Source organism: Triturus cristatus, chromosome 2_2 (genome assembly GCF_964204655.1).
Source record: "Triturus cristatus chromosome 2_2, aTriCri1.1, whole genome shotgun sequence".
Lineage (NCBI taxonomy): Eukaryota > Metazoa > Chordata > Amphibia > Caudata > Salamandridae > Triturus > Triturus cristatus.
Genome location: NC_140582.1, coordinates 669,788,426 through 670,941,858, shown reverse-complemented (window position 1 = coordinate 670,941,858; position 1,153,433 = coordinate 669,788,426). Strand labels below are relative to the sequence as shown.

At 45.2% G+C, this 1,153,433-nt stretch overlaps 3 protein-coding genes and 1 long non-coding RNA gene across 7 annotated transcripts; 2 read left to right on the top strand and 2 right to left on the bottom strand.

The window, feature by feature from the left end:
• Positions 1–181,414: 181,414 nt before the first annotated feature.
• On the bottom strand, positions 181,415–252,960 carry SPCS3 (signal peptidase complex subunit 3). The gene is made up of 5 exons (XM_085641865.1): positions 252,559–252,960; positions 227,214–227,287; positions 216,349–216,425; positions 195,185–195,300; positions 181,415–181,719 (listed from the first exon to the last, which is right to left on the bottom strand). Exons 1-5 carry the CDS (start codon positions 252,699–252,701, stop codon positions 181,587–181,589), a joined length of 543 nt encoding a protein of 180 aa, XP_085497991.1. The 5' UTR covers positions 252,702–252,960; the 3' UTR covers positions 181,415–181,586.
• A 27,184-nt stretch (positions 252,961–280,144) lies between these two features.
• Positions 280,145–301,907, bottom strand: LOC146862638 (uncharacterized). The gene is made up of 3 exons (XR_014978162.1): positions 301,801–301,907; positions 281,056–281,135; positions 280,145–280,241 (listed from the first exon to the last, which is right to left on the bottom strand). It is a non-coding gene; the product is annotated as an uncharacterized LOC146862638 (long non-coding RNA).
• Positions 301,908–302,512: 605 nt separating this feature from the next.
• ASB5 (ankyrin repeat and SOCS box containing 5) lies at positions 302,513–879,199 on the top strand. Of its 4 annotated transcripts, none has more exons than XM_085641860.1 (7): positions 302,513–302,784; positions 706,398–706,477; positions 747,610–747,717; positions 844,524–844,674; positions 844,795–844,929; positions 864,089–864,280; positions 878,924–879,199. In XM_085641860.1, the coding sequence occupies exons 1-7, from the start codon at positions 302,589–302,591 to the stop codon at positions 879,067–879,069; spliced, it is 1,008 nt and encodes a 335-aa protein (XP_085497986.1). In that variant the 5' UTR covers positions 302,513–302,588; the 3' UTR covers positions 879,070–879,199. The 4 variants fall into 4 exon arrangements, with proteins under 4 accessions (XP_085497986.1, XP_085497988.1, XP_085497989.1 ...); XM_085641862.1 differs by lacking the exon at positions 302,513–302,784 and adding an exon at positions 592,618–592,928; XM_085641863.1 differs by lacking the exon at positions 302,513–302,784 and adding an exon at positions 689,515–689,629.
• A 45,561-nt stretch (positions 879,200–924,760) lies between these two features.
• Positions 924,761–1,151,063, top strand: SPATA4 (spermatogenesis associated 4). The gene is made up of 6 exons (XM_085641866.1): positions 924,761–925,187; positions 968,280–968,409; positions 999,296–999,414; positions 1,096,651–1,096,871; positions 1,131,313–1,131,435; positions 1,148,934–1,151,063. The coding sequence occupies exons 1-6, from the start codon at positions 925,075–925,077 to the stop codon at positions 1,149,059–1,149,061; spliced, it is 834 nt and encodes a 277-aa protein (XP_085497992.1). The 5' UTR covers positions 924,761–925,074; the 3' UTR covers positions 1,149,062–1,151,063.
• Positions 1,151,064–1,153,433: the final 2,370 nt, after the last annotated feature.

The following is a 1,153,433-nucleotide window of genomic DNA, read 5'->3' as shown; positions in this document are numbered from 1 at the left end:
TTATTTTCAATGGGAGAGTGTTGCAGTACCAGTGGTTAGCCACTTGTAGTGCTGTGGTTACTACACAAGTTTAAGTTACTACAAAAGTGCAGATCCTGAATACCGAAATGCAGTAAACTTACTCAAAAACGTAAACTCACTCAATGGTGTAAGTTACCTTTATGAATCAGGTTCAAAGCCTCTCAGATTGTTTTCTGAGGATTTACGAAGAGAAAAATTGGCTGGACTAATAAATTCCTTTCCTTAATTTATAGTTGTCTGGGGGTTAGGTTAGTTTTACATTTCTTGCAAGTGGTATGGTGAACATATTAAATGTGGCTGAAGAAGGAATGTTGACTGCCAAATGTATAAAAGTGTAATCCAGGTGAGAAGGTACCACAGTGGGGTTTATGTCAAAGAGCCTTGGAGATCAGGTTATGTTTAAGAACGTTAGGGACTAATTTACGAGCCCCTAGTGGCACTGTTGCACTGCTGGGGGTGTCACTTTTTTGACACTCTGGTGGCACAATGTGCAGCAGCATGTTTACAATGCCAATCAAAGCCACTTTATGTGGCTTTGCATGGCCTTGTCAATATGTGCCTCTTTCAAGCAGAACACTGCATGAAGGGGGCGTTCTATGGGTCTCACTGTGGGTGTTGTGACGCAACACCCATGGAATCTGAAACATTCCCAGATTTACGAGGAATTGTAAACCTGGGAATGCATCAGAATCCTACGCCTCCCCAGGGGTGGCGTTAGGGATGCGCAACAAAGAGAAATATTTCTCCATGTTTTTTCCTCTTTCTATATGTGCTGCATTTTGCAGCACACATTGAAGAAGGAAATCGCCTCCATTGATTGATTTTGTGCAGAAAGGTGACCCTTCCTGCACAAAATCATCCTTGCAACATGGCGCAAGGGTGCCTGCGTTGGCGCCAGGCTGCTTTTTAAGTGCCAGCGCAGGGGTCATAGAGGAATGCACCGTATTCTTGTAAAGACAGTGCATTCCTGCACTGTTAGAATGACACAACACAGCGCTGCAAAATTGCTTGCGGCACCGCGCTGCACCATTCTATTGCAAATGGGGCCCTTAGTGTGTGTGAGAGTTAGGAAAACTGTGTTTTGTTGAGTGAGGGTTTGGAAAAGACACGTTTAAATAGTGAGAGTTCTTTGTTTCCTATGTTCAGAGGGAGGTCATCAAGTATATTGATTGGAAAAGTAGGTGCAAGAGTCAGAGGTAGCATCAAGATCATTGAATAAATAACCAGGGTATCTGTATTTGACTACAATTAGTGCACAAGAGGGGGCAGGGATAGCACGTTCGAAGAGTTCAATGGACTGCTCATCTAGCAGGAGGGCGGAGGAGTTGGGAGGGTTTCATTGAGGTGTGCTTCACAAGTTGCAGGTAGAGGCACTGTGATGTCAGTAACCATGTCTTATTAGGTTCATCCTTGTTTCTGTGATGGCAATGAAATAGAGGGCATGGTTGGAGGGCAAAGTGGTCAATGATGAATATGCTGTTGTGGCAGGGAGACTTTGCCTTCTAAAAACGGAACGATGCAATAAATAGGGTCGGTGAAGCCTCCTTGTGGGCGAGTGTTGGTTGGTAATTCAGAATTTGTGGGCAACGAGATTGTACGTATGAGCCATGTCAGTACAGCAGGGGCCGATGTACATCAAAAAAGCTCAATTCTCCACCTTCTCTGCGTAAACAAGTAAGATATATTAACGGGTTAACCACATATTACGATTAATTAAAAAATATAACTGGACATTCACTTTTCAATCCATGTGTCTCCCACCAGCCTATGAACAGAGTCACCCCCAGGTGCTCGATTCCTTTGTAGATCACTGACAGCTAAATTGCAGAGAGGATGTCTGAGAGGTTACAGGTTGCTAGGACACCAGCATTCCATAAGCAAATACATCATAGGACATGCTTAAAGAAACATTACATCAATTAATAAAGAGATACAACACAACAGTTACCCTGTCTTCTATTTTACCAACAGGTCTAGGAGCAGACTCATGGCAAGGAGGAATGCTATAGTGGCACCCTACCCTACTCTGCAACGCTGGGCTCCAGCTACAAAGTAACATTAAATGTATGAGCTTGGGGTGAGCATGTACAATGTTCTAGGCCATCATAAGCCTTTCACAATTTTAATATGGTAGGCAATAGTTTCTTATATTGTTTAAGCTAACTTTATATGCTAATTCAAAACGTTCATGCATTAAACACCCCGCCATTATTAAGCTCTGCATTCCTCAACTAGGTCTTTTCATTACTATGTTTTTCTCGTTTTGTTTTCACAGATAATCGGGGGACACCTCATGTGAATCCCTTATATCAGATGGTCTGGATTATTTCGCTCATGTTCACACTGTCAGCCTTTGCTGATCCTATCGACTTAAATATATTACTTTCTGTTATGCGCGCTTCACCTCTGCTGCACTGCTTTTCACTTTCATATTTACTTTGGGGAACAGCCCTGTGTTTTCCAAGAGCTACGTATTCTTTTGAGTGCATGTTGTCCCACCTCACTTATGTTTGTAATTTTGGCAGTGCCTACATGTCACATTCCCTGGCACTACAAGTAATGTAATTCTACATACTCATCTAATTCCGATGACATTTATGGACTTAAAACCACGTTTTTGTTGACTTGTGAATAGTTATATAACAGTCCAAAAATTATTTACGCTTTATTATGAAAATAAACATGGAGTTTTTAGCATTTTTCTACAATGTGTCTATTTTTCTTACTAAGTGGGCTGCATTTAGAATTAATGGCAGGTCAGCTTGCTCCTAAATAGACTGAGTGGCTTGACATTTACCATTCATTTTGCAATATTTAAGGTAAAGCTATTTCTGTATCGCAGCTCGCTAATGTCTGAGCCACACTGATAGTATCTGCAGCCTATATTCAGATTGAAAGTAGCAAGTTTTTATCATCACATGTTGGATATTGCTTTTAATGGCCTCTGCTTAAACCATTGGTCTTTTAATGGAGCCAGCCTTGCCTTTCTTCTGATTCGCTTTACACAGTATAGGGCGTCTCACCAGATCCGCTTGGCCACAGTATTTCTGCTCAAGGTCACCATAGTCAGGGCCGGACCGGCCGAGCAGGCACCGGGCGTTTCCCCGGTGGGTCGCCAGCATGAGGGGCCGATTTTGAGCCCCTGGGGGACCATTTTTGTTACCGGGGGCCGGCATATCGGCCCACGGTAACAAAATCGTCCAAACCCGGCCCTGGCAAACAACTTGGCTGCACCCCCTCCCAGGAGGGCCTGCCAAGCAGTTTGCCAGGGCCGGCTTCGGTTCCCAGTCCGACCCTGCCATAGTAGAGTGGGCTCAACATGGAGGGAGTGCCTTTTCTTTCAAACCTCCAAATTTTGGAATACCCTTTCCCTTACACTCTGTGGTCAAGCCAATCTTTACTTATTCGGGAAATAGCTAAATACCTGGTTTCCCCTCGCTACCTTATAATTATATTTAGCACGGTCTCATGACTCGCAGTTTGCACTTTAATGTCGGTCACTCTCTCCACTCTGTATATCTTTCTTCCATTCATGATTCTAGCCAGGAATTATTAGGGAGATGATGGGTAAATCTAAACCAATCAGCTCCCACACCATGATCAATAACCTTTAATTCATACTACCGATTGTGGTAGGGAATATCAAAGGCAGAATATTGAAGAGTCACAACACTGTGACCAGAATGTCGAGGGACAAAATATCGAAGTTGCATGTGCACAGAGAGAGGTCTGGGTTTAAAATTCTTAATTTCACATCTACATACTTCTAAGATGTGTATTTATACATATATTCACTGAAAAAACCATAGGTTATAGGGAAAGTTATAGTTAGTTGGACATTGCACTCGTACAAAACCTGTGAAATTCCCCCGTTATAGTTAGTTCAGCTAACTATAACTCGCGCCCCTGCAATGCAATTCTGATGACATCACATATTACATCACTCATGACATGGTCAGTGACATCACTGATCAAATTACATCACTGATGACATCATCCAGTGACTGTGTGTTTCTGTAAAGTTTAAATATGTTTAATATATATAGGGAAAGGCATATTGAAGAATGAGTGGGTGTATAAGTGTCTGAATGGATGATTTACTAGGTGCGTGACTGACTCTATAAGTGAGTGATTAAACGTATCTTACTGAATGCATGGGTTAGTGACTAAACTGTGTCAATCTCTGTATCCGTCTGTCTGTTGGTGTGTAAGTGGCTGCATGGGTTTGTGAATAACTACATAAGTGTCTATATGAATTATTGATTGGTTGTCTGAGTATCTGTATGGGTGCCTGAGTGTTTGTGTGGGTGGGGTGTGTGTGACTCTGTGCATAGATGTGTGAATGGGTGATTCACTGGATGCATACTTTGAATTTTGCATCTGTGATGGACTGTATGGGTGGGTGAGTGTGTGTATGGGTGTGTTAGTGAGTGAATGTATATCTCAGTGGTACATGTGTGAGTAACTACATATATGAAAGGCAGTATATATATGTGTTAGAGTATATCAATGGCTATAAGTGAGAGTGTGTGATTGTGAGAGTAGCTGCATGGATGAGTGTTTGCTTGTATCAGTGATTGTATAAGAACGTAAGAATGTGCTATTACTTGACTGAGTAAGTGAGCTGGTGTGTGTATAACTATGTAGGTGAGTAAATAGGAGTGTGATTAATTATTTGCATGACTGATTAGGCATTTGAGTACCTCTATGGATGAGTGGTGGTGTGTAAGTGTCTATATAGGTGTATGAGTGCATATGATAGTACTGTACTGAGTGGCCATAAGTATGAGTGACTGTACGGGTGAGTGAGTGGATGTGTGTGTAGACCTAAGAATCAGTGAGTGGGTATGTAGTTATTGGTGTTGGAGTGTCCATGGTTTTGAGAATGGCAGTCTGTAATTTAGAGTGGGTGTATCTAAAGTTATATTAAGGTGTGAGAAGATGCATGAAATTATCACATGGATGATGTCATCAGTGATGTCATCAGTGATGTCATTTGAGATGTCATCAGTGATGTCACTGACCATGTCATGAGTGATGTAGTATGTGACGTCATCAGCAGTGCATTGCAAGGGCGCGAGTTATAGTTAGCTGAACTAACTATAATGGGGGAATTTCACGGGTTTTGTACGAGTGCAATGTCCAACTAACTATAACTTTCCCTAAAACCTATGATTTTTTCAGTGAATTTCTAAGGTTTTTTTAAATGCTAATTTCTAACTATAACGTGCCTGAAACCTATGGTTTTTTCAGTGAATTTCAAAGGTTTTTTAAATGCTAATTTCTAACTATGCCTACAGAAGTAGGACATGTGAAGAAAGAAGAAAAAACGCACAGAAAGAAGCAAAAGAAATGCAGAAAGAAGCAACAGAAGTCCACAAAGACGAAGAAAAGTGCAGGAAGAAGCAAGACATGTGCAGAAAGAACCAACAGAGGAGCAGAAAGAGGCCTTGTTACAAACTCATCCTGAGCCCACAACTTTTTCAGATGGGTACTGGTGGTAACTGACTCTGACTAACCAGGCCTAGAGCCAGTGCTATGCTAAAAGACCCTTAGAATACAGTGAAAACATCTACATACACTAGGGAACACTATGCGTTGGGGTACCCCTGTGATTAGCATGACCTCCTCTGTAAGGCCCTAGTACATAATAGGGCAGGGGGATTAAAACTACCTCTTAAAACGCACTACGGGCGTGTTTGCACAGTGGTGAAGGGAGGAGGGGCCTGAGGTGACGTGTGCAAACACGCCCTGCGGCCGTTTTAAGTTGGGAGATTAAGTCCCCTTGAATCCTGACGGTCCATGGGGTCCAACTAGCCAACCAGGTACCTCCAGTAAGCGCCACAGAACTGCATTGCAGAGAGGTGTAAATAGGGGCATGGTCTGGACCACATCTATGCAACGCAGGCCTCTGGAACTTACTGGAGGTACCTGGTGGGCTAGTTGGCCCCCAGGGGCCCTCAGGATTGAAGAGGAATTAATTCCCCAACTTAAAACGCGCCACAGGGCGTGTTTGCACACATGTCACCTCAGGCCCCGCCCCCTCCCTTCACCAATGTGCAAACGTGCCCCGTGGCACGTTTTAAGTTGGGGGCTTAACTCCCTTTGAATACTGAGGGTCCCTGGGCCCAACTAGCCAACTAGGTGCCTCCAGTAAGCGCCACAGAGCTGCGTTGCAGAGAGGTGTAAAAAGGGGCGTGGCCTCTGAACACCTCTTTGCAACGCAGCTCCCTGGCGCATACTGGAGGTTCCTGCAGGGCTAGTTGGCCCGCAGGGACCCTCAGTATTCAAGGGGAATTAATTCGTGTTAGACCTGGCACCTTGGCGTGAGTTTCCCTTCCACTTTTTGATGGTGTGCCTCGATTGTTTTGCTGGTGTTGTCCGCTCAGGGCACTGCGCCACGGCTAATCCATGCCGCAGTGCAAGTGCTCCCTCGGTAAAGTGTACCTGTAATTGATGTCCATGATTGGTTTATTGGATTCACTGTCAGTCCCCAGTAGAGTGCACCAGGGGTGCCAGGGCTTGTGAATGCCAATGCTGCTGGTGGGCTTGCAGCGCTGGTTGCGCCACCCACAGAAAGCGGCCTTGTAAAGTGTGTCTAGGGTCTGCCACCGCAGACCCTGTGCGCGGTCCGGGACCGTCGCGCTGACTGCGCAAGTGCCCCCACTTGCCAGTCCCTAAACCTTCCCTTACCTACATATTAGCCACCCCTCTGGTAGGCCCAAGGGCAGGGTGCATTGTAGGCATAAGGTAGGACATGCCCTGATGTGTGTGGCATGTCTTAGTAGTGAATTACAGCCATTTCCGTTCTTCACTATTGAAGGCTACCTGCTCTCCATAGGCCAGAATGGGCTGCTGGGATCACGCCAACGCTGTGACCCCAGTGGACTCAGAGAGCATGGTAGAGTGTCAAGTTTGGTATGCCTGAACTCAGAATAATAAAATACTTCTTGTAGTCAAGTTTATTTTAATATCCTGGGTTTGTAAATACTACTTTTAGAAAGTTAGTATTTACTGACCTGACCATCTCAGTCCGCCTCTGCTGTGTGTATGTGTTCTGCCTGGCAACAGTAAGGAGCAGGGTTGGGGAATCCCCAGAGACAGGTTGGCTGCCAGGTGGTGGGTAGAGAGGTGACACCTGGATGGGTGGGAGGAGTACACCTTGACTCTTGAATAGACCTGTGCTCTGCCACCACAAAGCCGGCGCCACCCCCTGTGGGGCGGCTGATGTCTCTGCCCTGCTGCTGAAAGGAAAGAGCAGAGTCACCATAACAAAGTGCTCCAGAACTGGACTGAGCCAGGCCTAGGCCCCCTGGCGCTAAAGAACAAAAGAATCATGGTATAAAAGTAGGAGCCTGGCTCCTAAGAAATCAGAATCCTGTTTACCACAAAGAACCTCTGCCCGACTAGAAGGAGAAGGAGACGCTGGAGGAGCTGGCCTGCTGCCTGCCTTGCTGAGAAAGGAGAGGAAGAGACTATTGAAAAGACTTTGCTACTTTGTGCTTGAACATTCTCCAAGGGCTTGATCTGAGCTTGCCCCCTGAACTGAACCCCAGGACCAGTGGGTTCTCTGTGCTTCTTGCTCGTCCTCCAATTCGAGCCGTGTGTGCATCCCGCCGGAAAAGAGACTGCGCCCCTCATCGCCCCTCCTAGGGCCGTGACACTCAGGAGCTCGCCGGCCGCAATCCCGTGAGAGCCCCGCTCCGTCCGGAGCCGCTCTCTGTCCCCGGGCCAGGCCGCCTGCACCCCTGTCACCGCCTGCCATTGGAGTGCGCTGAACGCACTATCACCCCTCCCGCCGGAAGCCGTCCGACGACTGTGATCTACGCCGGGTCATCCAGCTGCACTGACCGTGCCCTGTGACCCCGCTTCGCTATCCCCGGACATCTCAGGCCGCGCCGCCCCCGCTGTGGAGACCCTCCTGCACCGCCGTGCTAAAGGGTCGCTGGCCGCGCCTGCCTACGTGCCCACACCTGCTGATTGAGGACCCAAGAACACTTCCCAAGCTGAGAGTCGCACCGACCTGTGCCGACTCTCCACATCACGAAAGAAGTTCCAGTATCGGGCTCGGGGCCTGCAACGCCTTATTTCCCCGTTCGCAGGAACCGATCTCTGTGAGTACTGGAACTACAAGTAAAGAGACTACGAACTATCCATTTGAAGCTACGAACAACGAACATTTGCCCGCTGTACAACCTGGTGGCATAGCGAAAACGTTATTGGTCTTGTGATAAGTCTGCTGAGATATATATACCTTATTTTTACATAAAGAATCGTATTTTTATATATATCCAAGTCTGGTGTCCGTTTCTGGGGGGATTGATGTATTTACTGTGTGTACGATTGTAAGTGCTTAACCAACAACGCCTGAGGAATCGCCTTGGCTGCTCACGCCACGCACCTAGAGGGTGAGCAAGGGTCATTCGCGAGGGGTTATCCTGCGCCCTGACGTGGAGGAGAGGGTTCCTGCTTGACACAAGGGCAACCTTGCGGCAACCAGAGATCCCCGACTCTAACATTGGTGGCAGCGGTGGGATTTCGGATTTGCACTTGTAATTTGCATACAGTGAATTATTAATCACCAGATAGTGAGAGCAGACCAAATAACGCAGCCACAGGTTTTTAATTGTTGAACTTTGTTGAGACATCGGCCATTACTGCAACCATGCCTGGCTCGCTCTCTGCTGGAAGAGCGCTCTCCGTGATTTCTGGAATAGATGAGGTGGATTGAGAGAGACTGGAAGGCTACACGATGGAGCAATTGAAAGGCTACAGTGTAAAATTCAGAGTCCCCCATGCTGGATGCAAGAGGAAGCCCCAGTACACCAAGGCGTTGAGAGCCTGGAAGGAGTCACGAGACCTACGGAATGCGGGGGACATCGTTCCACCCGACAACCTTGAGGAGCCCAGCAGAGTCCGGTCGCCAGAGGAGCTGGCAGACAGGGCAGCAGACAGGGCACATGCAATGGAGATGGCAAAGTTGGCAGGACAAATGGAAATGGAAAAGCAGAAGTTGGCCCTGGAGGCACAACAACGCCAAATGGATCATGATATCAGATTGAAGGAGTTGGAGCTGAAGGCGAAAAGTTTGGACACCGCTCCTTCTGGTGGCAGCACTCCACCAGCGCAGGTAGAGTCCAAGGTGTACATCCCCAAAGATGTAGTAAAGGAGTATTTTAGAAAGGATGACATAGGGCAGTGGTTTAGAGCCTACGAGGTGGCCATGTCCTCACACCGGGTCCCTGAGAAAGACTGGGGAGCGGGGTTGTGGGGAAGGTTCCTTGCGGAAGGGCGGGACACACTGTTAGATTTGCCCTTAGAAGTCCAGACCTCATACCCCCATATGAAGGAAGCTTTAATGACCAGGTATGGGTTAACTCCTGAGCTATATAGACAGAGGTTCAGGGAGACCAAGAAGATCCCTGAGAGTACGTATGTGGAATATGTGACCTTTTTCTGCAGAGCGCTGGATGGTTGGGTGAAGGGTAGCAAAGTGAATGATTATCAAGGGCTGCTTGATTTAATTGCATGGGAGCACTTGTCCAGTCAATGTTTTCCTGAGCTACGCCAGCACCTGATAGATAGCAAGCTGTCCAACCCGAGGAAGCTTGCTGAGGAGGCGGACCGCTGGCTCAGCACCAGGGTCCACAAGGGTCAAGTGGGAGACTCCGCCAAAGGTGGGCAGGGTCCCCAGCAGAAGAGTGGGGGGGACAGGGGTAAACAGAAAGGGTTCCAAAAAGGCCCCCAAAGTAATCCCCAAGGGAACCAGCAGAAGGGTTCTCAGCCTCCCCCACCCCCGCAGCAGAACGGGGCCCCGACAGGTAGACCTGTTCCAAAGGGGCCCTTCAATTGTTATAGGTGTGGTGACCCGGGTCACATTGCCTCTGATCCTAAGTGTCGCCTGTTTGGTAAGACCGCACCCACTGGTGCTCCCCCCCGGCAAGTAGCTAGTATTAACTTTGGGGAGGAGGTAGCAGTCCAGGAGGGTGGGGGTCCCGGGCAGATGACCCTAGTCTCGCTAGGAGACAGTGAGATGGTCCCTGTAACCTACTTGCCCTCTAACACTAAGAAATATGGGCAAGTAGTGACCATCAATGGAAAGAAGGTTGAGGCTCTTAGAGATACAGGAGCCAGCGTGACCTCGGTGAGGCAACACCTGGTGTCTCAAGAGCAGATTGTACCCCATGCCTACTGTAGGGTTGTCAATGCTGACAACGTAGAGAGTCGTTGTCCAATGGCTCAAGTTCCCTTTGAGTGGGGGGAGGTCTCTGGTACTCTACAAGTCGCTGTGAGAACTGACATGCCTGTAGACTGTCTGCTAGGGAACGACCTGGAGAGTTCCCCTTGGGAAAAGGTGGAGAAGACCACGCATCTGAGGATGGTGGGTCTACCCGACTGGGCGTGCGTGACCACCCGGTCCATGGCAGCCAGTAGGGGTGTTGAGAGGGTCCTGGAGCCTGAGGGAGAGGTCCAGGAACCGGCCTTAGGGAGAAGGCGCAGGAGGCGCGGGAAACCGGCCCCCGAAGTTCCCACGGCCCAGGAGGAAGTAGACCCTGAGGGGGATGCTCTGGAGCCTACCGGGGAACAGATTGCCGAACTGGGAGATCTGCCTGAGCTGACCCATTGGCAGCAAGAAGGAGGTCCCTCCAGGGAGGAATTCTGCAGGGAGCAGAAAGAATGCCCTTCTCTCGTGGGTATGCGGCAACAGGCTGCAGACCAGGCCAACGGTGTTCAGGCCAAAACACACTACGTGTACTGGGAGAGTGACCTCCTGTATTCCGAGCCTAAGGCTGCTGAACCTGGGTCAGCCCGTGTGCTGGTGGTACCCCAGAAGTTCAGAACCTTCCTACTGGGGCTGGCTCATGATGTGCCGTTAGCAGGACATTTGGGGATGGACAAGACCTATGACAGGCTTGTCACCCACTTTTACTGGCCCCAAATGCACAAGAATTCCGATTCCTACTGCAGAACCTGTCAGACTTGCCAGGCAAGTGGTAAGAGCGGAGGGAAGCACAAGGCTCCTCTGCAACCTTTCCCTGTGGTCGGTACGCCATTCCAACGAGTGGGTATTGATATTGTGGGGCCTCTGGACCCCAAGACAGCCCTGGGCAACAGGTTCATCCTGGTCTTGGTGGACCATGCCACCCGGTACCCTGAAGCCATCCCTCTGAGGACAGTGACGGCCCCCGTGGTGGGACGGGCACTGATGGGAATTTTCTCCCGAGTGGGATTCCCTCTAGAGGTGGTGAGCGACAGGGGGACCAATTTCATATCCACATATATGAAATCCCTGTGGAAGGAGTGTGGGGTAACTTACAAGTTCACCACTCCTTACCACCCCCAAGGAAATGGGTTGGTTGAGAGATTCAACCGAACCCTCAAAGGCATGATCATGGGCCTGGACGGTCCAATGAGGCGTAAGTGGGACGTCCTCTTGCCATGCCTGCTCTTCGCTTACCGAGAGGTGCCACAGAAGTCTCTAGGGTTCAGCCCCTTTGAGCTTCTGTATGGTCACCCGGTAAGAGGACCTCTGAGTTTGGTGAAGGAAGGCTGGGAGCAATCTCCCAGGAAACCTCCCCAGAATGTATATAGTTACATGCTGGCCTTCCGAAACCAGACTCGGCGTTTCAGGCAACTTGCTGAGGCAAATCTGGAAGCCAGCCAGGAGGAGATGAAGCGGTGGTACGACCGGAATGCCACTCTGGTAGAGCTTCAACCTGGACAAAAGGTGTGGGTCTTGGCCCCAGTGGAGCCGTGTGCACTTCAGGATAAGTGGACAGGTCCATTTGAGGTTGTGGAGCGCAAAAGTCCTATCACCTACTTGGTGGACATGCAGACTCCCAGGAACCCTTTGAGGGTCCTACATGTTAACCGCCTTAAGCCCCACTTAGAGAGGACCGAAGTGGGCATGCTGCTGGCCACTGATGATGGAATGGAAGAGGAGACCGAGCCTCTTCCTGACCTCTTAGTGGCCTCTGAGAAAGATGGGTCAGTGGATGGAGTTAACCTCTCACCCACCCTGACGCCCGAACAACAGGAAGACTGCCGCCACTTGCTGGGACAATTTTCCGACCGATTCTCCCTGGTTCCTGGTGTCACAGATTGGTGCGTCCATGATGTGGACACAGGAGACAGCTTACCTGTGAAGCACAAGGCTTACAGGGTAACTGACAGGGTCAGAGCTTGCATCAAGGAGGAGGTCTCCAAAATGCTTGCGCTAGGGGTGGTTGAGTCCTCCAGCAGTCCTTGGTCCAGCCCCGTGGTCTTGGTCCCAAAGGCTGCTGCGCCGGGAGCCACACCTGAACTCCGGTTCTGTGTGGACTACAGAGGACTCAATTCAGTCACGAAGACTGACGCGCACCCCATCCCCAGAGCTGATGAGCTCATTGATCGGCTGGGGGCTGCCCGGTTCCTCAGTACGTTTGATTTAACGTCTGGGTACTGGCAGATCGCCTTGACCGATGGGGCCAAAGAGAGGTCAGCATTCTCTACCCCAGATGGGCACTTCCAGTTCCGAGTCATGCCATTTGGGATGAAGAATGCCCCTGCCACCTTTCAGAGGTTGGTCAACCAGGTACTGGTTGGGCTGGATGCGTTCAGTGCCGCCTACCTGGATGACATCGCAGTGTTCAGTGCCACCTGGCCCGAACGACTGCGCCACCTCTGGGAAGTGTTGATGGCTCTGCGCCGAGCAGGCCTCACGATCAAGGCAAGCAAGTGCCAGATCGGGCAGGGTTCCGTGGTGTACTTGGGACACCACGTGGGGAGTGGCAAGGTGGCACCCTTGCAACCCAAAATTGAAACCATCCTGGCTTGGGAACCCCCCAAGACGCAGACCGCAGTGAGGGCCTTCCTGGGGCTCACTGGGTACTACAGGAGGTTTGTCAAGGGCTATGGAACGATCGTTGCCCCCTTGACAGAGCTGACTTCCAAGAAGCAGCCCAGGAACGTGATTTGGACTGACACCTGTCAGAAAGCTTTCGACACCCTGAAGACTGCCATGTGCACGGCGCCCGTGCTCTTGGCCCCTGACTTCTCCAAGGAATTCCTAGTACAGACAGACGCTTCAGAGCATGGTGTAGGGGCTGTTCTCTCACAGATGACTGAGGAGGGCTGGGACCAACCCGTAGCCTTCATCAGTAGGAGGTTACTTCCACGGGAAAGTAGGTGGAGTGCAATTGAGCGAGAAGCATTTGCTGTGGTCTGGGCGCTGAAGAAGCTAAGACCCTACTTGTTTGGGTCTCACTTCCGGGTTCAGACGGACCACAGGCCCCTCAGATGGTTGATGCAAATGAGGGGTGAAAACCCGAAGCTGTTGAGGTGGTCCATCTCCCTACAGGGTATGGACTTTACGGTGGAACACCGTCCTGGTACAGATCACGCCAACGCTGACGGTCTGTCCAGGTATTTCCGCCTTAGTGACGAGGAACCCCCTGGGCAAGGGTAGTTCTCCCCACATTTCAGCTGGAGGGGACACGTGTTAGACCTGGCACCTTGGCGTGAGTTTCCCTTCCACTTTTTGATGGTGTGCCTCGATTGTTTTGCTGGTGTTGTCCGCTCAGGGCACTGCGCCACGGCTAATCCGTGCCGCAGTGCAAGTGCTCCCTCGGTAAAGTGTACCTGTAATTGATGTCCTTGATTGGTTTATTGGATTCACTGTCAGTCCCCAGTAGAGTGCACCAGGGGTGCCAGGGCTTGTGAATGCCAATGCTGCTGGTGGGCTTGCAGCGCTGGTTGCGCCACCCACAGAAAGCGGCCTTGTAAAGTGTGTCTAGGGTCTGCCACCGCAGACCCTGTGCGCGGTCCGGGACCGTCGCGCTGACTGCGCAAGTGCCCCCACTTGCCAGTCCCTAAACCTTCCCTTACCTACATATTAGCCACCCCTCTGGTAGGCCCAAGGGCAGGGTGCATTGTAGGCATAAGGTAGGACATGCCCTGATGTGTGTGGCATGTCTTAGTAGTGAATTACAGCCCTTTCCGTTCTTCACTATTGAAGGCTACCTGCTCTCCATAGGCCAGAATGGGCTGCTGGGATCACGCCAACGCTGTGACCCCAGTGGACTCAGAGAGCATGGTAGAGTGTCAAGTTTGGTATGCCTGAACTCAGAATAATAAAATACTTCTTGTAGTCAAGTTTATTTTAATATCCTGGGTTTGTAAATACTACTTTTAGAAAGTTAGTATTTACTGACCTGACCATCTCAGTCCGCCTCTGCTGTGTGTATGTGTTCTGCCTGGCAACAGTAAGGAGCAGGGTTGGGGAATCCCCAGAGACAGGTTGGCTGCCAGGTGGTGGGTAGAGAGGTGACACCTGGATGGGTGGGAGGAGTACACCTTGACTCTTGAATAGACCTGTGCTCTGCCACCACAAAGCCGGCGCCACCCCCTGTGGGGCGGCTGATGTCTCTGCCCTGCTGCTGAAAGGAAAGAGCAGAGTCACCATAACAAAGTGCTCCAGAACTGGACTGAGCCAGGCCTAGGCCCCCTGGCGCTAAAGAACAAAAGAATCATGGTATAAAAGTAGGAGCCTGGCTCCTAAGAAATCAGAATCCTGTTTACCACAAAGAACCTCTGCCCGACTAGAAGGAGAAGGAGACGCTGGAGGAGCTGGCCTGCTGCCTGCCTTGCTGAGAAAGGAGAGGAAGAGACTATTGAAAAGACTTTGCTACTTTGTGCTTGAACATTCTCCAAGGGCTTGATCTGAGCTTGCCCCCTGAACTGAACCCCAGGACCAGTGGGTTCTCTGTGCTTCTTGCTCGTCCTCCAATTCGAGCCATGTGTGCATCCTGCCGGAAAAGAGACTGCGCCCCTCATCGCCCCTCCTAGGGCCGTGACACTCAGGAGCTCGCCGGCCGCAATCCCGTGAGAGCCCCGCTCCGTCCGGAGCCGCTCTCTGTCCCCGGGCCAGGCCGCCTGCACCCCTGTCACTGCCTGCCATTGGAGTGCGCTGAACGCACTATCACCCCTCCCGCCGGAAGCCGTCCGACGACTGTGATCTACGCCGGGTCATCCAGCTGCACTGACCGTGCCCTGTGACCCCGCTTCGCTATCCCCGGACATCTCAGGCCGCGCCGCCCCCGCTGTGGAGACCCTCCTGCACCGCCGTGCTAAAGGGTCGCTGGCCGCGCCTGCCTACGTGCCCACACCTGCTGATTGAGGACCCAAGAACACTTCCCAAGCTGAGAGTCGCACCGACCTGTGCCGACTCTCCACATCACGAAAGAAGTTCCAGTATCGGGCTCGGGGCCTGCAACGCCTTATTTCCCCGTTCGCAGGAACCGATCTCTGTGAGTACTGGAACTACAAGTAAAGAGACTACGAACTATCCATTTGAAGCTACGAACAACGAACATTTGCCCGCTGTACAACCTGGTGGCATAGCGAAAGCGTTATTGGTCTTGTGATAAGTCTGCTGAGATATATATACCTTATTTTTACATAAAGAATCGTATTTTTATATATATCCAAGTGTGGTGTCCGTTTCTGGGGGGATTGATGTATTTACTGTGTGTACGATTGTAAGTGCTTAACCAACAACGCCTGAGGAATCGCCTTGGCTGCTCACGCCACGCACCTAGAGGGTGAGCAAGGGTCATTCGCGAGGGGTTATCCTGCGCCCTGACGTGGAGGAGAGGGTTCCTGCTTGACACAAGGGCAACCTTGCGGCAACCAGAGATCCCCGACTCTAACAATTCCCCAACTTTAAACGGGCCAGGGGGCGCATTTGCTGGGTGTTGCAGGGAGGGGGCGGAGCCTAGCCGCGATGCCGGCTTTTTAAAATGTTTGCTTTTTTAAGAAGGGGGGCTGTGTGGCTCCCCTTCTCTTGCCTTTTTTTGTGCCCTGTGGACCCCATCCCCCAGGGCCTGGCCCACTTTTTTTTTATTTAAATGGAGGGGGCCGCGTGGGCCCCCCTCCTGTGGCCAATTCCGGCCCCGGGGACCCCATCCCTCAGGGCATGGACACACATATTGTTTTTTTATAGGAAGAGGGGGCCCCCTCCTAGGGCCTCTATTGGCCCAGGGGACCCCATTCCCCGGGCCCTGCCTTTATTTATTAATTATTTTTGTAGAAGGGAGGCCGCGTGGCCCCCCTCACGGGCCACTTTTGGCCCCGGGGACGCTATCGTCCGGGGCCTGGCCATCCTTTTTTTTATGTGAGGGGGACCACGTGGCCCCCCTCCTCAGGCCAAATATGGCCCCGGGGACCCGATCTGCTTTGCTTCATTAAAGCGAGAGCAGGCTTCCTGCTCTCGCTTCAATGAAGCAAAGCAGTTTGCAATGACAGCAGCTCCCGCCCTGTCATTGCAAACAGCAGTGTCCTGGGGGTGGGCACCCCGGGACACTGCAGGACCCGGCCCTGGTGGGTGATAGTCCCCAGGGCCATCACTGGCTCCAGGACGGGGACCGCGCGGCCCCCCTCCCACTTAATGCAAATCCCAGGGGGTGGTGGCCCTCGGGGCTCGGGGGTCCGTAACGGACCCCCAAATTTGAATATTAGTTCCCCGGGTGGTGGTGGTCCCCATGGCAGCGGGGGGGGCATATGCCCCCGCTAATTAATTAATAAAAGCCCTGGGGGTGGCAGTCCCCGGGGTTTGGGGGGCCTCCAAGGCCCCCCCACACATGTAAACAGAAGCCCCGGGGTTGCGGGGGGGCTGCGTGCCCCCCTGCAAATATTTCTGAAAAGCCCTGGGGTGGCGGTTCTACCGAGGCACAAGATTGCAGCCAACACTTCCTGGTTTGAAGTGTTGACAGCCAATTAGAATGCAGCTCGTGGTCGGCAGGGTCCGCGGATCCACCGCGGCCATAGATATATCAACTTTTATTTTTTTATTTTCTCAGCAACTACTGAACGGATTTACACCATTTAAGAAAAAGAGTGCTTTCTGAACCAAGCACTATCTTATGCCAAATTTGGTGTAATTACGTTCAGCATTTCAAGCTGCAGCCGTGTCTAAAGTTTTCAATGGGAAATTGATTTTTTCACCTCTTTTTCTTGAATTTCCCCCTAGGTCTGGCGGTGGGGTCCTCCAGGAACCCCGCCAGGGCCTAAAATTATTTTTTTTATAGTTTTGTCGTGAAAATTGAGACAGATACAAGAATTTGCAATGAAAATAACATTAAAAAAGCGCAGTCTCCTTTTCCTGTTTAAATATGGGCCTCAAGGGGGGTCCAGGTCCCAGGACTTATATATTTTATAAATAAGGGAGGGGTGTGTATGAGGCCCCCCTCGCCATGGCCACTCTTGGCCCCAGGGGCTGCCACCTCCCTGGGGCAATCCGATTAAAAAAAGAACCAGAGGGGGTCTGTGCGGCCCTCCTCGTGGGGCTCTTATAAGCCCAGGGGACCACCACCTTCTTGAGGCTTTCTAAATATTTTAAAAGAAGGCAGGCACACAGCCCCCCTCACAGGCCACTCTCAGCCTGGGGACCACCACCTCCCCGGGTTAGGCCTTTGGAAACAAAAGCAGGGGGCAGTGCCCCCTTCTGCAGCCATTAATGGCCCTGGGGACCACCACCCCCACTGGGCCACCCCAGGACATAGCTGTTTGTTGTCACTTGGCGGGAGCTTTGACAGTTCCCATCAAGCGAGAACAAACAGTAAGTCTGCTCACAGCAGGCCGGAGCAGGAAAACTGCATCCGCTCAATGGGAGCAGACTTTTCATCTGTTTTCCTGGCAATAAACAGATGAAAGAATTGCTCTCACAAGCAGAGAACAGCATTTTTTGCTGGCCCCTATATGTGGGAGCAATGCCAGCTCCAACTGGAGGAGGGGAGCCAGCAGGGACTGTGGGGACATTCAGTCTCCCCCGTGGTCCCTCACATAGCACACTGGGTGCCTTAGGTGGGCTTCAGGGCACTCAGGAGCAAGAGGCCGGGATGGGGTCCCCAGGGCCAAAATCATCCCAGGTAAGTGGGCCGCGAGTTGCAACAAAAAATTGCAGTTCGCAAGTCGCAAAACCTGTACATGTGGCCCCACATATGGTAGGAAGCTGAGTGCCTGCTCTGTCAGGCCATGAGATACCGCAGGACACAGTGGGGCAAGCGTTTTGCCGGAAAATAACAACAGAAAGATGCATCCATCAGGATCCACATGAGGCCACTGTCTGTGCCAGTGCAGCAGGTCCAGATAAATGTTTATTCATAGCTACCAAGGGTTCATCTTGCTTATGTGTGACATTTGTGTGTCTTCAGTGTGATTTTGTGTGACATTTCAGTGCCACAGGTGTGACACTTTAAGTGACACTTTATCATGAGTGGAGCAAAGCAGTCATGTAACTAGTTACATTTCATAAATTACTTTTTGTTTGCACTGTTATGATCTAGGAGCAGTCTTACAAACGCTGCAACACTCCCGAAATGTTTATCACGCAGAACATTTTTGTTTGACCTCATAAGCAAAGGAATAAAAATTACTTTATGATGAAAAAATTGAGGTGTCGGGTGACAGTTTGAGAAGAAATATACAGCGCTTAGAAATGGAAAGCGTGCACTAGAAATCACACTATAAAAACTAAGTTCTAAAGTGTGGATAATTTTCCACATTGCATAGTACGTCAGATTATGGCCTAATACACCCATCAATTGAAAGTTTACATGGCACAGCCCAGTGTGACACACCTACTTGCTACAGCGGGGGCTGTGGAAGAGGGACAGTCGGTAGTATTATTCTATCTTCTCAGATAGTTTATGTTTCACAATTGTGAGTGAAATTCATGGGCTAAATTGTATGTATTTAAATCTCAGCCAATCGTGTCATATTCATCAAAGACTAAGCAGTGTGATTGAAAAAATAAGTGTAATAACATTAGGAGGACCTTTTATGTCATTGGAACATATGAACTGTTAGACAAATCTTGGATTTTTAAAGAAGTTAATAACAGGAAATGCAAATTTAGTTCTCCGGCTGCTTAGCAGGTCACAGGCTTCTTCAGCAGCATTGAAAACAAGTTAATTACTGGTCCAGTCTGTCTTTAATTACCTGGTGCACTTTACCTTCTTCATAGTAGCATACTCTGAATTCAGCCAAGGGACGTGTCCCATGCACACTGTGTACTGCTCTTCACTCTGACCCTAGGAAACCTGGGGAGGAGCCAGCAGCATACGTGGGCACATACCATCCAATTACTGGCTATGGACGTCAGAGCTTGGTCTGCTCCACCTCCATCAAAAATAACTACAGGCACAGATAACATTAGAGAGCGTTATCAGCTCAGCATATGGCATTATTGATGACAGATCATACAAATGATAATTCATTATCCATTCCTCGCCACCAGGATTAAGAGGCTTGCTGACAATAAATGAAAGCATTTTGGAAGCGCCTCAGTTTGTGCTGCTCCCATATTTTCTGAACCCACCTGCTGGCCTCTGTGAGCGAAACATAACAACAGAGGACATCCCAGATTGGCCCTTAAATGTCACATTTTTTCCATAATTAGCATTGAGAGAGCAGGACTGAGATGAGAGATTGCAACGCAGTTTATCATGCCACTTCTGGGGTTTACATTCTGCCATATCTCTCAGCACATCACCTTCACTGACAGAGTTAATACACAGGTTAACCTGTGCGGAGGCTCCAGGGGTCGAATCCAGGGCTACTCACACTCATGGTTCTGTAAGAGCAGCTTACCCCAGGAGCCTGTCATGCAGCCCCGACAAGTGCCCCCAGCTGTGGCCCTCATTGAGCACTTGGAGACAGCGTTACTGTAAATGCAGCCAGCTCTTCTCGGTTGTGGTCACTCTACCTGCTTGTAGCTTGACCCTCACAGCGCGCAGGTGGTCAAGGTGCTATAAATGCATTTTAATGTGGTGATGCAGACCACCACATTAAAATGTGTTAGTCTAACGCCTGATGTGTGGTAATTGGCAGGGCTACCTCCCCTTGGAAAAAACTGAGACCATGGGCCTCACTTTTAATTACCATGAGTATGCAAATTCACAAAATCATCTGCAAGCTCCGCCCGTATGCCCACCCACCCACCCATTTCTCAACGACTTTGGTGACGCATTCTTGATGAGGAGGAATACAAGGACATCTCCACCAAACAAAGAAGCACTTTCTCCATATAGTTAAGAGGAAGTACCTCTGTTTGGTGGAGATGCTCCTCTCTGTAGACTTGCCATTTTCTCTTGGCAAGGATTATCACAGATTTGTGGATAAAGATGCAGCAGGAACAATCACATTGCCGAAATTACATTCACACAAGGTCAATGGAGACATTATCTAGTTGTCCTTTATGCAGCTGCATTGTAGAATATGCACTGAGCATTTACTCAACAAGGTAGCATTCAGTACTCCGTTGGTTAGACATTTTTGACAAAACTGTGAATTCTTCTTAAAAAAAAATAGATTCCATTATGGCCCTGTTGCTCATTTCACAGAAATTAAACCTTAACCGGAAGCACTTACAAATATGAACACAGCAGACGCCCCAGTTGAAGCTCCATTTCAGTAAAGCACAAATGATCCTAACTTCCTGAGCTTCGCAAAGGCAAAGCAAGTGTGTTTCCTCTTGTATTCTACATTGAAAAATAATATGAAAGCCGTATTGCAGGTGAATTCATCTTTGATCTATTGGAGCACAATCTGATGTGTAGTGACTGTGATCAGTCGTTTCTTTCTTGTTGTCTCCTGGTGGGAACAGAGTCCATGGCTCTCCCTTTTAAATACCCTAGGTATACAAATGCCCACATTCCATAGCACCACTCACACACCCATTCACAGATATGCAGAGGCACTTAAACACCCACTCACAGACCCACAAGTCACTCACAGAGCCACTCACAGACCCACACAGGCACTTGCACACCCACTCACACAGACACTCACAGTCTGACTCAGAGACCCACACACGCACTCACAGGCCCACTCACAGACAGTCACAGGCCCTCACACAGGTACTTGCACACTCGCACTGGCAGAAACACACAGGCACTCACACACCCACTCAAACAGGTACACACAGACCCACCCACAGAGGCATTCACAGACCCACTTACAGTGATGTCACAGCTTAGCTTGCTGTTTCTACCCTCCTTCCCCCACCCTTAAATGTCTGTGTGCATGCCCCTGCTCCCTCCTTTTTTCTCACCATGTTCCATGGACATGACACTGCCCCTCCTATCTACTCCAAGTGTTCTGTTGAGCTGCCACTGCCCCTCCCACCTGTCTAGCACGTCAGATGACTGCACCCTGCCACTACCACCTTTACCCTGCCTGTCCAAATGTCATGCCCTTAGCCTCCCTCCTGTCCTCCATGGTTCATTTTGCTGCCACTCCCTTCTGACCTCCATTCTCTGTTGTGCTGCAACTGCTCCTCCTGTCTACCCCATGTGGTCTGTTGTGAAGCCCCTTCCCCTGCCCTCCCTTGCCTGTGTCCAGCTCCTACTCATCCATTCTGTCCTCCATGGCCCTTTGTACAATGCCGCTGATCCCTCCCTCCTGCCCTCAGTGGCCATTGTGCTGCTATTAACCCTCCCACTTTCTCTGCATGGCCTTCTGTGCTGCCACAGCCCCTCTCACCTGCCCTATTTGGTCAGCTTGCTGACCCAGACCCTCTCCCACCCTCCCACATTACCTCCATTGTCTGTGTATATGCAATTATAGTCTTACTGTTGCCCTCCATGGTGTGTTGGGCCTCCAGTGCCCATCCTGCCTGCCCTTGATGGTCAGCTTGCTGCTCCAGCCCTGGCCTTGTTTACCATGTGCAGGCCCCTATACTCTCCCTCCTGCCTTTTCTGGTCAGTTGTCATGCCTCTGCACCCTCCTTCCTGCCCTTCATGGCTCGTTATGCTGCAACTGCCCCTCCCATCTGTCTGGTATGGTCAGCTTGCTGCCCTTTCATCTTTCTCCTAGCTCTCTTTTCTCCATGTGTATGGCATGTCCCCTCCCTATTGCTTTCCATGGTCTGTTGTGCTGCACTGCCGTCCCGTTTGCCCTGTTTGGTGTATTGTGCTGCTGCATGCCCCGACATGCCTACCCTGCAAGGTCAGTTTGGTGCCCCTGCTCATCTCCCTCCTGCCCTCTGTTATCCAAGTCCATGTCACTACCCCATTCCTCCTGCCCGCTGTGATCCAATGAACCATACTTGCCAACAATGAGAACTTGGTAAGAGGAAGATTTAAAAAATAAAAGCTGAAGAATCGTTTTTCCCATTGAGTTACATCTCAAAAGTGGAGATTTTAGGGAGGAGATAGATAAAATAAATCCCTTTTGTGCATAAAAACATCCGGAGTCTCGTGCCTGAATCGGGTTCTGTGTGCATGTTTGGTTGTACTGACACTGCCTCTTTCTTCTGCCCTCAATGGTCTGTTTTATTGCCACAGTCTCGATTGTCTGTTCTGCATGGTTTGTTTGTTGTCCCTACACCTCACTTCCCTGCCCTCCATGGTCCTTTGTGCTGCCACTGCCCCTCCCGCCTGCCCAGCGTGATCAAGTTGTTCCCTCTGCACTTTCCTCCTGTCCTAAATTATTTGTGATGTTACTAGTAATGTCACTGACCATGTCATGAGTGATGTAATATGTAAAGTCATAAGAAGTGCATTGCGGGCGTAAGTTATTGTCACTTGTTTTGTACGAGTGAAATCTGAGACGAACTATAGCATCCCTGTAACTTTTGTTTTTTTGGTGAATTTCTAAGTTTTTTAAACTCTATTTCCTAACTATAATGTCCCTGTAATCTTTGTTTTTTAAAGTGAATTGTAAGTTTTTTTATTTTATTTCCTAACTGTAAACACTAACCTTTGACACTGAGTGTATGAGTGAGTGCATGAGTATTTCAGTGGGTGTAAAAGTGTCTGAGTAGGTTTTTAAGTGGGTGTGAGAGAGTATGAGTGGGGCTGTAAGTGTGTATATGAGTGTCTGAGTGGGTCTGTGAGTGGGTGTGTGAGTCTCTGATAGGGGTAGGTGGTAAATTCCACACTGACGGCAGGGTTTGTGGAGCTCTGCCATTCCGCTCTCTACTTGGAATGTGGAGTTCAGCAAAAACTCAGGCAATAGCCAGCAAAGAAGAGTTTACTGGCATGCTCACTCCCAGACTTCATCCCCCAAAAGTAGTGTGCCAGGAGGCAACTTTGCACAGTGGTTGAGAAAGGGGGAATGGCCTCAGATGAGGCCTTAGCAATCCGGTTTTGGGGGACTTACTTGTGGCAACAATAGGGGTTTTTGCCCCCCAATGACCCTCGGCAACCAATGGACTTCATCCACCTACCAGTGGTGCACCAGGAGGCACATTTGCAGAATGACTGAGAAAGGGGGCAGAGTTTTCAACTAAGTCTGAGAAATCCTGCTGTGGGGGACTTACTTGTGACAACAATAAGGGGTTCTTGGCCCCCATTGACTGTCAGGAGCCAAGGGGACTTCATCCCCCAACCAGTAGTGTGTCAGAAGATGCATGTACAGAGTGATTGAGAAAGTTGGCAGGGCCTCCGACGAGGTCTGAGCAATCCCACTGTATGGGACTAACTGGTGTCAACAATAGGGGTTCTTGGCCCCTAATAACCCTCAGCAGCCAAGGGGAGTTCATCCCCCAACCAGTAGTGCACCAGGAGACGCATTTGCAGAGTGGTTGAGAAAGTGGGTGAGGCCTCTGCCGAGGTCTGAGCAATCCCACTGTGGGGGACTTACTTGTGAGTGGTATTTAGCCCTGGGGAGGTGGTGGTCCCCAGAGGTTATGGAGCCTATGAAGGGGGGCCCAGTCCGCCCTTTTATCAATAAAGCCCCAGCCAGGTGGTGGTCTCCGCAGCTCAATGAGTCTTAGGAGTGGGGCCCTGCACCCCCTCCTTTTTTGGGACCTGTATTCAGCCTGCACTTGTTTTTAAAAAATATTTACCACAGATTCGCAGCTTTGTTGCATTTCCCAGCAAACATTTTTTTAAAGTGATTTTTTGGTCCTGTAGAGGTAACAGGGGGACATTGCCACCACACCTAGGGGGTGAGGATATTCCTACCCTGCCTCCTTTTCTTTTATTTAAATATATTTTGTGGGACTCGACCAAGGCTAAGTCTAAAGATGGCTGCAGAACACTTCTTGGTTGAAGGGTTAGCAGCCAATCAGATCTCTCCATGAGATCTGTGCTTAGGCTTCACCCAGATATCCTTATTTGCTTTCCCTTACATTTCTAAACACCTACTGAACAGATTTACTCCAGATGAATGAAACCATGACCTGTGAAACAAAATATTCCTTCCTGTCAAATTTGGTGTAATTCTGTCCAGCGCTTCGGGCTGTAGTCAAAGCTCCTATTGGAATTAACATTAGAAATTGTATTTTTTCTGACCTCCCTTTATCTCGGACCCTGTTTGATGGATCACCCCCAAATTTTCCGTGCACAGCAAGACACTCTATGACACTTTTTTTGGAACATTTTGCGAAGATTCGTCAAACAGCGTCAAAGATATAGGCTAGACAAAACACTTTTTCGATACAAACATGGTCCTAACTATAACTACCTACTAAAAAATAAACAAAGGTTACAGGGATGTTATAGTTAGGAAATCGAATTGAAAACCCTTAGATATTTACTGAAAAAAACAAAGTTTATAGGGACGTTATAGTTAGGAAATAGAATTTAAATTGTTTTTAGAAATCCTCTAAAAAAACTGAGATTACAGGGGCGTTATAGTTAGTTTCAGATTTTACAGGCACAAAACCATAGAAATTCAGCTGTTATAGTTACAGTTATTTCAAGTAACTATAACTCATGCCCTAAGGTAACTATATCTCACACCCTCACCATACACTGCTATTTACCCCAGATATTACATCACACATGAAATCTTTGATAATATCACTATAACATTTGCAGTAAAATTATTGATGAGAAAACTATTTAGTTACCTTAGGGCATGAGTTATAGTTACTTGAAATAACTCCAACAGCTAAAATTCTATGGTTTTGTGCATGTAAAATCTGAACCTAATTAAAACGTCCCTGTAGCCTTTGTTTTCTTAGTCAATGTATACACACACATATATATATATATATATATATATAGCTTCTCGATCCCGATAAAAATGAAGGCTGTCAAATAGGGCGGTCCATGCAGGGGTAATCGGCAGCCCCTAAATATAACACAGCAAACGATTTCGGATAAGAAATCACACGGACACCCAGGAGATTTGCAGTTCAGATTGGTTTAATGACTGCAAACACAACGCGTTTCGGCTTTCGCCTTGTTCACGCTCATGGCGACATTTTTTGCATAAAGTTAAATACATTTCAAACGTGTAAACATAGAAAACAGACTGTTGAATCCAGCCATAGTGAAAATAATAATAACCAGAGTGGCGGCCATCTTGGCACTGTCAAATTCATACACAGACCAACTGAAAATAAAGTAATAATATTTACACTATTTACAATGTGTTTGTAATGTTTGTCCGCTGCCCAAGTGGGCAGTTTTACCCCAATATTTAGACACCGTAAAAATCAAAAATGGCCCAGCTGGGTGAGTAAAAAATATATCACCATTTTTCGAAAAGTTTGCCTCTTGCTAGACTCTAGCCCAAGTGGGCAGATAAGCACACATAGATTGCCAAAACTCGAAAGGACTCATAATATATTATAAATATATATGGACCAGTGTAAATCAATTAGAACAAATGTAAGTGATAATTGATCAATGAATATCCATGCAAACAAATTATATCCTATAAAGAGTTCCGGCACATATCTAAATGGGCTCAATAATTGGCAACTTATAAAACAGATAGGCCACACATAATAACAAAATACTTAATGACATCAGTGGTCTGTTCAGGCCCGCAATGCCACTCCCTGAAAGATAATAAAATCAGTGTAAACATTAAAATTGCCCAAGCCAACAGATAACACTCAATGTTGCACATTACAACAGTTACTCACATATCAAGTATGTAAATGTACTGATAGCTCTTCACTTGCGTTAAGACCCTTAGGAGACATAGTCTCGAAATCAACTATATATTTTGATTCCAGTTGTCTTAACTGTAGTAGCTTATTACCTCCTCGCACATTGTCGTATATTGCATCAACAACAACCATCTTCAATAACCTTTCATTTTGTTGATGTTTATTGAAAAAATGTCTTGCAACAGGGTATTGCCTATTGTTGTGACGTATAGCTCTGATATGCTCAAGCACTCTCTTCTTAGCACGATGGATAGTGCTGCCAATATATGCCAAGTTGCATGGGCATATCAGAGCATATACACAGTAGGTGGTGTTGCAAGTAAGGGATTTTTTGATTTTGATTTCCTTACTCATACTAGAAAATTGCACCACCGTGCAATCAGAGCTGTATTTGCATGCCTTGCAGCCTCTGCAGCATCTAAACCCTGGGCGGCCGCCCACTGTGGGTTTTACCGAATCAGTAACCATGTTGGGGCTTAGTTCATCCCTCAGTGTTTTGCTCTTTTTAAATGTGACCTGTGGATGACTAGTCAAATGTTTTTGCAGATGATTATCTGTGAGCAGTACGTGCCAATATTTATCCAAAATCGCTCTCAGCTTGTACGCTTGTCCTGAATAAGTGGTAATGAACCGCAAATTCTCTGAGTCTGGTGTACGTTGCGTAGGAAGTAATAGATCTTTCCGTGACATCCCTTCTACTCTTTTGCAAGCCTCACTGATAGTTGATTGTTGATAGCCCCTATTTTTGAAGCGTTGGATCATTATTGCCTTTTCCTTATGGTAGCTTCCTTCGGTACTGCAATTGCGTTTAGCACGCAATAGTTCCCCGTAAGGAATGCTGTAAACTAGTTTACGAGGATGTGCACTAGAGGCATTGAGAATGCTGTTACCGGCAGTCTTTTTACGATACAGTTGTGTTTGTATTGAGTGTCCTTCAATTTGTACAACAATGTCAAGGAATTCCACTGATGTTTTGCTTATATTCTCCGTAAAAGTCAAGTTAAGAGTATTGTCATTCAGTTTTTTTACAAACGAAATAGCTGAATCAGTATCACCATTCCAGATACAGAAGATGTCATCAATATATCGGAGCCACAGGACACAGTTGGAAAATTCGGCCAATTGAAAGGCCACCTGCTCCTCCCACCAGCCCATGAATAGATTGGCATAGCTGGGGGCGAAGCAGGTGCCCATGGCCGTGCCCTGTGACTGCCGATAGATGACATCATCAAAAAGGAAAAAATTGTTCTTTAGACAGAACTCGATCATGTCTGAGATCATTTGTGAATGATTCAACAGAGAGATCGATCGTGCCTTCAGGAAATGTTTTATGGCACCTAAACCTAGCTGATGTTCTATGCTGGTGTATAGACTACCTACATCAAGGGTAACCAAGGTGTATTGTGGCTCCCAGTAAATCCCATCAATGCTGGTTAAGAAGTGGGTTGTGTCACGTAGGTATGATGGTAAACTGACCACAAATGGACGTAGGTAGTGATCAATAAAATGGGATGTATTTTCCAACAGGGAGCCAATAGATGAAACTATAGGTCTCCCTGGAGGATTAACAGGATCCTTGTGTACTTTTGGGAGTAGGTACAGGACTGGGATTCTTGGATGAGGACACTTAAGGTAATTGTATTCCTCCCATTCCAATAATCCTTTTTCCCTCCACTCCACCAAAAGTTTTCCATACTGGTGATTAGATTGCAAAATTGAATTTTTGTCAGAAATGGAGTAACATGATCGATCTTCTAACTGCCTATAACCTTCCTGCAGATAGGCCTTTTTCTCGAGGATAACGACATTCCCACCCTTGTCTGAGTGTCGGATAACGATGGTATTGTCCGTTTTGAGGTTATTTAATGCCGCAATCCGTTCCTTAGTTAAGTTCTTATTCACAGCTGGGGTTTTGGTGTACCTAAGTTTTTTCAAATCATTAAGAACACCCCTCTCAAATACCTCAATCGCATCACATTCGATATTCGGTAAGAAGACCGATTTTGGTTTAAAATGACTCCCTGGATTGACATTGGAATCAATAGCAAACTCCTCCAAATTTAAGTTAGTATCACCACTATCTTCTTCATTCATAGATGATAAGGCATGCAAAATTTCTATATCATCGGTATCAAGATTACACAAAGATGTACCAGTTTTAGTCAAATCACTTTTGTTATGTTTTGTATCAAACCATTTCTTAAGTTTTAATTTACGAGAAAAATAAAACAGGTCTATCCTAGTTTGTACAAAATTAAAATTAGAGGTTGGACAAAAAGACAAACCTAGGCCAAGAAGTTCCTCCTCATCCCGTGATAGATGTCGATTGGACAAGTTCATGACAGTCATGGTTGTACTTTCTTGCCCCTTGTTATCATTCCCATCGGGCTTCCTGTTTCGTTTCTTGCTCCTTTGTTTGGCCTGTTTGTTCCTCTTGTTCCTCTTGTTCTTCCTCTGTTGCCGCGTCCTCGGCCCCTCTGCCCCAATTGCTCCTGATATTGTTCTGTCCTTCCTTGATTCATAGCCTGAAATTGTGCTAAAAAATTACTTGACTTTTTTTGAGTAATTGAGCTGATACTGCTCAAAGCTACTGATGTAGGTACATCTGACAAACTTCCATCAGAGACATCACTTTCAATTATATCCACAGCCGGTGTTGCAGTAACCAATGGTAGGGATACACTTCCATCCTTTGTAAATAAATGGTCATATTTTTTGTGGAAGGTAAGGGTGCGGCCTGCTAGGTAATCCTTGTAGTCCCGTAGGAACTTACGTTGCTTTTTAGCCGTAATTTCTTCTTCCAGCTTCTCCATCCGTACTAGTAGGGATTTCATAAAGCTTTCCAAGACATCTTTGGCCACCAGGTTCTCAAGTTCAGCGTAAACCTGGTCAATCTCGGATAAAAGTTTGCTCCGATCTTTCAATGCAAACTTTACAAGGATCCTCATCATCGTAATCGAGCAGGCAGCTGAGTTGCTAGACCATTCCTCTAGCATCTCCGGATCTGGGTCCTCATAAGTAGGTATTGTAAATATTCGCAACCCTCGTGGTACTCGCGCCACATCGATGTATCTTTGTAGAGACTCTGCTTCCCACCATTTGGAAAGTTCCTTTTTATACAGCTTTTCCAGATGGGCATATAATTGCTGTATCTTGATTTCCTCATTGATGTCCGTCCCTGAATTGGTTGTCTCGTCATTGACCATGCCTTGTGCAAAAAAGAGCTTGTTCGCTGTCAGCTTGCGTTTCGCCTCCAAAGCCGCAGCCATAATTTTCCAAGTGTCTCTCCAAATCTCCAGTGCCGTTCGCCTGCAACTCATCCGTCACAGACAGATACGGCTCCCTTCTCGTCTATTTACTTACTCAGCCAGTGCAACGGTAAACGTAAAACCCGGACCGGACTCACAGACAGCCGCTGGAGTGGGTTGAGTCAGCAGACACCAAAGCACATCCCGCAGCGTAGAGAGTCGGGGTCCCAGTGACAGCACAGCAGACGTTTCCCAATCAGAAAACAAAGATTCGCTGCTAAGCCGGAATTCGTAACCGCTTGCACTTTGTTGATCCGGTCAGGCGCTGAAATCAACGTTGCGAACAACGGACGCCTGATGATCGTAGTGAGTTTCTTCTGATTCCTTAAGGCATGTGCACTGCTTGATTATCCGGGATGGTTGAGGGTAAAAATGCCGAGGTCAGCCTTCGTTCCGTAATCCACAGCTTCTCGATCCCGATAAAAATGAAGGCTGTCAAATAGGGCGGTCCATGCAGGGGTAATCGGCAGCCCCTAAATATAACACAGCAAACGATTTCGGATAAGAAATCACACGGACACCCAGGAGATTTGCAGTTCAGATTGGTTTAATGACTGCAAACACAACGCGTTTCGGCTTTCGCCTTGTTCACGCTCATGGCGACATTTTTTGCATAAAGTTAAATACATTTCAAACGTGTAAACATAGAAAACAGACTGTTGAATCCAGCCATAGTGAAAATAATAATAACCAGAGTGGCGGCCATCTTGGCACTGTCAAATTCATACACAGACCAACTGAAAATAAAGTAATAATATTTACACTATTTACAATGTGTTTGTAATGTTTGTCCGCTGCCCAAGTGGGCAGTTTTACCCCAATATTTAGACACCGTAAAAATCAAAAATGGCCCAGCTGGGTGAGTAAAAAATATATCACCATTTTTCGAAAAGTTTGCCTCTTGCTAGACTCTAGCCCAAGTGGGCAGATAAGCACACATAGATTGCCAAAACTCGAAAGGACTCATAATATATTATGAATATATATGGACCAGTGTAAATCAATTAGAACAAATGTAAGTGATAATTGATCAATGAATATCCATGCAAACAAATTATATCCTATAAAGAGTTCAAACTTTATGCAAAAAATGTCGCCATGAGCGTGAACAAGGCGAAAGCCGAAACGCGTTGTGTTTGCAGTCATTAAACCAATCTGAACTGCAAATCTCCTGGGTGTCCGTGTGATTTCTTATCCGAAATCGTTTGCTGTGTTATATATATATATATATATATATATATAAATTCACCGAAAAAACCATAGGTTTCAGGGGTGTTATAGTTAGCTGGACTTTTCACTTGTACAAAACCATTGAAATTCCCCCGTTATAGTTAGTTCAGCTAACTATAACTCGCGCGCCCGCAATGCACTGCTGATGACGTCACATATTACATCACTCATGACATGGTCAGTGACATCACTCATGACATCACTGATGACATCTCAAATGACATCACTGATGACATCAATGATGACATCATCCAGTGAATGTGTGTTTTTCTGAAAATTAAATATGTTTTATATATGTATATCTCAAGGTCGATGGAAGAATAAATGGGTATATAAGTGTCTAAATGGATGATTTGTTTTTGAAAAATTGATTGTGTAACTGACTGATTAAGTGTATCATAGTGAATACATGGCTTAGTGAGTAATGTTTAAATATGTAAATATCTGTATCAGTCTCTCACTTTGTGTATAAGTGGCTGCATGGGTTGGTGAGTAGCTATATTGGTATCTATATAGGTTATTAGTTGGTTTTTTGAGTATCAGTCTGAGTGTCTGCATGGTTCGGTGGGGGGTTTTACGTAGTGCATAGGTGCATGAATGAGTGACTCACTGTTTGTAAGTGTTGAAGACAGCATGTGTGCAGGACTGTATGGGTGGATGAGTGTGTGTATGGGTGTGTTAGTGAGTGTCTTTATGAGTAACTACATATGTTTTAAATAAGTATATGTGACTATTGGTGTATATAAGTGAGTATATGTGAGAGTGAGAGATTGAAAGAGTTCCTGTATGAATAAGTATGTGTTTCTATAAGTGATTGTTTAAAAGACTAAGTATGTGTAAGTTTCCGTAGAAGTAAGTGTGGTGGTGTGTGTATAACTGTATATGCAAGTAAATGTATGTTTAATTCTTTATTAGCATGAGTGACTATATGTGTGAGTAACTCTATGGATGAGTGGCATTGTGCAACAGGATGTATAGGTGTATGAGTACATATGATGAGTGAGTACATGTATGAGTGACTGTATAGGACTGTTGGTGAATGAGTGGATGTGTATGTGGATCTTAGAATTACTGAAGAGGTTGTTGTAACTGGTATTAGTATGTCCATTGTTTTGAAAATTTTAGTCTCTATTTTTGAATGTGTGTATCAAAGGTTATATTAGGGTGAGAGGAGGTCTGCCACTCTATCACAAGGATGATGTCATCAGTGATGTCATCAGTGATGTCATCAGTGATGTCATTTGAGATGTCATCAGTGATGTCATGAGTGATGTCACTGACCATGTCATGAGTGATGTAATATGTGACGTCATCAGCAGTGCATTGCGGGCGTGCGAGTTATAGTTAGCTGAACTAACTATAACGGGGGAATTTCAATGGTTTTGTACAAGTGAAAAGTCCAGCTAACTATAACACCCCTGAAACCTATGGTTTTTTCGGTGAATTTCTGAGATTTTTTAAATGCTAATTCCTAACTATAACGTGCCTCAACTTTTTCAGACGGATACTGGTGGTAACTGAGTCTGACTAACCAGTCCTAGAGCCAGTGCTATGTAAAAAGACACTTAGAATACAGTGAAAACGCCTACATACACTAGGGAACATTATGCGTTGGGGTCCCCCTGTGATTAGCATGACCTCCTCTGTAAGCCCCTAGTATATAATAGGACAGGGGGATTAAAACTACCTCTTAAAACAGGCCACAGGGCGTTTTTGCACACGTTAACTCAGGCCCCGTCCCCTCCCTTCACCGCTGTGTAAACACGCCCTGTGTCCGTTTTTAGTTGGGAGATTAAGTTCATTTGAATCCTGAGGGTCCCTAGGGTCCAACTAGCCCACTAGGTACCTCCAGTAAGTGCCACAAAGCTGCGTTGCAGAGAGGTGTAAAAAGTGGCACGGCCTGGACCACCTCTCTCCAATGCAGCTCAGTGGCGCTTACTGGAAGCACTTGGTGGGCTAGTTAGCCCCCAAGGGCCCTCAGTATTGAAGGGAAATTATATCCCCAATTTAAAACGTGCCATAGTGCGTGTTTGCACACGTCACCTCAGGCCCCGTCCCCTCCCTTCACCACTGTGTAAACGCGCCCTGTGGCTGTTCTAAGTTGAGAGATTAAGTCCCCTTGAATCCTAAGGGTCCCTAGGGTCAAACTAGACCACTAGGTACCTCCAGTAAGCGCCACAGAGCTGCGTTGCAGAGAGGTGTAAAAAGGGGCTTGGCCTCAGAACACCTGTCTGCAGCGCAGCTCCCTGGCGCATACCGGAGATGCCTGTTGGGCTAGTTGGCCCTCAGGGACCCTCAGTATTGAAGAGGAATTAATTCCCCAACTTACAACTCGCCAGGGGGCGCATTTGAAGAGTGCTGCAAGGAGGGGGCGTGGCCTCCGGCACGATGCCAGTCTTTTATTTATTTTAATTTTTTAAGCAGGGGGGCTGTGTGGTTCCCCTTCTTATTCTAATTTATTGGCCCTGATGACCCCATCCCCCAGGGCCTGTCTCCTAATTATATTTTTTTGACCCCAATCTCCAGGGCCGGCCACTGTTTTTTATTATTTTAAAAAAATATATATTTATAGACACACCTAGGAGATGCTGGACAAACCGTACGTACCTATCACCATGACGATTTGCGTGATATTCATTAAAAGGCGACTATGCATACAATGAATCCACGTGGAATGTATTGACACCACTAGTGAAGCTCTGACATGTCTGATGCCCTACCGTGCCTAATCCCGGTAGACACCCTTGTCGTTTATTTATACAAACATGGGTAGCTATTGATGGGCACATTTAATACACATGCACACCAAGCCATTCAAAGGGGATTCGACAAAAATTCGACCAAAACTATGCAAGAAATCCCCCTCACGGTTAATAAAACACACATCCACTGCCGGATGTGTAATACTTTTTATTTTACTCTCTGGAAAGGGGACGAACATCACTTGAGAGTCACAGCGCGCTCCTGGCAGAGCCCAATGCTGTGTTACACCCACCATTGCCTGCTGAGTGCCACACACCTCTGTGTTGTATTCCACTAGCTAGTGCATATGCTATGACACTCTCTAGCCCATGTGCACTGTAACACCACCCCGTGAATATGTCATGCCACACTTGTCTTCGCACGGGTTATATGCCCCATCTAACGTGCCTTCCTCGATGCCTATGTTATAACGCACAGTGCTATGCCATACATATTACAATCTGGGATCCATATCTTTGTCACAGTGCATATGCAACGTTACACTCCCCAGCACATTATTTATATTACAACTTTAGAGACTAGTTAGGTTACACAGCACTGCCCTGTGCATATTACACTCCAAGGCGCATATCGCATAGCACGCGCTAGTGCCTGTGCTATCTCGCGCTCTCCAATGAATCTGTCATTGCGCACAATGTATTGCATATTATATTTCACGCCCGGTTCATCTTATATCACACTTTTTGGTGCATAGTTTATACCATACACTATATCTAGTTTTCATTTTCAATCGTGCTCTCAGGACTATGTTCTATATAACACTGTGTTCACCTACACTTTTCACGGGCATTACATTTTGCGATAGGGGGTGGAGGGTCAGGGGGTGTTTCTGCCAAGTGAGCACGGAGTCACAGTCACAAACGTCCTCTTCTTCCTGAATAAAAGTGAGATTATGCTGCATACTTGTTCATATTTTAAGTAGTTCGCACAGACACACGTTTTAAAAACAATAAAGTTCCTAATACCGGCCTTCTCTGAACAGTTAGCTTGCTGCCACATCCCCCTCCTCCCTATCCTCTGTTGTGTGAATCCATGGACTAGCCTCCTCCCTCCTGCCATGCATGGTCTGATGTGCTGCCACTGGCCTCAATTTAGTATGATGTACCAGTCCACTCCTCCTGCCCTCCATTGCCCAGTTCTATGCCCCATCATTGACCTCCTGCTTAAACTCTGTGCTTAGCTTGCTGCCCCTATTCTCCTTCCCCCTGCCCTCCGATGTCTTTGTGCATGCCCCTGCTCCATCCTTTTTGCCCACCATGTTCCATGGACCTGCCACTCCTATCTACTCTGAGTGTTCTGTTGAGCTGCCACTCCCCTCCCACCTGCCTAGCATTGTCAGATGACTGTAACCTGTCCCTGCCACCTCCACCCTGCCTGTCCACATGCCATGCCCCTATCCTCTTACTCCTGTCCTACATGGTCCATTGTACTGCCACACCCTTCTGCCCTCCCTGGTCTGTTGTGCTGCAACTGCTCCTCCTGCCTGCCCCGTGCAGTCTGTTGTGAGGCCCCTTCCCCTGAACTTTCTTGTCTGTGCACAGGTCCTGACCCTCCCTTCTATCCTCCATTGTCCTTTGTGCATGCCGCTGCACCCTCCTTCTTGCCCATCATAGCCATTGTGCTGCCACTAACCCTCCCACTTGCCATGCATAGTTTTCTGTGCTGCCATGCCCCCTCCCACCTTCCCTGTGTGGTCAGTTAGCTGCCCCTGACCCCCTCCGACCTTCCCTCCATGGTCTGTGTGTATGCCATCACAGTCTCACTGTTGCTCTTCATGGTGTGTCTTGCTTCTAGTGCCCATCCTGCCTGACCTCCATGGCTATCTTGCTGCTCCTGCCCTGCCCCCTTGCTCCCAGCCCTCTGTTTACATGTGCAGACCCCTACTCCCTCCCTCCTGGCTTGTCTGTTCCATTGTAATGCCCCTGATCTGTCCCTCCTGCCCTTTATGGTCTGTTATGCTGCAGCTTTCTCTCCTGTCTGTCCATTATGGTCAGCTAGCTACCATTGCCTCTTGCACCCCTGTTCTCTGTTGTCCATGTGCATGGTCCTGTCCCCTCCCTCTTGCTTTCTATGGATTGTTGTGCTGCACTCCCGTCCCGCATGCCCTGTGTGGTGTATTGTGCTGCTGCAGACCCTGATGCCTGCCCTGCAGGGTCAGTTTGGTGCACCTCTCCATGTCACTCCTGTCCTCTGTTATCCAAGTCCATGTCCCTACCCCATTTCCTTCCATGATCCAATGTACCATACTTGCGAACATTTTGAACTTGGTAAGAGGGAGATTTTGAAAAAAAACTGGGGTATTGATTTTCCCCTTTGAGTTACATTGAAAAAGAGGAGATTGTAGACAGGAGACAGATCAAATAAAGCCCATTTGAGCTTAAAAACATTGGACGTTTCCTGGCTGAATCGGGTCTGTTGGCATGTATGGCTGTACTACCATTGCCTCTTCCTTCTGCCCACAATGGTCTATTACATTGCCACAGCCTCTCTTGCAAGTCCTGTATTGTTGGTTTGTTGCCCCTGCCCCCCTTTCCACTGCCCTCCATAGTCTGTTGTGCTGCCACGGCCCTTCATGCCTGCTCAGTGTGGTTAAATTGTTGCCTTTGCACCCTCCTACCTGCCTTCAATTTTCAGAGTCCGTGCCCCTGGCCTCTGCCTCTCAACAGTATCCTAATGAACAACTAGATTGCTAACATTCTATATTTATTACAAAAGTGTGGAACGCCTGACGTCATCTTGATGTAATCAAAACTGTAATACCTAGAGCATTTCCGTTAGAAATTACATATATGAGAGGGTCTTATTGGCATCAAAATTATGGTTAGTGCTCTAAAAGACTAAAATAAGGACATATTTTCTGAGTTTTCAAATAGTGACAAAGCATTTTTATATTATTTGTTATCTTTATGTTTTTTTATCCAGTTGACCCCTTGATTAAATGTTGCACTTAGGGAAGAGAATGTGGTGTTACTTCCAGAACTGCAGACTTTGCAACTGGGGAACCAGGTTGGAGTTTCTGCTTCAGCTCGACATTCTGTGATTCTGGTCAAATCACTTAGTCTCCCCATGTCTACAACCAAAATGAATTTGTTCTTGTGTATTGTAACCAATGCTCATGTAAAGCACTCCAATACCTGACAAGTCTGCACTATATAACACTGCAAAAACACAAAATAATAAGTGTTTTGCACACTTCTGTCATTGGGCTATATTTGGGCTACATCTGGGTGATTTTGGGCTACATTTGGACTCTTTTGTCTCCGGTGGCCATCTTGGGAGATTTATTTGTTATGAAGTTTCCTAATTTCCTCATGTACTGCAGTCTCCTCAGTAGGAAATGCTTTCCGTTTTTTACTTTGATTCCATCATGAAGGTATTCCGATATGTCACACATTTGCCATAAATTCTGAATGTTAGCACTCTAGTTGCTCATTAGATCACTGTAGTAAAACTACTGTTCACCATGGAAGTCTGCTCCTGGTATTAAAAGTGCATGTTTCAGTCTGCATGTCAGAATTTTTTAATGAAATGGAAGAGGATTTGAGAAGTCACTCAAAATGTGCCCTCATTTTCTTTCTTCAGCATTAATCATAATTTCTATGGCAAAATGAACCCCCTCATTGTGTTCCTTTTTAAATTAAATGTTTTAAGTGTTACCAGTTTATTCCAATCAAGATGGCTTCAGGTGTGCCATACTTTTGTCATAATGAAGACAGTAAGCGCACTAGTTGTTTTTAAGAACCCTCTGGGACATTCTGTCATTGGGCTATACTTGGGCTACATCTGGGTGATATTTGGGCTACATTTGGGCTCTTTTGTCTCTGGTGGCCATCTTGGGAGACTTATTTGTTATGAAGTTTCCTAATTTCCTCATTTACTGCAGTCTCCTCAGTAGGAAATACTTTCAGTTTTTTACTTTGATTCCATCAAGAAGGCATTCTCAGATGTGTCACACATTTGCCATAAATTCAGAATGTTAGCACTCTTTTTGCTCATTAGATCACTGTAGTAAAGCTACTGCTCACCAGGGAAAACTGCTACTGGTATTGAAAGTGCATGTTTCAGTCTGCATGTCAGAAGTTTTTTAATGAAATAGAAGAGGATTTGAGAAGTCACTCAAAATGTGCCCTCATTTTTCTTTCTGCAGCACTAATCATACTTTTTATGGAAAAATGAACCCCCTCATTTTGTTCCTTTTTAAATTAAATGTTTTTTAAGAGTTACCACTTTAATCCAAGCAAGAAGGCTTCAGGTGTGCCATACGTTTATCATAAGTAGGACTGTTAGCACTCTAGTTGTTCTTTGGAACACTCTGGGAAGCTGCAGTAGAACACAAAGGAATCAACTGACAGTTTCTGCCCTTGTTGGATGTACATGTTTTACTGAGAATGTCAGACTTCATTCTCACATGACTGAGAAAGATAATGTGAATTTACAGAAAATAAGCTCTCAGTTTAGCTTATAGATCACCTTCCAAACCTCTGTGGGAAAAGCATGAGAAAATATTTTTCTCTCAATCATGATATCCCAGCAGAAGGCTTTTTCACATGGTAAAATCACCTTAGAACATACCACAATTCCTAAAATGAGTATGGTACCATCAACAAATGATTTAGAATGTAACTAAAGTCTTAAAACCTTCTATTAACTGCAATGCTTTTTAATGAGGTGCTATCATGTATATTGGTCCCAAGATGGCTGCCAACACTTCTTGGATGAAGTGCTGACAGCCAATCAGATCTCAGGATGAGATGTGTGGTTACGCTCCGCCCACATATATATATGATTTTACTTTTGATTTTCTCAGGAACTACTGAACAGATTGACACCAGACCTGCAAAAAGCACTTCCCTGACCTGAGGACTACCTCTCTGCCAAATTTCAAGTAATTCTGTTCAGCCGTTCTGGCTGTACCTTGGACTAAAGGTCCCTATGGACAATTGCATGGGGAAAACGCGTTTTGGGACCCCCCTTTTTTCTCAGCCCCCGCTTGATGAATCCCCCCGAGACTTTCAGGGTAGGAGCTGAGCGGAGTGCCCCACCTATTTTGAAAATTTCGCGAGGATTCGTCAACCGGCGCCAAAGTTATTCCAAATAGAATGTTGCGGATTTCCTATGGAAACACGGTCCTAACTATAACTATCTACTGGTGACCACCAGTAGATAATATATATATATATATATATATATATATTTATATATATATATATTTATATATACGGAGACGAAACAGAGAAGATTGGCAGCATCAGCTTACCGTGGCAAGGAGGAGATCTCCAACGCCTCTGACTGAGATGAAATGGAGGCGTAATTCCGCAAATGGAATAATAGTGGAAAGTCTATGGTAAGCATGGAAAGTGACTGTAAGGTATGGCTGGGAGAAGCGAGACTATGGTGGAGTGGCTCTTATGCTTCGGAGGTGGGTGTGGGGGAGGAAACGCTGTCTCGGTCTCCGGGCCCGGCATATACCTGAACAGACACCAGTACCTGCACACCCGCAGTCAGGGGAGCCAGCTTGTAATGATCTGGCGACAGGAGACAACGGTTAAAATATACTAGAAAGGCTCTTATAAATGAAATTATAGGAGCATTCAAAGAGGACCACGTCTTCTGGGCAACTGTACTAACTCCGTTATACAAGTTCTGTATGATTAACTCAACAATCCCCTAAGCCTGGAAAGGCTCCCTACTACAACCAATCCATAAAAAAGGTTACACTAGAGATCCAACCAACTGCAGGATGATAGCCTTTCTCGACATCGAGGCAAAGACATACGCAAGTCTTCTTTCACAATATCTACAAAACTGGGCTAATGAGGACGGAATACTACCAGTCTACCAATCTGGCTTCAGGGCAGGAGCATCAACATTGGATAACATTCAGGCCCTAGCCTACCTGGTTGAACAGTCCACCCTGGAAAAACGGCGCCCCGTTTTTGCATGCTTCATAGACTACTTTGCAGCGTTCGACTGTGTCAATAGGAATTTACTCTGGCAAAAATATAAAAACTGGAGGATCCCAAATACACTGCTGAAGGCCATCATTGCCCTCTACACCAGAACCTGGGTATGCGTCACACTAACCCGGAACACAGCAACAAAGAAGGTATACACGGACTCAAAGTTGAAACAAGGTTGCATATTTGCACCTTTACTTTTTAACTTATATACTGCAGACCTTGGCAACTCAGTATCAAAAGATAACCTGTTAGCACCCAAAATTGGGCTGGCCAGACTGTTCTTCATGCAATACGCTGATGACATGGTCCTAATGGACGACACAAAGATGGGCCTGCAAAGAGCATTGGACGCTTTAAGTACCTACAATGATGAAAATTAATTGACAGAAAACGCAACTAAAACAAAGGTAGTTATTTTTGGAAAATATGCTAACAAACTCAAATATCAATGGAAAATGGGTAACATGAAAATAACTACAACAACTAGGTATAACTACCTAGGGATTTGGATCACGAGCAATGGCAAGCCGACAGCACATATCGCATCTAAAGAATCAAAAGCCAAGGCGGTGACGTATGCCTTATGCAAACTCAAATCCAAACTGTGCATCCCGACAACCGAGCCAGTCCGAAAGGTTATAAAAAGCCAAATTACTTCCCTCAATTTTTTACAGGCAATTAGTCTTTCCTGGGGCACTAATTAACATCATGGAGTCTGCCAATTGCCGAGCATTTAAACAGATTTTCCAGATACCTGCCCATGCCTGGAATGCTTTAGTACGGCTGGAATTTGGTCTTAGCAACCAATACTATGAACACTGGGTATCAATCATCTGTTATTACCAAGGAACATGTGCAGCTCATCCCAAAAACAATGAGAGCAACCCTGAAAGAAATTTTCACGAAAGGCAAAAATCCTTCGGCAGACACCCTATCTACTGCCCTCACTGAACTGCACCTTGATTTGGCCAACTGGGGTTATTTTATTCATCAACCAGGATCTCTAAAAACCATTTTAAAGTAACAAGTAAGACTAAGCAAGACAACTTGGGGGTCATAGAGTCCTCTGGCAGCAACATCGGGATTTTAACCAGCTCCTTCAAGTACAAATTGAGGCAGCCATATCTTGAATCGTCTCTGAACAAATCAATACTCAAGCAATCCTGTTAGTCAGACTAATGGTCATGCCAATACAACATAAACATTCAATAGAAATCCCTAGAGGGGGTCACCTCTTGCAGATTGTGTCATCAGTATGAGGAGTCTGTGGCCCACCTAGTTTGTATCTGCCCTTAACTGAGTCACACACGTTGCACTTTATTAAAACCTTTGTTTTTAAAATATGGCATCCGTACCTGCCTAGTTGCAATGAAACTTCTTTTTAACCTAGAGAGCCCCATGAAACTGGCCAGATTAGCGTAATTTGGACATCAATTTAAAGAATTTATAAGCAAAGGTCGGCCTTGGTCTAAAGGCAGACCACAGGCCCAAATCAGCGAGCATATATAAATACCTATTTTTTGCCCTGTGTAACCATTTGAAATGTACTAAATGAAATGATACAATGTTGTTTTTATTAATTTCCAAAGAAGGTGCGTGGAAGGACTCTTGTTTTGCCCAGATACAGAAATGGATTTAGAAAATCTAAGAATAGATCTGTAAAATGAAATTAAAAAAACATTTTCTAATTAATCCCCGTGAAGAAATTGAAACAGCACGACAAGGTGAAAATGTCTCCAACATAACTAAAGGAAATACCATGCCTAAGAAACTAGACATCTTTGGAGGAAGAATCAAACGTCTCAGCCTGCATAATTTCAATGGAACAAGTAACAGATGTACAATTTTGTGCTGAAATGGGCATTGAAACTGGAAAAAAGGGGGAGAAAGTGGATTGAAACCATCTTCCACATTTTGCCCTCAACTACCACCAGGGAACAAGATAGACCTATTTCATGAGATGCTAATTGAAGATTTGAATAAACTTTCTCAAAGAAACCTTTTGTCATGAACCCCAGGTAGCATCAGATGTCTCCCTGAACCAACAGCTATGGTATCCTAGTATCCTCCAGACCAAAGAAGTAAAAGACAGAGAGTAATAAAAGACAATGACAACGCTGCACTAGACAGGCAAGTTAAACTATGTGGAAAGTATATGTGTTATCTTTTTTTTTGGAGCTCTTTTAACCTTTTTATTTTATTTGCACAATCTAAGCCCTTTTCGCGTAACAAATGTCAGTTGTGAAACATGTGCTTCCAGGGCCATCGTAGGGTTGTCTCGCGGCCATAAAAGAAGGCACACCCATCCGCCGTACGCGGATTATTCAGAGTCCCGTGTCCCAGAGAGTTGTTCTGGTGGCTTCTTCCTGTTTCGGCCGCGTCTGGAAGTCAAAGAGGCGTGTTCCCGCAGACATGCAGAGGCCTAAGGTTGGAACGTGGAACAGGTAGGCAGACTCCGGCATTCCTTATGAGCGAATCCTACATTGGTTGAAAGTTGTAAGCAAGTTGTAAGCAACGTGATATTATCCCTGAAATCTAACAGGGCAGTATTTCATGCATCGCATTTGAACGTTTAACTTATTTCTGGCAATTGAACGTTGAGCTCATTATTGGCAAGTGAACTTTAACTCATTATGGGCAATTGAACGTTTAACTTATTACTGGCAAGTGAACATTTGGCCTATTCTTGGCAACTGACCTTTTGGCTCTATTGCAAACACAAGTGACTAGTAAAGAGACATCAAAGAAACTAATACAAAAAACGAAGGGGCATATTATCAAACCAGGCGATAAAATTATCGCCGCTTTAGCGGCAGAAAACTGCAGCTAAAACTGCGATAATGGGCTTGATAATATGCTCTATGGAATTCCAATTGAAGCTCAGGTTAGATGTCTTTCACATTTAACACGGGCTTCAATTGGAATTCCATAGAGCATATTATCAAGCCCATTATCGCCGTTTTAGCGGCAGTTTTCTGCCGTTAAAGCGGCGATAATTTTATCGCCTGGCTTGATAATATGCCCCGAAGTGTGTTCAGAGAGTGATAAGGATTAAATAAAAGGGACTAATATTGGTATTTAATCAACCAGTGTGAATTGATTGAAATGCTGTTAATTTGAGTCAACAACACAGGTGATTAGAGACATTCCAAACCTTTTGATGCTTACTAAACCAATTGATAAAAGACACTCCATTACAAGAGACATCAAACAAGAGTTATTTATTTTCATTTACATGTAAACCAGAGTATACATGTTCACTATTGAATTGTCCTTTAAATGTGTTGGGTTCTATTTTACAGGTCTCTCTCCCTGCAGCACCCTCCCTAATTCCCTTCCCTTCCCCACATCTGGACATTCTGAACCTCTGTTATTCTAACATCAGAGTCGGAGCTACCAGAAGGTGGGCTTCTTGAGGGTACTGTTCCCGAGGAACCCAAGAGATCTCTTGACACCTTCTGGAACAGAAAAGCAAAAGAAGCATCACTATTGGAGAAAGAATGGCAATAAAAGAATTAAGGGAAGCCTCAACGATTATCATTAAAGCATCTGATAAAGGTAGAAACATTGTTATACAGGACTGTGACAAATATCTAATGGAAGCTGATAAACAACTTAGAAACAGACAACACTATGAAAAACTGAAGGTAAATCCATCTTTAAAAATCACTTTGGAATATCATGAAAAAATACAGAAATGGTACTAGCAAGAACGTATTGATTAAGAGGAATATAAATATTTAAAAACTCCCCAAAATTCATAAAAGCTTAGTAAACCCACTGGGACGTCCATTAGTCAGCTCAATTAATTTGGTTTTGGAGAACACTTTGAGGTACATCGACATCTTTTTAGTACAGCTCTACCTTCTTACTTGAAGGATTCTATTAATTGTTAAAATAAAATGCAGGATATACCTTGGAAGGAATCATACATAAAGGCTACAATTGATGTAACATCACTCTATAAATCTATCAGACATATTGATGGTATAAGAGCAGTAAAGCACTTTCTGCAGTATAGACCAATTAACAACTTGGAGCACTCAAACATGCTCATTGAAATGTTCGACTTGCCTAAAACATAATGGGCCATATGTAGGTGGCCTAACATTTACCACTTCATAAATACCGAATACCGAAGTGGTAAATGCTATGTAGGTAATCCATCGGTAATATTTACCGATTCGGAATGGGTCGGTAATTTAGAATCGGTATTTACCGATTCGGTAATGGTAACTGGCTTCCCATTGATTCCTATGGGCCAGGAGGCCCATAGGAATCAATGGGAAGCCAGTTACCATTACCGAATCAGTAAATACCGATTCGGTAATGGGGGGAGCACAATCAAGGATGGCAGGGTGTCACAGTGACACCCTGTTGCACCCCTGATTCCTGCATGTGTGCACATGTGGCACACATACATGCCCTAAGGGCATGTATGTCTGCCACATTGCACACTTCTAAGTGCAAAAAAATGCTTTTTCACAGCCATTCGTCATTTACCACCAACTTTTAGTTGGTGGTAAATAACGAATCCCCACAACACCCACACACTCCCCCTACATATCATTTCAGGATTCGGTATTTACCGAATCGGTAAAATTACCGATTCGGTAAATTACCGAATCCTGAAATGTGCCCCCTACATACCAAAAGCCTGAATACCGGTCGGTAACGGGATTTTTACCGAAAATCAGCCGTTACCGACCGGTATTGGGCTTCCTACATATGGCCCAATATCTTTATTTTTAATGGAATCCATTATGTGCAAAGGCCGGGCACTGCCATGGGAATGTCCTTTTTCTACAACATACGCTAATATTGGGAATCTGAAATAATCTGGACAGAAAGAAATTAAACAACCCTGGAAATGTTGAACATATGGACTAGATTAATTGAGAACATTTTCATAATTTGGGGAGGTGAAAGTAAGGAACTGAAAGAACTTATTATATCCCTTGTTAATGATGATTTATATCTTGAATTCACTGACATCATCAGTTCTGAACAAATTACATTCTTAGATAATGAAGTTTACATCAGGTATGGTACCTTTGCACCAAAATCCATATGAAAAAAACATAATGAAACAGTATTTTGCATTGAAATAGTGGTTACCCAAAAAACCTCAGATGGAGTATCCCCTATGGAGAAATGTTAGGAGCAAGGAGGAATTGCTCAGAAGATCAGGACTATAAAGTGGAAATTAATAAAATGAAATATAGATTTTTAGCAAGGGGATATCCTCTGGATGTGGTACAAGATGCTATGGAGAGAATACAGAAAAAACGAAGAAGTGAATTGTTAATCCCGAAAAAGAAGAATTAGGAAGAAAAAGATGAGAAGACACATCTTGTTACTGATTATAATATGCAACACAAGGAAACTAAACAAATAATCCAATGGAACTGGAAAATACTTTGTTCTGATGACACCTTGAATACAGTTTTCTCGAACCATCACACTCAGAAAAGTTGCCTCATTAGGTGACTGGCTAACTAAAAGCCACTATTTGTCTGAAAATGAAAGAGGGAAAAGAAAAAGAACTGACTAATTCATCCAGGCTTTTGGAAATTACTGAAATGCAAAACCTGAGAACATGGAATTAATCAAAGTGAATACAGCATGTACAATGGCAGAATTAAAAAAAATCACAGAACATATCACCTGCAACACAGACTTTGTAGTATATGTTTTAGTATGTCCATGCAAAAAATACTATGTCGGAAGCACCATAAATAAAGAACGAATAAGAATCTTGCAACACCTTCAAACTGTGAAAAATAGAGATTATTCTTATCCTATCTCAAAACATTTCTGGGAGGAACACCAAGGTAATGTCAAAGAACTACAGTACTTTGGGATCAGACATATAAAGAAGAATGAAAGAAGAGGGGATCAACAGTTGCTACTGAGCAGAATGGAGTCGAGGCTCATCATCCAGATGGTAACTGAGACACCTATGGGACACAACTTGGATGCTGAGTTACATGTACATTTTATAACATTTTGGCAGCTGTTCATATTTGTGCACTTCATGCACTTTGCATCTTAATATGCTGCTGAGTAAGTTGCTCCATACTTTTCCGCATAAAATTGAACAATATGGCTACTCAACAGACAAAAGCATCAACAGATACTTACACATCAGCACTTTATATAATTGATGCGGTTAAAAAATCAAATTGCACTTTATATTTGATATGCAAGTATTTAGGCATGTTATGAATTCTGGTTAAGCTCTCCATGGAAAATAAACCAGCTGTTTTCATCTATGCACGACATGCGCCTTACTTTTTAACATGTTCGTTGAGGGTTGTTTTTTAGAATTGTACTTAGCACCTAAAAAAGCTGCTACACTTGTCATATATACATTTATACAACATGGATATTAGATAATTGTAGGTACTAATAGCTAAGTAAGCACTTGCACTTTATACCATTATCATGTTTTTGGTATATGGTTGCATGGTATATAAAAATGTTTTTTGAAATATGTGTACTTTACAATTTGAAAATTAAAATATATATGGGAGGTTCTGAAGGTGCCATAATTATATTCAGTACCAGCCTTTGTGTGGGAAACAATCCATGGCTCACTCCCAACCTGGGTCAGGTTAGTTCCTCCCATGGGTTTGGTTCCAAAGTGGGCACACAAAGGCAACAGCAAGCCTGGTTCCAGGTTCCTTAGTTGTGTGCTGCAGGCAAGTTCCTTTGAAGTGTAATCAGGGCATGGCACAACTCCTCCCCAGCCATCCTATCAGGAAGACTCACTCATTCTACACCCAGGCCCCTTTTGTCCCCATGTCTGGACAGAATACACAGAATACACAACACACCTCAGGAAATCTATTCACAGTCATGTGACCCTGGACACTGACAGAAAGTCACATTTGGTTTAAGCAGAAAAATGCTGACATTCTGAAAGTGGCATTTTCAGGATATTAACTTAAAATCTGACTTCACAATTAAAGAGGATTTAAAAATACAATTCAAATGAGTGGGAGAAGCATTACTTTGTTACCAAAATGAACTTATCATGTATTAAGTGTGAGAAGGTCACCCAGTGTTATTATATGGGAAATATATTATTAAAAGAGTGAAGAACAACTGTTAGGAGTTTTCCACTGCCAAATCATTTAAAACGTAAGTACACATGTCCTACTTTTTAAATACCATGTGCCCTGCTCCATGAGCCTTTAAGGCCTATCTTAGGAGTGACTTATGAGTATTGAAAAGCAAGGTGTAGGCTTGGCAAACAACTTATTTTGTCAGGTCAAAATGGCAGTTTAAAACTGCACAACTGGCGGAAGTGGCAGGCCTGAGACAAGTCTTACAGAGCTACTTGAGTGGGTGGCACAATGACTGCTGTAGCCCACTAGTAGCATTTAATTTACAGACCCTGGGTACATGTATTACCATTTACTAGGGACTTATTAGTAATATAAATGTGCCAATTAGGTGTATTCCAATTGTAGTGTGTTTAAGGGAAACAGCAAAAGCTTGTTACCATTAGTCAGCCAGGAAAACGTGCCCAGAGTGGTAATGCCAAAAAAGTGAGTTCAGCAAAAAAATGGAGGTGAAGGCAAAAAGTCTGGTGGAATACCAAGCCTAGGATGTCAGGTCTAATATATTTAAAAGGTTTTCAATAAAGACAATCTATCATGATATTTATCAAAATGGTCCAGTGTTCCAGAGAATGAAGTCAGTTAGTAGAAGTAAAATATTATTGTGATGATAACTGTAGGAAACTGGCTCTATATATACTACGCCAAAATGAGGTATAGTGGGTATAGAGTCCAGGTGACCCCAGAGGTAGGCAGAGGTTAAAGTTAGATAGAACCTTACTCTCTATTTGTGGTAGAGTGGTCGAGCAGTAAGGCAGTATCAGAGGACAGTGTTAAGCATTTGATGTACACACTCAGTCAGCAAATGAATTCATTCACTCAAGGACTGAACTCTAGACCAATTGTTTTTGTATAAAAAAATATACTGTTGTTTTATGTTTAGAACCAAGCAAGCCTGGCACAGGTAAGCGTTAAATACTTTACAGTATTAAGTTTCTTATTGTAGAACGATTCAAAAATTCAATAGGAATTGTACTTTGTTTGATTTACAGGGGCTGCAGTAGGATACAGAACCTTACGATTAGTATGCGCTCCTAGTTTAAGAGGTATTAGTCCTTCATGTACATTTCTTTTTCCGTTCCAATCTTAACTACATCTCAAAAATGTTTGTAGTACATTTATTGTTATTTTATACGATTGATCTGAAGTGAGAGATCGCTGATTCTGTACTGACTTCCTGAAACCGGAAGGTTTGCACCCTCAATAAATGTTTAAAAAAAAAAAGTTATCTACTGTGGGAGTTAAGGTTCTGGGGTTAGACTTAGGGGTTCCCCAGGGTCAGTGATACACTCTTGTTACACCCTCAGCGCCACTAGGGCGGCCGGGTGCAGAGTGTTGAGGCCCAATGTTATCCAATGGGAGATAGGGGGCCTCCAGTTGGTGGCTGCTGGCAAGCAGGCCACTGGGTTGTGGGAGCAAAGCTCCTAGGGTTTAGGTCAGGGCAAATGGGAAAACAAGGTAGCACAAAAGGTGCCCCCTCTGCGGCACTGAGGCAGCCGGGTGCAGAATGCTGTTTCGACGTCGGGCGCCCCGTGGTTTCCAATAGAGAACCTCCGGTTTGCAAAAGCACTGCAGGCAGGGAAACGAGGGACTTCTGGGTGCGACCACCACTTTGAGAGGTAAGTTGGGAAGTTAGGGGTTGGTTAGACACCATTGGTTTGGGCACACAAGGCCGTGGGGCGTCGGGTGCAGGGGTGCCTTTTTCGGTCTGATCTTCTTACCAGCTCCTGGTCGCGTTAGGGGGGCATTCTGGATTTAGACTGCAGGCGTCGGCTGGAGGCTTGAGGAAGGTCAGGGGTCACCGGATCTCAGTCCAGGATCGCCGGGGTGACCTCCTCGTGGTGTTTTTCCACTCAAGCTCGGGTCGGGTTCGGCGGGTGCAGAGTGGGCTGGATTCGAGGTCTCCAGCTGCTGCCGGAGGTTGCTGTTGAACAAATCAGGTGTTCACGGGAGAAGCAGTCTTTGAAAGCAAAGGCGGCAGGTCCTCTGGGGTTTTGAGGTTGCTGGCTGCAGGAAAAATCGGGATTTCACAGGAGCAGGTTTGAAAGGGAGACAGGCTGGTTGGGCTGGGGCCAAGTCAGTGGGCGTCTTCCTGTTGTTAGCTGCTGCACAGCTGTTCGGTCCTTCTTCTTCTTCTCTTCTTGTTTCTTGTCTGGATCTGAGGAAGCAAAGTTCAGGGTGCCATCTAAATACTAGATTTAGGGATGTTACAGGTAGGTAGAGGTTGGGACCAATGGATCCCTGCCCTGGGGTGGATACACCCCCTATTGTGCCACCCCCCAGTGGGAGGTGGGCAGGACCCTGTCCCTGGTTGGTTGGATCCCCCCATCCTCAAGATGGTGGGGACTCGGAGTTGTGCTTCACCTCGCCTCCCCCACCTGAGGGGTGGAGTTGGCAGAGGTGGGCACCCCTCTCTTCCTCACTTGTTTTTCCCGCCAGTTCTCCAGCCCAAAGTGGGGGATAGAACCAGTGGGGACCAGTTGCTGAAAGCAGCAAGTGGCCTGGGGAAGCTCACAAAGGTGGCATGCCTTTGAAGCTTTCCCTTTGTGAACCCTGCCCATCCTGGGGGAGGAGGCTCGGAACCTCTTACCAGGATGGTCATTGTTTCAGGCCTCCAGGAGCAGCAGGCTCACGACCCAAGGGTCCAGAAACATTTCTGTTGATGGCAGCCAAAGCAGCCACTCAGTCGGGACACTAGAAGTTGGTCGAGTTTCAGGGAGCATCTCTAAGATGCCCTCTGTCATGAATTTTACATTAAATCCCACACTGGCATCAGTGTAGGTTTAATGTGCTGAGAAGTTTGATACCAAATTTCTCAGGTTTCAGTGTAGCCATTATGGTGCTGTGGAGTTCGTAATGACAAACTCCCAGCACCATATACTCTTAATGGCAGCACTGCACCTACAATGTCTAAGAATGGACTTAGACACTGTTCGGGGTACAGGGCTCATGCACCTGTATCTTCACCACTGGTATAGTGCACCCAGCTAAAGGGGTGGCTGATCTATGGCGGGCAGTGGATTGTAGGTATGGCACACAGGGATGTGTGCCATGTCTACTCTTCACTTTGCTCTGCACCAAGACACGCAACCTGCAAAGGCAGTGTGTGAGTGTCAGGGTACAGGGCCTCTAAGGGTGGCACAATAAGTGCTGCAGCCCTTAGAGGTCTTCTCTGGTCACAGTGCCTTGGGTACCTGAGGTACCATTTACCAGGGGCTGGCCTGTGACCAGAGATGCCAATTGGGTTTAGGTTTCAATGCAATCTTAGGCAAGGAACATGGGCAACTGATTAGCAGGACCACAGGGCACACTCAGTCAAAGAGCATCAACAATTCAGCAACAAGTGGGGGCATATCATGCAGAAAGAAGGCACTTTCTCACAATAACCTAAATCCAGATTATGGGGCAACAATTTAAATGCTGAAATTGTGCTTGACATATGTTTATGACAATGTGTATGCAGAAGTTCCCAAAACATAATTTCAAAAGAATCCAGAAGAACCTAAAGCAGGCATAGTCTTGTATACATCTACCCCACAATGCTCTAAATATACAGGTTTACATTTTCTCAGTAAAAGCGTATTGTTGGAGCTATTCCTGCTGGAAGTCCAGATGATCACAAGTGTATGTGTACACATAATTTGAGTAGTTATAAGAGTCCATGCCAAATTGTATACCTAGATCAAGTGTACTGCTTTTTAAAAAACGTATGCCTTTCAGCCACTTATCACAGGAATGTTTTAAAATGCAGCAGTGGCCGCACGATTGAATGAGATAAATTAGTCTGACAAATATATTACAAAGGCAATAAAGGACGGGGTTCTCAAAGAATAATTTAAGATTAAAATGTACACAAGGCTTACACATATGCATAGTTGAATTATGCGTGCATATATTTCTGTTGTGAGAAATTACCATGATTCTCAAAATGTACACATGTGAAATGACTTACTGGGAACAGAAAAAAAGTCTCTGATAAACTGTTGTGGGCAGAAATTCTGCCAGGGGCACACCAATCTGCAATCAACCACATACATGCATACACAAACATGTGTACACAGAAACTGCACTCTCAGGCATCCTCCTTTTTAGGTCTCGCCTAACGTTGCAGCGCGAATGCACTGCCATCGATTTGCGAGGCATGCAGTATATACTGCAGTGTGGAAGCTTCGTGGAAGCTCCGCCCACTCTCTGCCCATTGGCTTTTGTCTTAAATGCTGCCTTCCGATTGGTTTGAGGCTTGTTATTCCCTCCTCATTCATCATTTGTATCCTTCCACGGCTATTGGCCCCTTTACTCCTAACACTATTTTCTTCCCTGTCTCCCCACCCCACCGCCCCCTCCCTCAGTCTGTGACTTCTCACCCTGCCCCGCCCCCCACTCCCGTTCGTGTTTTCTTGCCTGCCGGCACTTCCGTTTTCATCTTTATTATGGCCACCTTGAAATATGCGAGTTCAAGATGCGTGCTGTAAGGGGGCGTGGCTAGCGCCGAGGAGATGGCTGCCGGCACCTGACTCTCCCGAGGTGACGGAGGGGTTTATGGCTTTGGCAGATGGAGAATTTCCCGTGTGGCTCTTTAAATCCTCGTAACTGTTGTCGGAAACGAGGTAGAGCTGCCAGGAATGCCCAGAAGTCCTTGAACCAAATTGTAAGCAGAGATATTTGCTTTATTGTTAGCGGAGTGCTCCTCACACGAACTCGACCGCCATTTTGTCGGTCCCTATGCGAGACGCCTTTAATCCACATTTGGTTATTCCTGTAGCGTGAACATCACAAATATCGCCGAGGCACCTGAAATGAGGAGGAAACGCTGTGGAGGAGGGACGGCCATTTATGCCTTCCTCCTTGGTTTGTTTTTCTTTGGAGTTGATGTGCCTCCCTCATAAAATTGGCCACTATTTTGCACCCTAGTATTTGTAAAGCTTTCATTACAGATGCCTATCTCATATTGGATCACAATTCTGACTGCTAGGATGCCTCTCATTCTTTAAAGAAATAATATACATTATTTTTTCCTTTTCCTTTATACCTGCACCTTCACGGCTCCTCCTCAGGCTCCTTTATGAAGTGAATTGTTGATGGATCTTTGTTTTCACCTCATTTTTCTCACTCATAGGAAATGAACAACTGCATTTAACTATTGCTGGGTTCCTAATCATTTCTTCATTTATTTGTCATTGAGGCTCTTGGAGGAATTTATTTGCAGATTGTTGCCTTGATTCTTTGCCTCAGCAAACCTCTTTCCTCAGTAATGATAATGCTATAACTATTTATAATATCTTTAAGTCTGAGGATCTATTGGTGCTAATTTTTTCTCTGCACATAGCCGCTAGAGCAAACAACTCAAAGGTATTTTTGCCATATCTAGTACGAATTTCTTCAATTTGCTATACAACGCATCTGTATTACGCTGAAATGGATAACTCATCAAACTCTTCACCTAAGAGCACCACAGCTCCTAGTATTGCTGCGTCATCTGGCACAAACAAAACACCAAGCAAACGACTAAAGAAAGATCCTCCTTCCCCTCCCAAACAAACTTCCTCGGTTTCTTTAGACTTACTACTTGAAGAAATAAGAGCTCTTCGTCCATTTGTTGAGGAGACTAACTCTCAAATACATACCCTAACTGAACGATGGTCAAGTTTGGAGGACAGAGTCACTACTATGGAACAGAATCTTGTATCCTTGACCTCGGTCAGCAGCAAGACTGATATTCTTCATTCTCAAGTGCTATCTCTCCAAAAACAAGTTGAACATTTGGAAAATAGAAACAGACGGAACAACCTCCGTATTTATGGATTATCGGAAGGATCGGAAGGCTCTGATCCTATACATTTTTTCAAGTCATTTCTACCCAAAGTTCTCAACTTGCCGCATGACACTCAATTAAATATCCAACGAGCTCATCGTTTGAGTTCTGCCTCAGCATCATCCTCTACCAGTATAAGGAAACCGAGAGGGATCATCATATATTTCCTAGAATATACTGATTTACTCAAGATTTTATCATCAGCCAGATCAGCAAAACATATTACTTTGGCTGGCACTACTTTGTTTTTCTCTCAAGATTACTCTAAACCCACCGCCGACAGACAAAGAGACTTCTTAGCACAGAGACCTCAACTTAGATCTATTGGAGCTCATTATGGCCTTTTCCACCCATGCCTCTTCAAAGTTACTTTTAATAACAAAACCACTACTTATGAGGATCCTTTAAAATTGAAGAGCTTTGTGAACTGTTGCCATACGGATTCCATGGACACTTCTGCATCATCCTCATTGATTAGCAAATAGTTACCGCAGATATGTTTTTGCTCAGTTGCTGTTAATGTTTTTATCTGTTCCTCTTTGTTTTTGTTTTAATGGTAATTAATGTTCCTTCTCATTGGTTTATATTGATTTGTTATCATTTTTCTTTTCTTCTTCTCTGCAGGTTCCACTTTTATGATGTAGTTCCGCATATGTTGTATCGTCTGCCATCTCCCTCTCCCTCCCGCCCTCGCTTGTGGTCTGGAATCGTCACTCTTCCATGTGGCTCCACCTACTCCCACCTTATATGTGTTTGGGATTTTTTGTAAGTATTTTTATTTTATTTATTTTATTTTATTTTGAGAGTTTTATACAGCGCGAACCAGACCCTTGCGGGTATCAGAGCTCTTTACAAGGTAATTGTCTTAGTTACATAAAAACAAGGTAAATAGCATAAAGTTCGCTGATAGACAATGTGACATCATGCTGATAGACATCATGTTTTCTTTATTCTATTATGTATTTTTTCTCTCCCTTTATCTTCCTTTCTCTCTCCTTTTCATTTCTCCTTATCTTCGTCACACTCACTATTTTGACTCGATGTTTTCTTTGCTATTATGTTCGCAATTCATATGTTGGATGTCTACACACAGCCTATTTCTGTCGTTCCTTCCTTTCTTCTCCCTCCTTCATCTTTTTTCTTTCTCATCTTTTTTCAATTTTTCAAGTTTCAAATATTACATGCACTCTTATGCTTTTGATATGTCTTTAATTGGCAGTTGTATTAAGATGGATTCAATGTATTATATATCACTGTTCTTGAGCTATGGTTTTAAAGATATGTACATGGAATGTTAAAGGTTTAAACTCCCCTATTAAGAGACAAAGGGTCTTATCGTATCTATCTAAATTGGATGTTAAAATTGCTCTATTGCAACAAACTCATCTTAATGATTCTGAATCTTTAAAGCTCAAGAGAAACTGGGTTGGTGAACTTTTTTACTCACCTGGTGATGGTAAACGTAATGGTGTTGTCACTCTAATTCATAAATCTTTGAGGGCCTCCCTTGTTTCGCAATTGAAAGACGAAGAAGGTAGATGGATATATACCAAGTTAGAGATTGATGGTATTCCTCTTTCTCTTTTTAATGTTTATGCCCCTACATCTGGAGATGCTCCTTTCTGGTCTCATATGAATCAATTGATATCTCAGCATTTTGACACTAATGTGATCTTAGCTGGAGATTGTAATCAGGTTTTTGACCCTTTTTTAGATAGGAAATCCACATCTCCTTTCATTCCTTCAAAGCCATATAAAACTTTTACGCAAACCATCAAACACTTACACTTATCTGACGCATGGAGAGTCTGTAATCCGACCCTACAAGTATACACTTTTTTTCTCCACCACATCAGACCGAATCCAGAATAGACTATTTTTTTACATCACATAATGTTTCCCAATCTCTCATCTCTGCAGATATTGGTCCCATACTTATTTCTGATCATGCCCCAGTTTCCATTTTGTTGGATCTTTTAACTCATACAGATCATCCTTGTAGATGGAGATTCAATAACTCTCTCCTTCTTGACTCTATTTTTAACACCTCCTTTACCTCTTTTTTTACTGAATATTTTCTTCTAAATGATGTAGACAACATACCCCTTCATATAATATGGGACGCCTTTAAAGCTTGTGCTAGTGATTTTATTATTAGATAATACCTCTGATAAACGCAAATCATTTCGGACTATAAATAAACAACTCCTTCCAAAAATAAAATCTTTAGAACACACTTACTACACTTCCAAATCTAAAGATTGCTTAACTGATCTTATCAATGCTAAGGTTCAATATAACAAAGATACAACAGATGTGGCCTCCTTGTTCCTTTTAAAAACTAGTGCTAAATTCTATGCCGGCCAAAATAAATCTGGTAAATTGTTAGCCAATTATTTGACAACTAAACAAAATAAGCTTCATATTGATTCTATTTTAGCAGACACCAACAATTCTAAATACAAAGATGCTGACATCTTACAAGAATTCGTTCAGTTCTACAAGAAACTGTATACTCCTGAGTCATATCCTACTGAGAATGATATTTCCCTTTATCTCTCTTCGATCCATAAACCCCCACCTCCTTCTTCACATCTTGAACCTCTTGAACTTGATTTGACTCAGACCGATTTATTTAATGCTCTTAAATCCCTTAAAAAAGACAAAGCTCCCGGACATGATGGTTTTACCGTTGAATTCTTTTTACATTTTGCCCAACTTATTCTTCCTAAATGACATACTTTAATAACCTCTTTTCTTTCTTCTGAGTACTCCTCTGGCACCTTTATGGATGCCTTAATCTGTCTCATTCCAAAAGAAGGGAAAGATCTACGTTTTTGCAAAAATTATCGACCCATCTCCCTAGTTAATATAGACTATAAAATCTTTTCGAAGTCATTAGCTCTTAGGCTCGAGTCTCTTTTGCCACATCTTTTAGGGAAAGAACAGGCTTTGTTAAAGGTAGATCTATAAACGATATCACTCGCTTATTCTTTAATATCATTTCCAAATCTCTATCCTTTCTGGTGCCCTTGCAGCCATCGCCCTGGATGCAGAGAAGGCGTTTGATAGGGTGTACTGGCTTTTTATTTTTCAGACGCTCAAATGGTTTGGTTTTGGCCCAAAAATCATTTCCCTGATCTCTTTACTTTATTCAAACCCTAAAGCCGCTACTTTCGCTAACGCTCTTACTTCCTCCTACTTTTCTCTTCATAGAGGTGTAAGACAGGGTGTCCCTTATCTCCTTTCCTCTTTAATTTAGCATTAGAACCCTTTTTGTCTCAGATAAGACAAAATCCATCCATCATGGGATACACGTCTAAATCTTTACAAATCAAATAGGCTGCGTATGCTGATGATGTTCTTTTATTCCTCTCTATTCACCAAGATTCCTTACCGGCCTTCTTGAAGGCCGTTGACTTATTCTCTTCAGTCTCGGGTTACAAATTAAATAACCATAAATGCGAAATTTTGCCTTTGTCGAAATACACTTTCAAAGCTGACTTTTCCATCTCCAATTTCACATGGAATCCTACTCACATAAAATATCTAGGTATATGGTTTGCCACTTCCATCAAATCATCAATTGAGCTAAACTTCAATAAATGTATTGAGAAACTCAGCTCCCTCACGACCAAATGGCACCCTTTATATCTTTCTTGCTGGGGCCGGCTTGACACCATTAAAATTATGCTAACACCCATTATCTTTTATCTAACATTCCAATTTCCATTCCCATGAAATGGTTTCACAAAACCAATTCTATTCTCACTTCTTTTCTTTGGTTAAACAAAAAACCTAGAATGTCCTTAGTGAAGCTATAATGACCGAAATCCAAAAGAGGGGTTCGTTTGCCTGATTTCCCTAAATATCACAAGGCTTTCTTATTAAAACATATATCCAAATGGCTTTCAACTCCCTCTCCAGGTCTCCCTTTATGGATTGACCTAGAAAATTCCTTCCTTTGCCCATTCTCTTTACAAGAATATTTATCCTTTACGAGGAAACCGCATACCTTGCACACCCAATTATCAAATATTCATGCAATAGCTTAAATAAACTTTTTTTATCCAAATAGAGGTGCACTAAATGTGAGACACAAAAGTCCAAAGTATTTCTTTTCTTTTTTTCACTTTTATTTCATATTTGTAAACAACGACAGCCAACGCGTTTCGTTCCTGTATAAATAATTAACGGAACTTCTTCAGGGCTTCACTTTTTGTAGAGCAATTTCAAATTTCTAATTCATATTTCTTAGATGTATTATGGATGTCATCTGGTACCAATATGTAGATTAATCTGACTCGAATAATAAATAGATAGACCGCAATGCTATTCAAAGAAGATCTTTTCATGAAAAGGAGGTATCTATTCTCACCATATAATACAAAAAGCAGATTATTGATGATAAAATTCTATATATATGAAATAGTATGGACCTCAATTTGTTCTTTTGAAATTATATTCACAGCTTTTGCAGGTCATCACCCCAGATTGTGGGCACTTTTTGTATCACTTGGCCGCCTTAATAAGCGGTTTCCGTCTGCCTCGGTAAGTGGTTCCATCTGCCTCGATAAATTGGCAACCAATGGCAATTTATCGAGGCAGACGGAACCGTTTACCGAGGTAGACGGAATCCGCTTATTAAGGCGGCCAAGTGATACAAAAAGTGCCCACAATCTAGGGTGATGACCCATTTGAAACCACTCTATCCTGATACATTAGTGCAACAAAACCGATGCAGTGAATAGGATTGTTATGACCTGCAAAAGCTGTGAATATAATTTCAAAAGAACAAATTGAGGTCCATCCTATTTCATAGTAGGCTCGCGCACCTCTAACAAAGAGAGATGAATGGATACATGACAGTGAGCCCGGTAGATGGTAGAGAAATAGACTGGTGCAGACAAACAGACAAAGTCAGTCTCCGTTGCCTCACATTAGAATTATCACTTTCAATAACCTGGAAATCTGCCAGCAAATTCCGCATGCCCCAACCTCATCTCCCTCACCTATTCTTAGCAGAAGCGGCAGATTCTGAGCTGTACCCTGCTGGTGCAGAGAAGCACGGCAGAGTCTGTAGAAGCGCTGGGATTCCTAGCCTCTCCGGGCGGGCACCTAACCCTGCCGGGTGCCTTCACACTCAGGATAAATGAATACACTTTGTTCTGTGCTTTAGTCGCCCCTCTGTGAGCACTGTCTGGTAGATGAAGCTCTGTGTTAATAAACACATTCAGAGAGGTGGTTGTGTACAAACAAACAACAGCCACAATACCGTACATTTTGAACATGTAGTTAAATACCTGCTCATCGAGTACCTCATTGGCTGATCATTCCATGGCACTACCAAAATTACATTTAGACACATTTGCTCAACTGTAAAACACTCCCTTCTATGGGTCATTTAACAACTCGGGGCTCTGGGGTTAGATAACCTACTTTGGATCCTATATAAAAGAGTAAATAGAAAAATTAATGCAATGAAACTAAGCAACCAGTACTGTCTAAAACACTGTGAAAAGTGATACACATTCTGGCATTTTGTTTAGTTAATGTCGATTTTCTCATAGATGCGAGTAAAGTACTCTTAATACCTTAATGAAATCTGCACACTTTTAACTAATAGCACCGGGCGACCTTTGACAATTAGGCAATGAATACATTTTCATGTACCCCTGAAGCCCCCCTGCCCCGCCCCCTTGGCAAACTTCATTGCCTTCCAGTGTTTGGGGGGTAACCAAGACGCAGGAGAGTGAGTCAAATAGTCTAGAAAATGAAAGAGAAGCCAGGATTCAGATTCACATGCTCCGATCCCGATCGCGTTGGTTAGTCTGTAAGCACTACTTTAATTAATGAGTTTCACATTAGTAAAGCACCACGGTGTGCATATGTGGTGACACTTCACCCATGAGGTACATAGGGATTTTGCACACTACATACATTCACTCCAAAAATAAAACGTGTAGGTAAAAAACATTGCCATTTACAATGTCAATAGCTCTAACTCACAAGTGCGAGACCTATTTGCATTGCAAATGCTTGTTAAATACAGTTGACAGAGTGCTGAGACCCGCACTATTGTTGGATGATGGATATAAAGTAATGGAATAGAAAGAAAAGTTTTACTGATGAGGACGCCAAAGCCATTTCAAAACTTCTGATGTTGCATATTGCCACAGCGAGTTACCCACTTAACTTGAGCGCAGTTGCAAAAGCAGGCCATATGGATCAGTATCTCAAGTTTAGTATATGTGCTGAAAATGCAGATGCACACCACGGGAACATAAAAATGTGTCAGGACAAGAAGTTGCAGGTTAAATAGAAGGTTACCGGAATGCATGTAACACCTGTTTTGCATGGGAGTGGCTTTAGGACCCATCTCAGACTCCCTTCTTTTGAGCAACAAACACAGATTATCTTTCTTCTCTTTAACATATTTATGAGTCTATGTGTGCCTCTATTACTCTATGGCCCATTGCCCTTACAGCACTTCACATCCTGTTCTTCTTTGGCCCTGTTGGTTAGTCACTGGAGGTGGTAATAGATATTTTAAGATCTATCAAATCAGGGTCAGCTACCGATCCCTGTCCCCCGCCAACTATGCATCTGGCGGCGGAAAGGATCGGTTCCACCCTCACGTCCTTGATCAATCAAGTTCTGGCTGCTGGGACCTACCCGGCTGCCTGGAAGATGGCCAGCGTCAGGCCTATTCTCAAGAAAGCCTCATTGGAGCCGGCAGAATTCAAAAACTACCGACCCATCTCGGTCCTACCATTGGTAGCCAAAGTAATGGAAAGAGCTATAAATTCAATCCTAACTGACTACCTAAATATACACGGCCTGCTCGACCGGTCCCAGCATGGCTTTCGGCCAAGACACTCTACTGAGTCGGCCCTTATTTCTGCAGCTGAGAGAATTCGGGCTGCGGTTGATGGAGGAGGGAGGGCAATTCTTGTCCTCCTTGATTTGTCTGCCGCTTTCGATACCGTTAACCATACAGTATTGGTGCAGCGACTAAAGGAGGTAGGGATCACCGAGCAGGCTCTGGCCCTCCTTTCCTCGTTTTTGGACGACAGAAAGCAGAGCCTGAACTGGGCAGGCTTACAATCGGGTAATTTTATCCTGCCCTGCGGCGTCCCACAAGGCTCAGCTCTCTCCCCTACCCTTTTCAATGTGTATGTCAGGTCACTGGCCAGAGTAGTCAGGAAACATGGCTTTACCCTTGTGTCCTATGCTGATGATTCGCAATTGGTGATATCAGTATCTGACAGACCAGAGCTAGCAGCGGCAATATTTCATGCCTGTCTAAAGGATGTTATGTAGTGGATGTGCCAGAGCTCCTTAAAGATCAAAACACCGAGAAGACAGAAGTCATGGAATTTAGCAAGGGCTCCCCATTGTGGAGTACTGTGTGGTGGCCACCAGAGGCCGGGGAGTGTCCTCTACCGGTCACTAAGGTGAGGAACCTGGGGGTGATTTTCGACGATAAGCTGAATATGTCAGCCCAGGTTAATAGTTTAACCTCTTCCTGTTTTCTTTTGCTCAAAACGCTGCAAACATTTTTTCCTTTCATTCCCCAGGCATTGCAGAAGACGGTAATGGCTGCTCTCTTTATGTCCAGATTGGACTATTGCAATGCTATGTTCCTGGGTATTGATAAGCACCAGGTCAGCAAGATCCAGGCACTGCAAAATGCTGCTGTCCGTGTTATTTTAAATCTACCCAGGGGCCACCATACTTCCAAGGGAAGAAGGTCACTACACTGGCTTCCGGTCCAGCAGAGAATTGAGTTTAAGGTGCTCTGTCTGGTGCACAAGGCACGGTTTGGTGGGGGTACAATGGATTGTAAGGATAGGTTTAGGCCCTACACTCCTTCTCGTGACTTACGCTCGGCCAACCTTGGCCTTATATGCACCCCCAGCTACAGACTGGCAAGATGGGGCAGTCGCTCATTTGCCAGCTGTGCAATTAAACTATGGAATAAGTTACCAGTGGCCATCCGACTTCAACAGAATCTTTCCTCTTTTAGGAAGGCCCTGAAGTTTCAGTTGTTCAACATTCATTAGCGATTAGCTCCCCCTTCCATTGACTTCACACACTCAAGCGCCAAGACGCCTTATGGCATTCGAGCGCTTAATAAGCTTCTTTATACTTATACTTATACTGCGGTAAATACTTATTAATCCATTACTGCTATTTGAGAAGATTATTATTTCATTTCATATGTTGAGGTGTCCCTGAATATTTTTGCAACTTAACATCTTTCAATGATAAACACAGATTTTTCCCAATTTTGACAGCATTAAGGAAATTAATACTGATGAGTCTTATATGTGAAGGTATCTTCTGGTAATCACATAGGTGCCGATTAGGATCCTGGAAAAAATTTCCCCAACCGAATTGAATCTGGACTTTTTTCCTTACAAATGGTAAAAGCGCCGTACAAACTGCCAATTACGATTCGTATGGGAAAAAGTCCCTACAAATCGCATTGGGAAAATTCCCCCACACGTCCTCGGGTCGGGAAAAGTCTCCGACACGTCCCCGGACATTTTTACGTACAAATGGGAAAACTGAAGTCCCAATGCGCAATTACGATCCGTCCCATCCGTCCGATTGTACAACTGTATGGAAAAAAGACCGTCCGGAGCGAACTCCCATAGCAACCATGGAGATGTCCAAACAAGTGCCTGGTACGCGCCGTACTCCCCCCCCGTCCCCCGTATGTTCGCGCCGTACCCCCAGCCCCCCCCGCGGATGGGCGCGCCGTACCCCCAGCCCCCCGTATGTACGGAGCGTACCCCCACCCCCATATGTACGGAGCGTACCCCCCAGCCCCCCGTATGTACGGAGCGTACCCCCACCCCCACCCCATATGTACGGAGCGTACCCCCCAGCCCCCCGTATGTACGGAGCGTACCCCCACCCCCATATGTACGGAGCGTACCCCCCAGCCCCCCGTATGTATGGAGCGTACCCCCACCCCCACCCCCATATGTACGGTGCGGACCCCCAGCACGTAGCGCTGGGGGTCCACACCGTACATACGGGGGTGGGGGTACGCTCCGTACATACGGGGGGCTGGGGGGTACGGGGGTACGCTCCGTACATACGGGGGGGTACGGGGGTACGCTCCGTACATACGGGGGGCTGGGGGGTACGGGGGTACGCTCCATACATATGGGGGGCTGGGGGGTATGCTCCGTACATACGGGGGGCTGGGGGGTACGGGGGTACGTTCCATACATATGGGGGGCTGGGGGGTACGCTCCGTACATACGGGGGGTACGGGGGTACGCTCCATACATATGGGGGGCTGGGGGGTACGCTCCATACATACGGGGGGCTGGGGGGTACGCTCCATACATATGGGGGTGGGGGTACGCTCCGTACATATGGGGGTGGGAGTACGCTCCGTACATACGGGGGGCGGGGGGGTACGGGGGTATGCTCCATACATATGGGGGGCTGGGGGGTTTGCTCCGTACATACGGGGGGCTGGGGGGTACGGGGGTACGCTCCATACATATGGGGGGCTGGGGGGTACGCTCCGTACATACGGGGGGTACGGGGGTACGCTCCGTACATATGGGGGGCTGGGGGGTACGCTCCATACATACGGGGGGCTGGGGGGTACGCTCCGTACATATGGGGGTGGGGGTACGCTCCGTACATATGGGGGTGGGAGTACGCTCCGTACATACGGGGGGCGGGGGGGGGGTACGGCGCGTACCGGGCCCCCTAATCAGCTCGCATCGCTGCGTACTTAGCTTTTCCGGCACTTTTTAGGTGCCGTAAAAATTTTCCCATCCGGACTGCAGTCGGTGCGAATCGTAATTGCTGGTACGTAAAAACATGCCTAACTCCGTCCGGACGTCACGTCCGCGGTGCCCCAGATCACATTTGTATGTATTTTTCTGTCGGTTGGTCTTTTTTACGAATCGTACGGGAATGGTGTTTCCGAACGAATCGTAATTGCATGTTTGTAAAGTTTTACAACCCGGTACGAGTCGGACGGAGAAAAAGCTCCGACCCACGGTTTGTACCGGGTTTTTCCAGGATCGTAATCGGCCCCCTAATATGTTTATGGCCAGATTTCATTGTTAACGTGAAATTGACCTCTTTATGTGTTAAGATATCTGGGAATTCCATAGAGCTGTGGGGATTTCACTGGCATATGTTTGAACTCCGTTAATTTCAAGGGAAGGTACCAAGGTCAGAGAGTTCCTAGTGAAAGAATTACTGTTCATGCTGATTGGATCCTTTTCAGCTGATTCACCTTTGTTAAATACATTTATCTCTTCTAGAAGGTTTTTCAATGATTGACTTTACATTGGTACAAAATATGTTATGAACGGAAGATTTTAAAGATCACAGATCATCTCCATCTAATTGTGATGGCATAGGATTGAGAATTCTCCGAACAGTGGTATTAAGTTTAGGTATATTGGCGCCACGTGGAATATTCGCACACAATATCTTGATGTAACCAAATATTTGACAGTGCTAAAAGGTGGGGAGAACCACCTAACTCCCCAGGACAAACCTCAGCCTTTAAGAACAAATAACACTCCTTAGCACACGTATATCAATTTTTGGGGTAACTTAGGTACGTAATGTTTTCAGTCAGTACAAACATAAATAATGGACAGGAAATAGTTCTTCTTTCTTCTATATCGCTTGATTTAATACATGCAAGTCTTCACAAGTTGTCCTCTACAGCCAACACGTGTTTCGTCGGAACCGGGAGGTCATCCCGCAACTTTCTCAAGGCTGTATGATTATAAAAACACAGAAAAGCCAATGTCTGTTTAGGGAAACTAACTCATTCAAAATTCAAAAGATTATGCTACACGAGACGGTCATCGGTGCCTCATGCAAATGGTGGGAAAGAAGTGAACCACTTCCATTACGGATCAAATCATACAGAAAGTACCACTGTGTGAAAACAGTGAGTCTATGACTCAAAACCAGATGGAGAGACCTAGTTTAAGTGTGTGATGGTTCAGAATAGATTTCCGGTGTGCGTAGTCTTAGATGCTATTGTTGTGTGTGTGATTGCAGTAAGAGCAAAATAAAATTACGGATTGAGGGTATAGATAGCAATGTGTTGGGCGTGCAAAGAAATAAATAAATAATAAGAGTGATACAGGGTGTATATGGTTGGATGGTAGTTATAAGTCTTAATAAACTTCATAAATACCTAATTGGTATGAAGGATATATTCTGTAAGAAATAGGGGAAAATGAAGACAAATGAGTACCCAGCGTATTAGCAAATTAGATGCTAGTGATGTACAAGCACCGGTAGCTATATTTGATTGAATACCTACTATTTATGTGGTGATAATTCCGACCCACAATGGGTTTCTGGGGCGGTGGCGTCACTGTTCTATATGTTAAATAGGTATCTAAGTCCTCGTGTTAAAATCTTCTCAGAGCTGAAAGAAAAGTGAAGTGACCACAAATACCAGTTGAGGGTAAAGGAGTGGAGTTTATTACCGCTCATCTAAACAGCTTCCAGGGAATGACAGCAAATAACATTCCACAGTTTGAACCTATACATTCCATCCCCAAGCCGATATCAGAACCCTCAGTCTGTGATGACATAACAACCCAAGATATTACAATATCTCCCTTTCTCACAGAATTATTAAGGAAAGAAGCAGTCCTTGAATAAAGAAAATTGCATAAAGAATTAACTGCACAATACACAAGAAAACTCAATATAATGATCAGCAAATAAAACATAAAACATGAAGACCTTAAAAATTAAATGAAAACTGAAAATTCTGCAAATGCACTTCATACATCCATAGATTAAGAACAAGTCTCGACTCCCCTGTTCCACTTCATAAATCCATGCGTTTGGGAACAACTCTTTTGCGATTACTCTTCCTCACTGCTGGAGTGGAGATGTTAAAAGCAGTTTCCGCACTCAAATTAATTACCCCACCATCCAAACCCATTTGATGTACCAAATGATCCGGCATTCTATAAATCCTGGAAACATTCCACCAATTCTTCCCATTGACTCTCACAGCATAACGTGACACCGAATCAACACACATCGGTTGACCATATTTTGAGAGACCTTTGGGTACATTATGTGGGTTTTTAATTTTGACCCAATCTCCTACCCTAATTTTGTGAGACCAATCTTCTTTGTGACCCTTTTTGTCCTTTTCTTTCACAACCGTCAACCCATATGTAGAAGGGTGTGTCTTACTTTCTACCCCTTTTAAAGAAAACGTCTCACTCTCAACACTTTCTTGTACATCAGAAAACGACGACTTAGACAATAGTCCCCACTGTCTCATCCAAGCTGGACACATGTTGAATGTAGCAACTCTCCCTCTCAATAGCTCAAAAGGACTTTTCCTACCCTCAGCACCCGGTGTGGTGCGATGAGCCCACAACATACTCTGGACCGCTCCCTTAATATCAATCTTACTGGAAATGGCCCATTGCACACAATCCACCAAAATACGGTTCATGCGCTCAATGAAACCATTACCTTGTGGGTGGTAAAGAGCTACACGCAGATGGTTAATACCAGACTGATTCAGAAAACTTGACATTTCTTTGGAGACAAACTGTACTCCATTGTCTGACACCAACTCCTTAGGAAAACCTTCCCTGGCGAAAAGACTCCCTAGAAACTTTGTAACTTCATTCGTGTTGGGATCAGACATGAAACAAACCTCCCACCATTTACTATAGTAATCTGCAACTACCAATGCAAACCTATATTTGTTGGGCAAAGCATTAAACGGCCCAATAAAATCCAATGCCAATTTCATCCATGGACCAGTAGGTAAGTCAACTCTCATTTTGGGAGGAATAATAGTCTTGATAACTTTGTCACTTGTACAACAAGTTAAGCAACTCTCAACCATTTTCTCAATATGACGATCCATTGAAGGCCACCAGTAAATTGACCGAATTCTACGTTTGGTACAAGTTTGACCCAGATGCCCTTCATGTCCAGCCATAATTATACGGTCTCTCAGACTTGTAGGCGGTATAAATCTATCACCACGTAGAATCATCTCCCCACCCTCTAAAGACAACTCATCAGCCACTTTCGAAAACGGTTGTATTTCACAATCCAAATGCTTTTCCTTTGGCCAACCATTTATGATGTACTTTCGCACTTCTTTCAGAACCAAATCGGAATGTAGAGCATCAAACCACTCTTGCTCCTTGAAGCATCCATCTTTGCACGCATCAATACATGCAATCAAACATTCCTCATCCTCATCTCCAGTGATTTCCTTTCTATCATCCGGTATCGGTAATCTAGAAAGGAAATCCGGTCTTATGTTTTTTCCTCCAGGAATGTGTTCAACAACAAAATTATATTGCAAAAGTTTAGAACTTAATCTAGTAATCCTGGGAGTGTGGTCCTTCACCACCACGCCATTGAGAATGGGAATAAGGGGTTTGTGATCAGTTAATAACCTGAACGATCTACCCCAAAGAAAACTTTTGAACCTTTCAATCGCCCAACAACCAGCAAGAAGCTCTCTTTCAATGACCGAATAGTTCTTCTCACTAGGACATAGTGAACGAGAAATAAAACCAACTGTATGTTCAATATTGCCCTTCATTTGAGTCAACATACCACCGAGACCATCTAAACTTGCATCCACCGATACAATAGATTCAAGAGAAGGGTCAAATGGAGTCAAAATTTTGCAAGCACCAAGTTCACTTTTGATATTATCAAAATCTGTTTGGCATCTTTGATCCCATACAAACATTGATCCTCTCTTCAAAAGTTCTCGTAAATGAGATGTTCTAGCAGCAAAATTAGAAATGAATTTTGAATAAAACTCACACATCCCCAAGAAAGAGGAAACCTGCTCTTTAGTCTTGGGAGATGGAACCTTGACAATTGACTCAATCAGGCCTACTCTAGGAAGAATGCCCTTGCCTGATATACAATGTCCTAAATAGTCAATAGAATCCACACAAAAAACACACTTACTCAGGTTACCTACAATACCCTTTTCTTGTAGTCTATTCAAAACCTCTTCCAAACTCTTGTCATGTGATGATTTACACAATCCTGCCACTAAAATGTCATCTTGAAAGACAACTGTGTTTTTCACACCCTTCAACACTTTTTCCATGATGCGTTGAAACACAGAAGCAGCCGAAGCTAGCCCAAACGGCATTCTTCTGAATTGGAAAGTCCCAGAAGGGGAAACAAAGGCTGTTAAATGTTTAGATGAAGGATCCAATTCAACTTGGTGGTAAGCCGAAGATAAGTCTATCTTCGAAAACCATTTAAACCCTTGGAACTTGGCTACGATGTCATCAATGCGGGGTAGAGGGTGTGAATCCACCCATATATTTTTGTTGAGACAGCGTAAATCGATGCAGACCCTGAGATTCCCATTTTTTTTCCTTGTGACCACTAAAGGACTCAACCAGAGTGAGGACTCAATGGGCTCAATCACGCCTGTTTCACACATCTTCTCCAACTCTTTCGATAGATCCTCCCTGACACTCAAAGGTACATTCCGCAATTTATGTTTAGTTGGAATAGATCCCTCTTTTACTTTAATAAGGTGTTTAAAACCCTTGATTAAACCCAGTGTATCACTGAAAACCTTTTTAAAAGTAATTCCCCAGTTTGAAAATTCTTCATGACCTGTAACTTCATTAACAATTGAAACAGGTTCCTTTGTGCCAGGTCTAAGGGTAATTCCAAATAAACCTTGGTGGTACCACCCTAATATGTTTAACCCCTTTATGGCAACATATATCTTCCCAGTGATAACTCTCTCTTTGAAAGCCAACGTGGTTTCAAAAAAACCCTTAAGTTGGATCTTCCTTCCTTCGTATGACACAGGACTTCTGTCCGGAGGTTCCAGGTGCCTATCACCCCACACCGACTCAAACAACTCTTCAGTGATCATTGTCATACGTGCCCCTGAATCGGCCAGTAATTTCAAGCATTTACCATCAACTATAATGTCAGCCATGGGATCCACGCACTCCTCACCTTCATCTTTGACCACTAACATTAGATCACTCATAGAACTTACAACTTCTGTATCACATTGCTCTCTGTCATTTTCTTCCCATACAACGTTTATGTTCCTCTTAGCAGTGCACATTTTTGCAAAATGACCCAATTTCCCACAATTTCTGCAGGTAGCATTTCTGGCAGGGCATATTCGTGAATTTGGAAAATGTACAGGAAAACCACATTTGGGACATACATTTTTCTTTTGACTAAAAGACTGTCTTTTATCTTGTCTAACTACAGACGGTTTCCCTTTCATGTCATTGCCATTTTTCCCAGTGCCAACATTTCTCTCTAACCCATTTTTCTCTTCATTTACAACACCAACAGTTGACTTATCTGACCTAAGCTCATTAGACGATGTCTGAGATAATTCAATACTTTTGACAACAGAGACTGTTTCCTCTAGAGACGGATTTTTTAGGGTTAATAATTTCTGTTGAACTTTTTTATCTCTGCAACGTACAACAATCTGATCCCTGATAAGTTGAGATGTAAAATTCTCGAATTCACATTCAGAAGCTAAAATACGCAATGAAGCTACATATGACACTATACTTTCTGAAGTTTGTTGTTCTCTTGTAAAGAATTTGTGTCTAGCAACAACCAGACTCTTCTCAACATCAAATTGTTTTTCTAACATAAAAATAGCTTGGTCGAAGTCATTCAAAGGTTCATCACCCTCAGCTACTACCGGTAAAGGTAGATGCTCCAACACCGCCTGACCCTCGAAACCTAGGTTGTGTTCAAGGATGAACCTCTTGCGTTCAGCGCTAAATCTAAGACCACCAATGGCCCCTAGATATTTAGTGAATGCCCTGTACCACACTTTCCACTCCACTGGCGGATCCCCTGGAAGCTGAAGAAAAGGAGCAGGTGCTTGTACACTCTGCATGGTAAGTATAAACAATTACCAATACTTGGAGTAAATAACTACCCTTAACTCTTCCCCACCTAATGTTATACTGAAAAACTTTCCCTTCTTTCTGATTAACCAAAATTTGTAGAAATTTCCCTATATGTACTAGATCTGAAAAAGCATATGGACACTTTATGCACAATCCTCACAATAGAATAAAAGAAAAGGAAATCTGATTGATTAACCAAAATTTGTAGAAATTTCCCTATATGTACTAAATCTGAAGAAGCATATGGACACTTTATGCACAATCCTCACAATAGAATAAAAGAAAAGGAAAACTTTATGCACAATCCTCACAATGGAATTAAAAGAAAAGAAAAAAAACTAATATCTTATTCCACTAGATGGCGCTCTAACATTACTATTATGTCAGCTGGACTGAAAACACTCGTTGTTATAACTTTACAGAGACGAAGAAAATAAGTAACTGACACGTAAAAAAAATACTTGGACAAACTCTCGATGTCACATGAGCAACAATAGGACATAAGTCAAGAAGGACTGTCCTCAGCCTCAAAAATCGGATACGATCACCAAAACAGGAACAGAATCAGCGTGACAGACTTCACCACATAGACTTCGCTGAAACTGACGCTTGACACCGTGATCGCCGATAAAACTCCAACGTTGACAGTCACACACCCGACTTGGCCAGCTGCCTGACGTAGAGACGAACACCACCGGAGTGACGTTGACGCTCACGCTTCTAGAGTCACCAATACCCCTTGGACATTCCACTGCGTCATCAAAGACAGAAATGCCTCACTGGGGAAAGAGCTCCGTCCGCCAACGATCACCACAGGCTTCTCAACCGAAATTCTGCTGCGGAGAAACACCCAATCATTGACAGAAGCCCATCGCCACCAATTTCACAGCAGGCATCATCAGAACAGCAAGATACTCCGAATCAGGCGCCTCGGCATCCAGAGTAGAGCAGGTAGGACGTCGTTCCTTTGGTTTTTTTTCCTTTTAACATCGATGTTCGTTTTGCCAGAAGGTGCTGATGGCAATTCTTCTTCGGCTTTTTTTTTTTTTAACGTAAGCTTGTCCCAGAGTATTTGATTGTCGTTTAGCTCCGCCAAAGAATGTCTCTTGTAGCCATAAAAAGGGTGACGTTCCTCTTTTGAGAGAAAAAAAAAAAATAACTTTACTCCATCCAGTCTTAACTCCTACACGCATGGGTTTTTAGATGAGCGAAGAATCCCATACCGTCGCCAATTGAAGTGACCACAAATACCAGTTGAGGGTAAAGGAGTGGAGTTTATTACCGCTCATCTAAACAGCTTCCAGGGAATGACAGCAAATAACATTCCACAGTTTGAACCTATACATTCCATCCCCAAGCCGATATCAGAACCCTCAGTCTGTGATGACATAACAACCCAAGATATTACAAAAAGGTAATTGATTTGTCGACTAGGTTTATTAGGGATACCTCTGAATGAGTGCACTTGTTTTGTATCCAAAATGACGAATTGATAGACCATTTCATAATGCTGTAAAGTGGTTATGCCCATGGCAAAAGACTCAAAGTAAGAATCAGCCAAGATATCATAATTTGTTTCATGCCGTAGAGAATAAAAATAATACGTAGTCTCTACTATACGGTTGTAATATGTGCAGTATCCATTGAGCGTCCGATTTCTTACACGGAATCTATTTATGTAATTGCTTCCCTTGATAACTATTACAATAAAGTTAAGTAGCGTGCAATATCCGTGATAACATTTGCTCTCTGAAACAGATAATTATTAAGGCGGGAGCGAAGCAAATACAGTGCTTTGAATATCCCCCTACAATGCTCTACTTAATTCAAAGTGTATTAAGCTGATTCAAAACCGGCTGTAAACTTTAGAGTAATAATATAATTAAAAGTATGCTGAATGAAAGCTAAATGATCCTGTAAAAATCAACACAGCACAGCAAAGTCAACTGTTTCGATTTAAGTAACTAAGTTCTGGTCTTCCTATTCAAAGTATCCCTACGTTAGCGAGGACTACATCTCCGTTCTTACCTCGTCGTGTTGTAAATATTCACTTCCCCGATGCCACCGCTTAGTCTGGATGCAGAGTACGCTTCCAAATCTCCGGTTGTGGTGTTTGTTTAAATACCGGAAGTGAGAGGATAATTCTCACGTGTTTGGGAACATGGCCATAGTCAGTGAGAAAGGACGAATTATTCTCGTTGTCTATGGCGGCCATCTTAAGATGTGTTGAAATTGATGTAAATCAATACGGTAAAGGCTAAATTAATGTGCAAGGACAGTTCAGTCTATAATTCATTGTCCAAAATTATTTGATCTTTGTATGAAGTCATTATGAGTATTAATGTGCTCGTTTGTACGTTTTTCATAATTTTAAAGAAATGGAAATATAGAAATTTTTCCCTCCATTTCATTCAGTACAAAATATTTTTTTTTAAATGTTAAAGTGTTAGAACGTTAAAGCAACATTAAACTTATTTTAATATACATAAGGTTTTGTATAAAGCCATTGTGAGTATTATAGTGCCTTTTGGTACGTTCTATGTGATTGGAAAATGGAAATATAGAAACTTTTGTCTCCATCCATTTAAGTCAGTACAATAGGATTTTTAGAAATGTTAACGTTTCAAAGTAAAATAAACTCATTTTAGTATACATAAGGTTTAGAAGATGAGTAGAATTACACATTTAGGAAGGTTGACACAAACTAGATGTGATATAAAGTCAATCATTAGTGGAAAACAATATATTACTTACAAGGTGTGAATGCTTTTCATTGTGGTGCACCATACATGCATCATATTTCTTTTATAGCACTATTCATTCCAATGCAGAGTTTCAGGGATCTTACATCACACATACACATTATACACTGACAATAAGTCATAGAAATGTGTAAATCAATGTACAGGATGTGTTACATAAGACAGTGAGGGTTACAAGATGTAGGAGTCTCATATCTTCCTTCATAGCTCACTCTGCTATGTTACAATTTATGAACTGCAAGTAGCAAAACGATCTCTGTGTAAAAAACAATAACCACATACCTATCTACATAAAATAAAAATCTGTCATCTGCATGCTGCATGATGTGCTTAGCAGGAGACACATTAACCCTTTACGCTACATTGAGTCAAAACTGTGACTCAACAAAACACAGGTCTCTCCAGCAAATGTGTTACCCACCAGAGTTATTTAGCATTATAATTATTCCCTGAGATTTAATCTTTTTTGGGATTTACAGTGCCACACAAATCACGTTTGCATAACTTTGTAAAGAAATAAATAACATAAGGTAGAATGTTGCACTTCCTTGTGTTACCTTGCGTCAGGTAGGAGTTACGTAGGTGGTCCAGGGGCGTTTCCGTGCACCCATCCATGTATTGTGATGCAAACCCATATTTACAAAGGCTTGTAAACATATGTTTGCTCCAAACTGGAATGCTTTCCAGTGGCTGGTGTCACAAGGAGAAATATTTTTATTTGTCCTCGTTATTGCCCATTTGCATGTATGGTACATTCAGCAGCACACAAACAAAGAGGAAATAGCTTCATATGATAGTTTTTGCATGGTTTTGTAAAAAAAAGAAAAAAGACTAACAGAGCAGCACATTGCACTGCCTTATGTTACTGTGCATCAGGTAGGCATTACATGGGTGGTGCATTGGTGTTCCCATGCATCCGACTACGTATTTTGTGTAGAAATAATAAACACAGTCTTCCTAAGGCAGGTGCACTAGCGTTCCCTGGGCCAGCTCTCAAGTTCAATTTCCCTGTCTAAGAATCGTGGTTATTCTCCATTTACATGAGGCAAAATTCAGCTTGCCCTTCAAATAAATTCAAGTCTTAGAAGATCCACAATGGCTTTTAGAAAACCAAACTGTCTCTGTGCCATAGTGTGTCAGTCAGAGCAAGTTTCCCACGAGGCCTGGCAGCCCAGTATTCAACCTCAATTGCTCGTGCTGGACTGGCAGTTCGGAGTGCCTTGGCCTGCATTTGAGGCACCTTGGTGAGCAGAACTGTGGATGCTACATTAGAAGTAGTGGGTAACCACGCACTCAACTGGCTATGGGATAAGCCTACCTGAATTAAGCGACAGGTCTTGGGTACTCCTGGACTGTTGGGTAGTTGAGTCCTTGCTTTTCCTCTGCCTGCTTCTTCTTCATGGCTGTATTTTTCTTTAGAGCGAAGGACCTCTCATTTCACTATGGCCCCTTCCTGGCATACAGGTGTCTTAACAGTGCACATTGGAACACGGTCCATTCATGTCACAGCAGTGCACACGGCGAAGGCCCTCTTCTCAATACAGCTTCACACCAGGAAGACAGATTTCAATCTTCACCTGGCGATGGTGATGGGCAGCACAAAGGTTTTCTTTTTTCGCTTCGTGCAATTCAGCCACTAGATGATGATCTCTTTATTTCTCCTATTTCACATCAAAAGTGAAAGGTTTGTCTTTAATTCTTGGTGCGTGAGGTTAGAGTGTGTCTGTTGGGCAGAAGCCACATGAAAGTCAAGTGAATACTATATATGGCCTAGAATCTTATTTAACATGGTGCAACATTACGGCCAATTAAATCAAACACAAGAAACAGATTTGCCTTGGATAATACAATTTGTTCAAACTGGGAAGCCGGGATAAACCCCAGGTATTCTGCTTTCACATTGTTAATTGCAGGCACTAGATGGACATCTCTTGATTTCGCCTGTTTTAGATCAAAGGTTAATACTTTGTGTTTAGTTTTTGGCACATGAGGTTGGAGCATGGGTGGCAGGCAGAAGTCAAATGTAAGTCAATTGTCATATGCACCCAGTAAGTGGCCTAGATTCCTATAACATACGGAACAACATTACAGTTGATTAAATCGCTCAAAAGTGTTAAATGCTTACCACTCATAACTAAGCCCCAGTTCGGCTTCCAATTATTGCTGTATGTGAAAGTGCAATGATCGATGTATGTATGTTACGCTTATCAATTTGAACCAATTATTTCATGTTTGGTCAGCACCACAGATTGATGAGCACTTATTTGTCAACTTTTAGAAATCGTGTGCCTGCTTCTTTTGTCATTCATTATGCAAAGGTGTATTTTTCACTTCAATAAGGGCTATCTCGTACAATACTGCCTGCTCCACCATGACCTAAATATTTCACTTTTGTGCAGCGGTATCTAAATTTGTCACACCACAATAACAAATGTTTTCCGCACATTTGAAACTAATAACTTCGGATTCATTCATGGAAAAAAATCTAGGCAAACAAGAAAAAAAATGTCTTTCCACACATTACATAATAATTATAGTTCTTGTCAGATTTAATTTCTACATTTATATTGCAATCAAAAACATATTTTGTTTTCAATAACCATTCAGCACACAAAAACGTATAAGTTAAGCATTTTGTGCTCAGTGGACCACTGACTTCCCAGGTGTCCACACGCTTTGGAGCACACATCAAAAAAAAGAGACACATTCCATTGGAACACTGCCACCTACACATCAAGTAAATAAAAAGAGTCACATCAAACACACATATGCATAATAAAACTAAAACCCAGAATATTTTCAAATAATAATTAATGTATTAATCACAAAAGTAAGTGTATCTTAAATAAATCACCTGGCATTTTAAAAAAATTTGGTTGGACAAGAAAATACCTACTTTCGAAAAGTGGCATTTTCAAACACACAATTCAAAAACCATCTTTACTAAAAGATGTGTTATTAAATTCTGAGTTCAGAGATCCTAAACTTTATTCCTCTATTTTGTTCCAATGGGAAGTAATACTTGTAAGATGTTACAAAATATCTCCCATGTTAGCCTATGGGGCAGATAGCCTCTATATAGTGAAAAACAAATTTGACAGTATTTCACCACCAAGACATGTCACACACACCAGTACATGTCCTACCTTTCACATACACTGCACCCTACCCATGGGGATACCTTGGCCTACCTGAGGGTGCCGTACCTGTAAGAAAAGGGAAGGTTAGAGCCTGGCAAGTGGGTGCACTTGCCAGGTCGACATGGCAGGCCAAAACTGCACACAGGCACTGCAGTGGCAAGTCTGAGTTACATTTGCAGGGCTACTTAGGTTAGCTGCGCAACCAGTGCTGCAGGCCCACTAGAGGCATTCGATTTACAGGCCTTGGCACACTCAGTGCACTTTACTAGGGACTTACCAGTAAATCAGATATGCCAATCATGGAAAACCAATTGTAATAACAATTTGTACAGGGAGCACTTGCAGTTTGACACTGATTAGCAGTGGTAAAGTGCCCAAAGCATGTAAGCAAAAAAAAACTAAATCCAGTACAGTATCAAAAATATAGGAGGTAGAGGCAAAAAGAAAAGTCAGGGGAAACCAAGCCAAAGATGCTAAGTCTAATGGTTGTTGTCTTGCCAACCTCCAAGAGCTGGTTGCCCTCAGCCCATAACTTCAAAATTGATACACTACGGAGAAGGAACAACTAATAGTCTCAAAGTCTACACAGTCCATAAAGTTTCAATAAAATGCTTTTGATGGAGTAGTCCATATTTGCTTTATCTTTGTTTACACAATAAGTTCTTAATCAAACAACAAACTACTCCATCATGTTTTACTCTTACAGAAAAGAGATTCTTCAGTGCTGTCATTCACAAAAAGAGACTTAAATAAAACATTAGGTTTTTCAAATAAATCCACATATAAATTTTGTAAAAGCAAACATTGAAAAAAGGTGACTTAACTAGAATGTCCATCATATACAAACAAACATGCACATATGAATGGGTATCTCAGGAAAGTCATACCACAATGATGTCAGCGAAAGATGATTCTCAAGTCTTAACATTAAGTTTTGAGTTCAAAATTTGCACACTGATAGGCTTTCATTCCCAGTGGGGTCGACATTAGGGAAGAAAAAACATCAAATGTAGCATTTATTTACAAGTGGGAATAAGGGATAAATTGCACCATCTCTTGTTCCATTCTAGCCCCATCTCTCTTGTAAACATATTTTATCACCTTGATTGTGTCAATCAGTCATTTCTAATAAGCCTATGTGCCTTACAGGATGGTGAAAACAGATGTGTATTAGGTCTATGGCTTCATCCAGCTCTGTGATTGTAATTAAACCTAATATGATGTCCTTACTCTTTCAATGCATATGGTCTTTGCATTTCTTTTTGTGTATGTCTCTATGATCTTGACCTCACCAGGTTTCTATGAATGGAATGACCTGTGAAGTCAAGTGGTGGCAGTTAAAACTGAGAGGCAGCTGAGACAGAATAAAAGATCGTCTCTACTTCTGGGAATGTGCTGTACCTTGAATCATCACAATGGCAATGAGTTATCTTTGATGATATTTGGATACTCCTACCTCAATGTGCTCAGCTGGTAGTTTGTGGAGATGCAGGGACAACGTCTCAAAAGGAGCTGAAGCGACGGAGTTGTAACCCTGTCAGACCACTGAAATCTTTCAATAAGGTGTGTTTTGGGCTGTTAAAGGCGACTCGAAAGGAAAGTGTTCTTGTGACGAAGTATAGCTGGGGCAAATGTTGATGAAGCACGTTTGATGTCAATAGGAAGGTCGGAGGACAAGTAGAATCTCTACCGCCTTCTTAAAAATGACAGCGCATATTTCTAATATTGTTGCCCCATGTTGGGCACCATTTTGACTAGTTGGGAGAGAAGCTCAAAAACAAGCCTAATCGGCCCAAAAAACTCACGCACTGCACACTGTCACCCATCTTTATTAGCTGAGCAAAAATGAAGCTGATTTAAGAATTAGGAAAAAACAGTACAAGTAAATCATGGAGAGCTGTTTCTAATCACATTTGGAAAGAGCACATGTTTGTTGCCAGTGATAAAGTCATTTGACTGGAACAGTGCTGCACAAATTATTCAGGTAACTCTTCTTTGTTTTATGATGTTGTTCGCCCTGCTTAAAAGATTAACGCATCCTAGGTATTTTTCTGTTTTCTTAAAGTTTCTTTCATTTATAAGTAGACATTTTGAGGCTTTTTGGTGAATTTTTGTGTTATACATCATTATTCAGAATGTTATGCCTCTACGTTTTTATCTGAACAGCCCAGGAGAACTACCAATAAATAAGTAAAATGGAAGAATAGTATTTGATAATTATGCCAGAATTTGCAGGATCAGTTTGAGTGTTGAGCCTGTATTGACACTATAAATGCATACTCTGGGTGCAGAGGGGCAAGCCTTAGTGGAGAATCTTCCAGAGGTTGGGCAGGATGATGCCCGTGAGCTTAACGAGTTCCAGGTTGTGATGAAAAAACTAGATTCGCATTACCTGCCACATGCAAGTACTATTTTGGAACGTTACCATTTTGGCAGACGTGTGCAAAAAGACAATGAGACCATTGTAAAGTACATGACAGAGCTACAGAAATTGCCAGCATCTTGAAAACTTGGAGCACTACCGTAGGAACGTTTTAGGGATACATTTTTGTTACACTGTAAGTGTGACAGAAGAAGAGAGGAGTTGTGTATGAAGGACAAGCTGTTATTAGAGGATGTCCTTGCCATTGTTAAAATAATACAGCACAGGCTAAATTGTGTTGAGGAACTGCACAAGGAAAATACTGTAAAAGAAGTGGTAAAGGCGGTTGAAGTCAAAACTCTGAATAAGGATTTGGGAAAGCTCAAAGGAAAGAGTTTCTGGTGTTGACAATTTGGCCATATGGCTAACAATACTAGTTATCCTGCTTTAAATGTTATATGTAAACTGTGTGGAGTCAAGGGTCCCTTTTCCAATTGTTGTCTCACTTCTGAGAAAGTAGTTCAATCTAATGACAAGTCTAGTAAAAGGAGAAAGAGGTTTTGGTGGAGGTGGTATTACAAGTCAATGATTCTGTGGAGAATGAAGATGGAAAATTAGTCTTACAGGTGGAGAGGAAGAGTGCGAGCTAACCCGAAGACAGAGTATTAGTGAATGATGTGGAAGTGCAAATGTTATTTGATCCTTGTTCTAAACTCACTATTACTTCTTGTTTGACATATGGGAAGTTCTTCCTGGAAAATAATCCATTACATCATATGTAAATTGAGGAATACTTTGAATGAGAAGGTATGCCCATTTTGGACGATAAAATATGAATTATCATTTCATGATGAGCTTGTTTTTAGAGAGAACTGTTTGGTGGTTCCCAAGTACAACAGAGGAAGAAGCATAAATATGGCCCATGAAGGACAATTGGGTACTGTCAAAACCAATGAGAGAGTGAGGACTGATGTTTGGTGGCCAGGCTTGGATTTGGATATAGAAATGAAAGAAATACATGCAAGTGCTATGAGTGAAAGACAGTGATAAGATCCTTAAGGTGAGGTATGTTCCAATGGTGTGTAGAGGGTTACCTAATGGTCCTTGTCAGAAATTTGCCATGGATTTGGTTGGCCCATTGAGAGAGGAAAAGGTTACTCCTTATCTGTTAGTGCCAAATGTTTTGTTTTCCTTTGACCTGAGGTGGTGTGTGTTGGTGAAATAACAACAGGTGCTGTTGTCAGATTTCTTGAAGGCTTTTTCAGGAGAGAAGGTTCTCCCAGATGTATATTAACAGACAATGCAATTTTAGTTTGAAATAGTTTGAAGATTTTCTCAATAAATTAGGAATAAAACACAAAAAATGTGCACTTCATCATCCTCAATCAAATGGTATGGTGGCGAGATTTAACAGGACTCTCATGGAAGGATTTCAAATGGCAAAACGTTGTGGGGTGGATTGGAAGAAAGAATTGCAAACACGTTTAGTGTCTTATCGTCACTCTACACATATGACTAATGGAAAATCTCCCTTTTTATTAAAAAGAAGGAAACCCAATTCCATGCTAGTTCCAGGGTGGATGGATTGGTATAAGGGCTGAAATGTTTGTATTGAGGATGATTGGGGAAACAGAGAGCACAATGAAATGGCAGAGAGAAAAAGAGACTTTGATGTCAGACACTTGATGAGAGAAATTAGTTCTGGAATTGGGGAATGGATAAATATTCAAGCTCCAGTTGGTGCATGACCTGATTTTAAGTTCACAGATGATGGCAGAATTTAGAATTTGAGCAGGGAGGTTCTATTAAACAAAATGACTTGTGAACCTATTAATATGAGCCATAATAAAAAAGAATTGAAAGTTCCTAATAGTAATGATGCAAATAAAGGCAATGGTCCTGTTCATAGAGATGTAGCCAGGCTAAAGAGAATTTGCAAAAACTCCAGAGTAGTTCAAGAACTTTGTAAAATCATAAACTATGGTGGTTTGTTCTTTTATGTTTTCATATCGATATTTTGTTTTTTTTTTACTTTACCCTGACAGGTTGATTTTCTTTTATATGCTTTAAGGTGGAAGGTGTGTGATGTCCACCTTCTTTAAATGCTTGTGGTATTTGCCTTTCTTTCGCTGTATGTCTCTATGATCTTGGCTTCATTGGATTCTGTTAATGGAATGCTTTGTGAAGTCAAGTGGTGCCAGCTGGATCTGACAGGAAGGTGAGGCAGAATTTAAGATCATCTCTACTTCTGTGTCTGAACTGTACTTTGGATCGTCACACCTACATTGGTAATTATTTAAAAAGAAATTTAATTAAAATAGATACAATATTATCATGGACATTATCTTATCTAAACTTATTAATTGAAAGCTTAGTTGTGTTACAAACAGTTCTGCAAAACTCATTAGGTTTATGAAAAGTGTCGCTGGTCACGAATAGTCCAAGAGTCCAATTAAGAGTTAGCGAAGCCTGAGTATCCGTGGTGAAAAGTTGAATAATCAACAGTAGCCATTTGGGGAAAGCTGTGACAAAAAGGATATCCACATATCAGCAATAAACTTCACACACTTCCATACAAAGATGTCTGTCTGTAGGAAAGTAGGATCTACTTCTATGGTTACCCTACTTTTTGCTTGATGTAAAACTGTTTCTGACTAGTCTGACTGGGATCCTGCTAATCAGGACCCCAATAACTCTGCTTTCTCCCATAAATTGTCAGGGATTGGATACTGGGGTACCCTTATCTGTCCCTAGTATATGGTACGAAGGTACCCAGGGCATAGGTACCCCAGAGGTCCCCCATAGGCTGAAGCATGTATTGTGCCACCTATGGGAGACCATTAAAACTACCTCTACTGGACTGCCATTGCAGCCTGTGTAAGCTGATGCTATTACCACTTACAAAAGATATAGGTTTCCCTATATCTAAGGTCGCTGCACTCAAAACCTATAAGTCACACCAACAGCAGGCCTTTTCAATCCTGAAGGCAGGGTGCTTGGTTCTAAGTGTGGGGGTGTCCCTGCATGAGCTGGGCACACCTACAGCCTGTGAAGTCCATTCTTCTGGGTTGTACGTAAGACAGCCATATAACATATATTGCAATGACCATCTCAAAACTGACTGTAACGAACCCTGTTGTGTTTGGTATTAAACATGTTGGAATCATAACCCAACACCGTAAAAGGTGTGGGAGCTATGATTCCAAGCCCTGTAAAGGCCCTATGTTAGGCCCTCGGTGCTCCTGGTACCAGTCTTCTAGACCCAGACAGCACAACATGGCTGCTGCCGACCAGAGACCCAATTCTGCCCTCCTGCTGCTGAGCCAAGCTTAAGCAGGGGAAGGCAGAGCAATAGGCATCCTGTCACAAGTAGTGCGACCACCTCCCAGACAGAGTCTAGTGTATTGGGGCAGGGTGGTGTGCTTGCCAGCGCCACTTAGTCTGCGTGCAGGTCACATTTGGTGCCCTACATGCATAGTCCAGCTCAAACCGGTTCAGGGAGCCACTGGCTCCTGCTCTGGCATGAAACTGGACAAAGGACAGGGGAGTATCCTCCTCCTTGTCCAGCCCCTCCTTAGGGAGGGACCCCTGTATCGTCCCAACCCTTTTTTTAGGATATTCAAGGGCTTACCTGAGGATGGGCCCCTAGATTTGTTGTGAAAAACGATACAATTCAGACACCACTTCAACTTCAACCGTCTGGGTACTCTGGACTTACCTGGACTTTGATCTGTGAATCAAGGCTGCAACCGGGAGGACTCCTGCTGCTTCTGATCTCCTCGCCCTGTTCATGTGCTGCAACATCCGTGCCTGTGCTCCAATGAGGAATCCGTCTAGGGCATGTGGACATCCAAGACACCTGAAGGAAACACCCTTGAAGGGAAGGAGTCACTTCCCTGCATCTGCAGGCACCGCAACCGAGCTGACCGGTCTGCTGATCCTGGGCTCCATCAGACCCTGAAAGGCTCAACAACACAGGTGGTGGTTCCTTATATCCCTCGAGGTCTGCCCTGTCCTCTCACCAAGCTTGAGGCCAGTATCCCTCATCGGAGCCACAGAAACGGAACCCTATGCACTGCGTTGACTTGCAGTTGCTAAAGCTTGTTGGTTTCCTCCCACCAAGATCTTTGGGCTCCAAGTAGCCCCAACCACAAGCATCTCGAGTGACCATAATCTTCTACCACACTGCATTGTTTGCACCATGGGCCAGCTTCTTTGGTAGCTGCTCAAGGTCCTCTTGTGACTCAGGCCTGTGGGTCCTGTCGAGACTCACATTTGAATTCTTTTGGGCTCCCCTGATTGCTTGTGGTGAGTCTCCTGGACCTTGCTGGTCCCAACTTTGCACCTTCGTGGGTTGCAGTTGCCAAGGCTTGTTGGTGCTCCCGCTGGACACCGTCAACTCAACTCTCGACATCCGATGTGGGACAGCTCGTGTGTGGCTCCTGGTCTTCCACAGCGTCATCTGGTCCACACAGCTGCAGTTTAGTTTTAAACTTGTTTTTATTAGCATTTAATATAATCTCACAATGCAGTTTTCAATATCACTATTAACCATTTTTTTACAGTGTTATACCATATCAGTCCAGCCAGTGATCAGTGACCATTATACAGTGCCCATGATTATCATCTGCATAGTTCAACAACATTAATGTCAGGAGCATTGCATGTGGCACCGGGTAGTGATTGCAAGGAGGGGCATTACATCAAGGACGGACCTCTCACGCGTACAGCCGTGAGTTGCAGTGGTCATGAGACGGCTACCAAGCCACCAGTGCACGAAACTGGACTTCAAACCCAGCAGGGCTCGGACCTGGAGACACACATTTCGGATCTGCTCGTGGGTATCACAATTGCAACTGAGAACAGTATAGCTATCATAAAAAATAATTAAATAAAGAAAGTGCGGTGAAGAAGGGGCAGATAAGAGGGGACAGAGAGCGAGATGTATGGCGGGGGAGGTTGGGGGGAGTCTAACTCTGCCTGGAATGTGGTGCACAAGGGTACAGGCGCCATGGCAGCTAGAGCCACTAGTGGTCTCTGATGGCATGTGAGTAAGGATCAGGGTCAACTATGGCGAAAGGTAAGGTGGAGATCTCGGGCTCTGAAGGGGAGGGGCCTTCCGGGGTACAGTTCGAGTTGGTCCATCTGTGGGCTCCCAGAGGCTATCCGCTTCAGGAGGGTATACTGCATCCTCGAAGAGGCGTAGGGCCCGCAACCTCGGTCATTGAAGTCGAGCATGCTCCAGTCAGAATAGATAGTCCACCAGTGGTTTCCATAATTTAGTAAACTTGGTGTCCTAAAATTGCAAGTGCGCTGTGAGTAGCTCCATTGCCACTGTATGCCACAGGCGGGTGAACCATATGTTAATCGGAGGTGTTTCAGCACCAAGTATGTGGAGGCTGAGGTGCCGATCGCGGCGGGTTATGGCACGCAGGTTCACCGGCCGGAGGCCCAGGGCAATCATAAGTGGGTTTTCAGGTAGCTGGTAGCCTAATACCAGTCGAATATGACGGAGAACTTCCTTCCAATAGATGGTCAAGAGTGGGCACGTCCAACAAATGTGTAGGAAATCCCCCAGGTGCTGATACAACGCCAGCATTAAGGCGAAGTGGTGGGGAATATTTTATGCAACCTGTGAGTGGTATAGTACCATTGTGTCATGACTTTATAGGCGGGTTCCTGTTGGGGTACGCTACGGAAGATCTTCGGGATGTCGTGACATAGATGTTTCCATTGGGTGGGAGCGATATCAGTGTTGGAGATCGACTGTTGGAGAACTTGATATGTGCAAAATATTAGTCCCCTAGAGTTATCAAATGCACGTACAAGCCGCTCGAATGAAGCGAGAGGTCGAGTGGCCGCCTGTGTCAAAGAGGATGCCTGGACCCAGTGTCGAAGTTGAATATACTGAAACCTTGCCCCCTCCAATAGCTGGAAGTACCGTTTACATTGTTCAAAAGTTTTGAAAGCATCCCCCATTAAAAGATCACGAATTATCCTACATCCCCCTTCCGTCCAGTCTGAAAAATAGGGCGGCTGGAGGGCCGGCGGGAAGTGAGAGTTGCGAGCGATGTGAGTGTGGGGTGACAGGAAGGATGTGAGGCCTTTGCGTGTTGCTAATTTGTCCCATATCGCGAGTACAGTCTTAGTAGGGACCGCGAGGTAAGCGCTGCGGGAGCGTGCATCCCGAGAGAGCCACACAAGATCCCAGATGGAGCGACAGGTCACCGCCCTGTCCATATGAAACCAAACTTTCTCGCTCTCCCACGCCATCCACTCCGAGATAAAGCAGAGGTGCGATGCCCAATAATATTCCAACAGGTTGGGGCAGGCCAGCCCTCCCCTGTCACACGGGAGCATGAGTATTTTACTAGAGAAACGCGGCCTTCTCCCTCTCCATATAAACGCGGTGAGCTCCCGCTGAAGGCCCTGGATTTGATGTTCCATGATGGGCATGGGTAGCGTCTGGAATAGGTAGAGTATCTTTGGAAGGACAGTCATTTTGACCGTGTTTAAGCACCCTAGCCAGGAAAGTGGTAGGGACTTCCACACTCATAAGTCAGCTATAACGGCAGTTTTACACTCCTGCCAATTCGCATGGGACCATGTGGCGAGGTTAGAGGTCAAACTAAGCCCCAGGTATCAAATGGAGTGAGACGCCCATTGGTAAGGAACAAGAGATTGAAGCACGGTAACCTCTTCCGCAGGGATCGTGAGATTAAGAGCCGATGATTTTGCATGGTTAATTTTAAGCCCCGAAACCCGTTCCAACGATTGGAGCAACTTGTGCAAGGCAGGCAAAGAGGAACGTGGGTTTGACAGTGTGAGAAGAAGGTTGTCCACGAACAGAGCTATTTTGTGGTCCGGGCCCCCAAGTTTGATGCCGTGAATGTCAGGGGATTGGCGGATCATGATGGCTAAAGGCTCCACTATGAGAGCAAATAGGAGAGGGGACAAGGGGCACCCCTGTCTGTTGCCTCTGTGGATGGAGATGGGTTGTGTGAGCTGGCCGTTGGCACGCACCAGAGCAAGCGGGGAGATATAAGGAGCCATAATTCGAGCGATCATCTGCGGGCCTAACCCTATTTTCTGCAAGACAGCTCAGAGAAATACCCAATCCACTCGGTCGAATGCTTTCTCAGCATCGAGCGATAACAAGCAGGCGGGTATCTTCCAATGGTGCACTTTCCCAATTAAGTGTGCAACTCGTCGTACATTATCTGTCGCTTGGCGTTGATGGATAAAGCCCACCTGGTCTGGCTCTATTAGGCCTGGGAGGTGTGTGGTGAAGCGTTTCGCTAGTATTTTAGTGTAAAGTTTGAGATCCATGTTTAGGAGTGCGATAGGGCGAAAGGAGGAACAGAGCGTATGGTCTTTCCCCGGCTTGGGAATTAGAGCGATTTCAGCCATATCCGTGGAAGGTCCTACCGCATCTGAGAAAGATTTGAAGAGGCAGAGTATATGAAATTGAAGTTGCGGTAAAAAGGCGTGGTAGAATAAGACAGGTAGGCCGTCCTGGCCCGGGGTTTTACTGAGAGGGAGATCCTTTAGAGCTCCAGCGAGCTCCTCCGGTGTGATAGGCTTCTCTAGTAGTTGAGAATGATACTTGCTAATCGGGGACCACTCACAGGCCTCCAGGGTGGCCAATACCTGCTCTGTGTCAGGCGACTCCTGGGCATAGAGAGACAAGTAATAGTTCTGGAATGCTTGGAGCTTGGCAGCCCCAGTAGTGGCCCAAGTACCGTCTCCCAGTTTAAGTTTAGCGATGTGCGCCTTGGCTGCCCGCGTTCGAAGGCGGCGTGCCCGGACTGTGCCCACCTTGTCCCCCCATCATAATATCGCTGTCGCAGGGCTAAGAGAGCATGTTCAGCCTTGTTGGCTCTATGCGCCTGGAGCTGGCCTCGGAGCATGGCTAGGCGCATCTTATGTATCATCAAGGGATGCTCCTGGTCTAATCTCTCCAGCGCATTTATATCGGGAGAAAGTTTGTCTTCAAACAGGCGAGCTTCTTGAGCCCGAGCAATAGCGATGGATGTGATGTTACCGCAAATCGTGGCCTTAAACGCGTCCCAGATTACAGGGAGTGGAGTCTCTGGGAGGTCGTTGGTCTCAAAGTAGGACATGATAGCGTCTCGAAGATCCGCCAGGTCTACGGGATATGGGGGGAAACGCCACCGGGAGGGACGTTTGGGGCGGGAGAAGCAGTCATGAATAAGGAGTGCCACATGAGCGTGATCCGAGACTCAGATATCAGACATAGACGCCGAGAGGGTGTCCTTAACAAGGGAGTGTGAGACGAAAAGTTAATCTATGCGCGAATAGAAGCGATGGACATGAGAGTAATAGGAGTAATCGCGTACGTCCGGAGAATGGAATCGCCAAATATCTATAAGGCCTAGTGCAGTCAGTTGCCTCTTTAAGGCTGCTGACATGGCCCCCATCCCGTGGAATGAGCCCTCGCTGCGGTCAAGACCCGCCTCCCATACCAAATTGAAGTCTCCCCCCATGAGATCAGAGTCATCATGTGTTATGTGCTCTCGCAACAACCCCCGCAAGAATGAGTCTTGAGCCTGAATCGGTGTGTAAGTGTTGCATAAGGTGAGGATGCGTTGCTCAATCTTGACCATTACTTTGAGAAATCTGCCATCTTTGCTTTAAACTACTCTGGAGTCCCCCTGGTGGATACCCGCCCAACAGAGAATCGCTACTCCTGCTGACTTGGTGGTCGCAGAGTCCCAAAATTGAAGAGGGTATCTAGGATGAGCCATGCAAGGTATATCGTCCCTCAGGAGATGGGTTTCTTGCAAAAATATTATGTCTGGATTTTGCAATAGAAGATATCGCCATATCTGGCGACGCTTGTTGGGGAGTTGAGACCCTTCACATTAAGGGAGAGGAGTTTCAGACAGGGTATTGGGTCAGGATAGCAGCGAGTCGGGAGCAAGCGCCATCACAAGCAGAAGGGTGTGAATGGGATGCAGGGCCGCTGTCCCCCCCCCAATGAAGGTCCAAAGAGCACAAAGGCCATAGTGTTCGCTGTAGAGTGCTGGATGAGAGAAGGACAACCTGCCCAGAGAGAGTCCCCAGTATTCTCAGGGCTGCCCCCCACCAGGGATGGGAGTAGATGAATGGAAGAGAAAGTGAGAAGAAAAAAAAGGGCATAATAGCTCGAACATAAGAACGGCCAACATGGCCAACAAGTCTATTCCAGTCCGGGGATAGGCCAGGCGCAGGGGCACAAGCCATCCCAGAGATGTCACTCTCCAAGGAATAGCGGTGGGGGTAGGTTATAGGAGATCAATATCGCCCTCTAGGAGTGAAGTCCGGAGCCGCCGTCAGGACGCGGTTCAGGCACAGGACAGCCATATCCACAGGATGACGATAACGGAGTGGAGCGCAAGTCCCATTTCCACAAAGGACCGGCTCAGGGGGCAGAAAAATACACAACAGGCAACTGGCAGGTGTATTGTCCAACTAGTTGTCCGGTAGCTGAGAGCATGGGGGCGAATGGCCACCCTCCAAGGAGTAGATATGCTGTATAATGTCTTGCTTCTCTTGAGATGAGGTGTAAGCTCCCCGGGAGGAAGGGCGTCTGGAGCGATGAACCGTAGTCCATTGGGGTTTTGCTGGCTCGCGAGCCCCAGGAGGTAGGCGTGAGGGGCTCGTGGGTGGCGTGTCAGGGATCTGGAGCAATTGGACAGCTTCTCGGAAGGAACTCATCACCCGGCGCTTGGACTCCCACTGGAAGATAAGTGCAAATGGGTGTCCCCATTGGTAGCGAATATCCATTTCCTGTAGCTTATCGGTTATCGGCCGGAAATCTCTGCGACGGCGGAGTGTTGTGGGTGCAAGGTCCTGAAACAGCTGGATGGGAGTACCCTTGAAGGAGAGATCCGGTTTGTCTCGAGCTGCCTTGAGTATGGCTTCCTTCTCTGTAAAAAAATGGACTCTGGCCAAGATGTTGGGGATAAGGCATGGTCGTCCAGGTGGGCCAGACACTCGATGGGCGCATTCCAAGGCCGGGGGGGATGCATCCTCATCACCCCTGATGTCCTGAAACAGGTCCACCACAAAAGTCATAATGTCTGAACCATCCGCCCCAACCAGAACCCCTCGCAAGCGTAGGTTGTTTTTGGCGTCCCCTGCTTGATCTGCAACTCATTGTGCTGTTCCTCCAGGGTGGCCAAGCGCTGCCATAAATGTTCTTGATCCTCCGAACGGGAATCAAGTGCCTTTTTTAGGGTCATCTACCCTCCCTCCTAGCTACACCACGTCTCTCTGGAGCTCATTGACGCAGGCCTGAACCTCTGTTCTAAGAGATATGATTTCAGATTTGAGTTTGTGCATGAAGGTGGCCATAAAGGACTGTGTGACAGGGTCAGAGGATCCCCCGGCTGCTGATGTCATGTCTGCTGCTGAGGTTGATCCTGGTTTGTTCCACAGAGCTGTGACTGGATTATCTTTAGGGACCACAGGAGGATCCTTCCCGGTCTGCGAGCGAGTCATGTCCCCCCAGGAGTGATGCCACGAGCAGGAGATCCCAGGTAAGTAGGCACCACATAGACACCGGCTACTGTCTGGTCCGGCTAAGAAGGGTGAACCTGGCCACCGAGACAGGAGGCCGTTGAAGTTCGGTCCGGCGCAGGTGGTGTGACACGAAGGCCGCTGTAGGTCAGATCTTCAGAGTCCCTCTAAGTGTTCTACTAGCCAATTGGGAGGGAGCAAAGCACGGACAGAGTTGGACCAGAGAAAGGGTGGAGGCCAGGCCAGGTCGGTGTTGATATCTCCCCCCCTCTCCCAGGGCACATAAGCAGGGCCGTCCACTCTGACCAGGCATAGTTTACACTGTTGGAATGGCACTCGGTGGTATGCCGGGGGGTCGACCAGATTCTACAGGGGTGCTGATGGCGTTGAATGGCGAGGCGTCCACTTCCCCCAAGGTGTAGCCATGCAACCATACGCAGCACGCACTCACCAGGAAATTCCAACGGGATCACTTTGCCACAGCGGAGAAGCAGGGTAGAGCATCAGGCTCCACAACCTGATGACTAGAAGCCAAGGCTGCGGCAAGAGTGGCGCGGGCATATGACTCCGGTGAGGCTGCCTACAGGTGCCTCGATCCTCGGGACGTCTATCCAGGTTTTCAATATGACAAGGAGCACCCCAGTGTAGTGTGTGAGATGTGTGGGGGGAGCCAAATCCACCCAGCACCCCACAGGGCCCAGGGAGACCCAAGGCGGCCGGTGCTTCACCTCCGGTCCGGTCGCAATCTGGTGCTGTTTCGCGCTCTGCCATGAGCAGTCCAGGGCCCTCAGCAGTGTCAGCAGGATGTCTCAGGGATTCAATCATGTTCAAGGGGCCCCACCAGGGTGGCAGAGGCATCGACTAGGCCCCAGAGGGCTGCAGGATCCCGGGATGCCCAGCGTCGCGCCTCAGCCAAGGTGCAGTCCAGTAATAGCCACCTCCCCGCTGTGCAGTGCTCGGTGCCCCCGATATCGTCAGCAGGGGTGCCCCAGAGTCCAACAGCAGTCCGATAGGCCCTGCCGGGGTGGAGAGACTGTGGGTCCAGGGTCACACGGATTCAGGGTGGGAGAGCGGTGCGAGTCAAGAGAGTGATGGCGGGCCGAGCCCAGGCAGAGGGGGCCACTGGTGGAGACCCCCCCAACCTCCAGATTCGCACTTCCAGCCGGGGTAGCGTGCAAAGTCTGAGGGTTCAGCTGAGTGAGAGGCATTGCCGCCGGCGAGCCAGGAGTGCTAGCCAGGCCCCGTGGGAGATCCGGACTATGGAGGCCCAGGATGGCGACTAGGCGGGTTGCTGTTTGGTAGAGCACCCCCCAAGTAGTGAAGCCCCTGTACCTCTGCTGGTTGATCGGTACCCTTGTCACTGGCAATCCCCAATCAGAGGCCGCCGGTCACAGCCGAGAGTCCCTCAGGGGTGCTCCAGGGCAGAGTCCACAAAAAACACGTTCTCCCCAGCTGGTGCAATCCGGCTCCCTCCACAGCGCTGTCAGCCGGGGCAAAGGGGTAGTAGCGCCGGCACATCCAAACCCCCTTACCACTCTTAGGGGCTTGGACGTCTCTCCGCTGATGGTCCCCAGCCAGTGCTCGCAGGCCCACGACGAGGATCACCTTCTCAGGAGCACGCAGAACCGGGCTGCGCAAGATGGCGGGTGCACTCCCGAGGGCCGGAGCGCTCTCTCTTTGTCTCTGCTCACACCACTATTAGCCAAACTGGGCGGTCGCCAGGCCTCTGGACAGCAGTCTGGACTCTTCCGCCGTCGCCCCCAGCCAGGGCACCCCTGGGACTGTTGTTCCGCTTACAAATGCTGATTTCACCGCCAGCGGCATGGTGCTCAAACGGCGTGCGTCTCACTCCATCAGCAGCGAGACTGCGCCCCCCTTCAGTCCACAGCTGCAGTTTCAATGTCACCGTCAGCTCTCCTGCCACACCCGACATCGGAGGGCGTTCATCTTCCGTGCCTCCTGGTCACTCCAGAGTGGCATAGACTTGGTCCCCTCTGCTTGCAGGTTCTTCACATCTCGAATCCACCTTTGGGTTCCACCGGACACTTTCACCGTCTTCAGCAGCGGCATCTTTCTGAAGTCTCCCATTGAGTTTGATGCCGGTTTCTGACGCCACTTCACAACTATGCACCCGGCTTCCCTGGTGCAGGCACCCTGGTTCCTAAGGTATCCATGGGCGGGGTGGCCCTCCAACCTCTTGACTTCCACTGGGTTTCTTCAGGGTCCACTAGGAAGAGTACTCTTTCTTAAAAAATTTGCAACTGCAACTTACCCATTGATTTGTACAGAGAACGCAGTTGTTTTCCTACACTGCACAGGACTTCCGGGGTGCTCCTAGATACTCACCTTGGGTGGTTCCTTGGATCCCCAGCACTTCTACGTCCTCTGACTATTGTCTTGACTCAAGTCGTGGTTCACATACCACTATTTTAGTATATGGTTTGGTCTCCCCCTGGGGACCACTGTGTATTCTGTGCTACTTACCTGTTTCTATTGCAAAGTATTGTGTTCATTGTGTATATCTTCAGCTAGGAGATATCTGTATGTGTTAGTGAGTGTCTTATAATAAAAACCTATTTGTATAAATACACTGTGTGGTTCTTTTTCACTTAATCTATACCTATAAGATTGTGTTCTGGTAAAACAAGCTGCCTTACACTTCTTCTGGACTAAGCTGAAGGCTACTCTCCACAGCTACCACTTAGAGAGCTTTATAAGGTTGTCTAAGACCAATACAATCACCATAAGGGTTGTCTGGATCCGTACAAGGTGTCCACTTACATAAGTGTACATCATATACTGAGCCAGCCTCTCACAAAATCTATACGAGAAAGTGTGTATATCCAAAATAGTGGAAATTAAGAGTAAAAACTCTGCTGTTAGATATCATTACGAGGTAACTAACTGAATGATCAACAATCGCCATTTTAGAAAAGGCAGACTCAATGTATATAACTAACATCATCATGGCACAGATCGACTCCATATATATAGTATGGCAAAAGCAATTATTTGCCTAAACAGCACAATATAGCACAGTTTGTCATAATACAGTAGCCAAAGGACTAATAAACAGCTAACAATGTGGCAATTGCCATACTAGACAAGACAAACTTCAAGCATGTAACAGTCTTCTCATAGATAACAGCATCAAGATGCAACAATATGCTGATGATATACAACTCTACCTGAAAGTCTTCTCTGCTTCAGACATTCAGCACCTCAAACACTGCCTGTACATCCATCTTGCAGACCTTAATGTTCAGCGTCTCTGGTGGTTCTTGGCACACTTGCAGCCATCAGACTGCAGAGTAAAAAGTGGAAAAAATAAATAAACTTGGTTGCAGGCCTTTTCCATCTATGCCCCCAGTATCTGTAACACCATCCCCATTACTAATGCCTCAACATTCTTCAATTCAGGGAAGAGTTGAAGATTCACCTCTTTAAAGAACACTACATCACAAAGCATTAATAGTGATCGAGTAAGCTACCTCTCCTATACCTCATTGACTTTATGCTGGACTTTGACGATGTACAGTATTCCACTACCTTTTGGTTATGCTATAGAATTAACACATAGAGACATACAAGTCTCTTCTACAAGCCTCCTGATTCCTGATTCTTTGCTTCTTAGACCTTCTGATTCCGTCTTTGCATCAGCTCGTGATCTGTTTCTCTAAACGCCTTGCTCCATTTTCACCTGGAGGTTTTTTCCTTCTGGGTTTTTCATGTGTTGCAAACTTTTCTTTCAGCTTATCAGTTTACCAAACATTGGTGCTCTGCCTATGTGGAATCATAGATACAGTCAGAAGCCTCTGTCCAGTCCAGAACCTGACAGTTTGTGGCATCAGCTTGGCTTCCAGTTCTGTATCAATCATGAAATCCAATCAAAGCACTGCTTTGCACTCAACAAAAGGGTAGCTTCATACCATTCTACAACAACTGAAAGAGCTACACTAATTTGGAATAAGAGCTATGCCATACAGTAGACATTATCTACTTGAGCATTGGATCTTCCTGTAGCCACATCTTGTGCCCCTCCCTTTTCAGGTGGCCAGTTGAAATTAAAGGAATGTTTGGTTTCTTTAACACTATTTTTAATTTTGTTCAGCTCAATTTGCACAAGACAACTTAAAAGTGGGTTATATAATAAATTCCTTATCTGATGCTGCACTTGTCTAGGCTACTCCTCTTGTAACTTCTTTTGACCTTTGTTTTTCAGACTATTCTGCCTTTGGGAAGGCTTTCAAAAAGGTGTTTGAATGACCAGACTTAGGGTTCTCTGCCACAAAAGGTTTGGATGATATCCAACTACGTAATTCTGATGTTCTTACCTACATTTTTCATTTTCGCCAGCTGGGCAGAAAAACTACATCAAAAGAAAGAGCTCAAACAACCATATTACAGAGGGGTTTGAAGAAAGAAATCACAGATAAACAAATGCATTCTTCCACACCTACTAGTCTCTCTGACTTAATCGATAGGGCGCTCTTAATTGAACATCATCCGAAATAAATAGGAGTTCAGAAGAGAAGGACTTGAGATATTGTACCAGGAAAAGCTCCTCAAACTTTCTCTTCTCCAAAGATTAAGAACATTCTTGCTGGGGTTCCAATTTCTCAAGAAGACCGTATGTACACTGAAGCAACCAGACGCCCTTTATCCCAGTACAAGAGACAGTGCTCCCAAAGATTTGGTCTCTGAATGCATTTTGGTGAGGCTGGATATCTAGTTCATGCTTGTACTGTAAGCTCCCAAACACTTTAGGTAAATGCCAAGACCACCCTTTTTAAGGGAAGAGAGAAAAGTGTACAAAAACTTCCATTTGCAGCCCTTTTTCAAGTACTTCTAAATCTCATCTTTTTGTCCTGTGAGTAATAATCTACAATGAAGATGGGTTTGTTTACCATGTTCAGGCTCCATTTGATTCAGGAATCCCCAAGACAGTTCCTGAGCATATTCAGACAGTTGATGGGTTTTCTGGACCAATCATTCAATGACAACTCTCCTCTCTATGATCTTCAGTGAGCAGAATGAAACTTTGCCTTTTGATATCATTGCTACACCTAACTATGTGGCTTTTTTGGGATTACCTTGGTTTAGAAGGTATTATCTGCATACCAATTGGAGAACCATATCATTTTTCTGTCAGTTTTATCATGACTACTGTTTTAGCTGGTGGTTATTGGTCTCTAAGGGGCATATGCATCAACATTGGCATTTGCGATTCCTTATTAGCGAAAAATAAGGAATCGCTAATAAGGAATAGCAAAAGGCTATGCATGTAGTTATCGCTATTCAAATAGCGATTCCTTAACTTTCCTTAATTGCTACTAGCAAATTGCGAGTAGCAATTAAGGAATGCCATCCCAATCATTCCTATGGGCCTCCAGGCCCATAGGAATGAATTGGAGATTGCATGAGCAAATAGCGAGTACCAGTAGGTTCTCGCAAATTGCTCATGCAATTTCAAGGGTGCAAGGGTGTCAAAATGACACCCTATTGCACCCCTGAAATTGATATGTGCACATATGTTGCACACACACATGCTCTAAGGGCATGTGTGTGCGCAACATGAAACTTTGAAAAATGCACAAAAGTGCATTTTTCAAACTTTTAGCAAATTACCATGCAGTTCATCTTCATGGTAATTTGCTCCCCCTATTAGCGAATTCGCTAATTTTTTTACTTTCATGCATTGCATTTAAGGAATCCCAAATAGAGATTCCTTAAATTAAGGAATCTCAATTTGGGATTCCTTAAATGCTATCGCTATTTAAGGAATCGCTATTTAAGGATTCCTTAAATAGCGATTTTTGCTTTTGGGTTGATGCATTGGGATGGGTATTTTTAACTCAATACCGGGAGCTATTAGCGAATCGGTATTTTACCGACTGGATTTTGGCTTTCTGCATGAGGCTGTAAAAGATTAGATTTTTTCTTTTAAAAAGCCTCAGTCAAAATAGTCAGAAGTCTTCCACTGCAAGCCATTATCAGTGCTTCCTAGATGCCATTGAAAAGCATAATTTTTAATGTTAAAGGGAGTACGACTGTGCAATTGCATCAAGGATCACTACCCTCTAAGCTCATTAAAGTTATCCTTGAGTTTGTGAGAGTTGCCACAATACTCACTAAATTAGATCTTCAAGGGGTTTTTCATCTTTTACACATCAAGCCTGGTGATGATTGGAAGACAGCCTTTAATGCTTCTTTTGACACTAGGAATATGGTATTATGCCCTTTGGGCTTTGTAATTGTGGGAAATTGGGTTGTTGGTTAAGGGGAGTGGGAGCCCTTCTTAAGGAACAGTCACAATCAGGGTCAGGGTGAACCACAAACAGACACCTGTGCTTAACCCTCTGTGCTTGGCTTAGAGGCAATGTAGAAAGTATTTATGCAGCACACAAACAGTTATACTTTGGAAATACAAAACAAGAAACATCACACACCAATTTAGAAAAATTGAGTAAAATGTATTACATTATTCAGTAGAACTGGAGATTTGCAATTTCAGAAAATTTTAAGTAAGTATAGCGCCCAAAAGCACAGCACAAAACACTACACGTGGAAATCTGGTTGTGCGAGACCAATTGAAAGTAACACGTTCTGACTGACTGCGATGGAGCAGGTTAGTCCAGATGACAAAGTTAACTTCTAAAGTGCAGCGCGAAAAACTCAGTTTTCAGTGGAGTAGGCTGTGAGGAGTATGGAGAGTGTCACCGATGGTCGCCGCTATAGTGTGAAAAGCAAGCCAGGCATGGTGCCCGGTCATTGCTGTAGCACAAACATCCTGTCAGGCATCACAGAATGTTGTTGTTGGTGATTCGTGTTGGTGGTCACAGCTGGTTGTCGAAGCGGTAATGCGAAGTGCAGATCTTGCACTTCTGGTTGTCTGTGGTGGTCACTGCAGCATGAAGAGGCGGGTTCACTGGCGCCACATGTTGGCGGTCATCGTGGGTGGCAAGATCTTGGTGCGAACGGACCTGTTCACGGTCACAAGAAGCCCAACATACAGTATTTTTCCTTTCCTTTTACGAGGAGCTCAACTGATGCCATACCAACATTCCAGGCCCTAGGAGGCTCCTCTTGGAGATCAGAAACTCACTTGAGTAGAGGCGAACAGGATCCAGGCAGGTCCAGCTGTAGGACCAGGCAGGTACAGTACAGCAGGTCAGTAGGGTAGTTGCAGGGAGACCTCTGGAGCTTGTTGTGTCCCTGTAGCTCAGAACAAGAGGTCAGTCAACTGACCCTTGAAGTCACTTCAACCTGAGATGAAGGGTGCAGGTCCAGACTTCCATCGTAGACTGCAGGGCAGGCCTCAAACAGCAGGCGGTCCATCTTCTGTAGTATCTACCGTTCCAGAAGTGTATTGAAGAGTGGGCCTAAGGGTCCCCTTTTTATATCTAGTGCCCCCTTTCAAAAGAGAGAAGTTTCTGGAGTTTCTCCTTACAGAACAAATTTAACAACAAAGAGGGTTTTAAATTACGATTCCTCAGACACCAAACATGATATTCTTACCTGCTACCAGACAAAAGTTATCACTTACTAAATGGAATACAGTAACCCAAAGTTATCCTATGAGGGAGATGGGTTTGCAATAGTGAAAAACAAATTTGAGAGTTTTTCACAACCAGGACATGTAAAATGTTAAACTACAGTTCCACTTTTTTCAATACAAGGCACCCTGCCTTGTGGACTGTGTAGGCCCTCACCTAGGGGTCACTCATATGTGTTAAAAAAGGACGGTTTAGGCCTGGCATAAAGTTTAGCTTGCCAGGTTGAAATGGTAGTTTAAAAAAGCAGTCCTGATACATACATACAAAGTTTACTTAAGTGCTTGCCACAATAAGTGCTGTAGGTCCACCAGCAGCATTTAATTTATAGACCCTGGGTACATGTGGTATCAGTTTACTAGGGACTTACAAGTAACTTAAATGTGCCAATCAGGTGGAAGCCAATTTCACCATGTTTAAATGAAAGACCAAAAGCACTGTATTATTTATTTATTGCATGCTTAATAATTCCTTTACAAATCAAGCAAAAATAAAAAACAATGCAAGGACGGAAAAAGCTAAAAGGGTCTCATTCAAAGTCCAAATCTACTCTAAAATGCAAGATAATATATAAAGTGCAATGTGCCTATATAAGAAAACAAAATGTCAACGAAAATAAGTCCACTTATAAGAATCGATTATGCGCATAATGGCAATTTGAGTTGCTATATATTTGAAGTAACAAGACCTAAAACATGGAGCAATATTTGCATAGAAAAATCGAACGCACCTCATAAAAAACTTGTTTAACATAAAAATTTGATTTGCAATGATGCTACAAGTGCTGATTAGCAGTGGTGAAGTGCACAGAGTCCTAAAAACTAACAAAATGGGTTCAGAAAACAGAACGGATGAAGGTGATAAAGTTTAGGGGTGAGCCTGCAGATAAGGCCAGGTCGAACAATAATGAAACAGCAACCCTTTAGAGGTTTACAGATCACATCTTCGCCGACCTACCTCAGAAAACAAGGAACAGTGTACTATCCAGATTTGCCAACACCAGTTGTTCTGGAAACTAGAGAAACTGAAAGTGGAATATCTTGGTTATTGAATAAGTTCTCAGATTGAATCAATGGATTGAAGACGATGTCTGTGATGTGGGATTGGCCAATCAGATCACATGGACTTTAAAGAAAAAACATTTACAGAAAGCTTTCATTGGGACAAGCAAGCAGAACAGGCCTTCTGTACACTCAAAGAAGCTTTTACTCAAGGAGCAATTTTCTGCAATACATATCCAACCAAGATGTTCAGTGGTGCGATTGACACCTTGACAGAGCTGGGAAAGCAGTTCTGTTTAATTTTCAGGATGATTATTGGTTAGAACATCCCATATTCTACCTTTCTCACATTCAGAATGGCTGAGAGCAGAACTATTCGTCTTGGAAAGGGAACGCCAGGTAATGAAACTCGTTTGCACTGAATCGAGGCATCATTTAGTTTGAACATATGAACCTTTTGAGATTCAGATTGGCTACAGAAATCTACAGTGTCGTCACAGCCTACTGTGCAGGAACAATCACCAGGCTTGATGGGCTTATTTTTTCACTCAGTATGACTTTATTGTTACCTATATTCCTGGAACCAAGAACATTCTTGCAGATGCCCGCGGACGCCTGCGCATGCGCATTTCTTGCGAGAAATGCGCATGTGCGGGCGTCCGCGCATGCGCATTTGTGTAAGAAGTTACCGGCAAGCAGGAAGAAGGAGCCCCGGGACGCCACACTACAGGTAAGGACATTTTATTTACTTTTTATATTCTTTCAAGTAGTTTAAAACGAGGGCGGGCGGGTGGCGGGCAGCTCCGCTTCGCAGCGGCGTGGGCGTAGCGCTGCCTGCTATGCCTACTTCGTAAACGGCGAAGCAGGCAGCGCTACGTGCACTCCGTGGGCGAAGCGGAGCACGACGCCCACCCTTAATCTGGACCCTGTCTGCTGAGTCCTACCCCACAAGTGGTGCAACCCAAGTCCTGGACCCTTGGAAGTGGACCTTAAGGTGCTCTGCCAGCTCAGCTGTGGTCCTGTGAGCAGAACCAAAACCGTGTGATACATCTCCTCGTAGCTGCATTGTAATCATTGCATCCCTGGCGCAGGACCTCGCATCACATCCCACAGCTTTCCCGGAACTGCTGCTGCGCAATGCATCCTCAATGCAGGCCCTTTCATCACAAGTCCCTCATCTACGGCATCCTTGAGGACTCCACATCATAGCCCTGCAGCATCCTAGGAACTGCCACTGAGGTGATGCATCTTTAACATGAACCTCACAACCCTCCGCAAACCAGGATTTGAGGTACTTTTTTCAGTGGGCCTATCTTGGTCCCTGTATCTGGACCACGCTCCATCATAGTTGGCCTGAACTTGTGACTTTTGCCCTAGTCCGGCACGACCAGATACCACCACCTCTAAGCACTGTTTCCACTTAAATCTTTCAAATTTGCATATTTCCGGTTCGAATAATTGGAATTTGTCATTTTGGTCTCAAATAATGTATCAAGTTTTACTCACTGTCAACCTCCGGCCCATTTGGACTACAGTGAAATCGCACCATCCTGACAAGCGCCAGGCAGCGTTATCCTCACAGGAAACTAAACTGGAAATTAATTATCACCTCCATAACCTGGGAGAAGGTGCCTCCCCGCTTGCTCCTCTACGGGCTCCCTATGAGTGTAGACACCTCGCTTCACTCTCATATACCAGTTATCCTATTGTTTTTTCTTGTTCTAACTTGTTTTCCTTTTCAGGTCATTTCCCATTAGTGGCAGGGTCAGCCACCTCTTGCTGTCAAGCATTCAATTGCTCCGGGGCTGTGGGTGGAGCTTCTATATCTGTCCCACATTCTACAGTTGTCCTTGTGTACTTCAGCATTACAGGCCCAACTCAACCTTTCTTTTGGTTGCTACTCCCTCGAAATGGGCTGGGCAATAGTCGATTCTCCTCCCACCAGCGAGGTGCATTCTGTTGCAGCACCGGCTATCCACATGTGAAGTAGTCAGCTCACACCTTCCTCCTCAATGTCAATACTGGGAGACACTAAACTAATATCTCTGAATGTGCAGGGTCTTCATTCCCCAAACAAATGTAAGCAAATATGGCGATACATGCTGCTGCATGATCCTAGTGTCGTCCTCCTGCAGGAAACTTATCTGCTGGGAGCGAACCGGAACCGCATGGCTCTCCCGAAATACCCAATGCGCTACTGGGCATACACAGATACTAAAACGCTTGAACTTGGTATTCTCTGCAAGGCAGGTTTTAACCCCTTCAGTGCCCGCCCCTTTCCCCGCCCTGTGCCGCGCTTTGTATTAGCGGGCGGGGTTCATGACGAGCTGGTCTCGTCATGGGCACAGCGCAACCGCGGCCCATGACGAGACCAGCTCGTCATGGGCACTGAAGGGGTTAACACATCTGTAAACAAGGTGGTACAGAATGGGGAGGCCAGTTCCTAACCTTACATCTCTGTTGGGGACAACGGATATTTACATTACTCAACATTTATGCCCCAAATACCTCCCATGGATATTTCTTGTGTTATGTTTTCAATTTATTATTGTTTGAAGTGTGTTGTAATGTGGCTCGATCATGCTCTGTGTGCTTTGTAAGAGAATAAAGCCGTGTTTTGAATATCTCCTGTGTCGGTGTCATTACCACGAAGGGCTTCATAAATACTTTGCACATTACCTCTGAGTTTTGCCTGCCTGCTTTTGTGCCAAGTTACCAGAGGGTTAAGCACAGGTTAATATGGGGTTTGCTTATGTTTCACCCTGATGAAGGTTGTAGTTGCTGCTTGAGTAGGGTTTCACCCCCTCAACCAGTAACCTAATTTCCTACATAGGCCAGCTCACGTACAAAAGAAGCCATATTTCATCTGCTTCCTCCACCCTCTAGGACTCTGACCTCGGCCTTGACTCCCCAGTTGGGAACATGCTTAAATCTTCATTCGACCAATTACAGGAGTGATGCAGAGGATAATAAACATTCTCGTTATCCAGCCTTGCAGCAATCAAACTTCTAGAATTATTTTTTGTTTTATTATGTCTTCTTGGGGTTTGGGGCGTATTGTAACATCATTAACTGGCTGGCCCCTTTAAAACTGCTCAAGAAAACTGCCATTCTGGCAGAACACCACTCCTCAGTGGTTAGAACACTTGTCAAGTCCTGCCTCAGCTCTAGCGCTACAGGGTTGCATGCATCCTATGAGATAAAAAGATTTTAAAGCGTGGAAAAGGCAGAAGTGCCCTTAGTCGATGGGCTCAACTAAAACAAGAACATCACTCAACAGCGGGGAAACATCCACTGATCTTCAATTAAAGTTGGAACAAACTTTTTCATTTTCCGCTTCACCTTTAGATGCTTGAAGGCTTAGCACGAGCATACATACACACGGAAAAACACCAAGAGATTCGCTGTCCCAGAACCCTCGGCCCATACAACCTGCCGCCCTAATGGTTACACAGGAAGACCGAAGGAGACAGGTGCTTCTGTGAGGCTGAGGCTCGCTCAAGGAACAACTTCCTACCTCATCTGCTACCTGAATGACTCTAAGCAGCGTCTCTTTCCTTCTCTCACCTAAACACATCCTCGCAGGAGCCTAGAAGGAATGAAGCTATGCACGGGATCTTACACAAATCAAACAAAGGAATATCATTCCAGCCCCTTCCTCGCCCGAACCAGCAGCAAGTCCTGCAGAGAAGTGACCAGGAAGCCGAATCGTAAGCCTGTATATTTGCGTCACGGAAACGTCATGGCCGTCTCGATTACGCAGAAACCAATCTGTTTCAACCACTTTTTGCGAGCGGAGTTTGGAAAGCAGGAGCTGGCGTGTAGTTGTATCAGTCCAAAGCGTAAGGAGTTAATTTTATACTTGCATTTTAAAGAGTCCTGTTAAATCCTCTGTCTCGCGAGTGATCTGTGCTGACAACTGTCTGGATTGGCACTGTCGCACTTGCCAGCTTTAAACGGGCCAGGGAAGATGAGCAGCAGGTGGCGCAAAACCCTTCCGACAAACGGAAAGACTTCCAGCTATGCTCCCGTCCCTTCCAAGTGGAAAGAGGGCGGTGTTCACTTGATGCCCGAGCCCTCTGGGAACCAGCACGACCGACTGCCTGGAAGCGTTACCATACGGAGCCACTAAAATTAGGGTTCTCCTCATCGGCTCTATTCGCAGCCAGACCCCACCGCATGTTTATCAAATTGTACTGCGCATTGGCTTCCCGCAGTCCCGCTCATGAGGCCGGTCTCCTATCTCCTCTTCCATCACAGGTGGCAGAAGTGAGCGGGGTGTGCTGCAGCACCAACCTAGGGTACCGAGAGGGAATGAGCAGTAAAGATGACTTTCATTTGAGATTTTAGCTTGTCACAGCACTCCACGCTGAATATTGTTCCAGGACCACTGCATTCCGTAGGGCACTGTAAAACAAAACAAACTAAAACAAAACAGCTCTGTACACGAGGCAGAATACGTGCATGATGCTTTGGGGCCTACAAGATACAATGCACTATTTGTGAGAAACAGGGTAGGGAAAGGCATCAAACCAATGGGTTCGACAGGAAAGCAGGTGAATGCACGGCAAGCTTCTAGCAATGCCGCTAGGAGGCTCCACATTCTTTCTTAGGGTATGGTTGTCATGGCAATACGCAGTTTTGCTTCAGCTACCTATTTCCCTTCTTTGTGTCTTTTTGCTGCATTTTAGTGTATTATTCTGTTGTCTCTGTGTGAAGATTTTGCAAATAAGTACTGAACTCTGAGTTGAAGCACATATCCCACTAAATACATGTCCTGTATGTCATTGAAACGTTGCTTGAGTTTGTGCCCACTTCAAATGGTCTACAGTTTCTATCAAACTAAAGTAATTTGCAAATATTACCCCAAAAAAATTCTCTCCCGCCAGAAGCTACTTAGAAAAATCCTTGCATTCGCTCCAGATAAAGGGCCTTTGGGATTACCCAGTTATGCATGCAACATTAAAAAAAAAAGCTGAACAAACAAGGTATTCCCAGCCAAACGGTCTCATGCACGAACGCTTCTGCACACTTATAACAATTTGAAAATGTTACTATAACTCGACAGGATACTCAATCTTCCTAAAGCAAACAATTAATGCTCCTCCGGTTTGAATGTCACCCTTTGCTTGACCATACACATGATAGGTCAAAGTTCGCCAAGATAGGAACTGTAGACTGGGTGGTGCTACAAAGGAAAAAATGGTCAATCTGCTCTACATCTGCCCCTCCCTCATGGAAGAAAGGAGAGACCTATTATGTCACACATTTAACAACAGAACATCACTTGTTAGTGCAGGCGAGCTACCGTGGCCTGTTTTGATCCGACAGATACACTATCGAACTGTCGATTCACAAAGTTCCTGATTAGGATAGATACATTTTTTAGCTGATATAATAAATTCAAACTTTTGTGGTGAATGGGTCAAACTCCTCCCTCCCCTTGGAAGCAGAAATAATAAAAAAGAAATAGTTTTTTCGCCTGGGGGCGCAATCATGCCCCCAGGGAAAGTAAAACCATTCTAAGAAAAGTTCAATTGTCAGGGGGTCAGCCTTCCTGGCATACGGGCTGACCACCTGTTGGGCCCATATTTGATTTGGAAGTGTGTGTTTTTTTTGGGAGTGGGGGCTTGGGGGGGTAATTGGGGCCCACCAGGAGATAAAGCCCATTTCGATTTTTTAAAAAAAATAAACGTAGAAGAGGGTCAGCCCTGAGGCCATGGGTCGACCCCCTTTGGGCTCATCTTTTTATTTTTTTTATCAAATGTGTATTTTCCCTTGGTACGACCATGGTGCCCCCATGGGAAAATACACATTTACAAAACAAATTGTCACACCCTACACATGTGGCAAAAAGGTGCCGCCTTATGCTGCATAATTTGCCTTTTCTTGCCTGATAATTTAGTCATATAATTGGGCGCTGTCCACCCTGGTGATAGCAGTGTGTGTTTTCACAAGGAGCACACCTGCGCACAAAGTTGAAGGGGCTTTTATGCGAATGTGCGCACTTTGAGAGCAAAGTTAGATTTTTGGTCTTTAGGAAATTAGTTTTATAGTGGGAATGGCCCAGCAGCTCCACCAATAATAAAGTTTACATAAACCATGACAAACGTATGCTGTGTTATTAGGTATGTCACAAGGTGAAGTAATAACGTGTCTTTTTTTAGTCTGTTTTTTAGTGACTTTGGAGAACCTGCAGATTAAGGAAATCAGATAAGTAATTTTGTGTTTATTTACTGTTGCCCATATCTCACACACACATACACCCACCGATTGATTTAGAACAATAGTTCTGCCTTCTACGTAAGACAGTGTTTTAGAAGGAAGGTTTTAGCCAGTCAGCAGAGATAGCATCTTAGTAGATGACTACTGCCCAGGCCCTAACTCGGGTTATAAAGGACAGCTCTCAAGCAGGATCAGAGACTGATACAGCAGATACTGCAAGAGGATCTGAGGGTGAAGAAAATGGAGAAGAATCTGGGAGTGATTTTTCAGTCAGCAAAGTTCCATCTGACGACTCGCCTTCCAGTAATTCCGAGGGACACGATAATGGCAGTCGTTTTGTCTCTTTGCAAGCACAGTCTGTACAGCGGAGCAACCGTAGGAGTGTAAACCAACCCATAAATTAGTCACCTGCGGAGGCAAGCACAGATGGAGTGCTCCCTTTGCAGCCACCAATTTAGTTCAGCCCCAAATTCTGCCGTTCACTGGCGACGCTGGATGTAAAGTCTATACGACCAATATTTTGCCTATTGACTGCGTCTGTCTCTTTTTGGATGTTGACTTCTTTGAGGAAATTGTGCAGCAAACAAATTTGCGTGCCAAACAATTTCTGATGGATCATGGAGGCACTCTGGGGCCTCATTCTAGAGCACACCAGTGGACTCCCACTTCACCTGAGAAGTTGAAGATATTTTTGGGCCTTATGCTGAAAATGGGATTAGTGCACATATCACGCTTGCAGTCCTTGTGGTCTACTCGCATGGTTTGGGTAACACCCATCCGTGCACCATACATCAGCATAGATAGTTTGTTGTTCTTGCAGTGTATGCTGCATTTCAATGATAATTCTGCTGCATTGCCCCAGGAAGAACCAGATCATGAAAGGTTGTTCAAAGTTTGGCTTGTCTTGAAAATTTGTCCCCAGGTTTCCGGTGGTTTATACTTCTGAAAAGAATATAGCCATGAAATCCATGATCCTGTACAAAGGAGGGCTGCTATTCAGGAAGTACATTGTGAGCAGAAGAGCTTGCTATGGCATTACGTTGTACATGCGGTATGAGAGCTCTACCGGCTGTGTCCAGCTTGAGAGTGTATACAGGGAAGGACTCCACTCTAAACCTTGTAGGTTGCCCTCCCACACTAGGAATCAAGGGAAAGTTTGAATGGGAGCTTATCCAGCCACTCCTTTACAAAGGTTATAACCTTTATCTAGACAGCTTCTATAAGGGAGTAGTGCTGTTCAGTGAGTTGTACAAAGCTGGCACTGTGGCGTGCGATACAGTTTATTGTCGCCACAAAGGATTTCCCTTCTGGGTCTTGTTTGTAAGAAGCTACAAAAACCTAGAGCACTGGTTTGCATTCCAATGAACTGCTTGAAGTCAAGTTCTCTGATAGTCATGATGTGTACGTGCTCGCTACAATTCGTGATGAGAGCACTTACCCAGTCGCTGTTTGGAGTCAGATGGCTGAATTTCACAAGCCCACCTACATATTTGTTTACAACAAGTACTTGGGGAGAGTGGATAAGAATGACCAGGGTCGTCAGCCATACAATGTGAGTCATAAAACTTACACTTGGTATAAGAAACTCTTTACCCACCTGATCCAGATGGAAACATACAATGCCTATGTTGTTTATCATCAGACCACCACGGGAAGACTATTTTCTTTCTTTGACTTTTAGTTGACTGTCATTGAAAGTGTTACTGCTTCAGAAGCAGCAGCTTCCACTCTATATGCTAGGACGCGGAAGACTACAGAATCAACATTTTTCCAACCCCATTCCTAAAATAGCAAAAAAGATTCAACCATGTTGTCATTGTAGAGTCTGCTCTATGCAAGAAAAATGGCAGGAGAGTCGCATGTACTGTCCCCAGTGCCCATCTCATCCAGCCCTGTGTTTTCCTACTTGTTTCATGCTGTGCTATACAAATGTGACATATTGGGAAATTGAGTGAGATGGAGCTGCTGTAAGCTAAACCTTTCAATGACTGTGCATGGATATCTACCTCCCATGGCCCACTACTTCCCTAGGCAAGCAGTCGTAGAATTATTTTCCTCTATTCTTCCTCTATGTCCTGCTCAAAACCTTTATCTGCTGTCAGAACATTGTAGGTTTTCTGTTTGACGATCAACAAAAGCATTATCGTCCCTATTAGTACTAGTAAAATGTGTGCAACAACAACTGAGCCGACACATTACTAAATGTAATCTACTAGATGACTGCCATTCTGGGTTAAGGCAAGGTCATAGTACGGAAACAGTAATACTTCATATAGTGGATGATGCCCTACTCGTGCTAGACAAAAACGAAACTTGTCTTTTAGCTCTTCTTGACCTATTGTCTGCTTTCAACTCAGTAAACCATGACAAACTGCTAAAGCGACTTAAAATAGGATTGGATTACCGGGAACCATACTGGAAAGGATTAAATCCTTCTTGCAGAACAGAACGCAAAGATTTTTGGTGAATCAAAATCTTTCATCGCCATCCTCAATCCGGTAGGAGTACGCAAGGCTCAACACTATCCCAATCACTACTTAACTTATATGTGTAACCTGAAATATTACAGCACGCTAACATCTCCTTCTACATGTATGCAGATGATATATTCAAACACAACAACAATCCGTGGTCCACCTACCTAACAACGGCAGCAGCCTCCCTTCACATTGACTTCACCATCTTGAACACCCCACCACTCACGCACACTGCAGTAAAAAACATATTGAAAAAACAGATCAAATTCGTCTCTAAGTCTGCGGACTTGGAAAACATTAAGTCCACCCCGCCATTATGGGCCCTGGCTCGATCATATAACGACGACAGCCAAGTCGGTCTTCAGGCTCAATCTTGCCTCAATTGCACAATCGGGAAAGCTTGCCTGACCCAAATTCTGGCTGCAAGGATGCTGGCATTACACATTAAAGACTTCAACCCCAACTGGCCAATGTTTTCCAAGATAGTCAAGTGCAGACTTTGTGGCTACAAATCTGAAACTTTTTACATCTCCTTTGTAGATGTCCGATGAGCTTCGGCGAACACTATTAAAGCACTTTTTTTAATTCACGGCATAAGAACAGGCAACTCCGCAATGAACTGGATTTTTAGCACCATGGTTCCGCTTGAACTGGCAAGAATAGGCAAATTTCTCAAAGTTGTGCAGGACCTTCTTGAAAACACACAACCAAGCATAGAAATGTTTGTGGATTGACAATCCCCAGCTTCTGCACCTTGGACATTAGGCATAGTAGCGTTTGACCTCTTTGCACTTGAGTTTTAACATCTGTCATGTATTCACTCTATTTTGCGGTTGATTTAAAAACTTTTTTTCTTTTTTTAATTTTTGTATAAAAACATTTAAACCGGCTTTTTCATAACAGATTTTAAATAGTCAAACACCCTAAATGTAATTATACTGCTTGTATGCCTAGAATGTTATCTTGGGCACCAAGTGCCAGCTATTGCACAAACCCATCGTTTTCCTTTTTTCTCAGCCTAATATGCCATTTTATTTTAATGTTTTATATTATCTTGGTTTTAAGTAACCTACACAATAAACTTTGTATTGCATGCAGATGACACACAGATTTATATCAAGATTTAGTCGCAGGAGGAGATCAAGACAATGAATGATGTATCAAAGGTGATCGTTCAATGGTTAACAAGCAATCATCATAAACGAAACACCCAAAAACAGAATTCCCCCCGCAAAAGTTAATCTGATATAAAAGAAATGACCAAGATGATCACTGCACTAAATTGCACCCCAATCTTAGTGGACTCAAACAAATCACTAGGAATTACGCTTGACAAGAACCTAAACATGCGAGCCCACAATCAACTCGATAGCAAAAAGTGCCCTCTTTCACCTGAGCTAGCATAGAAAACTGAAACCATTCCTTGGAAAATCAGACCTCAAAATGGCAGTCCAGGCATTAGTCATCTCGAGGATTGAATACAGCTGCATAACACCATCAGGACTACCCAAGATCTCAACAGTTCCACTAAAAGCTTGTATTAATGAGGCTGCAAAACACATACCGGCTCTAGAAAATTCAACCACATCTCTCCACACCTGAAGGCTCTGAATTGGCTGCCATGTGAAGCTAGAATTCAACTCAAACTGGCATTATCACACACAAAGCGATACACTATAAAACACTGATGTACATAGCTCAGAGAATTGAGATATGTGGAGGGGGCAGATCTTCTCGGAGTGCCAGAGATCTAGTACTGAATACTCTGATCTTCCAGGAGAAGAAAACATACAATAGAGCGTTCTCCACAGCTGCACCTAGAATCTGGAATTTGTTTCCTCCAAACAGTAGAAGAATCCAGATCACTTCAGCATTCAAGAAGGAAGCAAATATCTTTCTAATGAGCAAATTCCTACAATAACCAAACGCAGACCAAACACATCAATGTCTGCATAGATATTGTCACATAATCCTTCTGGGTATGTAACCTGCTCTCTCCAGAATAGTCCCAAGATGAAGCATAATAGACCTATCCAACGTATCAAGGAGAGACTAATTAAGTACCCAGAGAGAGGCATATGCCCCATAGTAACAGAAAAATGTATAATTAGACTAGTTGCTATTTACATTGAGTGTACTAATTTTTATATTATTTAGTGTTTAGGTCCACATGTTAATTTAATTGGAAATGTTTTCACTTACAATATCATATTTTTTCTCTCTAGTTATGTTTAAATACCTCCTCTATCGAACTGCCAGAATGGCAAATACTAAATACCTGTGAAGCACTCTGACACCCAGTTGGGTAATGTTCACTCTATATAAATCTTTAAATAAAATAAAATAAAAATGAATGATGGTTGGAACATAAGCCACATTGTCATTGAGTAACCTGTATGGCAAAAATGTAAAGTCTAGACTAGCTTTTTAAGTGCTTTTTAGGGAACTTATGTATATAACAGACGGACCACCGTCATTTCCCATGAGAACCAGAATAAGTTTAATAAGTCAAACAAATGTCGTGTGAGACTCATTCACCAACACTTCTACGTTTAAACTCAATTATTAACTTCACACTTCCAAAGCAAAAGTAGAAGTGTCGGAGAATGGCTTATTACTTTAGAGAACTTAGGTAGTATTTCCCAGCATGTTTGCCTTAGTTTCAATGGTAGATATGTCACTCAGTTCAAGGAATGTAGGCCTCGGAAGGTATTCTCAGGCACCCCCAACTTGCATCCACAAACTTGAAGGAGTTGTAATTAGCACAGTGTGTGCACGAAATACACGTTTTCTTTAGCTTCAAGTAGCTAGCGATGGAAGGCATTATTATAGGTTAACTTGGCAAGTATACATGATAAGTCAGGACTTTGATGAGGACAGAAACATGAACGGGTATGTGAACCTTAGGTTGGGTGTGCTTTCACAGGGATATCGCACAGCTAGAAGGCCGGTAGTCAAGGTAGTGCAGCTACACATGCCATCACTTCATCTTCACATACAAACTTAAAACCATTGGTGCTGCACTCACCCTGATACTGAACTACTCCCTCACTCAACTAAGCAGATGACACCACACCATACAGAACACAGCAGGCAGCATCCTACCCTCAACACCCTTACACACACACAATCTGCTCCTTCAAGAGTTTCACAGACTCTTTTCAAAACTCATGACACATACATTCAAAGCCTTACACTGCAGTGGCCCGGCATACAAATTTCAGAAACCTTCCAAACACCTTTGCTCAGCTGGACTCGTACTCGCACACATTCCAAGCTTATGCAGCTCCAGAACAAGGAGAACTGATTTCCCCTAAATGGCTCCAAAAGGGCAGAATGACCTGCCCTTACACATATGCGTCATATTTAAAATTATTGCATTCCACAAGAAGTTGAACACTTGCCTCTTTGAGTAGGTTAATCCATGGATTGGCCCTGACTGCTCCTATGTCAGTGACAGGATATGCTCCCAGGTGACAGTGTGCTTTACAAAACAATCATCCACAACTTGCATCTACAAACTAGAAGGAGCTGAATTTGACACTATGAGTGCGATAAAGGTGCATGTAAGACATGTCTTCCTGAGATTCATGTGGCTGTCATCAGTAAAGGTTCACTAGGCATGTGTTTGGTAATGTTCAGAATGGAGGCAGGTATTTGACACGTGGTAAAAATGTAGTCAAACTGATTATTTAATTTTTAAGGCTGTGGATGCACCAACTGTCAACATGCCTTGACAGAGGTTTGTCTGTGGTGTGTTTGTGTGCAATTTGGTGATTGATGTGCTTAGAGGTTGTATTGAATTGATGTGGGTGCTCTGATCTGTTGCATTGGGCCTATAGACAGCTGTATGAAAGTCTTGTGTGTTGTGCGTGAATGGCGTGCGAATGGACAATAAACTGGTTGATGCCTTGACGTAACTTTATGACTCACCTTCAGTAGTCTTGGTTTCAATATTCAGACACTGTAAAAAGTATATGTGCTTTGAAGCTAGCATTTCTGTATGTGCTAAGACTAACCAGTATACGTGTTGGATTAGCTTAAATAAATTAGTACCAGATTAATATCTGTGGAGGTAAGAATACTCAATCGCAATGGTGATAGAATTAGGGATGGATGGAAAACTACACTGCCGACGGAATTCACTGAGTTTTGCAACTCCGGGATCTGCTGAGTGCGTGGAATTCAGCAAAAACTCCAGCTATGGCCGCGTAGTGGAGTTTACCGGCACCACCCTACTATACATCAAGGCAGGTCTGGCTTGGAGCGGCACATTTATGTTGCCCTTTTCACTTTTTTATGCTTCGTGTGGAACGCATGCGTCCCAAGCCTCATTCTGGCCCAGTCAGTTGAGGAATCATGCTCCCTCATCTATCTGCACTGCAGCTGAGAGGAAGAAAGGAATAGGAAGTTGTCTGCCCGTCGCTCCTGTGACTGACTGAACGATGAACGTACTCGCAGCATTAGCATTGCTGCATTACTCAGTCTGATTTCTTTGCTCTTGGATGGGGCGATGTAATGTCTGCCACATGCTGTTGCTGGGCCTGGGGCATGGCGTGGCCCTGGAGGGCATGCACTAGAGGGTGGCATTCCCACAGCTGTTGAGGCAGCAGAACCTTGACTTTGTCTTCAGCCTCAACCAGGTATTGCAATTTGAAACTCTCTCAGCGCTCCTCCTCTTGCTAGTGTTTATTTATTTATGTGACTGAAGCAGCTGTCAGTTCGTTAGAGCTTTTTTTAAATACGAATTCATTCTGGCAGGATCACCCATGCCTCACAAAATAATGACTCGAGGAGTTGTTCCACTGACTCCAGTTGAGAGTGAGATTCAGAGGCAGTAAGACGCATGAGGCTCAGCGAAACCACATTTACCAGAAAGGGAGTAGTGCTCCGTGGGGGGCAAGAAATAATTCATAAACAGCTTGGAAACTGAGCATGCGGTATGCTAGATGCAGGGCAAGGCAGGTATAACAGTGCACCACGTGCATCTGCTGCATGCAATACTGTTTTAGCAACTCAGCGTACAACATTTACTCCGAGCAGGCAACGCACCCTACAGCCACAGTAGGGTCTGTGTGGTAGTGTATCACAGTGCCAAAAACCCAAAGTTATGACTAGCTATGTGTATGTACTTCAGAGCGCAATATGATTGCCGAGAAAGCCTCAGCAATGAATGTGTTATTCAGTAAATAATTCACTGTTAGGAATGGGGGTCTCTAGTTGGCAGAGGTACCTTTGTCCATTGTGTTGCAGTTGGAGTGAAAATTGAGGTCAATGATGTGTTGTTTATAGTGGAATTGCTTAGTCTCAACTTTCATCTTGCACGCTTTGCATTTGGTGCATTTAAAATGTCCCACTATTTCCTGGTAAGCTCCACAATGTTTGTATAGTGAGTTGTAGGGGTGTATCCAACAGGGAACGGACGACATGGTCTCTGACGCTCTTGGCTTTTTTGAAGGAATGTAGAGGGAGATCATGAATCTCAAGATCGTCCGATATGAGATTCCAATGTCCATTAATGACGTTTTTTATTTTGTTGCTCTTAGTGCAAAAAGTTGTCACGCATATTATTTGTGAAATATCTGCAGGACGTTGTTTGGGTGTGAGGAGTGCTTCACGGTCATAGTACCAAACTTGCTTCCTTGCCCTTTTAACTAGCCTTTACGGATATCCACGTTCAATGAGACGGTTAATTAAGTCTTCGGATTCTTTGAAGAAATCGTCTTTGAGAAAACAATTTCTACGGATTCAGAGAAATTGTCCAAAAGGCAGATTATCGCAGAAGCCTCTAGTGTGATGACTGGAGTATCTTAGCAGAGTGTTCCTCTCAGCCGGTTTTCTGTAGAGTGTTGTGTATAAATGGTCATTATCTAGTTTGATTGTGATATCTAAGACATCCATGGTGTTCTTATGCCAATTAATGGTGAATTTTATATCCAAGGATCTCGTGTTAAGCCATTCAAGAAAGGCTTGGAGGTCTGTTTTATTTCCCGTCCAGATGAGTAAGACATCATCTATGTAGCGGCGCCACTCTGTCACCTCGTCTTTAAAGGGGTTTGTGTGGTGGGAAACGAATTGTTCTTCAAACTCATCCATAAATATAATAGCTAGGTCTGGTGCAAAGGCTGCCCCCATGGCTACTCCCTTTGTCTGGACATAAAACTCATTCTGGAATAGAAAGAAGTTCCTCATCATGGCTATTTCCAGAAGTCCAACAATGAAATCAGTGGGGACATAGGCCGGTTGTGGTCTTCTGTCTAGAGCTTTCACCATGGATTCTAGTGCAGGTTTTTGGGGGATACTCGTGTAAAGTGACACTATATCCATTGTCACGAGTAGTTGGGTTTCTTCGTCAAAAGGCATACCGTCGATCAGGTTAATCACTTGCATAGTGTCTCGTAAATATGCCGTGGTTATTTCAGCCATTGGGTTTAGAAAGAAGTCGATATATTTGCAAACAGGTTCCAGAAGGGAGCCACACCCGGAAATGATCGGTCTGCCGGGGCGTTTATTTAAGTTCTAATGCACTTTGGGTAAAGTGTAGATCGTCGGGAGACGAGGTTGTTTAGTGTTAAGGTGTTCAAACTCCTGAGCTGATACGTATCCAGCTTGTTTGTCCCTTTCAGTGATAATCAATATCTGTTTTCTGATGTCTTTGGTGGGGTCCGCTGTTAAATTGGTATAGCTTACTCCATCGTGGAGTTGGGAGTAAATTTCTGCTTTGTAATCCGATGAGTTTTGGACAACAATAGCTCAACCCGTATTTTAGCTGGTTTAATCACTATTGCCTTGTTATGTTTCAAGTTTTCAAGGACCTCTCGTCCACCTTTGGTCACATTATGTTTGGTGTATTGTTTCTTTGAGCAAACTTTCATTACATCCCGGAGCACCACGCTTTCAAATGCAAGTATTCTGTGTGGCATCATGTGTGCCGGAGGTATGAATGTGGCTGGCGATCATAGTCCTGTTTGTGACATTGACTGGTAGGGAATGTTTGAAGTAGTGTCTCAGCCTTATTTTGCAGAAAAAGCGGTGTAGTTCTGTTTTGATATTGAAGTAATTGGGGTTAGTGGTAGGTACAAATGATAAGCCCTTGCTCAGGACACTGGTTTCATTATCGGATAGTGTGTATGTGGATCAGTTAATGATGGGGCTCTTAACCTCTGTCACCATCTGTATGTTCTCCAGCGGATCTGGATCTCTCTGTGTTGTTACTGTGGGAATCTCACCTGCTTCTGGACCTGACCCTGTTGCCGACCTGTGACCCAGTTCTGCTGATTCTGTCCTCGGCGAGTAGTTCTGTTCCAGTTGTAAACTCTGCCTCAGGGAGGTCTCCATTGGCCTTCTAAAAACGAAGAAAAAGAAGGTTGTCCCTGTGGTGGTTGATACCAAGCGTCTTGGTGTTGGTATCCAATGCTAGTCCCTGCTTGCTCTCTGTCACTTCCAGCGCTGTTGGACCCTTAGGACTCAGAGAAGGTGGTATACAGTTTGTTTTCTCTATATCCTCCTCTGCCCTTGTTGTAGAAGCGCCCTTGATTATCCTGTTTGAAGTAGTCTTCCTTGAGGCAAGGGTATGTGGTCTTCTTATCATACCTGAAGTCTTTGGCGAATGTATCCAATTTTTTAGCTTGGGTGTTCGTATAAAAGTCCTTGATGGTCTTTTCAAGTCTCTCTAAAGCTTCTATCGCATTTACGAGTGCTGAGTCTCTGCTGAGTTCAAGCTTAAGGTCGTTGATCTCCTTTATAAGCTTTTCCACTTGGACGATAGCAGTCTCTATGCCCCGCACCATCCAGTGGCGTGAGTAGTTGTTCGCCACAAAACTGAAACCCTCCTTGAATTTCAGCAAATCCCCAAAAATAGCTGGCTCGTTGCGGACTTGTAGGCCCGTTGGGATAATGTTAGCCTGGAGGTACTTGGTCAGAAGGTGGCCATGCAACAGTGTGTGAATCAATTTCTTCTCTAGGTGTTTCAATTATTGATTTTTTCATTGAGCGCGAAATCTATGTTGGGGGTATATGATGATAGGAATCTTGACCCAGACTGTTCATGCACTCTTCTGTGTAGGATAGTGTTTCTTTCTCTGACATGTTTGGACTCTCAGGTTCCAAGAACCATAAACCCTCGCAGGTGGGTACCTGTGCATAGAGTGTTGTGTATCAATGGGGATACCCGAAAGGCTAAAAGACCCGGGTCAGTAATACAGTACAAATATAATGGTCAAGTAGCACAGAACAGTTATTTAAGAAAACACACAATAAGTTGTATGCACAGTACCAACTTTAAAGTCAATTATGCAATTAGAGCAATTTATTTTCAATGAGGTTATGACTTTTGGTTCTGGCAACACAGTTGCTCAATTCTCTTAAGGTAATGAGAGTATATACAATATTGGGTGTTCAGAGCGGGGAAGCGGGAAATGAGGAGTGATTGTGATTAAAGTGGAGCTATGAGGGTATCCGTAGAAATTGTTCTCTCAAAGACGATTTCTTCAAAGAATCTGAAGACTTAATCAACCTTCTCATCGAACGTGGATATCCGAAAAGGCTAGTTAAAAGGGCAAGAAAGCGAGCCTGGTAATACGACCGTGAAGCACCCCTCACGCCCAAACAACGTCCTGCAGATATTTCACGAATGATATGCGTGACAACTATTTGCACTAAGAGCAATGAAATAAAAAAGGTCATTAATGGACATTGGAATCTCATATTGGGTGATCTTGAGATTCATGATCCCCCTCTACATTCCTTCAAAAAAGCCAAGAGCGTCAGAGACCATGTTGTCCGTTCCCTGTTGGATACACCCCTACAACCCACTATCCAAACATTGTGGAACTTACCAGAAATAGTGGGATATTTTAAATTTAACAAATGCAAAGTGTGCAAGCTGACAGTTGAGACTAAGCAATTCCACTATAAAGAACACATCATTGACCTCATTTTTCACTCCAAATGCAACAGAATGGATGTAATATATGGCATCCTGTGCCCTTGTAATGAACTATATATTGGACAAACAAGCAAAAGATCAAAACAAGGATACTACAACACAGTAGTGGGATTAGATGTGTCACAGCAGGTGCACCCCTAGTTGAACATTTCACCACAAAACTGCAGAAACCAGAATCACCAAGATGGTTGGTCCTGGAGAAAGTAACTATGGGAAACAGTGGAGGCGACATCAACTCCATCTTAGACATAAGGGAATGTAAATGGATGCATAAATTGGATACTGTGAACAATGGGCTCAACTAACTTGAAGGCACAAATGCTCAATTGTCTATTCTTGGCACTGAGTAATGTTCCCTTTGTCCACATTGAGATATACTGTATAACCTAATTCATGATGTTTATTATTTAGAGTTCGCGCTAATTCTCCCTTTATTGATTGCAGCGGGTCAGCGCCTCGTAGAAGGTTACTATTAAGTAACAACGAAAGTTAAAAGATTCCGCTTTCCCTGTCAAAAGGCGAGACAAGTAAGTTATGCCTCAGGTATAAATAGAGTCATATGCCTTGAATAACTATGAACCACAGAGAACAGCTGTTCGCTAAATACTCTCCAATATTTAATATGTTCCAGGTTTCAAATTTTTTTGTCAGTTTCCTTCTTTATAAGAAGATTATATCCTAAACTGATACAATTGGACTAAGACAAGCGCTAGTAAGTGTGACCTGCAAATACACCTGGGTGATTACAAAAAAAAATTTTTTGATCTCAGTTAAAGAATATAGTTAAAGAATTGACACATTATACTCCCTAATTTCAGGTTTGATCAGATTTATTCATCTACCACATCATACTGGATCCTACATGGACATTTGTATGACGTAAACTGGTAAGCCACCATTCTTGCCCCTCAAGCCCTTTCTCCCTCCATCAAAATTACCTTATTTAATTCATTACTCATAGTTACACTTCTTTTTTCAGTCCCCAGAAAACACAGTCCTGAAGAGACCCAGTATCTAGAACGGGTCGAAACGCTGTCGACAATACATATAGAGACAGCTTGGATTGAATTATTGTACAAATTGTATAAAGTCTGTCCGTATAATTTTCCAATAACCTTTTAAGTCTTTCACCTTGTTACAAAATAAGTGGTTATGGTTTTTCACTTGGGGTCACAAATCACTGTCAATATTTATAAAAAATTTCTTTTTGTTGTGTATGGTTAATATATTTGTGATATAAAAATAATAAATACCACCTCGGCTGAGGTTTGGTAGATTCCAAAAGGAAAGAGGTTACTTGTGTGGGCTTATTGATTAATTCGAAAGCAACGACTGATGTTGCATATAAGAGACCAATGTTTGAAAATGAGTTCCTTGTGAATATTGTTGTTTGTACTGAAATGTTTATTTTTATCCCCCACGGTTTTGTACCAATGTTTAACATGCTACATTCTTCCATAATCTGCGAATTGTGGAATGTAATTTGCAACATGTGGCCTCTTATTCATATTCTCAATTTCATGGAGTGACTGCTACTCCTACTGTGCCGTTTCAACACTGTAACCTAGATCTCTGGATTGTGCACCGATCGCTGTAAGGTCTATCCTTTCTGTTTCATGCATATACAAATAACCCATGGTACATGTTTGCCTTATCTGAGGAATGTCCATTGTATTAACGATACAGCGTTAGCACTTGTATACCTCAACCATGTTTCTTAAGGACAGTTTACACTTGAGTAATTAGTCTGCTCTTCTGCGATCCACCTGTCACCCTAATTGCATTTTCCGTGGCCTCGCATCCCCCTGTCCTGCGTCACCCGACGTGCAGTCATTTAGCTGCTGCACTCTTCGTGCACGCTCGCAACCACGTATAACTATGGGGTTTGCGACCGTGGGTTCATTCTAGTAGCAGAATTGGAGCCGGATGGACGTTTCACGGTAAGAGTACTGCTAATTCACTCTCTCTCTTTACACCAGCATATGAGATAGACGATCCTAACGCTTGTTGTGAGATTAGACTCAACTCGTAGAATCATCAATCAGGGTGATCTTTTATCACTTTTATCACTCTACCTCTTCACACCAGCTTAAGAGTTAGACGAACCGAACGCTTGTTGTGTAACTCGTAGAAACAACAATTAGTGAGATATTTCATCAAAGGTTACTTGGGTATGTACACGGACCTTCGGCGGCTGCCGAAGTGCCACCCATGTTGCCCTTATTGCTCTCCCTACTGGAAGTTTGTGGCCACTTCTGAGCCCCCCCTTTTTAACCAGACCACAAATATATGTATTTCCATCTAGATGCGACCTGTAAATTGCCAGCAGCACTTTCTAGCACAATCACTTGGCTTCCATGCGGACCTTCGGCGGTTGCCGTAGTGTCCATTTCCAAGCTGGTTTTCCTCAACATGGAGATTGTGGCTACACCGGAGCTTTTGACCCTCCATTAGCTGTTTTTTATGCCTTTTTAGGATGTGTTCAGCACCATTCTCTCCCGACCTGACGCTTCCCTCTCTGTTCTGACTTTTCCCAGATTCATCGGATATCTGACAGTGATCTTTTGACCTGCAGTTTCACCCCTGTGTACGTGCACGCAAGGCCGTATCTCCCTTCTGAGTAAGTGCTCTTTGAGCAAAGTTTTTATTCAGTTGTCTACAATTGACAATAATTTGTCCTTCTTCTCATACATAGTTTGGTGTTTTTCTCTGAATCTAGGAGCGCTGGTGAGCGTTAATTCCACAAGATTTCCCAGCCAAGTATAAATGTGCTGGTTGCTCATTTAGGTAATCATTATCCTCTTTTTACACATTTTCACAATCCAAATAGACTTGCTTTCCTAATTCTTAGTATTTAATTACCTTTAGATGCTCCTTTCCAGTCCTGATGAAGACCACAACCTAAGGCCGGACTCACCTAGCTAACATTATAGGGGGCGAAACGTTAACCATAATCAGATCACAAGCCAGGACAACTGTAATTCATTGATGGTGTTTATGTATTGCTATGTGACATTTTTGGAACTACTGACCTTTGTTAAGGCCGGAACAGTATCACCATGTGAAAGTGATGGATATATGTCACACCACCCTGTCCTTGTCCACTACCCTCACATCTCCACTTTAATCACAATCACTCCTCATTTCCTGCTTCCCAACTCTGAGCACCCAATATTGTATATACTCTCATTACCTTAAGAGAATTGAGCAACTGTATTGCCAGAACCAAAAGTCGTAACCTCATTGTAAATAAATTGCACTAATTGCATATTTGACTTTAAAGTTGGTACTGTGCATGCAACTTATTGTGTGTTTTCTTAAATAACTGTTCTGTGCTACTTGACCATTATATTTGTACTGGAAAATCCACAGTACATCATAAAAAATATGACTTTCAAATGGTAGAAATAGTTCAGTTCAAAGCAAATTGCAGATGCAACACTTTTCACACAAAGTACCTTGGATGAGTCACGCACACAAACAAAAAGGGCCGCAGGGAAGGTGATGCGCCGGTTCCTTACACTCAGGGAAGGTAATGCATCAGTTCCTTGCTTCGGGGGAGGTGATGCGTCGGTTCCTTTCTGCTGCACAGGGGAGGTGATGCGTCGGTTCCTTACCAAAGAGGAGGTGATGTGTCAGTTTCTTACTGCGTTGGGAGGTGATGTGTCAGTTTCTTACTCCATCCCCCGATGATGCAACAGACATGGCGCCTCGATGCGATGCGACGAGCTGGGACGTTGCGTGGGTTCTTGCAGCCACACAGCAGGGCTTGCATCGGAGTCGGTGCGGTGATCTCAGACTTCGGAGATTGGTGCACTCGATGCATCGTGCTGTGATTTCTCGAGCCGCGGGCAGGTGCTGAGACAATTTCTCTGGTGATGCATCGGAAACTGGTGCGGATGCATCACGCTTCTTGTTGTTGTGTTGCTTTTACTGCTCCCAACAGCCAGAACAACCACCAGAGACCCAGAACAGCTACAGGCACATCTTGGCAGGTCAGAACTCCCAGCAAAGAAGTTCAGGGGATTTGGGGGTAAAGTCTTTGTGTCCCTGAGACTTCAGAACAGGAAGCAAGCTCTTCTTCAATCCCTTGGAGATCTTTCTCAAGCAGGGGACACAGCAAAGGCTGTTTTCCCTTTCCTTGGCAGAAAGTAGCCATTGCAGGCCAACCACAGACAGCAAACAGCACGGGGGCAGTGTTCCTCTTCAGTTTCTCCAGCTCTTCTCCTTGGCAAAGTTTCCTCTTGATTTCCCAGAAGTGATCTAAAACTCTGGGGTCTGGGCCCCTCTTTTTATACAGTAAATCTATTTGTTCTCTCCTGGCCCAGGGCTCTGAGCCCAGTCTAAACCAGTTCTGGGGGGCACATTACAAGTGCACAACAACTTCCATTGTCAGTGTGAGTCCTGGCTCCAGACACACCACAGGGTGGTGGAGCCATCATTGTGGAAGACAGGTACAGCCTATTCAGGTGCTACTCCTCCCACCACTCCAAATGCAGACCAGGCCTATACAGTCTAGCGCTGACTCATCCAGGCTCTATGAAGCCACTGCTCATCCCCAGCCCCTATCACTCCAAAGCCAGACAGTCAATACACATCCTAGCAGAGGCACACTGGATGGCTAAGCAAGAAAATACATACTTTCTAAAAGTGGTATTTTCAAACGCAGAATTAAAAAATCACCCTCACTAAAAGATGCATTTTAACATTCTGAATTCAGGCATACTAAACATTATTTTCCTATCTGGTTCCCAGGGGCAGTTATGCTTAGAAGATGTTATAAGAAAGCTCCCCATTGTAACCTATGGGAACAGATAGCCTTACAATAGTGAAAAACGAAATTGGCAGTATTTGACTATCATGACATGCCACACATATCAGGTCATGTCCTACCTTTCATTTACAATGCACCCTGCCCACAGGGGTACCTTAGGGGTGACTAACATGTAAGAATTGGGAAGGTTAGGGCCTGGCAAGAGGGTGCACTTGCTAGGTCGACATGGCAGTACTAGACTGCGCATAGGCTCTGCAATGCCAGGCCTGAGCTGCATTTACAGGCTGCTTATGTGGGTGGTACAATCAGTGCTGCAGGCCCGCTAGCAGCATTTGGTTTACGGGCCTTGGGCACACACAGTGCACTGTACTAGGGACTGACTAGTAAATCAAATATGCCAATCATTGAATCACCAATCCATAACAATAATTTACAAGGGGAGCACTCGCACTTTGGCACTGAACAACAGTAGCAAAGTGCCCAAAGCACCTACACCAGCAAAACAAAGTCCAACACACTCCAAGCACTGTTGAAAAAGAAAAATCACAAAAACATAAGTTAGTATTACACTTACAAAATTCCAGAATAAAAACAGTATACATATTGCTTATGATATAATAATATATCACATTATAGTAAGACATTTAATTTTCCCTTTTTTCTGTTCTCAGCTTTTTATTTGTACAGCATAAACATTGTCTTACCTCTTAAGCACATAGCACACTGCCTTTTGACCTACTTACACCCTAACTTAGGAGTGACTTATATGTAGTGCAAGGGAAGTTTCAAGCTTGGAAGGAATTTTAAATGTCAATTCAAACTAGCAGGAAAACTGCACACACAGGGTCTGCATTAGCAGGCCCAACACATATTTTAGGGCTACTTGTCTGCATGGGTGATTAGAAGTATTACTAGTTCAGTACATAGCTAAATAACTTAGGGGTGGGCCGAGATCGCGGAGTTCTACTATGCAGAATTCCGCTGAGTTATCTAAAATCTCTGTGAGATTCCACGGAGTTTGGCGTGTGGTGGAGTGCCGCCAGGTCCTAGTGAAGAAAACACACAACAGGTAACTTACACCACCACCAAACTGTTGTAATCATACGATAGCTAATCAGCGAAAGTGTGCAATAGGAAATTATCAGGTACAAATGAAAAGCTTAGCATATTTCTGCTAAAAGCAACCTTTACCCCACGTCCTCTAATGACACCCCGTGTTGTTAATATCCGTGACTGGTGAAGCTCTGTCGACCTGCTTCTGAGCACACTGCACGCTTTGTTGCATGCATGACAACATTAAATTCTGACCTTTGTTTTCAGGTTTTTATAGCACAAACCTATTCAAGGTTAGAGGTCCTTATTAACACAGAGAATACATATTTTCTTAACTGGGCTAAGAGCACCGCTCCGGGTCACTGCCAACCAGCTCAGCGCACTGCTCTTCTTCTATGGCATCGTGCTCTTCTAGCACGTCCTCTAAGGAAAGCACGTCATCCTCCAGCTCGAGCCTGTAGTGCCCGCTTCTGCCGAAGCCTGCTCTGCTGCATAGTTCCCAAGGCACTGACTGTGCACGCAGGTCTGATAGGAGCAGGACCATAGAGAGGTAGAGTAAGCCCAATGAAAGTGCAGAGGAGGGGGTGTAGAGATTCAGGAGAAGTAGCACCAGTCAAAGAAAGTAACTCGTGTCACCTCAACACAAACTGGAAGTCAGCTAAATGATCTGATTATTTATTTGCAGCACAAGAAACTTTTGATGGTTTCGTCTTAAAGTACTTAATTTATTAGTCAATAATAACATCCCCTAAACGCAATGGTATGCACCACATTCGGAATTGCTGAGCATAGTTAAGGTGAGGACTTAAAATAGACAGCAATTACATGAGGAGCAGGGTGGCTAAAGCATAGACACAGTAAACATACATAAACATAAATGTGTGCTTCATGAAGGCTAAAACTGTGAGAACCACTGGGTCAACTCATGGGGCAGTGTCGACCGAATGTTGGATTGTCCTACCTTCAGGTTCACACGCTAAGAGCATGATTTAGGATTTAGGAAGACAGTGATATATATTACATCATGGTGAGTGTACGCTGATGCTCACTGTTTGGGGGTTTTACTTTTAACAAACTCTTCCAATGGATCAATTAATCATTGTCGTAGTCTGCAGGTTTCACTCCATCCCCCATTTGGTGGTGCCAGCTAGAATCCGTTAAGTTGGTTTTATGTTTTATATATAATTATAATTGAATAATTGATCAACAGAGTCATCCATTCAAAGACGGGATATTTATGCGAACTTCCCAAGTCTTAGATGTGTGCAGCGAGTGGCTTTCATTTCCTTCGGGCATGCACTTCTAGAGCTGAATTTCACATTTGCAAATAATTATATATTCACTTTCATTTCCCCAAAAGTAAAATTTGGTATTTCTCACAAAGCTGCAATATTTCTGTTCGTGGACAAACAAAAACTAGATTTTTTTTTTTATTCATACCACTTCATGCTGCTAATTTTGTAGCACATTGGGCCCGTGAACAACAATTTCACTAGTATCAAGAATGCATTGCATTTATGGATCTAATGCATTCACTTTTCTCATATGTTGATCTCAGAAATAAAAACGCCCGAGTCATTCCATTCCCACCTGAGAGGATCAGAGTGACATGACTCTTATTAGTTATTCCTTTTCCTAATTGCATGACTGATCCTTCCTTAGCTACTGTGCAAAGCTGCTGTTGGCCTCAGACAACCTCTGATAACGTGCCGTATCTACAGGCCTCCAGGGTTGTTTCTCCATCAATGGCATTTATTTCTTTAATAAATCATTGACTTTGAAAATGTTTTTTGTGCGCGGCATAAAACTCTTTGCCCCATCTTTTCACAACAATTTTTAACGATTGGCATCAGAGAAGTTAAAGGTTAAACAGAACGGCGCTGGACAGGCCAAGCAGCTCTTTATTTATAAAGAGACCATGTGACACTGGTCAGACGAAGTTTCTCAGCAGTGACCAACATCTTGAATACAGACGAGGGGGCTGTCCTCCAATGGCTGAGAGTAGAGCCTTGTTTGTTGCACTTTATATGATACTTTTTAGCTCAGTTGAAGACAATTAGCTTATAACTAACAGCGAGGAAGAACTGGGTCAAGCATGCTGATAAACTCCTCTCCACCGGCAGTTGAGGAGTTATTCTTTAAACTCCACACTCAAGTGTGGAGTAGGAAAACTCCACAAATTCCACCGGCGGAGCAGAGTTTACTATCCAGGCCTATAAATAAGTACATCAGGCCCTCTGTGGGTATGTCACTGGATGTGTAAGTGACTATGTCGCTATATGACTAGCTGTCTTAGCATCTCTATATGTCTCTATATGTGTATGTTACTGGCTGTATGGATTGCTTACTGGCTGTTTTAGTGAGTGTTGGGGTATATAACTGTTTGTGTAACGTGGTCCGTTACTGCTGCATACATATGTGCTGTATGGGCATGTGACTGAATGTATAAGTGCCTCTGTTTCTGTCTAACCGGGTGGATGATTGCCTCTATGCTTTTGAAAATAGGTATGTGAGTCACAGTATGGGTGTTAAACAGTTTAAAATAACAACTGAACATGGCAGTCAAACTGCATAGACAGACTCTGCAGATGCAAGAAGGCCACCTATTTAAAAGTAATCTAATCTGGATGAGTAACTATATGTATTTATACTGGGACGACAATAATGACAAACAGGTCAACACACTTAAAGACTTTTTAACAGACCTAAACCTTACTCAAGCCTGCACACAGCCAACACACTCGAAAGGGGCAACCTTAGACTGGGTAATCTCGAGAGTCAAGGACATTACAATCCACTCAATTGTTCCTTGCGATTGGTCGGATCACCATGCCATAACCTTCCTGATACCCACCATAAAAAAGAACAAGACCACGCAACCTGTCAAACTTAAAAAGTGGACATGGGACACCAAAGACCCTAGTATTGAGCAACTAGTAGCAAGATGTGAGAAGTATCTAAATCCGCCTAACAACTTGCTGAACGTTAACTAACTCACTGATCACTACACTACATCAATGACAAGAGTCTCAGAGAAAGATAAAAAACTATGGTTTAATGGGACACTGAATGAAGACAGGCGGAAGCTGAGACTTGCAGAAAGAAAATGGAGACAGCACCCATCATCCCCCCAGCTAAAAACTCTCAGAAAAATCAGAAACGAGTACAACAAAAGTGTTCTCAATTCCAAAAAGTAATTTTTTAGATCAGATTTGGATAATGCCAAAAACAGAGCACGGAAACTCTTCGAGATGTTAAAGCAACAATCCAATACGTTGGCCAAATCTGCCCAAGAAGCAACTAAAACTCAACTGATCTGCGAGGAATTCTCAACATTCTTCACAGACAAGGCCAACACGCTTGAAAGAGAGCTCAGGATGGCAGCTGACAACCTCTCTAGCCAACTAACACCACAGAACGATGCTACCACGAAAAACGATCATGATAGGTCGAAAAATAATGCACAATGGTCGACCTTCAAGTTATATGACCAGAATACTATTGCCAAAACTCTCTCAGATATCAGACCAAAATAACCACTACAACGACCCCCTCCCCTCTAAATACCTAAAAAGAATCAACCATATCGTCGTCCCAATATGAACAAAAATAATCAATGCCTCACTATCTCAAGGGGTCCTACCAGAGTGCCTAAAACAGGTCAAGTCCTCCCCATCATCAAAAAACCTACAGCGGACCCGGCAGACCCAAATAACTTTCGCCCAGTAACCAATATTCCATTACTTGCCAAACTAATTGAAAAATATGTGCAAAATCAACTGAGCAACCACATCACTAATTTCAATCTGCTGGACGACTGCCAATATGGATTCAGACCATGCCACAGTATGGAAACAGCAATCTTACATATAGTCGATGATGCGCTACAGGCTCTAGATCACAATCAAACATGTCTACTAGTCCTTCTTGACCTGTCGTGTGCATTTGACACAGTAAATCATGAAAATTGCTAGCCCAGCTTCAAGACAGGATGGGACTATCTGGAAATGTTCTTAAATGGTTTGAATCCTTCCTTCAGAACAGAACACAAAGATTCCTGGTCAACCAGATGCTTTCCCCATCATGCCCGAATTCAATGGGAGTCCCTCAAGAATGAACATTATCTCCATTACTATTCAACCTATATGTCGAACCCCTTACAGAAATTCTCCGAGACGCAAACATATCCTATCACATGTACGCAGATGACACTCAGATCTAAATCAAGATCGCATCGCTGGAAGATATCAAGACAATGAATAAGGCCTTTAAAGTGTCACTACAATGGTTAACTAGCAATCATCTGAAGCTAAATGCACAAAATACGGAATTCCTATTAATATCACCGCCAAAGAAGCCCACAAATGTGAAGGAGTGGACCAAACTGATCACAGCGCTAAACTGCACCCCTACCCTAGTTGACTCGACTAAATCACTGGGAATCACGCTTGATAAGAACTTAGACATGAAAGCCCACATCAAATTAATGCCAAAAAGTGCCCTGTTTCACCTGAACTATATGAGAAAAGTGAAACCGCTCATTACTACGGCAGACCTCAAATTGGCAGTTCAGTCCTTAGTTATTTCAAGGATTGAATATGGATGTACAACACTAACAGGTCTATCAAACATTTTCACAGCACCACTATAAGCCTGTCTCAATGCGGCCGCAAGACTCATTACAGGTTCTAGAAAATATGACCATATCTCCCCACACCTGAAAGCATTAAACTGGCTGCCATACGAAGCCAGAATTCAACTCAAGCTGGCATGTATTACCCACAAAGCGGTCCACTACAAAACACCAGAGACCTAGTCAAGAAGATTGAGCTATCAGGGGGAAGCAGACCAGCCAGGAGTGCCACAGAGCTATTGTTGAAACCACCCATCTTGCAGAAGAACAAAACGTATGACAGAGCATTCTCCGGAGCGGCCCCCAGAATCTGGAATTCACTCCCTCTAAACATTAGAAAAATTCCAAACACGGCAACATTCAAGAGGGAAGCAAAGATCTTCCTATTGAGCAAGTTCCTTCCCTAGGCAAGACTGTTCTTCACTGGTATCGTGATTAATAGCCGGACATCGCACAGTCCGGTCAGATATGGATACATCGTGCACAAAATAACCACAAAAACACCAAAACTAACCAAAGACTGGTGCCAACTAAAGCTGATGTAGGTGATACCTCTGCAGATCAACAACAAATGAAAGATAAAATCACCAGTTAAGCTGCGAAAATGTCTTTAACTGTACAGCACTACTCTGGAGTATTGATGTAAAACATACGGAAAGTACACATCGGAACCATTTGGATAGTAATACTGTTACACCTTTGTTCACTAAACATATCCTAAAATTGTTATTGTTGAAACTGTTTAGAAAGACATGCACCGGAATCATATATATATTAATGCTGCTATACCCATTGTACTCTAAATTGTACCTCATGTAACTGTGAAGCACTCTGATACCCTTGGGTCATGTTTGCGCTATGTAAAACTCTATCAATAAATAAATACCTAAAAATGTATCATTACTTCAGTACACATCTAAATAGGTATATCAATCCCTCTCTGGCTGTGTCACTAGATGGGAAAGTAACTAAGTCACAATGTGTTTATATCTATCTTATATATATCTTATATCTGCATAAGTGGCTGTATATATTAATTAGTTGCCTCAATTATTGACTGTTGGTTTTATAAATGTGTATGCAACTGCCTGTTACTGCTGCATACATAAGTATCTCGTTATATAAAATGATGGCTGCAACTTTCTACACAGGTTGCAGTCAGCCAATCACAGTATGTTTGTTGGAGCGCGTATCCGTGAAGTGTTGTGAACTATTTGCAATCCTAGATATACAAATTTGAATTTCCTTTAATAACTCTAAAACAACTGAACAGATTTACACCAATAACAAGAAGCGTGCTTTGTAGTCCAAGAAATACTTTTCTGCCAAACTTGGTGTAATTCCATCCAGCGGTTCGTGCTGAAGTTTTGTTCAAAATCCCTATGAGAAATTCACTTCTTTAACCCCCGACGAATCACCCCAGAAATCACCTTGCACAACTAGAATCACCGGCACACTTCTTTGAAACATTTTGTAAAGATTTGTCACTTTTTCTATGGAAACTAGGTCCTACCTATAACCACCTACTGGGGTCAGATATCCATATATATACCCACATGAAACAAGAGAATATCCATCCTTGAGACTAGATTCATACATTGTGGTGCGATAAAGTTTTTTGGGAATACAAAAAATGCAGATGACAGACATTCTGACGTAAGCAAAAGAAAAAGAAAAAATAGAAAAAGACAAGACGAAATAAATATATGTTGATATAAGATGTATGGTAAAACCGAAAACGGTTTTGAAATTGGAAGATTGTAAAAAAAGAAATTAAGGAGAAAACAGAGAGAGAAAATAGACACCCAGCGAGTATGTTGTTTGTGTCTATTTGCATGTGATGTCAGAAAGAGAGTTTAAAAATGAAGCTAAGATTTGCTGCTCGTTGTGTGAACAAGGCAGGGGACCCTGCCGAAACGCGTAATAGCCCTTTGAAAATAAATAATTGATGGAAACTGACCTTCGGTTTGCAGGGTCGTCTTTCTGGCAGTAAAACTGTGGAGACCGGAAGTGGTAAAGCGGAGATATATATATATATATATATATATATATATATATAAATATATATCCAGGAACTCCGCTACTGTCGCTTCTTGACAACGGATACGGACCACAGTTTGGTGCAGCAAATATATTTATTTCAAAATCACCTTGCCGCCATGACGCGTTTCAGCCCGACCATGGGCCTTAATCACATGACACGGTAACGTAACATATCATTGGTTTATATAATACGAGTAACAAGCAAGCTGATTGGCATGTGTTGAGACAAATGACATAAATAACAGACTACAAACAGCTAGTTCCTTAATCTTTTCGGGTTAAAACTACGAGTAAAATACAAGTAAATTTAAATCCTTAAAACCACTTAAAATGTATTTTAAAAAGTTGTGGTTTAAATAACATTGCTTTTTACAGCCATTAAAACTTTATTCAGCAGGTGTGGGTGTCCGAGCACTTTCTGTGTATTAGCGGAGAATCTTTGGAAGAATATTTGGGGTTTCTGGTAACCCGAACTCAGACCGCCCTTGAGTCGGACTTGCAGATCCTTTTACTGGAATTGGTGGAGCAAATGTTGTAGAGGAGCAGGACTGGCTCCCCCGCATTGGCAGTAAAGTCGCAGATTGTGGGTAACCAACTAATTTTACCCGTGGTTTCACCGAAAATGCGCATGAAAACTTGGAGCGCAGAACTACAATGCAACGCAGCGCGAGAGAACACAGTTGGAGTAGCGCACGGCTCGTTGGGACCTGACAGACTCCACTCTGGTTGCATACCGAAGCTGTGCGCCGTGTCGGCTGACACAGAGCAGGTCTTGAGGAGCACGGGTGAGTGAAAGTCCAGTTCGGGTCTTGATAGTCCCGGGTGATATTCCACAAATGCCTGAAGGGGTTTGGGAGCTGGTATAACAGAATAGGCGGGTATCTTCAAACCGGCACGCATATGCTAACAAAATATCTTTGACAATGGCTGCAGCTTTAGATGCAAAACGAAAGGAAACTGCAGATAAACTATTTTTTACCCAAACGGTGACAAGTGGAAGCTCCCTAAACCAGCAGCCCAACATCAATAATGATATAAAATACAAACCTTATACAATCAATTAGAGAAATTGCACAAGAAATAACTGTCCAAATGGTGGGAGGCAGAGTCGCTTCAGAGATATATTGATGTGGGGCGGGTACCTCGGGGTCTGCGGATATTCACCATCCCCACGTATGAGGACCCAGACCCCGAGATGTTGGAGGAATGGTGCAATAACTCTGCGGCATGCTCAACCACTATGATGCGTATCTTGGTTAAATATGCTCTGAAGGACAGGAATAAATTGTTGGCTCAAATTGGTAACATTTTGACCGAACTAGGCCAATTAGTGTCCAAAGAAGCATTGGAGGAGCACATGAAAAATCTAACTAGTCGTATGGCAAAACTTGAGGAGGAAATAACGTCGAAAAAACAGTGCACGTTTTTGCGGGACTTCAAAGATTACCAGGCGGGCCGTACTCTCACTTTCCACAGGAAATAGGATCCTCTGTTTGAGAACAAAACAGGCAATGTTTTAGCAAACATGACACCATTGAATGTGGAGGAAATAAGTGAAAGTGACATATCTGATGAAAGTCTCTCCGATGTATCAACGAGTGGTCTCAACCAAGAAATCAAACAAGACCCCCAGAAAAGAAAAAGCAATTTTTTATTACAATTCATAATGATGAATCAAGGCAGGACAGAATCTTTTCAAGATCAGGGAGCGCAAAAGGGAAGGGGGCGAAGAGGAAGAGGAATAAAAAAGCCAAAGAGAGGAGGAAAAAACGACGACAAAATGCCCGTGGGAATGGAGACAAGGGGCAGGAAGATGAAAACATGACTGTCATCAATCTATCCCAGCGGCCTCTTTCCCCCCAGGAAATGGAGGTCCTCTCATTAGGTTTGTCTTTTTGCCCCTCTGGGAATCTAAACTATACACAAACTAGAATTGAGCTTTTTTACTTTGCTAGGAAACTAAAGTTAAAAACATGGTTTGTAACACAACCGACCAACTCTATGGCTAAGAGAGGTTCAAGGTCATTGAGCGACTTAAATATTGATGATATTGAAATTCTTCATACTTTGTCTGCTTTGGGAGGAAATGAGTTGTCTAGTATTGATGCACTACAGAGTTGTGCAATTGTACTGGGGATAAATCCTGGGAGTGGTTACAAACCCAAGTGTAGATTTTTGCCCAATGTACAGTGCGAGGCAATTGATGAGTTCGAAAAGGGAGTCCTAAAAGATCTAAAGAAAATGTGATACAAGAAGATTTCCAATCAAAAACAAAAATCTCAATTCGGTACAATTAAGCGCATTAGAAAATCTGAAAGATGACAAAAAGATCGTAATCCGCCAATCAGATAAAGGCGGAAATGTTGTGGTCCTAGACAAAGATAAATATCTAACAGAGGGGGCAAGACAACTAAGTGACACTACGTGCTACTGTACCGCTGATGTGGCTGAGATTGGCAGATCTAACAAGAGATTTGGAGGTATGTTGGTGAAGTGGAGAGAGAGGGGATTGTTGGAATGGGAGGAGTTTAATTATCTCAAATGTGCCCACCCTAGAGTCCCTGTTCTCTACCTACTCCCTAAATTACACAAAGATGCGACGAACCCTCCAGGGAGGCCCATTGTTTCTTCAATGGGTTCTCTGCTGGAAAACACATCTCAGTTCATCGATCATTATTTGAGACCCTTTGTAGTAGCACTTCAAGCTTACTTAAGGGCTACCACATATTTTCTAACGATAATTGATGGTATACACTGGAATGAGGAGTACACTCTGGTTACTCTTGATTTGAGCAGCTTATACACCAGTATTCAGCATGAACTGGGCATACAGGCTATCAGGCACTTCCTCAAAACACGTTCAATCTCCTTGTTTCACCAATCAGAAATGCTAATAGAGATGATTCAATTGTGTCTCACTAATACATTTTTTATCTTTGATGACTCTTTTTACAGGCAGGCACAGGGCACTGCAATGGGCACCTGCTTCGCCCCCAGCTATGCCAATCTTTTCATGGGCTGGTGGGAGGAGCAGGTGTCCACGAAAATGATAGAATTTGAAAACAACGTGGTCCTGTGGCTGTGTTTTATTGATGACATCTTTTTCATTTGGTGTGGTGAGGAAGACTCAGCAAAGAAGTTTGTGAGCAAATTGAATGTGAATACACTGAATCTCACTTTCACTGAACATATTAGCAAGGAGTCCATTGAATTTCCGGATGTTATTGTTAATGTTAAAGGAGGAACTGTAGAGACCAGCTGGTTCTGCAAGAAAACAGCAGGGAACAGTATTTTAAGTGCCAAGAGTTCGCACCCCCACAATTTAATCTACAGTATACCCTATGGGGAAATATTGCGTGCTAAACGCAATTGCAGCACAGAGGCGGGGTTTGAAACTGAAAAGGGTATCATGTGTAAACAGTTTAAAGAACGTGGTTAGAGTCTAAAGACCATTGGAGAAGCCTGTGACAGAGTAGAAAAAGTTACAAGGATCGAGTTGCTGCATCCCAATAAACAGGAGGATGCGAACGAAACCATTAGATTTATAACAACATTTTCAGGGCAGGCACAGGATATCCGTTGGATATTTAACAAACATTGGCATGTGCTTTTGACTGATGATCACCTGAAAACTAACCTCACGAGTAACCCACGGATTACTTTTAGAAAAAGCCGCTCATTGCGGAATGATCTCAGTACAACCACCTTACAGATCGGGAGAAATGTAGTGACAGGAGTCGACCTGGCTTTAGGACCTGCAAAAAATGCAAAGCCTGCAGTAAAAGTAATGACTGTACTGAACTTGTTGTACCCAACTCCAAGAGAGAATTTGTGATTAGGAAATCACTGACATGCAACACCACATACTGCGTATATGTTTTAATATGTCCCAGCAAAAAATGGTATGTCGGAAGCACCACACACCGTGTCAATAAGAGAGTGCTAGAGCACATTCGTGCCATCAGGCACAACAATAGGCAGTACCCAGTAGCACGCCACTTTCACGAACACCACTACCAAAACGAAAAACTATTGAAGATGGTTGTGATTGATTCTGTTACGATGGGGGTCAGAGGTGATAATCGCAAACTATCACTGCGGAAATTGGAATCACTGTATATTTTTGATTTTGACAGTACGACACCTATTGGTCTAAATTCTAGTGAGGAATTAGCGATCCACTTGATAGATTGATCAGAAACAAGCTTGTGTGTATATTGGTGCAGTTCCCAAACTTGTAAGTAATTTTAAATATTTTACATTTTAGGTTGGGGCACTTCTTCTTTCAATTTTGGCGACGAAATAGTAAAATCATGAAACATCAAGGAGCACAGGTTGAGTAGTTCAAGTAGCAGCAATGTTTCAGATTATTTATTTGTCTGGAGGTTCACAGTGGTAGTAATGCTTTAAATCAACAATCTATGTCCAGAAAGACATTAGATAACATAATTATAGATGGGGTTGCTTGTATGCCCACTGGGGCATAAGAACAGTTGTATGGATGCATTAATGTAAGTGGAGTACTCATACAGAGTAATTTCTTCTATGGGATACACTGTAAACATTGCTGGTATGCCCACTGGGCCGGGATTGAAATGGCTGAATAATATGCTGTATTCATACATGTGCGATAAAATAGAGGTTGGAACGCTATATAGGACAATCAATTTGAAATGCACAAATGTAGTAACATCAATTTGCCATGTCGACAGCGATCTTACATCTGTATTTGATACTTTATCATTCAGTGTTTGATGAAATATTATGAATTAATGATAACTATACATTGATGAACCAGTCTATTATGATTGAATTTTGTATATAGTATATTATTACTATGCTACAGATGACATTACAAAATGGCCGCCCAAAAAATTTATTCTTTGTATATACACTTTGGGTGTTCAGTCCTTTTTCTTACAATTTGGATAAAATCACGCGTGAAATTCAAATGTAAATGATAGCGTGAGCAAGGCGGAAGCCGAACCGTGTTGCTTTTTTCAGCCATTAAAACTTTATTCAGCAGATGTGGGTGTCAGAGCACTTTCTGTGTATTAGCGGAGAATCTTTGGAAGAATATTTGTGGCTTCCGGTAGCCCGAACTCAGACCGTCTTTGAGTCGGACTTGCAGATCCTTTTACCGGAATTGGTGAAGTAAATATATATATATATATATCTATATATATCAAAGCTCAAAGTACCCTAACGTACAAGGAGCACTCGGGCCTCAGCTGCACACAAGGAGCCTTGATAGGTAAGCACGCCTCCAACACAACAATTCCTTTCACTGTTCAAAACTGCCCTGGATGCCTGACGCGTTTCGAACTGTCCCCACTTCTCTTCAGAGGCTTTGGCAGTTTGGAAAAAGCGCTTAGGGCACCACCCCCTTAATTGCATAGATGCACGCCCTGGATGGGCTTGTGGGATTTGTAGTGCCTCACGTTGCGCAAATGTTCAGCTGGCAACCTTTCCAGCCCACAGATGGGCCTCGCTGTGCGTGATTCGTGCAAGATCCATACGCTGCTGCCCCACGATATCGGCCCATAATTAAAGACCGCATGGCCCCCGGTTCTCTCAGGGTGGTGCTCCTCCCGCGGCAGTGTCACCGCGTAAATATCAAAGCTCAAAGTACCCTAACGTACAAGGAGCACTCGGGCCTCAGCTGCACACAAGGAGCCTTGATAGGTAAGCACGCCTCCAACACAACAATTCCTTTCACTGTTCAAAACTGCCCTGGATGCCTGACGCGTTTCGAAGTGTCCCCACTTCTCTTCAGAGGCTTTGGCAGTTTGGAAAAAGCGCTTAGGGCACCACCCCCTTAATTGCATAGATGCATGCCCTGGATGGGCTTGTGGGATTTGTAGTGCCTCACGTTGCGCAAATGTTCAGCTGGCAACCTTTCAAGCCCACAGATGGGCCTCGTTGTGCGTGATTCGTGCAAGATCCATACGCTGCTGCCCCACGATATCGGCCCATAATTAAAGACCGCATGGCCCCCGGTTCTCTCAGGGTGGTGCTCCTCCCGCGGCAGGGTCACCGCGTACGTTTGGGTACTTTGAGATCTATATATATATATATATATATATATATATATATATATATATATATTATGAATTAATGATAACTATACATTGATAAACCAGTCTATTATGATTGAATTTTGTATATAGTATATTATTACTATGCTACAGATGACATTACAAAATGGCCGCCCAAAAAATGTATTCTTTATATATACACTTTGGGTGTTCAGTCCTTTTTCTTACAATTTGGATAAAATCACGCGTGAAATTCAAATGTAAATGATAGCGTGAGCAAGGCGGAAGCCGAACCGTGTTGCTTTTTTCAGCCATTAAAACTTTATTCAGCAGATGTGGGTGTCAGAGCACTTTCTGCGTATTAGCGGAGAATCTTTGGAAGAATATTTGGGGCTTCCGGTAGCCCGAACTCAGACCGCCTTTGAGTCGGACTTGCAGATCCTTTTACCGGAATTAGTGAAGTAAATGTATATATATATATATATATATATATATATATTTATAACTTACTTGAAAAACAAAGGTTAAAGAAGGGACATTTTAGTTAGATGAAAATATCAGATAAAGCATACTATTTCAAACAAACAAGACCAATGAAAATTCACCAGCTATAGTTATCTCATGTAACTATAAATCATGCCTTAAAGTAACTATAATTCATGCCCCTGCCATGCACTGTGTTGTCATCGATGAAGTCATCTCAGATGTTGCAGGTATGTTATCAATTATGTCATGGAGCATGTCATGAGTGGTGTAATATGTGAGGTAATCAGCAGTGCATTTGAGGGCCCACATTACGGACCTGAGTGGACACCCACTTCACCACGCATGATCCTTGGCCATGCGTCCCATGGGTTTGGGCCCAGGATCTGGCGTGCTGCTATGCCTTGCTCCCAACGCTCACCGGCACCTATACAGCACCCTGTGTTTATGCATGCTGACAACGCCTTGTAACAATATGAAAGGTGTCATTATAATTAAGGCAGACCTCCTAGCTTTGTCAAAGGGACAGAACACCAAAATATAACAAGCATTTGCAATGCATTAGGTCTCGCATTTACGCGAGTTTGAGCTATTGACATTGCAAATAACAATGCCTATTGGCATTGTCATTTACAATGCCAATAGCTTTAACTCGTGTAACTGCGAGACCTATTGCATTGCAAATGCTTGGTTTTTTTGGGGGGATGGCGCTGGGGTCCGAGGGGAATGGGAGAGTTGGTTTGGGCACTCTCTCCTTTCAACTTCCTCAGCTCACAGAGCAGCGGCAAGTGAACTCATTCATGCACTGAGGGCACCGCACTGCACAGTGCCGAGTGCACATGAAGCGCCTCACATCTGAGTGAGAGCACGATCGACACTGAGCTGGATAATAATAACTGATGGGTAAGATGTTAAGTCATAATTTAGTTTGTGAGGGTGCTTATACACATTGTGCGGGTCTCATAGTTAAACCAGGTGACTTTCATACTTGTGCACACTCACCGCAGGTCCAGACACATAGGGCGTGCAGTGCATGCCGTGCACAAAAAAAGATGTGAGGGCAGAGTGCGCTTGCACAGCACCATCCTGGGTGAAGCGCTTTTTACCTGCCCTCCAAGCAGTTTGGTCCGGTTGATTGCACAGCTTTTGTGCACATCCTTGTTGCACTTTTAGAGCTGTTGCAGTACTGTACTGCTGGCCGTTCACTAGCAGTGTATTCCGAGCCACAGTTGCGTAGATTTATTGATAAGGGATACAAGTATAACATACCAAATCTGGGGCGTGTCCTAGTGAACCGCAGCGCCGAGCCCAGCTCGGGCGCTCTGTGAGATGCGCGCTCCACTGGCACGTGCTCCCCTTAGACAAGAAAGTTAAGTTGTCAGTGGCACGAAGCACTGCACATGTCATCTGCAGCACTTATATAAATAAAATGTATTATACAAAAACACGACGTGCTGTGCATACGCAGGCACATAAAATGCTGTCTGATGCGCTGTGGGGCGGGGGAGGGGCAAGGTGATGGTTCTTTGCACAACACCAAGAGCACAGGCTGGTCTGCACTGGCCGTATGAAGTGAACCGTGTACACACCAACACGCGCACTGCAGCGGCACCAGAGCACGGATGAAGCGCTTTAAGCTATCAGCGGAGAAGCGTTTCACCCGGAAGTGAGAGGTCTGGGGTAAATAATGGCAGTTGCGAGCATTCCTCCGGCAAAAGTGGCAGGCAGTTTTAATAATTTCCCAGTAGTTTCTTGGCGCTATGTAAAAAATAAATCAACTGCAGCCGAGTACAAGGGAAAATATAACATCTAACAAGAACAAGCGGCCGCGAAAGTGATCGCAATCGCGATCAAACATCAAAGCGGCCGCGAAAGTGAAAGAAAACGAATGCTTTCAGGCTGCCAAATGGTGCGCGCGCCTGGAGCACATGCACTGTAGTTGGCGGCCTGAAATGCACTCGTTTCCACTTCCATTTGTCGCTTACTATAAGTCTCGCCAGAGCAGCGCTAAAGCGCTGTCTCAGGCGAGACCTAAAAAGCAATGGCGTATTGGCATTATCAAGGGGTCCTCAAGTCAACATATATATATCAAACCTATTAGTTTTGTCACAAGTCATCAATAACTACGATCAAAAATATATTTTATAAATTCACACACTGCAATGTTTAATAATAGTGGTTGTCACAAAACATTTCAATAAATCATTTAAAAAAACATTAAACATGCCTTTTAGTCTTTTTTAAAAAGTTCATGGCACAAAGTGCAACCATAGAACCATCTACAATGGGTCCCTGCACTCCAGCTGATGGGCATAAAGCTCCAGCTCGGAGTGCTTTCAAAAGATATGGTAATCTCTCCTGGGGTCATGGATTTAATGACCCAATAAATTTACGTATGTTTTTTTTATGCTGTTGGGGTCCTGCAAAAAGCCCTCTCACGGAATTATGGGACGCATATTGCTTCGAGCATTGAACAATCAATGAGCAGCTACTGACACTCATTTATTTATGGGCATCCCAGTCCCATCCGGTACACCCACACTTTGCAATAACTTTGGGGCCCCACTGCACCCATGGCCCCTGCCGGCTCCCCAGCCAGCACCAATCCTGGGTGTGGCAGGAGCCATCTTCATTCCGTTGCTCACACCCTGACGAGAACAGCTTCTCTCTGAACTCTCACTAGGAGGGAGCAAAGATGTGTTTCCTGCCAAGGAGAATGTGGGCAGGGAATTAAAGTTGCACTCCTTGCCTGCACCCTCCCAAAGAAGTAACACCAGTGTCCTGTGGGATGGGGTCACCGGGACACTGCTCTTGGGCTTGGGAGGTGTCTGCATTACCCCTTCCTCAAAATGTATTATTCGACCTTAGAGAATAGGGCCCCTGGGGCATCCCAACGGTTCAGGGAGGGGAGACATACCTCCTTCCCCATAAATTAAACTATCGACCCCACGGAATGGGATCCCCATGGCCTCCAGAAGGCTCAGGGTGGTGGGCCACACACCCACTTCCCCAAAACACAAGATTGTGCCAACTCCCCGTGCCTTCCCCCACACCAGGGTGCTTCTATTATAAAAAATAAGTATTTGGTCCCACTGGGGAGGTTCTTAGACTCCCTACCCAAGCCCAGGGGCCAGAGTATCCCTTCCCTGACCCTCTTTATCTATTTTAAATCTTTTTACATGACAGGGGACTAAGTCCCCGAGTCCAAAAATGGCTGCTGCCATATCTTTGTTGATGTGGTGGCAGCCAATGAGATCTTATCTTTTTATATCTTCTAGGTCCACAGATCCTCCGTGGCATGATCTGTGCATAATTTAGAACCTTAATTTCTCAAAAAATAATGAACAGATTTACACCGAATTACCAAAAGCATGCTTTCACTGTGAAGATCCAGCTTCCTACCAAATTTGGTGTAGTTCCATTAGCTGTTTATGTCTGTGGCTATGTCTAATTTTCCTATAGAAAATTGCATGGGGAAAACGAGTTTTAGGGCCCGCTCCTTTTTCTCTTCCCACCCTCCTACCCCTTTTGAAGGTTCACTTTTCTTCAAATATCACCAAAGTTATTAGCAAACCCACAAAAATTAATTACCTATGTAAATGTGGACCTAACTTTAACTACCCAGTGATGACTGCCACTGGGTAATATTTGATATATTTACACGTTATTTGTCCTCTATATATACATGTACATATAGACACCATGGCAGTGCAGTAATTTTTGCCAGAGCAATTCTGCCCATTAGGGACAATGGTACAATCATCCAAATGTGCACCAGTTTCTGCAGATTATGGACTTTTTTAACCCAGTCTCAATGAGCTTCTGTGAGCCTCCGAACTAAAAATCATTAATCTCAGGAAATTGATGGGCTCCATTTGCCAGTGTATCTGAATGGCTGGGAGTGTGCCACTGATCACAGAGGTCAGGGAGCTCATTGGAAACAGCTAATTTGTCTCTATTTAATGAAAGGTATCCCCGTGGAGTGGGCAGGGTCTATCATACATTGCAACATATCATCTGCATATAGCACAACTATACGCTATCTTTCTCCAACCCAAATGCTCACTCCATTTATATTGATACTCAACAAGAAAGCCAGGGGCCCAACTCGCAGTGTAAATATCCGAGGTGACAGGGTCAGCCCTGATTTTGTGGAGTGTGTTGTTAAATCTGGCCAATTGCATATATTCTGTAACAGCTTCAGTCAGCCATTGACTCAAGTTAATTGTGTTAAGTATCCTAAAGAGAGAATTGCTACAGGGGGCTCGATAATGATGTTGGTCAATGTTGCCCCCGACTGACACCGTCGCAGTCTCAGGACTGACCGACCTCCGGTCGCAGGTCCTGACACTACAATCATGATATACTCCCATTTCTCAATGGGAGTTTATGCTGCAGCCGTAAACCGGAAATGGGAGATTCTCTAAATCCCTCATGGTGCCTGCCACACTGTGCAGGGATTAACAAGGGGCACCTTAGGTGGCCCCTCAAACTCACTTTCCCTTGAGACTTTCCATGTTGGAAAGCCAGGCATGGAAAGCCTGTGGGAACAGAGCTTCGTAATCCCAACTGCAGAAATGCCATCCATTGGGATTATGTGCCAGTCTCCGACTGGCTGACGGGCTCCTTGAGCCTGCCTGAATCCAGCCGGAATGACCGGCCTGTTTCACTTTCAAATGCCTAGATTGAAATTAGGCAGTCGGAAATTAAACCGAGAGGTCGGAGGCTTTCCGAATCACATCGTGATAGGGCTCAGAGTGTCAAATACCTTTTGGTGTCTAAAAAGGCCAAGGAATATTCTTCATTCCTGATGATGGCCTCCCTCGTAACATGAACCACTCTCCACAAGCTGTGTTCTGTGTCCCTGTAGTGTAGTGCATAAAGCCAAACTGATCCAGATGAGACATGGCAACACCTTTAGCAATCAGTTAAATATTGTGCCCAATACTTTGAGGTCGGTAATCTGTACTGATAGATGGCTGTAGTTTTAGGGACAGTTTCTCTGGTCTTTCCATACAAATACAGTCAATATTTGTTTTTTTAGTGCTTCCTTTAAGTCCATAAGCTACCTGTCTTCGTTCATATTTACAAAAGCTGTGTAGAACTCCATAGGCACCCTGTTCCCATCCACCATTTACCCTACATTAGTTATCAGAATAATTGTTAAAATGTCCTTGGTCTGCTGTATTTTTAAGTAATTTATTTGTTCAGTCATCTCAATAGTCTGGGGAATGAGAAACCATGCAGCATATCATCTATATCACCTAGACAAAGGAGAGCATGATTTCTTGAAGTAAGTCACAAATATCTGATTAATACATTGCTCTGTGTAAAGCAGTGCATCCCTAATGTCCTCTGTGACCCTAATATGTGTTTAGTGGTTCTCCCTGTTCAGAAGCCAGGTCAGCACTCTGCCTGATTTGTCACCCTCTATGTGAAATCACTGCCAATAAGTCATTTGAAACTTATCCATACTTGATGTTACCCTGGAAGTTTCACTTTTCTGTAGGTATATTCTCACCAGGAGGAACAATAACTCTCAATTGCCTTTTTGAGTTAGACTACAATATTTTTACTCTACATAACTTCTCTGTGGAAATTCTTTCTAATATTTACTGTTTTAGCAACTATACAGCCTCTAACTAACTACTACTTCTATCAGCTCCCATTCAATACCACATGAGGAACCTGTGCCTTCATTTGTTTTGAGTAAATTAACAGTCTCAATTTGAAGTCCTGCCTGGAATGTGTTATCCTGAAATGAACCCTGTCCTAATGCACAAGGCTGAGATGAAGAAATCATAGTGACCCCTCCCGCCAGAGTTTGATAATTTGAATCTGTCAACATGTATGCTAGAGAGAAACAGGTCACCCAACATTGCATACCCCCTCTTTGACAGACAAATAGAAGTTCACCTTCTCCTCTTCATGGTGCCCCTCGAGACATCATTCATCTCAAAATCATGTAGGGCTCTCTTCAGTATCTGGGTTCTAGTCCCCGGCATACGTCTGTCTAATGCACCATTCAGGTTCCAATTGAAGTCCACTTTCCAAGATATAATTGATCCCACATAGAGTGCAAACATTGCCTTCAGTTCTGCATTAAATTTGTCATTATCTGTGTTAGAGACATAGACATTCAACACAACAATGTCCATCTCGTCAACATTCCCCACCAGCATTTTGTATGATGAAACGCTGAATGTAGAACCGAGAATGGAGTCAATGAGGCCAGCCATATACCCAGCCATCTGGAATATGTTGTGAAGGATGAGTGGTAAAATGCACCTCTCCATTTACTTTCATTCAGCCTAACCTGGATTCCTTTAGGAATGTTGCACTGAGCAGGTAACACCTGAGGATTGATCACAACTTTCACTTGTTTGAATAATCATGTAGATCCTAGATATTCTAGGTCAAACATTTACTAAAGTCATGTGTAGCCATTTACCATTTGTGTGGGCAGGGCATGATGATAATGATCATTCTCAGTCCTTCAGTGCCTCCTGCCCACACTCCACATTTCCAGTGGAAGTGCATCACTGCAGCGCTTATCTCCAGTGACAGTAGTTTGGATCCCACGTCTTGGGCATCATACATAAAGCCTTGTTTAGAAGTCAGCCTATGTGTTGCTTTAGAAAATATTATCTTGCCAAGCATACTAACCCTTTCAAGCTCAAAGTCAGTCAGAGACAATAGAACATGCTCAGATCTACCACAAGAACTAACATTTCCCAGAAAATCTTTCCTGCTCCCCCATCGGAAAACCCAGAAGGTAACATATCGGACCGCTCAAACATGTCTAAATATTACAGTCACTCCATATCCAACTGAAGAACATTCTCAACTGAGACAAGGGGGTGTCTCATGATTCGATATTCAAGAATGGGACGCTGTTTACCCTCTCATATCTAGCTGGGCCGTTTCCTCGTTCCTCAGGCACTATAAAGGTATTCAGGTTGCCACAGATAGCTATTCACCCTCTGTGACCAAGACGTCCAACCGCTGCAGGAGAGATCCTTCTTTCCGAACCCAGATACGGGCCGTAGAGATTGAGTCCATGCCAGCTCAGGGTACCCTGGGATGTCTCTGTCCTAAAGGTCGACCTTTTGTTTTGAAAGTTATATCCATAGTGTCTCCTTGGGCTTTAACTTCTGTACTCTACCGAAAAGCGTGTTCCTAAGACATGAAGAAGAATGAACGATCCCCATCAACCGCTGACAGTTTGCCCCAAAACAACATGCATTTGAGATCGATGCTTGGTAGTCATTTCTTGACTGCTTCAAGACATTTTTGCTGTTTTTGTACAAACTTGTGCAGTCGAGAATTAGAAGGACTGATGTGTTCTAAATTTGACTGGGCCCCAAGGAACTAACATCTCAAAGGATAAAGCTCAGTTAGGTAGTCGCCATCCTGCTTGGTGTACCAAGTGGAGGAGTAAGGATGGGTACTACATGAGCTCAACACCAACAACAACCAGGCAAACGTCTATAATTCAAAATCGGTTGTATGACAGAGGCACGCACTGCTAAACCCTCTAGATGCCTCTACTGCCAAAACCACAAATGCGTCCGAACAATGCATTCCTGGTAATTTTGCAATTTCGTGGTATAGGCATGACTGGTATAGGGATGTGTGGTAAAGATCACAACCTATGCCACCTGCTAAAAACTACCCTAACCCCCCTGAGCCCTAAAAACTACCCCAACCCCGAAAAACTGCCCTGAGCCCCCAGCTCTAAAAACTACCTCGACCCCCACCCATCAACAGCCCTAAAGGCAACCCCGACCCCCCAGCCCTGAAAACCCCATCCCCCCAGCCCCAAAAACTACCTCAACCCTTAAAAACTACCACCAACCCCCCAAAACCGGGCCCCAGTCCCACTTACTCACCGCGGCCTCTCCCAATCCTTCCTGTTCCTGGGCCCGCCCATCTCAGCAACTAGACTGCGCATTGCCTTAACCACGCATATGCACCCACCTTACCCCCATCCCCATTTTACCCTTCACAAACTGCTGGTATCGGTGCGGCCCTCGGTTACAATACTGACCAAACTCTTTGGCCCCTGGGAAAATATTTGCGAGTACCCATGCTCCAGAACCTCGTTGGATTTCTGGATGAAATTTCCACATGTGACTCTTTCTAAGGCTTATAAATTTCAGCACGGAGCAGGTTGAGATCTACCACTGAAGAATCTATTTGAGATTCCAAAGTTTTCCTTGCCTAATTGTATTTGTGCTAGGATACCCCATATTGACAGTTCTATTATTTTCAGTCGTCTGCCACAGGGGCAGCTCTCTGCTGCCTAAAGAAGGTCAAGTCTAACTGCGGATCCTGGGAACATACTCAATAATAAAACAAGAAGATAACCGCTGACCCCAAGGCAAACTACAACAAGCTCAGTGGTCCACTATCATGTGTTTAACGACACGAAACATACAATACAAAGCACTTCATCTATTTCAAATCAAAATGTATGTTTTATTTATTGAACCATGCATTTGTTTTTTCATACATTCCATTATATATATTTCATCATAAATCTCACCCCCTAAACCCTCACCAAGAGAACCCTACAAAAAGATAAAAACCCATCCATTATTCATACATATGCACACTCTTACTCATATTAAAATAAATTTATCTGAAAACCTAGCAAACCAAAAAATACCCTAATTATGCGGCTTCTACTAACAATACAATGTATATTATGTGTTCGCAGTCTATTTTGTAAAACATGTTTTTCTCTCTTAATGTCAACACAGTCACATATTTTGATCGGGTTTCCCTTATTGTGTCAATATCATAAACTTGTCAGATATCCCTCGGTGTGAATCTCAGGCCGAACACTTTCCTCAGGGCACCAATGTCCGACAAGTAAAAATAGCAACTTTCTGGATCTGGAATAGGGAAGGGAGCACTGCAAAGCAAATAGGGGCAGGAGGGCTCCAGTCAACAAAATTAAGTACAAATAGATAAACTAACCCAGGGGCACCACTCTCAAACACCCTCAGTGTTACGGGTGAAGCAGAGTCCAGGAGCACTAAAAGACATGTCACAAAAAGTGGTTGCAAATTCTGCATCGACTTTTAGCAAGCACTGATCTACTAATAGGTCGTATCGCAAAATGTCCAGCCAGAGAAGGTTCTTAAACAACCTTTCTAATGAATATTAATTAGGCAAGTCGCTACTTGTGAACCCATGAGTTTGGCTACAAATAGTGTTGTCACCTTTCCAAGAGAAAAATACCGGCTGTTTGTTGAGTCTGCAAAGGCCTGGGTTTGATACTAAATAAGACTTTAAATAAAATTGCATGTATTCATTTGAAACATAACTTTTCTGTCTTTGTTTACTTTAATTATTAGTCAGGGATAATTGAAGCAGCTCGAGCACACATTTAAAAAGTGCTTTCTATTTATATTTGCTGTTAGACGTACAGATAAGGGCTAAAAATACAGGGGCTGATTTACAAGCCCCTTGCGCCTCTTTCACGCCGCCGTTGCGTCACTTTTGTGATGCAGCGGCGGCATAAAGCCAGCGCCATGCTGCGGGGTATTTACAACGTGACGCATCTGGGAGATGCGTCACGTTGTAAAGCCCTGCGCCACATGTAGGCGTTCCGGCGCAGTGAGGGGCGTTCCGGCGCAGGAACGCCTCCTAAAAGTGGCTGAGTGCAATCTACAAGATTTCACTCAGGCACTTTTAGGCCATACTGCGTCAAAACCCTGCGCCTGCTTGAAGCAGGCGTAAGGATTGACGCAGCATGTTAGGGATACGCAACTCCAGCAATGCGCCGCCTTTCCGACGGGGGATGCGTCACGCATCTGTCCATCCGAGCGCCACGGTGCGCCTCATTGTGCATCAGTGGTGGCGCACAGGTGGGCAGATGCGTCGCAACTCTTCTGGCGCATCTCTGCTGATTAGCAGAGATGCGCCAGAAGTCGTAAATCTGCCCCACAGGGTTTAGGTAGAAAAACAGTCAGGTGGCAACCCTAGCTACAAACACAGGCATGCTGGTTTGCAAGAAATAGGTGACCACTGACGTTTTTGCATTCCCAAAAGGGAAACTTTTTTTTTTTTAAGCAGTCGTTATTCCTTAAAGGAGCTAGTGTGTCTTAAAAATATATTTCAGTGCAGGAAAACATCGGGGAACAACCAACAACGTTCACAAAGGGGATGATGTCCCAAACTGGGACACTGTCCCCTTTTGGGACACCTTATGTAAATCATTTACCAATGATAACTGATGGTAACTGATCAATGGTTTGCACCCGCAGTTGTGGTCTCAAGCCATTGATTCATGTCGTACTGATTTCCAATTAGGAGGGGACGCCCCTACTTAACTGCAGTTTGGTATTGGTCAGTAAACCCAATTTGTGAATTGGAAAGGCTTTTCTGGCCCTCAATATAGTTTTATTGCATACCTAAAAGCCATTTTGCAGATTCTGAATATAATAGCGTTTGCGAAAGCATACATCGTGCCCAAGAATGTTTAATGTTCCATGTTGTGGTGTTTTACATTCTCACCTCGAGTCCCAGCTCGATTTTAAAGAATAACGTTAGGACATCAGAAAAGTCAAATGAAAGCTGTCTTTCTCAATGACATTTCAGCCCAACCATTAATAATATATTATGTATTTCACTAAAAATAAAGCTAATGCGCTTTTTTCCTGTACTGAATGGTGGCGAAATATAATATATCTGACGTTTCCTTGCCCTTCCAAATTTTAAAAGTTATGTATCTTTAACAGTTACGATTAGAGAAGCGACACAAGGAGAGCTCCTGGCGACAAACTTGCTATTGATATTTATTAATTTATGTTCACTTTACAGTCAACAACAAAAGAAAGAAAAAAACAAGAAAGGTGTATCGAACGATGCGTGTTGGTTTTCTTTGTATTCTCAGGATCACTCTTCTGACTAAAGCCAGACATTCCTTTACGTCGCCACTGGATGGCAGAATGACCCCAGCCATCATATGCACAGAGCGAGAAATAGCGGTTCTCTCTATGCATGCCCCCAAAGAATATTTGATTTGTGTAGACGACATGCAGCTGCTTACAAAAACGTTTCAAGGTCTTTTCTAAACAGCGACGAAACGTTTGCTATTACTTGTCAGTAAACACACTAAAGGGTCCTATAATGAAAAATGAGCTGGAGGGCAATGATGCGTTTGTCCCTATCTGTGCTTTCAACACACACTGGTTATTACCAAATGGGGCGCAAATGCACGCGCGGCTCCTGCTGCCGTTCATTCTGTGCACGCGCAACGTTAGAACCCAGGTATGGTAAAGGTAATGTTTCCAAACTTTCACATGGTCCTTCCCATGGAAATAACGGCACTCCTCTGCCTGTGCCACGTCACTGAAACAGTCACACGAGTAACACGTCTGTACAGCGCTGACAGTTTTGACTTTTCTATAGTACATCCACACACTAACAACGTATTTCAACAGGAATCCATCACTGTTATACTGTGGTATATCACACAAGTCATAACTGATGGCTATACAGGGACAGCGAAGTGTGCAATTTAAAAATGGAAAAAAAATAATAAAATAATTAGAGACATGATAGAAGAAACAGCCCTTTCAATGGCAAAAGTAAGAGCTTGCTCAAATGTAATGAAAACACAGCCATGGTCCATATGCCTTGAAACAGCAGTGTTGGGGGATGGCAGCAGGGATTGGTCGATTTCAAACTTGCGTCACCTCCCTGTACCCGCTAAAAGGTCAGTCAGTCTAGATCCAGATGTTCAGACAGGGTGTTTTTTTCAGTAGAGGTTTTACTGACATTTTATTTTAGCTTGTAATGCCAGAGACAGGACACATGACCCCATACGGTATTACCCACTAAACTTCTATCCAGTGGGGTTCCCTAGTCCCTAAAGGTAGGATCCTGATCTGTGAGAATGATGGGGGGGTGGGAGTGGTAGTTTGCTCTTTCAATAACGTTTCATTGCCAACCCGTTGCCCTACTTTTAAGATTAGTCATTGATATAGTTTTACTTTCACTTTTTCCCTCCTGGTGCTGTGATATTCACATTCACAACTAACATAAGTGAAAGACTAGGCAATTGAATGGGCAGCATCTTGCAGTTCTGGTGACAAAAGGGGAGATATGTGGCCTCGTGGTAGCTGGTGCTTTTTGTTCTATATTGGCAGGGCCGTTCATAGCTCAAGAAACCATCGATTTCGCCACACAGTCGTCGGGGGTGCACGCATCGCATCCACGTTGTTGCATCGCATCAAAGACGGCATTTTGTCACATCACACCAGATCGTCGTATCGAGGCGCCATCTTGACGCATCACACCGGATCACAGTAACAAGCAGATGCTTTGCCTCTTCTCCGGTAAGGAACAGACGCTGCCTCCCCCGAAGCAAGGAACTGACGCATCGCCTTCCTTGCGACCCTTTGTTTGTTTTGCGAGACGCATCCAAGGTACTTTGAGAGTACAGTGTCATATTTACCATCAACATTGAACCTAGCTATTTCTACTATTTTAAAGTCATATTCTTGATATTGTATTGTGGATTTTTGTCATTTGGTCTTGTGTTAAGACTAGTAAAGATTACTTATTTTTCTAAACTGGTGTGGTGTCCATTTGTAGTGTTTTCACTGTATTACTGTATGTGTTCACAAAAGCTTTACACACTGCCTCTGAGATAAGCCTGTCTGCTCGTGCCAAGCTACCAAGGGGGTGAGCAGGGGTTATTTTAGGAGTGTATCTCCCTTTCCCGGACTAGAAGCAAAGGTCCCTATTTGGACAAAGGTGCGAGCCATTGCCAACTAGAGACCCCCATTTCTAACATTGGTGGTCAGCGGTGGGAATCTGGACTTGCATTTGTAAATCATATACAGTGATTAGTGTACACTACTAGTGAGTGCAGACCATAATGCAACCACATACTGTTTATTTCTGTTTCTGGTGTCCTCCTGGAAGTATTTTTTGATACTAAGACACTGGTGAGTTGTTGCAAAATGGAACTTAACTTCTGGCACATGTCCATCTACACAATGGAGGAGCTACGTGTGTTCTGCAAGGAACGGGGGCTGCCTGTGAGGAGAAAATCCAGGGAGGATCTAGAGGCATCCCTATTTCATTATGAGTTACCCCGCTGTGGGCCAACACTACCAGTTGAGTCTGAGGAGGAGGAGTTCTCTGAAAGGAAGGGAGAAACAGAAAAAGATGGCTGGCTTCTGGCTTATGAGCAGAGGCTAAGAGAGATTGATGAGGAGCTCGAGAGGGCTGAGGCTAAGAGGGCCTTAACCCAAGAAGAAATGTGTGTAGCTAAGGAAGTGAGCTTGGCTGGGTTGGAGGTGGAGTCCAGCTCAGTTGGTGGCAGCAAAATTGTGTTATCTAGTGCTGAGAGGGCAGTACACACACCCAGAGATGTGGCGCCTGACTTGAAGAAGGGGGTTAACAAACACCAGGGGGTGCAAGGATATGAGATAGCTCCAGTGGTGCGCAGCGTCCCTGAGGTGGATTGGGGAACTGGCACAGGGGTTTATGGTCTTAGTGGTGGGGGGACCACTCTACTGACTCTAGATGAGAGGTGCAGGGAGAGGGGTTCCCCCATGGTTGAAGTTTTGGTGTGTGAGGGTGAAGACCGCCTAGAAGAGTGTGTGTTGAGTGACGGAGACAGTCAGATACTGACTTGCCAATCTCAGGAGAGTGGTGTGTGGTACATGTGCGAGGCACTGGATGGTGAGGTGATGGATAGTTTGGTTAACATCGGGGGAGGGCTGTGTGACTCAATTGTGGGAGAGCATATTGTAAGTCCCTGTTGTCCAGAGCTATGCCAACACCGGTTGGTGGGTGAGTTCTCTGACCCGCAGGGAGCTCACCCAGGAGGCAGACCTTTTGGTGGATTCCAAGGGGTCTGAAGAGGCATTGGGGAGTGACCATAAAAGGAGTGGCTCAGGTATCTTCCAGCCCAGAGTGGTGGGAGAGGTTCAGAGTAGCCCAGCTAGGTCCCTTGTAGTGGGGAGGTTGTAGGGCCTCACGTCCTGTCTCCTAGGAGAAGGAGTGAGACTGGGATGTGTCCCGATAGTGCCCAACCTCAGTCTCAGGGCCTGGATAGTTCCTTAAGGGAACACCAGGTAGGGAGCCTAAGTTGTACTAGCAATACATTTGAGGGGGATCTCCTAGTGTCAGGAGAACGTGGAGTATCTGTAAGCAGGACTCCATCAGTTCTGGTGTCTGTCTGGTAGTGCCACTCCTAAGTGGAGGGTGCAGAAGTCCAGATTGAGGGGTTAGAGGGGGAGAGAGTCCCTAGTGGAAGAACCAGTGGGTCAGGGGCCAGCCAGAAGGGCTGAGTCTCCTAGGAGTGACCATGGTGACACCACTTCTGTCCTGGGGAATCTTCACGCACTGTCATATGGACAGGGGTCGAGAGACCTGCGCCAGGCAGACTGTCACACAACACATGAGTTATGTGTTAGCCTCGGGGGGGGCATGAGTGCTCTCCAGGAAGTCCTGGTGCGCCAGGCAGATGCTCAGCCACAGGGGTTGGTCCCTGGATTTGGAAGACAGGTTCAGGTGTTGCCTGACCTGGAGGGAAGGACAGCTGTAATCAGTGTCCCTACAGGTTTGTCTTCTAGAGGTACCACTCCAGGTGGGAGGGTGCAGAACTCTGGAAGGGGGTGCAGAGGGAGGGATTCCTCGCCTCTGACCCGGGTGCAACCTAAGGGTTTAGACCCTAGGCTGGGATCCCAGTTGCAAGATAGAACCCCTGAACTGGTTGGCGAATTGTGCAGGACAACTGCCACAGGTTCCCTGACAATTCTGGAAGGGGGTACCTCTCCAGGTGGGAAGGTGCAGAGTCCCAAGGAGGAGGACCGGGTGTGGGAAAGCACACCCCAGTCTCCTGTACAGCCACCGGGTACAGGCCCGGGGTTGGTGGGTCAGTGTCAGGATGTCATACCTGACCTGACAGGAGGGAGATTGGACCAAGGGTGCCAGGCACCTGGGGCGACTGCCCGCCACTCTCTGATGCAACAGAGGTTGGAGAACCATGAAAGGTCTGGGGCCTGGTTCTTATCACTGACAGCTGTCAGTGGCCACTGTGGCTTGCTGTCCTGGTGGACAGGGTTGCCCTTGGGAGGGAGACAGGAGTAACACCCTGGGGGTAGACTAGGCCACACCACTGTGTTGGCCATGTGGGTACTGTCTGTCTGTTGGGACACCCCTGTGAGCAAGCTTAGGTTAGAGGCTGCACCGGTGGTGTCCACAGGTGAGGAGAAGGGTTCCCCATGGGTTAGCTTAGTGGGCCCTGAGAGTATGGACAGAGGGATCCAAATAGGTTCATATTGGCTTAGAACTGGAGTGTGCCCCTGCAGTTGCGGGCCAAGGTCCATGTTCCAGCGCCCCAAGCAGGGAAGCCTATCAAGGTATTGATTAGTCTACCCTGGCTTTAGGCTGGAAGGGGGTTGTGTTTGCCTGGGCCCTTTTTGCAGGGTCATCCCAGGACTTTTTGCCTTCCTCCTATATTTTTTCTGACCTGTTGGTGGTTTTATGACTCTGGGCACTTTACCACAGCTGATCAGTGCTAAAGTGCATATGCTCTCTTTTGTAAATTGTGTGATGGATTAGTGACTTCATGATTGGCTATTACATTTACTTCTCAGATCCTAGTACAGTGCACCATGTGTGCCCAGGGCCTGTACATCAAATGCTGCTGGTGGGCCTGTAAATAACATGCTGCTGGTGGGCTTGCGGCACTGGTTGTGCCACCCACAGAAGCAGCTTGTAAAATGTGGCTCAGGCCTGCCATTGCAGAGCCTGTGTGCAGTCTGGGACTGCCATGTCGACTTGGCAAGTGTACACACTTGCCAGTCCCTAAACCTTCCCTTTTCTACATGTTAGTCACCCCTAAGGTAGGCCCAAGGTAGGGGGCAGGGTGCATTGAATGTGAAAGGTAGGACATGCCCTCATGTGTGTGGCATGTCCTGATAGTGAATTACAGCTAAGTTTGTTTTTCCCTATTGCAAGCCTATCTGTTTCCATAGGCCAGAATGGGCAGTATGATTATAACATCCTATAATCCTAACTGACCCTAGGAACAAGATAGGAAAATAAAGTTTAGTATGCCTGAACTCAGAAGGTTAAAATACATCTTTTAGTGTAGGTGATTTTTACACTCTGTGTTTGAAAATACCAATTTTAGAAAGTAGGTATTTTCTTGCCTAACCATCCAGTATGTCTCTGCTAGGTTTGTGTATTCCATGTCTGGTTTGTGAGTGACAGGGGGCTGGAGAGGGTCTTGGCTCCAGCAGTCTGATGGCCCAGGGATGGGCTGAATAGGACCTGCAGCGAGAGTCGGGGGAGGAGATTTCCTTTCAGCTACCTGGGTTAGGTTGGCTTTCAACAATGCTGTCTCCACCTCCTGCCAGGAAGCTGCACCAGGGAGGACAGAACTGTTTTTGGCTGGGCACAGACACTCTCTGCCTTTAGAGAACAAAGGATTTTGCAGTATAAATATTGGGGCCCAGAACTTTAGATCACTTCTGGGAATCAAGACAAACCTTTGCTAAGGAGAGAAACCAAGGAAGCTGAAGGAGGAGACTGCCCCTGTGCTGTTTGGGGTTGGCCTGCAGTGGTTACTTATTGCCAAGGAAAGGAGAAAAGGAACTTGTGTGTACTTTAACTATCTTGTGGAAGATCTCGAAGGGGCTTCAAGTTGAGCTTGCCTCCTGTTCTGAAGTCTCAGGGACACAAAGACTTCACCACCAGCTCCCCCTGAATTTGCTTGCTAGGAATTCTACCTGCAGAGAGGTGCCTGCTGTTGTTTTGGACCCTCTGGAGACTGCGTGTCGCTGGAAGAGCGACGCAACGAGGAAGAAGCATGTCGCCGCCGCAGCAGTTGCCATTGCATCGTCGAGGAAGCGTGTCATCGCCGCCGCAGCTGTGCGCTGTCTCACTACCGAAGAAGGGTGTCGCATCACCGGAGAAGCATGCCGCCACCGCAGAGGTTGCCCTCGTATCACCAGAGAAGCGTGTCGCAGGGCCTGTCGCGGCTCAAGAAACCACTGATTTCACCGCACGGCTGTCGGGCGTGCACGCATCGCATCCGCGCTGTCGCATCCTATCAAAGATAGCATTTTGTCACATCGCACCGGATCGTCGCGTTCCCATCGAGGCGCCATCTTGACGCATCGCATCGGATCACAGTAAGAAACAGAGGCTTCGCCTCCTCTCCGGTAAGAAACAGACGCATCTCCTCCCCTGCGACCCTTTTGTTTGTTTTGCGAGATGCATCCAAGGTACTTTGAGAGCAAAGTGTTGCATTTACCATCTACATTGAAGTAAGCTATTTCTACCATTTTAAAGTCATATTCTTGATATTGTATTGTGGATTATTGTCGTTTGGTCTTATGTTATGTCTAGTAAAGATTTCTTATTTCTCTAAACTGGCGTGGTGTGAATTTGTAGTGTTTTCACTGTATTACTGTATGTATTGACTAATGCTTTACACACTGTCTCTGAGATAAGCCTGCCTGCTCGTGCCAAGCTACCAAGGGGGTGAGATGGGCTTATTTTAGGAGTGTATCCCACTTTCCCTGACTAGAAGCAAGGGTCCCTATTTGGACAAAGGTGCAAGCCATTGCCAACGAGTGACCACCATTTCTAACACTATTCCAACGTCAGAGAATGTAGTCCACTATCAGTAATGAGGGTACTCTTGGTGTGCCCCTCCAAGTCACTGAACAGGTCCAGGAACTGACATGATCAAGGATAGACATAGGTCTCTGTGCATGGTTAGATTATCATAATGCCACAGCCAAAATAATAGCCAGCATACCAGATATACAAGCAGTTGGGCACCCTGGGCAGGTCACCATGCCTGTACGTCATGCAGGGGACATTACAGTTCCAACAATCTATCAGCAACATGCTTCAGTCTGTGGTAAGGGGTTCATAGACTGGATATTCTCAAACACCCACAGTAGTTGAGCTCAAATCTTCCCCAGCCAGCCTCCACCTCTTAGTGAGAGGGATAGCAGGTTCAGCCTCTTCTTCGCAATGGAGAACTCCTTGGGCTGGCTGGGGTGCTCTGAGCATGCAAGATTAGCAGTAGGATAAGACGGCAGAGCTATAGCAGCCACAGGACTGTTCTAAGTGAGAAAGAAATGAGCAGCAAGTCAGCTTCACTCTCTGGATTGCATCTTCAACAACGGGGTCCACACAGGTTCTCTGTTCAAATGCTGTTCAGTGAGCTGCAGCACAGCTTAGATTTATATTTATAAAGGGTGACAGTTGGGCAGATGCACTCTGGCAATCACTCCCCAGTGCATTCTCACCATTTCAAAGATCAAGCCAGCCAAGTATGGGTTTGAGTTTCTCTATTCAATGAGGAGTCTGGAATATCAGGAGCCTCACCCTATGTGTGTGGCCTAACATGAAGCATCTACAGGCTCTATGCGTATTCCCTCCAGGCTAGCCCTAAACAAAGAATAGGGAGAGAAGAAGTTGGAGACGGTGTTGTCCTCTTTTGGAAACACTCATTCTCCATCTTCCAAACACCATTCTCACTTTATCGGAAATGTTTGAAAATGTTTATGAATAACCCTAAAATCAGGTGCACAACAATGCTCACTAAGTCCTTTACCAGAATTCTACACATTAATACTCGCAGGCAGGTAGTGAAAGCATGTTTCGAATGAAGGGATATCCAGCTAGCCTGTAGCCTGGTTCAATTAATGGGCGCAGTGGGAATAAATCTAAACACCAGCACTTAGCTGACTCATCGGAAAAAAATTCATTGGTCACTGCTCCCGTCAAAATGAACTATAAGTGCTGGCACAGGATTAAAGGTTAAAAAACAAAATGATACAGTGAACCACAACTTCTGGAACATGATCAAAGGGTTTACCATAAACATTTTGCACATTGCTGTTTTTTGCACATAACGGCCCTCACTTAGAGTTAATGTATGGTTTTATGAATTTAACGACAATTTAAAATGGCTGTTTCACTGATTTGTCTTAGGGGCACTTTTAGACCCGGCACCATTGGCGTGCGTCTCCCTTCCATTTTTTTGCTGTTGCCTCCTGTGTTTTTGCTATGTTTTTGCTGGTCTAAATGCTTTGGGCACTTTGCCACTGCTATTCAGTGCCAAAGTGCAATTGCTCCCTATAGTAAATTGTTGTATGGATTAGTGATTCCATGATTGGTTCTTTGATTTACTTGTCAGACCCTAGTACAGTGCACCATGAGTGCCCAGGGCCTGTAAATCAAATGCTGCTGGTGGGCTGGCAGCACTGATTGTGCGACCCACAGAAGCAGCTTGTAAAATAAGGCTCAGGCCTGCCATTGCAGAGTCTGTGTGCAGAGTGGGACTGCCATGTGGACTTGGCTAGTGCACCCACTTGCCAGTCCGTAAACCTTCCCTTTTCTACATGTTAGTCACCCCTAAGGTAGGCCCAAGGTACCCCTGTGGGCAGGGTTCATTGTATGTGAAAGGTAGGACATACCCTGATGTGTGTGGCATGCCCCGATAGTGAATTATAGCCAATTTCGTTTTCACTATTGCAAGGCTACCTGTTCCCATAGGCCAGAATGGGCAGTTTAATTATAACATCTTATAATCCTAACTGACCCAGGAAACTAGGTAGAAAAACAAGCTTAGTATGCCTGAACTCAGAATGCTAAAATACATCTTTTAGTGGGGGTGATTTTTACATTCTGTGTTTGAAAATACCACTTTTAGAAAGTAGGTATTTTCTTGCCTAACCATCCAGTATGCCTCTGCTAGGTTTGTGTATTGCATGTCTGGTTGTGAGTGACAGGGGGCTGGAGAGGGCTTTAGCTCCGGCAGTCTGATGAGTCAGGGCTGGACTGAATGGGACCTGGGTTGAATAGAGAGTAGGGGGAGGAGATTTCCTTTCATCTACCTGGGCCAGGTCTGCTTTCAACAATGCTGTCTCCACCTTCTGCCAGGAAGCTGCACCAAGGAGGACAGAACTGGTTTTGACTAGGTACAGACACTCGCTGCCTTCAGAGAACAAAGGATTTAGTAGTATAAAAATTGGGGCCCAGACCCTAGAACATTAGATCACTTCTGGGAATCAAGACAAACCTTTGCCAAGGAGAGAAACCAAGGAAGCTGAAGGAGGAGACTGCCCCTGTGCTGTATGCTGTTTTGGGGTTGGCCTGCAGTGGTTACTTATTGCCCAGGAAAGGAGAAAAGGAACTTTGTGTGTACTTTGTCATCTTGAGGAAGATCTCCAAGGGCTTGAAGCTGAACTTGCCTCCTGTTCTGAAGTCTCAGGGACACAAAGACTTCACCACCAGCTCCCCAGAATTTCCTCGCTGGGAATTCTGCCTGCAGAGAGGTGCCTGCTGCTGTTTTTGGGACCTCTAGAGACTGCGTGTTGCTGGGGGCTAGAAGCGCGACGCAACGAGGAAGAAGAGTGTCGCCGCAGCAGCAGTTGCCATCGCATCGCCAAGGAAGCATGTTGCTGCTACAGCTGTTCGCCGTCGCATCGCCGAAGAAAAAATTTGCATCACCAGAGAAGCGTGCCGCCGCCGCAGAGGTTGTTGTCGCATTACTGGAGAAGCATGTAGCAGGGCCTCCAGGCGTGCACGCATCACATCAAAGACACCATTTTGTCACATCGCACCGGAAAGCGGCACCATCTTGTCGCATCGTAATCGGAACGCAGTGCGAAACAGACGCATCACCTCCTCTCCGGTAAGGAACAGACGTCTCAACTCCCTGCGCTGCAGTAAGGAACCGACACATCACCTCCCCGAAGCAAGGGACCGACGCATCACCTTCCCTGCGACCCTTTTGTGTGTTTTGCGTGACGCATCCAAGGTACTTTGAGAGTAAAGTGTTGCATTTACCATCTACATTGAACTAAGCTATTTCTAACCTTTTAAGTCATATTCTTGATATTGTATTGTGGATTTTTGTCGTTTGGTCTTGTGTTAAGTCTAGTAAAGATTACCCATTTTTCTAAACTGGAGTGGTGTCCATTTGTAGTGTTTTCACTATATTACTGTATGTGTTCACAAATGCTTTACACAAGGCCTCTGAGATAAGCCTGTCTGCTAGTGCCAAGCTAACAAGGGGGTGAGAAGGTGTTATTTTAGGAGTGCATACCCCTTTACCTGACTAGAAGCAAGGGTCTCTATTTGGACAAATGTGAAAACCATTGCCAACTAGAGACCACCATTTCTAACAGGCACCGTAGGAATAAAGCCAAATATCACTTACTGGACATAAATCCTTGACCTCAGCTCCTGTCAAAACGAACTACACCTGCGGACTTATAACCTAAGGTTTTGGCATGGAAAAGAGGGATATTGCTGGTTCACACACCAAAATTATACAGCGAACTGCAATCTCTGGCACATGACTACATTTTTTTAAATGGACAACTTCTATATTGCTGTTTTTTATATATATTACGATTTCATATAGAGTTAAGTTATGGTTCTATAAATGTGAAGAGATTTTAACACGCCTGTTTTAACTGTGCAATGGTTTTAATTAATCATGCAAATAAAGATTTACTTGCTTACACATTCATACTCGAGAACAGCCTGCCGACAATGTCAGTTTGCAAGTACTACATTTATTAAAAAAATAAAACAACAAGAAAGTCCCCCTGTTGGCAACCTAGATACACATATTAACCCCAAAAAACGAGTACAACAGATACCTTTGGTGACAGCTCAGTCTTAAATGGTTAGGGAGGCTACCACATTAGACTAAAGATCCAACCCCTCTCATACATTACGAAGCAATTCTACATACTAGTCTCTCCTTCTAGGTTATTTGTAATAATTTGCCATTAAAGCACAAGCACCTTAAGACAGTCCTAAAAATGGCATGGATGAAGACCCTGTGTGCTCTGGGATGTCATTTTGGAGGTGGCCTCCTGCAACAAAACACAAAGTGATGTTAGGAATGCATGAATTCATCTCAGCCACTAGTGATTGCTCACCCCAGTATTCCAGGCCATGGTTTTCGCCCCTGTGCCATTCTAAATAGAGACCAATCATATGCACATAAGCCCGGCTTCTACTCCAGTACTACAGCCCATTCCAGACTGTTTGGAATGGGCAACAAACAACATTAATCTGGTTTCGTCCCACTTAAGTCACATCAGCAAGGGATAGCTTGATTTCTTTTACCACAAAGATAACAGAACCCATGTCTGAGTGTATGCGTCACACTTAAGACTGAAGAAAATAAAAAGGCAATCATTGGAATGCTTGAATTAATCTCAGACACTCTTAGTTACTTGGAGCCGCATCTCAGCCCACTGTTTTTCGACCACTATCCCCCTCTAAACAGAGGCTAGTCACATGCTAATCAGCATTGGTCTTGCTCCAATAGAAATGGTCCACCTCGACTGCCAGGACATCTTAGCCCTGGAGATGGGCTCATCCTCTTGGCAATGTTAGCATAAGCAGAAAAACATGGCTGCTGTGAATTATAGTTTTGATGTGCTAAATCAAATGGATGCCGTTTAATTTCACAATCCCTCACTTGTGTTATTTTAATTTATCTTTGCAACATCACACATCATTAAGACAGTTGACTTTAAATTAAATATTTTCCCTTCAAAATCTTCTCTACTTTCTATGTTTCCATCATCATCAAACGTATTAGAAAATCATAATCATCATGAGTTAATCAATCGATAAGCTGGGGAAGATCCTTTGCCTCTAAAATCACTTCACCCAGAAGTAACACAGGCTCAAACAAGAATGCAATTAGCAGGAGAACCAAAACAATGATGAAGATGAATTTCAACATCTTCATTCCCTGACTTCCAAAAATGAATTCTAACTCAAGACCATTGGTTTTACCATCAGCATCAATTTTATGCAAGTCTTTGGCAGTGTCATGTATACAATTACCCAGTTTGTGAATCCCTCCATTTTTATTAGGGATAAAAGTACAACATTCCTTTATGATTTTGGCTGTCAATACTAATTGGAGAGAATATCTATTCTTTAGAATCACGGTTCTCTGTGCCACTAATGGGAAAGTTATGAGCTTTAGGGCACTCACAGTCAAATTTGACACTTACTCCAGTACCCTAGGTATACGACAAAGCTCTATGATGGACAGGACCATGTATAACTTAGTATCAGGATAGAAAAGAATCAAGCAGTCGCTGAAATGCCCCTTCTTTGTGTGCCTGCAGATTAGGAGGTGGTATGGTGAACTGTCTAACACCAGGTACAACATATCCAGGGTAGTAGGTTTAGGACCAGCCTTTCTGTAGCCACACATGGGCAGGGTTGTCACAAACAGTGAGATTATATTTGCTCTGAGACACTGCTGTGGGAAACAGCACGCAAGAAGGAAAAACAGTGTTCTGGATCTCAACCTGGGTTAGATACTTTGCACTCACTGAGTCCCATACAAATGTTGTTTCCTCCTTACAGACCCCACTCCGCAGGCACCTGATGCAAGATGAATGGAAGTGGGCTTGTGCCACTGGTCAAGTGTGGGCACAGTCAAGACTGCAAGTGTAACAGTGTCACGTAGTTGGGTTAGGCCCGGGAAAAAGCACTGCTTTTTTACATGTACACATTTCTTTAGTTGCCTTCTTTTCTACACGATGACTTTTGACACACACTTTCTTGCATGATTAGGTTCTCTGAAACCACATTGCTTACAAATCCACTTTGTAAGTACACTATCACGACAACTTGAAATTTTCCTACAAGGCCTAGATACACATTGTGCAAATGTTGTTGTTTGTTATTCGTTCCTGAGGTGACATGACTATCACAAGACAATAAATAAGTGTCAGCCTGGATGAAGCCTCGACACGGAAGCATGGATGATGGTATTATAAATACACATGCATTTCCGTGCTCAAATTAGAGGAGCACTCTGCTGTCATTGCGAGGTCGTCGCTGTGCCAGAGACTCAATCCTGCTGATTCCTGTTTACCCTCTGCGATGAGGGATGTCCAACTTGTGACCAAGACAGAGACTTACATTCCTTGCCTTCAATTAATGGGGAGTTAGAACATCTAGTAGGAGATTATTGGCAGGAGATTATTGGCAACTAGGTTAGGGAACGCATAGTAGGAGTACCTATATGCCAGCATATATGCACTGTTTTAGCACAGTTGTGGAATCGTTCATTCTTTTCACTGTCCTTTTATTGCTATTACATTTTTATCTGCTTCTATCTATTAATCTTTGCAGCGCACGTATTTTATACAAGAATCACAATGGTTCAACATATATTGAAAACACCCCCTTGTGAATTTCTTGTATAGCTTTCTGAGTGAGCACGAGTGACTGAGCAAAAAGGTTCTAGATCTGTTACCACGATTCCTTGGGGAGTCAGGGTTGTCATGTTCTGAGGTTACCAAAACCATATGTTACCTTACTAGGTTTAGTTATGGTGGTACTGTGAAATAGCCGGCCTATAGGCCAACATATCCTGAGGTGGTGCATAGAATCAGTGTGGCACCATACCAACGTATATGTTGTCCAACAAATGAAGCGTTCCTACTGAGAAAGTACAAACCATAGATATGTCACCATCAACGTTGGTAGAATGGGTTCTTATTTAATGGATCACCCGAGTAGTTCGCTTGTACATTACCCAGAAACCGCTCCTAACGGGAGACGTCCGTGGTGGTAGGGACAATCCTCCTCAGCTGAGTAGGTACCTCCTATGTATTGGCTGTAGGTTGTTCAAGCTTGAACACTTCAAAGGATTTTTCCCCATTGTGTTACCCTCTCTGAATCTCTTTTCAGAATTATGTCAGATAACAAAAATATAGTAGCACTTAATATTGCAGTTACTCAGAAGCAGCTACAACAAGGTCTCATAAATACAGGTGGGGATGTAACCATCATGGTTGAGGCTCACGAAGCATATAGTACAGAGGTATTCTTTCATGGGTTACATTCCCAGCAGCAGACAACATGACAAGGCTATTTTACAACTATACGCAAGTTGTAGTTCCGAATAACAATACACAATATGAGAAAATAGAAATACCTTTAACATACCAAGAAAACAGAAATTGGTTTGATGACGCCCTACCACACACAACAGAAAATGTTAGACTAGGTCACCTTTAGCAATGAGGGAGCAATATGTACAAACTTTGCCGGTTGCATACCACATGCTGATGTTGATAATTTATCAGCAGTAGCAGAATTGTGTCGACTATACTGACATTTAGTGACAATATACAGATGTTTGACACAGTTCGTTATGCGAACATTAATACTAAATCCTGAGTGGACTGCTCAAGCTGCACAACCATAATTGGCTACACTGGGCATCAGCCCACAAACACTAAATGCAGTTGTGGGTAAGTTTCCTATCAGACGGGAGGAGATTCCATTCTGGGTTGCAGAAAAAGCAAAAAGCTTGAAGCGGTGTTTCCCCTTATGGGACCACGGGAAAAACACAGGATTTTAACAATTTGCTTACCAATGGTGTTGGCTCCCCTTGTGGAAGACTGCACCACATCGGATATAGTTTTTGCTGCAGTACATAACAGAACACAAGTTACCCCTTCGTTACCTGTTGTGTCAGAGGTGCTTAAACAGATTCACAATGAGTATGGGACAGCACCGGCCCAAGATTTGGGGATGAAACTGATTGGCAATTTTTCTGCAGTATACGCCATGAGGTTAAGTAACATTAAAGAGGAAACAGCGGTGTTGGCCATACACCAGAGAGGATTGGAGTACCTGGATTAGTGTTACGTGTTTTAAAGAGGCTTTTAATTTCGCCTAAGCATGATTTTATTCCTGGCTAAATTTTTATGTTGTAGTACCTTGGTAGAAGCAAACAGGCATATTTGTTTTTAGCCAGATGGTAGGAGTACCTGCATTAGTGTTACGTGTTTTAAACATGCTTTTAATTTCACCTAGGTTTGATTTTTATTTCTGGCTAACTCCTTTTTATGTTGTAGTACTTTGGTAGAAGCAAATGGGCATATTTGCTTTTTAGCACTTCCGTTCCTGGCACATGTTGGTTTTTGTCGCCGAGCGGTGCAGCTTCTCGATGGTCAGCTGCTGCACAGGAGGGCTGATTGGTGGGTGGAGGGTGGTGTAGCGATTTTATGAGGCTGGACCGAACGCACACAGTGGGCACGCCAATGGCGTACCTAAGGCAAATCTGTCTGCGCCCGTCCGCACCTGAGCAGGACCAGGGGCTGGTACCCCTGGTCAAATATAGGTCTATTCAATGGGAGAGCTGGGGGACCTGAGAGGAAAGGGCATCACACCGAAGCTGCCATCATAGGTGAGGGAGAGGTTAAGGGCTGATGGCCTTTTAACTGGCGAAGGGGAGGCAGAGCCAAGATAGGATCAGTGCTCGAGAGCAGAGGGCGCAGGGCCTGGCATATTAAACTCGACAAGGATGCATGTAGGCCCAGGGAAAGGGTTAAGCTCTATGGTACTGAATACTCTTTCCCATCAGACACACAACCTGGAAATCTTCTCACTACTGCAAGAGGAAGGACCAGACATACTGGCTGTAACTGAAACCTGGTTGGAGGCCAGCTCAGGGCCTGATAGTCGTAGTCTTGCCCCAGTACTATTTTATTCTGGCATATAACCGGCAGGGCGGGAAGAGAGGAGAAGGGGTGACAGAGCTGGAAGCACCTGGCCTCAGAGGTTGTAGTAGCAGAAAGTATGAATGGGGCGGTGGTCCGGGGGTGAACTTAGGTCTAAAGACGACCTTTGTGGTGATGGTGGTAGTCTACCATCCACCTAGGACAACTTCCCTTTTCAATGATCTGTGCATTGAATTAGTTAGTGACTTGTGCTCAATGTACCAGAAGACAGTAGTGGTGGGGGACGTTAACTTCTGAGGGGACCAGGTACCAAGAGAGCCCCAGGTGAGTGAGTTCAGCAAAGGGATAGCTATGCTAGGGCTATGACAACTAGTGGAGGCTCCGACCCATGTTAAGGGCCATACGTTCAATTTAATATGGTCTACTCAGCCGCCAGTTAGGATAAGAGAGAGTAAACCTTGTAGCTGGTCACATCAATATCAGATTAAGTTTATAATCCCTCTCCCAGTCAGACTGTGCAACAGCCACCAGAGTGGCAGATGGTATGTAGTTAGAGAAAAATACACAACACCCGTTTTGAGGAGGCATTAAAGGATGCAATACATCCGTTGAGCAACACTGATGATATCGACCAGGATAGTGAGAGGTTTCGAGGTGGGATGCAAGAGGCCATAGACAAGGTGGTTCCTGCTCGGGAGGAAAGAGTAAGAAATAAAGGCAAGTGGCCCCCCTGCTATACCCAAGCGCTAAAGGAAAGGAAGTAAAATCTACGTCAATATGAAAGTGTTAGAAATGGGGGTCCCTAGTTGGCAGAGATAGGTACCTTTGTCCAAATAGGGACCCTTGCTTCTAGTCAGGGTAAGGGGTATACACACTTCTGTTCACCCCCTTGTAGCATGGCACGAGCAGACAGGTTTAGCCCAAAGGCAATGTGTAAAGTATTTGTACCAACACTCACAGTAACACAGTGATAACACCACAAATGGACACCACACCAGTTTAGAAAATAAAGTATCTTTATTTAAACTTAAAAAGACCAAAACGACAAAAATCCAAAATACAAGTATTAAGAAAAATGACTTTCAAAAGGTTTTTAGCAACTATGGATGAGTGATTTCTTGAAAAGAACCTGTAGTTGTGACACAATTCACCAAGCCAAACAGCCGCAGCGATGGGAAGCATCGAAAAACAAAGAGATGCATCGATTCCTGAGAACTTCGTGGATACGCGGAAATCCGGAATGCGCTGGCACACGGTGCGGCGCAATCATGCGGCGCTGCGTCTATTTCTTCAGCGGCGATCCCACAATGCATCGATTCTTACAGCAGCGACAGGTGCTGTGACGGTTTCAGCAGCAGCGGTGTGGGGAGACTCTTCTCGCACCATGGTGTTGCTTCGAAAAAAATGTCGCAAGAAAAGCGATGCGTCAATTTTGTTGTTGCGTTGTTTTCTGGCTCCCAGCAGCAGAAACATTCCGGCTCCCAGCAGTAGAAACAACCTCCAGAGGCCCCACACAGTCACAGGCACTCCTAGCAGGTCAGAACTCCAAGCAAGGAAGTTCAGGGGAGCTGGGAGTGAAGTTTTTGTGTTCCTGAGACTTCAAAACAGGAGGCAAACCCTAATCAAGAGAATTTCCTCAAGCAGGGGACACAGCAAAGTCATTCTCCTTTCCTTGACAGAAACAGCAACTGCAGACCAACCCCAGCCACACAGCAATGGCAGTACTTCTCCTCAGTTTCTCCAGCTCTTCTCCTTGGCAAAGGTTCTTCTTGATTCCAGAAGTAATCTAAAGTTCAGGAGTTTTAGGTCTAATACTTATACCTCAAAATGTCTTTGTTCTCTTTGTGCAAGGGTCTCTGAGCCCAGTCCAAACCAGTTCTGTCCTCTCTGGTGCTGCTGCCCGGCGGGAGGTGGAGACAGCATTGTGTAAGGCAGACAGTTCCTATTCAGGTGCAAGGGAAATCTCCTCCCACCACGCTAAATGCAAACCGGGCCTATTCAGGTGCTAGTGAGAACACCTCCCCCTACTTTGAATGCAGCCCAGGTCTATTCAGCCCAGCCCCAACTCATTCAGGAAAGGCAGAACACACATCAACCTCCCGGTGGCTGTCTGAGAGAATGCACCTCCCTAGCCCCTGTCACTCCAAAACCAGACAGTCAATACACAAATAGGCAGAGGCACACAGAATGGTTAAACAAGAAAATACCTACTTTCTAAAAGTGGCATTTTCAAACACACAATGTATAAACCATCTTTAGTAAAAGATGTGTTATTAAATTCTTAGATCAGAGAGCCTAAACTTTATTTTTCAGCCTTATTCCTATGGGAAGATATGCTTCCAAAATGTTACAGAGCATTCCCCATTCTGTCCTATGGGGTAAGATTCCCTTTCAATAGTGAAAAACGAAATTGGTAGTATTTCAATATCAGGACATGTTACACATATCAGTACATTTTCTACCTTTCACATACACTGCACCCTGCCCAGGGGAGGTACCCTGGGCCTACCATAGGGGTGTCCTATATGTAGGAAAAGGGAAGGTTAGGGCCTGGCAAGTGGGTGCACTTGCCAAGTCGACATGGCAATTAGTAAACTGCGCACAGGCACTGCAGTGGCAGGCCTGAGACCTATTTCCAGGGCTACTCATGTGGGTGGCACAATCAGTGCTGCAGGCCCACTAGTAGTATTTGATTTACCAGCCCCGGCACACCCAGTGCACTTTACTAGGGACTGTCCAGTAAATCAAAATATGCCTATCTGGGAGAACCAATCATAATAATTTACACAGAGCGCATATGCACTTTAGCACTGATTCGCAGTGGTAAAGAGCTCAGATTCCTAAAACCAACAACAACAGGTCAGGAACAAATAGGAGGAAGAAGCAAAATGTTTGGAGATAACCCAGCAAAAAGGGCCAAGTCCAAAAGAAAGAAAATGGCGGAAGCGGTATGAGCCAGAGGCCTTGAGGGAGTATAAAGTGATGCTGGATGTATATAAAGGAGCAATCATAACATAATTTGTATTTGTATAGCACATGTTCACCTGTAGGCATCTTGGCACTGAATAACAGATGTTTATTCTTGCCCAACTCAATCTATTAATTTTATCGACTTCAGATGGATGAAAGGCCGAGTGGCCCAAGAGATTGAACACAGGCCCCTGCAGTGGACGTATTAGTCCACTGAGCCACCCGACTATTACAGCAACTAAAGCTGGGTTTTATCAGTTAAGGTTTACAGAAGCCAGTGACACTCAAAGGGAGACTTTTAAAGTGTTGAGGAAGTTAAGCCATAGGAAAGAGCTGAAGGTAATCTTAGATCCAGAGGAATGTAATAAGATACAGAATTTCTTCCTAAAGAAACTTAGTGATATTCTAACTGAAGTAAGAAACACCCAGCTCTGTCACTGTCCACTGATAGTGGAGGCTGTGCCTGGTTTCCAGGGTGAGAAGCTTTCAGTTTTTCCACCACTGGACTTCGAGGCTTTAGCAAGGTTAATACACGGTTAAATCTGGCTCACCGGAAGATGCTTGCTCTCCGAAGTGTTCAGAATGGCCTTTCCCGTGGTGGAGGGTTAACTGCTCTCTCTTCTAAACTCTTCCCTTGTGGCAGGGAAGGTACCACTCAGTTTTAAGAAAGCCATGGTAACCCCATTACTGAAGAAGGTGGGGACAGACCCTAAAAACCCAATGAACTACTGCCCGGTATCTAGATTACCTTTCCTAGCTAAAATTGTGGAACAACATATAAACAGAATCCTGTCAGAATTTATGGAAAAGCACCAACAGCTCTATGCTCGCCAGGCAGGTTTGAGGGCGCATCGCAGTACAGAATTGGTGATGCTTTCGGTACTAGAGGAGCTCAGGCTGGCGGCTGATAAGAACAAGCCCTTCATGCTGATCCTATTGGATCTTATAGCCACTTTCGATACGGTTAACCATCAAGTGTTGATGGATCAACTACGGGTGTGGGGAATCACAGACTCCGCCTTTTGTTGGATCTCTTCCTTTCTGAAGGATCAGTCACCGAAGGTACAGCTGGGTGGCTATGTATTGAGAGAAAGGTTACTCCCATGTGGGGTTCCCCAGGTATCTGCTCTGTCCCCACTAATATTTATCTTCAGACTTCGGTGGTGGCAGTAGCACAGCTGGACTGCCACCTTTTTAATTTGTGCAGGTGACACGCAGTTGATTCTGCGGATTGATAACGCTAAGCAAGAGGAGTTGAATGCCCAGAACATCCTTAGGCTTACGATGAACTGGATGATGGCTAACTTGCTCAAAGTGAACCAAGATAAGACAGGGGTCCTAGCAATCAACACCTATGGTAATCCTAGGATAGCTAGTTTTTGGCCCCAGGAGGTAGGTGCTACCCTGACATCTGTACCTCTTGTGAAGAGTCTGGGTATTAAGTTGGATAAGACGTTGGCAATGACCAGGCAGGCAACCACAGTGGTAGGAAGCTGCATGGGCCTACTTAGGTAACTTCGGAAATTGGTACCTCTCCTATCTTTCTCAATGATGCAAACTGTGGTGGCAGCACGGATTGTGTAGCGACTGGAGTATGGAAATGCATTATACATTGGGCTCCCGGACAAACTGCTGGGTAAGCTAAGCTCAAAGTAGTTAAGAATGACGCTGCAAGATTAATATTCAATTTACCAAGACGGGTGCATGCCGTGCCATTGCTGCAACAATTGCACTGGCTTCCAGTAAAGCTGAGGGCCTGGTTTAAGGGCTTATGGATTGCACATAAGACCCTGTAGGGGATGGTACCAGTCTATATTATGGGCCATCTAAGGCAATATGGTTCGGGACGCTGTCTTCGTTCCTCTGAGGCAACTTTGTTGACCTGCCCACATTTTTTTAACAAATCGACTGTGGGCGGTTGGGCTTTTTCAGTCCCCCTGATACCTCAGCTGTGGAACAGACTGCAGGAAAGTTTGCGAAGAGAAAACATTCTCCTTCCAATTTGAAAGAGATTGAAAACTTTTTTGTACAAACAGGCCTTTGTACATAATAGAGTTTGATCGAATGCTTCTGGCAAGTATTAGCTGGTGCCAGGCTGCTAACCCTTAGACAAGCGCTAAGAGATCGATGGTAATTAGGCGCTATATAAGTGGTACCAACATAACGTAACAAGCGACTCACAAATGTGGCTCTTGGACAACAGGAGCGCAAATTACCTAAAATTATAGAAGAAACCTATTTTATGCTAGGTATACATAGTTTGGGAGCCAGAATTGGTAAACCACAACTAAAGAGTAATTCTGAAAAGGATAACTCTAAGCAAGCACCAGAGTCTTCTATGAAGAAGTGGGATAATAAGAAAAACAAAGACAAAACTAAATTGCGTGTAAATCTCCTCAACAGGAAGCCACCGAGAAGCGCTATAACCTGTGCAACAGTGATAATATTAGAATACCTGACAGATATCAGGCTACTGATACCTGTTCATCTTGTTCCTTTCAGGAGTCGTCTGAAAACATTCAGAGAGAGGTGGGCAGTCAGACCGCAGATTGGAGGAATACGTGAAACTGAGGAAGTACTCACAACACTCATCAGGTTACATCATTAAACAGGAAGACAAACCTAAAACATTAAAATCTCAATTTAAAAAGAAGGTGGTAGCTGGACTTAACGTCGTGCATGCAGCAGACACTACTTGTGAACGGGGAGTTGGCTCTGACCATGCTGGAGAGTGCTGCAGAGGTCACAATAGTTCGCCAGAACCTGATCGATGGTGGCAGTAGTACTGAGTGACTATATCAAGGTGGAAACACCCAATACATGGGTGAGTGTCCCAAATTGTCTATAGGAGATGCAACTTCAGATAGAGGGGGACAAACAGAGCCCCATTAAAGTTCTCTTTTGAGAGAAGCTGTCATTTGGCTGACATTCTTCTGCCCGAACAAGATTGGTCACCAGAATTCGTCATGGGCTGCCCAAATGGAGAAATGGTAATATATCCTGCCTTCTCCGACCTTGTTCTGGAACATGTGAAACATTCATATGCCAAGGAGTGGGCGTTAGCACAAGCTCTGGCATTACACCACAACAATGTGAGGTGGGATGATGGCTCCCCTTATCATGAAATATCTCAAAGGTCGACCCCACAACCGGAAAGACATTACCCCATTAAAATCGAGGCTAAAAAACAAGTTATGGAAATTCTCCAACAACTTGAATAACAAGGTGTGATTGAGAGTTGCACCTCTTCTATGAATAATTAGTTGTTTCCAGTGATGAAACTAGACCATTATTATCATCTGGTATTAGACTATAGACACTTAAACACAGCTACTTGCACGCTTGCAGTTCAAAACACACAGTGCAGCACCAACGAAAAATATAGTGAGGAATAAATACAAAACCACACTAGATATCTTGAATGGACTTTTCTGCCAAAATATAGCACCTGTAAGCAGGTATTTGACTGCATTCAGTGAGCTGGGTTCTCAAAAACAGTTCTATTGATCACCACAGGTGTATAAGAAGAGCCCCTGGCTGATTTCAGCCAGGGTAACAGAACTTCTAGAAAATGTTAATTCCCAGGCATTTTTCTATGTCGATGACATATATTTGATGGATGATGACCGTTCAATACACTTCAAAAGAGTAGATTGCATAGTTGTGGGATTTGCTCATATGGGCTACAAATTTAACTTTGAAATAATCAGAGAATGCCCACCTCAATATCCTCTTTCTGGGATATGAGCTGTCAAGTGAAAGCAAAAGCCTTGCGACACATTTCTTAGAGAAGTGTGCACTCCAACTATATTAAAAAGATTACAATCCATATTTGAATTCTTACATTTTGGCAGAACATACATCCCATATTACACAGAGTGGGTTAAACTGTTCTATGACCTGATTCGCCCAGACTTTTCAAGCTCACACTGGACCACTGAACACACAAACATGCTAAGTTCAGTGCAAGCAGACATGCTAGGTTCAAAACATTTACACACGTGTAAATACAACAAACCTGGTGATAAATGACATTCAATGAAGGGGACACTTTACCAATTGCATTTATACAAAAATGTTGAAACGTGTTTTGCACCGACAGAAAAAAGACTGACAGCGGTACAGACTTCTCCGTTTAGGGAGTGAGCACCGGCTCAGAAAAAACAACTTATTGTCGTGACCCTGGTGCTGACCTTAGAGGCTGTCACAAGAGCAAGTGTTCCAAATGTGAAAGCATTACATCCACGTTGGGTACAATGGGCTAACTTACTTCCCACAACAGATGTAGACTACAGATTTGACTCTACACTACAAACATAAGCCTTTCTGCAATATGAACACAAATATATTTTGCTTAATGAAGTCATGCCTCTTTATCAGTATGATTACTTCATCTATACTGATGGCTCTGCCCAGCCTGCCATAGGGATAAAGCACCAATACTCAACAGCATGCACAGTCATAAAGGAGCGCATGCAGGATGGAGAATTCCATCCTGAGAAACCTACATGCAGTCACTTGGTGAATGCACTGCACAGTTGGCTGAACTTAGGGCTCTAATACTGGCACTGGAGAATAAGGATCCTGGATTCCCCACACTGACTGTGTGTGTAATTCATATTACTCTGTCCAATCTTATTATGAATGTCTACACTATTGAAGCCAGAATGGATTCAGAGATACAAAAGGATGTACAATCAAGTAAAAGAGGCTTTGGGAGTAAGTGGCAAAGTTGGAAGATTTCTTTCTACGGACTCATGTAATACACACATTGAGTCGTCAACATGTTACACGTTGCAGGAAATTCCATGGCTGATGAAGCTGAAAAAGCAACAGTGCAAACGTCTGCAGTCCGTGCGATAACTCATTCTAGTACGAGAATAGACAGAGACATCATGGTGGCTATCAACACTGCACACAACAACACCCACTTGCCCAAAGATTTTCCACTTAGGTACTCCTACAAGTTACATGCACAAAATATACCATTTGCTCACATTTCTGAAGTGGAGGATAGAGTAATACCAAATTCATACTGCAGGCTAGGCTTAATTCTATTTGCACATGATGGTCTTTCATCCTCACAAGCAGGGGTGCCTTCTACAAGCTCAGGTCTTTACAAACAGACCAAGGACTTTGTCCTCAAATACAGCATCTGCCAGCAGATGAAGGGTTCCACCATGGCACTTCCACCACAGACACCTCTACTGATTTCAAACAAGCCCCTGGTTTATGTTTCCTTAGACCACTGCAGCCCTTTATAATCAGATGGGGCTTACAAGTATATCTTGGTTGCAGTGGATTCTTGCTATCAATTCCTGTGGGTATGGCCACAGGGGTCGGCTGATGCCTGAACTGTTATAAAAGATCTGCGAGTCTTTATCAGGACATACGCAGTAGACACACTACATTCCAACCAAGGTCCAGCGTTCGCCTCCAGAGCATACAAAGATGCCAAGGGAAGTTTGGGTGTAACTGCGATATTGCTCCCTGTACCATCTCGAGGGAAATGGGGCTGTGGAGAGAGAAAAAAACAGGACTCAAAGCAGTCTTTAAAAGCCAGGGTGCATTGAACAATCTGCCTAGAAAATCCCAGGGTGGTCAGACTTGCTATGAAATCCTGTTTGGAGTTAAAATGTGGGTCCCTGACCTTGACAGTGCCAGCACACAGGCGGCGGAAACACCATTTAATCTAAACGAACGTCTGACTGTTTTACAGAAAATTAACAGTTTCTGGGATGAACAAAGCGACAACCAAGTAAAACGCACCACCACTAGTGAAGAGAAGGATGTACCGGCAGCTCCTGGTTGAATCCCGAAGATTGGAGATCTGGTCAGACTGAAAATTGTGGATCAGAAAGAATTCAGGCCATTTTACAGAGCACCTGTGCTGGTCTTGTCCGGTGAAGGTATCAGAAATGCACTTTCCCCACCTCTTGCCGAATGCGGAAATAAGAGAACCTTTAATTACTGAAGATGCCTCCTCTCCCTGGCTGGGATAGCAGAAAACAACAATGAAGTATTCCTTCTACCTGTTATTGTAACAACTACTATACAATCCCCTTGTACAGAAACACAGATTTCAATTTGGAATCCTGACACTAATACGGACTACGTTAATGTACCACAGATCGAGTCAATTCCCAGTTCTACAAAACGTGTAGAGCTGTCAAAAACAGATGGGACCACCTCTGGCTACTTCATAGACTCTGATGGCTTCTCTTCAGATTCATTTGATCGGCCACGACCACCACTTCTACCATTTCAGATGAAACTGCGGGTATTCTATCTTTGGCTTAAAAAGACATACTTTGTTCCTGCAGTGACAGACTTTTTCCTGCTTCTAAACGGACACTATCTATCAGAACTCTCTGCTGTGCAACTGGTGAATTTGGTTCTAAATCCACATTCATCATCACACATTTCAGCTGTTCCAGTTCCTGATGGCATTGTTTGGGATAGGGTATTGTATGATGTGTGTGGCCACACCAAACTTTTACAGATTCCATATTTGTTTAAATTATCATTGAACAACATTATTACCCTTAGTACTATCTCTGATGATTGTGATATTGACAAAAAGAACAAATGACGGCTGGAATGCTAAACAAATCATACATTCACCCCTAGTCACAGATCTGGGTTTAATCCAACGTTTTTTGCTCGCCACGCCACCCCAGTTTGGACCCAGCCATATGCAAATCAGTCTTGACCCTGCGCCCCATGGGAACAGTCCAGCCTGAACTGCTAGGTCAGGTCCTCCCTTGACCGGAAACAAGTATCCTGGGACCGGTTTTGGGGTATCACCCCATATCAGCCAGGCTAGCTTGACTCCAATGGCATAGTGAGCACGGGACCCACGTCTTGGTGTACCCTTCCCACTTAGGGTGACAAAAGCAAAATGAATGAGCTTCATTACACAGAGACCGAATACATACTGAAGCACTACTGGGAACGCAGGAGATTTCAGCAAGATCGGCTCCCAGAAATTGGCCACATTGAGGGATACCATGCACATCTAATAGAACAACTACGCTGTACATTTAAGGCATATCAGGGCAAGATGCACATGGAGGGAGATAAATCAGGCCACCTTTTGGCCGGTCGCCTTCGCAGCGCAGCATCAACACAACCCATTATTAGAGATCGCTTGGATCACATACACACCAGCCAGACAGACATACATGAGGCCTTCACAGAGTATTATCGGAGATAATATATGATCCCCCACATGTTGAGCGCCAGGCAGAATTACAAACTTGCTTGTCAGCTTAGAACTAACAATCCGTGACACACTAGTGAGAGGAGATGAATAACCCTGTAATGGTGCAGTAGATCCACATGGTGATAAAGGGAACTGCCACGTTCAAATCTCTGTGATTGGACGGAATTCCTGCTGAGATTTATAATGCTTCTGTGCCATACTTGGCCCCTAGATTGCTGGAAGTATATCAGGCCGCCCTAAACAAAGGGAGCCTACCATAGTCTATGCGCGATTCCCTAAAGATATCTCTAGTTAAGCCTGACAGAGACCCGATGGAACGGACATCCTACCGCCCATTGTCATTGTTGGGAATAGACTATAAAATCCTGAGGAAGGTGGTGGTGCTCAGGCTGATTAAACATACGGCTCATCTGGTCCATGCTGACCAAAATGGTTTCATTCCAGATAGATCCACCACACCTATCAGGAGGCTGCACAAGGTATTGGAGTTGGCCCCAGACCGGTGGCCATATGTGGCCTGCCTGAGGTTAGACTGGGGCTACCTTTTTGCCACCTTATCTCTAGCGACTAAAGCCTGGAATCTCCTTGCTAGCCATCTCGGTTTCATTCAGATTGAATTAATTCTCAGGAATGCCTTGAAAACCTGGATTTTTGGAGCCTCAGAAGCCTTAAGTCTCCCACTTATCTGATTTCTGCAGTTAACACTGAACGTTACGCACGGCCTGCTTAGCGCCATGATGCTCCTAGGAGTGACAGTTGGACGCTATAAATACTAAATACATAAATAAAATGGGTATTGCAGGGAGTTTGCTGAGATTCATATGACTTCTATACAATGCCAACTGCTGGGTAAAAATAGGTCAATATGGGTCACCCTCTTTCTTGGTGAACAGGGGCACTCAGCAGGGTTGTCCGCTCTCCCCTCTGCTCTTTGCCCTGACAATGGAGCCACTGGCCCAGTGGCTCTGTCAGGAGGGTGGCGTCTGGGGTATCCCATTGGACAACAGAGTCCATATAGTCTCAATGTACGCAGATGATGAGCTTCTTTATATACGGGACAGTCGCATGAGGGTCCCCGTGATTGCAGGGATACTGGAGGGATTTCGGTAGGTGTCAGGGATGGGAGTCAACTGGATAAAATCTTGTGTAACTCCTCTATGTGCGAATTGGCTCCCCACAGGAAGTTATGGAGGGAGACCAGGAGGTGAGGTGGGAACCTCGCACTTTCCGTTATCAGAGTATCGTATCTACCACACTACACAGGATCTCATTGGTGGGAATTTGACTAGGACCATATCCTCCCTGTGCCCACAGATGGCCTTCTAGAGTGCTCTCCCGCTTCCGGTACAAGGGTGAATATCTCTTGCTAAAATGGTAATGCTCCCCAGCCTCCTAAACTTTTTTCATAATTTACCATTGCTGGTACCCCAATCCACCTCACAGCACTACATTCCATGGGGGGGGGGGGGGGGGGGGGGGGGGGTTAGGGGTGGCGGGGGTTCATTTGGAACAGGGTCAGGAGACTAGTGGCACTCCGTAGACTGCAGTTGCCACTGGAGAGGGAAGCCCTAGGAGCACCAAATGGTAAACATTATTGAGCTGCGCAGCTGCAGTGGCCTACAAGATGGTTAGCCGGGGAAGCAGCTGGATGAGGTAGGTGGGTTGCAGACACTCCGGGTGCAAGAAAGGGGGGTGAATGGTCTGGTGAGCAGAGCCTACCAATGCTATAAGAGAGACTTATGTATTATGCCAGACATAACTCCATATTCTCCGGCTATTGGACTGAACCTCATGGTGCCCTTTCACACACACATAGGTAGGGGAAAGTTTGACGGTATGGAGAGAGGCTAGGTTGCCCTCTGTAGAAGACCTGTTTAGAGACAGGGCACTATTACCCTTTGGGCAATTACAGGAGAAATAGGAGTTGCCGGTGGGGCATTTTCTAGCATATGGAATGCTAGTGGTAAAGTTGGGTTGTCTGTGGAATCGAACAGACACTGAACCAGAACAGCACCAAATGACTCTCTCCATACACATTATGGGGAATGGCCACAAACTCATAACCTGGTTCATCAGAGCCTTGGCTCACCCGACTACCAAGCCCTTGTTACCAACACTCAGACTTTTGGAGACGGATATAGGCCATGACCGGACACTTAAGGAATGGGAACGAGCCATTCACTATCCACATAAGGTGTTCAGAAATGCCAACTTCCGGTACTTACAATAGAATATACTGCATAGGGCATAACTCATCTCCACTGCCTTACATAAAATATTTGGCTCCCCTCCTCTCTGTCCTAGGTGCCATGCACACAACACGGATATGGTACACATCTTCTGGTCGTGCCCAGCCGCTGCATCTCTGTGGACTGAAGTTAAAAATACACTAACCACACTGACCGATCGTGAAGACCTTTACACTCTGGAAGGTGCATTACTGGTGTTATACAGGCGTAAAGGACCCAAAAAGTGACAAGCAGATTTATAGATTTGGCGATGCTCATCACTCGTTGTGCCATAGCGATGCACTGGAAAGCAACCACACTTCTGACTATACAGCACTGGTGCGCAGCGACACAAAGATGGGTTAGAGCGGTTGTGTTGCGGAGGGAAGAGGCTAGGGGCCTTCGCAGGGTCCCTATTGCTGAGCTTGGGGAGAATATATTCCAAGAGCTGCAAGAAATACAAGAATTTTCCTTAGGCGGGTAATGGTTATTAGAACTTGGGGTGTCCTGAACCCCACCTGGTGACCCTAGTAGAGTCTGGTGAAGCAAGAGACGTTATTATTCGGTTATGCCTGATGTGTTATTGGACTACTGTTCCCACTTCTCGTGTGTGGGGGGGGGGGGGTGAAGGGGGCTATGAGATGGTGTAAGTTGGATTGTTTATACACTTGATACTGCAGGATGCACCCCACAGATGGACTGCAAGCTATAATGTATGTGAACATTATCAATATACATACTGTTATTGTGATCTGCTACTTGGTTTAGTTTGACAACAATATTATTTCATAATGAACCATGTACTCCTGCCAAAGTTTGATATCTAATGCATCGGGCGTCATGTACTAACGTCATTACTCAATTATATTGCATAATGTGCTTATTATGACCTAAGAATCGATAACAAAAAAAAAACACTTGATACAATCAAGCTATATTTGGAAATAACACTATAGATACAATCAGAATACCATTTTGTTATGCCACAATCCACGTTATGTGTGATTCACGTTTGGTCCAGGGTATCTGTCAGGAAATTACTATTGAATGGTTGCAGTCCTGCAAAGTGTACATAGTAGAGCTCAATACCTTGAGACAGGGTTATATCAGAATTAGAGAACCATTATTTGTAAAATAACTCTCCCTAGATCTCTCATATCTTGGGATGAGTGGTCAGTAGCATAATTAAAGACTTCACCTTTCCTTGGAAGCTGGAGACCATCAACGAACCTCCACATGACTCTATTCTTAATGATGTAACCAGTAGAAGAAAGAAGCACCAGTTGCAGCCCTAAGACACTGATATAATGTATGATGTCAAATGCATATCTTGAATTAGTAAAGATAGTCAGTCAATTTGTATTGAAAGTTGAAGTCTAAACACCTTAACAATTGACAGATCATTTTCATATCTGCACCCTCAAGGCAACCGAGGCTTCCACCCAGCCCTGATCTTCACAATGGGAAGAAGATGGACGTAAAAGGCACTTTATGAAGTTTGACTAAACGTTTAATTTGATGTAATTTTGGAGTTAAGGCTGGGGAGTAATACTTTTGAAAGAGACAACCAATACCCGGCCTCTTTTCAGACTGGTTTACTTTATTATCTCCTACATATAAGAGTTTACACTCATCTCCAGCTCATAGTTTGCAACCTTGATATCCTGGGGAATTGTTCTAGTCTTCAGACAAATCAAATTTGGATCGCATTCTCGAGATAGGTGAGCAATTATGACATCTGTGAAGGCTTCTGTTGGTTCATTTCAAACCAGGTTATAGATTTCAAAGGTCCTTCCTGTGCAGAAAGTAGGCAATAAATGTATAATGTCTAAGTCATATCTAGTAGGCCAAACGCTAATCTCAACGGCGTGACAGGATTTGGAAGTATGGCGATTGAAAATAAACCTTTTTACGTTGCTCATAAGTTTTTCCAGTCTGTCAGACAGCTTAGCACCAGATACCTCACTAGCTTAGGTAAGGGATAAACATGGCCGAATAGATGATTAAAACTGAATTGTTAATTGGGCTATGTAGATTGAGTTCCTACCTCTTAAGAATACTTCGTAAATCTAATGCTTTATGATTTAATTCTTTATGATGACAGCAAGGTTTTGGCTTTGCAATGTTGCCATATTCTCAAGAACTTACATGTGTTAGACTGCCTTCAATACAATAGGGTATATTTAACGTAAGTGTTTCTGTAGATACGTATTTCTGTTTATTAATAGTTATCATCTAATTGTTGCTGTTGTTGTAAAGGTGTAGGGCATTGAGGGAGCACTACAGACCTGTCTAAGTTGTCTAAAACGATTGTGTCATCAACATACTAGAGGGCAGGCATATGAAGATTAGCCAGCTTCAGAGGAAAGTTTCTTGGAGCTCTTAGATGCTTGGATATATCAGCTCTATCCAAGATAAATAGGAGCAGTGTCAAAATAGACCTTTGCTGAAGTACTTGGTTTGCTGGAATTTTTCTGCGCATCTTCTTGCCAATTCCTAGTTTAATCCTTACTTATGTATCACAATGAAGCTGCAGGATGGCTTTTAGAAAGTACTGAGAAATGCCCGACAGGGCTTCGAGCCAAAGTGATAAGGGAAGCAAAGAGCAACAATATTGCATAATTATACAAATGAGGATGTTGTGTTTTAGTATTAACAATGATGTTACAACATGGAGCACAGCAAATGTGAGCTAAGACGCAAGTACAATATTATGAAACTCTTAAACACTGTGGAAGCCCAGCAACTAAACTGTGGAAATATGGATTTTTCTGGTCAGTTATGTCCCCTATCTTGGACCCCAACAGTTCTATGTGCATGTCACAAGTACCTGTGTGTTCCCTCCAGTTCCAGTTATAAAGACGCAAACACATGCGCGTCCACCGTCAACATGTCCTCTGTCAGATCCGCCATGAATAGGCCGGATATTCCATTCCTAAGTATGAAAAGCCACCGGCTTTATATGGTTCACTTATGCCATTTTACAGTCCAGGCAAGTAGGCCCTGATTCTGTCATCAAACTCTTCTTGCCTTCTGCCTCTGAAAGCTCCAGTCTGAGCCTGCATCTGTGACCATGAACTTTGTCTCATTCTCTGCGCGGCTCACGAAGCCTGACATCAGCCTATTCTCTGCCAAGAACTGTATTTCACCTTCGAATTATCTGCCTCCCCCTCAGCCGATGCATTCCTGCCTAGTAGTTTAAGTAAACATTCTTCCAGTTACCAAGCAAAAAGGCCCATCTTCTCTGTCCTCATGCAAGTAATTCATAGCCCTGTTACCATGGAATATTCCTACCCCCTCGCATTTAGTGTAGACACTTAGACGCTTGTACATGCACGCACAGTCAGTATAGAATAGATTCTGTCCGAGAGTCCTTCTTTTATGGATAACATAGTTCTTTAAACATAGGATGTTAGATATGATTTGGGATTAGGTTGACTTGACCCCCCAGACTTCTTGTCTCCACACGTAGAGCTAAATGTCAAGTCCCCTTCACCCCCTAGTTACACGTCAATTACACGTCAGACTGCTGCGCGCGCATCCATGCCAAGTATTATCTTATAGATCCACCTATACATGACATCACAACCAATTATGTTCCTTTTTTCGCCTTATTACACCCATTTCTGGTTACGCAGAACAACTCGTCATTTTCCTTATCAATTGTTACGCCTACTGCATTTACTTCATTGTCATGTATGTACTATAAAAGTCATTTCTTGTCAATAAGGTGTGTGCTTCACTTCCTGAACCTTCGTGGTGACGGAACATTGGGAGCAACCGATTATAATCGAATTAATGGAATAAAGCCCATTCCGAACCTCTAATACCACGGATTCTGCCTCTCATTTTATTGAGCTATTTTACTATGTTCCTGTATCAAATTCAGTCCCGGTAAAGGAGAAATATTTACCACAAAACGATTAAGGAAAATAAGAAACAGGTTTCTTTTTGTCCTAGTGGTCTTACATTAAGACACCAAGGTCTAAGCCCCCTCTTGTGGCAGTACAAAGTGATAGTTTTTAGTGGAGTTGAGCAGACCTAAAAAAGATGGAGGTAGACAATCCATTTTAAGAGATAGAAAGGTCGGTTTGGTTTCCATAGCAAATATTCAGGAGTATCTTCCATTATAAGGTCTTGTATCCTAGCATATTCTAAAGTCCACTGAAAACAACATCCTGTCATTCCTAAAATTGTTTATCTCTGAGAAACGACGAAGGGTAACGGCAAACTACTGATACTGATCGCTTTAAAGTGAATTAGCAAGCAGATAGATTTCTCCAATAGGTCAGATTTTACCTTGTTTTAGAATACGGAGTCAAATTGTAATTTTTCCCTAATGTCTTTGTGCTCATATTTTGATAATTTGGTAGCCATATTGAGATATTTATATTCATCCAAAGAATCAAAAGGAATTTTTTATTCTTATGGTAAATTATGATCTAAATTGCTTTTCCTTCCTTATTATTATTTCTTTTTGTCTTCATGGGGATTTTAATGTATATGTGCTAACATTTTCTTTTTTATATTATTTCTGCTCTTTTTGCAATTTATCTTTGTTTGTACTCTTTGGCCAAATAAAAAAAGAAAAGCTAGACGATGACTGTATACCCTTTCGCAAGCCTTGTCCACAAAATCTGGGAACTGAAGAAAGACGAAAAAAGATAGACAGAAGGAAGGGTAGCATAAATCAACAGCAGTAAACACACGGCTGTGGACAGACAAGACAACAGAACAGTAACGGTGTTTGGTACTCCTGGAAATCTGGGTAACATAACAGTATTGATGATAGGCATGTCCTGCGCCAAACAAGGTTTCTTTATCTGGATACCTGATTGCCAAAATGGGAGTATTGCAGATGCTAACTGTGGATATTGAATCCTTCGTTTAAAAACCGACCCATAATTTTGCGAGCTCCTCTTTCCACCTCAGGATCGAAGGAGTACTGTGGTATACCAGAAAGTTTCTTCGTAGAGTTCAGCGTGACCCGGACATGATCTGCAGTCATTGTGCAATCTACATCACTAGCATTTTAAGACCACATAGAGGAAAATACCAGCTACAACTTAGAGATTTACCATGGGGCATGGGCCTTCGGGGAAAAAAACATGTTGGTCTATAAATGGACCCAGAGAAATAGATACCGGATTGCCATGAGGAACCTGTATATCTGTAATGCCAAGTGCATCAACTGTTTTGTTTTAAAGAGGAAGAGTAGGGAATTCCTTGGTTTTCAGGACAGATCAGGTAGTTGCAGTGTCTATGAGAAGCCACGAAGCATGCTTTCCGTTGATAACAGATCGTGCATACACAGCCCTTTTTGGGCTACAGGAATCTAAGACTGTCCTAAAAAGTCAGGCACCTATTTGAGGTGCAGGAGGAAAATTGCTTTGATCATTCGGGCAGTTTCTTTTCCAGTGCATCATCTGATTGAAACTGCAACAGAGTAAGTTACCATGAGTCACAAAGCCTCACCTCCCCGTCTTAGGCTGCTCCTGGCACTTCACTGTATACAGCCTGTTTCTGCACATTTTCAGGGGTTAAAAGCCACCTGCACAGAATCATTGAGCAGCATATGTACTGCTACTCCATCATATATGATCAAGGCAGTGCATACAGTAACCCACAGTCCAGTGGCATGCATTACAGAAAGTGCATTTTCTTTGGTGATTAAACTCAGCCTAGTCTCTGTCAGAAAAATTCAATATAAGAGTGCAACAGCACAAAACAGGGCCTTGCTACTGTTCCATGGTACAAACACACAAGACCGAATGCACTGAACTTTGTGTTCAGAAGACACTGAGAACAAAGATATGCCAATGTGCGCAATTTAAACAGTCCTATAGAGCAGAATGCCCATCATAGGTATACTAGTGTATGGCCCCGTTGAAAAATAGATTCTCTATACTTTTATGTTCAATAATTATTTACTAAACGCATCTAATATGGAGGAACGTTGCAAATGATTTTGACTACTACAATTCAACTGTTAAAGTGCCATAAATGGGAACCAACACCACTACTCTTAGTCCTGTCTTAGTGGTCTGGTTATTCCTGCTCCGAGCAATGTGTATTGTTGAACCTGGCCTTCTCTGCAGGGTCACCCCCATCCCCAAACCTTTTGCCTTCACAGGTATGTACTATTAAGTTTTACATGTGTGGTGGCGAAAAACTGACATTTGTTTTTCGCTACTGTGAGGCCTAACTCTCCAACAGGAAAATATTGGGTTTCTGTATTGCATTTAATATGGGAGCAAGTAGTAATCTAATGTTTGGTATCTAAGGAATTGTAATGTAAAATTCTCTAATGGTAAAGTCAGATTTTAAGTGACAACTCTGAAAATGTCACTGTTAGAAAGAGGTCTATCATAACGGGGAGTGATCCAGTTGAGGTAATAAGGGACAGGATCAATATGCTAATATTCAAAAACAGAGATACCCGCTACACCATAGATTTATCACTATTCTGCGCCTGACACCACATAGCTATTGTACATCTGCTCGGTCAATCAAGGAAACTGTTTCCTTGTCAGTTTCTCCCTGCTACTCCTCACTTGCAAATATCCTAGATACAGGTATAATCAGTGTGCTATTTAGACGATGGTCAGCTTCCTCTATAAGGCTCAAGTTAAAAGTGAATGGTATTCTTTCTCGAGAGTTCCTGATAGGCTGGAGAACTGGAAAAGGGATGCCCCGTGTTGCTTATGCTAATTGCCTTGGCAACAGAGGCGTTCAATAAGTGGCTCTGAACAGACAAAGGAGACGCATCCTGTTATTAGCATCACGGTCATGCGTAGGGGAAATTTTCAACATCTACGGAAGGTACTTAGGATGGAATATCAAATGGGAGAAATCACTCCTGTTTGCCTTGGGCCCACGGCTAGCCAGAGGAACTCTTCCCATGCCTCTCAGAGTGAAGCAAGAGCAGTCCCAATACTTGGACCTTTGGATTGCCAGGGACGGGCCGGCCCATTAGTGAGAACAAAGTGACCCCGCTTTTGCATAGACTAGAGGCCTATGCTACGCATTGGAGGACATTTCCGTTCCTCCTACTCGGTAGAGTGGCTTTGTTCAAAATGATCTCCCTACCGAAATTAATCTATATCCTACAAGATAACCCAGATATCAGAGGCCTTCTTCAGTAAGATTAATGGCTCTTTGAGGAAACTGCTGTGGGTGGATGGACTGCCATGTGTAGCCCTTCGCACCCTAAAACGCTCTATGTATAATGGTGGATTAGCGCTGTCAGAAGTCCGCAAATACTATGAAGCGGCTTGGTTCATGCAATAAACAACTGGGCGTCCGCGGCATTGGACAGCCGGCGTATGGGGGTGAAGGGTTACCTTCATGTTCTCTATGGTGGTAAACTTGATCCTAGTGCCCCGACCAAGACAGTTAGTAGGATTTGGGAGACCCTATTGAAGGAAATGGTTTTGGGAAGGAGGCTGACCCCCAGAACCCCATTATGGGAAGATATGAGACTTATGGCAGTATCAAACCAACAGGGTTTCAGAGGGTGGGGCCCGATTGCCCTCTCCACACTTGGTGAGGTCTGGGATGCAAATGGCATGGTGCCGTTTGCACACCTCAGAGAGGAATAGGATATGGGTCCCTCCCAATTTCTTAAGTATTAACAATTGAGACACACCCTAGGAAAACATATAGCACTAGATGATGACACGATGGATGAATCCCCATTAGAAAGACGGCTTCTAGATGATCACATGCTATTTAAATGTGATTTCTCTAAATTAAAAGACTCTCAAACATTATGCAGAGGGAAAAGCTCACATTTAGAACTGAAATGGCAGGCAGATGGGGGTTATTTGGAGGACGATGAATGACAGGAGGCACTACAATTCCAGAGAGAGGTAGCTATTCAGGTGCGATTCCGCCTAAATTTAAAATCCTTCATAGAATTTACTACAGTAGGACACTTCTGCACAATATTGGAATGGCAGTGACTGATAAATGTCTACATGCCTGTGGTCAGAAGGGGTGTTTCATACATACGCTGTGTGAGCACCCCAAGATCCACCTTTTTTTGCAGGGCATAAAGTCTCGGTTGGAGATGGCGATTGGGGAAACACTTATACTACAGGCTGATACTGTTGGGAATGTGGGGTTCCGAGAACCTTAACTGTACTCAGAGAACCTTAGGGAACTTAAGGTTTACCCTAGGTAAGACATCACGCGGAGATTTATTTATGCTATTTATTTTAATAATATTTATAAAGTTTTATATAGCGCGAACAAGATCCCGAAGGATATCGGAGCGCTTTACAAAAAGGATGTAAGGAAGGACATAAAAGCAATGTCAACATCAAGTAAGACTACAAAAACAGGAATAATCGCATAATTACAAGGCAAATTAGACCGGGAGAGTAATACAGTAGACTGGTATATAGCAGGTTACGCAGGGAGACACTATGCGGTAAGGAAGAGCATGGGTAGTATGGTTAGTTTAAGAGAATAGGATTAGTCATGAGAAGGATGTGTGCTGCAACTGAGAAAGACTGGTCTACAAGGATACCCGAGAAAGTGTGGGAGAGATGGCCTATAAATGAATAAGAGGGTAATTGGGAGACAGCTGGAAAGGGAGGACACGACAACGAGGGTTGGCAGGGGAGAGAACGGCTAGAGAATGAATATCCGGATAGACCAATGGAAGTACTGTTTTGAGTTTCCACGAATTCAGGCAACTGCCCTTCTCCTGGTCGTTTGATAAGTTACTTTTACTGTTATAGTGGGCGGGAGAACAGGGGTGGGGGTTGACGTCACTGTACTGTTTTGGTTGTGTTAACGTTACACTAAATATTTCTATGTTCTGGAAAATTAATAAAAATTACTCCAATAAAAAAGGGGTGCTATTTTTGGTTTTATAACTAGAAGCCATGTGTTTCAGACAGAAAGATAGTTCAACTGAATGTGCCAACTTTTTACTTCATTCAGAGACACAGACTAGCTATACTAACACATACATTCAGTTGCTTGTTACCATGCTTAGTTCAACTGGCTAAGCTCTCTATTAAATAATGTCCACACGATGACAACCTCAAATAATGCTGAATGAACTCAAAAGCAAACAAATCTGCATTTTTGTTTTATAAGTCATACGATAGTCATTGTGAAGGATTTGTTCTCAGAAAAGGAATGCCGGGGGTACTCCGAGGGCCATCCTTTCACAAGCTTGACACTTTATGTTCTGATTAAAATGCAGTTATCACTACCTCCAATGTTATCAATCGATCAATCAATCAGTGAACTTGTAAAGCGCACTACTTACCCGTGAGGGTCTCAAGGCGCTGAGGGAGGCGGGGGGGGGTCCTGCTACTGCTCGAAGAGCCAAGTCTTGAGGAGTCTTCTGAAGGTGAGCAGGTCTTGGGTCTGTCGTAGATGGGTGGGGAGGGTGTTCCAGGTCTTGGCGGCGAGGAAAGAAAAAGATCTGCCGCCAGAGGTTGTTCGTTGGATGCGTGGTATGGTGGCAAGGGCGAGGTTGGCAGAGCGGTGTTGTGGAGAGCTTTCTGTGCGTGGGTGAGGAGTTTGAATGTGATCCTCTTGTTGACGGGGAGCCAGTGCAGGTCTCTGAGGTGGGAGGTGATGTGGCTGTGGCGGGGAACGTTGAGGATCAGTCGGGCTGAGGCGTTCTGGATGCGTTGTAGTTGTCGCTGGTGTTTGGCCGGGATTCCTGCGTAGAGTGCGTTGCCGTAGTCCAGCCTGCTGCGGACGAGGGCTGGGGTCACTGTTTTTCTTTTTTCGATTGGGATCCACTTGTATATCCTGCGAAGCATGCGGAGGGTGTTGTAGCAGGAGGAGGAGATGGCGTTGACCTGTTTCGACATGGAGAGGGAGGAGTCGAGGACGAACCCTAGGTTGCGTGCGTGGTCTGTGGGAGTTGGAGCTGCTCCTAGTGTGGTCGGCCACGATGAGTTGTCCCACGCAGAGGGGGTGGGACCTAGGATGAGGACCTCTGTCACTAATCCAACGATCGACACAGGTTGTAGTTGATGCTCAGTGCATTTAGCCCTGCATTTTTTTTCCTGTAGCTCATGATTGTCAGTCAAGTGATCAGACCTAGACCTACTTATCCCATAAAACGCACTATAGCAGACCAGTCAACATTTTGCATGTCCACTGCCTGATCCCCATCATGCTCAGACCAACCCACGTATTTACTCAGTTCTAAAGAGAGACACTCTTGCTTGCAACATCAAATGTCTTCGTCTGTAACTCTCATATTGTCAGGCAGGTGATCCACCAGAAACTCATCTCAGAAAAAGCACTCTGCGCTGGACATTCCAGTTACCTTAGGAAAATTAATAAAACACTTCTAGATATTTAAAAAGGTTTCTTTTAATTTAAAAGATTGATTTCAGGACCAACAAATATTTATTCCTTTTTATTTCTGTTTTTATTTTAAAAAGGAATTATACAAGTCAACAGCTTTTGAATGAAGCAAAGAGTGAGTTTGTAACGTACTGTTCGGAGAGTTGTTAAATACAACGATCAACTTATATGCACGTATAAAAATATTTCGAGTCAAGTACATGAGAAGAACTTAGTAGGTTTTTGTCGTTTCATAGGCCTCTGGGAAGGGAACAGACATATGTCCTGATCCAGTGACAAGGGGTAGGATGCCGGCATTCGGTACAACGTTCCAAGAAAGCGTCAGTGTAATATTCGGATTCCCTCTGTGAATACAAGACAGAAATAGATAAGAAATTAAAAAAAGATTTTGAACACAGCGGTTCTGTACCTCAATCCAGAAGTAATAAAAACAGATGAATAAGCCATAAAGCGAATCATGGTCATAGTACTAACAAAAAAGAAGCAGGCTTCAAAGTCTGGTAAATTTTACATATAGGCTTTCCAAAATCGTGTCTGGGCACATTCTTACAAGTTCTTTCAAGAGCTGTGCAACGTCATGAAAAGTGACAGTGCAGACTACAACGGCAGCTGAAGAGAAGACTAATGGCAACTAGAAATGCAGGTAATCCACCAGAATGTCAATGGTAGCTGCAACAATAAATATCACTACGATCACTTTCTCATACAAAGGCCTAACTGAATGATGTTTTAGGTGTTCTCAAATGTTAGCAATATTAAACATATCAAGACTAGTCACTTATAATTCGGGTTTTTATCTGGGGCTATATTGGTGTGAGAAGGACAAAGTGGGTAGAGCTGGAGTCGGATTTATAAACAAGGAATGATCTAAATCAGTTAATTCTGCTTATGGATATTACAAAAATCAGTATATTTGTCTTCATTTATGGATCGACTGACCGGTGCGCGAAACTGAAGACTATATGTTGCATGATGTCAATAGTCCTTCTGCCAGTAATACTTATTTATGATGTCTCCAGTTCTGTGGTGCACAATGCCTTATGAAGGTGCGGTTAGTTGGATAAGCCAGCACAATTATTTTCACAGAGATCCTTACTACAGGAAAGGCAGCAGGACTCTGGAAACCTGTTTCTCCTAGTAGTGTTTCAGTACTGAAACAATATAGGACTCACATGTTTCAACCACAAATTCTTTTTTTTTTCTACGAGGAAGACCTTGTGGTCAAAACAAAGAGTAGGAACTGATCTGACATTTCAAATTCCATCTGGGCACTAATGGAGGAAGGACTAATAGACGTCTGAATAGGTTGCACTGTGCTAGGTGTAACTATTAGACTCATTTTCATATTTAAAAATAGATAGCTTCAAATATGGGTTACGAGAGACTTAACTTTTTGCCAACTACGCCACAGCAAACGTCAGCTGGGCTGCTTTGTGCTCCTTGTTAGTTAACCTCCTCATTTGTACTTGTATGAGGTGGCCCTGGATCCATTAAAAAGAAAAAGAAAAAAAAAAAATCAAAAAACCCAGGTGACCAGTTCTGTTAGTAGTCAAACATGACTTGTGGTTCATGGTAATCGATTTTGCATACAGTATGGCTCCAAACCAAGTAAAAGGTGCAGTAACCATACGCCCATCTTGTCCAGCAAGACTGAATCGTTGTCATGCCGTAACATTGGGAGTATGATCTATCGTTTTGAAGAGCCTCTCCCATATCAGCAATATTAAATTTAGAAAGCAAGGATGCAAGCTGAGAGCCCTGCTCAAGTTCTCCATTTGTAAAGATTTGTTTTACTGGTATAACTGTTGTCTCCTTATGTGATGCACAACCAGGAGTTGTTGTTGAACTGCAGTGTTGCCCTCAGCAAAGTGAGAGGAATACACCTATTCTCAAGTTTTGTCCATAGCAGGCCCTTGTACATGTAATAAATACCAATTCTAAAATCCACAACAACAAAAAAGATTTTAGGATCATGTTCGCTTATTATCTCCAGCACTAAGATAGTCTTCATTGTACTGCCTTCTTCCATGAACCCAGTTTGGTATCTGGGGAGAAGCTGATTAATCACCCAACTCTGCAGGTTTTTCCAATGAGAGCATGGCATAATGACTATCAGAGCAATAGACTTTAATTGCCCAGGTCTTCATGGCTACTTTTTAGGTTTCGCCTGCACAGCTATTACGCTGTGCTTGTGAAATCTATTGTAATCAATATAAATATTAAAAAGGGGCTTACATCCCACCTTTGCTTTTCAATGGTTCTAGTGCTTGCCACTTACTTTTCCTCCGTTTCTTTGGCTGTAGCATACGGTTTCCTGATGTTCCTGTGTATGCTTCTCATATCAGTTTCCCATGACCCAGGTAACAGTTTAATCCGCTTTTTTCGTGTGCAATTTTACATAGCGGAATACACAAGCACCAGTCTATTATTTAGGTTTCCCTGCATAGCGCTTGTTATTTGGGGCAATTTTACTTACAGACGGACACATTACAGACATGAGAGATTAAGTGGCACGGAGAGATTAAGTGAAAGCAACTTGCCCGGAATCTCAGAATTTAGAGCTTCCTGCCAAGACTCGAACTCTGTTCCCCAGCTTTAATGTCATCCTCTCTAGCCCTTACTCTAAATTCTCTGCTCTTTTAAGATTCAAGTAGATCAGCATACAAGATGGCTGGCACTCCTTTGGAATGCACGATTAAAATTCATCCCAATATGCGTTCCCAAGCGGCGCTGGACATCTTGTTTGATTAGTTGTTCTTGCGCATTTTTAACCATGTTTTCTTAGCGTTCTATAAATATCTCCTGGCAGGGAGGAACAGCCTTGATTGCATGGGGGGGGGGGGGGGAAGAGGAGTAGAAGCTCTAGCAGGCACTGCTGCTGAATAAATAGTACAGAGCCGGAAGCTTCACCAAACGAATAAGGGCAGCAGCCTGACAATCAGTAAAGTGCCTCTTCCTCTGTGGATTTGGTATTTTATGGTGATTAGAGAGGATGGGCCCCTAAAAATTCCACGAGGGGAAAAATGACGTCCTATTAATTTCTTTTACTTGAAATACATAATTTTAAAGCCATTTTACAGCTGCAAACCCAAGGCAATGGCATAAAGGAACGACTATCATTGTAATTGAGGTAGAAAGTACTAAATTTGCCAACGATTAGCATGCTGTAGAAATTAGGTTAATGCAAGCAGTATTTCAGTAGTTTCTTTAAGCTAACGCCTTGAACTGCTAACTAGCTCAGTCCTGGTAAAGCGCTTGGGTAAGATGGTGTGGGATAACAGAAGGGAGATTATTTTAAAATGAATGAAACAAAATGACTGAGCTCTTGACTAATAAATGGACTCTTGTTTCTACAAATACTTCATCTTCAAAATTCTGCAAGCTTACAAACAAATGCCACTCCTTCCTCGCTTAGTTTGACACCAGTTTAAAGGGCTACAGCGATCGGTGATCATGAATAATAATAAGCAATCAATCACCACTTACAGAACGGCCCATTTGTCAGCAGTTTGGATCTCGGGTATACAGAGAAAAAAAAAGCATGTGCTCCCAAGGTGTAACTCAATAACCACTGACCATCAATTAATGCAGGAGTTAAATGGGCTATACTTTGGGAAAAGTGATGAACCGACATAAGTAAACTCCTTTTACACCTCTGGAAATGCAGACATTTGGCAGGAAGGATAATTAACACAGGATCGAAAAACAAGCACATAGATTGTAAGAGCTACCTGAACAGCATTAGAACTATAGCAACATTATGTAGATAGTATTATTTGTTTTACATACATCTATCCAGGAGTATGTATTTTACACTGATGGAACAGCAAACCGGTGTTGCATAACATTGCCCTAGAAAACTCAGTGTCAGAGTACACAACGAGAAAGACAACTACACAATAACAACAATATCCTTTGACCATGTATTGCTTATTCTCTCATAATAAGTAGGCAATACATGGGGAAAAGATAGTGTTGTAATATGTAAGGAAAGGAAAGTTTTGCATAAAATACCATTTTTACCTACCCATGGTTTCAGAGTTTGCTGCTTTTCCTATGTTTATGCCATGCATCTGATCTTCGAACGGGCAATAAATCTCGGCGAGTGGTCGTTGGCATTTAGAATCAATGTCCAGTTTTATTGGAGTTCATTCTAAGCCGTTCTCACTGCAACTCTGAAACTGGATGCTGGTGATTACTGCATAGCTCAGAGCAACGTACGAGGGGCATCAATGTCCCAATTTTACCATGAAACCCCCATGCAGAAAACACTGTAAACTATGGAGTGCAATCGTAGAATTGGTGAGAATCACTAGAAGCTATTAAGAGTTTTTGTTATTGCAAATTCTTGTAAACACCTGTAATCATCACATAATAAATCACGTGCAGAGCTCGAGATCAATTTAATAGTTGTACCTTGTAGCATATTTTACCATTTCTTATTACATCTAAAAAAAAAATCCAACTAGAGTTCCCAGTTGTAAAAGCTTTACTCTCCTCTAATCTAAGCAATAGGATCAATTTGTACTGGTGTCACCTATTCGATATCCTCTGCTCTAGCTAGGCCTTTTGTGAAGGTTTCCGATTTCGATGTACACTTTGGATGTAGGGGTAGTAGGCTGGTTGAGTATGCCAATTTAAAATGTTTTTATTGCTCATTATCTTCGCTGTTAATGAACTCTTTCTTGAACTTTCTCTCTTGTGTTTAGATCTTTTCTGCCTGGTCTTTCCCTACTCTTTTTCCGCTTCTTTATAAATCTTCTACTATAGGTGAATGGTCTTCTATAAAATATTGGATCGCCTCTCTTTTTAGTTACCATAGGCTATCTAGATACAACGTGATGGACTGATGTATTCTCTAGAGCAGTCAACAGTCCTACTTCACTTCTGCCTCCCTCCTTTGTGCATGAATCAACATGCCTAACAAGTGAGGGCATACAAGCATTGATTTGTTTTAGTTTGTAGGTTATTACATTAAGATGACCTGTGTGACTTTTTAATGTAGTGTTATTCAAAACCAATGCTTTCAAAATCCAATGTAGAGTTTGCTGCATTAATGGCGGACATTTCAAAGTTTAATAAACCTTGGGCTCCCATACCAATAGTTTCTCGGAATGGTGCGTCATTTCTAGGCTCCAACACACTACTTCCTTAGATTTCAAACCCACTTCTTTGAGGTGATAATGTTCTCCTGGGAGATATTGCAATATCACTTGAAAAGCTATTCCTCTCTCTTAAGTATGGAGAATAAGATAGTCGTGGCTTAGGACGTAAGTGTAGAGTGTTCACAGAAGGATGCAGTTCTGTGGGGTCTGCGCCTTTGATGTTTCCACTAATGCGCTTTCTTCTGTAGACAGCCTATCAAATGAAGTCCCTCTTCCCTACTTTAAAACGTTTCTACAAATGTACTCATTGAATGCATTAAGGCAAGGGAATTTTGGGAAGCCTGAAAATCTGTTATACGAGTTTCAATGGCAACTTTATAGATGTTTAGGGGCCACATTCACTTTTGGTGCCGTCTTCTGTATTTTGACCGGTGCCTGCTGAAGGTGCATTTTCTCCTCTTGTTTTAGGCTCAGGTGTTCCACCTAGAGACCTTTACCGGCTCTCCCATTTGTTGGTTCTCGGCTGCTCTGACATTTACCCTTAGCACTGGTTTCAGTCTTGTACATGGCATGCTATTTTGTGCTCTGCTCCTTCCTCCTTATTGAAGCATACATCAGGATGCACACAAAACACAATTATATTCAGGTGCTGCTTCCCTACTAGACAGATTGGGCATGATCGGACATTGTGTGTACATTCTGCACCACGGGCCGTATTAATGTTGCTTCAGGACTGAAAAAAGTGATTTCCCTATGAGGTGACAAATCGCGGGTGGATGACCTTTAAACAATTTTTATTTATTTTGTGAACTTGGCCTAAAGGCATTAGAGCACTCTACATGAGTGCCAGATTACATTACAGCAGGTCAAAGTATGTTTTTAGGCAGGGAGAGATTCAGTGATTTTCCCAGATTTACAGGCTGTGGAGTCGATGTAAGGACTCTCTCCAGTTATAAAGTTTGCAGCTCTGGCTTCGGTTATTCCGAAGAAATGTAGGCTAAAAAAAAAACAGGGACATCCATAAAAATATGCTCTTTAGGAATATGATGAAAAAAGCTACAAGAAATCGGACCATACGGATCTTACAGATTCGTTCCTCAGAATTTCAACTAACTTGAGTGTGTCTAGGCTGGCAACTACCACCTGTTCATGCTTCTTCTGACCAATCCAAAACAATCTGCCCCGCACCAATCCAAAACAATCCGCCCCGCACCAATCCAAAACAATCCGCCCGCACCAATCCGCCCAGCATCATTACAATCCACCTCACCTCACTCCAATCCACCCTAATCCAATCCACAGTAGTCCAATCCACCCTACTCCATTTGAATTCACCCCACTCAATCCAATCCACCTCGCTCCAATACAATCCACCCCACACCAGTCCACCCCACTAAACACCACACCCACCCCACTCTAGTCCACCCCAACGCAATCCAATCCACCCCACTTCACTCTAATCCAATCCACCCAACTCTAATCCACCCCATTCCACTGCAGTCCAATCCACCCCACTTTTTATTTTCTTTGTCCTCCGCCCTTTACCTAATCTCCCCGCTTTATTGTACCACCAGTAACAGCACAATATATTGCCTTTCTCAATAAACACATTATAGTACGGAGTTTCAGTAACATATTGCACAACTGCTCACCAAGCTACAACTTGCAACAAAAAACAACTTATTATTAATCACATGGGTGAAACCTATTGCTTTTAGCAATGCTTCCTTTACGCAAGGGTTGAAAGACAGGGCTTGCCAAGATGCTGGAATAGTCCTAGTTAGATAACGTCTATTATAAAGCAGGCACAACTAAGGTTCCCAACTTGATGGCAGGCTATTTGGATGTGGCACACCATCTAGTCTCCCCGGTTTTTACAGTTACCTCCACGTGAACGCTGTGACCCAGTGCTGACTTGACTCCTCAGCTTTAATGGTTTTCTGTGGTGGCTTTGTACTGAAAGTAAGGACAACAGCCCTGAGAGCGAATGTCACTTCAAAGTGAAGGTCAAAACCTTTGGTGCTTGGAGAATATTTTCTCTTGTAAGGATAGGTCAATCGGGGCAGTCAGCAGTCCCTAGCTAGAACAGACTTTCTTGCCTTGGCCTCAAACAGTGGACACAATACCACCCTTGAACACTCACCAAGGAATAATATCCTCGAATACCTTGCCCTCTCAAGGAATCATACCCTTGATTACTTGCAATGCCCTGACCCAGCCTTGCGGGAGAATCTGTCAATAGCTAGCATCTTTTACAAGCTTTCACATTGGCAAGACCAAGATTACAAGATCAAGATTACAATTTGCCATCCATGCTTGGTCCATCTGCCTCTTAGGTATTCTCCTTAACCCCCACCCCACTATACACATGTCAGATACTTGATGAAGCCCAATGCTTGACTAAGTGGCAATGAACACTAACACTCCTCTAAATAGCTGTCCTTCTAGCATGTGGTAGATTGCATGTAGTATTGTGGGGAAGGCCCCCTGTACAAGGCTTACCTAAACTTCCATGGGGCCAAAGTTCCTGTCTGACCTTCCAGTCATGACCCACAAGGGCATAGACCGCTCTTAGAAACCTTGTCAGCACATGCTCCTTGATACTGGACCCTTATTCTGGATGAGGCCACCTAGTTAGATTTAGCCAGTGGTCAATGCTGTTGGGGGGGGGGGGGGGGGGGGGGGGGGGGGGGGGGGGGGGAGAGGAGGGGAGACACTGTACCATTGTTCAGATGAGAACAAACTCAACTGTGAAAAAGACTTGATGCCTTACAAAACTCTACACGATTTTAATTTGTTCATGCTAGAACAGGTGAGCGCTTAATTCATCTGGTGCACAGGTGCTTTAGGGAAGCTAACATTTGACAATGGATCTAACAAGTTGGATAGACCTTGTTGTCCAAGGAGAAGCCAGATGACCTACCTCTGGAGAAAGTTCTGGGTGTTAGAGGACAAGGCAAACACAAGGAGATGATGGACGGAGCACTGAAACTTTTCATACACTCTCCCCCCATTCACAGATCGGGGTTGAATCCATCACCATTCTTTAGCTCACTTTGCCACCACAGTTCAGACCCAGCCAGAAACAAAGCAGTCTTGACCCTATTCCTCAATGGAACAGTCCAGCCTGGCTGATGAGGAGTGTTACACCAAAACCGGTCCCACAATGTTTGTTTCCGGTCCAGGGAAGACCTGGCTTGAAGGTTCGGGCTGGACTGTTCTCATGAGTCACAGGGTCAAGCCTGATTTGCATATAGCTGGGTCTGGTGTGTGTGTGTGTGTGGGGGGGAGGGGGGGGGGGGGGGGAGTAAACTAAAGAACAATTATGGATTCAACCCAGATCTGTGACTGGGGGTGAGTGTCTGAAAAGTTTCAGTGGTCTGTCCAGCATCTCCTTGTGTTTGCTTTGTGAGGGAACAAGTCCTGTAATGACTATATCGCAGCACCCTGCATGACAGAATTCCCCGATGTGCTAAGCCTTTCTGGAGAGCGGAGAACAAAGGGTACTGTGAGAAAATGCATACATTAACTTTTCAGACAGGTTTAGAACAATACAGTACCGTAGGGGCCCGAGACCCTTCCCCATCCTGGATGCAAAGTTGTAGTATGTACTCCGATACATCGTACATGTGCTTATAGCAGGATGCACCACGCTTCGAAACATTGTGGAGCTCCCATCTGAGGGTTGATTGCAGACTCCTGCAAAGACTTCTCAGAGTTAGCACTTCAGAAACAAGGGACACCAAGGGGAACAGGTCATGGGAAATGGCCCACTCCCTCAGTTAACCATTATATGTGGGCACCTTTCTTTTTTGAGATACAAGCCATGGGCGCCCCATTACTGAAAGGGAGGAATAGCTGCCTGAAATTGAAGATAATATCCAAGATAGGAGCCAGCCTTCAGTGGTAGTGGAAAAGAGTTTCACTTGTAAGGAAGGACTATCAAGGGAAATTGCCAGGGGGGGCGACCTTTAAACCCAGGAAAATCACATTAAATTCCAGCAGGTTTATGTGGAGACATGTTTTGGATCAGCTGCATAAAATGTTACTGGCAGGTTCCTACACCGTGTACAATGCGTCCTCCCCTATCCTGGGTCCTCTTAACAGAAGAGGGTCATAAACAAGAAACACAGCTGAAGCAGACTGAAGTTTCGCATCTATCAGATTTGGAACACGCGATTATCTTTCACAAAACGTACTCACTACTTTCTAAATTGGCTATGCCTACTTCTGGCAATCTCACCCTACTAAGTGGCCGTGGTTCAATCTCACATTGGTGGTATGCTTAATTAAAGGGCACTCCTTGCCAGAAATAAGTGTTGCACTCTCTACTTGCCATGAGCTCTTTTGATCTCATGTCTATTTTGTGTATCTGGTTTTGAATTCTCATAGTGCTTGTATGAGGTCTAATCTGGTAACATTTCAATGCCAGGGACAAATGTTGAGCTTACTTCTATTCCCCAATGTCACAAATATAAATATCACTCTCAATAGGCTTTGATAATTACGTTTGCCTTGCCTATCTATATACATCAACCTGTCAAATTATTTTTGCATCTAACTCTATGCCCATCTAGTTATTGGCATTCTTCAGGGCAGAGTAGATCTCCTATTGGTTCTTTACCATATGCTAGAAGTTGAAAACTAAACACATTTGCAGATCAGTATAGCACCTGTTGATCAGACATATTTACAAGGAATATTAGTTCAGAGTACCAGTGTATTTTGTAAACAATTGTTTGTCACTTTAAGAACAGTTGTTTTAATGCTCCATGCAGTTTTCACCTTAGGTTAGCCACCAACACTCATTAAACTCGTGAAAAGCACCCTTTTGTGAGCATGCTGTGACATGGTTTCTGTCACTCACCTATATTAGATTACACAGCATTTTTTTCTGACGGTCAGAGGGATTTGACAAAGCTATTCCCATTGTTAACATGTTCTCCATTTGGGCACTGTATCAGAAATCATGCATTTGGTATCAATGACCTACACCCACTTAAAGCACTCAAGTCCGTTCCCATCGCTTTCATGTATTCTTCTTATCGAATACCCAAGTGAGCTTTCTTCTCTGATCATATCTGGTCTGGAGTGGGCCTGCGTCTTTTTGTGTAGGTCATGGGTAAGTCATAAGACGTTAGTGGCACAAGTATGTGATTAAGTGATCATTCATCAGACACAATCACCCCGCTGATAAAGATGTAAAATCACCCCTCTGATAAAGATGTAAACTGTTGTCCAATTCTCTAACCGTGTATCTCAGAATAAGATCTGGATATTTTTAGGAATAGTGTAAATGCTTTTTGCACTCTTGGCGGGAGGACTCCTAAAGATGGTCTCGTTCATATAGATTCTTAGTACAAGTCATCTATTAGGGTATCTATTAGGAAGGGCTAACTTACATGCCATGTGATGAGCTGCACTTCTCTATCAACTAATGGTATATTTATTTCAAAAGCTTCAATAAAATTAACTTGCAAAAAAAAAAAGGAAATCTTGATTCAAGAGCTTTGCTACTGTCACAAAGCTTTTGCTTTAAAAAAAAAAAAAAAAAAGGGCCGGTCTAAATTCAGTCGCTGGTAAAACCATATGTTCCCTCATGGAATCTAAGATCAGCAGGGAAGTTGCTGGCGACTGTGCCAAAAGTAAAGAAAGTGTGCTCAGGCCGGAGTTCTTTCAGCTACTTGGTGTCAAAGCTGTGGAACGCCATGCCCTTATCGGTTCGTCAGGTGCAATCAGAAGATCTTTGTAGGAAGCAACTTAAACTTTTTTATCTTAGATCAGGATGCTCAAGAATTTGAAAGGTATGCATGCTGTGGAAATCTGCGTCCGGCGCTGGGACACCTCGCATTGAGGTAGCCATGAGTTTTATAAATCTGATTATTATTATTATTGTCTTTGTCCGACTATTACTACTCGATTGCCCCTTCTATTCAGTATTTTTTCTTGGTCTAAAGTGTAGAAGATGAATTTGTCCAAAATTAATGTTCCTAATCAGAGATTTTAGTACATTCTAGTTCCATTTAAAATGGAACACATATGCTGCATTATTATAGTTTTCAAAATTCTTGCCTGGGTATTCTGATGTATGTGCTGCTTACTGCAAACCGCATGTAAATTGTGGGATGAATGTGTGTTTTGAACATTTGCGCATGTTTGGGTGCTGCATATGGAGTCAGTATTGTCATACTGTCTAAATCCTTCATCCATCTGTATCTTGACAGTTGTTTGATTTCTTGTTTCATTATGACGGTGCATAGATTGGTTCTTGATCAATTTTGAGTTGTGGAATGTAACTTCTGGATGTGTTCCTGGTTTTTGTTTAGATCTTCGTCGATTGTTAGTACTTGCCAGAGCTTCATCAGAATTTACTTCAAGTCTTTTCTTTTAAACTGGCAGACATGTCATTTTTACAATGGTTGTATATATTTGTGGTTCTTTTGTGATTTGGTTTTTGGTAACTTATTTTCAAGTATTAGATCTGCTTATTTTTATTTATTTTTTTAAATCAGTTTAAACCTACACTGTGCACTTTAGCTGTCAATTGTTCATCAGTTTTCTCAGCTTCTCTGATACTCAAATTCCTCACTGTCGAAATATTTAGATTTGATAAAACTGGTATATGGAATATTCAATTTTAAATTCTACAGATGACAATTAGTAGAATGTAGTACTAGGTTTGCTTACAGTGGGTTAGAGTATAGAAGGTTTTTAATCATCAGTTGTAGATAAAAGAATACAACTGATCTCTTGCCTGATTTTATGAAAACACAATGTTGTCATTTAGATTGTTGATAAACTAAACTGCTTGCTGTTCCATGCTATTTGAGATGAAAAACAAGGAGTCAACTTAAGAGTCCGGAGGACAGTTTTTGCAACATCAAATGTCAAAGCAATCATTTGATCCCACCATCCTAAAAAAGAGATTTGCTATGGCAGGGGAAATCTGTGTACGCCTCGTGTGTTGGTAATTTTTCTGGTCAGGAAGATATTATTTACCAAGATAAATGTCATCAGTACCATTGTTATATGGTCACTGAACACACAAAGAAAGCAAAGGCTTATTTTCCATTTGTGTGCTTAATGAAGCATTTATCATATTACATTTTTTTCCTACATGAGGTTTAATTTCTGTAGGTTGTCATTTGGGTCCTGCACATGAAAGGAGAATTTACACAAATGAACATTGGAAAGGGTCTACAAATTTTCAGGTGTTCATGAGTAAAGTTGCAATGGATGATACAATGGGTCTATCATTGGGCCGCCGCAGATTTCTATGAATCGTTGGGGTGAACTTTATAGTTTGTATGTTTGGGTAATCCTCTTAAGAGTTCAAGTTTATACCAAATCAAAAGTCCTTTTTCAAGCCATGTCTGTTCTTCATGTAGTACTCTTCTTGCATGTATTTTATCAGGTGTTCGGTTATTGGTGATAGCAAGTCAGCTTCCTTGAAATACATATAGATTAATTAATAATTATGATGGTCTAGCTTTGTCCAAAGACTGATTAGTAGGTTGTGCGATTAACTGGAGTTCAAGTAGTGCTTTTTTTTCCTGGGTTAAGTCATTTTGTCCTTTAGTTGGAGCCAGTTTCCATGTCCAGTTTTTTCCCCAATATTTTGTCACAAGGTTGTGAAACGTGTCAATACTGATTTAAGGTGGCAACATAGGATGAAAGTAAAGTGAAGTTTTCTTTTCAGGCCACTCTCCCCAGCTTGATATGTGTTAATGTCAATCTATTGTGATTAATACTTTTCGATTTGCAAAGTTACCTGTAGTGGATCTATAATAATTTTTTTTAGGTAAAATACATGTTGTAGAGAGTCAATGTCTGCGGTCTATAGAACCTTAGTTACTGTGGCATCCTTTGTTAGCAGTTGTTCATTCCGTGGACTTATGAAAACTATGTATTGGTGGTAGTATTGGTGTAGTTCCTTCATCAGTCATGTTGAAGAAATGTTGATCACTGTTGTATCTGTTTTTTTATTTCCTGCTTGTGGTTTATTGGCTCTTGGTATTCAGAGGCTTTTCCTCCTATACTGCTCCATGTTCGTCTACCGCCTTCATTGCTCGTTGTCTTTTTGGTTGCACATTTTTGCCCCCAAAAATGCATATTTGCTCTACAAATTGCTGCACTTTTTACATAGTTCACCATCTATTGAAGAGATGGCTTCTGAGCAGTGATGAAAAGTTGTGTTTTCAAATCAGGTTGCTTGATTCTACAAGTGCCATTTTGGTTACTGAATCAAACCTCTTCACAAGTGTACAGACTGGGCCACATTTGTATTTTACGTTTTTATTTAAATCTCCATTAACTTGCAAAATTTATTTTAACGCCCATTTTGAAAATATCCTTTTATTTCAGGATTCCATACTGCTCATGTATTTTTTCCAAAGATATTTTAATTCTTCTAGTCTTACTCTGTATGTAACTTGAATAGTACAAACCTATCTGCAAGACAATGAAGTGCTGTACCAAGTCAACAGTTCACAATAGGACTAGACACAAAAGAAACAAAGTTGCATTTGAATCACTGATTAAAATGTAGTTTAATTTAGTTTTACATTTGGACATTTATTCAGTCAAGAGAAACAGAAGCAAGGCAAATCAAACTCGAGCAAACTTTTAAAAGAAGTGCAAAGAAAATTGTGATATTGTAAACCAACACACACTGGTTAAAATTATACAAACTGTAGTTACTTACTTCAGACCATTTCCATCATCAAAGAAGAAGTACTTTGACTTTATGTCTCTCATTGTCAATAATGGATTATCTCCTCTGAGGATGATTTTGTCCCATAGAACTACCTGATTTAAAGCCTAAAAGGTAAATAAGCACATATCAAAACAACATATAACAACATTTAATAAATATAAGTATAGTGTATTCTTGGTAAATATGTAGTACACAATGAATGTTCATGGTATCAATTAAGCAGAGCTCTACCTATGCAGGTTGGTATATATTTCACAGGCATCAATGATCAGAACAAACAGAAAACCATTAGAACAAAAACAATTTAAGAGTAATTCATTAACAAGTATTTGTTACGTACATTTGCAGATATTACATTATTTACAAGTTAGAAGGAAGTAAACTTAATCACACTTAGGACCTCATTCCATGTGCCCTCTTAATTGCCAAGGAGGCTGTAACAGCAGTTACGTGTCCCATTGAAGTTCACTTTCACAGTGAGATTTCTGCCTGCTTAAAACTGCAATAATCTATGTGGAAAGTCTGGAGGAAATGTGAATTCGCCTGGGGAAATTCGGACGTAGAATTAACTTTTCCCTCAGTAATTCCTCATTTTTTAGTGGACCGTCAAGTTCCACTCTTAATGGGAAAGATTTTCTCCACTGCTAGTGTTATCGTTATCCCTGGTGTCAGTAACTCCAGGGGTAGGCAAAATCTGGCCTCTCGTAATGAGGACCTTAGTCAGTAGTAGTCTTCTATCCTTAGAGATGAAATATCACCTAGGCAAGAGTCCCAGCTTGTTGCTACAAGGTCTTCCTGGTCCCAATTTGGTAAAGACATGCATGCAGCAGTATTCCACATCTTAGGCAAAGGTTCTGGTCCTGTGCCAGTGCTCGAGCTGGAAAGAGAGTAAAGCAGAGAGAGGCTAGAGATGCAGCAAAGAGACGCAACAGTTTGATGACACAGAGGGCTGCATCGACTGTTGGCTGATCGTCACAGTTGCATCCAGGCCATCACCATGCAGCCCCTCATTTGATGAGCTCAAAAGGATGCCCGCTAGGCTTAGCCAATAAGAGGGAGGGGTCACCAAGCATGGCTTCACTACTGCTAAGGCTGTATACGTCGAACACACTCAGTACCACTAGCAATTTGTTCAAGATCCATTGACATGCATATTGTGCATGTGTATAGTGGCACAAGACCAACTCACAACAACCAACACAAGCAAAATGTCCTCTTAAGTTCTTCTAAATAAAATGAAAGTTTGAATTTGCCATCCATGACTGCTGAAAACATTGGTTCCTCCTGTACAAAGTGCATAAACAAGTAAGAGGACATTGATATAAATTCATTTCAATTACAAAATGACAAGTTACCAATCTGCAAAGAAACTCCAATCATTGGCAGAACAGAGTACACCATTCATGAAAATTTCCTCAGGGATCACCCAGTGACAAACGGCCATTTTATTGTTAGTCTCTCCAAGGTTTCCATATATGACCAATTCAAAGATTCTGCCCTGCCAATGCACTCCTGTTAGAAATGGGGGGTCTCCGGTTTGCACCCTGTCCAAGTAAGGACCCTTCCTTCGTGTCTGGATAAGGGGATTACTCTTCTAAAATAACCCCCATTCATCCGCTAGGCAGCTTGGCATGAGCAGTCAGGCTTGTCCCAGAGGCAATGTGTAAAGTATTTGCACTTAACAGTAATACAGTAAAAACACAATAGGATACCACACCAGTTCTAGAACAAAAGCCATATTTATCTGTGTAAATAAAGATAAAAATGCAAAAAATCCAACATACGGTCATAAAAATATGAATTTTGCAAGAATTAACTTAAAAGACAGTTCCTTAAAGTAGATAGCTCCGTCCAGGGGTATCACGGCGTCGTGAACAAGCAAATCCAACAGTTCAGGCCGACTGAGGTCGCGGGCCAGCTACGGCATCTGGAAGACCCGCAAACACTACCTAGGAAATGCAGGGCTTTGTGGACTTTGCGATGAGCTCTGAAGGGGCTTCAGCGTCGGCAGTGCACAAGTAGTCAGGCCCTTGAAGTCGCATGCGCTGCAGATTGAACTCCGTGAGGTAGAAATCAGGAGCGCTGGCATCGGCAGGCGTCGGGCTGCAGTGAGAAGTGTAGCGCCGCCGCCAGGTCGCCGTGCAGGCAGCAGCTCGGTGAAGACATTCAGAAGCGTTGGCGAGAACAGCTGCGGTGCGAAGTGGGGCGGGGCCGATAGACCATGGTCTAAGCAGCGTTGTTGTTGCTGTTGAAGCGCGGTCGTCGGTAGACTATCTGGAGTCAATGATGCTGGTGTTGGTGTGGGATGGTGCAGTGGGTCGTGTCATTTACGAGTGGTGCGCCCAGGCCCCAGTGGAGGTAGCAGCCGCGAGGTCAGCTTGGAGCATCGTCAATGAGACCAGGGCGGTAATGTGAAGTGAGACGGTGCGGTGTGCGGAGCCCACAGGTCACGGTGCAAGCAGCGGCTCAGTGACTGAGTGGATGAGACCAGGGTTGAGGTGCGTAATGCGGCGGTGCTCGTTGAAGGGCCAACAGGTCACGGAGTCAGCAGTAGAGCCATTGACACCACCAGGTTACTTTTTCTTTGTTGCAGCAAAAAACACACAGTTCCCAGTTCTGTTGGCAGATGAAGTCTTTGATGTTCCCGAGACCTCTAACAGGAGGCAAGCTCTACTTCAAGTGCTAGGAGATACTCAGGAAAAAAGTTTGCAGAAAGTTCAGTCCAGTCTTTTTACTGCTCAAGACAGAAGCAGCAACTGCAGGCTAACACAACAAAGAAACACGCAGCAAAGGGGCAGTACTCCTCCTGGCAGCTCTTCCAGCATTTCTTCTTGGCAGGTTCCTCATTTCAAAAGAGTTCTGGGGTTTTATGTCTAATACTTATACTCCTTTTTCCCTTTGAAATCCTGGTTCACAATGTTTCTCTGGAGGGGCGTGGCTTGGACGGCAGAGCTGATGGCTGCCTGATCCTGCCACTGCGCCGTAATGGAGAGAACAACGCTGAAATACTCCGGTAACGAGCGAGACCACAGCCATACAAAAAAAATAAAAGAGTTCCAGACCTCAGAAATACAGCGCTTTAAGATGACGCACTAGCCGAGTAAAGAGATGCCAACAGAAGGGAGGAAAAACAAATAACGGGACGAAGCAGTGCGAGCACAAAGGGAAGCAAGATGGCGTCGGCGAAACCGAAACTAATAGAGTTCGCAACCAGCACAAAGAACTCGCACTGAAGCCACAACGGACTCCTCGGTGCACAAAGAGACCACACGCTCACCAAACCAACACTATCCGACACCCGGGCTAACGGGAAAAAGGTGAGCGCGATAGCTGCTGGGAAGCACACACAGGGACGGGCGAGCGAGCGTCTCCCCCCTGAGCCGCGAGATAGGACAAAACGGCGTAACAGGAGCGGGAGGAGTGGATGGGTGACCAGCCCGTATACCTACCCAGAGTAACCAAGAGAGAGAAACGCTCCGGCCAGATCCGCGGATCACCCCGCACCCGGTTTCCAGAGAAAACTAAACTGAATCGGTTCCCGCAAGACACAATAACGACGGAAAGGGTGGAAATCCAGTGCTAATGAGCCTCAGGGAAGCGGTAATGAACTTAACAGATGCACGCTAAACGCAAGAGGTGAGGGGGACGTGCCGAAGAGTAAAAGAAGTAAAAATAATATATATGAGTGTTGCTGTGCGAAAGCAAGATAGCGCCAACAAAAACACACACTCTCAGGGCTAATTGCAACCAACACCTGGGCAGAGAGCGAGGGAGATTAACTTTGGAGGAGAGAGGAACTCGGCGACAGTGAGTATCAACACAGCTGAGAGCACTGGGACTGGGGGCATGTTCCCCCCCCCCCCCGCCCCCACCAATGCCAAAAGACAGAGCTGGAAGGCACAACAGGAGTGGGCGCAGCGAGAGACAGAGCAGACCGCCTACTTAGGCCAAAGCAGGTGACCACAACAGACTCTTCTTAGGACATGCGCACCAAGGCACCGACAATCAACAACCAACAACACCCGGGCAGTGAGCGCGAAGTCTATACTTCGGAGGTGAGTGGTAGAGCGAGCCGATGGCGAGGCCTGCCAGCACTGCGGTGCACACACGCCCCTAACGCAGCAGGGGAGAAGACGTGGACCGCGGCCCAGCCTCACAACCACAACCCAAAACATGAAAATTGAGACGGGAACGACCCCCCTGTAAGGCACACCAGCAAAGACGGCAAATCAAAAAGCCGACACAAGAAACAGGGCCCAACGACCCACAAGAGACCCCTCAGGCCAAGACAGGTCTGAGCGACGCAGAGTGTGTTACCCAAACCTGCCTACTATAAGACAGGAACGATGCGAAGGCGCTAGTAGTAGGCAGGGGGCGCCAGAAGTTTGAGAATCCTCGGGTCAAACAGGAGAGACCACAGCGGCAGAGATCATAAGGCCCCCGACCTAATGTCTACTGACCACTGACAAATCTGCCGCAAGAGCGATGTGTACAAAATGGGGGGGGGGGGCCTAGACTACAACAGTGAGGCAGCTCTCCGCAGAGTAGGTCCCAACTTTAACCTGAGGAGAAACAGAAACTCAATTAAAAAGATAGCTGATGCTCACATAAAGGGCTAAACAATAAAGAGAGAAACGAGGAAAGCAACAAACCTACGGAGGAAAAAACAGATAAAAGCACAGAAAAGGGGAGCACACAAGGACTCACAAAGAGAAACTCCAAGAGGCCAAGGGAGCACAGAAGATAAAGAAGGCAAGCACAGTAGAACAGCAACATGGCAGACAGAGAAATGAGACTGCAGCATCAACAGCTAAAGAAGAGGAAGGGGGAACCAGCAACATCATATTCACCGATCAAACAAAAACCAGACATAAACAGCACCCTGGAAATGATACTAAAAAAATTAGCGGAGGTGCACGACCTGGCGAAAACCACAAAACTTACCACAGACACAATCCAACTGGAGATCTTGGCAGCCAGAGCCGACCTGAACTCAGCGGCGGAACAAAGGATCAGCGACGTAGAAGACTCTACCCACAACGCGAGCAAAGAGGTGAAGTCAATATCAGAGTTAACAGTGGCTCTCCAAAAGCAGACAGCAGAGATGGAATACAGGAACCACAGAGGGAACATCCGCATACTCGGGATTCCGGAAAGGGCGGAGGACGCGGACGGGTCCTGCTTAGCATTCCTCGATGACCTGATCCCCAAGCTCACCAACCTAAAATTCACCTGCCAATACAAGCTAGATAAAGCCTACAGAATCCCTGCTTTCAAATCCTCAACGTACCAAACCGCACGGCCTATCGTATGCAAACCCTTGAGATCACAACACACGGAAGACATTTTTAACTATGCCCGCAAAAACCACCAGATCAACTGGAAAGGTCACAAGATCATCCTCACACAGGATTATTCTAAACCCATGGTCGACACCGGGAAAGGCTTTTTAGCCCTACGCCACAGGCTTAGGAATAAAAACATTAAATTCTCGTTTGTAGCACCTGGAAAATTCAAGATAATAGATAAGGGGGAAAATCACTTCTTTACCAACCCAAAAGACCTGGTATGCTTCATAGACGGCCCAGCAGCTCTATCCATGGACACATCACAACACGGCTCTGCAAAGAGAGGACCGTAGCCGGAACTGAACACCAGTGTAGCAGGCACTTAAACTGAACGGCCTCAATAAAGAATCAGCAATGACTCTGCAAACATATCTACCTTATAGATGCCAGGATCAACCTCAATACAGCATATACCTTTTAAAGACACAATCAACTACCTCAAACTAGCGGACGACAACAACCTCCAACTAACCCGCCTCGACAAGAACGCACTGTGAAGAAGTAAGCAGATAAAAAGAAGACTCAGAACGGCATCGTATCCTTTCCATTTCCTTGTGGCTCTTTTATTACAACAACAATTATGTACTCATCGGCGCAGTTGAACAATGCTGACATTCGAGTTTGCAAGATTACTAACCAGACAACATATCTCCGGGAGGCGGAATGGCGATCCTGCTGTCACACCTCCGACAATCGAGTAAAGTGTGAGGGGGGGGGGCGGGGGGGGGGGGGGGCTCAGGTGCTAGCCGCACTTGGGTCTCTTAGTTTTCTGTCCTTCTTATTTTCCACGCTTTTCTTCTTTTCACACCTTTTTCACCTGCAAATCAATACATAATGGAAGGGGTCCACATAGGGCTACAGAAATACAGACGACGCCGGAGAATCTGGAGGGCTGTGCACACAAAACGGCTCCGCCACACTACACCTGATGGCTATTGACAAAACTCACCCTGACGTCTGACCTCAATATAATATCCCTCAATGTCAAGGGGCTAAACCACCCCATTAAACGCAGGAAAATAATCGACTATCTAGCAAAAACAAAAGGCGATCTAATCCTGCTACAGGAAACCAAATTAGCCAAGGAAGATGCCAAGCTGGTCAGAGCCAATTGGATAGCGCATACTGCTTGCTCACCAGCCGGCAAAACAAAAAAAAAAAAAAAAAAAAGATGGAAAATGTCAATAGACTCCCATTACCATGACAAGGAGGGCAGTCTCTTAATAACACACCTGACGAGAGGGGAGGAACGGTTCCACGTAGCGAACATATATGGCCCTAATACAGACGACCCTAAGTTCTGAGCTGAAGTATCAGACACGCTTGACAAACTTCCTCATGACGAACTCACGATTAGATCACATAATAGACAGTCCTCCTGCCAAGATCACCCCACTAACTCCCACGCCGCACTCCGAAACATCTGCACCAAATTCAACCTCAAAGATGCATGGAGACTACAACACCCTGATACAAGAGACTACACCTTTTACTCCAACCCACATAACTCCTACACCAGGATAGACTACATTTTAATGTCGGGGGGGGGGGAAACACACACATATGATAGAACACTGCGAAATAGCACCAAGACTAGTCTCAGACCACTCAGCCATTAGTCTAAAATTAAGCCGCTGCCACAACAATGTGGTCCCTAGAAGATGGAGTTTTAACAGTGAAATTATTTCAGACCCAGGTAACAAAAAAGAAAATCGAGGAAACCATAACAGACTAGCTAACCCACACCGATTCTTCAGAGACGAGTGTTTGCACACTTTGGGAAGCCCTAAATCAACGATCAGGGGTAAATTAATTGGAAGGCAAGAATAAACAAAAAAACAAACCTGAGAATAAACCAACTAGAGGAAGAGATAAAAAGGTTAGAACGAGACCACGTAAAAGCCAAAAACGACAATGCACTCCAAGCAACACTAACACAGCACAAATACGAGTATAACAAAATCCTGGGTGAAAGGGCACGGCTGTGGTTCAACAAGTGCGAAGCTCTTACCTTTGCGAAGCCAATAGAGTGGGGAAACTGCTGGCATCATACCTGAAACACAGACGCAACCAGGTCGCGATCTCAACAATCACAGACTCAAACAACAAAACACACACAAGACACAAGGAGATCCTCAATACATTCCAGGAGTTCTACTCAGAGCTGTACAAGTCAGAGCAGACACTTAACCAAGAGAATGCACAACATACCTCGGCAGGTTAGGGCTCCCAAAGCTAGACACCGCAGACACTAAGGCTAGGCCAGGAAATCAACTGCACGGAAATCGAAATGGCAGTCAAATCACTAAAAAGAAATAAGGCCCCCGGGCCAGACGGATACACTGGCGATTTCTACAAGAGCTTTCTACCCCAATTAGTGCCAACCATGAGAAGGGTCTTTAACCATGATGCAACTACGGGAAATGTACCCCAATCCATGACAGAGGCTAATATAATAGTCATCCCAAAGGAGGGCGAAGACCATCAACTACCAAAAAATTATAGACCCATATCCCTCATCAATGTGGACTGTAAAATCTACACCAAAATCCTGGCGGTCAGACTAAACACGGTCCTCCCCAAATTAATAAGTAACTCCCAAGTTGGATTCATGTGCAACCATATATCTTGCGACAATACATGGCTTTTCTGCCATATACTAGAACAAGTCTCCAATAAACCAGAGCCGGCAGTAGTTATAACACTGGATGCAGAAAAGGCCTTCGATAAGGTCTCATGGGCCTTCTTAGAGAAGTGTATGTAGGCCTTCAACCTAGGAGAAGCATACATACGGATGATCATGGCCCTCTATCAGACCCAGTCAGCCCGCATAGCGGTTAACGGCATACTCCGACCCCTTCAAACTACGGCAAGGAACCAGACAAGGATGCCCAATCTCTCCGGAACGCTTCCTTCTGGCCCTTGAACCCCTCATCCAGGACAAAGCGAAACACTAGCATAAAAGGGGTCGAGATCAATGGCACCGTAGTAAAACTAGCAGCTTACGCAGATGATATTCTGATAATAACATAGCAACCAAAGCCCTCGATAAAAGCGCTGATGACCACAATAGCAGAATGCTCCAAGCTATCTGGGTACAAGCTGAATAATTAAAAATCCGAACGTAAACCGCTAAACATCCACTGCACGAGAGACACTCTAGGGGACTCGGGATTGACATGGCAGATGGGACACATCAAATACTTAGGAATATACTTTGGTACCGAACTTATCAACACTCTACACCATAATGAAAAATCACTACTAGGGAAAGTTAAGAACCTTCTGGAGGCATGGTCCCCGAAATTCATAACATGGTGGGGGCGAATAGAAATGATAAAGATGATGATCACGCCGATGATTAACTACCTGATAAGCATGCTACCACTCCTACTCACAGACTATTTCCATCGGAAAAATCGATAACATGATCACCAAATTCCTCTGGCGGGGCAAGAAGGCAAGGATTAGTATTAAGAAACTGAGACTAGCGAAAGCCCAGGGCGGGTTAACCTAGCAGACTTCAGGGTTTTCCAACTAGCCTTCCTAGCAAAACAGGGAGCGTACTGGGTGGCCCCGGCGCCGGACTACATACCAGTATGGTTACAGGTAGAGAAGGCCATCCTGAACAACCTGAGCCCCCTAGCCCTACTTACGGCAAATTCATACCCCCACACATCTAAACCCATCTTTAAAAATACAAAAATAGCACTCCTAAAATTAGACAAGAAAATGGAGGTTAGCATTAAAGGGTCCAAGTCAGAATCTCTGTGGACGAATAGAGGGATTAAATACAAGGGGAAAACCCTTACCTACAAGTCATGGATTGAAAAAGGCATTCTACCCGCACCAACGCGAGGAGCGTGGACTCCCCATTACCTTCTCCGACTTAAAAGCAAGCCACCAACTGAAAGACCTAGACCTATACAGATTCCTGAAGATAAAAACAGCCCTATCAAAGAAACCTAACTAACGCCCAACCCTCGATCTTCCGATATGTAGCAAACATTAATAAACTAGGTCACCAAGTCTCGCAAATATACAAGCTTCTACGCCCAAAAACGCCCAAACGCAACGCCAAAACAATTGCATACTGGGACAAACACACACACACCCCGCTAAACGACCGGGAGTGGGATACTCTGTGGTCCTCGGCCACGCAAAATAAGATCACCCCAGTCTTAGCACAAACAAAATTCTGGCTACTTCACAAATCTTTCTAGACCCCAGCCCAACTACACACACTAGGTCTCAGGGAGGACTCCCTCTGCTGGAACTGCAACATAGAGAAGGGGGACCTAGCGCACCTTATCTTCCAGTGCCCAACACTCAAGAGTTTCTGGGGAAGGGTATTTAACTTCATGGACAATGTATTTAAATGTAAACTACCGAGGGAGTTCGCCTCCCTCACCACGGCGGTTATGCGAACCTCTGAGAGAGATAAGGAACTAATGGACCTACTACTGACAGCTGCGATTAAACTGGTGCTCACCAACTGGAAGGACACAAGCAAAACAAGCTACAAAGGATGGATCAACTGGGTCACACACCTCAGGGGAGCGGACCAGATGGCGCTGCAGTACTCGCCCTGGAAAGCGTCCTCAAGGGGACTGTGCGAAGCTCTAGACAAGTTCCTAGACCCCTACGACCCTCCATTATCAACTGGCCCGCACTTCTATTTAACCGAACCAAGGCCAAAGACTCAGCACAAGGCAGAGCCAGGGTGGGCTCAAAGGCGGACGCAATAACACTGATTTGCCGTAAAACGAAATGCAACTGATATAACCGATGCCAATGTAAAGTCAAGGATGTGTACCTCTAAGGCCTGTCCTATCCCCCTTTTTCTTTCAATCCTAACTTCTGTCCTTTCCTCCTTACAGCTCCTTCGCTGTCAAAAGTAACCAGCAAAGGGTAACCACAAATACAACAATGTAAGAGCGTTATATGCCAGTGGTGGCTAACCCAGCAACAGTATTTGTGATTGTATACAGTATATGAAAATAATTTTTTTTTAAATAATTAAAAAAACAATGTTTCTCTGGTTCAGCAAACCCTCCAACAGCCTATTCAGATGTCAGTGACAACTCCTTCCACCACTCTAGCCTAGGTAGGCCCATCAGCATCATATGCAGGGAACACCTTAGCTCCCTTTATGTGAGTGTCTGGAGAGAATGCACAACCCAGCTCCTGACAAACTAAAAACACACTGATTCCTCAGGCAGGCAGAGGCACACTGGATAGTTAAGTAAGAAAATGTCAATTTTCTAAAAGTGCCATTTTTAAACACACAATTTAAAAACCACCTTTACTAAAAGATGCATTTTTGAAATCGGAGCTCAGGGAACCTAAACTCCGTTTCTCTAGTAAGTAAAGTCAAGTAAAATGTCATAACCGTACGATTACTTAAAATCTTCACAGTATAAAAAACACTTGAGCAGCACCCCTCCACCCATCCGCCCTCTTCCCTGAAGGTTACCGGCGGTCGAGGTAAAAATGTGCCGTCTACATGTCCCTGATTACTACTTTGTGTCCTTCTATGGCTACAAACTGGATTTTAAAAATAATTTCAAATAAGAAATCGGCTCATTAAACTAATAGTTTGCTCCAAAATCGCTAAGTCCTATTGAAAGTTCAATTGTATTATGAGATCTGTTGCGGTCGTTGCCTTAGTGCGGTCAGTTGGCTTTGATGAGAATTCTTGATATGCTCAAATAAGAAAGCAGCTCATTAAAATATTAGTTCGCTCCAACTTCGCCAAGTCCTATTAAAAGTTTAATGGTATTATGAGATCCGTCGCGGTGGTTGCATTAGTACGGTCGATTGGCTTTGATGAGAATTCTTGATATGCTCCATTCTCTGCCCTGCGTCTGCCTTTCTGTGTATGTTAGGATGCCTCTGGATTGAGTAACATCCAACGGGGCTAGGGCGCTGGCTGGTTCAGTTGCTGAATGATGTTGGCCCTAGTTCCTACCACCTTTTGCTGGATGTCAAGTGCGATTCTAATTTGATGGATGAACTTGCCTATTCTGGCAAGTAAGCTGGTAGCAGTTTCCGAGAAGCACCAATCCGAAGTGGCCCTGCAGGTTCTAAAGCCCTTGTCCCTCAGGATGGGACGTAGCAAACGATTGCGATCACTGACCAGAGTGGGGCCGCAGCATAAGCAATGTAACCAGGATTCTCTATGGTAGTTACATATCCGGCAGGAAACAGTGTTGTCTTTTCGTGCCCATGTTGGGTTGAAGTCCAGGATCTTAAATGCGATAAAACGTAGAAACAGGATTTTCCTTCTGGCTTGGACTGAGTGGATCTCGCAAGTAAGGTTGTGCTTTCCCAGAAATATATGAACTTCAAGTGCTAGTGTATGGGAGTTGTACTGGAGTGAAGCGCGATCCAGTTCAAACGAGATGGACTGGACCGGACGCTTCACTACATCTGCCCATGCAGTTTGTGGGATTTCATGTAGTGACATACTTTCTTCCTCAATTTTCAGTGTACCTATGGCCTGGTCCAGCTTAGAGTGCGATAGAGATCCAGCTGTCATGAAAATCGTTTTCAGGAATTGTTTGAGGGTAGAGTTTGGAGCTTTTTAGCACTCTGATATAATATTCAATTTAGTCCCCCTGTAGAGCCTGATTCAGTCTATTTAAACCTAATTCCAGCCTTAGCCTGGTATTCCTAGCTTGTCTGGATGCCTGCAGAGTGATCTTATAGGGATTTGTCTGGGCTGCTGTGATAGATTTCTATAATGTGCCTGGGATGGCAAGGTAGCCATAATTGATTGCAGGGATAAGTTTTGCCCTGAGGACTGCAAACATGGGCTCTACTGATGGACTTGCTAGGCGATAGCTTAGGCATCTAAGTGAAAGAATTATTCTGTTGATTTTTGGGATTAACTATGTGTTTGGCTGCCTTGGCCCTCTCTGTTAGCCATACCCCCAGATAAATGTAGCTGTCCTAATTCGGTGGTCGCCCAAAGTCCAGGACACTTGGTGTTTTTAAGGATACTTGCCAAAGATTATTATCTTGGTCATGCTCTTGTTTACTTGCAGGCTATTTTCCTTGCTATACGCTGCTAGACTCTTTAAAGCTCTTTGGAGCCCCACCCTGGTGTGATCCACAACTACTGTGTCGTCCGCATACTGAACAGTAGCGAGGGTCATCTTGACTAATCTCGGAGGTACTAGGCTGGCGTCTTTCAGAGCTTTTCCCAGGTCTGCCGTGTACAGGTTAAAAAATAATGGAGCCAGAACACAGCCCGGCTTTAGCCCAGTGTTAGTTTCAACTCTCGAGGTTGCAGTAGTCAGGCTTAGTTTAACCCGGACCCATGTCCCCTAATAGAGGCCCTTTTTTGCTATTTAAAAGGGTCACTTGGATCCCCCAGGATTAGAGATTTGCCCATAGTCTTCCTTGATGGACTATCAAAGGCCGTGGTGTAGTCTACAAAACAGCAAAACCGGGGCAGGTTATTTCGCTGTACCGCTTGCTTGGAGAGATAGGGCAGTAACTCCCTCCCGACCTCCAATAAGCTTGCCGGATTGGGCAGCAGGTTGTTATTCTGCAACCTTACGCGCTTTACTAGAAAACAAAGACTAAAGAAAAAGTATAACCACAGGGGACGACATCTTTAATATTGTTACTCCACTTACAGACAAACTTTTCAGGTTGGAAGTATCACCAAAAATAAGAGTTCAAGACACGGACAATAGCCCTGAAGAAGTCGTGGGGTAATCCCATGTAACAGCGACGAAACACGTGTTGGCTAAGAAACGAACCGAGTGACGTACAGATACTAAAACAGAAGTTCATTCCCTGACCAACAGTAAAACATTATCAGTATTAATTTCACATCAGTGTCAGAAGTTTAGAAATAGTGGAAAAGTCCAATATCCGTTCAAAATCTTTATTTTTCCATTCTCGTAGTTGTTCACGGAGGACTTGTTAAACCACAAGTTCCATTCTTGAATCATGCAGCCAACACGTGTTTCGTCTATGGTTACAATATTCCATAAAGACTTCTTCAGGGTTGTAACGGATAATTATACAAAATCATTACCATCTACCTCATACCTTATCATACTATAAACCTCCACCGAAAAGAAAAAGAATCATACAGCGGAAACCGAGAAAATAGTCATCAAACAATGACAATGTATGCATTGTGAGAAGGGCACCACACTAATGAGATCACAACCAAAACCGCCCATATTTGAAGCGCAATATATTAAGGACTACCAACCTTAAATATAGTAGATTATATCCTCGAGTCTTCAATGTCTAAAAAACAACAATCTTTTCTTATATATAAAATTCTGGGAGGGAAGAACAAACAAAACCTATGATCGGCAAAATAAACCATATCATAGACACTAACTACCTGAGGGTAAAGAAAAGAGTCACTCACCATATGCAAACAACTTCATCCCACTTTCCAAAGGTATTATTCACCTAGAGAAATAATTCCACGGGCAGCGTATCCCCAACATCCTCCTATATAGTATCATAATACAAGAAGAAACATTCCCTGAGTTAGGAGCCCCCTCTTGAATACTGTTGTTAATATCACCTAAAATCAATGTGTAATGAACGGTTAAGGTTACGCAATTCAAAATAAGTTCATACTTTTTCCTATTGGATCCGCATGACGCAACAGTTCCCATAAGTACATATTTAACGAATCTCCCGCATTCTATATCATATCAGCCCTACGATATGATATTTATCTCATCATATTAAAATTAGGTCCTCCCTCTCAATTCCTTAAGAAAACACGACAAGCAACAGGATAAAAACCTCAGAACTCTCACCTCCCGTATCGAGGCAGGATCCTCTCCGTATTCTCCCGCACCGCAAATGTGGCATGTAACTTAAGCGCCATGTTCCTTGTTCTGTTTATTAGAGCCGCATGTGGGAAACATAAACGGCGGACTAACAAAATTCAAAGCCTACTTCAGGCGCCATATTTGAAGGTGCAATAATTACGAACGTTCCCATTATGGCAATGACAGTTACAATCATAGCTCTACACAAAACCGAGCTACCCCAATAAAACCTTCATATTAAACCATTAGGATAAAGTAACCACAAAGTACAGAAACTACTTCGCTTACAGACGAACCTGAATAAAGGACCACGATAAATACAAAACATGCCATATTGTGATATATAGATGCTATTTCATGCTTATATTTTGAAACGTGTGCAGAGGATTTGTTTCTTGTAGTAAAAGTGGTCTGGTGACCACGCACTTGGGGATGTGGTGGGTTTTCCCTACCTGATGCACCGTGGCAGATTTTGCTATAATTACTTGATATAGGTGGCATAATCTGAGATCGCCACTCACCTATTGTATACCACCAATTGTTTGTATCAACTTTATTTTGTTTGGAAATTTTACTATTCACCATTCCAAAAATCACAAAACTGGAATGAAGACATCTGTACTGGATGTAAAGCAGCAGTTATTGAGAATGTGCCGAACTATTCAGAATTATTTAAGATCTGCTTATAGATCTTGAAGGAACAAATTGAATAGCCTTTCACAATTTCAGGGTTAGGATTTAAGCTGTCAGCTTTGTTTGATCAAGAATGGAGAGCTACATTAAAAGTGTGACCTGGCCAGGACTGAGATTCATTTCACTTTGGTGCTAAAGCATGTCACACAAAAAACGATACAGGGGATGTACATAGTTTCTGGGTGTCCTGGGTACAGGCAAATGTTTGCATTCATTGGTGACGAGGGTTGCAGATTCACGACAGATAATGTATACCTTTTTATATAAGTGAAACATTTTAATTATAGGTATTACACAAGGAAAAAACATTTGTTTCCTGAAAACAGGGTAATTGCTAAGGGGCTGATAACGACTTTGGCGCAGTTGCTGCACCTCTCTGCCGGCATGGCTGCACCAAAGCTGTGCAAGGACCGCCTGCCTTATTACTAGTTGAACTCATGTAAGGTGGATGGTTCTCCACCTTTTCCATGGTAGTACATGGAAAACAGGCACCCCAATGGGAATGGCAAAAAGATTCCAGCACGGCATGGACGGTGATGTCCACGCCGTGCTGGAACTTTGGGGGTATACAGACAGGGGGCACATGTGGTGCCCCCTTGAATGCATCCCCATGGCGGGGGGGGGGGGGGGCTTGGGGGCCCTGTAGGGCACACTTTGTACTAGCACTTTCAGCCTTTTCAAGGTGGGGCTCCTGCCATGAAATGGCCCGGTGGTAGGAGAACTTATAATATGCTCCAGTCCCGCAGAGAATGTCACATTGTGGCACAGCCGTTGGTCCTCCGCCGCTACAACTTAAAGTTTAAAACTTGTAATCAGGCCCAAAGTATCTTCCAGATTAACTCTAAACACTACTAGAAAAGGATTTATATCTTATTGTTTACTGGTGCGACAATGGCCAATCTGTGGAATTTGGGGTATCAGTAACAATATTTGTGTTTTATTGAAACAGACTTTAAAAACATAAAATTAAAAGAGCCAACACTAAAATTTGCACTTGTAAGTTCAAAAGTTTTATAGCACACACAAAAAAAGTTCCCATTGTAAATACCACATCTAGACGTTCCATTCTACTCAGCGATTATAAAGAACACAATATTAGAATATTTTTCAAAAATATGATGCAAATATAGGTTCGATGAAATGAGTCATAACTTAAAAAATCAAAGTCCAAATGAACCTTCCTTCATTAGCTCTGAAGGCTATCATAGACTGTAATGCTCTAGCTGGGATTAACCCCAAAATGACACGAGGCAATGTCCTGCAATCCAGGATTCAGAAATTAGGACAAATAACGGTCATCATCTCTGGATCCTAGAAACGTTCTTGTCAGGTTGGCTTTCTTCTGAAGAAATGCACACTCCACATACTTTGTCAAAGGAGCAGATTCATCTTTACATCTGAAACACCAGGAGGAATGGAACACCCATACAACAATACAGTTATTACTTTCCAGGAAATGAATGTCTTATGAAGAAGGTGAATAGACAACCCACTATAAAATGTGTTAAAATGAACTAAAGCTGATGTAATGCTTAAGGCCTTGGTTCTTATCTTGGGCAAGTGGGATGTCAAGTATTTAGCATCAACCACCAAGAGAAAGGACCTATCTTCCACAACACAATGTTGGTTTATCAATTTATCATCGGGCAATAAAGAACTCTGACATCATCTTTCTTTGTGAACCAATGGGCTTCTTGCCTAACAAGCTGAATTGATGCAAACAGACTGCCAAAGTGTACACCGCTTAACTTGGGAGAAAAGGATTGCAACTGACTTATTTCACTAGGAAGATATGCCAGAAAAAGACAGAATTCCACAGGAGTTATTTTCTACCTTCTTTTACAACAGCATACCCCAGTCCTACCAATCTTTTCCCCCAGATAATCACTGCATAAGTACCATTATCAGCCCTCTACAAACAATCTTTACAAAGTCATGTTTGTGCTGCTCCATCCCAGAAAACAGAAAGAAGACCAACCACAAATATGCAGCAACAAAACCAAAAACAAGTTAGTCTGAATAATCCATAAAATATCCAGATCGATAATTATGCCTTTCTACTTTCAATTCAAGAACATGAAACTCAAAACGTGCACGTCATTCACAGGCTTAGCTAACCTATCAGAATACTGAAGAACTGTCATGCTCCTTGTTTCATCCTCTTATTTGGGTTAAACATTTGCTTTTTGCCAACTGACCAAAAGAAATACTGGTCATGGTGTTAATTCGCCAAGTGTGTCTATTAAACCATATGAATCTATATAGCCAGTGAACGTAACAGGCAGAACAAAAGGTCCCTTCTTCCCCACAAAAAAGGAAAATCTTCAAGCAAGAGCATGTCTTTTCATTTACATTGTGCTGCTTCTTGTATGCATGGTTTGTTCCCATTGCCGATAATCAGGCCCACAAAATGTATGTTTCCCTGTGCACCAGCCACAGATTGGTTTAAACCTATTTCATCCAGTTGACACCAATATGTACCTTCTTGTTCTCTCCCGACTCTCGAGCAAGTAATCACTGTAGGAAGCTGGCTCTGTATATACACTATACCAAAATGAGGTATAGTGTGCACAGAGTCCAGTGGAACCCCAAAGGTAAGCAGAGGTAAAAGTAAATAGCACCTTACTCTCTCTTTGTGGTAGTGTGGGCGAGCAGTAAGGCTTTATCAGAGGGTAGTGTTAAGCACTTGTTGTACACACTCAGGCAGCAAATTATGTCACACACTCAAAGACTGAACTCAGACCAATATATTTGTATGATAATTATTATTTAGTTATTTTATTTCTAGAACCAAGCCAAGCCTGGTGCAGGTAAGTGGAATAAATGCTTTGCAAAATCGTATGCACTGATTTACAGTTGCATGCAGGTTCAAATGCAGTTGGTTGAAATACAGGCAAGTCAATATTTCAAAATTACTTTTCAGTTACCATGTACGTTACTTTTTGGATTACTTTTCAGATTACTTTTGCTAATCCGTGTGAAACGCCTAGTTATCACACAGACATCTCCTAGACAAAAAGTAAGTAATTCACTTTTTGTACATATGCAGTTTTTCAATGTTCCATACATACAAACCAACTCCACACTTTAAGGAAAATCAGTCAATGCATTCCTATGGAGAAAATTGAAGGTAACGGTTTGCAGGCAAGTACGGGAGTTGGTATTCTGGGGTTAGAACCAGGGTTCCCCCAGGATCAAGAATGCACACTTGAAACACCCTCAGCGGCACTAGGCCGGCCGGTTGTAGAGTGCTGAGGCCCAATGTTATCCAGTGGGGTATACGGAGCCTCCGGTTGGTGGCTGCTCATGAGCAGGCCACGATGTTGTGGGAGCGATGCTCCTGGTGTTATGCTCAGGGCCAAGGGGGATCCGAGTTAGCACCCAAAGTACACCCGCAGGGACAGCTAGGTGTAGGATGCCGTTTTGGCGTCAGGTGCCCTGTTTACAATGGGGTTTATCGGGTTGCAACAAAGACTGCAGGCTCGGGGACAAAGATCTTCTGGAGGTGACCACCGGTTGGAGTAGTTAGGATGCCTGGGGATGCTGGGGCACCGTCGGTTGGGCCACCCCAGGCCACGGGACGTCGAGTGCAGGGATGTCTTTAGGCGTCTGGTTTTCTTACCAGCTCCGGTCTTGGGGGTCCTCCAGAAAGAGACTGCAGGCTTGGAGAGTCGAGGCAGGTCAGCGATCACCAGATCTCAGTTCAGGATCGCCGGGGAGACCACCTCCTGGTATTGGGCCACTCGATCTCGGCCCGTAGGCATCGGGTGCAGACTCAGTTTTGGCTGGGGCCAGAGTCTGTTGGTGAGCAATTTCGGTGCTCACGGGAGACAAAGTCTTGGGTTTGGAAGGCAGGGCAGGTCCTTCGGGTTCTTGAAGCTGCTGGCTGCAGTGCACACCAGGATTAAGCTATTGCGGGTTCGAGGTGGGAACAGGCCAGTAGTGCTAGGGCCAAGTTAGTAGGCGTCGTCCTCTTCTTAGTTTCAGCACGGCGTCTTCGGTCCTTCTTCTTGGTCGGTACCTTCCTTGGGGTGGGCACACTCACTACTATGCCACCCTGCAGTGGGAGGTTGGCATATGCCTCTCACTGGTTGGCTGGGTCCACCCATCTGCAACATGGTGGGGACTGAGAATTGTGCTTCACCTCGCCTCCCCCACCCGAGAAGTGGGTTTAGCAAATGTGGGCACACCTCCCTTCCTCACTTGGTTTTCCCGCCGATTCTCCCGCCCAAAGTGGGGGTCAGAACCAGTGGGGACCAGTTTCTGGAAGCAGCAAATGGCTGAGGTATCTCACAAAGGTGGCAAGCCTTTGAAGCTTCCCCTTTGTGGACCCTGCTCATTCTGGGGGAGGAGGCTTGGCACCTCGTCCCAGGATGTACATTGTTTCAGACTGAGTGCAGGCTCTCGACCCAGGAGTACAGAAACATGTCTGGTGGTGGAAGCTGACGAGCAGCCACTCAGCCTGGACACTAGTGTTAGGTTGTTTTTCAGGGGGCATCTCTAAGATGCCCTCAGAGTGCATTTTTCAGTAAATCCCTCACTGGCATCAGCGTGGGTTTAATGTGCTGAGAAGTTTGATACTAAACTTCTCCATTTTCAGTAAAACCATTATGGTGCTGAGGAGTTTGTAATGACAAATTCCCAGCACCATATTACTGCTCTTACAATGTCTAAGAATTGACTTGGAAACTGTAGGGGGGACACAGCTCATGCACCGGTACCCTCACCACTGGTATAGTGCACCGAGCTAGAGGGGTGGCTGACCTTTGCCAGGGCAGTGGGTTGCAGGCATGGCACACAGGGGTGTGTGCCATGTCGACTCTTCACTTTGTTCTGCACCAAAACACGCAGCCAGCAATGGTAGTGTGGGTGTGTGCGTGTGTATAAAGGTACAGGGCCTCCAAGGGTGGCACAATAAGTGCTGCAGCCCTTACAAGCCTTCCCCACAGTGCCCTTGGTACCTATGGTACCATTTACAAGGGACTGACCTGTGGCCAAAGAGCGCCAATTGGGGTTTTGTTTTAAATGTAGTTTAGGGAAAGAACATAGGCCCTGGGTATCTATTTGACAGGAACCCCGGGCACACTCAGTCAAAGTACATCAGCAGTTTGGCAAAAAATGGGGGAAACCATGCAGAAATATGGCACTTTTACAGTCACCTACTTGTTTTCAGTAGGTCACCCGTAGGCCTCAAGCAAAGCCAGCAAGCAGATTCATCGCCACTCATAATAACCATGTACCACACAAATACAGACTGCCGGTTGGAGGGGGAGGGGGGGGGGAGAGAGAAAGAAAGCACATCTACTATCTCAAAACAAATTTAAGTAGCTACTCTTTGTCAAGGTACACATTATTTTAACCTTGCTGTTTCATTGGCTCTTGGTCCAAATCCAATACAATGCTTACCAGTTATTTTTTTTGATTGGTAAAGCATTGAGCTGTACTCTCAAGAATGCGTAGAGCATTAAGTTACAGCATTTTGCTTACCACGTTCCTTTTCATTTTTAAATTGTTTCCTCCTTTTCATGACTTTCAGAGTTCGCACATTAAAACAAAATATAATAACAATTATGTATGTTTTCTTTTAAGTTCAATTTCCTAATTCTCCTAATTTCTGGATTATCAATTCTTTTGCTGGGGTCCAAAAATGTTTTCACTATGAACTGGCCAATACGAGGATTATCCTACAGCTTTTGGATCTCTCGCAATCTCCAGTCTTTTTTGTTTCACTTTCATACGATCTACTTGATATCCTTTTTCCCCGATAGTCTAGAAATCTGACACACACACTTCATTCTTAGTGAAGAAAGGTTTCTGTACTGAGATTTGTGCGGACGCTTTCCTTTCTTTAGGATGGGTAGACCAACTGAAGCTCCAAATACATTTTGAATTCATCCAATCTAGCACAACGGTTTGAAGAGAGTTAGACTTCCTCCATTTTTCTGTTACTTTAGGGCTATAAGAGCAGATGCACATTCAACATTAGTCCCAAGTTTAACCTCCTAATTACTTTTTAGAAAGGACGACGACAAGAGCAGTAAACTAACATAACCCATGACTATTTTTCTGAATAGAAGGTAAATAACTAATACTACCAACACTTGACGGGAAATCTTTTTTTTAAAACATATCAAAAAAGCTAAAAGATCCAAGAAAGAAAGTTAAAAACAAATCATTTTAAATACTAGAAAAAGAACATTCCTTTAAATGACAAACTAATAACAAATGTACAGACTAATGTCAAGATCACAATTAACGTATCTGGAAAACAGGATGGGGGATATATACTTACATTACTTCTTGTTGAATATTCAGCAGACAAGTATAAGAATAACTGCTTAACATTCCAGTCAAATATTGGCTGCAGATGTGAGTTGTTAAAGTTAAAGAAAACAAAAAAGTCTGTAACGGTTATTCACCAATTTATGAATCATTATAGATTTAGGATAGACAACAAGTCACAATTCGTGTAATTTCAGAGTTAGAATTGGATTTATTTAACCTCTTTAATCGGAACATGCGAGTACTAAATTGTGCAGAAAAATTTGAAATAACGAATTAAAATAACGGCATGTTATAGTTAACTAAGACCCTGCAAGCGGAGACAGATAAATAAAACTTATAAAATGGCATCAAGTCAAAACAATGCCTGCCAACTAAGATCTAAATTGAAGAATAAAAAATAAAAAATAAACATTACTGCCAAGGAGAGTACAAACCAGGTCCATGACTAGGCATCCATAGCACCTAAAAGAATGACCGCTAGTAAGTCAATGTAACATGTTATCCTCACTTGCCCTGGATCAGTCCTCTTCAGCTGTTGGCTATTTTGGGTCAGCCCCCTTCAGACATTGTTTGTTTGATGTCTCTTACTTTTAAATCAGCTTATAAGAGTATTGTGGCGATTACGGTTTTGCAGTTTACATTCTGTGTAAGCAATTGTTAACAACAGATTCCTTCTATTGGGTCAGACCACCTCTAGCCACTAGCAATCAGCATCACACACTGGCTGTCCATATGATGTGTGTGCGCAGGAGGAGAGGCTGGAGACCGCAAGGCAACTCCTAAAAGAGGGACTGTGTTTTCATTCATAAAGTTCAGCGGGGCAACAGTGTGTGTCATGCTCCCCTAGACCAATCACGAACATGGACTGAACAGAGTTACTGTAGGAAACCTTCAATCAATCAGGGGTTGTAATAGCGCAGCTACTTACCCGTGAGGGTCTGGAGGCACGGGGGCAGCTCCGTAGGGTGCTGTGGTCATCTGAAAAAGCCAGGTCTTGAAGTCCTTCCTGAACTGGAGCAGTGTAGGGCTTTGCCGGAGGTGAAAGGAGGGGGGGGGGGGGGGGGGTTGTTCCAGGTCTTGGCTGTGCGGTAGGAGAAGGACTTTCCACCCGTTCTGGTCTAGTGGATGCATGGAATGGTGTTCAGAGAGAGGTTGGCTGAACGGAGGTTTCTCTTGGGTGCATGGAAGGCGAGGCGGTTGTTTAGGTATGCTGGTCTGATGTTGTGGAGGGGCTTATATGCATGCGCGAGGAGCTTGGAGGTTATTCTTCTTTCGATAGGGAGTCAGTGGCGGTCACAGAGGTGTTTGGTGATGTGGTTGCAGCAGGGGATGTCCAGGATCAGTCTGGCTGCAGCGTTTGATGGTCTGGAGCTTGCGAAGGAGTTTTTTGTTGATTATGGCGTAGAGGGCACTGCCGTAGTCCAATCTGCTAGTGATGAGGGGGTGTGTGACCGTTTTTCTGGATTCGGAGGGGATCCATCTTAACTTTTTCTGGAGTATGCGGAGGGTGTTGAAGCAGGCAGAGGATACAGCGTTAATCTGGCGGTTCATGGGGAGGGAAGAGTCCAGTATGATGCAGAAGTTTTGTGCATGGTCTGTCGGGTTGGGGGGGGGGGGGTGTTCTGAGGGCAGGAGGCCAGCAGGTGTAGTCTTATGCTGAGGGGGTGGAGACAAGGATGAGGACTTCTGTTTTCTCTGATCTGAGTTTCAGGCAGCTGTCCTTCATCCAGCTGGCGATGGCTTTCATCTCTTCTTGAAAGTTGTGACTGGTGATGTTGGGTTCCTTGGTGAGGGAGAGGATGATCTGGGTGTCGTCGGCATAGGAGACAATGTTGAGTCAGTGATTTCTGATGATGGTTGCAAGGGGGGCTATGTAGATGTTGAAGAGGGTCGGGCTGAGTGAGGATCCTTGGGGTACTCCACATCTTGTCTTTGTTGGTTCTGAGAGGAAGGGCTGGAACCTACAGCCCACACAAAGAAATGACATAGAATAAAATTAAGATGAGATGCTGTGCTGCTCATGTCTTTTGTCCTAGGCACATGGATCCTTGAAATACTTAATTTGTACAATTACGACTATTGCGACATATTCAACCAGAGCAATGGACCTGAGGAAACCAGATACTTGTTTGCTGGGATGGATATAAAGTCAAACTTGCAAGCAAGTTAACAGATCTAGCCTTATTAGTCAAGCATTTAATTGCAGGACTTGGAGGACCCCCAGGGCAACAGCAATTACATCCAGATTGTCTGAACTGGTAAATTGAAATGAAACTGAGAACAACATTTTAGACTACAAAAGCAGGAGACATGACTAAGAAGAAATGGAATGATAAAATCACTCGCGTATGTGGAGACACACCATGAATGGGTATGTAAATCTATAACAGTATTTTAATCCAGAGTGCACACGTATAAACAATGTGGAGTAACCAAATGACTACTGGCTGTCAGGAATACAGCACAACAAGAGCTTAGTATAATTTACGAACTGGAGCAGACCCAGAGCAGCTGTTGGAAATATTCATCCTGAAAGTAGATCCAAAACAACTGTTGCATAGCTCAGGGAGGTAACTAGCCCTCAGATAGCTACATGATACAGACACAGACAGACATACACTGTATAAATATTTGTATACACAAACGTTTTGTGTATATGATGTATGAGACACTGCATATGATGCTTTGTAGCATAATGCAAACAAAATATGAAATCAGCAGAATGCAAATTTCAGACTGTTTTATGTATTATTCAATAAAGATATGAAAACAGACACTTACATTAGCACACTGAAAACATACAATCAGTGAAAATGTAATTTAAGGATGTATGTGCAAAATTAAGGACACCAATATAATAGCCTCCTTATAATGTGAAGCTACGGACAATATTTGCTTTGCCAGCAATGTATTCTGGTTTCCGATACCAAAAACGTTTTACTTCAGCTGGAATGGGGTAAAATTGCCACCAGGAGCACTACACCCTCCAGTTATCAAACAATAGAATTTTTTCTCTCCGGTAAAGACCAACAGGGTTTTATGATGGCCGGTCTAATCCTCCTTGAATTTGTGCAGAACGGTGTTTAGGCAACAAACTAAAATATTTTTGCCCTGATGATCCCACAAACCTAACATATTTTGCATATTCCCAACAGGTAGCACATTCAATGAGTTCAGGAACCGCCTAGCCCCACTTTGGTGGGGACAGAAAAATCAGACCTGCAGGTGTTTGCTAAAGAAGTCCCATATCTAGCTAGACCTTTAATTTACTGTACACATTATAGCCAGGTTCCTTGACAAAATTGTGGGAGGAAGGAAAGGTGATTTTAATGGTGGTTACTTGCCTCCACTGGGGAAAGTTCCACAGTGACTCTGGAATTCTCATTTTGCCTCGTCAGATATATGAAGCTCCTGCCATGAAATTGATAGGGTGGAACCATCAGTTAGAAGGGATGGCCAATAAAGAAAATAATAATACAGTCTACTGATGTCTAGAATTAAATTAAAGCATAGAAAACTTGGTGTTGATTCAAAGGGCTTGCAGTTTGCACCAATCAGCTGGCTAAATTTATCAGCAGTAGAAAACACCCTCTGAATGCCAATTAGTGTACTTGTTTGTCCCCTAGCCAAGCTGACTGGTTGCTAGAGAAGTTTGATTCAAACATTTTGACCACATTGAAGCTTCATTAGATCAAACGTGCTTCTGTCTCACGAATGTACAAAGAACCAGGTTTTTAGAAGATATGGCATGTCTTTCGTGACCCAATCACACGGTTGATAAAGGACAAGAGAAGGAGCCTCAGCACTGTGTATCTGGGTTGGTGAAAGTAGCAATGTAAAGAAAATAGGATGAGGAAAGACTAAGCTTTCACAATTTTTCACGAACTGTTCAAGTTCAAAAGTAATTCTTACTTAAATATCCAGGACAAAACCGCTCTACACAAATGTGAGCTTAGGGCATGTGGTCTTCTTCAGAGAGCCTCAGAACCTCTCTCTAGTCTTGCTGCACTACAAGGACTAACAGCACTCACAGTATTTATCAGAGGACCTACATACAGGAATTGGTCTCTGGCAACAAATATTCCTACACAGTGTACTTTCTTAACCCCGAGCCATGTTAAGTTCATCCAAAAATGTCAAGATGTCATCAAGTAAAGCCAGAAAACCACTTACATGAGAGAAATGTTAGTTTATCCAAAAATAAAAGTGTGAAAAGAGTTTTGTCTGGCAGACACAATCCCCTTTATGCTGGGCACCAACCATGAAACTCTCCCCACTTAATACTTCCATTGGGCATTTTCTTGAATATTTACCGAATGACAAATGTTTCAATAAGCGTATCAGATGAAGATTCATTTAAGGCCATAAAGCCCCACACAACAGTTACTACACCTTTTGTTCACATTGTATTGCAATTGCATTTATATAGCACATACTACCCCCAACAAGGCGTCGAAGCACTTTTTTGGGAAGTAGCATGCTACTCCAAAACCCACAAAGGATTAGTGGTGAATTCGTATAGACAAAATATGAAAGTAATTTGAGTGGTGGATATATTAGTCCGTTATTTGGATTGCAAAGGATGGTGGTGGGATAGAGAAGGGAAAAAAGGTTTGCATATATATAGCGCTTGCAACCCGTGATGAGGTGTTGAAGTGCTTTTTCGGTGAGTAGCGCGCTACTCCGCAACCCATAAAGGATTAAAGGTGCATTAGTATAATGAAATATGAAATCCATTGAGTGGTGGACAGGTTAGTCTTATTTGGATTGAAAAGGATAGTGGAGGGATAGAAGGGAAGGATTTAGAATTTGGTTTGCTTGTTTTGGAGCTCATAGCGCAGTAGGTGGCGACTTGGGATGAGTAAATGGGTGGTGGAGGGGAATGAGTAAATGGGAGCTGGAGGGGGAAGAGTCAGAGGGAAGGTTTAGAGAGGCTAGTTTTGGGAGATCGGAATAGTAAAAAGACGTATGAGATGATGCAAAGAGGGGTGGATTAGGGAAGTGTCTTGAAAAGGTTATTTTGGGGATCGGGATGAATGAGAGAGTGGGGGTAATGAATATATTGATAGAGTTAAAGGGCGAAAAACGGTCTAGTGCATTGGTAAAAGTAATAGAAAGAAGCTTGAGATGAGTCAGAGTTGACCTAGAGAATATATTGAAAGCGGTATAGGGTGAAAAATAGGGTATTGCATTGGATATGCTGAATTAGAAGAAAATTAATAAATAAACAGCCCCAAAATTAATAAAGATATAGATCCACAAGTACAGGGAAGGCATATAGATCCATAAAGGATGGTAGTATATGTAGATCAAAGATGCATTAAATAAACTCTGGCTTTCAAGTGTTGTACTTTAAATTAGTTTTATATATATATATCACACTACCAAGGCTCACTAAGAAATAGAAGCAAGTCGAACACAGCTCCGGAATGAAACATCAGCATTTAATAGAGCTTAGCAGCGCTTGCATGCAGTCCGTGAAACGCTATGGCAGACGCGTTTCTAGCCGAAATGGCCGTCTTCAGTGCCGGTCTCAACGGCTGACAGCTTTACCATTGAGTGAGAGTCCACTCCTTAAAAACAGTCTCTCAACTCCTCCCTCATGTCCAGGTGGAAATCATTAGTGCTGCTGGGTTCAGGTGAGCTGCATGCTGGAACTCGTAGTGCAGCGTGGTGCCTAAAACAGTGGTATAGGCTCCCAAACAATCAAGTGATGCCCAAAATTCATGGCGCTGTGATACATGTTACCGCAGCCTTCCTGATAAAGTTGATACTGCTCTTGCTGATGTCGTAGTCCTTATCAGGCAGCTCTCGCCGCCTCCTCTCTCCCCTCGCGCTCATCAACGCCTTGGTGGCAGTAGTTTCTGCTTGGGGGGGCGCCGCGTTTACACTCCTCGTGTTGCACCAAATTTTTGCTGAAGACGCGGTGCTCCTGACCGAGAGGGCGTGTCCTTGTGCCGGACTCAGCAAGCCGGCTATACTCCACTACCAAGGCTCACTAAGAAATAGAAGCAAGTCGGACACAGCTCCGGAATGAAACATCAGCATTTAATAGAGCTTAGCAGCGCTTGCATGCAGTCCGTGAAACGCTATGGCAGACGCGTTTCTGGACGAAATGGCCGTCTTCAGTGCCGGTCTCAACGGCTGACAGCTTTACCATTGAGTGAGAGTCCACTCCTTAAAAACAGTCTCTCAACTCCTCCCTCATGTCCAGGTGGAAATCATTAGTGCTGCTGGGTTCAGGTGAGCTGCATGCTGGAACTCGTAGTGCAGCGTGGTGCCTAAAACAGTGGTATAGGCTCCCAAACAATCAAGTGATGCCCAAAATTCATGGCGCTGTGATACATGTTACCGCAGCCTTCCTGATAAAGTTGATACTGCTCTTGCTGATGTCGTAGTCCTTATCAGGCAGCTCTCGCCGCCTCCTCTCTCCCCTCGCGCTCATCAACGCCTATATATATATTTTTTTTTGCAGATCAATAGTGAAGCAATTGTAGATAGTTATGATAAAAAGATTTACTTACTTATGCAGTCATATACATGTTAAAAACATAGAATAATGTAACTATCAGTAATATGTACATTTGGTAAGCATAACTAATGAATATATATAATAATTTGTTTTTTTAAACAAAAGTATTCTATGAGTTTATACAAAGCAATACACATATATAGGTACATATCTATAGTACAAATAAATGTTTATATACAGAGATATGCTGTATATTTCTATCTATTTGCGTATGGTAGTCGTGCTTACTTTTGGAACTACCGCAGTTTCTGCATAATGCATTTTTAGTTTTTGAAATTTTCATTACATCTTATGTTATACATCTGTGGGTATTTTTTATTTTTAACATGCAGTTTTTAGGGCTCGCCCCTAGCGATGCAGTGCGCAGCACTGCTAGCGCAGGCGAGAGCCCTTTTGTGGAGGCTTCCAAAACGGACCCTGGAAATCGCACACGCTCGTGCGATTCCTTTTGGTCCACGGTATTGGCGTTTGCGGTCGTCTTTTTTAGACAGACAGCACGCAATAGGCCAAAGGCGGTCGCGTTGCTCCGCCCATGGCCTATTGGTGTCTGTTACCCGCGCGCCGACATCTGTTTTCAATTATCGTGCCCAGACACGGGCGCGATAATTGAAAACAGATCGCTCGCTGTGGCATGCGTGCACCACTCGCGGGAGGCAGCCAGAGAGGTCGCTTGTGACGTGGGGGGAGGGGTCACAGAACTTGGGAAAGGGGATAATTCACTGGGCTGACCGTCCCGCATTGCTCCTTTTCGTTTAAAACTACGTTAAACAATTGCAGTGGAAGCTTACAGATTTTCGTGTGCTGGGGTGTTGCTTGTGGAACAATTTAGCACGGTTCTGGGCGCTGGATGGAAAGTGCTTTACAACAAGGTATTTCCCTCACCAATAATGGCGGTTGCTGTACCAGCAGAGCAAACAGCATAAACCATGTTCCATTAACAAACTATCCTCTATTCGCTAACCATGGGGGGAGAAAATCAGTGGTTAGTGCAGGAAAATAAAAGGGCTATAGGCCTCGCAAAGAATACGGGAAGGTGCTCTATAAATACTACACCAAAACCACTATGCACAAGATCACGCGCGGCTTAGTGATCTAAGTTGAACCCTTGAATGCCCTCCTGCAAAATAGTTCAACCCAGTTAGTGCATCGATGGTGAAAGAGAAGGTATCCTGGGATCGAAGTTTGAATCTACCTCAATGGCAAAATCGGAAAGGGAGGGTTGCACAGTGGTGGAGTGCAGGCAGATGAGAGGCCAGAGATGGAAAGAATGGGCGGGCAGGCTGGCAATAACGAAGTGGGTAAGGGATAAATGCAGGCCACTTTTCTGCCGCAGTGGGGGTCTGAGGGTTTTGGAAAATGCAGCACAACAAGAAGTCGAGGGTGTGGCCTAACGGCAGCAAGAGCAGGCGACTTCGAAGCTGAGGAACCTATCGAGTCTGGGCAGGAACGCTAAACATCCTGTGATGCTGGGCAAATCACTCAATCTACCCCTGCCCAACAAAATGAATGTGTCAGTCTGTAATGCAACTGGTGCTCATGTAAAGCGCTCGGATGGCTTCGGGTCAAGTTAGCCCTATTTAAAACTCAAAAAAGGAGTGTTTTTTCTACGATTTGAATGGAGGCCCCGCACATTTCACAGCAGAGAGGTTGTGGGCAGGGGCCTGCCCTCTTTCTGTGCCTCTACTTTTTGCATCTCGTTCGCCTGCCTCTCCCTCCTCTTTCTCCGCTCTGTCATCCATAGAGCTGATGTTTTATGTTTTCTTGATAAAGGCACTTCATTGCCGGCTCTGTGGAGGACAATCCAATAAAAGCTGCATTTAACAGCGCGCCTGTTGTTGAACCCGGAGCCTTGCCAACATTAAGGCTGGGGATTGCAGATACTTCAATGGAGCTGAGGCTAATTGGGCATTTCAGAAACAGCTGATGTCACCATTTGTCCCTGACATGGTCCAGAAGGAAGGGAAAGTGGCCCTTGTGGGCGATACCATCATTTTCTTGGCTTCCAGGAAAGGAAATGCGAGTATTTAATTACTAGACAGCTTTGGAGAGATCATTTTACAAGAAGACTTCCTGGTCAAGGTTCATTCAATGTTGTCAGTCCAATGTCCCCTGGTGTTGCTTAAGCTAGAGGAGTGATTGATGAGGGCCTGTTTTTGGGGGGCATTGACAGCCCCCTACGAACACCAACACCCTAAATCCCACAGAAAGTCCCTGGAAATGCACACTCGAGGCAACCCAAACTGTGTGATTCCCATCTAAACAAGCATTCGCAATGCAATAGGTCTCGCATTTGCCAGATTTTGAGCGATTGCCATTGTAATTGACAATGCCTTTTATTTATGTTTAAAAAACCTGCAATAATAAAAGATAGTCATTTTACAATACCAATAGGTAAACGTTTTGAAAATGCGAGACCTATTGCATTGTAAATGCTTGTTTCTACTTACTACTTGCATAGGTAAGCCTTCACTTCAACTAAGCTAACAAACCACAAATAAAGAGTAATCTAGAAATACAATGGTCCATTAGGAAGCTTCATGAAACACTTGTGGGGTAGCTGTTGCGTTGCATCCAAGTGGCAAATACAGCCTATAACCACATGGCCTAAGGAATAACAGCATGCAAACTTTGCAAATTACATTTAAATTGCATTAAAGCAAACCATACCAGGATTGCTCACCCAAGACATCAAAGCCTTCTAAACAGCACAGAAACGCTCACCAACAGACACCTCAAGTGCCTCCCACTCATATGCTACGCTTCTGCGATTTCATGTTCTGCTGCGGAGATAATAGGTTTAATGTTGCAATGTCCTGCAGAAACTGCAATAGATTTTGTGATGTAATATCCTGGGACAAATGTGATAGGCTGAGCGATATGAGTTTGCCACTACAATTCAGTTCTGGGCTTACAGTTAACATGGGAATTCATTCCGAGAGCTGGACTCTCATCTAACCTCAATTGAACCAAATGGACTAAAGTTGCTGATAAAAATGTTTTTAGATGGGAGACAGGAATTAGAATATGATCAGCCTGTTGAAAATGAATAATTAAGTAGATTAGGTAGATTTATGCTCCCTTTTTCAGCTGCATATTCCTCACGTTTAGTAACATCATACCCTGCTACTGAGGTCATATCCAAGTGCAGCTGTGATAGGATCCCAGTGAACATGCAACAGCAAAGGTGGTAAGAACATAGACTTTTACTGTGTATTCTTGATACTTTAAAACTGCTGTGTTTTTCTATCCATGATTGCTTAAATTGAAATCTTGGTTTCTGTGCAATCTGTACTTTTAGACCTTTTCAACCCAACTAACAAACATGTTCACCGCTCGAATTATTTTCATATTTCCCTATACTAATTATCCACTAATCAAGTTTCAGTTCCGGAGCACTTGCTACCGGCCGAAAAGCGGATCGACACCCCATCAGGGGTTGAAAGTGTTATATAAATGCGAAACCTTCTCTCTTCTACCCGTTCACTATCCTTTTTCAATCCCAAAAAACTCACCTACCGCTCAAACTAATTTCATATCTCCCTATACTAATTCACTACTAAAACTTTACGGGTTCCGGAGTAGCGTACTACTCGCAAAACAAGCGCTTTGACGCCTCATCAGGGGTGTGTTAAGCACTATATAAGCATGCAATTACAAACAGCATATGCTCTGTGCAAATAAAGTCAATATCGCACTACAAACGATTTCATTCATGCTGACCAGAAGATTATTAGCCATCTCTCTAATAATTCACATTATGTCCCCCATTTCACAGACTTCAGCACACATACTTAAACAAAAAAATGCTTTAAGGTTGAGGCAGGAACCCAGAATGAATTCTCAGAATAAGCATGTATTCTGCCTATAATACACATCACAAGATATTTCCTTCCAAAGGTCCGAGGACAAAGAATAAAAAAAACTTTAAACATTAAGTTGACAATGGTCATACATACAGAAAATTGTTGTACCTTTGGCAAGAGAACAGATATCAATTAAACTAATGAAATCTGCTGATGGTTTTGGTTGAAGAAGGAGATCAGTCATGGAAGAAGCATCAGATGGTGGTAATTATAAAATGTCTTGGAAGTAAAATGTATAATGTGGGGGGAGTAAAAGAATCATGCACGCTGTGTTTTTGAAGTAAAACGTAGGAATGGAAGAGAGAGGAAAATGCTCTAAAAGTCATCAGAATAGAAAAACATTAATGAGAAATATCCACACAATAACCATCCAAAACTTTCAAAAGAAGAAATACTGTAGACAATCCTTGGCAAATATTGAATTTTTGTTGCATATCTTGCATGATTCGAAATGAAGATTTGTTACTTAAAGGATATTTGCATTGATATCAAACGTGATGAATCCCAAGTCACTTTGTTCTCGTGGTCCAGTAAAATCTTCAACATTTTTCCTGAAAAAGATATGTGAAATTTAAAATCTACAAGTGTGCTTTCCTATAATGGCCACTAAGACAGTTGCACATAAGGAATAAGAGCTGATCAGATACAATCTGTCCTCATGCAATGAAAATGGCACAGCGCATTAACTTTCCAAAGTCAAAACTACACTTTATAAGGCTGTCCCACCTAAAAGACTTCCTAAATTATCGATATACTTCGTCTTTCATTAAATGACAGCGCGAGATATTAAAAATAAATATGTCAGACATCACCATCTTCCACTAGGTCCAACAGATATATATTTTTTTAAATTATAATTCAGTCCACCAACGAAAGCCAACATTATAGATTGGACCAAACTGTAAATTAAACTATCTGCTAATCTATTTCAACACTGCAAGGAATTTCAAGTGACTGGCTCACAAAACTAAGACTAAAGATTAGCACCAGGAACCAGACACGACCATCTTCAAACACCACCTTGTAGACCCCACTGCAAGGAAATATGGGACAAGAGATATTAGTTGAGTAAACCCAACAACTGACAGCAAAAGGGCCTCTGAAAAGTTTACACAGAACGGACTGCACTAGGAGGGTTTTCTCTAGCCCATCTAACACTTCAAACCTCATCCACTAGTAAACATTCACCACAGAACGCTTCACCATAAGGATATTCAAAAGCAAAAAGTGTGCATTCGCTCTTCTTATAACGAATGCAACACACACTGCAACTATGATAGTTCTGTAATGAGCTGGCTAATTCCTTCACCAAAATCTATTGCCAAGCTGAAAGACTGGGAAAGCTAGCAGCGAGATTGGGAATCCTGGAGAGTCACTGATCTGTCCAACTCCAGCAAAGGACATTAGCAATTCGAGACAACCAATGCTTGCAAAGTCAAAATGCCGATCAATCCGGTGAGCAGCGGGATTGCTGAAATTTCCAAATACAGATAGTTGAATTTAGGCCTGTAACTGCTTCAAACGTCATCCTTCTCTCATGTTTTTTCATCATGCTGTATTTGCTCCACAATAAAACAAGCACTTTTTTAAATGTCAACTGCGCTATTACCAATGATGCCACAAATCTGTTATTGGCCCATACAAGGTATTGCCTCCTCAGGTAGCGCATTAGGACTACACTATCCATATTCAACGACATACATATTCAAAGTTCTGTTATATCTGGAAATTCGAGTGATACATTAATAACTCATAAGCAAAAATAGAGCCCTTTCAATCACTGCGATCTAGAGTTTACTGTAAACGTTCTGATCACTGAATCACTTCAATTAACTGCGACCCTTTAGTTAAATTGGTACGTAAATCTGTATTAAAAGATTTTCAAGGGTATTAAATAAGGTTGTATAAAAAGTTAAGTATTTATTACGCAGTTATGTGCCTGCCTTCAATGACGTTACTGGAAGTGTTGGCCAAAACAATGTCTGGGGAAAAAATCATGGCTTTAATTTAGTACATTCAGAGCAGTTATGGCAGCCATTTAGTCAAGGTAGACAGGCATTTCAGAAACAGATATAAAGTCTACAACTACACAAGGGCCAATACAAATCTGTGAAATGCAGTCAGATTAAATGAAAACCAGAATAAACACGCATGGTAGGAAGCTGGCTCCTTATTTAGTATATCAAAACAAGATATACTGTTGATGGAGCAAGGTTTCGTATCTAAAGAAACTTGCTTGTATGCAATCCTCTCAAATAACATGTAACCACGTAACCAACGCGTTTTGTAAATACTAACATTGCATTAAACAGGACATACAGTATCAAGGGGAAGCTTTCCTATGTGTATTACTAACAAGTAACCAGAGTGTCTTAATATGGCCGCCAAAAACACAGGAATATCATTGCGCATGCGTCTACTGCATCTACTTAGTATGACGTATTCCGTCGCTTGGTGGGAAAACTTTGCAGCTGCACAATAGCTTTAAAAATAGCCGCTTGAAACTCACATATTAACACATATGCTACTGCTTGAACTAAAACTCGTAAGTTCTACTAAACCCTAATACAAAAGATTTAAATATGTAAATGGGGATAGAGTAGAGATAAGTGGTATACAGTGAAATCATTTATTGTCACATTCTAACGTGTCTTTTTCTAACTTTATTATTAGTTTACATTTGGGTCTCGGAGGGTGACTGAAAATTCCTACCCACTTGATGTTCACGCAGGCGCACAAGAACCTACTGAAAACCCTGTGACAGCACCACTTAAAACCCAGCCAAGGCCACATTGAACTGAGACGCCTGGGAAAAGGAACTGTTGACCTGAACACAGGAAGAAAAGAAAACATGGTTGCAAAAATGTATTGATCATAGTGTGAAATGCGGGTGGGAATAAAGCTATGGGAAAGTAAATTAAGGGGCGGAAACATAGAACAATGGTTCACAGTAAAAGCATAACTTTTAATATGGTGTGATGAACTCACCTCCACGCCCTGATCGATCGTAATAGGGGAAAACACAAAAATTGCAATATTGGGGGGAGGTACATGAATACAGAATAGTATAATTGAGGTAAGTTAGCTATAGACTTTGTCAGACTTGTCAGATCCACCAATTTGACTCGTCACCGACCCAACGTGTACGCTGCTACTTTGTCTGAGACGCTGTCTCAGACCCTGCTGCTGCCAGAAACTCTGCTCGAGAATTTGAGATACTGATCGCTTATCTGATCATCTAGAAGGGGATTTCGGAAGAGGGACACCCAAGGAGAGTAGTATCAGAGAGGGGTGCGACGCTGGCGTTGCACTTAGAAGAGGTCACCTTCTCAGATCCAAATCTGTCCAATTCCCTGTCTGCATCCTGTCCTGGCAGATTCTATCTGGCTTATCTTCAAAGAGTTGGGTTCATCTATCACCTTAGGTAAATATAAAATCTGCGAAGATTGTCATTGTACCTGCTCTCGCTCTCTTCCTTTTCAGGTACCATCTTCATTGATCATTATTATGACTAATGTTTTGTTTGACTTAATTTTGTCTCTTGTAGTAATGTGTTTATGCTGTGATTGATTTTGACTCACAAAATTATTAATTTAGATAAAGGTTTTCCAAACTCTGAGGTTGTGGTTATTTCAAATATAAGATAAATGTCATTTTCTATCTTAAACTATCTCAGAAACCGGATTCATCGAGAATGGAATCATTAAGGAAATAGAATTGGTAAAGGTGAAATTTAAATTTCAGGAACAACTCAAAAATTGATATCCGCGGGGTTTGCTAGCTGATTTGTGTGAATGGTTTGGGCTCAGGTGAGTATGTAGGTAAGTGTGCGTTTCACCCGAGCTGGTGATCCGCGCTCTATCACTGTGCAAAGCTTCCAGGGGGTTACCTTACGAGTGAATAGGGTTTGCTCTAGCTATCTCAAGGTGCTCGTTTAGGCGGTAGTGTGGTCGAGCAGCCTTAGGCTTATCAGAAAGGAGTGTTAAACATCTGCAAATACACACACTAGTCAATAAATGATGCACGCGACTCAATAAGGAGATCCACACCAATTTATAAAAATAACACATCTTAAATATGTTTAGGCACCAGAATCAATACAATCAGGTAAGTACGTTTTTCAAGAGAAATACTTTTGCATTTAAACAGTCAGCACTTCGTTCATTTTTCACAGGCTCCAATGTTATCCTATGAAAGGAAAAACAAATACGGGATACGAGTTCTTTGCAGCAACTTACGAGACCAATCTCCGGCACCTGAGGTGCTTGGGGAAGGTCCAAGGCAGCACCAGCATTTCACATCCAGCAGCTGGTTGCAGTGGTGACAGTGTCAGGTGCCCAATGCAAGTCAATAGGGGTCAGTCTTCGCCAACATATGCTGCAGTATTTGGCTGGAAGGCTGAACTACCACGACGGTTCAGGTCTTGGTATGCTAGGGGACATCAATGGTGCTCTTCTCCTGGGGCCGGGGCCACCAGGTGCAGTGGGTCTTTGAGGTGTTGGTTTTTCTCATCCGGAAGCACTTACTGTTGAGGGGGGCCTGCACGCTGAGGCGACTTCGGAGAGTTCACGAGGGGTGTACCACCGTGACACTGTTGGCTCACTTCGACTCGGGGGCTCGGGTGCAGTGGTGGTTTGTGGTGCCGGGATTGTGCAGTCTCACAGCTTGGTCTTTGGTACCTGCAAGACGCAGGGAAATAGCTCTACTGTTCCACAAGAGTTCCTCAGTCTTTGGAGAACTGCTGGCAGTCCTACCAGGCTTTTGGAGGATCATCAGCTTGCAGGGCAAGCTGACTTTGGCACAATTGACGAGAATAGGCGAACAGGCAAGAGCTGGTGCCAAGTTAGTTGCTTCTTCTGCAATTCCTGCTTTCGCTGCTCTTCGGCCTATCTTCTTTTGGTCGGCAAGATCCGATTATCTGGTGCCGGGGGATTCCTGTAAATACTGCATTTTTGAGGGGGGGGTGGGTTAGGAGAATGTAGGATAGTAGCCAATGGGCTATATACCCTTGGGATCACTACAACCCCTATATGACCACTTCCTCGGGGAGATGATCATAACCCCGTCCCGTACTCCTGATGTTGCTATCACCAAGATGGCTACCTTTAAAAAGTCACATCCACTTCAAGTAGCCCACCTTAGGGGTGGCACAAGCCTGAGGGTGGATGTTCGACTATCTAATCTCCCCACCCGTCATGGTGCCAAGTGGTCAGCTTTTCTCAAGGGAGTGAAACCAGATTCGCATACCAAAGGTGGTAGGCCCTTTGAAGCTCCTCTGCCTTAGAATGCTAATCTGCAGGTCATCATTTTTGAGGAAGTGTACCATACCCCCTGCCTGAACAGGCTTGGTTTATGGCCCCCCAGAGAGCAAAGGCCCTCACCCTTGGGGGTCAGAAACTCATCTCTGGTGGCAAGCTGGGTAGAACCGGTAAGTCAAAAGATGCCCTTCGTGTTAATGTATTACTAAACACGACACTGGCATTGGTGCGGGCTTATTAATACAAGATGTTTGATGCCAGAAATCCCTATTTTCAGTGAAGCCATTGTGTAGCTGGAAAACTTGTTTTCTCCAGTGTCCAGTACATTCTTTCAAAATGGCTTCCCTGATCACTTGTTCTGGCAGCAACGATACTGACAAGCATAGGAACAGATCTACTCCCAGTTATCATCTCACATGTAGTTTAGTACACCCTGCCTTAGGCCGGTAAGGCCTATTGTAGGGGTGACTTACTTACACCACATGCAGTGTCGGCGGGCAGGGCACACAGGCTGTGTGCCATGTGTTTTCACTTTTGTCTGCACCAAGACACGCAGCCTGAAGTGGCAGTTTGCATGGGCTCAGTGTGGGGGCCCTTAGGCGGCACAATTTGTGCTGCCGCCCTTAGGGACACTCTTTAGTACCTCAGGCCTTTGGTACTAGGGGTACAATTTACTAGGGACTTTCAGAGGGTACTAAATGTATTGCCAGTTGGGGGAAATAACTATACAGTTTTGGAAAAGAGCTCTAGCACTGGGGGCTTGGTTAGCAGGAACCCAGTGCACTTTCAGTAGAAATCACATCCAACCAGGCGAAAAGTAGGGGTGACCATGTCGAAAACGGAGCTTTCCTACATGAATTGACAACACAAATCACATTTGCTTAAGTATAGTGAAAATGTTTTACCAAGCTTCACTAACACAGGTAAGAAGCCAAGATGGCCGCCGAGTAGTAGCTCCTCCCGGGAGCTCACGGGTAAGGGACTACCAAATCGGTAAAAATCCCTTTGTTTACCCGTCCATCCACCACCAATCTACTTACTTCTAACTCCCTTTTGCATCGAACTTGGTATAACAACGTGGCTTACCTTCAGAGATGAACACCAGGGACTCTACGTTACTCTTCATCCTGCCCGCCTCGCCGCTTTTCCCCAGGATCAAGCCCTCTGAGCTGGTGTTACATTAAATCAGGGCTGTTCTACCATCGGACAAGCCGCTCCATTGCTGGACGAATTTTCCTCTGGATTAGGTGTGTTCCTGCTTTGTCGCCTGCTCCTCATTGGCGCCGACACTGAGGAAGCCCAAAGTGTTGTTTTCACCCTGGCCCCCCACCACTGGGACTGCTTGCTGGCTCGCCATGTGGGAAACCTTTCGGCTCGAGCCGCCACCGGAGCTCGGGGGCCGGATCTGTGCCCCACCCCCTCCCCCCACCCCTCAGCCCTCGCCCTCTGGTGATACCGCTGTTGATCGATTGATGAGCCTCCCGAAATCCGCTTTATTTACCACCGGTGCACCTGGACAAGATTTGCGGGCTGCCCCCTGCCTCGCTGGCTTGCTAGCTGCCTACTCTGCTTGTTCGGCGAGTCCTCCGAAGGCTTTTGGCTCCACAAGATGGCGATGACCCTGCTTCCTAGTGAGGCCACAGCGCTGTTTTTGGTCACATCCGAGGCCATCCTTGTTTTCCACCCGAGCGGTCTCTCGTGGTCTAGGGCCGGTGCCGCTCCCTGCCGCCATGCAGCCCTCATCCTCGATGGCCATGGCGAGTGGATTCTCTAACTCCGCTCCCGATTCCCCAGTGAAGCTATAGTCGAACTATGTTTAGGCCGCGTTTGTGGCCCTTTCATGTTTTCCACCCAGCTTCCTGGGATCGTGGTCTGCTCTGCCGTCAAATCTCTTAATGAGTGCGCCTCTTAATGAGTGCGCCTCTCAATAGCGCTGCCCAGAGGTTGAGTTGCTGTCTCCCGCCGGTTTGGCAGAGTTGGACCCTTTGTTTGATCTTGTTTTCCTGACTGGGCCGATGCTGAGACACGGACGCTGGACCGTCCTGGAGACCTGCCATGACAGGAAGACTCGCTGGCAAAAATTGACTACCTCGAGGCGCCCTGCTTTGGCAGCCAGAAGCACACAGGGAAATCCCAAAGCAATAATCCCAAGTAATATTGGTGCGCCCATAGGGTTTGCTAATTTAACATGAATCTCCTCGGCGCAAAGTGAGTTGCAAAACCACAGATAAAAAGAAAGCCTACAATACTAACACTTACTCATGTATGTATGAGACCGAGCAACATGGCCGATGCCCGGTGGAGCTGCCTTGACAGCTATAGAGATCGGCTCTGGTTTACCCCCTCGGCTGTCACCTATCCAGCTGGGCATTGGACACATTTCTCCTCGTCTCTCCACCGTCCTCCCTTCCTCCCCCACCTCTGACGAAATTACCTATGATCTGAAAACAATGGAGCTCATCTCAGCCCTGAATCTTTGCTCATAAGCGACTATGATCTGCGATCTCCTGTTCTCCTTCCGCCTTCATCCTTTTGCTGCCTTCCTTTACGATGGCTCTCCCCTTGCTGTTCTGCCTGGCCTGAGTTGCGTTCCTTATTCCCTCTCTTTCCCCCCCATTATCTTCTCTAACCCAAAGGACTTGTGTTTCTTTTATGCTATGCTCTATTTATGCATAGGACCATGTTACATTGTGTTTCTGACTAATTGTTGTTTTTTCCATGCTCTTGCAAGCTTCCCTCACATAAACACAACAGACAAAGCACAGGGCACGCAACAGTTCCAGATTGCCTCCTAAACTCAGAGAGAGAGATGGGAATATGTGGCCACGTGGGCTGGGTGCATGGATTTTTAGGAGTCGCCTACGCAGCGCGCATGCGCTGCATAGGAGGGCCTTTAGCAGTCGCTCTGCTCATTTTCAAGAACACACTCGTGCTTGTGGCAGCATCCACCTTGCGGGAGCGAGCAGGCGCGCTTCTTGTTTAAATAGTTAGCCACAAAGTGACCTTCAAAAGTGTTTTTGTTGCAATGAAAACTATGCCAGATAACTCACTTGACAGGTTCGCTCAGCAGGTGATGCAAACGTGCAAGTCTAATTTGTGCCTAACCTAATAAACCTTTTCCCATTAGTAACTCTGATCTAGCATTCCTAAATCACAGGTATCTTGCTTGTAGTACATTTTTATCAGATTTCATCCAATTAAAATACTTTTTTTTTTGTTAGTTTTTTTTTTTAACTGATGCTATTGTAATCTCAGAGTTCTGATTTGTTGCGTTTCCTTAATGGGAGAATATGACAAACCACCAGACGAACCTCACCATTGTAGAGAAATGCACACATTGAAATATGCTCCGAGGAAATGCGAAGTGTAAACTTCTGTTTCGTCTTGTTTGAGTGATTCAGTTCCAAGCGAATGGTATGGATGTTCGGTTGAGTGAGGGATGAATTTTATCGACACCGGAACCACTTGCAGTGCCCCTCCCCCCCAAATCATGATGTTCATCAAAAACGGTGCAAACTACTCTAACGCCCCAAGATTACAGATTGATGCAGAGCCACAAAGGGGATTCCGCTCGAAGAAATCAACATTTGGCCCCGAGACACGATCTGCAATGTAGATCCAATTATTATGCACTCTATAATGAGCGTCCAGTCCTTCCCAGGAAACAAATCCTATGGTTCGCCCCCGCAGGGCCACGCTCGGTCATGTCTACTTTTCCCATCACGAGGTGGACGGGCATTTGCCTTAAAAAGCGTCAGGCAACCAGCGGCCGGTGGAGCCGGCTGATCTAGGGTAAGGCTGGTTGAAATGTGTCTAGGACTACTATATACACGAAGATTGCGCTTGGTTGGAAGGAGGTTGACTTGTAGTTTGGTCTGTGTAGGATGCATTAAAGGGGCAGTGAAATAGAAGAGGACCGAGGCATAGAACGATTCAGCGTTATATTCTTGTCCCTTGCATTGTTTTGGGATGAGAGTGTGGCCTGTGCGGGAAGCAAAGGACCGATTTTGGAATTGGGGGAACCGGGTTCGATCCTCGGCGTCGGCTCAGCATCCTGCGATTCTGGCACATCACTTAATCTCCCCGTGCCTCCCAAACAATTAATGTGTTCTTGTAACTGGTGCTCATGTAAAGCCCTCCAATACCTTAAAGCCCTCCAATACCTTCAGGACGAGTTCGCGCTATATAAATCTGCAACAAAAAACCCAAAAATAATAAAAGAGAAGCAAAGTCGTTTATAGTGTTTATGGAAGCACGGATTTATTCTTGCCCTCCTAGACCAGAGTAGACCTAAGTTTGTGTGACTCAAGTCTAAAAACCGGATACGTTGTGGTGGTTAAACCACACAAGGATATTTAGGAAGTGGGACTTTTTGTTTTCTCCGAGGTGCTGTCTTTGTCTTCTACGTTTTTTCTTATTATTCATTTACTTCGAGGATTGTTTGATAAGGAAGGCCCTTCCTTTCCATTCCAGCCTTTGTGCGGCTTCCAGTGATAGGCCGGCCTGCCTGCTGGAGCTGGGTTTGCTCCCCTGACTAGAGCCTCATACAATATTGCACAGTGCGTGGGGCTCCCTCCAGGTGACAGTGCCTGTCGCCTTTCTACGACCCGCATTCTACACGACTCAGGGGCCTAGCGGCTGAGTGCTTGGACAGTGGAGGAGGCCCCCCAACTGTGAACCGGCCCGGGAGGGCGTTGCTGGTCTGCGGAGCCGCCTGCCCTTCTCTCACCACCTCCTGGTCCCTCCTGTGGGGCCTACCCCAAGATTTGGCCTCCGCCTGTGCTCCCATCTCTCCTGGCGGTGTAACTGCAAGGCCAGCTATCGCACTGGGCGGCGAGGACTGCAAGATTGCGGCTCCCGCCCCCAGGGGGGCTAGCTGTGGCCCCGGGACTGAGGAGTGCCTGCAGGTGGGTGAGCCCCGGTGACAGAGGAGGTTCGGGGACATATGTTGGGGGGCCCCCCTGAGCGCGTGGGAGGTCGGCTGGGGTGTGGACCAGCTTCATGTGGCCCCGTCTGCCTCTAGTCCAATCTGAGTACTTTCCCTCCCACTTCATCTGGACCGCGCAGGAGTGGACTCGGTCCCCCCAGGCCCTGCGGCCAATTTGTGGGACGCTATATAGCAGGCAGTGGTCCCGGGCCGGGGGTGGCTCCAGGAACATCAGCCGCATAAATCGAGCGCCGGGGGGCTCGTGGCTGGGCCTGTTTGTTTGATGAACCTCCGGCTCACCATCACTCTGAGCGCTGGATCTGGTGCGAGGAGGGGGGGGGGGGGGGGGGGTCTCCTGGCCCTGCCCATTGCTTCGCCGCTGTTTCACCATTGCCTGAGCCCCAAATTTCGATTTATCTCTGCCTGGCTGTTGGCCTCTCTGCTCCTTCCCCATCCTGTACTGGAGCCAATCTGAGCGGCAATGGATCTGGTTGTGCCTCTCCTTCGTTTTGGCCATTTCTGTTATATGACTTTGTTCTATTTGAAGGGGACTGCCGCCCTCTGCTGAGGGGACCACCGGCGAGGAGGCTGGGAACCGGCGGCCCCAGGGGTTGTCACCATCGGGAGAACCAATGGGTCGGCGAAGGGCTCAGCCACTCAAACTAAGATGGACCGCTTCATCACATCGGAGCGACTAGGGGCCCCGCTGAGCAAGAGCCTCCGCGGATTTGTGTACTATATTACAGGCAATCCACGCCTCACAAACCTCAGTGGAGGGCAAGATCCCTGAAGTACGTGTAAACATGACCCTCATCCAGCAGGACCTTCGAAATGCCACTGACCGGATCAAGGAGACTGAAACCCAAATCTCTACTGTAGAGAATGACATCGTGCAACTCAAGGGACAATTGGCCCGTCTCCAGTCGCACACCCAAGAATTGCACCGCCGAGCGGAGGATGCGGAAAACGGGTCCTGGCGCCACAACCTCCGCCTGGTGGGATTTCCGGAGGGAGCGGAGCAGGGCCTCACAATGGACTTCCTGGACAAGTGGCTACGGTCATGGGTCCCCAAGGGCTCTCTCTCCCCACGGTTCGCGATCGAGCGAGCCCACAGATCCCTTCCCTCTAAACCACCACCGGGTGCACCTCCTCGACCAGTCATAATGCGGAGTCTCAATTTCAAAGATCGTGATGTCATCCTGGCTGGAGCCCGCAAACAGCAGCGGCTCCATTACGTAATCATGATCTTCCCGGACTATACCCATGAGGTCCAGGGTCAGCGTCGATCCTTTGGTGAGGTGAAGCAAAAACTGGAGGGCGCTCAACATCCAATATCGGCTCCTTTTCCCGCCACGTCAGAGTGGTGTTCGCTAATAAAACCTTGTTTTTTGTCTCTCCTACTGAGGCAGACCTGTCCATCCCACACCTTTTGCCCCCCCAGCCGCAGCGCAACCACCCCCGAAGGCGCCGAGGGCCGAGACGGGCCCGATCAGACTCCCCGCTGGGCCACTCCCAACAACCAACGCTGCTCTCCGGGAGTCTTCGGCCGGGAGGTGCTCTGGCCGCCTGGAGTGTGGAGGTGCTTCGCCTCTGCCTTCTCGATCTTTCAGATACTGACCTCTCATGTAGCCTGATGCTCCTGAGGGACCCTGCCTGATCTCGTCCCTGCCTGCCGGGCCTGGCTCTGCAGCCGGGGACTGTGTTGTGACTTCTGCTTCTTTTTCCTCTGATGATCTAGTTTATGTACATCCGGTCATGAAGAGGGGTCCTCCACGCTTTCCCCAAGCGTTTTAGTTTGGTCTTGTTTCACTTGTTCATTGTTGGGGCAACAGATGCTTCTGTTCCCGAAGTGTGGGGTGGGGAGGGGTGGGTGGGGACCGTTGTCCCATGTGGTATTTCGTTTTTTTTCCCATTATTCCTTAATTTTGTTACACCTACACTTGCATTGCACCCAGATTTGCACCCGACACAGTACACAAACTTCCCTCTGGCCACTACACTACGCCCTCAAGCGCCCCTTCTTGATGTAGGCCCCCCTCTCGGTCTCTAGTGCCACCATCCCACCATGCCTGATACACCTCTATTAAGCACTTCTCTATGCATCATGTCCTGGAATGTTAATGGCCTCCTGGACCGTTTCAAGCAGATGGCTGTCTTGCGCTACGCGAAACGCCTTGGGGTGGACATATTATTGCTACAAGAGACACACTTACTGGGTAACCAGTGCCCCTTTCTGGCGCGCTATGGATACGACTGGGCGTGGCACTCAGAGTTCACTCGGGGATCCCGAGGGGTGGCGATTCTGGTGAAGCTCTCTCTTCCCCTTATCATTGTACAGACAACCCTCGATGTCCAGGGTACATTTGTGGCCCTCAGAGGTACATTACACGGGAGCCCCATCAACCTTGTATCGCTCTATTCTCCTCCCTCCATGCTAACGGTGACACTAGCCAAATCCCTACCATTGGGTCCCACTTATCTTGGGGGTGATTTCAATGCGGTCTCCTCACCTGACCTTGATACAACTGGACCCCCTTCCCGCAGGCGAAGCAGCCGAGTCCCTGGGTCTGTGCGATGCTTGGCATATATGACACCCACATTCTAAGCAGTTTACACACACTTCAGCAGCACATCACAAGCAGGCGCGTATTGACGCCATTTTCGTTCCGTCAACAGATTGCCTTACGGTTCAGGATGTCGCCATCCTCCCACATGGTATCTCAGATCACTCCCCCGTAACGATTTACGCGGGTCCTCTTCCAGCCTTCATGCGGCAGACATGGAGACTTAATGCCTGGTTCCTCCAAGACAGGGAGTTCCGGAAGGTGGTGGGTCAGGAACTCAAACAATACTTTCTTTCGAATGACGGATCCGTTTCCTCTCCGGGCATTCTGTGGGAGGCGGGCAAGGCCACGATTTGGGGGGGGAGGGGGGGGGGGGGGAGGGGGGATTGCTAAGGGCCAGCTTAACGTCAGCGGCAAGCCCAAGTAGAACAAATTACCAGTCGGGAGGCGCAGGTTTTGCGCCTCGAGCGGGTCTCTACACAGTCGCCAGACGCCCTTGAAGCCAGACATCTTGCCCGGCTCTGGTCAGAAATCAAGCAGTTGTCGCTGGATGCGGCCAAACTCCTTTGGCGTTCATCTGTGGCCAGGGTGTATGGTTGGGGCGACAAGAATGGTTCGCTCCTCCATCTCCTTGCCACATACCTCCGGACAAACCGCATCATTCCCGAGGTAATGGCGCAGGACGGCTCGTTGTGCCGTTCCCCAGAGGGGATGGCCCGTGCCTTTGCCTCCTATTACCATCGACTTTACGAGGCCAGACCCCCATCCCTTTCTCTCGCAGACATGTTGGGAGGTCGGGGGTGACCTCCTCCCCAGCTTGGACCCTGTTAGTCAGAAAGATCTCGATCACCCCATCTCGCGTGAGGAGATGGGGGAGCGATTGCTCTTGTCTCCTCCCGGCAAGACACCGGGCCCAGACGGACTCCCTCAAGAGTATTACATGCAGTATCAGGATATTCTCACTCCGCATCTGGCGGGGCTGTTTCAGGAGGCTGATGAAAAGGGCTCCTTCCCGCGGGAGACAAATATGGCCACCATTGTGGTTCTCCTCAAGTCCCAGCCACCCTCCACACGGTGTGCGGACTACCGCCCTATCTCCTTCATTAATACAGAAGTTAAATTGTTCGCCACGATCCTTGCCCAGTGACTCAAACCCCATTTGGCAACGCTGGTCCATCCCGACCAATGCAGGTTCATGCCCTCACGTGGCACCAGGCACTGTCTCCGTAGACTGCAAGTCACCTTGGCACATTGTCATCTTCGCACTCCGTACCTCGCGATTCTTCTGGTGGATTTTGAAAAGGCCTTTGATTTGGTGGATTGGGGTTTTTTAGAAGATCCCCATTTTCGTGCCATGGTTAAGGTTCTTTACGCCCCTCCCCGCGCCAGTGTCCTGGTGAACGGGGTTCTGTCAGAGCCCTTCTCGGTTCGCAGGGGAACAAGACAGGGTTGTCCCCTGTCTCCCCTGCTTTTCTCCCTGGTGATGGAGCCCTTGGCATACATGATGCGATCGTGTGAACATATGCAGGGATGGGAGTGGCCCAACACCGACCCAGACAAAATTGCACTCTATGTGGATGACGTCCTCATCTACTTGGCAGATCCCGCCCAGTCAGGCCCCCATTGCCTCCGCATTCATCACCTCTTTGAACGGGCCTTGTTCCTCTGGCTGAACCCTGATAAGTCGGCCCTGGTTCCCCTCCACCGGTCCGGCGAATGTTTTGACTGGCAATCCAACATTCATCTTCGCTATCAATCCTTCAAATATTTGGGGATATGGATGACCTTGCTCCCTGAGCTCAGCTGGGCCCTTAACGTTGCTCCCCTGGTGAAACGGGTTAAGGCGGACTACCAGAGGTGGCAACTATTGCCCCTGAATCCCATGGGGAGGGTCCCCCTATTTAAAATGGTGCTCCCCCGCTTCCTCTATGTATTACAAAACACCCCCATGGGCTTTCCTAGGGCCTGGTTCCATGAACTCGATAGCATAGCCAAAAAGATTTTATGGAGGAGGGGGGGGGGGGTGGGGGGGGGGGGGGGAAGAGGTAGGGCCCAATTGGCACTCAACGTCTGTAGGATCCCCTCGTTCGATAGGGGCTTAGGAATGACCCATCTCTATTTGTACTATGGCCACGCGGCTTCCCTCTTTACAGGATTGGTTCAACGGGGGTTGGTCAGACCCGGCTTACAGGCTTGAGGTTGGGGTATTGGGCTTTGTCAGGATTCAGGCTATGTTGTATGGGGCCCCTATTCCCTCAAGCTTACCGGAGGTAACTCACTCGGTGTTGCTGACCTGCATTGCAGCATACCAAATGGACGCACACACTGACCCAATGTACACCTTTGTGGCAGGGGACCTGGCTCAAGGAAGTTAACACACTGCAAGGTTTCAGGGCCTGGGATCTCATAGGCATTTTGCAGCTAGGTGATGTGGGGGGGGATCACATGCGGTCCTTCGGGGACATTTAAAACAGATATTCCTTGCATCAGTCACAATTCTATAGGTACCTGCAGTTGCGCCACACCCTCCACATCCACCTCTCGACAGGTACACGTCTTCCCGACCACAGCCTGCCTGAGGTCCCGATAATGCCAGGTGACCTGGGGGAAGGGTGGCATCTCCCGTATTTATCGCACACTGATCAACAATGCCCCCACTTCCTTAAACCAGCTGCGGGCTCAATGAGAGTGTTGAGTGGGCACCTTGGATGAGGAGGACTGGCGTGACGCCCTTATGGCTCCTAGGATGGTCACTGCCTCTGCTAGATTGTGCTTGGTGCAACTATATTACTTGCATGCTGCATATCTCACCCTGATGAGCCTTAACAGAGTCGGATTCAGCCCAACTTCCACATGTGGTCACGATCCCGCAGACTTTTTCTACATGGTGTGGGTATGCCCCCGCTTGGAGCGGTTCTGGGGGATGATTGAGGAGGAACTCACCGAGGTTTGGGCTGGGAGATCCCCCCATGACCCAAAACACATGATCTTGGGCATCACTGATGGGCTGGATGGGTCTCGGAACGAAAAGTTGTTTTATACTACAACAATGGTGGTTGCAAAAAGAGACATTGCAGCCTCCTGGAAGCTCCCCAAACCTCCGTGCGTGGACGACTGGTGTGCCACGCAGGAGAAGGTTATGTATGAGACTTGTGGATGTCCTAAGAAATACCGTAGGGTTCGGGGGATGTAGTTTAGTCATAAAGGGAATGTCCAACCTTATATGCTTTTACCAATGTTTGTAAACCAAGTGGTGCTAACTTCCTTTCTTAGTCCTAGAATTTCATGGCGCGAGGCTGTATGGCTGGTGTATCTCTTATTTTGTCAAATCAATAAAACAAAAATGTGTTTATTAAAAAGAAAAAATGCCTTATAGTGAGACCCTTTCAGTATTGTTTTTAATCAGTTTCAAGAATCTCTACAATTAGTGCTGTGATCACGGTTGATGCTAGCTGCCTCCGTCGTATATCCAAACGGAAATGCCAGTGTTTCTGCATTGAAGTGGCAGAACTGAACTAGACTTTTGAGAAAAGCAAGTTATCCATTATATGAAAATTACTTTGTTCAAGTTAACTGCAAAAGATGATCGAGACTGCACTTTTTTTTTTTGTAAATTCTTTTTATTGGCATTTATTATTACAGTTGTATTTTGTACGCATTAAAATTGTAAATGTGCATCCAAATCAGCTATTATCGTTATAGGCATTTACAGTTGCATCAATTTCACGTAGATGCTGTATGCGCTATAGCAGGTGTTTGCCAAGAAGAAAAACGGGGGGGGGGGGGGGGGAAATCAAACTAGGGGTCGTCATGGAGTTCTAGGTGGTACGGCCAGACGAATGTATGCATGGTCCTTCAGGTATTTAATTGGCGGCACAGTCGCATCTCACTAAGGAGAAAATGGGTGTGCAGGCGGTTGCAGAAGATAGGTTAGTGTGTCGGGTTAGTGGGAGCGGGAGACGAGCTGGCCCTAGGGAGGCGTGGGTAATCAGGAGGGGTCCCCAGGTGTGTGGGCATACACAGTAAATAGCTGTGTGGTGTCGTAGGTTGTCGCGCCAATGATCGAGTCATCGTGGGACCGGGACTGTTTGAATTGGTGTAGCAGGAGCGCCCATTCCAGGGAGATTGGGGTTTTTCGTACGCCTTTAGCTTCCTCCTCTCGCACTGCATCCTCCTCAGCTGCAGCCCATTTGAGTACCGCCCCCACCCATGTTGCGATCGGGGGGCCCGAAGGGGAGCGCCAGTGCATAGCTATGCAGCATTTAGCCAGTAGGTGGGCCAAGGAGACAAAACGTATGGGTAATTTATGACGTTTCCTCCGTCCGATTATGCATAATGCGCAACATTCCCATGTGGTTAGGTGGGTAAGTCCGGTAAGATCGCGAAGCGTCGTGTGGATAGACAACCAGTAGGCCTGGATACCCGGGCAGGCCCAAAACATATGGTAAAAATCTGCATCTTGCGCCTGACAACGGGGGCAGAGGAAAGTTTTATCAGGGTAGAAACGCTGAAGACTTGCTGGTGTCAAATAGGCCCTATGTAGAATGTGAAATTGTATATTCTTAAAACGGGCGTTCCTAAATACTTTTGGGGGGGGGGGGGGATTCAAGCGCCCTTTCCCATTCATTGTCATGAAATGACAATCCCGCTTCCTCCTCCCAGAGAGTTTGTAGGGGTTCTAGTAGTGGAGGTGCCAATTCCCTGATCGATTTGTACAGCCATGTGGTAAGATGGCGGCCCGCTCCCATTCGTAATATAGTGTGGAGGACTGGGTGTGTGGGGGGCTCCCCTAGTGTGAGGTCGTAGTACGGTCGTAGTGGCTGAGGAGTTGGCGGTGCAGTAAGAACTGACCCGGGGGAAGGTCGTAGTCATCAACAAGTTGTTGGTATGGTCTAAGTTGTCCCTCTTCAAATAGTATTTCTGCTTCGGTGATGTCTCTGGATGTCCATTCCTGGAGCATGACAGGAGTAAAGAACTGGGTGTTTTTAGGCCAGCCTACTAATGGCAGTAACGGTGTATATGGGGGGGGGGGGGGTGTGGGGGGGGGAAAAAAAAAAATCGGTCTGATGTCATGCGGTGTATGCGTTGGATACATTTCCGGGCCATTTCCACTTGGAGGGGGTAGGTCCTTGTGGGACGGGATCCCGGTATGAGCAGGCGACTCAGCTCCGGCACCGCCACCCGGCCTGCGGCAGTGTATGTTTCGGATGTGTACCTATCAGCCGTCCAGTAGGAAAGCCACTGAAGCTGCGCTGCCAGAAAATAGGCTTCGAATGATGGTGCGCCGAGACCCCCCTGTGTCGTGGGTAGTTTTAATTTTGCCAGCACGATCCTGTGTCGTCCTTTACCCCATATTAGGGAGCTAAGAAGTGAGTCCAAGTCTTTAAAAAAGGATCGGGCGGGATTACTGGAAGGTTGGTAAAATAATAGAGCAGTCATGGAACCAGAGCTACACGACCGATCGGGGCCAGTGGGAGACTCCGCCAGAACCCAATGCTGGATCGTATACTGGCGAGCACCCTACGATGGTTGCCCTCAAAGATGTCAGTGGGGGAATGGTATAAGCGAATCCCAAGATAGCGAGGGGCTTCCGCGGTCCAACTTATTTTCTGGTCACCAATCCAAACCTCCTGGGGGATCGCGCTCTGGTGCAGGGGGTACACCGTAGATTTCTCCCAGTTCACTTTCAGGCCCGAGGCGTTGGCAAATTCGGTCAAGGCGGTCTCAAGCAAGGTGAGATCCCGTATATAAATAAGAAGGTCGTCAGCATACATAGATACACAATGTGTGGTATCTGCGAGCGGGATGCCCCAACCTTGTCCCTCCCAGCGAAGACGGATAGCTAAAGGTTCAACAGCGAGCGCGAATAATAGGGGTGAGAGGGGGCAACCCTGTTGTGTGCCCCTATGTATCTCAAATTCCGGGGAGATGTAGCGTCCAAGGCGGACCCGGGAGGTAAGTTTAGTATATAGAAGGTGGGTGTAAGCTATGAGCGGGGGGCCAAGTCCAGCACTTCTGAGGACTGGGAAAAGGGACTGCCATGTTAGGGTATCGAAAGCCTTTGAGGTCCAAGACCAGGCACGCCGCCCGGAGAAAGCGATCGCCGATCTGATCCTGGATGTGAAAAAGACGGCGTATGTTCTGAGAGGTATTCCTGCCCGGGACAAATCCGCACTGGTCTGGGTGCACCACTGGGCGTACAATTTGGAAGTATCTATCCGCCAAGATTTTCTCTAGGATTTTACAATCGGCTGTGAGAAGCGTTATAGGCCGATAAGAGGTTAGAAGTTGGGGGTCACGGTTGGGTTTCGGGAACGTTATGATCACCGATTCTCTCATGGATCTGGGCAGTTCACCGGATTGTAGTGCTGTGTCCAGCACTGTCAATAAACGGGGGTCAGTTGGGAGGCAAAGGTGGCGTAGTACTCGAGTGGAAACCCGTCTAAGCACGGCGCTTTGTTACGGGCCAGGGCTCGTATGGCGTGTGTAATCTCAGAGGTTTGTATCTTCGCATCCAAATCCGACTTATCTGCATCAGATACCTGGGGGAGGGGGGGTCCAGGAGGTGGTCAACTGCCTCCTGGTCCATTGATAGGGGGCCACTGTAGACCGCTAAATAGTGCTGATGGAATGCCTAAAGGATCTCGTCCTGGGATTGTACCAGGGTGCCATGAAGATTTACTATTGCCGTGATGAGCTGCACCTCCGTGTCTTGTTTAGCTAGCCACGCTAACAGTGTGCCTGTTTTGTCGCGGTCTTTATGCATTCGGGTCGCATGGGCCCGAAAGATGTGACGCCGAAGGTCCGCACATGCTGCCTGGTACTCTGATTTAGTATGAGCCACTTGTGTCGCCGCTGCCACTGACTGGTCGGCGGCCTTAGTGGCAGTAGCGAGCCGCTTTTCCGCTTTGTCGAGGGCCTGCTCCAGGGTACGCTTCGCCCCGGCCCTCTGTTTAACACTTTCCCCTCGGGCCACCACCTTAAAGCTGTCCCACTCGATTAGGATTGAGGATGCGGTCCCCGCATTGTGAGTAAAGTATTCTTGAATGCTACGTCTTTGCTTGAGCGTGAAGACGTGGTCCGTCAGAGTCTCGTGATAGGCGCCATGTGGGGACAGGGGGGATGTGGGGTCTCCATTGCAGGCTTAAGAGATGTGCATCATGATCTGAGACGATCCTTCCTAGGTAATCTCAGTGGCATATTTGCGGAAGAAGTGTTGCTGTACATAGGAAACGGTCCAGTCGGACTCGCAAGTTGTGGAGGACGGAGTGGAAGAGTAGATGCGTGTTTGAGGGTGGTGCAGTCTCCATGCATCCATGAGTGACCAATGTGCGACCCATGCCTTGAATCTCTCAATTTGCCTGTGAGTGGGGGGGGAGTGTGGGAGGGGGGGGGGTTGGGAACGGTCCAGTCCTGGGTCCAGAATACAATTGTAGTCCTCCCGAGTATCCAGGGTACGTGTGTGAATTGGGCTAGGGTTTTCGTGAGTCGGTCCCAAAATTTGTCCTGGTCAACGTTCGGGGCATACACGCTTCCAAGGAGGACAGCCCGACCATCCAAGAGTCCCTCCAGTAGGGCAAATCTGCCCTCCCCGTCCACCACCCGACTGAGTTCCCGGAACGGATTTCCTGGCCGAACCCAAATCAGCGCCCCGCGGGCAAATGATGAGTAGGTTGTAGCACATATGAGGCCGCGCCACTTTGCGTGTAACTTGCCTGCTTCCGCTGCGTCGAGGTGGGTTTCCTGTAAGAAAACGAATGAACGCTTTCTGTCGCTTCGCGTAGACATAGATTGTGTAACGTTTACGTGGGGTGTGGAGGCCGCGTGTATTTAGTGTGAGTATGTTAATGTCTGCGTTTTTCGTTAACGTCGCCATGGGCAGTTTATATTGTGTGCGAGTCGGATGAGATACCCGCCAGATAGGTCGTTAAGTGGTCTCCTAGGGCTACGCTGCGCGTGGGGAGAACAGAGGAAAGGTGAGCCTGGCCGCTCAGGTGTTCTACGGTGTGGAGTTCCATGACGGAATGGGACTTGTATGAACTGGGATGTAAACAACGTGCGAGGGCTCGGGAAACAGTCCCAATGCAAAGGACTCATCGTTCGGGAAACGGTGTATCCAAACTTCCTCCCGTAACACTGGGGGGGAAAACTGCTCTATATGATGGGGGGTGGCGATATGCAAGTGCGAGGCCGCGCGCTGAACGGCATGCAGAAGATCATTGCGCGTCACTTGCAGGGTATCAAACCCTTCTCTCTCTCACCAGTGGGCACGTGATGGACATTGCTCATAAGAATACAGTTAGGTAGTCTGTGTGACTGGGCTGGTTCAAAGTAAGGGGGGGGGAGAGGCTTGTCCATCCAGTAGCCCTTCTGCCGTTTGTGGATTGACGTAGGGGGGTGCCACTGAGTCAACCCCTGAGGTGGTGTAATCGCTGTCGTTTTCGCCTTCCGATGAGAAGAGATGCGGGGGCCAGTCTACGGGCTCCAAGCGCTGAGTGGAGCGTAAATCAATTACTGCTTGTAATGCTTCGCTTCTCTCCTTCATGGTCTGTTCTAGATCAGGCGAGTCGTGGGTGCCGATTGCCGTTTTTGTCTCGGTGCTACGGAGTTCCATGGGGCGCTTTCTAGCACTGAAAGTTTTGAGAGGTGAGCCACGTTTGGGGCGAGTGTCGGGTGCCCGCGTACAGTATTGGTCTGCCCAGTCATGTGCGGCTTCTGCTGTCGTGAAGAAAGTGGAGGATCTTGAGGCGGGCCGGGAAGAGCAGAGCATATTGAATGTTGTTTTCACGCAGTCTCCGTTTCACGTCTAGGAAGGATGATCTTTGTTGCTGCACTGCTCGGGCATAGTCCGGGAAGATCATTATCGGTTTGTTCTCTACCCGCAGCGGCGCCGCCTGTCGCGCCGCCCGGAGTACTGCATCGCGGTCCCGGAAGTGCAGGAATTTAGCTAATAGTGGCCTGGGGGCCGCGCCAAGCATGGGTTTTCGGGCAGGCACCCTGTTGGCTCGTTCAATTGAGAAGAACGCGGTTCGGTCTGATGCTGGGGTGAAGGATTTAAGCCATGTGTCCATATAGTCTACGGGGTTTGCTCCCTCGATGCCCTCCGGTAGTCCCAGCACTCGGATGTTACAGCATCTCGAGCGGCCTTCCAAGTCCTGTGCTCGCTCCTCCACCGCGGATAAGCAAGTGAGAATTCCTTGAAGTGTCGTCTGGTGTTCTTTTAGTGTAGGCTGCATTTCCTCCAGCGCCCGTTCCTCCGCTCTCACCAAGTTTGCGGTGATCGTCTCGAAGGAGGTTGACGTCTGTCGCCAACATACCGAGTCTTTCTTCCATAGATAACCGGGACAGTTCGATGGCGGCAAGGACTTTGTCTAATTTGTCCGAGATTGATAGGTACGGTGAAGGTGCGGTATTAGGGGAACAATTTGAGGTTTTCGGCATATTTTCCGGGGCAGTTTCCGGTACTGCAATGTGTTGTGGTGTCGGCGAACAACGGGAACGCACCACCGCAGGGAGAGAGTCCTCGATAGTATTCCGGTTCCCACACTCCGTCAGGTAGTCCAAGCAGGGGGTGGTGTAGGACGATCCGGGCATAGAGATAGCCTGTGCCGGGTATGGGGAGTTGCGGGCGATTTGCTCCGATCGTTAGGCCACCCTCATGAAGGCAGCGCGTGCTCTTGGTGGTACAAGTGGATCAAATGAGTGTTGGAGGGGCACAGGTGTCGCCCCAGTGGGTGGAGGGCTCGCCTCTTGCAGGTTGAGGAGCGATTGCTGCAGCCGCCGTGCAATCGGGGCCTTCGTGGGGGGTTCGCTGTGGAGCCAGGTGTCATGTAGGCGGCCATATTAAGGTCAGGCAGAATGCGTTTTCGGGCAGTTGAGGCCCCGGGATCGTGGCGCCCCCGCTGAGAGTCGAGCTCCCTCTTGGACCCCACTATGCAACGGCCACGCTGGGTACCTGGAATATCCTGTGGGGTGTTCAGAGCCCGCCGGGTGCCGACTCCCTCCAGTATTGCGGGCCGTCACGCAGGTCCGTCCCGGTCTCCGGCGCCGCCTGGGCCCCAGGAAGGCTCACGGGTGGTCCGCTGTGTCGCTTTCTGTGGGCCTACCGCTGCGGTGGCCGCGGGGTCAGGGCCCCCGCCGTGGGTATTCGGTGAAGTCGGGCGGCCATGTGGAGGTCAGACAGGGTCCGATGCGGGTGTGTAGGAGGCCCAGGATCACGCCACCCCCGCCGACACCCGTTGCTGCCCCGCGGTCCCTCCAGACGCCAGCCGCGCCGGGCACCTGGGATGTCCAGTGGGGGGGGGGGGGGAGGGCGAGCCCACTTCAGGCTCGCGCCGGATACACGATGTACAAAATGGCGAGTGTATCGGGGACGCCGGTACTCGCCTGTACCTTGGCTTGCGGTGCAGCCCTCCGCCGGCTCGCTGTAAGCCCACGGCGTCTGGATGTCGCGGCGGGCCGGGCGCGATACGGTAGCACCCCTGGGTCCTTCCCCGCGCTGCCGCTGGGTCCGCTCAGAGGGCTCCCGGCGCCATTTTGGGAGCTGGCTTGCGGCGCGGGTGGCTCCGTATAATGTAGCCCTGCGCAGGAGTTGCGGGTGTCCTCAGGTCTCCGCACGTACCGCACCTCCATATGATCGGTTCCGATGGGTCTGAGGCCGTTTGTCAGCCGCAGTGACGCTCTAGATTAGACGTTAGAGGCGCCCGAGCACGGAGCCTCAGAAGTGCACGTCCGCCATCGTAGCTTGCGTTGCCACGCCCCCCTCGAGACTGCACCTTAGGACAAAATAGTTGACACCATCATAAGGTTAAAAAAAAAAAAAAAAAAAATGGAGGACAGACAGGTTTACAGGTGTTCACTCTTAGAGGGTCATAGCAGCCTCTAGAGTTCTCCAAGTTGGTTAACCCAACTGAAACAGACGTCCTACTAATCTCACCGAAGAATTCTATCCTGCCTGTACGAGAGTGAATGGAAGCCTTTCCCCCACAAGATTGCAAATCATCTATTGTGAAGAATGCCAAATCCCTGGATTTTATCCTCCACAACCGTCCGAGAAATATTTGTGCTACGGCCAAAAATGCAGGCCTTCAACTAAGACTACTCTGAGGAACCAGGCAGTTCATTCCAGAGCAGGACTTATGTAGTCCAGGCACTAATCTACTCAAGACTTGACTACAGGAGCGTGCTCCTTTAAGTTCATCTGGCACTCCAGAGGGCATTTCTATACATGACAGCTCACTTTGTTACTAGACAGAAGAAATTCTGTCATATCACTCGTCCTGCTAACTCTTCAGTAGTGCCCCACTGCATCATTAGTATTGTTTAATTCTGCCACCATCACTCACAAAGCCCTTCATAAACTCTTCTCCTTCCTATCTAGTTGAAATACTATCTCTGGCAGTAAAAGTCAAGAAAGTCTGAAACCCTTCTCCTGGGGCCTCCAATATTTTAGCTCCTTTGCACTATGGCACATGACATGCTGGCTACGCTACTAGGTATAGACGGGTCTAAATTAATCAACATCCTCCCCCCCTTACCCCCCTCAGAGGGAATAGGACATCTGGCACAATGTGCTTAATTTGAGCCAGTTGTTTCCGGTGCTCAGCGCCGGCACTTCAGAGTGCATCTTTTCGCTCCCCCACCTCAGAAATCCGCAAGCACTTTTCCTTTCCTTCCTTTTTATTTTTTGCATTATATAGCGCAAATTAAGGTATCAAAGCACTTTACATAAGTACTAGTTCCATTACAGAAATCTGCCCAGTGGGTGATTATGTGCTGCATGGCTAAACACTTATAAGGTCCCAAAGGCGAGACCTATTGGCTATGCCAATGCTTGTTTCATATTAGTAAGCAGAGATGTATAGATAAGAAGTGAACTATCTACTTTTGTTCACCAGCTAGGAGATACTCATGCTTCAAAGCGTAGGTTAAATAATGGTAAAATGGAGGAAGAGGTGACGGAAGTTAATGTTTTGGCTGCATTATCTAGAACAACTTGAGATCGTGATTCAGGCATCAAATCAGGACCCACACTGGCAATGCCCAATTTTATGTAACTGCACAAAAAAGAGGAACATGCAAAGAGGTTTATTGCGAGCCACCATGGAAGACACGCTAGCAAAAGTATAATTAAAAGGCAAGGAGTGAGTCACACAGCATTTAGTTTGAGAAATTAAGACACGTATGGACTGCTTTTGGAAAGACCAGGGAATTAACAAGAGGCTAGCCAAAAAGGGTCTCCTGGTGGTCTTTTTATCGTATTCATCCAGCGTCAAGTGTTTCTTTATTAGGAGTGTTATATGACAACAAACAGTTTGTAAGATACTGCGCTCACTAAACATCAGGAGTACAGCTGAAAGCAAGAAATTGTAGTTTGCGGATGGTACAGATTCTGACTGGTGTGCGCAGCACAGTGAAATGAACAAATCTGTGATCAATGTGGTGTAATTGGCTATCAACGATCTAAATGAATACACATTTAATTCCATATGTTAAAGATGGGAATTGAAGAGCTGAATGGTCGCGACTCGCAAAGAATAAAAACAGACTACCCTACTAAGTCCTGCAAAAAAGGTCACCGAGTACAGGCAAAAAAAGCTACTCAAACAAAATTAAACGAAATGTACGATCTGGTAATACAAAAAAAATCCATGTTAGATACAGGTTGGATAGATACACGCTCGAATAGCACATCGATAGGGCCTAAACAGAGCTTGGAGGAGGGAGGAGCTGGGGTGTCGTGCCTCTAGCCGATTGGCTGTATTGCAGGAAATCAATTTCTTAAAAGAGGACAAGCATTTTCGAAACAAAACACAGTGATGTAAAAGACCGCAGTACGAGGTCGAAAGAAAGACAGGCGGTAGAAATACAGGGTAGTGGTCGCCTCTTATAGCTGTCAATGCTTTCAGTTTATGCCAATGAGCTTGTGTGAGAAGTTTAATGTGACTGTCACGAATGTAAGCAAGGGGAGAGTGGTGATGCTTGTGTATGTGGTGATGCTTGTGCATGAGGTGAAAAGGGCTTAATAGCTAGCTACCCTTTATTCCAGGATGCGCCTAGGAAATGGTACTCACAGCATGACCCGGGATACGTGGATGTCCACCGGTACGACCCTCTCCTTAAAAGCAGTAGTGATGAAGCAGCCGAAGGTGAGGGCGGCCATGACGCTCAGGGAGAAAGCGAAGAGAGAGTTGGCTCGGGATAGGGCAGTATTCATGGTGGCAGTGGGAAGAGAGGCTGACACCACGATCCAAAAGCTTAAAACACGGCGCGACTCGTCAGCGTCCCCGATCCACCGCACGCATGCGCGCCACAAACAGCAACTTGTCTTTAGGGACTGAGAAACACTAGACCGTGCATGTTGTATAAATGGTGTATCTGGTAGGCGATCATCTTAGGTGGTAGGCCAATTGATCAGCTTCCGGGGCAAGGCGTTACATGCTATCTCTCGCACGCTGATTGTCGGCATTGTGTTTCCGAGTACAACTCGATCTGCGTGTGTGCCGTGCTACCGTGACATGGTGTGTTTATTATTATTTTTTTGCATCTTTTATATAGCGCGAACTCGACTCGAAGGTATTGGAGCGCTGTACATGAGCACCGTATTTACATTACATATTCAGGCACGGGGAGATTAGGTGATTTGCCCATAATTACAGGATGTGAACGCGACCTCGAGGCTCGAACCCTCGTTTCCTACACCAAAGTCAAAGTAATTTCGCTGGAGGTGTCAGTGACGGGAAGAAAGGATAAACAAACAACTGATTTCGTCTACTGTACTTTTTTTCAAATCCTTTTGTTTCAGATGTTCACCTCCCTGAGTGTTACACGTCTATGGTAGCTGTTAACTTTCATTCCGGACTGGCCATGTCGGTGCGCAAACCAGTAGAAAATTTCTCTCCCAATGTCCTCCAGCAACCGGATCGGGAGCGGTGTATTCCTTAACAAACTGGCGGTGATTTTTAGGATTGTCTGTGTTCTCTTACGCTTAATAAACGTTGACCAGGGTTTGATTCATCCTGTTTTAACATAATAAATGTTTTCTGGTAGTTTAGTGAACCGAAGAAATTAACTGTGATAATAAGACAGAATGGACTCCTTTGCTAATTTTGTACATTGGGTTGTTTGTAGTTAATACATACATTTGTCGTATGCTTCTTTTTAACCTGTCTCTTTTATGGCTATATGTTTATGCCGAATAAAGTTCATTATTATTAATTATTAACTTTGGCGCTCTCTGCTTGACTCTTTGCTCTTTTAGATAAATTCTTAAATGGCTTACCATTTCTGAATTAAGAACAACAGACAAGGTCTAACGTTTAAAGATTTACTTAAAGTAATTCAGTTACCGAAATGGATGGACCATAAATCAAGAGCACTAAATGACAAGATCAGTATTTTGAGAAAAGAGAGCTCAAAGCTCCGACAAACCGGCAGAGACTCGCCTACAAAAATGGAGGCAAAGATAGGGTTTTCTTCGGCATGGAGAAATCACACCTTTTATAGGAATTTAGACAAAGTTTCTATACATTCTTTACATAGAACGCGGTTCTTAGGCTTTTCTTCAATGAAAAATACGCAGAAAGAAACATTTACTAATCGAACCCATTCGCAATTCTCTCAATATGCTACTACATTGATTTCAGGTGTTCCCTTAGAATGTGAGTGTGTTACATCGTATGTTATCCAGTCTGAGACTGTTGAGTTGTCCTTGGAAAGGCACATTCTCTTCCTGTGCGACTGGGAAAACCTCAGTCGTTTCATAACATGTCTGATAAATTATTTATTATTAAAATTACAGACAGTAGAAAAGGTCTCGTGGTGCACTGCGGTGTCACATCCAAAACGCACTCAGAAGCAGACGTGCCCTAAGTTAAGCCACCTGCAGCCTTGTTGTTTATTTTGCACACATTTTTTAAAATGACATTCACAACCCATATTTATTTTTATATAGCGCGGACGTTAGTCCAATGTGCTAGAGCGCTTTATAATAAAACATACTTGCTACATTACATTAAAAATTTCAAAAAAGCAGGTGATTACAAACAGCACATAATTACTATTCGTTATAGAAGTTTCTAGATTACAGAACAGCAGATCGTTGCGTAAGGTGTAGATTTACAGTTGTTTGAGGATATAGATAGTATAAGTAGAAGCAGTGAGCAGGTTATTAAATGGTGAGGTCAAATGAAACCGTGCAGTTAACCAAAGCATTAGATGTGAGAGCATATTTGTACTGGAGTGTTTAACTAAGGGGACATTAGATGAGCGAGCACATTAACATTGGAGACATTTAGCAAAATACGTTTGAAGGAGAAGGGTTTTCAGCTCCATTTTGAAGATCGCCAATGAGGTGGTGGTTCGAAGGAAGAGATTACTATATTCTCGTCACTTTTCATGAGAGGGATTGTGCCAGGAGTCATTCCTTTTTAAAAGTTGGAGGTTCAAGCAACAGAGCTTTCGCATTTCGCAATTGTCCGATGTCTCCAAATTGCTTAAGTTTATCTCCTAGGTTGGGAGGTGTGGACATGTATAGGGCTTTGTGGGTGATACAAGTCATCTTTTATGTGCTCGTGGCTTTCATGAGCAGCCAGCGAGGAGTGACTAACAGGTGAGATATGTGCATTATTTTTGGCACCATGTACAAAACCTGCCGCTAAATGTAGGATTTGTTTCAGAGGGGGAGAGATGGGTCTTGGGGAGACCAGTCAAGAGAGAGTGACAGTAGTCGGCTCTGGAGTACACCAGTGATTGAACAAGAGATTTCAGATCTTGCTCTTGAATTTAGCGACAGATTCCCCAGAGAAGATGCAGTTGATAATGCGCATCCCTGACTACAGTAGTGATTTGAGATTGTAGATTGAGCTTTTTATCTAGGTTGACTCCTAGGGATTTGGCACTGTTAAAAAGGGTAGGTTTGCTGTGAAGGATGTTGAGTGTGTCCATCCAGGAATGTACAAGAGGTGGTGATTTCGATGAGAAGGAATTCAGTTTTAAATTATGAGAAGTCCTCCAGTCTTGAATGGAGTGGTGGCAAGATGTAATTTGGAGAGGAGACCTTTAAATAAAGTTGTGTGTCATCTACATATTGATGAAAGAAGGTCTCAGCCTTTCTTAGTAGGACTCCAAGTGGCTCAGTACACAGGCTCAACAAAGTCGTAGCAATGAAATAACCCTGAAGGACCCCTTGATCAGCAGCTGTCGAATTTAGACATCAATTTTGATCCTCTTCGACATACCAGCGAGGAATGAATTACACCATTTAAGGACTACACCATTCCGTGTTTTAGAGTGTCAAAGAGCTTATGGTGATTTTCTGTATTGAGAGCTGCTGCTAAACCAAGAAGGATTGGAGGGAGAAACTGTCGGAGTCCAGGACATGAACATCACCAACCACCTGTAGCAGTGCTGCTTAGGTGCTGCAGCCTTGATTGGAGCCAGATTGGAAGTCGTCCATGAGGTTGTTTGATGTGTTTGGTGAGCTGCTCCGCTACACATCTGATTATTTTAGCAAGGAAAAGCAGGTTGGCGATTGGGTGATAATTGTTAAGGTGATTCCCATCTGCAGAGGGTTTATTGAGGAGTGGGGTTGTCTGACCAGTTCTTGAGGCAGTCAAGGTATGTTCCTTGGCTGAGAGAGAGATTCATCAATTTTGTCCAGTAAGGCAACGTGCGTGTAAAGTCTTTGGCAATGTTACCTGGGATAGGAGCCACAAAGTAGTTTGAAGGTTTGGCTTTCATAATGATTTTAAGTATGTCTTCCTTCCCAATGATATCAAAGGTTTGCTGCGTGTTCTTGGATTTGCATACTTTTGCTTTTATGGATGGATATTCACTTTTGATGGAAGTAAAAACGGATGAGCCTTTGGCGGTTTTGATTAGAACAAAGAGTTGTTTATGTTGGTTCTTGACTAAGTCAAGGAGGGATCTAAATTTATTTGATTTCTCATAGAATAAACTTTTTTCGTATACGGATCTTGCATTTTGGAGGCAGGATAGATTAGTAGTAGTTGAGTGCGACTGTCGCCACTTTTTCTCCAATGTTCTCAGAGCTTTTTGTTCATAATATAAGGCATTATTGAACAATGGAGCAGATGGTTTTGGTCTTTTCTTCGTGCTTTGGAGTGGAGCTACCTTATCAAGCGAAACAGAGCGACTGTCAAAACAGTGAGCAGTCAAGTCAGTGACATCTTTGACAAGGCTAATGGGCAGTAGTATCGTCCGTGCATTGCAGAGTATGCTGATGTTCTTCGTGTCACAAAACCAGGTAGGCGCTCCTTTTGGTTGCCCCACGGTCATAAAATGAGACTTGTAACAAGAAGGGGGAATAAGAAAATGGTCAGACCAGTCTACCGGCAAGAACAGGTCATCTTTGGAGATTATTAGCTCAAGTATAGAACCTTTTGTGTGTGTTGGTGTTAGGTTGTGTTGGATCAGATCTTTTCCAGAAAGGAAGACCGCACACAGGTTGGCTGTAGAGTCTTCTGTGACGCCGCAGTGAAAGTTAAAGTCTCCCAGAAAAATCACTTTACGTTGATTGGTCACTTGTGAGATCCATGTATTACTCGATTAAAGGCTTTCTTATCACCTGGTGGGTGGCAGATGCCTTTACATTTGAAAGGGGAATTGTGTTGCACTCATATGTCTAGAATTAGGCATTGGAATGTGAAAAAGAGCCGTTGGGTTTCTCCCTGCATTGTTAGGAGTCTATGAAGACGACATCAGTGCCTCCACCGACTGTACCTACGCAATTGTTTCTGAGGAGTAGTTTGCAGGCAGTAAAAGATTTAATATGTTGTGTGATGGTCATCAAACCAGGTCTCTGTGAGGATTAGTAGGTGAAGGTTGTAGTTTGTGACAGTGTCCAACATTTCTAGCTTGTGTTTCATTGCTGATCTGCAGTTATGGATTATGCAACCTAAAGCTGAGATGACTGATTTGGTGTAAGGTTTGTCTGGAGTTTTATGAATCATAAGAATAATGTTTCTGTTGGGCATTGCCTGCTTTAGGTGGGTCTGATGTTTGGGGCTAGTCAAGGGAATGCTTGGTATTTGGTGTTGGTTTGAGTTGTCTGGAGTAGTGATGGTAGTGAATGTCTGGGTGTTGTAGTGTGCAAATAAGTTCACAATATAAGCTTGAAAGAGAATCACTTGGGGGCAAGGATGAGGACTGTTCCTTGTTATTGAGTTTATGGGGTGATATGCCCTCAGCTGAGGGAATACAAATTCTAAGACAGCAGACAGATTTGAGCTTAGGTCAGATGCAGTAATATCCAGTTGGGTGAGTGTTGATTTGAGATGTCTAGTTGGTGGTCTAGGTTAAGCAAAACAATGGTGTGTGACTCTTTGTGGTACTCATTTGAAGCTTTTGACATTGAAGGATGATTGTCATAGATAATATTTGAGCGTTGAAGGCAATTGTAGACCAGGATCATGATGGGATGTGCTAGTCCGGGGTTAGCAGTTGGAGGTTGGTACAAGGTTTTCATTGGCGAGGTGATGTGTTGTGTGCTATAGGGGCTGTCTGATGTTGGGTGGGAGCAGTCGAAGTGTGAGGGTATAAGCAAGGTATAAGGGACTGAATTGCTTTGGGTGGGCTTTTGATGTGTGGAAAGAGATGTGCTTGTGGGGTTGAACAACGTGGCGAGTAGTTAGAGGTAGTGTGTGAGTGAATCATAGAGAAGGGAGTTGTGTGTAGAGTGCCGTCAGTGAGTTTGTAGAAGATGTCTGTCATGGTGGAGGGGTGCAAGTAGTGGTGCAACAATATCATGTTTGAAGAAGCAGTACAAATGGTGGCAGGAGAGGGACTGTAGTCAGTAGTTAGTGGGGATGTGGGTAAGACAGCGCATTCTTTCAATGTAATCTGGAAAGGTGCGGCAGTGCAGGTGCGATCAACATTGTGAGGTCCCCTAGTCTACAAGGTGTCTGGTATTTGGGACCGATCTGCTTCCTTTGCTGAATCAAACATTCTGCTTTGTGTTGGCGTTCTGACTTCTAACACTGTCCTCTATGGTATGTCCTCTTGAAAAACCACAACTGTTTTCTTGGGGCCATCATCAAAAAGTTGGTCATCCAGTATCTTCCTTACCAACTTTCCTGGCTCTAGGAAGATGACACATGCCCACAAAACATCATTATGGTCGATTGCTATCAGAAAGCCATAGTTTGGCGTTATGTCCAAGGCTTCTATCTGCAATATTAACTCGGCATTCAATAGCTCAGATCCTTGACCTTGTAGTCGCAAAAGTTACTCTTTGGGCAATGTAACCTCTTTTCCCAGTAACTCTGCTGTTTCTGCTATGATCCAACATACCCTACCCAATGACGATCTCATTGAAGTAAGTGGGAAAAGACTTAGAAATAATAAGAATATTGATCAAACTACCCCCAAGAGCACTATGGAAAGTCCCAGCACCTCAACCTTTATGGGAGGTCACCGCACCTCAAATACACTGGGTGTCCTTGGCGGCACAACTCTTAATGGTGTCCTCAGCGGCACAAAATATCAAAGTGCTCATAATATTGATCTCCAGTTGGGAGACGACGATTTTCAGGATGATGATGCCTTTGACCTTCCAGACGAATATATCCTGGATCTAGACGAAGATGACCAGGAGTTTTATTATCAACCTTTTGAAGACGACCTCCCTTCTTCATCTAAAGACAATATTGTAGACCCTCTAGGTGAGGAAATATTTTCACCCCTCAATATAAAACACCCAAGAAGTTCAGAGTGGTTTTCCCACGAACACGTGAGCAAATTCATTAAAAAATGGATAAGGTACCCTCTGGAGAGAGACACTCGTAACCTACTAAGAGCTGTATGCTCCATGCCTTCTATAGACGACCAAATCTGCCAAACCTGGATCCAGAACTAATCAAATATCTCTTTAAACTCGGGAGGGACCCGAGAAACGGGATAGAGAGATCCCTTAAGGGCTGTCAAGACCGGGTCCTTGATATCCTGGGCCCTCTGGCCAGGATCATTGATATAGCCGAAGATAGCCACATCAACGGCACGCCCCTGAACACTGAAGAAATTAGAGGTCTCAGCCAGAGAGCCTTAATTTTACTGGGCAACACCAATGCCAGCCTCAATTCAGAAAGGAGAAGAGTAGTCCTTACTAAAATCTCTCTGAAATTGAGTGATTTGACTGACAAAGAGCCCTCCCTCAACCCCAAGGGACTTCTTTTTGGTGAGGATCTTATCAAGACACTACGTCAATATGTGTCTACCTTTACAACGTTAGACAAAGCCCATCAAAATATGAAAAGGGTTTTCAACACCAATAACCTTTTTGGAAGGGCTGGAAGAAGGGGCCTCTCTTCCGGCCGCTTCAACCACAGGCCCTACCCTAGATCCGGAGGATATGGCGGAAGGGGTTACCAACCCTCAAATACCCCTCAGTTTTATCCACAAAGAGGAAGAGGCTTTCGCTCCACAAGCTTCAGATCACGAGGGGCATCCAGCGACAACAACCCTCAAAGTGAGTACGATATCACCTTTTCCTTCTCTTTCCCCAAAGGTGGGAGGCAGACTCATATTCTTTGATCACAATTGGAAATGAATCACTCAAGACCCATGGGTTCTGAATACGGTGAAAGGGTTTATGATAGACTTTAGAGAAATTCCTTCTCAAACTTCTTGCCCCAGAGACATCCCTCTCACCTTAGATCAGGAAAAAATAATAGAGGAGGAGATATTCTCCATGCTTCAGAAGGGTGCAATTATAGAAGTTCCCCTGGAGATGTTAAGGATTATAAGCACACTCTTCCTGGTTGAGAAAAAAGACAAGGGTTGGAGACCCGTCATAAACTTAAGGGAACTCAACAAATATCTTGTTTACATGCACTTCAAGATGAAGGGCATTCATCTTCTGAGAGATTTATTACTAGAAGGAGACTGGCTAGTCAAACTAGACCTAAAAGACGCTTATTTTACCATCCCTATGGCCAAGGCTCATCAACCCTTTCTTCAATTTTTGTGGAAAAAACATCTCTTCCAATTCCAAGCTCTCCCATTCGGCCTCTCCTCAGCACCATGGTGTTTCACCAAAGTGATGAGATCAATAGCCTCTTCCCTAAGAGAAAAGGGTATTCGTATCATCATATATCTAGACAACATCTATATTCTATCCCAGGACCATTCCCAAATCATTCAAGACCTGAAGACAGTAATAGACCTATTAGAAAACCTGGGGTTCATCATAAACTGAGAGTAGTCGATACTATCCCCCTCCAGAACCCTGGAATTCTTGAGATTTACCGTAGATACCATGAAATGTCTTCTACTCCCATCAAAGAAAATATCCAAAATCAGGAAAGAGATAAGACACGTTCTGAAACAACAGAATTTATCCTTGAGGGAACTACTTAGGTTACTCGGTCACCTTTCTTCTTCTATCCAAGCTATTTTTCCGGGTCCCCTAAATTATCGTGCTCATCAGAGAGTAAAAGCGAGGGCCCTTCGATCTGGCCTTTGGTACGGGGATTGCATTTCCCTGGACCAGGAAGCAAGACTAGAGCTGAACTGGTGGTTAGAGAATTTGGATGCTTGGAACGGAAAAGCAATTTTTGGTTCAGCACCAGAGTTTGTCTTAGAATCCGATGCGAGCCTTCATGACTGGGGAGCCTGTTTCCTAGATCAGAACACCGGCGGTGTTTGGTCTGAAGAAGAATCTTCTCACCACATAAACTTCTTAGAACTGACCGCCGGTCTCTATGCTCTGATGAGTTTCAAACACTCCCTTCAGGGCAGATCTGTCATTCTAAAAATGAACAATATGTCCGCGGTTGCCTATTAAATCGCCTAGGTGGAACAAAGTCTACAGACCTCTCGAATCTTGCCAGAAAACTTTGGATGTTCTGTCTGGAACACAAGATCTCCCTAAGAGCCGAATATCTTCCAGCGAAAACAAACATATCGGCGGATTGGAACTCGAGGTTCCTCTTGGGCCACAGCAATTGGAAGCTCAACGTCTCTGTCTTCAATTCTCTCAACAATATTTTGAGTCCTCTGGAAATAGATCTCTTTGCGAGCAGGTTGACATTCCAACTCGAGAATTATTACAGCTGGATGCCAGACCCGGGTGGTCTAGCAGTGAACGCCTTTCTTCAGTGCTGGAAGGGGACCAACGCATACACTTTTCCTCCTTTTGCAATGATCTAGAGAGTGCTTCAGAAAGTGAGACATAAACGCTGCTCAATTGTCCTAGTCACTCCCTTCTGGCCATCCCAGGCTTGGTTTCCCACTGCCCTGGAGCTGACTTTCGATCTTCCCTTCCTAATTCCCTCCCCAGTGGACGTCCTTACAGACGTAGACGGATGAAGTCACCCTCTAGTTCAAACAGGGAATTTGAACCTTCTTGCTTGGAGAGTGTCAGGAGATCCAATGATCTCTCAGAACTTTCGTCAACAGCTTCAACTCTCCTCGGAGAGTCTTGGGCCCCTGGTACACACTACCGGTATAAGAACATATGGAAATTGTGGCTACGTTGGTGCTTGGAAAGGAATCTGGATTCCGTGGAAGCACCTATCGTTGACATAGTTAACTTCCTTGTGGAACAATTTGAAAGGGGCCCTAGTTATAGATCTATTAATTGTTATAGGTCTGCTATTTCTGCAGGACATGCTCTTGTCAATGTTAAAATGGTAGGTAAAAATGCCATTATTTGTAGAGTCCTCAAAAGTATTAGACTCAGGAGACCTCCTAAACCTAGATATCAATCTCTCTGGGATGTTAAGCTAATTCTTGATCTTTTCTCTAGCTGGACTGATAATATTCATTTGAATAGGAAAAATCTGTCCATCAAACTTGCTACTCTGCTATGCCTAGTAACTTGTCGTAGGGTCTCTGATGTTAAAGCTCTTGAAATCTCAAATAGATCCTACAACATGTTTGGAGTCAATTTTGTATTGTTTAGAAGAACCAAGCCTATGTCTGATTCAATCTTTTATCCACGTTTTGATCTATGCAAAAAACTTTGTGTGGTTGACTGTATGAAAGAGTACGACTGTAGAATGAATGCCCTTCATCCTTTAGGTGTGAATCAATTATCACCTTCGATAAACCTCACAAAGCCATTACTTTTGCTTCTGTTGCTAGATGGGTTAAAATTTTTATGAATTTAGCAGGTATTGATTTGAAAATCTTCAAAGCTCATTCGATCAGAGGTGCTATGGCCAGTAAATCCTTCTGGTCCGGTGGTAAGTTGGATGATATTCTTAAAGCTGCTTATTGGTCTAATGCTAGGACTTTCGCACAGCATTATTGTAAACCAATTGCTCATATGTCTGATGTAGTCTTACAAAGCAACCATAATGCATAATGGTAGTCTCCGGTCTTGTAATGAAATTACGATTCTCCTATTACCATGACTAGAGAATCTGGATTTCATTAAAGACACGGAGGCTAACATTATCCCTCCCTCCCTTTCCCTTGGATATTTAAAGCCTACAGTATATATATATTTACTATATATTTACTCTAACATATCTGATGTACTTGTGGTTATTGTATCCTTCTTGTTTTACTTGGTCTTTTCAATTTATAAATGCTTGCTTACTTTTTATTATACCTTTGTTTAATTACATTGTTTGCCTCCTCATGTTAGCATTTTTTATTCTGGAGTTACTTGTATCTTTCTCTTCTTTTTTCAGATAATCTCTCATAACTTCAGGATTTTGACCTTTGGTTCATCCATTGTTCTTCCTTTCCTTCGTTTGGTGATGGTTTAAAGAAATTGTTTGGACTCTAAATTCTTTGGGACTTATCCTGTTCTACACCACATTTTAAAAGAGGCAGATTGTTATGGGCTCATGCCTTTTATTTACTGTTAATGTTTTATTCTGGAACCTTTTTGCTTTATGATGTATGCGGCTGCTTGGGACTGCATTAAAAGAAATATGCATAATGTTAGCCTCCGTGTCTTTAATGAAATCCAGATTCTCTAGTCATGGTAATAGGAGAATCGCAATTGTATATACTGCTGTAGTGAATGCCTTCAAATCACTGGTCATACTCTTATTTGCTAATCTACAGTTAGGGCATGATTCTGGAAGGTGGGAACCCAGGGGTGGAACAAATCATGGTACCATCTGGTTCCAAATGAATGGTCATATTTAATTTGGCCATCAAATTTCTTCCTATTAAATTAGCTGTGACAGCTGGAGTGATCACTAAACAGCCATCAATGTCTCTCCCCTCTACTTCCTTCTCCACTGGTTTGGTAAAAGGAACCTTTATAACTTCCCCAGAGAATCCCTGTGTGTCCATTTATCTATTGGAAATCCGAAAGCCTCCCTAATACTCAATTTGGTTGCTTCTGTATCTATGAGGAATGCATACCTCTTGTTATTGATTGCTACCGTCACAATGGGTTCTTCATCTGGTCTGTGCGTTACTAACAAGACGACTAGACACATAGAAATGCTATGTTGCCTTCCTCATTGTGTGTATCCTCCCACAGGATTCACCTGGAAAGGATTTCCTTCATTACAACTGCTCCTTCTTTTCCTCTTTAAAGTGGAGTCCTTGCAGGGATGCTTGGTTGTTCTGCTGAGGCAATCCCTGCTGTGCTTAGGGCATTGCTGGTGGTTGCACATTTTGTCAGGGTGTCTGGGACACATATATTACTTGTGGACTTTGCTATGATATTACCTGGTTGACTATAAATTCCCATTCTTTCATTTTGCTCATCCGATTTCTTCATGTTACTGTCTTTAATCAAATGCCCAAACTTCTGACAGTAATAATATGCCTGATCCCTTCTTGGATGACCCATCCTACCTCTTCCTACTCCTCCTCCTGGTCTACTACTTCCCTGTGTCCTTACATTGTGCTGCTGCTGTGCGTACTGCCCTTGGGTGGCCCCCGGGACTGTTCCCACAGACATTGCAGTCATCCTAGTGGCCACTGCCACTACAGCACCTTCCATTGCTCCTTTCTTCACTAATGTCTGCTGCTCCAACTTGGCTGCTGCTTTCTCTGCTTTTTCCCATTTACTTTTTTGCTTTTTCTTGCAAAACTGGATTATGTGTGCTTGAGTTTTGGTTCAGGGCTTGGCTTCCAGTGCAACCATGTTGTCTAAGCTGCCCTACACACCAGGAGGCAACCCTTTCTTAATTACATTATAAAACAATATGTCATTACCTTCTGTCACTTCCCAGCCCTAACCCACTTCCTGGGTCCATTTTTCCTTGTGCATTTGTGGCCAAGGAACGAATATGTAGTGCTCCAGGTCCCTTAAGTATCTGGGGCATCTGATGCAAAGAGGTTTTAGCATACAGGGGATGGTGCTGTCTGGTGTACCTCTGCCATACACGCAGACATTTATCACTTGTCCTCTAACCTCCCTGGATCCCATTCTGGGGTCTGGCTGGTCATAGATGCTTTAAAATCGCTCAAGCTCTGTTGCTTGAGGCTTCCTAATTCTAGGGAGCACATCTTGCTCTCTTTCCCTTGCGTCACTCACTTTAGACAGTCTCCATGTGCCCATGTGTGGTCTAAGTCAATGAGTGCCTCTCTTGGATATCATAGGTGGAGTGGCTTGCTTCTGGGGTTTGAATCAGTTCACCCATGCTCTCCACACACTGGTGTAAGGATTCTATTCTGTCTGTTAGCTTTAAAAAAAGATCTAAATTTTGCCCTGAAAAGTCCTCATCATACCTGCCTGTTTTCCATGCCCCCTGCTTGTTGTTTGACCATGTGGCTGGTGTCCATTTTGTGTAGGCCGCCAGTGTGCTTTTGCCAAAGACCTGCATGTGTTCTAAGTTTTCCATGCCTCCTGCTTGTTGTTTGACCATGTGGCTTGTGGCCATTTTGAGTAGCCAGCCAGTGTGCTTTTGCAATAGGCCTGCATGTCTCCTTTGTTGTGGCCATGCCTCCTTGCTGGCTGTTGTTAGACTATTTGGCTGATGGCCATTTTGTGTAGTCAGACAGTGTGCTTTTGCCATAGGCCTGCATGTGTTCTTTGTTGTGGGCATGCCTCCTTGCTTTTTGTTGTTGTTTGACCATGTGGCTGGTGGTGGTTTTGTGTAGGCAGCCAGTGTTTCCTTTGCCATAGGCCTGCATATGTTCTTTGTTGTGGCCATGCCTCCTTGCTTGTTGTTTGACCATTTGGCCATTTTGTGCAACCATCAGTTTTCAAAGCCGTTTTGTATGTAGAGGCTTAAGCCTTTTTGTTTGTGCTAATTTTTTTAACTTTTCCCCGTTATCAGTATAATAAATTAATATACTTAAGGTCTGGTAGGTCAATGCTCATACTAAATTTACTGTATGAACAGTGTTTTATATTATTATGTATCTTTTTTTGCATTTTTCACCTGCATGCACCACTCCTTTCTTCCCAAACCCCAATGTGTTTTTCATGGTAGTCCCCTAGTACATCAGCAATTATATTTATATAATTTTATTTTTTTGATAATTTTTTCACAAACTGTTACAGTTGTGTTACATTTTTTTCATAATTGTTTCAAAAAAATACTTTTGTGAACTTTTTTAAAAGAAAGTTTTAAATTTTTTATTCATTTTTTTCCATTTAAATTTTTTTATTTAATTTTCTTTTTTTACATTTCCCTAACATCCATCAACCTCATGTCTGCCATAGGCTCGCAGCCGCACAATAGCATTCATTTTCTAAGGATTATTCTATTGTCACCTGCACCTCCCTGAGTGCCACATCCCAACTTGATGCACATAAAGCAAACAGTTACATCTGTATGATGTTGCTCTTTCTTATCCTTCCTGAGTGTACATGAAAGTTTATTTTGGTGTGGTTTTACGAATGGATAAACTGTATTGTTAATTTAACTTAAGTAACCACACTAAATGATATTGTTTATACTACTAATTCAACTGCAACAATGCCACATTTCCCTGATGTTTTTCTTGCTTGTTTGCTTTTAGGTGCACAAGAGAACTGACATCACCCACAGTACTGCCAGACAGAAGGCATGAGCACCACGTGACACGTGACCTCACAACACTGACATCTTTTCAACTTGTGGAGCTAAGTGCCCAACTGACAGCTTCAAGATGGCCCCAAAGAATGGTGCTACCAAGAAGGTGGCCAGTGATAAGAAGGAGCTTACCACCACTGGTATGTCGCCCCCAGACCTTTTTCGGGCAAAAGTGTGTGCCTGCCTGTTAGACCTGGCATCTTTGGCGTGGTTACCCCTGACTTTTTGCCTCTACCTCCTGTATTTTTGATGCTATGCTGGATTTCGTTTTTGCTGGTTTAGATGCTTTGGGCACTTTGCCACTGCTGATCAGTGTCAAAGTGCAAGTGCTCCCTTGGTAAATTGTTGTATTGATTGGTTATCCATGATTGGTATATTTGTTTCACCTGTTAGCCCCTAGTAAAGTGCACTGCGTGTGCCAGGGCTGGTGATTCAAATGCTACTAGTGGGCTGCAGCACTGATTGTGCCACCCACAGGAGTAGCGCTAAAAATGATGTCTTAGGCCTGCTTGCAGTGCCTATGTGCAGTCCAGGACTGCCATGTCGACCTGGCCAGTGCACCCACTGACCAGGCCTTATCCTTCCCTTTCTGTACATGTCAGGCATCCCTATGGTGGCCCTAGGTACCCCCCTGGGCTGGGTGCAGTGTATCTGAAAGGTAGGGCATGTACTGAGGTGTGTAACATGCCCTGGTAGTGAATTACAGGCATTTTCGTTTTTCACTGCTGAGAGGCTATCTTGCCCATAGGATAGAATGGGGAAGGCTGTTTACATGCCTATCTTCCCATAAGGGCAAGATAGAAAATCCAAGTTTGGTATCTCTGTGTTCAGAATTTAATTATACATCTTTTTAGCAAGATGGTTTTTAAATTCACTGTGTGAGAATAGCACTTTTTAAAAAGTAGCTATTCTCCTGTTTAACCTTCCTGTGTGCCTGTGTGCTGGTTGGCTGACTGGTGTCATGTGATGGGCTAGGTGGCTCCAGGAGCCTGGATGAGTCAGCAGCAGGGTGAATAGGGAGATCTGCTTTAGATGGGTGGGAGGAGTAGTCCCTGGGTTTGAATAGGGCTGCCCCTGACAAACACAATGCTGGCTCCACCCCCTGCTGGCCAGGCTGAGGACTCTGCCTCTGCTGGCACAAAGAAGGCTCCACCTCCTGCTGAGCGTTTAACGACCCTGCCCCTCACTCTGAAAGGAACCAGGTGCTCCAGAGCAGAGCACACCCAGGAACCGGTTTGAGCAGGGGAATCCCCCCACTGGAACAAAGAGAGACAAAGACTTGGAGGGGTATAAGAAGAGGACCCCAGACACCTAAAACTTTAGATCAATTTGGAACTAAGAAGAAACCTCTGCCAAGGAGAAAGCTGAAAAGGACTGAAGAGGAGAAGACTGCCTGCTTGCTGTTTTGCTTTGCTGCCAAGGAGAGGGGAAGGACTTTGCTGCGTCCCCTTCTTTTGATTCTGATCTCCAAGGGCCTGAGAAGAGCTGGCTCCCTGTTAAGAAGTCCCAGGAACAAAAGGACTTCACCACCAGCTCCCCTGGAACTCTGCTGAGAGAGTTCTGACCTGCCTTGGAGTGCTTGCCCAGTCTTGGGGCCTCAGGAGGTCGTTTTGCTGTGTTTGGGAGCTGAGAAGCAGAAGCGTGAACAAGAGTGACTGGTACCCAACGCATCATCCGATTGCGTGTCGCAAGATGAGAGTGCGAGGAAAATTTCATCGCGGCACCATCGCAACACGCAGGGTCCCCGCATCGCCGAGTGCGTTGAGCATCGTCCCGAAGCGTGAAGATTCCGGCCATTGCGAGGGTTGTCGTAGAACCGGTTTGCGAGCCGGTGCGTGAAAAGTCTCCAGTCATCGGGTGCGTCGACGCAGAGTCCCGATCCGTGGCGCATCGAGAGTTGCGGCGCCGGAAGGCAACGTTGCGCCACGCATCGCACCACATCGAAGAGTGTCGCATCGAACCTGTGCGTGAAGCTTCCCCCCAAGAAACCTACGCAATGAAGGCCAAAGTCATCGCATCCTCCCCCCTACAGATCGGAGCCGGCGCATCCACCTCTGCTGCGTGAAGCAGGGCTGCTGCAAAGCCTCCCCAGGATCTCAGGAGTATCGCATCGCCTTTGCCATCTTCCTTGTTATAGCTTTTGGGAACCTTATCGCAACTACAGGTACTGTTGGGCACGAAAGTGTCGCATTTTGTGCATTGAGAGTCGCATTGTGCAGGACACTGATTTTGACATCCTGGAGTACTTTCTGCAAACTCTTGAACTATTTTTAAAGTAACCTTTTTAATTGTATGTTGGTTTTTCTGTAATATTTGGTCTTGTGAAGTTTTTAGTAAAGATACCTTATTTTTCTAAAACTGGTGTGGAGTAAATCTGTGGTGTTTTCACTGTGTTACTGTGAGTGTTGGTACAAATACTTTACACATTGCCTTTGATAGCCTAGACTGCTCAGGCCAAGCTACCTAGAGGGTGAGCAGGGGTTATCTTAACAGTGTATCCCCCTTTCCCTGACTAGAAGCAAGGGTTCCTACTTGGACAGTGGTACCTACCCTGCCAACTAGAGACCCCCAGATCTAACACTGCCGCACCGGCCTCCGGGAAGCAAGCTGGTGGCAGCACTCCTGCATCAGCAGCCGCACCCCAACCTAGGCCTAAGCCCATGTCTGGCACATAGGCAGACACTAATCATGGCAACTGTGAGAAGGTGGCCTGATATATGCTGTCCACTAGTTCTAGTGGGCACCTTGTATCAGTCCGAACAACCCCTTATGGTGAATGGTTAAAGACAACCTTATGTGATAGCTATCCTAGTGATAGCTATGGAGAGCAGCCTTCAGGCTAAGTCTTGAAGGAATGTAAAGCAGCTTGTTTTACCAGTCTATAATCTCTTGAATGATCAAATGAAAGGACAACCACACTAGGTATATATTTAAAATATATGTATTTAGGTTAACACACACCCCTCTAGTCTCTTTATGAGACTGGAGTTCGAAGTACTTAAGTTACAAGTGATCAAGCATCAGTAAAAGCACAAATACACGTTTGGGCCATAGGGGCGTACCAAACCATATACCAAAAAAGTGGTATATGAACCACGACTGGAATAGGCACTAGGCCTATGGCCTGTAGAATCGCTGGGACCCCAATGAACCACCCAAGGTAGTGACACAGGGGACCCACGGGAGCTGTATGCAGTGTGAAAACACAACCGCAGGTTCCTATTATCTTCTACGGGCAATGTCGCGGTTGGAATTTTAAAGATTAGGGACACTTCTAATCGAGTCTGGACCAAACCTTTTTGGACTTAAGAAGTTCTAGGGCGAGCACCGGAGTACTCGAGTTACTTCACCCAGGGAAGCCGGGTGCATAGGTGTCTTTTGGTGTCGGGTCGCGTCGTCGATTTCAATGGAAGCCTGCAAAGAACTGCTGCTGCCGTGAAGAGGAGAAGTGTCCGAAGAGATCCAAGCCTGGATCTGGGATGTAAGGAACCTGAAAGCAGAGGGGACAAAGTCTGGATCACTAGCCAGTAATCGAGGGCAGGATGAGGGAAGGGTCAAAGGGTGTGGGGTATAAAACAGGAAAAATAGAGCAAGTGCAAAGTGGTAATTTTCATTACAATCAGATGTTTGAGATGAATGCAGAAATACAGAATTTCAGTGGCAATTAATAATTGCAAAATCTTATCAGTCAATATCAATGGGATGTTAAATAAACAAAAGTATGGGGCCCCGATGAAGTGGTTGATATCCTGCAATCCTCAAGTAATATTTTTTCAGGAAACTCATTTAAAATCAAACTCTCCCAAAATATATATACCCAGATATTTCTCATATACATTTTTTGCATCGGCTGGCATGGCCCAGAGAGGTGTAGCTATCTATTTTTCAAGAAAACTATCCTGGGAAATAATAGAAGTCCAAAGAGATATACTGGGGAGATGGACAGAGGTCTCAGTTAAGATACAAGGGCAGATTATCAATTTTGTAAATTATTATGGACCAGTGTCAGACGATACGATCAGTCTGGTCAAAATAAATAGGCTTCTAAGAGGAGTTTCGGGGCAGCTTATATTGGGAGGGGATTTTAATTTTATACAAGATTTAAAGAGAGATACATCAAACAAAAATAAAAAACAACTAAAACCAAAAACTTTGAAAATCATCGAAGCCTTGAAACAAGAATATCAGCTAATAGATCCCTGGCGCGCTAAAAATCCGGAAAAGACAAAATTTACTTGTCATTCATATCGTTTTCAAACCGCTTCTCGGATCGATTTCTTTTTGATATCGAGATCCCTCCAAATAGTTAAAGTAGATAATAGCTGCAATTCCTTTTCAGACCATGCAAAGGTCGAGCTTGAGATTCTGTTGGAGACCGGGAGCAGAGAGCGACCCAGGTGGCAACTGGATCGCACTCTGCTCCAGGATCAAAAATGGGTCGAAAGTTTGAGGAAATGGATTGTAGATTATTTTAAAATCAACGAAGGAACTGCGGAACCTTTCTCTATATGGGGTGGATTTAAGGCGGCTGTACGTGGACAGATTATCGCCTATACAGCTGCTCAGGCAAGGAATCGGAGATTAAGGATAGATATATTAGAAAAAGCGGTTGAACAGGAATATGCTCTACATTTACAACAGCTTCCTAATAAATGTGAGCAGGTGAGAGCTGCTCTTAGAGATTTTTTTTTATTAGAGGAAATCAACAGCTCAAATATGTATCAGCAAAGGGTATACGAAGAGAGTCAGCTGGTAGGAAAACTTCTGGCTAACGCTACAAGGAATAAGCAGGAGGCAGCAAAAATAGTGAAGATTTGGAATCCCCACAACGGCAGAGTAGAAGAGGATAGAGATGAGATTGCACAGATTTTTCTACAACACTTTAAAAAAATCTATTCCACAGAGTATTTAGTGGGGGAGGAGATAATCCGCGAATATTTTGCAAACATAGATCTTTGTAAACTTACAGAAAATCGGATAGAGCAACTCAGAATGGATATAAAGCTAGAGGAGATCTCAATATCGGTAAAAAAACAGCGGGCGCAAAAGCATGTGGGAATGATGGATTCCCTATCGAATTCTATAAAAGTTTTTCAACGGAACTATTGAAACCCCTGCAAAGGCTATTTAATTTTATTAAACAGGGAGGGTCAATACCCACAAGTTTTAAAGAATCAATAATTGTGTCTTTTGTAAAAAAAGATAAAAATCCCGAAGATGTAAACTCCTATCGGCCAATAAGTCTTTTAAACTCGGACTATAAGATTTTTATGAAAATATGGGCCGAGCGTCTTTCCTTCGCTGCTCAGGAAACAATACACGTAGACCAGACAGGATTTATAACAGGACGATTTATGGCAGCCAATACGGAATTCCTAATTCAAGCCCTGGATTATTTTAGTACTACCCTAACTCCAGCATGTATCATAATGGTAGATGCTGAAAAAGCATTTGATTTAGTTAACTGGTCCACTTTATTTTTAGCCCTTCGATATTTTGGCTTTCCAGCCCAGATAGTAAATATGCTACGAAATATTTATAAGGGGGCGACGGCCCAGATTTTAATAAATGCAAAACAAGCTGGAACAATATCAATAAATCGTGGGACAAGACAAGGCTGTCCCGTTTCGCCATTACTTTTTACGTTTTTTATTGAGCCTCTTGCATTCAAAATAAGAAATAACACTGCAATTTTACCCCCCATTCCCCAAATGACTAAATTGAAGTTATTTGCAGACGATATAGTTTTATATCTGAAGCCCCATAAGGAAAATGTAGAGAAGGTTTTAAGAGAATTTAATAAATATGAGCAAATCGGGGGGTATAAAATAAACTCAAATAAGACCGAAGTTTTGGCTGTGAATATAGATATTGATTCCCTTCCTCCAGGCTTGAGGCTACAAGCAGCCAAACTAGATCCAATTAGATATCTTGGGATCTTTGTAACTACTCAATATCATCAATTATTCCATCTAAATTATATTAAAATGAAAAATATAATCAAGAAGCTATTAGATCAGTGGCTGCTAATCCCCCTCTCGATTATAGGCAGGGTTTCATTAATCAAAATGTCTATTGTTCCGCTATTAGTGTTTCTATTCAGCAATCTTCCTATTAGAATTAATATATTTTTTTTAAAGAAATAGAGATGATGTTTAGGAGTTTTATCTGGGGAAATAAGGTATCTAGGGTTAAACGAGCAGTGGTTCAACTCCCAATCGCCCAGGGGGGGCTTGCCCTACCGGACATAAAAACATATTATGAGGCAGCCTTCCTAGATATAGTGGCAGGACTGATAAGACCAAAATCCAATAGAGATACTTTTTTTTTGGATAAAATGATGTTGGAAGCCGGCTCACAACTTCATGTATTTTTAAAAACCTCTAAATGTCCAAAGAAAGTCAGATACAAGACAATCGGAACTTATTTATTCAGACTTCAGTCCTTTTTTAAAAAAGAGGGCTCCTCGGGGCTGCAATATTTGAGTATAAGGGAAAGCGCAAGCTTAGGTCTTCGAATTAAATGCAATCATTTAATAAATTGGGCAAATTATGGATTTAAGGAGCTAAGACACTTTATTACCCAAAATAGATTAGTTTCATGGCAGGAAGTTACAGCAAGAGCTAAAAGTCCCAATCCACCTATTTTCTTCGAATATTTGCAGATTGTTCATTTTTTGAGTAGTATGGAAGGCTTTATTAACCCAGTAAGCAATCGGGTGATAGCCCTGTATGGGGCAGGAACGAAGGGTATGGGAAAATGGTATAAACTAATGCACAATCAAGGCCATACACAATTAATCGATAATCATTTAGCCAAAATAGCTAATGAAACACAATGTGTTTTGTCGATTAGAGAGTGGGAAAAAATCTGCCATCTTGGAAATAAAACTCTGCGTGCAGCTAATTTTAAAAAGATGGCCTTTTTATCTCGATGGCTGGCCTATCTGACTCCAGAAGCTTTGGGGAAACGGTATGCGGAAGTTGAAAATCGCTGTTTTAGGTGTCATATTAATGGTCAGGGAGGTTGGCATCATATATTTTATACATGTTCCCAAATCCAACCCTTCTGGGAGGCAGTCTTTTTAGATATAAATTTGGCAATTGGAAAGAGACTACAGCCCGAAAGAGAATCAGCCTTGTTTGGTATATCCAAGGAAAATATGTTATCGACCAAGGCTGAAGAAGTATTTTTATATATCTCTTGTACTGTAGCTCGATCATTAATATTGCAGAACTGGAAGTCCAGAGATATACCCTCCCCATTGAAATGGTATAATAAAATGAAAAGGATTTACAAATTCGAAAAAGCATACGCAAGCAGAGTAGGAGCTCTCAAAAAATTTGAAGTGAATTGTAGATATTTTGAAAATTTAGAAAAGGATAAAGGGGATTAAAATGAAAATTGTTTATATAACTATTTAAATAGTATTCATTAGATATGAGGAGTTAATAAGCACTCTGCACTCTATATGGCTATTGCACTTTAGTTGAAATTTCTGTACACTTTTGTCAAAAAGGAAAATTGAATATGGCAGTGTGGAGGTTACTGAATACAATTGAGAGTCCCTCTTCTTCGTTGTTTTTTCTGTATTATTAATTGTATTTTAAACATCTAATTATATTTTAACATCTGATTGTAAAAAGAAATATATATTTTATTGTATGCCATGCTCAATAAAAACATAAAAAAAAAAAAAAGAGTCTGGACCAAACCTTTTTGGACTTAAGAAGTTCTAGGGCTAGCACCCACGAGAGCACCGGAGTACTCGAGTTACTTCACCCAGGGAAGCCGGGTGCATAGGTGTCTTTTGGTGTCGGGTCGCGTCGTTGATTTCAATGGAAGCCTGCAAAGAACTGCTGCTGCCGTGAAGAGGAGAAGTGTCCGAAGAGATCCAAGCCTGGATCTGGGATGTAAGGAACCTGAAAGCAGAGGGGACAGAGTCTGGGTCACTAGCCAGTAATCGAGGGCAGGATGGACCAATGCCCACAGATGTCGGGTGCTTCAGGTGAGTTGATGGGTGTCTTAACTCTTCAGCCACGAGGTCCAGGAGGCGTCGACGAAGTCCACGAGCCGGATTCGAGCTGTCCCACAAAGTCTGTCGAGTGCTGCGGTGTCGGCGACCAGAATGGACCCAACAAGCCTTGGCAACGGCAAGTCACTGGAAATCAGAGAAAGGACTGCGGTGCAGACCAGCAAGTTCTGAGGGACTCACCCAGCGAGGGTATGTCGGGGCACGTCTGGAGCAACCAGACCCAATCAGAAAAGGAGTCACCTTCGGGGGGACCTGCTAGCCAATGGGCTAGTGATCGCGAAGGAGCCTCGAGCGGTCGCACTTGAAGCTGGCCAACGGGTCACTCGTGGAGTGGAGGCCAACAATCTTCGGTGCAGGAGGTGTTCAAGGCTGGGGGTACTCGGAGCCCAGAGCACAACTTTGAGGAGGACCAGGAAGATAGTATTGCTGCAAAAGTTCACGGTGTCCAGGGGTCACCATTCTATGTCACCCACGATAGCCACGGACCTCAGCTTTGCTGTGGACCCAGGGTAGCCTCGGGGAAGTCTGGAAATCCACCTCTGGCGATGCAGAGACTTCGGCGTCCGGCGGGAGCATCGGAATTGCAAACCGGTCAGTTGCTTCTTTGGTGCCTGCCAAGCAGGGGAGTCACTCCTTGACCCCAAGGGAGATCTCTTCAGTCTTCTAGTCAGGATAGAACGTCGAAGGTCCAGGATGTACGTTGCAGAGTTTCGTCCAGGGTAATCTAAAGTCCTAGGGACGGGATTCCTGTACTTATACTAAGTTTAGGGGATGGACTAACTCTAAGGCCTCACCTATGGGTGGGCCAGGAAAGAGGGGTGGTTACACATATTTCCTTTGTCCAGTTTCGTGCCAGAGCAGGGGCAGGTAGCCCCTGCAACCGGTTTGAACTGGAGTATGCACAGGGACACCAAGTGTGCCCCCAGTGCAGGACTTCGAAGCACCAGAGAGTGCTCCCGCCCAGCCCCAATACACATCAGCCTGTCTGGAGAGGTGGTTACACCTCCCCTCGACAGGAAACCTATTGTCCAGGCCTCCCCTGACGGAGTTTTGGTCAGCAGCAGGAGGCCAGACCCGTGTCTGTGGCAGAGGCATCCATTTTGTGAGTTCTTCCGGGTTTAGCCAGTGTGAACATGTCTCCCTCTAGAAGGGTGGAATGCTACCCCCGCCGCCAGGACTGGCGAGGGGGGGGGGGGGTAGTATTCCAAACCGTTTGACACCAAACACAACATGTTTTGATGCAGCCATCCCAAAGTTAGCATTTACTGCGAGGTTATAATGCACTTAAGGGTATATGGTATGGCTGTATCACAGAACAGCCATAAGGAAGCATTTCCGAAAGTTGCAGAGGGGCTCAGCTCATGCTTGGGCACTCTCTCACATAAAACCAAGCACTCTGCCTTCAGGATTGTCAAGGCCTGCCATAGGAGTGGCTTATAGGTTTATATGTGTCTGTATAGGGTAGTGATATAGGTAGCCTATACCACAGTAAGGGGTGCAAGCACACCCTTACCCAGGCTGCAGTAGCAGACCTGTGGTGTCATTTTGGAGTGCTTCCCAGGGGTGGCATAATATATGCTGCAGCCCCTGGTAGGCCTCTGAGGTACCTATGCCCTAGGTACATAGTATACCATATACTAGGGGCTTATAAGGCACTCCAGAATCCAATTAGAAATGTACCTAATGTACATGCAAACCATTTTACAGAGAAAGCAGATAGACTGGGGCCCTGAATAGCAGGATCCCAGTCCAACTAAGTCATAAACCAGCAAAACACCAGGCAAAAAGTGGGGGCAACCATATAGTCAGATTCCACCTTCCTACAGCAACACTGACAAGCAATGATGTTGAATTGTAGTTATCTCTTTCACAAAGTAGTTCCCAGTCAATGCCGTAAACTCAGCTAAGTGACAACAACAGCCGCAGCCAGGATATCGAGCTTCAAGCTGAAGAAGTAGAAGAAGCCTCTCTTTCAGAACATCCATTGCCTTCCAGATCTCCAGCAAGTAAAAGGAAGGGTACTCCACCATCTTCTTCTTCAAGCCCCTCTTCAGATGATCAGGACTCCACTTGGATGCCGCCTTAGTCTGAGACATGCCAGGAGAGGCTACTGTGTGGCATGTCCTGGTAGTGACAAAGAGTCATTTTGGTTTCTCACTACTGTGAGGCTGCCCTCTCATAGGAATGCATTGGGGATTCCCTGATAAATGTTTCAGTAGTAATTCCTGATCTGAGAGGAGTAGCGTGGTCAAGTTTGGAATGTTTGGAATAGTGGTAATAAATGCTGCGCATTGTCGTTCGCAGATTTATTATCACTATTTTATAAATGCCACTTTTAGAAGTGGGCGTTTCTGTGTGCTATGTGTCTCTGTGCCTGCCTGATGTGTATTGCATGTCTGGCTCTGGTGTGACAGGGGCTGGGTGAGTCAGCACTAGGCTGAATAGGCAAATCTGCATTTAGAGTGGTGGGAGGAGTAGCAGCTGGGACTGAATGGGACAGTGCCTACCTTCCACAATGCTGGCTCCGCCCACTGTGGTGTGTCTGGGGCCAGGGCCTACACTGACAAAGGGGGTGGTGGTGCACCTTTAGAGAAAGGTGTGAGTGTCTCCCGAATTGGTTTGATCCGGGCGGCTGCCTTGACGACGGAGGCACGCGTCGGGAAAGAAGAATCCCTGCTGGGATCGGAGGAGAAGTTGCACCAAGGGGAGCTGCCAGAGGCAAGAGGAGAGGCCCCCCCCCAAGCCACGAGGAGACCGGAGAGGCTGTCGAAGGAGGAGAGGGAGTGGTCCCTGCATCCCCCCCCCCCTCTTGGCCGGTGGGTGCAGGTATTTTTTGCAAACCCAGGCCGCGGTGGTGAAGGTCTCCCGTTAGAGGTCAGAAGAGGTCCCGTGAACGGGCCCTGCAAGGCACACTGTTGGTGCCAATTTTTGTACACAGCTGCACCGTGGGGGCATCCGTTGAAGGAGACAAGGGTGAGTTGCACCCCTGCCCCTTTCCATTGCTCACGTTGTCTTGGTTGCATCGGCGGCTGGGGCGGCAGTTTGCGAGCCTTGGTGGAGACTTGCCACGCGGTCCAAGAAAAGAAAACGCAGAAGCGCTGGGGCTGCCATTTGGGGGCCAGTGGGCTATCCGGACATGGGGCTTACGGTACGTAATGATGCTGCCTAAGAGTGGCAGGGTGTGTGGTGATGTTGCCCCGCATTTCTGCTAGGTATATTTTTGCATTATATGCCAAGTATTGTTATGATGTCTAGGCATTATGTGTTTATGCAGTGGTGGAAGTTGTGCACCTAATAATTGATTACTGTGCATGGCTGATTAGGTACAGACCTAAGAGGGGCCTGATGTGATTATAATGTTTACCCTATATGTTGTACTAGGTGATGTTAGGTTATTATGCCTAATGTGTGCACTCCGCCAGTGTAATGTGATGCATAATAATGTTGATGCCTCATGGGATGATGCATATGATGGTTATACCTAAAATGTTCTGCATATGCTAAGTGTTGTGATATGATGGTTATGTCTAAGCGCTAATGCCAGTGGTTACTGGCTGTTTTAAATTCACTACTTGCATTATGTTGGTAATGACAGTGGCCCGGTTGGCCCTGTAATGTGTATAATCCCCTGTAAAGTACTACCTAGTGCCAGTTGGAACAGTGTATATTTCTGATTGTGATCTAATGTGTTTATGAGTAATACAAAGGCTATTTTTTATATAACCTTGTGTGGAGTTTCTTTTGTGGTGTGCCTAGTGTGTCGCTGCTGGGTGAGTGTGTTGCGCAAACGCTTTACACATTGCCTCTGGGATAAGTCTGACTGATCATGCCAAGCTTCCAAGGGGGTGAGCAGGGGTTATCTTCGGTGTGTAACTCCCTTGCCCTGTCATGGTTTCTGCCTGGCTTAGGCGCAAGCCCTAGTCAACCAGAAATCCCATTTCTAACAGCAGCCATGATAAAATATATAACTTGGCTAGAAAAATGTGGCGCATGCAAAGAATGGATTTTTCAAACTTTTGGGATGGCTGAGACAGAATTTAGGAAAGATTAAAGGAGTGAAGTACTAGAAAGTGATTGAGTAGGCACTGGCAGGGAAAGGAAACACACATTGTTTTCGCATTGCAACTTTGTAAATGCCACCTTAACTCAAGCAGACGCACATTGCACACCCAACACTGCAGTCCCAAATTTAACCATGCAGTAGTTAGGTCATCATGATTGCAAAGACGAAATGGCATGGGTAGGGAGTGAGTTGATGATGGATGGGATACATAATATCTGTCTCACTTAAAAAATACTATGAGGTCTATTAGCATGGCGGTCGGAAAATCACTCCGACCGCCATGGTAGCGGGAAAACACCGCCCGCAAGGACCGCGGGAAAACCGCCGGTCCATTTATCATGCTCCGCAGTGGAAATCTGACTGCGACGGTTGGATAGTGGCGGCTTACATTGTGGCGGGCGGTGCTGTTGGATGCCACGATGTCCAAACAAGCATGTCCCTGCACTGTGTTGCAGGCACTGCACAGTGCCTGCCACCTGGTACAGGGACATGTAGGGGGGTACCATGGGTACCCCCCAGTGCACCCACACACCCCTCCAACACATTGGGGGTCCGCAATGGACCCCTGGAGGCATTCTCTGCATGCCTTTCCATGGCGGTTCCATCGCTGTGGAAAGCTGGCTACCGCCGGCATCATAATCGTGCCGGCGGTGCTTGGCCCTGATCCACCACAATTGTAGCGGTCCAGCTCCGCACACCAGGCAAGCGGGCGGACTGCAACCGGCGGAAAAGTGGCAGGCGGAAAATCACACCGCTGGGTTCACGACTGCAATGCTAATCGGACCGGCGGTGTTCAGGGCTTCGATGGCGGGCGGATGTCCGCCGCCGGTCCGGTGGTTGCTACCGCCCGCCCGGCTGAGGACATCCGCCCTCCATCCTAATGGACCCCTGTGAGTCAAGGGAGTAGACAGAAATGCCACCCCAACCCTTTGAATCAAAGCTTTGATAAAACCATTAAAAGCACGTGAAGTAGGTGAGCACACCCCTATCCAGAAGAGCTCCCTTGTTTCTTTATCCAAGCAATTATCCATTCATCATTGCATCTTCTAGTATTCTTAATCTTCATACCATTTAAGCTTTACATTCTCTCATCCAGTCTTTCACCATTGAAAATCACCCATCCATATATATCCATCCATTCAAACATGGCTTTCAACTAACCTTTCACCAACATCCAATTACCCACCCACACATCCTTTCACTCATTCATCCATCCTGATTTAACCCACCCAAGCATTCCTTTCACCTACCCAGGCTGGCATCCTTTCACCCATACCTTTTTATCCACCCAGGCTGGCATCCTTTCACCCGTATACCTTTTCATCCATCCTTCATCCACCATACATGCTATCACCCACCAAATGCATCCTTTCACTCATATTACATTTAACCCATCCTTTTCCTTCCATCCTTTTTATCCTTTTCCATCAACCCATTGTTGGTAAAGTTCATTATGAACCTTAGCTGCTGAGTTACAGATAGAAGAGGTCATTAACTACTGAGCTCCAGTTGTTTTTGCTAAAGTGACGTGTTCAAGAGTTAAGGCCCTTGCAGTGAGTATATTACTAATTGTCAATAAGCAAGCAATGTGAGTTACCACCGACCGTCCCTGCCGCCTCTGGGACCCCCCTTCGAATGCCGCTGCCGTGTCTGCTCTGCTGGCACTCTCGCTTCTGGCTCCGGCACTGGTGGTCCGTGAGGCTAGACAAAATGTTACATATTTTAGAAGCCAGATACATCTCCCCCATTATTATTATTTTATTTTGCAAAATACAAACACAATGCATCACTACAGTTTGATTACAGCATCTTCTATCAAAATATCACGTTGGGCATTTTGTTGGTTGACAATGTTTGAAAAGCCAGGGAGTCAAGCCAACCAAAATGTTTTGTAATGGAGGGGTAAAGCTATGATGAATCTGAGTTATTGAAGGGCAATGAAGGGGTGCAATAATTGGTCAATTAAGGACATATGGTCTTGGATGGCAAATGCAGTAGGGCCATCCTACTCATACCTCCAGCCATACTGCACTGTCATCAACTGCTGGTATACTATGATAATAATACTAACAGAACATTGGGGGGCCCACCATGACCATGTCCACTCTTTCATTTTACTGTTTGAGCATGAGCAAGCAAAAGAAAGCCTTCTCAACTAACATGCATAGATTACCTTACTTGGGCATGCATCTTCACAGTAGAGTACCTGACCTAAAATGGGTTCTCGGAGTCTTACAGTACCACCAATCCACAAGATATACAAGGGGAGAGGGAAAGCTTACTGACAAAGCAGAAGGAAGAAAGCTACAGACAGACGAGTACAGACAGTTTGAAGTCAAGTACAGAAACTTGAAACATAGAAAATAAGTGAATAGAATAATGCAGGGATAAGAAGAATTGAGGAAAAAGTTGGAAAAAATTAGGAGAAAGGCACAGTAAAAAGAAAAAATAATTCTAGATGTGGAGCGGAAAATGTTCGGAAAATAATAATAATATGAACAACAGGAGGACTTACTGGTGCAAGCAGATCAGGCACCACCGTCTCCCTCACCGACTCGGTGGATCCAGGACCAGCCTTCTTTTTGCACCTGGATGCTGATGTAAGAAATAAAGAAAAGAAAAGAAAAAACAGATTAGCGGTACAGTAAATATTCTCCCCAAAAATATTTTGACAGGTAAAAGCAAATGCAGTATCATTGAACTTTTCTAAATCAGATTGCCTACAGTACCAGTATCGCAGACCTATTCCAAATTCCCTAAACCTAACCCTTTTCCAAATTTCATAAACTACATTTTGAAACTACTAATAAATTGTAACAAAATGATCTTTGTTTTTCATCTCATTCTCAACCCCTTTTGACGGACCAACTCAGTCGGCATTGTTTTCAATGCATAGATGCATGCATACTACACATCACTGGGAAATTGCTTGGGGTTGGGACTGAATGAGCTACAAAAAAGTAAGGCACTAAAGCACAGAGAAGTGAGAGAATGGTAACTCACTAATACCAATACAGAGTAGTCTCTGTATGACTTCTTAAATAATCAGCCCAAGCGAACGCCAATGAGCAGGGTTAGGTAGCACCGAGCACCTGGCTAGATGATGATCACATAATATTTGTAACATAAACTTAACTTACCTCTGAGTGTGAGCAGCATGCTTGCTATTTGGGAAAAAAACATTAGAACACAACAAATACATAATTATTGCTCACCAAGCTCCCCAACCTCAATGCCCAGCAGGTCAAGCAGGTCCTGTTCCCTGTCCAGGATGTCAGCCCACCAGTGCATAAGCTGTTGTTGAGTGCGCCGGACCCCTGAGCTGTGGCATACAGCCCGGCACACCTTCTCCAAGCACTGCCAATGCTCCTTGGGGCTGTACCCACAGCTAGGCCTACTGCCTGCTGCTAGGGTGTAGGGGAGGTGGCGCTGCACATAAAAAACTAGCATAGCCAACTCCACCTCTGAAACATGGCGCAGGGCTGCACCCCTTACGGCGCCACTGACCACAAGGTAGGCGGCAGGTGCTATGGGTGGTTCAGGGGGGACTGGTGTTGCCGCTCCCCTGCTCTGCCATGTAACTGAGTGGGGGTAAGAGAAGATAAGAATAGAAACAGGATAAGGAAAGAAGGAAAAAAATGAGAAATGAAAGCAAAAAAGTCACACAGAAAAAAATTACAAAAAAGTAATAAAATACACAAACACAAAGACACACTAATATAATAAACAAGCATTTGCAGTGCAACAGGTCTTTCATTTACGAGAGTTTAAGCTATTGGCGTTATAAATGACAATGTCTTTTATTTATGTGTTGGTTTCTAAACAGATAAATAAAAGGCATAGTCATTTACAATGCCATTAGCTCAAACTCTCGCAAATGCGAGACCTACTGCATTTGTAATGCAATTAATCTCACATTTGTTGAAAGTTAGAGCTCTTGGTGTTAAAAATGACAAAAAAATGTACTTTCGTTTTTTTTTTGTATTCAGTGGAGTGGTGATATTTGGATAGTGCTATTGCCATTTGTATGAACTTGTGGTGCTTGCAAACCAAAAAATGGCAAAGAGGTTATGAGGGAGGGGAGACAAAAGTAATATGCTGGCAACAATTTTTTTTTAAAGTAACAACAACCTGGAAAAAACAAACACTTATAAGAACTGCAGGATTAAATAAAGCATGTGAAATGTATCAGGAACAACATGGTTATCTTAATGCTTTTACACTTAGCGTTTTTGCTTGAAAAGTTAAGGGCATAACTACAGGAACCCGTTTTAATGTCCATTGCTTATATCCTTATGAAACTTGAGTAGAATGGTTTAAAGAAGAACACATTCCTGAACACATAGCTGCAGTACACATTTTATAAACTAAAATAAGGAAAACAGATGATACAATGTTGTTCAAAGAAATATGAGAACACAAACCTAGCACTTCACTGGCAAACTCTGTAAAGTCCCTAAAATGTGTCATTAGTTTTAAATATATAATGTTCCTCATACATGCAGAGATAGATAGATTTTTCACTGCTCCATGTATGGAGTGAGTAAACAGCGCAGCTGTTGCCACACAATGATGTGGAGAGGGGCTTTGGCTTCGTCCACATGTCGGGAGTCAGGACTGCATGTTTTGATAAGGCAGAAGTTGTGTACTTTCAAAAAGGAGTGTGTTGTGCTCATCCCACTGGCATCGTGAAAATAAGGCACAGATCGTGCAAATCCTTGTGCAATGTCTCACCATAGAATTAAGTAGACTCTCGCACACTTCAAGCGTGTGCACAGCAGGTCCCACTGGCATCGTGAAAATAAGGCACAGATCGTGCAACTCCTTGTGCAATGTCTCACCATAGAATTAAGTAGACTCTCGCACACTTCAAGCGTGTGCACAGCAGGTGCACGGTTGATGAAAACTGCCACAGCTTGCCACAAAGAAAAGACCAATGCATCCTTTGTACATCACCAAGAAAGGACACAATTCCTCACGCTCTAAACACAAAGATGTAGAAATGGCAAAGCTACAGCTAACACCAGACGTGTTTATCGATTTGGATTTGGAATTGAACAGGGTCTGTAGAATTTCACAGAAGTGTATGAATCTCCAGGCACATTACTTCTACAGCACTCAATGTGTATACTTGTACTTTCTATGTGCCAACAAAACGCCAATCTTTGCAAAACCACACCGCTCCTGTGTGGTACCTGTGAATTAGTTTCACTGAGTTAGTCCAACACTCACATCTGAAAAGCCACCGTTCCTTTAGCAGTAGATACATTCATACGGCAGATCCAAAAGGAAGTGGTAGGGTGAAAGTCAGACCATTCATACCCTAACATACAGACCATACCTGTGGTCAAGTTCATGGAGTAAGATCAGGCAGGACACAGGTTGGGGCAGACCAATGACATGGACACTGGTGGGGCTGGCTTGCCTTTTACTCCATTCTGCTTCAAGTACTTTTCTTTTTTTTCTGTGTGTAGTTGCGCTGGTTACAATAGTTTCTTAGTAGTCTCTGGGTTTCTGTACAATCCATAAGTACGCTTGGGTCCAGGTCCGCTCATCGCCAAAATGGTGTGGTGCTCTGTACATGAAGACACTGGTAGCCATGTTGTAAGTTTCTAAGTCTTCTTTATTGGTTCCAGTTCCAAACAGTATCAGTCTTAGTTCAGCCATGTACCAGCTCCTACATCAGCCCCACCAGGAGCAGCCTGCCTAGCTGCTCAGCCCATCTCCAACTGTCAGCACTCATCCACACAGGCACCCAGGCATTCCACGCATCACAGTCACACCAACATTCCGTCACCATCTGTCACTCTGGCTGAGCAGCTAGGAGGACCTAGGCTGATTACAATTAAATGTAATACTCAGGATATAACAGAGTGCTTGCCATTCACACAGCTGGATCATTTCGTTTATCCGTTTGCCTAAGCTTGAACTTTCAAGGGCACACACAAAACATTGGAATACTATTAAAGTGTCTTAGATAAATATCTAATATATGTTGTTTTTCTCAGGCAGCAACACAGATGGAAGGAAGGCAGTCACTAACCTACATGTATTTTTAGGCCTGGCTGAACAGTGCAACTGTCACCTGTGCTTTTAACCTAAACCAATATTATTCTATAGTTATTTCTGCCAAATAATAATATATCTATTCCCATACTATTTACTTATAATGCTTCACGTCTCAATACAAAATTCCTTTAAAGCCAGACCTATTGCATTGCCAATGCTTGTTTTATTTTACATTCTGTTTTTGTAGTCTAATATTTTTAACTGATAAATAAACTACAACTATAAGCACTCCATGAAAAAAAAGAAAAATAAATTAATGATAGGATACTTGCTTGCCGTGGGCTAACTTGAGAGCTTGTATTTGTTTTTTCTGGTGTTCTAAATGTAAATGTACCCGCCCTGTCCTTCTAATGTTAGCTGCTCCCACATGACTGAATACTTCAGCGTGCTGAAAGTATAAGGCTGGCCTGGCTCACCTTGGCTCAAGTCTTCCTTGCACACACCAAGTTAACATATGAATACCCCAGTTTGAGCTTTCCTTGCGCACACACAGAACAGTTACCACTTGAGTATCGTCAGTGGCAGCTTCCCATGTGTGGCAGATGCACCAGTCAACGTTGAGTGGTGTCCCCCATGTGCACACATAACAAGGACTACCTTTGCGCATTTGTTTAAAGTTCACTCATGCACACAGATCAGGTGCCATGTTTACATACCAGCTCATGCTTCCCTTGCAAACTCAAAGAAGACCCAACAGGAATATCAGCAGTGCAAGCTTCCCTTTTACCAGGTAGTACAGGTGGAATGGGGTGGTGCAAGGCTGTGCTCTCCAGTGCCAGGAAAGCATGAACCTGCCTCGAAGTAGTGCACGATTCACAGAGAGATGGAGAGGAAAGATGCATAACATGGGCCACAGGAGTACACAAACAGATGTTGGCAACAAGCCATTTTGAGACTAAGCCAACATGCAAAGCATACAAAGAGGCACACAATAGTTATTTTAATAAACAATACTGATACTTTCGGCCATCCGCATCACTCACTGACTTGCTTCTGTCTCGGTTCTCAAGAAAGCAAAGACAGCCAATGCTTAATTTGTGGAGGTGGCTATAATAGTGGGTGCAGGAAGTGAACCTCGATTTTGATTGGCTGGTCTGCTTTCAGCTCTTACAATAAACAGCTCCTTACAACCAGAGGTGAACTGACCTATAGGAAACTCGTCAAATTTTCCAACAGGCTTGTGAGGGTTTGTTATAAGATAGAGCTAGTAACATGTTAGACACTCTCAGTATATTCCTGAGTGCTAATGGTCTCCCCGAGGCACCAGCCTGTAAAGCGTGGTTTAAGAAGATCTGCTACAGGCCAGTTCACCTCTGGCACCAACAGAAGGTTTTTGACAAGAGGATACAGACCACATCTTTTAGATAAACATAGACTTCCTTCTTTACAGAGTGTTGAAATAACTTTCAAAAGTAACATACAATTTGCAGGTGCACACTATTTGGAACTGCCCTGTCTCAATGGCAATGTGCTTATAAGAAGGGTTCTGTTAAAATATTGTTGATAACCTGGGCTAAAATAGGCTTTGTAAGTTACCTGTAATAAACATATGTCACCATGATATGTATTTACATCAATACAGAGCAGCACTCTCCCATTGCAGGAGGTATTCGGACCTCCAAGGGACGCAGCAACTTCAAACATAATATTTAATTTGTTGCTGCAGTAAATATGACAGACGACAGAGTGTAGAAAAACAGGTCTCCCGTTAAGCTCAAAGCTCTTCGTGGTTTGATCTTTCAGCCAAGCTGTTTTTGGTTTTGAGTTTTTGCACAGGGCTTGTGGTCTGGCGTCTGTTGACGTAGAGATGATTTTTAGGTCGAGCCTGTAACAGCGCGCATGCGCTGTTCTGGCGAAGACTTTATGTAAGAGCTTCAGAAAGCTGACCACATGCTCGTGAATGTGCTTTGTTATTGTTTCAGGCTATTGGCTTTTGCGTGCGTCTTTTTAACAAGGACAGCATGCAATTGGTCAAAGGTGGGTGAATGTCCCACCTTTCTCAACAAATGTAACCACCCATGGCCTATTGGTGTCAGTTACCCACAGCAGCGGCATCTGTTTCTTATCAACACCATGTATTTATAATTATCGCGCGTTCACTTTCCTGCCACACGCGCTCGCCTCGTCGCTTGTGTGTCGCCTTGTTATAGCCAGCTTTGTGAATTATCTCTTCTCTTTTCACTGTTTAAAACTCCTCTGCAGTGTCTCTATTTCATTCTGAATAGGAATGTTTGTTGCTGGCTTATCTGCTTCCGTTTGATTTTACACTTGTTCTAGAATCCAGTATAATTTAAAATACATTGGGCACCCCTGTCTTTGGCATTGCTCTTCCATCTCCAGGAGAGAGCGGCTCGAGCCCGGTCTCTGTTCCATTTCGAGTCCGCGTCGCTCTCCCTTGTTACCTGGATGGACGAGGGGCGTGCGAGGAATGGTGCGTGGCTCGCCCGGGCTTAAGCAAAAGTATTGTCTAGACTTCTTGCCTGGGGAGGGGAACTGGTTCCGCCCCACGTATATTTAAAGACCGTGATATTGATACGGGGCTTGTGAGACAGGATTAGCTGTTTTTTTAAATTGTTTTTTAATGCATTTTTTTTAGGTTTAGGACAGGAGATTTGTTGGGGGCGGGGGGGTTTGTAGATCACATAGAGGCGCTTACACTGCTGTCTAGTGAAATAGAAGGCTTGCACGCCATGTAAAATCTTCCATTCAGCTCTGAGGTCCCTTTATAAATGTACGTTTCCGATACGTGGCGGTTTCATTCTGTATGCATTGCACTTTAGGTCTGTTTGAGGGGCGCTACTGCTATAGTAAGAGACTTGCTTGAGGGGTAGGAAAGTGGCGGGACTGGGTGATGCGGGTTTTACTCCTGCATTTTGGGGTTCAACAACAATCTTTACATTTTTGGCAGATCGTGTAATTTGCCCGTGCCTGTAAACGTGAACATAACATGCATGTTTGTAAAGTGCACGTTCACCTCTGGGGCTTCTTGGCGCTGAATAACAGAGGTTTATTGTTACCCACCGCAGTGGTACTCAATTTATGCTTCCTGCAAATATGTAATTTAAAAGTACTTTTAACTGTCCCAATCACACGTACATCCCTCCGTTTTGTGTAATCTAAGCTCAGTTGCATTCACAGCACCGCGCTGTGCCTGATATACAAGAAAATGTCTGTAAAGCTCTCTGTTTATCACTGCAACAAGATCTATGTTGTGTGGGTCAGTGGTGTAGTAGGGCCCTGACTTCACCTCCTGGTGCAGGGCGGGCTGTGCTTTATGGCAGGCATGGACAGAGGGAGGGATGGTCTTGGCTGCAGCTGTGGCCTCTGACAGTGCTCCTGCTATTATTAGTGAGCGAGAGGCCCTGAGTTGGTGGTATTGGTATTGTTGGCGGTGGTGGTATTGGTATTGGTGGTATTGATGGCGGTGGTGGTATTGGTATTGATATTGGTGGTCTTGATATTGGTGGTGGTGGTATTGTGATGGTGGTATTCATATTGGTGGTGGTATTGGTATTGGTAGTGGTGGTATTGGTGGTGGGGGTAATATTGGTGGTGGTGGTATTGGTGATGGTGGTATTGGTGGTGGTGGTATCGGTGGTGGTGGTGGTATTGGTGATGATATTGGTATTGATGGTGATGGTATTGGTGGTATTGGTATTGGTGGTGGTATTGGTGGTGGTGGTGGGGTATTATTGGTGGTGGTGGTATCGGTGGTGGTATTGGTAGTGGTGGTGTTGGTATTGGTGGTGATGGTGGTATTGGTGGTGGTGGTATTGGTGGTGCTGGTGGTAGTGGTGTTGGTATTGTTGGTGGTGATACTGGTGGTGGTATTGGTGGTGGTTGTGGTATTGGTGGTGGCGGTGGGATTGATGGTGGTGGTATTTTGGTGGTATTGGTGGTGGTGGCATTGGTGGTGGTATTGTTGGTGGTGGAATTGGTGGTGGTAGTATTGGCGGGGGTAGTATTGGTGGTGGTGGTATTGGTGATGGTGGTATTGGTGGTGGTGTTGGTATTGGTAATGATATTGGTATTGATGGTGTTGGTATTGGTGGTGGTATTGGTATTGGTGGTGGTGGTATTGGTGGTGGTATTGGTGGTGGGGTATTATTGTGTGGTGGTGGTATCGGTGTTGGTATTGGTGGTGATGGTGGTATTGGTGGTGGTGGTATTGGTGGTGGTATTGGTAGTGGTGTTGGTATTGATGGTGATACTGGTGGTGGTATTGTTGGTGGTGGTATTGTTGGTGGTGGTGGTATTGGTGGTGGGATTGATGGTGGTGGTATTGGTGGTGGTGGCATTGGTGGTGGTATTGTTGGTGTTGGTGGTAATGGCATTGGTGGTGGTATTGGTGGTGGTATTGGTGATGGTGGTGGGATTGGTGGTGGTGGTTGTATTGGTGGTGGTGGTATTGTTATTGGTGGTGGTATTGGTGTAATTGGTATTGGTGGTATTGGTGGTGGTGGTGGTATTGATGGTGGTGGTGTTATTGGTATTAGTTTGGTGGTGGTATTGGTGGTGGTGGTAGTATTGGTGGTGGTATTGGTGGTGGTGGTATTGGTGGTGCTATTGATGGTGGTGGTATTGGTGGAATTGGTGATGGTATTGGTGGTGATTTTGGTGGTGGCATTGGTGGTGGTGGTAGTAGTGGTGGTATTGGTGGTATTGGTAGTGGTGGTATTAGTGGGGATATTGGTGGTGGTATTGTGGTGGTATTTGTGGTATTGGTATTGGTTAGTGGTGGTATTGGTGGTAATGGTGGTGATGGTATCAGTATTGGCGGTGATATTGGTGATGGTGGTATTGGGGGTATTGGTGGTGGTATGGGTGATGGTTGTATTGGTGGTGGTATTGGAGGTGGTAGTATTGGTGTTGGGGGGGTATTGGTGGTGGTGGTATTGGTGGTGGTTTTGGTGGTATTGATGGTGGTGGTATTGATGGTGGTGGTATTGGTGGTATTGGTGGTGGTGGTGGTATTGGTGGTAGTGGTGGTATTGGTGGTGGTATTGGTGGTGGTGTCATTGGTGGCGGTATAGGTGGTGGTGGTATAGGTGGTGGTGATATTGGTGGTGGTGTTGTTAATAAAACAAGTTTTTGAAAACAACCCGTCGGGTAGCTTTAGTACAGAGGACATGTAACACCACACTAGAAAGATTTTTCCGCAATAAAATGACTTAGACAATGTGAAGGAAATAAACCCAATTATTTGTGGACCCTCGTTTCTGCCCTCTGCTCTCGTAATTGGTTGTATTTTCAAATATTCAAAACTGTGTAACCGGAAACCAGGTTCCCTCCGGGGCGGCTCTTTTTAAGGCGCTACTCGCGGTGACAGTTTCATCCGCAAATGGAAGAGAGCTTTGGTTCAACGAGGGGTTTTCAAGCCTACTTCAGACTCTGACTTTTGGGGTTCATGGGGATGCAGAGCCACACTCACCCCTGTTCTGTTCGGTTTAGTTTTAGGCATCAGCAGCTTCATGTTTTGTTTGAAAAAAAACCCTGTATTTTCCGAGTTCGTATTTCTACATTTCATACCCCTTGTTCCAGTACACCCAAAATATACATTTATAAAGTAACTGTTCTGGCATGAGGAGAGACAGACGCCTCACCCTGCTGCGCCATGATGTTCGTGAGACCCCGAGGGGATCCAAAAGCACCATCTCCCTTATCTATTGAATAAAGAACTTTAGTGACCAGCAAACATCGTTTACTGACCGTGAAGGGAATAAAACCATGGGAATACTTAAAGTGAAAGTGCCGACGGGATACTTAAAGTCAAAGTATGCCGTGCCACACAATAGCATGAAATTAAATAAACAAGTAGTCCTTAAAGAACACAGAACACTTATGAGTGTAGGAAAATTGTAATTTACCGATGCTCCTTGCATAAAACTGGAAATGACGTAGCGGAGCTCTAACAAATAAGGAGCCAGGAAATAAAAGTGAAGCAGGAGTAAACCAATTGCAACAGCAGGAGGGATTACACGCAGTACAAGTGATCACAGCAGGTCTTGCAGACAACGCATGCATGCTGAATCACAATCTAAAAATGGTCTTTCCAGTGGCAATAACATCAGCATGCCATGTGAGTGAGCTTAAGGGCCTCTCAGTCCAGCAGCCATGTACCACCTTTTTTCCAGACAAACTAATGTAAAGAACTAAAGCTGTGTTCCTGCCAAAGGTAGTGAAGCTTTTTCATGTTGGACAAACCATTACTCTTCCAACCTTCTTTGCTCTGCTTACTTGAAAGAGAAGGAGAGGCCGTATCTTTTGAACCCCAAGAGAGTGCTGAGCTAGTACATCAGTCACACCAAACATCGGGTGGACAATCAGCTCTTTGTGTTGGCTCCATAGGGCAGAGAAGGGCAAACAAGGTGGTGTAAAAGCTGGCCATCTCATTAAGGATATTCCTCTGTATTAAGATGTACTATGCATTGGAGCAGCCTCCAGAAGATTTGAGGGCTCACTCCACCAGAGCTAAGTCTGCTTCCACTGTGTTAGCACGTGGAATTCCTGTCCTGGATATCTGTCAGGTTGCTGTATGGGCATCAGTGCATACAGTTCACATAGCCTTGTTACCTTGGCAGTCAAGTCTGTCAGTCATTTAACCTGTTGGGTTCTGCAGGATGTTTTGATCTGTGCCATTTTACAAACCCATCACCTTGGAGTTACTGCTTTGGTATCTATTCACAAGGTTAGGAATCTGCAGTTACAAGTATCTATGCGAAGAACAAGTTGCTTACTTTTGGTAATGGCACTTTCTGGTGGATACTCTATCTATCCGCAGATTCCTCACATCCCTGCCATCACCCCATTCTGTTGAATGGTCTTCTTTTCTAACTAAAACTACCCAGTTTAGAACTCTGAACATTTGTCCTTCCTATCCTCTAGTGTGCTCCGTGTCTGAGGGTGTGGACAAGCTTCAAGAAAGAAACTGCTGTTGGTGCCCATCTGTGGCGTTTATATGCAATTCCACTTGTCACTTCCAGAGTGGAACAAAGTCAGAGCGGGGTCACACAGAACCCCATATTCCGATCAAACCCCCAATCAGATCAAGTGGGTAAATGAAAACAGTTAGACAATCCTGTCTTTAGGCACCATGGCTCAAACAACTTTCACATTTAAACATGGCTCTAATGTCTGGAATCTTCTGGCACAAAGTAAACCTCAAAGGCCCTCAGTCAATCTGCAAAACTATAGCATTTACTCACAGCCAAGGGTCATTTTCTGAGTGACAAGTGCAATGTTTGACTTCCAGTTCACCAAACTGGCTACAGCAGTGGTCCTAGATAAAGCTATGATCTGGGAGATTAGGCAATAAACACACTATGAATTAATTTTTTTTATGTATATTACCTGACCATGCGAGATAAAGCTCGACCTTTACGATTATTAATTTAAGGGTTCGGGCACATTGAGCACAAGCAGACCAATAAACCTGCCAACAACTTGTTTGCTCCATTTCTTTCAGAAGTGTCACTAACCTGATTATATGAGATTGTTGTGTAAAATCTCTTTGTTCCTCTGAATAATTCTGTCTATCTACTTCGAAAGGAATATATGTTTTCTCTTAAAACACCATGAGTATCTAGCTGGTGCTTCAACAGTATTGTGAGGATTTTGAACATAATATCCATGGCATATTATCATTACCTTAGTGATATCACCCCATCACATACCAGAACCTGGGGTTTGTGATAGCATACATTTCACACCTTCCTCTTCAGAGATACCGCCTACAGCATTTCTGCACTCCGCCTTCATTAGCAAGTATACGCACACTAGAATATTGTCTCTAGCAGTCTCGAGAATGCACATGTCCTCATTACATGACTATTTACATATTTACACACATCGCCCACATGCTTCAAAAGTGACCAGTACAGAAGGCGAACCTGCAACAGTAATAGTGACCTATAACTCACTATAGCTAGGAGTGCGGATGGATAACACTCTGGCCTTTGAGGTCCAAGCTAAATCTGTTGTTAGCACCTGTTTTGGACTCTTGAGAAGTCTTAAACCTATTGTGGGCCTCTTTGACTCTCATATCCATAAAATTATCATTCAGGTGGCTATTCTGTCTCGGCTGGAGTATTGTAACATTTATATTTAGGAGGCAATAAATCGGACATGAATAGACTCCAGCTATCCCAGAATACAGCTGCTAGGCTGCTCGTCTCTCTTCCTAAGTTCTGCTTTGCTACAAGCCTTTTGCGCAGATTACATTGGCTCCCTGTGGAAAAGCGTATTCATTTTAAGACTCTTTGCACCGCCCATGAGATTCTTTACTCCAAGGGGCCCCCTAATCTGAGCCAGCTTATTTCATTTTACCAGCCCATACGCTCCATGCTTTCTGCCAACCGTAACTTGGCTATAGTTCCTCAAACCAGGAGAGTAAGAAAGGGGGGGGGGGGGTTCTTTTTGTGCCATGACCTTCTCCCTTTGGAACGTTCTTTCTCTCTTTATTAAAAACATTCTTAATCACCTTCCCTCAAGACTTGGCTTTTCTCAATCTAGCCTCTCTCCCTTATTCTTCGGGTGCCGACAGCTGCAGTTATGTGTTCTTGAGGCCTAGCGCTGGGAAGCCCCATTGCAGGGGCAGCCATGCGTGCTTTACAAATCCTGTACAAATCCTGTAACATAACATAACTAAAGATGTATGAGAGGGGAAAGTAATTTGTTTTAACACCATGATATTTGACAAAACACATATATTCTACAGGAGAAAAATGATGCAGTAGTCTAAGTGACAGGACATACTGGCTGATGAATGAGATACTGTGACTTACAGTGATGGTCACTGGCATTTTATAGCAATACCTCACAATTAGTCCCGATGATGTTGGCCAGGGTGGCGTAAGCAAACTTTTTCCATTACTTGTGATCTTTTAAATGGTGGAGAGTCACCATGAAAAAATAAAGCTGATTATTGGAAGACTGCTCTCACGATTTTAAGTTAAATGGTATTTTGCCAGTAACTACCTCAATCGTTCAAATATATTCCCTTTCATGGAGGGACAACAAAGCCATGGACATAGTATAAGATGGCAACAGAAGTGGTATTTTGACAGGTAGGGACAGAGGTTACAGGAGTTAACATTGGGGAAAGAAAACATAATGATCATCTGTTTGTTGTAAACAGTTTGTCAGCCAATCCCTGCGGAAATATTGTCAATGATGAACATTGTAAATCCAGCACAGGACTGTGTTTGCTAAAGACTTGTTACATTATATGCATGGTGTATTGGTAACAGTTTCTTATATGCTATGTTCCATGGTTTGAGTCGTTTAACTACTTCTATACACAGTATGGTCTCTTTCGTTCCTAGGAATTCTAGACATGTTTCGTACCAGGTACATAATGGACACCTGCCCCCCTCTATAACTATGAAAATGCCTTCTTTTGTTCATTAAAAAATAAATTGGCAATAACCCCACCACCACTTGGCTAGTGGTCTACCATTTACAGGGGTAGGCATGCCCATGCAAGAGAGTGGCAGGACTGTAGTGGAGAGTGGAATAACACTACAGTTGATCCAGCGTTTCAGGAACTAACATATTTATCATCTGGACTCAATTCATTAGCCTACAGTCCCTTCCACGCTGGGTGAGTTTAAATCAAACTTACCTAAGGTTCTTCATTGTTTATCCTTTTCATTGGCGATTAAATCTTTTTTCAGTCAATCAGGGTTTTGCAAAATAATATCTGAATATCTAAAATATCACCATAGAATAATCACTTTGTATTATTAAATCAATAACACTAAAATATCACCATAGAATAAGCACTTCGTATTATTAAATCAATAACACTAAACTCGTTTGTGAATTAAAAATGCTTTATCTAAATAAATGTGATTGCTCATCAAGTACAATACAGCTCGAATCATAAGTCATCATACAAGAGTAACATAAGCAAATAAACACCAACTGTACATCTCAAATATCAGCGCAATGAGTGTGTGGATAGGCGTAGAGACAAAAGAATAATGACATTTGCAAAAGATTTATGTAAATTCACAACATCGTCCTAACCAATCATATGTGGTTCTAGAAATCTGAACGCTACCCTCTGGCCATGAGAGTAAGCTAAGCCCCTCAAGAAGAGTTGAGGCACAAAGTCAAAGAGTCAGGATCAGCAGAACAACAGCCAGCCCATAGAATTTAGAAAATAGCACATACAGCTCTCTCCTCTCACAAAGTAAGAAATGCGCCTTCCAAAACCCACCCCTTCGTATTGTTAGTTATACTCCAAATTCACTAAAAGTCCAACCCTCATTGTGTCATCTCACATAAATCCGTACTTCTTGATTGGTCAAAAACAAGGTATGTTCAATCACACCACTCTCGATGTGCCTAACTTCATAATGTCCTATTGTTCTATCTTCACACACTATAATCTCTTCCAGCATAGGAAACTCTAGTATTGGGCTTCCGTGTCTGTACGTCTCTCCATCTCACTCATGTAACTTTTTTTTATAACAAATGTCCTCATGCTCCGCTCAGCAAAGAAGGTCCACTTCTTTTTTTTATCGCTTCCTTCTCTGCACAACCTTGGCCATCATTAGGAACTTGCGAAGAACAGATCACAGTGTTTATTTTCTCCCCTCCTACATTTCTAATATCCCATGTTAACTCTAAAATGTCTCTCGGCCTTTTCTGCAGGGCAGCACACTATACTTCGAGGAAAGACAAATACATGTAATAATTATCACCTTAGAAAACTCCACTATTAAACAAACTTTGAATGCTTTCACTTGCTTTCTTTTCTTTTGCGCTGCTTATTTATTTTCTAACTGTTTGTGAAAAATAAACTCTCAACTTTTGACTTGTTTTCTACATTAGTCATGTGCATTTGTGGCCTACTCTAACACTCCCAGCACACGCTTGCGCAGTTTTCATCTTTCCCCTTTAGTCTTGCCTTATTAATTTTACACGTCTTTTGATTTGTATTTAACACACTGAGATTCAATCCGAGCAGGTTTCATTTCATGAAAACCTGGCTCCATCACAGTCAATGCCTTTTTAGGGGGGGTGAGGGGAGGGGAGGGTTATATAGTGCGAACTCGACTTGAAGGTATCAGAGCACTTTACATGAGCACCGGTTGCGTTACAGTCAGACACATTAATTTTGATAGTCACAGGGAGATTAAGTGGTTTGCCCAGAATCACAAGATGTTGAGTGTGGAACACCACTGGTATTCCGAAGGCCCTGAGGGGTCCCTAGACACCACAGTCATCGTTTGGTTTAGCTTCTGTGGGGTGCATTACTAGTTCTCCCTTGGTGCCATGGGTGGCCAAATAACATTTAACCTTACCGGGCAAAGGCCCTGTCAGCTATCTTCATTAAAGGCTTTAGTACCAGTCACTTAATGGCCTAGAGCTACTTCAGTGAAACATGAACACATTCCTATTGAAGTGACGTCTTCACCACCCTAATACTGCGAGGGTGCAAATGGATTGATAAAGTGAAATCACTTGACCAGGGATTGGACAAATATAAAGAATAGAGTTGCTTGGCCTCTTGATATAACTAATGGTCTATTTTCATATATAACTAATGGACTTTTGTTGATTGTACACTCACACCACTGTGGTATACATATAGCATGTTTCACTTAAGGGCTGAAGGACTAATACTTTTTATCTGCAAATAGCTTATTCCATTTTATATCTTATTGGTTTCTAATTTGTCTATTTGGTTTTTGCTGGCATTTTTATGAGCAAGTTCTGAACATTGTAGTTGTTTGCTACTTGCCCATGTAATATGCTTCTAAACATGATATATATGGATTAGATTAGTCTCATTCCATTTCATTTTTGAATTTCTAATATGGATACATTTTTCACTAGTTTCATTTTTCATTTCCTCTAGAACAATTTAACTCCCTCAGTGGGTCTATTTCTCATGCAACAACACACCTTTTTAATTCCTGTTACATGATTACAGTTTCTGTTGGTGTGCAAGCAATGGAGCAGCTGTAGTGCTATATTAAATATGCTTGTACATGCTCCCTTGGCCCTTTAGTCCTATTCGATGTAGACGTAGTGCAAAGTAGGTATATTGCTTTCTGTTGCTCCATATTTGATCAATTTGATGGCAGCAAATCCTGTTTCTTTTAGCATTTTGGGTCGCTATTGGGAGAGCATATTTAAAATGCATTTGTATCACGTTGATGTACAATCATGTAATCAATCAATCAATCAATAACAAGCTTTAATCGGATCATACAAAATGTCCAAAAAAGCATACTATAAAATACAATAAAAATTCATTTATAACCAGAAAGAAGCAGCATTATTACATATTTAAAATACACATAATCATTATACAATTATACATATCATAACGAAAATACACTTTATATTGTTTCATAGTTCAAAATTTCTAAGTGAACGAGTTCATTCCTTTGTTTAATTGCCGACATTATATAGCAGTTTACTGCATTACAGGCAAATACATTTTCCAAATTTCGTAAACAGTTAAAAGCGGCTTTATAGGAATACAGGGAATTTTCTTTAAAAATTGGATGTAAAAATTGTTTTCTAATTTCTATATAAAATTTACAAAAAATTAAAAAGTGAAGGGTACTTTGTTTGGACCTACCATCACGTGGACAATTTGGGAGATTGGCACCCCACTTAGCCCTTTTTGGAAAGGCCAAAACATAATGTAATGTGTTCATCCGTAGTCTGGTTAGGTAGAATCTATGCTGAACATTTGTTATAAAAACGAGGTATGGCTGTATACCCTTTACAATTGGTCCCTCAAGATAAGAGACAATGGTTATCTTAGTACTTGAAACCACATCTCTTGATGCAATCCTAGCGTTCAAGAGGCTCCTTTTTAATTCGACCCTACTAATTTTTTGAATGTCTTCGGGTCGATTCCAATTCAATGACAAGTTGCATTCTTCTAGAAGGCTACTAATATAACTTAACCAGGGTATTTTCTTACATCGATCTTGGGATAGACAGTCTAGTATAATATCCCTCGTAAAGTGAGTTTCTTCCCTACACCAGACACGGTGCCACAACTTTAGGGTAGCCAAACTAATCAGATCATAAATATATGATTTCCCCGTTTCTGTATGCAAAATGATCGAAGGGGTGAAGGCAGGTACGGCTAACAAACTTCTTAGAAATTTGTTTTCAAGGGTGTGTATCGGCGTCGTATCTGCCTGACCCCATAAGGCTCCCCCATAGCAACTCCATTTTGCTTCATATAACTTCAGGACCTCACGTACAGGTTTATTGCCAATTTTATGGGAGAATCTGAAGATAGCCTCATCTAATTTCACAAATTTCATCTTGCATAAAGTTATATGTGTGTCCCAAGTGCCCTTACTGTTAAAAAGGATACCTAAATAAGAGAAGGTAGATGTTCTCTCAAACCGTATCCCGTTAATATAGTGAGTTTTAGTTTTAAATCATGTAATCACAAATGTATCTACTGTTAATCAGTTATCAATGCTGTTTTCCATTCCTTGAGGCTTCCAATGGCATTGTATTAACTGCAAAACATTTATTGCCTTAACAGGCACAGAAGCCGTATTACTCCATGTTGTGCATTACATGTTTTACAGCAGCATAACCTCATTTTCAAAACTGACAGGGGAAGCGTAATTTAGTGACAAAAATTGAGCTAGTATTCTGTATATGAATGATTTCTTCCCTATAAGGCTGTCCCGCTCTTCCTTGAGTGGAAGAGGCTGACACCTGAAAATTATTAGATAAGTTGTTGTTGAGAGCAACAAGTTCTGTCAGGTGGTCATGTTACGTTGACTTGTATTGAGATAAATTGTATACGTACTAGGTCAATTTTACATGATTTTTTTCTCTCTTAGCTCTAGCTGTCTTGAGATCTTTTGCTTTGGTGCCTGCTTTTTTGCATTAAACGTTAGTTAGTCTTTAGGTTTCCGACATGTTGTGTTTCATTTTTAGCACTATATAATTTTCCTGACATTGTTCTTTTTTATTTACATTGAGCCCATGTGTCCCAACATTTGAAGGTGCATGATTTATTCTCAACCAAAGAATGGTGAGTTTCTGAAGCTCCCATCTCTTTTTTCAATTCTAACCAAGTACAATGTTCCTACAGGTGTTTTCCGTATGCAGTGTGCAGGGGTAAATATGTTTACTATACTCCAATATTAGTGTACAGCACCGCAGTCTCTGTTACCTAGATATATTTTCTCTGTATTTTCAGAAATATGACTATTCTTTTACATCCATATTTAGGAAAGAAGGTTTTTGGTCGACTTTGGCGGCATGGGTGTAGGGCGGTGGTGTGGAGGCCAGGTCCCACAAAGCCAAAGTCGTAATTAAGCCCTTGGTCTTGCTCCAGTAGTACTAGATCAGTACCCTCTAGATGTGAACACGAGCAACCCCAGACCAGTTTCTGCCTTTTTGGGTGCAGTAGCTCAGTGAACAAGGGACCTACATCTAGGCACATCAGCCGCATTTGGGGTGTCTCATGTATATAAACAAAGAAAAACAAATGTGTAAAATGCTTGAATCATTCTCACCAGTTGACAGTGATGGAGCAGGGTTTTTGAAAATTGAAACCTGCTCGGATTGACACCCCATAATAGGTACTAAACAGTGTGCAGTGAAATTAATATACATACCACATGAACACGAGGGAAACTGCTTTGCGCATACGTGCACTAATATGAACTAATGCATGAAAGAATTAAGTCGCATTTACATTGCGCTTTGAAAGAAACAAGAAATAATGCATGTTTAGGCTGCATTTTACATTTCGCATCTTGCATCTTGCTTTAAAATAATAAATAAGGATGCTTTTGCCTTAAGCTTCTGCTAGGAAAACATGTAAAAGGGGATAGTGCAAAGTGGGTGGTAAACAATGAAAGGTGCATTATCATGTAATTAATGAATGTTTATATTTAATTTGCCATAGTGGGCCGATTGGGCCAGAAAGTACTCTTAAGTTGACTGAATAGATGAGGGGGTTGGAGATGTGAGATGTGAACAAGAGTGGCCTGACAGAAACAGACAGAAGCACTGAGTGCTGCAAAGAAAGGGCAGAAGTTCAAGGATGCTCAGCACAGAGTGTATTGTTCGCCTGCCAAAAGAAGAGACAGGCTGTGGGATTCAAAACTTCTTCCGCGGACGAAACTGAGAACTATATAAGAAAATTAGTAAAATGGATGCATGTATTAAACGAATGAACGAGTCAAAGCTTAGGTCATGAGAAGGGAAGTGGAGCAATAGTCTATAGTAATTTAGAATGAAATCATGATGGTGTGACAGACCACCTCCCGAATCCACCAATGAGCTGTCGTATTCCATGAATTGTTTCAACTAATGTGGGACGGACATGTAGGTTTTAGGGTATAACTGGGGTGCCTTTGGGGGTGTGGTTTTTAGAGTTAGGTTGGATGAAGAGAGAGGGGTGATGCGTCGCTGACCATCGGTTTGCAGAGAGGCCTAGCTGATCCTGTCCCTGTCCCGCTCCTGGATTCTGAAGACTTTTTTCCCTGACTCTATTTCAGGGGACCCCCACCGTCTCCTTGGCCAGGGAGGTGGTATTTCACAGATGCTTTGGGTTTGTATTATCCTTCTGACTCGTACTTTGCAAAATTACTTGCAAATGTATTTTTGGCTCTGAAGCTAATGTCTCTTGATCTATCCACTCCGTCATATGCATATTGTTTAGCATTGTTTTTTTTGCTGGAACTTTTGTATCTTCATCTATCCACTCCTTCATTTGCATATCGTTTTGATGAGTATGACACTGTTTGCATTAGCTGATTGTTTTTCTCTACCTCTTGTGAATTTTCATTGTTTGCATTTGTAACCGTATGCAATGAGCATTAATATTTTACACCAATTTAAGATAAACTTTATTAATCTTACCGAGAGTCTGTGATTATTTAGCTAACTAGATAGTTAGTTAGATAGTGCTATCATTACCATCAACTTCTCAACTAATTGGTCTGTCGACCGAGAGGAAAGAGAGTTGATATAAGGTTTAGTTATGTATTTAGAGATGTTAAACATGAACCTGTAAAGAAACAAATCTTTACGTCATAAAAAAACTTGACCCCCAGCACATCAGGGATTTGGTTGAATGTGTATGGGCCATTTGTATATTATCGAGTATTGATCCCTGATTAGGTGTCGCGCTGGATCAATAGTTACACAACATTGCAATCCAGTCCATACTTTTGTTGCCCATTACTCCACATAGACACCAACCATATGTAAACCAGACTTGGGGCCTAATTACGAATTTGACGATGTGGGAGCGGTCCGCCACATCACCGCTCTACTCCCACACTGCCAAAGTTGACCGCCGCCCACCCGCCTATTACGAGTTTCCTCATGGTCTGGTGGGTGGTGCTTTGGCGCTCCTGCGGTGGTGCAGTGCTAAGGCACAAATGTGAGCCTTAGAACTGCAGCGCTGAGGGAGCACCTTAGCCCGTTCCGCACGTCATGGACTGTACAGTCCATGACGTGCAAGAACAGGGATGCATGCACACAGGGGCACACAACATGTACTCCCCTATATGCACCCCCATGCACACGGGCACCATGGGGCCCTGTAGGCCCCCTTACTTTTCTGACTGCCACACTTTTCATGGTGGGCTCACCTCCATGAAAAGTGTGGCTGTGTGGAAAGTCATAATATGTTTTTTTCCCCAGAATGTTATAGAGAGCAAACTTGACCCGGAAGTGTCAGTGCACTTTATATAAGCACCAACTGCGTTATGGACTGACACATTAATTTTTTAGGAGGCACCAGGAGATTAAGTGATTTGCCCAGAATCACAGGATGTTGAGCATTCCTGCCGAGACTTGAACCTGGTTCCCTAGCGTCTAGGTCAACCGCTCTAGCTGTAAGACCACATGGTGGTGCCGCAGCAGCACCGCCAGCATATTGCTGCCCAAGACTGCCGAACCACCGCTGAGGGATCGCGGATCCCCGGCGGTTGTGGTGGTTCCATGGTTTTCAGACCAGCAAAGATGGAATATGGCTGCGCCACCCTGAGTTTGGCAATTCACGGATCACCAAACTCCTAATCATGCCCTTAGTCCTTCTCTAAGCATGAATTTTCCTGCCCAGCCAGGTCCCATTTAGGCGGAAGTACATGCATCCCCAGACCGGTCTCAGCCTTTTGGGCCTCACATACACTTCACAGAATCATATTCATGCGTGCAGGGTACTTACTTGCTAGAGACATCATGGCCATGAAGCTTGAGGCATCCTAATCAGCTCCTGTCTGGTGCACATCACACGGTTCTCCCAGGTTACATCACCCTCTCACTCTATGATGTACAACCCTCAGTGCCTCCTATGTTTTATAGCTTCTATAATTGTGCCTGAATGCAGTATTCAAAAGCCACTTCTATTGGCTTTGTCAGTCCTTACTTCACAGTTCATGTATTAATGTGTGAAAGAACTGGTACAGTAAAGAAACATATTTAGTTGTCAACATTATTTGAACACAACCCAGATCCAAATGTTGAACTTGGGCGTCGACTTCAAAGCTCCTAGGACAAAATAGCCATTGTGATCCTTGTGCTCCAAAATGTAGGGATGCTGATCATGCCTGGGCGTTAGGAAACCCATGAATGTAATGCCATACAGAGGCTTAGCTAAGACAATGTTTTTAGAGAACAGAAATACAAGTCAGTAAGGCCGTTCAGGGGCATGCCAGCCGTGATGTCCCGTCTCAGAATATAATATGTTGTAATGAAAAATGCCATTCAGAATGTCTGGAGGTGGTGCATGGGGCTCCAGCAATGCGCCCTCGGGCCTTAGGGAGAGTGCAGTGGGAACGAGAGTTATGTACAGTGTAAATAATCCCCATATTTTGGGCAGCGGGCATCATGACCACCTGATATCATCTTTCCGTGGGGCCAGCTGTTCTGGAGAGCTTCTGGCGCGAGCCATGTGACACCGTCAACACATTCGAGATTCGTTCGTAAACGCTGACTAAAAACTCGAGTGCAGCGATGACGGAGCTTGAGGAAAATCGCGCCTTTACCGAGAGGCTATGCAGTGTCTACTTCACTGTCCTGGCTCTTTTCTGTTTTAAGCTGTTTGTGAAAATTAGCCTCGCCTTGCTGAGTCACTTCTACATTGTGAAGGGGAACCGCAAGGAGGCAGCAAGGATAGCGGCCGAGTTTTATTCTGTCGCTCAAGGGCAAGGTATGTGTTTGCTCTTTCTCCCCCCTCCCTTCCTCCATACGTTTGCGTTTACCCTTTCGCTGCCGCCATTAAAACTGATATTTGGGGGGCGGATGCGCTCTCTAAGTGTCCGCTGGGAAGCAGAGAGTGGATTGAACTTTCTGTATCTTGAGTAGTACTGTTTATTTTGACCTGCCGTGCAGACTCATTCCAACTAAGTACACGGAAGGATTTGTTAGCACCAACACTTGCTTACGGCAATCAGAATAATGGTAGAAGTCAATTTAAGATTGTGGATAATTTTTAAAGTATAAACAATAATAGTCCCCAGGAACATTGTGATGCTCACATATCATGGAGGTTGTTGTATGAAACATCAAAAACCAAAAAGGTGAATGTGATACTCCCTAGCGTATTTATTGGAGCTTGTGTCAGTGTTAATATATTTTTCTTAGCTGAAAATTCCTAAACAATACACGTTTGCTTAGATAACGTGATAATCACACAGGTGATGAAGCTGTATTAGAGGTCCAATGTCAACAAACGAGGAATGATACTAAAAGTTTTACCCATGATCTGTGAACTTGAGGGCGAAAGTGCACATGGCAAGGGGAAGCAACACATTTTGTATGAATGAGCCTCACGAGCGCCTCTGCGGTCAGCTGTTATGCAATAGTGGACGGTGTCGCGAGGAGGCCGGAACTATCTTTTACAAACCGGAAATGATCAGTCAGAGAACATGATGTGCAATGCTTTGGTTCCATTTCTCTACAGCATCTTGTAAGAGATCACTTTTCATTTATTTTCTGAGTGTTTTCAAACTTTCTATCGCGTGCGAAAGTTAGTTCATTGAGGACAACAAAAAGAAGGTGTGTCGTCTCAAGGTATAAAAGTAGCTCTGGTAACTAACTGCTAACGGAAGGAGGCATTTCAGACAGATTCTAATTAAAGCGCCTAAGATTCGGCTAAAATACTTTTTCCTTTAGAGATGGTTTGGGGAAATGTCATTTTAACTGTATTCCCTCTGTTATTTTAACCCAAGGATTAATCCATGTGTTTGTTATTTGACCCTTGGTGTTGCAGCAGTTATCTAGTGGGTGGCATGCTCCTCGCTCTCTATAGCAATGTGGCTGTATTTATCAGTATGGAAAGGATCACGGCTTAGCAGTGGGAACACATGACTAAGCTACCCTGGCAGTGCAGTCAGATGTTTCGAAAGGTTAATGCAGTTCTGTTTTGTCTAGCTTTTGGTTTCCAGAGATCCACTAATTCTGCTTACTACCTGTATGTGGGGTTCTGAAGCACTTGCCTACATGCAGGGCACAAGTCCTATAAAAAGAAGTGGGTAAACTGACCACGTTAGACACTATGCAAGTGACATCATGACGCGTGCCATCACAGCACATGACGTCAGGACGTAGCGCTATAAAAGAAATAAAATAGCGCTATTTAAATTATTAGTGTCTGCACTTATATACAGGGACAGAACAAAGGCAAAAGCATGCCTTTCCTAAGTACCTGTGAAGAGATAGCAAGCTGTGTGCCTTTGTTTTCCCTCTGTAGCATTTACATTTGTGTGAGGTTCCAGGACGCCTCCAGTCACGATATTAAAAAAAAAGAAGGCCTGATGGCCCCTTAACTTCGCCCCAGCTGGAGGTGAAAAAATCCCCCCTCGCTACCTGCAAGTTGCTGCTGGGAATGGAAAGCAGACAACATGCAGGCGCTGCTGAACCTGCCCCGGTGTCCTACACAAGGACAAGTTCAGCATATTTGTGTGGGGCCCAACTTCTTGGCAGGGGGGCGGCGTCCACCTGGTGAAAATAGTGGGTGGACGCCGTGTACCTGCGTGTACCCCTGACTCGTGCCCTGCCTACATCGGTAGCACGCTACACCTTGTAGGGTGTGTGGTTGGAAGGATGTTGTCTTTGTTTTGTTCCTATGTGGGAACAGTTTTCATATTGTGCGTGATGACCACTGAGGTTATTTATGAGATGCAGCATGTAGCATTGTGGTGGATGAGGAACTGTGTGAGAGACAGATGCACTTTTTTACGGTTTTCAGTATGCTGTTATCCTTAAACAGCTTTGCTGGTCCCTTTATAGTATTTCTTATGACATAGTCTGCTTAGCTGGTTTTTGCACTGGGTTGTCCAAACGTAGATTTTGTGTATAGTTGTGGCCCTGAGCTGGCATGGTTGGAGGGAGAGAGAAGTGGAGAGCTCTGTTGGGCTGGGCATTTTTATTATTATTCCATATCTAGTTAAATATTTTTTAATTGAATATAAGAAAACACAGGATTACAAATATAAACTAGTCAATAATGTTCAAAATATAAGCATACAAATGTATGAAAAATAGTAACTGCATAAGAGGATAATTATACATAAAAGGTTACAGAGTATATAAACTTTTATAATAACAAGCCTAAAATGGAGATAAATAAGAAAGGAAAAAGAAAGCATACCTAAGGAAAAAGATATAAAACTAGGATACTACAGTGGTATACAGAGAGCCTGTGTGAATGATAGAATGAATACAATATTTAAAGAGGAAAGTAATTTTTTAAAGAGGAAAGAAACAAGAGAAAAGAAAAAAATAAATAAAAGAGAAAGAGAGAAAACTAGAAAAAGATAAAAGGAAAACGAGTAAGGAAGAGAGAAGAAAGAAAGGAAGGGAAGGAGAACTCAATAATAAGGATAGAAATGGATTATAATGATAATGACAGAAAAGTCGTAAAAGGTAGCCATAGTAAATCAGATTTAATTTGGAGGTGGATAGAAGAATGAGGAATAGAGGCAATTCTATGTTCATCACATATATAGTTCCACCAATGTAAAAAGGATAATTTAGAATTGTCTTTCCAGCAGGTTAATATGACTTTAAAAGCCACAGCAAGAAATAAATCAAATAAAGGAGATGTGGGGTTAGCTTGATCCAAATCAGGCGACATAGTGCCTAAACATATATTATGAATACTAAGTTGTATTTTATAAGAGAAAATCAGAGTACACTTTGACCATATAGCAGTCCAAAATGCATAAACCTTAGGACAATAGAACAATAAGTGCAATAAAGAACCTTCAGCATTAAGACAAGACCAACAAAATGGTGAAGCAGAGTGGTTAAACTTATGTAACAAAATGGGAGTAATGACAACTCTATTATAAACAAAGTATAAGGACTGTGTGATATTAGCAGCTTTGGAAGTCTTGAATATTTTCTGCCAAAACGTATCTCATTGCGATATCGATAGTGTCAGAGAAAAGTCTTGTTCCCACTCTAGCTCAACCTTAGATTTATTCCTTGTGCCAACAGGAGTAGATAAAGATTTATAGATAAAAGAGGCACAAGGAACAATATCAGCAGAAATTTGATATAATGGAGTATCAGTAAGAAATGAAGCGGGAGTTGGTATAGAGAGGAATTTCTGTACACAACCCTGAAGTGTTAAAGCTAAAGTATTATACTGCTGAATACAGGAATCAGGTAATTGAAAAGATTCCTGCAACTGATGGAAAGAAAGAATCACATTATTCACAAACATTTGATGTACATAAATAAGACCCTTTTCTTTCCATTGTTTGTAGTAAAATGATTTGTGACGAAACTTAATGTATTTGTTAAACCAAAGTGATGACGCTAGAAAAGATTGATATTCACCCAAATTCGTAAAGAAAAGTGTATGTAACAAAAATTGAGAGTGTTTCAAAATAGGATATTTGGAAAGAAAGGTACAATTAGTCATGTGAACAACATCTCAAATTGAAAAATCATTTAACAATGAACATTCAACATTGACCCATGAAGGTTTAGGTGAATCCTGATAATCTTTAGACAAAGCATAAAATTGACGAATCAAAAAGGCATTATGATATAAAGCAAAATCTGGGAATCTTACCCCCCCCCCTCATTTTTAGGACGAATCAATTTAGACAGAGCAATACGTGCATGTTTATTATTCCAGAGAAATCTAGTGCATAATGAATTAATCTGAGAAATAATATTTAGGAATTTTAAAAGGTAGCATAGCCAATATGAACAAAATCTGGGAGACAATCATCATTTTAATTGTATCAAGTCTACCCCACCAAGAGAGGAACAGAGGAGACCAAAGGTTTAACAAATTGGTAGTTTTAAGGCAGTAAAATTATGGGATAATGTGTCACGAATGTTGGGGGAGAACCATATGCCAAGATATTAAATTTTTTGGGGACACCAAGTGAAATTAGATGAGTCAAACATATACCTATAGCATGAAGGATTTAAGGGTAAGATCTCAGTTTTAGAAAAATTTAATTTATAGCCAGAAACCTTAGCGAATGATGACATTTCCTGCAAAAAGGGGGGTAAGGAAGACACAGGATTGGACATATAAATAAGAACATCATCAGCATATGCAGACAGTTTAATTTGTTGGGTCTTGAAACTAAAACCATTAATAAGAGGATTATTTCTAATACGTTCCAGAAAAGGCTCTAAGCATAACAAGAAAAGTAATGGTGAAAGGGGGCAGCCCTGACGAGTACCTCTTTGAAGGGAGAAGTAATGGGAAACGAGACCATTAACAAAAATACATGCTTTTGGATTGGTATATAACAATTTAACATATGAAATAAACTTCGGACCAAAACCAAACCATTGTAATGCATGAAATAAAAACGGCCAGTTAACACGGTCGAAGGCTTTTTCAGCATCCAGAGATAAAGCAGCAAGTGGGGCTGGATTATTTCTACTAAGAGCAAGAATATTAGAAAACATTCTGGCATTATCAGAAGCCAAACGACCTTTAACAAAGCCAACTTGGTCTGGTTTAATGAGAAGAGGGATAATTATTTCTAAACGGGAAGCTAAAATTTTTGCAAAAATTTTACAATCATAATTAATTGATGATATTGGATGAAATTTTTTGCAAAAGGAAGGGTCTTTATCTGGTTTGGGGATTACAATAATAAGGGCTTCCAAAAAAAACCACAGGCTTGGGAATTGGATATGAAGGAATTAAAAAGTTCTAACAATTTGGGAGCAAAAATTGAGGAGAAAGTAGAAAATAATTCAACTGAGAAACCATCAGGGCCAGGGGCCTTTGCTTTTTTCAAAGATTTAAGAGAATCCAATAATTCTTGTAGAGAGATGTCCTTTTCAAGGGGTTCAAAACTATCCTGGGAAGTTTTCGGCTTGGGGATAGCTCGAAAAAAAGAAATAAAATCATCTTCAGAGGGCGTGGTAGTTTCAGTATATAAGAGAATGTAGTATGATTGAAATGTGGAGATAATATCAGAATCCGATGAAAGGAGTGTGTTGTTTGATTCCGAATGAATGGGGCCAATAACTTTACGTTCTGATTTAATTTTGAGATCATTTGCTAACATTTTCCCAGCTTTGTTTTGACCTCCATGATATTTCGACTTAATCTTAAGGAGGATGTTACAAGCATCCGCAGTGACTATTTTATTCAGGGTGGATTTAGCCTTTATTAGTTCTTGTAGTGATGAGGGAGATTTAGAAGAATAATAATTATGTTCTAACGTTTTCAGAAGGGTTAGGGATTCTTTATACTTAGCATGCAGTAACTTTTTCTTCCTTGAGGATTATGCAATAGTGAATGCTCTGAAGGAAGCTTTAAAGGCGTCCCAATTGTTGTGTACGGAAGTGTCTAAAGAATTATTAAAGGAAAAGAATTCCTTAATAAAAGAAGTTGCTTCTAGAATAAAGGAACGGTCCGATAGCAGGGAATTATTGAAACACCATCTACCTTGTTTACATGTGGTGAGAGATAGGTCAATAAGGGTGGAGGTAGGAGAATGATCAGATATAAATATGGATCCAATGTCAGAAGATTGGAGACATGGTAGCAGTGATTTAGAAACTAAAATATAATCAATACGAGATCTGGTATGATGGACGGGTGAAAAGAAGGTAAATTCTAAGGTGTCTGGGTTACATGTTTTCCACGTATCAAATAATGGGCGAGAGGAGATGGCTGCTTGGAATGATTTGTGGGATTTGTCAGGTTTGAACTTACAATTGGATTGTCTATCAGTAAACGGATCTAACCAATGGTTAAAATCACCCCCAACCACAATATTAGAATTAGCAATAGACAATAGTTTCAGCCTTATAGAATGCCAGAATTCAGAGTCTGGTTTAACAGGACCATAAATGTTGAAAAAAGTTATTTGTCTTTTATTTATAATAACTTCTGCCAAAACCCACCGACCATCAGGATCACACTCTGACGATATAATCTGTGCATTAATAGATTTATGAAATAATATAGCGACACCACCATGACGATCAATAGCAGGAGAAAAAACAATTTGATTAACCCAATGGCGTTTAAGTTTCAGGGATTCTTTGTCATTACAATGGGTTTCCTGTAAAAAAGCAACTTGGGTATTGAGTTTAGCAAGATGAGGTAATACCTTTTGACGCTTGACAGGATGATCAAGACCACGGACATTCCACAAAGTCACATTAACCATAACTCTGGATGCAGGTAAACATGAGGGAACAGGAACACAAGACTGCAAAATCGACAAGACAAAAGAAGGAAAGACATTGTTCAATATGTAAAAAGAAAGACTTAGTATTAAAAATAAGACAGGTACAGAAAAATCGGAATAAAGCTGAGTAAGAATGAATAGATGAGAAAAAGAGAAAAACAAAAAGAGAAAGAGACAAAAGAGAAAAATAGATACATGTAAACAGATCAAGGAATAACATCCGGATCTGTAAAGAACAAAGAGACATCAAAGAAAGAGGAGCAAAGAGACGCCAGAGGACACAAACCACACTAATAAAAATAGTGGAGGAAAGAGAAAAAGAGCCACATGAATATTGATATTATAAACCAACAGCAAAAAACTTTAAATAAACCATTTAACTGAATACGATGCAACAATCCAGAAAAAGACCAAATCAAGGATTAGTATCCATGCCATGTGACGGGAGACTCTGAAGATAAAGTTTAAGTTTTTCCGGATCGTCAAATGAACGTGATCGACCCTCATGCGTAATTTTGCAAAGACATGGATGAAGAATTCTATACTGGATGTTGAGACGTTTCATTTGTGGGCATAAAGCAAGAAATTCTTTGCGACGAGCGTTGGTTGCATTGGAAATATCTTGCGATATGAAGAGAGGATGACCTGACCAAATAAGACGTCTTTTAAGTCTGACAGCTTTCAAAATATGCATCAGTTCAGTAAATTCAAGAAAGAGCATAATAATACCACATGGTTTATTTGCAGCAGGACTTAATCGACCTAAGCGGTGTGCTCTTTGAATATTAAGAGGACCTGATGAAGGTGTTAGATCAAGGAGCTCTGGAAGAAATTTCTGAAGAAAGGATACCAAGTCAGACCCTTCAATATTTTCCGGAAGACCATAAAGGCGTAGATTATTTCTACGATTACGATTTTCAAGGTCCTCCGTATGAAGCTTAAGTTTATGAATTTCCTGTTCAAGGAGCGTAATTTTTGTAGAGGCATCCTGTAAAACACTAACACGTTGTTCTAGATCAAAAACCTTACTTTCCATGACGATCCATCTTTCCTCAATTTGCTTCAGTTTTTCATTAGTAGTTGACATGAAGGGTTGAAGACCACGGACTTCATCCAGGATAGAGTCCAGAACAGGATTTTGAGAAGAGTGTATAGGAGAAGGTGGGTCATTCTTATGCCGCTTAGGTTTTGTACCAGAGGTGGACGATTTGGTAGAGTGGGATTCAGTAGACATCGTGCCAAGCAGAAGTAATCACAAAAGATTTGCAGCAAAGGAAAGGTGGAGCCACCAAACACCAGGGAAAGTTCAATGATATCCAAATCGTAGAAGCAGGTCGTCCAATAAGTGAAGTGGATACGAAAATGGCCCTAGTAAGTAAAAGTACTACTTGAATACCGCACAGTGCGGAAAAAAAAAAATAATAATAATTATCGCCTGCTGAAATATGGTGAGGCAAGCTCCTGTCACTTGAAAGCTGCGAATATAGGCTTCAAAAAAGGAAGACAGCGCCCAAAAACACAATGAAAATCCTAATGTTGCTTTCAAAAACTGCTTACGCACAAGTCCCGACCGCCAAAAAGATATTATTCGCTCATCCAATCAGTGATGTATGAGGTTTGTTTGAGCAGCTGTCCTCATGAAGGCAGTAGAAGAGATCAAAATGAGGCGGCATAAATAAAGCCCTTGCAGTGGTGCCTGAAGGTGAACTCTTAATACATGAGGGATGTTAGAAATTAGTGGAGAAACTTACTACATCGAGGAGGTAGATAGCAGTGACATCACAGCGCATAAAAAATGATAGCGGCTCCTCGTGACATTGTGAGGCGAAAATAAACGCCAATTCGCAGAGTAGGAAATACTATGTAAAGGGCAACTTGAAATCGGTAACCAAGCTCACCGCATCTTCAATAATAGCGTTTCAAAACTTAGAATACATGGTTGCAGGTATTCACAGCCTGTTGCCACTTGAACTTCACCTCAGGGTAGGCAGCATTTTGCATTTTCAGACAGTGCAGGTTTGCACCACACAATCTCAGCACTCCTTTAAAATATCTTCGGTTGAATACACTGCAATTGTAGCAGTGCGCACCTCCCTAATGAAGCAACAAACGTTGTAAACACTGCTTAGGTAAAATGCACTTTCTGCCCTCACTGCCATACCTTCAACCAGCAAAGCCTCCAGAGTTAACGCGCCCGTGCTCCTCGCGGCGCCTCCATCTTAAGTGCCGCGCTGAGGAGAACACAAGAACATCAAAAAAGAGTGTGGAATGCGCTCCAAATGCGCCGCAACACCTCCTCCGAATTCACGTTACATTCCGTTTGCGATTTTGAGAGCGGGAATCGACCTTCAAAGGCTCCGCACTCGGGAATCCGGACGGCCTCACGGAGGCTCACCGGAGCTTAAAGAAAAGTGGCCATCTTGCTTTCGTGCGCGTCACGCTCCGATTATTCCATATCTAAATGTCTTTGTGAGATGTAAAGAAGTGGTCAGATTGAATAGATATTTGGACCTACAGTGCTGACTATATTAAAGTCCTCCGAATTGTTCAGCTTTGTGTAACAGCTGAGATCTCTTCAGTTATTTCATGCCTGTTATTTAGTGATGTTTGTGTTTTTTGTTTGTACACTGCTGGTGATGGACAACCCTCATAGCAGATATGTCTCGTGAATTTAAGAAGTATAAGTTACAATTTGCTGATGACTAGTTTGTAGTATGGTCTTAATATTATTGTGGCCATAACTATTATATATATCCAAGTACATAACTATATAATGCCACTGTCAACCATAGGTCACCTCTTAGCTTACTTGCACATCAAAAGTGGTTTGCTGGTTGAGCTGTTTACAATTTTTGGGCTGTAAGCTGATGATTGCTCTTGATGGTGCAACAGTTGTCTGGGCTCTGTCGCTGGGGTGTGGGTGATACAACTATCTAGGAAGTATCCATATGTTCAGCTGTCTTTGAATGTGTATTTGCTCCTGGGTGCTTCCAATGTTGGCTGGTGGTGAGTTCTAGAGCTTGGTGGCTTGTACTGAGAGAGAAGTGCCTCCTACAGATTTTATATGGTAAAGAGGTATGATGAGAAGTTGTACAAGCCTGGAGCACAGTGTTCTCCTTAGCTTTTATTGCTTGCATTTAACCTGTAGGCATGGCATTTCCTTCCTTCAGGAGACTCTGTGGACAATACAGAGTGCCTTGAACATTGCCCTTCTAGCTATAGGTAGCCAGTGGAACGATGTCTGGAGTCTTTCATTGGATGTCTGGCATTCTCTTGGGTGAAGGGCGAAAATAAGCCATGCAGCAGCTTCTTGGATGAGTTGTATTTTGCATATGATGAATGCGAGTATGCCAAGGTATAGGCTGTTGGTAGAGTCAAGCTTGGAGATTACGAATGTGATTATGGCTTGAAGTTTTATTTTGGTATGCAAAGTATGGGAAGATGCAATGGAGTGGTCACTGTGCAGAAGGCACATTTTGTGATGTTAACATGTGGTATTAAAGAAAGGTCTGAATCTATGGTTACTCCTAGGTCACTAACTTATCTTGATGTTGTTGAAGGGGCTTTAAGTCCTCTAGACCATATGCCCATAGGCTGGTATTTTTGCCATTCTCCACAGGTCACAATATCTGTCTTTGCGGTATTGAGCTTTAGATTCTTATTCATCATCCATGTGTTTATGGCACAGAGTCAGTCATCAGTTGTGAATTGTGGTAGTCTTCAGGGCTATCCATTTTTAAATGATTTGTGTGTCATCTGCACAGTTGTAACAGGTGAAGTTGTAGTATTTAATCAGATTTGGTAAGACGGTTAAGCAGATGTTAAATAATAGATGGGATATGATGGACCTCTGAGGAACGCCACAGTGTTGTGGGCGAGGAAGTGATGTGAAAGGTGGTAAGTAGACTACACTTTGTCTTTCAGGTAACCGGGCTAACTACTTTATACACCTTCACTGCCTATTCAACATCTAACACACGGATCACAAAATCAATACCAAGACTGGAAAACAAACAGGACTGTAATAGAGACATGTTTACTTCTTTGAGTATCGTAATCTTACAACAGTGAGTCAAATTCAAAGGCTCCTAAGATGAGCTAATAGGTCAAAGGAGGAACACAGGAAGAAATTCTTGTTCCCAGCAGCAATGGTGTGGCTAGGAATTGGAAAATAGTGAAGAAAGGAGATGAGCTGCTGTGCTGTGTCTCAGTTGCCTGGCACGTGCCATAAATCTCCTCAATGTCCCTTTGGTTCCGTTGTCACAGCCCGAGGCATGGCACATACTGCACAGGCACTCCCTAAGCATTGGAAGCGTCATTTGCCCATATATAATCTCATATATCCAGGCATAGCCTCATATGACCAAATAGTGCCTTATGTGATTAGGTTTTAACTTTTAAAACATTCTCAGCTGAGTGATTTCCCAAAAGAGATAAGCAACAAATCAGGGTGTGCATCAATGCTACATTGTGATTTAATTAGCCAAACATGTGATTCATGTTTCCTCCTAAAACAGTTGGGCTTATCCATAGCTTGTGGACTGCATCCTCCTGTCAGGCTATTTAGCCATTACCTACTTGTGTCAGAGAGTGGAGTCACCTACTTACTCATTCACATTTACTATCAGAGTGTGTGAACATTTGAATCTGGAATATATTTGGCTCTGTGTCTATTTACTTTACATTGGCGATTCATTTATACTGTTTTTGAAAGTTTATATCATTTTGTGTTTTTTCATATTGGAAGATAGTGTATTCTTTGTGCATTTGCATTTGTTCCGTAGCAGTTAGCATTCTAGTGTTATAAATACACAGTGTTGCTGCTCAATTTTGAGGTTGAGCCCACTAGACAGTGCATGCGCTGTCTGTTGCAATGCGTATTGTGGCTTACTACGAACATAGTGGGGCTTGGAACCGGCCCATTGCTTACCGTTGGTTGACTTTCCTTGTCACTCTTATTTTCCTGCTTCTTATTAGTGTTCCAGTTTGTCATTCTTGTGTTTGCCCCTACCATGGAGCATTTCCACTTTACGATCTCTTTGATTGGCTGATATTGCTGCTTCCACTGCTTGTTTTTCAAGCACTAATTTTTGTTTTTGTGTGAAGCACCTCAATAGTGTGTGTATCTTTGAGCCACCTCCCTCATGTACTTCTAGCTTTCACTCTGTGTTGCTCTGTTTTATCTGACTGCTTCTTTGCCCCGCCCCCTTCCTCTTGTGCTTGCCTGTGTGCTTCTTCTAGTTGCTTTCCACAAACCGCATCCTCTGTGTTTCTTTTCCCATAACACGGTGTTGCTTTTGCTCTCTCCTCTCCCTGTTGCTTCTGTGTCCCCTCCAGCTATCCTGTAGCTTTCATGTAATCTATAGTGTTGTTCCATCTGTCCTCCCACCCTGCTCCATGTTTCTCTACTATTCACCCTTTCACCCTCCCATTTGTTGTATTGCTGTTAGCCCCACAACCCCTGTTTTGCTTCCCCGCTCCTCCACCCTCCCCTGTGTTACGTCTGCTTCCCCTACCCGCTTAACAAAACCCTTTTTAGTCACAGATCTAACTCAGTTTGGTAACTGAAAAAAAGGTACATGTCATCTTGATTTTGTGGAAGCGACCATGGGTGGTGTTGGGACCTACAAACTGATGCAGGCAGCTGCCTCAAAGACATTAGTTTAAATTTTAACCACACTAAAGAGCATCGCGTATACGATGCAGCATGCCTAAAAACATTGCAAAGCCAATAGGTAACAAAGTTGAGACCTATTGGCTTTGCAAATGCCTGTTCATATTGTGTGCTGATTAGATGGATGGTGGTAGGCATTTTAGAATTTTGAGGCTGACTGGAATTTTTGTGGGGTGTGGGTAAGAGAGATACAGTCAGAAGAAGGTGTGACGAGAAAGTATTGTGAAGACAGATCTCTAGGCTGTGTGGCAATGTAGTCCAGGCTACCAAGCCTAAAATTTCCCTAGTGGGTCCCCCTTTGCGAGATTTTCTATTTCCCCTTATGCAAATAGTGTTTAAGGGGACCCACATAGGCTCTTTTGATCACACAATCTAAACTGGAGACGTCTTTCCCATACCACTGATGAAGCTAGGTGTAGAGATAATACTTGCATGGATATGGAATAAATAAGATCACAGTGGCGTTAACAGGGGACACTGACAAGCTCCCAGTCCGGAAACAGCTGTGGTGACAGTATGAGAGTGAGAGTGAATCAATCAATCAATCAATCAGTTAATTTGTAAAGCGCACTACTTACCCGTAAGGGTTTCAAGGCGCTGGGGGGGGGGGGGTGCTGCTGCTACTGGTCGAAAAGCCAGGTCTTGAGTTGTCTCCTGAAGGTCAGCAGGTCTTTGGTTTGTCATAGGTAGAGGGGGAGGGTGTTCCAGGTCTTGGCGGCGCGGCGGGAGAAGGCCCTGCCTCCGGAGGTGGTTCTACGGATGCGCAGGACCGCGGCCAGGACATGGTCAGCGGAGCGGAGTATCCTGTTGGGTACGTAGAAGGAGAGTCGACTGTTGAGATAGGCTGGGCCGGTTTTGTGGAGTGCCTTGTGTGCGTGGATCAGGAGCTTGAAGGAGATCCTTCTGTCGACGGGGAGCCAGTGCAGGTTCCTCAGGTGGGGGGTGATGTGGTCGCGGCGCGGGACATCGAGGATCAGGCGTGCAGAGGCGTTCTGGATTCTTTGTAGTCTGTTGATGAGCTTGGACGAGGCTCCGGCGTAGAGGGCGTTTCCGTAGTCGAGTCTGCTGCTGACTAGGGCCTGGGTGACTGTTTTCCTCGTGTTTGTCGGGATCCATCTGTAGATCTTGCGGACATGCGGAGGGTGTTGAAGCAGGTGGAGGAGACTGCATTAACTTGTTTGGTCATGGTGAGTTTTGAGTCGAGGATGACTCCCAGATTGCGTGCATGGTCGGTAGGGGCCGGGGGACTCCCCAGTGATGCGGGCCAAAAGGAGTCGTCCCATGCTGAGGGGTTGGACCCGAGGATGAGGATCTCCGTCTTGTCTGAGTTCAGCTTAAGTCGGCTTTCCTTCATCCAGTCGGCGACGGCCTTCATTCCCTGGTGGAGGTTGGATTTGGCGGTGAGAGGGTCCTTGGTGAGGGAGAGGATCAGCTGCGTGTCATCCGCGTAGGAGATTATGTTGAGGTCGTGCTGTCGGGCGATGCGTGCTAGTAGTGCCATGTAGACGTTGAACAGCGTCGGGCTGAGGGAGAATCCCTGTGGGATGCCGCAGATGATCTCGGAGGCCTCGGACCGGAACGGGGGGAGGCAGACTCTCTGAGTTCTGCCGGAGAGGAAGGAGGTGGTCCAGTCCAAGGCCTTCTCCCAGATTCCTGCGTCTTGGAGGTGCGTGCGTAGTGTGTGGTGGCAGATGGTGTCGAAGGCGGCGGAGAGATCCAGGAGGATGAGGGCCGCCGTCTTGCCGTTGTCTAGAAGGATCCTGATGTCGTCTGATGCGGCTATGAGGGCAGTCTCGGTGCTGTGGATGCTGCGGAATCCTGATTGGGAGGGGTCCAGGATGTTGTAGACTTCGAGGTGACGGGTGAGCTGGATGTTAACTATCTTCTCGATGACCTTTGCTGGGAACGGAAGCAGGGAGATGGGCCGGAAGTTCTTGAGGTCGCTCGGATCCGCCTTGGGTTTCTTCAGTAGGGCGTTGATCTCTGCGTCCTTCCAGTTCTCAGGGAAGGTAGCGGTCTCGAAGGAGAGGTTGATGATGTTGCGCAGGTGGGGTGCGATGGAATTGCCGGCTTTGCTGAAGATGTGGTGTGGGAGAGGGTCAGACGGGGATCCGGAGTGGATTGTGCCCATGGTCTTGATTGTGTCCTCGATGCTCACGTTGGCCCAGGTTGTCAGGGAGTCGTGGACGGTGGGGTGCGGTGGGTCCGGTGCGACGAGGCCTGCAGGGGTTGTCCGGGGTTTGAAACTGTCATGGATGTTGGTGATTTTTCGGTGAAAGAAGGTGGCGAGGGAGTCGCACAGGGCTTGGGATGGCAGGATGTCGTTGGTGCTAGAGCTGGGGTTGTAGAGTTCCTTCACGATGTTGAAGAGCTCCTTGCTGTTGTGTGCGTTGTTGTCAAGGCGGTCTGTGAAGGAGGTCCTTTTGGCTGTCCTGATGAGGTGGTGGTGGTTGCAGATGGCATCTTTGTGGGCAGCGCAACTGTCCGGCGTCTTGTCTCTGTGCCATATGTTCTCCAGTTTCCGGCAAGTGCACTTTGAGGCGAGTCCGGCACCTGGTGCGAGGCGCCGCGCCTCGGGGCACCCAGCGCAGACTGCGGGAGGAACAGTGGAGCCGGCGCTGGACTTCGGGGCAGAGCGCCTGCCCGCTGGCTAACGCGGCTGCTGGGCTGAGGAGAGGACGAGCTTGGGAGCAGCGGAGGAGCTGGTGGCGGAGCCGGGCGGCGCGCGCCCGGTGGTGGTGGCGGCCGGATGGCGATGGCGGCCTGAAGAGATAGCGGCGCTGAGCTGGGGGAGCGCTGTGGACCGGCGGGCCTGACGACTGCGGAGTGGCGCCCCCCCCCCGGATGTGAGGCTGGCCCATTGGGGTGGACCGAGTGGGATCGTCCCCGGCGCTGGAGCAGGGAGGTGGTGAGCCTGCGCTGTTGCTGTCGCCACGAGGGGCCGCGGAGGGCCCTTGCGCCAGTGGCGGGTGGCCTTGGCGGGAGGACGACCTGTTGGCCGCGAGCGGAGTGACTCCGGGCTGTTGGGCCGCCGGGCCCTGGGGGAGCGGACCGCCCCCGAGGAGAACATTGAGCTCGGTGAGCGGGTGCCAGGCCCTGGGTCTTCTCTCCTGGAGTGGACAGACGGTGGAATTGACCTGCCTGCCGGTGGGGCCCTGGGCTAGAGCTGGTGCGGGGCGGGATGACCACGAAGGGTGCCGCGCCGCATTTGCCCCCTGGGCACGGCCGGGCGGCGGCATCAGCCGCAGCTGGTGGGGCCCACGATGACCCGGGGGACACGGCGCAGGAACGGCGCCTGAACAAACGGCTGGATGGGATCCTGGAGGCAATCACGGCGACCAAGGAGGCCTTGCATCAGGACATAGCGCAGGTTGCTACTGGGCTGGGACTCTTGAGGGCCGATCATGCCAAACTGGCGAACAGAGTCAAAGACAATGAGGTATTGATCCGGGAGCTCAAGCCAGCGGCGGTGACCACGGAACGCAAACTTGCTGATATCCTGGGCCGTTTGGCGACGCTGGAGAAGCGAGCGGAGGACGCCGAAGGTCGCAATCGGAGAAATAACGTGAGGGTAGTGGGCCTGCCGGAAAAAGTTGAAGGGGATGACGCTGTGGTATACATGGAGGACTGGTTTAAGAAGACTGTGGCCCCGGAGGGTCTCTCCCCCTTCTTCTCCCTGGAGCGGGCCCATAGGGTCCCGGCTCGCCCGCCGGCACAGGGCCGCCCTCCCAGACCCATGCTGGTCAGACTATTGCATTATAGGGACAGGGACCTGCTGATCCAGAAGGCTCGAGCAGATGGCCCCTTTCAGGTGGCCAACAGCTCGGTCACGGTGTTCCCAGACTACACGCAGGAGGTACAGAAGAACAGGGCTTCCTTTCTGGCTGTGAAAAAGGAACTGCGGATCGAGGGCCTACAATACTCCCTGCTGTTCCCAGCGAAGCTGCGGGTTATCCTGGGCGGGACGACCCACTTCTTTCAGGCCCCTGCTGAGGCGTGGACATGGCTGGAGCCGTATCGTGCTGGCACGGCCCGGGGAGGGACGGAGGACAAGGAGCGACAGAAACCGGTCCAAGTGCGGAAATCTCAACGTATCCGCAAACGCAACAAACTCCAGAGAGCGGAGCGGGATGGACAGATGGCGGACGAAAGGCGGAGGGCGCTGGCTGCGACGGCGATCATAACGGGCTCTCAGGGGGAGCAGACTTCAGTGGGCTCGGACTCTGGTGAGGAGGCCGGGCAGTCCGGCGGAGAGGTGTCGGAGGTTGACAGTTCCGGGGGGCCGACGGTCACCCCGCAGACGGCGGATGGACTATTTAACGGGTGAAACGGAGGGTGGGGCCACATTTGTGAATCCGGGTCTGGCTGGGGGTCCCGGTGCTCGTGGACTTGCAGGTATGGTGCTGAGACATTCCGGGGATGGTGGGTGCGGGGCGGGGGGCTTGGCCTGCCCTGGGTCGGTTCTGAATCACCCTCGAGCTGCCCCTAAGGCTTTCTGTGGAGACGACCACAGAGTAGAGACGGTTTGGAGGGTTGCAGGTTTGGATGGGGGCTGATAGTGCATTATTGGGTCCTGTTCTGGGGAGTGGGTGGGGGGGAGTTTGTGGGGTTGTTTTGGTTGTGGGGTTCTGTTGCGCTGCTGTAGGTGGGCCGGGGATATTGGTGTGCTGGGGGGGGTACTGGTTGCAATGGGGACATTACCTAATTTGAAATGCCTCACGTGGAATGTTCGTGGTCTCCGCACTATGTCTCGACGATACAAGGTCCATGCCCACCTGGTGAGGCGTGGCATACAAATCGCACTCCTGCAGGAAACTCACTTAACTAAGCAGGAACTCACTGCGCTGCAGAAGAGATGGCGTGGCCAGGTGTTTGGGACTACGTGCTCGGCGTTTGCCAGGGGAGTGTTGATATGGGTGCGGGCAGGAGTCCCATTTCAGGCCACGAATCAGCTGGTGGACCCGGAGGGTAGATTTGTGGCGGTAGGGGGGAAGCTCTATGGTCAGGAAGTAGCCTTATGTAGTATATATGCCCCCAACACGGACCAGGCCCGCTTTTTTGTTAGCTTGACGGGCTCCTTGGCGCACTTCTTGGCGGGCCCCATATTGATAGGAGGGGACTTCAACTCGATCACTGATGTGGCACTGGACCGGTCGCATCCGCCCTTGGCTGACTCGCCGGTGCGCCGGTTAGCGGCGCACAGGGCGGACTGGCAGGAGAGGTGGGGTCTGATAGATGTGTGGAGGGAGCAGCATCCGGGAGACAGGGACTATTCTTTCTTCTCCGCGTTGCACGCGCTTCATGTCAGGATAGATGCCATTTTGTGCAGCGGGGACTTGGCGCCCGTGATGGCCCACACGGAGTACCTCACTAGAACTATCTCGGACCATAACCCGTTGCTGCTGACGGTGGAGTGGCGGCGGCCGCGATCGGCGGTCCCGACATGGCGGCTGCGGCCGGAGGCATTGGAAGACCCGGTGTTTGGTGATGCGGTCCAGCGGGGCGTAGAGCAGTACTTTAAGGAGAATGAGGGTTCCACTGCCACGAGGGCGATGGAATGGGATGCCATGAAGGTGGTGACCAGAGGCATCTGTATGGGTACATTTGCGAATGTGAGGACTACTATCCTGACGGCTCTGGAGAAGGCGGAGGGGGTGTTGAGAGATTTGGAGCACCGTAGGCCTGAGCGACCAGAGTTACAGGACAGGCTGCTTGAGGCGAAGGAGGTGGTAGCGACTGAAACTGAGCGGCTGCGGGGCTTTGATTACAAGCGGTATCTAGCCAAAGTGCATGCGGAAAGGGACAAAGTAGGAACGCTACTGGCTAGACTAGCTAACCCGGAACCCCGGGGCTGCCCGGTCATGAGCATTAGAACGGAGACGGGGGAGGTGGTTTACTCGCAGGGGACGGTGCTACAGCGGTTCGGGTCGTACTACTCGGTCCTCTATGAGAGCCAATTGGGGGTGGAGGACTCCGCAATAACTGACTATCTGGCGACTCTTTGCCTCCCCCGGGTGGATGCTGAAACTGCGACGGTGCTGGGCGGACCCATTACGCTGCAGGAGATTCGAGTGGCTATTAAGCAGATGGCTAGAAATAAAACGCCGGGGGTAGATGGCCTACCGATCGAATTCTACGCGCAGTTTGTGGATGCCTTGGCGCCCAGGCTCTTGCTGGTTTACACTGAGGCCATGGAGCTAGGGAGACTTCCCCAGTCGATGAGGGAGGCATTGGTGGTGCCGCTGTTGAAGCCCGGCAGGGACGCATCGGATGTGACGTCGTATAGACCTTTGTCTATGCTGACGGTCGATTACAAAATATTGATTCGCATATTGGCCACTAGATTACTGCCGCACATGACCAAATTGGTTCACGAGGACCAAGCCGGTTTTATCCCCACCAGGAGCACGGCCTGGAACATTTGCCGCCTGGTCCGTATCATGGACAGCGTTTGGGGCCCGGAGCAGCGGCCGGCAGTGCTCTCCGTGGATATCGAGAAGGCTTTCGATAGCCTCGAATGGGGGTACCTCGATGCGGTGCTCGAGAAGTCCGGCCTGGGGGAGGGGTTTGGACGGTGGACACGGGTCCTTTATTCCTCTGCTACGGCCAGGGTGCGGCTGGGAGCGGTCGTATCCGCAGCTTATCCGGTGCGCAGGGGCACACGGCAGGGTTGCTCTTTGTCCCCCCTGCTGTTCGCCTTGGCGATGGAGCCTTTGGCAGCACAAGCACGAACGGGAGCGGTGTACGGCGGGGTTCGCTGTGGGGAGGAGGAGCATCATATTTCCCTGTACGCGGATGACCTCCTGCTGTACCTGGAGGATTCCGGTGACGCCTTGGAGGGGGCTGTGGGGATGCTGTCGCGCTTCGGCAAGCTCTCGGGCCTCAAGGTCAATTGGACCAAAACCTGTGTTTTCCCGCTGCGGGCAGATGTCCCATATTGCCCCCCCACTCGGGATGTGGTATGGGAAGCTATGTGCTTTACTTACCTGGGAGTCCGGATATACCACGACGTCGTGAATCTCTTGGACGGTAATGTAGGGCGGTGTATAAGGGCCTTGAAGGGGTGCATGGCCTTCTGGGCTGCCCTCCCGCTCTCGGTGCTGGGCCGGGTTGCGTTGCTGAAGATGGTGGCTCTCCCCCAACTGCTCTATTATTTCCGCACACTGCCAATATGGATCCCGCAGAGGATCTTCAAAGAATTGAAGTCGCAGGTCATCGGCTTCCTATGGGGGACGGGACGGCAAAGGGTAGCCCTGACAACTCTGATGCGGCCTAAACTAGAGGGGGGACTAGCGGTCCCCGATTTTGAATTATACTACCTGGCGGCACAGCTACAAGTGCTGACACAGAATGTAGCCAGAGTGTTCAGAGGCCCGGAGCAGGGACGGGGGACTGGCATCCAGAGGCATGTCCTGTCCTACATAGTCATGCAACAGAAATTGGACCTGAGAGATTTATCCATCGAGGAGCGGACTCTCCGGCTATGCTGGCAGAGGGGTATGAAGAGGGCGAAGACGGTGAGACCTTATGCACCGGAGATCCCGCTGGGGATGTTGATGGCACTGCCGCATGGAGGCGACTGGTCCCCGCTAGCGGAGTGGGAAGAGCTGGGGCTGCAGATGGTGGGGGACCTCTACATAGACGGGGTGCTGGCCCCCTTCGGGGTTTTGCAGGAGCAGTTTGGCCTCCTGGATGGGAGTTATCTCCTGCACGCGGCGGTGAGCGCGGCGATACAAAAATACTGGAGAGAGGGGCTGGCGGAACCCTCTGCGGCCCTGACCTGTCAGTACGTGGTGATGGCGGCGGGAACGATTAAGGCGGTGACATGCCTACAGGCTAGATTGCTGCAGGAGGGGCTGGAGCCGCTTGCGGCATTGAAGGAGCGGTGGGAGGAAAGCATAGGCAAACCCATTTCGGACACGATCTGGAGCCACATCCTGCGGAGGACATGGAAGGGTAGCGGGAATGCCCGCTTTCAGCAGGTGCATTTCTTCATCCTCCATAGGGCATATTTGACCCCGGGAAAGATTAGCCGGTACTTTAAGGTGCGGGAGGCCGCTTGTCCGCGCTGCTTCACACTGGGAGCTGAACTAGATCATATGCTGTGGGGGTGCCCGAAGCTTGGGTCGTACTGGGCTGAGGTGGGAGAGATCTTGAATACTATCACTGACCGGGAGGTGGAGTTTGACATGGGGGCGTGTTTGTTGCTTTGGTTCCCTCACACAGCAAAGACGAAAGTGACGAGCAAATTCATTGACTTGGGGCTCATGCTGGCTCAGAGAGAAATTACATGGCACTGGAAGTCCCGGGAGGGCCCGTCAGTCGGGCGGTGGATATCCGAGTTGTTAAAATGGTCTAGATGCGAGAGTGAGGTTAGACGGCGGCAGGCGACTAAGGCGGATAATGAAAAGGGGTTGGAGTGGGTGAGGGCTTGGGAGATGATCGGGCAGGCCCTGCAGGATAGCCGGCTCGAGCGGGCGGAACGAGAGCGCGAGAAGAGCGGAGTTCCTTGAGGCTGGGGAAAATAGACGTAACCTCCGACGGATGGCACGAATTAGAGTTATGGACCACTGGAGGGGCCTACATCAGCAGCAGTTGGGGGGAGGGGTGGGCGGGGGGGGAGTTTCTGAGGTAGGAGGGTAGTGTTATATCGAGTTGGATGGGGAGAGAATATGATTGGACAGAAAAGCAGAGGCTCTCATGGGGCATGGACCGGGCACCGCTATGAGGCGATAGTAGTGTTACTTTGCTTAACTGTCTATATATGCCGCCCGGTCCCCGGGATGTGGGCTAAATGGCTGTGTGCATTGCTAAACCGAGGGGTGTGATCGGAGATGGTGCGGGGGTGTCGGTTGCCCCGATGGTTATTTTGCTGAAAATGCTGCAATAAAAAACATGTTTAAAAAAAAAAAGGGCACATTGAGGCGAGGAGTTCCGGGGTGAACCAGCTGGCTCTTTTGCTGGTGTCTCTGTTGGTGGTTTTTTTCAGCGGGGCTACGGTGTTGGCGCAGTCGTTCATCCAGCGTTCGAGGGTGAGTGCACCATCATCGGGGTTGTAGGGTTGGTCGGAGGGTTGAGTGCGAGGCTTGTCTGTAGTTGTTCTTCAGTGACTTTGCCCCAGCAGCGGCGGGGGATCTGTAGTGTGCAGTCAGTAGTGTATGAGGGATTTTCGGAAGGAGAAGTGGATGCAGTGGTGGTCTGTCCAGGTGAGTTCGGAGGCGTGGCTGAAGGTGACGTGGGGGCTTGAGGAGAAGATGGCATCAAGTGTGTGACTGGCGATGTGGGTCGGGTTGTCGATCAGGGTGGAGGAGTTGTTGTCGTGGTTCTCCAGATGATAGTTCAGGTCTCCGAGGAGGATGTAGTCGGTGGAGGTCAGCGCGTGCGTGCTGATGAGGTCGGCGATGGAGTCGCAGAATTGAGGCCGTGGTCCTGGCGGTCTGTAGACGAGGGTGCCTATTAGGGTGGTCTTGGGGTCCGTGTGGATCTGGAAGTGCATGTGCTCAGCGGTGCTGAGGGTGTCGTTGGTGTTTGTTGAGACCTTGATGGTGTTTTTGTAGACAATGGCGATTCCTCCTCCGGCCCCATTGGTGCGGTCTCTGCGGGTGATCTTGTACCCGTCGGGGATGGCTATGGCGATGTCTGGCGAGGAGGCTTCGTTCATCCAGGTCTCGGTCAGGAAAGCGACGTCCGGGGATGCGATGTCGAGTAGGTCCCAGAGCTCGATGGCGTGTTTGCGTGCGGAGCGGGTGTTGATCAGGATGCATCTAAGCTGGTTGGGTTCCGTCATGGCGGGTGTCTCGGCGCCTTCGAGGCAGGAAAGGCTGCAGTTCAGGCAGGTGAAGGGACCGTGGGTGCGCTTCGGGACGGCCTTGTTGCAGGTGTGGGTCCGTCCTGGGTTGAGAGCGACGAGGGTGTTGGCGTCGTAGCGGGGGTGGTCTTCATGGCTGGTGCGGGGGGCAGGGGTTCTGGCGCTGGGCGCGGTCCAGGCGTGGACGGGCGCAGACGGGCTTGCCTTATGCAAGCCTTCAGTGCGCCAGCAGCGCGGTTGCGCAGCGGCCGCCATATATGGGGAGGTGGGGAGGGAGGAGCAGCTGGGAGGCGGGAGGTGTGTTGCAGGGGCAGCGAATGGGCGCGAAGGGGGCGGGGCCGCAGGGGAAGCAGCCGTCGGGGACGGGGGCAGGGAAGCGGAGCGGAGCGACCGCGGGAAGGAGACAGGCAAGGGGCAAAGATCAAGAGGGCATAGAAGTCAGCAAAAGGGGCACAGAATCAAGAGGGGGCACAGCAGACAGAAAAACGGGGCACAGAATCAAAAAAGGGGGCAATAGCAGACATAAAACGGGGCACAGAATCAAAAAGGGGGCAACAGCAGACAGAAAAACGGGGCACAGAATCAAAAAAGTGGGCAACAGCAGACAGAAAACGGGGCACAGAATCAAAAAGGGGGCAACAGCAGACAGAAAAACGGAGCACACAATCAAAGGAGGGGGCAACAGCAGGCATTAAAATGGGGCACAGAATCAAAAGAGGGGGCAACAGCAAACAGAAAACGGGGCACAGAATCAAAAAAGGGGGCACAGAACAAAACGGCGAGCGGGTGGCAGGAGGGCACAGAAGAGGAACGGACAGACAGAGATATGGCACAGCAGAGCGGATACGAACCTAAGGCCACCACTGGCCACCAGGGATGAGGCGCAGGTGGTGGAGGGCCTCGACTTCGGCGGCGGTCAGTAGTCCTCAGCGGCGGTGCTGGCGGAGCTGCAGCGGGGGGGAGCGACCTACCAGGAAGGTCAAGGGTCGCACACTGAATGAGTGTGTAGGTGACCCCATTTCCTGGAAAAGAAAGAGAATCATTTTCCTAAGGACTGTTCGATTAGTCGGCAAACTAAGAGCTATGGACAAACCCCTCTGCTTAAGTTTAACAGGGAACATTGCAGGTTTATCTGGTGAAATCCTGTGCAGCAATTTTAGGTTTGCAACCTCTCCTCAGAGGTGTGATTTGTCTCAACTGTATTAGTATTCAAGCCTCGAAAAATGTACTCACCCACTTCCAATGTCTAGTCATATTTTATCAGATCTATCTATTTTTAGAACCTACTAGTCTGTTCTGGCAGTGAACTTAAGCTGGAAAGGAACATGTGTTCTGCTCATTCAGAAAGTCAATGAACAATGAAGATGCCATTAAATATTTTTTTTATCTTGACACATTTGCAGTCTGTTCAAAGAAAAAGGTCAAATGTCAGTTTGTCTTTTTACTAATTGCTGCTTGGAAAATTGAGTTTATTTTCTCTTACTACAGTTAGGGTTTTTTCTCAAGTGAGCTGTCTGAAGATGTCTGTTTTTTTCCAACACATAACATTTAAAGAAAGCCTGTAAGTGGATGATACACACATTTCGAAATATATCAGAATTTATGAAAGCAAATCTTTTTGTAAATAAGAAGTGTGATGCAAACAAAGATTTAAATAGGAGCAAAACAATTCAGAACACTTTACTTGGTGATGTGCAAATGACAAATATTTGCAGAAATTTGATTTCCAAATCTATTGTTTGTACACTATATAATGTTATCAGTAATACCACTTCAGTAGGGAATTTTATGGCCACTTCAGTGTGAATTCTGCTGATTGCAAAAGACAGTGTGCTACCACTTCATGCTTTAGTTATGCATTTATTAAAAGTGATAGTTATTAAACATGATTTGAGGAACATTTTTTTTCCCCCGCCCTGATGACACTGCTGTTAAAGAACTAAAGGGGAAGTCATCGTTCATGTGTACCCTATATGTGGCCAGATTTGTATTATATGGAGCAAAAGTTTGGTCTAGTAAATCAAACAAAAGAGTTTTTTTGTACTGCAGACATGCTGAATACCTATATTTGAAGGTGCTCTCATATGTGATAATCAAGAAAATAGCAGCTCAGTGAATTTAAATATTTGCCCACGATCACATAATTTGAAACCAGTTTATGGCTAACGTGCATTCCAAATAGGTTGAGTAGTTTATTTAAGTCACTAGACTTGCAGGTCTAGTAATGCTTTTATGATTTTTTGAGGCCTGGTAATTTGCTCAGTTGAGGATATTTTAAAAGCTAAAACAGCTCATGTTTCAGGATCGTGTAATGCTGTAATTTCCAGTGGTGCTAATGCAGCATTTAGGAACTACTGGCCAGATGAACTACACATCTTTAGGTTTCGCCTGCACAGCGCCTGCACTGTGCTTGTGAAATCTCTTGTATTTAATATATCTTAAAAGAGGGCTCTTATCAGTTTCCATAGCCGAATTACTGTGCTCATTCGCTTTTGTGTGGAACTTTTTTTGGTAACTTCCCCTGGCTGCACGCATTTACGATGCTTCTACTAAAACTGTTCACACTTGTCCCGCTAGACATCTCCACCGTGTCGATGATACGCAGCATGTAGGAGTTCTACTTGCTGAGAGAGTCTGTTGACGGTTGAGTCGATCCTTGACTACATAATTATGTGCCAACTGGCTCGCTCACCATGCTGATCCTACAAGTACAGCTGCTAATTGTATGGCCAAATTATACAATTTTCAATTGTTATTATTTTATTTGTACACATTATATACAGCAGAGTGACTTACAACTTTGGTCCTGATGAATGTCTTCAACTACACAGTCATGCACGGCAGAAACATGTTGACCACAAGATAGTGTAATATCCATATCCCTATTTCACCACGCTTTTAATTCCTATCCATTGGGGCATTCGAATAAAGTTTTTTCGCCACCCATGAGATAGTTTTATTCACTGTTTCTTTTGCACTCCGCCCCCATAGGTAGTAGTACTACATGTGCTATAAAACATCCATGCTCCTTTCCTACAGGAAAGTCATAGCCCACACTGGATACCTTGCGGTCCCAGTGTGCGGAGGGGACCCTATGATAAAGCATATCACCCTAGGGTGAGTGAGGGTTCTCATCCGAATACAAGCAGTGCTCCACATTCCCCCACATCTCTTTTTCTCTTTACCCCCATATTGTTCTAGTTTGGAGCAGTACAGTACAGTTGAAGTTGGGCACTTTACGCTCCTTTGAGACCCCCCTTTGTGTGAGACACACACTGTTTAAGTGCCATTCACTATCAAGATAAGATCTCTTCCCACAGAAAAGGGAGACAACTTCTATCAGTATGCTGGAATGCTTGCTTTTTATTACTCAGTTGTGTAAAGCAGATGCTTTGGCGTTAGAACGTTGTGGCATTTCCTGTTAATCCCTCAGTACCTTTCTTTGCACTTTGTAGGCATTATCAGATAGATTTTTTCAACTTAATCTATTTGGTCATTATGATAAAATGTTAAATGTTATAATAAACGTTTCATATTAAAAATAAAGTTAATATACAAGAGCTATGCCATATTGTATTACTAAACAGGCAGCCACAAGAGCAGTTACCTTGCAGACAACAGGGTAATGATTTTAATGGTGCAGCAGGTGCAGTAGCACCAGGCCCAAAAGTTGTCCGAACTCCTCTAAACATATAATATTGCTTTATTTGAATACTAAACATGCAGTCACAATTGCAGTTACCATGCAGTTAAAAGGGACTTGATTTGAATGGTGCAGCAGGTGTAGTGGCATGGTGGTCAAAAGCTCTAGGGACGCCACTAAACCCAGATTATTGCTAAAATTTAAAACTAAACAGGCAGTCACTAATGCAGTTACCTTGCAGCCAACAGGGTCATGATTTCAATGGTGCAGCAGGTGCAATGACACCAGGACCAAAAGCTCTAGGCCCCCCACTAAACACGTAACGTTGCTATATTTTACTACTGAACAGGCAGCCACAAGTGCATTTACCTTGCAGATAACTGGGTCATGATTTGAATGATATATTAGGTGCAGTGGTACCGGGCCCAAAAGTTGTCAGAACTCCTCTAAACACCTAATATTGCTATATTTTACAACTAAACACACAATATTGCTATTACATCAATTAAGTATATCATATCCCTCTTTCATTTTATTTTCCAAAATTTTGCTATTACTTACCCGCACTCTACCACTAGTAACAGTACAATCTATTGCCTTTTTGTACATAAACGAGTCATAACAGTTTACCAGACTTTCTGTAACTTATATTGTCCAACTACTCAGGAAGCTACAACTTACAACAAAAAAACAGCTTATTATTAATCACATAGGCTAAACCTAATGCATTTACCAATGCATGTTGTGGTAGCAAACACTCTAAACGGAGACTGAGAATACAAAAATAGATTTTCCAATGTACAAATCTCATGTTATGAGTCAGCACAGTTTCCCAACTCCTAAAATGGGATTGTGAATGGATACCGATTAGGTATTTGAAAAGGGCATGTTGCAGGCCTCTTCAAAAAACCAAATCCCGTCACCAAATATTGAAAAACTGCACACTGCCAAGTTGGGGTGGTAAGTTAATCACTTTGTGAATGTAGTAAACAAAATGTTGGAGAGTAGACAGTGGCCAGGAAACCACTTCCATCTCTCAAACACACATTTAAAAAGAAATAAACTTTTGTTTTTTAAATGCAGCACCATTTCATTTATGGAAAACGGGCTGCACTAAAAGAAAAACATATTTCAAGTCGATCACATCCCTGTGAGGGCCACCAACTGGTGTGAGTTGAAATTTACAATATTTCTTTAGTTTTCACAAGGTAGGTCGGATTCCAACTCTGATTCCAAATTTAACAAACAGACCTATTAATACATAGGTCGGTTCGCAGCATTTCAATATCTGGTCTCAAAATGAATGGTTGTAAATTGCAGCAAGTTCTTTGAGACCAGTATTCAGTACATCTGACCCTATAGGTCTTACTTTTATTTTGGCGGAATATGCACTCCTCCACTTTTGTTCCCCCACACTGTTAAGAGTCAGGGGAATCTCCATGTTTCTGACAGTATATCCTCCGCTGGCTCAGCTGGTGGAAACCTGACACTGACATTGTGCCTCAGTCAATGTACCTCAGAAAACCTAGAAAAAATGAAAAACAAATCAATGACCCGCACACACTGAGCGAAACCTAGCAGAGTGGCATAGCCTTTTATTTTTGTTCTTCAATAACAAATTTCCACTTTTGAGCTTATGTTTGAAAAACATGAAAATGTGCTGGGGTTGCATCTCTTCTGAAGGCACAGAGGTCTCCGACATTCCGCCTCCCTTGCAGATATCTTCAAAAATGGTGTACTTTGCCTTGGCTGCGGAGTACATCCTTCCGCTAACCTGGTGGAATGGAGTGCAGCCCACCAATTCCTAAATAGGTCCCTTTGTCACTCCAGGTATAGGGATTAAGAGTATGATTTTCTGTACAATTTGAGTTGGTCCTTCATTAGAATGTTTCATCAGAGCCCACAACGAAATGGTCCACTAAGCACTGAAAACAGATATGCTTACAGTTTAGCCTTGTTAACTTAAAGTTAAGCTCTCTCAAATTACACTATGTCCCCAGGGCCTCAGAACTCATGCCCCTCACTTAGTCTCATCAGTTTCTAGAATCAGAACAGTTTTCACTGAACTGAGTTGTATATCTCTATAGTAATGCATTCCCCGAGGTCTAAACTCAGAACACATTGGTAGCTAGCAATATTGGGATTTTGCTCCTGCGAAATGCAGCTGCAGAGCCACCAATCCCTCCAAAAGAGAGAATGTTGTGGGCTTCCACTTACCAGGACTTTGTATAGTAAGCCTTCTAAGGGGAGGTCTACATACAGTACACACAGATACCACAGTTGCAATAAATATTTCAATATTCAGTCAGAATTGTTGCTACATAGCACTTTAATAACAACTTATGAATAGAGAAATATTTATACAGTTCAAATGGCAAGTCAAATCATAGAAGGCATACAAAACAATGCAGGGGCTCTGTTTCCCTCCTCAGAGAACAGTCTGGGAAGGTCCCTATCTCAGAATGCAATTCATTGGTCTCCAGTGCAGATGATCATGGTAACCTTTCAGGGAGCTGTGAATGTGAGAAACCTTGTGTAACCCCTTTAGAGGGCCCGGGCCCTGGAAAACGAAGAACAGCGGATGAATAGAAAGGGGAGCATGATGTACTTTGTGGGAAGCAGCCTTCTTCCTCTTGCAACTGATAGACCTAAAAATGTAAATGTTTACACACTGATATTGTGAAATTTTAACAACAGGTGCACTAGTAGTGTTTGCAAAGAATTTACTGTGGGTCTACATTACGATGAACACAATCAGTATTTTAAAATTTTATGTTCCGAATGTTCACAAAGATGCCAAGCTCACAAAATTAATAAGCACAATTTGCACCAAGTACCTGTTCCTTATTTAAACTGGGATGCTAGCAGACAGCTTACCTTGGTGCTGCTACCAGCCTACACCCCTAAAACTAGAGATTAGCCTGCCAGGTAGACTACACTTAGTAGGCTACCTTTTGAGACTATATGGTAGTGAGACATATTGAGTATCTCCTGTCCCAGGATATTGCAAAAGGGTGCCTTTGAAGAGTACCATTTTTCATTTTGAGAGGCCCTCAGAATATGGAGCTCCACAAACTGTTGACAAAAAAGAAAAAAAAGAAATTAAACTTTCAGTAACAAACAAAAGATGGTGAGACGAGACTATACTTAGCTAAGTGTTTATTTAGTATACCATATGTAAGGAAGAAATAGCAGAGATTACAGTGTGACAGACATTTGCGAAGGGTAAACTGTTTGTGTGCTGGCCCTCTACATTTGCCCTGAATGTAATATTCAACACTGAAGGTGCTCTAGATCTGCTCACGCTGTTGCCCATATTGCCCCCACCCCAGGGCTGGAATTGGGTGTGTGAATTAGGCAGTGTGAGCCCCATGAAAAAGAGTAGATGAGAGGTCTCCACAAATAGTGTCACTCCTGTTTTCTTGAGACTTGGGTCTCAGTACTGTGAGTACATAGGATTATGGAGCTGATGGTTCTTCCTCCGGGACCCGGCAGTGAGGGAGTGTATGGAATGTGATAGCTAAAGCCTGCGCACAGTGCTGCAAATCACGGTGCAATTAATAATTTCCTGTGGGGAGTAGAGCGCCATATGATTGGGTCGAGGTCTCCTGCAGCTCTGTTTACTTATAGAGGATGGCAAGGTGGGGTACCACCAGTCTTTGCTGGAATCGAGCGATTGGGCTAGACAAACTTGATAATTTTGTTTTAAACTTGATAATAACACTGTGACTCTACTTCCTCCTTTGACGTATAATTAATACTTGTGGGGTCTGACCTCTCGATAACTCACAAAATGGGTAAAAATTACCCTAATCAAATCTCTAGGCATGCAGTGCGTAGGAGGTCTGACCTATTAATTATATTAAGTGGACCATATGGAGGTCAAAACAGCTTGTTGAATCCCTTCCAAACAATCTCTTCTGTGAGATAGCTTCACTCACAAATTTGCAATAGAGGGAGCACATCGGTCTCTGGACCCGCTGCTCCACCGCAACCCATCATATCAAGCTTGCTTAACTCAAAAAACCCTGACACTATCTCCATCTAGAACGCAAAAAACAAACACACTCACAAAGGGAACACAAAATCTTTGTATCCAGACTTCACTATGGCTGTCCAGGAGGCATGCCGCGAATACTTATCTCTAAAGCATCCGTTGAAAACTCCTGGAGTGAAATACGCAATGTTGTACCCCGCAAGCTCGCAATTTATTCATTGCAATAAGCTGCATGTGTCCAATACTCCACAGAAGGCTGGCTCTTTAGTCAAACAGATAATGACATATGCTAAGGTGGCGGCGTTCAAGAACACACAGCATACAGATGATGAGCATAGCAACGCTGATTGGCTTTATATTAAATGTGAGATTGTTGTGTTTGATAACTTTCTATTTTTACTTTATTAACTTTTTCTCAATAACAAAGAGACATATCTCTATTAGGTACCTTTGGCAGGATTGGCAATAATCAAACACAGAATACAATATTACAGTCTGTCAAGCTGGCTTTGTCCTACATTGTCTACTTTCCACTTGGACAACCAATGTTCGCGTCATTAAATAGCTATCATTTCTACCTTGCTTACAGCTCTTGTCTCGGCTTACCACCACCTTTCTTCTCCTCTGCGCACTCTCTCAGCAGTAATTGGCTAACAACCCGTCTGTCCTTGGTATTGCTGCCTAGTAACATCCCTCCGCCAACTTTACCTTGTATCAACAGTTCCCTCTTCCCCTTGTGCAGAAGTGTCAACGCTTTCAGTCTCATTGTCATTAGTGGCTAGATATGTCTTGTACAACGCCCAGAAATATTTGGGGCGACTGCGTGGGGGAGAAGCTCGCTATAGTTCTCAGTCTGTGTGCTACAATAGATCATGTCTCTAGACCATTCAGTAATAGTGGGGATCAGGCCTTTTAACCAGCGTATTGTAACTCTGCACCTGGCTATCAGCAGGCCTATGTCTACCAGCCATCTGACCGCCTTCGGCAGTGACTTGGAAAACCCCAGTAAAGCTAGCAGGGGATCAGGTGTGAGTGGCATATCTATAATGTTTCCCAGTTCTTTAAATACCAAGACCCAGAAGTTTGCTATTCTTGGGCATATCCAGGCTAAGTGCAAAAAGTCTGCTATGCTTTCCTCGCAGTGTTTGCATTCTGCCCTGTCCAGCAATCCATATCTGCATAGCCGCTCTGGTGTATAGTAAACACCATTCAAAAACTTGAAATGAATCAGCCTGTGCCTACCATTGAGGGAAATTATTTTCGTGCTCTCACAACAGTATCTCCACGTTACATCGTCTAGCTGTATGCCCAAGTCAGTTTGCCATGCAAGTCGAGCTTTAGTGTAAAAGGTTTCCCGGTATCCTATTGATAGCTTGTAGATGTTAGACACTATTTTGGTCGGGGAGTCTGTTTTAATCACATATGTGAGAGAGGCTAATTCAGGCGGCTCTGCAAGATCACCGCACAAGAGTTCCGTCAGGGCCTGTCTTGTTCTGTGAAACTGAAATTTTTGGAGCATTGTGACATTGCGGTCAGTAGTCCCAACCTCATCCCACTTCTTTGCTATGCCCTCAGCGAACATCTCCCCTATCGTCTGCACGCCTAAAGAGCCAAGCGCTCGTGTTACCCCTTTATCTCTGCATGGGGTCAGCCAGTGACACCAATCTAACGGAGTCAGCGGGGAATACATTATCGCTCCAGCTTGCAGTTTCAGTAGGTGCTGCCATGCATATCTAGTCGCGTTAATATGGTCTAATATCCCAGTCCTACGATCTGGTGGGGTGAACAACAACACAGGTAGCGGGTATGGCGACGCCACTACCTTATCTATCTGTACATGTGGTGTATCAGGTAAACCATGCATCCAATGGAACACGTGAGCGCTCTGTGCCGCTCTATAATATGGGTTGAGATCTGGGGCACCTAGGCCCCCCAGCCAGTATGGAAGAGTAAGCATTTCCCACTTGATCCGTGCTTGTTTCCCCACCCAAGCTAGTTTTATCAGCATTGAGGTGAGTTTACGAAAAAAGGCTATTGGCAAATAGAAATAAGAAATGGGGGGTTATTACCATTTTCATAATAGAGATCCTGCCTAATAGTGATAACGGAAGCCGGATCCAATTCTCAATCTCATCCTCCAGTCTGCTGATTGCGACCCCGTAGTTCTCTCTGAACACCACTTCTGAGTCAGTATGTATTCCGCAGTAGGTACCGCACTGGTTCCGTTGTCCACTGCAGCATGTAGTCAGGTGTAAATGGCTTGGTAGCAGGGGTAAGGGGGAATTTTATTGATTTGGTCCAGTTCACCCGCAGGCCCGACAACGTGCCAAATTTCACCACTTCCCTCAGTGTAGGTGATAAATTGTGTTCAGGGTCTAACGTAAAGCAGCGTCTCGTCTGCATATGTAGATACAATCAATTGATAACCTGGAAATCGTATACCCCTCTGCTTGTGATACTCTCGGAGCGTGCAAGCTAGCAGCTCTGCCACCAACGCATATAATATCGGGGATAGTGGGCATCCCTGTCGCGTACCTCTAGTTATGCGAATAGGTGTCGTAACTAGGTTGCCTATTTTGATTCTGGCGGTAGGGGAGTTGTACAAGACCCCTATCATTTGCAGGAATATGCTTCCCAGACCCATTCTCGTCAAGACTTGCTTCATGAAAGGCCACTTGACCGAATCAAATGCCTTTTCCATGTCAAGGAACACTGCCACAGCTTGCGTATCTTGTCTAGTGTGCTGTATCGCCCCAAACACCATTCTTAGATTGTAGGTCGAATTTCTACCGGGGACGAATCCCGCTTGTTCTGGGGCCACTAGTAACGGGACCAGTGGAACAAGCCGGGTTGCCAGAATCTTAGCGTATATCTTGGTGTCCACGTTAAATAGTGATAGTGGTCTGTACGATGAGCAGTCAGCAGGAGATTTGTCCGGCTTTAATATAGCTACGATTACTGCTTCTCTCATTGAGGGTGGCATGATACCTTCTCCGTACATCTCTTCAAATAACGTAGCAAGGTGCGGGACCGGCAGGTCTTTAAATTCTTTGTATAAGTTAACTGTGAGGCCGTCAACACCTGGCGCGCTACCAGTTTTCATGCCTGCCAGTGCTGAGGTTATTTCCTCCAGTTCCAAAGGCCGCATTAAATACTCTCGGTGTACATTTGTTAGACAGGGCAGTTTAATGTGCGTTAAATAGTCCAGAATTTCAGCGTCAGTGCCTGCGCTCTGTGAACTATAGAGGGTCGAATAGTATTGTTCAAACCGTTCCGCAATCTCTGTTTCGTCCGTGTGTGTCTCCCCCTCAGCGCCTCTAATCTCTGTCACCACGGTAGCCTCCCTACGCTTCTTCAGGAGAGAGGCTAGGACCACGCCAGGGCGCTCCCCCTCCTCATACCTGCGGGCCGTCGCATATTTGCTTAAATATTTGATCTCTGAATCCTGTGCATCGTGATAGTCTTCTAACAGTGTATGGAATTCCGCTGTGACAGCACTAACAGCTCCATCCAGTACCTTTTGCTCCAATGTTCTTAGGAAACATTCCAAGTCAGATATCTGCTTATGGAGCGCCCGGAGGACTCCAGAGTGCTTGGACATGGCTATCCGGCGGATGTACACTTTAAATGCTTCCCATATTACCCTAAAAGCTTCCACAGAGCCAACATTGCAGGCAAAGAAGGTGTCTATAGCGTCAGCCATCTCTGATTTAAAAACCTTGTCTATTAGTGAGTATGGTGGGAGTTGCTAGGTGAAAGGGGGGATATATTTCTGTGGGGTGGCTAACACCAGCAAGACCGGAGAATGGTCGGAGAGAGTACCGGGGAGCACTGAACATTCACACACTCGATCGCAAATCTTCCTAGCCTCCAGCCAAAAATCTATCCTAGTGTGTAGGTCGTAAAATGCAGAGTAGTGTGTGAACACCCCCATGTTCGTGTACTGCTGTCGCCAGACATCGCACAGATCTAACTGTGTCATTGCATGCCCAATAGTGCGCGCCATCGCAGTAGTGCGGCATTCCAGACCACCTGACCTGTCTTGACGTGGGTTCAACATGCAGTTAAAGTCGCCCCCCCAGAGTTGATTTCCCAAGTCCTGCATCCTTTCTAGCAGTGACTCATAACATTTCGGGTTGTCATATTTAGGGCCATGTACATTGACCAATATCAGGTCCGCACCTTTCCCCTTGCATCTTGAAATCGCCAACCTGCCCTCCTGGTCTGTGACAAGCGGCTCCAGTTTTATATTAGATTGAGAATTCACCCATGTAACCACCGCATGCGCATGCGAAGTGAAGCCTGCCGCATGTATGTTTCCCAGCAGTCCCCTGCTACGAAGCATACTGCTGGTCAATGGCAAATGCGATTTCTGTAGCAAAGCTATGTCTGTGTTGTGCCTCGGCAAATAACCCATAACTTTCCATACTTTCCTATAGTCATTAAGGCCTCTCACATTCCATGTAAGGGCCCTAAACTTGCTATTTGTGCCCACATCAGGTGTACCACTAGCTGCCATCATGGTGGTTGTGAAATTGTTTGCCGACCATGTAATGACATGTAGTTGTAATAAAAGCTGCATATTTCGTGCCAAAGAACTGCGCTGTCAAGAACTTCATTTCTCGTTAGACTCTGTGTCCCCCCTCCCCCCCACCCAGGCCAAGCATACCCCAACTCTGTCTTGGCGGAATCTCCCCAAACAATCCCCAACAATAATATCTGAATTCACATCAAATGATAAAAATCAGTCCACGAATTTGGCTGGTCTCAGAATGTGGTGCTCACTCGTGGGCAGATGCTGCTAGCCCTGTTTAGTTACTTAGCCTTATTAGGCTATATGCACATTACAGCCCGCCATCAGACACATCTAGAGCATCAGGTATTATAATAACTTTATCCGTCATACCCAAAACTCCCAATTGTAGTGGTGTCTCCACCAGCAGGCTCCATGCAATCTGTCTAAACTTATACGTCACTATAGAAATTCTTAACAGCTCTATACTTCTTGCCCCGTACTCGCTGTCTATTACCACTGCAATTCAAGTGAAGCCCAAGCAGCCCTCCATGCCCCCGTGCCCCCGTGCCCCCATCTTAGCTGCCAGCGTGTCCGTCTCAGATGCTAGTCCTGGTAATCAAGGCTGCCTCCGGTCGCCCCCTCCAGGCCACCGCGCTGTGTACTGTGCTGCTGCTCTTTTGACCACTCTTTCAGGGCTTTCTGCAGAGATTCAGGGTCTGTAAAAATCCTGGATCTGCCCTGTCCGTTAACACGCAGTCTTGCCGGGTACAACATGGCATAGTCCAATTTTTGTTCCCGAAGCTGACGCTTGAGTGGTGCTAACTGCCTGCGAGCTTCCTGCACACGGATTGTGAAGTCCGGGTACAGTGAAATAGCAGAGCCCTCATACTGCAGTGTCTGTTTCTCTCGTGCCACCCTCAGCGCTGCATCCCTATCTCTGTAGTTCAACAACTTAGCAATGATAGGCCTCGGGAGAGCCCCAGGAGCAGGCCTTGGACCCAGCGAGCAGTGTGCTCTCTCTACCATGAACATTGCAGAAAACGTTTCGCTTCCCAGCAAGGTGACCAGCAGTTTTTCAACAAAGAGCTCCATGTTCCCAATCTGGTTGGACTCTGGAAGGTCCGTAATTCGTATGTTGCTTCTTCGGGACCGCGCTTCTAGGTCCTCAGCCTTCTCTTTCAAGGTTTGCAACGCCTTCCTCATCTGCTTATGTTCCGCATCCATTTCTGACTGCGCCTCCTCTACCTCAGTAACTCTGCACTCGGCCATATCCAGCCTTTCTACTTGCTTATCCATGCATTCAGACATCCTATCCATACAGTAGGACTGGGAATCCAATTTGGTATCAATTGCTGACAAGCTGTCCTGCAGGCTTTTCTGCATGGCAGCAAGCATCACACAGATATTTTCTTCCACATGCTCAGATGGCTCCTTCTGCACGCCACGGTGTGCTCTCTCTCGTCCTGGGCTTCCGCTGTTCAAAGGTTAGTTTTGGCTGTGCTTTGTCCACCTTACCCATATCAGTCACGGGTATTTGCGCTGGTCAAATCCACTATTTAGGGAGCAGCTATCGGACCCTTGTGGGTGTCTCTACTTTCCCAGCCTGACACTTCGATGGGATCACAGAACGGGCACCACGCTGTCTACAGAGTCTATATGGCAAGCTCCCCAGCAGTTGCGGCCCTATAGTTGTACAAATGTGCTCTCTACGGCTAGGCAGGCACAGAGTCCCAGCGACTACCCCCTGCTGCAGCACACTCAGTGTATATTATTATTATTATTATTATTAGAAATTTTTATAGAGCGCGTAGTCACCCTGAGGTATCCCAGCGCTAAGGATCCCTACACCTGTGGGGTCGGGGGTGAGAAAAAAAGGGGGGGGGACAGCAATTTTAAACAGATGTGGTTAAAAAAATTAAGGGAACAAGTGTGTTTTGAGTCGTTTCCTGAATCGCAGGTAGTTAGGTTCTTTCCTCAGGTCTCGGGGGAGAGCGTTCCATAGGCGAGCTGTGTGGATCGAGAAGCGCCTTCCACCCGTGCGGGCTTTCTTGAATCTCGGCAAGATGATGAGGGACTCCTTGTCCGATCGGAGGGATCTAGGGGCTTTATACGGTTGAATAAATTTCCTCAGAATGGGGGGGCCCTGATTCTGCAGTAGTCTATGGGCCAGGCTTAAGGCTTTGAATATTACTCGTTCCCTTACTGGAAGCCAGTGAAGGAGCTTCAGAGCAGGTTTGGCTGAAGCTCTGGCAGGGGTGTGCGTGAGGATCCGGGCGGCAGCATTTTGAATTTTCTGTAGTTTGTTTAGGGTTGCTTCGGGTGCGCCCAGGTATATAGCGTTGCTATAGTCAAGCCTGGACAGTATGAGGCCTTGGATGAGAAGTCTTTGCGATGTGGGTGGAAGAAGGGGCAGGATCTTTCTCATCGATTTGAGTAGCCCGAAGCAGGTGCCTGCTACTTTTTTGGCCTGCGTGGAGAATGAAAGGTTTCAATCCATACTCCCAGGCTTTTTACTTCCTGTTTGGGGGCAGGGGGGGGTCCCAAACAGGGTGGCCAGATGTTCAAAGGGAAGGTGAGTCCTTTCTGACCCAAAAGGAGAATGTCAGTTTTAGAACCATTCAGCTTTAAGGCTGAGTTATTCATCCACCCTTGGATCTGCGTCAAGCAGTTAAATAGGTCCGCAGGCTGTTGACTAGGGTGGGAAAGGGAGACAACTAGTTGTGTGTCATCCGCATAACTGACAATGCTCACTCCGAACGGGGTGACAACCTCCTCCAATGGGGACATATAGATGTTAAACAATGTGGGGCTCAGGGAGGAGCCCTGAGGCACGCCACATTGGAGGGGTGTGTCGGAGGAGTGGGTGTTATTCTCCCATATCTGGAAGGAACGTTGGGCCAGAAAGGAGGAAAGCCAGGATAGAGCGGTGCCTTCTACTCCTACCTTCTTGAGCCGTTTGACCAGGAGTTGGTGGTTGACGGTGTCGAAGGCCGCGCTCAGTTCGAGGAGGATCACTGCCACTGATCCTCCCTCGTCCAAGAGCGCTCTGGCCTCCTCCACTGCTGCCAGGAGGGCGATGTCGGTGCCCTGTCCTGGGCGGAAGCCTGTCTGCGAATTTTTTAGCAGATTATTGGATTCAAGAAACTGGGAGAGTTTCTTATTCACCAGTTTCTCGGCGACTTTGCTGGTCCCGGGGAGGAGGGATATTGGTCGGTAGTTGGCCAGTTCAGCTGGGTCCAGGGAGGGTTTTTTTAGCAACGCCTTAATGACTGCCGCTTTCCAACTAGGGGGGACGACTCCCTGTTGAAAAGAAGCGTTAATCAGATGGGTGAGGGGGGGAATGATGATGGGAGCGACTTCTTTGAGGGTTCGTAGCGGTGCGGGGTCCCTAGGGGATCCGCTTTTGATGGATTTGAGCGTGTTCTCCACTTCTTCGTTGGTTATTTGTCCCCAGGAGGTTAGGCGCGGACCGATCCCAGTGTCGGGGGGATCATCAGTGTCGCTCAGATTCGTCGGAGGGATGGAGTCAAGAATTTTTGGGATTTTTTCTTGAAAGAAGCTGGCTAGCTGGTGACATTTTTCCTGGTCTGCCTTTGGATCTGGGGGATTTCTAGGTGCGGGGTCGGGGACCTTAAGAAGTTCTTTCAGGATGGTATAGGTTTCTTTGCTTGAACAGGCTGCTTTTTCGATTCGTTCCTGAAAGAATCGACTTTTTATCTTGTCGATCAAAGATTTGTAGGCTGATAAGGAGGTGGAGTAAGCGTCCTTATTAGCGTTGGATTTTTCCTTCCTCCATGATCGTTCAGCTCTTTTACAGTCCTGCCGTAGCGACTTGAGCTCTGGAGTATACCATGGGGCTGAGGGTATGCGTTTGTTGTGTCTGAGGGTGGCGGTTTTGGGGATAAGGGTGTCCAGAGAGGAAGTGATCCAGGAGCGAAACTGTTCATCGGCCTTTATGGCGTCGGAGGGAAGCGCCGGGATAGTGTTGGAGAGGATGTCCGACCATTCTGATGGTATGAGTTTATGCCATCGTCTGTCAGTGACCTTGATTTTCGTAGGCTGGGTGGTAACAGTGGGGGCCTCCCATGAAATGGGGACTAAAAGGTGATCCGTCCATGGCAGTGGCAAAGGTGGACTGGTGGTGATATTGGCATTAGTGAAGACGGGATCTAGCAGGTGTCCTTTAACGTGGGTGTGCTCGTTATTGACCAGCCTGATATTAAGTGACAGAAGGTCCGCTAGCAGGTCAGAGGCAGACCGGTCAGTGGGATCTGTAAAGTGGAGGTTCAGGTCGCCAACGATGAGAAAGTTGGAAACGGACGTGGCTAGTTGAGAAGCCGTTTCGGTGACTGCATTGAGAAATTTCCCAAGAGTACCTGGGGGCCGGTAGATTAGGAGTCCCGAAAGGGAGTGCGTCGGGGAGGATTGAAGGGAAAATTGACAGCTTTCGGAGTCATCAATTTGGGCGTCACTGGTTCTGCAGGTGAGATGTTCCCGGTAGATTATGGCCAACCCACCTCCTCTTCCTCTTGGTCTATGGAGGGTTTGGATGAGATAGCCTGGGGGGAGGGCGGAGACAGCATCCGCATCGGTGCTGTCAGAAAGCCAGGTTTCTGTTAGAAATAATGCATCCAAGCCTTGGTCTTGGATCATCTCATTGATTTCAAGAGCATGCTTGGGGAGGGAACGGCAGTTGAGGAGACCAAGCTGTAGCCTGGGGTTGGCTGTGGTCTGAGTGGATGGATAGCAACGCGTGCAGCTTATAAAGGGTTTACCTGCATCGTGAATATATCGACGGCCGAGGTTTTTTTCGGGTCGGAGCTCCAGTAGCGTGTCTGCTAGGTACATCAGACGACTGGGAGGTGGATCTGGCAGAGTCCCTGAGCCTGGGTCCGCCCGGGCCCGGACGGGCCCAGACGGGCTTGCCTTTGGCGCGCCTTCGGCGCGCTGACGGCGCGCCCGCTGCGCCGTCCGCTGCGCGAACGTGAGATGCACATGTTTAAGTAGGCAAAGAGGGCGTGGCCTCGAGCGAGTGGGCGTGGCCACAAGACCGGCTCACTGGCTGTTGGCGGCGAATCTGGGCGTTCCCGCTGCAGCGATTAGCTCTGCTGCTTGGGGCAAAGAGAGGCGATCAGCCCAACAAGGCACGATCAAGTGAAGGAAGGGGGGGGCAGTGACACAGTATACACCACACAAGTTTTTAAAATTAACAAGTTACAAGTTTCTAAAAAGCGCTCCCGGCTGTGCCTCAGGAGTATTGATCTGCTCCTTCTCTGACCACATCCAATTCCAGGTATCATTTATCATGAGTGCCCTAACTGGCAGTGACGCTATCTCGCTCTCAGTTGCTTGCAGTGCAAGTCTCCTGTGCACCAACTTCACAGCGTCCAGACCGTGTGGACTCCCAACCTCAAAGCGCAACTACTCTAATGCGATTACGCCTGGGTAGACTCCATAAGCGTGCTCAAAGTTCAGGAAAATTACTTGCTGTTGCGTGGATTGTGTAAGACATGCAGTGCGCCTCGTATTGCTCTCCGGCGCTCCGTGGATCGCTGCAGCCCTGCTCCGCAGCAGCTGCGTTTCACCTTGCTGAGCCTCTGGGCAGAAAATCAAGCACGAGGCGTTACGCAGGATCTCTTTCCCGCAAGGCGCTGTGCCCTCGACTCAGTTGTTGTACCCCGGGCCCCTCAAGCCCAGTGGATCCTCAGCGCCAGGGCCGCGCCGTCTTAATTACAGCCACTGCTTCTCTCCTGGGAAGCTCCCTACTCACAGGGGCACTCCTTGCGTATTGCGATCCAGGGTGCTGGGCAGACTGAGGTCCACCCCGTCCAGCTGTCTCGCTAATGATGCCGCTTCCCAATTGCAGCCGCGGACCCCGCAGGAGTCTCCCAGTGTCTCTCTTCTACCAGGAAACCGCACGTCCACACAGCTCTACCAGTTCCAGGCAGTGTGTATTGCTCAGTTTCGCTTTAGGCCCCATTACACCATTCCAGAGCGCTGCCTTCTTTCTTGTTTTCGATTTGCTCATTTTTAATGTCTATCGGAGCATGGAGGGCACTTAGCAGCTCCCTTAGCGAGTGGAGTCGGTCTGCATAGATCGCCCTGATGCAGGATACTTGAAGGATTAATTGATGGATCGACGGAGCTCTCGCCTTAGGCAACCATCTTCGGCACAGGCAAGCTCTGCCCCCTTGTGTTTGATAACTGATATTGTGTGAAATTGTCCCCTATTCTTCTGCCTGACTAAGAATATGGGTATCCAGACTGGGACAATTGACCAGAGTTGAAATCCTCCCAGACATAAGTATCTAGCGGCCCTAGATAATATCAGGAACATACTTTTATGGAAAAGGGGGGCTACCCTTATCCTTATGAAGCGAGGCACTGCATTTCGCCTTCTTCAGATGAGCAGTGACTCATAAGGGCGTTGCTGTATAGTCTAGGGTACGCTTTGCAGTAAACACATAACGCTGAGAAACACGTATGACTCTAATCTAAATGACTCAAGATTCCTTGAATAAGTATGGAATGCTTGCTCATCTCTTGTGCCTCCAACTTTGCTATGGGTAGGCAATTTAAATTTTGTACTTGCCCAGCAGGTGGACCAGTCACACCAACTGGGCTGCATGCATCACACTATTAAATATTATGGAGATTCAAAGTTTAATAGACGTTTGGCGACATAGACATGACATCATCAGAGAAGGCATGTACATCTCTTCAGTACGCAAATCCGGGTCCCGACTGGATTTCTGGTTGGAGAACTGTGATACTTGTAAATAGACCAAGGTTATTGAACATCGCCCACACACTCTCTAGTTAATTTACCCATGGAGCTTGTGGGCCCCAGCACTGAGCATACGACTGTCACTGCAAGCACTGAATGATCAACTTTCAAGGAAGAGGTGGGAATCAAGATTCACGCATATTTTAAACCTAATAAGGGGTTACTTTAACAGGTGAGCAGCACCCTCTGGGAGGCCTTTATGGCATATCTTTGGGAGATATGTTTAGCAAAACAGCTTGCCATTCGCAAAGTGCACCAAAATTGCTTAAATGTGAACAATATATATATGAGTGAGCCAAACTATCTAGATCGGACAATCATGAAAACCAAGCTGATAGAATTTACCAAACTAGCAGAGCAAGAGGTTAAACACCTAGGCAAATATGCCTGGGCACTTATATATGGTGTAGGAGAACAGCCTGGCAGAACCCTTGCTGCACTGACATGACTGCCAATGTTGACCCTAGACATTGCTGATATTAAAGCTGACAATTGAAAAATGTTACATGATGTGGAACATATACTTTCTGAATATGCTTCATATTACTTCAGCTTTTATACTTCCTGTGAGTCCCCATTTGGTGCAGAATGGCTGCAATTTTCTAACCCCATTGTCTTGGCCTGGATAGATGGGGTGTGCCAGCAATTCCTTGCAAAGCCTATTACATTAGATGAGATTAAGACAGTAATATCTGGTCTGCCTACATGTAAACCCCCGGAGGCGATAGCCTTCACCAGAATTTTACAAAGCTTATTCCCACATATAGGCAGCGGCTGATTCTCCCTTAGGGCTCTGGGGCTGCGCCCCCTGATATTCCTTCACATTCCTGTACAAATATTAAATAGATTTATTTATTTTGAGATAAGATCGTATCTCTAAACAAATTGATGCATTTAAATCTGGGCTGTGTGTCCCAGGTTGCCTACCCCCCTCGCTCTGAAGCCGGAGACGGAAGCCAGGCAGTAAATAAACTTTCTGAACTGTGACACACGATGCAGGACTTACTGTTTAAAGCCCTTCATAATTAATCATTGCCATTGTATTCCATGCAGGCCTCGAAAAATCATAAAAATTTGACTAGACCTGCAGGTCTAGGAACTTTAATAATCTACTCGATCTAACCGTAATGTACTTGAACTATGAACTGATCTCAAATTCTGTATATTTTGTCTTATGGAGCCACCTTTTTCTTTATTATCACATAAGAGAGCACCTTCAAATATGCAAATTCACTATTTCTGCTATACAAAAACCCTTTTTATTAACTAGACCAAATGTTTGCTCCAAGTATAAGAGGAATCAAGCCCATATATGGGGTACACATGATCCCCAGCTTGCCTCTTTGGCCAGTTCTACAACCGGTTTTTGTGGTCACAAGGAGGAAATTGTCCCATTTGCGATCTCAAAAAAGGGTGGTGGTACGTACAAATGCTATTTTGCGACTAGGTGGTTTGCAAAATAGTGTTTGCGAGTTGCTATTAGGAAGGCACGTGTCAAGGGCGCCCCTTCCTAATAGCGAGTCAGAATGGTATGTACCATTGTTTCAGTTGCAAAACACCCAAAGTTTGCCACCTACTTCAAGTAGGTGGTAAGCCACTCGCAAACAGGAAGGGGTCCCAATGGAACCCCTTCCCCTTTGTGAATGGGTGCAAACATATTTTTAAGGGCAGGCAGTGGTCCCAGGGACCACTGCTTGCCCTTACAAAATAAAAATAAAAATGTTAATTTTTTTTAACTCATCCCGTTTTCCTTTAAGGAAAATGGGCTACATTTAAAAATAAAAAATAGCTTTATTGAAATGTCATTAGCAAAAATCAATGTTCACGAAGAACTAATTTCTCAAGGTGATGTAATCTTTAAAAGAAAGTGTAACTTGTTGGAATAAATCAGAAAACCAAAGACATTTATATAGTATGACCTAAATTTAATTAAGTAAAACAAGTTTATGTAGATTCGGTTTAAAAAGGCCCACACAACAATGTCTCACAGCTGCACCCACTTCAGCCGAAGTGAGTATAGTTTATTTGACAGTTGCATAAATAGAAATGACAATTTTACAAAAGAAAAAATATATAAGCTGGTTATTCCTATTAACAGTGTATTCGTGACACAGTGAACCCCAGTGAAGTCACCATAACCTAACAGTGCTGTACAAAATACGTGACAGATGGGGGAATTGGTTATTGGTAGTAAGAGAAGGGGAGCTTTTCACACATGTAGTAATGGTGTATATATTTTCTTCGGCTCTCCCTGTATACTAGTCGACGACGTTTTGACCCTCTCGAAATATGGGGTCTCTTCAGGACAGGAATTCTGTGGACAAGATAAGCAGAGGTAATATCCTGGAGTGTAATCTGGTAGTTTCAAGGTCCGGAGGGAATTATCCCGGTATTAATCTATGGTGAGTAATTAATTAATAGGTCTCCAATTAATCGAGGCTGCGGCGTGGCGTTCTAAGGCTGGGGTTCACTGGGGTTCCCTACGGTCTGATGGCAGACAAGCTGCATTTTTTAAAACATACTGTATTGATTTTCCACACATTTCTGTTATGTTCAAGCATTTGTACATTGTTAACATTCTGTTTAACACTGAATGTAACATGGTCATAATCTCTGACAAGTTCTGCTGCATATCAATGCCATTGGTATTCATCCCCAATTAATTTGTATGTTGTGATATAAGTATGCAGTTATCAATAATAACAAACTTTTAACTAGTAACACCTGTTCAACCGCCCTCCCCCTCCCTCCATACTCTGGCATTCTTATTCACAGCATGATTTCCGTTACGTTCCATTACTGTTTGCATATTTCTTTACACAATCTTTTGTATCTTCCCCTCTCCGTCCACTATATTAAGGTCGTGTGTATCTCCACTACATAATAACCTATTGCGTGTTCGGGGTATCAGGCATATTGTCAGGGTTAGTGTTTTTAAAGGCTTCTAACATTACGTTGCAATCCATCGATATCGGGTTTTTCCGTAGTCCACGGGCCTCCTCTCGGCATATGGCAGCACTTTCAGCCCCACCCCATCGTATTATTTCGCTGTGCCATGTGTATATTGCAGGTGGTTTAGCTGATTTTCATCGCATGGTGATAGATCTCTTGGCAAGTATAAGCGCCAGATCCAGGAAGCAGAGCTGGTCCTTTTGCATCGACTTACGCTTACGGAGGCCTAACAGGCACTCCGGCACTGAGCCGTCTATTTGAAGATGAGTAGTCTTCTCTAGTATTCGTTTGATCTCTCCCCAGAACTCTCTTAGGCGCGGAGATGCCCACAGCATATGAATTAAGTCAGCCTCTGCCAATTTGCATCTAGGGCATTGATGTGTTGTGTTATAAACGGTGTGTTGTGAGATAAGCTCTATGTAGGACCATCCATTGTATGAACTTAAACTTTGCATTTCGTGATACTTTCTTTGGATGTTCCAGAATATCTACCCATTCCCTGTCTGATATTTCCCGTCCCACGTCTGCCACCCATTGAGCTTGGAGGGTATCAAGGGGCATTTTAATGTGTGCGCGGATGCTCAAGTAAAGCCATTTAATATGGTGACATCCCTGCCCCATGTAGTAGAGAGATTTGACTAGTTCATGTATCTGGGGTTCTTCCCGGCAGGGGTCTCTTAACATATTGCAGTATCGCAGCGTGTATCATATATAGAGTGATTGGTGCTCCGGTTTCTCGTATAAAGTTCTCGTGATCCATTAGAATCTCCCCATTAAAGAGCGCCCCTACCGTCACCACACCTACATCTAACCATGCTCTAATTTTGTGTTTTGTGAGTCTACCGCTCAGTCGTGGGATCCCCAGCAATGGGTTGTTGCCTGCGTAAGGGGCACAGCCAGATGTATATTTCAGTGCTTTTCTCCAGCACATCAATACAGTGTGTAATAAAGGTGGTACTTTCGAGGGGAGTTTACACAGTGGTAATAATAGTGTGTGTAGCTGTCCCTGTTCAATGTTTTGTATAGTAAATCCAATTTCTTGCAGGTTGCGACCTGCCGTCCAATAGGACAACCACTGCAATTGGCTCGCATAATAATAGTCTCGGAAATCCGGCACCCCTAGGCCTCCTCTGTTTGTGTCTATTTGTAATTTCCGAAGGCTCACTCTGCGACGGCCAGTCCCCCAAATGAGACCCGATAATATAGTGTCTAGTGTGTTAAAAATAATTGGAGGTATTATAATCGGTAAATTGGTGAAGTAATAGAGGAGTCGGGGGAGTACCACCATCTTGGACACTGCCACTCGGCCCATTGCCGAGAGAGGCAGCAAATTCCAGAATTTGATCTTTGAGTGTATTCCCCTAATAGCCCTATGGAGGGCACCTTCCAGCATATCCGTGTGGGACCGGTATATATGGATGCCCAGGTATTTAAACGTGTGCCACGCTACTGGTAGGGAAAGCAGCCCAAGGTTGACCCTTTCAGGGCGTGAATGATCTTGAAAGAAGAAGGTGTTTGATTTTCGTTTATGGCTAAGCCGGATATCTGTTCGAAACATGCAAAAAGTCCCGTTATTGGGTTTAGCCCTCCCAGGAGATCTTGCGCGTAAATAATTATATCATCCGCATAAGCGGATATCAGATACGTGGATGTGCCTATTGGTATACCACAATGAGCAGTCTCTTGTCTTAGCCGAAGTGCCAACGGCTCTAGTGCCAGTACGAACAATAGTGGGGACAGGTGGCAACCCTGTTGCGTGCCCCTGTGCTCTTGGTATTCTCGTGAAATTTGTTTACCGGACCTGACCCTCCCCGCCGGAGCCTCGTATAGCAGGTGTATCCATCGGAGATAGTCTGAAGGCAACCCACATTTTTCAACAGTCTTTAACATATGATCCCATGACAGCATATCAAATGCTTGCCGTAAGTCCAGTGCGATACAACCAGCATTTTGGTATTGTTCTAGATTAGTTGCCATTATATGGTGCAGCCCCCTTATAGTCAATGATGTGCTGCATGCTGGTATGAATCAACATTGGTCAATGTGTATTAACCTATTTAAGTAGGGATGTAGTCTGTTCGCCAAAATTTTACTCAATATTTTGTATTCTGTCGCTAGAAATGATAACGGGCGGTACCCTGACATGTCAGTCATATCCCTCCCTGGTTTTGTTAGTGATACTACAAGTGCTGGTGCAGTAGTGCAGGGGAGGTGGCCTATCACAAAAGAATTGTTGTATAGTTCTTCCAATTAAGGAAGTAAGACCTCCGAGTAAGCATTAAAGAATTCCACTGGAGAACCGTCCAAGCCCGGTGCTTTATTACGCGGGAGCCCATTAATAGCCGTCTTTATTTCCGCCCTGGTGATGGGGCCTGCCAAAGTGTCTCCCATGTCTGATGGGGCCTGTGGGGATGGTAAGTTTGCTAGGAATGTATCTATTAAGGTGGTGTCCAGTGCGGGTAGTTTGCTATACAGTGTTTCATAATATGTACTAAAGGCGTCATTAATATCATGTTGCTTATATACCGTGTTACCCCCGGGCGTGGTAATTTGACTGATGACAATGGTCGGTGGATCTTCTCTTAGTATCTTTGCTGACATGGTCCCTGATTTATCTGCTACAAAGTGTTTTATCTGAGTAAAGGCCCTATAATCGATAATCATAAGGGTTTCTAATAGCTTTGCATGTTGGATAAGTGCCTCTTGTAATGTAGCCTGTTTGGCGGGATCATTTGCCGCTTCTTGTTCCAACCCTTTCATATTATCCTATACTGCCTTCAGGTTCTTATGTACCTCCTGCCTTGCTCCCACTGTGGCGCTGATTGCAGTTCCCCTGATTACTGCCTTGAGTGCTTCCCATTCTACTACGATTGAGGACGCAGTGTTGCTGTTTTCAGAAAATTAATGTGTAAGTGTGGTTGACAGTGTATTGTGAAATACTGTGTCTTCTAGTAATTGGGACCAAAGCTTCCATGGACGCACCGGGGTGGGTATTCTACCCATCTAAGGGAGATCTCCAGAGGGTTATGATCTGAGAAGGTTATTGCTAAATATGTAGTGTGCGTCACCTGGTCGGCTATGGAGAGAGAGCACATCATGTAGTTGGTCTACCGGGGAATAAAAGGGGTATTGTTTGTTCAACGGATTCTTCAGTCTTCACACATCACATAAGGACCACCCATCCACCCAATTGCACAGTGTCTCTGCCTGTTTGGCTGCCTCCGGTCCATGGAGGGGCGGGTGCGAGCGGTCAAGTCTGATGTCCATAACCGCATTACAATTGGCCCCTACAATTCATGGGTATGCCTCCCAGCCTGCCAATATTGTGTTTAGTCCCAGAAAGTATTTGTTCTGATCAAAATTTGGAGCATATATATTACCCAATATAAGATGTATACCATCTAGTGTTCCACGTAAAAATATGTACCTACCCTGTCCATCTATCCTCTTATCTAGTACTTCAAAAGGGACCCCATATCTGACCCAGATCGTTACGTCCCTGATGAATGCAGAGTAATTAGTAGAGCATATCTGACCCCTCCATTTCTTTCGCATTTTTGTGGCTTCCTATTCCGTCAAGTGAGACTCCTGCATAAAAACTATCTGCACCTTACGCCTAACCAATTGCGCATGCACCCTGTGCCGCTTCTGCACTGAGCCTAATCCCCGAACATTCCATGTAATCAAGTTATATTTGTTGAGCTTGTGTATTGCTTGATAACTGCGGTGTGTGTGTCCAGGACAAGGGATAATAAACGCAATATAGGGCATATCAGCTGCTGCTTGCCAGAGCCCCTAAACTCCCATTGTAACATTAATACAGGGCACTGCTTGTGAACTAAGCAAAGCCAAACCAAAAACACAACATATTGAACTTTGTTGTAGTGAACTGTTGCATTCGCAAATAGGGCACTGACTCTCACACCAACCACGTGTTAATATTCACAGTTAGAAGCTCCTCTGAGCCCGGGTTAGTACATTTGTCATTATCATTCTGTAATATTCATATAAGAAAAAGGATATGTGTGTCCATGAGTTCTCGTGCTGTTGCTAACGTGCTTCGCTGTCACATGCATGTACAGGGTAGTCCATTCTATATTTCACGAACCCAACAGGTCTTCTGCAGTTTGCGGCGTCACTGTGGGGAATAGTGCTAGACTGCTCTCGTTGTCAGATCTCACTCTTCTGCCCTCTGAGGATTCCGAGTCCATTCGTGAGGCATGGTCTCTGAACATGTTTGCCGCCGCCAGAGCTGTGTCTTTGCTTCTTTGTACCTGATCGGAAGTAGGGCTGAAAATTAGTGGATTATTTGTAATCTTTTCATTGCAGAGCGCTCTCCGGCCTTGCAATTGTTTGGGGCTGTTTGGCAGAATCTGGGGGGCATTTCCTGACAATTAGTTCGGGTCCATGACTTCGGTCCACTCCTCTGCATCTTCTGGACTTTCAAAAAAATACGTATTTTGCTCATAGATTATTTTCAAACATGCAGGATATAGAGGTGCATATTTTAAGTTCAAGTCTCCTGTTTTTCTTTTACCAGCCTGAAAGGAAGATCTACGGCATTAGACCATGAGTGTATAGTCAGGATAGAGAGATATCTGACAGTTTTCAAAGTTTTTTATTCAAAACCTTTATAAATAAATAAATACGTGGGAATCCTATTTCATAAATAGAAAGAAGTACAATGTTAAACATAGCCTGCACAGGCTAGAAAAACAACTTTAGTAACTTATTCCCATCTTTTAAAAAGAACTAAACTTCAGCCAATCAGGTTGCCGCACCCTGGTGAACACTCCCCTCAGAAGCTACCATAATTGACATTTTCTACTGTGTCTTATGATGAGTGTCAACCTTAACTCTTCTTTTCATCTTCAGAAAAATCTTTAATGTACAACTTCTAGCTTAGTTGTTGGATTTACTTAATTTAAAATCAACTACTTAACGTGTTGACAAAAATGGACTTAACAACATGTCAGAATCCTCTAACAAAAGCTTCTTCAGACCTTGTGGTACCTGAGGGAAGAAGCGACTACACTTTGAAGTACCACACAAGGACTCCACCTACTGCCTCCACCCTTCTCACAAGGTAAAAGACTGTAAAAACAGTCAATCTTTTTCTAAAACTCTAAAAGACAGAGAAAGGAGGCTTCTGCTATGGCTACAAAAAATCAAATGCAATGAAACACCAGTTTCAGGGTAATATAGTGATGGCTTATCAGAATCAATAAAAAAACACAAAAGAAAAAGGTCAGGAGGGCATTTCTCTAAAGATAGAACGGTGCAAGAACCTCCAAATAAGGCTTCTAAAAGATTCAACACATGTCTTCAGGAGAGCAAAGCACATGCCTTGAGCACCATCAAAACCACAAAAAGGACCATCTTTCCTCTTAGCAAAAGCCACGTTCAAACCCTACAACACCATCAGACAAGGTATCTATTAAATTCAGAAAATCTGCCTCAGCACTGTCAATGGAGCATTTGTCAACAATGGAAAAAGCATCAATGACAGTTAAAATATCAACAAAAACCTTGATGAAAACCTTGTAGAAGAGCTTGATGCTAAGACTGGCAAAGACATCTACAACAAATTTGACTACATCCACGTCAAAGATCATGATTATGGTCAGTTCCCCATCAATGGCAATCTATGATAACTTCCACTTTGCCGATGACAGTGCTACCATCGACCATGACAATGAAGGAAAATAAATCTCACTAATTTCAGAAGGGGGCATGCCACTGATGCCAGAGCATACTTTACCTAGTAAGGACTCACCCCTACCACCAAGCCAATTATTTGACATGGAGGACTGAGATGATGCCGGTCCTTTTGGTTCAGCCTACAGTCTTACAGCTCATCCCGTAAAACACCAGGAAGATGATAAATAATACATGTAAGATAGCTACTTCCTTCAGACAGACACCAATGAGACACACCTAGCTAAGCATATTCACTAAATTTAGGAATATGAGCCTTATGAACAAGAAAATCAATTCCATGAGGAGATAATGCAGGTTCCAAGGGCTTTATGAAGAACCTAACATTGATGCTTTGCAGATTATTACAAAATGATTCTCAGAGCCTTCAGGAAACACTTCACCCAGCAACCATATTTACTTATGAATTCTCCTTGCATGCAGCAACCTACTCCATGACTGACTTGTAATTCCTAAGTAAACTCCACAACTAAAGACCACAATGCCACCCGTAGACAGTGACATTTGTTGTGAGGGGGAAAAATAGGAATGTGAAGTACAGTAGGAACTTATGTTAGCCCAGAATGGGATGACTATTTAGCACCTATCTGTCCTCCAGCAATTCTTCACCCTATTGATTCACCTGTGAACTATATTAGGGGTTTCCATATCCATTTGGAAAGAGTACTAAAAAGATTCAATTTTCCAATAACAATAATCATACTGCTCTCTCAGTGACTTTAATGAACCCTCTCAAAACTCAGTTAAAGCTATTCCAATAGTCGACTTTATTTGGAATGAGAGTATTAAGGTAATGAAAAATCCTGCCACAGACTTTGCTGTTATCCCTTAACTGGATAAGTAATATAATGCCCCTAAGGATTCTCCTTTTTGCTTAAGTGCCCACCCTAAAGCTGATTCAGCAGTGATGCAAACTGCTCAGTGTCAATCGAGGAATCTGTCCACAGCATGCGCCACACCACCTGACTAGGAAGAAAAGTATCTGGACAATATAGGAAAATGATTCTCAACCATTCTGGCAACAACTGTTAAAGCATCCAATTCCTTAGCCATCCTCAGTGGTTACAATCGGCAGATGTGGTTAGACATACAAGCATATATTGAACTTCTACCTCAAGATAAAAGTACAGAGGCTAGAAAAACCTTTGGAAGGTAGAAAGAACATCTTCAGAGATGATCGATTGCGCTTGTTAGCCGCCTCTAACCCGGCTAAGTACTGTGTTCTTGATTGTCTGCTCGTCTTGGTTGTTGTTGTTATTGTTCCCTTGATTTCCCCCCTTTGCCACTCTTGCCTTTTGTACCCTTTTTTGTACCCCTGTGCGCGTTTTCCACATTTGTGCCCCCTTTTGTCTCCCCCCTGTGCCACTCTTGCCTTTTGTACCCTTTTTGTACCCCTGTGCTCGGTTTCCACATTTGTGCCCCCTTTCTCGCTGTCCCCGCTGCCTCCGTTTCCCCCGCAGTTTTCTTTCCCACCGCTGCGTCCCTGCGGCCCTGCCCCCTCGACTCCCATTGGCCGCCCTGCTCCCACCTCCCAGCTGCTCCTCCCTCCCTCTGCCCCTCATATGGAGGCCGCGCAGTGGCCGCGCAGCGGGCGCGCCACTGGCGCACCGAAGGCAAGCCTGTCTGCGCCCGTCTGCACCTGGACCGCGCCCAGCGCCAGTACCCCTGGCCGCCGCTGGAGCCAGAAGCATCGACTGAGATACGACCCCGCCGCCATCAACACACTCAACACCGGACGACCACCCACCTGCTACCGAGGCGCACCCAGGGACCCTTCAGCTGCCAAGCCTGCAAATTCACCTGCCTCCGAACCTCCCCCCCACCCGCCGGACCAAGCAACGACAACAACCACCTCAAATGCATCCTCCTCAACACGCGCTCCGTCCACAAGCACGCCGTCGAACTTTGGGACCTCCTCAACACAACAGCACCAGACGTCGCCTTCCTCACGGAAACCTGGATGAACGCCTCCTCGGCACCCGACATCGCCATAGCCATCCCGGAAGGCTACAAGATCACTCGGAAGGACCGCGTCAACCAAACCGGAGGAGGAATCGCCATCGTCTACAAGAACACCATCAACATCACGACCAACACCGAAGACACACTCTCCGCCGCCGAACACCTACACTTCCAGATTCACACCAACCCCAAGACCACCCTTAGAGGAATGCTCATCTACAGACCCCCGGGCCCACGGGCCCACGCACACAATTCAGCAAAACCATCACCGACTTCATCAGCCCGCACGCCCTAGCCTCACCAGAATACATCCTCCTAGGGGACCTGAACTTCCACCTGGAGAACAACAGCGACAACAACACCACCACCCTGCTCGACAACCTCGCCAACCTCGGACTCAAGCAACTGGTGAACACCCCCACCCACCTCGCTGGCCACACGCTCGACCCCATCTTCTCCGCTAGCAACCACGTCTCCTTCAGCCACTCCACCGGACTACACTGGACCGACCACAGATGCATCCACTTCACCTTCCAAAAGAATACATCCCACCACCGTACGCAACAAATCCCCTGCCGAAGCTCGAGCAAAATCACCACAGACCAGCTCCTCTCATCGCTGAGCCTGAACCCGCCAGCCAACACCGCTGACACCAACGACGCAGCCCACAACCTCGCACAGTGGATCACCAACTGCGCCGACGACCTCGCCCCACTGAAGAAACCCCCTTGCATGACTGGCAACAGGAAAACCTCATGGTTCACAGACGCCCTCAAAGAATCAAAGAAATCCTGCCGTACCCTCGAAAAAACCTGGCGCCACGAACGGACTACAGAAAACATGACAGCCCTCAAGAACGCCACTCGCAAACACCACCAGCTGATCCGCACCACCAAAAGGTCATCGTTCAAAGAGCGGCTCGACAGCAACACCCACAACAGGAAGGAACTCTTTAGCATTGTCAAAGAGCTCTCCAACCCCAGCGCCAACAACAACAACATCACACCATCACAAGACCTCTGCAACTCCCTCGCCACGTACTTCCACCGCAAGATCGCAGACCTACACGACTTCGCCTCCAGTCACCGAACCAACGACGCCCACCACTACCCTCAGCGCCTGGACCCCCTTCAGCACTGAACACACCACCTACGTCATGAACACCATCCACTCTGGCTCCCCCTCTGACCCATGCCCACATCATATCTTCAACAAAGCCGACATCATCATCGCACCCCACCTCCGGAACGTCATAAACAACTCCTTCACGTCAGCCACCTTCCCTGAGAGCTGGAAGCACGCAGAAATCAACGCCCTTCTGAAGAAACCCACAGCGGACCCCAAAGACCTCAAGAACTTCCACCCCATCTCTCTTCTGCCCTTCCTGGCTAAAGTCATCGAGAAGACCGTCAATAAACAGCTGTCTGTATTCTTCGAGGCAAACAACTCGCTCGACCCGTCCCAGTCCGGATTTCGAGCCAACCACAGCACGAGACCGCCCTCATCGCAGCCACCGACGACATCAGGACCCTGATGGACAATGGAGAAACAACCGCTCTCATCCTCCTAGACCTCTCGGCAGCCTTTGACACCGTATGCCATCGCACCCTAATAACCTGCCTCTTCAACGCTGGAATCCAGGGAAGGGCCCAGGACTGGATCACCTTGTTCCTCTCCGATAGAACCCAGAGAGTCCGCCTCCCTCCCTTCCGCTCAGAGGCCACCAAGATCATCTGCGGCATACCCTAAGGCTCCTCGCTCAGCCCTAACCCTCTTCAATATCTACATGAGCCCCCTCGCCGCCATCGCACGCAGACACAACATCAACATCATCTCCTACGCCGACGACACCCAGCTGATACTCTCCCTCAACAAAGACCCAGCCACCGCCAAAACCAACCTCCAGGAAGGGATGAAAGACGTGGCAGAATGGATGAAGCTCAGTCGCCTGAAGCTGAACTCAGACAAGACGGAAGTCCTCATCCTCGGACAATCCCCATCCGCCTGGGATGACTTCTGGTGGCCCACAGCGCTGGGCACTGCACCGACACCCACGAACCATGCACGCAACCTGGGATTCATCCTAGACTCCTCCCTCACGATGACCAAGCAAGTCAACGCCGTCTGATCCTCTTGCTTCAACACCCTGCGCATGCTCCGAAAAATCTTCAGGTGGATCCCCACCGAAACCAGAAAGACCGTCTCCCAGGCCCTCGTCACCAGCCGACTGGACTACGGAAACGCGCTATATGCAGGAACCACTGCCAAACTTCAGAAACGACTCCAACGCATACAGAACGCCTCACATGACTCATCCTCGACATTCCTCGCCACAGCCACATATCCGCCCACCTGAGAAACCTGCACTGGCTCCCCGTCAGCAAGAGGATCATGTTCAGGCTCCTCACCCACGCACACAAAGCGCTCCACGACATGGGCCCCGAATACCTCAACAGCCGCCTCTCGCCAGCTCCGCTCCGCCAACCTCGCCCTCGCCACCGTCCCACGGATATGCAGAACCACCACCAGAGGAAGATCGTTCTCCTACCTGGCAGCCGAAACATGAAACTCCCTCCCCGCACACCGACGACTGACACAGGACCATCTCACCTTCAGGAAACACCTCAAGACCTGGCTATTCGAGCAGTAGCAGCACCCCCCACCCCAGCGCCTTGAGATCCTCGCGGGTGAGTAGCGCGCTATATAAATGTACTGATTGATTGATTGATTGCTATAGCATCCACCAGATTCTGCCAGCTAGCTGGAACAGCTGTTCTTCGAAGCCAAGGATGGGTAAAATCCCCATCTTTCAAACCAGAGGTCCAAATTAAGATCTCGGACACGCCTTGCAATGGAGAAGCGCTCTTCGGAAAGCATGTGGATGGAGTTGATTTAAAACAAACACAGATACCTTACGATCTCTTGATTATCTGAAGCAGAGACAACAACTCTTTCGAGGAGCGATTTGAGATGGCAATTCACTTAAAGAGATGGATAACTACGCTATAGATATCAGCCATACCAGTACTCTCAACAACATTATACATCACAGTACCCTCACCAACAATACAGGCCTCTGCAAGCAGCATCTTATACAAAACAAGGACAGAGGAGCAAGCAAGGCCTCCAGAACAAAAACACAGGTAGAAGGCAGGCATCGACCACAATAACCACCACCAAAGAGGCGCCCACCACAATAACACATTCCCCGAATTCAGTCAGAGGTCAAATATTCAACTATTAAACAGATTGGAGATTATAACAACAGGCCGTCAAGTTCTGGACTTTATTTCATATGATAGCCCTTTGAAATTCATTCAAAAACCTCCTCGTACCCCACCTCGAAGGAGGTCCTATGTGTATCACCATCTCTTTCAACTGTAAGTGTGGTTAATGCTAAACAAAGGAGCTATAGAAGTATTCCCTCTCACTCAGAAAGGTAAAGATTTATATTCCAGCTTTTCCAGTTTCTTCTTGATAAAGAACAAAATGGGTAATGGAGACCAATTCTAAATCTGACAAACTTAAACAAATATCTCAGGAAGCAATCATTTTGTGTAGTCACACTTCAAGGCATCCTACAACTTCTCAATCACAGAGATTATATGACATTATTAGACCTCCACAACCCTACTTTCATATCCCCATTCATGCAAAGCACCACAACTTCTTAACATTCAAAGTGGTCAGCAGTCAACTATACCAGTTCATAGTATTTCATTTTGGCCTACAATCATCCCCTTACATCTTCACAAAATGTCTAGCCCCAGCAACACCATACGTGAGATAAGAAAATCACCAGTCCTTCCCATACTTCGATAACTGGATAGTAAAAGCTGTCTCTAATCAATCGGGCAGTCAGGAAATCAACCAAGGCTTTCCTACAACTCTTCAGCAGATTGTCACTCACTATCAGTGCTCAAAAATCAAATCTTCCCTCCAGCCATCAAGGAAAATAATTTTTCTAGGTGCTACTGCCAACACTGTCAAAGACAAAGCGTATCTGATGGTGGAGAGGCTTTCCAAACTAATATATCTGGCAGTAACTGCAAAAAAACAGTCAGTTTCAGAATGCCTCTTCTCAGCACTCCTAGGATTAATATCATCATGCATTCCTTTAGTTCTATGCAGCTGCCTACAAATGAAACACCTTCAAGGGACCTACTGTTGTGTAGTTCCTACACATCTATGTAGGATCTGCGTGTTTAGACAACATAAACTGAGGGATTGGTGTTCAGACTGATTCCAGACACCCCCAAAGGATATGTTAGTCTGTAGACCAGCTAACTAACAGTGCAACCATAAGCCCCACAACCTTACCAAGGAGCGAATAGTTTCAGACAACTATCGAACATGACAACCCTGACCCCTCATGGATCGTGGAAACAGTACAGTACTTTTCACTCAGTCACCCGTGCTCACTTTGTCTCAGAGAGATACACAGAATAAACGGTGGGGACGTTTTCAATAAGTATTTATTGAACCAGCGTCATTCTCGTATAAAATACGTGGGCTGCAACAACCATTAGACAGAAACAGATATATACGATTACAAGCACCAACAGAGTAAATAAAGGGTAGAATTCTACCATGGTACTAAAACAGTGAATATATTCAGGCATATAGATACATGGCAGTAATCATAAGTACTCCTAAAATGCAAACCCTACCATGTATGTAGGTGTAGAGAATCCCCCTATGTAAGAGCCACCCCTATTACCTGATGGGAGAGAATGAAGGACCCCGTCTTGGTCTAGAGTTGGACACCCCGCAAGGGATGTAAGACCAGTGTGTGCTGGGGTGTCTGCGTGGAGGGACTTCAGCGTCTCGTGTCAGCATGGAAGTTTTTTCTCTGGTTTGCCCAGCGAAGATGTGGTACTTATATACCCGAAAGGTACTCTCAGGGGTTCTACCTAGCATGGTACTGTGGGCATGTTGGCCAAGGAGGACAATAGTGGTGACTTTTGTACAGAGTTATAATGCAGACAATGGTAATCCTGCTATGATACTAAGAATCATCATGCATAATAAATTAGGTTTGTTTTTGAAGAAAACCACACAACATGTATTCAGCACTAGGTAAAAGGTCAGCGTCAGAGCCGTTATGTAGAGCAAGGAAGAACAAATGTAGGGAAAAGGCTGTGCAACTACCTAGGCCTACGTTGGGGTACATTGGGACTCATGACACCCACTCCTCATCAACAAATGCTAAAATATGCCTGTCTAAAAAGCATAAAAAACATTGCTAAAACATGAGTATAAAAACATTTAAAAATATGGAATGTGTTAAAAATTATGCAAAAATTAAAAAGCGTTATAAGTCCTCTAAATAGTCAGTATACTGTCAGACCAACTGAGTACGCCGAAAGCCATGGTGTTCAGTGAGAGTAAGGGAGAAAAATAAAACAAAAATGATGTTTTTGAATTCCAATTTGGGTTGTTTCAGAAACAGGCTGAATTGTTCCCATCCCATGGAGATCCAAATGTTTGTGTCCTGTGTGGTAGACGCAATATCATTGCTGCTTGCCTTCGCAGATGACGGTCCCTGTAACACCTCCTGGTCAATGGAGCAAAGGTGATCTTCCCTGGATCCCACAGCTGCTGCTGAGGAAGCACTTGATGCCTGTGAGCCTGTTGTAGAGCCGATGTCCATTCAGACAGGAGCTGAAGCATCCTGTGGTGGCTCTAAGAATGCTGACATCAACATTGGAATACGCTGAGGGCACTACACTACATGAGCCTTTAATGGGTCCAGCAGTAAGTCTGGAGACGCAACCGATGGAAGAGTTAGACAGATGTCCAACATGCATTCGTATCCGCAGAATAGGCAGCAGAGCAAAAGCAAGATGCAGTCAACCCAGACTGATCTGAACGATTAGAACCAATGCTCCCGAGGCAAAGGTGCGCCCAGATGGAGTACCATGCGTTCATGGCAATATCGCACTAGGAGTGCTTTTTCCATTTCTTTGGAGGCTGGGACGTCCATTGCTTACAGGAAATTTAAAACCAAGATATCTACTACAAGTAGCAAAACCAGCGTAAGCCTTCTAAAAACACTTTCTAATACGGAGTGTACAAATGATGGAATAACTCTGAAAATTGTCTGAAAGTTGCTCATTAGTTCAGACCCTATGCTCATAAATAGGTGTACTATCCCACTCGTATTAGACATGTTAAAGATACGATGTACCATTTCCCCGAAATGGAGTAGGAAGTTAGTTCTGACTAGTGCCGGTATCTCAGCTGAAGTCCTTGCAACCAGGAGATCAAAAGTCTCTCGGGCTGAGGTTAAGGCCACACCCTTCTGTAAAAGCATGGCTTTCAGTCTGCTCAGAGAATCAAACCGTATAAAGGAAACATTTAACAAAGTCCATAGCGGCGCCTCCCTGACTGTGTGGGTCAGTGGAAACAATACTTGCATAAAACAAGTAACTTTGGAACTTACTGTGACCAGATATACGATGCCTGGCAGAATCCCACTACAACCTTGATCATTCGACATCAAATCACTCCCATTCGAGAGCAGTTTGAACACTGGCTGAATCACTGCAGATAGGGATCCTTTCAAGTGACATGATAGGTTTGTATCTGAAGCATTACAAGCTCTGTGAAGCATAAATGAGAGACCACTTAATGGATTCTCACAGTCTGAACCACTGAGAAAGACTTCAGTGTCCCCATTCCTGCATCTAAATCTGTAAGATAATTCCCAATATGTATGTATTCCTTACCCAACAATTCATACCTACCTTCTTGGTGATACTGTAGACAATATTGAAATTGGAATGCCGTAACTAGCAGTGTAATATGGCCATCGATTCACCATTCTGTGGAGGGTGACTCAGCCACGGTAATCTCTCAGCAGCCTCTGGTTGTTTCTGGGGACCTAACAAAAAATCCCTAGGATCCATGTAATCTAAGAGTAAGGACAAGTGTTGTTTCACCTGGGACAGTGTTTAGGTTTTTAGCCACTCTAGGCACAAATTCCCAACACTATAAGATGCCACCACCCCAGAGTGTTCTCGTTGTATATAACGTTGGTCAGGCCTATGGATACTAAACCCTTTGTTGGTACCCCTGAATCTTGACTGACACCTATTTGTGTTGACAGGCCAAACCAACCATTCCTTCAATTGAGGTCTGATGAATTGTATCAACCATCATGTAGAATGTCATTCAGTGTATACTCACTATGTTGTGTGTAGTTTTGCCATCCTTCAAAGTGTTCCGGTGAAGGTATCCGAGGTGTGTTCAAGTCCTTAATTTTGGCTACCCCAAGACAGGAAGTCTGTTGCACATTGTCGTTCAGGAAGATAATTTACTGCGGTATAAGACATGCTCTAAATAATGTCTCAGTTCCCTGAACTTACCAATCTTTTAATTCGCAGACAGATTTTGTGACTATGGTGTCCCTTCAAAAGTCGAAACCCTGTAAAGACAGCTGGAAAATAAAGGAAGCAGAGTATATCGGTTTCGTGTTGCTGAGCATATTTTTCTTTGTAGGTGTAGGTGCAAACTTATAATAATAGAATGTCGAGTCTGAATTGTTAAACCCAGAAAAATACGCAAACTTCTGTGCAAACGTTTGTGAACTACCTTTCGGTGGTGTCAGGCAATGTTCCCATTGATGGTAAGTGAAAACATTACGTGAGATACTTGCTTTGTGCAAGAAATTATGACCATAGTGTTAATAACAATAAATGGTGTCAAAATCAGATGTATCATCATACAATTCATTAATAGAGAATGCAGCAGATTGTCCTAAATCAGACAGCATAGAATTTACGGTTTCAAAGTCCCAATCATCAGAGAAAGTACTGGAGGTGATGATATCATTCAAAGACATTTTAAAAAGAATTGGTATTTTCAAAGGTTCAGTGGGACCAAATACATCATATTAAACCCTATCCCAAACTATTCCTTCAGAAACGGGAACTGCTGTAATATTCACAAAGGACAGGTCTCTTTGTTCACGATGAGATGATGTATGTGGTTTCAGGACCAAGTTCACATGTGGTACTGCGGAGCGTTGAGGGAGAAGGAAAAAGACAGTCACTATACCTATCCAGAGGACTGGGAAAAGTAGACCAATTGCAATCCAGAGATGTAGCCAGGGAGAAACAAAGTAAGTCTTTTTCAGCCAAACGTGGAGATCATATATTTTCCTTTTGTAAGAAACAGAAGCTGGCGATGACTCAGTTTCACTCGGATCCAGAGAAAAGGTATCAAAATCAATGAAGTAGCCAGACTCTGTTCGATCTGTCTTTGGTAGCTCAGCAGGTTGTATAGAACTATCTGTTGACTCGTTTTGTGACATATTCACATAGATGTCGGTATTAGGTCGAATTGAGATCTGTGTTTCATTTGTATGTTATATGTTATAGCTGTTCAATTTCAACAGGTACGAGTTCCAATCCATTGTTGGTAACTCCATTACTTCGTGTAGTAAAATCTTCAAATGTTATTCTTTTAGTCTGAACTGCCTGTATGGTAGCAAGAGGAGATCAGCAACTACCCAGGAGCCCACGCTGCCTGCTCTTCAGTATCAGCCACATGGTGTGGTTTTATTAGATCATTCGAGAGGAATCTCTTTTCTTTCTTGTCGGCAAGATGCGGAAGAAGTATTGTTCTTGTTCCTTCGACAGCCAGGACAGGTACAGGCGCTCTGTAAGATGGCCCAAATTCTTTTTTGTCCTCAATTTTTCCTCTGACCATGTCCCCGATCTTTGGGACCAAGGCAGGCCTTGCCGGAAGAGCTTTCGCTTCCCCAGTGGCGGTGCGTTTTACTTGGACGTTGCTTTGTAATACCTGGAATTCATTGAGCCAACAGCCAAATGATCATTGATGTCAACTGCTTTTTCACCCCCCTCTGTGCTGCCACAATCAGGGTTGGGTACCCACATTCTCGTACCGAACAGGACCTCACATGAAGTACGGCCTCCTAGGGAACCTCTTGGCATGTTATTAAGTGCCCTTTGTACCCGACATATGTGATTGACCCAACTGCAACCCAAGCCTAATACCCTTGCTTTTAAGGATTGATTTAACCCCTTCGCTGCCAGGCCTTTTCCCTCCCCTCGTGCCATGCCCTTTTTTGGCTATTTGTGGTAGTGCGCGCTGAGGCCCCTGTAACTTTTTGACCACATAAGGTATCCACGCCAAATTTGCGTCCTTTTCTTCCAACATCATGGGGATTCTGAAGGTACTCAGGGTTTGTGGATTCCCCTGGAGGGGTCACAGAAATGAGCCAAAATACAGCAAAATTTATTTTTTGGGGGGGAAAATGGGAAAAACGGGCTGCAAATGAAAGCATCTGGGTTTTTCCCTGCAAATGTTATCAAAAAAGGGTTTGTGGGGCTGAAGTCACCATTTTCCCAGCTTTTAGGGGATACCAGACTTTTGTCAGAAACCCAACATGTTTTACACAGTTTTGGCATTTTTCTGGGACATAGCCTATTTTTGCTATTTTTTGTGCTTTCAACCTCTTTCCAGTTAATGGTGGAAATGGGTACAAAAGCAATAATGGATCCTGGAAAGCAATACATTTTAGAGAAGTAGACAAAATTCTGAATTCAACAAGGGGTCATTTGTGTAGATCCATCAAGGTTTCTTTATAGAAACTAACAGTTAAATATAGGATAAATTGAAAATTTGTTGGAAAAAAAGCCTTTTGTGTCTGTAACTTCTTCTAATTATGACAGCTCTTTGAAAGCAATATACCGTTACATCCGCTGGACATTACTGGTTGTGGGGATATATAGGACTTGTAGGTTCACCAAGAACCCGATGCACCCAGAGCCAAAAACAGAGCAACAACTTGCAATGGTTTTTTATTATGTACCGGGTATATAGTCATTATTCTGTAAAAATGTGTACATGGAAAAATCGGTATGAAAGACACCTATGTATTTCTGAAATGGGAACAAAATATTGAGTTCAGAAACAGTAGATATTTGCACATTTCCAAAATTGGGAATACTCATACTAGCATGAGAATTATCAGTCATTTTTTAGAATGACTTCTTTTTTACACAATGCCTTTCATTTGGAAGGCAGAAATGCATCGAAAGTCAATAGGTAATAACAGTTCCTTTACAAATCTGAATTACCCTAAGTCTCCCGATAAAAATGGTACCTCACTTGTAGGGGTAGGCATAGTGTCCATGACAGGAAATGGCTCAAAACCCAACGTGAACACACCACATTTTCACAATGCAAAATTACCCTTTTTTAGCAAAGTGCCTAGCTGTAGTTTTTTAACCCTAGCTCTGCCGGCACCTAGGGAAACCTAGCAAACCTATACATTTTTGAAAACTAGACACCCAGGGGAATCCAGGATGGGGTGACTTGACTGCCTCCCACCAGGTTATGTTACCCAAAATCCCTTGCAAACCTAAAAAATTGCCCCAAAAAAAAATTTGCCCCACATTTCTCTGGTGGAAAGTTCGGGAATCTGCGTGGATCCACAAATTTCCACCCAATCCCGCGTTCCCCAAAGTCTTCCGAGAAAAATGGTACCTCACTTGTGAGGGTCGGCCTAGTGCCCACGACAGGAAACGGCGCAAAATGCAACATAGACACACCTCAATTTCGCTGTGAAAAATGACCCTTTAGGTAATTTTGAGACTGGAATTTCTCTGGGGGTGAGGTGGGGTATTGTCATGCCCATTTTGGGGAGCCCCTACCTCTACACTAATAAAACAAAAAAAATCCATGGTTTCTAGTGGGCATTCTGCGCCCCCCAGGGGGGGCCAGATTGGGAGCTACAGCTCCCATCTGTCTCCTGGGGGGCAGAAAGACTGTCATTTTTGTGGGGGGGAGGGTGGGGGCATTGGTGTGCCCGTTTTGTGCAGCCCACACCCTAAAAACAATTGCGCAAGAAAAATCCCTGGTGGATAGTGGGCTTTCTGCCCCTCTGGGGGGGGCAGATTGGGGGCTACTGCCCCATCTGCCCCCCGGGGGGCAGAAAGGCTGTAATGGTGATGGGGGTGGGGGCATTGGCGTGCCCGTTTCGGGCAGCCTCCACCCTAAATAAAATCCATCACCCTAAATAAAATTGCGTGAAAAAAATGCCTGGCGTCAAGTGGGCTTTGCGCCCCCTGAAGGGGCAGATTAGGGGCCAATGCCCCATCTGCCCCCCAGGGGGGTAGAAAGGCTGTAATGATGGGTGGGTGGGGGCAAGGGCCTGCCCATTTTGGGCAGCCCCCACCCCTATTTATTTTTTCTTTAATTCCCTGGTGTCTAGTGGTCTTTTTGCCCCCCCGGGGGGGGAAGATTGGGGGCCAAAGCCCCATCTGCCCCGCAGGGGGGCAGAAAGGCTGAAATGGTGGTGGGTGGGTGGGGGCATTGGCATGCCCGTTTCGGGCAGCCCCCACCCTAAAAAAAAACTGAAAACAAATCCCTGGTGTATGGTGGGCTTTCTGCCCCCCGAAGGGGCAGATTAGGGGCCAATGCCCCATCTGCCCCCTGGGGGGGCAGACAGACTGATAATTGGGGGGTGGGGTGGGGGCATGGGCCTGCCCGTTTTGGGCAGCCCCCACCCCTACTTTTTTTTTTTTTAATTCCCTGGTGTCTAGTGGTCTTTCTGCCCCCCCCCCGGGGGGGGAAGATTGGGGGCCAATGCCCCATCTGCCCCCCAGGGGGGGCAAAAAGGCTGTAATGGTGGCGGGTGGGTGGGGGCATTGGCGTGCCCGTTTCGGGCAGCCCCACCCTAAAAAAAACTGATAACAAATCCCTGGGGTATAGTGGGATTTCTGCCCCCCGAGGGGGCAGATTAGGGGCCAATACCCCATATGCCCCCCGGGGGGGGGGGCAGAAAGACTGTGATAATTAGGGGGGTGGAGTGGGGGCATGGGCCTGCCCGTTTTGGGCAGCCCCCACCCCTATTTTTATTTTTTTCAAAATTCCCTGGTGTCTAGTGGGCTTTTTGCCCCCCCGAGGGGCAAAAAGACTACATCGTGCCAAAAGAATCAGGGGGGAGCAAAGGCCCTTGCCCAAAGGGCCGCTCTCCCCTCCTTGGTGTCTAGTGGGTGGATCCCTGCTTGGGGATCGCCCTCCTGTGGCGATCCCCAAGCAGGGATCCACTTTCCAACGATACCTCTCCCGTCTTTCTACGTGCTCAGGGGGCTGAGATAGAGAAAGAGAAACAGAAATGAGACTCTTGGCTCATTTCAGTTTCACTTTCAGTGTAATGACGTCGGCGCGACGTGCGTGCCGATCGTCATTACACTGAAAGCAGGGGGGGGCTCGGGAGCTGGGGAAGCTCTTCCCCAGCTCCCGAGGCTATTTTTTTAGTGAAAGGGAATCCCTCTGGTGCCCGCACCAGAGGGATTCCCCAGGGAATGCCTCATGACGAGCTGGACTCGTCATGGGCACAGCGCGACTGTGCTCCATGACGAGTCCAGCTCGTCATGGGCACAGAAGGGGTTAAGCCCCGGTTTTTCCTCTCCACAATCAAATTTCCCTCTGGATTATACGGAGAGGAGTATCGCAAGACCACACCCAAACTTCCCATTGCTCGCAAATCCTTTATAACAGTTCGAGAGTCAGCTGAGCGCTGGGGCTAAGCCCACAGGAATATAGAGCATGAATCCACTGCCACCAAGATGTACATCAGATTGTAAGGGGCTGCAGTGGTCCAAATAGACAAATGCGAGAGGTATGTCTGCTATCAGTAGTGGTGTTTGTGGTGGACATGCTACAGTGGAACACTTCATCTGCTGACAGATGTCGCACTTAAGGACAAAGCCTTTGGTCTGTTTATTGAGATCTGGCCACCAATATAGGTGTTTCACTAGTGAAACTGTTGCAGTAATACCTGCATGTGCTGAACCCAGACCCTTGTGTGCAGCTAGTATTAAACCTAAACTGCGATCCATGCTTGGTATTACTCTATCCCCCAATCCTGGAATTAGAGCATACGGTATGTTTTGTGCATCTAACTTGTAGGAGTGGAAAACCTTTTGGTAAGGCTTAGCTGGTATTATGTGTAGCGTTGACAGCTACCATTTTTTGTTTGTTTATTCTCGTGCTAGAACGAGTGATTGCAGCAATGGCAGCAGTTCTCACTGTCGCCTTGGCGGCTTCATCAGCCAATGGATTTCCTTCAACGTGCACACACACACGCTGATCACTCAGCATATGAACCATTTGAGCCCGTGGCAAGCCTTTTTTCAGCTTTGCCACTTGTTCCCAAAGCAACTTGTGCTTTACTGTGCAACCTTTGGAGTCTTTAAACCCATTCTGGCCCCAATAATGAGGATATTCGTTGTATGACTGGACACAGTAAAATGAATCGCACACAATAAGTGTGCGGGATTCCAGATCCGTATTTTTTAGTGCAAGTATCAGGGCTTTTAGTTCTGCCAGCTGCGCCGTGCAATCTCACAGAGACTGTGCCTGCGTGTTGCTAGGACTTACCGTCTCCCATATGTCCCTTTACTATCACACATGCAGTGCTGTATTGCTTCATTCTAGTAGCTCCTTCTTGACCAGTGGCCTTCTCAAATGGGTTCTGACACAAGCTTTCACCATCAAAGAGCCCTATATGCAATCAAGGGATGATGGAGTCATTTAGAGGACAAATCCTCGATTCTTTCCAAAAGTGCTATCGAAATTTCATTTGAATGAGCCCATAGTGTTAAAGTTTGTTTTATAAAATCCTAAAGATATAGCAGAAAAAAGCACTACATTCTCTTGACTGTAAGAATTTGAGTTGTTGGTTGACCAAGGTTTGAATCCTGGTCAAGCAGCAACCACAATCCTTGTCAGGGTGAGACACAAGCCAACTTAAATTAACCTGTGCTTAACCTTCTGGAGCGGTCAGGCTTAACTTAGAGGCAATGTGTAAAGTATTTGTGCAACATTTGATTTTTGTCCGACACTTCCAGGTTTCCTGGTTAATCAAATTTGAAGTTGGTGAGCGAAGGACTCTGGGTACAACATGGTGTGGTGTCGGGTCCTGTGCCCAGCAGGCTTTATAAACAGGGAAGAGAACCATGAAGGTTTATCTTGTGTCCCCTGGAAGTCAGTCGAGTGCTTCATGAAAGGTCTTGTGCATTTATTTTTGTATAGATTTAGGCACATTCTTGCAGCTAGATTCTAAATACTTTGTAGTGTTACAGTGAGTTCCTTGTCAAGTGCCATTATAATATCTCTTATCTGATCCTAGTGATGGTCAGTTTAGATGCCTAAAAACAGTTCCACCATTTTATTGGTGACTTTCTGACTTTTTCCCATTCTTAGGCTGTACTGATTGCTTACCACTTACTGTGCCATATTGTGATGTATGTCACCCTACATTTTTGACGATCCACCACTTATTGGTTCTAAACCTAAGTACACTGATGCTTCTTTGGTGGTTTGCAGCACTTACCAAAACCCATAAATAAATAAATCAAAATAAATAGTGGATTGACTTTCTGAGAGGAGAGAGCTGAATACTGACACCTTTAACTACTATGTTGATTTTAAGAGTAAACAGGCGTTCAGAGTCAAAAATATTCCTATTTTCCCTACTTACATTGAGGCAAGTGGAGGAGTTAAAGGGGACGGGATTGAGCTCTTTATATCCTGCTATCACTGCATTTCTTTTTGACTCCATACATGCACAGATGGTGCTCATTCATCCAAGGTAACATGTGGTCAAAGCAGTGGGCGATATTGCGTTCCCAGGTGTTATCTGTTTACCAGAAGTTGATTTGCCTTTCAGTGGAAGATTAGGTCCTACACAAGCAACTAACTCAAGGTGCACATGTTTATGTTGAACAGTAGACAGAAGGCAAAGTTGTGTGAACAGTTCTACTAAACCAATTCGTTGACTACATTTGGTGAGGAATGATTGGAATCCCAGCTGAGCAGGCTCAGATGCACTAGCCAAATGTTCCTAACTTTTCATTAATGTTATGTTACCTACAGTGTCATGGGCAAAAGGGAAGAAGAGTAGTATTACACCACTGCTTTTGCCTTCATTTATGGATGGGATAACTTCTTAGCTAATATTGGTTACGTTGGAGTTTATGGCCTATATTTGAGTAATGATCTTGGAGAAGTTATTTAACCTCATATGCTATTGAAGTTGTTTTATTACCTCCCTCCCCACGATTTTACTTGGCTACGGTGGTTTGGTGGTAGGCCAATAGTTCACTAATTTCTTTAAGTTTGAGGTTTTCCTTTTTTTTTTAGGAGACAAGATATATGTTTTAAAGGGCCTGGGACACCTCCTGATCAAAAAGAAGCATTCATTATTTGTAATGCTTATAGCGAAAGAGGTAAGAGTTATTTGAGGCATACGGCTAGCCGGGGTCTATAAAAGTTACATGATTGTGGGGAGTGCCCGAGCGGTCCAAGATGTCAGACGCGTCTTAGCCCGGATCCCATAGGCCTGTTGAAATCCTAAATAATCCTGCCAGCTAGATTGGGGTCCGAGCTCTGATCAGATAACATTGCAGTCCTATGACATCCAGAGATAAGATTTAGTCCCCTTGGAGCTAAATCTCGCCACCGTGGAGCCGAAACGCAGAGCCTGCTGTGACGGTGGGTGCAGCCTACGTCATCTGCTGAAGCTACGCCTCGCCGCTCGGGTGCTGCAGAGGGACGAAGTCGAGTGCCGACGGCCGCCCAGACCCCTACCTGCTAAAGGGTGATTGCACCAGTGCCCCCGCTGGATTGGTGGTGCGGCCGTGATCTGGACTGCGCAGCCTTGCGGCAACCAGCCGGAGGTGCGTGGTGAGGAGCGGTGTTGCAGCCTGGGGCTGATTCTAGCTGACACCTGGGGACGGCTGTGGAGCTGCCCACCAAAGTGAGACGCGCCTGGCCTTGGTGCGAGTGGAGCGGCCCCCCAAACTTCGAAATATCCCTCAGAGGACATGGAGAGGCTCTATCCACCGGATGTCCCATGTAGACAGCGCGATGAGCCGAAGACACTGAGCCTGCCAAGAAGGTGATTGCGGCCTACGCCTCCAATAGAGGCTGCGCTCTTGTTGCCTGAGAGCTGCGAAGGGACGGAGCCGTGTGCGGCCGGCCTCCCAGATCCCTACCTGTGGTAGAGTGATCGCCCCAGAGCCCCAGCTGGACTGGAGGCGGGGCCGTGATCCGAGCTGCACGGCCTCGCTGCGGCCACCTAACCTCCCTGCTGTTGAGTTAGAGCCGGGTGTGTGCGGCAGAGGGCAGTGGTGCGGCCTAGGCCCTGGGTGAGGCTGCGCCAGCTGTTGTGTGTCACAGGGCGCATTCCGGCTGACGCTTGGAGGCTGCCGGGGATACTGCCCGCTAAAGAGGGATGCGCCTGGTCTTGGCGCGGGCGGAGCGCCCACTGACCATCGGAGCATGCCGGGAGGGACGTGGAGGGGCCCGGTTCCCCGCAAGACCCATGAAGATGACGTGATAAAGGGATGCAAGTGTAATAATGCAGACCCCTCATATAGTGCATCATAAGAGGAGACAAGCCATCCATTGAGTACGCTTCATCCTAGCGGCGCGCGGGGCATGGGGCCTGCGCCAGGCAGATTCCAATGCGACAGATCGCTAATCAGCTGATGACTACACAGTTTGCCACACTCTCTTCAGCGCCATTTGATCGAGTACAGAGCCCCTCACCTCGGTGCTACACAACATAGAATCGCCCCCTTGGGAGACGACCGTTAGAGGTTGGGGGTATGGTCCTGCCTGCAGAAGCGGCTGGACTAGGCCCCGGTGCAGCTTGTGGGTTGAACAGGCCCCTGTAGCGCAACTCCCCCAGTGTGTACCCTGCAGTCTCATTATATTCTGGCAAAATGCAACAACCCTGCATTCTAGTTCGATCCTTGACACCTGTGCCGCTCCCTCTTGACCCTCGGTGCACGGCCACCATGTCTAAGGGTCAGGCGTCAGGCAATGCCACAAAACAGAGTACAATGGAGAAATATACAGAGCAGGCACCGGCCCCTCGGCCCGGGCGCTGCCTCCAATACACCTCCGGATAACACCACACTTCTATCAGTGATAACCCAATCAAGGGACATGTTGGATGCCAAAATTGGTGCGGTCAGTGCAGATGTCATGCTACTACAGCAGGACCTTCTCAATGCTGTGGAGCGAGTGGCACAGGCTCAAACCAGAATATCAGGTGCTGAAGATGCCATCATGGCACTACAAGGAAAAGTTAGCACCCTAGAAAAGCTCACTCGGGGATTGGCTACACGGGTCGAAGATAAAGAAGGAAGAGCCGTCGTAATAATCTGCGTTTGTGGGATTCCCGGAGGGGTGTGAGAGTTCAAATATGTTTAGTCATTGCATGGATCCTTAATTATCATGATCGGGACATCATCCTGAGGCTGGTCCGCACGCAAAAGTCCATTACCTTCGAGACTCATCCAATCATGATGTTTCCGGACTATTCTAAATTATTGCAACAACAGAGACAGTCCTTTGTGGCTGTCAAGATGCGCCTTCGTGAACTGCAGGTTTCATACATGTTGATCTTCCCACCCCATCTTAGAGTCAGCTATAAAAACAGTACCCTGTTCTTTGAGACTCCTGAAGAGGTCTTTCAATGGACGGATGAACTTCATTCAGTCAAGGCCCGCACGCTGCCGCCTCTTGACTCAGATTCGTCATCGGGGATACTACACCTCCATCAGCACAAGACTCCTAAAGATAAACGAAGACACCGATCAAGGTCATCCTGGCGCTCCCGCTCTCGTGGTGACAAACAATCCGGAACCCAGAAGGATGATCTATAAGCCTTGACAAGCCTGATCTGTTGCCTACATGACCAAAGAAGTAGTGTATCATATACTTAAATAACCTCGAGCCGGCGGCAACATGGGCTACAATGCATAATCTTTTTTTTTTTAATTTCTTTCAGGTCCCTGAGACATTTATACAGGGATGGGACCTTTGGGGAATCTTTGGACTGGTCCAGCCCTCACCCCCAGTTGGGGTGGGTACTGCATACACCACACGCGACAGATACTTCAGTATTCTTTAAGTTATTGTGGTGGGATCAGGTGGGTGTGGTGGGATGTGGGCGTTACAGTTACAATTCCCTTTAGATGTTATAGTTTCTTCATGCCACCAATATATTGTCCTCTCTTGTTATTCGCGCTGGGTCTCTTCTAAAGTCTCAAAATAAACTCAATGGTGCTGCACCCGCATAGGTTGGCTCCGTCTGGGGCCATTAAGGTAGTCTCCTGGAATGTACGTGGCCTCAAGATAAGATTTAGCATGGGGCAATCCTTAAATATGCCAAAAGCTTGGGGTTGGATATTCTGTTCGTACAGGAAACTCATTAAATGGGGACCAGTACCCCATGTCAGGCTTTCTTCGGCTTCACTCAAGTCTTCCATTCAGGCTTTACACGTGGTCCAGGGTGTTGCCATATTAATTCATCATAAAATTCTATATGCACACATACATACGTGGGCAGATACGATGGGTAGATACCTGCTCATTCACGGTACTATCAGTGGACACCATATAATAATGACCTGATTATGTAGAACACTCTATACTTTTAATGTAAGAGGGGCAGTATTCATAACCAATCTCTGCCATGTGCAAGCTCCACTTCTTGAACAATTGTGCCCAACTCTAAGTGTTACGTAAACTTTAAAAGTTTGGCAACCCACTATACAAAGCCTCACATCATAAACAGAGACAAAAAAGGTGTGAAAGTGTAACGCCCTGAACGTCTCAGGATCGTTTAACAGACACGATAATGAGAACGCAACCACTTGTGAAGGTTTAGTTATTTTAATGAAGGCAAAAATAATACAAGGAATAAACAAAGGTTATAGTCACTGGAATCCTCCAGGCTAAGTACGTTACCAGCCCACAGCACGGATGGTCCTAACCGTCCTCTGCATATACGCCGATCCCGGCGTATGCCAACAGAGGGCAGAAATGAAATGGCCGACAATGCCAATCGGTAGGCTGCGAGGGGCACGAAGAGTGTTGGGGAGAATCGAGGAGTCAGGGAAACACCCAGCCGGGGTCTCTACCTGAAGGGAGCAGCCTCTCAACCTCTTCCTCAGACTGCACCGGGACGCGGAGTCACCTCCTGGTGATGCGTCACCGATACCCCAATCACAAGCAAAGAAGACTGAACCGAGAGCAGCCGCTCGATCGATCCTGTGGACTTCCGAGTCTGTAACGCGGCAAACACCTCCTGGTGTGCGTTACAGCTGGCAGTCCCTGTATCTCTGGTCGGGCTGGGAGTTACGACTCCAACCAGCAAAAGCGCACTGCGCTTTGACTCAGCCGAGTCAAAAAGCGAAGCTCAATGGTTATCCGGTAGAGCTTCCGGGTCCTTCACAGGTGACGATGGGGCAAGACACGGCCCAGGGAGTAACGACTCGACCTACCTCCGTTCTTGCCTTACTGGAGCACCACTCCGGAACACTGCTCTTCACTAAGCAGGTACGTCGGTGTAAACACAATATCCGACAACGTTGTACCTCCCGGTTCCTCCCTTTATAGGGCGTGTTTTCCTTGAGTTATGTAACAGCTCTCCTGTTTACATAAGGGCGTGTTTTCCTTGAGTTATGTAACAGCTCTCCTGTTTACATAAGGGCGTGTTTTCCTTGAGTTATGTAACAGCTCTCCTGTTTACATAAGGGCGTGTTTTCCTTCCCTCGCATGACAGGAATTCTTGACAGTACATCCTCCCTCTCAGCGGCTAGCCACGGGTCCAGCGCTGGCAGGAAAACGCCGATGGAACAAGGAGACCGAGCGCGGAGCATGAACCCCTTCAGCCGGTTCCCATGACTGCTCCTCCGGGCCATAGCCTTTCCACGCAACCAGGTACCACAGCTTCCCCCTGCGCCATTTGGACGCCCGTATGCCCGACACTTCATACTCCACCTCCGACTCCACGCATACCGGCCTAGGTGTCCCAGACGGCTTGGAGGGTGCTGGTTTGAGCAATGATACATGAAAGACAGGGTGTATCCGCAATGACTGGGGCAAGCACACCTTCACGTTCACGGGACCCATACACTTGGTAATTCGATAGGGGCCCATGTACTTGGGATGGAACACACTGTTCTTTCGAAACCTCATGTTTCTTGTGGATATCCAGACGTAGTCTCCAGTGCGGTACAGTGGCCCGGGCCTTCTCTTCCTGTCTGCCGCAGCCTTGTATCTTCTCTTGGCCTCTATTAGGACAGCCCTTGAGCGCATCAACGTGTCTTTTATGTGTGCCACCCTGTCCGCTGTGGCGGGAATCCTGTCCTCTCTGAACGGATGTAGAAATGGCAAGAACCTGGGATGTTGGCCATAGTTGCTGTAGAACGGAGATGACTGTGTGGAGCTGTGAGTGGCGTTGTTATAGGCTATCTCTGCAACCCATAGCAAGTCGACCCATTCTTCCCTGCCCTGGTCCACAAAACATCGCAGATACTGTTTGAGCGTTTGGTTCAGGCGCTCGGTTTGGCCGTCCGTTTGAGGGTGGTAGCTGGTGGACAGGGCGGTCTTAACATGCAGCGCAGTGCACCAAGTCTTCCAGAATTGCGCAGTAAACTGCGACCCCTGGTCCGACACGATCACCCCAGGTAATCCATGCAGTCGTACCACATTCTTTAGGAGTAGTGACGCCAATTCCCCGGCCGTAGGGACTCTCTTGCAGGGGATGAAGTGCCCCATTTTCGTCAAGTAATCCACCACCACCAGTATTGCCGTCATCCCCTGGTCTACCGGTAGGCCCACCACGAAGTCCAGTGATATGCTATCCCATGGTCTATCCGGGGTCGGAAGTGGATGTAAGAGCCCTTGGGTTCGGCCATGGTCGACCTTCATGGTAGCACACGTAGGACACTCCTGTCCCCACCTCCTGACATCCACTCTCATGGTTGGCCACCAGAAATGCCGTCCCATGCTAGCCACCGTTTTTTCAAAGCCCAAATGACCTGCGCATGGAGAGTCATGGCACCAGATGAATGCTTGTTTCCTTAGCCTAGGCGTGGGTATCAATAGGCACCTGCCCTTCAGGGGTATCCCGTCCTTCAGCTGCCATTCTCTGTGACTGAGGAGCCACCTCCGCCATGCGAATGACCTGATCCCTCTCTTTATTCCCCTCAGGAAAGTATCCGGTTGGATAACCCCCAATACCATCCTCGGGGAAATGATGGAATGCTCGGTCGCAGGCAATGGTTCCTTAACTGCAGATTGACGGGACAGGGCGTCCGCCTTCCGGTTTTCCGTCCCCGGTCGATATGTGATGCGGAAGTTGAACCCCGCAAAGAAGATCATCCACCGCAGCTGTCTGGGAGAAAGGTGTCTTGTGGCCGTCATGAACTGTAGGCTCCGATGGTCCGTGTACACCGATACCACATGTCTTGCCCCCATCAACCAATGCCTCCATTCGGTGAAGGCGTCCTTGATTGCGAGAAGCTCCTTCTCCGCAATATGGTAGTTGCGTTCGGCGTCGTTGAGTTTGCGGGACATGTACGCAACGGGATGAAGCACCCCTGTGTCGTGGTTGCGTTGGGACAAGATAGCCCCCAGCGCCACATCCGATGCGTCCGCTTCCACCACGTAGGGGAGATCCGGATCGGGGTGAGCCAACACCGGCGCCTTACCAAAGGCGCTTTTCAGGGCCTCAAAGGCTTTGTTCGCTTCAGGGGACCAGACAAACTCCTTGGACTTCCTCAGTAGCTGTGTGATTGGGGCCACCAATCCTGAAAATCCATCTATAAACCGCCTGTAAAAGTTGGCGAAGCCAATGAAACTTTGGACGTCCTTCACGCTTTGGGGCACCGGCCATTCTTTCACCGCCTTGATCTTTCGTTCTGCCATCTCCTGTCCCTCTGGACTCAGCATCACTCCGAGGAATTCCACGGATGTGACGTGGAAGTCACACTTGCTGAGTTTACAAAACAGCATGTTTTCCCTCAGCTTTTGGAGCACAGCTTTGACGTGGTGTACGTGCTCCTCCACACTGGACGAATAGATGAGAATGTCGTCGATATATACGACCACATAGATATCCAACTCCTCCCTGAATACCTCATTCAAAAAGTACTGAAAGGCTGCCGGGGCGTTGCACAGACCGAACGGCATGACGAGGTACTCAAAAAGGCCGAACCTGGTCTTAAAGGCGGTCTTCCACTCGTCTCCGTCCCTCATGCGCACCAGATGGTATGCCCCTTTCAAATCCAACTTGGTGTAGATACGAGCTTTCTTGACCTGTTCCAGAAGTACACTGATGAGAGGCAAGGGGTACCGATTCTTTACGGTTATCGCATTCAATGCCCTAAAGACCACACAGGCTCTCAGCTCCCCATTAGCCTTCGGGATGAAGAAGAGTGGCGAGGCGGCCGGAGACTTGGACGGGCGGATGAATCCTAGCTTGAGGAGTTTATCCAGGTACCCCCGGAGATGCACGTTTTCAGGCTCCGTTAGGGCATACAGCCTGCCGCTGGGAACGCTGGCCCCTGGCACCAGGTCGATCTGGCAGTCAAACTGTCTATGTGGTGGTAGCACTTCCGCCTTCACCTCATCAAATACATCCTCAAAACTGTGATAAGCCTGGGGGAGAGCCACATCTTTTTCTGCCGCTGTAGCCACCGTCTGACTCCCGCTCTCATCTGCGTCAAGGGATTCCGTTCTTATTCCACAATGCAGGATGCAATACGGTGACGTCAGTTCGATGCGATGTGTTGGCCAATCCACAGAGGGGTTGTGTTTCTGTAGCCACGGCAATCCCAATATGACGCCATATTGGGGCGCTCGGATGATGTTAAAATCGATTTGTTCCAAACGGTTCCTCCCACATCTCATCGGAAGGACCCCCGTGTGCTGCCCGATGGGCCCCGTCACCAATCGCCTACCGTCTACAGCATAGACGTCTTCGGGTACAGCTTTGGGAAGAAGCACTAGCCCTAGCCTGCATGCCTCGTTGTGGTCCATAAACATGCCAGTGGCCCCTGAATCCACCATGGCCACAACGGGTATCCACTGGTCATGCACTCCCACGTGCACTGTGAGAAACAGGTGTCGTTGTCCCTTAGAGACCGAGTTGGAAAGTGAAGGGATGGATGAGTGACTCTGAGATGCCCCTTCTTTGGTCTGGGAGTCCTCTAGTTTTCCGCCGGTACATCCACCACGGCTGTTACCGACCGGTTGGCCCGATAACGTGACGTCTTCGGTTTGGCAGGGCATTCACATACGTAGTGGCCTTTTTTGCCACAATATAGGCACAATCCTTGTTTACGGCGTGACTCTTTCTCCGTGGCTGTGAGGCTCGCTCGTATTGCGCCGATGTCCATGGGTTCTCCCTTGGATGCGGTGGAAGTTTCAGGACTTCCCACTGTCACATAGGATGGAAGGGAGTTTCCTTTTCTCCCATGATCCCCCTTTCGTTCACTTAGCCTATGTTCCAGCCGTAATACCAGGTTGATAAGGCCCTCACATGTCTTGGGTTGTGGGTCAATATGAGCCACGGCGTCCTTGAGCTCATCGCACAGCCCGTGATGGAAGAGCGCCGTCTGTTTAGCAACAGGCCACTTGGTTTCCGCAACCAGCCTTCGGAACGCGTTGAGATACTGCACCAGGTCGTTGGATCCCTGTCTCAACTCAACCATTTCACGGTCCGCCGTGTACGAGTCAGCCCTTCTGTCGAAGACTTTCAGGAATTCCTCGCGAAAAGCACCCCAATCACATAAGATGGGGTCGTCCCTGCTCACCAGAGGTACGGCCCATTGTGCCGCGTTTCCAGCCAAATAGGATATAAGGAAAGCCACACAAGCCTGACTCGTGGGGAACGCCCTTGGTTTGCACGATAAATGTAGCGCCACTTGTGTGAGGAATACCTGCACTGTGTTAGGATCCCCACTGTACCTCTCTGGTGTTGCCAAGGGGACGGCTACCGGCATTTCCACTACTACTGCAGGGGTCTGGTTCGTGAGGGAGGTGCTGGGCGTGAGCGGGTCCAATTGGATAGCATCCAGTCTGGCTTTTACATCGGCTGTTTCTTGCCTGGAGGCAGCCAATTCGATTTGCACGGTCGCTAAAGCAGCCAGCATATCATCAAGTGTTGCCATGTCTGTCATCGACCGGGAGACAGTTAGTGTTATTAAGGTCGGATATTTTGTAACGCCCTGAACGTCTCAGGATCGTTTAACAGACACGATAATGAGAACGCAACCACTTGTGAAGGTTTAGTTATTTTAATGAAGGCAAAAATAATACAAGGAATAAACAAAGGTTATAGTCACTGGAATCCTCCAGGCTAAGTACGTTACCAGCCCACAGCACGGATGGTCCTAACCGTCCTCTGCATATACGCCGATCCCGGCGTATGCCAACAGAGGGCAGAAATGAAATGGCCGACAATGCCAATCGGTAGGCTGCGAGGGGCACGAAGAGTGTTGGGGAGAATCGAGGAGTCAGGGAAACACCCAGCCGGGGTCTCTACCTGAAGGGAGCAGCCGCTCAACCTCTTCCTCAGACTGCACCGGGACGCGGAGTCACCTCCTGGTGATGCGTCACCGATACCCCAATCACAAGCAAAGAAGACTGAACCGAGAGCAGCCGCTCGATCGATCCTGTGGACTTCCGAGTCTGTAACGCGGCAAACACCTCCTGGTGTGCGTTACAGCTGGCAGTCCCTGTATCTCTGGTCGGGCTGGGAGTTACGACTCCAACCAGCAAAAGCGCATTGCGCTTTGACTCAGCCGAGTCAAAAAGCGAAGCTCAATGGTTATCCGGTAGAGCTTCCGGGTCCTTCACAGGTGACGATGGGGCAAGACACGGCCCAGGGAGTAACGACTCGACCTACCTCCGTTCTTGCCTTACTGGAGCACCACTCCGGAACACTGCTCTTCACTAAGCAGGTACGTCGGTGTAAACACAATATCCGACAGCGTTGTACCTCCCGGTTCCTCCCTTTATAGGGCGTGTTTTCCTTGAGTTATGTAACAGCTCTCCTGTTTACATAAGGGCGTGTTTTCCTTGAGTTATGTAACAGCTCTCCTGTTTACATAAGGGCGTGTTTTCCTTGAGTTATGTAACAGCTCTCCTGTTTACATAAGGGCGTGTTTTCCTTCCCTCGCATGACAGGAATTCTTGACAGAAAGATCAGAAAGTACCTCACGTAAGCATCACCCAAGGTGCTACTGGTTGGTACTCACCAGTTTTCTCACATTGTCATCATTGGTAACTTTCATGACCAGAACAGAAAAGGGGAAAGTGGAAAGATATTATGCCCAATTTTTGAAGTTGTGTGAGAAAAAGGTGAAGGAAAATAAAAGTGTGGTGTCAATGTTTGTGTCATCCATCAACCATCTAGACCCCGTAACGTGAAAATGGGGAAATTGCTTTTCCAAGCTAAAATGAGTTGTGGCTCACTTGTAATTGTACATACTTTATTCTTTGCAGTGACCGCACTCAGATTAAACACACAACATGTTTAGACCATGATAATTGGAACGACCAACAGTCAGTGGAGAATCTATAGTGCTAGGCAGCATATACACCCCCTGCAGCTTAGCCAGGCTTTCACTGAGCGCCTCGTTGATATTTGGGGATCACTACCTGACGTACTGGCACTAGTGGGGGAGACTGAAATGATGTCCTGGATAACGTCCATGATAGATGCCACCCCACCAAAACACACCACATACAAAGGGAGCCTCGAATGGGGCATATGATACAGACCTTAGGCTGGACTGATCCATGGCATACCCTTCACCCTTCAAACGCTTGCTATACATACTTCTCAAATGTCTATTAGTCGTTCTCCAGATTGGACTATATTTTCATTGCAAGAGAACATATTCACAGAGTGGTGGCGACTGAGAATCTGCCCAGAGTGTTGTCAGACCACTCCCCGGGTCAACCCCAGTTACAAATAAGCCCTGGGTGACCCCTATTTCATTGGCGAATATCGCACTAGCATCTTAACAATCCGACCTATAAAACCAAACACCACACAGCTCTGATAGAATATTTTTCATTAAATTAAGCACCTGCAACCTCTGTCAAAGTACTATGGGAAACCATGAAACCCACTATCTGCGAGTTCAATATTAGTCAATGCACAGCTGCCAAACACTGAAAAAGAATGACTCTACTACAGCTCGAATCTCAGATATTAGAATCTGAGCACAGCGCATTAGAGTCAAATGGTAATAATGCCCACAGACACTTGGTAATCTTGCAGAGAAAACACCAAACCATACTACTCGAGGAAGCCAAACATGCATGGCAGGCCACGCAAAGCAGGATATATCAATGGGGGGGGGGACACATTAGGGAAGCTTTTGCATAGATTGTGTCAATACACTCTAAAACCGATAAACTTACCTGTTATTAAATCACCCAAAGGAGAGATGATAACCGACCGAACAACCCTAGCCAAGACCTTTGCCGAATTCTATCCTTTGCTCTACACTAAGGCCCACATGCATCAAAACAAAAACCGGTCGCAAACGGGCAGATTCTCAGAATCTTCCCCTTTGCGACCGGTATTTTTGCATTTGGCATGCATCATCCCAAATGCAAAAATCGCAATTTAAGTAATCTCTAAATTGCGATTACTTAAATTGCCATTGCATTTAAGGAATCGCAAATTGAGGTTCCTTAAATGCAATGCATTAAAGTAAAAAAACTAGCTATTTCGCTAATAGGGGGAGCAAATTACCATGAAGTAGAACTTCATGGTAATTTGCAAAAACTTTGAAAAATGCACTAAAGTGCATTTTTCAAAGTTCCATTTTACACACACACATGCCCTTGGGGCATGTGTATGTGCAAGATGTACTCATATGCAGTGGTGTCAAAAGGACACCCTGTTGCACCCCTGAAATTGCATTCTCAATTTGCGATTCTCTAATTGAGAATCGCAAATTGAGAATGTCTTCTCATTAGGAATGAATGGGGAGGTATTCCTTAATTGCGAGTCGCAATTTGCGAGTCGCAATTAAGGAATGTTTAGAAATCGCAATTTTTTAAGCGATTTCTACATGCATAGCCGTTTGCTATTCCTTATTAGTGAATCCTTATTTTTCGCTAATAAGGAATCGCAAATGGCATTGTTGATGCATGTGCCAGATAGCCTTTTGCTATTTCTTATTAGCGAATCTTTATTTTTCGCTAATAAGGAATTGCCAAATGGCATTGTTGATGCATGTGCCAGTAAGCACGAAGTTATATCCGAGTCCCAGATTGAGGACTTCTTCCAAGACATACTGCCCAGGGCCTCTAATGGTGCACGAGGTTCCCTCGGAGACCCCAACTCACTTGAGGAACTTACTTCGGCCGCATCTGAGATTGCATCGGGTAAGTCACCGGGACCCAACGGATTCCTGAGTGATTTTTTTCAAATCATTGCCAACCATTCTGGGGACCCATTATCTTGCGACCATTGAGGAATCCCTACAGAATAAAACCCTGCCGCTAGACTGGAGACCGGCTGAATTCGTCGTCATCCTTAAACCAGGTTCCCCCCAGATCTATGCACATCCTACCGGCCGATATCCCTCATAAATATTGAAGCCAAGCTGCTTGCTAAAGTGCTGGCTAATAGATTGATCCCACATCTCACAGACTTAGTCCATCCAGATCAGGCAGGGTTTATGCCACAAAGATTGAGCCGACACAACATCCGTAGACTACACAACGCGATAGCCGCCATTGATCTCTTGGACAGACCAGCCGCCCAACTCTTGGCCGATATGGACAAGGCTTTTGATTCAGTCAGCTGGACATATTTATTTATACTATTAAGACATCTAAACATGGGCCCCCGATGTATTGCAGTGATCAGGTTACTCTACACTAACCTAGTGGCTACAGTTAGAGTGGCAGGCATCACATCGGCCCCCTTCCCAATCCAACGGGGCACCCGTCAGAGATGCCCCCACTCCCCCCACTATTCGCTCTGGCCATGGAGCCACTTGCAGCCTGGGTGCGATGTGACACACTTCATTGTGCTTTTGAATGGATTCCCGATATCTCTGATCGTATAGCATTATACACTGACGACATCCTATTCTTCCTGACTGATCCCCACCGGACTGGCCCTCGGATACTTCAAATTATGCACATTTTCGGTGAAACATCTGGCCTCTACATGAATACTGCCAAATCACAAGTTTGGCCGGTCAGAGGGCCACTTGGGAGTGGTTGGTGGGCGGAGGGACTGACATTGGCCACTCAGAGAAATGAAGACATGGTCCTCACACCCCTTATCATTGTCCAGCAGATCGGCCATATTTAAGATGGTGTCTCTCCCAAAACTGCAATACCAACTACAGTCCCACCCATACCCGAACCCTACGTCCTGGTTTAGTCAACTGAACGCAACACTAGAGCAGTTCCTGTGGTGGGGGTGGCACAGCCAGGGTGGCCTTACGCACCTTCATGCAATCCACATACTGCGGGGGTATTGCCACTGCGGATATTTCCTCCTATTATGCAGCCATACAGTTACTTATTCTGAATGAATGGTGGTATGGACCCAGAGATGAGCCTGCATATAGGATCGAACGATGGCTCATGGGAGTACCATCCTTATATTCCCTCCTGTATAGTAGATCTGATCCTAAAGACCTCCCCCCTGCCACACTGGTGGTGATTATGACCCGGCGGCAGACCCTTCACCGTATTGGCTGGTGGGGGCGTCTCACGCGAGAGACCCCATTGTGGCAAAACTGCCTGCTTCCACAGGTATCAGACCTTCCGGGGTTTGGTGGCCGGGATCATATCGGCATCGCAACCTTGGGAGACGTTATGAAGGGCCCTGTTCTGAAATTCTTCCAGGATCTTAAAAAGGAATTTTCCATGCCCCATCAACAATTCTATAAATATTTACAGTTACGGCATGCCCTAGACCCCTATATCAAGGATTTAACGTTCAACCAGAATTTTACCCTCTAGAAGGCAAACTCCTGATGGGGTACCCAGGGGACCATTTCTAAAATCTATCAGACCCTAGTAAAGAACAGTCCCACAACCCTGGCCGATCTGCGCTCTGCATGGGATGTAGACATAGGACCGATAGATGACTGGTCCGAGGCACTTCAATCACCAGGTGAGTCTGCAAACTCCACCAGCCACCGCTACATCCAATTCAAATATCTGCATAGAGTGTATTATACTCGACATAGACTGTGGAGGGCGGGATTGATCAATTCCCCACAGTGCCTTCAGTGCCGCTCAGAGGAAGGTACGTTCGTACAGACAACCTGGTCATGTTCAGCCCTTGACCGGTTTTGACAGGGGGTACTCAATAGCCTCACAGCGGTACTAGCATGGGACATTCCCAGATCCCCCAAACGTACACTTTCACATTGCACAGTAGACATTGGGGGCAATCATGATAAAAGACACTTATTATTCTTAGGCCTTACCCTTGCCAAGCGAGAAATAGCCAGATAATGGAAAGCTGACACCCCACCTCGCATATCGACATGGAAGAAGGGCATGGACTACATTATGGAACTAGAACGTCCTGTATTCATAGCCCGAGGCTGCCCACAGAAACATACTAAGATATGGAATAGGTGGGCCACGTACAGGAACATCTCCCTAGAGACACACAATCCAGCTGATGGACGAATAGTAAACAAGATTATAACATTCACATAGCAATGATGAGCTTATAATGGCATTACACTGCCCAAGACAGAGATGTGAACTCTTAAAACTACAAGTAACAGATTAGGTACACTGTTCGGTTTTGATTGATGTTTGTGTTGTTGCTTCCAACTTGTTATTCAACTGTACACGAAGAAATATGGACTACAATTGCCCCTTTTTTTGGTACATCTTTCTGATGCTATGTATGTTTCTCATTGTTCGCATATTTCATCCTGAGCCTGATAAAATCAATAAAATATTTCTTTTAAAAAAAAGTTACATGATTTATTTTGACTACTAGTCTTAACACCTTGTCAGTCTTGCAAGGGTGTGATTGTCATGTACCCATATTGCAACAGAGGTTTAGAGGAGGGAAGGTAGTGGGTGGTCAGATTTGTTGGCGATCAAATCACAGATTTTGGTTATTTCTAACTTGAAGAACTTGAGTTGGTCTGCGCAGAGTTTAAAGATATATGTGGGTCTGGATTAGGCAATTACTGTTATACAGTAAAGATCTCCTTCATTTGACTAAAGGCCTCAATTAATTTCGTCAACTAACCATTTTTAGCTCTCTTGATGGCTATGTGGAAACTTCTCATATTTCTTGCAGAGAGCTTGTCAGAGTTATAAAAGTAGATATAGGAATACTTGGACTGGATTTGCAGGCTCCCATGAAAATCATTCATGTTGCTCATTTACTGAGCATGTCTCCTGTAATTTTGAATACAAATCATATTTTCTGTGGGCTAAAAGAGGAAGCTACATAATTTTCATCCCAGTTAAGCTGCAAATATGTTTCTCTAGTTTCCAAACATAGTAGTTTGGATAGTTTGAGTTCTTCTTTTAATTGTAATGACTTACCAGAATCCTATTTCTTGTTCCTGTGAGTTTATTAAGTTTTGCTTTTGCGCTTCCATGTCTAATGTCTTCATAAGCATTTGTTTAATATTATTAGGTACTGTACATGAGATCCCTGGAAAATCGTTAAGTTCTTAGAAGTATCATAGTGAGCGAAAAATGATTAACTTGAATATGGATCCGGAGTGAATATCAATGGTGGAAAACCTTTACATGCAGTCCGCCCATTACCTTTGTGTTTTTGTCAGTGAAAACCTTAGGTGCTACAGGTATGCCCAGGTGTACATCCCATCCTCACCATGCCACAAGATTACAGCTAAACTTAATTGGCAAGTTCTAAGTAGGCTGAAGCCAGGCTGTGGGAGCGTGTGTTTCTGTTTAGAGAGGACCTGGCATGGCAGTTCAAGCTAGACTGTTCCTCTTGAGGCATGGGCAAATATGATATGAATATGACAGGTCTCTGTCTGAAGTGGCCTAGTGGGTATTAAACAATGGTCTGGAATGCGGCCCAGATTGATTACCAATGAATGAAACTTTTTGCAAACATTCCACCTGTCACCTTTGTGTTTTCCACCATGCCGGAACTCTTCAGGACTGGAGGCACCCAGGGATGCTCAGCTGGCAGCACACCTTCAGGCTGTTCTTCTCGATAATCTTTTAGAGCATTGTTACCTCCTATGCTGTCAGGCAGCTCACTGTAGGAATCCATTCAATACTACCTCACCAGGCTCTGTTAGTCATGCAGACTCTGCCCAATAGTATCCCGCAATCCCATCCACCCTTCCTGACAAACAGGTTTCGAGATGCTTCCCAGTCTCCTGGGCACAGTAGCTGGGCCGGCTCTTGAGAGGGCCAGCTGTTGCACTGCACTCCCATACAAACACACTTGGCATAAGACCGAATCTGTAGGAAAAAGTCATGAATACTCTCTAAGACTTAAGTGTTGCTTAATTGACATACCTACATTTGTTCTAGACTAACTCTTTTATGAAGAAATTCACAGAATTATAGTCAGGTTTTGTTTTTAACCAACAGCAGTAGAAGAGTACATTTCCTGGCATCCGAGCCTAGCCTCCTACTTCTAACCATCCTAAACATAATTGTAACTTTTGTGGCACACCACTTTTTCGAAACAGGGAATATCCTTTTTTGTCAGTAGAGAAATATTTTGCACATTACCCCTATTAAACAGGAGACTCCCATCTTCCCTTTCCAAGCTTGGGAACACTCCTATATTTGCATTTTCTATGTGCTTATGGGAAAGGAAATACCATTGAAAATATGGAAGAACATCTACAAAGTTATGACTTTATGTACATTCACAAGGATTTACATGGTTACCCTTCCTGTAAAAACGATTGCTTCCCCTTTCCCTACCCTAAACATATTTACTACTTAGTAAAGTTATACAGAGTAAGCAGTCTTTTACTCATATGTAAGTCAATTTTCTGTCAACAAATTACCAAATCCTGATTTTATTATTTGGTATTTCCATTTACTAATGTAAATAAAATGTTATGTGCATCTGAGTAGTGCTTAGATAAACATAAATAATAAAGAAGAACTGACCCTGTTAAATCACAGCTTGACGCTGCTGAATGAATTTGTTTCTGTATCAAAATCTTCCAACAAGAGAAGAATGTACTAAACACTATATAATGATGTGTGAAGGAGGGTGTAATATCAAATATAAATAGGTCTTATCAACTGCTTCTCTTTTGATTGGCAGTAGTGTTATAAATTATAACCATACAGAAGAAGAGACAACAAATGATAGAGATCGATGGTCCTCTAATGAGTTATGACTAACAATAGTTCTGGACCTGGGGCTTTTGAGACTAAAGTGCTGTTATTTGGTTGGTGACTTTGAATTGTCATCCTAGCCCAATCTAAGCGTGGTTTACAGCTGAGAAAGATCCTGAATGTTTTGCATGACTGGCAGTGCAGAGCATATATTTATAAGAAAATAGTTTGCATTATTGACTAGAGTACTTACAATCAAACTATATATCTTCTTTAGACTCCATAAAACATTTATTGCATTAGATAGGCTAGTGAAAAGTGAAACTGACTACTTAGTTTTGTAAAATGTGTTAGGAATAAAACACAACGTATCAGGAAGTCTAAAATCTAAGGGGCTGATTACAATGGCGGCCGGACTTGAGTCCCCCCGCCATCATAGTGGGATTGCCCACCTGTAAAGCGGCGGTCCTGCACCCCTAATTACGATCGCATCCAGCAATTTAACATTGGGGCAGATGCTGCTGGCTGCAGCACCTGCTGCAATGTCAAATGGCCATGTCATGCATTTCCCTGCAGAACGTGGCAGGCACCACGTGGTGCCTGCTACCTTGTGCACCATGGGTACCCCCGCCTGTGCACAATTGGCTCCCCAACACAGAGGGGGCCCGCAACTGGCCCCCGAGTCCTGCCTCTGCCAGCCTTAAGGCTGGCTGACTCCAGCATTGTAATCTGGCGGGCGGCGCCTGCTAGGCACCCCCGCCATATCCCCGGTGTTTTCCGCTCCACCAGGCAATCGAGACGATTGCCTGTGGCAGAAGCATGGCGGGCAGTCTTTGCTCCCGCCACGCTTGCGGAACGCATCCCCCCGCCATCCTAATGTGGCGGGGGGAAATAGGCATTCAGATGGCGGAGGGACCGCCACCGCCCGGCTGGCGGTAGTGGTCCCTCCGCCATCGTAATCAGCCCCTAAGTTCTGTTTAATGCAAAATAGCAGCAGCACAGCAAAACAATTAATAGGCACTTGTTGTTTCAATAGAAAAGAGCTCTCACTAGCAAATGGTATGTTGGAGCATAATGCTAAAATGCATAGAATTTAGGACAGTTTATGTAGGTTTTCTCACCATACATGTCTATGGAAACTAATTTATGTAGGAAACTTTTCCTTTCAGCAAGAAATTCTGAAATGAGCAGGTGACAGGATCTTCTTCCTGGGAAAGCACAAAAAGGAGATATCATTCATGGGCACAATATTGAGCTCATTATTCTTTTAAAATGTTGCTTCAAGCTCCCAGGTTTAAAAATGAGATCATACTTTCAGAAATGTGCAAATGTACAATCTTCGTTAACATGGCTTCTGGGCCTACTGGAACCATGAAATTTAGCAACCCTATTTGAGGCTGCTGGATGCTGCAAACCAATACAAAATGGTATTCATACTTGCTTATAAAGTAACAGTAATCACTTAACTTATATATTTGAAAAAAAGTAACACTGTGATGCATAGGAATACATGAATACATTGGAATACATGCTTTTTTATTTTCAAGATGGTAGACGTCTTCAGTCACACTAAACGTGAGCTCTGGAGGTTGGGTGTGTATTTGGGAAGTGCATTATGGAATCTTATTGTCCTCTCACATCCACTACAAAATTCTAGTTTGAAGTACCCATGGTACCCCCAATAAATCCAGAGACAAACATCTGGTGGAGCAAAGCAGTGTTTTCCAGCAACCAGACAGTTGACATACAAGACATGTTTTGGCACCCTGGTTTCACCTTTTGAAGTGCGCCCTACATGTTATATGTAAAACCCCAGCAGATCTGCACAGGCAGGATTTGACATTCAAGCAGAATTTGACACTGTAATGTTAAAATGAGGCCCACTGTGATTGGAGCATGCCCGGCAAGAGGACAAAAGAAGTGCCCTGCCCAGGTGTCAGCGAACATTTGCCTTTGACAGCGAAGGCCTCTTTGAAGTGCGCCCCAAGAATATATGTAAAACCCCAGCACACCTGCCAAGCAAGATTTGACATTCGAGCAGGATTTAAAACTATAATGTCAAAAAGATGCTCAGACCCCCACCCTGCATACTCTGTAAGGATCAGAGGGGTCATCGCCACCCATTAAGGTCAGCCTATTGTTCGTTTCTGGGAAGCATTTCACACCCATTCACACCTATTGAAATGTTAATTACTTACTGGCAGAAGTGGGTGAAAAAATGCAAATGAGTCTCCTTAATATTGATCAAAAATCTGACTTCACCACTGAATTGTATTTTTAATAACGATTAAAAATAGCTGTTTAATTAGTTTTCTAACAGTTTCTAACTGAAATTAGCATTAATAAATGTAATGATGTAATTATTCCTATGGAATAGCCAGCCTTGCTACAGTGAAAAAAGCTTTGGTTCTTTTTCACTGTAATATTGCATATTTAACATTAAATTCCTACAAGCCCTACTTTAAAATACCATGCACCCTGCCATATTATCAACAAAACAAATATAGGTGCGATGTATAAATATTTAAAAGGACCATTTTGAACTGTAAAAGTGGTTATATTTCAAGTCAAATTTGCAATGTAAAACTACAAAAGCCAGGCTACAAATGTTAGGCCTGCAGTCATGTTTGCGCTGTCACTGTAGTGGGTGGCATAATGGGTGCTGCTGTCCACTTGTGACATTTAACTTACGGGCCCTGGGTACATTTTGTACCATATACTAGGGACTTAAAAGTAAGTATAATATGCCAATTACGGTATGCCATGTCATCATTTTGAAAGGGGGACCATAGAACCTTTATCAAAATATAGGGTCCAGCAGAAGGTAAAAAATCCATAGTGGAGTTGTAGAATGGGAATATTTCGTACAATATTCATCTTCTTGGCATTGCGATCTGTGGAAATCTTAGACACATGAATGACAAGAGAGTGGTCATTTCCTCAAACTAGTCTGAGCTAAATCAGTAGATATTTTTGTGACCCAGCTACAGACAGGGCTGGTGCTAGGTATGGCCAGTGTGGACAGCTGCCCAGGGCCCCACTCCTGCTCCCAACCCTGGGGCCCCATCAGAGCACGAGGCCCAGGGAGCAGGAGAGATGCAGCACTGCAAGGCCCAGAGGAGGCAGGGAGTGGCCCCCCTGCCCTGGACCTTGCAGCCATGGGCTGAAAGGGCTTTAGAAATCTAATTGCTACATCAGCATGATAACAGCGATTAGAAGGGTGCTTGAAATGCCCTTAGGTGTGAAATGAGCCCTGCCCCTGTGGCATGAATGAAAAGCAGGGTGCCCTGCAGGGCTCACAACAAAAGAAAAAATGATGTCCTCTTCCCAATGGGCGTTACTCACCTAGGAAAGGGCAAAGAGAGGTGTGTCAAGAAAATAAAAAAACATGCTTCTTTAACAAAGAGGCATTTTACCCTAGTACACTGGAATATATCACTCCATTAAAATATATTTATTAAAAGTGAGAGTTATGAAACAAGAACTGAGAAACATTCCTGTCCCTACCCTCATGGTAATGGTATTAGTGAGCTAAGAACAGGGCCACTAGAGTTATGTGGCTATATGGACCAAATCAGGTGGCAGAGCTTACTAACTTATGCAGCAAGGACAAGCAAATTATGTGACATAATGCAGCATATTTTGTGATAATATCACCTCATTAGTTAGTGATTTCTACATGTTTTTACTATCTGGGCAAAGGTTTTGATCTCATAAATACCAGTTTGACAAACAAATACAGCAATAGGAAACAGAAAGATGACCAGTCACCCTTTGCAAAGTGCTTTCCACTGTTCAGCAACAACTGTTGCTGTGTTTTTAGTAACATTGCTCTAGAAAAGTTTTTTTTATTTTTGTTCAAAACTGATGATTAAGCAGAAGATGGCTTATGTGGCAAATGCATAATTATGGGTCACATGCAGTGACAGCAAAATTGCATCATTTCATTGGCCCTGACTAAGAGGCATGTCAGGGTTCATGAGTACCCAATATGTGGAATAGATTTGTAGTCAACATGGAGCAAAATGATAGTCTATTACATCAAACACAAGAGGTCTCTGCACACTCCATACCCTGAATGCAGGCATTTGAAAGTACTCTGATGTTTGATAATGAGTTAAATATATGTTAATTAATAAAGCATTTGCGTAGGATCACACAAGTTGGTCAAGCAGGAAAGCTGAGATTGATCCCAGATTTTCCAATTTTGCACTATGCATCCTGCCACTGCATTGGTATCTTTTTATGACTTTAAAAGAAATGGTTTGAATTTAATTCATGGAAGATGAGACTAAAGTCTGGGTGATGTGAAGGGTCCACATTACATTTTTTGCAGTTTTACATAGCACAATCCATGGCCATGGACATAATAGCGCTTCACAACAAACACAGACTACTTTAGTATTTTTTCCAGCCCAGAGACATGCCTGGATTCAAAGGGTGCAGATCTGAGGCCAGAATTCATGCCTGGCTCTCCAATGATGCATGGTGGCCATCTGTAACCACTAGCCCACATCGCCTCCTGTGAAAGCTTGGCTCATTTTGGTCTTGAGGCTCCTAGAGGACCTTGAGCTGACCTGTGAGCAAAGGAGGAAAAGGGAGAAGTTGATGCAAAGGGGGCAGAACCAGCAAAGAAAAGTTGTGGCAAGGGAAGGTGAGAGGCTGCGTCATAAGATGAGAGGAAAGGAGTTGAGCATTGAGAGGAAAGATGACAAGGGCACCTCACCGTGGGACTCCAACTGGTCGCTGGCTGAACGCTACCCCATATTCAGAACCCACACCTGGAACCTCGGAATAATCAACAGCAAGCTGGACATCACTGCACAAGTCAACTGTGTCACTGCATCCTGCTTCAACACTCTAAAAATGTTGAGGAAGATCTACACATTGCTCACAAGCAACACTAGAAAAACTGCCACACATGCCCTAGCCACCAACAAGTTGGTGTATGGGATCCCATCTATGGTGGGAATCACCAAGAAACTCACTAGAAGACTACAAACCATCCAGAACTCAGCATCAACCTCCCAAACAGAACTCACATCACATCACACCTTATGGAACTCCACTGGCTCAAGGCACTAGACAACTGAGCCCCCCCCACTTAAACAGTGAAATCTCCTCTCAAAACCACCCAGACCCCTCCCCTCAGCAAGACTTCTACTCGCACACATCCAACGCATACACTGCGAAAAGATCAGAACGGTTGTTCACTTACATCCCTCCTAAAGCATGGAACGTCCTCCCATTCCACACCAGATCCTCCTCCTATCTTCTTGAATTCTTGGTGTTTCAATTAACCAACCTTCCATAGGCATGGCTAGGCACACACGCCAGCTCAGTGCCAGGATACCCTCATGGGTGACAGTGTGCTTTACAAATGCACATAACAACATGGATGTAAGAGTGGCAGAATCAGAAAGAGAAGGTAAGATGCTTGGGGAGAGATGAGAGGTGAAGAGGTAATGCAGGGGTGAATTGGATATAACAAGGGGCTGACCCAGCAAGCGTAGGTAATAGGTTGGGCAAGAGATCACATGAAATGTAGAGTATGGAAGGGAGAGGTTGATTTATGTGGGCAGAATCATCAAAAAACATAGGTGGTCGAAGAAGCTAAAAATGTTGATGAAGTTGTGTACTGCTAAGCCCTTTGAGCCTTCTGCTGAAGTTTGCATTTTTCTATCTCTATTTTCCATGTGAATTTTTTTTTTTAAGTCTTCGTTTTGAGATGCACGTGTCCTTCTTCGCAAAGGATTATGATCTTGAACCATCATCAATGTATACTCTATTACTCCACTTGACCTTTCTGTTAAATCTCACTTCCAGTGGAACCCCTTCTTTCACATGTCCTGACTGGATATTTAGAGATCATATCTCCTGCCCCGAACTGCTTTTGCAGTATCTTGCTTGCCTCATCATAAGTGCCTTCCAATGTAAAAACTAAAAAAAGCTGTGTTTGTGTCTCTGCTCAATAATCCTTCCGCAGGCCTAACACTTCTTCACATCTTCTGTCATCTCTTTACTATATGTTTCTCAAATATCCCACAATATTTTTCTGCAAAGGAAAAAATGCAGAAACATATTTTGATACCTTTTCTTGCATCAGGCAACAGGTGATTACTTGGTAGCATCTGTGGAAGATACTTTTGTTTATGATTGCTGTTTCAGAACTGATTGTTTCATTTAATTTGGATAAGAGTAATTCCTTTTAGACTGCTTTAGGGAGCAGTCAAAGCTTACTCGAGGAGGTGATAAAGGTATTTTAACTCAAATATGCTTTGTTGTATTGCTCATACCTAATTAGCACCTTATCCAGCTTGCTTAGCTATATCATTTAAACAGGACTTATTCAGAGCAGGTGATCATGGAATGAAACACCAAAAATGAGTTCTATGACGAATAGTCCCCCAAAACCCAACAAAAATATCTCTGTGTGTGCAAAGTTTCCTGCAAAGTGATAACGGACAGAATTCCACCCTGCAAGACTCAAATGCTGCGAGTCCCAAGGAAGAGGCTAGATTCAGGTAGGAAAGGTGGAGAATCCACAGTCAACTGATAGGGCTATGGCCGGGCCACTTACTGAGATGATTTGTTTCTTACTGTGGATAAACTGGGCTCCTTACTTGGACTGGCTTGGCTGGTTGTGCATTACCGACAAGTCTGCTGCAGTCTTAAGGTTGGATTGCACACAGCCATTCTGACTTTGCTTGCGAAGACACCTGGCTCATATTTATGTGCAGAATGACATGGGGACAACTGGGGCAAGCAAAATATGATGTGTGCCTCCTCCCACAACAAATAATCCCAAACCTAAGATAGTGATAGCAGGGATTGAGGAAGTGGCTGCCTTTCAGGCGCACAGCTAGAATTGGCCTCCTGTGGCAGATGAGGAGAAGAAAGGTGGGGTTTACAAGAGATGGGGCTCCGAGGAGGAAGGCAGCTGAGAAGCGAAGGGGCAATCCTTAGAGTAAATAGGTGCACATGGAGTGCTCTGCCAAACACTGAGCCTATGCAAGTAGGTAGCCAGTAGGTTCAGGGAAGCAGATCTTGCATTGGAGGTTGGAAGACCAAAAGTGTTTGGTTAGATACTTGGGGAGGGAATGGAGTGACTTGTGGATGATGGAATTGGTCTTGCATTCAATTACCTCTTCAACCGATATCCAAAGGATTTTCCTGAGGGCAGGCGCAATTTGATTACTTCTTAAGCTAAATATGAGTTGAGCTGCATGATTCTGTTACCTCTGCAATTTGGCAAGTGTCATCTCAGATATTAGGGACATTTGACTTAATTTCTTTTTAACTGTATGTCTTTGGTATTACTTTAGCATTTTTTTTGCAAGTCAGGAAACACCTCCGCCAACATACCTCTTCCACCTTGCTACATTTCCTTTCCATATAGCAGTAAACTGCAAAGAGTCTACTATAGTAAGCCCTTTTTGTTTTGTTGCTTCAATGTATCTCTTTAGTGACTAGCTCCCAGTGTAGCTTTGGCTATCTTTTTTCCAGTGCCACAAACGTTTTTCCCTTTTAGCCATCTGTTCATATATCTTTAAGTTAGATCCAATCTTTGCATCTGTTAAAAATGGAGTTGGACAGTAATTGCTTGGTTTATGCTCTCATATGCAGGCATGGACCAACCTTTAGTGCTGCTGCATGCCGATATGTTAGCCACCCCACCTGTGTATGACATTTGTGCTGTCTCCTCTTCTTATCTTTTGGAATCTGTGCTTTCTGTTGTTTGCAGTAGCTCTTTCAGGTCACTTAACCGATCTAGCCTTTATCTGTTTGTGATGATCGCCCACACCTGCTGAAAACCAAATGCCTTATCTTGAACTTTTACTACCATAAAGGAAGGGCTGGGGATTCACCTGAAGCCCCACTTTATAGTTCTGGGACAATCTAACTTGGAATGTTAATCATGCACTAATCTGTAAACCATTAGTGAACATTGTTGTAATCATATCAGTTTTGAAAAGAACTAGTCCTAGCCTTTTCAGCCAGTTTGAGTAATTTAATGTATTTCCAAGTAATTGATCCTTAAAATATCTGTACTCATTTTGTAGGATTATAATTTATATTTGTAGCCATTTTAGTGGTATCTATACTATGTAAGTAGTTTCTTGGCAAGCTGCTTCAACAAAACCATAAAATTAATGTTCATTTGATGTCCTTCCTGTGATGTCATCCTGTAATATCACAGCTTAGCAGGGCCTTTAATGTTCCTTCTCTGCCCAGGACCCCACAAACCCTAGAACCGGCCCTAGCTACATACAACATTGTAAAAGATACTTTAAAGTGTGCTTGGAGTGGACTTTAGGTCTGTTTCATTATTCAATTATTTTTTGTAAATTTCAGCTCCCCTTTCATCCTTATTCTTGCGTTTGCCCTGCCCAGAAGAGTATTTTAGTCTCATATGTTTTGAGTGGATTAGTTTTATCCTTCCACTGCTGATGTCATGGAACTTTTTTTTTCTTTGCATGTTTCTTTGCGTCTGTCTTTTAGCATTCTTAGCATTCTGTAGATGGCCCTTTCTCTTTTCCTTTGTGTGTGCACCGTCTTGTTGTTTCCCACCTTACTTCTTTCTCCTATCAGCAATCCTTTCAGACCGCTTTCCCTTTTGCAGCTAATAAACACTAAACCTGATTTCTTTCTTATCACAGAGTTATCAAATAAAAACAAGAGAACTCTAGTCCCAGTAATTTTGAATTGGAGCTAATATAGACTGCAACCTAAAAAAGAAAATAAATACACATTTCTTAAAATACTTATGTTTATTTATGTTTATTCATGTGTAAAAAATGAGAGACCAGAGGTACTAATGGACAGGTCCCAAAAAAAAGAGTGCAAATTGTGCACCAACTTTTTGCAAGCTGCCTGTCATTTTATGATGCAATATATGTATAGCAGATTACAGCTCAAAAAGTCCAGCCTTGTCAATAAATATTAATTAGGCAGTTCTCTTATTGCGACCACCTGGTATTGGCTACGAACATGAGGATGGCCGCCTGCAATGGACAGCAGACCATAATCACTGTGTTCACATTCCCACGTGGTAAACATTTTTTTTAAAGCAAGCAGTGTTCCTTAAAGGAAAAGATGCTGCTTTAGATATAATGTTCCTGCTTGAGAAGACATTGGGGGAAGCTGGACGACAGGATTCCCAAAGGGGAAGCTTTCAATGGAGACAACTTCCCCTTTCTGAATAAGTTACTATCTTCATTGAGCTGTCAGTAAGTTTGCAATTGTTCACAACTTCAATTGGAGTTACAAACCAATGATACATCTCATTGTGAATCGCCTATATTAGGGAATGCCCTTTCTCACCCTTTCTAAATGTTAGTCACACATGGCCCGATTCACAGAAGTAATCTGAGACAAAATCCTAAACTTACTACTTTGGTATTCACAGAAGGCATTTAATAGTAGTAAAGTTAGGAGTTTGTCTTAAGTCTGTCTTAAGTCTGTCGTAAGTCTGTCCTAAGTCTGTCTTAAGTCAAACTTAAGACAAAATCCTAACTTTACTACTACTAAATGCCTTCTGTGAATACCAAAAGTAGTAAGTTTAGGATTTTGTCTCAGATTAGTTCTGTTAATCGGCCCCACAATCTCCTTTGTAATTTTGAAAGTGTTTTCCCCTTTATAAAAATCTCTAAGACCCTTTGAAGTGAGAAGACAAAGCAACTTGGCCTTAGTATGATTTTGTAATATTCCAACATATCCTACATGCTACGCTTATATTAAAAGATGGGCAAAGTAACTTGGTTGACAAGTTTTCATCTAGCATTTGTGACAGTTTCCAGTCTGCTTTGTTCAAGCTGTGCAGTGCTCTCCTCCTTGCCTACTAGCCTATCCATCACGCATGTTAGTGAGTAGCCAAGGCCATGGCAAAGGTTTGCAGATGTCAACGTAAGCATGTTAAAAGTGAAGACGCTGCCATTTCCCCAGCATACAGGGATGAGAGAGGAGCGATAGCGGCTGATATGTTAACCATACTCCTGAAACTCTTCAAAGCCACTTTCTGCATCATCAGCTCTTACCTAATCATTTTGGTGAACAAGAATGTGCTAACCAGCTAGAAGTGAGGCTTGGGGCTAGGAAGGGTCTACAATAAGTGAAGTCGAACCAGCTGCCAGTATTGTGCTTTGAGCTCTGTTTGGAAAGTTCATCGCCATACAACATCTGAACACCAAGCGCTGCTGTGTATGGCGGTATACCAGTCAGTTACCTACTTTTGAACTGGAGGGATATACCTAATGAAACTGCACTGAATTATGTCAGATACCATACCAGATACTTCTCCATCCCGAACTCTTGGCATGGTTATGGGTGTGGCTTAAGGAAATGTTAAAGCTATTTTTTATTTGATATTTCCTATTGATGACCCTCTTTTTAAGAATCAGTTATACCAATAAAAATGTAACATGGATGAAGTTGCTCTGACCAGTGAAAATTCAACACCAGGAACAACCTAAACTATTTTTGGTTTTTCGATAAATAGATTTACAGAATGTTCTCAATTCCTGTTACTTCTGTGAAGAAGTTGCCACAGAGTCAACGTAGGCAGCACATGTACAGTAATGCTCTATAATCATGATGGTCAGTTGACTTATTGAAACCTTATAAAAATCCCTCCGATTTGAAGTTTTCATTGTATGGTACATTTCACTGCATTTATATGCTGCTTACTACCCCTGATGAGGCTTTCCTTTCGGCAATTAGCAGTTTACTCCTGAACCCAAAGTTAGAGATCAATCCATTGGTTTTTGTTGGTTATTGGGATTTGTCTTGTCATGCCATGGAAATCATTCCATGCATTTACCTCAATTCATTTGTGAATTTTTTTTTTTTTTAGGTCTAAACATTAGTGGGGATGTGAGTTCATAAAATGGTTGATGGAATACATATAAAGGCTAGAGGAGATTAGGCGTTAATTTGTAGAGATATAGAAGAATGAGGAGTTTTGATCTATGAGATGTGGTGTGAGCATTTTGCAGATATATAATGATAAAGGTTAATGACAACAGGTATGTGACTTAGAGTGGACTATACTCAGAAAGAGAAGGAATGCAGAGGATAGAAAGTAAAGAGAGGGTCACTCCAAGGGAAGAGGTTACATTTTTCATGCAGGCTTTTAGGAGTTGAAGGAGGTGAGCTTTTAATGCCTAGCCTGCAATGTTAATCTCACAGTTGAATGTGTTGATATGGTATTGGAAGCAGCAAGAAAGCATACTTGATAGATTTTCATTATTTTCCTGTATTTTTTGCACAGTTTTTGTGCTTTCTGTCACAATTTCCTTAGCCAAGATGGCATTTTATTTTTTTTAAATACAAAAAAGTAAAAACAAATGTAAAACCCAATTAAAAATAAATAAATGGTTCTTTTCAGAACCACCTTTCATGGAAAAAAATAAGCTGCATGAATGAATGAGTGCGTGAGTATGTGTATAGTGATTGAATCACTCAGTGAGTAGTGCATAAATGATTGAATGAGTGGTGCATGGATGATTGAATGAGTGCATCAGTGATGCTGGGATGATTGAATGAGTGCATACATGATGCATGGATGATTCAATTAGTGCATGATTGGTGCATGGATTATTGAATGACTGCATGACTGAAGCATGGGTGATTGAATTAGGTCATAAATGGTGTATGGATGATTGAATGAGTGTATGAGTGGTGTATGGGTGGCTGAATGAGAGCATGTCTTGTGCCTGGATGATTGAATGAGTGCATGAGTGGTGCCTGGATGATTCAATAAGTGCATGACTCATGCCTGGATGATTAGGTGAGTGCATGAGTGGTGCATGGATGATTGAATGACTGCATTAGTGGTCTATGGACGATTGAATGAGTGTATTAGTGGTGCATAGATTGAATAAGTGCATAAGTGATGCATAGATGATTCTATGAGTAGTGCATGGATTATTGAATTGGTGCATAAGAGGTGCATGGATGTTAAAATGAGTGCCTGAGTGGTGCATGAATGATTAAATGAGTTCATGAGTGGGGTATGGAGGATTGAATGAGTGGTGTATGGATGATTGTTTGAGTGCATGAATGGTGCACAGATGATTTAATGAGTATGTGAGTTGTGCATGATGAGTTAATGAGTGCATGAGAGGTACATGGGTGATTGAATGAGTGCATCAGTGAAGCATGGATGATTGAATGAGTACATGAATGGTGCATGGATGAGTGCATGGGACGTGCACGGATGTTAGAATGAGTGCATGAGTGGTGCATGGATGTTAAAATGAGTGCATGCATAGTGCATGGATGATTGAATCATTGAATGAGTGCATTAGTGGTGCATGGATGATAGAATGAGTGCATGAGTGGGGCATGGATGATTGGATGACTGCATGAGTGATTCATGGATGACAAAATGAGTGGTGTATAGATGATTGAAGGAGTGTATCAGTGGTGTTTGGATGATACAATGAGTGCAGGAGTGGGCATGGATGATTGGATGAGTGAAGGAGTGGTGCATTAATGTTAGAAGGGATGCATGAGTGGTGCATGGATAATTAGATGAGTGTACGAGTTGGGCATGGGTGATTAAATGAGTACATGAGTGGTGCATGGATGATTGAATGAGTGCATGAATGGTGCATGAATGATTGATTTAGTGCATTACTGGTGCATGGATGATTTAATAAGTGCATGAGTGGTGCATGGGTGTTAGAATGATTGCATGAGTGGTGCATGGATGATTGAATGAGTGCTTTAGTTGTGCATGGATGTTTGAATGAGTGCATACGTGATACATGGATGATTGAATGTGTACATGAGCGGTGCATGGATGATTGAATGAGTGGTGCATGAATATTAGAAAGGGTGCATGGATGTTAGAATGAGTGCATGATTGGTGCATGGATGATTGAAAGAGCACATTAGTGGTGCATGGATGATTGAATGAGTGCATCAGTGAGGCATGGATGATTGAATGAGTGCATGAGCAGTGCATGGATGATTGAATGAGTGGTGCATGGATGTTAGAATGAGTGCATGAGTGGTGCATGGATGTTAGAACGAGTGCATGAGTAGTGCATGGATGATTAAATGAGTGCATGAGTGGTGCATAGGTGACTGAATAAGTGCATAAGAGGTGCATGGATGTTAGAATGAGTGTCTGAGTGGTACACGGATAAATGAGTAGGTGCATGATTGGTATGTGGTTGATTGAATGAGTACATGAGTAGTGCTTAGTTGACTGAATGAGTGCATGAGTGGTATATGGGTAACTGCATGAGTGCATCAATGGTGCTTAAGTGATTGGGTGAGTGCATGAGGAGTGTCTGGGAGATTGAATGAGATTACTGCATGAGTGTATTTATGGGTGACTGAATGAGTGGATCAGTGGTGCATTTATGATTAAATGAGTGGTGCATGGATGAATGATTAAGTGCATGAGTGGTGTATGCATGATTAAATGAGTGCATGAGTGGCATATGGGCGATTGAATAAGTGTGTCGGTGATACATGTGTGACTGAATGCCTGTATGGGTGTGTGTATGGGTAATTGAGTGAATGTAAATGTGACTGTATGGGTGAATCAGTGCTAGTGTGAGTGGCACTGTGGGTGAGTCAGTAGCTATGTAAGTAGCGGAACGGGCCTATGAGTGGTTGTGTGAGTGCCTGTATGACTGAGTGAATGACCGTATAAGGGACTTCATAAGTGATTGAGTGGGTGTGTGAGCAGCCATAAAAAAGAATGACTGCTGGTGTGAGTGGTAGTATGGGTGACTTAATGGTTGTATGAATGACTGAGAGAGTCAGTGCCTGTGTGACTGGCTGTAAGGGTGAGTAAGTCCTAATGTGAGTGGCTTTATGGGCGAGTGAGAGCTAGTGTAAGTGGCTCTGTGGGTGAGTTAGTGGCTGTGTAAATGTCTGTGTGGGTGAGTAAATGGATGAGTGAGTAGTTTATTAGTGACTCAATGGGTGTGTCACTGGCAGTTTTAATGAATGAGTGGAGGTGTGATCTAGTCTATAAGTGAATACTAAGTATATCAGGGCCTGTATCTCTGAGTGACTGCTTCTATGACACATTGTATAATTAAGTGATTGGACGTGTTAGTGCCTGCATATATATGTGTCTGAAGAATTGAATAAGTTGTTCGGTGACTACCTAGAAATGCATTGTATTACACTGAAACTTTTAATTTGGAAATTGAGAAAAATAACGAATGGGAAAGTATGGTACGTGCTTATTATGTTTAAAAACAATCTCCATGGATTTCAGTATCCAATATGCGTATGGTAGAAGAACTTCTTTAAGCCATCTAATGATGTTCAAATGCAACCCCTATTGAAAAAATAAAATAAAAAAAGGATCGGTTAGTATTTAATTTTCAAAATTACACAAACATAACAATACACATTGTTTATATTGTAAAACTATATTACAACAGTAAAAATAACATTTTCCTTTTTTTACTATTCTCAGCTGATATACTTCTTCACCCTAAATGATGGTTTGTATGAAGCAACATCGTCAAATAGCGGGAAAAAACAACCAATGGATTGTAAAAACATTTTCTTTTAAAAAGCTACACAGTAGATTAATAAAAATAAGTGGTACTGTGCGTTTCACTCACTACAATTCATTAATTAGTGTTTTGTTCTACACTTACTACATTATCTGAGAAAAATATTTATCATATTATTATATCTGGTATTAAATCAGAAATAAATCTGAAGTAGTCTTCAATTTTGGAGATTCTTTTGAAAACATCACCCCCTCGTAGGCCTTCTGATGATCCATGTAGACAAAATCCCATACAGTACTTTTTTGTGCCAGAAATAGGACATAGACGTTTGGTTTGAGAAACAAAAGGGAACAATTTGTTTACTTTTGAAGGCAGTGTTTGGTTTCTTATTAAAGCTGCTGTAATTGGAGTATGTCCATCTACTTTCAGACTTTAATTAGAGTGCTGTGTTTAGTTGTTATATAAACTCATTTCTCCAATATAAAAGGGCTCTTGATTTTCGAAGATCTTTTTGAAAACATCACCCTCAGTAGGCCGCATAATCCCACACAGTAGTATGTAGGAGCTGTTGTCGGAGAAACATAAGGGCTAATTTTTTTTAGTTTTGAAGGCACTTTTTAGTTCCAACTTAAGGCTGCTGTAATGGGAGTATATCCATTCAGTTGTTAACTATCATTAGAGAATGTAGTGATTAGATGTTATATAAACTCCTTTGTCGAAGGTAAAAGGAATCTTACAGTTGGAACAACTTTATGTAGACATTACCCCCAATAGGTCGAATAATGTCTGATGAACAGATAAACCATGTATCAAAAAAACAGTGAACACCACTTTCTATATACAAATTGTCCTCAGAACTTTGGTTGAAGAAAGAAGAGATATGAGTTTGGTAATCTCCTAGGTAGTCTTGGTTTGGATTTTAGATTAATGTCATGGCACTCTGTCCACCCAGATGGGCATCTTAAATAGACAGTATAGTGTCCAGGTTGTATTAACTACTTCATGAAAAATGAAAATGATAGCCAAAGTAGTAAAAGTCCTTCCCGAAATTGATGTTTGTCCAGCTATGAAGGTTGTAATTTCATTTTCCAATTTTGAATTATTTGCTCTGCATCGTTGTATGTTTATGTTTATGTTTATAGGTTTGTAAAGCGCTCGAATGCCGAAGCGTCTTGGCGCTGAGGTGTGATAGTAGGGAGCATCAGAGAGTCACTCATATGGTGTCGAAAAGGCGAGATTTTAGTCCTTTCCTGAAGGCCTGGAGGTCGGGTTGCAGTCTCATGGCTAGAGGCAGGTTGTTCCACAGTCTAGCCGCACAATATGTTATCGACCGACCCCCCCAGCGGGACTTTTTGATGTTTGGGACTCTAACAAGACCCTGCGTAGCTGATCTAAGGGGGCGTTCAGGGACATAGGGTATAAAAAAGTTCTCTAGATCTTCTGTAGCGCCACCATATATTGCCTTGTGCACATAAGTGAGCGCCTTAAATTCGACACGTTGTTTGATGGGCAACCAGTGCAGAGATCTCAATGCTGCTGAGGTTGGTTGTCCTCTGTTAAGACCCAGCAGCAGCCTAGCCTCTGCATTCTGTAGCGACTGCTGCTTCATCAGCTGACACTTATCAATCCCCAAAAATAGGGCATTGGAATAGTCCAGCTTCGAAAGAAACAGGGCCACCATCACAGTTTTTTGGAGTTCTAGTGGTATGAAAGGGAGCACCTTTCTCAGAGTTTTCAAAAGATAGTAGCATGAGGATACAAGGCAGTTAACCTGGGCTCCCAGATTGAGTTTATTGTCAAAAAGGACACCCAGATTTCTAACTTTTCCTGCTGGAGTCAGACATGTACCCGCCCCTGACGGCTACCATGATGTGTTCCACAGGGGCAAACCCGGCCCAAACTCCATCACCTCGGTCTTATCCGTGTTTATCTTTAGATAGTTCTGACCCATCCAGGACATGATCTCTGTAAGGCAAGAGTGGAATCTGCCTGCTATAGCTCCACACTGATTGTTGGTGGTTAGGACAAGTTGGGAGTCATCGGCATACGAAACTAGGACAAAGCCATGTTTCCTGACAAGATCAGCCAGAGGAGTCATATATACATTGAAGAGAGTGGGAGACAGGGCTGACCCCTGTGGAACTCCGCAGGGAAGGAAAAAATCATCTCAGGTCATGCCTTCCCAGAACAGCTTCTGCTCCCTGCTACTGAAAAAGGATACCAGAAGGGTAAGGGCAGTTCCTCCTATCCCAATATCCCTCAGCCGCTGTGCAAGTGCCAAGTGATTAACGGTATCAAAGGCAGCCGACAGATCAAGAAGTACCAGAATTGCCTTTCCACCACTGTCGACTGCCCTACGGATCTCTTCAGCTGCCCTAACCAGCGCTGACTCCGTCGAAAGACGTGGCCGAAAGCCATGTTGGGACGAGTCTAACAGACTATTAGAGTCTAGATAGGCTGTAAGCGCTTTATTTAGATGTTTCTCCAAGACCTTAGCTGCAAAAGGAAGGCCGGCAATGGGGCGATAATTATTAACATTGGCTGGATCCAGACTAGGTTTTTTTAAAAGGGGAGTGATGGCAGCGCGTTTCCAAATGGCAGGGTACTGACCGGATGTTATAGTTTGATTCAGAATCGGAGTGAGATATTTGCAGATCGGATCGGCTGCACGATGCATGAAAGAGGGGGGACATGGGTCAGTTGGAGCTCCGGATTTCAGAGAAAGCAAAATGCCATTAACCTCATCTTTGCCCATCGGCTGAAAACTATTCAGCCTACATGAGAGCTGTGTGAGGGACACTGGCGTATTCTGAACTTGTGTGGCATTGGAGAATTTACCATAAATTCCCTTGACCTTCTCTTGAAAGTGTTCTGCAAGGGCATTACAGAAAGTCTGGTCTGGCTTAAAAGTATTGATTTGCTGAGGCTTCATCAGTATGTTAACTGTTTTAAATAATTCTCTGGAGTAGTTACCCGCCTCCTTAATTTTAACTGAAAAAAAGTATTTTTTGGCCGCCACTATTGCCTCCTTATATTCACGAATTGCAAGATTGTATAATGTTTTCTTTGAGTTATCATAGTTGATCCTCCAGAGGCGCTCCGCCTTTCTGCAAACAATCTTTAAGCTTTTGAGTTCAGTAGTATACCACTGGGAGGATAGCTTCCCTTTCTGTATTTTTACTAGTTTTACTGGTGCAACCTTGTCTGCTGCTCCCAGGATCCAGTTATTAAACTGCTGTATTGTGGTGTTGTTATCGCCGTTTAGTCCAGTGGGGCCTGGACCTAATGCTGATTCAAAAACTCCCTCCTTTACTTTGTCCCAATGTCTAATGGGAGTTTTAGTCAAACTAGCTTGTACTGTGAGCCGCCTTTTCAGACTTTTAAGTTTAAAGTAAATGGCCTTGTGGTCAGTCCATGGTAGCTCCACTTCATTAGAAAGGAAAATATCTGCCTCATTAGTAAAAATCCCATCCAGCGTATGACCAGCTGTGTGCGTGGGACCTACTATTATCTGTGTTAGATTGAGGGCTGCCATATTATGTAAAAGTCTCGCGGTTTCAACATTATTGTTCAACTCAAATGATAGTTGAAGTCGCCCAGGACCGTAAAAGAGTGAGAGTCAGTATACGATTCTAAAAGCGTCATCAGTGTTTGCGTGAAAGTTTCTCTTGGTCCAGGGGGTCTATATCTTAAAATGCCCTGGAAGATCTGCAAGTTATTCACTTTTATGCGAAACTGCAGTGCTTCTGCTGGGAGAGTCAGAATGCTCTCAATATGAACTTTAAAATCGATGGATAATGGCTATCCCTCCACCTTTCCCTATTTCTCTATTTTGCGACAGATATGCATATCCATCCGGAACTGCAATATTCCAGTCTGGGACAGAAGAATTATCTGTCTAGGTTTCAGTTAAAAAAACAATGTCTGGAGCGGAGGAGCGGATAAGGTCCTCCACTTCATACCTATGCTTAACCATAGAGCGAACATTTAACAGAACACAGTTAAAATGATCAAAAGTGGATGCTTCAGGGATTGTGGGGACTTGCTCCAAGGCCTTCCCAACGGGGCCTAACTCTAAGTAACTATCTGGAGTGATCTCCTCCGTCATTCCCCTCTGTCCTTTGCACTGCCTCCCCTTACACTGCCCATATTGATCTGGTTGAAAGAGACATATAGGACAACTAACCGCAACTCTCATGTTCAGAAAAGTCAGAGAATTCTGAGGTACACAAACAGTAGATCTTAGGTTCAAAAGAGCCTGTCTATCATACCGTATGAGTCTATTTGGTCCAGGGGTTGTGGCGCTGGTCACGCTCCGGGTGCCGACGGGCGCAGACGGGCTTGCCTTTGGCGCGCCCGCTGCACGCGCCCGCTGCGCACATGCTCCAGCGTGCCAAATATAGAGGCGGGGTAGCGAACAACTAGAGCGTCAGCCCTGGTGCGATGCGATTCCCGAAATACTTCCGGGAGTCGCAGGGGCCGAACGCTCAGTCAGGAAATGAGGAAAAGTAATCGTGGAACAGAAGTCACGGGTAAGTTAAAAACAATTTAAACAAGCAGCGATTAAGAACACCTAAGTTTCAATTATTAAAAAATCAGAGCATCGGTCTGAACTAAAAAGCAGAGCAGCAATTAACAAACATCAATGTGCAAATGAGCAAGAAATGACAGGCTTCTTTTATCGATAGTGAGACCTGAGCCCCACTGACTACTGACTGTAGCATCACTATAAGGTATTTCCCACTTGTTTCTAGAAGCAACGTAGACATTACTTCTAATCTACAGTCTGGGCAGGTCATATTTTGGGTGGCCTTTTAAAAAAAATTCTCAAAAGGCATGGTTTTAGTATTTGGTAATGTCAAGTAGAGGAATCATTCAGAATTAATTACAGTGCTTGAGGTGAATCCACAATCTTCGTAGTCATGATTCCATTTGTAACTCAGTCCAAATAACTCATTAATCAAGTTGTATTCCAAGTTTTTATCTTTTCCTTGAACTTTGTCAATGAATTCCCTTGCTGTCATATTTTGCAGATTCACTCCTGTCTTGAGAATGTGGTTTACTGCATAAGATAGGCCTGACAAGTTGCTCTAAAAAAAAAAAAAGATTAAATATATAGGGAATACACTGGCAAAATATAGGATCCTCTGAGTATAGTCAAGTTGATCTGTACTCTGCTGCTGGTATCTGTATAGGCCACTAAAGAGATCTCCTCTTGCTTCTTTCATTTGAAAGAGATCAATAGCATCTCCAATTATCTCTTTAGAATGGAGAGCGTAAACACTGTGGTGTTCATAAATTTCTTCTCATCGGGATCGATCCACTTTTTCAATCTGACCTCTTGATGATGCTGTATCATCCTCCATATGTGGTACATGTTGAAGAACATCTATATCTTTATAATAAATATGATGTTATACCAGATAAAGTGTTGCATCTTTTACTTTACTACTATCCACTAACTCTTGCCATATCTTTTTGCTCTTGGTAGGAACACCACTCACTAGAATTACAAGTGCTTTTTCCAAATCTCTCTGAATCCCTACATTTTTAATATTCTTCTTGAAATCTAATGGCAAGTACACAACTCTACATTTAAGACTTTTCTGTAACTCTGTTGGAGGTAACTTGCCTGTCTTTGGCTCCATGCGGACTATAGCTTGGAATGGATATATAGACTGTATTAGAATAGGCTCATAAACATGTAAATCTTGTAATTCTTGAGGGATTAGAACTAATTCTACCTTGGTGTGTACTGCACCAGCTGGCATTTTATTCTCCTCCAACTAATTATAACATACTTAAATATAATTTGGCGAATGGAACAGTGAGAGCTCTCCTCTACAAGTAAATAAGTTGCAAATTCCCGCCACTTATTATTGTTCTCTTTTTCACTTTTTAAATACAAATCAACATTCTGAGTTTAACTTTTGTAGTGAGTGCGCTGACAACAAATGGAAACACATTTTGGTATCTCTGAAGCAACACTGTTAAACGTTCTGATCTTTTTTTTTAAGTTATCAGCAGTAATACCCATGTCTTGTTCTGCTACTGCTGCTGATACCAACTCCTCATTTTCCCTACACCTCTTCAGGACCAAAGAAACAAAACTGAACATCATCATAAACGTGTTGTACCCTGCTACTGTACCATGCAAAAGAGTTCTGTTCATTTCTCCTAAACATAGGACAGAACCTTTAACAAAGTAAAGCCTCCTAACTAGTTTTCGCATTTTAGAGTGATAAACAGCTAACATTGTAAAGAGATAAAGAGTGACTAAGAATACCTTCTGCACACTTTCTTTGTTAGACATGCTAATAAATGTCCCTGTAAATTAGTACACTTTCTTACTTTGCATGGATCTAATCCTTGCTAAATACCAATTTTCAGTTTCAGACTTTTGCAGACAAACGGATGTAAAAAAGCTCTCAATATCAATTGATTCCTGCCGAACACTACAAGCATTGCTACAATTTAATTTATATACAAGGGCCTGTCTACTCATTCCCTGTACCTCTTCAACTATCACTTCCTTTACATTTCTGGGTACCATCACCTCTTTTGAAATAGGACAACCGTCTTTCATCTCATAACATCATCCACATTGGTCAACGTCATGCATTAATGTGTTCTCTTGCACGTAGCTTTCTTCATTAAAGAAAGTCTCAGTACTGGAAGTATGTAACCATTCACCGCTGAAAACTTTACAAAAGCTAGTTCTATTGACAACTCTTCTCTTCTGGCTTCGTCTCATCATGGACAACACTATTTTATCTAGTGGATTCAATTCTGTTTAGAATCAAAATAGATAGCTTACTCTTGAGAGCAAAGGCCTTATCAGCTACACCCTCAACACGTTCCTTGTGTCTGGCTACTTCTGTTCTTCTTTTATACTTCATACTTTTAAATAAATTCTGAATTACTCTACTACAGAACATTCTAACTCTGATTTCCTCAAACTGCTCTGCCTTCTGGTTATCACCTCTCCTTTTTTTGCACTTTTTTAACTTTTCATATCACAGACTTTTTCTCCTTTCTTAGTTGGTCTTAACCTTTGTTTTTTATTTACTTGATTTTCCACTTTTTCAAACTGATGACATACAATTTTAAGAAATGTCTTTGTCCTCTTACCAGCAGCTCTTTTCTCTTCCACCACTTTTTCTGCATTTTGCCCCTTTTGTTTCTCAGTTGTAAGGACATAGTATCCTAGTCTCTGTTTCTTTTTTCTCGCACTTTGTGTTGGCATTGTAACTGTTTGTAGTTCAGAAGAAATCTATGTCTGCAATGTAAACAAAAATAAGTACATTTAGTTTTTCAATATGTAGCATTACATGGTGAACTACCAACATAAAGTTCTATTAATGCAATATTGCTAACATTACTTTAATAATTTTGATGTGTATGTCTCTGTTAGGATAATGTAAGTGAGCATATGGGTCCGTAAGTGTGCATATAGCTCACTGAAACATCTAACTATATGTGATAGCTTTTCAGCACATAGGAACATACCGTATGGCCTAGCTGCAACCTACCTTAGAGGTGAGTCATATGTGAGGGAACAACACGTTAACGCTTGCAAGGGGTTTTAAATGGCAAGTAGGCATAGCAGTAAAAGTGCATGCACACATTCAAGAGTATTACACCTGATACATGATTCAAGTGCTACTTCTCTGGATGGTGAGCTTGAAACTGTCAGTTCTTCAGTTGATACGTAAATAAGTGTCTCAATCCATATGTGGGGTGTGCTTATTTTTTTATGTAACTTTGTTGGTATATGAGTGCCTCTCTTTCTGGCACCTATACTTCCCTAAAAATAATTGTCATGAGCTGCACTGATTACTTCCTGGGTGTTTTAGTGAATATTGGGCTATTTTAGTGAATATGCAAGCACCTCCATTAGTTCTGGGTACATAATAGTTTGTGTGTGAGTGAATGTTTAGATGCTTCTGTTACTCTCTGAGGGGCTGTATTAGTGACTCCATTCTTCTGTATGTACTTATGTGAAATTCGAATGAGGGTGGCAGACTGAATTTATAGGTTAGCATATTGGTGACTAAGTGTGCATATAGGTCAATGAAACTTCTAACTACATGTGTTAGCTTTTAAACACATAGGCGCATTTCCTATTCCCTACTTACAGCCTACCTTAATGGCAAGTCATATGTGGTAGAAGAGTAGGGCAAGGCTTGACAAGGGGTTTTAAATGCCAAATTAGCTTAGCACTAAAAGTGCATGCACAGGGTTAAGAATACAAGACCTAAGACATTTTTAAAGCACTACTTCTCTGGATGGGTGACATGGTAGTGTCAGTTCTTCAGTAGATATCCGAATGAGTGTCTCAGAACCTATGTGGAGCTGTGATTGCAGCATATGTAAGTTTGTTGATAAAAAACTGCCTCTCATTGTGATATCTATGATTCTCTAAATCCGTCTCTAAGGGACTATTTGAACTGCCTCCTGGCTGTGTTATTGAGTATTGGGTTTTTTAAGTGTGTGTCCAACGGCATCCATTAGCACTAGTTACATAAAAGTTGTGCCTGTCTGTATGAATGAATATTTAGATGCTTCTATCACTGTCTCAATGAGTATTTTATTGTCTGTCTGCTTTTGTCCTTACGTATGTGAGTTTGAAGTCTTGGTGGCGGACTAGATGTATAATTGAGTACATGGATCTCTATGATTGAATATAGCTCACTGAATCTTGAGAGTACATGTGGTACCTTTTAGGCACAGAGTACTGTGTCCTATTGTGTACCTACAGGCTACCTCAGTGGTGCCTAATACATGATAGAAGAGCAATTTAAACCTTGTCTTGATGTTTTAAATGAGAAGATTCCACTAGCACTAAAACTGCATGCACAGGTTCAACTATAGCAGGCCCGAGACATGGTGCAAAGATATTCCTCTGGATGATACACTTGAAAGTATAAGATCTTCTGCAGATATCTAAGTAAGTGTCTCAGTCCCTTTGTGGGAGTATGCTTGCATATTAATATGACTTTATTTGTATGTGAATGCCTGTCTTTCTGACATCTACAGTTATCTAAATTTCTATGTAAGGAGGATCACTGATTGTTTCCTGGGTGTGTTAGTGAGTATTGGGTTATTTAAGCGTGTCAGTAAGTGCCTCCATTAGTACTAGGACATCAAAAATATCAAGAAACCCCACATGGCCATTAATCAATCATTGATTTAAAAAAACACCACGTACACATTAATCTTGTGTGTTTGAGTCCTTATCACTTTGTACTTATATTCATTTCAGTATTTTCTAGTTTTCATGAAACTCATATCCATCTGGTACATTCAAAAACACTAATTACAAAAATGCACCAACAATAATAAATCACAATACAAAATACTTAACACATGTAGAAATGATTCAAACAATACATTCCAGCCATCTCCTCCCTGCTACTACTGCTTCACTTTATGGTGATTAATTTGCAGTACCTTTGTGATAGGAATATTTAAACGTAGGTGAGGTGTAATTTGTTTTTTATTATCTATTATAGCATACTTTTTTCTTTCCTTCTTTAATTTTTTCTTTTCTTCTAACCTTTCTTTTTGCCTTCTTTTTTCTTCTTTCTTTTTTGCCTTCTATCCTTTCTTTCCTTTTTTATGTCTCCCATCTTCTTTCCTTCTGTCCTTTCATCTTTTCTATCTTCCTTTTTCATTCTTTCTCTTTCACTGTTTTTCTTTTCTTCCCCTCTATTCTTTTCTCTACTTCATTCTTTCTTTCCATCTTTTGTCCATCTTCTTTTTCCTTCTTTCTTTCTCTTTTGCCTTCTATCCTTCTTTCTTTATTGCCTATTTTCCTTTCGCCTTTGCTCCTTCTTTACTTTCTTTGTTTTATGGCCTCCATTCCTTTTTTATTTCCTTCTTTACTTACCAGTCTTTAATCTTTATTTCATGGCTTCTTCGTTTTTTCTTTCTTTTTTCTCTTTCCGTCTTTCTTTTGCCTTCTTTAATTCTTTCTTTCTTTTTTACCTTATTTCATTGTATTTCCTTCTTTGTTTTTATTTTGCCTTCTTTCTTTCATTCTTTCTTTTTTACCTTCTTTCCTTTTACTATCCATTTTTCTTTTCTTTCTTTTCTGCTTTCTTTTTCTTTCTTTCTTTTTTTTGCCTTGGTTCATTTTTATTTCTTTCATCCTTTTTTGCCTTCTTTCCTTCTTCCTTCCTTATTGCCTTCCTTCCTTTTTTGCCTCCATCCTTTCTTGCTTTTGGCCTTTCTTGCCCTTCTTCCTTCCTTTTTTGTCTGCCTTCCTTCCTTTTTTTGTCTGCCTTCCTCTTTTCCTTACTTTCTTCCTTTCTTTCTTGCCTTCTTTCTCTACTGAGGCTAACAGCCAATGGGCACACCGATGGGTTTTTAAAAAATGTCAGTACCTTTTGATTTTATAAAAATTATGTATAACAATCTTATATGAGTTTTCAATCAGACTTCATCCATTAGTCAGTGATTTTGCCATTCAAATATTTCTTCCACTCACTCCAGCATATATCAAGGAGCATGGTTAGCCCACGTCATCCATTGACTGACTTCAATATGAGTTACAGCATGCTGCCCTTTCACAAGGAACGCATCCACACACAAGGTAGTTTCCTTCAGTGCCGTGTGTACTATAGTAATGTGTAATTTTTTTAGATGAAGAAAACACTTTTACCTTTAGCCATTGTTGTTTTTGTTAGATTTAATGAGGGCCTGGCATCTTCCCAAACAATAACGTTTTGCAAAAACCATGACAAAACATACAAGAATTGCCAAAAGGCTAGCGGTCAAAGCCAGAACTATTGGATTTGGCAATTCTTGTTTTGAACTCAATCCATCACGGCATCTGCCCCTGTTTAGATGTTCATGTTTTTATATTTATTATTTTGTCTTATTTCATTCCACCTGAGCCCATCCACCCATCCGTCCAACAATCCTTGCAGTCTTAGCCATTCATGCACCTAATCAACCTTCCATACTTCCATCCGTCCTCGTATCCATCTGTCCATCCAGCCAGTGCTTAATTTGAAAAAGAATAAGTGCTGTGCCTAACTGTATGCCCAGAAGCCTGTTACCAGCACTGTTAATGTCAACTTGCTAATTACCAAGGCTGCGCAGTCTTCAATGCACTTCATGCCTCTCTAATCCACTACCAGCCACTATTTGCCCCTTATTTTCACCAGTGCAGGTTCCTGTTTTTCCTTTTGAGACATTTTTTCTGTCTTTCTATTCCTCTTTCTTTCCCCTTTGTGTGTTTTCCCTGTCTTGCTTTCAGGAAATGTTGATGAGGAAAAAAAAGTGCTGGTCCCCAAAAATGAGTGCCGTTGTTCTCTACCGACAACCTACGGCTCCAATTAAGAACTGCATCTATCTATCTATTCATGCACCAGTTGATACATAAGTCTGACGTCCCTTCAGTCTGATTGTCCATCAGTATATTTACCCCCATCTGACTAGCTCTTGCTCTGTCCATTAACCTATCCTCTTCTCTATTCATCCACTAACCCACTAATGTATCCATCCATCTGTCCGTCTAGCAATCCTTACATCCATCCACCAATTAATCTGTCTCTCATCCATCTATTTCTCCATCCGCACCTCCTGTTTCCATCTGTCCATCCATCCACCCAACCATAAAGCCCACCAGTGACACTATCCATCTGCCTATCTTGTGTCAGTGGAAGTCTAATGGTGTATGTGGGTGTTGGCATTTGTGGTTGCAGGCCGATATCTCGAAAGGCAGTTAAAATATAAGCTTTCCACTTTACCATGTAAGCAGATTTATCAATTTCTTGCCAACAAATATTCCCTAAAGATGAAGGGGCTGATGTTGACAATGCAGCCATACATTTTAGGAAAGATCCTTTTGATACCAGGCACTGTCTTTGGAGACCGAATTGCAATCTAATTGCTGCTTGACACACTGACCTGGCAATTCCAAAGGTTGCTTTAAAAACCTTAACAATCAGTAAGTCAAGCACCTTCACATCTTTTCCTCTAGTAATCGGGGAACCATAAATGAGGGTAGGTTGTAACTTGGCTTTGATTACTTTAAGAATAAACTCATATGATTGACAGTTCAATGATTTCTTTAAACATTTAAAAGCATGGATCAATGTCACAGCCTTGGCCCTTAGATCTTTAAGGTGACATTTAAAAGACATGTGATTGTCAAATATCACCCCTAAGTATCTATACATCTTAACAATATCAAATGTACCTGCTCTGGCCTTACAGGGATTAAACTTCTGTTTGACTACACCAATCTTCACCACTTTAGTTTTTTTAACATTCAGTTCAAGGCCATTCTGCTGTATATAATCATCAAAGTCAGTAATAAATCTTTGTAGGCCGATAGGGGTATGGCTCACAAGAATCGTATCATCAGCATACTGGAGGTAGCTAATTTTCACAAACCCCATTTTAGGAACATGCCCATTTACAACATCCAAATGCTGAGAAAGGTCTGATACCAGTGTAGGGTAGAGACAATGAATCATACATGTGCAAATCAGTGTATAGTACATAAGGCAAAGGGGACTTCAAGGTGTGGGATTCATGTCATGTATACTGGTAGGCATTTTTAAGAGTGCTTGGTCTGGAGAAGCACAAACTCAGGATTCAGAACAGAACAGTGGTCAGTATTGATGTTAATAATAATAATTTATTTCTACCCAAATAAACCTTTATTAGCAGCATCAGGATAGTGAAAGACTGAGAGAAAACATAACTTACTATCTTGTACCATGCAGTGTGAATGCATCTCTTTGATGGCAGTTCATAGCTCACTGTGCTAGTTTACGATTGTAACTTATGAACTGCACAGTAACAACAGAAGCTCAGTGATAAAAGCCGTAACCCACTGAGCTATGCACATAAAATATTGTTTTTTTTAAATGCATGGTACATGTTCTTTGCAACAGGCAGATTAAACCTCTGCGCTTCCTTAGAGGAGTCAAAGCTGCCAATAGACAAAACAACCATCTCTCTCTCCAGCAGGTACATTAATCACCTGAAACTTTTATTGTTGCTTTGAAAACTGTTGATTATAGAAGGAAGTTTGCAGTGCTTTTAAAACTGCTGCCTGGGGACGCCCTGGGAATGTGCCACGGACCCCTAGGGGTCCAGGGACACCAGTTTGGGAACCACTGGCCTACGCTATCCAACACATTCCCTACTGTTGCACTCACTGGAGTGGGAATAGTAATTTTTACCCCTCCGCTATCCAATATTTTCCCTATTGTTGCTCTCGCTGGAGTGGGAATAGTTATTTTTACACCTCTGCTATCTAACACTTTCCCTACTGTTACACTGACTGGAGTGGGAATAGTAAATTGTATCCCTCCGCTATCCAACACTTTCCCTACTGTTGCAGTGACTGGAGTGGGAATAGTACTTTTTATGCCTCCACTATCCAACACTTTCCCTACTGTTGCACTCATTGGAGTGGGAATAGTAAGTTTTACCCGTCCGCTATCCAACACTTTCCCTACTGTTACACTCACTGGAGTGGGAATAGTAATTTTTACCCCTCAGCTATCCTACACTTACCCTATTGTTGCACTCACTGAAGTGCGAATAGCAATTTTGATCCCCCCCGCTATCCTACACTTTTCCTACTGTTGCACTGACTGGAGTAGTACATTTAAGTTTAAAGATTTTTAAATAGTTTAATGATTCAATTTGTAATAGAATGTTTTTTTACAATAGATTTGGTTATTGGTATATATATATATATTCACTGAAAAACCCATAGGTTTCAGGGGCGTTATAGTTAGCTGGACTTTTCACTCGTACAAAACCATTGAAATTCCCCCGTTATAGTTAGTTCAGCTAACTATAACTTGCGCGACCGCAATGCACTGCTGATGACGTCACATATTACATCACTCATGACATGGTCAGTGACATCACTCACTGACCATGTCAGTGAGTGATGTCACTGACATGGTCAGTGAGTGGGTGGGTACTCTCCAAGTAGACACCCTTGCCGTTTATTTATACAAACATGGGTAGCTATTGACGGGCACATTTAATATACACGCACACCAAGCCATTCAAAGGGGATTTGACAAAAATTCGACCAAACTATGCAAGAAACCCCCCTCACGGTTAATAAAAAACACATCCACCGCCGGATGTGTAATACTTTTTATTTTACTCTCTGGAAAGGAGACGAACCTCACTTGAGAGTCACAGCGTGCTCCTGGCTGAGCCCAATGCTGTGTTACACCCACCAGTGCCCGCCGATTGCCTCACACCTCTGTGTTGTATTCCACCAGCTAGTGCGTATGCCATGACACTCTCTAGCCCATGTGCACTGTAACACCACCCCGTGAATATGTCATGCCACACTTGCCTTTGCACGGGTTATATTGCCCCATCTAACGTGTCTTCCTCGATGTGTATGTTATAACGCACAGCGCTATGCCATACATATTACAATCTGGGATCCATATCTTTGTCACAGTGCATATGCAACGTTACACTCCCCAGCACATATTTTATATTACAACTTTAGAGACTAGTTATGTTACACAACACTGCCCTGTGCATATTATACTCCAAGGCGCATATCGCATAGCACGCGCTAGTGCCTGTGCTATCTCGCGCTCTCCAATGAATCTGTCATTGCGCACAATGTATTGCATATTATATTTCACGCCCCGGTTCATCTTATATCACACTTTTTGGTGCATAGTTTTTACCATATACTACATCTAGTTTTCATTTTCAATCGTGCTGTCAGGACTATGTTCTATATAACAGTGCGTCCTCCTACCCTTTTCACGGGCATTACATTTTGCGATGGGGTGGAGGGTCAGGGGGTGGTTCTGCCAAGTGAGCCCGGAGTCACAGTCACAAACGTCCTCTTCTTCCTGAATAAAAGTGAGATTATGCTGCATACTTGTTCATATTTTAAGTAGTTCGCACAGATACACATTTTAAAAGCAATAAAGTTCCTAATACCCACCTTCTCTGAACAGTTAGCTTGCTGCCCCATTCACCTCCTCCCTATCCTCTGTTGTCTGAATCCATGGACTAGCCTCCTCCCTCCTGCCATGCATGGTCTGATGTGCTGCCAATGCCCTCCATTTAGCATGATGTACCAGTCCACTCCTCCTGCCCTCCATTGCCCAATTCTATGGCCCATCATTGACCTCCTGCTTAGCCTCTGTGCTTAGCTTGCTGCCCCTATTCTCCTTCCCCCTGCCCTCCGATGTCTTTGTGCATGCCCCTGCTCCATCCTTTTTGCCCACTATGTTCCATGGACCTGCCACTCCTATCTTCTCTGAGTGTTCTGTTGAGCTGCCACTTCCCTCCCACCTGCCTAGCATTGTCACATGACTGTAGCCTGTCCCTGCCACCTCCACCCTGCCTGTCCACATGCCATGCCCCTATCCCCTTCCTCCTGTCCTCCATGGTCCATTTTACTGCCACACCCTTCTGCCCTCCCTGATCTGTTGTGCTGCAACTGCTCCTCCTGCCTGCCTCCCGCTTGCCATGCATGGTCTTCTGTGCTGCCATGGCCCCTCCCACCTTCCCTGTGTGGTCAGCTAGCTGCCCCTGACCCCCTCCCACCTTCCCTCCATGGTCTGTGTGTATGCCACCATAGTCTCATTGTTGCTCTCCATGGTGTGTCTTGTTTCTAGTGCCCAGCCTGCCTGACCTCCATGGTCATCTTGCTGCTCCTGCCCTGCCACCTTGCCCCCAGCCCTCTGTTTCCATGTGCAGACCCCCTATTCCCTCCCTCCTGGCTTGTCTGTCCCATTGCAATGCCCCTGATCTGTCCCTCCTGCCCTTTATGGTCTGTTATGCTGCAGCTTTCTCTCCTGTCTGTCCATTATGCTCAGCTAGCTACCATTGCCTCTTTCCCATCTGTTCTCTGTTGTCCATGTGCATGGTCCTGTCCCCTCCCTATTGCTTTCTATGGATTGTTGTGCTGCACTCCCGTCCCGCATGCGCTGTGTGGTGTATTGTGCTGCTGCAAACCCTGATGCCTGCCCTGTAGGGTCAGTTTGGTGCACCTCTCCATGTCCCTCCTGTCCTCTGTTATCCGAGTCCATGTCCCTACCCCAATTCCTCCTGCCTACCATGATTCAATGTACCATACTTGCGAACATTTTGAACTTGGTAAGAGGGAGATTTTGAAAAAAAACTGGGGTATTGATTTTCCCCTTTGAGTTACATTGAAAAAGAGGAGATTGTAGACAGGAGACAGATCAAATAAAGCCCATTTGAGCTTAAAAACATTGGACGTTTCCTGGCTGAAACGGGTCTGTTGGCATGTATGGTTGTACTACCACTGCCTCTTCCTTCTGCCCACTATGGTCTATTATATTGCCACAGCCTCTCTTGCCAGTCCTGTATTGTTGGTTTGTTGCCCCTGCCCCCCTTTCCACTGCCCTCCATAGTCTGTTGTGCTGCCACTGCTCTTCCTGCCTGCCCAGTGTGGTCAAATTGTTGCCTCTGCACTCTCCTACCTGCCGTCAATTTTCAGAGTCCGTGCCCCTGGCCTCTGCCTCTCAACAGTATCCCAATGAACAACTAGATTGCTAACATTCTATATTTATTACAAAAGTGTGGAACGCCTGACGTCATCTTGATGTAATCAAAACTGTAATATCTAGAGTATTTCCTTTAGAAATTACATATATGAGAGGGTCTTATTTGCATCAAAATTATGGTTAGTGCTCTAAAAAACTAAAATGAGGACATATTTTCTGAGTTTTCAAATAGCGACAAAGGACTTTTAAATTATTTGTAATCTTTATGTTTTTTTATCCAGTTGACCACTTGATTAAATGTTGCACCTTGGCGAGAGGATGTGGTGTTACTTCCAGAGCTGCAGACTTTGCAACTGGGGAACCAGGTTGGAGTTTCTGCTTCAGCTCAACATTCTGTGATTCTGGTCAAATCACTTAATCTCCCCATGTCTACAACCAAAATGAATTTGATCTTGTGTGATGTAACCAATGCTCATGTAAAGCATTCCAATACCTGTCAAGTCTGCACTATATAAAACTGCAAATACACAAAAAATAAGTGTTTTGCACACTTCTGTCATTGGGCTACATGTGGGCTACATCTGGGTGATATTTGTGCTGCATTTAGGCTCTTTTGTGTCTGGTGGCCATCTTGGAAGATTTATTTGTTATGAAGTTTCCTAATTTCCTCATTTACTGCAGTCTCCTCAGTAGGAAATGCTTTCAGTTTTTTACTTTGATTCCATCAAGAAGGTATTCAGATATGTCACACATTTGCCATAAATTCTGAATGTTAGCACTCTCGTTGCTCATTAGATCACTGTAGTAAAGCTACTGCTCACCACGGAAGTCTGCTGCTGGTATTAAAAGTGCATGTTTCAGTCTGCATATCAGAATTTTTTTATGACATAGAAGAGGATTTGAGAAGTCACTCAAAATGTGCCCTAATTTTTCTTTCGTCAGCACTAATCATAATTTCTATGGCAAAATGATCCCCTCATTGTGTTCCTTTTTAAATTAAATGTTTTAAGTGTTACCACTTTATTCCAATCAAGATGGCTTCAGGTGTGCCATACTTTTGTCATAAGTAAGACTGTTAGCGCTCTAGTTGTTCGTTAGAACACTCTGGGACATTCTGTCATTGGGCTATACTTGGGCTACATCTGGGTGATATTTGGGCTACATTTGGGCTCTTTTGTCTCTGGTGGCCATCTTGGGAGATTTATTTGTTATGAAGTTTCCTAATTTCCTCATTTACTGCAGTCTCCTCAGTAGGAAATACTTTCAGCTTTTTACTTGGTTCCATCAAGAAGGCATTCAGATGTGTCACACATTTGCCATAAATTCTGAATGTTAGCACTCTAGTTGCTCATTAGATCACTGTAGTAAAGCTACTGCTCACCAGGGAAGTCTGCTGCTGGTATTCAAAGTGCATGTTTCAGTCTGCATGTCAGAATTTTTTTATGACATAGAAGAGGATTTCAGAAGTCAAAATGTGCCCTAATTTTTCTTTCTGCAGCACTAATCATAATTTCTATGGCAAAATGAATCCCCTCATTGTGTTCCTTTGTAAATTAAATGTTTTAAGTGTTACCACTTTATTCCATTCAAGATGGCTTCAGGTGTGCCATACTTTTGTCATAAGTAAGACTGTTAGCGCTCTAGTTGTTCGTTAGAACACTCTGGAAAGCTGCAGTAGAACACAAAGGAATCAACTGACAGTCTCTGCCCTTGTTGGATGTACATGTTTTAGTGAGAATGTCAGACTTCATTCTCACATGACTGAGAAAGATAATGTGAATTTACAGAAAATATACTCTCAGTTAGCTTATAGATCACCTTCCAAACCTCTGTGGGAAAAGCATGAGAAAATAGTTTTCTCTCAAACATGATTCATGATATCACAGCAAAAGGCTTTTTCACATGGTAAAATCACCTTAGAACACACCACAATTCCTAAAATGAGTATGGTACCATCAACAAATGATTTATAATGTAACTAAAGTCTTAAAACCTTCTATTAACTGCAATGCTTTTTAATGAGGTGCTATCATGTATATTAGTCCCAAGATGGCTGCCAACACTTCTTGGATGAAGTGCTGACAGCCAATCAGATCTCACGATGAGATGTGTGGTTAGGCTCTGCCCAGATATATATGTGATTTTACTTTTGATTTTCTCAGGAATTACTGAACGGATTTACACCATTTAAGCAAAAGGCACATGCCTGACCTGAGGACTACCTCTTTGCCAAATTTCAATTAATTCTGTTCAGCCGTTCGGGCTGTACCTTCGACTAAAGGTCCTATGGGAAAATGCATGGGGAAAACGCGTTTTGGGACCCCCTTTTTTCTCAGCCCCCGCTTGACGAATCACCCCGAGACTTTCAGGGTAGGAGCTGAGCGGAGGGCCCCATTAGTTTTGAAAATTTCATGAAGTAAGTCAACCGGCGCCAAAGTTATTCAAAATAGAATTTTCAGATTTCCTATGGGAATTCGGTCCTAACTATAACTATCTGCTGGCGACCGCCAGTAGATAATATATATATATATATATATACACTGAAAAAACCATAGGTTTCACACATGTTATAGTTAGCTGGACATTTTACTGATAAAAAACCAATGAAATTCCCCCGTTATAGTTACTGTAGGCAACTATAACTCACGCGACCGCAATCCTCTGCTGATGCTAATACTGTATTTAGACACTTATTTGCCCATGTCTTCTTCCATTAAATTTTAGCTATACATATATTACAAATATTTTTTTTTCATAAAGACACATATGTCATCAGCAGAGGATTACGGTCGCGTGAGTTATAGTTGCCTACAGTAACTATAACGGGGGAATTTCATTGGTTTTTTATCAGTAAAATGTCCAGCTAACTATAACATGTGTGAAACCTATGGTTTTTTCAGTGAATTTGCAAGGTTTTTTAAATGCTAATTCCTAACTATAACGTGTGTGAAACCTATGGTTTTTTCAGTGAATTTGTACGGTTTTTTAAATGCTAAGTTACTTTACGCCATTTGTGGCGTGAACGCCCACTTAACGCAGTTCGTTCCGTGCGCGGTGCGCTTCGCGCACCGCGTGCCCACGTTACGCTAGATGGGCCATGAACGCACGATGCGCTTCGCGCACCATGCGCACATGGAGGACATATGATGAGCATCGTTGTGACAGGTAAAATATATGTTTTTTTAAGCATTAATATGCCATGCACAAATGGTGCCCTTCGGGCACCATTTGCAAACAGGGTGGGGAGCGTGTGGATATTTTTTTTTTTTTTTTATTTATCACCGTAAGCGTAATCGGCGAAATTTTCGAAAAAATTAAAATTGCCTTTTTTCATTTGGGGGATCGTTGGGGACTCCCTCGACATGGCTAGGTGCTTGGGAGCTGTCTAAACAGCCCCTTTACATGTTTTTGCACTTTGTTTTTCAGCCCCCTGTCAGAGTGCGAGAGAGAAAATGGCGGCCGCCGCTTCCTGGTTTCGACCGATTCGAATGTTTACTAAGATCTAACGGCCAATCAGAATCGCGCTCGCGCACGTCACCATACGCGTACGGTAAGCGCACCGTAAGCGCACCGTAAGCAGCCACAGATATATATATTGATTTAAAGGCTATTTTCTCAGAATCTACTGAACAGATTTACACCAAACCTACAAAAGGCACTTCCTTGACCTGAGGACTACCTCTCTGACAAATTTCATTAAATTCTGTTCAGCCGTTCGGGCTGTAGCTGTGTCTAAAGGTCCTATGGAAAAATGCATGGGAAAAACGCGTTTTGGGACCCCCCTTTTATCTCAGCCCCCGCTTGACGAATCCCCCCGAGACTTTCAGGGTAGGAGCGGAGCGTAGCGCCCCACCTATTTTGAAAATTTCGCGAGGATTCGTCCACCGGCGCCAAAGTTATTCCAAATAGAATGTTGCGGATTTCCTATGGAAACAGGGTCCTAACTATAACTATCTACTGGCGACCGCCAGTAGATAATATATATATATATATATATATATATATATATATATATATATGTGTGTGTGTGTGTGTGTGTGTGTGTGTGTGTGTGTGTGTGTTTGTAAATTTGAATATAATTTCAAAATTATAAAATAAATTAAAATGAATGGTGCATTAATTGTTTTAAAGTAACAAGATATTTATTAATTATTATGTGTGTGTATAACTTTTTAAATTATGTTTATTTGTTGAAATGTATATTAAATCCACGTAATTTTTTAACATTAATTCGATATTTTTGTATTCTATATTTTTTCATCGATATTTTTTTTGTCTATATATTTTACATCGATATTTTGTCAGCGAACCGTTAATTCTCTAGGGCCATTCGCTCTCACTTGCTCTGCGAATGATGGGGAGTCCGATTGTGACTGTATTTTTTTTTTTTTTTTTTTCAAAAACCTTTATTTGTGCATATTAAAAGAACAAATACGGGCCTACAACCATCAGGCCAGCCACAAAACGGTTAAGCACTGAGACAAACATTACATCCCCTGTGCATCAATGGTCAAGATTAGCAACGATTCAGGAGTTATACACTGGAGAGATCCTTGACACCAGGGGAAGGAGAAGTGAAGGTTAATTTTAAGGTTTTCAAAATAATTTTATCGAGGAAAAAGTCAGTAGAGGATAGAACCAAGGAGATTCGAGTCCGCAAGATGGCTTCATCACACGGGAGAGCAGCAGCATCATTAAAAACGGCCATAGAAAATCTCAGACAGTGAGGCGATGCAGTTATATAACAGGATAGTCACATGAGTAAATACGCACCCCTCCAAAGCCGCCCCCACTCAATCCACCCCACACCCGGACCCCGAATCGGAAACAAGGAGAGCGCAGAGACATAGAAGAAAAAGGCCCATAGAACTAAAAAAGAAACAGTAAATTACCCCCCCACCCTACACCAATGCGGAGGCTACGGCCTGCCCCCCCCCCAGCATAGTGCCTGTCGCCCAATGAACCCGAAATATAGACAAGAGAGAAAGTAGGAATAAAGGAAAGAAAATAAGAAAACAAAGAAGAAAGCGGGGAGGAGCCCACGTAACCTCGGAGCGCCCGAAGCCACCGGCCAACTACGTCTCCACACACTGAGAACCCCCTACACACAAAGGCGGTCGTGTGAAGATAACGTGTCACAACAATATAATGAAGGCAGACAATTCGCGACGAGTGCGCACAACATATGCAGACAATTCCAGTCCCAGTCCAGCCCATCCGTGAAACCATGGTGGTAGAAATCAATCTAGCCCTGGCCCGATCGCGGGCGTAAGATTAGACTAGCCCCCACATGAAGGCCCCGCAGCCCGTGCAGACAAAGACAATATGGCCGCTGGGGAGAAGATGGAGAAGTAGAGTCACAAAATGGCCGCCGATCATCTATTGAGGTCCCCTTGTGCACCATATAAAATCCAGACCTGGCCTGTAAAGTACAGGAGTTCCACATAAAAGAAGCCGTAGGCCACCGTGAACGGTTCCTCGAGGACGTCAGGTGTCGCTCAGCTGGATACTCTTGCGGGCGCGGTGAGGCAGGCAACAACAAAGCAGGCAGCAATGAACGGGGAAACAAAGTGTCCACAATTGAGCAGGAGATCGATTGATCCTGGGTGCCGGGAAAGCCAGATGCAGACACCAGTGTAGCACGGTTATACCCAGTCGTTGCGTCCCCGCAAGAGGACAGAAGCACTGGCAGACCCACGTCTTGTTGAGAACAAACGGGGCGCTCACGACCCGCAGCCGACAGTATGGAGTCGAACCGCTCACTCAGCGTTTGCAAGCCATCACACAATTGCAGACGAAAGTCCCGCAGGGCAGCCAGAACGGAGCCGCATGTCAGCGGAAGCTGCGCCCCCACATCGGCAGCAATCCGGGACGGCACTGTGGAGCTGGAGTCTGGTAGAGGGAGGGCGAAGCGGGCAGCGGGCGAGACCGGAGCATCACCCCCCAGCAGCGAGCAGGCAATCAACGCCATGTTTTACCGCTGAGAGGTACAGTGGACAGGGGGGGGATCGTAACAAGGAGGCAATTCCCCGCAGGTCTGCGCCGCAACAGGTGAAAGCCAACAGTCGCTTCCCCTCCCTCGGACTCTCTTTGCAGCCGACTAGGCAATAGAAGAAGGGGGTCTGCAGCCTTCCACAGCGCGGGCCACAGAACGGGGCAGGAGACCCGCCACACCGGGGCTTACCCTATAGCTCCAGCCCGTCAGGTGAAAGGTGAAGGAGGTGTCCGGGCGTCTCTCCCCCGGCTCGTCTGGCGACAGTCCGTGGTGTGAGGCGGGATCGGGGCCGCGGGGCTCAGATTTGCGCCGGGGGTCCAGTGACTGCGGAGCTTCCAGGGGGCCGGCCAAGGCCACAATGGAGCAGGGGTCCAGCGCGGAGAACAAAGGCACCAAGAGCTCCGGCATCCGGGCGGGCTCAGACTCCGGGAAAGCGGCGGCGCGGTCAGCGCGTCGTCGCGCACGTTGCACCTCGAAAATCGGCGAGGATAGGAATCAGGATAATAGTCCGAGGCCAAGGGCCGGCGGAGCCGGGCGCTCAAGCGTCTGCTCCGGTCGCCATCTTGGCTCCTCCCCACTGTGACTGTATTTATGATATGCTAAAGGATCTGATCCAGGCCAGCATTTTTCCCCTAGTTGAAAAAATAGAGAGCCTTGAAATCGTAGTTTTAAAAGCACCAATTATCTAAACAATCTCATCTGTTCCCTGGCAGGCGAAGCATTACCTACACACAGCATAGTTGATACCCATGGATCGTAAGGCCAGGGCAGCATACATTCATTGGACTGAGGGTTCTAATGAGACTACTCCACCACCCACAGCTATCGGAATCTCTGGGCCTACTTGAACCACCAACCATCATTGTGCTGACACAAGTAACGTGAATTCTGGCCCTTGCATAAGTCTTACATCTTCTAGCTCCAGTGCTTCCAGTCTCAATACTACTCATCCTAATCTCCCTCCTGAATGCAGCTCGTGTTGTAATTCTTCCCAATGTTCCTTGCCTGCCACCAGCCAAGGCAGAAAAACAAGCCAATCTCAAACACAAGGTTTGCCATTGGCTGAGCAAAAATTCAGACTTCAGCACTGCAGATTATAATGACAAATTATTTGTTAGAGGAGCAGGCCATCAAGAAAGCAGTTGGTGGGGGATTGCGTGGTCATAAATTGTAGGAAACCGGCTCTTGCAGGTCGCATAATCTCAGATTCCTCTCAACATGCAAATTGGAACTTAAAGAATAACTATATAACTGTTCTGCCCTTGGTCTATTTCTGTCACCAACGTGCCTGTATCTAGCCTGCTTAGAGAGGCCCATTACTTAGACCAACTGATTCTGACATTAGAAGCCGAACGCCCACCCTTCCTACTTTACAGGTTTAGTTCTCTGTCTGATTTGGAGGATCATGTTGCATTAATTGATCTCTGGGAAGAAGGAGGGGGTAAGGGCAACAGAGTCCGGCCTGCCCTCAGGGAGCCGTCACATGAACTGCAACAAGATTCCACCTCCTACACAGATCTGATTTACTGGAATATAGCTGAACTGAGCTCCAAACAGGCAGACACAAGCTAGTTTAGCTTTATCACAAACTGATATTTTGATGTTGCAGGAAACTTGGTTCCTGTGGGACATTACCTGGGATGGGTATGAAACATTTACTGTCCCAGCTACCAGCTCTGCATGGAGGAAAACTGGCCATTATGGTTTGAGCATCTAAGTAATTCACCATCATTCCCATTGTATGTTGCCACTCGGGGATTCAGGCTCTGTGGATTATTCAATCTAGCAGTTTCAGCTTTTATAAAAAATAATTATTTCTACAACCTGGTGGTGGAACTTGGTTGTCCAATTAAAGTATATTTAATCGTATTGAGATTCTGAGAAGCAGAGCTGTCCACGAATAATGTGGGTGTTCCACAATTGTGGAGGGGACTTCAATGCCAAGCTTGGCTTACACAAAACCCTTTGCCGCAGTAACCCCGGGTACGCCTGGCTGCATGGTTGATCAGAGAGGTCAACTACTTCTGAAACATTTGTTAACATTTATCTTTTAAAAGTGTAAGTCCATTTTTATATAGCGCAGCTTCTCACCCTTACGTGTCTGAAGGTGCTGGGGGCCGTAGTGGAAATTAAGTGAGCTATTGCCCAGAGTCACACGGTGCAGAGCTGAGCTGCCGCCGGAGCCAGGAATAGAACCGTGAGCCCTGTGCTCCGAAGTCAGCTGCCCTGGCCGCTGCACCACACCTCTCCACCTTTTGAATTTGACCCACATTTTGGGGTAATCAGACATCACAAGTTTGGGGGCAAGGAACTTTCATTGATTATATTTTTCTGTCTTGGGATCTGGTTGACTATGTAATCATGGGGTGTCATCAATAGTGGGTATAGCGACCACAATCCTATTAAAAAGAAACTCCAATTGCTGATTGTCCAATAAGCATCCCTGCACAATGAAGCCACCAATTTGGCCCCAAAGGACAAGGGCCTTAGACTTAGGTGGAGTGAGATATATCTCTCATCTGTGTTAGCCACTACCATTAGGGTGCACATTGTCCATATGTTAGACAATTTAATAACCAAAGATCACCCATCACTAGGAGATAATTACTGCCTTTGAAAACCTAAACTATTTTTATCAAGTCCCTTCTCACAACTACTATTAAACACGTTGATGCCAAGCATCCAGGCTGGTTTAATAAGGACTGCATGGCTAGTCAAAACCTGAGAGTCACTTTAAAAACTAGACCCAGAGATAGGAACCATGTAGCTAAAGGAGCCCTCAAAAAGTGTAAGATGACCTACAAGAGACTGTTGCCCTTTGGACCCCTATAATTACCAATACACTGAATGTCCTAGCATCCTGCAAGATTCTCGTTTCCTTGCAGGAAGACACTATTGTTCCAATTTTTAAGAAGGGCTACAGGCAGGATCTCCATTGTTATAGACTGATCTCACTTTTGGACTCAGTGGTTTAAGTTGGTGGGCCAAGTGGTCCTGTACAGGATGTAGGTGTGGGTCAAATAGAATCGGGCCCGAGGTAGGGCTCAATATGGCTTCAGGCAGGGTCTGGGGACCCGGGAACAGTACCTTTACTTGATCCTATTGGTGGAGAAATAAACCATTGCCAAGAAAGGCTCCCTCTATCTTGCCATCATGGATCTGTGCAGTGCATTTGATTGAGTGAACGAATCCAGATTGTTGCTCATCCTTTTTAGGATGGGTATACCGCAGGTTCTGGTAGACTTTCCACGAGCACTGCATCATGGGGTCTCAGCAATGGTTAGATAGTGCATGGATGGGAAATGCTCATTTTTCTTCTCCTTCTCATGGTGTCCGCCAAGGGTGTGTATTGGCCCCGATTCTATTCCCTGATTAATTTCTCATTACTAAATGCAATGATGCACCAATGACAAATTCCGACCCCGTGGCGATATCACTGTAAATTGATGACATGGGTTTGCTCTCCCGCACACCTGACAGCTTACAGGTACTGGTTGAGAACTTTGTATTATTTATGGACAACATGGTCCTAGACACTAATATCACTAAAACACATTACATTGTATGTGGGTCCCAGCGCAGCAAAGTTAGTCTCATCTCTATTAAGGGCAATAACATTGCTTAGGTCAAAGAATTTTCTTATTTAGGCGTGACATTCGACACCCACAATAGTTTCTTGCCCTGTCTGTCCAATCACTGTTCCCGCATTACCAGTGCTATTGGGGCACTGTTTGATGTCTCTGCTACAGTTGGCAGTAAACCTATACTGCCCATATTGGAAATTTGCAAGCTGAAGTGCCTACCGGTCCTTATATATGGGGCTGGTATATGGGGATTTCGAAATTCCACTTGCCTTCAGAGGGAAGAGAACCGCTTCTGCAGGTGTCTGTTAGCCCTAGGCCCAGGCAGCTCCTAGTATAGTTTACATGAAGAATTGGACCTGGTTCATGCGAGAGATCTTGTGGATATTGCTCCATTGCTTCTCTGGGTCTCCATTTGTAGTAATCTGAAACAATTTTAAATCGAGAAGTCATTGATGAATGTCTGGATTACATCTATGGGACATGGATTCCCCACTCCTAATTATATATGGAAAACTGTGGAAGATCTGGGCAGGCCAGAGCTGTTCACCAAACCTTGTGCTATCCTAAAGGGTGAACTAAGAAAGATCAAAGAACTATATCTGAGCTGGGCAGCAGCCAATAGAGAAGGCAGGAAGATAATGAAGCCCAACATGAGAGAGCTGATTCGCATCCAAACCGTTAAAGATGTTTGAGCCTTATCTCTCATACGTAAACAATGTTTGGGAAAGGGCACTCGTAACCATATTAATTTTGGGGACGTTTGGGGGCCATAAGATGCTATTCATACTTCCATATTTGCCAATTTGATTCTAAGTCTATCTTACTTTGCCCCTGTGATGAATCCTCTCCCCAAACCTTGGATCCTTTTTAGTTTGTATGTAAATTTTACCAAATTTCTAGGCATATATTCTTAGCTACAATTCTCAAAAATCAGGGCTCCTTCAATAAAAGCCTGCACATTTATTAACTCCGAATGCTCCCTACCCATGAAGTTTGGTATTTTGTGGGGGCCTTTTTAAAAATGCTCTCTGCTGACGAAACCTTACTATCCTTTAGACTGCCTTTTTAAAATCTTTTGTCTACTTTTTTATTGAGTACACATGCTGTACTGAAGCTCTTCATCTTTAATTGAACCCATGTATGTGTTGAGTCCTACGCTTTGTTGCGGGACTGCTGTTAAAGGGCAACGATATGCTGTATGGTTATGTATTTAACCAATATTTCTTTTTTTTCTCTCTTCTTTCTGTTTTCCTACTTTTAAAGCCAGTTTTAAATGCTTTTTAACATATCCATGTAATGATATATTGTATCACAAAAGTGTTTGTTCATTTATGATTATATATTTATAATCGAATTAAAAATTCATTCATTCTTTCATTCAAGCCCTAGTTTTCTGGGGTGCCTTGCACACAATGATCGTTCATAGTGTATTTTCTTGTCTACCTGTGCAGCAGCAACATACCCATGCTTATGAGTTTAAGGTCTGTAACCTGTAAGATATATTTTAAATTTATAAATAATGTTTGCTTCGCATTATATTTGTTTTGCAAATAAAAAGAACAAGCTTGCTGCACTTTAAAGAACTCACGGTTTCTCAAGATTGTCCAGACAAGGCCAAAACTAGGCCCAACTCCATCTTGAATTTGAAATGCGGCAATGTTATCATCTCTCATTGACTCCGCACAGAGAAAAATGTGCACTAATGCTTTGTGATGACACGTTGTTCTTAGTGAGTCTCGGAAGAAGCTGTTTTATACAGTATAACTACTCAAGTTCTTCTTGATTTTATTCCATAAGGCCTATTGTTCCAATGAGTCTGTTATTGTTTCGCATGTACCTAGATTTGTGCTGTCAAATCCGATGACATTGGTTCAAAAGGGTACTCATTGTATATTCATTTAGGGGATGTTGTTAGGATCGATTTGGTGATATATTACGTATTAATTTTGTATTGTGATTCGCTGCGCCTTTGTAACATTCTGCTCATCTCATGCTAACTGCGTGATTTTCAGTGTGTAGTTTCCTCATTCTGGAGGTAAACCAGAGTTAATCTTCTGATTCTTAGACAGTGGACCTATGTCAGTCTGTCTCATACATAGGAATTAGAATAATATGTTGGACTTTCCTGCTGCATTTGACTGAGCTTTATGCTAATTGCCTATATTACCACAGGGTTACTAGAAACTCCAAGGAACCTTTGGGTGAATGTACATTATATAAATACAACTCTTTTACTGAGCCAGGTTTCAAGGGATTAATGAGACAGATGTTAGTGGAGCTTTTTAAATAGAGTGGTAAAGATTTCTGTAGAGAGGGGTGTTTTACTAGAATTTTTGCACTCTTAGTCTTAATACTTTATGTAATAACATGTTTTATTATTACTTTTATGTCCTGGATCTCATCCATTTCAATGACTGGACTCTTAGTTTACAGTCTTTTTGTAATAGGTTTTAATTTTTATTTTATGTTCTCACTATCACCCATTTTCAACATTGTACACACCCTGTCAACTAGAGGAAGGCCTAGAAACAGCTTCAAAAACTGAAGTTAGAACATTGGGTGTGAGGACCGCAGGCACAAGCCTTCATCATATCCGGGACAGACCCACTTCAGTGCAAATGCATGTGTTTGCCAATCCTTTGTTTTTAAGCACTCAGAGGGATTTCCTGATGTGGGACGTCATCTCTCATACAATTTCTGTATTTTCACCTTTTTTATTTTCCTCCGCTTATGTAGCTTATGCTGCAAAGCACTGGCTTAAGTCATATGCACCGTGTCACTGACATTTTGCAGCAGACAACTCAAATGGCCTCTTTGTCTCTGGGGATCTGTCCTCAAGTGCATACAAGACCTCTGCGTGCCACCATTGGTATGATGTCTCTCTATAACTACCTGCCTTGTATGCAAAGATAAGACATGCCAATCCTGCACTAGATGTTGGATCTAATCATTATGACAGTCAGGAGGTGAGTAAGGAGTCTTGGTCTCCACTCAGGGTCTTCCCCTTAGACCTTTGTGCGGAGATTATTCTTACCGACTCTATGCAAATAGCGCAGCTAACCACAGGGAAACTAAAAGCTTTGTGTTGCAAAACTGTGTTTCTCCCAGAAAAGTTGTTTCGCCCGGATCATGTTCAAATCCTCTTCTGCCTCCCAAACTATTTGAGTTAAACAAACATAGCTCTTCATATGTAACAGCCACCATTGCACTAGAAGACCAGCCAGTCTCTCATCTTGAGCATGGTGTTTCAGGCCCATTGCATCGAGATGTTCAGCAAGTCTCCCTTATTGGGACCAGGTCAGAGGACCAGGTTTTAGTTCTCTTTGGTAATTCCAGACACTCGCTGTGGTGGTAGAGCCCACCGTGCCCATTTCCTTACAGCTGTCCATCTCTTCAGAACTCAACCTCTTTTGCATTCCCTCCTTGTTGTTATCCTCTCAGGGAAGTCTGAATCCATGTTGGATATGTTAGACTAATTTGTGCCATCAGGTCAGGAGCAGTTGGAACATATGTTGCCAACCTGCCAGCTCCTCAGGGACCAGAGTACAAGTTTGCTTAGAAGCTGTTCTTTGTCCTCAGACCTGACTCCTTATTGGATGCTCTGGGGCAGATTTATGTTTCCTGGCGCATCCCTGCAAATCAGCAAGGATGCGCCAGGAATGATGCGTCACGCAAGTTTACCCTTGCGCCACACATGATGCGCCGCATTTACAATGCGGCGCATCATGGCGCAGGAATAAACAGATGCGTGAAGCATCCGATGGCGTAAGGTTGGCTCAGTGCTTCAGTTGCGTCGCAAGCGCGACGCAACTCCAGCACTGTTCCAACCTACCCTATCCCTAACATGGTGCGTCAAGCCTTACGCCTGCTTCAAGCAGGCGCAGGGTTTTGGCGCATCAGCGTTGGGAAAGTGACTCAGTCAAATCTTATAGATTTGACTGAGTCACTTTTCAGGGGCGTTCCTGCGACGCAACGCCCCCCCCTCTGTCGACACGCCCACGTGAAACCTGACGCAGGTTTTACGTGGCGCAGGGCTTTACATCGTGACGCATCTCCATAGATGCGTCACGATGTAAATATGGCACAACGTGGCGCAGGGTTTACACCGCCGCTGCGTCACAAAAGTGACGCAACGGCGGCGTAAAAGTGGCGCATCTCCAATATAGATCTGCCCCTCTGTATATAAACCTGGGGGCAACAGACATTGCCACACTACTCATCTTCCAGTGCTGCAGTCCTACGGAGATGCAACTCCTGCAAACCCTGCTGCCAACTTAAATGCAGCTCTAGTAGCTAGAGGACCACCCTGATTTCCAGTCCTCCTATCTCTACTGGCAATACTGAACGGGATCCAGAAGCTTCTGTCGGATCTTGTGGTATCTTCCTGTTCATCTGGGTTCTCTGCAATAGGAAATACTCCCATGGATCAATTACTCATATTTTGAACCCACAGTAAAACATTGTGAGAGGCTGGCTCAGTATATGATGTACACTTATGTAAGTGGACACCTTGCACTGATCCAGGCAACCCTTATGGTGATTTTAGTGGTCTTTGACTACCTTTAAAAAGCTCTCTAAGTGGTACCTGTTGAGAGCAGCATTCAGGCTTAGTCCAGAAGTAGTGTAAAGCAGTTTGTGTCAGCTTGTTTTACCAGAACCTAATCTTTTAGGTATCGATTAAGTAATAAAGAACCACACAGTGCATTTATAAAAATATGTATTTATTATAAGACACTCATTAACACATTCAGATATCACCGAGCCGGAGATATACACATTACACACAATCGGAGATTTACACAATACACACAACCCTTTGCAATAGAAACAGGTAAGTAGCACAGAATACACAGTGGTCCCCAGGGCGAGACCAAACCATATACTAAAATAGTGGTATGCGAACCACAACTCTAGTCAAGACAATACTCAGAGGACGTAGAAGTGCTGGGGATCCAAGGGACCACCCAAGGTGAGTATCTAGGAGGTCATGTGCAGTGTAGGAACACAACCGCGTTCTCCGTACAAATCAACATGTAAGTTGCGGTTACAATTTTTAAGAAAGAGGACACTTCCCAGTGGACCCGGGAAGCTAGGTGCATAGGTGTGAAGTGGCATTGGAAACCGCAGTCGAACCCAATGGAGGACTGCAGGAAGATGCCACTGCTGGGGAAGGTGAAAGTGTGCGATGTAACCCAAAGGTGGATTCAAGATGTGAAGAGCCTGCAAGCAGTGGGGACAGAGTCTGTGCCACTCTGGAGTGACTAGGAGGCACGGAAGACGAATGCCCACCGATGTCGGGTGCTGTAGGAGTTCTGATTGTGACCTTAAAACTGCAGCTGTGTGGACCAGGTGATGCTGTGGAAGACCAGGAGCCATAGACGAAGCTGTCCCACGTCAGATGCCCAGAGTTGAGGGGTCAGTATCAAGTGGGAGCACCAACAAACCTTGGCAACTGCAACCAACGAGGAAGTTGAAGAAGGTGCAATGTCGGGACCAGCAAGGTCCTGGAGACTCACCACAAGCAGGGGAGTCAGGGCAGGCCCCGAGCAATCAGGGGAGCCCAAAAGCATTCACAGGTGACCCTCAAGAGGATCTACAGGCTGGAGGCACTGGAGTCACAGAGGACCTCGAGCAGCTCACCAAAGATGCAGGCCCACGGTGCAAGTGATGCGGTGAGGGCGAAGCTCTTGGTCACTGGAGATGCTGGAGATTGGGGCTACTTGGAGCCCGAAGATCTTGGTGGAAGGAAGCCAAAAAGCCTTTGCAACTGCAAGTCGGTGTACAGGGGTTCGGTTCCTGTGGCTCAGACAGGGGATACTGGCCACAAACTTGGTGAGAGGGCAGGGCAGGCCTCGAGGGATGTGAAGAACCACCACCTGTGTTGCTGAGCCATTCGGAGTCTGTGGGAGCCCAGGATCAGCAGACCAGTCAGCTTAGTTGCGGTGCCTGCAGATGCAGGGAAGTGACTCCTTCACTTCAAGGGAGATCCCTTCAGGTGACTTGAATGCCCACAGGCCTCGGAATTTTTCCTGTATGGAGTACAGGCATGGGCGTTGCAGCAGACAAGCAAGACGAAAAGATCAGGAGCAGCAGGAGTCTTCCCGGTTGCAGCCTTGATGCCCAGAGCGAAGTCCAGCAAAGTCCAGAGTGCCCAGACGGTCGAAGTTGAAGTGGTGTCTAAATTTGTCCCACGACAAATCTTGGGACCCACCCTAAGGTAACCCCTTAAGTGCCCTAAGTAAAGGGTTAGGACGATTCAGGGGTTCCTCCCTAAGAAGGGGCTGGACAAGGGGGAGGACACTCCAGTTTCGTGTCAGAGCAGGAGCCAACAGCTCCTTGAACTGGTTTGAACTGGACATTGCATGGAGGGCACCAAATGTGCCCTGCATGAAGGCTATGTGGCGCTGGCAAGTGCTCCCACCCTGCCCCAAAACACTAAACCCTATCTGAGAGGTGGTCACACCTCCCGGTGACAGGATGCCTATTGTTCTGCCTTCCCCTGCTTGAGCTTGGCTCAGCAACAGGAGGGCAGAATCGTGTCTCTGGTCGGCAGCAGCCATGTTGTGCTGAGCGGGTCTAAAAGACTGGTACCGGGAGCACTGAGGGCCCAACGGAGGGCCTTTATAGTGCTTGGAATCATACCACCTACACCGTTTACAGTGTGGGGTTTTGATTCCAACATGTTTGATGGTCATTGCATAACGACTTGGTGCCTCTCTATATGTTATATGGCTATCTCATTTACAACCTGGGAGAATGTACTCTGAAGGCAGTAGGGGTATCCTGCTCATGCAGACGCACCCTCATACTTAGAACCGAGTACCCTGCCTTCTAGATTGAAAAGGCCTGCTGTAGGGGTGAGTTATAGGTTTTAAGTGCAGTGACACTAGATAGAGGGAAAAACTATATATTTCGTAAGTGGTGCTAGCACCAGCTTACACGTGCTGCAATGGCAGGCCTGTAGTGATAGTTTGAATGGTCTCCCATAGGTGGCATAATATATGATGCAGCCCATGGGGGACCTCTGGGGTACCTATGCCCTGGGTACCTTAGTACCATATACTAGGGACTTATAAGGGTACCCCAGTATCCAATCTGGGGTGTACCTAAGTACTTACCATAACAATGTAGGGTAGAAAGCAGAGAGACTGGTTCCCTGATTAGCAGGATCCCAGTCAGACTAGTCAGAAACAGCATTACATCAAGCAAAAAGTGGGGGTAACCATAGAAGCAGATCCTACTTTCCTACACACTTGCTTCCTTGTTACACCAAACCTGATACCAGCCTGGAGCTATTATCAAAGACCACAAAGTATCATGCCTTCAAGGTCTTTGCAGTGAATGTACTGTCCATTGAGGCTCAGGCACCCCTATTGGAGACAAAGTTCAATTATGCTATGATGGTGGAAGCAGTTCCCCTACTGACGTCCTTCCTGGACATTGAATCCCAAATCCTCAAACAGATTCTGGAGATCTGAAAGGAAGTCTTCTCTTGAGCCAAAATTCTCAAATTTCCTGGACAGTAAATATCAGGCTCCCAGAGGTAACCCACTCTGTGGCATATTTACAAACCCCTATAGCAACTACAACATCACTTCCCACGACATTGTGGTGGCGACAGGAGCTTCACCTTATTTACAAGGCAGTGTTAAGCCACTTAACATGGCTTAACACTGCATAGTAAATAAGGCACCCTTTCATGCTATACTTAGGGTGAAAGGGGAGGGCAATGGGTGTTGATGTGGGCGGTTCACCGCAACACCCATTGATTTTGACGCTGCCCCATATTTACAAGGGTGGCGTAAATATATGGCAGCGCCAAAATTAAGACCAGGGAAAATCTGGTCTTACATTGGCGCAACGAGGAGGAATGTTAAATTTATCCTTGTTTTTCCTTTTTCATGTGTGCTGCATTGTGCAGCACACATGGAAACAGCAAAACCTCAATGAATATTTAGGAGCAGGAAGGTGTCCCTTTCTCCACATAACCAATCATTTAAATAAAGAAATTACGTTTTGCAATTTCTATGTGTGCAGCACACATAGAAGTTACAAAACACCATTTAAAGATTGTTTATCTGCAGGAAGGGACACCTTACTGCACATAGACAATCACTCTCCTCAACGCAGGCACCCTTGCACTATGGCACTAGGCAGCTACATTTAGCGCCAGCGCAGGGGGAAACGCAGGGCTGCAAAATATTCTTGTAAATATGGTGCAGCCCAGCATTTCTAAAGTGACGGAGCGTGTCGTTAGCCTTCTAGGCTTAACAACACACTTTGCCACTTTCATTGTAAATATGCCTCTCTGTCTCTAAAAACCTCTCAGCCCAGTTTCTGTAGGCCATGGTCTCATGCCTAAAGGGCTAATGATCATCCTCTCGCAGAGACAAAAAGGGAAGTGTAAAAAACAATGCACATGTCCCAATCAGGTGGTCAGTCCATTTTAGCCAGCTATGGGCTGCACCTATGTCACTAGATCAGAGGTCTTCAAACTTTTGTAGGTTGAGCACCCCCAGCTCAATTATTTTAGCTGTTGGGCCCCCCCAACACCTAACAGAAATTTCTGGAATCTGGTACACTACATAATTGACCGCCGTGCGCATATCCTGGGCCATATCCAGCAAATGATGTTCAACATAATATGAGTGTTTAGTAAAGTGCAGGTTTGTGAGTGGGTGTGCTGAAATGACAGATTATTACATAGCTCAAACCACCATTTTCCTAAATAAAATGTGCGCAAATTGTTTTTACTAGGATGCTTTGTTTTACACATGACATTGATTGATAACACCACCAACATAAATGTGACGAGTGTGCCTCTTTTTCGCCACAGACGGTCAATCTGTGGATGGATTTTTGCTACTGCCATCCTCAGGTAGTGCTCTACATCCAGAGACAGATTTACAAGGAAGTGCCGCAGTGTGGCACCGCAAGCCCTTTGGCTGCGCCACGCTGCGGCACTTCCGAAGCACATATTTACAAGAATATGACGCATCTCTGTGCTTCCCCCTGAGCTGGCGCACAAACTGCAGCCATGCGCTGGTGTAGGCATCCTTGCACCATGGTGCAAGGATGCCTGCGTCGTGGGGAGAGTTTTTTTTGTGCAGGAAGGGGCACCTTCTTGCACATAAACAATCACTACAGGCATTTCCCTCTTTCAATGCATGCTGTAGAATGCAGCATGCATTGAAAGAGGGAAAAACTAGGAGAAATGAAAACATTGTTGCGCCTCGCTAAGCCACCTTTAGGGTGGCGTAGCATTCAGACGCATTTCCAGAGTTACGATTCCTCGTAAATCTGGAGATGTGTCTTGTTCGATGGGTGTTGCGTGGGAACACCCACAGCAATATCCATGGAACAACCCTTCAACACAAAGTGCTGCGTGTGAAGGGGCCGTATTTACAAGGAGAGGAAAAGTCACGCAGGGTGGCTTTTCCCATCCTTGTAAATATGGAGGAGCCCACTGCGCCACCAGTACGTCACGAAAAGTGATGTACTAGTGGCGCAGGACGCTTGTAAATCTGCCCCCTAGTCTTTAATACCGCAAGTGCTGAGAACCCAATCTCACATAAATAGGACGAGCTGAAAGGCAAGAGAGTTTTGATAGCAGTTTCTCTCAAAGCTGAATATTCTGCAGACGTTTTCAGCCAAAACAGTGACTGTAAGGGAGACAGTGTTGTCAGATTTTTTGAGCACTCCCTAGCTCAGAGCTGGTACACGAGAAACAAATCTTCTCTAGAAATCATTAACAACCGTTTTAGGCAACATTATAATGGGATAATTGCCCACCAGCCTGTTATGGACCCGAAGACAAAGTTGAAAGTCCACAGAGAGGGCGTTGAACGAACACCTAATTGAGAATTCCTAAGTTGTACGATAAGTTGCTTGCCTGAAGCAATTGGGGTTTAGGACACGTCGGGCTTATGTTTAAAAAAAAAATAGAACTAATAATAAATGAATGATGTTGTCTATTTTACTTAAGAGCAATGCTGTCTGACAGACTTTGTGGTGGCAGGGAAATGTTAAGAATTTTGGGTGCCCTGGGCCAAAACTATTTTGGGGGGCCCTGTTCAGTACAGCTTTGAGTCTAAATGATTTACTTTCAGCTCTGCCATACCCTCTTTAGCCAGGCTACTAATGGTGTACAGGCACTATGGTTGAAATTCTACAAGCGTTTACATCTAATATTCATAGATAGTGATGTGTGTTTTCACTGTTGTAACAAAGCAGCAGCCCACTAATTTTACATCGAATAATATCTGTAATATCCTCCAATTTCTCATATGTGAGGACCCCTCTTCGATCTAAAATAAACTTTTTTATGGTTGTTGCTTGAAACAAACATTTCTCTGCAAATAGTAATAGACTCCTTACATCAATCACATTAAAAAGAAATGAAACAAAACGGTATTTACAAGAATCTGTTTAGGAATTATTCCCGGCCATCAGGGCAAAAACAGAGCTGTCTCTATCAAGGGGACCCCTAGAAGGCTGGATTGCAGTGCATGTAAATGTGTCCTTTTGTAATTTAGGAAGACATGCCCATACTCGTGTACAGGGGCGCAACTAGACCCGAAATTCGGGTGGGGGCTAACACTCCCAGCCAGGGCTGGCCCAAGCACTTGTTGCACACAGTGCAACAGTCTTTTTTGGTGCCCCCTCCCACATTTCCTCCTTCTCCATGAATTCCCTCACTACCACTCACCAACGATGCACATCATCTCTCTTTATTTTGTTATAGCGCTACTCATTGTTTAATCACACTCAGTTCTGTGATCTGCATGGTACACATTCTATGGAGCAGGCACATTAACCCTCTGTGCTGTGTGGGTGGCAGGAGTGCTCATGTGAGTGCACGGTGACCCATGCGACAGTTTGCGAGTAGGGTAAGAGGAGTGACTGCAGGGTGAGCGAGGTGACTATATGAATTTGGTTGCAGATATAAGTGCAGAGTGGGACGAATGAATGTATGGTTAGTGATGGGCTTATTTGAGTGAGATTGCAGATTGAGCAGTGAAGGGGACAGGTGAGTGAAGTGTCACGAGCACAGGAGGTTGAGTAGTGTGCTTGTGTGATTGCAGGGTGAGGTACAGGGTGAACAGTGCAAGTGCGTTGTGAGTGCAGAGTGATCACAGTGAGTGCAGGAAAAGTGGGTGAATGGTGTGAGTGCATGGGGATCAGTGTGAGTGCAGGATGAGCGTGAAAGTGAAGGGCGAGAATGAGAAGCGAGTTGTCTGAATGCAAGGTGCATTCCCAGACACTTGAAGTAACTCAGAATGCTATTGATGGCAGCGTAGGGTTTCAAATGTGATAAACTATTGCTAATATGGCAGTAACCAGGGATCAGGGTGGAGGAAATAAATAATGTGGTGATCCTGCAACAAACTCCAAGACTTGTGATTAGGGTTGCCAGCTCATTATTTTGATGTCCCAGGCGGTACAAAAATAAGCCGTCACCTAAAGCTGTTTTGTCAGTACTTGTCCATGCATACTTTGAACAGCAAATAGAAATAGAAATAACTTTTACTTGTGTTCTAGGGCTGCCTGAATAATCTGTGGCTGATAATAAAAGGGAACATGCTTCTTTATTTATAGACAAGCAATTTGCAGTCTGTTTAAAAGAACACATGGCTGGCTGGCATCTTGCACGCCTGCCTGTGTAGTTTTAAAAGAAACTTTGTCTCCTTTCTGGGAAGCGCTAACCGTCCCAGGAGGGGGTTAATTCATAGAGCTGAAATGCTGCAGTGAGAGGCAGGATGTCTCCACTGCTTAAACTGAAAGCAAACAAACAGAAAGGCATTTCAGCTGTAGTGCGAGGCTAGGAGTCTCCTCTACTATATAATATGGAAGCATACCTTTATCTAACAGTTCTGGAAGTGCAGAAAGTGCTTTACAGTGGGACTCCCAACTCTTCCAGTAGAGAACACTTAATACTGCCCTTGGGACTTAACTTAAACTTAGGCCACAGTGGCAAACTTTCTGTGGCTGGATGATTGTGTATCGAAAGCAAAAGCAAAGTTTAGTCTCGGTATGGCTCTCAGGACCATTCACATTCTTTTGTTCTCTTTGAGCCTCCCCGAAACCTTCATGATGGTCTCCGGAAAAATGAAGTTATGTAATCATTATACCCTCGGTCAATCATATAGACTGTCACAGTTGTTAGACTGGCACTATCTGTCATACAGGAATACTCTAGGTCTATCTTTTTACAACAGTGAACTGTGGTGGGTATGGAGCGTTGTAAGAGAAATAGGAGGCACTTCAAGTAAGCAACACTGAAGGATCATTCCAGTGCTCCATGCTTCTCCACAGGTGTACTCCTCTGAAGTAATTCAAATTGTTGATGGTTCGCCGTTAACTTCTGGACCAACATGGAAGACCTCTTATCCTTTGCAGGTTTTGTTTGGGGTGTGGGTCATAAAGAAGTGTTAACATTATTGCTGCTCATAACTATGCCACAATGTTTGGAATTCCTTTGCTAAAGAGGCACAACCTATATGTTGATTGATGTACTTGAACCCTTTCTTTATTGTCATAGTTTTGTCAAAATTATTTTTTATGCTTCAGCACCTAATTGGATTCTGAGTGATGAATAGAAGTAGTCTTCATTTATTCTAATTGTGTCTAATATGTTGTCATTGCCAATTCAAGCCTAAGGTCAGTCCTCTTCCTCCCCATTGAGAGTATTTACTGACTCCCTGTCTGAGATAAAGAAAGAGACACAGAAGGCCTATTTGAAAGAGAATTTGCAGAATGGGTTGATTGCGCTATCTTCTTCACCTCCTGGGGCACCTTTGTGCTTTGTACCCAAGAAATATTTGGATCTTTGACACTGTATTGAATATAGTATCTTCAATCAGATTACAATCAAGAGTAGAAATAATCTACCTCTTAGCAAGGATATATTCCAATATTATCAAGATATTATCAAGAATTATTTCTGATTTGGTTCTCATCTTAACCTCTCAAACCCAAAAATGCTTATTCCGAATTTGTAAATTCAGGTCTGACATTGCTCATATTTTATGTGGTGTTCGTCAAGGTTTCCCCTTAGCTCTTGCCCTTTTTAACATATGCACTGAACCACTCTGAATGTTGTTCAAAGGGAGAGTCATCACAATTCATCTATATACAGATGTTAGCTGTACTTGACAAAATTGTTGCTTCAGGTCATCATACCTCTAAAATCCGACATATCAAACTTTCAAGAATCGATTTCAGTAAACATTTACTGTAACAGAATTCTGGGAAGGAAAAGAATCTATTCTCTTACATAACATTCATTGGCTTGCCTACTGGCTATCAGACCTTCACTCAATCATATTCTCTGCCTCACTAGCTGCGGAGGAAAAATCCCTGGGTATCTAGCTGGATAATCAGTCCTCGCATGGTATACTCAATTTCTGCATCTAGGCCAACACTGTACTTCCTAAAAAGGTTATAGCTGCTTGTCCACCCTTGGACTCAGGACAAGTTGACATGCTCTTGTGTTTTTTTGTATTATAGAAACTCAACTCTGAATGGAGTGCCACAATTCAGTTACAATACCTTAAAAGCCTCTTATCATTCAACAGCAATGTTGGTCTCTGGTATACAAATAGTTGACCATTTCCCTCTTGCACATGCATACCTACATTGGCTTCCCCTTGAGTGAGAATTAAAGTTCAAACCAGCATTCATTATTTTTAAAGTACTACATCAAATCAACCATTATATCTGCACAAATCACTGAAACATTCTGGTGCTCAGAGATGTCTGAGGAGTAAAGTAAATTCACCAGCCCTTTAAAAATTGCTGAATTAAGACATCATATTTGTAAGAAATTGGGTTATTATTTGAGATGGGTGAGAGCCCTGCTCAAATAACAAACACAATCTTTGTCAATGTGAAGCACAACAGTCACTAATTAACCATCTGGTAGCTTAGCACAAAAGCAGTCAGGCTTAACTTAGAGGCAACGTGTTAAGCATTTATGTAGCACTCAAATCAGTGATAAAGTGAAAACACAACACAAGAATAATCCCAAACCAATAAAAAAATAGAATACATTTTAATAAATAAAATCACTCCGAAATGACAAAAATCCAGTCAGTAAAACCAGAGTTATGCATTTTTAAATCTTTAAGCAAATATGGTGCCAAGAAGCACAAAGTGCCAATCACGGTTATCTGGTCATGATGGACCGGGCCAAATTCAAAGGTTCAGCCTACCATGATGGAACTTGGGTCGGAGACAGGGACAAGGGTCGTCCCGGTGCAAAGTTTACCTTCTTAGTTGAGTTCAACGTGAGAAGCCTCAGCCAGAGCGTTGCACTGGTGGTACAGTCGTTGTCAGCCCGAAGAGCTGGTTTGCTGGTCAGACCTTCATATTAGTGAGAAATGCAGGGCAGTTGTTGTTGTTGTAAATAGCACTGTGTGAGTGTAGTATTGAGTATGTTGCCAGGAAGGTCACTTGCAGTCCGATGCAGGACCCACGTTGGTCTCTGTGAAATCCGCTCGAGTGTGCGCGGAAACCGGGGTCAGTTCTTTTCTAGGTAAATAGCTCAGAACCTCTTGATTTTGTTGTAGTTTGGAGGACTATATTCAGACCCCAGCTAAGGCTCCAGGCCCTGGCGAGGCACCTTTTAGGGATGACAACTCTCTCTAGGAGACGCCATTACCAGGGTCCAGGAAGGTCCACTGGTGCTAGTCAGCTGGGCAGTTGCAGTGAAGGCTATTGGGAGCTTGCTGTGTCCCTTAAACAGGAGTTGAGCCAACCAACCCTTAGGAATCACGTCTGGGGACATGGGTTCAAGGCAAGCAGGTTCAGTTTTCCTTCTTCAGACATCTGGGAAGTCCATCTTCTGATATCACATACATTCAGACAGCCTACAGCCTTGTCTACTTCCCCCTTCCAAATAGTCCCACTGTTACTCAATTTTGTGCTCTCTTCCAAAGGGTGGCCGTCCACAGTTGTTTAATTCAAAGCGAAATACCACAGAGAGACACCAACTTAAAACAAGCATTGGCATAGCCAATAGGCCTCGCTTTTGGGACCTTAAGTCATTTTTTAGAAGTAATTTTGTTGCAGTGAGTGGTATTATGTGGGGTGTATGTTGTATTTATTGTTTTGTTATTATGTGTTATGTAATTATATGGCTGTGGTAGACGGGTAGAGGGGTAGTAGAGGGATAGAAGAGGGTAGAAGGGTAGAGGGTTAGAGCGTTAGTAGAGGAGTAGAAGAGGAATAGTAGAGGGGTAGAGGGCTAGCGGGTTAGTACAGGGGTAGAGGGGTAGTAGAGGGCTAGAAGGGTAGTAAAGAGGTAGAGGGGTAGTAGATAGGTATAGGGGTAGAAGGGTAGAAGAGGGGTATAAGAGGGGTAGAGCGATAGTAGAGTGTTACAGGAGGGGTAGTAGAGTGGTAGAGTGGTAGAGGGGTAGTCAATGAGTAGAGGTGTAGAAGATGTGTAGAAATGGGGTAGTATAGGGGTAGTAGAGGGGTAGAAGAGGGTTAGTGGAGGGGTTGAAGAGTGGTAGTAGAGGTGTAGTTGAATGTAGGTGATAGGTTCTATACAACCTTTATTGAAAGCTACTGTAGTGGTATTTTTGAAGCAATGCAAAGCATTTACTCCCGATAATACTGAGAACAAATCTGCACTTTCTAACCGATATTACACAATGTTAGCTTACTATTAAAACAATGGAATATTACAATCGCGGCTCCCAGTAATGGTGAGACCAAATCTGCACTTTCTAACAGATATTACACAATGTTAGCTTTGGGACACTGCCTTTAGGAGTCCGGGCGGCACTTGGGTGCTTTTTCAGGTGCAAGCCCCCGTGCACAGACAGCCCCGAGAATGTTTGGGGCCGAGACATGAATGCGGCTCCCCGTTCCCCTCAGAACGGAGAAGCAGGGGCATGTGTGCTGCGTAGGCGAGACCTAAAAAGAGTTAAATGGCTAAAATAAGTTGTTGTTGGTGGTGTGGCCAAGACGGCAGAGAGCTGAGAAATGTTTTGTCTTCGCTCCTCCACCCGGCGACTTTTAGCACGGGCCACCGGCCTTACCTAGCACAGGAAACAGCTGTTGCGCATCCTACCGTACCCAGGAACCACTGACAACCTACCGGGTGATTCCTGGGTTCCCGCGATCATGTTGCTGGCTGCCGGCCCGGGCCCGTCCTAGGCCCCGGGAGTGACGACTGCGGCGGCCGGCATGCCTCGAGTAACGAGACCGCGGCCCTGAGCTCCAGCTGAAGGTGTACTCCACCCAAGCCGCCCGCAGGAAGCAGCGGCGCTCCTGCTACGCCAGCTCGAGACCCGGAGCAGCGGGCACTTGAGAGCGGGACTCTAGGTGCCGCCCAGAGACACACAAGGGCCTTCCAGCGAGCTTCGGAGTTATCAGCGACCCCCACCGGCATTGCGGTACTGCTGGCGCGCGCACCCAGAGAGATGCTCGGAGCTTCGGCCCCGTAGGCGAACACTCCGGAGCCTGGGCGGTGAGTCTCGGAGATATCCCCAGAACCTGCCGCACCCTCCCCGTGGCGCCCGATGCACTATGCAGCACAGAGAGCCTCCCTGGATCCTGGGCCTACGGCCCTTCCCCTCCTCTGGCACCCATATACCAGGCCTGGCCCACGTTATCGGCCGGCCCTTAACACATAGCGGCAAATGGAAACATACTTGGTTGAGCATTGGGTGCCATCTCAGACAGCACTTGCCCCAAGACGTCCCCTGCGAGAAGGGGGAGAGAGCGCACTGTGGGGCAGCCTCTCGGGAGGCACCTCGGCCTTTGGCCCTGCAGTCCTCGTCAGTGGTCTACCTTGGTGAGCTGTGCTGCCCCCTTGCCGCTCCCGAGTCAGATTAGGCCACGAGACTGATAGCCACGTGACTCTGTGGCTCCAGCCGACACTGACCTGGCGACTCCGAGGGCCGCAGCCGAGGCCGGCCCCCAATGCCATTAACGGTGGGACTTCTTCGCAGTGGGCCCTCTCGGAGATACCGGTGTGCCCGGCCACAACAGTGCATCCTTGCAATCGTCTGGCGCATGACCGCTACCTGCCTGATACAGACCGGCCATGGTCCACCTCGTCGAGCGACCTAGGCCTCGCTCCCGCAAAGAGACAGCGGCCTTGACCCTTTCCCGCTTCTCTTCCTGTACAGTGAATCTCTTTCCAGCCTCATCGACACACGCACCTGGGCGGCCCGCAGGAGCCTTTTCTGGCTGCCGGTGGGTACCCCAGTACCATCGGGCGCAGACTCCTACCAACCCTCACGGTCTAGGCAGCTGGGGATGGGCCTGGCCTACCGGCCCACTTGCCACGACACCGAAGGGGCCTTGTTCAACTCCACTTATGGCCTTCACAACTAGAGCAGCAGTGATTCTGACTATGCCATCAGTCAGGGGTAGGAAGGATAAGTCTGCTACTCGAGAAAAGAACTTGCTGAAAGACCTGTTCGCCAAAGCACAAGGAGGGGGGCCCGGCGCCTCGGCTCGACTGAGCCCAACATCACGGACCTTTCTGGAGTCTCTTTTCGCCACACTGCGTGAAGACCTTTAAACTGTGAAGTGCGATCTCATGGCGGAACTCAGGGATGTTCGCAAGGATGTGGACGACATGGGGAAAGAGTGGCGACTCTGGAAGACAAGAGCGACTCCCGAGACGCTGAAATGGTGTCACTACAGCAGGAGGTACTTTGCACTCACGAACAACAGGTCATCACTCCTGGGGCCTAGGACGGGCCCAGGCTGGCAGCCCACCTGGAAGATCTGGAGAACCGTTCCCGCCGCCATAACATCAGGATCCGGGGAGTGGGCACCAATGAGGAAGCGGGGGACATTTTTGCCTACGTGCGAGAACTCTTCAACCACATGCTGGGCAACCCCTTGGACTCCCCGTTGAAGTTAGACCCTGCACACAGGGTGGGTCCACCCAGAGCAGCGACAGCACCCCCTGTGGACATACTGGTTTATGTCCAGGACTTCCTCACTAAGGAAGGGACCTTACGCAAAGCTTGCTCTCTACAACAAATCACCTTTCGCAACCAGACGCCCAACCTTTATCAAGATCTTGCAGCAATCACTCTCCAGAAACGCAGAACCTTCAGGCCCATCACAGAAGTCCTCCGCCAACACAACATCCCCTACTCCTGGGGACACCCGTTCCGCTTAGTGTTCCAATACAATGGCAAACTGTTTCAACTCCGCTCTTTGTCTGAAGCCAGAAAACTCCTGGGGATCACTCTCCTGGAGGATACGGACAATGGGGGTCGCTCAGATCAAGGGTCCAACGATGGCAGACCGCAGTAGTGACAGTGGGGAAGACGGCGTCGTGTCCATCGACCGGACCCTACAGTGATCAAGGTGGAGCAGCAGGCTGCTCTGGAGGCCTTGCAAGAGGCCTTGGCCAAGGCGTCTACTGAATGACCAATCCTGGTTATTTTGCTATATCCTTTCTTTAACACATTGGGGGTGGAGGGGGGAGGGAGATGAGCTGATGATGGCCACGTGATCACCCATTAGACTTCTCCTCTGTACATCCTCAGATGACGGACAGTGTTTGAACACTGAACTGTTTTTGGCGCCGTTGCACCTTATGGGGTTTCCTTTTTGGTTTTTTGGTTTTCTGGTTGGGGTCTTCTTCTATTCTTTGCACTCTTCACCCTCTCTCCTCTCTTTCCAGCATGGAGCTCCCTCTGACCCGTGAGGCGCCGCCGCCTCTCAGTTTCACTACCACTACTGTGCATAACTACCTCTCAGCTCACCCAGAGTTCTGGCAATGCAGGGGCTCCTGAACTGCGACCTTATCCTTCTCAGGTCTGAATGCCAACTCCCTCAGTTAAAACCCTCACTCTTAATGTGAGGGGCCTTAATAACCCTGGTAAGCGGAGGGCACTCCTTTCTTATCTAGAGAGCACAGGGGTGGATATTTGCCTCCTCCAGGAAACACATCTACTCTCTAAGGACTGTCATAGACTCCGGTCTCGCTCCTTCCCAAACCAGTTTCTATTCCTCTGCCCCACGAAGAAAGCCGCGGTGGCCATATTAGTTTTGAAGAGTTTCCAAGGGAGGGTGGCACAGAAAGGGGCTGAAATACAGGATAGGCTTCTCACATACCAATTCACCGCAGTGGGACACACTTTCACGGTAGGGTCTATTTATGCTCCCAATGAAGGCCAGGATGATGCACTGGTAGAGGCAATGGCCACTCAGGACCGCCACATTATCATTGGGGGTGACCTTAACTTGGTGTTCGACAATGACATAGAACCTCTACGCACAGCGTACTTGTCAGGTGGGTGCCCTTTCCCCAGCTGGACACGCCAAATTACATGACCTAGGTCTCACAGACTTGTGGCGACACTCCCACCCTGGCACAAGAGAATTTTAATTTTACTCCAACTCACATAAAACCTATGCTAGATTAGATTACCTCTTGGGTACCAAACCTATCCTAGACACCACACTCTCAGCTGACATATTGGTGGCGACCTTGTCCGACCACTCCCCGGTAGTGATCACCTTAGCCTTCCCACAGGCACGGCCCCCGACCAGACACTGGCGATTCAGAGATGCCCTTCTACACCCGCCGGACACAGTTACACGGCTACAGCGAGCGTTAGCCGAATACTTGCTTCACAATGATAACCCAGATACAGTCCTCTCTACCAGGTGGGAGGCCCTCAAGGCAGTACTTAGGGGTGAAGTGATAGCTATATCCACTGCCGACAATATAGAGCGTAAACGGAAGAGGGAGGAGCTGACCCTTAAAGTGCGAGAATTGGAACAGATGCACCAGTGCACCGGGGCCCGCACCCTGGAGACAACTAACCACGGGCAGGGCGCAGTTGGTCACCCTGGACTGTGACAGGGCAGAATACGCTGCGATGGGCTTGCAACATTCCTTCTACGTGGGTGGGGATAAGTGTGGGTGGCTACTTGCGCACAGGCTGATGGAAGTTCGCCAGCGAGAAGGGGTCCGGGAGGTCAGAGACCGTTCAGGGACACTATATGCGGATGACACGGCTATTGCCGAGAAGTTCCGTGAGTTTTACATGCAGCTATATGATGAACAGCTCCTAGAGACGACGGACATTGATATGTACCTGGCCCAAGCCCGCCTTCCTAACTTAATGCCAGACCAGGCAGCCCACATGGAGAGAGAGATCAGGGTGGAAGAGGTCATAACTGCCATAGCCCGCTTGAAACTGGGTAAATCGCCTGACCCGACGGTTACACCGCAGCCTTTTATAAGCAATTCTGTGGAACGCTGGCCCCCCTACTCACCTGCCTTTTTAACTCCTTTGCCGAGCCCGGGGCGATCCCTGCGACCATGCTGGAGACAGCAGTGGCCGTTATCCCGAAGCGTGGGAAAGATAAAACTTCCTGTGGATCCTACCGGCCTTTTGCTTCTAAATATTGACCTGAAGTTATATACTGGGATCCTGGCTGCCCGGCTGGGTCCTTACATGCAGGGGCTGATAGACCCTGACCAGGCAGGATTCATACCACAGCGGCAAACGGACGATAACACCAAACGAGTCACGCATCTGATAGAAAAGGCTTCCCATATTCCTGGAGACTACATGCTCTTAACAGTAGATGCAGAGAAAGCCTTCGACCGTGTTCACTGGCCATATCTCGAACAAGCATTGATACGCGCTGGTATTGGGGACAAAATACGGACCCACATTTTTAATTGTTACCGCTCTCCCACCGTCACTGTCCGCGTTAACGGCCACACATCTACGTCATTCTCTATCCGTAGAGGTACCAGACAGGGGTGCCCTCTGTCGCCCTTGCTCTTTGCACTCTACATGGAGCCCTTGGCTCAGAGGGTCCAAGACCACCCACTGATTACCGGTATTCGCTTCAGAGGGGACACACATACAATAAGCCTCTATGCAGATGACGTACTGGCCACCCTAATGAATCCCACAACCGCCCTAGGGAGCTTTTTGGAGGAGTTAGAAGCTTTTGGGAGAGCCTCTGGTTTTAAAATCAACCTGGCGAAATCCATGGCACTCAACTTGTCTCTACCACCGGTGGTGCTGGCAGACCTTCGGGCCCGCCACCCTCTGCACTGGTCCGATGAGACTGTCCCCTATCTGGGCATACAGCTGGCCCCGTCTCTGCAGACTATGAGAAATGTTAATTACTCCCTCCTACAGGCACACATCCGCTCTGTGCTGCGGAAATGGAAACACTATCCAATATCGTGGTTGGGGCGAGAGGCAGCCATCAAAATGACAATCCGCCCCAAGATTATGTACCTCTTCCAAACCCTGCCCCTCCCGCCCCCCACCGGATGGCTACAAAAGGTTCAGTCTGACATCTCTTCTTTCATCTGGCAGGGACGTAAACCGAGAATGAAGCGGCTGGTGAGTTTCCTTCCACCTCACGAAGGAGGCCTTGGAGTCCCAGACCTCACGCTCTATTATAACGCCACACAGCTCCGGTACCTGGTCGAATGGAGTAGGCCAGAATCCGAGAAGCACTGTCTCTTTCAGGATCGGGCAGTTGCTGGTACATCTCTTATTAAAATTCCCTTCCTGACGAAACCCCATCGCCCACCCAACTAGTATGCCTGTCAGGTGATGCGCTCCATCCTTAAGTCCTGGGACCGGACTAACATTGGGTATGGTCTCACCACCTTCCCCTCCCCGCTTACCTCCCTTTTGGATAACCCTGATTTTCAACCCGGTGTGGGTTCACAGGTTTTCCCGCTGTGGAGAGAAGTGGGTTGCCGTGCTCTAGGTCAACTATTCCAAAAAGGCGAGATCGTTTCCTTCTCGCAACTCCGAGCCGACCATGGCCTCCCTGAATCGGAATGCATGCGCTACCTTCAGGTCCGACACTGGGCCATGCACCCCGACAACCGGGCGCAGGTGTCGCAGCTCCTCACCCACTACGAGCGATGGCTCATCACGCGGCCTTCGGATAAGAAACTAACCTCAGACTAATACAAATTGCTCCTATCTAGATACACCCACACTTATCACGCCAGGCGGGCTCGGTGGGAGAGAGACTTGGGGCGAGGTCTTAGCTCCCAGGAATGGGAAGGTGCATGTCATAGGAAACGCCACACAGCAACGCATGTAGGCCTGACTGAAACCTTCACCAAACTCATATACCACTGGTACAACACACCAGAGAGGTTTCATCAGGCTGACCCCACACATAGTCCTGACTGTTGGAGGAGGTTGGACAGAGGGGGGCACGTTGGTTCACCTTCTATGGGACTGCACATTCATTCAGAACTACTGGTCGCATGTTCTTGACGAGATTGATAAGTATTTGGACACGGAGCTCCCCAGGTTTCCCGCATATGTGCTGCTGGGAGTGCCAAACCCGCTCACATACCCCTGAAATCCAAAAGGGGGAAACAGATAGCCATTTCCCTAGGCACTGCCACCCAGAACGTACTCATACACTGAAAGACCCCCGGGTCCCCACACACACGGGTTGGTACCAGCGATTATGGCACGTGCTAGGCATGGAGAAGATCTCTTTCACTTTGGCTGGCAAGGGCTCCTCCTTCATTGACCTTTGGCAACCCTTTCTAGCTTTGTTAGCCCCAGAATTCAGGGAGTTGCACTGCCCCAAGTTTCTCCGCCTTCTGCACCTCACCACTCTGGACACCCATGCATGAGGCATCTCAACCTCATTTAGGACGCGCCGTTCTCTGTCGCACCATTCAGAGGCAATTAACCTAGGGAGGGTGGAGGGTGGAGGGTGGCTTTCTTTTTCTGTACTTCCTTCTTCTAGTTTCTTTTCCCTTTTTTCTATTTGGGTGAGTGGTAAGATCGTATCTCTAAATTGGAGCTTTCGTATTTCACTGCCTTTATCATTGGATCCGCTGGGCCCTACGTGGCCCGATCTTATTGCATTTTTCTTCGTGTTGCTCCATAATAATAATAAAAAAGATTTAAACCTAAAATAAGTTGTTGCATTGTTGTCCAAATTAATGTTCAAGAATACTTATTCCACAGTAAAGTAAATCCATCAAGTCTTTTGGCCTTTTTCCGGGTTTTAGCAGTCCTGGAGTGGGCAGCCTGCACCACTCCGCGCCAGAACCGGTAAAACTCACCGCTGCCTGCCCGCTAGATTACACGTCATTTTGTGGTCTGGCAGGCGGCATGGCAGACACGCTCTGGTACTGTTTAAAGGCTCATTGTGAGCCTGCACAGGAAGTAATTCACTATGTTGTGCATTCCTTCCCTTGCAGGAACTGGGGGTACAAAGCTACAGGGGAGCAGTACATGTGACACCCTGCATGCACCCGGTGCACAGAGGCACAAGGCGGCCCTGTAAGGCCCTCTTTGTTCCTTTACCTCCACCGTTTTCATGGCGGTGCAACTTGCCATGAAAAGGGTGGCGGTAAGGCAACTCAAAATATGCATGGCGGTGACGCTGCAGCACCGCCAGCATATTTTGGCCTCGAACCGCTGCAAGACCATCACAGAATCCTTGATCCATGGTGGTAGCAGCAGTTCATTGGTGGTCTGACCACAACACTTATAATACTGCGGGCCTTCACACAGTGGGCGGTAGTCAGACAACAAACCACATGGACCCCCGTAGTCGTGATAAGGCCCTCACTTTGCCCATACAATACCAGTTCTTCAACAAACATACAGCTAACTTGTTTAGTTCTTCACAAGGAGAGCTTCTTCAGGGCTGGGTATAAATGATTCTGGTATACTGAAACCTATGAGCTTGCATCACAACAAGCGTTAGGGAATTGGAATAGATGTTCAGACACATATGTGCTATGGACTCTGGAAACTGATTCAAGGGTTTCACTATCCCAGTGACATTTATAATTAGCCCTGAAGAAGCAGTCCTTCTTCTGAATCTTTTCAGGTCCAGGAGTTGTCTGATGAGAGGTTCTGAGGGTGTTACTTTTATACCTAGTGCCAGATAGTGTTTGGGGGTCACTCTCTTTGTCTAACCCTAAACTGGTTCTGATCAGTTCTTCCGCTGGGTTTGTTTCCAATCTATCAAAGGGGCAAAGGCCAGGCAGGCCCATGTATGAACTGCATTTGCTAGTGACAGGGTGGGCCCCTCAGAAGTCAGAAATGTGATGGGCACAGCCAACAGGCTACGCTTTGAAGCTCAGCAACAGCTGAGTATAACCAACAGCCCATCCTGTTCAGGAGAGAAACACACTACCCACGCCCAGGGCCCTTTTGTACCCTGCCTTAAAGAAATACACATCACACCACATGAGAGCCAGTAACAGTCATGTGACCCTGGACACTGGCAAAAAGTCACTTTTGGTTTAGGCAGAAAAATGCCAACTTTCTAAAAGTAAAAAGAACAATTGATGGACAGAATGCAGAACAATGTCTTACATTCACCCCAATAGAGAGATCTGGGCCTAAATCCATCGTTTATTTGCTCCCCATGCCATTCCAGTTTGAACCCAGCCTTATTCAAATCCGTCTTGACCCTTTGCCCAATGGGAACAGTCTAGCCCGAACTGCCAGGCCAGGTTCTCTCTTTCTAAAAGTGGTATTTTTAGAATAGTAATTTTAAATCTGAATGTACCATTAAAAAGTATTTTAAATTACAATTCAAATGCATAAGAAGTATTTATCTATCGGCTCCCAAACTGAAGTTATTACTAATTATGTGTAATAAGGTAACCAAGTGTTAATCTAAGGGAGAGCTAATATTGCTACAGTAAAAAACAGCGTTTGAAATTGCTCCCTGCCAGGACATGTGAAACTTGAGTGTATATGCCCTTATTTCTACAAACCATTCACCCTGCCCTTTTGGGCCTACATCAAGGTGATTTAAATGTATAAAATGGAAGGTTTGGTCCTGGCAAAAGGTTTCCTTTGTCAGTTTGAAATGGCAGTTCAGAACTGCACCTCAGGCTGCAGTGGTAGGCCTGAGGCATGTTTTACAGTGCTACTTTAGTGGGTGGCACAATGAGTGCTGCTGCCCATTAATAGCATTTAATTTACACGCCCTGGGTACATGTAGTTCTATTTACTAGTAAATCAAAAATGCCAATTAGATGGAGACCACTTTTTCCATGTTTGAAGGAGAGAGCACAAGCACTTTAGCACTGTTTATCAGAACTAAAGTGCAGAGTGCAGAGTCCTAAAGCCAACAAAAATGAATGTATGTTGAAGGTGCCTTGCCTTTAGTGTACTTCACTCATAATAGTAAGAACAGTCTGTTCCTTTCCCAATGAGATAAGATACTAATATTTAGGACTTTATTTGTAAACCCGCAGCTCAAATTTCATGTGGGTAAACCAACTATGGCAGGTCTACTTTTCCTTTCCTGCCCCCGAACAAGACCGCCGCCACAATAATGAGGATCTCAGTAGTCAATAATTTGCTCCTTAAAGCAGCATTTTCAATTAACTGTACGTTTGGCACAGTTCATACAGTTCAATATACATGATATAAAATTATAGAGAATACAAATGGTTTTAATTCAGTTATTGGTCCTGAAGAAGGTGGGATGAAGGTCAAGGAGCCACTGAAACGCTGTGTCAACACAATAGTTTTTCAGTACTTTGTATACAGTTGTTTTTATGTTATTCTTGGACCAAATGTTTTTTGATGATGTATTTGGTCCAATGGCTGACATGAGGTTGATGCCCCTTCTTGGGGAAACCCACTCGGGGTAAGATCCCCATCAGTGCCCTGGCCACTGTGGGCACAGTCACTGTCCTCAGGAGGATAGCCTCCTGGTTCCAGGCGGCATGGTTTACCAAGACCATGATGAACCTTTTTCCTAGGGTAGCCTTGGGGTACAGTGGCCCAAGAATGTCAATTCCCACCCTCTCAAAGGGGGAGCCGGCAATAGGAAGGGGAACCAGGTGAGTCCTCTGCTTTTCCCACAATTTCTCACTGGTCTGGCAGGTAGGTCAAGACCTGTAGAATGCATCTGAGGTCACTCTCATCTGGGCCAGTAAAAGTGGGTGACAAGCAGGGAAAGGTCTTGTCTTGTCATAGAAGTCCTGCCAGTGGTAAGTCACGAGCCATGCCCATTAGGAAGGCCCTGTAGTACTGGGGACCACCAAAATATGGGTTGCACTTTAGGCTCATTATACAGAAGATCATTCTCCCAGTAAATCAGGTGATTATCAGAGCTGCCACCATCTTCTTGGGTCTCGGCCAGCTGCCATAGGCCCTCAAACATAGGGCACTCATTCTGGGCTTTGCTGAATTACACCTTGGATGGGCTCACCTCAGCACACAGGCGGCCAGCTCAAGAAGGTTCCCCAGGACAGTAATGTCCTCTGGGATGTCACCCTCAGGCTTAGCCTTCTCCTGGACCGTAGGAGTCCTGGGAGCAGGTTTCCAACCCCCCACCGCCCTTCTGCTTTTTGGCAGGTACATTGGCCATTTTTCCAGGCTTCACGTCCTTCTCACTTCTCTCCCAGGCTGCCATGAACTGTGTGGCCAGTCACACCCACTCAGGCAACCCTAACATCTCCATGAGGGACTAGAGCTCTTCCTCCTTCCATATGGTGTGTTTCATGTCATTTCCAAGCTAGACTCACAGCTACCTTTCAGGAACCTGAGACCACCCCTTCCCATATTCAAAGGGAACCAGCGCCAGAAGATTGTAACTCTTGCAGTTATCCGCTAATAGAATCAGGTGGAATACATTAGGGATTACCTGCTCTGAGGACACCAGATTACACCTGACAGTAGTCATACTGGCCCATGCTTCTCTCAGAGCCTTCACCAGCAGTCCATTGATGGTGACCCTTTCCTTATACTTTGCAAGATTGTCAGACATGTGGGATATGGCACCATCTCTCTTTCACCCAGGGACACTAAGGTAACCTTTGTACGTCCCCCAGCACTAACTGGGGCAATCTCTTTCCCAAGCGCTACACTAGCCCACCCTGGTTTGTGCCCGCCAGTGTGTGACTGCAGCCTCTTAGGGCAGTTGGGGTACCCCTTGATGTGCCCTTACCTGTAGCACTTAGGGGAAAACCATCCTCAGGATTTTTTCCAGGTTGATTACCTTACTTCTGATCAGATTGGCAATGGGAATCCTTCCATGGAGAACCATTTTGGGGGCCTTTGGAGAACTCTATGTTGTTATTTTTCTATCCCCCCTGTTTGTTCTGCTGGAGACTTTGTCCATCCTTTTGGTGACCCCACCCAAGTACCTTCTTGGACACTGATGTGAACTTGCTATCAATCAGGTGTTGGTGAACTCTTTAAAGCGAGTATTGCCCCTTACCCAATCACTCAGTACTTTACTGGAGTAATCAAGGAAAATCACCTAAGACTAGTTTGCTAGTTTCTGGCTGTCCCTAAACCTCGTGGGGTACTTCTCTGGGGTGAGCCCAAATGTGGTGATAAGAATGGCCTTCATATGTTCATACCTCATTTGGTCCTCTGCCTCTAGTGTCAGAGTATATCCTTCCCCACTGTATGCATGTGTTTCCAGGGACTTTCCCCCCAATTTCTCTGGGCCCTATGCATCCTTAGGGCTACCTCATAGGCTGAAAACCACTTGTCAATGTCATTCCTAACCACATAGCTAAGCACCAGATCTTTAGGGATGTCGGCATTCCTTGCTCCACTGGACACTGTGCTGTCACTGCTACTATTACTGCTGGACTCAGTGTGCTGTTTAGCCTTTATGTCCAGCTCTTCAAGAATTCTTTCTAACAGTGACTTTCTCATAATTGCGACTTAAAATTCGACTTTCCTATTACATAGAATTTTAAATTATAATTCATTTGAGTGTAAACAGCATATCTCTATCTTTTTCCCAATCCAAAGTTTTCACTTATTAAATGTAATAATGTAACCTAGTGTTAGAAAATGGGAGTGATAGGTCTTGCAACAGTGAAAACGACTTTTGGAGTTTTTCACTGCCAGGACTTGTAAAACCTAAGTACACATGTCCTACATTTAAAATCATATAACCCTGCTGTGTGAGCCTTTAGGGCCTACCTTAGGGGTGACTTATACATTTTAAAATAGAAGATTTAAGCCTGGCAAAAGGTGTATTTTGCCAGGTATAAAATGGCAGTTTAAAGCTTTACAAAGGCTGCAGTAGCAGAATGTATACATGTTTTTTAGAAAGGCTTCTTCAGTGAGTGGCACAATGAGTGCTGCAGGCGCACTAGTAGCATTTAATTTACAAGTTCTGGGTACATGTAGTACCATTTACTAGGGACTTAGAATTAATTACATTTGCCAATAAAGTGTAGGCCAATTTTACAATGTTTGAAGATGACAGCACAAACACGTTAGCACTGGTTAGTAGTGGTAAAGTGCAAAATAAAGCCAACAACATCAAATTCAGCAAACCGGAATGGTGACGGCAAAATATTTGGGGAAAAACCGCACTATGAATATCAGATCTAACATGGGCTCATTTAGATGCTGCATGAAGCCAAGTTATGGGAGACTACACCTAAGATCAATGCCTCCTAATTTATGAACAATTTTCATCATTACCAATGGCGAGTAGGGACACTTCAATCTTTACAGTCATGATTTAAAGTTTAGGAACTTAGTGATATCCTAAAAGGCAGACTGGCCTGAACCCCAGAATATATGACCCCTAAATTAGATCAGTTGGCATCATCACTCATGGCAGTATAGTAGCAGAGATGTTGCCTCCTGCCAAGTTTAGACAAGGGTGTAAGGAACTCATGCACAAAACACATTTGGGATCACAGAGTTTGCGAATGGCACAAACACAGGCTTTGTGGCCACTATCAGAGTATTTTTCTATGTACAAAACCTCTTTTGATTATTCGAAAAATCTTTCTAACTTGCAAAATAGATTTGGTGAGGCATTATGAATTGCAAATGGGTCCATGAAAGGGGCGTCCCCATCTTATCTGGGAGTTGCAGTCAGGGTCAGCTGGTAACATTTGAAAGTGGTGGGGTGAGTGAAGTACTCCACTGCTTCCCGAAAGCCAAAAATAAAACAACAAGCATCATGCAACATAAACACAAACTAAATCACTACACCGATATAAATGACACTAACATTTCAAATAAATTAAATGTTACTTACCCACGGGCTGTGCGTCCTCCTCTGTGCTCTTCTGTAGTCTGTTGCTTCGAGCACGAGTCGAAGACCTAATTCCCCTAACCAATCCAGACGCTGCTATCATGCTATTAACCAGCATGAAAGAAGTGCCCGGATTGAATGGAGCAGCTGGCTGGATGTTCCTTCAGGACCTGGAGGCGTGTGCTTACTGTCCACCCAGCTGTCTAACATAGCTTGGGTTGGATAGCTTCAAAGTGAGCATGTCAGGCTGGCCATCACAAGACAGCCAGACGAACTGACATGTTCACTTTGGAGGGTATCACTGTATTTCACTCGCTTGGGCAGGCTGCGGCTGCGCATCGGTAGAAAATAAAATGGCAATGAAAGCATTTCATTTCTATTTTATTTTTCACATTTGCTACACGCGGGTTGCAGCAGGCGGGGGAGCGATGCTCCTCTTCCCTAATGAAGAGACCGCAGCTGGTTGCATGTCACAAACCTTTAATCAGATGCTGACTCCTGATATGAGTTGGTATCTGTTTTGATGTGCTTTGCAGGCCTCTGTCCCTTCATTCACAGCTTTTCGTAGTGGAGATTGCAAATTGTATCCTGCCTCTATAATCTTAATGCAAGAGGAGTCTTTGCGAACTTATGTTAGTGTTCATTTTGCGATGTGATTGATTAGTTCTTCAGTGGCATCAGAGAATGCTGGGCTGGTTGCAAAACATTGGTGCATATTTTACACCTTCTGTTTGCGACCTTCCTAGTGATGCATTAAGCACTAAGGGTCATATTTACAAGGGTTTTGTGCCAACAGAAAGTCTCTTTTTTTGATGTTCTGGTGGTGCAATGCCCAGCACCACATTTAAAAAAGTGGCGTTAAGGCACTTTTTGTGGCTTAATGCCGCTTTGTAAATATGGAACACTTTCATGCAGGTATCTTCATGAAAAAGGCATGCAATGGGTGTTGGTGTGGGCGTTCCATTGCTTTTTGACACTGCCCCAGATTTACAAGGAGGTGTAAATCTGAGGCTGTGCCAAAAATTAACGCAATGCAATAGCAGGCATTAGAATGGCGCAATGAGGAGAAATACTTTTATTTCTCCTCTTTTTTACATTTTCTATGTGTGCTGCAGAATGCGGCACACATAGAAAACGTAGAAAGAGCAAATTGCCATTATTTATTATTTATGTGCAGGAAGGGGCACCTTCCTGCACATAAACTATCATTCCTTGCAACTCAGGCACCCTTGCACTATGGCACAAGGGTGTTTGGGCTGGTGCTAGGCAACTATTTTTAGTGCCAGTGGCATGGAAAACACAGAGGTGCACCGTATTGTAAATACAATGCATCCCTGCGTTTTGGAAATGGCGGATCATTGCGCTGCGAAATTAGCCACAGCTCCATACGCCTTCATTTCCTTATACATATGCCCCTATGTTTTTTATCATTCAACTGATGATTTGTTGCAGCTGACTTTAAGATATCATCTTCTGTAATTGACAAGCCTTAAGTGCAGCTGAGCAAATACAAATGAACCCTTTAAAGAAATGGCTTATTATTTGGAACTGCTAACTGAGCCCTTCCTTAACGTAGTTTAAATTTGGCATCCAGCTACGTCCTCTCTTCTTCTCCTAATTTGGGACATCAGATTGACATTTCTTGGTATTATATCTTTTTAAGACATGCGTTTGACCTAAAGATACAAACGAGTGTTGAAGTGAAAGTAAGGAAACTATTTCACAAGTATTTCCACAGGTTCTAGATGCTTTGCTAATGAGTGACCTAGAGACAAGCTCTTTGTGTTGGTGGTAGTCAACACATAAGCATTGTTCTGTGATGGATTTTAGGAACTCTGGGGTACCTTTAGCATGATGCTGGTTGTTGTGAAGAGGAATGTTTGTGTACTGTGCTTACACTGTATTATGAATCGTGCGCCAGTCACTGGCAGCCATGAGTCTCCTGCACTTATGCAATTTTACTTATGCTATGTGTTGTTTTTCAGTACTGGTCACATGAACATCGATCTCCTTCTTTGCAATTGCTGTGGTGTTCACAGAGAGCAGAACGGACATGGGCTCCTTTGCCTAATTGCCAAATAAACTTTCGCTTATTAGGTCTCGCCTAGGCGCTGTCTCTTCGAGACATGCTGTATTCAGGTATGGACTTGAAGCTCCGCCCACTCCCCGCCCATAATTTTCATTGGCTTGTGTCATTGTCCTTTGTAAATGTTGGCTTCTGATTTGTTAATAGGCTTATTAGTCCCTCCTTGGTGCCTCTCTTTACCACCATGAGGACTGGCCCTCTTACATGTGTCCTTACTTGGGAGCTTTCATTAGCAGTTCAAAGAACTATTTACTTAATTAATGTACATAGCACTCATGGGACGCCAGCTTCAGCAATGGTGGCCACTTCCCGCCTAAAAGACTTGGCATTTGCATTTCTAGGTTTCCTACTCATCAGACACGTTCCAAGGGAGTCTGTTCATGCACTTCCCCCTCCCATGCTATATTTACTTTATAGACGTTTTGTTTACTTTGAATTGCTCCGGCACGATTCTCCGCTCCATTTTTTTCAGGTTCACCACTGTTTCATTGTATTTGTTAGGAGTTTAATTTTATTTATTTGAATTGCCATGTTTTTTGTATAGCCGATGCCGAGACTCAAACCTGGTTCCCCAGGCACAAGGTCAGCAGCTCTGTAATCTACGCTACATTGGTAGCTTCAAAAGCAAACTTGTTTTTCTATCCAATGTGTGTGCAAAAGCCACTCTATTGTCTTACAGCAGGCAGGGGCTGCTGCCCACTGCGGTATCTGGTTTCTGCTACCTTTTTCTGCAGGAGGAGAAGAGCACGGCTTTCCTTGCCTGCCGAATTTAAAACAGCAGCTCATGTTTTTTTAGGGGGTTTTCACCCTGGAGGAGACCTTCGCTTCGGTGGCAGAGGGGCAGCCGGCTGCGTGGATGTCTATAAGAGCCGTGTCTGGTAGATGGATGTCTAGGGCTGCCTCATCTGACTCCATAACTCCTGCTGTGAAACATCCTCGTTTCTCCTCACTCACCTTTCTAAAGTGGTATTTTATTATATTTTAAAATAAAGTGTGTGTGCGTTAAAAATACATACCGCAACAAAAGTGCTCAGGTTTCAAATACATACCACTACCAAGCAGAGCAACTGCATTTTTCTTTTAGTTGCTATGTATTTATTTTAAACATGCACACTTTTGTTGCGGTATGTATTTTAAACCTCTACACACTTTTTAATTTCTTTTGTTGCGTTTTTCTTTTTTTTTTAAATTGTAAACGTAGTTTATTGGTTTTCTGAATATTACAACTTCCGCCGACCTCAGTATACATCAGAACAGATCACTATCGATACATTCAGCAAAGAAGCTCAATAATAATAAACAGTGGGACAAATAACTGTGAGTGACCAGTGGCCTAATCCGGAACAACAATGTCCATGTTCACTGCCACAGAATGTCCATACTCTTCAACCTCGTTCAACGTTGACTCTTGAAATATACAATAACTACTCTGAATGTAACATAAGTCCCCCCCACTCCCATCTCCTCCCCCCATCCCAACGATCCCCCATCCTACCCTCCCCCCCCTCTGCCGGGTCAACGTAACTCGTGGTCCATGCTTCGACATATTCATTCATGCGGGGCCACCTTCTGTCACCCTCCCCGGACCCGGGGTCCCTCCCTCCCCGGAAGACGCCTCAGTCACACTGGATATAGTGACTTGGGAGGCCTGTCCCTCTATCTCCTGCACCATTGCTCCCCATGCCAAGAGCACCTCAGGCAGCTTGTCATCCTTCCTTGTACTTCGCATATGCCCCTCCTCAGCCAGGGCCCACTCCCGGAAATCGGACCTCCACTTTGCCAATGGCTGTCCCTGCTGTGTTAACCAGTGGATGGCTATGCGCCTCTTGGCAATAACAAGCCCCAGGATCAGGAACCGCTTACTTTTCTTGCGTTTTGGGTCCTGCGGAATCAAGCCTAGGAGGCATGTGCGGGGATCCAATGCTATAGTCCATCCGGTTATCCGGGTCAGAGCACCAAGAACCACCCCCCAATACGCCTGGATTGATGGACACGTCCAAACCATATGCACAAAATCTGCCGGATCAAAGCGACATCTATGGCAATGGGGGTCTCTGGAGCCATCAATGGCGTGCAACCTTCTAGGAGAGAGGTACAATATATATATTATGTTGTACTGAATTTGCTTAAAACGATTGCTCACTGACACCTTTCGCACATTCTCATGTATCCTTTCCCAGTCTTGTGTCGTGACCTCCTGAGGACACACCCGCTGCCATTTTTCTTCTATTTTTAGGGGTCCGCTCTTTTTATCATCCCGTAACGCCCTATAGAGGTGAGTGACACGTTTTCGCCCTCCGCCATGGCGATCAGAGTAACCAGAGTCCGGGTGTGTTTCGGGGCCTCTGGAAACGTAGGCCACAGTTGTCGTGCCGTTGCCGCTATTTTTGCATATTGCAGAAACTGCCCTGCCCCCAACTCAAAGACAGTTATCGCCTCCTGGTAAGTGATAAATTTTCCTTCCGGGTACAAGTCGGACAACATCAGGCAGCCCCCCATCTGCCATGCCTCCGTCGACATCACCTGTTCAATCTGTGCAAAGGGCGACAGCTGCCATATGTCTGCCTCCGGGGCAAAAGGTCTGTCCTGTATAATTTTACGAACCACTAGGTTCCAAATTGCAGGCCCAAGCCGGACCATAGGCGAACCGGGCGCTGCCTGCCCCCCGACCCGCCACAACAATGTCCTGAGCTGTCGGTCCCCATACGTACCCTCCAGCAGGGATCTCTTCCAAGAGGGATCAGTGTCCAACCAGGCTATGGTATGCTGCAATTGCGATGCAAAGTAGTAAAGTTCCAAGTCCGGGATCTCTAGACCCCCGGTACCCCAACTACGTTTCAGGATGTCTAAACTAACTCTGCATCTCTTCCCATTCCATAATATTTGGACCAACAGTGAATCGAGTTCCCGGAAGACTCTGTGTGGAATTTCAAAAAAGGAGCCTTGCATGACATAGAGACAACGGGGCAGGACCACCATCTTCATGAGTGCAATCTTTCCCATCAGTGAGAGGTTAAGAGTGTTCCAAAACGTTATACTACCCTGCAACCCACGAATTATCCTTCCCATGTTGCGCTGATAAAACCCCGTCTCGGACCTATCGACCCATATCCCCAGGTATCGGACCGTGTTCTCCGCCCATGGAAGTTCCAGCGCCGGTCGTTGGTCCTCCCCCCAATTAATCTCCGCGGCAATCGCGTAAAGCTGTGACTTTGTTCTATTAATGTAGAGCCCGCAGGCTTCAGCAAATTGGGCCAACGCTGATAGTAATATCGACATTGATTGGGTCGGCTGACTCAAGTATATTAACGCGTCATCGGCGTACAATGACACCACGTGCTCCGCACTCCCCACTCTTACTCCCTGGCCTACAAGTATCCTGCGCAGGTGACACGCCAAGGGCTCCATTGCCAGGGCAAATAGCAGTGGGGAAAGCGGACAACCCTGCCACGTACCCCGTGCTATAGGAAATGCGTCCGACATATACCGACCCGTACGAACCCGCGCCATCGGCCGTGCATATAGTAACTTAATCCAGTTTACAAACCCCTCCCCCAAGCCCATTTTTAGCAAAACCTGCCATAGGTAATCCCACCTTATTGAATCGAATGCCTGTTCGATATCGAGGAACACCAGGGTGTCTTGTTGGGCCCGTCCTTCCACCGATTGCATAATGTGGGCCAGGCATCGGATATTCCGCAGCGTATTTCTGCCCGGTAAAAAGCCGGATTGGTCATCATGTACCAGCCGTCGAAGGTAGGGGAGGAGCCGAGTCGCCAATACCTGACTAAGAATCTTAAGGTCAACATTCAACATGGAGATGGGCCTATAGGAGCCGGGGAGGAGGGGGTCCTTCCCAGGCTTAGGGATCATCACAATCAATGCTTCCCTCAGGGAGTCTGGGAATATACCACGTTTCTCGGCCTCCACTGTGATCTGCAGTAGTTTGGGGACCAGTAGGCCACCAAATTCCTTATATAGCTCGGCGGGTATGCCGTCCATTCCCGGGGACTTTGCAGTTTTGAGGTGGGCGATAGCTGCCCGTAGTTCTTCCCCACTAAAGGGGGCCCCCAAGGCTTCCTGACTGTCCGCGTCTACACTTGGCAGTTCCTCCTCAACCAAATAGGCCTCCACCGCCTCATAGGCCGATGGGGACTGTGTCTCAGAGTATATTTTACGTAAGTGGGCCACAAATACGTTATTTATTTCATGTTGGGCATACATCAACTGTCCCATATCGTTTTTTAGTGCCAAGATCGGGTGAGGCTGAGTCTCCGCCCATATCAGGCGCGCCAGTAGCCGTCCAGCCTTGTCCCCGTCCGTGTACCAGCGACTCCTACTCGCAGTTCTAGCATATTTGCCTACCGAGTCCCATAATTCTCCTATCCGCCGCCTCACATCGTCCCCCTCCGCCGACCGCTTACTGTTCATGGGGAGTTCCTTTTCCAACGCCTCCAATCATTCCTCTTGCCGCCGCAGATCACGCTCCAATACTGTTTTGACCCCCACCTCCGTGGACCGACAGAGCCCCCGAACCACCACTTTCATCGCCTCCCATTCTGTCGCCCTGGTGCTGGTGGAGCCCCAGTTGAGCTCCATATACTCTGTCAGTCCCGTCAATATGGCGTCTTTATAAACCGGGTCACCGAAAGCTTCAACATTGAGCCTCCATAATGGTATCTTAGACCTTGGTCGGGCCTGCGAGTACGTGATCAGGAGCGGGGAATGATCCGACAGATAGCGGGCTAAATATTGCGTCTCCGTTACCCGATAGATCGCCGTCTTTTGAATGAAAAAGTAGTCCAATCTGCTAAAGGTATTGGCAGCAAGTGTGTGGCACGAGTACACTCTACGACTAGGGTTATGGTGGCGCCACACATCCAGAAGGCCATAATTAAGAAGCATTTGGTTCATCGCTTCTCTGACTCGGGGCTTAGCATCCAGTCTGGGGGGGGAGTCTATCAAGCTCCCCATCCATCGCACAATTAAAGTCCCCTGCCACCACCAATTCTGTGTCAGGGTCCAGATCCAACAGTCCCAATACCCGGCTTAAAAACCCACCATCGTCACTATTCGGGGCATAGACATTCACCAGGCATATACTGCGCCCATCTAGAGTCCCCGTCACCACCACAAACCTCCCATCTGAATCCTGTTTAACTTGCAGAGCCTGAAAAGGGACTTCTGGTGCCACCCATATTAGCGCTTCCCGGGCAAACCCAGAGTATGATGTAGCAAAAATCTGACCCCTGCACCTCCGTTGGACGAATTTAAGACAGTCTCCCCGCCTGAGGTATGAGGCTACCCGAATCCGTTTTCACCCTGTTATTGAGCCCTCCGATGTTCCAAGTGATCAGTTCTTTTGTTGCATTTATGATGTTTCTAACTAGTCTACGATGGCAATATACGCATGTTACTTTTCACTTGGGTTATTTCCATTTCTATTGCCACACGATTCCACTATTTAAAACACATCATGGCGATCACACGGCGGAGGTGCTTGGGGTGCAGTCAGTGACGTCACACGGCAGCACTGTTTCTCCAGGACAGTACAGCAGCCACTACATGGGGCTGGCAATAAGCTTTGGGCTCCTGTTTGCTTTGGGTGGGAAGTGGGTGTTGGCCGTGCACTGAGCAATCCAATCTGATTTATTGGTGTATGTGTGGAACTATCTTTGTGCTGTGATGTTTATAAGACGTCTCACACTGTGTACAGGATGGCCAAAGGTTTCTGTTTACAGTACACCAGAGGTTCATTCACTGTTCAGAAGCCTTCACTCATTTGCATCAGAAGATCTGTGTGCAAAAGTCTTGAAAGTGTGTGCAGCAAGATCATTTCTCAGATTGAGTCTGTATATAACAGGACATCTAAATGCAGCAGGTAGTTTATGTGCAGTATGTCCCAGTCTCTAAGCTGTAGGCCTCTTCCAGTTGGTGTCCAGCAGGCTTCCTGCTGTTTGTGACTTTTTAAGTTCTGTCTCTATGATTGTTCAGGTGTTTTGTATAGCACTTACATATTGCATTACTGCCATCTCAGTATGTTCTTACACTGCAAGCATACCAACATCCAGAAACAAAGCACTGTCCACACAGACACAATGGGAAGAGTGAGCACCAATCATGAAGGCATATGAACCGTGTACTGAAAGCAGTGCTGTGGTCCAAGCTGTTACAAAGCTTTATTGATCAATACTATGCATATTAAAATCCATCAATTAGGTTCCCAACTGAGTTTACAGTCTGACACTCTGACATGCATAGGTCACAATTCTTTCAGTTCCCAATTTATTGCAAACAAAGTAAATCCAATTTCGTATCAAGTTTCAAATAAAAGATCCAGTTAGTTGTAACTGTAATAATATATTCACTTTTCATAACACCGGCCCTTTTACGAGAAGTAACGTGACATATCAGAGATGAAGTTTACTTCATGATAAGCTTGAGTCCAACAAGATTACGTGGCAAACCTTTACTGATTATTAATGTATTCTACTTTATCTGCTTTGATTGAGATTATAATTAGGACGTTTCTTTAGGGGATTAAAACCACTGAGCAGTGCACAAAAACGTATCTTTCAACTGCAGGTTTTCAAAGTACATAAATAAAAGGCATTGTCAGTTGCAATACCAATAGCTCAAACTCTCGTAAATGCGAAACCTATTGCATTGAAATGCCCTTCCTTTGTGCGCACTTTCTTTTTTTGATTTCAAAAGAATTTTATTATTTTAAAAGCGCAAATATGAAGCATAAGATACAAGCCAAAGTGATACAATTGATATCGGATAATAAGGTAATAGATACATTAATGTAGAATTAATAAATAGGAGAGCAAATCATTGTCATACATTAATTTACAGACATCCGATAAATAAATTACTTAAGAAGGGAAGACCCAAAATGATAACTGGCAAAGATATATATCAAAAGTATCACCCACAGATGGCAAATTAGGGAGAAGAGGAAAGAGAAGAAAGGAAAAAAGAAAAGACGGAAAGAGTAAGAAAGAGAGGAGGAAAGAAAAAGAGAGACAGAGAGAAGAAAAGAAAGAGGAGAGGATTTCCAGAGGAATCACCCAACACACAGGACAACACTAACCAGACAAATCAAAGGGATATTGCTCCACCAACCCTTCAGATGCCAACTCCATGTACGAGTCTAAGGCTTTCCAAACACCAGAGGAAATAGAAGGAGAGAGATGAGCATGGTCCACTGACGTATGAGCACTTCGTAGAAAGGAAACCCAAGCCCACCACGTATGGTAAGAGACGGACGAAAAAGATTTCCACTCCATGAGAATTACTTTGACTGCAATAGTTAACAAGAGGTCCAACAACTGTAACTCCATGGGATCTAAGGGCAAAGGGACTGGGGCCGCCAACGGACCCAAAAGAACTAATGGAAAAGACAGGTGGAATTTGATGTTAAAGATGAGCATGAGGTGTTTGTGAACTAAATCCCAGAAGGGGTGGAGAAGGGAACAATCAAGGAACATATGTTGAAAATCGCCTGGTAGAAGCCCACAGCTCCAGCACAAGTTGTCTTCTTTGAGATTGAGTGAATATAGACGAATGGGAGTCCAATGAAGAAGATTAATAGAGAAAAATTTAGACTGTGTTAGAGAAGGGGCAATTTTATTACGAAGAGACAATTTACCAATATCTTGCCAGGTATCAGAAGAGATATGAGCAGTAACACTATGATCAAAATGATGTATCCATTTTTGTTGTGTGACAGTTTGAGAAGGGAGTGTAGAGGACGATAAAAATTTGTAAATCCGCGACGCAACATGACCAGATCTGATCCAAAGCTGAAAGAGCGTAATCATAGGGGAAGAAGGATGAAGGTGGACTTTAGCAAGTGCAACCTTAATCTTAAGAAAAGTATAAAAATCCAAATTAGATAAAGAGAATTGTTGAGCAAGGGATGAGAAAGGGGAAGGATCATTGTTGGAATCATAGAGATGCTTAACAAGTGAGACACCTTTCCCAGCCCAGTAAGACATCAACTCAGAGTCAATATTAATTTTGATTTTAGAATTACGCCAAATAGACGACCACCTAGTTTTATGTAATGGAATCGCTACTCTCTTATCCACCTTACGAACCGCAGCAATAGTGTCTAAAATAATAGAGCGAGAGAATGGAATAGAAAGGGTGTTTGTAGTTAAAAAAGATGCAGTCGGCAGTGGGGAGGCCAATTCCTGTTCTATTGTCAACCATGCTGGAACATGAATAGCTGGAGAAGAAAACCAAAGGGCACCCTGGGACGCAAGAAAAGCAGTTTGATACTTCCCCCAATCAGGAAAATTACAGCCTCCCATATCATAAGATTTCCGTAAAAATTTATAAGCCATCCTAGCCCTTCTATCATTCCATAAAAATTTAGAAGTAAGCAAATCAAGTTCATGAAAGAAGGAATCAGAAAGCCTTACTGGAAGCATAGAGGAAACAAAATTAATAATAGGAGTGATCATCATTTTAAGAGTCTGCATACGGCCCCACCAAGAAATATGTTTCGGAGACCAATTTTCTAAGAGACGTCTCACCTTAAGAATAGTTTGGGCTTCGTTATAAGTAGCCGTAGCATATAGGGTGGAACAAAAGAAGATGCCCAGATATTTTAGCTGTTTAGATTGCCATTTAAAGCCAACCGAACCCATATGAGAGGAGAAGCAGTAAGCATTTAAAGGAAACATCTCCGTCTTATCTTTGTTCAGAGTATAACCTGAAACTTTTGAAAAACGAGCAATCGTATCCGAAATAGCAGGGATGGCCAGTTCAATATCATCAGAAAAAATGAGAACATCATCTGCATATGCAGCTGTTTTTAACTGATGAGACCCAAAAGAGAAACCCTTAATATCTGGATGCGAGTCAATCATTCTAAGGAGAGGATCAATGGACAACAAAAATAAGAGAGGGGACAAAGGACACCCTTGTCTAGTGCCCTGACAAAGGTTAAAAAAAGAAGACGTAGCTCCATTCACCCGTATATTAGCCCTAGGTCGGGAATAAAGAGACATAACCATACGAATAAAGGAATCCCCAAGATTATGTGCACATAGAACAGCTCTTAGAAAAGGCCAAGATACCTTATCAAAGGCCTTTTCAGCGTCAAGGGCCAAGGCAGCCGCCGGAAGATTAGATCGCTTAGCGGCACCAAGAATATGACAAAAAGTACGAATATTATCCCGTGCAAGTCGTCCTTTTACGAAACCTGTTTGGGAGGGATGAACCAATTGAGGAATAAAGGACTCTAAGCGTTTAGCTAAAATTTTAGCAAAGATCTTGGCTTCCATGTTAAGAAGGGAAATGGGACGGAAATTTTTGGGATCTGCGTGATCCTTCCCTTCTTTGGGGATAACTACAATAGTAGCATCAGCCGCGGAACCAGACACAGAACCATCCTTAATAAAAGCATCAAAAACGGATTGGAGTTTCGGGACAAGCACAGGAATAAAGGTTTTATAAAACGCAATAGGATAGCCATCAGGACCAGGAGCTTTACCAGACCGAGTAGCTTTAATCGCGGAAATGATTTCATCAGAAGTAATCGGGCAATTTAATGATTGATTATCTTCCTCCGAAACGACTTTCAAAGGAACCGACTTCAAGAACTCCTGACATTGTTCAAAAGAAGCTTGGGCCGAAGGGGTATATAAATTATTATAGAAATCACGGAAAACCTCAAGGATTTCTGCAGTTTGAAATTTTTTCATACCAGACTGGTCCGTAATAGAAGAAATTTGGAAGGTATTACAAGAAGATTCCTGGAACTTTAAAGTGGCTGCAAGAATCTTGCCCGCACGATTTTTTAACAGCAATCTCTTAGATTTCTGAGCCTGCAGGCCAATATGAGCTCTCTTAGTGACTATAGTATTGTATGAATACTTTAAGTTCTTAATAGACTGGAGGCAGGTCTTGTCCTGAGAGTGACGAAAAAGGGATTCCTGCCGTTTGATCTCATCTGCTAAGTCCGTGAGCTCCTTCTTAATGGCTGCATTCCTCCCTGACATACACTTAATGACCTGACCACGGAAAGTACACTTAAAAGAGTCCCAGAGAACAACAGGGGAACTGACTGACCCAACATTCTCAGTAAAAAAAGTCTCAATGTCATTGGAAAACTCTCGCACCAAGGACTCATCATGTAAAATTTCTGTGTTGAGTCTCCACGAACGAGCTCGTGCCCTAGGGACAAAGGACGTAAGAGTAAATGTCACTGCGGCGTGATCAGAAACTAAAATGGGGTGAATAAGCGGGGAGGAAGAAAATTGAACCAGAGAAGAGTGAACCAAAAGATAATCAATGCGTGAAAAGGACGAATGAGGGGAAGATAAAAAGGAAAAGTCACTACCAGTGGGATTATGAAGACGCCAAACATCCTGAAGATGGGTAAGAGAGCACATATTAGTCATTTGTTTGTGGGCTTTAGGGGGACGAAAGTTAAAGGCAGAATGCCTATCCAGGATGAGGTCCATTGGCAAGTTAAAATCACCACCTACAATAAGATTGCCAGAGTGAGGGGTATCTTCGAGCTTTTTGGCGATCGCAATCCAAAAGGACGGGTCATCCTTGTTGGGGGCATAAATATTCATGACAAATAAGACAGCATTACCATTGGACACCTTAGATAGTAACCAACGTCCCTCTGTATCCTGTTCAGAGGAAACGATAGATAACCCAGAGTGTTTAGAAACTAAGGTAATTACCCCATTCCTTTTACCACAAGCATCCGAACAAGCAACATCAGAGACCCACTCTTTCTTCAGAAACAACGCCTCCTTGGCAGAGAGCTTTGTTTCCTGAAAAAGGACGAGATCCGAAGAAAGAGATTTACAATAGTCCAAAATCTTTGACCTTTTGACTGGATGATTTAACCCTTTAACATTAAGGGAGAGTATATTCAGTCCAGACATAGAACCATTATCAGGAAAAAAAGATATTCCCTATGTGACAAATGGAGCGCAACAACCAGGAGAGCTAAGCAGCAGACATCAACAGCCAACACAAAACAGGGTGAGACCAAAGAGGAAATCCGAAAAGAAAAAAGGAAAGAGGAGGAAAAAGAAAGCAAAAGAAAACAGAAAAAGAGAGAGAGAAGGGCCAATCCGGCAGGTCTGAAAAAGACCAAATTCATACAAGGGGGGACATGGGAAAAAGAGCGAGGGGCCAACAGGAGAAATAACAACAACAGCATAAAAAGCCCCAGAACAGTGCATATTTGATTATACATTTTAAAAGAAAAACTATCTAAAAACTAAAAGCTGGAATCAATTATAACTTAGAAAATAAGCGAAATGAGAGACTATAAAGGCAACATGTTTGACCAAATTAATATATATATAACAATTAAAATGAATCATAGAGAGCGGTAAAAGCAGCAGAGAGAGAAAAAGGAAGCACGTTCAGGCAATAAGAGCTGATGGAAAGTGAACTAAAAGATAACATTACTATTAGGTAAAACCAGCCCAAAACGGACTCCATCAAGAGAAAGAGGACCATAATGCAGAGAAAAGAAGAAATACAATCTAAAGCATACTATATGATACAATATGAAACAATAGGTGAAACATATTTAAAACGGTATATAACATCCTGTCAATATAGAAGTCCGTGAATCCCTATGGCAGCTAAATAAGAGAACTAATACTACATATAAATATGTAAAATCTATATACAAATTTATAGACAACTGGCCATGAGTAAATAAAGCCATATACACCAAAACTGGCAAAATAAGTATACTTGCCTAAGTAGGTGGACATGTAGGCAAGAGAGGCATAGATCTATCAATTTACAAAGCATCTATAAAAAACTAGCCTACTCAAAAAAGACAATTAATAACACAATGTACTAAAATCACTCAATGAAAAAATCAATAAAGAAGGTATAACTAACAACTATATGAATGACCCATATTAACTCTAAATATAGTCATAAATAAATACCTAGTAAACAGATATAATTAAAACACCTAGACAAACCATACAGCAACACGTTAATAACGCAAATAAAAAGACAATGACCAACTCCAACAAATACGAGATAACAGAAAACAACCATGAAGCAAAAAGACCGACCACAAAAGGATAGGATAACCAAAATTCACCACAAAAGTCGACGCACATACCAAAGACAAACAACGGGAAAGGAAAAGGACCAAGACCTAATACGTCGAGAAACAAACTGGGGAGGCAAGGATTAACAGGACGACACGCGACCAGGAGTGAAGGCAAGCCAACATGAGATGCTACGACAAAAAAATTAAGGGGTTTATACAATAAAACTAACAACACTAAAGACCAAAACACCATAACGATAATAGGGGAGCACCAAGAGGCGACAGAAATACGTCAAAACCAATGGACAAAAAGACCACCGCGCAGATCTAAAAGCAGCTAGACTAATAGATCTGACAAAGACAAAAAAACAATGGATTATGTATAGCCGCATCAGGTGCCAGAAGAACCAGGAACATGTGAAGCCCCCGTTTGAAGCTCCATCTGCAACTCCATTTGATTATCCAAAAACGAGGCCAAATCCGCAGGTTCGTCGAAAATTCTGACACGACCTTTGAAAGTAATGCGGAATTTTGAGGGACCAGCAAAGGAGAAGGGGATATTCATCTCAGACAAACGCTTCCGAAGATTAAGGAAGCCCTTCCTCCTTATCACCGTGTCCCTGGCAAAGTCTTGAGAAATTGAGATACGATGACCATTCCAAGAGACAGCTCTAACCTTCCGCATATGAGCCAAAATCTGCTCTGTATGTTGATGACGCAGCGGTTTAAAAATTATCGCTCTTGGTTGCGTAGCAGACTTGGGGCGAAAGGAGGGGACACGGTGTGCCCGTTCCAGTTCAAAATCTTTATGAAAAGAAATTTGTAGTGTAGATGGAATCCATTGATAAAGAAACTCAATCATGGAAGATGCTTCTTTCTCAACATCCTCTGGAAGACCAAAAATTCGCAGATTAGATCTACGATTACGATCCTCTTGTTCAGTGAGGTCTTTCCTCAATGCTGCCATGGAACGCTCTATCTGCGTGAGAGATCTAGAATGCTTTTGCATGGTATCCTCTGCGCCACTAATCCGTGCTTCTGTACCTGAAACACGAAGGGAAAGGGCCTTGAAATCATTCCTGATAGCTAACACCTCCACCTGCAATAAATCTGTATTAGTCTTAGTAGACTGCGCAATTTCATAGACCTCATTAAGGCGCGTCAGGATGGACTCAAGAGTCGAATTAGTGTCTTTAGAAGCAGGCTCAGGTGTTGGGGAAACCTGTTTGGACCTCTTAAGAGATGCTTTAGATTCCTTAACGTCCTTAGCATTCGGTGAAGGGGCCATGTTCTCAGCCATAGGGCAAGCCACCTCAATAGGAACAAAATACCCCTCCTCAGCTATAGTGATAGCAAGAAATGCCAGGGGCTGCAAAACACTCAATGTGCAAGATGAAAAATGGACAGGAAGAGATAATGTACTTGCATCAAAAAACGCCGAACAGAGAATATGGCAGGCGAACCCAGTCAGAAAAACCACCTCACAAAAAATATCATGTGCTGCAGGCGAAAGTAGGCCCTCACCGACTACGAAAATAGCCAAAATCAAGCCCAGAGCAAAAAAGCCTCACATAAGGAAGTGGCAGTGCGTCTGACGAATAATATGGTAGCAAAAACCTCAACAAGTTCGCACAAGGGGCAGCACTGCAATAGGCGGCAGGAAAAAACAAAATAAACTCAATAAAGGTGAAAAAAAACGTCACCAGCTCCTGTATGCCTCCACTCCTGACAGGATAATCCAGTAGCGTCGTCGTGTAGAAGCGCAAGTAGAACTCCCTCACAGAAGAAACAAAATGGCGGCCGCTCGTGAAAACATGAAGCGCAACCTTAGAATGCCAAAAAGTGAACTCTGGCCACTTTCCACCTCTAGAAAACTCCCTCGTAGGATACACGGCAGTTTCCCATGTAATATTCCATCTTCGGCGCTGAGCGGGGCATTCCTCAGCGTCGGCAAAGTCTCCGTCAGCCCTCGCTCTTCACGGAGCTCAAGCGCGAACCGCCATCTCGCCGCGGCGCGCAAGCCACGCCCCCCTTTGTGCGCACTTTCTAACTTATCTCAGCAGTTTTCGGTCTGATCCCAGGTTATATATTTACTGCCCCCCTCCCCTCCTTTACAGGTCATACAAATGCGAGACCTATTGCATTGCAGATGCTTGTTCATTTTACCACTTGCCTGGCCGTCCTTCTTCAGTTTGTTAGGACTAAACACTGTAACCGTTTGATTGTGGACAATTTAGAGATGAAACGTGATCCAGATCACACCACAGCTGAATGTCGCATTCTCACTACCACCACGGCTTCCTTCATCCTAAAATCTCGAGAGTAAATAACTACGTCCCTTCCACGACATTCCCTTCATTTGTTTGTACACCACATTCTTGTGCATAACAATCATTACTGACTTTAATAGGAGGCAATAATTGCTGCCCACTCTCAACATCCGATAGCGCGTTACCTTTCTTCTATACTGTTGCATTGGAAAAATGTTCTACATGGCACGGCAGCTAATTCGGTATTTTATTTGTGTGTGTGTATGTATATCTACATGTGTGCTCTCTGCAGTCTGGGTTGCATGCGTATCTGTGTGTGTCAGTGAAGTCAGATGCATTTGTTGTTTCATTCTTGCACGGCTTGTTTTCTTTGATGCCGAAAAGCCCTCAGTCAAACTCCAAGCCAACGAACAGTGAAATGATAATCTCCGGCCTCTGCGGGTCTTTTTATCCCGCGTTCCATGGACTAAGCAACCCACGCTTACTCATAGCTAGTGCAGGCGTCTGTTTAACAAAAGCATCTCAGTCTAAATCCTGTATTATAGATGTTATGATCCCTGACTTATAATGAAAGGAAAATATAGATACAGAATGGCCTCTTCTATCAAAGGAATTTTCCACTCTGACCCTTTGACAATATTCTTGCTAAATGTGGCCAGATTTTTATTTCCCAACTATTACTGGTTCTTTTTCTGAACAAGGACAACTCTTTATCGCCCAGATTATACACCCTCTTAAAAACACACACAACCTGCTATACGTTTGTCTTTTGTATGGTGCATTCATGCAGGCACACAATTTCCATGCACACTTTAATATTGATCATACATTCATACATTAAAGAGCACATGCAGAGACAGCAATATACCGACACTGATCCATTCATCCACAGTACAGCGCACATACCAACAATCGCATACAGTCCAGTACACAAACAAACAAACCCCAAGCAGCAACAGTGTTTTGCCCTAGCTATTAACATGCTTCAGTGTTACCAGACATTCACACCTCTCAAGGATTCCAGGCATTAAAATGTAACATTTGCTCCTGGCATTATTGAGCATCAAGGCTCTCTCACAGTTGTTAGCAAAAATAACACTTCTGTAGTAAACCTTAATGGAATCAGTCAGTACAAACATCTGTGGCCTCGGGCAGTAATAAGCCTTGAGGCCTGATTTAGAGTTTGGCAGAGGGGGCTCCTTCATAAAACAGACAGATATCCCTTCCACCTTATTACAAGTGCATCAGGATATAATGCACTTGTAATAAGGCGGATGGGATGTCCATAACATTTCTGAAAGAGTACTCACAACGTGGCGAATATCCTGTCCATCTTATTACAAATGCATTCAGATATAATGCACTTGTAATAAGGCGGATGGGATGTCCATACCATTTCTGAACAAAGACTCACAAACGTGGCGAATATCCTGTCCACCTTATTACAAATGCATTCAGATATAATGCACTTGAAATAAGGTAGATAGAATATCTGTACCATTTGTGATAAAATCAGGCATTTAGTTTCCCTGGGCATTATTAAGCATCACTGGTCCCAGGAAATTGCAGCCCTCAATAGTGCCAATCTTTAATGAATATCACTGGCTCATGCAATACTGAACCTCAGTAGCCCTAGGTCAATGAACCTCAATGTTGCAAATGAGTTATATGACCCTCAGTGGTCCCAAGCAGTAGTGAGTAATGTTGTGTTTATCATACCAGTATGAGAATGTCACTCTTGCTGATGATAGATTAATTGAAATGAAATGTTCTATGATTTTCGTTTTGACCTCATTAAAGCTGAAATTCCTGTATTTCAATCGCTTTCAGGTAAAAAGAAATTGACACTGTTTGGTTGAGACCTAGTCATGCTTTGGCTTCATAAACAAAGTTGTCATCTCTTACGGCACAGTGTGCAGTTTTGTGCTCCCAAGTCCAGTGTAACAAGCTATATTTAAAAGCGCTCATGCTGAGTGTGCTGCAGACGATTTTCAAACCAGCATTACAAATCCAGAAGTACTCATATACCCATCATCACTGACCCCAGCCATTCTGATACTGATCATTTTTCTCCCAAAGCACTTATCAGACCCATTCAGGGGGCCACTGGGAAAGCAGGGGCTCCTGGCCCTCATCGGGAGTTGATGTCATTTATCTCTGATGTCCCTGGTCTGTCCTAGTGTGGCTCTGAAAACTGGGCCAAGTACAACCCCTTCAGCACTTGACTCTAAGAGGTAGCAACGACAAGCAGTCACAGACTTCTGAGGGTGGTAGTGTTTGAGCTCAGCGCTCAAAGTAACACAGTAGTGCAATAAAGAAGTGTCCAGCCCTATTGCTTGACTTTCAAGAAAGAAAGAGTATATTAATGCTCACTGGAACAGAATTACACATACTAATATAGTCCCAACACAATTTATTGTCCTGGGTGCTGTTAGGCCTCCCCCAGTTGGTCCTGCTTGGGTGCGTTCTCCAGGGATCTTCTGAAGTTGTCAAGAAGAGAGGTGCAAAGAACCCAGTTGAAGGTTTGATCATGGTGCAAATTGTTGAGCTCCACATGGTTTGATTCTCCTGGCTCGGTGGGTCCATGCTCAGCCCGGTCCTCTCGGATCGGTGCAGCCAATCACAGGCAGATCTTTTATTAGCGATATGGTCACGCACAAGCTTCTCTTCTGATGGTGACCTGGCAGTGCACAAGCTAATTGTTTGGATGCCTGGCCTCTACACACAGGGGGATCGTTTGATAGCAATGCTGCAATGCATGGGCGAAATTTGACACCAGGGCCCACCGATTGTCCTCCTGAAGGGTTCAAAAGCTCCTTCTCTCTGTTAGCAGACAGGCAGGCTTCTAGGTGCTTCAGGTCAAGTTCAAAGCTCTTCTAGCAAGAGTTCAGACTCGGGCTGGTCCGGCTTTAGGGTGGTCAGACCGGTGCAGCCACACCTGGCACTGACTTTGGAAGGGGGCGCTGTGTTTAAAAATAACGTTTGATTTAAAAGCACGTGAACTTCCTTGTGAGTCCAGCAGTTTTCAGGCAACAATAAAAATGTCAAGATAACTCTGGTGAATAATGTTCCTACTGGTGAGAGATCAGAATTGTGTCTAGTGGCAGTGTTGGCTCATCATAAAGTAGCATGGAGGGTTAATGTGCCTGCAGCAAAAAACACGTAGCATGCATTTCACAGAACTGAATGTGTGTGAACTATGAGTAGCACTATAAAAATGAAATGTATGTTACAGAGAGACTATGGAGAAATGAGGTGCACTGTTGGAGTGTGGTAGTGAGGGAATTTATAGAGAAGGAGGTCATGGGAAAGGTGCCGAAAAAGATTGTTGCCCCGGGCGCCACAAGTGGTAATACTGGGTACTGGACTCAGGTGATGTCCCCCTACCTCTAGGAAGAAGGGTGTCAGGCAGACACCAGCACTGCTTGCACAGCATTTATTTGAGGACTGTGTGGATCACTCCCTTCCTTGGTCATAGAACTTGGGACTGGATATAGCAAATTCAGACAGGAGATGTGTATTAACTATCTGTATCTTCAGAACCATTTGGGCTGGCTCGCCTTTCAGGTGTCCTTTCCAGACTCCTCTCCAGACACAGCCTTTGCGTAGAGTGATGCTTCTCACAGCACGGCATTCTCCAACTTGGAGCACCAACAACAGAAGCGCACAGAGGTGTGATGTTCCTGCACATGGCTGTCATCAACCAAACAGTATTTGTGCTCACAAAAAGACAAAAGTCCTAAGGGGTCCCCTTCAATTTGCACAACACAATCTACAGTCCCACCCTTCACCTCTGCCATCACCACATGGCAGTGTTCAGGGAGGGTACCCAACAGCTTCTTGCCAAGCATAAGAGCTAATTGAATTTCTAACAGAAACGTGTCTCCACTCCCCTCATGTCAGTATCTAGCCCTTCTCCCTCCAACTTCAGGAATGACTGCAGTACACTTCCACTGTCTGAGAAACCAGCCGCACATCCTTGTGTGCAAAAGGCCAGGCCTGTAGTATCCAAAATGGATCCCACATGCCTCCATCACTAAGGCTCACTCACACACACCATTCATATACCACACATGCTACTCACACAACTATGCACAGCATTTTCTTTGGATGTTAGCGCTAGGAATTGTAGAAGCACATAGAAGAAACTTTACACAAGTGGGTCAACTGGCCTCCTCACAGTAGCATAGATAAAAAGGTTTTGTCACAGCTTTGGATTCACAAAAGACTGTATGCTAGCCACTACTGCTCTATGTACTAATCTGATGGCAAGAACAGTAGTCAACTGTTCACTGTCTGTCAATTAGGGCACACCCTGTGTGCTCCAGGTCGCAGGACAGGTCAAGGACGTCACTCAGGTCAAGGGACAGGCCTAGATTAATATGACACCGGGGCCAAAATGAAAAACCAAGATACAAGATAAACATAGTGGGCACTCATGGGAGAAGAAGCCCATGCAGGTAATATTCCTGCCCCAACAGCACTTTGCCATGTAAAAGGTGCCAGAGTGGAGGATCTCATTTGTACTGCGGACAAGTTTAAATTTTAGTGACCTGGCCATGGCCAGCATGGTGGAGGTGCTTCTTCTGCAATAACATAATTTCTTGTGTTCAAATATTTTTATTGGTTGTTTTTCAAAAAGAACAGACATGGAAAACAACAAAAAGAAAAAAAATACAGTGATGAATAGTAATAAAAAGGTGACATTAAATCCATACATTGTGTCAAAAGATATGCAATAACACATGCTGAAAAGACAGATGATAGGTCATAAAAATCACCTGAAACCAAACCTATACACTATAGAGAACAAAAAGACAAAATTAAAGTTAACAGTATACAGAAACTAATATAACATAGCATCATCATTTCTAAAAAGAAAAGTTACAATGAGTTAATACATTCATGTTGAGGCATCTAAACAAGTTTTCATTTTGTATATGATTACTGAATTATTAAGCCTTAGGACATCATATTTTCCTAGTTCCAATTCTGAAGAAAATTTTATTCGCAATCGACATTGTAGTAGTTGTTGTACATTAGGTTACAATATGTATTGTGAAGCTTTAATTTCATAATATGATAACAAAGGGCCTGATTTAGATTTCGGTGGATGGGTTACTCCAACACAACGGTGACAGATATCCTGTCTGCCGAAATATAAATCTCATTATATCCTATGGGATTTATATTTCAGCGGACTGGATATCCGTCACAGTTGTGACCAAGGAGTCTGTCTGCCGATATCTAAATCAGGCCCACAGTATGGATTCTTGCAGGTATCATCAGATATTTAAATAATTTGAAATACTGCTCAAAGGTTAGTTACTCACATGTATACAGTTCTGAACGGCAACAGAATTTCTTAGCCATTCCCTTTGTGAATATAAAACAGCCTATACAAATCTGCAATAAACATGCACTAGTATTCACAATTGGTTGACCATGCCCATAGAAGAGTTGAACACGTCTATAAATAAAACTTCACAAAGTGGTTCCAATATATATCATCTAAAATTCATAGGCCGTAAAACTGGTACTAAAAATCATGACTGTACCATTTTACAAAGGTAAAAAAAAGCATAAGATGAAGGGAAACATCCATTACAACTTAGTCATTACAACTACCTACCTTTACAACGCAACTGTTACAACGCAACTGCCTTTACATCACATGCCATTACAGTGCATGCCATTGCAATGCATGTCACTACAACACATGCCATTACAACGCATACCATTACAACGCACGCCATTACAACGCACTATAAGGTAAGTAACGGAGATGTTTTTAGTACTAGGGTGGGTATGGGTTTTGAGGTACATGAGAATAGTAATTTTTACCCCTACACATCCAAACACTTTCCCGAATGTTGCACTCACTGGAGTGGAAATAGTAATTTTTGCCACTTCACTATCCAACACTTAGTAATTTTTACCCCTATACTATCCAACACTTACCGTCCGGTTGCACTCACTGGAGTGGGAATAATAATTTTTACCCCTACACTACCCAACACTTACCCTACTGTTGCCCTAAAAGTATCATGTGTTGTAATGGTATGCGTTGTAATGGTAGGCGTTGTACTGGAATGTGTTGTAATGGTAGTTTTTAAAAATGCGTTGTAATGGCATGCGTTGTAAAATCATGCAATGTAATGGTAGTTGCAATGTAAAGACTGCATTGTAAAAGCATGCGTTGTAATTGCATGCTTTGTAACGTCATATATTCTAAGATGAACAGTAGATTGACCTGAGCGATTGTCACCGGGGGCACTTAGAAAGATTACCAAACCAGGTACCTTGTTGTGGGAAAGCAAGAAAAAAATATGAAGACCTCAACCTTAGCCTAGTTAGACATGGTCTGAATTGCGAGTTCGCTATAAACTTTAAGTAGAGCTCTAGCTCATATCGAGGGGATAGAGTTAGATATCTTTGATGAGTGGTCATCCGAAGAGCATTAGCTCCCCGTATGTTTTGGCAATTGGCATAGAAAGGAGTCCTTATCCGAGCTTTCGCTGTGGGACGTATTAGTTCAGGATTAGTATACAGCTCTGGTACCCCCAGACTTAAAAAAGTACTCTTAACATAGGCTAGCCACGGTATCATAGCCACCTTGTCAAGGGCCATGCAATCTAAGATTATATTTTTAGTGAGGCCCAGCTCGCATGATTGCCACAATTTTACCAATAACAAAAGGAGAGCTAGCCCGAAAAGGTCTTCTCAATAGGTCAGGCCAACATCAGAAGGACAAAAAAAGGTGACTGTGAATGAGGGAACTCAAAGAAATTACGCAGAAAACTATTTTATAATTTCTGTAAATGGTTGCTATTGCAATACCCCCACACACCTGCCCCATAAGAAGCAGCTGAGATGCATTTAGATCGAAAGCAATCAACTCCTTTAATGGCCTTTGCCCCAACTTTGATGCAAAACAAAATATGTTTTCAATTCCTCTTGAGAATTGGAGTGCTTTAAGCGGCAACAAAGGGTGCCACTTAAGATTAGAGTCAAAAGGGACACCTAGACAGTAGAAACTGTCCAGTTTTAAGACTGGTGATCCCTCTATATGGTGCTTTTTTTTAGTTTTGTACTTTTATGCCCACAGATTAAAATAAAGGTCTTTCCCGATTAAGCATTAATTATGAAGAGGTCGTAAACTTTGTAAAGCCATCCAATAGCAGCTGCAAACCATTTGCAGTGCTAGCTATGAGGAATGCATCATCTGCATAAAGGAGGATAAGGATGAAGCGATTACCCACCCTCTTTTGAAGAAGGTGCCCCTTTATTATTATTATTATTATTATTATTAATCCGTATTTATTGAGCGCATAGCTACTCTAAGGCAACCCAGCATTAGCAGCAGGACAGGAGGAGACTGAGAAAAATTATAGGGTGGCATTTTGAAACAACCATGTTTTAAGACGTTTTCAAAAGGGAAGATTGTGAGACTCTGAGCAAACATGTAAGGGCAGGGTGTTCCAGAGTCTAGCCACATTGTAAGAGAAGGACCTACCTCCACTTCCTACCCTCTTAGTTTTGGGAATAACCGCTAAGTTTAGATTAGCCGGGCTGAGACATTTCCTAGGGCGGTAGAAGGTGATGAGGGTGCAATTAATTATAGGGCCCCTCCCCCAGAGGGTCTTGTGGGCTATACACAAAGATTTCAATTGCATTCTTCCCGAGATTGGCAACCATTGTAGGGTCATCAGAGCAGGCTTGGCCGACGGAGTTTTGGGAATGCCAAGCAACAACCGTGCAGCGCAATTCCGAGCGACTTGGAGTTTCCTTATTGTTGATTTAGGTGCTTCTAGGTAGAGGCAATTGCCATAGTCCAAATGAGAGAGGACCACAGCCTGGACCAGAATTCTCTTTGCCCCCAAGAGAAGGAGAGGGAGAAAATTTCGAAGCAGTCTGAGAATGCCCAAGCAAGCTCCTGCCAATTTCACTGCTTGGTGGTTGAATTTAAAGGAGTTATCCAACCCGAAGCCCAGGCTTTTGATCTTAGTATTAGGGTTTGGGGCAGGGCCAAGGCAGATTGGCCAAGTGTGTTTAAGATCCATGTTAGTCGCGTTGCCCAGGAGCAAATGTTCTGTTTTTTCTCCATTGAGCCTAAGACAGGAGTGTTCCATCCATAGTGCCACTTTCTCCAGACAGGATTCAAGGTCAGAGGGAGAGTTCTGAGGATGATTGAGAGCAACTACCAACTGCGTATCATCAGCATACGTGACAATTTTTATTCCATGAGGCAAAATAATATCACCAAGTGGTCTCATGTAAACATTAAATAATGTAGGGCTCAAAGACAAGCACTGGTGGACTCCACAGCTAAGCGATAGGCTCCTAGAAGTGGTCTCTCCTGCTAATACCTGAAATGTTCTACCATCTAAGTAGGACCAGAGCCAAGTAATAACACCACCTGAGACACCGATTCTCGTAAGTCTGTTTAAGAGCATGTCAAAACTGACCGTATCGAATGCCGAGCTGAGATCAGGGAGGATACTAGCTACTGTTCCTCCTTGATCAAGGATTTTCTTAGATTCTTTGACCACGGCAAGAAGAGCCATTTCTGTTCCATGGTGACGGCGAAAACTGGTCTGAGAATAGTGCAGAAGACCATGGGTTTCTAAGAATCCAGAGAGGGTCGTGTTGACATATTTTTCCACGATCTTAGAGATCACAGGAAGTAAAGAAATGGGACAATAGTTGCCCAGGACATCTGGATTTAGACTCAGAGTTTTGATTAGAGCCTTCACCATTGCATGTTTCCAAGGTGGTGGGACTTGGCCAGTGGAATTAGATAGATTTATCACCTCCAGTATAACTGGGAATATCATATATTTAGCTTTACGAAGGAAGTGAGGAGAAGTGAGATCAAAGGGGGAGCCAGATTTTATTTGGGAAAAGATTTCCGAGAGGGTATCCAAATTCATAATAGGTAGTTTTTTCAATAAATGCTCAGCGTAACGTAGGGGCTTGTCCATTAGTAAAAGGTCACTAGGGCATGGTGTGAGCCAGGAAATGCAGTATACATTTCTTGAATTTTATTCAGAAAAATTCGGCAAGTTCGTTACAACGATCTGAGGAGATATCAGATAGTATTTCTGAAGAAGGGAGCTCTAGGAGATTCTTCGCTATAGGAAAGATTTCCTGCGGCGTATTAGCTGCTGAATTAATTGTTCCTTCATAGTAAAGTGCATGTGCTTTTTTAATTTCAGTTTGGTAGAGTTTTATAGACTCTAAATCTAAATCTGAAATAAAAATTGAGCTAAAATACAACCTTGTCGGACTCCCTGACTGCAATTTATGGTGATGTCCAGTCTCCAGAAGGAGAATAGTGAATCCTTAATGAGGTATCACAGTGTACATAACCTAAGAGAGTGACTAAGGGCCTCATTACGATGCCGATTGGACGAACGTCCGACCAACATAGTTTCAGGAGTGGAACCGCCCGACAAGTAGTCCGCGGTTCCACTGCCAATATTATGATGTGACTGTCAGCGCGGCAGTCTGAAGCAAAGCCTTCACAATCGCGGCTTGTGCTGCGGCCCTTTTCCAGGATCCAGCACAAGCTGCAATGGTAAAGGGTATGTTTCTAAACAACTATGTTTCAGAAAATAAGAGGAACCCCTTGCTTTCCAAAGGAATAGGGTAAAATACAAAAGTATTACAAGAGTTTTATCCTTTGGGGAAAGTATACCTGTATCTGTTATATATTCACAGTTCTTCTACTCATTCTCTGTCACTAACACCATCTACATTCTTTGGAAGTGAGACCATATATTCTTAACAGATAATCCTGACACTAACAGTTGTATAAAAATAAAAATCGATGTATCAATAAAGCCCTTAAAGGTACACAATTAAAAATTGAAGACAATTATTACAAAATATAATTAATATTGTACATAGAATTGTAACCAGGACATATAAACAAATCCTATTTGTATAATTTAAAATCACACAAATAAAAAAGAAAGAAAGAGAGAGAACAAATCACAAGACAAGAAGCACTATGTCATAAGTAGTGTACACATTCGTAGGAAAAAACTTTACGGGCTAGAGCCTGGTATTAATTGATTCATAAAATAGTCCTTGGTCTAGCCACTTGATAAATTGTGTACTCTTCAACTGGGTGTCGACGCATTTCGATGGACTCTTATATCACCATCTTTTTCAAGACAAAAAGATTTATTGTATTCTCGAAACCAATAATAATGTACGTATGATGGATTAAAAAAAGCCTGTTGATTAAAACACAAAAACGATCAAGACACAATACTATGGCATTCTTAAAAATAGAATAACATGATATTTTTTACATTTAAACATACCTAATCCCCATCTGGGCACATAATGGCATAATTAACATATCTCACCGACGGGAATACCTTATAAATGCACTCGAAGCCCCCTAGGGACCTGGTACGGTATTGATACAAATACAATGCAACACGTACCCGGTGTAATACTCCTATACCCAACAATTGTTACACAATACATAGTGCCCAATGTGCACTTCACCATATCCCCTGATTATCCAGGTATATATGTCGCTCTTCCCACTCTTTACATTCACATTCCCACATGTCTAAACAACTCCAAGGTTCACATACACCTTCCTCTCACTAATAGGATGAAATCCAATACTTAGATTATTCATAGTTGAGTCCCACAGAGATATTGTTACAGAGCAAACAGGATTGTTCCTGTCCCTTTTATTGAAAATGGGCACAATAGCTGCTTCTTTCCATGTGGGAATAAGAGGTCCAGTTATAGCAGTGCGAAAAACATTTATGAGAAGGGGAGCCCAGAGATCCACATTTTCCTTAAAGATGTCGACTGGAACACCATCCGGGCCCGGCGATTTGCCACTTTTATTCTTCCTGATGGCTAGAGCTACATCCTTGGGCACGATGGTGAGGTTGAACTCAAATGCCCTCTCCCTATCACACCCCATCATTTCACAGCAGCTTTGTTCTACATAGGCCTCACTCCTGGAATTGAAAACCTGGGTACAATGAGCAACCCAAGATTCAGTTGAGCTTAAGCAGTCAATCTTAGACGAGGGGCCCAGACTAAACAAGAGTCGATTAATTACCTCCCAAAAATGTTTGGGGCCCTTTAACTTCCCTGCTTTCAGGAGGTCAGCCCAGGCTGATTCTCTAAGTTTGAGTTTCCCATCCCTGAGTGTAGCTTTATTAAATGATGATGCAGATTTAATATTCTCCTGATTTTTTGGGCGAGATTTTAGGGCCAACTTCAATGTCTTATGGGCTGCAGAACAAGCTGAAGTAAACCATCGTTGAGTGGGGGGAGCACAGGACTTGCTACTCAAAATAATGTTGAGGAAAATACACTGCATATCTGAGCTAAACTATATTATCAAACTAGAAGCTATATCAGTGGATAAACACTTAATCATTTGTTCCAAATTATGTGTCACTATAGACATCAAGAACTGGACCGGGTTGATAGCGTCCCCCTTAATGCGGAGACCTCTATTTGCAGAGAGGGCAATAGGGACTGGCTCCAGGTTCTTACCCACTCCTGGTTGCTAACAGTTTAAAGTAAGAATAAGAGGGTTATGGTCTCTCAAACAATTTGTTAAAACTCTAAAGTCTGAAATCAAGAAACTATAAGCCTTCGAAATTAACATAAAATCAATAAAACCCTGTGCTCCACCCCTATAAAAATTGGGGGAGAGTTAAAAAAAACCGGGCCACATTCACTGGTAGAAAGAAGGCCATTATTAAAAATCTGATTATTGAAGACATCCCATAAACGGTATGCTTTGTATGTAATTTCCTGATTGAACTGGTCCTCCAGTGCAAAGACAGGCAGACAACTAAAAGGGCACTGGGTACAGATAAAATCACCCACCCATAACATGCGCTCTTATAATTTAGTTTTACAACCTAATCCACCAGCATGTCTACCACATCTCAAGACTGATGGTCAAACAGATTATAATAGACATTAACAATCATTAAGTCTGCTGGAACTAAACCAGACAATATCAGTACTGGGAACCAAGGGGTCGAAAAAAGCTTTACCTTAGGACAAGAAAAAATGAACTGAAATCAAAATGGCTAGCCCGCCCTTCGCCTTCCCAGTTGAGGATGGACTTTCTGGGGTACCAAAGTCTTGAAAGTCATCCACATAAAAGTCATTGGTAGCCCAGTCTCTTGCACTCAAATTATATAAAAGCCCTTTACAAAATGGACCCAATCTTCATTAGACAATTTAGAATAAATCCCTGTCATGCTCCATGCTAACAGTTTGTGGGCTATGGAAAATGGGATGATCTTTCACTTTAGAACTGCCTTTTGAGGGGTGTTCCCCAATGTTGGTTGATGGACAAGTGTATCCAGGGATAGGGGCGTTGTGCCATTAATGACTTTTATATCAAGCGTCAAAGGAGGGGGATTGAAAGTTGAGGGCTCTGTATGTGTTAATACTGTATCTGCAGAGTTTGTGATAGATGGCCAGTCAATATTATTCAGCTTTCTCTTTGGCCCCGTAATATTCTATGATGAACTCCTAAGCCCTTGCCCTTCTTCCCCAGGGCTCATCAAATTGGGACTAAAGGACTCTAAATCAATAGAAGGGCCTGTCTACAAGGAAAACTCTGTATCAATAAACAAATCAAGCTGGACAGGAACTGGGATGAAGTCAGTCCAAGTCCTCCAGGGAAGCAAGAGCTTCAGAAGATTTTCGGATTTCTACACTAAAAGATTGGGTCTATGCCCTAAAATATGGTGTGCTTCCTTGCATGAATCTGGATGGAAGAACCTCTGGCCTAAAGAAGTATCCCAATGGCAGAACCTGGATGGGTCCTAAACAATGTAGCTCGGAGTAAAAATACTTTAATAATGATTCAACCATTTTTGGTGACTTAAAATTGCTGATAATACAATCCCATGGCATTTCCTTCTTCCCAGGCCCAATCCAGGGAGTTCTTCTGACCATTAATATCTCCTTAGAAAAAACAGTATGCCACCTAGATTTGTCCCTCAGCCAGTATGCTACTTATTTTTTTAGAGCATAGAAGTCCTCTTACATGTGAGGGGCTAAAACCGGGGTGTCGCTCAGCACTAGAACATATGGCATGCAGTCAGGTGGGAGCTGCAGGAAACTGTTGGCCGCTTGTGGCCCATTGGTTCAAACGATCCTATTACTCAATCCTGCGTTTTTTCCCTCCCCACTGACCTTCATTGAAACCTGTTTTCCTTGCCAACAGACTGATTCCTGGGCCCCCTTGCTTCGGTTGGGTACTCTTTGGACAGAATGATAGACTCAGCTGGAACTGACGGTGTTCTAGATAATATGGGATCCAAAGAAGAGTCAGCTAGGTCTACTATAGTGTATTATTGCGCCTCGAGGATGTTGTTCAATTCAGCCAATTTTTTCTCTATGTTCTCCAAACTTGCAAAGATTGGATTAAAGCTGCCCATCAACGATGCCAGGACACGACTGCAAAGATCCTTCATGAGCCCGGAGGCTCTAACACCTTCCATCCCTATGGATATAGGGCCTGGGCTATGCAATACGGTTGCTCGCTCTGAGCATTGCCTCTTTGATTTGGATCTGCCCTCCACTCTTTTTCCTAGCTGCCCCCTTTTAGCACCATTATCAGGGTCATGACATGGTGAATGAGTCCCCTCAGAATACCTGGCAGGCCCCCCAGCTGGGGCACTAACGTCACTGAAGACCCTTCCTGAGGCCCCTGGCCTCACATCTTATGAGTTTGCAACAATGTCAACCTCAACCAGGGATGCATCGGGTAAAATCTGTAGATCAGAGGACAAGAAGAGGGATAAGTGACGTTCAGCAAGTTCAATTTCCCTGCTAATCACTCCCAGCGCCCGCTGCAAAAAGTCATCCATTGGATTGTAGAGGCTTTACATTTCCCCGTAAAAGATGCAACTTAACCATAAAGCCCTCAGTAGAATACTCAATGCTGATAGAACTTGTAGTCCGACCCTTCGCCGCTGCCAGTTTCACATCAGCCACACATCGATATCATGTATCTCCTCCTCTTATAACCGAGCACAGCTGCCGTCACCACCCATAGGCAGCAGCTGCTAGAATACTTGAATGCAAACCAGACATTGACTGAGCAGTAAGCTCTCAACTCTAAATACCTAGGGAAGGGCAGCCTTCAGCTTCCCCCTGAGTTTCTTTCTGTGCGGTGTGGTGCAGTGTGGTGGGGTTGCTCCTTCTATTCTTTTTATGAAGGGAAGCCTGAGGGTTTCGGTGTACAAGGAGCGAGATACTCACAATGGCACCTCCCCTTACTGTGCACAGTCCTAAACTGCAACCTGCCGCGAGCCGGAGACTCACCTGGCTCCCCAAGTAAGCCGGACACAGTGTCGGAGAGGCTAATCGCATTGGGCTGTCAGCAAAGCAGAGAAGGCAGAACGAGGAAACACCACACGCTGCAACTCAACTCTGGCGATTCTTCCCCTCTGGCATTTTTCTGTGATGGCCATCCCATGGCTGCCAGCACAGCCCCTCCTCAGACAGCAGTTCCTCACAGATAACCGCCCGACCTAGCCTGTGGCTTGGCACCAGCACGGCAGGGGGAGAAGATTCAGCCAGGAGACTCCAGAGGGTCCCATTCCAACTCCACCCACTTTAGCATTGATCATGCCATCCAGTGCCCACCAGCCTTAACTCACTGAGCCATCATTCTGGCAGATGTGAACCCTGTCATTTTTTGGTGACCTGTACGTGGGAGACTGGCAGTTTCCTGAATGACAGACAATTTAATCCAGATCGCAAAACCACATTCAGTGTTTAAGCACCTTTTAATCGCAATGATCTATGTCATATGCTGACTCCATGATTGCGTTTATATCTGAAAGGTTCATTATGTTTTACCAGTCTTATTTTGCAAACAAATTTAATTTTAATTGGCATTGAAGAATTTGTACATCTGGAGGCCCCTAAACTTACTTCAGTGCCAGTGTATCAGGTGTCACCTGCTGGATCATGATTTGCTGTAAATGATTCAGCAGATTTCCTGAGGAAGACACCAGTAACTGATTTCTGGTAGTCTGAAATGTAACACTGACATATACACACAATACAGATTGGTTGCAGCAATTGCTCTTGACAGCACTGAATCATTTATTTCTTCCCTTGGTTATGCTTGCTAACCATTAAGGACATTTGTATCAACGAGCCAAGCACAGCTTTTAATTCACTTTATTGTCTCACCTTTAAAAAATCACAGTACCTCATGCCTATGAAGTCATGTTTGGATCTTTTTGACTGCCATTAACAAGACCAATGAATAAAGTATTTCCTTGCAAACATTGAAGGTTCATTTTAACTGTTCCCATCCATCTAGTGCTGAGAAAAATCCACTGCTGAAGGTTCACTGACAAAATATCGAAAACCTAAATATCCTCATACAGAAATTTTAGGCATCATTAGGATGGCGGGCAGACTTTGTCCGCCCGCCATCCTGACGTAAAAAGGGACCGCCCGCCATAAGTGCGGCGGTCCTGTGGGGGTTATTAGGATGCGCCCACCACACTGGCGCGGTGCCTGCCATGTTTTGCATGCAAATGCAGGGGGGTACCATAGGTACCCCCCAGGTGCACCCCCACTCCCCCATCATCCTGGGGGCCCGCAACGGGCCCCCAACTTCAAAATCCGCATGCCGAAAAGGCTGCCTCCCGCCTGCATCTTGATATGGATGGCGGTGTCTAGCAGACACCGCCACCATATTAAACCCTTTTCTGCCGAAAAGCGGCGGACGGTCTTCCCGTCCGCCGCGGTACCCCCCGCCATACTGATATGGCGGGGGTAATGTGCATCTGGGTGGTGTTTTATGGCAGGTGGATCGCCACCGCCGTTTGGGCGGTGGCGATCCGCCCGCTATACTAATAGGCCCCATAGTGTAAAAAATATTTATCACAAAAATATTGTTCTCCTATATATTCCTCATATAGCAGCCCATCAGGGGGCGTGCTATATGAGGAATAAGGATGTGAGTGAACCCAGCCGGTGCTCTTTTCATTTTCCACACAATCCTCTGAGGAAGAATGTATTGAAACGCGTCAGGCAGTGGGAATCTGACTGTGAAAAGCGGGCAACCAGACGCTTCTTTACCTGTTATTAAAGGCTTATGCTTGAAGCCTTGTGTGTGTGTCCGAGTGCCTTTCAAACCAACGGAACAAGCACGAGCATGATTTATTGGCGGCTGCCGTGCCGTCGAAAGTGCACCATCTCAAGAACCTGGGGGCCACGGGGATCATCATCTGCCGGTCCTCACACGTGGGGCACATTCCTTGGATTTAGGAAGCGCCTGTTGCCGAGACCTATCTGCAGGTCTTTCTTGCTAACAGAACATTTTTAATGAGCGCCGAGAAATTAATGGGACTACAACAACCTTCATGCACAGCGCTCATTCAGAGCAGCCCATCAGGGGGCGTGCTATATGAGGAATAAGGATGTGAGTGAACCCAGCCGGTGCTCTTTTCATTTTCCACACAAGCCTCTGAGGAAGAATGTATTGAAACGCGTCAGGCAGTGGGAATCTGACTGTGAAAAGCGGGCAACCAGACGCTTCTTTACCTGTTATTAAAGGCTTATGCTTGAAGCCTTGTGTGTGTGTCCGAGTGCCTTTCAAACCAACGGAACAAGCACGAGCATGATTTATTGGCGGCTGCCGTGCCGTCGAAAGTGCACCATCCCAAGAACCTGGGGGCCACGGGGATCATCATCTGCCGGTCCTCACACGTGGGGCACATTCCTTGGATTTAGGAAGCGCCTGTTGCCGAGACCTATCTGCAGGTCTTTCTTGCTAACAGAACATTTTTAATGAGCGCCGAGAAATTAATGGGACTACAACAACCTTCATGCACAGCGCTCATTCAGAGCAGCCCATCAGGGGGCGTGCTATATGAGGAATAAGGATGTGAGTGAACCCAGCCGGTGCTCTTTTCATTTCCCACACAAGCCTCTGAGGAAGAATGTATTGAAACGCGTCAGGCAGTGGGAATCTGACTGTGAAAAGCGGGCAACCAGACGCTTCTTTACCTGTTATTAAAGGCTTATGCTTGAAGCCTTGTGTGTGTGTCCGAGTGCCTTTCAAACCAACGGGACAAGCACGAGCATGATATATATATATATATAAATATTTTCCCAAACCTAAACAGGTCGAAACGCGTCGTTTGTTTGCCCGAATAAATCTTTGACTGTTCATCTACAATTGGAATGGCTAGGTAACAGTGTTGGATTATATATATATAAGATACATTCAGGACTGCAACATCCAGCATGCAACGTGTTGGCTCATCCAGAGCGGTCCAATCAGGACCCTTTGATAACGCAAATAAGGATGTTGCAGCCCATCATGCCCTCTTTGACCACAAGCTGCCTCTGAAGAAGAGTTATCTCGAAACACGTCAGGCGGCGGTCTGCTGCTTGATTTTACTGGATTGTGTCCTCTCACCAATAAAGGCTTTTAGTGGGGAAACATGTCAGGCGGCGGTCTGCTGCTTGATTTTACTGGAGTGTGTCCTCTCACCAATAAAGGCTTTTACTGGGGAAAAAGAGGTCTGTGGCTTGAGTGCTGCTTCTTTTCGGACCCCCACTGAGCGTGAATTTTGGACGGCAGTCCAGCCGTCGAAGCTTGCACCACCCCTGAAATGGGGGCAACCGAACCCAATACACGGGATTCATTGTGGGACACGGACATGGATAGATGCAGTGACGCATTCCGGGGCTCATGACGAGCTTGAAATGGTGCAGAAATTATGGAGGGCATTCATGTAAGGTACATTCAGGGCTGCAACATCCAGTATGCAACGTGTTGGCTCATCCAGAGCGGTCCAATCAGGACCCACAATAACACAAATAAGGACGTTGCAGCCCATCATGCCCTTTTTGACCGCAAGCTGCCTCTGAAGAAGAGTTATCTCGAAAGGTGTCAGGCGGCGGTCTGCTGCTTGATTTTACTGGATTGTGTCCTCTCACCAATAAAGGCTTTTAGTGGGGAAAAAGCGGTCTGTGGCTCGAGTGCTGCTTCTTTTCGGACCCCACTAAGCGTGAAAATAAATATAAATATATATATATATATATATATATATATATATATATATATATATATATCCACAAAAAATCGTTATGACTTTTTTACAAGAAACGATGCCGTGGCCACAAAATTATCTCAGCGTGTATTTATTCTGACGGTTTATGTCACTCTACGCGTTTCGGAGTACACCTCCTTGTTCAATAAATATATACACAATAAATAAATAAAAACATAACAAATTAACTCTATTTTTTCTTTAAAAATCACAATTAAATTTCACATAAAAAGGTAAATGTTGCTAAAAATATAGTGTATTTAAAAAAATACTATATAAAAAATATCATTTTTACATCACAGAAAAATAGTAATAATATCGTTTTGAAGAATATAAACAAAACTACTACATTCTAGGAATAACACATATACTATTCACACTCCAGTCTGTGGAACAGTAGAGAAAGTGTTGAACAAAGGAGGGATCAAATTGACTATTCCCACTACAGTCTGTGCAACAGTAGGGAAAGTGTTGGACTCAGGATGGATCAAATTTACTATTCCCACTAAAGTCTGTGCAACAGTAGATAAAGTGTTGGACTCAGGAGGGGTAACATTTACAATTCCCACTCCATTCTGTGCAACAGTAGGAAAAGTAATGGACTAAGAAGGGGTAAAATATACTATTCCCACTCCAGTCTTTGCAACTGTATGAAAAGCTTTGGACTCAAGAGGGGTAAAATGTTATATTCCCATTCTAGTCGATGCAATAGCAGAGAAAGCGTTGGATTCAGGAGGGGTAAAATTTTGTATTCCCACCCCAGTCTGTGCAACAGTAGGGAAAGCGTTAGACTTAGAAGGGGTACAATTTAGTATTCCCACAGCATTCCCTGGTATCGTACAGAGAGAGTACTTCACTCACCCTGTACAAACCAAACAACCTGCACCTGACATATAATTTAAAAAAATCTTAATTTCACAATTGACATAATTAATTATCAATGAAATAATTAAAAAGAATTTTAATTAATTTACTTCCTACCCTGGACCCCTATAAACCCCACATTCCACAACCTAAAAAGTAACTTAAGTTAATAAATGAATTAAATAATTTACATAATTAATTATCAATGAAACTATTAGAAATTTTGAATAAATTAATTGATTTTGTTAGTTTTCTTTCCACCCTGTACCTCACAACATGCATCTAAAAGTAACTTAAAAAATAAATAAAATAAACAATTAACATAATTACTTATCAATTAAATAATTAATAATATTTTAAAACCTGATGATTATTAAATTATAATTAAATTACTTCCTACTCTACACCGCTACAACACTAAAAGTTACAATAGACAATTAAATTGAATAACAAAACAACACAAAATTTACAAACTATAATAAGCATTAGCAGTATTTGTACAAGCAATTTATATCATATAGAATTAAAACATATACTATAATTCATAAAAATAATGACAAAATGATAATATTAACAAAAACATTTTTGTAAATGAGATTAACAACATAGATATTTTTAATCTCGATATTAAAAACATAGATATTTTTAATATCGATATTAACAACATAGATATTTTTGTAAACGATATTACCAACATAGATATTTTTTGTAAACGATGGAAACAACATAGATATTTTTGACATCGATATTACTTACCTTAAAAAAAATCTATGTTCTTGTCAACGATCTTTCTGCATCACAATATTTGTGTAGCATGATATTAAAAACGTGATATTTTTGCATATCGATATTTTTATTTTGATATTGTCTCCAAACACCCAAAACTTTGTCTACGAAAATACTTGACCTTGGAGCAGTATTCTACAAAGTGGAAATCATTGAAAAACAATACATATTAAAACCATTTTTGTTATCGGATTGTATCCCTAGGGTCGCCTGCGAATTCCAGGATACTCTATATTTTTCAATCCTGTCCTCCCACACTCTCAGTGCAGAACAGATCAGAGTAAATAATTTGCTTTTGACAATAAATTAGGATGATTTTCTTGTTCTTTAGCAAGACAAATAAACAAAAAAAAAACATGCATGTCAGAAAAGAACCACAGGGTTCCGTGGCATTCATGATTCCTAGATTGAAAAATAGAACAGTGGCACCTAAAACAACTGCAAACTGGTTCTCTACCCCAATCAAAATGTTTTTATTACTGATCAGTAATTTTTATTAGCTGAGTCCATTCTTCTTCATTTCGGTCCTAACTAATGAGATGTGTCTGCCTCCCACAAACAGTCTTACAAAGTTTCTAATAACAAAGAAAATTCAAAACTCACTCATAATGGGGTGCAAACACCAGGCCTGCCCTAAGCACATGCTTTCTATACCAAGATCGAAAACAGAAACAAGGGAACCATACACACGCAGAACCAGGGTAGATACTATATTATCAAGAACAATGGTTACTGTGGAACAAATGTATGTAATAATGATACTTATATGCAGAATCGCAATATTTAAAAGGGTTGCTTTGATATCTGAAGGAGAACAAACCATATACAACTGGCTGACTGGTACAAACAGTAATTCTTTATATTAGTATAAAAGACAATTTGTCAATTCAAAAGTGCAATGTGTCCCCAGTGAACATGGAACCTAAAACATTAAGTGACATAGTTGTCACATATACATTTGGTTTCCAACAAAAATTAATGGCGACCTTCTTAGAAATTCTAGGTGTAAACAACGTTCTTATATGATAATAAAGCAACACCAAAGGGGATGATGGACGGAGTGTTAAACATTGCAAGCACTCACCCCCAGTCAACTGATCTGGGTTTAATCCATCGTCATTCTTTAGCTCAATCCGCCACCCCAGTTCAGACATGGCCATATGCAAATCAGTCTGACCCTGTGCTTCATGGGAACAGTCCAGCCCGAACTGCCAAGCCATGTCTTCCCTGGACCGGAAACAAGCGTCCTGGGACCAGTTTCTGGCTAATCAGCCGTCATCAGCCAGGCTAGCTTGAATCCAGTGGCAAAGTGAGCAAGGGACCCACGTCTGGGCATACCCTGCCAACTTAGGGTGAACAAAGCAAAACCAAAGGGGATGATGGACGGAGTGTTGAACATTGCAAGCATTCACCCCCAGTCAACTGATCTGGGTTTAATCCATCATCATTCTTTAGCTCACTCCGCCACCCCAGTTCAGACGTGGCCAAATGCAAATCAGTCTGACCCTGTGCCTCATGGGAACAGTCCAGCCCGAACTGCCAAGCCATGTCTTCCCTGGACCGGAAACAAGCATCCTGGGACCGGTTTCTGGCTAATCAGCCGTTATCAGCCAGGCTAGCTTGAATCCAGTGGCAAAGTGAGCAAGGGAACCACGTCTCGGCATACCCTGCCAACTTAGGGCGAACAAAGCAAAACCAAAGAGGATGATGGACAAAGTGCTGAACATTGCAAGCACTCACCCCCAGTCAACTGATCTGGGTTTAATCCATCATCATTCTTTAGCTCACTCCGTCACTTATATGATAATAGGCGCTGATTAATGGTTCCCTTTGCTTATGTCGACGGCGTTTCAACCTCTAAGGGATGAGGGGTCTCTTCAGGATCTATTGGTATGGAGACATCTATGAAAAGAAAGCAACAATGAGGAAAAAAAAAAAAATTATGAGGAAAAAACATGGCGGCCAGTGAGTAGCCGGTCGCGGGTGCAGCTCCCGTGAAAACGTCCCTGGCATGTTAATTCAACCCAAATACTTGAACATTCAAGACTCAGGACGATGCGGTTTTAACCCTTCATGACACCGTTTCCCAAACCCTGGAGAACCCCCCCCTTCTCCTGTACTTGACAGGAAGAAAACTATGCGGCGCTAAATACCTGCTAAATACCCGCTCGGAGTTTTTTTTCGTGTGGCAGGTCCGTGTTATACGCAGGACGGAGAGGGAGTGTCGGTGGTGACCGCCGTGTGGCTCGGGTGATTGGGAGCTCGGAGCGGGTCTGGGCGTGCAGCTGTGTGGATCTTCCTCGGTGGACGAGACGGCGCTGGAGCGGACCTGGTGCAGAGCGGCCCTGGAGCTCCGAAAGGGAAGAGGGGCGGCAGCGAGAATCTTCTTCCGGGGAGGAGGAGGCAGAGGGGGCTTCCTCCGGAAGGAGTGTAACGGCGACTTGCAGAGGGGAGAGGAGGAAGCTACGAGGGATAGGTGTGTCTCGCTGGGAAGTCGGGCGATCCATGAGGAGGAAAATACAGCCCCACAGAAGCGTTGCCCTGATACAGTAAGGAGGGGAAAAAAAAAAAGTATTTACTGGGGATAAGGCGGAGGGGACACCTATATACGCCCTTCGAAGTCTGTCAGAAACATTAAAAGCCAAGGTTGAGAAGGAATCCCTGAGTAGACTTGAGCTTATTGCGGGGCAGAAGAGTGGGCAGAAAGGAACTAAGAGGGAAGGAGGCTATAGAAGTGACAAGAGTGAAAAGAAAATAGAAGGGAGTGAACAGGAGGGGGCTGGACAGAGGGCTGAAATATTAAGCAGGGAAAAGGAGATAAGTACAGAAGCCCCCGAGCTCCGGTACACAGTAGTCAAAAACATATTACCTTCCGATATAAATCTGAGACATAAAAGGTCCGCCCCAAGACCCCCAAAAAATAATCGGCTAGATCCTAAAACAAAAATCACCCCCTCTCTTAAAACTTTCTTCAGGGTTTTGCCTAAGGTATTAGTCCTAGGGGAAAGCGCTATGGCAGGTCTAAATGATTCTTTAGTTACTGGGAAGAAGGTTACATCTCCAGTAAGCTTCCCTGATCTTTCAGTCCGAAAGGCCGACGAAGCACGCATCTCTGCAACTGACACTAGTAATAATCCAGGGAAATCTGGAGCACAACTTGACGAGTCTCCTATACTGCTGGATAAAGAAGATAAATCAGTAGGGGCACTTCTAGCAGGTCTGACGGCCGAAATTAAGAATAGATTTGAAATATCGGAATGTAACCAGTCCGAAATAAAAAAGGCCTGTGAGGTCATGGAGAGGAAGATAGATGATCTAAGCAGTAGAACAACCTCACTGGAAGAAGAGGTCAAGGAGCTTAGAGAGACGGTGCAGGCTAACTGCGCAGAGATTGAGAAACTGAAGACTGTGGAAAAAGAGAATATGGATAGAGTGGAGAGGCTAGAAAATTTCCAGAGGCGAAACAATTTAAAAATCCTGAAGGTGCCTGAAGGCAGAGAAGGGGATGATATCAAATCATACGTGGTCAGACTTATCAAGAACAAGCTTCAGCTAGAGGAGTCGGAAGAAGACCTAGCTAAGGACATACAACGTGTCCATAGAGACCCCTTTAGACTCAATGCAAACAGGTCTAAGCCCAGAAAAATTCTATTAAATTTCCTAACTTACTCGTTAAAAGAGAAAATCCTCTCCAAGGCCCTGGGGTTGAAATCAATCGAGGAGGATGGGTCCAGATACGAGATAAGATCGGACGTCTCTGTCACCACCTCCAATAGGCAATGGGAGATGGGGCAAAGGATCGAGAGTTTAAAACGCATGGGCGCCTCGGTTCAGTTAAGATTTCCAGCCTACTTGAAAGTCATGCTGAATAACAAAATGCATATTTTCTACTCTGTGGATAAGCTAGACGACTTCATCAAAAGTTTCCAATCTGGTAGTTAGGAGGAAAAGAAGGGCGAAAAAGCCACAAATACAATTAACTTGATCAAAAAAATAAATAAAAAATAATAAAAAATATTTTTTTTCAGTCCAGGGACGTTTGTAGGCGGGGTGCACTCATATGGTCTTGAGCCATGTAGTTATAGGGGGTTTTTTTCTATGGTGTGGGAGGGTGGGGGGGGACACAGGGTGGGGAGCAATGGGAAAAAAAAAATAGATCCTCTAGAGCCTCTGAAAATATTCCTAACATCTCTGTCTTATCTTATTTTGTATTATTGTTTTTTCTTTTTTATGAATGACTGAAAGAAGCAAGGCGGTAATAAGAGTACTTTCATGGAACGTTAACGGTCTTAGGGTACGAGGGAGGAGGTATAAAATCCTACAATATCTAAGAGACTGCCCAGCTGAGATCATTATATTACAGGAGACCCACCAATCAGAGAAAGAGGGATTAGACCTCTTTAGAACTCAGAATTGGATCTCCCAAGCAGTCTGTTCGTCTCAGTCGGGAGTCACTAAGGGTGTGGCGATCCTCGTCAAAAAAGGGCCGCAAGTTGTGTTTGGATCACATACTTCGGATAAAGCAGGCAGATGGCTAGTGGTGAAGGCAAAGATCTCAGGTTACCCCCTCACGTTAGCGGGATATTACGGTCCTAATAGGGACGATGTCCTTCCCCTGGGAGAACTAGTAGCTGAATTGGTGGACTCCTCTGATCCAATCATTCTGGCCGGTGATTTCAATGCTGTTCTGGACCATACTTTAGATAGGTCATCTGGCAGTAGGGCATGTGTTAACCCGAAAATGTCAACGCTCATTAAACAAGTTATGACACAGTTGGGACTTCAAGATATCTGGCGGTTGAAGGCTGGACTAAAAAAAAAAGGCTTTACATTTCACAACCATAAATATAGACATCAGTCCAGGATAGACTATTTTCTCACTGACAGTAGCCTGACCAAGCGGATTCAAAAGGTCGAGCATGTGGGTGCCCATCTGTCAGATCATTCGGCAGTACTACTATATTTAGATTTAGATGAGAAAGACTCCCAATCAAGATGGATGCTAGATCGCACAATTTTACAGGATGAGGATATAGTGGCCATACTTGCTAGAGAGACTGAGGATTTTTTCTTGTTTAATAAGGGTTCAGCTACATCAGGTGTAATCTGGGATGCCTATAAGGCCTTCTTGAGAGGCAGGTTAGGTACACTAGCGGCTGAGAAGAGGCGCAACTATCGGAAAGACCTTTTAGGAGTGGAAGAAAAGATTCAGTCCCTAGAGAAGGATCTCTCTGACCCCAAGTTACAGGAGGAAGCCCGGGGAGTTTTCCTCCAAGAGATCCTGAGAGAAAAATCCAATCTGTCAACAGTTCTACAGGATAGAGTTAGAAAAAGATGGGATGCCAGCAAGTTAGCTCACTTTGAATACAGCGAAGGTTGCAGTAAGCTGTTGGCCTGGAAAGCAAAAAAAGAACAGGTGAGAAACAGGATTGACCAGATCCGAAGTGACTGCACAGGCGCCCTTACCACTAACAATGAGGAGATTCAACAAGCCTTTCATAAACACTACAGTAAGGTGTACCATGAAGATTTAAAACCCACTCAAGATGAGGTCCAAGCATGGTTATCCCAAGGGTTAATCATTTCAGCTGATAAATCCAGGAGTTTGAATCAGGAGATAAAGGAAGGGGAAGTGGAGCTTGTATTACGACAAGGGAAGAAGGCCAAAGCCCCGGGCCCGGACGGGCTACCTTCTGAGGTTTATAAAGCCTTGGCGAACACACTAATACCCTTCCTTCTAGAGATTTTCAATGATCTTTTTATTAAGGGCGCTGAATTGCCAGCCTCATGGAATGAAGCGAATATCTCCTTGATCCTAAAGCCTGGAAAAAACCCATTAAACTGTGACTCATATCGGCCAATTTCCTTATTGAACTGTGACTATAAGATCTTCACAAAAATACTGGCGGACAGATTGAACGGTCCTATGGTTGAGTTGATCCACACGGATCAGAAAGGATTTATTCGTGGAAGGTTCCTAAAGGAGTTAACTCACTCACTAATAGGCTCAATAGACCTTGCAACCACCTACGAGCTCCCTTTGGCAGTAATTGCTTTAGATGCCACTAAGGCTTTTGATCGAGTTAATTGGTCCTTCCTACAAGCAACAGCAAGGTCAGCAAACCTGGGTTCAAACTTTTGCAGAATATTGGGAGCTATATATAGCCATCCGAAAGCCAGATTGTTGGTTAACGATTCTTTAACAGACCCAATTTTTATCAGTAGAGGCACGCGACAGGGGTGTCCTCTATCACCGCTTTTGTTTAACCTGTATATAGAGCCTCTGGCCAGGAGAATCAGGGAAGATCTGGAGATTATACCTTTCCATTTCCAAGGCTGGAACAAGAAACTGGGCCTCTACGTGGATGACATTCTCATTTACACTACCAACTTGCATAAAACTATGGATAATATTAACACATTAACAAGGGATTTTGGGAAGGCATCGGGCTATAATGTAAATAGAAGTAAGACGGAAATTATGTCTTGGAACCTAGAAGGGGGAGAAGGAGGTCATAAGGTGGTAATAAGATACTTGGGTGTCCTGATCCCGCAAGATCTTTCCAAACTAACAAAAATGAATTTCGAGAAGGCAAGGAAAGAGATTAATGGGCTTTTAAAAATCTGGGCGCACCTTCAACTCACTTTGCTTGGCCGTGTTAATTTAATAAAAATGATGGTGCTCCCAAAACTATCTTTTTTGTTTGATGCCGTCCCCCTACCATTTGATAAAGAAGCACTTAAAAAATTGCAGGGTCAAATAAATTCTTTCATTTGGGCAAGCAAAGGCCCAAGAATAGCCTGGAAAAAGCTGAGACGGAGGGTGGATAAAGGAGGCTTAGCTTTGCCAGATCTGCAGTTTTATTCATGGGCATTTCTATTAAAGAATGGAAAGATGCTCTTTAACACTCCCACAATATCGGAACTTGGAAGGATGTTTGATGTTATTGCAAGTCAGGAATCTGGAACTAGCCAGGGCTTTTTGTTTAAGTACTCTGACCCCAAATACTTTAAGAAAGTCAGGCTGAAGATCTTGAAAGGCCTGGCAGAGACCTGGTACAGGGTCAGAAAGGCCTTGAAGATACCTTATTATAGCTCCATGGCTCCCATCTGGGACTCACCAGGCTCACCGGGTTGGGCTAAAGATATTCTAGCCAGACCACTGAAAGAGGCAGGTCTATCCAGATGGAATCACATTTTGCCTGAAGCACAATTAATAAGCTGGGATACTTGTAATCAGCTAACGAACCAACAGATATCTAGATTCAAGTATATCCAAATACAAAGCTGGTGTCAAGATCCTATCACTGTGATAGGAAAACAGAACGATCTGGAAGATGCACTTATAAAAGAAGTAACTATTAAAAAAGAACTGGCTTTGATTTATTGGCTGATGGTTGAATCGGAAGATGGAGCTTTCACCCTCCCAACAGAACTATGGGGAAGATGCTTGCCGGGGTCGCCGCTGGAAAATATGTGGCAAGTATCAATGTCTATGCTTTTTAAAACTGTTAAATCTGCGCATCTAAGAAGAAATCACCTTTTCTCCATCCATAGAGCCTATTGGACACCACAGAGGCTGTCTAAGTTTGGAAGAGGAGGTGATGTGGCATGCCCTAAGTGTGGGAGCCTGAAAGAGGACGATGTGCACATGTTCCTAGAATGCCCCGAGATCTAGGTATTTTGGAAGGACGTGAGTAGTGCTCTGTCCAAGATGCTAGACACCAACATTAAGGTAAGCATCGCGATGGTCATCTTCGGATGTGTGGATTCCTTGGAAAGGGTCACGGTTAATAATTCTAAGTTGCTCTTCTATGCCATGTTACTGGCCCGCAGAGAGATTTGCAGGCAATGGATAGCTGTATTCCCTCCTAAATTCTCTGATTGGGTGTTTTCCATTAAATATGTGGCTGGGCTGGATATGAGAGCTTTTAAGAATCACCATTTCTGGTCCCCCGCGTTGGAGTGGTGTGAGCAGCAAACACTTTCTGATATCCGATGATTACGCCTGCTAAGCCTCATCCGGCTACCTTGGCATTTCTCCATTTGATGCTTCCTATTCAGCGCTTAGACGCTTGGGGGAATGCGGTGGAGTGAAAAGTGTGAAGGCGGGTTGGATTGCGAGGCTCCTAAAAACCCGGGCCATAAAACGATAGAGCTGAGCATCCTTTCCTCCCCTTCCTTATCCGGTTATTCCAGCACGCAAGCGCAGAAGGCCACGGCTATGTCCAGTTAGGTGTGCAAATGGAATCTGCTTATCTTTTCTAGAGGCATATGAGGATTAATAAAAAAAAAAAAAAAAAAAAAACCAATGAGGAAAATTATTAGCAGTGTGAGCCATGAAGGCAACAGCATAGCTATATGCAAAGGATATTAGGCAGCCTGTACCTGAAATTGAGGATAGTCTAACAGCGTGAAGGATGTGCACCTCTGGTGTGTGAAAGTATAAGAACATGTTACTCACATGGGTCCCAGCCGGGCATTGCACATGTGTAGGGGGGGCATATAAATCGAGGAAATAATTAAGCAACGATCATGGTTACTGCAATAACAATTAACCTACATATCTGCTTAGAGATCATATCTGATATTAAACTTACCCCAGTGCGGGGAAGGGGAGCTGTCATGGAGGATGCGGTGCAGGATTGCACTGCTCATTAGATGGAGGCAGTCCGTGTAGGCCTTGATGGCCACTGTAAAAAATAATAAATTATTTTCCCTGTAGCAAGAGCCATAATGTGTATGTACTAGTTATGACTCAAGAAATAATAATTACCACAAGCGAGGAATTCCACCAAATGGCGTTTGCAAAGGAGTAAAATGTAGTTGGTATGCTGGCTAAGAACTCGGCACAGGTCACGTCAATCCGTGTACCTACAATGTAAAAGGGGAATGTATTACCAAGCCAACGTCCCTCTCGCTTAAATAATCTCTTCCTTGCGAGGGACAAGTACGGCCTCTTCTTACCTGCCTCCTTCATCAATAAAATGAGGCAGTTCATAGTGCAGCCGCTACGCGTCTTAGAGACCTGCTTCAGTCAAAGTCTCATGCTACAGAGGGGAGCGTGTCACCACTCGCGCTGTTGCTAAATGCTTTCCATTACACTATCACCGGACGTCACGGCAGCCCTATCAATGGATAGCTGCCTGACGTTATTTTCCAGTTCTCGGCAATCTGAAAGGGAAAAAGATCGTGTAGTCATGGGCGTCCGCGGGGGGGGGGTGGGGGGGCAAAGAGGGGCGCTTCCCCCCCTGGAGCGCCCCTCCTAGCGCTCCCTGCAGACGCCCATGACCATCACCACGAGGCGTCTTCGATCCCTCGTTCACCCCTCTTTTAAACCTCATGCCAACTCATCTCTCTCCTACCTCGACTTTAAACAGAGGCGCAACTAGAGTCAAATTTCAGGGGGGCTAATTCATCCAGCCATATGTAGAGTGGAGATGCAGGGGCTCTAAGAAGGGGTGAAAACACAACAAACCCTCATTAACAAGTAAATGGTCTTTTAAAGACCTGCGTGAAGTACTTGGGTGCAGCTGTGTGTGTGCTAGGGAAGCTGTCTCAGCCGGGCTGACACACATGAGGGGGCGGTGGGGGGGGGGGGGCTGCTGAAGCCCTTTGAGCGCAATGGGCGTTGCGCGCCTGACTTTAAACACTCTTGGTTCTAAAATCTATGAATTTGTTTGTTGCTAGTTTAGTCTCCGATGGCAGCTTTGCTGGTGATAACAATTCAGGCACAGACTCTCATGTGCAGCTGATACAGCATTATTATTTGGGTGCTGGCAATGGGGTATGTATTTGTACCCAATTACATGTGCCCTGAAATAAGGAATAACATGAGTAAACGTTTCCTGTGGCAAGTTTTGAATGTTATTACTCCTAGCGTATAGATTTGTACATCAAATATCCTTCAGGTAGGTTCCTTTCACAATTGCATGAGCAAACACAAGAGCAAACGGCATGTATGATGAGCTCATACCAGGAGTAAGAACAAAAATATAACCATTTGCCTTTGTTCTATCCACCCACTTCAGAATTAGTCCTGTAAGGTGTTGTTTCCTCTTAAACCCTCGGCGCAAGAACCAGACCAAACTAATGTAACTGTTTGTGTAATTGCGTATTTGTTGGGCAACCTGTTCTGGCACACATTGTTAAAAGATGGTAGAAAGCATTTACCACTTGCTTGTGAGCAGTATTTATTTGAGGTAAACTCACGCCCTTCAGAGATTGGAGCACTTTAAAACGGGTGATTTACCACACACCTTTACTGTATATTGAGAATGACCTCATGTGGGGTAATACATGTGCTCAGTACAGTGCAGAACATGAGGATGCTCCTGCCAGATCCCGCTGCTGTTATTATGCATGGTCCAGGATCCAGGGTGCCCTCCATGAGGTAATGCTGATTTTGGCCTGGCGTAATTTGCCAACACCATGACACATTCAGCAGCACCCGCCACTGACAGCTCTTTATTCTGAGCATCCTTGAGAAGTTGGCCTGGTATATGCTGTCCACTAGTTGTAGTGGGCACCCTGTACCAGTCCAAACAACCCCTTATGGATGATAGGTTAAAGACAACCTTTATTGAAAGCTATCCTAGTGGTAGCTATGGAGAGCAGCCTGAAGGCTAAGTCTTGAAGGAATGTAAAGCAGCTTGTTTTACCAGTCTATAATGCCAGTCACCAGGGGCACGATAGTCGAATGCCCACCGAAGTCCGGTGCTTTAGGTGAGTTGACTGGAAGCTTGACTCTTCAGCCACGAGGACCAGGAGGCGTCGACGACAACCAGGAGCTGGATTCGAGCTGTCCCACGAAGGATGTCGTGTGCTGCAGTGTCCGAGTCCGGATTGGACACACCAAGCCTTGGCAACAGCAACCCACGCAGAAAGAGAACAATGGCTTCGGTGAGGACCAGCAAGGTCCGAGGAACTCACCCAGCAAGGGCGAGTGGGGGCACATCTGGAGCAAGCAGGAAAGCTCAAGGAAAATTAGAGTTGCCTTTTCGGGGACCCACAAGTCGACGGACAAGGGATCGCGAAGGTACCTCAAGCTGAATCACAAAATAGCGGCCCACGGGTCACTCGGAGTGGGTAGGCCAGCAATCTTCGGTGGATTTTCTGCTCGGGGTCTGGGCTACAAGTAACCCAAAGCACAACTTCGAGAGTCATCAGGAAAGTGATGCACTTGCAAATGTGCACGGAGTCCAAGTGTTCCGGTTCCACGTTACCCACGACAGCAACGGGTCTCAGCTTTGCTGGGGACTCTGGTTAGCCTGGGGGAAGTCTGGAAATCCACCTCTGGTATTGCAAAGTCTTCGCCGGCCGGCGGGAGCTTTGGAGATGCAGACTGAACAGATGCGTCATTGGTGCCTGCCAAGCAGGGGAGTCACTCCTTGACTGCAAGGGAGATTCTTCAGTCTTCTAGTCTGGAGTAGAAAGTCGAAGTTTTAGGATTCAGTTTCAGAGTTTCGTCCAGGGATATCTAAAGTTCTGGTTATAGAGGTTCCTTACTTATACCTAAGGAAGGGGTTGGACTAACTCAGGGGACCCACCTATGGGAGGGTTTGGAAAGAGGGGTGGCTACACCCATTTCCTTTGTCCAGTTTCACGCCAGAGCAGGGGCTGGTAGCCCCTGCAACCGGTTTGAGCTGGACTATGCACAGGGACACAAAATGTGCCCCCAGTGCAGGACTTCAAAGCAATCTGGGAGTGCTCCCACCCAGCCCCAATACGCATCAGCCTGTCTGGGAGGTGGTTACACCTTCCTGTGACAGGAAACCTATTGTCCAGGCCTTCCCTGCCGGAGTTTCGGTCAGCAGCAGGAGGCCAGACTTGTGTCTGTGGCTGCAGCATCCATTTTGTGATGCCAGGGCTCTGTTAAGTTGGTACTGGGTATACCGGTGCTGTCATGTCTCTCCCTCTAGAAGAGTGGGATCCCACTCCCACACCAGTTACTAGTGCGGGGGTAGGATTCCAAGGTGTTTGACACCAAACACAACGTGTTTCCGTGCATTCATCCCAAAGTTAGCATTTACTGCGAGGTTATAATTCACTTAAGAGTATATGGTCAGGCTGCACCACAAACAGCATCAGACTTCGAACGCTGCAGAGGGGCTCTGCTCATGCAGGGGCACCCTCTCACATGAAAACCAAGCACTCTGCCTTCAAGATAGATAAGGCCTGCTATAGGAGTGACTTATAGGTTTATATGTGTGTGTATGGGTATTGATACAGGTAACCTATATCACAGTAAGGGGTGTATGCACCACCTTATTCAGGCTGAAGTAGCAGTCAGTGGTGTCATTTTGGAGGGCTTCCCAGGGATGGCATAATACATGCTTCGGCCTCTGGTAGGCCTCTAGGGTACCTATGCCCTGGGTACATAGTATACCATATACTAGGGACTTAAAAGGGCACTCCAGAATCCAGTCTGTAGGGTACCTAAGGTACCTGGAATCCATTTTAGAGAGGAAGCAGGTAAGCTAGGGTCCTGAATAGCAGGGCCCCAGCCAGACTAAAGTCGAAAAACAGTGAAACATCAGCAAAAAGTGGGGGTAACCATAAGAAGCCGATCCTACTCTCCTACAGCATCAACCTGCAGGCGGTGAAGGGGCTTTTTTATTTTCACTTCCAGGTAGACCCCAAAAAATGGACTACCTTAAATGGCCATCAGCCCTCCTTTTGTTCGAGTATCACGTGGTGGAACCCCAAAACAAGGGCCTAATTTAAAGGGCCATCAGCACTTCTTTTGTTTGAGTATCACCATGGTGGGAACTACCTGGAGCCTAACACCTAAATGCTAATGCAATCGAGGGAAACTAAGAGACACAGCTTGTGATCTGTACAAGGAAAATTTGATTTGGAGGCAGGTTTTTGACGTTGTTCAACCTCTTGGCAGAAGAAATGAGCACACACCGTAAGTATGTCAGATCTGGGTAATTACACAAATTATGATTTTAAAAATGTTCTCATTTTTTTATTTAATTGTTTCATAGCATTTCTCATCCCAGTGTAGGGTGTCAGAGTATGGTACATCACACGCACACGTTAAAAAAAGACAATAAATCATAAGTGTTCAAATCAATCTACAGTATGTTACATAAAACAATGAGGATTACAAATTGTCAAGAGTGCCTGGTCGGGAGAAAAACAAAGCCATGATTTAAAACCCCGTTAGACTTTCTTACTTCTGAATGACCTCTTTTGGCAATCTTGCTAATAGACAGATTTTGAATATAACAATAAGGTTCTAAACCCATGCCTTGACACTTACATGTAGCTCCTTGATGCCAATCCATAGCTCTCTGTGATATATTAGAATTATTGCAAGTTATGAACAGCAAGTAACAAGAGGATGTCAAAAGCAGTAACCCGCTTACCTTGATACATAAAATACAAATTTTAAATTTGCATGTTAAACTTCATGATTCTTAACTGGGTGTAGACAAAACACAGATCTTTGCATTAACCACCAGAGAAATATTACTTTATTAAAGAAAGAGATTGCTGTGGCATAACAACCCTATGGTATACGAAATCATATGCAGCCTGCTTCCTGTCCCCCATGGCTCCTCCTGCGCCCCAGTGTTTCTTGTGCCCCACCTGGCACACATCATGTCGGAGGATGGTGATGACGTTAACATTTTGACTCCCCCCCACCCCCGGAAAAAATTCAGCGGACGCCCATGCGTGTAGTGATGGTTTTTTCCCATAGAAATTATTGAATTAACCTCTAGTCTCAAGTATATTAACACTTTTATGGCCTTGACTATCTTGCCTTTTGAAGATGTCCAGGTTGCGTTCCAGCAACGCTTTTAATTACGGTAGGGGAGTTGCGAGTATGACTGCACCTAAATTCAGTGTATTATAGGAGCTGTGTAGGTAGGAGGGGAAAATGCTGGTATACATATTTAACCCTTTTTGAATTGTACAGGTCTCGTTTCAACAACTCTTTTGATTGCGGAAGGGAAACAGGGAGTATGACTACACATAAATTCATTGTATTGTAGGAGCTGTGTACATAAACGAGGATAATGTTGGTATACATATTGAATCCCGTGTGTGGTGTACCGCGTTCTTATTGTGCTCTAGGGTAGATTATGCACAGCAGAACCAAACTGGAAACCTAAATCGCAATGCATACTTCTACAGGACCTTGGATCTCTATGATATTACTTGTACATGCTTGAGGTAGATGGTTACAAGCCTTAGTGCAATGGTATTTACACATGAAGTAGTCACAACCTTGGAGGGCACACATTAACATGAAATGTATCTCTATTGATTCAGGACTGTGGATATTCATAGCAACAGTATCGGTATATAAGATATAATATAGAACCATATTAAATTATTTACCATTACGATTTACAAAGTGGAAAAAGTTTAGAACCCGCACCTCACCGTCAAGGAAATGGGACCGACCGACCTCGGGTCGGTGGTCCAGACTGCCTAATCCTGATGCGACCACACATGCTGTGGTCGCATACTCCCTTTCCGCTATGGGAGCTCGTGTTATGGCCATAAACCCCGAGGCAGGCAGCTCAAGGTGGCCGAAAACAGAAGAAGGCCCTGCTAGGGGACCTCAAACACGCTTTCCGACAGGGTTTCTATGTCAGAAAGGGCGGCATGGAAACCTTGCTGGAAACCGTGCATCATAACCCAAAAGGCGGAAACGCCTTCCATTTGAATTACGGGCCGATCTCCGACTGGCTGACGGGCTCCTGGAGCAGTCGGAAGCCAGCCCAAATGACCGGCTGGTTTCAAATCCGAACAGTTGTAACATAATCAGCTGGTCAGGACTGAAATCAACGATGAGTGTTGACCACAGGTCGGAAGCTTTCCGACACTCATCATAATCGGCCCCTTGGTGTTTGAATAGATGGTTTAGCTCCCTTTTGAGCAGGGTCATAATTGACAAACAGGGAATGTGTTGTGAAAATAATCTACTCTCTGGTATCAAGGACATGATTTAGAGTTTGGCCAGAAAGGTTACTCCATAGCAAATGGGTCAGATATCCTGTCCACCATATTACAAGTGCCATAAGATATAATGTACTTGTGATATGATGGGTAGGACATCTGCCATGTTTGTGACTGAGTAACCCATCTGCCAAATTCTAAATAAGGTCCAGATTGTGCAATTCAAGCTTTTGTTAAGAAAAACGAGAAGGAAAGAACTCTGGAAAAACAATTTCCTGCTCCAAAGTGAATTTTGAAGTGTTCTGGAGAACAAAAAAAATCCTAATCTCAAACTAATCTATATGGAAAAATCCTTAAAAACGATGCTTACAAGCAGAGACCCTAATTCCCCCAATCTTGTTGCTTACATATTGGCAAAAAGAAGAAAAGAATTGAATGTAGAACTTGAAGATCAATATCCCTCAAAGGATCAAAAGCTGATTTTAGACCAAAGTAAATTCCCAAGAAGAAACCTGGGCCGTTTTGATCAAACAGGAAACAGAAAAACCTTTCAGAAAATGAAAAGACACCTTGGTGTCTGGATCCCCCTCCAATCATAGGAGTCCAGGCAATACACTTCCCCTGTCTGTGAAAGCTGTCCCATCCTCAACAGTGGGCTGTGGTAAACCAATGGCTTTCAAAATTGACCCCACTGGTTTTAGTACTCAGGCTCATACATGTACAGAAACCTACTACTATAATTTTGCTACATGCATTCTGCATACACCCAGGATGTCAGGGTAAGGTTAAGGGCTTTCACATAAGAGTGGAACTTTACATGAGAGGGTTCAGTAGAACACGCTGTGTCCCTGACACAGAAAAAAAGATCTGACCAACTATATGAGATCACAAAACATGGTATCCTGCAATAAGTTAAATAAAAAAAACACCTTCCTCTGAATAATCTGGAAGGAAAATCAGAACCGATCAGGGCGTAAGGATGAATACACCTATCCTTCCCGCCCTTTGTTATAACTCTTCTACCCTCTTTATTTTATAGCTCCTTTTTTCAACCAATGGCAGGAACAGGAAGAATATATCAATTATATGCATTGCAATAAGAATAAATCCACTTTAGCTGTAAAGGCTGCATACAAATCTGAAAAAGAAGGAGCTTGCCACACTGGAAAAATATTAACTTCCTCTCTCTTTATCTGGCAACCAGGATCAGCACAGCAAACAGCAAAGCAGTATCTGGAAGACTCGAATACTAGGTGCCTCACGTTCCAGCATGCTCTAAATATGGAAGCCATATGTTCAAAAAAAGGGGAGGGATCCTGTTGAGGTAATGAGGGGCGGGATCATTCAAAATAGAAAACAAAACATGGGGACGCGTCATAAGATAGATGCATCCACTGTTTTAATGAGTCTATGTAATGGCTTTGTACCGCTCAATGCCAACAGTGGTTGAAGGTTTTACCCTATGGTGGCCCCTTGTTGATCCCTGCACCCCAAAGCAGGCACCTTGAGGTGCCTGCCACAGGGTGCAGGGATGGACAGCACCTCCCACTTCTTTATGGGAACATGTATTATGGCAGATTTACGGCCATAATGCATGCTTCCATAGAGAAATGTAGGAATGTGGATGAACAGTGTTCGGTTGCATCCTAATTAGGCGGACGGGCCGCCGACCAGAGGCCGGTCGGTCCCAGGACCGAGTCGGTGTCAGGCGGACTCAAGTTCACCGGACATTGTATTTAGCCCCTTAAATGTACAAATTGGAATTGAAACTGAAAGGAAACAAGAAAGTAGTACACTCAAAAACACCTAAGAAAATGTGTTCTCTGTGGCCTGGTCTTTCACCGAAATTGTATTAATACCAAAGTGCAAGATGATAATTTACATGAATAGAGACTTAAGATCATTAAAACATATCCAAAATCTCACAAAACTTGTCTGTACAGATATTGACATGAGTTTTCAGATTTTTCAAACTATAAAAACAACATACATAAGTGCCCAACATATAAAGTACAATTTTTTTTTATGCACCAAACCGGAAAAATATAATTAAGGTATCTCTTATATATTGAAATTTTGTTTCACGCAGATAAGTTTGTATCTGAGGGGGTATATTTCTCCATGTTTTGTTTTCTACATATGAAAGCCAGCATGGAGAAAAGAGAAATGGCCCACTTGCTTTGCAAGCTCCACCTCCATCCTGATTCTTAAATATGCCACCTTATGATGCCGCTTTGCTCCACAGGCAATGAAAGACCCAGAAATGTGGCAGCTGATGCACTTTGCATGGCTGAGGAATTAAAAAATATAGTGACCATATTCCCAGAATCACTACCTAACGAAGTAGACCAAAAACAGGATATGCTAAGGTAAACGGGAGTAAAAAGAATCAACATAACAAGTAGGTCTTAGCTGAATAGACATACAGAGTACTATCAATGCAAGAATTTAGCACTTCACCAATACAGGGAATTTTACTACAAGTCATACTAGGAGTTGTATTTGGGATCAATAAATCTGATCCTGACGAAAAGCCTATGGGGTTAGGCTTGAAACACGTTGACCTGGAGACAATAACACCCATCTTAGTGTAAATCTCCACGACCCCAGTTTCAGTAGTACCAGCTAAAGGACTTAATAAATATTATCATCCAACCAGCCAGGTACTTTTAACAACACATATCCTTTTTTTTTACCCTTCCACTCCCAACCCCACATAGTCAACACCCAACGAAGTGCTCCCACGTCTTCGTCAGTCGTAGTACGCCCCGTTCCGCAGCAAGCGGGAAGAACCTGATGATGAAGCATGCCACCATGAGACATTTTGGTGGGTGAGAGTTATTTTAAGGAAACAAATTGTTTTCTGTGATAGCACTGACTATCTCATCGATAGTCACAAGTGCACTTTTTTTGTTTATACACGTCTGACAGGAGGCTGAGTCCACCTTATACCTTACCTCTCCCTCCCCACTTTTGGTTTACTTCCCTGAGACTTCAAACAGGAGGTAAGCAGACAAGCCCTTGGGGTCACTCTGGGTTCAAGTGATGTAGGTCTAGTCCTTCGCACCCAGACAAGGAGGGCAGTAGGCAAATCAGCACACCAGAAAAGCAGTTCTTCCAGTGCAGCAGTCCAGCAGAGTGGTGGTCCTTCAGCAGCGCAGCAGTCCTTCTTCCTGGCAGAGTATCCATAGGTCCAGAACTGTACAGAGTTGGTAGGGTCAGAAGTCCAGTTCTTATACCCAGTGATGCCTTTGAAGTGGGGGAGACTTCAAAGAGGGGCTTTGTAGTGCACAGCGGTCCTCCCTTCCTGCCCTGGCTCCAGACTCACTACGGGGGGTTAAGCAGTCCTTTATGTGGGGAGAAGACATAGCCTATTCAGGTGTTAGTGTGAGGCTCTGCCCAGCTCCTCCTTCCCATCCTGCCCAGGATTGGCTATTAAGATGTGGATGGCCCATCAGTCACACCTAAGCTTCCTTTGTGTATGGCTGTCTAGAGGTAATGCACAAGGCCCAGCTGTCAGCCACCCCAGTCGTACATTGGAGACAGGCGGCAGGCAAACGGTGCTAAGAGCAGAAAAATGCCATCTTTCTAAAAGTTCAAAACACCACTCTAATTACCAGTACTGATTCTATTACTACACACCTTTGTTTTATTCATGCCCATTGCACTTAATACCAGTGATCACCATTTATGTTTTCATACATCAGTCTTAGCAAAGATTATTTCAATGTTTCACGTTGCATTACAAAGGAAATAAAATATGAACACATCACAAATATACATTACAAAATATATCTCCCTCACCAAAAAGAACAAATACGAATGCAATCATGCACTTTACAAACCAGCATATACATTATGACCAACAAATAAGAGAGTTCTGAATTTGGATGCCCAAGAAGTGATTCTCTTTGTCACCATCTAGCACCTGACTGTAAGTTCCTCCCTAAAGGGCCTATCAGCCTCACGGTGCTGAGCAGATTGGGAACATAGGAGTGACTATTTTGATATTCAGTACCATATACCATAGGTCCCAACACTCAGTATTATTGTGCACTCATTGGCTGAAGATGTGTCAACGTGTTTCAAACCCTTATGATTTTGAGGTTCTCTTCAGGACTCAGAACTGACATCAATCTCTTCCATTTTGATAGACTTGGCGTTTACAGCAGGTTCACCCCAAGAGACATTTTGCTTTTTGGCCTCCTTTTTTTGACCTTGTTTTTGTTGTTTTTAGGACTCTGGGCACTTTACCACTGCTGTTCAGTGCTAAAGTGCATATGCTCTCCATATAAATTGTGTTTATGGATTGGTGGTTCCATAACTGGCTTATTTTATTTACTACTAAGTCCCTAGTACAGTGCACAGATGTGCTGAGGGCGTGTAAATCAAATACTACTAGTGGGCCTGCAGCACTGATTGTGCCACCCATACAAGTAGCTTTTCAAAGGCGTCTCAGACCTGCTACTGCAGTGTCTGCGTGCAGTTTTCAACTGGCACGTCGACCTGGCGAGTGCACCCACTTGCCAGGCCCTAACCTTCCCTTTTCTTACATGTAAGACACCCCTCAGGTAGGCCCAAGGTATCCCTGTGAGCAGGGTGCAGTGTATGTGAAAGGTAGGACATGTACTGGTGTGAGGTATATGTCCTAATAGCGAAATATTGTGCAGTTCGTTTTCACTGTTGAAAGGCTATTTCTCCCATAGGTTAACATGGGAGATGCTTGGTAACACTTTACCAAGGTAGCTTGCCAGTGGAAGCTGATAGAAAAATAGAGTTTGGTATGCCTCAACTCAGGATTTAAAAATACATCTTTTAGTAAAGATGATTTTTATATTATGTGTTTGAAAATACCACTTTTAGGAAGTGGGTATTTTCTTATCTAACCATCCTGTGTGCGTCTGCCTTTTGTGTATTCCCTGTCTGGGTTTAGAGTGACAGGAGCAGGGGATGTGCATTCACACTAGATTAAACCTGGGCAAAGCACTACGCTACGCTCACGTAGTTTGCGAAATTTGCGCTACTTCGCACTACGCGAATTGCACGTAGCACAGTGCGAACACGCGTAGCGTAGTGTTGCGTAGTGCAGCGGTCATTTTTTGCTTGCTCGCGGTCCTCAATGTCAAGTTGGCGACCGCGAGCAAGCAATATGACATCCCAGCGAGACTTTTTCCTCGTTCGCGATCAGCATCATCAAGTTGGCGATCGCGAGCGTGGAAAATATTCTCAACGCGAGGAGGTCAGGTTTCTCATTGCGAGTGGTCGCGTATGCTTATGACCGCTCACGATAAGAAACTACCAGTCCGTGTTGAGAAAGCTGCCGCTCGAGTAAAAATCTACTCGAGCGGCAGAAAACTACAGCTCGCACTGTGCAAGATGCCGTTTTCAATGATTGCACAGTGCCGGTTGCTTGTCCGCACTGTGCAATCATTGAAAACGACATCTTGCACAGTGCGAACAGGGTACTACGCAGTTCGCGAAGTGCTACGCGTAGCTCGCGTAGTGCGAAGTGCACTTTGCGTAGCTTCGCGTAGTGCTATTTCACGAACTACGCCCAAGGTTACACTAGATCAGGGGTCTCCAACCTTTTCTGTAATAAGAGCTACTTAAGTCCAATGAAAATCCCACTGAGCTACTAATATCATTAGTGCTGTAATAGTGCAACATCAAACGAGATTACATTAGTGGCCATCCCATGCAAGGTTGTTAGCAGTGATCACCGCGGTGCATCAGGCAGGGTTGCTAGTAGTAATGCAGAAATGTTTTGACAATGTGAAATGCCTCTATGTGGGTAATCCATTTCCATAGCTGGAATTCCCCTAGCACCAATGTAATGAATCATATCAGCAGTAAGTCCAACCAACACTGAATATATGTTTTTCTCTAACATCAGCTGTAAAAATATTTTGCAAATTCAACCATTTTGCTTCAAACATCATCTTATTAGTTCTGAAAATACACACATTTTCATCTCCAATAAACACTTTGCAATATTTGTGTAGTTCTATTATTTCGACCAACCAAAAGCTTTAATTTAGTAGGCTAGGGTGAACACAGGAGAGCTACTTATAGATAGTTGGAGAGCTACCGGTAGCTCAAGAGCTACTTGTTGGAGAAGCCTGCACTAGACAGACACAAGGGGGAATTGAGGTATGTTCTGCCTTTCCTGGGTGACTCGTAGCCAGGCTGATTAGACCTGGCTGCATTTAGAGTAGTTGGGGGAGTTGTTGCTTGCACCAGAATGGACTGTGGCTGCCTCTCACAAGCTGTCTCCATCTCCTGTGGTGAACCTGGCCTGAGCCAGGTTGAACTGGTTTATGTGTGCCAGAGGAACTTTGTTTGTACCAACTTCAAAGGAAAATGTGGTATAAATATTGGGGCCCTGACCCCAGAACTTTAGAGCACCGCTGGAGTAAGGAACCTGCCAGGAAGAAGAGCTGCAAGAGCTGTGAGGAGAGACTACCACTTTGCTGGTTGGCCTGCAGTTGCTGCTTCTGCCTTGGGCAGGGAAAGGACTGGACAGTGCTTTCTGCATCCTATGTATCTCCAAGGGCTTGATGTAGAGCTTGCCTCCTGTTTGAAGTATCAGGGAAATCAAAGCCTTCAACATCTGCTGGGTACCGACTTCTGGATCTGGATGTTTCAGCTGCCACAGAGAAGAAAAGGTAACCCACTTCATCAACAATGCCGCTGCTGGCTCCGTGACCTGAAGGCACCGCCACACTTTGCACCACAACCCTGGTCTCAGGGATGCCACTGTCCGACTCCCTCACCGTGCCGCTGCTGCCACCGTGACCTGTGGGCACCGCACTCCGCACCTCCTCACTTCACACCGCCTCCATGGTATCCCCAACGATGCCGTGGGACCATCACCAACATCATTGCGGGCACCGTGACCTGTGGACACCGCTAGTGGAGAACACAGAGCACTGTCCCACTTCGCACCGCAGCCCTGGTCTCACCGTCGCCGCCGCTCCAAGCTGACTGCCTGCACCGTGGTTTGGGGGCACTGCTAGTATGTAGGTTACTCAACGCACCACCCCATCTCACACCGCAACCTAGGACTACCGACGCCTGCGCCATCAACTCCAGATTGTCAGCCGACACCATTGCTTGCACCGCAACCTGTGGGCCCTGCACACCACATTGCCCTGTCTCGCACCACAGCCTTGGGTCTACCGATGACAGCGCTTCAGCAGCGATGATGCTGCTGCCTGCACCGTGACCCGTCAGCACCGCAACAAGCACCGCCCGACTACGAACCGCTACTCTGGTCTCACCAAAGCCGCTGGACGACCATCACCGAGCCCCTGCCTGCACCGTGACCTGAGGGCACCGCGCATCACACCGCTCTGCTTCACACCACAACCCCGACACCTGCCAGGGCTCCTGACATCAAATTCACAGAGTTCGATTTGCTACATGTGTGACTTCAAGGGCCCAATGTCCGGAACTGACGCCTGCCGACGACGCTCCTCTGAAGCTCAATGCAAGGCCCGATGCCCTGCATCTCCAAAGGTATTGTTTTATGATTTCACGGGTCTCCCCAACCCAGTAGCTGGCCCACAACGCAGCAGTTGGCCAGAACTGTTAGATTTGTTTGCTCACGATACCGTTTTAGCCCTGGATGAGCTTTTGACTTGAAGGAACTGTATATAAAGTCTATTTTTGCTTTATTGGTATTGTGGATTACTGTATGTTGGATTTTTATTGTTTTGATCTTGTTTTACACAGATAAATATTGGGTATTTTTCTAAAACCTGTGTGGTGTCCTTTTGTATTGTTTTCACTGTCTTACTGCTGGTTATGTGCAAATGCTTTACACACTACCTCTGGGATAATCCTGACTGCTTTTGCCAAGCTATCTAGGGGGTGAGCAGGGGTTAATCTAGACGTGTAATCCCCTTCTCCTAGAGTGATGGATTTTGCCTGGTTTAGCTGCAAACCCTAGTCAACCAGAAAACCAATTTATAACACATTTCTTTAAAGGATACAATCAAACTTCAAAAAAAGGATCGTAACATCCAGCTATGAAGCGGACATCCAGCCACGCCCATGGGCTGACAGTGTACTATAAAGAAAGAAGAAAACAAATACCAAAGTCCAAAAGAGGAAGTGAGATTCCAACACCTGTGACATTTAGGGACCGATTATGATGTCAGTGAGAAAGCATTCCGACCGACTCAGTTTCGGAACAGTTTCCGACCAAATCGGATTTGGGGAGTCCGACTGACTGATTGCGATGTTTCCAAACAATGTTTGGTCGGACTCCATTGACTTCAATTGGAGCCTGTGTTCTGACCAGCTACACAGGCTCCCATTGAAAAAAGAAGTGGTTGCGGAAAACCTTGCACCCTATGGCGAGCACCCTATGGTGCCTCCCACACTGTGCATGGTTGAACAGGGGAGTCCTATGGTTAGCCACACGGGCGCCGTAGGGAGACCTAAGGGTGAAGGGGGGCCTGTTACAGGCCCCTAAAGTCAGATTCTGAAAGCCGATCCGTGTTGGACAAACCGAGTCGGAAAAGCTGTCCGAATCTGACATCGTAATCGCTCGGTCAGAAACGCGGTCCATAGAGCGTACGAGTCTGCTCCGACCGACTCGTTTTTTCCAAATGCCTGTTGGAACCGTGTTGGAAGGACCGAACGGTTACCTAACATCCTAATCCGTCGGTCGGAAATGTTTCAGAGTCGGTCGGAAACAAGGCTTCTCAATCGTATTCGGACAAACCGAATGCCATGCAGAGCCTTTCCGACCGACATCGTAATTAGCCCCTTATTAGTGTGGTCATGGATGAAAAAAGTTGATAACTTCGGAAGTGGTCAAAACAATTGGGAAGGCTTTTTTTTAAGTTTGATTGTGTCCTTTGAAGAAATGGAAGAGAGTTGTTGTATATTTAGAGATCACTGTTGGCCCAACAGTGATCTTTGTACCTTCAAATGGAACAGCTGTCACAGCGGTTCTTCTGAAGGCACCAAAGGTTTGGTGGACAGCAGTCATCATTTTGTTTTTCAAAACCAAACTTCCAAGGTAGGAGTTTATTTTTGAAAAACAAATAACTAATGTCTTCCACACCCTTGGAGTTTTTCCCTGGGTGTGGCGATCATTATTCTAATTTTTCTGTTTGTCACTTGCACGTTTTCCCAGCAGTGACATCACACCATCAGCCGTAATAGGGCAGGCATATTAATGCCCTTTCTCTGACAGCCAGCACTACATCAGTCCGTCAAAGTAAGCTTTCTGTTAATGGAGTAAAGAGGTTAGGTCTCTATTAGCCTCGCAGCTGCAGGGATTCAGGGTAAAGCTGGGCATATTCTACACATTCTTGGACTAGGTAAATAGAAATCCTTTAGGTATGTTGACTATGTTTTATTTTCTTCACTGTACTTTCTTCGCTCACAGTGTTTTGAAAAGGTGACTTCTGCTTTGATTTGCGACAGACCCTAGAGAAATCCAGGTAATGTTTCCTGCCTAACCTTTACTACAGTGTGACCCAAATCCTATTTCACAAAGGGCTTTACTGTAAATGCAATCCCACAGTGCGTTGTGCTGCAGCTCTAAGATTGTGGCTCTATGCACATTTTAGTTTTTTCTCCCTCTCTGCCGAAATTCCCTTCAAGGCAAGTCTGCCCCTGCCTCCCCCTCAGGCACATCTGCCATCCTCCCCTTGCTGCCCTAGTACTCTGAGTTTAGAATGCCTCTTCCTCAAAAATGGAGCATATATTATTAGTCCTAGTGACAAGAAGATGTGGCCTGGTTGCGGGCTAACGTCCAGAGAAACTGGCTGAATACTACTGTGCTGAGAAGCCTTTGAAACTTGGCAGTTGGCCACATCATTTAAATAGTTATGAGTTGTGAATGATGGCAATTATCTCTGAACCACGGGAGTCTCTCCTAAACGAAAAGGAGTAAGCCATCTCATCACACTTTCTAAATGTTAAGGCATGCAATATGACATCTTCTCAAAAGACACTGTTGAAGTAGAGGTAATGAAAGTCTAAGGATTCCATTAATTAAATTGCATGTAATGAATTACATACACATTGTAAATGTGATTTGTGGAGCTATTTTACAATAGAGGTTATTGAAAATAGTTTTTAAGAAATGTTTTTACATTTTGGACAGCAGTTAGTTGCCGAGTTAAACAAAACAGGACCTTTAATTCCATGTTATCTTTTTAAATACAACTATTGACACATCTTGCAGCAGCCTCGTAAGCAATAAGCAGCATAGCATAACTTTGTAATGCATATTTTCAGTTTACAAGAGTATTAATTTCAGATGCTGAATGCAAATAAACAAATATTTTTCTTTTTGAACACAGGCATAGACTGTGAGATGGTTGCTTTAAGCCCATGTTGCAGTTTGCTCCATATGTAAGAGGTGCAACCTCCTCCTGTAGCTGACCTATGAGCACCTTGCGCCATCTGTTCACACATTACAGATGACTTAACAAAAGGTACAATATGCAAACTTAATTACAAAATAGTTTTACAAATTTCTGAAAGTACCTATGTAGCTGGGAGTTGTTGAACATGCCCCAACTACTGAAAGAAAAAAATACAAGACATCCAGAGTGCAGAAATCAAATATGTTCTGGTTGCCTCTATCAACGGAAGGCTAAGAATGCCACAGCGCTGTTTCCGCCAGCAGTTGGCGCATCGCAGGTACTGCATCAATCACTCTCTGGGGTCGCTTGATGACAGTGAAGGAAGCCGCGGACTGTGGTATTGCCCTCTCAGGCACAGCTCTTGGGAACGCTGCGGGCGCTTGAACTGTTGCTCTTTGGGACAGCCAGAAGCGTCCTCGTCGAGGTCACATGTTGTGCTCAGATGAGGTCAAGGTTTTGGCAGCTTGAGCGGCCGCCGTTTTTTGTCTGCCGGAGCTGCAGTCTTTCTTTTCTTAAAAGGAAAGATATCCAACATTATCTAGATTCTGGATCCTTCCATTCTTTGTAACGGAAGCTTACTACTTGGTGGCGACGTGGCGTCATCACTATACATGATCCCAAGGCGTTGCTTGCAGCGTATCAGGAATTTTCAGTCCGGAATAATACTTTCTTTCTTTTGCTGACGTCACTTCCTGGCCTGATAATATATGAAAAAGCCTAAACTGAGGATGCTCCCAACAAAATTCGAAAAGTATTTTTTCATTCCGTTTCTCACTATCTTGTTAATAATTTTTGTCACTATTTTTTCTCTTCCGAATTAATCGTTTCTGGAAACCTTATTTCAAACTTACCTTGCTCTACACCTGTTATTGGTTCTCCTGTCCTGTGATCGTCTATCTACAGCCCTCTAGACCTATTATTGGTTCTCCTGTCCTGTGGTCGTCTGTCTACAGACCTTTTTCATTTTTATAGACAATGATACCACCGTGAGGTTTTTTTAGGCTGTAAAGCTTATTCCTTTTTGTAGCTTTTTTCTGAAGAACACCTGCTGCCTTTCACATGATTGTTCGCGAGGCAGCACAGTGAGTGCATAAGGAATCGCCCAAATGTCTGGCAGTCAAGAAGGGGAATAGCGAGCGCCCATGGCGCCCGTCTCTTGGCACAAAAAGATGGATTTCCTCTCATGCGATATCTATAAAAAAAACACATGATGACCATTCATGATAATAATAAAGACTCTTCTGATGCTACACACGTTACTCTCATACCAGTATAATGTCAGAAACTGTCTACATATTTTAAGACTTCTATTATTATTACCATAGTAGACTGAATGTGCCCTCTACGGTCCAGTGACACTCAGTTGGCGAACATTCCCATACCATATGACACCTCTATGCCTGAGTATCCCAGGCACTCTTTTGTGCATGGCAGAACAATAAGATATAGTTTAAGCGACTGCAACAAATAATGGAGCCTCTTCGTTTGAGCCTCAATATATCTCATCCTTCGCGCCACTCAAGACTCTGGTGCTTAAGTGTGCAATTTTCTCATGAATGTTGTCTTGCGTACCTCAGACTCTAATTCTCATATATTTCCACAATATCATACGCAAAAATATTGACTCCAGAATATTAACTACCACTATATTATCACATAACAATATGACTAGATTAAATGTTCTTCAAGATATGTAGATGGCGAGTCAACAATAGTGTAATTTTCTGTATCTACTTAATCTTAACAACACAGTAGTAGTCAATGTAATGAAGCTGATATTTGTTTATGATGATAATTTATTTCTCATTTCTGTGGTATACAACCACAGTTTCTTATGCATGCTTATGGATGTTAAGTTATGTTATGCATATTGTAGAGAGTGCTATCACCCAGGAGGGTATCCTGGTGCTGAGCAGGTGTGAGCCTAGCCAAACCATAGAGACATGTCTTCCGCTTCATGCGGAATTCAAGAAGTGAGGAGGAGGCTCATATGTTACTGGCAAGTCATGCCATGCTTTAGGAGCGATGTAGAAGTCTCAACCGCTGGATCTGGTTGTTTGTTTGCTGGGGATGTGTGCAACTAGAAATCCAGATGAACTGAGTGTCTGGAAGATTTGAGAAAGTAGATGCAATTGTTGAGGTATACTGGGCCAGAGTTGTGTAGTACCTTGAAAGTGTGGGTGAGAAGTTTGAGTTTGGCTCGTTTGTGTATAGGAAGCCAGTGGAGCTCCTTCAGGTGTGGTGTGATGCGAGTGAATCTTGGGAGGTTGAGAGTGAGTCTGGCTTCCAAGTTATGAATGAACTGCAGCCTTCTGGTGAGTGAGTTTTTTGTTGATCCCAGCATACAGGGTATTCCTGTTGTCCAGTTTGCTTGTGACCAGGGTGACAGTGAAATTTTTCTAGGTGTTGATTGGGAGCTTTTTGAAAATCTTCCTCAGCACCTTCAGGGTATGGATGTATGAGGCGGTGAGGCATGAGGTGGTGAATTTGCTGTCAATGGTGATCCCGAGGTTCTTGGCATGGGTGGTGAAGGTCAGCCCTAGGTAGGTTGGCCACCATCTGGAGTCCAAGGGTGAAGTGCTGTTCCCAGAGATAACAGTTTCGTTCCTCTCAGTGTTCAGCATAAGACTGTTAGTCTTCATCTAGTTGGCGATTTCGGTCATGCAGGTATTGAACTTAATTCGGGAGATAGGCATCTTTCCCATTAGGGTTTTGTGTCATCGGCATAGTAGAGGACGTTGATGTGAAAGCGGATGATGCTGGCTAGAGGGATCATGTATGTGTTGAAGAGAATCAACTCAGGGAGGATCCTTGTGGAACTCCGCATATGACGCCAATGGCTTCCAAGATTTATTGTGCAAGGCACTGGGTCCTTCCAGTCACGAAGGAGCAGATCCATCGGAGTGCGTGTCCTAAAGATGTCATTTAGGCGTTGGATGATGATTTGTGGGATTTGCTCCTGAGGTCCAGGAGGATGAGGGCAGGCATTTCTCCTATGTCCAGAGTCATGCAGATGTCATCTGTGTCAGCGATTAGGTCAATCTCTGTCCTATGGTTGTGTCTCAAACCAGACTGAGTGGTGTTGAGGAGCTGAGGGTCATTAAGGTATTCAGTGAGGCATCTGTTCATGATTTTCTCTAAGACTTTGGCTGGGAATGGTAATAGGGAGATCAATCTGTAGTTGGCGAGTGTTGAAGGATCAGCGGGGGGTTTCTACAGAAATGGGACAACAGCTGCATGTTTCAAAGCATTAGGGAAAGTCCCAGAAGAGGCGGAGGCATCCAGAATGGGTGTGAGCATGACACTGATTGGTTGCAGTACTCTGGAGTAGGCGTGGTGGGGTCCAATGGCCACTGAATTAATGGACTTCATGGTGGTGGTGGTTTCTTCTAGGTTGATGATGGGCCATGTGGTTAGCATTGGTTCTTTGGATGAGATTGGCGAGGTCTGTCGGGTCTGGTTGTGGGTCAAAATTACTGCAAATGACAATGATTTTGCTGCAGAAGCAATGAGAGAGATTGTTGCTGAGGTCCTGCAAGGGGCTGATTGAGTTGTAGGTGGCCGCTGGTGAGGTGAAAATCTTTACAATGGCGAAGATTTCATAGCTTCTGTTGGTGCTGGTTTCGGTGCGGTTCCCAGAGCAGAGCGTTTGGTGGCCCAGATCATTTGGTGATAGCGTCCCATGGCGGATTTAAATTTGCTCCCGTTTGCTTTGCCCTGGCTTATTCTCCATTTGCTTTCCAGTCGCTTGCAGTGGCGTTTCTTCAGTTTGAGTTCCTCAATCTACCAAGTGACCTGGAGAGTAGATCTTGTTGTATTGATGTGTTTTAAGGGGGAATCAGGGACTCAGTGTAGGGGTAGATCCAATCGTTGAATTTCTTGATGGCTTATGGGAGGCTGTTGATGTGTTCGGGTCAGTGGGTGTTGCGAGCAGAGTTCCAGTACTTGTCAATGATGCTATCAGTGTCAGCAGGCTTATCTCGGGGTGGTGTGTGTGCATTGTACAGGGACAGGAATGCTGAACTTCACGAGAGCGTGGTATGTCTAAGAGATGGGTGGTGGCTTGTCAACTCTGATGTTGAAGGTGGTGAAAATAAGATCCAGGAGATGTCCATACTGTGGGTATTCAGTCTCATGTGTGCTTACTCATTCACTGCTTCTGCAAAACATATCTCCCAATTCAGTGACAGTGTTCTGGTGTGCAGTGTCTCTCAAACTGTGGTACTTCATGTCATGTCATGTCAATAAGAATTCGTAAAGCGCACATACACCGGGGAGCTTTCATGGCGCTGGTTTAGCCGAGACAGCAGGTTCAAAAAGAAAAGTTAGAAAGCCAGTCGGAAAAGCCAGGTTTTTAGAAGACGTCTGAAAATAAGAAGAGTGGAGGAGAGACGGATTTCAGAGGGGAGGGAGTTCCAGAACTGGGGGGCCAGGACAGAGAACCTGGCTCCACCGGTGCGTTTGAGTTTGAAAGTAGGGGTCGAGAGAAGATTTTTGTGAGCAGATCGCAGATGACGCGCGGGGGTGTATTTAGTGATCATGTTGTTGACAAATTTCGGGCTGGGTCCGTTAAGTGATTTGAAGATGAGGCAGCCAATTTTGAAAGCGCTGCCAGTGAAGATGCTTCAAGACGGGGGTAATATGGTGATGCCTGGGTAGGTGAGTGATGAGACGTGCTGCCTGATTTTGTATGAGCTGAAGCTTTTTAGATAGATGAAGGGGAGTGCCAAAGTACAGTGAGTTGGCGTAGTCGATATGTGACATAACCATAGCAATGATGACTTGAATGCGGGCGTCGTAGGTGAGGTATTTACAGATTTTCTTAATTTTCCGAAGTTGGAAAAAGCAGGTGGATACCACCGAACTAATCTGGGGTTTCAGAGTTAGGTCTTGACTGATGTGCACTCCCAGGCTTTTGGCTGTACTAGAGGGGGTGGGAGGCTGACCCAGTTCTCTGGGCCAGAAGTGGGGTCCCCAGGGATTTTTAGCAATACCACCAGTTAGAACGACTTCCGTCTTGTCTGGATTAAGTTTTAAGTGATTCTTGTTCATCCAGGTGCTGATGAACAGCATAGTGGATTGGAAAGCGTGAACTGATTCAGGGGTGTCACTGATAGAGAAGATAAGTTGGAAATCATCGGCGTAGTTGAAGGTGCAGACTTTCCGATCCTGCAAGGAGCGGACAAGGGGACGGAGGTAAAGATTAAATAGTAGAGGGGAAAGAGAAGAGCCCTGGGGAACACCACAAGAGGTATGCACACTGGGAGCAGTGAACTGAGCTGTTCGAACAGCCTGGGAGCGATTTTCCAAGAAGGAGTTGATCCAACTTAGGGCCAGGCCCAAGATACCTGCTTCCCTGACACGGTCGACCAAGAGATGGTGGTCGACCGTGTCGAAAGCTGCCGACAGGTCAAGTAGGACCAAAGCCTGTGGGGAGCCTTTGTCAACCTCACCGCGGAGAGTGTCCAAAACAGTGAGGATGACCGCCTCGGTGGAGTGGGCAGGGCGGATGCCAGCTTGCTGGGGGTCAAGAAATTCAGATTTCTCCAGGAAATCGACAAGATAGCTGGTGACATGGGCTTCCAAGAGCTTGGCCAGAAAGGGAAGAAGAGAAATGGGCCGATAGTTGGCGAGAATGGCGGGGTCTGAGCCAGTCTTTTTCAGAAGAGGAATAACAATGGCCTTTTTAAAGGAGGTCGGGACGGTACCTTGAAGTAGGGATTTATTAAGAAGATTGAGAGCAGGATGTGGGAGCATAGTGAATATTTCTTTCAGAACGCTGGGGGGGCAGCAGTCAGTGGGCGAGCCAGATTTGACTTTAGAAAGGAGTTTAGCGAAGGTGTGATCTGTAAGTAAGGGAAAGTGAGATAACAAGCTGGGGTTGGTGCTAAGTGGAGGAGTAGAGGACAAATCTGGGATAGCAGAAATGCTGGACTGAATTTTCTTAATTTTGTCAATGAAAAAGGTGTTGAGGGAATTGCAGAAAATTTGAGAGGGTGGGGAGCTGCAAAGGGTTCTTTCAGGGTTAGAGAGCTCGTTAACAATACGGAAAATCTCCTTAGAACGATTGGTAGCAGACAAAATTTTGGATGAAAAATAGGTAGATTTTGCCGTTGCAATGGATTTTTTATAGGAATTCCGAAAGTTAAGATATAGCAGTTTATCTTCTAGTTTATAATTTCTGTGCCATTTCCTTTCTAATTGCCTGAGGGTGAGTTTGAGGAGTTTAAGTTCATAGGAGAACCATTTTTGGGCGTCATGAGGACGTAGGGTGGAAGGCTTTTTAAGGGGCGCAAACTTATCAGAGGCAGTCAGAAGCCAGCTAGTGAGCTGATCGTTGGCTGAGTCAAGGATAGGATTGTCCAGAGGGGCGGTATTCATCAGATAGTCGATGAAGGGTAATTTCTCCAGTTTGTTCCAGTTTCTACGGGCGTAAGTGGCTAGGCTGGGATTTTTAATCATGGCCTCAATAGAGAAGGAGAAATTAATGAAATGGTTCATGTTACTGCTGATCCACTCATTTGCTTCTTTGCATTGCTTTGTGTGTAGATTTACATGGGGTCATACCGTTGCCCTTTCCAAGATGGTGTCAGACTCTTGGGAGAGTAGAAACTGTCATGGAAGGACACTGGAGTCTTGTGGCAATGGATGATGGTCCGGTGGGATAATGAAGATTAGTTGGATGTCCTTTTGCCTATACCGTGGCCCCATATAGTTTATGACTGTGGCAGTCTGCTTCTTTGTTCTGTGCAGTTGTTTGTTGCTTTTATGGGTTGCACTCTTCTTCTGCCACCCCCATCTGTTATTCTGTGTTGCAGTGTAGTCTGCTCTTTGGGCCACTGGATCCTGGATCCTGGTCAACGATGAAGTTAAGGTTGGCAGTGTTATATAGTCCAGCACCAGCTCTCCCACTGTCGAAGCTCTACCACCCCAATCCCTTGTTCTGTCATCTGAGCCTTAACAGCACTCTTTGATCCCAGTTTAGAGATGTGAAATATCTGGGGATGGTAATCTTGGACCACTTCCTCCTTGTGATGTAAATTGATTCCAAATTTGGTGGGAACCTAAAGACGATCCGTGAAGGCCTTGGAGCTTCAAAATCTGGTGACAATAGAGTTTCTGAATTAAAACAACACAGGCTCCACCAGCGAATCCCACTTCCCGCATGTGGATTGATTTAGGAAGAGTCAGCCTGAATTCTGCACCGTATTTTCATGGCATATATTTAGGACTAAGAGGACATCTGTCGCCTACTAACAGACCCACAGGGTCGAAGCGCACAGCAATTACCCATGGTGACACCGCTCAGTTGCAAGCAGAACCGAGTGAGTACATTTGATCTATCACATTTTAGGTGTAAGTGGATGGACTTTCACACATCCTGGTTCCTTGATCCAGAAACAATCTCGTGGCTACCCTTTAACCAGGTGTCCCTGTTATCTCATTGTCCGAAGAGAACTCAAAATATCTAAGGAGTTCGAAACACAGTCGACACCAAAGCACATTAATTATCACTGGCTTAACATGCAGACCACCACCATGAGAGCGCTGACTGCACACTCCTACATGATGTAGCATGCATACGACACCGTGCAGGAACTGGGGATGCAAATCCAAAGGGGCACAACATGTGCCCACCCACATGCCCAGGATTGGCAGGGGGCCCTGTTAGGGCTTCCTTTGTTGCCTCTCTGCCACCATTTTCATGGGGGCCTCATCTCTATAAAAGGGGCGGCAGACAGGTAACTCGTAATATGTTCGGCGGTGCCGCAGCGGCACTGCCTGCATATTGCAGCTCCCTGACCGCTGTGTGACTGCCTCGGGATCCTGGATCCCTGGCGGACGCAGCAGCCCCGTGGCGGTCCGACCATCACACTTGTAATACTGTGGGCTTGCCTGTGGTGTGGCGGTGGTCGGACCGCCACCGCGAGTACGGCGGTCCTATGGACTGCCGTACTCATAATAAAGACCTCAGTATATAAATTAAAAAAATCAAAGTTATATGCCTCTAGTTTAAAATCACTTAATAAAACCAGCACAGCCACTCAACACCACATAGGAAAGACAGTAATCCAGCCTCTCCAGCATGAGTTCGGCTTGAGACTAAAGACAATAGACTGCTCTTCCACATCTGACTAAGGTTAAGTGGAGGGTCAGAACAAATGCATGCTCAATATACTACACCACATTTCTCATCTCCACGTGGGTTTGGACAAAAGGCTACACACACCCTGCATGCCCACAACCTCATCTACAGGGAAAAACCTATATTCATCCCATACTACTCGGACCCTTTAGCCCTCGGCATGTCTACAAGCATTCCACCCACAATGGAGCCCCATCCCATATGCAAAGCCAAAACACAGACAAGATCTGCACCAAAATATTAAGTGACCAGTTAATTTTTTTACTTGCTTTGTGTTTCATGCTTTTTGCTTTGTTTTTTTTCTTTTCTCTCTTTCTTTCAAAGGTGCTTGCTGATTGATCCCTGTCTAGCTAACAACATTGAAGATGCATTTATACCCTATATTTACTTTTGCTATGATAAGGTTGAAACTACGTATCGACAGCCTTATGCAGTGCAAATGGGCAAATAAAACATACTCCTTTAATGGAAGTGCTAAAATTTGTTTGGATGGAAGTGTCATGCAGAAACACTCATGTCTACTTTGGAAAGGCCCTTTACAAGAAAAGAATTATAGCAAAATCTCATTTTATTTGTCAATTGTTGATTTTTTAAATTGATAAAAACTGAAAAAACACCTGTACCCAATAGATGTAGAGATGGGAAGAGCATATTAATGTTTCCCCTTCCTCCCTTCATAACTAGATGCAGTTGAAAATGTCAGTCAGCAACAGTTGTCCAGGGAAAATGCACACTGAATCTTCTCTGGTCACATTCCACATAGATCAAAATTCTATTTATAAATGGTGCCCAGTGCACTTATAATTTTCCTCTTTCTGTAATAGAGGCTGGCTTCTTGCTTAGGAATTTGACATTTCTATGTATATCAGTTGAACAGTGAAGACAGCAGTGGAATAGTTTGATTTAAAATTTTATAAAAGAAATCTGTATTTTAAGATACCCTAATGCACTTATGTACATCAGTGACACTGGTGCTAGATATAGATTATCACAAAACACTGCTATTAAATACTTATAACCACTTTAGAGATTCACCTCGGAATCCACACAGCCACAACCACAGTAGAAAGGCTCAAGGAATGCTACAGAGGCATCACACACCTCTTTGGAACGGGCTTCCAAGCTCCTTCAGAGAATTTCTCGGAGCTGGGGCAAGATAGAGAGAAGTATCCCTGCAGCAGGAAGCACTCATACCTTCATGTTTGTAATGAAGATGCACAAAGTCCTTAAAAGAGTGTTGGTCCTTGAATGTGGCAGGTGACATGGAAAAGAGTTGGCTAAACATACATTGCAAAAGGCACAAAAGAATTCCTGGGTCTACTGAATTGGAAGAATGCTAGAATGCTGATTCGGAAGAATGCTAGTGGGGTGTGGTTTCCTTCACCCTTCCCTTCCTTTACATATTCGCGCCCTAAATAGTCTGACTCTTTTTAGACGCGCCATTAAAACCCACCTGTTTGCCTCTGCTAATTGATTTCTCTTCTCCTCAGCTTTGACCTGTTGTGTTGTGTACCTGATCAGGCGCCAGGACGCCCCTTCGCTGGGGCAGCTGTGCGCCTAATAAAAGTTATTAACATAACATAACATAACTGAAGGTGCCATTCGTCATCATAGGGTAACCTCCTCACACTAGTGACAAGTTTTGCACTCTACAAATCCATGTTACATTACATTACTGATGATGTAGGAACCCCTGAGCCTCCGATGCATGCGTTCAGGAAACGCAAAAGCATTAGAGATCAGGTGGTCAAGTCTTTACTTCCCATACAAGCCAGGGACAATCAACTGTTGCTTTGGAACATACCACCAGTCAAGGGGCATTTCAAGTGTGGCAAGTGCAAGGCTCCATGACCAAGGAGACCAAGAGTTTCTTGCACAATAACTACACCCACACACTGCATGATCACACCAATTGCAACTCTATGGGGGTAATATATGCTATATCATGTCCCTGTGACTTCCTATACATTCGGCAGACTACACAGAAAGTGAAGATACGCATACTACAACACTGCAGTAGAATACGATGCAAGGTTCAGGGCGCACCACTTGTTGAGCACTTCACCACGTTCTGACACCCAGCCGAGAGCCTGAAGTGGTGGGTCATTGAGAAAGTAAAAACAAATCCCAGGGGGGCAACTTCACCAACACCCTTAGTGTTAGAGAATGCAAATGGATAAATACCTTTGATACTACCCTGAGAGGACTGAATGAGTGTGAGGAAATTGCCAGGCAGTTAGCCACGTTAAATAATGGCTGAGGTTATCATAATTGTCTGTGTTGTATTCGGCTTATTCCTCATACTGGTGGGAATTTCCAAAACAAGATTAGAGTGTATATACTCATTACCCGTGTACAGTTTTTTAACTTCACATTCATTGTATTATACACTGTAGCTGTTTTGTCTTTTGCTACAATAGCTGTCTCATTCCTTACATATTTGTACAGAATCCAACTGCTTCACTGTATTGTATGTTCATTGTATATATTGTTACATGGTCAAATTCTATTTGTAATTATGTACCTTAATGTTTTGCGCCACTATTTCTGTTCCGTTTAATTACTTGGTTGTTAATATGTTATACTGTCAACTCTGTGTTTGGCACATTCCGGTCATGTATTCAAGTCTTTATGCCTTTTAACAAATTATTAGGTAATATGCCAAATTGTCAACCGTGTGTTGAGAGCATTCCGGTCATCAAGCCTATCCCGACATTCAGACTATTCCTATAAGTCTGTCTTCCAATACAGTTCCCCGGTCTTCTCTACTCGGGCAGAGCGTGCTTTCAGAGCGACACGCGGCGCTCTGTTTGGGAGGCGTGTATGCTTTTGGCATCCCTTTATTACAGACGCTTTACGCGTCAGCCAGTCTCCTGCCAGATACTGACGGGTGAGGATCGTTCATCTCCGGTGTGAAGAAACCGCATTTCGTAGGAATTTTTCAAGAGGCCACAGTTGTGTCACCTTTCACCGTCCTTTACGCATTTCAGTACTACGGTACAAATGCACTTAATATTTCATTTATTTTTTAGATTGAATAGCGTGATTGCTTCCCCTATCGAAGGAATGCTGATTGCTTTCGCATCAATTGCATCTTACATCCAGTATCACGGATGTGTTTAATTTGGATTTGATTTGGGTTTTGGATACCCCCCGTAAGAATTTCAGCAGATGTGATGTCTTGTTGAGACTTTCACACCGCACTTTTATGCGGGTAAGTGTTCTCCAGTAATTTCGCATCTTCAGCGATTGAATTTGTACTGGTATTGGTAATCTAATATGCACTTCCATTTATTTGCAGACTATGCATTCTCGGGAGCTGTGATCGGGCTTGCCAATAACAGGCACCTGATATAGGTCAGTAATTCAGGCACCCACAGGGCACACCTGTTGATTTCTTTACTGTATATCATTTAATTTTACGCTTATCCTCCTAGGTTGCCTCTCACACTTTCCCCTGTCCTGAACAAGACCCGCTAGCAGAGGTTTAAAAATAAATGCCCTCTACGCAATAAGTCGGGTCGAAACATCAACACATACCCCCAACCCTGGGCCTGTACCACATTCTACTACCCTGTCCAACCAACAGATGATGTTTCTCTGCGCCTACGAAAAAAATTACAAAAATGATGATAAAAGGATGTATTGTGGACAGGCCATAATACACTGGTGTATGTTTTACTAATAACCAGTGTAGATTGTAAAACTGTTGAAATTACTTTCACTTTGAAGTCCCTTCTTTTCCCATCTACAGCGCACACGAGCATTGTCCCTTTGCACCCTTTTCCTTGTGCAACCTTCCGGTTGGTATATACTCGGTAATGCATTTACTATTTTGGTCTATTTAAGAATCTCTAAAAGAGAACGTTTTCTACCGAAAACCAGTGGGTGTTTAATGCTCTTGGCCTGGTGCATATTTGAACATGTTATTTTGTTATGTATTAATTACCATGTGCTGATTCTTTAAAAGCAACAAATTGCAGTTGAATTCTTAAAGTCTTTGACTTGGTGCTCGATAAATAAGTCTGAGACCATTTGTTATCTATACTACATCACATTACAAGACTGTGAGGTGCTATTTCTTTTTCTAGCACACAACAACATTTAGATGTCTGTAAATGAACTGTGCAGCTATTTCAGGATATATCAGAATTAGAAAAGTACAGATGAAGCACATTTTTTTGTCATTCTTAAGTGTGGTGGAAACAAATCTTTAATATGATCAGAACAAATCAATGCATTATGTGATGACATTACCACACATAATCGTTTGTGCGCTGTCTACTTTTATCAGTGAAACTGTATGTCTGTGGAAATGTAATGGTCATTTCAACTGAACATTTATCGTCTGTAATGACGGTCTGCTACCACACCATGCATACTCCACTTTACCCTACTCAACTCCTCACCACTCCACAATGCGTCACTGCACTCTACTCTACATCACTCCACTGTATGCCACTGCACCTATGCCAATGCACTCTACCCCCACACTACTCTACTATGCACCACTGCACTCTTAGCCACTGCACTCTACACCACTCCACTCAATGCCACTATACTCTGCAAAAATGCACTCTGTGCCACTGCACTCATGCCAATGCACTCTACTCTGTACCACTCCACTGTACGCCAGTACATTCTATACCAATCCACTCTACGTCAATCTACTCTGCAGGCTATGCCAATCTACTAAGTCAATGTATTCTACCATGCGCCACTCCACTCTACTCTGAAACAATCTACTCTATGCCACCGCACTCAGCATTACTGCACTTGGCCCCACTATACTCAGCACCACTTCACTCTGTGCTACGCCACTCTACTCTGCTCCACTTCACTCTACTCTGCACCAATCCACTCTACTCTGCAATACTGCACTCTACGGCAATGCACTCAACACCACTTTATTCAAAACCAATGCACTCTACACAACAGCACTCTATGCCAATCTACTGTGCAGCACTGCACTCTACGCCACTATACTCTTCTCTGCAGCAGTTTACACCACTGCATTCTACACCATTGTACTCTATGTCACTGCACTCTATGCCTCTCTATTCTACTCTGCACAACTGTACTCTATGCCAGTGCTCTCTGCACCACTCTACAGCACTGCTCTCCAAACCAATGCACCATACAACCTTCTACTCTGCAACACTGCACTTTCTGCCACTCTACTCTACGCCACTGCACTCTACTCTAGACCATTCTACTCCACACTACTCTACGCCACTGCACTCTACGCAGCTACAGTCTGCATCACTCCACTCTGAGCCACTGCACTCTACCCTGCATCACTCCACTCTGTACCACTGTACTCTACTCTGCGCCACTCTAGTCTTCACTACTCTACTGCCCTCTACACCAATGCACTGCACACCACTGCACTTTATGCCACTCTACTCTGCATCGGTCCACCCTATGCCACTGCACTCTATGCTAATCTACTCTAGGCCACTCTAATCTACTCTGCACCACTGCACTCTACAGCACTGCACTCCATGCCACTGCACTCTATGCCACTGCACTCTACTCTGAAAACATCTACTCTACGCATCTGCACTATACACCGCTCTATTCCACTCTGCGCTACTCCACTCTACGCCACTCCACTCTATGCCACTACAGTCTACCCTGCTCCACTACACTTAATGCCACTCTATTCTATGCCACTGCACTCTACGACACTGCACTCAAAGCCAATGCACTCTTTACTCAAAACAAATTAAATCTAAGTGACTGCACTCTATGCTAATCTACTCTGCACCACTGTGCCTTATTCCACTTCATTGTAGGCCACTCCACTCTTTGACACTCCACTCTACAATGCATCACTGTATGATGCTCTACTTCATTAAACTCTACTCCACTCTTTGACACTATACCACTCTATGCCACTCCACTCTTCAACTCTACAATACTACTCCAATTTACAACGCTCTATGCAACTCCCTCAATGCCACCACATGCCACTTTATTCAACTCTATTATACGTCACATGAATCCACTCTACTCCACTACTCCTTTCTAAGCCACTCCTCTCCAGTCTATGCCACTCCACTCTATGACACTCTAACCCACTCCACTCTACCCTGTGCCACTCAGCTCTACAACACTCCGCTCCATGCTATTCCACTCTCCTACACTACTCCAGTCTATGCCACTCCACTCTACTACAATATATATTTCACGGCACTCCACTCTACCACACTCTACTCCGCGCTATGCAGCACCCTCTATGCCAATTCACTCTGCTCTACACCACTCCACGACACTCTATGCCACTCCACTCTACAACACTCTATCTCCACTCTGACCCTCTACTCCACTCTACGCTACTCAACTCTACTCCACACTATGCCTTTCCACTCTATGACACTCTACTCCCTCCACAACACTCCATGCCACTCCACTTCACTTCACTCCAGGCCACTCAACTCTACTCTACACCACTCCATAACACTCCACTCTGGTCCACTTGTGACCCTCCACTCCACACCCCTCACCTTTACCCCAGTAACATTTAGCCATACTGAACAGCAGCCACACTACTGTACAACTTGGCTAAAACCTATTAGCGAAGCCAATAGCTCTTGCACAGGCGAGACCTGTTGACTTTGCCAATGCTTGTCCCCCCCCTTTTTTTTTTACTGTGGTGGCTATCTGAGGCGACATTTTGGTTTCCCTCCATGTGGTTAGCAGTCTTGCTGAGGAACTGGAGCTCCGAGCATTTGCAGAACTTCGTACTTAACAGAGTTGATGTACCACTGCACAGCAGGCAGGTGGGCTTTGGACCAAATGTGTGCTGAAAGTAAGCCCATCGGCATCCACCCTCGACAAGCAGGGAGTAGGGCCATTTATTATGCTAGTCTCGTTAGATATTCCATAACTGAAAGAACTTTCCACCTTACAAGTTCATGCAATGCTGAGTACGGTGATTAACATCAGAACACTGAGGTTGGCTGCCTCAACAAAGGTTTTACTTGAATCATCATACAAATCATCAACAAAAATGATACTAACACACTACATGTCATCTATTTGCACACATTATTCTCAGTAAAACATGCGTTGAAAATGAATGATTTAATTAGGCACAATAATGCAGATGTTCTTATGTTCTAGCAAATACGGATGTCTGATTCTACCACCGTGGAGATCCCTTGACGTAGCTCCAAAGGACATCCGTAAGCAACACAGAATTGACAAAAACGATGGTGGAGGGCACTTACAGCAAAGAAAAACATCACTAGATCTACAATAACCTTTCCCACCATCAAAGAAGTTGAAAGTGTACTTTTAGTTATGTCATTAACCCCTTCAAATAATATAACAATGCTCATTACCTACCCCCTCCCTCCTACAAACATGAGCTCTTTTCTACTAACAGTTGGTGACCACTCTGTTGATCAAATATTTGAAACTACTATTTATATGAGATTTTAATTATTGTGATGACGACCTATCTGATCATAATTGAATTGAAAGGACATTTATAGAGAGCGATGGCTACCCGGAGGCCTCCCAGCGCTGCGAACCGGTACAGAAGAGAGACAGTGAGAGATGAATACAGATTTAAAAGAGCCAGGTTTTTAGGAGCTTTCGGAACGTGAGCTGATTGGGCTCTTTCCACAAATGAAGTGGAAGGGCATTCCAACCGATGGCAGCATTATATGAAAAGGAGCTCCCACCACATCTGGCTTTCCTTATTCTTCGCTGCCTGATGATTAAAAGTAAGAAAACGGTCGAGCCAGATACCGAGGCTCTTAATCTGGTTTTATGGAGCTGGGACCGGTCCTAGGCAGTTAGGCCAAAGTGATGCAGGATTGAAGGAGGGGGAGTTGCCCAGGAGCATAAGCTCCGTCTTATCCCCGTTAAGTTTAAGGCATGAGAGTTCCATCCAGTTGGCAACCTCCTCTAGGCAGTAGCCTAGGGTGCTAGATGACCTCTCGGGGTGGTTAAGCGCCACCACAAGCTGCGTGTAATCTGCATAGGTGATAATTCTTATGCCAAATGGATTGACAATCTCTGCCAAGGGTCTCATGTATACGTTAAACAGCGTGGGGCTCAGGGCAGAGCCCTGAGGAACCCCACAGCTGAGAGGCAACTGGTTGTAAACAACATCTCCCTCAAAAACCTCAAAGGAGCGTTCACTGAGAAAGGACTGCAGCCAGGCTACTGCAGAGCCGGACACTCCCAGATTCTTGAGTCTGAGAATCAGTGTATTATGGTTAACAGTGTCAAATGCGGCACTGAGATCGAGAAGGATAATTGCCGCTGTGCCCCCTTGATCTGGGATCCTTCTTGCTTCCTCTGTCACTGCAAGAAGGGTGGTCTCAGTGCCATGCTGGGGACAGAACCCCATCTGAGAGGGGTGAAGTAGATTATTAGATTCCAGGAAGGCTACAAGTGTAGTGTTTATGTGTCTTTCTAGAATCTTGCTCACCCAGGGCAAGAGGGAGATGGGGCGGTAGTTGGCCAAATTAGCCTGATCAAGATTGGGTTTTTTAAGGAGGTCTTTGACCATTGCAGATTTCCAGGCCAATGGAACTACACCAGTAGAAATACAGGCATTCACAAGGTCAAGAATAAGAGGGCGGATAGTATGCGCGACCAGGGTAAGGGTCTGGAGAGGAGCAGGGTCTATGGGGGAGCCAGATTTTATTTTTGCCATAATTAAATCCAGCGAAGCACGATCCAGGAGAGGAAATTGTCCTAATAAAGTTTGAGTTTCTAAAATCAGCTCAGAGGAGGAGGTCAAAGAATAAGTGGTCCGAGAGGACGGAAAAGACAAGTAAATATTTTGGATTTTCTGTTGAAAGAACTCTGCCAGGTTATTACAGTGTGTAAGTGCATCATCCAAAATAGGCGGTTTCTGAGGCAATGTGATGAGTCTTTGCGATTTGAAAGATTTCTTAGGGAGAATTAGCAGCTGACTTAATTTTCAGTTCATAAAAGGAAGCTTGGGCAACTTTGATTTCATGTTTGTAAGATCTAATAGACTCCCTGTATTTTGCCTTATTGAGATCTGAATAATTCAGTCTTCACATCCTTTCAAGCCTTCTGCAGCGTTGTTTAAGTTCTCTCAGTTTAAGAGTGAACCACAGCACAGTTTTTAGCCTGTTAATTATATGGAAGGGTTTCTTAGGGAGTACTATATCCAAAGAGCCTTGGATCCAGAGATTGAATTTCTCATTAGCATTGGCCAGATTATGGTGTAGGTCATAGGTAGGTCTAGTAGCTTCCAGAACAGAATTCCACTGATCGATAGGAAGCCTGGACCAATTCCGCTCTAGGACCGAAATGAGGTTAGGGGGGCAAACGGATCCGGGCCTTTCCCAAGTTAAAGGGATAAAGGAGTGGTCCATCCAGGGAAGGGGGACGGGGACTCCTACAGTAAGTTCGCTACAGTTGCTAAAAACAGGGTCCAATAGGTGACCTTTACTGTGAGTGGGTGTCACCACTTTCTCATTGAGCCAGAGTGCTGCAAAATTCTCAATCAATTCTTTAGCCAGGTTGTCCGAGGGATCATCTAAGGGAAAATTAAGGTCACCTAGCACAGTGAAGTTAGCTGGGGCCAGAGCTAAATTAGCAACGCCAGTAGGAAGCGCATCAAGGAATTGTCTGGAACTGCCTGGGGGGCGGTAAATTAGGAGGCTGGAAAAGATGCTGTTCGGAGAGACTTCTAAGGAGAAAGCCAAGCTTTCGCAGTCCGGTAAAGGGTCAGCTGTGATGCGACAATTACATTTATTATTATAAACAATGGCTATACCCCCACCTCTACTGATCTTGCGATCAACCCGAAGTATTAAGTAGTCGGGCGGAAGGGTTTGAGAGAGGGTGGGGTCAGACTCATTATCGCTGTCAAAAAGAGGGCATCGGGTTTTAAATCTTCCAATAAAATCGCAAGTTCCGTAGAATGTTTAGAGAATGATCTACAATTAAGTGAGAACATCCTAAACGTGGGAGGAATGTCAGAGGAGTTTGAAACTTTAATGGGGGACGAGAAGCCAAAGCCGCAGTGGAGGCATGAACATTTTCATTCAGGGCATTCATGGAGTACCAGCAGGCTTCATTGGTGTCTGTGTCGCGTGCATAGAGAAGTTGGGGACTGTAAGATATAGCTCCGACCAAAAAACAAGAAGGGGTTGTGGCCCCTGGTCCCGGACAAGCGCGGAAGGGTGCAGACAGGCCTCTGCGCGCGTCCGCTGCGTGCATCTGACTGAAATAGGCAGAAGAGGTTGCTCCCTCTCCAGTCTTCAGCCCGGAAGTGGGGGAAGAATGTTGCCGAATACTCCCTCCACACAAGCGGGACAACCCGTGGTGGACCGGGGAGCAGTGCGGGTGAAAGGAAGGAAGGTGCACAAAGTAAAATGCAGCGAGTTTAAAGCAGTTTTTTAAAAGCAATGCACGAAGAAACAATACGAGCTCCAGCTAACACAGTGTTAGAGTCAGCAGTGAAATAAGTCTGTCACACTCAGCTTGCCTGGCCAGCTGCGCGCGTCCGCTGCACGTGTATTGTGGCATCTGACTGAAATAGGCAGAAAAGGCTCCTCCCCCTCCAGTCTTCAGCCCGGAAGTGGGGAAAGAATGTTGCCGAATACTCCCACCACACAAGCGGGACAACCCGTGGTGGACCGGGGAGCAGTGCGGGTTAAAGGAAGGAAGGTGAGTGCACAAAGTAAAATGAAGCGAGTTTAAAAGCAGTTTTTTAAAAACAATGCACAAAGAAACAATACGAGCTCCAGCTAACACAGTGTTAGAGTCATTATACAAAATAATATTTTGAAATTCCTGTTTGTAATGCCTCGATACATGATATTAGCATATTAGATCATTTATGGACATGTGATTTTTTTTAAAAACATGTTTTAGGTTTTGCAGAAAGAAACAACACATTCAGCTCTTTTTGAAACACCCTTGACCAGAGGCGTACATTTCCCAAAATCGTAGGCTCACCCTTACCCGTGAAGGTAATGTTGATTCTTTTGGCCCATCTTAGTTTATCAGTATTTATTCCCAGTCAGACACAGAAGCCATCTCATTAACCAACAGGGCTCACTTGCATTTCATCCTTCTGCCGTCATTTCCCTCAGATTTTCTCAAACCAGTGCAAACATCCTCTGCTATTGTACACATTTCTCTCCCCCATCATGCACTCGTCCATATTTTCCTTTCCAGCTATCTATATCATCCGGGGGGCCTGCCCTAATCTCCATCTTCTGGCCAAGTCCCTACGAACCACTATTACCCTTGTGTCATAAACAGTTTTTCATATTTCGAGGGAATCACTTTGCTCCATTTGATGTATGGTTCCAAAGAACATTCCCACTCCATTGCTAAATATTGAGTTTCACCCTTCCAGTTGCTGTCTACCAAAGGGAATTGACAAATGATATGGTGACAGGAGGCTATTTGCCCGCATCCTCTAAGGCATAGTTCATCCTGAGTTCATCTCAATTTCTTCATTTCTATCCTACTGTAGGATACTCTGTGAAAGATTTATAGCTACGCTAGTCAAAACTCAGACCTCGGAGACACTAGTTAGGCACCTCATGCGGTAAAGGCTCCTGCAGCCCACGCAGTGCACGGAGGCCCCAACCCTTCAGGGTGCTCCCCTTCAGCCAAAGACCAATGAATATTTGCGTGATATGGGTGACTTGGGGCCCCCCCATCACATTCTGTAGTAGGGGGCATTAGTTTTTTATAATACCGCTGGCTGTCTACATGCTTCTTCCGAATCTGTCTCAACGGTCTGTCCTAGATACCTTTCCCATCTGTGTTACAGCTGTTGGATGTTCTATTAATAAGTGTAAAATATACTTGTGACAGCCTTCTTGTGCAGTTAGGTGAATGAAATCATTTCTTTTAGCAGAGAGCTATCCTGTATGTCCACTAGCTACCAGGAGTGTTTGGTTAGTGTATGTCACGTCTGTATATATTTACAATGTTTTGAATGTGCCAGATCGTATTTCCACACATCCACCTGGACCTCACATTCTGAAGCAGCTTTACTTTGTGACCTGTGCATGCCCAGGGTCTAACCAGCCTGGAACGCCCTCTGTCCGCTAGTTGTCCCCTCTCCCTTTGTCACAGAGTCCTGATTACTGACTTCAGCGTCGGTCACGTGATAGTGCTCACATCCTCCCTCAGGACTCCGTACCCATTTTTTGTGTTGCCTCTGTGTCGGCCTCCTCCACCTCCCCACAGTGTGCCATTCCCCCAGATATCTTTAGGTGATGGAAAATGACGAATACAACTGCTATGGAACTGCTTTCTTGAAATCTGGGAAGAGCAGGATAAATGAGTCCTCCACCCTCAGTGGGCCCCATGGCCCTGAGGTTTGAAGAATAGTATCTCTTTTTCTAAAGTTGCAAATGTGTGCAATGGTAGCTGACGGAGGAGCCCTACGTTTGGGTTGCGGGCCTAAAAGTTTGAAAGCTTCCTCAGTTTCAAGGTTTTTAAGGTTCAATTATTCAAGAAATGTTTCTGTTCACTGTCTTTCCATCTACTCTTAGACACCATTTCAGGCACATATTTTAGCACCTCGAGCACCACTTTGCGTCGCCCATCTTGACTTACAATCATTTTCAAAGGGACTGAAGCTTGACTACTGTCCTCCGAGGGATGCAACCTCATATGAGTTCTTTTGCGCCATTTTTTCCACTGCTTCCATCCTGTCTGCTATTTTGTGGCCATCTGCCCAAAGCAAATTGAGGCCAATTGTAACAGTATCAATGTTCTGTTCCAGAGTCTCTTTGGATTCCCTTTCTGCAGCCAAGATGTCACCCAGGGTGTCACACAGGGTGGGGCCCAGTCCCTCTCCCAATTCTGTCTGAGCCCGCTGGGTCAACTCTGTAATTTCATCCATTGTTGCACTCCACAGTAAAACGTACATCTTCTGCTTACTTTGTTACTTGTGACTGTTCTGTCTTTCCGCATGATTGCTCCATCAGGTTGTCTTAATCAGGCGTCCCCATTTTATTTTGAAGTTTTGTCACCCCTGTCCTTTGGTGCCAGGAGATAAGGTGGAGATGAGGGCACGAATATCTCAGAAACCAAGCAAATTGGGGGTCTCCAGAATTGAAATAGGGAACGGCCACCCCTTTACCGGTAGTGCTGCTGAGGTCTCTTGCCACTTTAAATCCTGGTGGGGGGCATGAGGGTAGAAGGCTGCCTCCTGGCTGGGGAGACCTTGGAGCCCTCTGAAGGCCTATCAGCCCTCCCTCCACAGAAGAGACGTAAAGAATTCTGGCAACACGGGGAACATCTAGCCCTTCCCCTAACATCTGTCAATACGCAGGCAGTGCGTCCATCTGAGGCACAAGCCTCCAACCTCAAGTCGGATCCCCAGGTCTTCACACCCAATGCTTCTCTTGCAGCATGTCTCCATTTTTGCGTGAATTTCAGTTGATGGGGCATTCTCTACCGGCTCTTCAACCCTGTGCCTCTGTTTTATTTCAATCTCAGCTTATCCCGGGACTCCGTTCCCTCTGCTGCAGTTTTGTTCTTTTATTCGTCCTCCATGTTGGCTGAGCATCCACAGCCACTGATGCTGTTTGGCTGTTTCAGCCCAGCTCACGATGCTTTCCGATGTTGATGTTAGGGATGACTAGGCCAGAAACTCGCTCATTCTGTGGCCATCTTGGTTGCCTCTCTCACCACCATGGACAAGTGTAAACTTGAAGTAGAAAAAGTCATCACTTGTCTATGGTCAGAGCATAATATTATCATAGAAACAGGTTCTGCGCACACGTTTATGGAATAAACACAGTGTAGTGAGACCATAGGGTATGGTCAAAATGCACAAAGGACGTCAACACCAGAATTGTCTTTGTAGGATTTAATAGTGCGTTTTTTCAAGTGAATTGAAGGGACAAGAAAAACAACCAGCCGACACGTGTTTCGTCAACGGGAAACAACCCGTGACTCTTCAGGGCTGAAAAGAAATGACCGTGGCAACAGGGAGATCAATGGACAAAGGTACAATCCGTAAATGAAGGGTGGGGACGCCACAGCCACAAAACGCGGTAAACCGGGTGAAGTACCGAAGCGGAGGGTTGTGGACAATCGAAGGAACAGAATAATGGAGGAATAGTCTCTAGTCCAAAAGTGGTGGAGACGGAAAATACGGGTAAATCGGTAGGTAGGGGTGGAAGACGGATAAGTCAATCCACATTCGGATCGTAGCGTCCGGGCAACGAGGGTAGGATTGTCTCGAGCTATGTTTGAGCGCCATTCTTCCTTCTCCAACTAAACCCCTCACAGAACCAATTTCATAATATTATCATATATACTCTTCAAACAGTGAAATTAAAGATCACCTCAAAAATAGAGTAGAAACACATTCAACAATGGAGTAAAATAAACCCTTGTACGTTTACTGAAATCCTAGATAATATATGATACACTAAAGATCTACCAGTGGAAGAACAAAGTAAAGTTAATCATAATTAGATTTAAGCTATCGCTGATTCACTTGTCCCTTCTACACTTAAGCCCAGGGCCTCACCAGGAAATCTGCTCCATCTTTTATTGCACATAGCAGAACCATCCTGTGTCAAGCTGAGTGTAAGTGGAAGCACAGCTACAATGAAAACGCAAAACTTGATTTTAAATTATCTATGAAAAATTGCAAACTTATTATTAAAGAGGCTAAGCAGTCATACTTTCCTAATAACATTAATACATCCAGTAACCCCCAGACACATTTCACATTATTAAGGGGATATCTGATGGTACGAGACTTACTCAAGAAACAGCTCTCTCCCAATCTGCGATCAGCTAAATAAATATTTCTTAGAAAAAAAAAACCTCTTAAGAGTGGAGGTTTCCTTTAGCCATAATAGAATTTGAGACTAACATGTCCATTTTCTTACATTACACACCTTTCTTCCTGAAATAACGTATTAGCTGAATTCCTGAGCCTCCTCTGATCCTTGGCACCTCAAATTTTGTTGAAAGAAATATAAGTTATTATTGCAGGCCTTTTAGGAACAATTCTCAATTTTTCATCACAATAGGACGTAGTACCACAGACCTTTAAATCTTCCATTGTAACTCTAAACAAAGCTAAATTACTTGAGAAGCATATGGCAAAACAGCTATTTTCTTATCTTAATGACCCTACCTCCCTTGGAACAATTCAGGCCACCTTTAGATCACCTTATAGAATTGAACTTGTAGTCTCACTGTTCAAGATGATCACCATATCCTATTTGTCTGCCTTAAAGCAACTGGTATATATGGTACTGCCCTTACATGGTTTAACTCTCAATTAGTCAGGCTCCTTCCATATATGGCACCAAATCTTGCATTAAACTACAGAGTCCCACATGGGTTTTCTGTCTAACTCCCACTTATTCGATATATATGTAAGCCCTCTTGCTAAAATACGTCAAACAATAGGCCCCAACCTTTATATGGATGCAGCTGATAAACAAATAATATTTCGGCTATGCAGACCCATTAGCTAAAACCAGACCGTACAAAGATACATGAAGATTTTTCAGAACTGAATGGTCAGCAACTGGCTAAAGCTGAATACAGACAAAACAGAAGTACCTGTAATGAACAGAAGTAAAAACCTATGTACTACAAGATACTTGCTTTCTGAGACAGGCAGACTTTCCCCACCCTTGCTCACGATAAACGACTTAGGAGTTATTTTTGACATCAATTTATCTATGAACAATAATTTTTCCACAGTTGTACTGAAAGGTACTGTTTAATACGTCTTCCCGTTTCTAACCAGTGAAAGCAAACCACGTCAGTATCTGCCCTAATTCAATCCCAACTAGACTCTAGTAACTCTTTATGTGTTGGTGCTCCCACCTACCAACTCCAGAAGTTATAGGTATTCAGAATAATGCTGCAGCCTTGATACTGGAGCTCCTAGATTTTCTCATGTCCATACACTAGCTTCAAATAAAAGAGTTAATACAATTTAAGAACTTGAGCATTGTTGCGCATTTCACAGGCAGACCTTGCTTTCATAAGCCACAGACTTAAAAGGTATATGCCACAATACAGTGCAGCAAATCTGCCAAACTCTAGGATTCTTTGTCTAACAAATTTCACTCCAGTATTTTTAGGACCATGTGAAAGTCCTGTCTCTTCACAAAAGCTTCTAATTGTTATATTACCTCAAATTTATTGGGGAGAGAGGCATCGGCGATGGGCATTCCCGATTTACCCGTTTCGACTGACCCCCCCTCTTTTATAACCTTAATTTTGCTCCTGGGGCGATTCATCCCAGCTCCTTTGGCTGGAATCAAGGACGCCCCCTTCTCCTGGGGGATTAGTTTGAGGATAGAGAATTACGGTCAAAGGAGGACTTGGTTACTGGGTTCGCCCTTACCCACCGACATGAATTCCATCTGACACAGGCCCTTCATTAGGCCAGCACACTCCCAGCATGTCTGGCATGTCAACGAAACGTCATACCCATAGAGTTCCTTTACTTGAATAATATGCACCGCAAAGGTATTTCTTGGCTTTATCGCCCTCTGCTGCAGCGGACGCCCCCTAAAAAACCCGCATATGTATTAAAGTGGCAGAGGGATTTGGCCACAAAGCTGTCAGCCGACACCTGGGGGGGTGGCGATATGGCATAGGGCAGCGCGGTCATCGATTTTCCTTCGCTATAAGGAAAACACCTAGAAGATAATTACCCGCTGGTACTTAATGCATGTTCTTCCGGCCAGGATGTTTGGGGACTCTGATTTATGTTGGAAGGGATGTGGTGAGAGGGGTACCTTTCTACACACCTGGTGGGCATATCCTAACCTTTCTGGGTAGAGGTGCAGAGTATCATATGATTCATTACCAACGTTCTCCTCCCACTTGACCCGCAGGAATTTTTATTAGGCAATCCTGGGGCAGATTGCATTTTTCCCACTTTGACCCCTCAGAGCCGGCTTATACCTCAGCTACTTCTTGCAGCACGACACTGTGTGACGCAGGTCTGGAAGCAACCTCTATCTCCTCCTGTAGCAATGTGGTGGGGAATGTTTGGGCTCTGTATACCATGGCGAAGTTGGCTGGTCTTCTTCAGGACAGGATAGCTAACTTTGACACAACCTGGTGTCCTTTTACCACTTATGTTATTTATTTAATGTTTTATATAGTGCATACATGACCCAATTGTGTATCAGAGCGCTTCACAGTATATAGTTTGACGAGTCCTTTAAGCAAACTATCAAGCATTAATTTTCACTTTTAAGTGGAAAGCATTTGTACTTACAAATAATACTTGTCCTAAAGATTACTAGAGATCAACTTGCATTAAAATAGTATGTGTCCTAAATATTACACCAAGTGACATTTTAGAAATACTTGTCCTTCGAATACCCTGTATTATTTAGTACAGGGACTGTATGTAGCAAACAGACTGATAATAGAATATCGAGATAAATCTAGGAGTATGAGCTGTGGTGAGCGATAAGATAGTTTCACCTCTTATAAATTGGAGGGTCTGTTATCCTGCATTTATGTAATCTTTTGGAATAAGCAGATTGTAGAAAATCGAGAGATTGTCTGTTAGTCTCTAATTAAACAATAGATATGTTTGGTCTGCTGTTCGAAGGAATTTGCTCATTAGAAAGGTCTTAGCTTCCTTTTTGAATACTGAAGTGGTCGGGATTCTCCTAATGTTCGGGGGAAGCCATTTTCATATTCTCGGTGTAGCTCCAGAGAATGGTCTATCATATGTTCTCTTCTTACGGAAGAACGCAAGTTTCAGTAAAAGATCTCCGGTCCTCCAAGAGAATCTGCTGCCTCTAGTGGTGTTTTGTAGTGTATCACTTTGTATGTGATACATGCCAACTTTAGTTGGATTCTTGCTTCATATGGCAGCCAATTAAGCGCTTTTAGATGTGGAGTGATGTGGTCAAATTTTCTAGAGCCTGTTATGAGTCTTGCGACTGCATTGAGACAAGCTTTTACCAAAGCTGTTGAGATCTCGGGCAGTCCTGATAAAGTTATGTATCCGTACTCAATCCTCGAGATGACTAATGCATGGACTGCCATTTTAAGATCTGATAGTTTCGATGAATGGTTTCAGTATTCACGATAGCTCCGATGGAAGCAGGCATATTTTGCCATCGTGTTGATGTGGGTTTGCATGTTTAGGTTCATATCCAGCGTAATTCCTAGAGACTTGGTTGAGTCCACTAGGAGCGGAGTACAATTTATGCCAGTGATCATCTTGGTCCATTCCTTTATCATTGTGGAGCTTTTAGGGGGGGAAATCAAAAGGAATTCTGTTTTCTGTGAGTTTACCTTAAGATGGTTGTTTTTTAGCCATTTAACGGTCCTCTTTAAAGCCTGGTTCATGGTCTTGATCTCTTCCAGCGATGTAATCTTAATATACATCTGTGTGTCATCTGCATACATGTTGAAGGAGATGTTCACCTGCTGTAATATTTCGGTTAGTGGTTTGACATACAGATTAAATAGTGATGGGGATAGTGTTGAGCCCTGTAGTACTCCAATTTGATTATGGGGTGGTAAAGACAGCTTTTGATACACCAGATGTCTTTCGATCTATTCTCTAAGAAAGATTGAAACCATTCTAGGACTGTTCCCGATAATCCCATCCTTTTCTCAAGTCACTCTAGTATTTTGGTTTACAGTGTTGAATGCGGACAAAAGGTCAAGAAGAACTAGAAGACAAGTTTCATTGCATTCAAGTGAAAGTAGGGTGTCATCCATTATGTGCAGAATTGCTGTTTCGGTACTGTGATCTGGTCTGAACTCCGACTGGCAGTCATCTAGTAGCTTTGAATTCAATAATGTGTTGGCTCAGTTGTTGTTGAAATTATTTTTTCCAGTACTTTGGCTAGCATCGAAAGTTGTTTGGGTGTGTTAAGCGTATACGACGAACTGGAGGTCTCCACATGGTATTGTCACGAATGCTGCTTGCGTCTAATATTCATGTTATGTCTCCTTCTGCTTCAGATGCCGACTCTGTCGAAATGTGAACATTATGTGAGAATTTGGGATGGTATTTGTCAGCCTCTGTTTTCTATTGTATATCACTATGTGTGACTTGCTTGCCTCATTGGATGTGGACCTGATATATTGCGTATGATGCATTTTGTTTACTTGAACTTGAAAAAAAAAGAGTTGTTAAAAAAAATAACCTCAAATTTGTTGTGAAACCAGGTAACAATTGGTGGTAGTGTGCTCTATAAGTATTATTAACATAACATGCCTAAGTGTAACATGTTTTATTGTAAATCACACATTGTACACGTCTGACTCCTGTGCCATCGTCTACACATAGAAATTTGCACTGAAGGAGGTACCTTAAGTTCAAATTCTATGCTAGAATCTGCTGGCTCCTCCTTGAGCCATAGTGGAAGGCTGAGTGTCACTCAGGAAAGCCATTGTTAGTGCGAGTACCACTGATAATGCAATCAGCGACCAACTCTTACTAAGGGCCTCATTTACACAAAATGTACGCAGATTGGCGCTGCAAGCCATTTTGCTGCGCCATTTTAAATGCACAGGGATGTATCATATTAACAACAATACGACGCATCCGTGTGCTTCCCCCTACTCTGGTGCACAATTGGCTGCCTTGCGCCAGCGCAGGCCCCCTTGCTGACATTGATGACATTTTTCTCTTTCTTTGCATGTTGCATAATGGAAAAACGAGGAGAAATAAAAGTATTTCTCGTTGCGCCACTCCTATGCCTCCCCTGGAGAAGCGTAGGATTCTGACGCATTGCCAACTTAGCAAATCTTTGTAAATCTGGGAATGTGTCAGGTTCCATGCATGTTGCGTGGGAACACCCACAGCAGCACCCATGAAACGCCCTTTCACGCAGAGTAATGCATGAAAGGGGCCCATATTTACAAGGCCATGAAAAGTCATGCAGGGTGTCGTTGTGTGGCCTTGTAAATATGGGTAGGTAAACTGCACCGCCGGTTCATCAAAAAAAGTGACGCACTGCTGGTGCGGTGGCCTTGTAAATGAGGCCCTAAATCTGGTGCAGGACTATAATATGAACTTCTGCAACACAGGGATACAATTTTTAATGCAGCACTGATTGCTCAAAAGGTAATAAATCTGTGCAGAAGTGTTTTAAATGGGAGCCAGTGAAGAATTTTCAGACTGTGAGAAACAGTGGAACGAGTTGGCAAACCCAGGATGAGATGGGACCCTGTGTTCTGAATAATGTGTAGTAATTAATGTTGATATACATAAAAGACGTAATATAAGGAGTTTCCATAGTCCAGGCTATTATGGTGGCCCTGACAACTTTTTTTGACAGTATACCAATACATAGAAATCACCTAGTACAACTTTATAATTTAGGGAACACCAACTCAATGAGACTTAACTTATTTGTAAAACAAAACTTCAGTTTTGTCACAATTCAATTCAAGACAGTGTATTTAATCCCGGAGGCATCAGGCCGAAAGTTGTATTAAGTAGTACTGATGTCATTATTAATAAAACAACACCACTATTTTCATGTTATCCATGTAGTACATCAGTGAGAGACTACAAATGATAGTATAATTTGAGTCAAAGGAGTACTATGTACTTTAGAAAGGTTGGGATTCAGAGGAGAGCTCCGTGACACCCCACAAGGAAGAGATTTATGGATTTAGCTAAACTGTGGCAATCTGACAAACTGGAATCTGTGTGAGAGGGAAGAAGCAATCCAAGAAAGAACCTTGTCCCGTATTCCAATGGCATCCAGTTGGTCAATGAAGAAGCCATTTGGATACGTTGATTCATTGTGAGTCTGAGATCTGCCAGAAGAGCAGAGGCTGTGCCATGTAAAGAGAAGAAATCGGATTAACTTGGATCAAAAAGGTTGTTCTCTTCAATGAAAGAAGATAGTTGATGGTTTACTTCCTATTTTAATATTTTAGAAATGAAGTAGAGAAACAGACTTATAGTTTGATAAGTGTTTTAGGGTCACCCGTGACTTTATTTGAAAGGATTTCCAATGCCTCCTTCCAAAATAGAAGAACAATGTGTGTTCTAAGAGAAGAAGTATACAGAGCAGTGAGAATGGGGGCAATTGTGCCCTTCCCTGTAATGTTTTCTCTGCAAGTCTTTCAGCAAATCAACTGTGTAGGCTTCCAATATCTCAGATATGAGATGTATTGAGAGAATATACATAGGCTTGAACATTCACTCCCATATATAAAGCTGTAATGCTGTCTAATAAAATCCCAGACTCGTGGAAAGGAAGTATCAGAGTTCCAATTGATAAAATGGAGATAAACCCCAGCCTGAGAATTATCAGATAGCAATATACTTATTAAACCAATTGGAAGATTGGTTGGAAAAGGCACAAATATTACCGACATGTCAAATAGGATTCAAAAACTTCTACTAAAACTGTTGGCTGAAAAATATGTAAAAGTGAAAGGGGAATAGTTGTTGCATATATAGATCCGACCACAGCATTCAATACCATCAATAGATTACAATTATGGAAAAAGCTGGCGAATTGGCAGATTCCATGAGGCCTGCTGCACCTAATAATGGATTGATACTCAAGGTCATGGACTAAAATCCAGTTAGAAGGAAATGGGCCATTAAGTGGGATAACTGAACCACGAATGGAGTATGATAAGGATATATATTAGCACCTTTATTATTTTCAATATACATTGCAGATGCCCCACATGTTTATAATAACACTTGAAATAACACTTGTTCCTTTCCACCAAACTCTTATCAAGAACATGTGCCTAACTTAGTTTATGCAGGTGATACCGTTCTTTTGGATTTAAGACATACAGGACAACAAAGGGTGTTAATTGCTTTTGCTGATTACTGCAAAAGTAACTACCTAAAAATAAATGTAACTGATACCGAAGTGATGATGTTTTGGAAGAAAAGTACAAAAACGTTAAAATGGATGCCTAATTCCCAGGCCCTGGAGATTGTTAATGAAAATTCGGACTTGGGAGTGATTTTTTTTATAGCAATCAAAAGAAGTGTGTACAAAGGCAACTGTGGGAGCCATGATTAGATTGGACTTTGAGACGGAACATGAATTAATGAAGGTGTTAAAGGGGACTTATAGTTTGGAAATTACAGTACAATTGCTTTATGGAAGTGAGATCCTGTTAAGACGGGGATTAAAAGAAATTTAGAGTACGGAAATGAGGGCATGAAAGTCTTGGATCAGCCTCTGGAAGGAACTGCGAACAATACATTGAGACTAGAGTTGGGCATCAAAAGTATAACTTTTAAATATTGTTAAACTACTGGCACTGTACAGTTACAGAATGAGACAGCACATTGCACTATATGGGTGCCGATTCCGATCCTGTAAAACCCGGGTACAAATGGTCGTACGGAACGTTTTCTCTCGTAGGACTCGTACCCGGGAATTCCACCGTACAAACCAGCAAGTACGATTCGTACAGAAATACCATTTCCGTACGAATCGTAAAAAACACTGTGCGGCTAAAAAATACATACAATTCCGATCCTGGACAGCGCGTACGCGACGTCCGCACGGAGTCAGGCAGCGTTTTACGGACCAGCAAGTACGATTCGTACCCACAGCACTCCGCACGGCTATATTTTTACGGGAGCCAAAAAGTGCCGGAAATGCTAAGTACGCCGCGATGCACGAGGAAAAGGGGGCCCGGTACGCACCGTACCCCCAGCCCCCCGTAGGTACGCACCGTACACCCAGCCCCCGTATGTACGCACCGTACCCCCAGCCCCCTGTATGTACGCACCGTACCCCCGATCGGAATTGGCACCATGATAGTAGAGTACCTATAGCTATAATACTGGTAAAACCCAGTAGAATTACAATCTAAAACAAATGTTTTGCAAATTGTAACCCTGTGATCCTGACAGTGATAGCTCTTACACAGCAGCACACTGGAGGAAATGAGAGAATTGGTTAGAAATCGGTCAGAAGAGGGAGACCTAAGATCATGTGTGAAACTGTCAAGATATGCTGTTATATTTAATACAAAATTGTAGAGACAGTTGAAACCTGTTAAAACTTTCAGTCTTAGGCTGGTCTTCCCCCCAACCCTTTTGACTTTTTCCTCCATTTTTGCTGGAATTCGTTTTTGTTGACCATAGAGTTCTGTGCACCTTACTACTACTAAGTGGAGCTAATGCGCTTGTGCTCACTTCCCTAAACATTGTAAAATTAGCTTACATGCAATAGGCACATTTATTGTACTTATAACTCCCTTGTAAAGTGGTATACCATATACCCAGAGCCTGTAAATTAAATGCTACTGGTGGGCCTGCAGCACTTACTATATCACCCACTCAAGTAGTCCCTAAAAGCATGTCCCAGGCCTGCCATTGCAGTCAAGTTCTGACTATGTATGCTCAGATTGGGTCCACCCCTCAATAACCCCAATTCCGCATACCATAAAGGCACAGAAGCTTGGTGAGATTGAGTAAGGGAAAGGCTAGTGGGGAATGGAATTGCAAGGAAGACCTGTAAAGATAAGATAAAGACAATTAAGGTCTACACTCTCACTGCTATTAGAATATAACTTATATATTAATAGTTTTACTATGAAAATACCTATCATAAGCAACCAATGACTTTTTTATGCACCTCATTTAGTCGCATACATCTTTCCTTGCTGATATGCACAAAAATGCTGTAATACAAACGAATCACAAGCAATCTCAAAAGTCCTCACTCAAACCTTTGTGGTACTAGTATAAGGTAGGCCATGCGCTATATAGAAGTTCATACATACCATGCACAAGCTGGAAATCCCATGTATGTTCGTCAGTGATGACTATTCTCATCAACAAGCTGAAACATGTCACCAAACATTAGATTCAGAAAACCCTTTCTTTTCTGTACTGGGCATATGCAGCCAATGGACCCAAATCAGCAAAAATAAAAAATCCTTTAGGTAAATGACAGTTACTCACAAAAGAAAATGTTAATGGCAAAGTATTCATTTATCTCCCAAGTATAAATGTCACAAGGAAAAAACAACCAGTACAAAAATAGATGAACCAGTCTTGTATTTTAGGAGTTAAAAGAAAAGCAGGAAAATGCTCTATGATTCAGCAGCACCATATCCTTACAGAAGAAGTCAATTATCTGTATAATATCATAAGCCCAGCACACTCTGCCAACAGGATACAAATTACAGCTAAACAGCTGTTCCTAGCAACAGGCTTGTAGAGTGCAAAAGGTCACGAGACTGCCAGGAAGAAGAAATGAACTCAAATAAATCAAGTGCTCGGCACCCTGCAGAAAATGAAAACACACCAGCTGGTGTGTATCAGAGAAATCCTCCCCTGGTAATTTAACATGAAATTTGAGAACTACATCAAAAGGCAGACCTCCTTTGGCCACCAAAATCCACAGTTCCTTTTACTAGAAACATTGAAATGCTGCCAAAAACCGGCATCCCAAAATCCTCACTTCTTCAGGTGCACAGAAGAAAATAACTGATTTCACAGGTGAATGGAATTACGCACATTTGCCTATGTGTAAGTACTCTATTTATAGTCACGGCCCCTCATGACTGATTGAGCTGTTCGCAATGGACCATGGGAGTTGTAGTGAACTTCATATATGCACATAAAGGAAATAACATTGTATTACCTTTGTCTTTTATTGTAGGTTTCTTGAGTCTGCATATGAAACTTGAAGGTGCCTATGCCTGCCTTTTCCTGGCAATTGCTACCTGAAGGCACTTTTAAAGTGCCAATTTGGCTTGGCAATATAACCCCCTTGCCAAGCCTTAAACTCCCCTTTTATTGCATATAGATCACCCCCTAAGGTAGGAGCTAGGTATCCCATAGAGCAGGGTGCATTGTAATTAAAAGGTTGGACATGTAATTTTAAATTATACATGTTCAAGAAGTGAAAAACTCCTGAATTAGCTTTTCACTACTATGAGGCCTATCTGCTTTACAAGATTACATGTGATTGCTGTATTACATTTAATAAGTGCTAAATTTTGATTTCGCACAGATAAGCATTTCATGTTTGGTATCTATGAATTTGTAGTTAAAAATCCTCTTTAATTGTAAAGTCCAATTATATATTACAATTTTGAGAATGGCAGTTTTAGAAAGTTGGCATTTTCCTGCCCTGTGCCTATTGGTGCCTGCAGCCTGTCCTAGGTCACATGACTGGGTGTAGTTGAAAATTAAACTTTGTGAATTTCTCTCAGACAGTCACACAATAGAAGGATTAGGCGTGCCTAAACCGACCATCTTCTGGTAGGATCGTGGGACAGAGCTGGGCACAGCCCCCGCTTGCAACTAAATAGGATGTGCTCTATCCTTCACACAGAGGGCTTGACACCGCTGCATTGTTCCTGCAGCCAGCCTGGAGCCAGAGCATGGGAAATTCCAAGAATTTAGAGAAACCTCTACAAAACTCTCTTACTTCAAACTGGGCATCAGGTATAAATATTGGACCTCAGCCCCCCAACCATTTAGTACACATTTGAACCAGTGGAAGAGTCAGAAAAAGGACTTCTGTGCTGCTTTGCTGCAGAAAAGAGTGTAACTTTGTTTCCTTGCTGTCCTGCACTGCTGTCCTCCTGACTGAGGAAGAAGGACTGGACTTGCATTTTGAACCCAGGACCACCAGAAGGACTCCTTGAGCTAGTTGGCTGGCTTCCTGATCAGAAGCATCAGGGAACAACTGGCTTTCTCCATCTTGAGCCCAGCACCTGAACTCTGCCAGCAGTGAGTTCTATCCTCTCAGGTGGTGCCACCCCAGTCCTGGATCCTTGGAAGTGGTCCTGAAGGTGCTATTTCATCCCAACTGTGGTGCCAGCAGAACCAATGCAGTGCCTCCCAAAAACTGCATAGGAGCCGCTGCGCAACACGGGAAACAGCGTTTACATCGCATGCGCTACAATGCATGTGATTACAACGTGGTCGTTACAATGACTGTGTTGTTACAACGCAAGTCATTACATCTCAAGTCGTTTCTACGACTTGCTGTAGGGGGCGCACTAAAGTAAGGAATAGTATAAGTTACTATTCCAACACCTTTCCTACTGTTGCACACACTGGAGTTGGAATGGTAAATTATACTATTCCTAAGTCCAGTGCGCCCCCTACAGCAAGTCTTAGAAACGACTTGCGATGTAATGGTTTGTGTTGTAACAACGCGGTCGTTGTACCAACCGTGTTGTAATTGCATGTGTTGTAGTGCCTGTGATGTAACACCGCATATTCGCGCAAAACAGTCTCAAACTCCGCATCAGGACTGCTGCCTGACACATACCTGGTGCAGGAATTCGCATCACTTCCTGCAGCTTCGCAGGACCCAGCACTGCGCAACTCATCCTCAACGCAGGACTTCGCATCGCAAGCCCCTTGTCAATGGCATCCTCAACGGCATCTTCGACAACGACACAGGACTCTGCATCGCAAGCCCCACAGCTTCTTCGGAACCAGCCAGTGTGCAACACATCTTAGATGCAGGACTTTGCATCACAAGTCCCTCCTTGACAGCATCCCCGACAATGACGCAGGACCTCGCATTGCAGCCCCACAGCTCCTAGGAACAGTCGTTCCATAATGCATCCTTATTGCAGGAATCCGCAATGCTCTCCAAGCAGGCTTTAATGTACCCCTTGATCACTGGGTCTAACTGGATCCCTGTAGCAGGCACGCACTCCATTGCAGTCTTCCTGAACTTGTGGGCTTGTCCTGGTCTGGCACGACAATATAATCACAGTTGGCGCTTTGTGCTTTTTGGCACTACTTTCACTTAAATATTTTAAATTGCATTTCTCTGGTTCTGCTGATTGGATTTTTGTCATTTTGGTCTTAAATTATTTATTCAATATTACTCTATTTGGTGTGGGATTTTTCTTGTGTCATGTTTCAATTTATTACTGTTTGAAGTGCTGCATAATACTTTACACAGTGCCTCTAAGTTAAGCCTCACTGCTTTTGTGCCAGTTACCACAGGATTGAACATAAGCTGATTTTGGGTTTGCTTGTGACTTCACTCTGACAAGGAGTTTTGTTGCTGTCTGAGTAGGGCTTCACGCCCCTCAACCGGTAATCCAGTTTTTTACGCAACCATATTTAAAGCACACACAATCAAAAGAAATCAGAAGATGAATGTTATAACATTAGCTAGTTCCTCAATAGAACAAGTGTAAAAAGCAAAAACGTATTGATACAAAAACAGCCAGATAAAATTACCTTTGTTTTTTTTTTTTTTAAAGTCTTTAAAAAATACATATACACATAGAAGGCCTTTAAGCCAGCCCGCTTCATCCATTGATCTGCTTTAACTTCATTCACATTTTCTCCCACCCTTCACAGCCTACAGCATGGGGCAATGTACCAGCCCACTTCAGCCATTGGCTTCACTCAGTGACAACATTTTTCGCTGTTACTGTTTCCTTCCTCATAGGGAGAGGACTGCCACTGAGAAAAAATAATCAGAGTCCATCTTTGGTCACCACCACTTCACACTGCACTGCACACGAGTACCTCAGGGAGCTCTTGTAAGTGGCACTAGCACGGGTTATTTGGTGTTGGCAAACAGTGAGAGATAGATTATAAAAAGGGATGTGAGGTGCAATCTGGACGGCCATATTTAAATTGTCTATATGTTCCTAGCACTCTAAGTGGCTGTAGCCCCCAGCAGAATGTTGAATAAATATCTAAAAATACGTGAAAGTAGAATTTCACTGTTAAATTATTTTAAAACGATTGCACATATATGTAGAGAAATTATACCCCAGTCATGATAAATTGAAAAAATATTTGTATATAAATGGTAAACATAAGCATAAATAAAAGCGTTAAGTAAATTATTCTGAAGGGATTGAAGGCTTTGGCTACATATTTATTTTCTAAGCGCTAAAACGGTAGTCATGAGTAGGAGTTGGTGGCACTCGCACAGTTTCACTCCACGGAATTCAGCGGAATTACATTAAAACTCTGCGTGGATTCCACAGAGTTCCCCAAGCGAGCAGATTTCAGCACATTTCAGTGCTTGCTCTGATTTTTGGTGCTGGGAGCTTGTTCAGCACTGTAAAATCAGCACGAATGGCACCACGTGGGGGGGCAGAGGGTGCTGCTTCTTTCTGCCACACGAGCAGCAGTTTTCTCTATGTGAATGGTTGGGACTTGCCATGACCGCCCGCATTGAGAAATCTTACCCGGAGGCATTTTAGCACCCAAAAAGCACCCTACGGAATGCAAATTCTTGCTCACGCTCGCCAAATTAACATTGGTGAGTTGCATGCGAGAAAAAACCCTGCCACACGGAGGTTGGTGGAGTTTTACCACCACTCCATGTTCCAAGCGGAAAACAGAGTGGGCAAAACTCTGCCAATGGAGCGGAATTATTCGCCCACCCTTAGTCATGAGATCCATCCCCGACACTGAATCTATACATATCTCCTAGTCCTCTTTCACATTCTTTGCTGCTTGCACACAGTTATACAGCAGAACCCCTTGACTTCTCAACCTCTAGATTAATGGAAAGTGGGAAGGCACAGAGCTGTTTACCATATCGCCTCCTGCACCCCTACTAGATTGACAAGTGACTGTTTCTCTCACTAAGAATCTTGCTCCTCCTAATTGTCATCATTTTGCTACTTTTATGATGACTGAGCTTTGTTGAGAAATGTAGTGCGTGTTCTCTGCCAGAAAAGCTTGGCGAAAAGTGACTGATGGTTAATATTCCAAATCTAGACCACCACTTCTCTACTTGTTTCTCTTGCAAGCCTACTGTTTCTCTTATAAGTGTTTCAAAGCTTGCCATCTCCCTCTGATCCAGAGCTGTCTCTTGGCACATTTCGTTTCTCTCTATACTTATATTTAATTATTTGTATGGTTTATTTTGTCACACATGGTTGAGGGACTCTTTTTTTAGCTCTCAGCTAGACAGCACTTGTATATACTTTGTGGGCTTCAGCCCTCCCATAGGCTTCCCATTTTCTGTTTCCATCATCGCTCTCATATTCTTTCTCCCCATTTGTCCATGGCATGTATGCCTTTTACTGTGTTTAGCCTCCCCCAGAGCATGGACCAATTACTACTATCCATCCACTGCTCTCCATTTAGCAACTGGTTTTGGAACTACTTATTTCTTTAGTTTGGAGCACTTCACACGAGCGATCATGTTTTTATTTGCTCCGAGCTGTGCTGTAAACAGGGCTGTAAATCTTGTTCTTATCTTGTCACAAAGGCTGCTTTTCCTGTGAGAAAGGTTTCGACCCTTTGAGACCCCTCTGAGCATGGGTTTGTTACTACCCCTCCCGGAAAGACCACTCTCTAAGAGTCACATGTGAATTAGTGGGAAATTTAGTTTTGTCTCTGCAATATTTGTTTTGGCATTTTTGTCCCAAGAAATTTAACTGTGTTGCCCAAACTACAAAATGCTTTCTCAGGATAAATCCAAAGCTGCCCCCTTCCTTTCTATCACTGCCCACACCCACCCTCCTTGTCCTATATTGTGGCTACCTAGGTCTGTAGGGCACCTCAAGGAGCTTAGGGCTTGACAGCAATACCCGGCTGGGTGCCCTTGTCCACTTCTTTGGTGCCATCTTGCCTGGTCCACAAAGAGTGCCGGCTTTCACCACTGTGGATCTACTTCATTGAAAAGCAGTATTTGCATGTTTTGCATCACAGTATGCATGTGGGGCATGCTTTTAGGGGATTTGTGTTGTGCACAAACCCAAGTCATGACCTAAATACTCACAGATCCAAAACACAAAGGGCTGCCATCTCTTCTGCTTAATACGTTCCAATTCTGCATGCTGTACCCCCTGCCCCTCCACCGCTGCAGCTTGACTACTGCCAGGCTGCTGGATATGTGAATTGCTCTGCATTTGTGACTGACCACCTGCTCCAGCAATATGCATCTCAACAGTTGCACAACAGTATGTCTCCTCCAAGTCAGTACTATTAAATGTTTTGGGTGGCTTAAATAGATTATTCATTTAGTCTGTATAGCGCATACTGCTAAAAGCGCATCTGTTAGTTTTGTACATATCAGGGATATTTACCGATTTGCCCAAAATCAGACTCTGGTCAGGTAGGGGAAGCTGGGATTCAACCTCAAGGTCCAGACATTTAAATTAGGCTATGTCTTGTGATTAACACATCCAGTCCCTTTCTGCCTCCTAAGGAGACAATTTTCCCATGAGGAAGCAGGGACTCCCTCTTTGTTTAGACTAAGGGGGATGGGAGAGGGCTTGAGCCACAGTAAATGGATGTGGCATTTTTATGATTCCTGACGGTTAATGTAACCTCCACGGAGTGTTTCTATTCCACTTAATAAAAATAGCTGATAAACTCCTTACAGTGGCTACCATGGACTTGCCCACAGCTATATGGAAATTAAGAACTCAATGTTCGATTTTAGCAAGAGAGATGTTGTGTTCAGACATCCAAGGGGAGACAGAATTGTGTTGTCTCCTCACCGATCACTAGATGATGTCACGCCATCCGGCAATGTACAGCACACATTTTCTAGGCTATTGCTATTAAACAAATTTGGTATGGATTTTATAATTGATTGACAATGTCCAAGTGAAAGGGTGAGACAGTTTTGTATGAATATATACCAGAGACTTGCACATCATATCCCAATCTCATTTACGAGCGTTTATTTCACTGAGCTTTTTTTTATGGATTGAAGTAGGTCTGTGGCGCGCATAGGAGGGCTAAATTTTATTAAGTCACAAGGCTGCCTAAATAGTGAAATGATAACATATGGGGCTCAAGTTGCATTTTCTCTCTGTGATTATTTTCATTTGCCTGAACTAACTAGCCTCAAGTGAGTTGATATGGCCATATTCACATGTTTTTCTGCTTGTTGGCATTTTGAGATGACATTTTATGATACACATCATGGTGGTTCTGTTTCTATTAACTTTTTAATGAGATAAAAACATAAAGTTGTTTCATGTAAAAGCAACCACCAGCCCCTTACCCCTTACTTTTTAGGTCTCGGCTAGACAGACACAAACTCAGGCGTAGTGGCAACTCGATGCATAAAACATAGCTAAAACACATTAATAGTTACAATATCTATGCCTCTCAGATTGCAGAGACGTATTGGCTTTGACAATGCTGGTTGGCAGCTTACCACTGGGGTGCCCAGTTGTCTGATACGTGACCCCTTCACCCTACCCCTTGCAACAATTGCATTACACATATAGCTGCCAGGGTAAATAAAGGTTTAGCAATTTCTGAGTTTCACAGCCATCTGCTGCAGTGGGTGGGTGTTTTATTGTGTGTTTTGGTAAGAATGAGTAAATATGGCTTTTATACAAAAGTTAGCATCACAAGTTTTAAAGGCCTGGCAAGCAACGGCAGTAACAGTTTGTCACATCCAGAAAGATCTATAAAAGGCAAACGACTGGTTTTGAGCACTTCGGGCATTTAAAAAAAATGTCAACAGAAAATTGCCAGTGTACTGAACATAAGCGCTACAGCTCCGTGATATAACGAGATCTGCTTTGTGCTCACTGGAAGTTACCAGAAGCATAGGAAAGGTAAAGGCCAGAGCTGCAATCCACTTAGCATTTTAGATATTTAATAATTATATACAGTTTATGTGTTTTTGATTAGGATTTGTATATTATATGTAATTAAAGTGTTTAAAGAGAACCTATGAAAAGGCTAATTCACCTCTCTACACATCACTAAAAGAAACATCACGTGTCCAAGGGAACATTTGGGACTTTACTGTTCCCCCTTCTAAACTACCCAGTGCAGTTCCTTCTGCTATGTGTACCCCTCATTGTAATGTGACCAATATAACTGCTCCAAAAAACATGACAGACCCAAACCAAATGAAGCAAATAAATGCTTTAACTAATGTAAAATGAAGGGGTTCTGCTATTTTACATGTGTTTTTTAGTATGTGAGAAAGTCATCTTTTTGCCCTGATCACCACCATTTTTCAGGTCTCGCCTGGCATTATCAGTGCGCATGCGCTGCACCCGCCATGCGAGTGCCTTTTGGAATCGATACGATTCCAGAAGTATACTTGAAGCCCCGCCCCTATTTCCATTGTCCCCGCGTCATCGTTTATGTTAAACGATGGCGCGTGATTGGAAAGCGGGCTTCCCGGTTACCGCCTTGTCCACTTTTAGGAAGGCCTATGTGGACAGGCCGTCGCCATCTTTGCTTCTGGCACAGCGCACACTGCCATGCGCTCGTGAAGATGTCCACATGTTTTAATCGCAGAATGAGCAACCTATGGCTCAAAGATAAAGAAGCCTAAGACAGAACTACAGTGGAGAAAAATAAAATGATAAAACACACCACCAGTAAAACAGCAGGATCATCCACTCAGAGCGCAAGAAGGCTTGTGCTCTTCAAAGCAAAATTTCCTTCTGAAGAACTTCAAAGGATGTTCTCAGAATGCAATATCACAGAGTGCTCTATGTCCAAATTCCACATTCACAACCCTTTTCTTACACTATTGAAAATTATTCTTCATTTTCGATCACTAAGCAAGAGAAAGGACCTCAAAACAGGAGATTCAGTTAAATTCTGAACCATCATCACAGTAAAATTCATAAGAAAACTAATTGAAAGAGCTGCCTTCAGACATATTTCTTGCTTCATAGACGGGAACAACCTCATCGTAATCCATCAAATGAACTTTTGTTGAGTCAGAGACAACAAATCCACCAATATATCCATGCTGAAAAATCAAAAAATGATGATGGGTAAAAATGGAGTAGCTACACTTCTACTGCTGAATCTTTCTGCCACCTCTGACAAAGTCCACCACCGGCCCTAATGCAGAGGCTATAAGAGCTGGGCATTTATGAAAGCATCTAGATCTCTTTCATCTCTCAGCAGGTCCAGCTTTACATTTCTGCCCCAGTTCATGATGGCTCCTTTCACCACAACTGTGGTGAAAAGAGCTATCATGCAACTCTCGCAACTCCCATTCAACTTCTACTTCACCTCATTGCCAGACCTCTTCAAGTCCTTCAACTTAACCTGCTACTAACACACTGATGACACACAGATCATCTGAAATTGGTAAACTCAAAGGAGCTGGGCTCATCAGGATTAGACCACTGCTTTCAAGCTGTCAATGAACAGCTGCAGAGTAACCTTCTTTAACTTAACTCTTCCAAAATGTTCTATCCTAATGAGGATAATGGATGAAATACCAACCTACAACCATCAGGACTCAAGACCTCCACACCTCACCAACGACATGAAATGAAATAAGACATCTGACAGTGTTTCCTGATCCCTCGAGTAAACCAAATCACAAGAAGCATCTTCTACATCATGGCCAACTCTTCAATGCATCTTCCTTCGTATATGTTATCCTCAGAAGTAGCAAGCTAATGTCACCATTGTCTTATCTTGCTTGACTAAAGTATGTAAATGGTTGTTACCTATAGTAACCATTTGAATCCAAAAGCTGCAAAATATCCAAAACGTGCCAGAAAGACAGTTCTTTTTTGCCCAAGGGAATTCTTCACATCAGTGCTCCATGCACTTCACTCGCTCCCTGTAGCCAGATGCTCCACTCTTAAGGAAGAAATGCATTGGTGGAACCTTCTCATGAAAAGCTGCAAAACTTTGGAATTCCTTCCCTGCAAAAACAAGACCTATTTGATATCACTTGAAATTCTGCAAGGAAATGAAGATGCGGCTCTTCTCAAACAAATGATGCAGAATGGCACCAACAAACAACCAAACCCCTCATAAAAACACTGTCCTACATGTTTCCTTACATGTTGTGCCTGTGACAGAAATGGGTCAAACCAAAGTCAAATGACCTTGGTTGGATCTCTTCCTGGTTTATCAGGACAAGTGGGGTAATGCTGAGTGGTAGGAATTTTGTGGTTTCCTTCTGATTCCAGAAGCATTCATCACTGAAATGTAAAGAAAATGCATGATTTTAGGGAAAGTTTGAGGTTTGCAGACCATTGTGGGTCAGAAACCTTGTGGGACCTACACAAAGCACACCACCTGGGAATCTCCTGCTTTTCTAGTTTAAAAAAATTTCTGTGGTTAGTAGCGTTGCATGGGTGGCACAAACCGCATGGCCCCATATACCCCAGCTATCTGTACTATCTCTCAACATAGTGCGTTAGAACCTTTTGGGTGGCAATCTCTTGTGCCACCCACATAAGTGGAGGTCCGTTCTTATTGGGAGATGTATTGGGAGAACTTTTTTTCACCAAAATGAGAGGAAACTGTGTGTGATTTTTGCTAAAGTTTGAGGTTTCAAGGGCTTCTGGGTAAAATGACTAGTTAGAGCCACCTACGTCACCCCACCCTGGATTCCTCTAAATGTCTAGTTACCATAAATATGCAGGTTTACTAGGTTTCTCTAGGTGCCCACTGAGCCAGGGCTAAAAAACGACAGCTACCCACACTGCAAAAAAGAGTCTGTTTTCAATGGAAAAATGTGATGTGTCCATGTTGTGTTTGGGGCCCTTTCCTGTTGCAGCCACTAGGCATAGCAACAGAAGTGAGGTGATATTTTTATCGATAGACTTAGGGGAATGTTAGGTGGTAGAACATTTGTGGCTCCTCGCAGGTTCCAGAACATTCCAACACAGAAATGAGAGGAAAATGTGTGTTTTGTGTCAAAGCTTGAGGTGTACAGGGCATTGGGGGGGAGGGGTAAGAAACCTTAGTGGGATCCAAACGTGGCACTCTATCCTGGACTCCCCCAGTTGTCCAGTTTCAGAAATGTGCTGTGATATAGATGTTCCTTCCGAGTCTATCCACACGTCAAGCACAGATTCATATTGGTTGACTTTGGCACTACTAGTAGATATAGGGTCAAAGCGTCAGCACTAATAACAGTATCAGAACATTGAATCCACCAGTTAGTAAGCCATGAAGCTGCATCAAGACACCAGCCACTTTACAGTCCATTTACATGCCTTCCAAATGTATCACACAAAGCCATTCATACTGCCTGCTATGGACCCCACACACACAACACTCACATCCACAAACCACTGCCATGCAGTGGCCCACCATATTTTTAGGGCAACGGGACTAAAACACCAGTCACAATGCCAGTCATCCACTCATCAGCTAACTTATTATAGAAACACACCTCTTGCAAGTCAATAAACACATTTTACAAGCAAAGAGCCAGACATTTTGCTAGCCAACAGCAACACATTCCGCCAGCCAACAGCCACACATTCTGCCAGCTGACAGCCATACCTCCCACAGGCCAGCAGCCACATTTTCCACCAGCCAAGACCACTCATTCTGCCAGACAACAGCAACACATTTGCACTACACACATACTGCCAACGATCTACATTGCTTGCAAGGACGGAGTCTTTTTCTCAAATAAAGAGGGCCCTCCCCTTCGAATGCCCCAAAAGCAAAGGTAAGGGTTTTAAATTTGATACGATTGACTACTGGCAGCCAATATAAATGCTTCAGATGAGGCTAAATAAATTGTCAATAAGGAACACTCCGGATAGGTCTTGCTGCCGCATTTTTAACTATTTGGAGTCTTTGGATTAAGAAAGCAGGAAGGCCCAGATAGAGACTATTAGCATAGTTCAGGCAGAAGGTTACCATGGTGTGGATCACCATTTTTCGTGTATCCTCTGGGACTAAATGCTGCAGAGTCTTCAAAGATTTGAGCTTAGCAGAGCAAACTGACGAAACTTGTTTCATTTTTGTAGAAAAAGAGAGATTGGAATAAAATACTATTCCAAGATTCCTAGCTGAGGATGTGGGAACTAGGGGCACGGGGGATTGAGTTCATTAGGCCACCAGAGGCTAGGGGAGAGCATACCTCTTGTACAGTTCATTAAATATGGACTCCTGTATAGATGTTTTCTACCTTTATGAAGGAGAGATTTGGCAAGCTCCCGTCCCAATCTTGTCACTAACTACTAACATGGTAGGACAACTTGCAGGATTTATAGCGGAGTCCTTCCCTGTGTAAATGACTATTCCCCAGTCAAAACAATGGCGGTGGATCAACATTAAAAGATGAATGTACAGCAGCAGCGGGAATATCAATAGTATGTTCCAGTGGCGGAGTGGCATACCCATGGGACGTAGCATCTGTAGATGACTAAAAAACAGGCAAAACATCGATTGAGGTTTCTACTTCGCATTTCCGGATTGCAGGAATCGCTGTGGACGACATCTGTTGCAGAGAAACATCCCGCTGAGAAATGCTTTTAGGCATACTATTCAGTATCGGTCATATGGTGTAACTTGACATGTTCAATGGGAATCTTTCCTCCTTCCGACCAGGCAGTGGAGGTAAAATAACTGTACAAGTACCCTTTAATCTAAGAACTGGTACTGGTAGGATGGACCAAATTCTTTTTTGTTCTCCAACTTCTCCCGGACCAGATCACCCACTTTAGGAAGCCAGCCAGATACAGGAATCAGCACCGCTGCATCCGTGGATGAGGGCATATGATCCTTTGCAAGGGCATCTCAAGTGTTTTGTAGATCCTGTAACATAGCACAATGGTTATCTACGTCAAATGTTGCGGCAGCCGCAGCAACGTCTATACCATCAAGGTCTGACACAAACATTTTAATGCCAAAGAGTGTTTCGGATGGAGTCCACCCACCCAGAGATCTTCTAGGGACATTATTTAGTGCACGTTGGACACCATACAAATGATACAGCTATCTCCGACCAGTACCTAGAACCCTAGCTGTCAAAGACTGCTTTAAGTCACGGTTCATTCGCTCCACTACAGAATTGCCCTCAGGCCTGTATGGAGACATAAATTGCAGTAGCACCCCCAATGACCTCATTGCATCTTTGTAAGCCTTAGAAGCAAACGCTGGAGCTTGGTCAGAATGGAAGGCGCCGCAAACAAATGTTCCGACAAAGAAACGCAAGTCTTTAAGGGCATTTCAAGCGTCAGCACTACGTTGTGGCCAAACCCAAAGGAATCTCGCGCATGAATCTACTGCAATCAAAATGTATTTATATGCAGTGTCTGACGACAAAGGACTGCAGTGATCAAGGTAAATACAACCAAATGGATGATTTGAAATGTAAAGTTGCATATGTGGTGGACGTGCAACTGTAGACGGCTTAATCTGTTGACAAATGTCACAAGACAGAACATAATTTTGAGTCTGTTTGAACAGGCCATGCCATCAATAACGCTGCTGTAAGAGAGATACTGTCGCTGAAACACCAGCATGAGCAGATGCCATGCCTTCGTGAGCAGCTATGATCAAAGGAAGCCTGCGGTCCTTGTTGGGTATCAGACAATCCCTAACGGACGGTATTATAGTAAATGGGAATTTGCTCAGGTGACAAATGATAAGAATATTTTTAAGGAAAACCTTGTGGGAACGACCCCCCATCCTTCGTCGCTGCTATATCAGCAAGTATGTCATTGTCTATTTTAGTCATGGACCTTGTTACGGCTGCTACTGAACAAGTGGTTACTGCAGATTTGGCTGACTAATCAGCCTTAGAATTACCAACAGCATGTGTTCCCACACACTCATGGCCAAGGGTATGGATAACATGTGTGAGCGGTAGACTCTCCTTAAAAGCTGCCATTCGAACCCAAAGCAATTTATGCTTTATTGTGCTGCCTTTAGAATCTAGATAATCATTCTGCAACAAAAAAAACAAATTATCATTAAAGGATTGCACACAATAAAATTAATCGCACACTATAAGAGTGGGCACTGCAGGATCTGCGAAATCTAGAGCCAACAACAAAGCACGCAGCTCAACCAATTGAGCTGTAAAGTCTCCTAGAGCCTGTGTGTGCACCAAGGAAGACTTGAACTCACCGTCAACCATAGAGCCTGCCACTATAGCGAAGGCAGCCGAATAAGCATGTTCAGAGCGCATGGCTGGTTGAGCGTATCCATCAGTATAAATGATACATTTGTACCGATCCAGAGGAAGGAGTGACGACTGAGGTGGATGAACCTGTTTGTATTGTAAAAACTCCTCCGTCTGTAACGATGGGTCAAAGATAAAAGTGACATCAGCCGATGTCAATGAACTCACCCACCGAATCCAGTGTGGATGTGAAGCTTTTAAATTCGGATTGCTCGTCTTCCTGACCGCTTCTAGAGCAGGCACAGGTGAGACCATAAGAATGCACTTACCTTGAGCAAGAGAACGTTCTTTAATAATCACCATCTGTACTGCTGTAAGAAATTTTTCAATCGAAGAGAAACGCATCTCTGCTGAAGTGTACAAGTGCGATTTGTATGCAATCATGACTGTATCACCCTCATTAAATGACAAGTACGTGAAACCCACTGTACCCGGTACAAACTGTATGACTAAATTTGTAGAATTGAATCTTGTTAAGAGGAAGTTTGTCGCAAGCATATCTGACTGCAAAGACCGAAGAATTGTGGTGTGTTCCAGAAGCCAGCTGGAAGATGAAAAAGTGGGTTGTATTCATGTATAAAGCGTCTTGATACCCTGGGCATATTCTGGAATGTATGTTCTCCTGAAATTTAAAAATCCCAGCAAAGATTGTAACTTCTTTAAAGTTGAAGAAGGTTGCAATTGTGCGCATTTCTCCAAGAAAGTTTGTAACCCAAAAATAGCACTGCCAAATAGGCGATGTGAGATTTAGCAAAGTTAAATTTGTACCCTAGGTCGGCAAAAGACATAATGACCCGATCAACGCGGACCAGATGCGGTATCAACTTGTCATCTGTCAAATAAACATCATCAACGTATGAGAAATCATCTGGGTCTATGTTGTGCAAAAGAGAGACCACACATTGCTGCAAAAGCCCCTGGACTGTTATAGCCGATTGGCAAACGTGTAAATCTTTTTTGATTGCCGACCGCGGTAAATGCGGTCAAGTCATGGCTATCAAGAGCCAGATTGTGACTGTAAAATCCATTGGATATATCAAGTGTTGTTTTATATGTTTTACAGACTATGTTATTTATCAACGCATAGCTGTGTGTGTTATGTACTGCAAAACTACGAACATGACTATTCCAATTCCTGTAATCCAACACTATACGATAGGAACTGCCCAGTTTCACTATCAGAAAAAGAGGATTATTCATTGATGAAACACAGAGTTTGATTACACCCTGATATTCCAATTGGGTCAAGATTTCACTCATGGAAACTTAAGCGTCTCGTTTGATTGGGTATTTGGCTTGTGGCTGTGGCATAGAACGTAAAGGTATCTCATGGGCCGGTAAAAGTTTGTTCCAGCCCACTTGATTACGATACACAGCTGTTGCGAGGGCCAAAGCCCATTCCAACGCGTAAGCTTGTTGAGCCTCCTCCGAGACATAACAGAATAAACTAGGGAGTATCACGTTTTCCCCTCGTGAAGAAACCAAGATGAATGGGGGAGGCCAATCAGCCTCCGCCAACAAGATGTCATAAGAGGAAGTAAGGTTTTCCCAAAAGATTGCCTCAATTGTCCGTCTGCTATCACCCTCAATTTGGAGGATTATCTCATAAAGTCTATCCCGGGGTGCAACTCGAGTATCTGCTGTCTCCGTTGTTATATAAGTATCATTTGCTCTCGCCTCAAGACAAGGAGGAGCAGGGTCCTCACTGTCTGAGACTTATTTCGCTGTCAAAGCAGCAACTTTCTTCTTCTGAAATGGGTCATGGTACGGAAGCTGTCCCTCCTGCTTTGCTTTTACGTCAAACTGCCATGGCGGATCACGTCTTTGTTGAGTGGTCTCACCTTGTCTGCAATCCTGCCACTCCCCTCCACCGAACTATGGGTCTGATGATTCCTGAAAGGACTGATGAGAGTGTGGATCAGGAACCTGAAATCTTTTTGGTGTCTTAAGTTTAGTGTGGTCACGCAAATCATATCTACGTTCAGAAGTATCAGGTGTGGGTGACCCTGCACACAAACCTTGCTTCTGTTGTTGGTGCCGCTTATTTATATTCCAGTTCTTCTTCAGAAAGACTGGACCCCCTCCTTTTCTGGTGGGGGCTTATTTTGTGTCTGAGTAAAAGGTCTAATTCCCAAATTATTGCGCCCCAAGGAATTATATACTTTAGCTATAATCTTTGGCAATTCACGTTGTTTATCAACATCAGCCACTGCCTCAAGGTGCTGGTTCACCAGCAAGTTGACTGCCTCCCCCTTCACGTTAGCCAGAATCATGTGGGAGACTATAGGGAATGCCCCCACTAGTCTCATCCCCAACTCCAGGGCGGCATCCTGAATTTTCTTACGAACCATCCGAAGCACAGTCATGGAGGGGATGCCAAAGCACAGGGAGTAAACCGCTGAAAACACCTTGCCCCAAGTATTGCAATCTGCCAAATTGGGAATAAGGCCTTTTGGTAAGCTCATGGTTAGTATCCTGTGTTTATCTACAGGAGACATGTGTGAAAATTGAGTTGCTTAATTTCTCGGCTAACCAAAAAGGGAATTCATTCCTATTCTGTGGACACTTCCCCTTCACCAAATTAATCATAATAGTACTTATAACCATGCCACCATGCCCTGGTGGATGAGTGACACCTGCCAGAACTGCCGGTACATTATGAGAAATATATTGAATGACCCCTCTATGTATGTGAATTAAAGACGTGTGTAATATTCGCAGCTCTACGTGTGAAACATTTTGATAATTTGGATATGGAGTAAAGCCCGCCAAAATGGACCAAGTGGCCACGTCGACCGACAAGGGTCCGAGATGGACCACTGAAACAGGGTGAGGTAGGGCGCCATTAAACCATATGGTTTGCTCCCAAGCTGACAACGGAACTTCAAGCAAACTATATGGACGGTAATTTTGTGGCCCTGCACCATGTTCATACTCATAAAAGTAATTATCGTTTCCATCAACCACAGGAAATGTAACCCAGTAGTAAAAATCCTCAAAGCGATAAGCTGCATTTACCGCTACGACAAATATAAAATCCTCTCCCGCAACTGGGACTACATTTGCGGTCAAATGCGCAGTAACCGCAGCATGGTTAGGCGCCGCAATGACTATCGGTTGTGCCATTATAGAATGCAGCTCAACAATGGGCTAGGAATAAAGAGAACCTTTTAGAATTCAAGCTTGAAAAACCCATAACATTTCCAATATAGGAGTTAAACTCCCCCACACCACGGACGTCTCCGTAACTGGTGCGAGGGTAACATGGAGAAGCGCAAGCGCTACTCAGGGGTCCCATGAATAAGTACCAGATCCTACATTAGGCGCCATGTTGAGGAATTCTGCACATGCACAGAACTATGCGCATGATTATGGGACCTTGTGTATAGGGGCTGAGCCTTCCTACCGCCTTAGTAGCCGCGAGCCCAGGACCGACTAACTATAGTGTCTCACTCGCTCTCCTACACAAACACGGAGAAGCAAATGATTAGACAACCCATAACACAACTCTACCGGATCTTTCAGGAATCGTGGTAACAAGACACACTTTTTCGCTCACACTCTCGCTCCTGTCCACAATAGGTCTGACCGAGACACAATCAATCAATCAATCAAATATCTTTATTCGAATGTAAAACATTACATTCATAAAAGTACATTTTAAAACATACAGACATAACATATTCCTTTGGTATAAAATAAAAGGAAACCATCCATTTCATCTGTGAGACGCAAAATAATGTGCAAGAGTTTTGTAGGGCCAGGATAACACATAAAATGCAACAGGTTAAAAATATAAATAGTTATACAAAGTTAAAAAGGGATAAAAATACAACGATAGTAGCAGCATAATTAACCTTCCATACTTTTCCTGAAAATAATAGCGAGTTTCAAAAAGCTACATACAAACAAAGTACAGTCACAATTCAGGAGTTGGAGGTAATAAAGTGCAGGTTTGATCTGGGTAAATTGCAGATCCTTTAGACAAGGCTTCAAATACAACTTCCGAGGTACTAAATAATAAGGACAAACAAATAAGAAGTGTGCCAAATCTTGCGGAGACTTCCCGTCGCAGCCGCAAGCAGGTAACACTTGCCCTCGGTGGGCTCCTCTTGGTGTTGCCAACAGGAGATGAAATAAGTCAAAACGGAACCTTGTCAGGAGATAGCGTTCATACCCGGACATAGGCCAGGATAGATATGGTTCCATTTGAGAACATGTTTTTAGTAGGGCGTGTTTCCTTACACTATCTTTCATCAGCTCGCCCTCCTCCCGGGCAAGATACCTAGTAGACATGAATGTCTTTTTCACAAAAATTACATCAGCTTTGGTTATAGAATTTGGGGATGAGAACAAATCCGGCCGCCCCATTTCAGTGAGGCGGTCGCTAATGTACCTCAGCCACGGAACCTTAAATCTACCTTCCCAGGTTAGAGCTTCTTCTAATATAGCATGAGTGAGAGGTATATCGTCATTTAGCCAGGAGTTCAACCAACATAATAGGGGATTTGCTGCTATTCTGTCAGTCAGGTATGGTACACCTAATTCCTCGTGTACCGAGAAATTTCCGGTGCCCCTTGGCAGCCTCAATACCTTCTTTAAGAAGTTATTTTCTGCAACCTCTAGGGCTCGTGTCTGGCAGTAGCCCCATATCTCACTGCCATAGCAGGCGATGGCGACACTTTTGGCTTGATATAGTTTGAGCAAGGCGGCCACCGGACTATTGCCCATTTTTCTAGCAAAGCCAAGTATTGCTGCATTGACACGTATTACTTCGCCCTTCTTTTTAGCAATAGCTGGGCCCCACTCTAGTTGGTCGTCGAGGAGGACCCCGAGGTATGAGAAGGTTTTGGAATTTGGAATTCTTTCCCCATTTGTATGAAAAGAGTTTGGTTTACGCGACCCCTGGCCTATTTTCATAGTGTAGGACTTTGAGTTATTGATACTTAAGCCTCTGGACTCCATAAATTCATAGAATGAATTTAGAAGTTTCTGAAGACCAATTGCGGTCCTTGAAATAAGGACAGCGTCGTCCGCATAGAGTAAGACTGGGATACCTTTTCTGCCTACATAGGGGTAGTCTGCACCTGTTCTCAACAAACAGTCCTCCAGCTCATTTATGTACAAATTGAAGAGAAATGGTGCTAAAATACATCCTTGGCGGACGCCCCTATTAATTCTGATGTCCTCTGTCACCTTCAGGTCTTGTGAGTAACGCACGTTGGCTCTTGTATCTGAGTGCAGATCGATCAGGACATAAACTAAGTTCTGATCAATGCCCATTTTTAACATAATGTCCCATAATTTACCTCTGTCCACACAATCAAATGCGGACGATAGGTCCATGAAGGCCATATGTATGGTTCCCTGGCGGGCTAAAGTGTATTTGCTTACAATTAAATACAGGTTCAGACACTGGGTTACTGTTGAGTGGCCAGGTCTGAAGCCGTATTGTATTGAAGATAGAATATTTTTCTCGTTTGCCCATGTTGTAAGTCTGTTCAAAATCACACCCCCTACCACTTTTGCTACGGAGTTAATTAAAGATATTGGCCTGTAGCATATCGGGCTACCGCGATCACCCTTTTTGAACACGGGGACGATAGTTGATTGTCCCCAGGATGTTGGGCACCCAAAAATTACAGCTGCATTTATAACATTCGTAAGGATAGGAGCCCATAACCGAGTACAGGATTTAAAAAGATCCGGAGGGAGGCCATCCGGACCAGGTGCCTTATTACTAGTTAAGCCTTGAATTGCCTTTTCTACTTCGTTGACTGAGAAACAGGGAGGCTTCTCCACTGAGATTAAAAAGTCATGGTCTAAAAGTTGATCATGGCTTTTAAAAATTGCACTAAAATGGGACACCCAATCTGCCTCTGGGATGTTTGTGCCTATTGCAGTATCACTTGGGTTGTCAAACAAAGGTTTGTTGACAATCTCCCAAAATTTGCTGCTATTTCCCAGGACAGCTGGGTCAAGCAGGGACTCCCAAATACTGGCCTTAATTTCCTTTTTCCGCTTATCTAATGTTTTTTTATAAATGTAGCGGAGGATCCTGATTTCGCCTAGATCTCTAGGTTTGTTTTTTAGCGCCATCCTTAAATCTCTGCTTGCCACAGAGCATGCGTGATCAAACCATTTAGGGTGACTATCAACTTGCCCATTCACTGGAACTAATAACATAGAGCTTACTATTAACGCTACACCTTCAAAAGTGGCTAAAATTTGCTTTGGGGACATAGAAGTTGAGGCACAGGTCGCTAATTCCTCACCACATAACTTATTAATATCATTGTAGAAGTTTTCTTGATCTACCCTATGCCATTTCAAGCGACGTTTACCATTTGTACATTGTAAAATTCCCCTATCTTTACATTGTTTACGTATTTCAAATATACCACCATTCAAATTAATAGAAATGGGGTTGTGATCACTGTAAATATTCATGTGGATAGTAAAGCAGGAGATCTGGTTAACAAGGTCAACAGATAATAATATATGGTCAATAAAAGACCCGTAACGTGACCCTTTGAACGTCGGAACATCAAAAACTTTGGATTCTGGAACCAAAGACATGGCTACAAACATGTTATTTTCATTGAGTAGATCATTAAGAAGAGAGCCACGTTTAGTATGATCAAAGTGAAAACCATCCATGCTGTTACACCCGAGGGATTCCATTGGGGTATCTCGAGGGTTACCGCATGGATGTACATTAAAGTCACCTACAATCAATACTTTACAAGGTAATATGTCTGTTCCCTCTTTCAACATTTCATTCAACAACAATATGTTACATTCCCCTTGACTAAATGTAGCGTTATAAAAATTGACTAAAGTCAAAGCATTTTTGCCTCTCTTCAGTATAAGCACTTGAAGGTTACTATTTACATATTGGTGATTAGTTATATCACAAGACAGGGCTAAGTTTATAAAAATGGCCAGGCCCCCTTTTGCTCTGCCACTAGTAGAGGGGGATGCTGGCCTAAGGAAGCTTTGATACCCTTCGATGAAGGCAGTGTTTTCTTCTAGCCATGTTTCTTGGAGACATATAATCGCATATTTTTTAACAAATGCCAGCCAGGCAGGGTCGCATATCTTGTCTGCCAAGCCTGCAATGTTCCAGGAAACTAAACTCATTTTACAAGCATCATCATTCTCTGTGTTCATGGGAGCCTCGGTACTAGTAAATTCTGATAACTGGTTTTGTTGTTCATTGACACAAATATAGTTCAAAATGTATATTTTTAACTAACGTGTTCTAACATGCAGTATACGTGCCACAACAAGCAGAAAAATGCATAACAGCAAGACAGTTAGCATCGCAGCCAGTCCATACATTATGAAGGGAGATGTCATCGTACAAAGACAATGGAGAAAGGACTACAGTGCCTAACCTCCCTCCCCTTGGTAGGAATGAGTATTATTATATAATAGAAGATCTCTAGGTTTCGTTAGCAGACCCTATACCTTAGAGCGTAGATGGGATTTCTACATCAAGGTTGGGTGTTGCTCTTCACCCTGGAAAAGTTCCTCTCGAAGTGTTTTTAACCTAAACATGTATCCCCATAATATCAAAGTATCAGTCTCCAGCAGCAGCTGCAGTGGTATGTTTTGTCTAGGTGCTAGGGCCTGACCAGAACAGAATAACAAGGGGCATTGTTTATCGGCCTGCGCTCCACAATCAGAAGTTAATAGCACCCTATTTACCAACAGTATATGCGCCGAGTGTGGCTATGAGCTACACTCTAACCCAATTAGGCAAACTAGGACTAATGGCACTCACGGGTCCAAATGGTACGCAGGCCTAATCAATGTCAGTTCAGTTCCAAGGCATACCGCTGATATAAGAGCCTTATTAGAGGAAGACCCTATAGGCATGCTGTTTGCGACCTAAACGTGGTTCAACAACAGCTCAGGCCCGGACATCCATCCTGCCCTTCCTTTGGGTTGCCAGATACATAGATTGGACCGTACAGAGAGAGTAGGGGGTGGTATTGCTATTATTCTGAAAGATTAATTCAAATGTACTATAACTCAGCTTTATCTCTCAGAATGTGAAAGTCTACAGTTTCACATAGCACTATCCCCTAACCGCACCTTCTCTGGGATACTTATTTATAGACCCCCAGGCACAAGCTGCAGGTTCATGGAGGAATTACCTGACTCCTTAATTAGTCTTGCGATAAAGAAATCCCATATGACTATTTTGGGTGATTTTAATTTTCACTTTGAAGAACAAGATAACCCTCACATCAAACGGCTGCAAGGTGATTTAGAAGCTCTACAACTAACGCAACGTGTGACCTCACCCACGCACGAAAAAGGGCATATACTTGACCTTATTTTTTCTAAAGTCCCCGAAATCACTGTACTAAAAACTATCTCAGTCCCCTGGTCAGATCACTTTTTAATTAGATTTGGCCTACCCAAACCCACACAGTAGGAGAAATCTCAAGCCTAAATGGTGGTAAGGCGTAGTTGGGCTAGATTGGCCCCAGAAACCTGGCAGATGGTCCTAACGGACAACATTCCAAAATTTGCTGGTAATATAGAAGAGAAATATCAGCAATGGGAAGACTGGATTACCCGGTCGGCTGACATGTGCGCCCCCAAGAGAACTATTAACAATAAAACATGCCCTAGAAGTGTACCATGGTTCAATGAACAGCTTTTGGAATTGAAAAAACAATGTAAGAAACTGGAGAGACTATGGAGAAAGAATTATGATCCAGCTTTAAAACCAGATACAAGCTGCTAATTAGGGCCTATCATAATGACATGAAGAATGCTCAAGCGCAATTTTATGAAGAAAAAATCTCTCAATCAGTTAATTCTTCAAGGGAATTATTTAGAGTGGTTAAAACGCTAACTAACCCCCATGAAAATATACGAAAACCCTCCCGGTCTCAGTCGAAAGGTGTAATGACATAGCTACCTATTTCCATTAAAAAAGTAATAGAAATATATGACCTATTCCCAAAGGATAGGGACTTGAACTCGGAGATAGGTACAGAGGTGGAAGGAACCTTATCCTTCCCAAAATTAGCTCATTTCCCCAGACTTGAGGAAGAAGACGGTCGTAATCTAATAAAAGGTACTAAATCTGGATCAGCTATTGATCCAGCCCCGCCCCAGATTTTATCTAAAGCACTGGAGACCATTTTACCCTCCATAATGGAAATGCTCAACCTATCATTAGAAACAGCTTTGGTCCCAAAAGCTTGGAAGCATGCAATCATTAGGCCTTTACAAAAAAAGCCAATATGTACCCTACTGTCTTTAGCAATCTACGCCCTATCTCACTTTTGCCATTTATCAGCAAACCTTTAGAAAAACATGTGAATAGTACCTGGAAACTAATGAAATACTGCATCCCACTCAGATGGGTTTTCGTGCCTCCCATAGTACAGAATCAGCACTGTTGGTGGTCACAGAGGAGTTAAAGGCACTATTGGATGAGGATGGCTCTGCCGCCATCCTTTTGTTAGACCTCAGTACAGCATTTGACACCGTAGATCATACCACTTTAATGGGGAGACTAAGAGAAATAGGAGTCCATGGCCTTGCCATGGACTGGTTGGCTTCTTTTTTGGAAGACAGGTCCTTCCAGTGATGGAAGGGGACTGTTTCTCAGACCACCTCCCAATTACATGTGGCGTCCCACAGGGATCTTCCCTTAGTCCTACCCTATTTAATATTTATGTACAACAGTTGGCTAATATAGCACAGGAAGATGGTGTCTCAGTGGTGTCATATGCTGACGACACTCAGCTGATAGTCTCCCTAACAGATAATGCAAATTAGCAGTTGAGTCACTGTCTGGAGAGAGTGGCGAATTGGATGGCAAATAGCCATCTGAAATTAAATGGCGAAAAAACAGAGATTATGCTATTGGGAAAATCCACTATCCAGGCATCCCTGACACAGTGGCCCCCTTGTATGGGAAACCCACCTATACACAAATCAGTTATAAAAAACTTGGAGGTCTGCATAGAAAACTCACTCGGTATGGATTGTCTATCCAGGAAACTGTCATGAATATGTTTCTCTCTGCTTAAAATACTAAGGAAGATTATTGAGGTGATCCCGGAACATCTGAAAAAAACGGTCATCCAGTCTCTTATAATCTCGCGCTTGGACTATGGAAACTCACTTTACGTGGGCACGCCTAAATATGTGACGAAGAGACTACAGGTAGTACAAAATGCGGCAGCAAGACTCCTTCTAAAAATCCCCAAACGCATTTCGACTAAAGAAGCACTGAAACAGCTACACTGGCTCCCTATTGAAACAAGAATAAAGTTTAAGTCCCTATGCCTGGTATATAGGGCTGTTAACAAAAAAGGTCCAATAAAACTGAGACAAATGATATCCAGGTATATCCCGACCAGGCATCTAAGATCAGCCCAGCAACAGCTTCTTAGGACAACGAGAGCGAATAGAGCCAGGTGGGGGGGGGGGGGGGGGGGGGGGGGGGGAGGGGAGGGGCAGATCATTTTCGCACCTTGTACCAAAGATGTGGAATGCCCTCCTGTTGGAAACAGCCCCACTCCCACTCCGCAGGGTGGCGGTGGACCTTCCCAACACAATGGGGTAGCTTGGCTCGAGTGGTCAGGAAACAGGCGCAGTGCTAAGCATACAATATACCCATACAATAACCATGCGTGCATCCGTTCCAAAAACGACTCTACACCGTAAAAATTATGAAAATATTCTTTCTTTATCTTTTTCTCTTAGTTGCTGATTGGAAAAATAAATAGGTCAATCACAATATACAAATTTTAAATACTGCAGGTCAAATAAATATTGGCTGTTTGATGAAATAAATAGGGGTGATCATAAATAACAGGGCATAAATACAAGTGCAATATATACAGACAATTAAATACTTTGAGGCAATAAATACTGTACCAATGAATATTGTACACCAACACGTCCTGTGGACCTATAAATATAGTGCAGCAATAAATAGATAAAAATTCAATAAATACAGTATCCCCAATAAATAATTAAAAGTATACAGCACCCCTCATATAATCAGATGACACTTCACTTCTTAAGGGCTGATTTGGCCCAGGCACAGCTTGTAGGGTTGTGGAAGGCTTGAGGGGGGAGGCTACTCCCTGGCTGGGACAAGGCTGAGGCCTAAACTGAGGTAGATCAAAGGGGGGAATACCAATGCCCTGGCTTTCCTTCTCCACACAACCTCTCTAGGTTAGTCCCAGTTCACCCCAGGCACAGTCAGGTGGGTTTCAGCACCTCCCTAGCCCCTTAGAGCAGTCTCTCAGGTCTCCACAGGGCCTTAGGCGCCCTCTACTCCACTTACTGCCCTTTTTCTGATGTTCCGATGCCGCTGGAGTCGTGTCGACGCCGTGAGGCGGTTCCGGTTCGGTCTCGGCGGCCTCGGCACAATGTCAGTTCTTTGTCGACGCCGGTAGGCGGTTCCGGTCCGATGTCGGCGGCCTCGGTTCGATCTCTACCCCCGATTCGACGGCGTCAGGCAGTCTCTTCACGATGTCGACTTCGGGCGGCTCCGGTCCGATGGCGCTCTCGACTCCGATGACGTCGGCCGGCCTGGCCTCGATGTCAACTTCCGGCGACTCCGGGGTGCGATCCTCACCCCCGACCTCCGGTGCTCCTCCTCACAGGTTCCGGGCGACTCCGGAGTGCGATCCTCACTCCCGACCTCCGGTGCTCCTCTACCTCGGTCTCCGACGACTCCGGAGGGCGGACTTCACTCCTCCGATGACGCCGCTCGCTCGACCTCGGTTCACTTCCTCCTCGACCTCTGGTATTCCTCTCGACCCCCGTCGGCGCCCTCTCACGACCTCAGGCGGCTCCGGGTACGACGTCTGCTACTTCAGTCAGCGCCGCTTCTCCACCTCGGGCTCCAGGTCTTCAGGCTACTCGACGCCGGACTCCAGGGAAACCAGTTCTCAGGTCAGAATCTTGCTGTTTGCTTGGTTCTAAGGCCTGTTCCTGCTGTCCAGGTCCTTAGGATGGTTTTCTTCTGTCTTTTTCCCACACAGGGCTATAGGCTGGGATCCATCAGTAGGGACAAGTATCAAGGGTGGGTTTATGGACCCCACTCCAGGCACAAGTTTCCACCCCTGCTGCTTCACTCCTTCCTCCTTCACTGTTGTGCTCCTCTCTCTTCACCAGTCAGGTGCCAACTGCCAGCTCCAACTGCCAACTGCCTCTCTTGTCCTCCCAACATTCTAAACCGCCTCCAACGGTCACAGGGTTCTGGAAGCTCCTGGAATGTTCTGGAAGGTGCTGGTAGGTTCCAGTGGATGCTGGTGATGTCACAGGTGGCCACCATTTTGTGCTTCAGGCCCTCAGACAGAAGTTTCAGGGGTAGCTAAAATGGTTCCCTGAATCTGTAGCAACACGAAAAAGTCTGGTGGTTCCCAAAAAGAAAAATTCAAACAGGGTTTGAGGCAAAAGTGGGACAAAATAAATAATGATGAGGAGGGACCACCCAAAGGGCTGACAGGTCTAACACGCGTCCCCCCCAGCTGAAAGTGGGGAGAGCTACCCAACCCCTTGGGAGTTCTCATCACTAAGGCGGAAATACCTTGAGAGACCGTCTGCATTGGCGTGGTCCACTCCAGGCCGATGTTCCACCTGAAAGTCCATCCCCTGTAGGGAAATAGACCACCTCAACAACTTGGGATTCTCCCCCTTCATTTGCATCAGCCAACGAAGGGGTCTGTGGTCGGTCTGAACCAGGAAGTGCGTTCCAAACAGGTATGGCCGCAACTTCTTCAGAGCCCATACCACTGCAAAGGCTTCGCGCTCTATTGCACTCCACTTCTGTTCCCTGGGAAGTAGTCTCCGGGATAGGAAGACCACGGGTTGATCCAGGCCCTCTTCGTTGAGTTGCGATAACACTGCCCCAATGCCATGTTCTGATGCATCTGTCTGGACAATGAACTTCTTGGAAAAGTCTGGGGCCCTTAAGACCGGGGCCTCGCACATGGCTTTCTTCAATTTCTCAAAGGCTTGCTGACAAGCCTCCGTCCAGACTACCCGTCGAGGTTGTTTCTTGGACGTGAGCTCCGTGAGAGGGGCTACGATGGTACCGTACCCCTTCACGAAGCGGCGATAGTATCCCGTGAGGCCCAAAAATGCTCGGACCTCAGTCTGTGTCTTGGGGGGTTCCCAGGCCATGATGGCCTCGATCTTCGCCTGGAGGGGTTGCACCGTTCCCCTACCCACCAAGTGTCCAAGGTACACTACCGACCCCTGCCCGATCTGGCACTTGCTGGCCTTGATCGTCAATCCAGCTTGTCTCAGGGCCTGGAGAACAGCTTGCAGGTGACGCAAGTGATCCTCCCAGCTGTTACTGAAGACGGCTATGTCATCCAGATAAGCAGCAGAGAAACTCTCCATTCCGGTGAGGATCTGGTTTACCAGGCGCTGAAACGTGGCAGGTGCGTTCTTGAGCCCAAAGGGCATCACACAGAACTGGTAGTGGCCATTGGGCGTGGAGAAGGCTGACCTTTCCCTTGCTCCATCAGTCAAAGAGATCTGCCAGTACCCTGAAGTAAGGTCAAAGGTACTTAGATATTGGGCAGCTCCCAGCCGGTCAATCAATTCATCCGCCCTAGGGATCGGATGAGCGTCAGTTTTTGTCACTGAATTCAGTCCCCGGTAGTCCACACAGAACCTCAGTTCTGGTTGGGCACCCGGTGGTGCAGCTTTCGGTACTAACACCACCGGACTAGACCAGGGGCTGCTAGAAGGTTCAATCACTCCTAGCTCCAGCATCTTAGTGACTTCACTATGAATGCTGGCCTTCACCTTGTCTGACATCCGGTAGATCTTGGACTTCACAGGTGGGCTGTCTCCTGTGTCCACGTCATGGACGCACAGGTGAGTCCTACCCGGGACAAGGGAGAACAACGAGGAGTACTGCCCCAGGACCTGGCGACAGTCCTCCTGCTGTTCAGGAGTTAGAGATGGGGAGAGAATCACTCCCTCCACCGACCCATCCTTCTCTTGAGACGCAAACAGATCAGGGAGAGGCTCGCTTTCCACGTCCTCTCCTCCGTCAGTCACCATCATCAAGATGACTTCGGGCCTCTCGTGGTGGGGTTTGAGGCGGTTGGCATGCAGCACCCGCAGGGGCTGACGAGGGGTCTTCAGGTCCACCAAGTAGGTAGCCTTACCCTTCTTCTCCAACACCTCAAAGGGTCCTGACCAGCGATCCTGGAGGGCACTAAGCTCTCCGGGTTCGATCACCCACACCTTCTGGCCAGGCTCCAACTCCACCGGGTGAGCGTTGTGGTCATACCACGCCTTCATTACTGCTTGGCTGGCTTCCAGGTTGTCAGAAGCTTGCTTCCACAACTTAGCCATTTGGCTCCGGAAGGCCAGCATGTAGCTCACCACATCCTGGGGGAGCTTCCTGGGAGTTCTTTCCCATCCGTCTCTCACCAGGTTAAGAGGTCCACGTACAGGGTGCCCATACAGAAGCTCGAAGGGGCTGAAGCCCACTCCCTTCTGTGGCACTTCCCTGTAGGAAAAAAGTAAACAGGGTAGGAGGACGTCCCATTTCCTCCGCAGGCTTTCAGGCAGACTTCTGATCATGCCCTTCAAGGTTTTGTTAAACCTCTCCACCAGACCATTGGTCTGGGGGTGGTAAGGAGTGGTGAACCGGTATGTCACTCCACACTCCTTCCACATTGCCCGCATATACGCTGACATGAAGTTGGTCCCCCTGTCGGACACAACTTCCTTGGGAAAACCCACTCGGGTAAAGATTCCCATCAGGGCCCTAGCCACAACAGGTGCTGTTATGGTCCTCAGAGGTATTGCCTCTGGGTACCGTGTGGCATGATCCACCAGAACCAGGATAAACCTGTGACCAGCTGTAGTCGGTGGATCTAATGGACCCACAATGTCGATGCCCACCCTTTCAAAGGGGGTGCTAACGACAGGAAGTGGTTCCAGGGGAGCTTTCAGCTTCACCCCTGTTTTCCCACTGGCTTGGCAAGACACACATGTCCGGCAGTAGGTATCGGACGACACTTTCATCTGAGGCCAATAAAAGTGTGGGACAAGACGGGCGAAGGTCTTGTCTTGCCCCAGGTGTCCTGCCAAGGGGATCTCGTGAGCCAACTCTAAAAGGAAGGCTCGATAACGTTGAGGAACTACCAAGGCTCGTGACGATCCATGTAGGGGTGCCTTGGGTTCACTGTAGAGGAGGCCATCCTCCCAGTAAACACTGTAGTTCCCTTCAACGTTCCCTGCTGCCTGGGCTTCGGCCTGTCGCCTCAGCCCCTCAAGGGTAGGGCACTCCCTCTGGCCCTGGCAGAATTCCTCCCTGGACGGGCCTCCCTCCACGTGCCACTCGGCCGGGATGGGTAGGTCCTCCAGGTTGGTAACGTCCCCCTCCGCAGACTCCTGGTCCACCACCTCCGGTGGCCTATCCGTCCTACGGGGTGGAGACGCCGAGGCAGGCTCCTCCTGTCCTCGGTTCTTCCCTTGACTGGCAGCTGGCTGGGCCTTTGTTCCAGGCTCCAGCCGAAATGAACTCCCTCTTCGGGTAGTCGCGGACCTTGTGCTAACACAGGCCCAGTCAGGTGTACCCAGCATCTCGGTGTGAGTCCGGTATTCCACCTCCTTCCAAGCGTTGTGCTCCATGTCATTGCCCAGCAGACAATCGACTGACACGGCAGGGCTTACGGCAACTCGAAGTGAACCTGCAACCCCCCCCCATTCAAAGGGAACCTCGGCCACTGGATAGTGACCTGTTCTGCCGTCAGCCATCGCGGCTGGGTGGAGTACATCGGGAATTACCTGCTCTGGAGACACCAGCTGGCTACGCACCATAGTCATACTGGCTCCTGTGTCTCTCAGAGCCTCCCCTCTTTGGCCGTTGATGGTGATCCACTGCCCATACTTTGCGGTATTTGCGGGCACCTGGATCTTAGGAACCATCTCCCGTTCTCCCAGGGACACTAAAGTGACACCCGCCCACTCCCTTCCCTTAGTTAAGGGCATCTCCTCCCCGAGCACTACACTAGCTACTCCGGGGGGCTTTCCTCCAGTGGGAGGGGGTGATCGTTTCTGACACTTCGGATCTCCTTTATAGTGTCCAACGCCACCGCACTCGTAGCAATGGACAACCCTTGGCTGCTGACTCTGGCCAGGATTAGGGTTTCTGGGTGGGTTAGCCTTAGAGGTGAATCCTGTTCCCTTCCCTTGGAAGTTATTTTGGGGGCCTTTGGAGAACTCCTTTTTCTTTTCCCCTCCTTCTTTCTTCTGGGGGGCGCCCTGTCCAGCCTTTTGAGTGTCCCCTCCAGTCCCCCTTGTGGACACCCGGGTACTAGCCCAAATGTCCGCCTCCTCAGCAAGCTTCCGGGGGCTGGTCAGCTTGCTATCCACCAGGTGTTGCCGCAGTTCAGGGAAACATTTCTCGAGTAGGTGTTCCTTCAGTACTAGGTCAAACAGCTCCTCGTAGTTCCTTACTTCACTGCCCTGAATCCAACCTTCCAGTGCCTTCTTTGCATAGTCCAGGAAGTCCACCCAATTCTGTGTGCCCAGCTTGTGACTACCCCTGAACTTCTGTCTGTACTTTTCAGGTGTTAGTCCAAACTTTCTGATGAGCGCCAGTTTCATGGTGGGGTAATGGGTCTGCTCATCCTCTTCGAGGGCCAATAAAGCATCCCTACCAGCTGGAGGCATGTACTTATACAATCCCCCTCCCCAGTACTTCACTGGAACCCCATGGGCCCTCAACGAGACCTCATAGGCTGCTAGCCACTTGGCGATGTCGTCACCCGCCCCATAGCTAGCTACTATGTCCTTTGGCAGGTAAGGTTTGGATTCCCTGGTGACCTCTTGGTTTTGGCTGCCACCATTAGGAACAGGTTGTGCCCCTATTCTTAGGATCTGAAGCTCTATCTCTTTCAGTCTTATCTCATGAGCCATCCTCTCTTTCTCCGTCTCATGAGCCAACCTCTGTTCCTCCTTCTCCTTCTCCAGCTTGGCTAAATCCCATGTGAGCTGTCTTTTCTCTCTCCGATCTGCTAACTCCACGCTGGATAAGCCCCCGCTAGAGACAGTGCTGCCCTTCCTAGAAAGTGTCCTGGGCCCTGCTGACAGGTTCCCCACCTCAGGTTGGTACATCTCAGCCCCCTCGGGGTTAGGCTCTCCATCCCTGTCTTCCTCCTCAGCCTTGCTTTCTCGGCGTGCCTCCCCCCAAGCCCTTAAGCTGGTTTGGAGTGCACCCTTCTTTGCTCCTGGGGGACAGTACACCCCCTCCCGCTGGCAAAACTCCCTGAGTTGGGCCACAGTGTACGTTTCTAAATCTTCCAGTACAAACTCCATCTTGCCCACTCAGGTTAGAGGACAGGTTTTGTGCAGTAACAATGCAGGTGGGTACCTTTAGTAATACCTCCTCCCACCACCAGAGTAAATTTGGAAAAAACAAAAACCCACAATTTGGAAGGCCGCTGTGAGAAAACTCCCGGTGTAGGCCTATGGATTACCCACAGTTATTGTTGAGTATATGTAGGCACAGCTCTATCCCACCACTGAACACCAATTTATGTTGGAAACAGCCCCACTCCCACTCCGCAGGGTGGCGGTGGACCTTCCCAACACAATGGGGTAGCTTGGCTCGAGTGGTCAGGAAACAGGCGCAGTGCTAAGCATACAATATACCCATACAATAACCATGCGTGCATCCGTTCCAAAAACGACTCTACACCGTAAAAATTATGAAAATATTCTTTCTTTATCTTTTTCTCTTAGTTGCTGATTGGAAAAATAAATAGGTCAATCACAATATACAAATTTTAAATACTGCAGGTCAAATAAATATTGGCTGTTTGATGAAATAAATAGGGGTGATCATAAATAACAGGGCATAAATACAAGTGCAATATATACAGACAATTAAATACTTTGAGGCAATAAATACTGTACCAATGAATATTGTACACCAACACGTCCTGTGGACCTATAAATATAGTGCAGCAATAAATAGATAAAAATTCAATAAATACAGTATCCCCAATAAATAATTAAAAGTATACAGCACCCCTCATATAATCAGATGACACTTCACTTCTTAAGGGCTGATTTGGCCCAGGCACAGCTTGTAGGGTTGTGGAAGGCTTGAGGGGGGAGGCTACTCCCTGGCTGGGACAAGGCTGAGGCCTAAACTGAGGTAGATCAAAGGGGGGAATACCAATGCCCTGGCTTTCCTTCTCCACACAACCTCTCTAGGTTAGTCCCAGTTCACCCCAGGCACAGTCAGGTGGGTTTCAGCACCTCCCTAGCCCCTTAGAGCAGTCTCTCATGTCTCCACAGGGCCTTAGGCGCCCTCTACTCCACTTACTGCCCTTTTTCTGATGTTCCGATGCCGCTGGAGTCGTGTCGACGCCGTGAGGCGGTTCCGGTTCGGTCTCGGCGGCCTCGGCACAATGTCAGTTCTTTGTCGACGCCGGTAGGCGGTTCCGGTCCGATGTCGGCGGCCTCGGTTCGATCTCTACCCCCGATTCGACGGCGTCAGGCAGTCTCTTCACGATGTCGACTTCGGGCGGCTCCGGTCCGATGGCGCTCTCGACTCCGATGACGTCGGCCGGCCTGGCCTCGATGTCAACTTCCGGCGACTCCGGGGTGCGATCCTCACCCCCGACCTCCGGTGCTCCTCCTCACAGGTTCCGGGCGACTCCGGAGTGCGATCCTCACTCCCGACCTCCGGTGCTCCTCTACCTCGGTCTCCGACGACTCCGGAGGGCGGACTTCACTCCTCCGATGACGCCGCTCGCTCGACCTCGGTTCACTTCCTCCTCGACCTCTGGTATTCCTCTCGACCCCCGTCGGCGCCCTCTCACGACCTCAGGCGGCTCCGGGTACGACGTCTGCTACTTCAGTCAGCGCCGCTTCTCCACCTCGGGCTCCAGGTCTTCAGGCTACTCGACGCCGGACTCCAGGGAAACCAGTTCTCAGGTCAGAATCTTGCTGTTTGCTTGGTTCTAAGGCCTGTTCCTGCTGTCCAGGTCCTTAGGATGGTTTTCTTCTGTCTTTTTCCCACACAGGGCTATAGGCTGGGATCCATCAGTAGGGACAAGTATCAAGGGTGGGTTTATGGACCCCACTCCAGGCACAAGTTTCCACCCCTGCTGCTTCACTCCTTCCTCCTTCACTGTTGTGCTCCTCTCTCTTCACCAGTCAGGTGCCAACTGCCAGCTCCAACTGCCAACTGCCTCTCTTGTCCTCCCAACATTCTAAACCGCCTCCAACGGTCACAGGGTTCTGGAAGCTCCTGGAATGTTCTGGAAGGTGCTGGTAGGTTCCAGTGGATGCTGGTGATGTCACAGGTGGCCACCATTTTGTGCTTCAGGCCCTCAGACAGAAGTTTCAGGGGTAGCTAAAATGGTTCCCTGAATCTGTAGCAACACGAAAAAGTCTGGTGGTTCCCAAAAAGAAAAATTCAAACAGGGTTTGAGGCAAAAGTGGGACAAAATAAATAATGATGAGGAGGGACCACCCAAAGGGCTGACAGGTCTAACACCTCCCATATAAAATAAGAATTCTACCCAACTAAACCGTTTTCAGGAAACATCTCGAAACTTTGCTGTTTCCCTTGTAGACGCCCTATGGATAAGAGCTTGTAAACAGTACTCTTTAGCGCTGGGAAGCCCTCGGGCAGCCGCGCACTCTACAAATTCACATCGACCTTGCTCACAATGTTCAGATTAAAGTCCAGGAACAGGCAGAGAACTAACACAGCAAACAGTTCTCATGTGTAAGGCATAAACAGAGTCTTGCTAAAATAAAGTTTTGTAGTAACGTGCGCAAAAGCAGCATCATGTTTGCACGAGCCATGCTAACTTAGTGATGTCGACAATGTCCCCATCGGCCACGTGACAACCTAGCGTGGCTGAAAACACTTCAGCCACTGCTCAGTTATTCAGCCATACACATTTTGGTGCCACCCACCACAGCATAGGGCAATGCACCGGTCCACCCACCATGGCCTTCTAAAATACTGTGACCACCCTAAAATGATTGGCTGAATTACTGATCACTGGCTGAAGTGGGCTCTCCACCACCCCATGGACTAAACTTCGCTTGGTGGAAATAAAATGTAAATGTCGCACTAATCACTGGCTGAACTGCTGCCTGGGGCAAGGGCACCTAAACCCCCCAAGGAGCAGTACAAAAGAAATGGCTGCCAAAAACACTGAGTACATATACATATAAAAAGTAGTCATATTTTTCCTTTCTTAGCAGGTTGATCCCTCCTCCCTGGAGGGCCCAATCCGCTCCCTATGGAAGGGAAAACAGCCAAATATAATATATTGATACCTGCAAGGTCGACCTGTGAGTGCAGAGATTCCAGAGCAATTTTTGTTGCCCGGGGAGCACAAGAAAAGTTCCATCACACCTGGACAAAAACTTTTGCTACATCTTCTCTTCTCTGGGGGGACGTTCATGCCCCACTTTGGGGGCCAGTATGTCCCCAGGGAAGGGAAAACATAAATATACAGAGGGGTGTTCAACCATGCCCGGGGAGAGGGGGGACCCCTACACAAAGTAAGACTTCTCTGTTGTCTAGTGGAATCCTTGCTCATGGATTACAGTCCATTCGTGATCCACGAGAAGTGATCTGAGTTAATAAGGCATGACTGGAAAAGGTAAACTCTTCACTTCCCAACAACGCCTTTACAGCTTTTGTGCTGCCCAGGAAAGCCTCTGGGCTGCACAAAACTAAAAATTAAAATTGACAGCAATTTTTCATGGACCTGGGGGTGGGGGGGCAATCATTCCCCCCCCCCCCCCCCCTTGCGGCCGATTGCCCCCTAAGGAAGAGAAACAAAAATAATGTCTTTTATCCTCCTTTGAGGGTCGATCATTGGTGGTGGGTTAACATCCCCCCTCCACATTCAAAATTATCTCCCCTAGTATGTAATGATATCCCTGCTCATGGATTGCAATCCAGTTGTGATCCACGTGCAGGGTTCTGTTCCAAGAAGGCATCGCCTGAAAGAGAAAGTTCTCCCCTTCCCTACAATGCCTTTACACGTTTTATGCTGACCAGGAAAGCTGGAAAGGTCCCAGGCAGCACACAAATCCAAAGCAAAGTGGGCACCAATTTTTCACTTTCCTCGGGGCCACTCGCGTCCCCCCTCGTGGGTTATCAGCCCCTATAGGTAAGTGAAAACACTGCTCCAAATGTTTCCCTACCCTGAGGGGGGACATTGTACCCCCCTTCTTGGGGGCTGATCGCCTCCACAAGGAAGGGAAAACATAAATATAATATTTTATGCCCTTGGGGGTCCACCAGGGGTGGGGGGCAGACCCCTTTACATTCAGAACTATCATTCCTGGTGTCTACTGATATCCCCGCTCATGGATCGCAGTCCAGTTGTGATCCATGTGCAGGAATCTGTTTCAACAAGACATCGCTGGTAACGGGCAGCTATCCTCTTCCCAACAATGCCTTTACATTTTTTTGTGCTGTCCAGGAAACCTAAAAAAGCCCTGGACAGGGCAAAGCTACAAAACAAAATGGGCACCAATTTTTCCCTTCCCTGGGTTGGGCAATCGCTCCCTCGCTCGGGGGTAATCAGCCCTTTCAAAGGAGGGAAAACATAAATATTTAATTTTATGCACACTGTGGGGTGGACCAGAGCCGGGAGGCCGACCCCTAGCATCTAAAATAATATTCCCTAGTGTCTGGTGGCCCCTGCTCATGGTTTGCGGTGCATCCAAGAGCAGGGATCAATTTGAAAAAGCGATCGCTGCAAAGGGGAGCCTCTCCTCTTTCCAGCAATAGCTCTTTCAAATTGCCATAGGCATGCTGTGGGGGGGCAAAACCCCACTGGGTGCACAGGGCTGCTCCTTATCTGCTCCTCCTTGCGCCGTCCAGTGGCATCAGTGACATCAGAGCACCATGTGGCACGCTGATGTCACTGATCGGTGGGGTGAAGGGTTGGGGCTGACGCAGAAGCAATTTTGCATCAGCTTCCATGAAGCCAACATGTGGTGATGGCTCTAGTGGAGCTTACCCCACGACCAACCCAGGAGGACGACCCATTGATGTCTTCTGCAATGCAAAGGTAGTGCGGAGGATGTCAACGGGTCATCGTCCGCACCAAATGGGTTAAGCACTATGAAAAAACAAATTCTACCTTCCATAAATTCTACCTGGTGCAGGTGTATTATCATATACATAACTTTAGTGAGTCTTCTCCAAGAGTTTCTCATAAACCTTGCATCTTGCATTACCAGCAAGATTGGTTGGTAATAGGCAGGGCTTTGATGCTCCTTTTCGGGCTTGGAGAGCACTGTTTTCATAATTTCTGCAAGTGTTATGGTTGTACTACTGAACACTGACCCCGTCAATTTTGAGATACAAGAGTATCTACGACAGAATATCAAGGACAAAATATCAAAAGGTAAGTCCATATAGGGAAGTATGGATTTACTAATCCTAACTTTACATCTACATACCTTGAAGATATTTGTTCCACGCAGGTACATTTATGTGGAGTTAGGTATCGAAAATCTAGACTTACCTGTCAATATTTTTTTTCGATATTTTGTTCTCAACATCTTGTTCCACTGATATTTTGGTTTCAATATTCAGGGTACACATTGGTGTTATCTGTATTATACCCAACTTAGCAAAGGATGTGCAGACATGGTGCAATTTAGATGCCAACTTGACTCTATGCACTTTGTAGATGACCAGTGTGTATCCATTGGGCCTTCCAGTCTGGGACATTTGATGCTAATTTCAACGGGATACCAACACTGCCACAGTGCTCAGCGAGAGTTCTGAAATACCAACCCGCCACTACAGGAATATCATTTGATAGTACTAAGAAATTTCAAAGTGAGTTCAAAATCAATCAATCAATCAATCAAGCTTTATTTCGACATGTAATGTCATAAAAGCACAATACTATAAAGACACAGTTGCATAAAAACGATACATTTAAAAACATGTCGTAAAAAGGATCTGAATGCATAATACACAATAAATAATTAAGAAATGAATTAAACTTAGCAGCTTTGATGTAAAAGAAAGATTAACTGGAGCTAATCAGCCTCTGCCTGATCAGCCATGCCCATCCTAAAAATTTGGCCGCCCCGCAAATTATAGTAGTATTTGTTGTCGATTTAAGGATTCTCAGGGCGGTAAAACAGTCCCTTGTCCCCAGCTGCAGGCAAACGGGCCTAAGCCATTTCATTCTTGGGGACGCATAAGCTGGGCAAACAAAAAGAAAATGGGAAATGTTTTCAGCAACGCCTGGGCAGGTGGGGCAATCCAGGAGGGTCTTATGCGGGGGATTCCACTTACTGGTGCTTTCGCGGAGGGGGAGAGTCCCGAACCTGAACTGGACAAAAAGCGTTCTGTCTTTGGGCTTGGAAATAAAGTCCAGATATGGTTCTAAAAAAGGGACAAGCTTGTGTTGACGAAATGCCTCTGTAAGCCTACCATGGTTGGGGTCACTATGGTTCCGGGCATCAACCCATGCCCAATATGCTCTTTTGATTGCATCCTTCGGCATCGGTGTCCCCAGAACCCGGTCAAATGCGAGACCTGTTGCGACCAAGAGCTTTTTAATGTTTGTCAACCACTCAATCTTGTGAGCTCCTTGTAAGTTCATGACCTCCCTGAGGCCATCAGCATAATTAGAGAGCTCGGGGGTGCGCCACAGCCGCGCCCAGTGTAACAAAGGACGAAGGGTGGCTAGGTCTCTAATAGAGCGCCTACCAAGGTCGCTCAATAGAGGACTAGTCGGGGTGCCCCTCGGGAGTGATAGAAGGTCTCTAAAAAACTTGTTTTTGTTGGTCACTAGGGTATCTACGCAACAGAAGCCCCATAATTCTGTGCCATAAAGGGCACTGCCTACCGCCTTTACAGCATAGATATCCAAAGCTGGGGCGATAGGTTTAGTAATAGAGGCACGGAATTCCTTTCCCAGGCTTCCTATTACCCGTCTATGGTTGAGTGTCATTTTGTCAAAATCAGTATACTTCTACTCTGGGCAGTAGGACTATCTAGCTGAGTGTGGGACTCCACAGCCATCATTACCAAACCTTTGTGCCTTCTGACTTATTTCCCGATGCCAGACTTGAATTCGCGACACTGAGTGACACTTTACTCATCCTCAATACCTACCTATACTTCAATATTCTTGACATACAGTAGTCGTGTTTTTCTTGTATGCAGATTCGTCTTGAAAAAGCATTTTTTTAAACTGCTGCACAACGCTTATGTGGACTATCTAAATACACAACAGCCTTGAAGACGTCCCGTTGGGAAGAAACATGCCCCGTCGACTATGAATTCTGTGTTGTGTTTTTAACAAAGAGAATCATGAACAAAAGAATAAAAGAATAAAGGAAGGATATGATCTACTTCATTCATTTAGAAGACGCCATGTTAATGTTCAACTATTTGATCTTTACGTATTACTGTTAACCTTAGCAACTGTGTATGATAACAGATGAGTGCTGACCCAGTTTGTTTCAAACCTTTGTGCCTTAATTGTTGCAATTAGTATTACTGACCCTCTCCTTTTGTCAAAGGATTCAGAACTCAACAACTCTTTATCCCTCCAGATCATCTTCCTTCCCACTGCCTTTGCTGAACCTCTACGACTGTTGTACAAAGACCACACCAGATTCCAATGTAGTCAATAGGCCACATGTTAGCTGCTGCAAAACTAATGAATATTAACCACAAATATTAGCAACCTAAAGTTGCTGCACCTTGGGACTCAACTGATCCTCTCCAATAGGCCTCAACATGGCCAACAAGCATATGAGGGGGTCTTGTGTTCCTGTTTAGATAATATTTGTCTTAGTGTTGTTTATTCTCTCAAACTGGCTACAGTGTGACCAGTACCTGGTTATCTGACTTCGATATGGCATTTGGGATGGGAGTGGCCATAGTTTAGACCATGCAACCACTGTCCGACAGAAATAAGCTTCCCCACACTCGAAATATATGTCAAAATAGGTGTCGAAACTGGATATCCCGCTACTGCAGAGTTTTGGTCGCTCCTGCTCCTGGCCATATGTAGTTGATGTGATATGCACACAAGTGACTCTTCCACACAGGGAAAGGTCCTTCTTTTACTCTTGCAACAGAGATATCAGGCCTGCCAAGATACCTCTGAACATGATTCTTCTTCCGTATCTCTCATGGAAGTATATTGTTTAAATTAATCTCTCCATCACACCAAGTAGAAAGGTGTCTTCAAAATTGTAAGTGGCCCAAAGATCTTGTTCCATAGTCTATCCAGGAAGGATAGGGGGTATTAACATCTGACCAGAATTCCAGTGAGGGCTAATCTTTGTGTAGATACAGTAGAAAACAATCAGAAGGCACAAATTAATCATATCTGAAACCTGGATTACAAAGACAAACAAAAGTAGTAATATTCTACAGTGGGAACTAGTAATCATGCTCTACCCTAACCATGTTACACATCGCTATCAACATGTACATCCTTGGGAGATATAATCCAGCACCACATGAGGTCCTCCAACAGGTCACAGTCTGTGGATTCACGGTGGAACTCCAGTTAGGCGATGAGAACATTATTTCAGAGGTGCTAAAGGGACTTCAATAACGCAGTACACCGGGATCTCAAATTAAGACACAAACAGCTGCAAGTCATCCAAGAAAACAATCTCTTGGGGCTAGGGACTGGGACATTTTTGAGTAAAGTAGGCTGACTAGGGTGGCTAGGGTGGCTAGGAGTGCAGCAGGTCATCACATAGTTACAGGATAGCAGGAATTATGAGCATTACAGAGCCATGATATGAATAATAAAACGTTGACTATTTTGTGAATGACCAAGTGATCCTCATGTCTCCAATGATTTCATGGACTAAAGCCAGAGTGGAGACGAAAGTACAAGGAAGCAGGACCTCCATTTCTGGTATTATTTCAACTGGGCGCACAGAGTAGCTTCGTAACCGCAGACTAGAAGTATGATGTGCTTGTTATGGGGGAAAATAAAAGGCCCCTTCTAAGCGAAAGGCTCAATAAACAATAAAGAGGAATTTCAGTTGGACCAATTTTGGCTAGTGATGTGAGACAATATCGTCAAATTGAAGTGGAAGAATGTTTGTCTCCTCTCAGAAATCTAAACGACTGACATAGAAGCCACAGATCACAGGAACGTTCAGATATTCTCTACCTACCTCTAAATAAGCATTAACAAATCCAACAGGTCTCACACGTTCGACCTGTTGGATTTGGCAATGTTTTTAGTCTATGCTGTTCAGCATCTGCAAAAAGAAATATGTGTACCAAAGTTATGCAACTTCCGCAAAAAAAAAACATGAAAAAAGAGTGCAATTGTGTTTACACACATGTATGTGTCATGAAGCTATGGCGGGCCAGCATGAGGGTGTATGTCCGCAATTACATCACCATGCAGAACAGGCTGTCATCTTGTTGATATTTTATTTACTGTTTCAAGATGGTGGACACCACCTGAAGCAATACACTTTGATAAATGAATGTAAACATGTGCCAAAGGGCTTTTTAAAAACAGAGGCCAGCAGCAAATGCCTGCTGCCAAACTCTCCAAAATTTTTTTTAATCCTTTTATGTTTAAAGGGCCATGCCGAGTGGGGTGGAGGACCAAGGAGGAGCGGGTAGGGGAGCAAGTTGTGGAGAAGTCAGTGCAACCGGTATCGGGAGGGTAGCAACAAAGGATGTTAGGAAATTAAATAAAACAAAAAAGCAGAGAACCCGGGATGCAGAAAGTTTTATATGAGTTAGGAGTGGGTGGGAGTGAGAAACATGGACAACGTGGGGGAGTGAAAAAGAAACAAGCGTTGGTAATGCATCATTTTCACCTATGTAATGAATAAAGAGATGTTTACATCAATCATTGTCTGGGAGAAGAAAAGAGCTCCCTGACAGATAACACGGGAGTGGAGAGGGTATGGCACAGTGACCAGAGCTGCTGACTCTAGAGCTGGGGATCCCGGTTCCAGTCTCTGCAGGGCAGCCGCTAAACATCATGTGATTCTATGCAAATCACTTAATGTCTTCGGTTGATAAATTGTTATATAAATATGCTGCAATAGTAAAAAGCAAAACTTTATGAAAATATAGTTCCACCAGAGCAGATGTTAACAGTATTTCGGTGGCGGGAAACTGATAAGAGAAGCATCAATGTCCAAACAAGGTAGATAAGTAGTAAGTCCACTTTAATCCATGTGTGAGTCAATGGGTAGACATTCCCAGCAGTTCTTCCAATCAGATGTAGATTTCTATACAAACAACGAAAAAGCTTCAAATAATAATGGAGATGTGTATCCGTCATGGAAAAATCAGCCAACACGTGTTTCGTCATTAGGTAAGTAGTACCATCACTTCATCAGGGCTGTAATGAATAGCCACTCACAACTAATGGATGAGAATAAATAATATGGCTGAGCAGCGTTGGAAAACCAGTGTCTAAACGGCATGTGTGTAGTCTAAAAATAAATTGAATCCATGTCGCGGAATCTTTCGTAGCAACAAAGTAGAATAAATTGGAGAGTACTCCCGTACACATGTGAAAAAGGCGTGTCTTGAGCACCGAGTATAATACACATTTATCACCACTTTCTCTATAATCATTGCAGAGCGCCTAATGCTGTGGACCTGGGGGCATATGTATCAAACGATTTTTTAATCGCAAACGCTGCGATTCGCAAAATAACAGCGTTTGCGATTAAAAAATCGGTAATCGGGATGTATGAGGCAAATCCCATCGCAAAATTAAGGAATTGCTAATTTAGCGATTTCTTAATTTTGCGTAAGCATTTAAGAAATCGCAAATTGCGATTTCTTAAATGATATGTAAAAAGCACCCAAGTTGTGCGAATTATCCTTAAGAAATCGCAAATTACCACCAACTTCCAGTTGGTGGTAATTTGCGATTTCCTTTCAAAAAGCACTTTTTTTAATTTTACAAAGTGCCACGTGGCGCTCATACATGCCCTTAGGGCATGTATGTGCGCCATATGCACACACATGCTAATTTCAAGGGTGCATCAGGGTGTCATCATGACACCCTTGCACCTTTGAAATTATTCTCAAATTGCGATTAGCAAATTGCGATTCGCTATTTGAGAATTACTTCCCATTCAGTCCTAAGGGTCTCCTGGCCCATAGGAATGAATGGGCAGATATTCCTTAATTGCGATTTCGCAATTTGCTAATCGCAATTAAGGAATTTTAAGAAATCGCAAAAAGTTTGCAATTTTTTAAATACATCCCGTTTTGCAATTCTCAAATAGCGATTCTTTAAAAATCGCTATTTGAGAATCGCAAATGGTGATGTTGATACATATGCCCCCTGGTTAACACAATTTATAAATGATAAGAGACGCGAACGAGGAACAAGCATTGGTAAATGCAGGAAAATATACTACAGCCAATAGAAATGGAGGAAAGGTAAGTGGCACACACAGAAACCAAAATGCGTAATGTGTATTAAAACCACCAATACAACTAACCATTGACTCTTAAATAAAGCCTAAATCAGGCCTTCAGAAAAGAACTCTCATCAGAATTCTACTGTAGGAAAAACGAGAGGAGAAAAAAAAATATATCACCAATCTTCTTACACCATACTTTTATAATTTTTAAATGTGTGTTTTGTTTGGCATTCTCAAATTTTTTAATAGCATGCCTCAATTACAAAACTGCTTCCCTTCAGTCAAGCGCCAGCTTCACTTCTGCATTTCGCCATAAGTGGCTGTGCAGTGGATGCATGGGGTTATGCAGCAGAACCCTGGCCGCCCGCCAGGTGCGCAGACAACAAACGAGCGTGTTCGAGCAGTTCTCAGAACCGGCCCCCAGCAACGGAAGAATCACTGTTGCCAGTCGAGCTCCCACTTGAACCACTACTTTTCGGAATATATATACGTTGTTGTGGCCGTGGTTACTAAAAGCAGCTCTGAAAGGAAAAGTGTTCTTAATATTTTGTGTTCTGTATTAAAAAAAATACACTCTAGTTTAATTTGAATTGCGGGAGTCGTTAAAAATTCCTCGCGCTGCAGCTGAGTGGATTCTTTTCTCCGATTTAAAAATAGAAAATGTTGGTGCAACGCTACCATCCCCCACCGAGCACACATTGGCTCTGTCGAGCAAGTGTGGCTGAACGGATTTCACAGTTGTGGCCAGTCTGAGTCCCAGGTCCAGCGTGGGAACCACAACTGCGGGAAAGAAATAGGTCAATATCAAATCTCGACAGTTTTAGGACGATCACCTACGACAAGTATATGGATACTTTAGAGGGAGAAAGCGTGCCCACCAGTGCTAGGAGCACTGTGGCGGATCACGGGAGCAATCGTGGCAGAGTCGGGACGAAAAGAGTACTCCCGAGAGTAGAGGAACCCCCCGCTAAGCGGAAAACCAGCTGGGCCATCCTCACCAGCCAAGGTCAGTACATGCCTGCGCTGTGCCCGACAGCATAAGGCCGTGAACAAGTCACAGTGAAGAAATACACATTAACAGCGGTAGAATTTAATGTTCCGATTGTGAGGTATTTAGCTACGAACAGTGCAGTGTTTGTTCAGGCATGTGCATGTCAGGATAAAGCGTGCAACGAATTTTATAAGCAAATGTAAACGTTAAAATAACACATTTGATTGCAAATCGCTATGTGCGTTAAATATCTCCCCCCCCCCTCCCCCTTTGTGGAATTTCGAAAGGTCAAACCTGTCGGAATTTAACGGGAAAAGCATACATCATTTAATTTACCATGCAGATGTTGATTCAATAAGGACCAAAACCCGAATTTTATTCCCCTAAAACTCATGATAGATGTTATTTATCCCACCCACTAATTAAAAAACCTTGCGGCATCTTTATGAGTTGCGATAAAGCACCTCGATTGCGACAAACTCGGAATCGGGACTGGTGTCACTTGATTTTCAGTCTTGTGGTAGGGAGGAGTTAATAAAACAACATTCCAATACACAATGTTAGCATCCCAGCAGGATGCAGTGCTAGATCTTCACTTGAAAACGAGCTCTTTTTCTAAGGACCTCAACAAGCATACTGGGATCTCCCCTCCTAGGCAGAGCGCTCTGTGAATATAAGTCCACAGCTCGGAGTAGACTTGTTGATGAAGCATCCCACACCAAGTGCGTGAGAGTCTGGCGTCCTTCAGTAAGGGAATCCTTTGCTATAGGGAAGATTCCAGTGAGCACACAGATCTGCCTTCAGTGCAATTGTGGTTGAACATCCAAGAATGAAATTCGCAGATATGATGCAAAAAGAGTGCTTTGAAAACATTTTACCTCAAGGAAGGTAGACATTACCTATGTGATATTTGTGTACTGCAAATCTAGCTAAATGAGGTACATCAGGTACATGTGTAAATTCTGTCACCTTTGTCTTCCTAACAATATAAGGATTCACCTTGTATCAGAGTTACCATTTAAGCTCCCATCTTTCGTTTTCAACATTGCTTCTTTCCACGTTTTTCGTTCACATTGTCTACTTCCAAGTCCTTACCTTGCAAGTGAAAATGGGCCTTATTACAAGTCTGGCAGTCCACGAACCACCAGACTCGCGGGGTGGTGGCGGTATTCTGACCGCCCTATTACGACCAGGGTGTGGCGTGGCAGTCTTGAGGCCATAATATGCTTGGCGGGGCTGCTCCAGCCCGCCAAGTATATTACGAGTTTCCTCCCCGCCACACTTTGCGACCACCATGAAAAGTGAGGCGGTGAGGAAACCTTATACCTCTGAGCCATGTGGTGCATGCAGGGAGGCACATGTTGTGGGCAATTGTTGTGCCCCCCTGTGTCAATGCACCCCAGTACCTGCACTGTCTATAGTAAAGGCACCCCAGTGGGAATACCTAAGAACCGCCCACCAGGCAGGAGAAAACATCTAACCTGGCAGGTGGTTCAACCAAGGGTTTGGTGGTGCCGGAGCAGGACGGACCCACTCCCACACCTTCAAACTCATAATAAGGCCGAATAACATGTTCTATTCATGTTGGTTTAGCTCTTCTTGGCCTGTTTTCTGGTATATTGAGTGTTCATAGTCTTTTACGCCAATCTAACTCTCTAAGTACTCATGCTAGATGTCAAGTGTTGTGCATCTGTTTTCTGGAGCGTTTTGTCATTATCCGTAGCACTGCTCCCTAACTTCTAATTTTCCAACATAGTCCATATGCATCCACTTTTCAGCTGTGGACACTTGCCCATTACCCCATAAGGTCAAAATCCTTTTTATAGCCACCAGATGCCTTGTACTTGTCTCGTCTTGAATTGTTGCAAGTTTGTTTTGCCAGAACTCGGAGAAGAACCCAATAACAATCCCTGGGAGATGCACCCATTCTCTCCACATTCCCTCCACCACAAATTTAACTGTGTGCCAATGATAGCATGGTGGCGCTTTGGAATGCAATGCCAATGGTACAGTATCTCATACTGTATCCCGCCTTGGGAGTATCTCTAGTTAATTTAGTTGTTTATTTGCCAAATGTCACCTGTAAGGTAGGTCCCACAGGCACAAGAAAGGATACCCCGCAGAGAAGACACTAAATGAGGAGGTACAGCAGATGCACGTTTTATTCATGTTCCATGTGAAGCACTACAAGTCTGCGTCCAAGTCAAGAATACCATTATCCCGCAGCCCGGGTCTTATATCTCTTTCCCAGCCTCCTGTGCAGGCTCCCCAAGGTTAAATGTTAATAACCCATGCCATGGCATACTAGCAGTTACTACCAGGCATTTTATGGCCACAGTGTGAGTGTGCCACAACAGGTGTCTCGCTTGTGAATAGAAATACTCAATCCGCTTTTCAAAGATAAATACCCAGTAACGTTATGCATGGGAACCAACAGCGACAGCACACAAGGTGGCACTGAGACACCACGCTCATCCAGGCAAGCATCAGGAACCCAAACATTCCATGCAAGACTCTCACACCAACATTTCATGCATCACATTCACACTGGCTGAGCAGATAGGGAGTAAGTAACCAGATAAATACAACACAGGTTACAACAACAAGCTGCACCCAACATCACCCACTGGTTGTCATCTAATTGTATTCTCAGTCCTCTTTCACAAGCCTTCTGGTAGAGCCATCTGTGGTATGTGTGGTTTTCATTTTATAGAAGCATGCTATAACTTGTGTCGTGCTGATTTGTCCTGCCACTCTTTCTCAAGTGGTGCTAGGTTCCTTGTTTCTCCCTGTCTTACTGGTGGTGCAACACAGCCTAAAGTGGAGATAATTAAAGTGGAGATAATTAAAACACTTCAGAGAGCCTAAAAATCTATTTAACACCGATGAAGGACTTGATCATTTCATTGTGGGATGTATTGCTCAGTTTGAGGCATCCACATTCTTTCTAAGAAAACATTTCAGCCCTAACCATGGAGTCAAATACGGAATACCTAATAGGGTATGAATATAGAAGTTGTGAGCCCCATTTCCTTGCCTATCAAGTGTCATACCCTCAGTGTTGCAGAGACCAGTGAAAAGACAGGTAATGTATCCCAACATTGTTCTTTTTCTTTTCTTTGTCTTCCTTCAGCCACTCTGTCAGTTATCTGATGTCGCCTGATAGTATTAGAACAGTGTTTTCCAACTGTGGGTCGCACAATACTATTTTTGGTGGGTTGTGAAAGTCCAACCAATAACTAAAGATGCCTTTAAATTCTATATTTATCTTGTCACATTTGCTGGCCTTAAATGACATAGGTAAAATGTCAGACTACGCCTTCTGACAAATTACTGCATATGTTTTTTTTTAACATGGGAATTGGTGTTTACAAACTCTTCTCACATTACAGTCAGAGAAAGAAAATAAGTGAATTATGTTACAGTCTTGCTTGGGTACAGAGAGTGTGAAAAACAGTAAAATGTCCTTTTTATGTAACATACAACAACATGTAAGTGCCTGTAAATGAACTAAACACACTTGGCAGTTCAGAAAGCAAATATGAAGCACTTTTTTTGTAATTCTGAAGTGTGATGGAAACAAAGATTTTAATACGATCAGAATATATGAAAACACTTATTCTTGGTGATGATGCGCAAATGATCAATATTCACTGAAACCAGATTTCCACACATTATCATCATCCTGATGTAGTTGTGACAAATACTTTGTACGTTATGTATGTCCTCCTTAAATCAATTAAACACATAAAGAATTTGAGACCTTTGTGCTATTTTTAGTGCGATCCTACACATTTAAGTGCAATGAATTTTAATTTAATGGTCTTCTTTAGAACTGCTGATATACCCAGTTGTGGATCATGTGCTTAGCATACTTGAATGGCGTGTTTATCTCTAGCCAATGTATTCAGCCCGAGGTTCACTTAATACCACAGATTTGGAGAAACTTTGATTGGCAATTTCAACTGTGAACATAGTAACTTTAAATTAATCCCCTCCTAAAGCAAGCCCCTTTATCATGTCGTTGTTAATGATGAAGTGTGCTAACGGTTCTAAGGTAAGTGCCAATGTTAACAATGGGGCCGATTCACAGAACTAATCTGAGATAAAATCCTAAACTTACTACTTTTGGTATTCACAGAAGGCATTTAGTAGTAGTAAAGTTAGGACTCCTAACTTTACTACAACTAAATGCCTTTTGTGAATAAAGAAAGTCGTAAAGTTAGGATTTTGTCTCAGTTTAGTAGTAGTAAAGTTAGGAGTCCTAACTTTACTGCTACTAAATGTCTTCTGTGAATACCAAAAGTAGTAAGTTTAGGATTTTATCTCAGATTAGTTCTGTGAATCGCCCCCCAGGAGAGTAGGCATCCATGGCTGCTGCCTCTCTTTATGTCTGCCTTTCCGGATAGGAGTAAACTTGTTTGGATTTGTGCCATGGGGATTGATAAATGGTTAGTACACATCTTACGAACCACTCTTGAGACCCATCAGCCTCAGCCTGTCCACCACAAAGGCCCAGACTACCCTGGAAAATTGAAATCCAGTGATAAATTAGCAACCTTCTTGACCTGCATTTTGACAACATCCATCAGAAGAACAATTATTTTGTGTTGTCACTTGCTCTTCAGTTTTAATTAAAGCCCGATTGGTCTGTCTGTTTAATGGAGCATTAGCTGGCCTGCATGTGAAAGTCTTTGTAAAAATATCTTTCAATATAAATTGATGAGCAAGATGGGCCGATATGAAGAGTACAAGGTTTGGCTCATTATTGGAATTGAGAACCAACAAGATTGTATCATTGATGGTGTTGCAGCAAGTGACGTACTCATACATCCTAACCAACACCAAGAGGACTCCCTTACATTCACTCTTTAGTTAAGAACATGCACAGAACTGATCTACATTTTCCTATCACTGGATAGTCTCTATGTTTGGTTTCCCCTGCTTCTAGCACCACCTTGAGTCTGGAGACAAGTGAGTCTCTCATTTTCTGTAGCCAAATTCAGTAAAAAAGTATGTGCAGAAAGTTACCTTAAGGACATCACACCCCACATATTTCCACAAATTCCCCTTCTCGTTTGTTGCCAAGTCTCATTTCTTCTGTGTGTTATTTTACGTACTGTCAATGGATCTTTGAGTGGCGCGTCATTTAACCTTCAGTTGTTGCATTTCTGTTTCATCTTCCCTGACACCCACAGTAATGCACAAGTGAGGGGAGGCATGGTCATAACTTTTTTTCAGCCGCTTGAAACTTTATGAGCATTCTTTTGTTTACTAAATTATACTTGAAATTGAAGCTACTGATAAGAACAGTGAAACAAGCTTTGAGGATTGAGGGTTCTGGCTTACAATTAGTGTGGTGTTTGTAAAAAAGTGTATATTCATTTATAGATGAAACATTAACAAAACTGGGTACAACATAAATTGATTTGGGTTATTCTGAATGATCTGTACTTTAAAATATGGTGTATGATTATGTAGTTTATATATGGTTATGAGATTTGAAATTGTAACAATTATCTTGTAGAAAAGATTTAGTATGTGCATCAGTTTGATTAGCTTGTATTTTAGGCGAATTTAAACTGATCTTTTATGTTGGATTCATTGAAATAATTTGTTAATAACTATGTATATTGTATTGTTTTGTTTGTATATTGTTATGATTTAAATTAATCAAAGCAATGAAAACAATCTTTGTGACTATTTACATTTGTTTTTATTGAGTTTTTTTAAAATTCAGTTTCATGTATAACATAAATTAACAGGTATATGCATTCAAACATTCTTTTATGTTGTGCTAGATATCTGTTTCATTTTCTTCACTGTTGTTGTTCACGCACACATCCCAAACCAACAATAAACCATTCTCAACTAAACATTACAGATTTGATCATCAACCCTATACTCCACATGTAGTATTGTAGAGAGGGCGAGGAATCCTTGTATGATGTAATATCGAGATAAATAATATCAGCATACAAACATTTCATAAAAAAATTGAGAGAACACAAATATCTTCATCCTATACATAAAATATATAAAAACACAAATATCAAACACGAAAATATAGCCTTAAACAATATCTAAGTTACCTAAATATTGAACATAAAAATAAAGAAATACTAAACATTGTCAAAACATTACTAAAATCACAAAATCAAAAATATTGTGAAATAAAATATCTCTAAAAATCATTCAGAATATATATTTATACATAATTCTTTAAAACTAAATATATAAATAAATTACACAAAGGATGATTAAACAAGCATAAATAGCATTTAACATATAAGGCATAAAAATAATGAAAAATTCAAATTGCTTACTTATCAACCAATGAAATTAAGCTTTCCCAATTGAAAAAAGGTATAACAAGGAAACAAAAAAGTCAGAAGAATCCACAACTGCTGGAAAGTGTCACTCTGCCCAACTGAAGCCACAGCCTAAAAGGTTGCAATGCATGCAATAAATGAAATTAAATATGTACAATTTTGTAAAACAAATTACAAATATATGTGAAAAAATAACAAAAAAGAAAATATTTAAAAATACTTCCCACCCTATTTCGTTACTACATGTACAACCCGATTCTACAATATGCACCAAAAAAATAATACAAATGACAATATATTAAATAAAACAATTATACTACCAAGTATGTATAAAATTATTTTAAAAAAACATCATATACAACATTATATACAATGATATTTAGAAAATGTATATTAACTGCAATGATATAAACATTTTATGAAAATATTGTATCTTTACTTGAGATAAATTATCCCACAATATAAATGACATCACAATATTACAAAAGCAATATTGAACACTGGCAGTATTTTAGACAAGATATCAAGGTAGAACACTAGAACACCTGGGGATCAGCAATGTAGGTGTTAACCACAATTTCTTCCTATCTGCGGGTTTTTGTGCAGTTGCCATAGAGCTTTTTTTTCTCTTTCCATTGTAATGCCTGATTCTCAGCACTGGTCCATTACACCATTGCACAACTGTGTTATACGACCTACTGGGTCGGAGGACTTTCAATACCATTGTTATGGCTGTCCCTGCTAAAAGCAAAAAAAAACAGCCAAGAACTTTGTCCCAGCTATTAAAACACCCTTAAGGATGATGAACAGTCCCAATATGCAACATTTTTCAAAACTGCAATGGACTTAATTCTTTCTGGCTTGTGTGCCACCGAGCAGAGATCTCTGTTTCACTGTGTATCTTTGAGTCTCACGTCCTCTAGCCAGGATTTGAACCCAATTTAAGTTAAGGACCCCTGCTTTAAGCAAAGGGCCTGTATAACAAACCAAGTTTACCTGCAAATCTTCTCTCAAGTATTTGTTGTTCATTGTCATGCGCATATGAACGCCATTGACAATTGTGACCCTTGCTTTGTCCCATTTAAACTTATGCTTTACCCTTTTCAATCCTTTGTATATGCATCTACAATATACTGAAAACATCTACCCATCAAAATGCACATACCTGCAGGCAGCCACTGAGGGAACTTTCGGGATCTGCAGCAGGTGTGTTTCCTGGAGGTAACATATGCCATTTTTAACCTGGGGTAACTCATTCAATATAGCAAACCATTTGCCAGCTTATTTAGGCCTTACGCGTTATATGTTGTCTCATTAATTGTGCGTGGAAGAGTGGAGGTCATGCTTGACAGCCACCTCTCTCTGTGACTTCTTTATCTCCCCTTTCCTCTGTGTTGCTCTGTGTCTCTCAAAAAGTAAAAAATGTACCTTTGGGTTTTGGGATAGAACTCCCACTCTTTTCCCCATTGATCCCCCATTTCCAACTCCGGAACCAAGCTTACTTGAGTCAACAACCCCCATTCTCCAAAGAACATAACCCCAAACCTTGTTAGGTAAAAGCTCTAGCAACTGATATCAAGATAATGACAGCTCTGTCATGAGCCCTTCCACAGAGGTCTGTGCAATTGAGTAATCCTGGAGCTCTGCCACTCGGCCCACCACACAGGTGTAAAAGGCTTACTTGAGGAGACTGCCAGACAGTGCCTGGTGACAGTCACTGCAGCAACTAAGGTATGTCACAATGCCTTGTTGCATGCTGCCTGGCTGAGGCCACCCTGTGGGTGCTGCCCTATGGTCATCCTACTTGCATAAGTGGTCACTGGCTGAGAAATGCATGGTAACCACAACCACAGCTGCCCGGGGTGATGCTCTCTGGGAATTTGTGACACATGTCAGGTGCCTTCCCAATTCTTCAGTGTCTATATGTATGGTACGCAGCGAGAGATGAAGGATTGGTATAGGTGATATGCATCAGGAGTGTTGAGATATATTGCATAGGCGTCCATAGAGGAAGAGGTTGGACCTCATAGTTCCGCTGGAGACATGTCTTGTTCTGCGATGATCTGAGTGATTAGACTGCTACTATACTACAGACCAATCGCGGCTGGCATGACTCGCGGGTTGGTGGGCAGGCGGTCAGGGGGATCACAAGGGGGGGTTGCCCGGGGAGGTTAATTAAAAAAATATATAAACTGACCTTCCTGGGTCCCGTGCCGTCTTAACTCCTGGCCGGGTCCCGTGGAACAGGAAGCAGGCAGCCTCCCTCCCCTCCCATAAGCCATTTACAACGCTGCAATGGCAGCATTGTGATTGGTCGGGACGGCGCCCAGCCAGGTGCCTATGGGGAGGCCATTTTCTCATGGAGAAAAGGGAGAGTGCGCATTACTGGTTAACACTCAGGGCTGACAGCATTGGGCAAGCCACTCCTCTCCTGGTCTCGAGCTGACCTGCCCACCCGCCCCCAGCCAAGCACTTCTGCTTTCTCGCAGTGCGAGAAGCAGAAATGTAAAATGGTAGTTTTACCATTTTATGTTTCTGCTTCTTGCACTGTGTGAAAGCAGTGGGGTGACGCTCCTCTGTCCTAATGGAGGAGCCGCCCCTGCTACTGAACATCAATAACAGCAGCCATGTGGTATGAAAAGTGAGCATCCAACTAGCTGTAAGAATAACTTTCTCAGATTAGCAAGTAAGGCAAATCATTCACCAGAAAAAGAATATTTTTCACTGAAACTGAATCAAAGTGTATATTGAGGGACACAACTCAGCTGGGCCCATGCTTGGATTTTATTGTTTCTGATGGGCGTTAACGAGTTTACACAGGACTACCAATGACTTCTTGGTGATCAACAGTTACCAACTAGAAAAGGGGCAGGCTATCGTGTAGTGTTTGGCATGCTTGTTAGTCGAGGATTTTCTCCGCAAACTACCTTTCTTGCTGATTGTAAGTCTCATTGTTTTACTTTATAATGTAAAAAATCCTTAAGTTCTCATGTATTGAAACCATTATTATGTAATACACTCTGTAACCAATTTGGGTCTTCTTCATGGTATATAATACTGCAAATAAATAAATAAAGTAGGATGTGTTCATAACTTTCTATTAGAAGTGAGCGTGTCTCACCTCACCAATCTTTATAGTGGTGCTCCACTATTTACCAATACTTTCCTCCATCCAGGATTTGGGGCATGTCCTGAGCCTTACCCAACCGCTTCCATGCTCAACTAACGCATAAATTATATTGTGTGCCATGAACTAGTTGATGCCAGTGTCTTTAAGCTTCAAAGGTACGATGTGAACAGGGCCGGACTGTGTACCGGGCTTTCCTTAATAAATAATGCAAAACAAATGTTTAAGAAAGTAGGCTTTAAAGCTATTTGTTTTGCATTGTCCATTTAGAAGAAATGGCAGCTCCCAAGCAACAAAATCAGCCCCCTCAGCAGTGAACCTGGACCCCATCCTGACACCCCAGCAAAAAACGCCCGGTAGCCCGTCTGGCGCTGCATGTGGCAGCTGTTTGTCACTGCATTCATTCTTCTTCTGCTTAGTTTTCATCATTATCCTCCATCGCTCTGCTCTGCTGGAGTCACTTTCTATCCTTTCATTCTTTTCTCCTAATGACCATCTTGTCATTCTCAGTCTCTGCTTTTTCTTCGAGCTGGACCTTCTTTCCATCTGAATATTTTCCCCTTACATTCTTTGCTCTCTTTTCTCAAAAATAGACCTAAGATTGCACATGCTTTTGCCAAGGGATTGGCTAAAAAACGTTTCTTTGGTATCTGCAGGATTGAGGAATAGGTGCCTATATCTTTCTTTTTCTTCAGAGAAGTGAACTCTTGCTATAATATATGTTGGAAAGTTATTCTGTGGGCCCACTGATGTGTCCTTATGTACCTGCTCTAGTTTAACAGGCCCCTTGTCTGAACTCTCAGCCCCCAGAAGGTCTTGTACATTTTTCTTGATGTTGGTCCCCTGGGGATACATCTGATGCACACCTTGTTCCTTGGAGATCAATTTTTAAGCCCTCTTGTTTCTCTTTTGGAATTATATGCTGTTCTTATATGAGCTGTTCTTCTAATGGGAGCTATTTTTGATCCTGTGTCCTTTCATCTGTTGTTTTCATCATTTGTTCAACACACTCTTCTAACCCAGGCACATCTCTGTGGATCCTGGGAAGACATTTTCGAGGTTCCCCTATGCTGGCTTAGTTTCTTCCTTGATGTCTTGGAAAACGTTCCTATTAAGAGTATGTTTTCTCCCTCATGTCAGCTAAGTTACTCTCATTGCTCTTTATAAGATGCTGGAGAAGAAGTATGTGTAAAAACGTATTTGTTGTGTTTCCCTTGCTGCAGCATCATTTTAATGGAGGTGTCCTCTATAGTTTTATTCCCTGCCACGGTGCTTGAGATCCTTAAATGAATGTATAGTTTAGCTCCGTTTGGAGTCCCGGGTCTCATTCTTTAGTGTCAGAAAGTTCTAACGTATACTCTGGATCCAACAGAAACAATGCAGTCTTCCATCTCTCACCACGTCCATCAATGACTTCATACAAGAATAACAAGAGGACCAGCATGTAACAGGGTGCATAAGAAGGATGGAGTTGATAGAGTGGCCTGGGAAGATGGTCCTCAATACTCACTACAGTTAGATCCCATGACGCCGGTGGATGCACACGCCGTAATGAGAGGGTAGGATCTGCAAGTGGCAGTTGGTGATGTGTCAGCTCCCAACGTTGGTATGGTGAAATGGAAAGCAAGGAAAGGGTGCAGGTCTTTGAGTGTGCTTTGGGAGGATGGTTTAGCTGGCGCTGAGGAAAGGCAATGGGAATAGCTGCAGATTGTCAGCCTGCAGGGTAGCAGGTCGCCATTTACTGCCATTACACACATTTGAGGGTCGAGGGAGGTTAGAGGCAAGCTTTAAACTGGACGAGGCTTCCAGAAAATCAGAATCTATCAGTACCAATGGAAGACCACTAAAACAAAAGAGCAAGTGGCTTGAATTCCAACTGCCAGTGGTGATTCAGGACAGCCTCTAAAGAGGTGGGCTTACCCTTTCCAAGACCTATATAAAGCACTCAGATAGGCCACAAGGGAAAGATGCCTCTTGGTGGGAGAAAAGGTAATTGATACTCAGCCTTTTTGCTTCACAGGAAAGTGGAGAATAAACTTAAGAGGATGGGGATGAGAGAAGCAGAAGGGACATATGCTACTTTGTGGGAGGAAGAATACCTGATACCCTGCTTTTCTACTTCACAGGATACTTCAGCCTATCAGGGCAAGTGATTTCCTGGGAAGTAAAGGGGACAATGGAACTCTCATTGACTGGCGGAAAGGCCTTAAGGGGCACACTATCACACCTGGGAGTAACGATGAGAAAGATTAAATGAGACCCGAGTGAAGAATTGGCAGATGGTAGGACTAATGGACGTGAATTAATATTCCCATAGCAAAGTGATGTACAATTTCAGTCCTAGAAAATAATAAAGTTCTCTGTGGCAACCTTTACCGGACCTTCAGTGCTTTTGATGAGAGGAGTTTCGCAAGTGGTGTTAGAAGTGGGATTAAATGCACCAGCATACATTGGAGATTTTGATTCAGCAACTAGAAGAAGACCAACAACAGTTCACTCAAGCACTACTAGCACGCCAACAATAGGCTCAAGTAGATTATAGAAAGGCTGTCGGGTTTTAGGTTTAAACCTATATTAACTAATAAAACCCCACCAAAAGGAAAATAGCCATCACCATTGTAAACATATAAACACTGAAAAAACACCTTTGCAACCACAAACTAAGTACCGTTCAAATAAAGGAAAACATGAGTTAAAGAGTAATTTGTATTGCTACCTGAAGGGGCCAATGCAATGTAACTTTGTTATACAAGGCAGCAGCAAGAAAGACTGGGCTAACATTATACTGCTTGAGTTTTGTTGTTTAGGGATGTCACTAAAATATTGTCTCTTCTTCCTACTGCTTTTTTCAGTGTTGTGGACTTTGGTGTAAAGATGCAGTGTTTAGTAGCATGTTTTAGGTCTTATTTAGTTATTTAATACACTGTAGAGAATCAGGAAATATCAAACTCATATTTGATATTTTGGCTACATTTGATGTCACGAATAGGTAAAATGGCTGGTTTCATAATAATCTTTCCCAATATGTACCTTCACATTTACCCACAGACAGAGAATGGGTGAAATCTTTGATACATTTAGCCCCCTTTTTCTAGCGAGTCAGAAATGGTTGTAGGTGAATTGCCAAACACCCCAGGCTTTAAAATTCAATGCAAGGTGTAGTGGCAGGCATATGTGAAAAGAATGTTGTCACCAAGCATCTGAGAATGTGGTGAATACATGACACTATACGTTTGGTAAACATGGAACGCAGTGTCACTTGAAATGCTGCTGCAAAAAGTTCCTGCCAATTTCAATAAAGATTGGAGTGATATTGTTTGTATTTGCAGTAATTCAGCTACATATATGAAAAAAAGTTGTATGATGACCTGTCAAAATCGATACCTCAGCTGAAGTGCTTCCCTGTAAGAGATCCTAGTCACTTGCAAGATGGTTTGCTGAAAGCATCTTTACAATCTTCACAGTTAATGAAGAATGCTATTGACATTGTGGTCCATTCTGGTGCACTGTTTCATTATGCCCTGGAACTAAAATGCAAATATTTTTCGCTTTGTGTGGCATCAAAGAAAGAGTCATCCTAACTGTGTCATTTAGCCGGTGATTCTCAGTCCTAGAGACTGTGAATGCTATATTATTATCCATATGGCGACCGTTTACAGAATGTTTGCTTCATGATGATGCCAAAGGCAAGAAATGTGATGATCTTTGGTCACATATTGATAGTGATGTGAAAAAAGTACAGTCTACTGCATGCTTAGGTTTTTACAGGAAAACATTACTGCTGTAGTGGACATAATCAAAATACTAGAGCCTGAAAACACTCTTGTCTACCAAGTGTTCAGCGTAATTGGTGTAGATGTGAAACATCTCCTTGAAAGTAGGCTGGCCAATACTTTTAGTGACTTTGACACTGCAACATACTCCATGTTAGAATTCTTGCCACTTGGTAAGCAAAGAAATGTTGAGGAGCAATTCAGGAAATGTTGGTTTACAGTGCATGGGAAATGGCTTGCAATGATGCAGAGAAATGTCTCTTTACCAACCATGGCATTTGAAGTTAATAAAGCCTCACGGAGGTACACTGCACAAGTTCTAGATCCCTTCGGAATTTTCTCCAGACTTCGAAAAGTACTGCTTTTTTTTTACCGCTTCAATAACTGAGGGCATATGTGCCCAATTCAAGGAATATGTTGCAGAACATGTCCTAGAGAATTACGATCTTCAAGTGCACCAGTATTGGCATGGAAAGCTATGTCATTGGCCAGAGTTAGAAAATTGTGCACTGGATGTTTTGTTGTTGCCCGTCTCAAGTGGCAATGTTGAGAGGGTCTTTCCACAGATAAACGTTTACATTGGAAGGAAAGAGCAAGCACGCATGTCCAAAGACTCACTAAAGAAATATTGTTTGGTGTACTACAATAAGTTTGATTTGTAAAAATGTATTTGGACCTCATATACCCTTTACACATGCTGTCTATACACATGCCCTATCAGTGCAGAAAGCAAGCAATAATTAAAAGCAAAACGTTGCATAAGCACCATAATAACACTGTTTCAGTTGTTTTTAATGGTGCGAAAATGTGTAACAACTGATAACCACAGTTTTTTTAAGGTATTGAAAAAACAGAAAAAAAACCACCAGAATTTACCAAAAATAGAAACTGAAAACAGGAAAGCCTAGTTATAGAGGTGCTTGTACCTCTACCCTTTCACTCCACAGTGCTTCAGTTGGCCCATAGTTATCTGACCGGAGGTCATCGGTGGCCGGAAAAGATTCTGAGCCTTACAAAGGTTCTTTTGGACAGGTATCCACTCTGAAATCGCTCAATATTGTAAAAAGTGTCCAGTCTCTTAGCTGAAGAATCATTGAAACCTTGAAAATGTACCAAAAGAGTCATTACATCCACTGCCAGTGATCAGTGGATTGGAATGAACTTGGTTGGTTTAATCAAATCATCTGGAATATTCTGATAATGGTGGATTATGCTACAAGGTGCACAGAGGATTTTATTTAGAAGAACTACAACTGCACACCTCTGTGACATCCTTATATCATCCTTAGCCTGAGTGGGGTTGTCAGAGAGTAATACAGATTAGGTTACCACTGTTTTTCCTCCTTGATGACACATCTGCCCAGTACAACATATTAAACACATTAAAACCCCCATATATCATATGCAGTGAGAAGGTTTTGGTAGAGACTATAACAAGACCATTAAATAGGTGTTGTGTAAGGTCATCAGCCGCGACGGCAAAGCCTGGGACAAATTATTACCTCTTGAAATGTTAATGCTAAAATGCATCCTTTAGGCAGGGTGTGGGGGTGTGGCTTGATACCACTCTTTCAATGGAATCCCAATCGAGAAAACTTTTGGCCAATTGTTACGACCTTCAGAGAATGCTTAGGAAAATTGTAGGTTTGCTCCCCCAACTTTCTAGAAGGCTCAATGTCCAGGATTGGTCCTAATGTGACTGCACTATGGCAGCTCTCTGTATCTGAGTGCACATCGATACGTAATTAAGAGGCCTCAAGTTATACAAAATGCAGCGGTATGCCCCCTTTTAAACGTTCCTAGATATAAACCTTTCCAGAATGCCTTGGAAATGCTTTACTGACTCCTAGTCAATCAACACAGGAAGTTTAAGGCTCTGTGTTTTGTCACATACAGCATTCCACCCTAAAGTCCTGCCTCTATAGCAAACCATTTTGCAGACTTACACACCAGGAAGGGCTCTGAGATCACAAATGTGCAACTCATGAGGGTTCCAAAAGTTTGCTGGAAGTGATACAGAGGGCCTTCTTTTGCCTATCTTGCACCTAAACTATGGAACTCCTTGCTGAGTAGGCTGCATCTGATGAATAATGAATATACCTTCAAGAAGTCCCTAAAAACCTGGCTGTTTGGAAATTAGTCTGTTCTTTTGGCCAGTAATCACTAAGTAGCGCTTGTTGTCAGCAAGTGTGAGCTGAATGCTAGCGCTGGGATGCTTGCGGGTAGCCATGCGCTTTACAAATCCAATAGAAATTAATAGACTAGAAAAGGCCCCTACTGATTTAAGCCCTTCTCTTCAGCCTGCTCTTGGGTCGACAACCAAAGACATTACTGGATATGGCTGAAGAAGAATAGGAGGATGAAGAGAAGAAAAGTACAACTCTAGTCCAGTATGTTCTATCCTTACAGGAATGTTTGGAGAATATGTTCCCAGTAAAAACTCTCAGTAGCAGACAAGTACTAGTGGATTAATCTCCCATCATTGCAGAGTAGAAACGAAACTTATTTGACCTAATAGAAACAAGAGATTTCTTTTCCCGCCTTCTGGGAAAAACCACCACGATAGAACATACAATTGAGACAACTGAGCACGCTAGAGTTTGAATAAGACCTTACTGAATTACTTAACCTAGGAGGAATGTTGTGCAACAGGAAGTGGAAACTATGCTAAAACTGAAGTTCATTTAACCTTCATACAGTGACTGGTCCTCCCCAATTGTTCTGGTCCCCACACATGATCCAAGTATTCACTTCTATTCTAACTTTCCACAAGGTAACAGTTTATCTTCTTTTGCGGCTTACCCCATTCCTCGAATGGATGAGTTCATTGAGAAGTTAGAAAAAGCCACATGTATTAGTGCGCTTGACCACACTAAGGGATACTGGCAGGTTACCCTATGACAATGCATACCAAACTTTTAGAACCACAATCTAACTTTTAGAAATTTCATGACCAACCTAGCCGTTAATGGACATGAAGAGGGTGATTTTTTTAACGCAACTAAAGCATTGTGTAGTACAGCACTGTTATTTACAGACAGCACATTTTTCATTGAAGTAGTGACTACATTTGCACAGACATACCGTTTTACTGATAAAGTTATATTGCAAACAAATGATGTGTGTAAATCAGGTTTCAATTAATATTCATCATTTGTGCATCACTAAGAAATTGTCTTGATCCTATTAAAATCATTGTTTCCATCACACTTCAGAATCATAAAAAAGTGCTTCATTTTTGCTTTCCTAACTGCAGAAAGTGTAAAGTTCATTTACAGGCATTTACATTTTGCATTACAAGAATATGACATCCTATAGCCTTTTCTTTCACACTCGTTGTACCCCAGCAAGATTGTCACATACTTCACTCTACTTTTCTTTCTGGATTGGAGTTCATATACACCACTCCCCAGTTTAAAAAACATAAGCAGCAATTTGTTATAAGACATAGCCTGGCATTTGACCTCCATCTTTGAAGAGCATCAGTTAGACAAGATATATACAGAATTAAAGGCATTTTTATTTATTGCTTGAACTTTCATGCAACACCAAAAGTCGGCTCCTGATCCACAGTCTGGGAAACACTGCCCTAAGAGCAAGAGACTGCCACAAAAAAGCATTTTGTACTCTAAAGGGAATGTATCAATTCAGGATTCTTCATTTTGGATTGCTTGGGACACCGTTCAGAGACTGATTATACTGATTGATACTAATTTGGACCTTCTTCAGTCTTGTTCATTCGCTTACTTGGTTGATATTTTGATCAATAATACCACTGTGGAGACATAATCAACATCTGGGGACTTTCTTGAAAGTCATAAAGGAAGTTGGGCCCATGGTGAATCCTTCAAAATCTACACTAACATCAAAAGAGGTCAATCTTGCAGAGTTTTTTTTATATAGCGTGAACTTGACCCGAATCCAATGAAGTATCAGAGCGCTTTACATAGCACCAGTTACGTTACATGAGGACACACATTAATTTTTTTTTTTGTTAGGCACAGGGAGATTAAGTGATTTGCCCAGAATCACAGGATGTTTAGCGTCATTACCATAAACAAGAATGCATGGGTATTCTTAGGTTTAGTTTAAGTTGGATATTACCAAAGATTTATTCCCTGATTTGCTGATGTAGCTGCTCCTCTCATGTCCTCATTAAAAAATGTCTTTTAGACTTTACAAATGGCTCTTATATTTGAACCAGTTTTGCATTTTCCACATTTTAATCAGACTTTTTTTCCTTCATACTGATTCATCAGAAGTGGGCTAGGCTGCAGTAGTGTCATCCAATCATTTCTAATAACTGGAACCACTCTAATGCAAACTGGCCTACGCCACTCTGGACAAACAGTTCTTGACTCTGAAATGATCTATTGAGTCTCTCGGATACTACCTAATTGGGAGACATTTTCAGTCAATACTGACCACGCCCCACTATCCTGGTTGACTCAAAAAAAGACAGAAATCACCAGGCTCTTCACTGGTTCTTTCATTTTTCTGTTGCAGCCTTACTAGATTGGGACTCTTGGAATATGTGGAAGTTGAGGCGGAGACCTAAATGCTAACCTACCAATTCTCCATGTTGTGGGAACTACACTGACCAGGAAATAGCTACACTGGGCTGTGGAACTTCACCAGAAGAGAGTATAATGGAGACACACACACACACACACAGTAGCTTTCAGGGTGTTCGGTATGGGCATGGGTAATGTCTCAGGAGTGCTTTTAGTGGTCCTAGAGAGTATTCAGTTTCCCTAGCCACGGATCGGTAGCTATGCGGAGGCTGAAGTGTTAATAAGTGTTGGTGATAGTAAGTTAAGTCTGCACAATTTTAACTGTGATGCACATAAACAACAATGTTTGTATATAGAAATGTGAAAAGAGTGTAGGGTCTGACAAAAGGGCAGAATCATTTTAGGATTTACTCTTACCCAATACTCCATGGGGCTAATCTTTGATGAAACACTAAATGTACCAGGAATTCCACTATGGGAGCATTGACGGTAACTGGCAGCGTCTGACCAACGAGGTAGTAAGTGCCTCATAGAGAAGCACATTAGACAGGAGGCAACAGAATCACAGAACTGGAAGATGAACAGAGATCGAAGAAAGGAGAAAACATCAACCTGTAGGGCTGTTGAATGGTGAACAAGAATTATTGGCAACAGGAAAGTAGAAAGGTGTTTGTATCTTCTTGTTGCCTTAATTTAAACTGTGTTAATATGCCTTCTGGTTGTCTGTTCCTTGTTCAATCATTGAAAACCCTTTCTGTTTGTGTGTAGGATGGTCCACCTCTGCATTTAACGCCCCACCTGCCATAGACCATTGCTTCCTATCTTCTACCTACTCATCTCTGTCCCCCGTTCTTCTGATTCTGGTACTAATCCTGATATCCCAGTTGAAATGCACAAGAATCGGATTCCATGTAGCCTGTGGATGCATCTGCAATGATGAGATGGCAGGACCTGCCAGCGATGTGTGGGGCTGTATCAGTTCCCGCTGTCTATGTGGGGACATGGAAAAGGAACCGACCTCCAGGCATGTCTTTGGGGTGGGCTGGGGAAAGGCAACAAGGGCCGTTGCAGATTCTTGGCTCACATTTTAGCAGGCTGGTGCTCACTTCCTGTTAGAACTGGGGTTTCTGGCTGTCAGAGTATGCACCCTGTACAAGCAGGATCCACCACTCTAGTCACGGTAAGCTAGATAAGAGATAACCTGCGCTCTCACTATAGTAGCTTGTTACAGAGCAGTCAAGCTTATCTAAAGAGGCAATGTGTAAAGTATTTGTGAAAAGAATACACACAAGGGGTCTGGAGGAGATTTAAGGACCTGTGTGGGCAACCTCCCCACTCGAAATAAAGAACACAAAAAGTCCACGGGTCCAGGGTAGAAGTCTGAAGTGCAAGTGGATTTCGTCAACCATGTGCTCGAGGGGGATCCCTTTTATGGACGGTTCCCTTCACACACCAGTGGTGTCATGCTTCATCATGGGGGTGCCTCCTCACGTAAAGAACCTGGTCTCTAGGCGGGCTACAACCCCCTTGCTGCGACGGAGGAGCACAGGGATGTTTTATGTTGGGAAGGAGGGTTAGTCTAAACCCTATGAGACTGTGGTGTGATCAGTGTGAAGTGCAGGTGAAAGTAGTTAAAACTAGCTACAAGGTTAGCTATGTGGCAAACTTTAATCAGCTACCTTGTGACAGGATTGAAAACAAATACTTAGTAATACGTCTGCCGTCAATAGAGACATCTGTATTGGTGTATGATCAACATGTTTCGGCCTTAGGACCTGTCAGAAGTGTCGTGACCTTCATCCCGATTGACATACAGCTACTACAACAAGTGAATTGCATGCACTTAAGAAAAAGTGTGCAAAGTAACCGCGGTGTAATATACTGCGCCAGTGGTCCTGTAGTCCAGTAGTTTTACTGTTGAAACCTGTGATAAGACAAAAAACAACGTTGTGCACTATTTACAATGAACAAGAATTGTTTGAATAGCATGCTTGAACCACAAAACAACAGGTTATCACTATAGTCAAGACACTGGACGTAGTGAAACCCCTAAATCCACATGAAATGTGATTAAGGGATGCGTGACACACCCACAGAGGTTAAAGAATTCGCCGCATCTGTCCTGACCTATTAGCCAAAAGGTACATTCACCGATCCAACCTAACAGAGAAGGTGGTGGCGTTAAAGTTAAGAAAAGGGCAAGAGTAATCAAAAGGACCTCAGTTTGCAAGGCAATTTATTTGCAAGACTGGTTTGCCCACCTCGTAGAAAATAAACATAAAAAAGAGTGTGTAGAGGAACCAATTCACCCTGGAGGGTCAGTTCACGTGGGCGGTGAAGACCTGGACAATCAGTTCTCATGAAGTGAGCCCATAACAGAAGGTTTGTGTGACTGGTCAGACATAGTGTAAAGGCATGAGCATAGGGGTTGTTGGGGCCTCCAATGAATGACGCAATGACGATGATCGTAATGGTTGTAGTGAGCAGGGTTGGTATCGAGGCACAGTGGCTGCCTGATGTACCGGCATGACTATGTTCAGTCTCCTAGTTAGACCCTGCACTCTTACCACTACTCACCATTGCTTTGATAGGGCTATGATGTCCATCTCTCGTATGATGGCAGTTAGAGCGTTTGGGCATATAGTTGCCACAACGTTACAACTTTTAATGTAAGCGTAGACTCCTCATTGAGTTCCCATTTATTTTTATAGTTATCGGGCCAGTTGTGCCCTTCATTGGTAACCTTAGATGACCACACATGTTGATGGGAGGGTTGAGGAATCGACCGTAAAGCAACAGAAGAGTCCCGTAGATCCCCGGGTATGCCAAATATAAAATTCAATTGGTGAGTATTGTCACCGCACCCTTTGTTCATTCAGCTCAGTTGTTTGTGCCGGCACTTACATAGACATATTTTTGTTAACTATAGGGAAAAGCCGTATTCTATCCTACAAAAGTAAAGAACCAACACACCCTGCTAACCATAATTTTGATAATCAGGTAAGGAGGTATATCCACATACTGACATCACTATCAGAGAGAGGCCCTGTCACAGGACCTCATTCTCACCTCTTTTTTACTCCATAGTGTTAATACGATCATCCTACATTGCCTGATAATGAAGTTAATACTTTTGAGCAGTAGCATATTATCATTCAAGGTAAACCTACTTTAGTTATACTGGATTCTCATTCTGATGGATACATCTGCCTGTGGATTACTCACCTTATGAATATCCCCTGCACCAGCATTCCGCAGAATTTTTTCCTAGCTCTCCACTCCGACGAGGACATCTGCTCCGCTCGCGACTCCGCATTACATCACCGGAGCCATAAGAGAGCCTCGTCGGCGTGATGACGTCAATTCCTTTTTTACCGCGCCCTCGACGTGTAACGGTTTTCTAGCACTCTCCATATTTGTGGAGTTACTTTGTTACTTCTTCACCTTTAACTGTTGCTTGAAGTGATGTCTTCTTCGAGGAAGTCTGGTTTTAAGCCCTGTAGGGAATGTGGGGGTCACATGTCCATCACTGACCCCCATGAAGACTGTTTATGGTGCTCATCGTCAGATCACGAAGTGGAGGACTGTTCCTGTTGCATGAAGAGGAATCCCAAAGCACTTAAGGAACGGGATGTAAAGTTATTTCTGGCCAAGGCGAAGAAAGAAGGTAGGGGGCGCAAGCGTGAAAAGTCTATGTCGTCGACTTCGCACGCGTCGAAGTCGAGAAAACACAAGAAAAAGAGAAGACATGAATCTCGGCACAGATCAGCGAAGGGTAAGGCTTCGAGATCGCCTTCGCCTTGACGTCGTTGTAAGGACTTTGTTTCTCCTTCGCCCTCTCCTTCTCCTCGTGTGACTCCGGAGAAGTCTCCTTCACCTAGAGGCACTCTGGCACAGTCTCCGCTGCCGAGGGATTCACCAGCTTCCGACGCCGAGCCGGTCCACGATGTTCCATCTTCTCCTGTGCCCGAGATTGAACCGGTGGATTCGGCAGTGGATCCGATCGTTCTGACGTCGGACACTCCCCGTTTGGATACTGGTTCGAATCCATATCCGCAATTCCCTGCTCCAGGGTCAGATCCGCCGCATTTTTTAAATGCTATGTACAGAGTTTTTCAAAGGGAAGCTTTCCCATCCGGAGCACTTTCTGGTCCTGTGGGTCCGCTGGCTTTCAACTTGGGCATGCCACAACACTATGCATAGGCGCCCTTCATGCCTTTCATGCCAATGGCACCGTCATGGCAGTTTCCGGCGCCGAGAGCCTCGACGCCGTTGATAGGATCTTCGGCGCCGTCTGGAGAGCCTTCCTCTCGGCCTTGTGTGGATCTTGTGCCTCCATCGGAGCCTCCCTTGGCGCCGGCTGGAGATTGAACGGGGCAACCTGAGTTCCTTCTCTCCACGCCGGACGTGGTGGATGTTATTTTATCGGCCAGGCGACACTCCACCCAGTCCATTTACTCCTACAGATGGTCAAGATTCGTTAAATGGTGTGGAGAGAGATCCATTGACCCTTTAAAGGCCCACTTGTCCAATGTTCTTCACTTTGCTCTTTCCTTGGCTCAGCAGGGTTGTGCTGTGGCCACGGTTAAGGGCTATTTGTCGGCCTTATCGGCTTTTCTGTGTCTACCTGATCAGCCATCTTTATTTAAGTCTCCTATTGTTTTGAGATTTATCAAGGGCCTTACCAATAGGTTCCCGCATACTCCCTTTGTCATGCCCCAATCGGATCTTAATCTTGTTTTAACTTTTTTGATGGGTTCCCCTTTTAAACCCCTTCATAGCTGTCCTTTGAGGCTTTTGTCCTTTAAAACAGCACTTCTGGTAGCCATTACCTCAGCAAGGAGGGTGAGCTTCAAACTCTTAGTTCGAAACCCCTGCTTTTGACCATACATGCTGAAAGGATGGTCCTCAGGACTAGGGCTGCTTTTTTGTCTAAGGTAGTTACTCCCTGCCATCTAGGGCAGTCCATAACTCTTCCTGTGTTTTATCCTCCCCCTCACCCTTCCAAGGAGGAAGAGAGACTTCACCGCCTGGACCCTAAAAGAATGGCGAGCTTTGGACAGAACAAAGGACTTACGTTTGGACGATCAGCTCTTCGTGGGCTACGTTGGACACTCAAAAGGCAAAGCTGTGCACAGGCGCACTCTATCCAGGTGGATCGTCTTGTGCATCAAGATCTGCTACGCCCTTGCTGGTAAGGAACCACCTGAGGGTATTAGGGCTCACTCTACTAGAGCTAAATCTTCCACCTCTGCTTTGGCCAGAGGTGTTCCTGTAGTGGACATTTGTAAGGCTGCAACTTGGGCCTCCCTCCACACTTTCGCAAAGCATTATTGATTGGATTCCGAAATGAGGAGGGAGGGCCATTTTGCGCGCTCTGCCTTGCAGGACTTTTTGGTATAAGAAGTACGGAAACCCTCCTCCGGGAGTGGGACTGCTGTGGGAATCTATTCATAAGGTGAGGAATCCACAGGCAGATGTATCCATCAAAGAACAAGTTTCTTACCTTCGGTAACGCTTTTTCTGGTGGATACAGTATCTGCCTGTGGATTCCTCACTGACCCACCCTCCTCCCCGTTGTCCACCTTTGAATACCTAAAAGGATGCCTTATTTGGCTTGTTGTTTTATATTGTATCTTCTTTCTATCTGTTACATTTATAGGAAATGCTGATGTTCTTTAGCTTTCCTTTTTGACTTTGTACTGTGTATATTGGTTCAAATGTTATGTACTGTGTATACTTTGAATCTGTTGTCGGTCCACCTGTTTGCCTCGGAGGCACGGAAAAAATGGGTGGAACTGATGTCATCACGCCGACGAGGCTCTCTTATGGCTCCGGGGACGTCATGCTGAGTCCCGAGCCGACGTCCTCGTCGGCGTGGAGAGCTAGGAAAAAATTCTGCGGAATGCTGACGCAGGGATATTTATAAGGTGAGGAATCCACAGACAGATACTGTATCCACCAGAAAAAGCGTTACCGAAGGTAAGTAACTTGTTCTTTCGTGCCGAACCTCTACACATGTCTCTAGTTGAAATTTTGACATGGGTCACTCTATCCTTATTCAGGATTGGTCTTACTGTTGGAAATCGATTCAGCCAATCTTATCATATTTTGTCATACCCAGTCTATCCAACATGTCATGGGTATGTTTTTTTCACTTACCTGTATATAGTCTGTCAATTCTGGCACAATAATCAACCTAAGCACCCGCAGAATTCCAACTTAGCGTCTAGCATGCTTTGTTCTATTATCCTCTCATTCCTAATTTCAAATCTTTATGATTCATTGAAGAATCCTTGCATTTATTCACGTTTTTAATATATGACTATCGGTTGGGGAGTATTTTCTTTTCTCCTCTTTTTTCCTCCATAGATGCATGCAAAATCTTAATCCTTTGGGGGCATGATGTTTTCAAAGCACCCGTCTAATAGCCTTATAAGTGACACAACTCTTTGATTGACATCCCTCTTTTATATCTTATCTTATGATAAAACTGTTTTATCAACAAAACCGTGGGCATGAACAGCTAGGTTTCTTGTGTTGTCTTGCATTTTTTTCAGTGTATACTGTGATGGAGTCCTGACGAAGGCTTTGCCGAAGCGCGCATAGTTTGTCAACAGACCGCCAGTTTCTTCACATCACTCCGATATATGTATTCTACATTATAAATAATCATTGATTGTGTACTATTTATCGATGTGACATATATGCTCTAAATAATTGAAAAGTATCTAGCCTTTTTTGTATGAATGTATCATCTATGAACCAATTTCTCATGTATTCACTGATATGTATGACAACCCAAAAATTTAAAAAATACATTAAAAAAATTACACAAAAAATATATATAAAGCTTTTTACACAAATTGTGAAAACATATTTTTGATAGGAAAAAAATGATAAATAAATAATTGAATGACATCAGTTATTGTCAAAATTTGTCACGATTGCCGAGCCGGAATTGCAGGACTACAAAGATGGCCGCCAGCGGGAGACGCGCATGTGTGAGGACGGGCCAGGCAGGAGAAAACCCAGCCTTCCTCACGTAACAGCACTTCGCGTTCAAGCTCCTGGATCAGTTTCCGTTTCCCTGACTTCTCTTCCGGGTCGCCGCGTCCTTCTCTCCTCGTCGGCGTCTGGTATGGCGGTTGCACTTCGGGTCATTTGTCTTCTCTGCTCCCCCTAGTAAAAAGACTCCTGAAAGCTGAAAAGAAAAAGAACAAGGAGCACAGCTGGGTTATTGTGGTTACGGTAACAGCGCTACGCGCTGCTCTTTTATGTTTTTGGTTTCTTGACTTATGCCTCTCATTTACCTGATTCTGTGCTCGGGGCATTGTGGGCATCCACTCCATCCCGTTATTGTGGGACACTAGAGAGAGAGAGTACAACTACCTGAAGTAAGGTTACCTTTTTTTCTTATTTTGAATCCTGTTGTGACAGAGGATGATAAATTACGTCAAGCTACATTTGATTCATAGGTGGGCATAAATATACTTACATATTACAGTGACTCCTTATCCCTTGCTTTCCCCTTCATTAATATATGTATCATTGTTTCTTCCAGCAACAGACATATGTTTCCTACGATTTAGTTTTCCTGTCTAACCAATAAAAGAAGAAGGGAATAATAAGGTAGAGGATACAAAATAACGAAAAGAGCATACACAAGAGAGGGTTGTTCTATCACCTAACGTGTTTACAGATTCTCTTCTGTCTGCAGCCTTTTTACCTTGACGAAACCTGCGGCTATTGGGTGGCGGCGAGAAATCTCTTCCCATTCTTTCCTTGTTTTGTTTCCCTTCTTCCCCTGGTTACCATTGTGGCCTAGACGTGGTCAGGCGCAATAGGTGATAGGGAGAAGTAGTGGACCTAGCTTCAAGTTTCATGACGTTCCTGTGGAAACTCAGGTGAGATTCTTACAAAATTGTCTGCTTTTTCATATAATAACTGCAAGTGTCTGAAATATGCTATAGATTTTTTTCCTGCACATTACCGTAAAATACCTTGCCCAGGTGTGTTTTTCACAGTCTGATTATTCCTTGTAATGGGTATCTTCATCCTATAAACAGGGGCCCCAGTATTTTTCAAGTTATTCAAGTGAGATGGTGTTAGACCGGGGTTCCCTGGTTGGCTGAGGTAGGTACCTTAGGCCAAATAGGGACCCGCGATTCAACGTCAGGGAAAGGAAGGTCACCTTCTGAGATAGCCCCTCTCACCCCCTTAGTAGCTTGGCATGAGCAGCCAGGCTTATCTTCAAGGCAAATGTGTAACGTATTTGCAACCGCGCTCACAGTAACCCACAGTAACCCAATGATGATACCACAAATAGAATCCACACGAGTTTTATAAAAACGAGTATAAACTTTATATAAAAAGATATACGATAAGACCACACAATCTAAATCCAACATATGCGTATTTGTAATATTTCATCTGGCCGGCTGTTAGGCCAGCCAGCACTTGTAAGTTCTGGCGATATTAATGAGCACTTCCAAACAGTCTACTGTAATCTTAACACCATGTTATGCAGATCGAAATGCTTGAATCAGGCACTTGTGCAATGTCAAAATAATGCAATGCATACGCGACAATCATGCACTTTGCAATGTAGAAATAATGCAATGCGTAATACAACCACCAGGTACATTGTTATGCAGAAATAAGGCAATGGGTAATACACTAATCTGGTAGTTCGTTATGCAGGAATAATGCAATGTGTAACACGCTAATCAGGTAGTTTGTTATGCAGAAACAATGCAATGCGTCATACGACAATCAGGTAGTTTGTTATGCAGGAATAATGCAATGCGTAATACTCTAATGAGGTACTACGTTATACAGAAATAATGCAACGTGTAATACAACAATCAGGTACTTCGTTATGCAGAAATAGAGTAATCCGTAATACACTCCAGCACCAATCAAGGTGCCTTAGGCGGCCCTCCGCCACTCGTGCTGACTCGCAGGTAGCCTCTGACAACAGTTGCCCCCCACACGGGTAGGGTATAACACACAAAGTGCAGCTCCGCACTCCGGGCCCTCTACTGCCACTCCCTTGGCAATACGGGCCGCGATACGAGCCGAAGCAGAGGCTCACGCTGCTGAAATGAGAAAGAGTCCGAGAGCGTCTCCCTCCGAGCCCGCGCACCGCCCGAGGAGTCGACACACGTTACCTGGGAGGGCGCAAACTCACTCTCCTCTCCTCGTCCAGCGACTTGGGCCTCCGATGCAATCTTTGGGACTTGGCAACGGTGGGCTCAGGCCGGCGGCTCAGCTACTCTGGGGCTGCTGGCCCAGGCCGCAACTGCTACGAAAATCTCAGGCTGCCGCAGGGCACACTCACACAGCGTGAGACTTCCTTGAGCTTCGGGTGCATGATCACTGGGCACTCTACACGATGGTCTCAGGCTGCACGATGAACACACATGCAGCGTTGTGAGACTCACTTGGATTCCGGTTGCACAATAAGGCAATCCTCACGAAGGTCTCACGCTGCACAAATAACAGGCACACAGAGCCGTGAGACACAGTTGGATTCCGGGTGCAAGATAACAAGGCAATCCTCACGAAGGTCTCAAGCTGCACAAAGCACATGCACACAGCGTCGTGAGACTCACTTGGATTCCGGTGCACACAATAACTGGACAATCCTCACAAAAGTTTCAGGCTGCAAAAAGCACACGCACCCAGCGTCGCTGACCCTCGCTTGGACTCCAGGTGCCCACGATCACAGGGCACTGCTTATGAGGGTCTCAGGCTGCAACAAGCTCGCGCACACAGCTCTGCTGAGACTCTCCTGGAAACTTTTGTGTTCCTGAGTTTCCGCAACAGGGAGCCAACTCACCTCGTGCCCTTGGGGATAAGTTACTTCAGGACACAACACAGCAAAGTCCTTTGAAGCAGGGGACACAGCACACAGCAAAGTCCCTTCAGCCTTTTTTCTTGGTTAAAATAGCAAACTGCAGGCCAGCCCCAGAACACACAGCAAGGGTCAGCCCTTTCCTTCAGTATATTCAGTTGTTTCTTCCTTGGCAAAGGTTCCTCTTGACCACGAAGTAGCTCCAGACTTGTTCAATCTTGAATAAGCCATTCTCCAAAGTTCAGGGGCTCCAGCTCTCATAGTTATACCCCTCAATCACTTTAAAGTCTTTGTGTTCAGGGGGCACTGACCCGTATTTAAACCAGTTCTGGGTGCCTCCCTGCCAGTGACACCTTCTTCCTTTGATTAGTGGGGGTCTGGATTCTCAATCATTCAGCAGGAGATGGGACAATTGTTTTATAGCAGCAACCCAGGCCTCTTCACCTCTAGGGGCTACTCCTCCCCCTACACTCCAGATGCAGGTCAGCCTGTTGCTGTCTCACCTCCTCCCCTGATTCAAGACATTCCCCAGATCCTATCGCTTTCAAATCCAGTCAATCCACAACCAGGCAGAGACACACAGAAATGTTGGAGCACAAAAAGCCAGCCACTTCTAAAAGAGTGGCTTATAAACACAATGCAAAAACCACCTTCATAAAAAGATGTGTTATTACATTGTGAGTTCAGGCATACTAAACTTCACCTTTCCATCTTAAGCCTGTATGAAGATAGGCTGGAAAACATATTACACAACCTTCCGATTCTATCCTATGGGCAAGATGGCCTTTCCAAAGTGAAAAACGAAATGGAGATTATTTCACTGTCAGGACATGGCACACACCTTAGTACATGTCCTACCTTTCACATGCACTGCACCCTGCCCAGGGGGTACCCTAGACCTACCATAGGGGTGTCTGATGTGCATAGAAAGGGAAGGTTAAGCTCTGGCAAGTGAGTTCACTTGTCAGAACAACATGGCAGTTTAACAAACTTTGCGCAGGCACTGCAATGGCAGGCCTGAGTTCCCTTTTTAAGGCTACTTGTGTGGATGGGACAATTAGTGCTGCAGGCCCAATAGTAGCATTTGCATTATCAGCCCTGGTACACATAGTGCTCTTTATTAGGGTCTTTACTAGCAAGGCAAACATACCAATCATGGACAACCAATTACCATTACACTTTATACAGGGAACACTTGCACTTTGACACTGTTTAGCAGTTGCAAAGGGTCCAAAGCATCTAAATTGGCAACACCATGGCAGAAAAAAGTTCTAGGGGCAAAGCAAAAAGTTTAGGGAACTTTAGCCAAAAAGGGCCAAGTCCTACAGATGGGTCCAGTCGTTTTCCTCAGCAGGGCAGAGATCCGCAGGCCGCGGGGCAGCACAGCAAAGAAGAAAAGCAGGTCTTCCACAGCAGCAGTCAAGCAGAGTGACAATCCTTGTAGCATAGCAGTCTTTACTCCTGGCAGAGTTCTTCACAGGTCCAGTAGGGTACTGTCTTGGTAGGGTCAGAGTCCCAGTACTTATACCCAAGTGTGCCTTTGAAAGGGTGGGGGGGCCTTCAAAGCAGTCCATTAAAGTGCACAGGTCCCCCTTTCTTCCCAGCCCTGGCTCCAGACTATCACTAGTGGGTTATCAGCCCATTGTGTGGGGAACAGGAAACTGCCTATCCAGGTGTAAGTGTAATTTCCCCTTCCCTCTTCTGTGGTAAATATTTCTCCTTTACCGGGACTGAATTTGATACAGAAACATAATAAAATAGCTCAGTAAAATGAGAGGCAGAATCCGTGGTATTAGAGGTTCGGAATGGGCTTTATTCCATTAACTCGATTATAATCGGTTGCTCCCAATGTTCCGTCACCACGAAGGTTCAGGAAGTGAAGCACACACATTATTGACATGAAATGGCTTTTATAATACATACATTACAATGAAGCAAATGCAATAGGCGTAACAATTGATAAGGAAAATGCCGAATTGTCTACGTAACCGAAAATGGGTGGAACTAGGAGAAAAAAGGAACATAATTGGTTACGAGATCATATATAGGTGGATCTATAAGATAATACTTGGCATAGATGCGCGCGCAGCAGCATGACGTGTAATTGACGTGTAACTAGGGGGTGAAGGGGACTTGACATTTAGCTCTACATGTGGAGACGAGAAGTCTGAGGGGTCAAGTCAACCTAATCCCAAATCATATCTAACATCCTATGTTTAAAGAACTGTGTTATCCATAAAGAAGGACTCTCGGACAGAATCTATTCTATACTGACTGTGTGTGCGTGTACAAGCGTCTAAGTGTCTACACTAAATGCGAGGGCAGGAATCTTCCATAGTAACAGGGCTATGAATTACTTGCATTAAGACAGAGAAGCCGGGCCCTTTGCTTGGTAGCTGGAAGAATGTTTACTTAAACTACTAGGCAGGAATGCATCGGCTGAGGGGGAAGCAGATAACTCGAAGGTGAAATACAGTTCTTGGCAGAGAATAGGCTGATGTCAGGCTTCGTGAGCCGCGCAGAGAATGAGACAGAGTTCATGGTCACAGATGCAGGCTCAGACTGGAGCTTTCAGAGGCAGAAGGCAAGAGGAGTTTTGATGACAGAATCAGGGCCTACTTGCCTGGACTGTAAAATGGCATAAGTGAGCCATACAAAGCCGGTGGCCTTTTGTACTTAGGAATGGAATATCCGGCCTATTCATGGCGGATCTGACAGAGGACATGTTGACGGTGGACGCACATGTATTTGCGTCTTCATAACTGGAACTGGAGGGAACATACATGTACTTGTGACATGTACATAGAACCGTTGGGGTCCAAGATAGGGGACATAACTGACCAGAAAAATCCATATTTCCACATTCCCTCCTTGTCCCCTACTTGCCCGTTAAGAGATATCAATCTTCATTAATCCATTGATCTGTTCATATAGCATCATTTGTTCTTCTTTCTTCTTCCGGGATCTTGAATGAAATCTTGGTGGTGGAATACACGATGTGGCACACAGACCACAAATCGCTGGTCCACATTGTAGACATAGACAGCAACTGAATAGTATGAGAAGGCCAATACCTAGGAAGGACAGAACTCTCCATCCCCAGGCTGATATCACATTCCAAAACCAACTGGACCAAGTCCAAGTGCCTGGGTTCTGGTGTATCTGGCTTACAATCTTGTGAAGGCGAGTTATGGCTTTATATACAGATGGCGAATTTTCTGGTATGAAAAATGCAATAGCTTGATCCGATGACCCTACAAGCTCCGCCCCTATCGGCCAGGATAACGTCAAGGACAAGACTATTTTGAAGCACAACAATCCGCATAGCAGACTGCTCTTCTGTTAAATTGCCTAAGGCGGAAATAGTTTCATTCACTACTGCTTCAAGGGTTCTAGTTAATCTACGTATCAGCTTACTATTGGTAACGGTACCTATATAGGGAAAGATGCCTTTATTGAAATCTACATACTTGTCCCATGCTGTCTCAGTATAATCGACAATTGGGAGATCTCTCCGCTCTCTATGGTGTACTAAATGAATATTTCTATAATAATCAGGAGGAGCTAGGAAAACAGGTGGCAAAAGGAATGCGATATAGCAGGTACCATCCCAATCTAAAGGTAGACGCATATATGCAGTCTGACCACATATAAAGTAGGAGTGGCGATAAGCTCTGAATGAAGATTTGCCTTGATCACTGAATTCTACTGTAGTAGTGCACTTACTATGGCCCATATGTATGGAACCAACCTTTCTTACACACAATTCACCTTTTGCTGGGAATACTGACATGGTGGGTAAGACTAGTTCAACTTCGGATACAACATTTAGAATCATGAGATTAGGTGTAAAATTACCTAATCCATATACTTCATTTTCTAGATCAGTTCCTGTTCTTTTGGGGCGACCCTCCTTGTCAGGATAACAGACTTTGAGTAAAACTAGGTTCAGGTTTCCCCATACCCACTGATCCTGGTAAACTGCGGTGTCTGAGTCTATGGAATTCATTAAACTAAACCATGCCCCACAGGAGCCATTACGTGTAAATGGATGTGGAAAGAAAGGCAAGACTCCTTCATAATTCTGATAGGGAGGGAGTCGGCCGCACACCCAACAATTAGTTGCATTACTAGTCTGATGGGAATGGTGTAACATACTAATGAAAGTGTTATTGCGCAGCGCAAGTCTATAGGACAATTCATGCGGGGGTAAGTCACTAAAAGAATGTTCTGCAATAACATTGTGAACATTTCTGGCAATAGGGTAATATATGTGCAACAACATACTTGTAATAATTATTAAAAGACTTAAGGAAAACAAAATTAATAATGTCCCTATACAATGGCTACGCAGTGATTTACAATACGCCTGTCGTTTCATCATTTTTCGCGACTGTTCATGATTCAGGTCTAGAGGATACATGTCAGAGACAGATTCAACCGCTTCACCTAGGAGAGGACTTAAACAATCAAACCGTCTGACGTCGTAGGTCTTAACTTAACTTTGTAAAGTTCGCTTTCAGTTTTTTCCACCAAAGGAAGTTTTGAATCAGTCTGTGAGGGAGTGCAGGGCACAATGTCTATATCCGAGTATTGTCCATGAAATTTCTTGATATGACTTGAATGAATCCAGCCCTTGCGGCCCTCGATCTTCACGGCTGTTCTTGTGGTCAGCAGAACCAACTTGGGTGTCTTCCACCTGGGCTCCAGCTGAGTCTTTCGGTCGAAATTTTTCACAAACACAAAATCCCCCGGAACTATGTCATGGGGTTTCACCTCAGTGTTGTCGGGAAATGCTGCAGCAACCTGTGAACGACAAGATTGTAGTGCAGACATCAAGGAAGCCAAGTAATCTGTCAGCATATTACAGTCAATATCAGTTATTTTGCGTGGTATAGGCGTCCCCCACATATTTGGTGGTCTACCGAAGATCACCTCATACGGGGATAGCCCTGTTCGAGAGTGTGCTACCATTCTCATGTAAAAAAGTGCAACTGGTAATGCTACTATCCAGTCGACCCCTTTCTCTCTGCATATTTTGGACAGTCTGATTTTCAGTATCTGATTATGTCTTTCTACGAGACCTGCTGCCTCGGGGTGTCGGACACAGTGGAATTTCCACTGATATCCTAGCAGAAGTGAAACATGTTTCATTAATTCGGATGAGAACGGCTGGCCGTTATCTGAGTAGACAACACGTGGTAAACCGTAGCGTGGGAAGAATTCTCGAACTAACTGTTTGGCAGTAGTCGGGGCAGTGTAATCTGAAACCGGGTATGCCTCCGTCCAACGGGACAGAGCGCAGACAACTACGAGAACATATTTGAATCCTCGACATCGTTCCATCTGGATATAATCCATCTGGAGGACTTCAAAAGGGTGATCAGGAGGATGAAATCCACCCTGTTCTACGGGAACACTTTTTCCTGGGTTGAACTGGCAACAGATCATACAGGTACGGACTTTTTGTTTGGCTGCTGCTCGTAAATGTTTATTGAACCAAATGTGTTGAATGCTGTCTAGCATAGCTTTTTCTCCTAGATGTGCTGGACTATGGATAGTGTTAATAATGACTTGGACCATTGAATCAGGAAGGAACCATACAGACTTTTCTTTCATCATCCATCCTTGGTCCGTTTGGATCCCTCCTAATTCAGTCCATTTCTTTATTTCGTCTGGTGTAGCATGTGTCTGTATGTCAATTACGTCAAGAGTAGGATCTTTAACTGTCATACAATGTGTCGGCATCGGGACTATTGTCTTTGTCATGTCGGATGTTTGGGTTTGAGCAGTCTGTTTAGCTGTTCTGTCGGCTAAATCATTGCCTTGAGAAATGATATCAGTAACTTTCGTATGAGCTTTACATTTCATAATTGATATTGCAGTAGGTAGATGTATTGCATCTAATAAGGCATGAATGAGGGGTCCGTGCTGAATGTGGGCACCGTGGGAAGTTAAATAACCTCTCTCTCGCCACAGCACGCCGAAGTCATGTACGACTCCGAATGCATAACGTGAATCAGTGTATATGTTGACTTTTTTACTTGTGGCTTGAATACAGGCTTGTGTCAGAGCGACAAGCTCTGCGGCTTGAGCTGACAAAGTATTTATACGATTAGTTTCAATGACTTCAGTATCTGTTGTGACTGCATAAGCAGCCACTAACTCTCCTGTACTTGTTCTCATACATGAACCATCTACATACAATGTCAGGTCTGGATCTGACAATGGAACATCTGTCAAGTCTTGTCTAGGTTTCGTCGTTATAGTAATAACTTCAATACAGTCATGAGCTAGTGGGTCTGTTCCGGTTACTGGCAAAAGTGTGGCAGGATTCAATGTGTTACAGCGTCTGATTTCTATATGTGGCTGAAACAATGTAAGTTCATACCCTGTAAGTCGTGCTATAGTCAAGTGTTGTGTTTGCGTTCTATTCACAAGGACTTCTACTGTGTGTGGTACTTGAACTGTCAATGGATGTCCTAACACTATGGCATCGCTTTGTCTGATTGCTAAAGCTGTCGCTGCTACTGATTTCAGGCATGCAGGCAAAGCCTGAGCTACGGGATCTAATGTACTAGAAAAATAAGCACATGGTTTGTGTGCTCCTGCTTGTTCCTGTGTGAGTACTGACAAAGCAGTACCTCCGCGTTCTGTAACAAAGAGTGTGAACTGTTTTCTGTAACATGGCGTTGCTAAAACAGGTGCTTGACATAAAGCTTTCTTTAGGCTTTCAAAAGCTTGTGTATGTTCCTGAGTCCAAGGGAGAACAGTCGATGCGGCTGCCTCCTGGGTTGTCAACTGAATGAGTGGTTTTGCTAGGAATGCATATTGCGGGATCCACTGTCTACAGTATGAAGTGAGGCCTATGAAAGCCCGCACCTCCTTTTGTGTCTTGGGTATTGGCATGTTAGCTATTAACTGAATGCGGTCTGGTGTAAGCTGCCTTCCCTCCTTGGACAGCGAGTGTCCAAGATAAATAACTCGCTGGACACAGAATTGCAGCTTAGAAGGGGACACCTTGTGCCCCTTTTCGGCTAGAAATTGTAAAACTGTCAGTGATGCTTTTTCACATTCAGGTTCGCTTCGGGCGGTGATCAGCAGATCATCGACATATTGAAGCAGAGCCGTGTTAACTGGCATGTGTATACTGTCAAGTTCTCGTTTCAGTGCTTGGCTATAGATGCTGGGGCTTTCTGTAAATCCTTGAGGTGCGCGTGAGAATTTAAAGCTACGTCCATTTAAACTAAATCCGAATAAATATTGGCTTTCCGGATCTATTGGGACGCTGAAAAAAGCATTCTTGAGATCGATTACAGTAAAGAATGTCGCTTCGGAATCAATAGCTGTCAGTAATGACGAGATATCTGGGACCACAGGGAATTGTGGCACAATGCATTTGTTTAACTCGCGCAGATCAATAACCAATCGATATACTGGCGGGGCCTTAGGATCTGTTCGTTTAAGAATCGGTATTATTGGTGAATTACATACATTGGAGTCTGTTTCTACAACTACTCCTTGGGTAATGAGCTCGTCAATGATTTGTAGTAAAGCCATTACAGCATCTGGGGGTAACTTGTATTGTCGCATTCGTGGTAGCACCACTCCTGCCTTTAATGTGACTCGATATGGTGTAATATTCATGCAACCAACATCAGTAGGGCCTTGTGCCCATAGACGTGTCGGTAAAGTCTGTAATCGGCGATCCATGTCTCTAGATACATAGTGACCTTTAAAATCACGTAAAAACAATCTTACTCCTTCCGGAGAACAACATATTATAGCTCCTAGAGCCTTTAACGTTTTTATTCCTAATAGATTTTCTGGACATGATTTAGTAAGCAATAAATCTGTAGTTCGGGTCAAAGGTCCTATCGTAAGTGGAAGAGGCTGTGACACTTCATTAACAATAGGCTTTCCTGAAAAACCAAGGGAAATATTCTGTGAGCCTGAGAGGGGTGCCCCTGGAACTTCACTACGTTTTATAGTTGTTCGACTTGCCCCTGTATCGAGTAAAAACTTTCTGTCTTGGCCTAATAATTCACTGTGTACATAAGGTCCTTCTTGATCTACAGGGATCTCGATAAGGGGTAAGTCAATTTCCCTCTCTAGGCTTGTTCATGCGTAGCGCTGATACTCAGGATATTCATACTGTGCGGTCTGATACATTTGTCGTGTTGTTGTCTGTGTGGCAGTAACAGGCAACGGTGGTGCAGCTGGCACAAACTGTATTGGCTGTTGTGCGGCTGGCATGGCCTGGGCATGCTGCATAGCTCCTTGTTCATTCTGATCTTGTCTGAGTGGCCGTGATCTTTCTTGTGTTTTACCTATGCTGATATTATGTTTTAAAACTGGACAATCATGTACGTAATGACCTGGCTTTTTGCAGTAATTGCATGTCCCTTTTACAGGTCCTGCTGAATCGGAATGTGTCATACCCTTCTTATGTCCTTCAGCTGGAACTGTCTGGGAAACTAACATTTTCATTTTCGTGTCTTTCATGCGTCTGTGTTCATGTTCTTGTTCCTCTCTAATTCTATTGTGATGGTACTGTAACATTTGTAACATTTGTGATGGAGTGTTACCTTGCCAGGTACTCTCGAACTTTAATACTCTATTCTTTACTGGGGGCAGGGCATTTTCTACTAATTTTGTTACAAACAGATGTGGGTATGATTCGCTACTTGCTTTTATGCCACTATTTATACCAAAACATTTTTCAAATCGGGCATAGTAATCACTAGTGTCCTCATCTTGCTTCTGTTTACAGGCTGAAATTGTACCCCAGTCTTCCTTTTTCGTAGTTAATAAACGCGGCAGTACCTGTACTAGTAATCCTGGTAATGCCTTAGTTTTGTCCCCGAGCCCTGCTCCTGCAGTTCGGGCCCTTTCTTCTGCTTCTAATACTGACCATTCTATCTTTTGGTCTCCTACCTCCCACTCTTTTTCCTTGAGTTTCTCATAAATGCCAGCAGGCATCAATACCTTTAATATTGTCATAATGTCGGGGTAGGTATACTCTCCCATGAGTAACATGTCTTTAATTTCTCGGTGAAAACCCGCTGGGTCTTTGTCATGACTGGGTACCACTTTCTTCATTTGTAACAATTCTATTTTCGATATGGGCGTATATACAAATACGCGTCTAAACTGATTGTCCTCGCCTTTTATTGGGTGCACTTCTCGTAAGGGATTCTGTCTATCTATGTGATACGTGGTTCTTTCCTTGACGGGCAATGGAACATGTTCTGAACATACAAAAAGAATATATTGCTTTCTTGATTCTAGAATTTCTTTAATTAATTTAGTACCTGCACCTCTCCATCTATTCGTGAGTAATTCAGTCAATATGTCGGGTAAGGGACCAGGATCTGAATGCTGACTTCGATATAGTATAATGAGTTGTTGAATCATATAAATCCCAGCTAACCTCTGTTCATCTGGGGTAAGATTCAAGAATGTACGTACTACTGTATCATCACTATATTTTCCGGGACTGTCCACCCAATGGACAGCTGCCCTGGCTAAATCTTGTCCATCCATAGAATCGAGGAAATGATAACCCCTTCGTTCTCGGAGTAATTTGTCAGCTGTTTGGAACGAATGCTCACTAGACCTTATATGGACTATGGGTGTTGGGAAACTCCTGTTATTGTCTGGACATATCGGGCGTATCGGGTCATTAAGACATCTCGTACTATTACAAGATCTTCTTTTACCTACATAGGCTATAGTTTCTGACTGTCCTGTGGGCGGTCCTGACCCTTCTTCCTCGCTTTGTTCGAACTCGTCTACCTCTGATCTCTCTTCGTGTAGTCGTTCTATTTCTCTACGGATCTTTCGGCACATGGCTATTATACAATTTTGTTTATCATGTCTCCCTTCTGATATATTCTGGCTCCATCTTGTAAGAATTTGCATTGCTTCCGGGTCTACCCCCGGTCGGTCTTGATTTCTGATCACACAGTTTATGAGGAAACGTAACAGTTCCCCCTGTATCTCTACCTTCTGGTATTCCATAGCTCTGTTAATACATCCTGGATCTCGCCCTGTGTGGACAAAATGGTATATATTATCTAGATGCGCAGTCATTCCTGGTAACTTCCCTAAATACACTGCGGCTCGTCTGATACGCAATGATGCTAGGGTCATTTCGTCCTCTTTTCCAGGCACAGGGTCATATCTGCAATCTACAAGAAGTTCCTTAAGCGCACGGGCACTAAGGAGTTTGGGTGTACGTGAATGTGCTGATTCTTGAAAAGTGAGTTTATTTATTCTGGGTGGCGTAGAAAAGATATTGGTAGCACCTCCCGTGGCCCCATCTGGGGTGTCGGGTGTGAAAGGATTCGTTGAACGTGATACAGCAACTATAGGTGTGGACACAGCTATAGAAGCAGCTGTAGGAGCGGATGTAGAAACAGATGTGCTTGCCAGAACTTGTGACTCGATTTGTTGCTGTAGGGATACAGGTGCTGGATCTGAGCGTTGAACCTCCCTGGTATGCGGTCTATGCGGGGCGGAATTAGCATACTCGGGAGCCGTGTCATCTAAATATGAGGAAAGAAAAACGTCTTCTGCTGTTCTAGGATGCCCCTTAGGATGTACCTTTATTGGGAACAATGGGGGTGGCAAGTCTTTCGGTATTTCTGGGGTAGCCTTAGGTAATCCTTCGGCCAGAAGGGGATACATACCATTCATAAGGGCATTTCTTTGTCTGTCTACTTGTTCTGATTTCACTCGGATACCTTCCTCAATTAATAGATTTTCTTGAACTTTATTGGAATTCTCTTTACTCTTCTCTTCCTGTCTACGTGCTTTTTCTGTCCGTCTATGCGATTCCTTACGCCATAATTCAATGGCATCCTTCTGTGACTGTCTGACTTTCCTTTTCCATAACTCTTCTTCTACTTTCATGATGCACTCTGCATCCCAGGTTCCCGCTGTGGGCCACCTCTGACTTTCTGGTAATCCCTTGGTGTAGTCTACCCATAAATCAAGAAATAATATAGCGTCTAAGCCATGTTTATGATACATGAAGTGCCCTGGAGTGTCCCTAGGAGGAATAGGAACGGCTTCTTCGAGAGCCCCTTTTCTAGTAGTGATCTGTCTTAATTTCGAAAAGAGCGGCATATTGAGAACTGACCTTATACTTGATTTTGACCACTGACCTGATACTTGATTTTGAACAGACTTAATACAATAAACACGATAATAAACAGTCATTCATACCGCAATATACAGAACGTATTAAAACATATTTAAACATTAAACATTAAACCTTAACTGAAACAACAATGATGATCGTCTGCATAACTAATCACCAAGCTTAATTCTCGACAGTAACTAGACAATAACTAGACACTTCGGAATACTTCGGAATACTTATATACTGCTAAACAGTACAGATACACTGCTAAAACAGTGCAGACCGGATTTTGTGTACCCAAACCCGTCTTGACCGGCACAACCTATGTGCACGTCAGAAATGCCTCCCCAGCAATGGTACTCACCGGGTAGCTTCGGAAACGGAAGGCCTCAGTAACTTGAACTTGACTCGGACTGGACTCGACTCGACTCGACTCGTCGGACACTGGGCTTGACTTCGGACTGGTGGGTCTCTGTATACCTCGGATCTTGCTCTCTCAGCTAGGCTCTGGTCGGGATACTTCGCACTTCTCACCGCCTCGTCTGGGTGTTGATCGCAGTCTCAGTCGCCCCCGCTTGACCGGAGGGAGATACAGGAAATCCTGCTGGTACGCGTTATTGTCCGTCCAGCTGTGGCAGGAGACCGGGCCTGCAACTCACCGCCGGCGCGTGAGATGAGAAAGTGTCCCTGTTCGGGCGCCATGCATGTGGTAAATATTTCTCCTTTACCGGGACTGAATTTGATACAGAAACATAATAAAATAGCTCAGTAAAATGAGAGGCAGAATCCGTGGTATTAGAGGTTCGGAATGGGCTTTATTCCATTAACTCGATTATAATCGGTTGCTCCCAATGTTCCGTCACCACGAAGGTTCAGGAAGTGAAGCACACACAATATTGACATGAAATGGCTTTTATAATACATACATTACAATGAAGCAAATGCAATAGGCGTAACAATTGATAAGGAAAATGACGAATTGTCTACGTAACCGAAAATGGGTGGAACTAGGAGAAAAAAGGAACATAATTGGTTACGAGATCATATATAGGTGGATCTATAAGATAATACTTGGCATAGATGCGCGCGCAGCAGCATGACGTGTAATTGACGTGTAACTAGGGGGTGAAGGGGACTTGACATTTAGCTCTACATGTGGAGACGAGAAGTCTGAGGGGTCAAGTCAACCTAATCCCAAATCATATCTAACATCCTATGTTTAAAGAACTGTGTTATCCATAAAGAAGGACTCTCGGACAGAATCTATTCTATACTGACTGTGTGTGCGTGTACAAGCGTCTAAGTGTCTACACTAAATGCGAGGGCAGGAATCTTCCATAGTAACAGGGCTATGAATTACTTGCATTAAGACAGAGAAGCCGGGCCCTTTGCTTGGTAGCTGGAAGAATGTTTACTTAAACTACTAGGCAGGAATGCATCGGCTGAGGGGGAAGCAGATAACTCGAAGGTGAAATACAGTTCTTGGCAGAGAATAGGCTGATGTCAGGCTTCGTGAGCCGCGCAGAGAATGAGACAGAGTTCATGGTCACAGATGCAGGCTCAGACTGGAGCTTTCAGAGGCAGAAGGCAAGAGGAGTTTTGATGACAGAATCAGGGCCTACTTGCCTGGACTGTAAAATGGCATAAGTGAGCCATACAAAGCCGGTGGCCTTTTGTACTTAGGAATGGAATATCCGGCCTATTCATGGCGGATCTGACAGAGGACATGTTGACGGTGGACGCACATGTATTTGCGTCTTCATAACTGGAACTGGAGGGAACATACATGTACTTGTGACATGTACATAGAACCGTTGGGGTCCAAGATAGGGGACATAACTGACCAGAAAAATCCATATTTCCACACTTCCTGCCCAGGAAGAAATATTAGAATGCAGATGAATGCAGATGAAATCTCTGTCACACCCACCCTTCCTGTGTTTGTGGCTGTCTAGAGAGAACGCACAAAGTGCAGCTGTCCCCCATCCCAGATGTGTATCAGAGACAGGCTGCAAGGCACACAGAGCAGTATAAGCAGAGAAATGCCCACATTCTAAAGGTGGCATTTCTAAAATACTAATGTTAAATCCAATTGTACCATTAAAGAGGATTTATCATTACTATTCCAAGGACATAAAACATGATGCGGCCACTCCTTTCTGATTAGAAATTACAGCTTAAAAGTGTATTAAGGAATCTCCCATGCTATCCTATGAGAGGAGTAGGCCTCACAGCAGTGAAATACGAATTTGGGTGTTTGTCACCAGCAGGACATGTGAAACTTAAAATACATGTCCTACCTTTTACTTACACAGCACCCTGCCTTAGGCCTACCTAGGACCTACCTTATGGGTAACGTATGTCTAATAAAACGGGAGCTTAAGGCTTAGCAAGTGATTTTAAATGCCAAGTCGAATGGCAATAAACTGCACACACAAGCCTTGCAATGGCAGGCCTGAGACACGTTTGAAAGGCTACTTTAGTGGGTGGCACAGTCAGTGCTGCAGGCCCACTAATAGCAGTTAGGTTACAGACCCTGGGCATATGGTATACAACTTTACAAATGACTTATAAATAAGCTGAATATGTCAATTGGGTATGCATCAATGCCATCACATTTAGGAGAGAAGGACATGCACTTTAGCACTGGCTAACAGTGGGAAAGTGCTCAGAGTCCAACGGCCAGCAAAAAGGTACAGCAAAAAGAGGAGGTAAACAGTCAAAAGCTTTGGGGTAAGACCACCCTAAGTATGACAGGTCTAACACTGCCATTACTGGAATCTCAGGGAGGATAGGGGCAGACACAAGCTTTAAATAGAGCAAGACTTCCTGAAAGGTAGAACCTAGCAGAACCGCAAGAACAAAATGGGGGGTGGTCTTGCTTTCACCTGCCTCTAGTGATTCAGAACAGTCCTCAAAGAGGTGAGCTTATCCTTTCGAAGACAAATATAAAGCCCTAAGACAAGTCACAACAGCTAGATGGTACTTGGTGGGAGGAAAGATACCTAATAGCCTGCTTTTCTGATCCATAGAACCTCTCAGCATCAGAGAAGTGATTGTCTGGGAAGCAAAGGGAATAATTGAACTCTCATTGGCTAAACGAAACACCTCAAGGAAAAGACAGGACACTGTCATACCTGATAGCAATGACCTGGAGCGAGAAATGAGATTCACTGGAGAGAATTAGGGGATAGACTGAGGAAAGGAATTAATGTTTGCACAATGAAAGTGACATACAATTCAAGACCTGGAAAGAATAAAGTTCTCTGTTGGAACTGCTTTTGCAACTAGAGTGGTTTTAATAAGAGAGGAGGGTTTCACAGGAGAAACACAGAAAGGTGAATGGGATGAGAGTAAAACAGAGATACCTGATACCCCCACTCTGGCTCATCAGTTCAACTGGACACTGACATCTGCAGGATAAGCTGGGTATCTAAAGGCAATAGGAGATATCTTAGTGACCTGCCATAAAGGTCCTGCTTCTAAACATAAACATGAAAATATACACCTTAGGTGTTTCTCTGTATTACCAACACTCTGTGTTCTGAAATGACACTTCTAAAATTGAAGAATAATCGCCGATTAATATATTTATGTATATTCATCAATACGTCTCCCTTATTAGTAAGATGACTACCTCAAGCTTCTCAGCTATGAACTCTCTTCCATAGATGAAGTTAGTTCCTACTTGAATCTTTGTGGCAGGGAAAAATAATTAACGGGCATTACATTTTGTGGTTCCAGTCATTGTCAGTTCATATATTCTTTGCTAAGAACTCTACCTTACGCATCATCACATGTACATACCATGAGTGACATTATCTTGACATAAGTATTCTTTCTGTTCCATTACAGGATCCAACCCCAAGATTAAACAGAAACAATTTCTAAAGTTTTTTGCAATGCTCAACGTCAAATGTTTAAAATAGTTAAAATGTTGTTTACTCACCATTTTCAGAATACTTCTTTGTATTCACTAATGTCCTCCTACAAACTCTGAAGAAAGCAAGCATTCTTTGCAAAAGGAAATTCTGAATCTAAGTAGGAAATTCCAGATGCATCAACATTCTAGTATGATTGCCTAGCATGAACAACCTCAAACATGAGGAATGTTCTATCTGACAATTCAAGATGACTGTTGCTGTCAAAAACTTAAGAGTTCATCAACTACTGGGAAAAGTAGTTCTTCAGCAGGGAGCTGTTGCATACTGTGTTTTCAACATACATGAAACCTCACAACATGGAATAGGCATGAACGGTCTAGAGCATTGCACACCCATGCCTGCTGAGCATGTTGCCTGACATGCCACATGCCAAGCCTCCTGACAGTTAGCAACAGTCACTTTGGTGCCCACATGCCAGTCAATCACAATTTCTTCCTTTAAGTGCCTTCCACTTACTGTGTGGCTGCTCGGCCAACAACCTCTCCCATTTGACCAGATTTATTTCACTGACTAATCCAATTAGCCTCAAAGTATATGCAAGTCAAAGAGGGTGCTTCTACCAGTTGAATGAGTTTACGCTGTTGGGATGGAGTCTCAGCATGTCTCAGCGTTTGCCCCCTCAGTTACAGTATGCCTAAGCTTTTGCCCCGGAGGACCACTTCTCTTATCTTTCCTCCAATGCTTGCATTGGGTCAGGGGTTTTATTGACCAAAGTGCAGTACAGCTGCGAAATCTCCTTCCTCAGAAATTCTGTGGTAGTGATTTTGGCCTTTAACAGTCTATAACCGGAGAGGGCCCGCAACTGTTCTTGGTACATCTCTAGTGCGAGGAGATATATGCAGGTAACAATAGAATAGTGCCTAGGCATATCATATGTTTTTGCAAAGTACATAAATGCTTTCATGCTTTCCCAGTTTAGAAATTCTTTCGTTATCCCTGGATCGTAAGCTCTCAAAATTAGCAGTGTGTTATAGCCAGGTACCACTTCAAATGGGTGTCTTCACTGTTAGCACTCTGGGCCATTTGACCCATTTCATAGCTTAATGCCAACACACCAGGGAGGTACGGGTGGGTGGAGGGAGGTCCGTGTATTGGTTAGGGCCATAAAGCAGACTGAACATGTCATGATTCTCCAAGACGAGCAGTTCCAAGGCCATCACAGGATTTGCACAATCTGCGAACAGCCAATCATTAATCAGGACAATATGACTAGCCCAATAATATAGCATGACATCTGCTATTCCCAACCCTCCATCCTAAGGGTTCAGTGCACATTTGCGATATGCAATCCAGTGGGGTCTCCACCCAACAAAAATCCTGTCATCTCTGACTACATCGATTGTAAGAAAACTTGTGATATTTCATAGGGAAAATTCTGGAGGATAAATATTAGCTGGAAGTGAGAAACCATCATGAATAATTCCTCCTACCCACTACAGTGAGCAGAAGGGCCAGACATATATCCATGTCCTGACGCACTTGGATAATTAGGGGAGTGATATTAAGGTCCAATTTTTGTTGCCTATTTGTTGCTGGTTCACTCATATAAACCAAAATGTTGTCAGAATATAGCGGTATTCTGTCCTCAGTGGGTCCTGTGTAGTGGAACCGACACAACTACCCATCTCTCTGAACACCTTTCGCCAATGGTTCTATAGCCAGTTCAAAGAGTAGAGGTGACAAAGGGCATCTCTGTCATGTACCTCATCCAGTAGGGAAGGGGGTGACAGCCCACCATTCACCCTAACCCTTGCCCAGGGCTCGAAGTGCTTTGGTGAAACATAGCGACGAAAGGAAGAACTAAAATTCATACCTTCTAAAATCTGAAACATGAAGGGCCACTGGAAAGAAGAAAAAGCTTTTTCAAACTCAATGGCCACCATGGCCCTTTGCACTGGATATGTCAGTGGCAGTGCCATTTGGTATTGAAACTTTTGCAAGGATTGTTGCCTCTAAATTGATACAAGGACATGAACCTTTATGAACTGCAGTGAGTTAATGGCTTACCGGGCTTTAGGATTACTCACATCAGAACTCTCCGCAAATCATATGGCAGCTCCCCCTGCTTTTACTGCTACAGTGTACATATCCATGAGCAGAAAAACCAAGCAAGCGGCATACTCCTTAAATACCTTAAGTGGTAGCTCATGTAGACCTGGAATCTTACCAGGTGGAAGGGAGTTAAGAGCAGTTAGCATTTCGTCTTCTGTGAGTGCTTCCTCTAACGTTAGTCAGTCATTGTTAATGAGCCAGGGCAATATCAGGTCTTCCATGATCAGGTTGCGGTGCTCCACCAGTGAACAACATTGCTCCACATATAAACGTGCATAGTAAGAGGCACATTGCTGGTCAATTTAGTGGAAGTTGATGAGAGTATGTGACCTATGAGAAAGAAAACTGGGAACCATTTTAAACTCCTAGTCGAGATTTGCCAGCCAGTATAATAACGTTCATGCTTTGTCTCTAACCTCAAAGATCTTAAAATGTGTTACAGTGCAGTCATAAGAGTCAGAGTCAAACAATTTGTGAATTACTGCTGGAGTAGCTCTGTCTTAGGTCCAGTTTGATCATCTGGGGGATCAATTCTGTCCATTTCGTCCCTGTCTATTTCGGCCTCCAACTCAAGGAAGGGCCTCTCACAGTGTAGTTGGGGAATCAGCTGTGCCTGTATTTAAATCAACATAATTTGCAATATGTGTCCTGAGAAAGTCACTAAAGGTCTCATCCTGGAGCCACTAGGCACTCAACCTCTACATCACCACTCTTCGCCCTCTAGGCAACCAAGTCGTAATCTGGATTGACTATGGTCAGTCAGGGCTCGAGGAATGATTAGGGCCTCCACCAACCAATAACAAGTAGTCTATTCTGGAAGAGGATTTAGGAGAGTGGAACATGTAATCCCTATCAGTGAGATACCTCACCCTCCAGGCATCCGAGAAGGATAGGGAGCGAGACCATGTGTTTCTTTTTTCTTCTTTTGCAAGCATATGCAATAAAAGTGTAAAAGTAATAAACAGTACAAATGCCACTATCCAAATGTGGGGTGCATGTGTTTGCCATAAAAAAAGTAAAACAAGCATAGCCAATAGGTTTTGCCTGTGTGAGTGCTATAGGCTATGTGAAGGTTTTTTAGCCATGTTGTACAGCAGTGCAACATGGGAACATTTTTTAATAAAAGCTTTTTTATGGTGGGAGGGGACAAGCAACGATGAATGGAGGGGCAAGCAACAACGACAGGCAGGGGAATTGACTAACACAGAAATTATTACTGTAGAACTTGGCAGAACATTTTGTGTTTTAGAATAATGTATGCATCAGAATATGAGTGTTGTACATTTTCTTTACACTCGTTTATGATGTCAAGTTCATATAGCCTGTACATCCAGAATTTGACATCATAAACAAGGAATACCATAGAGCATGCCATAAATCACACAACCTGGTTGACACCAGATCATAAATCAAATCATAAATCAATCCTTAAGTCATTAATCAAGGTCATAAATCTAGTCATAAATCAAATAGAGATCATTAATCAAGTCATAAATCAAATGTACAGACACACCTTTATGGCATATCATAAAAAGTCCATTTTGCTGGCGTTTATTGTTGTCACCTTGAGTTGGAGCTTCACCGACTATGCGGTTGAGGGGTATTCCACCAACTCCTTTCAGGCCAACTCGCTACCATAGTTATTTGGTGTAGTCTGCCAACCTGCGGGCCTGGGCTGCAAATGCTGTGTTCTGAGACCCCTCCCCGCCCACTAACCATGCTGGGAGGCATCCCAAGGTAAGAACGCTGTCTGCCACTCTGTTGGTGACCTTTCCAACTCTTAAGCGCCATTCAACAGACTCTTTTCCACCACGCTGCCTGCAGGCTCACATCCTTGGGCAGCTCCCCTCATTCCAGTGTTCTATTGACAGCTTGCTAGCACCATTGCAGTCCATAAGTTGGACCAGAAAATCTCCAGCTCTGTGTCTGAAAGATGCACTCTATCCTCTGCAAAGTATTCCGGGTGTCTCAGATTGATTAGGCCATCTCGAATAGCCTCCCAGCTATTGGCCCTCCAATATTTAGCCACTGCCATATTAAGCTTCTTCCTTGGACCTTTCTAGTGCGCAGGTGGACCAAGCACCTTTCCAATTTTGCCTGGGCACTATTTCAGACCACAGCAAGCTGGCACTGCCTAGACACCTGGCGGGTCTAATCAGCCTCTGTCTGATGTCCTTTAGTAGCACTTTCTACCTATGCGCATCAGGTAATTCCCTCCTAGATGCACAAACAAGAACATCTGGCTTGTTTTGTTATTTCTTGTGTAATCTCCCCAGTGTTGCCTCCAGTTGCTCCCAGCACATACCCGGTGCTCCCACCCTCCTTCATTTTGTGTTAATTGGCTTGGCAAGCCTCAAGCCATCCCTTTGGGACCAGCACTGCTGAGTTTTCTGGATGAAAGAGTAACCTACCACCCAAACCGTCTTCCTCTTTACACCTGCTCAGACAAATGGAGAGAGTTTGGCTTGAGTTTAGTTGCAAACGTTCCTGGATGGGGTCAGGGGAAGATGGGGGGGGGGGAGGCAGCTGCTTGTGAGCTATGGGCTTCCCCCTTGCGGAAGCCTCACATAAAGCCTGTAGGTTGCCGAGCGCCATCTTTCTACATTTGTGATTGCATCTCCTGCTAGCCCGCACCCAGCTGCTGTTGTGGCCATTCCAATTCACAAGGAATAAATATCAAACTCTACAGCAGTTAGACATGCCCTCGTGATTGCCAACTTTAGAACTGCACAAAATGGGAACTTGCTCAGACACTCCCCATTTTTGTGCTTAAACAGTGGACCTCCTCCTGTCGGGTGTATTGCCCAAAATTCATGCATCCAATGTACAGGAAACAACTTGCTGCTTGACAAACCCTGTAACTTTACTAGTGTGCCCTTTGCCTTTTGATCCATCTTGGTTCATTTCATGAGCACCTCTAGCTGCCCGGGGCCCACCCGCATATCCTGCGCTTGGAGACAGGCCCCTGTTGTCTCATTCTTAGCTGGAGCCACCAGCTCACTTAACCTAAAGTTGCAGAGAACGCTAGTGTGAAGGCTTGTGATGGCTGACTTGAAGAAAGTGACTTCTGTTGCATCTGTGCAGATTTCTGGCAAAAACCCTTGAAGGCGCGCCAGCGTTCTGAACTCAAGAGGCTTCCTCTTGTCTTCCTTTATCCCTTCAAGATGCCGCCACCCAGTCATTGCTGCTTTGAGGTAAGGTGTTTCGATGGGATCCTCCCTGGTGGAATCCTCCCCGGCTGACAAGTGTGCCTGTGTCCTAGATCTGGTTTTGCTGTGACCACAGTTCTTCCGGGAAGGGAGTCATGAGACTCTCTGCTGTGGAAGCCTGCTCCCTGAATTTCCCCATCTGGAAATGAGAGAGTGCATTTAGCATCACTTATCGCCTGGACGGGTCTCACACTTACCTACAGTTGCCTGTCAGCTGTAGCCTGACCAGTTTTCTGAGCAGGCCCAGAACTAATGGGCATCTTGCCGCCCCTGTATTGATGGCATGAAGTACAGCTTGATTATCTGACCATAGCGTCAGCTCCATGTTAGTAAGCCTTGCTCTCCAAATTGTCAGCGCAACAATGATTGGGAACAGTTCTAGAAATGAAATGTTCTTAGTTATTCCTGCAGCTGCCCAGCTTGGGGGGCCACCGCTGGGCGCAGCACTTGTCCCCTAGTACAGCTCCAAAACCTAAGCTGCCTGCTGCATCTGTGTACAGGGCAAGCTCCCTGTCCGAAATCCATCCTTCTCTCCATATGAGTACCCTGAAGGAAGGATAGCCAGGTTTTCCAATCCTGTTTTGCACCTGAGCTTATTCTGACATTGTAGTGTTTCTTTCACCATCCCTTTGCCAAGGTGGCTTTCTCCTTCCCTATTAATGCCAAGAACTTGTCTTTTCTATCTTGGACTTTATCTAAGGGGATTCATGAGGAGGCCCGCCTCCGAGTCCAGATCAATCCCAAGGAAAATGATTTTGATGACTAGCCCCACCATTTGTATGCGTCCAGTGGCATGATTAACTCTGCCGCTACCTGTTGGAAAATGTCAATGAGGTCCCTGCACTCTCCACCCCCCGATTTGGTCACAAACAGGAAGTCGTCCAGGTAGTGATGCTTGCCTCCCTCTAGGTGTCTTTCATGCAGTGTCTATCCTAGTAAAGTACTGATTTTTTCAAAATATGCACAAGATATAGAGCATCCAATGGGCAGCACCTGGTCAAAGTACAGCTCCCCTCCAAATTCAAAACCCAGGAGGTGGTAGCTTTTAGGGTGGACTGGCAGGAATCTAAAGGTGGAATCTATGTCTGTCTTTGCCATTTAAGCCCCCTGCCTGGCAGCACATAACAAGTAACCCACATCTTCTAATGATACATATACCACTGTGCAGTCCTCAGGGTTGATCCTATCATTAACTGACTCTCCCTCTGGAAATGACAAGGGTTGAATGAGACTGTATTGCCCCTGCTCCTTCTTGGGCACTACTCCCAGCGGGGAGACTACCAGACCAGCTGGCTTCCCTGCACCTAAGGGACCTTTTATCCTGCCCAACTCTTTTTTGTTCAATATTTTCTTGCACACTATATCTGGGTGGAGGAGCGCAGAGTGCAGGTTCTTGGATTCCCCTGTCTTGATTCACCCCAATACAGGAACGCTGAAACCTCTGTCAAATCCTTTGCATAATAATTGTTGTATGCCTTATTGGAGGACTTCTGTATTTCTTGGTGACCCTTGAAATGGCCCTTCTGAGAGGGCTTATCCTGCATCCCAGGCCCCGGCCTGGCCTCCCTTGCTACCATCATCTTGTGCATGTAGCTAAAAACGTCGGAGGCACAGTCCTTCTTCCTCACCTTTCTGTCAGCCTGATGCTCAAGCAAATGCTCCTTGCTGCCAAGGGGGGGAATAGTCCTTACTGCTCGGGCAGCCTCCGACTGCTCGCAGGGGGGGCACGACACTGCTTGCTTGGCAGAGGCACACAGGGAGGCCAACGGCAAGCGCCCGCAATGTGTCCACACTATCCAGGTGCCCAGAGTCACGTCGTCATTACCAGCAGGAGTCCTCTGCAGGCACAAATCTAGACCCACCGAGACGCCAGGGCAAGCTGACTCACTGGGTGTCAAGGGCAGTGGAACCAGATACCTGCCACCGGTGTTGCCAGGAGTGCTCCACTAGGGTAGACAATGACTTCCTGGCTGACAAGAGAACCCAGCTGGAACAGGAGCATGCAGAACTACAGCAATTGAGTGCCGCTGCCCCCGGTGAGTCCAAATCATCCTCTTTTTCCATTGATCCCGCTGCACCGTCCCAGCACAAACAGTGCCTGGGTACGGGAACTTCTCATTTTAATAGGTCCTTGATGCCACGCAGCCCCCCCCCCCCATTGGCCAGCGGTTTTTGTGCCATTCTTTCCCCTTTTGGCACTCTTCTACCCCCAGAGCCCTCTTTGTTTGACTTTAGGGTGTGTCACTGTTCCCGGGCCTTTGGTGCCGTTTACCACACATGCCCCTCTAGCCCCCTACGGGTGCAGGCCTCTGCTGTTCTGAGCTCAGTAACTTGTGCCTTGAAAACAGAGCAGAGTTTACCAATGATCATGCCTGGTACTAGGGGTCATTAAGACATGAAAAGGCACCAAATGTGAGCAGCCCCAATGTAGGCAAACCCCTTCCTTCATCCTTTTCATGATCCGACATTAAATATATACTTTTACATTTTTTCACCTTTTTGCATTAAGGGAGACAGCTCATCTTCAGCCAGCAATAAGGCACAGAGTAATTTAACTCTGAGTCCTCATTACGAACTGTCCCAAAAATCCAAAAGTACAAACTATGAGATGCAGCAACAAACTTCTATCACATGGGTAAAACAGACCCCAATCTGCGCTGCCTGCTGCTTGACTGGAGCTAAAAGCCACAGCTAGGTACAGTAACAAAGCAATCTGAAGTTACTAAGTAGCTCAAGCTATAAAATGTATTAGACGTTTTCAAGACATTAAGCTTTGCAGACCTCTCCGGTGCTTAAATGATGGAGCACAAATATCCATTTCCAACTGCTGCCCAAAAACAACTATGATACTACCATTTAACAGCTTGCGCTCAGCAACCTAACTAGTAATACAACTTCATCATACAACAACCTACACCAAAAAAACAAGGAAGACATCAGCGATGCGCTGTTGAAAATGACTCTCTTACTTACCGGTAATCTTCATTACTCCGAGTCATTGTCTTCCTCGTCACAGTCACCCAGGAGCACTACGTGTTACAGGCACAGCATTCACCCATATAAAAAAATCCCCACCAAACATGGCGGCTTGACAGGAAGTACCTGTCACCTGACCTATAAGGGTGGGGCAAACCCAGATCACATCCTGCAATACCCACAAGTAGAGAAGCAACCAGAAGGAAGAAGCAAAACCTTTGTTCGTCTCTCAACACCCAAGGGCAGGAGGGAGGGATCATGACTGTGACGCGGAAGACTATGACTCGGAGTACTGAAGATTACCGGTAAGTAACCAAGTCATTATCTTCCTCCTCAGTCTTTCTCATCACAGTCACTCAGGAGCTTATACCCAAGCGCCAGACGGACAAAAGAAACAGACAACCAAAGGATGCCAAGGAAATTGTTAGACTTGGGGGTCTCTAGTTGGCACAGGTATGCACTTGTGACAAATAGGGACCCTCTCCTCTAGTCAGGGTAGGGGGGTACACTCCTAAAATAACCCCTGCTCACCACCTTGGTAGCTTGGCACGAGCAGACTGGCTTATCTTAGAGGCAGTGTGTAAAGCATTTGTGAACACATACAGTAACCAAGTGACAACACTACAGATGGACACCACACAGGTTTTATCTCAAAAATAAGTATTCTATATATAGATTTACCACAACACCATTAAACGACAAAAACACACAATACTGTTACTTTAGATGGTAGGATTTTGCTTAGGTCTCTTAAGTTCTTAAATGCGACACTTTAAGTTAATGTACCTTTTAGATGCGACACGCAGGGCAACGAAAGTGTTGCAACGATGTTGATGCGATGAAGTTTTTGGTGCAAAGAAATAAAGACGTGAAGATCTTCCAGATGCGGCACTCTTCTCCGATGTTGCGAGAAGACTCGACTCGATGCTTCAGCTGCAGCGGCGACACCCTTTACGCGATGCGACGACAGCGGCCTTGGCAGCGACACTCTTCTCCGACATTTGCGAGACGCTTCCGTTCAATGCGATGTTGCTGCGGCGACACCCCTTGACGCGATGCGACGACAGCAGCTCCGATGGCGGCACGCTTCTCCGTGGATGCGAGGCGCTTTTCTTGATGCGGTGCAATGCGACAACTACGATGGCTGCGATGGCGACACGCTTCTTCCTCGATGCGAGACTCTTCTCTTGATGCGGTGCAATGCATCAGCTACGATGGCTGCGATGGCGACACGCTTCTTCGGCGTTGCGAGACACTTCCTGGATGATGCGAGAGGCTTCCGCTTGATGCGATGCTGCAGCGGCGACACACTTTACGAGATGTGACGACAACAGCTCCGACCGCGGCACGCTTCTCCTTTTTGAGTCGCGCTTCCAGCTCCTTGTGACACGCAGTCCCTAAGAAGGCCCAACAACAGCAGCAGGCACTTCCAAAGAACTCTGGGGAGCTGGGGGGTGAAGTCTGTTGTTCCTGAGACTTTAGCAGGAGGCAAGCTCTTTTCCAAGCCCTTGGAGATCCTTCACAAGTTGAGCAAAAGTACACACAAAGTTCCTTTCTCCTCTCTTTGGCAGTAAGGCAACCACTGCAGGCCAATCCCCCAGGTTCAGGGATAGTTTCCTCCTCAGCTTCTTCTGGTTCCTCCCTCAGCAGAGGTTCTTCTTGTTTTCCCAAAGTGATCTAATTTCTTGGGATCAGGGTCCCAATATTTATACCCAGAAATCCTTTGTCCTCTGAAGGCAGAGGAGCCCTTGCCCAGTCCAAACCAGTTCCTGAGCACTCTGTTTACCAGACCTCTCCTTTCCTTTCACAGTGCAGGGCAGAAACATTAGACGCCCCACAGGAGGTGGAGCCAGCATTGTGGAAGGCAAGTACAGCACTGGAGCACTTTGTTGACAGGATTCCTTCTCTTCATTCACTGTGCAGGGCAGAGACATCAGCCGCTCCCCAGGAGGTGGAGCTAGCATTGTGGAAGGCAGGCACAGCCCTATTCAGGTCCCAGGTGTAACTCCTCCCACCCATCTGGATGCAGATCTCTCTATTCACCACTGGGACACCTCACCCTGTCTCCTGGAATTCCCCAGCCCTGTCACTCAAACTCCAGACAAAGGAATACACACAGCCTAGCAGAGGCAGGTTTGAATGGTTAGGCAAGAAAATGCCTACTTTCTAAAAGTGGCATTTTCAAACACAGAATGTTAAAACCAACTTTACTAAGAGATGTATTTTAACATCCTGAGTTCAGGCATACTAAATTCAAATTTCTACCATGTTCCCTGAGTCAGTTAGAATTATAAGATGTAATAACCAAACTGCCCATTCTGGCCTATGGAGAACAGGTAGCCTTGCAATAGTGAAAAACGAAAATGGCTGTAATTCACTATTAGAACATGCCACACACACCAGGGCATGTCCTGACACATGTTTACAGGCTGCTTCTGTGGGTGGCACAACCAGTGCTGCAAGCCCACCAGCAGTATTTGGATTACAAGCCCTGGGCACTCCTGGTGCACTGTACTAAGGTCTGACAAGTAAACCAAACCAACCAATCATGGAATCACAAATTCATACCTCAATTTACAATAGGGAGAGCATATGCACTTTAGCACTGATCAGCAGTGGTAAAGTACCCAGAGTCATAAAACAGTCAACAACAGGTCAGAAAAAATATAGGAGGTAGGCAAAAAGTTCAGGGATGACCCTGCAAAAAGGGCCAAGTCCAACAGAAATTTATTTGCAGACAAGCACAATTAGTGAACAGCAGCAAGGGCAGCGGAGCCAAAAACACCTCCCCCATCTGCAACATATAATGGGAGATGAAGGTATGAGGGGAGGACCGAGTCGCCGCGGCACAAAGATCCTGCAAGGTGGTGCCCTTAAAAGAAGCCTAGTAGGAGCCACACTCCAGGTGGAACACCCCTGAATAACCAGAGGAAGAGAAACCCCTGAATGAAGAGAGGCCAAGGAAATAGCGGACTGAACCCAACGTGAAAGAGTGGACGTCGTAGGGCGATGACCTCGCAGGACAAGTGACAAACAAAAAATCCACCTGGCAAAGCCAGGCGGTCCGCTCAAGGTAAATAACAAGATCCCTCATCAAATCCAGCAAATGAAGCAGGATTTCCTCCACCATTAAGGGGTTAGGAAAAAAGTCTGGAAGGACAATATCCTGGGACAAATGGAAAGGAGAGGACACTTTGGGAAGAAAGGCCGGGTCAGGGCGAAGGAGCACCTTGTCAGGAAAAAAACGCAAGCGAGGATGGCAAAGCAAGGCACCAAGCTCCCCCAAATGCATCCCAGAGGTAATAGCCACCAGAAAACACACCTTTAGTGTAAGAAACTCCAGAGACAGAAAATGCAGGGGCTCAAAACGGAAGGTGCTGCAAGACATGAAGGACCAGAGGAAGATCCCAGGGGTACAGGAGAAGCAACGACAGGTCGTCAAAGAAAAAAACTGTGAAAAAGGCAAGAAGCCAAGGAGTTACAGGAGAGAAGCGAGGTACTCCTGATAGCCTTATTGGCGGACCACTGGCTGCGGAGAGTAGAAACAGACAGCCCAAGCAAGAAACCATCCCGGAGGAACCCCAAGAGTCAGGGATAAATCCCTGTGAAGAACACCAAGCAGAGTTATTCTTCCAGTGACGTTCGTAAAACCTAAGGGTTCTGACCTTTCTAGAATTCTGTATGGACAGTGCCACCTCCGAAAAACAACCCAAAGAGACTAGCCGTCGCCTTTCAACTTCCAAACCCCCAACCCCAACTGTCCGAGTGCCTGGCGAGACAGGAGAGGAAAGAGGAGCAGAGAAGGGGACAGCGGAAACCTCCATGGGGGAGCAACAGCCAAACGAAGCAAGAGGGGATACCAAGGCTGTGATGGCCAAAAGGGAACCTCCAACAACACCACCACCCCCTCCGTCCTTATCTTCGCCAAAAACCCTGCTGTGAAGGGGAAAGGGCGGAAAGGCATAGAGAAGACCCCGAGGCCAAGGAAAAATTGGGGCGTCCACCCCCATGCCTCCTTGCAAGGAAGAAGGGCGCAAAACGGCGGCAGAAGAGCATCTTGAGGGGAGGCAAAGAGATCCAACCAAGGCTTCTCGAACACCCAAAAGATCAGAGGAGACAGTGACAGAGAAACCAATGCAGTAAGAAGGCGACTCAGTTGATCCGCACGCCCATTCTCCCTCCCTGGCAGATAGATCGCCGTCAGACCCAGCAGGTTGGCTTCCACCCAATCCCCAATCTGGTCCGCCAGGAGAACCAAAAGAGGAGAGCGAGTGCCCCCCAAATGATTCAAATAGGCACGGGCCACCTGATTTTCCATCCGGACCTGCACCCACTTGCCCCTCAGATGATGGGCAAAGTGCAGGAGAGCCTTGAACACCGCCGCCAGTTCCTTTCAATTCGAAGACATCCAGCTCTCCGTGGGAGTCCAAGGACCCTGAGAAGAAAGAGTCCTGAGGGTGGCCCCCCAACCCCGAGGGCTGGCATTGGTTGTAAGGGAAAAGGGCACAGGAGGGTCCAGGGGCACCCCCTTCACCAGGTTGTCCAGCAGCAGCCACCAACGCAGCTGGAGAGAAATGGCGGGAGTCACCAGAACTGAGGCATCACAATCCTGGGACCCCAGATTTGAGTGAGACAGAAAATAATACACCAGATGGAAGAGGTGCCTGCGAGCCCAAGGAACTAGGAAAAGAGAAGCAGCCATGTCCCCCTGAACCCGCAACCAGTCTCTTCCGGAAGCCGACGGGGCAGACAGGAGGGATTCCTGACGAGACCTGAGCCGAAGCTGGCGAGCCGGAGTAAGAAACACCATCCCCAAATGGGTATCGAAGAGAGCACCGATGAATTGGAGTTCCTGAGACGGGATGAGGTGGCACTTGCTGAGTTTTGCAAGGAACCCATGGGACTCCAGACAATTCCGCACCAACGTTACATCCTCCAGGGCCTTAAGGAAAGACGAGGAAGAAATTAACCAGTCATCACAGTAGGGAAACAAAAGTGCAACAGACCCACCAGGGAAGCCAGAACCTTTGCAAACACCTGAGGGGCGGAGGCCAAATAAAAGGGGAGGGCACAAAATTGAAAATGTTGTCACAGGGCAAAGAACTGCAAAAACCTCTGGAAGAGAGGATGCACAGGAATATAGAAATAAGCACCCAAAAGGTCCATGGATGACAGAAAGGCCCCAGGGGAAACTCACCATCTTGAATCTCTGGTAAGGCACGTAGGAATTCACAGTTTGAGATCCAGAAAAGGGCGGAAACCCCCCAACGCCTTCTGCACCAGGAACATCAGAGAGTAGCAACCCTGGCCCAACTCGTGCCCGGGATCAGGAATGATGTCACCCTTCTGGAGAAGATCCAAGATCCCCTGCTTCAACCCCAGAAGCTTCAGAGGATTCCGAGGAGTCGGGGTGGGGACAAAAAGATATGTAAGCCGAGAAGAGAAGTCAATAGAATAACCTTCGACCACCAGGCGAAGAACCCAGGAATCAGTGATGTTGTTTGCCCAAGCGGAAGAATATTGTCCAATTCGGCCGCCTACTATGAGATAGTCAGGACTTGGGAGTGGAATTGGCAAGGCAGCACCTGTGGGCTGTTGCCAGGACTCATCAGAGAAGGGGATGCCATGGCCACGACCCCTCCCACGAAAGGGCTTGGAGGGCCCCTTCCCAGCCAAAGGGGGATTCCCAAATCCTCACCGATGACCAAACCCTGACTTCCCAGAGCAGGCCGCAGAGGCGTCAGGAGTTTATGATCCTCCACCGACTTCAGAAGATCCTCTAGTTGAGGGCCAAACAATTTAGCCCCATCAAAGGCCTCCACCTTCCACGACCTTATCCAGATGTTTCAACGAGCAGAAACAATGAAACCAGAAATGGCTGTTGCTGCGGGCAGAGAGTCAAATGTAATGTCAGACAAAAAGCGAACCTGTAATTCCATAAGAGACAGTCGCGAATTAACATCCTCTCTTTGCTGTAGGTCGTCTGATAAAGCCTGAAAATCATGCAGGAGCGATTGAACCACATGCGAGGTGTAAGCACCCACCCTGATGGAAAAGTTAGCGGCGGAGTAAGCCGCTTGGCAGCGCTGTCTACCTTCTTATCAACAGGATCGCTAGGAGAGGCATCCTCCGAGATAATGGAACCACTGGAGGCCAAACCCACCATCAGAGAGTCCATTTACAACTGAGGGGGGAACTCCATCACGAAATTTTGAAGAGGGTACTTCTTTGCGAGGAACCGAGGGAACCCAGCTTTCTTGACAGACCATTCCCTGGACAAATACCCCTGGATGGCCTTATGGATGGGAAAAGCGTCAGGCTTCTTCCGGTGGTACTGAGAGAAAAAATCCTCCTCCACATCCAGAGGAACAACAGTCTGAAAGGCTAAATTGTCCTTTAAGTGAGTCATCACCTCCTTCAATATAGCGCCTTTAACAAAGGGTCCCCGCTGTTCCTCATCTGAACGATCAGAGTCTGAGTCAGGCTAAGAAGAAACTGTGTGATTTTTAGGCACCGGCCCATACCGAGTCACAAAAGCAGAATCCACTGCCTTATCAATCATTGCCTGAAGGACATCAAGATCCATGCCCACAGGCTGCTGGGAGGAAGCAGGTTCAGACTCTGAACCATAAGACTGACGTTTACACTTCTCAGAGCGTTTACCCTCCATGACCCCATCAAAAAACACAACTGCCGACAAGGAGGTAGAACAAACATTTAAAGGCATGAGAGACACCGTTGTCAAGCAACCGGTACTGCCAGCTTGACGTGGCACGCTGAAGACGGCAATCCCATGAATATAACCTCCCTCGAGAACGACTCCGCGAGGGAGACTGTATCAGCAGGGAGACCGCAACAAAGATAAGCTGCAGGCCCAAATGCAGACTCAGGCGCCCGGCACAATGGTCGAGGTGCATATGGCAGAAGCAAAGACCGCCGCTCCTGACCACTAAAGCGCAGGAGCGACGCAATCACCAAAACCCACCACAGCCGCTCCCTAGTCACCCAGTGCAGGAGCGGTGGTGCAAATAAAGCATAAAAAATAGGAAGTACACCGCCGCCGCCCCCAACCACTCGCCACGGGGGCAGAGGTGATCAGGAAGTCATACAAACCGCCGCACCAGCGCCCAGAGCAGTAGGGAATGAAGAAAAAAATAAAAAACAACACATGGAGACGCTATAGGGGTCTCCATAAAAATTAAAGAAAAACATACTCACCACCGTAGTAGTGCTACGTCTATGTGGGTACCAGCCGAAATACAGAGAAATAAACAGCGATCTCGAGTTGCCCCACCCTTATTGGTCAAGTGACAGGTACTTCCTGTCAGGCTGCCATGTTGGTTGGAGATTTTTTTATATGGGTGAATGCTGTGCCTGGAATACTTAGTACTCTTGGGTGACTGTGACGAGGAAGACGGAGGAGTCAGTATTACGAATTATCACCGTTTTAGTCAGCTTGAGCTTATAAACAATGTTTGAGGCACACTGTCAGCATTAGGACGAGCCTGGTTGCGCCTTCAATAAGAAGGCTGCTGTGTTCTACGGTTCTGATTGAGCACGCAAATCTCAGGTTCGGTCATGCATCGTGGCAGCACTACCTAGCCTTCTGAAAAAAACAAGGAAATCCTTTTGGTTTATTTTACAAGTTATTTGCCGGCCCTAAGCTTTTAACTGTTTCTTGTTTGTACGTTACTTTTACAGCTTTCATTTATGGGTTCTTAGGGCCGAGATGCCTTTTTATGTGTCTTTTGCACTTGCAAATATTTGTTACATTTAATCATTAAATGCTTATGACAGGTAATTGTTGTTTGGCTAAATAATGAAAAGTGTGGAGGTTTTGCCTTTTCAGCTGAATAGAGGGTTTTCGGCCTCCTGGATTTAGTAATTTTACACAGATGTGCTGAGGAGCCTCACAGCCACATGTGCACACAGAAGCCAGATTAACAAGTGGAGGATGATGAATGTTGTGGGCTTCACCCAACCCTGCAGATCTCTGCAGCTGTCTCCCCCACAATAACATGGGTGATACCGTCCACAAGCATGTTTTCCCATGTATGTTCATCCTTGATGCCGGCGGCATTAGCTGATGATGACGTAGATGCTCTTCCCGGGGTCCCAATTTACACTCTGCAAAGTATTCTTTTACATTTAAACATGGAAACATTCGTGTTTGAAACATATTAATCAAACCGAGCAGCTCCGATTTCTTATGCTTTGCGCTCTCCCGCCTGGCCATCATACTTTAACATAAACCTTGGCACGACATGCTGCAAAAATTTGCAAAAAAGAGTTCTCCGAAAGAAAGATGGAAGCGGAAGACAACTGAACTTAGGCGGTGAAAACCGGAAGTGACAGCTCGCTGGGGGAACCAGTTAGGAAGCTGCAGTTAAAAGCAACACTGCACTAAACCAATAGGAGGGCAACAGGCGGGAGCAAAGTCATTAATCAAATACTTAAGGTCTTCCAGACAGCGCATGCGCGCTGCCTATACTCGACCTAATGATGAATGAATTGGCGCAAATGGCAAATACCTGCAACTGCTGGGTCAGAAAGGAGGAATGCCACTGCAAACGGTGATCCCTATACTGTAAAGCCAGAAAATAAGTACTACTTGATCCACATTTGATGCACCATGTCAAAAAACGGCATGCTGGTCCAATAACATCAAGGCAGTCACAATCCTTGCAATCTCACTATGAGGATTGTCAAAGACTGACACCAGGACAAACTCAATACCAAGGGCAAGATGAAACCCTGCTTTAGAAGGATCCAATATATGTGATACATCCACGACTTTGTGGATAATTATTGATTTGATAATTATAGGTAAACAGGGGGAAAATGACACTGTAGTGCTTTATCTGAGAAGAGTAGATTGCTAACTACTGAAACCATACCTATATCCCAGTAATCTTTGGGGGGAGCGGGGGTGGGTGGGGTAGAAAGGGCAAGAAGGGTTTTTGCGTATTTTCTTAGGTGTACTGCAAAACATGCTCTCCTTGCTGAATCCAGCTACCTGTCACTTAAACCTGTATTTTTGTCTCTAGTTTCTCGCTAACGTATGTGCCTCTTCCAAGTATATGAGACCCCTAGTCCTGGCTATATTGCCCACCCCTCTTCCTCCTACTTTTTCTCTCCACTTCCGTTTTCTTCTTTCTTAGATAATCAAAGCGGTGCACTTTAAAGGCCTTGTACAAAAAGCCACCTTCAGTTCTCTTTGGTAATAGCTGCTGAGGCTGGAGTGCCCTCCATAGGTCCAGTAAGGCTGAAAACCATGCTAGATTTTCAGAATAACCGGTCACTATATAAATAAATCCCATTCAGGTATCCTACATACAAATGTATCTCTTCACAATAGCCTAAAGGTTAGGCAAGCCACAAACGCACCAGGGCCTGTTTTACACTCTTCTATGCTGGGGTACAGGGAAACATGGCACCCGCCCTATTGGTGAGGTACCAGCTATGGGGCATATGCATCAACATTAGCATTTGCGATTCCTTATTAGCGAAAAATAAGGAATCGCTAATAAGGAATAGCAAAAGGCTATGCATGTAGGAATCGCTATTCAAATAGCGATTCCTTAACATTCCTTATTACCGAATCGGTAATACCGAATCGGTAATAAGGAATACCTACCCATTCATTCCTATGGGCTTGGAGGCCCATAGGAATGAATGTAAAGCCATTCTGTATTAGCGATTCGGTATTACCGAATCGCTAATAGCGGGAGCACTTTCAAGGGTGCCAGGGTGTCAAAAGGACACCCTGTTGCACCCCTGAAAATGATATGTGCACATATGTTGCACACACACATGCTCTAAGGGCATGTGTGTGCGCAACATGAAACTTTGAAAAATGCACAAAAGTGCATTTTTCAAAGTTTTTGCAAATTACCATGCAGTTCATCTTCATGGTAATTTGCTCCCCTTATTAGCGAAATCGCTAATTTTTTTAACTTTGATGCATTGCATTTAAGGAATCTCACTTTGGGATTCCTTAAATGCAATCGCTATTTAAGGAATCGCTATTTAAGGAATCCCTATTTAAATAATCGCTATTTAAGGATTCCTTAAATACCGATTTCTGCTTCTGGGTTGATGCATTGGGATTGGGTATTTTTTACTTAATACCGGGAGCTAATAAGGAATCGGTATTTTACCGACTGGATTTTGGCTTGATGCATAAGGCTGTAAGTGGCTTACCAATGACCCAAGCCCAAGTAATTGCCCAGGATGCAAGGCACCAGTGGAGTCCGTTGCCCACGTGCTGTTCGCATGCCCAGCTTATGCGCACCCTAGATCCTAATGGTTAAAACCGATTTGTCAGCAACTGGGCACACGGAACCATCGGGAAGCCCTGCGTATTCTTAAATCGGACACCAGACCCCTCTTTGGCTGTGCAGTGGCTAAGTTTTTAAGTCACATGTGGGGAATTAGGAGAAAGGCCCGAGAGAGAAGTCTGCAGTAAGTAGCAGGCCGGCCTTTAGACCTTGTTCCTTACGGTTTATAAACTGGATTGTACTTATCTTCAGCTGGCGTCGGTAGCATTGCAGAGTGCCCCAAGCGGTTATTACATGCCAGACCTGGTTATGATAATCACCCTAAAGAGAGTATAAACCACGTTTTAGTGCAAGGAAGAACTTGCACGCCTACAGTGACGTGTTGTATGAACCGATTATTGTTATGTCTCTTAACTGTATTTTAAGTTTCTATGTTTTTTTTTTAGCTTTTATGACACGAGTTGTCGAAATAAAGCTTATATGATGATGACGTGGGGAATCATAGAGTAGGTATGTGTGTGGTTTTTCATGTAGGAGCAGTGCCACAGATGGGCTCCGAACATGCTAATAGGTGCAGGCGTTTAAGAAGGTGATCCCCTTCCAAGTGCCACTCATCAGGGGTTAGAATAACGCATTTTGGGCCAATTCCTCACATCAGTGCAAGGATAAAATATTGTCACTCAATCAGCTGAATATATGTGCTGATTATTTTCCTAAACTCACACAGTGTATAGAGTAGCAGGATGCAAAAAGAACAGAGAAAAAATAAGAAATGTAAAGCGAGGTGGTGGGGCACTACAGGTGTTTGGACGAGAACTGATTGTTTTGCTGTCTGGTGGCTATGCTCAAGACGATTTTGTTTTCCTCTATCAGGTTGCAGGCAGCGACAAGAACAAATTGGGCCTGATTTGCTGAGCCAAATGATGTCAGAGGATCAGCTGTCCCTCTCATTGGTTGGTTCGATTTATATTGGGCCTGATTTGCTGAGCCAAATGATGTCAGAGGATCAGCTGTCCCTCTCATTGGTTGGTTCGATTTATTTCTCCATTGGCTAAAATTTTGCTTCACTTGCTGGGTCCTGATCTGCGTGGTCACGCGTACTGCTGCCCTAGATTGGACGTGCTGCATGCTTTCAAGTGTATCTTTTACTTAGTAGCCCTGAACAGCTAGAAATAACAGTCTATCAAGTTCATTCAAAAAGGGTAATGACAAGAAACATTTTGATCATATCATTCGGAATAAACATATGTGCACAGTGCCTCCAGTGAGCCAAGAGCCACACAAATATTCATGCAAAAAATATATGTGCGTTTCTTATAAGAAACAACATTGATTCTTGGAAGATAGTACATTAGCTCTATCAAGGATATTACGTTTGTTTGTTAAATGCGTTCATGGTGTTTCCACCCAGAAAGGTAGCTGGGTCTCATTAGGACAAGAATAATAGGGGGAGCATCTGGAATAGAATGGATACATATGTATACATAGATTATCAAAGAATGGTATGGTCTTGTATGCTAATAGTGGGAAGGAGTAATCAATAGTACCTTGCACCCAGAGTATCAAAGGCTGCCATCAGTGGAATAGAAAATGCAAAGCACGCGTGATACCAACCCTTTGTAAGGCTGCCCGGGGGGGTTTGCGCAGCGGCCCCCCCCCCCTAAGTGGGCGGCCGCCTTAGTGCCACAGGAAGGCACAGGGGTGGGAGGTCTAGTCCCTGGGTTGCACCAGGGGAGACCCCAGCAGATGGCTGCTTCTGGCGGGGGCGGGGAGGAGACAGGGGTATTTATACTGTCTCCGCCCCCTCCTCGCCCTCTTGTCCTCTCGTTCGCCCTGGCGCCGACTCGGCCGTGACCTCGGAGCTGCTCTAATTGCGGTGGGTGATCGAGTTTTCTGGGGAGCCGTGGCAGTGGTGCCCCTCCGTCCTGGGCCAGCGCTATGCGTGCTGAGTAGGGGTCGTGGGAGTGCGCGGTGTGCTCCGCAGCTCCGGGGGTTCGGGCCTCGTGGTCGCGTCCACGTCTTGGGTCACGGGGGTTATCTGGTTGCTGCAAGGTTTCGGGGTCCCACCACCGGATCTTGAATGCCAGTTTGTTTTGTTGTTAGCATCATAATCGCTGGATTAATTTTCTCTTCCTACCCCCGTCCCGGATCCTGTCTTGCCTTCGCCGCTTTCTGTGCCTCGATTTGGCGGGCCCACTGGTCCTGTGTTTTGTGTCCGCATCCGGGGTGGCGGGGCCATCGGGGGGGGGGGCACTATTTGGTTCCCCCCTCCGTCCTGGATCGGGCGTTGCATCGGTGCAATTTTCTCTTGGTCGGCAACCAAATCTTTTCGTTGTGCTGGCACCGGGGCTGTGTTTGGTTGTGGTGGGGAGGCTGCTTCAGCCCTGGATGCTCCCCTGCGCGCCCCAGAGCCCGGACCTGCAGGCCCTTCCACGATGGCCGCACCTATCTCCGGGGATGGGCCGCCCCTGTAGATGTACGTTTTCCAGATGTCGGCTGAAATAGACTTTCACTTATCTCACAGGACTTTATTAATTTCGGTAACGATAGCCGACTTGGTGCTGGCAACCTTAGTACCCCCAGGGGCACCCCGCTTTCCCCCCTCCCCCAAATTAGGTTACCCAAAGAAGACACAAGAAACAGTTGTAAGTGGGTAACAAATGCTGCAGGATTTATTACATAATTCCAGGATATGTAATAGGTGGGTTATCTTACGGGCGATCCAAGGGCAGGCGGCCATCTACTTCACCTGCCCGCCTGATGAGCCGGGCAGCACGGGAACGACCCGCAAGTGCTGCCCCCCCAAGTGATTCTTTTTTCGATCACGTGCCGTTGAAATTCTACTCACACCCCCCCTCTCGGGGCGGAGCGTCGCATAGCAAGCCCCCGGTTGTTCAGGCCCACAACCGCCCGCAGGCCTAGCGGGGCGCCGACCGGCTTCCGGGACCTCTCTGGAGGCTCCTCGTTTTGGCTCAGGCACCACGTGGTGCCGCGCAGAGGTACCCTTTGTACCGGCCTGCTTCCAGATCGCCCTGTAACTCCGCCACAGCCCTGGGGGCGGCTAACCGTCACAGCCAGGGCCCCCCACCAACCTAGCTCTTTACCTGCACCCTCTGTTCACCAATGCTTCGCTTAAATCCAATAAAAACAGGTCCATGCCTATTTGGGAGAGGTGTACTCCATCTAAGTCGAAGTACCCCTTTACATTCCCCCTTTGGGACGTGAACTTACGCATTGCTCCATTAATGCGCCTCCTGGAGTGCTCTACCGCTTCTAAGGATTTAGCCCCCCGCCAGGACCTGCGGGGGATGATCTCCGACCACACGATCTCACACTCGCCCAGACGCTTGCAGATTTCCCCTAAGTCTCTTTTCATGGCTAATAGCCGCAATCGTCTCCCTAGGGTAACAAGGTCGTTCCCACCCAGGTGGATCACCAACAGGTGGGGCAAGGTGGATCCGTGTGCTCTTAGTCTCTGCTCGATCTTATTCCTGAGTTCGAACCATCTCATCCCCGGCACCCCCATCCATTCCACTTCGGTCTGAGAGAAGTGTCGCATCCAATTCCGGTGCGATGCCCATTGGGCAGCCCGGGCGACAAATGAATGCCCGATCACCCACACCACTCGTCCTAATAAAGAGGAGACATGGTGTACACACAAGTTATTTAATCAGAAAGGGTGATTCCAACGATACACACTATAAAATCACAAAACACATTAACTAAAGGCTGCCTCACGGGCGAACATATATCTTATAACAATCAGATTCCCAACGCCCCAATTTCTTCACCTGTGCGGCCTCTAATCCCGCCAGGTGAGCGGCGGTGGCTGCGCCAATGCGAAAGGAGTGGCTGGAATACCTTCTGTCCGGCCGGGCGAGCCCCGCCCTGGCTAAACTGGCCCTGATTACCTGCTCGAACTGGTATCTAGTTACGGGGGTACCATTTGAATGCAACAGAAGATAACCAGGGCCGGGCGGTCTGTACTCCAAAAACGCCTTTACCCATTGTACTGGGCAGAACCTGGGGTCACCTAGGGGCTGAAGAACCACCCTGATCCCCCGCCCCGCCTGATCAGTCTTGGACTTGCGTAAATGAATGGTCAGTGACCCGGAAATAGACACATCTGAAATTGCCAGCGCATCCCCTGAACAGTCGACCTTGGACCTAGCCACTAACTCGCTGACTCTGAATGCCCCGAAAAATGCTAAACAGAATGTGGCTGAAAACAGCGTGGCCTCGTAATGAGAGTAGGTGACTAGCTCGAGAGCCCCTAGCATGCCTTTCAGGATTTCGAAATCAATGGGGGCCCGATTATCAGGGGCCCTGGGCTCCTCCCTAGCCCAACCCTTCAAGGCGGCCCGGATGGGATAGGAGTTAGTGGGATCCGCCCCGCCAGACAACCTGGTGTCGTGGCTTACGGCCGCCAAGTGACTGCCTACCCATGAACGGCTTTTCCCCTGTCCCCTAGCCCACACCAGAAATGCTCGGACCTGGGACACCAACGCAGCCCCTGAAGTACCCAGCGCTACAGAAGTTGCTCTGAATGTTGCCATATGGGCGCTGTAACGCTTTCTGGTACCTGGGGCCAGAGCTCTTTCTCCCATCGCCTTCAGGCTCAGTCCCACTGCAGGATCCTCCATAGATGGTCCGGGAATGGGGTCATCTGCGCTCTCGCCCGTGGCCAGGCCTCCCTGAATCGGAGCCACTGAAAACGAGAAAGAGCGTCAGCTGCCACATTTTGAATACCCTCAATGTGCCTGGCTTTAAACTCCACATTGATGCGCAGGCATGCCCGGACCAACTCCCTTAGTAAGCACAGCACCAGCCGGCACCTAGCGGACTGGTTGTTAATTGCCTGAACGACCGCCATGTTGTCAGACCAGAATACCACCTTTCTGTCTGACAACGCCGCCGGCCATAGGTGTAGTGCAACAACAATCGGGAAGAGCTCCAGAACAGTAACATTTTTGGTGATCCTACGCCTGCGCCAAACATTGGGCCATCCCTCAGTGCACCATTCCTCACCCAAGATAGCCCCGAAACCTTCCCTGCCTGAGGCATCTGTGAAAAGACAAAGTTCCTGACTGTCAATCCAGGGCTGCTTCCAAATTACCGTCCCATTAAAGCGGGCTAGGAATTCGCTCCACACCACCAGATCCTGTTTCAAACCTGTCCCCAGCTTGACCCAGTGATGTTTCTTTTTTATACCAGCGGTCGCCCTTGCTAACCTGCGGGCAAAGACCCTCCCCATGGGTATGACCTTTACCGCAAAATTCAGAGTCCCTAGCAGGCATTGGATTTCACCCAGAGTAGCCTTGTCCCTACCCAGTAGATCGCAGATCTCCTGACGCAAGGCCTGTACCTTATCCGCAGGGAGTCGGGACACGCCCTTTACCGTGTCCAACTCGATGCCCAAGAATACCAAAACCTGCGCCGGACCCTCGGTCTTACCAGGAGCTAAAGGTACGCCCAAGTGTCCTGCCAATTCCTTAAAACATTGCAGCGCCCGTGCACAATCTTGCGAGTCAGCTCCCCCGATGAACAGGAAATCATCCAGGTAGTGGGTCACTCCCTCAATGCCATACCTGTTTGTTAAGGCCCACTGTAGGAAGGAGCTGAACGCCTCAAAGTACGCACAAGACACCGAGCAACCCATGGGCATACACCTATCATAAAAGACCTGGTCCCCCCACTTGAAGCCCAGAAGGTGTTGGCTGTCCGGGTGTACTGGCAGCAGCCTGAAAGCCGATTCGATATCAGACTTGGCCAACCAGGCTCCCTTCCCTGCCCTCCTGATCATGTCGACTGCCAGGTCTAGGGAGCAGTAAGACACTGAGCATCTACCTTCGTCAAGCCAGGAATTCACGGAGTCCCCTTCTGGGTGTGATAGGTTGTGAATAAGTCGGAAAGCCCCTGGCTCCTTTTTTGGTACCACCCCCAGGGGAGAAATCACAAAGTGGGGCATAGGGGGTGAGGAAAATGGGCCCGCCACCCTGCCCAAAGACACCTCCTTCGCTATTTTATGCCGCACTACCTCCGGGTGCTCCCTAGCTGATTTCTGATTCTCCGCATCCCTGCTCACTAAGGGGCCTTGATAAGGAATGCGGAAACCGTCTAAGAAGCCCTCAGAAATGAGGGACCCTTCCCTGCTAGTGTATCCGCGGAGGGCGCTGAGGAGGTTCTTTACGCTGATGGGAGAGGGCCCTTTCACATGGTCGTGTGGGGCAAGGTCATGCGCGCTGGCAGATGTGTTCGCGGGGGGCCAAAGTGCAGGAGGGGAACCCCCCCTGGGCTACTTGCTCGAGGAAGGCTTGTCGGGAGTGTCGCGCTTGGAGCATACGGTGGCGGCATGGGGTGCCCCGCACACACTGCAATTGTGTGAGAAACGGCATGTTTTGTCCCAGGAGCAGAACCCTGCATTGAAGAGCCTGCAAGTTCCAGAAGACCGTGCCCGAAAGCCAGGCCTGCGACCCCCCCCACGACCGCCCCGAAAGGACTTCCTGTTCTGCCATTTCCCCTCCTGTTTATCCTCTTTCTCTTTGCTCTTTACACCGCTCTCTGTACCTGACTTTGTCGTAGACCCCTCAGTATGCTTGCCCATGTGTTTTACCCATAAACGGACCTCCAACTGGTCCCACTCAAGATCTGGGCAGATTGCTCTCTGTCTGCGGAAGTCACAGTCGTAGTGGTACCATCCCATGCCCCCACCCTTAGCAGCCTCTTCTGTAATCACGCTTGCATAGTGGAAGAGACCTGGCCCTTCGTCTGGGAATTTCTCCACTATTACTGCCGCAAAGATGGCAAAGGCCTGACCCCAAGTCCCAATATTTTTTGCGGGATATAAATGATACCGCACCCTCTTGTCCTCTTCCTTGTTGCCCATCCTCCTGGTATCTACCCCCTCCGCCCCATGCATGAGAAGGGTGAAGATATCAATAAATTCCCTGCGCCAAATCCCTTCTTTGGCCACTAAAGGGACCATCCAAGCGAGTGAGCAGCGGCCCGATACTAGCGGGGCCGTGGTAACTAGAGGCTTAGGTGCTATGGCTAGTGTTGGTGCCGGCGTCGGTACCACCGGGGGAACCACTACTGCGGGATCGACCGCACTTGCCGCGTTCTCGGCCACAGCAGCAGCTGGGGGTGGGGGCCGCGGAGGAGGTTCCACCGCAGCCGGCTGCTGACCCCAGACCTGCGTGAAGCCCCCCGGCGCCGGGGTCACACTCGGTGGCGGTGGGGCGGACGGGCCGACCCCTAGGGGTGACCTGGCAAGCAAAAGACCGGATCTGACCTCAGCCATGAAGTCTTTTAAAGTGTCTGAAAGCTTACCCAGATCCTCTGCTGATGCAAATGTCGCCTGGGGCGGGCAAGGCAGTACGTTGTGCGTCCCCGTCCCCAAACCAACCGCCGCCTGGGGGGTCGATGAGGCCCTGTGAAGAGGGGCCGCTCTATTTCGAGCCGGTGGTTGCTCAACCGGAAAGTCTTTGCTCGTGGGGCGGCGGATTCTTTTCGACCGTGACGGGCCCGCTACCTCCCCTACATCCTTATCCGTAGCCGGACCGTCCATCGATATCCCAGAGTCTGGGGGGGTACTGGCTTTCAATAGTTCAGTCGCCCAAGCTAAACCCTTGGCCCTCGTCAGCTCCAAGAAGGCGGCAATCCGGGCTTCCTCCGAAGTGTCCGGCACGGACTCCTCAACCTGTGTCCCTGGTGTGAAAAGGGGGGGGGGATAATCCTTGGCTGTCCATCTCTTAGCAGTTGCTCTCTCTTATCTGCAATTGGGAAAGAGAGAAAATTAACCGCCTGTTCGCCCCCTTTGAGGCCGATTCGTTGCTCCAGAGTGCCACATGCTACTTCGAACGGTACCCCCTTCCCCCACCTGCCCGCACTTACTCCCGTCCGAGCCCCGAATACGGAGGATGTTTGGCTCGCGTCTCTCTGTTGCCACTTAATAATCCTCCAGTCACCGAAAGCGGACGAATGTACTGAAAGAGAAACCAGCATAAGCACAAGAAATAGGCATACAGGAAAAGGCGCGACTGAAACGCTGAAAAAAGGGGGGGGGGGGGGTCAAGTGGGCGTGGGGGGGGGAAAACAGGTGTTCATACAAATCACTTTTAACCACGCACACCCTGCTCGCGTCTACCCCTATCCCCACCTTGAACCTGGCAAGCAGCATGGTGCTCGCTTGCGCCCCACCACTGTACTTTCCTGGTGCCCATTTGCCCCAAAGTCGCTGTCTCACGGGAAGCGAACGCGGCAATTCTCCATTCATTCGCGTTTATATAGCGTGCACTAGGAAATTATTGGCGCGCTTTACATTACGTATTCAGGCACGGGGGGCCAACTCACTGCCCGGAAGTGAAAATGCACTGTACCCGCGCTGTCCCAAAAGGGGGGGGGGGGGCGAGTTAAATGGAGACGCGACCACGAGGCTCGCAGCCTGCTTCCCCAACCTAGGGTGGCAGGTACAAATTTGTGTTCATTTCGACTATGAAGCAACTACGCTTATCTCCTTCATAATGAGGACAACATGTACAACGCATGCCCCCCCCCCCATACATCAATCCTCCTAGCGCAATCAAGATTGTGCGCTTTAAACCATCACCCTGCATAGGATTGCTGAACCAGGAGGGGGGGGGGGGGTTGCCGGGACAAAGATCCACGAGATCCCATGCCGGTGACCCGACCGCGAGGCTCCCAACTTTCGTCCTGCCGCCCAGACCACGAGGGGTTAAATGATAATAATAAACCACATTTGTGCAGTGCGAACCATCACCGGTAAGGTTTCCTAGGCGCTGGGGGCAGTTTGGGAAGAGTACGCAAGGTATTGCCCAGAGTCACCGACGCGCTGTGAGATTCCGGCGTGGGTCGCCCTGGCCGTGGGGCCACACCTCATCTCAATGATCCGGCCCAGTAAGGTGACCCGACCACGAGGCTCGCACACGCTTTCCCGTACTTCGGCAGCAGCGCAGCCGCGGACCACATCCTCCATGCCCACCCGGTCCCAACTCGGCGCCAAGGGGGATTTAAATTAGTGACTTGCCCAGGAACACTGGATGATGAGCCCCCCTCCCCGCCCCAGGCTCGCAGCCTGCATCGCCGCGCCCCTGGCAGCAGCGCAGCAGACGGCCGAAGGCCCCACTGGTTTCCTGCATAAGAGGCGGCAGCGCAGCCGACGGACTATATCCTCTCCCCTCATTGCGAACACATCTATGGCACTTGACGCGGGCATATCACGGGGGGCACCCCCCGAACAATACCCCATACACGCTGCCTACTGGAATATAGAACCCGTGAACTTAGGCGCAACATATAATACATTACTTCCCTGCGCCGAGGTTAAACATACTTATGCCCCAAACCTAAGATGGAAGCCAGCTAGGGGGGGGGGAAGGTCGGCGGGTTGCTTCCCGCCATCGCGACACCGTCTCCTCGCGCCCACCAACGATAGCCTTCCGTGGCAGCGGAAAAACACGCAGCAAAACACAGCCTACCCCAACTATCGCAAGTTCCCGTAATCTTAAAACACGAGCCTTGCTCTGTGCACGGTCCCCCCCCGCCCGTGGTACTCGGACCACAGGGCCCCGTCTCCTGGTACTGCCCAGGGACAGGGCCGGGGCGAGGGGGCAATCCGGCAACTCACCACAAGTATATCGTAGTTCTCCCGAAAAGGCGACTGCGACGACGATGATCCACGCGAGACGGTTCGGCGACCGACGAAAGGCGAGGTGGGCGACAAAAGAGGTCGCCAGTGAGGGTGGGGGAAGGCTAAATAGCCTCCCCCTCACACCTGGGCCCGGAAGTGACGCGCATTGCGCGTCACTTCCGGCCCTGACACGAAGGGGGGCACCAGTCTGAGTCCCTGCCCCCGCCCCCCCCCCGAAGGAGGGAGTGGGGAGGGGTGACCGGGGCCCCGGGGCCACTAAGGCGCCGACCGCCGAATGGCCCCCTGCGGGGGCCGCGGTCAGCGGCAGAGTTCGAGCGTCGAAGTCGTGTCAACATCCCGTCTGCTGGGCAAATCACTTATCTCCCCGTGCCTGCATGTGGCCCTTGCCCCAGGTGGCGGGCTCATGTAAGCGCACCTTTACCTCGGGTCGAGTTCGTGGCCGCAGCAACCTCGGTTCGGATCCAAGTCACGGCATTGCGGGTGGCAATGTCACGGCAGTTGGGTGTATATTTTACGCTATATAACATGCAATCTATACATATATTAGACCACTTGAATTGTGGGGCTACGTTCATGAGTGCTACCCGGGACTAGGCCCTACCTGCAGCCCGGTCTTTGGTGCGCACATTTGCCCCCTTCCCCGCCCACGGTGTCTCGGCGGGTATGTCATAGCGGGCCTAGAGCAGAAGGGGTAGTCTTCAAGGGCGTTTTGTATGTACAGCGGCAGCTCCGCCCCCTTGCCACAGCATTGCCGTTTGCCGCGAGTGTGTGAGTTCTACAACACTTGAGCCACTCCACACACAGCAGGCACAATGCGCAGCGGAGCGTGTTTGCTGCTGTTATGTAGTAACTTATGTTGGGTTGGGCGCACGATTGTTGGGGGCAATTATATTATTCTCCCCGCCTATGAGTGTAAATGTAAATGCGGCAATATGTAAAGCGCTCCTATTCCTTCGGGCCCATGGCGCACTGATATTCCTGTGGGCCGTTCGCGATGGCCGCAGATTTTGGGGGCCTGTTCAGGAAGCTCGCCCGCGTGCTCACTGGGGGTTGGGCCGCCTTCGGTGTGATGATGCACGGATCTTGGCGTTGTATACGCGGTGACGGCGCTTTGCTCAAGCGTATCACTGACTCGCTACTCAAGAGGCTCCCTGCAGGCCCTCCCGGGGGGGGGGGGGGGCACCGACACCTGGGGCTGGGGTATTTAGTGTTTGCACAAGACTAGGTCCGACCTGCAGCACGGTCACCGGGGCGCGCTTTCGCCCCCTCCCCAGCGCAGCAGAGCGGTTTGCTGCTTTGTGGACGGATATCTTTAGCGCTGGGCGCACAATTGTTTTTCCCTCGGCATCGCTCTCATATGCAGTTTACTAGTCTTGAGGTGATTCCAGGGCACTGTGTGTAAGTTAAGCAGGGTTGGGCCCGGTTAGTACTTGGATGGGAGACCTGTTTTGTGTCTCGGCGGGTATGTCATAGCGGGCCTAGAGCAGAAGGTGTAATCTTCAAGGATCGATAGGGTGACCATTCTGATCTGTTGGCGTTTTGTATGTACCGCGTGAAGCTCTGCCCCTTTGCCACAGCATTGCCGTTTTACCGTGAGAGTGTGTGAGTTCTACAGCAATTGAGTCATTCCATGCACAGCAGGCATGATGCGCGGCGGAGCGTGTTTGCTGTTGTTGGTAGTAACTTTATTTTGTGTTGGGCGCACGATTGTTCATCTCGTGCAACGCACTATCGATCAAGGAAGCGGCGAGGCTTGCCAAATTATGTAGTAAAGGAAGATTTGCGTTGTGCCACGACTGTCTACCGCTCATTATCGATCATTGGAGGGGCACGATGTTACGCTATCGGCTCGGGGGACTCTGCAAGGCTTGTTAGTGTTGCTCTTTAGGCCCTTTGCGCTTGCTGAGGATCTTGATTAGCGCTAGTCAGGCAACTTTGCACACGCAGCCGGCTCCTCTGGAATTTGCACGTTCATGGTTCATCTTGAAAGTTAAGCAGGGTCAGGCCTGGTTAGTACTTGGATGGGAGGCCCAAAGGGGAACACCAGGATGCTGCAGCCTTGGCAACGAGTTTAGGGCCTATTTTGCGGGCGAAATAGTTTCTTAAGGCAGGCAGCGCTATGTTACTGGGGGGGTCACCCCTAAAATTGCGACTCTTGCAATTTTGCTAGTTTGGAAACATATTTTATATGTATTATAGGGATGCATTTTCTTGTGTATGGTCAAAGGCATTTAGGGAAGGGGGCTAACGCTGGTGTGCGGCGGGACAGGGCTTATAACACCCGCCCGGCTTCCTCCCCCCCCCCACAGAATGGACATAGTGGGGAAACACAGGCGCGCAGCAGGGGTGTGGGGCCTTCTGGCGGCCTGAGGCAGCTAGCCTATGTAAGCGCGGCGCTCGCCGGTGGTAAGTGCGGGTGAGCTACCATGGTTTATTTAAATGGCGTGCGAGGGCAAGCTCGCAGAGCTGTCCTCTTTCACCATGTTCGTCTTTCAGCACAAGATCAACACTGTTCGGTCTCCTCTCCTGGGGGTCAAGCATAGTACTCGTGCCATAGGCTATATATAGGTCACTGGGAGGTAGCGCTGCTCTGTTTGACTGTTATTATAACGGCAGGGTGGAGCTCTGGGAACATCATTTAGGCCTTCGCCTGCTCCTCTGTTTTTACTAATATCATGCGGCCGGATTTGGGAGAGGAGTTGGTCTGTCGGCTGCGCTGCCGCCTCTGGTGCAGGAAACCAGGGTTCGAGCCTCGAGCTCGCGTCCACTTCCCGCGAGTCTGGGCAAATCACTTACCTCCCCGTGCCTGAGTGTGTAAATTAAATACGGTGCTATGTATAGCGCTCCTATACCTTCGGGTGGAGTTCGCGCGATATATATATGGTGTGCAGTACGGCCCGCCTGGATCTTTGTGGTGCAAGGAAGGCGGTACTGCAGGGTCCCCCTGGCTTGGAAGGGGCTCTTAGCGGGAGCCGGGTAAAAGGTGGTCGGCTTCATCACCAGCACTAGGTGCACATCGCCAGCTGGCTTCTGCTTTCCAGTTCGGGCACGCGCACTGTGACCCTGTTCTTCATTTGCTTCTGCTGGTCTTAGCTGGTTAGTCAATAGTTGGCCTTGTGGTAGGTGGTGCTATTTGTAGTAAATATAGGGATGCAGCGACATGTGCTCAGTATGGCTTGCAACTGGAGCTCATGTATGCTTCTACACCTTCGTGTGCACTCACTTTTACTTGTAACAGAGATGAATTCCCAAGGCGCGTTAGAGTAATGTTATGAATGACGATCATTCAGGCCTTTCAGCGAGTGGGACACCTAGCAGAAGACGGTGTGCTGGTGGCCGGGCTGCATGCCATAGTCTTTGCCTGAGCTAGTTGGGGAGCCCTGCAGACCAGTTTTATCTTTTAATCGCTCTTGAAGCTTGCGCAGGGTGCACGCGGATCTGTTGGTGTCTTTCGTGTAGAATTGGCTGCTTACTGGTGTGGGGGAAAGCCCAGCTTTCGTAGCCGCAGGCAGGCTGACATAAGGTAGAATAGCTCTCAGTGGGCCCTGCAATCTGTGCTAGGATGGGGAATTAGTTCACTATATGCAATTATAGGCACTGATCAGCCAATAGATGGGCTGGTGTAAGTAGTGCTCCTCGCGTAGTAAATTTAGGGATGCGCTGTTATGTGCTCAGTATGTCAGGTAACTGGAGCTCATGTTTATCGTTTTAACACCTTGCGCTCACTTGCACAGACATTTGAAAATGAGACCGAGTGGACTTGGAACACCTAGTAAATGCGCGGTGTGTCGGTGGCCGGTCTGTATGCCATAGCCAGTGCCTGAGCATGCTGGGTAGCCCTGCGGACCAGTTTTTACTCTGGAAAACACTTGTAGCTGTGCAGGGCTCCCTTGGTTCTTTCTGGGTCTTTTATATTAGCCAGGCACTCCTGGGACGCTTCACCACTGTGGTCGGGAGCAGGGGGAGGTGTCACTTTGCATTCAGCACCTAGGCCAAGCAAAGAGTTACGCTTAGTGTTGAGTGAGTGTCAATGTTACCGGGTCGTTCATTGGGGCTCCTTAGGGTAGGATGACCTAGTGGCAAGGAACAGCTAGGGTGGTTTACGTGTGCTTTAGCGATCATGAAGAAAGAATGCATCGCGGGCCCTGGCTCACACGGAAGTGGGCAAAGATCACACACACCACAGGTGCCGAGGCCTGCACTGATGCCTGGCATTGGGGTCCCAGGTTACTTCTGAAATGGCTAGGCTTTTCAGATGCTGAAAGGAGGTCCGTTGTTATTTACTCGATTGTTGAACGATTGGTTATTTCCTGGGTATACGCGGGTGTAGAGCGTTAGGCTTGTTGTCTTTCCATCGGGTCTGTTTGATGCAGGATGGTGGTTTTTGGGCACAGCCACGTGTTGGGCCTTTCTGTGTCTGACTGGGGTTAGCCTTCCTTTAATCTCCCTGTTTGTCACACACGGTTGTAGGACGGGGGGCAACTAGCCCTGTGCTGATTGAGTTGTTAGTACTGTTATTAGTATTAAACACATCAGGTACTCGTGGTACTGATATTTACACCCAAACAATAGGTACTCTAGGACACATGTCCTCCATTACACACATCTCCAGAGAGGACTGCCCCTCCTCCCCCCCCCTCCAATTCTTGGAGCAATAGGGGTCCAACTACTTGTGGGGTTGGCAGGCTTGGACAGAGGTTGGTGGCGAGCTCTCACATCACTCGGTAGGAGGATTTCGTAGAGTCTCGGGGCAGGTCACTGGCCGCTTCCTCTCGCTGTGTTTGTTCTTCTAGGTATGGTCAGGTCAAATGACGGAGGAGAGCAATCATCGCATGGTATATCTGGGCATGAAGGAACGCCAGGCAAGATTGTAGCGTAGGCAGATAGTGGTACTTATCGGGGATTGGATGTTGGTTTCAATGGCATCCGCCATGCAGAGGGACCATGTACCTAGGTCACGTACATCAGGCAGTGACAGGTGAACTGGGACCATTTGTACTAGAATATACAGGAGTGGTTCCCACCACGGTTGGTCAGATGGGAGGCTGTCATCTTTATCTCACTGGATTCCCTTACTCCATCACTCCTATTGTAAGCTGAGGATGCCTGTTGACGCTGTTAGACCTGCGATTAGCTATTACACTCACCTGTGTGCCTTGGCATGGTTTGTCTCGCATCAGGGCCAGTTTGGGGTTACTGGCGAATTGTTTGCTCTAGGGCTGAAGCGGGCGCTTCTAGAGCAGGGCAAGATTGATTAGGCCAGGCAGCATGATAAAGGTCTTTTCGGCACTGGCAGAAGGGTGCAGGCTGCTAAGTAGTGCCATTGCTGAACATAGATTTGTCAACATTCTGCTAGGGAATGATTAGTAGCAGCACGGTATTGTACCATGGTGAGCATTTGGTTGTGGGTTTGTGCTCAACAGGAGCAAGGGAATTGCATTCTGTTCCATCAGGCTACGGGTACCGTCTATAGCACCAGAAACTGTAAAGCTGCTTTTTCGCCCGGGACTGGGCTGCCTATGTCATCTAACTTTGCAGCCAGACACTGAGTAGGCAAAGACATACTTGCGATGGTGCAACGGGCACTCAGCAGTAGAGTTAGATGAGTGTCATCATACCCCGATATAACGTCAGTGACAAAACGTGAGGTTGTGGCTACACACGACCAGGCACTCTAGGGCAGCTGGGGCGGGAGTGTGCCAGTGCCAAGAGGGTGCGGGTTGCCTGGTTAGGGGTGCTGGTTTGGAGGGAGCACTAATGCGGATCGCCACAAGAGCACATCTTGCATTCATAGAAGGCTAAATTGATACTTTTATGGCATGGGGACAGTTGCTTTAGTTATGCGCATGTTTCTTGGCAGTGTCAGGAACATTCAGAATGCAATGCTGGTGGTTAGCCTGTTGTCATGCTTTTCAGAGGTGTTTTAGCTCAGGCAGGGCCATGCATGGGTTAGAGGCCGGTGGTCTGCCCTGGGATTCATGTTAACAGGCAGGTGAAGCAGCAGAACTTAGAGGGGCTTGGGTTGACGTCTGGATACAAGGGCAGAGCATGGTTGCTCACTTAGTAGCCCGTCCTTGAGTTCGACGAAACCGGTACCATTGATGCGAGTATCGGTACCGGGTAACTTCTCGCGCCCTCCAGCACTGGCTGGCAGCTATGCAGGTTGTGGAAGTGGCCTTCCAACGGGGGCGATATGGTCCATATGATTAAGGGAAACCCCGGGGTAACACTTTTATAGCTACAAATTAGCAGGAGAATAATTGGCTTTCCCAGTATTCAAAATAGAGAAGAATTTTACACGTTGGTTCCCCTCTGTGGTCACTCTGTCCTGTCTCTCCCTGGTATACTAGCAGAATTTGGGAGGGCAAGGCTTCACATTTGGTGGTGACTGATGGAATGCGATGGACATACTCCAACTGAGTGAAAGAGGAAGTAAGGCGGGCTTGCAACGCTTACCTCCTCCCGCATTGGCACTGCCAGGCAGGAGTGTCTTGTCAAAGGGATTGTTATTCAGCCATGCAAAGGCAACTTTGGACCAACGCCTAGTTTTGGGTTTACGGTCATTTCAGTCAAAAATCCACGGGGGAGTTTAGAAAGGATGGGGGCACCTGTCCTGATGGTGCATGCTGGCCGCCGGTCCGGTTGGGCGTAGACTTGTTTTGGCTGGACCTGGGAGAAGCCAGGTATGAGCATGTTGTAGGTAAAAAGGCCTACCGGGAGCCATGCGCAGTTGCGCAGAGCAAAGGGTCTTGGCTTCATCATGCATGGTGTTTTACACGTCAAGTCCACAGGGTGCCTGAAGGGAGATGGGGTGCACCTCTCTAGTTTAGGCATGGACCTTCTCCTACTGGACCTAGGGGAAGCTTTGGCTGCAGCAGGTTGTAAGTAAATAGGTCTACCTTGGTGGGGGGGCCCTGGTAGTGACGGTGGCCACTCCCAAGGCTGTGGAGGAGTTACAGGGTGATCCAGGGTCTGCACATACCAAGGGGTACATCATGCAGCAGCACCGCGGGGTGCTAAGCCAGGATACCCAGGGATGTTTTAGCGTTGTCCCCTGGAAGAATGACGGCGCCCCGTTAGCCGACAGGCGGTTGTGGGTCTGAGCAACCGGGGGCTGCCATGTATGCTCCGCCCACCCCTCACGGGGCAGGGGGCGTGTGAAGCAAGTGGACTGGGGGTCCACGGATGGGAGGGGTGGCCCCTCCCATTAGTTGGTATACACCATCTGGCGTTGCCATGGTGACTCTAGGCTTATCAGCCGGGCAGGCGGCATAGGGGCTGGCTTGCCCTGGGATCGCCCGTAAGATAACCCACCATGTTTGCATATTGTTTATGCTAATAAACCTGCAGCAATATTTTTCCACTTACAATAGTGTTGTGTGGTTTATTTATGTACTTATGTGTTTTGTGACAACTGTTGCCGATATTGGCACTATGTAAGGCTGCCCGGGGGGGGGTTGCGCAGCGGCCCCCCCCTAAGAGGGCGGCCGCCTTAGTGCCACAGGAAGGCACAGGGGTGGGAGGTCTAGTCCCTGGGTTGCACCAGGGGAGACCCCAGCAGATGGCTGCTTCCGGCGGGGGCGGGGAGGAGACAGGGGTATTTATACTGTCTCTGCCCCCTCCTCGCCCTCTTGTCCTCTCGTTCGCCTTGCCCGCCCCTCCGCTTACCCAGCGTCCGGAGGTACAAAGGGGGGGTTAGGTCTTCTAACAATGTTACTTTGTGTTGCAGGAGGAGTTACAGGGCGATCCAGGGTCTGCACATACCAAGGGGTACATCATGCAGCAGCACCGCGGGGTGCTAAGCCAGGATACCCAGGGATGTTTTAGCGTTGTCCCCTGGAAGAACGACGGCGCCCCGTTAGCCGACAGGCGGTTGTGGGTCTGAGCAACCGGGGGCTGCCATGTATGCTCCGCCCACCCCTCACGGGGCAGGGGGCGTGTGAAGCAAGTGGACTGGGGGTCCACGGATGAGAGGGGTGGCCCCTCCCATTAGTTGGTATACACCACCTGGCGTTGCCATGGTGACTCTAGGCTTATCAGACGGGCAGGCGGCATAGGGGCTGGCCTGCCCTGGGATCGCCCGTAAGATAACCCACCATGTTTGCATATTGTTTATGCTAATAAACCTGCAGCAATATTTCTCCACTTACAATAGTGTCGTGTGGTTTATTTATGTACTTATGTGTTTTGTGACAACTGTTGCCGATATTGGCACTATGTTGGGGATCAGTGAAAAGGGTCTCACGTGAAATAGTAAAACAATGACTTACTCGGGAACATGAATTAAACTGTCAAAGGATATTATACAATTGAGGTCCCAAATATTTTCAAGTAGCAATGAAATTACGAAAAATCAGAAACCTCTTACCCCTGGAGAGATCAATTCAATTCAGGAATGTAAGGTCTGATGAGGTACAGAGGTACCGCTCCTGATGGATGCGGCCAGCGAAAGACCAAACAGAAAGCAAAGCAGTGAGGATCGTCACTGTCTAAATTGTGCCTGCACGCATGTGAATCTCGGGTGAAAGAGAGGCTTGGAATGCACATGCATTCCAGCCATCGCAGAGCGCCCCAATAGTAGGGAGCCTCCAGTGTGCAGAGAAGAGACCAGGGCCTAAGAATAAAAATAGAAAAAGGCCCAAAACAAAAATCACAAAAGGATGTAGTGTAATTCCAATTAATAAGGTGAGCCAATTAAGAGAGGAATCACCAGTACCTTAACGGAAACAAATCAAACACTTTCAGGATTAAATACAAATAAAGATATTAATGAGCATAATAATAGGCAAGGTTTGTAGAATCTAAAGACAGTGAGGTGAATCGTATAAAGGCGCCTATGGTCAATCCTGAAGTAAGGAAACAATTCAGCACCATTCTTCACTCTTATTCAGACCATTGTCAGTAGAACCACCGCGCATTATCCATCTACATTCCAGTTCCTGTAGGACAAGGGCAACATTTCCTCCTCTCTGTGGTGCTGGGGCGACTTCAACTACCTGCTATCTAATGTCGTTGGATTAATGATTAGTATGTTCATTATTATCTTTATTTGTATTTAACATTGAATGTGTCAATTTAGTTCACTTGTGGTCCAGCACTTTAGGAACTTAATTTATGCTACATTTCCATATGATGAGTAGCCTGCAGTCCACCACTGGAATTTCCTTTCCACAGACATTATTTTGGCAGAGGAAATAATGTTGGTGGACCTGTGTTAAGAGTGCCTTCAGGGCTCTTGCCATGGGTGCAGTTGTCAGTAGCACAGTAGGTGCAGTTGCACTGAGTACCGGGGGTCTGAGGAACTGTGATTATTGTGGTATGTACTACCCACGAAAGCCTACTGTCCTCGCCTGCAGTAGGAACCATGGCCCCTTGCCACACCGTTATCTCTTTCTGTGTCTGACTCTTGACAGATTAAATATAGCAGGAAAAGATCCCAGTTTATTCTTATGCATACTGGTCCTGTCTTTGGCCACTGATTCTCAATTGTTGCACCCTGTAAGTCTGGTATACCATTCGACTGATTACATGTGTTTAACTGACCCAGGCTAAAAATACTTCAAGTGAGCTGCAGCAAAGGAATATGTGCTCCATCTGTGTACTATTAATTGTATACCTTCTTTTATCACCTCTTTTAAAGCCCCTTTTAGACAGTATATTTCAGAAAAGCGGTAGCTTCTGAAATAATACCAACTGCCTTGATCCACTCATGATAAAATGTCACTTTGTAGGAAGGTGGTTTATTAGTAGGTGAAGGTAGGTACCTACAGCTAGTAATAACACCACAGTCACAAAAATGGTCCAGTCAAGTATCAGTAAATTAATCCTTGCTCCGCCCGTGGTACCTTGGCAAATGAACAGTCAGGCTTAATTTATGAGACAGGTGTGTAAAGCATTTAATATCACCAAAACAGTAAATGAGTAAAAGACACATCACAATGAAAGTCCAACACCAAGTTATATCAATGGGAAGTATTTTTATCTTTCAAATGACACCAAAATGACAAAACTTTAATGGAAGGAACCAGAGACATGAATTTTTAATGATTAAATATTTTGTTTTATTTTTACTGCAAAAAAGTGTATAGTGCCAACCGCTGCTATCTGGTCACACTGGACCGGGACCAAATCAAAGTTTTAGGCCAACCCTGATGGAGCACGGGTCATATATGATGAGGGTTTGGACCTGGCCAAGTTTTTACCTTCTGACGTAAGTCACTTTTTTTTAGCTCTTTCTCTCGACGTCGAGCGATCGAGTCCTCAGATCCTGCTTTCGAGTCGACGACAATGGCCTGCTGCAGCGCGATGCATGGGTGAGCCCTGGAGGTCTTTGGTTTCACCGTTGATAGCGAGGAGCTCCGGAGCTTTCAGCGGGGCAAACCTGCGTGGTCAAGCCAAGTTGTATTTTGACATGGGTGGCTTGACTCTTGTCGTCGACAAAACTTGGTCAAAAGTTCCCAAACTTTCAGAAGTTCTTCTCTGAAGGTTCCTTGGTGTAAGCAAGGGTTCCACAGCACTAGCCAAGGTTTCAGAAACTCTGGGTTGCCTCTTGGGGTATGGGACTCCAACTCCCAGAATGCACCTGGTCAGTCCAAGAAAATCCAGGTGAAGCTGGTCAGCTAGAGTTGTCCTTGTAGTGGATGGTGCACATTGCTTCTTCCAGCCCTTTTTCACCGTTGCTGCTCAGGGATCCCATTGCTTATCCTTAGAGACAGGCAAAGTCCTTCTTGTGTGGAGCCTTTAGAGTGCAGCAGGTGCAGTCCTTTTGAGTGCAGTCCTCTGTTGTGCAGTCCGAGGGTCCAGCAGGAGTCCTTCTTCTCCAGGCATTTCAGGTAGAGATCTGAGGGGCTCCTGCTAATCTCCCATAATTATTCCCCATTCTGGGCTGACAAGGGGGGGAGTGGACATCACTGCCATTGGGTTCAAGTTGCCAACCTCTGTCATGGCAGCTTCATGGGAAGTGCGGCATTTTTTTGTCCCAGAATGCATATTTCTTCAAAAATCTAAATGGAGAAAATCTCTCCTTGGAATGCAGGTCAGGCCGACCCAACCCACAGGTGTGGCTAACTTTTCTCTACACTCCCCTTCCAGGTACCAGCCCCTCTCCAAATCTAATCAGAGGGGCTCCCATCTTGCTGGGGATCAAGGAAGTAGGGCCTGGATCTGGTGACATCTGTGTTTTTGCCTTTGAAGTCTTCTAGTTTACCTCCCCAGCCCCCCTTCCTGTCTCTGGCTTCTTTATTTAATTTTTTTTTTTTTTTATTTCAATAAGACAGTAAAAACAGCATGATTCATTGTGTTCTTCAAACAGTCCCAGAAAGAATGAAGCGAGGGTACAAAGCATCGCTCAGTTACCTAATGCATTCTAACTAGAAGTGAGTCCCATACACAGAAATTTCCTTCTGTCTTAAGCAGAATTTAGCCTTCTCGGGACAGATTCCAGAGCACCATGCTAACCATGGAAAAAAAAGTAAAGATAGAATAATGAAAGAGAAGGGGGAATACGGGGAGGGAGGGGTTTCTCTTTCGCCCTTGTGAGGTCATGTCTTGTCAGCCGCAACAGCGGGCTCGACAAACCCATGGAAGTTTAGGTTGATCAGTGCACAGTATTTATGCCTCTGCCAATGTGAGCTCCCTTTAGGCAGGGGGTTGAGAGTCTAGGTAACTTTGCAGTGGTACCCAGATGTTCTTTGGTCGTGATTGTACGGACATGAGTTCCCAGTAGTCGGACAGTTGGCTGTGGCAGAACGCCGCATCTTTAAGCCACTCTCTCACGTTCGGACTGCACCTGCGGCCCCAACAGATTGCCACCCTTCTTTTTCTAGCAGTAGCAGCATGGCCACCAGTTTCTGCAGCTATTCTGCGCACGCACCCCAACAGGGCCACTAGCGGGGAGCATTCAATTACTTAGTTCGTCATTAAAGCCAGTACCTCCAAAACTCATTGCCAGTACCTTGCCACTGCCGGGCACGTCCAGGCGCAGAAAAGAGGCCTCTGGGGCGCGGAATCTCATGCACCTTGCATCCTCACTCAGCCCACCTTTGTACAACAAAACAGGGGTCCTATACAGCCTGTGGATAAACTTGAAGTGATTAAGTCGTAGCCTGTAATTGGGTGACATTGCTTTGAGCTGCACGCAGCAGTAAGCCCATACAACCCCCTCATGGGGGCCGCCCAGGATCTTCTCCCACTCCCGCTTTGCTGGAGGGACACATATCGGCGACGCACACTGCATCCCCGAGTAGAGGTGGGTAATGCGCTTCCTCAGCAAGGGATCGGCCAGTAATTCATCTAACACTTGAAATGTTGGCGGCTCCAAAGGGAAAGATTCAAAAAGTGCATGTAGTGCTGCTCTCAACTGATAATATGTCAGTCTATCCAACATACCGGTGTGTTCTTCACCAATCGCTTCATCTATGGTAGCAAACACCCCATTGGGGAATGCCTGCCCCATTGTATGGCGCTGTAGTTTCCTCAGTCTTTGGCCTACCCCGGGCTCTGTGGTGAAGGGCAATTCTGGATGCCTGATTAGAGGTATCAAGGGGGCAAACACTGTCTCCAGTTGCGCTCTACGTCTAAGCTCCTGCCACGCCCCCCTGTGCATCTTACCGTCTCAACCGTGGCTCGGGATCTCCTTTGGGGTCCAAATAGCACCATGTGCAGAGGCGTTGGGTCTGCTCTGTCACCCCCCGGGGTGGTGTGTGCCATAAAAAGGGTTGGATACACGTGTGATAGCCAAATTGTGCCTGAGCACAGTTGTAGTACAATTCCATATCAGACGCGTCCATCACACCATGCTCAAATGGCACCATTAAGCCCTCCAATGCGACTCGATGCTGTCTGCCCGCCCCGCAAGCGATATCAAATTCTAGCGTAATCGCCATTTAAAGGCAGCTGTAAGGAGAATCAGCAGATTAACAAAGACATATAGAAATTTGGGGAGAACCACCATCTTGTCAATCCCCAATCGGCCCGCCAGGGACAGAGGGAGTGTCTTCCACCTGTTCAGTCTACTCTCAAACCAGTCGATCAGCTTGCCGTAGTTGTAGGACCAGAGTTCATCTGTGTTCCGGCTGAGCCAAATTTCCAGATATGTCATCGGGGAGTCTGCCCATTTAAGTGGGAACTCTGACTGGAATGGATCGGTGGCCCGGGTGAGCGGGAAGATGATGGACTTCTCCCAATTTATGGTGATGCCCGACGGGCCTCCAAAGTGGATGACTTCTCGGATGAGTGGGTCTAGGTTTTCAGCTGGGCGTTGGACATACAAGGTCACATCGTCCACATACATAGATAACAAAATCACACTGGAGGTGAAATTTATTCCCCATCATGCATGGTGTTGCAGAAGTCTGACCGCGAGCGGCTCCATTGTCACAGCGAACAGAAGAGGGGAGAGCGGACATCCCTGGCACGTGCCCCGGGCCACCGGGATTGGGGGAGAGGACAGACCGTTGACTCTCAGTCTCGCCGTCGGAGCCAAGTACAGCAAGGCAATTTTTTTTAGGAAACGGAGGCTGATGCCAATGCGAGAGAGGAGTGTGAACGGGTACGGCCATTCCAGGGTGTCGAAGGCCTTGGTTGCGTCCAAGAAGACAGCCGCGGCTGGGAGAGTGTCATCTACCTCCTGCATGGTCGCGAAGAAGGTGCGGAGGTTGTGGGATGTACTTCGTCCAGGCACGAAGCCACATTGGTCAAGCCGTAACACCACCGGCAACAGGGGAAGCAGACGTAATGCCAGTAGTTTAGCGAGTATCTTATTATCCAGGTTTATCATTGACAGTGGCCTATAGGAGTCGCATAATGGGTCCTTATCAGGTTTGAGGATGGTGAGGATCAGAGCCTCCTGGAGAGAGGGGGCAGTGAGCCTTGTTACAGCGATTCCTCATACATGTTGAGGAGGTGGGGGGACAAGTCGCGGCGCGTATTCCTTGTAGAACGAAGCTATGAGTCCGTCCAGCCCAGGAGCTTTGTCCCAAGGCATGGCCCGAATCACCCAAATTACTTCCTCCTCAGCATAGGGCTCATCGAGATAGTTGCACTGACCGTCGCTTAACCAGGCTAATTCAATCGATTTCAGGAAGGGAAGCAGATCCGCATGCGCTTCTGTCTGCCTAGCCGAGTACAAAGAGGTGTAGAATGCAATCATTTCTGCTTGCACCGCTTCCTGTCCGGCAATCACCGTTCCACTACTAGTGCGCAGTTCACTTACGTAACCACTTGCCCATGGCTTTATTAGGAAGCCTGCCAACGTCTTCCCTGCTCGATCCCCCTCTCCGTATTGGCGTTCCCGTGCCTCCCTGCACAGGTAATGCGTCTCTCTTTGTGCGACCTCTTCAAATTCTGCTATTTTCTCTTTGATGCGTCCCAGGTTTGCCGGGTTGTTAGACTCAACGTACTCCGACTCGAGATTCCGAATCTCCCCTTCCGGACGCCGGAGGTCCCCCCTGAGTAATCACAGTACCCCAGCCTGCTTGGCGAGGCACTTGCCCCGGGTAATCACCTTAAAAGCTACCCATAATACCGAGGGCGAATCCACAGTCCCACTGTTTAACTCAAAGTATTCTATGATATCAGCACGGATTGATTCTCTAAAATTCTGATCCCAAAGGGCACCTGAGGGGAGTCTCCAGCTAAAGGGCCTATGTGCCACATCAGGCAACATAAATTTCAGTAGCACTGGTGCATGGTCAAAGAGAGACCGGGCTAAATGGGTGGCCGTGAGTATCTATGTGTCCACATTGCCCGACACAAGCCAATAATCGATTCTGGACCAAGTTGGACCTGCTGAGGAAATGCAAGTACCCTCTCGTTTGAGTGGGTGTCGACATCGCCAGATGCCCACCAACTCATGGTCCTCCATGATTGCTCGTAGCTGCTTTGCTGCCCTCGGATGTGGTCAACAGGAGTCGCCAGACATATCCATGCCCGCATCCAAAACCACATTAAAATCCCCCCCCCCCACAGGAAGGCCCCTGGTCTGAGCGATTCTGTAAGCCTCCAAACTTCACTAAAAAATTGCAGGTCATCTACATTCGGCCCATAGACACAAGCCTGATCGGTCGCCTCCCCAGCTCGCCCACAACAATTACATACCTCCCCTGTGGGTCACACAGCGCGGCACGCATGCGCCAGGGAAGCCCCTTCCTGAGGATTATAGCTGTGCCTCTAGCATAATTAGAGTAGCCTGACATGAATTTCTCTCCCATCCATCTCGCTCACAGCCACATGCAATTACTACTAGTTAAGTATAGCTCCTGTAAGAAGCAGATGTCCGCACCATGTCTGTGCAGATATGCCGTAACCAGTCGCACCTTACGACAGTCGTTGAGACCTCGCACATTCCATGTCATCGCATTCACCTCTGTAGTGGTCTCAGCCCTTATTGGGAACATACAAATCCTGATGGGTGCCTCCACGCCGCCTTTCGCCAGCAGTCTCACCTTACGGCAGTCGCTCAGACTGCGCACGTTCCATGTCACTGTTTTAATCCCAGTCTTCTCTTTGGCACTCTCACCCATCTTTTGTATCATGCAGTTCCTGACACCCTGGAGGCCCCCGCCCCACCATTCTTCGTGGCGACAGGGCCAGAGAGAGAGGAAAGAAAGAAGAAGGAAAGAAGAATACAAGGCACATTGTAGCCCCCCCCAAATCATGCCCTATCCAACAAGTCCACCCACCACCCACTTCAGCCCCCCAACATGGCTGACAGCCAAAACCCTCAAACCAAATAGGCCAACTGCGGCCAACTATTAAAAAATTCCATGGGACTCATTCCTGAGGGAAGCACTAGGTGCTCGGGAGTGCCCAGCAGTGGTACGCTGGGCGGCTAGACAGGATACACTCGGGAGGGGCATCCGCTCCATGACCAGGCGGGCCAGCCGTGCCCCAGGCCATGGTTGTAGAAATGACAGTTAGCCCAGGCAAGAAAGGGTGGACGGGGGAAAAAAAGAGGACATGGGAAATCGTGTGATGGGGGTACTTCCCCGCCCAGTCAGTTAAGCCATAGCCTTGCCATCCTGTTTGCAGACTTCTCAGGGCCTCAGACATTGTCGTCCAGGGCGTCACCCCCGGTAGGTTCTTTACTCACCCGCGCAGACGATGCAGGTTGTTTAAGAGAGCGAGCAAACTTGGTGGCAGCCTTGGGGTCAGTGAAGAACATAGTTTTGCCCTGATGGAAAATGTAGAGCTTCACTGGGTAAAGGGGTGAGTATTTGATGTCCTGTTGCTGCAGCATTCTCTTTGCTGATACAAACTCTCTCCGTGTGGCCTGCACCGTTAGGGTAAAGTCAGGGAAAAACGAAACAGCATTGCCTTGATACCTCGTGTCTTGCAAGTCCTGAGCTCTGCACAACACAGTGTCGTGGTCCCTGTAATTCAGCAGGCAAGTGATAATTGGCATGGCCGGGGCTCCCGGCGGTGGTCTCGGGCCCAGGGATCTGTGGGCTCGCTCTACTATGCAGACTCATGAAAGATGGTCTCCGAACAGCACCCTATGCATGTCCTCGTCATAACCATGGTCTCTGGGATTCCAATAATGTTCAGATTGTTGCGGCGCGATCTCGCTTTGAGGTCTTCGTTCTTGCTGCATATCACCTCCAGCACTTTCTACATGGGGAGCAGCTTCACTCGAGCGGTGGTGCCCTCGTCTTCGAGTGTGGATGTGCGCCGCTCAACCTCTACGAGACGCTCGTCATAGCTCGAGACCTTGTCCTTAAGCCGATCAAGGAGGTCCGATATGGAGTCGATCTTGAGATCTATGTTCGAGAGGGACTGTTTCAGTTCAATGAACATTTCGCATATGTTTGGCTCTGCTGACAGTGCAGAGGCCATGGCCGCCATCGACTGCTCTCCTTCGGGTGGGGTCCCCACGCGAGGAGGTTTGAGCTGTTCGTCTTGCCCATTGCTCATCACCTTGCACCCAGGCGGGCGTCGCAACAACGCTGCCTTTCCTGCACAGCCCTCCCTGTCCTGCAATGTGCAGGCTACACCTTGTGGGCGCCTTAGTAGCTATGACCGCCTGGGTCTGGCGTCTCACCCCCAGCTAGGCCGCTTCTGCTTCCCCCAGCACTCTTCTCACAATCTTCAGGCAGCACTCAGTGGAGGCCTGTCTGTCCAACTGAGGCTATTTTCTTGCACCTGATCTGGCCCTGCTCACATGTGCCACCTGCAGTGCTCGACTCGGCCCAGCAACTCTGATCTCTTCACGTTGCCCTGCCTGCGCAGGGGGGCACTCCAGTTCCACCTCTCTGGTCCAGATGCAGCAGCACCCCTACAACCAGTGGACCTCACCTCGCTGTGGGGGCGCAAACAGGAATTGTCGGCTTTCAGGGGGGGCTATGCCCTTGCGACAGTCTCTATTGCCCTCCCCCACGCAGCTGCTCTCACCGGGTTCTTGCGTGGTGGTGGATCCCATGCTCAGCAGATCTTCGATTCGCCAGGGAGATGCCAGGTAGTCACGGACCCAAGGGAAGTTGCACCGTCCAGATCTGCCCCGCGATTTCTAATGCTATTCAGCCCTGGCCGCTCTGCAACCTGTGGCCAGGCTCACAGTGTGGCGGGCCGGTCCCGCTGTAGTGCCGATAGGGGGATGCTGTCACCACCAGTAGCCCCCCCAGTGTGCTCACACCCACAGGTCCGCCCCTCTTTCCGGTGTCCAGCAGGCCTTTCTGTCCACCTCAGGCCTCCACCTCCTCCGGGCTCAGTCCGAGGCCTGTTCCGGGCCCTGACCAGAACGCCAGTCACACTCAATCCACGGCCCCGCAGCCGATGTCCGCTCGTCCCTATCATCCGCTCAGACGAGTCTATGTATCGGTGAAGCGGGAAGCCGGCAGTAGACTGTCTCACCCCCAGCACCGGCCTGGTTCAGTAGTCCCTCTCAGGGTGCAAGGCCACCATCTTGTTCCCAGGGCGAATCCAGCCACCGGATCTCAATGTGTTGTTTCGTGTCTTGCCTGGGGTGTTTAACCTCCAAACTGCACCCGCCAGTTGCCCTAGTGCTCTGATGCCACTACCCTTGGTTTACAGCCTTCAGCGCTCGCCCGTTCCGCCCAATAACTGACGGATTTTCAGTCCAGCCTGCAGAGCCTCATTGGTGGTGGCCATTTTGCAGCCGGCACTCTAGCGACCCCCCCCTGTCTCTGGCTTCTTAAGGAAGAAAATCTCATCCTACCAAATGGCTGTATTGTATCAGCCCCAGGCCTCTTCACACCTACTCAGGGAGCAGCTTGGCTCAGGCTGTTAGTGGCTGGCCAATCAGTAGAGGCTACTACAGGGCTGTTTTAGGTAACTTCAGGAAAGTAAGTTCTAAAAGTACTTTCCTACAATAGTTATAATAAATCCATCCTTGGCAAGATGTTGTATTTATTGTAACTAATATTTTGATACTTTAAATTATGTTGCTGGGTAACTCTTGTCAAAAGTTAGACTTTATTAACATTTAATAAAGCCTTCCCATGTAAGCCTAAGGAGTTAATAGCTCTACAATAGGGGAAAACAACTTTGGTTGTTTTTCCCTAACCAGGGCAAATAAAACATTTTATAATGTCCGTGCTTTTTATACCAGGGCACCCTACCCTAGGGGCACCTGGGGCAGACCTTAAGGGTGACTTTTATGTAATAAAAAAGGTAGTGTTGGACTTTGGAAGTAATTTTAATTCCAAAGTTGAATTTGGACACAGTTATATTTTAAACCCAGCCTGCAAGGCATGGCTGGTTTTAAAATGACACTGGACACCACAGCAGTGCACACTAAAGTGCATTTAGTCCACTGGGGTCTCTAAACCTACTTGCCCTACCATATACTCGTAACTTGCCGGTAGGCTGTATTAACCAATTGTAATTTCACCAATTACCATATACCTTTTAAGGATAGAACACTGGCCCTGGGTCGGTTTAGCAGAGCCTAAGGCACTTTCAGTCACTAACCACCTGTATCAGTCAGAAAATGGGGCTGATCATGGCAAAAAAGGATCTTTTCAAACAACAAGGGGACCCAAGTAAAGTCAGCCAAGGACCTCGGGAATCAATTATTTTGTGCTACAATGGTCCCTAGGGAGGTAGGGATAGGAAGTAACAAATGAATACAGACCCAATCAGTGCTGTATTGGTTAACTGATCCAGCCGGACAAAGGTTCAATATTTAATTTATCAGCAAGTGTTTTGAATATAAACAAACACAAATATTGAAAAGTGGAACACAAGCCTGCATCCTACTACACAAACATACAAACATAAAATAGGGAGAACATTTAAGCGAGGCTCAGGCAACGCTTACGGTTTGTTTTGACAAGTAGTATGAATTTTAAGAAACAAATCGCAAGTTACGTCTCTACACAGTTAATAATGACATCACACTTAGTGCATGAGGCATTTTAAGGTGTCGACGGCGTTTCGATCCAAGTGAGCAATGCGTGGATCATCTTCAGGACATTATATTAGCATGCCTGTATATCAGTGCCTAAGATAACTGTAAATTAGACATAGGTCAAGAGAAGGGTGGAAGAAGACATAAGGAGAAAATTAAGGAGGTGTATATCATCGGTTTACAGCCTCGAGAGAACACAAGCTAGTCTGAACAAAAAAATGTTTGCTTCAAAGAATCATCAAGACGCATTGGTAAAAAACAGTGGTAATAATGGATCACGTGGTGCAGTGAGAAGGAGTGAGATAATAAGTCTTGGAGTTAGCGTGACTGCATACATTTAACGCTTGGTCAAAACAATCGTGTCATGTCGATAAGGTATCAATACATTCAGCAGTATGAGCTTTTATGGTAGTAAACTAGCATTTTAATAAACAAGCAAATTGCGGCGCAGTGGATACGTGGAGGAGAAAAAAGAGAGAAAGACGCAGTGAGTGAGGAGAAAGGTTCTGTTGCGGGTATTAGGCCATATTTAAGCATAAAAACACGGCGCAGTGACTGCGTGATTTAAAAAGGACAAGAGGATGCCGTAGTGAAAAGGTAGAACCTCTAGGTTGACCGCCGTGCTTGGCAGACAAGGGAATGTAGCAGCAAGAGGATAGGGGCTCAGAGATAACCGCCGTACACAGCGGACGGGGTTGCCGTGGTGGAGGATGAAAGAATATAGGCACAGAAGGATCCTTACTTGGGGAAGTCCGAAGGGCCTGCCACGAGACTGTGGGTGTGACAACACCGGATGCGGGAAAGTCCGGGCTCGGTAGGGGCTCCTACGGGAGTGGGGGAGTACCCAGAATTAGCGGTAGTGAGGAAGCGGGAGTGCGAGGAAGAAAGTATGTACGATGATGCTTACCGGCCATTGCAGATATGCGGTACTGGCAGGTCGAGGAACAAGGGGCACTTCAGGGAACACTTCAGGAGGGGCTGCGTGTAATACGACTTTGTGATGGCAGCGCAATGGCCTGAAAGCAATTGGGGTGTTAGTTTGTACCGGAGAGAGGTCATGTCGTGTGGCGGATGCACAGGACAGGGACTCATCTCAAGTAAAGAAATTGGAGGGATTCACGGGAGTGGAGCCACAGGCGTGTGCTCGGACGGCATAATGACCTGGAAGGAATTGACAGGGGGTCAATTCGGCTGACAGCAACTGGGAATTGAGGAGCTAAAAGAGCGCTGTGGAGGCGTGCTTACCAATAGTCGATGAATGCGCCGTGCTGCTCAGGGGGTCAGCATCGAGGGAAGGGAAAGGTCACTAAGGCTCTGCTTCAAGTAGTGAGAGAAGTGCCCTGATAGGTCGGTAGAGTAATGTGATGGAAATTTATCAGAAAGAGAAGAAGGGCCTGTAAGATGGAAACGGTGGCCATATTGGAGTGGGGTGAGTTTCATAGAGTGAGTGTAGGAAGACTTGAATTGAGTGCGATGAAGACAGGGTGAAGGCGGGTGGGAGGACAGAAAAGAAGAATGGGTGACATAATTACGTGACAAAGTAATAATGGCTAAAAACCTTTTCAACAAAATTGTAGGCTAAAAAACCTATAAAACAGAATTACTAAAAAAATCTGCGAGGGGGCAGACCAAGTTCAGTCCTTGAATTTAGATAAGACTGGTCCAGTCCTCAAGGCGATTCAACCCTGTATGTTAACTGTTGGTTTTCAAGATCCATTTGAGTTCTTCTTTGTTTAGAAGTTTGCCAATGTCACCTCCCCTTGGCGGGAGTTTGACCACAGTTATAATAGTCCAGCGAATATCATCCTCAGAATGGCCATTTTCAGTGTAATGTACCACCAGAGGTGCATTGGGTGTCTTGCATCGTATTCTGCTCCGGCGTTGGCAGATGCGAATGCGTGTTTTTTGGGTAGTCTGTCCGATATAGATTCTGTTGCAAGGACAAAGGATCGCATATACAACATTGCATGTGTTACAGTTGGTAAATGTTTTTAATTCACAACGGATATTCTCAAAACAAAACTCTTTGCCTTCAATTGTAAAATCACATGCAGTACAATTTCCACATTTCGCGTGTCCTGTGAGGGGTTAGAGCCCCCAGTGATCATTGAGGGTACAGGAAGGTTTTTTGATGGGTAAGGCTGCACGGACCAGGTGATCTTTGATATTTTTGCTTTTCCTGAATGCAAACATGGGGCGTTCTAGATTCAGAGTGCCCGCATTTAGTACATTCCACTGTTTTAGAATGGATTTACGTACAGGGTTAGAGACTTGGGAGAAGGTAGTGACACAGACCAAACGATTTTGGCATGGTCTTGTTTTGGTTTCAAGCAGGACCTCACGTGGGCAGTACCAAGCACGTTTCATGGCATTTCGGACCAATCTCCGGGGATAACCTCTACTGCTAAGTTTGTTGCGTAGTAGCTTGCCTCGTGGAAGCAATCCTCCTTCAAGGAGCAATTCCTTCTAATGCGTAGGAACTGGGAATACGGTAGTGAGTCACGTAACGCCCTGGGGTGATGGCTGTCATACCGTAATAGGGTGTTGCGTTCTGTGGGTTTGCGGAATAGACTGGTGATGAGTACACCCTCTCTATGTGTGATGTTAAGGTCAAGGATTATCCCGTGTCAATGTGAATTTTAAGCCCTCACAATTGTTATTAAGCCAGTGTACGAAAGGCTCTAGGGTTTGTTCAGTGTCCTGCCAAATCATGAAAATGTCGTCTATATACCTCTTCCGCTGTTTAATACCATTATGGAAGGGGTTGGTGGCGGACCGAATGTGATTCACCTCCAAGGAGTCCATATACAGTATAGCTAGATTTGGGGCAAAAACTGCCCCCATTGAAGTACCTTTAACCTGTTGGTAAAATTGGTCCACGAATATGAAAAAATTCCTGGTTAGACAAATCTCTAGGAGTTGAAGTATGAAGTCAGTGGGAACTGGATGGGGTCGTGAGCGTTTCTTAAGGACAGTTTCCATCACAAGTAGAGAGTCTATCTGAGGAATATTCATGTACAGGGACTTGACGTCCAGTGTGCACAGAGTATCAATTGTGGGGTCAAATGGGTGGTTCTCAACCATATTTATCATTGACATGCTGTCACGTATGTAACAGTCCGTGAGTGGTACAAAGTCTCTAATTAAAAAATCTACATATTGGCCCAGAGGCTCTAAAATAGACCCACAACCTGAGACAATAGGGCGGCCAGGAGGTCTATCCATATTTTTGTGCACTTTGGACAAGGTGTAAATCACTGGGGTCCGTGCTGATTTGATATTGAGATAACGATGTTCGTGTTTGCTAAGGAAGCCCTTCACTAGGCCAATATTGGTAACCTGCAGAATCAAAGTTTGGAGTTCTTTAGTGGGGTTGGTAGGTAATTTGCAATAATGGTCTGTATTAGCCAATTGGTGGTTGATTTCATCCCTATATGTGGTAATCTCTTGGAGTACTATGCCTCCGCCCATGTCGGCCGGTTTAATCACAAGGTTTTCATTCTGGCGTAGGGTAGTGATGGCAGTCTTTTCTGCTCTAGTTATGTTGTAGGGAATGTATTGGTGTGTATTTTCAAACCCCCTAACCTCTTTAAGGACCAGTTTCTCAAAAATGATGATCTCCCAGGGGATCATATTAGAGGAAGGTGAGAAGGTGGATGGAGGGCGTAATGGTGTGTTAGAGGTATTAGTGGGGCAAGGGTTCTGTAAAAAATAACTGTGTAATCTTATCTTGCGAAAGAAGCGTAGTAGTTCCGTTTGTAAATCAAGAAAATTGGGGTAGGAAGTGGGGACAAAAGAGAGTCCTTTACTCAATATTGACAATTCATGTTCGGATAGTAGGTGTGTGGAGAGATTGAAAATGGGAATGGTAAGGTTGTTGTTAGGGTTGTTGGTTTCCATTATTGATGTTACCACTGGTAGAATTTCTGGCGTGTCTGGCGTTCCCCCGGGGGGTTCTGCCATCGCGGTTGTTGTTTGACACGCCCTCGCTTTGGTGGTTCTGATTGGCCTCGCCCTAAAAAATGGGTGTTGGGGTTTCTTAAGTTGGTACTGGTGCCCTCTCCTGCGTCAGAGCTGTCTGAGGACTCTACTGAGGTGTCCGAGAAACCAACCAAATTGTTCCTTCTATTAAAACGACCCCAGGGTCTGGAGTTTTGGGATTGTTATTGGCCCTGTTAGTATAGAAGTCTTTATTCAAGTAAGGGTAGGCTCGTTCCTAAGAGAACGATTTTATATCCTTCTTTACTTTGTTGGATTTTTTATTCTGTTCAAGTCTGTGGAACTCGTTTTTTGGATTTGTTCTAATAGCTTTTTGGCGTTGGGTAAGTTGTTCTCTTTAATCTGTTTCTCGATATCGTTGATTATTACAGTGAGCTTTCGCCATCCGAGCACACGCCTGTGGCTCCACTCCCGTGAATCCCTCCAATTTCTTTACTTGAGGTGAGTCCCTGTCCTGTGCATCCGCCACACTACATGACCTCTCTCCGTTACAAACTAACACCCCCATTGCTTTCAGGCCATTGCGCTGCCATCACGAAGTCGTATTACACTTAGCCCCTCCTGAAGTGTTCCCTGAAGTGCCCCTTGTTCCTCGACCTGCCAGTACCGCATATCTGTGACGGCCGGTAAGCATCATCGTACACACTTTCTTCCTCGCAGTCCCGCTTCCTCACTGCCGCTAATTCTGGGTACTCCCCCACTCCCGTAGGAGCCCCTACCGAGCCCGGACGTTCCCGCATCCGGTGTTGTCACACCCACAGTCTCGTGGCAGGCCCTTCGGACTTCCCCAAGTAAGGATCCTTCTGTGCCTATATTCTTTAATCCTCCACCACGGCAACCCCGTCCGCTGCGCACGGCGGTTATCTCTGAGCCCCTATCCTCTTGCTGCTACATTCCCTTGTCTGCCAAGCACGGCGGTCAACCTAGAGGTTCTACCTTTTCACTACGGCATCCTCTTGTCCTTTTTAAATCACGCAGTCACTGCGCAAAGTTTTTATGCTTAAATATGGCCTAATACCCGCAACAGAACCTTTCTCCTCACTCACTGCGTCTTTCTCTCTTTTTTCTCCTCCACGTATCCACTGCGCCGCAATTTTCTTGTTTATTAAAATGCTAGTTTACTACTATAAAAGGTCATACTGCTGAATGTATTGATACCTTATCGACATGACACGATTGTTTTGACCAAGCGTTAAATGTATGCAGTCACGCTAACTCCAAGACTTATCTCACTCAGTCACTTACTCCTTCTCACTGCACCACGTGATCCATTATTACCACTGTTTTTTACCAATGCGTCTTGATAATTCTTTGAAGCTAAAATTTTTTTGTTCATACTAGCTTGTGTTCTCTCAATGCTGTATACCGTTGATATACACCCCCCTAATTTTCTCCTCATGTCTTCTTCCTTCCTTCTCTTGACCTATGTCTAATTTACAGTTATCTTAGGCACTTATATACAGGCATGCTAATATAATGTCCTGAAGATGATCCACGCATTGCCTACTTGGATCGAAACGCCGTCGACACCTTAAAACGCCTCATGCACTAAATGTGATGTCATTATTAACTGTGTAGAGACGTTACTTGCGATTTGTTTCTTAAAATTGATACCACTTGTCAAAACAAACCGTAAACGTTGCCTGAGCCTCGCTTAAATGTTCTCCCTATTTTATGTTTGCATGTTTGTGTAGTAGGATGCAGGCTTTTGTCCCACTTTTCAGTATTTGTGTTTGTTTATATCCCAAAAACTTGCTGATAAATTAAATATTGAACCTCTGTCCGGCTGGATAAGTTAACCAATACAGCACTGATTGGGTCTGTATTCATTTGTTACTTCCTATCCCTACCTCCCTAGGGACCATTGTAGCACAAAATCATGGCAAAAAGGATGGCTTTCCTACACACTATGAGTGTCACACAAAGAACTGAAACGTCAAACATAAGCATACTGCAGTGCAAACAAAGAAATGTAACACATGAGCAAACCTGCTGTTTCTATTTGCCTTGAGTGATGTGTGTCTTGGCAGTACATAAAGAAAATAACACCTTAGTGCGTGCTCTTTTTACTTCAGCCCTCCCTCATGTAAACGTTTGCATTGCTTGTGTGAGGCCATGCTTTCTCTCTCCCTGGATATGGTTAGCTGTATATCAAAAAACGAAATTAAACGCAGATATGTGCGAAATAAGCATATAGAACACAGTGCAATATGAAATTATTTACTGTCAATATGCTCGGCAAAACATAACAGCAGGAAATGAATTTATATAATAGGTGCTCTCCCTCCTTGGAGCTATTTTCTTTGATTGGGGACAGGAAGCAGTCCATATACTTCCTGGGTTCCTTTCAAACGGCGCTGAGCCGAAGCTCTTCGGCGGAACAGTTCAGAGACCCACCTGAGAGGATGAGCGTTTTCCGTTCTCATTACAATTTGACGGAAGTACCATGGGGAGACGGGGACTTAGGTATTGCGTAATATACGTTTTGAGCCTGTGGCATCTCTGCGTGAGTGTTTCTGTGCTTCGGTGGCCGTGTTTACAGATCAGGAACTCTTACTTGTAAATTATCTGCCAGATGGCACCGAGGTTAGTAATGCCCCGCCTAAATATAGCACGCCAGAGCCTGACTGTTGACGAAGGGGCTGACATACAGCCCCAGTCACTGGAAGTCTGTTTATCGCTGTGCACACTTAATGAGTTCACTCTGCTGTTTCAGGCTTATCAGACTTGGTGGTGAGTTCGCTGCGTGCACACGTTGTTGCTTTTATATAGCATTTAAAAGCGAGTGATGCATTTTCTTAATTGCGTGCTCAGCATGAAAGCTAGACTACCGCAGTTTCAAGCAGGTGCATGAATGGCGTGAAATGCATGCGCAATGCCACAATATAAAATAAATGATCGAAAATAGTGGAAACAAGTAGAACACGCACATGCAAATGAGGCAAATGAGAGGTGGCTATTTTAGTTTCCCATCTCTCTATGATGAATAGATATTTAGAAAACGTCTTCCTTCTTTCTGAATAATTTCCCAGATTTTAGTAGTTTTGCCTAGCCCCGAATAACATTTGTTGAAAATCTAATGAGTGTTGAAATTACATTTAAACAGCTTTCAAAAACAGTGTTTTGGATACACTCACAGCAGAATGTTGTCACCGACAGCTATAACACCAGCTGGCCGAAACAGACATACTGTTCTGGGCATTAGTCTGTATATGTGAAAAAGTCACAAACTTTCATCTGGGTGCCGAATATCTTTGAGAGTAGTGTTGCCTTCGATTCTGGCATCTGTCTCGTTCGTTTGCAGCCCATCAAGCCAAATAATGTATAGTATACGGGGATTATTTGCATTGTCAAACCTGCTGTTTGATAGAAATAACCATCTCTACATTTGCATGCGCGTGTTCTACTGTTTCCACTACGCTCATTAGTTAACACAGACTGATGGACTGAACTATCGAAAAAAGGTACTAGCCGGGCTCGGTCAGGTTTTTGTCCACGGAAAGAAGTATTTTTCTGGCGTGCCTATTGGTCATCGTGTTGTGGATTCGACTGGGTACAGCACACAGTGACTCATCATTTCGGGAAAGGAAGAGGGCTGAGTCTTTTGGCAGAGGAGCTGCGAACATGATCTTTTTTTAAAAAAAATATTCAGGCTCCATGTATTTGTCTCCACGTTACGGGGGCAGAGAAGTGGCAGAATCTGTCACAGAATTGCAGTAAGCCAGTACTAGAATAGCTAGCCATAATGGCGACAAATGGGATGGCTATGGCAAAGAGGCGAGGAGAGCTCTGCAAGTGACTTTTGAAAATATACTGTCACCCCAATAAAGTTAGTTGAATATTCCATGGAAACATGAGATAAAGTTCATGTTTATGTAAACCTGGTGTTATCTAAACCAGACACACCTCTCTAAGTGATTGTCACCTCTGGAGATCACAACAAAGCAGCAGCGGCCAGTCCATAAGGGCGGAGGGGGCCCGCATCTGTTGGACATAAAGGGTGAAAGACACTCTTAATTTTCAGGTTAGGCAGCCAGGAGCTAGACTTGCACATAATGTGCAGGATTCTGGCTGCCTGAGCCTAACTTTGCTGGCCTGAGGATGTCACAGCTCCTGTGGGCGTAACCTGCTCGGCTCGGCAAAGGTCCTCAAGGCCCTTCCCCTCGTGATGAGGGGGAGAGTCAGTGATAGACACTCAGCCCTGGGCTTTTTAGAGCTTAGAACTGAAGTGCACAGGTACAAGTCTATCACTGACTCCTGTCACAGAGTGCGTGCAGTCAGAAGTCTCTCTGACCTCATCCTACTCTGTGACTAGTTAGGGACTGCAGCATCCCCTCATTGGCTGATCTAAGTTTAGTCAATGATGGGAGGCAGCTGTCCCAGCCCTCCTGGTACCTCCAAGGCTTCCCTCTCTGAGAGCGACAGAAGGTAAGTGTTGCGTTTGAATTGACTGGTGCATGCATGTATTTATGAATGTATGTGTATTTGTGTGTGTGTGTTGCGAACGGATGTGCGTGCACGTGCATGTGAATGCATGGGTGTAAGTGAGTGGGCATGTGTGTTTGGGGGCCACATTCTAAGCTGCACTTACCATCCACCACTGCAAAAAAGTCAAATTAATAAAACAAAGTCTTCACAGACTTGCAAGATCTTAAAGGACCACATTGGATGGACTGGCACCCTTTGGCAAGGGTTAGTTAAATTAATTCCATGTGTTCCATTGCCAGAGCGCAATCCAGCTCGGAAAAAAAATATTTCATGAAGAATGAATCCATATAGCATCCTTTATCATGCCAGAGGGCACAATTAATTTTTGGGGAATGCTCAAAATTATCTATCTGGTGCTTGCTTTTCTGTGAGATTCATAATTCACTGTACTCCACATGGTGAGGGTAGTTATTCAGTCTTTTTTGGAATGCTCAAGAGTATCTATCTGGTGCTTGCTGTTCTGTGAGGTTCATAATTCACTGCACTCCACATGGTGAGGGTAGTTATTCAGTCTTTTTTGGAATGCTCAAGATTATCTATCTGGTGCTTGCTGTTCTGTGAGGTTCATAATTCACTGTACTCCATATGGTGAGGGTACAGTTTATTCAGTCCTTTTTGGAATGCTCAAGATTATCTATCTGGTGCTTGCTGTTCTGTGAGGTTCATAATTCACTGTACTCCATATGGTGAGGGTACAGTTATTCAGTCTTTTTTGGAATGCTCAAGATTATCTATCTGGTGCTTGCTGTTCTGTGAGGTTCATAATTCACTGTACTCCACATGGTGAGGGTACAGTTACTCTGTCTGTTATTAATTTCAGGGCATTTTTAGGTCAGAGCTACCTGATAGCACTAGCTGTCTGGTTGCAGATGACATAATACATGCTTACTAAGAACATACAGGGGCTTGGAGTCCGCCCATTTATTAAGATTGGCTGGCTTGCCTGTCACTCTCATTTGGCTGCTTCTTAATATTGTGTTAGTCCCTCCCATGGCGCAGTGCTTCTTTTCCCATTGCTTGATTGGGTAACTTCTATGCTGCCGCTGCTTGCGATGCAGCCCTGCTTGCGCAGCGAGAGTCCTTTTGTCCGGGGTTCCGAAACGGAGCCTAGAATTGTACACGCTCGTGCGTGTGTTTTTACTTTTGTGTCCTGCTATTGGCCTTTGCCTGCGTGTTTGTTTTTTAGATAGCACGCAATAGGCCAAAGGTGGGCGCATTGCTCCGCCCATGGCCTCTTGGTGTCTATTACGCGCATTGCTGCCATATGGTTTCAATTATCGTGCCCAGACACGGGCGCCATCATTGAAACCATATGGCTCGCTGTGGCGGCACTCCACTCGCGGCTTTCTATGTTTTCAAAAGCGATCGCTTTCAGTTTCGCTATCGCTTTAGTTGTGGCTTTTTGTGTAAAATGCCTGAATGCAATGATAGAATAACAGAAAACTCACAGAGAGGCAGGCACATAAAAAGTAATTGGTTTTGACTTACGAGAACGTCATAGTCAGAAATGGCTAAATTGTCTCTGTTTCAATATAAGTCAAGGGGAAAATAAATCACCCGTTTTTTCACTATCTCCGTCTTTCCTGTTTCAAAATGTTGCCATGCACGGTTTTACCCCCAATCACCCTAAATATGCCTCTTTCTTACGGAGCGCGAGTTTCCACACACCGCCCCCTCTGCCTCCTTCCTGAACAGTGAAGGTGCAGCCAGCAGCTGTACACTAAGCTCTTAGCTTTCACTTTCACTTTCTCTGGAATAGAAACTTAACTCGATCAGTGGAACATAGAGACCCGGAGACGACGAGGGTGGGCGCGGGAGCACCGGAGGAACAGCAGACAAAGTAAACGCATCGCCATACAACAAAGTCAGATAGGAATGGAGAGAAGGCTGCCTTGGGGATCAGCACGGGACACCTGCAGGTGCTGAGTCAATAATAATCAGTGGTCGTGTGTCGTCTGTCAGGACGGTTTCACAATTACCAAAACAAACGACGTACAATTTACCAGTCACTGGAATTTCAGTTTTCCAGGTTCGAATTCTTAATTTAGTAGTGGAAATAGAACTGAAGCAGATTTTACTCACTCATCCACCTTACCTGCACAAGGGAATCCAAGAAAGTCCATACAGCACGGAGGAGGGGTGGGGCAGTGGTAAAGGGTGGCCCAGCTTCAGTACAAACAACCAGGCACTGGACCACTGGAGCGCATAGGCATTGGCGCCATGTAACTCCGTATCTTATGTGGCACCATCATACCCGCTAAATCGTTAAGTGCGAAATAACTCCGCCGTAGTGTTTTGCTTAAAAAACTAGCGCCTGGACACTCCTCGAAGCATCTGCGTGCTCTACAAATCCCATTCATCAAATCTGAAAACCTTTGCTTCAAATTCCTTTCTTTTATTAATGTCTTCCATGGGAAATGCGTGTGACGTCATCTCTCACTCACTTGTAAACTGTGCCTCTGGTGAATGAACAAAACCCAGGCTGGTGACTTAAAAGGTGACTTTATAATGAACTTTATAATGAACAGCATCTCTACCTACGTCTCTAAACTCAATACCTTATTGTATATCTGTTGATCGAGTATGAGATGCTGATCTGACTTTTACGTATTTTCAACTGTTCATTATAAAGTCACCTTTTAAGTCACCAGCCTGGGTTACGGAAATCGGCTGATTTCCCTTCTAACCTCCTCACGGCTAGCTCACTCATTATTTTGTTTATTACTTGTTCCTAATTATCACTAAAATATTTTTTTCATCAATTGCATTGATCCCTTTTTTTGAACTCCAATTCCTTATTTTAGTAATTGTGATATTTATTGTTACTCCTGTTGAATGTGTGTCAGTGAGAGTGTGGTCTTTTGGGGATGTATGAACATGTGTGCGTATGAGTGGAATATATGTGTACGGGTGACTGAGAGACAGTGTTGTATGTACTTGTGGCACAGGACATACCTTTCGCCATATGTAACCCGGTTACATGTGTAACACAAATGGGAGAAATTTAAAGTGCAGAAAAATGTTCAGCAAAAATGTTCAGAATATGGTATTTTTTTCTGCACTTTAAATTTCTCTAACTTAAAATAATGGCTTTATTTTTCACTTAGAAATATGGCACTGCATTTAGAATATTAAATGCAAGAGTTTACTTTGTTTATATGGATTCCATAAAACGGATTATTTAAATTTTCTCCCATTTCTAAGTGTCACTTATACAAACACCAAGCATCTTGCTCCCAGTGGCCTGAACACATGGTGCTATATTTATAACAGAAAAATACATTTGTTAAAATGAGAGGAATTTTAAGTGAATAAACATGCTTCATGAAACATTAATACATATTAGGCTTAATTGCTCAATTGAAAATGGAAAAATACATTAATGCTCGTGGTTCTTGCTTCTACTCCTCTTTTCATGGTCCACGAGGAGCTATGGTTGCTTTATCTGTTGGATCTCATTGCTCTACACCCCTTGATTAGGTGGCTTACTATCTGGATGCGTCCAGAGAACAACCTAAGTAGGGAGATAGTCAAGGACTGCCTGGAGCTGGATGCGTGGAGGTCAGTTGAAAGACTGACGTATGTTCGGGACACCTTTGTCAGGCTAAGTTGGCCTGCCCTGTATGATTCGTTATCGACTATTTTGAAGGCAGACATTTCTTGGACAAGGGATAATAATTTTTTACTACGGAGGAAAACTAAGTGGGGGGGGGGTATGGAGCTAGAGAAACCCTTGGTCCGAGGATAAGCATTGATCATAACAGGTCCTCCCATTGAGCCTTACTTGCTTAGTACCCTTAATGTTTATCACCTATTCATCCTTACCAGATTTAGGTTCAACCAATTCCACATGTTCCACCAGTTCCACATATGTTTGGCCTGTGGAGCATGAAGTTGAACTCTTGTACTTGTGACAGTTTCTCTTCTCTGGACCTGTTGCAGGACCTCTTACATTTTTTGGTTTTATGACACTTCTCGAAGAACATTTTATTACGTTTGCTGAAATCTATGTATTTTGCCCAGGTTAAGCCTGCTCCCATATATTTACAGCTACTCCCAGATCGACATATATAACTTATGCTGTTGCCTGCTTTCTAGCCTCATTGCTGAGGATGAGACAGACGTTTGAAGAAGGCCCCCGGAAATCTTACCTGATCGTCTTATGTTCCACTGGGGGAGTTGTCTTTATATATAATGCACTTTATCATGCCCCATTGTTTCTGGTTATTTATCATGTTTTTAAATCATCCAGTATGTTTATTTATTTGCCTAATTTGCACAATATGTCTACTTGAAGCACATTTAGCTGGACTTAAATCTGGTGGTATTTATACTGGGGCTGTGCTTTGTACAGTATTACTGTTGGGCTGCCAAAGAAGGTACTGTTTTAGATATGTTTGATTCAAGTGATCATAATATCTCCTCAATATTTATAATGTGTCCGTCTTTAATGGTGCAAAATGATTATTGACAAGATAATTTATTCTGAGTATGTTTATGTGTTCAGTTGTTTTGTCAGAAGGCTTTATCTTGTGCATTTGGACGTATTTTGTTTTTACTGGTTGATGTATGTATTTCTGCTCCATGTACTTTTGTGGAGTATTTTCAGACAGAATAACGTTACTTTGACTGACTGTCATTAATTCTTAATGTACCACAGAAGAATTTTTCTTCACTGTAAACTTCTCCCATTTGAAAAAAAAGACTATTTTTCAGTTCTAAATTATGTCAGTTTCTACAGGGAGTAAAAGGCATGCTGCTTGTAAATGCAACACTTTGAAATGAGAGAAAATGAAAAAGAAAAGATAATCATAAAGGTAACTTTTCATTTTAATTTTTTCTACCATTCAAAAGCATTCAGAAACATCATTTTCTTCTCACACTCCAATACTGAGTTCACAAGAACTTTTATTTAAGAGTGACCCAGCCTTGCCCATGCATCTGACTGAGCACTGCTCATTATCAGGCAATGCTATTTGCAACCTGATGATAATAATGTAAAGTAAACACAGCCTTCCCTTAACATTAAAAGAGAAATGTGACCCTATGCTTATTTAACAAGCATTGAAAATGCAATAGGTCTCGCCTTTGATTAAGTTAAAGCCATTTGCTTTGCTAATGGTATTGTATAGCAAAGCAAATGGCTTTAACTTAATGAAAGGCGAGACCTATTGCATTTTTAATGCTTGTTTTATTTTATTTTGAACTGTAGTACTCAATCAGAGTGCATCGTTTTGCAGGTTGCCTCTACCTGTCACTCCTACCCTGCCCACATTTGTTGTAGCTTGCTCTGTTCCCCTCACCACCTCACTCCCGTCACTGCTTGCCACCTCTGACCTCTTTCTGTCCACAGATTTTCCCTCTTCCCCAGACCCACCTGACTGAATTGGGTTAAAGCCTAAGCAATCCAACCGTTTAGCATTAAAATCCTGTGCAAAACGTACGCAGGGTGTTGGTGCAGTCCATGTATTATCTGCTGGGGCCCAATTTTCTTGAATCCATTTATCTCAAGAACCCACTCTGGTCGACTGAACCTTTTTACTTGCCTAATTGCGTGGAGGGAGCAAATACAATTATCAAAGAATACTTCCCGCAATTTGACATAATTGAATACTCGGAAGTCAATGTCTATTTCTATCGAGATTTTATTATCAGGAAAAACATCTGCAGATACAAGCACCTTAGCACAAGGCTCAACAGGTAAATGGGTACTAATACAAATGCCACTCTACGAAGAATCCGCATACGACTAAATATGAACAAAAGTACAGCTTCTAAAAGCATGAGGTAGATAACTACCAAGCTAATGTCGATATTAGGAATCATTAAACCAAAGCATTTCTGTCCCTACTCTGTATTCTGGATGACATCCCTGCTTAGCATTCCCTTAAGACCCAAGAAATCGTGAAAAGGTGTCAGAAGTGAACTTCCTAAGAAGTCTTCACTTGGAGAGCTTAATCTAAAAGTTCCTTCTAGCTCCTCGCCTACCTCTTCTCTCTCTCTGAGCTACTCTCTTCTCTCCTCCACCCTCGGGGTGCTGTCACTAATACGAAACCCCAAAACATAGAACACGCCCCCCCGGCACACCTCCTCGACCAGGTCTTCTTCCAGTGATTTTCCATTCGGCTCCGTCCATCTTCCATCGTCCATCAGCTTGGCCTTGAGTCCCAGACACTGTCGGTACGAGGAGTTGCGATTGGCACATTCCAATGCACTCCCATGTCTGGCTTTCTCCATAATTCAACTGTTAGACAAAGACCTTTTTACTAACGAACCAACTGTCCTTGCACCTGCGATGAGATCATAGGATGAAGAAATACTTCGCATCTTTTAACTTTGCAATTTACTGCAGCCCAAAACCTCTACTAGAATAAATCACTTGCGGCCTAGCGCATTCAGCTAACATAAGAAATACCAGGCTTTTCTCTTCAACAATATATGTGACTTCGGGCCTCTACTAGGTTAAACACACTATTAAATTACAGCTTCTAACATGAGTACCTTAGCTTTCACATACATGGATAAACGACATACATGAATTAATTCAATCGAGTTACACATTTAGTCTAATACATTGCTTTAAGCAAAATTTCTCGTTATGCATTTAACTAAATACGTCCATTATACATTGTCGCGTCCCCTAACACTTTACACATCTATATAGCTAAAACATTTCTTAATACGTTCAAGCAGAGATAACTAAAGATACACTCGTTATATGCGGGTGCCAACTAACGGTGAGTATAATGCACCCCTACAATTTTCAAACCTTTAAGCGCTACATCATATCCATGCTAGATGAAAAGGCTATGGTAGTGGGAAAAGACGCCATGTTGCTGCTGGGCGGATTATCAGCGTGTTTTGAACTTTTTTACGTTTCTTCACAGTAACAAAAAAAGTGTAATTCGATAAAATGTCAGAAGCTGTGAGGTTCATTACCATTTACGATCATGGACTGGTTTGATGTTTCTGCACATAGTCATCTGTGCAGTTCTATTAACAGATTGATATACAGGATGAGTTGCATGTTTTTTTTCCTAAAAAAAATCAAGCATTGGCATAGCCAATAGCTCTCGCCTTAGGGACCTTATAAGGGTTTAGCCATGCAACACTTGATGCTGTTGCACCAAGGATATTGTGATGGATAACTAAACACTTATAAGGTCCCAAAGGCGAGACCTGTTGGCTATGCTAATGCTTCTCTGTAGTTTTATATGGTGTGAACTTGGCCTGAGGGCATTAAAGTTGTTTTACTTTAGAAGCAGAAGTTTTACATGAAAACATACTTTTTTTTTGTTTTTATGGCACATGGTGATTGGCCAGAATAACAGGATATTGAGTGGAAGCTGGGATTTCAATTCCAAGTCCCTGTGAAATAAAAACAAAATAAAGTATGCTTTTGTGTAGAACTTGCACTTCTCATTTAAAGTGCTTAATACCCGCGTGTCAAGTGTGCGCTGTTTATAACTGTAAAAAAGTACGATTTGTGCACTGTAAACATTAGTCGAACTTGGCCGAAATGACGTATTCCAACGCTGCAGCCTTACTCTCGGACAGCGCAACAGTTCCAATATGCGCGGCTCTGTCTGTCAGACCACTTCTCTTCACTCCTGTCACGCTGTCATTTAGAGTGTAAGGGAGTAGGGGCAACCTAGCGCTGGACAGACATCTCCCTCTGAAGGTAACCCCAGAGCCCGACCCCAGCTCGACTCTAGGAATACCGGTACTCTCTTGACACAAGGAGAAGTCCCAGCACTTTAGGGGAGAAAACTGAGAAGTGTCATACTGGGAGAAAACTGAGAAGTGCCGTACTCGGTACCGGTGAGTACCGGCTCATTTATCTACACTGTTTCACTTGGTAATAGTAGCACGCGATACTCATGGCTATATCAAAAGGGAACGCATTAGCAACAAGCGCTAGAAATAAAGGGAAAAAAACTAGTTAATAATATTTTAATTCTCCATTGGACCCGGGCGCACAGAGAACCTTGGGGATCCCTTCTTCCCCAGGGGGCAGGGCAATTCTAGCACTCTCTGGGGGTCATGAAGGGTGTGCCAGCCTTTTAAGCTCTCCCCTACTTTGTCAAAGCGTTTAAATATCTATGCTAATTTATGTAAAATAGTATGTAAAACGCAGCGGAAATGCGCTGCGAAAACTAAATATGTGTGGAACGCCGCCCCATAAATACAGCCGAATGCAGCAGTTTCTTGCTGCGGCTTGTTGCCTTTCTGCAGGTGCTGCCCATTAACCTATTGTGTGCTTGGCATAAATAAGGAAGGCACGGGGAAACGTCACCCCAGATTGGCTCTTCCGTCTGCGGCCGAGAACAGTAGTGGCACAGTTGTAGCACAGTGCCTGCAGTCGTTGGCTAATGTCACTCGCAGCACGGCGCCCTAGGCCTATGCTAATGTACCTTCAAAGTATAGTGTCTGCAGTGCTATGTTAATGCTCCGCTCTGCGCGATGCCTGGAGTGCCGTGACGATGACGCTCACAGTATAGTAAAAACCAAAGGAAATGATGGACGGAGTGTTGAACATTGCAAGCAGCCAAGCACTCACCCCCAGTCAACTGATCTGGGTTTAATCCATCACCGTTCTTTAGCCCACTCTGCCACCCCAGTTCAGACATGGCCATATGCAAATCAGTCTGACCCTGTGCCTCATGGGAACCGTCCAGCCCGAACTGCCAAGCCATGTCTTCCCTGGACCGGAAACAAGCTTCCTAGGACCGGTTTCTGGCATTTCAGCCATCTTCAGCCAGGCTTGCTGGAATCCAGTGGCAAAGTGAGCAAGGGACTCACGTCTGAGCATACCCTGCCAACTTATGGCGAACAAAGCAAAAACCAAAGGAAATGATGGACGGAGTGTTGAACATTGCAAGCACTCACCCCCAGTCAACTGATCTGGGTTTAATCCATCACCGTTCTTTAGCCCACTCTGCCACCCCAGTTCAGACATGGCCATATGCAAATCAGTCTGACCCTGTGCCTCATGGGAACCGTCCAGCCCGAACTGCCAAGCCATGTCTTCCCTGGACCGGAAACAAGCTTCCTAGGACCGGTTTCTGGCATTTCAGCCGTCTTCAGCCAGGCTTGCTGGAATCCAGTGGCAAAGTGAGCAAGGGACTCACGTCTGAGCATACCCTGCCAACTTATGGCGAACAAAGCAAAAACCAAAGGAAATGATGGACGGAGTGTTGAACATTGCAAGCACTTACCCCCAGTCAACTGATCTGGGTTTAATCCATCACCGTCCTTTTCCCACTATGTCACCCCAGTTCATACATGGCCATATGCAAATCAGTCTGACCCTGTGCCTCATGGGAACAGTCCAGCCCGAACTGCCAAGCCATGTCTTCCCTGGACCGGAAACAAGCTTCCTAGGACCGGTTTCTGGCATTTCAGCCGTCTTCAGCCAGGCTTGCTGGAATCCAGTGGCAAAGTGAGCAAGGGGCTCACGTCTGAGCATACCCTGCCAACTTATGGTGAACAAAGCAAAAACCAAAGGAAATGATGGACGGAGTGTTGAACATTGCAAGCACTCACCCCCAGTCAACTGATCAGGGTTTAATCCATCACCGTTCTTTAGCCCACTCTGCCACCCCAGTTCAGACATGGCCATATGCAAATCAGTCTGACCCTGTGCCTCATGGGAACCGTCCAGCCCGAACTGCTAAGCCATGTCTTCCCTGGACCGGAAACAAGCTTCCTAGGACCGGTTTCTGGCGGTCCTAGGAAGCTTGTTTCCGGTCCAGGGAAGACATGGCTTAGCAGTTCGGGCTGGACGGTTCCCATGAGGCACAGGGTCAGACTGATTTGCATATGGCCATGTCTGAACTGGGGTGGCAGAGTGGGCTAAAGAACGGTGATGGATTAAACCCTGATCAGTTGACTGGGGGTGAGTGCTTGCAATGTTCAACACTCCGTCCATCATTTCCTTTGGTTTTTGCTTTGTTCACCATAAGTTGGCAGGGTATGCTCAGACGTGAGCCCCTTGCTCACTTTGCCACTGGATTCCAGCAAGCCTGGCTGAAGACGGCTGAAATGCCAGAAACCGGTCCTAGGAAGCTTGTTTCCGGTCCAGGGAAGACATGGCTTGGCAGTTCGGGCTGGACTGTTCCCATGAGGCACAGGGTCAGACTGATTTGCATATGGCCATGTATGAACTGGGGTGACATAGTGGGCAAAAGAACGGTGATGGATTAAACCCAGATCAGTTGACTGGGGGTGAGTGCTTGCAATGTTCAACACTCCGTCCATCATTTCCTTTGGTTTTTGCTCACAGTATAGTGCCTGAAGCCCGGTTAATGCCCCTCGCGGCACAATGCCTGCAGTGCTATAACGAACCTCACAGTATAGTGCCTGAAATCCTATGTTAATGCCCCGCTCTGCACGATGCCTGCAGTGCTATAGCGAACCTCACAGTACAGTGCCTGCAGCCCTATGTTAATGCACCTCACAGGGCAATGCCTGCAGTGCTGTGATAATGAGCCTCACAGTATAGTGCCTGCGGCCCTGTTAATGCCCCTCGCGGTACAATGCCTGCAGTGCTACAACGAACCTCAGTACAGTGCCTGCAGCCCTATGTTAATGCACCTCACAGGGCAATGCCTGCAGTGCTGTGGTAATGACCCTCACAGTATAGTGCCTGCGGCCCTGTTAATGCCCCTCGCGGTACAATGCCTGCAGTGCTACAACGAACCTCAGTATAGTGCCTGCAGCCCTGCTAATGCCTCTCGCGGCACAATGCCTGTAGTGCTATAGCAAACCTAACAGTATAATGCTTGCAGTCCTACACACTATGCCTGCAGTGTTGTGATAGTGAACGTCACAGTATAGTGCCTGCAACCCTATGTTAATGCCCCTCGCGGCACGATGCCTGCAGTGCTGCGATAATGAACCTCACAGTATAGTTCCTGCAGCCCTATGTTAAAGCCCCTCGTGGCACGATGGCTGCACCTTTGTGATAACGAACCTCACAGTATAGTGCCTGCAGTTCTACACACGATGCCTGCAGTCCTATGTTAATGCCCTTCACTGTACCATGCCTGAAGTGCTATAACAAACCTCACAGTATAATGCTTGCAGTACTACACACGATGCTTGCGGTGGTGTGATAGTGAACCTCACAGTATAGTGCCTGCAGTCCTCTGTTAATGCCCCTCTCTGCACGATGCCGGCAGTGCTGTGATAATGAACCTCACATTATAGAGCCTGCAGTTCTCTGTTAATGCCCCGCTCTGCACGATGCCGGCAGTGAAGTAACAATAAATCTCACAGTATAGTGTCTGCAGTGCTATGTTAATGCCTCTTACGGCACAATGCCTGCAGTGCTGTGATAACGAACCTCACAGTATAGTGCCTGCAGCCCTATGTTAATGCCCCTCGCGGCACGATGCCTGCAGTGCTGTGATAATGAACCTCACAGTATAGTGCCTGCAGTCCTCTGTTAATGCCCCTCTCTGCACGATGCCGGCAGTGCTGTGATAATGAACCTCACATTATAGAGCCTGCAGTTCTCTGTTAATGCCCCGCTCTGCACGATGCCGGCAGTGAAGTAACAATAAATCTCACAGTATAGTGTCTGCAGTGCTATGTTAATGCCTCTTACGGCACAATGCCTGCAGTGCTGTGATAACGAACCTCACAGTATAGTGCCTGCAGCCCTATGTTAATGCCCCTCGCGGCACGATGCCTGCAGTGCTGTGATAATGAACCTCACAGTATAGTGCCTGCAGTCCTCTGTTAATGCCCCTCTCTGCACGATGCCGGCAGTGCTGTGATAATGAACCTCACAGTATAGAGCCTGCAGTTCTCTGTTAATGCCCCGCTCTGCACGATGCCGGCAGTGAAGTAACAATAAATCTCACAGTATAGTGTCTGCAGTGCTATGTTAATGCCTCTTACGGCACAATGCCTGCAGTGCTGTGATAACGAACCTCACAGTATAGTGCCGGCAGCCCTATGTTAATGCCCCTCACGGCACGATGCCTGCAGTGCTGTGATAATAAACCTCACAGTATAGTGCCTGCAGCCCTATGTTAAAGCTGCTCGCAGCGCATGCTCTGAAAGCTTGCAATAAGGCTTTTAAGGGCAAAAAACTGCAATATAATAATGACATCCCTCAAAGCACATGGTCTAAAATCTTTCAAAAATGCCCTTCACAACTCAAAACTACTATACAATAATTATACAACTTAAAGCACATGGTCTGCAAACTTGCAATAGCACAATACTACAGTCCAATAATAATATCCGTCAGGCCACATGGTCTAAAATACCCCAATAATGCCCTTCAGAGCACAAACTACACTCCAATAACGATTCCCCTAACAGCACATGGTCTAAAATACTGCAACAATGCAGTTCACAGCACAAAACTACCGTCCAATAATGATATCCCTGCGGAACATGGTCTAAAAGATGGCAATAATACCCTTCACAACACAAAACAACAGTCCAATATTGATATCCCCTCACAGCACCTGGTTTAAGACATCGTATTAATGCCCTTCATGACACAAAACTACTGTATAATAATGAAACAGGTTACGGCACATGGTCTAACATATGGAAATAATGCCCTTCAGAGCGCAAGGTGCCTGGATACCCTCACGGGTGATTGTAGCGCTATAGAAATACCGACTGATTGATTGATTGATTGATTGAAGGTTTGCATCTGCAACATTAGGGCCGGCCCTCCTGTAACAATGCGCCTCGTGTCACATGAGCTGACATCTTGCAGTAATGCCCTGCAGGTCACAAGGCACGCGCCAACTATATCATCAGAGCCGTCGCTCATGTAATAATCCCTCTCAGTCAAAGTCCCGCGGCCCCTTCAGAGCTACCCTGGATGGACACTTTGCCAGACAGAAACGACGACTCTTACACTAGGAATCCTTCTGCCTTCTGGACCGCAAGATGCTGCAAAGCCCGCCGCCCCGAGCCACCACCCGAAGAGACTGCCCTGTCCGTCTGTCTGCCACTTTAATAAAACTGCAGCAGCTTCTTTTGCAGTGCCCACGCTCAGCATTTTCTAAATTGCTGACTGTTTCAAATCTGACTTTAGATGTTCAACTGTTCTCTTCAGCCTTCACCCTCCCAAGGCTCTGATCCACCATGCCTCATCCATTTTTAGGTTCCTAAAGCGCAGCAGAAAGGCGATGCAGAAAAGGTGTGAGAGAACGGGAAATTAATTAAACTTTGAGGGTGAGGGGTCATTCTGTTATGGTTAGGGGTCACCAACTCAGCAGGTTGGCACAGAACAGCACTGCACATCGCTACAAATGTACAACAAGCGCTCGCCAGGCAGCCGCTGTTTATTTTTGCATCGCGCTTTCACTTTAAAGTGAAAGCGAGATGCAAAAAAAACACGCGCGCCATGTCTCCTTTTTTGTCTGGCCCATCCGGACTAGATCGCATGGCTTGTTTACATAGCATGCCTCCTTGCGATAAGAAACTGCTTCACGAAAGCCGTGAAGCAGGCGATCCAGTCCGAGTGGGCTGGAGCAAAAAGCCAAAAGGAGGCACCCTAGAAAGCTCATTTCCAATGGCAGGCCACCGTTTACCATAAACGGTGACGCCAGCGAATGGAAATGAGGGGCGGGGCTTAAAGCCCTTTTCAGAAAATCCTCTCCTACATAATCTCTCGCAGAGGCAGAGCAGCTCTTTGCGCTGCAACGCACGCGAGACCTAAAAAATTAGCTTGAGCTGGGAGCAACTGGTAGCTCACTATCCACTGGTTAGAGACACCTGTGTAAACCGAGCCATAGAATAGCAAAATGTGGATATCATGGTCCACCTAGTCCCTGACCTCATCAGTATTGCTATCTGTCGGTGAACCGGTTAACTGTGTAATGCTGTGGCCTACAAATCATTGAATTTCTGTGCAGAGTAACTTCAAGGCACCAGCTCTCACTAATGTGCAGTGACTACCACACTAATTTTGGACATGGTTGGAAAACCTCTGTTAAATAGTGAATATGTTTAGCGCAAGTGCACATTTAACTCGTGTACCATAACTATTGCTATGCTTTTATGTTTAAAACAAAAACAAACATTTTTCTACACGTGCCAGATATGGCATAGATAGCGACTACTGATAGACAGCAAACACTCAGTGGCAAATCTACTGCACAAAGCGAGTGAACCTTGATGGCATTGGCACTGGTGGATAAATCTAATGAAAACCCAGCATGTTGCTGATTACGGCGGGCTGGAGTCACCTGTAAATCATAAGATATCTAGGTATGATTTGTGTTTGAACTACATTTACATCTAATTCATATCAAATCGAAGGGGAAATTCGCGAGTAATAGATAGGGAGTTATATATAATCTGGTTCATCCCACATTAGATTGAGAGGTAAGCATGTTATATATACATTTGAAGCTGTGCTGTGCTAACAAGCTGCTTGATGATATGCAATGATACTGATGTTGAAGGGTTGTGATACTGACTTGTTTTTGGCTTCATTCTTTTTGTTGTTAATTATAAAGATACTGCTCTGTGTCAGTTGATATTGCCTGCTTTCTATTCTGAAGAGCGCAGGTATATTATGAATTTAACACAAGTTAAACATTTTCATAAAAGCAATAAAAAAGTAACTTTCTTTAATGATGCTACCACCCTACTGTTAAAGGCCTGTACCCGAGCCGTTCAATTATTACTCAAACATGTATATTTTCTAATAATTTCACTTGACTTCTATGTAAAGTTGTGTTTAACTGAACTGTTATTGTTGTAGGCTCCTGGGCCGATCGTTCGCCATTGCATGAAGCAGCCAGCCAAGGACGTCTCCTTGCTCTAAGGACCTTACTTTCACAGGTACCATGCCATTTTAGTCTTTTAAAACGCAGGGCACTGCACTATGTTTTTAGTGTCTTTCAATAGATAATAAATGCACATTGTGTCATTGAGAATACATATAACTGGAATTTCTGCGTAGAGGCGTAAAGGTCATAGATTGTTTCCATGTTGATACTTTCTGCAATAGTCGCGAAGTACTTCTGTGCGACCTCCCGAAACCACGGATTTCAAAGGATACCTACTAAGATGTATACTAACACCACATTTGCCTGAGGCTGTACTTTGTCCGTGTATTAATGAAGGGGAGGATTCTAAAGTTGGGGAATGGGTAGGAGATCCCTACTCTTATTAGACTCTGTGGCACCAGGAATACGTTGCTTCAGACCTAAGATTTTATCACCTTCATGTATCATTGGCGTACTAGTCTTGATTCATGTGATTGTAAGTGTTTGGAATAAACTATATTCCCATAGTTTGTAAAGGCAAGCTCCAGTTGTGTCTCCAGTGACATAGAGTCATTTGGCAAACTTGTGACTGGTATCCCAGTGTATTGTCTGAGCAGTCCCTGGCCCAGAAGGCGGCCTTCACGATGTGTTGCCACAAACTAAAGCTGGCCACAGAATGCTCCCCGGGTCATCACCTCTGGTCCGAATTGGAAGCAAAGCATATCTCCCTTGCACAGATTTCTCTGCTTCAGGCCTTGACCACCCTGGGGTTACCCAGCGCTTGGGACTCACCCATAAGCCATCTGAAGTTTAAAAACCTGGTTAAAGCAATCACACAGCTGCTGTCAGTGCTAGAGGACAAAACTGCCTGTCTAGACATACAGATGGTTGGATGACACTCCACTGTTATACCAGGCTGAAACCACAGGGCTACTAAAACAAATCCTATAGTGACTGGATTAAGGTACAGTTCCTGAAATACAGGCTGGTATTACTACCGATCTTAAGTCACTATCCCCCATGGAAAAGGCGCAAAGATCAAGACATTTGTCGGCTATGCGACCAGGGCCAGGAGGGCATTAGTCATATACTTTGTTTTTGCAACTCTCTTATCGAGGTTCGACTGGAGCTCCTGCAAAGAGAATGGAGCGATTGAGGAATAAGGCCCTGCAGGGAGGCAGTGATGGCCAGCTTTGAACCAACGGACATTAGGTTGAACTGTGCAACTGGGAAATTCTTTCAAAGATTCAAGAAAATAGCCAGGGCTTCAGTAGATGTGGGGATGCATGTATTAGCTTAAATAGCGGAAACAGCTCAGCTTAAAGCATTTCACCTGCACCTCCGACCACAGGTTGGCAGAACCTGAATCACTAGTAATCCCTCCAATCCAGCACCACTGAATACAAGGGGCTGCTTGATCAGGGAGTTGACGGTAAAACCTTTAAAGTCACCTGCCGCTGTCTCAGATGTTGCATTTAACACCGCTCTTTATTTCATATTTACATACAGGCACTACAAGCCGGATAAAGCACTAGTGCACTTAAACTGCTGCACCCGCACTTTACATCAAAAATGCCCATTGCACCTTAATTGCCGCACTTGCACTTACATGCTTATTCAGATAATAACAATCGCTATAACTGCACATCGTGTTCCCTCCAGGGGACAGGGCAGGTACTCCCAGATGACCAGTTTCATCTAACCTGAATATTTTATTGATATGCACCAGCCGCCACGCCACACAGCACACAAAGTCTGGGGGCCAACCTACCTTAAGATATAGGGCAGGTAGAGAGTCCTTTCCCCTAAATCTGCTTATCTAAGTCTTGGTCAAGATGATTTTTTGCTTTTTAAGCTGATGATGAAGGCATCGTGTGTACATTTTATGTATTTCAAATGTATTTTATTGTGCATTGCTTTGCAACATATTTAACAATCAACCAATAAAGACTTACTTAGTCTTGGGTCATATGAATTCAAGTGCTTGGAATATACTATATTTGCATAGTTTGTAAAGGCAAACTACAGTTGTGTCTCCTGTGACATAGAGTCATTTGGCAATCCTAGTGACTGGTATCCCAGTGTATTGTCTGGTGCTTACTTTGCAAAGGCATTTTCTCCCCTTAATGTCCTAGCAATAGGTCTCTAGAGAGCCATGTCTTGTCCATAATATTCCTAGTAATCAGAAACCATCTGTAAAACTCCCCTGTCATCATGTGATGTATCAGCTAATGGCTGACCATCAACTCCTCACTGATTCATGTGGAATGGGAGTTGTATACAAACCATTGATAGTTCTTCTTCAAGGTAACTCTGTATATCTGGGTCAGAGGCACATTCCATTAAGAAGGCCTTTTTTGATTTGCCTATAACTTTTGCCCCCTTTGACAGATTTGCACTAAGTTTGGCATTTACTTGGTGTGATCAGTTAAGATCCATAATGTCAATTTGCATTCAGATCAGTGCACGGGAAAAAAGGTTAAGGTGAGGGTTAACGGGGTGGGGGGGCTGACAATTATTTGCTTTCCTATTTTGGTCCCATAACAAATTTTGCTTGAGTCTACAGCCAAAACCACTGAATGAATTTACACCAAACTTGGCATAAAAGTAGAAAACCTACTCAGAAAGCATGCTTTTGTTGGTATGATGTAGATCCATTCAGCAGTTTTTGAGATAATTGTTTAAAAATGTTATAGGGAAGACTTCAAAGGGTTAACGCCCTTTACAGAGCGGGCTGAGCCACGCTTGTCATTTCACCGCTGTTGTTACAACGCTTGCTTAAACAACTCATCTGCCTTAACCATGCACATGCGTGGTTAAGGCAGACATAGGTCTACTCTAGCTGTCCGGATGGGCGGGGAGAGAAACATGAAGCATTGGGACAGGAAGCTCCAGACGTAATCAGGTAAGTGAGGCTGGGGGTTGGGTTTGGTGGGGGGGGTAGTTTTTAGGAATGTGGTTCTGTTTTAGGGCTCTGGGCAGGGGTGAGGGGTTTGGGGTAGTTTTTTTGGTAGGGACAGGGTTTTAGGGCTCAGGGTAGTTTTAAGGATTGGGACAAGGTTTTAGGCCTCAGGGCAGGGGAACGGAAAGGGGTAGTCTTAAGGGCAGGGTGTGGGTCAGTTTTAGGGCTCAGGGTAATTTTTGGCAGGGGGCAGGGTTTAGGCCTCAGGGCGGTGGGAGGCAAAGGAGTAGTTTTAAGGGCATGACAGGGTTGATTGTAGGGCTCAGGGCAGGGGAGGGATGTTTTAAGGGAAGGGTCGGTTTGAGGAGGCAGGGCGGGGGGGTTGAGGTAGATTTTCAGGACAGGGACAAAGTGTTAGGGCTTGGGGTTAGGGTAGTTTTAAGGGCTGGGCCAGGGTGCATTACAGGGCTCGGTATCGGGTGTTAGGGTGCTGGGCAGGTGGGCTAGGATATGCAATTTACCACGCATATCCCTTTTGTAAACATGCCCTTATGGAATTCGTTGTAAAGGTATGTGTGGTAAAGATACACTCATAGTTCAGACCGTGTTGTAAAGGCATGCATGGTTGTATCATACAACAGAGAGGCATGGACCAGAGATGTCAATTCAAGCTGATGATCCCCATCTTCAAAGCACTGCACAACCAAGGACCAGCCTACATCAACCACCGCCAAACTGCCACCATCCTACCAGAAAATGATTCTCCGCCTTCCTCTCACTCGCCCACACCCCTCTCATCCACCGAAGCAACAGCGGAGGATGCTCCTTCTCCTACCTCACAGCGAAAACCTGGTACGGCCTCTGCAGCTACAGACCTCCAGCTCTCTACTGGCATTCCAGAAAGCACTTGAGACCTGACTGTTTGATTGAGTCACCTGATCCATCAAGACCCTCAAGCGTCTGGATACTCTCTTGGGAGAATAGTCACCTCATATAAATCCACTGATTGATTGAGAAGCTTGCCCGTGATTCGTGGCACTTGGGCATGAAGTTTGCTCTGGGTGTGCATTACCAAAGCAGGATCTGCAAATTCTAAAACAAGAAGAAAAAAAAAAGGTCTGGCCAAAGACAAAGCGCTGTAGGCCAACTTGTATGTGCACTGGGGGATGGCTGCCCTTGGGGAGATAGGGGCAGGGTTGCAATTTAAGTGTCAGAAACAAAACCCTGTAAAATTCACTAAAAACACACACATTTAAAAACGGGCTATTGTTCTGGCTCCAATGCACAAAACCACTAAAATTTGCCAGTCGTAGTTAGTGACACATATCACCTATGCCATAACTCACAATGTCTGCCATCCTCAAAACACCAATTTGCCAACAGCATAGAAGGAAAAGAAAGAGCTAAAAAGAACAACATGGTTGGTGGCACAAGTTATGACGCGCTTTGTGTTTTGCTAACTATAACACATAGAAATACTTTGAAAAAAACAAAGTTTAAAGTCACTTTATAGCTAGGTAAAAATGTCAGCAAATGTTACATTTTAAACTCAAAAAACGACTGAATTTCACCAGTTACAGTTTACTGAGCTAACTAAAACTTGTGCCCCCACCAAGCCCAGTGTTGTTATTAATGACATCATTTGAGATGTTATCAGTGGTGTTATCACTATGTCATTGAACACATCATGGGTAATGCAATCTGTGTGGCCATACACAAAGCATGGTGGGGATACAAGTCTAGTTAGCTTAGTAAAATGTAACTGGTGAGTTTAAGTGGTGTTTTGAGTTCAACATTTTATGTTGTAACTGACATTTTCACTTAACTATAACATTAATTTAACCTTTGCTTTTTTTCAGTGAATTTCTGTGTTTTTTTTAAACGTAAAGTAAGATTTTATTACCACACCCAACCCCTTGCAGGTGGCCAACCACTGCCACACTTGACCTTTGGCCATTCATGGCATGGAGTTGGACAAAGGGCCAGACACTGGGAACCCCCCTCCCCAAAGGTGCCCAAGCCTCATGTGCAGCGTGGTGGATGCACTTTTTTGGGGGAAAGTTTCATGAAGATTCATCAAACGATGTTATTAGCAAAATATTAATTAATAAGTAAATAAATAATGGAATTATGCAGCAGGAGTGGGCCAAATTATGCGGCTGGTCTGAGTAAATTATGCGGCAAGAAAATGATAATTATGCTGCTTAATGCAACACATTTTGTAATAGTATTACTTCAATATTTTATCATTTTTAAACTTGTACACTGTCTGGTTATTGGTTGCACCACATTAGTACCTGTTTAACACCCAAATGTAGCAATAAGCAACAGAAAGCTGACCTGTCCAGTTTTTTTTCTAAAGACACCTAAATATAGAAATAAGCAACAGAGAGGTGACTAGTCCAGCTTTGCTAAAGGGCCTTCCACTGCGCGGCAACAGGTGCCGCTGCATTTTTAGTAACTTTTGAACCGTTTGAGCTAGAAACAGCTTTTTTGTTGTTGTTAAAATCTGCAGATTATGTGGCAGATGATGTATTATACTGCATATGCAGCAAATCTATAATCATGCGAAGACTGTTGCATCCGCACAATCGCATAATTCCAGTGGCTCTAGGTATATCGAGGAGTTATTCCAAATTTGGCATAGGACCACGGAGAAATTTATTATATACTTTAATGAACTGAATAATATTGATTTAGGCCTTAAATTCACTTGTACTATCAACAATGAAAGAGTTGCTTTTTTGGAAATTATCGCATACATTCAGGATAAAAAAATTGAGACCCCTGTGTTCAGGAAATCAAATGCCACAAATGGCGTTTTGCACTGTTCCAGTTTTCATCCCAGACCTTTAATTAGAAACATACATATGGTGAACCTTTATATAGGTGTAGAAATTTTTCCAATGATCAACATGTATCAAATCACTATAAGAATGTCAACAAAAGATTTGAAAAAAGAGGGTATAAATGCAAGATATCAAAAAGGGTCTTGATGGGGTGAAATAGAAATCCAGAGTGCAAACACTCCCAACCAAAAAAGAATACTCAAATATACAGCAGGATACAACTGAGATAAGACTTATACTAACATACAGCAAAGAAAGTCAGCAAATACGAAAAACGTCAATAGACGGTGGAATTTAATCTGCCACGATCCAGACATTGGAAACATATTGGGATCAAGACAACTCATAACGTTTAGAAAATCACCATCACTCAAAGACCAACTAGTCGGTAGTCATTTAAAGGACAGAAAAGCAGAGTATTGGCTCATCAAATTACAAACCGGCTTTATCAAATGCAGAACTTGTAAAATCGGAAAGATACAAGACAAATAATGGCAGGAATAACCATATAATTACGATCAGATCAAAAATCACTTGTGAGTCGAAATATGAGGTACATGTTGAGTGTGAGTGTGATGTCAAATATGTATGCAGTACTACTTATAGTCTTAAAAAGATAATTCTAGAACTTATTGGTGCAGCATCAAATAAAGATCCCAGCTATGCGATGGCAAAACATTATATATGAAAGAGCATGAAAATGATTGGAAAATAATGAAGTTTTATGGTATTGCCATGATCACACAAAATTAAAGAGGTGGCAAAGAAATCAAACAACCACAATGCCCGGAGTAAAAATGTATTATATGACTGACAACCAAGACACCTTTTGGTCTTAATAACGATGAGGAATTAGACATTTATTTGTGAACAGTGTGGAAACAGTTTCTTGCTTGCCCCTGTAGTCAATCGAACAAATAACAACAAAGATTATTTAATTTGTATTTTATCTACATTTTGTCTCTTGTAAATGTTAGAAATAAGGATGTGTCGGCTGCCAGTGATTTGTCCAACTAATTGACTTTATAATTACATATAGATGATGACCACTTGCGGGCATTTATAAGGAGCCGGGGCCAACTAGGCCAATCAATCCCAAAACTCAATAAATAGGAATTCCTGTTTTATTAATTAAACACCTACCAAGAGACATATGAACATAAACCTCACTATTGAGATTTATTTTTGTTCATATTTATTTATAGTTGTTTTTTTACAATGTTGCCAAGTATTTTTATGTCCTTCTGAAGTATATTTTGGTGTTCAGAAGATTCTCATGTTGTTTTTCTGATATGTCAATACAAATCCCAGAGTGCCACATTGTAAGCAGGCCTGGGTGATGATGTTTAAGCAAAAAATGAAATAAAAGAGTCATCAACCGTGAACAAGACCATTTGGTGAAAACGCATTTGTGTTATGCTGTTGTAGTCTTAACAATAAATCTACTTATTTGAGTGCAGCGACTTCTCTTTTTAAAGGACTGCCATTAGGTAATATAAGTGCCAGTAAAATATATATATATATATGGACTTCATGTTTGGCCGGCATTGCAGGCACCGGCCTTCTGACACGCCCTCTCGATCTGGCTGCACCGCGTTAGCCAGCAATTTGAATGGACTTTGTGTATGTTAATGCAAAACGTGGCGCCCCCTCGCGCAGGCTGAAGCACCACAGGGTGAAAGCAACACTGCGTGGGGAGAGAGGAGCAGCATTGACTGCAGGGAGCGTTAAGGGGTTTCCAGTGAGGTTTGTCAACTTCGCAGACAGCTGTGGTTGGGTGCAGTCCAGAGGCCACATCGTTGGGACGCCACTGGGCGAGCGGATCCTCTACTTACTTAAGGACGATCCACAGAAGGACTGCAAGTACCAGCATGCACCTGTCTGAATTTACAACGCGATTTGCAGTATTCCTTTAAGAACTAAGGAGGAGCCCCAAGCAAAATGGTAGGAGTGGCCACGAGAACATCTAAATGGCCACCAGGTGCGAGGCTCCAAACATCGTAACAGGCACTGATGAAAGCTGAACCGCTGAAACGCGTCTGCCCAATGTTACATTCAGCGTTGTAACCTACCTTGGAATAAATCCTCTTTATGCGTCCTGGCTGTGTCAGACCCTTCTTCTTTCTGCTTGGAGTGGGGATTTGGACTTCATGTTTGGCCGGCATTGCAGGCACCGGCCTTCTGACACGCCCTCTCGATCTGGCTGCACCGCGTTAGCCAGCAATTTGAATGGACTTTGTGTATGTTAATGCAAAACGTGGCGCCCCCTCGCGCAGGCTGAAGCACCACAGGGTGAAAGCAACACTGCGTGGGGAGAGAGGAGCAGCATTGACTGCAGGGAGCGTTAAGGGGTTTCCAGTGAGGTTTGTCAACTTCGCAGACAGCTGTGGTTGGGTGCAGTCCGGAGGCCACATCGTTGGGACGCCACTGGGCGAGCGGATCCTCTACTTACTTAAGGACGATCCACAGAAGGACTGCAAGTACCAGCATGCACCTGTCTGAATTTACAACGCGATTTGCAGTATTCCTTTAAGAACTAAGGAGGAGCCCCAAGCAAAATGGTAGGAGTGGCCACGAGAACATCTAAATGGCCACCAGGTGCGAGGCTCCAAACATCGTAACAGGCACTGATGAAAGCTGAACCGCTGAAACGCGTCTGCCCAATGTTACATTCAGCGTTGTAACCTACCTTGGAATAAATCCTCTTTATGCGTCCTGGCTGTGTCAGACCCTTCTTCTTTCTGCTTGGAGTGGGGATTTGGACTTCATGTTTGGCCGGCATTGCAGGCACCGGCCTTCTGACACGCCCTCTCGATCTGGCTGCACCGCGTTAGCCAGCAATTTGAATGGACTTTGTGTATGTTAATGCAAAACGTGGCGCCCCCTCGCGCAGGCTGAAGCACCACAGGGTGAAAGCAACACTGCGTGGGGAGAGAGGAGCAGCATTGACTGCAGGGAGCGTTAAGGGGTTTCCAGTGAGGTTTGTCAACTTCGCAGACAGCTGTGGTTGGGTGCAGTCCGGAGGCCACATCGTTGGGACGCCACTGGGCGAGCGGATCCTCTACTTACTTAAGGACGATCCACAGAAGGACTGCAAGTACCAGCATGCACCTGTCTGAATTTACAACGCGATTTGCAGTATTCCTTTAAGAACTAAGGAGGAGCCCCAAGCAAAATGGTAGGAGTGGCCACGAGAACATCTAAATGGCCACCAGGTGCGAGGCTCCAAACATCGTAACAGGCACTGATGAAAGCTGAACCGCTGAAACGCGTCTGCCCAATGTTACATTCAGCGTTGTAACCTACCTTGGAATAAATCCTCTTTATGCGTCCTGGCTGTGTCAGACCCTTCTTCTTTCTGCTTGGAGTGGGGATTTGGACTTCATATATATATATATATATATATATATATATATATATATATATATATATATATATATATATATATTTATTCTTCCAGACTCCTCGTACTTCCTTTCGGTGAACAGAGAGAGACGGACCCAAACAGGTAAGGCAGTAATGTTGTTTTATTGTCTCCCTCTGTGACGCGTTTCGAGCACCCTGTGCCCTTGATCACACATATATTCACTGAAAAAACCATAGGTTTCAGGCCTGATATAGTTAGGAATTAGCATTTAAAAAACCTTAGAAATTCACTGAAAAAACAATAGGTTTTAGGGGTGTTATACTTAGCTGGACATTTCACTCCAACAAAACCATTGAAATTCCTCCGATATAGTTAGTTGCACTAACTACATCTCGCGCGCCCGCAATCCACTGCTGATGATGTCACATATTACATCATTCATGACATGGTCAGTGACATCACTGATGACATCTCAAATGACATCACTGATGACATCACTGATGGCATCATCCAGTGAATGTGGTTTGGTTCGTTATTTAAATATGTATTATATATATAGAGAAATTTGCATTGAAGAATGAGTGGATATATAAATATAAATATCTGGATAGAGGATTTAGTAGCAGTGTGAGTGACTATTTACTTGACTAATTTATATTGTCTCACTAAATATATTGGATAGTGACTAAACTGTGTGAATATCTGTATCACTTTGTCAGTTGTTGTGTAAACTGCTGCACCAGTTGGTTACTAGCTACGTGAAAGTCTATATTACTTATTGATTCGTTAACTGAGTATTTGTATGGGAGAGTGAATGTGTGTGTGGTTCGGTGGGGGGTGTGTGCCTGCCCAAAGATGTGTGAATAGTTGATTCAGTAGGTATATGAAGTTAAAACTACATGTTATAACAGTTGTTTGGGTGAGTGAATATCTTTATGGGTGTGGTGATGAGCCAATATATGTCTCAATGGTACATGTCCAACAAACTAGGAAAATAAAAGCCAGTGTATGTGTCAGTTGTTGTATATAAATAAGTATACATATGACTCAGTGATTGTATGAGTGACTGTCTGGATAACTGTATACTTGTAATAGTGTTTTTATAACCCACTAAGTATGAGATATTATCTATATGAATAGATGAAGTGGTGTTTTTATAAGTGTATAGCTAAGTAAATGTAAGTATGGTCCATTGTTTGCATAAGTGAGTAGGATGGCTTCATAAGTGATTAGGATGTGTGCTGGTGTGTAATGTCGATATAGGTGTATAAGTATATTTGATAGTGTTCTATTGATCATTGACAGCATGTATGAGTGAATCTATAGGTAAGTGATTAGATGTGTGTATAGATCTAGAAATCACTGAGTGGGTGTTTAGAAACTTGTATTGGTGTGTCAATGGTTTTAAATCTAGCTCTCTGTATTTTACAGTGAGTGATGAAAGGTTGTACTAGTGTATGATGAGGTGTATCTGATTGTCACGTGGATGATGCCATCCATGATGTCATCAGTGATGTCATTTGAGATGTCATCAGTGATGTCACTGACCATGTCATGAAAGATGTAATATGTGACATCATCAGCAGTAGATTGCGGGCGCGCGAGATGTAGTTAGTACAACTAACTATATCAGAGGAATTTCAATGGTTTTGCTCGAGTGAAATGTCCAGCTAAGTATAACACCCCTAAAACCTATTGTTTTTTCAGTGAATTTCTAAGGTTTTTTATATGCTAATTCCTAAGTATATCAGGCCTGAAACCTATGGTTTTTTCAGTGAATTTCAAAGGTTTTTTAAATGCTAATTCCTAACTATATCAGGCCTGAAACCTATGGTTTTTTCAGTGAATTTCAAAGGTTTTTTAAATCCTAATTCCTAACTATATCAGGCCTGAAACCTATGTTTTTTTCAGTGAATTTCAAAGGTTTTGTAAATGACAATTTTTAATGTATTAATTGTTATACTGATTTTTTGATACTGATTTACTACATTTTTTAAACTATTTATTTTTAGATATGTTTTTTTTAAATTACATTATACATTACAATGCAAAATATACTTTCTCAGAATGAATTACTTTAGTTTAAATACTTTGCAAATAGGCAATAGACGTTTAAGTACAGTAGTTACAGTTGTTGCAATGGGCAACACAATTTCAAACACAATGCAACATTGAGCTCAATGTGAATTTCTAGTCAAATGCAATTAGTTACTTTATGGATTACTTTTCTAACCACAGGATTGGATCCTACATTCAGTCCTTGGACATCTCCTGTAAACAGTTGAGTAAAAGCGTTTTGGTTACAGTAGTTATTTTTAAGGAATATTATTGTATTTTAAAAGTTGACACTTAGAAACATTTTCACATAGAATCACCAATGTTATCCTATGGCAGAAAATTCACTTAGCAGGTAAGTAGTGTTATCGTTACTTTTTCTTACTCAGTGGTGGATCCTGGATCCAGCACTGGCGAACCTAAACAGTTGAAAGAATGTGTTTAAGTCACACAGACGATTTTTTAGGAATATTTTTAGTTTGTGAAAATAGACACTTAGAAACTTTTCTGGTGAAAACTACACAATGGATTCCTATGGAAGGAAATACAAGTTACTGGTAAGTACGCTTAGAATTACTTTTCAGAGTCAGTGCTGGGCTAAAAGATGCAGCACTGGGTTCTCTCCTGATAACAGGTGAGTAAATCGGAATTCGTAGTTCAGCTGATTTTAGAGGAATATTTGTACGTTTCAAAATTGGACACTTAGAAACTTTTCTGGTGAAAACCACACAATGGATTCCTATGGAAGGAAATACAAGTTACTGGTAAGTACGCTTAGAATTGCTTTTCAGAGTCAGTGCTGGGCTAAAAGATGCAGCCCTGGGTTCTCTCCTGATAACATGTGAGTAAATCGGAATTCGTAGTTCGGCTGATTTTAGAGGAATATTTGTACGTTTCAAAATTGGACACAGAGATAAGTTTCTGGTGAAAACCACACAATGGATTCCTATGGAAGGAAATACAAGTTACTGGTAAGTACGCTTAGAATTACTTTTCAGAGTCAATGCTGGGCTAAAAGATGCAGCCCTGGGTTCTCTCCTGATGACAGGTGAGTAAATCGGAATTCGTAGTTCGGCTGATTTTAGAGGAATATTTGTACGTTTCAAAATTGGACACAGAGAAAAGTTTCTGGTGAAAACCACACAATGGATTCCTATGGAAGGAAATACAAGTTACTGGTAAGTACGCTTAGAATTGCTTTTCAGAGTCAGTGCTGGGCTAAAAGATGCAGCCCTGGGTTCTCTCCTGATAACATGTGAGTAAATCGGAATTCGTAGTTCGGCTGATTTTAGAGGAATATTTGTACGTTTCAAAATTGGACACAGAGAAAAGTTTCTGGTGAAAACCACACAATGGATTCCTATGGAAGGAAATACAAGTTACTGGTAAGTACGCTTAGAATTACTTTTCAGAGTCAATGCTGGGCTAAAAGATGCAGCCCTGGGTTCTCTCCTGATGACAGGTGAGTAAATCGGAATTCGTAGTTCGGCTGATTTTAGAGGAATATTTGTACGTTTCAAAAATGAACACAGAAAATTTTCTGCTGAAAACCACACAATGGATCCCTATGGAAGGAAATACAAGTTACTGGTAAGTACGCTTAGAATTACTTTTCAGGGTCAGTGCTGGGCTAAAAGATGCAGCACTGGGTTCTCTCCTGATAACAGGTGAGTAAATCGGAATTTGTAGTTCGGCTGATTTTAGAGGAATATTTGTACCTTTCAAAAATGGACACAGAGAAAATTTTCTGCTGAAAACCACACAATGGATCCCTATGGAAGGAAATACAAGTTACTGGTAAGTACGCTTAGAATTACTTTTCAGGGTCAGTGCTGGGCTAAAAGATACAGCACTGGGTTCTCTCCTGATAACAGGTGAGTAAATAGGAATTTGTAGTTCGGCTGATTTTAGAGGAATATTTGTAAGTTTCAAAAATGGACACTTAGAAAATTTTCTGCTGAAAGCCACACAATGGATTCCTATGGAAGGAAATACAAGTTACTAGTAAGTACGCTTAGAATTACTTTTCAGAGTCAGTGCTGGGCTAAACGATGCAGCCCTGGGTTCTCTCCTGATAACATGTGAGTAAATCAGAATTCGTAGTTCAGCTGATTTTAGAGGAATATTTGTACAGTGGTGAAGGAAGGGGGCGGGGCCTGAGGTGACGTGTGCAAACACGACCTGTGGCACGTTTTAAGTAGGGGAATTAATTCCTCTTCAGTCCTGAGGTCCCTTGGGGGCCAAGTAGCCTACCAGGTACCTCCAGTATGCACCAGGGAGCTGCATTGCAGAGAGGTGTTCAGAGGCCACGCCCCTTTTTACAACACTCTGCAACGCAGCTCCGTGGCGCTTACTGGAGGTACCTGGTGGGCTAGTTGGCCCCTAGGGGACCTCTGGATTGAAGAAGAATTAATTCCCCAACTTAAAACGCGCACCAGGGTGTGTTTGCACACATATCACCTCAGGCCCGCCCCCTACCTTCACCACTGTGCAAACGCGCCCCGTGGGGTGTTTTAAGTTGGGGGATTAAGTCCGCTTGAATTCTGAGGTCCCCTGGCGGCCAACTAGCCCACCAGGTATCTCTAGTATGCGCCAGGGAGCTGAGTTGCAGAGAGGTGTTCAGAGGCCACGCCCCTTTTTACAACACTCTGCATCGCAGCTCAGTGGCGCTTAGTGGAGGTACCTGATGGGCTAGTTGGCCCCTAGGGGACCTCTGTATTGAAGAGGAATGAATTCCCCAACTTAAAACGTGCCACAGGGCGTGTTTGCACAGTATCACCTCCGGCCCCGCCCCCTACCTTCACCACAGTGCAAACGCACCCCGTGGCGCGTTTTAAGTTGGGAGATTAAGTCCCCTTGAATCCTGAGGTCCCCTGGCGGCCAACTAGTCCACCAGGTACCTCCAGTAAGCACCAGGGAGCTGCGTTGCAGAGAGGTGTAAAAAGGGGCGTGGCCTCATTACACCTCTCTGCAACGCAGCCCCTTGGTGCATACTGGAGGTTCCTGGTGGACTAGTTGGCCCTCAGGGACCCCCAGTATTAAAGGGGAATTAGATCCCCCTCTGCAAACGCGCCAGGGGGCGCATTTACAGAGTGGTGCAAGGAGGGGGCGTGGCCTCCGGCCCGATCCCTTTTTTTTTTTTTAGAAGGGGGTCTGTGTAGCTCCCCCTTCTTTCTCCCGTTGCCATAATTTGCCCCGGGGACCCCATCCCCTGGGTCTGCCTTGCCCCCCTCCTGTGGCCCGTTGTGGCCCCGGGGACCCCACCCCCCGGGGCCATTTTTATTTTTTATTTTTAGGAGGGGGGCCACGTGGCCCCCCTCTCGGGCCACTACTGGCCCCGGGGACCCCATCCACCCGGGGCCTGGCCACCTCATTGGGGACCATGGGGGGCCCCCAATCCCCCCATGGTCCCAGTCGGCTCCCCGCCTCCTGCGGGAGCCAGCATTGCTTTTCCACATGGGGAGCAGCTAACATGCTGCTCCCCATGTGGAAAAGCAATCTGCTTTGCTTCATTGAAGCGAGAGCAGGTTTCCCTGCTCTCACTTCAATGAAGCAAAGCAGTTTGCAATGGCAGGGCAGGAGCCGCTAGGCTCCCGCCCTGCCATTGCAAACAGCAGTGTCCCCGTGGCACCCCGGGACACTGCAGGAGCCGGCCCTGGGGGGTGGCGGTCCCCAGGGCCATCATTGGCTCCAGGGGGGGCCCACTCCCCCGTAACGGACCCCCTATGTGAAATAATTAGTGCCCCGGGGAGGTGGCGGTCCCCCGGGTGTGTGGGGGGGCTCGAGCCCCCCCCACACAGGGTCTTTTCTTTTTTTTTTTAAAACAAGACCCGGGGTGGCGGTCCCCAGGGCTGGGGGGGCTGAGAGCCCCCCCCCATAATTCAGATAAGTGTTGTACTTACACTTCCTGCTGCTCAGCCAGTTTGCATGAGTATGTGTGTATGGAATGTTGGAATGCGTGATGACTGTGTAGAATGTTGGTGTGCCTGATGTGAATTGCTAATATGTTTCCCTCTTTATCTCATATTTGCAGTTTCTCATTTATTCCAATTTCTGGATTCTTCTTCTTTATGTTTCCAAGGGAAGGGGATGTGCTATGTTATGTTCGTATTTTCTCATTTGCACTCTTTTCCTTGCTGTATACTTTCACTCACTTTTCCATTCTCTGTTCTTTTGCAATACGTACCTATTTTCTTGCAGCTTCAATGTTCTTCCTCATCTTGCATCCTTTCTTCACCTAAAATATTCTTTTGGGTGCAATGTTCAACAAGCCCTCTGCATATGGGTGCTTCCCTCTTAAAAGCTTGTTCTGTTTTTTAGTTCGTTGATTTCTCAAGGGAAGAGGATATGTTGTACTTACACTTCCTGCTGCTCAGCCAGTTTGCATGAGTATGTGTGTATGGAATGTTGGAATGCGTGATGACTGTGTAGAATGTTGGTGTGCCTGGTGGACTGGAGGAATGACAGTTGGAGGAGTAGGCTGAGCAGCAAAGATGCAGCTCCTGGTGGGATCTTGAATTAGCCTGCTTAACATATTTACTTGGCATCTTGAGATCCTGAACTTGTAACTACCATCTTGAACTAACTTGTAACTTATCAATAAACTTCTACTTGAACCTACCTCGTGACTACAATCCATCCTTTCAACAATAAGCCCCGGGGGGTGATAGTCCCCGGGGCTGGGGGGCCCCTCTGGCCCCCCATTATAATATACATATTTCCCCTGGGACTAAATAAAAACGCCCGCGCTTCGTCTTTTTTTTTCGGCAGCGAGATGTGCGGATCCTAAGCGCATCCTGTGATTTAAAAAAAAATATATATATTTTTTGGGGCCTTGGGGGGCCTTGTGGGACCCCCTGGCAGGCCTAGGGGGGTCAGGGTGTTTCTACCCTGCCCCCTTGTCGCGTTTTGCACCTTTTCTTTTGCGTTTTCGTGTGCCTCGGTTCTACCGAGGCACAAGATGGCTGGCAACACTTCCTGATTCAGAGTGTTGGCAGCCAATTAGCATTCAGCTCGTGCTCGGGAGGGTGCAGGGAGGGTGCGCGGATCCTCCGAGGCCATAGATATATCTATCTTTTTAACTCTAATTTTCTCAGGAACTACTGAACGGATTTACACCATTTAAGCAAAAGGCACGAGTTTGAACTGAGGACTACCTCTTTGCCAAATTTGGTGTAATTCCGATCAGCAGTTCGGGCTGTAGCTGCGTCAAAAGGTCCTATGGGAAAATGTGTGGGGAAAACGTGTTTTGGGACCCCCCTTTTTTCTCTGCCCCCGCTTGACAGATCACTGTGAAATTTTCAGGATAGGAGCGGACCGGAGCTGGCCAAAAGTTTGGAAAATTTTGCGAAGATTCGTCAATCGGCGCCAACGTTATTCCAAATAGAATGTTGCAGATTTCCTATGGAAAATAGGTCCTAACTATATCTACCTACTGGCGACTGCCAGTAGGTAATATATATATATATATATATATATATATATATATATTTTCACTGAAAAAACCATAGGTTTCAGGCACGTTATAGTTAGGAACTTTTCATTCGTACAAAACCATTGAAATTCCCCCGTTATAGTTAGTTCAGCTAACTATAACTCGCGCGCCCGCAATGCACTGCTGATGACGTCAGTGATGTCACTGACCATGTCATGAGTGATGTAATTTGTGACGTCATCAGCAGTGCATTGCGGGCGCATGGGTTATAGTTAGCTGAACTAACTATACGGGGGAATTTCAATGGTTTTGTACAAGTGAAAAGTCCAGCTAACTATAACGCCCCTGAAACCTTTGGTTTTTTCAGTGAATTTCTAAGGTTTTATTAAATGCTAATTCCTAACTATAACGTGCCTGAAACCTATGGTTTTTTCAGTGAATTTCAAAGGTTTTTTAAATGCTAATTTCTAACTATGCCTACAGAGATAGGACATGTGAAGAAAGAAGAAAAAACGCACAGAATGAAAAAAAAGAAATGCAGAAAGAAGCAACAGAAGTCCTCAAAGGCGAAGAAAAGTGCAGGAAGAAGGATAACGTGCAGAAAGAACAAACAGAAGAGCAGAAAGAAGCCTTGTTGCAAAATCATCCTGTACCCTCAACTTTTTCAGACGGATGCTGGTGGAAACTGAGTCTGACTAACCAGTCCTAGAGCCAGTGCTATGTTAAAAGACACTCAGAATACAGTGAAAACACCTACATACACTAGTGAACATTATGCGTTGGGGTCCCCCTGTGATCAGCATGACCTCCTCTGTAAGCCCCTAGTATATAATAGGGCAGGGGATTAAAACTACCTCTTAAAACGCGCCACAGGGCGTGTTTGCACACGTCACCTCAGGCCCCGTCCCCTCACTTCCCCACTGTGTAAACACGCCCTGTGGCCATTTTAAGTTGGGAGATTAAGTCCCCTTGAATCCTGAGGGTACCTAGGGTCCAACTAGACCACTAGGTACCTCCAGTAAGCGCCACAGAGCTGCGTTGCAGAGAGATGTAAAAAGGGGCACGGCCTAGACCACCTCTCTGCAACGCAGCGGAGTGGTGCTTACTGGAAGCACCTGGTTTGGTAGTTGGCCCCCAGGGTCCCTCAGGATTGAAGGGGAATTATTTCCCCAATTTAAAACGCGCCACAGGGCTTGTTTGCACACGTTAACTCAGGCCCCGTCCCCTCCCTTCACCACTGTGTAAACACGCCCTGTGGCCGTTTTTAGTTGGGAGATTAAGTACATTTGAATCCTGAGGGTCCCTAGGGTCCAACTAGCCCACTAGGTACCTTCAGTATGCGCCACAGAGCTGCGTTGCAGAGAGGTGTAAAAAGTGGCACGGCCTGGACCACCTCTCTGCAACGCAGCTCAGTGGCGCTTACTGGAAGCACCTGGTGGGCTAGTTAGCCCCCAGGGCCCCTCAGGATTGAAGGGGAATTATTTCCCCAACTTAAAACGCGCCATAGGGCGTGTTTGCACACGTCACCTCAGGACCCGTCCCCTTCCTTCCCCACTGTGTAAACATACCCTGTGGCCGTTTTTTAAGTTGGGAGATTAAGTCCCCTTGAATCCTGAGGATCCCTAGGGGCAAAATAGCCCACTAGGTACGTCCAGTAAGCGCCATTGCAGAGAGGTGTAAAAAGGGGCATGGCCTGCACCACCTCTCTGCAACGCAGAGCAGTGGCACTTACTGGAAGCACCTGGTGGGCTAGTTGGCCCCCAGGGTCCCTCAGGATTGAAAGGGAATTATTTCCCCAACTTAAAACGCGCCACAGGGCATGTTTGCACACGTCACCTCAGGCCCCGTCCCCTCCGTTCACCACTGTGTAAACGCGCCCTGTGGCCGTTCTCAGTTGAGAGATTAAGTCCCCTTCAATCCTAAGGGTCCCTAGGGTCAAACTAGCCCACTAGGTACCTCCAGTAAGCGCCACAGAGCTGCGTTGCATAGAGGTGTAAAAAGGGGCGTGGCCTCAGAACACCTGTCTGCAACGCAGCTCCCTGGCGCACACTGGAGATACCTGTTGGGCTAGTTGGCCCTCAGGGACCCTCAGTATTGAAGGGGAATTAATTCCCCAACTTACAACTGGCCAGGGGGCGCGTTTGCAGAGGGCAAGGAGGGGGCGTGGCCTCCAGCGCGATGCCGGTCTTTTATTTTTTTTATTTTTTTAAGAAGTAGGGCTGTGTGGCCCCCCTTCTTTTCTAATTTCCCCCAGGGCCTGCACCCTAATTTTTTTTGTTGAAAAAAATTAATTTGGCCCTCCCAAGGCCTTAATCGGCCCCGGGGACCCCAACCCCCGGGTCATGGCCTTTTTTTAATTTAAATTCTTTAGGAGGGGGCTGCGTTGCCCCCCTCCTCAGGCCACTTATGGCTCCGGGGACCCCATCCCCCGGGGCCGGCCTTTGTTTTTTATTATTAAAAAAATATATATATTTATAGAAACACCTAGGACATGCTGGACAAACCGTATGTACCTATCACCAGGATGATTTGCGTGATATTCATTAAAAGGCGACTATGCATAGAATGAATCCACATGGAATGTATTTACACCGCTAGTGAAGCTTTGACGTGTCTGACGCCCTACCGTGCCTAATCCCGGCGCCCCCGCTGGTGGGTACTCTCCAAGCAGACACCCTTGTCGTTTATTTATACAAACATGGGTAGCTATTGACGGGCACATTTAATATACACGCACACCAAGCCATTCAAAACGGATTCAACAAAAATTCGACCAAACTATGCAAGAAACCCCCCTCACGGTTAATAAAAAACACATCCACCGCCGGATGTGTAATACTTTTTATTTTACTCTCTGGAAAGGAGACGAACCTCACTTGAGAGTCACAGCGTGCTCCTGGCTGAGCCCAATGCTGTGTTATACCCACCAGTGCCCACCGATTGCCTCACACCTCTGTGTTGTATTCCACCAGCTAGTGCGTATGCTGTAACACCACCCCGTGAATATGTCATGCCACACTTGCCTTCGCACGGGTTATATTGCCCCATCTAACGTGCCTTTCTCGATGTCTATGTTATAACGCACAGCGCTATGCCATACATATTACAATCTGGGATCCATATCTTTGTCACAGTGCATATGCAACATTACACTCCCCAGCACATATTTTATATTACAACTTTAGAGACCAGTTATGTTACACAACACTGCCCTGTGCATATTACACTCCAAGGCGCATATCGCATAGCATGCGCTAGTGCCTGTGCTATCTTGCGCTCTCCAATGAATCTGTCATTGCGCACAATGTATTGCATATTATATTTCACGCCCCGGTTCATCTTATATCACACTTTTTGGTGCATAGTTTATACCATATACTACATCTAGTTTTCATTTTCAATCGTGCTCTCAGGACTATGTTCTATATAACACTGCATCCACCTACACTTTTCACGGGCATTACATTTTGCGATGGGGGTGGAGGGTCAGGGGGTGTTTCTGCCAAGTGAGCCCGGAGTCACAGTCACAAACGTCCTCTTCTTCCTGAATAAAAGTGAGATTATGCTGCATACTTGTTCATATTTTAAGTAGTTCGCACAGACACACATTTTAAAAACAATAACGTTCCTAATACCCACCTTCTCTGAACAGTTAGCTTGCTGCCCCATCCACCTCCTCCCTATCCTCTGTTGTCTGAATCCATGGACTAGCCTCCTCCCTCCTGCCATGCATGGTCTGATGTGCTGCCACTGCCCTCCATTTAGCATGACGTACCAGTCCACTCCTCCTGCCCTCCATTGCCCAATTCTATGGCCCATCATTGACCTCCTGCTTAGCCTCTGTGCTTAGCTTGCTGCCCCTATTCTCCTTACCCTGCCCTCCGATGTCTTTGTGCATGCCCCTGCTCCATCCTTTTTGCCCACTATGTTTCATGGACCTGCCACTCCTATCTACTCTGAGTGTTCTGTAGAGCTGCCACTCCCCTCCCACCTGCCTAGTATTGTCAGATGGCTGTAACCTGTCCCTGCCACCTCCACCCTGCCTGTCCACATGCCATGCCCCTATCCCCTTCCTCCTGTCCTCCATGGTCCATTTTACTGCCACACCCTTCTGCCCTCCCTGATCTGTTGTGCTGCAACTGCTCCTCCTGCCTGCCCCGCGCGGTCTGTTGTGAGGCCCCTTCCCCTGAACTCTCTTGTCTGTGCCCAGGTCCTGACCCTCCCTTCTATCCTCCATGGTCCTTTGTGCATGCCCCTGCACCCTCCTTCTTGCCCATCATAGCCATTGTGCTGCCACTAACCCTCCCGCTTGCCATGCATGGTCTTCTGTGCTGCCATGGTCCCTCCCACCTTCCCTGTGTGGTCAGCTAGCTGCCCCTGACCCCCTCCCACCTTCCCTCCAGGGTCTGTGTGTATGCCACCATAGTCTCATTGTTGCTCTCCATGGTGTGTCTTGTTTCTAGTGCCCATCCTGCCTGACCACCATGGTCATCTTGCTGCTCCTGCCCTGCCACCTTGCCCCCAGCCCTCTGTTTCCATGTGCAGACCCCCTATTCCCTCCCTCCTGGCTTGTCTGTTCAATTGTAATGCCCCTGATCCGTTCCTCCTGCCCTTTATGGTCTGTTATGCTGCAGCTTTCTCTCCTGTCTGTCCATTATGGTCAGCTAGCTACCATTGCCTCTTTCCCATCTGTTCTCTGTTGTCCATGTGCATGGTCCTGTCCCCTCCCTATTGCTTTCTATGGATTGTGGTGCTGCACTCCCGTCCCACATGCGCTGTGTGGTGTATTGTGCTGCTGCAAACCCTGATGCCTGCCCTGTAGGGTCAGTTTGGTGCTCCTCTCCATGTCCCTCCTGTCCTCTGTTATCCGAGTCCATGTCCCTACCCCAATTCCTCCTGCCTACCATGATTCAATGTACCATACTTGCGAACATTTTGAACTTGGTAAGAGGGAGATTTTGAAAAAAACTGGGGTATTGATTTTCCCCTTTGTGTTACATTGAAAAAGAGGAGATTGTAGACAGGAGACAGATCAAATAAAGCCCATTTGAACTTAAAAACATTGGACGTTTCCTGGCTGAAATGGGTCTGTCGGCATGTATGGTTGTACTACCACTGCCTCTTCCTTCTGCCCACAATGGTCTATTATATTGCCTCAGCCTCTCTTGCCAGTCCTGTATTGTTGGTTTGTTGCCCCTGCCCCCCTTTCCACTGCCCTCCATAGTCTGTTGTGCTGCCACTGCCCTTCCTGCCTGCCCTGTGTGGTCAAATTGTTGCCTCTGCACTCTCCTACCTGCCTTAAATTTTCAGAGTCCGTGCCCCTGGCCTCTGCCTTTCAACAGTATCCCAATGAACAACTAGATTGCTAACATTCTATATTTATTCAAAAGTGTGGAACGCCTGACGTCATCTTGATGTAATCAAAACTGTAATACCTAGAGTATTTCCTTTAGAAATTACATATATGAGAGGGTCTTATTTGCATCACAATAATGGTTAGTGCTCTAAAAAACTAAAATGAGGACATATTTTCTGAGTTTTCAAATAGCGACAAAGAACTTTTAAATTATTTGTAATCTTTATGTTTTTTTATCCAGTTGACCACTTGATTAAATGTTGCACCTTGGCGAGAGGATGTGGTGTTACTTCCAGAGCTGCAGACTTTGCAACTGGGGAACCAGGTTGGAGTTTCTGCTTCAGCTCAACATTCTGTGATTGTGGTCAAATCACTTAATCTCCCCATGTCTACAACCAGAATGAATTTGATCTTGTGTGATGTAACCAATGCTCATGTAAAGCATTCCAATACCTGACAAGTCTGCACTAAATAAAACTGCAAATACACAAAAAATAAGTGTTTTGCACACTTCTGTCATTGGGCTACATATGGGCTACATCTGGGTGATATTTGTGCTGTATTTAGGCTCTTTTGTATCTGGTGGCCATCTTGGGAGATTTATTTGTTATGAAGTTTCCTAATTTCCTCATTTACTGCAGTCTCCTCAGTAGGAAATGCTTTCATTTTTTTACTTTGATTCCATCAAGAAGGTATTCAGATATGTCACACATTTGCCATATATTCTGAATGTTAGCACTCTAGTTGCTCATTAGATCACTGTAGTAAAGCTACTGCTCACCACGGAAGTGTGCTGCTGGTATTAAAAGAGCATGTTTCAGTCTGCATATCAGAATTTTTTAATGAAATAGAAGAGGATTTGAGAAGTCACTCAAAATGTGCCCTAATTTTTCTTTCTTCAGCACTAATCATAATTTCTATGGCAAAATGAACCCCCTCATTGTGTTCCTTTTTAAATTAAATGTTTTAAGTGTTACCAGTTTATTCCAATCAAGATGGCTTCAGGTGTGCCATACTTTTGTCATAAGTAAGACAGTAAGCGCTCTAGTTGTTCTTAAGAAGACTCTGGGACATTCTGTCATTAGGCTATGCTTGGGCTACATCTGGGTGATATTTGGGCTACATTTGGGCTCTTTTGTCTCTGGTGGCCATCTTGGGAGATTTATTTGTTATGAAGTTTCCTAATTTCCTCATTTACTACAGTCTCCTCAGTAGGAAATACTTTCAGTTTTTTACTTGGTTCCATCAAGAAGGCATTCAGACGTGTCACACATTTGCCATAAATTCTGAATGTTAGCACTCTAGTTGCTCATTAGATCACTGTAGTAAAGCCACTGCTCACCAGGGAAGTCTGCTGCTGGTATTGAAAGTGCATGTTTCAGTCTGCATGTCAGAATTTTTTAATGAAATAGAAGAGGATTTGAGAAGTCAAAATGTGCCCTAATTTTTCTTTCTGCAGCACTAATCATACTTTCTATGGCAAAATGAACCCCCTCATTTTGTTCCTTTTTAAATTAAATGTTTTAAGAATTACCACTTTATTCCAACCAAGATGGCTTCAGGTGTGCCATACGTTTGTCATAAGTAGGACTGTTAGCGCTCTAGTTGTTCTTTAGAACACTCTGGGAAGCTGCAGTAGAACACAAAGGAATCAACTGACAGTCTCTGCCCTTGTTGGATGTACATGTTTTACTGAGAATGTCAGACTTCATTCTCACATGACTGAGAAAGATAATGTGAATTTACAGAAAATATGCTCTGTTAGCTTATAGATCACCTTCCAAACCTCTGTGGGAAAAGCATGACAAAATAGTTTTCTCTCAAACATGATTCATGATATCACAGCAGAAGGCTTTTTCACATGGTAAAATCACCTTAGAACACACCACAATTCCTAAAATGAGTATGGTACCATCAACAAATGATTTATAATGTAACTAAAGTCTTAAAACCTTCCATTAACTGCAATGCTTTTTAATGAGGTGCTATCATGTATATTGGTCCCAAAATGGCTGCCAACAATTCTTGGATGAAGTGCTGACAGCCAATCAGATCTCACGATGAGATGTGTGGTTAGGCTCCGCCCAGATATATATGTGATTTTACTTTTGATTTTCTCAGGAACTACTGAACGGATTTACACCATTTAAGCAAAAGGCACATGCCTGACCTGAGGACTACCTCTTTGCCAAATTTCAAGTAATTCTGTTCAGCCGTTCGGGCTGTACCTTCGACTAAAGCTCCTATGGGAAAATGCATGGTGAAAACGTGTTTTGGGACCCCCCTTTTTTCTCAGCCCCCGCTTGACGAATCACCCCAAGACTTTCAGGGTAGGAGCTGAGCAGAGCGCCCCATTAGTTTTGAAAACTTCACGAAGATAAGTCAACCAGCGCGAAAGTTATTCAAAATAGAATTTTCAGATTTCCTATGGGAACTCGGTCCTAACTATAACTATCTACTGGCGACCGCCAGTATATTATATATATATATGTATATATATATTTTTTTTTTGTTTTGGTCTAGATATATCGACAACCTCTTTATCATTTGGAGAGGGTCGATGGAGGAGGCCATAACCTATGTATCAGATTTGAATAAGAATGATTTAAATTTGAGGTTCACTGAATGCATAAGTCAAACAAATGTACCCTATCTTGATCTTATGGTTTTTTGTAAAAGAGAATAGATTGGAAACCACTCTCTATAAGAAGCCCACTGCAGGGAATAGTGTACTGCACGCTAACAGTTTTCATCCTCAGAGTGTAATCAGTGGAGTACCCTATGGAGAATTGGTGAGACTTAGACGGAACTGTTCATTAGATGAAGATTTTGTGAAAGAGAGGAATAGGGCCTGCAACAGGTTCGCTAAAAGAGGATACAGAAAAGAGACCCTCACAAATGCAGAAAAGAAAATTAGGGAGGTAGAAAGAAAGGACCTCTTATTAGAAAGAACAGGGGGAAGTAAAATATCTATTTTAGAACCCCATGGAAATGTGAGGATGATAACTGAATACACAACAGGATCCACAGAAATCTTCCAAATTTTTAGACGAAATTGGAAGGTACTTAAATCAGATCATGTGATCGGATCCGTCATCACACAGACCCCATTGATAACGTACAGGAAAGGACCAGGTTTGAGAGAAAAGTTAGTGAGGAGTCATTTTTCTAAAACCCCCAAGAGAAAGGATCTGATCAGTGGATTTTTTCCGTGCATGAACTGCAAGGCATGCAAAAACAGCTCAAAAGTGAAAGACTACAGTATACCAGGGAGGAAGTCTAAACGTAAAATCAACAAACTTATGAATTGTAACTCTGATTACACGGTGTACTGTTTACAGTGCCCGTGTAATAAGAGATATGTGGGAAGTACGATTCATCCCACAAAAAAAAGAATCTTGGAGCACATGCGTGCTATCAAAAATCGGGATACAGCATATCCTGTTGCACGGCATTTTGAGGAGAGACATGAATCAAATGCCAATTTACTGAGATTTTTTTGTCTAGACCGCATTCCCAAACTTGAAAGAGGGGGAAATAGAACCAGGAACCTGAGGAAATTGGAGTCACGATATATTGTTGAGATGCAAACGAAAGCCCCAATAGGACTGAACAATGAGGAAGAATTATGGGTCCACATAGACTAATGAATAGTGGAGAGGAGAATGGTAATCATTTTTTGCAAATGGTGGATCTTGCCCATTCAGGGCACAATTATGAGTGGATCCTGCCCATTCAGGGCACAATTAGTTAACATGTGATGTCCATTGAGGATCAGATATGGTTACGTACTGTATAGCATAATCTCAGCCTACTCTAGATGTAACAAATTGGGATGTCATGAATTAGAATTTTGATTATATTGTGACATAAGTAAGTACAATGAATTAATTGCTTACTTTGATCTCTGTAATCTATGCACTGCATGTTGAATTAATTTGGCATTTTGGCATTATTATATATTTTTTCCACATTGCTTTGGACACTATATCATGGCCGCCATAACCATGAGTAATACCATCAACGATCTGTCTTTTATGTTTACAGACATTGCCAGTCCTCTTTCTATCTCGACTGCCATGGAGAGAAAAAAATATGTTTGATGTATATATGGAGGTAGTTTGAAACCGGACTGTGACATTGAGGAAGGCGTGATGCCGAAACACGTCTGTCCGTGTTCGTGTGTGTGAATAAAGATTCAAAATGCCTTTGCCAGAGTGCGCCTCGATCTATATCTATATGTATATATATATATATATATATATATATATATATATATATATATATATATATATATTATCTACTGGCGGTCGCCAGTAGATAGTTATAGTTAGGACCGTGTTTCCATAGGAAATCCGCAACATTCTATTTGGAATAACTTTGGCGCCGATTGACGAATCCTCACGAAATTTTCAAAATAGGTGGGGCGCTCCGCTCCGCTCCTTCCCTGAAAGTCTCGGGGGGATTCGTCAAGCGGGGGCTGAGAAAAAGGGGGGGTCCCATAACGCGTTTTCCCCATGCATTTTTCCATAGGACCTTTAGTCCAAGCTACAGCCCGAACGGCTGAACAGAATTACTTGAAATTTGGCAGAGAGGTAGTCCTCAGGTCAGGGATGTGCCTTTTGCAGGTCTGGTGTAAATCTGTTCAGTATTTCCTGAGAAAATAGCATTTAAATCAATATATATGTCTATAGGCGCGCTCCGTGCGCGTACGGTAAAACTTACCGTACGCGCACGCTGCCGTGCGCGAGCGCGATTCTGATTGGTTGTTAGATCTTAGTAAACATTCGAATCGGTCGAAACCAGGAAGTGTCGGCCGCCATTTTGTCTTTCGCAGTCTGAGGGAGTGAAAAACAAAGGCGGAGAACGTGAAAAGGGGGCAGGGTGGACAGTTCCTGACCCCCTAGCCTTTGTCAGGGGGTCCCAGAAGGACCCCCAAGGGCCAAAATATCTTTTAATTTTTTTTACGAAAAATCGCGGAGTACGCATAGCGTGCGCGTACGGTAGAAACAGAAAAATTCCGCAAACTGCGTATCGTGGGCGCGCGGTGCGTGAAGCGCACCACGCGCCCACAGCGCGCGCACGGTGCGCGAAGCACCCCTGTGCGTGTACGGTGCGCGCACGGTGAAAAACCTTAAAAATAAATAAATAAATAAATACATAACTTAGCATTTAAAAAACCGTACAAATTCACTGAAAAATCCATAGGTTTCACACACGTTATAGTTAGGAATTAGCATTTAAAAAACCTTGCAAATTCACTTAAAAAACCATAGGTTTCACACATGTTATAGTTAGCTGGACATTTCACTCGTGAAAAACCATTGAAATTCCCCCGTTATAGTTAGTGCAGGCAACTATAACTCACGCGACCGCAATCCTCTGCTGATGACGTCAGATATTACAACACTAATGACATATGTGTCTTTCTGAAAAAAAAATATTTGTAATATATGTATAGCTAAAAATTAATGGAAGAAGACATGGGTAAATAAGTGTCTAAATACAGTGATGTAATATCTGACGTCATCAGCAGAGGATTGCGGTCGCGTGAGTTATAGTTGCCTGCACTAACTATAACGGGGGAATTTCAATTGTTTTTTCACGAGTGAAATGTCCAGCTAACTATAACATGTGTGAAACCTATGGTTTTTTAAGTGAATTATATATATATATATATATATACACGTGAGTGCCGTCTCTTCATTTTTTAAGTTTGGAGCTGGCTATTACTACGTGAATCCATCACCACGACTTTGACCGGCACCCGTACCGAAGTGCTCAGTGCGTTTGTTGGTGGACCGAAGCTGTTTTATATATATATATATATATATATATATATATATATATATATTACCTACTGGCGGTCGCCAGTAGGTAGTTATAGTTAGGACCACGTTTCCATAGGAAAACCTCAACATTCTATTTTGAATAACTTTGGCGCCGGTCGACGAATCCTCGCGAATTTCTCAAAATAGGTGGGGCGCTACGCTCCGCTCCTACCCTGAAAGTCTCGGGGGGATCCGTCAAGCGGGGGCTGAGATAAAAGGGGGGTCCCAAAACGCGTTTTTCCCATGCATTTTTCCATAGGACCTTTAGAACGAGCTACAGCCCGAACGGCTGAACAGAATTACTCAAAATTTGGCAGAGAGGTAGTCCCTAGGTCAAGGAAGTGCCTTTTGTAGGTTTGGTGTAAATCTGTTCAGTAGATTCTGAGAAAATAGCCTTTAAATCAATATATATATCTGAGCCCGCTTACGGTACGCTTACCGTACGCTTACGGTAAGCGTACGGTGGCGTGCGCGAGCGCGATTCTGATTGGCTCTTAGATCTTGGTAAACATTCGAATCGGCCGAAACCAGGAAGCGGCGGCCGCCATTTTGTGTATTTCACTCTGAAAAAAAAGAGTGAAAACAAGGAAAGGGGGCAATGAGGAGAGTTACAGACCCCCTAACATTTGTAAGGGGGTCAAAAAAGGACAGAAAAGTACAAAAAAACCATTTATTGATTTTAAAAAAAATCACGGGGTACGCGTACGGTAAGCTTACAGTAAGCGTACGGTAGAAAAAAAAAAAAAAAAAAATGAAAATCAGATTTAAGTGTTTAGATATTAGGGGGCTCTAAAAAGAGCCGTTGTGTTTATGAAATGATTTTTTAGTGGTACCTACAAGTAAGTACCGATGCAGAGTCTAAGGTTCAAGAGGAAGACTCTGTTCCCTTCATCATTGAAGTGCACACCATCTCCTCTATAAATGTCTTGCATGTCATAACGCAAGTTGTTGTGGTAAATGGCACCCATACCATAGTCACGGAGGAAAGCAGAAACAGATTTGTTGACGTGCTTTCTTGCTTTGTCATCGCACCGCGTGCCCACCGTGCGTGCACGGCACTAACTGCGTAAAGTGGGCGCGCGGTGCGCGAAGCGCACCGCGTGCTCACTGTGCGCGCACGGTGCGCGAAGCGCACCGTGCGCGCACGGAACGAACTGCGTTAAGTGGGCGCGCACGCCACGAATGGCGTAAAGTAACTTAGCATTTAAAAAACCGTACAAATTCACTGAAAAAACCATAGGTTTCACACACGTTATAGTTAGGAATTAGCATTTAAAAAACCTTGCAAATTCACTGAAAAAACCATAGGTTTCACACATGTTATAGTTAGCGGAAATTTTACTGATAAAAAACCAATGAAATTCCCCCGTTATAGTTAGTGCAGGCAACTATAACTCACGCGACCGCAATCTTCTGCTGATGACATATGTGTCTTTATGAAAAAAAAATATTTGTAATATATGTATAGCTAAAAATGTATGGAAGAAGACATGGGCAAATAAGTGTCTAAATACAGTATTAGCATCAGCAGAGGATTGCGGTCGCGTGAGTTATAGTTGCCTGCACTAACTATAACGGGGGAATTTCATTGGTTTTTTTATCAGTAAAATTTCCGCTAACTATAACATGTGTGAAACCTATGGTTTTTTCAGTGAATATATATATATATATATATATATATATATATGCTATATATATATATATATATATATATATATAAAATTCACTGAAAAAACCATAGGTTTCACACATGTTATAGTTAGCTGTACATTTCACTCATAAAAAACCAATGAAATTCCCCCGTTATAGTTAGTGCAGGCAACTATAACTCACGCGACCGCAATCCTCTGCTTGTGCTAATACTGTATTTAGACACTTATTTGCCCATGTCTTCTTCCATTAAATTTTAGCTATACATATATTACAAATATTTTTTTTTCATAAAGACACATATGTCATCAGCAGAAGATTGCGGTCGCGTGAGTTATAGTTGCCTGCACTAACTATAACGGGGGAATTTCATTGGTTTTTTATGAGTGAAATGTACAGCTAACTATAACATGTGTGAAACCTATGGTTTTTTCAGTGAATTTGCAAGGTTTTTTAAATGCTAATTCCTAACTATAACGTGTGTGAAACCTATGGTTTTTTCAGTGAATTTGTACGGTTTTTTAAATGCTAACTTACTTTACGCCATTCGTGGCGTGCGCGCCCAGTTAACGCAGTTCGTTCCGTGCGCGCACAGTACGCTTCGCGCACCGTGCGCGCACAGTGAGCAAGCGGTGCGCTTCGCGCACCGCGCGCCCACTTTACGCAGTTAGTGCTGCGCGCACCGCGTGCCCACGTTATGCGGGATGGGCCATGTACGCACGATGCGCTTCGCGCACCGTGCGCACATGGGGGACATATTATGCGCATCGTTGTGAAATGTATTCTTTTTTATTATTGATTTGTTGTATATGCCATGCACAAATGGTGCACTTCGGCCACCATTTGCACACGGGGTGGGGAGAGTGTGGATAATTTTTTTTTTTTTAAATATTTTTAGCGTACGCGTACGGTAAGCGTAATCGGCGATTTTTCGAAAAAAAATAAAAAAAATTTTGGGCCTTTGGGGGTTATTTGGGGACCCATATATCACTGCTGGGTGGTTAAGTTCTCAATATACAGCCCCTTTAGACATTTTTTGGCTTCATTTATGCTGCCCCACTCAGAGTGGGAGAGAGAAAATGGCGGTCGCCGCTTCCTGGTTTCGGCCGATTCGAATGTTTACTAAGATCTAAGAGCCAATCAGAATCGCGCTCGCGCACGTCACCGTACGCGTACGGTAAGCGCTCCGTAAGCGCACCGTAAGCTGGCTCAGATACATATATTGATTTAAAGGCTATTTTCTCAGAATCTACTGAACAGATTTACACCAAACCTACAAAAGGCACTTCCTTGACCTGAGGACTACCTCTCTGCCAAATTTCATTTAATTCTGTTCAGCCGTTCGGGCTGTAGCTCTGTCTAAAGGTCCTATGGAAAAATGCATGGGAAAAATGCGTTTTGGGACCCCCCTTTTATCTCAGCCCCCGCTTGACGAATCCCCCCGAGACTTTCAGGGTAAGAGCGGAGCTCAACGCCCCACCTATTTTGAAAATTTCGCGAGGATTCGTCGACCGGCGCCAAAGTTATTCAAAATAGAATGTTGCGGATTTCCTATGGTAAGAGGGTCCTAACTTTAACTACCTACTGGCGACCGCCAGTAGGTAATATATATATATATATATATATAGCATACATATATATCTATATATATAGCGGGTTTTTTTTCCATTAACTTTGGCGCCGCAGGAGGAATCTTCACGAAATTTTCACAAACGTCCCCTTTTCGGTTCAGCGGCGGTGTTGAAAGTTTTGGGGTGATCTGTCAAATGGTGGCTTGGAAAAAACGGGGGGTCCCAAAACACGTTTTCCTAATGCTATGTTTATGGGGATTTTTCATTTTTTTAACACAACTACAGCCGAACCGCTGAAAGGAATGACACCAAATTTGGCAGAAAGCTAGTTGTTCGAGAAAGCGTTTTTTGTGTGATTTGGTGTGAACCCGTTCAGTAGTTTCAGAGATATTAGGTTTAAAAAAATAGATATCTGGGAACCCAATGGCCCCCTCCTTTCTCTACCACTCTGCAAACACACCTCCTGGTGCATTACTAGTTGAGGGATGAAGTTCCCTTGGCTGCTGAGGGTCCTTGGGGGTAAACAATCCCTCCTGTTACAGTGGGATTGCTAAGAGGTCTTCTGAGCCCACGCCCCTTTTCCCACCACTCTGCAAACACCCTTACTACTTAAAAACCATAGAAATTTACTGAAAAAAACAAAGTTTACAGAGACTTTACAGTTAGGAAATGGAATAAATAAAACCTTGGAAATTCACTGATAAAACCAAAGGTTGCAGGGATGTTATAGTTAGGCTCAGGTTTCAGTTGTACAAAACCAGTGAAATTCAGCAGTTATAGTTAACTGAGCTAACCATAACTCACGCCCCCTTAATGCAGTGCTTCTGACCTCACATCACTCATGACATGGTTAGAGACGTTATAGTTAGGTACAGATTTTACACACACAACACCATAGAAATTCAGCTGGAATAGTTATACTTATCTCAAGAAACTATAACTCGTGCCTTAAGGTAGCTATAACTCACGTTCTCACTATGCACTGCTAAATACCCCAAATATTACATCAGTCATGGAATCTTCTATGACATCATTGATAATATCACTGCAAAATTTGCAGTAAAATCCCAACCGATGGGTGTTGAAAATAACTGAATACATTCTGAAATCGAATCCTTTTCATAGCCTCGTAATTCCCTTACTATCGCCTTAGCTCAATCAACCAACACTGTGTGCTAAGTCACATTGTCTTTTTAAGAAGAAACCCATTTCCCAAGTTACCGAGAGGTGCAGGTTGGGAGCATACTCTTATATCTTCCTGTTTGGGAGGTTTTCAACTCATCAACCTGAACTGGAGTCACTACTTTTGTCAAGCCAGTTCATCACATCACATCAATTTAAACTCAGGACCTGTAGTATAGACCTTCACATTCCAGCACACATATTTCCCTGCAGTAGCGGTGTAATAAAACTCAGAGCACCCCCTGCAAAGTTCACAGAGGGGGCCCCCCATGCTCCGGACCCATGGGGGAGCTTTAAGGCGAGGGGTCCCACCGCCCATGGACAGTGCCAGAGTGGGCCCCTTAGAGCTTGAGGGCCCCGCACACCTGGGCGGGGGCGGCTATTGCTACGCCACTGCCCTGCAATTTGTTAGGTATATGGTCCGGAATTTCAAATTACTGTAGGTCCTATCCGTTGGACTGAAAATTAGACCCAGAGTCTTTGCAACAGTTTTAGCACCTTTGATGGAGCAGGTTCACAATCAAGGATGCTCATGGAGCCAGTTTTATGATTCACTTCTCACTGATAGAAAATACAGCTACTTGGTTGTTATGCTGGATTCTAGTGACTCCAGTTCAACCACTCTAAATCATGTTCCTCCTTCCCATAACTATCACTTCACGTGGGCAAGTTTCAGGATAGGCCTAGGAGCAGTGTTTTTCCCAGCAGTAAACTTGAATCCTCAGTCTTGCCCAAAGCCACTTCACCTTTTTTAGAAGCTGGCTTCTAGTTGAGGTGGGTGTGCTATTTGTTCTCAAGCATTGTGAATTAATGAATAGTTGAACCTCCGCCACTGCTCTCTGATCTGTTTATATGTACTTCTGCCAGCACCATCAGGATTTTTGGTGGCCCTAAACCAGGTTTCTTCTAGGGCCCATCCGAAGACTTGCTGCAGTTCTTGAAGCTTAACTCTCAGGAATTAGATCCTTAATCATTTGAGGTAAGGGGCATAACGTAGTGATGATTGAACACAACAGGTCTAGGTAAAGGTGTGCTGTAGGAGACCCCCTTCCCAATGAACAATGGCATGCACCCAGCTGCAGTTGGGGTTGCCAGCTTGTATCCCATTTCAGCCCAAGGTCTCCTGAATCCTCAGGAAAGTAATCACTTGTTCAATTAGAACGAGATATTAGCAGATCTAAACAACGTTTGCCTCCTTCATTCAGGACAGTGCGGTAATAAGGAGGTAATGAGTTTATTTATTTGTAACCTCATCACTCTAATTCATCTTTTCGTCACAGTCTGTAGTACATGAAGGCTTATGACTATGTAGGAAGTTGTCATTGGGAACCTACAGCAAAGCTGCTGGAAGGAAGAATATCAATTTATTAATGAAATAACTGGTAATAAATTAAAGCAATCCACAACAAGGTCTCCCATGCTCTAGAAAATATTATTGAATTGCCTCTGTCTTAACAGGTTTATATGTGAATTTTAACAAGAAATAGATGTGTCTACCTCACCTTGGAAGGTGGGAAGAAAATACAGTATAATTCTGGGAATTTACCTACTGAATATTTTTGATTAAATGAAATTCAATGCATTAGCTGGTTTTAAATGAAACAAAAATATTTCAATTCTAAGCAGTGTGTTGATGTTTTAATATGAATGAAATAAATAAATAAAAACAGAGTCTAAGGTGTGTGTTTTTCAAATGAGTACATAATGTAATTTTTTTACATCATCAATACTACTTCACACTGATTTGCAGGGGCATGAATTTATTTTCTAGGAACCAAACGAGTTATATTTCATAGCACTGTTATAGACATCCGTTTTCCTTAGACATCCACAGACGTCTATGGTATGTCCTTTTTAGGTCGAGCTAGACAGCACATGTGCTGTCTCGTTGAGACCTGCTGTAATCAGTCTGTGGACATCAAGTTCATCTCCTTTCTTGAAATTGCTTTTCATTTGAATATATCAGTATCCTTTAAGTATCCTTGCGTGCTAGTGGTCAGTCCTTCCTCTTTGTTACTCCTTTCTCTCTTCTGTTTCTCCCACAGAGCAGGGACTTAGTACTGTCTCATTCCGCTATGGTTCTTTATCTGTTCTTTGGTTTCCTGCTCTGTTACTGTTTGTTTGTGTTTAGCTTCAGCGCCCTGTCTGCTTACATTCATACATAGCATACTTCCTCCCACCTCCTCTTAATGCCACAGTTGTGTTACTGCCGCCTTTTTACTGCTGCCTTCCCCACCGTGGCTCCTGCTCTATTTTCTTTATTAGGCATTTTGCACTTTTCGATCTCCACGGTCAATTTGCTTGGTTTGTGCTCCCATTTAAGAAGGATTAGGCTTGTTTTTTAGGTATGGCCTGCAAAAGGCTTTTCATTGGTTCCTGTGCGGGCCACTTAATTTTCCTCCAGTTCCATTGACTGTAGCAAATTTTCCTGCATTGACCAATGCTTGTTTTATAAAGCAGAGTACACGTTATCCTACCTCTCACAGCAAGGCGCCCACATTAATATTAAATACACGGGCGCCACGCTTTCTGCTTCAGCACTGCACCCACTTTCATTTTATCAACACGGGCAACACACTTTAATAAAGCGCAGCACCCGTGTTGATAATATGAAAGCGGGAGCCGTGCTGAAGCATAAAGTTTCATAAAGTTTATGCTGCAACACAGTGACCTCTTTCATATCATCAATACAGGTGCCGCGCTCTTCACACCATTTTCAATTCTATAAATGGAGAGCAGAGTGTGAAAGCTCCCGGTGAGTACTTGTTCTTAACGCGTCAGCGCGTGCTCTGCCTCCTATCCGGGACAGAGAGCAGACAGGATCACTGTCAGCCAATCTTACTACTTGGTGACGGTTGCATGCTGCATGTTGCTGCCCCTTTTCTTGAAGTGTCCATGTTGTCTTTGTACTGTTGCAGCAAAGGGTACAAGCAACCATAAATCGCAGTCCGACTTGCCCCCATAATCTCCCTCACCCACTACCAAAACTCTCAGAGTAAGACTTTTTTTCTCGTTACCTTTTGCTTACATAAAAGCCTGTTTGACTTCGTGCAGTTCATTACCTCGTCAGTACCGGTGTCAATGTGTTCTTTCGGGATTCTTAATTAAAAAAAAAGTTTAAATGAGACAGCGTCTTTCCCTCCAAATTAATTTGTAGCTAGCAATTGCAGGTGGGGTTTAAAATGTTAACACCCCCCAGCGTGCGCATGGCAACATGAGGCACTTCAATAGACCTGCTTCTCCGCTAGACTGGAAGCCATTATTTCAGTCATGATAGACCCAGTGCTTGAAATGGAAAAATTTAAGTGCAGGTACTTTGTCCCAGAGTACCTGCTTGTTTCTGAGAAGTGCTAGTACTCTCCAATTAAAACTATTGTGTCTCTCTTGAAAAGTGCCGGTACTCTCCCTCTCAAAATAAAAAAGTGCTGGTACTCAGTACCGGGCAGTACCGGCCCATTTAAATCACTGGATAGACCTGTCTGTCTCACTATATATTCTTTTTAGTTAGCTTTTAAAATAATTAGCTTACGCCAAATTCTTTGGGAGCACCTCAGTTGGCCTTGCATGGTTTGTTCTCTCTGAAAGCTAAGGAGAGGGAGGTGGTGGGAGCGAAGATGGAAGGTGCCATTTAAATGCATCAGGGTGAAAGTCAGATGCAGGCGGGGTTTGTTTGTCTGCAGCTGTTTCTTATGTGATCTCGTCTGCATTATTTGTGTTTTCCCCTTCCCCTGCGCTTTGAAGAGTGGCTCACCAGATATTCCTGTTCTGAATTGCGCAGAAACAACAGTTGATGGACAGAATGCAGAACAATGTCATACATTCACCCCAGTACAGAGATCTGGGCCTAAATCCATCCTTTTTTTGCTCACCATGCCGTTCCAGTTTGAACCCAGCCATATGCAAATCAGTCTTGACCCTGTGCCTCATGGGTACAGTCCAGCCCGAACTGCCAAGCCAGGTCCTCCCTGGGCTGGAAAAAGCATCCTAGGACCGGTTTCGGGGTTTCACCCCTCTTCATCCAGGGTAGCTTGATTCCAGTGCAGTTCGCCCTATGTGGGGAGGGTATGCCCAGACGTGGGTCCCGTGCTCACTACGCCACTGGAGTCAAGCTATCCTGGCTGAAGATGGGGTGGCGTGGTGAGCAAAATAACGATGGATTAAACCCAGATCTGTGACTGGGGGTGAATGTTTTGCCAATGTGCAACATTCCGTCCATCATCTCGCGTGTTTTCCTGTTCTGAATTGGACATTAAAGGACCACATCCCTGAGATAATTAACTAGTAAACTGCACCCGCACCCTGGGTCTATTTGAAGCTGCACTTAAAATTGGATTCAAAAGCTTTCTTACCTAAGGCATCCCTTCTCTATTATTATACCAGGATGGCCTACTAAGTGAATCAGCTCATGAAAAACCGCCCAACCAGGGCATAAGTCAGATATCGCATCATTGAATTGTGTGTATTAAGGGTTTGCACCAGTCATCAACAATTGCATGAATTTTTTAATGTCAGTGCTTCATGAAAACTAACACATCCATTTGTTTTGCACCGCCTATCATAATCAGCAGTCCACCTGTTGAAATGAACACGCTAGGCAGTGCAGTTGTTTTGTTTTAATGCGGCCACGCTTCACATCAGGAAAGGAGTACATTCAGAAACCCAACCAAGGGGCTCCTTTTCATGCAGGCATTTTGTTTTTTTTACATAATTGAACACTTTGATTTTTTCTTTTGTGCATTTTTTGTCCTCTCGTTTCTACAGTGCTTGGAATACTCCTTTGCTAATTTGCTGTTGTTCAGCGAGTATGTTTCTAAAGGTGCTTACCAGGTCAATTCTGTATTTTAAAGCCTGTAGGCTATTTTGAGCACATATTCACTTTGTAGTGTGCTTACACCTGACATTTATTCCAAGTGAGAAGGATGCAACAAGGAGTCTGCAGTCCCCGAAGTTCGTTAAATACTTTGTAGTTTGTTAAAAACGCGGTAAACTATATAAAGGACGACATTAGCATAACTGTTAAGATTGTTATTACTGTCATATCTGTGTTTTGTTGGCATGTAAACAGAGTGGGAATTCCCCTAAACCACAGTCTGTGAAGCTTTCCTCATCAGTGGAAATTACTTTTAAAGATGCTTAGTTCAGGAATGTAGGATCTGCTTTCATGGTTACCCCCACTTTTTGCCTAGTGTGATGCTGTTTTTGACTAGTCTGACTGGGATCCTGCTAATCAGCACCTAGTCTCTGTACTTTCTCCCCAAAATTGGCATGGTAAGTACTAAGGCACACCCCAGATTGGCTACTTGTGTACCTTTAAGAGTCCCTCGTATATGGTACCAAGGTACCCAGGGCATAGGTACACCAGGGGTCTCCCATGGGCTGAAGCATGCATCATGACACCCAAGGGAGACCGCTCAAACTGTGACAATAAGCCTGCCATTGCAGCCTGTGTAAGCTGATGGTAGCACCACTTAAGACAGATTTAAGTTTGCTTATATCAGAGGTCACTACACTTAAAACCTATAAGTCACCCCTAAGGCAGGCCTTTCAATCCTGAGGCTAGGGTGCTCGGTTCTAAGCGTGAGGGTGTCCCTGCATGAGTGGTACACCCCTACAACCTTCGGAGTCTTTTCTCCCGGGATGTAAGTGCATCGGCCAGTACAACATATAGAATGGCCATGCGTCATTACGCAATGTCCATCTCTAAACTGGCTGTAATGAACCCTGTCATGTTTAGTATCAAAACATTTGGAATCATACCTCTCACACCATAAACAGTGTGGGAGGTATGATTTCATGCATTGTAAAGCTCCTCCAGGAGGCCCTCAGTGCTCCCGCTACCAGTCTTCCAGAACCGGCCAACAAAGCTAGGTCTGCTGCCGACCAGAGACATGTTTCTGCCCTCCTGCTGCTGAGCCAGGCTCGAGCAGGGGAAGGCAGAACAATAGATATCCTGTCAAAGGGAGGTGTGACCACCTCCTAGACAGAGTTTAGTGAATTGTGGCAGGGTAGGGGGTGCTTGCCGGCACCACTGAGACTGCTTGAAGTGCGCATTTGGTGCCCTCCTTGCATACTCCAGTTCAAACCATTTCAGCTAGCCGTCGGCTCCCTCTCTGGCACAAAACTAGAAAAAGGACATGGGAGTATCCTCCCCACTGTCCAACCCCTCCTCTGGGAAGGACCCCTGAATCGTACCAACCTCTTCCATAGGGTACAAAAGGGCTTACCTATGGGTAGGTCCTCAGATTTATTGTAGGATTCATTTCCAATTCAACTCCATGTCATCTTCAACCATCTGGACACTTTGACTGCTTTGGACTGACCATGTCGGACTGACTGCATCGAACTTCGCTCTAGGAACCGAGACCGCAACCGGGAAGACTCCAACTGCTCCAGGTCTCCGTGTCCTGCAAGTCTGCTGCACTGTCAGTGTCGGTGCTCCATACAGGTTCCTCACAGGGCCTGTGGACAGCCAAGACACACAAAGGAATCTCCCTTGGAGTGAAGGAGTCACTCCCCTGCATATGCATGCTCCGCAATGTAACTGACCGGTTTACTGATCCTGGGCTCCTACAGACTCCAACAGGCTCAATAACACAGGAGGCGGTTCTACAACTCCCTTGGGCCTGCACTGTCTTCAGACCGAGTCTGCGGCCAGTATCCCTAGTCGGCACCACTGGAACCGAGCCCCTGTGCATCGCGTCGGCTGGCTGTTGCTAAGGCTGGGTGACTCTTGTCTCCAGAGATCTTCGGTTCCCTTTCAAGGGACTTCTTTTATTCCAGTGGGCTCCCCTGCTTGTTCATGGCCGGCTTTGACTTACCTGTGCATGGTGAATCACTTGGACCTTGCTGGTCCAGACACTGCACCTTTTTAGCTTGCCATGTTATTTACAGTTGCCAAGGATTGTTGGTGCTCCTGACAAACACCGACCCCTCAACTCTCGACATCAGACGTGGGACAGCTCATGAACGGCTCCTGGTCTTCCACAGCGTCGCCTGTTCCTCACAGCTGCAGCTCCAAGGTCATCGTCAACTCTCCTGCATCACCCGACATCAATGAGCATTCATCTTCCGTGCCTCCTGGTCACTCCTAAGTGGCATAGACTCTGTTCCATCTGCTTGCAGGTACTTCACAGCTTGAATCCACCTTTGGGTTCCACCGGACACTTTCACCTTCTTCGCCAGTGGCATCTTAGTGAAGCCCTCCATTCAGTTCGATGGCGGTTTCCGACGCCACTTTGCACCTATGCATGCCGCTTCCCTGTTGTAGGTACCCTGGTTCCTAGGGTATCCACGGGTGGAGTTGCTTTCCAGCCTTCTGTCTTCCATAGGGTTCCTTCAGGGTCCACTGGGGAGGGTCCTTCTTTAAAATTGCAACTGCGACTTACCCATTGACTTGAATTGAGCATGCGGTCGTGTTCCCACTCTGCACATGGCCTCCTTGGGGTTCCTGGGTACTTACCTCGGGTTGTTCTTTGGTCCTCAGCACTTAAACATCCTCTGGGTACAGTCTTGACTTGAATCGTGGTTCGCATGCCACTATTTTAGTATATGGTTTGGTCTCCCTCTGGTGACCATAGTGTATTGGTGCTACTTGCCTGTTCTATTTGCAAAGTATTATGTGCATTGTGTTATATCTCCGGGTAGGATATATTGTTATGTGTGAGTGAGTGTCTTATAATAAATACCTATTTTTATAAATACACTGTGGTACTTTTTCACTTAACCTATACCTATAAGATTAAGATCTGGTAAAATAACCTGGTTGACACTCCTTCTGGACTAAGCCCGAAGGCTGCTTTCCACAGCTACCACTTAGAGAGCTTTCTAAGGTTGTTTAAGACCACTAGAATCATCATAAGGGTTGTCTGGATTAGTGCAGGGTGCTACACTTACATAAGTAGCACCATATACTAAGCCAGCCTCCTACACTTAGTTATCGGGTGTAGATTGCAAATTACATTAGTGTTGTTTGGGCTGATTGAAAGTTTTAAATTAATGTAGGGAAATAAAATATTCCTACTATATTTTGTGCATGGAACATGCTGCAAAAGTGCAGTAATGGCCGAAGTTATAGATCTCATACATTTTCAAAACATGTTTATTAGTTGACCATTTATTATGTTCTATGTTTTATTTTTTTCAACTCTGAACTACGGGAATTTAAAAAACAAGTTTATTTGTCTGTTGGATGCACATTCTACTGTATCTTTTAAAACATGTTTTATTGTGATGCAAATGTTTAGTTGCATTATGTAATTTATTATTACAACTATGTGTCCAAGTGTTTGCTTTTACGCCTATGACCTACTGTACACCTCTTTCTTGCTTTCTCACACACAATTTATACTTTTCTGCGTACAATTCATTCAGCACTTCATGCACAAACTACCTATTCCTCTCTATCTTCATTTCTATCTATTATCTGTAGCTCTCAACCTCATCTATTCACCATGCCACATAATTTCACTACATAATTATATTACACAATGACACCGTACGCAATTCCTCAACTAGCAGTTCCAATACAACCTACATAATCCCACTGCACACAACATACAAGCAAAACAAAAACACATGGGTAAAAGACATTATTAACAACACCAATAGCTCTAACTCTCACAGATGCGAGACCTATTGCATTGCAAATGCTTGTTTATTATTGTTTTCTCTTCTTGCAAAATCCTCTTCTAATGAATGATATGTTTATGTCACCCTACCAAATTCCCATGCACATGCCAATCCCTTGCCAATATTTATTACGTTGTTTCAGTTGAGTTTAACCATATGTAAACAGATACAGTTTTCAACATGTTAAAATGTGATCTTGTTTGGGGAAGTACATAAATACCGTTTGCTGACACAAAACTATCTCTGCTTTTTAATTTGAGGGTATGTCTTTTCAGACCACAGTTTTAAATGACATAAATACACACTTGCCATGTGTAGATGAGCTGTTTTAGTGTAAAACCTAAAAACAAATTAAGTATCGAAATTCTTGTCTCATTTAGGGCCACAATGTCAATACGCTGACCATTGATCATGTTTCACCACTCCATGAGGCCTGTTTGGCAGATCATGTAGGATGTGCAAGAACCCTTCTTGAAGCTGGAGCAAATGTGAGTATTGGTCCTGGGTTCTGTCTAGCGTAATTTGTTTCTAGTTGTCAATTATTTCTGAATAAAAACAAGAGTTATAGTTTGCAGCGTTACGAAATGAACACATTACCTTTACTATTAGATGAGACTGTATGAGGTATGCCTTCTACCTGGGGTAACTGCAACATTGTAATGTCGTGGGGGACTGGGCCCACGCTATAAATGAATACGCTGTACACAGGGGAACCTCAGAGGGTAGCTAGGAACTAACACCCGCCCAGAGCCCTGGGCTTTTTATTAAGTCGTTCACGTGGTCTCGACCTCCGTCGAGCCCACTTACATAACCTTTATTCTAGGGGTGTTTGCTGACAAACTTTCCCCCTATCATAGCGAGAGGCATGGGCTGCCTCATCGTCTCTCGCGATACTACATTCCTCCCCCACCAGGAAACAACAACGAAATAACCATATAACACCATAAACATTCACTTCCAGTCCTGACCGTTAGTGACCGGTCAAGTTACAGTAAAATGAAACAGTCTTACTTGGGAGTTGGCAGCAACTGTTCACCCTGGCTGCGATCCGACATCTGATCGCCGACTAGCCACTAGTCACATAGTCTCTGTACTTCTGGGAGAGATTGGGGCAGGGCCGGAGGTGATACCGGCCTTCACTGCTCCGCAGTTGCGAGTCTGGATGCTGGTCAGCTGGGATGTGGACGGAACCTCCACTCTGCTCTCCTTCCGATTCCCGGACTGATGGCAGTGAAGACTGCAGGTCAGGTGAGTGACCGGTGGGGCCTGGTTGTCCCGGTTCAGCCCTTCTGCTCCTCGGACTTGCAGGTCTCCCTTGGGGCGTTTCGCTTGGATCAGGGGTACTCGCTGGGTCACACTCTTCTGTTGGAGGGACCTTTTTGAAGGACACATTGCAGGGCACAGTCTCGGAACCTCTCAGAGCAGTCACCATGGTACCCTTGACGGCAGTGACCGTCCATGGATTTCGTTCGAACGGTGTCCGGAACTTCCCTCCGGGGTGTCGGTCCTGCACAAGTACCTGATTGCCCACGGCGATGGGGCTCTCTATCGCGCGTCTCCTCTGAGATGCCGCCTCGTTAGTCTTTGTTCGCCTGAGGTCTGATAGATTCGGTGGATTTGCAGCTCTCTCCCATGTAGAGTGATGGGGAATGGTGTCTGTGACTGTTCGGCCAAAACACAGGCGGCTCGGGGATATGCCTGTGGTGCAGTGAGGGGTGAGTCGGTATTCGCGGAGAAATTGATATACAGCTCGCTCCAGGTTAAGTCCCTCTGACAACGCGATCTGTATGGTTTTGTTTAATGTTCGCATCAGGCGTTCTACTTCGCCATTGGCCTGGGGCCACCGAGGCGTGATCTTGCGGTGTTTTATCTGATGGGATGCTAGGTACTCAGCGATTTCCATGCTGGTGAACGGCGGTCTGTTGTCAGTTCGGAGTTCTCCAAACAGTCCGTGAGGGGCTATCACCTTTTCGAGTTTAGGGATGACTTCTGCTGCGGACGTGGAGGAGACAAACTCTACCTCAGGGTATCTAGAGAAGTCGTCCACAATTACTAGAATGTGTCGCCCGCCTGGAAGGCTGCCGAAATCCGCGCTGACTCTAACCCATGGGCCGCTGTGACTTGCTTCGGTGACCACCGGTGCTGGTCTGCTTGGGAGACTTGAGGCGAGGCATGCAGGGCAGTGCTGTATGAGTGACTCAATTTGATGGTCTAGGCCTGGAAACCACACTTTGCTCCGAAGTCGGTTCTTGGACTTGACGATCCCTTGATGCGCTCCAAGGGCAAGGAGTGCCGCTTGTTTGGTGAGGCTCGCCGGCAGGACTAATCGCGGGCCACGCAGGAGACATCCTTCCGCCGATACTGACAACTCGTGACGGACCTGGTATAGCGACTTCAACGTGTCTTGGGCTGTTGCAGTGTGCATGGGTGACGGGTTTTGGAGCAGCTGCCAGTCTCCGGAGCCGACCGTTTGTATCGCCATTTGGAGGCAGCCATCGTCATGGATAGCCGTTATGACTTCCTGCAGTGACATTGGGAGGGGTCGAGATCGTTCGACTACCATGCGTACATAGTCTTCAGTGGCGGCTGCTTTTTCGGCTTCAGGAGGGGTGACTGGTCGGGCATGCCGCGATAGGAAGTCTGCAGGGTTCCGCGTGCCGGGACGGTATTCTACCTTCAGCTGGAATTCCTGTAGTTGCAGTATCTACTTCTCTGTTCGTGGAGGGGGCCGGGATGATGAGCCAAGGAACAGCGGAATTAGCGGCTTGTGGTCAGTTATGACCGTGAACGGGTGTCCATATAGATAGATGTGGAAATGGCGGCACCCCCACAGTATAGCTATGGCCTCTCTTTCAATTTGTGAGTAGCGCTGTTCAGTAGGCGTTAGAGTTCTGCTTGCATCGGCCACTGGCGCCCAGTCTCCGCAACTCTGACGTTGCGCCAAAACGGCCCCCAGACCAGTGGGGCTGGCGTCTACGACCAGTTGGGAGTCATGACGCGGGTCGAAGTATGCGAGGGTTGTGTCAGCTGATAACGCAGCTTTGGTTTGCTGGAACACTTGCTCTTGTGTTGGGCACCAGGTCCAGTGGGCAGTGGTTTTTGTTAGCTCTCGCAGCGGGCCCGTCAGATCTGATAGGTTCTTGATGAACCGGCCACAGTACGTGACCATTCCCAGAAACATGCGGACTCCAGTCACCGATGTGGGGGCTGGCGCTTCTTGAACATCCTTGACTTTGGCGGGATCCGGCCTGATGCCTCTGTCCGAAAATCGATACCCAAAGAAACTTACGTCTCTGCGTAGGAACTCGCATTTCTCCTTGTGGAGTGTGAAGCCGCGGTCTCTCAGGCGTGTGAACACTGCGTTGAGGCGGACAATGTGCTCTTCTAGGGAGGGGGCATGGACCAGAATGTCATCGCTCACATTGAGCACCCCTTCTAACCCTTGCAGGACAGTTTTGATTATGTTTTGGAACACTTCGGCTGCGCTGGAGATTTCGAAGTTAAGGCGCTTGTAACGCCACAGGCCGGCATGGGTGGAGAAGGTCGTGATTGGACGCGATTCCGGGTGGAGTGGGATCTGATGATACCCCGACCGCAGGTCCATCTTCGAGAACCACTTTGACCCCGCGAGCTCGCCTATGATGTCATCCACCGTGTGCATCAAATGGCGTTCCCGCTTGATGGCGAGGTTCGGGATTCACATGTCAATGCATATGCGGACAGCGTCCGGCTGCTTCGGTTTCTTCGCAACCACGATGGGGGACACCCATGGGGTGGGGCCGCTCACTCGTTCGATGATGCCAGCCGCTTCCAACATGCGGAGTTCTGATTCCACTTTTGGTCGGAGGTGGAAGGCAATCGTCCTGTGTCTGAGAGCCACCGGGGCTACTGATTTGTCGATATGTAGACGAACTGCTGAGCCTTTGAGGCACCCGATCCCGTCGAAGAGGGGTGCGAACTCTGATACTAACCTGTCCAGATCATGTGCTTGCACCACAAAAGCAAACTGGATTAGTCGCAGTTCTTGGGCTGTGCGACAGCCGAGGAGGAATCCTGACCCCTCCCTGGACACGTAGATTTTGGCTGACTGGCGGAACTCGTGCGAAATTTCCGCTTGAAACACCCCGCACATTCTGAGTGGGGTTTGGGTCCCGAAAGCGTACACCTAGACGTTTGTGTTGCGGAGTGCCGGCGGGTTGGGCAGCAGCCGGTAGGCACCTACGGCCATGAGGTTGATTGTGACGCCGGTGTCGATGAGCGTCGTCACTGGATGCCCTTGCACGTTAACAGTGCACATGGGTGCGGCTTGTGGCGATGCCGAGAGGGCATGTAGCATGTGCACTATGTGTACCGTGGCAGCTTCATCATTGTCCATATCTCCGCTCGAGGAATCGCCCGGGGCGGGCTCCAGCGCGCGCACTGGTCTAGTTAGGCCTTGTGACTGCCTCAAGGGTCTTGAACGACAGACTTTGGAGAAGTGATTGACTTTTCCACAGGCACTGCATGTTTTTCCTTGAGCCGGGCACGCGCCGTCATGTGGGAGCGGGCCTCCGCTCCATCCGCAGAGGCGGATTTTAGGACTCTGTCCGGGTCCCTGGGCTGATGGTTTTCTGGGCCTCTGCCTTTGGCCTTGCGGATTGGATTGAATCGCACACACCGGTTCGCTGGCGGAGCTTTAAGTTCCATATGGGCCGCTCTGGCCTTGGACAGTTCTTTGGAGCGTCCCAGGGTCAGTATGTCCTTCATCGGCATGTTATGCTCCTCCAGGACGCGTTCACGTAGTTTCCTTAGATGAATTGTGCTCGCACCTCATCGTCTTCATCAGGCAGGGTGCACGTGCTTGCTAACTCCTTGAGTCGAGCGTAGAATACGTCAACCGATTCTTCTGGGAGCTGTTTCGCCTGGCGGAGAAGCAACCGCTTGTAGTCTGGGTTTGCATACGGCTCGAAGTGCGCAGTGATGGTATCCCGCAGTGTGGTGTAGGTCTTCAGGGGTCCAGCCTCGTGGACGGTCTTCGCAATTTTATGGATGTCCGCACCACCCAGGTGAAGGAGCATGGACCGCTGTCGTCGCTCTTTGATTTCTGCAGCTTCAAAGAATGTCTCCAGCCATTCTATCCATTCCTTCCAACGCGCAGCTTGGGAAGGCGGTGGGCCTGTGTAGCGATACTCCGCTGCGACAAGCATGCCCCGGTACGCCACCACCCCTATAAAACCTTTTGTGCCCATGGACTAAGACAAGAGCGGTGCACAAGCCTGATGCACTACAACTCCCATAACACCACGGGGCCCTGCCGAGACAAGCGCGGGAACAGGAAGCAGCCCGCCTCTATATAAACCCCGCCTCTGCAGACGGTGAGTGCTTGACAATCCTACCCGAACCCGGAACCTAGCGGAAGCTTCGTTGTCGCTGCCCCTGCCACAGTTTCTTTGACCTCCAGTTCCGCAGACGCTTTCTTTCCCGCTCAAGACCGGATTACTTGCCGCTTTGAGACCGACGCCTCTGCTGTGCGCGGACGCTTTCCTTCCCGCTGGAGCGGCGGGAGCCGTTGCTGCAGAATTCCGAGGGCGGACGCTTTCCTTCCCGCCTCGGAATTCAGAACCTACACGTTCTCTACCCACGAATCGGACCCTAACCTGAGACGAAGGTAAGGAGCGCTGAGTACGTGAATCCTAACGTACTTCCGAACGCTCACGGGATTATCACTCCACAGTGATTCTTAGCGCTAGGTCGCACTAGTTTCTCCTTTCAATAGCGCCCCCCCCTTTTGTAAGTGATAAGGATTCCTTGCCCTCGAGGTAGTGGTTAGTTACACGGCGCTGACAATAACAATCAACACGCAGGCTGTGGTGTTAACAGCCCAGTGTATAAACTGCCGACAACGCATGTACCTCTTTGGTTCCCTGACACTTGCTTTTTCCCGGCATTTGGCGCATGCAACCCAGGAAGGGAGTGGACTCCAAGTCACCCTTGACAACCATATTCCGGTTCCTTGTGAGAAGTCATTTGAATATCCCTATCTGCACATTCTTGCCTTGGTGCAGGCGCGGATCGTCCATTGGGGCGTTGGGGCATAGCCCCCCCCCGCGCACCCGCCCGCGCCCGCAGCTCCCTCGGTGTCTCTGAACTTAGTTTACTTAAGTTCAGAGATGCCGAGGGTGGGGAGAACTAACTGACAATGCATGTCAGTCAGCATGACGTCGGACCGTGGGCGGTCCGGCGTCATGTTGACTGACATGCATTGTCACAAGCCAGGGAAAGGCAGCACAAGTGCGCATGAGTGGGCATGGAGATTAATTTTTAGTCCGTGCCCAGTCATGCGTACTTGTGTTTTTACTGTCTTGCGCATGCCCATTAGGAGCCGCTCGGTCTCCTAATGGGCAGGCGGCGGGCGTAGCGTAAACTGTGCCCTCAGCCAATCCTGGCGCTGCTGGCAGCGCCAGGATTGGCTGAGATGGGTTGGCAAGCCCCTCCTACCGTACCGTTAGTGAAGGCGCCCAGGGGATCAGAGGTCTGAGAGGTGGCGTGGACCCGTGGACCGGCTGTGAGGTAAGTTTTTTTTCTTTAAATATTTCATTCCCCCTCGTGCGCGACCCCCCCACCCCCCGCGACTGAACATAAGCCTTCTTGTCAGTGTGCCTGCTTCCCGGTAAGAAATGTATATGTGCGCGCCAACTCCCCAATCTGCAAATGTAAAGGGTGCCAAGTTCGGATGTGTGTTGTCTTTGATTTTTATTTATTACACCTGTCTGCATCTTCTCTGCCTCTGTTCATGGGTGCCTGTATGTGTTTAGTTTCGGTTTGTGGGTGCTTGTTTTCGTCCGTGGAATTCGGCACAAACCGGGCATGTGTATATTTAAATACAAAAATGAAAACTGAGCAGTTTAGGGCCTTCTGTCTTTCTGCAGGACTATGTAGAAGTCTGTCAACTGTCTCCCGTATGGGAAATTGAACAACTGTAGGAGGATTACAAATGCATGCAGTGCGCAAATAGATTTTGTGTTTTTCTGCACAAATAGATAAAAAAAATATGCCTGGCGTCTATTATGTAATAAGCAATAGGGCTGGACCGAGATTTGTAAAGTGTTCAGTCGAAGCGGACAGTTTTGGGGTACACTTTGCCTAGACAGGTGGCTTGCTCTTAGACCGCCCGATGCAGGAAGTTGAGTGACAATTGAATAACTTTTCCTCGCTCTTACCAAACCATGCGGTGGATGGACGAGCAAATAGGGAGAGGCAGACTCCAGCGGCGAGAAGCAGCAGAAGCATCATGTTGACGCTGGCCGGAGCACTGTAAACTCTCTCTGCCTTCTCCCTCTTGGATGTCACATTCCTTCTTCCCTTTGGAAGGTGGGGTGCTGACAGTTGCACTATTTGTGGTAGGGGTCACGGGTGAGGTGAGACAGGTAAATGGGCGTCCGTCTTCAAACCGTGGCTGGGCTGGAAGCGTTTTTTTGGCTGATTGATGGAATCACTTGAAGGTACACGTTTATTCTTTTTCAGATGCATCGTAAGGGACCTACCAGCTATAATGTAAAGTGTGAGCTTTTAAAGATGGTTGCCAAAAAAAAAGGGTTTCCTGAAGACACATATTTATTCTTTTTGACGGGTATTGTAAGGGAGCTACCAGCTAAGGTGTGTGAAGTATGTGCTTTTAAAAGACCGTGGCATTATAAACAAAACTGCTCTTACTGAGTGCAGTCCGCAGTAAATCTATATTTTGGAAACACTTATCTTAAAACTTTTTGTGTATTCTGTAGCAGCCTATTTTATACTGTGTGCAATGCAAGTTCGAAGCCTGTTATGAAGCTCTGTGGTTATACTGAATAAGCAGTTACCCACGTTATCATATGAAATCTCTTTATTGATGTCATAACTATACACAATTGCGTTAGTAACCTTCTTGCTTTCTCACATTTGCTTGAAAATGAAACATTTACCCCCTCTTTTTTTCAAAAGTTTCTCAGTTGTTTGCCACATTGCACTCAGTCGCAACTTTTACGCCTACCACGTTTAAATGTCACCAGCCGCCACTGCCTTGGTGTAGTTGTATGCCTTGTATGGTATTGATGCTTATCCTTTGTCCTTCTGCAGTCTAATCAAAGCCGTAAGGTGCCAAGACCATCTCCCCACGACACGCAACAGTTCCCGATTGGCTACTCTCTTCCCTGTTCCCCGGGGTGCTGCATTCCATACGAGTGTCCACTATTCCGTGGGAGGTAGTATCTTGGCAAATAGGGAGGCCTCTCTACTGGCTGTCGTCCCTGCTGGCTGTTACGAAGGGTTAGTGGCCTGCCCGTTTATCTTGAGCTGCTGACAGCCTGTGACGGTGAAAGGCTCCAGGGGTGGGACGGTGGTCAAGGCGACACCGCTGTGAGCGACTCCTAGGGTGCAGAAAGGCTAAACTGTAGCGCCAGTGGGGCACCAGAGCGTCGACGGCTGGAGGAAGCGTATGCGAACACCAGGCGGCGGTACCAACACAGGTGGCTGATCTGCAGGAGGTGGCGGCTGGGGCCTCGATGGGGCATGCACCCCACAGGCGGCTGGGTCTGTCCCGTGGCCGGGGCACGCAGGCGTGATGCATGCAGCAGTTCCTATGCCAGAGAGGGGGATGGGGGCCCCGAGATGAGGCGGCGTGGCACTGTGGGTACTGTTGGGCAGGAGTATTTTAAGGGGTGAGCTCCCTTGAAGTGCTTGGCAATACTCTTCTTGTGCTTCAAAGTGGAGGCTGGTGTCTGGAGGTGCAGGGAGGGAGGCTCTGCCCAAGCGCTTGCAGCGCGCAATACACAGGCCGGTCACCGACGGGTGAAACCGGGCGAAAGTTCAATTGGGGTGCGGTGACAACCAACGGCCAGAGGGGGCAGCAGAGAGCACGCAAGCACTCACCGCGTCCAAAGTGCTTCGCGGGTCACCGGCATGTGCGCTGTAGCCTACCAGCATACACGTCGCTGCAGGTGACTTCCGATGGTGCAGCGGGGCCGCAGCGAGGCTCCAGCAGCGGACAGGGCTTCAGGCAGAGCTCTCGCGGAGTGCACACCACCAGCGGGAGGAGCTGCATGGCAACAGGTGCGTGTGCAGCGGCAGCAGACAGGCGGCACGGCGGGTCAGAGGTACACCACCTCGTCGCCAGTGTAATGTCGTGGGGGACTGGGCCCACGCTATAAATGAATACGCTGTACACAGGGGAACCTCAGTGGGTAGCTAGGAACTAACTCCCGCCCAGAGCCCTGGGCTTTTTATTAAGTCGTTCACGTGGTCTCGACCTCCGCTGAGCCCACTTACATAACCTTTATTCTAGGGGTGTTTGCTGACAAACTTTCCCCCTATCATAGCGAAAGGCGTGGGCTGCCCCATCGTCTCTCGCGATACTACAAACATCTCCAGATGCTATGATGCATAACACATGACTGAATAATTCTATATGTTAATATCATTGGTAATACAGAGTAAATTGAGACAGATGGAATCATAAGCTCGGGAGCAATCTTCACACAACTGTAAAGGTTTCACTTATTTTGCAGTCAGCCAACATCATAGCAGTCCCAATATATTGGAAAGTGATCCAGTGAATCATCGTGCAAAGCACATGTGGTATCAAAACCAATACTTAACTAATATATGTATCACATTATCAAGGTAGTATTTGAAGCTATGTACTGATGAGCTCAAAACGGTCTCAAAGAATGGATGGGATGGGAGTGAAAATCCCTGTAATAAATGTCTGTAATTGCTAGAAATAATTTTTTTGTCTCAATCCTCAAATTCATTGTTAGGTCGAGCTTCGACCGACCTGTTATATCTCATCTGTAGGGTTTGGCAAACCCAACGATTGCCATTTGTTACTATCTGTGGCATTCAGAATGCTGGCTTGTTATTGGTGCGTTTCTGTTAAAGTCCCTCCTTTGTGTGTTTAGCTCTCTTTCTGGCGATTTCACTCAGAAAGCATTTTGGTCAGCCATCACACAGTAGAGCGTGTGATGGCCTCTCTTACCTCCTCCCATCTGGCTATTGCAGATCAGGCGTTGTTGTTTTTTTTTGTAGTTTTAATCACGCAAACCAGACCCGAAGGTCACCAGTTACATTACACAAGGACACATTCATTATTTGGTAGAATTAATTTTTTTACAACATGAGACAGACAGCCTGATTCCAACATGGATGCGCTGTGCGCAGATGAGCATTTGCAAAAGTAGCAACGAAGCTCCACAAATTTTTGTTCTAAGTCCCTCTTTTGTTTCTCAGACGTCATCACCGATGTGCCCCATTGGTTGCACTACTGTGAGAGGAGTAGGGGGAGATGGCGCTGTTAGGTCTGCGACCGATTTGGTGTAGGGTTTGGACTGCTGTACCTTGGCCTGGAGGGCTACCTCCGCAGAGGGTCGGGCTGTGCAGCAGGGTCAGAGCTGCAGGTTAGTAATTAAGAAAGGGTCTTGTTGTACTCTCTGCATCGTCATTCACTATCTATCCGTCATTTGAACTTTCCCACGTATACCCCATCCTGCCCGCTTTAATAATACTATTTTATATTTTGAGGATAGTGTATGTACAAACCGACGGCTATTAGTTTCCGCCAGAGACCCCCTGTCTCTGCAGAGCAGATGCCGTCTCTAATCGGCATTCCTTACTTTTCCTGAAGTGTTTTAAAAAACGTTTTACGCAAACCAACCCATAATGAGCATTGTCACTTATAGCAGACTGTGAAACACCACTGGTGTTCTACTAACCCGCTGATACCTTGAGTCAGATACAACAAATCACCCAACACTGGCACACATCTGCAGCGGGGGCTCCGCTGTAGCACAACGTTAGATGGTAATGATCGTGTGCAGACAGTAAATATCAATCCAGTTTGGCATAGATTATTAATTTAACAGACCGGTTGTATTTCGGGCCTGCTTCACAAAGGTAAATTTACACCATTGAGTACTTTTATCTTTTGTTTGGTAGTCACAAGGTACGAGTTAACAGTAATAGTAATAAATAATAACAGTAAGTTTACGATTGCGGAGACCTACCCTACCATCAGTTTTGAGAAACTTGACAATCTCCGCCCAATTTCACTCCTGCCCTACCTAGCAAAGGTGGCCGAAAAAACGGTCAATAAACAACTAATGGACTTCGTGGAAAAGGCTGCCTTATTGCACGACACCCAATTCGGATTCCGCCCCCGCCACTCTACAGAGTCCGCACTGCTTACTGCAGTTGAGACCCTACGTCAGGGGGTAGATGAGGGACACACCATGGCCCTCATCCTATTGGACCTGAGTGCAGCGTTCGACACTGTGGCGCACGACAACTTGCTACAGTGTCTGAACAACGGAGGTATATCCGAAGCTGCACTCCAATGGTTACAATCCTTCTTGACAGGGAGAAGCTTCCAGGTTCGCCAGGGCGACCACTACTCGAGAAACATAGGTTTGGGTCAGGGCGTCCCCCAGGGTTCGTCCCTGAGCCCAACCTTGTTTAATCTCTATGTCTCTCCAGTGGCTTCAATTGCCGTGAGTCACGGATTGAGCATCGTGTCATACGCCGATGACACGCAGCTGGCTATCTCCCTATCGCGTGCACCCGGTCTTGCGATGGACAGTTTCAGGAACTGCATGCAAGAACTTGCAGCCTGGATGTCCACCAACTGCCTTAAGTTAAACGGCAACAAGACCGAGGTGCTCGTTGTGGGGGGGAACCCATCTGTTTGGTCATCGGCGTGGTGGCCTCCATGTCTGGATGAAGCTCCCATACCCCGCCAGGGAGTAAAAAATCTAGGCGTATGGCTCGACGATGACCTATCTTTTGGACCCCAAATAGACCGAGTTGCAGGCGTCTGTTTTGGTGTCCTAAAAACCATAAGGAAGGTCCTTGACCTCCTTCCTATGTCAGCACGGAAAACACTGGTACATGCCCTTGTGACATCACGCCTAGACTACGGCAACCTACTTTACCTGGGTACCACCTGCAAAGCCATGAATCGCCTTCAGGTAATACAGAACGCGGCAGCCCGTCTCATCCTAAAAATCCCTAAACGATCAGACACCAAAGCCGCTCTCAAAACCCTCCACTGGTTGCCAGTAAAAAGCAGAGTGGAATTCAAAGCCCTCTGTACATGCCACCGCATCCTGGCTAAGAAATCTCCTATTCCACTCCAGAACTTAGTGACAAGGTATACACCTGCGCGCGAGCTGCGCTCCTCATATGAGGGCCTACTTAAGGTTCCTAGGGTCAAAAGAGCCCGTATGGGCGGACGCTCCTTCCGCTATCTGGCAGCGAAAAGCTGGAATTCCCTCCCTCTCCATCTCCGTCTGGATTCATCTGAATCCAGCTTCCGCAAGAACCTAAAACACACCTGTTCTCCAGATAACGGATCACTGGTCTCCACCTCGCTCAGAGTTCTTCAGTTGCAGCGCGGGGACACGCTTTGGCGTAACCAAGCGCTTTTATAAGCTACCCTTAATAATAATACCCTATCTTTTTATGTGACGAATTCTCAGCCCTGACTGCGGAATAATTTACTATTAACACGTACTATGTGAATCCCAAACAAAACGTAAACTTATACAAAAGAGTACGTTTAGCTTTGTGAATCGGGCCCTGGGTGTTTTACCAATCAGTTCTTGATATAGATAGATTAACATGGAATTAATGTGACATAATTTATCACAAATGTTTACTTGTATGCACTATTTGTATAGTGCAAACCTAGCCAAAAATCAGCTGAGTGCTCGGCAGTGTTGAAAGCTAAAATACAGCGGTACAAAAGAGGGTGGTGATGGACGGAGCATCAGAACCAATCAGACACTCACACCCAGTCAACAGATCTGGGTTTGATCCATCACCGTTCTTTAGCCCACTCTGCCACCCCAGTTCAGACATGGCCATATGCAAATCAGTCTGACCCTGTGCCTCATGAGAACAGTCCAGCCCGAACTGCCAAGCCATGCCTTCCCTGGACCGGAAACAAGCTTCCTAGGACCGGTTTCTGGCATTTCAGCCGTCTTCAGCCAGGCTTGCTTGAATCCAGTGGCAAAGTGAGCAAGGGACTCACGTCTGAGCATACCCTGCCAACTTATGGCGAACAAAGCGGTACAAAAGAGGGTGGTGATGGACGGAGCATCAGAACCAATCAAACACTCACACCCAGTCAACAGATCTGGGTTTGATCCATCACCGTTCTTTAGCCCACTCTGCCACCCCAGTTCAGACATGGCCATATGCAAATCAGTCTGACCCTGTGCCTCATGGAAAGCTAAAATACAGTCAACAAAATATGGAACCGATAGCTGAGTTTTTACCACAATTTACTGCATTGTTATTTGTGTTCTTTATAGATGATTTGTCAGCTTGTGCCTAGATTGGAGGAGGGTTGAGACTGGCCTGGTGGCTAGAGGGATGTAGTTCCAGATCATGAGTGTATCCATGGAGAAGGGCTGTTGCTTGTATTTTTTATTTCCTACATTCTTATGCCTCCATTCTTATGATGCTCTTGGCACACCCGCATCATGGACCACTGGAAACAGTGAGCTTGTCAGTCATGTGGGTGGAGGAGCTAGTTGTGATGGATTTTCAAATGATGCAGCTGGATTTGAAAGTGGGGGCCAGAAAGGAGAGCCAGTTGAATTCCATCTGGATGGGGATGATGTGGTCATATTTCTTCAAGCCATAGGCTATACACACTGAGGCATGTAGGATGCCCTGGAGAGGGACCAGCATGGAATTTGTAAGGCCATGGAGCAAATTGTTGTCACCATCAAGGTTTGAGAGTACAAGAGCTTTCACAGTAGTCCTAACATCGCATTCTGGGAGGAATGGTTTAACATTCTGTAGTAGAGAGAACTGATACTACATTTTCTTTGTTGTCTTGGTGATGTGTTCCTTGTGGTTTAGGTTTGGGTCCACGGTTCATCCTAATGTCGTGTAGTTCCTATAAACCTATATAGGATCGGCACTTTTAGACAACATATACTGTAGAATTGGAGTCAGACTGATTCTGGACACCCCTACCGGAGGTGTTAGCCTGTATACCAGCTAGCTCACAGTGCCACTAGAAACTCCTCTTACCAAGGAGAGAATAGTTCTTGGCAACCATCGAACATGACAACCCTGATCTATCAGAATCGCAGAAACAGTGTACTACTTTTCGCTCAGTCACTCGTGCTCACTTTATCTCAGAGAGACATACAGAATAAACAGTGGGGACGTTTCTCAATAAGCATTTATTGAACCAGCGCCATTCTAGTGTAAAATAGGTGTGTTGAAACAACCATTAGACAGTAACAGATATAAATGATGATAAGCACTAACAGAGTAAAAGGATGGTAGATTTCTACCATTGTGCTAAAACAATTAATACAGGCAAGTATATAAAATACATGACAGTAAAATGCGTACTCCTAAGATGTGTCCCTAAGTAGAAGTACCTGAATGTAGCTAGCATCTATGTGGGTGTAAAGCCAAGAATCTCGCTAGGATAAAGTCGACCCCATTACCTGAATTGAGAGACTGTGGGACCCCGTCTTTGTCTCGAGATGGACACCCCGCAAGCGATGTCAGACCACTGCGAGCTGGAGTATCTGCATGCAGGAGCCTCAGCTTCTCACGTCAGTGTGTCAGCATGGAAGTCCTTTTCTCCTCTGACCATCTCAGCAAGAGATGATGTATATATACCCAAAGGGGTTACCCCCTGGGGATATACCTTGCTGTGTCATGTTGGACTGGGATGACGGAAGGAATGACCCTTATACATAGTTATTATGCAGGAGATGGCAGGCCTGCTGTCCTGCTGTGATTCCAAGAATCCTCATGCAGAATGAATGAGGCTTTAAGCTTTTCGGAGAACACCCCATGTCATCTCTGGACATTACCGTAACTAGGTAAAAGGCCAGTACTAAGAACCGTTATGTAGTGTAATGGTAGGGAGAATATAGGTGAAGGGTTAGGTGACTACGTGAGTCTATATTAGGGTATCTATATGGAAAATAACACCCACTCCTCATCCGAGTGGATGACATACTAAAAATTCTATGTATGGTAAAACGTGGTACGCAACTATTAATAAGTCCATTAAAAAATAGTACCTAAAAATGTAACATTTCTAAAAAACGCTTAAAAAAAAAGGAAAAATTGTGCAATGCGATAGAAGTCTGTACTAAATAAGTTCGTATATATAGTCGGAACAATGAGAGACTGAAAGCCATGCAGTTTTTAGAAAAGGTTTTTGTTTAAAATTCTAAATCTGGTTGTTTTGAAAGAAGGTTGTATTTTCCCAGCACACGATGAGCCAAATGTTTATGTGTCCTGGCTGGATGTATGACGTTACAACGCACACTTTTACAACGCATGCACTTACAACGCATTTTTTACAACGCATAATCCATTACAACGCACTACACTTACAACGCATGACACTACAACGCATTTTTAAAAACTACCTTTACAACGCATACCATTACAACGCATAATATTAAATTGCATTTAAGGTAAGTATTAGATAGTATAGGGGTAAAAACTACTTTTCTAACTCCAGGGGGTGCAACAGTAGGGTAAGTGTTGGATAGTATAGGGGTAAAAATTACTATTCTAACTCCAGGGGGTGCAACAGTAGGGTAAGTGTTGGATAGTATAGGGGTAAAAATTGCTATTCTAACTCCAGGGGGTGCAACAGTAGGGTAAGTGTTGGATAGTATAGGGGTAAAAATTACTATTCTAACTCCAGGGGGTGCAACAGTAGGGTAAGTGTTGGATAGTATAGGGGTAAAAATTACTATTCTAACTCCAGGGGGTGCAACAGTAGGGTAAGTGTTGGATAGTATAGGGGTAAAAATTACTATTCTAACTCCAGGGGGTGCAACAGTAGGGTAAGTGTTGGATAGTATAGGGGTAAAAATTACTATTCTAACTCCAGGGGGTGCAACAGTAGGGTAAGTGTTGGATAGTATAGGGGGAAAAATTACTATTCTAACTCCAGGGGGTGCAACAGTAGGGTAAGTGTTGGATAGTGTAGGGGTAAAAATTACTATTCTAACTCCAGGGGGTGCAACAGTAGAGTAAGTGTTGGATAGTGTAGTGTAATATTATGCGTTGTAATGGTAGGCGTTGTAATGGAATGCGTTGTAAAGGTAGTTTTTAAAAATGCGTTGTAGTGTCAGGCGTTGTAAGTGTAGTGCGTTGTAATGGATTTTGCGTTGTAAAAAATGCGTTGTAAGTGTAGTGCGTTGTAACAGTTGCGTTGTAAAGGTTGTTCCCCGTCCTGGCTGGGAGACGCAACATTACTGTTGCCTGCAATCGCAGATGACAGTCCCTGCAACACCTCGCAGATCAGGTCAATCGAGCACAGATGTTCCTCCGTATTCAGTTTCACCACAGCCGTTGCTGGGGAGGTAGTAGTGTCATCCGAGGCCTGAGTATTTGTTGAGGAGCCAGTATGCTTCCCAACAGGAGCTGACACATCCCGTGGTGGCTCTAAGAATGCAGACATCAACATTGTAATATGCTGAGAACACTGCAGAACATGGGCCGTTATCGGGTCCAGTAAAGCATCAACGTCCAGTGGCGCAATTGTTGGAAGTGTTAGACAGAGATCCAACACGCATTCTTGTCCGTAGAACAGGAATTGGAGGACAGGCAGAATACAGTCGATCTAGACTGGTCTAAATGACAAGAACCAAGACTCGCTTAGTTCTCGAAGACGAGGTGTTGCAGGGACCGTCGTCTGCGATTCCAGGCAACAGTAATGTTGCCTGCACGTTGGGTGCCATGTCGTGTAGTTCCTATAAACCTATATAGGATCTGGTAGGGAGAATATAGGTGAAGGGTTAGGTGACTACCTGAGCCTATATTAGGGTACTTATATGAAAAATAACACTAGTGAGTGGTATTGGATGGAACATTGGGGTTTGAAGCCGTCAGAGTACATGCAATTGAGCTGTCAAGAATCTGGAGACGTCTTGATGTTCCAGGTGTGACATAAGGCCATTAGTGCTCTCCTGCTTCTCTGCATTGCGCAAGCTCAGCAGATAAAATGATTTATGCTCAAGATTCTTTTGGACAAAATCTCTCTTTCGGGGCAAACAGGTCAGCTTAGGCTGACTTTCTGTTTGTTTTCCTTGCTCTACTAAATATTTCTCTGTGGTTCCTGATTGATAGTGTACTTGACCTCAACACGTTTCCTGGTTAGAATAAGCTTTTTTTGACCGTCATTTCATGCCGGCAGTTTGATTACAACACAACCAGTTGCTACTATTGATTTTGCTGGCACTATCAGGGCCTAGGGCACCACTGATGGAATTAGTGTATAAAACTTGTGTTGCATTGAGGCTAAGGAGGGAGTTCGTATATAGCTAGAAAGTCAGTGCCTTACAAGGGTTACCAATGGTTGTTCCTGCGCCAACATATCTAGAGAAATGGCGATAGTGGTTTGGTACTGCATTTAATGCTCATAGAACCTGCAGGGGTGCTGGTAATAGGTGTCATAGAAGTTGTTGCTGTGATTGGGTGATTAGAGTAGACCAGCCAGACACATGTCCCGGTATACTGGTGAGGGAATTACTTTGGTCATTGCTCATGCTGTCATCATCCTTGAGTTTTTCTTTTGCACCTGAAATCAAATTATTTAGCTGGAAGGATAGCTCAATGAGTTGAATGTTCTGCTGGAAAAAAGTTGTGATAGCAGGTCCGAAGGTCTGATCCCCGCAAGGCCGGCTCTGCTTTCCATTCTTTCGAAGGTGAGCAAATTACCTTAAATTGGGTAATAGTAACATCTATTACTGACCGTGCTTAGAAACGGCAGCAGTGCGGTTTGAAAGAAGTCCTTAACTAGCGTATGTATCTTTTGATTCCATTAAAATTAAAGTAAGAGTGCAGGTGTTTTGCCTAGTAGGCATACACAGGTCGTTTCCCATTGTGCTTAGTAGTAATTTTGGATGTCTGTTGTAGGCTTGTCCTGTTTAACAGAGGCCCACATTGACTTTTCTTTACAAGGAATGTTATAGGAAATCGTTGTCTTCCATTACATTATACGGTAATGACCAGCCATTACATTCACATTGCAGTTTTGCTATTGTCATGGTGAATAGTTAGCAAGAGCATGCCTGTGCATTACAAATGTGCCTGACTAGGCCGAGTGCATGGTGTTGTAATATGTGTCGTCACACCAGGTTGGGTTTCGTTTGCACATGAGCACATGATTTTTGGTTTCTGAAAATATTTACATTGTGGCGCAGTATTGTTTTTTAAGTTGCAGTCTTTTAAGATCTTATACAAATCAACTGTATTCCTACTTCGATGGTAAAGGATATAAGTCATTTCAGATAGATGCATACACTGAGGGATTTCTTGCTCTTCTTTTGTGTTCAAGCCATCAACACATTTGAAGCTCCTTATGTCAGTTAGTCCACAACTGCAGTATTCCCAGGATGTGCTCACATTTTGTTAAGAGGCCACACCCACTTCCACGGCTTCGCCCATTTCCTCCAGTGGCAAGCAGAGATTGAGAGTGCAAGATTGGAGTGTAACATGATTAGAATGAAAAGTGGAAATGGGAGAAAGGCAGGGGAAGAAGAGCAGACAGCGTGGAGCGTGTGAAAGTAGAGTGGAAGGGAAAGGTGAACAATGAGAAGCATTTAATGAGGGGAGGCGGCGATTAAGAGGAAACGCGGACATAGGGCAGAAAGTTAAAGAAGAATGGAGAGAAGGGAAGGAGTGAGAAGTGAAAGGGAGGAAGAAGAGCAGATACTGAGGGACAGCAAGAAAAGAGTACACCTCTGCTTTATTAAATATACAGTTATTAATTATGTAAAGTTGAGGGGTGACAGGGCTGTAGAATTTTTGGCCTGTCTCATCAATGCATAGCTGTGCTGTCCAAGACACAGCATAGGGATTCTTTAACTGTGTTAAGGTTTTATGCCATCAAAAGATGTTTTGTGGCATCACAATAAGTATTCCTAATAAAAGATAATAAAGTGTCAGTTATACCAATGGGATTAAGCTTTGATGGAGAATCAGGCTGTCATGCTTCAAACAAATAGTTCTATTACATGATCAGGCTACAAGTCACAAAATCCCTCTTCCACCTATTTTCAAATGAAGTCAGACATTCAACTCCATTCAGAGAGGCTTCCAAAAGCACTTTTGAACTAATTCAACTGAGTCTGCCGTCTGTGCTATATTAGGATTGTAATTTATGAAGAGCAAGTAACAAAAGGATCTCTATGACAAAAACAGTAACCCACTGAGCTATCCGCATAAATACAGTTCTGTCATCTGCATGGTACGTGTTCTTTGCAGAAGGCACATTAACTCTCTGTGCTGCAGTTAAAACTACTACTAGACAAAACACTGATCTCTCTCCAGCAGGGACATAACATTTAATCACCAGTGTGCAGCATTATCTTCACATTTTTATTGTAGCCTGAATCTTGCTGGAACACACAAGGAACTCTGTAGCAGGCGCTTTCAATCCAAGTTATTTCCTAACACAGTGCCCCTGGCCTCAACTCAGCACCCCCAAAATCAATGCCAGGTGCTCACCACCCTAAAAGCTGCCCGTCTGATGCCTAGCTGCTGGTCACCCAAAACAACATGATCAAGTTTTAGAATCCATATGCACATTGCCAGAATTATGTAAGAATTAACTTTTTATTGTCTGACTTTCTTACACTGCTGCTGATAACTGGAAACTGCTTCAAAGCTCAGGACAATATATACGTACATGAAACTCGTGCATCAGAGTTTCTAAACAAGTTGAGTACATAAACATGGCAGGTGCACATGGGGCCTGAGGTAGACAAACATGATTAAAAAAATGCGGACCTGAAGAGCGTTAGATTCCCCCGCCAGCCTAGTCCCCCTGCCTTCTCATGAGCAAGCAAAGCACTCACTGGTGTAAAAAAACTTGAGGGGCCCCCCTGCAAAGACATGGAGGTGCCCCTTTTGCCCTTGGGCTCGGTCAGGAGATCTCAGGCCAGAGGCCTGCCGCCTGTGCACAATGCTGGGCAGTGTGCGGTGCGTGATTGTGTGCTGCAGGATGGACAGAGGCTCACAGCGCCTACTCCTCCATGTGTGCACTGTGCTCGTGTAACACAAGGGTGGAGCTCTGTGCCTCGGGATTACTCCCCCACGCGGGTGGACAGTAGCCCCTGTCAAGCGAGAGCATTGTCAGAATGTAATAAAAACACCCTCTGGGGACCCGGCGGGCTTGTAACCTCGCAGCCTCTGTAGTTTGTCACTCGGCCGCGTCTTGGAGCTGTCTGGGCTTATTTTTCAACGCTAACCACAATTATTGTGCACGCACGAGATGATGTGTGAGCTGGCACGAGCTATTCCCAAACCACCCAGAATCGCATAAACCATTTCCAGGAATTAGATTCAACACGGAGGGAGCTCCTGGCCCCCGAAGGCCGAGACCTCCCTTCAAACAGCAATGCCTTTTTTAAGTTATCATAAGTTAAACTGATATTTCTGCTGGGGCTGGGCAGTTTTCTTAGCGCGCTGCTAATCTGTCCTCCCGTGTGTTTGTTCCGCCGGCTGGTGCCTACTCACCTAACCTTGCAGCTTCGTTGGCACTGGCAAGCAAAGACTGCTGTCTGGCGCCACATAAATGAAGTTCCCAGCTCATCGTTCGTGCAGTTTAAACCGCGCATGACACAGCACATCCACCCTGCCCCACCCTGAAGGCCACGCATCAGCGCGCGCCAAAGCAAGCACACTAGCATGCACCAAATATGAACATGCATCTGCACAAGCCTCGCTCCGAGGGGCGTTTTAATGGCCCGTGCACAGTGCAGGCCGTTGCACCAACTATGTGCGTGGGAGAAAAATTCAATAGACCTGGCCCTGAGAAAGAAGTGCCGGTGCTTCCGGCACAAATTAAGCACTGCTGTTAAGTGTAAGCACAGGCACATCCTTCTGCCTGTGGGCTCCTATGGCTGAAGCAGTGCCGTTTTGTCCATCAGTAATCACCTCTGAGGTCACTTGTTTGCTTTTATATATGCGCTAACAAAAGTAGCAGTCCTGACACATGAATTGTCACTTTTGTATCATGTCCTATTCTGAAAGTTGGGCTACGGGTAGAAACACGCATTTGCAATGCAATAGGTCTCACATTACTAAATCTTTGAGCTATTGGCGTTGCAAATAATAATGCAATGCCAATCGCTCAAAGTTTTAGTAATGCGAGACCTGTTGCATTGCAAATGCTTGTTGACCATTATAAACAGCTCAAAGTTATGTTTAGTTATCTTGTAGGTGAGTCCTTATGCTTCAATAGTTAGATAAACAATTTCTCAATGACCTACTATAAGCACCTTAAACATACATCACACAGCTGTAAACCTTCTTAGTAGGATAAATCCTCACTCATTTTCAGTGGTTCATTTATGAAAGAAAGGGTGCGAGTGCCCAAAGCTCTGCTCAGAAGCCAGCGGCCGGTGCAATTAAACGTGGGGCGCCAAATACCAAGGTCAGTAGTCTTTAACCCACTACCAGACATTCCCTGACCCATTTTCATGCTTTTGCAGGCTCCTGCTTTCTGTTTTTAACGGTTTTCTTGTCTTTTCTTCCTCTTTTTTACCGACCTGTGTCCTTTTCCCTCGAAATATCTCATACAGTAAAAGAAATGTCAATCCCCCTGGCTAAATTAAGCACTGCTCATTTTAGTTTGTTTTTATCCTCCTTCTCTGTATTTTTTCATGTGTGTTATTGTCTTTTATTGTTTCTGAACACAATATTTTAAATATGGATTTACTAATGCACTATATAATGTAGTTGTTATCTCTGTCTACCCACCAGATTTCTTATAATGCAAACTACTACTACATGTTTTGTTATGGCATCACATTGTCAGGACGAATGACGTTTTTAAGCATTAACTGCCGTTCCCTCCCTAAAAATAAGGCTCATACATTCGATCTTCTTGTATCGGAGCAGCCGGATGCGGTGTTGGTAACCGAAACATGGCTTTATCCCGGGTCCGGTCCAGATGTGGCCAGTGCCCTTCCAGAGGGCTATGTAATGGCGAGATGTGATAGGAGCTCTGGCAGGGGTGGAGGGATCGCCGTAATTTTTAAATCAAATACGGTATGCACCCTGGAAGCCCTTTCCTTTCCTATGTGTGAATCTGCCTTTTTTAAATTAGCAGTCACGTCTCAGCTGACTTTTTCCGGTATATTAATATATCGGCCGCCGGACAAATCCACAAGTTGGCTGTCATCTTTGGCAGAGCTGGTCGCTCCCTTCGCACTAAAGTCAGCTAATTTTACTATTGTGGGAGACCTTAACCTACATTTGGAAAATACACAGGACAGGTTAATTAGCTCGGTCCTGACGGACCTGGAGGCATTGAACATCTTTTTGCACAATCATGACCCTACCCACCAGGCAGGTCACCTCTTGGATCCAATTTTTTTCTACTCTTAATTTCGAATGTAAGCCACCCTTTCTGCTGGATTGGCCCGACCATTATGCCATCTACTTTAGTTTGCAAATTTTGAGAACCTTGCCAGTCAATAGAGGGGACAATACCAGTCACTATAGAGCATGGTCAAAATAAGATCTCACTGCATTTAACACCACATTATGTGGTACGCGTCCAGACCCTGAACTTCCTCTTCTGCCTCTTAATCTAGCAGTTACATCTTGGTTGTCCACTGCCATTGATTTGCATTTGCCCTTGCGTCGTAAACGCAGTTTAGGTCATCATCCACCGGCACCATGGTACACTGACGACCTAAAACTTGTGAAGTCTGAGTGCAAGTACTTGGAGCGCAGGTGGAGAAAAACGTATAGCCCTCAACGAAAACGTACCTATAAAGCAGCACTTGGTCAGTGTCATCTAGCATGTAGGAAAGCAAAATGTACATTTGTAACTAATGAAATTAATAAATCCTCTAACCGGCCCGCGCACTTTTTTCAATGATAAAAAATTTGGCGGGCTCTAAGACCCTCCCACCGCCACCATCTCTTGATGAACCTCGCTGTAATGAGATCGCTGATTTCTTTACTGCTAAAGTAGAAATGATTCATCATTCCCTTTTAGGCTCGCAGCCTCTCATCCCTTCTATGCAACATGCAATTTTAGCGTCTGTCCCTGTCCCTTCTGGACCCATTTTATCCAAATGGCCCTTGTTGGACCAAAAATCCTTACTTGATTGCTTATCCAAAGTAAAGTCCGGTTCCCCCTTTGATCCGGTTCCGGTAAATATCTTGCGTCAAGCTCTCTCAGGACTCTTTGTCTATTATCCAGAACTTGCTAAATGCCTCACTCCAAGAATCAACGGTTCCCGAGGACTGGAAACGGGCAATGGTGGTCCCTCTTCTTAAAAAACCCACAGCTGACCCCAAAATTCTAGCGAACTATCGTCCTATTTCCCGGCTTCCTATGTTCTCTAAAATCCTTGAGAGGCATGTTAACCTCCATCTTTCGTCACATATTGAATCCTCTGGATTTCTTCATCACTCTCAATCGGGTTTCCGTTCTCACTTTTCAACCGAGACCACGTTATTAGGAGTAATTGAGAACCTACGCTTGTTACTCGACCGAGGAGAAACGGCGGCGCTTATCCTTTTGGATTTAAGCGCCGCGTTTGATACCGTGTCGCACTCCATTCTATTGAAGGCACTTAGGTCAGCAGGGGTAGTTGGTTCAGCCTGGTCTTGGTTGGCTTCTTTTTTGCAACACCGTTCCTTTCAAATCTTTTCCTCCACTGCTTCCTCATCCATTTGCCCATCTGCATATGGAGTTCCCCAGGGGTCCTCACTCAGCTCTCTGTTATTTAACATCTACGTACGTCCTTTGGCTGATATTGTGGAGGCCTCTGGTTTAGTTCTTTACTCATATGCAGATGATACCCAGATCATTTTTTCACTCTCAGCTGAAGCGGAAAGCTCTCCCTCCTCGCTTCAGCGTGGTCTGGGTAAGGTGGCTGAGTGGATGCAGACTAATCTGCTAAAACTGAATGGTGAAAAAACCGAGGTCTTAATCTTCGGTAAGAACACTCACCTTTGGGGTCCCAGACATTGGCCTCCTATAATGGGCTCTCTTCCCCAGCCTGTGAAGCAGGTGCGGAACCTTGGTTTTATAATGGACGATTCACTCTCTATGCGGCAACAAGTGGTGAGTGTCGCAGCCACTTGTTTCACCATATTGAGATGGCTACGCAAGATTCTTTGGATGCTCCCTGACTACACCAAGCGTACGGTTGTCCAGGCGTTAATAACATCACGCCTGGACTATGGAAATGTGCTGTACTTAGGGGGCTGCCAGGAGACTTTGCAGAAACTTCAGCTGGTTCAAAACTCTGCAGCGCGTCTCCTGTGTAAAATCCCCCGTAGGACTAGTGTCTCCCCTTTTCTTCATGATCTACACTGGCTTCGTATAGACAAGCGCATCGAACACAAGACGCTGTGCACAATGTTTAAGATTAAACATCAGACTGCTCCTGCATACTTGCAATCTCTTGTCCATCCTTATGTCCCTGCTCGCTCGCTCAGATCTGCATCACAGGGCAATTTTCATGGTCCTTCAGTCACAGTGATCCCCTTATTGCCTGGTCATCGGCGGCGCCGGGAGACCCCATTGTGGGTAGCTGCGCGCCTAAGAAATCAATTTATAAAATAAATAAAATAAATGAATGGATGTCAGTTGCTGCTCTGTATCTGGTACTCCCAACTTGCCATTAAGAATAATAAACTTTGGAAAAAGTGACTAGTCAGGCAAGTACATCCAGAATCTAGAGGAGAGGTGGTGGATCAGAACACAACCTCACTTGTAAGGAGGACGCTGGGGTTCCAAACACTAATTTAAGGGAACCTCCACTGGAAGCTGGAGTAAGCTATGGGAGTGTGGAGCAGGAAACAGAAGATAAGTAGCAGGACTAGCTGAAAAAGTGAAAGATAGTTAAAAGAGAGCAGGCAAAGTAGCAAACGATGGAACTCAGGAACTGAAACAGAGTCCAGGAGCTTTGTTGGTGAAGAACAGAGTTGTGAAGCAAGAGAACAGGTGGTTCATTCACTTTGATGGGATGCCCAAGGATTGGTGTGGTGTGCCAAGGTTCAGAGTCTCCTCAGAAGCTCCTGTGTTCATGAGCATGCATGGACCCAGAACAGGTGTCCTGATATTTACCATCATCATCCATACCAGAATGTAAAAAAATACTTTATTGTATTAATCAAACAATAAAAATGCAAACATTTAAAGGAATTGTAAGTAGTTTAAAATGTCAATGATTAAAACCTACTATCATGATCAATACAACACTTAATAATACAAAGAATCTGTAAATTTCCACAATGGTTTCCGTTCATTGTTCATCCATCTACCGCTGTATCATAGTATTCTTTACTTCAGTTTATTTCTTTTTCCAAGTTAAGGTGCTAATGTGCTGATTTGGCAAATTATATGCGTTTAATTTATCAAAAGAGATTCTATACGTAGGTTTCCCTGGTATAAATATGATTTATATTCCTTTTCCTATAGTAGTTTACATATAATATTTAATCATTTGCCAATATTATAAACGTTTTCAGCTCAATCTATACTTTCAAGATATACAAAAGTACTAATGTGCCAAATGTGCAAAATTAGTTCTCCCTTCTATCTTTATATTATGTTCTTTTATTTCACTTTATTGCTATCGCCAATATACTAAGGTGCTATGGTGTCAGGAGTATGAGATACATATTTTTCTAAAGATTATGCCGTTTTTTATTTCAATTCTCTAACATTAAAATCTGTGTTGCTTCCCACTATATGGGCCATTTACGCTGTTAGTGCTTTATTGCACGATCTAAAAACGTTATCATTATTCTTATTGCGCTGTCTTCTTTGAGCCTAAAACAGTATCTACTTGCCTTGGCAGTTGTTCTTATTTTTGCATTTTTAAACAAGGAACGTAAATCAATCCTCCATATAGGCAACAGCTTAGGGCAGGTACATATTAAATGTTCAAGAAATTCATCAGAAGTTCAGCAGAGCCGACATGTTGATATACCTTTAAATGCCTGGTTCCATTTCCCTTCAAACTCCCAAATCGGTATATAAAATAGGCTTAATCTTAAAAATTTCTGGTATAAGTTCTATCCTAAATATTCTTGACTCTGTACAGTATATGTATTGATTACTAAATCTGTATGTTTGTATTTTCCAGCTTGTAGAAGGTCTATGTTCCACTGCTTAGTAGTGAGCTTAATGCGTATTAAGTATTGTCGCAACAGATCCAGTCATTTGCCCCATCTCCTGCATGTCAGGCAGATCGTAAGATCCTAATCCCATCAATGTACTATACAGTTCTGGATCTCTCTAACTCTTTAAATATTAGATGTTTCAATGAAAATGGGTCAGCCTTGGCACAATCAATAATATAATTCACACAGCTTCTGTTGTGCAAGAGTACCAGGAATTTTAGGCAGGGTACCAATCTTGTGATAAAGTGTGGGGTTTCGTGTCGTAGATGGTGCGTACACATTTCATAAAGCATTTCTCAAAGTCAAGGATGACCATCTTACTCATTACTTGGGATGCATATAATAAATATGGAACCAATTTCATTTGTAATGCTTTAAGTGATGAGTTAATCGCTTTCCCTCCTTGAAATCGATTTAGTAATGACAGTTGATTTTGAATTTCTACTGGCCGAGTGACTTGAAAAGTATAACGTTTGATCAAATATCACTCCAAGATAATTGCATTGCTCCACTACATTGATTGATGTTTCTTCTAGTGTCCCCCTTGTAGGTTTTATAGACTGTCCAAAGGTCACAATGTTCGTCGTGGGCATATTAGCTATCAATCCATTCGCTGTATTATAGGTGAATAATTGTTTCAGTTGATACTGGAGTCCTTTCGGGGTTAGAGACAGGACCATTAGGTCATCAGCGTATGCTAGGTATGGTATTTTTATACCTCCTAATTTTGGTGCGACACTCATATCAGACTTTATTGCCATATCTATGCCAGCTATGTAAAGAGAGAATAACATTGGTGCGAAAACACAACCTTGCCTAAGGCCATTTATAGTACCAGTTTTTTGCTGTTAGCGTATTGTCATGTGTGTATTTTGCCTGTAGTCATGTTTCAGAATGTAGTCCTCTAATAAAATTCAGAAGATTTGGATCAATTTCCCATGTTATAAGCTTATTCCATAGCCTTTTTGATTTACCTTATCAAACGCTGTGGAGTAATCCACTAAAGAGGCATTTGGGGGCATATGTATGAAACTCCCGTTCTGCGAATCTCAAATTGCGAGATTTCGCGATTTGCAGTTTGATATTCGCAAATCGTGATGTATTTAAAAAATAGCTAATGTTTAGCGATTACTTAAAATGCGCTAAAAATTCTCAGAAACATGCTTTGCGATTCCTTAATTGCGAAATTCGCAAATTAAGAAATCACAAAAGCGGGAATCTGCTATACAGGTGCAGCCTGATGACATCACAACCAGGAAGTGGGAGTGATTTGCTGCACCTGCTTACCTGAGCCACACTCAGAGGCTGTTTGGAGAGTGTGAGGAGTCAGCCCAGGAGAGAACAAACCCCAATGGAGTCCCAGAAGCAACATGAGGGCAAGGAGGGTGAGAAGAGGAAGAGAAAACACAAATTCTCTGACAAGGAGCAGGAGGTCCTCATAGAGGAGCTGGTTTGCAGCCATGAGCTCCTCTTTGGCAAAAAGGCACTGAGAGTCCAAGAATCAAGAAAAAGAAAGATCTGGCTGGACATACAGGAGAAAGTTAATGCTGTAGGTGTTACTCATCGCACTGTCGAAGAATTGCGCAAGCGATGGTACGACATGCGGCAAAGGTCTAAGGAGAGGGTGGCAGCCAGACTCAAGGAGGCAAACAAGACCGAGGGAGGACCATCCACATCAGCAGAGCCAACACCCCACGAGGAGCTTGTGGAGTCCACCCTCCTGCCTGAGAGCGTCGGTGGTTTGGCTGACATTGACAGCTCCGACCCTGCATCCAGCAGCCAAGGTAAGATGCATGCAAAATATATCTGCCCTGATCCCCATCCCATGCACACTTCCCCAAATGCGCAAAATATACACAACACATATTAGTCCAGTCCAATTCTTACAGCACACCCAGCAATGCATCATGGAAGTTGTAGTAAGATGTATGACAGTGTGTCCATGACACATAGGAAATCAAATGCAACATGTGGGTCGGTGATAAGGGAATAACACAGTGTCAGAAGTTAGGTAAGACAAACTGTAGAAACTTTATTGAGTGCAAAATGCAGACAATGACACAAACTCATGTATTCCCCTTTACATCCACTGCACAATCCAGGGCACTTGATGACAGTGCAGAGGGAGATGACAATGCAAATCCTGAGAACCAGCATGATGATGGGGACTCAAGTGAGGATACAGAGCACACAACAATCATGCGCAGGAAGCGCACACATGTGCCCCCACTGCCTCCATTGGAGGATGACATACAGCCCACAGGTGAGGAGAGTGATCGAAGAGAGTAAAGGCAGGGTGTCACACACATACGGAGGCAGGAAACACCACGGATGAGCATGCCAGCACTGGAAAGACGCAGGTCAAGGCCCAGGAGCAGCATTGCCACTGATGAGGACCACACAGTATTTTCAGGTCTTGAACACAGCATGCTGCAGGTACAGCGCTTGCAATATAAATCATTGCGCTCCAAAAATAGGCAGCTATGCACTCTCAACCAAAATCAGCACTACATGGGGGAGGGCATCATGGCCATGGCAGGTGCCATACGTGACCTCTGTGACACCCTGAAGCAAAACCAAGACGCCAGTGACAGGGCTGCCCGACGTGCCAACGCACGGCTGCACAACTACCCAAAGGCTGTGAACCGCCTCTGCACCACCACCAGCAATCTGACAAGCCACAGCATTACCATGCAGTTGGAAATGTCACACTGCTGTCAGGACATTGCTAGAGGGCTGGAACAGGTCACCAGTGCAGTGGAGCAAATGCAGACAGCCAACTCAGGTGGCACCGCTCTCATGGTCTCTGGGGAGAGTGAGGAGACCTCAAGTAGGAGTAGCATCACACCTACATTGCCGGGATCAAGACGGCGCAGTGCCAGACTGGGTGCAGTACCTAGGAACCCCACGGAGGGCACTCAGCCTGGATCACACACAGCACCAATCCGTCACCGAAGGAGGTGAACTGTACAGTGACAAATTTGCAGCAATGGGTGATGCAACCCAGCAATGCATATTGAACACTTTCTTGTGAAGTACCTGCACTGTGTGCATAACATGTGCTGGGTACAGCAACAGTGAATGCTTTTGCAGTGTGAATAAACACAGCACACATTACAATCATTTTTTTGTCTCATGTCATCATTACTCACCTAGAAGTAGTTTTACATGATCACAGTCCGTCTCTGACGTCCGGCAGCTGCCCCGACTCCTGATGCTTGTCTGCCAGCGGGAGCAGGGCAATCGTCATCCGATGTGTCTGTATCGGTCACATCAATTCTGGTGCCTTTCCTCATAGCCATGTTATGGAGCATTGCACAGCTTGCCACGGTTTTACAGCAGGTCTCAGGGCTGTATTGCAGTGCACCTCCACTTTTATGCAGGCTCCGGAACCGGCTCTTTAGGATTCCAAACGTACGCTCAATGACGCAGCGTGTAGATCTGTGTGCCCTGTTGTATCTCCTCTCACTTGCATTGGCTGGATCCAGGTACGGGGTCAGGATGAAGTCCCGCACTGCATAGGCACTGTCACCTGCAGGGATAGACACAATAGGTAAGTCAATGCCCCCCCCCCCCCTCAGGAGATGTAGTGGATGTATGGATGTGTGCCATGTATTTGCCTAGCAGGTATCCCTCGCCAAACTCTCCAGCACTCAGACGTCTGTATATTCCACTATGTCTAAAGATGAAAGAGTCATGTGTACTGCCAGGGTATTTGGGTACAATGCCATTGATGATATACTGAGCATTGCACACAATCTGTATATTCAGGGAATGGTAGCATTTACGGTTTCTGTACACATATTCAGTTGCTGATGTAGGTGGGATGGCCACATGGGTCCCATCGATGCAGCCAATGACGTGGGGGAAACGTGCAATCTGGTAGAAGTCAAGTTTTGTTTGCTGTAATGCCTGTTGGGTGGTGGGGAAGTATATGTGATGTGATAGCCTCTGTAGCATTGCATCTAGAAAGGCATGGAAAAAGCGCGACAGGGCACTCTGTGACACCCCGCCAACCTCCGCTATGACCCCTTGAAAACTCCCTGAGGCAAGGAGGTGCAGGGAGCACAGGAACTGCACATGTGTGGGAATTGTTTGTGTCCTGCGTGTAGGGTGTTCCAAATAGGGTTTCAGCTCCTCAATCAGGTCCAATATGGTATGTGGGTGCAGCCTGTACTTGTCATGGATGTCCTCTTCAGTCTGCTGGAACAGAGTCATGCGCAGCCTGAAGATACGTTCCTGTCTCATTCTCCTCTGTGCAAGAGCCCGAATACGCAGCCTCCTCGCTATCACAAACAGTGCTGCCATTGTGGAAGGATCTGTTGCATTGTGGGGTGGTTTAAGTACCTTGCACCTGGTTACCACCTGCATGCACTTGGTGTTAATTGCGATTTCTTAATTTGCGAATTACACAATTTCGCAATTTGCGACTTTTTCATACATGTACTTGCGATTTCTTAGTTTGAGATATCCTGTTTGCGAATTTCGCAAACTGAGAATATCGCAATTTAGGAATTCGCAAGGATATTCACAGATCTTTGGTTTCGCAGATTAAGAAATCGCAATTTTTGCGATTTCTTAATTTGCACTGGGAATGTGGGTCATACATATGAAATAGTGATTTTTTTATTCGCAAACACTGTTTTTTGCGATTTGCAGCGTTTGCGAATAAAAATGTGTTTCATACATATGTCCCTTAGTGTTGTTTTCTGGAAGTGTGCTTTTTTTCCTATTAGAACCAGTGACATTATGTTATCAATTGTTGAACTCTCAAAAAAAGAGAGGGGCCCTTTTAAAACCAAAGAGGTAGGACACCAATTAGACCAAGGTCAAATAATAAAATCCTCTTTGGCAAGATCAGTTACTCAATTTTGATACATTCCTGTCCAAAATCAAACCATATCACCAAAACATAAATTAAAAATACAAATGAGTGAAAAAATATACACTCAATGTGAGCCAAGTTTATTAAAACAATATCATATATGTATTTTTCTTAAAAAATCAATACAGACAATTTCATTATTAAAAAACAACAATTTTGTATGTCTAGTTTAAAAATCAGCTTAAAAACATACAAATGACGACACAGATCACACGGAATTCACAAACTAGTACACCTTCATTACGCAGACATCACAGTGGGAGAACATATAAGACAATTGTATCATGTCATTTGTTTAACACTAGTCTATAATAGATCATTTGGTTCCAGTCAGGCTTTTAGTTTCCTTCGACTCACAAATGTCCCCAAGATCTGGCGTATTAGAAATTAGCAGAGCATCAACACATATCGGTGGATATTAAAATGTTGACAGCCACCTTCTTCAGGAAAAGAGATATCTCCAAGCCACAGTTTGTTCACTATCCAATACATAAAACTGAAAATATCAAATTACACATTGCTAATGGCTCTCAACAATAAAACATTATTTCCTGGTGATATAGTCAACAATCATACCACAACCCAAGCTTACTTAGACAAAATTCTATAATCCATCCAGGTTAAAGCTCCAATCCTTAGGTCATCATCTCCAGGGAAAAGCAGGGACATTTTTATCCATATTCATCAACTAGGACGGAAACTAAAAGTCCGACTGGAAACAAATTATATATTATTTACTGGTGTTAAAAGAATGACATGATACAATTGTCTGATATGTTCTCCCACTGTGTTGTCTGTGTAATGAAGGTGTACTAGTTTGTGAATTCCGTGTGATCTGCGTCGGAATTTGTATGTTGTTATGCTTTTTTAAAACTAGACATAACAAATTGTTATTTTTTTTATAATGATATTGTCTGTATTGATGTTTTAAAAATACATATATGATATTGTTTTAATAAACTTGGCTCACATTGAGTGTATATTTTTTCACTCATTTTTATTTTTAATTTATGTTTTGTTAAAGACTTGCGTTGTAATGGCATGGCGTGGTAACATGCAGTCGTTGTAACGATTGCGGTGTAACTGCATCGCGGTGTACTAACCGCGATGTAAAGGGTGTTCCCCTTAATTTATAGCTGGTTTGATCAGCTTTCGGACCTCGTTTGCATATTGGTTGGGAATCTCTCCTTTCCAGGAAGATGGTATATTTACAAGCTTGATTACCTGTGAAAACAGCCGTTCTAACAGTGAACGTTTTGTTTAACTTGACCAGATCTATAGGGATCCTATTTGGTTCTGTTGCCTTAGATGAGCATGCAGTTTTTATTAGTTCCTCTATTTCTTCCTCTGTTATATCTGGAAATGTTCCATCAACTTTTAGTGATATATAATTGCAAGTAATTGTTGACTTATACAGAATTTTTTTGTGAGTTTCCCTCTTATTACTCAGGATAAACAGATCATCTGGCTGCCTATATGCGATTGTACCATGTCCCACCAGAGACCAATACGCTTTTTCATTCCTGCTTAATACAGCATGATATAATTTTGCGTAGGCATTGTTCTCACTATCCCGCTTTATTTGTAAATTTCTGTTCTTAAATTCTCTCCTTTAGTCTTGTAGCCTCAGATTGCGCTCATTAGACATTGGAAGTTTTAGTATATGTTGCACCATTTTGCGGTAAACTCTCTTTGATTCAGTTATTTCCTAAGTCTTGGGTGTAATTACAATGTTTGTTCTCGGTTTCTGTAATTTCGCCACAAGGGTTGATAATATATTCTTTAGTATAGTTTGCCAAGCAGCTATCCAGTCATCCCCGATTTCTAGCAGCACAATATCTTTTCCAACACTCGATGACATGATTCCTTCTAGATTAGATGCCTTTTCTTTTAGCGCATTATTCCAAATAACAGCAGTCAATCTGCCACTATTGGCCGTTGCATAGGTCTCCCAGTGATCATGCTTAATGTTGATAACTAACCTTTGAGGATCATGGTCACTCTCGAGTCTTGGTATGATAGCTTACTTTTTGCACAGATGGAAATTTTAGTAATGCACAAAGGTATAATCTATGGTGGAGGAGACTGCAGGCCCTCGATATGTTGATGAGGTTGGTTGATCTTCTGCTAGCCTTCCATTCAAGGTTCTGTATCCTGAGTCTGTCAATAAATCATATGTGAACTTGGTTTGGGTACTAATATTTTTAGGCTTATTTTGTAAAGATATTTTGGTTGTGGAATATAATAGCTCACATCTGGTTCTTCACTGCTTGCAGTTTTGTTCACCGGAGGCAGTAAAGTTTGATTAAAGTCCCCAGTTATAATGACCAACAATTGTTCGAGCGCAACCATTATTTGCTCCAATTCATCTAATGTTGTCCGACATCTACACTTATTTTTCGCCAGTTGAGGAGAAAAATATATAGTGATGATCAAAATCTTTGTAGAGTTTTGATTTGTTAAAAGAACTGGTAATATATATTTCAAAGTTGTTTTTATTTTTTTGATTGTCATACATAGTAATCCAACTAGCAGTGCGTGAGGAAAAACTGCATCAGAGTGTCATTGCAGTTTATTGCCTTTTGGTGAATCTGCTGATGAGGTCAAGGGTCTGATTTGCAGGTTAGATCGGGCTCCATATCTAAGGTTCTGACACACAGCGGCTTCTGATATCTACTTTACTGACAATGAATATAACCCATATATTATAATTTCTAAAAGTAATCATCTTTAAAATGCTCATTTTTACTTATTAAGAGTTTTGAACACTGGATAAATAACTTTTATATTTATCTAAGTTACATGTATTTTGCCATTTTCTCCAGCAAGGTTTTCCTATAATATTAGTTGTGTTGTTTGCCAGTAGATCATTGGGGTAAGATCATAACATTTGTAATCAAGGCAACTTTTGATTTTCCCTTGGCCTCTGTTCTCATGGACCAATCTGATAAACAATTATTAATGGTGACTATTGATTTGTATGCACAGCTTTATGCAGATTTAGTCCATGTTTCAAAATTCACCGTGGAATTGGCAGAGAGGGTGTTTGGGTGGCAACAAATATTGTTTCTGGCCAGTGGTCTATTTTTAAGATCCCCCATTAACATGCCACAATAATTTGTACAGGCTGCCAGAGAAAACTCTAAGGGGGTGCCTATCTATAAAATTGTGATGCCAGCGTTAAAGAAAATAATTGCCAAAAAAGCACCGTTGGTGTAAATGTATGAAATGACTGCTGTAGGGGAGGTCTGAACTTCCAAAGTTTGATTTTGCCTAGATTTGCATTATTGGCCTCTGATCAATGTCATAGGCTTCTGTAGACACACACCATTTTTGTGAACCACATGTTCGGCATCTGATGTATTCGTATTATTATTCTGTTTTGGTTGGGTTTTGTTTTGCGGTTTATATAGAGTGAACCTGACCTGATTATGGAACACATTGTTTAGGCATGGGGAGACTGTGATTTGCCCAAAATTAGAAAATCTTGAGCCGAGGTCGGGATTTGAACCTGGTTTCCCAGCTGTTGCTATTTAGCTACATATCAACCAATACAACCCAAATATAAAAATTTGAAAATGAAATTGTGCCATTTGTTAGACCTCCAAGGACGTATATCTTTGGGCTTCTTGCCATGAAGTGCAGTACCGCGCTGTGCAGCACTTCTGAAAATAACACTCAATGCTTGTCTTGACATTAGACTTAGACCTATCCTCTGATCTTATTGCAAGTCTTGCACTGTATACCATTAAGCTCACTACAAAGAAATGCTTTAATCCTTTTTGGAACCTCTAAGCTACATGTAGTCTACGGTGATGCGATTTACTTCCCAACTCATTATGCGATGTTTGGGAGCAAGTGTCTTTTTTAGGGGTTCTTAAAGAGATTCATTTTGAACCACTGGGTTATTTCATATTATTCAAAGATGTAACTCCCTCCCTTTGCTCAGCATGCCACCTCCAGTCCCCACTGCCCCTTCTATCCCTCTCATCTGACATGCATTTGACAGAGGTTGCTCTAGGGGAAGATGATGGATCCCTTTCCACCCCACGGCCAAAGCTCCAGCTGCTAGCCCAGATATTTCCTGTAGAGAAGATATCCAAGAGGGATGCGTTTTTGTGGTCCTGCATTTTCATCAATTTTCTTCTTTCTTCTAGCTCTTACAATAGTGGGACTTCACAAAATGAATGTGATCAAGATCACAATGAACTATGTTAGGAGTATCAGACCTTCTCCCTTTTCCCTATATTAGATTAGATTAAGAAGCTGGCCCAGCTAGCTCGGAACAGCCACGTCTTTAATTGTCTGCAAAATATATTCAAAGAAGGGTAAAATCTCAGATGTTCTGGTAGGGCGCTCCAGAGTTTTGGGCCGAGGTACTCAAAGGAATGACCTCCCATGCTGGTTTGTTTAACCCTGGAAACTGCACACAGAGCGAGATTGCTAGAGCGCAGAAGTCGTGCAGGTTGATACAATTTTATCAGACGGATGATGTGGTGAGGGACAAACCTATCCGTAGAGAAGAGAATGGAGTTGTGTTTCAATATAAGAACCCTAATGTTACATGGATGGAAGCATCAATATGGTCATTAGCTGGGTGGTTCTCTCCGATGAGTTGGCAGACAGAGTCCTGGTGGCTAAGTGTCCTGCTCTGAAAGACCTCTATACTTACCACTTCAGTAGGTTAAGCTTTTCATTGCAATGCTGACTATTCCTCAGTTGATTTCTTCCTATCCGGAATGTTTTGCTTTCCATTGCTGAGGGCCCCAATGTGGGTAATTTGAAAGTAGACAAAGTTGCAATTTCTCTGAATTGATATTTCCTGAGAAAAAAAACTTCACTCTGATGCCTTGAATTTGCATTTTTAAAAATTATTCCAAAACACTTTTTCTCTTGAGGTGTTTCTTTCTTTTCCTTCGACCTAAACATTGATAATTCCTGATGTGTTTGAGCCATTGGATTCCTTTCACTGTGAAAACCATATTAAGTATACCTTGCTGGCAACCTTCTTTATCCATATTCTTATTGGATATCTGAGTAGTATTGAAAGCCCTTTGTTTGTCACAAAGGTAATTTCAGGTTCATATCTCACAAAAATGTTCAATCTGACAGTTCTTTCACCCTCCTAATTGTTTCAAGGCAATGGAGTAATGCAAGACTTACTGCACAGTGCTTGCAGGGACCACCTAGCATTATCCAATATGAGATTGCATTTCTTGTAAGGATACAAAGAAAGTGGTAGGTGGAATGATTGAATTAATCTCAGCCACAGCTAAATACTTGGGACTGCATCCCAGTCCATCTTTAGTTTGCACACCATGCCACCTCAGTTTAGATCCAGCCATATACAAATCAATCCTGCTCCTGCTCCTATAACAACTAGTCCAGACCGAAATGCCAGGCCATGTCCTCCAGGAACTGGAACAAAAGCAACCCAACACTGGTTTCTCCCTGCTTGTGGCTCTTCAGGTGTAGCTTTGCACCAGTGACACAGTTCTATGTCTTGGCATACCCTTTGCACTGAAGGCATCACACTGAAACATATAAAAAAACGTAATGGGTGGAATCAGTGCTTAATTTGTAAATGAATTAGTGCTGGTCCCCAAAGCTCTTCCCAGAAGCCTGCTGCCGGTGAAATTAAATGTTGGTCCGCCGAATACCAAGGCTATGTAGTCTTAAATCCACCTCATGCCTCTTTCATCTATACCTTTATCTGACTCTTGCAGGCATTTGCTTTCTCCCTTGTTGATGGTTTTTCCATTTTGCTTTTGCTCCGAGTTTCCGCTTTGTGAGCTTTTCCTTCTCTAGCTCTCGGTAAATGTCTGGCATGAAAAGATAAGTGCTGGTCCCGAAAAGTAAGTGCAGATCGCCTCCACTGGCAACCACCCATTCAAATTAAGCACTGATTAGAATACTTGAATTAATATCAGCCACTTGTAATTACTTGAGATGCCTCACGGTCCATCTTTATTTCACTCACTGTGCCGTCTCAGTTTGGACCCACCTTGTGCAATACAGTCTTTTTTATTTTTTTTTATTTTTTTTAAAGACCTTTATTGTAGTGTTCCACAATACACAGCTTTGGCCTACAACCCCTCGGGCTGGCCGCGCAGTTTGTACACATGCATTTTGTCGTATATAACACAGCCCCGTGCCGTCAACCCGGGGGTACGGCGGCGGTATAAGGTGCAAGCGTCTCACAGTTTAGAGAAGGATAGTGCAGGACTCATTTTCTCTTTGTTACAGCCATAAAACATAGGGATAATACCACAATGGCGCAAGGGCGCCTAACGATTAACTGCCCCCCCCCAACTCCCCAAAACAGGGTCACCACGTTGAACACTGTAAATACCTCCGTACCGGTGAGGCAACCTCAGCACCCCACTCTATAGCACCTGGAGCAACAAGAGCGTTGGGATTCCTACACAGCTCCTGCTCCGTCCTGCGCGGCGGAAGGAGGCTCGCAAATGCCCCCCCTGAAATCATTCCAGTTGGACCACACTTCCACCCACTTCCGGGGGCACCCTCTCGCTACATATACAGTCTTTTCCTGCAGCATACACCAGTCCATATCACTGTGCCAGTCCGACAGTTTTGGTGGAATAGGGCTTCCCCAGAGTCTGGCAATGTTCCTTTTCTCTACCATTTGTCCGAGCGTCACCCAGAGCCTCCCCTTCGGTGGCAGGTCCGTTGGCTCCCATATGTTAAGGAGACACCTCTTGGCCTCCGGGCGAATTTCCACCTCCCATACCTCCTCCATACACTGTACCACCCTTCTCCAATACCGTTGAATCTTCGGGCAGTCCCACAACACATGGAAGAAGGTACCCGTACCCCCACATCCCCTCCTACAGAGTACTGTGTCCGCCCTACCCATTGTGTGTAGCCTAGTGCAGGAGTTATAAATTCTATGTAGGATCTTTAGTTGGATAAGTCGCAGTCGGGCTGATATCGCGACCTCCCGTGGGGAAGCCAAAGCATGTAGCCATTCCTCGTCGTCTATCTCCAGCCCATCAGCGACCCACTTTTCTCTAAGGGGCAGGAGCGTATCAGGGGGGTTGTTGATTAGTTTTTTATACGTAAGTGATATGGCGTGTTCTGTGAGGTGTCCATCCAGTAACCTATCTTCAAGCGGGGAGGTTTGTGGTGGTTTGGTCTCCGGTGGGATATTGGCCTGTAGGGAGTGTCGCACCTGTAAGTATCTAAAGTATTCAGTGTGTGCCAGTTCATATGTGTCTCGCAGTTGGGCGAACGTGCGGATCCCTGTGGGGCCCCAGATATCCTTGATTTGGGAGATGCCGATCAAGTCCCAGTTGCGGAAGCCCTTGGGGCGTCCCAGATTGCCTAGTTTTTCAGAGGCCCAAAGTGGCGTGGCTAGTGTTAGGACTCCTGACTATCCGAGCTTCCTCTGAGCAATGTGCCATACCTGTACCGAGTGAAGTGTAGGGCCAGTGAGTTTGCGTGTACCCCGTTTAAAGTAGAGTGCTATCTCATAGTTCCCTCCGGGAAGCAGCCATCTATCCATACTGTAGGCGGGATCATTCCCGTCGCCATACGTCCCCTGATTGATCGCTGTGAGATGGGGCGCCCAGTAGGATTTATGAATGTCAGGGAGGGCTATACCGCCGTCATACCACCCCAGTGTGAGTTTAGTCAATGAGATTCGGGGCGACCCGGCCCAGAGAAGGTTGCGCAGCGCAGCCTCTATCGCTACAAAGTAGGCGTTAGGGACCAAGTCTGGATAGTTTTGTAGCGCATAGAGGAACCGTGGCAACGCTAGCATCTTGAATAAGGCTGCCCGGCCCAACAAAGACAGTGGTAGGCGCTGCCAGGATTTGGCCTCCCTTTGTAGCCGAACTAACGGCGGCTTGAGATTCTGCTCGTATAACAGGGTCTTGTTAGTGGTGATGAATATTCCAAGGTACTGGAACCCGTCCTCTGCCACCTTGATCGGGCACGTGTCCGGGAGCCTCGGAGGGTCACCACGCAAGACGTAGAGATGTGATTTGGCCCAGTTGATCCGGAAGCCAGAGTTACGACCGAAACTTGCAAATATGTCGAGTGCCACAATTATCGACCTGCGTGGCCTGCAAAGGTACAGGAGAATGTCGTCGGCGTAGAGGGATATTCTATCCTCCCACCCTTCCGCCCATGCTATACCTTTTAGGTAGACATCCTGCCTAATCAAGGCCGCGAGCGGCTCTAGGGAGAGGGCGAAGAGAAGGGGAGAGAGGGGGCAGCCCTGCCTAGTTCCTCTTTCAAGCGTGAACACCTCGGACAGCTTGTTGTTAACCAGTACCTGCGCCAGGGGTTCGGTGTATAATAGACGCACCCAAGCTATGAATTGAGGTTCAAATCCCAGTTTGCGCAGGACTGCAAACATATATGGCCACTCTAAGGTATCGAAGGCCATGGTGGCGTCCAGGGAGACCACCACTGCATCCTCATGCAGTCTGTGGCGCTGCCCCAGAACGCCGTGTAACCTTCTAATGTTGAGGGCCGTGTTACGGTGGGGCATGAAACCTGATTGGTCAGGGTGGACCAACGAAGGAAGCACCGCCTTGAGCCTGTTGGCCAGCGTCTTTGCCAGTATTTTGGGCTCCGCGTTGAGGAGCGAAATTGGTCTGTATGACGCACAGGAGTCTTTGGGTTTCCCCTCTTTCGGTATTGCCACTATGGTCGCGATGCGCTGATCACAGGGCAGCACCCCCATCTCCCTGCTCTGTTCGAACATGAGTTTCAAGTACTTACTAGTGGCGTCAGGCCGGAGCTTGTAAAGCTCTATCGGGAGGCCGTTGGGTCCGAGAGTCTTACCAGGGCGAAGTTCCCCTATTGCACGCTGTAGTTCGGCCTCAGTGATCGGGCTATCCATAGCCTCCCGATCTTCCTCTGATAGGGAGGGCATGCGAATATCGGTTAAGAGGTCCATGGAGTCCTCCTCCGGCCGGTCCGACTCACGCCTGTAGACCTGCTGGAAGTGTCTCGCAAACTGTTCCACTATTCCCCGGGGCTCTGTCACTACAATCCCGGACTCGGTGCGTATTTCTGGCACCACCTTACTGGCCTGTTGTTTTTTCTCGAGCCAGGCTATCAATTTCCCGGCTTTATCGCTCTGATCATATATTCTGCCCATCTTATGATGAGCCACGGTCTGAGCCTCTTGGGTAACCAGTGCTCTATACTCCGCCGCCTTTAACTGCAGTTTGTGCCTGACGTCCCTGTCCCCACCCTCCGTCGCCTCCCCCTCCAGAACCTCCAAATCCGCCTCGATTGTTGTAACCTGCATGCGCCGCTCCCGCCGTCTAGCTGAGATGACCGAGAGCGCCTCCCCCCTAATCACGGGTTTAAATGCCTCCCACAAGGTGACGGGGGAGTCTACTGAGCCCACATTCTCTTCGAAGTACTGTGAGATTGAGTTGGACATCTGTTTTCTGGTGTCCTCATGTTTTAAGTGCCAAGCGTTTATAGGTGCTATGCAGCCCTCCCGGCGATTCCCAAATACGATGTCTGTACGGACCGGTGAGTGGTCGGAAATACCTCTAGGCAGAAGCGCTGCCTCCAGGACTGTCATGTCGTGTTGCAGAAGGGTAAGGATGTAGTCTAATCGTGAAAATGAATGATGCGACCCCGAAAAGAAGGTAAATTGGGTGTCTGTAGGGTGGAGCAGGCGCCAGACGTCAGTAAGTCCGAAGGTATCAAGAAATTCCGCCAACCACCCCTGCCAGTCTTACAGTCAACAACTTTAATACTTTACTGTCCGACGGCTTCTCAGTCGAGCGTTCGTGGCCTCATCTCGCTGCGTCGTCTCTGGGTGAGTCCCAGCAGGGACTATTCGATCTCGAACGCCAAGACCGCTGGCTCTGCTCACCACCTTCCACTCGCCCCGCCGCTGACCCCGGGGAGGAGTGCCCTGTGCCTCGCCATTGTGCGCCGTCTCGCCGAGGGGCCCCAGCAGTCCCATCCGCGTCCAGCCACTCCTGCACCGCCGCAGGCGAAGTGAAGAAAAGGGATTTACCGCCAGGTATGATCTTCAGTTTGGCGGGAAAGAACATAATGTACCGAATCCCACGGTCTCGTAGTGCCGCCTTCACCCCCTGAAAGGAGCGCCTCTCCTGCTGACCCTGGAGCGTGAAGTCCGGGAAGAAGCGAACCGTGGCCCCCTCGTACTGTAAATCACCATGTTGTCTAGCAGCCTGGAGAATTGCATCGCGGTCTCGGTAGTTCAATATTTTAGCAATAATTGTTCGCGGTAGGGCCCCCGGTTTAGGTTTCGGGATCGGGGCCCTGTGCGCCCGCTCAACAGTGAAGAGCTTAGAAAGTCTCTTGGGTTTCAGGTGGTGGAGGATCAACTCCTCAAGAAAGAGCTCCATACATTCCCCCTCAAGTCCTTCCGCCACACCTACCACGCGTATGTTGCTTCTCCGAGCCCTGCCTTCCTGGTCGTCGAGCCGTAGGGCCATCAGCCGGTGCTGGTGCACAAGCTCGTTGACCCTCCCCTCGAGCCGCTTCTCCGATTCCTGCAGGGCTTTGATGTCAGCTTCATTGGTTTTAGAGCGGTCCGTGGTGTTTCCCAAGTCGGCCCGGAGCAGGTTCACCTCTATCGTGATCTTGTCCATTTTCGTCTCCAGGTTGGTGCCCAGGGTTTGAATTGTGGCCATTATGGACGTCAGGGAGGGTTCCGCCTGGCCTGCGGCCTCCTTCGTCGTCCCTCCAGGCTGTGCCGCCGGTCTAGCTACCGTATAGTTATCCAGCTTGTTGGACTGGGTCGTGGCGCCCCCTTTAGGTCGCATGGTGCCGCCGGTACCTCTGGGGCCAAACGTTCCTCCGTCCGTCTCTGCGCTAGAGCGCCCGCGGGTCTGCGCCAGCTCCGGTCGCCTACGTGGAGTCTGGGCGCAACCCTGGCACCACCGGCACTCTCCAGGTAACAGCTCAGGGCGGGGGGCCCTCCAGTAAGCCTTGCGTGCACGTTATGGGGTCTGCGACCTCAGCCACCCCCCGCCGCCGGCTCTCCAATGTCCAGGCCTCCCCAGCAGCTGCGAACGAGGGCCCCCAACCGGGTAGGCAACACAGGTCACTTCGCAGCAGCAGCCCCAGCTGGTCTCCTCCCCTCGCTCCTGTGGCAGCAGACAGGGAAATGGCCGGGCCTACCTCCGCGATACTGGCGCCGCCAGTCTCAGCACCCTGTAGTCAGGACCCATACCGCTGTACACCATGCCTATGTGTTCCGTTATTGGTTCCACTTTAGTCGTGGCAGTCCGCCGGCCCCCCAAGGCTGCAGGGACACGCAACCGGCGCAGTCAGGCAGTCGGAGGCCAGCGGCACCTCAGCGCCGCATATGGGGCGGCGTCCTCCTCCGATGGCGCCCCTCCGGTCGCGTCACGCGTTAGCCCGAAGCCGGGGCCTCAGGTGGTGAAAGGAGTGGCACCGTAGCTCCAGGAGCGAGGCACTCGGCCGCCGCCGCAAGTCGCGACCGCCGTGCCGAGCCGTCCACGGGTCCCCGGCGTCCGCACAACCGCTCCGGTGGGTCACTTGGCCTGAGGGAGCTGGGGGGCATTCATGGGCAAGCCCCTCAGCTCGGATTCGTTACGGATGTTGTAGGACACCAACGGTCCCGGCGGAGCTCCGGAGTCAGGCGGCCATTTCTTACGGCGCCTGGCCACGCCCCCCGTGCAATACAGTCTTGACCCTGATCCAATAGGAACATCCAAGCCCGAACTGCCAATCCAGGGCCTCCACAAACTGGAACACAACCAACGCTAGACTGGTTTCACTCTAGCTGGGGCTCTTCAATCAGGTGCAGGTTGGTTCCAGTGGTACAGTGAGCATGGGACCCATGTCTGGGCATATCCGTCGCACTTAGGGCATCTCATTAAAGTATACAGAATAATGATGGGTAGAATGCTTGAATTAATCTCAGCAAGGATTGGCAGTACAGGCTGAACTTTTCCTACTACAGCCGGATTAACGCTGATTTGAACATGGCTGGGTCTAGTGTGAGGTGGCATGGAGGGTAAAAAAAGTATGCACTGCAATACAGCCAAGTACTTTCCACTGTATTCCATTCATCACTTTTTTGTATTTTTGCTGTAACTCCCTAAATGTGATTGGTATGCCCACAGATGGGTCACTTGCTCACTGTGCAATTGGAACCAAGCGGCACCTGACTGAAAAGGCCCAATTAGGCTGAAACCACTCTTGGGTTCCTTGTGTTCTGGTTTGCAAAGGAACTGACTAAGCAGTTTGAGCTAGATTATTCCTATTGGATCAGGATCAAGCCTGATTTGTATATGGATGGGTCTAATCTGAGATGGCATGTTGGGCAAGAAAACGATGGAGTAATTAATTACCAGTTGCTGATATTAATTCACGTATTCTATCCATAGTTTTTTTGTATCTTTATTGTGACCCCCCTAAGCGTGATGGGTATGCCCAGACATGAGTCCCATACTCTCTGTGCTACTGGAACCAAGCTGCACCAGACTGAAGACGCCCAATCAGGCTGAAAACAGTCTTGGGTTGTTTTTATTATGGTTCGAATGGAACCTGACTTAGCAGTTTGGGCTGGACTGTTTCTATTGGAGCAAGATCAAGGCTGATTTACCCATAGATGGATCTAATTGGAGGTAAAATGGAGGGCAAAAAACAGATGGACTGGGATGTGAACGTGGGTAATTACCAGTAGCTGAGATTAGTTCAAGCATTCCATCAATCACTTTTTTGTATTGAGATTGCATTTCTTCTCTGCTAACCATTATTCTTATTTAAGTTGAAAATACATAAAGAGCCAAATGTGCAAAGCATTGTTCCTGACACAAATCAGGTCGTTTACGAACAGAAAAAGGGTTTATCAAATGTGCAAAATGTGATACAGTAACTTGTTACTGGATCGCAATTTGCATTAGTGATTCAGTATTTCAAAGGTGTGTGTTTTTGGTGTCCCTTTCAAATATCAGTATGGTATGTATTACTTTATTGTGACTGAATTCTGGTTGCAAAATAGTAATACCTTAACACCATTTTACAAGTGGTGGTAATCCATTCGAAAATGAGAAGGGGTCCTCTTGGGACCCCTTTGAGAATGCTCAAAAAATATTTTTTAAGAGCTGGCATTGGTCCCATGAACCACTGCCCACTCTCAAAACATGAAACTTCAATGTTTAATTTTTTTCTTTTTAAATGTATCCCATTTTCCTTTAAGGAAAATGGGCTGCATTTCAAAAAAAAGATTGCTTTATTAGAAACAGTCACAGACATGGTGATCTGCTGAGCTCTGTAGGCCACTATACCTGCGATGGCTTCGATTCCTTTTGGGTCACAAATTGCGACCTGCCTCAATAATATTCATGAGGTAGGTTGATTTGCGACCCACTAGGAATCGCTATTTCAAATTTGTACGTTTTCTTACATCAGGAACTGTGATTTCCTAGTTACGATTCAGTATGAATTGCATTTATGAAATTATTATTCTAGATTTTTGTACAGCTGGCCCAGATCTGTTGACTGGGTGTGAGTGTTTGATTGGTTCTGATCCTCCGTTCATCACCACCCCCTTTTGTACCGCTTTGTTCGCCATAAGTTGGCAGGGTATGCTCAGACGTGAGTCCCTTGCTCACTTTGCCACTGGATTCAAGCAAGCCTGGCTGAAGACGGCTGAAATGCCAGAAACCGGTCCTAGGAAGCTTGTTTCCGGTCCAGGGAAGGCATGGCTTGGCAGTTCGGGCTGGACTGTTCCCATGAGGCACAGGGTCAGACTGAATTGCATATGGCCATGTCTGAACTGGGGTGGCCGAGTGGGCTAAAGAATGGGGATGGATCAAACCCAGATCTGTTGACTGGGTGTGAGTGTTTGATTGGTTCTGATGCTCCGTCCATCACCATCCCCTTTTGTACCGCTTTGTTCGCCATAAGTTGTCAGGGTATGCTCAGACGTGAATCCCTTGCTCACTTTGCCACTGGATTCAAGCAAGCCTGGCTGAAGACGGCTGAAATGCCAGAAACCGGTCCCAGGAAGCTTGTTTCCGGTCCAGGGAAGGCATGGCTTGGCAGTTCGGGCTGGACTGTTCCCATGAGGCACAGGGTCAGACTGATTTGCATATGGCCATGTCTGAACTGGGGTGGCAGAGTGGGCTAAAGAACGGTGATGGATCAAACCCAGATCTGTTGACTGGGTGTGAGTGTTTGATTGGTTCTGATGCTCCGTCCATCACCACCCCCTTTTGTACCGCTTTGTTCGCCATAAGTTGGCAGGGTATGCTCAGGCGTGAGTCCCTTGCTCACTTTGCCACTGCAATCAAGCAAGCCTGGCTGAAGACGGCTGAAATGCCAGAAACCGGTCCTAGGAAGCTTGTTTCCGGTCCAGGGAAGGCATGGCTTGGCAGTTTGGGCTGGACTGTTGCCATGAAGCACAGAGTCAGACTGATTTGCATATGGCCATGTCTGAACTGGGGTGGCAGAGTGGGCTAAAGAACTGTGATGGATCAAACCCAGATCTGTTGACTGGGTGTGAGTGTTTGATTGGTTCTGATACTCCGTTCATCACCACCCCCTTTTGTACCGCTTTGTTCGCCATAAGTTGGCAGGGTATGCTCAGACGTGAGTCCCTTGCTCACTTTGCCACTGGATTCAAGCAAGCCTGGCTGAAGACGGCTGAAATGCCAGAAACCGGTCCTAGGAAGCTTGTTTCCGGTCCAGGGAAGGCATGGCTTGGCAGTTCGGGCTGGACTGTTCCCATGAGGCACAGGGTCAGACTGAATTGCATATGGCCATGTCTGAACTGGGGTGGCCGAGTGGGCTAAAGAATGGGGATGGATCAAACCCAGATCTGTTGACTGGGTGTGAGTGTTTGATTGGTTCTGATGCTCCGTCCATCACCATCCCCTTTTGTACCGCTTTGTTCGCCATAAGTTGTCAGGGTATGCTCAGACGTGAATCCCTTGCTCACTTTGCCACTGGATTCAAGCAAGCCTGGCTGAAGACGGCTGAAATGCCAGAAACCGGTCCCAGGAAGCTTGTTTCCGGTCCAGGGAAGGCATGGCTTGGCAGTTCGGGCTGGACTGTTCCCATGAGGCACAGGGTCAGACTGATTTGCATATGGCCATGTCTGAACTGGGGTGGCAGAGTGGGCTAAAGAACGGTGATGGATCAAACCCAGATCTGTTGACTGGGTGTGAGTGTTTGATTGGTTCTGATGCTCCGTCCATCACCACCCCCGTTTGTACCGCTTTGTTCGCCATAAGTTGGCAGGGTATGCTCAGGCGTGAGTCCCTTGCTCACTTTGCCACTGCAATCAAGCAAGCCTGGCTGAAGACGGCTGAAATGCCAGAAACCGGTCCTAGGAAGCTTGTTTCCGGTCCAGGGAAGGCATGGCTTGGCAGTTTGGGCTGGACTGTTGCCATGAAGCACAGAGTCAGACTGATTTGCATATGGCCATGTCTGAACTGGGGTGGCAGAGTGGGCTAAAGAACGGTGATGGATCAAACCCAGATCTGTTGACTGGGTGTGAGTGTTTGATTGGTTCTGATGCTCCGTCCATCACCACCCCCTTTTGTACCGCCTTATTCGCCATAATTTGGCAGGGTATGCTCAGACGTGAGTCCCTTGCTCACTTTGCCACTGGATTCAAGCAAGCCTGGCTGAAGACGGCTGAAATGCCAGAATCCGGTCCTAGGAAGCTTGTTTCCGGTCCAGGGAAGGCATGGCATGGCAGTTCGGGCTGGACTGTTCCCATGAGGCACAGGGTCAGACTGATTTGCATATGGCCATGTCTGAACTGGGGTGGCAGAGTGGGCTAAAGAACGGTGATGGATCAAACCCAGATCTGTTGACTGGGTGTGAGTGTTTGATTGGTTCTGATGCTCCGTCCATCACCACCCCCTTTTGTACCGCTTTGTTCGCCATAAGTTGGCAGGGTATGCTCAGACGTGAGTCCCTTGCTCACTTTGCCACTGGATTCAAGCAAGCCTGACTGAAGACGGCTGAAATGCCAGAAACCGGTCCTAGGAAGCTTGTTTCCGGTCCAGGGAAGATATGGCTTGGCAGTTCGGGCTGGACTGTTCCCATGAGGCACAGGGTCAGACTGATTTGCATATGGTCATGTCTGAACTGGGGTGGCAGAGTGGGCTAAAGAACGGTGCTGGATCAAACCCAGATCTGTTGACTGGGTGTGAGTTTTTGATTGGTTCTGATGCTCCGTCCATCACCACCCCCTTTTGTACCGCTTTGTTCACCATAAGTTGGCAGGGTATACTCAGACGTGAGTCCCTTGCTCACTTTGCCACTGGATTCAAGCAAGCCTGGCTGAAGACGGCTGAAATGCCAGAAACCGGTCCTAGGAAGCTTGTTTCCGGTCCAGGGAAGGCATGGCTTGGCAGTTCGGGCTGGACTGTTCCCATGAGGCATAGGGTCAGACTGATTTGCTTATGGCCATGTCTGAACTGGGGTGGCAGAGTGGGCTAAAGAACGGTGATGGATCAAACCCAGATCTGTTGACTGGGTGTGAGTGTTTGATTGGTTCTGATGCTCCGTCCATCACCACCCCCTTTTGTACCGCTTTGTTCACCATAAGTTGGCAGGGTATGCTCAGACGTGAGTCCCTTGCTCACTTTGCCACTGGATTCAAGCAAGCCTGGCTGAAGACGGCTGAAATGCCAGAAACCGGTCCTAGGAAGCTTGTTTCCGGGTGGTGAGCCCCGGGCTCACTGTGCCACTGGAATCAAGCTATCCTGGCTGAAGAGGGGTGGGATGCTTGTTGCCGGTCCAGGGAGGACCTGGCTTGGCAGTTCGGGCTGGACTGTTCCCATGAGGCACAGGGTCAAGACTGATTTGCATATGGCCAGGTCTAAACTGGGGTGGATGGTGAGCAAAAGAATAATGGATTTAACCCAGATCTCTTGACTGGGTGTGAATGTTTTGATTTGTTCTGCATTCCGTCCATCAATTGTGTGTCCTTTGTTTTCTTGCCTTATGTGCGCCAGGTATGCTCAGACGTGAGTCCTGGGCTCACTGTGCCACTGGAATCAAGCTATCCTGGCTGAAGAGGGGTGAAACCCCGAAACCGGTCTTGAGATGCTTGTTTCCGGTCCAGGGAGGACCTGGCTTGGCAGTTTGGGCTGGACTGTTCCCATGAGGCACAGGGTCAAGACTGATTTGCATATGGCCAGGTCTAAACTGGGGTGGCATGGTGAGCAAAAGAATAATGGATTTAACCCAGATCTCTTGACTGAGGGTGAATGTTTTGATTTGTTCTGCATTCCGTCCAGCAATTGTGTGTCTTTTGTCAATTAGAGCACTAAATTACAAGTCCATGTACGTATCTTAGAACACTTGAGTGCCATAGTGAACAATGATGGCAATTACCCTGTATCTCGTCATTTTAAGGCAGTACATGACAATAACCTTACCTGCCTTAAATATTATGTTGTGGATGCTATTCCTGTACCCCGACGAGGGGGCAACAGGGAGCTCACGCTGAAGAAATGTGAATCATGCATTATTTTGGAATTTGATAGTAAGGCCCCTAGGGGACTCAATACCACAGAAGACTTTCACAATATGTTGTGAGAATATTTGCCATATTGTCTACAAACATATTCCGCTTTCTTCCGTAAACACAATGGTAATATATGAGTTCAAGTTTTTCAAGTGAACAATATAGTTATATTAACCATCCTCTGATCATAGATGAAAAATCCTTTCTTGATAGTAGAACACAAAATATAAAATCCCCATAAAAATACATTTTTTAGATGTGTAATTTAGATGTGTCCTTTTAGTTATATTTATTGCATATTTGTAGTTATTTTTTATATATTTATATAGTAATAATGGTTTGCACATAGCACTTTGATTAGGGAGTAGATGTATTTGCACATCAATACGCAGCACTTTAACCGCTAGATGTGCACAAACAACTATCGACCTCAGCTAATTATAAGGACTGTCAACAAATGTATGTTTGAATAATGAGTCAGAAACGTTCCTGTTTATGATCAAATGTAAGAATTGAGGGATACTGTCAATGAAGCTTTAATATAGTTTTGGTTATCAATACAATATGATTCCCATAGTAGCCTCATTTTGAGATTCTTAAGTGTACCTCATGATTTGTTTCAGATGTTAATATAATTTACAGAGAAACACTTATGCATTAATGCTGATATATACATGCTTGTTATTTTAGCGTTTTTATATGCCTATTGGTATCATTATTATCATTCATTGTCCTTACCTGATATACGATATTACCGTCTGGACTATTGTTAGTAGGATAAATGCACAATTGCGACGCTATGGTCCATAACAAGTTTCATATCATGGTTAAAAGTCTGCTTTCTATGTTTATGGGTGATCACGTGATATACCAGGGTTGCATTTAAAAATCTTGCAATGTTACGCATTTCCGCATGTGATCAAGGCTGCAAAGGCAGTCGAAATGCGTTATGACCAGCTCCAAGTGAATAATAAATATCTGAGTTTGCCAGTAAGAGGAGTTTGTGCTTTCTTCATCGCCGGCTTGGCGGAGGTTGGGGATTGCAACTTATCGAGTTCAATATATCTATATCTATATCTATAAATATATGTATGTATGTGTATATATATATATGTATGTGTATATATATGTATATATATGTATATACATATGTATATATATATGTATATATATATTCACTGAAAAAAACATAGGTTTCAGGTACATTATAGTTAATTATTATCATTCAAAAAACCCTAGAAATTCACTGAAAAAACCATAGGTTTCAGGGACGTTTTAGTTAGCTGGACATTTCACTCTTACAAAACCATAGAAATTCCACCGTTATAGTTAGTTCAGCTAACTATAACTCGCGCACCCGCAATGCACTGCTCATGACGTCAAATATTACAACATTCATTACATGGTCAGTGACATCACTGATGACATCACTGATGATATCTCAAATGACATCACTGATGACATCACTGATGACATCATCCATGCGATAATCTGAAGCACCCCCTCACACCCTAATAAAACCTTTGATACACCTACTCTAAAATACAGACTACCATTTTCGAAACCATAGACACACCAATACTAGTTACTACATACCCACTCACTTATTCCTAGGTCTTTACACACATCCACTCATTCACCCATGCAGTCACTCCATCACATCCATCATTCTTTTGCTCACCATGCCACCCCAGTTTAGACCTGGCCATATGCAAATCAGTCTTGACCCTTTGCCTCATGGGAACAGTCCAGCCCGAACTGCCAAGCCAGGTCCTCCCAGGACCGGAATCAAGCGTCCTAGGACCGGTTTCGGGGTTTCACCCCTCTTCAGCCAGGATGGCTTGATTCCAGTGGCACAGTGAGCCCAGGACCCACGCCTGGGCATACCTGGCACACTTAGGGCAAGAAAGCAAAAGACACACAATTGATGGACGGAATGCAGAACAAATCCAAACATTCACCCCCAGTATGGCAGGTACGCTTATGTAAGGTATGACTGTTAAGTTTAGGTAAGCTTTGGCAGGTTAGATTAAGTAAAGGTCAGTATGCGTACGTGAAGTAGATCACGTTAGGGTAGGTTAGGACTGCTTAGACTAGATCAGGGTAGAGTTGGATTTTGTAAGGGTAGGTAAGGTAGGCTATGTGGTATTTGGTAGGGAGGGATAAGGTATGCAGAGTAGGGTTGGGTAGGATATGTAGAATACGCTGGATAGGAGAGGATATGTGGGGTAGGTTGGGTAGGATTGAGTATGTAGGGGTGGTTAGAATGTACAGTGTGGGTATTTAGGGTAGAGTAGTTGCTTAAGTTAGTTAGGGTAGGGTTTGATAGTATAGAATATGTTAGCGCAAGTAAGGTAAACAATCCAGTCGACAAAGAGGGATGATACGTAGCTTATTTATAAGGATTGTATCTTGTATGATATGAGTTAAGCGCACTGGTGACGTGGTTTTGTGAGACAGGAAAAGCTGTATGTAGATTAAACTGTTGTCTCAAAGAAGAGGTGTAAGAAGCTAAAGTTTGTGTTGTGAGTGATGAACCTAAAGTACTCACAAAGTAAAATAATGCAAAGTGGATACTTTTGATAAAGGAACAGTATTTTTGTTCCATCTTAACGGAAGCCTACATGTGTGTATGTCTATACTTTTTTTTAACAAAAAAGATGTAAATCCAGCATTATGTTATAATGAGAGCAAATTAAAACGAATGTACGAGGATCCAAGGCATTCAGGCAGCACACACTTCCGAAACAAAAAGCCATAACTCAGCAATTGTCATTTTCTCAGCAAACTAAATACCTCAGAAAACAAATAGTAGCTTTCAATTGCAAACAACAAATCATTCTGCAGTGTGAAAAAGGACTAATTGTGATTAGCATAAGTACACCAACGTAGTCATCTTCGAAATGCCATGGCTTGATGGAGGGCCCACTCAAGCAATGGCAAACCATAAAGAACTCATGAAAGTCAGTGACAAGGGAGGCAAACCAGAACCAGCTCTTGTGCTGTAGTTATTATACTTCATTTTATAATTACTTATAAGAGGTCATTTAGACAACTGAAGAGGTTTGTAGCTAGACCTAAAAATGGTGGGTAGTTGAGGATTATAACGCTTAATACTGATTAAACTAGTTGGACCCTACAAGGGCCCTGGGGTTTGAGGCTGCCTGCATCAAAAACTACTGGTCAGATTACACTTTGTTTGTAGGTTGAACCAGTGCAAAGGAGGGCAAAGCATTTGCTAGACAAATTCTAACCAGATAGATTGTGCTCTGTGTAAGGCTTGTCTTTGAGATTGTTATAAAGGATCCCAGAGAAGGTAAATGGACTTATTCAACCAGGGTAGGAGTGCTACATTTGCCCAACCTAGGGGAGTATCAATTTCATATATCTACTAGGCAACTAATTAAGCTTCTGCCCCTCACACGTTGAATTTTGGTGTTTGAAGTAAGGCCAGTTGTTTGTCAGGTCACGTTACAGCAGTTCTGTTGTAGCCAGTGCTTCACCTTTTATTCACTGTGCCGTAGAAACCAGCCCACGGTGCTACCAATGGCGAGGGCATCCTTAAGTCGATGGGGAGGCATAGTAGTTGTATATATAGAAGGAGTTATTTACATTCAGTATCGTTTTTCTGATGGATGCATCCACAAATAAATGCTTTTCCAATTGTAACTTTCTCGTAACCACTAATGAGCGTGGAAGTTAAATGGAACTAATGTCGTGTTTCAGGTGGTGTTTTTATTGAGCAATGTCATCACATATGGTTTAGACCTGACGATTCTTAGGAGTTGCACTGGCAACCTAACACACATTGCAGTAAGACAGGCATGCTTTTGACACATCGATGTCAAGATATATTTTTTAAATTGACATACAAGATCAGAAAACCGGACAGCCTATAAGGAAATGTAGAGATTTTGTAAAAGCCTGAGACGACCAGACCCAGTCAGCCAGTGCCAAACTGGCCGTAGCGGGCACTGCCCGTTTTTCTTGTGGGCCGGAAGGGTCGGACCAGTTTTGGACCTGTGGGGGCTGTGTTTGTTACTTGGGGCTGGTTTTGTAGAAGTGCTGCAATAGCGGCCCCCTGTAACAAAAGCAGCAGCAGTGTTTCCCACCAGCAACTCCCCCGCCAATGCCCCGCCACCCGGGGCTGATCCAACTTAATTGCCAGGGCTGGTTTGCGTTCTCGGCACGGCCCTGCAGTCAGCCATACGTCCAACTCTTTTTGACAGCTCTCTACTGCCTCTTAGTCTTGATTTTCTAATTTCATTAAAGTGAAAATAGAAATGATTGTGCACTCATGTTAAACTGTAAGAACGCAGGCAGTTGTGGTGTTTTGCAAGTTAGAAATGATGGAACCCTTTTGGCTCCTGATGGACTCTGTAGCATGGTGATGTAAGTGTTAAAGTGGAATGCAATGAGGGCTGGTTTAGAATGTGGAGTTCGCAGTTACACACAGACCAATAAAGATGTGTAATACTAAGCTCCATGTGTGGTGTAGTCATCGGCAGGTACCGAAGCTGTGGACGACACTACAACTGGCGACAAACTGGGGGGATAAGTACCCCAAAGATCGACAGTTCTCTCCCAGAGAGTGTTACAGTGGTCCAAGCAAACTGCTCGTGCATGGCACGTGTGTTTCAGTTGAAGTACGAAACCAACGCTTAACGCATGTGAAGTCAAATCGCAACTCCAGCTGCTGTAAAGAAGTTGAAAACAACTAAAGCATTGCAAAGAAATCTACATATCAGTGACAGAGAATGAACTGGTCAGATAGTACATAAAGGAACTGCGCTGCTACTCAAGATATAGTCAAATGAAATTCGAAGCGTTAATTCTGAAGGCAGATACAAATAGGTTAACAAACAGCAGCTATTGATAATCACAAATTGCAAGATAACATTACAATTTGAAAATGGTGATGACAAAGAGCCGTCAAAGGATAAAACAGTAATTTACTCACCAGAAACCTGAGTAAAGTGAGCTGGTATGACCTCAGCGACAGGTGCCACAACCTAGACCAAGCCCAGGGGTTGTGTTTGACAAGTATGCAACAATCACCACAGTCTTAAATATCTTTGGAATAGTGAAACAGTGCTTTTCAAATGGAGGCAAAGACCGGGGCCCTCTTTCCAAAAGTCAACAAGGATGATCCAGTGGCCAGCACGACCCAATGCCTTAGAGATGGCTCACTCAAACAGTTCCAAGATGAACAGCCAAGGAAGCCAGAGAGAGCCCACCCTCAATGTCAGCCGCTTCCATAAATGACTACAATGCTGCCACTTTCCTGAAATCACCACCACCGTTTGATACTGCCAAAAAGCAAAATATTGGCAATAGTTGGACTGCTTGGATAGAGACATTTGAGGATTTCTTTGATGCACTTGAAGAGACTGATAACAAAAAGATTATCATGTATCTCAAAATTCTTGCTGGTGATGGTGTAAAAGAAGTCATAAAGAAAATGCCACCAACTGATGAAGAAGTCACATATCCTCAGAATAAAGAAGTGTTGAATCTCAAGTTTAATCTAATGCCAAATGTTGATTACGAATGATACATCTTCAATCAAGAACGCCAGAACATTGGTGAAACAATTGATGAATTTGTGGAGAGACTCAACATACTCATCAGATATTGTAAGTTTAATTCATTTAATGATGAAGAAGCTATGCATCTGAAAATTATTGACGGATTCTTGTCAGATTCATTCAGAAGACAAATGCCGAGAGAAACTCTGGAGCAAGTGTTAGTGGCTGCCAGAGCTGAAGAGCATGCTGATAGACAAGCTGCTGACATGGAGGCCAAAGGTACCCAGAATGCATCCATCATGAGTGTGAAAAGTAAGCTAAAATAAAAGACTGAAGGACACAAATTGATTTTTACCCATAAAGAGAAGTTATCTTTTAGATGTGGATATTTGTTTCCGCACGGAAGTAAATGTCCCGCTCTTAGGTAGATATGTAAAGGCTATTGTGGGAAGGAGACCTTTTTGTGATGGTTTACAAAGGGAAGAAAAAAGTACGTGCATCACGGCGCAAAGACAAAATGGCCGGCAGAACATTCCAGAAGCAACATTTGACGCACAAACACAAGGCCGAGCAGTGACATCAGTTAAGAGAAATAGAAACTGAACGAAGTCGATCATCATCTAAATCACTGTCAAATAGTTCTTCTGTATCAGTATCAAGTGAAAGTGAAGAAAATTATTGTGCCATGTTGATGTTTACCTCAGAAAAGCATGTGCATGTTGGTTTAGCCGCTTGTGAAAAAAAATGTCAGTTGAAGAACGATCGACATGCCAAAGTACCAACGTCATTCAAACTTTGTCCGAAGATTACACTGAAAGTAAATGGTTGTAAAATTATCTCAATTGCTGAAACTTACGTCATTGATAGACAAAGTGCATACATGGGCTGTATCCACAGCCCTTAAAAAGTCAAGTTTCATTTGTAGCGACAATGAAACACAAGAAAGCGGAGGTGCGTGCACCCATCCATGTGCTTCATGGCACAGCGTCAGGTGCCTGTCTACTCAGTTTCTGCACAGCCGCTGATATGGGACTGATTTCTGTTAATTACAACATGAATGATCACCACAAAATAGTAAGTCAATTCACTTCGGTATTTCATGGTTTTGGAAAGCTTAACACTATGAAAGTAAACTTGCATATTAATGAGGGTCTCCGTCCTGTTGGTCAGAGATATAGACAAATTACTTTTCATTTGCAAGAAGCTCATGAAAAAGAACTTGAAGCGTTACATAAGCATGATAATATTGAGCGTTCACCTGATCTGATGCCATGCATTTCCGCTATAGTAGTTGCACCTAAAAAAGGCAGTGAAGGACCTGTACCCATATGTGTTGATATGCGAGTGGCAAACAAGGCAATTGAATGAGAACAACATCCAGGTCCACACATTGCTGACATGATAAAGCAATTAAATGGCGCAAAGTTCTTCTTGATTTCAATAAAGGCTATCATCAATTAGAATTTGAACAAGATTGCAGCTACACTACAACATTTTCTGTTTCAATTCATAAGACTACGTTTTGGTTTGTCATCCACTGCAGAAATGTTTCAAGACGACATTCAATGTATCAAACAGCCTGTCATGAATGCGTTCAATTACAATGATGATAATCATGGTTTTTGGAACTATACAAAACATGATAAGGCTCTTACACAAGATTATCGTTTACTTGCTGAAGCAGGTTTGACTTTGAATGCAGGCAAATGTGAGTTCCAATAGACAAAGCAAAAATTATTTGGCCATATCTGATGTGGGTATGACACCAGATCCTGCTTAAGTAAAAGCTCTTATCAAATGCTTATCCCACACAAGATGTTTCTATGGTGCCTTTATTTCTTGGCATGGCCAGTTACTGTTACAGACACATACAGGAGTGCTCCGTTGAGAGACTTGACAAAAGGGAATGTTTCATTTCATGGGTCTCATGAATGTGAGAAAGGTTTTAAGAAAATGAACTAGGCCATTGATAATGCGACTGAAATGGCATACTTCAATCCAAAGCTTCATACAGAGGTTATTGTTGAGTCTAGCCCAGTCGTGTTAGAAAGTACCCTAGCATAGCACAGCACACACCGGAATGCACCAAGGCATATTGTGGCTTTTGAAAGTAGACGTTTGTCCAAACAGAACATGCTCAGTCATAACCTGAAAAAGAAAGCTTAGCCGTGGTATAGCCTTGTGAACATTTCCATGCTTTCCTGTACAGAAAACCTTTTACGCTGGTAACTGATCATTAAGCTTTACAGACTATATTTAGAAATCCAAAGGCCAAAATGCTTTCCCACATTGAACGATGAATTACTACGGTTACCATTGTGCATCATCGAGAGAACGATCAGAACCCAGCTGGCTACTTTTTCAGAGTTCCTATACAAAGTCATGGTACTCCATCCAAAATGGATGAGGCCTATATCAACTTCATTGTAACATCAAAGACACCAGCTCCCATTTCATTAGCTCAGGTTATCATTGCCATGAACCAATACAGTGATATGTTAAAGTTGAAGGATATAATTACACATCAGTCACGAAACACACTTGACCGCTCACAAGTGATGGTGAATATCAAAAATGCAAAATTGTCAAGAATGAACTGTCCATAACGCAGGAAGGAGTTTTACTACGAGGGTCGAGAAGTCTGATTCCGGAGAGCCTGCTGCAGAAAATAATTGAAGGGGCCCGTGGAATTGTTGCCCCAAAACGAGCTCTCCAAGACCGAGTCTGGTTTCCTCACATTGATGACAGGGTTCAATGCCTGTTATCTATGCAACTGTCTTTCTACAAAAAGTACTCGCCACAACTTGGACATGTCAGAACTGCCAAGGCATGAATAGGAGAGAATAGCCATTGACTTATTCGGTCCACTCAACAATGCACATCACCTGCTGTTGATTATGGTCGAATACTCACGATTTCTATTAATTGAAGATTTTTCATCTATGAGTCATTGAAAGACTGTATGGCAATTTTGCGACAAGGGTTATTCCAGCCATGGTGAAGTCTGATTTTAACAGTCAAGAGTTTGAAGGTTTCTTGAACATCTGAATATAAAGCATAAGAAGAACACACCTTTGTGGCAGCATGCCCACTGAGTTGCTGAGTGTTTTATGAGTATGCTAAAGAAAGCAGTGCAGAGTGCTACTCTTGAGAAACTCGATTTGAAAACTGTGTTGAATACTATCTTGAGAACTTATTGTTCACCCCACTCAACCACAGGTAAAGGTCCTGCGACATTGATGTTCAGGAGAGCAATGAACACCAAGTTACCTCTATAGACCAATCAGAGAAAGAAAGATGAGAAAGCAACTGATGAGAAGGACTTAGTGAACAAGCAAAAGATTAAAGCATATGCTGACAAAAAAAGATTTGCGAAGAACTTCATCCTTAAAAAAGGACATCAACTGCTTGCATGACCGTCGTGGGGAAGAAAACATGATTAAGTGGTGTCTACCAAGGGACACATGGTGACTGCCCAGCACCCTGGGGAGTCTACTACCAGAGACCCTTCTCATTTTATGCTCTTAACTAATTGTCCGTCAGATCTAAGTGTTGAAGGCGAGACTGGTCTGAAACATCAGTGACTGCTGTTGCCTCTACTCTACAGATCCCGAACATTGGTGACGAAAGTGCCCAGTTACCAAGAACAAGATCAGGTCAAACAATTAAAGCATCAAGAAGATCGATTGAAGATATTTAATTGTATATGTCTATCTATATATGTTTTGTAAAAAATTATATTTTTTATTTAACAGAGGGGTAGATGTAGTGTCTTGTGCTATGTTAAAAAACATTTATGTTAAAAAGATTTATATAGCGCGTGTCTACCGGTGGGTGTCTTGGCGTTTTCTGAGCCTGAACATGCTGAGACGGAATCCGATTAGTTGTTCAACAGCCACATTTTAAGCTCCTTCCTGAAAGCAAGCAGGGGGGAGATGGCTCTAAGATGTGGAGGGAGGGTGTTCCAGAGCCTAGCCGTGCTATTGACAAAGCTCCTTTCTTCCCAGGTCACTTTCCTGAACTTAGTAGTGGCAATTATTCTGGCAGTAGCCAAACAGAGATATCGGTTGAGAGTGTACCACTTAAGATGTTCCCATAAAAAATCAGGTCCTGCCTGATGTAGGGCTTTATGAGCCACACAGAGTGCTTTAAATTAGATTCGCTTTTGGACCATGAGCCAATGCAGTTTATGAATACCTAAATAAATCAAATAAAATTTAGGAAATATTCAGAATCATTCTAGCTGCTGCATTTTGGATTGATTGAAGCTTTTCAATCAGTTTTTCCTGCAGGTTTATGTACAATCCATTACAGTAGTCCAATTTTGAAAGGACTAATGCTGAGACCACAGTTTTCCTGGTATTGTTGGGAATAAAAGGGAGGATTTTTCTTATCATTCTAGTAGTGTGGAGGACGAAACTACCTTCGATACTTTAGCTCCAAATTTGAACATGTCATCAATAATAAAGCCCAAGTTTTTGGCTTTCGTCACGGATACAGGTGGTGGACCTAGGCTATCCAGCCACCACGCTGGGGACTATGCAGGGAGAAGGTTGCCAAAACGTATTACCTCAGTTTTACCTGAGTTTAGTTTTAAGCGATGCTTACTCATCCATAAGCTGATGGCAACCCTGCAATCATGGAGCTTCATGGACCTGAAGGATCTTTATCAACTGTTGAAACTACCGGCCATCAGCATAGGAGGTAGGATATATGTTGAAGCTTCTGATCAAAGTTGCTAGTTCCGAAACGTACATATTAAACAGGGTTGGGCTCAGTGAAGAGCCCTTAGGAACCCCTCAAGGCAGTGTGAAAGGTTGGGAGTTATATTGACCCAATGTTAGTATTTGAGCCCTTTCTGAAAGAAAGGATGAGAGTAATGACAGGGCCTTATTTTTGACTCCTATATGGCATTTAGGCGGTGGACCAGAAGCTCATGGTCCACTGTGTCTCACGCTGCAGATAGGCCCAACAAAACGAATGCTGCTGATCCTCCATTGTCCAGTGAGGTTCTTATTTTTTCTGTAGTTTTTATTAAGGCAGTTTCAGTGCTATGGTCTGCTCTAAACCCAAACTGACTACGGTCTAACTGATTGTTGTCGAGGATGAATTTTGATAGTTTTGCATTGATAATCTTTTCAGCGATTTTTGCTATAAGAGGAAGCCTAGAGATGGGACGACAGTTGGTGGGGTCGTTAATCTCAAGAGTTGTTTTTTTTATATTAGAGGGAGGATACAAGCTTGTTTCCACATTGTGGGAAACACCCCTTGTGAGAACATTTGATTAAAAATGGAAGTTAAGTAGGTAGAGATAGGTTGAACCACAAGTTTTAATATCCTGAGGGCATATGGGTTGTCCGGTGATCCTGATTTAGCACCTAGTAGGAGAGCGGCTACTTGATTAGGAGAAGTGGATGTAAATTCCAAAAGTAGGAGATAGCCAGGAACTTCCTGATGACTCAATATTATCCTTGGATTTCGAGTTGTCAAGTATATTAAAGATTTGGTCGACCTTGTCTTTAAAAGTAAAAGCCAGAGTGTCACAAAATTGTTGACTATGAATGGTTGAGTTATTTTTCGGGACCGAAGTGTGCCTCGTGACCACCTGATACAATTCCTTGTTGGTGTTAGATGCGTTCTTCATCTATTGGGTATAGTAAAGACTTTTTTAATTAATAAGAAGGGTTTTGTATTTAGCTACTGCCGATTTGTATAGCTGTTTATCTTTGTCATCATAGCGTTTGCACCAGCTTCTTTCTTGCCTTCTGCAGGCTTGTTTTTCCCATCTCAGAGTTTCAGAGAACCAGGGGGCCGAAGGTTCTCCTCTGTGTTTATGGGATGTAGTTGGTGGAGCTAGTTTAGAGAAGGCAGAATTAAGCCAGTAAGTATAGGCAGAAGCTAAGGAGTTAACATGAAGAGGGATGTCATTGTCCGTTAGAAAAAATGGAACACTTTTAGCTCCTGATGGGCTCCATACAATGGCTACGTAAGTGTTAGAGCCGAACACAATGAAGGCTGGATTAGTATCTGGAGTTCGCAGTTACATGCAGACGTGAAATACTAAGCTCCATGTGTTGCATAATCATTGGCGGGTACCCAGGCTAGGGAGGACACTACAGCAGTGTTATAAACACATCATTTCAGTGGGGGCCATTGTGATGTGAAGTTTTGAAATGTAAACTGTTTAACCCCTTCGGTGCTCATGACGGAACGGTTCCGTCATGAGCCACGGTTGAGCTGTGCTCATGACGGAACCGTTCCGTCATGACCACGCCCGCGCAAGATTCCGTCAGCACAGCGGCGGAATTTGCGCAGCAAGGAAGGGGTTAATGATGATGGAAAAAGACGAAAATAAATAGAGTGAGAAAATAAACTCTATTTTAGGCTCAAGGATTGTTCTTTGCAGCACCCTGATAAGAAAACACTACAAATGTTTGAGAGGAATGGTGGACATTTACACGGTTTGTTTGGAGGTTGAAACGCCTCTGGGACAGCTGGCATTTGGTTTAAGCACTTGCTTCTGAGGTAGGTGAGCAACTTGTGGTTTGTATAGGAATAATATCTTAATAGAAGTATTGGGAGCTGAAAATGAATTTTTTCTCGGCTTTGTAGTAAGTAGAAAAGTGAGGGGATTGTACTGTGACATACCATTATCGCTCTTACATCGCTTTAGGTTATCTGTACTGTCTGACCGGTTAAAACCATTACCTACGAACACATCGGCATGGCATATTTTGTGGGTGAAAGGTTCATCAGGTACTCTAAAACAAACCCTCGCCCCACTTATCCCTAACCATCTGTTCCCTAAACAATTAGAATATTTTCTTCAGTGGACCACTCCCTCTATCACAGGAGGGTGGCTGTTAGACGTGGCATCTTTTGGCGTCTTTCCCCATTCTTTTTGCTTTCTGGTCTCCTGGTTTAAATGGTACGTTGGACTTTGTTTTGCTGGTTTAGTGCCTCTGCACACTTTCTCACTGCTGTTCAGTGTTAAAGTGCTAGTGCCCCTACTGTAAATTGTGTTCATGGATTGGTGTTTCCTTGTTTCGCTTATGTGTGCCCCGGGCCTGGAAATCAAATGCTGCTAGTGGGCCTGCAGCACTAATTGTGCCACCCACACAATTAGCCTTTCAAAGGTGTCTCAGACCTGCCACTGCAGTGTCTACGCGCATTTGTTACTGCCAAGTTAACGTGGCAAGTGCCTCAACTTGCCAGGCCCTAACCTTCCCTTTTCTTACATGTGAGTCACCCTTAAGGTAGGCCCAAGGTACCCCCATGGGCAGGGTGTAGTGTATGTAAAGGGCAAGACGTACTGGGTGTGTGACATGTCCTTATAGTGAAATACTGTGTATTTTGTTTTTCCCTGTTGAAAGTCCATCTGTCCCATAGGATAGCATGGGAGATACTTTGTAATATCTTACAAGTATACCTTCCCATGAGGACCTGATAGAATGATGGAGTTTAGGTTCTCTAAACTCAGAATTTAATAACACCTCTTTTCGGAAAGATGTTTTTTAAATTGTGGGTTTGAAAATGGCACTTCTAGAAAGTAGGCTTGTACTGGGTGTGTGAAATGTCCTGATAGTGTTTTGTTTTTCACTTGAAAGGCTATCTGTCCTATACGATAGCATAGGAGATACTTTGTAATATCTTACAAGTATAACTTCCCAAGGGGACCTGATAAAGTGATGGTGATTAGGTTCTCTAAACTCAGAATTTAATAACGCCTCTTTTCGTAAAGATGGTTTTCAAATTGTGGGTTTGAAAATGGCACTTCTAGAAAGTAGGCATTTTCTTGCTTAGCCATCCTATGTGCCTCTGCTGAGTTGTGTATTGACTGTCTGGTTTTGGAGTGACAGGGGTTGGGGATGTGCATGCAGTGCAGACAGCCAGTGAGAGGGCGGGAGGTTTGAGATGTGTCCTGCCTTTCCTGGGTGACTCAGAGATGGGCTAAATAGACCGGAGTTGCATTTAGTGTAGTGGGAGGAGTTTTCCTTGCACCTGAATAGGCCCTGTCTCATGTGCACAATGCTGCCACCTCCTGCCAAGAAGCTTGACCAGAGAGGACAGAACTGGTGTGGACTGAGCTGAGAGACTTTTGCCACAAGAGAACAAAGGAAAATGTGGTATAAATTTCTGATGGATACATCTGCCAGTGGATTCCTCACCTTGTGAATATCCCCTGCGCCAGCAACATTCGGAAACTTTTGTAGCAGTCCACGCCGATGGGGTCGAAGATGACGTCACAGAGACACGGCTCCGCTCGCGACTCCACTGACGTCACCGGCTCCATAAGAAGACCTCCTCGGCGTGATGACGTCAGTTCCCTTTTTTCCGCGCCGACGACGCCAACGGATTTCGGGAATCGTTACTGGTAGCTTTACCTGTTACTTTGTGTTTATTCCGAAGTTTCTCTGTCTTTCTTCGAGAATGTCGGCAAGGAAGTCTGGTTTCAAGCCTTGCCATGAATGTGACAAACACATGTCCATCACTGACCCGCATGACGACTGCGTTTGGTGTTTGTCATCGGACCACGATGTTGAAGGATGTTCGTGTTGCAGGAAGATGAGCTCAAAGGCTCTTAAGGAAAGAGAGGCAAAGCTCTTTATCGCCCGGATGAAGAGAAAGGAGAAAAGAGGTAGAAGAAGATCCAGGTCGAGGTCGAGGTCGAGGTCGGCTTCCAAGTCGGCGTCGGGACATGCTTCAAAGAGCAAGAAGCATAAGAAGAAAAGGAGGCATTCGTCTCATCACAAGGCCTCGACGTCGAAGTCTAAATCACCTGCTCGGCGTCGAAGGGAGTCAGTGTCTCCTTCTCCTGTTCCGGCTTCGCCTCCCGTTCCATCTTCTCCTGTGTTTTCTCCGGCTCCGGCTGATTCGCCGGTGCCGGCGTCCTCTCCGGCGCCGATGGCTTCTCCAGGTGTGGTAAATAATTTAATTACCGGGACTTAATTTGATACAGAAACATAATAAAAATAGCTCAGTAAATAAGAGGCAGAATCCGTGGTATTAGAGGTTCTAAATGGGCTTTATTCCAATGGTCGATTATAATCGGTTGCTCCAGGTTCCATCACCACGAAGGTTCAGGAAGTGAAGTACATACGTTATTGACAATCAATTACTTTTATACAATAGGCATTACAGTGAGGCCAATACAAGAGGCGTAACAATTGATAGTGGTGATAATATATTCATACGTAGCAAAAATAGGCGTAACTGGGAGTGATGAAAGAACGTCATCAGATGTGATGTCATAAGAGGGTGGTTACATGAAAGAATTTCGCAATGTCAGCAGAAATACTTGGCAGATATGCGCGCGCAGCAGTATGACGTGTGATTGACGTGTAACTAGGGGGTGAAGGGGACTTGACATTTAGCTCTACATGTGGCGACAGAAGTCTGGAGGGTCAAGTCAACCTAATCCCAAATCATATCTAACATCCTATGTTTAAAGAACTATGTTATCCAAAAGAGAGGTCTCTTAGAGTAGAATCTTATTCTATACTGACTATACTGACTGTTAGTGCGTGTACAAGCGTCTAAGTGTCTACACTAGATGCGAGGGCGGAATCTTCCATAGTAACAGGGCTATGAATTACTTGTATGAAGACAGAGAAGTCGGGCCTTTGCTTGGTAGCTGGAAGAATGTTTACTTAAGCTACTAGACAGGAATGCATTGGCCAGGGAGCGGAGCAGATAATTTCCGAAGGTGAAATACAGTTCTTGGCAGGCAGCAAGCTGATGTCAGGCTTCGTGAGCCGCGCAGAAAATGAGACAAAGTTCATGGTCACAGGTGCAGGCTCGGGCTGGAGCTTTCAGAGGCAGAAGGCAGGAAAAGCTTGATGACAGAATCAGGGCCTACTTGCCTGGACTGTAAAAATGGCATAAGTGAACCATATAAAGGCGGTGGCCTTTCGTACTTAGGAATGGAATATCCGGCCCATTCATGGCGGATCAACAGAGGACATGTTAACGGTGGACGCACATGTATTTGCGTCTTCATAACTGGAACTGGAGGGAACATACATGTACTTGTAACATGCACATAGAACCGTTGGGGTCCAAGATAGGGGACATAACTGACCAGAAAAATCCATATTTCCACATTCCCTCCTTGTCCCCTACTTGCCCGTCAAGAGATATCAATCTTCATTAATCCATTGATCTGTTCATATAGCATCATTTGTTCTTCTTTCTTCTTCCGGGATCTTGAATGAAAATCTTGATGTGGAATGCACGATGTGGCACACAGACCACAAATCGCTGGTCCACATTGCAGGCATAAGCAGCAACTGAATAATATGAGAAGGCCAATACCTAGGAAGGATAGAACTCTCCATCCCCAGGCTGATAACACGCTCCAAAACCAACCGGACCAAGTCCAGGTGCCTGGATTCTGGTGTATCTGGCTTACAATCTTATGAAGGCGGGTTATGGCTTTATATACAGATGGCGAATTTTCTGGTATGAATATGCAACAGCTTGATCCGATGACCCTACAAGCTCCGCCCCTATCGGCCAGGATGACGTCAAGGACAAGACGATTTTGAAGCACAACAATCCGCATAGCAGACTGCTCTTCTGTTAAATTGCCTAAGGCGGAAATAGTTTCGTTCACTACTGCTTCAAGGGTTCTAGTCAATCTACGTATCAGCTTACTATTAGTAACGGTACCTATATAAGGAAAGAGACCTTTATTGAAATCTGTGTATTTTTCCCATGCCGTTTCAGTGTAATCGACTATTGGGAGATCTCTCCTTTCTCTATTGTGTACTAAATGAGTATTTCTGTGATAATCAGGAGGAGCTAGGAAAACAGGTGGCAAAAGGAATCCAATGTAGCAGGTACCATCCCAATCTAGAGGCAAACGTACATATGCCGTCTGACCACATATAAAATAGGAATGGCGGGAAGCTCTAAATGTAGACTTGCCTTGATCACTAAATTCTACTACAGTGGTGCATCTACTATGGCCCATATGTATGGAACCATTCTTTCTTATACATAATTCACCTTTTACTGGAAATATTGACATAGCGGGCAAAATTGGAGTAGCTTCGGATTCGACATTTAGGATCATAAGATTAAGCGTAAAATTACCTAATCCATATACTTCATTTTCTAGATCAGTTCCTGTTCTTTTGGGAAGTCCCTCCTTGTTAGGATAGCAGACCTTAAGTAAAACTAAATTCAAATTTCCCCATACCCAGTTATCTTGATAAACTGCAGAATTCGAATCCAGAGAATTAATTAAGCTAAACCATGCTCCACAGGAGCCGTTGTGTGTGAACGGGTATGGAAAAAGAGGTAGAATTCCTTTATAGTTCTGATAGGGAGGGAGTCGGCCACATATCCAACAATTTGTAGCATTGCTAACCTGATGGGAATGATGTAACATACTAATAAAAGTGTTATTGCGCAGCGCAAATCTGTATGACAATTCAAGCGGAGGTAATTCACTAAAAGAATGTTCAGCAGTAACATTGTAAACATGTCTAGAAATAGGGTAAAATATGTGCAACAATATACTTGCAGTAATTATTAAAAGACTTGAGAAAAACAAAATTAATAACGTCACTATGCAATGACTACGCAGTGATTTACAGTACGCCTGTTGTTTCAACATTTTTCGGGTGCTTTCTCTATTCAGGTCCAAGGGATACATGTCAGAGACAATTCAACCGCTTCACCTTGGAGAGGACTTAAACAATCAAATTGCTCGACTGATTGGGCCTGAGCTTTAATTTATAATATTCGGAGTCACTTTTTTCCACAAGAGGAAGTTTTGAGTCAATGGGTGAAGACACACAAGGTGTGGTATTCACATCTGATTTCAGTCCATGAAATTTCTTGATATGACTTGAATGAATCCATCCTTTTCTGCCTTCGATCTTCACGGCTGTTCTTGTTGTGAGTAACACCAGCTGAGGTGACCTCCACCTAGGTTCCAGCTGAGTCTTTCGATCAAAGTTCCTCACGAGGACCAGGTCTCCCGGAACCACGTCATGGGGTTTCACCTCAGTGTTGTCAGGAAAAGCTGCAGCTACCTGTGAACGACAAGATTGTAGTGCAGACATCAAGGAAGCCAAGTAATCTGTCAGCATGTTACAGTCAATATCAGTTATTTTGCGTGGTATAGGCGTCCCCCACATATTTGGTGGTCTGCCGAAGATCACTTCATACGGGGATAGCCCTGTTCGAGAGTGTGCTACCATTCTTGTGTAAAAGAGTGCAACTGGTAATGCTACTACCCAGTCGACACCTTTCTCTCTGCATATTTTGGATAATCTTATTTTCAGAGTCTGATTATGTCTTTCTACGAGACCTGCTGCTTCGGGGTGTCGGACACAGTGGAATTTCCACTGATAGCCTAACAAAAGTGAAACGTGTTTCATTAATTCGGATGAGAACGGCTGGCCGTTATCTGAGTGAACAACACGTGGTAAACCGTATCGTGGGAAGAATTCTCGAACCAACTGTTTGGCAGTAGTCGGGGCAGTGTAATCTGAAACCGGGTATGCCTCCGTCCAACGGGAAAGAGCACATACAACTACGAGAACATATTTGAATCCTCTACATCGTTCCATCTGGATATAATCCATCTGGAGAACTTCAAAAGGGTGATCAGGAGGCTGAAATCCACCCTGTTCTACGGGAACGCTTTTTCCTGGGTTGAACTGGCAACAGATCAGACAGGTACGAACCTTTTGTTTGGCTGCAGCTCGTAAATGCTTGTTGAACCAAATATGTTGAATGCTGTCTAGCATAGCTTTCTCTCCTAGGTGCGCTGGACTATGGATAGTGTTAATAATGACTTGGACCATTGAATCAGGAAGGAACCACACAGACTTTTCCTTCATCAACCATCCTTGATCCGTTTGGATCCCTCCTAATTCAGTCCATTTCTTTATTTCTTCTGGTGTAGCATGTGTCTGTATATCAATTACGTCAAGAGTAGGATCTTTAACCGTCATACAATGTGTTGGCGTCGGGACTATTGTCTTTGTCATGTCGGATGTTTGAGTTTGAGCAGTCTGTTTAGCTGTTCTATCAGCTAAATCATTGCCTTGAGAAATGATATCAGTAACTTTTGTATGTGCTTTGCATTTCATAATCGATATTGCAATGGGTAAATGTATTGCATCTAATAAGGCATGAATGAGGGGTCCGTGCTGAATGTGGGCACCGTGAGAAGTTAAATAACCTCTCTCTCGCCACAGCACGCCGAAGTCATGTACGACTCCGAATGCATAACGTGAATCAGTGTATATGTTGACTTTTTTATTTGTGGCTTGAATACAGGCTTGTGTAAGAGCGACGAGCTCTGCTGCTTGAGCGGACAAGGTATTTATGCAATTTGTTTCAATGATTTCAGTATCTGTTGTGACTGCGTAAGCGGCCATTAACTCTCCTGTACTTGTTCTCATACATGAACCATCTACATACAACGTCAGGTCTGGGTCTGACAATGGGACATCTGTCAAGTCTTGTCTGGGTTTCGTCGTGATTGTAATAACATCAATGCAGTCATGGGCTAGTGGGTCTGTTCCATTCACAGGTAAAAGCGTGGCAGGATTCAATGTGTTACAACGTCTGATTTCTATATGTGGCTGAAACAGTGTTAGTTCGTACCCTGTAAGTCTTGCTATAGTCAAATGTTGTGTTTGCGTTCGATTCACAAGAACCTCCACGGCATGTGGTACTTGTACTGTCAATGGATGTCCTAACACTATGGCATCGCTTTGTCTGATTGCTAAAGCTGTCGCTGCCACTGATTTCAGACACGCAGGCAGAGCCTGAGCTACGGGATCTAATGTACTAGAAAAATAAGCACATGGTTTGTGCGCTCCTGCTTGTTCCTGTGTGAGTACTGACAAGGCAGTACCTTCGCGTTCTGTAATAAAGAGTGTAAACTGTTTACTGTAACATGGTGTTGCTAAAACAGGTGCTTGGCATAGAGCTTTCTTTAAGCTTTCAAAAGCTTGTGTATGTTCCTGAGTCCAAGGGAGAACAGTCGATGTGGCTGCCTCCTGTGTTGTCAACTGAATGAGTGGTTTTGCTAGAAATGCATACTGAGGGATCCACTGTCTACAATATGAAGTGAGGCCTATGAAAGCCCGCACCTCCTTTTGTGTCTTGGGTATTGGCATGTTAGCTATTAACTGAATGCGGTCTGGTGTAAGCTGCCTTCCCTCCTTGGACAGCGAGTGACCAAGGTAAATAACTCGCTGGACACAGAATTGCAGCTTAGAAGGGGACACCTTGTGCCCCTTTTTGGCTAGAAATTGTAAAACTGTCAGTGATGCTTTTTCACATTCATGTTCGCTTCGGGCGGTGATCAGCAGATCATCGACATATTGAAGCAAGGCAGTGTTAACTGGCATGTGGATACTGTCGAGTTCTCGTTTCAGTGCTTGGCTATAGATGCTGGGGCTTTCTGTAAATCCTTGAGGTGCGCGTGAGAATTTGAAGCTACGTCCATTTAAACTAAATCCGAACAAATATTGGCTTTCCGGATCTATTGGGACGCTGAAAAAAGCATTTTTGAGATCAATTACAGTAAAGAATGTTGCTTCGGAATCAATAGCTGTCAGTAATGATGAGATATCGGGGACCACAGGGAATTGTGGCACAATACACTTATTTAATTCGCGCAGATCAATAACCAATCGATATACTGGCGGGGCCTTCGGATCTGTTCGTTTGAGAATCGGAATTATCGGTGAATTACATACATTGGAGTCTGTTTCTACAACCACTCCTTGGGCAATGAGTTCGTCAATGATTTGCAGTAAAGCCACTACAGCATCTGGTGGTAACTTGTATTGTCGCATTCGTGGTAGTACCACTCCTGCCTTTAGTGTGACTCGATATGGTGTAATATTCATACAACCAACATCAGTAGGGCCTTGTGCCCATAGATGTGTAGGTAAAGTCTGCAATCGGGGATCCATGTCTCTAGACACATAATGACCTTTAAAATCACGTAAAAACAATCTTACTCCTTCCGGAGAACAACATATTATAGCTCCTAGAGCCTTCAGTGTTTTTATTCCTAACAGGTTTTCTGGACATGATTTAGTAAGCAATAAATCTGTAGTTCGGGTCAAAGGTCCTATCGTAAGTGGAAGAGGTTGTGACACTTCATTAACAATAGGTTTTCCTGAAAAACCAAGGGAAATATTCTGTGAGCCTGAGAGGGGTGCCCCTGGAACTTCACTACGTTTTATCGTTGTTCGACTTGCCCCTGTATCGAGTAAAAATTTCCTGTCTTGGCCTAATAATTCACTATGTACATAAGGTCCTTCTTGATCTACAGGGATCTCGATAAGGGGTAAGTCAACTTCCCTCTCTAGGCTGTTTCATGCATATCGTTGATAATCAGGATAGTCATACTGTGCGGTCTGGTACAGTTGTCGTGTCGTGGTTTGCGTGGCAGCAACAGGCAGCGCTGGTGCAGCCGGCACAAACTGTATAGTCTGTTGTGGAGCTGGCATGGACTGTGCATGCTGCAAGGCTCCTTGTTCATTCTGATCCTGTCTAAGTGGCCGTGGTCTTTCTTTTGTCATGCCCGTGGCGATATTACGCTTCAGGACTGGACAATCGTGTACATGATGACCTAGTTGTTTACAATAGTTGCATGTCCCTTTTACAGGTCCTGTTAAATCGCCAGAATGTGTCGTACCCTTTTTATGTCCTTCAACTGGAACTGTCTGGGAGACTAGCATTTTCATTTTCGTGTCTTTCATGCGTCTTTGTTCATGATCTTGTTCCTCTCTAATTCTATTGTGATGATACTGTAACATTTGTAACATTTGTGATGGAGTGTTACCTTGCCAGGTACTCTCGAATTTTAATACTCTGTTCTTCACTTGGGGCAAGGAATTTTCAACTAATTTTGTCACAAACAGATGTGGGTATGATTCGCTACTTGCTTTTATACCACTATTTATACCAAAACATTTTTCAAATTGTGCATAGAAATCACTAGTGTCTTCATCTTGCTTTTGTTTACAGGCTGAAATTGCACCCCAGTCTTCCTTTTTCGTGGTTAATAAACGTGGCAGTACCTGTACTAGTAGACCTGGTAGTGCTTTAGTTTTGTCCCCAAGCCCCGAACCTGGACCTCGGGCCTTTTCTTCTGCTTCTAATGCTGTCCAATCTATCTTTTGGTCTCCTACCTCCCACTCTTTTTCCTTGAGTTTTTCATAAATGCCAGCAGGCATCAATACCTTTAATATTGTCATAATGTCGGGATAGGTATACTCTCCCATGAGTAACATGTCTTTAATTTCTCGGTGGAAACCCGCTGGGTCTTTGTCATGACTGGGTACCACTTTCTTCATTTCCAACAATTCTATTTTCGATATGGGCGTATATACATATACACGTTTAAACTCATTGTCCTCGCCCTTTATTGGGTGCACTTCTCGTAAGGGATTCTGTCTGTCCATGTAATACGTGGTTCTTTCCTTGATGGGCAGTGAGACATGTTCTGGGCATATAAAAAGAATGTACTGCTTTCTTGATTCTAGTATTTCTTTAATTAGCTTAGTACCTGAACCTCTCCATCTATTCGTGAGTAATTCGGTCAATATATCAGGTAAGGGACCAGGATCTGAATGTTGGCTTTTATATAGTATAAGAAGTTGTTGAATCATATAAATCCCAGCTAAACGCTGTTCATCTGGGGTGAGATTCAAAAATGTGTGTGCTACTGTATCATCACTATACTTCCCGGGACTGTCAACCCAATGGACAGCTGACCTGGCTAATTCTTGTTCATCCATAGAATCGAGAAAATGATAACCCCTTCGTTCTCGGAGTAATTTATCTGCTGCTTGGAATGAATGCTCGTTAGACCTTATATTTATTATTGGTGTTTGAAAATTCCTGTTATTTTCTAGACATATCGGACGTATCGGATCAGTAAGACATCTAGTACTATTACAAGATCTTCCTCTACCTACATAGGCTATAGTTTCTGACTGTCCTGTGGGCAGTCCTGATGCTTCTTCCTCGCTTTGTTCGAACTGGTCTACCGCTAATCTTTCTTCGTGTAGGCGTTCTATTTCTTTTCGGATCTTTCGGCACATGGCTATTATACAGTTTTGCTTATCATGTCTCCCTTCTGATATATTCTGGCTCCACCTGGTAAGAATCTGCATTGCTTCCGGGTCTACCCCCGGTCGGTCTTGATTCCTGATCACACAATTTATGAGGAAACGCAACAGTTCCCCCTGTATTTCCACTTTCTGGTATTCCATAGCTCTGTTAATACATTCAGAATCTCGCCCGGTTTGGACAAAATGGTATATATTATCTAGATGTGCAGTCATTCCTGGTAATTTCCCTAAATACACTGCGGCTCGTCTGATACGTAATGATGCTAGGGTCATTTCGTCCTCTTTTCCGGGCACAGGGTCATATCTACAATCTATAAGAAGTTCCTTAAGCGTACGGGCATTTATGAGTTTGGGGGTACGTGAATGTGCTGACTCTTGAAAAGTAAGTTTATTTATTCTAGGTGGCGTAGAAAAGATATTGGTAGCACCTCCGGTAGCCCCGTCTGGGGTATCGGGTGTGAAAGGATTCGTTGAACGTGATACAGCAACTATAGGCGTGGATACAGCTATAGAAGTAGCTGTAGGAACAGATGCAGAAACAGATGTGCTTGCCGGAACTTGTGTCAGAACTTGTTGCTGTAGGGATACGGGTACTGGATCTTGGCGTTGAACCTCCCTGGCAGGCGGTCTATGTGGGGCGGGATTAGCATACTCGGGAGCTGCGTCATCTAAATATGAGGAAAGAAAAACATCTTCTGCGGTTCTAGGATGCCCCTTAGAATGTACCTTTATTGGAAATAATGGGGTTGGCAAGTCTTTTGGTATCCCTGGAGTAGCCTTAGGTAATCCTTCGGCCAGAAGGGGATACATACCATTCATAAGGGCATTTCTTTGTCTGTCTACTTGTTCTGATTTCACTCGTGCACCTTCTTCAATTAATAGATTTTCTCGGACTTCATTGGAATTCTCTTTACTCTTCTCTTCCTGTCTACGTGCTTTTTCTGTACGTCTATATGATTCTTTACGCCATAATTCAATGGCGTCTTTCTGTGATTGTCTAGCTTTCTTTTTCCATAATTCTTCCCCTACTTTCACGATGCACTCTGCATCCCAGGTCCCCGCTACGGGCCACCTCTGACTTTCTGGTAATTCCTTAGTGTAGTCTACCCATAAATCAAGAAATAATATAGCGTCTAAGCCGTGTTTATGATACATGAAGTACCCTGGAGTGTCCCTAGGAGGAATAGGAACAGCTTCTTCGAGTACCCCTTTTCTAGTTGTGATCTGTCTTAATTTCGAAAAGAGCGGCATATTGAGAACTGATCTGATACTTGATCTTGAACAAACTTAATACAGTAATCACAATAATGAACAGTCATTCATACCACAATATGCAGAACGTACTAAAAACATTTAACATTTAACATTTAACTGAGCAACAATAATGATGACGATCTAAAGAAAACTTAATCACTAAACATAATACTCGACTTGAACTGAATTATTCTGAATTTATATACTTGATATACTAGATATACTGCTAAACAGTACAGATACACTGCTGAAACAGTGCAGACCGAGTTTGTGTACCCAAACCCGTCTGGACCGGCACAACTTATGTGCACGCCAGAACGCCTCCCCAGTAATGGTACTCACCGGGTAGCTCGGAAACGGAAGGCCTCAGAAACTGGACTGAACTTGAACCGGACTGGACTCGACTCGAACGCTTCGGACACTGGACTCGACTTGGGACTTCGGAAACTGGTGGGCCTCTGTATACCTCGGATCTTGCTCTCCCAGCTAGGCTCTGGTCGGGATACTTCGCACTTCTCACCGCCACGTCTGGGTGTTGATCGCAGCCTCAGTCGCCCCCGCTTGACCGGAGGGAGATACAGGAAATCCTGCTGGTACGCGTTATTGTCCGTCCAGCTGTGGCAGGAGACCGGGCCTGCAACGCACCGCCGGCGCGTGAGATGAGAAAGTGTCCCTGTTCGGGCGCCATTCATGTGGTAAATAATTTAATTACCGGGACTTAATTTGATACAGAAACATAATAAAAATAGCTCAGTAAATAAGAGGCAGAATCCGTGGTATTAGAGGTTCTAAATGGGCTTTATTCCAATGGTCGATTATAATCGGTTGCTCCAGGTTCCATCACCACGAAGGTTCAGGAAGTGAAGTACATACGTTATTGACAATCAATTACTTTTATACAATAGGCATTACAGTGAGGCCAATACAAGAGGCGTAACAATTGATAGTGGTGATAATATATTCATACGTAGCAAAAATAGGCGTAACTGGGAGTGATGAAAGAACGTCATCAGATGTGATGTCATAAGAGGGTGGTTACATGAAAGAATTTCGCAATGTCAGCAGAAATACTTGGCAGATATGCGCGCGCAGCAGTATGACGTGTGATTGACGTGTAACTAGGGGGTGAAGGGGACTTGACATTTAGCTCTACATGTGGCGACAGAAGTCTGGAGGGTCAAGTCAACCTAATCCCAAATCATATCTAACATCCTATGTTTAAAGAACTATGTTATCCAAAAGAGAGGTCTCTTAGAGTAGAATCTTATTCTATACTGACTATACTGACTGTTAGTGCGTGTACAAGCGTCTAAGTGTCTACACTAGATGCGAGGGCGGAATCTTCCATAGTAACAGGGCTATGAATTACTTGTATGAAGACAGAGAAGTCGGGCCTTTGCTTGGTAGCTGGAAGAATGTTTACTTAAGCTACTAGACAGGAATGCATTGGCCAGGGAGCGGAGCAGATAATTTCCGAAGGTGAAATACAGTTCTTGGCAGGCAGCAAGCTGATGTCAGGCTTCGTGAGCCGCGCAGAAAATGAGACAAAGTTCATGGTCACAGGTGCAGGCTCGGGCTGGAGCTTTCAGAGGCAGAAGGCAGGAAAAGCTTGATGACAGAATCAGGGCCTACTTGCCTGGACTGTAAAAATGGCATAAGTGAACCATATAAAGGCGGTGGCCTTTCGTACTTAGGAATGGAATATCCGGCCCATTCATGGCGGATCAACAGAGGACATGTTAACGGTGGACGCACATGTATTTGCGTCTTCATAACTGGAACTGGAGGGAACATACATGTACTTGTAACATGCACATAGAACCGTTGGGGTCCAAGATAGGGGACATAACTGACCAGAAAAATCCATATTTCCACACAGGTCCTGCAGGTCCTTCGGCTCCGTCTCCGACTCCGGCCCAGGATGAGGATGATCAGGCTCCGGGTGAGTCTGTGACACCGCAAGTTCCACCGTCGGCGCCGGCAGGCCCGAGTCCGGTGTTACCTGACCAGTATCCGGCTTTCCCTAATCCAGGTCAGGACCCCTCGCAGTATCTTAATGCGATGTATGGGGTGTTCTCACGGGCCATGTATTCCTCTGGTGCACCTATGGGTCCGATGGGTCCGATGGCTTTTAATCTGGGAGTGCCGCAGGTTTATCCTCAAGCACCGTTTATGCCTTTCTTCCCAGCGACGCCGTCTTGGCAGATGCCGGCGCCGAAAACATCGACGCCGCTTCCCTCTTCACCGGCGCCGGCTCGACCTCGTTCGACGCCGGCTGCTCCAGCTGATCCGCGTTCGACGCCTCTGCCGGCGCCGTCGGATTCGATCACGGCGCCGCCGACGCCGCAGGTGCGGGTCCGTTCCAGGAGGGAGGCGCAGAGAGTGCTGGAGGAGAGGAGCTATCTTATGGATGAGGCTGAAGAGGGAGAATTGGTCGAATCCGATGAGGTGTTTGACGAGTTGAAGGAGGCAAGTGGGTTGGATTTGTCTCCGGAGTGGGAGATCACTCCTCCTTCAGATGAACCTTCTAAAGACGCGGCTCCTTATCATGCTGTAATCAGAAAGGCTGCAGAGTTGTTGGACCTTCAATTGCCATCTGTTGAGTTCAAGTCCAATATCTTGACTGAGGTGTTGCACTCTCCAACCGCGGTGTCAGAGCCGCTGTTGCCTTTTAATGAAGCAATATTGGAGCCTGTGTTGGATGTGTGGCGCAAGCCTTTTTCGGCTCCTGCGGTGTCCAAGGTGGTTGCAAGGAGATATAGGGTGGCTCCGGGGGATCCTGAGTTTTTGTCATCACACCCTTCACCTGAAAGTCTGGTCGTTCAGGCTGCTTGTTCTGGACGTTCAAAAGGTGCGTTTCCTCAGGTCCCAGGGGACAGAGAGGCCAAAAAGGTGGACCAATCAGCCAAGAAAGTCTTTTCTTCAGCCAGTATGGCATTAAAGTCTTCTAATGCGACTTGTTTATTGGGGCGCTATATCCATGCGCTTATGGATTCAGCTAAAAAGTTGGCACCGAAGCTGTCGGAGGTGGATAGGGCAGGCTTCAGTGAAGTACTGTCGGATGCCCAGGCGGCTGCTCGCCAGGTTATACAGAGTGGCTTGGATACAGCAGACTCAGTTGCCAGGGTCATGGGGTCTTCAGTTGCCACCAGGAGGGGTGCATGGCTTAAGTCCTCCGAATTTTCTTCGGATGTCCAGTCGACCTTGTTGGACTTACCTTTTGATGGGTCTGGTCTGTTCGGGAAGAAGGCTGATGCAGCTCTCGAGCGCTTCAAAGAGAGTAAGGCTACGGCTAGGTCGTTGGGCCTTCAATCCCAGCCGAGAGGTACTTTCAAGAGGTACAGAGGTTTTGGAAGGGCGAGTTTTCGTTCTTATAGACCAGCCCAGCAGCAGCAGCAGCAGCAGCAAAGCTCCAAGGGATATAGAGGAAGACTTAGAGGTCGCTCACGTGGCCGTCAACTCTCCTCCTCCTCTTCCTCTTCCTCTGCCCCTCCCACCACTGCAAAACAGCCCTAGATTCGACATTCCGGATCATGCTGGTCCTGTGGGGGGCCGGCTTACCCATTTTCTACAGGATTGGGAATCGGTTACTACAGACCTTTGGGTTCTGGATCTTGTAGAAAATGGGTACGCCCTTCCCTTTCGGGAATTCCCTCCAGTTTACCCTCCTTGCCAAGGTGCTTGCTCGGAGGACCACCGTCTTCTCCTGCAGGAAGAAGTCCTGAAGTTGTTTCAGAAAGGGGCGATAGAGGTGGTTCCGGAGCAGGAGAGGGGTCAGGGATGCTACTCCCGGTATTTTCTGATCCCGAAGAAGGACGGCAGATTGCGTCCGATACTAGACCTCAGAATCCTGAACTTTTACCTGAAACAGGAGAAGTTCAAGATGCTCACCCTTGCGCAGGTTCTTCAGGCGCTGAATCAGGAGGACTGGATGGTGTCGCTCGACTTGCAGGATGCGTATTTTCACATTCTGAAGTCGCACAGGAAGTATCTCCGGTTTACGGTAGGGTCGCAGCATTATCAGTTTGCGGTCCTCCCGTTTGGTCTTACTTCAGCACCTCGAGTCTTCACAAAGGTGATGGCAGTGGTAGCAGCCCATCTCAGAAGGTCAGGGATTTCAGTTTTCCCTTATTTGGACGACTGGCTGATCAAGGCGGAGTCGTCGGAGAAGGTGTTGTGCCATCTGCAGGATACAACTCGGCTGTTGTACAGATTGGGTTTTTCGATCAACGTGCCCAAATCTCACCTGGTGCCCTCTCAGCGCAACCTGTTCATAGGTGCGGTACTGGACACTACTGTGTGTCGAGCATTCCCTCCTCCTCAAAGGATTCTCGACATACAGGAAATGATTCCTTTGTTTTTCAGCGGAGCGGTTGTTCCAGTTCTGAAGGTCCTTCGCCTGCTCGGTCTGTTCACTTCCTGCATACTGTTGGTCAACCATGCATGCTGGCACATGAGGGCGCTCCAGTGGTGCCTCCGCAAGCAGTGGTATCAGCACAAAGGGGATCTCAGGGAGTCTGTGAGGATCTCCAGAGAAGCTGCAGCGGATCTATCTTGGTGGAGCGTGGAGGGCAATCTGTCTCAAGGAAGGCCCTTTCATCTACCTCCATCGGTGACCACAGTGATAACGGATGCATCCACCTTAGGGTGGGGTGCGCATCTGGGGGATCTGGAGATCAAGGGTCTTTGGTCTCCAGAGGAAAGGTTGCTTCACATCAACCTTCTGGAGTTACGGGCGATACGCTTGGCGCTCAAGGCCTTCCTCCCTTCCCTTCGCGGTCAGTCTGTTCAGGTTCTGACGGACAACACTACCGCGATGTGGTATATAAACAAGCAGGGAGGAGTGGGGTCTCTTTGTCTATGCAGAGAGGCCCTGCGTTTATGGTCCTGGGCTCAGGACCATCGGATTTGTCTGATGGCGAATCATCTGGCCGGGGTGCTGAACGTACGTGCGGACAGTCTCAGTCGGCAGTTCTCTGCCGACCACGAGTGGAGGCTCCATCCGGAGGTAGTTCGTCACGTCTTTCGGACGTGGGGAACTCCTCGGGTGGATCTGTTTGCCACTTTCGAGAACGCGCACTGCCTGTCATTCTGCAGTCTCCAGTATCCGATGCAGGGGGCGTTGGGAGACGCGTTTCAGTTGAGTTGGGGCTCACGACTCCTTTACGCGTTTCCTCCCATACCCTTGATTCCTCGGGTTCTGAGGAAGGTTCGCCAAGACCGGGCCCGAGTTATATTGATCGCCCCGGATTGGCCAAGAAGGGTGTGGTACACAGATCTTCTCCACCTCTCCTCGTGCCCTCCGCTCCGTCTCCCTCTGAGGGCAGACCTCCTCTCGCAGTCGGAGGAGCAGGTTCTACACCCCCACCTCCAGAGCTTACACCTTCAGGCCTGGAGATTGAACGGGGCAACCTGAATTCTTTCTCTCTCCCGCCAGATGTGGTGGATGTTATTTTATCGGCCAGGCGACACTCCACCAAATCCATATACTCCTATAGGTGGTCTAAGTTCGTTCTCTGGTGTGGAGAGAGGTCGATTGATCCCTTGAAGGCTCGTTTGTCTAACATTCTGCAGTTTGCTCTTTCTCTTGCCCAGCAAGGCTTTGCTGTGGCCACTGTAAAGGGATATTTATCGGCTTTGTCGGCTTTCCTATGCCTGCCGGATCAGCCGTCCTTGTTTAAATCACCTATTGTGCTTAGGTTTCTCAAGGGCCTTACGAATAAATTTCCTCCTACTCCCTTTATTGTACCTCAGTGGGACTTAAACCTTGTACTGACTTATCTTATGGGTTCTCCTTTCGAGCCCTTACATAAGTGTCCCTTGAGACTGTTGTCTTTTAAGACGGTTTTCCTCGTTGCAATCACCTCGGCAAGGAGAGTAAGTGAGCTTCAAGCTCTTAGTTCAAAACCCCCATTCTTGACTGTGCATGCTGAACGAATGGTTCTCCGGACCAGGGCTGCGTTTTTGCCTAAGGTGGTAACTCCTTTCCATCTGGGGCAGTTCATTACCCTTCCTACCTTTTATCCTCCCCCTCACCCTTCCAAGGAGGAGGAGAGACTTCACCGCTTGGACCCTAAGAGGGCGGTGAGCTTTTACCTGGACAGGACTAAGGACTACAGGATTGATGACCAGCTCTTTGTGGGCTTTGCTGGCTGCAGAAAGGGTCGTGCGGTGCACAAGCGCACCCTTTCAAGATGGATTGTGCTATGCATCAAGATCTGCTACTCCCTAGCTGGTAAGGAGCCTCCGGAGGGTTTAAGAGCTCATTCCACTAGAGCAAAGTCTTCTACCTCTGCTTTGTCTAGGGGTGTTCCTGTGGAGGACATTTGTAGGGCGGCAACTTGGGCCTCCCTTCACACCTTTGCAAAACATTATTGTTTAGACTCTGAGGTGAGGAGGGACGGACATTTTGCCCGTTCCGTCCTTCAGGATTTTCTGGTATAGGGGGATGGACACCCTCCTCCGGGAGCGGGGACTGCTGTGGAATCTATTCACAAGGTGAGGAATCCACTGGCAGATGTATCCATCAGAAGAACAAGTTACTTACCTTCGGTAACGCTTTTTCTGGTGGATACAGTATCTGCCTGTGGATTCCTCACTGACCCACCCGCCTCCCCGTTGTCCATCCTTCTATTCCAGTGTCTCTATGACGGTAATTCTATTGATGATTTCAAATGTATTTATGACTGTCAAGGACATTGGGTTATTTCTAGTGCTTTGATGTTTCTTTTCCACACTGTGTGTGTTGATATGCATATTGTGTACTGTGTATGCTGTTTATGTACATATTGCTGTCAGTCCGTCCGTGTGCCTCGAAGGCACGGAAAAAAGGGCCGGAACTGACGTCATCACGCCGAGGAGGTCTTCTTATGGAGCCGGTGACGTCAGTGGAGTCGCGAGCGGAGCCGTGTCTCTGTGACGTCATCTTCGACCCCATCGGCGTGGACTGCTACAAAAGTTTCCGAATGTTGCTGGCGCAGGGGATATTCACAAGGTGAGGAATCCACAGGCAGATACTGTATCCACCAGAAAAAGCTTTACCGAAGGTAAGTAACTTGTTCATTGGGGCCCAGACCCCAGAACTTTAGAACTCTTTCTGATGAAGGAACCTGAAAAGATGAAGAAGCTATGAGGAGGAACTACCACTTTGCTGTGTGCTTTGCTGTGTTGGCCTACAGTGGCTGCTTCTGTCTTGGGAAGAGAAAGGACTGCACTGAACTTTCTGCAACTTCTTTGTTTGAGTTTCTCCAAGGGCTTGAGGTAGAGCTTGCCCCCTGCTCAAGTAGTCTCAGGAACAGCAAATACTTCAAGCTTACCTGCTACCACCACTGGGAACTGTGTTTTGTGCTGCAACAGAGGAAAAAAACAACCTCACACCGTCAACGATGCCACTGCCGGCTCCATGTCCTAAAGGCACCGCAGAGGGCACCATTGCATTTCGCACCGCAACCCTGGTCTCCTGACGACACCACTGAGCTGCTGCTTGCACTGTGACCTGTGGGCGCTGCACTTCACACTGCCTCTCTTCACACCACCACACTGGTGTCCCTGAAGAAAATGCTCCTCTCCAACATCGATGCCGCTGTTTGCACCATGGCTTGAGGGCACCACTCGTAGGTTACACGATGCACTGCCCTGTCCCACACCGCAGCCTTGGCCTACCGACACCAGCGCCATCGACTCCAGGTCATCAGCCGACGACAGAGCTTCGGCAATGACAACGACACTGCTTGCAACGTGACCTGCCTTTATTCTCTTTATTGTGGAGAGGGAGCACCGCTCACTTGAAACCCCCGCCCCGGCTCACCAGCTCATCCCACTGCCACAAGACTTCTTAACTATAGGGATCGAGACTTGGTCCTGAATTTGGCCTGCAAACACCAGAAGATTTAATACCAGGAAAACGTACTTTCTTTTTGGCCAGACTTTACTCTCTAATGGCCGCTTGACAGGAGATTTTGCCTGGCAAGAGACTCCTACAACACGTGGAAATTCCCTATGCCCTTCTCTATCTGCCTAACTGCGTATCCCATTTGAAGGGAAAACTCAATTATACTGACGCCAAATCGGCTCTAAATTTTGCCAAATATATCACTGCAAAAAAGCCTTCACCCAGAGGCTCGCTGCGTAGCCCAAGCAAGGAACACCTTGTCAACAATGCCGAACAGTTTAACCTCCCTGTGTCTATGGGGGCCCTGATCCTCCTGGGTGGATCTGTGCAGAACTCTGAACATGCTCACTTGACACCTACATCCTTGAGTCAAGACCGGTCGGCTGGGCCCCTATGAGAGCCACTTTTTCCACAGATATGCCAGACAGTAATGGTGAGCCCGCTGTATAACCCTCTGGTGTTTAACACCCATTTGGCCACCCTGCCATACCTTGGCTAGGTCACTCACTCGGATCCTCTCCGCTTCCAGAGATTTTTCCCGGACTCTTTGTTATATTCATGTTGGGATATTGGGGTGGGAGAAGGGGTTATCATCAATCATGTTTGGGTGTTGGAGTGGGAGGGGGTGGGATTGAGTTGCTATCTATATCTGTGTTATGCTGCTTTGTTCCCTTTTCTGGCCCCATACATGGGTTGTATTTCCTTCCCTACCCTTCTCCACGGCACACACTTCTTGGCTGACTCTGATCTTCCCCAAGCACTCTTATTACATAGCATCATGACAACAATCAAATGTTTTATCTGGACTTAGTAATAATCTCCCTGATGGTTTTGGCACGCTCAAGGAGCAGTGGGAAAGAGATCTGGGACCGATAGATGAGGAGGATTGGAGATCGGCCCTCATGGCACCTAGGGAGGTGGCCATCACTCTTAGATTTAGACTGATACAACTCAGGGTTTTACATCGGTCTTATATGACGGGGATAACCCTTGCAAAAATAGGCGCACAACAGAATGACCTCTGTTTGAAGGGCTACCGGCAGCCAGCTACCTTCGATCACGCACTATGGGAGTGTCCACTGGTACTTCTGGGAGAGAGTCACGAATCATATACAGTCTGCACTGGGTAAGACGGTAGACCTGACAACACAATTGGGCTTGTTAAACATCTGGGCAGCCAATGACCTAACTGAAATCGAACAACAGCTAGTGACACTGGGGTGCACACTGGTAAAGAGGGAGTTGGCGAGGGGATGGGGCGGAGTGGCACCGCCTTCCACAACGGTACGGTTGAAAGTACTGGACAGATGCATGATTGCGGAGAAAGAAGTTTTTATAACCCAAGGGTACCCGAAAAAGTGGGATAGAAAATGGACCACATGGAATGTCTATAGAGGTGAAATATGTGTATCTCCAGTGGTGGAGTTAGAAATGCGCAGGAATGTGGACAGAGACGTGACTTCTTAATGTACTTATTGTATTATCCATTGTATAATGTACCTTGATGAGAGTAACCAATCCATATTATGAATCGGTAATTTCTGTATGTCTGTCACGAAGGTTTAAATAAAAATATATTTAAAAAAAAAAATGTTTTATCTGGAACATCCGTGGGCTCAATGACTGCAGGAAAGCTTGCTTGGTAGATACATATCTCGCCAGACACCAGGTGGATGTTTGCTTCCTTCAAGAGCTCCGCCTTAGACACTCTTCTGCCCCATGTCTGCGTGCCAGATGGTGTGGCGTAGCCATCCTACTATGTAATGGCATACAGTGTCAATTGCGATGCACCATTAGTGACAACTATAGTTTATGGCCCCAACTCCGATGACCCTAGGTTCTTCTTGGAGATTCGGCAGTTGATAACCAGCTTCGACCCGGGGGCAATTAGCTGGGGTGGTGACTTCAACTTGATACTGTATAATCAATTGGACTGATTGGGGTTTCCCAATGCCTCCACGCCAGCACTGCATTGGCACTTAACACGATAATCCTCGACAACCAACTTTAAGACATTTGGAGACACTCACACACAGATAGCGCATAGGGCATGTGTATTACGGCACATCACAATGTATGGTCCAGAACAGATTATTGGTTGGTCTCCCAAGATGTCAAGACCTGGTTTGAAAGTAACGCATCTGCCCCGTACTCTCTTTGACCATGCCCCCTCCTGTTGGAGCTCCTCATTCCCCAGATGGTCCCCTGCATCCTTCTCCTGGTGCTTGCCCCCAGGGGCATTGTGGGACGCGTCTTTCTGCTAGTAGGTCCGCAGTGAAATGGTGGAGTACTTCACTCCTAACGACGGCTCAGTGGATTCTCCGTCCATCCTTTGGGAAACCCTAAAAGTGGTACGTGTATCGCGAGACAATCAGGTGTATTAAAGGCCATACAAGGGAGACTTGAACAACCAGAACTTTATATTCACACTCTTGTGATAGAATATTCCTACTCTAAAGACACAGTCAACTTGGCAGCTTTCAGGAACAAACTGATAGAAATTTCAGAAGAAGCAGTTTGAGACACTAACTTCTTGAACCGTGACGTACCGGCCCGCCGCTACGGGGAGGGCTGCTGCCCCGGGAGGACCCTAACCAATATGCTCCACAAACCGGCTGCATAGGGAACTGTTGGAGCTAGAGCTGTTGGATGACAATTTAGAACTCAGTTGGAGCTTTTGGATGACAATTTTGAACTCCAATCCACCTCCTCTGGCTTTTGAGTATGATGACCTCCTTTCACACTAAACTTTACACCGCCGTTTCTGTTCACAACAATAGCTAACTGCTTGCCTATCTGATTACGATCCAACTATTATGGCTAGACTGGGCCCTCCTGGCCTACCTAGACTCCCTGTTCATCGTGGAAGAAATAGTACTGGTCATCCAAAGCATTCTGGGCAACAAAGCACTGGGTCTGGATGGCTTAACTACCACCTTTTATAAAGAATATCCATCAATTCTTGCACCTCACATGCTCTCCATGTTACAAGAATCTCTTGATAAAAGCTCCCTACCACCTTCCCTCAGAGTGGCCGTCATTATGAAACTTTTCAAGCCAGATAAATCCGCCTCCCATTGCGACTCCTACAGGCCACATTCTGTGATCAATGTGGATAACATGATTTTTGCAAAATTCTTGGCCACCTGTCTCCTTCCTCTCCTGCCCACGCTAGTGAGACCAGATGAATCTGGGTTTATTCCGGCTGCTCCACGTCACACAAAAATCCACACCATCTTTATGGTTGTGCATCATCTTCAACCCCAGGTGTCGGCAGCGGCCACCCTACTTGATGTAACGAAGGCTTTTGATTCACTGGAGTGGTCCTACCTCTTCCCACTTCTTGCACGTTTTGGACTCAGCTCTCGGTTCCTCTGCCAGATACTACTCCTCTGCACTCGTCCCATTGCCCGTGTACCACTTAACAGCATGAAATCCGACCTTTTCCCGGTCACTCACGGTACATGGCAGGACTTTCCACTATTGCACATTTTTTTGGGCCATGGCAATGGATCCCCTTGTAGCGTGCGTTGTAGACAACACCATGCCCAGCGAGGCCTTGGCTTTACCACTAGGGATCTGATAGTTTCCATGTATGCAGATGATGTCACCCTATATGTCTGCAGGCCCCAGGAGAACCTTTCTCCGGTAACCCGTGTGTTCATACGATTTGGAGGTTTTTCGGGCATACAGCTCTATTTATAAGTCAATACTATTTCCCCTTACAGATGGCACCCAACCCTTCACAACAGAATACCCACTGAAGTGGGCATCCAATCCAGTATGCTATTTGGGCATCTGGCTCAGTTGCGATCCAGATGAATCCTGGAAGGCCAGTTATGGCCGCGCTGTAATGTGGCTAGAAGACAGAGTACCAATATGGCCTTGGCGACCGCTGTCACTCTCAGGTCGGATAGCAATAGCAAAAAATATAATTCTACTGAAGTTTCTATATCTTTTCCTTAATGCGTCCATTCCCCTTATAGCTACTTTCATAAGGCGTCTAAGATCTAACCTCATAGCACTGGTTTGGGCTGGCACACAACCCCACTTTTTGTGGAAGCTTCTCACCTTGCCACTTACTCAGAGTGTTCTGGGCACGCCTGATATGTTGCTCTATGCGTTATGTGCTCAGGGACAATACCTACATTTTTGGCTCTACCTGACGCCATCCCAGCCTCGTACTGCAATCGCAACCGACCGTGCGATGCCATGGCCAAGTGGTGAGGCCTTATAACTTTCTCAGATCTTTATCCGGGAGACACTTTTATACCACTGTTTGAGGCCCCTGCACCCACACCTCCCACCGCTTTAGAAACATTCCTCTACTATCAGCTTCATGTGGCCTGCCGTGCCTTTCACAACACATTCCCAGCTTCCCCTCTACATTCCAGGCTTTAAAACACATGCTCACTAAACCATCACTGCGTAAACTAGTCACCCACCTATATTACATCATGCAGCGCCCTGCATCAATCACAACAGAGACAGTGCAAATGGCGTGGAAGGCTGACACAGAGCCCCCATTACAGATACCCAGTGGTCCTATTTCTGCTCTCAGATGGAGACACTTTCAACCAACTACAGGTTAAGATCGTTACACTTTAAATTCCTACATCCCATACAGCTCTCTAGAATGGGGTTGGTTGGTGCCTTTTGTGTGCGTCCCCACATGTCTACTTTATACACCTAACCTGGCACTGTCCAAAGGTTGCGGAGTTTTAAGAGGAAGTGTGCTTTACCGTTCTTACCATCACTGGACACTTACCCCTCTGCAGACTACTGGTAGGCCGACTGGGTTACGTCTAAGACGTTCCAGCCTGAGACTGCCGGCTCACCACAATGCTTCTTCTCATGGCCGAATGGAGAGTGGCCATGAATTAGGGCCGGTGACCTGCTCCTACAGTTAAATCCTGGCTGTAGAATGTTACATATTGCTATGAGCAGCTCTCGCACTTCTGGGAACTGATGCCATTACGATCCCGCTCCAAAGACATATGGAAACCTTTTCTGTTCCATGCCAGGAGAATCTCACTCCGAGATTACCTCTGATCACTCTGGGTCCTAAATGCTTCTTCAACTAGTCTAGGAGTGATATCACCATTGGTGGATCCTGGTGTCTGCTGCACACTCACCTGGCATTCTGAGCTCCTTTGTATCTCTATAACATGTTGTAGCATGTAACTATATTCATGCTGGTTGTTAGTCATGTATTCGCAATGTTTGGACTGACGTAAGTGGGGATATTGGGTAGAACTGTGGTAACCTTCTAAACTATTGTGATACCGTGTGAACCTCACCCCTTTTTCTTTACCCCGTTCTCCCGGCCACTCCTTCCCTGGAACCCATTCCCTTTCTCTTTTTGAACTGTTGTAGTTGTGTCACTGTTTTTCTTTTGACTTAAATTCCAAAAAAAACAAATAAATAAAACAAAAACATTAAAGGAGTAGCATACCTATTGATTCAGTGAGCTTTGAGGAGTGAAGAAGAGGGAAAACTTTTCTGAGCAAGGATAATTGTAAGTTAGGGCTTTTAAGCACTAAATGTATCTGCAAACAGAAGGACCTTTTAATGGTGAATATGGTTCCGATATATTTTGATTTTGTCATCTGGTATGGAGATAATCCCAAAACCTCAGGCAACATGAAATGTATGGTGGGGTTGGAGTTAGGCCTGTTGTGTAGGATGAGGACCTCAATTTTGGCCCCAGTTTGACAAAGAAAGCTCTCCCTCAAGCATAAGAAACAATATTTTGCTGTGGTCAGACAAGTTTCTCTTAGATCGAAGAAAAATTTGTGAATCACTGGCACAGAAATGGAGCTGGTAGGTATTGATCTGAGCAAGAGGGCACATAAAGCATTGAATAAAAGAAGTGTCGTGTGGAACGCCACAGTGGATTGGCTTTAGATTGATTTTGGAAGAGCTGATCCTAACTTGATGGTTTCTATTTGTCGGGAATGAGCTTGTTCAGTTTAGGATTGATCCTAACATACGATCCGATTTGTCAGGCATTTCAAAATGATCTGGTAGTCCACATCGTCTCAAGATCAAGGAGGATGGGTTGTTTGTGTCCAGTGCTGATAGGATATTTTCAGTTTTTTATTAGTACTAAATCTAATCCTCTTCCTAGTGTGAATCCTGATTTAATGTAGTACAGGATATTATTGATTCCAGATGATCTTGGTGTTATTCAATGATCTCCCTTTCCAATATCCTGCTAATGGATGTAAGATTACAGATTGATCTCAAGTTGGCTAAAATGGACGGCCCTGCTCAAGGGATGAGTTTTTCGTAGATGTGTAATAACCACATCTTTCAACTGAACTGGAAAGGTTCCCTCTGGGACAGGGGGCTTTGATCACTTCAACAACTTATGGCACCAATGAGAGGAAACATTCTTTGATCCATCATGTTGCAATAGAGTGAATCAGAAAATTAGTTGTTTGTACCTATGTTGCTGAACCTACATTTTGATTCAGTGTCACGGGAAAGAACTGCATAATGTTGTGGTAATCATGGAAAGAGTCAGAAAAGGGTAAATTGGTGGATGTGAGGTCTTATAAAGTTTTCATTAACTTTTCATATCTGTGACTTAAAGAACGTGATAATGACGTTGAAGACCTCAGATGATGGAATGGATTTCTTTCCCGGGTTATCAAGAAAGGATATTTCTCTGAAAAGTTTTGAAAGAGTGAACTACTCTATTTAGAGGATGAAAGTGGGCGTTGACCAGTATAGTATTCTTTTTTCCTCATTACATGTTTGTGATAACCTCTCATGTGGGCATGGGGGAAAAAAGAGGGCACTAAGGAAAAAAGATGCCAGCAGGCTTAGGTTGCTATGAGTGCATACCTTCTCTTTTGTTCCCTCCGCTCAGGTCTCGGCACATCTTCCTGCTGCCTGTGGATGGCTGAATTGGGAACGGATGAAATTGTTGTACTGTGGGGCTTTACTAGCTGCTAAATCTGTGTCCTAGAGAGCCGTTCTTGCATTCTTTGTTCGAGTTGCCATAATGGCTGCAACAAAGGTGAGTGTGTCCCTCAGCAGGCCCGGGTAACGCTCAATGCCGGACAGCATAATAGCACGCTGCAACCATGCAGGCCCGCAGGAAGGCTTAGAGCAGCAACTGGCTCCCTCACAAATTTGTCAACTGGTGCTGACACTCCTTGCAAACCATCCTGGACCGCTTGCTGGTATGGCTGCTGTGCTCGAGTCTGCTCTCTTCCCCTCTGCTATTTTGCCAGTAGCCAAGGTGCTGTTGGAGGCCATCAAAGGGGGAGGGGTGAGATGGAGCTGCGTGGACAACTGACTTCACCTGCTTTTCTTAGAGCATACTGCTGCACCGCTCGGACGAGCTGCCTCACTGCATGGTTGAGACGCTACCCATGCTGAAGAGCTGAATCAAGATACAAATGTTGCTCTTTGATCTAATGCATGGTTTACTAACCCTTTGGTGCTTTGCGACGACTTAGCTACAGTACAGTCTTCTCAATTTAACCCTAGCTTTGACACCACTATTAGAGCATCCAGAACAACATGCCACAATTAAAGCAACTAGTAACTCTCAAGACTCCGTCCATGGAAACTGGGGCCTCTGCTCATAAAACTGCCCCTTCTCAAGACATTGTCAAAACAAATCCTGCTGCTCAGCTCTCTTATACGACTGCATTACAGAAGTGGGTTCCAAGCTACAAGGGCAGCCTTGATTAGGCACATATGAAATGATAAAAGAGCTTGTAGAGAGCTACGTACCCTTGAACAGTCTACTGGACAGGATGTTGTTGACGGCAATACCAATATCTGTAACAGAAGCTTTTAGTGTACAGATGCTCAGGGCAAGTTATTCCCCATGAGCCCTCAGATTTCTAACCCTAAATATCAATCCCAAACATCAGGGAGCGAGTCAGGGTACTCTACTAAGTTTACTATTAATAGCCCAGAGCCTTCGCTTGTCACTATTGTCCAGCTCAACCAAAGCCATCGCTGTGAAATGTTAAAGCCCTATGCCAAGGTTATGGCAGATATCCTTTGGCTTCAGCAAACGTTATCGGACATGGCTGGGAAAGTTTTCTCACTAGCCACCCAGGTCCTCAATCTTCAGCAGAAGGTGGCTTACACTCAAAGTACCACACTTTCTTCAAGGGCAGTGAGAAAGCATGAGGGCCAGCTCTCACTAGTTGAATCCAAGTTGGTGGACCTGGCAAACTGCCAATGGTGGAATCGTTTTAGGATATCGAGGATCCTTAAAGAGGGAAGAAGAGGACGATCCTTGCCAGTACATTATCCAGCTGTTTCAGCTTGCCTTTCCAGACTTATCGGACTAAGACCTGGATTGTCAGATCCAGCATACACACCAGCTCTGGATCTTCGTTGGTGCAGCAGGTGTCAAACTGAATGGCAACAGAAGTAGGCCCCTTCCTATTCTGATATACATTGGGAACTTTCTCCTGCATCAGGCAAGCTATTTAACAGCTTGCCCATCTACGCCGGTAATGGTGAGCTTGATTTCTTTTCATTTGTGTTCTGACTTCTGAAAGCTGACTATAGATTGCAGGTGGAGGCTGCGACAAATGATCAGCCCTTTGAAAGTGGCCGGGGCTGAGGTGTTCCTCCAGCAGCTTGTCTGCTAAAAAATTCAGGTTAGTGGAAAACACGGATTTGCTACGTGGAAGGAGATGCAGAAATAATTCTCTGGCAGTGGCAAAAGCAAGCAAAGCAGAATGGTTTGCTTGGCAGAGCTGAACTGAGCAGTGGCACTACAGATGTTTTTTCCTAATTCCTAATGATATATTTGATATGCTATTCCCGATGTCTGATAGGCTGTCTTTGGATCCAACCTGAGTGTATTAGATCTCTGAGAGCTGCACATATCCTCAGATATACTTCATTTGTTGAGCGAGGGGGCGGTAGGATGTGCAGAAGGCTGTCATCCAGTGCCGACAGTCGATGGGGTGGGTTGATATTTTTCAGAACAAGTGGGGGTGGGGTTTTAGGGCATGTGTGCCGGTGTTAGGACTGTGGGCATTTTTTTTTGCTTTGCGTGGGGGTGGGTTTCTTCGGGTTAAATGTTATCATCAATAGACTTGTATTTTTTGTTCGTTGGACTGATTTAAAGAATGGCATGTGTAGCAGTGAAAAAAGATTTATTTTTACATTGGAAGACATGAAGTTTCCAAAGCAATAGATCCGGAGGGTGAAGGCTTAGCAACAAACACTGCAGTGGTTTAAAATAATGTATTGGAATGTGGCAGGTTTTAATCGCACCCTGAAACAACTCCTGGTCAGGGAAGAAGTATCAGTCTATAAGCCGCAGGTATTGTGTCTCATGGAGACCCATCTAACATCTAAAGACCAGACACTGCAAAGTCAACCGACAAGGCAGGTGGACAATCACACAGATCAAAGTTAAAAATACATTTCAATTATTTGTGCTGTGTATGGCCCAAATAACGATGACCCCAGAATATTTGATATGCTAAACCTTGAGTTGGCACGCTGGCCTGCGAATCTGATAACTTTATGCCATTTCAATTGTATCATGAACTATAAACTAGGTACAACAAACCTATCTACAACTCCTCGCATAATTAGAATTAGGCACTCTAATAAGGCACTAGCTCGAGTCCATGGTTTCGTTGACGCGTGGAGGACCCTAACCTGGATAGCCCTGAGTACACCTACTACTCTGCACCACATAGACACTATTCCAGGATTGATTTGGTCTTCATTCACAGGGCTCAATTCATCACCTACGACCATAATCCTATACTTCTGACTCTTCAAGTATCGGATTTAAAAAGGAAGAGCGCAGATGGATTTATTCTGAGACATACTCCGGTTACTGAACCAAAAATTATACAGGATATGTTGGCCAATGTTTCCATGCCGAGATTGAAAGAAAGACAAGGTCAAGTTCGTAAATTAATTTACCTCACTAGAAGTAGAAGAAGTAATTAAATCTTTAGCAAATGGGAAGGATGGTATTCCTGTTGAAATATTTCAAAACGTTTTCGTTTGAATCAACATATTTTCAGGCTCTCTGCTTCTATACTGAAAGGAAAAAATATCTCACCATCATTTATTACACTATTGTAGTAAGATTTCTTAAAAAGTATAAGAACCCTGAAAATATAAAACTCATACAGGCCAATTAGTCCTCCTAAACGCTGACTATAAAATTATAATCTATCTATTTACATATAGAATGGATAAGGTAGTGGGAACATTAATCAATAAAAGATCAATGTGGCTTTATAACAGGCAGGCAATTATCTACCAATACACATTTTTTTTAATAGAAGCATTGGAATATTTTGAGAAAAAACAGGCTCCCGCACAGGTTTTATTATTAGACAAAAGGGGGACATGGCAGGGATGTCCTCTCTCTCCTATACTTTTGGCAATTCTTATTGAACCATTTGTGAAAGCTATAAGAGAAGACAAGATGATAGGGCCACCTGTCAACAGTATGTCTAAAATCAAGCTCTACACAGATGGTGTCTTTCAGAACTAGGTTTGTGGTTGACAGAGGTATGCACCCTGTCTAAGCAGGAACCACAATCCTACTCCGGGTATGTCACAAACACACCCTAAATTATGTTATGCTCACCCTCTGGTAGCGTGGCACACAGCAGTCAGGCTTAACTTAAAAGGCAATGTGTAAAGTATTTGTTCAACGCTTCAAACAGTAACACAGTTAGAACACCTTCAAAAGATGCCACACAGGTTAGAAAAAGAGTTTAATTTTATAAATAAAACTAGACCAAAGCGACAGAAAATAAATAAGTAGAAGTCGAGAAATGATTTTTTAAGTAATAAACTGTAAAAATAGCACTTAGAAGTAATAAGTACATATTTGGAATATCTGGTCTCGCTAGACTGGGGCAAAGTCAAAAGTTCAGGCTGACAGCGATGGAGCGCGAGCCGGATACAGGATCTCAGTTAGGCCCGCGGAACAAAAGTACCTGCGTCACTGTATAAGAAGATGCGAGGTGCAGCCATAGCGATGTGTTAGTGTCTATCCACGCAGTGGGCAAATTGCATCAATTTTCTTCATACAGTGGCAGCAATGTGTCGGTTCCCAATGTGATGCACTGGCTCTGAATGAGATGTACTGCTACTATTCCTGCTCCTGCAGTAGAGAATGCGTTGATTCTGAGTGCTGTGCACTGGTTCCGAGTGCTATGCGCCGGCTCTGCTCCAGTCCTTTTCACCCAGGCAAGGGAACAAACAGGGCAGCATAGCAAGGCAGGAGTCCAGTAGAGTGGCATTCCTTTCAGCAGCACAGCAGTTCTTCTTCCTGGCAGAGTCTTCACAGGTCCCTAAGTGTACTGAAGTCATGGTATCAGAGTTATGGTACGGATACCCAGTTGTGCTGTTGAAGTTGGGGAGACTTCAAGGAAAGCTTTGTAGTGCAAAGAGGTCCTTCTTTCCTGCCCTGGATCCAGACTCACTACAGGGGGGTATGCAGCCCTTTGTGTGTGGACAGGATACTACCTATTCAGATGTAATAGTGAGGCTGTGCCCAGCTCCTCCCTTCCATTTCCCAAGATGGCCCATCAAGTCACACCTAAGCTCCCTTTGTGTGTGGCTGTCCAGAGGGAATACACAAAGCCCAGCTGTCACCCAACCCAGACTGAACAGAGACGGGCAGCAGGCACCAAAGGGCTAAACTGAGAAAACGCCAGCTTTCTAAAAGTGGCATTTTCAGAATTGCAATTTAAAATCCGATTTCACTATAAATTATGATTTTAAATTGTGATTCCTGAGACACCAGACTTTGGTGTCTTATCTCTTCCCAATCAGAAATTAAACTTATAAAATGTAATAAGGAAACTCCAATGTTATCCTATGGCAGAAATAGGCCTTGCAGTAGTGATAAACGACTTTGGGAGTTTTTCACTACCAAGACATTATAAATCTTAAAAGTACATGTCCAGCTTTTTTAATACATTGCAACACCCCCTTTGGGCTACCTAGGGCCTACCTTAGGGGTGACATATGTAATAAAAGGGGAGTTTAAGGCTTGGCAAGGGGATTTAATGCCAGGTTGACATGCCCTGTGGGTTTTACATGGTCTACCTTAGGGGTGACTTATACATATAAAAATGGAAGGTTTAGGCCTGGCAAGATATTTATCTTGTCAGGTCGAAGTGTCAGTATAAACTTCACATACAGGCTCTGCAATGGCAGGCCAGAACTATGGTTAGAGGGCTAATTAAATGGGTGGCATAATGAGTGCTGCAGGCCCACTAGTAGCAGTTAATTCACAGACCCTTGGCATGGGTAAACATAACTAAATTAAATATGCCAATTGGGGGTGAGCCAATATTACCATGTTTAGGGGAGAGAGCACACGCACTGTAACACTGGTTATGTTATGTTAATTTAATTTATAAACATGCACGAGGAACCCCCAGAGGGGTATCTCGGCGCAGCTCAGAACATAAACAGGTAGGCCAGACTCTTAGGCCGCAAACAAATCAGTCTTGAGAGTTGTTCTGAATTTAAAATGATCAGTACATTGACGTAAGTGAAGTGGGAGCTTACTCTAAAAATAAGGAGCTAAGTAGGAAAAGGACCTTCCACCTGAGCAAGACTTTCTTATCCGGGGACTGTAAGCAAGGCTTTGTCACTGGTTCTTAATGGTTTACTTGGCTCCAATAAGGAAAAAGCTTTGAAGACAGATAGCTTGGGCGATTTCCACTTAAGGACTTATGTGACAGACAGCAAATTTTGAAAAGAATTCTTGTATAGATTGGCAAAGAGGAGAATAAGCTGACCTGGGTGGGAGATTGGTAATAAGATGGGCTGCTGTGTTCTGAATCACCTGCAGGTTATTTATCAATGTCTCATTGATGTAAGGTAATAAGGCATTATAATAATCTAGGTGGCTGATAACCAATATTTGAATTTAGATCTGCCTCGTATAGTGTGGAAGAAGAGTGAAAACTCTCCATAACAAGCCCAACATATGAAAACAGGTCCCTATGGTGTTGCGAACCTGCTCTTGCGTAGTGAGTGCTTGATCAAGTCGACCTCCCAGATTTTTTACAACCAATTTCGGATTAGGTGCAGCGCCCAAATTCGAGGGCCGCCAGTCTGGTGTCCGGAGCTGTTGGGCCTTACCAAAGAGCATAATCTCGGTCTTACTGGTGTTCAGCTGTAGACAGTTTTCTCTGGCAATGGCTCTGAAACCAGCAGAAAAGTGCTCTTTTGCATTAATCAAGTCTTTACTAAGTGTGAAAATTAACTGCGTGTCGTCAGCATATGATTAAGGTTCAAAGCATAAGCTCTGGCAATTTTGCCAAGGGGCGGCTGCATAAATGTTAAAGAGAGTGGGGCTTTAACAAGGTCCTTGTGGCACCCCCTTATCTAATTGTAAAGTTTGTGATTTATAATGGGCCAAATTATTCATCTGAGTATGAACAATTAGAAAATCCTTGAAACATTTTAATTCTGTGCATGGATTCCTATGTCGTGCAATCTTTGTAGCAATCTAGGCTGGGATACCATATTGAATGCTGCTGAAAGGTCCAACAGCACAAGCAGTGATTAAGTGTTCGTGTTAAGAGAGCATCTTTTTTAATCAAAACCTCAATTAAAGTTGTTACTGTGCATAGGGGCATAGGTCTAAAGCCCGATTGTGATGGATCCAACAACTTATTGGTTTCAAGATACTCCATGAGTTGAGCAGTGGTAAAGTGTTCAATCCTAAAACCAGCAAAAACTAGACCAGAAAAATGGAGGGAGTCAGGCAAAAAGTTGGGGGAAGACCACCCTAAGGCTGTCAAGTCTAACATGGTTGCACTCTCTTTTAAAACCCGGTTTGGAAATTCGAAAAAAGGCAATTTATTTATTTATTTCAGTTGATGGGGGATATAAGATTAATAGGTTTAAAATAGAATTTGCTTTATGTGCTTTATGTAATTGCACTATTTTATTCTCAGATCTCCGACCCCCAGTAAATCAGAAACCCAAGAGATACATTGGTATATAGATTACGGAAGACAGAGAAGATCTTTTTACACTGAATTAATTTTGTACCAGTAATTAGTCAAATTAAATCTTTATTTACAAAATGGAATCATGTACCAATATCAATAATAGGCAGAACACAGTGCTAATCCGTGTAAACGCTCTGCTGCTATCTAATTTTTTATACGCTGCTGTGCCCTGTGTTTTGCAGATTAAATGTTTTAAACAAGTCGAAGAACTGTTCTCTACCTTCATGTGCGCCAATAAAGCTCCCAGAGTAGCATTAAATATATTGTACAGGTCGACAAAGGATGGTGGCCTGGCTTTGCCAAACCAGAGAGAATATTACTTTACAAACTTTGCATACTTTTCTGTTTGTGTTTTTAAAACCCAGGAGCAAGGCTAATGGATAACTTTTTTTTAGATCTTGTGCTGAAAGAATATGAAATTCATGCTTTTTTATGCCTGACCAAGTCACCGAAAAAAGTCAGTTATAAACTCTTGCAGTGGTTGTTAAAAGAAAAGAACAGATGTTTACATATCGTGCTATTCCCGTTATTAATGCATCTACTAGACCAGTAGACATCTCAACTGGATATTAAATTCTTGTTGATTAAAAGGCAGCTTACAGATGGGGAATCAATGGATACACATATATTAGAGATTTCTTACACTACAACTAATGGAAAGAGTGAATTGATGTAAGACCTAGTATTAGGTACTCAGAGTTATCCATTCAATGGTCCTTCATTCAAATCTCACATTTTTTAAAGGGTCTAGATCCTAAAACTATAAGGGCCAGATCGAATGTGGTGGAAATAAGCACGTGCAGATCCATAAAGTACTGGAAAACTAGACTCTCTGAATATATCGAGGCCTATATCTTTACCAATTTTAATCAGAAATTGCAGTCATGGGAAGAATTGCCCATTACAGCAGAGTTTTGGAATGAGATAAATCTTTATAACTTTTCAGTATTTAAAGGCGCCAACCTTCAGCGCATGCATTTCTGTACCAAATGGAAGCTATATAGGACGCTTGCTGTTTTGAATAAAATGAATCCTCAAACACCAATAAAATGTTTCAGATGTTCGATGGAGGCCGAGAGCAGTTTACACACATTATTTGGAAATGTCAGATGATGATGGAATATTGGGCTTCCATACGGAATTATTGCCGGAACACGATCAATATTGATTTACTGAACAACCCACAGCTGATATTATTGGGTTATCCATCGGTGGCCAGTTTTAGTGCAGCTCATTGTTTTATTGTATTAATTGCAAGATCTATAATCCTGCAAAATTGGAAAAGAACATTAATTCCCACATTTGAGCAACGGAGAGCCAAAATGCTGAGAATAAAGGCGCTAGAGAGATGCAATGCATTGCATAAGGCTCATATAGTGATTTTTTAAAGCAATAGGATGTGTTTTTTTTAGATAAGCTGTGCAGTAGGGATTTGCATGAGATCATAAAACTATGTTGAAAAGTCAGAGCGGCAGGGGAAATTTGAAAAAATGTGGTGTTATACAGAATTGCTGCTATATTGTAATATGATAAATCAATGTGGTGTTTTAAATTGGTTTGTAAAAACTGAAATATCTTATATTGTCAAGAACTGTTTGTGTATTTTGATGAATTAATGTGTTCTGTAAAGTCTTCCAATAAAAAAAGAAATATTTTCCTCCTCTCAATTAGGAATTACAGCTTACTAAATGCAATAAGGAATCCTTAATGTTATCCTATGGAAGGGGTAGGGCTCACAGTAGTGAAAAAAGAATTTGGGAGTTTTTCCAGTACCAGGACATGTAGAGCTTAAAAGTACTGCGATGGCAGGTCTGGGACATGATTTAAGGTGCTACATAAGTGGGGGGGGGGGCACAATAAGTGCTGCAGGCCCACTGGCAGCATTTAATTTACAGGCCCTGGGTACATTTTATATTACTCTACAAGGGACTTATGAGTAAATGAAATATGCCAATTAGGTGTATACCAATCAAAGCATGTTTAGAGGAGTTAGCACAAGCGCTTTAGCACTGGTTAGCAGTGGTAAAGTACTCAGAGTCCTAAAGCCAACAAGAATGAATTCAGCAAAAAGTGGATGGAAAAAAGGCAAAAGGCTTGGGGGTGACCCTGTAGAGAGGGCCAGGTCCAACAGTATTTAAAGCTGGGGCTGGATCCCGACTCTCTGTAATTATCTCCATCACAATCTTAGTTGCCTGCTTGGGTATTGCTAGGGAATGGATTAGTCAGATCCACCCTACGGCACGTGAATGGTGGGCACTTCTTTGTCAGATATATGAAACCGAGACTGACATCCTAAGTCTTAAAGGCAATTAGGGGGGAACTGTGTCTTAATCAGATATTGGCAGCTGTATTTCCACACTGATATTAGACTTCACTGTGCTATCTATCATGTACTTAATCCTGTACACAGCCAAGTATTCATAATGATCTTGTATTTATTGTGACCAAATCTAGTTTCTGAAAAAATAACAATAGAGATAACCTCTCATGTGGACTATGTATTTAATTTTCTCGGTCTAGGATTTGAGTTTTTTCCATGCTTCTTCAAGATTGCGTCTTCTCCTTTCCATTGTGTTAAAATAGTTTAACATTTCATAGATGATTTGTGCTGTATCTGATGGTGAGTTTGTCTAACATTGTTGAGGAGATGTCATTGCATGAGTGTTCTTGTGACGTTTAAGGAATGGTAGTCACTTAACCTAAGTGCAAAGTATAATTTTAAATACTGGTAAAACTGTTTTGCCCCGCAGTACACCGTTCAAACTGTTGACAGTAAAGTTATTTTCAGGCAACATTTGAAAAATCACATATAGCGGAGAAGACAGTCAACATAGGAAAATGCTGTCCAAACCTTTCCACAAATCTAAAGTCAACTTTATTGTGAAAGTACTTTAGTTTTAGGTAGAGCACAGTTTAAAGGCATTATCTTGATCCATCTGGTATTTTCCAGGTAAATGCTACAACAATTGATGGTGTAACTCCGTTATTTAATGCATGCTCGAGAGGCAGTGCTAGTTGTGTGGATCTCCTGCTGGAGTATGGCGCAAAAACACAGTTGGATTCATGCCAGCCTTCACCGACTCATGAAGCATCCAGTAAAGGTACAGTTCAATCAATTTGGTATGGTAGGTGTAAAAACTATCTGCTAGAACATAATGACATTTCTATTAGTCTATACATATTGAAATGGCTACCTAACATGTCACGTGCTGTATTGGCAGGTTACAGCGACTGTTTGGAAGTACTGATCACCTGGGGTATAGATGTTGACCAAGACATTCCTCATTTGGGAACTCCTCTTTATGCAGCTTGTAAATCCCAGCAAATCCATTGCATTCGGAAACTCCTTTACGCAGGTAACAACACTGTGAGTGCAAAAAATCTATTCAGATCAGCATGCTGTGACCATATACAACTCCAGTGACTTAAGACCTTTAAAGGCTTGTTTTACTAAAAAAAAAGATAGACCATCTCGTTTTATTAGGAATCTTTTGAGAAAGATTGGAGAAAGAAGATTAACATAATTATAATGTAGAAAATACAAATATTTAACAGATAACCTGTCGTTTAAAAGCAGGTTATATACCAGAGGACATTGATTACTTTTGGCTATTAGAGTATACAGTGGCTGGGGCTCTGCCGCCGGAGCTGAAAGAGAGATTCGGTGGGGACTTAGCCGGACTGCGGTGGCGGCCCACGGTTGGGGCCTGGGAGCCAGTGCGGCTGCCCTGGGAGTGACATTGTGGGGCCTGGCACCCTAACATGATGCGCCTTAACAGACCAGACAGCCGTGGACTAGGATTCCTGTGCTGTGGTGGGGTGCCCGGCGCTGGGTGAGGCACGGTGTGGACGGAACGGAGGCCTGGACCACACACAGACCCCCCCCCCCCCCCCCTTTCAGCGATAAGGCACATGATTCGCGCTTGTGGCCCTTGGCCACACAGGGGCCCAGCTGCTAAAATGAGACGTTCCGGCCAGATGATTTTGGATGTTAAGAGTACGTCACTCTGTGGTGCCTCTTAATATTGACTCCATTTCTCACTGTTAATAAGATGGATAGGGCTAACGAGCCCTCTTGGGCACTGGCAAGGGGTCCATACATTGTAGCACCAACTGGCGCCATGCGATACTATCATATTGTGCCCAAGTGAAGGCTGATAAATATTGTTGTAAATTTCCCTATAGGGGAAACTGCGCTGCAGTGGGTCCCTTGGCTGCAGAAGCAGTCAGGCCAGGTCCTGGTGCAGCTTGCGGCTCCTGGTGTAGCTTGCGGCCAGGGGCTAGCTGCATTCATCCCATTGTGTCCACTTGACCCTGGTCATGGAGTCGCCGACTGCTCATGATGCCCCTTGGACCTAGATAGGGGGACTGGCAGGTCATGTGTAGCCTGCCGCTGATATTACCTCACAGATGATTGGAGTGCTGGCTGTTTAGACATGACTAAAGACAAACCCTCTGATCCAACGGCCAAGCAAAGCACCATCGATAAATTTACCAGTGCCGGCGTGATGGTTATGGACCCGAGTGCGGCACCTGGGTCCGCCGCAGACAACGCAGCATTGCTGGCAGCCATTGGGCAGTCTAGATATATGCTAGATGTCAAGATAGTGGCGGTTGGCTCTGAGGTCACTCTGCTGCACCAGGATCTCCGGACTGCAGTAGATCGGATCACCGAAGCAGAGACCAAGGTGTCAAGTGTTGAGGATTCGATGACAGCCCCCATCAGAAAGTAAGCTAACTTTTGAGACAAATGAGCTGGGGCACGGGTGGAAGATGCTGAAGGACGTGGCCACCGCAACAACATACACCTGGTGGGCTTCCCAGAAGGGTGCGAGGGTTCCTCCGTGATCAAGTTTTTGACTCAATGGCTTTGATCCATCATACCTGCAGAATCCCTATTGACATGCTTTGTTTTGAAGGTGCCTTGACCGGTAATAGCTAAGCTCTTTAATTACCTCAATAGAGATGCTATTCCTGAAGTCAAGATAAGATCCTGTTCGAATCGCATCAAATAATGATATTCCCGGACTCTATAAGGATGGTCCAGCAGCAACATCAATCTTTTGTGGCAGCAAAACAGAAACTACGGGAGCTCAAACTACTATACATGTTGCTATATCCAGCACGCTTAAGAGTGGTCTTTAATTCACAGACTCTGTTTTTTGATATGCCAGAAGAGATTTTCGCTTGGACAGATAAAGCTGTATCGATGAAGCCTCACACTCCGCTGCAGATGGACTCTATCTCATCCTTGAGCTAGCGATGCAACCCTCCCAAAAAGTCCACAAAGAAGCAACATGATTGCTCTCGATTATCCTGGTGAGAAAGCCGTCCAACTGAGGAACACTAGCTGCTTATAGACGTTAAGATAGCACATGTGTGTGTGTGTATATATATATATATATATATATATGTACTGTTGTCCAAACCTCAGTTTGCACTTTAAGCATGCTCAATACGCGACTTCATGTGTAGTCCACAGGAACCTTCGCATAGGAGTATGCTTATGATGAAAATCAATTTTGCGTATTTTGCACACAACACTAAAGCACTTATTCTTCGGCCAAAATCTAGGTACTGTGATATATTTTGTTACAGTAATATTGTGGCCGCGGACTGGGAACATGTAGCACACAGCACTTTTTTCTAGTTCTTGCACCTTATTGAAATATATATGTTTTTTTTAGCACATTTTCACTTTATTAGCGCTGAGCAACGGGATTGCAGCTATTTGTGATGACATACACTTTTTTATGGGGATAGGCTCCACTATAAGCAATCAACTCAATTTTTATTTTGGACTAGGGTTGTCTAGGCATATCAGACATTTATGCAAGTATTGATATAGACATTTTGCCCCAAATATATTGTGACATGCTAAATTGTATTAAGAAGATTTATTTTTCATACTATGCTACCAAATGTATTTGGCCTTCATATGTTTAAATTACCATAACTATATTGCATTCAAGCGTAAAGTTTAACTCATGCCATAGTATGTTGTCTATGTTAACTGAGTTTTACGCACTGGCACTTTAAATACAGGTAACTTTGTCTTAGCTTTGTCATGTGATGAAGGCCGTGAACCGGCCGAAACGCGTCATGGCGTACTGAACTGGTGATAATAAAATCTACTTTGCACGTATGCTGGGTCCACGCTCGTTTTACTGGAAGTTGATCAACTAACGAGGGTTTTGGATATATGTGTATATATATATATATATATATATATATATATATATCAAGTACATTAGACTCTAGTCCAGACATTAAGCTCTCCGGGTCCCCTGTTTGGGTCCAGGAAGAGACTCTTCAGCGACAGATACTTCTTGTTCTTTGAAGTATTGGGGTGAGGGGGATCTTGTGTTCTATGTTGTTACATGGCACATCTTTGGTACAAATCTCCCGGAAATCCCTATACTTGAACCCATGGAGATACCGGCATTAGTTATTAATGTTGGATATAGAAGGTGACGGCCTTAAAGGTCACATTCAAATTCTCACACAGAAAGTCTGGGATGTTCTTAATAAAATTAAACGCAGTGCCATGTTGAAACAGGCAAAGAGACTAAGGGCTGACATCCAACTTTTACAGGAGTCACATCTCTTAGGACCACAGAACATCAGATACACACAGACGTTTCACTCTGGGTTCACTAGGGGCTCACGGGGATTTGGTATATTAATTAATCAGAGTGTCCCATTCAACCCAATAGAATATAGATGGATGATTATGGCAGATATGTCATCGTGACCAGTACACTTTATGGGGGATCGCTCACATTGGGTTGTAAATAAGCTCCTCCTCCATTAGGACAGACTTTTGTGGAAAATGTATTGGTATATGGAGAGGACTGCCAGGTGGTCTCTCATTCATGGGTGCTGACTGGAATGACATACTCAATTCAGAGGTAGACAGATAACGTACTAGAGGGGGGAGAGGTAGAGAAGGGGCCATCCAGATTAAACTTGATAGTGACCATCTTTGCCTGGACCGACACATGGAGGGCATATCATCTAACCGAAGTGGGCTACACTTTTTGACAGTCCATGGTTTATTTTCTAGGCTCGACTACCTACTGATTCCCACTATCTATACACATAGTAACGCATGTTGATATGCTGCTGAAGGGGTTGTCCGACCACTCCCCCGCGGCCCTTCCGCTTCATGTTGGCCCGGATTCCCTTCAGTCCGATGGCACATGCCGCGATGACACTTGCAGAATCCATCATATAAACTGCTCCTATAAAAGTCACTACCGACTACTTCTCCATAAATGCTCCTACGGCATCCTCCAAAAAAATACTAGGGGAAGCTCTCAAACCAACATTGCAAGGGGTAGATATTAGTTATTGTACGGGTGAGCATAAGTGCAAGACTCACGCATTGGAGGTCCTGGAGGCTCAGATGCATACCATGGATGAGAGAAACCGTTGTGTGGGTGATGTAGCCTCACAAAGGCACCTATATCTCATTTAGCAGTAGTATCAGCTGGTGATCCTCGATGACGCTAAATTAGTATGGCAGGCTGCACAGAGCTGCATATACCAGTGGGGGGACAAATCGAGTAGGATGCTACATAGGCTTTGCCAGGCCACACACACACAGCCTCCCAAGTCCCATTGGTGCGTGATGCTGATGGGGTGCTATTATCCATCCCAAAAGTGGTGGCCCACAGCTTCGCGAATTATAATCTCTGAGTATATACAAAAAAAAAACACAACAACAGCATCACCAGTCTGAAAACCAAGAATTGCAACAGGAAGGCTAGATATCATGGACTCTCCTGCTATTCCCCCAGGACCTTGAAAACTGTGCTTAGCCCAATCCATGTATTTCCATTCTGCCTCCACTTCAGAAAAGGGAGGAAATCCTTACTCATAAAGGCACATCTTCTCACAATGTAACCACCTCATTACTGGACCTTAAGAAGATAGTTCCCCCTTCCCTTTGTCCCCAGCACCTGATATTACCCTCTGCTTCCTGTGCAATGTTTCATTTGAGAGTAACAACTCAGTTACTGACCAGCCATACTGATTACCCATCATTTCCATCCTCCCTGACATTCTCTATAGTAATATGCTCTTCAAGCAGCATATTGTCACATGTACCCTCACAGACCCACCACTAAAGGCTCCTCTTGTCCTTTTTTCGGGTCTACAAACCGTCTTAGTCAAGTGTTGTGAAACACCTATCCTCACTGTAAGAAATGGTGTTATTGGTTAAGAGGGGCTTTAACCCTTCTCAAGCAACAACCACAATCCTTTTCATGGTGAACCATAAACGTGACTACACTAACGTGCTTAACCCTCTGGTAATGGGCACAAAAGCTGTTAGGCTTAACTTAGAGATACTGGGTTAAGTATTTATGCAGCTCACAAACAGTAATAAAGTGAAGACACAACACAAGAAAAATCTCACACCAATTTAGAAAAAGAGAGAAACATTTAATAAAGAAAATGACACCAAAGAATTACAACCAGTAGAACCAAAATTATTAATGTTAGGTGAAAGATTGCTCCTAAAATATCAAAGCGCCTACTTCGGGTATCTAGTCGCGTTAGTCCTGGAAAAATGCCAACTGCAATTGAAGCGCGGTTCGGATTGTGTCCGGTCTCAAAATTCTTTCGGACTTAGAAGAATATTTGAGGAAAAGTTCCTGAGAAGGTAAAGTTCAGAGGGGTAAGGCAGCTGGTGGTGTCCAATGAGGAGGCATCATCATTGGGGAGCCATTGGACGGAGTCGCAGTGAAGATTTCTACCTTCAGACTTTGTCACTGTTTTGGAAGACAAAAAACTCCAGCTGGATAAAGCTGCAGGCTATAGAGGACTCGGACTCCATGAAGCCAGACACCTTTGGTGAGAGGACCTGCTGAACAGGATTTGCTGCTGCAGAGAAGAATGTAGCGAGTGCTACCGAAAGTCAGCCTGTATTGTGTTTCTTACATGGCCCATTATCATTTTCCCTATGTTAGCCTAATCATGCACATTGTATGCCGCTTTGGTTTTGCACGTTACTAAATATCCCGCTTGCTTTGTGCTACGTTGTATTTTCACACAGAACGAGCACAGGTTTTCGTATTTATTTTTTTTCATGGCATTTAGTAGTCTGAACAACCGAGGCATGGTTAAATAACATTGCCCCTTGTTATTCTCTCTGGTCAGACACTAGCACCTAGACATAATAGAAGAATGCAGCTGCTGTTTTGAATACTTACATCTTGTCACATAACTAGGTACAGGGGCTCTGGGAAATGACACACACAGAGCGAAGGTCCTAAGACAAGAGGGCTCCATCAGCCAAGATGTAGAACATCCACCTCTGTATTTTAAGGTACGGGGTCCACCACTAAACCTAGAGATCTGTAACTGCTTAGCTATAGTAGTGGAGAGGGTTAAGGTAGATCTGTTAGATAACATGACAATGTTCTTTATTGTATACGGTTTATTAAACATGTTGATGACATTATTTACATGTATCTGTTTAATAATTGTGGCGCAATTATTGCATCTTAGAGCACGATAGTTTAAATAAACATTGTAAATTTCCTTTCTGTCTCTTTTCTATCTTTTTTGTGGACAAACATGAGTGAGACAGCTAAATGGTGTGTCCTGTTACCGCGATCTGAAAGGGTCAGGAGTTTTGTGTTCTGGGGTGCCAAATCACTTGTCTCTCTGGAAAGGTTAGGAGGGCAAGTGAGGCACTATAGCTAGTCGGGCTCGATACTGATATAGTATGGTGACTCAGTCCCATTCATACTGATGTTCTGTGGTCCTAAGCATAGTCCTGTTCCTGAGCAGAATCTCTGCAACAAGGCTGACTGGTGATGCACCTTGGGCAAATCGACAAGCAGGTAGGTCCCATTCTTCTGTTGATGCTTGGACCAGATTTTACAGTTTGTCAGGAGCAGCACCTTCAGCACCACCACAAAGGGCCCAGGACTAGAGTGGCACCACATGGGGGTCAGGGCTCTCTCTAATGGAGGCCAGGTGCAAGGTACAAGGTCTCTGGAGCATCTTATGTCCCAGTAGCTCACATAGGAGGCCAGCTAACTTGCCCTTGGAGTAACTCTGGTAGTCCTGAGTTCAAGCAGAACGCCAGGCCTCAAGCAGCAGGACAGTCTTCTGGTAGTAGTAGGGTCATCCTCTGAGGTAGAAGGCAGGCCTCAAGCAGCAGGGCAGTCCTCTGGGGGTCCTTATTATGTCATCATCAGGTCCAGGCGTGTACTGAAGAGTTGGTCTGGCAGTCCAATATTTATACCTGGTACCAGCCTTTGAAGTGGGGGAAACGTCTAGGCTTCCCCACATCTGGTTTTGGAAAGTTCCTTCCCCAGCTCCAAGTGGTCTAGGGTGACAAACGACTGTTGTTAAGTTCCTTTGTGATTGTGCTGGAGGCAGTCCTTTGAAATGTAAGTGGAGCTCCACCCCACCTATCTGGCAGGATGGACCATCCCCTTTTGTTTCACTGTCTTGGAGGAATACACAAAGTCAAACTGCCAAGCTTTTCACAGTCTCTGTGACCCAGGACTCAGTTTGCAGGCTAGGACAAGAAGATGTCAACTTTCTAAAAGTGCCTATTTCAGAATTGTGCCTTAAAATCTTTATTTCCCATAAAAGAGGATTTTAAATAACAATACATTTGAGACCAAACATGACATTTCTACCTATTCCCAAACCAAAGGTAGCATTTATTAAATGTAACAAAGTAACCTGTTATCCTATCAGAGAGGTAGGCCTTACAGTAGTGAAAACAAATTTGAGTTTACTATTACCAGGACATGCAAAACTTGCAAACTAATGCCCTGCTTTTTAAATACAGTGCACCCTACCAAGTGGTAGTTTAGGGCCTACCTTAGGGGTGCCATGTGTGTAATAAAGAGGAAAGTTTAGGCCTGGCAGAAAGGGTATTTTGCCAGGTTGAATTGCCAGTTTAAAACTGTGCATAGGCTGTAATGACAAGCCTCAGACATGCTTTAAAGTGGTACTTTAGTGAGTGGCACAATGGGGGTTGAAGGCCCACTAGTAGCATATAATTTACAGGCCCTGGGTACATGTAGTACCATATACTAGGGACTTACAGGTACATTAAAGTGCTTTAATTTGGTCCAAAATTGGGCCATACCTGATTAGGTATGGACCAATTTTACCATGTTTAAAGGAGAGGGCACAAACACTTTATCACTGTTTGGCAGTGGTAAAGTGCCTATGGCAACAAAACCGAAATTCAGAAAATATATATATATATATATATATATATATATATATATATATATATATATGTATATATATATATATATATGTATATATATATATATATTACCTACTGGCGGTCGCCAGTAGGTAGTTATAGTTAGGACCCTGTTTCCATAGGAAATCCGCAACATTCTATTTTGAATAACTTTGGCGCCGGTCGACGAATCCTCGCGAATTTCTCAAAATAGGTGGGGCGCTACGCTCCGCTCCTACCCTGAAAGTCTCGGGGGGATTCGTCAAGCGGGGGCTGAGATAAAAGGGGGGTCCCAAAACGCGTTTTTCCCATGCATTTTTCCATAGGACCTTTAGACAGGGCTACAGCCCGAACGGCTGAACAGAATTACTAGAAATTTGGCAGAGAGGTAGTCCTCAGGTCAAGGAAGTGCCTTTTGTAGGTTTGGTGTAAATCTGTTCAGTAGATTCTGAGAAAATAGCCTTTAAATCAATATATATATCTGAGCCAGCTTACGGTACGCTTACCGTAAGCTTACCGTACGCGTACGGTGGCGTGCGCGAGCGCGATTCTGATTGGCTGTTACATCTAAGTAAACATTCGAATCGGTCGAAACCAGGAAGCGGCGGCCGCCATTTTCTCTCTCGCACTCTGAGGGGGGGGGCTGTAAACAAAGGCAAAAAACATATAAAGGGGCTGTTTAGACAGCGCCCATGCACATAGCCATGTTAGTTGAGTCCTCAAAGATCCCCCAAGGCCAAAAACGGTAAATTTTTATTTTTTGAAAGTTTCGCCGATTACGCTTACCGTACGCGTACGGTGCGCTTACGCTAAAAATGTTAATAAAAAAAAAAAACTCTCTGTGCATGGCATATTATTGTCATCACTTACAAATTAAATTTAACAGATTACCTATCACAAGGAAGCGCATAATATGTCCTCCATGTGCGCACGGTGCGTAACGTGGGCATGCGGTGCGCGTAGCGCACCGCGTGCCCACCGTGCGTGCACGGCACTAACTGCGTAGAGTGGGCGCGCGGTGCGCGAAGCGCACCGCGTGCTCACTGTGCGCGCACGGTGCGCGAAGCGCACCGTGCGCGCACGGAACGAACTGCGTTAAGTGGGCGTGCACGGCACAAATGGCGTAAAGTAACTTAGCATTTAAAAAAACGTACAAATTCACTGAAAAAACCATAGGTTTCACACACGTTATAGTTAGGAATTAGCATTTAAAAAACCTTGCAAATTCACTGAAAAAACCATAGGTTTCACACATGTTATAGTTAGCGGAAATTTTACTGATAAAAAACCAATGAAATTCCCCCGTTATAGTTAGTGCAGGCAACTATAACTCACGTGACCGCAATCTTCTGCTGATGACATATGTGTCTTTATGAAAAAAAAATATTTGTAATATATGTATAGCTAAAAATGTATGGAAGAAGACATGGGCAAATAAGTGTCTAAATACAGTATTAGCATCAGCAGAGGATTGCGGTCACGTGAGTTATAGTTGCCTGCACTAACTATAACGGGGGAATTTCATTGGTTTTTTATCAGTAAAATTTCCGCTAACTATAACATGTGTGAAACCTATGGTTTTTTCAGTGAATATATATATATATATTACCTACTGGCGGTCGCCAGTAGGTAGTTATAGTTAGGACCACGTTTCCATAGGAAATCCGCAACATTCTATTTTGAATAACTTTGGCGCCGGTTGACGAATCCTCGCGAATTTTTCAAAATAGGTGGGGCGCTACGCTCCGCTCCTACCCTGAAAGTCTCGGGGGGATTCGTCAAGCGGGGGCTGAGATAAAAGGGGGGTCCCAAAACACGTTTTTCCCATGCATTTTTCCATAGGACCTTTAGACACAGCTACAGCCCGAACGGCTGAACAGAATTACTTGAAATTTGGCAGAGAGGTAGTCCTCAGGTCAAGGAAGTGCCTTTTGTAGGTTTGGTGTAAATCTGTTCAGTAGATTCTGAGAAAATAGCCTTTAAATCAATATATATATCTGAGCCAGCTTACGGTGCGCTTACGGTGCGCTTACCGTACGCGTACGGTGGCGTGCGCGAGCGCGATTCTGATTGGCCCTTAGATCTTAGTAAACATCCGAATCGGTCGAAACCAGGAAGCGGCGGCCGCCATTTTCTCTCTCGCACTCTGAGGGGGGAGCTGATAAACAAATGCCAAAAACATATAAAGGGGCTGTTTAGACAGCGCCCATGCACATAACCATGTTAGTTGAGTCTTCAAAGATCCCCCAAGGCAAAAAACGGTAATTTTTTATTTTTCGAAAATTTCGCCGATTACGCTTACCGTACGCTTACCGTACGCGTACGGTAAAAAATTTTTGAAAAAAAAAAATCCACACTCTCTCCACCCCGTGTGCAAATGGTGGCCGATGGCCACCATTTGTGCATGGCATATAAGAGCACAGCATTTCCCAAAAAAATTTCAACAGATTACCTATCACAAGGAAGCGTATAATATGTCCTCCATGTGCGCACGGTGCATCGTGCGTACATGGCCCATCTAGCGTAACGTGGGCACGCGGTGCGCGTAGCGCACCGCGTGCCTACCGTGCGTGCACGGCACTAACTGCGTAAAGTGGGCGCGCGGTGCGCGAAGCGCACCACGCGTTCACTGTGCGCGCACGGTGCGCGAAGCGCACCGTGCGCGCACGGAACGAACTGTGTTAAGTGGGCGCGCACGCCACAAAAGGCGTAAAGTAACTTAGCATTTAAAAAACCGTACAAATTCACTGAAAAAACCATAGGTTTCCCACACATTATAGTTAGGAATTAGCATTTAAAAAACCTTGCAAATTCACTGAAAAAACCATAGGTTTCACACATGTTATAGTTAGCGGAAATTTTACTGATAAAAAACCAATGAAATTCCCCCGTTATAGTTAGTGCAGGAAACTATAACTCACGCGACCGCAATCTTCTGCTGATGACATATGTGTCTTTATGAAAAAAAAATATTTGTAATATATGTATAGCTAAAAATTTATGGAAGAAGACATGGGCAAATAAGTGTCTAAATACAGTATTAGCATCAGCAGAGGATTGCGGTCGCGTGAGTTATAGTTTCCTGCACTAACTATAACGGGGGAATTTCATTGGTTTTTTATCAGTAAAATTTCCGCTAACTATAACATGTGTGAAACCTATGGTTTTTTCAGTGAATATATATATATATATATATATATCATACCACAGTTTGCTTCAGCAAATGAGGGCGCACTCGGGAGACAGATGATTTGTAAAAATCTTTATCAACCATCAAGTGGCAAAGGGCACCTTGTCATTATAGTCCGCCTGACGCGTTTCGGAAACCATTCCTTCTTCATAGGCTTTGCTCAAATATATCGCACCACTGTTGACGTGCCTCAATTTAAATAGTTGCCCTCCAATGGGCTGCTCGTATGAGTGTCCCACTCCCTGCTGGGATATGTAGTTCGTCAAAACAGCTTGCATTTTACCCAAATGGGATTGAGCCAACAAACATCTCCTCGGCCCACAAATGAGCCGCAAAGTGCACGTTCCACTCGTCATCCAAAGGAACTGTCTCCCCATATCCAGAGCTCGGCACAATTCCGAACCCCATGTCCCCTTCAGATTCTCGGGGTGGTGCTGCCCTCCATGGCCTGGAGCCGCCATGAATACATCATACCACAGTTTGCTTCAGCAAATGAGGGCGCACTCGGGAGACAGATGATTTGTAAAAATCTTTATCAACCATCAAGTGGCAAAGGGCACCTTGTCATTATAGTCCGCCTGACGCGTTTCGGAAACCATTCCTTCTTCATAGGCTTTGCTCAAATATATCGCACCACTGTTGACGTGCCTCAATTTAAATAGTTGCCCTCCAATGGGCTGCTCGTATGAGTGTCCCACTCCCTGCTGGGATATGTAGTTCGTCAAAACAGCTTGCATTTTACCCAAATGGGATTGAGCCAACAAACATCTCCTCGGCCCACAAATGAGCCGCAAAGTGCACGTTCCACTCGTCATCCAAAGGAACTGTCTCCCCATATCCAGAGCTCAGCACAATTCCGAACCCCATGTCCCCTTCAGATTCTCGGGGTGGTGCTGCCCTCCATGGCCTGGAGCCGCCATGAATACATCATACCACAGTTTGCTTCAGCAAATGAGGGCGCACTCGGGAGACAGATGATTTGTAAAAATCTTTATCAACCATCAAGTGGCAAAGGGCACCTTGTCATTATAGTCCGCCTGACGCGTTTCGGAAACCATTCCTTCTTCATAGGCTTTGCTCAAATATATCGCACCACTGTTGACGTGCCTCAATTTAAATAGTTGCCCTCCAATGGGCTGCTCGTATGAGTGTCCCACTCCCTGCTGGGATATGTAGTTCGTCAAAACAGCTTGCATTTTACCCAAATGGGATTGAGCCAACAAACATCTCCTCGGCCCACAAATGAGCCGCAAAGTGCACGTTCCACTCGTCATCCAAAGGAACTGTCTCCCCATATCCAGAGCTCGGCACAATTCCGAACCCCATGTCCCCTTCAGATTCTCGGGGTGGTGCTGCCCTCCATGGCCTGGAGCCGCCATGAATACATCATACCACAGTTTGCTTCAGCAAATGAGGGCGCACTCGGGAGACAGATGATTTGTAAAAATCTTTATCAACCATCAAGTGGCAAAGGGCACCTTGTCATTATAGTCCGCCTGACGCGTTTCGGAAACCATTCCTTCTTCATAGGCTTTGCTCAAATATATCGCACCACTGTTGACGTGCCTCAATTTAAATAGTTGCCCTCCAATGGGCTGCTCGTATGAGTGTCACACTCCCTGCTGGGATATGTAGTTCGTCAAAACAGCTTGCATTTTACCCAAATGGGATTGAGCCAACAAACATCTCCTCGGCCCACAAATGAGCCGCAAAGTGCACGTTCCACTCGTCATCCAAAGGAACTGTCTCCCCATATCCAGAGCTCGGCACAATTCCGAACCCCATGTCCCCTTCAGATTCTCGGGGTGGTGCTGCCCTCCATGGCCTGGAGCCGCCATGAATACATCATACCACAGTTTGCTTCAGCAAATGAGGGCGCACTCGGGAGACAGATGATTTGTAAAAATCTTTATCAACCATCAAGTGGCAAAGGGCACCTTGTCATTATAGTCCGCCTGACGCGTTTCGGAAACCATTCCTTCTTCATAGGCTTTGCTCAAATATATCGCACCACTGTTGACGTGCCTCAATTTAAATAGTTTCCCTCCAATGGGCTGCTCGTATGAGTGTCCCACTCCCTGCTGGGATATGTAGTTCGTCAAAACAGCTTGCATTTTACCCAAATGGGATTGAGCCAACAAACATCTCCTCGGCCCACAAATGAGCCGCAAAGTGCACGTTCCACTCGTCATCCAAAGGAACTGTCTCCCCATATCCAGAGCTCGGCACAATTCCGAACCCCATGTCCCCTTCAGATTCTCGGGGTGGTGCTGCCCTCCATGGCCTGGAGCCGCCATGAATACATCATACCACAGTTTGCTTCAGCAAATGAGGGCGCACTTGGGAGACAGATGATTTGTAAAAATCTTTATCAACCATCAAGTGGCAAAGGGCACCTTGTCATTATAGTCCGCCTGACGCGTTTCGGAAACCATTCCTTCTTCATAGGCTTTGCTCAAATATATCGCACCACTGCTGACGTGCCTCAAATTAAATAGTTGCCCTCCAATGGGCTGCTCGTACCCATTTGGGTAAAATGCAAGCTGTTTTGACGAACTACATATCCCAGCAGGGAGTGGGACACTCATACGAGCAGCCCATTGGAGGGCAACTATTTAAATTGAGGCATGTCAACAGTGGTGCGATATATTTGAGCAAAGCCTATGAAGAAGGAATGGTTTCCGAAACGCGTCAGGCGGACTATAATGACAAGGTGCCCTTTGCCACTTGATGGTTGATAAAGATTTTTACAAATCATCTGTCTCCCGAGTGCGCCCTCATTTGCTGAAGCAAACTGTGGTATGATGTATTCATGGCGGCTCCAGGCCATGGAGGGCAGCACCACCCCGAGAATCTGAAGGGGACATGGGGTTCGGAATTGTGCCGAGCTCTGGATATGGGGAGACAGTTCCTTTGGATGACGAGTGGAACGTGCACTTTGCGGCTCATTTGTGGGCCGAGGAGATGTTTGTTGGCTCAATCCCATTTGGGTAAAATGCAAGCTGTTTTGACGAACTACATATCCCAGCAGGGAGTGGGACACTCATACGAGCAGCCCATTGGAGGGCAACTATTTAAATTGAGGCACGTCAACAGTGGTGCGATATATTTGAGCAAAGCCTATGAAGAAGGAATGGTTTCCGAAACGCGTCAGGCGGACTATAATGACAAGGTGCCCTTTGCCACTTGATGGTTGATAAAGATTTTTACAAATTATCTGTCTCCCGAGTGCGCCCTCATTTGCTGAAGCAAACTGTTGTATGATGTATTCATGGCGGCTCCAGGCCATGGAGGGCAGCACCACCCCGAGAATCTGAAGGGGACATGGGGTTCGGAATTGTGCCGAGCTCTGGATATGGGGAGACAGTTCCTTTGGATGACGAGTGGAACGTGCACTTTGCGGCTAATTTGTGGGCCGAGGAGATGTTTGTTGGCTCAATCCCATTTGGGTAAAATGCAAGCTGTTTTGACGAACTACATATCCCAGCAGGGAGTGGGACACTCATACGAGCAGCCCATTGGAGGGCAACTATTTAAATTGAGGCACGTCAACAGTGGTGCGATATATTTGAGCAAAGCCTATGAAGAAGGAATGGTTTCCGAAACGCGTCAGGCGGACTATAATGACAAGGTGCCCTTTGCCACTTGATGGTTGATAAAGATTTTTACAAATCATCTGTCTCCCGAGTGCGCCCTCATTTGCTGAAGCAAACTGTGGTATGATGTATTCATGGCGGCTCCAGGCCATGGAGGGCAGCACCACCCCGAGAATCTGAAGGGGACATGGGGTTCGGAATTGTGCCGAGCTCTGGATATGGGGAGACAGTTCCTTTGGATGACGAGTGGAACGTGCACTTTGCGGCTCATTTGTGGGCCGAGGAGATGTTTGTTGGCTCAATCCCATTTGGGTAAAATGCAAGCTGTTTTGACGAACTACATATCCCAGCAGGGAGTGGGACACTCATACGAGCAGCCCATTGGAGGGCAACTATTTAAATTGAGGCACGTCAACAGTGGTGCGATATATTTGAGCAAAGCCTATGAAGAAGGAATGGTTTCCGAAACGCGTCAGGCGGACTATAATGACAAGGTGCCCTTTGCCACTTGATGGTTGATAAAGATTTTTACAAATCATCTGTCTCCCGAGTGCGCCCTCATTTGCTGAAGCAAACTGTGGTATGATGTATTCATGGCGGCTCCAGGCCATGGAGGGCAGCACCACCCCGAGAATCTGAAGGGGACATGGGGTTCGGAATTGTGCCGAGCTCTGGATATGGGGAGACAGTTCCTTTGGATGACGAGTGGAACGTGCACTTTGCGGCTCATTTGTGGGCCGAGGAGATGTTTGTTGGCTCAATCCCATTTGGGTAAAATGCAAGCTGTTTTGACGAACTACATATCCCAGCAGGGAGTGGGACACTCATACGAGCAGCCCATTGGAGGGCAACTATTTAAATTGAGGCACGTCAACAGTGGTGCGATATATTTGAGCAAAGCCTATGAAGAAGGAATGGTTTCGGAAACGCGTCAGGCGGACTATAATGACAAGGTGCCCTTTGCCACTTGATGGTTGATAAAGATTTTTACAAATCATCTGTCTCCCGAGTGCGCCCTCATTTGCTGAAGCAAACTGTGGTATGATATATATATATATATATATATATATATATATATATATATATATATATATATATATATATATATATATATATATATATATATATACTTTATTTGCCATTTAAATTTTTTCGTTCTAAAAACCCTTTGACAGCATAAATGTATCATGCTATGCAAGTACGTAATTTAAATAATTAGAGCAGCAACTTTTGCTAATCTTGTTGCGTAGATGTAGAAGAATAGCTTACTAGAGAGAGTCCTGTCATTTTGGCATACACGGCTTCCTGTTTGTCTTCTTCGGGTAAAAGAATAGCCATGGGCATGTTTAATCATTCTCACACAGGTAAGAACTTTGATCTCATGTCAAGATGCTAAGGCATTTGGACATAGACTTCATTGTTCAAGGAAAGGGAAATTCATGAATTAGCTTTTTATAAATGTAACAATTTACCTCGTTCTCTGGCATCGAAGATTTTAACACCTTCTTTCAACATCCTGACCACAGAAACTTGAAAATGTATAATAATGGAATTTGCCATTTATGTACCTTCCCTACATCCTTTAATTGCATTTAGGTCTTCAGTTTAGTGAGTAGATCATTCACATTTCATCTTTTTGCAATTTTTTATGCCTTGAGATCTATGAGGGATCCGTCCTTTATTTGACTAATAGCGTGATGTATTTGTAAATCCCGGCATTGTATTGTATGAATCATTTAGACTTGTAGTTTGGAAGGATGAAGGTTCCAAATGACTGTGTATCTCTATCATCCCCACATTTTTTTCTTTGTCCATGTAAGTCCCACAGCCTTTTTGTTATCAATTTTGTGGGTTTCTAATCCTGAGAGATTCAGGTGTCCCTCCTTTAATCTTTAAGGGTTAGCCGTCCATCTCTCTCTGCAATGGCATTTTGGTAAAAGCAGCCTCCTAATCATTCCATGTTTTCTGATGTCTTGTTTAATGTTTATTTTTGTTTTTGCTATGATTGTGTCTTGGTATCCACTGGTTGCTCCTTGCTAGGGGCCATTCGACATTTGTGGACTGCCTCCCCACAAAAAAGCCCAGAATTGTACTCTCGCCACAATGTGGTGCAAGGATGTTAGGTACTGCTTCAACAATATGACTGTAAACCTGGCTAGATCTTACGAGAGACAAGATATCCAAACTCCCATTGGACTTTTACTCTCTCTGAACTCTTGCGAGATTTTGAACCCGAGTATCTCCTATGGAATTTAATGCTCCTTTGGAACCCTTGTAAGATTTAAACTCCCACAGGTGCTCGCAGAAGGTCCATGAGCTGTGCTTGCTGTACAGAGGACCCGTTTTCTGCACATGGGGTGCTAAGACCATGGGGTACTTAACTCAAGGTTAGTTCTGGGATGTTTAAATAAATTGATGGCTGGACAGAACACATCTTGAAAAAATGTTATGGGATTTCTTGACATGATCTGAGAGGTATCAGGCTTGCACTCTAGCAGAACAGCTGCTCTAGCAATAAGACAGAGAAATCTATTATTCAGAGGTGTGAGAGGAATTATGAGCAGACTAATCTGAGAGTACTCATGATTCTAGTCAGACTCCAATATTAAATCAAGTACAAGAGCAATCCCATTGAATCCGAGTGGCAGTCTTGTGGCTTTACAGTGTATTATGGACAACTAACCTCACAAACGTTTGCAAATTGCTTGAGTTCAGTACCTTCTTCAGCACTAAGACAGGTGTGTATTGATTAACAAGGCCATGGAGCGAATTAACAGAGTTACAGATATGTCTAACCTGTCGTTCCTCACTACAGGTTGGCTTGACAGAGCAGCTGCTATGTCTATTCACCTTCCCTGTGAGCTCCTAAAAACAAATGATTCTGTTAGTTAAGGTGAGTCCTATTTGAATCTCTCTAGGACTCCGAAAGTGTTGGACCACTACCAGGAAACCCAGGCTTATCTCCCTTAGCCCCTCAGTGCAACCTCAGTGCAGCCTCCTGTACTGGGGCAATTTATTCTAGACATGGAGCACCACCACCACAGTCTTGGCTGTCTCCCTTGCAGACTGCCTCTAACTAGGAGTACATACCCTGGTCTATCTTTTATATTCTCCTGTTTTACAAGATAATATTGGCTGGGGACCAGCCATGTGTATCATGTATGTGAGCAGTAGACCCGAGTTACAGTGCTGTGTCACCACATTCGTCACTAGTCTGACCAGGCCTGACTGATGATGTGCATAGTTTTTTGCTGTATTGATATCAAACATCTCAATGCAAGTAACTTAGATTGCCAATGCTAGACATGCACTTGTTAACCAAACATTTGACTGGTCATGAACATCTGTACTTTTCTGAGACTAATGTTCGTAAGATGTAGGATAGATGCTTCCCACAAAGAACAGCAAGAATAGCTACATCTCCCATCCTCTCCTGTTAAATTGTGTGCAGGATCTATCTGAGGGGAATGCAAAAGGTTTCTCACCTGAGTAGTTTTTAGGAGATTATACATTAGCAGGGGCTTCTACTCGGTGGCCACTATAATGAATTTGCCATAGGGTACCCAGAAACCTCTCTGACAACTCCTCTGAGAAACATTGCTCTACACTGAATGAATGAATGAAATAAAATTTATATTGCGCAACTAAAACCCGAAGGCATCAAGGCGCCTACAAAACAAATCAAAACCAGATCAAAACCAGAAGGCAGAACACAACTACAAGTATGACCTCGCAAAAAGACGGGTTTTCAAAGCATTTCTAAATAGCTGTAGAGTGGGAAGGGACCTAAGTTCCAGTGGAAGAGCATTCCACCACTTAGGTGCCAGAATGGAAAAGGCTTTGCCCCCCCCATTTAGTTCTCCGGATACGGGGGACTAACAAGAGAAGTCTATTAGAGGAGCGCAAGTTCCTGGAGGGGCTATAAAAAGATAGAATAGATCCAATTCCAGTAGAGCTACCATTAGCTAAGGCCCTATAGGTCATGCACATGGTCTTAAAAAGTATCCGGTCCTCTATAGGAAGCCAGTGTAACAGTTTTCTGGCAGAGGTAGCCGAAGCACGCCTGGGCAGATCCAGGACAAACCTAGCTGCTGCGTTCTGGACCAATTGCAGGCGCTGCAGCAGACTTCTATTCAGTCCCGCATATAGCGCATTGCAGTAGTCCAGCCGGGAGCCAATGAGAGCAACAGCAACTTGTTTCCTTGCCTGCTGCGAGAGATAATGCCTGATTTTCCTCAGTATGTGTAAAATGCCCCAACAGGTAGAGACAGTTCTATTGACTTGTTGACACATGCTGAGGGTGGGGTCGATCAAAACTCCTAGATTCTTGGCCGAAGAATGTCTGGCAGATGTTCAAACTACAAAAGATGCTCTGACTCTGATTGGTGGGTAGCAGTTGTTTGGAAATATAAGCTGGGGGTACATATTTGAAATGGGTGCCCAAATTGAATAATTTGAATATGTCATCTTTATATTTACATCTTTTCTCTGTTTTTATTCAGGAGCAAATGTTCAAAAAGGCCGATATCTGGAAACCCCACTGCATGCAGCAGCTCAACAACCCAGCACAGAGGTTGTAAATTTACTTCTTGATTTTGGTGCAGATATTAATGCTAAAAACATAGATTTAAGGAGACCTGTAGAGGTAGCAGCCCCAAGCAGTCTGGTTGAACGTCTGTTGCTTCTGTATGAAGGTAAGTTGGCTGTTTTTTCAATTGTGCCATAGCTATTTTAAGTTGTTATAACACCTGCTTTCCCCGGCAGGCAGCATTTATTCTTTTAGTGGGATGGCTCAGCAAGGCTAACTCACCCTTTCAGAGATTTTATAACATTGCATTTAGAGTGAGGCACACTTTTTAGGTCTAGTTAGAGACTGCTTTAGTTGTAAGCTAGTGGGCATGTGATGAACAAAAAATAAATATACAGAGTGGCTTTAGGTCAGCAGCCACAACAGCTGCAAGTTTATCAGGAACCACAGCAGCGACGACGGTTGTGCCCACAGCCTGGACAACAGCAAAGACCACAGTTGAGACTAACAAAGCAATGACGATAGGTTCTACTGCAGCAGGAATATATACAATGACTACAGATGCATCCTCAGTATGAACCACAACTGCCATTATAGCGGCAATAGCAACAGCAAAAATTACTTCTGCCACAGCAACGAGCCTAGCAACCTTAATAGAAGCCTCAATAGCTTCCACCACATTTACCAACAACTTTAGCAATAGCAGCTGAAACAAAAGTTGCAATCACAGTGGGAACCACCGTAGCGTTGACAGCTTCCACCACAGCTCTGAACACAGCAGTGACTTCGGTATCAAACATAATGCCACCATAACGGGAACAAAAGCAGTGACTTCATCTATAACCACAGCAAAGACCGCAGATACCACCATAGCAGGAACAACAGCAGAGATAACAACAACTTAAGTACAGCAGGAATGACAGCAACAACAGCTACGTGCACAGTTGCCACTATTACAGTGAGCACAGCAGCAGCAATAGGTGTCATGGCAGCAGTGACTACAGCTGCCAGAACAGTAGTGACTACTGCAGGGACAACAATAGCAAAACCAGCTGCAGGAAGGCTTGGACAAAAGCAGTGATCACAGCTACAATCACAACTGGGATAACACCAGCAGCTACTATAACGGCAGCAAGCAAAGCTCGGCCATATCAATCCACAGTTGCCACCATGGGCGAGGCCAGAGCAGTAATGTAAGCAATATCATGCAGGACCAAAGCAGAATCCAGGGATGCCATTGCCACAGGGGCAACAGCTGCTGTTGCCTCATTGTTGGCATTAGCAATATCCACAGTTACAACCCCAGTAATCACCCCCGCAGGATTTATAGCACTGAGTGCAGCTGCAATCTTAGCAGGGACAACAGCATCAAAAGCAGCTTCCAAAATGTCAGCAACAGTTGCTTCCACCATAGGGTTGGCCACAGCCACCACCACAGAATTAACATCTGCTGCAAGAATAGTTACAACCGCAGATTGGACCACAACAGTTATGCCACCTTCCTCCTCTAAAGTAGGCTGAGCAGAGACCGCAAACAGCAGACACCACAGCAGGGGCCAAAGCAGTAACCATAACTGCCAGCTTAGCACGGTTAACAACAGTTGCTAGCAAGACTGGGAAATCAGCAGTGACCACAGTTGTAAAAGCTGAAAAAGCTAGAAAGTAATTTCTAGAATACTTGAATTTATTTCAGCCACTGGCAATTGCTCTGATCTGTATTCCAGTCTATTATATTTGTGGCCACTTCAGAAAGGGAGCAGCCATATGTAAATGAGCTTTTTTCTTGCTTCAATGGGAACAGTCCAGCTCAAACTGGTAAGCCATGTCCCTCTGTATATGAACACAAGCATGGGGCCCATGCTGTGAGGATGTAATTTAAGCCCTTTGTATTCCTCGTGTTGTTAATGCATATTACCACCCAAAGTCACCTTATGTTGTGAACTTGGACAAAAGATAAGGTGTAACTAAGATTGTCATGAAGGGTCACCTAAGAATAGAAGATTGCTAATAATGCATCATACTGAGAAAAGTCACTGTGCGTTGAGTTCACTAGTTAAGTAGATGACACAAGGTATTTAAAGAAAGGTTGAGCAAAGTAAAATATCCCATTATAATGGTATTACGGTAAAAAACAAGATCAAAAGATTAAGCAACGTGATAGTGCAGATTATACATGCCAATCTCACAGGGTAATCCTATTGGGTGTTCGTTGTATCTAGTATGACTAAAACAATAAAAGTAAGTATAATGTAGAAGTTGATTTTAAGTGTATCCAAATGGACTTCACGATGAGGAGAGATTATTAGTAAAGAATGTTATGTTATTTGAATTTGTAGATCGCGGCTAATTATCCAGGCGCTCAGTAGTGAAGGCCCGAGGGGGAGGAGGAGATCATGCCTGTTTAGTCTGGAAGAGCCTTGTCTTGAGGGTACTTTGGAAGTCCATGACGGAGGGGGAATATTTGAGGTGTTTTGGAAGGTTTTTCCAGGTCTTGGCTGTGAAGTATGAGAAAGTGTATCCTTCGTTTCTGACCTTCTTGATGTGAGGGAGGTGTCTTCTTGCCTGGGTTGCAGATCCAAGGTGTCTGGTGGGGTGGTAGAAGTTGAGGGGTTTGTTGAGATAAGCTGGACCGGTGTTGTGGAGAGATTTGTAAGCATGGGTGAGTAGCTTGAACTTACACCTTTCCTGGGCTGGGAGCCAGTGAAAATTGTATAGGTGAGGAGAGATGTGGTTATTTCGCGGGATGTTCAAGATGAATCTGACTGGAGCGTTCTGGGTGGATTGGAGTTGGCATAGGACATGGGTTGTATTCCAAAGTAGAGACTGTTTCCGTAATTAAGTCTACTTGCGATAAGAGCCTGGGTGACTGTTTGGTGTTCAGTTGGATTCACTTGAAAATCTTGCAAAGCCATCACAGGAAATGGAAGCATGATGAAAAGGGGTTGATCTGGCTGCTTATGGGGAGGTTGGTGTCCATGATGATCCAAAGATTCTTGGCATGGTCCGCAGGAGTGGGTAGGGGACAAATCCATCAAGAGGCATCCAAGGGGGAGTGGTTTTTGAGCAATCTTCCTTGTGGGAATCCGCAGAGGAGTTTCTTAGGTTGTGAAGTGTAGGGGGGGGTCTAACTCATTGAGTTCTGTCTGTAAGGAAGGAGGATATTCACTTGAGGGCTGGTCCACAGATACCCAAATGCTGAAGGTTTTTGATGAGTGACTTATGGGAGACCATACCGAAAGCTGCAGAGAAGTAGAGGAAGATGAGTGCTGCAGTTTCTCTTTGATCAACGATGCTTCTGATGTCATTGGTGGCCGCAATGAGGGCAGTCGCTGTGCTGTGGTTAGTTTGAAGGCCTGATTGAGAGCTGTCTAGAAGTTGATGAAAGTCTAGTTGGTTTGCGAGTTGGGTATTGCCGGCTTTCTCCATGACTTTAGCTGGAAAAGGCAGGAGTGAGATGGATCTGTAGCTGCTGAAGGTATTGGGGTCCTCTGTTGATTTCTTCAATAGAGCATTGACTTCTGTATTTTTCAAGCAAGACCCGAAGGTGGCGGTCGTTATGAAGGTCTTGATGATAGCGGTGAATGCGGGGGAGATGATGGTTCTTAAAATGTTGTATATGAAGTTGGGGCACGGATCTGAGGGAGCTCCAGAGAGGAAGGTAGCTGCTGTTTCGCATTAAAGGAATGTCCGGTGGGTGGGGGAGATTGTATCGGTATGATGTGGGTCAAATGTGATGTAGATCTTTGCAATCATCTGTTCGAAGACAGGTTGTTGAAGAGTGTGTGGGATGGAAAGATGTTGTTGGCTGCTACTGGATTGGAGAACTCTTTGGCAATGGTGAAAAGTTCTTTGCTGTTGTTGAACCTGGTTTCGGGTATATGAGTTAGGGCCTTTTTATTTGCATCTTGTAGTTGTTGGGGGGTAGAGGTTTTCTCTCAAGTTGTTTGCAGTGGCGCTTGGACCCCCTGAAGTTGTTTGTGTACCAGCTAGGTTGTTTGTTGTGTTTGTAGGTCTTGTTTCTGGTGGGAGCGGTGCAGTTGGCACAGTTGGTAAGCCATTTATTAAAGAGCTTGGTGTCGACATTGTGGTTGGGTGGGTGTTCCTGTAGGGTCTGGGTCCAGTTTTGGGGGATATTTTGCCCCAGTGTCTTGATGGTGCTCTCGGTATTTCTCTTTGGGGTGGCTTGGTGGGCGGGTATCTTGAAATGTATGATCTAGTGGTCAGTCCATGTGAGTGGGGTCATGCGGGTGGTGGTAATCCTGTTGTTGGAGGAGAAAATAGGTTTGAGGATGTGGCCTGGTGTGTGGTTTGGTCCTTGGACAAGATGGGTGAGTCAGAGGTTGCTGAGGCTGTCCAGGAAGGACGTGGAGTTAGGGTCAGTGGTGTCTTCCAGATGGAAATTGAGGTCCCTTAGGAGGATGTAGTTAGTTGATATGATGGAAAGGAGAGCGATGAAGTCTGTGATGTGGTTACACAATTTCTCCTGGGGACGTTATGCAAGAGTTCTTCGAAGGGTGGCGTTGTAGTCCATTTGTAGTTTGAAGTAAAGGTGTACATGAGGTTGGTGTCCAAGTCCGTGGAGTTGGTGCAGTCAATCATGTTTTTGTAGATGATAAAGAGTCCTCCGTCTGGTTTATGGGTTCAGTCCTGGTGTATGATTTTGTAGATGGGTGGGATGGCTGTGGCAATGTCCAGGTGGGAGGCTGGGTTGAGCCATGTTTCAGTCAGAAAGAAAAGGTTGGTGTGTAGCTGTTGAGGAGGTCCCAGATTTGATGGAGTGTTTCCTGAAGGATTGGACATTGAGGAGCATGGCAGACAGTTGGTGTGGCATGGTTGTAGTGCGTGCATCGGTTGTTTGGAGATGGTCATGTTGGCGTCTGAGGTGCCGTAGATTAAATCGCAATGGGTGCATTAAAAGGTCCTAACAAGGTACTGGGCGATGCATTGCAGCAGCTTGTTTGCTGGTGTGTGTTGTTGAGGTCGTGGAGGATGGCAGAGTAGTAGTGGCGGCGTTCGTTGGCTCCAGTGGCAGCTGTGGTGTTTCGTTGGATGGTTGTGAGTCCAGGGTTCCTAGCACTGGGCGCTGACGGGCACAGACCGGCTTGCCTTTGGCACGCCAGTGGCATATCCGCTATGCTGTTACGCTACGGCCTGCATTAAGTAGGTCTTGGGTTGGATGGGGCTTCTGTTGGTGGCAAGAACGGTGAATGGGAAAACCTTTGCAGCAGTGGTTCCACTTGTAAGTGTAAGAGAAATTGTAACTGTAAGTAAGAACATTTATGATTTGAGATAAATGAACTGGAAACAGTTATCAAAATGATATTGCTACTGGATATAATTTACCTATACAGTAGATACTGTTTACTTCTCCGAAATAATGTTAAGGTAATGGTGAAAAACAATTGGCCACCAATGACCATGCGATGTATTTAATTAAGAGTGCCTGGAATAGCTTATAATTGAATATAGGAGAGAAAAGGTTTGAATCCAGGAGTGTTTTAATTAGAATAGAGATTAGGGAAATGGTCAAGTGTAGGTCCTAAAGTAATAGTCGGATCATGGTTAGTGAAAGGAGGTACTATGCAATGTTTTCCTAAATCCTGTGAAGGAACCTGATTTGAACATGAAGTAAATATTATAAACAGATTATATACTTCTAGTCAGCCTACTTAATTGGGGTAAATTATTGCGGATAATGACATTGTGATGCAATTTAGGTATCTATGAAATAGACGGCGTCAAATAAGGTGAAAAATTCATAATTTGAGACCACCTAATGTCTTAAAATTAGTAAAAAATAATTTTGGATGTATATATCATATCAAAAACCGTTTGAAACCACAGGAGCACAAAGCGATGTAAGAGTCAAATAGCACAATATAAAAGCTACGTGAGAATTTGCCAAATTAACTTAAGGCAGCTTCAATATCACAATTTGCTCTGGTAAAAGAATGCACTACAAATAATAGTTGCCTGGTTAACACAACTGTGGTACTCATAAGGTGAGAAATATGATTAGCTGCATCTACAATCGTGAAGGTATCAGAATTATTGGAAAAAATGGTTGTGTTCCGCATTTGTATCCTACAAAATAAAAATTATGACCAACTGACTTATAAGTCCCAAACTGGAGAATGCAAGCAGGGTTACGAAAGAAGTAAGAATCATAGAACAACATTTACCAGACTGTCCCGTCTACCATGTGTCCAATAAAGAACGCCAAGGCTGTTTGTAGTGTCCTGCTGGACACGTTCTAGTGTCTCAGCAGTCACTAGTTTTACCATCAACTCCCTCGAGGGCTAGTCACACACACACAACCCACACCCATCCAACAGTCACAAGTGAGGTGGGCCTGCCAATAAAAGGACCCGAGTGCACGCGCTTGTGGCCAGTTAACTAAGCATCGCCCTAGTGTCTGTGTCGTGATTTGTAAAGTATGTGGGCCTAGGGCCTACGATTTACACTGTTCCCGGCATGTTTTAAATTAGACCAGTACTTAAACAATCAGGTACACGGTCATGTGCAAAACAGTGCACCATAGGTGCGCATTAAAAAGTGCAGTATACTGATTGGTAATCTACTGTTAAGGGAAAAGGTCAGATTAACAGTGAAAAGGTAAATCCAAAATGAAAAAGAGGATTAGAGAAAAGTATTATGAATTGTTAACAATTGATCTGCAGTTATGAGATGTAAATTAAACTGCAGTTCCTTCCAGTGCATTCACCTTGGATCACTCTGAGAACCCGTGAATATTTGACAACACATATACCACGGATTGTGGCTTTAAAAGTATCCTAAAGACGCTATATCAGGACACTGCTCCCAGGTTTAGACAAGAATAACCCAGTATCTTAAGTTTTGACTTTTGCCTAAAATACCGCATCTAGGAGGGCTTCGGCACTCGACACCATGTGTTTGCACTGAAAGAAATATTTCAACTATTTCAAGAAAGATTGGGGCATGATCGGAAATGGTGTGTGGGAAATGCCATCATCCTCATATACATGAACAAACGTCTTGCGAGCTAAGTCAATAAGCTATATGTGAGTACATTCACTGTACTGCAAAGTAAAACGTGAAATGTATAGTCAGTGGGTGCTTCAATCTCCACACATCAACCAAGCCTTCATGTTCTATGATATGGAGGATCTTTCTGGCAGAAACGTCAAATCCCCTGGGTTCTATTCCCAATCGGTATAACTGTATTCATCAGATATTGTAGTGACATCTCCACTTCCGCCACAAGATCACCGTACGATTGTCATTGTTTTGACAAATGCAGGGCTGAACAGAACTGTGGACATTTGGTGTTTGATTCACTTATGTTCACTATAATGATGAACAGGCTCTCCAAGGCATCTTGAACTACCTATCCTGCTATCAGGATCCTGCATCACTCTACCCCTCATCCAAATCTCCAACCCCCCCCCCCCCCGCCCCCTCCGGCATATGTACTGTAAGATGCACAGAGATAGTGGTAACTCATCCTACCAGTTGCAGCCATTTCATTGAGGTGGGTTAGGTGCATCTCCTGGAAAAAAGCAATATCTATTTCTTATCTGTTAAAGTATTCTGTGATTCCTCTAACTCTGTGTGGCTAATTCAGAACCCTCCCACTCCAGGTCAGTAGTTGCAGAGACAATGCATGTATCTCGTTAGTCATACTGCATGTTGCTTTCAGGCATGAAAAGGGTAGATGTCCATGGCACATGTTCACATTAATGTATCCACATCCCCAACTCAAATTTGGGTTGTGCCAATATTAGAGATCAGACAGTGTTCCACCCATCCCCATCAACACTGTCAAACCAGTGAAACATTCTCTCACTATCAATTTCCCATCTGGAGGTAACAGGTATTGCCATTAAGAAATAGCAAGAGTGGTATACGTTCGAGGTTGAGAATGCTAGGTACAACTCCCATTGCAGGATCACAGTGGTAGCCGCTCATAAGAAAATGTTGCGGGCAATCCAGAAGCCCACCACATAGAAATCAATATTCAACTGCAATCCCATCATGTACACAGTTTGCTGCATAGAGTAACAGTAGGTACAAGAAACACTATGCATAGCAAGACCAGCGGCCCTCACCCACCCCCCCCCCACACACACACATCGACTTCTTATAAAGCTACATACATGAGGTAAAAATAACACAGGGCAACAGTAAATGGAAAATTTAGCCACTCCATAGTAGCTGTAAATTCAATCAATCAATCAATCAATCAAACATTTGTAAAGCGCACTACATACCTGCGAGGGTCTCAAGGCGCTGGGGGGGGGGGAGGGAGAGGCTGCTACTGATCGAAGAGCCAGGTATTGAGTGTTCTCCTGAAGGTCAGCAGGTCTTCGGTCTGTCGTAGACTCAGTGGTAGGGTGTTCCATGTTTTGGCGGCGAGGTGGGAGAAGGATCTCCCGCCGGTGGTAGCTCTTCGGATGCTTGGAACGGTGGCAAGTGCGAGGTTGGCGGATCGTAGCTGGCGGTTGGGGATGTAGAAGGCGAGTCGACTGTTGAGGTAGGCAGGGCCAGTCTTGTGGAGTGCCTTGTGTGCGTGGATGAGGAGCTTGAAGGATATCCTCTTGTTGACGGGGAGCCAGTGCAGGTTTCTCAAGTGGGGGGTGATGTGGCTGTGGCATGGTATGTCCAGGATCAGTCGTGCCGAGGCGTTTTGGATGCGTTGTAGTTGTTTGATGAGTTTGGTCGGGGCTCACGCGTAGAGGGCGTTTCAGTAGTCGGGTCTGCTGCTGATGACGGCCTGGGTGACTGTCTTTCTTGTGTCCGTTGGGATACCATTATTGTCTGTGTGTTCCAGCTCTAAATGGTGAAAATGTGTCTCATCTCATCCATATCAAATTTAAGATGGACCAGGCGCAGCATGCTATATGACATATTCCCGGACTGCACTTTTTTCTGCTGAAGGACCTGTGTGCCATCTATTGTTCTTAAGCGGTCTTTCTTTGATGTTATATCATGTTTGTCTGAGATGTGTATCCACAGTGGCCCCACAGCGGCCCCACAGCACTCCCAGGCTGTAACACTCCCAGAGTACTGGTCTTTACCCAAAGAGCAAACCGATCATCTGGTGTAATTTGGGCTGCTTTTGGTTCACTTTACCCTTCATAGACCAAAGTACTTCTGGAATAAAGGATGATCAGAGACACCTGCCACAGCATTTGACACCAAACAGTCGAAAAAATTTATACAAATGGCAGTTCAGCACTTTCTATTAAAGTCAGTGATGCAGCTTTACTTACTAGTTTGGTGCAGTGGAACACTGCTATCACAACTCTCTGAGGTATCATCAATTAGTGCCATCAGCCATAGCGTTTTCCTTATATGCAACAAGTCAGCAGTGCAGAAACTCAGGACCTGTACTGTAACATGGTCCACGGTAACATGTCCTGAAGAAAGCCCTGGACCCTAAATGGCCATTCAAAATGGGCTGAAACATGTCAATGTAAAACAGGGTATGAGGACATTACATCACTTTCAGACCAGAGGCACCCGACATTAAAGGGAAACCAGGGTGCCTACGCGGTATTTATATCTTATAACAACTACACCCCGTTTGTGATAATATTAGAAGTGCTAGCTGGAATATGGTTGAGTTCATTCTGGTTTATGGGGACCAGGATGAGACCTGATGATGAAGCATTACTCCAATATGGTGTGAGTCACAAGAAAAACCATTTAGGGTGTCGCTTTTGAAGTTAATGCGAAAAACCTGGCCATTCTTCCAGCAGTGAGGGCACAGTATACTTGCGGATGGCAGTGTTTAATTTGGGAGGCGTATCCTGTGGGCCCGTCATACCTTAGAGAAACCTATTTCCCCTCATCTAGAATAGCAGTGTACACTCCCTAGAACTTTTGACCACGGTAGCATGGTTCATACTTTTTCAGCCACCCATCTTATAGCAGCAGGGTCACTCTCTGGTGTTAACTTGAAGGCATCTTAGAGTAGATTCAATTTCAGTTTCTAAGTGGGAAGAGAGACATCACAGGTCCGCTCCAACCATTTGGTGTGGACTACCACCTTTAGTAATGGGTCTGTGCACTGGTGACGCCCATCATGCCTTCCAGATGGAGCAGTGTCCAGAGGCCACGCTGGTTGTCCATCAGCCTACTAGTGGGAGAGCAACCAACTGCAGGTGTGGGCAGCAGCCTTCCAGCGCAATCAGCTAGAGAGCAGCACCAACCTGCTGAACTTATCGATCAAATATGGAATTCGCTCCAAATGCACTGACCCAGCTCCATCAGTCTCACTACTGCAATTCTAATGGTTGTAATCACCCCCAGTACCACCAACATCACCGTGGTCGGACTCAGCTGGATCCTGCACCCTTCCGGATGAGTACTTCTCCACTAATCAAGACTTTTGCCTTCTTGTATCTATTCTGGCCCTCAGCTGAGTGGACAGCCACCATTTAGGCTCTTCTGGAAAGCCGCAGGGAAGTGCAGCTCCAAAGCAAAGCACCCGGAGCTCCTTCTTCATCTGCAAATCTTCATATATTAATTCACTCCAGTGCAGATTTGAGTTAGCAAAAAGTGCATGAAGTCTGTGAGGTCCGCTGGCGTACTGCGACCTGGATACTTAACGGATGATAAGAACAGCCGAATGTGCCGTTTTAGAGTACGGCCATTTTCAAACCAGGCAGACTCTGCATTTCCTAGTGTTAATGCATTTTAAAGGCCAAGTGCTAGAACGCCATTTTCATCTGCAGGAATCCTGAGATCTTCTACCATTGTTCTTGGCTAAAGTTGCCGATTTGAATTTGGCCTGAAGTGAACCCCAAAAATTAGACTCTTTCAGTTGTATTGCAGCCAAGAGTTATGCAGAGTTGGCCGTAAAAGATGTGGTTATGTACGTTCATGATTGATTGAAAGAGTAACTCTAGCAAGCTTTATTCTATCTACAACTCAAATAATTCTGACTATCCAGTCAGAGATTTTTATGTAGCAAAATAAACTTATTTTAGCTTTGTAGTATAAAAAGAGAATAAGGCACATAGGTGAAAGCCCAAAGTCTCACCTTTAAACATTTTTCAGTGATGCCTGCTTCAGTCGGAAGAGGCGTCTCCAAGGTTACACAGGTCTGAGAGCCTTAGTCCTTAGGCAGAATGTCTATACTCCAGTGTATATAGACCAAAGGGCTGTGACTTTAAACAGCAGTGCTATTACTAAGGAGACGTACAATAAAACGCAGGTTCAGGTTTCATATAGCAGAGATATTCATCACAGTGCAAATATGTTATAAGTAGGTTTAAAATATTCTTACAACTGTTTGCTTTAGGTAACACAGCTAATCCTCACATGGCAGAATTGAAAGGCTTTGGCAATCGTCAGCAGAGCCGCCACAAAGAAAACTCAGAATTCAATAGTTATGATAATTTAGGAAAGATCTGTCCCTTGGCTTATATGAACAGGGTCAAAATGTAGAGAGCAGAGCTATCTGACAGGCTCTTGACTTAGTTAGCACAGCTCTCTTGTAAGCTGCACAGATCTGGCTATCTGATAAACAGGGGTAACACCACGGGGTACAAGGGTAATACCACGGGATGCACAGACCAATTAGGGCTATATAACTCAGGGTGAACAGACCAGACCGGCTTTAAACAGAAGAGCTATCTATCAAGAGCTACATAACATATGGATTTGTCCCATCAAATAACACGATCATACATGCTTGGATTTCAAAAGCAGAGCTATCTCTCAGGTTATGTAGATCTTACAGGTGATTATTTAGACAGCAGAGCTAGCCCTCAGGTGAGAAAGAATTTACATGGCAGAGCTCAGCTAGCTAGATAACTCAGCTAGCGCAAGCTGGGGCTCACACCACACAGACCTGGCAATCTGGGGTTTGATGTTTGGCTCTAGTTGCATTGCCCCTATAATAAGATGACACTGCTACAGATCAACCACCTGAGTTGCTTAGGATGACCCTGAGAGCAAGGATGAATCCTCATTTGAAGCTCAGTCCCTATGTTACCTGTTCATTCTCCTGCAGAGGTATTCCTCGGGAGATAGAGAACTCACTGAATTAGGCTTTATGTTGTAGAGGGATCCGTTAGGTTACAGAGATCTTTGAAATAGCACAGGTTTTTCTGTTTCTACAAAACATTCAGTCCTCAAGAAGCAGAGATACTATCATGTAAAATAGAATGTGCATGTGTTGGTTTTAGACACTAGAGCAGTATCATTTATTTCTCATGTACTTATTACTCTTCTGAAGCAAGTCTGGCCCTAGCATCGTGCAGTAACAAGCATTTATGCTCAATCGCTTACTGTCTTTTTCCACCCCTACCCCTCACTTTCTCTTCCCTATCTCTGTCTTTTCCTCGCTTGAATCCACCTCAAATTTCTCTGAGAGGTTTGAGACCTGATCTGCATTGCACATAACATGAATATGTCTGGGAAATCTTCAGGACCTTTTGATTCCCTCGAATCCCCCAGCAGTACAATTGAAAAAACAAGCATTAGCAAAGACAGTGATTTTTGCTTGTAATGAGCCTTTGCTGATGCTTGTTTGCTTTGGCATCGAGCAAAATATGTTCCAAAATGGCTGCCAGTGCATCTACACACATCCACATGCACAGGCGGTCATCTTGCAATGCTTTCTGTCTTAGGTGATGATGGAAATCGTTCCAAAATGTCTGTCTGTGCATGCACTGGTGGCCATCTTGGATTGTTTTTTCTTAAAGGGAAAAAAGCATTCAAGATGGCTGCTTTTGTGTGTGCACTGATGCACATGTATGCTGATGTACCACCAGCCATTCCAAGCTACAGCCCAAATGCCCTAGCATTTGCACGCATGGATGACCATCTTTGAATATTTTTTTCTAATATAGAAAAAGTATTGCAAGATGGCCACATGTGCAGACCTGCCACCATGTGTCAGACGATTTTGGCTCTCCTCGCATGATCACCCAGTGAGGAGCCGAAAGCACACGGTGGCAAGCAAGACGAGTGGAAACTACTGCATATAGTGGATTTCCCAGCTTGTCTTTTGCAGCTGTAAGCAGTCGATGTCCATTAAGAGGTGTAAAAACGCCCCAGGATATTGTCAACAGCGTTCCTGACCGTATTTTTTTGGGGAAGGTGGGGAGTGTGTGGTGGGCTTGGTGGAGGGTAGAGTGCCTCTTAGGTAGCTCTCGCTATGAGGCCCCACCCCCTTTAAGGCCCCGCCCCGTCCTCACACTGAAATGTATCAAAGGTTGGCAAATCTGTGCGTGCATGCATGCTGATGCACCAGTGGCCATCTTAGTTTTTGTTCTTTATATGCTAATGTACACTTACTGATAGCTGATGGCCCTTTTTGAATGGTAAATCAACAAAGTATTTATGAATGCCACCAGGCGCGCAACACCCATTGGACTCAAAGGGCTTCAGCCCCCCCCCCCCCCTCATCTGTGGCAGCCTGGGATGAGACAGCTTCCCGGGTACACACACAGCCGCACCCAAGCACTTCACAGGTCTTTAAAAGTCCATTTGCATGTTAATGAGGCCTTGCTTGTGTTTTCACCCCTTCTAAGAGGCCCTGCAGCTCCACTCTGCCTTAAGGATTCAGCCCCCCCCCCCGACATTTTTTCTTAGACCTCCCCCCCCCCCCCCCGAAATTTGGCTCTAGTTGCGCCTCTGAATGCCACACATATGCAGGATCGTAGCTTGATCAGTACGACTGGGGGGGAGGTGAGCTTCATATTTTCTGAAAATCACGCTGGCATATCATGTTAATCACTGTATGAGATGCAGCGCATGACGGGGCTTAAGGGATAGTGGAAAGGTAAGGAGTGCGGATTGTGAATGGTTACTTAAAACACAGTATTTTGTAAACTAACCATGAGATGAGAGTGTGTGAGTTTTTGTCTGAGTATTTAAAAATCCCATATGAAATCCGACAGACACTTTACCATACCTGACTGGAAGCTCCTGTACCCAATTATTAAATAATATATTTATTAGGGGGGTGTAACACCCCAAATACCCCCTCCTCCTGAAGCTACGCCCCTGCATATATGGATACAAACAAACTACCCAGTAGCTGTGTACAGCTGCAGGTGTTAAAAAAACAATGTAAAAGGAAAGTGTATTTAAAACAACAACATTTAGTGAGAGGTGATCATACCAGTGTGTTGAGGGAAGCAATAGTGTGAGCGGTGTGGAGCGAACAATGTACACAAGCGAGCAAGGACAATGATGCGCTCTTATAGAGTGAAAAGAAAAAAATATTTCCCTCACGTCATTAGTGGAGGGATATAAATCATACTGACACTGAAACCAGTACGGGCCGAGCTGGAGACTTGTACTCACCCAGGCGGTGGTATTCATTGATAGCCAACGGCCTGGAAGCTCTGTTCATCCACACACTGATGCAAACACTAGAGAACGAGGTACTAATGTGCTTTCGGCGCAATATGCAAACCGGCCACTTCAAGCAGAAGGGACCTGGATGAATTCACTCTGATCCAGGTATTGGAAAGTCTGCAGACACAAATATCAGACACTTAACGACGGTTCAGACATTTTCTCTGGGAACCCCTAGCTCAGTCTGGTAAATTGATGGCAGCTTTGGATGTAAACGCTGTAAAGTTTGAAAGACGCTTATGTTATTATACACTTGCTTTCTTGTTTGCTCTGTTAGTAACTGTTATCTTTTTTTCTCAATGTTTCTAAGGGAGCCATATATTTACGTTGCCATGCTACCTTCACTTTATGAATGCTTCTTTTCTGATATTTGCCTGCCACATTGAGAATGCCAGACCACGGCTGTGTTTCGGATATAATTTAAAACGCATCTTGTATTTTCTTCCAGCGACCCCTTGCACTCTTTGCCAACTGTGCAGATTATGTGTTCGGAATTGCATAGGAAGATCCAGACTACATCTTGTTCCTCAACTTCAGCTTCCAAAGATACTGACGGATTTCCTCCAGTATCGAGAAAGTATTACAAACTTTTAAAAACATGCAACACAATAACATGTGTTTTTCTGTATATTTTCTGTATTATTGATCGAAATGTCACTGTTACACAATAAATCAATTACGCTGGTTGCATTTTCTGGATTGAAATAAAATCGGGTTCATTTTGCTGTTGAAGTACCGTCTGACCATTTTGAATCATTCCCCTGCATCCAGCAGACTTTTAGGATGTCATTAGCAGGCACCAGCCTCTCAGCCCCTTTAGGATTTTGCAATTTCACAATTTGTGAAAAATCAGTGAATTGCGACTTTTCTAAAAGTGCCATGATTTTACAACAACCTCTGAAAAATCTAAAAAAAAAAAAGACCTGATTCATAAAAGGAGGGTAGGCAGGAGAGAGGTATTTTTCCTTTCTCTCCTCCTTTGAGAATCCTTCCACATAGAGCATCCTGTGGAGGTGAAGCACACTCTAGGAAGCTCAAAGCCTGCTTGCTGCCAGGAGCAAAAGGCTGCTGGAGGCCGGGACTCAGTCGATATATCAACATCTCAACCTCCTTTGGCAGCCATTTTGTTGTGGGCAACTGTTTTCTTCCATACCTATCACCATGTGCCCTCGTACCCTTTGAGCACCAGTTTATCAGACACTTTCCTGGTGTCTATTTTTCATTGATTCCCCCTCATGTCACTTATCCTCCTGACCCTCCCTCCAGAGCACACGTTATTTAGGTTGAGCATCAGCGCGCATGCGCTGTCTGCAAGACCTGCTGTAATCTCTACATGGAGTGTAATCCCACCTTCTGCTTCAATTGGTTCACTCCCCCGTTGCTTGTATATCCTGTCCCCTTATTGGTGGGGCTCTTGATACTTGACTTCCGTTTTTTATTTCAGGAGCACCGGTCAACTACAGTTTTATTAGGCTGTAGTTGTTTTGGTGTTCCTTTGGGAACTATTTCTTTAAAATTAGTGCTGATGTTATACTATGTACACAGGCCCGCGCCTCTCTCATCTTTATTTCCACGCCCATAAAGCGTATATGAGTGCCATGCTTTATACGTCGCACGGCGCCTACTTTTCCGTTTTTTTTAAATTACTTGGCACCCACTTCATGGGCCGCCACGCACAGATGTTTTATTTACAGGCGCGCTTTGTTTTAGCATGGCGCCTGCTTGTATTTTACATACTATATAGGAAGCTATTTAGGAAGCTAGAGGCTGCGCTCAGCAAAACAAAGCCCCTGACATAGAAAGTGCAAGAGCACACGTCCGCCTCTATTCATTAAAAACATTTGCAGACCCGACTAATACGGTGCGCCACCACTTTGGGGCAGCCGCGTAGCTTTTTTTTATTACCCTGGGCACACATCCGCCTCTATCAAGCATCACAGCCCTATACAAATATGACACAACATAGCAGGGGAATTAAACAATATTAATGATAATATTACACGTGAGCAGCGATCACAAGTCCGACACCACCCCTTCCTCCGCCAACCCAACACACACACATGCCCCTCCCTCATTATTACACTATACAGTTTGCTCGGGGGCAAGTCTCCTCCAACTCCAGTTGTTTTTATTTGGGGGTATCCTCTAGCACTGGTTGCTTTGGGGCGGGGGTCCAGGGAGACGGTTCGTTTATGCTCCAAATGTCAAAGCGTGCCTCTGTTACTACTGCTAAGTCAGGGAGGACAGGACCACATCTGCGCATTCCACGAAATAAACCGTACCGCGAAACAAGCAAAAAATGCAAACTTTGCTTTACTGTCAAATCCCCACTTCTGGCGAGACATGCATGGGTAACTACGAGGAAAGAATTAAATGGATTTCAGCAAAGTTATCTGTGAAATGCTGCTTCTGCTGTTTAACCCCATATCACTTCTTAAAAAAGCGTTTACGTTTCGGTTCACAACTGGTATACCTCTTGTTGCTCCCATACATTGCCCGGTACAGTATAGGAGAGGGAATGGAGGAGGAGTGGGGATTCCATTGGTCTTCGCTGCGTCACTAAGGAAACCACAGCAGGGGGAAAAAGTGAGACCAGCCCCCCAAAAAATGTAACGCCTGGAATTCCGTGTCTAGCGTAGAAAGCAGGAAAAGTTGGTGAAAGTTAAGAGTCCCAAAAATAGTGTGCAGCCACTGCCTGGCAGTGGTGTGTAGTTATGGAACACATCTGGAGAAGGGGAAACTGCTGCTGCTGGGTAGCCTTCTTTAGGAGGACTGTTTGCTGATGTAGATAGATACAAAGCACTCAGATACAGGTAGAGGACCTGTCACTGATGACTGACAGCTGCCAAATGGAGTACACCCTCACAGAGTGCCGGCGACAGCCACACACTGCGCCTGGTTGATGCTCTCTGTCTAATACATTTTTGATTGCACGCGGAACCAAAACTGTGAGGGAAAAATCTAATGTGCAATGTGAGGCTAGAGTGGGAAAGGTGCCAGTCGGATACGTAACCCAACGTGATCACTTAAGAGGGAAGTGGAAACTGCACAGGTAAAATAATACAAATCGAAGAAAGAGACAAGGGTATGAACATGGGCAATACTCCTTCTTTCACCTTCAACAACTGTAAGGGAGACACAGTGAGTCAGACACTATATGTGTGTGTGCTGACAGATGCACAAAAGTTTCCGGCAATGCTCGTTGGCGCCCCCCAATGACCACCTTTTCCACGGATTCCCTCACTACCATCCTTTAACAGTGCCCCTCAAGTCTCCATAACCTATCTCTGGCTCAGATGCATTTGATGAGGTTTATAGCGCCACTCAAACCAGTGTAGGGTGACATAGCACTTATCATCACACACAGATTACACAGAGACAATCAATCATGTGTGTGTAAATCAGTGTATAAGAATATTACATAAGACAGAGGAGTACACGGTGTAGGAGACACGTCATCCATATTGATAGACAGCATAGTTTAAGAGTCCTTGGTCTGGAAAGGCACAAATTCGGTATTTAAAACGTAGCTCAAACTCGGTATTTAAAACCTAACAACATGGTTGGGGGTTACATTTAACCCCTTGCATGCCCGCCCCTTTCCCCGCCCAGTGCCGCGCTTTGCATTAGCGGGCGGAGTTCATGACGAGCTGGACTCGTCATGGGCACAGCGCCACCGCAGCCCATGACGAGTCCAGCTCGTCATGGGCACTGAAGGGGTTAATAATAATGATTGATTGTTTTTTTACCGAAATGAACCCTTTTTGCAACATTAGAATAAAAAACTGGGGGTAAATCATAACGCTCTAATCTATACCTTGCAGTTTTCATGCAGCTCTTCGATTACAGTTATTAGCTCACTGTTCTGTATTAGGATTTTAACTTATACACTGCAAGTAACTAAAGGATCTCTCTGACAAATCACTGACCTATTTACATTATATGCACTTTGTGATCTGCATGGGACACATCCTTTGCATCAGACATATTAACCCTCTGAGCTACTTTATGATGAGGCATACCTTCCACTATACAAAACTCCAATCTCACTCCAGTAAGAACATTAATCACCAGAGTTATCTTGACATTTTTATTGTTATATAAAAATTACTGGAGCCAAGCAACGCCGCCGCAGGTGCTTTTAAAACTATAATGCACTTGCAAACAGGGCACCTCACTACCACCCCTCCCAAAGTCAGGGCCCGGTGAGATGGCATCGGTCGCATCACCCTAGAGTCAGCCCTGGACCCCATGTTTCCAGGCCTAGCTTTTTCCGTGATAGCTGTTAACTGACCTCGTGTACTAAACACAACGTTTCAACCGGTGTGCTAGTCCACTCCATGACCGGAATCAAAAACAGCCTAAAAAAATAATTTAATATCAGTGTCACTTTGCATCAAGGAGTCAAACTCCATTTAAAATGATGATTCAGTGGATTACAGCCACAATTTTATAGACAAAAAAAAAGTTACCTAACAGTTAATTTTACTGCATTATTTGCAAAATGTTTTTGATAAAAATGTAGGTGTTAAAGGATGTGCTAAGCTGTAATGAAATATTCCAATACTTCATAGTGATGCACAGTACACAGAAACACTACAACTCTGAAGCACTAAGTAGGGATGAATATTCCTAACTACACAGTGCCAGGACAGTCGTGTTTCAATTAAAGTTACAGAGGTAGTTATTATTCTTTCACTTATCATCTTGCATTTAAATTCAATAGTAGCCAAGTTCATCAAAATGACACTGCGCATAATGACAGGGAAGCATCAATACCCACCCATTCCTAACATGAATTGAAAATCATCACAATTAGCGGTCAATGTCTGCAGGGTCATACGTTTCTGATGCATTTTTTCTAGTTACCACTAGGTGGCACTAAAAGTCAGCAAATGTGATGATTAAACGTGGTCTGTTTGTAATGATAAGGTTGAGGAGGACAAATCTATGGCCAGTGAAAGCAAAAAAGCTCCTGTGTGCGGGCCAAAGACAGATAGGAAGGAAAGCAACTAATAGAAGCGAGGAAAGTGAGATTGACATGAAAGCAATCCAATCTTGAGCAAGGATTGGCTCTGTGGAGAATTGTATACAATGCTGTCTTCTGTGGACAAAAGAGGTCCCAAAGGATGCCTAGTGACAGGGTGTGGTACTGCATCCTCACAACACTGCTTTTTTTCAGTAGTTCTGAGGGAGTTTCCAGAACACATTCCTTTCAGGGTGATTCATCTGTTTTGTCTTTCTTTTCACAAGAACTCCTGTAACAAACCTTATCTAGCTCATGCTGGAGAACCAAAGGTACCACATATTTGCAGGCTGTGGTAAGACATCTTCGGAAGGGTCAATATGTAAATGTAGACATGTCACAGCTTCCTCCGCTCACCATGACACCGGCCCCCTCTACCCCCTCTCCCCCATCCACGCCCCTAGGCACACCTCCTTAGCTGCCCTTGCAGCATCACTCCACCCTCTCTGTTCATAGCCTCACTCCTATCACTTGGCTCTCCATTAGCACATTCTCCTGCCAGTTCCTGCTCACACATCTTCTCTCTCACACATTTGTTCTATTCTCCTCTCTCGTATACTATTTCCCCGTTCATCTGCTTTTCCCCTCTCAGCAGCAGCACCTGTTGCTCGTCATGCTTCTCCTCCTCTACAATCACATCTCCCGCCATCATCTCCTTTCTCCACACCTGCTCTTGCTCCCACTCATCCTTCTCGGTCTCCTCTCGTGTATCCCCCTGTTTATGCATCTCGTCTTATTGCCCCTGTCATCCCCCACCGATTTTGCAGAAATAAAACTGTGATCTAAATAATGAAAAGGTCTTGATTTCTGCTCTGGCTGTCGGCAAAACCTTGAACCGGGCCATGGGGCTGTTTGTGGCCGCCCACACTACGGATGCAATAGGTGTGAGTGCACATTATGGTGCTAGTGTGGCTACCATACACTTGTCACTAATCGTTGTAATCCTGCTCACGGAAATACAAATCTCAGTGAGATGACTTCTTTCCAAGTTTTGCACCAAACATAATTAATTGGCCACCAATAAATATTCAAAATAACTTTTTTGTAGAGCATGCTGTGTCCAGTCATTCATATTGGCCTTTTGATTGCAGAGATCTCCTCCCCTCGCCACTCCCCAAAAAGCACCACAAAAGTGCTTTTGTTTCAGATGTTGAAGAAACAGTTTTCTGAGGCACTTCCCCATTAATATTTTAATGTTCAACACAAAGACACATTGTGAAATAAATCCCCAAAATGAACATATGTTTTAAACAATAAACTGGGCCTGTAAAGAATAGCTTCTATTAATTTCATTCTAATTATTAAGGGTACAGTACCTTATGTGGCTAATAGAGGTCCCTCTACAACTCCACAGTGACACCTAGTAACAGCCTGTGGTACTGCACCCTTTCCCTGCTGCGTAGATTTTCTTTTATTACTTATGCTACTGCTGGGATATTTTTTGACCAAAAACAAATCTAACAAACATTATCATTTGCAACACCAATAGCTCAAACTTTCACTAAAGCGAGACCTATTGCATTGAAAATGCTTGTCTGTTATTCTTGCTCCCCCTCCTCACATGCCATTCATCCTCTTGCCCCTCTCTGTCGCTGGCATCCTTTTCTCTGCCCCACCCCACTAGAAACTCTTTTCCTGCTCTCTGCCTCCTTTGCAGTAAGGACTCACTGTTGCAGGGGGCTTTTATTTTCTCCACTTCTGACATCCTGCCACCTTAAATTAAGGTGCAAGGAGGGTGAAGAGGGATACAGTTACAGCTCCCTCCAACACCATGAATTTCATGCTGGGAAGCGAGATGTCAATTTGGTGCTAGAGAGAGAGCAGCTTTAAAAGTGAAATATGCCCTCACTGGCACCAGTCTAGACATCACTGTTTATAGCTCTCTTCTGCTGCAAGGCAGATGATGGTTTGCAGGCATTGCATGTGAGCCACAATATTTGTTGTGACGGCACATGTTGTTCTGGTCGCAAACATGCCTCAAATTTTGCCGTATTAGGCTTCAGTTTTTTTGTTTTGAGGCTGCAAAATTTGGCTAACTAGATGTCCTGGGAGGGCTAGCCTGTGATTGAAGTAGTCATGAAGTCAAGGTGACAGTAGCATAGATACTTTCTCAACTGCACATCGTCTGAGCATTATTCACTTCAAACAACTGTGAGACCTCTTTCAATGGTGTATGCTGAATTATTCTCATCGGGGAATGTCTAAGAAGCTGCACTACTTAGTTCAAAACAGACATACGTTCTCAGTGCAACCACAGTTGTTTTGCAGCATATATGAGGTAGCCTGAATCAGACATCTCTAGGCGTAAAAGGCTAACTTTATGCGGTGTTTCCTTAATGCAAGCCAGCAGCAAATGATCAAAAACAAATGTCATGGATGTGGTGACTTCATAAAGGTTATTAAGGAATAAGGAGTTAATACCTATACTTCCATCTTTTTTGTTGCTGTTCAGATAATCTTTAAGTGTAGTCTCTGCAGTATCCTGACAGTTTTCTTACGTTGCTGATATTGCATTTATGGTTACTGTTATTATTATATTGATTTGCTATATTAGCACTTGGAGTAGAATGTTGGGAGTTGATCAGCTAATTAGTGTGCTCCTTTTGCTGGCTAAATGTATAATTAGAGGCCTGCAACAGGAGCATTCTGTGGCTGGGCAGCTCACAACCATCCTCTTGTGGGCTAATAGTGATCTCTATGGAAGCGTGAGCAACCTCTCACATCTCACCTGAATGTTAGGGTAAAATGCAGCTCCATCCTCCTGTGGCACTCTCACTGCCTCTTGTCTGACGGTCGTATGACGGAACAACGTGGGCAATTACCAGGCATGCCTTTAGTTTGCCGTCAGTACAATGCATGCGTCATTACCACGCAAGCATTTACAAGGAACATTTTTACCACGCATATAGGTTTACCACTCATGCCTTTTCTACGAAACTTTCGTTGTAAAGGCATGAATGGTAAAAACATATGCATATAAAAATTGACACAAGCACACACAATAACTCACAACCATAATGCCGTTACCTACCATTACTGTGCTTCAATGTCCCCCATTTCTTCACTTTTCATTGGTCGTCGACTCCCCATGCCTCCAATTTCTCCTTCTGTCATCGTCTCTAGTCTGCTCCATCTCCCCCACCCTCCTCCAGTCCATCGTCTTGCCGGGTCCACTGAGACTGTCCTGGGGCTTCGATCCCAAACAGAACTTGCCACTAACCCTTGAAGGCAGAGGGTGAGGCTTAGCGGTGTTCTTCTCAGCCTCCTGGAGAACGCCTGTTTGTGGTATGCCACCGGCGAAACAGCCTGGCGCCTGCCAAATTGGAGGCCCATCGGGCTGGTGTGCATCATGGAGAGCCAAGTGCCTGGCCCTGAATCCTAAAACACTTCCACTAGCCCTGAACACAAAAACGACCCCTTTTCCTGGCCCTGAGCCCTAAAACTGACCCCTACCGCAGCCTCCCGCCCAGCCCTGTAACCTAAAATCCTTTACCTCTGGGTGGATGTCGAGGGCGGGGCATCCACCTCTAGAGGACAGTGGGGGCAGGAGTGGTTCCTGGTGCTTCCACTACAATGCAGTCATAACCATGCATCCTTTACAACGAACATGCCATGCCTTTACCACGCATTCCCGATTTGGTAGTAAAGGCATGTGTGGAAAGGGAAACATCTATTACAACGCAGGCATTACAAAGTAGTGCCTTTACAACGCAGTTAGTACCACAACTGCAACGTTACCACAAGTTCTATTACAACGCAAGTCATTACCTGCTTTAGGGAATGTGGTGTTGCACTGGTGTTGTATTTTAAGTCCAACACCTTCCCTACTGATACACCAACTGGAGTTGGAATAGTAATTTAAACTATTCCAAAGTCCAGAGCCTCCCTAAAGCAAGTTGTTGTAATGAGGTGTGTTGTAATGGAACTCTTGGTAACAACACAGTCATGGTAGTGACTGCATTATTAAGCCACGCCTTGTTTTGGCCTGCGTGGTAACAGATGCTATTCATGTGGAAAAAGCATATTCATGGTAAATGATTCGTGGTAACGGACATGCGTGATAAAGGCATTTTCAGTGTAAAAGATGCATGGTAATGATCATATGTGGTTATGATCGAGTTGTAATGACTGTTTCCAATTAGAGGGTTTAACGTTTTGTTAAGGTCTGCTTGGTGTAAAGGAATGATTAGAAATGGGTAACCCTGTAATAAGAACAATACTTGACTTGGAAGTTTGGAAACCATATTGCAGTGGGAAAATGAACAAAGGTTCAGTTGTTCACTTTATATTCATATTCAGCAAGAAATGCTTGATCCTTGTTCTTTTTGTCATGGAGAGTATACATGTTGTTTCCCCAAAGAACCCTTAAACAGTTTAAACTATGATCATTTTTGGGAATGGATTTAATTTCTTACACTGTATATTATAGCAATTGTAGTTTTTGTAAACTTTTCTAAACTTGATATATTATGCAATGTGGGAGATGTATAGCACACTAGTCAAATGTGAAACAACTCACAATGTAAATCTGACCAGTTGCTCAATAAAATTAGCTGTGGCTCTATACTCTTGTTCATCTGGTTGTCTTTTGTATTCTCTATATCCACCTTTCTTTAGCTCACCATAGATGAGTAATGTGTGAAACAGTATGGAAATAGACCGGAGATAACTTTACCAGGCATTGTCCCGCATGAGTTATTGAAGATAAAACAGCTTAACAGCCACCATTACTGACAGAATTACACCTGCACACTGGAGGGGTAAATGACAGATTAAATGAGTTTCCTTTGGAGGGGCATCTGCTGTCTCTCTCGCTAAAAAAGTGTATAGGTGGCACCCAAGAATAGAATGGTAAATCTGCCATTTCTTTTGCTGGTTTTACATTCCAACAATCCTCTAATGGAGAACCTAATGCTTTAGGATACAGAAAAAAAGTATCAACACTGTTTTCCAAGAGAAAACATATTTTGGGAAGGTAATACCTTATACTGAACCAACGCGTGAATGGACTTACATGATGGAGACTTCATCATCAACAAAAGTGATTTCTTCTGTGTGTGTAATAATTCAATTCATCGCACCCACGAGGTGTTCATTAATTCCGGCATCGAGATCAGTGCAGCTATGTCGAATGGATGGCAGAGGTAAAAGGAGACAGGGGACTCTGGTCTCCCACTATCACTCCAAGTCATGAGCTCAAACAATTCTACCAGAAGCATGTTCTCAATGTGCAGTTGTTTCAGAATATGTACCCACACTAGGTGAGTTGAGTTTCTCCCAACAAAATGGTTTCCTTTTTTAGCATGAAATAAACAATAAACAATAAAATATTGTGTTACATACTTTATCACTTAGCATAGTGATTTTCTAATCCAAAAGGTTTCTGTTAATATTATTATTTGCCACCTAAGTTTGGAAAATTTGTACCCGTGCAAACATATGTCCTCATATGCAATGAATTACTGGATTGGTTTATAGTGATGTTCATGAATTCCTATGTTTTTCAAAAGATCCTTGTATGCAATTCCTAATGCATTTTTAGCTGTCCACGTGTGTGCTTTTTAGAGATATAAACACCTTCTTCATGAGGATTATTATATAAATACAATATCTGTGGAGTAAATCAAAGTTATAAACTGCATTATTTAATAACGAATATTAATTGATCATCACCAATTTATATTTTACTAATAAGTTCATTCCAGCCTATATGCAGGTAAGATCCTCTTTTCTCCTTGTGACAGCTCCGTTAATGTTGCCTCCTTTTCTCTCAATATGCATTAAAAATGGCTGCCGCTCTCTTTCCGTTTTTTCCATTGTCGCATTTCTTTTCATGTCTCGGAGTCTTTTTAGGTTTCGCCTGCACAGTGCTTGCCAGGGCCGGCTCCTCCACTAGGTCGGAGGAGCGTCGCCACATTGCTTTCTCTGAGTGTGAGAAGCAGAAACATAAAATGGTAATAACTTTCAGTGGGCGGGGCTAGGAGTGGTGTGCCTACCCACTCCTGTGTGTGCAAAGACTGTTTGGTCAGCACCCTGGGGCCACCCAAACCAGTCATGTGCACTCTGCCCTTCTCCATGTGGGCTGCATTGCAGCCTGCATGGAGAAGATAGCCTCCCCATAAGCCCCTGGCTGGGTGATGTCCCGACCAATCACAACGCTGTTTGCAGGGTTGTGATTGGCTTATGGGGGGGAGCCTGGCTGCCTGCTTCTGCTTCCTGTTACTGTGAGCAGGAGAGCAGAGAAGACGTGGGACCTGCCTGGTGGAAAGGTAGGTTTAATTATTATTATTATTATTATTATTTTTTTTTATGAACCTCTCCCACGTGACCTCCCCTCCCTGTGCGACCCCACGCCATGCTGGCTGCGACTGGTGCTTGCACTGTGCTTGTGAAATCTATTGAATTTCATATAAATCTTAAAATGGGGCTTACATCCCACCCCCTTGCTTTCCTTGCTTTTCATCCGGTACTGTGCTTGCCACGTACTTTTCCTGCATTTCTATTGGTTGTTGCATACTGTTTTCTGTTTTTCCTTGTGTGGTTCTCTTATTAGTTTCCCGGTGACCAAGTAGTGTGCCTATCTGCTTTTAAGGAACTGTTTTTTAAAAGTATTGCATGCACAGCGCTTGTTTTCACTTCTTCTCCCGCACAGCTGCTTCCTCCGTCTTCAGCTTTATGTGACTCAATCAATTATCAGCTGATAATAAGAAGGCTTGTTTCTTGTTTGGCTCCCCTTCCCCGCCCTCTCGCTCTCTATGTTGCTTTCATCGCTGCTGCATCTGCAGGTCACATTTTCGCTTGCAGGGTCGCAAAGAACTAGCCAGCCAATTTCATGACATCCACTCATGCCTCATGCTCCTGCCTTCGCCTTACAAGCTGTGCCGTGCCACTCTGAGTTATATCTCCTTAGCCGGGCACAGGGCAGACCCCTCTGTGCGGAGCATGGACCTCTCCACTGCTGGGCAGAAATCAGAGGCTGTCTGAGGAACATGTTCTGCCTCAGAAGCAGCCCGCGGGTCTGTAGAGCAGGCCAAAGTATGTCGGAGAAACGTTGTCCAGTGTTCTGCTTTCAGCGCTTTGCTATTTTATATGTGAGCGATTTTGAAATCCAGGGTTATCAATATCAAATGATGTGCATCCCCCCAATCTTTAATACCTGCAATATAAGATTTAAATGGTAAGTGCCATTCACTGTTGGTAACAACTCTTTCCATCATTAACAATACTGCCACATCTCACTCTTTCCAACAGTCTCGCCACATGATGTCTCCCTGCCCTCAGACTCCCAATCATCCTCTCTCCACACCACTGCCCCTCGCTGCCCCTTCGTTCTCCTCTCCCTCTGTGCACGAGGTGTTCCCCTGTTCCTGCCCCTTCTGCCTCCTCAACAGGTTGTGTTTTCCTCTTGTTTCTGTTGCCCGAGCAAAAATGCCAGAGAGTGGAAAAACCTCAGTACACGTACACCATTTATTTCTTGCAAATTCTCTAATATAATCAACAGACACTCATAACACTATCTTAACTCCGTTGATACACATTGTATGTATGCATAAAATGCTCTCCAAGTTCAGCATCAAAGCTCTCCTGTGCAATCCTACAAAGAGCACAAGGCTGCACACCAACTAATGCAATCGGAAACAAGCACAAAGTGAAGTTAAAAACAAAAGATTTTGTTGTGAATTGACCCCTTTGTTAGTTTCCTTTTTACAAAACATATTGAACAGTCGACAGTGCTAAACAAGCATTGGCAATAGGTTTTAGACAGAGCTATTGGCTTTGTTAAAGTTTATAATATGTGTTGTAGAGCATTGTGAATGGATAGATGGATGGATGGATGGTTGGAAAGACTCAATGATGGAGAGATGGATGGAAGAGTGTGAAGGAAGGGATGAATGCAAGACCGGAGAGTGGGAGACTGTAGGACCTGGGGTCTCCAGGCCCTAAGGGGCAGTAACGTGACACGAGCGGTCGGGCCACCAAAGGTCTGTGTGTAAAGCAACCATACAACACGCACCTCACATGCGACGAGGAACACACACAATAAGTGACGCCACACTGTAGGAATTATGTAAATACTCAAGTTTTTACAAGTAGATCACGTTAAATGCAGTTCATGAGGTAGCAGTACATTTCATATGCGGATAACACAATAGCTAGCGATGTACATATCAGTCAGGAGCTATAAAGGCTGTTTCTACCACATATGTAATTCATGAAATGACAGTACTGCCTGGGGCACAACTACCACTCACGTAGCTGCACACGCGCGTTGGGCGCGCTAACCGGTGACGACCTCAGAACGGGGCACCTAGCATGGAGAGCTACTCGTGATCTCTGGCACATAGCACTGTAAATAGGGAATATAAATAACAGAGCGCTACTCGTAATCAATAGCGGTTAACACATCAATATGGCACAGGAATTACAGCGCGCTACTCAGACTTGATAGCACGTAACACTTCAACCTGGCACATGAATAACAGCGCGCTACTCGGACTTGATAGCACGTAACACTTGAAAGCAGGGCATGTAAAAACAAAGCGCCACTCGTAATCGATGACTCTCAGTACTTTGGAGCGGAGCGTATAACATAAAGCGCCACTCGTAATCAATGACTCTCAGTACTTTGGAGCGGAGCGTATAACATAAAGCGCCACTCGTAATCAATGACTCTCAGTACTTTGGGACGGAGCATATAACATAAAGCGCCACTCGGAATCAATGACTCTCAGTACTTTGGAGCGGAGCATATAACATAAAGCGCCACTCGAGATCAATGACTCTCAGTACTTTGGAGCGGAGCTTCCAGCGGGGAGCTCCGGTGCAGTTCGTTGGGCACCGCGCTTCAGTACCGCTCGAGGGGGCACACGGAAAGGATCCCTCGGCGGGGTCTCTTCCATCGTGAAGACAGGGGGGGGGGAAGCCCACGGAGAGGCAACCCGGCTAAGGGTGCGGTGTGGCTCCCAACCCGCAGGGGGCGCACCGGGGGCGATCTCAGCCTCCGGGCTTACCTCGATCTCGGCGTCAGCAGGCGTCCGCTCCCACGATGATGGGGGAACTCAGCCCCGGCCTCGCACACCTCCTCACGCAGCTGCGACGGGGCCCCGGGCTTCTCCGCGGGCCTCGTGACACGGCAGGGCACTTCTCCAGGCCTCCAGGCCACGGCGGTGAGCGCGCTGGCTTCGTCGTCACCAGGGGAGGCTCAAATTAAGGATGGGGTTCTGTGCTCAGCGGAGCACGCTGCCGGGGGTCCCAGACCAGGGCAGGGAGCGCAGGGGTCACAGCGCTAATACCTGGTCGATCCCCGGTGGTTCTCCAGTCAGCTTTGCATCAGGGCTCAGGGGTCAGTCTGGACACGCAGTCTCAGTGCTTGGTGAATCGTTTTTAGAGTTCAGTCTGGACACGCAGTCTCAGTGCTTGGTGAATCGTTTTTAGAGTTCAGTCTGGACACGCAGTCTCAGTGCTTGGTGAATAGTTTTTAGAGTTCAGTCTGGACACGCAGTCTCAGTGCTGGCTTGTAAGTTTCTGTTCTTAGATGTCAGATAAGGTCTTGTTGGCGCAGATGTATCTGGCGCCCTTAAGGGGTTCTGTTACAGGGGGTTAGGAATGGGGAGGGCGACTAGATCCTTCCTAGTCAGGCTGGGCAGAGAGTCTCTGGGTCCTCCTACTGCTGGGCAAGATCAGTGGGTTTCACAGGGTCCCTCACTCACTTAAGAGGCAGCACCTAAATCCTGTCACTCTCAGAGGTATAAGTCCCTGGCTAGGCCCTACCGCCTACACTCCTGGTGGATTCTTCCAGCTCTGCTTCACCCCAATGGCCAACTCACCACAAAAGTTTCCCTCCCTCTCTTAAGTAGCCCTAGGTCAGGTGACCTCTGGCCAAGGCGGCAAAAGAAAAACCACACCCCCCTTCTAGAAGGTTCCAGCACATTCCAGGAGCTTCCCCACTCTACCTATGGGACAAAAAGGCGGGCTGGAGTCGCAACATTGTTGTGGGGTTCAAACCAGCTCCTGGCAGCTAGGGTGCTACTATGAAAGACCACTCTGCAGTAGCAGGGGCCTGTGGCAGCCATCTTGGGAGAAGGGAGCACCTGCACCTTAACACTGATTGGCAATGAAAAGGCGCCCGGAGACCTAGTCCAACATAAAAATGAGGGTGGAAAAAAATGAGGCACGATACAAAAATGGAAGGGGAGACCACCCTAGGGCTGATAGGTCCAACATGCGTCCCCCCCAGCCGAAAGAGGGGAGAGCTACCCAACCTCTAGGGAGTTCTCATCACTAAGGCGGAAAAACCTGGAGAGACCGTCAGCATTGGCGTGGTCAACTCCGGGCCGATGTTCCACCCGAAAATCCATCCCCTGTAGGGAAATGGACCACCTCAACAACTTGGGGTTTTCGCCTCTCATCTGCATGAGCCAGCGAAGGGGCCGGTGGTCGGTCTGAATAAGGAAGTGAGTGCCAAAGAGTTATGGCCTCAACTTCTTCAGTGCCCAGACCACCGCGAAAGCTTCTCTCTCAATGGTGCTCCATCGCCGTTCCCGAGGGAGGAGTCTTCTGGATATGAAAGCCACAGGTTGATCTTGGCCCTCGGCATTGAGTTGTGAGAGCACCGCACCTATGCCGTGCTCTGAGGCATCTGTCTGTACAATAAATTCCTTGCTGAAATCTGGTGTTGCTAGTACTGGAGCGGTACACATCGCCTGTTTCAGCGTGTCAAAGGCTTCTTGGCTTGCAGCTGTCCAAATGACCTTGCGAGGTTGCTTCTTTGAGGTCAATTCCGTCAAGGGGGCTACGATGGTGCCATATCCCTTGACGAACCGGCGGTAATACCCAGTGAGGCCGAGGAAAGCTCGGACCTCTGTTTGGGTCTTGGGGGGCTCCCAAGCCAAGATGGTCTCTATTTTGGCCTGGAGGGCTTGCACCTTACCTCCGCCCACCAGGTGTCCCAGGTACACGACAGATCCCTGTCCAATCTGGCACTTGCTGGCTTTAATTGTTAAGCCAGCGCGTTGCAGCGCCTGCAATACCTCCTGGAGGTGTTGCAGATGGTCCTCCCAGGTGCCACTGAAGACAGCTATGTCATCCAGGTAGGCCGCTGAGAAGGACTCCAGGCCAGATAGTACCTGATTCACTAACCGCTGGAATGTGGCCAGAGCATTTTTGAGCCCAAAGGGCATCACTCGAAACTGGTAGTGGCCCTCGGGGGTGGAGAACGCTGTCTTCTCCCGTGCTCCATCGGCCATGGCAATCTGCCAATATCCGGATGTCAGGTCAATGGTGCTGAGGTACCGGGCTGCTCCCAGCCGGTCCACCAGCTCGTCTGCACGTGGGATGGGGTGAGCATCTGTCTTCGTGACAGAGTTCAACCCCCGGTAGTCCACACAGAACCGCAGCTCCGGTGTCGTACCCAGTGGGGCCGCTTTCGGCACCAACACCACTGGACTAGCCCACGGGCTGCTGGAAGGTTCTATCACCCCCAGCTCCAGCATCTTTGCCACCTCACGCTGGATGCTATCCTTCACTCGGTCAGAGAGCCGGTAAGACTTGTTCTTCACCGGGGGGCTGTCCCCTGTGTCCACATCATGGGTACACAGATGAGTGATTCCAGGCGTGAGGGAGAACAACGAGGCGAACTGTCCCAGGACATGGCGACAGTCCCTCTGTTGCTCTGGGGTCAAGGATGGGGAGACGACTACACCTTCCACCAAACCATCCTTCTCTTGTACCGCTAGAAGGTCAGGAAGAGCCTCACTCTCTTCCTCTTCGCTCCCATCCGTCACCATAAGGAGAGCAAGCTCTGATCGCTCATGGTGCGGCTTCAGGCGGTTGACGTGGAGCACCCTGAGGGGCTGACGGGGGGTTTTCATATCGACTACGTACGTGGTCTGGCCTCGCCGCTCCACAATGTCGAACGGGCCAGTCCACCAGTCCTGGAGGGCACAAAGCTCCCCAGGTTCCATAACCCACACCTTCTGTCCCACGTCTAACTCGACCGTCCGAGCGTTGCGGTCATACCACTCCTTCATCACGGTCTGGCTAGCCTCCAGGTTCTCTGTGGCTGCCTTCCACAGCTTGGCCATCTGGCTGCGGAACGCCAGCATGTAGCTGACAATGTCACGGGGAAGCTTCTGTGAAGTCTTCTCCCACCCCTCTTTCACTAAACTGAGGGGACCCCTAACGGGATGGCCATAGAGCAATTCAAACGGGCTGAACCCGACTCCCTTCTGCGGTACCTCCCGATAGGAGAATAACAAGCAGGGGAGGAGGACGTCCCATTTACGCCTCAAGCCCTCTGGTAGGCTTCGGATCATCCCCTTCAATATCTTATTGAAGCGCTCTACAAGTCCGTTAGTCTGGGGATGGTACGGAGTGGAGAACCGGTAGGTCACCCCACACTCCTTCCACATGGCCTGCATGTAGGCCGACATGAAATTGGTGCCTCTGTCCGACACCACGACCTTGTGGAATCCCACTCGGGTAAAAATCCCCAACAGTGCCTGCGTCACCACCGGTGCAGTGATGGTCCTCAGAGGAATAGCCTCTGGGTACCTTGTGGCGTGGTCCACCAAAACCAAGATGAACCGGTGTCCCGCTGCGGTCGGAGGGTCCAATGGCCCAACAATATCGATACCGACCCTCTCAAAAGGGGTCCCGACCACGGGGAGCGGTTCCAACGGGACCTTCAACTTAGTCCCCGTCTTCCCACTAGCCTGACAAGACTTGCAGGTCTTGCAAAAGGTGTCTGATGCAATCCTCATCCTGGGCCAATAAAAATGGGGGACCAACCGTGCAAAGGTTTTGTCCTGACCCAGGTGTCCGGCTAAGGGTATCTCGTGCGCTAACTCCAGCAGAAAGGCCCGGTAACATTGGGGGACCACTATGGCCCTCGAAGATCCATGTACCGGCACCCTGGGCTCACTGTATAGGAGACCATCCTCCCAATACACGTGATAACCTCCCAGTTCCTGACTGGCCACTTGGGCTTCGGCCTGCCACCGCATGCCTTCAAGAGTGGGGCACGCCCTTTGTGCCTGACAAAATTCTTCCCGGGTAGGCCCTCCTTCCACATGCCAGTCAGAAAGGGTCGGCAAGTCCTCCACAGGAACGACATCTACCTCCGCGGACTCCGGGGGCACCTCTGCGCCCTCCCCATCCATCTCACGGGGCATGTCCTCTACCACCTTCTTCTTTCAATCTTTGGTTTTGGGTTGGGCCAGGATTCCAGGCTCCAACCCAGGGTGAGTTCCATGCCGGGCAGCCATGGACCGCGTGCTGACGCAAGTCCACCCTGGTAATCCCAGCATTTCGGTGTGAGCGTGAAACTCAACATCTTTCCACTTGGTGTGCTCCAGGTCGTTCCCTAGCAAACACCCCACAGGCAAGGTAGGGCTCACAGCAACTCTCAGCAGGCCTCTGACTCCTCCCCACTCAAATGGAACACGAGCCACTGGATAGTGACTCATACTGCCGTCAGCCAATACGGCCGGATGGAACTCCTCGGGGACTACTTGGTCCGGGGACACCAGCCGCCGCACGACAGTGGTCATGCTGGCCCCTGTGTCCCTCAGAGCTTCCACCTCCTCCCCATTAATTCTCACCCTCTGCTGATATTTAGCAGTGTTCGGGGGCAGGGACACTACGGGGACCACCTCTCTATCCCCGAGTGAAACCAGCGTCAGGCCTGTCCACTCCCCTTCCCTATCTAAGGGCAGCTCCACCCCAAGCGCTATACTACTCACCCCGGGACTTTTCCCGCCCGTTGGGGCTGGTGGTCGCTTGCGACACTTGGGATCTCCCCTGTAGTGTCCAATCTCCCCACACTCGTAGCACCGCACAATCCTAGGCTGCTGACTTCTGTCAGGGTAAGTGGGTCTTGTGGAATTGGACGGGGGTGGGGTTCCTACTCCCTTCCCAAACTTATTTTGGGGACCTTTCGAGAACTCCACCTTTTTATCTCCCCCCTCTTTCTTCTGGGGGAAACCCTGTCCGCCTTTCGAGCCATCTCCCCCGGGGCCCTTGTGAGACACCCGGGTGCTCACCCAAATATCTGCCTCCTCCGCAAGCTCACGGGGATCCATCAACTTGCGGTCCACCAGATGTTGGCGCAGCTCCGGAAAGCTCTTATCCAAGAGGTGCTCCCTTAAAAAAAGATCGTACAACCCTTGGTAGTCCTGCACCTCGCTGCCACGCACCCAACCATCTAGTGCCTTCCTCGCATAATCAAAAAAATCTACCCATGTCTTTGTGGACAGCTTATGGCTGCCACAAAACTTTTGCCTGTACCTCTCGGGGTTGAGACCAAACTTTTTTAACAAGGCCTCTTTCATAGGGGCATACCTTACCTGATCCGCCTTGGCCAAATATAGCAGGGTGTCCCTAACATTGGGAGGTATATACCGGTATAAACCACCTCCCCAATTACTCTCGGGTATCCCATGGACCGTCAAGGCTACCTCGTATGCCTCCAACCATTTCATGATGTCGTCCCCCACTGTGTAATTGGCAATTACCTCTTTAGGTAGGTAGAATTTTGATTCTTGAGGTTCCTTAGGTATGCTGCCACCATTGTCCTTATTGGACGCGTTCAATTGAAGGGCGCGTAACTCCAGCTCCTTTAGCTGAAGATCGTGCGCCAGCTTCTTCTCTTCCATTGCCCATTTCTTAATCTCTCTTTCCCTTTCTCTTTCATGTTCCAATCTGGCCCTTTCCATTTCTTTCTCTTTTTCTAACTTGGCCAGCTCCCACTTTAACTGCCTCTCCTCCCTCCTGTCCTCGTACTCCTCTGGAGACGCGCTCCTTCTAGACCCTGTCCTACTACTGGCCCCAGAACGTCTCCCTGGGGGCACATTTTCCGACATATCTACATTCAAGATGTCTAGTACTTCCTGGGCGCTCTCCTCCTGAGGTGCATCTGGCGCCTCCTGTCCCTCATCCTCTTTCCCTTCTGGGTGGGCTTCTACCCATGCCCTAATGGCGGTGCGGAGTTCCGGTCCTTTGGCCCTCCGTACCCCAGGCACCCCCATCCCCTGCCCGAACTCCCTTAGTTGCTTCAAATTGTACCCCTCGAGGTCAGCTAACCGGAATTCCATTCTGGCAGGTGGGGACCTAGACACTAAGGAGAAAAATTCCTAGGGTGTAGGCAACAGTTATCAGCTAACCAGGCTTCTTGCACTCTCAACCTGGACAGTGGAAATAATAATGCAGCAATCAATGGTTTTCAAGCTCTGGAACAAATAGGCGTTTAATTGTGGCGCCCTCCGCCTCACGGAAGGGTGCTGTACGGTCACAGGTCCTAAGGATCCCACCGCTGCCACCAATGTAGGACCTGGGGTCTCCAGGCCCTATGTGGCGGTAACGTGACACGAGCGGTCGGGCCACCAAAGGTCTGTGTGTAAAGCAACCATACAACACGCACCTCACAAGCGACGAGGAACACACACAATAAGTGATGCCACACTGTAGGAATTATGGAAATACTCAAGTTTATCCAAGTAGATCACGTTAAATGCAGTTCATGAGGTAGCAGTACATTTCATATGCGGATAACACAATAGCTAGCGATGTACATATCAGTCAGGAGCTCTAAAGGCTGTTTCTACCACATATGTAATTCATGAAATGACAGTACTGCCTGGGGCACAACTACCACTCACGTAGCTGCACACGCGCGTTGGGCGCGCTAACCGGTGACGACCTCAGAACGGGGCACCTAGCATGGAGAGCTACTCGTGATCTCTGGCACATAGCACTGTAAATAGGGAATATAAATAACAGAGCGCTACTCGTAATCAATAGCGTTTAACACATCAATATGGCACTCGGACTTGATAGCACGTAACACTTCAACCTGGCACATGAATAACAGCGCGCTACTCGGACTTGATAGCACATAACACTTGAAAGCAGGGCATGTAAAAACAAAGCGCCACTCGTAATCAATGACTCTCAGTACTTTGGAGCGGAGCGTATAACATAAAGCGCCACTCGTAATCAATGACTCTCAGTACTTTGGAGCGGAGCGTATAACATAAAGCGCCACTCGTAATCAATGACTCTCAGTACTTTGGGACGGAGCATATAACATAAAGCGCCACTCGGAATCAATGACTCTCAGTACTTTGGAGCGGAGCATATAACATAAAGCGCCACTCGGGATCAATGACTCTCAGTACTTTGGAGCGGAGCTTCCAGCGGGGAGCTCCGGTGCAGTTCGTTGGGCACCGCGCTTCAGTACCGCTCGAGGGGGCACACGGAAAGGATCCCTCGGCGGGGTCTCTTCCGTAGTGAAGACAGGGGGGGGAATCCCACGGAGAGGAAACCCGGCTAAGGGTGCGGTGTGGCTCCCAACCCGCAGGGGGCGCACCGGGGCGATCTCAGCCTCCGGGCTTACCTCGATCTCGGCGTCAGCAGGCGTCCGCTCCCACGATGATGGGGGAACTCGGCCCCGGACTCGCACACCTCCTCACGCAGCTGCGACGGCAGCGACGGGGCCCCGGGCTTATCCGCGGGCCTCGTGACACGGCAGGGCACTTCTCCAGGCCTCCAGGCCACGGCGGTGAGCGCGCTGGCTTCGTCGTCACCAGGGGGGGCTCAAATTAAGGATGGGGTTCTGTGCTCAGCAGAGCACGCTGCCGGGGGTCCCAGACCAGGGCAGGGAGCGCAGGGGTCACAGCGCTAATACCTGGTCGATTCCCGGTGGTTCTCCAGTCAGCTTTGCATCAGGGCTCAGGGGTCAGTCTGGACACGCAGTCTCAGTGCTTGGTGAATCGTTTTTAGAGTTCAGTCTGGACACGCAGTCTCAGTGCTTGGCTTGTAAGTTTCTGTTCTTAGATGTCAGATAAGGTCTTGTTGGCGCAGATGTATCTGGCGCCCTTAAGGGGTTCTGTTACAGGGGGTTAGGAATGGCGAGGGCGACTAGATCCTTCCTAGTCAGGCTGGGCAGAGAGTCTCTGGGTCCTCCTACTGCTGGGCAAGATCAGTGGGTTTCACAGGGTCCCTCACTCACTTAAGAGGCAGCACCTAAATCCTGTCACACTCAGAGGCATAAGTCCCTGGCTAGGCCCTACCGCCTACACTCCTGGTGGATTCTTCCAGCTCTGCTTCACCCCAATGGCCAACTCACCACAAAAGTTTCCCTCCCTCTCTTAAGTAGCCCTAGGTCAGGTGACCTCTGGCCAAGGCGGCAAAAGAAAAACCACACCTCCCTTCTAGAAGGTTCCAGCACATTCCAGGAGCTTCCCCACTCTACCTATGGGACAAAAAGGCGGGCTGGAGTCGCAACATTGTTGTGGGGTTCCAGCCAGCTCCTGGCAGCTAGGGTGCTACTATGAAAGACCACTCTGCAATAGCAGGGGCCTGTGGCAGCCATCTTGGGAGAAGGGAGCACCTGCACCTTAACACTGATTGGCAATGAAAAGGCGCCCGGAGACCTAGTCCAACATAAAAATGAGGGTGGAAAAAAATGAGGCACGATACAAAAACGGAAGGGGAGACCACCCTAGGGCTGACAGGTCCAACAGAGACAATGAGGGTTACAGAGCAGGAGTGATGGATTGAGGGAAGAAAAGGCGAATATTTAAGGAAGGACATAACGGGAAGGTAATATGTTTATCCTGCTAAAAACATAAAATACAAAATAGTTGTGGGAGTAAATTGGTTGATAAATGGAGCGTGGTAATGGGAGGACCGGATGGTTGTATGCAAAGATAGATGGATGACGGGAAATGGAAAAGAATGAGTGTGAGGAGGGTGTGACTGATGGGCGGGGAAAGGCGGGATGGACGTAACTGCAAGATAACTAATGGGGTTGTGGCTGGATGACTGAATGAATGGACAGATGAATGGATAACATGATGGATGGATGGAGTGTGAGTGGTGTGATAAACGCAAAAATGGAGAGAGGGAGACAATGAGGGTGAGATGGATGGAAATTGGGTGGATGGATGGCTCTCAGTCTGTATATTTATTCAAATGTCAAATTTACCATTACGGAAAATATAAGCACATAAAGCTAGTTAGAAGCAGAAGTCAAAGTTGTTAATAAATATAGTAAGCAATGTGCCTTTAATAAATGAAATAGCCACAGCTGCAGCACATCTGACAATAGTCAAATTAACAATAACAAGCCCTTATACAAAAAGACCACACAGCAAATAGCCCTCTCTTGTGAATGAATGAAAAGAGTTAGAATGTTAATCATGTGAGCAATGCCGCTCTAAAATAGAACAGGACTTTCAAAATGTGGAGTGTGCCTCATTTATAGGACGGAGTTGCCACAGTCTTTTTTTCTCTGGAGGTACCTCCTGTATTATTCATCCAGGTGATATATTGGGAGATGGGGGAGATAAATGCCCACTTCAGTATCTGTCAGTAATACATTTTCTGTTGCAGCCGCCACCGAAGGGCGTCTGCCACACTGGAGGTTCGGTGGTTAGGCCACCAAAATAAAGTAGGCCATAAATCACCAAGTAATACAACCATTCAAAAATGCAAAGCGAGCGAGTTCTTGGAGATAACTGATTATATCTTAAACTTCTACTGTACAAGACATGCCTTGAAACATGCGTGGGCATGAGCCACACACCTCCCTAATAACATACATGCAGGACCGTCTAGCGTCCTGTTGTTTGGTGAGTTTTGCTCTATACAATGTTGTGTTTGCATGGGAAACAAATTAAACTCGGCATAGGCGTGTTTTTTAAGGGTTCAATTTCCACGGGCTTTCTCTTTCAATAAAGGGAATTTATTTCCAAATGAAACGCGCCCTGGCTTCGGAAAACGAGGGTGAGACAGGCAGGGGAGCGAGAGTAGAGCTATATAAACAAGCACGCGCGGCCACGTTAATTACAAACAGATGGCCCCTTCTTGCTTCCACAAGGTGGATGCCAAGAGCTGACCGATTTCTAAAGGTCACTCCTATAGCAGAGCTGCCTATGCTCGACCTAAAAAAACACAAACACATATTAACACTGACTTCTCTTCTTCCTCACATCATGAGCTCCTCACTCCTCAGATTCTGCACCCTCCAGTGTCTGGACTCCGGACTCTTGAATGGCCACTGGTGGCTCTCAGCATTTTGTAGTGGTGCAGCACCGAGCCTGGGATTACTCCAAACTGTTTTTAGGTTTCACCTGCACAGTGGTCTTTCTTAAAAACAATTCCTTAAACTTTAACAAACTTTCAAAATCTTATATTGCACAACTATTAATCAAACACAACTTACAGCAAAAGAAAATATTACTAATCACTTAGGCAAAACCGAATGCATTTACACATGCTTGTTTATCTTTTGTGATGTCAGCTTTTCCTTGCAAAAAAAGTGCATAATTGGGATACGATTTTTTAAGATAATAATAAGAGATTGGAACAAAATAAAAAAGAGGCAGAGCAAAGATAAGTAAGAAAATTTAGAAGAAATCCATTTATGTTAAAGAGGCAGTGTGTACCCGTACAGGAAAATCTAATACAGCAAAACTATAAAAGAAAGCAAGAAAATCAGGTTGAGCAACACCATCCTCAAGTTCTGAATATGAAGAAGAGGATATGGGTGACAGACGAGAGGAGCAACCAGGACCACAAGGCCTAAGTAAATATACTACAACGATAGAAAGTAAAGGATATTTTTTTTAACTAAAAACCTGGAGGAAATTGAGAGAGGAGAATGTTGAGAGAAATTCCCAAACACTGTAACAAGACTCTGCATGGGGTGCTCACATGTGCCAATAGGACTTGATACCCGCTTAGATTCAATGACTCCAAAAGTTTATACATCATCTAACGTTAAAATGCAGATGCCTCACTTATGCTGTAGGAAACTCTGTATCTGTTGCAAAGGTTTTGAAGAAAACTAATCGTTACTTGAAATGTTGCGTCATTAAAAACTCACAGGAGTGGTGTCATTTAAGAAAAGTGTTGTGATCCCTGCCAACGTGTACTTGGGGCTGGTAGGGGTTTTTGCTAGGGTCTCACAGAAGTGGCCTTCTTCCACATTGGCAGGTAATGCAACACATTTGTAAAATGAATCCCCTGCTGTGTGTTATTAATGGTGCTGTACGTTTTTATTTTGTATAAAATGGGCTCACAAGCAATATATCCTTAAAACAAGCTTAAGAGGGGGTGTGCCCTGATGAGTCATCATGGCGGACGCTATCTGAGAGTGCTCCGGACCATCAGGCCTAATCATCCGGCATCATCCTGCATAATCCCCCTGATTGCAGACCCAGCTACTTCGGGGGCCAGTGGGGGCTCATCTGTGTGATGTGATGGCGAAGCGAGACCCGTGATAGGAAATTGGTGAGAGTGTGGCCCTCAGACGGATCTATGGGGGGCAGGGCACCGTGCCTGCCTAGCCTCCATGCTGCACCGTGCTGTCTGCTGCTGCTGGCAGGGGAAGGGATCGCAGTGCAGCAATCCTGCTGTGGCCCGAGCAAGGGTGTGTGTCCAGCAGTAGCTGCGGGGGCCTGCGGTGCCGATCGAGCACCGGAGGAGAAGCCTGGCCACAGGCCTGATGAGACAGTGCTGGGGGCCATGGTGCCGGGGGAGCTGGGACTCCGGCACTCTTTGATCGCGGCCTGGACATTGCACGGGTGTGCTGGGTGCCGTGCTTCCCCGGATTGGGCGTGTCTCCCACCAGCCGCGCCCAAGCAGCAGGCCCATAAAAGTAGGCCTGCCCTGCAGGACCGTGTGGTGGTGCCGCAGATGAGACACAGGAGCAGAGGCAGCCCACATCGAATGGTGTCTGGGCCGACTGCGCTGGGCCTACATCTACTTTCCCCCTGGGCCCATTATCTCTGATGGTTATCTGTCACAGCCTGCACCTGAGGCACACATTCTGGGGAGACTCCAGGAGAGGTAGGGCACTCCTACGGCATTTGTTGGGGGTGGTGCAGGCTGGCGGTCCAGTGCATTAGGGAGTCAGAGGTAGCTGTGGTAGGCCCGGTGCAGCTTGTGGCTGGGAACTGGCTGATTCCAGGAGGCCTGGCCAACAGCGCCAATACCCGGGCCTGTTGCGGACGGGGGACTGGAGCAGTCTGGCAGGGAGGAGTGGGTAGAGCTGACGAGATCCCCACATTGATTTATACTACACCGCAGCTCTTTCCGGGTTGGCGGGGCCCCACTGAGGCTGCCATGATGAAGGGCAAATCCCTGGTCCAACAGACAGAGCAAACCACCTTAGATCATTATACCACCACAAGCATAGGGTCCACGGGTGGATCTGATGGTGCTGGGTCTGCCCCAGACAATGCCGTACTGCTAGCCACCATTACCCCAGTCGTGTGACATGCTTAATGCCAAGATCGACACCGTCGGACTAGAGGTCACATTACTCCCATAGGATCTCAGAAAGGCGGTGGACCGCATAACGGAAACGGAGATCAGAGTGTCAACAGTAAAGGACACTGTGACATTGCTTAAAAAAAAAACAGGCTGACTGTGGTAACCCAAGAGCTAGTCGAACGAGTAGAAGACGCAGAAGGTCACGCCCAGTGAAACAACCTATGCTTCATGGGATTCCCAGAGGGGCGTGAAGGCGCCTCAATGGAAGTGTTCCTGTCACAGTGGCTGCAATCTATTATGCCAGAATGCTCGCTATCCCCTGCTTTGTTAATGAGCGGGCGCATAAGGCCCTCGCAAAGAAACCTCCCACAGGTGCCAGACCCCATCCAGTAATTGCCAAACTGCTGAACTACCTGAAGAGGGATGCCATTCTCAAATTTGCCCAGGGACACAAAGACAAGCTGACACATGACTCCAGGCCATTGTGATATTTCCAGGGGCTTGTGGGGCACAGCAGTTCCAATCCACCGCAGGGTCCCCTTCAGACCCACCATAGTACAGACGGATTTGGGCAGGAGGTATACTTTAATGACGGGAACGCTACATGGGGAATTGTTGATGTTGGGTAGCATCTACGCCCCCCCCCTCCCCTGGGTCAAGCATTTGTTGATAAGGTCATGTGCCTCTTGGGGAAACTGCCAAATGGACTGTGGGTGGTGGGGGGACTGAAATGACATAATGGTGCTGGAAGATAGATGGTGCGTAGCTGGGCCTTGTCGGAGCTCAGGTGATTCAAAGCAGCATTTCCTAGCATCCTTCCTGGGGTGAACACATGCACGGAGGGCATGCCACACAGTAGAGCCCAGTTATACCTTTATCTCCACAGTCCATGTGTCCTTTTCCAGGTTAGATTATCTTTTTCTCCCTAGCTCCCATGTTCTCAGGGTCTCAGAGGTTGCGATCCTTCCACAGGGTTGTTGGACCATTCTCCAGTGGCCCTCACGCTACATTATCGGGCCGCATAGATCTCCATTTCGATGGCGAATGTCGCCCTGGCACCTGCGTAATCCATCTTACAGATCCATGCTTCACCGATCAATCACGGAATACCTATCATTTAATGCCGACACATCTTCCTCCGGTGTGTTTTTGTGGGAGGCTCTGAAGCCTACACTATGGGTAGTTGATATTAGGTGTTGCACTGGGGAATGGCGTCGCCAAATCGAAAAAGTGTTGGAGTTAGAAGCCCTGCAGCGGGCTCTGGAGATCGAGATTAGAGACGGGCGGTGATCAGGTTCGATGCCGGTTGCTCTTGTCACAACAACTGCAATAATTACTTTTAAACTAGGCCTGTAGGCATGGCAAGCAGCGCAGAGTAGGATATGTCAATGAGGCGACAAATCGAGGAAAATGCTACATCGATTGTGTCAGGTGGCACAGACATTGGCGCTGGTGCCTGTGCTACGGGATTTCAGTGACAGGCTGCTATCTAACTCCCGCGAGGTTGCCCAGGCCTTCGCTGAATATTATGCAGCTTTATATGCTCGGCAAGAGGTCCTAACCCACGATCAGAAAGTGGATTTTTTAAGCAACATGCCTCCGAAATAGGTCTCAGATTTGGCACGTATGCAGCTTGACGAGCAGATCACTGAGGAGGAACTAGCTAGGGAGCTGGCGAGTTGCACCCGGGCCATGCCCCGGGACAAAATGGGTCCCGGGTAAGTTACTAAGAGCACATATGCCACAGATGGGGGCACACCTGCTAAGGGCGTTGCAGAAGGCCTCTGAGAAGTCGATCCTCCTGTCCAACTGGCGGCATGCAGACATCATAGTATTCCACAAACCGTGGTGCCCTCCACTCCCCCGAAGAACCATCTTCATATAAACCAATATCATTGTTAAATATAGAAGCCAAGTTATTGGGCAAGGTACCAGCCGATCATCTTCCCGTATATCTCTGACCTTATCCATCATGACCAGGCTTGTTTCATTTCACAACGATCCACTCACCATAACATCAGACAGAGTCATAATGCAATGATGAAGGCGCCAACACTGGGTCGACCGGTGACCATTTCACTAGCTGATATAGACAAAGCGTTCGAATCAATCAGCTGGGAGTACTTATTTATTCTCTTGCAGGTTTTCAATTTCAGCCCACGGTTCCTGGCTTATATCTGTCTACTCTATACAGATGTCTCTGCATCTGTGTGTGTGGCTGGGGCGCTAGCCGACCCGTTCCACATACTCAGAGGCACTAGGCAGGGGTGTCTTCTATCCCCCCTGCTGTTTGCGCTCGCCGTAGAGCCACTGGGTGAATGGGTGAAGCATGATCCCCAGTGCGCAATATTTAATGGTACACCAAGATATTAAGGGTGGGCGTAGTTCGCGAAGTAGCACTTCGCGAAGCTACGCAAAGTGAAGTTCGCACTACGCGAGCTACGCGTAGCACTTCGCGAACTGCGAAGTAACATGTTCGCACTGTGCAAGATGTTGTTTTCAATGATTGCACAGTGCGGACAAGCAACCGGCACTGTGCAATCATTGAAAATGGCATCTTGCACAGTGCGAGCTGTAGTTTTCTGCTGCTCGAGTAGATTTTTACTCGAGCTGCAGCTTTCTCAACGCGAACTGGTAGTTTCTCATCGCGAGCGGTCGCGAGCATACGCGACCCCTCGCAATGAGAAACCTGACCTTCTCGCGTTGGGAATCTCGCCGGGAGGTTTATTTTCCATGCTCGCGATCGCGAACAAGGAAAAAGTCTCGCCAGGATGTCATTTTGCTTGCTCGCGGTCGCCAACTTGACGTTGAGGACCGCGAGCAAGCAAAAAATGACCGCAGCACTACGCAACACTACGCTACGCGTGTTCGCACTGTGCTACGTGCAGTTCGCGTAGCGCGAAGTAGCGCGAACTTCGCAAACTACGCGAGCGTAGCGTAGTGCTTCGCCCAGGCCTACAAGATATCTGATATAATCGCACTGTTTTTTCTCACTAATCCGGCGTTCTCTGGTCCGAGAATTTTGCAGATACTACAGGTTTTCAGGTTAACTTCAGTGTTGTATACTAATCTGTCGAAATCGGTACTGTTTCCTGTTTGTGGTGATCAAGGCAGGGAGACGTAGACAGCTCAGTCAACGGCTTTCAGTATTTAGGGGTTCATATTTCTCCAGACACGGCTATCTCCCACATAATATTAATCCTCTCTTTCCGCGAGTCCGGGAAGAGGTGAGGGCATGGTCTCCCTTGCCTTTGTCACTATTGATTCGGTCCACCATCTTCAAGATGGTGTCTCTGCCACGGTTATTTTATCGTCTCCAGAATTTCCGATATGGCATTCTACAACATGGTTCTGGCAAATAAATGCAGTACTTAACCCCTTTTTGTGGGTGGGGGGGTGTGGTTTGAGTAGCTCTCCGCACTTGTGTTCAGTCTACTTTCTGTGGGGGGATAGCCACAGTGAATGTGTATTCCTACTATGCCGCCACTCACCTACTTAATATCAATGAATGGTGGTACAGTGAGCAGGCTGACCCGGCATATGCTGTGGAGAGATGGGCTATGGGCAGTCGGTCGGTGCTGGACTTCCTTTATAGTTATGCGGGCATAGAACACTTACCCTCAGTGGCCAGGGTGGTCATTCAATTATGGCGACAGATTGTCCAGTGGTTGGAATGGTGGGAAAGGCTGACCCGGGAGACCCGTCAATGGGACGGTATATTTATACACCAAGTCGGGGGGCAGACTGGGTTTCGAGCATGGGACCTTATCGGCTTGTCCATGCTGCGTGATGTTATGAAGGGGAAAGTGCTTAAATCCTTCCAATAATTGCAGGAGGAGTATCAGCTCCACCGTAGCCAATTCTACAAGTATCTACAATTCTAACATGCTCTAACTCCTTATATAACGGGCATGGCAGACTTTCTGGAGTTCAACCCATTAGAAGGTTGGCTGTTGAAGGGGGATCTGGGCACTCATAAGATCCAACAAATATATCAAACCTTGACTACACACAGCCACACCACCCTCGGGGCACTACGAACTGCCTGGGAGGGAGACATTGAAGACTGAAATGACAATGATTGGACTTAGTCCCTGGCAGGACCCCGAAATGCAACTAACTTGTCGCGCCCCGCCTGATTCAATTTAAATATCTACATCAAGCCTACTACACTTGGAACTGCCTTTAGTGGATGGGGGTGATGTCCTCTCCCGTGTGACTCCGCTGTTGTGTGGAGGAGGCAACTTTCCTTCACACGGTGTTGAGTTGTACCGCGCTGCAGGCTTTTTGGCATGAGGTGACTTCTTGTCTGGCCCACGTGTTGTCGTGGCAGGTCCCCTTGAGCCTAAGTTGGCCCTACTGCATAGTATAGAGGAGACAGGTGGGAATCGATACAAACAACACCTTCTGTTTTTGGGGTTGACACAGGCTAAGCAGGACATTGCCCAACATTGGAAAGCGGACTCTCCGCCCTTGTGGGTGGCTGGAAGGGGGCCATGCGCAGGGGCATGGGGATGGAAATACCAGTCTTCCAGGCAAGGGGCTGTCCTCAGAAGCATAACAAAATCTGGAAGCGATGGGCAGATTATCAGGGTATTGAATTCCCTCCTGTACAGCCTACCGAAACCCTGATAGAGATGGAGGTGTCGTCATATGGGTCTTAGACACAGCAGTAGCCCTTATTTCTAATCACACAAGTGCTATGGACGTTTGCATTGTAGAGGGTTCAGGGAGTAGTATTTGGTCTGGGCCTGTTTTTTTAAGTTATGTAACATTGGTATCATCCAAAACTGATGTAATGCTGAATACATTTTATGTGCAGGCCTTTCGGGCCTTGATGTACTGCCAAATAAACCCGCAGTAAAATTTGTTATTAAAAAAAACAAGCTTAAGAGGACTCTCTTCAGAAACAATAACCTGAGTGCTGTGTTAAATGCCATTGAAGAGGAAAGGACGGGAATGAACCACACCGCCACCTGCTCCAAGGTGAGTAGGACAAAGATGGCAAGATAAACTGCCCTGTTGCATCACTGGACTAGAACGACAGAGTGTGGAATCCAAGGAGCTGTTGACTAATCTGGGGAGTTTATGAATTAACTTGAAGCTTGAGTGAAACGGATGCTTCCTCGCGCATTGCTGATTGCAACTATGTAAAGATGCAATTGAGGCGGATGTAGGAAGAAGATTTATTTAGTAAATCTCAAGAACAGGTGAGCACCAGGTAACACAGCTTCTTCTCCCGGACGCCAGTGCAACTGACTCCTGAATTAGAATCTAAACAAGAACATACCGAGATTCCATGTCTCGCTCACTGCCTATGAATTAAAGGAACATAACAATGTGTAATAAAGTAACATACAACACATCCCTCTCCTTTGCAGAAAGAAAAAATAAATAAATAACATTGCAATAGGAGAAGATACAATATAATAACTAACTCACATATTCTTTTAACCACGCAGGTAGGACTCTTTTCCTCTTGCCAATGTCGTCTATGTCTATATTCTTGTCAGCTCTCTCCTTTACAGATCCAGAGTCATTTGCAAGTCCAGTGTCTGTATCAGTACACAGAAACCCTTCCCCCCTTTAATAATAGGAGAAGAATCACTGTGAGTGAGATTTTCATCTGTAAATTCTGTGGTCATCTTTTTCCCTTTTGTAGAATCATCTTTGTCTGCATCTTCCATTGTTACATTTTCCACTCATTCCAAATCAGCTTGCGTTTTACTTTAATCAAAATAATCCTCCACCCAATCAAAATTAGATGGATTTCCCAAATTTGAACATCCTTCAATATGTTGCTGATCCACATCTAAGGCAACACTCTTTAAGTTCCAAACCCTTCCATCCATAAGTCTTATAGCATTGCAAAGAACCTCGGTCACTTGTTGCGATGCTTCAAACTTACTTTCACCTTTAGCAACTTTTAAAGGTCTTTTAATTCTGACCCAATCGCCAACCTTTATAGTAACCTTCTTAGTGCCATGAGACTCATCATAGTATTCTTTACTTTTCATGTGTACCATTTCTAAATGTTTTTTAACTTCTTCTGGTGACCACTGCTCAACTCCTCCTTCCACAAGCCAACTGGGGGTAAATTTGCACCTAGGCTTTCTACCTCTCATCATAATAAAAGGGGATAATCCTGTTGCTGCAGGCATAGTGGTCCTGTAAACCCACACTGCTTTCTGTATCTCTAACTTCCAATCCAACTGTTTGTTCATTGCAGCTTGGATTACACCTTTTAAAACGCGGTTCAAACGTTCTACAGTACCATTTCCGCTGGGATTATATAGTGAAGTGGTCGTGTGTTTGATGCCACATTTCATACAATAATCTTTTGCAACTTTTGAGGTAAATTGTACTCCATTATCACTCAAAATACATACAGGTAATCCTTCTAAAATAAAAATCTTGTCTAAAAGCTTTAAAACATTATATGTGTCCACTCTTTCCACTATTCTAAAAATAGGCCACTTAGTAAACAAATCGATTGCCACACTACCATATTCTTTTGATTCTCCAAGAGGTTCAAAAATATCAATTGCTATTACTTCCCAAGGAAGACCAGGAATCAAACCCTCACTCATTGGAGGTCTCAAAATTTTTAAGGATTCATCTGCAGAAGAACAAATAGGGCAATCTCTTATAAACTTCTCAATTTCCTTGTCAACTCCCGGCCACCAAAAGATACCTTTAACCACCAACTGTGTTCTAACTATTCCAAAATGTCCTTCATGGCATAACTGTATCACTTTCCTTCGTAAAACTTTCGGTGATAATATTCTGTCACCCCTCAACAACAAATCTTTATCCAAAGATAACTCCATGCGTACATCCCAAAAAACTTTAAGATCCTCATTCATATTATGTCTCTTTGGCCACCCTTTACACATACATTTAGAAACAGCTTGTAAAATGTCATCCTTAGATTGCTCTTCTATCCATTCAGTTTTGGTAATTACCGCTGTGCCAGAATCTTGAACAAGAGCAATACTGAAATTGCCCCAATGATCATCTTCACATTTCTCAATGGGTGCGGGTAGTCTAGATACACAATCGGCCACTACATTGTCCTTACCTGGCACATACATTATCTTATAGATGTATTCCTTCATTCTCATGGATATTCTTGCTAACCTTGCAGAAGCTCCATCACTACCTTCACTAGTCAAAATCCTTACCAACGGTCAATGATCAGTTCTGATGATAACAGGTTTACCCCAAACAAAAGCTCTAAAATGTTCCAAAGCCCATGCACAGGCCAATGCCTCTCTTTCTATAATTGGATATTTCGCCTCTGTAGGGGATAAGGCTCTTGATGCAAACAAAATAATCTTTTCATGACCATTACTCATTTTCTGTGAAAGAACCGCACCCAGTCCTTTATCACTAGCATCAGTTGTCAAACAACATTCTTGGTTAGGGTCAAAGCAACTTAAAGCATTCACATTATTCAATTCAGCCTTAATCCTCAAAAATTGTTTATCACATTCATCCGTCCATTCAAATTTTTGCGTTCTTTTTCAGTAGTGAGCGTATATTGTACACCTTGCTAGCAAAGTTGGGTATATACTTTGCAGAATATTCTGTCATTCCCAAAAAGGATCTAACTTCATCTTTGGTACTCGGAGCAGGCGATCCTACAATGGTATTTACAAGTGAAGGTTTTGGTTTAACCCCATCTTTGCTTATGGTATGTCCTAAGTATGATACCTCTCTCTCCGCAAACTTACATTTGCTGAGTTCTACACTTAACCCAGCACTTTGTAATATTTCCAACACTTGATTAAGAAAAACATCATGTTCTTCCCTACTAGTGCCCGCAACAAGGATATCATCCTGAAAGAAACTCACGCCTTTTACTCCTCCAAAAAGCCTGTGCATCAGTCGCTGAAAAACAGCAGCGGCTGAAGCGAGGCCAAATGGCATACGCCTGAATTGATAACACCCAAAAGGCGTGATGAATGCAGTGAGTTTCTTTGAATCTGGTGACAAAATGACCTGGTGGTAGGCTGCTGATAAGTCTATGGTTGAAAACCAACTAACCCCTCTGAGTGAAGAAACCATTTCATTAATTTTAGGTAGGGGAAATTTCTCAATAACGATGTTATTTAAGTGGCGTAAATCAATACATAAACGGATTTTTCCATTGCTTTTGCGTGCGACGACGACTGGAGAAATCCATTCAGAGCTTTCCACTTCCTCAATTACGCCCTTACCTAACAAATCTTGTAACTCCTTCTTAACTTCATCCCTTATCAGTATAGGAATTGATCTTACTTTATGAACTTTGGGTTCAGCATGTTCTTTTAGCACTATCCTATGTTCAAATCCTTTAAGTGCTCCTAAACTCTTCCCAAAGACACCTGGAATTTTCTTTTTTTATGAATCACCCAATTTGCTAGTTTCATCCATTATGAGTACTTTTTCCTCACTATTTGGATCCAGGATGATGTGCAAGTTCTTTTGGTCTAACCAACCAAGTACGGATGGACCGTCTTCTGCTACATACATCTTACCTCTTGCTGACTTCCCTTTGAACAAAAAGGAGAGCCATCTGAACCCCAGCATATTAATCTTTTCTCCAGTGAAACTTACCGGGTTCACATCAGTAGGACACAAATATTCTCAATTTTCTCTACAAATTTCTCCTTCCACACAGCCTTATTAATAATAGTGTCTGGTGATCCAGAATCTGCATACACATTTACAGTGACACCACCAAAAGACACCTCACATATGGGTTTACCTTTCACTGACTCATTCGTGACATTAATAACATAGTTTCCTTGTAAATTTTTTACACAACTATCGTCATTACTCACACCCTCCTTGGTGTCTTCTTCACTTTCCCATACATATTTTACACTACTCCTTTTACGGCACATTTTACTAAAATGGCCCATTAACCCACATATGCCACATCTTTTTTTCAATGCAGGACAATATTTGCTAAACGCTAAATGTTCCTTGCTATCGCAGCGACAGCATCTTCTTTCTTCTGGTTTCCTTTCTTTTTCTGTGTTCTTTTGAGATTGGTACACCCAGCGTCCTATGGTTTGTTGATTTTGACTTCTATTTAAGTTCTGTAACTTGAAAACACCATTTGAATCCTTTTGAGATTCTTTCACAACTGTAGCACGTCTTCCTGACATTTCTGATTTTCTCATTATGGCCAAAACTTCCTCTAAAGACGCATCTTCATTGACCCATAATCGGTCTTGTATAGAGGAATTATTATTATGCTTAACTAGTTGGTCACGTATGAGATCGTCATGCAGAACTCCAAATTTACAATCTAATGCCAGTCTTTTTAGATCGTCTAGCCATTCATCCACAAATTCTTCTTTGGTTTGTTTTCTTTGGAAGAATTTATGGCGAACTACTCCAATACAGACCTTAGGGGTGAAATACTTGTCAAGATCTTTCAATGCCGCCTCAAATACATTCACATCACCATCATTGATCTTGTTCATACGTGAATATGTTTTTATTCCAATAGGACCCAAGGAGTGAAGCAGTAATCTTTATTTTTGTTCAGGTTTCATCTTACCTGCCTCATCAACTGCATCTATATAATTCACGAAATATTCTTTCTATTCAACCCATTTTATAGTGGGTTGTGATCCTGTTACCCAAAAGGCATGTGGAGGACATATAGTAAAATTTTGTTGTGCCATAACTTCCTCCTCACTATGTACTGTCTGGTCTCCTTGTTCCATGTATATTTTGCGACCAACTAATAATATTCCTTATCACAGTAAAGATTTATTCATAATAGATAATACTTCTGTAAAAAAAAAATTGTTTCCCTGACTTCCTCAGCTGTTCTCCACGATACCGCTGCCCATTGTTTACTTTATAACACTTCAGTTACTCTTCCCTTTTTTTTAAATTTATTTTTCGTCACAGGAGTAGCGCTCGGAGCTCCGATGCACTCCTACCAGCTTCCTATACTCCTGATCCGGCTCTAAGATGGCCGCCACGCAAGTTCTCGCTGCGGGCCCTTACGCTATGACATACAGGGAGTATTGCGCATGCCTCAGTCACTGCCACATTCTACTTCTGCATCTGTGCATACTAGGTTGTATTGTGCATGCCCCAGACAATCCAGCACCAAGTTTGAAGTCCGCGCACGACGATCGAACACTGCCGCCACTCAAAAAATGCAAGTTGGGCGGTTTCTCAATGATCGTCTACTCCCAAGTAAGATAATTTGTTCTTACCTAAGGACAGTTTCCTAGATGATCGGGTTACATGTAATTCATCCTCAAAAATACCGTTCCAGACACCATGTAAAGTTCCCTTCGTGAATGTTTCCAATCCGTGAAATCCTTAAGTAGTTCCAGACAAAATGAGAGAGAAAAAAAAAATATTCCTTTCCGTGAAATTGAGGTGATGGTGGGTATCCCGAAATCGTCGCCAATTGTAATGATGCAATTGAGGCGGATGTAGGAGATTTATTAAGTAAATCTCTAGAACAGGTGAGCGCCAGGTAACACAGCTTCTTCTCCCGGACGCCACTGCAACTGACTCCTGAATTAGAATCTAAACAAGAACATACCGAGATTCCATGTCTCGCTAACTAGCTATGAATTAAAGGAACATAACAATGTGTAACAAAGTAACATACAACAAACTATGGCATGAAGGATGGAATACAAACCCATGTGTCTTTGATTACTACACACTACAGCACCAGGATGGAAATAGGATCAGAGCAGAGGACAAATAGCAAGAAAGTTAACGGACGCTGACACCAGTAAGACGAACTGCCACCAATGCTTTTATTGTTTTAAAACATTGAAGGGGCTGACTATTACTTACCCACTTCTCTAACTCACTCTGATTCCCTGCATTCTGTTGGGCTCTTTGGTCCACCGCGGGTCTCCCGATTGGGCGGAAAGAGTCCTTTCTTCATTTCCGGTTCCTGCTGGCTGCCATTTTGGGCAGGCGACGGTCCAGCTTTTTTACACTTCCTGTCCTGGGGGCTTTATAATCAGATGCCGGTCCGAGCGTGCTGCGGAAGCACGCAGCGGGCGCATCGCTGAGGCTTTAAAGACAAGCCCATCTGCGCCTGTCTGTGCTCGGCCCGCGTTCAGCACCAGCCCCCCCTGCCAGTTTGGGCTCAGAATCTAGGGACACCTTATTGTACTTTAATTCTTCACTGAAGCCCTGTACCAGTCCACAGCTAGGCCTTTATAGCTGGGATGATGATATGAAATGTCTGGTTTGCGACTTCTCCCTGAATAATCTTCAATGTACATCCTGCGCTGCCACTAAATCAATAGAGACAACCAAAACAAACCATAGCTAGATACAACTGCACACTTATCAACACCAGATCGCTTGTTAAGCATGCACTAGATTTTCTGATCTTTATGGAAAACCAGAATACTGACCTGGCCTTTATCATTGAAACTTGGGCAGACTTAGCATTGGACGCAGACCTATTATCAGCACTACAAGTAGTTTTCAGGATATTCAGATATGATCACCCACAAAAAAAGGGCGGTGGCCTTGTAGTTATAATTAGAGATCATCTTAAAACTATTTTTAAAGTTCTTCCTAATATACCACTTTGTGAATCATACATTTTAAAGTTGAACTGAACAGTCACTATTCCTTTAGTGGACTTCTTATTTAGAGACCACAGGCGTCTAGATCAGCTTTCACTTAATCCACTGGCAGTTTCATAAACAAAAAAAGTGAATGCTGCAGATTTCACTATCTTAGGCGACTTTAATTACCATATGGAGTATTCGCTCGATCCAGACTCAATAAATCTACTGGATCATATGGCGGGCGCAGGTCTACCGCAAATCGTTGACAGGTCCTCACACAAAGCTGGTCATCTTTTGGATGGCATTTTCACGGATAATCAACAGCTCCACTGGGTATCCTCACTCCCTCTGACCTGGTCAGACCACAAATCTATTCTGTTCAAGATAAATGGACTACCCGGGGTAGAAAAAATTAACCCACAAATAGGAGTACTACTCGGCGCCCATGGAGTGCTATTGATGCTGATCAGCTCAATTCCTCTCTTGTCCATTTAACTCCTATGGTCTCCTCTGATTTGGGCACAGCCGATCGTAACTACCATCATTAGCTCCAGCAAAACAATCTCTTAGTCATAAGATCTATCCTTCCAAACCCTGGTTCAACGATGATCTCAGGAAAAAAAGCAGGAATTTAGGAGATCAGAACGTAGATGGAGATCTCAGCTTAAACCAGTAGACAAAGAAATATATTTAACTAATCTGCAGACCTACAAAAAAAAATTTTAATTGCGAAAAACAACTTTTTTGCAACAAAAATAGATGGAGCAATGAACTCCTCCAAGGAACTTTTCGCAACAGTTAAAAAACTTCCTGACCCTAAAAACCCAAATATAAATCAACAATTCTGTAATAAACAATCACTTTACTTTCAGGATAAAGTTAAGTCTGTCTATAATTCCTTCCTAAACTTGTGCCAAATGGCTGACTTTGATTCTAAATCTCCAAAAGGCACACACAATATCAGTGTTCTATCCCACTTTGGACCTCTAACGGTCGATCAGACGCAAATACTGAAGCAGATCAAATCAGACTCTCCACAGGACCCTTGTCCGGCCAGAACAATTCACTAAGCCCAAAAGGTGATAGCCTCACACCTCATGACCATTTTTAATAATCTCCTTGAAGTGGGTTTGTTTCCAAAAGATTGGAAGGTAGGGTCTATTCTGCGACTATTAAAAAAGGCTAACTTAGACACTGGTGACCCCAACAACTATAGACCAATACCTTGATTACCATTCCCTGCCAACTGGTTGAAAAAATCGTCAATAATGAATTGACCATCTTCTTAGAAAAAAACAAGAGTTTGGATTCTACACAGTTCAGTTTTCGTAGTCATCACAGCACTGAACTGACACTGATTACAGCCACAGAAGAAATTAGGCAAACAATAGACAGCAGGGGAAATGCGGCTCTGCTCCTTCTGGATCTATCCGACGCATTTGATACGGTCAACCATGCTCTTCTCATTGATCGCCTTGAATCAATTGGGATCAAAGATAACGCACTCAAGTGCCTAACTTCTTTTATGATCAATTGCATTCAAACAGTCTCACTAGGTGATTTTACCTCACCAGCTTTCTCTTTACCTTGTGGAGTCCCTCGGGCTCATCCTCGAGTCCTACCTTGTTCAATCTTTATGTTACCCCACTTGCAGCCTTAATTTAATCATTTGGCTCTTCCCTGGTTTCACATGTGGATGACACACAGATTGTTGTCTCCGTCACCAACAATACGGGATCCACGGCTACCCAGTTCCACAACTGCATGCTCCATGTTGGTAACTCGATGAGCAGCAATTGCCTGAAATTGAACTCCTCAAAAACGGAGGTCCTACTGTTTGGCAACAACCCTTCCTTTTGGTCAAACAATTGGTGGCCCCAGGAACTAGGGAATCTGCCTACCCCCAGGGAAATAGCAAAAAACCTGGGGGTAATTATTGATACCAAGCTATCCTAAGAAGAACAAATTAACCATATCACTTCCTGGTGTTTCCTCATTTTGAAAATCTTAAGGAAAGCTTTACCTTTTATCCCACCTAGTCTGCAAAAGAGAGTAGTCACGGCTCTAATCTCATCCAAAGTAGATTATGGCAATGCACTTTTTATTAACATCCAAAAATGTTTTCTACATAAGTTACGAACACTACAGAACACCGCAGCTAGGCTACTGCTAGGCATTCCAAAACATACTTCTGTTTCTCATGCACTCATTCAACTACACTGGCTCCCCATTGACAAATGTATACAGTTTAAAGCACTCTGCATGCACTCTGAATTGCCTTCCGGGCACAACATGCTGTTGGCCCAGACTACATTATACAGCATTTTCATCGATATATATCCCAACGCGCTCACTGTGATCATCCACAAGTGGAAATCTGGTAATCTCCAGATTTAAGAAAGCCAACTGGGTGGGAGAGGTTTCATTTTATGCACATCAAGATTATGGAATTCTCTTCCGGCAGAACTAAAATTCAAAACACACTTTCTAGAGTTTATGAAAGATCTAAAAGCTTGCCTTTTTTCCAAATAATTCTGCCATCTTCTGGATCTTCTCAGCCTGTCAGATTATGCTTAGCGCCTAGATACCCCCGAGTGATTGTCGCGCTTTACAAATTTTATTTTCATTTAATCTTTTCCTGGAGCCAGATGCATGGTGATGCAGTGTAATGTTGTTAATTGTAATCCTTCAGTCTGCTACATTCTATGGTAGAATTCTTACTGTAGTGTATGCTCCACTGCTTTGTGACATACTGACCTATTGAAGTTAGCACCAGTCCTTTGTGATGGTAGACCTGCTCCCTGTTGCGAACTCCTTTATACTCATGAAACTGTTTTCTCTGCTTGTTTTGGAGTGTAAATCTACCTTAAGCTGGGTTTGATGTTGCTCCCAGTCAGGCGTTGCGTTCTCCTGGAATTTCTGCAAAATGTAAATATTTTGTTTTGTATGAAGTATCTTTCCATAATTTTGTCATTCTCATTTGTGTCTGTGTTGTTTTTTGTATAAGGGGTTGGTTATGTTGTATATGTATGTATGTATTACAATGTAATGTTATTCATTGCATTCTTTTAATCTGCTTTGTTCTTTTGGGTCACCAAAGATGCTTTCTCCCCCGTAGAACAGCTTGCAACTGCTGAAACCCATGTTTCTTTGAGAACAACACACTACTACGCTACACTACACTATACAAGATACTACAGTACCAGGGGCTCACTGCAGGGTGGACTGGGTGGTGATAGCATCAGAGGAGGGAGGGAGGGAGGGAGAGGGGGAGGGGGGAGGGAGGAAGGAAGGAAGGAAGGAAGGAAGGAAGGAAGGAAGGAAGGAAGGAAGGAAGGAAGGAAGGAAGGAAGGAAGGAAGGAAGGAAGGAAGGAAGGAAGGAAGGAAGGAAGGAAGGAAGGATTGTTATAGCACCCAATGCACCACTTCATAGTGGGTAGGCATAAAGAAGCGACAAACAGGACAGAATCAAACACCACAGAGGACAAATGGGTTGGTATGAATAAAGGGCCAATAGGTGGACAGGAAAAATTAGTACCAGATGCTTATTGCAGGGTGAGTGGAACAGAGGGAACAAGCAACACTACAGAAAGGGTTACTAGAAGGATATGACTCAGGAGCTCAGGTATCTGGCTGCAGGGTGGGTGAACAAGAAGGAGATCTGGAGCATATACTTCTCATACCTATCTTCCCTTCCCAATCTTGTTATTTTTCTTAGCGTTTTCACCTCTTTTCTCCCTCTCCTGTCTTCTTCTCTCTCTCTCTCTCTCTCCCTTACTTTAATAACTTCTCCCTAAAAGCAACACTCTCATTTACCTTTACTTAGCTTTCCTAGCTCTTTCAGGACAAAAATACTCAGCCATCAAAAACATTTAGATGCAGAATTACTAAACTTTGGCATCGGCCAGTGTACCCACTGAGAAAGTAGAATTACTTGCTCCTGTGCCTTAACACTATTACTTGTACTGTGAAAATGCTAATGCTGATACATTTTATTACTGAGTTGCAATGCCATTTTTTATATTAGCTTAAAGAGCCCATTAGTGCTAGTATATCTTCCAAGTTTCAGTTATTTCAAATTCAGTGAAGCCATTTTATTTAGTGTTGTACAATTGCAGATTTTTTACTTCATATCATATAGTAAGCCTAGCATCATTTCCATAATTGCCACCATGAAGCATGTTTTTTTTTAAAAGGTGCAGAGCGAGCGCATCTACTCTTTAAGGACTTATAACATTCTTTAGTGTGAGACGATCCTGCCTCCTGCACATTATCAAATTACATGTAGTAACAGTATCCATCACATACTCTTGTTTCCATTCTGTTGCATTGAGAAACAAACTTTGGCATAGCCAATAGGACTCGCCTTTTGGACCTTATAAGTGTTTAGCCATGCAGCACATCACCCTGGGTGTTTGCCACCAGGGACTGATTAGTTATACAATTACTACACACTGGGTCATGCAGCCTGATTCAGGAATATATTGCTTGCCTCAGGAAACATTTATTAACCCCTTCCAAGGATTTTTAACTAATGGCATACTCGCCACCAGTGCACTGCACTCAGACTTCACATGTACCACCAGTGCACTGCAGTCAGAGGTGTCACAGGTGCCACAGAGAGAAGGCATGTAAGGGAAGCAGTAGGGAGGAACACAAATCGAAGTATGGTGTATAATTACCCAACCCCTCAAAACCACTGCAGTGGTGTAGGTGCTGGTTCATTTGCACATAATTTGTAACACTGAATTGATCGGTGTATTTTTTTGCTTCAGGCAAGTCATTTGGAGAAAACATTCATTTAGTCTCCAACCTTTGCTTGCTAGTTGGGTGCTTTCTTTTTGATACTCTGAACCAATGCATCAGAGCGAGGAACACCCACTGCTGAATTTATGCTCCCCATCCAGCTGGAAAACAAGATGAAAACACGAACAGAAAGCAAACCATGTCAGCTTTTGAGTATGCAGGGAAAGCAAAATGCATGAACAACTTCTCAGCACAGCAGCGCCAATCACATGAACTATTATTTTTTAAGTAACGTTGCTTCTCTGTTTCCGTCAAAGAATCCTAGGTTTCAATGTTTTATTTGGTGACAATTTGTTCTTGTGCAGTTCTGAGGAACAGCAAAGCAGAAAGAGGAGAAGTAAATTAAGTGACTATTTAGTGTGTGAAGGAGTTTGGTAACCACGTTTTTTTGTGGTTGGGTAGCTTTGAGTGTGCTTTCAAATTTGGAAGGCTAAAATGTCCAGAGAACATTATTTGTTTTGCAAATAAATCAGTAACAGTATTGGGACAAATAACATGAATGTTACAATTCTAAGCCTGACCTTGATGAAACTATCATATGAATTGTCCTCGATCGCACAGTACAATTCCACAACTAACAATGCCAATCCAACACACATAATTCCACTCCACACCACATACATACATCCCACTACATTGCAGACCTGATAACTCACCTGGTTCCAGTGTGTAACACACAATATCGGCTCTCATCACACTGTCACCTGGTTAGGAGCCAATATCACATGATGGCAGGGAAAACAGGCTGAAAATCACAGTAAATAGTGGATGCTTTGAACTGCCTACGTCAACCCCAGGACATGTGCATCAGCCTCAGCGTGCCCTTTCTTATTTTTTTAGGTCTCGTCTAGGCAGCGCGCATGCGCTGCTCTAGGAGATGACCGTTAGAAATCGGTCTGCTCCTTTTCAAGCACACTCGTGCTTGTGCTGGCATCCACCTTGCGGGAGCGAGCAGCGGCGCGAGTGCTAATTGAAAACATATGGCTCTCGTGCCGCCGCTGCTCGCTTACGCAAGGCGGAGGCCAGCACAAGCACGAGTGCTTCAAAACAGCTGCTGCTTGTTTTCCTAATTTGCAAATAATTTAAACTTGGCGCAGGGGCATTAGAGCGCTTTACCCGAGCACCCGATTTCGCTCGCTCCATTTATTTTACTTAACGCTTTTTTTTTCTTTGTCTACCCCTCATTTTTTTCCATCTCTTTCGCCACCACAAATTCTCTTGCGTTTATTAACTTTAAATTTCTCTCCCGTTACCTTTCCTTCTTTCTCTGCCTCCTCCGTAGTCTATCAGGCATGCAGCCGTGGGTGCCAAGTCTCCACCCCCAGTCACAGCCTCCATGTGTATGGTGTTCCCTCTCCTGAACCATAGATGGAGCCCTTTCACACTTCACTCTCAGAACCTCCATAGGCATGAGTGTGGCTGCTTGCCTGATGCTGGTGTCTACACCGAGCTGTTGTAAAACACTGAGCTGAGGCGTGTGGGGGATGGGCAGCAATCCTATCTCAATGCAGAATTCTTCACGTTTATCTGTATTGTTATTAACATTATTTATTTGAAACGTTGTCTAGTTAACTTTGCAGGTGACAGTACGCTGCGTTATTTATCCATTTAACCTGACATTTTCTTTACTTAAAAACGTCAAACAGCTTCCATTTCACTTTCAGGCGTTTCTAAGATGTGAACTGTAAGCCCTCCGTCCATTTCCCCATAGTGTTCCATAGCTTTCATTTCCATGATTTAATGTTTTCTTCATTGTTCCATGGCCCTCTCCAGACTCCCACCCCCCTTTTGCATATAAAAAACATTTGCAAGATTGTGAGGTCTGAGCAAGATGTTCGCCACAACACAATAAGAGCAGGTTTTGCGTACAAACTCAATTTCAACTAAGACACTAAGACACAATACACCAGTACAAGTACCATCCATTCATGTAACTTGTTGCTGAAGTTCTTCATATGAGAAGCACAATACCACTTTCATGCTAGAAACCTGGAGAGTGGTTGAATCACACTTGGGCTGCGGGTGGCTCTTTTCAGACCTGTGTCCCAGATTTGAGGCTGTTACTATAGCACAGGACTAACGTGGGCTTTAGAGTAACTTATAGCTGCCTATTTCAAGATGATTCTTGGACTTCAGTTAAGAAAGGATCTTCGCCACACACATCTATAGGATATCTGTCAACCTTTTGCCTCAAAAATGTTTGTGAAGTCAGGCGTTTAACACCTTCTTGGAGGGAGACATAGGTTTGAAAATTAGGTTACTCCATTAAAGTTTGTGAATGTATTTTGTTTGTTAGAATAAAAAGTAGGAAGTGAGTGAGTTGACAGTAATGCTATTGGAAAGATGAGGTGGTATACTACCTTCTTGACTCATCACTTGGAATCTCAGCCGTTTTCTGCTCATACTGACTATTAGAATAGAGTAGAATATTGGGGCCTGAAAACGACCTGACACTGAATGAGTTTTCTTTTTCTTAGTTGCCTAGTTTTCAGCATGGTCAGGCTGGCTGGTGCCCATGGTGATGAGCACCACTGTTGTTTTCAGGCAGACCAGGATTGCCTTGCTTAAAGAAGCATTGGCATAGCCAATAGGTCTCGCCTTTGAGACCTTATAATTGTTTAGTTATCCAGCACAATATCCTTGGTGCAACAACAACTGTTGCATGGCTAAACACTTCTAACGTCCCAAAGGACGTTGGGGAAAGGATGTGGTCGTCGGCTGCGCTGCCGCCTCTAGTGCAGGAAACCAGGGTTCGAGCCTCGAGGTCTCGTCCACATCCTGTGATTCTGGGCAAATCACTTAATCTCCCCGTGCCTGAATGTGTAATGTAAATACGGTGCTATGTAAAGTGCTCCAATACCTTCGGGTTGAGTTCAGGCGGGCACCTAGAGCCAAATTTCGGGGGGGGGGGGGCTGAAAAAGATTTCGGGGGGGGGGGGGGGCGCTAAGTCTTCCAGCCATAGGCAGAGTGGCTGTAAGAAGGGGTGAAAACGCAACAAAAGCCTCATTAACGAGTAAATGGTCTTTTAAAGACCTGTGAAGTACTCGGGTCCGGCTGCAATTAGACGGACGCCAGCCCCCGAGGCTGTCTCAGCCGGGCTGACACACATGAAAGGCGGGGGGGGCTGAAGCCCCGTGAGCCCAATGGGTGTTGAGCCCCTGGTCGAGTTCGCGCTATATAAATATGCAACAGAAAAAAAAAAAGGGGGAGATCTATTGGCTATGCCAATGCTTGTTTTTTGAGGCGAGGGCTTGGGTACAGGTTGTGGCAAAAGTGCCTCATGGATACTTCTGACAAGAGGCCCCTCCCCTTCCTCAGACGGTGAGATTTTCATACAGGTTGGCAGGACTAGCATTGCCATTTAAAACGCCAGTAGCTCTAAATCTCACATACGTGACACCTACTGCATTGCAAATGCTTGTTTACTTGTTAGGACTTGTGCCGTGCTGGTCCTCACACAGTACATCTCAAGACCTGTACAGTGAACGGCTGTTCGGATTCAAAGCGTAACCAATCACAGGGAGGAGGAGCCTCAGCTACTAAACATCATATGTAGCCTTTCAGTCAATGTTTATTCATCGAGAAACCGAACGAGGACTATAACTGTTTTCAAGTCCTCAAATCGGACTATCAACCCGAAAATGCGTTCTCAGAAGGCTTGGTGTCTCGGGGTATGACCTTCATATCCTATTTGAAGATACAAAATACTCAGTAAAACAGCACATACTGAAAACGATATTCGTATGTGCCTATTTTGGTCACTCTGGGCCACCATGCAAGTGCTCACGTTGCGTGCCCAGTGTTTCTGTGGCAACAGTCTCCCAGGAGATGTTAGAAGCTGAGACGGGTATGTCTGTGTCAGAGACGGCTGAACAAGGATCCCTTGCCGGGGCAAGAAGTTCTACACCTGGATCCGGCCATGTCTTCCCCTTCCAACTACCCTCAACCACCGCGCAGGACAGGTCTGCCCCGTGAGGTGCTGCGCTGGCTGCAGAGCCTGGACCTGACTTTCCCGGTCAAGAACGTTCGCAGGTAACCGTTTCAAGTGTTCCTAACCCAGAATAAGTTCAATAGTATTCACACAGCGCCAACATAGGCTTCAGGCAACACCTTTTTAGATATACTATCTGCATAGTAAAAGCAATGCATTTACATTGTACTTTTATTGTTTTAGTTATGTGTCACTTTGTCAAAATGCGGTCAGAACTCCGGATTGATTGTATGCTCCGTGGCATCCTAAGGTGAAACCGTGTTGTGCCACTATTGCCACGAATTCAGATGAAGCGGTCATTCAGTCCTTCGCTTAATTTATGCTTTGACGTACTCCGCTTCTATATTATGTTTGATAACAGGCACGGTAGGTTCATTTTATACTGTCCAGTTGGTTGAATTACGCAGCTATAAAAGGTGCAAACTGTGCAGCATACTTTTCCATTAACGACAATCTGTTGGCATTATAGGGCAACTAATAATTTTGACATTTTAATTCAAACTGTTAAATATGGATGCTACAGCTATATACAATACAAAGATTACCTCGGAATATACGTTCTGTTCAAAGCTGTGCACACGTGAACTTATATGTGGAGGAATGCTAATTATAAACATTGTAAAATATTGCATAATTTTTGTCGTGCGTGGAAGCGTCAGAACTCCATTCATCTAATACTACCCTTTCTACCACCAAGAGTAAAATAGATTGTGCAAAATATATACAATGACCCTCTAAACAGAAAACAACCTTAGAAATAAACATTAATTGTAATAAACGGTGCACCAGTTTTATTTTACCCAGGCCAGTGATGTTTACCTTCCGTTTTGGGTTTACTTTGTGTTCATGCAGGCTGTGAGAAATTTGATTAGTAAGAGTGGGTGAACCCTTAGAGTCACTAATGTTAAGAAATGATCGCTGCTGGAGTAATCTTCAGGAAGAAAAGGCAGGAAACAGTAATGGAAGAATACGTCTTTATTATTGAAGGACGTCCGTGCAGTCCGAGGTCAAGCTAGTAATGCCCACTAAAACCTCGTTAACGGAGCTCCCTCCAACCCCCACATTCAAGCATAAACATCCTAGATCGTGAGGAAGCCACGAGATTGACACGAGTGCCATGCTCGTGACTACCTCGCGGAATACAGTAATAACAAGGAAACCCACGTGCACCCAGCACACCTTCCCCCTTTAAAATAAATAAATAAACAAACAAAAAAAAATATGCCTTAACTCAAAACATAATCACGAAATCTCACAGGAAGACGGTGTATCCTTGCACACTTGGAAGGAGCATTAGAGTCACTGGAAGGTGGGGTGTTCTAATTAACAATACTATCTTGTTCTCTAACACCTAAGAAAACATTGGTGACAGAATCCTCCAAACTGCTTTTACTACCATTAAATAGCAAAATTCTATTCAAATTCCACACACTACCACCGTCAACCCTAACTGCATTTCTGAAGGCCTCTCCACCTTTTGTAGGTGATGACCAATTCGGAAAACCCTTGGAAACAATCAGTCAATCAATCAAGACATTTGTAAAGCGCGCTACTCACCCGTGAGGGTCTCAAGGCGCTGGGTGGGGGTGTAAGGATAGCTGGATATGTTCTGCAGGAGCGTCAGGAATCCAGAAGCTATGTCCTCAGTCGTCCCCTACGTCCCTCCGACTCTATCAAACACTAGAGTACGGAGGACTCGCTAGGGGAAAACAGGGAAACAAAACAAGGATAGGCGGGGAGAAAGGCAGGTCTTGTGGATGGGCCACTTCAGCGTTAAGGGCAGGAACACCCAGCTGTAAAACAAAGTCTGTGTTAAAGTGCATCCACTTCTTATGACCTCATTGTTTGGCCCCTCGTGATTAAATACACCTACCACGATTCTCTTTCACCTCACTTGGAATTCTCAGCAGGAATGTCTGTGCCTCACTCTATAAGACAATCCTATAATAAGACACACGTGTGACAATAAGCAATCCCTCTGTGAATGTGTGGACCCTGTGAAGGTACCTGGCTCACCCCGTAAGTATCCGAGCGACCTGGGAGGGAGGCTAAAGGACGTCTTCTTCGACTACTCTCCTGAGGTGATGGATGTACATTTAGTGCTAAAGGGAACAGACAATAATGGGTCGGGAATCCCTAAATGATACTTGTCCCCTACCTGATCTCAATCGTTACGAAGAAAGATTACCTTGTTTTCTATAATGAAACGCTGTAACCTATAAATGGTGCTTGATGGTCCACGCTAGTTAACACCACATACACTATGTAAGGAAACGTAGAGCAGGACAAAGATTGTGAAAGGCCTTTCTTATTCAAGGGAAGATCGTAATAACCAAGGATAAATAATGTGAAACAACACCAGAAACAGAGACCACTCTGGCCTGTTAATGACCGCGAGGCGCCGTAACTGCAGGCTCCCCTACTAACACAATAGAAGGCTAGTGCACGGTTCAAAACCAAGGAGTCCACATACAAGAACAACATGTGGGACAGGACCTACGGAAACGCCACAGAACTGGAGGCAGACTTCGAGACCTACTTGGTACCGGGAAACTACACCAACCAAAAGGAATCGCGCGGCAGCTGTTGCCGCTTCAGTCAGCACGGAAACGCCAACGCGACTCCAAACAAAGAACAACGAGTACACCAGCACTCGTTTATGGAATCGTCTGCAACAGGAAGCAGGAAACACGGATTGACCGGAAGTCAGGCAAACACCAGGGGGACGGAAATGAGGCTACGTGCAAGAACGCTAAGCAGCGTTAGCACGCCCCTCGTCTCCTTAAATACTCAGCCGCAGCTCAGGGGCATGACCGCGGGGCATGACAGCACACTCCCTCCACAAGACTCCCCCCTTGGCTTGGGTTTATTTGGGTACCTTTGAGGAAACAGCCTTACTAATCGGGGCGCATGCACATCACAAGCAGCCTCCCAGGTGCGCTCCTCCACCCCATAGCCCTTCCAATGCAGCAGATATTGGAGAGATCTACCCACGGTGCGAGAGTCTACGACGGCCTCAACCTCATATTCGTCACTATCTTGGACGGTAACAGGAGTAGGCTTTGTAGGGATCATAGTGCCAGGTTCAACAGGTTTTACCAAAGATACATGAAATACGGGATGGATTCTAAAGGAAGCAGGTAGTTCAAGCTTCACAGCCACCGGATTGACCACCTTAATTACCTTGTAAGGACCGATGTATTTGGGGTTGAACTTGCGTGGACCACTGAGCGCTATGTGTTTTGTGGAAAGCCACACCTTATCCTCAGGAGTATAAATAGGCTCCAATCTCCTGTGTAAATCTGCTCCTTCCTTGTATCTCACCTTGGCCAAGTCTAGTTCTACCAATGTATTCTTGTGTATGTCTTGTAGCTTTAGTACCAAATCATTGGCAGCAGGAGTCGGGCTGTCCATAGGGATCCCTACGGGTAAGAACTTGGGGTGGAAACCTTGAGAACAAAAGAAAGGGGTATGGTTGATGGAAGAATGCGGACTGTTGTTATACGAAATTTCCGCCACCCATACCCATTCATCCCAATCTGCTAAGGAGTGCAGGGCTTGATTCCTCACATATTGCTCGAAGCACTGATTAACTCTCTCGGTCTGGCCATCCGTCTGTGGATGATGACTAGAAGATAGGCGAACATCGATCTGCAGCATAGCACATAAGTACTTCCAGAACCGAGACAAAAATTGGGCCCCCCTATCTGAGATCAAGACAGAGGGAAATCCGTGGAGGCGGACAACCTGTTGCAGGAATATGGAGGCCAACGTTGATGCCGTGGGCAACCCAATCAAAGGGACAAAATGAGCGGTCTTAGTGAAATGATCCACCACCACAAGCAAGGTATTATTCTTTCTTTTTGTTACTGGTAGATCCACGATGAAGTCGAGGGATACTGTATGCCACGGGCCAGGTGGAGAGGCGAGTGGTAGAAGCAAGCCCATGGGATTCTGATGGGAAACCTTAGTTTGGGCACATACTTGACATGCTCTCACATACTGTTCTATGTCTTGCAGCATAGTGGGCCACCAAAACCGCTCCCGCACGACCTTGGTAGTCTTCTTTATTCCCGGGTGCCCTGCCATGGGGTGTGAATGATACCAGTCCAATACCTGGGCTTGTAAGCTTGGAGTGGGCAACACCACTCCTCCTTGAACGCACACACAGCCATCTTTAGTGACGGATTCATTTGACCCTACGATGTCATGCATGTTTGCTGAAAGTTGACCCTGTTTAATCTGCTCCCTGAAGCTGTCCTCCTTGATCACCCCTCCTATGATGAATTCGCTGGGGGTGACAGAGGGTGTGTCTACTGGCTCTTCAGGTCGTCGAAACCCCAGCCGGGATAGGGCATCTGCTTTACCGTTCTGACTCCCTGGACGGAACTGTATAGTGAATTCATATTCACAGAAGAATTGAGACCAGCGAAGTTGTCTCATGGACAGAGCTTTGGCCGACTTAAGATATTGGAGGTTGCGATGGTCTGTGTATACCACCGCTGGATAACGAGCGCCTAGGAGATACTGCCTCCACTCCTCAAACGCCTTTTTTATTGCCAGAAGTTCTTTATCTCCCACCGCATAGTTATATTCCGCAGGAGTGAGCTTGTGGGAGAAATACGCTACTGGGTGGCACTCGCCGCTCACTGGATCAGTTTGACTCCAAACCCCTCCCACTGCCACCTGAGAAGCGTCCACCTCCACCACAAAGGGCAAGGCGGGATCCGGATGTCGTAATACAGGTGCGCGCGTGAAGGCTGCCTTCAAGCGCTGAAAGGATGCTTCAGCTTCCGCCGACCATATATACGGAACTCCCTTCCGCAAGAGGGCGGTAATGGGATGTGCCAATTCGGAATATTTCTGGATAAAGCGCCTATAAAAATTGGCAAAACTCAGAAAGCTCTGTAGATCTTTGACATTACCAGGTGCTGGCCAAGAGAGAACGGCCTCGACCTTGACAGGGTCCATACTGAGTCCGTGAGGCGAAACAATAAAGCCCAAAAACGGCACTTCCTGTGTATGGAAGGTGCATTTTTCCAATTTACAATAAAGGTTGTTATCGCGTAAATGCTCCAACAACTGTCGGACGTTGCCTACATGTTCAGACATAGATGGAGAGTAAATCAACAAATCATCAATATAGGCGATGACATGTACATCAAGCATATCCCAGAGTACTTCATTTATGAAGAATTGAAATGCAGTAGGAGCGTTACAAAGCCCAAAGGGCATTACTAAATACTCAAACAACCCGTATTTAGTGCAGAAGGCAGTCTTCCACTCGTCTCCCTCCTTGACACGCACTAAATGGTAGGCGCCACGCAAGTCTAGCTTGGTGAAAAACTTAGCATTGCGTATTCTGTCAAGGAGGGGGGAAATCAGAGGCAAAGGATATTGGTTCTTGATGGTGACATTATTTAATCTCCTGTAAGCGATACAACACCGAAGACCCCCTTCACGCTTAGGAATAAAAAACAGAGATGAAGAGGCAGGAGATCTAGAAGGCCTAATGAACCCTTTCTCCAACATAGTATCTAGATATTCCCTGAGGTATATGTTTTCTTTCTCAGTGAGGGCATACACCCTACTGCACGGGATTCTGGCTCCCATCTCTAGATCTATCCGGCAGTCGTACACCCTATGCGAGGAAGGACTTCCGCCTCTTTAGGGTCGAAAACCGAGTACAAGTCTTTGTAACAGGAAGGCAACTCAGTTACAGGCTCCTTTAGATCTGAATCAAGTATCGAGTGAACGACTGCTATCCTGGAATCAAGGTGTGTAACCTGACGAAACGTGAGTGTAGCTTCCTGCCAGTCAATGATGGGGTTATGTGTCTGCAACCAAGGGATGCCTAAGAGGACTAGTATCTGAGGTGAACGAATTAAATCAAATTCAATATCTTCTTGATGATTAGGGTCTATGTGCATGTGGAGACTAACAGTCTTATGAGTTACTGGTCCTGAAATGAGAGTGCTGCCGTCTATGGTAATAACCTTATTGGACACTTCTTTCTTGGCACAGGGTATTAAATTGCATCTTGCCCAATCCTCATCCATATAGTTCCCAGAGACCCCTGAATCAATCATGATGGCTACATGTAGACCTAGTTGTTCCACGGAAAGGTAAGCTGACACATATAGGTGATTGATAGGTTTTATGTCGTGTTCTGAGGAGGAGACTGTTAGTCCAGAATTGCCCAGGATTCCTGTCTCCACGCATCCCAGGCTTACTAGTTTCCCGAACTCTTAGATGGAGTCGGTTTGATTGGGCATGACCGTAGGAAATGACCAGCCTTTCCGCAGTATAAACAGAGTCTATTGGATCTCCTTCGTTGCCTCTCCTCTGGGGTTAACGGCCCTCTCACTAGGCCTATCTGCATAGGCTCACTTTCTTCAAGACTCTTAACGGATTCTACCTTCTTTTCCTTGGCAGGGACATATCGTGGTTCCCCTCTTCCCTTCTCTTGCTTCCTTTCTTGGATACGATGTTCAATCTTAACCACCAAATCTATCAGTTCTGTGCAAGCCGCGGGTAGGTCCACTATCTGTGAAAGGGCGTCTTTTAAATCGTCGCGCAACCCCCTATAAAACAACGTACTATGCTTTTCTTCCGGCCAATTGGACTCAACCACCAGTATTTGAAACAAAGTAATATAGGACACTAGGTCTTGACTACCTTGTTTTAAGGCCAACAATTCTGTATCAGCGGAGTGTGTATACATATGTCTGTCAAACAATTTGCGGAACTCTCTTTTAAAGGCAGGGTAATTGTACAATAGAGGGTCGTCACGGTCTACCAAAGGTATGGCCCAGTCTGCTGCCGCTCCGCTAAGGTATGACACCATAAAGGCAACCCGGGCCTGATCTGTTGGGAAGCAAGTGGCTTTACAAGAAAAATGCAACTGGCAGTGACTAAGGAAGGCGGCACACCGAGAAGTATCTCCAGAGAACCTCTCTGGGGGAGCTAAAGGGATGGAAGTAGGGGTAGTGACCTGTATCACTGGGTTCGCTGTTTCTGCTCTCCACCCCGTAACCACCGACTCATGTCGTTGCTGGAGGGTGTCTAATCTGGCTGACAAGGCCTGAGTTTCCGCCTGCAAATTGCCTAACATGCCAGCAACATCTGCAAGCGTTACTACTCCTAGTTCCATGACGCTCGGGCAGAACCTACTGTTTTAGGCTTAGCGTTCTGTAAGGATAGCTGGATATGTTCTGCAGGAGCGTCAGGAATCCAGAAGCTATGTCCTCAGTCGTCCCCTACGTCCAGTGGCGGCTGGTTATAACGGGCGAAAGGGGCGTTGCCCTCCCTAGCATCCGAGAGAAAAGAGAGAATTAATGTACAACACGAAGCAGCTTTAAATAAAGTGCTCTCTGCTTCGTGTTAACTAACTCTGTAACACAGATTCTGTTGCTTACTTGCTTATTTGCTTTAAAAATAAAAATGAAAGTACTGAGGAGCGAGCCGAGAGTGACGTCCTCGTCCACATGTTCTGGCTGGGGCGACGGCTTTCGCTCGCCCTTGAGGCACACACGAGGAGAGAGTGACGTAGCATGGTAGGAGTGGCCGGTAGAAGCGGAATGGTTAACCTGTGTATGGGGCGCTTATGCTGTGGCCCAGGCATTTTCAGCAGAGTGCCATTGAAATAAATGGTTAGGGGCAGGGCTAGCCTACATCGAGGAAGCGAAGTGGGTGGCAACAACTGAAGGAATCCCTTCATGTTTGTACTGCCGTTTAAACATCCTGATTGGATGTTGGAAGCTGGGGGAGTGGGCTGTGGAGGAGTTCGTCTAGGCAGCTTCGGTTTCATTTCAGGGTCGGGATAATCAGAATGCAGCAGGTGAGCGTCGTGTATCGTGTTGGCGCCGGCGGTTTATTTAGGAGGGACACCGGCCAGACGAGATGGAACCTAAGGCACAAGCTTTAGAGGTAAGTGAACGACTATAATGTGGAACATAATATACTCTTCCGGTCAAGTGTTAATTGGGCTTTTGTTGTGTCAGCTTAAATAAAACGGTCTGTTTTTTTCCCTCGCTATCAGTTCAAGCACAGTTAATTGAAAAAAAAACCCGAGATATTTATTTGTGGGGCACCTACAGCGTGCTAAACAGAATAATCGTTCTCTGAGACATTTTGAGAATCGCGTCGAGATGGATCCCCTCCGCATGGTGCTCTTAACATACTAGCTAGCTGTTAGTTTAAGGAGGTACTCGTACTACTCCGGCTTTTGTGTCCTGTGGAGACTAAAATTAAACTGCTCTTATGGTCTCGGAGTAAGTGGAGGACAGGTATAGGGCACATTTAAACTGGAAATAAACCGAGGAAGTGCAGAGGTGCGTTTCATGCCAGTTTAAGAGCTGTATCTTCCCAGCAAGGTGGGGAAATGGGCTTTAACAACTTTCGAATGATGGTTCAGCCGATCCATTCTCCGCAGCAGGTGCCTTGACCCCCGTCGCCTCCTCCCCGCGCGATCTTAAGAGAACGTGAAGTTCTTCAAACTGACATTAAAGAGTGCATCCAGCAAACGGCATTTAAAGAATGTATTGAGAGCCTCGGTGGTGAGATGAAAGAGCACCTCGAGTCAGGACAGAGGCGCTTTGTCACAGTTCCGTGTTTGTCTCAGCGCTGAGATTCCAAGTCCACACTGGATCAAGCTTGAGGCGCACTGGAAGAGCGCTTTCAATATCTCAGTACTGGGGAGTTCTATAGGGTGCAGGTCAGATTAGAGGTGCTTTGTGCGAGCCCTGGGCAGCACAGTCCTCAGATACTGATATATTCCCAGAGCTCCTCCTGCACCCCAGCATTGGTTTACCAGTGCACGCTGCAAAAAAGCAGTGCTTAGTTTGTAAAAAAAAAAAAAAAAAAGTGCTAGAACCCTTGCACCACCCGTTGTCATGCCTGCGCTGCCAATGACAATATCAACACAACTACGGACAATCACGCTCCTACAAAGTGTGACAATTTTGACTATTCCAGGTGCCCAACACTATAAGAATAGCTTGGGCGGCAGGTTTAAGTCACTATTAATGTATAATGAATTACTGTACTACTGTTGTGCTCATTTCTGAATTGGACTCACAAAGCCGCCACGTGGCAGACTGTCATAAGTGCTGGTGTGGAAAATTTGGTGCCGGTGCTGAGCACCGGAAACCACCGGCTCAAATTAAGCATTGCAAACAAGGATAGAGAAGTTTTTTGAAAGTGCTTTGAAGTCTCTGTACTGGGATAGTGCTACGCGGTGCAGGTCAGGATGGATGTGCATTGTGGGAGCTTTGGGCTCTTCGGTACTCAGATAGTTTTCTTTTTGGGAGATTCTCCGTTAGGCACAGCACTGGATCACATGTCCGTACTGGAAAGAAGGATAGAGTGGTGTTATGAGAGCCCTGTGGATGTCTCAGGGCTAGGACTGAACTGCAAGCTGCAGGCCGGGATACAGGTGCATTGTACATGTAAATGTTTTAGTACTGGATACCAGAGCATGATGCAAGTCAGGACAGAGGTGCTGGAGTCTTTTTATTCCCAATGACAGACCAGGGAGTAGGGACTCTTCTTGAAGCACACTCCGGAGTAGCTCTGCCTCCACACAGGTCCTCTAGGGATCAGGGCTTCATTTCTGCCGAGATGTCAGGCGCGCGGGAAGATTCTGCATTAGGCCTTAATTTAGTGTTTTGCCACGGGCTGCTGTGCTGACCGCATGACACCAGACAAATGTGAGCAAGGGTACAGTCAGTAGAAGCCGAGGCCTGGCCATACACCAGCACCAAATGTATCAGTTTTTCATGCACGCACTATAGTCTACACATCTCGTCAGAGCAGAGGCCGCAGGGGCCTGCTTTACACCTCTGAAGACCCTAACTATCATCACACAGCACAGAAAAGGAAATTCGTCGTCATTATGAGTTTAAATAATGCTTGACATCTTAGCAAAGATGCCCTCTATCTTTCACATGAATGCCAAACAATTTAAAAATTGATGGAGAACGAAGGACTGTGTAATGTGTGTATGACAAAATTAACTGCGGCACATTAACAACTTATGGGCACAGTTTGCGGCTGGAAATGCTTACGGTATATTACATCAGTCAAAGGCTGTTTTAGAATTTCACGCACAGAGCCTGTCTCAAAGCCTCTGGAATTGGTTCGAAACTGCAGTATGGAAGCCCGTGCTTGGATAAATACACAATACTGCACGGTGTTAGTTGGAAGGTTAGCAGATTAACTCTATTTGCCTAATCCGAGTGGGAGGTATTCACAAGTAATCTTGCTACGTGGCTAACTGGGGGATGAGGTAATCAAAACGATTCCAAAGGGAAGATAGATTATGAAGTGTGCCATTGTTGCCAGTCGTGCTTTACTCAGAGTGTGTGCATGAAAAACAAAGTCATTTGGTGAAGTTTTTCTCCATAATACACCACCAAATGTTGTAGTTTTCATGGAAGATGTCTAGTCTGAACAGCTCGTAGTCTCAACATTAGGTGGTATATTGCAGCAATTGCTTCGATTCAACCCCCCCCCCCCCCCCCCCGAAGTGTGTAATTCAAAAACGGATGACTGTTTTTTTTCAAAACCAAACAGACTGAGTTTAATTTCTTCCTCCCCATTTTATACATCATCTTTTTTGTAAAAGTGAGCAAATTTCTCGTCAAAACTCTTCTCTCCCCCCCTCCCCCCATATACCCCTATTATGACAGACTGGGACGCTCGCTGTGTTCGATCGCAACATGCTGCTCATCCCAAACTTTTACGCCTCACCACTTTCAAATGTCACCAGCCGCCCCTGCCTACGTCCCTCCGACTCTATCAAACAGTAGAGTACGGAGGACCAGCTAGGGGAAAACAGGGAAACAAAACAAGGATAGGCAGGGAGAAAGGCAGGTCTTGTGGATGGACCACTTCAGCGTTAAGGACAGGAACACCCAGCTGTAAAACAAAGTCTGTGTTAAAGTGCATCCACTTCTAATGACCTCAGTGTTTGGCCCCTCGTGATTAAATACACCTACCACGATTCTCTTTCACCTCACTTGGAACTCTCAGCAGGAATGTCTGTGCCTCACTCTATAAGACAATCCTATAATAAGACACACGTGTGACAATAAGCAATCCCTCTGTGAATGTGTGGACCCTGTGAAGGTACCTGGCTCACCCCGTAAGTATCCGAGCGACCTGGGAGGGAGGCTAAAGGACGTCTTCTTCGACTACTCTCCTGAGGTGATGGATGTACATTTAGTGCTAAAGGGAACAGACAATAATGGGTCGGGAATCCCTAAATGATACTTGTCCCCTACCTGATCTCAATCGTTACGAAGAAAGATTACCTTGTTTTCTATAATGAAACGCTGTAACCTATAAATGGTACTTGATGGTCCACGCTAGTTAACACCACATACACTATGTAAGGAAACGTAGAGCAGGACAAAGATTGTGAAAGGCCTTTCTTATTCAAGGGAAGATCGTAATAAGCAAGGATAAATAATGTGAAACAACACCAGAAACAGAGACCACTCTGGCCGGTTAATGACCGCGAGGCGCCTTAACTGCAGGCTCCCCTACTAACACAATAGAAGGCTAGTGCACGGTTCAAAACCAAGGAGTCCACATACAAGAACAACATGTGGGACAGGACCTACGGAAACACCACAGAACTGGAGGCAGACTTCGAGACCTACTTGGTACCGGAAAACTACACCAACCAAAAGGAATCGCGCGGCAGCTGTTGCCGCTTCAGTCAGCACGTGAACGCCAACGCGACTCCAAACAAAGAACAACGAGTACACCAGCACTCGTTTACGGAATCGTCTGCAATAGGAAGCAGGAAACACGGATTGACCGGAAGTCAGGCAAACACCAGGGGGATGGAAATGAGGCTACGTGCAAGAACGCTAAGCAGCGTTAGCACGCCCCTCGTCTCCTTAAATACTCAGCCGCAGCTCAGGGGCATGACCGCGGGGTATGACAGGGGGTGGGAGGGTGCTGCTACTGCTCGAACAGCCAGGTCTTGAGTAGCCTCCTGAAGGTTAGTAGGTCTTCGGTTTGCTGTAGGAGGATGGGGAGGGTGTTCCAGGACTTGGCAGCGAGGTCGAGAATGATCTGCCGCCGGTGGTCGCTCTCCTGGTGCCGGTGGCGAGGGCGAGGTTGGCGGAGCGGAGCTGGCGGTTCGGTTGTAGGAGCTGATCCGTTTGTTGAGGTATGCTGATCCGGTGTTGTGGAGAGCTTTGTGTGCGTGGGTGAGGAACTTGAAGGTGATCCTCTTGTTGACGGGAAGCCAGTGCAGGTCTCTCAGGTGGGGTGTGATGTGGCTGTGGCGAGGGATGTCGAGGATCAAGCGGGCGGAGGCGTTCTAAATGCGTTGCAGTCGTTTCAGCAGTTTGGCCGGGGCTCCCGCATAGAGGGCGTTTCCGTAGTCCAGTCTGCTGCTGCTGAGGGCCTGGGTGACCCTTCTTCTGGTGTCGGTGGGGATCCACTTGTAGATCTTTCGGAGCATGCGGAGGGTGTTGAAGCTGGAGGATTAGATGGCGTTGACTTGCTTGGTCATGGAGAGTGTAGAGTCGAGGTTGAATCCCAGGTTGCATGCATGGCCGGTGGGTGTTGGAGCTGCTCCTAGGGCGGTCGGCCACCAGTAGTCGTCCCAGGCCGAAGGCGTGGAGCTGAAGATGAGGACCTCTGTTTTGTCCAAGTTCAGCTTCAGACGGCTGTTCTTCATCCATTCGGCGACGGCTTTCATACCTTCATGGAGGTTGGTTTTGGCGGTGAGAGGGTCTTTGGTGAGTGAGAGGATCAGTTGTGTGTCGTCTGCGTAGGAGATGATGTTGAGGTCGTGCAGTCTGGCGACGTGGGCGAGTGGAGCCAAGTAGATGTTGAACAGCATCGGGCTGAGGGAGGATCCTTGGGGTACGCCGCAGATGATCTTGGTGGCTTCGGATCGCAAGGGAGGGAGGCGGACACTGTGTTCTGCCAGAGAGGAAGGAGGTGGTCCAGTCCATTGCTTTGCCTCGGATTCCTGGGTCGTGGAGGCGGGTGCGTAGGGTGCGATGGCAGACAGTGTCGAAGGTGGCCGACAGGTCCCGGAGGATGAGGGCCGCGGTCTCGCCGTTGTCCAGCAGGGCCCTGATGTCGTTGGTGGTGGCGATGAGGGCCGTTTCGGTGCTGTAGTTGCTGTGGAAACCGGACTGGGACGGGTCCAGGATGTTGTTCTGCTCTAGGTAGCGGGTTAGCTGTTTGACAGTTTTCTCGATGACCTTCGCCGGGAACGGGAGCAGGGATATGGGCCGGAAGTTCTTGAGGTCCTTGGGGTCTGCTTTGGGCTTCTTGAGCAGGGCGTTGATCTCGGCGTGCTTCCAGCTCTCCGGGAAGGTCGCGGTCTCGAAGGAGATGTTGATTGCTTTGCGTAGGTAGGGTGCGATGGTGGCGCTGGCTTTGTTGAAGATGTGGTGGGGGCACAGGTCTGAAGGGGAGCCGTAGTGGATGGTGCTCATGATTTTGATGGTGTCGTCCTCGTTGATGTTGGTCCAGGTGAGAAGGGGGTCGCCGTGGGTGGAGGCCGTGGGGTCAGAGATGTTGTTGGCTGTATTGGAGGCCTGGTTGTCAAAGCTGTCATGGATGTCTGCGATTTTGCGGTGGAGGAAGGAGGCCAGGGAGTAGCACAGGTCTTGCGAGGGTGGGATGTCGTTGGTGCTGGCGCTGGGGTTGGAGAGTTCCTTCACAATGTTGAAGAGCTCTTTGCTGTTGTGTGCATTGTTGTCGAGGCGGTCCTTGAAGGAGGTCTTCTTGGCGGATCTGATGAGGTGGTGATGTTGGCGCATGGCGTTCTTGTGGACTGCTTGGTTCTCTGGTGTCTGTTCGTGGCGCTATTTCTTTTCCAGCTTTCGGCAGTTTTGCTTGGAGGTCTGCAGTGAACCAGCTGGCAGTCTTGTTGGTGCGTCTGTGGGGGGGATTCTTGATCGGGGCGAGGGTGTTGGTGCAGTCTTTGATCCAGCATCTGAGGTTGCTGGCAGCGGCATCGGGGTCAGTGGGGTCTGTGGGTGGTCTTCGGGCGAGGGCGGTGTGTAGCTGGTCTTCGGTGATTTTGCTCCAGCAACGGCGGGGGATCTGTTGGGTGCGGTGGTGCGTGGTGGGCTTCTCGAAGGTGAAGTAGACGCAGCGATGGTCGGTCCAGTGAAGTTCGGTGGTGTGGCTGAAGGAGACGTGGGAGCTTCCGGAGAAGATGGGATTGAGCGTGTGTCCGGCAGAGTGGGTGGGAGTCGTGGCGAGCTGTTTGAGTCCGAGGTTGGCGAGGTTGTCGAGCAGGGTGGTGGAGTTGGTGTCGTTGTTTTTCTCGAGGTGGAAGTTCAGGTCTCCGAGGAGGATGTAGTTCGTGCGTGCTGACAAAGTCGGCGATGGAGTCGCTGAACTGTGGCCGGGGTCCCGGGGGCCTGTAGACCAGAGTTCCTCGAAGGGTGGTGTTGGGATCAGTGTGGATCTGGAAGTGCAGGTGTTCGGCGGTGTTGAGGGTGTCGTCGGAGTTGGTCGAGACCTTGAGGGTGGACTTGTGGATGATGGCGATTCCACCTCCTACTCCGTTGGTGCGGTCTCTACGGGTGATCTTGTAGCCTCTTTCCTCTTTATACGCACCAAATCACCAATCATAACTGCACGTTTACTTACATCACCTTATCTCCTTCTCATATTTTGTCTAATTTTTTCCTTGTACGCTTCACCTCTGTGGCGCACCTTCTCACAATCAACATTAGTGACATCACAACCCTTACCTATACTCTTCTTCATCCACCAAGGCACCAACCTGGTACTGGGCTTGCGTCCTCTCAAAAGTTCAAATGGACTGACTAAAGTTACAGAGTTGGGTGAGATTCTATATGCCAATAACATGATAAAGCATTACGTCAGTTCAAACCTCCTTTCACTGACAATTGGATAGCTTCTTTTACAACACAGTTAAATCTCTCAACTTGACCGTTACCCTCAGGATGCAATACTGCAATTCTTCTGTGTGTAATACCACATTTCTCAAAGAAACACTCCATCTCTTTGCTAACAAATTGTAGCGCATTATCAGTCACAACCTCCTGGGGAATATCTTCCCTGCAGAAAACTTTGTCCAGAAACTCAATCACTTTCTCTGAAGTAACTTCCCTTACCATTTTAACTTCAGGCCACTTTGAATAGTAATCAACTAGCACAATGCCGAAAGCCTCTTGTTTGGGCAAAACGGCAAAAGGTCCAATAATATACAGGCATCATTTCTGCCACGGACCTACAGGAAAATCAATAGGTTGGGGTTCAGGATGAAAAGCCACAGCGGATTTGTCACTGGATGCACAATCTGCACAAGCTCTGAAAAAATGATCCACACCTGTCAATGCTAGGCCACCAAAAAGACTCTCTGACACTTATACCTAAATGTCCGTCGGGAATATCGCTATAACGTTGTTCCTTAAAGCATGGGGAGGAACAATTTTATCACTTCTCGCAACCAGAGTTCACCAGAAGATTTAACCGAAATCACAACCGGAGAAACCCAGGGTGATGATTCTTTAGGTTCTATGATATTTTTGTCACATAAATCTTTAAGAATGTGTTTGAGTTTGCTTCTGTAAGAGAGGGGAACATTTCTTAGCCTGTGGAGGACAGGTACAGCATTATGATGAAGTTTGATAGTGTGTTTGAAGCCTTGGTATTCTCCCAATATACCACTAAAAACACTCGGAAATTGTGTTTTTAATTCTGAGATAAAGTTGGAACTGACATTATCAAAGACTTTTAAAGGTTCTACTACGTAAACAGGAGGATTAGCTCTAGGATCAAGCCTAATCCCCAACTGCTCTTGGTGAGGCCACCCTAGAATTGATTGTCCTGACTTTGCGACATATACTTTGCTGAATGTGTGATGTCCAAAGAATTCCAAATTGGCCCAGAAATCCCCGACCAGAACAATTTTGTGTCCAGTGTAACTACCTGGTGTGACATCAGGAACAATTAACCTCTTATTGGGCCATTTGTGGTTTACAACTTCTAGTGCAATAATGGTATACCATGCACATGAATCAACAAGAAATTGTAAATTAACGTCGTCAACACAAATCTCACACGAGGGAAATTTGCTGACTCCCTCACTTTCACAAATGTTGATAACAGTGTTAATATCATTGTCATAATTTTCATGAATGCTGTCACAATCATCTGTATCTTGTATAATGTTTACCCATCTATACATTGAGCTACAAGCTTTGATGAAATTACCTTTCTTGCCACACTTTGAACGTGTTTTATCAATAGCAGGACACAATTTAGAATTAGCTAAGTGTCCATTACTTCCACATCTGTAACAAACCAAGACGCTCTTCTTATTTTCACTCCTTACCCCTTTGATCCTTCCTTCAGTTTTTGAATTATTCCCGATCTTTTGTAAAAAGGGTTGCTTTGGTTTGCCATATTCTTGAGGGACACTAAAAACGACACTTTTCTCATTGCCTCTTATCTCTTTAACACATTTTTCAGAATGTTCATTGGATTTAGCTATATGAATGGCAGCATTTAAAGACATATTGGACGTAGTCCATAACCTGTCTTGCACTTTTTTGTTATTTGATCCCTGAGTACTTGATCGTAAGAAATATGTTCGAAATCACATGTTACTGCAAGAGACCTTAGGGCTGAAACAAAATCTTAAATCGACTCGTCAGGTTGTTGTTTCCTGGAATAAAAGATGAATCTTTCCATGACAATATTTTTATTTTTCCCATATCTTTGATTAAGTTGCAAAGCTGCATACTCGTAAACATTAATGTTTCCAGGATTCACTAATGGAGGTAAGTTTTTGAATTCTTTTAAACCTATCCCACCTAAACAATGTTTCAACAAGGCTAACTTTCTTTCAGGTTCACATTCCTCCCCCTCAAGTACTTCAACATAAGCCAGAAATACTGGTTCCCAAATTTCCCAGACCATTGAAGGTTCTCCAGGAGTTGCCAGAAAAGCAGGGGGGAACAATGGCAGACATTAGTTGATACAATATACTAATGAAGCACAATGCTAGATATAGATATAAAGAAAAATAACAAAAGCCGAAAGTATGTAATAAATTAGATAAAACAATAAAAGAAGTCACCGTGGTCATTTAACAATATGGATGCAAATGTGTGCATATCACAGGATGAAATATAAGCAGTAGGTTTCTTGGTTCCCACGATATACAAAACGAAGTGCCCCCGGAGGTGGCTGCTGGCTTGTTTAATTGAAATCCAAAGTATTGTGTGAGTAGCAAACAGGAAGAATGTTAAAAAACGTTGTGTTCCCAAGTTCAACAATAGCAATCTTCCCAAACAGTTAAAATGGCCGCATGTGAACGTGGTGGATGTGCTTTTTCAAAAGGCGGTTGGAGTAATTTATAGAGACGTGAGGTTATGTCAGCGCGCCATACTCCGTGAGCTCCTTGGAATTCCAGTGAGTGAAGACCCAGCGTTCGGAAGCAGGTGAGCGTGCGCTTTCTTTAAAAAAAAAACAGGAGCCGGTCAAAATGTCTTTAAGTGGTGAAACACACTCACCGTAGAAAGCTTGACAACAGTTGCATGTAGAGAACCAAGCATGTTGATGTGACGGCACTGTCACCAAGACGAATGTAGAAAGTGAATAAGTGGACTCCAGTCCGCTTCTCCTCAGCATATATTCGTCGGCATGAAATTCCAAAACCAATGAATAACGTGGATTAATGGACTTCAGTCCGCTTCTCCTCAGCATGTACTTGTCGGCAATGAAGTTCTTGCTTGCCAGTTAGTAGTAAGGTACACAATAGCATATATATATATGTATGTCTGTGCGTGTGTATATATATATATATATATATATTCAGTGAAAAAACCATAGGTTTCACACATGTTATAGTTAGCTGGACATTTTACTCGTAAAAAACCAATGAAATTGCCCCGTTATAGTTAGTTCAGCTAACTATAACTCGCGCGCCCGCAATGCACTGCTGATGACGTCACATATTACATCACTCATGACATGGTCAGTGACATCACTCATGACATCACTGATGACATCTCAAATGACATCACTGATGACATCATCCAGTGAATGTGTGTTTTTCTGAAAATTAAATATGTTTTATATATGTATATCTCAAGGTCGATGGAAGAATAAATGAGTATATAAGTGTCTAAATTGATGATTTGTTTTTGAAAAATTGATTGTTTAACTGACTGATTAAGTGTATCATAGTGAATATATGTTTTAGTGAGTAATGTTTAAATATGTATATATCTGTATCAGTCTCTCACTTTGTGTATAAGTGGCTGCATGGGTTGGTGAGTAGCTACATGGGTGTCTATATAGGTTATTAGTTGGTTTTTTGAGTATCAGTCTGAGTGTCTGCATGGTTCGGTGGGGGGTATTACGTAGTGCACAGGTGCATGAATGAGTGACTCACTGTTTGTATGTGTTGAACAGACCATGTGTGCAGGACTGCATGGGTGGATGAGTGTGTGTATGGGTGTGTTAGTGAGTGAATGACTGTCTCAATAGTGTCTTTATGAGTAACTACATATGTTTAAAACTAGTATATGTGACTATTGGTGTATATATGTGAGTATATGCAAGGGTGAGAGATTGGAAGAGTTCCTGTATGAATAAGTATGTGTTTCTATAAGTGATTGTTTAAAAGACTAAGTATGTGTAAGTTTCCGTAGAAGTAAGTATGGTGGTGTGTGTATAACTGTATATGCAAGTAAATGTATGTTTGATTCTTTATTAGTACGAGTGACTATGTGTGTGAGTAACTCTATGGATGAGTGGCATTGTGTAACAGGATGTATAGGTGTATGAGTACATATGATGAGTGAGTACATGTATGAGTGACTGTATTGGACTGTTGGTGAATGAGTGGATGTGTATGTGGATCTTAGAATTACTGAAGAGGTTGTTGTAACTGGTATTGGTATGTCCATTGTTTTGAAAATTTTAGTCTCTTTTTTTGAGTGTGTGTGTTAAAGGTTATATTAGGGTGAGAGGAGGTCTGCCACTCTATCACAAGGATGATGTCATCAGTGATGTCATCAGTGATGTCATTTGAGATGTCATCAGTGATGTCATGAGTGATGTCACTGACCATGTCATGAGTGATGTAATATGTGACGTCATCAGCAGTGCATTGCGGGCGCGCGAGTTATAGTTAGCTGAACTAACTATAACGGGGCAATTTCATTGGTTTTTTACGAGTAAAATGTCCAGCTAACTATAACATGTGTGAAACCTATGGTTTTTTCACTGAATTTCTAAGGTTTTTTAAATGCTAATTCCTAACTATAACGTGTGTGAAACCTATGGTTTTTTCAGTGAATTTGCAAGGTTTTTTAAATGCTAATTCCTAACTATAACGTGTGTGAAACCCATGGTTTTTTCAGTGAATTTGCAAGGTTTTTTAAATGCTAATTTTTTTTTTTTTTTTTTTTCCTAACATATTTTTAATTTAATTATCTTACCTTTTATAAAGACTATGATTAAATTTTTAAAATTCTTTAATATGTTTTTTTAAATATATTTTTTAAAATAAACATGTAAAATTTATTTGCAGTACTTTTTTTTAAAAAAAAATATTTTTTTAGTACGGGTACCGTAAGCTTACGGTAAGCGTACGGTTTACGCAACGTCCGTAATCTATCTACGCTGCTTGCGTATAGTTACGCACTTTGCGTAGCCGCGCGTACTGCGCGTGGGACGCGTGCGCGCTTACGCTACACGCGCACGTTACGCGGAAGTGTCGGGTAGTGACTGTTATGCGCATGCGCGCAAGCGCGTGTCTTTTTTACGCGCATGCGCACTTTTGCCGTAAGCGCACCGTAAGCGTACCGTAAGCGTACGGTAGGTCATGTGATCATGAAACACAACTTTTGATTGGTTGAAACTACTTTCAGTTCTAGAACTCTCCTACACCACACCCATTCCCCTCATTTCTGCTTGTGATCCCTTGGGAGAAGGAGCTGGTTTGTCTTTGGGATACGATGGCAGAACAGCAGAGCTCTTCTGAGAGTGAGGCTAGCACTAGCAGCACTGTCTTGAGGCAGAGATCGAGGAAACAAAAGTCCTCTTATGTATGGGATTATTTTACTTTTCCTGAAGGCCAGCAAAAGGTAAATGCACCCTTAGTGACTTGTAAGCTGTGTAAGCGTGTACTTTCTAGAGGTAATCCTAACAGGAAGTATTCCTTTGGGAATCACACCATGAAGAGACACCTCCAGGATGTACACAGAAGGACACATGGTCATCTTTTTGGAGGTAACTCTTCAGAAAGACGAGCCAGTACATCCACAGTAGCTCAGCCTGGACCATCATCTGCAGGGCTGACTCCTTCTTCTGCAGGTCAGGTGAGCCCTTCATCTGTGGGGGGAGAATCTCCTTTTGCTGGCCCTCTGGAATTGAACCCTCGATTTCGGAAGGTTGATATTCATTGCACATTTTGTAAAGATCTAATTTGCCATAGGGAGACCAGTGTTTCCCTAGTAAACAACAAAATAGATCAGCACATTTGTCGCTTTGAATAATTTTCCCATGCTTCCTTTCCTCTGTCCCTGCATGAACACAACGGTTCTTTTAAGAGCCAACCTTATCTTTCATCTTTTTTTTACATATGTTTTTAAAAACTTTTTTTAATTTTTTTTTACCGTACGCGTACGGTGCGCGTACTTTTTTTTTTTTTTTTTAAAAAAACAATAAAAATCAATAAACACATTACAAGGTCCTTGAGAGACTACAATTATTATTATTGACTTACCATACTCACTGAAAAAATATTTATTCATTTGTTTTTTTTAAAAATAGTTTTAAAAATGTTTGTAGTTTTCGAAAATTTTCTATATCTGGAAAAAAAGAAAAAAGTATTAATATTTTTAAAACATTTTATAATACAGTACACATATTTACATTTTTTTCCAAAAAATATTTTTGCCTTATTTTTGCTGTTTTCAGAATATATTGCATTTCACTATAAATTGTGAAAGCAATTGCATTCATCATTTTACAGCGGGCAAAAAAAAATAACAATCACAAAGATTGTATTAAAAAAGCCCTGATTCTTTTTTTACTTAAACTTAACATTATAGAAATGCATAATATTCTAAAAAAATATCATCTAATACCAATACTTATTTCTTTAAAATACCGTCTGATATGTTTGTTTCAGAAGTATAATCACAATATTATATCTCAAATAACTCCAAAATACATCTTATTTCATTTCCTTTAGACCAAATAGTAATTTTAAATTTTTTTTTGGAATAAATTTCCAACGGTAATCCAATAAAATTCTAAAGTTTAATTTGTCCAGATCTCACCGATTCTCTGTAACATTTTGGTTCACGAAAATTTTTTGAATAATTTATTAAGTCCACAATAAAATTGGTTACTTTTCCGCATGGCCAAATAGTAATTTTTTAAATCATTTTTGAAAAAATTTCCAATGGCAGTCCAATAACATTCCAAAATTTAAAATGTGAAGAAGTTACCGATAATCTCTAAATTATTGGTTTTTCAAAGTTTCATTTAAAATTTAAAAAGTCCACATTACAATTGGTTATCTTTCCATTAGGCCAAATGATAATTTAAAAAATCTTTTTTCTACAAAATTGCAATGGTAATCCAGTAAAATGGTAAAATTATTTTGTCGAGATCTTGCCAAATCTGTCTAAAATTTAGGTTTCAGGAAGATTAGATAGGAATTTGCTAAATCAAAAGGCAAACGTTGTTTGAAAATCAATTGGGAATCATTACACAGTGTCCAGCCTTTTTCACATTTAAGATAAACTGTGTAATGTCCAGAAGTAACAGTAGGTCCATCATGAAAAATTATTGCAACAGTTACAAAAGTTTTTCCAGAAATTAATAATTGCTGTCCTGTAAACTTCTTTATTAAAGTATCCAATTTTGAACCATCAGCTCTACATCGTTGCATCATTAAAATTACATACTGTCCGTATTCCTTTAAAATTAATGTTGAAAACATGTCAGAATTACACTCACTACATTTCATGCTATGATTAGCATCTTTAACTAATTTTGCAAAAGTGACTGTTTTACTCTCTGGCAATGTCAAATAAATAAATCTTTCATTATCAACAATAGAGCCACATATATTATAACAATTATCACAACTATGTTCCCATTTATAAGAGAGACCAAAAAAAATGTCAATGGGAACTCCTTCTTCTTCCACTACCTGAAGAAAATACATCAAAAATTCATGTGCATCTTGCTGTTCATTTTGAGAAAACTGTGTTCGTCCTGAACATACATCTAAAAGTTTTCTAATTTCAGTAGCACTTTCTATTTGAGTTTTATCTTTACTCAGCTTTTGAAAAAGGAGACTCAGCTCTGAACAGAATCTTTTTCCCTGATTTACTATTATCTGCTCTTGCAAACTTTTCAGATAAAATGCAACATTCAGCACTACATTTGCGTAGCAGTTGACACCAGAGCTATTTTCAAAATGACATCCTACAACCTGTTCTTCATTTTCCTTTTTCTTTTTGCTTGCAATTACATCACTCCTCTTTTTTTTCCTCTTCTCTACATCTTCATTACAGATATTCTCATTTTTTCTTTTACGAGAAACTACACGTTTCTCCAACACAGGATACTGACCTAAATGAGGAGCATAGCTTCTTCTTAATCTATTATACTCCTTTACACAGTTTGTATCAGCACTAACTTTTGAGTCATCAAAGTCTATCATGAATAAACCTGATAATGTTTTCACTCGTGACAAAGCTACATATGCCATACCTTCTTTGAACACAGTTGAACCAATGTTCACAAATGCACAATCTACAGTCAATCCTTGAGACTTGTGAATAGTTACAGCATATGCTAGAGAAAACGGAAACTGCTTCCTACGTACATATAAGTCTTTCACAAGCATAAAACGTACTGTACAACGACAAATATCTTTAACTTCTTCTATCTGATCAAATTTTATTTTTAAACATTCAACTCCTTCTTTTTTCTGGTAATTAATAAAACCCACAACTCTTCCCATTGCTCCATTAACTAAACCTTTTTCAACATCCAAATTTCTCCTTAAAAATACTCTACAGTTCATGCAAACATATAGATTTTTTTCTAATCCAGCTGTTTTGGAGATGTTCTTCTCTAGTGAGTCCAATTTATTTTTCAGTTTGCCTGTTACTGTGACACTAATTCTTCCATCCTCAATTTTGTCCACTGCTTCCAATTTCCTGATCTCTTCCTTTTCCAATTTCAAAAGCTCCTCATTGAATATTGAGCATTCACGTAGAGTTGGCATTAAGCAGATGACACTTTTGTTTTCTGCAATGTTCTTGTATATCTTCTCTGCAACTATTTCTTCCTTTGGAAATAAATTATGTAGCAGCCGACTCTGTAATGTTTTTTTGCCAACTTCTGTGAGTAGTCCAATCCTGATATCTTTCAGAATACTTCCATATTCTTCATCGCTTGCTTGCCTCATATTAGTACTAAGTTCCTTGTACTCAAAGAAGGACCAAATATTTGTATTTCCGATGCTTCCCAATGACTTCTTCGTGTCTTCATGTGTGACAGTATTAAACACTGGTTGTCCTTTAACTGGAGTAAGCTGCAGAAGATCTCCAAAAACTATGACGTGTTTTCCACCAAATAACATGTCATAGTCTGTCTTCAAAATTTGCTGCATTCTTAAATGCACAAAGGCAAGCATTAAGTTTGATACCATGCTCACCTCATCAATAATGAGAACTTGCATCTTCTTCAATACTCTTGAAACTTCCAATGATGCTTCTCCAGTTAGCTTGTTGAATTGTATTTTGTTCTCATGCTCCACTGGTAACATTAGCAAACGATGTAAAGTGATTCCTTTTATGTTATATGCTGCTAACCCAGTTGGAGCAGTAACCACACAAGACAAAGTAGAATCCGTTTTTTGCTTTAGGTAGCTTCTGATGACTTTTATTAGGAAACTTTTTCCAGTTCCAGCTTGTCCGCTTACATACATCCTGATTGGATGAAATGATGTGCATGAGCACTCTTTTTTTTCATGTAGAAATCCGTGATCAATTTTGTTTTTGATCTCTTCATAAATTTGTTGCTGCTCTTGATTCAGTTGTCTTTCCAAATTTTCTAAGTCTATAAATTCTTCTTGAGCTTGATTCATAGCCGTTTCCACTTCATTCATGGCTATTGATGCTTCATTTTCAATGATTGGTTGTCCTAGGGGATCTTGACTGAGTGTTCCTGAACTTTGGCTGTCCTGAGAACTATCTCTAGCGATTTCTGCTGCAATTGTAGTTTCCTGATCAATTTCTTCATTTAACATTTGCAGATAAGTTGAGAATGTACTGCATTGTATGCTGTCTTTGCAAGCATTAAAAGAATCTTCATAGCTCTGGAATTCTCCCAGTAGTTCATCCTCTGTACGCCATGGTTTAAACAACTGTAAAAGAGCCAAGTAGTAAAATTCCTTCTTGTCAGTAGTGTCGCAACTCAGCTTCCGGTGATTTATCAAACTTCCTTTTGTTTGCTTCACCAAACATCCTTCTTCACCAACGACTTTATATTTTCCATTATTGATGTCTTCTGTGGCTTTCCGTGAATAAATGTAGTTCTGCAGCACTTCATAGAGACACATGTTCTCCAGATGTTGACTTCTCTTGGGATAATATGTGTCCAACATGTTTGTTTTCAAAATATCTGTACTTTCTGGGTCATTCTCGGCCAAATATTCAATTTCTCCTACAGATTTCAGTACCCGATTTCTCATTGCTGCAAGGCCTAAACTTGCCCAAATTATTCTTCTTGACTTCGAGTAGAGACTTGCAGAAGATAACCTATCTGAACATTCGTAGGATCCAATTTCTCGATGCGATAACATCTTCAAACTGAAACTGTACAGCTTCTTACTGACAGTCTTCTCGTGAGAAATCTCTTCCCACATTTCCTTCAATTCTGTTTTTTCTGATTTCGTAATGTAAGACGTTACATATCGAGCAACAGCAATGGAATTGTCAGCTACATACTGTATATCCATGTTAGCGTTCCACATGGATAAAATGACTGGGTTGTAGTCATTTATATTTTTTGATTCTTCTTTTCTTTTTAGGTTGTAGGTATTCTTAGGTGATTTTCTTGTGACAGTATGTCTCACAGCTGACATAAAACTGTTGACTCTTCCATTTGAAAGAACAGGTCTAGGAAATCCAAATCGACATTTAGTGTAGTATTTTTCTTTGCTCTTGTATTTCCGTCGACAGTATTTTCCACACCGATGACTTTGGAAACGTAAAACTTGCTCCTTTAACTTGTTCTCTTCTGTGCTTTTTGGTATAGCACATGTTGCATATTCTTCAATGTAAGATAACACTGCTTCATCAGTATCTGTTCCAAACTTTGGGGCATCCTTGATCCACAACAGCATATGAATATGAGGAGCACCTCTTGCCTGGTACTCTTTTCTCCAAAAGAAATCCACTACTTCTCCAAGGGGTGGATTTGTTTTATTGCAGATGAAGGACATCATAGCCTCAAATCTATGATTGAAATATCTGCAAACATTAACCGGATCCAATGAGCACAGTTCTCCTGCTGTCTTGTATTCGATGTTTTTAATGTTTGAATTGGCCTCTCGTAGAAAATCCAGTAAATCATCCCAAGCGTACTCGGCACAGCTTAGGGTAAGGAACCATGTTGGTGTTCCTAAATTCCGTAACATGCATTTTAGTTCACCATGGCGTCGGTACCAATATTCATTTGTCCCACGCTGACAAGCCATCAGATTGATCAGTTGTGTTTCCAAATGATCATCTCGGTGCTGCACTTTCTCCATAAAATCCTTAGCAGACACATTTTGTAAATGTACTCCACTTTTTAAAATGTGATTTACTGCATAAGACAGTGCAGACAAGTCGCTTTCAAATAAAAGATGGAACAAATAAGGAATACTTTGTCGAAATCTGGGATCTTCAGCATATAGTCTTGTAGTCCGATACTCAGAAGCTGGAATCTGTTCTGGACGTTCATCGTATCGTCCTCCTTTTCCTTTAGGAAACAGCTGGGGAAAACATCGAGCTTCCAAGCTCTCCTCCCATACACTCACGGGACTTCCTTTTGCTTTCTTCATCTGAAAGAGATCAATATTGTCTCCCATAACTTCTTTCGAATGAAGAGGATGTATGCTAAAATGTTCATAAATTTCTTCTTCCTTTGACTTGTCCACTTTTTCAATTTGTCCAGTTGGTATTTCTGTGTCTTCTTGTAAATCTTCTTCTTCTTCTTCTTCTTCTATATAAATTGATTCATACCATTTGTTATTTTTTTTCAAATACAAATTTGCTCTTTGTACTTTCCGCACATCTACCAGCTCCTGCCAAATCTTCTTATTCTTTGTAGGTACACCATTAACCAGAATAATTAATGGTTCAGTTTCCAAAGTATCCGCATCAATAGTTTCCATATTTTTTTTCAAATCCAAGGGCAAATACACCACTCTACCTTTTAAACCTCTCAGTAAATCTGAAGGAGGTAATTTACCAGTTTTGGGCTCCATACGTACTATGGTCTGGAACGGATGAACACATTGAATGAGTATAGACTCATATGTATTTAATTCAGAAAGTTCAGCAGGAATAGCATCCAATTCTAAATTATTATGTACAGCTCTGGTCGGCATTCTATTTTCCTCTAACTTGTTGTAACAGTATTTACAAATACGCTGATCTTCACCCAATTCAAAACAATTTTCTAGAAATATATATGTGGCAAAATCCTTCCACTTATAATTATCTTCATTTTCACTCTTTCTGTAGAGATCAACATTCCTAGTTTGTTTTCTATAATGAGTTCTGCGGCAACAAATACAAGTAAAATTTGGTCTTTCATTAGAGACTATTGCAAATTTTGTTATGTGATCATTAAATGTGTTACTTACAGAGGGTTCTACATTCTCTTCCACTTCTTCCTCATTTACTGTGTCCTTCTCTGCACTGTTTTGTTCAGGACCAAAGTAACAAAACTGAATTTCATCAAAAACCTTCTCTACATCTGATACTGTTCCTCGGAACAGAGCCCTATTCAATTCATTTAACTTTATTGCTGGACTTTTGGCAAAATACAACCGTCTCACAAACTTTCTCATTTCAGTATGATGAACAGCCAGCATCCTAAAATGATGGAAAACACTATTGCACACTTTTCTAGATAGACAAGCCAGAGAATGACCCTGCAAACCAGTATTCTCTCTCACTCTGCATGGATCCAGACTTTGAAGCACCTTAATCTTCTGTTTTACACTTTTTTTTACTATATTCTCTTAGAAACTCACGAAATTTGTCAATAGATTCCTGACGCACAGTGCAAATACTACTACAATTCCAAGTGTACACTGGGGCTTTAGGATGTCTCCCCATTGCCTCATCTGCCATCACTTGTACCTCATCTCTTGGAACCATTATCTCCTTCTCCATTATGCAACCATTTGTTACTTCGTATGAACGACCTCTGGTGTCAACTGCATGCAGCAAACTATTACTTTGAAAATAGCTCTCTTCATTAAAAAAAGGTTCACTACTTGAACTATGCATCCACTTTCCTAAAAACACTTTACAAAAGTTTGTTCTGTTCACTACTCTTTTCCTTTTGCTATGTGATTTCAGTACATTAACCATTTTGTCTAATGTACGCATCCTATTCAAAATTAATATGAATAGTTTCCTTTTTAATTCTAATGCCTTTGCTGCAATGGCTTCAATTTCTTTTTTTCTCTTGTAATATTTTGCCTTTTGCTTATATTTCTTCACATCCTTTATCAAATTGGACATAACTCTTCTCTGAAACATTTTTCTACGTATCTCTTTAAACGCTGTTTTTCTGTTTATGTAAATCTTTTCAGTTGCAGAAGGTATATTTGCATTAACTAAATTCTCAATTTTTTCCTGTTCTGTTCGTTTCGTAACATTCTTTCCAGTACAGACATTTTGTACATTTTTCCTTGTTTTGAATATATTTTTAAGAAATTGTTTTTTCTGCTTACCAGAAGATTTTTTCTTTTTCCCAACATGAGCATCTTCTACTAACTTTGGTCCTCCAGTTGTCTTCAAATATAGTTTTTTTTTTAGCGTTTTTTGAACTCTGGATTTTGTAGGCATCTTAAATTTTGTTCACTGCTCTTCAGCAATACCTGGAAAAAACTAAAAAAAAATTCCTTTATTGTATTTAAATATATTACTACATTTCTTTTCACAATAGTCACAAAACGAAATTTCTATGCCAATTTGAATGCACACTAACTGCTCTTTTTTTTGGGCAAGTGAAAATCACTTTTACAAACTGTCACATTATGAAACCACTTTTCAGATTTTTTAAAAAGCCCATGTCCAGACTGCTACACTACAGCAAGGGCAACCAGCCTTAGTGATGCTGAATGTATTTGCATTACAGACTGAAACCTGAAAACCCCACTCGCTTGTAAATACTGTGCATGATTATACATGGCAAGCACATGGGTGTGTGCTAAGAGTCTGCTTCTTCCCCCAAAAATTCGCTCCCCCTTTCCATCTAATGCAACTGTGAAATCACCAGAGCAATACGCAATAAATCTCTGCCTATAATTCCTCTCTGCACACAGAGTCATGTTTTCACATTAGTCCCAAAACGAAATTTCTTTGCCAATTTGAAAGCACACTTACTGCTCTTTTTTTTTCGGGGCAAGTGAAAATCACTTTTACAGACTGACACATTATGAAACCACTTTTTTTGATTTATTTAAATGCACATGTCCAAACTGTTTTTTCAGACCACCACCATGTGTATTCTCGGTGACTGCCTACACTCCAGCAAGGGCAACCAGCCTTAGTGATGCTGAATGTATTTGCATTACAGACTGAAACCTGAAAACCCCACTCGCTTGTAAATACTGTGCATGACTATACATGGCAAGCACATGGGTGTGTGCTAAGACTCTGCTTCTTCCCCCAAAAATACGCTCCCCCTTTCCATCTAATGTAACTGTGAAATCACCAGAGCAATACGCAATAAATCTCTGCCTATAATTCCTCTCTGCACACAGAGTCATGTTTTCACATTAGTCCCAAAACGAAATTTCTTTGCCAATTTGAAAGCACACTTACTGCTCTTTTTTTTTTCGGGGCAAGTGAAAATCACTTTTTACAAGTGAAAATCACTTTTACAGACTGACACATTATGAAACCACTTTTTTTGATTTATTTAAATGCACATGTCCAAACTGTTTTTTCAGACCACCACCATGTGTATTCTCGGTGACTGCCTACACTCCAGCAAGGGCAACCAGCCTTAGTGATGCTGAATATATTTGCATTACAGACTGAAACCTGAAAACCCCACTCGCTGGTAAATACTGTGCATGACTATACATGGCAAGCACATGGGTGTGTGCTAAGACTCTGCTTCTTCCTCCAAAAATTCGCTCCCCCTTTCCATCTAATGCAACTGTAAAATCACCAGAGCAATACGCAATAAATCTCTGCCTATAATTCCTCTCTGCACACAGAGTCATGTTTTCACATTAGTCACAAAACGAAATTTCTTTGCCAATTTGAATGCACACAAACTGCTCTTTTTTTTGGGCAAGTGAAAATCACTTTTACAAACTGTCACATTATGAAACCACTTTTCAGATTTTTTAAAAAGCCCATGTCCAGACTGCTACACTACAGCAAGGGCAACCAGCCTTAGTGATGCTGAATGTATTTGCATTATAGACTGAAACCTGAAAACCCCACTCGCTTGTAAATACTGTGCATGATTATACATGGCAAGCACATGGGTGTGTGCTAAGAGTCTGCTTCTTCCCCCAAAAATTCGCTCCCCCTTTCCATCTAATGCAACTGTGAAATCACCAGAGCAATACGCAATAAATCTCTGCCTATAATTCCTCTCTGCACACAGAGTCATGTTTTCACATTAGTCCCAAAACGAAATTTCTTTGCCAATTTGAAAGCACACTTACTGCTCTTTTTTTTTCGGGGCAAGTGAAAATCACTTTTACAGACTGACACATTATGAAACCACTTTTTTTGATTTATTTAAATGCACATGTCCAAACTGTTTTTTCAGACCACCACCATGTGTATTCTCGGTGACTGCCTACACTCCAGCAAGGGCAACCAGCCTTAGTGATGCTGAATGTATTTGCATTACAGACTGAAACCTGAAAACCCCACTCGCTTGTAAATACTGTGCATGACTATACATGGCAAGCACATGGGTGTGTGCTAAGACTCTGCTTCTTCCCCCAAAAATACGCTCCCCCTTTCCATCTAATGCAACTGTGAAATCACCAGAGCAATACGCAATAAATCTTTGCCTATAATTCCTCTCTGCACACAGAGTCATGTTTTCACATTAGTCACAAAACGAAATTTCTTTGCCAATTTGAATGCACACAAACTGCTCTTTTTTTTGGGCAAGTGAAAATCACTTTTACAAACTGTCACATTATGAAACCACTTTTCCGATTTTTTAAAAAGCCCATGTCCAGACTGCTACACTACAGCAAGGGCAACCAGCCTTAGTGATGCTGAATGTATTTGCATTACAGACTGAAACCTGAAAACCCCACTCGCTTGTAAATACTGTGCATGATTATACATGGCAAGCACATGGGTGTGTGCTAAGAGTCTGCTTCTTCCCCCAAAATTCACATTAGTCACAAAACGAAATTTCTTTGCCAATTTGAATGCACACAAACTGCTCTTTTTTTTGGGCAAGTGAAAATCACTTTTACAAACTGTCACATTATGAAACCACTTTTCAGATTTTTTAAAAAGCCCATGTCCAGACTGCTACACTACAGCAAGGGCAACCAGCCTTAGTGATGCTGAATGTATTTGCATTACAGACTGAAACCTGAAAACCCCACTCGCTTGTAAATACTGTGCATGATTCTACATGAAAAGCAGCTGGGTGTGTGCTAAGACTCTGCTTCTTCCTCCAAAAATTCGCTCCCCCTTTCCATCTAATGCAACTGTGAAATCACCAGAGCAATACGCAATAAATCTCTGCCTATAATTCCTCTCTGCAGAGTCATGTTTTCACATTAGTCCCAAAACTAAATTTCTTTGCCAATTTGAAAGCACACTTACTGCTCTTTTTTTTGGGCAAGTGAAAATCACTTTTACAGACTGACACATTATGAAACCTCCATGTGTAACTACAACAAAAACAATTTCCATTTCTATTATTCATTTCTTAAGTTACCACATACATCCCCTCTCAAACTGTAAACTCACCTTTAAAATTAGTTAGTTGTGAAAGAAATGTGACACTCAAACAGCAGATTATCAGAGCCAGGATCTCTGTTGTGTTCACCTCTCTCCTCTCAGCAGAACCAGATAATGGCAAACTTTCCCTCTATTTTTCCACACATATACTTGTAAGTTTCAAATCTCAGTGCTTCCCCCTTTTTTTCAAATGTAATCACACATTTCTATTGGTTGAAAACCAACCCTTTTCCAAAAGTACCCTTCCCCCAAAGTACCCTTCCCCCAACTTGACTTCTGCCTAGTACCCTTCCCCCAACTTGACTTCTGCCTGCTACCATAGCAACAGCTCATGGAACACTGCTGTGTTGAGTTAGGTCAGAAGTTCGCCAAACAATGTTTCAATTCCACAGAGCAAGAGTGCTTGACTTTTCAAACCTAACAGCAAATCCATAGTACTGTTCTTTGGTTACACATTTTTTTTTACCAATACAAAACATGCTTCTATTAATTTACACATACAGCCTAGTTTTTATTCTAGAATGGTATGAAACAGCCAATCAGTTCTTTTTGTTTTGAAAAAAATATGTATGCCTCCATTTCCAAACTGTCTTTCTTTTCATATTGCCATTCTACTGAAAGACACCTCCTGAGTGCATCCAGTTCTCCTTTGAAGATGTTCACAGTGTGGATTGTAGGGCACAGCTATGTCTTCTGGAGTGAAAAGTTTGCAGAGAAAACAGGTATGGTGAGAGACCTTGCTTTGCCAAATGTAGACATTAAATGGATTGGTCAGAGAGGGTTAAAGTGGCACCAATTGATGCCACTGGTGAAATCCTTCATTCAAATCCAACACCCTGACCTCATAATAGTGCACTGTGGTGGCAATGACCTAGGCACTTTGACTGGGGTAGGTCTGGAAATGCTTATGAAGGACACCTTTGCACAACTGTTTACACTTTTCCCTAAAACTGCCTTTGTGTTTTCCAACATATGCCAAAGGCAAAAATGGAACTGGTCCAATCATTTCTGTCCACAGATTGACAAAGCAAGAAAGCACGTCAACAAATCTGTTTCTGCTTTCCTCCGTGACTATGGTATGGGTGCCATTTACCACAACAACTTGCGTTATGACATGCAAGACATTTATAGAGGAGATGGTGTGCACTTCAATGATGAAGGGAACAGAGTCTTCCTCTTGAACCTTAGACTCTGCATCGGTACTTACTTGTAGGTACCACTTAAAAATCACTTCATAAACACAACGGCTCTTTTTAGAGCCCCCTAATATCTAAACTCTTAAATCTGCTTTTCATTTATTTTTTTTTATTTTTTTTACCGTACGCTTACCGTAAGCTTACCGTACGCGTACCCCGTGTTTTTTTTTAAAATCAATAAATGTTTTTTTTTTACTTTTCTGTCCTTCTTTGACCCCCTTACAAATGTTAGGGGGTCTGTAACTCTCCTCATTGCCCCCTTTCCTTGTTTTCACTCTTTTTTTTCAGAGTGAAATACACAAAATGGCGGCCGCCGCTTCCTGGTTTCGACCGATTCGAATGTTTACTAAGATCTAAGAGCCAATCAGAATCGCGCTCGCGCACGCCACCGTACGCTCACCGTAAGCGTACCGTAAGCGTACCGTAAGCGGGCTCAGATATATATATTGATTTAAAGGCTATTTTCTCAGAATCTACTGAACAGATTTACACCAAACCTACAAAAGGCACTTCCTTGACCTAGGGACTACCTCTCTGCCAAATTTTGAGTAATTCTGTTCAGCCGTTCGGGCTGTAGCTCGTTTTAAAGGTCCTATGGAAAAATGCATGGGAAAAACGCGTTTTGGGACCCCCCTTTTATCTCAGCCCCCGCTTGACGGATCCCCCCGAGACTTTCAGGGTAGGAGCGGAGCGTAGCGCCCCACCTATTTTGAGAAATTCGCGAGGATTCATCGACCGGCGCCAAAGTTATTCAAAATAGAATGTTGAGGTTTTCCTATGGAAACGTGGTCCTAACTATAACTACCTACTGGCGACCGCCAGTAGGTAATATATAATCCAACTGATGGGGTCGTGCCCACTCGTCGCCAGTGTTAAGACATGATCGCTGCTGGAGAAATCTTCAGGAAGAAAAGGCTGGAAACAGTAATTGAAGAATCCATCTTTATTAATGAAGGATGTCCATGCAGTCCGAGGTCAAGCTAGTAATGCCCACTACAACCTCGTTAACGAATCTCCCTCCAACCCCCACATTCAAGCATAAACATCCTAGATCACGAGGAAGCCACGAGCGTTGACACGAGTGCCATGCTCGTGACTACCTCGCGGAATACTATAATAACAAGGAAACCCACGTGCACCCAACAACTAAATTAACCCGAACTCAAGCCCCTGGTATCTATGGCATAGAGCAGACAACCTTCACTTAAGACAGAGTGTGAAGTATTAATGCAGCACCTAAACAATAATTAAGTCAAAATGCCAAAACAAAAATTCCAAACTGAAGTAGGAAAATAGATTAAAATGGAATATGCAAAATGATAAAAATATAAGGGAAACCGTAAATAGGATTTACATTTTTTTAAATTAGAAATAGCACTAAGAAAAAGTTAAACTCCACTGATAGTTAATGGTTGTGGTAGACCAAAACCAAGGTGCTATTTCATGGCAACCGCGAAGGAGCCCGGGATGGATACACAAAGTGGATTGGTCCCGGTGAAAGTATGGAAGTCTGAAAGTTCAAATGAGTTTCTAAGTCACACGGGTCTGGAGTAATATTTTTAAAAAGTTTCCCAAACTTTCTTCTAGTCCCCAAACAACCACAGGTGCACACATTTAAACCCCCCACAACCTCAAGCAAGGGAATTCGAGACTCACAGGTTGTCAGACAGAGGCCAACATCACAGTCTAATCCAGATCCATTTGCCACTGGTTGGCTGGGTCCCTTCAGGAAAATCCCACTTGCAATTTGTTGACCCCTAGCCATACAGGAGTTTCGCCATCTGACCATGGAGTCCTCTCTTTGTCTTGGGTACATGTGTGTAGGAAAGTAGGAATTGCTTTCATGGTCACCCCCAATTTTTGCTGGTGTCATTATGTTTTTCTGACTAGTCTGACTGGGATCCTGCTAATCATGACCTCAGTCTCTGTGCTTCGTCCCTAAATTGGACATGGTGAGTATTTAGGTACACTCCAGATTGGCCACTGGTGTACCCTGATAAGTCCCTAGTACATTGTACTAAGGTGCCCAGGGAATGGGTACACCAGGGGTCTCCCAAGGGTTGAAGCATGTATTATGCCACCCATGAGAGACCATTCAAATTGTGACTACAGGCCTGCCATTGCAGCCTGTGTAAGCTGGTGCTAGCACCATTTACAACAGATTTAAGTTTCCTTATATCTGAGGTTACGGTACTTTAAACCTATGTCACCCCTACGGGGCAGGCCTTTCAGTCCTGAAGGCAGGGTGCTCACTTCTAAATGTGAGGGTGCCCCTGCATGTGCGGGGCACCCCTACAACCTCGAAGTCCATTCTCCCGGGTTGTAAGTGCATCAGCCATTATGACGTATAGAGTGGCCATGCGTCATTACGCGATGACCATCTCTAAACTGGCTGTTACGAACCCTGTCATATTTGGTATGTTGTGGGAGGGATGATTCCATGCACTGTAAAGCTCCTCTGGGAGGCCTTCAGTGTTCTTGGTACCAGTTTTCTAGAACCGGACAGCAAGCTAGTGCTGCTTCTGACCAGAGACACAATTCTGCCTACATGCTGCTGAGCCAAGCTCAAGCAGTGGAAGGCAGAACAATAGGTATTCTTCACAGGGAGGTGTGACCACCTCCCAGACAGGGTTTAGTGTATTGGGACAGGATGGGGGTACTTGCCAGACTCCCTGAGACTGCTTGAAGGGCACATTTGGTGACCCCCTTGCATACTCCAGTTCAAACCAGTTCAGGGAGCCCTTGATTCCCGCTTAGGTGGGAAACTGGACAAAGGACATGGAAGTATCCTCCCCACTGTCCAGCCCCTCTTCTGGGAGGGACCCCTAAATTGTTCCAACCCTTTCATAGGGGTACTTAATGGCTTATGTGTGGGTGGGTCCCTAGATTGGTCGTGGGACAAGATTCAGATCGCATACCACTTCAGCTTTGACCATCTGGGCACTCTGCACTTCGCTGGACTTTGCTTTGGGAACTGAGCCTGCAATGGGGAAGATTCCTGCTGCTCCTGGTATCGTCGTCCTGCTGGTCTTCCGCCCGTGCCCCATACAGTTTTTTCACCAGGCCTGTGGAAATCCAAGACACCTGAAGGAATCTCCATTGAAGTGAAGGAGTAACTCCCCTGCATCTGCAGGCACCGCAACACAGCTGACCGGTCTGCTGATCCTGGGCTTTCTCAACTCAGAAAGGCTTAGCAACACAGGTGGTGGTTCTGCTACTCCCTCGAGGCCTGAACTGTCTTCATACAGAGTTTGTGGCCAGTATCCCTCGTCGAAACCGCTGGAACAGGACCCCTTTGCACCGGGTTGACTTGCCATTGCCAAGGCTTGTTGACTCTCTCCTCTAGAGATCTTCGAGCTCCAAGAAGCTCCAACCACAAGCAACTCCTGCTGCCATGATCCTCGCCCTCACAGCTTCCTCTGCACCACAGGCCTTCTTCGTTGGTGAGCTTCTCGAAGTCCTCTTGCGACTCTGGTGCCTTGGGCCTGTGGGTCCTTTTGAGGGTTTTCTTTAGCCCCAGTGGGCTCCCCTGCTTGCTCAGGGCCTACTCTGACTTACGTGCTCTTGGTGAGTCACTTGGAGTTTACTGGTCCAGACACTGCACCTTTTTCGTCGACTACGTTGTTTGCCGCTGCCAAGGCTTATTGGTGGCCCTGCCGTACACTGACCCCTTGGCTCTCGACATCCGACATTGAACGGCTTATGAACGGTTCCTGGTCTTCTACAGCATCGCCTGGTCAGCTCAGCAGCAACTTCAAGGGCACCGTCAACCTCTCCTGCATCTCCGACATCAGTGGAGATTCGTCTTCATTACCTCATGGTCACTCCTGAGTCGCATAGACTCTGTCCCCTCTGCTTGCAGGTACCTCTCATCCTGAATTCACTGGGCTCCTTTGTCTTTTTCTCCAGCAGCATCTTTCCTGAAGTCCTCCATTGTGGTCTATGGTGGTTTCCGACGTCACTTGACACCTAAGAACCCGGCTTCCATAGTGTAGATATTCTGGTTCCTGGGGTATCCACGGGGGGGTTGACTCTCCTTCTTCAATGGGGTTTCTTCAGAATCCGATGGGAGCGGTCCTTCTTCTTTAAAATTGCAATCGCGACGTACGCAGTCGTGTTCCCACTCTGCACCCGAACTCCGTGGGGTTCCTAGACACTCACCTAAGGTGGTTCCTTCGGTCCCTGGCTCTTCTACGTCTTCTGGCTCCATTTTTGACTTGGGTTATGGTTCGCATTTGTTAGAAATGGGATTTCTGGTTGGCTAGGTCATGCGCCTAAGCCAGGCAGAAACCACCACTCTAGTCAGGGCAAGGGAGTTACACGCTGAAGATAACCCCTGCTCAACCCCTTGGTAGCTTGGCACGAGCAGTCAGGCTTATCCCAGAGGCAATGTGTAAAGCGTTTGCGCAACACACACACACAGCAGCAACACACTAGGCACACCACAAAAGAAACTCCACACAAGGTTATATCAAAAATAGCCTTTGTATTATCATAAACACATTAGAATCATAATCACACAATCTACACTGTGCCAACTGGCACTAGGCAATATTCACAAAGGATTATATACAGGACAGTGCCAATCGGGCCACTGTCAGAACCATCAGAACAGGTAAGTAAATATAAAGCATAACCAGTAACTACTGGTACAATAATGACCTCAGCATTGTCACGTTAGGCATAAAACACATTAGGCCCAAACTTCACAAGCATAAACACATTACATAATAGGCATCATCCTAAAACAACATAGCATGACATTAGGCATCACAAGCATAGACACATTATGCAATAAATCTCACAGCATAAATACATTATGCACTAACTGTAGGCATGAACACCTTTCGCATAATCAACCTAACATAACCACATCATGCCCACATCAACACATGGCATGAAACACCTTATGCCTAACCATAGGCATACACACATTGGCCATCACGTTAGGGCCTTACTCCCTACCAATACTGGCCCCCTGGCCCTCTGTCCAAAAATGTCAGGGCTTCTAGTGGGGCCTTCCAACTGGCCCCCTGGCTGCCTCGGCAGCGAAACCAAAGTGCGCAAATGCACTGGGGCGTGGGGTGCAACTCACCCCGGTCTTATCAGGAAAACAAAATGCCCCTGGGTGACAGCTGCCCGCTCTCTCTTGCTGTGCAGCTGTGAAATTGGGCCTGGCAACACTGTGCCTCCTGGATCCCCACTGGGATCTGAAAGAAAATGGCCACATCGTTGCAGCTGACTGCGCTGGTGCGGGTCGCCGCTCGAAAATGTGGCGGCCCCTTCTGGTAATTTCAAAGTGCGGGGTGGGCTCTCGAAACACCGGCGCACCAAAAATGTGGGGTGGGCACCCGCTCTTTAAAAAGGCATGAGACCGGGTTGGGCTCCCGCCAGCAAGGCATCCATGCTGGGGTGGGCACCCGCTCCTCTTAAGCATAAATGCGGGCGGGTACCTGCTAAAAAGCATAAATGCGGGTTGGGCACCCACTAAATGAGTCAACAATGCGGGGTGGGCTCCCGCCTCATTAGCAGCACAGGGGAATCCCTACGCCAGGGATTCACTCTTCCACGATGGGCAGCTCAGCACTGCGAAGCCCCAGCACGCCCCTCTCCTGCAGTAAAAAGATAGCGCTCACCAGGCGCTAAGAGTCCTTTAAAGTCCAAGGGGCATAGCTGGGCCCAGGGAGGCCAGCAGACAGGACCCTCCAGCAGGGAGGCAAGCCCTCGTGGCAGTTCCTCCTGGGTCCCAGCAGCAGCCAGCCCCAGTAAGCACAGGAACAGCTCCAAACATGAGGTCACAGCCCCTATATTTATACTACGCTTCTCTTTGTCTGTAAAGCACAGGGCTTGGGGGAACCAGTTCCAACTGGTACTGGAGCACTCTGTTTACAGTGGTCACACCCTTGTTTGGGAGATGAGGGCTCTGCCATCAGACACACCACAGGGGGGAGCCAGCATTGACCTAGGCAGGCACAATCCTATTCAGGGCCAGGGGACTACTCCTCCCACTGCTCCAAATGCAGATGTCCTATTCAGCCTAGCGCTGACTCGCCCTGCCCCTCCTGGAGCCACACACACCTCACCAGCCCCTGTCACTCCAAAGCCAGACATGCAATCCACATCAGGCAGGCAGACACATAGCACACAGAAATGCCCACTTCTAAAAGTAGTTATATAATTAGGGGTTGCACTCCAATTGTAACCCTATTTAGTCTATTTATTCAAACTTATATTCAAAGGTGCTGCAGCATGCGAGAGCTGTCAACTCTTGCACAAACAAACATTAGTTATATCACAAGCACTAAGACTTGATATGCTGCGCACTGTTCACCAAGTGATTACCATGATCACTCTATTTACTTTAAATGCAAATGCATATGTATTTATTCAACATGTTTCAACAAAAAGAACCTTTTTTACTTTTTTCTTCAGTGCTTGTGATATAACTAACACTTCTAAAAGTGGCATTTCTAAAATAGTCATAATAAATCTGCGTACACCATTGCATAGCATGTATTGTTACTATTCCAAACATACCAAACTTGACCACGCTGCTCCTCTCATATCAGGAATTGCCACTGAAACACTAATCAGGGAATCCCAAATGCATTCCTTTGGGAGGGCAGCCTCACAGTAGTGAGAAACCAAAATGGCTGTTTGTTACTACCATGACATATCACACACTTAAGGTACATGTCCTACCTTTTACCTACAATACACCCTTCCCATAGGGCTAGCTAGGGCCTACCTTAGGGGTGACTGACATGTAGTAAAAGGGGGGTCACAGACATGGCACACACTTTAGGTGCCACGTCACAGCGGCAGAAACATTGCGCTCACTGGCCCTGCAATGGCAGAGGCCCGGGATAGGTTTGAAAGGCTACTTTGGTAGGTGGCGCAATCAGCGCTGCAAGCCCACCAGTAGCATATAATTTACCAGCCCTGGGTATATGAGATACCACTTTACAAGGAACTGACAGGTAAATTAAATAGACCAAACAGAGAGCACACGCACTTTACACTGGGCAGCAGTACTAAAGTGCCCAGAGTCTTAGAACTACCAACACCATGTCAGTAAAAAGGCAAGGAGAAAGGCAAAAAGTTTTGGGATGACCGTACAAAAAGGGCCAAGTCCAACAGCATTCCACTATTGTAGTATATGGATTGGTCACCCCCCTGGAGACCACTGTGTATTTGTGCTACTTACGTGTTCTATTTCTTAAGTATTGTGTTTATATCTCCGGGTAGGAGATAATACAATGTGTAAAAAAATACATATTTTTATAATTACACTGTGTGATTCTTTTTCACTTAACCCATACCATAAGCTTAAGTACTACAAGCTGCTTTACCCTCCTTCTGGACAAAGCCTGAGGCTGCTCTCTATAGCTACTACTTAGAGAGATTTTTAAGGCTGTCTAAGACCACTAAAATCACCATAAGGGGTGTCTGGATTAGTGCAGGGTGCTACACTTACATAAGTGAGCACCATATACTGAGCCAGCCTCTCACAATGAGGGAGCAGGTCCAGTCCTTCAGAGCTCCTCTCAGGTCACAGACAGCAGGTACAGTCCTCTTCTTATATTCTACTGGTCCAGAAAGTGTTCTGAAGTGGGTGCCTGATACTAGCTAGTGGATGGTGGTGACTCCTGGGCACTCCCTAACCAGTTGGGTAAATGTTCCAGAGGCCACTGTTTTTCAGTAGTTTTTATTTGCCTTTTTGCAAGCAGGCCCGAAATGTCACATGTCATGGTATTGTCATGATGATAAAAGTCTTCAGCCACACTAAACTTGGGCTTTGAGGGCAGGGAGTGTATGTGGCAATGTCATAGGGAAATCACCATTATCCTCCCACATCTAATAATACATTGCAGTTCAAAGAAGGCACTGTACCCACAAAAAACCAAGAGAAAGAAGTCTGGTAGGACAAAAGCAGGGTCCTTTAGCAGCCATACTGGTTATCCAGAAGAATTACCTTGACGTTCTCCTTTCTCCCTTTCAAGTGTTACATGTTGCTCACAAACCTTTCCAGCAGATTTGACATGTGGTGTAACACAGCGCTCACTCCGAATAATCCTTGGAGTTTACAAGAGTCTCTGCAAACTCAGGTCATCCTATTGTTTGCTGAGCATAGGCTGTGAGCAGCTGGAAAGCTAATACGAATTAACCTCAAGGAGCTTCAAGTAGAGAAAAGGTGACTTTAAAATGTTTTTGCTTTCCTTAGTAGTTAATAAAAATCATTGAATTCCATTTGTATTTACGATTAAAATACTGGTTTAATTGTTGTTCTAGTTTAGCAGTGTTAGTATTTTAATCTGCATTCTGGTTTTCTACATAGAGCAGCTAGGCCTGCCACAGTGAAAATATATTTTTGGGCTTTGTAACTGAGGCTACAAGGCTTACATCTGAGTGACTTACTAATATTTAGAACTGAGGTTTTTACGTGTCAAAAAAGGGTTATTTTAACAGGTCACACTGGGGATGTTACACTGCAACAGTCAAGCAACATAGGGTAGACCTGTAGCCATGTTTGCACTGCCACTATAGTGGATGGCACGATCAGTGCTGCAGTTCGCAAATGCCATTGAACTTCCAGGCCCTGGGTGCACATTTTATAACTTATATTGGGAACCTACAGGCAAGTTAAATGTGCCCGTTAGGGATAAGCCAAATTAACAATGTATAAAGGAGTGGCAGAGGCACTATACTCCTGGTAAGCAGGGGTAATGCATTTTAAAGCCAGGAAAAATATCAGGCCCAGAAAAAGGTGAAACATCCAGGATGACCATGCAGAAAAGCTGGATTTCCTTCATGGGCAACCTCTGGAAATGCCACATAATGTCAAGGAAGTGTCCTGCAGAACAGTGTTCTCTAAAAGATCTTTAATATGTTTCATTAGTAGGTTATTTACAATCCAGGATATCAGACCTTTATCAGACCTTTAAAAAGAGACACAATGTTTTTTAATTTTTCTGTTTAGTGACCTCTTGAAATAACTACTGATTTCAGAACAGTATTCATCATATGAACTTGACTGAATAGCAAAACAAAATATTTTCAGGAGAAATTCGAAATATTTATATACACCCTCTTTCAATTACTTGTAAATGTTATGTTATTTTACGAATCTACACAGATTTTAGCAGAAACCTGACACCACAGCTCTGATTCTTCATTTCACAGTTTATATGGGAAATACATTTTTGTGAGTGATCTAAAAGTTTAATTTCCTATTTTAAGCCCCAAAGTCAGTCTTGGGAGCACGCCATTTATTTGATCTGGGAAAATATCCAGGAAGCAGGTGCTTGATCAAAAGTCATGATTTAAGGCACCACACATACTAAGGGAAGGCTGCGTTATTAGTATCAGTCAGTGACATGACCAGGCTAGAGTCATGTCTTTCAAAAGCCATAAGGATGACCTACTAGTAGCATGTAAGTGGGGCCCATTGATGTAATGCATTGTACACTTAGGGGCCGATTCACAGAACTAATCTGAGACAAAATCCTAAACGTACTACATTTGGTATTCACAGAAGGCATTTAGTAGTAGTAAAGTTGGGATTTTGTCTTAAGACAGACTTAGGACAGACTTAGGACAGACTTAGGACAGACTTAGCACAGATTTAGGACAGACTTAAGACAGACTTAAGACAGACTTAAGACAGACTTAAGACAAAATCCTAACTTTACTACAACTAAATGCCTTCTGTGAATACCAAAGGTAGTAAGTTTAGGATTTTGTCTCAGACTACTTCTGTGAATCGGGCCCTTAGTAACGAGGGAACTGTATCCCCGGAGGTAGCATATATGCCTATTCTAGTTAGGAGAATAATTAAGCCAGCGCTGTAAATTGCGTTTTTGCTTGGCACCCTGAAAAATGTGTTTGGATAACAACAGTGTACACCACAGCTATTAACTGATTGAGGGATTAAGGAGAGTTGAATTAATATAAAATGATAACACTCCTTGACTAAACTGCCCTTTTTTATGGTGTTTCCAATAGCTCTTCATAGTGCAGCTACATATATTATTCTGAATGAATAGTTGGCTACGTTTGGAATTGAGAGGTGATGTGCTCATGGCTAAGTTCATGCTACCTGGGGTTACTTAGGGAGCAAGACAGGGTACCTTGCAGAAGCGCAGATTTTGTTCATCTGAAAAACACAAATGTGTGGATAATCCTGCAATATGCCAGAAGTCCTGTAATTACACTGAACAGTTTGTTCACGAAAAAGGACTGAGATTCAGTAGATAAAAATCTGTAAAAACATTTTGAATTCTTGTAATACTCATAGGCTACCAAACAGCTCAAGCATAGAAAGGAGTCCCTGAAATGGAGTAGCAACTAAAGAAAATACACTCAGTGGAGAGACAATCAAAATATGATCTGTAAGTGGTTCTGTTTTGAGAAACAGTGCATTCTAAATGGATTAAGAATGTTACACATCTCTTGACTGCAAAACACAGCTTTTGGAAAAGATGAACTCTGTTTTCCTATTTTGAATCCTCCTTTAAATACTGCATGAGCTCCAATGGTGACCAAAGGAGATAGATTGCATATAAGTCAGTGACAAGTCTCTCTCTGCCTAGCTGTATTCATATTTTCTGCACTGCAAGCTGCATTTAGAAAGCATACAAAATTGTATATTGTTGCTTATGCATTTTTTTTTTTTTTTTTTACGTAGAGATTTTTCGAATGGCTTACTCATTGCTGAAATTTTCTTCTGGTACTTTCAAGACGACATTCAGATGCATTCATACGAAAATGGCAACTCGATAGAGAATAAGTTGAGCAACTGGTCACAGTTGGAAAGAGTGAGTATTCAGTCCAGAAAACAATTTATTTTAAAAAACTGATCATGATTTGCAATTTCTAAGTTTTGCAACATGTCAAATATGTAACGGTTTTTAGGTCTCGCACAGGCTGTAACGATTTTTAGGTCTCGCACAGGCAGAGCTTGCGCTGTCTCTTCGAGGCATGCTGAATTTAGTATAGGTGCATGAAGCTCCACCTACTTTCCGCCCATCTTTTAATTGACTCCTGTCAATGTCCTTTGCAAATGCTGGATTTTCATAGGTCAATAGGCTTAGTAGTTCCTCCTTAGTATCGCCGTCTCTTCTTGTACCCTCCCATGAGGATACCCCCTGTTACATGTGTTTTTGCTCGGGCCGTTTTAATTACAGCCTCCCGAGCACTATTTTGTTAAATGCACACTCTCCTGTCATACTTTTACATTACTTGCTTTAAACGATCGGCACCTTTGACAAAACATGGCGATCATGCGCATTTCTTTTTTCTAATTTGCATCCATTACAACCCTCCCACATACCAACCCTCCCTGTTTTCGAGACTAAAGCCCCGCACCAATAATAAACACAGCGATTTCTCTTTTAAAACAAGCATTGGCATAGCCAATAGGTCTCGCCTTTGGGACCTTATAAGTGTTGAGCTATGCAACAGTTGATGTTGTTGCACCAAGGATATTGTGCTGGATAACTAAACACTTATAAGGTCCCAAAGACGAGACCTATTGGCTATGCCAATGCTTATTTTTATTGGAGACGAGGGGGATGAGAAGAGCTATCAAAAATCAAAAACAAACAACGCAATTCTATTAATTTTTTTTTAGATAAAGAGAAACATGCATGCCAAAAGGACAAACCAGCATTGGCAAAGCCAATACGTCTGACTTCCATTTTGAGTCATGACTAAACATTGATAGAAAGCGTTCTTCAGAGAAAAAGCATAACCATCGATAATTGCTGTCTGTGTACAGTTTATCTATGAGACAAGTAATTCAATCTGTGTTATTTTGAGATAAAAAAAAAATTTTGGCCAGTTTTATATAGCGTGAACTAAACCTGAAGGTATGGGGCACTTTACATGAGCAGTAGCTGCGTTACAGATGGACACAAGTATTTTTTTAGGCAGAGGGAGATTAATTGATTTGCGTATAATCACAGGGTGTTCCAGACGCCCCCCAGACTCGAACCTCATTCCCCAGCTCCAAGATCAGACGCTCTGGCTGTTAAGCCAGACAATCGCTCGTGAACGTTAATGCACGCGGATAGGAGGTGGAATTTTGATACACCAAACAGCCAATCGCATTAGGTGAGAGAAAAATACTCCTCTGGGTGAAGCCAAGCACCCTGTATACCTATTTTAAAGCACTGGGAACAATAAGTTTGCACATAGCTATGCTGTCAAGACAGACCCAAAAATATGCATTATGGAGGCGGAGAGTAACAACAACAGGCCTGCCTCGTCGCGTGAGCTCTTTGGTTTCCAGGGGATCACTTACAGGTGCAGTGGCTAATAAATCATTGACCCTGTGCGGTTGTCACCAGCCCAGCTCTAGTTCTACCTGCCAGAGCCTCCTTGAATTTGCCATGTGGCATGCAGTTATCATCACTTCATCATCACGTTAACGGCCACGGGCAATTAAAGGTATCCAAAGGTTTCAGAAAATTGGATGGCTTTAAACAGTGATTTAAAGCTTCACGAATTGGGCTGTGCAGAAACCGAGGGGAGAGGATAACACGGGGTCAGTGGGCGCATTTTCTTTTACAAGCAAAGGTCGATAATTCTGGTTCAATAGCTATCAAAGAGGCGCGTTACTAATTTCACTGCAGCGTGTTCAATAAACACGCCCTTGTTTAAGAACTTCAGGGCTCACTTACAAGGATGGAAAAAGTGGCATACGGCAGCGCAAGGGCTTGTAAATAAGCTTTAATTTTTACGATGAAGACGCTGGCCCTGATACCTTTGTATGAATGGAGGGGAAAGAAACGTTCAAGGGGAACGAAATGAGCAGTGATTATTAAACCAATATCCTCCCCTTTTCAGAGACCGATGGTGGGGTCCGGAAACGTCAAAAATGTGCGCCCCAGGGGAGGAGAGTCCGCTATCTAAGTGTGGGTAACGGGCAGACTGGATGAAGAGGTGCTCCGGGTAGGGAGGGGTGCTGAAGGCAAGGGGTACAGAGAGGGGGCCTGGGCGATGGGTGCACCAGGCCGTTACCTACCCGCGCCCCGGAGAAGCTCACGGATCCTTCTTCTTCCTCGTCGGCCTCCCCCTCTTCCATGGCGGGTCTGCGAGCCTGACAGCAGAGCAGGCGGGTATCGGCAGTGGTAAGAGCGCTGACTGCCGCCAGCGGCGAGGCAGCGCCACGTGTGCTGCAGAGGCGGGGACAGGGAGAGGGAGATGCACCCACCGGCTGAAAGGGAGCGAGTACTGGGAATTAACATAGAAAGGGGGAGAGTTGTACCGAAAGTGGAAACAAGGGAACGAGGGTGAGAGACGGAGATAGGCAGTGAGATCAAAAACAGGAGGAGGACAGAATGGAAAGTGAACAGCTACGAAAACCCCAGATAGTGGGAAGGAGGAAGACAGAGGGGCAAGGGCAAGGAGCAAAAATAAGGGGACGGTAAAAGAACATGCGCGTGAGCCTCATGCTCAAAAACAAGTTTGACAAGAGGCAGCAGGGGGAAGGGAGAGAGGAGGGGGCCTGCGCCAGTTCCCCTTGCGGGAGCGGGCAGGAACCATCTGTTTGTAATTAACAGATGGTTTGAAAGCTTGCTCCTGCAAGGGAATCGCCAAACGTGCACGTGTTGCCATTCAAAGCAATGCAACTCGTGCACGTTTTTGCCTGCAAAGCTGAATCGATTACTAAAAGTCTTTTTCCTATGCAGCAAATGCGTGCTGCGTAGGCGAGACCTAAACATTCTCTCCCTGCTTTTTGGCTGGCCGCCACCCTACCTGCAAATTAGTTGCTTTATCTTAAAGCAACCACACTGTCCTCCATCCCACGAGAAGCCAGCGTCCTCATGTGGTTGGTGGGACAGGGAGTCGTTTAAAAACAGGCTGAACACAACAAAGATCACACATCTCACGATGCGGAGCTTCCATCGCTCTGGAAGGGCACAGGTCATCGTTGCATCAGCTCGTGCGCACGGCTCACATGGGCCATTTTTAACACTTTAGGCTCACAGGAAGGAGGTGTGAGCGGCTCTGCGCAGTTCGGACTTCTGCCGCCCCCCCCCCCCCCCGCCCCCCCAACATACTACTGCTTTATGAAATGTCTCTGAACTCGGAGGTCATGGCTTGATTCGAGGTAAAGAGACCAAGACTTGATGACAAGGAAGCGCTGCAAACTCTGCTTTTATCGTGATTATTGCTTTATTTTTTACCAGTCAGCGCAGTGCTCTCTTTCTGAACACTGCTGTGGAGATGGGCGGTTGTTCGCCTGTAGTTCTGTTTTATTAGGACAGGCCAGACATAAAAGTAAGGCTAAAGGCTTTAGTCCTGCTTTTATGTCTGGTCTGTCCCAGTTTTTTCTTCTCAAAATCTGGTCACCCTGCAAACGTCTCACTGCCCCCGTGTTGCCCTCTTCCCCTTCTGCCCCTTTCAAAACCATCCCTTGTTTGAAAACCTTAGCAGGGGAGAGAGAGTTAAAAACCTTCCAAACTGAGTCAGCCTTTCATGATTCCTTGATGGGTAGTTCACTAAGAGTTATTCAGTTCTGATATCACCATACTCTAATGGCAAGTATTTCGCTCTCCTCGGGCCTCCGCGCACATGAAGGCCCGAGTGGAACTCGGGTTGGTTGGAGATCATTTGCACAGAACACAGCAGTAAAATAGGTCTTTTGTTATTATTTTCCAGACATGGCTGTGTCACAATGAGCGTGGGGCACTTCTAGCCGCTCACATTTCTTCTGTGATTTACAGCGTCAAAATTGTAAAGTTGCAAAGGTTACCCCTGGCATTCTTCAGCTAGAATATCACGCCCCCCCACACTATGGGTTATTGACCCTGTTGAGCTCTGTGTATATCCGTCTCTCCAGACATGGTATAGTCTCTGTTTAAATGCTTTTTCAGGCACAAGATTTTCTGTCAGGCGTTTGTGCTGCAAATAAAAAGTGTTAGTAACAAGAAAGAGGTAAGCAACCGAGTGAAAAATCATCCAATAAAGCCGACTCTGAAATTATGAATTAAATAAACAAATATCTGTGCATCCATTTCAAGTGTATACACACACACACACATGCATCAACTGTACACACAGACACAAACACGTATATATATAACCCTACCAAAATGTTGCGCACACCAACCTCAGCGACACACATATATCACATGCACAGACAGACATAAAACACACGCTTGTGATTTCACATCGATCCCTTTGTCTTTTTCTGTCATAGTGTAAGGTTCGTCTCACTTGTCATGGCAATTAGAGTTAATTTGACCTGGTACTTTTATATGTGACCCCACGTTTTTTTTTTGTTCAGGATACTTTTCTTCGAAATCTGCCCACTGTTCATGTCAGGTCGCCGCTCCGATCTCGCCAGGCAGACTGTCGTGTTTCTGTGACCCCTGAAACCACAAGAGACCCCTTTATTTATCCACCTTAAAGCTTGTTTTGAAGCTTGAGGGGAGCACTGTGATGCCAGCATAATTAATATCTTTGATAACATAGTTCTAGTATTGCAGATTCGAAGAGCTGGCATACAGGGAACTCATGAAATGAACTGACCTACCGGTGCCTCGAAGGCCTGTAGCGCTGAGTAAGAGAGACTGCCTCTTCCTTATCCCCTTTGCTCTCTGTGTACATCAGCCTACGACTGGCTTCGCCACTCTTCCAACTGGCATGATTAATATTTACTATATCTTAATGGCATTTCTTGGGGTGCCCCTGCCCCCTCTATCCATTTGCCCTTACAGTTGTATTGTTCAGAGGACTTCTGTTGGCTGACGCCAGAGAGGTACTGAGCTGTCTAAGGCGAGAGTTGTCTGAGGTCAGACTAAACCTTTCATCCCCTGAGGGCCCTTTTGAATGGGCAATTTCAAAACGTGCTCTCTGTGTTGCACTATTCTCATTTTTATTTGAAATAGTTTTACTGGTTTTCCTACACATTTTCACAGTTGCACTGTCGTCATGCTTGTGATTACACCACACCTCTTTCTTTCACAGTTGTACTTGGCGCTCTCTTTAAAGCGGATAGTTACTCCACAACAGCCAGAGTGGTAGGTGTTTTACCTAGACTCCCCATCTTTTAGGCTCCACCCATGCCTGGCTGGTCACAGTCTCACTACCTTTTTGTTATAATCCAGCCTCTGCCTAGCAGAACGGTCACGTTTTCAAAATTCCTGGTTTGAAAAGGGAGAACTCATGGGCTCTAATCCCATCTCAAAGACTGGGATTGGACTGGGCAACTCTACTAGCCACTCCTGTGTCACAAAAAAAGAGCGCCACACAAGTATGGCCAGCACTCCTGTCAGTAAAATAGCAGAGAGTCTGATTAGGTCTTACTGTTGCAGACTTTGAGTGCTGTAATTAACATGCATTTCCAATGCAAAAGGTCTTGCATTTGTTAAAGTTAGAGCTGTTGGCATTAAAAATGTCAATATTTTTAGGTTTCGCATGCACAGCGCTTGCGCTGTGCTTGGGAAATCTATTGTTTTGAATTTGAACTTAAAAGGGGCATACATCCCACCTCCTCTCTCTGGTGGCATCTCATTGATTCCTGTGCATGCCACTTAATTTTACTCCATTTCTATTGGAGGTAGCATATTTTCTTGCATTTACCAGTGCTTGTTTCTCTTCTCAGTTTCCTGTCGCCAAAATACTATTTTTTTTCCATAAAGTTGTGCCTCTTGATACTTTTTCGTCTTGCAGCAGATTTATATAGTGCAACAGTATCACCAGGAATAATTGAGCGATTTGCCCAGAATCACAGGATGTTGCGCCACCGAGACTCGAACTGGGATCCCCAGCTCTCGAGTCAGTAGCTCTGGCCACTGCGCCACATCTTGTCCACTTCCATGATTCTTGTTAGGTTTGCCATAGTTTTGATATAGTTTTGACATAGTTTTGATATTTCTATCACATTTATTGTATCAGACAGTTCCTGTTTTCTTTCACATGTTTTTTCTGATTATTGCATCAACAGTAATACCCTAGAAACAACATATTCCATTCATAGTGTTTCCATGACATTAGATTCTCGTTTTTGTATCATTTAGAAGTGTCATTTCAAGACAAGCAAGATTGCAATTATTGCAGTGATGGAGTTATATTAGCTGTGTGTACCACAGAAGATTATGTCACTGTATTTAAACTGTTTGGCTATTAGCAATGTGTTAAAGAAAAGTGCACCATACATTATTTGTTATACACTCATTAGCTTACTATGATGCAACAAGGTTATTTCTGTACTGTTATAGCATACGTTATAAATCCAAACTGCTGTTTTGCAGTGTTTCTTACTTCCTGGCACATTCATTATAACAAACGCATTTGGTTTGAGGTCATCAGTATTAATTATGTTTATTTCATGGGTTCGCAAGGGGAACAACCTTTACAACGCAACTATTACAACGCACTACACTTACAACGCATTTTTTACAACGCAACATCCACTACAACGCATTCCATTACATCGCATGACACTACAACGCATTTTTAAAAACTACCTTTACAACGCATTCCATTACATCGCATACTACCTTTACAACGCATACCATTACAACGCATAATATTACATTAAAACCCCTACACTATCCAACACTTACCCTACTGTTGCACCCCCTGGAGTTAGAATAGTAATTTTTACCCCTATACTATCCAACACTTACCCTACTGTTGCACCCCCTGGAGTTAGAATAGTAATTTTTACCCCCATACTATCCAACACTTACCCTACTGTTGCACCCCCTGGAGTTACAATAGTAATTTTTACCCCTATACTATCCAACACTTACCCTACTGTTGCACCCCCTGGAGTTAGAATAGTAATTTTTACCCCTATACTATCCAACACTTACCCTACTGTTGCACCCCCTGGAGTTAGAAGAGTAATTTTTACCCCTATACTATCCAAAACTTACCCTACTGTTGCACCCCCTGGAGTAAGATTGTAATTTTTACCCCTATACTATCCAACACTTACCCTACTGTTGCACCCCCTGGAGTAAGAATAGTAATTTTTACCCCTATACTATCCAATACTTACCTTAAATGCAATTTCATATTATGCGTTGTAATGGTATGCGTTGTAAAGGTAGTATGCGATGTAATGGAATGCGTTGTAAAGGTAGTTTTTAAAAATGTGTTGTAGTGTCATGCGATGTAATGGAATGCGTTGTAGTGGATGTTGCGTTGTAAAAAATGCGTTGTAAGTGCATGCGTTGTAAAAGTGTGCGTTGTAACGACATACATCCGTTCGCAAGGATGGGCTTTGTAACTATCACATACTTTGCCACACTATCTTTTCCTGCTTTCGGACACTCTCTTTGTACTTCGTTAGCCTGTCTTCAGTTTCTATCATTGTGCATGCATACACCTTTTTGACTATTACTTTGTCTTCTGATCCAGACTAATGAGGGTGCACACGAGCGTGACGGTTTGATTCACGAACATTTGGGTGAATAATGGCGGTTTCTTAATCCTGTATACTGGGCTTACATGTAGCTATTCATAACTTATGGTTGATCATCTGTTCTCCTAGTTCGCTTATGAAGCGGGCTCCTGATCAGTGGTCCAGATATTCGTCACCACTTTTTTAACCTTGAGAGCACCTATATTTTCACTGCGAACCAGTGTCACAATGCTTTACACTTTTCAAGTTCACTTTTTAGGTTTCGTCTGCACAGTGCTTGCGCTGTGCCCATTAGGTTTCACCTTCAATTTTGTGATACTTCTAAGGGGAGCTCCTTCCTTTGTCCCAGGCGGTGATTGACAAAAACAACGTATTATTCATCACATAGGCGAAATCGATGCATTACCAATGCTTATTTACTTTTGTTGTTTTATACCAATGCAAATGCGTGACCTATTGCATTGCAAATGCTTCTTTACCTAGCCATGTTGCAGGGTGCAGTACCACTTGTGGCCACAAGAGGTTCCATGGTACCTTTTTTGGCCACATATGATACTGCACCCTGCAACTTGGCAAAGTAAAGAAGAATTTGCAATGCAATAGGTCTCACATTTGTTAAAGTTAGAGCTGTTGGTGTTAAAAATGACAATGTGTTTACACATTGCCTTTGGGATAAGCCTGTCTGCTCGCGCCAAGCTACCAAGGGGGTGAGCAGGGGTTATCTAAAGTCTGTATCCCCCTTACCCTGACTAGAGGCCAGTCAGTCAGTCAAAATTACTTTATTCGGCTCATATCAAGAACCATAAAAGTGCAAAACATCACAATATATACAATAAATAACATTTAAAATGAGCATTTACACATGATTTTAAAACACTACTTAAAATAAGACTAGGTCTAGTTTAATCAAAATTCACAATTAATTTTAAACAACACTATGTCCACTTGATTTTTTTCCTTAATCTCATCGCGATTGCCAAAAAATTTGCAATATTAAAAATCTCCCAAGTAGTACCTAGCAGCTGGAGATACAAAAGAGCAGGTTTGACTTGTCTGAATCCTTTGTTCTTAATAAGAGGGATGATGAACTTTTTGCGGAGAGGGGACAAGTGTTTACAAAAGAAAATAAAGTGGGCAGTATCCTTAAGGGAGAATCTGTCGCAAGAACATATCTCCAGGTCCCTGTCCTTCATCCAACCAACAGAATCAGTGAGCAAAAGATGGTATTTGTTCAGTCTAAACCTTGTCAATAAAAAGCGATGATTCATGTTATTCACTATGGTCAAGTAAGGTTCTATGCTGCCTGTAGTTATTAATAGCTGATGGGCCTTTACTGTAGGTTTTGTTAGCTCCTTTTCTTCTCTGGCTAAAGTAGTTCTAAGCTTGTGTGTGTCTTTTACCCATTTAAAGTCTCCCTTTGATAAATTGTTGGGATTATCAAATATGTCTGGGCGACCTATTTCGTCACTTAGGTTCTTAACATAGCGCAGCCAAGGAATAGCCTTTCCGAACTCAAGCGATAAGCAATCTATTATAATTTCACGATTTAGCTCGAGTTCCGGGTTTTGCCAGATTGATAACCATTTTAAAAGGGGGGCTAATGCTATCCGGTCAGTTAAATAGCCAACCCCACATTCTTGATGTACAATGTAACCAGAGGTTGCCTGGGGAAGTGATAGAATGGTTTTTAGGAACTTGTCCTCTACCACCTGAAGTTCCTTCACATTTTTAAATCCCCACAGGTCCGCACCATACATAGCTATAGAGATACATTTAGCTGCATAAATGTTCAATATAGCTTGCATGGGTTTCACCCCCAGTTTACGAGCAAAGTCCAACACACCTATGGTTGATCTGGCAAAGGCATTTCGTTTTGCGGCTAATTGAGGGACCCAGGATGACTTATCATCAAAAATAACCCCCAAATATGGGAAACTGGTGATTCTAGATAAGACATGGCCCTCACAAAGCATAGTCTTGGTTTTCTTGGGTTTACAACCTACAGTCATAACATGAGATTTAGCAAAATTCACGCTTAAATCAAGTCTTTTCATAAAGTCAGCAAAAGTGTCTAAAAGACTTTGAAGCCCTACTGCTGTACGGGCTAACAGTGCAGCATCGTCTGCATACAATAATGCTGGAATTTGGTACTTCCCTGCCCTAGGAATGTCCTTACAAGACTCAGTTAAGGCAGTGGCTAGGTCGTTGATATAAAGTGTAAAAAGCAGGGGGGCTAAAATACAACCCTGCCTAACACCATTAGAGATTTCCGATCTTGCCAGTGCAGTTGCCCAATCGGTCGAATCTAACAGTAGCAGAGAGATCTCTATGGAGATCTGCTAAAAAATAGACGAGGTTTTCATCTAGTCCCTGCTTGAGAAGAAGTTTCCCACAGTTTCGACCGGTTCACTCGGTCAAAGGCCGAGGATAAGTCCATAAAGGCCAGGTATAGCGTCCCTTTCTTAGCTATAGTGTATTTACCTATTAAAAGGTAAAGATTCAAGCTTTGGTCTATAGTGCCACGGCCCTTACGAAACCCATATTGTAGGCACGAAAGGGTGTTGGTATCCTCCAACCATTCTGTTAATTTACCCAAAACTACTCGCCCCAGGACTTTTACTGCGGAATCAATGAGTGAGATAGGGCGGTAACAACTAGGGTCCCCTCTATTACCCTTTTTAAAAATAGGAATGATCACGGACTCGGACCATGTGTCCGGGATGCCTGCGACACAGACCCTATTAAAAATATTCGTTAAAACTGTGGACCAAGTCTCAATGTCTGATTTAAAAAGGTCCGATGGGACGCCATCGGGTCCTGGAGCCTTATTGCTCGTCATCTTGCCGATGGCCTCAACCACCTCGCCCTTGGTTACGAATAAAGTATATTGTTTCACAGTGGGAAGAGGAGGGTTTGATCCACCATTCATACCCACTTCATAGACTGACTTGAAGTGAGAAAACCACTGGTGTACCCCGATACCGCAATCTAATTGATTGTTACAGGGATCACGAAAGAAGGGTTTATTGACGACAGACCAGAACTTTGCACTATTGCAAAGGACGTCAACCGAAGAGAGTTCTTCCCACGCGTCCTCCCGGATCTCCTTTTTCCTGATTGCCAAGGTTTTAGTATATTCTTTCCTGAGTTGGGCTATGTTAGACCGATTCAAAGGGTTACTGCTCAAGGCCGCCCTCAGCTTTCTGTTGGCCAATGAGCAGTTTTTGTCAAACCAACCTAACTCTGCCTTGTCCATTGTTTTGACTGGACACCGAAGATCTGCTGAGATCTGGGAGCAGATTACGGAATACGCCCCTAGTACTTCCACGTTCCCTGCTTCTGAGTCAAGGCACATGGTCAACTCAGGGCCAACCTTCTTTTTCAAATTGGCAAAAAAATCATCAGGAATAACTTTGTTCCATCTGATCCTGCGATCCTGGTCTGTGGGGCGAATGTGAGATTTGTCCGTTCTATCAGGGGCCATAACAGGTTGTAAAAAGAGATCAGACAAAATGAGCACCACAGGATTATGGTCGCTGAAATATGTCCAGGCTGCTGAATATTCCATAGTCCTGTGCCTCAATACTGAACTGATGAAAATATAATCAATCACAGAGTATTTCCCGTTCCCTTTGAATGTTGGTGTATCTTCATCCACCATGGCGGGGAGTAGCAAGCCATGATCAGCAAGGATTATTTCCAAAAGAGCACCCTGAGGTGAGTGCTCAAAATGGACCTCCCGTAATTCTATTGGGCCTAAGGGATCCATCAAAGGACATTTCTCTGGACATCTATGGATATTAAAATCGCCCATGATAATAATGGGACAAATAATCTCAGTTTCCTCCTTAAATTTAACCAAAAAGCAATTTAATGCGGTGAGATGATCAACCGTGGTATCTCTGTGATAAGAGTTATAAAAATTTACAATTAAAAAATTACTGCCCCCGTTGAGGGAAATTTGGACTGCCAAACAATTACATGAGCCAGTGTCAAGTTGGGTCAGCGAGCCAGAGATGCTAGCTGAAATCAAGGTAACCAACCCCCCCTTAGCCCTCCCCATGTTAGACGGTACAGCAGACGCAAAGAAGCTTTTATATCCATCTATACACAGGGTGTTATCCGTATCCCAAGTCTCTTGGAGACAGATTACTTCGCCTGAGCAGATAAGGTCTCTCCAGGCTGGATCATCTGTCTTATTTCTCAGCCCTGCTATGTTCCAGGTAACCAATTTAGTTAAAGGACCCATGGGTCCGTGGCTAGGGCTGTTGACTATCAATGGCTCTATATCTGGGACTGCAGGCTGAGTTCCAGGCGCTATAGTTAATTCTTGCCGCCCTAGTCACTCATTGTCATCCAAGGTGGATAGGGCAGAGTATCTATTAGAGATAGGGACAGCATAATCAAGGGGGGCACAACTCTTTGGGAAGTTATTGGTCGTCCTTATGTCAAAAGCTGGGGGATAGAAAAAACCCAAAGGGAGGACATTAACATAATCATGATGAATTCTAGCAGAACCTGCCTGCCTCAAAATGTCCTCAACCAACCTGGGGGATCTAAAACTTATGACAATGCAGTCACCATCTAAACATTTGTTAATCTTACCCACCCAAGGAACTCGTCTTATCATCAAGAAATTACTATGTAAATGTTGGCCCAAAACAGTTTTATTCGATAAGTAGTGGAGGGCTTTATTTTTTAATGAAGACCAGTGTTCCCTATTCCCATCCACAAGCTTTGGGACATTGGCTAAAACAATAGAGTAGGGGCAGGCCTCTGGTGGTAAGTGCAGTGTCGAGTCCCTCCCTAGGGGCCGATCCGGAGAAGAGATCCTCCCTCTTGGGTTCTGCTTGTGTGTTTCCCTACCCTGAGCAATTTCTGCAGCAATTGGAGGTCGGGATAAGGTAGTAGAACCTATAGCCGAGGTAGTGCAGGGAAGTGTTGGTTGTTGATGTATAGTAATCATAGAATCCAACATATTATCAACTGTAGCTGTAAACGTAATTAGAGAATCAACTGCCGCGGAGCTTGGCTCAACGTTTAAAACCTTGGTTTGAAGGTGTAACTCGATTTTAGTAATGCGATCCTCTATTCGTTTCAATGTAGCCATTAGCGGTACAGTTAGTAACTTAAGACGGGCGTCGATAATTGTCGCTATTTCTAGCCCTATGCTTTTATTACCAATATCGGGGCCCTGAGTTATACAGTTATTAATTTCCCCACACGTTGACTCACCAGCAAATTGGGGAACATTAAGATTAACCTGAGCCAACCCCTGAGCGAAAATGCTCTTTCTAGGGATTTTTGCCTGTTTCCGTGCTCCCATGGAGTTATTTGCCTTTCTTTTACCTGCCATGATTTTGCCCCCGTTTGATGGCTGATTGGAAATGCCTCTTGATTGTCTTGTTCTAACAGCCACAGGAGAGGGGGCAGGACTCAAATTGGGTAACAAGGCAGGTGTAACTATAGAAGTCTCCACAGTTCCTGACCCATTTTGGGGCATACAAGGGTTGGCAACAACGGGGGGTGCATCAACAGCAATGGTCGTGGGAGTAGTACGGGACGCAGCTAACCTAGGTGGTTCAAGCGATAATCTACGTTCCACTGACGCAATTTCTTTAACAATTGCAGATTCAGCATGTTTCAGGTAGCTATCAAGGGTCCCCAAACCCACGGTCCTTTTGCATGTTTTAGGGTTCATTTTCTACTATGGTAGTGTACAATAACGAGCCGTGAGAAACACAACCAGCCCCCTGAAATCACCACTTCAATAATAACAGAAATACTGACACAGCGTTACCCACTTCTTGCAGTCCGTTCTCGAATAACAGCTGGTGTCCCAAAGTCACACGCCAAAGAGAAGGGTCCCAGCCCAGCCTCACTCGGCCTCTGAGGGCCTAAGAGGGCCCGCCCTTGTCCCGGGCTTCTCCCTGCGCCCACCCGCGCGCGTCCCGCGACGCGGGGGAAGCAGCGATCTTTTATGCGCCTCCGGGCGCTTCGATGTCGTCAGGGAGCGCCGGGGCACCTGGGAGTTGAAGTTTTTCCCCGCTCCGGTCCGGTCAGCGTGACAGCCCACAGCCAGCGAGGGAGCACCAACAGAGCGCCAACAAAGCCAGCGGCGCAACAGGGAGAGCGAGGACGGCACCCCCGTCGAGGAGCAGGAGCAGGACAGTCCGGTAGGATTTTAAATTTCGCGTAGAGGCAATGAACCCAATTTGGACAAAGGTACCTCTGCCAACTTGGGACCCCACATTTTGAACACAATGTTTTTTACCTTTGCTTTTTTATACCAATGGCAATAGGGAAACAGCGTTTACAATGCAGACTGAACGACGCAGTGTCATTACAACGCAGGCACTACAACGAACGTGTCGTTACCAACCGTTCCATTACAACGCAAGTCATTATAACGACTTGCTTTAGGGAACACATTGTTGGATTTTAAATCCAACACCTACGTTACTGTTGCACAGACTGGAGTTGGAATAGTAAAATATACTATTCCAAAGTCCAGCGCTTCCCTAAGGCAAGTTGTTGTAACAACTTGCGTTGTAATGGAACGTGTGGTAAGGACGCGTTTGTTGTATTTCCCGTGTTGTAAAGGCATGCGTTGTAAAAGCATGCATGAATATGGCATGCATCCTTGGCAATAGCACTATGTAACTATAATTACTCAACTGAAAATAAACAAAAGTAAAAATACATTGTCATTTTCAACGCCAACAGCTCTAAATCTAACAAATGCTAGACCTATGCTTGTTCTTATCTGCAATTCCTCTGCTTGCTATGACTGCTGTTGAAAGATTCCGTAATGCAAAACCATGATATAGCATCTCTAAAAGTCACTTTAGATCTTTTGAAAAAAAAAAAGAAATGCGCACACAGTTAAGCACCATCCTTTGTGGAAGAATATATGTTGTGGCCTGAAGTTTAAACGGACATCCAAATGTTAATTATTTTTATGTGAATGAACTCTGAACAAGCACACCAGGTGTTTCATACTCAAAGCTCGGACACATTTCCAGACATACGTCATAAAGGCTGTTATAGATTTTCAGTGGCATACCTAAATAAAAGGAGCATCACAAAAAATGTTTAATCGTATTATCAATCAGTAGATCGAAAGTTTTAAATGTGGGGTTCAAAGCTATTCTGCTTTGGGCTCATACAATAAATGTAGATGGTTTGTTATAAAAAGCAGCCTAATGCTGTTTAGTTCTCTATTCAATAATGACTGAGTTAGAGCAGCAATGTAGTTATAATATTTGCAAATTACCCAGCAGACAGGGCATGATTTACATTTTTGGAGTACATAAAGTACTACTACAACATGTATTTCAAAATTCAATCCACAAACCTATGGTGAAGATTTCCATCTCCACCTCTCCTACCTTTTCTGTATGTCAATCAGCCGAGGCCCTTGCAGGTAAGAGCAGTGGGGCTGGGTTGGGGGGGGGGGGGGGGATTTCGACAGACGACAACAAGAGAAAATTAATTATTTATTGAATTTTACCTCGTCGTCTTCTGTCAAAATCCCACCCTGTTCGGCTCCACCGATCTTATCTGCACGGCCCACGGTTGATGGAGATCTCTGCACATGTAAGTCTAGTACTTAGTAATAAATGTAAGAAAGACAAGGGGTAGTAGTGGGAACATTGGAATAATGACTGTCAGATATGGGGGTCTCTAATGTAGATGGTTTGTTATAAAAAGCCGCCTAATGCTGTTTAGTTCTCTATTCAATAATGACTGAGTTAGAGCAGCAATGTAGTTATAATATTTGCAAATTACCCAGCAGATAGGGCATGATTTACATTTTTGGTGTACATAAAGTACTACTACAACATGTATTTCAAAATTCAATCCACAAACCTATGGTGAAGATTTCCATCTCTACCTCTCCTACCTTTTCTGTATGTCAATCAGCCGAGGCCCATGCAGGTAAGAGCAGTGGGGCTGGGTTGGGGGGGGGAGATTTCGACAGATGACAACAAGAGAAAATTAATTATTTATTGAATTTTACCTCGTCTTCTGTCAAAATCCCACCCGATCTTATCTGCACGGCCCACGGTTGATGGAGATCTCTGCACATGTAAGTCTAGTACTTAGTAATAAATGTAAGAAAGACAAGGGGTAGTAGTGGGAAAATTGGAATAATCACTGTTAGAAATGGGGGTCTCTAATTGGCAGAGATGGGTACTGTTGGACTTGGCCCTTCTGGCAGGTTCACCCCTAAACATTTTGCTTTTACTGGTGACCTGGTGGTAGTGATTTCTGGTTTCTGCGCACTTTCCCTGTGTCCCAGAGTAAAGTGCGTGTGCACTCTAAGTGCATTTGGTGAGATAGGCCTACCCTCCCATAGGAATGCATGGGGAATGTATGTGTCCCTGGTAGTTCCTGATGCGTGGGGTGTGCAGGCTCGAGTTTGGTATGTGCGGACTCGTGTGATCGAATGCTTCGCAATGATATATAATGCGTGATTATGTCATGTGCGGAAGTGCCTCTTCTAGGAGTTGGCATATTAGTGTAAAGTGTGTCTGGCGTGTGATTGGCTGGAGCTGGCTGGTGAGCCTGGCTCCAGGAGTCTGGTTGGGTCTGCCCCAGTGGTGAGTGTGAGATTAGCATGCTGATGGCTGGGGAGGAGTGCACCTTGGACCTGAATAGGGCAGGGCTTTCCCCACACAATGCTGGCTCTGCCCCCTGTGGTGCGACTGATGACCCTAGCCCTGCCAGTGAATAGAGTGAGGGGCTGAGCACATCAAGGGTGCTCCCCAACCAGCTGCGACTGGTTTTCAGCCTCACCCTGAACCAAGAACAAAGGGTTTTACAGTATAAGAAGGGGCTGTGTCCCCTTACAAGTTGTTCTCTTCCAGGATCCTACCTGAGGGGGGCTGCTGCTGCTGCTGGACCAGAGGACCGCCACTTGGACTACCTCCCTGCCTGGAGGCCCAGTGAGCTGGCTCTGGGTCCAGCCTTGCCCCCCCCACCCCTGCCTTGCTGTGTGCAGGGGAGAACTTTGCTGGACTTTGTTGGTATCCTACTTTAAGCGCTGGGAGCGCTTTGATTTGCCTTCAGCGCTCAGGAGCGCTTTATTGCTGCAAGCCGGTGCCCACCCGGCATTTGCCCCGTGCTGTGCCAATCCTGAAGTCCCCTGGCAGGTGCTCACCCTGCCAGGGACATTGCCGTGCTTGTTGGCGGGTGCCCACCCCGCTTATTTGTTTATTTCACGGCTGGTGCCCACCCCGCCGTACATCCACTATAACGAGGGAGCCTACCCCTCTTGTTGCCGAGTTTTGAGATCACCGCTGCGGCCGGGCTTGCAGGAAGTCAGGCAGGCCGGGGCGGGACTCTGGGACAACTGGAAGTAGGAGGGCGGGAGCCTACCCCGCCTCCTTCCGAAGACTCGCGGCTGGTCTGGTATCCCCTCGAGACCCAGGCGGGAGCCTACCCCGCGCTGAGCCGGCCCGGAGAAGAAGCGGGGCCGGAGGTTCGGCGGGAGCCCACCCCGCCAACCGGCGAAGAAAAGAGCCCCATGTGTGCTGCTGCTCCAGATCCGACGGATCTGGAGCAGCACCTCTGAATGTGTTTTTATGCGTCATGTGCCTTGTGTTTACACCTCTGAATGTGTTTTTATGCATCATGTGTAATGTGCTTTTACCCCTATAGGTATTGTGATACTTAGGTGGTTGTTTTCTCCTAGTACAGGTGGTGCTAGTGAGGTCCTGGTTCCCTGCGCGATATTTTCCTAAGGTGGTTAGGGTTGCGTAGGTGGTACTTACCTATTACCAGTAGTTACTGGTTGTGTGCTACATGTGTTATTTCGTGCTACAGTGATTGTATGTGCTATGTTCTAAAGTATTATTCCTATGTTCTAAGTGCTAATTTCTACAAAGTGCTAATTCCTGACAGTGGTCCATGTGGCCCTGTCCCCTGTACATATAATCCCTTGTAAACTCTGCCCGTGCCTGTTGGCACATTGTAAAGTGTGTGTTTTTATCTAATGTGTTTTGGTAATACAAAGGCTATTTTTATATAATACCTTGTGTGGAGTTTCTTTTGTGGTGGGCCTTGGGTGTTGTTACTGGGTGCACGCGCAAACGCTTTACACATCGCCTCCGGGATAAGCCTGACTGCTCGTGCCAAGCTACCAAGGGGGTGAGCAGGGGTTATTTTTGGCGTGTAACTCCCCAGCCCTGACTAGAGTGGTGGTTTCTGCCTGGCGTTGGCGCAAGCCCTAGCCAACCAGAAATCCCATTTCTAACAGGTACCCTTGTCCAAAGAGAGACCATTGCTTCTAGTCAGGGTAAGGGGGATACACACTTTAGATAACCCCTGCTCACCCCCTCGGTAGCTTGGCATGAGCATACAGGCTTATCCCAAAGGCAATGTGTAAAGTATTTGTACCAACACTCACAGTAATACAGTGTTAACACCACAAATGGACACCACTCAAGTTTAGAAACATAAAGTATCTTTATCTAAACTAAACAAGACCAAAACGACAAAAATCCAACATACACAGTTAAAAATATGACTTTCAAAAGGTTTCAAGAACTTGTACCATAGAAAACTATGAATGTGTGACTTTTACACAAAGTACCTGGAGATGCGTCAAAATTCACAAGGCCAAACAGCTGCAGAGAAAGTAAGCGTTGGACAACACAATGATGCATCAGTTTTTGAGTCCTTGGGGAGGCAAGGCAACAGTTCTGTTGCACACAGGAGAAGTGAGGCGTCTAATCTGGACTGTAGGGGGGAAGTGAGGCATAGAAATCCAAAACAATTCTGGTCTTCCAGTGATGCGTGGAAAAACTTGGTGCACAGGTACGATGCATTGCACACCGGAGGTGATGCGTCGCTTTGCGAGGCTTTGTGCCATCTGACGTCGGTGCTGGGGGCTGCGCAGTGAGATTTTGCGTCGCTTGGCGAGACTCGGCGTCATCCGGCGTCGGTTCCAAAAGACTTTGCACGGCTTCGCAATGCTTTGTTCCGGTTCTTGCAGAGATTAGCTGCGAAACCCACCTCTGAGGCCTTGTAACTGGAAGGAGGCACCTCAGGTAAGGGTAGGACTCACAGATGGCAGAGCCAAGCAGCACCAGAAGATTTGCATGAAGTCTTTTGTGTCCCTGAGACTTCAGAACAGGAGGCCAGCACACTTCAGGCCCTTGGAGATCTCCTTCAAGCAGGGGACACAGCACACAGCAAAGTCCTTCCCTTTCATTGGCAGAAACAGCAACTGCAGGCCAACCCCAGACACACAGCCAGGGCAGTACTTCTCCTCAGTCTCTCCAGCTCTTCTCCTTGGCAAAGGTCCCTCTTGAATTCCAGGAATGATCTAAAGTTCAGGGGGTTTAGGTCTAATACTTATACCCCAAAATGTATTTTTTCTCTTTGTGCAAGGGGCTGTGAGCCCAGTTCAAACCAGTTCTGGGGGCACTCTGCAAGTGCACAACACATCCTTTGTCAGTGTTAGCCTTGGCTCCAGACACACCACAGAGGGGCAGAGCCAGCATTGTGGAAGGCATGCACAGCCCTATTCAGGTACAGGTGCTACTACTCTCACCACTCCAAATGCAGATCAGGCATTTTCAGCCTAGTGCTGACTCATCCAGCCTCCTGGAGCAACTGCACCTCCCCAACCCCTGTCAGACAGTCAATCCACAAACAGGCAGAGGCACACAGGATGGTAGAACAAGAAAATAGCCACTTTCTAAAAGTGGTATTTTCAAACACACAATTTAAGAACCATCTTCACTAAAAGATGTGTTATTAAATCCTGAGTTCAGGGATACCAAACTCAATTTACCGATCTTAGCCCTATGGGAAGATATGCTTGTAAAATGTTACAAAGCATTCCCTATTCTGTCCTATGGGACAAAGTTTAGGGATAACCCTGCAAAAAGGGCCATTTCCAACAATGACTACAAAATGGATGGGGCTAAGGGAATTTGAAGAATTTTTTCGGGAAGGACACTCCACTACAAAATACACACTCAGAGCAGAATAATGACAACATTGGCTTACTTGTAATGCAGCCAAGCGTTCGAATATATGAAGCACCACACATGGCAACCACAGGTACTGCAGAAATCATTGGAGGCAGGCTATAACTCAAACACTCAATTGGAAATAATGTAAAATACATCATATTAATTCTAACTTAATATATAGTAAATATAAATAGCACTAAAGATAATTTATTTAGTTTACTATTACACCTACATTGAAAATAAATTAAACTACATTTTTAAATTATAATTTGCGGTTGAACTTTAAACCTACAATGTCGTTCTGAGAGCCTTCGACCGCAGTCTCCACATCCGTCTTTACTTATAAAGTAATGTTTTATATGTTTTCTGCCTGTGTCTGTTGCAGGATTATTAAAATGGAATTATTCTCCTCCTGCATTGTAACACTAATAAATTCACATACCTCTGAATATATCCTGGCACTGAGGCAATGGCCCTGAACCAAAGTTACAGTAACGGCACTCTATTTTTTTTCTTTTTTAAAGCATAGTAATTGGTGGTGCCAGTATAGATACAAATGTAATTATTTTAGATTCTTTGAAGACACCTGTGAAAGTTTCTCTCAGTTCCCCTTACTGCAATCTGTTAGTTTTTGAGAAACGTTACAAGCACAGATTATGTGCTACAACTTGTTTTCTGCTCAAGTAACACCCAAGACAGACTAGGTAAAAGAGGGCTCTAATGGAATGCAATTACAAAATGACCTCAGAGTTCAAATCTCTGTAGAGAGGTTGTAATCAAAATTTGCCTTGTACACAAGGGGCACCATTTTCACATTGAAAGCTATTGTTGACGTGAATGATCTGATACTTAAAATGTATGTGACCAAATGAAGAAATATAAGTGCATGGCAACATTTTGGTGCTTCAGGAAGGTTGTTTATCTTTGCTAACTTTTCAACAGCATGTATGGAGCCCACCCATATTGATGCTTACTGACAATAAGGCAGTAACGTGTTACATCAAAAAAACAAGGAAAAAGAACCTCTGTCACAGTTGCAGCTAGATCATACTCCTATGGTAGTGAACACTATTAGCCATATCACTTTGCTTTTAATGTAGCAGAGGAAGACAATCTTGTACCAGAGCGTCAGTCTCAGATCCTGGATTTTTAGCTGGGAAGTCTTAGTGTGATGGAATATATATTTGTTTTACTTATGGAGTGAGGGTGTCTTCCATCACAGATATGTGGAATCTAAGCTAGGGGGAATCAGAATGGGTCTACTGTTCATCATCTGAGTGGGAAAAGGTGATGTTACCTGAGAAGATAATTGCTGGCAAAATCGAGTGTTATGCTCGCAAAGAAATCTCTCCACTACATGAGTTTCTATCTGGTCTCAAATGTTTCTGAACCTTTCTTTTTGTAGTGCTAAAGACAAATATACTGTGACAAGAAGAGGCATTTGGTCAGTTAAAATAAAAATACGAGCATTGAAGATTTCTAGTGTAAATCTAAGATTATAAAGATTCATTAAAGCTGTGTAAGAAAGGGTACACTGGGTTATCATACACACACACAACATATATCAATGTGTATATCATTGAGCCAAACAAAACAATTGTGTACAATCCATAACTATGCAACCATCTGTCTCATATACATTTATACAATTTATGGTATACATTACCCAAATTTGCCTAGCTACCAAGGAACATTTCTTTATTGCCAACCATTGTCATAATCTGCACCTTTCTCTACCCTGCAAGTACTATTTCTTGACAACACTGTCTCATGGTTACCAGAAAAGTGAGTTGAAATATTTGACAGGGCACATGCAGGATTTTGTTTGAATTTCCGGACTGTGGGTAAATGTGGCCTTCTGTAAGAAATTGCGAGTATTAGAAGGGGGTAATCACAGTCCTTGTTAGTCTAAATCACGAAAGTAACTAACCTGAGCTCAACTCCCTGGTACCTGTGGCACAGAGCAGATAGGCTTAACTTGGAGGCAATGTGTAAAGTATGTATGTAGTGCCAAAACAGTAACGAATTCAAAACATAATACAAGAAAAATCCTAAACCAATTTGGACAAAAATAGATGAAATTGTATTAAATAAAAGAATAGCAAACCAACAAAAACGCAATGAAGGGAAACTGAAAATGTGAATTTTTAAAGTTTAAGGTTCAAGTTAGCACTTAAAAGTGTTTAGCACCAACCGTGGACATCTGGTTGCACTTGACCGCAAATTATGGCGATGGACAATAGGTCAGATACAGAAACCAGGTTCAACCCAATCGGAAGTTTTACCTTCAAGCTTAGTTTCTGAAATGCTCAGTGGGTCAAGCAGAAGGCTGTGCCTGAAGAGGGCTCCGCGATATCGGATATCTGTCAGGCGCGGTCCTAGTGAAGCTGTTGACTTTCGGCATGGACGCTCAGACTAGGAGAAATCTGGATTTTATGCCCACAGAAGGACCTTAACGCGCCGGATATTTTTAGCACCTTTGCCCAGTGAAGATTTCTACCTTCTGACTCTGTCCCCTTTTGGAGATTAGATTCTCTCAGTGGGGCACGGCTACGGGCTGTAGACTATCAGGGCTCTGTGAGGCCGGATACCTTCTCCTTGAGATTCTGCTAAATCAGATTTGCTGTTGCGGATAAGCTCTCAGTTGGAGAAATCTGAAACTTCAGCCCAGTGGTGATGCACCTTCGTTGGATTGGCTTGGCAGGTTGGCCCGGTTTTCCGGAGGTTTTGGAGCCAAAAAGTTTTAACGTCCCAGGTTTCAGGAAATGTTAGGACATTGGGGACAGGAATTGGGGGTCTAGACTCACTCCATCAGAGGCCAGCAGCAGTGTCCAAGCCGATCCAGTCGTAAATGTTCAGATCAGCAGTTGCGGGAAAGGCCTCTTGGAGCTTGTTGTATACCTGTAACTTGGATAGGGGTCAAAGACAGGGAGCTAGTCAAGTCTTTTAGGCTCCTCTCGGATCTCAGACAGTATATTTAGTACTCTTCTGATGTTCCAGCAGTCCAGTTAAACTTTTAGGAGGGTACTGTGGAACCAGCTTGTGGGAGAGGGTGACCCCTAGCCCATCCCTGACCTATGGGGTAAAGGTTCCAAGAGGTAACACTACCCATTTTCGGAGCATTTCCTGTGTGCTCTACTCTAAAAACCTCCACGGTGCCCCTCTCTACCTAACAGCAAGATGGTGGAACCTTTCTTCCCCTGTGCAGATCTTGTGTGCCCATTCCAGAAGTGTGACCATGGAAATTAGCAACCACTTGTCTGTGGTCACTCTAAAGCAGTTCTAACACCTCCTCTCCCACTGGGATTAGTGCCTGCCTTACTGGGGGAACAAAGGAAGGGCATGCCTAGGTGTCAGCAAACCTTTGCCTGTGTCAGGGTAGGCCTCTTTCTTATTACTAAGTTCCTGGCTACGGCCCAGTGGCTATTCTAGCAAGGGAACAACAACACCTCCCAACACTCAAGGCCTTTATTCTGCTCTGGGAGTAGTTTTTACACCTCATTAAGGGGGCTATTCAGCTGCCAGGTGAAAGTTGGAACTCATGCAAATGGGTCGTCTGAGGCTTTAAGCAGGTAAAATCTACCTTTCTAAAAGTACCTTTCCCTTAATACTTCTTATAAATCTGATTTTACCATTACATTGGATTTTTAATAACTATTAAAGAGTCTTTGATCATATTTCTAACTGTTTCCTAACCAAAATTTAGCATTATTAAATGTACTATTTTTCCCTGTCGAATGGCCAACCTTGCTACAGTGAAGTAGCTTATGGGTTTTTTTCACTGGAGGGACACATTTAACATTGATTTTTACATATCCTACTGTTAAATACCCTGCACCCTGCCTTAAAGGCAATTCCGCTATTTTAAGGAGGACTGAAAATATTTAAAAAGAATATTTTGACCTGTCAAAAGGGGTTATTTTGACAGGTCGTATTTGCAATTTATAACTGCTATAGCCAGGCTACAAATTGTTGGCCTGCAGTCATGGTTGCACTGCGACAAGTATGGATGGCACATTTGGTGCTGCAGTCCACTAGTAATATTTAACTTAGAAGCCCTGGGTACACATTGTACCATACATTAGGGATTTCTAGCTAAGTTAAATATGCCAATGAGGGGGGTGCCAATTTTATCATATTGAAAGAGGTAGCACTGGCACTTTACCACTGGTCAGCAGGGGTAAATTGCAAAGAATTCTACAGCTAGCAAATAGTCAAGGCAAAAATCTGGGGGTCACCATGCAAAAGATACCTACAACCAGAAACCCAATTTTTAACCATCTCGATTTCTGAAATTTGGATGTTTGCTACATTGGTGTCTGTGCATATACTTAAAAAGGAATACTGGGCTAAGGCTGAAGCCAGGGTTGGGACACTGGAATTATTCCCTCACGTCATGGGCACTACGCTGGGAATAGATTGAAAGAGTTACATCCTGCATTAATTACTTGGTGAAGCAGAAGAACATTTTTTTACGTGTATTGAGGTCACCACTCCGCCCTTCCCAATCTTTTTTTCTTGTCTTTGGAAGACCTTGATTATCTATTGTTGTTGTTACTCAGAGTTTAGACTAAGGTATTTAGTACAGTTAAACTGTTAAGTCATGAAGATTGAATCTCTAAATATGTTGGCTTGGTTTATATGTCAACCAATTTCTGGTTGCCTTTATGAAGTAGATTGATCTTCTGTAGAAATTATGGCACCTTAACAGCATATAGAGTTCTATTCTGAATTTCAGTGTTAGAAATAGGATCAAGTCAGTATTCCTGTAAGAAAGTGCCCCTTTTTACACAATCATCCCCGCAAAGTTTGGACTGCCTACTTATCCTTATCTCACTACACATATATATGTTGCAAATGTGTCATAATGTATATGTAGTTAATGTGTTCTCCTACTGCAGGCACGACATGCTTTGGTGCCTTCTTTACTCCCCTCCCATTTCTCCCGTTGTCGTGCCTTCTTTTCCTCCCCGCTGCCCTCCCTCCTGTTGTCTGTGCCTTCTCCCCCTCCCCCTGCCCTCTTGTTGTCCTTGCCTTCTCCCCGCCCACCCTCCCATTGTCCATGCCATCTCGCTCCCCCGCCTGCCCTTCCGTTGTCCGTGCCTTCTCCCCCCTCCCTCCCATTGTCTGTGCCTTCTCTCCCCGCCCACCCTCCCTCCCGTTGTCCGTGCCTTCTCCCCCCGCTTTCCCTCCCTCCCGTTGTCCGTGCCTTCTCCCCCCGCCCACCCTCCCTACCATTTTCTGTGATGCCTACCATTAGCAATGCACTAGGTCTCGTGTGTATACGAGACCTATTGCATTGCAAATGCTTGTTAGGTCTCGCTGAGACAGCGAAAGCTGTCTCTTCGAGACATTTTGTAAGTGGGCTTTCAAAAGTGCTACCCACATGGTTTTGCTGGCCTAGGGCTTGAGTGCACGATGGCGTGCACGTGCACAGCTGCTCCTCTGCTCCTTGCATTCCCCCCTCCCTTCTCACCCAGCCCTTTGATGCTCTGCTCGATTACTTTCACTTTAGCCGCTTTGAACCTTGCATTCCCCCCTCCCTTCTCACCCAGCCCTTTGATGCTCTGCTCGATTACTTTCACTTTCGCCGCTTTGATGTTTGATCGCAAACGCGATCACTTCCGCTTGGCATAGCCTACTTGTTCTCTTTGTCCTCACATATGCTCTTCCCTCTATGTTTTTCTCTCTGGTCTCACATGTGCTATTCCCTCTGTATTTTCACTCTGCCCTCACATGTGCTTTTCCCTCTCCATTTTTCTCTCTTTCCTCACACATGCTATTCCCTCTGTATTTGTCTCTCTTCCCTCACATGTACTCTTCCCTCTGCATTTTTTCTCCAGGCTCTCACATGTGCTCTTCGCTCTGTATTTTGTTCTCTGTCCTCGCATGTGTTCTTCTCTCTATATTTTTCTCTCTGCTCTCACATGCTCTCTTCCCTCTATGTTTTTATCTCCAGTCTAACATGCGCCCTACCCTCTGTATTTTTCGCTTTGCTCTCACATGAGCTCTTCCCTCTCTATTTTTCTCTCCTCCCTCACATGGACTCTTCCCTCTGTATTTTTCTCTCTGCCCTCACGTGCTTTTACCTCTGTATTATTTCTCTCTGCCCTCACATACTCTTCCCTGTATGTCTTCCTCTTTGCCCTCAAGTGCACTCTTCCCTCTGATCACATGCATACACAACTATGCACACATACAAACACACACATGCATTTACACACACATATGAACATATACAAACACACACAGACATGCATAAACATATGCATATACATGCACACCAACACACCAACCCCACATGCACATATAAACAAGCACGCACACCAACATACTCAAACACATATACATACACACAAGCATGCATACACAGACATAGGTATACACACAAACATAGGTGTACACATTCACGTAGACAAATGAACACAATGACACACCCATACTTGCACACCAACACACACATGCATACACAAACATATACACATACAAACACACACACATGCATACACACATAGATATATACATATAGACACACACACTATGCACACACACGCATCTCCCATACTGTCTCAGGGGAAGAGTCGGTGTCAGCTGTCTCCTAGAGGGAGATCTCGCATGAGACAGTAAGACTCAGAGACATGTGGCGGTGGGGAGAGACAGACATGCCTCCCTTTAATTGTGTTGTTGCAAGATGGTGACTATCTTCTGCCACTGGTGCATTCAGATAAGCGACAGGAAGTTCGTCGGACAAATGCACTGGTTTCAATTTCGAGAAAGTGGGGTGAACGTTTCACAGATCGGGAGTGTGTGTCAGTACGTTTTGTTTAACCGTGTGGTCATGAATCCTTTAATTGCATAAGTGAGCGGGTATGGATGTAAACAAAAATGTAACACTAATACCACATTTTCTGTCACTCTTGTGAACAGGTTTGCTGTGAATGTATAAATGAGAATGGCGTTTTAGAATATGTTGCATGGAAAAGGGTCAACATGGTGTATACGTGTTTTTGGGTGTTTTTAAATTTTTTTTTAATTTATTTTTTATTGCATGGTTAACGTCATGATATACCGGATTCGGATGCTTCATTGCAGATCAGTTGTTTGGCCCGTGGTTATTTACGAGTTTGGAAAATACTTTTGTATTGTTTCGATTCTTTTTGTCTCTGCCCTATCTCTTGGCTGCGTCCTTACTCTCTCCCATCTTCTCTCTCCACCTCTTTGCTACATGTTCTCTCGTAATGTTTTCATTTTCCCCAACTCTCCTCTTTTCTCTCTTTAATTCTTTTTTTGCTCCTTTTCTGTCTCTGTCCCTTCTCTCCTCTTTCTCTCCCCACCTGTCCCTTCTCTAACCCCACTCCTCTTCCTCTGCCCGCCCCCCCATCCCTCTCTCTCGCAGTACTGCAGCATAGGCAGCACCAGGTCTCTGATGCCTTCTCAGTGTTGGCCCTGGGGGTGGAGAAGGTAAGTCAGCCCCCCAAGTGAATCCCATTATCAACAGATAGTGAACCTCTATTTACCAACAAGTACGGAGCGGTCTCGGGTGACGGCTGATGCGAACAGTGATCTGCTCTCGGCCCCGGCAGGGCCTGTGGGGTGGGGACGTTACCTTACACTAGGAGAGGAAGTAAAAGTGATATCCTCCCCTCCCCCCACTCCTCCACTGTCTCTCCTCACCCTCCACCTCTCTCTCTCCTCCACTTCTCATTCCCTTCCAACTTGGTCTCTCCTTACCCTCCACCTCGGTCTCTCCTTACCCTCCACCTCGGTCTCTCCTTACCCTCCACCTCGGTCTCTCCTCACCCTCCACCTCGGTCTCTCCTCACTCTCCACCTCGGTCTCTCCTCACCCTCCACCTCTGTCTCTCCTCACCCTCCACCTCGGTCTCTCCTCACCCTCCACCTCCGTCTCTCCTCACACTCCACCTCGGTCTCTCCTCACCCTCCACCTCGGTCTCTCCTCACCCTCCACCTCCATCTCTCCTCACCCTCCACCTCCGTCTCTCTTCACCCTCCAACTCTGTTTCTCCTCACCCTCCACCTCACCCTCCATGTGTCTCTCCTCACCCTCCAACTCACCCTCTCACCCTCCACGTGTCTCTCCTCACCCTCCACGTCTCTCCTCACCCTCCACGTGTCTCTCCTCACCCTCCACACGTCTCTCCTCACCCTCCACACGTCTCTCCTCACCCTCCACACGTCTCTCCTCACCCTCCACACGTCTCTTCTCACCCTCCACACGTGTCTCTCCTCACCCTCCACACGTGTCTCTCCTCACCCTCCACACGTGTCTCTGCTCACCCTCCACACGTGTCTCTGCTCACCCTCCACACGTGTCTCTGCTCACCCTCCACATGTGTCTCTTCTCACCCTCCACGTGTCTCTCCTCACCCTCCACACGTCTCTCCTCACCCTCCACACATCTCTCCTCACCCTCCACACGTCTCTCTCCTCACCCTCCACCTCACCCTCCACATGTGTCTCTCCTCACCCTCCGTGTCTCTCCTCACCCTCCACGTGTCTCTCCTCACCCTCCACGTGTCTCTCCTCACCCTCCATGTCTCTCCTCACCCTCCACATGTCTCTCCTCACCCTCCACGTGTCTCTCCTCACCCTCCACGTGTCTCTCCTCACCCTCCACACGTGTATCTCCTCACCCTCCACACGTGTATCTCCTCACCCTCCACACGTGTCTCTCCTCACCCTCCACATGTGTCTCTCCTCACCCTCCCCATGTGTCTCTCCTCACCCTCCACATGTGTATCTCCTCACCCTCCACACGTGTCTCTCCTCACCCTTCACACGTGTCTCCTCACCCTCCACATGTGTCTCCTCCTCACCCTCCACATGTGTCTCCTCCTCACGCTCCACATGTGTCTCTCCTCACCCTCCACACGTGTCTCTCCTCACCCTCCACATGTCTCTCCTCACCCTCCACGTGTCTCTCCTCACCCTCCACGTGTCTCTGCTGCACGCCTCACACTGCTGCACGCCTCACACTGCTGCACGCCTCACACTGCTGCACGCCTGACACTGCTGCATGCCTCACACTGCTGCATGCCGCTGCACGCCACACACTGCTGCACGCCTCACACTGCTGCACTCCACACACTGCCACACACTGCTGCATGCTGCACGCCGCACACTGCTGCACGCCACACACAGCTGCACGCCACACATTGCTACACGAAACATTGCTGCACGCCACACACTGCTGCACGGCACACACTGATGCAACCGGCACACTGCTGCACGCCACACACTGCTGCACACTGCTGTATTACTCACTGCTGCATGCTGCTCGACACTGCTGCACGCAGCACACTGCTGCACGCCGCACACTGCTGCACGCCGCTGCACACCACAGTGCTGCATGCCTCACACTGCTACACGAAACACTGCTGCACGCCGCACACTGCTGCACGCAGCACACAGCTGCACGCCGCACACTGCTGCACGCCGCTGCACGTCACAGTGCTGCATGCCTCACACTGCTACACGAAACACTGCTGCACGCCGCACACTGCTGCACGCCACACACTGCTGCACGCCTCACACTGCTGCACGCCGCACACTGCTGCACGCCGCACACTGCTGCACTCCACACACTGCTTTTATGTGAGTTTATGCTACTGACATTGTAAATGACACTGCCTTTTATTTGTTTTAAAACCAAAACATAAATAAAAGGCATTGTAATTTTACAATGCCAATAGCTCAAACTCTTATAAATGCGAGACCTATTGCATTGCAAATGCTTGATTTTTTTTGGGAATGATGGTTGGGTGAAGGGCAACACGGACAAGGGGATGGTCCAGTGGGGTGCTAGGGAAGAGGTAACAGACAAGGGAGAGTTGGGTGAAAGGGAATAAGCAACACAACGGGAAAAAGAAAAATACTACTACAGTCACTGCGCTAGCAGCAGGAATATCCTAATCAAAATGAGGCAGTCTTTAATTGGTCCATACTCCTGAGGAAAGATGACGAGGTGAAGTGGGCATGTGCTGCCCAATTTGGAAGAGTGACAATGAAACCAACAGATGTAAGCAACGTGTGGGCTCCTAACCCCTTGTTTACATTATCTCTCACAAGTGAGATCGCATGCAGCACATGCGCTGTCACAGACGAGGCCTAAAAATGCAGTAACTCACTGGGAAGTTAGCCAATGGCTAAAGTGGGCCTACCCTATTACCACATGCAGTATACTGTGGTGGACATAAGTACAAGGTGAATGGCACAACAATAGACCAATGGATGATGAGGGCTGACTGAAAGCCTCTATAATTAATTTTTATATAGATATAATTTGACTAAAATCAAAAGGTCTTAGCTAACTCCAGATCCAAAGCTATAAATGTTGACATGTGCGAAATGAATATATCAAGAGTAATAATTTCCACATGTATATCCGAAAGCGGAAAATTATTTTAATCGGGCAGAGCTGCAAAGTTTTTGATGAATCTTCATGAATATTGCTAAAAATTAATAAAAATCTTAATAGAGAAGCGGTCCCTTGTGCTGTTCAATGCACACCCTGTAATGAAGGTTGAAGGGTGCACCCAAACAGCCAATAGTAGTAGGTGTAGCTGAAAAGTCCAATGGGCTGAGACAAGATGTGATTGATAGTTTCAAGTCAGTGTCTGAAAGAAGCAGGTCGAACGAAGAAAGCCTGTTGTTGAACTTGCAAATCCAAAGCCGCTGTATACATCTTGTAAGCAGTAGGTGTGTTTGACAGCTTTGCTGCCAAGTCCCTGGCCTAAAAACTGCTCCTGGGTAACTAATATGAAAAGAGCTGGTTTAGGACTACTCATTCCTGGGTCCATATTATTAGTTAGAAATATGTGCTTTAAGTAACCAGTAAATAAGGTAAATGTATAGTGAGTCGTCTGTATCCAGTTTATTGGTGGTATGTAAGATCAGTATAATTAGCTTGGAAAATATCCAGCATTCCAACGTGTATGCTGCCATGTCTTGTGTCATTTCGAAGGAATATGTGACAGACTGAGGTGCTGGTGGTTGGTAATCAACCCCAGCTTTGGGACCTTCAGTGACGGCCTACTGAACTTGGCCGAGTGCCAACACCATGTAAAGTGGTTAAAAACCTGGGCACGTGATTGGATGTGGAGCTCTCTATGAACTTTTACATTTTTAAACTTGCGCTGTCTGTTTTCTACAACGAATAGATATTTATACAATCATTAAATTGATATGTTCACGCGTTTCTTTATCGATTGTGTTAAATGGCAGCAGATATGCATTTGTAGTAGTGTTACCTTCTTTTGATGTTTAAAATAATCATTATTACTCTTCGACACTGTTTTCTTTTGCAAAGTTTTTCTCGAAACGAAACGTGAATATCAGCAGAGAATTGATTGATGGGACAATTCACTGTAAGCCGGGAGCAGCAGAGATGTTGTTGCAGACCATATATGTTATCTTGACAAACAGACGGTAAGCAGTGTTCTATATTTTTTTTAATGACTCCGCTTGCCTTTTTGATACATAGAAAGCAAAACCAAAATTTCACTAAAAAGTAAAAGGACATTTGGACAAGTTCCTGATGAGCGTACATTGGCAGAGTATTAGCCAAGGTGCATATTTTGGTTGAGTTTAAAATAAAAGAATTGCTGTTCTGGCATGTTTGCTATATTTACTTTCTCAAGAAAGTCTGAACAAGGCTCATTTCAGGTTGTGCTACTGGAAGGCCCTGAAAAGAGTGGTACTTGTTTGTTGCCTCCCAAACGATAGGTCTGAGGCCTATAAGGATCAAACTATCTTCTGACTGATTTTTATCCACTGTGCAGATTGTAGAAAAATCTTGGAGGAAATGCTTTGGTTGGAAAGTGCACAGCAGACTGAGCTAGACAAGCCAGAAATGTTTGGGGGAGGTGACTTTATGGAGTATGTGGTAAATAAAATAAATATTACCGGACTGAATTTCATGCGGAATCTTAAATTAAAGTAAATAGCTCAAAATAACAAGAGGCAGAATCCGTGGTATAAGAGGTTTCTAATGGGCTTTATTCCATTCAAAATGGCCGACTCGAGTCGCGGCCCTCAGGTTCCGTCACCACGAAGGTTCAGGAAGTGAAGTACAATAATTTATTAACAGACATGTATTTTTATAATAAGTACATTACAATGAAACGAATGTAGAAGGCGTAACATTTGATAAGAAAAATGACGTGACAGTGACATAATCGAAACTAGGCGTAATAAGGAATAAAAGAAACATGATTGGTTAGAATTATCAGACATAGGTGGATCTATAAGATAATACTTGGCATAGATGCGCGCGCGGCAGCATGACGTGTAATTGACGTGCAACTAGGGGGTGAAGGGGACTTGACATTTAGCTCTACATGTGGAGACGAGAAGTCTGGGGTCAAGTCATCCTAATCCCAAATCATATCTAACATCCTATGTTTAAAGAACTATGTTATCCACAAGGAAGGACTCTCGGACAGAATCTATTCTATACTGACTGTGTGCGTGTACAAGCGTCTAAGTGTCTATATGAGATGCGAGGGGCAGAAAACTTTCCATGGCAACAGGGCTATGAATCACTTGCAGGAGGACGGAAAGACTGAGTCCTTTGCTTGTGAGCTAAAGGAAATGTTTACCTAAATCACTGGACAGGAATGCATCGGCTGAAGAGCAAAATAGATAATTCGAAGGTGAAATACAACTTCTTGGCAGACAGGCGAAAACTGGCCGAGGCAGGCACCGTTAGCTGCACAGGGAGTAGGACAAAGTTCATGGATACAGATGCGAGCTCAAGCTGAAGCTGTCAGAGACAGAGAGCAGGGAAAGGCTTTGAGGACAGAATCGGGCCTACTCGCCTGAACTGTAAAAATGGAGTAACTTAGCCATATAAAGTCGGTGGCCTTTCATACTTAGGAATTAACTATCCGGCCCATTGATGGCGGATCTGACAGAGAACATGTTGACAGTAGACACACATATGTTTGCGTCTTAGAAACTGGAACTGGAGGGAACATACATGTACTTGTAACATGCATATAGAACCGTTGGGGTCCAAGATAGGGGACATAACTGACCAGGGAAATCCACTTTTCCACATTCCCTCCTTGTCCCCTTACTTGCCCATCAAGAAACATTAATCTTCATCATTCCATTGATTTGCTCATGGAGCATCATTTCTTCTTCTTTCTTCTTCCGGGATCTTGAGCGAAAACCTTGATGTGGAATACACGATGTGGCACACAGACCACAAATCGCTGGTCCACATTGCAGGCATAGACAACAACTGAAGAGCATAAGAAGGCCAATACCTAGGAAGGATAGAACTCTCCATCCCCAGGCTGATATCACACTCCAAAACCACCCGGACCACGTCCAAGTGCCTGGATTCTCGTGTATCTGGCTTACAATCTTATGAAGGCGTGTTATAGCTTTATATACAGATGGCGAATTTTCTGGTATGAATATACAGCAGCTGGATCCGATGACCCTACAAGCTCCGCCCCTATCGGCCAGGATGACGTCAAGGACAAGACGATTCTGGAGAACAACAATTCTCATCACTGATTGTTCCTCTGTCAGATTGCCTAGGGCGGCTATAGTCTCGTTTACTACAGCTTCAAGAGTCTTGGTGAGTCTGCGTATCAGCTTACTATTTGATATAGTACCTATATAGGGAAAGATACCTTTATTGAAATCTACATACTTGTCCCATGCTGTCTCAGTATAATCGACAACTGGGAGATCTCTTCGCTCTCTATTGTGTACTAAATGAACATTTCGATAATAATCAGGGGGAGCTAGGAAAACAGGTGGCAAAAGGAATGCTATGTAACAGGTACCATCCCAATCTAGAGGCAGACGCATATATGCAGTCTGACCACATATGAAGTAGGAATGGCGAGAAGCTCTAAATGAAGATTTACCTTGATCACTATATTCTACTGTAGTAACGCATTGGCTATGGCCCATATGTATGGAACCAACTTTTCTCACACATAATTCACCCTTAACTGGAAATACTGACATAGTGGGCAAAATTAGTTCAACTTCGGATTTGACATTCAAAATCATAAGATTAGGTGTAAAATTACCTAATTTATACACTTCATTTTCTAGATCAGTTCCTGTTCTACTGAGGTGACCCTCCTTATTAGGGTGACAGACTTTGAATAAAACTAGATTCAGATTTCCCCATATCCAATGTTGTTGATAAACTGCTGTGTCTGGGTCTATGGAATTTAATAAACTAAACCATGCTCCACAGGAGCCATTGTGTGTGAATGGATGTGGAAAGAAAGGCAGAACTCCTTTGTTATTCTGATAGGGAGGGAGTCGGCCACACACCCAACAATTGGTCGCATTACTAGTCTGATGGGAATGATGTAACATACTAATGAATGTGTTATTGCGCAGCGCAAGTCTATAGGATAATTCATGTGGCGGTAGGTCACTAAAAGAATGTTCATCAGTTATATTGAAAACACGTTTAGAAACAGGATGATATATGTGCAAAATCATACTCGTAATAATTACTAAAATACTCAATAAAAACAAAATTAATAATGTCACAATACAGTGGTTACGCAGTAATTTACAATAAGCATGTCGTTTCATTATGATTCTGGACTCTACATGATTCAGACCTAAGGGATACATGTCGGGACAGATTCAACCGCTTCACCTTGGAGAGGACTTAAACAATCAAATCGTCCGACAGTTTAGATCTGGACCTGAGTTTCTGTTTATAGCACTGAGAGTCATTCAGTTCAACAAAAGGAAGTTTTGAATCAGTCTGTGAGGGAGTGCAGGGCACAGTGTCTATATCTGAAGGTAGTCCAAAAAATTTTTTTATATGGGTGGAATGCACCCATCCTTTCCGTCCTTCGATCTTCACAGCTGTTCTGGTCGTCAGCAGGACCTGCTTAGGCAACTTCCACCTAGGATCCAATTGGCTTTTCCTATCAAAATTCCGAACCAGGACAAAGTCCCCGGGGACCACGTCATGGGGTTTCGCCTCAGTGTTGTCGGGAAAGGCTGCAGCTACCTGTGAACGAGAAGATTGTAGTGCAGACATCAAGGAAGCCAGGTAATCTGTCAGCATATTACAGTCAACATCAGTTATTTTACGTGGTATAGGCGTCCCCCACATATTCGGCGGTCTACCAAAGATCACCTCATACGGGGATAGCCCTGTTCTAGAGTGTGCTACCATTCTCATGTAAAAGAGTGCAACTGGTAATGCTACTATCCAGTCGACACCTTTCTCTCTACATATTTTGGACAGTCTGATTTTCAGTGTCTGGTTATGTCTTTCTACGAGACCTGCTGCTTCGGGGTGTCGGACACAGTGGAATTTCCACTGATATCCCAACAAGAGTGAGACATGTTTCATTAATTCGGATGAGAAAGGCTGACCGTTATCTGAATATACAACACGTGGTAAACCGTACCGTGGGAAGAATTCTCGAACTAGCTGCTTGGCAGTAGTCGGGGCAGTGTAATCTGATACGGGATACGCCTCTGTCCAACGAGAGAGAGCGCAGACAACTACGAGGACATATTTGAATCCTCGACAACGTTCCATCTGAATATAATCCATCTGGAGGACTTCAAAAGGATGGTCAGGAGGCTGAAATCCACCCTGCTCTACGGGAACACTCTTTCCTGGATTAAACTGACAACATATCATACAGGTACGAACTTTTTGTTTAGCTGCTGCTCGTAAATGTTTGTTGAACCAAATGTGCTGAATGCTGTCTAGCATAGCCTTCTCTCCTAAATGTGCTGGACTGTGAACTGTAGCTATAATGGCTTGAACCATGGAATCGGGGAGAAACCATACAGATTTCTCCTTCGTCATCCATCCTTGATCTGTCTGGATCCCTCCTAGTTCAGTCCATTTCTTTATTTCTTCTGCTGTGGCATGTGTCTGTATGTCAATTACGTCAAGTGTGGGATCCTTAATTGTCATACACTGTGTTGGTGTCTGAACTATTGGCTTTGTCATGTCTAATGTGCGATTCTGAGCAGTCTGTTTAGCTGTTCTGTCAGCTAAATCATTGCCTTGAGAAATGGTATCAGTAACCTTCGTGTGTGCTTTACATTTCATAATCGATATAGCAGTGGGTAGATGAATCGCGTCTAACAGAGCATGAATGAGGGACCCGTGTTGAATATGTGTTCCATGAGAAGTTAAATAACCCCTCTCCCGCCAAAGCACTCCGAAGTCATGTACGACTCCAAATGCATAACGTGAATCAGTATATATGTTGACTTTCTTGTCCGTGGCTTGAATACAGGCTTGTGTTAGAGCAATAAGTTCTGCTGCTTGGGCTGACAAAGTATCTATACAATGTGTCTCAATAACTTCAGTGTCTGTGGTGACTGCATACGCGGCCACTAAATCTCCTTTACTTGTTCTCATGCATGATCCGTCTACATACAACGTCAGGTCTGGATCTAACAATGGAACGTCTGTCAAGTCTTGTCTAGGTTTCGTCTTTATTTCAATGATTTCAACACAATCATGAGCTAGTGGGTCTGTTCCAATTACAGGTAATAGTGTAGCAGGATTCAATGTATTACACCGTCGGATCTCTATGTGTGGTTGAAACAATGTCAGTTCATAACCGGTAAGTCTTGCTATGGTCAAGTGTTGCGTTTGTGTTCGGTTCACAAGAACCTCTACTGCATGTGGTACTTGAACTGTCAATGGATGTCCTAATACTATGGCATCGCTTTGTCTGATTGCTAAAGCTGTCGCTGCCACTGATTTCAGGCATGCAGGCAAAGCCTGAGCTACGGGATCTAATGTACTGGAAAAATAAGCACATGGCTTGCGTGATCCTGCTTGATCCTGAGTGAGTACTGACAAGGCAGTACCTTCGCGTTCTGTAACAAAGAGTGTAAAAGGTTTGCTATAACATGGTGTTGCTAAAACAGGTGCTTGACATAAAGCTTCCTTTAGGCTTTCAAAAGCTTGTGTATGTTCCTGAGTCCAAGGGAGAACAGTCGATGTGGCTGCCTCCTGTGTGGTTAACTGAATGAGTGGCTTCGCTAGAAATGCATATTGGGGAATCCACTGTCTACAGTATGAAGTGAGGCCTATAAAAGCCCGCACTTCCTTTTGCGTCTGCGGTATTGGCATGTTTGCAATTAACTGAATGCGATCAGGTGTAAGCTGCCTTCCCTCCTTGGACAGCGAGTGACCAAGATAAATAACTCGCTGAACACAGAATTGCAGCTTAGAAGGGGACACCTTGTGTCCTTTGTCTGCTAGAAAATGTAAGACTGTCAATGAGGCTTTTTCACATTCGTGTTCGCTTCGTGCGGTGATCAGCAGATCATCGACGTATTGAAGCAGTGCAGTATTGACTGGCATGTGTATACTGTCAAGTTCTCGTTTCAGTGCTTGGCTGTAGATGCTGGGGCTTTCTGTAAATCCTTGGGGAGCGCGTGAGAATTTAAAGCTGCGCCCATTTAAACTGAATCCGAACAAGTATTGGCTTTCCGGATCTATTGGGACGCTGAAAAAGGCATTCTTGAGATCAATTACAGTAAAGAATGTTGCTTCGGAATCAATTGCTGTCAACAATGATGATATATCAGGGACCACAGGGAATTGTGGTACAATACACTTGTTTAGTTCACGCAAATCAATAACCAATCGGTACACTGGGGGAGCAGTAGGATCAGTTCGTTTAAGAATCGGAATTATCGGTGAATTACATACATTGGAGTCTGTTTCTACAACAACTCCCTGGGCAATTAGTTCATCAATGATTTTCAACAAAGCCACTACAGCATCATGCGGTAACTTGTATTGTCGCATTCGTGGTAATACCACTCCTGCTTTCAATGTAACTCGATAGGGTGTAATGTTCATGCAGCCAACATCCATAGGGCCTTGTGCCCATAGATGTACTGGTAAAATCTGTAGTCGGGGATCCATGTCTCTAGACACATAGTGACCTTTAAAATCACGCAAAAACAACCTTACTCCTTCCGGAGAACAACATATTATGGCTCCTAGTGCTTTCAGAGTTTTAATTCCTAACAAATTTTCTGGGCATGATTTAGTAAGCAATAAATCTGTAGTTCGTGTCAAGGGACCTATTGTAAGTGGTAGAGGCTTTGATACTTCATTAACAATAGGTTTTCCTGAAAAACCAAGGGAAACATTTTGAGAGCCTGAGAGGGGTGCCCCTGGAACTTCACTACTTTTTATGGTTGTTCGACTTGCCCCTGTATCGAGTAAAAATTTTCTGTCATGACCTAATAATTCACTATGGACATAAGGTCCTTCTTGATCTACTGGAATCTCGATAAGGGGTAAGTCAACTTCCCTCTCTAGGCTGGTTCATGCGTAACGCTGATACTCAGGGTATTCATACTGTGCAGTCTGATACATTTGTTGTGTTGTGGTTTGTGTGGCAGTAGTAGGCAACGGTGGTGCAGCTGGCACAAACTGTATGGGTTGCTGTGAGGCTGGCATAGACTGTTGCTGAACTGGCACGGACTGTCCATGCTGCATAGCTCCTTGTTCATTCTGATCTTGTCTAACTAATCGTGGTCTCTCCTTTGTAATGCCTGTAGCTATATTACGTTTCAGGACTGGACAATCGTGTACATGATGGCCCAGTTGTTTACAGTAATTGCAGGTTCCTTTTACAGGAACTGCAGAATCACCAGAATGTGTCACACCCTTTTTGTGACCATCTGCTGGTACTGTCTGAGAAACTAGCATTTTCATTTTTGTATCCTTCATGCGTCTATGCTCGTGTTCTTGTTCATCCCTAATTCTATTGTGATGATACTGTAACATTTGTAGCATTTGCGACGGAGTGTTACTTTGCCAGGTACTCTCGAATTTCAATATTCTATTCTTCACTGGAGGCAATGCATTTTCCACTAATTTTGTCACAAATAAATGTGGATATGAGTCACTACTTGCTTTTATACCACTATTTATACCAAAACATTTTTCAAATCGAGCATAATAATCGCTTGTGTCTTCATCTTGCTTTTGTTTACAGGCTGTGATTGCACCCCAATCTTCCTTTTTTGTAGTTAATAAACGTGGCAGTACCTGTACTAGTAAACCTGGTAATAGTTTAACTTTATCCCCGAGCCCTGAACCTGCGGCTCGGCCCCTTTCTTCCTCTGCTAATGCTGTCCAGTCTATCTTTTGGTCTCCCACTTCCCACTCTTTTTCTTTCAGTTTTTCATATATGCCAGCAGGCAAAAGCACCTTTAATATTGTCATAATATCAGGAAAGGTGTACTCTCCCATCAGTAACATGTCTTTAATTTCTCGGTGGAAACCCGCTGGGTCTTTGTCATGACTAGGTACTACTTTTTTCATTTCTAATAATTCCATTTTTGATATGGGTGTGTAAACAAATACACGGTGAAACTCATTGTCTTCGCCTTTTATTGGGTGCACTTCTCGTAGAGGATTTTGTCTATCCATGTAGTACGGTGCTCTTTCTCTGGGGGGCAGGGAGAGAGAATCTGGACTTACAAAAAGGACGTACTGCTTACGTGACACTAATATCTCTTTAATTAGCTTGTTACTAGAACCTCTCCATCTGTACGTAAGTAGTTCCGTTAATATATCAGGTAAAGGACCAGGGTCAGCATGTTGGCTCTTATATAATATGAGGAGTTGCTGAATCATATAGATTCCAGCTAAACGTTGTTCATCTGTACTGAGGTTGAGAAACGTGCGTGCTACGGTCTCATCACCGTATTTTTCAGGACTAACAATCCAGTGAACGGCTGATCTGGCTAATTCTTGCTCATCCATGGAATCGAGGAGGTGGTAACCTCTTCGTTCTCGTAGTATTTTATCTGCGGCTTGAAACGAATGTTCAGGAGACTTCAGATTTATTACAGGCGTTGGATACGTTCTGCTATTATTTGGACATACAGAATGTATTGGATCAGAAAAACATCTAGTATTTTCACAAGATCTTCCTCTGCCTACATAGGCTATGGTCTCTGACTGTCTTGCAGAATTCCCTGCTTCGGTCACTTCATCTTGCTCAAACTCGTCTGTTCCCAATCTCTCTTCATGAATACGCTCTATTTCTTTACGTATTTTTCGGCACATGGCTATTATACAATTTTGCTTATCGTGTCTCCCTTCTGATATATTCTGACTCCATCTTGTAAGAATAAGCATTGCATTCCGGTCTACCCCCGGACGATCTTGATTTCTGATCACACAGTTTATGAGGAAACGTAACAGTTCCCCTTGTATCTCTACTTTCTGGAATTCCATAGCTCTGTTAATACATCCTGGATCTCGTCCTGTTTGAACAAAGTGATATATGTTATCTAGATGCGTAGCCATCCCTGGTAACCTTGCTAAATACTCTGCGGCTCGTCTGATACGTAATGATGCCAGAACCATTTCGTCCTCTTTACCAACCACTGGGTCATATCTACAATTTACAAGGAGTTCCTTAAGCGTACGTTCATTTACGAACTTAGGTGTACGTGAATGTGCTGACTCTTGAAAAACAAGTTTATTTATTCTAGGTGGCGTGAAAGTACTGCTAGCACCTCCCGTGGCCCCATCTGGGGCGTCGGGTGTGAAAGGGTTCGTCGAACGTGATACAGCAACTATGGGTGTCGATACCCCTGTAGAGTCGACTGCGGAAACAGATGCGGAAACAGATGTGCTTGCCGATGCTTGTATCGGGACTTGCTGTTGCACGGGGACAGATACCTGATCCTGACGTTGAGCCCCCCCAGACGGTCTATGTGGTGTGGCGTTAGCATACTCGGGGGCTGCATCGTCTAGATATGAGGAAAGGAAAACATCTTCTGCGGTTCTGGGATGCCCCTTTGGATGTACCTTAATTGGAAATAACGGGGGTGGCAAGTCTTTTGGCACCTCCGTAACAGCCTTAGGTAGTCCTTCGGCTAGAAGGGGATACATACCATTCATAAGAGCATTTCTTTGTCTATTTACTTGTTCTGATTTCACTCGGATACCTTCCTCAATTAATAGATTTTCTTGAACTTTATTTGAACTCTCTTTACTCCTCTCTTCTTGTCTACGTGCTTTTTCTGTTCGTCTATGAGATTCTTTACGCCATAACTCAACGGCGTCTTTCTGTGACTGTCTGACCTTTCTTTTCCATAACTCTTCCTCCACTTTCATGATGCACTCTGCATCCCAGGTTCCCGCTATGGGCCACCTTTGACTTTCCGGTAATCCTTTGGTATAATCTACCCATAGATCAAGAAACAATATGGCATCTAAGCCATGTTTATGGTACATGAAATGTCCTGGAGTGTCTCTAGGAGGAATAGGAACTGCTTCTTCAAGCACCCCTTTTCTAGTAGTAATCTGTCTTAACTTCGAGAAGAGCGGCATATTGACAACTGATCTGATACTTACTCTTGAACTTACTTAATACGAGAAACACAATAATGAACAGTGAACAATGAACAGTCATTCATACCACAATATGCAAGACATTTTCTGAATACTTTAAACATTAAACATTAAACATTATAACAATGATCGACAATGATGACAGTCTGCCTAACTAATCACCACGCTGAATTCTTGACAATAACTGAATACTTCGGAATACTTGATATACTGCTAAACAGTACATATACACTGCTAAACAGTGCAGACCGGATTTGTGTACCCAAATCCGTCTTGACCGGCACAACCTATGTGCGCGTCAACACGCCTCCTCGGCGATGGTACTCACCGAGTAGCTCCTTGAAACGGAAGGCCTCAGAGAATGGACAGGACTCGATAACTGCGGACATCGGACCCTCTGGACGTCGGAATTTCGGAAAACCTGGTGGGCCTCTGTATACCTCGGATCTTGCTCTCTCAGCTAGGCTCTGGTCGGGATACTTCGCACTTCTCACCGCCTCGTCTGGGTTGATCGCAGCCTCAGTCGCCCCCGCTTGACCGGAGGGAGCTTACAGGAAATCCTGCTGGTACGCGTTTATGGTCCGTCCAGCTGTGGCAGGAGACCGGGCCTGCAACGCACCGCCGGCGCGTGAGATGAGAAAGTGTCCCTGTTCGGGCGCCATTATGTGGTAAATAAAATAAATATTACCGGACTGAATTTCATGCGGAATCTTAAATTAAAGTAAATAGCTCAAAATAACAAGAGGCAGAATCCGTGGTATAAGAGGTTTCTAATGGGCTTTATTCCATTCAAAATGGCCGACTCGAGTCGCGGCCCTCAGGTTCCGTCACCACGAAGGTTCAGGAAGTGAAGTACAATAATTTATTAACAGACATGTATTTTTATAATAAGTACATTACAATGAAACGAATGTAGAAGGCGTAACATTTGATAAGAAAAATGACGTGACAGTGACATAATCGAAACTAGGCGTAATAAGGAATAAAAGAAACATGATTGGTTAGAATTATCAGACATAGGTGGATCTATAAGATAATACTTGGCATAGATGCGCGCGCGGCAGCATGACGTGTAATTGACGTGCAACTAGGGGGTGAAGGGGACTTGACATTTAGCTCTACATGTGGAGACGAGAAGTCTGGGGTCAAGTCATCCTAATCCCAAATCATATCTAACATCCTATGTTTAAAGAACTATGTTATCCACAAGGAAGGACTCTCGGACAGAATCTATTCTATACTGACTGTGTGCGTGTACAAGCGTCTAAGTGTCTATATGAGATGCGAGGGGCAGAAAACTTTCCATGGCAACAGGGCTATGAATCACTTGCAGGAGGACGGAAAGACTGAGTCCTTTGCTTGTGAGCTAAAGGAAATGTTTACCTAAATCACTGGACAGGAATGCATCGGCTGAAGAGCAAAATAGATAATTCGAAGGTGAAATACAACTTCTTGGCAGACAGGCGAAAACTGGCCGAGGCAGGCACCGTTAGCTGCACAGGGAGTAGGACAAAGTTCATGGATACAGATGCGAGCTCAAGCTGAAGCTGTCAGAGACAGAGAGCAGGGAAAGGCTTTGAGGACAGAATCGGGCCTACTCGCCTGAACTGTAAAAATGGAGTAACTTAGCCATATAAAGTCGGTGGCCTTTCATACTTAGGAATTAACTATCCGGCCCATTGATGGCGGATCTGACAGAGAACATGTTGACAGTAGACACACATATGTTTGCGTCTTAGAAACTGGAACTGGAGGGAACATACATGTACTTGTAACATGCATATAGAACCGTTGGGGTCCAAGATAGGGGACATAACTGACCAGGGAAATCCACTTTTCCACAAGTAAACTGCCAATCTTGGCTACACCCCTCTTGGTGACACTACAGCCCCGTCTATACTTCTCTATTGAAATGTTTGGGAACTTAGTTTTACAATAAATGTATGCGAGAGGGTTTTTTACTAAGTTAATTCTACATAGGTGAAATCAGTACTGAAATCAATAGATCTTAGGCCAGCAAACTGGCATGTGACGTGCCTATGACAACAGGGTGGGGTATGACTTGAGTCTTCGTATTTTAGTTATCATGGCTACCAATACTATTTTGTTTTATAACCCACTCCTCACTACTGTCATGTTGTTGTACGGGCCATAGTGAGTGCTAAGCTAGGCACGGTCTGGAATCCCTCCAAATCCTGTGAACATAATATCATTGATTTAGAACATTGGAGTTAGGCAAGTTCTAGGTCTTGGTTACTACTACCACATTTCCCAAAGTGTTACAATTGTACACGGATTTAAGCATGATAATCAGATTAGATTCAAGACTCTGTGTTTGGTGTACAAAACCATTCATGTTTAAGGACCCAGCTGGATATATGATATCCATAATGTGCAGAAAATGCGAGGGAAACGTTTTTTCCTCTCTAGGATTCAGTACTGGAATGCTGTACCTGATAACATTAGAATGGTAAGAAACATGTTAACTTGTGCTCCTTCATAAACACACACCTCTTTAAGTAATCCATGGCAGAGTTGTCCACCTACCCTTTGACATCTAGGGAACATGGCACGACAGCACCTAGAAACAATCTATTTTTTTGTTTGTGTCAGTTTTATTGAGTAAACGTCAACAAACAACATAACAATGCAGGGTTTGCAATGATAGGGCACACGCAGGTGCAGGTAGATCACAGTGACCATGCCATTTCCAAATCTTAGAAACACTATGGCAACTTGTCAGAGTACAGTTGCCTCAGTACAGTTGCACTTCAGGCAGGAGCGAGCAGTTCACTCCTGGACCAAAAGTTCATAAGACATACCTTTTCCGCCTGGGTTAGACCAAGGTGCCTTGATCTGCCGCAATCAATGACAGGCAGTCAGGCTCAATCTATGCAGGGAATGGGGGGAGAAAACATAGCTTCTTTGACTTTTTTTATTTGCCTCAGTCCACCAGATCATAAGGAGGAGGGCAAGGGGCCACAGATATTTTTCGGTCTGTTGGGGTGGAGTAGAGTAAAATAGTAGATTGCCAATTGCTGTTGACAATACCCAATACCTATTAACCATTTCCTGGCCTTGGGGCCCTATCTGTTCTCCGGGTTCATGCCACCCTTCCTTTAACCAGTGGCACTGCAATAGTAACAATGCGACGTATGTCACACTGGGTGTCAGCAGTATAGCCCAGGAGTGCCGTCTGCGGGCACCACCCCAATGGCAGTTCAAGAAGATCTCAAAGATCTTTGATCAAAAGGTCTTTAATGCTTGGGCAGAACCAAGCTAGGCACATGAAGTCTGTATCCCAGGTCCCACTACGAAAGCAGCGGGAGTCTGGTTGCAGTCTGAGCTGGGCAATTCCAAGTGGTGTGCACTAGAGGCAATGCAGGAATTTGAAATGTGTGAGATGTAGCCTACCATTCGGGGACAGTTTTCCAGTTTGCTTGCAGCAAAATCTCTACTCTTTATCAGTAATAGATCCTGTCTCTATCCATTTCCCAGACATCCCTGGCTCTATAGGTGTCCACTGGGGCCTCAGACTGCATGATTGTGTACAAAGCGGTTGCTAGGTGCATGATAGAGGGGCATGTGATGAGGCTTCCATGGCCCGCATGGCAGATATGCTTGTGGGAATTCAAGGTTGTGAGATTTGTACAGTCGTTAGAGCTGGAGGTAAGTGAACCGATTTAGTGCTGTGCACTCCATAGCGGTGGTGATGGTGGAGTAGTCAATAAAGCGTCCTTTGTGATGAACATCCCCCATTGTGTGCAATCCCTAACTTCTTAACCTACTAAGGGCTCCTGTGTGAGTTGAATCAGCAGGTAGTGATAGAGATTGCGCTGGGGAATAGAGTGTATAGAGCCTCAGCCTTTTGCGGAGGGTGCCCCAGGCCTTTTGAGTGAGGCCACTGTGCTGGTCTCCTTAGGTCTGCATGCCTCCCGTCGACCGTTTATTTGCTACGTGTGCCATTTAAGGTGGGGGTGCATCCATTAATCTGCGAAATGTGCATGAAGGCACAGGTAATAGACTTCAAAATCATTCAATTTTTTTTTCCATCAGTACTATTCATCATCTTTTTCAAATATCTTAACTGAAAACACATGTGGCGTGTTCGCTGGGCGAGGGAGCTATAGAATGCAGAAACATGCTTCTCCTGTCCCAGGGCTTCTCTTTACTTTCCTGAAGTGACCTCCTTGCTGCCCTGATGTGACAACATTCTAGTACATAAATAGCACTTTCTCGCCCAACATTTCCAGTTTCCTTTTTTACACTGACATATTAGGAATTACGAATGCATTGACTGCTGTGTCCATTACATCACCAAAGTTTGTCTTTTTTCTAATTTGTTCTTTATAGGATAAGTACATGGTTAGATCTTGATTTTGAAGCCCAGTCTCTTATGAGAGAAAATTGGCGGCTCGTTCAAGTTGTCTCCCAGAGAGATACAAATCCCCTGAAGTGTGAGGCACATGCTCATTCTCTCTGCTAAAAGTAATATGGCTCCACTATAAATCTTTCTGTAAGACAATTTATGAACATACATATAAAAAGAAGAGTGGTAGGTCCTGGAGTGAATCTTTGCAGACACAGTCACTAGACTGAGAAAAAAGTAGATGGGAAAGATGAACCGAAGCTGCGAACTTTTAGTTATAAAAATCTTAAAGCAGGCTTCGATTCCAGCCTTTGGCGCAGGGAGTGTGTAGACCTTGGTGCCAACAGGGCCATTGATGATAAAGCGTGGATCATTTGAAGTGTAGCTTCTGTACTTTGGCAGTGCTGAGAGTCTAATTTGTGATTCCAGGGAGCCAGTGCACATGCATAGTATGGTTTTAAATATTCCATCAGTGTGCATATTAATGCCCTGTACTTTCAAGACCAGAATGAGATTCTGAGGACTCATGTGAATTCACCCTATTCTGAAGGACAAATCAAAATCAATACAAGTGAAAAGTGTGTTCATTATTTTGTGGCCAGTCAGCGATACACTTCGTAATAGAGAGTCTAAGGGAGATGGGGCCCCTGAGGGCATGCATGGACCTCCAGAATAAAAATTGACTAGAGACTCTGACACTGTGGTCGATGAAGGTGTGCCAGAATTATATTTGATGATTAGATTTATTCTATTTACCATTTTATGGAAAGCTTTTTCTGCTTTTCAAATAAAGCTACATAGTCTGTGATACTATATTTATGATAAAGTTAAAGACATTTTGCATAAAGGCTTGAGAGATGAGACCCACACAGACCCTTATTTTACTTTTTGTTGAGGCATCAATAATCCCATAGTGGATATCTAGGAGAAGTCCGTTTCATCTCCAACGTTTTCTAGAACTACCCTCAAAGTGTAAGCCTGTGGTGTGTGATTTTCCTCATCTAACAAATTACCCAATATCAGATTATCTGGGGGTATGCTGCCAATGCAGGTTGGGGGACTAATGTCTTTCCTGCATTGTTTCCTAGTTAACAACCAACAAGAATAGACACAGTGGCAAACAAAGTTGTTTTTAATCGTTCATTTTTCTTGAGTGCTGTTAATGCGACCAGTAATTTGACCAGATGTCAACATTAATGGTTGTAGATGTTGGAAATTGATAAGGTTGTAATGTAAGCGGTAGCAGATGGACTGCGACATACAGACTGTTTACACAGTCATATCTTGATTTGGAGAATTTTGCAACAAGAGAGATGACCACTTCAGCAAACAAAAACCTTTTGGAAATGGGATTTTCTTTTTTTTCACTGGATTTCCAGTCTACCTATGCCCTCTGAAAGAATTTTTCCATTCAACATCATGTCTAATATTTTAGACTCTTGTGAAGTCACTGAGAATAGATATGATGGCAAAAAAATATTTGCTTTTGGTTCATTGTCCTTGGGGTCTATTGATGTGACTAGTAATTTTGCCAAATGCTGACATTCCTTGTGGTAGAAAAGGATGTTGACAATTCACCAGAGGAATGTACAAGATTTTAATATAGGTGGTAGAAGGATGAAATGGCAGTGGATGTTTAATTTAGCTCCATCTTGGCCACGGATTTTAGCAAACATACAAGCTCTACTGCATAACCTTGTGGGGGGGAGGGGCACTGGCAGAGTGCAAATGCTGGAGGAGCGAAGGAGCAAAGGGCAAGTAAGTACACATTCGAGCCACCATCTCTCATGTGAGACATGGAGATCTCATTGATGTAAAGATCCCTTTATAAGATGATAGCCCCTTCAGAAGCTGAGTAGGAGCCTCAAAGTGGATGCTTTGGGCACTAAGAATAGGCATTGACCCCAAGGAAGCTGAGGAAGGAGCAGAGGGGTGCATGGTCTTGTGGGGTGAACTGGCAGAGCACAAATGCTGAAGGAGCAAAGGGCAAGTTAGAACACATTCGAGGCTTTATCTCTCATGTGAAGCTTGGAGATCTCATTCTTGTAAAGATCCCTTTATAAAATGATAGCCCCTTCTGAAGCTGAGGAGGAGCCGCAAAGTGGATGCTTTGGGGACTAAGAATAGGCATTGATCCCAAGGGAGCTGAGGAAGGAGCAGAGGGGTGAAAAGACTGTTATTTGACGCTGAACTGGAAACCAAAAGGGAGGCCCTGGTACTATTGGGTGAGGGAGGTGAGACAGAGCTTTCAAAGAGGGAGACTAGTATGGGCTGGGTGCAAACACCGGGTTATAGTGATAGGAAGCCATGTCCAGCCTAGGCAGGGGAAACAAGAACATATCCATTGAGCAGCTGTGGTCCGAGTTGCACCAGCTTGGGGTCAGACAAGGCTGCTCTCCTGAAAACTGCCTAAAAGCCTGAATAGTTTCCCCAAACCACTGTACTGAGGGCTGCTACCAATCATCAGGAGTCACCTGTCACTAAGATGGTCGAATCATGCGTAAAGGAAAAAGAGGTATGTTCCCTCTGTGCGGCCTTACTGTGGAATACACTTGCAAAAATTGTCTTGGGTTCAGTCAGGCTCATTTGCACAACTTTAAGCTCAGCCCTGAGTAGCTATGGCTTCGTGTAGCAACGCTTGAACAAAGGAACTAGTGTAAAGCATTTAACAGTACCAACCAATAAAATAAGAAAGCCAAAGCATTTAACAGTACCAAACAACAAAATAAGAAAGCCACGCAAAACAAAAGAAACACAATGCTAATTCATAAAAATAGTCTATTTTAATTAATTTTTAGAGTCCTTGATTAGCAAAATCCACCAGAGGGTTCCGGAGATACAGATTAGTAAAGGTTTTATCAGTTTGTAATTCAATTGCAAACAAGCATTAGTCAATCATAAGATCGCAAACTTTTGAAAATGTTGTTAGAGTTTGTTTGCTACTCAGGCCCGGCTTGGGTGACCAAATCCAACAGGGTGAGGTCTTGGGGAACAATGTGGTAGATTTGGATAGTTACCTGGCCACCAGAGCTTTTTTTTTGTCCAGTTCCAAACTTTACATCATAACCTCCGTAGACTTCAATGGAGTGGTTCTGATGCTGAGGATACTGGATGAAAAGATGATCATAGATGCTCCAGTTGCTGTGGTGTCATTGGGGGCGCCTTTGTGGTGATACCTTGGTCCATGGGTAGGGTGGGGTGACTTTGGCCACAGAGGTTGGGGTCGTTCTAAGTCTTCTTTGAGACCGTAGAAGGTAAGCTGTGGCTGGGCTAGCGGTCTCTGTGCAGAGTGATCCTTGTGAAATCCTTTAGTGGGGGCTCGTGTCCCTCTTGGGTGGCCAATCTGGGCTCCAACAATACTCCTGGGTCCAGCGGACTCGGGTACAATTTTTGGCTGTGAGGAGTTGTCTCTTGGGCGCACAATGACCATACCAGCAAGTCTTCTGTGGTGGCAGCAACTTGCTGGAGTCGGCTTCCTGAGATGTGCTGACTTTGAGAAGTTGCAAAAACAACAGTTGATGGACAGAATGCAGAACAATGTCATACATTCACCCCAGTACAGAGATCTGGGCATAAATCCATCGTTTTTTTGCTCACCATGCCGTTCCAGTTTGAACCCCGCCATATGCAAATCAGTCTTGACCCTGTGCCTCATGGGAACAGTCCCGCCCGAACATTCTTTGACTTTGAGAAGTTGGCCTGGTATATGCTGTCCACTAATTAAAGTGGGCACCCTGTACCAGTCCAAACAACCCTTATGGTGATTAGGTCAAAGACAACCTTTATAGAAAGCTTTCCTAGTGGTAGCTGTGGAGAGCAGCCTTCAGGCTAAGTCTCAAAGGAATGTAAAGCAGTTTGTTTTACCAGATCAGAACCTCCTGAGTAACCAAATGAAAGGAGAACCACACAAGTGTTATGTAAAATATATGCATTTATTACTAAACACTGTCTACTAATCTCTTTATGAGATTAGAGCACAAGGCACACATTCCTTAATCAATAGAACGACAGTAAATAGCACAATACACAGCGGGCTCCAGGGGGAGACCAAACAATATACTAAAAAATGGTGTAACAACAACGACTTCACTAGACACACTGCCTAGAGAATTGCTGGGAACCCAAGGAACCACCCAAAGGTGTGACACAGGGAGCCACGGAGGACAGGTGCAGTTCGGGAACACAGACGCGAGCTCCGTACAACTCTATGGGAAAGTCGCGGTTGGAAAATTACAGTTTAAGGACACTTCGGAGAGGACTTCAAGCAAACCCTTTGGAACATAGAAGGTTCTAAGGCCAGCACCCTTGTGAGTACTGAGGTACCCATGTTACCTATCCCAGAGGAGCTGGGTGCATAGGGGTCAAGTGGTGTTAGAAATCCTCGTCGTTTTCAATGGCATGATGCGAAAAAGTGCTGCTGCCGGGAAGATGAAAAGTGTCCGGTACACGAATGCCCACCTTTGTCGGGTGCTTCAGGTGTGAAGATAGGATGCTTGACTCGAGGACGACCAAAGTCCGGAGGTGAGCTTTCCCAAAAAGGATGTCGAGTGCTGAGGGGTCAGTGTCCGGATTGAACACCAGCAAGCCTTGGCAAAGGCAACCCATTCGGGCAGAGGAAACAAGTTACGGTGAGGACCAGCAAGGTCCTGGGGATTCTCCAAGCTAAGGGGAGTCAGGGTACGTCTGGAGCAACCAGGGAAGACCAAGGAAATTCAAATTGACCCTTGCTAGGACCCACAGGCCAATGGACCAGGGATCGCGAAGAGACCTCGAGCTGAATTACGAAGTACCAGCCCACGGAGCACTCGTGGAGTGGAGGCCAGAAATCTTCAGTGGAAATACTGCTCGGGGTCAGGCCTACGCGTAGCCCAATGCACAGCCTCAGGGATCGCCAATTGCTTATGCAGCTGCAAAACTACACGGTGCACAGGGGTTCGGGTTGCACGGTTCCCACGAGGCATACTTGTCTCAGGATTGCTGAGAGAGCAGATCGACCTCAGAGACGCTCGGGAACCTACCTCCTGTGTTGCAGAAATCTTCGGGGTCCTCAGGAGCTTCGGAGATGCAAACCGGTCAGATGCGTTAAGTTGCCTGCTGCTGCAGGGGAGTAACTCCTTTACTCCAAGGGAGAATCTTCTGTCATCCAGCGAAGTGTAGACCGTCAAAGTACTTGGTTTCTGCTTTCCGAGTTACGTCCAGGTAAAATCTTAAGTCCTGTAGTCAGGTTTCCTACTTTATACCCAAGGAAGGGGTTGGACTAACTCTTGGGACCCACCTAGGGGAGGGTCAGGACAAAGGGGTGGCTACACCCATGTCCTTTGTCCAGTTTCACACCAGAGCAGGAGCAAATGGCTCCTGCAACCGGTTTGAGCTGGACTACGCACAGGGACACCAAATGTGCCCCCAGTGCAGACATCAAAGCACTCTCAGAGTGCACCCACCCAACCTCAATACACTAAAGCCTGTCTGGGAGGTGGTCACACCTCCCTGTGACAGGAAACCTATTGTCAGGCCTTCCTCTGCTCAAGCTTGGCTCAGCAGCAGGAGGGCAGACTCGTGTCTGTGGCTGGCAGCATCCATTTTGTGATGCCCAGGTCGAGAAAGCTGGTACCTGGTGTACCGGTGTTTCACATAAGTCCCTTTAGAAGGGTGGAATCGTACCTCCTCGTTACTGGCGGGGAGGTATGATTCCAAGGTGTTTGCCACCAAACACACCATGTTTCTAAGCAGCCATTTCAAAGTTAGCATTTACCGCGAGGTTAAAATGCACTTAAATATATATGGTTGGCTGCATCACAGACAACCCCGGAAAATAGGTTCCGGAGGCTGCAGAGGGGCTCTGCTCATGCAGGGGCACCCTCTCACAAAAAACCCAGCACCCTGCCTTCAGGATTAGTGAGGCCTGCCATAGGGGTGACTGATAGGTTTATATGTGCAGTGATATGGAGAGATATAGTGAACCTACATCTCAGAAAGGGATGCATGCACCACCTTACCCAGGCTGCAGTAGCAGTCCTGTGGTGTCATTTTGGAAGGCCTCTCAGGGGTGGCACAATAGATGCTTCAGCCCCTGGGAGGTCTTTGGAGTACCTATGCCCTGGGTACATGGTGTACCATATACTAGGGACTGATAAGGGTACCCCAGTATCCAATCTGGAGTGTACCTAAAGTACATGTAATCAATTTAGAGGAGAACACAGATAGACTGGGGTCCTGAATAGCAGGATCCCAGTCAGTCTAAGTCGAAAACAGTGATACATCAGCAAAGAGTGGGGGTAACTATAAGAAGCAAATCCTACTCTCCTACACTGACCCTGGTGCTGGTTCCAGGGGTTCAGTCCACAGTTACTCTGAGGCACTCCTTTGGTCTGGGGCTGGGTCCCAACTTTTCACCTAGCAAGGAGCCACAGACACAGTCCTCTATTCGCTAGCTCAAAATGCAGCAGGTGCAGCCTTTCTTTGTGCAGTCCTGAGGAGTTCTTCTTTAATCCTTGTTCTAGTTCCGACGTGATCAGAGGTTCAGGGTGCCAAGGATGCCATACTTATCCGAGGAAAGTGCCCTGAAGGAACAACATGGCCACTAGCCAATGGGCTACCATGTCCCCTCTCTCTTGGTGATGACTTTCCGGCAATGTGTGGCACATAAGAATCGGCTTGTCACGCTGCCGCTGCTGCTTTAGAACTCTTGCTGCATTTCTAAACATTTTTAAACATTGTCGGAGCACTTTGCTCCTTTTAAATTGTGTTATGCTGTGCTGCTAATTTTGCTATTTCCACAAACCAGATTATGGTGACAACCTTATCCTCAATTTTAATCCTCCTCACTCCCCCCTTGCTCGCATTGCTTGCACATTAAATCGAATTTACATTACTCACTGTTAGAAATGGGGGTCTCTAGTTGGCAATGGCTGGCCACTGTCCAAGTAGGGACCCTTCTTCCTAAGTCTTCCTAAGTCAGAGTAAGCAGCCTACACCCTTTGACAACCCCTGCTCAACCCTGTGGTAACGTAGCACGAGCAGCTAGGCTTATCTCAGAGGCAGTGTGTGAAGCATTTATGACCATACACAGTAATATAATGAGGAACACTACAAATGGACACCACTCAAGTAGTTATGAAAAATAGGTATTTTTATATAGACTTAATCACAAGACCAATAACAGTAAAAATCCACAATACTATAAAAATATAATTACTTTAGAAATGCTGCAAGGAAAAATAGTTCAGGATGCACAAAATGAGGTTTAGTTCAAGACAGGGGTCTCTGCGACCCTTTTACTCTCAAAGTATCTGGTTCCTAGAGCAAAGCAACAAAAAATGTCGCTAAGGCGTTGTAGCGGTAAATATCCTCACGCTAGCCAGCGATGCGTTGAATCCTTACCGCAAGGGAGGATGATGCGCTGGGTTGCGGGCAGGACAAAGCGACAAACTTCCTCACGCTAAGCCGGTGATGCGATGAAATCCTTGCCGCGAAGGGAGGATGATGCACCGAGCCTGTTGCGTGTGCGATCTTGCTGCGTTGACAAAGATGGCGCTCCGCGAGGGAGCGACGATCCGGATTCGATGCGGGGAAAATGGTGAACGCTCGGCGTCCGCGCTGCGATGATCCTGTTGCGACGATTTCAGATAGCGGGCGTTTTCAGGCCCGCAGACAGGTGCTGCGACGATCTTCGGGGTTAGCGAGCGCTCGGCGACAGCGGAGCGGTGATTTTTCTCACGCTCACCAGCTGCAGCGGCCCGCTAACGGAGGTTAGCGATGATTTTCGGCGCTCTCTTCTCAGCAGTAGAAATAGAGGTCCTGGAACGCACAGGAGCCTCACCTGCAGATAGTAATCCTCGCTGGGAGGAAACAGGAGGCTGATGGTGGAGTCTGATGTGCCTGAGACTCCAGCAGGAGGCTAGCTCTCTCCTAGCCCTTGGGTAGTTGCTGTAGCAAAAGAAATAAAAGTCCAATCAAAGTTCTTTTCCTCTTCTTGAAGTCCAGTAGTAACAGCTGCAGGCCAGTCCCAGAAACAGCACACAAGCACAAGGACAGTCCTTCTCCTGCAGATTCTTGTAGCCACACGGACAGAGGTTCTTCTTGTTATCCAGGAGCAATACCACTTGTAGGGGTTTGTGCACAAATATTTATACCCCCAACGTCTTTGTTCTTAGGGGTCCCAAGTCTCTGAACCCAGCCAGAACCAGTTCTGCCCAGCCCTGGAGCACTTTGTTGATCAGGCTGCATCCTTCCTTTCAGAAAGAGGGGGTCTGCCTCAGACGCACAGTGGGAGGTGGAGCCAGCATTCACCTTGCCAGGCACAGTCCTATTCAAGTGCAGGAGCTACCCCTCCCCTCACACCAAGGCAGGTCGCTCTATTCAACCCAGGTCTGACTCAGCCTGCCCTGTCCCTCCAAAACCAGACAGCCAATACACATCATAGCAGAGCAAACTGGAAGGCTTAGGCAAGAAAGTACCTATACTCTAAAAGTGGTAGTTTCAAACACAGAATATAAAAATAACCTTCACTAAAAGATGTATTTTAATATTCTGAGCTCAGGCATACTAGATTCGTTTTTCTACCATGTTCTGTGGGTCAGTTAGGACTATAGAATGTAATAGCCCAGACCTCCCATTCTGGCCTATGGAGAACAGGTAGCCTTACAGTAGTGAAAAACGAAATGGGGAGTAATTCACTACTAGGACATGCTACATACATCAGGGCATGTCCTACCTTACACATACAATGCGCCCTATCATAAGGGGGGCTTACAGGATGCCAAGGGAAGGTTTAGGGGCTGGGAAGTGGGTGCACTTCACAGCCAAGATGGCAGTTCTGGACTGCACGCAGACACTGCAGTGGCAGGTCTGAGACACACTTTACAAGCTGCTTCTGTGGGTGGCACAAACCAGTGCTGCAGGCCCACCAGCAGCATTCGGTTTACCAGCCCTGGGCACACACAGGCCACGCTACGCTACTAGGGACTAACAGGTAAACCAAATAAGCCAATCATGGATGTACCAATTCATATGTCATCTTTACAAAGGGAGCATTCGCGCTGTGGCACTGAATGGCAGTGGCACAGCGCCCAGAGCATCTATAACCAGCAAAAACAGAGGAGACACAGCGAAAAAATGGAAGGGAGACTCACGCCAATGGTGCCAGGTCTAACACACGTCCCCTCCAGCTGAAATGTGGGGAGAACTACCCATCCCCTGGGAGGTTCTCATCACTAAGGCGGAAAAATCTGGACTGACCATCAGCATTGGCGTGTTCTGTACCAGGGCGGTGTTCCACCGTAAAGTCCATACCCTGTAGGGAAATGGACCACCTTAACAACTTGGGATTCTCACCCCTCATCTGCATTAACCACCTGAGGGGCCTGTGGTCGGTCTGAACCCGGAAGTGAGTCCCAAACAGGTATGGTCTCAGCTTCTTCAGCGCCCAGACCACAGCAAATGCCTCTCGCTCGATCGCACTCCACCTCTGTTCCCGTGGAAGTAACCTCCTACTGATGAAGGCTACAGGTTGGTCTAGTCCCTCCTCATTCATCTGTGACAGAACAGCCCCCACCCCATGCTCTGAAGCATCTGTCTGGACAATAAATTCCTTAGCAAAGTTGGGCGCCTGGAGTACGGGTGCTGTACACATGGCAGTCTTGAGAGCATCGAAAGCTTTCTGACAGGTGTCAGTCCAGTTCACAATCTTGGGCTGCTTCTTGGAAGTCAGCTCAGTCAAGGGGGCAACAATGCTGCCATACCCCTTGACAAACCTCCTGTAATAACCCGTGAGTCCTAAGAAGGCCCTCACCTGGGTCTGGGTCCTTGGGGGCTCCCAAGCCAGGATGGTCTCAATCTTGGGCTGTAGAGGGGCCACCTGGCCACTCCCTACCTGGTGTCCTAAGTACACCACCGAACCCTGCCCAATCTGGCACTTACTGGCCTTGATTGTGAGGCCTGCTCTGCGCAGCGCCATCAACACTTCCCAGAGGTGGCGTAAGTGGTCCTCCCATGAGGAACTAAATACGGCAATGTCGTCTAGGTAGGCGGCACTGAAATCCTCCAGCCCAGCCAACACCTGGTTGACCAACCTCTGAAAGGTGGCAGGGGCATTCTTCATCCCAAAGGGCATCACACGGAACTGGTAGTGCCCATCTGGGGTGGAGAATGCGGACCTCTCCTTTGCCCCATCTGTTAAGGCGATCTGCCAGTACCCAGACGTTAGATCAAACGTGCTGAAGTACCGGGCAGCCCCCAACCGATCTATGAGTTCATCAGCTCTGGGGATGGGGTGCGCGTCGGTCCTCGTGACCGAATTTGAGACCTCGGTAGTCCACACAGAACCTAAGTTCTGGAGTGTCACCAGGCGCTGCAGCCTTCGGTACCAAGACCACGGGGCTGGACCAAGGGCTGCTAGAGGACTCAATCACCCCCAGGGCAAACATTTTGGAGACCTCCTCCTTAATGCAGGCCCTTACCCTGTCGGTCACCCTGTAAGCCTTGTGCTTGACAGGAGGACTGTCCCCGGTGTCTACCTCATGGACGCACCAGTCAGTGACACCAGGTACCAGGGAAAATAAATCTGGGAATTGCCCCAACAGCTGGTGGCAATCTCTCTGCTGTTCTGGGGTCAGTGTGGTGGAGAGGACCACACCCTCCACTGACCCATCCTTCTCTCCTGCACACAGGAGGTCAGGAAGAGGCTCACTCTCCTCCTCCATCCCTGCATCTGTGGCAAGAAGCATGCCCACTTCAGACCTCGCAAAGTGGGGTTTTAGGCGATTCACATGCAGGACCCGCAGGGGGTTCCTGGGAGATTTAAAGTCCACCAAATAGGTAACTTGACTTTTTCGCTCCACCACCTCAAATGGACCGGTCCACTTATCTTGGAGCACACAGGGCTCCACTGGGGCCAGTACCCAAACCTTTTGACCAGGTTGAAACTCGACCAGAGTGGCATTCTGGTCGTGCCAACGTTTCATCTCCTCCTGGCTGGCTTCCAGATTTGCCTCAGCAATGTTTCTGAAACGCCGAGTTTGGTTCCTGAAGGCCAGGATGTAGCTAAACACATCCTGGGGAGGTTTCCTGGGAGATTGCTCCCAGCCTTCCTTGACAAAACTCAGAGGCCCTCTTACCGGATGGCCATAGAGCAGTTCAAAGGGGCTGAACCCTAAGGACTTCTGTGGCACTTCACGGTATGCAAACAACAGGCATGGCAAGAGGACGTCCCACTTACGCCTCAGGGGCTCCTCTAGGCCAATGATCATGCCCTTCAAGGTCCGGTTGAATCTCTCAACCAGACCGTTACCCTGGGGGTGGTAAGGAGTGGTGAACTTGTAAGTCACCCCACACTCCTTCCACAGAGATTTCATATACTGGGAGATGAAGTTGGTCCCCCTGTCGCTCACCACCTCTCTGGGGAACCCCACACGGAAGAAGATCCCCATCAGTGCACGTCCCACCACGGGGGCCGTCACTGTCCTGAGCGGGATGGCTTCAGGGTACCGGGTGGCATGGTCCACCAAGACCAGGAAGTACCTGTTGCCCATGGCTGTCTTGGGGTCCAGAGGCCCCACAATGTCAATGCCCACTCGCTCGAATGGGGTGCTAACAACTGGGAAGGGTTGGAGTGGGGCTTTGATCATCCCCCCACTCTTCCCACTTGCCTGGCAAGTCTCACAGGTCCTACAATACGTATCTGAACTCTTGCGCATCTGGGGCCAATAAAAGTGGGTGACCAACCTTTCAAAGGTCTTGGTCTGCCCCAGATGTCCTGCCAATGGAATGTCATGAGCCAACCCCAGTAGGAAGGTTCTGAAGCACTCGGGTACCACCAGCACACGGGCTGACCCCGGCTCAGCAACCTTAGGCTCGCTATACAGGAGACTGTTCTCCCAATAAATCAGATGTGAACCGGACATATCACCTGCTGCCTGGGCTGCAGCCTGTTGCCGCATACCCTCAAGAGAGGGGCAAGTTCTCTGCTGTTCACAAAACTCCTCCCTGGTGGGCCCCCCTTCCTGCTGCCACTGGGTCAGCTCAGGCAGGTCCCCCAGGTCGGTACTCTGCTCCCCGGTAGGCTCCAGGGCATCCCCCTCAGGGTCTGCTCCCTTCTGGGCCGTGGGAACCAAGGGGGCCGGTTTGCCGCGCCCCCTGCCCCCTCCCTCTATGGCAGGGACCTGGGCCATATTCTCAGGCTCCAGGTCTTTCTCAACACTCTCTTTGGCTGCCATGGACCGAGTGGTAGCACATGCCCACTCGGGCAACCCCAACATTTGCAAGTGAGCTCTCCTCTCCACTGTAGCCCACGGTGAGTTTTCTAAATCATTGCCCAACAGACAGTCCACAGGCATGGCGGGCCTCACAGCCACCTGAAGAGTTCCTGAGACCCCCCCCCCCCACTCAAAGGGAACCTGAGCCACCTCACATTGGCTCTCTGTGTTGTCTGCAGACACTACTGGGTAGAATGCATGGGGCACAACCTGCTCTTTGGACACCAACCGGGAGCTGACAGCAGTTACACTGGCTCCTGTGTCCCTCAGAGCCTCCACTCTATGGCCATTGATGGTTACCCACTGCCTGTATTTTTTAGTGTTATCAGGCAGTGCAGGCTTAGGAACCATTTCAAATTCTCCTAGTGAGACAAGGGTCAACTCTACGGGGTCCCACCCACCTGGGGCACCCATCTCCTCCTCCCCCAGGGCTACACTAGCAAGCTGGTGCACGGGGTGGTGCAGGAGTATCCTTTTGGGGACACTGGGGGTCAAAGTATCTGTGGCCCACCTGGCCACACTTAAAACAAGTAGGGGGCCTCCTTGGAACAGGATTACCTGTTGGAGGCACTGGCTTCTTATCTGGGGAGGCTGGGATACCACTGCCTGGTTCCCTTGGGAATTATCTTGGGACCCTCGGTGGAACTCCCTTGGTTTACCCCTGTCCCCCCCACCTCTCTGCTGGGGACCCTGCCCACCTTTGGCGAAGTCTCCCACTGGACCCTTGCGAACCCGGGTGCTCACCCAGCGGTCCGCCTCCTCAGCAAGCTTCCTAGGGTTAGTCAGCTTGCAATCTATCAGATGCTGGCGTAGCTCAGGAAAACAGTTACTAGAAAAATGCTCCCATGCAATCAAGTCATACAGTTGCTCAAAAGTTTCTACTTTGCTGCCTTTTACCCAGCGCTCCATTGCTCTTCCAAAAAAAGACACATATTCAACCCACGTGGTACCCTCCATCTTCTTGCAGGTTCTAAATCTCTGCCTGTACATTTCAGGGGTCAAACCATAGCGGGTAATCAAAGCTTCCTTCATGTGGGCATAAATCATCCTACTTTCCGGGGGTAGGTCCAACAAGGTATCCCTCCCCTCACTTACAAAGCGTCCCCACAACCCCGCTCCCCAATCCTTCTCAGGGACCCGGTGGGACACCATAGCTAATTCATAAGCGGCAAACCATTGCCCAATATCCTCACTTTTATGAAAATCCTTAATAACCTCTTTAGGTATATACACTCTACTCTCAGTGTGCACTACTGGTATGCTGCCACCAGAGGGGGAGATCTCAATACTCTTGGCCTTAATCTCCAACTCCCTCAAAATTCTCTCATGTTCAAATTTCATCTTCATTATCTCAACTTCGAACTTCTTATTCTCTAGGTCTCTCTGACCATCCAATTTGAGCTTAGCCATCTCCATATTATGCCGCCTATCTCTCTCCCTGTCCTCCATCTCTTCTGGAGACAGACCCCTTGAGGACACACTAGTGCCCGGGCTGGAAACTGCTTTATCCCCTACCAAATCTACAATTTCTTCCTGCTGCTCTCCTGCATTTTCTCCCCCCTCCACAGGCCCTTCCTCATTCCTAGGGGCACCCCTGGCTTCTAGCCAGGCCTTCAATGCCTTGTAATACTCTTCCCTTTTAGTGAGACCTGTGATAGGGACTGTGAAGCGTTTGCAAAAATATTTGAGCTGCTTGGCATTGTAGGTGTCTAATTTCTCTTCTTCCCAGGAGAGATCCTCAGAGGCATTGGATCTGGGCTTGCCCATTGTAGCAATAACTGGCAATAACGATCAAAAATAGAATCAGAAAATCTCCAAAAACGTACGTGGTTATGTTATGGTCTGCACTCACTAGTAGTGTACACTATAATTACTGTATGCAATCATAAATGCAAGTCCAGATCCTCACCGCTGACCACCAATGTTAGAAATGGGGGTCTCTAGTTGGCAATGGCTGGCCACTGTCCAAGTAGGGACCCTTCTTCCTAAGTCAGAGTAAGCAGCCTACACCCTTTGACAACCCCTGCTCAACCCTGTGGTAACGTAGCACAAGCAGCTAGGCTTATCTCAGAGGCAGTGTGTGAAGCATTTATGACCATACACAGTAATATAATGAGGAACACTACAAATGGACACCACTCAAGTAGTTATGAAAAATAGGTATTTTTATATAGACTTAATCACAAGACCAATAACAGTAAAAATCCACAATACTATAAAAATATAATTACTTTAGAAATGCTGCAAGGAAAAATAGTTCAGGATGCACAAAATTATATTTAGTTCAAGGCAGGGGTCTCTGCGACCCTTTTACTCACAAAGTATCTAGTTCCTGGAGCAAAGCAACAAAAAATGTCGCTAAGGCGTTGTAGCGGTAAATATCCTCACGCTAGCCAGCGATGCGTTGAATCCTTACCGCAAGGGAAGATGATGCGCTGGGTTGCGGGCAGGACAAAGCGACAAACTTCCTCACGCTAAGCCGGTGATGCGATGAAATCCTTGCCGCGAAGGGAGGATGATGCACCGAGCCTGTTGCGTGTGCGATCTTGCTGCGTTGACAAAGATGGCGCTCCGCGAGGGAGCGACGATCCGGATTCGATGCGGGGAAAATGGCGAACGCTCGGCGTCTGCGCTGCGATGATCCTTTTGCGACGATTTCAGATAGCGGGCGTTTTCAGGCCCGCAGACAGGTGCTGCGACGATCTTCGGGGTTAGCGAGCGCTCGGCGACAGCGGAGCGGTGATTTTTCTCACGCTCACCAGCTGCAGCGGCCCGCTAACGGAGGTTAGCGATGATTTTCAGCGCTCTCTTCTCAGCAGTAGAAATAGAGGTCCTGGAACGCACAGGAGCCTCACCTGCAGATAGTAATCCTCGCTGGGAGGAAACAGGAGGCTGATGGTGAAGTCTGATGTGCCTGAGACTCCAGCAGGAGGCTAGCTCTCTCCTAGCCCTTGGGTAGTTGCTGTAGCAAAAGAAATAAAAGTCCAATCAAAGTTCTTTTCCTCTTCTTGAAGTCCAGTAGTAACAGCTGCAGGCCAGTCCCAGAAACAGCACACAAGCACAAGGACAGTCCTTCTCCTGCAGATTCTTGTAGCCACACGGACAGAGGTTCTTCTTGTTATCCAGGAGCAATACCACTTGTAGGGGTTTGTGCACAAATATTTATACCCCCAAAGTCTTTGTTCTTAGGGGTCCCAAGTCTCTGAACCCAGCCAGAACCAGTTCTGCCCAGCCCTGGAGCACTTTGTTGATCAGGCTGCATCCTTCCTTTCAGAAAGAGGGGGTCTGCCTCAGACGCACAGTGGGAGGTGGAGCCAGCATTCACCTTGCCAGACACAGTCCTATTCAAGTGCAGGAGCTACCCCTCCCCTCACACCAAGGCAGGTCGCTCTATTCAACCCAGGTCTGACTCAGCCTGCCCTGTCCCTCCAAAACCAGACAGCCAATACACATGATAGCAGAGCAAACTGGAAGGCTTAGGCAAGAAAGTACCTATACTCTAAAAGTGGTAGTTTCAAACACAGAATATAAAAATAACCTTCACTAAAAGATGTATTTTAATATTCTGAGCTCAGGCATACTAGATTCGTTTTTCTACCATGTTCTGTGGGTCAGTTAGGACTATAGAATGTAATAGCCCAGACCTCCCATTCTGGCCTATGGAGAACAGGTAGCCTTACAGTAGTGAAAAACGAAATGGGGTGTAATTCACTACTAGGACATGCTACATACATCAGGGCATGTCCTACCTTACACATACAATGCGCCCTATCATAAGGGGGGCTTACAGGATGCCAAGGGAAGGTTTAGGGGCTGGGAAGTGGGTGCACTTCACAGCCAAGATGGCAGTTCTGGACTGCACGCAGACACTGCAGTGGCAGGTCTGAGACACACTTTACAAGCTGCTTCTGTGGGTGGCACAAACCAGTGCTGCAGGCCCACCAGCAGCATTCGGTTTACCAGCCCTGGGCACACACAGGCCACGCTACTAGGGACTAACAGGTAAACCAAATAAGCCAATCATGGATGTACCAATTCATATGTCATCTTTACAAAGGGAGCATTCGCGCTGTGGCACTGAATGGCAGTGGCACAGCGCCCAGAGCATCTATAACCAGCAAAAACAGAGGAGACACAGCGAAAAAATGGAAGGGAGACTCACGCCAATGGTGCCAGGTCTAACACTCACCATTTGGGTGACACTCGCGCCGCCTCACTCCCGACCGCCATCTTGTGTGTGGGCTCAGAGACGATCCCAAGACGCCTCTGGGGGTAGCGCTCTAGTCTTTTTCGAGCACCCTTTGGTAAATACTACTTAAGAGATTAGTTGGCTGCGCGCTGGACAAAGAATCGGCTTGTCACGCTGCCGCTGCTGCTTTAGAACTCTTGCTGCATTTCTAAACATTTTTAAACATTGTCGGAGCACTTTGCTCCTTTTAAATTGTGTTATGCTGTGCTGCTAATTTTGCTATTTCCACAAACCAGATTATGGTGACAACCTTATCCTCAATTTTAATCCTCCTCACTCCCCCCTTGTTCGCATTGCTTGCACATTAAATCGAATTTACACTACTCACCATTTGGGTGAAACTCTCGCCGCCTCACTCCCGACCGCCATCTTGTGTGTGGAGTCAGAGACGATCCCAAGACGCCTCTAGGGGTAGCGCTCTAGTCTTTTTCGAGCACCCTTTGGTAAATAATACTTAAGAGATTAGTTGGCTGCGCGCTGGACAAAGAATCGGCTTGTCACGCTGCCGCTGCTGCTTTACAACTCTTGCTGCATTTCTAAACATTTTTAAACATTGTCGGAGCACTTTGCTCCTTTTAAATTGTGTTATGCTGTGCTGCTAATTTTGCTATTTCCACAAACCAGATTATGGTGACAACTTTATCCTCAATTTTAATCCTCTTGCTCGCATTGCTTGCACATTAAATCGAATTTACACTACTCACCATTTGGGTGACACTCGCGCCGCCTCACTCCCGACCGCCATCTTGTGTGTGGGCTCAGAGACGATCCCAAGACGCCTCTGGGGGTAGCGCTCTAGTCTTTTTCGAGCACCCTTTGGTAAATACTACTTAAGAGATTAGTTGGCTACGCGCTGGCAAAGAATCGGCTTGTCACGCTGCCGCTGCTGCTTTAGGACTCTTGCTGCATTGCTAAACATTTTTAAACATTGTCGGAGCACTTTGCTCCTTTTAAATTGTGTTATGCTGTGCTGCTAATTTTGCTATTTCCACAAACCAGATTATGGTGACAACCTTATCCTCAATTTTAATCCTCCTCACTCCCCCCTTGCTCGCATTGCTTGCACATTAAATCGAATTTACACTACTCACCATTTGGATGACACTCGCGCCGCCTCACTCCCGACCGCCACCTTGTGTGTGGGCTCAGAGACGATCCCAAGACGCCTCTGGGGGTAGCGCTCTAGTCTTTTTCAAGCACCCTTTAGTAAATACTACTTAAGAGATTAGTTGGCTGCGCGCTGGACAAAGAATCGGCTTGTCACGCTGCGGCTGCTGCTTTAGAACTCTTGTTGCATTTCTAAACATTTTTAAACATTGTCGGAGCACTTTGCTCCTTTTAAATTGTGTTATGCTGTGCTGCTAATTTTGCTATTTCCACAAACCAGATTATGGTGACAACCTTATCCTCAATTTTAATCCTCCTCACTCCCCCCTTGCTCGCATTGCTTGCACATTAAATCGAATTTACACTACTCACCATTTGGGTGACACTTGCGCCGCCTCACTCCCGACCGCCATCTTGTGTGTGGGCTCAGAGACGATCCCAAGACGCCTCTGGGGGTAGCGCTCTAGTCTTTTTCGCGCACCCTTTGGTAAATACTACTTAAGAGATTAGTTGGCTGCGCGCTGGACAAAGAATCGGCTTGTTATGCTGCCGCTGCTGCTTTAGAACTCTTGCTGCATTTCTAAACATTTTTAAACATTGTCGGAGCACTTTGCTCCTTTTAAATTGTGTTATGCTGTGCTGCTAATTTTGCTATTTCCACAAACCAGATTATGGTGACAACCTTATCCTCATTTTTAATCCTCCTCACTCCCCCCTTGCTCGCATTTCTTGCACATTAAATCGAATTTACACTATTCACCATTTGGGTGACAATCGCGTCGCCTCATTCCCGACCGCCATCTTGTGTGTGGGCTCAGAGACGATCCCAAGACGCCTCTGGGGGTAGCGCTCTAGTCTTTTTCGAGCACCCGTTTCCATATATTACTTAAGGGACTAGAATGCAAGTGCGCAACGCACGCACGCAGCGAAGCGCCGGAGGAGCGCCAGAGGAAAGCCCGTCTGCGCCCGTCCGCGCCAGTACGGGCCCAGGGGCCAGAACCCCTCGTCCACCACATATATACTCCCTGGACACCCTCCGGGCTCTACGCACAGGTAATCCGGGTCCAGACACCTTAACACTAGCTAAGTTGCAGCACAAAGCTTTGTTACAGGGAGAAGGTGAACCTGAACAATCCAGGTATCCGCCACACCCCTCTAGGTCCCGAGGGCTAAAAGTGGCGACGCTGAACACGCGCTCTTTGCAAAAGCACCATGTGGAGATCTTCTCACTCCTTGATGCTGGTGAGATTGACATCCTTGCCCTTACAGAGACATGGTTGGGTACCTTCTCTACGCCGGACATACTCCGGATTTCGATGCACTATGGTATAATCGCCCTAATGACTGTAGAGGGGGGGAGTTGCCTTTTATTTAAAAAAAGCTTTAAGGTGACACAAGTCGTAGCTGAAAACTGTGACTGTGCGGAGCTCCTGGGGATAAAAATTTCACTTAAATCTTCCTGTATCATGTTGCTGGTTGTGTACCGCCCACCACAGACCTCGCCAGACTTTAATGATGCCTTCCTTGAGCTCTTGGTGGATCTGTCCTCCAGATATAAATCCCTTATGGTGGTTGGGGACTTCCACTACCATTGGGATAAGGTACCGAGAGACCCCACAGAGGCAGAATTTGAAAATAATCTCTCCTCGCTTAACCTACAGCAACTAGTAGTGGGACCAACACACGAGAAGGGCCATACACTAGATTTAATTTGGTCCTCCATATCCCAGACAGAAACAACTGAGGTCAGCCCCTGTATTTGGACAGACCATTTCCTGATTAAATGCTGGGTTCCAGGAGACTCTTCACCTGCAGTGTCTAGTCATTTGTGGAGAAAGGTCAGGTCCTGGAAGATCGAGGCAGATTCTTTACTCTCCACGCTGCTTTCCACATCACCTTCTAAGATGAGGGAGTCGAATCTAGACTCTGATACCACAGCCCTTATGGCCTGGATCCGTGCCGCCCTGGACAAATTGGCTCCTGAGCGGCTGGAGAAGACTAGAGCAAAAGGAAAGGGAGCACTATGGTTTGATGCCTCACTTAGAGAAAAAAAACAAGCTCTTCGTAAGGCGGAAAGAAGGTGGAGACTTACCTATAGCCCTGTGGAATTAGAAACTTATAAAATGCTTCTTTCACAATATAAAGCCGACATCCTGGCTAGGAAGTCAGCATTCTATGAGAATAGGATTAGAGGGGCCACGAACAAACAAAGGGAGACCTTTGCAATCCTAAGGAAATTAACGCAGCTGAACGGGATGATTCCTGCCAGTGACCAACCCGACTGCGACACCTTCCAGAGGTTCTTTCTTCAGAAAGTACAGAACATTATTAGGGATATCACGGAGATCCCAGTTGAACCTCTGGTGTCATCTTGCCCTGCTACTCAAGAGATGACAGGGACACTGAATAGCTTCCCATGTATTAACGAGGAGAGCTTGGCTGAGCTTGTCGGCCAAGTCAAGTCAGGCTCCAGTACAGATCCATGCCCACCGAGAATCTTTCAAATGGCCCTATCTGGTATTCAAACTCAGCTGTTGAGCCTTCTGAATGAGTCTTTAGAGACGGGCCATCTCCCAGTCCAGCTGAAGGAAGCCAGGGTCTCTCCATTCTTGAAGAAAGTAGGAGCAGCCACCAAGGCCTTGAAGAACTACAGACCTATCTCGCAGCTGCCATTTCTGGGTAAAATCCTGGAAAAACATGTTCTGAACACATTGTCTGCCTACCTGGAGGAACATGGTTTACTCCATGCCAGGCAGGCGGGCTTTAGGCCCCAACATAGCACAGAACTAGTAATGGCCACTGTTACCGATGAGCTGAGAACCAGGGCAGATAATAAACAGCCTTGTGCCCTGATTCTGTTGCACCTATCAGCGGCATTTGATACGGTCAGCCATTCCATTCTGCTGGCTTGTATCGCAAAGCTGGGAATAACAGGACAAGCGCTCAAGTGGCTTGAATCTTTTTTGACGGGTTGCACCCAGAGGGTGCAGCTGAGAGATCAGCTAACTGAGGCTAGTGATGTGACCTGGGGTGTGCCCCAGGGGTCCACTCTGTCCCCCCTGCTTTTTAATATTTATCTACAACCCTTGGTGGAGGAGCTAATGCACAGGAATTGCCAAACTTTTAACTATGCTGACGACACTCAGCTTTTGGTCCAGCTGGAAGACACAAGGGAAGCACAGGAATCGGTAAGGAATTTGCTCCGATTCACTGTAAATTGGATGACCAACAACCTGTTGAAAGTGAACGCAGAAAAAACAGAGTTGTTGGTCATCACAAATCGAGTCAACCCTTGGTGCGACCTGTTCTGGCCTCCAGAACTAGGTACAACACCTATTCCCGGTAGGGTGGTCAAAAGCCTGGAGCTCAAGATTGATGTAGATCTTTCCATGGCCCCTCAAGTCTCGGCGGTGGTGGGGCCGTGCACGGGGGTGCTGAGGCAACTGCGAAAGTTAGTACTTATACTATCAGCCCCCACTCTGCTGTCCATTGTGTCCGCCACAGTCATCTCGAGGCTGGACTATGGCAATGCCTTATATCTTGGCCTGCCGCAGAAGTTGCTGAAGAAACTGCCGGTAGTGCAGAACGATGCGGCCAGGTTGATCTATTCGTTACCTAGGAACTCGCATGCAACCCCGCTTTTCCGGAAGCTACATTGGCTGCCTGTTAGGTTTAGAGTCCAGTTTAAGTGTCTCTGCATGGCTCACAAGGCAATTTTTGGCAAAGCCCCAGAGTACATTAAACTGCGCCTGAGGAAGTACATTCCAGGCAGAACCTTGCGCTCGGGTAAGGCCTCTAACCTGTCTCAATCGCGATTTAAGTTAAAATCCAAAGGGGGCAGGGCCCTATCTGTACTTCTCCCGCAACTGTGGAATGAGCTACCGGCCAGCTTGAAGGTAGACTCGCAGCTACTGTCTTTCTGGAAGAACTTGAAGACTTATCTGTTTAAAAAGACAACATTCTCGCCCTAATTAGGGTGGACGGCGGAGTGATTTAGGAGACAGCAGGTTATGTTCCCTTTTCTGTGTGAGCGCTTAGAGACCGGTGGTGATAGGCGCTATACAAAAATACTATAACATAACATAACATAACAATCCCAGAGTGCACTATTCTGCCCACTCCCAAGATGTCTGCACCCTTCCTCGGGTGCCAGGAGCTTGGTAGCCCATGGGAAAACCAGTTTGGGCGCTGGTCTTCCCTCTCCATCCCTTTCTCCAGCCTGTCTACCTGAACAAAGGGAAGCCCCTCAGGAGTGTTATCATAGTTTGCCCACCAAAGGCAGCCTCACCTTTGAAGCTAGCCTTTTGGGCTAACACCCTGAGTTGCTTCCTGCAAGAAGTAGGTAACACCTCTCCCTGCAGCAGACTTCTATTGTTTCTAAGCCTGGGAGTTGTTCACACTGCTCCCCAGGCCAACAGAAACCGGTCTGTGGGCCAGTGGCCATTTGAAGCTACAGGACCAGCTGGGTCACAGATTAGCAACTTTCTAAACGTTACATTACTTTAATAGTGACATCAAACTTGATCTGGGTATCAGGTCGGGTTTAATGCCACAATAATGTGATACCTTACAGTACTCAGTTAGGTAGTCTAGGTCAGAATTAAGCCAGGCTGAGGCGCCAGTCTGTAAACCTGTGTTAGTTCAGGGTTCCAAAAATCCACTTGCCCCCTCGCATTTGGGAGTCAGATTTAATTCAGCTATTTTTAGGTGCTACTCGCCCTTTCTGGCGAGTAGGAAAACTAACTGACTTTTGACCTCTGTCTTTGAAAGCAGAGCAAATGTGACAAGATAGCAAGATTTAAAGCATCTTTTTTTCTCACAAATTGAATGCACAGTAAAAATGCCTTTAAATCTTGTTAACTTGTCTCATTTGCTTACAGTGGTCAAGTGCATTACAGTTAGGTCGAGTAGATTTTTCATGTTACTAGACCTGCAGGTCTAGTAACAATTTTTAGATTTTGTGAGCCCTGTAGCCAATGCTAACCTTTCCACAGCCAAACAACAACTTTTAGGAGGTTTGCTGCTAAGACAAATTAAAACGTACATGTGCTACATAAAACTTGACAGCTCCCTGCCTTAGGGCTCTTTAGGGGAGATTTGCTCATGTTTTAAAAAAAAGGGGTGGATTTGCCATTAATGTAAATGGCAAAGTCGAATTCACAGGGTTACCACTGCCCTTCCAGTCTGCAGTGGCAGGCTCAGAGTCATTTTGTACATTGTCACACACAGGGAGGCACAAACAGTGCTGCATCCCTGCTGGACATTCTGCATTACATGTCCTAGGAATCCTGGGTACCATATAGTAGCGACTTATAAGTCACTGGCACTGAGTTCTGATTTGCAGGACTCCGTGCACTCTCAGATTTGGAAAACCAGCAGCGTCAGTCCAAAAATTTGGGGTTGAACATGCAAAAAGAGGAATTTCTTCACACTTATGACCTGACATAAATGGAGACTCGAGCAGGCTATACAATAAAGAGTTTGGACAAGTGATGAACGAGGCTCTGTAATAGAAGGGGAGATTATAAGGAAAGCTGGCTTGCTGTCATCTGCAGTACCATCCATTTGGACATAGCGAGTTTTACTGACATAACCCCAGTGGGCATAGTACCGAAGGGGTGGTTACCAATTTCACTTTTTTTGCTGGAGACCCACTAGATCGCAGGTCCCCCTTCCGAGTCTCCAGCAGTTGAGTCATCCCTGACTTGTTTAGCGTTATCCATTGTTTTACAAGGAGACCGAATCATTATTAACAGAATTTATTGCAAACAAGTCCTCCAAATGGTCACATTTTTTCAACAGCAAATAAGAGGATTAATTGTAGGAGAAGGAAGGCAAAGCATGGGGAATTTCAGTTTGGTCGTTATCAAGAAAAACCCAACATAATGATTGCTAAAAATAATGTTATGAACTTGAAATTCCACAAATTTTGTTCAGGTATCTATGGCAAATGTATGGCAATTTCAATGGGCATTCTTTGCATTATAGCTTCTGGTCCTGTTAACATATTTTACTTATTTTTATTTTTATAATCAACATAAACATTATTTTGTAGCCTTCATATAAGGCCGTCTCGATGATAACTTCAACCAAGAGAGCTTACAGGGCATCGATCCCACAACATGCACATCTATTTTGCTTATACTGCCCCCCCCACCCCCCGCACAGGCAGTTCCTCAGAAACAACTCTGCATTGCTAGCGCTTGTTTTCTTCCATTCTCCCTGATACAAGAGCTGCTGCTATAGCCGATCCGGTGCCACATCTGTGATGTTTTGAAAACCATAGTAGTTTCTCCACCAGGCCCATATTTTATTGAACTTTTCAGGACAATCCCTCGCTGTGTAATCTACCCTGTCAGCCTCTATGTAAACTTTCATTCCATTTTGCCATTGATTCTTCAGGTGGATCCTGGCAGCGCCCTGTTTCCTGTCCAGTTCTCGCTTTGCCGCTACCAGGGCTAAAGAGCAAAACATTAGCTTATGCCTTGGTATGTCAATATCATTAGGAATCCCCATTATGACAGATTGCGGGAGCACATGCATTTCACAATCCTAGACCTTTCCTAGTTACAGGGGTATATTTCGCTGTATTATGCTTCAAGACCAGACTGTGAGTAAAAAAATGCCTTCCTCTTCTTCACATTTTGGCAGTTTGGTGTAGGGGAGTACCCATTTCAAATCACCTACTCTTATAATAGTAGTCCTGTGAAGGATTTTTTGTTGAATCTGGTGCAGTCTGCTTTTAATCGCCACTTCCCTTGGGTGAACTGGAGCTGCTTTGCAGTCAATGTCGTCGATCTCTCCGAGATCCTGCTCCCACTGCTCCCTTGGTTTCTTTAATCCATCGGGTGCATTGTTATTTATTGTTTTATATGATGTAAAAATTCCCCCTGAACCTACTTCACACATTAGGACTTGAGATTCCAAAGGGGCACCATCAAAAATCCCAGATCAATCCAGGAGTGCCTCTTGTAAAGCAGATTTTAATTGAGTGTATTTAAATAGTTGTCTTGTGGTAATACAATATTTGCCGTATAGCTGTGCGATTATTTCATACATTTCCCTTCGATCAGGTCCCCCTGTTTGGTTATATATATCCTATCCTAGGCCTTAAAGCCTTGCAACCTTGCGAGTCCGACTATTATTTGACTTTACCACATAAAAGTTCTTATGTAATTCTACCAAGCCATACCATGTATCTAGTGGCTTTATGCCACAGCTCTATCGCTGTCTAAGTTGCAGGAAGCAGATATGTGGTTTCACCTCCCTTGTAAAGATAATGGCAGTAGGTGCAAAAATACAGTTGATTATTCCTATGATTTGTGTGGCTCAAATATTTACTCTATGACTGGTAGCGCTATAGCCATGTTATATACCAATCTGGGCAAGGTCCTTAAAAGTTTAAAAGGGAGTTTTGCAGGGCATAGAGTATTCTTAAAGATTGCTTTTCACATCAAGATCAGGAGTTGTGTCTCAACCTACTGGCATCCACCTGGAACCTCGCAAGAATGTTCACTACATTTATCCATGACATAGATTCCCAAATAACAGAAACCCTCATCTGACATCTTGATTCCAGGTGGGAGGTTTCCTACTGTGCTCCACCTATCTTTTCTGTAAATTATTGATTTGTCTCAATTGATCCTGTTGCCTGAATATCTAACACATTCTTTCAAAATCTGGAAGATTGCTGCCACTGTGGTTTGGGGCTCTGCTGCATGTATGAGGGTATCACCCACGTACAAAGAGATTTTCTCCATCTGACTCCTAGTCGCCTGGAATTCTTCGACTATGGTGGATGACCTAACCCATTATGCCAGTGGCTTTATACATAGCACAAATAATAGTATGGAAAATGGACACCCTTGTATAGTCCCAAGACTAAGGGGGAACACAATCGACAGCCTCCCATCGACCCTAAAAGCTGCTTTTGGTGCTTCATATAAAGTTACACCCTAACTACTAAAGATTGGGCCAAACTCAAAACTTTTTGAGGTACAGAAAAAGCACAGCCAGTGAATACAGTAAAGCGCCTTTTCCAAATCTAATTAAATGAAAACTAAGGTAAATGCTCTCTGTCATTATGGCCAGCCAATTGTTTAGCCGCCTCAGGTTTAATCTAGCGTAGCATGGCGGCAGGAAGCCCGATTAAACTCTATGTATAAGAGAGACATTAGCCTTCAGGAGTTTGGTAGCCAGGACTGTAGCTAAGATCTTTGTTTCGATATTCAACAATGAAATAGATAGACCGGAGAAGCATTGTTCCCTCGGTTTCCCTTTTTTACGGATTATTGTAACTTGCTCGGCAGTGATCTACGGAGAGAATCTCATCCTCCCTGGCCTTCAGGTATAGTCCAGAGTGCCTTTAAGCATGTCCACCAGAATGTGATTTGGCTCCAGAGTATTGCCACTCTTAACCTTTTGAAGGGCTTCTCTTACTCCTCCCGGGATTATAGTTTGATTTACCTTGGCTCTATCCTTGTTAAGTCAAGACCATCTAGAAACTTCCCTCTGTCTTTGGTGTTGTACAATTCCTCTGCTTTGCAAAACTCATAATCATCAGTGAATGTTTTTACAATCGCCATGCTAATAGTCATCCCTCTCTATCCCCAATCTCATATAATTTGTGCTGCATTGCAAGAGCATTTTGCTTGGCAGCAACTTGTGCTATGTCATGGTATTTCTGCCTGACATTGATCATTTGCTGCAACAATAATGAAGTTGGGCTTTGAGCTGGCTACCTGTTCTAGCTTAGCTAATTGGTCTTTTAACTTTCTTATCTCTTCTGTTTAATGCCTTTTTTGGGGGCAACCAGATTCTGGACTTTATCCTGCAGAAACACCGTGTACGCTTTTCACAGAAAGACCGGGGAGGCCACTGAACCCTCGTTGTCCTTAAATTATACCTCTGAGTCAAATTAGATCTCCCTCCTTACTGCAGGGGCCCTAAGTTCCCACACATTCAGTCTCCAGGTGGAGTTCCGGCTATATTCTCTCTCGCAATGTCAAAAATAAGGGAGAATGGTCAGAAATCACCCTCGCCAAAAAACTCAACCTCTTTCACATCTGTGTGCCCTGGAAAATACCTTATGGACCCCAGAAATATAGGTATAACGTTGATCAATGAGATGCTTAAGCCTCCATATATCTGTCAACCCCATAGCGTTAGTACATTTTAAAAGGCTTATTTTCTTGACTTGGCCTAGTATAACACTGGTTGTCCTATCCGCCTCTAGGTGCCTTACATCCTTAAAGTCTTCTCCTACAATAAGAGAAGTGTTGGTAGTCAATATTATGGTGCTAATTTCCTCCAGGACCCATTGCTAGAGTTGTGGTGCAGGGAAAACATTTATAATTGTGATGTTTTGCCTCCCCCAGTACCTCTGTATGCCCATGTTACACCAAGTGGGGTATGACCATTGCTTGGTCATTTAGACTGGGGGGAGGAGGTTTCTAGCTAAAATGGCTTCTCCTCTTGACTCTTTTGAGAATCCTGCATGGGCTAAAGTTGTATATGGGCCATTTCCTAAGAATTTACAGTCCGTTCCTAGTAGATGTGTTTCTTGCATTAGTGTAATGTTGGGAGCCTGTCTCTTAATAAATGACCGAACTATACCTTGCTTAATTTTGTTACATAGACTATTAACCTTCCATGACAATACATTAAGACCATAGGGCTGTGCTCTGGAGATCATAATCTATGTGTTAAAATGTATTTTTACATTGCGGGTCACCCCTGCCTCTCTCAAGAAAGTGTCTCTGTCTCGTATTCAGGCTATTCCAGTTCCTTTGTGAACGAATCCTGGAAATAAGAACTTTAAACTTTGCATTTCCATCTTCTCTCCCTACCCTCTCCCCACTTTTCCTCATGGTCTCATCTGCCTCCAACTCACTCGCTGCCCTCCCAGGAAAGGTCTGTCCCCTCCTCCTCCTAACTCAAACCCCAACTTATCAGGCAACAGCATGTCTCATGTCCGTCGCTAAGTTCAGTTGCCCTTTGTTGACAAAGACTGAAAGTTGGGCGGTATCTCCGACCAGCTAGAAACTCACCCCTTGGCCGAACATATGTGGCACCCTTCACCCATCCAGATTTAAATTAGGAGCCTGTGGAACCCATGTTAGTTCTTTGCCCTATATTAAGCAAATTTGTGGATGTGTCACACCCCTGGTTTATGACCTCCAATCTCTGGTCCGCCCCTTTGATGTTCCTGGCTTGAACAGTTAACGTCTGTGCCTGCTTCGAATGTCTTGCTCCATCTGAGTCTCTCCTCCAACCATTCCCAGACAGTGTCTGGGGTCTCAAAGAAGTGAGTGTTTTCTTGGAAGTTTACTTTTAATTCAGCCGGAAAAAGCAGCATTTGTTTGATATCAGTAATTAACAGTTTCTGTTTAGCTTGATCGTATTGCTATCTTTTTCTCTGCACCTCTCTTGTATAGTCTGAGAAGACAATGATCTCATTTGATTCATAATTTACTTCTGCTTTGTTTCAGATCTCTCTATGAATGTTATCATGAGCCTGATAATTAAGAAAACTAGCACCTCAGAGGGGCACCCAGCAGAGTTCTCATCGCCAGAGATCTATGTGTGCTTTCATTGACAAAACAGTTGTAGAGACAATCTTGTAGGACTATTCCCCAAAATCCAGGTCTTTAGAAAACCCAAGGGGTTTGCTCCTTCCTTGTCCTCCTGAAAGCAGATGTGACCATTTGTTTTAGTCCTTTTGCAGTATGTTCTAGCTCTGTGACTCGCTATTCAGCACTTATTACTCCTTCCGCCACATTTTGCAGATCTTGCTGGAGCAGCATGACTTCTGATTCCACTTATCCAATTTACTTTTCCAGAGTGACTAGATTGTTTGCAGTATAGTCTCTGTCTCCCTTGAGGGGAGTTGGAGGGGGATGGGGGTGGTAGAGCTCGTCCTATCCCCTTTGTCTCGTCTGCTCCACTCTGGGACCCTAGCAACTTTGTGTATTTATCTATTTTGTCTTGTTTTGAGGCCAGACTTCTTAATATGCCATGAAGATGTTTCTTCAATGCTTCCATTTGCTACAAAGTCTGCATGTCTCAGCGTTCACCTTCATGTCCGGAGTGGAGCAGCCCCATTGCTCCCTCTTTATGATGCTAGTTCGGAATAATGTTCCTCCACTTTTATCTCTACTCCTTCCTGCCCGTTTTCCCACTCTGAACTAAAGCCTGTGCTGGATATCACAAGCACCTAGATCCCCATCAGATAATTCACAATATTGGTCCCACTCCAGTAAGAAGTGTCCCTTCTAGTCTCTAGTCCCAGTTTTGCCTTCAGACCACCATAGCACATTTTTATTAGTAAATATTGCAAAATCCAATCGGGTTTTGAGGCTTTAGGTGGTCCATGGAGTGTGTAACCAGGCTCCTGTCTGTTATTGCTGGATCCCTGGATCACGAACATTGTATGCTTGATTCCCCCTATATTCACACCTGAAAGGAGGAGAAGAGGGTGTGGACAGAGGGAGATTTCTATCTTTCTCCCTGTTCATGGTCCTCCCTTCGAACAGTGCTTCCGACCTCAACTTATTTAGCCCCCAGTACCGAGGCCTCTGTCTCTCACGCGGGGTAGGAAAAATCTGTTAATTCCAATTGCATTCTCCCGACTTTCACTATGCATCTACTGGGCCTTTTCGCTCCTGATCACCCCCTGATATTCCAACCAGTGGGGGTTTCTTACGGGCCGCAGCCCTTATCCCCTGTGTTTTCCCCTGGCCGAGCATGCTAATTCTTCAGTGCACAGATCCTTCCCTCCACTTCTTACTCCTGTACTGGTCGGGCTGCACCTGGCCTGGGAACTCCTCTGTGTTTCTCCTTCTAGTTAAGCACCGTCTCTCATGAGCCCTTATCTGCAGGGTAGGGGCGGGAAATGGGGGCCCGATGAAGAGACGCACACCTCTCCAATCTAGGGAACTCTGAATCCCCCACCAGACCTTCATCGCAGCTCGACAGCCGCTGTCACCACCGAATGTCCCTCAGCCAAACAACATCAGCCCTCTCCTCCATCCCATCGATGAAACAATCCAAGACGCACCTAACCTCTACTGCTGGCTGCACCACACTTCCGGCATCACCACCCATGTGTCCCAGGATCTGCCATCTTGTATCTCTGAGACATGAGCCACAGATAGTTTCAATCGGCAAAAGACGACTTTTCAAGGACTTGTGCACTTGAGGGTTGGGATTTATGTAGTATCGTACATCAGTCTGACAGAGCTGTAGCAGCTCACTTTCCATTGGCCATCTTGTTTGGAAAGTCCCCAGGTTTACCTGTGTTTGTCTCCAGAACAAATTGGGCACTTCTGCTTTGTTGTTCAGCTCATGGAACACCAATAGTAATATTTATCAAGGTTTTGCACAAAACCTAACTGAGATTCATTAAGCCATGTAAGGTCACCTTGCATGGGCCTGCATTGCTTGATAAATCTGGAATATTAGGCCCACTGGTACAGGGAGTTAGGGTACAAGGCAGGTAAAGCTGAGTACCATTGCTATTGCACAGTTTACTAGACCAAATGGAACAGCAAACATGTATTAGGCAATTTTAGAAACCTATATGAGCTTGCAGTAACAGATACCTTAGGAAATTATGGCAAACCTTCTCAAGCTGTTTTTCAACAATGAGGAAGAGGTGGAATGAAAAAGAACCTAACTAGGTGGTGTTAGTATATCCTCCCAGATATCTACAACACTAACATATCTGACACACCTAAATCAAACAGAGAAAAACACATGGTTCTTTCCTAAAAAAGGATTAAGGCACTCAGTCACAGGAGTGACATGTTTCATCTTTGGGCTTCTCCTTCAACATGGAGAGATAAATATTTTTTTAATTAAATGTGTTTTATTGATTTGTGGACATATGACACAGCATTATCGACATCGCTTACACCATGAATTCCATTGGAGTGAAGACATGGTTGACCAAGAAAGGCAAATACAACACATTGTATCAACTCAAAATCATCAATCGATTCAGCTATATCTGTTACAGTTCTGAGCTAAGCAGCATTGGTGGACTAGGGGGGTTGAGTGCACTGTGCCCCAGGTTCCACATCTCCCCAACCTATATCATAATATTCCATCCATGGACCTCATATTTTACGGAATTTCTTCGGCACCCTCTCACCCTGTATGTAACCTTTTCTGCTGCCATATAAAGATCCATCCCCTTTATACATTCTTTTAGGGTGGCAGCTCCTCTGCCCCCCACTTCCTAGCCACTTCCCTTTTAGCGACCGTCAGACCCAAGTTGGCGAAGAGAGGCTTAGCCCTAGGAAGGTCTATTTCGGTCAGCACACCCAAAAGGACCTATTTGGGATCTGCGGGCACGGTTTCCTTCAGTATTTTGCTAAGTTCCCTTAGTATCATCCTCCAGTATTCCTGTATATTGGAATGTTACCATAGGGTTTGAAGCAACAATCCCTTTTCTGTCTTACAGCAGAGACAGAGTGGGGAGTCGGCCCTACCCATTCCGTACAGACAGCCCTATCATAGTACACCTGATGAAGGATCTTATACTGTATCGGTCTAAGTCTACACTTGATTGCAGTTTCCCTGCGATGATTCAGGACAAGCGTTCAAGTCCATGTCATCCAACTATCCAATGTCCCTTGCCCATCTATCCTTCAGTTTCTGTAGGGCATCAAGCACATTATTAATAGCTTTGTAGGTCCAAGAGATGGCCTTATCTTCCAACTCACCCTTGAGCAGCCTCCCTTCCAATAGGGCGTACGCCGGGAGGTCCGACGCGTCTAATCTTTCAGCTCTCCCAGCTTGTCTAAGCTGCAGGTATTAAAATACTCCCTCTGCAGTTGGACGAACAAGATCAGGAACCCCTCTACCAGGATCTTGCCAATCCTGGATATGCCTATCGTATCCCGGACGGCATAACCCTTCAGCTTTCCTATTTCCTTTTAAAGTGACCCCTCCCACAGTGGAGTCTCCCGAGTTACTCTTTTGTCCCATCCTATGTATTTCCCTGCTCGCCTCCATGCCTCTGTTGTAGTCTGCATAGCTGGTAAGAGGCTCCGCAGTCCCCTTATACCGTGGAGATAGTGCAGGTAGGGGTTTGTTTGGAATTGCAATTGCTCATGTGCATATGTAGGGTAGTCTCCTGCTGCATAACACCAGTTGTTAATCACCACCAGGTGGGCCGCCCTGTAGTAGGCCTGCACATCTTAGAGGGCGACCCCTCCATTGTACTGGTTTCTCTGAAGTGCTTTCAGTGCTACCCTTGGGTGCCCTCCGTCCCATAGCAGAGTCTGGACTTCTGCATCTGTTTTAACAAATATCTTGTCCGGTATCTTGTGATAGGTGTTTTTCAAGAGGTATAGTAGCCTGGGCAGAGTGATTATTTTGTACATGCCGGCCCTCCCCAACAGCGTGAGGGGCAGCACTCTCCAGTGATCGACATCTCTGTGGAAGTCTGCTAGTACCGTGCTGAAATTACGATTTAGACTATTTTCCTTATGTAGGGTTACATAGAAACCCAGGGATTGGAAGCCATTGTTAACTTATTGAAGGCAGTTTGGAATCATAAGGTCCTCTAAATCATCCCCCGTCATGTACAAACAGGATTTGTCCCAATTGATCGTGTGTCTGGTATGCGCCCCGTGTCTTTCGAAGACTTGGAATACCTCTGTCAGTGATTCCGTGGGGTGTGTGAGATACAGTAGGATATCGTCTGCATATAGGGAGATACGCTCCTTGTCGGTCTCCCTGTCTCTCTAAAAAAGCCAGTTATGCCAGGGTGCGTCTGAATTCCACAGGCTAATGGCTCCAGCACCAGGACAGATAGTAAGAGGGATAAGGGGCAGCCCTGTCTCGTCCCTCTTTCTATGCAAAAGTCTGGCGACGTCTTGCCATTCACCCTCATGTGTGCCATTGGGTCCTGGTCAACAGCTTCACCCAGGTCATAAACTGGGGCCCAAATCCAAACCGTTCTAAGACATGCATCATATAGGGCCAGTGCACCCCATCAAATGCTTTTTCACCATCCAATGAGAGGAATATGTGTGGGTCTGCACTCAGCTTAACTGTTTCCAACCAGTGGTAGAGCCTACAGAGGTTATACCTTGTTGACATTTTGGGCATAAAACTTGACTGGTCCCTATGAATAAGGGGAGATATGACTTGCACTAGCCGTGCAGCCAGTATCATTGCCAATATCTTCATTTCGATATTTACAAGCAATATCTGGTAATATGAGCTGCATTTACTGGCAGGTTTCCCTGATTTATGGATCACCACTATTGTGGGCCGTCTGAGATCAAGTGGCAGGGACCCCTACTCTCTAGCAGCCTTGTACATCTTTAACAGGTGGGGACCTAGGAATCCGTTTTTTAAAAAAAAGAATTCAGCCGGTAACCCGTTGGGTACCAGTGTTTTCCCGGCTTTCAGTCTACCTATTGCTCCTTGTATCTATGCCAGTGTAAGGTCTTCCTCTAGCAGTGCCTTATCCTCGACTATCAGGGTTGAAATGGGAAGTTAGTCCTGGTATGCACGTATTTGGGCCACGTCTGCAATGGGTCGAGCTTTATAGAATTGCGAATAGTACCGTGCAAATTCTCGGGCTATGTCCTGGACCTTGCGGAAGGATTCACTCTGATTCCCTATTATCTGATGCACCCATCTCGCCTCTCTTTCCTTCCTTCCCAGCCATGCCAGTAGTCATCTCGCCTTTTCTCCTACATAATACAAACGGTGTTGAGTGGCTAGAAGCTTTTTTTTCAGCTCGTTATTGGCTAGCGCCTGCTATTTCTTGTAGAGTATCGCTGCTTTGTGTTAGTTGATGGGATCTCTTTGCCTTCTCAGGAGTGGCCTCCAATTCAAGAAGGCGGTGTTCAAAGGATACCACATCTCGCGTCTCTCTTTTTTCGTGGGCCAGGATGTTTTGTGCCCTATCGCGTAGCACTGTCTTATAGGCCTTCCACACCACAACTGCTGAGCTTATTGTGCCCTAATTTTCTGTAACGTATTGGTCAGACTCCACTCGAAGTTCAAGGGCAACTGTCTCATCTTGCAGGCCATGTGCATTTAGTCTTGCCTCTCCAGCGGCTACGCGAGCCCAGTGTGACCCAAAGGGGCGAGTGATCCGAGAGACCCCTTGCCAGGTATTGTGCTTTGCTCACCAAATGAGTTGCTCCCGCGGGGCAAGCACATAGTCCAACCTGGAGAACACTTTATGCGTGCCCGAGATATAAGAATACTCCCTCAATCCTGGGTGTGCATGGTGCCAGAGATCCACCAGGCCCAAGGTGTCCACAAATGAGGCTAGGGGTGTCTCCATCGCGGTCTCCCTGACTGGGCCCGAGTGGTCTAGGGAAGGTTCAAGGATGTCGTTAAGGTCACCTCCCACAATATGTAATGTTGAGTTTGCCTCTAGTAGTATCCCTGCTACCTTGTCCATAGTGTGTTTCTGAAGTCTAGGGGGGGGCATATACTGTAATGAGAGTGATACTCCTACGCCTCCATTGGTCCTGAACTGCAGCGTATGTTCCATTCGGGTCTAGCCATGTGTTTCTATGTGGCAAAGTGGTGTTCTAGCTTGTATGGCTACCTCTATGCACCAGAGGTGTAACCTGCATGTGCCAGTGTGACATAGGCCCCTCTACCCAGGAAGGTACAATTTGTGCCCCTTAGGTGGTTTTCCTAGATGAACACGCCATCTGGTTTTAATCTCCTAAGGTAGACTGCAACCAGTCCTTGTTTAATTTTATTACCCAGACCAATAAAGTTCCGGGTCAGAACAGAATAGAAAGTGCCATCCTGACTGTCTGTCCCTTCCATTAACGTATATCAGCTGAGCTTGAACTCCATGCCTCATCTCGTCCGGGTCTATGTCTGTATGTAACTCATATTTCCTCCATGTATCTAAACTTTGTCCCCCCTTTTCCCAACTAGAATTTTTTTTAGGAAAACCCCTTCATCTTTCCTCCCCTCTCTAACTCCACCCGCCTCCCCCTGCATCAGCTGGACAACTGCGACACATATATCCTATGCACCCACCCCGCTAGTTTACAACCCAACCATGATCACCGAGTGATCAACCCTCAAAAGATCTCAAAGACAAACCTAAAACAAAACAGGAAAAGAAAAGGAAACAGAATGGGGGGGAGGAAGAAGAAGTGGGGGGAAAGAAAAGAGATGGGATGGGATGGGGAAGAAAGGGTGTGGGCAGAAGACGCACTTCCAAGTCCTCTTTGGGGGGGGTGAGGTCCACTCAGTCTTTTGTGGCTTCCGCTGAGCCTGTGAATTCAGCCAGCGAACATCGACCCTTATGTACTATGTCTCTTGCAAAGAAAACACTAGTCCCTGCACAAGCTGAGACTATATAAACCATTAGCAATAATATAAGCAACTGTTGCGTTCTTTAGTTCCGTCGTTATTTAATTTCTTTTCCTTCTGTGGACTCTGTCTTTATACACCCCAGTCAGTTTCTTACGTGCCTAGCCAACACGTGTTTCATCGCTTAACAAGGGATGAACCCGCAACTTCTTCAGGGCTATTCAATTGTCTTGTGGATCCCTTAATTTCAGTGATACTTCTGACCCGTACTTACGGATTGTGGGAGCATTCTCCAAGCCGAAAATCGTGCCAGATTGGGCATCAGATTGAAGCTCCACAAACTTTAGAAGCTCGTATTTGTATGGCGAGACATGAATATTATTTCAAATATAAGCGGAGAAGAATCCTGAGGTATTTTCAGGTCGGAACTATCACCAAAATTAAGTGATCCACAAGAAAATTGAATAGCCCCGAAGAATTTGTGGGTTCAGCTCTTATAAAGCGACGAAGAACGTGGTGGCTAGGAACACAAAAAACTGACTGGGGTGTATAAAGACACCGTCCACAGAAGCAAAAGAAATAAAATAACCACGGAACTAAAGAAGATGACTGTTGTTTATATTATTGCTAATTGTTTATATACTCTCAGCGTGTGAAGGGGACTAGTGTTTTCTTTGCACGTGGTCGTCTGACCACACATTAGGGAATAGGGTGGTTTTGCAAAGCACTTTACTTCAACTGTAACAAATTTCTATGCGGACCGCCTTGGAGTGCCACTCACCTATATTACACCACCTATCTTGCAGCAATTACTATGGGGCTCATTATGATGGCAGAAGGACCACCACTGCCAGGCCGGCGGTGGCTGTCCTTCCACTATCAAACAGGAAATTTCTACCGCCAAATTAGGATGGCGGTGGGAATCTCAATGTGTCTGCAGCGGACGGAATGTCCGTCTGCCACGGTTCCCCAGGGCGGCCCGCCTTGCGGTACCAGGATTCAGGGCACCGCCGTAAGGATTTAAAAATCCCTTTCCGCCTGTCTTTTTGCGGCGGTCATCCCGCTGCAAAAAGACAGGCGGAGGCTGGATTCGGGGGCCCGTTGCGGGAGCACTGGGGGGGGTACATTTCCATGCACCAAGTGGCAGGCACCGCATGGTGCCTGCCACGTAGTGCAGGGAAATGCAGTGCAAGCATTTTTAACATTGCGTACGGTGCTGCAGCCAGCAGCACCGTCCACAATGTTAAAAGCCCAGTATGGCGGGTACATTCTAATATGTGTGGTGGGACCGCTGCATGTCTGGCGGGCGGTTCTAGCACAGCAACGATGGCGGGCGGACTGATGTACGCCGGTTATCGTAATGAGTCCCTATGTCTCTTGTCAGGTGTAGGGGACTTCCGCCTTGGTGAGAGCTTCTCCATGTTCTCAATTGCAGCCAATAACGGGTGTCCGTCATCAGAGTCGGAAGAGATCTCTCTCTCTGAGGGGTCTGGTGTGTTCAGTTCTTGAGTTGGCCCCTGTCTGGTCTCTTTGGGGATTTCTGTATGGTACCACCCGCCCTCCATTTCAGTGGAGTGCCCGAATTGTAGCTGTCTACCCTCAGTAGTTAGAGGTGTTTTCCTTATCCCCCTTCTCTGCACATCAGCTTTAGGCCGTTTTTCACGGGAAACATCCATTACAACACAGGCATTACCACGCTGTGCCTTCACAACGCAAATATTACAACGCAGAAACCTTTACAACGCAAGCCATTACAACCCATGCTATTACAACGCATATACTTTTACATCGCAAGCTATTACAACACATGGTAAGTATAGGATGGCAAGCGTTTCTTTATTTGAAATTGGTTGTGATAATTTAGCACTTAAGTACTAATATTAATAGTTATTTAAAATTAATATTAAAAAAATACTGCAATATCATTTTTAATATTGAGGGGCCGATTCCGATCTCGGTTGGCAGGGCACCGAATCGGGTTCGGCCGGAAAAACTACAAGCCGTACGCTTTTTATTCCGTCCGACTCATACAGCTGTACGAGCAAGCAAGTACGATGCGAGCTACATGAAATTCACCGACCGAGTCGTTTCCGGGTCCGAACCGCTCCGTACGTCCCGGTCGGAAGCTAACCGTAGCGTGCCATGGATGCGATTTACAACCGAGCCAGTACGATGCACGCGACAGACAGCCTGTGCGAGACGGAGTGTCCGGCTCGCAAAAGCTCCCGGAGTCGGACTTTGGGGGGTCCGCGTCGGACTCCCTGACACCCGCAGCCCTACGACGCGGACAGAGGGGGAGACCTATGGGTCTCCCCAACACAGGCATGTACGGTGCAGATGGCACTGACGCGTACCCACTGTAGGGGGCGCACTTGTTCGAGACGTACCCATTCAGTCAATGGGAGCCCATGTACGCGTCGTATGACCGGGTCCCATTGACATCTATGGGAGTCCAACCGAACCGCGTCCGACAGCATACGTGCGCATCGTACTCGCCCGGTCGGACTGTAGGGGTCCGGCTCGGTCGGAAAACACTCCGGATCCGACTCGGTCGGAGTGCTTTCCGACCCGGATCGGAATCGGCCCCATAATGTTAAAAAGATTTAAGTGTTTAAGAAAATAGAGAAAATAGATTAGGTTACATATTTTATATATTTAGAAACAATTAATACTCCAGTATTATTATTTAAAAGTGGTTCTTTAATTTAATACTCAGGTACTAATATTAATACCTTTTTTTAAATACGGCAATATAATATTTAATATGAAATGTTGAAAGGATGTAAGTGTATTTGTAAATTATTAAAAAAATTAGTTTAGGAAAAATAGTTCATATTTAGAAATAAATACTCGGGTATTAATATTAATACTTTTAAATTTATACTAAGTAAAAAAAAAATTTGCAATGAATTTTAATTCCAATAATATATAGGTATTATCTACAATTTATGATTAATATTATAAAAATATAATAATGAGGTAATATTTAATTTAAAACACATTAAGACATAACATTTTATGAGTGAAAAAATACAAGCATGTAATTTTTTTAACATATATATTTTTATTAAAATACAAATAAAAACATAGATTTTTATTAAGAAAATTGTTTCAATAAATAGAATACAAATAAATATTTTCTCCAACCTCAATCTCCATTGCAGAGGCAGAGTGGTTATGATCTGTGGTTCTTAAATCCGAGTCACCAAGAGTAACCGCTCTGCCTGTGCAATGGGTTGAGTAGTATTGCACACACCTCCAATAACATCTGTGTTCAGTGAGTCTCTCCTCACAATAAACATACCCACTATGTTAGAGGAGTCGGTTTCCCCTGCTGGAGGTTATATATCTCAGTTCTTGATTTGAAGACGTTTTCTGTAATGGAATGAAAAATAAACTAAATTTTTTTGTTTTTATTTAATTATTGTGTTTACCTGTCTTGAAAAAATATATATTGTACAAAATGTTCATTATTTTTGAATGTTCAACCTAAATGCTGTTTGATTAAATGTTTCAAAACGGTTGTGTTTCCAAATTAGTTGTTATGTTACTTTAAAAATGCTTTATTGGGAGCGAAAAATAGTTAAGTGATAGGTTTGATAAAGTTTTGTTGCGTCTTATGTTATGAAAAGATGGTGCTTGCTGCTATTTGTTTCAAGGTGTTTTGTTTGAAGGTGGCTTTTGAGTATTAGTTGAATCTGGAAGGGAACAGATTTTTAACTTATTATTAGTTTTATATTATTTGAAGGATTGTACCTAGGGTGCAAAATATGGTTAATTAAGTGGATAGGTTAATTTTTGAAGTTGTCCTACATTTTATGGTTGGTTCAAAAAGTGGTTTTCGGTTTATTGAACACGTTGGATTTTATTATGGTCTGAAAAACTAGAAGAAATATTATTGTTAAGTGTGGGTTATATTTGAAAAAGGTTTCTCCTGAAAGAGAATAACATATTAATGGTTATGCAAGAACAGGATAATGTATTGCTTATTTTTTTATTTTTTTTTACTTTTCACACATTTGACTTCCTTTGGTTTTATTATTTTATAGACAAATGTATATTTATTTACCTTCATAATGTTTGAATGTTTAGGATATGAGATTTTTGTTTTTTTGGAAATATTACTATTTTTTAAAACTGTTCAACTGACATATTAAAAAACAAAATATTTACCTTTAGATGTTTTTATGAAATGTTAAGTTGTTTTTAGATGTAAATTCTGTTGAAAAAAAAAATGTCCTTGGTAAGTAAGTTTATTTACAGGTTTTCTTTAACATTTTCATTGCTTCACTGCATTTTGAGTATATTTTTCATAATATTTTAACTTTCTTGATGATTTCTTGATGTCCTTTTCTTTTTTTGTTTCTAATAAAAAATGTATGGATATTTTTTTCAGGAGATTTTTAATGTGTACTTATCTGTGGAGATATAACATTGTTAAAAAAGAGTTAATAAAATATTTAACAATTAGTAAACAACATCTTGCACTTTCTCAGACATAAGTACATTATGGAGTAGGAATAGTAATTTTAACCCCACCACTATCCTGCACTTTCCCAGAGGCAAGCACCCTTTGGAGTAGGAATAGCAATTTTAACCCAACAACTAATCTGCACTTTTCCAGAGGCAAGCACCCTTTGGAGTTGGAATAGTATTTTTTACCCCACCTTTATCCAGCAATTTCCCTGAACAAGCACCCTTTGAAGTAGGAATAGTAATTTTAACCCCACCACTATCCTGCACTCTCCCAGAGGCAAGCACCCTTTGGAGTTGGAATAAAAAATGTAACTCCACCACTATCCAGAGCATTCCCTGAGGCAAGCGCCCTTTGGAGTAGAAATGGTAATTTTAACCGTATCACTGTCCTGCACTTTCTCCAGAAGCAAGCACTCTTTGGAGTAGGAATTGTAATTTTAACCCAACCACTATTCTACACTTTCCCATAGGCAAGCACTATTTGGAGTTGGAATAATAATTTCTACCCCATTACTATCCAACGCTTTTCCTGAACTAAGCCCCCTTTGCAGTAGGAATAGTAATTTAAACCCCACCAATATCCTGCACTTTCGTTGAGGCAAGCACCCTTTGGAGTTGGAATAGTAATTTTAACCTCACAACTATCCAGTACGTTCTATGAGGCAAGCACCCTTTTGAGTAGGAATAGTAATTTTAACCCCACCACTATCCAGCGCATTCCCTGTGGCAAGCACCCTTTGGAGTAGGAATAGTAATTTAAAGCCAACCACAATCCAGCGCTTTCCCTGAGGCAAACACCCTTTGGAGTAGGAATAGTAATTTTAATCCCACCACTATCCAGCGCTTTCCCTGAGGCAAGCACCCTTTGGAGTAGGAATAGTAATTTTTATCCCACCACTATCCAGCACTTTCCCTGAGGCAAGCATCTTTTGGTGTTGGAATAGTAATTTTAACCCCACCACTATCCTGCACTTTCCCAGAGGCAAGCACCCTTTGGAGTTGGAATACTAAATTTAACCCCACCACTATCCAGCTCATTCCCTGAGGCAAGCATCTTTTGGTGTTAGAATAGTAATTTTTATCCCACCACTATTCAGCGCTTTCCCTGAGGCAAGCACCCTTTGGAATAGGAATAGTAAATTGAACCCAATCACTATCCTGCACTTTCCCTGAAGCAAGCACACTTAGAAGTAGGAATAGTAAATTTAACCCAACTACTATCCTGCGGTTAACTTGAGGCAAGCATCCTTTGGAGTTGAAATTTTATTTTAACCCCACCAGTATCCTGCAGTTTCCCTTCGGCAAACATTATTTGGTGTTGCAATACTAAATTTAACCACACCATTATCCTGCATTTTCTCTCAGGCAAACATTATTTGGGCCCGATTTTGATCTGGGTCAGAAAGCTCTCCGACTGAGCCGCATCCGGAGTGTTTTCCGACCGAGCCGGACTCCTGCAGTCCGACCGATCAAATACGATGCGGCCGCATGCTGCCGGGCTCGTTCGGTCGGACTCCCATAGAAGTCAATGGGAGATGGTCGTACGACGTGTACAGGGGCTCCCATTGACTGAATGGGTACGTCTCGCACAAGGGCGCCCCCTACAGTGGGTACGCATCAGTGCCATCCATACCGTACATGCCTGTGTTGGGGAGACCCATGGGTCTCCCCCTGTGTCCAAGTCGTAAGGCTGTGGGTGACGGGGGGTCCGACACGGACCCCCAAAGGCAGTTTTACAGACGTTTTGCGAGCCGGAAACTTCGGCTCGATCCGGCTGTCCGACGCGTGCATTGTACTGGCTCGGTCGGAATTCGCCTCCATTGCACGGCATGGTTTGCTTACGGACAAGGCATACGGAGCGGTTCGGCCCCGGCACGAGTCGGTCGGCGATTTCGCGTTTCTCGCATCGTACTTGCTCGCTCGTACAGCTGTACGAGTTGGTCGGTAAACACGCGTACGGCTCGTACTTTTTACGGCCGGATCGCGTTCGGAGCCCTTCCGAGCGAGATCGGAATCGGCCCCTTATTTATTTATTTATTTATTTATTTAAGAGGTTTTATATAGCGCTGGCTTCATCCTGAGGTATAAGAGCGCTTTACATTGGAATGACTATAGTACATGGATTACAAAACAAATAGTAACAAAATGAAACATTAAGATATGGTAGACTTAAGGAACAAAATGACTAACATATCTTGATACAAAGTAAAAGGATGACGCTATTTAAAAAGACATATGAATGAAATATGAATGAATTAATTACAAATTGTTAAACAATAAAAGGAGCTAGACTCATTTTTGCCAAGGACAGGTGGCAAAGTGTTAGGAGAGAGTTGAAAGGAGGGGGACGCAAGAGGGGAGGATGTGTACTGTGGGGGGTGAGTAGGTGTTAGTAGAGTAGAAGAGGTGGGAGCGAGGGAGGAAAGGTCGGAGATTGAAAAAAGAGATTGTGCTGCAGGTATGGAAATAAAGTGCTTATGGACCCCAATATTTGTTGAGCAGGTGCATTTTCAGGTCTTTTTTCAAACTGACATATGAGGGGTTAAGTCGTAGGTCTTTAGGGAGGGCATTCCCAATGCTGGGGGCCTTACTAGAGAAGGAGCGAGATTGTGCGGCTTTCTTTTTTAGCAGAGGGGGGACGAGGAGGAGAGAGTTAGTGCTTCTCATCGGTCCAGCACTGCCAGTTTTTTGAGTTTGTTTGAAAGGTAGAGTGGGGTCTTTTGATGGAGGGCTTTGTGCGTAATGCATGCTAATTTATAGGAGGATCTGCCTTCAATAGGAAGCCATTTAAGGGTCTTTAGAGCCTGCGAGATGTGGTCAAAACATTTGCAGTCCATTGTAAGCCTAGCTGCTAGGTTTAGAACAGATTTGAGGGGGGCCACATGAACCTTGGGAGAACCTGAGAGAAGGGCATTACCATAGTCGATTTTCGAGAGGACTAGGGATTGTACAACTGATTTGAAATCTTCGGCTGGAATGAAGGGTTTGATTTTTTTGAGATGTTGGAGCGTAAACAGTGCTCCTTTTGCAGAGTTTTTTATGTGGGCGTTGAGGGTAAACTTACTTTCGAAGGTGATACCGAGGGATTTTACTGATTCGGAGAGGAAGAGTTGACCGTTTAGGGCATTAGGGTCAGTGATCCATGTTTGGATGGGGAGAGGGTTGTTTTTAGGAGAGAAAAGAATAATTTCAGTTTTATTAGGATTAAGTTTGAGATGATTGGAAGAGAACCAGGTTTGGATATTGGTCAGGGCAGTGTTGAGATGCATTACATCAGAGTGGGATTTAATTTTATAGTACTGTTGGGTGTCGTCGGCGTATAGGTGATAGTTAATACCGGCTTGTTTGAGAATGAGGGTCAGGGGCTCCATGAATAGGTTGAAAAGAGCAGGCGAGAGGATAGATCCTTGGGGGACACCAAGGGAGACCGGAATGGGGCTAGATAGGCAGTTTTGGATTTTTACTTGTTGGGTTCTGTGTTGGAAATAGGAGTTCAACCAGTTGAGGACAGTGCCATTAAGGCCAAACCAAGATTTAAGTGTATTGAGTAAGGTTGAATGGTTAACTGTATCAAATGCCGCAGAGAGGTCGAGAAGAATGAGTAGGCCGGTCTCGCCATTGTCTAGGGCGAGGTGGATGTCATCAATTATATTTAGCAGTGCAGTTTCAGTGCCAAAGCCTTTACGGAAGCCAGATTGTAGGCGGTTGAGTAGGTTGTAAGTTTCTATGCGTTTATCCAATTACTGAAGGGCACTCATTTCCAGGGCTTTAGAGAGAATGAGGAGGTTTGAGATGGGGCGGAGGTTGTTGGGGTCGTTCGGGTCAGCCTTAGTTTTTTTTGGAATGGGCGTGATTTGTCCGAGTTGGAGGGAGACCGGGACGCATCCCTAGGAAAAGGAGGAGTTAATGATGTTGGTCCAATACGGGACAATGACGTGCTTTAGATCTTGGATGAGGGAAGATGGGAGAGGGTCTTTGGTGTGGGAGGATGGTTTTAATCTGGACAGGATGTTAAAGACTTCTAGTTCGGAAACAGAGTGAAAATTCAGCCAGGAGGCGTTGTTTTTGAGCTGAGTGTTGTCGGAGGGAAATTCAGGAGGGGTTGAGGAAAGTGGGGGTGGGAAGGACACAGGGGGTGTTAGCAGAGGGGAGGGTGCTGAGAAAGTATCAAGGGAACAGAGGGGGTTGGGCGCGATTTGAGTCAAAGTGAAGGATTGGTCGATTTTGGCAATTTTTTCAGAGAAAAGTTTAGCTATTTCTTCGCGTTTGCTCGTGGTGGCCGATATGTTGGGCGGGGTGGGGAAGGTTTGACTTCTAATAATGTTAGTGTTGGAATAGTATTTTATTCTGGCTGAAAAAATTGTTTAAGTAGTTTCATTTGTTTTAAACTCTAAAATATTCTGTTCTTTTTAAAATGTAATACATTTTTGTTTTGGTTTATTATTAAGCTGATTAGGATGCGACCGCCCCTCTGGCGGTTGCATTGCGCATATTTGACATTGCGGCGGGTGCTGCTTACAGCAGCACCCGCCGCAATGCCAAATTAACATGTTGTGCATTCCCATGCACAACGTGGCAAGCACCGCACGGTGCCTGCCACCTTATACATGGAACTGCACCAAGTGCATCCCCCCACTCCCCCTGGGGGCCTGCAACGGGCCCACAAAGCACATCCCCACCAGCCATGGGAAAAGGCCTCTAAAAGCATGCATCATAATATGGATGGCAGTGCCTTCTAGACCCCACCACCATATTGTGCCCCAGCTCCCCCCGGGCCAGCAATCAGAACGATTGCCAACTGGCTGAAAAGCGGCGGACGGACTTTCTGTCCGCCGCGATACCCCCGACATAATAATGTGGTGGGGTTAATGCAGGTTGGGATGGCGGGCGGATCGCTACCGCAGGGCCGGCGGTGGAGATCCGCCCGCCATCCTAATGACCCCCTTAGTTAGAAGTGTAGATGTCACTGTTTGTTGTCGAAATTTTCCGCTCAGCAAAATGCGTGTGGTGTGTCTGATAGTCAGTTTGCCACTGTTTTTAAAATAGTGGACGGCTCTTTTTATAAGTTTTTGGGTTTTGCTTGTTAATTGTATACAAAATATGTTTAGGGTATATTTTTTGTTGTATTTTTAATGCTGTGAAAAAGTATAATTTTTTTGCGTTTTATTAATGTTCGCTATCTATTTTCATATAAGTTTTATCCGCCATTTTGGTGACCTGCGGGTCAAGGTGGTTTTATAGAAAGTGTTGTAGGACTTTCGTTTTCGACACGTTTAAAATGGTGGTTAGTTTGTTTGCTTATCGATAATTTTAGTGTTTACAAATGTATTTTTAATATCACATAATTATAAATAACAAAAATAATTTTTTTCTGCGCTGTGCCCTCACTTATACCACTAGCTCGCCATTGTGGATTTAGTACATCCCACTTACTTGAACAACAAAACATCCTTGAGCTCCTCCCTCATAGAGAGGGAGTTGTAGCCCCCAGAGGAACTAGGGGTTTCCTCTGGGATGGAGAATCCCAATGATGAAGCATGTCACCTCTGGTGAGTGAGGGATCTCGTCCTTTAAAGGGATATGCCCACTGTTGTTCCTAGGCGGTGTTTCACTTGTGTTTTTGGGATCCTTTGATCCAGCAATGATATAGTAGTTTTTTACATTTTGTAAACTTCAGATTAGACCCCAGGGTTTCACTTGGTTGTTGATTCAGTATTTCTTGGGGGAACAAACCCTGTGTGGTCTTCATAAATATTTTCCTTCAGACCCTCTGGTTGTCAAACCATTATTTGTATTTTTTTTTTTAATACACTACCCCACCCAAAACCCCTATTTTCCCTGCAACCCGTCTCAGGGGTTTATTATACATTTATATAAAAAAGCAGACTAGTTGTTGCGTTAATGTTTTATAATTTTTGTGAAAAAAAGATTTGTATTTTATTGATCACGAAAAAAAGGAGTATTAATTTCAGTAGTATAGTATTAAATGTTGTGTTCAGTACTTTTTTTCAAAATAACTTGTATTAAAACAGTAACTGTAGTATTTTTTTTTACATACATCTTCTAGGGTGGAGAGAGTATTGCCCAGTGACTAGGAAAGGTCCAACGTCTCTCTACTTGTCCCTTAACGTGTTCTGATCATCTCTGCTACTCCCAGCTCTTTTCATACATGTCAGGATTAGAATGTTGTTTTCTCCTAAGACTGGGTGGTCGGGGGACTAGTTCTTAGTATTATACCGTGTCATACAGGACTTGCACACCCTCGTACTTCGCCGGGAGCCCCCAGGGGAACTCCGGTCCCCATCCAATGTTCAGGAGGAAGTTTCACGCTCCTGCTTTCACCTCCTATCGGGTAGGGGTCCTTCCCGCCATCCCCAGTGCCCCAGCCAAGGTTTGAGCCATGGGTGTTTTTGTAATCTCAGATTGAATCGGGGAGGGGCTCACACAGTGTCTTCCGAGGTCCTCCAGCTAGCCTCCACAGCGCTAGCGACAGGGGGGAGGTGTATTCCAAGCCCTCCACATTTCCAGCCACAGGGGCCCTGCCCTCCGTGCTCAGTTTATCTCACCAGGCCCAGGGCGCCTCCGCAGCAGGCAAGGGAGGAAGGAAGGAATTGCCAGGGAGGCAGAGTGAGCCTCAGCGCTTCCCCCCTGCACCTACCAGCAGGCTCCTCTGCATCTTCAGAAGTCGGCCTCGTTGAGTCTCAGGGGCCGCCGTAAGGGGTTCACATGAGTCAGCAGCTCTCACCGGTCCGGTCTTGGCTTCACATTAGGCTATCCGCTGCATTGCTGCTACCTGTCCAGTCCCCAGTTTATCCAATGTGTCTGTGGCAGTGCGCCCATTCGCCTCACCCGGGGCAACGCTTCAGGTCATGCAGGCCAAATCGGGATCCAAGCGAGAGGCAGAAGCATCCCACCCCTCTCTGCTCTCACTGAGTCGGACACAAGTCACGCCCCTCCTGTCCACCTAGACCCCACTGGGGGTCAGGGCCGCAGTGGTATGCTCATTCATCTTGTCATGAGCTGCGTGTGGGTGAGGTCCGGGGCCCAACGCGAGGTGAGAGCATCCGTCCTCTCCCAGCCCTCACCAGCGTGGACACTCCCCTTTCTCCTCTCGTCCCGGCAGGGCCCTCGCTCTCTGCCTTCAACTGCCTCCTCCCCCTAGTCAGCCAGGCCCGGCCTCCAGGGTACTCAGGATGGAGGAGCCGGTAGCCAGTACTACCCCTCTCAGCTTAGAGGCCTACTCGCACCACCGCGGCCAGCCACTCTGTCTCTACAGGGGGCACTGCAGACACTGCTCCGTCCAAGGGTTCAGCCACGTCTCAACTTTCGTCGGACGCCTTCTTCCAATCGGCTGCGCTCCGAGTTTGGGTAAGAGGATTAACTCCAGTCGGGGCAGCCGGGCAAGGCCTCTGTTCTTTTCTTTTAAGGTGTTTTAGGGCTCCATTCGCCGACAGGCCGGGGGCAGTCCCCTCTCTCCCCTGTAGTCTGCATGTCGGATGAATCGCTGTGATCAGGATTTTAGGTCCGACTTAGAAATAGGCTGGTGGAGACGACGAGAAACACGTCTAGCCGGCCATCTTGCTGGCCAAGCCCACCTGGAGAGAAATGTTACACACAGTAAGCTCCCACTGGAGCTCTTGAATTAGACAAGTGGATAAGTGTGCCTGCCTATTTTGGCAGTGTCCTAGGAGACCAAGAACTAATTGCACTTCTGGTCATAATGACATGGGATCTTCAATTACCAAGAAGTTCATAGCGCATCTTGTCCAAAGTTTGAGAAATGACTTCTCTGCCCTGCAGAGGGATCTGAAGAAGGAACTCTAGAAGGCAAAAAAATATTAATGGTCTAAGAGAACGGATGTTTTCATAAAAATAAAGAAAAAAGACTGAAAGGAGGAAAAACAACTGTTCCTGAAACGAGACCCGATCTGATTACCAGAGTAGAATGTTGTCTATACAGCACCAGACTGTGAAAATCGCTCCAGCACAGAACAACTTATGAATTTGGACGGTGCCGTAGGGGGAGAGGAAATTGACATCTAGAAATACATGCAAAGACTGTTTAAAGAATTGGTCTAAGCGACAGGCTCGAAAACATTTTGCAGGATATGACCCACTGCACTGGTCATCGCACAAAGCACTAGGCTCCTAAATGTCTTGACAAGAGTATATTTCTTACACCAAACAGAAAAAAAATTTAAGAAACAAGAAATACAGGAGGCTTTGTTATTTAGCGACTTCGTTCTGTACTATCTAGGCTTCTGTACTGTCACTTACAGGAAATGAGAAGATTTTGTTTGGTGATCAAATACATTCCCTTTGACAACATGGAATATATTTGGGTAAATTTAGAACCCTTATATTTGATCTTCAGATGAAAAGACGGAAACCTAGGATGTTAGCCAGTTGCCAGACATCTTACAGGAAGATTAAAAATCTTGGCGGCTTACCTTAAATCTGCCACACACAGCGCAACAAAGAGACCAGTGGAAAACTGCTCCCAAGAAGAAGGAACATATTAAAGCAAATGCTGTGATCATTGATAAAGAAAGGAAGGCGGTCAGTAACCAACAAAAAGACTTTGTTCACTGTTGACAAGCACAGAAGCAACAGGGTTGCTGCTCCCAGAATCTTAGAAGAAGACAATCAACAAACCTAAAAAATTTGCCAGGCATAACCAGGCAACTGCCAGGATGGTTGTCATGAAATCAAGTAAGACTGAAATGGAAAAAGAGATGAACGGGTGCTCAGGAAGTTGCATGGACCGCATTTTTTCCTGGAAAACAATCTTTCTGCAGTAGATGAATACAGTAGGCATTTCAGGATCTTCCACTTCTAGTAATTGATTGATTTTTGATAACGAGGAGGAAGTTTGAGATCTTATCTTAACTTATAAAGCGCATGACTACCCTAAGGCTTCCCAGCGCTGTGGGAGTCAAGCGTGCACCTGTAAAAAGTACTTTAGGCCTGCAAGTTACTTGGGGCATATCCAAGTTTTTAGACACTTTCTGAATCTGGCCTCATCAGATGAAGTTCTCATAGTCATTGCCATTGTGTTCCAAGTTTGGGAGAAAGGTAAGAGAAAGATCTTCCACCCCATTTGGCCTGCCTTTCAGATATGTGAGACGGTTAAGAAACCTGTATTATAAGTCCTGCTTGGATTTAGGGGGTCAATAAGGCTCTAGCCATACAAGGGCTCTTCCCATTTATTACCCTGTGTGTCAGGCACAGTGCCTTTAATTAAATTCTACGAACCACAGGGAGCCAGTGTAGAAAAGAGCAGGCTTTCTTGGCGGACGAGCTTTTGGGTATCTTGTAGATTGTTCTAGCCTCAGCATTTTGCAGCACCTGGGACCAGATGTACGACCAAGGAGTTTACGACTCTCAAATTGCGTCGCAATAACGACTCGCAATTTGCGAGTCGCAAATTGGTATGTACAGCAGTGTCTGTGACACTGATTGCGATTCCCAATGGGGTCGTAAATTGCATGCCTCATGCATATTCATGAGGCACTCGCAAATTGTGACCCCATTGAGAATAGCTGGCCCTCCTAGGTATGGTGGCCTGCTGGGCTCAGCAGACCTGTATTTTTGGGACTGCTTTTAATTAAAGCAATTTTTTTTAATGCAGTCAGTTTTCCTTAAGGGAGATGCATTTAAGAAAAAAAAAATGAAACATTTTCGTATCATTTTTTAAGGGCAGGTAGTGGGCCCTGGGACCACTGCCTGCCTTTAAAAAATATTTTTAGAGCCAGTCACAAAGGGTTAGGTGTCCCCTGGGGACCCCTTCCCATTTGCTAGTGGTTTACCACCCTTCTGTGAAGGGTGGTAAACTGCGACTGCGTTGCGACCACAATTGCAAAACAGTCATACATGGCATTTGGGGCTGCTACTAGGAAAGGAACGCCACTTCCTAATAGTGAGTCGCAAATCCTATTAAGCGAGTCGCAAATAATTTGCAAATTGCCAAATACGGTTTATACATGGCCCTAACAGTTTTTGCATGCGCAAACGGGTCGCTAACCCGTTTGCGCTTGCAAAAATGGGTCGTACATCTAGCCCCTGAAGTCTTTTTTTAATTGATTGGGTGGAGCCAAGATATAGGGGTCTCTGTAATCCAGGTGTGATGAAATCAGTGGCTGGACTACCACTCTTTTGCATGAAATGGGTAGGAGCACCAGAATTTTCCTCAGCGTCCTCGGCATAATAAAACAGGAGCTAGTCAGTTTTTTGACCTGGGATTCCATTGAAAAAGAACTATCTAGCCACATTCCAAAACATTTTATGGGGGAAGACGGGATGGGTACAGTCCCTAGATTATCTGGCCAATGCAGTGATAACACTGGGGGTTACCATCAGTTCGGTTTTATCCTCACTTGAGTGAGGGAGACGACAAGTTTTGTATCATCAGCGTTGGACACTATAGACACTTTGAATTCTTTAACAGTGGAGGCACAGATATTAAAAAGTGTGAGACTGAGTGCAGAATTCTGCAGGACTCCACCCCCAAGGAGTTTTCCAAATCTGGAATGATCTTTCTTTTGAAAAAGACACCAGCCGCACTAGAGCTGTATTTCTTATGCCAAATTCCCTCAACCGAGAGCCAAAGTCTTGTGATCCACCATATCGGATGCTGCACTCAGGTTGAGGAGAATAAGGGTTGCCGCTCCTCCGTTGTCTAGGATTTATTTTAACTCCTCAATTACCACCAGTAACGCCGACTCCGTACTGTGCTTTGGGCAGGCGGAATCCATTCTGGGAATCATTCAGAAGCAACTTATCCTCTGAATACATAGAGAGATACATATTAATGTGTTTCTCCAGGACTTTCCCACACAAAGGGAGCAAAGATATAGGCCTAAAATTCCCAGGGCAGTTGGGATTGAGATTTGTTTTTTTTATCAGTGGCCTGACCACCGCGTGTTTCCATTCTCATGGAACTATGCCTGTGGAAACTGACAGATTTAATAGTTTCCGGATTGTAGAGAAGATTTCTTGGCTCCCAAGTGACAAATTGAGGGTAGGGGCGGGGTCTAAAGGGGAGCCCGATTTCACTTTCCCAAATAAATCTGGGAATGCTTCTTCTGTGAAATGAGGAATGTTATGGGACATTTTGTCACTTCTACCGGTTGTGATGTTTCTGGACCAGTATCTAATACTTTCCTGCACTTTGCAATTTGCTATATATGTAGGCCACCTTATTTTCAAAATAGGTTGTTAATTCATTACAATGTCCTTCTGAGTAATTAGGCATTGGTTTTCAGCATTTAGAGGCAGTTAAAGATTTTACAATATGAAACCTCTCCCAAGGAGCGTTTGCCGCCTTGCTCAGTGATCCTTCATAAAAAGAGGCTTGCTACAAAAAATTTTTTTTCTTTAGACTGGCTGGTTTAATAAATTTGTATAATAATTTCAGAGAGGACTCGAATAAATCTCCAATGTTGGACTCAAAGGGGGATTGGTTCCAGACCGAGGATTGTGGTGGAAGATCCAAATCTTCTGCATCTAGAGACTTCTTGTACCAGATAGAGATGTATTTCTTTTTTGGCTGTGCAGATTGGAAAAGAATCTCCGTGTCCCAGTCTCCAGTTTTTCCCCCCTTTCCTGCTTCATACCAGGATTTAAGTTGTAAATACTTGAACTTGGAGAACCCAGGCCCTATCTTGGCTCTTAGTAAATCCCAAGGCTGAATGCCTTTTGCGTCTGCCAAGTCAGACCAGATGGTTATGTCTGCTCTCCTAAAGGGTACAGCCAGACTATCTTGGAGGCAGAGTGGTGTCCCAGGGGAATCCCATATAGGTGCAAATTCTGAATAGTAACCAATTTCCCACCTTTTTCTCACTTTATACCATGTTTCCAGTGCGGCCCTAAGGACCTTCAAACGCACTCGTTTAAAGTACCTTGGGGCCCCAAACTTGTATAAAAAGCCTTCTCTGCCTCCTCCGCCCTCCATCATAGCCATTTCGCCCAACAGTCTCCCCCACGATCAATCCACCGGTTTAGAAAGTAGCATCAGAATACCTTTAAACTGGAATGCCATGGAGTACCATCTAATGTCCGCGAGAGCCAACCCTCCTTTAGTGAGCCTATGCCTCAACTTCTTCAGGATAGCCTTACTCCTTTATCTCCCCAAATAAAGCTCCCGATTTTACTTTGAATCTTAGAGATACATGAGCTGGGGAAGACCAAGGGGACTGTATTAAACAGATAAGTCAATTTGGGGAGGATGACCATCTTCACCAGATTGACCTTCCCGTAGATTGTCAAGGGAAGGTTCCTCCATCTATTAAAGAGACGATCAATTTCTTTCGCGATTTTACTCAAATTTATCTGAGGGATTTTGTCTAATTCTTTTACTATATAAATACCCAAGTATTTTATCTCTTTACTGGTGGGGCCCTCCCATTGTTCGATGTTCCAACACATCACCTCCGTTTTGGAAGAGTTAGCTAAATAGCCAGAGAAGGATCCAAATTCTTCCATGAGAACTTCAACCCTCGGGATGGTCTCCCCGGGGTTGCTGGTATATAATATTACGTCGTCCGCATAAAGAGCTAACTTACAATGATAGTTCTGGGATATAAAGGGATAAATTAACTCATCCAGTCTGATGGCTTGCGCCAGCGGCTCTATGTAGTTATTAAATAACTGGGGTGAGATAGGACACCCCTGTCTTGTTCCCCTCTGGATATTGGAGCTAGAGGTTAGCATGCCATTTAATAGAATCCTTGTGGATGCTCCCTGATAGCATTTTCTCAGGGTCTGAATAAAAATGGGGCCAAAGCCCGTAGTCCTAAGAACCTCCCAGAGATACACCCAGCAGACCCTGTCAAATGCCTTGGCCGAAACCAAGGCCACTACTGCCAGGGGATCTGATCTTACTATGGCCAGTTTGATATTGCCTATCAGCAGCTGTGTCTGCTCCTGTATGTATCTGCCAGCTACAAAGTCCTTCTGGTCAATATTGACCAGATTAGGGACCAATTTTTTGTTGTTGTAACTAATCGACTCTACTATACACCAGCTAAGATAGCCAAGTTTGCCCCGCTGCCCACTCCAAATTGTCCCTGGTGTAAGGCACTCAGCGCTAATGACATCCATATTTTCTATAAGTGCCCCGAATTAAGAGCCTTCTGGAAGGGGGTGGGCGATACTCTCCGTGGCATCTTTAATGTAAATATCGAGGTCAAACTATCACTGGTATTCTTTAGAAATGATGGCATATCTACTAGTCTTAACCTCTCACAGATTCAAAGTGGATTGCTCCTATACATGATACTACTGGCCCGGAGAGAAATATGCATGAAGAGGAAAGATCCCCATCTTCCGAAGAGAGAGGACTGGCGTAAAGCCGCATTTTCTATGGCTCGCCTAGATGGAACCGAGGATAGCTCAACAAACATCTGGCAGCCCCTCTCGAGCTGGGATCGAGACGTGGGGCTTATATAACCTTTGTAGGCTCCTCCTTCGGTCCTATGATTACACCCAGCCCTCAAAAACTCTGGGCCGGTCTGGATGACCTAAGCAAATGCAGTAAGCCATAGGGCGCCCAGTTGTAGACGGATGGCTTTTTAAGATCTGCAGAAGCTTATGGGTTAGATGAGGACAAAAAAAAGAAAAATAAATAAATAAATAAATAAAAAGAGGCTTGCAGCCATTTTATTTCTTGATGATAGTACCTGATGGCTTCCCGATAGGCAAGCTTTGCATTATGATCATATTTAAGTCTCCACTTTCTTTCCAGTTTTTTACATCCCTTTTTCAGAGAGATTAAAGATTCATTAAACCAAGGTGCAGATTTTTCTTTGCTTCCCTTTTTTATAGTACAGATAGGGATCAGAGCATCGCCGAGTTATTAATCCACCCAGTCACCATGTCATTGGCAACCAGAGGATAATTCCTAACCCTGGTCTAGTACTGGCAAGTCTTGGTATCCAAGTATCTGTTCTACGTTTTGACCATTTCTGGCCATGTTTTGAAGGAGGTTTAACGTCTACCCGAGGGACCCTCCAGAGTGAATGAAATAAGGGCATGGTTGGTCCAGATCATTGGGGTAGGAGGACTCTTCATGTTAAGGCTGGGCTCACTGCTAAAAACTGTGTCTAAGAGGTGGCCTTTGTTACATGAGTAGATCCTTTTGCATAAGAAACATACAGCTTAGGTCCTGTAGAAAGTTTCAGATCCAAGGATTACTGGTTTCTTCCAGATGTGAATTAATATTTCCTAGCAAGGTAAAATATTTTATCTATGATATGGCCAGCTACTATCTCTGGTAGGGCCCCATGAACTCAGTACAGAGACCAGGAGGTCTGTAGATTAAAATACCCGAAAAGGAGAATGTGGGAGAGAGGTTGATGGTAAAGCGCGCATTTACACAATCAGGTATATTAAGCGAGGTATACACACATTTGTAAATCTCTTTTAAAATAGTGGCAATACCTTCACCCTTTTTATGTACCCGAACCTGTCTACAAATGTAATATCCAGGGTGGAGGGCCTGATTAATTTCAAGTGTGGAACATTCTTGCAGCTAGGTCTCCGTAAGAAACAGTGCATCTAATGTTCTTCCTTTATTAGGGTAAAAAGCTTGTATTTATGGCAGGGAAGTGATCTGCGATTTGTTATCTCTATATGCCTTTTCCTAACTTTAGAATAATTGGGCCTAACCTCCTTAATGCTTGTAAAAGTAAAATTGCACTGTGAGCACTGTTGCTCCCCATTTTTCAGATGCAAGAAGGAACAACTAAAGTAAACAAAGCCAGACAGACATATCGGAAAGCAATGAACAGGAAGTCACTCACCTTCACACCTTTTACTGTACAAGGACGCCTAAGAAGAGTGTGATGAGAGTCCTGAAGAACACAAAAATGGATATCTATTTTATGCCAGATACTTAACTACTCTTTTGCAATACATGGACGCTTCCATCCATCTGTTTCCCCCAACAGTTTTTGCTTCAGCTACAAAAAAAAAATGCGAAATGAGATTGGCTTTCTATGGACTTGGCCCTTTTTGCAGGGTTATCCCCAAACGTTTTGCTTCTTCCTCCTATCCTAACCTGTTGATGTTGGTTTTAGGACTCTGGGCACTTTACCACTGCTGGTCAGTGCTAAAGTGCATATTTTATTGTTAATATTATTGGTTCTCCCTGATTGGCATATTTGATTTACTGGTCAGTCCCTAGTAAAGTGCACTGAGTGTTCCGGGGCTGGTAAATCAAATACTACTAGTGGGCCTACAGCACTGATTGTGCCACCCACATGAGTAGTTCTGAAACGATAACTCATACTTGCCACCGCAGTGTCTTTACTCAGTTGTTAAATGCCATGTCAACTTAGCCAGTGCACCCACTTGCCAGGCCCTAACCTTCCCTTTTCTTACATGTTAGTTACCCCTAAGGTAGGCCCAAGATACCCCTGTGGGCAGTGTGTGGTGTATGTAAAAGGAGGACATGCCCCGATGTGTGTGGCATGTCCTGATAGTGAAATACTGCCAATTTAGTTTTTCACTATTGTAAGGCTATCTGTCCCCATAGGAAAGCATGGGAGTTAATTTATAACATCTTATAAATATAACTTACCATTGGCACCAGATAGGAAAATAAAGGTTAGTATGCCTGAACTCAGAATCTAAAGACGCATCTTTTAGGAAAGGTGATTTTTACATTCTGACTTTGAAAATACCACTTTTAGAAAGTGGCTATTTTCTTGTTCAACTATCCTGAGTGCCTCTGCCTGTTTGTGGATTGACTGTCTGGCTTTGGAGTGACAGGGGCTGCGGAGATGAAGAGGCTCCAGGAGTCTCCCAAAGACCAAATAGCCTGCTATCGTTTCCTCTGTTATCTCTCGCAGATCTGAAGATCCTCTGCAGGAAAATCAAATCAGGCTCACCAATTGACCCATTGACACCGAACCTTTTCTGTCAATTCCTTCCGACGATCTTGCCAGTATGCTTGGAACTGGTTAATCTTTCCCTGGCCTCAGCTACAGTACCAGCATCATGGAAACATGCGAAAGTTACTCCCCTGCTGAAGAAACCATCTCTGGACCCGGTCGAGCCTGGAAATTATCGCCCTATTTCACAACTTCCTTTTCTGTCAAAATTGGTGGAATTGCATGTGCATATTACTCTTACTGAGTTTATTGAGCAGAATGCAATTCTTGACCCTTCGCAGAATGGTTTCAGAGCCCGCCACGGCACAGAGTCTACTCTGCTGGCTGTGACGGAGGAAATCCGAGGGATTCTGGATGTTGGTGACTCTGCGGCCTTGGTTCTTCTTGATCTAAGTGCTGCTTTTGACACTGTCTCCCACGAAATTCTGTTGAAGCGCTTGTATGACATCGGAGTGAGGGATCGGGCTCTGGATTGGTGTCGAGCCTTTCTGACAGGAAGATCTTTCCAGATTTGGGTGCCACCATTTCAATCTCAGAGTTGTGCTCTACAACAGGGGGTGCCCCAGGGATCCATCCTGAGCCCCCTTCTGTTTAATATCTATATGCAACCTCTTGCACAGGTGGCCAGAGGGAGAGGGTTGTCATTGGTGTCATACGCTGATGACATCCAATTGGTGATCGCCTTTTCTAAAAAGAACAACACCAGCTTAGGAAGGATTAAGGAGGACCTGGTAGAGGTTGCAGGCTGGATGGCTAATAACTGCCTTCAACTGAATGCCAGTAAATTTGAGGTGCTGTTACTTGGGAAAGACCGAGACCTGTGGTCCGAGGAGTGTTGGCCAGACAGCCTTAAACCAGCCCCAGTGCCTAAAGAGGCAGTTAAGAACCTGGGGGTCTGGATAGATAGTGGACTCACGTTTGATACACAAGCTAAAACCGTGGCAGGGACATGTTTTGGCCTACTGCGCGGCCTAAAGCCTATACTTGGCTTTTTTCCCCCTGGGGTTCACCAGACCATTATCCAGGTGACAATTTTATCCAGACTGGATTATGGCAATTCATTGTATCTCGGGGCCAATAAGTCTTGCGCTCAGCGTCTGCAGAGGATCCAGAATGCTACGGCACGCATTCTGGTGACACAGCCGAGATCTGCTTCTGTCTCCCATGTCCTGCCCAAGTTACATTGGTTGCCTGTCGAGAAACGAATCCAATTTAAAACTCTTTGTGTTTCACATAAGATCCTTACTCAACAGGCTCCCCTGGGTCTGTCCAAGTTGCTTCAGCTTGATGGGCCTCGGCGGCCACTTAGATCGGCCAATCAGGCCTTAGTAAGTGTCCCTTGTGTCACACTTGGGACACAAGGCGCAACTCTGGAATCTGCTTCCTGTTTCGATCAGAGAGATCCAGAGTCATCTGATTTTCCGAAAAGCTATCAAGACCTGGCTTTTCCCCACTTTTGCATAACTGCCCTCTCGCCAGCCACCCTCATTGTCTTTGGTCGCGCTGGGACGCCCCATCGCTGGGGCAGCTATGCGCTATCCAAGTCCGACAAAAGAAAAAGAAAAGAAAGTCTGGATGAGTCACCACTAGGGTGAATAGGCCTGATCTGCATTTGGAGAGGTGGGAGGAGTAACACCTGTACCTGAATATGGCTGTGCCTGCCTCCCACAATGCTGGCTCCACCCCCCCCCCCCATGGTGCGTCTGGAGCCAAGGCTCACACTGACAATGGATGTTGTTGTACACTTGCAGACTGCCCCCCAGAACTGGTTGGAACTGAGCTCAGAGCCCCTTGAACAAAGAGAACAAAGACATTTTGGGGTATAAGTATCAGACCCAAAACCCCAGAATTTTAGACTACTTCTGGAATCAACAGGAACCTTTGCCAAGGAGAAGAGCTGGAGAAACTGAAGAGAAGTACTGCCCTTGCTGTGTGTCTGGGGTTGGCCTGCAGTTGCTGTTTCTGCCAAGGAAATGAGAGGGACTTTGCTGTGTGCTGTGTCCCCGGCTTGAGGAAAGTGTCCAAGGGCTTGAGTACAGCTTGTCTCCTGTTTTGAAGTCTCAGGAACACAAAGACTTCAACCCCTGCTCCCCTGAACTTCCCTGCTGGGAGTTCTGACCTGCCAGGACCGCCTGTTGCGGTGTGTGGCCTCTGGAGGTTGTTTCTATTCCGGGAGCTGGAAAGCAACGCAACAAGAAAATCGATGCATCGCTCTTCTTGCGCCAGTTTTTCCAACGTAATGCCGTGGTGCGAGAAGAATCTACCGGCACCACTGCGCTGCTGCTGAAACCGACGCAGCGCCTCTTGCCACACCAAGAATCGACGCATCAAGGGATCGCCGTTGAAGAAATCGACTCAGCGCCGCTCGACGCCGCCACATCGTTTTCCGACGCATCCCGGATTTCCACGCATCGTCCCTGAGCGGCAAGTTTTCCCCGATGCATCACCCGCGGATCGGAGTCGTCTGCTCGTGCCAAGCTACCAAGGTGGTGAGCATGGGTTATCTAAAGTGTGTATCCACCTTACCCTGACTAGAAGCAAGGGTCCCTATTTGAACAAAGGTACCAAGTACCAAGTGCCCAGTAGAGACCCCCATTTCTGACATTGGTGGTTAGCGGTGAAGATTTGAACTTGTATTCGTACTTGACCCACAGTGATTGGTGTACATCACTAGTTTAGTGCAGACCACTATGCAACCACATACTGTGTTTTATGTTTGGTTCTATTTTTGATCTTACCCTTGAGCTATCCACGCATCATGTCTCGGAATGCAGCACGTGAGGTTGCAGATTTGGAGTTTGACTTTGAATTGTTAAGCAGTTACAAGGTAGAGCAACTCAATCAGTTCTGCAGGAGCTTTGGATGTCTCATGAGGAGCAACTCTGGGAAAGATGAGCTACAGAAGGCCTTAGGGGCCTGGTGGGAGGCCAGAGAAGCTGGGAAGACAGATGATGCAGATATGGATGGGGGTGTGCCAGAAGGTCGTTTCATATCCCAGGATTTGCCCGTTGGGAGAGCAGCTTCTAGGGCTGCCAGCAATCAGTCTTCCAGGAATTTTTCTCCAGAGGATCTAGAAGAAAGGCAAAGGGCCAGAGATCATGAGATAGAGGTCATGAATCTAAAGGCAGAGGAGAGCAGGAACGCTTATGCCTTGGAAGAGAAGAAATTGATTTTGGCACATGAACTGAGAATGAGAGAGATTGATGAGGAGCTCAGAAGGCTTGAGGCGATGAGTGTCTTAGCTAAGAAAATAGACATGTGTGTAGCTCATGAAGTGAGCTTGTCTGGGTTGGAGATGGAGTCCAGCTCAGATGGTGGCAGCAAAAATGTAGTGTCTAGTGCTAAGGGAGAAGTACGCACACCCAGAGATGTGGCGCCTGATTTAAAGGAGGGGGTTGACATACACCAAGGGGTTCAGGTTTATGAGGTAGCTCCAGTAGTGTGCAGTGTCCGTGAAGTGGATAGGGGGACTGACACAGGGGTTCATATTCCTAGTGGTGGGAGGGACACTCTACTGACTCTAGATGAGAGGTGCAGGGAGGGGGTTCCTCCATGGTAGCAACCTTGGTGTGTGAGGGTGGAGACCGCCCAGAAGAGTGTGGGTTGAGTGACAGAGACAGACAGACACTGTCTTGCCAATCTCAGGAGAGTGGTGTGGGGTACTTGTTTGAGGCACTCGATGGTGAGGCAAAGGGTAGCTTGGTTAACCCGCGTGGGGCTGTGTGTTTCGATTGTTGGAGAGCATATTGTAAGTTCCTGTTTTCCAGAGCTATGCCAACAGCCGGTGGAGTGTGAGTTCTCTGACCCCAGGGAGCTTGCACTGGAGGCAGACCTTTTGGTGGATTCCGGAGGGTCTGAAGAAGTTTTTGGGGGTGATCCTGAGGGGGGGGTGGCTCAGGTTTCCCCCAACCAAGTGAGGTAGGGGAGGTTGGTGGAAGCCCAGATAGGTCCCAGTGTAGTAGGAGGGGTGTAGGGTCCCACCTCCTGTCTCAGAGGAGAAGGAGTGGGAGTGGGCTTAGTCCCAAGATGCCTGAAACCCAGTCCCCAGGCCTGGTTGGTTCCATGAGTGAACACCAGGAGTGGGGCCTAGTCTGTACCGAGAGGCCATCTCCTGAGGGGGATCCCACAGTGTCAGGTAGACTAGGGGGACTGCTGTAGCAAGCATCCCACCAGTTCTGATGTCAGGCTGCACTGCGGCCTCCAGTGGGGAGGGTGCATGAGTCCAGGGAAAAGGATGAGGGGGGACGCTGTCCCCAGTGGAAGGACCAGTGGGTCAGGGGTTGCCATCTCTGAGGTCAGAACACCCCAGGACTGACCCTGGTGTAGCCACTTCTGGCCTGGGGGGCTCTTCATGCTCTGTTAGATGAACAGGAGGCTGGAGACCTGCGCCAAGCGGACTCTCGCACAACTCATGAGGAGTGTGTTTCCCTGGCAGGGGGGGTCGGTCTACTCCCCTGGAAGTCCTGGGTTGCCAGGCACAGGTCCAGCCTAAGGGTACAGACCCCGGGTTGGAGGGCCAGGTTCAGGGTGTTCCCCCTGACCTAGAGGTAGGGGCGACTGCAAACAGTGCCCCTACCAGTTTGTCTTCTGGTGGTACCGCACCAGGTGGGAGGGTGCAGAGCCCCAGAGAGGTGGACCAGTCCTGTGTCCAGCTGCAGAGTACAGACCCTGGGCTGGTGTACCAGTTGCAGGATAGCACCCCTGAACTGGTGGGAGAATTGTGCAGACCACCTGCCGTAGGTGCCCTGACAATTCTGGAATCGAGGGGGACTGCTCCCAGTGGGGGGGGATTCAGAGCCCCGAGAAGGGAAACGGTGTGGGAGAGCCCACCCCCGTCTCCTGTCCAGCCGCAGGGTACAGACCCTGGGCTGGTGGGCAAATGTCAGGATGCCATACCTGACTTGGCAGGAGGGAGAGTGTACAAAAGGTGCGAGGCACCTGGGGCTACCGCCCCCCACTTTCTGACACCACAGAGGTTAGAGAGGCCTGAAAGACATGAGGCCTGGCTCTCATCACTGAAAGTTGTCAGTGGCCACTGTGGCTTGCTGTCCTGGTGAACAGAGTTGCCCCTAGGAAGGGAACTGGGCCACACCACTGTGTTGGTCATTTGGGCACTGTCTGCCTGTTGGGAAACATCTGCGAGCTAAGTAAGTTTAGGCGCTGCACAGATGGGGTCCAAAGGTGAGGAGAAGGGTTCCCCATGGGTTAGCTTAGTGCGCCCTGAGAGTATGGATAGAGGGATCCAACTAGGTTCAGGAAGGCGTAGAACGGGAATAGACACCTGCTGTTGCAGGCCTGGTTCCATGTTCTATTTCCCCAAGCAGGGAAGACCATCGAGGTATGGATTGGTCTACCCTGGCTTTAGGCTGGAAAGGGGTTGTGTTTGGCTTGGCCCTTTTTGCAAGGTTATCCCCAAACCTGTAGCTTCTTCCTCCTATTTTTTCCTTACCTGTTGATGTTGGTTTTAGGACTCTGGCCACTTTACCACTGCTGATCAGTGCTAAAGTGCATATGCTCTCTGTGTACATTGTTATTATGATTGGTTCTCCCTGATTGGCATATTTGATTTACTGGTCAGTCCCTAGTAAAGTGCACTGAGTGTAGCAGGGCGGGTGAATCAAATACTACTAGTGGGCCTGCAGCATTGATTGTGCCACCCACATGAGTAGTTCTGAACTGGTAACTCAGACTTGCCACCACAGTGTCTGTGCTCAGTTGTTAACTGCCATGCCGACTTGACAAGTGCACTCACTTGCCAGGCCCTAACCTTCCCTTTTCTTACATGTCAGTCACCCCTAAATAGGACCAAGGTACCCCTGTGGGCAGGGTGTGGTGTATGTGAAAGGTAGGACATGCCCTGATGTGTGTGGTATGTCACGATAGTGAAATACTGCCAATTTCATTTTTCACTATTGTAAGGCTATCTGTCCCCATAGGAAAGCATGGGACTAGATAGGAAAATAAAGTTTAGTGCGCCTGAACTCAGAATCTAAAGATGCATCTTTTAGGAAAGGGGATTTTTACATTCTGAGTTTGAAAATACCACTTTTAGAAAGTAGCTATTTTCTTGTTCAGCCATCCTGTGTTCCTCTGCCTGCTTGTGGATTGACTGTCTGGCTTTGGAGTGACAGGGGCTGGGGAGGTGCATAGGCTCCAGCAGTGGCGGCTGGTTATAACGGGCGAAAGGGGCGTTGCCCTCCCTAGCATCCGAGAGAAAAGAGAGAATTAATGTACAACACGAAGCAGCTTTAAATAAAGTGCTCTCTGCTTCGTGTTAACTAACTCTGTAACACAGATTCTGTTGCTTACTTGCTTATTTGCTTTAAAAATAAAAATGAAAGTACTGAGGAGCGAGCCGAGAGTGACGTCCTCGTCCACATGTTCTGGCTGGGGCGACGGCTTTCGCTCGCCCTTGAGGCACACACGAGGAGAGAGTGACGTAGCATGGTAGGAGTGGCCGGTAGAAGCGGAATGGTTAACCTGTGTATGGGGCGCTTATGCTGTGGCCCAGGCATTTTCAGCAGAGTGCCATTGAAATAAATGGTTAGGGGCAGGGCTAGCCTACATCGAGGAAGCGAAGTGGGTGGCAACAACTGAAGGAATCCCTTCATGTTTGTACTGCCGTTTAAACATCCTGATTGGATGTTGGAAGCTGGGGGAGTGGGCTGTGGAGGAGTTCGTCTAGGCAGCTTCGGTTTCATTTCAGGGTCGGGATAATCAGAATGCAGCAGGTGAGCGTCGTGTATCGTGTTGGCGCCGGCGGTTTATTTAGGAGGGACACCGGCCAGACGAGATGGAACCTAAGGCACAAGCTTTAGAGGTAAGTGAACGACTATAATGTGGAACATAATATACTCTTCCGGTCAAGTGTTAATTGGGCTTTTGTTGTGTCAGCTTAAATAAAACGGTCTGTTTTTTTCCCTCGCTATCAGTTCAAGCACAGTTAATTGAAAAAAAAACCCGAGATATTTATTTGTGGGGCACCTACAGCGTGCTAAACAGAATAATCGTTCTCTGAGACATTTTGAGAATCGCGTCGAGATGGATCCCCTCCGCATGGTGCTCTTAACATACTAGCTAGCTGTTAGTTTAAGGAGGTACTCGTACTACTCCGGCTTTTGTGTCCTGTGGAGACTAAAATTAAACTGCTCTTATGGTCTCGGAGTAAGTGGAGGACAGGTATAGGGCACATTTAAACTGGAAATAAACCGAGGAAGTGCAGAGGTGCGTTTCATGCCAGTTTAAGAGCTGTATCTTCCCAGCAAGGTGGGGAAATGGGCTTTAACAACTTTCGAATGATGGTTCAGCCGATCCATTCTCCGCAGCAGGTGCCTTGACCCCCGTCGCCTCCTCCCCGCGCGATCTTAAGAGAACGTGAAGTTCTTCAAACTGACATTAAAGAGTGCATCCAGCAAACGGCATTTAAAGAATGTATTGAGAGCCTCGGTGGTGAGATGAAAGAGCACCTCGAGTCAGGACAGAGGCGCTTTGTCACAGTTCCGTGTTTGTCTCAGCGCTGAGATTCCAAGTCCACACTGGATCAAGCTTGAGGCGCACTGGAAGAGCGCTTTCAATATCTCAGTACTGGGGAGTTCTATAGGGTGCAGGTCAGATTAGAGGTGCTTTGTGCGAGCCCTGGGCAGCACAGTCCTCAGATACTGATATATTCCCAGAGCTCCTCCTGCACCCCAGCATTGGTTTACCAGTGCACGCTGCAAAAAAGCAGTGCTTAGTTTGTAAAAAAAAAAAAAAAAAAGTGCTAGAACCCTTGCACCACCCGTTGTCATGCCTGCGCTGCCAATGACAATATCAACACAACTACGGACAATCACGCTCCTACAAAGTGTGACAATTTTGACTATTCCAGGTGCCCAACACTATAAGAATAGCTTGGGCGGCAGGTTTAAGTCACTATTAATGTATAATGAATTACTGTACTACTGTTGTGCTCATTTCTGAATTGGACTCACAAAGCCGCCACGTGGCAGACTGTCATAAGTGCTGGTGTGGAAAATTTGGTGCCGGTGCTGAGCACCGGAAACCACCGGCTCAAATTAAGCATTGCAAACAAGGATAGAGAAGTTTTTTGAAAGTGCTTTGAAGTCTCTGTACTGGGATAGTGCTACGCGGTGCAGGTCAGGATGGATGTGCATTGTGGGAGCTTTGGGCTCTTCGGTACTCAGATAGTTTTCTTTTTGGGAGATTCTCCGTTAGGCACAGCACTGGATCACATGTCCGTACTGGAAAGAAGGATAGAGTGGTGTTATGAGAGCCCTGTGGATGTCTCAGGGCTAGGACTGAACTGCAAGCTGCAGGCCGGGATACAGGTGCATTGTACATGTAAATGTTTTAGTACTGGATACCAGAGCATGATGCAAGTCAGGACAGAGGTGCTGGAGTCTTTTTATTCCCAATGACAGACCAGGGAGTAGGGACTCTTCTTGAAGCACACTCCGGAGTAGCTCTGCCTCCACACAGGTCCTCTAGGGATCAGGGCTTCATTTCTGCCGAGATGTCAGGCGCGCGGGAAGATTCTGCATTAGGCCTTAATTTAGTGTTTTGCCACGGGCTGCTGTGCTGACCGCATGACACCAGACAAATGTGAGCAAGGGTACAGTCAGTAGAAGCCGAGGCCTGGCCATACACCAGCACCAAATGTATCAGTTTTTCATGCACGCACTATAGTCTACACATCTCGTCAGAGCAGAGGCCGCAGGGGCCTGCTTTACACCTCTGAAGACCCTAACTATCATCACACAGCACAGAAAAGGAAATTCGTCGTCATTATGAGTTTAAATAATGCTTGACATCTTAGCAAAGATGCCCTCTATCTTTCACATGAATGCCAAACAATTTAAAAATTGATGGAGAACGAAGGACTGTGTAATGTGTGTATGACAAAATTAACTGCGGCACATTAACAATTTATGGGCACAGTTTGCGGCTGGAAATGCTTACGGTATATTACATCAGTCAAAGGCTGTTTTAGAATTTCACGCACAGAGCCTGTCTCAAAGCCTCTGGAATTGGTTCGAAACTGCAGTATTGAAGCCCGTGCTTGGATAAATACACAATACTGCACGGTGTTAGTTGGAAGGTTAGCAGATTAACTCTATTTGCCTAATCCGAGTGGGAGGTATTCACAAGTAATCTTGCTACGTGGCTAACTGGGGGATGAGGTAATCAAAACGATTCCAAAGGGAAGATAGATTATGAAGTGTGCCATTGTTGCCAGTCGTGCTTTACTCAGAGTGTGTGCATGAAAAACAAAGTCATTTGGTGAAGTTTTTCTCCATAATACACCACCAAATGTTGTAGTTTTCATGGAAGATGTCTAGTCTGAACAGCTCGTAGTCTCAACATTAGGTGGTATATTGCAGCAATTGCTTCGATTCAACCCCCCCCCCCGAAGTGTGTAATTCAAAAACGGATGACTGTTTTTTTTCAAAACCAAACAGACTGAGTTTAATTTCTTCCTCCCCATTTTATACATCATCTTTTTTGTAAAAGTGAGCAAATTTCTCGTCAAAACTCTTCTCTCCCCCCCTCCCCCCATATACCCCTATTATGACAGACTGGGACGCTCGCTGTGTTCGATCGCAACATGCTGCTCATCCCAAACTTTTACGCCCCACCACTTTCAAATGTCACCAGCCGCCCCTGGGCTCCAGGAGTCTGGATGAGTCAGCACTAGGTTGAAAAGGCCTGATCTGCATTTGGAGTGGTGGGAGGAGTAGCACCTGTACCTGAATTGGGTTGTGCCTTCCTTCCACAATGCTGGCTCTGCCCCCTCTGTGGTGCATCTGGAGCCAAGACTTGGTTTGAACTGGGCTCAGAGTCCCTTGCACAAAGAGAACAAAGAAATTTTGGGGTATAAATATCAGCCCCAAAACCCCAGAATTTAAGACTACTTCTGGAATCAAGAGGAACCTTTGCCAAGGAGAAGAGCTGGAGAAACTGAGGAGAAGAACTGCCCTTGCTGCATGTCTGGGGTTGGCCTGCAGTTGCTGTTTCTGCCAAGGAAAGGAGAAGGACTTTGCTTTGTGCTGTGTCCCCTGCTTGCGGAAAGTTTCCAAGGGCTTGAGTAGAGCTTGCCTCCTGTTTTGAAGTCTCAGGAACACAAAGACTTCACCCCCAGCTCCCCTGAACTTCCTTGCTGGGAGTGCTGACCTGCCAGGACCGCTTGCGGCTGTGTGTGGGCTGTGTGTGGCCTCTAGAGGTTGTTTCTGCACCTGGGAGCTGGAAAGCAACGCAACAACAAGAAAATCGAAGCATTGCTCTTCTTGCGACAGTTTTTCCGACGCAAAGCCGTGGTACGAGAAGAATCTCCCTGCACCGCCGCTGCTAAAACCAACGCAGCACCTGTCGCTGCTGCAACAATCGACTCATTGAGGGATCACGGCTGAAGAAATCGAAGCAGGCCATCTCGATGCCACCGCATCGTTCGCCGACGCATCCCAGATTTCCACGCATGGACTGTGCGGCATGTTTTTCCCGACGCATCACCCGCGCATTGGAGTTGTCTCAGAATCTACGCATCGCTTCCCACTACAGACCGGACCTGGCGCACCGTTCCCCTGTGTCCAGCGGAAATGTTGCATCGCATCCACGAAGGTCTCGGGAATCGACACATCTCTTTGTTTTTCGATGCTTTGCATCCCTGCAGTTGTTTGGCTTGGTGAATTTTGTCACAACAGGTAGAAATTACGCATCCATAGTTTTCTAGGGACTCAGTTGCTAAAACCTTTTGAAAGTCGTTTTTCTTAATACTTGTATGTTGAATTTTTGTCGTTTTGGTCTTGTTAAAGTTTAGATAAAGAAACTTTATTTTTCTAAATCGGTTTGGTGTCCATTTGGGGTGTTATCACTGTGTTACTGTGAGTGTTGCTGCACATACTTTACACATTGCCTTTGGCATAAGCCTGTCTGCTCGTGCCAAGCTACCAAGGGGGTGAGCAGGGGTTATCTAAAGTGTGTATCCCCTTACCCTGACTAGAAGCAAACGTCCCTATTTAGACAAAGGTACCTACCTCTGCCAACTAGAGACACCCATTTCTAACAGGGAGCACGGTTGCTCCCCATTTTGCAGATGCAAGAAGGAACAACTAAAGTAAACAAAGCCAGACAATCCTATCGGAAAGCAATGAACAGGAAGTCACTCACCTTCACACCTTTTACTGTACAAGTACTTAACACGCCTAAGAAGAGTGTGATGGGAGTCCTGAGGAACACAAACATGGATATCTATTTTATGCCAGATACCCAACTACTCTTTTGCAATACATGGAGGCTTCCATCCATCTGTTTCCCCCAACAGTTTTTGCTTCAGCTACAAAAAAAAATGCTAAATGAGATCGGCTTTCTAAGGTCATCACAAGCATGTGCAAGTGAGCTTACCTGCTGGTGGCTGGATTCGATGTTCTGCTCTGTGTGTTGGCTCCTGGTCTCGGCCAGTGCTTGCTGCCTCTAGGAGCACTGGGTATCTCTGTGGCATGCGGCAGCAGATGCCCAGGGTCCTGCTAATTTTTTGGGGCATCGCAAACTGAGTATCCTCATGGTCACGATGCTCCTGCTGGACCAACTGTTTTTCTTCTGGCTGCCCATAACTCATCGGACCTGACGTCCCAGGGGTGAGAGCGCCTTGCCTGTTCTATCAGCTGCAGGGAAAGTCCACTGGCGATGTCTGTTGTCTTTTATGTGGGCTCTCTACACTGGTATGGCTGGGGGTGATTCGGGAATCTCATTGGAAAAGAGAGTTCGGAAACTCTGCCTTGCACTTGCTCTCCAGAGATTCTAAAAGATACCTGATCAACGGTGGCAGAGCCAACACAGGCTGCAGCAGCTTTTTTCATGGGCAGGCACATAACCAGTTAAAGATGATAATGTAAGCACCGTACGAATTGCTGCATAGCAAAATCTGTGACACAAAAGAAGGAAGATCCCACAGGTAACAAGAGAGTTTGGGGCAGATTTACAAGCCCCCTGCGCCACCAGTACTTCACTTTTTGTGACGTACTGCCACCAGTACTTCACTTTTTGTGACGTACTGGTGGTGCATGTTACTGCTCCATATTTACAAGGACAGGAAAAGCCACCCTGCGTGGCTTTTCCCGTCCTTGTAAATATAGCTCCTTTACACGCAGCACTTTGCCTGAAAGGGGCGTTCCATGGGTGTTGCTGTGGGTGTACCCACGCAATACCCTTGGAACAAGACACATTACCAGATTTAAGAGGAATCGCGAATCTGGAAATGCACCTCAATGCTAGGACACCCTAGGGGTGGCGTAGCAAGGCGTAACAAGGAGAAATGTTTTCATTTCTCCTTGTTTTTTCCTCTTTCAATGTGTGCTGCATTCGACAGCATGCATTGAATGAGGAAAATGCCTGTAGTGATTGTTTTTGTGCAGGAAGGTGCTCCTTCTTGCACAAAAACAATCTCCCCATGACGCAGGCATCTTTGCACCATGGTGCAAGGGTGCCTGGGCCAGCGCATGGCAGCTGTTTGTGCGTCAGGGCTGGGGAGAGCACAGGAATGCAACATATCGTTGTAAATATGTTGCATTCCTGTGCTTTGGAAGTGCCGCAGCGTGGCACAGCCAAAGGGCTTGCTGTGCCACACTGCGACTCTTCCTCGTAAATCTGCACCCTCAGGAACTCAGCAACATGGCCGATAAACCTTCCTGTTCAGTGACTCAGCCTCAACAATCTGATGCTGTGCCTCTTGCAGCACCCAACTTGCAGGGGAAACAAACTCTTAACTCAAAGGCACCTAATAATGATGCTTGTGATCATAATGAAGGCATTCTTACCCTGTCAATGACTCAATTGTAAGAAACCACATAAGAACAATAAAAATATGAGCCCAGGTAACAGTGACATGCACAGTCAGGTCAGCCACCGAAGGAGCCAGGCAAACAAGTTTAAATACCATGCCTACTCAGGGGCACCGCCTTCCTCAAACATGTCTCTTTGTAAATGGTTAAATTCTTGGATGGCACGAGCCAGAGTTCCGTTATCCAGGTTGTTACCTGGGATAAACATGCAGCAGGACGCACCGATCTTGGCGCAGACCCGTACCCTGTTGTGGTCATTAAGTCCAAAAAGATATTGATGTTGCATCACCATGAGGCAGCTGGCTCTCAGTTCTTCCTCAAACGCATTAAGGCCAAGCTCAGTACTGTTCATCATCTTGAGCATTTCCCACCTGGTTTCGTTAACCAGCGTGCATTCACTTTAGTTTGCACTGTGAAGAAGGGTATGGACCCTCCTGAATTGATTTGTGTGTCACAAAACAGTCTGAACTTGTCTGGAATGTCCTTGTACTGAGCCCAGCCAAAATATTTAGCAGTTCTTTTTTTCTCGAGCCTGATGCAACCTAGTCGTCGTCTTCCTTAGCAGGTGTTGGTGCAACTCTGACAGATCTTCTCTGGGAATGACCAGGGTTGGGTGTGTATGGTGACGAGGGAGCAGAGGCCATGCCATCTGGGGTTCAGCTGAGTTTAGGCAAACTCGCCACACTGCCAGTAGGTGTCTGTCAGCATTGAGGTGCCCCATTGCATGTCCGGAATGTGCGGCACTGTACCACACATCTCATTCGATCCCAGTGGCATGGTTCCTTTTTCTCTGAAACACTAGGAATATAGTGTAAGTTTCTGTACATTTAAGGGTTGCCCCTTCCCTTCTAACCACATATAACTCTTCACCTCAGTGTCCCCGATTTCCTGCAATGGTGTATCTGTGCTGTTGTTTAACTCTCCCCTACGAGACTTGTTTCCCTTTGTATCATCGAGGTGGATGGCCCTACACTGGAACTCCATGTCTGGGGTCCATTTGTTGTTAAAGAAGACGGATCCAAAAATGCTATATGCCACCCTGGGACCATAAATGGAAGCCGGAGTGGACGTGTTTATGCATTGGTGTGGCGGTTTAGCTACCTCCAATAACCTTTTTTCTGGAAAAGACTTGGGGCCAAACCGTATCCTCCCCAATGGTGCCACTCCTGCGCATCCTATCTGGCTCTGTTTGAATGTCGCTAGGCTCAGTGAAAAGGTATAATGCTGAGGGATTCTCGTATCTGGTCAGATTCACTACTACTAAATGGGGTTCTACTTTGTGGTGTAGTACCCCTATGTTTGGTTTTGTGGATGGGAGTTTTGCGGGGACTGGCCCATGTCTATCGTCCTCTGTGTGTTATATGCTTTTAGCTGGCATCGGTTGGCCATGTGTTCCATCCTGCAGCAATACTGACATTCTCTGGGCCTTGGTTGTTGCCAGCTCCACTTTCAAACCTTATAGTTATGTTCAAATCCGGGGCGTGGTTTGGAGCTCGATGAAGATGGCGGCTTGAGCCTGCACCTCCTCTCATGGAAACAACTCTCTCCACCTAAAACTACGTTTACTGCAGCTATCAAAAGGCAGTTCGCGAACGGAGACTCTATACATGCTGTGAGGGCTTGAATGTCATCACAAGAGCCAACTGTGGACCAATGTATTGGAAGATCAGCGGTCCCTCCCCGGACTCTCGTGACCTTACTGCCTCAGCATTCAGCACGCGACGTGCCTCCGGAGGGTCCAACGGTGCGAGTATTGGTCCAGTCTGCTGTCGAGGACCCCATCGCACGTCAGGAATCCAAGAAAAACACAGGTGGGGCAGACGTGTGAGAACTCGAGTGTGTGTACTGAGACATAGGAAAGCTGAATAATTGAACGGAGATACACGCTCAAAGTGCCTCGTGCTTGAAGTGCCTTTCCCTAACATGGCTTCCAAAATGTCTGCCTTACGCAAGCTTCTTAACTGATCTTCTTGGTGATCCTCAGTATAAGACAGCAACCTTAGCACTCCAATTCGGGCGGCACCTATACATTACCTATAATTACCCAGCTAGTGTATATGTGAATGTGGATCGTACGCGCTGGGCTATCTGAGAATGCCTGACCTCCATGCATGACTTTAACATGGCGGGAGTGAGCACCTTTTAGAAAAACGATCCCATCGCCATAACGGTCCAAAAATGTGCTGTGCGCTCCGAAACCAGGATATATAACTAGGAAAAGAGGATCAATGAAGAGATCGATGAGAGATTGATGAGATAAGCGAATGGCTTAAAAAAGAGTGCCTTAAACGAATGACTTAATTAAGTAATGAGAGTATGAGATAAACAAGTGCTTGGCACAAGACTCTCACGTAACCACGAAACCACCCGTGTATTCCTGTGTGGGAACCAACAAATACAAATACAACTATCTGTGGAAATCGAACAAACAGAGATACAGTGATACTGTGACACAGGGACCACAGATCACAGAGATAGACCCTGCTGAAAGCGTCTTTTCACGAGTCGCCCGCAAAACAACACGAAAATTGTGTAAGACTGGATAATCACAAACAGCTGTGGAGCCAACAGGAAGCCACTGATTTACGCTCTGTATAAAAAGTGAATATAGTGAATGAGCAGTTCATGAGTGTGAAGTGAGCCCTGTGAGACCTGTTACGTTTGTGGCAGTCATTGAACATCACCGAACACACACTGAACAACTGAAATACACTCTGTGCCTCTACTTTATGGTGCTGTTGTTCTAGTCAAATCTACTATAGAAAACCGTCGAATCAATGTCACTAGCATGGAGCGGTTGCCTTTTGTGCCTAACCATCTGCCTGAGCCAGCTCTACATTAGACACAATCATTCAGACCTCTCCAACTCCTTGCGCCAACACGCTTTAATCCTGCATTGAAATGGCCACCGGCCTGTCCATCGTGCCATTGCCATTGTACCATTGTACCACTGTGCCATTAAAAAGGCAAATCTGACCCTCTCCAGAACCAGAAGTTTATTGATGAGAAGGAAGCAGCATTCATGGACATTGTATATATACATTGCTAAGTGACCATCTCTCTACAGGTTGTATAACATAGAGGAAAATGTTATACAACCTGTAGAGAGATGGTCACTTAACAATATGCTCTTTCACGTTGTAAGTTCGCCTTTCCCGTCCTGTTAGTGACAACACATACTACCGTTAAAGGCTAATTGTCATTCTTGTTTATGACAGAGGGCGCACTAAGCAATGTTAGACTTCATACTTCATACTGCTAGAGGAAAAGGTTATACAGCAACATGCTTTTCCAGTCTTGTTAACCTAATTGTCATTGTGCTTATGTCGGAGGTCTAGTTAAGCAAGGTTGGCCTTCATACTTCAAAGATAGTGTTGAACACGCCTTTATCTCTAACATAAAGCCAGAGGGCTAGTTAAACAATGGTAGCCTTCGTACTTCATACTGTTAGAGAAAACGGTTACATAGCAAAATGCTCCTTCATGTAGCAATACGCTTTTCCAGTCTTGTTAACCTAATTGTCATTGTGTTTTTGACTGAGGACTAGTTAAGTAAGGTTGGCCTTCACAATACATAATTCATACTTCAAACTTCAAAGTTTCTGTTGAACATGCCTTTATCTCAAAGATAGTCTCAAATGACTAGATAATTCAAAATTGTTTTCATGGGAGAGGGATTCTTTCCCTGTCACCATGCCAGTTCACTACTTTGTGGTTTGGGAGGGAGGGAAAGTGGGATGGGGGGGGGGGGGCGAGGGATTATGATTTTATGTTTTCTTATGCACTTGCTTTGTTCTTCTTAGTTGCCTTGTTCTTAATATTATTTCTGCACCCTTAATTTGTGTGAAATATTCATCAACACAGATGGCCCTACAAAAGGAAGAATGTTCAATAAGTTCAAGAAAATACTCATGCTACCCCTAGTGAGTCTAACCAAAGGGGGGATACTCTACACTGATAATTTGCACCACAAGAACTATGCAAATACTTATCCTTATACTCATCCACGAAGAGAGATGCACAATATGAGCATTCTCAAGCTCCTATATTTCAGTCCCTACCGATAACTATGGCTCAACAAAACATTAAGATAATTTAGCTAAATGTCAAAGGCATCAATCATCCAGTCAAGAGAAGGAAGATCCTTAACTACATACACAAGCAGAAAGGTGACATTATCCTGTTACAGGAAATGAAAATTGACTGCAAACAATTTAACTCACTTAGAAATAAGTCATACAATGATGTCACAGGCTCGACTGCAATCGGAAAAAAAAACTGAGTCTTTACCCTTGTAGCTAAAAAAGCTAACATTGACCTTGTGTCAAGCACTGCAGACAGGGTAGGTGCTTCACAACAAAGTTGACAAAACACAATTTGGAATTCTATACAACAAACATATATGCACCCACCAAAGATTACCCTGGTTTCTGAGAAGAACTCACCAAACAAATTAAAACAATTCCAGACACTGCCACACACATACTCATGATCGACACATGGAGAATACAGAATCCCAGTGAAAGAGAGTATACCTTCTACTCATTCCTCCATAACTCTTACTCATGCATTGACTAGCTGGTTATTTGTGGCAACTCCATAAACAGAATAGACCAAACAAGAGTGATCTCAGATAATTCTTGCATTACTTTAACCATTTCTGATCCGCCTTTTAAGAAACAATCCTTATTTCTAATGAGTTCATTGATACAGAGTCAAAAAGGCAAAGCATTAAAGATGCGGTTCATAACTTCCTCAATGAAAATAAACTTAGAGACACTTCTGTTCTTATGAGGTGGGAGGCATTAAAAAGTACTTTTAGGGGAGAGATTATCAAAATGAGATCCACCATGAATAGATAAGCCAACAGTAATCGTCAAAAACTAGAAAGAGAAATTTCATTGGTAGAAGGGAAACACATTAACTCTAGGGACACCTTAATCTTGAATGACATAGTGAAAAAGAAATACGAGTATAACAAATTAGTAAGCAGCAGAGCCGCGGTTTGGATTAATAAACACTCCGACCCAGAAAAAATAGCAGAAATATTTAAGGTTTTTTACCAAATGCTATATAGAAAAAATCCTGACTTGAACACCGCTAAGGCGCACAACTACTTAAGTAAATGTGACTTAATCCGCTCTGTCTGAATAGGATAAGGAATCAATCAATGGACCAATATCCTCAGCTGAAATTCTGGACACAATCAAAAACCTTAAACCCGGGGAAAGTCCCTGGCCCTGACGGGTACAATGCCAAATTTTATGAAACATTCACAACCTCTCTGAATCCTCCTCTCCTAAACCTATTTAATCAATTTAATGAATCGGGCCAAATAAGTGGTATCCCTGCAGAGGCTATCTCTAGTCAGTGATACCCAAAGATGGGAAGGATCCCTCACAGCCTAAAAACTATAGGCCTATCTCACTGATAAACCTAGACTGCAAAATTTACACCACGATCCTTGCTAAACGTCTCCAAATGTATATCTCCAAACTCATTCACCCCTCACAAGTGGGTTTCCTGAAAAATAGAATCTTCAGTGATAATACCCGAATATTAAGTCATGCTCTAGAGAAGGCCAAGTTAACAGACTCCCCCACAGTGGCAATCAAGCTGGATGCCGAAAAGGCTTTCGACAAGATAGACTGGTCCTGCCTAAGAGCAACACTTGAGAAATTCAACCTGGCCGATAACTCAATTCGCATGATAATAGCCTTGTATTATAATCTGTCTGCCAAAGTCAGAGCTGGTGGTAGTATCTTGACATCCTTTCACCTAGAAGAAGTACCCAGACAGGGCTGCCCACTCTTGCCCTTCCTGATTGGCTCATCTGTGCTTCTTCTTTTTCAACATATCAACAACGGAATAATAAAGAAATTTCAGGAATTCAGTTAAATAATTACATGGTTAAGATTACTACATACGCAGATGATGTACTAGTCATCTCTGAAAAGTTGGATTCTGCTATGCCTGCCCTAATGTCCTCTGCAGTATCGGGGTATAAGCTCAACAGAGACAAAACCGAGGATAAGCTGCTCAACAATATTGACAATTAAGAAATATTTGGCAGGTCGAGTCTCACTTGGCAGCCAAATTGCAAAAAAAATCTCCATACTGTTAGACGGCTGGTCTGCAACATTTTTATCCTGGTGGGAAAGGGCTGAAACATTAAAAATTATGATCACTCCACTAGTCAATTACCTATCCAGCATGCTACCCATGACCCTTTCTAAGGAGTTCTTAACCAAGATATATAACACCTTCAACTCTTTCCTATGGCAAGGGAAATAACCCAGAATCTCCCTTAAAATCTCCAACTATCCAAAGAAAAAGGGGTCGTGGGCCTTTCAAACTTCAGGAATGATCAAATTACTTACATTTGCAAGCAGGGATTCAGCTGGCTGGTAAACGACCCAGAGTATCTCCCAGTTTGGGTGGGCATAGAGAGAACACTATCAATGATATCCCTTTGCCTGCTCTTCTAACAATTAACATCTCTAACCTCCCTCATTCTAAATATATCATTCAAAATACGAGCAGAGCCCGATTACGTCTAGATCAACTTTCGTCCGTGAAAATCAACCAATCCAACTTAGCTTCCCTGTGGCACAACCCATGCCTAAAGATATACCGGGAATTGAATGATATTCTGGCAAAAATGGTAAAATAATGGTATAAACCTAGTCAAAGACTTCTATGTAGGAAAGCTCCCATCCCCCTTCTCCGACCTTCAAAACCTTTTTGGCCTAGAGACCTTGGATATTTATAAATTCATGAAACTTAAAGCACAACTCACATCACACTTAATACTACCCACTAACCCTTCGATCCTTACACTGACAATCCTCCTAAAGTCAGGACATACTGTGTCTAAAATCTACAAACTACTGCTTCTAAAACCATACAAATCTCACTTGCGTAATGAGGTGAAATGGGAGTCTGAATCTAACACTGGGAATATTTCCTTTGACTGAAATAAGATACATAAGACCCCTTTCTCAAATAAAAACTCTCCTGTCCTATACCAAATGAAATTCATGCTAATAAATAAAACATATTGGACATCAGCAAGAATCTTTAGGCTCAGCCTCAGTCAGAGCCCAACATGCTGGAATTGCAAAACACAGGAGGGTGATCTAGCCCACATGCTCTTCCATTGCCCTACTTAGCAAACGTACTGGGATAAAATATTCAAGTGTATAAATAACACATTCAATATTGACCCTCCCAGGGGATTCTCCTATATCCTCCTACTGGGATTCTTAGACCCAAGAATGAAAGATGAGAACAACCGTTTCCTGCTGGACCTAATGCTCACACTCGCCTGTAAATTAATTCTTAGTAACTGGAAGAATTCAAAAGAAGTCTCCTTCAAGAAGTGGCAAGAGTGGTTGACCTTTCTCCGAGGGGTGGATAATATCTCTCTACACTCCTTGCCATGGCGTCCTTCACATAGAAAACTATGGAAATCCCTTGATGCCTTTTCCTTTAAGTATGAACCACCATGAGCCCAACAAACTTCTCTCTCGAATCACGCATGGCCCGTATGGTCGTACAACACAGAAAACAAAATCACAGGGGACACATACATTTCATTGACCTTCTTGATGACAAACAGAATGAAATTCTTTGAGCTATGACATTTCTTCCTTTAGGTCTAATCTACGAACATGCACCCTTTCATTTGTTCCATCACTCAGACACCGTAACAAAATGGACAGGCTTTATGTTATCCTCATAAGGTCTTCAATATGATACCAAAAATTTAATATGGGATATGTGTGACATATGAAAATTTGGTAATCTAGGTAGACATAAAGATTACATACAGGACATGTTCTTATGAATAACATAATACTATACAGGATGTTATGATATTTTACTCTAGATGTTGCTTTTAATACAAACACATATCAGTCAAAATGTATGTCTAGCATGCAGCATTTTATACTTTAATTTTATTCGTAATTTCATTTGTAATTTCACTTGTAATTTTCATTTGTAATTGTATCTGTAACTTCATTTCATATCATGTTGTTTTTTTTTTTTTCATTATTGTTCTAATTTTGGGAAACCCAATAAAAATGATTTGAAAAAAAAAAAATTGTTATGTTCATATCCCTTGGGTTTTTGTGGTGAAATTTTCCTAGTGGGTTGCTGAGTGGATTGGGGGGAATTGGAGGGGAGTTGCGACTGGCAACCCATCTCATGCTCAGCTTCCCTCCTTGTGTGATAGACGAGGACACCTTGTGGTGGTTTTCTATTTGCCATGTGTGTCGTATTTCCTGTGGTAACTACACGTTTGGGTACCCTATCTGACAGTGGAAAGGGGGCTTCAGGCACGGGGAATGCACAACATTGTGCCAGGCAGCCTCGCCTACGACAGTCCCCAGCACATGGAGGTGCCAGGGGGGCGGCAGAGGCTGAATTTGGAGGGCCTAGAGGCACGCATTTTCCGATGGTTACCGCCATTTCCCCTGTGGGCCTTAGCCATGCTTCCCGCCTTGCTTCAGGTGACCTGGCAGGCTTGTGCGTGTTGCAGTTCCGACTTTCTTCCTCCTTTCATATACTATTGGCTAACAAGACTCTTGTTTTGGTAGCTGTCTTGGCTAAGAGGAGGTGCCCGCGGCATGCTCATTGCCGAGCAAGTTCACACTATCCAAAGAGATTATCTGTGCACTGTAATACTGCCTCAGCGAAGGGGGTCTGGTTGGTAGTCATTGTCCTCTCTCATGCATGTATTGTGTGGGAGCGTCTTACGGGTGCGGGCTCTAGTTAAGGGGATCCTAGGGAGGAGCAGGCCATAATTCGGTTATCGACAAACTGGATGGACATTTTGACCTTGGTCGTCAGGTCTCGCCCTGGTATGTTAGCTGTGGATGAGGGAAAGTATAATAACTGTTCTCTCACACTTTTTCTCTGTACCTCTAACTCAAGAGGTTCTGTGAAGGGGAACCCTGTCTTCGTGCCCAAGAACCCTTGCACAACTGCGGTATTTCTAGATAAGGGGACTATCCCTTCCCTCAGGCATGACCTCCTTGCCCTTGTGTCTATTAGGAAGCTGTAAGTTGTGTTGTTCACCTGTACAGATCCTCCTCTGATCTGCCTAGGGGGGTCGGTAGGGTGTGTGAGTTTGTATATGCCTCTTCTACTTTGCGCATAGAGTCCCTACTCTCCCCCTTGGTCAGTTTGGCCAACCCATAGCCTCGTAGCCCCTGTCGAATCCCGGCGGACTTGGGCCCTCCTCCTCGCTCCCGCTAGTTGTATCATTATACAGATCCGCTATGAATCTCCTTGTTACCTGAGAGTTACCTGAGTGTGTTCACTTGACCCGGTGGGAGTGTGTGTTTTTCACGCCACTGGGGCTTGATGGGCCGGGGCGTACGGTAGGGGTCAAGTTTCAGGGAGCCCTAGCACTGGACTGGGAAGGGCCTGGGCCTTTCTGCCTGTAAGACCCTCGAGCCTAGACCCAACAGGCCATTGTTTCTTTGTTCAGTAGGGGAACCATCGGCCCCCTCAACTGCCAGGTTGGTGTATACTAATGCCGGGATTGCTGGCATCGGGGAGAGCACCTCCGTACCTGCATAGAGGCTTTGCTCATTGTCTGTGGGATAGGATTATCGGCCTGGGCCTCCTCAAAGATAGCCTACTGTTCAAATAGCGCCTCTCTCCTGTCTTTCATCTGTCCTGCGTATTTAGTCAGCATGTGTTTCCTCTTGTGTTCGATTATGTTTCCTCTTCTGGCAAGGGAAACGTGTGTGCCATAGTGTGTGCATGCCATTGTGGCAATACTTTATAAGTGTTTTTGCCTATGTGGGGAACCTGGTTTGCATGTGTTTTAGTGGCGGCTCCATGATAGGTGTGGTCCTTTTTAAGGGACAGACACCCTAGTTTTCTTGGGTTTTTTGGGGACTTTTTGAGTTCTACTCTGATTGTGGGGAAATATTATACACAGGGATTGCTGGTCCTCACTACGTATAGCAACGCTATGTACATATGCATCAATATATACATTTCACAAACACCAAATAGCAATGCATATGAAGGGTCACAACTTGGAAAAAAGTGCAAGTGTTAAAGTGTCATGAAATTGGCAGCAAATAGCAGATTTTACAGTGATATGAAATAATGATTGTGATAATAGCAACACCTTCATGTAGCACACAGACGTTGACAAAACACAATATTCAGACAAAATACAGTTGCATTCATCTACCATCACCACAGTATCAAATCATCACAACACCAAATGCCATGCATCAATTTCAAAACCACAATTTAAAAAACACTAACAGAGAAAAAATTATGACTTTGTCAAAAATACCTTAGCCCGCTCCTAGCGCATGCAATCTTATGACCAAGGAAGCTTGGCGCGGTACACAATATCAGCTCTGGGACAAAGAAAATGACAATTGTTTTAACAAGAAAAGGAATAACTTGAAGAACCACAGGCCACTCTTGGCCAATTACAAGCTACACCTGATCTCCCAGATCCAAATTTCCCCCTAACATCTGAATTGGACCCTGTTTCACACCTATGGGCTTTGCGTACCATCTGTGTAACGCCCAGTTACATCTCTCACTTCTTTCAGATACCACCAGTGTTAAGAAAGCTATAGCACTACGAAAACTCTTCAGACTAAAAAATAAGGTAGGGGTGCCAGCACAATATCACACTCAGGGTCCATACGTACCTTCTTTATTACGCCCAGCGGTCCAAGCGGTGAGGCCTCAACCCTGTATCACACCCACGGGCAAGCGTACTATCTGTATCATGTACAGCGGTCCAAGCGACAACCAGTTCACCCTTCCTAGCATGCTGACTATCGAAAAAAGGTACCCTCCGCGGGAACGCCTCAGAGGCCGCCATGCAACTACTCAGTTCGAGCACATAAAATAGGTAACATGCCAGATTTCTGTCAGTGTCAGGGCGCTCAGATAACATTTTTGTGCCTTTTCCTAGTTTTCCATACGCCAGATGCTAGAGACTAAGAATCAGATGTTGTCTTTTACCCTCTGACTGTGGCTTTAGGATGGACCTCTGCCCTGTGGAGTCAGCAGAACTTCCAAACAATTGCAGTGTCTGCTCACCTTTGTTGCTGCCCAGATGGGGGTCACTTTACTTCGGCTGCAGTCGGGCTCAAAGTACCAATTTCTCCGGGCTGGCTCACCAAAATGTTGCTCTAATATGAATTTACCTTGAAAAACACAAAAGACAAGCGGCATTAGGCAAAACAGGAACAGTTGGTTTAATTAAACACTTCGGCCGGGAGTATAGCTTCCAGAAACGGGTCTGAGGACTGTCTCAAAGTACAATCAATCCAAGCAGGTTTTATACAGTTTTTGGGTGTCATAAAAGTACATCTGGTGATTCTTGTTTGGTAAACAAATGCGGGCTTGTCTGTGCAGTCATAAATAAAAGGTCCCTAATAACAAATGCAGGTGGGCCTCAACCTTGCATGGTCCCAAGTGGGCCAGTGGGTAATGTGTTCAGAAGTCCAGCATGAGGGGCGTGTGATCATTGTGTTTAGTGTGTGCGGTGTTTTGATTGACTGCATGTTCTTAACTCCATGTGACATCTGACGTTATGGTGTTTTGGTAATGCTGGCACTCCTCTGGCCATGTGTGCTTTATTGAGGCCAATTTCCCTGGACCATTGTGGTGTGCTGCGCTTATTTTGGGGATAGACCTGAGTTTCCTGTTCGCGTATTTGTCTGCCGGCTATGTGCCACCCCACCTCTGAGCTGTCAATTCGTTTTCGCGAGTCTAGGATGCAGAGCCTGTCTGATCGCGTATTTCTGAGTCGGGGTTGATGGAGAGTTCATGGCGGGCGAATTTGATAATAGTGATGCGATATCGTTCGTGTATGTGAGTGTTCTATTATAAGCATTTGCATTGTTTTAATCAATATCAACAGTGGAATAAGAACTGTGAAATGACCAGGGAAAAGTATGTTTATGATGGACACTTCTACCTGCTGTTTCCTCACCTTTAATTCACCCTGGGAGCCAGACTGAATTTGGAAACGTATCCTGTAATAGTTTAAACTTTCTGGAAGATGGTACCATTGGATCCCTTGGTAGCTTTGTCACACTTTCAGAAGCGATAGCGAGAAACCAGATATAGGTGCCACCTCATTCCCCTCATGCAAGTTCCTCTTTTTCTGCCCACTGTGACACAGATTGGGAGCTCTGCTTCCAACATTTTCCATTTTTATATCAATTTTGCAAAAATCTTTCTAGACAGTGTTTAGGCATGCCTCCCGGAAACAATGCAGGGTTTAAACTGCATTTTTTGGAAACTGATGTTGGTCATGGCTCCACACAATGGCTGCCTTTGGTGCCTTGACTCTAAACATGTCTCAGACATCTTCAATAAGTGTTCCCTGTGCAAAGCCAACTACATGGCCGAGCACAAGAAAAGGGGCAGCTCATCTTCAAGGTGCAGAATCTGTTGCTGCTCTTAGTCACATCCTTGAGTAAGTCCAAGAAACACAAAAACAGAAGACAAAGCGGAACTCACCACCCGTCCCCCTTCTGCCATTTCCGTTCTAGAGAGATGTTGTGCAGTCAGCATTTATAATCTCTGACTCTGGCAGCGTTTTACAACTCTGTCCCAATTCCAAGATTGGAGCTGATGCATCCCGAATTTCATATGCTTTTGTTAATTGCTCAGCAAATAGAAGCATTTTGGGAGTCAAAGCTGCTATTAATCCAAACGGTTCTTTGTCCCTCTGGTTCACCTTCTGGCTCCACAGACCTGTCAGGTTCTCCATTCTGAACTTCTCCGGCTCGTTCTTTCCCAGTTTTGACTGATGCTACTTGACCTCATCTTGACTCTTGTTCCATGCCACGTTGCACCTGAACGCCTTTACTGAAGGTCACTCCAGTAGTTCTAACTTAGACACTGGCCTCGGCTCAAGAGGCACCGGTTCCGAACAACACTCAGTTTCTGATTTCAGCCAGCTCTTGACCAGGGAGGGCTTTTATATATGTTTCCCTTTCTCCTTTTATTATGCTGCGGTGGGACCTTAATTGCCGTTTGAGCCTCTGTACAGTTGCACATTGCCTCAGTGAATTGCGTTTGTCCAACAAGTTTGTGCTTGGGCTCTGGCATCCGTTCTGGCAAAAGTGGTGTAGCCTTGTCTGTGGGGAATTCCGTCATGCCCCTGATGTTCACCTCTCTCTTATGATGAGAAGCCTCACTGATTTTATCCCTTGACTTCTAAATTGACAAAACTGAGAAACACCGAGTAGACGATAAACTCCTTCTGGTTTTGCCTGTGCACAAAAAGGAAAGGTAATCAAAAAGTGGAAATGATCAAGGTGGCTGTCCCTTGCATCAAGTTGTGGTATGTTCTGTCTAAAAAAGGTCTTCTTGAGGGCCTTTGTGCCCATTCTACTAGGGTGAAAACTGCAACTAAGGCTTTGGCTAAAGGCTTTCCAGTGCATGACGTGTGCTAAACGTCTACCTAATTGTCTGTCCATACCTTTATAAGACATTACTGCATTGCTTCTCAGGTGTCATTTTACCTGCACGGACCTTCAGACCTTCCTGCTGTGACTCCACTCCTCAGATTTGCCATCTTTGGGAGTCTACTGGTTTTGTAATGATTCAAAAGGTGGTGAATCTGCGGTCAAACTTTTTCATCAGAAGAGCAAGTTTTTTAACTTCTGTGACACCCTTTCTGGTGGATACTCTAGTCGCAGAATTCTCACAGACCTCCCTTTCATCACTACACTACCCCGCCCCCCCACACCCATCCCCCAATACTCTGGAGTGTACTTCTGGTAGGTCTTAAGTTTGCAATAGATATAACACACAGCATTTCAATTTGTAAGTCGGTCCGCATCTGAGGGTGAGGAAAAAACGGCTCATTACCTGATGTCAAGGTGCAGGTGTGGTACCTGTATGCCACTCCGTGCCATCACTCCCGAAGGTGGGGCAAAGCCACCACCGAGTCATTTAGCAGTGTGCGGTAGCTATTGCAGAAAGGTATCCGGATCCAGTCTGGTGCCTGGAAGGATTCAAAATGTGAGAAAGCTGTGGTTAGTTAGAGTATCCACCAGAAAGAGCGTTACCAAAGATAATTAACATGCTATTTGTAAAGCACACTTTCCTGCTGCTTAGCAGATGTGTGTGCTTAGCCCTGCCTATGGTACGTTGGTTATTTGAAAACCCGGGTCTTGAGCTTCTTGAAGAATTCAAGGAGAGAGGAGGGGGCACTGATGTGGTGTGTGAATCTATTCAGTGCTTTAGGAGTGATGTAAGGGAACGCCTGTTGTCCTGATCTGGGTCTGTGTATGCATGGGATGTGTGCGAGTAGGAGTCCTTTATAGCGGAAGTGCCTGTGTGGTTAGTAGAAGGAGATGCAAATTTCAGGTAGGCGAGGCCTAAGTTGTGCAGTGCCTTGAATGTGTGTGTGAAGAGTTTGAAATGAGCACCTTTGTGTATTAGGAGCTATGTGGAGCTCTCTGAGGTGTGGTATGATGTGATCTCTGTGTGGGAGGTTGAGGAAGAGTCTGGCTGCTGAGGTCTGGATGGTTTGTAGTCTTCTAGAGAGTTGCTCTGTGATCCCGGCATAGGGTGTTCTTGTAATCTACCTACTAGTGACTAGGGCATGGGTGACAGTTTTTATATTATTGCATATTCTTCAAGTAATCATTGTTTTCTTGCCAATTCCAATACAGATCTAGAAACTGAAGTAAAAAAGGAGCTGATGCCTAAGATCAAGATGTAATCAGTGTATTTACATTTTCCTATGTCAACATTCCTATCTATATTTTCTATTTTATAGAATTAAAACAACTCACCAGGAGGAGATTGACTTTACAGACCGCCCATACCAAGAGATTCTGCCAATGGTCGCTCGATCAACCGCTACAAAAGCAGTGAAGAACAACATAACGTTGAGTGAAATGTTGATAGAACCCGATGTAGTTGTCAACAAACAGAAGATACAGACTATTGTTAAAATACACCTTGAGCAGAGGAAACAAGAGAGAGTAGAGGATCCTAGTAAGTGATTTTATGTTTAAAACGTTTTTATTGAAACAAAACAAACCATGGGGGAGGGGGGTAGGAGGTTAGGGTACATTTAATACAATCAAAGAAAAAAGGTGCCACTCAAGAGGGTTGGCGATGGATAGCTCGATGGGCCAGGGGAAAAGCACAGTAAATGAAAGGCTGGAAATGCAAACTGTGGAATCCCTGCGTGCATATCCAACACCCCAAATCTGAGCAATAAAAACCAGCAGCAACTCGACAAAGCACAATCCACCCCCCCCCATCCCCCATCCCCCCAGTAAAGAAAGGAAGGAAGAAAAAACAATACCCCACCCCCCCCGTCCTATGGTCCCGCGTCAGATTAGTCCTCACCAAGAAGCCCCGCACCCCCTCCCCCCCCCCCCGAGGCCTCTATCTCACATGTGATCTAGTCCGCCGGGATCACCGGCGGCGTCAGCCTGAGAAGCCTAAGATACCTCGGACAGGTGAGCTCCCGGAATTCGGTGGACAGCAGCGCTAGAAAGGGTTGGCACAGCTCTTCAAATTGGTCTATTTCCCCCGCCACCGTGAGCGACAACTTCTCCATTCCCAGCACATGCCAAAGCCTATGCAACCAACCCGTGATGGAGGGGACAGTGTTGGTGCGCCAGTGGATAAGGATGTTCTGGACCGCAGACCCCAGCGCAATCGCGATCTGCCTGCCCCTGCGGGACTTCAGTGGGTACATTAGGTCATTGGGGAGGCCCAGCAGGACATACGCCGGGAAGCGCGGCAGCTCTATCTCGAAGTGCTTATCCACCTCGTCCAAAACTTCCTTCCAGTAAGCGGTCAGCACGGGGCAATCCCAAAGAATGTGTGAGGGTACCCTCCTGCCCGCAGCCCCGCCAGCACCCCTTGTCAGTGTGTTTATGCATTTCATACAGTCGCTCCGGGGTGTAATACCAATAAGTGGACACCTTAGTGAAGGTCTCCGTAAGGCCCGTGTGATATGCAGAGTGCCGCGCCCGATACGCAATTTTGTCCCATTCCTTGTGGCTGAGTGTCCTACCCAATTCCCTGTGCCAGCGCTCCCTCCCCGGGTTGTAATAGTGAAACGGCGGGGGTTGTAGGTACTTGTACAGATCGGTAATTAGCTTAGCGTCGGAGGTCCGGGTAGTCAGCCACCTCTCGTACGGTGTAATTTGACGAGCAGCGGTGTCACGCACCCGGGGCTGGAGGGCCCAATGCCGAACCTGCATGTAGCGCAATCTGTCCAGCTCCGTCAGGCCGAACTCCTGGCGGAGTTGCTGAAACTGAATCACTCCCTCCGGGCCATAGATCTGGAAGAGCGCCCTGCAGCCCGCCTGCACCCAGTGGGAGAAAACTCCCGGCTCCATCCCTGGGGAGAAGTCCGGGTTGCCCGCTATGGGTGTGAACGGCGAAGGGAAGGTGGTGAGGCCCCGAGCCTCACAGACTGCGTCCCACACCCGCAGGGGGACCCGCGTAATAAAAGAAGCGTAAAGGTTAGGGGGGCGGTGCGCGCGGCGCAAGAATGGAACCTCTTGTAAAGTGCGGCCCGCCACTGCCTGGTCTTGAAAGAGCCAGTGTTTGTTGGACTCCCACCTGCTCCACTCCACCAAATATCGCAGCTGTGCCGCCTGAAAGTACTTACGGAGGTCCGGAATACCGAGGCCCCCCGCCTCCGGAGCAAGCGTGGAGAGGACCCTCTTCATTCGTGGCTTGCGGCCCTGCCAGACAAAGCAGGAGATGTCAGCCTGCATTTGTCGTATCCAGCCCACCGGGGGCTGGAGAGGGAGGGCCCGGAAAAGATACAGTATCTGGGGCAGCACCGTCATCCTAACCGCCGCGATTGGCCCCAGCCAGGACAGTAGGCCTTTGCTCCAGCGACCAAGCTCCTCCTTGATCTTCCTGCTGAGGGAGGCATAGTTAGCCGTGACCATCTCCGGTAATGTGGGCGCCAGCAGAATCCCCAGGTATGGCACCGTGGAGGAGGACCACTGCATGGGGAAGAGTCGCTGAAGGTCCCTCCTGGTGTCCGCAGCAAGGGACACGTCTAACGCCACCGACTTGCTCATATTCATTTTGAAGCCGGCCACACAGGCAAAGGCGTCTAGTTCCTGGAGGCAAGCAGGCAGCGACCTCCTAGGGTCGTCCAAGGTCAACAGGACATCGTCCGCGTAGAGACTGACCGTGTGGACATACTGGCCCATCCGGACCCCAACCGCATCCGGGTTATCGCGAATCCTCTGAGCAAATGGCTCCATGTAGAGGGCAAACAAGAGCGGCGAGAGGGGGCAGCCCTGCCTTGTGCCGCGTTCGATGGCAAATCCACCGGAGCTACACCCGTTGACCCGCACCGACGCTGAAGGATGCTTATAACAGTTGAATACCATGGTGCGGAACTTATCCCCGATTCCCAATTTCTTGAGAACCAGCTCGAGATACGGCCAGTGAACTCTGTCGAAGGCCTTCTCCGCGTCGACGGACAGCAACATCCGCTCCCCCGGGATCCGCGAGGCCTTCTCCAGAACATGCGCCACCCGCTTGGTATTGTCAACCGTCTGTCTGCCGGGTACAAAGCCAGCCTGGTCCGCCTCCACCAATCCGGGGAGGTGTGGACCCAGCCTGGACGCTAGAATCCCTGTATACAACTTGAGGTCGACATTTAAGAGCGAGATGGGTCGATACGAACCGCAGAGGGCCCGGTCCTTCCCAGATTTCGGAATTACCGCGACCGTCGCCCTCAGGAGATCCGGTGGGATGGCTCCCGGTTCGGAAAAGGAATTAAATAGCCGAGTAAGGACAGGGGCAACAGCCATGCAAAAAGTCTTGTAAAACAAAGACGTGTACCCGTCCGGGCCCGGGGCCTTACCATGCTTCAGCCGCGCGATAGCGGAAATCACCTCCTCAACATGGATATCCCGCTCCAGGTGGTCCGCCCGAGCCGGATCCAGCACCGGAAGGGTCACCGACTCCAAATAGCCTTCGGCGTCCTGTGACGAGGAGGGTTCCTCCGCATACAGCGCCTCGTAGAAGCCGCGGAATGATTCCGCTACCTCTGCGTCCCCGGAGACGACCACCCCGTCCACGCCCACCAGTTCCCTCACGACGCCACGCTGCTGCGTGACCCGGAGCCGGTGTGCTAGGAGCTTGCCACATTTGTCCCCCCCAGGGTAGAAGGCGTGTTTCAAGCGCAAGGCGGCATACTCCGCCCTATCAAGATCCAATGCCGACAGGAGCTTCCTCGCAGCCTTCAACTGCCTCCACACCCTTGGCGCCCCCGTACGGCGGTGGACCTGCTCAAGCTCCCGGACCTGAACGGTCAGCTCGTCCCTCTTCCGTTGCCGCTCCCTATTTTCAGCTGCGGAGATAGAGATAAATTCCCCCCGGAGGACTGCCTTCAATGCCGCCCACTGTGTCGCCTGCGAAGTGTCGGTGTTGCTATTGTGAGTTAGGTAGTCCTGTATGACCTCCCCAATGCGCTGCACTACAGACTTTTTGTGTAGAAGGGTATCCCGGAGGCGCCACACCCCCCGAGAGGGGGAGGCCGCCGGCCACTGGAAAACGCCGGTGACTGGTGCATGGTCAGACAAGGTCAGGACCCCGATGTCCGCCGCCGTAGCAGCGGCATGCATCGGTCCACTCACCAGAAGGTAGTCCAGCCGTGAGTAGGTTCGATGTGCGTGTGAAAAGTAAGAGTAGTCCCTATCCGTGGGGTGCATGGAGCGCCAAAGGTCGTGTAAGTCCATTTCCGCAATCCGGGCCTTCACAGCCTGGGACAGTTCCCCCGTCTGCAGGAAGCGCTGCGCCGATCTGTCCATCACAGAATCAAATACAATATTAAGGTCTCCCCCCAAAATGACGTGGCGGTCGGGGGAAGCAGTGACATCCACCAACACGGAATCTAGGAAACGCTCTTGGTGGTCGTTTGGGCTATAAACGGAGCCAACCGTAAACGCTATGCCTCCTAAGCGCATGCGATACGCAAGAAGCCTCCCCTTCTGTTCAGCACACTTATACAAAACCTCCCCCCTAAAGGAGCTCGCTAGAAGAATGGCTACCCCCGCCGTCTTGTTCGCTGCCGAGGAGAAGAACTGGGTAGGGAACTTAGCAGAGCGCAGCCTATGGCAATCCCGGGACAATAAGTGGGTCTCCTGTAAAAGGCAAATGTCCGCCTGCGTCCCCTCCAGCAAAGATAAGATCGCTCTGCGCTTCACGGGGTTGTTCAGACCCTGAACATTAAGGGTCACTACCTTTAGGGCCGACATTCCTCTCGGGGATCGGGAGCGCCGTGCAATGGGCAGGGGATCAGCGGGTGGGGCGCGCGGGGCAGCCGCGCAGGACAAGCCATAACAGACCAAGCGTGGGCATGGACAACATCGGACGGGACCTCCCCAACCCCAGAACAACCCCTACACCCACCCAAAACACAACCCTGGCAACTAGCCAAACGCAAACTCAAACACCCCATTGTCCCAGTCAAGCCCCAAAACGGGCAAGTCCGTAGAAAGGAACGAAGTGGACGTCCAGCCACTCACCTCCAGCCGCTCCCCCCCGACCCCACCGCCCCGAACCCAGCAGTTAAAGAAGCTAAAGGCATCTCCCCCCGGAGTGAGTGTTAGGCCGTCAAGGCCACGCCGGTGGAGCCGGCCGAGTCCCTGGCCGCTGCCCTCAAAGCGTCAGCCATGTCCGCCCTGATGGTAGGGGAATCAGGACGCCCTGCGCTGGCCGCTAATCGTCGCCTCGCCGACCTCCGCCGGCTCCGTCTCTCCGAGGCCCTCCACGACGGTGTAGCTCCTTCCTCCTCCGCCGCCGTAAGCCCCAGGACTCCACAAATGTCCTGCAAGGAGCGTAGCTGGTGTAGCACCCCGTTCCATCGGAAGATCAGGCGGAAGGGATGACCCCAAGAGTACGGCGTCTCGTGCTCGCGCAAAAAGTCAGTGGCAATCCTGAAGGACCTGCGTTTCTGCAGCGTGATGGCGGAGAGGTCCTGGTAAAGCGCCACCGGCCGCTCCCGGAAAGTCAGGGGCTGTTTCCTGCGGGCCTCAGTCATGATGCGTTCCTTCAGCGGGAAATCGGGCAGGAAGGCCAGAATGTCCGGTGGAGGTGCCGATGACTGGCGCTGCCTGCCAACCCTATGTGCCCTGTCAATGCTAATGGGGAAGTCTGCCGCTTCCCCCAGGATCTCTCGGAACAGGTCCCGCAGGTAGCTCCCCAGATCGGACCCCTCATCTGCAGTCGGCACACCACGCACTCGAATGTTGTTCCTCCGTGATCTGTTCTCAAGGTCCTCAGAGTGGGCCTGGAGCTCAACACACTGCTCCCGGAGGCGGAGAACGTCCTGTTGGAGATGGCCTATCTCCTCTTCCCGGCGTTGGGCCTCCGTCTCCACCGTTTCAACGCGCTCGCCAAGGCCCTCCACTTCCCTGCGCACTTCCCGGACCTCGCTGGCCACCTCCCGCTTCAGTGTCTGGAAGTCCTCCCTGAGGGAGCTAAACAGTTCCTCCATAAAGGTCCTCGTGACGGGTGGCTCCCCCCCAGTCACGTCCGCCGAGGCCCGGGAGGTCCCCGGCGAAGGCTGTGTTCTGTCCCTCAGTGGCTGGGCCCTGCCAAGCATGTCCGGCAGGGTGCGGTCCCCCTTCTTCGAGCCACCTCTTCCAGACATCGCAAGCACTGCGGTCGGGCCCTGGTCCAGCCGCCCCAGGGATGCCCAGCTGCTGGCAAGCACTCGACGTGGGTGTCCCCCCACAAGCAGGGTCGCTGCGTCACAGGTGACAAGATGGCGGTCCAGTCCGGTCACCGCCAGCCGCGGGTGCCCATCCGAGACAGGAATGGAAGCTACAGTGAGGGGCTCCTCGTCAGCACATCCCCCAAAAAGTCATCCCGGCAGCCGCGGCGGTCACATACATCCACCAGCAAGGGCTCCGGTGAAGGCCAACACCACTGATCCCACAGGGACAAGATGGCGGCAGGGCGAGGCAGGGCAGAGCGACCAGGCCCGACGACACCACCGGGGCCCCCAAAACGCACAGCAATCAAATAGGTTCCACCGCCGGTGTCAGTCTGTCACACGCAGGGGCCCAGATGGTCCGACCCCAACAGAGAGTCCGCCGTACTTCGGCCAAGGGACAGGGGCCTACACAGTGCGAAGTGTCGCCGACACAGGTCTGAGTGCCAAAGCACCCGTCCGAAGTCTTCCGCACCGTCGGGTCCCCTCCCGCAGGGCTCCTTCACCCTCCGTCGAGCGACGGGCCAAATTCCCTCCAGATCGCAACTTTCAGCACCAGGCCCAGCCGAGGCGCCCGGACAGCACTCCGATGCGCTCCGCCTCTCAGGCCCTCCTTCGCTCCTCGAGCTCGATCGGACTTTTTGGGGGCTTCCCCCGAGGCGATCAGAACCAAAACGGCAACAACGTGCGCATCAGGTGCTCCGCCACGCTCCTCTTCCACGCTGAGCCTCAGCGGGGGGAGAAAAGCATAAGAAAAGGGCTCAAGCTTGGCCGGGCCGGAGGAGCTACGGGAGGAAGCGTCCGCTCACCCCGCCATCTTGGCCACGCCCCCCTAGTAAGTGATTTTAAAAGCCAGCTAAATAGTATATGTTAAATTAAGGGAAAAGGTGGATTATACAAATACATGTATTTATTCCTGATATATTTTATCCCGCGGACGAAATAAAACACAGTGGCAGGTATTTTTCCACTTTTAATTATATGAAAAATGAGCACATCTCTTCAGAAGGTATGTAATTTTGGGTGTAATAATTAGGCCTAATGAAACCTATTGTGCCAATTTCTGTCTTGTGAGGCTATCTCCGGCCTTAACCCTCATCCACTTGCCTCATTAGCACTTTCAAGAGAAGTACGTGCGTGCAGCTTGGGGTCTTCAAAGTTGCTTTCATTCTAAATTGTAACCCTTCCTGGGGCATACATAACCTGAAAATACTGATAAAATTGGTAGGCAGTGGATGGATCTGTTTCACGTTTTAATACGTAAAAACATATTTATGCGTGAACATTTACAAATACTTAAAACAGGGATCCTTGTAGTTCTTAGACCACCTGACTTACTCTGACAAAGAGCCCGCTATCTCCCTCAGAAAATGATCTCACATTTTCTTAGAGAAGGGAAGTTGTCTAATGTTCTCCCATTAAAAAATGGGTTCCTAATGCTAAGGTCTTTAACTGTTTTAGCTTGATTAATTTAATTTCTGTCAAATTGACCCACAATATTATTTATTTCTTCTGTTCTTCCTGGTTCTAGACCACTTCGCTGTGAGGTACCACACCCTCCTTCATCTTTCCCATTAAATGTAATCCTTATGCCCAGTCACAGGTGCAGCTGAATGTGTTCTACTCTTTCTACTCTTATATCTATGCAGAAGCTACAAGTCCTCCTAAAATGTATTATGAGAAGATAGATTAGGGTATCATGATGGCACAATTCCAGTGGTTCATGATAATGACTCTTATTGACTTAAATTAATTCATGCAGAACTGAAAATAAGCTGACAGGAGGACAAGTATAAAGCTCTTGGGTCTCTCTTTTTGGCCCACCTGCGCATAGTATCCATGGTGCCTCTAGATACAGCAGTGTTGATGTCCAGAGCCCTTTGCAGCCTATGTCATTCAGGTATAATGCTTTCTTTATTTTGTACTCCGCTTGTCTGTTCAAAATGAAGGCCATAACGAGATTACACACTGCTTTCTAAGTGTAAAGATTTTTGTTTAGATCTTGATAATCAATTGAGCAATTACATTGGCCTGCAGAATGCACAGCCTGTAGCTGGCTTGCTTGGTTTGAGTATCAGATTAATTGTGTCATCGAATGATGTGGGTTGACTTCCTTAACCCTGAATATCTCCTGAAAGACTCTTAGGAGTACTGGCAGTAATTGGACTCCAAAACCCTTGTAAAGGGCTGCCATGAAGCTATCTGGCATTGGAGCCTTGGAAAACTTGAATCTCTAGATGGCTAGGAAGACCTTGTCATTTTAGAATTGGCTCCACTACACTAGCCACGTCTGCGTCTGGAAATTGGGGAAGCTGGGCCTGAAACACAAAGTCTCTCCAGGTCGCGGTCTGTGTTCTTGTTAGGTCTCGCCTAGGCAGCGCTTACGCTGTCTCTTCAAGACATGCTGTATTCAGGTTATGTGGGTCAAGCTCCACTTACTTACCACCCATCTTTTTAAATGGCTCCTGTCCCTGTCCTTTGTAAATGGTGGCTTTTCATTGGTCATTAGGCTTTGTAGTCCCTCCTTAGTACGGCCTTGTCTCTTCTTGTAACCTCCCATGAGGACACCCCCAGTTACATGTGTTGTTAAGCCCTAGGTTTTAATTACAGCCCCAAGGCACTACTTTCTTAAAGACTCCGTGCTTAGGGCTTTCAGCAGGTCCTGTGTGTACGCGCACTCACAGAAGAGATAGTATGTCGTCTCGTCCGCGGTGCACCGTCTCAGGCAGGACTTGTATCGGTTGAGTCCTCTTGCATGAATGAAGGCTCTCACGGGAAGTCCTCCTTGGATGGCCATCCAGGTGATGTCTTTGTGCTGGTTGATTAGGCTCTTGGATGCGACGTTTCCCCACACGTGGTCCGCTGTGGCAGAGGGGAGGGCGCTGATCGGTTCGCTGATGTCCTTTGCTCGTATCTGGCGTTGGACAATCTTCGGGGTCCATGTGGTGGGGCGGCAGCCTCCAGCCCGAACTCCTTCACCAACTTCTCCACTTCCTTGTAGAACCACGGGGTCTCCCAGTAGTACGGGTCGGCACTCACCAACTCTGCCCATCCGAGGTGCCTCCACGTTGGCATCATGAAGAATCTTGCCTTCAGAAAGCCGATGTGGCTCTCGTCTTTGGTCCTCAGGGTGCTCCTTACTTAGTGGTACACGAAGATTCCCCTCAGGATGGTGACAATGTCTGGCACTCCCTTGCTCACTAGGGACATCTAGGCACAGCTTGATGTGCTGCACCTACCACATCTAATTTATATTCGACCGTCTATAAATTTCCCATTATCAGTTCCACATAGAGTACAACCTAATCTGGCATTAATATAATAATAATTTTGTCACATTTCAAAGCTACTAATTTTTTCCAGCTTGGTTTCAGTGGTGCTAAAGGACGGATGTATGGCATTTTAGGTTCCCTGCACTTTGGGTTTGTTTTGAATCAACATATCTTTTATGGAAAGTGTCTTCAGGGTCTTCATCCAGGAGGATGCTATTTTTGATGGCAGGTGGTCAGTTATGTTAGAGGCAGCAATTAGTCTAGTTGGGCTCACACAGAAGAGGCAGATCGACCCTAGCTCCTAGGTCCTCAAACCAATATTTAATCTCTGTTGGAGTAGTGCTGAATTAAACTCCATGTGGATGGGGGCTGCAAAAATCGAGTGCCGGGTCGGGGCTGCGCAGCGCAGCGCAGCACTATTGTGTGAGCCTCCCTCCATTTGCATATATTGTGCGTGAAACATGTATGCCAGCATTCTGAATGATTAGCTACTCAATCACCTGGTGCTTGTGGCTTCCTGATGACTGTGTTTGTCAGAGACTTGGGGATCATACCACTGAACTTGCGTGCTTTAATCATAAAACTCAACTCATCCAAGCATGCGACTGGTGACCATGAGCTTGGGCCTGGCTCATATGGAATCTCTGCACCATACTGCAATATTCTTTGGAGATCCTTCTACAATGAGCTGCGACTGCTTATTCTGATTAATGCTGCAGCTTACAGCTTTCCATGGTGGCTGCCATTTTGGATTCTGTGTCTTATTCAGGCAGGAAGGTGGTCGGGTGTTGAAAATCTCCACCTCTCTAATAGAGCACTAGCCACCTCCTTGCCTCTGCTTGGTCTTGATCACTTGTGTGATTGATGCCGTTCTAGAAAATGGTTGCATGCCATCATTTCAATACAAGGGTCCCCTGTAGGAAAGGACATTATGTGTGCCTGAGAAATAGAGACCTCTGTAGGGTGTATTTTTAGGTATATTGTGTATCACTTAACAGATGTATCGGGAGTAATCATGAGTATTGGAGTAATATTTGTGCCATTACTTTGTTTTTGTACTCCACATATGGCCTCAATTTGTATTTTTAAAGATACCCCTTGGGCAAAAGTGATGCCACTAGCACAGTAAGATACTCCATACACTTCCAATACATACCACTAATATTGCAGCCAACTTACCCACCCACTTGCCAGTGGCTGCTACAGAACAGCACACTATTGTGGTGAGAAGGATAATACCACTTTCTAGGTCAGAGAGGACCAGTGCTTGACCAACACTTCTTTCCAGTAGATTTCCAAAAGCTGTCTCTTGTCATAGGAATAAAAAAAGAAGGAAAAAAAGAAACCCGCCTGATTTGTTTGTGTGGGAGAGACTAGCCCGAACTTGCCTGTTTTTAAACTGCCACCGCTAACAACTTTTGACTGTGTGAGGCTTTGCTTGGTCTGAAACGGACGCTTGCGGCGTTACTGACTGCGTGCCACACCTCGCTCTCACTTGACTTGTTTGCTTTTGAATGAGGCCCTCAAGGTGTATGCCATTGTTCGTGGGAGCCCCAAACCGTTTCATTATCCATTGTCCTGAGGCTACGGGAGGTGCGTATCTTTGATAATTGCCTTTCTTCGCGGACTTCACCTAGGGTGACCAACTGGCATGGGTGTAAATTCAGGGCGGTTAGTGAAAAATTCAGGACTAAGGGTCAAAATTCAGGACATAAATTCAGGACAGAAGGTCAAAATTCAAGACAAAACTTTGGGACAAAAAGTAGTATTAGAGACACATCAGAGGTTCAGCGGTAGTATATAAGTAAGTAAGTAAGCAAATAGACAACCACTTAAGTACAAGCCAAAATAAGTTTATATTAGGTTGAGACAATCTTACACTTCACATTTTTTCGGTATGCGCGCAGCTTTGAGCAACTGTGCAGGTCTTTTTGTGGTATTTCATATGATAATAATCTATTTATATGGTTACTGCAATGGATTGTCCAGTCTGATATTTTGTTTACAACTCATGGTCCTGAGCAGGCATGTTTGGTGAGAGAGGTGATCGGGAAGATCTGCTCGTATAGACTTTGTTACTGGGATCTCATATCTGAGTGCCATTGTGAGATGTAAAGTGGCATGCATAGGTGAACTAAAGGGAGGATTGCTGTGACAAACCCACTATAGGGAACGCAGTATGGGTGTTTCAGCAAGTGGAATTTAAAATATGGAATCTGGCTTTGCTTATAAGGGCTTCACAGAGAGTTGCACTAGCTGACAGAAGTCATAAAGGTGGTTTTCCCTGCAGCTTTCTTAAAGAAGGCACTGTGGATACACTATTACACAGTTTATTTTTGATGCCCTGCCTATTGTTACAAACAATATACATCTCAAGCACAGCTCATGACACTATGAGGCTCGCCCTAAAACCTTACACCTAAAACAAAACATGCAAACATTTACAATTACTAGTGTAACATTCAAGTAGCAGTTGGGTGTCAATCAAAATGTCATATGCATGATGTATAGATCCTGCGCAAATACAGAAAAGTCACACATAGGCAAGGGAGAAGCCAGAAAATGTAAATACCTCCCACTTTGATCTAAAGCTCCTATGGCACTAAGAAATTAAAGTAAGTAATTATAACCCTCCCCAGAAGAGCTCTCTTGTCGAAGGATCTAGCCATTCATCCTTCCATCAAACCCCTGATATCCATTATTTCACATTTACATTCTGTCATCCAATCATTCTTTCATCCATCATTAAGTCTTTAACCATTCATTCTGTCCTTCCATCCATGTTCCCATCCATATGCAAACCTATTCAGCCCTTTGGAAACCTATCCATCACCTTCCCTTCCAGCCATCATTTTACTGAAAGTGCTGAAACTATTTCCTTACATTTCGACCAATGGAGCAAAATGATTTCGAGTAAAGTATGGTCATACCCTAAAATTTGTAAAGATCCCACGCCTCATCCACCTCTGACGAGGCTTCCACCTCATCTCACACATCTCAGAAAAGAAGCCATGGTTATGCTCCAGAAAGGATAGGATAACATTTCTAAAGTGCACTAATACCTGAGGGTGTCAAGACTCTGGGCAGACGGAGAGGAGAAGGAAGGCACAAATCAGCCAACTATGTCGAAAAAAGCCAAGTTTTCAGCAGCTTTCTAAACGGCTGAAAAGATTCTACATTGGAAATATAGAGGGGAAGTGTGTTCCAGAGTTTGGCGGCCACCACAGAAAAGGAGTGTCTGCCCCATCTGACCCTTGGAATTTAGGAGAGATCAGTTTTGTCTTGGAGGAGGATCTCAAGTTCCTCCCGGGGGTGTACCATTGGAACATGGTTTTCAGCTGCGGCGAGCCTTTGCTGTGCAAGGCCTTGTGAACCGTACTAAGGACCTTGAAGGAGATGCGCTTCCTGATTGAGAGCCAATGCAAAGCAAGGACCCCCTCCCTGGCTGATTGGTGCTTTGGAATGTTAAGGATCAGCCTGGCCGATACATTCTGAACAACCTGAAACTTGTTCAGGGAAGTCACATTGATGGAGAGGTACAGTGTATTGCAGTAATTAAGCCAGGAGGTGACTAGCGCAATGATGGTGGGCCGATGAACTTAGGATGGAATATATGGCTGCACCTTTCTGAGGGTTTTCAAGATAAACAGGTGCCGACAGTGCGGGTGACCTTAGTGTCAAAGGTCGGACCCTTGTCGAAAGTGACCCCCAGGTTTTTAGCTGCCCTAACCAGATGGAATTCTGCAGACCAAAAACTAGAAGCTCGGTTTTATCGGCATTAATCCTAAGGGAGTTATTCTTCATCCAGCCGATAATGCTTGCCATGCAATGGTTACATATGTCTGCGAACAATTGCAAATTATTAGAGATGGAAACAATGATTTCTATGTCGTCCGCATAGGAAATCACCTAGAAATCAAATGATCTCACAAGCTCAGCTAGAGGGGTCACGTAAATATTAAAGAGGGTGGGGCTCAGTGAGGAGCCCTAAGGAACTCCGCAAGGGAGGCTAAAGACCTTAGCTTTGAAACTTCCGCAGCTGACGATGTTCGTTCTCCCTGTCATAAAGGAGTGGAGAAGCTGCAAGGCCTTTCCCATAACTCCCACTTCCTGCAGACGTTGAAACATGCGCATCGGGCAAACAATATGGAATGCTGCCGACAGATCGAGCAGAATCAACACCGCCGATCCAACCTGATCTACCTTCATGCGGATATGATCAGTGACAGCAATGAGTGCAGACTCGGTGTTGTGATCGGCTTCGGAACCCATTTTGAGTGCCTCACTCTCTGGTGTGGAAAGGCTTTTATTCCCGTTTCTTTCTCATAAAAAAGAAGTTGGGAGAGTGGAGGCCAATTCTAGATCTCAGAAAATTTAACAAATACCTGTAGAAGAAGTCCTTCCGCATAGTCACTCTCCAGGAAATACTACATCTTCTCAATCATGCAGATTTTATGACACTAGATTTGCAGGATGCATATTTCCACGTCCCTATTCGTCCCAAACATCGACAGTTTCTCCGTTTCACTGTGGCAGGTGCTCATTTTCAGTTCAGAGTCCTCCCTTTTGTTCTGCGGTCAGCCCCAAGAGTATTCACTAAGTGTCTGGCTCCAGTTGCTGCTCATCTCAGGCTTCAGGGCCTGCAGCTGTTTCCTTACCTAAACGACTGGTTAGTGATAGCACCATCTTTTCAACAGGCCTCAAAAGCAACTTCAATCTGCCTACAAATGTTTTGTTCCCTGGGGCTAACTCTGAATTTTCAGAATTCAGTTCTGCAACCGTCTCAAAAGACGCTTTTTCTCAGAGCAGTCCTAGACACTATCCTAGACAAGGCATTTGTGTCTATAGAAAGGCAAACACACCTTATTTTTCTCTAGCGACAAAGCTAAAGGGAAAAAAGTTTGCTTCTGTGAGGCTGATAAAATCTCTACTGGGCATGATGTCCTCTGCAATTCTGATGGTACCTTGCGCTCATCTCAGAATGAGATCAATACAGGAGGAACTTGACAGTCAATGGCTTCAGGTGACCGGATTGTTTGACAACTTGGTGCAAATAACTCCAGTCATGAAGACAGCTCTGCTCTGGTGGCAGGGCTCCAGAAATCTCTTAATAGGGCTAACATTCCTTTCTCAGACACCGGATTTCGTCCTCACTACGGACGCTTCTCTAGAAGGATGGGCAGCCCACCTTCAGGACCTCCGGATAAGGAGCAAGTAGTCCAAAGCGCTCTCAAACATGCACATCAACTTTCTGAAGCTCCGAGTCCTTTCTCTAGCCGTACAGGCTTTCCTCCCAGGGATTCAGGGGGCCTCGGTTCTGATAAGGACAAATAATACCACATGTATGCATTACCTGAACAAACAAGGAGGCACACTCTCCTATATCCTATCGCAGGAGGCTCAGGAAATCTGGAAGTAGGTTCTCTCTCACCACATCTCTATCAAGGTGGAACATCTCCAAGGAGTGAAGAACAGTCTGATGGATACTTTGAGCATGACTTCCAACTCTTGCCACGAAGGGCAGCTAGACCAGAAGGTTCTGGAGTCCATTTAACAGATGTGGGGCAAGCCCATCTTGGATCTCTTCGCTTCAGGAATGTCCATTTTTTTCCAGCTCGGAGCCAGGAAAAGGTTCGTGGGGAAACGCCTTTCTAATAAGGTGGACAGGGATCTTCGCCTACGAGTTCCCTCCTTTTCCGTTAATTCCGAGGCTTCTGATGAAACTGAAAACAGAGCCCTGCCAAATGATTCTCATTGCTCCATGTTGGCCACGCCAGCATTGGTTCACAGAGCTTCTCCTGCTCTCATAATGCAGATGTTATCGCCTTCCAGTATCATCGACACTCTTAACAATGAGCAGGGGCCAGATTCTCCATCCACACCCAGCCCTACTGCAGCTACATGCATGGTTACTGAACTCGCTGAGTTCAAGGACTTAGACCTGCCGCAAGACTGTAGAGAAATCCTTTCTAAAGCTAGGGCACCATCCTTGATTAAAACTTACACTCTCAAATGGAAACGTTTCTGTTCATGGTGCCTTCATAGCAGTGTGCACCCACTTGAGTCTTCCTCCAGATATAATTTTACCTTATCTGCTCTCCCTGGCTAGCTCTCCCTGGCTAAACCTGGCCTTATGTTCACATCTTTTAAGTTACATCTGGCTGCCATCTCTACTTACAGGCGATCTTCTGGAGGTTTATCTCTTTGTTCATGTTGACTGGTAAAACAGTTTATGAAAGGACTTTTCAGAGTGTACCCTCCTGTAAGAGGTCCTCCTTCGGTATGGAGACTTAATCTGATTCTGGCTCAACTTATGAAACAGCATTTTGAGCCTATACACAGAGCTGAGCTCAAATACATTCACTGGAAAATTGCTTTATTGTTGGCTCCTACTTCTGCCAGGAGAGTCAGCGAAATTCAAGGCTTCACAATTAAAGAGCCTTACCTTCGCTTTACTGATGAATACATTCTCCTTAGAATGAATCCAGTATTTATTCCAAAGGTACCGTCAACTTTCCACCTTAATGAGCCGGATATTCTCTGAACATTCTTTCCTAATTTTAATTACCCAGCTGAAAAGGCACTTCATTCATTGGATATAAAAAGATGCCTCAAGTTTTATCTTTCATATACTAAGAGCATCCAGAGATCTGATCAACCGATTGTGTCCTATGGTGCGCAAAAGTCAGGTACTGCAGTGACTAAGGCAACAATTGCAAGGTGGATTGCGGCTGCTATTCACTTTTTCCATGCTAAAGCAGGCAGACCGCTTTCTTTCAAACCTAAGGCTCATTCCACGTGAGCAGTGTCCTCAGTGGAGCTTTTTGCCAGAGTGCCATTGGATAAAATTTACCGTGCCATGGAAAAATGTGCATACATTTACGCTGCATTACTGCTTGGATTTGACTACAGAGGGAGAAGCTGCGCTAGGACAAGCAGTCTTACGTAATCTTTTCCAATAAGGTAAGCCTCTGTTTTGGAGGTGATTAATTATTGATGCTAATTCAATGTATTTGCTTCACATGTGATTGCTATGTTGAGTTCTCTTTATGCATATATGCTTCTATTTTATATTGTCATACATATGAAGTAGATATGTACATGTATATCTATTTATTAGTATATCTATTAGCCATTCATAATATACCCGCCATCCTCTAATATTAAAATTGTATAACTGCTAGACATTCTGATTTAAGCATGTGATGCTATGAAAGAACCAATACTGGTTAAGAAAACTAGTTACTTACCTGTAACTTCAGTTATCCAGTATTGGTATCTTTCATAGATTAACATGCGAACCACCCTCCTCCCCGGTGAGGCTTCCCTTATTACTGATATATCACTCTTGCCACTTGTGCTAGAAAATCTGAGGGACTTGCCTCTCTGTGGAGTGTTCTAGAGCCTGAGTGGCTGTATTTCAGCCTTGGTTTTTTTTTTACAAAAGGACAGGGATGGGCTACTGCTGTGACTGTGCAGTGCATTATAGCATATTATGGTATGTATTACTAATATATATATATATATATATATATATATATATATATATATATATATATATATATATATATATGTATGTATGTATGTATGTATGTATGCATGTATGTATGTATGTATGTATATATATATATGTATGTTTTTTTTGTTTTTAGTTTACCGTGAGACTCCCACCTCGACGGCGGGGATGCTTCAAGCATGTGAATCTATGAAAGATACCATTCCTGGATAACTGAAATTTCAGGTAAGTAACTCATTTTCTTACATATGAGACCAGTTTGTTTTCAGTTGTTTTTCAAAAAAGGTGCAGGAAAGGATAATAAACTGTATAAATCAGACTCTTATAGAAACTATAGCAAAGAGCATAGAGAGATCTATTTTGACAACACCAATGATGTCAATGTATTCTATAGTTTTAAGAAAGAATAATGAATAATTAGGGCTACAAAAATACAATTGACAGAAATGTGAAGAAGAAGTGACATGTAAAGGTGAATACAAACGATACACTTAATACACTTAATATAACAAACACGATTGGGTAGTGTTGGAAATACTCCACTCCCACACCGGAAAGGGTGGTGGTAACGGGGTCTCTCCAGACACACAGTGGTAGCTTGGCTCGAGTGGTCAGGAATCAGGCACCGTGCTAAGCATACGACATACCCATACAATAACCATGCGTGCATCCGTTCCAAAAACGACTCTACACCGTAAAAATTATGAAAATATTTCCCTTTATCTTCTTTTTCTCTTAGTTGCTGATTAGATAAATAATAACACAATCACAATATACAAGGCTTTTTAAATAGTGCAGGTCAAATAAATACTGGCTTAATGATTCAATAAATAGGGGTGATCATAAATAATTAAGGCATAAATATAAGTGCAATACATACAGGCAATTAAATATTCTGAGGCAATAAATACTGCAAACCAATAAATATTGTGCGACAATAAATACTGTGGAACAATAAATACAGTGAAGCAATAAATAAGTTAAATACAATAAATACAGTGCTCTCCATAAATAATTAAAAGCTGACAGTGACACTTAAAGAATCAGATCACATTTGAGATTACTATGGGCTGATTTGGCCCAGGCACCGCTTGTGGTTAGGTGGATGGCTTGAGGGTGTCTGCTCCCTAGCTTGGACAAGGCTGAGGCCTAAACTGAGGTAGATCAAGGGGGGAATACTAGAGACCTAGCTCTCTCACTCTACACAACCCCTCTGGATTAGTCTCAGCTCACCCCTGGCACAATCAATCTGGTTCCAGCACCTCTCTAACCCCTAGAGTAGTCTCTCAGGATTCCACAGGGCCTTAGGCGCCCTCTATTCCACTTACTGCCCTTTTTCTGAAGCTCCGACGCCGCTGGAGTCGTGTCGACGCCGTGAGGCGGTTCCGGTTCGATGTCGGCGGCCTCGGCACAATGTCAGTTCTTGACGACGCCGGTAGGCGGTTCCGGATCGATGTCGGCGGCCTCGGCTCGATCTCGACCTCCGATTCGATGGCGTCGGGCAGTCTTGGCTCGATGTCGACTTCGGGCGGCTCCGGTCCGATGGCGACCTCAGTTTCGATGACGTCGGCCGGCCTTGGCTCGATGGCGACTTCCGGCGGCTCCGGAGTGCGATCCTCACTCCCGACCTCCGGTGCTCCTCTCCTCGGGTTCCGGCGACTCCGGAGTGCGACCTCACTCCCGACCTCCGGTGCTCCTCTCCTCAGGTTCCGGCGACTCCGGAGTGCGATCTCCACTCCCGACCTCCGGCACGCTTCACCTCGGTCTCCGGCGACTCCGGAGGGCGGACTTCACTCCCCCGTCGACGCCGCTCACTCGACCTCGGGTGACCTCCTCCACGACCTCTGGTACTCTCTACGACCTCCGTCGGCGCCCTCTCTCGACCTCTGGCGGCTCCGGGTACGACGTCTGCTTTTCCAGTCAGCGCCGCTTCTCCACCTCGGGCTCCGGGTCTCAGGCTTCTCGACGTCGGACTCCAGGGAAACCAGTATCCAGGTCAGGATCTTGCTGTTCTTGGATTCTAAGGCCTGTTCCTGCTGTCCAGGTCCTTAAGATGGTTTTTCTTGCTTCTTCCCACACAGGGCTCCAGGCTGGGCTCAGTCAGTAGGGACTAGTATCAAGGGTGGGTTTATGGACCCCACTCCAGGCACAAGTTTCCACCCCTGCTGCTTCACTCCTTCCTCCTTCAAGTTTCTGCTGCTCACTCTTCACGAGTCAGGTGCCAACTGCCAGCTCCAACTGCCAACTCTCTGTCTTAGCTTCCCAACATTCTAAACCGCCTCCAACTGTCACAGGGCTCCGGAATGTTGCAGAAGGTTCTAGTAGGTTCCAGTGGGTGCTGGTGATGTCACAGGTGGCCACCATTTTGTGCTCCAGGCCCTCAGACAGAAGTTCCAGGGGTAGATAAAATGGCTCCCTGAATCTGCAGCAACACTAAAAAGTCTGGTGGTTCCCAAAAAGGAAAAATTCTAACAGGGTTTGAGGCAAAAGTGGGACAAAATAAATAATGATGAGGAGGGACCACCCAAAGGGCTGACAGGTCTAACACGCGCCCCCCCCAGCTGAAAGTGGGGAGAGCTACCCAACCCCTTGGGAGTTCTCATCACTAAGGCGCAAATACCTTGAGAGACCGTCTGCATTGGCGTGGTCCACTCCAGGCCGATGTTCCACCTGAAAGTCCATTCCCTGTAGGGAAATAGACCACCTCAACAACTTGGGATTCTCCCCCTTCATCTGCATCAGCCAACGAAGGGGTCTGTGGTCGGTCTGAACCAGGAAGTGCGAGCCAAACAGGTATGGCCGCAACTTCTTCAGAGCCCATCCCACTGCAAAGGCTTCACGCTCTATTGCACTCCACTTCTGTTCCCTGGGAAGTAGTCTCCGGGATAGGAAGACCACGGGTTGATCCAGACCCTCTTCATTGAGTTGCGATAACACTGCCCCAATGCCATGTTCTGATGCATCTGTCTGGACAATGAACTCCTTGGAAAAGTCTGGGGCCCTTAAGACCGGGGCCTCGCACATGGCTTTCTTCAATCTCACAAAGGCCTGCTGACAAGCCTCCGTCCAGACTACCCGTCGAGGTTGTTTCTTGGACGTGAGCTCCGTGAGGGGGGCTACGATGGTACCGTACCCCTTCACGAAGCGGCGGTAGTATCCCGTGAGGCCCAGAAAAGCTCGGACCTCAGTCTGTGTCTTGGGGGGTTCCCAGGCCATGATGGCCTCGATCTTCGCCTGGAGGGGTTGCACCGCTCCCCTACCCACCAAGTGTCCAAGGTACACTACCGACCCCTGCCCGATCTGGCACTTGCTGGCCTTGATCGTCAATCCAGCTTGTCTCAGGGCCTGGAGAACAGCTTGCAGGTGACGCAAGTGATCCTCCCAGCTGTTACTGAAGACGGCTATGTCATCCAGATAAGCAGCAGAGAAACTCTCCATTCCGGTGAGGATCTGGTTTACCAGGCGCTGAAACGTGGCAGGTGCGTTCTTCTTTTTTTTTTTTTTTTTTTTTTTTTTTTAAAAAGTTTTTATTGAACAATAATTCGATTACAAGCACGGGCCTACAACAACCAGGGCCGGCCGCTAAGTACAGAATAAAATATACATTTATCAAAGCTGCAGTCGGTTCCCGGGGCTCGGCCCCGTAGTGACTCCGGATAGTTCTAAAGGAACAGGAGACTTAAGTCCAACAAACACAAAAAACTAAAAGAAAAACAAAAGGCGAGGCATAAAGACAAACAGTGCAGGTCAGGCTTCCTCCGGGGAACTCCAGTTCAGACCATTAAGCAGCACGCGAAAGGAAGGAGTACCGGGAGGCTGGGGACGGGGGGGGGGGGCCAAGGGAAACGAACGTCCATATGTAGTCATTCCAAAAGGTGCCCGGAACCGTCAAGGGTCAGGGGGACATGGCGATATCGGTGTCCACCAGGGGGGGCGTACAGATACCCCCGCGATATGCATTCCATTGCCCCCAGATTCTGCCCCATGCCCCCGGCTTACCACGGGCAACATACACAGTCTTCTCCCTGAACATACACCAGTCCATATTCTCCTTCCATACTGACACGGTGGGCGGCCGCTGGGCACCCCAAAGCTGCGCTATATCTCTCTTGGCAATCCTGTTCCCCAGGGCCGCCCACCGAGTCTGAGCTGCGCTATAATCATTGGGCTCCCACACATTCAGGACACAGCGACGCACCTCCGGCAGCAGCACAACCCCAGTGACCTGTCCCATAACCGTATGTACCCGGCGCCAGTAGTCCGCCACCTCGCGGCACTCCCACAGGATATGGAGAAAGGTGGCGCTGAGCCCACAACCCCGCTTACAGAGCCCATCATCGGAATATCCCATCGAGACTAAGCGAGGACCCGTCACATACACCCGGTGAAGAATCTTAAGCTGTACCAACCGGAGACGGGCCGGAATGGCGACCTCCTTGGGGGACGACAGTGCAGACTGCCAGTCCTCGTCGTCCAATTCCACCCCATCCCCCGTCCAAGCCTCCCGAAGGCGCACCAAGAGGTCAGCCCGATGATTAATCAGTTTCTTATAAATTAAAGAAATAGTACTGTCAGGGACATGTCCGTCAAGTATGCGGTCCTCGAGGGGCGAAGAAACCGGGATCTTGGTCCCCTCTCCAAAGACTGAAAGCAGGGCGTGTCGAACTTGGGCATAGCGGAAGAACTCCCTGTCCGTAAGCTCATATTCGGCCTGAAGAGCCGCGAAAGTCTTAACCGCGCCCTTATACCACAGGTCTCCCACTTTGCTGATACCAATCGTATCCCACTGGTCAAACCCCTTCGTAGTCCAGAGGCTCCCCAGGCGATCGGAGGCAAACAAAGGAGTAGCACATGTCAGTCGCTCACTCCAGCCCGTGGCCGCAGTGGCAGCCCTCCAGGTCCGCACCGCAATCTTAGTAGGACCCGTAAGGGTCCGGCCAGCCGAGCGGGAGTAAAGCGCCCTGTTATAGTCCCCGCCGGGAAGCAGGAACTTGTCCATCTCATACGCCGGATTCAGGCCAGGCGCATACGTGGCATGGTTGATGGCCGAAAGCTGCGCGGCCCAATAATACCTGCGAATGTCGGGAAGCGCGATGCCCCCGTCGTACCAGGGGAGAGTAAGCTTAGCAAGAGCAATACGCGCCCGCCCGTCCCACACCAATCTCCTCTGCAGGCTCTCCACCTCCCGAAAGTAGGCCACTGGGATGACGTCGAAGGAATTCTGGAGTGCATAGAGGAACCTGGGAAGGGACATCATTTTGAACAGCGCGGCCCGACCCAGCGGGGACAGGGGCAGCCTGCACCACCGGGCCGTGTCCTCTCGCAATCGCCGAAGCGGACGCAGGAGATTCTGCTCATAGCGAGCCACCGGGTCCAGCGAAACGTATATCCCCAGGTACTTAAAGCCGCTCAGAGATACCTGGATCGGAAGCCGAGGCGGCAGGAGAGGAGGACCACCGGAGATCGGATAGACGCAGGATTTAGACCAATTGATCGTGAGGCCCGAATTATTCCCAAAGGAAGTCAAAACGTCAAAGAGGACGTTGAGCGACTGCCGCGGTGAGGTGAGATATAGGAGAATATCGTCCGCATACAGCGAAACCCGATCCTCAAAGCCCGGGGCCCACCGGATCCCCCTAAGCGAGGGCTCCCAGCGGAGCCAAGCCGCGAGTGGCTCCAGGGCGAGAGCAAAGAGCAAAGGGGACAAAGGGCATCCCTGCCTCGTGCCCCTGCCGAGGGCAAAGGGCCGAGAGACCCGCCCATTCACCACCACCTGAGCCATGGGTCCCGTGTAAAGAAGCTTCACCCAGCCAATAAATCCTTCCCCAAAGCCAAACTTAGCCAAGACAGCCCAGAGGAATGGCCACTCGATGGTGTCAAAAGCCATCGTGGCATCCAAAGAAACCAGCACGGCCGGTTCGGAGAGGAGCTCCGCCCTGGCAAGGGCGCCGTGAAGACGCCGCAAGTTAAGAGCGGTGTTACGATGCGGGATGAATCCGCATTGGTCCGGATGAATAAGATCGCACACGACGCTCAACAGACGATTGGCAAGGACTTTCGCCAGGACCTTAGGCTCCGCATTTAGCAGTGAAATAGGCCGGTAAGAAGTACAGCGGTCTCGCGGCTTGTCCTCCTTGGGGATAACGACTATCGTGGCCAAACGCTGGTCGGCCGGGAGGGAACCCGCCGCCAGAGACTCACGGAACATGCGACTGAGGAAGGGCGCAAGCTTATCAGGGCGCAATTTATATAGCTCAATGGGCAGACCGTTGGGACCCATAGCCTTGCCCGAGCGAAGGGAGCGGATCGCGGTCGCTATTTCATCCGCCGACAAGGGGGCGTCCAGCCGCTCACGGTCTTCAACGGACAGGCCGGGCAAGGCGATATCCCTCAAAAGAAGGCGAGAGTCGTCCTCATCCCTGTCAGTCACTGGGGAGTACACAGCCCGGAGGTGGTCGGCAAAACATTCCACAATCTCGTCAGGCTCCGTCACACACACACCATCCGCAGCACGCAACTCCGGGACCACACGATTCACTCTCTCCTTCCTGTCCAGCCACGCGATCAACTTTCCCGCCTTGTCCCCGGCATCGTACAGTCGACCCTGCTGCTCCCTATACATAGTTTTGGCCGCGTCAGTGACCAGGGACCTATACTCAAACTGTTTCAGGCTGAGGGCATGGAGCCCGTCCGGAGTGACATTCGCCTCCAAGGCCGACTCCAGCCCCACTATGTCAGTCTCCAGCCTCACCACTGCCTCACTCTTGACCCTCTTAGCCACCACTATCTGGGAAAGGGCGTGTCCGCGGATCACGGTTTTAAAGGCTTCCCACAGGGACATTGCAGACGACACCGACCCCTCGTTATCCAGGAAGTATTGGTCCATAGCCTTGACCAGGCTGTCACGAGTCGTAGGGTCTCGCAGGTACCATGGGTTAATGGGAGCGATCCGCCCTGCAGACCGCGGCCCGGTGTCGAAAAGAAGCCACAGCGGAGAATGGTCGGAGATACCCCGCGCCAGGTGCCTGACCTCACGAATCCGACCAGTCTGCGCCGCGGGCATAAGGAAGTAGTCTAACCTAGAGAGACTCCCATGCGCCCCCGAGTGAAAGGTGAATTGACATTGGGTCGGATGCATTAATCTCCAACTATCCACCAGGCCGAAGGTATCCAGCATCCCACCCAGCCATGCCTGGGCAGCGGGGAGGGTCCTTGGTGGATGACGATCCAGTTCACCCGAAACCACAGAATTAAAGTCCCCGCCCATGAGCAGGAGGCTGTCCGGAAGGTCAAGCAGCATTCGACCCAAGTCAGTGAAGGTGGAGTTCTGGAGGCCCGGGGGGACGTAAACTGAAACCAGGGCAAGGGGCTGCCCCTCCCACCTCCCAATCAAGCACACATAGCGCCCTCTGTCATCCGAGACTATCTTAGTGATCTCCACCGGAAGTGAGGTTCGCAGGAGAATGCCCACCCCCCTGGAACCAGTTGTGAAGCCAGAATGGGCCACGAGGCGGTATCCCCCCCTGTTCATTGCATGACAAACATTACCAACCAGATGCGTCTCCTGGAGAAACACCACATCAGGAGTCAAACGACGCAAATATTGCAGTACTACACCCCGCTTGATACGGTCCCCCAACCCATTGACGTTCCATGTCATAAGCCTCAACCCGTCCCCCCCCATCCCCCCCAATAGATCAAGGGTCCCCCAGCCTGCAGCACAGTTCCCAAATGTGGACAAAAATCAGTACCTCGCCCTGTAAACAAAAAACACACAGCAAAACAACCCCACCTCCCCCCCAACCCCACCCCAGGACCAACTCCCCCCACCCTGCACCCCTGCGGGCCAAAAAAAACCCCCAACTTGCAGTGTGCCTGTCGCCCCTCTAACCCCATTCTACGAAAAGACCCCAGAGGAGGTAAGGGACCCGTCCCCGCCCGCCCCCCTCACTGGTCCTGGTTAAACACAATATGCAAGTGAAATAAGACCCGACTGTACAGTGCAAAACGGCAAAATCAAGGACCAAAAGTCATTCTAAAGGGGACCCGTCACCCGCGGTGCCCGCAGAGGGTCCGGGACGGCCACCTCCGTCCGGCAGAGAGTCCAGCCAGTCACTTGCAGCCACGGGAGAGTCAAAAAAGGCTGTCCGATCCCCATGCTCCACTCGGAGTTTTGCAGGGTAGAGCATCGAATACTTTAGGCCCAGCTCGCGGAGACGACGCTTCACCCCTTGGAATCCCATCCGTTGTTTCTGGACCAGTTGCGTGAAGTCCGGATAAAAATTGATGGTCGAGTTCTCATGACGAACCGGGCCGTGGGTCCGTGAGGCCTGCAGAATAGCGTCGCGGTCCCTGTAGTAGAACAGTTTGGCCACGATAGGCCTCGGGGGGGCCCCCGGCCGTGGCCGACCGCCCGGAACTCGATGGGCCCGCTCCACGGCAAAGAACTTACTTAGGCCAGCCGGGGACAACTGTTTCAGGATAAGTTCCTCGACCACGAGGTCAACCGGGCGGCCGTCAGAGGACTCCGGTACACCTATGACGCGGATGTTGTTGCGTCGGGCCCGTCCCTCGAAGTCCTCAAGCCACCGGGCCATATGATCGTTGACCACCCTGATGTCTCCAAGCGCGGCCCGCAGATCCGACACCTCCGCACCGAGGGTGGAGGTCCGTGTGTCGAGAGCCTGGACCCTCTCGTTAGTTTTGGAGAGGTCGGCCCGGATCAGGGTGACATCAATCGCGACAGTGTCAATCTTACGGGCCAGGGCCTCATATTGCGTCGCGATGGTTTCCCTAATGCCCTCAATGGCGCCCATAATGTCCTGCAGGGATAGTTCCGTAGAGACGGTCGCGCCTCCCTCCGCAGTATCCGAGGGGGGGCCAGCAGCGCCAGAGGGCCCCCTGCCCTGGGTGTATCGGTCCATGTTATTGCTCTGGACTGCTCCCCCGCGGAGGGAAGCCTTGGTCTTGCGGCCCTCAGGACCCCCTTTGCCCCCCATGTGAACACGGTCACTCAAGGGGACACCCAATCAAGAGGTGTAAGGGCACCAGCAAGAAGACCACAAAATGTCGGTAGAGGGGGTCCGAGGCGATAGGCACTCTAGTAGCAGGTGAAAGAAAACCTCATTCAGAGGCCCAGGAAGCACCTCGCCACCCCGAGCGCACCCCCCTGCCGGTCTCCTGAAGTGCAAAACCGAAACCGAAAGTGGTGGATCGGCAACTGGCACCGCGCTGAAGCCGCTGTTGTTCAATTGCAGCCCGGCCCCTCGGGTCACCTTCACCCCGGTCACCTCCGTCGGGTGGGTCCCAAAAGTTCCGACGGCGACAACTCAGGATTCCCAGGTCCGATTTGAGTTTCGAAAAGAGATATATGCTCAGCTGGTCTTTATCTCCCAGATTCCATAAGCCACGTCAGGATATTCTCAGGATAGATTCCGAGGAGCAGAGAGGGTCCGGGGAGCCCTGTGCTCACGCGACCATCTTGGATGCGCGCTAGGCTCCTCCTCGGCAGGTGCGTTCTTGAGCCCAAAGGGCATCACACAGAACTGGTAGTGGCCATTGGGCGTGGAGAAGGCTGACCTTTCCCTTGCTCCATCAGTCAAAGAGATCTGCCAGTACCCAGAATTAAGGTCAAAGGTACTTAGATATTGGGCAGCTCCCAGCCGGTCAATCAATTCATCCGCCCTAGGGATCGGATGAGCATCAGTTTTGGTCACTGAATTCAGTCCCCGGTAGTCCACACAGAAACTCAGTTCTGGTTGGGCACCCGGTGGTGCAGCTTTTGGTACTAGTACCACCGGACTGGACCAGGGGCTGCTAGAAGGTTCGATCACTCCTAGCTCCAGCATCTTAGTGACTTCACTGTGAATGCTGGCCTTCACCTTGTCTGACATCCGGTAGATCTTGGACTTCACAGGTGGGCTGTCTCCTGTGTCCACGTCATGGACTCACAGGTGAGTCCTACCCGGGACAAGGGAGAACAACGAAGAGTACTGTCCCAGGACCTGGCGGCAGTCCTCCCGCTGTTCAGGAGTTAGAGATGGGGAGAGAATCACTCCCTCCACCGACCCATCCTTTTCTTGAGACGCAAACAAATCGGGGAGAGGCTCGCTTTCCACGTCCTCTCCTCCGTCAGTCACCATCATCAAGATGACTTCGGGCCTCTCGTGGTGGGGTTTGAGGCGGTTGGTGTGCAACACTCGTAGGGGCTGACGAGGGGTCTTCAGGTCCACCAAGTAGGTAGCCTTACCCTTCTTCTCCAACACCTCAAAGGGTCCTGACCAGCGATCCTGGAGGGCGCTAAGCTCTCCTGGTTCGATCACCCACACCTTCTGGCCAGGCTCCAACTCCACCTGGTGAGCATTGTGGTCATACCACGCCTTCATCACTGCTTGGCTGGCTTCCAAGTTGTCAGAAGCTTGCTTCCACAACTTAGCCATTTGGCTCCGGAAGGCCAGCATGTAGCTCACCACATCCTGGGGAAGCTTCCTGGGAGTTCTTTCCCATCCGTCTCTCACCAGGTTGAGAGGTCCACGTACAGGGTGCCCATACAGAAGCTCGAAGGGGCTGAAGCCCACTCCCTTCTGTGGCACTTCCCTGTAAGAAAAGAGTAGACAGGGTAGGAGGACGTCCCATTTCCTCCGCAGGCTTTCAGGCAGACTACTGATCATGCCCTTCAAGGTTTTGTTAAACCTCTCCACCAGACCATTGGTCTGGGGGTGGTAAGGAGTGGTGAACCGGTATGTCACTCCACACTCCTTCCACATCGCCCGCATGTACGCTGACATGAAGTTGGTCCCCCTGTCGGACACAACTTCCTTGGGAAAACCCACTCGGGTGAAGATTCCCATCAGGGCCCTAGCCACAACAGGTGCTGTTATGGTCTTCAGAGGTATTGCCTCTGGGTACCGTGTGGCATGATCCACCAGAACCAGGATAAACCTGTGACCAGCTGTAGTAGGTGGATCTAACGGACCCACAATATCGATGCCCACCCTTTCAAAGGGGGTGCTAACGACAGGAAGTGGTTCCAGGGGAGCTTTTAGCTTCACCCCTGTTTTCCCACTGGCTTGGCAAGACACACATGTCCGGCAGTAGGTATCGGACGACACTTTCATCTGAGGCCAATAAAAGTGTGGGACAAGACGGGCGAAGGTCTTGTCTTGCCCCAGGTGTCCTGCCAATGGGATCTCGTGAGCCAACTCCAGAAGGAAGGCTCGATAACGTTGAGGGACTACCAAGGCTCGTGACGATCCGTGTAGGGGTGCCTTGGGTTCACTGTAGAGGAGGCCATCCTCCCAGTAAACACTGTAGTTCCCTTCAACGTTCCCTGCTGCCTGGGCTTCGGCCTGTCGCCTCAGCCCCTCAAGGGTAGGGCACTCCCTCTGGCCCTGGCAGAATTCCTCCCTGGACGGGCCTCCCTCCACGTGCCACTCGGCCGGGATGGGTAGGTCCTCCAGCTTGGTAACATCCCCCACCGCAGACTCCTGGTCCACCACCTCCGGTGGCCTATCCATCCTACGGGGTGTGGACGCCGAGGCAGGCTCCTCCTGTCCTCGGTTATCCCCTTGACTGGCAGCCGGCTGGGCCGTTGTTCCAGGCTCCAGCCGAAACGAACTCCCTCTCCGGGTAGTCGCGGACCCTGTGCTCACACAGGCCCAGTCAGGTGTACCCAGCATCTCAGTATGAGTCCGGTATTCCACCTCCTTCCAAGCATTGTGCTCCATGTCATTCCCCAGTAGACAATCGACTGGCACGGCAGGGCTGACGGCAACTCGAAGTGAACCTGCAACCCCCCCCATTCAAAGGGAACCTCGGCCACCGGATAGTGGCCTGTTCTGCCGTCAGCCATCGCGGCTGGGTGGAGTACATCGGGAATTACCTGCTCTGGAGACACCAGTTGGCTACGTACCATAGTCATACTGGCTCCTGTGTCTCTCAGAGCCTCCCCTCTTTGGCCGTTGATGGTGACCCACTGCCCATACTTTACGGTATTTGCGGGCACCTGGATCTTAGGAACCATCTCCCGTTCTCCCAGGGACACTAAAGTGACACCCGCCCACTCCCTTCCCTTAGTTAAGGGCATCTCCTCCCCGAGCACTACACTAGCTACTCCGGGGGTCTTTCCTCCAATGGGAGGGGGTGGTCGTTTCAGGCACTTCGGATCTCCTTTATAGTGTCCAACGCCACCGCACTCGTAGCAATGGACAACCCTTGGCTGCTGACTCTGGCCAGGATTAGGGTTTCTGGGTGGGTTAGCCCTAGGGGTGAATCCTGTTCCCTTCCCTTGGAAGTTATTTTGGGGGCCTTTGGAGAACTCCTTTTTCTTTTCCCCTCCCTCTTTCTTCTGAGGGGCGCCCTGTCCGGCCTTTTGAGTATCCCCTCCAGTCCCCCTTGTGGACACCCGGGTACTAGCTAAAATGTCCGCCTCCTCAGCAAGCTTCCGGGGACTGGTCAGCTTGCTATCCACCAGGTGTTGACGCAGTTCAGGGAAACATTTCTCGAGCAGGTGTTCCTTCAGTACTAGATCAAACAACCCCTCGTAGTTCCTCACTTCACTGCCCTGAATCCAACCCTCTAGTGCCTTCTTTGCATAGTCCAGGAAGTCCACCCAATTCTGTGTGCCCAGTTTGTGACTACCCCTGAACTTCTGTCTGTACTTTTCGGGTGTTAGTCCAAACTTTCTTATGAGCGCCAGTTTCATGGTGGGGTAGTGGGTCTGCTCATCCTCCTCGAGGGCCAATAATGCATCCCTACCAGCTGGAGGCATGTACTTGTACAATCCCCCTCCCCAGTACTTCTCTGGAACCCCATGGGCCCTTAACGAGACCTCATAGGCCGCTAGCCACTTGGCGATATCGTCACCCACCCCATAGCTAGCTACTATGTCCTTTGGCAGGTAGGGTTTGGGTTCCCTGGTGTACTCTCGTTCTTCGCTGCCACCGTTAGGTACAGGGTGTGCCCCGATTCTCAGGATCTGAAGATCTATCTCTTTCAGCCTTATCTCATGAGCCATCCTCTGTTCCTCCTTCTCCTTCTCCAGCCTTGCTAAGTCCCATGTGAGCTGTCTTTTCTCCCTCCGGTCTGTTAACTCCACTTCAGACAAGCCACCGCTAGAGGCACTGCTGCCCTTCCTGGAAAGTGTCCTGGGCCCCGCTGACAGGTTCCCCACCTCAGGTTGGTACAAACCAGCTCCCTCACTGTCGGGCTCTCTATCCCTGTCCTCCTCCTCAGCCTTGCTTTCTCGTCGTGCCTCCCCCCAAGCCCTTAAGCTGGTTTGGAGTGCACCCTTCTTTGCTCCTGGGGGACAATACACCCCCTCTCGCTGACAAAACTCCCTGAGTTGGGCCACAGTGTACGTCTCTAAATTCTCCAGTACAAACTCCATCTTGCCCACTCAGGTCAGAGGACAGTTATTTGCAGTAACTATGCAGGGGGGTACCTTATATAATACCTCCTCCCACCACCAGAGTAAATTTGGAAAAACAAAAACTCACAATTAGGAAGGCCGCTTTGAGAAAACTCCCGGTGTAGGCCTATGGACTACCCACAGTTATTGTTGAGTATACGTAGGCACAGCTCTATCCCACCGCTGAACACCAATTAATGTTGGAAATACTCCACTCCCACACCGGAAAGGGTGGTGGTAACGGGGTCTCTCCAGACACACAGTGGTAGCTTGGCTCGAGTGGTCAGGAATCAGGCACCGTGCTAAGCATACGACATACCCATACAATAACCATGCGTGCATCCGTTCCAAAAACGACTCTACACCGTAAAAATTATGAAAATATTTCCTTTTATCTTCTTTTTCTCTTAGTTGCTGATTAGATAAATAATAACACAATCACAATATACAAGGCTTTTTAAATAGTGCAGGTCAAATAAATACTGGCTTAATGATTCAATAAATAGGGGTGATCATAAATAATTAAGGCATAAATATAAGTGCAATACATACAGGCAATTAAATATTCTGAGGCAATAAATACTGCAAACCAATAAATATTGTGCGACAATAAATACTGTGGAACAATAAATACAGTGAAGCAATAAATAAGTTAAATACAATAAATACAGTGCTCTCCATAAATAATTAAAAGCTGACAGTGACACTTAAAGAATCAGATCACATTTGAGATTACTATGGGCTGATTTGGCCCAGGCACAGCTTGTGGTTAGGTGGATGGCTTGAGGGTGTCTGCTCCCTAGCTTGGACAAGGCTGAGGCCTAAACTGAGGTAGATCAAGGGGGGAATACTAGAGACCTAGCTCTCTCTCTCTACACAACCCCTCTGGATTAGTCTCAGCTCACCCCTGGCACAATCAATCTGGTTCCAGCACCTCTCTAACCCCTAGAGTAGTCTCTCAGGATTCCACAGGGCCTTAGGCGCCCTCTATTCCACTTACTGCCCTTTTTCTGAAGCTCCGACGCCGCTGGAGTCGTGTCGACGCCGTGAGGCGGTTCCGGTTCGATGTCGGCGGCCTCGGCAGAATGTCAGTTCTTGACGACGCCGGTAGGCGGTTCCGGATCGATGTCGGCGGCCTCGGCTCGATCTCGACCTCCGATTCGATGGCGTCGGGCAGTCTTGGCTCGATGTCGACTTCGGGCGGCTCCGGTCCGATGGCGACCTCAGTTTCGATGACGTCGGCCGGCCTTGGCTCGATGGCGGCTCCGGAGTGCGATCCTCACTCCCGACCTCCGGTGCTCCTCTCCTCGGGTTCCGGCGACTCCGGAGTGCGACCTCACTCCCGACCTCCGGTGCTCCTCTCCTCAGGTTCCGGCGACTCCGGAGTGCGATCTCCACTCCCGACCTCCGGCACGCTTCACCTCGGTCTCCGGCGACTCCGGAGGGCGGACTTCACTCCCCCGTCGACGCCGCTCACTCGACCTCGGGTGACCTCCTCCACGACCTCTGGTACTCTCTACGACCTCCGTCGGCGCCCTCTCTCGACCTCTGGCGGCTCCGGGTACGACGTCTGCTTTTCCAGTCAGCGCCGCTTCTCCACCTCGGGCTCCGGGTCTCAGGCTTCTCGACGTCGGCCTCCAGGGAAACCAGTATCCAGGTCAGGATCTTGCTGTTCTTGGATTCTAAGGCCTGTTCCTGCTGTCCAGGTCCTTAAGATGGTTTTTCTTGCTTCTTCCCACACAGGGCTCCAGGCTGGGCTCAGTCAGTAGGGACTAGTATCAAGGGTGGGTTTATGGACCCCACTCCAGGCACAAGTTTCCACCCCTGCTGCTTCACTCCTTCCTCCTTCAAGTTTCTGCTGCTCACTCTTCACCAGTCAGGTGCCAACTGCCAGCTCCAACTGCCAACTCTCTGTCTTAGCTTCCCAACATTCTAAACCGCCTCCAACTGTCACAGGGCTCCGGAATGTTGCAGAAGGTTCTAGTAGGTTCCAGTGGGTGCTGGTGATGTCACAGGTGGCCACCATTTTGTGCTCCAGGCCCTCAGACAGAAGTTCCAGGGGTAGATAAAATGGCTCCCTGAATCTGCAGCAACACTAAAAAGTCTGGTGGTTCCCAAAAAGGAAAAATTCTAACAGGGTTTGAGGCAAAAGTGGGACAAAATAAATAATGATGAGGAGGGACCACCCAAAGGGCTGACAGGTCTAACAGGTAGAAGTAATTATTGGAAGATTGAGTCCATATACTTGATCACATACGCATCCTGTTCATGTATGAATTGGTTTTGGAACTGAGACGTTGTGTGGACTCATGGTGTACGTCGACGTTTCGACCCTATGTTAGGCGCAAAATTTAAAAAAAGCGTCACGGCGGGTCTTCCTCGGGACGAAGGGGTAGAAGTGTAGACCTGCGCAAAAATCAATCACTGCGCGTGAATTGGGCTTCTAATTAACGAAGGTCGGTATGAATTGACCTCCAGAGTGACACGGGTCATGAAAGTCTGGGAGGGTTGCCAGGTGATTAAATCCTTTAAAGCCAGTCGAGTAATTTTACATGATCTGGTGAAAAAGCATCTCTCCAGCTCTCAGTCCGAGTCACTGCATCGCGCACTGATTGATTTTTGCGCAGGGCTACACTTCTACCCCTTCGTCCCGAGGAAGACCCGCCGTGACGCTTTTTAAAAATTTTGCGCCTAACATAGGGTCGAAACGTCGACGTACACCATGAGTCCACACAACGTCTCAGTTCCAAAACCAATTCATACATGAACAGGATGCGTATGTGATCAAGTATATGGACTCAATCTTCCAAAAATTACTTCTACCCAATCGTGTTTGTTATATTAAGTGTATTAAGTGTATCGTTTGTATTCACCTTTACATGTCACTTCTTCTTCACATTTCTGTCAATTGTATTTTTGTAGCCCTAATTATTCATTATTCTTTCTTAAAAATATCGATTCAAAAGTATTGCTTGGGTGTTGTCATTGCTTTTCCTAAATCATGGATACATGTTACATGTAATGCATTTATATTGTGAACATCCCAAAGCAATTGTAATTCCCCGACAGAACCATTGTATCCGTATAATACATATACCCAGGTTCTGAGGGACACAGGGTTACCCCATTATTTTGTATAAATGTATTCTATAGAGCACGAAGCAGGTTCTGAGAGCTGCTGGTTTAACCATTTTCCTGCAGTCCTCTGACCTGTCTAGGTGGCTCTGCTGTTGTGGGCTCACTTTATTGGAAATTAAACAAGGACCTGTTCCTGAGTGACTGGTGTCACTGCTGGATTATTTCTCTACTACTTCCCCCAACTACTGTAGTGTTATCACTTGCCTTAATTGTTTCATTATATTACTTGAAGTGTGTACGCGCCAATATATGTTATTTTGTTTGTAGCTGAAACCTGTTGGCTAACATATATATATATATATATATATATATATATATATATATATATATATATATATATATATATATATATATATATCCCGCTTCCAAAGAGAAACGGGCTGAAGCTAGCCTGGCTGATGACGCTGATTAGCCAGAAACCGGTCCCAGGATGCTTGGTTCCGGTCGAGGGAAGACATGGCTTGGTAGTTCGGGCTGGACTGTTCAACACTCCGCCCATCATCCCCTTTGGTTTTTACTTTGTTTGCCCCAAGTTGGCAGGGGGTGCCCTGAGGTGGGTCCCTTGCTCGCTTTGCCCTGGATTCAAGCTAGCCCGGCTGATGACGGCTGATTAGCCAGAAGCCGGTCCCAGGATGCTTTTTCCGGTCCAGAGAAGACATGGCTTGGCAGTTCGGGCTGGACTGTTCCCATGAGGCACAGGGCATATGGCCATGTCTGAACTGGGGTGGCGGAGTGAGCTAAAGAATGACGATGGATTAAACCCAGATCAGTTGACTGGGGGTGAGTGCTTGCAATGTTCAACACTCCGTCCATCATCCCCTTTGGTTAAGCTTTATTCTCACCATCTGGACACATCAAGCTTAGTATAATAGCCGCCATCGCTGTAACACCTGGCAGGCGCGTTTCAGCATCCTTGCCTCCTCAATGCCAGCTATGTGTGACAGAGAACGCCATCTGGGTTTTTGAATGATCTCACAGTCCCTCCCATTGAAGAATGATTGCGGTCATAGAGAGAGGACTGCAGGTTCAAGTTCGTACTCATATATATCATATTTATGATCAAGGCCGTCTTACCGACCAAAACGCGTCATGGCAGGTAGAAGGGAGTAATAAAAATCTCTATTCACCAACGAAGAGGAGTTCGTGCATTCATTCTCGCCGGGTGCTGGAAGTGTCTGAATGCTTTGCAGCAAATGGTCTTAACCATTGCTGTCTTCAGGAAGTCATTTATCCTCATCATGCTCAGCTGTTTTTCACATACTCAGAGAAACTCAAAGTACGTCTTTCCACTGCTCATTGAATTGCTTTCAGCTTGATGGAATCAGTCTCACAATTTGATTTGGTCAGTGTTCATTCTGTATCTGAGTAATTGTAATTTTTTTGTGTCCAAGAACGATTTAACGTGAAACCTACATTGGGGGAACTTGCTGTTCGTCACCCACCTCCACATTCATTTCAAGCCGAGGATGATAACAGTTTTCATTACAAGAAGTCTTCAACTGCACATCTGTCAAGTATGTATTTACCTGTTTTTTGTTGCATAGTGATAATACCATTTAAAGTGTGTGTTACAAGTCCATACATGTGTTAAGAAAAATAAGGTCTTAACAGCAGGGTTGATTTACTTATCACTTTGTTAAGCCTACCTCGTATTCCAATAAAGTCATCATGTGTGCACTGAGCCCAACATTGCTTGTTATGCGTGGGGCTAAAAATGAAGCACTGCCCATTACAATCTGGTTTGATACTGTCCACAGTTGAAACTGCTTCCCTTAGTCTTGGATTGACACCTCATTATGAATGGATCATATCTCTGTAGTACTTGAAGATGTCGAAGAAAATGTATTTTATTTATGTTCTGATTGGAATACATGGCAAGAATAATACCTTCTAAAACACAGTGGCCTGGTTCACAGATTCATTTAATGTAGCATAACAAATATAAAGGTATCAGATGCCACACAACAAATACACACTGAGCATTAATTTACTAACAACTGATCAGAAGACTTCCAACAGATTATAGAGAACAGTGACAAAGTCAACTGTTTTGAATGAACCTACTGATGAATATATAAAAATGGCCAACAATCTACTTATATGGGCAGTGGGGGGAGCAGTTCACATGGGAAAAGTCCATTTTGAAAACATTTTGAACAACTGAACATAAGAATTGTAATATGATCTCAGTAAAACCAACAGTGACAGGCATAAGAACAAAATATAGTACTCAGAGAACAGTAAACTAAAACAGTACTGCAGCATCAACGATAGTGTTCCTTGTATAGGGTATAAGTATATACACACATTGTTTAATATATCAAATGTTGATGGGCCCAAATGTGTTAATTCTTAATCACTGAATAATGTAACTTCCAAGTTGCCAATTTGCAAACATCTTTTAGGTAGATTTTATACATTTTGTGATGGCTCAAACATCTCTAGAAGTATGCATTGCTTGTGGAAATCTCTCCAGTTAACTGATTTTTATGGTTTCTTCTGGTGTCCTTCGATATGAGGTTGGCCATAATGCAGACCATCTTCATCAGTAAGTGTGGTAATTGTGTAGTAGTACATTTAGCTAGTTAAAATAAAAATACATATTTTTTTAACTATTAAGGAACGTACACTACAGTTCTAAGTCAACTTCCCCATGTACGTGTTAGGGGCAGCTTCCAGTAGCAGCTATATTACCACTGCAGTGCTTTCCCAGCGTAAGTATGGATCTCATTATGCATCCAAGTGCCATTCATGCTTTCCTTACTCCTCCTCTGTTCCCTCCTGGTTCAGGTGGCCCTCTGCTCTTTCTGTGTCATCTTTTAATTGGGTCATCATGTCCGTCCAGCCTTTTAGGTCTTCCTCGACCTTCTTATTAGTTTGCAGTTATTTTTGATGCTGTTTGTCTGCTAAGACCCATTCTAGCATGTCCCTGAGCCATTTCTGGACTGTGGGCTCGTTATTGGATACCAAGCGTATTGCTATGCAGCATTTTGCAAGTAGGAGACCCAGTTTTGCAAATCTATACTGCATATTTCCCTGTTTGGGTTTGGGTATCATGCCCAGTAGACAGTGGCAGACCGACAGTTGGATGCAAACTCCTGTCACCCTTACCACTCTCCTCACCACCTCCTTCCCGTATCCCATTTACTCTCTGCATGTGTAGAAATATGGTGGCGTGCTCCTTACATTTTGGACGTCGACGCCCTGGTGTGGTATATTTTGTGTGGCATGTCTGGCATCAAGTAGGTTTGGTGGAGATAGTTGAAGTGCGAGAGCTTAAGTCCAGAGTTGCTGGCCATATCTTCGAAATATACGCCTGTGTCCATTTAGCACTCCTCAAAGGATTCTGCAAATCCCTATCCCAGGCCTGTTGTGCTGTAAGTAGTATCGGCTGCCGCCATCAGTGCTTGATTGATGCGGGACACCACTCCTCACCCCTGTTGTTCGTCATAGAACACCTCCAGCATTTGTGATACCTGTGGGGTATCTGAGAAACCCGACCAGTTCTGTGCCATGCGTGCTAATTTAGAAAATTATAGGAACTGTCCTGTGGTGATCCCAAATCTCACTCCAGTCTCCTCAAATGTCAAGAACGTCCCTGCGGGACAGAGGTCTCCCAAAAGACGGCATCCTCCCTTCATCCATGTGCCTAGAGTAATGGCCTTCATCCATGTGCCTTCATCCATGTGCCTAGAGTAATGGACCAGCAGCAGACCATCCAAAGGTAGGGGCCTGCTAAATAGCGGGCTCTTAAACACTCTAACACTCTTTTCCAAATCCTTGCGACCACCACAACTACGTCTGGGACATCCTCAGGCTGTCTCCAACTCGGCATTAGGCAAACTGGTAGCATATCCTCCTCCACTGTAACCCTCAAGAGATGGATCTCCCAGTTTGACTCATAGTTGCACCGATTTGCTGCATGCTGAGGCTGTGATGCCATATATTAAAGTTCTAGGTCTGGTAGGCCAAGTCCACCCATTTCTCTGCTCAGTTTCAGAACCTGCAGCCAGACTTGATTTCTCCCTCCAACCCAAACTCGGGAGACCAAGATACTGTCCAATTCACGGAAGGTTGTTCCCAATATTGGATACAGTGTCTTTCATAGTGCATAAAGACATCTGGATAAAAGGACGATTTTTGCAAGTGCCACCCTACGCATTATCGAGAGGGGGAGTTTATGGCAAAAGCCAATGGAGATCTCTAGGTCCCTCATGACCCTTCCCATAATTAGCTGATAGTACTGATTTGCTGAGTTAGACACACCCTCAAAGACTTCCAATTCCTAAAAGAGGACTGGCATTGACTCCTCAGGATTGATGAGATGTACCAGGGTGTTGTCAGCGTACATAGAGACAATGTGCATCATGTCCACCATCTGCTTGTCTCAGGGTCTCAGTATCAAGCTAGGTCTATGGCCAGGGGTTCTATTGTCAGGGCACGAAGAAATGGAGACAGGGGGCATCTGTCTTATTCCCCTTTTATGGTCCATGGTGGAGAAAGTCTTCCCACTGAATGTACCCTCACTGTTGGGTCAGTTTAGAAGAGTCTTATCCACTTTAAAATATTAGGGCCAAGTTTCATCGCAGCTAAGACTTCAAACATGAGAGTCAAATGCCTTGCCAATATTGAGAGCCACCAGGGTTCCACCCAGTTTCTCGTCTCTCATGAATGTCAGGACATTCATGGACATGGCAGCGGCACCATACATCATCATGGTGTTACAACCCAGTATAAGCCCACATTGGTCCTCGTGCACAAGTACTCCTACTTTAGGCAAAAGTCTGGTGACCATCACCAGGGAGAACATCTTCGTTTCTATATTCAGCATCAAGAGGGGCCAATAGAAGGCCATCTCAGTAAGGTCTTTGTCGGGCTTTGGGACAATAAAGATTATAGTTTTGGTATTGGTTGTGGGCAGAGTGTTGTTTCGGAAGGCCTCAACATTTACCTCTAGTAGCCTATCTGTTAATATTTCACCATAGGCTTCTTAAAACACAATGAATAACCTTCTCCTCCTGGTTTCTTCCCTATGGCCAGACTGATTATGATGGCTAACACTTCCTCTCGTGTGATTTCCATTTCTAGCCCTGCACTGTCTCTTCTGAGAGCCCAGGAAGACTGGTCAGAAATTCCCCCGGCGAGTCTGGTCGTTGTTGGCCGGCCTTGTATAAAGCTGAGCCAAGTAATCCGCTAGGGCTACATTTATACTGCTCTGTGCCATGGCTCTCGTCAAATCTGGCCTATTTAGAGATAAGATTAAAGTAGAGGGGCCTCTCATTTTATAATCCAGGCAAACAGTCACCCATACTTGTCTCCCTCAGCATGGAACTTCATTCGATATTCTTGGACGGTATGCCTGTTGAGTGCGTCCCAGAGGGTCGCTATTTCACAATCAAGTGTCAAGAGGGGCCTTGAGGGAGGTTGGCATGCCCCATCCTGGGCCTACTTCTCTGCTTGTCATGCGTCACTTTCTGTGTCGGTTGTCATCAGATGTCATATTTCTTAGACATAATTCCCCACTCACAACTGCCTTCAGGTCCTCCTACCTGGTTGCTTGCATGCCCATGGACCCCCAAATATGCTCAAGGTAGTTCTCTACGGCCTTTCTAATATCCGAACGAAAGACCATGTCCTGCAGGGCCTCTGCCACAGGCGTCCATGAGGGATATCGATCCCTGCTGCCACCACCCACTAATAGTGGCATGTGATTCGAGAGAAATGTATTGAGGTATGCAGCGCTTTGTATACTGTTGCTCAGTCACTAGTATGCTGTCTAATCTGCTGAGCGTGTTGTGTGTAACTGTGTAACATGAGTATTGTGTATGTGTAGGATATACAGCGTGCCATATCTCAATGCACTGTAATCGGCCTGTTATCTTTGCGAGTGCAGCTGTCGTTTCTGGTTTTGTGTGCTGTGTAGGTGAGAATGTATCCATAGCCCCAGCTAATATTCAATAGAAGTCGCCTCCCCAAATAAGTGGGAGATCTATATAAGTGAGCAGTAAATGCAGTAATGCCCAATAAAATGTTTTATTGTCAGTGTTGGGTGCATATGAATTCAAGAAGCACATCTCCCTACCATCTAACAACCCGTAAAGGAGCACAAATTGGCTTTCCATATCCACATGCATATGGCGATGTTGAAAAGTCATGCTTAGGGCCAGCCATATTGTAACCCCCTCTTGCATAGGGGGAGTAGGGCGAAGAAAGCATCTGTGCCCTCCATTTTTTGTTTTTCAGTTTTGTGTGCTTCCTCTTCAGTTCAGTGTGTCTCCTGTAGCATGACAGCCCCAATGCCATTCCTTCAAAGGTGTGTATGCACCCTATACCATTTTGTATAGGTGTTAAGACCTCTAACTTTCCAGGTAGCTCTGTGTAACATGTCTGTGTTTAAACTACCCGTGATCCTGGAGTACCACATCACCCACCTAGTCCATGCAATTGTTGTGGTAACCAGTCAGGTGGTCTACACTTCTGTCCTGGGTGCAGTATTGGAGCTCTGTGTTGTTGCCACAAGTATACCTCCCCAACATGCATGATCCTCCCAACTACCTCCCCTCGAGGTAAATTCCATCAAAATTCACTCCAGTGGGGTCAATAGTCCAAATCAACAATCCTCACAAGCAGAAAGTGGCCTTGCGACCTCCACTCTGGCCAGCAAGAGCACCAGCCAGACACAGAAGCTAGGATCCCCACCTCCCTAAAGACTACTCCCAGGTGTTAAGGACACTCCAGTGTTACGTGTACTTGAGTGCTCCTCAATGTGTGCTGTCCGCAGGCAACCCTGCTTATGCATTCCTTAAATGTTGTGCTCTTCCCCCAGAAGGCCAGCCTTGCCCTGAGATTGGTCAGTGCCTGCTATTTACTAGAACACTATTCACATGCTTTCTTGATTACGGTCAGCAAGATCTTTCATCAATCCTTGAAGAATTATGGGCTTCCCTGGCTAAAATATCCAGGATGATCAGGGTGCAAACAAATGTGCCATAGGATCTGGACTGGGCACTGCTGATTGCTTGTGCAGAGCAGTTGGAACTAGGGCAGTGCTCCCCCGAAAAACATGGATGAGATCCAAGAGCTTCTCTAGAGACATTCAGGCATCACTTATGAATATAACTGTCTTGCCTGTTTGGCAAAAGAATGGAGATTGTGCTCTGGAATGATTTAACAGGAGCCGGCTCATAGGACATTTCTTGGGCCTCTTAACTACTGCTAAACCATTTCCACAGCAGTATAGTCCCTTTCGTTGCTACTCCAGATGTTTAGTTTAAGGACAGTGCCAAGGCCCACCAACCCTACTGCTGACACCCCAGTCCTTTAGGAGTCAGGCTTGGGGATCAAGCAGGCAACATCCAGGCCACCAGGGGCAAAAAACTTCCCAGTCCCCTCCCCTATGGCAGCAGCCTCCAAATGACTTTAGTTTGCTCTTAGTGTCACACAGCCACTCTGTTGGGTGCATAGGATTGATTGATTGATTGATTGGAGTACTTATAGAGCGCAACTATCACCCTACGGGCATCTTGGCGCTTGCATTGGGAACCCGTCCTGGTTTTTCCCTGTAAGATAACCCGTACTGGGCATCCCCAAGGTGAAAGCCAGGCATCCCGCCGCGGGGGGCCGTTGTGGAGATTAAGCAGGCTTGTTGCCCAGAGCTGCATAGTGTGAACTCGTGCTTAGAGTGGGCACCGAAACGAGAATTATCGAGTCCGTGGACAATTGGGTTCTGGACCCTGCCGCGTCGGGAATCGAACCCAGGTCCCGGGCCTGATCTCTGCTTCAGGGTATGCCTCCTCTAACCAGTGAGCTACACTTCTCCACCTCCAACATTTCCTCCAATGGTGGCAAAATCTAACATGTAATAGATGGGTCCTTTGGATTTTTCAATGGGGCCATGCCCAGTGATTCCTTTCTGAGCTGCCGCATCTGCTACCCACAGAGCGGCTTTGAGAGGAGCATCCATCCATTTAGCTTGAAGAGGGGCCGGCTCTTTTGCCCAAGGACCCAGGGTTCCAGTCCTGGAAATATGGATCATCTGTTACTCCTTTCCTGGTGCCGAAGAAGAATGGAGGCCTTCATCCAATTTTAGATCTACACCCAAAAGGGCAAATTCAAGAGGCTCATGTTGGCCCAGGTTCTGTCTGCCTTGGATCCAGGACACTGTATGGTGTTTTACACCTGCAGGATTCCTACTTTCATGTACTCATCTGCAGTCCATATAAATCAATAGATTTTTAAATATTGAACTATGTCCTGAAGAAGGTGACGATCCACCTTAGCATCGAAACGCAGTGTTGACAGTTGTTCTTCATGTATTTATTGCACATATTGTTTACCTTTTATTTAAAAATATGATGAATATATGATTTTAAATGTGTTTTTAACTTTGTCAATATCAATTGTATAGAACATGATCTTTTGACTAAAATATTGATAATACATTCCTTTGAATTCATACGTTTGATTAGAAATTGATTATTCTATGTATGATTTTATATATTTTTGTCTGTAAATTTAGCAACCTGGTAACATTTGTTTTACTATATCTCATTGTATGGCCTTGCTATAACTAAGTTAACCAATGCAATTAGAGGATCGAATCCTCATGTTTTCAGAGTAGAAGGAGAAGGGAACTTTGTGTTTGTTTCCGTATCTATAGCCATCCCTTTTCCAAGTACTAGGGTACCTCCCAAACCTTTTTGAGTTTCAATCTCCCCTTACTCCTCACCAGTGCCCCTTGAGTGTTCATGAAAGTGATAATGGGGGTTACAGCATACCTTCAGAGTTTGGGGATTCTAGCATTCCCCTATTTCGATGAGTGGCTGTTGAAGGTGGGCTCACCACAGTCAGTCGTAGACCATCTCCAGATGATGGCAGTTGGGTTTCACTATCAACGAGCCGAAGACACACTTGCCTCTTTCACTGAGACTCCATTTCATTGGAGCCATTCTGGATCCGGTGGACTTTCGGGCCTTCCCTTCATCACAGTGAGTCCAAGACATTCGAGATAGGATTCTAAAGTTTCATGCTCAGTCCTGGGTCTCAGTGAGAGTGGCTGTGAGGCTTCTTGGCATCTTGTCCTAATACGTCCTGCTCAGAAGCAATGCTGATGGTCATGACTAACGTGTCGCTGCTGGGCTGGGGAGGCCATCTGAGGTCATCTCAGAGCTGGAGATCAGAGGACTCTGGTCTCCAGCAAAGACCCAACTCCACATCAACCTGTTGAAAGTTGCAGGACATTTGCCTGGCGCTGAAAGCCTTCCTACCATCTATCAAAGGGAGGCTCTTACAGGTCCTCATGGACAACACCACCACCATGTGATAGTGCCACAAACATTGCAGTGTGTGGTCCTAGGTCCTCTGTCAAGAGGCTCATTGTATCTGGAGATGGCTGGAGTGTCAGGGCACTTTCCTGGTTTTTGAACCTCCAAGCAAGATTTCTGAACCCCAGGGTCCGTTAACTTAGCTAACAGTGCCTGGTTGATCACACATTGGATTACATCCCAAGGTGGTACAAGGCATTTTCCAGCAATGGAGGGTAGTAAGTTGGCTTAATCTTTTTGCCACCATCAAGAATGCACAGTGTCAAACCTTTTGTGCCTTGGAGTTTTCAAGAAGGCTGTATCTCGACAAAGCATTCCGGCTAATTTGATGCGCGGCCTCCTGTACACCTTTCCGCGCTGCCCCTCCTGCCTTGAGTTTTAAATACCAGGAACGACTAAACACAACTCATCTTATTTCATGAACAATAAAATATAGGGTTCCATTAATGATGTTGTTTTAAGAAGAATAAATGACTTAACAGGTGCATTGGACAGCTCTAATAGCTCTGTCTTCCTTTGCCCAGATCTTCTTTCTTATATTTTCAAGGAGATCAAAAAGTTCTGGTCTACCCAGTTCTAAGCAAAGTGTTTTAATGTAGGATAGCCATCTTGATTTGCTATGGTGCTCCGAAGATGAAACATCTTTAATGATCGCTCTATTCCAGGTGAAACTAGGATTGATCCAAATGGAGATCCATGGGAAAAAGAGGTGAGAGCGGGATTTTATCTGTTAAGTAAGAAAACTTAGGTATTTCATGACAACACAAATTTGGGCAGCTTTTTGAGTCAGGTAAAAGAAAGCAACATGTGTTTTCTTCTGTTTGGAAAAACCTGGGTTAATATACTCTCATATTCCAGCTCCATAACAGGAATTCTCTTGGTGTTATGTAAAGTAATCATATGTGGGAAACACTTCCTACCCACCTTATTCGCAAAACTAAATATGCTAGAAAATAAATATACAAAAGACGTCAATTTCAAGCTAAGTTAATCATTAAAGCATGATGTACTTGTAAAGATATAGCTAAGTACGAGCAAGTCTTGACCTACATGAGGTGATTGTTCTTGATGAAAAAATTGCTTGATTTGACATGTTTTGAATCAGCGATCATCACAAAGGCGTTTGTAAAATTATTACCAAGATCCCTTTCATCCACAAAAGAGACAAAATCCACAAGTAAGTTTTTTGGGCATTAGCTGTCCTGGCCATTAATATGGTGTCATCTGCATAGACTAGGAATAAATTGATTACCTATACACTGGACGTCCTTATACCCAGACTTTGATTCAAGGTCACTAATATATAAAATAGGGGCAAACAGACAACGTTCACAGACTACCCTAGCCAGATTCAAAGTCTATGTACCATCGCCCTTTTGAACTAAAACAAATCTTTGCACATAAATCATTGTGAAGATGTTGCAAAAAAGTTAAAATACCCTGGTCAACACCCATACCGGCTAAAAGGGAACAGCATTTTTAGCCTATTTACTCAATCAAACGTTTAGCTCAAATCCATAAAGGTCAAATGCAGTGAGCCATTGCTCTGTGGTGCCCAAACCACACTGAAAGCCATATTGTAATTCGGAAACAAATATGGCTGTCCTCCGCCCAACTCAAAATCCTTTCCATGATGACTCTCCTTGCTATTTTCACCACTGAGTCTATCAGAGAAACTGGGTGGTTATATCAAGGATCTTCCTTGCTGCCTTTTTTGTACAGAGGAACCTTTACTGGCTATGACCAAGAGTCTGGCATATCAAATTCATTTTCAGTTTAAGTACCCTGATAATGTGTGCCGATAAAACGGCAATACTTTTGAAAAAGTCTATTGGGACACAATCTGTACCAGCTGCTTTCATAGTAAAGCTACTATTAATAGCCTCCTTTACTTCTGGGTAAGAAAATATCATACTCGTATTTGTCTAAGAATCCTCAATCTCTTTTTGTCACGGGTAGCTGCACAAGCTTCACCATAAATATTGGAGAAATACATAAACCAGACATTGGCTGAAATTGTTAGAGCTAAAATTGTGTTTTTGTTGGGATTAGAAAAGTTTGAATGACTAAGTCTCCAAAATGTACAAGTATTCAGTGAGACTAGAAGCAAGAACATTATACCAAGCCTTGTTTTTTAATTCTTTATTTCTTGCTCTAACAACATCTTTGCACGCACAGCAACTTCCATAAGGTTCTTTGGGAGAGAACGAGGATTACCCCAATCTATTTGAAGATTTGCTCCTTTTTCATAACTTCCGCATCTCGAAACACCTTTCCATTGATGAGTGATGAGAGACCAGAAATTTAAGCAGAAGTAATAAGTGATTATGGAGACACAATTTGATGGTCTAACAAACGAACAAAAAATATTTAAAAAATCAGTGATATAAAAATATAATAAATGTAATCAGTTATGGTTGAGCTACCCCTGCTAATGAACGTTGCATTATAAATGATGGGGCTGGTCCCAACCCCATAAACATCTAATAAGTTCCTCTCTATAATTAAGTTGGAGAGAAAACATCCCTGTTAACACAGCTGTCCTTAAAAACAGGAAAACCTATTATGGGGTTATTCAACAAATAATTATCACCAAGTGGAATCAATGGACAACCGACTAACTTGAGTGTTAAGAGCACTCGCAACTCAAGTAGGCAAGCTTCCTTTGGCTCTACCTGATATAGAGGGAAAAAGGAAGTATAACCATCCAAGTAATGAGGATTTATAAGCCAAGTTTCATGGAGCAGAATATTGTCAAATGATTTGAGAAAATCTAACCAACTGGATTTGATAATTTGGTATTTAGACCAGCAGTATTCCATGAAAGAACATTTAAGTTGCTTAGGACTAAATGGGATTGTGAGAAAGTAGATTATTAGTTGGTGTGGATGGCAGTCCACCACAAGTAATAATGTCACTAATCTTGTATGGCCTAGTAAAGGTTTCAGCAATTTAAACATAAGCTTGGGCAAGTGGTCCCACTACATGGGGCAAGGGTAAGGTTTGAGGCAGACCATGATGGAGTGCTGGTTGGATACGAGTATCAGTTTGGTCCTTGTCCTAGGATTACCCTCAGATTTAGGCTGCAGGCTGGTTCCGAAGATGGACTTGTTGACGACAAGTTGATAAAGTATGAGGTCTGGGTGAAACCACTGATGAAGGTGGGAAAAGCTCAGAGTGGGGAAAGTCCAGAGTTTGCGCCCATGAAGTTGTCAACATTTATTAGATGTTGCTTGGCATCTGGCCCGGTGAAGATTTCTAACTTCAGACTTAGACTTGTTTTGGGAGTTGGATTTCCTCAATAGGAAAAGGCTGAAAGCTGTGTAAGGGTTCAGTGTCATCAGATGCCAGTTGGTATCCAGCCCTCTGTATCTGATTTGCTACTGCAGAGAAGAATATAGCAGGAGTTTGGCGAAGTGAGGCCCACCGTGATGCGCCCTTGGAGGAACAGTTGGCAGGTTGGTCCAGGTGTCACGAAGGTTCTCCAGGCAGACATTCAGCAAAACGACTCAAAGTCCCAGCTTTCAGGGTTGGGCAGGAGGGGTATACACTGACACCAGCATCACTTCAGGAACAGGATAGGAGTGTAAGGACTCACTCTGAGAGAAACAACCAGCAGGGTTTGGGCATGTCCAGTTGAAACTGGTCAGTTGGGCTCTTCCAGCTGTTGTGTCTTTGTAGCTTAACAGGAGATTAGCCAACTGTCCCTTGGAGTCTGTTAGACCTGTCAGATTTAGGGTGGGCTTCCCCCAAACCTTTAGCCTCACCTGCTCCATTTTTGCTGCACTTATGTTTTTTGGCCTTAGAACTCTGTGCACTTTACCACGGCAAACCAATGCTAAAGTGCTTGTGCTTCCCTCCTAAAGCATAGTTAAATTGGCTCATACCCAATTGACCTATTTTTTTGGGAACTTATTTTTATTGATCTTACAACAAATCATACAGCTGCAAATACACAACTGCGGTTATATAGCATACGTGTTAAATAAAATTCTCTGTTGATCCAGATTTTCCGGTCTGGTCCCATTGTTACGTACATCCCCAATCGACATATTTCATTTATTGTAAATCCCTTGTAGAGTGGTATACCATATACCCAGGGCCTGTTAATTTACTGCTACCTATGGGTCTGCATCACTTATTGTGCCACCGACTTAATGGCACCTTAAAACATGCCCCAGGTCTGCCACTGCAGCCTGAATGCAGTTGTAAACTGCCTTGTTGACTTGGCATTAAAACCACCTTGCTGAGCCTTAAACTCCCCCTTTAATACATATAAGCCACCCCTAAGGTAGGCCTTAGGTAGCCCATAGGGCAGGGTGCTGTGTAATTAAAAGGTCAGACATGTACTTTTAAGTTTTACTTGTCCCGGTAGTGAAAAACTCCCAAAATTCGTTTTTCACTACTGTGAGGCTAATCCCTCCTATAGGTTAACATTGAAGATTCCTTATCACATTTAATAGGCTGTAATTTCCATATGGGAGTAGGCAGCTATTTCATGTTTGGTGTCTTTGGAATTGTGGTGAAACCCCTATTTAATGGTAAAGTCGTGTTTTTGATCATAATTTTAAAAATGCTACTTTTAGAAAGTGGGCATTTTTCGGCCCTTATACCTTTTATGCCTATATCATGGGTCAAATGACTAGGTTTAACGGGCAGTTAGACTTTGCTTTGTGAATCCCTCCCTGACAGTTACACAATAGAGGGATTAGGCTTGCCTGAATGGGCCATCTGCTGGCAAGATGGGGGGCAGGGCTGAGCACACCCTACCTGCAACTGAATAGCCTATGGTCTATCTTCACAAAAATGGCCTAAGGACCCACCATTGTCACTGCAGCCAGCTTGGAGCCAGTACAAGGGTGTCAGGAAATTCCATACACTTGAAAGCCACTGTCTAGAAGCTTCTTCTACCTTCCAGAACCAGGGCAGCAGGTAATAAAAGTAGAAACGTAGACACCAACTCTTCAGTACACTGGATCTGGGGATACTCTGTCAGGAAGAAGGACTGATGTGCTGCTGGAAGGACTGCCACTCTGCTGGCCTGCTACTCTGAAGGACTGTTGCCTTGCTGGATTGCTGCCCTGTAGTCCTGTTGCTCTGCCACCTTCTACCTGTGGACATGGTCTGGATCGTCCACTGTTCCAGGACCTCCAGAGTGACTCACAAGGGTTAGTTTGTGGGTCTCCTGTTCAGAGCCACAGGGACACAGAAGGCTCCTTCCTTCTTGAACCCAGCCTGAGTGAGTTTTGACCCTCCAAGTGGTGCCCCTCCAGTTCCAGTCGTGGACCCTTGGAAGTGATTATAAAGGTGCCCAGATAGCCAAACTCCAAAAGTGAACTTTTTTTGGCTAAAAAGTGCTCTGAGAACCAGGAGGAGACAGAGACCAACCTCATTACATATCCGCCTGAGGTGCATCGCCGGTCGAATTGACTTTGCGGCTTCTCCCGCTACGTTCTTCCCTGCAGCAGCAAATACATTTCAGAGGTCCTTTGCCAAAGGGGGGTCCGGCCTCATGGAACTGTCTTTGGCTATAGCTCTCTGCCACGTCCAGATGGAAAATGTTCATGTTCTATTTCAGAGCCTAAGGCCGAACGTAGAAATCTACACTGCGGCTTCGACCCAAGGCTATCTGACGATGACGCTAAATTCTCAGACACACCCTGCAACCTTGCCCTACTGAACTTTACCGTCGCAGAACATTTTTTTCAAGATTTTAGCGGTTAGCGCTGACCGGGCTCAATACACTTCTTGTATCCGAATCGCGCTCAGCCATGTTTTTTGACTTTGACTTGTTTCATGTGAATAGATATCTGCAGTTGGAGCTTTGATCTTTTTAGTTGCTAGTTTTTACAAAAAACTTTGGAAATTCACAACTTTGGTTCTACTGATTGGATTTTTGTCATTTTGGTGTCAATTAATTCATTAAAATTACTCTTTTTCTGAATTGGTGTGGCATTTCCATGTGTTGTGTTTTCACTTTATTATTGATTGTGTGCTGTGGAAATACTTTACATATTGCCTTAAAGTTAAGCCTGACCGCTTTGTGTGCCACGCTACACAGCGCTAAGCAAATGTTAATTTAGTGGGTTTTTGTGGTTCACTCTGCACGGGATTGTGGCTGTTGCTTGATCAGGGCTCACACCCCAGTCAACCAAAAACCCGATTTCTAACAGAGTCCACTTCATAGGCCTGGATACAAGTGGGAGCAGATCCAGCCCTTAGAGTTCTCCTCACAGGCACAGACCTTCAGTCTTCCACAGGCCGAGTCGTGATCTAAAGAGGGTGCCCAAGATTGTCACATTTATGCCTGGCACTAGCCTGGGGGTGGGGGCAAGTCCTGCCCTCTCTCTAACTATTAGCAAAAACGTTCTCTGGGTAACACTATCTTCTTTTTATGCAATTTCTGTGTGCCCTGCTGTGAACAATCCCTCAGTGCCCCATCTACCTAAAACCAAGATGTAAGAACCTTTCTTTATTTGTACAGAGATCCTTTTCCCACCCTAGAGGTATGGCAGGGGAGAGAAACCCCTCCTTTGTGGTCCTCAAAATAGGTTCTGATGTCAGCTCCCACTGGGATTGAGGCCTGGCTGGCTAACAGGCCCAGGTGTTAGCTACAATTGCCTGTGACAGGGTAGGCCTCTTCAAAGATGATTAGTTTTCTGGGAACAGCCCAGATTGTCATTCTGTCAGAGTGAAGGAAAACCTCCATGCACCAAGGCCTTTGTCTTCAGGAGCATGTTCACACCTCATACTGTGACTTGTTAAGCTCCTGGGTAACAGTTGGAAGCTCATGCATATGAGCTTCTGAAGGCTTTAGGCAGAGAAAGCAAACTTTCTAAAAGTACCCTTTCTAAAATATTTATTGCGAATCTGACTTTACCAGTGAATTGGGTTTGTAATAAACATTTTAAAAAGTCCAATTATTAACTTTGTTCTTGTTTCCTTGTCATACTTAACATTATCAAATTTTATATTTTATCTGAATGGTTTTCTATTGAAACCGCTAACCCAGCTACAATGAAAATAGCTTTTGAGGCCTTTTCACTGTAAAGACATGTTTAAAATTAAACTTTTACATGCCCTACTTTAAAATACCATGCACCCTGCTTTATGGGCAGTAAGACCATCTTAGGAATTACTTATTAATATTTAAAAATAGTGTTTCAGGTCTGTTTGGAGGGGTTATTTTCTAAGTTGAATTTAAAGTTTTAAAACTGCACAGCCAGGTTAGTTACCAGTGGCAGGCCTGATGTCATGTTTTGCATTGTCACTTTAGTAGTGGCAGAATATGTGCCGGAGTCTATTTTACACCATAACCTAGGGACTTTTAGGTAAGTTAAATATGCCAATTAGGAGTGTAGCCTAGTAAAACATATTAGGGGTAGGTGCACATGCACCGGGGCCTGGTTAGCAAAGACTAAGTGCACATAGTGAAAGAAAACAGCAATATCAGTCCAAAAATGGGGGTAATAATGCAAAAAGAGGCATTTTTTACAGGGTTTAATCACCAACTTATTCTGCAGGTTCAGGGGTAGGTAGGTAAGGAAACTCTATGGATGTGTTCATATCTCATTAATTCCTTATTCAAAGTGTTTGGGATGGGCAAAGCGAATATATACTCTCAAGAATGGATATCATCACATGATGGAGAAACACCACACAGTGAATCAAAAACATGGTTTGAGGCAACCCCATCAAAGCTACCAAGTCAGTTGTTGGTATCCAAAGATGGAGTAAAATGGTTGAAATCAGGGATCGAAGGTCAGTGACAGTTGTCCATAGGGTTGAGCTTTGACGATGACAATGTATGTGTACAAGATAGGAAGGGGGTAACTGTAAAAGAAACCCAAGGAGACGGCTTTCATGATACTGTCTGTTACGTCCAAAACCGAAAACAAAGAATAAACAAAATAATGACTTCCGAAATTGATTATCACACAGTTTTACTAGAATCCACAAACATGCAACACTGCATTGGTGCTTTCAGAGTCCATTGCGCATATTTATGTCATAATGGCCTCCCTCCTTCAAAGCATCTATTCAGCCACCTTTGGTTCCTGGTATCTCTGGTTTGGCTTGAACTGTGGCTTGATTTGTTTTGGTGATGTGAGCATACGTTTCAGGCCATCACATATATTAAAATGGTCTGAATCTCGGCTTTTGAAGTCATTTTTGTAGCATAACTTCACATCAGGCTATACAATCAGGCCTCTGAAGGCATTATGTAACATAAGTTCCTGCTTTGCTTGTGCAGAGATTGCCGAATACTGTTTTAATTTTTGTGTGTGTGAAAAATTGCCACATGCCTGCTGCTCTACACTGCTCAGCTTGAAAGGGACATATTTCTTTCTATATTGCTCTGTGTTGACAATCGCATCAGCTAAGGGGCTCATCTGTTCCCGGAGAATGATATTACTGCTGCTTTGGAATCGGAATGAAACATGTATTAATATTTTCGATGTTTCACGTGAAAGCATTGTGTTCAGCTGACTGTTGCTATTTACCCGACATGGGGTTCGGAACGCTTATGGAAGGAAGGACATAAACGTTCCCTTAATTAAGTGCGAGAGAGAGAAACCAGATCTAGGGAGAGGTGCTGCCTGTTGGGACTACATACTGAGAACAATCAGGTGTAAATAAGGTACGTGAGGCATGTACTACATTATTCTGCAACAAGACAACATATTAACATAATGCTACAAGACAGAAGGGGAGATTTGATAGCAATTGATTAAGTATGTGTATTGAATAATATTTTAGGGTTCATTTTCATAATATCCACCATCGATGCGTTACACGTTTATATGGTGCTCATCGTAACACAGTTTATAAATGGTATATTAGCACGTAATGCATTCTCATTGTAAGATACCTTTGTGTATAATGATTTGAGGGCTAGGGCTATCGTCCTAATGTATGCAAGAGCTTTTCTGTCAAGTTTGTCGCATTCCTAAAACTCTTATTTCAATCTGAGTGTAGCCCAAAGGAGGGATTGGGAAGTACGGCAATTTTCCTTTTCTCTTAGAATGCCAAAGCAAAGCGAGGGAAAGAGGTCTAGCACTAAGAATACCTAAAATCCCTAAATCCCTATGGGGCTGAGTCACAATTCTTTTAATTGCAATCCAAGGCTCAAAATCGTGAAGCACAGAATCAGTTTTTTCATTGTCAGATGTTGCTTACCACTGGGGAATATCTGTAAGCAAGGCACAATTTCTGCAGTTTTTAAATAAGGCGTAGGAATATGGGTGTTTTTGGAAGAGTACCAGGGAATCGCCAATTCTACTCAGCTGTGAATTTGCACAAAGTTGTAACTTTGTATTTCCAAAAGTTCCCTTTGAATTTCCTCCATATGTGTAGTCCACCCTGCAAAAGTATATGGGAGGAAGAATATACTTAGAAATCAAAATCTTGCATTAATGTCCAGGCGTGCTTCTGCCACCTTTTTAAAATCCCAAAATATGCACAATACTACGGAAAACCTAGGAGTAACTCTACAATATATAGACTTTGGTATGTTTTTGTAACTCCAATGACTAATGTATGGGTTGAAGCTGTAAATACATTATTGTATGTTCCCATATAATATGAAGGTACCTTTGAATACCTTTGTGATGTTCTGAGAAACCATGATCACTGGCCTTATTTAACAAACTAATCTTTTTGTTTTTGTTTTTGTTTTGATCTGTTAGAGTCATTACCTACAGACATCAGAAGCAAGACCAGTGTTCTTTTTAAGGAAATCCATGTAAAACAAGCTGAAAGAAATAGCATTCATTCTTCCAATCAACGTGGTTCTCCAGCCTCCCCATTGAACTGACTCATTATTGTGAAGATTATATGAAGATAATGTGAACGGGATTTTAATGAATAGAAACACTGATTTGTTTAGAAATCTGTGTTAACCAATGTCAAATGCAATACGTTGCACTTCAGTATTCAGTTGTCCTCAGTATTTGGCCAGGGCCCTATTAGACCGAAAATATTACAAATACGTACGTACTGCACTTTCTGTTTTGCGTAGAGTAGGTGTGATTGAGACAATTTAGTAGTGATTCCCTACTTACAGATGTGATAACAGGCTTTACCTTTTGTTATTTATTTGGGAGAATTATATTAAAAATGAAAGCTAAAATATAATTGAAAATGAAATACGTTAAAATAAAATATAAAAACATAGTCAGTATGAAGCACAGTTTACCAATCAACAAGACAGTATATTGTATATAAAGTACATGAACACGCTTCCTAAACCCTCTGTGGGACCGCTGTTTGTGAATACATAAACCATGTATTTGTAAAGAGAGTCGAAGAAAAACTAGTGATATTACAGTGGAGTCTAGAAATAGTGATGTTGCTGCAATAGTTGAGTTCTTTAATGAATCTGCAACATGAATTTGAATGCAGTTTTAAGGACATAGCAGTAAATACTGGCAACGTGGACTCAACCCATCATCCTTCTCAAGTAAAGAGCTATGAGTACTACTCAGATGAGTAATAGTACCCTTGGTTATTTACAGCACTATGTAGCAGCAAATCGGCGACAACAAGAGGTATATAAAGTCAAGTTATTATAACTTTTGCTATACTCCTAATGGCACTTGTAAATGGTTTTCATCCATATTGTTGAAAGCGAAAACATGGATTGTTTGAAGCAGTATGATCTATTATAACATAATATAGGTAGTTCTGATACTTAAGCTGACCCATGTTTTACATTTGCCAAAATGTGTTTTCTCCGAAATTGAAAAATTGATATTGTCAGAATGTCTGCATATTCAAACTCACTTACATTTTAGTATCATTTCTTTGTGATAATCAGTGCCGGGGACTTTTGGGAATTACATAATTATTGGACTGGTCTGCTTAATAATGATTGTGGGTGCTCAGCTAAATCTGTTTTTTTTTATATATTTGTAATAGGGATCCGTATTAAATAACTGACAAGCATCTCTGTTTCTTTGAGACACGGCTTGCTGTTTATTTAAATGTCATTTACATTTACAGATCACAAAAGTTCGTTTGAGAAATTTGAACTTATGAATTAAGGTACAAGATTTGAAATTAATACTTCTGTAATGAAAATGAATTTCTACTCGGTAGGACAAAACTGGAGTCTAAAATTGCATATAAATGGCACTCAAACATCACACGCTTGTGCATACCATTATAAGCTATGTAATTCAGATCAGGGGCCATATGAGTAAGTTTGGCATCATACATTCTCTGCGACATCCACAATACCTTAAAAAAGATTCAGAAATGTGTTTGATTTTGTGATTACTATAAAGGAATAATAATATTTAGAATTTCAGTCTTTAGCCCAACTATCCCGTAAAATAGATATTGCACTTTCTCCATTCTGAGTAAATCATAATTAATAAAATTTGAATAATAGAAGAAGCAAAACAATTATATATTTGAGAAGTGGAAGGAGCAGGACTAGCTAAAAAGATGATTTTGAATTAACACCATAATGCTTCATGTTAGTATTTCCGCGTGTATGCATGTACAACTTGTACTCAAACAGGTTTATGTGGGACATTTTTATATAAAAGTATTGTTATCCAATCAGAATTACTACCTGTTTTATCAACGTCAGAAAGATAAGTGTCTGAATCGCACTTGGTGGGGTTTAAACCTGCGACCCATGTATCACAACAGAAACAAGTAGAAAGTACTTAACACATTGAGGTTTGTAATAGTTTAGAAATGTAATGTTTAGTAGTTAAGGAATACCAAGAGCGTCTTCACTTAAGGCTGTCGGGATAGGAAGTATGGTATGGAGTAGTGGGAATTAAAAAAGGTAAAGAATGATCAAATAATTGTTTTCTTTTGATATCACAATTTCCCCCCCCCCCATTCAAGCACAGTCATTAGTAGACAAATGCAACCAACAGTGCATTAATGCGAAGTGCGGAGAGCCAAATTCTCAAAGTAGATTTATAACAATGCAGCCAGTACAGTACAACATGTTGATATTGCATTAAAAAAGACCGGCGTGTTCCATCATGCTTAGGTCTGAGATCTAGTTTACTTTTGTATCTCACAATTCCCTGTTCAACCTAAGGTTCTGGATTAAAATATCATCTTGCATTGTTTGTCCTGACTCAGGGGCATATTCATGAAAGTACTGTGCCGCCACGCGATGGGGCGCATGAGCGACTCAACTCTTAAGTTAGATTTACGAATTCACACAAGGCCGCCTTGCATGGCGTAATAAATCTAGAGTAACGCAATGCAGCGCAAATCGCTGTGTTGCGTTAATCTGTCCCAGGGAGGTGTTCCATGGTTGAAAGTGGCTGCTCCGACGCATCCAAGCATAGATTTCAATGCATTCCTAGATTTACCATTACTAGTAGACCTGGGAATGTATCAAAATGCTACGCCTCCCAAGGTGAGGCGTAACAAGGAGAAATATCTAGGTGTCCTGCAAAGGTCTGAGAGACAAAGAGGGCATTTGCCATATACTAGTTTGTGATCAGAAAACGTTTATATACTGCTCCCATGCACTATTTCTACAGAAAGGGGAGGTGGCCTGATTCCTATTCAGCTTCTCAAGGGTGCAGTTTCACATACCCCAAGGGTTTGATATCTAATCCTTGATAGTTAAGGATATGCCTCTTTTTACATGCTGGCCCCTAAATCTTTAGACTGATGCTGCTGGTTTTTCGACTTAGACAGTGCACTGAGGCCTGCTAACCATACTTCTGTGCCTGTACTCTGACCCCAAAGTGTATATTTTATTGGCTCATACCAAGTTGGCATAAAGTAACTTACTTATAAGTCCTTAGTACAGTGTTTCCCAAACTGTGGGTCACAAGATGATTTTTTGTGGCTCCCTAAAGTACAGCCAATAAATAAAGATGACTTTAAAATCTGTATTTAACTTGTCACATTTGCTATGCCTCAAACAAGAGGCCAAATGTCAGTCTGCGTATTCTAACAAATTGCTGCTTAATTTTTAAAATGGGGATTGGTGTTTACAAGCACTCCTCTCACTTTGCAGTCAGAGAAAGAAAAGTAAAGTGAATTATGTGACAATCTTGTTGGAGTACAAGAAAAGAAATGCTGTAAGATGTAATTTTTTGTAACACACAACAAAATGTAAATAAGTGTAAATCAACTGAATTCATATTCATCAGTTAGCAAAGCAAAAATGAAGCACTTATTTTTGGTGATATTAAAATGTGATGAGAACAAAGTTTTTATCTGATAGCAACTTCTTGCCACAGATTCCTTACCTTAGAATTATCCCCATGCTTCATACTGGATCCTAAGATGTTTCGTGAGGAGTAGCCCTGCGCACTAGTATTTGGCATAGTTCAGCTCTGAGTGGTGTCGTCCATGCCGTAAGTGACTTGTGTGGTGCCTCTGTAGGCACCACCCCAGCGTGCTGATGTTAGCTCTTATCTTTCTGCGCCAGTCAACTTTGATTGGCGTTTTACACCCTGGTCACTTTTTGACTGACCTTTTACTGACGTTTGTCAAAGATTTTTGACTTTGTCTCCTGGTATGGCAGGGATCTCAACAAGGAAGGTTGGTTTCAAACCCTGTGGTACCTGTAATCAGGACATGTCGGTGACATGCCCAAACTTCATCTATCTCTGGTGACTCGAGCTTGACCATGACAGCAAGACCTGCATCGATTTTTTGTGCCATGCACCCCAAAGCATTGAAGGATTTGTCTCACAAGCTCCTTGCTGTTCGACATGTGACGCCATGACAGTCTCTATCCCGGTCGAGAGGAAGGTACCAGGATCAATCACTGAGGCACACCAAGCGCTCCTCGTCAAAGTCGTCTGAGCGTTCGGATAATTCCCAAGAATGCAAGAAAAACAGGAAATAAAAAATATCTTCGACTTCGCCCCGTCCTTTGAAGTCATCCGACAAGACAAGGGAACGTTCTCAGACAAGGGAACGTTGTCACTCGAAGCCTGGCTCTGCGGTTAAGCCTGCGCCGGGGCGTTCGCCGCGCCTCCCCTAATTCCCTGGAGCTGGAGTGACACCCTCCCAACTCTGTGAGTTTTTGAGCCTATGCACCTCATATTTGGGTTTCCCTCGGACCCTGCTTATTTGGGAGGACCCCTACTGGTCGTCCGCTGGTGGGTTTACCCCCGGCGCTAGTCAGGCTTCTTTGATCCTTGGACAGATTAGAAGTGGCGCTGGTAGAACCACCTCAACCTTCCCTG

What these genes read in the sequence shown, in the direction of transcription:
- SPCS3 (XM_085641865.1), bottom strand. Translation starts at nt 252,701, where the DNA reads ATGAATACTGCCCTATCCCGAGCCAACTCTCTCTTCGCTTTCTCCCTG. An exon ending in CACGTATCCCGGGTCATGCT is followed by an intron (nt 227,288 to 252,558) that starts GTGAGTACCATT and finishes TATCTTTTTCAG; the next exon opens with GAAAAATGTTGAAGATTTTA. An exon ending in CACGTTTGATATCAATGCAA is followed by an intron (nt 216,426 to 227,213) that starts ATATCCTTTAAG and finishes TTAACAACTCAC; the next exon opens with ATCTGCAGCCAATATTTGAC.
- ASB5 (XM_085641860.1), top strand. Translation starts at nt 302,589, where the DNA reads ATGACGGAGCTTGAGGAAAATCGCGCCTTTACCGAGAGGCTATGCAGT. An exon ending in TTCTTGAAGCTGGAGCAAAT is followed by an intron (nt 747,718 to 844,523) that starts GTGAGTATTGGT and finishes GGTATTTTCCAG; the next exon opens with GTAAATGCTACAACAATTGA. An exon ending in TCATGAAGCATCCAGTAAAG is followed by an intron (nt 844,675 to 844,794) that starts GTACAGTTCAAT and finishes CTGTATTGGCAG; the next exon opens with GTTACAGCGACTGTTTGGAA.
- SPATA4 (XM_085641866.1), top strand. Translation starts at nt 925,075, where the DNA reads ATGTCTTCCCCTTCCAACTACCCTCAACCACCGCGCAGGACAGGTCTG. An exon ending in CCGGTCAAGAACGTTCGCAG is followed by an intron (nt 925,188 to 968,279) that starts GTAACCGTTTCA and finishes TTTTTTACGTAG; the next exon opens with AGATTTTTCGAATGGCTTAC. An exon ending in ACTGGTCACAGTTGGAAAGA is followed by an intron (nt 968,410 to 999,295) that starts GTGAGTATTCAG and finishes TCTTTTGCAAAG; the next exon opens with TTTTTCTCGAAACGAAACGT.